This window comes from Epargyreus clarus, unplaced genomic scaffold (genome assembly GCF_041222505.1).
Source record: "Epargyreus clarus isolate Ecla_fem2 unplaced genomic scaffold, WU_Ecla_fem_2.2 ptg000031l, whole genome shotgun sequence".
Taxonomy (NCBI): domain Eukaryota; kingdom Metazoa; phylum Arthropoda; class Insecta; order Lepidoptera; family Hesperiidae; genus Epargyreus; species Epargyreus clarus.
In genome coordinates this window covers 5,204,011-6,357,443 of record NW_027332236.1, presented here as the reverse complement: position 1 = coordinate 6,357,443, position 1,153,433 = coordinate 5,204,011, and the positions used below count along the sequence as shown (strand labels likewise).

At 36.0% G+C, this 1,153,433-nt stretch overlaps 23 protein-coding genes and 1 long non-coding RNA gene across 45 annotated transcripts; 13 read left to right on the top strand and 11 right to left on the bottom strand.

Moving 5' to 3' along the window:
- Nucleotides 1–66,628: 66,628 nt before the first annotated feature.
- On the bottom strand, nt 66,629–67,899 carry LOC140754765 (uncharacterized). Its single transcript, XM_073089853.1, has one exon. The coding sequence runs from the start codon at nt 67,526–67,528 to the stop codon at nt 66,719–66,721; it is 810 nt and encodes a 269-aa protein (XP_072945954.1). The 5' UTR covers nt 67,529–67,899; the 3' UTR covers nt 66,629–66,718.
- Nucleotides 67,900–265,521: 197,622 nt separating this feature from the next.
- Nucleotides 265,522–347,030, bottom strand: p120ctn (adherens junction protein p120). Its single transcript, XM_073089990.1, has 20 exons — nt 346,814–347,030; nt 332,128–332,287; nt 291,110–291,230; nt 289,300–289,425; nt 288,519–288,671; nt 287,949–288,037; nt 287,500–287,650; nt 287,198–287,294; nt 286,529–286,726; nt 285,670–285,851; nt 284,841–285,000; nt 283,969–284,158; nt 283,475–283,566; nt 282,939–283,117; nt 282,414–282,555; nt 281,786–281,958; nt 280,824–280,989; nt 279,767–279,895; nt 278,052–278,191; nt 265,522–268,126 (listed from the first exon to the last, which is right to left on the bottom strand). Exons 2-20 carry the CDS (start codon nt 332,166–332,168, stop codon nt 267,998–268,000), a joined length of 2,658 nt encoding a protein of 885 aa, XP_072946091.1. The 5' UTR covers nt 332,169–332,287; nt 346,814–347,030; the 3' UTR covers nt 265,522–267,997.
- LOC140754736 (uncharacterized) lies at nt 271,647–277,159 on the top strand. The gene has a single exon (XM_073089814.1). It carries the CDS (start codon nt 272,187–272,189, stop codon nt 273,417–273,419), a length of 1,233 nt encoding a protein of 410 aa, XP_072945915.1. The 5' UTR covers nt 271,647–272,186; the 3' UTR covers nt 273,420–277,159.
- A 1,365-nt stretch (nt 347,031–348,395) lies between the features above and the next one.
- LOC140754854 (protein BCL9 homolog) lies at nt 348,396–372,236 on the top strand. 12 transcript variants are annotated; one of them, XM_073089997.1, is made up of 20 exons: nt 348,396–348,626; nt 352,454–352,549; nt 354,705–354,896; nt 359,107–359,237; nt 359,769–359,921; nt 360,547–360,675; nt 361,108–361,494; nt 361,858–361,990; nt 362,552–363,168; nt 363,240–363,348; nt 363,439–363,560; nt 363,971–364,124; nt 364,744–364,842; nt 365,482–365,640; nt 366,764–366,922; nt 367,611–367,725; nt 368,051–368,184; nt 368,807–369,009; nt 369,350–369,683; nt 369,798–372,236. In XM_073089997.1, the coding sequence occupies exons 2-20, from the start codon at nt 352,480–352,482 to the stop codon at nt 370,547–370,549; spliced, it is 4,152 nt and encodes a 1,383-aa protein (XP_072946098.1). In that variant the 5' UTR covers nt 348,396–348,626; nt 352,454–352,479; the 3' UTR covers nt 370,550–372,236. The 12 variants fall into 12 exon arrangements, with proteins under 12 accessions (XP_072946098.1, XP_072946100.1, XP_072946101.1 ...); XM_073089999.1 differs by having other exon boundaries at nt 359,757–359,921; nt 362,567–363,168; XM_073089998.1 differs by having other exon boundaries at nt 348,397–348,626; nt 354,705–354,884; nt 359,757–359,921; nt 360,550–360,675.
- Nucleotides 372,237–373,935: 1,699 nt separating this feature from the next.
- Cnot4 (CCR4-NOT transcription complex subunit 4) lies at nt 373,936–393,940 on the top strand. Of its 3 annotated transcripts, none has more exons than XM_073089978.1 (17): nt 373,936–374,215; nt 377,993–378,097; nt 379,132–379,206; nt 382,427–382,540; nt 382,979–383,128; nt 383,649–383,735; nt 384,898–385,087; nt 385,960–386,076; nt 387,002–387,043; nt 387,126–387,195; nt 387,702–387,889; nt 388,335–389,099; nt 389,317–389,696; nt 390,188–390,417; nt 391,809–391,958; nt 392,284–392,378; nt 393,232–393,940. In XM_073089978.1, the coding sequence occupies exons 2-17, from the start codon at nt 378,065–378,067 to the stop codon at nt 393,540–393,542; spliced, it is 2,997 nt and encodes a 998-aa protein (XP_072946079.1). In that variant the 5' UTR covers nt 373,936–374,215; nt 377,993–378,064; the 3' UTR covers nt 393,543–393,940. The 3 variants fall into 3 exon arrangements, with proteins under 3 accessions (XP_072946079.1, XP_072946077.1, XP_072946078.1); XM_073089976.1 differs by having other exon boundaries at nt 384,895–385,087; XM_073089977.1 differs by lacking the exon at nt 373,936–374,215 and adding an exon at nt 374,388–374,411 and having other exon boundaries at nt 384,895–385,087.
- An 865-nt stretch (nt 393,941–394,805) lies between these two features.
- Nucleotides 394,806–396,522, bottom strand: LOC140754839 (carbonyl reductase [NADPH] 1). The gene is made up of 2 exons (XM_073089975.1): nt 395,883–396,522; nt 394,806–395,345 (listed from the first exon to the last, which is right to left on the bottom strand). Exons 1-2 carry the CDS (start codon nt 396,520–396,522, stop codon nt 395,140–395,142), a joined length of 846 nt encoding a protein of 281 aa, XP_072946076.1. The 3' UTR covers nt 394,806–395,139.
- A 4,669-nt stretch (nt 396,523–401,191) lies between these two features.
- Nucleotides 401,192–408,527, top strand: LOC140754722 (delta(24)-sterol reductase). The gene is made up of 10 exons (XM_073089785.1): nt 401,192–401,574; nt 401,907–402,103; nt 403,390–403,545; nt 403,947–404,171; nt 404,371–404,465; nt 404,817–404,991; nt 405,393–405,551; nt 405,906–406,103; nt 406,874–407,008; nt 408,125–408,527. The coding sequence occupies exons 2-10, from the start codon at nt 401,912–401,914 to the stop codon at nt 408,326–408,328; spliced, it is 1,539 nt and encodes a 512-aa protein (XP_072945886.1). The 5' UTR covers nt 401,192–401,574; nt 401,907–401,911; the 3' UTR covers nt 408,329–408,527.
- A 15,542-nt stretch (nt 408,528–424,069) lies between these two features.
- Nucleotides 424,070–440,086, top strand: LOC140754721 (uncharacterized). Of its 2 annotated transcripts, none has more exons than XM_073089783.1 (23): nt 424,070–424,225; nt 424,969–425,047; nt 427,469–427,603; nt 428,018–428,420; nt 429,054–429,218; nt 429,634–429,852; nt 430,149–430,298; nt 430,617–430,722; nt 430,810–430,871; nt 431,346–431,474; nt 431,794–431,944; nt 432,338–432,903; nt 433,247–433,513; nt 433,917–434,048; nt 434,309–434,434; nt 434,880–435,059; nt 435,417–435,565; nt 435,938–436,152; nt 436,916–437,067; nt 437,503–437,635; nt 438,619–438,739; nt 439,053–439,171; nt 439,574–440,086. In XM_073089783.1, the coding sequence occupies exons 2-23, from the start codon at nt 425,000–425,002 to the stop codon at nt 439,734–439,736; spliced, it is 3,891 nt and encodes a 1,296-aa protein (XP_072945884.1). In that variant the 5' UTR covers nt 424,070–424,225; nt 424,969–424,999; the 3' UTR covers nt 439,737–440,086. The 2 variants fall into 2 exon arrangements, with proteins under 2 accessions (XP_072945884.1, XP_072945885.1); XM_073089784.1 differs by having other exon boundaries at nt 428,018–428,315; nt 439,574–440,085.
- A 7,741-nt stretch (nt 440,087–447,827) lies between these two features.
- LOC140754768 (uncharacterized) lies at nt 447,828–482,911 on the bottom strand. Its single transcript, XM_073089857.1, has 7 exons — nt 482,740–482,911; nt 467,018–467,277; nt 451,510–451,716; nt 450,712–451,030; nt 450,293–450,431; nt 449,719–449,911; nt 447,828–449,094 (listed from the first exon to the last, which is right to left on the bottom strand). Exons 1-7 carry the CDS (start codon nt 482,783–482,785, stop codon nt 448,102–448,104), a joined length of 2,157 nt encoding a protein of 718 aa, XP_072945958.1. The 5' UTR covers nt 482,786–482,911; the 3' UTR covers nt 447,828–448,101.
- A 3,023-nt stretch (nt 482,912–485,934) lies between these two features.
- On the bottom strand, nt 485,935–498,347 carry LOC140754782 (uncharacterized). Its single transcript, XM_073089874.1, has 7 exons — nt 498,099–498,347; nt 491,979–492,062; nt 491,364–491,434; nt 487,806–487,988; nt 487,159–487,371; nt 486,505–486,706; nt 485,935–486,098 (listed from the first exon to the last, which is right to left on the bottom strand). Exons 1-7 carry the CDS (start codon nt 498,106–498,108, stop codon nt 486,019–486,021), a joined length of 843 nt encoding a protein of 280 aa, XP_072945975.1. The 5' UTR covers nt 498,109–498,347; the 3' UTR covers nt 485,935–486,018.
- A 2,892-nt stretch (nt 498,348–501,239) lies between these two features.
- On the top strand, nt 501,240–715,117 carry LOC140754730 (uncharacterized). Its single transcript, XM_073089810.1, has 35 exons — nt 501,240–501,512; nt 609,703–609,810; nt 621,708–621,810; nt 623,202–623,395; nt 623,936–624,091; nt 625,046–625,247; nt 625,652–625,776; nt 626,269–626,415; nt 626,726–626,855; nt 627,471–627,670; nt 628,259–628,412; nt 628,721–628,954; nt 634,199–634,297; nt 634,772–634,900; nt 635,052–635,250; nt 635,817–635,910; nt 636,273–636,381; nt 696,267–696,347; nt 697,955–698,126; nt 699,458–699,577; nt 702,046–702,153; nt 702,679–702,808; nt 703,497–703,685; nt 703,999–704,199; nt 704,743–704,897; nt 705,119–705,181; nt 705,557–705,683; nt 707,455–707,583; nt 708,022–708,114; nt 708,937–709,054; nt 709,647–709,753; nt 710,077–710,149; nt 710,552–713,347; nt 713,661–713,736; nt 714,325–715,117. Exons 1-35 carry the CDS (start codon nt 501,417–501,419, stop codon nt 714,350–714,352), a joined length of 7,245 nt encoding a protein of 2,414 aa, XP_072945911.1. The 5' UTR covers nt 501,240–501,416; the 3' UTR covers nt 714,353–715,117.
- A 5,247-nt stretch (nt 715,118–720,364) lies between these two features.
- On the bottom strand, nt 720,365–764,291 carry anne (polyamine-transporting ATPase anne boleyn). 3 transcript variants are annotated; one of them, XM_073089751.1, is made up of 20 exons: nt 764,158–764,291; nt 740,003–740,074; nt 737,325–737,492; nt 736,696–736,766; nt 736,091–736,200; nt 735,453–735,615; nt 733,492–733,696; nt 733,036–733,222; nt 731,739–731,874; nt 731,005–731,170; nt 730,395–730,595; nt 729,892–730,092; nt 729,324–729,449; nt 728,571–728,724; nt 727,697–727,818; nt 726,701–726,818; nt 726,371–726,504; nt 725,074–725,217; nt 724,011–724,137; nt 720,365–723,504 (listed from the first exon to the last, which is right to left on the bottom strand). In XM_073089751.1, exons 2-20 carry the CDS (start codon nt 740,048–740,050, stop codon nt 722,525–722,527), a joined length of 3,561 nt encoding a protein of 1,186 aa, XP_072945852.1. In that variant the 5' UTR covers nt 740,051–740,074; nt 764,158–764,291; the 3' UTR covers nt 720,365–722,524. The 3 variants fall into 3 exon arrangements, with proteins under 3 accessions (XP_072945852.1, XP_072945850.1, XP_072945851.1); XM_073089749.1 differs by lacking the exons at nt 740,003–740,074; nt 764,158–764,291 and adding exons at nt 739,053–739,164; nt 739,307–739,705; XM_073089750.1 differs by lacking the exons at nt 740,003–740,074; nt 764,158–764,291 and adding exons at nt 739,053–739,241; nt 739,368–739,705.
- Nucleotides 740,814–743,603, top strand: Rpb10 (DNA-directed RNA polymerases I, II, and III subunit Rpb10). Its single transcript, XM_073089866.1, has 4 exons — nt 740,814–740,837; nt 740,869–740,967; nt 741,427–741,530; nt 742,494–743,603. Exons 3-4 carry the CDS (start codon nt 741,436–741,438, stop codon nt 742,600–742,602), a joined length of 204 nt encoding a protein of 67 aa, XP_072945967.1. The 5' UTR covers nt 740,814–740,837; nt 740,869–740,967; nt 741,427–741,435; the 3' UTR covers nt 742,603–743,603.
- A 1,443-nt stretch (nt 764,292–765,734) lies between the features above and the next one.
- On the bottom strand, nt 765,735–768,364 carry LOC140754703 (uncharacterized). The gene is made up of 5 exons (XM_073089752.1): nt 768,183–768,364; nt 767,949–768,030; nt 767,117–767,297; nt 766,768–766,839; nt 765,735–766,175 (listed from the first exon to the last, which is right to left on the bottom strand). The coding sequence occupies exons 2-5, from the start codon at nt 768,020–768,022 to the stop codon at nt 765,816–765,818; spliced, it is 687 nt and encodes a 228-aa protein (XP_072945853.1). The 5' UTR covers nt 768,023–768,030; nt 768,183–768,364; the 3' UTR covers nt 765,735–765,815.
- A 10,720-nt stretch (nt 768,365–779,084) lies between these two features.
- Dyrk3 (Dual-specificity tyrosine phosphorylation-regulated kinase 3) lies at nt 779,085–999,286 on the bottom strand. The gene is made up of 5 exons (XM_073089939.1): nt 998,024–999,286; nt 787,121–787,277; nt 782,744–782,929; nt 780,213–780,315; nt 779,085–779,328 (listed from the first exon to the last, which is right to left on the bottom strand). The coding sequence occupies exons 1-5, from the start codon at nt 998,804–998,806 to the stop codon at nt 779,100–779,102; spliced, it is 1,458 nt and encodes a 485-aa protein (XP_072946040.1). The 5' UTR covers nt 998,807–999,286; the 3' UTR covers nt 779,085–779,099.
- Nucleotides 835,186–844,510, top strand: LOC140754760 (uncharacterized). Its single transcript, XM_073089847.1, has 2 exons — nt 835,186–835,399; nt 843,241–844,510. Exons 1-2 carry the CDS (start codon nt 835,352–835,354, stop codon nt 843,778–843,780), a joined length of 588 nt encoding a protein of 195 aa, XP_072945948.1. The 5' UTR covers nt 835,186–835,351; the 3' UTR covers nt 843,781–844,510.
- Nucleotides 999,287–999,955: 669 nt separating the features above from the next.
- On the top strand, nt 999,956–1,052,947 carry Dmtn (transmembrane and coiled-coil domain 2 protein Dmtn). Of its 5 annotated transcripts, XM_073089701.1 has the most exons (19): nt 999,956–1,000,139; nt 1,000,284–1,000,450; nt 1,030,085–1,030,475; nt 1,033,402–1,033,511; nt 1,036,906–1,037,033; nt 1,037,433–1,037,462; nt 1,037,845–1,037,964; nt 1,038,520–1,038,680; nt 1,039,106–1,039,176; nt 1,039,539–1,039,672; nt 1,040,743–1,040,757; nt 1,042,763–1,042,786; nt 1,044,636–1,044,783; nt 1,045,834–1,045,960; nt 1,046,261–1,046,371; nt 1,046,620–1,046,727; nt 1,047,154–1,049,261; nt 1,049,664–1,049,798; nt 1,051,774–1,052,947. In XM_073089701.1, exons 3-19 carry the CDS (start codon nt 1,030,317–1,030,319, stop codon nt 1,051,799–1,051,801), a joined length of 3,717 nt encoding a protein of 1,238 aa, XP_072945802.1. In that variant the 5' UTR covers nt 999,956–1,000,139; nt 1,000,284–1,000,450; nt 1,030,085–1,030,316; the 3' UTR covers nt 1,051,802–1,052,947. The 5 variants fall into 5 exon arrangements, with proteins under 5 accessions (XP_072945802.1, XP_072945800.1, XP_072945803.1 ...); XM_073089699.1 differs by lacking the exon at nt 1,000,284–1,000,450; XM_073089702.1 differs by lacking the exons at nt 1,000,284–1,000,450; nt 1,040,743–1,040,757.
- On the top strand, nt 1,050,405–1,051,008 carry LOC140754670 (uncharacterized). Its single transcript, XR_012103686.1, has 2 exons — nt 1,050,405–1,050,496; nt 1,050,802–1,051,008. It is a non-coding gene; the product is annotated as an uncharacterized LOC140754670 (long non-coding RNA).
- A 4,798-nt stretch (nt 1,052,948–1,057,745) lies between the features above and the next one.
- On the bottom strand, nt 1,057,746–1,122,394 carry Fim (plastin-2 fimbrin). Its single transcript, XM_073089989.1, has 15 exons — nt 1,122,022–1,122,394; nt 1,077,901–1,077,987; nt 1,077,107–1,077,250; nt 1,072,438–1,072,519; nt 1,071,270–1,071,423; nt 1,070,244–1,070,407; nt 1,069,596–1,069,705; nt 1,068,932–1,069,126; nt 1,068,318–1,068,531; nt 1,067,723–1,067,853; nt 1,067,163–1,067,310; nt 1,065,147–1,065,298; nt 1,064,495–1,064,596; nt 1,063,679–1,063,848; nt 1,057,746–1,059,006 (listed from the first exon to the last, which is right to left on the bottom strand). Exons 1-15 carry the CDS (start codon nt 1,122,082–1,122,084, stop codon nt 1,058,808–1,058,810), a joined length of 2,115 nt encoding a protein of 704 aa, XP_072946090.1. The 5' UTR covers nt 1,122,085–1,122,394; the 3' UTR covers nt 1,057,746–1,058,807.
- Nucleotides 1,122,395–1,125,291: 2,897 nt separating this feature from the next.
- Nucleotides 1,125,292–1,126,074, top strand: LOC140754742 (protein lethal(2)essential for life-like). Its single transcript, XM_073089826.1, has one exon. The coding sequence runs from the start codon at nt 1,125,396–1,125,398 to the stop codon at nt 1,125,933–1,125,935; it is 540 nt and encodes a 179-aa protein (XP_072945927.1). The 5' UTR covers nt 1,125,292–1,125,395; the 3' UTR covers nt 1,125,936–1,126,074.
- A 2,811-nt stretch (nt 1,126,075–1,128,885) lies between these two features.
- On the top strand, nt 1,128,886–1,134,284 carry LOC140754740 (facilitated trehalose transporter Tret1-like). Of its 2 annotated transcripts, XM_073089824.1 has the most exons (4): nt 1,128,886–1,129,151; nt 1,130,524–1,130,678; nt 1,132,254–1,132,386; nt 1,132,968–1,134,284. In XM_073089824.1, the coding sequence occupies exon 4, from the start codon at nt 1,132,988–1,132,990 to the stop codon at nt 1,134,164–1,134,166; it is 1,179 nt and encodes a 392-aa protein (XP_072945925.1). In that variant the 5' UTR covers nt 1,128,886–1,129,151; nt 1,130,524–1,130,678; nt 1,132,254–1,132,386; nt 1,132,968–1,132,987; the 3' UTR covers nt 1,134,167–1,134,284. The 2 variants fall into 2 exon arrangements, with proteins under 2 accessions (XP_072945925.1, XP_072945924.1); XM_073089823.1 differs by lacking the exon at nt 1,130,524–1,130,678 and having other exon boundaries at nt 1,128,890–1,129,151.
- Nucleotides 1,134,285–1,135,401: 1,117 nt separating this feature from the next.
- Nucleotides 1,135,402–1,136,155, bottom strand: LOC140754743 (protein lethal(2)essential for life). Its single transcript, XM_073089827.1, has one exon. It carries the CDS (start codon nt 1,136,052–1,136,054, stop codon nt 1,135,530–1,135,532), a length of 525 nt encoding a protein of 174 aa, XP_072945928.1. The 5' UTR covers nt 1,136,055–1,136,155; the 3' UTR covers nt 1,135,402–1,135,529.
- Nucleotides 1,136,156–1,136,636: 481 nt separating this feature from the next.
- Nucleotides 1,136,637–1,141,713, bottom strand: LOC140754744 (protein lethal(2)essential for life-like). Its single transcript, XM_073089828.1, has 2 exons — nt 1,141,058–1,141,713; nt 1,136,637–1,137,119 (listed from the first exon to the last, which is right to left on the bottom strand). The coding sequence occupies exons 1-2, from the start codon at nt 1,141,601–1,141,603 to the stop codon at nt 1,136,685–1,136,687; spliced, it is 981 nt and encodes a 326-aa protein (XP_072945929.1). The 5' UTR covers nt 1,141,604–1,141,713; the 3' UTR covers nt 1,136,637–1,136,684.
- A 6,253-nt stretch (nt 1,141,714–1,147,966) lies between these two features.
- On the top strand, nt 1,147,967–1,148,812 carry LOC140754741 (protein lethal(2)essential for life-like). The gene has a single exon (XM_073089825.1). It carries the CDS (start codon nt 1,148,088–1,148,090, stop codon nt 1,148,637–1,148,639), a length of 552 nt encoding a protein of 183 aa, XP_072945926.1. The 5' UTR covers nt 1,147,967–1,148,087; the 3' UTR covers nt 1,148,640–1,148,812.
- Nucleotides 1,148,813–1,153,433: the final 4,621 nt, after the last annotated feature.

Sequence of the window (1,153,433 nt, the reverse complement as noted above, 5' to 3'; positions counted from 1 at the left end):
CGCCATATTGACGAGACACCACCGCTTTGTCAAGCCAAGAGAGGGTATATTCGTTAATAAAAGCCATAGCGAGCCACCATATTGGCTATTTTATTTAGGCAATTCCAAACCACTCACTACACAAGTCACTAAAAGCCAAAGTCATATGTCTGCCCATACGATTCTATTAAAGAATTAGTGAAAACACAGTGTTTTTTTTATTTCGCTTGTATCACACATAACTTAGTCCTCAGCAAATTCGTGGTCAACATGGGTTAGGATTCCTCCGTTCAGATTTGCTGGCAACTATCCATTGGCGGCAATAACCACCTACACTATGGTTAAAGACTTCTCTTAAAAATATTAACAATTCACTTACAGAGAAAATCACAATCTTAAAACTACATATCGATACTTTAATTCGCAAATCAAACGAAACCGAACGAAATCAAAAAAAATAAAAAAAATACGTGTGGCACTCGGAGACTGCCGCGGTAAAGCTATTGCATAGCATTTTTTATTAACTTATGCAATTACAATTATTTATTTATTTTATTTATGCAGTATGCAAAAAGTCATTAACCCGTCAACTGGCGTGTGCGCCCCGGGGCGCACAGATCGCTACTAAAATGTATCACCGCTGTGCCGGTCGGAGTGTGGGGTGTTAGGTTTTTTCGTTACGGAATTTCTGGATTCGGTCTCCACGCTCAAGGCCCGCGATAGAAGCTATGCAATAGCTTAAAAACCATTTTGAAAAAAAGTGGAGTTGGCTGATGTGGGAATTACGGTATGTATTATATGCCACCGACTGTAAGTAACATGATATAAATAAATGATAGTATTACTTTAAGTAAAATTATTTTGTACCTAAAACCATAGATAGTATCTTAAACAAAAACAGTTAATATAGTTTTAAGGCTAACATAAGGCAAACTGGATTTTTTTTTCATCTATTATATACTTTAAACATAATGTGTATGTCTTGAATTCGATTCCAGACCTACACTAAGGAGACGTAATTCTTCACTATTAATTCCACTACGCAGTCGGTTCTCTGAATAAACTAATTGTATAATAAATGCAAACATTATCAATAACGGTCTTACTCGGACATTTTAATTAGGTGTCCGTATTTTCCGTACACACTAAATTTCGAATACTAATGGTTTCAATTAACTAAACTTTATCAGATTGCAGTCTATTTGTACATTCCTCACGGGATAACAATCTGAGAATAACTTTATAACTAACATTACAAATTATGTAGTGCAGTACTCAGATATTTCTGAGAGCGATAAAATCTAATTCATTATGCTTGTTGGATGTCTAACAGTATTTACCATCACCAAACTCATTACTCTCCCACTGCTAAGGATCTCCTCTCAAAATAAGAAGGATAAGGCCCATAGTCCTTCGCACTGGTAAAGTGCGAATTAGTAGACTTTAGACACCATTTTTTTCAAGATCTCTCTAGTATGCAGATTTTCTTACGATGTTTTACTTCACTCTTAAAGCAAAGTGATAATTAATTAAAGCTCTGAAAAATCATTGGCTTTTTATTACATTTATTTATGCAATTGACTGAAATTTAACCGTTCTAGTTAAATAAATAATGACGTAATTAATAAGTATTTCTTATTCCTATAATTACCAAATAACCATTACTAGTAAATAATAGTAAAATCTAGAACAAATGACCCATACAAATAGCTTGAATAGCAAAGTTATAAATTACGAAGTTAATTTACCGATTTCTATTCAACGTAGGTTTTGTGACCTAATCGACATTACTTGTTCATACGTAAAGGTCATTTCTAGGCTGTTATAGGAACCTATATCTCATAAAAGCTTTTAATGTGTTTTACTAAGAAAGTTATAAGACTCGTAACAATTGACTAACCTTTTATTTTATTGCATAAGAGAGGCACCGCATCTGTGACCAGCATCACGTAAAACCTCGGTAGTGATAACTTATCATCAGATGGACTGCGTGCTTAGATTAATATTTTTGTGCCCAGAAGGGCTCGGTATGGGTTGGCGGCCCGTGTTAGAAATTTTCAAAGTGACTTGTCTGGGACTAACGGATGAAAGTGCCCGAAACTCGGAAGTGCGCCTGCAATTTCCCAACGATGATTTCCCAACAGTTTATTTAACTTCATAGATCAATTAAATACATTTCAGACTTTTGTTTAATAAAAAAACATGTTTTCATTTTGCTTTTTTGTAGTTGAAACATAAAAAAACCTTTAAACCCATACATCAATAGTCTCAACCAACAGTCAAGACAGACGTAATTTCGAAGCAACAATTGTCTATATACATTTTTAATGACAGACAGGTTTTCCTTTGAAACGAGCTCCATCCTAGCGGATGTACTGTGTTAGGGTGCAACAGGAAGCGTCGCGACGCACTCCCGGCGACGCTCACTAATTACTGCTATATTGGCATCATGTTATTAGCTTAATAAGTCTAGTAATTATAAGGTGAAGGATGCTTAAAAGCAGTGAAGCCTGGAATTGAGAAACTCGGCCTCTCAATCGGGGTGTCAGGTTCGAATCCCAGGCACCTCTGATTTTCAATGTTCAGTGCGTATTAGAAATCAAATTTCCCTTGCTTAAACGGTAAATGAAAATGTTAAGGAATACTACACAGGAATATTTCTGCCTGATAAAAGCAGTGTTAGGCGCTGCTGTGTTCCGCTTTGAAGGGTGTGGTAAGGAACACATACTTTTCCGAGGCGTTCCAGCTTAGTCCTCAAGGATAGCGGCGCATCTGTGGCCAACCTCAGATAGGAATATCTAATCCTATCTGGGGTTAATTACAGATGTCCATGGGTGGCAGTAGCCACTTACCATCAGGTGGACTGCATGCTCGTCTGCTACTTCTATATTACAAAAAAAATACTACACGCCTGAGAGTTATTAAAAAAATGTTGTTAAAGGTATATGATGTACTGTTTACCAATATGTAGTTGGATCAAATATACTGATCTAACATTCAGTGGTGTTCAGGTTCGATTCCTAAGACAATTACCTAAATAATAAATTTTGATTCTACTTCTGGGTTTGGGTGTTTGTGTATTCGTCTTTGTATACTTCATCAACGACAGGTTTTATGCTAGTGTGGTGTTATGTGATTTTTTATATATTCTTCTTAGTTTAGTTTTTAACGTTGTGTTGCCATATAAATAGATAAAAAAATTAAAGGTGAACAACCCTTATCACGTAGGGGTATGAAAAATAGATATTAGCCGATTTTCAGGCCAACTGAATATGCATATAAAATTTCGTGTAAATCGGTAAAGCCGTTTGGGAGGAGTTTAACTACCATTGTGACACGGGAATTTTATATATAAGATTTATTTTAATTTATTTTTTACTCGTACATCGTGAATAAACCTACACAATTGTTTTTTACCTGTTATTAAAAACAGATAATATATTATTTAAATATTAACATTATTTTAGTAAACAGATAAGATGCACCGTTAAAGGGTTTTTTGAATCAATAAGTATTAAATAAGAGAAGTCTTATAACACACATGATCATAAGTTTCATATGAAATAGTTCGAGCTTTAGCGAGTCGATACACTAAGTTTAGATAGTTACGTTACAAGTAAATGTCGCAGTAGGTGTCTAAATCTAGTTATAGATCAGCTAAGTGCCGAACTTAAGTTCCAAGTCTCAAGTCTTGTTCTATTCTGGGACACGGATTAATCTAGCTAGACTTTATTTCTTCGTATTGGTTATTTATAAATATGTTTTTATATGATTGGAGGGGAACGAACTTACTGTGTACATGGAGGTAAGTGGCGATTGCCGTCCATGATCTTCTACTTTTTTTTTACGAGGGGTAAGCTTCAAATGGTACCCGACGACGTGGGAGCGATGCCGGGTTAGGTGGGATTTTTACCGCACTAAAACCCCCCCGGTGGCCGTCCTCAACGCTTGTTGGAGAACCCCAGCATCTCTGACGGAACACAATCGGAGTCCTCCAAGCGTGATGCCCATCATATGTTTTACCTATCGATCATAGACGCGATGCCACTTCTGAGGACTGTGGTCCCTTCATATGTAAGTCATGAATAAAATTGGAGCGTCTGTCAGTAACTTTACTCGCAATATAAGTTTTTAAGGATTCGTACCGAAATGGGAAAATCGGAACCATATTACTAAGGCTCTGTTGTCTCACCGCCTGTCATAGAGCTCGATCTCTTAAGGTGTAATATATACCTAAAATTATTATGTAGATCTAAAATTTTTATATGTATAACGGTGGCGGCTGCTTGCAAAAATGCTTAAAAATTAATAGGGTTCGCCACGGAAGAAATCGCATTCGGAACCCTTCGTGTGTAAGCTTGACTCGCACTTAGCTAATTATTTTTTTAATTAACGTGCCTTTACACGAATTTGAAAATAAATTTCTATTATTTTCTATTTGCTTTTACTGAGTAAAAGTGACGGGTATTTTACGCCTACTACCACAGTTATTTCCAATCTCGAAATTATTTGGCGTTTTTGTCTAGAAATAAAATACCGTGTAAGTACGTCGCAGTTGGGGATTTTATAAATTATCAATACAAGTCTTAGTTCAGATTAAGGTAAATAGATAAATAATCTATCAATGATAAATCGCACGTGTTAATCTTATTTATAACACAGCAGTACTTCACACCGCTGTTATTAGGCAGAAATAGGTGCCTCCAGAGTAAACCAAAAAGTTCTCTACCACCATGAAGTGTAATTCATTTGTATAAACTTTTCATGTTAGCTAATTTTATTGTTTATATAACTTGTATCGTTATATTATAATACATAGGCCACTCTCAAAATGAAGCAGATTAGGTAATTCTAAATACGACAAACTCCCATTAAATTCGAACACTGACCCCGCCATTGCCAAGGTTTTTGCGGCTGAGGACAATTTTTTTAACAAAATAATTTCATGATTAGACGCGCCGAATTGCCATTTTATTACAATGATGGCGTTTTGTGAGAAAACAAAATTGGGTCGTTAATTTTTTTTGGGTGTTTCCATAGCAATGTGATTGTTACTATGGTTGGTTAATATTTAGTTATTTTATTTATAATATTTAGTTTCATTACTTCTCTTGTAGTCTAAGACATGGTGTGCCCGCAATTTTGAATTTTGCAAGTTTGAACGAAGCTAATATCTTGGAGAAACCTATATGCGTGGGATTTTCCATAACGATCTCTATCTAAATTTACTGTTTAAATGTCTGTACAGCCGGGATTAAACCCTTTGCTGGATAGACGAACATGAAAACGGCCACGCGACTTGTGCTAATACGTAGACTTCTGTCAATAATTATATTTATTATATTTACATACTAATGTTACGCTACCTAGAGTAAGAAGCTTACTAACTTCTAAAGAACCTTTCGTGACTTGATCCTAAAGACGTCACTGTCATATCTAGAGCCAGCTTTAATAAGTGCTACTGTGTTTAAAGAACTCCATGCCTGTTCTGTGTTGCTTATAGTACGCACTTACCATTAAGTGCATGGAAGTTCGCTATTTCGTTGATATAAAAAATAGGCCCAAACAAATATATAAGCTTTTTGTTACTACATAGGTTATGTCGTAAGAAATAGTGTCTCCAGAAGTACAGATCGATGAATTCCCGTTGTCAGCGCGTCCCGACGGACACGACGCTCCACTGATAACTGGATCGCGTGTAATCTTGCTTCCCTCTACATTTTCTGGAATGTGGAACGGCGGAGGAATGTAAGACATTTCTGTTTTATTATATTTGGATCTTGGAAGATATGGTGTTAATATGATATTTTTGGCGGTAAAAATCTATGGCGTTCCTATTGGGCCGGCTACTGATGGGATTACAACAATTATAATGAAATCATGTTAACGCGCGCTCTGCGTGACGAAGCGGTCATCGTAGCAACCTGACTCGTTATGGGTTCCGGGTTCGATTCCTGGCCAAACAGGAATCGAAATGATGCTTTTAGATTTCTGTTCTAGATCTGGGTATTTGTGTATTCTTCTTTGTATATCAATGATGGACAGAATACTCATGAATTTCGATTTTCTTGAGATACTTCTTGTACTCTTAAAGAAAGTGATCATTACCTTCTAATAGGTACGTGATTTACATCGAATAATCCGGGATCATTTAAATAATTACATATTTCGTAACACCACCATCATTTTGCAGATTATTTTAGCTGTTCAGCAGCAATAGTAATACTCAGCCCTAAAATACAGATACAACAATAATCACAGATATTATTTCGACATCGATCGTCAGTTGGCAGCGCGGCGTCCCGACGGACACTTCTCGGTCAACTGATAACTGAATCGCGAGTAATCTTGGATCCCTCTGCGTTTTCGGGAATGTATCGAGCTGTCGTTTAGTGCAATTGTAGCGCTGTTGTATTGTTAGTACAAGTTAGAACTGTAGCATTGTTAATACATTGCATAATATGTAAGAACTTAGTGCCGATGCCCGGTGTATTATTAGTTTTGTAACCAAATAAAAGTCATTAACACATTATTATTCTATCACTTGGTACTGATTTTATCTATCTGTTAGAATGGATTAGGCCATTGTCCACCACGCTAAGCAAGTGTATATTGGCAAACTTCACATACACCTTTAATACAGAACCTTTCCTATAGAACTTGCAGGCATGTAATTTTACCCATAACGATAAATTTCTGATATACCTTCTCCTCAAAAATCAGGATACATTTAATTCTATATTCCAGCCAGTAACAGTCTTGCAAGCTTTCAGCCTTATATTTTTAAATAAGAAGGAGATGGTAACACTGAATCTTAAAATACAGATACAATAATAATCACAGATCGACATCGATCGGCAGTTGGCAGCGCGGCGTCCCAACGGACACTTCTCGGTCAACTGATAACTGAATCGCGAGTAATCTTGGATCCCTCTGCGTTTTCGGGAATGTATCGAGCTATCGTTTACTGGTATTGTAGCACTATTGTATTGTTAGTACAATGTATCACTGTGGCATTGTATTAACGTTGCATAATGTAAGAACTTTGTACGAATGTCTAGTATATTAATAATTTTGGAACAAAATAAAAAGGTGGTTTGTTTCATAGATACTAATCATTAACACATTGTCATCCTATCACTTGGTACTGATTTCTTCTATCTGTTAGAAGAGCTTAGCCTATAATCAACTACGCTAGGCAAACTTAAATTAGTATACTTCAGACCTATTTTTGAGAACTTATCCTATAGATCATGCAAGCGTGTAAATTTCCTTGCAATTATTAATTTCTAACATGCGCATACTCTGGAAAATTCAGAAAGCATTTATGGAATTCCATATTTCTTTTGTTACTATCAGAATCTTGCCTCATATTATTATGGCACTAATAAAGAGAAAAATACTGAATCTTAAAATACAGATACAATAATAATCACAGATAGTATATGAACATCGATCGTAAGTTGGCAGCGCGGTGTCCCGACGGACACTTCTCGGTCAACTGATAACTGAATCGCGAGTAATCTTGGATCCCTCTGCGTTTTCGGGAATGTATCGAGCTGTCGTTTAGGAATTGTAGCCCTGTTGTATTATTAGTAAAATGTAGCACTGTAGCATTGTATTAACGTTGCATATTATGTAAGGACGTTGGAACTACATTTTTAGGAGCTTAAAATAATGCAAGTACTAACAACATAGCTCATTTTATACGTACTTATCATGAACTTTTTTTTTCCACTGCTGGGCACGGGTCTCGTCTAAGACTAGGAAGGGTTTTAGGCATAGTTCATGAGGCTGGTTAGGTGTGGATTGGTAGATTTTTCAGAATTCTTAGGGATATACATATATACATAACATATATACATTAACCAACCCTATAGAACAGTTCTACCCAAAGCCGATCATAGATGTGTTACCATTCCTAAGGATCGCTTATGTATAAAGCCGTTCGACATCTACTTACCTACCCTGCCTGGAACTGAATACATGCAGTTCGTTATAGGTTTAGAGGCTCTTATCAACAAGTCTTATCTTGTGGCAGGCTCTAGGAACAAAGAAAAGACAATAGTCCACTTGAATAAAGGGCAGAAACAATCAATTAATTGAAGTGCAGAAAACTGAATGGGTTTCTGGATTGCATCCAGCGCTAGGACGCAGACATGCACTATCGCTATCTCACTCTGTCTACTATCAACTAGTTGAAAATTCTTTATTTTCTGTAAGAGCAATTATTGTTTAAAATGCTTGTATTTAATAAATAACTTTCAAAGGTTCACAATAAGATTCTTTATACGAGCGGTCAAATATCTGCATGAATTACGGCAAGTTGTACTTACAAATACTATTTTATTTATTTTATAATATTAGAGTAGCAGACTAGCATGCAGTAATGGTAAGTGGCTACTGCCATGGTTATCAGTAATCAACCCCAGATAAGATTAGATTCCTACCCGAGTTCGACCACAGATGCGCCACTACCCCTGAGGACTAAGCTGGAATAGGGCGAAAAAGTATGTCTCACTTACCACACCCTTTAAAACACGACAGAGCAGCGTTTAACACTGCGCTTATTAAGCAGAAATAGGAGCGGTGGTGGTGCCACCGGAGTCAAACCACTGATAATTCTACCACCTTTATAAAGTTTTGTAGCCTCATTAAAATCCTATCAACACCGGTACAGCCAAGTATAGGCTAAAAACCCCACCCAAAGTATTTTACAACCAATAAAATTTTATTGTGCCCGATAGATTTTATCACGTCTGGTTAGTCAGTAGTGAATATATTTGAACAACTATACTATATTTAACCCAGGATCTGTCTAAGATCCATTCAGTTCGCTGCACTTGAATTAATCAATTGTTTTAATCCACTCGCGAAGGCAGCTGGTGACCGGGTAACTGGCGGGTGTGGGTATGGTGATAGGCTGACAGGATTAGCGATTTAAAAGCGGAGCCTTTTAATTCTCATAGAGTTAAGTATTATATTTGAATATATTGAGCTTTAGGGTTTCTATTATGTATACTTCAATTAGCAGAAAAAGAGAGTGTTTTATATTACATAAATTTTAAATTGAAAGATTTACTACTACTAACTACTAAATTAAAATAAAATAATTGGTGCGATTCATACCATAGCGATCAATTGATATAATATTTTTTGTGTTACTTATTTAAAAACATGTAAAGTATTGCTCTTATCAATTTAGACATAATTTGGTATGATCTATATATAACATAAAAAATGCTTTTAGTATATTATCCTGTTACCTTTAAAAACGTTATATCATTAAGCCGTTAGTTTATTAGCGTTATACAATTTATTATTGTTTTACTTTACTAATGTCAATAAATCAATTTTAAATCATGTTGTAAATACGATTAACGTGATTGTGTATTAAATGTCATTTAGCTCTCAATTAAAAAGTAGGAGCGTTTTGAATTTCAGCTTATAAATCCGCTTCCGCTTGTCTACCGTGCCCGTACCCTACATCTTTGGCCAGATCTATTATTGTTGAAGCACGTGTTACTTTATTTGACATAAAATGCATTCTAATGGCTCGTTAGTTAGCGTTGGAACATTTATTTAAATGTGCTTTGATCTATGGAATTCTGAACGCTGAAGGGACTTGCCCTTATCTCTTGTAGCATAAATATTTACTTGGCTATATGTTTGTGTTCACAATGAGTTATGGTACGTGGTTTATTTTAAGTCAATACACAATGTAATATGCAATAAAGTATTTTTGATACAGATATTTGTGTAAAAACAGCTTTTTTGTTTGTTCTGCAAAAATAAACGTACTCGATGGATTGACAGGAAAATTTTACACATCGCTGATTTTTTATATAAAAAAAAATTGAATACTTTTTGTCCTGAAATTCTTACAGAAAAGGGAACAGAATTTGTATATACCGTACCGTAATCATTTAACGTAGTTTATTTTACCTTAGGACAATTAGTATGCATGTTATGGTGCTGGAAACACACAAGAATTAATCTTAAAATCCGAAACCTGAAACCTTCATGGCAGAAGAGTATAAGATTCTCTGTGTCACATGTCATGTTAAACATTGTTTAGCAATATCAAACGATGTTGTGATGTGGTGAGGGAGACATACTTTTCCAAAGCGTTCCAGCTTAGTCCTCAGGGGTAGCGGCGCATCTGTGGCCGACCTCAGGTAGGAATATGTAATCCTATCTGGGGTTGATTACAGATATCCATGAGCGGCAGTAGCTACTTACCATCACGTGGGCTGCATGCTCGTCTACTACTCCTACATTATAAAAAAAACTTCTATTACTTAATTTAACATCTCTTTTTATTTATCACTACAATTACTATATATGAAACTATGAACGCATGTTATAATAAATATGCAATTCCCCACAACATTTTAAGCAATCGATAAACCCCGATAGTAACGTCATCGACCTATTTGAACCTATGTGATATGACGTGTTATTATTTATTCACTTGATCCGTGGGAAACACTGATAAGGAAGTGAACGACGCCACGTGGTATGATCCCGATATTATATTATCCACAAGAGTAAAATTATTGATTATTAAGGGTTGAGTCAGGTTTTTTGGGAAAAAAGATGATGGTTCTTTTATATAAACAGCAGTAGCCACTTACCATCAGGTGAACTGCATGCTCGTCTGCTACTCCTATATTATATATAAAAAAAAAAAAAAAACACCGACACGTAAAAATCGACATCATTAGTTGCCTAGTAAATATGGCAAATTTGCAAAAAATGTAGTTCTTAAAGGTGGTATACCCTTTGTAGTTCTACACGTATATTTCTGCCTAACAACAGCAGTACTAAGCGCTGCTGTGTTCTGGTTCGAAGGGTGTGGTAAGGTAACATACTTTTCCGAGACGTTCCAGATTAGTCTTCAGGAGTATCGGTGCATCTACGGCCGACCTTAAGAAGGAATATCTAATACTACCTGGGGTTGATTACAGATGTCCATGAGCGACAGGAGACACTTACCATCAGGCAAACTGCATGCTCGTCTGCTACTCCTATATTATACAAGTCGTTTAAAGGTAGGATTGACGGCGTAGCCTTAGTAATAAACTTCCTTTCAGTAGAAAACCTTAAAAAGGCCTTCGACCACCTAAACCGGGATACATTGGCAGATTAAATAGACATCTATCATCGCTCTAATAATAAATAATAATGGACAAGAAACTATTATAAAACTTTTAATATCCTACCCAATTTTATGAGGCATTTAATATTGTTCGAGTAAATCAAGGTTGAATTTGATCTTGGAAGTATAATATCACCTTTCAATAGCCATTGTTGAGTCTCGTTTACGATATTTCAGGCTTTTCAGCTTTTGAAAGTGTATGATGAGTTTGGTAATAAGGTGATAAATTGCTAGGGTATTTTATGTTATAACACAATCTTTAATAGTAAACTTATTTAATTTATCAATAAACTCTGTCCTTTATAAGCAGGTATATTAGTATAATCTAGAATCTATGGTACTTATATTAAACATATTGGCGTTTTTTTATGTTATTATTAAAATACTTAGTAGCATTGACAGATTGACAGAAGTCTCATAGCGTAGTAGATGACTCTAGAAATAATTTTGCTTTAAAGCTTAAAGTATCTTAGTCTAAGGGTTTTCTAAATATTCCGATTCATATATGTGATCGAGGTCTGCATAAGTTACAGCTCCAATTATATCATATGTTTACGAACCAGATATGTGTTATTTAACTATTGACACCTGCAATCGAACCAAAAATGACATGATTTTCCTATCTGAGATCTATAAAATAAACAATCGGCTCATCCTAATTCATCACACTTTTAATTTGATTTAACATTTAGACTGTTTATGAATGTAAAATCTCAAATCCGAAATAAATTCTAATCTACACTTATTACATATCACACCCGACAAGCAACCACTAACATTCAAGATTTAGTATAAACTCAATCTAGCAATTACTTAACCAATACCATTCACTTTATCTAAGGCGTACACAAAACGTGTTTCTCCATCGTTAAGTTCTAAATCAGTTGGTAACAAGAAACCTAGTATCCCTTTCAATATTTTTTCTTTTATAATTTGTTTTTGGGCCGATTTCATAGTGACCATTGGGAAGTGCCGTGTCACGCACCGCAGTCTCTATTTAATATTATATGTTTTTATTGGTACCACGATCCGTCATAGATTAAGAATTAGGCATCTGTACAGACGAGTCGAATCTAAAGTTTCGATTTAATACGAGTTAAAATATAGGAAATAGTGCTAATAATGTTATGTTGACTTCATTACGTTTTAACACATACCTATTAAAATAAATGACTGATAATAATAAATTAAATAATATAATAATTATTTAATAGGTTTCATTCAAAATTGATACTGCCTCATTGAAATTCGAAAGATTACTTTTTCAGGGATCTTAAGTGGGGCAGCTTAAAATACGGTTAGAAAGCTTATACTATCATATATTTGGATTTTGGATACCAAAACATTACATAAATATACCTCTACTATAAAATACTCTTCGTATTCTAAAGTATTGTTTTATTTCCCTTTGGATCGTAAGTTTTCTGGTTTTAAATATTTATCAAAAATTTTACTTTTATACTTATAGGACTATTAATATTAGATTAAAATCTATTCGAGATTTATAACTACTCTTAAAATACTTATGTAATTAAAATCTCCCAAAGAAAAAAAATATTGCCAACCTTTCACGGAAATATTCTCCCTGAGGCTTTTTTCTCGTAGGCACAAAAGATCTGCATTAACTTTTTAATCTATGGTCAAGCGGCGATTCCTTTTTGTTACCATCGAATACCATTCAGAGATTTTTTGTACACGTCATTAAGAATTGTATTCAGTTTAATTATTGTGTTTTGAAGATATGATTAATATCTTACGATTACGTTATTTTACTTGAAATCTATCTACGTATTATATCATGTATCTATATACAAATTCAGCAATGTATCTTTGACCTTAGTAACCTCGAATTGTATGGGTGTATTGGTATAAATCTTTATAATGGCAGGACTATGTAATTTGGAGAGTTTATTTCCAATATTTAACTAGGCTTTGTCTAGGGCAAGTTAAACCTTGCATTTTTTTTTATAATATAGAAGTAGCAGACGAGCATGCAGTCCACCTGATGGTAAGTCGCTACTACCGCCCATGGATATCTGTAATCAACCCCAGATAGGATTAGATATTCCTACCTGAGGCCACAGATGCGCCGCTACCCCTGAGGACTAAGCTGGAACGCCTCGGAAAAGTATGTCTCCCTTACCACACCCTTCAAAACTGAAGACAGCAGCGCCTAACACTGCTGTTATTAAGCAGAAATAGGTGTGGCGGTGGTGCCACCGGAGTCGAACCACAAAAGGTTCTACCACCTTCATAATGCATGCTAATAAGTTAAAAAAAAGCGTTACTAGTATATAATATACTCGTATATGTGTTTATTCATTTGTCATTTCAGGTGATAGAGCCCGCATAGTTAAACCGGAGAGGTACTACCGCTACCGCTACTACCTTTTTCTAATGTGCAGCAGTTTTTCCTTTCCGCTGGAATGTGAATACCGATCAACTTTCATATGGGGTGAGCATCTTAGTCCTCACAAATGTTACGTATCTTGGATCGGCTTCAGGTAGTATCCTTGTTCCATGCGGAGTGGACCATAGAATACGAGTACATATGGGCGGAGCGGACCACTTGCCACATTTTGGTAGAACAAATCTTGGTGAGGGAGACATAAGCCTGTTATTATGTAATATGTAAATAATTGTTTGTCATTCTATAAGTATAATAATATATATGTAACTTATACTAACGCATTAGGTTACCCTGTAAGGTTGGTTGTAAGTGAGATTGTATAAGATAAATAAATAAAATAAAGAAATAATAATAATAATAGGTAATTTGGCGAGGCGTTCCAACTTAATCCTCAGGAGTATCAACGCATCTGTCGCCGACCTCAGATTGGACTTTCATTTCAGGTTCATTACAAATGCCTTTGAGTGGCAGTAGCCACTTACCATCAGGTGGACTGGACTCGTTTCTTCAATCTTTAAAACAAAAATACATGTACCAAGTTTATAATAAGTACCATTATAGTAATTTATCAACAACCATTCCATAAATCAACTAACTCAAAAAACATTTGTAAAAACAGCCAAATCTTGAACCTCGTAAATGATACAGTTCTCGGATAGATCACGACAGTTGATTAGCGATCGATCCTCGCAGATCATATTGTAACTTGTAATAACCAAAGAGCTAATAACATTTTAGAAATTGCACTTTGTGTAAAGTGTTAATGATTTTTACGATGTTGTTATAACAAATAAATGGTAGTAGTTCTTTTGCGAAGTTCTCCGCGGTCCTTTAAAGGACTCCGGAGAGTAATGTTTTTAGAGCGTATGTTAGTACTAATATATGTTTCATTTTTTTCAGGCTAAACGGTTTGACACATTTTAACATATGAGGTGTCGTTGGCTTCGTCTAAAATGTGAGAGCAACCATAGACTGTATTTTTTGCAGTCGATTTTATAATAATTGCTAATAGTTCAATATAAGTAATATCTATAGCCGGATACCTTTTGGTTTGAAGGACCTCATCCTTGGAATTAGTAAATAAAGGCCGGCAAACGCGAGCCGATACAATACTTCAGTTATCAGGAATAACGATGCATCTAAATGGGCCAGTAGGTACGCTTCCACTCTGTCCCTGTAGTACCGGGATCAGAATAGGGCTACGGTATCCCCTGCCTGTCGTAGGAGGCGACTAAAAGGAGGCTTCCGGGGTTGCGGGCGGCAAGGGTGGGAGCTCAAACCGTCCAGCAAGCGACCCCGGGAAGGACGGCGGTAATGGCCACCGGGGGGTTTTAGTGCAGTAAAAATCCCACATAACCCCGTGTCGCTCCCACGACACTGGGTACATTGAAGATTTCACCATCGTCAAAAAAAAAAAAAAAGGTACGCTTCCACTCATATTTGGAGTATTAACCAATTGTATGAAAATTAATTCATACAAAAATATGCTAGTCATGTCTATCACATATTCATGTCTTTGTACTCGTAACTTGGGCGATGATATCATGCTATAATGCATTCCAGTTTATTAGGCTTTGTAAATCGTAGTAATTAAGCTTAGATACAATAAACGACTTAACTATATCAGTTGTTGTGCTAAGTTTATTTAAATATCAGATTCACAGGATTCGTTACTGCAATATCCTTTCATCGAATTGGAAGCGGAGGAATCTATAAAAGTGTTTCCTTAATGATATGTAATATCCTTTAAGAAGCTGTGATAGCCTATTAGTTAATAGTCGGCCTGTCCGAGGTTCGAATCCGAGGTCAGCGCTTGCAAAGCACAAGCTTCAGGAGGAAATTTACACGTCGGAGTATTTAAAAAAAGACGATTTTTGATGGCCGAAACACTGAATAGATTTATTTATGGCGGGCGTTGATCGTAAAAGACTTAAAACATATATTTTAGGAATATCTTCTTTGATTTTTTATATTATTACTTACTTACTTATTTACTTATGTCCATAATACAAATAAAATGCTCTAACTGCGAAGAAAATCTTCGTGAAGAACATAGTGTGAACATTCTCCAAAAAGTTCTCTAAGACAGCATTGTAAACAATAGCCTAATCCCTCCCCAGATTTGTATTCCCTATCGCTGAATCAAACCCTAGTTAGAGCTGCGTAGGTGTCCGTGGGCGTGTTGCTGCCTAGTTTGTATACAGCCTAATGATATCCATCTCAAACCGAGATTGCTGTGAAGATTGATAACTTCATCGCTTATTGTTTCAAGGGTTGAAATGTTCAAATGTCTTTGGAGGTAAATTATTACATTGTAAGTTAGCTTTACTAATATGTATTTTCGTAAAGATTTGTTGTATTGTTATTCTCGGATTGAATCGTTATGGTTTATTTAGTCTGTGACTGAAGAATAAATATTTACAACATGTTTTATCTTAAATTACACTCAGTTAATAGGTATATTAGTCTGATTACAAAACTTCATATATTAGTTTTACACAGAAAATTTTCAACACTCTGACTTATCTGAGTTTGCATGTAATGTTTTTAATATCCCATTATTTATTTTACCACTGCTGGGATTAGAGAAGATGCCTTAAGAAATGTCAACATTTCCATTATGATGTTTTCCTTTCGTTCTAGCACATGTTAAATAATTTTAATACGCATATATCGCCAAAAAATTTCAACTAGGATTCGAACCCTGGACCGCCAAACCTAGATTCAGTCCACACCACTATCTTTACCTGTTCACTGAACCAAGCCTAGTTAGGGCTACGTGGGCGAGTGTGGGCGAAGCGCTGCTGCCTCGTTTGTACACGCCCTAATGATGTTCATTTGATGCTAGGCATCGGAATTTATAACTTCATAGCTCTATGGGCTAATTCACTGCGGAATGCTCATGTCTGGAAGATTTAGTACCTTTCAGTTCATTTCAAGTTATTAAGTAAGGAATGTGCTTCCTAGTGGCTTTCGCTGATATATAATTATGTGGCTTTTAAATGAATTAAAGTTAAAATATGCTACAGGAAACAGTCCTGCTTATATTTTTGTAAAAGGAAAAGTAAAATTATCATTTGGTTGCTCTTTATAATATTAATATAGGAAACAATAAAACATTTTGATGGTAATGCAATTCACAGAATTATATTTTTTACTTCAAAAAATATTGAAATACTACCTGGAGTAGATAGGACTAAATTAGAATGCTTGAAGAGGCTTACCCTTATCACATTCTGCGAACAAGACTACTTAAAACTGCTGTGATAAGACAGAAGGCGTGACAGTGGTACCAGCACGACGGATTCTACCACTTTTAAATTGGTAGGTAAGTATTTAGCGACATTTACGTTTAAAACTATTAATAGACAAACTATTAATAGACTAAATGCAGTGAGCCTAGTGGTTAAGAAACTCAGCCTTTCGATCGAGGAGTCCGAGGTTCAAATCCCAGGCACGCATTTCTGATTTTTCGAAATTATGTGCGTATTAGAAATTAATTGTCACTTGCTAAAAACGGTGAAGGAAAACATCGTGAAACCTGCATACCTAAGAGATTTAGAAAATAAGACTCAAAGGTATATGAAGTCTATACTCTTTCTGTGAAGTCTATTGTCTCAAAGGTTGGCTTGACTTGGCCAGCTCGGTGGACTATGGCATCCTTCTCATTCTGAGAGGAGACCCGTGCCCAGCAGTGGGACAATAATGGGTTGATGATGATCATTAATAGACAAACTGCTTTATATGGATTTCAAAAAAAATTAAATTATTTTAACTAATTGCCTCGATGTATGTCTATATGATGTTTATTTAAGCGCTGTTTACGATAAAAACTACCAAAAACCAATCGTATCTTTCAAAAAATAAGGTACATTTTAAGCGCATCGCTACAACTACCAAACTACCAAAAACCAATCGTATCTTTTAAAAAATAAGGTACATTTTATAAGAACCCCATAAAAACAGGAAGACTCAACCCCTAATGAAATCTTATATCAAGGTACATGTAGCTAATACTAATACTGTAATGTGGGGTCATTGACCGGGAATCAAACAATGGGTACGATAAGGGGCTATTGGTTTTCACAGGAAAATATATAGAGTGGTTATCTATATTATATTACTGGATAACGAAAGAGTTACTTGGAATATGAAGTTATGACATCATCTGTGTTTAAGAAAAAGTGTGTGCGGTAAAAGTTAAGGTCTTATATTACTTTACTCATCGGTAGCATAGAATAGCAGAATAGCAGCAGCAGAACATAATCATCAACCCATTCCTGTCCCACTGCTGGGCACGGGTCTCCTCTCATAATGAGAAGGATTAGGCGGCCGTTGTCCACCGCGCTGGCCAAGTGCGTATTGGTAGACATACCTTTGAGATTTTGTTTTATAAATCTCTCAGGTATGCAGGTTTCCTCACGATGTTTTCCTTCACCGTTTAGCAAGTGATAATTAATTTCTAATACGCACATGAATTTTAAAAATCAGAAGTGCGTGCCTGGGACCTCGGACCCCTCGATCGAGAGGCCGAGTTTCTTAACCACTAGGCTATCACTGCTTTTTTTAACAGAAAGGAAGAAGCAATTATTTATGTTCCCTTTTACTGGTCCCTATTAAAAATAAATAAAAGAAAGCCAGCAGACTACTAGGAAATATTGGTTTGTTTGTATGGATTTGAATAAAATGGCTAAGCCGTCTAATGGCTGTCAGATATTTTTAAAGCTTCAATAAATTTAAGTTTAAATAAATTTCACTCCGGAGGCTCCAACCCTACGCCTAAAACTGCTTAAAATAACATTGTGGTGGTGCTGGGTTGGATAAGTGTGTCTGCCTAAGGCAGTTTCGTCAGACGTCTGACGTCAGACGTCAGATGTCAGAAGTTGTGGTTCGACTCCGGCGGCACCACCGCCACACCTATTTCTACCTTATAACAGCAGTGTTAGGCGCTGCTGTGTTCATTTTGACGGGTGTGGTAAGGGAGACAGACTTTTCCGAGGCGTTACAGCTTAGTCCTCAGGGGTAGCGGCGCATCTGTGGCCTCAGGTAGGAATATCTAATGCTCTCTGGGGTTGATTACAGATGTCCATGAGCAGTAGCCACTTACCCTCAGGTGGACTGCATGCTCATCTGCTATTCCTATATTTAAAAAAAAACGGTTCAACTTAGTCTTCAGAAGTTCTCGCAGCTGTGGACGACCTTAGGAAGATGAGGTCGTCCACAGTATGTATATCTACCGCTATTAATCATCTACACAACTCTATTGTAGTCAACAATAGGGATTCGAACACGAAAGAATAACGATTTCCAACTTTGTTGCCATGAAAATAATTCACAGTAATATCAAAGCCAACAGAAGTATGTAAATACCGTCACCTAATTACCACATTCCGCAGATATTGGATCAAGTGGTAATCCACCACTGTAATCGTATTGTACGATAACACTTGCAGGATTTCATTGGCTTAATCTGTTTATCTTGTTATATTCCGCTATCCTGATGGTCCTGTATATGTATGTATAATGAGTAATGGGGGCGCCGTTTTCATATGTGATTGATGTCAGATATTCGCAAAAACTAGAACTGAACTAAACTGTGATTAGACTAGCGACTAATGATTAGACTAGTTATTTTGCCAAGGTAAATGTATTAATAAAAATGAACAAAGCAAAAAATAGTGAAAGTATAGAGGCATATAGGTATTCACGCCTTTTTTTCAAATCAAAACATTTTTTTTTAATTCAAATTAGGATCTTTACAGAGCACTTTTTGAATGTCAATACAACTACCGCCACTTCACGAGGTGTTTCGTTATGGAGAAGAAGCGGCGAAAGAAACTCCATAACACACAATTAAAAAAAAAACAAATTTTTACAATGTCAAATTTTACATAATGGTACATGTGGAGCTGGAACTACTTCAGACCACAACGTTTTGTCAGTCAAATAATCACTTAGTTTATAGTACGCTCTTCTACATAGCGGATTGTTGAACGGAGTCTAGGGTTCAAATCCGAAAAAAAAGATTTTTAAGTCCCTATTGAAATGAATTTGCATTTGCATTAACAGTGAAATAAAACCAATCAGCACTTGGCTAGGTTGGAGTAATAGCTTAGAGAGGGTTTAAATACTCCTTACTAAAAGGACAGGATTTCATTGGCTTAATTACTGTTTATCTTCTTATATGCCGCTATCCTGATGGTCCTGTACATACGTATACGGCATGACGTGTAATTGGGGTCTATTTTTAATATGTGATTGGTGTCAAATAATTTCGCAAAAAGTAGAATTCCGACTTTTTTTATTCCCATTTTATTTTATGTTCCCAAATTAAATGTAACACTAGAGATTCAAAATAAATTATGTTAGATAAATAACAGTACAGTGTCCATTTTAAAGAAAGTGAACACAGCTTACAAAGTGAGAATAAGACGTTAGACAACAAAAAAAAACTGTAATAAGAATAAATACTTAAGTATTCAATTGTGTATTTGCTGAGGTCAACTACGAAATATGTCAAAGGATGAACATATGACTATATTTTGCGTAAGTACGCGTAAATGTTTACAACTACAATTAAATGTCTTCCATTCTTTCACACAGTCTAGGGTTCGAATCCTAGAAATTTTATTTAAGTTATTTAGATATGACGTCATATCTCTAATGTCTGTCACTATTTTATAGAACCTTGTCTTCCCCAAATCGAAGAGATGGAAAGCCGACTCTTGAGCGATGGTAAAAGATATTTCAATAAGATATGACGTCATGCTTTCCATTTTCATAAAGTCACACTTTAATAAACCTTTCCCTAAACCGTGTACATAAATATGAAACCTAAGTTCTAATTAAGTACAATCATTATTGCCTTAGCTAACACAAGTTACAATGTATTGTGCTGTATATAGCCGTAAAATAAGGGTTAAAGTATGCAGAGAGCGTCCCTAGTGTAAATATTGTGACCACGTGTGTTCATACGGTCCAGAGTAAATGTGCAATTACACTGCAAGGAAAGATATTTGAAGCGATACTTCTAAACTCTTAAACTAAACTAAACTCTTAACTCTGAAACGTAGGTCGAACTGACTGGTGTGGCTAGTCCATTGGGCTCACAATATTTAGGCATATGTGTGACATTATACATTTTTTATGAATTTGAATTTTACTAATACAACTTATGGATGACAAGTGAGTGTGTATAGTAACAACCCTGAATGATGTTTGACTGTAGTCCTAAATGTCGTCAGCCGAAAATCAATTATTACATCTGAGAATTAAGTTGGAAAGCATTACATTTTATCATACTCTCTAAACCAAAAGACAGTAGGACCTAACATAGTAACATAATAAAGTTCTCATGTACAGTAATACCCTGACTTACGCTACCTCGACTTACGCTACCCCGACTTACGCGAATTCGGAGTTACGAGATTTTCAAATCTCGTCGATTCTCCTATGGTTTGAGTGTCCTGCTATTCCCGATTATAAAAAAATAAGCTTACTAACCCTACAATTATTCATGTAAACATTTGTATTTGTTGCACGAAGTCAACACATTCGAAATCATACCATAGAGTTGTATGATATGATTTCGAATGTGAACGCGAATTCGACTTACGCGGTTATCACTCGGTCCCACCTGTCATGTAAGTCCGAGGTATTACTGTACTTAACATAATAAAGTAGAAATTGGTGTGGCGGTACTGTCGATCCAAGTGACACCATTTAAACCCACTATATTTGTATTACTTTTTAAATTAGTGCTAGTTGCAAAAATAATGTGTTATTTAACTACCTTGAATATTTTAAAATAATTGTTTAAGTACAAAAATTAAATATTTATTTATTTATTTATTTAGACATACCAACAGCAAAATATATAAACACATTTACATAAAACATACAACCAGACAGATAATACTTATATGTAAGCCAATTATAGGCATGTACAGCAATCTCTTAAATCTAGTATTACTGTTAAAGCAGCTAGAATTTTGTCATTATAAAAGTATATAATATAAGTAAAATATAGCGAAATATTTGTATAATGTCGATATAATAGCAAAGAATTCAAATTTTACAATGAAATAAATTTTGTCTTAAATTTATTTTTGAGACCAAGGCATGTGTATTTTCGATTAATGCGTTTGCTCTAGTGTAATCAGCACAGATTTTTGATAAAGGGCAGTATTTTAAATAGAAAATAATTGAATAGATACGAAAGCAATTTAATGCGTACATTATTTAATACGTATTAAGCCTAATCTCATCAGCTACCACTGTGCGACAATCCCAACACCATAATAAAGTCGTCGCGTCACGAGCACCGGCCTCTCATTACCAAACTGTTTCAGTCCGCTTTAAATAAGCCGCTGTGTGCGCTGTGCTTAATGTAAATATTAGAATGGTCCGCTCCTCAGTAAAAACCGTTTACTTAATTCCGTGTGCGACTAGCCTTATGTCAATAGCGGTTACATCAAAGTTTTGTGAATTACTCGTTCGTTTAGTTTGGACGTTAATGCTTAATTTAGGGATCTGTACCCTTACCATGAGTTTTCACGTTTTAACAAATATGACTGTTTTGGTATTTGGTTTCGTTTGCCCATAGAATTTCCAATCAGCGCCCCTTTATATCATAACTTGGAAATAGTATGGGCCAATACGTAAACAAATACCAAAACAGTCATATTTGTCAAAACGTAAAAACTCATGGTAAGGGTTGGTGGTTATATTTTTTTATAGTATAGTTGCAAAGGAGCATGCAGGTCACCTATTTATTTTAAAGGTGTTAGAACCCTTTGTGGTCCGACTCTGGCGGCACCACCGCCACACCTATTTCTACTTCATAACAGCAGTGTTAAGCGCTACTGTGTTCTGGTTTGAAGGGTGTGGTAAGGGAGACACACTTTTCTGGGGCGTTCCAGCTTAGTCTTCCAGGGTAGCGGCGCATGTGGCCGACCTCAGGTAGGAATATATAATATACAGGAGTGGCAGATGAGCATACAGTCTACCTGATGGTAAGTGGCGACTGCCACCCATGAACGTCTGTTACCAACCCCAGATAGGATTAAATATTTCTACCTCAGGTCGGCCACAGATGCGCCGTCACCCCTAAGGACTAAGCTGGAATGCCTCGAAAAAGTATGTCTCCCTTATCACACCCTTCAAACCAGAACACACGCGCTTAGCACTGCTGTTTTTAGGCTAATATAGGTGTGGCGGTAGTTCCACCGGAGTAGAACCACAAAGGGCTCTACCACCTTCAAACCAAATTTTTATGTATAAAGTATAGAAGTAGTATGTTTTGCTATTTTATAAATATGTTGTGTTTAAGTTAAAAAAAGAAAGCGTTAATATAATGTAGATAAAAGAGAAAAACTTCATAGAATAAGAATTTTGTCAATGTTTTGCTATTTATATAATGTATAAAAATGTTGTTTTAGTTAAAAAAGAAAGCGTTAATATAATGTAGAAAAAAGAGAAAAGCTTCGTAGAATAAGTATTTTGTCAATGTTTTCGGATCATTTGTAACTATGACGTGTCCGAGGGGTGAACGAGGGTAAACCCTTACGGCTATGTGATCGAGTTTTATGACTTATTTACATTAATTCACCCCACTATACATTTACCTATTAGTGGGTATGTATCTATGGGTATATTTTAATTTAGGAACAAAAAAAAGTTGTTGGACAATTTGGCTATGAATTTTGCTTGTAATAAGCATTCCATTCATATATTTTAATTTTTTCATGAAATATGAATAGGCATGTAGTCTACCTGATGGTAAGTGAAAATTGGCAGACTTCACATACGCTTAAGATTTTGTATAAAACTCTCAGGCACGAGGTGTTCTGACGATGTTTTCCTTCAACTTTAAACTAGTAATAATTAATTTCTTTGAAAAATCCGTATTCGACCTTTGGACTTTTCGATGAAGAAAATTTTTGAAAAATCCGTATTCGAACTTTGGACCTTTCGATGAAGAGTTCGCCATTCAAACCATTGAGCTATCACTGTTTATGCAAAGATCCTACTAGTTATAACAAAACACACAAACAAAGCTTCAATACGATTAAGTACATAAGCATTATCACTATATACCTTTTTATAAAAATACTAGCTGACCCAGCAAACGTTGTGTTGCCGTATATATAAAAAAATGTTAAGGGTGAACAACCCTTTTCACTTAGGGGTATGAAAAGTAGATAGTAGCCGATTCTCAGACCTACTGAATATGCATCTAAAATTTGGTGAAATTCGGTAAAGTTGTTTCGGAGGAGTACGGTAACTAACATTGTGACACGAGAATTTTGTATATAAGATTTTACCTTCACAATAAAACACAGTGAAATAAACTAAGAAGGTTTACTAACACACGTTCGTGCATAAATCAGAAAATAAGTGTAAAATCCGCATAGTAAGCTAATTAATGACGTGAGCAGAATAAATCATTGCTAGCCGGAAACATGCCAAGCTATACTTAGCTATTGTATTTCTGTCAAAAATTGTCGGTCCATTTGTAGCCGTTGAGGTCAACAGCCCTATGTGATCAAGGTTTATGACTTGTTTACACTAATTTATGGCAGCCGTGTCCGGGGCTAATTCCGACGCTTTTTGGCTTTTCAAAATGGCCTTGGACATTTAAAATCAATCTATCTGATGTTTTGCATACCAAACATCGACTTGACAATTTCTTTATTCTTGACATCGTCAAATTTCGATCTTAGATAGGTAAGAAATGGATAGATTGATTATAAATAACGGACGTAAGTCGATATGACTGTGTTTCTCGTTTCCCACATCCGTCAAACCAGAATACAGAAATTTGGGAAGAAATGCCTCTATTGTCGAACCATGAAGGATTGTATCACTTTTAATGATTCAAATAAAAAGTAAAATCATGTTTTTACTAGGTACACATATTTTACCTTCACAATGAAACACAAAGAAATAAGTGAAGCAGGTTTACTAACACACATTCGTGCATAAATCAGAAAATTACTTACAATACTTAGATATTGTATTTCTGTCAAAATTTTTTTTCGGTCCATTAGTAACCGTTGAGGTCAACAGCCCTATGTGATCAAGGTTTATGACTTGTTTACACTAATTTATGGCCGCCGTGTCCGGGGCTAATTCCGTAGCTTTTCGGCTTTTCCCAAATGGCGATGGAAAGTGATTTACTATTAGTTGCGGTGTTGAAGTTTTGCTAACTACTAACTTACTTGCGACATAAAATACATATGTTAAAATAATAAATAATCCGTTCGCTTTTTTGTTATTATGAATCTAGGTCGAAATAAAAGAAAACAGTTTATGGTAGGTATAAGTTACCCTTTTTTACCGTTAAAGTAAGGTATAATTTTTAATGTATACGTCTCGAAAATTCAAAGGTTCGTGTAGGACTCGAACCCCGGACCCACAGCAAATTCCTAAAATCTACATTTGAACCACAGAGCTATTGATGCTCTGATATCAACATTTAGTCCACACACATATCATTAGTTCATAAGGTTCCTGCCATTTAAAGTTTTCCGCAAATCGAAAATAATATTCATTAAAGGTTCTAAAATATTAGTATCAGTAGGTACCTACTTTAGCTTTATTTTAGAACTTAGAACTTCTGAAGGTGGTAGAACCTCCAGCGGCACCACCGCCACACCTATTTCAGCCTAATAACAGCAGTGTTAGACGCTGCTGTGTTCCGTTTTGAAGGGTGTGGTAAAGAAGACATACTTTTCCGAGGCGTTCCAGCTTAATCCTTTCTGGGGTTGATTACTGATGTCCATGGGCGGTAGTAGCCACTTGTCAGGTGGACTGCATGCTCGTCTGCTACTCCTATATGATATAAAAAAACTCGATTAAACTATTTTTTACCATTTATTATAATACACCGTTCTTGGCTTTATTTTTACTTTCATGTTTTTTCTAATTTTACCTAAAGCTATTTGTATTAGGCAATAAAAGGGCACACCACCGTAATCTTTGGTCATTATGGCCCTAATTTACCACCTTAGCCATATTAATGAGCGGAAGTTACTCTACTAATTTGCCTGCACAGTTACATTTTAACTTAAACCTACTCATTTGACCCATAATTTGTACTCTAAATACAAATCATCTATAAAATATTATAGTTTTTTGCCGCAATGCAGCAATACGTCTTTGGCAAAGGGAGATCTCCAGCTGTTCTAGGTGATCATGCCCGGGGAGCGGCCGTGCTCCGACAGTCTCAGCGGAGCTCGTACATATGCAAGATGTTTAGAAAACTTCGATAGCGTGATTCAGAATAATCGTCGGGCCATCTCTTGACGAGAAGCGGCAAGTCACCACATGTCTTAATAAATAGTAGAAGAAGTATGGATCGATTGAGGAGGTACCTACCACCGTCACACATTTCTAAAGTGAAGCTCTTTTGCGTTGCAGTGGATGGAAGTGGATGCCGGATAACTTATATATAAGGCGATCTCAGTCCTCAGGAGTGGCAAGTGGCACATCAGTGATCAGCATTAGGTAACCCTTGTTCTATATAGGGTTGGTTACAGATGTGTATGAGCGGCTGTACACGCGTAATCGTTCCATACAATTGCTCACCCTGGATGGGCGGCAGTAACTAATTACCTCCAAATGGACAGCATACCCGTTTAATACTTTAAACTTTTAATAAATTATAAAAATATAATTAATTACAGCTTTCAATAAAGTCACCTTTCAAACAAAAAAAAAAGTAAAATTCATCTATCCATTTTAAAAGCGAAATAACTTTTTATATAAAACACTGTGTTGAACTCTACATAGTTGAAATGCCGGTGCATATTACGTGTGACAAAAACGGTTCAAATATATTATTATCATATCTAAAACAAAGGTATGGCGCGGATTTAATCGTACTAATTAATATCGTGTATCGCGCATAGTTGACATTGCTGTGTTATCCCTTGTCTGACTCAAAGCTCAAAGCGAAGTTTCGAAGGTGTTGCGATATTCTAGTTAAAACTAGTAAATTTTGGAGCTAATTTATCCTTAACGACTTTTTTTCGCCGTCGAAGAGAATATTTGTGTTTCTACTTGATTACCATTATTTTTCAGAAACTTGATAACACACATCTCTAAAAAAATATTTTTACAATGTTAAACTTAACCTAATGGTACATGTGTTTAACGACATGTTTGAACTTTTTTTTTTGCGAGATTCAAAATTTGGTCGGGTATTTTATTGTAGTAGCGAATACAGTTACTCATGAAAGATCTAGCCACCTCATGTGGCCCGTGTTGCTAAAAAAGTTGCCAAGCGCTGTATTTGTAGTAAGATTAAAATGTAACTTCAATGTTTGGTAAGAATAATAATTATTTTGGTTAATTGAAATTATTAATAACGTCCGTAAGTGGGGTCAGTATGAATTTTAACATATAAACCATTTAGTGCCCGTATTTCCAGCAATCCTATCAGTCGAAATATACACAAAGACAAAATCAAAACAATCGATACTCGCTACCCACCATCAATACAGACGCGCGGGGTAGCGCCACAATCATGACAATTAGTGGCAGATCACAGAATGTCACACGACAGATGCTACACTGATTCAAGTTACACTGAACTCGATTAGAACCTTCTGTGGTCCGACTCCATCACCGCCACACCTATTTCTGATTTGAGTGTGGTAAGAGAGACACACTTTTCTGAGGTTTTCCAGCTCCGTCCTTAGGGGTAGTGGCGCATCTGTGACCGAATTCAGGTAGGAAACTAATTTCATCGTAAGTTGATTACATGTCCATGGGCGGCAATATCCACTTATCATCAGATGGACTGCATGCTTGTCTGTTAGTCCTTTATTATAAAAATACTAGCAACTCTATCAGTCTAAATATACACAAAGACCAAACCAAAACAAACGTTATTCGCTCCACGCCGTCAGTACAGCAAGCGCTCCACATACGCGGCATTCCGACGCGCGGGGTAGCGCCACAATCATGACAATTAGTGGCAGATCACAGAATGTCACACGACAGATGTTACACTGATTTCAGTACTGAACCCACGATTTAAATAGAGGTTTACGCTCGTTATTAGTCATTTATATATTTATTTATTTTTTGTCTTATACTTGGTTTCTTATCGTGGCATTAACTTTTAATCGCCCCTAGCGGACTGTATCAAAACTGATTGGAAATGTAAAGGAAATGCGTAAACAAATACAAAAACAGTCATTTTTGTAGAAACGTAAATACGCATACTAAGGGTACAGGTCCGTGTATTAAGTTTTTCTTATAATGTAAGTAGAAGTAGCAAACGGTCATTCAGTCCATCAGGTTGTAGTGTAGGTAGCTACTGCCCCCAATTGACACAATCAACCCCAGATTAGATTAGCATCCTACCTGAATTCTCTATTCAGTTAGAATACCTCGGATAACTATGTCTCCCTTACCACACTGTCTAAAAAAGAACAAGGCAGCGCTGAACACTGCTGTTATTAGGTAGAAATAGGTTATGCGGTGATCCCTCTGGAGTAACATATCTTGTATGTATCGTTATTTCTATTTTCCTTCTGTTTTCTTTCTGATCTGTGCCAAAACCCTGAGGTTGCGTGCTAATTCCGCGGTCTAATGGCAGACATGCCGTATTCAGCACTCGACAGAGACGGACTTAGCATCATTATTACGTAAATGTGTGTATTTTACATATTGTTCTGTGTTACTATTGAACGTGAGGTATAAAAATATTTGTTTTATTGGAGATAAGGGAAAGTTATGATAAAGATTAATATTTAAGTTGTTATTTATTTTCCAATAAGTTTTTGTGAATATTTTGTTGAATCTGTTACATAGGATTCTCTACCACGGGACGTGTAGACATATAAATAATACCCTCATAAATATATCGACAACATTTGTGTCTTTATTATTTCCTTATATTTTTAACAATTTATTCATCAAAAGTACCTACTTGATTATTTTATAGTCCTCAAATATATGTGTCATAATAAGTACTTAAAACATATTCACATACACAACACACTTAAACAATATTATGATTGCCAGCTTTGATCGTGGGCGAGTGCTTGTTTCTATAAGTATACAACCTTATAAATTATTTATCCAATTTTCACGCCTAAAACGCATATTCATTTAGGAAAGAGAATTTAAAATAGGAGCAAATTAGAGTACTTTTCCACGTGCTCTTAATCCGGCCCTGCTAATCATCGCTGCTAAGGGCTGCCACATACCTACGTCTAATTAATTTTAAATTTTCAGGTGAAAACCTATTATGGATATTACGGGGCTCTTCATAATATATCCAATAATTCAATTAACAATTTTGGATAATTATAATCTGATGAGAGTTTAATTTCGTGTTATATGTATTTCGCTTCTGGGGTTTTTTGTTTGGTGCTTTAAAATCAGTTTTAGCAAAGAGATTGCTTAAATATGTAAAAAAACATGGTTGAATTAATATTAATAATTCCTACATTGAGAACTATTTATATAATTAACCATACTTGGTACAATTAGTACACTTCCACCAGGTTACTACTTCGAAGTACACGGTGAAAATACCTACTACACCGTTCGCGATACAAAGCTCACATCCGTAGCTCTTATCCTTAGCTCGCATGCGTCCATGCAAAACACAGCTTGGCAGCTAAGCTTAACAGTTTAACTTAGCTAAACAAATGAAAATGTAGAAATCTTATTGGTGTATTTGACACACAACGATAGTTAAGTTATTTTTTTATTTTACGTGAGGAAACTCTGCATGGGTTGCTCTCAACGGGGGCGGAGAGGATATGCCGGACTTCTACTGGCTAAAAGCCCACGATGTTTCTCGGGACGCTCTTTGTCGGGACCACGGGTACGCTAGCAGCACTCGTTTGCGATTCCGACGCCGTTTGCCAGCGTCCGGGGTCATCTTAGTTCGGGATGGAGTACTCCACCCTGTTAGTTAAGCTACTTTTCCCATCTCTAGAGGAAAGGTACCGTTACTTTTTGGGAGTCCAATTAATTTTATCAGTGATATCCTAGTGGTATATCAGGCATGCAGTGATAGCATAGTGGTTAAGAAACGCGGCCTCTCGATGGAGGGGTCCGAGGTTCAAATCCCAAGAACGCACTTCTGATTTTCAAATTTATGTGCGTATTAGAAATTAATTATCACTTGCTTAAACGGTGAAGGAAAACATCGTGAGGAAACCTGCATACCTGAGAGATTTATAAAAAAAAATCTCAAAGGTATGTGAAGTCTACCAATACGCACTTGGCCAGCGCGGTGGACTATAGCCTAATCCTTCTCATTCTAAGGGGAGACCCGTGCCCAGCAGTGGGACAGTAATGGGTTGATGATGAATTAATTTTATCACTAGTCTTAGCCATCGTTGGACAGCTTTAATTTAAAAATACACTCTAAAAATATAATTTATTATCATCTATTGTGCTTCTTAACTAGTCAGGTCTAAGTCTAGACGCTAAGTAAATAATTGTTTTAGTGAAAATCATAAATTCTTTGTCATAAAGCCAGAGTCTTAATTAAATATAACTTTGGAATATAAATGGGCTTTTAATACTCTTTACGAAATTTTGCATCAGAACAGCGCAAATATGTTTAAACTGTTTGCTCAAAATAACTTAAACATACAACGAATTTAACGTTAACGTTAAAATACTATTTGAAACTTAACGAAAACCTTTTAGCGGTTCTTTGTGTAAATAATGAAATATTTCTCAATAATTTAACATGACTTAAGAATATGTATTTATATGCTGCTAAAATGCTGCTGTAAAGTTATATTACTTACGGAACATTACTCTTATTACTTTAAAAAATCTCAAAATAAAAAAATAAAATATTTTTAGTGCTTTATTGAAACGCATGTAGGTACATTTTACACACACGATACACACATAGACAGGCTAGTATTTTAAAGTACTTTTTATGTAGTGTGCTTTTATGTAGTGTATAGAAATATACGTCAAAATAAATTTGGAGCACTAGAACATTCATATTAGTATGGTGGTCAGTTACCATGGATGACAGTCTGGCATGGAGCCAATCTCACTTCGCCTGAAAAGAAAGCGATAAAGAGATTATTCGTTTAATGCGGTCATCAATACAATCGAGCATGGTAACTTTGGGAACATCTCCCTCTTTCTATAAGGCTTAAAAATACTAGAAACTTACAGTGACCGACAGCTCACACTGCTTCATCTGTGCTTTCAGATAATTAACACGAGAAAAGCATACCTGCAGTAAGATTTAATTGACAGTTAAGTCTACCTATATAGGATATAGGTATAATATTTTCATATAACATTGCTGAATGCAGAGATTACTCAGGGTTTTTTCTATTGATACCGTTCATCCCTACAATGTAAGTATTGATTGCAATCCCACGTTCCCCACGGACGCTGCTGTTGTCCGCGGAGCTGGCTATGATTACCTTTTTGTTTTATCCCACTTCCGCTAGATTTGAGATTTCAATTGAGGCTGACTATTGAAAACTGCATAGCCTTTTCCGTATTTTATTTTTTTAGAAAAGGATAACAAATATTACATTGCACATAGCTTTGCTTTTAAAAATACTCTCTACGATTTATACAATATTTTATGTAGAAAACTAGCAGTTGTAAATTTAAATAATTTGAATTTATGAAAAATTAAATTATCCCAACTCATTGTTAGTACTGATAATTATTTATTTTTCTAAATATACTAAATTACACAAAATACCCTTCTATACCTATGTTCAAATAATATAGTCTAACATTGCTGAATGCAGAAATTACTCAGGGTTTTTTCTATTGATACCGTTCATCCCTCCAATGTAAGTATTGATTGCAATCCCACGTTCCCCACGGACGCTGCTATTGTCCGCGGAGCTGGCTATGATTACCTTTTTGTTTTTTCCCACTTCCGCTAGATTTGAGATTTCAATCGAGGCTCACTATTGAAAACTGCGTATCGGTTGCTGTTTTTCCGTATTTTATTTTTTCTCATCAAGGATAACATTTATTTGTATGGAAATTGTTTTGTTTTGAAAAATAATATCTACGATTCATAGTAATATTTTTTGAAAATAGTAGTTTTTTCTTTAAATATATATGAAAATAGGATATTAAAATTATGTAATTCGCGGACAGTTATTACATGTGATCTTGACCTCCTTATTATACCAAAGAAAATATTTTTGATATCTATATATCTAACATTTACGACACCAATACATAATATTACAATTGTTGGCCTTTCTCTTATTTTACTCCTTATTTTTATTTTTTCCCGAGAAATCATTTTTGACGCATCTAAATTTTTGACGCATTTAAAAATATATGCCATTGCAGTCAGAGAATTTAGATGTAATGTGCAATAAATTACTTTTTTAATGTTACGTATATTTCATTACTTAAAAGTAGGTACTTGTTTTACTTAATTGAGCCAGTAAGACAACTCATCAATTGTCAATAAATCATTAATATTGCAATAAAAGTGTAATTAAAAATTTGAGTGCATATCAAAAATTACTCCCAAAAGCCTAATTAACTAAAGTGAGACATAACCGTTGCGGAACCGGAGCGGAACCGTCACGAAACAATACCCCATGACACCCATTACCCTCGAGTGCTACGATATTGATAAAAGCTCCCCTTTCTCCTCTTTCTCGTCTGTTTTGTGTTTTGTAGGATTTTCTATTTTTGATATATTTGAGATTAATCAGTATATAATGGTATCAGTGTCCATTATGCTACTTTTGTAGTAAACGTGGATGCTTAGTGGAATGGTAATGGTGACTTACAAAATTCTATGGTCTTTGAATTGTTAGGGTCTAAGAGACTTATTTTTTATAATACAGAAGTAGCATATGAGCATGAAATCCACCTGATGGTAACTGACTACCTTCTTTACACTTAGCACTATAATCGACTTTAGGACCTCCGATACTCCAAGAGTAGTAAGTTCGATCCCATGAGATAACTTTAAAGGTGGTAGAACCCTTTGTGGTTCGACTCCGGCGGCACCACCGCCACACCTATTTCTACCTAATAACAGCAGTGTTAAGCGCTGCTGTGTTCCGGTTTGAAGGGTGTGGTAAGGGAGACAGACTTTTCCGAGGCGTTCCAGCTTAGTCCTCAGGGGTAGCGGCGCATCTGTGGCCGACCTCAGGTAGGAATATCTAATCCTATCTGGGGTTGATTACAGATGTCCATGGGCGGCAGTAGCCACTTACCATCAGGTGGACTGCATGCTCGTCTGCTACTCTTATATTATAAAAAAAAAAAAAAAAAAAAAAAAAAAAAACTAAATGATTAATTTAGATTTTTGTTTTCGGTCGGTGTGATCTGGGTCCATGGCATCTAGAATACAGGGAATCTAATGTGGTCCTACAACTTAAGAGAGCGTCAAATTGTTTTTTGCCGTCAACTGTCCCACTGCTGGGCACAGGTCTTTCCTCTGGGTGAAAGGCGTCCACACCGTAGTCCACCAAGCTGGTCAAGTGCGAATTGGTATACTTCACACTCCCTTGACAACACTAGGTATTCACTGCTTTATTCGTTCAAAATGTTTTTTATTTACCACAAAACATAATACCATATAAGCACCCTCAATATTCTATAAGATTTCGAACTACGTTTTATGTAGGGAATGCATCCCTTTATACCCATGTTTATAGGAAGACTCTTAATCACTTAGGGTGTATTAAAAGTGATATTAAAAGTCCGTATCCAAAAACCGCCCTTAAATCTTTAATCGTCGTGGTTTTTTGGGGTTGTAAATCCCACAGGAGGTATTATCATTATAAACGTTTTCATTTTTCAAATATTGTGAGTCTTCATCATCAATCTTTGTTTTGTAAGATTAGGGATGTTTTTGAAATACGTGCATACATATATATACATAATTTATCTGTTTTGATCGTCAATCATCAACCCATTATTGTCCCACTGCTGGGCACGGGTCTCCTCTCAGAATGAGAAGGATTAGGCCATAGTCTACCGCGCTGGCCAAGTGCGTATTGGTAGACTTCACATACCTTTGAGATTTTTTTTATATAAGTCTCTCAGGTTGCAGGTTTTCTCACGATGTTTTCCTTCACCGTTTAGCAAGTGATAATTAATTTCTAATACGCACATAACTTTGAAAAATCAGAGGTGCGTGCCTGGGATTTGAACCTCGGACCCCTCGATCGAAAGGCCGAGTTTCTTAACCACTAGGCTATCACTGCCATTATCTGTTTTGACGTTAGTAGGATTGTCTTTAATTTTTTTATTGAAAGAACTAATAATATAATGTAGTATAACTGTATATGTAATGTAATGTATAACTAATATATAATGTAGTAAAGTGATTCTGTGGCTAGGGATGTAAATTATTTAAATAATCGATATTTATATATAGCGTCTAAAATATCGATGCACCTACAGTTAATATCGAAAGTTTTAAGCCGATTTTATCGATATATCGATAATTCAAAACCTTTACTATGTATTCAAGTATGACAAATGTTTTTATTTAACCCATAAATTCGGAAGATTATTATTACTTACTAGCTGACCCGGAAAACGTTGTGTTGCCATATAAATAAAAAATGTTAAGGATGGACAAGCCCTATCACTTAGGGGTATGAAAAATAGATAGCAGCCGATTCTCAGACCTACTGAATATGCATATAAAATTTGTTGAAAATCGGTAAAGCCGTTTCGGAGGAGTACGGTAACTAACATTGTGACACGAGAATTTTATATATAAGACTTATTTATTATTTTTAACTTCACCTAATAACTTAGTTCGGGGCAATGAACGCACCTGTGATCGACCTCAGGAAGGACTAATCCTATCTGAAGTTGTATCGTCTAAGGGCAACAGTAGTAAATCACGTGACTGCATGCTTATTAGCTATTTCAAAAAATGTAACAGTTAAACGTTTTAATGACCACCGAGAACTTGCATGCTCATATGCTATTTCTGTGCCTTAAATATCAAATCGCACAGCGGGATGTTATTATTACATAAAAAAGATTTATCGATAGAATATTTAGGTTGCGGTCACATGATTTATAAGCCGGGCCTTATAAGCTATAAATATTGTGAAACTTTTTTCGCAGTTATGGTAATGCGTTTAATATTTTAGCGAGTTCGCTCATCGCGCGTAAATGATTATAAATTACGTAAATATGTGATTCGGACTGGAATTATGATTTATTGGGTATTATAATTAATTACTAATCGTAAACCATTTTTAGCTGTCATTGAGTTAGTTCGGATTGGGAAGCCATTTGTTAAAATTAACGTTGTTTTTATAATAATAACAAAATCGATAAAATGATTTTTTTTTCGTCCATTTTTTATATATAATATAGGAGTAGCAGACGAGCATGCAGTCCACCTGATGGTAATTGGTTACTGCCGCCCATGGAAATATGCCCAGATAGGATCGTAAAAGTATCCCTTACTACACTCTTCCAAACAGAACACAGCAGCGCTTGACACTACTTAACGTGACTTGACGTAACTTGACGTTAATAGGCAGAAATATGTGTGATGATGTTGTCCCTGTAGTCCCGGGACTAGAATAGGGCTACGATATCCCCTGCCTGTCGTAAGAAGCGACTAAAAGGGGGCTTCCGGAGTTGCGGGCGGCAAGATTGGGAGGTCGAGCCATCCGGTAAGCAACTCCGGGAAGGACGGCGGTGTGTGTGGCCGCATACCGTCGTAAACACCAGACGGTGTGGCGAGTCCTGGAGCTCACTTGGGTGGAGCCCGAAGGGACAACGCGTTCAGAGGACTCCGGTTGCGTTCCGTAGGAGATCCCGGAGTCCTCATGGCAACGTAGAGGACGGCCACCGGAGAGGTAGTGCGGTAAGAATCCCACATAACCCTGTGTCGCTCCCACGGCACCGGGTACTTTTTGAAGGTTTCCCTCTCGTAAAAAAAAAAAAAAGGTATGATGGTGATGCCGACGGAGTTGAACCACAAACCTACCACCTTTAAATTACCTATTTTTGTTTGCATAGAAATGTATCGGGCGTAGAATATGTAAAATACAGAAGCGGCGTCGAATAAAGTGAAAAACATTTCGCCTTTTTTGATCATTGGAATCATTTGTATGCGCCATCTACACTGCCTTTCAAGATATTACATGTTGTTATGTTTTTCTGCATTCGCTTTCTATCTAAAAGAAATCTTGCCTTTTCTTATTTCATTTCTCTGCTTTAAAAGTAGAGCCCACAAAATAAAAGAAACATCTGTTTTTTTTATAATTATTGTCTTTTGGTCTTTATTATTATTATTTGACTTTTTGTTTCAAGTTTCTAAAAGTTGGATGGATGATTAATAGAAACGAAATAAGGTTCATATTATTATGTTGTTCCCGAGTCTTAGAACGTATCCTACGTTCTGTCGCCAATCCAGGCGTTTACAATTCAATAGAAGTCATCAATGGCTCTTATAGGAAGTTTTAAAAATTCGTTAATCAAAATGTAATTACAATTTGTATCTAAGCAGTGTCGTGGAGTATGTTATGTGTATGTGTTTCAGCTTTCCAGCCTTGTGAGAAGAGAGAATCACTGAAACTCTATGCGTGTCTTCTTTTACCAAAAATGATAATCAGTAATGTTAAATAATGTCAAAAAATCAAAAGTATGTCTGGGATCTTACCAAAAGGGTCATGAATAAATAATAATATTCCTCTAATACAATTCTCTACAAAATATAAAATGGTTCTCGATTTATTTTTCGTATTTATAAACTATAACTTTAATAAGTTATTAGCAAAGCACTTAGTTATTCCGGTCCGCATCGGAAAGTCGCTAGTTATTCAGCGGCGCATACCGCTCTTCTTGAAGTCCTACAAAGACTGCAAATGTCTATGGGCGGCAATAGTCACTCATCATAAAATGGACAATACATCATGGTCGTTCCCTACGGCTATATTATAAAAAAGCTGATCCGGTAAACGTTGTGTTGCCATATAAATAAAAAAATGTTTAGGGCGAACAACCCTTATCACTTAGGGGTATGAAAAACAGATAGTAGCCGATTCTCAGACCTACTGAATATGCATATAAAATTTCGTGAAAATCGGCAAAGCCGTTTCGGAGGAGTACGGTAACTAACATTGTGACACGAGAATTTTATATGTAACATATATCACACTAATATTATAACAGATCAAATGCACTTGCTATTCGAATTATTTTATAAATAAATGACACCAAAACTTTAATAAGTTGTTAGCAAAGTACTAAGTTATTCCGTTCCGCATCGGAAAGGCGCTAGTTATTCAGCGGCGCATACCGCTCTTCTTGAAGTCCGCAATCGGAATGCGACCGCACCGACTGCCATTTCGACTAACCACAAACAGATATCTTGTTCCGATAAGTTATTTCACGAACTCAGTTGAATTATTATTGAATAATTTATCTAATAAAATATTATTTTAGAAGCCATCGTCCTTCAAATTCGCAGGCATGACCCCACACTTATTTATAATATGTTTAATAATATTAATGGTATGCAATGATCTGTTTTAGTTTGAAGGATGTGGATAGGGCGAGAGGCTTATACGACACACTTTAATTCTATACTTAATGGTTGAAACATATGTGTGACCGACCTCATTGTAGAACTCTATGCTTATTCGGGATAAATTACATATATTGATGGACCGCAGTAGCCATTCACCATTAAATGGACTGCATGATTGCTTTCTACCTCTATGTTATAAAAAATAAACGAATATTACAACAGATTGAATGCACTTCCAATTCAAATTATTTTATGACACCGAATCACACCAAAACTTTAATAAGTTGTTAGCAAAGTACTAAGTTATTCCGTTCCGCATCGGAAAGGCGCTAGTTATTCAGCGGCGCATACCGCTCTTCTTGAAGTCCGCAATCGGAATGCGACCGCACCGACTGCCATTTCGACTAACCACAAACAGATATCTTGTTCCGATAAGTTATTTCACGAACTCAGTTGAATATTTAATATTTAATTAAATGTTATTGCAAAATGCTCAATACAGTAGATAGTAAAATCCTTGAACCAGTTTATTTCTAATTAAACTAAAACTGATATAATTAGACGAAGAACTTGGACACCAAAACTTTCCTGCAGATGTCTATTACATTATATGTCCATACTACGTAAGTAGGTGAGTAATTAAGACTTGTTAACGCAAGTAAGTTTGTGTCCTATGAATAAATAACTTTTTATGTTGTACCTACCCTGTGAAAAGATTTTCACGTGATTATATTCCAAAACTCTTATGGGTTACCATAGACTGCTTTTACCCATTGTTGTATTTGTTTATATATTTTTTCTACATAAACCTAAAACTTATAACGTATGTGAGTATATAACAGAAGTAAGTCTGCGGTAACAAATTAATTATTATAATTAATTACCTCTGTTCTGGGTCTTTGATCACCCATAACCGAAGTCGGCATGCAACGCACACACCACAGCACCTAACCGCAAGCAGAGGTATGCAGAATTTGACGTCACACAGGAATTTGGTTACTACTAATATACTGACATCATATGTCAGTATATAATATTATATATTAGTAGTATGTAGGATGAATTATGAATAGATACTACATATAGCATGGAAGTATTCAGTATAATATAGTATGTCGTAGATTTACATGATAGCCTAGTATCGCGGTCAACGCCGTGCCGTGATTTTTTTGTCATTTCGATGTCATAGCGCAAAGGAAAGAACGGGCTATGCTAGGCTATTAAAATATTTAAAAAGAGAATTAGAAATAATTGCACACAAATATGATTACGCATACTTAAAATGTGTAAAGTCATTGTCACGTATTCACTAGCCGTCATCTCGATGTCATAGCGTACTGAAATTACAGACTACGAGTTTTAAAACATTAAAAAATATTTAAAATAACTACGCGTTTAAAACTCTGTAAGTCATTGTCACGTATTCACTAGCCGTCATCTCGATGTCATCACATAATTAAATTATGGACTATGAGTTTCAATAACATATAAAACAATATTAGAAATAATTGCTTATAAAATAACTACGCGTGCTTAAAACTCAGTAAGTCATTGTCACGTATTCACTAGCCGTCATCTTGATGTCATAGCATAATCAAATAACGGACTATGTTATGCAATAAACATATTTAAAAAATAATTAGAAATAACTGCTTATAAAATAATTAGGCGTGCTTAAAACTCAGTAAGTCATTGTCACGTATTCACTAGCCGTCATCTCGATGTCATAGCGTAATGAAATTACGGGCTATGTTTTATTCATTCCCGACGCTTACCTACTTATCCCGGAGGAAGTTTCCATACAAAACAGGGAGCTCGTCCGAACTTTATAGAATAACTGATGACCTTCAGGCTCCGGAGAGTCGGATTGGCTTCCGGGAATTGCTGTAAAGTCAGTTATAGAACGGGAACGTACTTTTTATTCCTTATGCAACATTTTCTGTATGTAACTCTTAGGTAAAGTTAACTAGCGTTATGTAATGCTGGTGGTTTTAAGTGGTTCTCTACAGTTACTTCCATTTTAGTGATTGTAGAATTTGGTTAAATAGTAAAATGTAGTGTTGCACAAGGGTCCCTGCTTGCTTATTCTTTAGCGCGGCGTTTAATTGTCAAAATTGTCAAACATGTCAAAGATCTCAGTTCTTCAGTTATGTACGTATCATGGTTATTTGTGTTTGTGGCATTTTGTTTTTATAAAACTGAATATATAGATAGGTACTTTTAATTTAGTGAAGCTCTCCATACTTTGACGACAGACGCCTCATCACACGAATTTGGTTTTTCACTAGTAAGGTAACGCTGTTGTCCATCATCATTAATCCATCGCTGTCCGACGCTTGGAACTCCTCTTAGAATGAAGAATTAACGCGTTAGATTAACTACAAGTTAAGATTAACCACAAGACTGTTATTGCTATTATATTCTAGTTCGAAAGGTGCTGACACTAATGTACGTCCTAAATCTTCATTGACAGCAAAGTTTCTCTGGCTGACCTTAGGAGACGCTCAGAAGATGATTCATTTAGCCAGTCAGTCCATAGGCGGCAGTGACCACTTAACATTATAAGGGCTGCACGCCCGTTCGCCAATAACTCACGTCTACCCCTGAATTGAGTAGAAAAACGGGTGATGAATTCGAATAAGCTTTATTACCCTTTTGCTATGCATTGCTACTGAGACTTAATTTCGAATTTAATGAAATCGTAAAAGGGATTAGTGGGATTTTTATAGTTGGCAATGAAAAAGCAGTTGGTTGGAATGTGGCAATTAAAATCGGGAGTATATGGGTAGGTATATTCAGTATATGTAGAGGTACTCATAGTGTTAAGTTCCCGCGGTGTTGCCTGCGATAATTCTTGACTGGGTTAATTAATTTATGTGATATCATTGTTTTACTTTAACAGAGTTATTCTAAGTGATTCTGAAAAGTAATGTAAAAGAAAAGGTGATAAAAACAGACGTGTATTGTTAAATGGCATGTCGGAGAATGAAGAAAAGTATTTTTGATATATTTATTCTATATGAATATTATTTAGGAATCCACTATAATGTCCAATATATACTTAAACTAACGGGTAATTAAAGAAAGCGTTTGTGGTGTCATGTAAAGGTTATTTTTAAACGAAAGTTTTGTTAAAATCAGTTTAGTCCTTGCCAAAATTAGCTCTTACAAACAAACATACAGAAATTCAGACTACGAAATTAGAAACCATTTCTTTACTATTGTACAAATATGCACATAGATAAGGCAGTTTCGAAATTACAGAGAGACATTTAAATATATTTTTATATACGGAGAAGCGCTCTGAATAAAAGTTTTCTCAACGCTATCTCAATTGCATTTTAATTTGATAAGTTTTGTGAACGTATGCTTTACTTGTTTTAGCTTAAAGTAATTGGTATTTTATTCGTAATGCAGTGAGTAAACGATACAGGTGACTGATATTAAGCGTTAGAATTTTTTTAATTATATCGTATATCGTATTAGTGGTCTAGAAGTGGTAGAACCCGCTATACTCCGACGGTGCCACCGCCGCACCTTTTTTTTTTACGCGGAGAAATCCTCAGAAAGGGATATGTCGGACTCTTACCGACTAAAACTCCGCGGCGTTCCTCTGGACGCTCGATGCCGGGTCACGAGAAGCGTTAGCATTATATTCGCGTTGCGAATATCCCTTTCGCTCCCCCAGGCGTAAGGGAATCCATGAGGATTTCTCCGCGTAAAAAAAGAAATGCGGTAACGTCGGCCGGCGCTGATGTTAACGCCAGCCACGTCACGACACCTCGAGCTCTAAAACTGGAATTGGATTCCCCCGAATCCGCCTCCGTGAGCTCATGGGACGGGGAAAGGGCGGCCTTCACCATGAGCCGCCCTACGGCGTCCCGTGCGCCTGCGACGAAGCGGCTGGGAAGACACATCATCCTCTCTAGCCCTCTCCGCCGCTTCCTTCGCGAGCATTACTGCTTCGCAGAAGGAGCACACCGCCTGCCACGACCTGTCATTCGTAACCATAACACGAACCACGGTCGAGAGAGAGAGGTCGGCCCCTAATACAGAGCTGAGCGCGCTGCGCTCCGCATTCCACGCAGAGCATACCTCCAACGTATGCTGGGCCGTCTCATCGAGGCAATTGTCGCAGGCCACCGCCACACCTATAACAACAGTGTTAAGCGCTGCTGTGTTTTGGTTTGAAGGGTGTGGCAAGGGAGACATACTTAAGGTAGGGGCGCATCTGTGGTTAACCTCAGTTAGTAATATCTCATCTTATCGGGGGTTGATTACATATGTCCATGGGTAGTGCCACTTACCATCAGGTGGACTGCATGCTCATTTTTCTACTTTAACCTTTAACCCTATACACGTGACATTCATATGAACCAAATATGAATAAATTATAAATATAAAATACCTTCATAAGACTAATAAAATACGATCCTGGCTTAATTAGCATTTACACGACAATCTCATTGTTCTGCGGGTGGAACAAAGGTACTTCCTGCTTAGGAACAATACTGACCTAGGATAGTGGTGACCTAGACCCTTAGGGTTACCAGTTACGGGTATTTTTTGGGACTTGTCGCTACGAATGCTTTTAACTCTTTTAACGCGGACTAAGTTAGAACCTTCAAAACAGATTAAATTGTTACTTAAAGAGAAAATTGGTAAAGGTTGTAACCACTGCAAATGATTGGTTAAACGTGTTGTAATAAAATGTATTTTATTTAAAGATTATTAAACGTAACAATTTTAACGTTAAATATTTTTATTTTTATTGTTTATTTTAAATGGAAAAGATCTAAAACCTTTTATCATATTAGTGTATGTATATTATTAGTAATAAAGGCTCAGTAATAAACGTAACAAGATTATCTATGTTATTTAATTTCAAGTGATATTAAACGCAGAATTTTGTTGCTACCATTTTTTAAATCTTTTATTAATACATTAATAGTAGTACATTAATACTTTTATTATTACAACAATAGTAAATATACATTGTTGTCTTATGAATATACATTGGTGACGAGGCTCCGCAATTTCCATTTCTCTAAAGATCCAGTATGAAAAGAATTTTCATTTTAATTCTATGACACTGACCTTTAAGAGAAAGATATCTCTACTGCTTTAATTCCGGGTTTCTAATAAATTCGATTAAAAATTGCGGGACGATCCCGGACAATCCCGGAAATCCCGGGGGCATGGTAGCTCTAGTCCCAACGCGATTCACACGATTATGCTTATGTTTCAATATGCATTACCGAGGTTGGGAATCTATGGGTATGTTCAGTGGTCATATTTCGTTTTATTCTAATTGCAATATGGTTCGCTGACCCGCGTGGCAAAACATTCACCATACTTGTCTAGTACGTAGAGGGTTATGGGTTCGATCCAGGCAGATCAAAACGAATTTAGAATTTTATTTTTGTTTCTCTATATATAAAATAAAAAAATAACGCTTTCTACACTCACAGCCCCACACTAGGATTCCCTGTGTCGTGGGTGCCATGGAAACACACATAGACAAATACACAAACACCCAGACCCAGAAACAGAAATCTAAATTTATCATTTAGATATCTGTCTGGCCGGGGATCGATCCCGGGACCCTTTGCGCGTCAAACCGGTACGGTGACCACTCCGCCATGCGGGTTGTCTTTATATATCTTGCAGACTTTTAATAAGATTGGAATACTTAACGACCATGCAGTCCACTTGATAGTAATTAATAACTGCTGACCACGGACACCTATACACCACACCATACTTACAACAAGAAATCTATCTAAAGTCGATCAAAGATGTTTCATCAATATTGAAAACCAAAATGGTAGCTTCAAAAAATGAAAATCAGTCAGAATAATGCAAAATGATGATTCGCGTTCAATAAGTAAATCATCAAATTAATTGCAATTTAAACCCTATAATATAAATTATACAGCCGAAGCTTGTGAATGTGTCCCCATAATTAGAAATCTATTTCGAGTTCTTATTAAGACCTTTATGAACCTACACGTTTCTCATAATCATAATCATTTATTCATTTGTCAGTAAGGATTACAATATGAGATGTTTGCACTTTGAGAACAACGCTTACTGTACCAATTATTGGCGTACAAATGATAACAAAATATCTAATCTAATTAAAATTACGATCATTATTACAAGTTTATGTCAAATTATTACAAACAAACACCACAATTACAAACACTTACAAATATTGATAACAATGAAAATTAATTTAAATTTAAACATTTTGCGCTATTTAGTAAATCAGATATATGTGTTTCTATGCTATTTTTCATAAAATAAACCAAAGATAGTTAACCCTCCGTTTACCCACTTAACATTTAGTTGTTCTAAACTGTAGATGTAAAACAAAACGCCTCGCAGCATCCCTTAGACAGGAACAAGTTTAACAAATGTTTCAGGGACGTGAGCGTTTAACACGTGTGCAGAACATTTCTTACGTTCTTCACATTTAGCATCCGAGGAACAACTCTGCGAGCACGAATCTTTGGAAAAACAGGTTTATAATTTAGTATTTAAAAATATGTAAGTCAGCCGGAATAAAAACTGTCGCTTGACTATTGATTGCGATCAGAGAATTAGAAGTAAAAAAATATCAAATGAATCGCAATCTCAGCAATAATTTACAGACGATTTCGAGATTTCATTGACTCATTTTTATATGGTAATTTGTTACTTTACATAAAAAATAATAATATGACGATAATTAAAAGGCATTTAGCATAATATAGTAATACATCTAATTACGCATCGATTTACGCACACCTGGGGTTACACGATTATAAATTTTCGTGGAGTTGTCATTTATTTGAGATCATGTAAGTCTCGATTATCGACTATAGACTACCTGTCTCCACATTATTGCTCAATTGATATACTTGTTCAGACTAGTTATAAAATCATACGATTCGATAGTATTTCCAGTCAGCCATACTTTGTGCAGTAATACCTAAAGGTACCCACTTGACATTTAGTTGTTCTAAACTGTGCGAGCACGAATCTTTGGTTAAAACAGGTTTAAACTTAACTATTTTTCATTAATAATTGGGTAAGTGCGATCGACTCGCTCACAGACGGTTCCGTACGACCAAATTTCCATTTACTTCAAATTTTTAATAATAAGAGCCGGAGTTAGCACATCTTTCGTGTTGAAACAGGCCACATTATAACAAGTATTTTGGTTATAGACAGAAAAAAAATACTTTATACACTCAGCCCCAAATGCAGATTCCCTGTGTCGTGGATGTCATAAACATAAAGACGAATACACAAACACTCATAGGACCCATACCCAAGCAGAATTTTTAATTCAACATTTATAGGTATATCTAGGGATTCATCCCGAAACCCGTTGTGTTAGAAATATCAGACTGGCGAAAAAACAATAGACACCGTTCTGAAAATTTTCCTTTCATTCTCTACCGACTATTAAATCGTAAATTAGGGACGTAACACTTATTGAAATTAATACGTTACATTGGCAGTGTACCTACAGTGTAACAAGGTTCGAAATACCACTAAATACATAACTGTTGCTCAGGTGGTCAGTAATATGATTAAGTAGCCAATCTCTATGTACGCACTACAGGGTGTTCATATTTTACGTTATTGTCCTTTTTTATAATATAGGAGTAGCAGACGAGTATGCAGTCCAACCAATTGTAAGTGGCTACTGCCGCCCATGGATGTCTATAATCCACCCCAGATAGGATTAGATATTCCTATCTGAGGTCGCCCACAGAGACGCCGCTATCCCTGAGGACTCAGCTGGAATGCCTCGGATAAGTATGTCTCCCTTACCACACACTTCAACCCAAAACACAGCAGCGCTTAACACTGCTGTTATGAAGTAGAAATAGGTGTGGCGGTGGTGCCGCCGGAGTCGAACCACAAAGGGTTCTACCACCTTCAAAACCGCGTATATCAGACCGACGGAAAAACAACAGACACCGTTCTGCAATTTTTCCTTTCTCAATCTCTACCGACTATTAAATCGTAAATTAGGGAAGTCATACTTATTGAAATTAATACGTTACATTGGCAGTGTACCTACAGTATAACAAGGTTCGAAATACCACTAAATACATAACTGTTGCTCAGGTGGTCAGTAATATGATTAAGTAGCCAATCTCTATGTACGCACTACAGGGTGTTCATATTTTACATCATTGTACATTTAACTATACTAAGTAGGGAATGTTTGCATTTATAATTAATAATGTGTATTAAAATAAATTTATATATGCTTTATGAATAAATATACCTAACTTTTGAATGACGCCGTGATATTTGGCATGTCTTTTCAAACGAACGAACGTAATTTTCACAAAAACCATTTTAAAACTGTAAAATATTTTATGTAACTTTTATATTTCTTGTATATTTTCTTTATATATCATACTTTTCAAGAACATTGCACTTCTTACTCCTTGAAAATATACTTTTAACTGTTTTTGGCAGTGTTTAATATATTGCTTTGATTTTTTTTTGATTCCTTACAATTATCCCTTTTATTTAAAACATATTTTTTTAGTAACTGTTTGTCAATTGGAAGCTATATATATATATATAAAACTATTCCAGAAAATCATTTGTTTTTGTCCAACTTAACAAAATTTAGTGTAGATTCTAAAAAAATAATAATATTATATGATATAAGCGTTGTAAAGTACATTATTTTGAACACCCTGTATGCTGAGCGATATCTCCTACCGCTTGATTACACAGCGTAACTAGCTTATTGTGACGTCATAAATAAATCACTAGCGGCGTACTGGGATACATTTTGTGGCAGATACTATATTTATTTGAAACTAGTTGTCACTGCTCTATTATTGTATTACTTAATAATACTGATTTTTTTTTGTACAAATGAGTTAAGTGTGGCCACAGAAGGACTTAGTTGGAAGGTCTCGGATAAGTCTCTCTTACCACACCCTTCAAAGCGGAACACACTAGCGTTTAATACTGTGGTTATTGTGCAGAAATAGGTGTATCGTTGTTGCCTTCGGAATCGAACAACAAATGATTCTACCACCTTAATTTTTAAAATAAATTATTTTGAACACCCTGTATTCAGAACGATATCTCCTACCGCTTAATTACACAGCGTAACTAGCTTATTGTGACGTCATAAATAAATCACTAGCGGCGTACTGGGATACAGTTTGTGGCAGATACTATATTTATTTGAAACTAGTTGTCACTGCTCTATTATTGTATGATCGATTGTTAGTTAATTGGAACATTTTTTGTAAAAATAAGTTGATCGTAACCTTTGGAAAAAAGAAAGGTAATAATGAAGTATATCATACATCTATTTTGCGTAATAGCAGTGTTAAGCGCTGCTATGTTCTGGTTTGCAAAGTGTGGTAAGAGACATACTTTTCCGAGGCGTTCCAGCTTAGTCCTCAGGGGCAGCGGAGCATCAGTGGGCGACCTTAGGTAGGAATATCTAATTGATTACAGATGTCAATGAGCGGCAGTTTCATTATCATTTTTTCCATATAGGTCCATCTGATGGTAACTGGCTACTGTCGTCCATGGACATCTGTAATCAACCCCAGATAGGATAAGATATTCCTACCTGAGATCGGCTACAGGCGCGCCACTATCCCTAAGAATTAAGCTGGAAAGCCTTGGAAAAGTATGTCTCCCTTACCACACCCTTCAAACCAGAACACACCAGCGCTTAACACTACTGTTAATAGGCAGAAACAAATGTGGCGGTGGTGCCGCTAGAGTCGAACCACAAAGGGTTTTATCACCTTCAAATCTTTATCTGTGGCCAGTCTAATTATTTAACAGCATTCACAGACCTGTATTTGTATTTTAGATACAGGCCTATATTTGTTTTTGAAGGTGGTAGAACGCTTTGTGGTTCGACTCCAGCCGCACCACCGCCACACCTATTTCTACCTAATAACAGCAGTGTTAGGCGCTGCTGTGTTCCGGTTTGAAGGGTGTGGTAAGGGAGACAGAATTTTCTGAGGCGTTCCAGCTTAGTCCTCAGGGGTAGCGGCGCATCTGTGGCCGACCTCAGATAGGAATATCTAATCTTATCTGGGGTTGATTACAGAATACAGATGTCCTTGGGCGGCAGTAGCCACTTACCATCAGGTCGACTGCATGCTCGTCTGCTACTCCTAAGTATATTATAAAAAAGGTCTGTGACAGCATTACTCGTATAGCAGGTTTAAATTATTTTCATGTATATGCCTCTAATATTTATTTGTATTGATTTCTGAATACCAAATTCCTTAATCAAAATTTAACAAGGTGGAGTAGTTAGCGGCCTTTTAATAAATCATTATAATTTCTAGTTACTAGCGCTATTTCCGATTATTCCGGCAATTATTTTGTAGGCAGCCTAGAATTTTAATGTTGACGGTCGTTTGAATTTGGAATAATGGAGCTTTATTTTTCGTAATGATCAATTGTAGATTAGATTTGTTGATTGACCAAAGTGTGGTTTTAATGATTTGAGTGTGGGGATATATTGTTCGACAATTTAGTTTCAGTATATTATAATTCCTTCTTATTATGAGAGAAGACCCGTGCCCAGCAGTGGGACAGTAATGGGTTGATGATGATGATGATGATATTATAATTTAAAGGTATAGAAGAAGCAAACAGCGTGAAGTTGGTATACCCTTAAGTTTTAAATCCGGAGTCAATCTTGGCAATTATAGTAATTTTTAGTAGGCACATAACTTTGCAAAGGAGTGCGTGCCTGGGATTCGAACCTCGGACCCATCGACAGCCTATCATTGCTTTTGACCAAAACAATCAAGACAGGCATGATCGTTAGACAACATACATACATACGTTTTTTTATTTCTTTATAACACCCCAGAAGTCACCTCCCAAGAAAATTCCTTAACAAGAGAATTCCCTATATTATGATTTCCACAACATACCGTTTATTTTTCATGTCACTATAACTATTTTTCTGGTTCAGTTCGCAGTTTTCCCACGCTACATTTTCAAGGAAACACTCCAAAAAGATAGACGTGTGATATATTTTTTATCTGTAGCGAGCGTGGAGCACTTCGCCACAGCTGCGCCATTGTTAAAGGCTCGCAACATCAATAAGCCATTCTGAGGAACAGCCGCAAGGAAAAGCGCACACTGACACATATATTTTATAAGCAAATGTGAATTGAAGCATAATAATAATTATTAAAAACGTATCATCAATAAGCCATTCTGAGGAACAGCTGGAAGGAGGAGCGTACAATGACACGTATATTTTAAAAGCAAATGTGAGTTGAAACATAATAATAATTATCAACCAATAAGCCATTCTGAGGAACAGCCGTAAGGAAAAACGTACACTGACACGTATATTTTTAAGCAAATGTGAATTGAAGCATAATAAGAATAATAATTATCAAAAAGGTTCGTAACATCAATAAGCCATTCTGAGGAACAGCCGGAAGGAAAAGCGCACACTGACACGTATATTTTATAAGCAAATGTGAATTGAAGCATAATAATAATTATCAAATAAGCTCGCAATATCAACAAGCCATTCTGAGGAACAGCCGCAAGGAAAAACGCACACTAACACACATATTTTATAACAAAATACGGATTGAAGCATAATAATAATTATCAAAAAGCTCGTAACATCAATAAGCCATTCTGAGAAAAAGCCACAAGGAAAATTTGACGCTCTAACGAATTATTTGAAAACATTTCCTCTACTTATTTCGTCGTAATATGAATTACAGAAGTATATTATTTTTTTATAATGTATCTGCTGTAATGGCATTTTTTTAAGCTTGCATATAATGAATATGCTATTCTGAGAAAGAGCTGTTTAGAAAACCATGTATACCTATGTATCTCAATAAATTTCGGTCTTGAAGAGATATTAACTTTCATAATTTTAAAATAAGAAACACCTAAAAATTAATATGAGTTTTAGGGAATTCTAGTGGGGTACAAGATAAGTGAAGTGAAGAAAAGAAGTGAAAAAAGTGTCAAGCGTAAATGCAATTTATTATCCAGCCAGTGTACGATCACCCTTATACCGTATCCGTGTGTTTATTTATAGGGCATTAGAAAAGACGAATTCGCCTCCCCCGTCTTTACGGGGCAGTTTTAAGAACATTCCTACATTCGTAGAAATGTTTAGCTTTCAGCGGGCAATCCATACTGATATATTACTCTGTTTTACTTTCACTCCTAAACCGTTTATCCAATTCTGATTAAACTTAATTTGGAGATAGATTAAGACCCGAAGAAGGATATAGGTTACTTTTTAAAAATCCTTTGAGTAGTAAATGGAAAAAGGTTTTAAAAAATGTATGGTTTAAAAATTATGATTCCTAACTAATTATATATAAGAATAACTTTGCAATCCATCGAGGGGAAAAATCATATCACTAACATATTAATTATATTATATATACCGAGGGGTTTTACCCTTTTGAAAATATTGAAAAGTTTCCACTATACCCTCTTCGATAAAGCTTAAAGGTATTTAATTTTATTCAAGAGACCTTAAAAACCTTTGAACTCTCGAACGATTTTTGTCTAAACTTCAGAATTTATCAATCGAGACGTTTCCTTCTTAAAAAATGTGGAAGTTGCTTTTTAAAGATTCGATTTAGGGGAACGGAGTATCTGTCAATTATTTGAATGGTGCTTGAATATTCCGTCATTAATTCAAGTGCCTGAACGCAGCTTAAGTTGCAGTCGACTGATTCGATGTGCCATTTTATCGACTACCTATTTTTAATTGAGGCTACTATTTTTTTATTATGGCTTCTCTTTTAATGTGGTAGGTTAAGATTGTCGTCGTCGGATTGTAAAAAACAGTGTAATCGCTTCACCCGTTTCTACCGTTACCCAGTTCTTACGTTTATTGTATTTTTTTATAATATAGAAGTAGCAGACAAGCATGCAGTCCACTTGATGGTAAGTGGCTACTGCCACCCATGGACATATGTAATCAACCCTAGATAGGATTAGATTCCTACTCGTATCTGAGATCGGCCACACATACGCCGCTACACGGGAGGACTGAGCTGGTACGCCTCGGAAAAGTGTGTCTCCCTTACCATACCCTCCAAAGCAGAACACAGCAGCGCTTAACACTGCTGTTATTAGGTAGAGATAGGTGTGGCGGTGGTGTTGTCAGAGGCGAATCACAACAAGCAATAACACTTTACGTTTTGGTGGAAGAGAAATATATTCATTTTATTTTATTTAAAAACCTGTATATAATCAAACTCCGATAAGATTAAAAGTGTGAAGGCGGCCAAAAATACGTTCCTACCCCTGAGGACGCTTGGGGGTAGCAATGCCTCGTATATGTGTTTCTACCTTACCACCCTTACCTTACCCTTCTTCCCCTACCTACCCTTACCCTTCAATGTAGGCATATAAACAGCAACGCTACACTGCAGTCATAAGGCAAAAATATTATAACTATTATTTTTTTCAAAAACCATTCGTTCAGAGTGAGGTGAAAGGAACAGCGCACATAAAGACACAGACAGATGTATTCCACAATGCTCGCACAAGCCGCCTGTTGTTTTAATCCCGCACACCTCTTTACAGAATTATCCAACATGGGTAAGAAGACCAACTATTCGGAAAAAGTCGGACATGTTCCTTTTTTATAAAAAATTGAAACCTAAATCCTGCAATCGTAGCGAACTATTTTTGCCCTATAACAGCAGTTCTAAGCGCTGCTGTGCACTAGTTTTGTAGGGGAAATACACTTACATAGGGTATTCCAGCTTAGCCTTCACTCGTCGGGCATAGTAAAGCATATGTTGTGGCTCTCATAGTGTTTTTGTGTTTTAGTACACATTTTTATAGGCAGTAATGATCAGGTACTTATGGGGATTTATACAAAAATAAAAAAATATTAATCAGCATTTTGTATTAATTGCAATTCCAATGTTACGCGAAAATGGTTCCAGGTTCAAAGCCCGTCCACGCAGACAATTTGGACAAAAAATATTTGAATTTCTAATCCAGGCCATCTGGGCCAGTCCCAGAGTCTGTGTATATTTTTTGTGTTGGTCCATGCTACCCTAGTTTAATATTTTTTGCACGTTCACAATTTTCAACAAAAAAAATAATACTTTATACGAATTCGGAATATCCTGTTAAAATTAAAAATCCTTGTCACCACCAAACATAACACAACGGTAAAATACCTCTTGCTAGCTTTAAGAGCACCCTGCCACATCTGGTATACATTTAACAGCAATGTATGACATCAATAAGGCACAACAACATTTGCCCTTTTCTTTAAAAGGACTCACACACAAACATACGACCGTCCCTTTCTACCACCCCCATTTTCATATCGCCGTTCCGTTTTCTCAGAATTTTTCCAGCCCGTTACACGGATCTCTCGTGAAAATGAGTAAAATATATTTAGCGTCAAATGAAATCATTTGTTTTGATATACATAATGAGGCTTATGTTGCATTAAATTGAGATTGAATTTAAACATATATTATATATTGTGTACACACATAGCCTCTGTTATTTGACACTGTATGTGCTTATGTGGTTGTTTAAGTTACTTCATGTCTAATGGAAGATATTATATTTTAGTCCTACAAATTCTAATACATATGTTTATTGCATATACACTTTAGAATTATACATTTCAAATAGTCATTTCGACTAGCATTTTTTTATAATATGGGAGTAGCAGACTAGCATGCAGTCCACCTGATGGTAAGTGGCTACTGTCGCCCATGGACATCTGTAATCAACCCCAGATAGGATTAGATATTCTTACCTGAGGTTGGCCACAGATGCGCCGCTACCCCTGAGGACTAAGCTGGAACGCCTCGGAAAAGTATGTCTCCCTTACCACACCCTTCAAAACTGCTGTTATTAGGCGGAAATACCACACATCGAATCACAAAGGGTTCTACCACCTACTAGCATGAACACTGTTTGGGCATTGCAATAAAATAGTAAAATTAAAATGAAATTCCTTGAGTAATTTAATAACATTACGTAATGAACATCAATCTAAAACAATTATATTCCTGTGAAGAAATAATATTTTGTATCATTCTACTACAAGAATACTAAACAGGAAAAGATTGACGACGGTATCATATGACGACTAATTAGCCACTTAAAATATTTTTGTACGTTTTAAATAAAAGTAGAGTTATTGATTTTTAATAATTATATCGAAATAAAACCCCTGTAAAATCACAACAAAACTATGTATGTTAAAAATATCATGGCAGCGGCGAAGACACTTATCATAAAAAACCTCCATAAACAAAATACACAAATTCTATTACACTAAAACATGGTGTAACAGAATATATTAGCAATGATATGAATTTAAATCTCCTAATTGAATCCATTTCCTCACAGACCGATCGATATCGATCTAATCGGATTTATTGGTGTAGATCACGCGATCGTAGATGCTAATTACGACATTCGAATACGATTTTGGATTAGTTTACATGGTATACGAGATATAAATTTACCATTTAACAATAAAATCAAGCTTTCTACGCACAATTTTACACCATTAACCGTTTTTTACGGTATAAAAGTACCAGACTAACGTGCAGATGGCAAATAATTAGAGTTCTACCTGATGGCAAATAATTAGAGTTCTACCTGACTCTAACGGACTAATGGGGGGGGGGAGTAGAAAGGGCGGTCCACCCCGGGCCCCCGTTTCGGGGGGCCCTCAAACACAGTTGCTAAAAAACAGGTCGCCTAAATCATACGTATTTGTCGAATAAGTCTATGACACATTTGTAATTTTGTAAAATCATATTTTTTTTTTTTACACTGGCTGCCTCCATTCAACTTTCCGCCACTTGCCTCCGACAACTTTATTTATTCCTTAGTAGTAGACGCGATGCTATCACCCGACTAAGCTGAAACGCCTTGGACAAGTGTTAGTTCATTATTCCTGAAATATATAATAAAAGATTCAATTACAACTTATTATTTCATTTCTCTGACAATTCATTCCAACACATCTTGTTTTTTCTAAAAAACATAATATCCTTCTTTCTTTTTATATAGTTTCCCGCTACATTGCTTCTTACCAGCAATAAAATATACTCTTATAAATAAACATATAAATTAACATATTAATTAACAAAATAATTAACATATAAATTAACTAAAAAGTATTGTAATCAAAATATACCCTCACACAAGTATGTTTCCCTTTCCACGCCCTTTAAAACAGATCATAGCGACGCTAAACTTTGCTGTTATTAGGAAGAAGTGCGGGGGTCGAACCACAGTGGGTTCTATCAACGTCAAACTACGTAATTTATACCGTCCATTTATTTATTAAGTGCTTAATCAGAATCCCATAACAAAAGTGAACACCATAATCAAACCGTTATTAATAACCGAACCAAACCATTGCTCAGTAAATTGACAATCGACGCGTACAAATTAAACGGTACATTTTGATTGTTCCAAACAAAACAATATCGTGGAAATAAATAATTCAGTGGCGAATTCAGAATTCATCCGCCGTGTAGCAGGAGTCATTGGAATTAGCGCTGACGGAGATGACGTCATCAATATGCAGCTGTGGCAACTGTGTTAACGCACTTTGGATGGGATTCAGCCATATTGAGTTATCTATTTATATATATGCACAATGCGTATAGATGTTACTATTTTTTGTTGGGGAAAGCCTCAAAAGGTATCTGATGCCGTGGGAGCGACACTAAATTATGCGGGATTTTTACCCACTAAGCCTTCCGGTGGCTGTCCTGAAAGCTACGTAGAGGATTCCGGGATCTCCGTCGAACGCAACCGAAGTCCTCTGAATGACTTCGTTAGCAGAACCTCTATCCAGGAGAACTTTACGCTCATCCTAAATCTTTTATCGGGTGTTTAAGACTATATGCGACCACACATACCATCGTCATTCTCGGAGCCGAAGAATCGACGGCTCGAGCTCCCACTCTTGACGCCCACGACCCCGAAAGTCTCCTTTTAATCGTCTCTTCCGACACGCAGGGAACATGGTATCTTTATTCTGGTACCTAGACTATAACTTAGATATACCTAAATAATGTTATTTTACAATATTACCGTAGTTTCCACAACGAACGAAAGCATTATGAAGATTTCTACTAAGTGGCTTCAAATATTATTAAAATGAAATATACGCAAAGATTTGTTACTAAGAATTGGAACATCTCGTGTAAATGAATCATTCTTAATGGAAGGACATAAGACCCTCACACGAGAAAACAGCACGTGTCACTTTAGTAATAAAATAGAAATAGGTGTGATTATGGTACCTTAAAAATCGAACCAGGGAGTATTCTACCACCTTTGAATAGTCATTCCTTCGCCAAAACAGATGAACATTACAACATTACAACAATGGATGTTCCATTATTACCTAAAGTTTAGATTCAACTATTTCGAGGTTCAGTCCGCAACAAATTTCAGTTAGGACTTAACTGAGCTAAAATCAGTTTAGCGTCCGCAGAATGGCGCTAACTGATGACGCCATCAATACCCGTCCGCTGCCGGACCGCGACTCATCACTCCGCAATCAGGACTGTATTGGAATGTATTTACAAGAATAGTTCGTTTACAAATAACTTTTCACAGCTGTTGAACAGACGATTGTGTAGTTCACTTGGTGGTAAATGTGTACTGCCTACCATAGATGTAGGAATTTCCAACCAAATAAGACTAAAATCTTACATTAAGTCCTCCACAAGTGCGTCCTTCTCCTGTGGACTAAATTGGTACGTTACGTTAAATGTATCTTTTTTAATATAAGAATTCTGTGTCCTTCACATGAGAACACATCAGCATTTGTCGCTGTTGTTAAAATAAAGAAATAGGTGTAATTATGCTGCTTTTAACAACTCCCACCTTTAAACAGTTATACCTTCACCAAAACCACAGACGTAGACAACAACCAACCCATTATTATCCTAAGTTTAGACAGTTAATACTAAAGTATTTGAGTTTCAGTCCACAACAAATTTCAGTTAGGACTTAACTGAGCTAAAATCAGTTTAGCGTCCGCAGAATGGCGCTAACTGATGACGCCATCAATACCCGTCCGCTGCCGGACCGCAACTCATCACTCCGCAATCAGGACTGTATTGGAATGTATTTTACAAGAATAGTTCGTTTACTACCATTTTCATGGCTGTATGGTGATATAATGACGATTTCTACACTTATGTATCTATAAGTGTTCATGGCTCGACTCCTGAGGAACCAACGCCACTATTTTTGCATTTCAGCAGCGTTTGTGTTCAAGTTTGAAGACTGTTGAGACGTTTTAACAGTCGGGGATCGCAATACGTATGTGGCTACATTTAGGTAGATTTTACATCTCGTAAGTGTTAATTTTATTTAAGTGTCATTGTCCATGGGTGGCAATGGCAATGGCAATCTCATCAAAAGAACTAAGCTCTGTTGCTAGTTCTAAATTAAAAAAAAAAAAACTTTTGAATTTACAATCACACCACATACGGCGATTGCATGTACTCGTATGTTTTACCGATTTAAAGATTCAGTAAAATTCTATAAAACTCTAAGATTCTGTAATTTTAATGGTTTTATTATTTATTGGCAAGTAAAAAAAATAAAAAAATACTACCCAAATACAATACTATACACTTTGTTAAAATTTCAACCGGCTACTGTAATATAGTTTAAACGATAGCCGTTTATGAATATCCAAACGGAAGACACAGTAAATCCCAAACCCTAAAAACTATAAAGTGGTGTGTGGGTATGCACAGAAACCCACATCCAATAATAGACAACATCACCATCACATAACAAGAAGAGATCGATGGTGTTTGTAGTCACGGGTTATCGATGGGGTTGCGAACTCGCTGAATGATTGAATGATGAGTCTTGTTCACTGTTACACTCCGTTGTTAGGGTTAATTATTATTTTAGTACATATACGAATTAATTTTATTGGTAAGGAACTAAATAACAAATTAATTTGTTAAGATTGTCTTGTTAAGTGTCTTTGTAAAGATTAAAACTGTAAAAAGTTTTAGTGAAAGTTGCTTGTCAGAGTGAAAAATCTCAAGGTAGGAAAGTTATGAAAATTTGAACGGAGGTTCGGTTACAAATTTCAATTTTTGTCCCATTGCTGGGCACAGATCTTTTTCTCACAGTGAAATGTGGGCTATCAATGAATTTGCTAGCACTAGGATATGTAGCCTAAATGAACACTAAGATGCCCTTTGACACTAAGATAGGAAATTTAAAAATCCATAGTCAAAGGCTAAATAATTACGATAAGTGATACATTAATATCCCATACGATGTTCTTACATGCTAATTTTCACAACCGCTGAAACCTATTAAATAAAACTTTGCGAGTGTGCTTAGTTGGTTCTAGCGTGAAACAGATCTTGCGTTTGAGTGGGTTGGTGCCGAGTTACATATGAGGCGATCTTTAACAAAGCCTTCTCTTAGGTAGAACACCTGATTTATAAGAAGTTGCTTACAGACATTTGTATAGACAGGTATAGACGGCAGTGACCATTTACCGCCATCCCTCAAAAACGATACTTCGCTAGTATCTAAATTGAAAATATACTTAAATCTATTTCATATCGCTAACTAAGGACGCAAATTCCGCGCATTACTTATTAAACACGCGTCGTTATTCCCACTTAGTAACCGGTAATAAATTCAGCGTAACGCCCATTTGTTTCAGCAAAATAAAATAATTCCGAGCCTTGAAACCTGCGGTAGATATAAGCGGTTGTCACATAGAGCTCGCGGGCGCGGGAGCGGCAGCGGGCGCGGGGGACCTCGCGATTTGTTACGCGGTCTTGTCATTTTTTTACTCGGTGATATCCTCATGGATCCCCTCATAGATTTCAGGGGAGAGGTATATCAGACTCTTATCGACTAATACTCCGCGGCGTTTCTCTGAACGCTCAGGTCACAAGAAGCGCGGAATAATCGTGGCCTGGCAATGTCGTCCGGTGCTAATAACGCCAGCCACGTCCCAAAAACTAGGGGCCCCTCAAATTGGGGCCCCTTGTAAGATGTCAATATGTCGAGTCCTGAACGCTGGAAGTGTATTCCCTCGAAACCGCCTTCGTGGCCTCATGGGACTAAAGAGAATCGCTTTCAGCGAAAACTGCTAACGTCCCGTGCGCCTGCGCTGAATTAAATGGAAAGACATCGTCCTCGCCGATCCACTCCACCGTGTTATCTGTATGTATTATTTCTTAAAATATTCTGAGAAATACTGTTTGGAGAAATAAGAGTATGGTAGTGTATTATATTCCGCATTATGCGTAATGGCATTGTATAGCATTGTAATAGCAGTGATAGCCTAGTGTTTAAGAAACTCGGCCTCTCAATCGAGGGTTCCGAGGTTCTAATCCCAGACACGCATCTCAGATTTTTCAAAGTTATATGCGTATTAGAAATTAATTATTACTTGCATAAAACGGTGAAGGAAATCGTGAGGAAACCTGCACACCTGAGATATTTATACAAAAAAATCTCAAAGGTATGTGAAGTCCAACCAATACGCACTTGGCCAGCGCGGTGGATTATGGCCTAATCCTTCTCATTCTGAGAGGAGACCCGTGCCGAGAGGACAATGGGTTGATGATGAATGGCATTGTATGATATTTTCACGTAGTAATTTATTTTAAAATGTATTTACTTCTCATCTATTTATATCTTATTTAGTTTTTTTCTCTTTCTTTCTCACATTCTTTCTTTTTTCATGTTCTCTTTTCTCCCTTTGTTTTTTTTTTGTTTTGCATTTGATTTTATTTCCTATTTATTATTTTTTTTTAGTATAGTTGTACCGCCTTCAATTTTGCTGCACATCCCTAAGGTTGACTGGGAGAAAATGCTATTTAGTATTAAGTCCGCCTTTTGCACCACACTGTTTTAACATGGTCAATAAAGAGTAAATAAAAAAAAATAAGTCCAACCAATACGCACTTGGTCAGCGCTTTGGACTATAGTCTAATCCTTCTCATTCTGAGCGGAAACCCGTGACCAGGTATGGACAGTAATAGGTTGATGATGAATGGCATTGTATGATATTCCGCGTCCGCCACCGCCCTCGCTGTCAATATAACCAAGTACTAACGAAACCGATGCGTTGGCCTGTGAATGATTTATGCCTCCTCCGAATCGTACTCATAAACGTAGCGTAAAACGGAATTATTTTATTAATAGCGGTATCATTGTTACGGTGGGCGAGGTGTGATAGAAATTAGGGATGTTATGATGATATCGTTCTGGATACGGATTTATTTAAAATAGTATATCGGTTTCGGATACGGTTACGGAATGAAATTATGTCCGATAGTTTTAGTTAGGGATTGACAATTTTTAAAGAAAGAAAGAAAGTTTTTTTTTTAATTACATATTTTTGTAAAAATACTTCAACATTATATGACATAAATAATAATAAACATATTATTATCATTCAAATAAGAACATTTCTGCTGTAAAATTTAACAAAAAAGGGAGGAGGTAGAAGTGAACAGTTTAAGGAGTTATAAAAGTGAATAAAATAAAAATATGTAATTATTTCATTTTATTTGTAAAGCCACTGAACAGCATCGGCTTAGCCTACTGAAAACTGTTCATAAATAGATAAGTAGTGTGTCATTAAGGATAGTAGCGGTATCCGAAGTTATTCGTAAGCTTTATATATTTTCTTTTCGGATATACGAGACTTTCTTACTTACGATCCCTGATAGACATGGTATTGTGATGGAAATAAACATAGAAATCAACCTGTTGTTAGGTAAGTTAGGTTAGTTGTTATCAAATGATCAAATTGGGTCTTGAAGTTGATTAGTTGCAATGCCTTTTAAACTGTCCTTAAATGTGTTAAATACGTTCTGAAAGCTTTCGAGTTATGTTGCTGCTATAAGGCAGAAATAGATATATGGGTGGTATAATGTGTAATTAATTATGAGGTCCCATTCTAACATTGTAATCTAGCAGCAGAACACAGGTGTAGTTTTTTGGAAACGAAGGATACGGTTCACCAAAGGCAACACATTTAGTCGGCAAAAATAGCATTTTTTTATTATTTTACGTTTATATCCTAAAGGAAGACCTTGAAATTAAGAAACGGCCCCAGGAGGCACACTTCAAGGACCATTTAGTCTTGACGATATTTATGATATTGTTAGATTTCTTTTTAACGCGGGTGAAACCGCGAGACACAGCTAGTAAATACATAAAAAAGAAAAATACACTGAAAATCTTGTGGTTCTCAAACTTTTGCATTTAGGTATATACCTAACATATAACAACTACATATCCTGTAACATAAACTTACTACTAGTACAATACTACACATTATATTGTAACAAAACTTCATTTGTTACAGAACAGAATTGCCAGCAACTTCAAGAGCGACCTGCGAGATATTGCGTAACCAATGTCTGTGAATGATTTATGCCTTCCCCCGGAAGAGCTGTGACTGAACCGATCCGAACAAAAATACACGTTAATATTGAAATGTTATCAAAATGTAACGTTTTTTTTCATTTTTTTTGATGAAACTAGGTTTTTATCTTTGCCTCGGAAACGGTACTTTTTTGGATTAAACGGTATTCTAGATTTCCTTTTCTGAATATATGACAATCTGTGCGCAAAATATCGCGACAATCAGTTACAAGTACAATGTAGCTAAGGCGTAAAAGTGTTGCATACAAACAAATTCATTTCGCATTTATAATATTAGTTAGGATTTTTGGTATTTACATGACTGTAAGATAATGGTTTCTCAATTTGTTCTCAAGGTCATCAGAACAAGGTAAATTTAGATTTGCCATATATGGCGTGGTTGAAGGTAGTATTCTTTACGGCTAGACTCCTTAGGCACTGTAATGTATCACTTTGTGGGTAGTTTGTCTCGAGCGCATACGACACGGAATAAGAGCGGGCTGTGTGGGAGCAGTCAGCAGTCATGCTAGACCGTCGGTGAGGACGGGCGTGTTGGTGCGTGAGCGAGCCAAATGGGGTTTAAGTGATACTACTAATCATTTAATTGCACCCTCCCTATTATTTTAAGTCATCTCTTCTTTAACTCAAAAAAAAAGTAGGTATGAGCTGTCCCTTCAAAATATCATAATTTTTATAAACATCGCAAACTTAATTCATATCGGAAAGACCTAACATGAAATACCGTCTACAAAGGTCCTAACTGCGAAATATGTCCTGGATTTTATCGGACTTTCCCTGGAAATATTTTACAAATGTTCGCTCCATCCGAACTACCAATACAAGATATTAACCGAGCGAAAAAAAATCCGCTCCACAATGGACCGTGGCAAATAAAAATAATAAATGCGCTATTCTTTAGGCAGGGCTGTAAAACTGTCGGTCGCACTCGTGCCCTTGAGTTCCGACCGAGTTTGAAACCCCTGGCGGGCAGGGGATTGATGGTGCGACAGGGGAGGTGGATTGTTTTAATGATGTTTTTGGCTTAGCGATTAGAGAATGGTATGGTAATGTTGCTTCGGATTTTGGTTATTTTTGTGATTGTGAAATGTAATATTGTTTGTTATTATGTAAAGGTTCGTGGTTTAACAGCAGCAACTCATTAGTGGTAACTATTTACATTATATTTACTCGTAGAAACGGTATGCTAATGTTAAGTGTTTGGATTATTGGTTATTTTAATAATTTACTTACTAATTATGAAATGTAATTATATTTTGTTTACGTCTTTTACTTTGTGGTACAATAGTCGCACCTATTTTCATCCTATACCTGTTACTGCCCCACTGTTGGGCTCAGGTCTCCTTTCAGAACGAGAGGGTTTAGGACGTAGATCACTGCGCTGGCAAAGTGAATTGAAAGACTTCACACATTCTTATGAATATTTTTCAAAAACACAATTATTATTTACACTTTATTTTGTGCGTGCCTGGGCTTCGATCCTCAGACCTCCAATTCAGATGCCAACTTTCAACCACTAGGCTATGGATTGCTTTAACGGATTTCAGAATAAAAATGTTATATTAAAATAATTTGTCAGTTACAGGTACGGTTCAGCTTAACGTGGATAATTCTCTGAAGGGATCACTCGATCTTTCAAAGTTTCGACAGTTAAGATAAATTATCAAATTGAAGAGTGAAAGACAGATGGGAAATTAATAAAATCAAAATTATTTAAAGAAAGTTTATTTTATGGCTGCAATACTTTACCACAGCTGGGTACAGGCCATTTTCCAATAGATAGATAGATAAAAGCATAAGTGTTCTAACACTGCTATAATAACTGTTGTTTTTATATAGAAACAGCAAAGACCACGAAGTCCACCTGTAAGTGGGAATTGCCGCCCAAGAACATCTATAATCAACATGTGAAAAGATTAGATTCCTACCCCAGGTCTACCACAGATGCAATGCTATCCTGGAGGACTAAATTGGAACTCCTTTTACTATAGTCCTTTTTTATAATATATGAGTAGCAGACGAGCATGCAGTCCATCTGATGGTAAGTGGCTACTGCCGCCGATGGACATCTGTAATCAACCCCAAATAGCATTAGATATTCCTACTTGAGGTCGGCCACAGATGCACCGCTATCCCTGAGGACTAAGCTGGAACGCCTCGGAAAAGTATGTCTCCCTTACCACACCCTTCAAAACGGAACACAGCAGCGTCTAACACTGTTATTAGGCAGAAATAGGTATGGCGGTGGTGCCGCCGGAGTCGAACCACAAAGGATTCTACCACCTTAATGAACTGATGAAACCAGAACACAGCAGCGCTTAACACAGCTGTTATAAGACACAAATAGGTTTGGCGTTGGCGCCTTTATCTATGAAAAGATCTACCACCATTGTATTAAATTTTTCAATTACTTATTATATTTAAAGTTACCTAAATTTAGTTTCTTCACAAAAATCAAGCAAAGAGGGTGCTGATTGATTGATTTGTCAGTTTGTGTACACTTAACATCGATCCAAATCTCTGAAGGGTTTCGACTTAGGAAACTTTAGGCAGGCGAGATGGATCGGTCTGAAGACATAATGTTAGGAAGGGAATGTTTTAAATTGTTGTTTAAGACTCTATTTTGTCTTGTGGTAAGTTGAATACAGTTAAGCATATATCGATCGATACTATGAATTGTCTACGCAATTTTTGGGTAAAGATATAATATATATATTTAAACGAATAAATATTGGGTAAATTGGGTAAATATATTTTTTTTTTAGTAATAAATAACTTAGTATATTGGTAAAGGAAAATATCCTGAGAATACCTGAAATATGACTTCTTAAAAAAATTTCAAGGATATCACAGTATACCAATCAACACTTGGTAAGCGTGGTGGACTACGATCGAAATCCTTCTCACTCGGAGACTCTTCTCATAAGTATATCTTCCTTGCCTCATGCATGTGCACACATTATTATTTTTTTACAACATACCCTTACATACATTATTTTTTATAACATACCCTTCGGTCAATTATATCATAGCTTGTCGTCACTATTGACCAATAATTTATCTCACTGTGGTTGACGATGCGTAATACGTAACTTGACAAATCAGAGGTTCCTGGGATTAGAACCTTGGACGCCCTGAATGAGAGCCAGAGTTCCTAAACTCTAAGCTATTGCTTTCTACGGTATCTAGCCGCTTTTTATTTACGTCCTGCAACCACTAATCCATAAAATAAATTTGCATTACACATTCAAGGTCTCGCCGTAAGGTGTTGGGTTACTGGGCCACTGCCTACCATAAATACTAATAAATCTACCACCTGACTTTGACAAATGAATGTGAATTCTAGTGCCGCGGATCTTCCGGTCCAAATTATTAGAGAAAGCGGATAGGCAATATTATAAAATTAGGTTTATTGTAATTTGAACCTCATGTTCAGTACCATGGAGCACGATTTTTTAATTTAAAACCGTTTAATGATTCTCATTCCGAGACATGTGTAACGACACTATTAATCTATAAAGATGGTAGAACCCTTAGTGGTTCGACTTCGGCGGCACCACCGTCACGCGTATTTATATGCACCTTTAGGGAGCGATGCGTGCTTACCAAATTGGCGCCAACGGAGAACTGTTTCTTTTACATTCAGTCGTATTGCAAATGGCGTTCGCGCCGCTCATTCAGACCTGCGCACGAGAGCTGCGCAACGAGCAGAGAGCGGCGAAACTACTTATATAAAATTGGGACTGTTTGTCCGGCGTACATACATAATTAATTTTATACAGTTAATGAATTATATGACTTATACAATTTTATGTTATTTACGTGTTGCAATTATATTGTTATTTATATTCTATTACAATGTATTGATATTTAGATTTACAGATTTATACATTTAGTAGTTACACTATATCACCCCCTTCCAGGGACTGTCATAGGCGATAATAGCGATAGTGTTCCGGAAATCTAACACTGCGACCTGATCGGGTCTTTTTAACTACATCATCATCAGCTTTTGGAAGATCTGGTTATTCGTGTATGGTGTAGTCTGTTTAGTATGACTGTCTGGTGACGAATGAATCTTAGAGTATGTGTCTGATGGATGTGTGTCACTGTGTGTGTCTGGTGATGAATGTGTGTTGCTGCGTGTGTCTGGTGATGAATGAATGTTAGTATGAGTGTCTGGTGGTGAATGTGTGTTACTCTGTGTGTCTGGGTCGTGTAATATGAAAGCCGGTTTAATACGATTTATGGACACGGTGAGTGGTTACCCTTTAACGAGTATTTTAAAAACTTTATCACTTCGTGTGATGACTGGGTATGGTCCTGAATATGCTGGCTTCAGCGAACCACATGGCGTGTCATCTCGAAGAAATATGTGAGGGGATGTAGATAAGTCCTTGAAGATAAATATAGAAAGTTTACCACTGTGCCGTGAGGCTGGTGATGGCTTGAGGTCCCTCGCAAAGCTTCTAATACGCGACAAGTATTCTGTCGTGTCAATTGTCTCATCCACCTGACTATTGAAAAATTCACCTGGGAGACGCAGGGGTTGACCATATAAGAGTTCGGCAGAGGAAGCTTGAACATCTTCTTTGAAGGCCGTACGGATTCCTAGCAGGACCAATGGCAGTACCTCGACCCATGTACTGTTTGCGTGGCAGGTTATGGCAGCTTTTAGTTGCCGGTGGAACCTTTCCACGAGGCCATTGCAGGCCGGATGGTATGCTGTTGTTCGGCGATGTTGGAAACCGGCCATGCTGGATAAATTTTGAAAGAGGGCCGATTCAAATTGACGACCTCTGTCCGTTACGATATCGGTCGGGCAACCGAAGCGGGATATCCATCCACTCAATAACGCTCTTGCCACTGTTTCAGCCGTTATGTCAGTCAACGGTATTGCCTCAGGCCATCTCGTAAAACGTTCAACGGCTGTGAGACAATATCGATAACCTTGGCACAGTGGCAAAGGGCCTACCAGGTCAATGTGGACAAAAGCAAACCTGGATTGAGGTAATTTATAGTTACCAACTGGAGCAAAAACGTGACGGGTTACTTTGCAACGCTGGCACGCTAGGCAGTTACGTACCCATTCACGGCAGTCTTTTCTAATACCAGGCCAGACGTAACGCTCGGCGACCAACTGTGCAGAGGCCCTAGCACCTGGATGACTTAAGCAGTGCAGGCTCTCGAATACCTGTTTGCGCAATTCTTTGGGTACATATGGTCTCTGAATTGGGCTGCTGATATCGCAGTATAGTTGAATTTGAGAACCAGGTACATTTACCTTTTCCAGACGCAGTGATATGTCACTTGACAGCAATTCTTGAAGCTCGCTATCAGTGTGTTGAGCGCGGGCAATCTTCTCAGCGCTTACCGGTTGCGTAATTTCTTCGATGCGTGAGAGAGTGTCTGCTACGACATTGTCTTTCCCAGATATGTGTCTGATATCAGTTGTAAACTGGGCTATCAGGTCTAGATGTCGGAACTGTCTGGGAGAGCAATTTTCCTTTCGGGTGTGAAAGGCAAATGTTAGGGGCTTGTGATCGGTGAAAACCGTAAAGTCACGAGCCTCTAACATGTGTCGAAAGTGTTTGATGCTTTCGTAGATTGCGAGGAGTTCGCGGTCGTAAGGGGAATACTTTACCTGTGCTGGGCTTAATTTTCTTGAAAAGAAAGCAAGGGGCTGCCAAGAATTCCCTGCCATCTGCTGTAGGACTGCTCCTATGGCCTTATCTGAAGCATCAGTTACCAAGGCCATTCGTGCCTCGCAGTTTGGGTGAGCTAATAGCGTTGCCTCGCAGAGACTGTCTTTACAGCGTTTAAATGCTTGCATCTCTTCGTCTGTAAAATTCACTGGGTGCGAACCTTTGACTGAACCGGTCAACAGATTGTTTAAGAGCGATTGATGTTCGGCAGCACCAGGAATAAACCTTCGGTAAAAGTTCAGCATTCCTAAAAATCGGCGTAACTCCTTTACCGTCTTACCGGACCGGAAAATTTTGAATAGCCTCGACTTTAGAAGGCAACGGCTTTGTACCCTCGGCTGAAATACGGTAGCCTAAAAATGTAATTTCGGGCACTCCAAACACACATTTCGAAGTGTTTATAACCATACCGTATTCTCTCAATCTGGCGAACAGCTGATGTAAATGCTGCTCGTGCGTCTTCTGGTCTTTGGAGAATATTAAAAAATCGTCCAAGTACGCGTATGTAAAATCCAACCCCCTCAACATCTCGTCAACAAAGCGCTGGAACGTCTGCCCGGCATTACGAAGTCCAAACGTCATGTAAGGGAATTCGTAAAGACCGAACGGCGTTGTAATGGCGGTTTTTGCTATATCTTCTGGGTTGAGAGGTATTTGGTGATAAGCCTTCACCAGGTCAATTGTAGAGAATACGGTACAGCCAGACAAGCTATGAGTGAAGTCTTGTATATGTCGGATGGGGTACTTATCCGGGATGGTCCGAGAATTGAGCATACGGTAGTCGCCACACGGGCGCCATCCGTCATTCTTCTTCGGAGCCAAGTGCAGCGGTGATGCCCAAGGTGACTCAGATGGACGACATATACCACTCTGCAACATTATATCAAACTCGGCTTTCGCAATTTTTAACTTATCCGGCGCGAGTCTACGGGGTGTGCAAGATACCGGCGGCCCAGGTGTTGTGCGAATATGATGGACTGTGTTATGAGTAGGTGTACGGTGAATGCCATGTGGGCGTGTAATTTCTGTGTATTGGTCGAGTATGTTATGATATACAGAATTTCCAGATATTACCTTAATTGACGTCACATGGTCCAATTTCCGCGCGAGCAAACCCGGGGTCGAAAGTGTTGTGCTGCCGTCGATTAAACGTTGGTTCCTAATATCAACAATTAAGTTGTAATGCGATAAAAAATCTACACCTATTATCGCCTTTGATACGTCTGCAACAATAAATCGCCAGACATAGTCGCGGCGTAAACCTAGGTTTAACACGAAATTTACATCGCCGTAGGTATTTATTACGGAACCGTTTGCGGCACTCAACACAAGGTCACTTTTACTACGTCGTTCCTTTAATATTGTTTTTGGGAAAACGCACAAGTCACTTCCGGTGTCCACTAAAAACTGTAGTTTTGTTCGTTTGTCGGTTACAAATAGGCGACCGGTCTTTGGGCAGCCGTCGGTCACCATTATCGACTGCCCCCGTCGTTTTCCGAAAAATCACATGGCTTGACACACTGATTTGCTTTATTCCCGAACTTATGATGGAACCAGCACGTCGGGAATTTCCGGTAGTTCGACTGCGATCGCTGTGTCGATCGAGCGCGGGATCGGTTAGGCACATTAGACCTGCTCTTTTGCCGGGACATCCGATCGACTTTCGAGGTCAACATTTGCACTTGGCGAGATAATTCTGCAATTTCACACGACATGTTACACGATCCACTTGGTGATGTTGTAGATGCTGCTGCTACCTGCGGGCTCGGTGTCACTATGTCGTGGATCCTATCGGCTAATTCAGCCACCTCGTCTAAACTCGTATTAGCCTGGGACGCTATGATGCTCTGCGTACTGCTCGGGAGTCTGCTGGTCCATATAGTCCTCAAAAATTCCTCGGGGACACCTGGTCCGGCTAGGTGCTTTAAGTGACGAAGAAATTGTGACGGCTTTCTGTCACCCAGTTCTTCGTCAGTGAGAAGTTGCTTGACTTTCTTCTCTCTTGATGCCGATAGTCGTTTAATGAGTTCCGCTTTCAGACGCTCGTACTTATCTGGTGCACTCGGGGCAGTAATTATGTCCTCCACCTCAGACGCGTAAATGGGATCGAGTTGGCCCATTGCATGATGGTACTTTGTCGAATCGACCGTTATGTTCGCCAATACGAATTGACTCTCCAACTGCGCGAACCATAACCCCGGTTTGTCAGGGTAAAATGGAGGCATACGCACTCCCACACGATTGATTTCACCGCCGCCGATCTTATTGTCTTTTTCCGCCATAACTAACACTGTTCACTATACTTTTAACTTTATGGAGTATCGAGGGGTCACCACTTTAGGGAGCGATGCGTGCTTACCAAATTGGCGCCAACGGAGAACTGTTTCTTTTACATTCAGTCGTATTGCAAATGGCGTTCGCGCCGCTCATTCAGACCTGCGCACGAGAGCTGCGCAACGAGCAGAGAGCGGCGAAACTACTTATATAAAATTGGGACTGTTTGTCCGGCGTACATACATAATTAATTTTATACAGTTAATGAATTATATGACTTATACAATTTTATGTTATTTACGTGTTGCAATTATATTGTTATTTATATTCTATTACAATGTATTGATATTTAGATTTACAGATTTATACATTTAGTAGTTACACTACACACCTAATAGCAGCAATGCTACGCGCTGCTGTGTTCTGATTTGAAGGGTGTGTAAGGAAGACATACTTTTCTGTTCCAGCTTAATTCTCAGGCGTAGCGGTGAATCTGTAGTTGCTTATAGATGTCCATGGGCGGCAGTAGCCATCTTACCATCAGGTGCTCGTCTGCTACTCCTGTATTATAAAAAAATATGAGAATATTTATTTTGTGTTAAGATATCAATAACACTAAACCATTTTAAGTTAAACGCTTTACGCTCATAACTTAAACCTTTCCACTTGATAACGATCCAATGAAAAAAGCGGCGTTTATCTCACTTCTGAATTTAAAAAAGGGCAAGTCTAATTACAGTTAATCCTCGTTATATGCGAAAAGCCGAAAATAATTACGAACGCGAAAATAAGGCACCCTTTTTTAACCTTTTGCTTATTTTTTTGACGGCCCTCTACAACATACATTTTTAATATGATTTTCGGGTTATTTATAGGAGTGGTACTGTTCGAAATTTTGTAATTAAGTTTTGCAATTTTCTGGGTCAAAAAAGTTGTTACATGAAATCATTCTATTTACCTACCTAGTTGTTCAAACTTGTTTTTTTTATATTATAGGAGTAGCAGACGAGCATGCACTCCACCTGATGGTAAGTGGCTACTGCCGCCCATGGACATCTGTAATCAACCCCTACCTACCTACTGATATTCCTACCTGAGGTCAGCCACAGATGCGCTGCTACCCCTGAGGACTAAGCTGGAACGCCTCGGAAAAGTCTGTCTCCCTTACCACACCCTTCAAACCGGAACACAGCAGCGCCTAACACTGCTGTTATTAGGTGTGGCGGTGGTGCCGCCGGAGTCGAACCACAAAGGGTTCTACCACCTTCAACTGGTTTACTGGTTTACTTATACAGTATATTTACTTATACAGTATAGTTATATAAAACATTTTGGGATAACGGATACCTTAAAGATTCTTTGTAATGTTTTCAATGGTGTATCACGCTTAGAAACAGTCTTACCAAGGATGCCAACGTTGCAATATTCTTTTTTTTTCTCAGAAATAATTGATGACTATGGGATAATGGGCTGATGATGATAACAAAGGACCGGCAACGTATTTTAATGAAATTCATATAAAGTATTTTGCTACTATTTGAAGTTGATTCTGAGATTTTTATATAATCTACCCGAAGGTTACTGCCGTCCATGGACATTTCCGTATAGAACAGACTTTCCTTCACAAGCCGATCACAGATGCGTCGCTATTAGTATGGACTAATATAGCTACCTCATATATAAGTCAGCCGACAGCCCGCACTTCCACAAAATCTTCAAAAGAGTTTCGTGCTAGAATTAGGTGGCATTGATACCTCCTTGGTCGATTATACGGTACCCTTACCATGAGTTTTCAAAACATCCCACAATTTTACGTTACGTTTACTTAATCCATTATTCTGTTCCGTTTGCTTCAGTAGACTGAGTAAACGTAACAATAAGTAAGTGCTCAAGTCTTTATGTCTGCCTTACAAGTTCGCAAAAAAGAGAGACAAAACATAAAGCGCTATTTTGTCAAATTAGACATAATGATACGTTACTGACACTATAGTTCAGATACAATCCGCTAGGGGCGCTGATTGGAATTTGTATGGGCAAATACGTAAACAAATACCAAAATAGTCATATTTGTCAAAACGTAAAAACTTATGGTAGGGGTACTGGTTCATAATAGGTAATTTTCGCTCTAAAATAATTCCCCAATCACTTAACGAACTATTAAGTCCTACAAAAGATAAGGTCCTTTCCTCATACCATTGAATTGAACACCAAAGCCCTAAGTGCGACCACTTTAGTCCACTCGAGCGCCACATTGCCGTTATTGTAGCAATTTCCGTTTTCTCAGCGAAACGGAATGGAATCGCAGCGGGCGAACGTTCATCTATCTTTTTACCTTAAGATAGAAATATAACGTGGTATTTAATTAGTTACCTACGAGTATATAGTCGTTATTTTTATGAGTTAGTCGCAGGCCTTATGAGCTATTAGAAAACATCCGAAATGGTCGGTCAGGTGGTAGAAGGTAATGCCCAGCATTGGGTACTGAAAAGGTACAGCTAATACATATAATCGAAACCATATAAGCGTAATAAATGTCTCTAAAAATCCAAATTGTAACTGAAAATACTTCTTTTTTTTTCATTAGTGATAAACTGAGAGCTACAGAAGAAGAGAGAAAGCTTTAGTATTTACAAGTTCAAAATAAATCTGGACAAGCAATGCGACTTTGAAACAAACCCAAATTATTCTTGTTAACTTTAATATTTCTAGTAAATAAACATAGTGCCAAAAGCTGGATATTCGCAAAATTTGTATTACATCTGGGAGCGCACGGATCATTTAGGCCGTACCTAGTTAGAACTTTTCTTCAGTACGCCAATAAACCCCTGGATCATATTTCTTAAGACCCCAGTATTAGGTACTTGTTGCACCATAAGTTGATATCGATAAGCGATGAGTTGTAGATCGTTTGGAAAAATATTTATTGTGTGGTGACTAATATAATTCTCGTAAAGACATCTGTATCGACCACAGATAGTACTCCAATCGTTTAATTGATATTTGATTATGCGAAATTGGCTTCATATTATGTAGAAAACTGCATGCTGGTTTGTTACTTCAATTTTATACAAAAGCAATGAAGTTCTGTTAAGAACTATGTGACGAACGTCTTTTCTATTCTTTATTCCTGTTCTAGTCGTTGACTATGTGCTCAAGGCGAATTGGGAACCATTTTTCAATGTTCTGTAACTATTGCCTGAGAGTCGATTTTCTGTTGTGTTAGGTTTGTAACAAAGTTAGACCATTTACTCGTAGTTTAATATCAGATTCCTTAACTTCATAATTATTAATTGAGAACATATCAAAAAAAATAATTAGGAAGATACACATCTGTTCCAGTTACACAAACCAGTTGCTTTTATTATATCATCTTCTTGTAAATTTTTAATTCTTAAGCATAAGAGAGTTTATCGCTTATAGTGCTCTGTCGTGAAAGTCCAAAGCGTGCGGTCAAAAAAGGACTGGCCCTAAGAAAATTTTCATAAGAGATTTCCCCCAGAGAATTCGTACGAAAGATCGCCTTACAGTAATTTCTGAAGCCTCGCAAGAGAATATTATAAAAACCTATTACAACAATGTGAGATAAAATATTCTTTAGTTCTTTCACTGATAGCTTTTTGGAAAATAGATCAATCTTGTTTATAAAAATAAAATACTTTTACCATTCAATAAGAACTAGATAGATAAACTATTCTTTGTTTATTTGTGTTTTTCTTCTAAAATGAGTGCATCTTTATTATCATTCTTTTGAGAACCATGTTCTTTTTTAAAATTCTGTACAAAATTCAATATGGACGAGTATTGATTAAATAAACCTTTTAGAAGAACTCATGTTTTGTTCACAAATGTCGTGAATAATATAAAATTTAAAGCAAAATGAAATAAATATTAGTAAATTTTATATTATAGTATTTATTTGAAACTCGTAGAATCATTTGTGGTTCAACTCTGAAGGTGGTAGAACGCTTTGGATGGTGGATTCGGCTTCAGAAGCACCACCGCCACCACCTATTTCTGCCTATTAACAGTAGTGTTAAGCGCTGCTGTGTTCTGGTTTGAAAGGTGTGTTAAGAGATATACTATATTGAGGCGTTTCAGCTTAGTCTTCACAGTTTTAATCCTATCTGGGGTTGATTATAGACGTCCGTGGACGGCAGTAGCCACCTTTTCTTTTTTTTGAGTACGAGGGGGAAACCTTCAAAAGGTACCCAGTGTCGTGGGAGCGACACGGGGTTATGTGGGATTCTTACCGCACTAAAACCCCTCCGGTGGCTGTCCTCAGTGTTGCCAAGAGGACTCCGGGATCTCCTACGGAACGCAACCGGAGTTCTCTGAACGCGTTGCCCCTTCGGGCTCCTCCTAGGCGAGCTTCAGGACTCACCACACCACCTGGTGTTTACGACTGTAAGCGACCACACATACCGCCGTCCTTCACGGAGTTGCTTGCTGGACGGCTCGACCCTCCAATCTTGCCGCCCGCATCCCCGGAAGCCCCCTTTTAGTCGCCTCTTACGACAGGCAGGGGATACCGTAGCCCTATTCTAGTCCCGGGACTACAGGGACAGGCAGTAGCCATCTACCAAAAGTTGGACTGCATGCTTATTTGCTACTCCTATATTATAAGAAAACACTCAATAGGCACTACCGCTACAAGTCCTATTTCTACCTAAAACAGCAGTCTTAAACGCTGTTGTGTGCTGCTAAAACACAAATCGCCGATTCTAAAAGTAGAATGTCTGCTACGACCACAAGGCAGATGTAGCAATGTCGTCATTGTCGAATCAAGAAGCTTTACCTTTAACTATTAAATTTATTACTCTGATATCGACGAAATAAAAATATTTACAATTATATAATCCTATAAGTACCCGATCATCAGAGGCTGATATGAAGGTAATAAATACTGCAATCATTTGCGTTTCTAATGGCAGAGCTTGATATAAACGGATTTATACCAAAGTGTAAAGCGCCGTTCAAATTAACACGTATGTTGAATTAAAACGCGCTCTTAAGTGCATTTTGTCACACTGGTTTTTTTTATAATATAAGAGTAGCAGACGAGCATGCAGTCCACCTGATGGTAAGTGGCTACTGACGCCCATGGACATCTATAATCAACCCCAGAAAGGATTAGATATTCCTACATGAGGTCGGCCACAGATGCGCCGCTATCCCTGAGGACTAAGCTGGAACGCCTCGGAAAAGTCTGTCTCCCTTAACACACCCTTCAAACCGGAACACAGCAGCGCCTAACACTGCTGTTATTAGATAGAAATAGGTGTAGCGCCGCCATTATTTGATAGAAATAGGTGTGGTGCCGCCGGAGTCGAACCACAAAGGGTTCTACCACCTTCAAAATGTGATGTGCCTCCCAATGAAATTATAAATATGTGCACGAATTTGAAATTTTAAAGAATAACTTAAGAATTATTGACTTATAATTCCCTATCTCTATGAGTTTATCGGCGAAATTATATGATAGTGGTCACTGCCCATGATCATCAGTAACAAAGTCCATATAGAAAATAGGTTTTACTCGTAAGCGTTCACAAACCGATTACATTATTATAACACCGTTTAAAAACCGTTTTTGTTTTGTATGGGTCTACGCTTATATTTCCCAATAGTCTGTTATAATATCAGTTACATTTTTGTATCCGCTTTTTGATCTCATACATTAAACCAGCCGGCATCCACACTCTACAATCGACACGTCAACTTGTAACGGGAACTTTAGAAACGACGTTTAGAAACATATTGTTTTATTTTGTACAAGCCTACGGATATATTTATAAATAGTCTTTTACATTTACATCCTTAAAAGTAATACCAATTACATTTGATTGCCCCTCCCGCTACCTGCCAAGCACTCGCGTTACTTCGAACGAACCGCGACAGTCGTAAGTGGCGTCGGAATTTTTTATTAGACCAATAAAAGTAGAATTTTAAAAGCGCTTTTGCTGGTCGTGATAGTTTATAATTTCATTTTACGATATATTTAGGACTTTGCCATTATTTTTTGGAGTTTGTGCTGCTCGTTTTAATAATTGGTCATTGTTTTGGGTCACTTCCAAGTTTGTTTGGACTAAGTTTAACTGGAAGATAGACGCAGAGATTCGACGTAAAATAAATGTATTTTTTATTAAATTTATTTGTGTAGCTGTAAAACATTAAAGAAATGAATAAATTGAGGAAATTTAGAGGAAATTGCGCTACATTTCTCGGTATGAAATGCGAATTAAATAAGTATAGGCAGAACTTAAGATGTAGTAAAATCTTTTTTATTGTCCCTACAGGACTTAAGTGACTTAGAGAATAATCTACCATATTTCCATTGTAACATTTTAGTTACCAATTTCTACCTTGTAATTGAGTAAAGGGCTTCTAAGTCCAGGTTTTAAGGGTATAGTAAGAGAAAACTACTTATACGAGGCATTCATGTCCTCAAAGTTAGGAAGGAATCTGCAGCTGACCATAGCTGACTCTAATCCTATCTTAACTTGATGAGATTAAGTTGTTAATACATCTATTATTTCCAAAATCCATCAGGATGCATGCACGTTTGCTACATCCATTCAATAATAAAAATGTCAAGTCAAAACATCAGATATTTTTATGACACATGACATGTAACAACATTATTTTCTCATAACTGAAAAATACTCCCTGTATCGTGGGTACCATGGATATACAAAGACGAATACACAAACTCGCAGACTCAGAATAAATATCTAAATTCACCATTTAGATATCTGTTTGGCCGGGGATCGAACCCGGAACCCTTGTCACATTAGGCTAGTATGGAAATCGCTTCGATACACGGGTCGTCAGTTTTAACTCAAATATTTGACTTGGGACATCTGAAGATCTATCTAACTTAACCTAGCCTAGTGGTTAAGAAACTCGGCCTCTCGATCGAGGGGTCCGAGGTTCAAATCCCAGGCCTGCGATTTTCAAAGTTATGTGCGCATTAGAAAATAATTATCACTTGCTAAACGGTGACGGAAAACATCGCGAGGAAACCTGCATCCCTGAGGGATTTATAAAAAAAAATCTCAAAAGTATGTGAACTCTACCATTACGCACTTGGCCAGCGCGGTAGACTATGGCCTAATCCTCTCATTATGAGAGGAGACCCGTGCCCAGCAGTGGGACAGTAATGGGTTGTTGATCATCTAACTAAACAACATTATTTTCTCATAACTGAAAAATATAAGAGAAAGAAAGTTTGGAAACTGTGAAAGGTTTTACTGAGTGGTATTATTTCCGCGTGTGATTTGTCTCTATATCTTCCCAGCAATTGTCACCATTACAAAGTTTTTGAGTAATGGCTTATTTTCCGAGCAAATGTTTAGTCAGCGCTTACAAGTTTCTTAGTAACATATGAACTGAGTTAAGACTGTATAAGCTGAAATATCAATATTGTGTAACTGTTGTATTAAGCTGATAGCTTAGTGGTTAGTAACTCGTTCTCACAGTGGGGAGTCCCAGGTATAAATCGGGTGACCAGACGGCTGGCAGCAATTTCGCACAAAAAATTAGCCTCGCTATACAGCGAGGAAACACTGCCAGTGTTCTGGGCACTATGCCACAAGAAAGGGTTTTGGACGACATTTTTATTTTATAAGTCTAATTTTGTTATTATTTATATTTTAATTTAAAATGGTTATGTTTAGGTAATTTAATTATTTGTATATAGTTTAATTTATTTTAATTAGTATTTAATATAGTCTAAATGTAAAACATATTATAGAAACGAAAGAAACACGCTAGAAACAACATTAAAGCTTATTTGAAGACCAAATCTAATATCTTAGATCTGTGAGTGAGGTCGTGGCCTTATATTAGCCGACGATGCATCTTTATTACGTTAGGTCACATTTATACTTTGAGCATAAGTTAGGTCATTTAGGTTATTTTTATACATACATAATGTTCTTATTTCTTAATTTTGGAGATGGTAGAACCTATTTTAAGGGATCTTCTTGAAAATTAAAAGAGCTTTGAAAAATTGATGTAAGTAACTTTTAATAAAAAAATAATAATGATAAAAATTAGGAAACTGTGTTTGCGTAAAGCTAGAGCTAAGGGGAAAGCCATAGTGTACGAGAAATAATTATAATGTATCCTCACTTTACACTTCTACTAACTTAAATCAACTTAATTTCTATTCAAATATTGTCTATGATTTAACTTTGACCTTTATTATATCTTCAATCTTCATCCAGTAAGATTATTCAAACTAGTAGTATTTTAATAACCTCTCGCTCATTGATGTAAACATTTAGAAAAGCCGTAATGTATTTAAATGGTATTACCACTTTGTACACAAACAACGTAAAAGACAATGAAAATATTTTATAAACTTTCAACAAAATAAATAACTTTACAGCGACGATATTATATTACGTATATGTTATATGCGCATACCGTACCGTTAACGAGTGCATATGAGGTTGCATAATTATATGTAAAATTTATAGCTGGCTTGTGTTATTACGCAGTAAAACGAAATAAGTTTAGTATGCGGTTAGACATCACTCACACGTCCTATTTTGCGTACAAATTTGTGTTAGAAATGTATTCAAATTATATTATTTAATTATTTTGCGTTATTTCATGATAAGTGCCCATTTATATAGTCACTGGCTGGTACAATTGAATTAGATAGCACTAAAAAAAAGAAAAACGCTCGTGACTTAGAGTTGTATTTTACGAGGGAATAAAAAAAAGATGAACATTGGATCAAGAAATAATTTTATTCTATTATTTGAAACAGCAAAATGTGAAGTATGAAGCGAGTAGTCTATCTGATGTCAATAGTTTTATTTAGAGATGTCACATGAACATTAGTTGATTTGACATTAAATTATGCATGTCCTAACCAATTGTATTTTAAGTGATCAATCGAAATTAGTTTGTTAGCCAAAATCGAAAACCGACCGAAATTTATAAGGAATTATGAAAATTTACGCAGTTTCTTAGAATATAAAACACGTATTTTAAATCCATCAAGCCAATTTTTGTTGCAGAGCGAGCCAAAGGATGTGATAAACATACATAAGCTCTAAAACATTACCCTCTACAGTCGGGTAAAAATGTTTTAGAAGTTCGAGTGTTGGAGTACGGAGATATGTCGTCTACTTATACAAACTAGGCCCGAATAGTGGCAGACGGTGTGGCGAGCATCAAGCTCACCTAGGCGGAGCCCGACGGGGCAACGCGCTAAGAATACTCCGGTTGCGTTCCTTTGGAGATCCCGGAGCCGTCTACGTAGCGCCGAGGACGGCCACCGGGGGATTTTAGTGCGGTAACCATCCCACATAACCCTGTGTCGCTCCCACGGCACCGGGTACCTTTTGAAGGTTTCCCCCTCGATAACAAAAAAGGCCCGAATAGTGGGCTTCGATTAAATCCTTCTCATTTTGATAGGTGACCAATCCAACAGTGGGACAGTAACGTGTTAATATTGTTTGTGTGAGTAAGAGTCATAGAGCACCTGCGTCGTGCAGTTTAGTATAATGAGCGCATTAGTTTAATATCTTTTTCGGAGTTTCAATATAGCTTAGTCTTGCATAAATAGAGATACCGTATTCAAGAAATTGCTCTCAATTTCATCATTTACTGTAATAAAATACTTACTTAGAGTTTTTTTTTATAAAATAGGAGTAGCAGACGAACATACAGTCCACCTGATGGTAAGTGGCTACTGCCGTCCATGGACACTGTAATCAACCCCAAATAGGATTAGATATTCCTACCTGAGGTCGGTCACAGATGCGCCGCTACCCCTGACGACTAAGCTGGAACGCCTCGAAAAAGTCTGTCTTCCTTACCACACCCTTCAATCCAGAACACAGCAGCTCTTAACACTGGTGTTATGAGGCAGAAATAGGTATAGCGATGGTGCCGCTAGAATCAAACCACAAAGGATTGTACCTTCAAAATAATGGTAATTAATCAAACTTGATTAAACAACCTTTGAAATAATCATAGCATGACAAAAAATGAAAATAGAAATGCTCTTCAAACAACAAATGATTTAAGATGAGTTAGTATATTTATTTACATTTAAGAGCCTTGAAAAAACTCGGAAATGAAATACAATTTTGTAACAGGCAAGCAATTTAAGATGAAAATGGGTCTTGATAAAAATAAAACGTAATCTACGGCGGAATATCCCGCGGGTATCCGTTTATAGTGGCATCTCAGCAACCTTATAGAAAGAAGGAAAGAAATAAAGAAAAATAAATATAAAAGATTATAAATGTGACATTGATCATCGCTTATTTATATGGCACAAAATATATCTCTTATTATTATGAACACTTTTATTTAAATATAGGAGTAGCAGATGAGAACAGTCCACCTGATCGTAAGTGGTTACTGCCGTCCATGGACATATGCAATCAACCCCAGATACGATTAGTTATTCCTACCTGAAGTCGGACACAGATGCGCCGCTACCCCTGAGGATTAAGCTGGAATGCCTCGGAAAAAGTATGTCTTCCTTACACCACCATTCAAACCAGAACACAGCAGCTCTTAACACTGCTGTTATAACTAAACGTAAGAGTGGCGATGATGTCTACGGAGTCGAACCACAAACCTTCCTAATGTTATAGACTTGTAGCTATTGTCTCCACCACGTGACCCCATTCGTCCTAAGGCCACTTGACTTATAACTCCCAAAAGAACACCAAATGAAAGCTTGAATGTTTATGATTGAGAATTTGAACGTAATCTAGGCTCGAGTTTACCAACTTTTTTAACAGATTTTAGGGGTAGCAAACAAGCATGCAGTCCACCTGATGGTAAGTGGCTACTGCCGCCCATGGACATCTATAATCAATCGCAGATAAGATTCTTACCTGAGTTGAGCCACAGTTTCTGCCCCTGAGGACTAAGTAGGAATGGCTCGGAAAAGCATATCTCCCTTACCACATCCTTCACACCTGAACACACACATGTGTTTAACACTGCTGTTATTAGACAATGGTAGGTGTGACTGTGGTGATGTTGGAGTCAAGCAAGGTGCCTAAGAGTATCGACTCCTATGAATCGTCATCGAGGGTTCTTCCTCCTAATGTTATAGAGAAATGTACCTATTGTCTTCGTCACGTGACCTCATTTACGTCCTAAGGGCCACTTGGCTCATAACTCCCAAAAGAACACCAAATGAAAGCTTGAATGTTTATGAGTGAGAATTTGAATGTAATCAAGGCTCGAGTTTGCCAACTTTGCTCCAAATCTACAGATATTTCATTCCACGGAAAATATATTTCGGAAAATATTTCTCGTGTTTAGGCGGTTGGACGTTGATGGATAACAGGCTATGGAATTAGGTTCCGGCTAAATGTACTGAAAAAATAACTGACCGATCGTAGTTAGGCGTTTTTATGGGTTTATGTTCGTTATCTGTTGTTCGAACTGAATATAAACATTTTTTGTACGCTAGTTTTGTATGTTAGTTAAATCAATATTAGACATGGATCGCTTCTTAGAGTGTTAGGAGCTTAGGCCATGGTCCACAGTCAAGTATGGGTCGGTAGACTTCACAACCCTTTGAGAACTTTTGTAAAGAACTCTCTGGCTTGTAGGCTTCCTCCGGATATATTCCTTCACCGTAAAGCACGCGATAATTAATATGTTATACGCTTAATAATAATTTACAAAAATCAGAGGTAACTGGCATAGGAACCTCGGACCGTCAAATAAAAGACCATTTCAACCACTAAGCAATTTATTTAATTAACAATAAAAAATTAATAAATAATATAATTATTTTGTAAAATACACGTAACTTTGTCAAATAAAATATATCTGGGATTCGAACCTCGGACCCCCTTTCAACCCGCTGAGCTATCACGGTAATTAAGTACTACTCGTACCCGTTAGCTTTATCAATCCCACCTTTGTTTCATTTGCGACTTTCAACGCTACACAAAGTCCGCGACTAAACCGAATCAGTTAAATTAAACTACGATTCCGAATTAGTTGTTTGTTGGCTTTATTTGTTTACGTAAACGTTAGTTACGAATCGGGTAAGGTAATTGGTAGTTTGTCCCTGTAGTTCCGGGATCAGAATAGGGCTACGGTATCCCTTGCCTGTCGTAAGAGGCGACTAAAAGGGGGCTTCCGGGGTTTTCGGACGGACCAGCAACCCTGGGATGGACGGCGGTATGTGTGGTCGCATACCGTCGTGAATACCAGATGGTGTGGTGAGTTTGTAGCTCACCTGGGCGGAGCCCGACGGGGCAACGCGCCAAGTGGACTCCGGTTGGGTTCCGTTGGAGATCCCGGAGTCCTCTACGCAGCGCCGAGGACCGCCACCGGGGGGTTTTAGTGCGATAAGAATCCCACATAACCCCGTGCCGCTCCCACGGCATAGGGTACGTTTTGAAGGTTGCCCCCTCGTTAAAAAAAATGTAATTGGTAGTAAGTATTAATGATTCAATTTTTTTAATGAAGTACATCAAAGCAAACAGTCAGACATTATTTATAAATGATTTATTCTGTTACATAGATGTTACACCTATAACATAATTGTTCTGTTAAGGATGTGTTTTCGTAATTAGTTTTGAATGTGGTAGAGCTATCTGTGGTTCGACTCCGGCGGCACCACTGCCACATATTTCTGCCTCATAACAGCAATGTTAAGCGCTGTTGAGTTCTGGTTTGAGGGGTGTGGTAAGGGAGACATATTTTTCCGAGGTGTGTCTACGTCCTGAAGGTAGCATCGCATTACCGACCTTCGCTTGCATTCTATTCTTATTCTGGCAGGACCTAGAGGATATGGAGCTGGCATTCCGATCTGGTAGTAGTATAAGAAAAATATTGTAACTGAAATTTTTAAGTGCCTCCGTACAAATTAAATATATTTCATTTCATATTTGGGTTTAATTATAGATGTCCATGGGTGACAGTTGCATTTTACCTTCAGGTGGACTGCATGATCGTTACCTCAATATTATAAAAAAGCCTGTGACACAGGGTGCTAGTGATAATTACTTTCAAGGTCTGCTCGAACGCTACGAGCCCTTGGTCTAACATAAAACGTACTCGTAATACGATGTCTGCGACCCTTTCAGGATTACAGCTCTTCTAAACAAGATTTTTGCGCATGAGTAAATTTTTGGAGCAATATAGGTAGATACATAGACAAGGACTGATAACTCAATGGTATGAGTGTTGTGGGTTCGAAATTTGGGGTTTGAATATAAAGTTTTTTCTATCGAATTCCGATATTTTTTATAATATTCAATAACCGATCAAAGATATGTTACCACTCTTGAGGACTAAGATCTTCAGTTTCTGTGCATGGACTCTTCTACAGAAAAACTAAAATTGCTTCACGCTAAAAATCGGTGTGATATTGGTACCTTCTCAGTCGAAGCATACAGATCCTTTCTTTTTATGGCTAAATTCCCTTTCTTTCTCAACTTAATGATTTTTCCATTGCTAAATAAATAAACACTTACGGTCTTATTCATAAAAAGTTATAGCACACTTATAACGTTGCTATAGTACGATGGTCAAAAAGTGTTATTCATAAACGTATTTTAGGCACTAAACCGTTCTATAAGCCTTCTATAACTTATAGAGGCCAGAACCCTACTATAACAGTGCTATAAGACAAAGATGACGGACTCTCATCAGCTGATTAGTGATTACTAACCTAATTTGACAATATGTTTTGAATAAATTTTAAATGGCAATGTCCGTTTTGTATATAAACTTGAAATAATTTATTTAAATATCCGATAAATAACATTATTATATCACTATTTCAAATTACAATGCAAATTTTACAAAGCTTAGATATTATTAATAATCTAGAAAACCGTCCACTTCGAAGAACATTGCACCAAAGAGTGATCCGTTTTCTTTAAACGACGAAGACTTTCGGAAGCGTTATCGCTTTAATAAATCGACAGTAAATTTTATAATTGATCTCGTACGTAATGATCGTAAATTAGATCGCAGAGATCCTGGTACACCTTCTGAAATACAATGTTTACTGCCATAAGATATTGCGAATGTTTACAAAACGAAACTTAACAAAACATTTATATCCAACCAATTTTCACTCCTTTATCTTTTAACAACTTTTGCTTAATATCCTATTTTAACAAATAAAATATTTTTAAATTCGCGGTATTTACAAATACAATGACACTGACATGTTATTTGGTTTTATTGACAACGCATTGACAAGAATGTCAAGACAGAATATTTTTTTAGTACGAAATAATGTCATTTAATGATGTTTATCTATGGATATTTGTCAATTTGTTCGCCGAACTTCACTATAATGGCAACATTTTCATTTATAGTTGACTTTAGCGACACATTAGTTATAGGAGGTTTATGGAACGTTTATGAATAAGCAATTTTATAGAACGTTTTATAAGCTTATCGAACACTTTAACTAATGAGTGCTTAAAACCTTCTATAAGCATTTTTTATGAATAAGACCGTTAACATTTTAGTACGCACGGATAGAATTTACCGTAAAATTACTGAATCGCGATGATTTGATCGGTGCGGAAAATATGATATTTTCCGGAACTGAGATGATCCCGTAATTAGCCGATAATTGCTCAATTCAGCGGCGAATGTAGGGCGACTCATTAGGGTTTTTAATACGACCGGTAAAAGCTCATTCCGCTTCATAGCTGCTAAAATCCAAAATATGGCTCTGAATTATACTGAGCTAATAATCTGTGTGGTGTAGTGGATGTTGGTCTAAAACGGGTTACAAGATACAGGTTCGAACAAATGTGCACTTGAATAATTTGTGACTGAGCCCTGCTTATTCTATAAGGACATTGGTGATTGGAAAGAGGTAGTAAAAAGAAAAAAGACGCTTTCTACACTTACACTCCACACTAGGATTCCTAAGGTTGTAGGTGCTTGTCCCTGTCATGCCGGAACTAGAACCTATTCTAGTTTTCGACAGACAGCCTAGGGCTGTCTGTCGAAAGAGGCGACTAAAAGGGGGCTTCCGGTGTTGCGATATATGTGGTCGCATACTGTCGTGAACACCAGATAGTTTGGGAGGGAGGAGCGAAAACTGCTCTCCCAGGGCAGAGGCCGATCGGGGCATCGAGCTTGAAGGACTCCTGTTGTGTTCCGTCGAAGATCCCGGAGTTCTCCAACAAGCGATGAGGACGGCCACCGGGGGGGTTTTAGTATAAAAAGGTCGTAGGTGCTATACCTACCTACTTACCATCAGGTATGCTGCATACTAGTTTGCTACTACAATTTCGTAAAAAAAATAAGTGAAATTTACTGCCTAAGTTTCATACACAGTTCTTTAAGTTCTACCCAAAATCGATAACAAACGGTTTACGACCCCCGAAGTTAAATTGCAATTTCTATATATACCTTAGTCTACACTCTACAAAGAGTTCTACCACATTTAATGGACTTATGAATAAGATTAAAGGCCCTTAAAATAAATGATGCAATTTATTTGTTTCAGCCGAGTAGCCCCGGTTCATTGTGATAAGCGTTGCTTTGATGTTTATTTTGAAAATCTAAATTGATACAAAATGAAATATAAATAAAGATAGATGCTTATTTTTTATTCTATGCCCATTATTACACTTCAATGAACATTATAAAAATAATTATGCGCTTGTAGAATAAAGAGGTTGTGATGGCATAGTGGCGTGAAGTTCGGTTTCCCAAGTTAAGGGTCGAGGGTTCAAATTCATGTTACTTCTGATTTTTCGATTTTATGTGGTTAGTAGGTGAAGTAAAACACGCCTAAGAGTTATATAAAAACACTAGCAGAACCCGCGGCTTCGCCCGCGTAAAAAATATGATATGACATACAAATAACTGTAATCGTAAATTTCTATTTTAACAATTTTAATGATAAAGTAGCACGAAAACTCAAGTGGACTGTAATGAAACTTTCTTTAAAATATAAGTTGCATGTAGGATACAATAATTATTATTTACACTATTCCATAGGAACCATCTATGTTCTATGGGGCCTTACATACAGTGGTTATTTCCTGGGTCTCTGGCTGGGCGGTTAGAGCTCCCATTCTTGCCGCCCGCAACTCCAGAAGTCCCCTTTTAGTCTCGTACGACAGGCAGGGGATACTGTAGCCCTGTTCTAGCCCTATATTTTAATCCAAGGTCTATGTGTCTACCACATCACCATCACTAATCCACACATAACCACAACCATACCCCACGGCAGGACAAAATGTTGGCACGCAGTGTGTCCAAAGTAGTTGCGATGTACTTAATCAGTATACCAAAATGTAGGCCAATTTGAATAAACTTACGCATTATCATATATGAAATTTGCAACCGTCCACGTTGTCGTGTATTGTCTGAGTAGACGTTATCTGAAATTTCACGTTTCTAACTTCGAACCTAAAAGAATTCCGTATACATACATATAACACTTCTTTTACCTCCTTAGTAGTATTTCAAAAACATTCCTTTGTACGTATGCATCAATAAATACTTTATCAGCAAATTTCTGAAAGCTAATATTCAACACCAGCGGTCGGCAACCCACCCACAGGTGTTGTGTGGCCCGCGACTTCCCTTGTGGCCCGCGGGTCTGCGCGTTACTAATAATTGGCCAAGTGTGCAAGTCAAACCCGCACCTGGAGGGTTCCGTTCAACAAAAATTTTCTTTTTTTTTTTAATTTCTAGTATTTAATATTGCAGCAGCCATTAAAGTACACACATTGTGAAAATTAGAACTGTCTACCTTTAACGGTTCAAAAGTTAGTTGGAAAAATATCGAATAGCAGTTTGTGTTGTATGGGGACCCCTTTGTTTTCAACTTTTTTTTTTATTTTTAGTATTTGTTGTTATAGCGGCCACAGTTATGCATCCTCTGTAAGAATTTCAAATGTCTATCTATTACGGTTCCAGAGATAGAGGCCTGTGACACACGGACAAACAGACAGACAGCGAAGTCTAAGTAATAGGGTTCCGTTTTTATCCTTTAGATACGGTACCCTATAAACCGCTGTTCTGCACTTCAGCACGCGCTTTACATTCCCATGTTAAAAATATATGTTACGACGGCCCGTGGAATTTCGCCCTACAATAAACTTATCTGCACTATGTTCTTTTTCCAGACACGCCAAAAGAAGTAACTTCAATAACGGTATTTAAAGAAACTTTCTTTACTTATAGTACCCTAATGGGGTTGATTTTTGAGTTACTAAAAATGCTGAAATAGATGTGTAAACAGAAAGGCATAATGCATACACCCTTTTATAGCCGTCTTAACGATTGATGTAAAATAACAGTGACTCAGATGCTTCATTGAGTCCAATGATAATTTTGCATAGTGGTTGCTTCTAAATTAACGGATTATAAAATAAAGTTCCAACCCCTATTTAACGACCTAAAGGGTTGATTTTCAAAAAATGGAAAAATAAATGATATATTATTTACAACCAGAAAGCAAAATACCAATTTTCATAGACTTTGCTTCAAAATCTGCGGACTTCTAAACGAAGTTTCTACCCCTATTATACCCTCTTAAGGGTAGATTTTCCATAAATGGTGTTAAAAAAGTTCCATCATTCCCAACCAGAAAGGCAATTACCTTTTTTACAGTCCTTGCTTCCAAATTAACGGTTTTTAAAATAAAATTCCATCCCCTATTAAACGTCCTTAAGGGTGAATTTTTCAAAAACGGTGAAATAGGTGTTCTATTATTTTCAATCAGAAAGCAGAATACTAAATTACATAGACTTTGCTCTAAAATCTGCGAATTCCTAAACGAAGTTTCTACCCTATTTTATCCTCTTAACCCTATACTTGGCAGAGAATTTTATCCTAAAAAAATTATACTTTTGCTACTTCCCTGCGTTAATTGGGTTATAAGGATATTAGGAAAAATAAAATAAAAAATCTCTGAATTTCAGTTTTCAGAATATAGTATGTGTCTTTAAGTGCACACTGCCAGGTTCACGAGAAAAAAAATATGTGTCTTTAAATGCACACCGCCAAGTACTCACTAAACTAAGAAATAATTAAAAAATATAAAAAATATCATACATTTTGAAAATACTAAAGATAAAAGTCTCGGAAGTTATGACATGTCAACAAGTTTTGAGATATTTTAGTTGAGTTGAGAGATTAGAAGACCTCCTCCCATAAAAACACAGTTCCCACATAAAGCGACTCGAAACTTTTTGAGTGGCAATAATTTTTGTTTACCGCTGTTCCCATGACGAAACAGCAACCAGGAATTACAAACGAAGATGTCCAGGATCTGTGTGGACAATACTAACAATGGCCTATCACATTTGTATGCTATAAAGCGACTTGTCTGTTTAGACCTGCATCCATGTTTCCGTTAGAATGTTGTATTAAATTTGAGCATATGATTGGACTTTATTCCACTTGTTTGAAGGATGTGGTAAGAAGATATACTTTTCTGAGGCATTCCGGCTTAATCTTCAGGGCTAGTGGCGCATCTATAGCCGACCTCAAGTGGGAATTTGGTCTTATCTGGGATTGATATTGCAGATGTTCTGGAATCATCATTATTGGAGATGTTTACATTTTTGACAGAAGACGCTATTGATTGGACAGGACTTGAGTTCAGGGACGTCTTTATGAGACCTAGACATCTGGAATTCATCTTTCTAGGGATTTGCTGGATTCTACATCCGATTTAATTACGCAATTTAGACACCAAAGCTAGAATTTTTCGGCCTCCAGTCATCTGAAAAAAATATTGCAAGCTAAGGACTGGGAATTTAGTGGAAACGGGGAAATATTAATTTCAGTCATGAATTATAAAAAAAAAAAACTCTGTCTGAACTTTGTTCACCCAACCCCCTACCTTGTGTGCAGAACCATAGTATATAGTAGCAAAGTTGGCAGTGTGCATTTAAAGACACAATATTGATAAACAGTCATATTGTATGTCGTTGGCCGTGTGCATTTTAATGCACACATAACAAAAGTCATGAATTACTATATATTCAAAACATTATATCTCAAAAAAATATCACCAAAACATTGCAGAAAGTAAAATTATATAAATTTCGTACATATAACTTAATTTCATTCAGATAAAATAAGATTTTTAGAGAGCGTTGCGCAGGCGCTGAATGACGGCTCGCTATTTTGTTTACCATTTACAATGTGTGAACGAGACAGATATTGATTTCATTTTCTGACATAAACAAACGTTTGCTAATTCGCTTTCAGTTATTATTAGTAAGATTCGATGTCGCATTATCCGAAAAAAAAAATCTGATTCTAATGTGCATTTAAGTGCACAATGTCAAGTATAGGGTTAAGGGTAGATTTTCCATAAACGTTGTTAAAGAAGATCTATTATTCCGTATCAGAAAGATAAATCCTATTTTTACAGTCCTTGTTACAAAATAAACGGATTTTAAAATAAAATTCCATCCCCTATTAAACAACCTTAAGGGTTGATTTTCCAAAAACTGTGAAATAGGTATCCTATTATTTTGAATCAGAAAGCCAAATAACAATTTTCATAGACTTTGCTTAAAAAGCTGTGGACTTCTAACGAAGTTTCCACCCCTATTTTACCTTCTTAAGGGTAGATTTTCCATAAACGGTGTTAAAGAAGCTCTATTATTTTGAACCAGAAAGCTAAATGCTATTCTTACAATCCTTGTTTCCAAATTAACAGATTTTAAAATAAAGTTCTATTCCCTATTAATCGAACTTAAGGGTTGATTTTTCAAAAGCTGTAAAATAGGTGTTCTATTATTTTCAATCAGAAAGCTGAATACCAATTGTCATAGACTTTGTTTCAAAATCTGCGGACTTCCCAACAAACTTTCAACCCCTATTTTACCCTCTTAAGGGTAGATTTTCCATAAATAGTGTTAAAAAAGTTCTATTATTTCCAACAGGAAAGCCAAATGCAATTTTTTATAGTCCTTGCTTCCGAATTAACGGAGTTTGAAATAAAATTCCAACCCCCATTTAACAACCTTAAGGGATGATTTTCCAAAAAACAATGAAATAGGTGATTAATTAGTTTCTATCGAAAACCCAAATACCGACTTTCGTACAGTTTACATTAAAACTGGGGGACTTTCATACAAACTTACAACCCCTATTTTACCCTCTTAAGGGTAGATTTTCCATAAATAGTGTTAAAAAAGTTCTATTATTTCCAACAGGAAAGCCAAATGCAAATTTTTATAGTCCTTGCTTCCGAATTAACGGAGTTTGAAATAAAATTCCAACCCCCATTTAACAACCTTAAGGGTAGATTTTCCAAAAAACAATGAAATAGGTGATTAATTAGTTTCTATCGAAAACCCAAATACCGACTTTCGTACAGTTTACATTAAAACTGGGGGTCTTTCATACAAACTTACAACCCTTATTTAACCCAAATAAGGGTTGATTTTCCAAAAACGATAGAATTAAAGTTCCACTATATCTAACCAGTGAGGCAATGGCTAACTTTCATAGTGCTGGCTTTCAAATTGCCAAATTTTCAAATAAGCTGTCAACCCTAATTTTACCAACTTAAGGGTTGATTTTCCAAAAATGGTGAAAAAGGTGTTTAATTATTTTCTATTAAAAACCCAAATACAGATTTTCATAGAGTATACTTCAAAACTGGGGGAATTCCATACAAACTCACAACCCTTATTTAACCCACATAGGGGTTGATTTTCCAAAAACGGTAGAACTAAAGTTCTCTTATATCTAACCAGTAAAGCAATGGCTAACTTTCATAGTGCTGGCTTTCAAATTGGCAAATTTTAAAATAAGCTGTCAACCCTTATTTTACCAACTTAAGGGTTGATTTTCCAAAAATGGTGAAATAGGTATTTAATTATTTATAATCGAAAACCCAAATACAGATTTTCATAGAGTTTACATCAAAACTGGGGGAATTCCATACAAACTTACAACCCTTATTTAACCCACATAGGGGTTGATTTTCCAAAAACGGTAGAACTAAAGTTCTATTATATCTAACCAGTACAGCAATGGCTAACTTTCACAGTGCTGGCTTCCAAAATGGCAAAATTTAAAATAAGCCGTCAACCCCTATTTAACCACCTTTAGGGTAGATTTTGGAAAAAACCTTAGATTAGATTTTTATTACTTTAAATCAGAAAGCTAAATACCAATTTTCATCCAGTTTGCTTTAAAACTGACGGACTTTCATACTAACTTTCAACCCCCATTTTACCCCCTTAACGGTGGAATATCAAAAAATCCGTTCTTAGTGCGCATCTACATTATAAAATGGAGCTATATTTCAAATTTTATGATTGTAACTTCAGTAGTTTCGTCAAAACCTTGATTAATACGTTTTGAACGTGAGTATCTTTTCGCTTTTATATATATAGATTTCAAAGGTTTTTTTTTATAATATAAGAGTAGTAGACCAGCATGCAGACCACCTGATGGTAAGTGGCTACTGCCGCCCATGGACATCTGTAATCAACCCCAAATAGGATCAGATATTTCTACCTAAGGTCGGCCACAGGTGCGCCGCTACCCCTAAGGACTAAGGTGGAACGTCTCGGAAAAGTCTGTCTCCCTTACCACACCCTCCAAACCGGAACACAGCAGCGCCTAACACTGCTGTTATTAGGTAGAAATAGGTGTGGCAGTGGTGCCGCCGGAGTCGAACCACAAAGTGTTCTACCACCTTCGAAGGTATGAAAATTCTACCAAACAGCACTTTGTCAGCGTGGTAGACTACTAGTACTAACCTTTTTTTTTTTTTTTTTTTTTTTTTTTTTTCGTGGGGAAACCCTTCATGGGTTCCTCTCGGCCGCGGGGGCAGCGGAGAGGATATGCCGGACTCCTACCGGCTAAAACCCCACGGTGTTCCTCTGTACGCCCTTTGTCGGGACTGCGGGTACGCTATGCATTCGTCCGCGGTCCTGACGGCGTCTGCCCACCACAGGGCCCGTCTCTGTGTGGGATGGAGCTGGAGCTACTCCATCCCCTCGTCTTTGAGGAGCGCGCGGGAACACCGCGCGCGCCACCTCGAGGCTAATGATGTATTTGATGTAGGACACCCCCGTGTCCTACGCCAATGCCTCCGTTATGGGGGTAGGAGATGGGCGTGGGGAGTCCTTCTCCTACGCCCGGTTTTCCGGCTGCGGATAGGGAGGTCTGAGGATTTCTCTCTCTCCCTCTCCGCAGCCTCCTTCCGCGAGATGACTTCCTCGCAGAAGGATTTTACTCCTTTCCAAGACCTGTCGCTCCCGACCATAGCTTTTACCACGGCAGGGAGCGAGAGGTCTGGCCCCACTGCAGCGACGAGTACACGGCGATGGCTGTCCCATGCAGGACACTCCTCCAGTGTATGCTGCGCCGTATCCTCGTCGCAGCTACAATGGTGGCACTGGGTGGTTGGCTCCCTCCCGGCTATGCGGCACAGGTACTTTCCGAAACACCCATGTCCCGAGAGCACCTGTGCCATCCGGAAGGTCAGCGATCCATGCCGCCTGTCCATCCAGGCTTCTAGCACCGGACGGACAGCCTCCACAGTCCTGAGGCCAGCCGTAGGTTCAGCCAGCCTCTCTTTCCACTTTACAGTCATGGACTGTAGAGCGCGGAACTTCCGCTCTTCCTCCTCCTTGGGCGTGGGGTGTTCCTCCCGGAGCCGGAGGTCTGCGCGCCATCTATACATCGCAGCACAGACCTCCGCCTCCAGATCCCAAGGAGGGCACCCCGCCAATAAGCACGCTGCCTCGAAGGAGATGGTGCGGTATCCACGAATGACCCCGACGGCCATCACCCTCTGCGGTCTTTTTAAGAGGGTGATATTCTGCCTTGTCAGGGCCTTCGCCCATACGGGTGACCCGTATAAGGCCATGGACCGCACCACCCCTAAGTATAGGCGGCGGCTACTCATACTAGGCCCCCCGAGATTGGGCAGCAGCCGTTTCAACGCAGCTGCCGCTCCCATTAACCGGGGGGCTAACTAGTACTAACCTAACCTAACCTAAATGTTACTAGCACACAAAAGACATGTGCCCTGCATTTGGATAATCATGAATTAATGATGATGTCAAGGTTCCTAACGACACCAATGCTATTTCTAGGCACGGGTCTTTTTTCAGAGTGAGAGGGATTCATAGTTATAGTAGATTTAAAGACTTCACACCCTTGAGAACGTTTTCTATATAACACTCAGCCATGTATGTTTTTGCAGAAAGTATTCCTAAGCCGTTTAAGTGAGTGATAATTAATTGTATGACACGTGTCGTCATAATTTAACAAATTGGGTGATGTAAGATCAGAATCGAGGTCTTTCCAAAAGCACCATTAAACATTTTAGCAAATTTTGACATAGAAATTACACACTTGAATTTAAAAAATTCTAAAAGTAATTTCACCCAGCAAAGGGCCGGGCATTTTCCCGCTTTTTATCTCAATTCCCTTAATTAAGGGCGCGATTGTGTCCGAAATAAAGGACAGATTACCTTAACAATTATTTGAATTAAACGGATTATGACACGAATGAATTTTTGTTTTATGCTGAAGTGCTTTTGGTCCTACCCTGAAGGCGGAAATAGGTCAGCTTGTTTAATGGGTCCACAACCTTTCTTATTTAATGGTACTAGGGTCTGATGGTTGCAGGCCCATGGACAGCATTCGAATTTTCAAGGTAGTCCACCTTGACTCGAGCGCAGACTTACTTAGAGTTATAACTCTGAGTAAGTCGGCGTTCAGAGTTCTAACTCAGAGTAGGTCGGCGCTCAGAATTCTAACTCTAATATTGTACAATGCAATATTATAATCTTATATATAAAATTCTCGTGTTACAATGTTAGTTACCGTACTCCTCCGCAACGGCTTTACCAATTTTCACCAAATTTTATGTGCATATTCAGTAGGTCTGAGAATCGGCTTCTATCTATTTTTCATACCCCTAAGTGATAAGGGTTGTTCACCCTTAACATTTTTTTATTTATATAGCAACACAACGTTTGCCGGGTCAGCTTGTAAATTACATTTTTTTTTTAAATCTGTGGCGTACCAAAATAATCTGGATGCATTATTGTAATCTTTGAAAGGTGGAAGACCAATTTCAGTATGGACTAAAGATGAAGATAAAGCTACCATACCTATTTCTAGCGTGAAAGCAGTTCGTATGTTCCGGTGGAAGGGTCTGGATGACGGCTGACTCATGATGACGACCACCTTAGTTCTTTTTTGCATTAATATAGGAGTAGCAGACGAGCATGAACTCCACCTGATGGTAAGTGGCTACTGTCGCCCATGGACATCTGTAATCAACCCCAGATAGGATTAGATATTCCTGACCTGACCTGACCTGAGGTCGGCCACAGATGCGCCGCTACTCCTGAGGACTAAGCTGGAACGCGTCGGAAAAGTATGTCTCCCTTACCACACCCTTCAAAACGGAACACAGCAGCGCCTAACACTGCTGTTATTAAGTGGAAATAGGTGTGGCGGTGGTGCCGCCGGAGTCGAACCACAAAGGGCTCTACCACCTTCAAAGTACTACTCAGTACTGGTAGTGGCAAAGCATCCGTGATCGGCTTCACGTAAAACCCCTGTTCTATAATACGGAGTTACTTACGGATCTCCATAGGCAGCATGGTCCACTTACCATCAAGTGGACTACACAGTGTCCCTGTAGTTCCAGGACCAGAATAGGGCTACGGTATCCTCTGCCTGTCGTAAGAGGCGAGTAAAAGGGGGCTTCCGGGGTTGCGGGCGGCAAGAGTGGGAGCTCGAACCGCCCGGCCAGCGGCCCCGGGAAGGACGACGGTATGTGTGGTCGCATACCGTCGTGCACACCAGACGGTGTGGCGAGCGTCAGGCTCACCTGGGCGGAGCCCGACGGGGCACCGCGCTAAGAGGACTCCGGTTGCGTTCCGTTGGAGATCCCGGAGTCCTCTACGCAGCGCCGAGGAAGGCCACCGGAGGGTTTTAGTGCGGTAAGAGTCCCACATAACCCTGTATCGCTCCCACGGCACCGGGTACCTTTTGAAGGTTTCCCCCCTCGTTAACAAAAAAAAGGCACCATGGTCCACTTACCATCAGGTGGACTACACAGTATAATTCTACATCAATTGTATATACTGGAAAATTCATACAAACTCCGGGCGGGCCTAATAAAAACTTATAGACATGTCCAATATTTTAAAACGACACTTTTACGTCTTTTATTGCTAGTGAAGCACTTAAGAGATAATATCTTACCTAGCAAAATTACGGAGGGTCAGTCTAAAACCCTCTTAGCTCGAGGGCTTTTGTAATAAAAGAGGTCAGAGGAAAAAGTAAAGAGTAAGTAAGATTATAATGCATGTTAAATTTGATGTAGGCGCTTGTAACCGGTTTTTTGTAAGCGTTAAATTAGAGGTTGTCTAGCTAATCTAGTAATTTGCGGAGCGGTCTAGGTGTCTAAATGGGATTTTTCTGTGATAAAGCTAGTGGAGAACTGAACCTTTTTTCGCTTTATCGCAGACTAGTTTTTGCCCGCGGCTTCACCCGCGTTTAAAAGAAAATAATATGACATACTAACATACATACTGAAAATTCGTACCTTCATTGGATGGCGCCATCTGGCGAAAATTGGTCGTACCAACTCTGAAACCTTCGTGGGCACATGGACAACAACTTTGCTAAGGATCATCACTTGATCAAATGCATAGTTTACGATTCAATTCTTACTAATATCGTTTAAAATAATCGTTTTTTTTTTGGTCCAAAAGATCTATTCTCCGATTAATCGATCTTAGATCGCCATCCCTACTACGCGTGGGATTTCCGGGATTAAAACTATCCTATGTCCTTTCACGGGTCTTAGACTATCTTCGTATATTTTCTTATGTGCGTTATTGTCAATTAAGGTACCTAATTTATACATACCAAAAATCGAAATTTTACAATTTTGTCTACTTTAAAGGAATTTTCAAAAATTCATCTCTCATACGTAAAACATTGGATAGATTGAGTATTAATAACGCTGTCACTCGTTGGCTACTAGCCCTTGAGCAATTATTCAAGGTTGTCACTTAAGCTGCTGAACAGTCCGATGCTGAAATCTCCCATAAAGAAGAAGACATTGATATGTTCTTATTTGAATTTGAATACAGTTAGCTACAAAATCACCTATCATCATCATCAAACCTTTATTGTTCCACTGCTGCACGGGTCTCCTCTCAGAATGAGAAGGATTAGGCGATAGACCACCGCGCCGGCCAAATGCATATTGGTACACTTCACATACCTTTGAAAACGTTTTTTAGATTTGTCAGCTATGCAAGTTTCCTCACGATGTTTTCTTTCGCCGTTTAATCAAGTGATAATTAATTTGTAATGCGCACATTACTTTGAAAAATTAGGGGTGTGAGGCTGGGATTTTATCAAGATCAATTAACTATAACATAATTAAGTATTACTATTTACCATTGTTTACGAATATTATATTTTTATGACATTATTCCAAAAAAACGCACACTACTCAAAAATTCTGATTACTAAATAATTTATCGCTAAAGAGATTGTATCGGCATAAATTTAAAACGTGATGCATTATTGAAAATTTTTGAAAGGTCAGGGTGCAAATTGAATTGTTTATGTTGGCAACACCGGCTCGCGTCAGGGGTGGAAAACGTCGAATCACTTTATGCCAATAACATTAGGCGCTTTTTATTTAATTTACATCCGAAAAATCCGTTTGCCTTTTTTGATTAAAATTTACCTCATGACGTCATATACGAGCTAGGTACGGGTATGTTAACTGTAGTATATTATAGTACATGGTTCTGATGTGGATTGGTCCAATTCAAAATTAAGTTCAGTAGATTCAGTAGATTACATTAAATACCCACATCACTTTGAAAGAGGCTTCGCTAATTGGAGGAGGTGACAAGAAAAGGCCTACACGATTATCGGCCTAAATAAAACAATAATTTATTAAAAAGATAATCATTAAATTGGGTTTCTTAATAATAACATCAATAATGTATTTTGGCCTTTTATAGACGCGTAAAATGACAAAAGTATATTACTTACACTCATTATCAATAACCGATCTATCCAATGGTTTACTACCTACCTACTAGAAATTGTCAAATTTTAATCTTTGATAATCAAAAATGAAATATACGAACAGTATTGCCATTTTATCATTATTTATTAAGCTTCTGTACAAAAAAACTTACCTTAAATATTTTACATTATATGTACCTATAGATTACTATTATATAATAATTTTGCCTTATTTAATTCTCATCCTTTTAAAAAATACTGATCAATTTTGTAACAAACAAAAAAAATAGCAAAAAAATAAATATTTTTTTAAGTAATTAATTTTACAAGTGTTACCATTGTCTCTTTACTTTACACTCAATGTAAATGAGATAAAGCTGTTACATCCATAATTCACAGGTAAAGCGAGCGAACAGGAAGTCCTGAGGGTCCCTTATTAAATAAACCATGCAAAGTTTGCGCGCCCAACAGAAACCTCATAACAACGGAATGGGGATGGTTGGTATCGTTACAACGATTTTTATTCGATTATATGCTACATTATTCGATTTCTTACAGTTGTATGAAATTTTACTTTATATTTTAGATAAAGTTCATTCTAAATTTATTAGTATGGCCGTCTTTTTTGCTGGCGAAAAAACAGTTAACACCCTTTTCCGCTGTTACAAAATGATGGAACTTTATTTTGTTGTTTGGCACATATGATTTCTTTTATAAAGATTTCTTTCCGTCAGTTAAAAAAAATTGGTTACTTTTTGGTTCTCCCAATACATTAGAATTATAAAAATGAGATATAATTACCTGATATATGAGTAACCTCACCTCAGTTTGCCACATAACAGCAGTGTTGAGCAATGCTGTGTTCTAGTTTGAAGGGTGTGTTAAGGGAGACATACTTTTCCGAGGCGTCCTAGCTTAGTCCTCAGGGGTAGCGGTGCATCTGTGGCCGACCTCAAATAGGATACAAGATTAGACCTAGCGCTATAATAGTTCTTAGAATTCGTGTAAATAATATATAGTCCCTGACTAGACAACTTTTTTAACGGGTCTAAATAATATTAATTACATCTGTTTAGAGCAGTGATAGCCTAGTGGTTAAGAAACTTGGCCTCTCGATTGAGGGGTCTGAGGTTAAAATCCCAGGCACGCACCTCTGATATTAAATTTATGGGCGTATTAGAAATTAATGATCACTTGCTCAAACGGTGAAGGAAAACATCGTGAGGAAACCTGCATAATCTGAGAAATTTATAAAAAAAATCTCAAAGGTATGTGAAGTCTACCAATACGCACCTGGCCAGCGCGGTGGACTATGGCCTATTCCCTCTCATTCGGAGAGGAGACCCGTGCCCAACAGTGGGACAATAATGGGTTGTTAACAATGATGACATCTGTTTAAAAAGTGAATAGTTGTCATAATTGTGGGGCAACTAATGCCCAACAGTGGGACAAATTCAAATTCAAATTCAAATCTCATTTATTCAAAATTGATTCATATAGAATACTTTTTGAAAGTCAATAAACGACATAAAATACTACTACATATATCGCAATTGAGACGAATCCATTTGGTAAATCCTCATATGGTAAAATCGGTCAAGTTGTCCGGGCTGCACAGCGTGCCAGAATGGGACATACATACAATGACATACATACTATGCTCGAAATTCGGAAAGCATTATATCCCAGTCGGGAAAATACACAAAATAATTCCTGGAATCTGCCAATTTATTTACAAAATATTATGAAATTGAAATCATACCATCACTAAGCTTTTCATTGTAACTGCAAAATAATCAACATAATTTGCGTTTCAATGGGAAATTCTACGAATATTAAAATCATAATTAATATTAATCCTTTGTTTGTACAAAAAGTAAACTATTATTTTCCGATACTTGTGTAGGTACTTAAATTCAGGTTTGTTTCAATCTATAATAATGATGCTTCATGTTGAATATAATTAAAAAAATGCATTGTAATAAATAAAGAGTTCTCTATTGTTTTACAATATAAAATTCCTCTTATTGTCATTTAATAAAAAGCCAGTATAATTTATATGACCCAGATACAAATTAAAACAAACGATTATATCAATCCACATCGAAGAATAATGATGAAAGTGGTGAAAATGTTGCAAACGAGCATACAATCCACCTATACCCTTACCATGAGTTTTCAAAACATCCCACAATTTTACGTTACGTTTACTCAATGCATTATTCTGTTCCGTTTGCTTCAGTAGACTGAGTAAACGTTACAATAAGTGCTCAAGTCTTTTGGTCTACCTCACATGTTCGCAAAAAAGAGAGACAAAAAATAAAGTGCCATTTTGTCAGTTTAGACATTTAATGTTACGTTACTGATACTATACCGATACTATAGTTCTGATGCAACCCGCTAGGGGCGCTGACTGAAATTGTATGGGCAAATACGTAAACAAATACCAAAACAGTCATATTTGTCAAAACGTAAAAAGTCATGGTAAGGGTACTGATCGTAAGTTGCTACTATCGACCATTGAAATCTACATTTAACCCCAGATAAGATAAGATTTGTAGCTGAGGTCTGTCATAAATACACTACCCCTGAGGACTAAGTTGGAACGCCAAGGATAAGTATGTTTCTCTTACCCGACCCTTCAAATCGGAACACAGCAGCGCTTAAGATTGCTGTTATTAGGCAGGAAAAGATTACGTCCGTTTATAAGGCACGAGTGCATATTTATTTGATACATTTCACCGAAATAATCTACAAATTGCACATGCTACTTACCCCAAAATCTGTAACTATGGGTTTTTTTATAATATACGAGTAGCAGACGAGCATACTTCGCGCTTCCAATATTATTAAAGCTTCGTTCTCCGACGTACGGCGTCCGAAAACATCTGAAAACTTCCAAAAAACTTTAAACATTTATGAATTACCCAAAACCGATTCAATTGTCCCCCTTTAAAACATTCGAGTAACGATTGTGTCCCATCCCTTCAACCGATAATCTAATAAAAAATAAAAATAAATAAGGGCAGGGACAGGCCGGTAACACAATGAGTCAACCGTCGAAAATTTAATTCGTTTCAAAGTTGCCAGCCTAATTCGTTTACCCATTCGGGAAATTAAATAGATGGGTAATTTGGCAACCCCATTAATGGGACCATTTTGAACGAACCTAGGGCGCAAACTAGGGTCAGATTTATTCGGATAGGGACATCAATTTATTTAGTTAGTTTCGAATTATATTAAGGCTCTTTAGTAGACTATTTGGGGAATTTTGATGAATGGAACTTAAGTGCTTTTTGCTTTTTGTCAATTTAATTTAATTACACATAAATGGAATTGATTGCGTAAGGGGAGTTGATAAGAGCTAGGATATATATCATTTAAATTCTGTTTGCTTTTCTCATTATTATCACATGATAACAGATTGATTAATACCGTACCCCCCCACCCCCCCTCTCCCCAAAACTGGTATGTAGTTCTATAACTTATTTAGAATTAAAAAAAATAATGAAATAAAGTAAAAGAAAAAACTATTTTGCCTGATTATTTTGCTTACTTAAATAATCTCGTCGTCCGATATAGTAATATATTCTTGATCTAGTTTAGGTAAGAATTTAGTTATTTATTAATAACAGAAATTAAATTTTATCCTTACTGGTTACAAATTTAACTTTGTACAATTAACTTAAAATGTACCCGTTCACACTTGGCCATTTCGCCGCCATTATAAACAAACCAGCATGACGTCACACACTCTAATGCGATTCAATTTATCCGCGTTTAAATACATTACGCGCAAATAAAGTTTTTTGAGCCTCGCATTCGTTTAAAAGCGTTAATGGAGATGAATCGTTGTTGGCGGGACGCCCGTTCGACTATAGATTCTGGTGATACTACGGGTTCTCGATTTTTGGAAGATACTACTCTACCAACTAAAAATGGTTATGATTTAGAATTGCACTTTTAGAGTAACAAAACATACGGTAGACAATATGTAAATAACCCTCTCTTGTAGCTTTAATTTTTTAATGGATTCGTCGTCAACTCTATCACCACTCTTCCACTGCCGTGCATGGGGATCCTCTCAGAGTGTGAGAAGATTTAGTCCATAGTCCACCGCTTTGGTCAAGGAGATAAGAATTACCTTGGTAGATACGTAAGCATTAATATGACTAATAAATAAGGTGAAAAACCTCGTTAAAACGAATCTGCCTATATATGTATGTGAAGTCAGCTCTACTCTCCTCTGCTCTGCTAAATATTGAGGTTCATTTTCTAAATCTGTTGTTTTTGTATATAATACAAATTTATCTGAATGTTTGTAGAAAGTGTGATACCAAACCGCAAACCTATGGTAGGGTACATATTTACACTTGCGTGTGAGATAAAGCTTAATATTTTTAATCTAGAGTGCATTCTGTAGATTGAACTCTAGTTTACGATTACCTAGACTTGTGTCTAGACTACGTAAAAATTTACACGCCTATTTTATGGCTGCTTTAAATGTGTAAGCTTATTTACGTAGTGGTCATTGGTTCTTTATGGTATTAGAGGGAATAAGCTCCACTTGATATTATATGGTCACTGCTCTCTATTGATATCTTGTATTAACCACAAGTAATATAGTAAGTAGCACAAAATTACTTTATTCATTTTAAACTATATAAGATTTGTTTTCTATCTAAGTTTGAACATAGATCCTCGGCGATGGAGCTAGGAACTGCACTGACGGGCGAGTACATTGAGCGCAATCTTTAGGCAACCTTCGGGGTGCATTATGCCGACGCATGTAAGACGCCAGGGGTGTTCATGAGTGTACCTACAATACTGACCTTCTGGTCAGGTTTTAATTTTGTTGTACATCTGCAAATATATGGAAGTATTATGGGACAGCAGTGATAGCTAAAAGCAGTGACAACCTAGTGGTTAACAAACTCGGCCTCTCGATCGAGGGGTCCGAGGTTCAAATCCCAGGCACGCACCTCTGATTTTTCAAAGTTATGTGCGTATTATAAATTAATTATCTTATATAATTTCATGTATGTGTAATCACATACCTTTGATTTTTAAAAGAAAAATCTCAAAGGTATGTGAAGTCTACCAATACGCATTTGGCCAGCGGGCGCGACACACACCCTGGCACAGGGGGGCATGTCCAGTGCCCCCGATCTTAGGGTGGCTTGCGCAGGGCTCTTGATCTCAGGCGGGCCAGAACTTAAGGTTTTGTATTGTAACCTAGAACCTAAGCTTTGTCAAGAGATAAATAAAGATATATTAATTATTATATTTATCTCAGGGGGGCTGAAAAGCCAATATTACTTACATGTTAGGTTTCTACTAAGAATTAAGGTCAACATTTCTAAATTGACATTGCCTTCTTAAATTGTTACTTACTTTCAGGGACTTGTTTCAGGTACCCCGGCATATTTTAAATTGACCCTGAGTACAGAAGATATATAATGAGACTTTAATTATAATTACTTAGGATTCCGTACTGCCTCCGCTCAGTCCAATAATACGAGTTCTACTACATTTCAATTATAAATCAACAATTAACAAGAAACAGGTAGTTAGATCAGAAATAAACCGACTAACAAGGCGTTACCAGCCAGTCTAAGGGCAGTTGTGTCAACATTGACTAACCGCAAACACTGGCGCAGTGAAGCTATTTCAATGGATATATTGCGAAAAACTGATAAATGTATTAAATTTATATGATGCGACTATACAGGGTGATTTTTTTATCTGGGCTTAGTTGGCGAAATCAGAAAGAATAAATAACAGCAAATGCTTAAAAGTGTCATAAGTGTGATTTTAATAAAATTGTATAATTAGATTTGCGCCCAGTCTCATTTTTAAGTTAGGAATTGAAGTAGTTTATTTTGGAAAAAAAAAACATCCTGTGTTATTTCGCCATCGAATAACATCGCTTATAAGAAACAAAGTCTTGAAAATAACGATTAAAGATAAACTAAAGGAAAGGCTTAACTTTTAAGAAATAACTTTTTTTTCTTACATTTACATACTAAACCTTAATTACTTCTTCTATATACAGTGGGGTCCACTGAAATCGGCCACAGATGCGGTGCTATATGAGGACTAAGTTATAAATCCTGGCATAATATACCACTGAAAACAAAGTTTTTCTCACAACATTTTCTTTGAATTGCTAAAATAATTCCTAACACGAAAAATCATATTTTGGATTTGAATCCTAATCTCGCCGAGGGCATGTTACCCAACAGCTGAAACGCTGGCCAAAGGCAGCTTAGTCAATATTAGATGAGCCGTGCAAACAATGTACGGCGCAGAGCTGCACTTCAAGGGATAACTACTGCGTGAAAATTATTGATAAGTAAACTAATATACACCCGTATGCTATACGCAAGCTTAAAGGGAAATCTATTTCTGTTTGTTGTTTAAAATGATGGCTAATTTCAAAGCTATTTGGCCTTTTTTAGAAGATTAGATTTAAATTGCCTTGTTATGTATGTGAGGGACACATCTTGCAACAGAATTTAACCAATTGATCTGCAATTTTTCACACTTTTCGTATGGATTATAAGTAAATTATAAAACTCGTATACATTTGTTGTATTTATTTATTGAGAAGATTTTATAAGACGTGACCAAATGATTTCTTTCGTTTGTTTACGGTTAAGACATTTAGTTTCCCAAAAGATTTTACAAAAATCGTTTACTGAGAAATTTAGAGTGTGTAAAAAGGAAATTGTTAAATGTGCAAATGCTTCGTAAGTATGCGTAGCGTGAGATTTTTTTTTAGTTACCTATTTTTTCGCTTATAAAATTCTTTGCATGCTTTGTACACAACACATATCCTTTCTCAACTCGTCAAAATAAGAAACGCGTGTGATCGCACATCAACAAAAGAAAGAAAAAACAATTTTTCGGCCGACGGCGCTTTTCACGCTTTTCCCGCCAAAGCCGCTGTCAACTGTCATCGCAGACATGAATTACTTCTATCCAATCTTATATTCCATTTCATAAAAATATTACATTAATAATAAACAGGAACGTAATTTAGGTATTTTCGAAATTGAAAGTTAAGTAACCGCAATTTAATTGAGACCATATTACACTTAATATACATATTTATTAAGAATGTATAGTCCGCGCCAAACTGCTAGTCCGCTCTGTTGTTGCGTGCAGGTATAATCATACGATTTGCTATGGTGACGCGATTCATTTCTATATTCAGAGCGGACTAGTAGTTTTACGCGGACTATAACAAATGTTTTCTTTTTATAATTTAACGTATTTAAGTTATAAAAAGAAAACGTATTTGTAAATTTGAATCCTAAATAATAGACAATAGGTTTATCATTCATAGACTATTATAAAATCGATCACATGAAAAACATACATTGAACCGTAACATTGAAGGAGTATGTAAGAGCATGCTCCAGGTTCCCCAGATAAAGGCGCTTGCACAGCAGTGGGATAAAATAGATGCAGCTACGATACAAATATGAAGTAAAGTTTGAAAGAAACCCCCATTTTCGATTCGACTACGCCAGCACCACTGCCACACCTTTTTTTTTAATTCTTAACGAGGGGGAAACCTTCAAAAGGTACCCGACGACGTGGGAGCGACGCAGGGTTATTTGCTAACTGCTCCCAAGGAGCAGTTTTCGCTCCTCCCGCACCATCTGGTGTTCACGACGATGTGCGACCACACTTACCGCCGCCCTACCCGGGATCGCTTACTGGACGGTTCGAGCCCCCACTCTTGCCGCCCGCAACCTCGGAAGCCCCCTTTTAGTCGCCTCTTACCGTAGCCCTATTCTAGTCCCGGAACTACAGGGACAACCACTGCCACACCTATGCCTGCTTAATAACATCAAAGTTAAGCCCTTTCAAGAGTGTGGTACGGGAGACTTACGCAATACAACATAGTCCTCAGGAGTAGAAATGCATCTGTAGCCAATCTCAGATAGGACTCTAACATAATCATGGGTTGATGACATATTATACGTACAGGCGGCAGTAGCCACTTACCGTCAGGCGGATATCATGCTCGTTTGCTCCCTCTTCATTAAAAAAAACTACAAGTATTTCAACATTGCAGACATAAAGACCATAAAGTATAAAACTTCGCCACTCATTCAGTAGTCGTGAAACTTCAAAGAACTTTGTTTCCCCATACACAACCTTAATGGTAGTCAGCTTACCCCTTTACACCCGAAGATTTTTTTTTGCAATTTCCGATTCAAAACGTTTATTATGGCTTTTTATATAGCTTAAGGGATCCACAAAAAATAGGAAAAAAAATCCAGAGTTTATACTTAATCCAGAAATCGACCCGCACGATCGTGAGTCTCCGGTGGGAACTGTCACACTCACGATCGTGAAAATTGCAAAAAAAAATAGTTTTTTATCAAAAAATATTACAAAATTAAAACAATTTGGAGATATTTAACATCACTGTCTTTATTTTCATTAGTCTTTATAAAAATCTGTCTTGGCAATGAAACCTAAACTACGTAATTCTATGAAAATCAACATTCTTCTTTCTTCCGTTATTGCCTCCGTCTTCAATCCAGGTCTCCAAGGCGTAGGTATACTTGGCTAGGGAATACATCCAATGATAATGCAGATAGAGAAAACTTTAGCCATATCTATTGCAATTAAATTAAGTTTTCGACCGGTTCTTCTTAGATAATATAAATTTGTGCATCTGGTTACATATCAAGAGCCTCACAATTAAAATATTAATAAAAATATTTCCTTGTAAACTTTACTGGAGATGTTAGTAGGGATGTATAGACCTTTTCAAGACAGAAAACGTATTCTTTTCCAAGCTATTTTTCGATGTGTTGGACGTGAAGATGCTCGGCGGCGAGAAATTTCTAGGGATGATTTTGAAGTAGATGGTTGAGGTTCAGGCTCAAGTTCCAGATCCAATTCTAGGTCAGTTTCTATTTGAGGGTCTGCATGTGCTTCTGGATCTGTTTCAGGGCACAATTCTTCAAATTGAAACTCTTCTAATCTATTTGGTTGAAGCTCTTCACTTTCATGAAGATCTTCAATGTCCGATATATTTCTCCTCATCCGCACTGGCAAAATCTGATCGTCATTTAAATGTACCCCTAAAATTTAAACAAACAAAATTGTTATTGGCAAAACTTACACATAACTGGTAATAGCAATAAAAGCATTTTCATCAAACGTTATTCTGCACCAACAACCGTAGGCACACGATCGTAACAGTTGAGATTTGCAACCTAATTGTATCTAAATTGCAAGTTAATCGAATAAACTACTAAAATCCACGTATTTAGTGTTCTTTTAGCTTTTAAATTAGCAATAATTAATAATAGATACTTAACATTTAATACCAAAAATAATTATATACCTGAGACAGTGCGCGGGTCGAAAAAATCTGCCATCTTTGGACGAGTCCCTAGCGCAACTGACCGCCTGCACCCCGCTCACTTAGCCGGTAGCACATGCGATACTCTCCTCACGATCGATCGGCATCGGTTGCGTTTCGAAAAATAAGAAGCTATCACGTGGGAATTTTTTTAAAGTGAAACTCACGCTCATATCATCTCGGGTGTAAAGGGTTACAGCAGATGCAAATCATAATTTTATTGTTATTTTACAAGGAAACTGTTCATAACAACTGTACGCTGGGAACCAGTGTTGCACTAATGACTCAATTCAAGCGCTAGGGATGTGCATCTTACGTCAAAAGTATCGATACATGGAAATATGCAAAACCCTACTTAAAATAATTAATAACTTAATTTTATAAAAAAAATAACCTTTTTTTTTTCAGATTTAAGTTTATATGCGGTTAAATTATATTAAAGATTTCATAAAATTTGAAACATAAATCCTTCTGGTGACTAAACCACATGCAATCTCATTAAATCATGGCTATAGTCCGCGCCAAACTGCTAGTCCACTCTGAAGTTGTTGCGCACAACTACAACCATATATTCCGTAGCAACTTAATATCTACAATTTGCCATTCGACGCTACTCGTTTCTATATTCAGAGCGGACTAGCAGTTTCGCGCGGACTATACCACGCTGACGAACTAAGGTTAGTAGACTTCATGATCCTTAAAAACATTGTCACGATATTTGCTTATCATTTAACATAAATATAGTGATATTTTGTTTCTCTGATGCATATTAATTCGAAAAGTTAAGCTTTGGCATTCAAACCTGAAAATCAACTTACGACAAAATTCCAAAAACTGTTGTTTGCCTATCGTTAAAATAGTTCTTTTTCCCATCACTAAAGAGGATTATAAAAATCAATGTAGTCAAGTTAAGGGTGGCTGGATCGCCGTTATAAAACAGCGACGCCTGCAAATGAGGCCTGAGGCATGCCGGTATTGCCGGTAACATAACGAGGTAGTTATACCTTACACTTATAATAGTTGTAATACATTGAAAGCGTCGGTTTGAAAGGACCTAAAAATAGAGAGAATAATAATGTAATACGTACATTGCAGTGATAGCCCAGTGGTTAAGAAACACGGCTTCCTCTGAACTTTGAATAATCACTTTAGCATACTAACTAACCTTATGTTGGTAAAATTCTCAATAGTTTTAAAAGCTGAAAGAACATTTTAAATAATAATGCATAAAATTTGGTTCGATTGATTCAAATTGTGGATTAAGATCATGGACTTACGAGTACATGATTCCCTCTCCTCTGTCCCTAAATTCGCCCTAAAGACAAAACACTAAAACATATCTGCCATAAAACAAATTTACTCAAAGGCTTTTTATTTTTAACTCCCCCATTTACCCTTATTACTAACATAACGTTGACACATCATAAAATATTCTTGAAAGACAAACAGCTAATGGCAAAGCTGTCGATAAAAGAGAATTTAAATAACGGCTAACAACATTTGACATATCGCGTGTTCACATGTTCTATATGTTACTTGGTAGTTGGTGCATTGGCCCAGTTAGCTGCATTAAATATGTAACATTTCAATCGGTTTCCTTGGAAATCGTATCATAGACCTGTCTATTGTTCTTACTATTAAATTTAGCCAAATTTCTTTGCACTTTTTCGTTTTACTTCTTTATATTTTAACTGGCCATATAAGCTGTTGTTATGAATATAAAGAAGTGTACTGTACTTTATGTTAAATATGGCGCTACTCTCGAAGAAAAAATTCAATACCTTAGTAAAATAAATGATTACTACATTTTTGAACAGCTGTAAGAGTTTTTTTGTAATATCCGTAGTCTTCATAATATTATTAGTATTTGTAGTTTCCTATTTAGAAAAGCAATTTTCTCATGCTTCAGATCCCTATTTAGGCTGGCCACTTGCTGTTGGAAAGCAGTCACCGTCGCCTATGGACATTTGCAACACCAGAGGAGTCGCCAATGCATCGCCAGCTTTGAAAGAGAGCTCTTTTTACACCCCTCTTGAAGAGCCCCATGTCATAATCCTGAGGGAATTCATCCTTCGGCGAGTGGTGCGATGAAGAAAAGGCGACGTAGGCACCAGATCAAACAGTTCCTCAGAACACTCACCATTGTAAAGTCGGTAGAACACGCAGAGGGAACCTATGTCCCTCCGCAGGCTTAAGGGTTCTAACCGATCAGAGATCGCTGGGTCATTGACGATTCGCACCGCGCGTTTTCGTACAGAGTCAAGTGGGTTAAGCTGGTATTGTGGTGATATAAAAAAAGATAAAGAAACGTATATTTTGCACCTTAGTAGGGGTAAGTTAGCATGTCCAGCGTCCGATAGGTGGCGTGACGATAAGAGTTGGACAATGCAATCCTTACATTTTATATCACTGCATTCATTACAAATTCAGCGCCCAATTTCAAATTGCCGATTTGTAACGATTCTATTAGAGATTATTTTATGATGATGTTATGATTTCGTATTTCTTGTTTAATCAATATTGTCTAAAGATCCATGGATGAATTATGATACAGACTGAACTCTTCTTAAATAAGATTTAGGTTGAAATTTAAGATTCAATCTTACAAAATATATTTTTGCCATATTTTTGCTTCGGAGAAGACATTTTAGAAAAATATTAATAAAATAAATTTAATTCAAGTAGAAACCACAGAATGTGGTTACATTTACGAACAAAATATCTCAAAAAAAAGAGACTAAATCAAATCGATACATTTCTTAAAAAGTTGATACGACCACACAAATACAAAACTTAAACTTTTAATAATCATCTTTTAACCACGATGGTTAAAAGATGGAGATGTGAAAGTCATATTTTTGGAAATATTTAGCAGATAACATTGTTCTGAGTGTTAAAAAGTAAATTGAAGTTTTACCGCACTTCGTGTTTCTTGATCAAGTTGACCGATTTCTTTTTGACAGTAATGCCAATGGTCTAACAACCTCATAGTGTTACAATGTTGCAAGTGTCGTTAGCGACGTTGATGTAAATGTATATTGCCCTCATTCTTAACATACCCAAAGAGTTTGACAGAATAACAAAAACCAGTAAAGGGGGCATTGATTATTTTCATTCGAAACCGATCTTTGTGAGTCACAGTCAAGCTGTGAGGTCGCTACGGGTGGCATCCATCGCCACTATTACTTGAACTACCCACCCTCTCTCGGCTAACTTTAATCGGATATAAATAGGTAGACGCAAACTTTGTTTGGAGGTCTTCTTAAACTGGTCTGGATTTGTTCTGGATATCATCAGGAATTGCCTGCTTTTTATCGGTTTTGACGTCACGATTTGAACCTTAGTGCGTCAAGTTAAGTGTTTGGTTAGATTGGTAGGTTAGAATGGGTTCTTAGAATAAATTGTGGTGTAATTATTACTTTGGTCTGCTACCGTCATGAGAAATGTGGTGAGATGTTTCTGTTTTATGCTTATGGTAGTGATTAGGAATTTCTTGTTCCTAACTCTACATTCCAAAATTTTTTGAAGTTTATAATTATATTTTTATTCAAAATAAGTCTAAAATATTTGTTTATTGTTAAAAATATGTATTATTTTTCTATACTTTTCCCAGCGTTTTTAATAGGCAAGTAGTTAAGAATATTAAATATTTGTAAATTTTACGTTTTTTTGAATTCTTGACAACTAAAAAACACTGACTTTGACTGACAAAACGGTGTGGTCTGAAGTAGTTCCAGCTCCACATGTACCATTAGGTTAAGTTTAACATTGTAAAACACATTTTTTTTAAAAGATGTGTGTTATGGAGTTTTTTTCGCCTTTTCTTCTCCATAACGAAACACCTTGTGAAGTGGTGGTAGTTGTATTGACATTCAAAAAGTGCTCTGTAAAGAACCTATTTTGAATAAAAAAAAATGATTTGATTTGATTTGACATTCTTAGAGAAAATTTACGAAAAAATAACTAATACTACGTAATTTACACAATAAATAAATAAGTCTTTCAAATATTTAGGGACATTTTAGCACGGAGACGTGGCAAAACTTTTTTACGCAACTTTTACAATTCTCAAAACTGGTAACATTTTCTTGTTAGGCGTGAGTAATCTTTAGTAATCTATGGTGAAACATTGGAAGTAAATATTTCACTAAACGACGTCGCGCCAGTCTGCAGTGGATTTGGCGGGAAATGTGTGAAAAGCGCCGTCGGCAGGAAAATTGTTTTTTTTATTTGTTCATACGCGGCCGGTTGTTTTGGAGACAAACAAAGTCTTGTTGATCCCACAGAACCTTTTTACCTGCATAGATAAAATAACATTTCAATAATATTTTAATAGAAGGTGGTAGAACCCTTTGTGGTTCGACTCTGGCGGCACCACCACCACACCTCTTTCTACCTAATAACAGCAGTGTTATGCGCTGCTGTGTTCCGGTTTGAAGGGTGTGGTAAGGGAGACAGACTTTTCCGAGGCGTTCCAGCTTAGTCCTCAGGGGTAGCGGCGCATCTGTGGCCGACCTCAGGTAGGAACATCTAATCCTACCTGGGGTTGATTACAGATGTCCATGGGCGGCAGTAGCCACTTACCATCAGGTGGACTACTTGCTCGTCTGCTACACCTATATTATAAAATAAAATAAAAATAATTGAAACATTGCAATAAAATTGAAATCCATTGAAAATAAGACATGTATAAATTGAAATTCTTATTTTTACACTGTGCAGGTGGCGCCTCTAGCGGCATAAACGTGCACTAACTGTTTTACCCCGATGCCAATGACATTCGACAGTGGATTTGGCGGGAAAAGCGTGGAAAAGGCCGTCGTTTTTTTTGTTGGTGTGTTTCACACGGTCGGTTGTTCTGACGTCGGGCAAACAAAGCCTTGTTGATCCATAGAACAATGAAAATGGCAACCCTTTTATACCGCACAGATAATAAATACACCAATAATAACATTCTCACATCATAAATAGAAGTTATTTGTATTTAAAATGTTTGTTAAAATAAATTTTAACGGATTTATATATTTAATAAGTGTTATTTTTTATTGATAGTAAATTTCAATACAACATTGTTTATTTTAATTATATTTAGCTGCCTCTATTGATGTCACGATAATGTATTTTAGCTGACGAAAATAAAATCCACGTGTCATTTCTATTTAAATTAACTAACTAACTATTAACTTTATTTAAGTAATATAAATGTATATAATATAAATTTTAATTAAGTAATATTATATTAAATTAATATTAATATCTGTGCACACGTGATTGCGAATTTACGTCAATTTCTTTGCTAGTGTGCACTCACTCACTCACTCACAAATTCGTATACGAATGATATGTTGATAAGAGGAGCCTGTAAATTATAGAGCGCTAAAACTGATTCCATGTTCACATGAGACTAATATCTATACAACTTAATAACAAAGCAAGTGAGACACACACTTCGCATCTCAATACCCAACCACTTGTCTTCGGGGACAGCGGAACGAGTGCGAAAATGTAAAAAATCCACCCCTCCTTGTTATTCAAGGGAGGAAACCGGCATTCCTTCCTGTCTTGGAATACCAACGTCGGTGGTCAGAAGGTTTTGAAGGGAATAATGTGTAGGTTTTTAGAATATGAAAACTAGAATTTCGCCTCTTTAATAAATATAGTTATAGGCTATAATAGCCTTATTTGATTTTGATGAAGTTTAGAAGAGTAAGATATACATAGCTTTCCGAAAACGATAAAACAATTTTGTATGTGATTTTTTGGGCTTTTTTTTTCGAAGTATCGTAAAGGAAGCTATAATAAACCGACAGTAAATATACTGATAAACTTTATTTAAATTAATTGAAATTATTCCTGAAATCGGCCAAAAGAAAAAGCAGAAAAAGTAAAGAAAAGAAGCGGTGCCATCGTAGTCGAACGCCGAATCCACCATCTACAAAGAAATTAGAAATAGAGTAAATAATCATATTTCATACCACCTTATATGAATACTAAACTTAATGACAAGTGATTCTCAGAAACGGACAGATTCCTCAATATTATTAATTATATAAAAATCTTAGCCATAGTAGTCTTCCAACATCATCCAAAGTTACACCAAGATCGCGTTAACGATAGATTCTCGCTGATTCAGTTAAACGAGTATCGATGGGGTAGATTGGGGTAAATGACGCGGTAATGGGAGGGAAAGTCGGTCGTTCGGATAAATCTTGAACCGCTGTAGTTGAACGGGACAAATTGTATCAAGTACGGTACTGTATATCAAGTACTAAATTGGGAACGTGAGGTACTGTTAAATGTGTGTGTTGTGTGGTAAGAGAGACAGACTTCCGAGGCGTTCCAGCTTAGTCCTCAGGGGTAGCAGCGCATCTGTGGCTGACCTCAGGTAGGAATATCTAATCCTATCTGGGGTTGATACAGATGTCCATGGGTGGCAGTAGCCACTTACCATCAGGTGGACTGCATGCTCGTCTGGTACTTCTATAATATAAAAAAAGAAACAAAAAAATGGGTATTACCAGCGGTAGAACCCTTTGGTTCGAGAGCACCACCGCCACATCTTTTCTGCCAAATAACAACAGTATTATGCGCTGCCGTGTTCCTGTTTGAAGGAGGTGTAAGAGGGACATACTTCCGATGTTCCAATTTAAGCCACATGGGTAACTATGCATCAGTTGATGACAGATGACCGTGGTCGCCAAAAACCACTTATTATCAGGTGAAGTTCACTCAGATAAATCCATCCATCCTTTCTTTTTCTGGACATGAGCTTTCTCTAACTCATAGGTATTACTTGCACATTTAAAATAAGAAGAATATAGCAACACTCCTATTAAAATGTTACCTTCAACCCGTCAAGTTCTGAGTTCTTTTTCTATCAAAAATGTATGAAAAAGAGATGAAAAGAAAAACTTTTTAGGCAGATATCTCAAACCTACTACTGTAGACATAGAATAATCAGAATTAAATTAATTGAAGTACACTCTGCAATAATGATAGTTCAAATCTTCAGGAAAGTTCAAATAAACCTACACCTATCCTTAAAGTATTACAAGTATAAACTAAGCGTGGGTAAGTCCTTATACTCAGAAGAAAATGTAATACTTATTTAGACTACACTATCACTGCATAAAATTCACTTCGATAGAACTTAATAAATAACAATTCTACGATCCCTAATCAGATATGAAACTCTTGAAAATATCAACATATTGAAATAAGTCCTATTTTAAAAGGAAAAGAAGTAAAGCTCCGATATTATTTGTTTTATTCGCGCAAATCCTACAAGTAGGGAAGGGGAATACTTCCAAAAAGATCGATTCGAATCTATGTGTGATAAATCGATTCACAAAAAATCGAGGCCTGAAGAATCGATTCTCAAAAATTCGATCTTCGATCTATCAAGATCGATCAGGGGTGTAAGCGAAAAAAACACAGTCACTGAAGTACGCATCTGTCAGCGAAAAATGTCTAGAACACATTTGTTATATCAACTTTGAAAAAATCTAATTTCGATTTTCTACGATAAAATATCGTTTCACTGAATCAATTCATTACTAGAGGTCGAATAAAATAATCGATCTTTTTGGTCCAAAAAATCGATTCTTCGTTTAGTCGATCTCAGAATGCCATCCCTACCTACAAGCACGATAGCTCTTATATCTCTATTCTGATGTAAAAATATCTTCATTCCTTGCAATAAAATTCTTTCAACATTTTCATTGATTAATACCTCTTACACGTAGCAGGAAAACATAAATTCCTGCAGTTTTCCTCTTTGCGATATCTGAAACGTTCATAAGTTTGTGTCTAGCGCGAATGATGATCGAAAGCGTTAGTGAAATGCTAACGATAACGAAAATAATTTGCGAAATTATTAATTTTGAGTAAGAAGAGTTAATTCAATTTATTTCTATTATTATTCTATTTTATACGCATAGGTATTTAATATAGAATAACGATTTTATACATATACTCATTGTCAGGCTCCATAAAAAATAAACTTGATTTTTACAATCACATACCATACGTACCATTTATTCATTAAGTAATAATAAATACATTCCTTAAATTGCTTTAAGTATTTTCGTAAAACGGTTAAAATAGTAGATGGTATTGAAAGTGTAAGAAATATGTTGTCGAAAACTACTCATGCTTGTCACATAGATAGAGTTTAACAGAAAAACCAATTTAGCCTCGGAATTAGCACCTCCCACTGCTAGGAGAGGACAGAATTAGATGTGGAGTTGCCTCTTTTATATTTTCATTTGTAAAAATTCTATTGTAGAATTTCCTGACCAGACGATTTCAATTACAGCGGTGAGCGGTAGATAGGCTCGCTAAATGTGGAAAGAAAGATCGTTTACAGTTTTTTCAAAATACAAATTTGCAATAAAAAAATATAGAAAAAAAAAAACAAAAATTACACTTTTATAGATAATTAAACTAAAAAGTATTAATTGTTGCAACCTAGTAACACCGCCTCGAAAATCGTTAAATCTGATAAGAACAATGGGATAAGATGATTAAAATCTTGCATTGTCATCGGTTCTTGATAATTTGAAAATTTTGAACTAAACTGACCGATTAAAGTGGTTAAAAATCGAGTGCAAAGACGTTACATTCATACATACCTAGATGCATACAAATCCAGATAATCAAAGCGTAGTAAATAAGTGGTAGAACCAGTATGCTTCAACACAGGAGATACTGCCGGCCTATCAACTTTTTACGGTAAATAATCCTTATCTTGGTAGTGTGGATGACAGCTGAGTTACACGTAAAGCGACCACATTAGCTTAAGAGTGTTTAATTTCTGTGAAATCTGTGAAATTTTCCAAAATATTTTCATCCTAACGCGATTTAACGTTTGATACCATTAAAATAGCATTAGCACAACACGACTCAAAAGTTCTTACCACCTTTGAATTTTGGATTTTGCTGCCAAAACACTGGAACTCTGCGTGGTGGGTGAAGTGTTCCAACACTGATAGCAATACGATTTGGCTCTCTTACGCACCACAACGTCCGCTCGGGCCGACGATCGCACACATACTTACAGAGCCGGCGTTCACCTTAAGACACTAGTGACGTATGCGCTCGAGACAAATACCCACCTACCCACATACACTTCAGTTTAGCACACATTACCTCAGAATCACCAAAGCGTTATCTCAGTATTAAAAAGTTTCGAGAAAATCGTGGTTTTGTAAATGTTGTCTCCTTCTTAAATTATCTGAGGAGTTTTTGCATATTTTTAGCAAATGAAATGATGATGTTGTGTTTATTTATTTATGTACTAAGGTACATTAAATGCCTCATTAAATTTTTAAGATAATAAGAAGTTTTTTAAATATAAGTATCTATCTATCTAATCTCTAAGTAGTTTTGGGTAACATTGAGGTAGAGACAATATTGTTCCTTGATTTTTTCTGTTTGAAGATATTGTCAGTTGCTTTAGTTCATTAGATGCGTAATGTAATGTAATGTAATGTAATAAGATATCCGAGGACATAAAAACAAAAAAATGTTTTTTTTGAGAACCCCTTTTTTGCTTCTGAAGACGTTCTTGCCACGGACGTGCAAGATGTGGAATGAACTTCCTCCCGAGGTATTCCTGGAGCGCTACGATATGGGGCTCTTCAAAAAAGGTGCAAAAAGAGCTCTCCTTCAAAGCCGGCAATGCATTGGCGAAATTGCAAATGTCCATAGGCGACGTTAACTACTTTCCATTAAGTAGCACGTCTGCTTTATCATCAGGTTCACATATAAAAAGGCAGAATTTGGTATTACAGACTCCACCTCCACACTACCTACTCGCTGTAAGCAGTGTCTGATAGCAAGTGGAATGCAGTACAGAGTGCAGGTAAATGAATACGTGAGAACAGAGTTATGTAATAAAAACGACTTGAATTAATGTTTTGTTTGCTTTTATGAAGAAAGTGTTCTAAGCAACGCATAGTGTTAGATTTATCTCCATTTTTAAGTGACTTCTAAAAAGGAGGAGGTTTCTCAGTTAGACCGTATATATATTATTAGGAAAATTAGTTAGGAAATAATTTAAAAACAACTATTAGGAAAACTTGTCAAGAATTTATTAATTAAGAACAAACGTTTATAAACCGAGAACATTTTACTTCACAACTTTACAAAGTTAACAAAATAACAATTAAGCATACAAATTATAGATTCGACAACAAAAGTGGCAGAGTAACGTTCTTTACAATAGTCGAAAAATAACTGCCTAGAAAGCGATCTACAATGCCCTTTTATACGCCCCTTTTTACTGAATACCCTCATTTTAAGATTACATTTTCTATCTTCTGTTGACGTTCCTAACACGGCCTCTCCTGACGGTGTGGCGTCCTCGACACACTCTTCTCATGCACCTGTAGACGTCTCGTAGATCCAGGAACTGCCTCGTACGCGTGCAGTAGAGGCACAGGCGCGTTGACTGTCCTGACTGAAGTAGCAGACGGAGCTGTTGCCACGGCTAGACAAGGTGGTGTAGCGTCGTCTTCAATGTCAAACTCTGTAGATGAAAGAACGATATAAAGAAAACTGACAGAATTCAACCTTCTTAATCTAATCTTACCGATACAAAGTACGCCAGAGGAACTTTGATTCGGTAATACAACTGTTTCTGATGGCGAGGCATCCTCAACCGCTTCATCACCCAACAGCGGCATGCCTCGACCAGCTGCATTCAGAGGATTAGATTGTTCACCTTCTGTAATTGAACAGACACATTTAAGGTTTCATACTTATTTGTGTGTAATGTCCTCAGATCGTTGTTTTTGAGAAAGTAATTAGAAACAAAAATTCAGAACCCTCATTACAGATGCAAGCGTGCACTCAAGCATCAGCAATAAGTAATTCAATAGGAAATTTTGAAAAGGGATAGAACAAAGATCTAGGCAAGAGAAGACAAAGGTGAATGTCGTACATATGTCTCAAACTGCGCAATTCAAGGCACAGCACGACACCTTTACAATGGCTAGCCCGTTCAGAAAACGTTCTAACAAAGTAGCACGCTGTATTCCCAATGCTCACCGATACAATGACCATTAGCAACACATCGCTTTTGCGGTAGGAGAAGCAAAATCCGGCCGAATCCACCTCAGCCTCACCGCAAAGGATGGTAAAGTAAAGCATAAAGATGCTCACCTCTATGCAGGCCACGGCAAAAAGTATAAAGTCAATAAAATTGGACATAGTAATGTCTAAACTCAGCGGATATAAAACAAACAGATACGAGTACCAATCACCCGGGGCAGTTCCTGTCTACGGAGTGCACCCTCATGACTCGTTAGGGGTCTACGAATGAGACATAACTTTGCATGTGTGAATCGGTACCCATAAAAGGTTGTTCCAACCCAAACTAATAATAAAAACAAAATGTTTGCCACACGAACGTCACACACACCGTGACTCATCACAGGTGTCCGTGGGTTCACTCTGCGTGTACAGTTGCACACAGCTCCAGGACCACATGTCTGAGCGACTCCAAGACAGCGTCCGAGCACACAAAGCAAAACACAGCATTCGCTAGGGTATGTTTCATATGCACCCGCAGAGTGAACTTTACTTACGAACAAAGTCCTACACATTGTGTAGTTGAGTACACTAACTAATACGTTTACCATTATTTTTCTTATTATTTCCAACTTGCTATAAATATTACACAGTTTGTTACACTTTGTTACATGTTCAATAGAACCGCGGTAAATGTGCTAAATACTAAAAATGTCTTATTACAAGCTCAGCCAATATCGTCACGCTGTCGTCACTATTATAGCCCTAACACTCGGTACCCAGGCATTACATGGACTTAGTCCACAGAGGCCGCAGCGGGTCTTACACTGTATCCTTCCAAGTATCACAACCCGTCCCGGACAGTACCCAGGCATTACATGGTCTTAGTCCACAGAGGCCGCAGCGGGTCTTACACTGTATCCTTCCAAGCACCAAAACCCGTCCTGCAACAGTACCCAGGCATTACATGATCTTGGTCAACAGAGGCCACAGCGGGTCTTACACCTGTATCTTCCAAGTATCAAAACCCGTCCTGCAACACAGTACCCAGGCATTACATGATCTCGGTCAACAGAGGCCACGGCGGGTCTTACACCTGTATCTTCCAAGTATCAAAACCCGTCCTGTAACAGTACCCAGGCATTACATGGTATTGGTCAACAGAGGCCACGGCGGGTCTTACACTGTTTCTTCCAAGTACCAAAACCCGTCCTGTACGCACGATACCCAGGCATTACATGATTTTGGTCAACAGAGGCCACAGCGGGTCTTACACTGTGTCTTCCAAGAACCATAACCCGTCCCGTGATTGAAGTGACAGTACCCAGGCATTACGTGGGATATAGTCACCTCGAAAGCATAACAATTTTTCGAAGAGTCTTCTATACCAATCCACAACCCGTTGTTGACCTCCAGGCATTACATGAATGATCTTGGTCCTCTCGAAGTCGCGTTAGGCCTTACACGCTCCGTCCTCCCAAGTCATTACAAAACCCGTATATATTGAGCTGATAGCAAACATTGTAACGAGTACGGAAAATACTTATAGAACAAACTTATTTGCACATTGTAACAAAAGTGTAACAATAATAAAATTGTAATTTAATTGAACTCACCCAGGTTCAAATTCAAATCGTCCATTTTCTTACCAAGGACCAATTTAAATTCCATTTGAAGTACCCTTAATGCCAGTATCGCACGGTAGACTATGCAGCACACGTTAGCACCAGCAGTGCTCGCACTGCACGGCATCGCCCGCACTGAGTAACAGCGCCCGGCAACGCCTAGTAGCGCCCATAGCACGCTGCGGAGCCCGCAGGGCACGGCGGCGCCCGCAGAGCACGGCAGCGCCCGCACAGCGCGGCAGCGCCCGCAGACCGCAGTGGCGCCTGCACAGCGCAGTGGCGCCCGTAGAACGGCAGCGCCCGCAGAGCACAGCACCCGCAGAGAGCGGCAGCACCCGCAGACTGCAGTGGTGCCCACACAGCACAGTAGCGCCCGATAAGAGCGGCAGCGCCCGCAGAGCGCAGCACCCGCAGAGAGCCGCACCGCCCGCAGAGCGCAGCACCCGCAGAGCGCAGCAGCGCCCGCAGAGCGCAGCACCCGCAGAGAGCGGCAGCGCCCGCAGAGAACGGCAGCGCCCATAGCGCACAGCTGCCGAACACCATACGACGACACGCACAAGTCAGCACTGGGTCTTCAACGTGTCACTATTTCACCTGTACACTGAGAATAATTATTTACAAGACAGTTTTAATAACATAACTGTAGTGCAGTGAATTTAATAAAAGTTCCATCATCATCGCTCGGCTAAACCTGACCCCGATTTACGTACATGTTGTTACGTACGTCAAGGTACAGTTTTCCATCATTAGCCTTCAAAGTCTTCAATCTTGTAAACTTAACTACATAGGTACATATAGACAAAAGGGACTAAAATTAATGAGAATTCCGCGTACAGTAACTAAATTAAAATAAACGCCAAGAATATCTACGAACGAGGCTATTAGCAAAATCCAAATATAATAATTTTTAACGATTAAATAATTTGAGTACAAATGTTTTGAAAGATTACCAGAAGCCAAAGGTAACCTACAAGAAAGTTAATATTTTGTCTGTGTCACATAAACATAAAATGTTTTAAAAAACTCCAACTAAATATTAGCAATTAACTCTGAAATTAAGAGTAAAAGAAAATATTGGTTTGATCTTACCAAATTGCCAATCGTGTCTAACTTGCCAGCAATAACCTCCACCTTAGGCTCCACTATATGCCCGAGCATTCCACCAGCAGTGAACAGACTCGAGCCGCGCCACGGTCTCCATGGTGGTGATGCACATGGTTGACGCAATATGTTCCATTGCGCCGCAAGCCGCTTTTATAACGCTAAAACCTCACCAATTTCGCCTCTGGAGTACAGCCACAATACTCACGACTTCCGTTGTTATTTTACCGATACACGTGCTCTGCCACTTTTCTTGCTTACTTATTTAATTATTAAGAACAAACATACAAGGGGGGTGGATCAGAACGTGGGGCGGATACAATCCCACTTCTGATATTAGGAAAATTAGTTAGGAAATAATTTAAAAACAACTATTAGGAAAACTTGTCAAGAATTTATTAATTAAGAACAAACGTTTATAAACCGAGAACATTTTACTTCACAACTTTACAAAGTTAACAAAATAACAATTAAGCATACAAATTATAGATTCGACAACAAAAGTGGCAGAGTAACGTTCTTTACAATAGTCGAAAAATAACTGCCTAGAAAGCGATCTACAATGCCCTTTTATACGCCCCTTTTTACTGAATACCCTCATTTTAAGATTACATTTTCTATCTTCTGTTGACGTTCCTAACAATATGATTTTTTTTATCATATATAGAAGTAGCAAATAAACATGCAGTTCACCTCATGGTAAGTGGCTACTGTTACTCATAGATATAAGTTATCAATCCCAGAAAGGATTAAGACCTGAGGTTGGCCATAGAGGCGTGGTCACCGCTGAGAACTAGGTTGATATGCCTAGGATGAGGATGTCTTTCTTACCAGATAAAATACGTTCCTTACAGATTCCCAACTAATTAGATCTCCCGCAATGAAAAATGAGGAGATTTAAAGATATTATGTCAATTTAGAAGTAAACATTGAAATTTTTTGTTATTTGTATTACTTTAGTTTTTTTCCCGTTAAAATGTGTCTCAATTGACCTATTTCCTATTTCCTATTTACCTTTAACATTCTTCTTCGATTTTTTGAGAAATAATTGAAAATACATCCTGTTAACGTTTTCCCGTTAACGTTTAATTATAGTGATCACATTTTTGAATAACAAGTCGAGTAAATAACATCACAAGAAATATTTTTTCTTTGTTTTAGATTCTATGAAGGAATGGACATTTTTAACATGAAAAATCAATAAGGTATAAGTTGAAAGTTAATAAAACAAAGACTGTAAGCGCAAAGCTTGCAAAGATAAGTAAATACATGACCAGACCAAAAGGGGCTACGACATATTATAATATGATTTAGATGTCTGTCTAGCCGGAAATCGAACCTGGTAATTCCCACTAGGCGACCAGCGGCACGTGATTAATGAGATCATTAAATTATTTTAAATGATATAATATTAGAATATATTTGTAATATAAAAAATATATAGGTTCTTTCAGAAAGGTTATTTTTCAGTACCAAATTGCAAACAAAACTGCTGAATTTCAATAATATTACCTATCTTACTTCCAAAATAAACACTAGTAATAAACACTGTTTTGGGCGGTTTATGCAAAACTTTGAAATTTCTCAAAGCTATTGGGATTCAAAGCCGAACAGTTTACCTAAGTATACTAAGTCGATAAACAAGACTAGACGGACATTTATTGGACTAGCAATATGTAAATATTTATACCACTATGAAAGGGTTTGCTAATAATTCAAAGCTGGGATAAATATACTTAGTTTTTATGTATCATACATATCTAGTGCTGCTTTCCTGGTAATTGTAAATATAATAATGCTAAACTAAAGATTTTATTTTATATTCTAAGAGTAGCAGACGAGCATGGAGTTCATGGTAAGTGGTTACTGCCGCCCATGGACATCTGTAATCCACTCCAGGTAAGATAAGTTTTCTACCTGAGATCGGCCACAGTTGCGCCGCTACTCCTGAGCACTAAGCTGGAACGCGTCAGAAAAGTATGTCTCCATATGTCCACATCACAACAGCCTAGTATTTCGACTAGCTTATCATTGTCCAATCCCAGACTCACATATAACTTCATTGAAGTAGATTGTACCACATAAGCGTGTTTAAGATACATATACTCAATATTACATTATTTCTTTACTTGTACCCAAGCTACGTAGCATTGTACATAAATTACAAGAAGTTCGAAACTTCTCCATGCTATTGGAAATCAAGCGACTGGACTGCGACTGGACTGTTGACCTAACTACAAACTACAGTACAAATTACGACGAACATTCATTATACTTGCTGAAGTTACGATTGTAAAGGTTTATGGCGATTTTAAAATGAAATTTAATAAGAGATTGGTATGTAGACCACTTTTTTTTTTTATAATATAAGGGGAGCAGACGAGCATGCAGTCCACCTGATGGTAAGTGGCTACTGCCGCCCATGGACATCTGTAATCAACCCCAGATAGGATTAGATATACCTACCTGAGGTCGGCCACAGATGCGCCGCTACACCTGAGGACTAAGCTGAAACGCCTCGGAAAAGTATGTCTCCCTTACCACACCCTTCAAACCGGAACACAGCAGCGCCTAACACTGCTGTTATTAGGTAGAAATAGGTGTGGCGGTGGTGCCGCCGGAGTCGAACCTTAAAAGGTTCTACCACCTTCAATATTTTGTCTACCAAAGACCAAAGATCGTCATACACGTAAAGCAAGTACGGACTACAGACTGTCACAAAGCATTAATGTAATCTAGAACTTAAGGTTTTGTATTGCAACCTAGAACCTAAGCTTTGTGAAGAAATAAATAAAGATATATTTATTATTATTATTTATTATTAATTTATGTTTGCCTACTATACATTGTCAAATTTCTCCACAATTTTTGAAAATTTCTTCATAATAGATTGTAGAATATCGATCTTTTGATAAAATTTGGATGGATTGACTATTAATAACGGGTGTTTGTCGCTTGTCACTACTTCTGTTGACATCTCCAATAAGCAAATAGGATTGAAGTCTTACCTTAGATCAGCCATACCTGTCCTGATGTGCTCCTTTAAGTGATAGGTTGAAATAGCCAATGCTTCGTGTTATTGAATTTGTATTACCTTTAAATCAAAACAGAGTAACGTTTATAATTAAACAATCCCATCTGAGTGGTATGAAGGTGGTAGAACCCTTTTCCACTCCGGCGGCACCGCCACATCTATTTCTGCCACATAACAGCAGTGTTGAACGCTGTTGTGTTCTGGTTTAAAGAGTATCGTAAGGGAGACATACTTTTCCGAGGTGTTCAGTAGCCACTTACCATCAGGTGGACTGCATGCTCGTCTGCTACGATTATATTATAAAAAAATACAAAGTATATATTGCTAAAGCAGAACGTAGCAAGTGTGTATTAAAATAAACACTTGAAATCGATAAACATATTACGAGGATTTTTTTTATAAAATCTATATAAACCGCATTAAGCAATCGGAGCCTAATCATCTACTCTTAACTCTTCTCATTTAGATGATCAAAGCTCAACAGTAACCCATACTATACTAATGGGCTGATAATCAAATTTCAATAAATTAATTCACTTAACCCCAAGAAATACTTAGAACTTGAAACTTATTTCACAACTATCGGAAATCTAGACTGGACTGACTAATACTAAGTTATAGTTACTTATCTCAGCTAAGCAAACTTAGATTGATATTAATTTAACTTGAGATGACGCAGACTTGAGCAGGCATTCAAATTGATTTCAGAAACATAATGTCAGACCTTTATCTCGAAACCTGATGGCTTTTAAAGAACCCTAGTTGAACTATGAAGGGCAATGCCTACTTAGTAAACGAACACTGATTAAGTAACAAATGATTGAATCTTAGATCTGTATGCTTCAAATTTTGTCAAAATTTCTTAACACAATAGGTGCGTGCTAAGAATAGTACATTACGATACGAGGACGAAAAATTTTTTTCTGACAAGTGTGAGTTTGCAGGCCGAGCCGCAGGCGAGGACTGCAATCACACGAGTCAGAAAAACATTTTTCGTCCGCGTGTTGTATAAAATTTTATATTACGGGGTCGGAAATGGGGGTTTTGCGCACGCGAAGCGTGCTAATGTGTAATGTACTATTTGGATAATGAAAACCTTGGGGGGATAAATAGGACTAGTGTTGAAATTGAACTCAAACAAGTGTTATGGGGTACAAATACGGGCCACTCTGATATTTCTGAATTATGTGCGTGTGATCTTCTTAGTTGAGGTCGCGTTCTGGTAGTTGTTTAAGAAAAAATATTGTAACTGATAATTTGTAAGTGCCACCGTAGGCCTATACAAAATAAATATATTTCATTTAATTTATTCGATATTAATCATCACTTGCTCAAAGGTAAAGGAAGACATGTTGAGGAAACCCACACGTTTAAAAAATCTTTCATGCTTAAAAAGTCTCTGAATCGGATAAAATCTAAAAATTCCGTACATAGCGTTACATGCCTACGCTTGTCAAACCTTCTCAGTCTACGAAGACCTATGCCTAGCTGTAGAATAGAATAAGTTGACGATAAGGGGCTAAACTTGAGAAGAAAACTTACTATTAATAAATATAATACTGACTAAGACACCTTACTATTAATAAATATAATACTGACTAAGACACCCAAATTTTTCTTCCGTTTTTCGTAGAAGTTTATCCTGAGCCGAAACATCAAATATTTACAACCGAACGATGTGCAGTAAAGGCCCATGCATTTCTTACGATTTGTTAACGATCTCACTGTTTCGTGATGCGAGTGTTAATGGCGGACATTTTGTTAACGGGAAGGCGGTCAGCGCAAAAATATTCGACATTTTCTTTTTTGAGGTAAACTTAGAATTGCTACTAAGTTGGCTTTACTATGCGTGTGCAAAATGTTCAGAAAACAAACATTTAATCGTTTTTTTAAATGGCAAAGGTTCCAATTCAATGAGATATGAAATAAACAATCTTTATAAAATTACTTATTTTTGGCCGCATTAAAACGTACTTTGTACTCCAAACTAAAATTCGACTGGTTTTAATAAGATAGGGTACAATTGGATAAACTGTAATAATAATTATTATTAACTTATTAAACTTAATATAATTACAGTTTACGAATCCATTATATTACGCATGAGTACCTACCTATATATGACGTGTATAAGGTGCAAATCTATGTAAAATACTTGTAACCATGTAACACAGCATAAAACCACTGGAGAATGCTAGCCGCTAAAGCCTTAAATTAAACGTAACTTGCACTTGTTCCTATAACAAGCAACCGATTCAAGTTTACTCAACGAACCACAACAATCAACGAGAATTCCCTAACTGTTGTTTTCTCAATGTAACACACAACTAAATTTTCTAACTGCTGTTTTCTCGATGTAACACACAAGTAAACACAAACACCTAATGATTGCTTTTATTTCTAAAAAAACAAAAACACGTATTTTTGCTTTAACACAATTGATGTTGTTAGTCGTGGTAGTAAAAAGTGTATTTGAAAATGATATCCTGTCATCTCACTATATAAAGAATAATATATGCAGTTTTTTCTAGCAGTGAATTTGTAAGAGTGTAAATTTCATCTGTAATCAATGGAAACCCTCATTTTCATTTCATAATCTGCATGGAAACAAATTATAAATATCAAATTGGGTTCCATGGTAGTAGAATTGTTCATAGTTCGACTCTGGAAGCCAGCGCAATACTTATTTCTGCCTTATACGAGTGTGGTATGAGGCATATATACAAAATGTTGCAACTAAGTCCCCAGTGGCAGTAACTGTGGCAGATCAAATAGGACTTAAATCCAATGGAGTTGTACAGATGGACTGCAAGCTCAATTGCTACGACTATATTAAAAAAATATCGGGTCCGGTCAGTACCCTTACTATGAGTTTTTACGTTTTGACAAATATGCCTGTTTTGGTATTTGTTTACGTATTTGCCCATACAAATTCCAATCAGCGCCCCTAGAGGGTTGGATCAGAACTATAGTGTCAGTAACTTAACATTACATGTATAAATTGACAAAATGGCGCTTTATGTTTTGTCTCTCTTTTTTGCGAACATGTGAGGCAGACAAAAAGACTTGAGCACTTACTTATTGTTAAGTTTACTCAGTCTATTGAAGCAAACGGAACAGAATAATGGATTGATTAAACGTAACGTAAACTTGTGGGATGTTTTGAAAACTCATGGTAAGGGTACAGATTTTTCAAGTTCATTCCACAGCGATACGAATAACATCGCCCATGGAAACGGGAAATTTCATTATTATTGACTTTATTGAAGCTTTCTACGCTCTTATTTTCTGAAATACAAGATGTTTAGTCTAAAATCTAATAGCTCCGAGTAAAACTATTTACGTTTCTCAGAACAAGGCAATGACATTATACTAAAAGCAAGTCTATTTAGTTAAGAACAAAACAAACCCATTTTGTAAATATTTCTTATATTTTATGTTAGAAAAAAGTGGAGACGAGACTAAATAAGATAAAAAGGACTTTGTGACTTAAAATGTGGTAGTATATTAATATTGACCTGATGGTAAGTGGCTACTAACGCCCATGGACATCTGTAATAAACCCTAGATAAGATAAAACTCCTAGCTCCTCCCTGAGGTGGGTTACAGATGCGTTGCTATTCCTGAGGACTAGTAAATTTAATCTTCGGATAAGTATGTCCGCCTAATTGTATGATTAAGGGTGTCCTAAGGGTGTCCTTTAAACCAGAATACCGCAGCGCTTAACAATGCTGTTATTAGGTAGAAATAAGTGCGGTGGTACCCCCAAAGTCGAACCACAATTCTACCACCTTCAAACCTGCTTTTTTATAATATAGGAGTAGCAGACGAGCATACAGTCCACCTGATGGTAAGTGGCTACTGCCGCCCATGGACATCTGTAATCAACCCCAGATAGGATTAGATATTCCTACCTGAGGTCGGCCACAGATGCCTCGGAAAAGTCTGTCTCCCTTACCACACCCTTCAAAACGGAACACAACAGCGCCTAACACTGCTGTTATTAGGTAGAAATAACTGTACATAGAAATGTATACATATATAACCAGAGTAATTAAATTAAAAGTCGTAAAAACTCACATATCCCCAGTTTCCTTTAGTTTTTATAAAAACAAAAAATTTTTTCAAAATGCACTCCTTTTGTCGTTTTAGGGATGGCGCTAGCGATTCGTTTCTACCCCATTAAATGTGTAAACCATACCTTACAAACATGACACTTTATAATTACAGGCAAATGATGTAACATCGCGCTTCGTATTGAAATGTTGGGGATAAAGCAGTCTGCACTCAGCCTTATTGCAATATACAGGCTGCACTCATTATTTTTATGTTTAATGACGTTATAATTTACCTGTCTGTGAAAGTTTGTGTTTTTTTGCTTTTTGTATGATTTTGATAATTTATCTTTATACTAGCGTTCCGTTTACTTTCATTAAAATATATGTTTGAACATTATTTATTATTTTAAAATAATGTTTGTATGTTTTACTTTTTACATATTATATTGCTTATAATAAAAAATGTCGTCAAATGATAACATTACATTACAGTAATGTCATATAAATTTGTAATGTTAATATGAACAAAGCAATGAAAAATACAGTAGCTTTTAGCCTTTTAGTTACAAGGCCAGGAAAATGTTAGAATGATGGTACACAAAGCAACTTGCACTCAGCTTTATTGCGATACACAGCGTGTTCTAAATATAGCTCATAATTTGTTTCTATAACATACTGCGATTGAATGACATCGTATATTTTTACCTGTTTTTCTTGAATCAATTATGTTTTAATTTGTGTTCTGAAACTTTAAATATAATTTAAATAGCCTCTTATTTAAAGTTAATGTAGGATGCATATAATTGTTTTCAGAAATCAAATTAAGATGGAAATGTTGAGTGCAATATTTCTAAAGAATAATATTGTAAACAGTATAAGTATTATGATAATATACTAAAGTATAACTTTTTAAATTTACCAATTAATATCATTTATTTATTTATTTATTTATTTTATTGATCTAATTAGAACGGCCGAGGCCACTTACACTAACTAGACAGATCTAACATACAGACAACTCACAGAACTCCAAGCATACAGACATGATCAGCTTCCAATCATCAGCAAGCACATCACAGTTCGGATAATGATCCATGAGCGCGTTGAATGTCGCAAGTGTGCGCGGAACAGGTGATTTAGCGCGCGACACAGTGCGGGAAGGCGGAACCACAAATAACTTGTGCTTTCGGCTTCGTTGATAATTGTCTGGGACAAATATTCGGCAAAGCTGATTGTGAAGTTCCTGCGCCTCAACAGTATTATGTAAAATCTTGCACATAATTTCAATTTGGTTGAGGTTTCTACGGACCTCTAAAGAATTAAACCCTAAGTGACCCAAGAGGAATTTAGTTGGGTACAGATACGGGTAGTAACCGTATTCTCGTTTGTAGAGAAATCTAAGGAACGCTTTTTGCACTTTTTCCAAAAGGAGAATGTATTTGGCTTGGTGTGGGTTCCAGACACAAGCGCTTGTTTCTATTTTGCTGCGTACAAGTGCATAATAAACAATTTTGATAACTCTGTTGGAACGGAGGTCTTTCGCATTCCTGAGGACGAAGCCGAGTCGAGCGAATGAATCCTTAGCCACTGCGATCATATGCTCGTGAAAAGTCAGTCCTGGGTCGAATGTAACACCTAAGTCTTTCGTAGAGTTAGATTTATATAAAGTACTTCCATTTAAATGATAGGAAAACGAGATCGGACGCCGCAGACGTCCGAAGCTCATTGAGGTACATTTGGATGTATTAAACTCCATCCTATTCAGTAAGCTCCACTCGTTTACGGCGTCTAAATCTCGTTGAAGTGCTTCGCAATCAGACACGCAATTAATAGTATGAAAAAGCTTAAGGTCGTCAGCATAGAGAAGACATTTGGCATGGGTTAAAACCGAAGGCAAGTCATTAATCATGACAAGAAAGAGAAAAGGCCCAAGTATAGAACCTTGGCTTACTCCGGAGCGGGTATGATATGGTCTAGACTTGTACAAGCCTAATTTTACGTATTGCTGACGATCTCGTAAATAGTCGGCCAAAAGACGAAGTAGTTTTGGAGCAACACCAATGGCACTGAGCTTCGACAGGGGAATGTCATTATTTACTCTGTCGAAGGCTTTTTTGAAATCAAGATAGAGGACATCCACTTGATCTCCCTGATCCAGACCTGCCGAGATGTACTCCACAAGTGTTAGGAGGTTGGTGTTAACGGATCTTTTGGGTCTAAAACCATGCTGTTCGTGCGATAAGTATGTATTAATTTGAATAGATATATTATTAAGAAGAATGTGCTCGAAGACTTTCGCAGGGGAGGACAGAATAGCAATGGGACGGTAATCTTCTAGAATAGAAGAATTTTGACGCTTCGGAATGGGAGTCACCCTAGAGACTTTCCAATGCGATGGATATATACCACTTTCCAGAGAGAGATTTAGAATATGCAGCAGAGGCGGGCACAGATGTTTTTTGGCGCCCTTAAGAAGAGCCGGGGGAATTTTGTCAGGACCCGCTGAGCTAGTTGTCTTCAGCTTATTAATACCTTTAATTACGTCTTGGGGCGTAATGTACTGGATATTAATATTGTTATTGTCGGACGACCCCAAAGATGCTGCTCGAGGATCGAGGAGCGGCATATCAGGAAGGAACACACTTGAGAAAAACTGTGCTAATGATTCTGATGCATCGATCCCAGTAATTTGAGTTTCGCCAACAGTTACAGAAGGTTCAAAACCTCCTTTAACACGAAGACTCCCAATATGTTTCCAGAAGTTCCTTGGATTTGAAACAATATCCCGCTCGACGTTATGAGCGTGCATCTGGTATGCACATTTGACACGGGATTTTAAGTTTTCGCGTAGATCTGAGAAAGTTTTATAGATTATCTGACATCATCATATTGGGTACATATATTATACACGGATAAACACTATGTATCCATGTATTTTATTTACTTAACAGAATAAGTATTTAGACTTAATAAACCTTTAAATAGCAAAAAAAATATATTTGATGTTGACCGTATAAGTATACCCATAACACGAAAAATAGGCTTAATTTGCATAATAATAAACATTTTTCATTTATTTTTTATTAAAACATCACCCTGTATACATTGCACTGTCTATCACACACGTATTGTAAACTGTACGCATGCCTTGTGGCTTTGTTGCGCTTTTAAAAAAAGGCTTCGCGGGAACAATGGCGGCGTTCAGGTACATGTCCCGTCTGAGACTGCGGCAATAACGTATTATGAGAGCTTTAGAATATTTGACACATGGATGGAAAGCTCCGCGAATCGAGCTTTTACAGTGTAGCAAAATGTAAGCCTTCAAAAATGTATAAATATTTTTAGGAAAAATTTACTTTATGTGACATACGAATAAATAGTTGGACGTACTGATCTTTGATTAAAAATAATGAAATTTAAAATTATATTAAGTCTTATGAGGATGTCTTTAATAATCACTACCTTCTAATTTACATATCGTTAAGTAACGTTATTAATAGATAGAAATTGTAAGCTCATTATTCCTGAAATACTATTTTATATAATAAAAGATCCAATTACAACTCCATTATTTATTTTCTCTGACAATTCATTCTACGACATCTTATTTTCCCAAAACATATAACATCCTTCTTTCTTTTTATATAGTTTTCTGCTACGTTGTTACTCACCAGCAATTAAATAGACTCTTATTAACATAAATTAACTAAAAAGTATTGTAATGAAAATATAACCTTACATAATGATCAGTTGATTTTACATCTAGATGATTTTTGAACACAAAATATTTTCCTTACCATGTTTTCTTTCACCTTCAAAGCAATAAGTAAATAATAATAGCTATGCGCGCCTGAGATTTGAACCTCACCTTGAAGAAGGTGGTAGAACCCTTTGTGGTTCGACTCCGGCGGCACCACCGCCACACCTATTTCTACCTAATAACAGCAGTGTTAGGCGCAGCTGTGTTCCGGTTTAAAGGGTGTGGTAAGAGTGACAGACTTTTCCGAGGCATCCAGCTTAGTCTTCAGGCCATCTGTGGCCGACTCAGGTAGGAATATCTAATCTTATCTGGGGTTGATTACAGATGTCCATGGGCCAAAACAGGATTACACAAATAGTATAGGTAGACAATTAATGATGCGTGTTTGTGAGTCCGTCGGTGCACATACTTGTGTGTGTGAGAGGGAGAGAGAGTTTGTTTGTGTCCATGTGTATGTGTGCATGTTTTTTTTATTAGTATACATAAGGAATGACATTAATTAACGTTATAGTATAATTTCTTTATTTCATTTTTTATATCATCATGAATTACTAATATCACGAAGCCTCGTGGGTAGCCTGGGAAGGGTGGCCAATTTACTGAATAGGGGCTTTTCATACCCCTAAGTAATAAGGGCTGTTGACCCTCAAAATTTTTTTATTTATATATTATAGGGTCAGTTAGTATTGATTATAAAAAGCTCTAGAAAGTTTCAAAGAAAATGCGTTAAGCTCGATGCATTAGCAACCCGTATTTTCCGAGGCACATTTTCTCATCACGAACTATACACTGATTGTACTCAACTCTACGACTTTGTAACTACTTACCTACAAAGCTGTCTCAAAGGCACGTTTGATTACTTTGAATATTTTAATTAGTTAAAAAATAAAAATATGAGCAAACCTTACGCTGATGATAACGTTATACACAGAACGTTCGTATAAAAAAGCAAAACTATTTAATTAAAAGAAACAAAAAACATTATATTATATTTTAACATATTCAGCCTTCAATTTAAAATGACGTTAAAACCGAAATAATAACGATATTTATTTTAACGACGCGCTTGCCCCAATTATTTGTTTTTTTTTTATGCTATAGGTGTAGCAGACGAGCATGCAATCCACCTGATGGTAAGTGGCTACCGCCGCTCATGGACGTCTGTAATCAACCCAAGATAGGACTAGATATTCCTACCTGACGTCGGCCACAGATGCGCCGCTACCCCTGAGAACTAAGCTGGAACGTCTCGGAAAAGTCTGTCTCCCTTACCACATCCTTCAAAACGAAACACAGCAGCGCCTAACACTGCTGTTATTAGGTAGAAATAGGTGTGGTGCTGGTGCCGCCCGTGTCGAACCACAAAGGGTTCTACCAGATTCAAACGTATCTAACCCTAAATAATATATTTTCAGTCAAAAAAATGTCAAAGATGCTAATATCCTGCGCCATTACGAAACGGATGCAAGCAATTTCTTTTGTACCTAAATTGTCAATATTTCGCCGCCGTAATTCTACTAAATTGCCGTACCTAATTCAATATTAATAGCGGTCACGAATCTTTTGTGTTTCAACTTACTCGTACATACGAGTATAACGATTCAAAGACTTAACTCGGTACTAATATGCAAGGAAATTAGGGTTTTCAACGTTGTTAAATCTTTGATTTTTATAAACTTTTTTAATTAACAAAGTAAGTGTCATTATTTGTTTGTATGTAACTATTAATGTTTGATAGTAGAAATATAATTAGAGACACAGTGCTCTACAACCATATAAGGTTTTTGAAGGAACCCTTCGTGGTTCGACTCCGGCGGCACCACCGCCACACCTATATCTACCGCATAACAGCAGTGTTGAGCTCTACTGTGTTTTGGTTTGTAGGGTTTGTTAAGGGAGACGTTCCGAGGCGTTCCAGCTTAGTTCTCAGGGGCAGCGGCGCACCTCTAGCCGACTCCAGATAGGAATATCTAATCCTATCTGGGGTAGATTACAGATGTCCGTGGGCGCCAGTAGCCACTCAGGTGGACTGCATGCTCGTCTACTACTCCCATATTATATAAAAAATATACCTACGATGAAAGTACGTAAAGAATTACTCATACTTACTCATAAAAAGCTTTAAAAATTAAACGCGTTTTCAGCTCAAGCGTACGACCTACGACAAAAAGTAATTAGCGGGAATCGAAATTATATTCATTGGCTCTTTGATGAGCTTAGGAACAAAGAATCAAAACCTAAAATAATTATGTTTGCTTCGAATTGATTTGGAACTTAATTTTCCAAAATTGAGTCTAGATATTAAAAGAGCTCTATTTTTGTGGACTTTCTAGGTATAATGAAATTAAGGACCATTGAAGCAAGTGATTCAACTTTATCGCATTAAAATCTTTTTGCGTCTTAATTACTAAAGTTTTGAAATTTCTCGATTGTTTTTAAATTTAGAATGTTAATGTAAAAATGAATGAAATTATCTACAGTACAATAAAAACCATGAATATAATGCAATGATTAGCTGAAAAGAAATAATTGAATATAATTTACAATCATCATTATGGTACGTAAAGAAATAAAGAAATTAGATGTATCATCGTCGTCAAAAGTGAAATGCAATTATAAAATTAATTTAAGGTCATAATTTGATAAGATTTTATTTAAAATTTCTGTAACACAAAAAAATTATGTGTTTGGATGTTAATTTTTAACATGTTATTCTTATTTTGACAAATTAAAGTGGATCCATCTATCAATACCTGGCCGTATATGTGGGATATATAATATATTATGATGTGGAATATATAATAAGATTTCTTACATTATTTTTATCCAAGTAACTAGATACTAAAAAATAAATGATTTTGTTTTTTTTTCTATTTTGCGTACCTACTAACCGTAAGACAAAATAAAAGAGATTAACGCTAAAACAGTGGCTTTTATTACGAAGTGCTAATTGTTAAAACATCACAAAACAGAACAAAGTCGCACTTAATTTGAATACCAGTAACTAATTCTAAGCTTTATAAAAGTTTACACGTAAATCTTTTGTTTTGTTTTCACTCACTTGTTTGGTAAAAGTTTGTTTTTGGGATTTGTTTTAAAATTTATTCTCGTGGAAGTCCGCCATTTTGTCCCCTTACATCCGTTGTTTGAATTCTAAATAGAGTAAAGTTCGTTACGTTTTTATAACGGACAGAAATTGCGGTAATGGACCGAAAATTGAATTTCGAAGGAAATTTTAAGGGCCCGATGTAGGGCCATAAACTGTGGAGTGCTCTATGATTTTATAAATTTCTTGGTATGACTTTTAAATATTAAAGAATAACGGTATATTAAAAACTTCAAAGTAAATAAATATAGCGCCATCTATTAGCACATATTTAAAATCGTTATAGAAAACTCGCAAGAAGTTTTTTTTTTTTTATATAATTATAATATAGTGTGAAAACAACAAAATTAATAAATGCCTTCCCCCGCTCTCCCGTCCTATCTATGACCCATAGTATCCTATGCACATGTATTTCATACAAGCTCCCATTTGTAATGGAACATTTCATATCATTTTAAGGATTTATCATTATTATTTATAAGCAGAACATAATTTTCCATTTGACATATAGATATCTGGTAAACCGCGGATCGAACCCGGAACTATGGGCATGGACATGTTTAAATGTTAAAAATACCTCACACCTCACCCATAACATTATCAATATAATTCTGTATCTAATACCTTTATAATAAATTATAATTTACATATATATCAATAAACTTTACTAAGATTTTTATTCTGATTAATAACTTTATTAGAGCTTCCCATAAACTTAAGACGGCTTAAAATAATATAAAATGGTTTACAATGAAAATGTCGAACAAATCATTAGGCATTCGTTTAACCTTTGACAACAATGCTATTATTTTAGAAAAATATTGTTATTTTCGAACAAACGGGTCAGTTTATAGCCCAGCTGAATACCTTCGGGTCAATATAATTTTAATATGACATGGTCAATTTGATTTAAGCTATAAATTATAATCAAAATTTTTGGTTAACAGATTATGTTAATCGATAACAATGATAAACAGATTATGTTAATCATTGTTATCGATAACAAAAGAAATAATTTAATAAACTAAATGTTCCTATTCGACTACGTTTTCGGAAAAAAATAAACTACTGCTAAATTACTTTAAAAAGTTTCTAAACTTAGGCATAACACTATAGTAACTTGGAAGATTTTCAACTGTATATATTTAAGGTAGTAGAACCCTTTGCGTTTTGACTTCGGGGCACCACCGTTATACCTATTTCTGCCGAATAACAGCAGTGTTAAGCGCTGCTGTGTTCTGGTTTGAAGAGAGAGCATCGGATCTGTGAACGAACGCAGGTAACACTAATCTTATCTAGGGATAATTACAACTATTCATAAGCAGCAGTAGCCACTTACCATCAGTTAGGCTGTAGAATAATCTATGTAGCTTGATAGGTATGTTGACGTTTTCAAATTATTATTACAAAATTAATTTATGGCAAAAAACTATTATGTTTACGTAACCTAAAGTATAATTATATAAGAACAATAGTATATGAAATATTGAAGATCTTAGCTTATGCCTATCCTGGATTGCTTACTAAATTATTCAGTCTTGGCTCATGAAAGAGCATTAGTCGTAAAATAAACCACCGCTTCTCAACTTTTTGCAAAAACTTAGTGCCGCAAACAAAAAAATGCCTATAATTTAAGTATATTTGTCTTTCGTAGCTCATCTGATATCATGTGGTTATTGCTGCACATCCGTCGTAATACACATCCGTCGCGAAAACCATATAGATAAGAATTTCTACATGTAGTCTGTCATAGCTGCTGCCCCTGAGGACTAAGTCGGAATAGAATAGAATAGCAGCCCTTTTTTAAGTAAATCAAACCCTGCATGGGTTCCTCTCAGCCGCGGGGGTAGTAGAGGGGATATGCCGGACTAATACCGGCTAAAATCCATGGTGTCCTCTAGACGCCTTTTGTCGGAACCACGGGTAGCATAGTGCACTTGTCCGCGGTCCCAACGGCCGTAACCTAAAATGCTTGACTATCCCTGAAGACTAAAATAAAGCCTTGTGTTGCCTGCCTTACCATTAATATACGGTAAAAAATACCCATAAACTCTACCACCTATTAAATTATTCCAAAAAATAATTTTACCATACAGTAATACATACAATCGTATGTTGACATAAAGATTATGTTAATTGCTCACGGTTCCAAAGCACATATTAATAACTCAATCAGTTCCAATACCCTTGGAATTGATTATTGACGCCGATTGACCCGAGCGCTATTTTAGTGCTTTCCAAAGTCATAAATATTGTTTTTTATTCTTCAAAGTCACGAAGTTCAAATAGTTAAATGGTTAAATTTGACCTCACGGTAGGTGGCAACATTATCATGATCAGTTAGGGTACTTGTCCGACTGTGATGCGAAAACTATAACGGATACTGTCTTTTAATACTCTAAAATATATGAGGTGATAAATAAAAAATAAGAAAGATAAATACTGAAGATTTTGTATAGAAGTTTATTTCTTACTTTTCGCTCGACTATGTACTTGTACTTATGTCTCATTCTTTAACACGCCCTGCAGCTCAAACGGCCTAACAGGATTTAGGGTAATTATGAGCTATCTATAGACTCGTTTAAATTGTGGAGTTAAATAGGCTATATTTTCAAACAGTCGGACTTCAAAAAAGGAGGAGGTTTCTCAATTCGAACGTATATATTTTTTTATGTTTGTTTGGGGATAACTTCGTCGTTTATGAACTGATTTTGATGTTTTTTTGTTGGAAAGAAGATATGTCCTTCTTTGGAGAAGATATGGGACCACCATTATAAGAAAATCAGGGTCTGATGCTGGCAGACCAGAGAAATCGAGGGGAACTTTCAAAATTCGTAGGGGTGTAGTGCGTTTGTAAGGCTTATCATAAATATTTTTAATTGTTATATATTATATTCATATAAATATTAGTATGTCATTGCCAAAAAGGGTGAAAACATTTTAAACATATAAATACAACCGACTTCTGAGTCACTAGTTTATAGTGACATAGAAGTCAGTTGTATTTTTTGTTATTATTTTTAATAATTATGTTATTTAACATTAAAAAAAACGTTTGTATCCTATCACTTACCTATTCACGGTGTGACCAGATAGCAATATTACAGACTGGTTAGCATATTAATTGTCCTACAAAATCCAAATAACCGTTAAACGGTTACGTGCTAGTATGAAATTATTATATTAGCTATTCATTAGCTATTCGTAGGCATTGATTTTGCGTAATATTAATTTAATCTCAAAATGTAAAACTGTGATTAACTAATTGATCTCATTATGTCTCTATTAACATTGAAAAGCAATTTTTTTGATAATTATTGGCGTTGTAAATTCCAATTTTTAATTAAAAATCACGTAGGTATTCAGATAAGATAGAACAAAGAAATAAATTAATATCTATAGGAATATCTATTGGATAGTTTAATGTTTGCTCAAAAAGTCGTTTTTCTATAATTATTTCATTTTGATCTAGATACTATTGTCGACACAAAACTCGTTATCACATATAACTTTAATCATCGTGTATTTGAAGACTTATAAATTTCACATAGAAGCTGAAATATTCATTCATTGATTTCTAATGAGATATATAACTAAATCTCTAAGTCGTAAAATAAATTACTGCAAATTTATAATAATTGTAAACAAACCAAAAATTATTGCTACTTAAGTTTTAATCATTAACAATAATTATTACTAATAGCACTATTAAATATCGAGTGAATTAGTAAATTTAACCCCAACTTAACATTTATATTTATAACAAAGTAACATAAATACTACATGCACTTCACTTCATTCACCACATGCGGGGGAGCTGCAATAGAATTCTGAAGATGATCCATGAGGATGGACTCTGCCTTCCTCTGGAATTTACCCCCTTGCATATAAGCGGAGCTTTGAGGCCTGTAATAGTAAATAGCCCCTGGATGACATTTTAATCTTAATTGCAAATAATTGTAATTCTTAATAATTCTAATGACATGATAACTAGCTAATTTAATAAAATCTACACTAATATTACCTATAAAGAGGAAAACTTTGTTTGTTTGGTTGGTTGTAATGAATAGGCTCAAAAACTAATGGACCGATTTTAAAACTTCTTTCACCATTCGGAATCTACATTATCTACGAGTAACACAGGCTATATTTTATATGAAATATATTTGATAAATAGATTTTGAGGCTATACAAAGTTTGCCGGGCCAGCAAGTATAAAATATTATAATATATAAATTTAATAAACGGTAATGAATTATAATAGGTACTAACATAGCTTATAAATAATCTGTTACTGACACAGGCCTGAAATAAAGGCAATTTTATTATTACTTCAATCTAATTACTTCACCAACGTAACGGAAGTAGCCGTTCAAAGTCAGTAACTTACTCAGTTACTACACAGCGACTACACTTACTTCCGGTGCTATGACGCTACGTTCAGATAATTGAGCCAATATAATTATTGAGTGGCTTTTAGTATCTTCCTAATGAATAGCATGTTCTTGATCAAAGAACATAGGACATGACATACGTTCCCCTATTTTATAGACTCAAATGCGTAAGGCAAGTCTATATGCATGAAGCTGGTAGAACCCTTTGTGGTTCGACCCCGCCACACCAATATCTACCGAATAACAGCAGTGTTGGGCGCTGCTGTGTTCCGTTTTGACAGGTGGTAAGGGAGACGTACTTTTCCGAGGCGTTCCAGCTTAGTCCTGCGCCCATTTTATCATTTTTTCCACGACTTTCCTTAAGATTTTTGCCGGTAACACTTCGCATTCCAGTAGAATATTCTCCTGGTAAAGTACTCTATTACTCAAAATCCCTTTTTTCATTCAGTACAAAAGTTATTCAAAAACAATATAGGGTGATTAATTTTGCGCCACGCTATTTAAAGTGCCTTAATTTATTTTCAAAGAAAAAGTTTGAGAACCACTGTTCCAGACTAATCTTATAAAGTAACCTGCGCGCCCGACGTTGTCTGCGTTAATCTGCTATTATAAAAATCATACATGTCCGCAGTTGAAACTTTGCCAAGGGACATACAAATATTTGCCGAAAATGTTAGGGCTACGTGTGTCAGAGCTTTACGCTCTTTTTAAGCCAACTTGTGTGAAGAGAACTTTTATAATTGTTAATAAAAATATATCAAAGTACAAAGTACCTACGAAGTAATTATCAAATCGTTGCTGCCCCGCTGCTGGGCACGGGTATCTGCTCAGAATATGAAGCATTTAGAAGGTGGTAGAACACTTTGTGATTCGACTCCGGCTGCACCACCGCCACACCTATTTCTACCTAATAACAGCAGTGTAGGCGCTGCTGTGTTCCGTTTTGAAGGGTGTGGTAAGGGAGACAGACTTTTCCGAGGCGTTCCAGCTTAGTCCTCAGGGGTAGCGGTGCATCTGCGGTCGACCTCAAGTAGGAATATGTTCATGGGCGGCAGTAGCCACTTACCATGCCATACCATGGTGGACTGCATGCTCGTCTACTACTATATTATAAAAAAATAGTCCACCGCGCTAGCCAAGTACATATTGATAGACTATCGCATACTTTTTTTACGATATCTCAGTTTTGCAGGTTTCCTCATAATGTTTTCCTTCACCCTTAAAGCAAGTAGTAAGCTTTGTCTTCCTTTAATGGTGAAGGAAAAACACCGTGAAGAAACCTACTTCCCTGAGAGTTCTTAAAACAGTTTTCAAGGGTGTATTTTATTTACCTACAGGTAACGAAAATGCAGTCCACCTGATGGATGGTATAATGTTCCGCCCAAGGACATGTATAATAAATCTCAGGTCAATTTATTTAGTAATTGAAAAGGTAATTTGTTCTTACTCGTAGGCTAAATTGAAAATCCTTACAAACCAAAACACAGTGGCACTTATTGACATTAGGCAGTAAAGGCGATCATCATTCGTACCACGAAGGACTATACGCCTTATAACTATTCTACTTCACTCATAAAATTGAGTTGAGAAGGTACTTACTAATAACATTGTCGCAGTATCTATACAATGTAAAGTAAAAGCAAATATGTCACCTTTGAATAGTGTTTTGTGAAATTTATTGCAATTACGAACTAATCAACATGTATTGTCTCACGATATAATAGTAAAAGGCATTGGACGCCAAGTGAGCTAAATGGCGTAGGGACGTGTGTAGACAGACGATAGTGTTGCTTTTGGTGCGTGGTCCGAGTGTCAGCGAGAGTTAATATAGCTGTTAAAATAGGATTATCCTCTCCGCTGCCCCCGCGACTGAGAGGAACCCATGAAGGATTTCCCCACAAAAAACAAGGATACAGATATTTCGTAACAATTTAAACTCTACGATCTATATTACGAATTAAATGTATGAAAGATTTTTTTATGATTATGTTAAAAATACAATTAAACTAAAATAAAATTAAAGTAATGAATATAATTTTTAACGACGCACTCGACTGCCGTATAGCATATCTGTTACTTTATTAGTCTGACACGTAAATAGTTCAGCTTTCAATCCCCTTCGAGTTGATTTAAACAATTAATTTAGGTTTGTTTTCTTCGTCTAAGTATTTTTTTCAGGCTTCTATGATCGCACATACGAGAATTTACAAACATATAAAACTTTTACGAGGCGTTACGACATAATGCTCAACGATAGCAACAGCAACCTTAAAGAGGCTGTAAACAGCTTACAACAGAAACCGCTTGCACTACAACCATACCTTTATTCGAGTGTGCCCTACATACAGAGTTACAGAACAGCCGCAGACTTATCTTGAATATGAATACACTGCACAATCAACTGAAGAGCCCTTGAATATAATTGACATACGTGAAAATTGGTATTAATTTTAAAAAATATTACTGAGTGTTATTTCGTTAAATTTTAAATTTTATAACAAGAACTCTTTAATTTAAATCAAAGTAAATGTTATACGATACTGATATAAGTCATGACATGTATGTGTTATAGATAAGTAAAGATACTTCGCCGCTTTTAAATTGAATGAAGCCACAAACGGCTTATTTTAGTAAGTTCTTTTTTTGAATTCTTGACAAATAAAAACATTTTTATAGAAAATTTACGAATAAATAACTAATACTGCGTAATTAAAGTAATAAATAAATAATTATTTCAAATATTTTAGGGACATTTTAGCACGGAGACGTCGTAAAACTTTTTTACGCAACTATTTCAATTCTTAAAACTGGGTACATTTTCTTGTTAGGAGTGAGTAATCTTTACTAATCTATGGTATGTGTGTACATTGTACATACGTGATATGTGTATTATTTTTACATAAAAAATGTGAATTGCTCTATAACTTAATATTGGTATTGGTAGTGGTTTGGTGTTTTCTTTATTATCTCATATTATGGGTACAATAAAGTATATATTATTATTATTATGTATACTTCTTATATTAGGCTCGGCATTACGCATCCGGTATATTGGCATTCACGGGCCTAAGCCAAGTGAGTGCCAGTTACAGCTAAGAAACTTTTAGTAGTCGTCCTGGTCGTAGTATTCGAATCCGCGCTATTCAACTCTTTTCAACCTGTAAAAACTTTCTAACAATTCTGCACGTGTTTAAAATGACAGCTTTCTGTAGACTTGCAAATGTGTATACTGGTAAGTTTAATGTATTAAGCGATTGTTTTAATTGTGTGGGTATTAAGCCAGTAGTGGAGATAACAATCGGTACAATTATAGCTTTCTTTAACTGCCACATTCGAGTTACCTCATCTTTAAGGTCGGTATATTTGCATATTTTTTCTGATATTGTATTTTGAACATTATGGGAATTAGGAATAGCAATATCTATAATGTAGGCTAATTTATTGATTTTGTCTATAAGAGTTATATCTGGTCTATTGTAGTGGATAGTTTTATCGGTTAAAATTGCTCTGTCAAAATAAAGTTTGTGAGTGCTATTGTCTAATATGGATTCAGGGTTATATTCATAATAAGGTTTGAGTGGTTGTTGTATTAAATTGTACTTATTTGCCAGTTTTTGGTGGATGATTTTAGCTACTTGATCGTGGCGATGTTTGTAGTCCGACTGAACAATTGCCTTACATGCCCCGGTGATGTGTTGGATGGTTTCAGATGAACTATTGCACCGTCTGCATAAATCTGTAGGGATGGGACTTTTCATTATATACTTCTGATAATTACGTGTTTCTACTACTTGGTCCTGGATAGCTATCATAAATCCCTCAGTCTCCGGGAATAGATCACCACGCCTTAGCCACTCGTTCGACGCTTTTTTGTCTACATTAACTTGGCATAAGTCATGGCGATGTCTCCCATGAAGTGACTTTTGAGTCCATTCAGAGATTTTTGTTTGAGTGTCAATCAGCTCTTCATTTTTCTGGGATGTTCTTACACTTAAATTAAGAGGAGTTAACTTAAAATCATTCTGAACTATAGCCTTGTGAAGATTTGATGTTTTTGTTTTAAGATGAAAATATGTACGAAGATTTTTGATTTGTTTGTTGTGTAAATTTATGATTTCTATGAACCCCCTACCCCCTTCTTTACGCGGTAGAGTCATACGCTGTACACATGACCTAGGATGATGTTTACGGTGTTTGGTGAGCAATGTATTTATATTACGTTGAAGGCACTTTAATTCGGTTTTTGTCCAATTTATAATTCCGAATGAATAAGTCAAAATAGGTATGGCAAATGTGTTAACTGCTTTAACTATGTTTTTTGAGTTCAAATGTGATTTTAGGATTGTGCTTATTCTGTGTTTGAATTGTGTTGTTAACGTTGCTTTTGTTTCTTTGTGATGTATGATTTTAGATTGTGTATATCCAAGATATTTATAACCACTATTTTGGTCTAAGGGATCTATATATTCTCCGGATTCCAACTGATATCTTTGTTGCTCTGTTTTCCCGGCTTGTACTGAATTTACTTTACATTTATCAATCCCAAATTGCATGCGTATATCGTGTGAAAAGTTTTCTGTTATATTAGCTAAATAGTGTAAATCATCTTTTGTGTCAGCGTACAACTTTATATCGTCCATATAAAGCAAATGGTTCACTCTCATTTCTCGTATGTCTGTTTGATCGTCACGTTCGTTGTCCAAGTACTTTAGTATATAACCAGCATTAGTTAAGTTTAACATTTTAGATAACAGGTTAAGTGCAAGACAGAACCATAATGGACTCAGAGCATCCCCTTGGTAGATTCCACGCTTAATATTAATAGATGGTGTTTCGATGGTACTATTTGTTGTTGTCAGTTTTAGTCGTGTGGTCCAATTGTTCATGATGTTACAAAGAAAACTAATAATCTGAGGGTGTATTTTATATATATGTAACACTTCTATCAACCAAGAATGGGGAACTGAATCATACGCTTTCTGATAGTCAATAAACATACTGTAAAGATCTTTCCTTTTTTCCTGAACTTGATTTATTATGACTGAATCTATAGTTAACTGCTCTTTACATCCTTGACTTAATCTTCTACATCCTTTTTGTTCCTCCGTTAAAATATTGTTTTTGTTTAAGTGTTCGTAAATATTATCAGCCAAACATGACGTAATAATTTTATAAATGGTCTGGAGACAAGTAATAGGCCTATACTTTGCTGGATTAATTTGATCTTGTGTGTCTTTTGGAATCATATATGTAATTCCTGCCATTATATATTTAGGTACTAATTGTGGATTATGTATAAAACTATTTATATATTTATGAAGATAGAAATGTGTGTGCGTAAATTTTTTGTACCAGAAATTTTGAATGCAGTCAGAACCCGGCGCTTTCCAGTTCTGAAGTTTATTAAGGACATTTTGTAACGTTTCCATGGAAATTTCCTGAAACTCCATTTCTCCACTTGTGATATTTCTTAACTTCTCGCCTTTAATCCATTCCGCATCTGCGTTATGGTTAACTTCATTATCCCATATTGAAGACCAAAACTTATAAACATCATCTGATTTAGGTGTATTTTGACTACATTTACTATTTGCAACATTATGATTAGAAGTCTCATTATTACCTGTTTGTCTTAGACCCCTATAAAACTGTTTTTCATTTGTGATGAAGTGTTTATTTTGAGTTTTGCGAAGTGTACAAGTTCTATACCGTTTCAGTCTACTACTTACTACTATTAATTTCTGTTTTAAAGTGTCAAGAAAATGGGATAATTGTGTGTTTTCTTCTTCGTGAACTGAGTGTAACTTATATGTGTCTATTATGTAATTTATATGTTGCTCCAGTTTTTTACTTCTATTTCCATTCATAAACTGAGTAAGTCTGCCAATCTTCCTTCGTAGATCTTTTATCTTTTCTTCTAACCTAATCTGCCACTTTGGTTTTCGTCTACTTCTATTTTGATATAGATTTTGTCTAAACGGTATACTAATTTTGGCCCCATTGATTTTTGCAGCTGTCCATGCTGCACTATATAGTACAGCTTGGAATGTTTCAAAAGATGTAGCTTCAGATAAGTGTTCCGGTAGTGTAATGTTATTAATATAATGTATTATACTAGCAAACTTTTTGGATGATTTTTGTTTAGGAATGTGCTGTCTTTTAGTTGGACCTGTGCTGGTGAAATGTGTTAGTATTTCCTGAAAAGTTTCATCTATCTCAGGGTTTCTTACATTGCTGCTGGTTTCTGGTTGTTCATGATCATCGAGGCAATTTACATCGATGACATTTAAGAAGTTTTCATTGCTATTGATTTCACTATACATTACAGATGTTTCAATACTATTATAATTCAAATCATTTTTTTGTGAAATTTGTAATTCTGCAGTAATTTCTTTTTTTAGAATTTCCAACCGTTCTTCTGAGATTAGTTTGTTGTTAATTATGACCCTTCTCTGGTCAGCTACTCTTTGTACTGTGATATGTGAAAGATGAGGGAACTGAGTAATGAAATCAAGATGTAATAATGTTCTGTAAGCTGTCATGTCAGTTTCCAGTTTTGTTATCTTTAAATAAGAGCGTATTATACATTCATTGTGTTCAGAGGTCCATCTCATACGTTGGCCTGTCGTTATATTTTGATTTGTAGCAACTCTTTCATTTTTAAATTCTACTTGTACTTCTGCATATATATTATCTATTTCCTGTTGATTTAGTAGCTTATTGCGAATTATCGCCCTTCTCTGATCTCCAACCCGTTGACGACTAACTTGCATATGTGGGAACTTCTCAGCAAAATGAGTGTAAAGTATTGGAAGGTAACTATTTTTGTTTTCAGTTTCTAATTTTGTAATCTGAAGGTAAGTGCGCAATATATACTTATTCATATCTTTACTCCATTTATTGCGCTTGCGTGATACATTGGATATGGGTACAGGTTTTTCGCCATGAATAGCGTCCTGTACAACATTTCCCCGCAACATACGTTCCGTGGTACGCACAGGGCCTACATACGCTTCCTGTGCACACTCACTTGACACAGGTGTTAAGGTGTTGGATCTGTGTGAAGATGTTTGGTATGAATATGGTGATGAACTGGGTGATGGGAACAGGCTATGTGTTGATGAAATGGGTGATGAAGGATGTGAAATGATATGAGATATATTATCGACTACAGCAGTATGAGTCTGGGTAGTCATATGCGAAGCGGTGCCCCCCCCAGAATACGTGGGGCAGCCCGAACCAGAAGGCCCGGGGCGGGATTCTCCCTCGCGGGTACCCGCCTGGGGTATTTGCCTACTTCTTAGTCGCATCGCATAATTTCTGACTACTAGCGCTCCGTTAGTCATTGGTATTGAAGCTAAATGCTGCCAATGTCCGCCCCTCACGTGGTAACAGATGGTCGTACCGGACGTGGAGTTAGATTTATGAGGGGCTTATTATTATTATTATTATATGATCTAATTATTTTTCTAAAGAAGTCATTTTAAAATATTTTACAGCATACAGGCACAGATTATTATTATTTTAAAATACAAAAATAATGTATTATTGGAATATTAATCTTACACGAGTAAGCACAATATTTTTTTATCAAAATATCATTTTTTTTAACAAAACAAAACTGAAAAAGAATTTAAAATAATAAAAAGGTAAGAACACGAAATTTGTAAAATCTTAAAATTCTACAGAGAATTTTATACCTTTAGTTTTATTGGATATAAAAGTGCTAAACGAAACTATCAGCAAAATTTTATTAAAAGCGTAAATGAAAATAAAATTTGGAAATACTTGACTTTTACTTTAAAAATTCAATCTGTTTTTTTCGGTAACGGCGCTCTTAAATGTTATAAAGTAGTAGATTTAAAAATAACCTTAAATGTTTACGACACCTATCACCTTAAACGACATCTTCTTGAGAAGGTATTATTCGTATTTCTTTTTCGTCGTATTTTAATAGATGTTAAAAATATTTTGAACTCGTTAAATTCTTATTGTTGTCACTTCACTTTAGAATTGCAATTTTAAAAGATATTTGTATTTTTTTTAAATATCAATTTAAAAGTTTTTTCGAAAAGTTCTTAGAGTATTTATTGATGATAAACCTTGATGCCGTAAAAACAGTTTTTTTCGGTATTTTATAATATTTCATATCTACTGTATTCTAACATATATTTCGACTAATACGACTTACTTTGCATGGAAATTCAATCAAAATAGACTCAGCCGTTGCTCCATGCATACTCGTATAACATGACAAGTTACATAGATATACCACAGAAAATGGTAAACAATCACTAACATTTATAAATGTTGATTTTCTCACTTTATTTCATAAAACAACAAAAGCTCAAAATTTCAAAATATTTCTTTAATTTTTCTGAAAAAAATCCTGAAAATTTTGAAAAATCTGATAGTCCCCAACCACTCAAATGCACCTTAGTCTCTATCGACTGAAAACACTTTGCGGAGCTCGAACCCGCTAGCTTTGATTCACGTGTGTCTATTCACTAGTAATTGCTTTACGGAGCCGAAGGGACACTTGCACTGTTTGAAGACCTTTAGTTACGTTATGTTCTGATGTATATAAGAATCGGTGGATGGATAATTGAATATGATTATGAGCCTTTGAACACAAATTCGTAGAAATTCGTTTTTTCAAGAAAAACAATACATTTGTAAATAAGTATAGGTACACAATTATTAGGAGATAGTAAAACTATACAAATATTTTTTTGGTATTTTATAATAATTAATAACTGCCTCATCCTTACATATATTTCGAGCACTTTGTCTATCAAAATAAATTCAGCCATTAATCCACATACCATAGTTAAATATTTAGATATACCTACCACATAAAATAAATTAATAACATTGCTTGAGTTTTGAATTCATATTTTAAAAAGATCCTTAATTTTTTTTGAAAATTTTGAAAAAAATCGTGGTAGTCCCCAACCACTCAAATGCACCTTAGACTCAATTGACTGAAAACACTTTGCGGAGCTCGAACCCACTAGCTTTGATTCACGTGTGTCTATTCACTCGTAATTGCTGTACGGGGACGAAGGGACACTTGCAATTTTTGAAGACCTTTTTTTAGCTTACGTTGTGATGTATATAAGAATCGATGGATGAATAATTTAATCTCGATTTGAGCCTTCGTACTAAAACTTAGTAAGCAGGTTTAGGTACGTTTGTAAGGAAAGAAAGAAAGAAAATTATATACAATATGTTCACAATATTACAACATAATTAAGTCTGTTCATAAAAGTTATTAAATGTAAATTAGACCAGTTAAACAGTAATACCAATTATGGTGCTCTTCAATATTTATGAAAAAATCTTAATTATTTTCCGTATTATATTACCTACTTTTGCATAAAAGTTCCATCAAATAATATATAGCCGCCAGTCCATACAGATTATTATAACTATAAACCATGGTTATATATCATATTCCACACCACCTTTTTACTTTTATCTATATTCCTACTAATAGACACTTACTTAAAAATCAAAATACTGTTATTGCTTTATAGTAATAAGGAATTGTATATAATCCGTAGTTTCTTAAGAATTTTAAAATTGTGAGGTACAGTTACAGAAAATACTTGTCCACACGAAAATTTCAGACCAAATTTATAAGTTCTAGATCTAGATGGGTACCATCTAGGAGTCTAGAATATAAAACTTTCGCAATGCAGACGGTCGCCGGAACCGTAACTCGTTTTATACCCTCGAAGGTTGAAGCGCTCCCGAAATTGCTAGCTCAGGATAGAATGAAGAGAAAGTGCCCAATAGCATCCCTTTACAAACTCCCTTTCTTACAATTACAAAAAAGAGCTATTTTGCCACGCCAGACATACTCGGGTTTATTTGGACGAATATGACGGTAGTCGTGGTACATGAAATACAATTAGGATAAGACACTTTTGTGAAATGATAAATTTGTTTTTAAATGTTAATACGTGCTTTTTAAATATCGATGTGGCAAACAAGCATGCAGTCCATCTGATTGTAACCCACTGCCACCCATGGATATCTATAATCAACCCCAGATAAGATTAGATTCCTATCGAGGTTAGCCACAGATTCACCGCTACCCGTGAGGACAAGGTCGGAATGATCGGAAAATTACGTCTCCCTTGCAACCAAAATAAATTAAAAACAGAACACAGCAGCACTTAACACTGCTGTTTCACACAAAACTGGCGGTGGTGCCTTCGGATCGAATCACAAAGGATTCAACCACCTTTACAACAATTTTCATTTCCCAACACACTTTCATTCCCAATAAATCATAGCACAAAAAGCGCTTCAAAACTGAAATTCCCTTGTAATACGATTTCGCACATAAAAAATGGCGACTTCCGTTGTCGGCGCGGGAGAGCCAAATTAGATTGAAATCAGTCGAGACGACGCCGTTATTATTTATTATCTAAATAGAAACGAAATTATCACATCGATTCGTAAAAACATTTCCTATATTGCTTCAAACCGGCGCCGGGTATGCAATCTGTGAGTATTGATTAAAATTTTACCCGACTTTTTTGTAAAATAGGAGTAGCAGACGCGCATGCAGTCCACCTAATGGTAAGGTACTGCCGCCCATGGACATGGATGGATCAGTAATCAACTCCAGATAGGATTAGATTCCTACCTGAGGTCGGCCACAGGTGAGCCGCCACCACTGAGGACTAAGTTGGAAAAGTATGTCTCCTTATCACACCTTTCAAGCCAGAACACAGCAGAGCTTAACACTGCTGTTATGAGGCAGAAATAGGTGTGACGGTGGTGCCGCCGGAGTCGAACCACAAAGGGCTCTACCACCTTCGAGTAACTTCGGCTGCAGCGATAAATGTTTTTCGAGCGAATGTATCTATGTAAGTATGTCTAATATAGCACGCCCTGCAGCCCAAACGGCTTGACGGATTTAAACATATTATGAGGTGTCATAGATTCTTTTGAATTAGGGAAGTGTCATAAAAATAAAACAATATTTTCTTACACTGTTTTCCTTTCTAATACACCACAAACACACATTTAAAAAATTATGCGTGCCTGCGATTCTATGGTAAGAAAACTTTTTATCCTTACTAATCCTTACTAATATTATAAATCCGAAAGTAACTCTGTCTGTCTGTCTGTCTGGTTGTCTCTTCTTCAAGCCTAAACCACTGAACCGATCTTAATGAAATTTTGTACAAAGATAGTCTGAGACCCGAGAAAGGACATAGGATAGTTTCTATCGCGGGCAAAAACTAGTATCTTATATATATAAAATTATCGTGTCACAATGTTAGTTACCGTACTCCTCCGAAACGGCTTTACCAATTTTCACCAAATTTTATATGCGTATTCAGTAGGTCTAACAATCGGCTACTATCTATTTTTCATACCCCTAAGTGATATATTTCATAAATAGATTCTGAGGCGTTACAAAGTTTGCCGGGTCAGCTAGTAATGTACATTTATGTATGATCTATATTACTGGCTGTCATACTAAATCTATTGTTTGGCGATGGAAGCTTAAAATGAATTGAATAATATTGTACGAGCTGATATGTTTTAATATACTCTGCAAATCATTTGTCCGAATATTTTTTTGTTTCTATTTTTTATAATATAAGAGTAGCAGACGAGCATGCAGTCCACCTGATGGTAAGTGCCTACTGCCGCCCATGGACATCTGTAATCAACCCCAGATAGGATTAGATATTCCTACCTGAGGTCGGCCACAGATGGGCCGTTACCCCTGAGGACTAAGTTGGAACGCCTCGGAAAAGTCTGTCTCCCAGCAAACCGGAACACAGCGCTTAACACTGCTGTTATTAGGTAGAAATAGGTGTTGCGGTGGTGCCGCCGGAGTCGAACCACAAAGGGTTCTACCACCTTCAAAAATAATAACAGATTTGAACCTCGGACCTACCTGCGACTGAATTTCAAACCACGAGGCTATCCGTTATTAATTAAGCTCTACTTTTATACTCGGAATTGTATTAGGGACATACATGAATTAATTTACATATTACTATTGCTACCAGCGGGTCGTGATCAATTTAAGCAGTAGGACTACCATGAGTTTACAAAAGTATTACTCGCTAGCGACTGCGTAAAATAAATGTATGAAAAATTGTACAGCGCCTCTGGTGGTTACTCGTAGAACTAAAATCCGTAGTGACGTAACTCGATACGTAAAAAACCTATCGAAATCAAATCGCTAGCGAATGTCATTATGATCTATTGCCATACAAATTCGGTCCCATGAGTCATTAATTTGACAGACGTTGTCAAGAAATACCGTAACGATAGTACGAGTAGCTATGTTATTCACTAGCAAAATGACAATAGTTTTCTATTTACCATTTCTATAGTGGCGTTTCTATGCCAACTCATGGTAATGCTACAGAAGTTGATTACATATGCAGTAAAGTTTTTTCTAGACTAGGCTAAGCTATATTTAATTGGACGTTTACATAAAATGGGTTTGTTTACTTACTAGCGTATTATTGAACAAATTATTAATGAAACAATGAAAATGTGTCGTGTGAAATAATTGTAGGGATGTATAGTCCGCGCCAAAATGCTAGTTCGCTCTGAAGTTGTTGCGAGCAAGTGTAGTCATACAATTTGCTATGGTGACGCGATTCATTTCTATATTCAGAGAGGACTAGTAGTTTTAAGCGGACTATACGCTATTTGTAGCTATATAAGGGTGGTAGAACTCTCAATGGTTCGACACTAGCGGCAACATCGTCACACCTATTTCTGCCTAATAACAGCAGTGTTAAACGCTGCTGGGTTAATGGGTGTGGTAATACACGAGGCATTCCAACTTATCTCACTCCTATCTTCTAGCCTATCTCATATCGTCTCATCTTATCTGTGGTTGATTACAGACGTCCATGGGCGGCAGTATCCACATTCCATCAGATGGACTGCATGCTCGTGAAAGTTTAATATTATAAAAAAATCTATGATTGTAAAAAGATATTATTAAACAAAATTAAGACAAATGAACGACATCAGTTGTAGGGTGTGCCAAAGAATGAGACATCATCATCAACCCATTACTGTCCCACTGCTGGGCACGGGTCTCCTCTCAGTATGACAAGGATTAGGCCATAGTCCACCGCGCTGGCCAAGTGCGTATTGGTAGACTTCACATACCTTTGAGATTTTTTTTTATATAAATCTCTCAGGTATGCAGGTTTCCTCACGATGTTTTCCTTCACCGTTTAAGCAAGTGATAATTAATTTCTAATACGCACATAAATTTGAAAATCAGAGGTGCGTGCCTGGGATTGAACCTCGGACCCCTCGATCGAGAGGCCGCGTTTCTTAACCACTAGGCTATCACTGCTGTTCGAAGAATGAGACATACATACATATTTTCATACGCCTCAAAAACATTACCATCTGGGATTGGGCAAAAACAGACGTGCTGGAGTTCGACCCTGGGATACCCTGATTAGAAGGGCAAGTTTCAACCACTAGGCTATCATGACCTTATTTAAATTTAAAACATTATGAAAAGTTTATCATTAAATTTATTATATCTTTGGAGGATATAATGGTGCCACTCACCAATTTATAATATTTTTAGAGATGGTCGTTACTTCAACTTGCTTCAACTGAACTTTTCATCGGACGGAAGTTATAGAGAATAGACAATGTAGACAAAGGAACATAGATACGATTGCACAGACTATTCACGGCACTATGGTCCAGATTTTAAGAAAAACCGCCACAGACTAAATAACCGCGTAACAGATAAACAAATGAAACATAGTTCAGGTCCATTCACATTTGCGCGGAAACAAAATTTCTAGAACAATTGCTAATAAAACAATTTTAAAACAATTTCACTTCACCATTGACCAAACCAGTTATTCATTACGCTTCCACAACTAATGACCCTAAAGATTACTTAGGCTTACTCATCAGGATAAACGTTTTTATCTAAGATTGTCTGCATCTGGGACGAAGAATGTCCCTCGGGAACCAGTCAGCGGTTCCAACCGATCCATCAATCAATTGTCGTGTATGACCAATCTAGACAACCGGTGATCTATCAATTATGTATAATACTGATTTTCTTTCCATTAGTCGACTTGAAGAAAAGATTATTTTTTGTTTACATTATTTATTTAAAAGCGGTTGTGTTGAAACTCTATAGTAGGACTCCCTTTGTGTGAATTTAAGTAAGTATTCAGTTAAAGTATTAAGTTGAGAAGTCAGCCAAAATTTTAACCAAATATTTTTTTTTGCTTTCGTATCTTAATCTTAACAATGATAGCCTTGTGGTCGATTCCCGACCTCTCAATCAAGGGGTCTGACGTTCGACTCCTAGCCGACCTTTGATTTTCAAAAGTTATGTGCGTATTATAAATTAATTATCACTTGTTTTGACAGTGAAGAAAAACATCATAAAGCTGCATAAAAAGGTCGTATTTGTGGTCAGAACACTTACTTATCAGGTGTCCTAAAACTATATAGAAAGAGATAAAAACTCGCAAAATTCTGTTCTCATTCTGCTCTCCCACACAAATAAAGTAATGCGTGCATGGCCCAACGAAGTATCCTAAGCATGCATGCCTAATTAATACGGGGATAAAAACATGCATCCACCGCATTCCCTGGATTTTATTGTAATGGCGATTCTGACAAATCTCTGTGGGCGGTTAGGAGATATTTTCGTGCTAACTATGTATAACATTTTTTAACGAAATAGGAATATCAAAGACTGGGTATCAGCTGTTAAAAGGAACTTAATATATACCCCATGATGACCATAACGGTATGCCATCCACTTGATCTTAAGCAGTGGTCGCTACAGCCCATGACAATGTGTAATCAACCGCAAATAGGATTGAGTCAAAACCCAGAGAGCTGAGTTGAAATGTGTTAAAGTATATTAGGATTTCTTCTTTACCAGCAGAAACGATTAGTACAGCCCATGGGCATCTGTAATCAACGGTAGACTAGAGTAGGATTAGTGTCCAGTAGAAGTAATCCACAGGCACCTATACCAAAGGAGTAAGTTGGAATCATATTAGAATCTCTCCCTGTCTTACATGACTCCTTTTTTTTTGTTTATTCTATGCCGTGGAAGCGGCACGGGATTATGTGGGTACATGTGAATTGTGTAGCACCCCACTTAAAGCGCCCCGGTGGCAGTTCTCGGCGCTGCTTAGAGGACTCCGGGATCTCCAGAGGAACGCAACCGGAGTGCTCTTATCGCGTTGCCCCGTCGGGCACCGCCCAGGTGAGCGTGATGCTCGCCACACCGTCTGGTGTGCACGTCGGTATGCGACCACACATACCGTCGTCCTTCCCGGGGCCGCTGTCCGGGGGGTTCGGCCTTAGTTCGCGGAACTACAGGGACTTCTTACATGATTCCTAGTGACAAGAATACAACAACGCTTATCACTTACTATTAGGCAGAAACAGATGCAGCCGGATGCATTCTGCCTGCGGACTCGAGGCATGAAAAGGTCCACGTTCAAACTTTGTGGTCGCCTTTAGCATCTACAGCAAGTAGAGATTATTAGTCAAGCCGTTCGAGCTGCAGTGCGTGCTAAAGAATGAGACTTACATCTGTGGCCGACCTTAGGTAGGAATATCTAATCCTATCTGGGGTTGATTACAGATGTCTATGGGCGGCAGTAGCCACTCACCATCAGGTGGACGGCATGCTCGTCTGCTACTCCTATATTATAAAAAAAAAACATACGCTGGAAAACATTACCCTCGGTAATCAGTTCAAAAATTAATCTAAGTAACTTTTCAACAAAGTAAGTTTATTTTCAACAAAAGACAACCTTTTAACTAATTTTAGTCTAGATGTAAGATACTGCGGCAATACGTCACCCATACGTGACGTCACGCACCACATTAGCCTCTATCTGCAATAGAGTTTTGCGAATGCGAGCGAATTTACTCCGTACGCGACTCGATCCTAGTTTAGTGCATTTGAATTCATTGTACGACTTCTTTATGAGGAAAATTTGCTACTTTAGAATTAGAATAGTACTTTTTATTGTACGTAGGGTGAGAATTTTAATGGGTATGATCATAAATTTCACTATGAATACGATGGTGGCATCACCGTTACGTACGTATGTATGTCTGTATGTTCTTATCTTATATATAACATTCGTGTCACAATGTTAGTTACCGTACTCCTCCGAAACGGCATTACCGATTTTCACCAAATTTTATTTGCATATTCAGTAGGTCTGAGAATAGACTACTATCTATTTTTCCTACCCCTAAGTGATAAGGGTTGTTCACCCTTAACATTTTTTTATTTATATGGCAACACAACGTTTACCGGTTTAGCTAGTAATATATAAGTAGCAAATAAGGATGCAGTTCACCTGATGGTATGTTTTACCAATGGACATAAGTAAGCAACCACTGAATTTTCCTACCTTAGATTACTACCTTACCCGACGACTCCGAAGGCTAAGTTGGCACACCTCAGATACGTCTCCCTTACTCTACCCCTCATACTTACTCGTACATATGTTAACTCAGCATCTGTGACCGTTTATAAAACTCTCTTATTAAGATTGAATTCAGTGATCTAACGGCGAGTGTAACACTAATCATATGGACTACAAAGCCATTCGAACTTTTATGATAGAAAACACAAATAATTATTATAAAAATAAAACACTCGACTGCTTAACACTTATTACTTCCACGATTTAGCCAAATCCAACGACACCTTATGTGTTAAAATACGTCAAGGCATTTGGGCTGTAGGGCATGATAAAGATTGTTATATACATTCGTTTATGCATACGCTCGAAAAATATAAAACCTTCCGCAATCGCATAAAAAATAATATTAATATTATCTGAATTAAATGGAAGTAAGTTGTTTTCAAATTAGAAATTAATTATCACTTGCTAAACGGTGAGGAAACCTGCATACCTGAGAGATTTATAAAAAAAAACTCAAATGTATGTGAAGTCTACCAATACGCACTTGGCCAGAGCGGTGGACTATGGCCTAATCCTTTTCATTATGAGAGGTGACCCGTGCCTAGCTGTGGGACAGTAATGGGTTGTTGATGAAGTTGTTTTCTCCATTTATTTAATTAAAATGTCCACGGGTGACAGTTGCCGCTTACCATCAGGTGATGCACTATTTTACCATAAAACCTCGAATAGTTTTACCTTTGAGAGTCCTTGTAAACCAGGTCACTAAAGCCCTAAACTATTTAAATGATACCATTTCCTATTTTAAGAAACCGTCGGATCCTCTCCGTATATCATTTTAATAGGCATACCTGAAATGACCCGAGAAAGCGTAGGAATTGCCGAATTATTCAGAATTTGACCGACTTACATACCACCCTGATTCGTATATTTACACAATATTAAGAATATTTCTGGTGGAATTTAGGTAAACAATTCTCACACAAGCCTGCCGGTATAATGGACGTTATGTTTATTAAATTTTAAAATTATGAATTATTTATCATTGTACATTTCATTTAAAAGGTGTTTATGAATTCGTCGTTGAATTTTATATAGTATGTGAGAATATAAACGTTCAAATATTCTGTAAATAAATAAACATTTCCTTTGTATGTTTGCGTTTCAATATATTAAATATTGTTTTTTACATCGCGTTGGTTTAAGTATTTGAATAACTATGTACATAAACGTTCTACGCTTATGTTAATTACCTCACAGTACCACATATATAATACGATATTTGTGGTACTTTTTACGAATCCTGGGTATTTTCAAAGTCTAAAACAATATCTTTCGTAGCGTTAAAGTACCTTTAAAACTTCAATCATGTTTGCAAAGAGATCAAAGCTCACCCGAACGTCACACGTATAAGCGTCAAACGCCCGAGCGTCACACGCCCGAGCGTCACACGTTCGAGCGTCACACGCCAGAGCGACTCATGTCCAAGCGTCTCACGTCAAAGCTTCACGAAATCTCAAAATATGCGTCTAAAATCTCGTGATCCAGAATTTCGATCAGGTTTCCACAGCGATATAGGTGAGTAGGTTGTATAGTTATAAAAGCAAGTTAATATAAAACAACTACGACCTGTCCAGCGGAATATAATAAGAAAATCTAATTAAAATTTATCCGCGGAGGGATATTACGGTAATTGGTGTAATGGTATTATTGGCGGTCGCGTCGCGCGTGGCGGATCGGTAATATGTGCTCAGCGTGGTTCGTGGATGTGCGAAGTATTGTAATAATGGATACGTTAGCTTTGTTAATGTAATAAAAGTGGCAAAGTATCATACTAGCTGTTCTTATCGAAGGTGGTAGAATCCCTTGTAGTTCAACTCCAACGGTACCACCGCCACATCTAGAAACAAACGATTTTGTAGTCCGCCTGATGGTAAGTGGCTACCGCCGTCCATGGACATGTATAATCAAATATATATACAGCAGTCATTCTACCAGAAGCCATTCACAGATTCGTTACCATTGTTAGAACCAAAATGGTAACTTCACATTTAAGTCAGCTTACATCCACATTCTTCCACGGAAATGCAAGGACTGCTTCATGCAAAAGTAGGGGTAACGATCGACCGATTAAAAAAGTTGCAAAAAAGCTCTCCTTCAAACCCAGTGATGCATTGGCAACTCCTCTGGTGTTGCAAATATCCATAGACAACGTTGACTACTTTCCATCAGGTAGCACGTCTGCTTTATCCTTAGGCTCATATATAAATAAAATAACCACGATCAATCCTTCCATTTTGCTTTAGTCACTCTACCAGCCCTTAACACTGCATAAGGCATAGGCGTGATCTTTGCAATCGAAGCACGTACCTTATATTACCACTATTTATTTGATCCACAAGTATGTGTACCATTAGTCGATCATGGTTCATGGCTGTAGGGAGCCGATGTCGCCGGCGGCCTACGATACATCGCACGTTATTCACTTACAATAGTTGCTAAAGATCGTTCGATAATAAGCGGAAACGCATGAGCTTAGCGTAGCGTGTTGAACTCAAAACAAAGTCAAATTGTACTGGAAAAACTAAATATTACTTGTACATTATCTATTCTCTACATAGACTCAATTCGTCTCTTATACTTTGTCATCCATCTCCTTTACCTACACTAAAAAAAACACTTATTCTCTTCTGGGTTGGTCTGTTTCTTCAGAATCGTTGAAATGAGATTGCTTAAAAACAACTACAGAATATAATTTTAATTTTGATAATACGCGCAAGTACTTATAAAATAATTTACAATGAGTAATATACTTAAGTTACTTTGGACCCCAAAAATGTTTAGAGTTAAGCACATGATGTGCCATTCGAGGAGGAAAAAATAAAAATTAAATAAATAAACACGTCACTATTGTGTAAATATAACAGTCACTTTAAAATACTTAGTTAAATTGTTACCAAAACGGTAATAATTTTCGCATTTTTAAAGCACATCTTAGTAGTAGAACTCCGGATGTCCATGGGTGGCAGTAGGCACTTAGCATCAGGTGGACCGCATGCCCGCCTGTTACTCTAATATTATAAAAAATAAAATTAAGGACTCCGCCTGTATTTACATGAGTCCTTACAAATGTTCCGTAACTCACGTCCGGAGCTTATGCCCGCAAAAAGATCATTAATGATCCACCGTGAAATAGCTTCCAAGCTTTATGGCAAAGTTCTTGAATCAAATTCTAATAAATCTTAAAGACTTACCGCAAAAGATTACTTATGAAACTCAAGGTATATAATAAAAGTTATAAATTAGACCTTACATTAAAGACGGACTAACAACGGTTTATATCCAAAATTGATTAATGACAAACTCAAAAAATCTTTCTTTGGATCGTGTTTGGTATTTTTTATCTTATATAACATTAAAGGATTTTTTAATACCAGAAGCCACGGATATAATCACGTTCTTACTATGGTTACAACATTATAATCAACCTATTATTACTTTTTTAAAACTGTTATAACTTTTTTCACTTTTACCTTCCTTCTCCTTTTTATTGTATGTTCTATGCTAACATCAATTTACTCCTTAACTTCACTACTTTGCTGTTATTTAAAACTGTACTCTTATTTGCACCCTACCTATTTTTACTCATCCTTAATTTTACTCCTCACCTTAAGGTTGCCTAAAAGAGATCGCTGATTAGCGATAAGGCCGCCTATTGTATTGTTTTATGTTTGTATGTTTTCATTATTAATTCATGTTGTGGGTACAATAAAGTATATATTATTATTACAATGCGTTATTAAATTAAGATAAACCAATTCTTATTTTTAGTAAGACTTTTTTATATAACAAAACTTAAACCAAGTTATACTGCCTTTAGACATTTGTAATTAACTACACAGTCAATGGTCTTAATGCCAAACAAGAAAGTGTACTATCCTAACTATTCTTGAGGACTAAAATAGAACGCAGCGGTCCACTTTTTCACAATTTGAAGGGAAACAATAATGCAATAGTAAATACTGCTATAAGGTAGAGATAGGTGTGACAGTGGTACCATCGCAAGTGAGCACCAAAAACCATGACCACCTTTTAAATCCATACAAAAATTATAAACTTTATACAATATTTATACGAACGTCTTTGTCAATCCAAACAAAATAATTAGATATTGTAATCAAACAGCTGAATGCTCACTGACTAGAACATTAATAACAATTTAATTTAGATTTCAACACCAGGCGGACAGAATTATGAAAGTTTAAAATAAACCAACGTTACCAAGCGGGAATTACAAACCAAATTTACGATAACACAAATCAATTGTTTTATCAAAGTGCTTACATAATGATTTAGGTTAACGAATTCAGCATATTTAATTATTCCATTAATTGTATTCGATGTTAGGTATGTGTTACACCGTCGGCGGTAAGTGGATCGAATACACGTGCAAAAATTTTTAATGCGAAATCCGTCACGTTTGTTATGTATTTCCATTATCTTTGTAAAATATCGGAAGTGTGAAGAAGTATCTTAAGATTTTTAACTCAAAAAGTACTATGTGGTAAGGACGACATAATTATGTACTTTTCCGAGGCATTCCAGCTTAGGTCTCATGGATACGGGCTGATAAACGCACGCCGATTAGAAATACTGTTTTTCTAAGGATTTTAGCTTTTTATAATATGGGAGTAACAGACATGCATGCAGTCCACCGGATAGTAAGTGGCTACTGCCGCCCATGGATCCTGTAATATCCTGTAGTCAAACCCACATAAGATTATATATCTACCTGAGATCGGTCACAGGTGAGCCGCGTCCCCTGAGGACTAAGCTGGAATGCTTGGGAAAAGTACTCGTATGTCTCCCTTACCACTCTGCTGTGTATTAATAATAAAATAATAATAATAAATAAAAATAATAAAATATACTTTTTGTCAAGCAGAAGGCAGGATAAGTAGAAAAAAAAACTCACATATTGACTCTTTTAGCGATAAAATCGTTCATCGCTTACCGTTTACAATGAGACAAGTAAACGAATTCAAACCTGCGATAATCTTAATTGTAAAGGTATGTAGCGAATAGTTAGTATTAAGTTGTATTGTATTAGACTTGGTAAAATCCCTGTTTCAATATTACATTGTTCTGTACAATGTTTGACAATTTTGTGATGTTTGACAATCAGTGAAAGGAATTATCAAAATTAATTAACTGAATTAATTGGTCAAAAGATAAAGTCCATGGCAGTACCAATTTGAAGTCAGGTGGACTGCATATTGAAGGTTTGTGAAGGTGAAGAACATTGTGAAGGTGGTAGAACCCTATGTGGTTCGACTCCGGCGGCACCACCGCCACACCTATTTCTGCCTCATAACGGCAGTGTTAGGCGCTGCTGTGTTCCGGTTTCAAGGGTGTGGTACAGGAGACATACATTTCCGAGGCGTTCCAGCTTAGTCCTCAGGGGTAGCGGCGCATCTGTGGCCGACCTCCGGTACGTATATCAACTCATATCTGGAGTCGATTACAGATGTCCATGGGCGGCAGTAGCCACGTACCATCAGGTGGACTGCATGTTCGTCTGCTACTCCATATTATAAAAAAAAACTTCAAAGTCGGTTTACATACAACTAATAACCAACACATACATAATTAACCCGTGCGTGCGAGCACCCTGTTTGTTATTTGATTAAAAAACGTATAGCGTGATTGTCCACTATACACGTTACAATGACTTGTTCATAATTAATTTTTCAACCCGTTCAAGATATGTCAAGTATTCCATTTTTTATTATGTGTGTCATTCATACTTTTGTGTCAGTCATTCATTATCAAATATATTTTTGTATTTTTGTAATTCTCATACTTATAGTGAAATATTGTATTATGTATAAAATGCAGTACAGCAACAGGCAGTGATAGCCTAGTGGTTGGAAGTCGGCATCTCAGTTCAGAGTTCAAACTATATAGTATCATCATCAACAACCCATTATCGTCCCACTGCTGGGCACGGGTCTCCTCTCAGAATGAGAAGGATTAGACCATAGTCTACCTTTACTTACCATAGACTTCACATACCTTTGACATTTTTTTATAATTCTCTCAGGTATGCAGGTTTCCTTACGATGTTGTCCTTCACCGTTTAAGCAAGTGATAAATAGTTTGTAATACGCACATAATTTTAAAAAATCAGAGGTGCGCGCCTCGGATTTGAACCTCGGACCACTCGATCGAGAGGCCGAGTTTCTTAACCACTAGGCTATCACTGCTTCTATATAGTATATAGTATATAGTAGACAATAATTGTCAAATTTTGATCTATTTGATTTTTGCAGTTGGAATTGGATAAATACAGACAGTGACATATGGACGTGATAAAGGCGGTAGGTACTATCTTTTTTTTTTAAACGTTTTCTACACTCACAACCCCACACTAGGATTCCCTGTATCGTGGGTGTTATGGACACACACAGAAACAAATACACAAATACCCAGACCCAGAACCAGAAATCTAAATTCATCATTTAGAATTATACTGACTTCTACCTTTATTTTCTACTCTACCTTTCCAAATTCAAATTTTAATTAAAAAACTAAAACAAAAAAATAAATTCCTCATTTTCTCACATCCAGATCAGAATACCGAGACAGCTCCAGATTGTCATTTCAAAAATGCTATCCATATCCAAAAAAAATACATTTGACAGACATTTAAAAACTTGTTGCAATTAAACTCGGATCTCTGTTTAAAAGATGTTTATTCATGGGACGAGCTCGCGTTTTGCTTCGGTTAGGCTGCGTTCTGAGTTGCGACTTTAATGTTAGAAGTATTATTTGTGTTTAGCGACTTTAGTCTGACTTCAAATTTTCTTTTTGCTTGAAGGAAAATCACTCTTATTTTTTATTTAGAACGGTTTAGCAAGTTTTGTTTGAAGATTATTATATATGGCTGGTTAATGTGACTAATTTCGTGTTATTTATCACTTTGACCAAATTAAGTAGATATTATACATTATCGATATATATTATGTATAATATCCAAAGCTATTACTTTGGCTGTAACACATACATCTTACAGGAATTTGAGTGTGATAAGTTACATTTTTGGGGTAACGTATCCAAAGGGACAAACGTGAACACGGATCTTCTGTCTGTCCGTCTCATAGGGCTCTATCATTTGGACCATAATAGATAAACTCTTGATTTTTTACAAAACATGTATTTAGTTATAAATAATAGACAATAAGTAAATGAAAACTTGGTAGTACGGACAGTCATATGCGAGTTCTACTCACACTTAGCCAATTATTTATTTAATTAATTTCCATTTTCTGTTCAGCTGTAGGTAAAGATTGAAAGAACGTTAGGCACACAGCCTTACTGGTTACTTTTGTCGCTGCCTCACTAACTGGTTTGGCGGCTCCCGCCGAGAAGATCTCGCGTGCAACGATCCCAATAAATAAAATTAAATAAAAATAATTACTTTTTTAAAACCCCGCGCCGCGTTATGTTGGCACAACACGACATTCTGTTGTGGTGTTAAATTGCAGTTTTCTTTTAATTTAATAGAGTATTGACATGTAACCTTTATTTATGGAGGTCCGGCCGAGATTAATTACGAAATGTACACCGCTAATTAAATAAATTATTTTATTTTCTCTCAGTTTCAATTAACGGATGTGTTAAATAATTTGAAGTGAACTGGCTCGCGTTCGTCTTCTCAATGTGTTTTGTAATTTCTTGAACATGGTATAACTGTAGTGCGAATATTGAAACTTACAGTGAATCAGCTATATGGACATCTAAGTAACAAGTATTTTTAACTATAAAAATTACAACTATGTTCATTCACAAATTTAACATATCGAAAAATGATAATGCATACTTAGGTTTTATCACTTTTCTAAAATAGCAAGGTTCTTAATTCCATTTAATATAGTTTTTTTAAGTCTATTTTATGAAAACCTAACAAAAATATAATTAACCTGATGAAGTAGTAACGGCCTCCCACGATCATCTGTAACCAATAAGTAACATCTGAAATCAATCAAAAACATATTGCTATCCCTTGAGGACTTAGTTGAAACTCCTCATGAATAAGTTAGCATTATTAGGCACAACAAAATCCTTTCTATTAAAATCAAACCAGAAAAATCTTTTCAAACAACAAACTTATATCAAACTCTTTTCTTTTTCATGCATAGGTTGTCTGGAAGAAATCGCTATACCTGTGTATGTATTTTGTTATTATTTAAATTCAACTGTAAGTGTGCAATAAAGAGTATTCTATCTTCTATCTAAACTTATATCCAAACATAATAAACAAAATCTTTCTAAACAATCCCAATTACAATGTACATCTTAATTATTACAATTCTACCGCCAAGAATTCCTCCCATACCTACCTCCTAGCGCAAAAATGGCAATTAATTTTCAAATAGAAATATAAAGACGTTGCTTCGAAATGAGAGACGCAATACAGATTGCATACCCCATTAATAATGTATGAGTGTGTCCACCATCTATCTTGTTGTCACAGTATAATCGTTTATTATAGAAAAAGAGTAGTACAAGTACCCATGAATTAGTCATGCATGTTAAGACCTTTATAGTTTTAAAAATAAATTTATTGATGCATCGAGTTTGCATAGTGTTGGGGATATGCGGACTCTGTTGATTTAAACGCTTGGATCAATTAAGAGACCTTGAATATTTTGTTCAAAACGTTGCTAGTAGCCACTCTTAGGAAACATATGATTGTCATATATGTAAGTCAGTCGATTTGCCCCCAAGGCAACATCTGTAACCCTTATTCCAGTTCAATCTGCCTGAAGGTGGTAGAACCCTTTGTGGTTTGACTCCGGCGGCATCACCGCCGCACCTACTTCTACCTAATAACAGCAGTGCTAGGCGCTGCTGTGTTCCGGTTTGAAGGGTGTGGTAAGGGAGACAAACTTTTCCGAGGCGTTCCAGCTTAGTCCTCAAGGGTAACGGCGCATCTGTGGCCGACCTCAGGTAGGAATATCTAATCCTATCTGGGGTTGATTACAGATGTCCATGGGCGGCAGTAGCCACTTATCATCAGGTGGACTGCATGCTCGTCTGCTACTCTTATATTATAAAAAAAAAAAAAAAACGTATCTGTGATCCAATCCAAGTATAAACTCCGTTTTGTTTAATATGGGATTGGTTATAAATATCCGTAAATTAAAAATAAGTACCTGTTACCTGAATTAATTTATATTAAGCAAGTCTTATTTTTTTATTAACAAATTAACATAATATTATCTTCATTACGTAAGTAATTACTTCCCAATTATAGTAATTAATTACTTCCTTAATTAAAGTATTAAATTAAGTAATTACTAAAGGAATTTAGCTTACTAAACAGCAAAACTTAATCTTTGGGCGAGATAGCCGCTGGCTCTTTGGTCATCGAAAGCAAGGACAAGACACGATGAGTATTTAGCTATGAATATCGACACTTTATATCCTTATGTTTATTTTATTCAATCTTCGGTCCATGGTACATTATTTTGCAACGACACGATGCACTAACAAAATCTATTCCCGAGATTCCACCTCAAACGATATTCCAAAAGATTTCCTCTCTTTAACGGCTAGAACCGTTAAGTTTACATTCTAGCTCGTTAGCTTACGGTCCCGACGTGTAAAGTACGGAATAACAACAACCATTGTTTTGTTGTATAACTGTAAGCAGGATCGCAGTCAATTACAAGCGCTGGTCCGTTCATAAAATGGCTTAACAAGTATCTAAATCTTTCATAGTACTTTACAAAGAACGTTTTAGTCTCTGATATCTAAATACATACAATGACAAGTTAAGTAACCATCTTATCATCCTACTATCTTTCTCTGTCTCTCTCTCTCTCTCTCTCTCTCGGCTCTTAGAAATAGAAGTGCTATAGTCCACCAGTAAAAGTAGACAGTAGACAGAATTTAGTACATGTAACATAACTTTTTTTTATTGTATTTTAGAGACTTTTAAGTTTCACGACGTTTCCTTTAACAAGCAAGCGATATGTAATATAAAAAATCGCATATGAGTAATTGGGGTTTGAACCCTGGTTCTCCGACGTAAGAAGCCGTTTTTGATACCACTAATCTATATCCGCTTCTTCTAATTATCTAGTTAAATTATTTTAATTTTCCCTCTGGACCGAAATCAAACCCGAGACGTCCGAGTACGTGCTATCAGTCGCAGAAAAGAAGTTACCGTGGCGCCATCTACTTAGATATTTAGGTCACCCTCCCAATTGCAACCACCAATAGTAAACATATAGTTACGGTACAATTACACACGATTTAGGTTACAAAATTACTCAAAAATACTCTAGTATTGAGCACTCATTTACAATTTTCGCAGCTAAATATACTTTGGACGATTAAGGTAGCAATCAGCTGGACCTTACTTAGAAATTTCCTCGAACAAATCTTATCAACATCAACGTATATCAAACTAAAAGTAGTAATCAGTTGCCACCATTATTTGAGCCTTCCTAACAATGCGATTTAATGTTGCGGCCTGCGATAGCGATTTGCGGCTTGCGTCTATAGCTTAGTCAAATAAGTAAATAAATGTAAATATACTTACATATATAAAAAAAAAACAGGAGAAAAGAAAAAATGCAACGGACAGTATTTTTAATATGTCTGTTTGAACACACACACATACAAATACACAGAGATTTTAATTTAAGAACTTTCTGCCCGCTGATTTATTAATTATGCGAAAAAGTAGAATTGAATTTAAAACGTGTTATTATATCAATCCTAAAATAACTAAAATGATATTTTACAGCATTAGGTTCTAACGTAAATCAAGTTTCAATCCAACGGAATAATTAAAGATCGCATATCTTCAGTAACTCCATCAGTTATTTGTAGAATGCTTTTAAAAATTCAATATTTAATTAAACTGGAACAATTTATATTTTGTAAAATATTTTAAAAAATTCGACCACACCATAACGTAAATGACGCAACTAACGCACGACGCTGCGACACTCACCCTTAGAATTAGAACCCTTAGAATTACCCGCGGTCATAAATTCACAATTCAGGCTTTAATAACTTAATTCGTAGCATACCTTACGTGACAGGAGCCATATAACTTCAATGCAAAGGAATAGTTAACAAATGACTACATTGTGAGCGGATAAGTTTGAATGTATAACATGGATCCGTAGTATTCGATCATTCGGTGTACACTGCCTTTAAAAATAATATAAAAGGGGTAAGTACTGGTCATTACACAAGTGAGTTTGGTGCTTTACTGTAATGTAATTATTGACTCTTGAAAGTGCGTTACATTACATATCGTTGCATTAGATTTACGTTGATAATATTATTTAAATTGTAATATTAAAAACAGAAATTACTTATTTCTGTCTTTAATGTGACACTTTAAATAATATTTAAACATTTATAATGGTATTATTAAAACAAAATTGTCTTTAGATTAAAGATTTGAAGAAAAATTGTACTAAAGTAACTAATTGTGATTATTATAATATTTTTGTAATAAAAAATAATGAACATTAATTCGTAATCGTAATTATATTCGATTACTAAACAGTAGTAACGCTTCCATGGTGAATATTAAGTATTCCTATTGTTTTGGACTTGGCCTGTAATCTATGTGTTTGGTATTTAATATATAGAAAACATATATTTTGCCTCTTCCTTTCATTCAATCTATTTTATGTTGTTCAAGGGCCTCGTCATGAAAGCTATTCCGGTCATAATCCTAACAGAAAGGTCGATATAATCAAATATTTTATGTTATCCTTACCATATTTATTTTTTGAAGGTGGTGGAACCCTGTGGTTCGACTCCGGCGGCACCACCGCCATACCTATTTCTACCTAATAACAGCAGTGTTAGGCGCTGCTGTGTTCCGGTTTGTAGGGTGTGGTAAGGGAGACAGACTTTTCCGAGGCGTTCTAGCTTAGTCCTCAGGTGTAGCGGCGCATCTGTGGCCGACCTCAGGTAGGAATATCTAATCCTATCTGGGGTTGATTACAGATGTCCATGGGCGGCAGTAGCCACTTACCATCAGGTGGACTGCATGCTCGTCTGCTACTCTTATATTATAAAAAAAATATATATTAATGAAGAGAAGTACAGAAAAACCTGACTTATAAGTTTTCGTACGCAACCCTGAACCTTTTGTGTTAACAATGTTAACGCATTTACTGTTGTGATCTGAGACGTATACTCATAAGTGTTAAGTTTTCAAATTCAACACTTATGAGTAACGACGCACTTGTAACTAATATCCCTTTACAAATGCGTTGGTACTAAAGCTTTTATCTTGGTTATTATGAATGTTAACACACATAAATGTAACAAACATAACCATTGCAACTAAAACGTTTCAATGATATCTGATTACCTAAAATATAACTATTATATTGTCTAGCCTTGCCTTTTAGGTATTTAACGTTTATCTGTAGTGGTACCACTGTCATACCTACTTCTGCCTTAAAATGTCTGTGTTTTATTTTGATTTGTGTGATGTCGTAAACAAATCGTAATCGTACGAATGATTTCAAGACTTCTGATCAACATGGAATGATGTAGATGCACTTCTGCAGCAATATATCGACATCTAACAGCCCCTGATAAGACCAGATACCTACCTGAGATCGGATAAAATTGACTACCTCGGACAGTATATCTCTCTTACTGCACCCTTCAAACCAGAACGCAGCAACGCTTAACACTGCTGTTAGTATGCTCAAATAGGTTTGTAGAGCCATCGGTTCTACTCCGGCGGCACCACCGCTACAAACAACAATATAATAACGAAATCACACAAAATTGATGACCGCCGTAATAGTAAAGATTACTCACTCCTTACAAGAAAATGTAACGTGTTTTGGCAATTGAAATAATCACCGTCATCTATTTTCGTGTTTGAAAAATATTTAAAAATGTAGTTTTTAGATCATTTACGAATGAAACGATATTTCTCCGCACTTTTTCTTCGATTTCTTGTATTTGCACCACTTAATTGCACATGTCGGGATTGTTCCGAGTAAATTACACCATGACAGTGATTAAATGGCTGACACATTTGTCAGCCGTTTAAGCCATTTAATGGCTTCCTTTAATTACAAAGCGGTGGATATCTATACTTATCTATGGCAACCACAGAAAGCGGTACCCAGCATATATCGTGTCATCTTTCTGTCCAAGCCTTGCCTAAACGTTCTCGCAGAAACCAACCACTAATCACTTTTACGTACGCCTGTACCTCGCGTGACAAGCTCACATAAGGCGCTTACACACGCAACACCGATGTTTTACAGAGCACAGTATAAAAACTACACCGCCCCAATTGATATTTTGTTCGCTTACTACTGTTTTATACGATTTTATAATGTAAATCTGAAGGTGTAGGTTGTGAGTGTGACGTTCGCTTAATAATGTGTTTAAAAATAAGTATGACAGTGAAAATTAAATTGTAGAACGTTTGAAAATACCTTTTTTGTTTCTGTCAAAGAATAACTTTAAGCAAACTTACATGATCTTAACTGGTTACTGTTACTGTTGTATAAGTAATTTGTAAATTTTGAGAACTTTTGGAAAAATCTCAGCCGTATAGATTTTCTTCCAACTCAGTAAGTTTTTACATAATTTTCCTACATGAAAATGGTGCATTTATTTACAAACATGTAGAATGTCAGGCATGACATATAAAATAACATTCTACACAATTTGTGATAGAAAGTAACTAAGACTTACTTAAACAGTATGTGATGATTTATCAGGAAACATCATGAAGAAACTTGCAATCCTGAAAGTTCATAAAAACGGGCGATTAAGGTCTACTAATCAGCACTGAGCCAGTGCGGTGGACTGTGGCCTTATATCGCTAACATATACTATATAATAACATGCCTAATAATGTAATACTTAAGACAATACTAACTTACTTTTATAAAGTAACAAAAAATATGGGCACAAAATGTATTACGAGAAAAACACCGAAAAATTACAAAACGCAACATTTCAATAAAATTAATTTGCTTCGTCTACATATTTTCTACATTCTACAACAGTATCCTTACCATGAGATTTTAAATTTTGACAAATATGACTGTTTTGGTATTTATTTACGTACTTGCCCATACAATTTCTAATCAGCGCCCCTAGCGGATAGTATCAGAACTATAGTGTCAGTAACGTAACATTAAATGTCTAAATTGACAAAATGGCGCTTTATGTTTTGTCTCTCTCTTTTGCGAACATGTGAGGCAGACAAAAATACTTGAGCACTTACTTATTGTTGAGTTTACTCGGTCTAAAGCAAACGGAACAGAGTAATGGATTTTTTTTTTATAATATAGGAGTAACAGACGAGCATGCAGTCCACCTGATGGTAAGTGGCTACTGCTGCCCATGGACATCTGTAATCAACCCCAGATAGGATTAGATATTCCTACCTGAGGTCGGCCACAGATGCGCCGCTACCCCTGAGGACTAAGCTAGAACGCTTCGGAAAAGTCTGTCTCCCTTACCGCACCCTTCAAACTGGAACACAGCAGCGCCTAACACTGCTGTTATTAGGTAGAAATAGGTGTGGCGGTGGTGCCGCCGGAGTCGAACCACAAAGGGTTCTACCACCTTCACGGATTGAGTAAACGTAACGTAAAATTGTGGGATGTTTTGAAAACTCATGGTAAGGGTACAGATACAAGAATGTTTGTAGTATACATTCCCACTTATCGTCTTCACATTACAATATCGTTCGGAAGGGTGCAAATTGATTCCAACAACCAATGAAGTGATAAGTGTATCCGAGATGTGCAATTTGCAATACGAATGCCTATTCCTATATACATACATAATTTATTTAATGTTAAAGGTATAAATGTTCAACTTGAGATATCATTAGGTTCTGCTTCTTTATTATTTAAGTTGTATTTCCTTAAGCGACACAGTGTAGTGTTAGTGAAATAGTGTTAAGTGAACATTATAGAACACAAGAACAATGTGTCTACTCCCTTATGTGTTAAAACAAAGAAGTGCAGTGAGGACGCCACCTTCATTATATGATTATTTAGCAGTTTAAGTTAGCGTAGAATTACTCATTAGTCTTAAATTAGGCTAGATCGTAATTAATATAAAGTATCTATCACTCGCTTGGTACTTTGTACAAACAAAAAAAAACCTTCAGCTGTAAAGGGTGGTAAAATAATTTTAATATGTAACGGATACTCATGATACTGTCACGTGATCATGGCGAAACTGTTTTACTGCTATCCATGCAACTAGGTGATATATCGACGACGAATTGGCAATAACTCGTAACTCAAAAAAATTCTACTTTACATAAGAAGAAACTTTAAAAAGACATAGAACATATTGCCACGCTTTAATATTTTGCTCAATTTTGAACCTAAGGACCTGGTGTCTTAAGGACGACCTGTGATACGTCATTTTAAGTCCAAATATGCAAATATTGCTATTTCGTAAAAAAATGAGATACGAGTTATTGGTACTACATCGTCGATATATTGAAATGTCTTCACATCCGCGCATAGATCTATGATTTAGCGATAACATTAGTCTTAAATCATATGGTGATAGAAACGTTCTGAAGGCGTAAAAGCTACATCTATTTCTGCATTATAACAGCAGTGTTACGGGCTACTGATTTGAGCGGTAAGAGAGAAATAATTACAGGAATGGAATGAGGCATTCCAACTTAGTCGTCAAGGGTAACCGTGTGTCCGAATAAACTAAAAATACCAGATAAGAAAGTATCATAAAAGAAAGAAAGAAAGAACTCCTCTTCCTATTATCCATTTCCATTAACAATTTTTGTTAATAATATTTAGGTATGTTTCATAAACTATTAAATCTATTTATCTCGACGCACGGTAGTGCATCCACCAAGTTCAGAGAATAAAAACTAAATAGAATAAAGATAAAAATATAGCTAATTATACAAGAGTAGATAACTAGTGCCACAGATTTAAACAAGCTAGATTAACAATGTGTAAAACTCCAATTAATTATTTCTTTGAAGACAACCGAAAAAATCAATCGAACAACTGTTTACCCCGAAGTATACGAGATCTATAGATCAGCAGAGCTTAATTACTACGATAAAACAATCGCAAGGCTCTCGGGCGGCGTCTTAAACGCTCATTAAGCGCCATTATGGCGAGCGATGGCGGCGGGGAAGCGATAAATGGCGGAGTCGGAGAGTAACTGTAAGAATGTAATGAATATTGGGAAGAGTTCCCGGTCTGAGTGCTGATTCTTTAAGGAGTTAAGCTAACCCACTTTATTTTTAAAGTAATGTCACTACTTTTTCTAATACGGTTATGCCATTTATCTGAAACGTTTTGAAAAATAAAAACGCTTTTTACGCTTGCATTCTACACTTAAGACAGAACAAAATAGAAATGTTTTTAAAATCAAATGTACACATTTATTTATGCTGTAAATAAGGTTTAAAGATTTTGAGTTCTACAAATCCCTGGTGTCGACATGATATTTACCGGATTTCAAAATATTTTAGGTTATAAAAACAAGGTATATTAAAAATGAATACAGTTTAAATATAACAATTAAATAATGACAAGACACATCTTTATTTACATTAAACGCCATTTTGGCGAATGACGATATTGAAGAAGCAAAAATGGCGTAATTTGAGAGAAAGTATTTCATAGAAGAGAAAGTTTTCTGGCGATGTAAAGATTGTAGTTACAGTAATCGAATGAGAAATAAACACTAGAGTACTTTATTATTTTACTAGTACGCATTGGTTTCCGTTTAGAATGTGAAGTTTAGAAGCTTAGGCCATAGTCATAACTTTGCCAAATCAGAGGTTTCTTAGATGCGAATCCAGGATCTTCCGATTGAGAGAGTGCGTTTAAAACTTTTTCATCAATTTTAATACTTGATCGTCGACTGATTGTCCCACTGCTGGGCATAGGTCTCCTCTCAGAATGAGAAGGATTAGGCCATAGTCCACCGCGCTGGCCAAGTGCGAATTGGTAGACTTCACATACCTTCGGTCCAGAGGCCGAGTTTCTTAACCACCTACCTTACTTACCTACTTACAATCCTTTACATGTTCTGCTATTCTTAATTAATACTTGACTTTTTACTCATTTGAATTCTCACCAAGAAACACAATTGCAAAGGGAAAAATCTTAAGGGAATTAATTAAAATCTTTGACAACTAACAAACGACTAATTTATTTCGACACCTTTAACGGCACGCAAGGTAGCCTCTGTATCAATATGTATGGAAATTTTATGGAAAACTAATGATGTAATATTTTGCATACATCTTATTGGCAGCTGTTGATTTAATAATAACGGAGTAAATTGAATTTAATAAAACAATCCGATTTTATGAATTAAAAAACACTATTTTACGACCATTACTAAAGGTATTTACATTTAGGTGAATTTGGGAGAAGGATGTAGATACCGGCTATCTTACATATAATTATAATACACCCTATTACTAATATTACTGCTATTACTAATATTAGTATTAATAATACACCCCTCCTGCGTATAATATCGTAACTGCAAAATGCCAACTTTACAGGAGTGCGTTTCAAAGATTCGAATATGCTTAAATGTGAATAAAATCTTCATTTCTTAAGGTATCTCTATGAAATTTGGTATATATTTTTTTACTTTATACGCTTTATAACGTTACTTATGTCGATAAAACACATTGAAATAAGGCAATTTATGCAATAAAAACGAAAAGGTACTTTTGTGGGTTACGATATTATACGTAGGAAGGGTCGATATAAGGCCATCTTAGCCCTCAGGTGGCAGCGCATCTGTGATCAGCTTAAGATACAACCTAATTTTTAATGGAATTCGTTGCAGATGTCTATGGGCGGCAGCGATCATTTATCACCAGAAGACTTCATGATGAAGTCGTATTTCTAAAATCATCATCAACAACCCATTACTGTCCCACAGCTCACACGGGTCTCCTCTCATAATGAGAAGGATTAGGCCATAGTCCACCGCGCTGGCCAGGTGCGTATTGATAGACTTCACATACCTTCGGTCAAGAGGCCGAGTTTCTTAACCACTAGGCTATCACTGCTTTATTTCTATAATAGAAGAATAGAAATACTTAACCTACTTCTATATTATTTAAAACTAAATGTGGATTTACACACGATATGTTATGCAAGTTATTATTGTAATACGCATTAAACATCCAATAAAATCTTATATATAAAAATCTCGTGTCATAATGTTAGTTACCGTACTGCTCCGAAACGCCTCTACCTATTTTCATCAAATTTTATATTCATATTCTGTCTGTCATAGTAGGTCTGAGAATCGGCTACTATCAATTTTTCATATCCCGAAGTGATAAGGGTTGTTCAACTTTATTTTATTTTTTTATTTATATGGCAGCACAACGGGTCAGCTACAAATAAAATATATTTGCCTTTACCTTGCCACACTCTTCAAACCTGATTAGAGCATCACTGAACACTGCTTTTATTAGGCAGTAAAAGAAGTGAAGGCGGTACCACTGGATTCGACCACAAAGGATTCTATGACCCTTTTTATGTCTTTCAATGGGAGTCATAATTAATTCTAACACTCCTATTACGATAAAAATAGTCTAAGATTCGAATCTCGTCTCTCACAATTCTCACCATCATAACATAACTCAGCATTGCGTGCAAAGAATAAGGCAACCATTTCCTTGACCTTCTGTCTACTCTGATGGCGTCCTTGGACCTCATCCGGATTTACGACGCTCTAACTGTCAATGACGGTTTATTTATGCTTTAAAGATTGGGAACCGTTGTGACTTATCACTTGTTTGAGTTATGTTTGGGAATCGTTAAACGCGTTTACAATATCATTAGAAAGTTTCAATGCTGTGGGTGATTTGGATAACAGAGAAACGTACCAAAACTTTCAGACCAAAAAAATTAATTTAGATTAATATAACAAACATTTGGACATTTCGTAAAACATTTCGATGATCCGGGAACACCATCCCACATTTTTTTGTCTTAAATTATAAGAACAGTGTTAAGTACTGCCGTATTCTTGTTTAAAAGGTGGAGTGAGGAAGACGCCCTACCTTAGTCCTCACAGGTAACAAGGTATTTTTGGCCGATCCCAGGAATCCGATCCAATATGGTTGTCTGTATACAAAATGTCCAAGGGCTGCAGTTGATACTCACCACCAGGTAGGCTGCATGCCAAATTTCCCTATGCCTAAGTTCCTTAATTCTGTGTCAAAAATCTACATTGCACTAAGTTGAAAGCCTCGTATAAGTAATTTCACATCAACTTAACGACAAACCAAAAATAACGTTGTGACATAAATGTCATAAAATTAAGTCCCATAAATAGCTGAAAGGCTATAAATACAAAGAACGTAAGCACCCATTAGAAATAGCAAACAACTGGACGTGAGTGATTTGACCAATTATTGGCTGTCCCCCACAGAGGCTTGGCTCTGACAGCGAAAGAATTCTTGTACCTACGTGGTTCGTACAATGTTGGCTTTATTGGCTATTTAAGAGAAAATGTTGAAGAATATTTTAATGTATTTTTTCATTTTTACCTGACGTAATGTTTTTCGAGCGTTTGTATCATTCTTTGATACGCTCTACAACCTTAAAGGCTTCAAGGATTTTGGCATATGAAGTGTTGTTAGAGTCGTGTTGATTAAGGGTATGACATTGGCTATATATTGAGGGGAGGGACAGATATCTGAATGATGAATTTACATATCTGTTCTGGGTCTGGTTGTTTGTGTATTTGTCTCTGTGTGTGTCCATGGCACCGATACAGGGAATTCTAGTGTGGGGATGTGAGTGTAGAAATCGTTAAGCGCTGTTGTGTTTTTGTTGAAGGTAGACATACGTACTTATCCAAGGCGTTCCAACTTAGTCCTCGGTTTTAGCAAAGCATCCGTGGCTGATCTCAGGTAGGACTCAGGTAATCTTATCTGGAGTTGGTTACACATGTCTATGGGCGTTAGTAGCCACTTACCATCAGGTGGACTGCATGCTCGTCTGCTACTCTTATTTTATAAAAAAAAAGCATTAGGGGCTAAAGGGATTTTAGCGTATGAGGTGAGGTTCGTCTGAAATATGGGAGTGACATAGACTACGAGTATATATTGATGGTGGTAGTACCCACTGTGGTTCGACTCCTGCGGCATCTCCGTCACCTATTTCTGTCTAATAACAGCAGTGTTAAGCGTTGCTGCGTTTTGGTTTGAAGTGTACTTATCCGAGGCAACAACACAATAACTTAATTCAGTGCTAGCAAAGCATCCGTGTCTTACCTTAGGTAGGAATTTTATCTTATCGGGGGTTGATTATCAATGTCTATGGGCGGCAGTAGCCACTTACCATCAGATGGACTGCATGATAGTTAGCTATAACAATAATAATATTAAAAAAAAACCTTTCTACTCGAACAAAATAACGAGTCCTTTTCGCTTCCTTTTGACGATACTCGTTTTTACATTTAAGACAAAAAACGATAAAACATATGAATATGTAGCATGTCTAGTATTTTTTATGATTTCACACATAATTATATGCATGAGTCAGATTTGTTCCGCTTCGCGCCCCAACGGAGATTCGCTGACCGACTAAAATTGGTAAATTAATTTGCAAAATGACATAAATATAATTATTTATGAATCGTTTCATTAATTTACGATTATCGCACGCAATTCAGATTATTTTGAGGAAATGTCTCACAAAAAACTAAAAGCGAGAAGCGAGAAGCTACAATGTAAGTTGGTCAAGTGTGCGTCGAACTCGCTCACTGAGGGTTCCGTACCACCAATTTTTTTATTTTTTTAATCATCTTACTAAGCTTGTATTAGAAGCTTACTCTAATACAATACTTAAGTATCTACTGTAAGGATAATATACCTCAATAGATAAACCACAAGATGCCGAATAATAATAATATCTTGTATGGATACCCCCCATTTTTCTTTATTATTTTGAGTATTTGTTGTTATTGCGACCATAGTAATAAGTACATACACCGTAAAACTTTCAAACATTTGTCTATTATTACAGTTCAAGAGAATGGTAATAGTAATCCGGATTTTTTGTTTTCCGAAACAGAACCTCAAAAATGTACATAAAATATGAAATAGCTGATCTTAGGGCTTTAACAGACAGACTTAAAATCGACCGAAACTTCGCAAATCGAAATTGCGGTCGAGGCCTACTCATAAAAACACAACCGGTCGGACGATTCGTCGCGCAATACATCGAGTTATTAGTTGCCCATTAAATTACCTAGAGGGCGTATTAAATTCGTTCGCGAGTGAAATAAAATGGCCGCCTGGCACTTCTTTAATCGTTATGAGTGTGCTTTATTCTTATTTCTTGGGATCGTAAGATTGTTCTTAGTAAATCAGCAGCTCGTTAGTAATTGACTTTTTATTAATTAAACATCCATATTATTAACGATGTTAAGTCATAAATTAAGAATATAAAAAATATATATTTTTTTATAATACGGCAGTAGGAGACGAGCATCAGTCCACTAGCTAACGTAAATGGCTACTGCTGCCCATGGACATCTGTAATTAACCTTAGATAAGATTAAAGTTCTATCTTATCTGAGGTCGACCATAGATGTGCCGCTCCTTTGAGAAGTACGCTGGAATGCTTCGAAAAAGAATTTCTCCCTTACCACACATTTCACACGGTTCACACAACAACACAATAATGTTTAATTCTGCTGTTATTAGGCAGACATAAATGTATCGGTGGTCCCACTGGAGACAAACCACAGAAGGTTCTACCACCCTAAAAACCTCTGAGTACTAAAAGGAATGCCTCTTATCTATACTAATATTATAAAGAGGAAAACTTTGTTTGTTTGTTTGGTTGTAATGAATAAGTTCAAAAACTAATGAACCGATTTTAAAAATTCTTTCACCATTCGAAAGCTACAGTATCCACGAGTAACATAGACTATATTTTATATGAAATAAATTTGATAAATAGATTTTGAAGGGGTACAAATTTTGCCGGGTCTGCTAGTAAATATATATTTTACCACGCTCATCCACTCCTTAAAAAACACAACAGCGCTTAACACTGTTATTATAAGAACTAGGTGTGGCGTTGGAGCCTCCGGAGTCCAATCCCAAAGTGCTATCATGTACAAGGTGTATATAATTGCCACAATTGCACATTAAACTGATCGCTGGCACCGCCTATACCGTGCCTACTGAACTTACCAAAAGGTTAAATCATTTATCGTTATTAAGTACACGAAGCGAAAATGAGTAATAACTTTATAGAAATATCGTATCTCTTGAAATAACACTTCCACTGATTATATGTTCAAATGTCATTAAGTAATAAGAAAAGTATTAATTATTGTACTAAAATCCCGATTACTTTAAAATATATATTTTTTTCTTTATAATATAGGAGTAACAGATGAGAATGCACCTGATGGTAAGTGGCTACTGCCGCCCATGGACATCTGTAATGAACCCCAGATAGGATTAGATATTCCTACTTGAGATCGACCACATATGCGCCGCTACCCCTGAGGACTAAGCTGGAACGCCTCGGAAGAGTATGTCTCCCTTACCACACCCTGCAAAACGGAACACAGCAGCGCCTAACACTGCTGATATTAGGCAGAAATAGGTGTGGCGGTGGAGCCGCCGAAGTCGAACCACAAAGGGTTCTACCACCTTCACCTTCAATTAACTGAAAAGGAAAGTAATGTATGCCACATGCCAACATGTCACTTCCACAATTTAGACGAATCCAACGACACCTCTTATTTTTAAATCCTTTCATTCATTCATTCATAATTCTTTATTTGCATAGAATAAGGTTAACAAAGGTCTTATAGTTCAAATGGTTTCTGCTGCAGGATATGTCAAAAATAAGATAAACACATACATATGCTCCAAATAACATTACCCTCCGCAATCGGGAAGAAATTATCTTATATATAAAATTCTCGTGTCACAATGTTACTTACCGTACTCCTCCGAAACGGCTTTACCGATTTTCACCAAATTTTATATGCATATTCAGTAGGTCTGAGAATCGGCTACTATTTATTTTTCATACCTCTAAGTGATAAGGGTTGTTCACTCTTAACATTTTTTTTTTTATATGGCAATACAACGTTTTCCGGGTCATCTAGTAATTTTTGTAAAAAAGGTAATAAGTTCGGATTTTTTTTAATTTAATTTTAAAAGAAGCTTCCAAATATTTTTCAACGTAATTTCGGTATACTACTTAAATCTGTCTGAATGAAAATGAAGCGAAAAATAAATTTAGAGAGTGGTGCCGGAGAGAAATGATCGCAGTATCCTGTTTCACATCGCACCAATATATCATTCACGAAGAATTGATCAATGGGAGTCTATCTTACGTTACACAAGCTCACATCCTCAATGTCATCACATAAGGATGAAATATGTTATTAACAGGTTTTTAGAGAAAGGGAAAGTGGAAGGTGAAGGCAGATGCAATGGCTCGATTAAATAAGAAATAGTTCCTACAACGTAAGTAAAACAGGAAGAAACAGAATAATTATAATTTGCCACAAAAGTAAGACTGCCAAAAGATAGTTTATAAGTTAATTATATTTAACTAGTCTAGTAATTAATCAAATGCTAGTAGAACTCGCACGCGGTGGGTTCTGTACGACCAAATTTTACTTTACCAATCATTAAGTGTTTATATATCACAGTTCAAGAGATAGAGCCCTGCGACAGATGGACAGATAGCGGAGGCTTACTAATAAATAGGCTTCGTGGTTTCCAGTTTGACCCTTTGTTTTTTTTTTATAATGTAAGAGTAGCAGACGAGCATGCAGTCCACCTGATGGTAAGTGGCTACTGCCGCCCATGGACATCTGTAATCAACCCCAGATAGGACCAGAAATTCCTACCTGAGGTCGGCCACAGATGCGCCGCTACCCCTGAGGAGTAAGCTGGAACGCCTCGGAAAAGTCTGTCTCCCGTACCACACCGCACCTGTTTACGTAACCCTAAAATAGACAGCGCCGTCCTCAAAACTAGTGACGTAATGTCAATGCACGCTAAAACAAGCATTACTTTTAGTTCTTGAATCTCACAAGTTTATACGTGTAGATAGTTTATCACAGTTTCACGCGATTCCGTGTTTAATGCGTTTTTATCTCCCCCTAAGTGCACTTCTGACATCTCTGATAGAGTAAATTCGTTAAAAGGCTCTCTTAATCTGCGTTCCGAGCCATCTAATTTGAGATTTATTCGACATGTTACTGGGTATCATCATCTATATGTATGTTGACTGGCTTGTCTGTTTGTTCTGTTGTACGTAAAGTTTTAAGGCAGTAAGTTCTTATGCTAAGTGGCAACGCTGATGGACATCTGTAATCAATCCCAGATTACACAGCAAACAAAATCCCCTATAGAAGGAAGACCAATACTTCCTCGTATAATATTACTGTCCCAGTACTGGGACAGCAGCAGTGGTCTCCTCTCAAAAAGACAGGGTCCAGTCCCTCTGGCCAATTGTATAACATTTTTTGGACTCACGAACGTAGGTAATGTTGTTCTTCACCGTTTAAAGAATAATGGACATTTTAAGACTAATAGATTGACACCAGGGACTAGATTCTATTAGCCTTCTACGTAAACTGCATAACCTAAATCTTTTCTCCAAATACCCATTGTTACAAAGGTTTCATTTACCAATATAAAAAAGCTAATTAAATATATACATTTCATTCAGACACAAAATAAATGACCAGATGACAGCCAATAAAGTGTCAATTTAGTTGTTTGTTTAGTATTAGCATATTTTCAACGTAACATGATATTTTAAAACTTCAGCGTGAGCGACAAAGGGTCTTTTGATAAACTGTAGATATTTCAAAGTGACTTTGGATAAGATCATATGTTTTTATTAAATAAATATTAGCATTAACGTTACTGTCATAAAAAATTAAGTTTTTGACATAAACTAGGCACTCAGTACTTTTGCCATGCGGATTTGTGCCTAAATGTGGTTCTACTACACATGTGTGCCACTAACATCCTATCGTTTCTTATGTTAGCCATACACTCTACGGTCTCCCGGTCATTTTACCTGCGCTGGTTTGCCTGTACAGGTCGACCGTACCGTCTGTAGCGTGTGTGGGGACGTTTCCATGTAACGAACTTAAATTTTGTTTGCAATGACATTGATTGAAGACGATGACGCACCGGACGGTGTCACACGAAATAATTGATTTTTGATCTATATGGTGTCGGTCGCCTGCATAGGTTCAAAGATCACGATTATTCCCACACATAGTCCAGTGTACCTCCGCAAGCATACCTGAATAGAACCTGAACCTCTCCATGCACCGTAGTGTGTATGACAGGCATTAGAAACTTTTCTTGTCACGTTAGCCAGACGCACGCGGGACGGGGTTAGACTGCGTAGAGTATATCAAGCATGTAGGTGAGACACGCATGCTTATATAATCGGGTGATAGGAAAAAGGTTCAAGTGTAAATTAAAAAACTTCAAACACCATTGTGAATATAATAAGAATTATTGGAATTGTCAAACATGTAGTAGGTAATAAGGGAAGTGACGATTTATTTATAACTAGCTGACCCGGCAAACTTTGTACCGCCTCAAAATCTATTTATCAAATATATTACATATAAAATATAACCTATGTTACTCGTGGATAATGTAGCTTTCAAATGGTGAAAGAATTCAAGAAAGAAGATTTAAAATCGGTCCAGAAGTTTTTGAGCCTATTCGTTACAACCAAACAAACAAAGATTTCCTCTTTATAATATTAGTGTAGATACGCACATATTGAAAGCGAAATTCTTACAATAACCCAGATTGTAATTAAGTTTTATATATCTTTAAGAAGGTACAAAGATACCTTGTATGTGGAGAATCTGTACAAAATTACAGTAAATTATTTATCATTAAATGCGCGGACAAAACAAAATGGTCCACACGATATACAATTAATGTGTATCGTTTTGTGCTAACGACGTTTACTAAATTGGGAATCCCATAATGAGATTTCGCGATAAAACTCAGAAATGTTTATAGTCTTATTATATTACCATGAAGGTGTAAAAATGCATCAATGGTGTTTCTTAAAAAGTACGTTCTTTTTTTTCAAATTCACTGTAAACGAATTGTGAGTGTCCACCTAATGGGAACTGGTGATTACAGTCTATCGACTTTAATCCTATCTGAAGTTGATTATTTTTAGCAGCAGTCGATGCTCATGTGTACCTACTATTCCGAGCCGTCAATATTGGTCCTCCAGGGTAACGGCGCATCAATGACCGACCTAAAGTAGGAATCTAATCCTATCGAGGGTTGATGACAGCCACTATTATTCCACTGCTGGGTAAAAGTTTCCCAGAATCAGAACGGGTCAGGCCAAAGTCCACACAGTCCAAGTGCGGAGTTGCATCCTTCATGCTTTGAAAACAGTGTGTTAGACTTCGAACACACTCATTCACAACTTCAACTTCTAAAATAGAGTCAAAAAATCATTTTCTATTTCAAGTAGTTATCTTCTCGCACAATTAGAGGCACAGGGATGGAGTTGCGACGATGCGGTGCGGAATGCGGTCCGGTTCACGCCGCGCACCAATTAGCGTCCGGAACGAATACGACCGGTTGAGGGTGCGACTTCATTTATCCGGACAAAGTGCAAGTGTTTATCCGGACTATTTTGATGTTGTCTGCCCGATTATCCTCAAATTAGTCTTATAATTAAGATTTTGAATCGAATGATAACTTGATCGCCTAAATTGAGACCTCTTTCTTACACGGGAACTTCTAATAATAATGTCATTAGAACTCCAACAAAACGGCTGCTACACTGAGAAGTAATACCAAATTGTGCGCCCTCAACTAAAGCAACCACCACACTGTTTCATGTAGTGTAATGTTTGTAGTTATCTTCTTGCACAATTAGAGGCACAGGGATGGAGTTGCGACGATGCGGTGCGGAATGCGGTCCGGTTCACGCCGCACGCCAATTAGCGTCCGGAACGAATACGACAAAGTGTAACTATTTATCCGGACTAAGTTAATGTTATCTGCCCAATTATCTGTCAACTTAGCTTATAATTCAGCTTTTGAAAGCAATGATAACCTGTTCGCTTAATTTGAGACCTTTTACGCGGGAGGTTCTAATAATAATACCTCCAACAAGGCGACTGCTATACTGACAAGTAAAACCAAATTTTGCGCTCTCATCTAAACCAATCACCACACTATTTCATGTAGTGTAATGTTTGTAGTTATCTTCTTGCACAATTAGAGGCACAGGGATGGAGTCGCGACGATGCGGTGCGGAATGCGGTCCGGTTCACGCCGCGCGCCAATTAGCGTCCGTAACGAATACGACCACTTGGGGATGCGACTTCATTTATCCGGAATAACTTAATATTAACTACTAGATTATCCGTCAACTTATCCTTATAATTCAGCGTTTTAGATAGAATGATAACCTGGTCACCTAAAGGGAGAATTTCCACACAGGAAGCTTCTAATATTAGTGTCGTTTGATCCCCAGCAAGATTTTGATGATTTTTAGGCTAAAAATTAAGCTCCTGAAAATTAAATCGTTAACGTCACTGTTATTCTATAGATATAGATATATAGATGCTATATGCATATAGATGCTTCTCCTCATCATTACTTCTCTTCTCCTCTTCTCTCACATCGTGGGGCAAGCTGCCACCTTACCACTACTTACTTTGGATTTATATTCTCAAATTGAATATTTATGTATTCGGTTTAATTTATGTCTAAATCCACGATACAGGAAAGCGACACATTTCATCTATACACAACACGACATAATATAACTTAATGTAGAAAGCTCTTTGCTAGTTCATTAAAAATACTACAACTAGAAACAGATAAATGGGGAGCGACCCTCACGTTTACAGCCACTCAAACAGGATATTTTTAAATCGCGATCGATCAATTGCACACTTTAAAGGCTTCTCCTTTAGTTTGTCAGATCAAAGTCCATTTACATTCGTTTCAACCCCCTAGCGAGCTATCCTTGGGAAGCTAGAATGTCGCTCTATATATATGTAGATTGAAGTGAGATATTTGACCTTTTCTAGAGCTACTTTTTGCGTTTTAAAACTGCGAATGGAATTACATTTATATGATCTTTTAGCTTACTTCTGAAGGTTGTCAAAACAGACTAATTTTCACGGAAGCAAGTGTACCTTTCCAGGTGTTAGAGTATGATTATAAGAGAGTTTTTCTATTTTTATTATGTAACGGATACTCACGATATGCGTTTTAAAATCGAACTAGACGTAGGGTACATAGATTAATCTACCATTAGTACTTGTCAACTAGTTTCTCATATAGTTTTTCTATTGTACAATAAACCCGTCACACTCTAAGAGGAGATCTAAGCGCAGCAGTGGGAGCAGAATGTTTTGAAAAATTTTATAATTTCCTTTAACTTTCCATCCATACTATACAAATAACAACACCAAAGATTTTGAAAAGCTTTCGAACCAGCTAGAGACTAAAAATCACATCATTAAACTATTTCTACTCTAAGACAGCTAACATAATTAAAAACAAATTTCTAATTTGATTTAAAAACTGTGCCATACCGTTATTAGAGAATCAACAATTAAAATGGCCGATAAACTTTCCATTTCATATGTCTAGCTTCCCGCCGGCTTCATTATAACTTTGAACCAAGACTTTGTAAGTAAGACACAACTTTATACCTCACGACTTAAAGTATAAAGTCGGGCGACATTTTTGTACCGCAAAACGGTACTATAAAGTCGTCTTACATGACGTTAAGTACTCTCTTGTCAAATGTTTGGGTCCGTTTGGGAACATTTATTATGTACGACGTGGCGACTGATATGGTTACGACCACGACATAATAATACACAGTAACAAAAATAAACACGTAATAAAGATATACAGAATCATTTTACGCATGTTATGAAAGCGAATGGTGTTCTTTATGAAGCAATTTTTAAATTGGCAGGCTTTTTTAAAAAACATAGAATTTACTCGTTAGTTTAATTACTTATAGTGATTTTAATAAACGTATTTTCCTAAGAATCGTGTCTCATATTTTTTTAATAAGGTTATATTGTGTTTCGAAGAAAAGGCAGAGACCACGAATTTATTTCACATTTCATACAATCAAAAATCGTGTCGCAAACGTATCGTTGTCGTAACATATAAAAGGTCCTTTTACGAGTGTTGTAACAAAATGTGATTTAATAAAAAATGTTACATCTCTTCAATGTAGTACTTAATTCGTTTAATTCTAATAATGTGCCGACATTTAAATCTTGCAACATTGATTAAGTAATTGCTTAGCGATTATTTGTACGGACAGATTTCTTAGTAGTACATTCCGTTGCAACATTTTTTAAATCTGTTTTTATAATTGTATCCGGCAATTTGGTAATACATAGAAATTTAAACATATATTTTTTTAATATAGAAGAAGCAGACGACCAAGCAGTCCACCTGATGGTAAATGGCTACTGCCGCCCATGGACATCTGTAATCAACCACAGATAGGATTAGATATTCCTACCTGAAGTCGGCCACAGATGCGCCGCTACCCCTGAGGACTAAGCTGGAACGCCTCGGAAGTCTGTCCCCTTACCACACCCTTCAAACCAGAACATTTGTATAGCTTTATCTATAGCTAAGGAGCCTGCAGCCTGAGTCTACTTGATGGTAATTGGCTACTACCACCCATGGACATCTGTTATCAACCCCAGACACTGATGCCCTACCCCTGAGGACTAAGCTGGAACGCCTCGGGAAAGTATGTCCTTTACCACACCCTTCAAACCAGAACACAGCAGCGCTTAACACTAATGTTAATAGGCAGAAATAGGTGTAGCGGTGATGTCGAAGTCGAGCCACAAAGGGTTCTACCGCCTTCAAGAATAAAATAAAATAAATGAAAAAATGTATAGATTAAAATTTATAAATGAAGAATTTTCTCCTTAAGAATTTCATTGCTAATTTAAAACGTTAATCCTAAAGGCTTAGAGGCTTAGGATTAGACTTAAAAGTTAATTAAAATGATTGTATTACGATGAGTACATACTAATTATGCTTCTTCATAGTTATTTCTGTTGTGTAATAAAAATGTTACTGGTTCGAGTTACTGTTAGGTTAGTGTGCTTGTCCATCACGCCTTTTTTTTTTTTTTTTTTTGTCGAGTGGGAAACCTTCAAAAGGTACCCGACAACGTGGGAGCGACGCCGAGTTATGTGGGATTTTTACCGCACTAAAACCCCCCCGGTGGCCGTCCTCTGCGCTGCGTTGAGGGCTCCGGGATCTCCAAAGGAACGCAACCGGAGTCCTCTTAGCGCGTTGCCCCGTCGGGCTCCGCCCAGGTGAGCTTGACGCTCGCCACACCATCTGGTGTACACGACGGTATGCGACCACACATACCGTCGTCCTTCCCGGGGCCGCTGGCCGGGCGGTTCGAGCTCCCACTCTTGCCGCCCGCAACCCCGGAAGCCCCCTTTTAGTCGCCTCTTACGACAGGCAGGAGATACCGTAGCCCTATTGTAGTCCCGGAACTACAGGGACATGTCCATCACGCCTACAGAGTGATATGAGTCATATGTTATATACGGGATTCAGACCAAAAAAAAAAAAAAAAATATTTAGACAACGCGTCATACGACATCGCATTGAAGGATATAATAATATAAATAAATACCGCTTATCACAATTCCTGTTCCCTATTCCCTGTATCGTGGGTGCTATGGACACACACACACACACAAATACATAAACACCCAGACTCAGAAACAAAGACCTAAATTCATCATTTAGATATCTGACTGGCCGGGGTCGAACCTGGGACCCTCTGCGCGTCAGACCGGTATGATGACCGCTCTGCCACGCGGGTCCTTAAACGACGAATATTTATCCTTTCAACATAATTCTACAATAGCTGTTTATTTCCAAACATTTTGATCACACCAGAGACAACGACCATTAAAATATTGCCTACCTTTGAACCATTTCTATTAGGCTGAAATTAAATAGATTTACTCGTATAATTATAATTAACAGTAAGTCTACCATTTTTAATCTGAGACATTAAGCTTTAAATGTGTTATCAAAATATTAAAGAAACAAAATAAGAACTGTCAAAACGCGAAACAATCCAATCAATAATCATTAAAAATAACACAATTGCCCGTGACAACATTAAAATCACCTTTTAAATTAAAACAAGCGACTTAAAACGAAAACACGATATAATAAAGGTACCAATTCTGATTAATCGGTAAAAAATTCACACAACGTGTCCGCGTATTAAAAAATATGTAAATCCCAAGTTATTTGATTCATCAATCAAGTTGGTTCACAAAGGCGGCCATTTTGGAAATTATGAACACATCGTGTCATAAAAATTCGGAACTACATGAAAATAAAAATGTGACTTAATAAGGGACAATGGTTTCGGTTAAGCTTTTTCCCGTGACTTTGTATACAATATCTTTCCAGCAGAGGGTAATGTTTTTTGAGCATTTGTATTGTTTACAGTAAAGGAGTAGCAGACGAGCATGCCGCCCACCTGACGGTAAGTGACTACTGCCGTCCATGGACATCTATAATCAACCCCAGATAAGATTTGATTCCCAAATGAGGTCAGTCACAGATGCGCCGCTACCCCTGAAGACTAGGCTGGAATAGCCCGGAAAAGTATATCTTCCTTGCCACACCATTCAAACCAGAACACCTATTTGTATTTGCAATTAAGATTTCATAGAAAGCTTATTTCGTCAAAGGAATTGACTACAAAAACATCTGATAAAATTCCATAAGCTGTTGTGTTACTTCAAACTATTTAAGTAACTTTAAGTAAGAACAGAGTAAGGGTGTCGTTCCACCAAAGAAACTAAAAGGTGTGCGAGGTCAAGCTACATAGCTATGTTAAACTAAGCTTATATTAAAGTATTTTAAAGCACACCTTGCTTTGAAAATAGCTTAGCTGCACCGTTGGCGAACCTGCGACACTAAACCTTAACTCATATGCCTTCATACATTTTTTTTTTAATGAAACACTTTTTATAATATTGAAGTAGCAAACGTGCATACAATCCACCAGGGAAGTGGCTATCGCCCATGTAACAGCCTCACATCAACTAAGATCGGATTGTTACCTGAGGGGGGCTGATACGTAGCTACCCATGAAGACTAAATTGGAATGCCTCAGATGATGAATGATGATAGTGCCTCCAGAGTCAAACCACAAAAGTCTACCAAGCAATCCTTTTTTTTGTTGACGAGGGGGAAACCTTCAAAAGGTACCTTTTTTTTTGTTGACGAGGGGGAATCCTTCAAAAGGTATCTAGTAAGCGACGCCGGGTTATGTGGGATTTTTTCCGCACTAAAACCCACCGGTGGCCGTCCTCAACGCTCGGTGGAGAACTCCGGGATATCCGACGGAACACAACTGGAGTCCTCCAAGAGCAATGCCCCAACCAAGCAATCCTATTGGTGGATCTGACATAGATCCCTAGCTTAGCTACCTCACAGACCTGTGTGGAAAAACACCCTAACATTTGTCGGGACCAGAAACGCGGAAACTCGTTTGCGTTTTCAATTTTAAGGCGATTTAAGTTTTTAAGTTCAGTTTAAACCTTTAAAGATGTCACTTGAAGAAATTTATTCTTAAATAGTTCTCGGTCGAGACAGTTTTCAGGAGTAGTTCTAGTTTTTGTAGATCTTTATTGCTTCTTAACTTTAATGCAAGGGATGGGAAGAGAATGGAGATGGAGAATGGAGAATGGGAATGGATAGGACATCCATTTGAAGGTGTTAGAATCGCCACCCCTATCTCTGTCTTATAACTGCAGTGTTAAACGCTGCTGTGCTCTGGTTTGAAAGATGTGGTAAGGGAGAGGCTTTCCGAGGCATTTCAGCTTAGTCCTCAGGAGTAGCGTCGCAACTTTAACCTACCTCAAGTAGGAATATCTAAATGATAGTAGGAATATCTAGTTGATAACAGATATTGATGGGCGAATGGGATTGGGAATAGCCACTTACCATGGTGACCTGCATGCCCTTCTGCTACTTCTGTATAAAAAATCTATTCATTCTTTCAAGTCTAGTCACTGTGCTATCTGTGTAATTTAATCACTTGAGATAAATAATTTCGCCAGTATTAAATTTCTCAATTTGATTTGACATCTACAAAAAAACACAGTAACGATAACTAGGAAAATATCAATTTGACATAATTATTTCAATTTCGTAGTCGATCGAACGGTTTTTGTAGAATGCAAATATGGAACTCTCTTTAAACCTGTTGGTTACTCATATATTATATGAAAACAAATAAAGTTTTACAATATAACATTCGTTGTTTGAGATAATATAAACAAATGGCAAACATGCATAACAAAATATATTTTAATATCCTTCTATATTTATTTAAGTTTTTCTAAGTATCTAAATATTTTATTAACACACGCTACAATAATACAAATCGCTACCTCAGTAACACTTACTTATCAAGAATCGCGGAATTTTATTAAACCGACGTTGTAACAGAACATCCCATAATATAGCCTAAAAGGCATTAACTGCATCAGTTCTACAAAAAGATAAAAAAGATAAAAGCGGCCCAAGAAACATGTTTCCAACGCGTTGAGTTTAAAAAATAAAAAAAGTGCGAGCGAGAGGTGTGATTTGTGTACTTTTTCGCACCAACCGATAAGAGATGTCGATTAACGATCGGAACATCGATGTCGATTATATTCCTGAACGTATTTCGTACGAGAAATATTGTTTACCCATCCCTCTGGTTGAATCGTAAGTTAATATAAAACTGTCGATATTATCGGCCAACAACTAATTCTTTGTTATTCCAACGTATTTCGAGAAGCGATAAAACATATCTTTAACGATTAAAATTTAAAATACTCGTAACTTTGTATCGACGCAAATTATTTTTACTAAAAGGTTTGAGCGTGATGTTGTGATTATTTCTTACTGATAAAGATTAATAATAAGTATACAAATATAAATAGTTCATACAATAAGTTTGCGAACCAACTTCAATAATAAAGTAGATTTAAAACTCTATCACATACTGAACTCCTCCGATTCATATTTGGCTAGTGTATTAGTAGATTATGTAGGCCTTCCTACTTTGAGGGCAGATTCGTGACCAGCAACGGAACAATAATGGGTTAATGAAAAAAATATATTATCGCAGCTTCGATCATCAATGAAGTAGATCAATTAAGTATAATAATTAAAAAAACATATAAGTGTGTTTTTTATTCAAGTGTGGTTAGTAACAACCCCTCAGCCCCCTCACCTCTCTCCGAATTCGAACAGTGTGGACATATATGTTTGTCTCTTTCTACGTTACGCCTCAACTTTTCGTGTTACACTTGATTTTACTCCTCATAAAATTTCCGTACCGGGCCTTATAACTCAAATCGTTTCTTAAGGAGTAAACTCCAAAAACAAAAGAAAATAATAGAGTCAGGTATAATAATAATTTAATATCAATAAGATTCGTTTATTATAAAACAATTGTTTTTCTTACTCCATTGTTAAAAGAATAAAAAGTATTTACTTACGTATCAAGTGGCCAAATCATACCAATATTTAATTTAATGAAGATAAAATTTGGCAGTAATGTTATTTACCGTACTCCTCCGAAACGGCTTTTCACCAAAATTTATATGCATATTCAGTAGATCTGAGAATCGGCTACTATCTATTTTTCATACCCCTAAGTGATAAGGGTTTTTCACCCTTAAATTTTTTTATTTATATGGCAACACAACGTTTGCCGGGTCAACTACTATTTCTATATGAAGCTGCAATTTACGAGTATACAAAAGTAAATACGCATGTTGAATATGTGGCCATACTTGTCGATAGGTGTGAATAAGCCCGTTAAGATAACATGCTACAGTTCCACTCCCTATGCGATAGTACCTCCAAGTTCATAATTCGCACAGAACGGGATACTCGCTACAAAGTATCCACAGCTACTTTGAGCAACATATTTAAGATATTTTAGGACACTTTACACACACATACATACACGCACACACATACAAACACAAACACACACACAGACGTTAATCGTTTGTACTTGAAATGTTTTTATACATCATAAATAAAATTTGATTATTTGCGTGTGTAAAGATATTCTTATTCAATAATATCTGATTGACATCATACTATATTTATAATTTAAAAGAATATCCATATCGTATATGGAATTTTATAATATTTACTTAAAGTTCTCAAATATTTTCTGAAATAATAAAATTATTGTGTCACTTTTAAGAATTCTTCTATCGTTCGGCAAAATTCCTATCAAAATTGGTTATCCCTTAGGATTATTAAAAGTTTTCTGAAATCTTTTAAACTTTACGATTATTACCAGGACGAAACAAAAATAACAACCGGATCTTCACAGTTTGTTATAAGAACATTTATATATTCAGAAAATAAATAATAACATAATAACAACCAAAGAGAGAAAACATACTTTTATATAGAATTACAGATGCGTATGTTATCCCGAATTGCATCAGAAATCTGGCCACATGACTTGAACCGCATTGCAAATGTATAAATTGCTATGTTTAGCGACAATGTAATGGATACGAATAAGAAATTGTTGGGGTCATATTTAACATTTAACGTATTATTTATGCACTTTATAAATCATTTTAATTGTAATTTGTTAAGCGATACCCTGCCCTCTGCTGGGTTGTCTCATCATGAACGAATAAAAGATAGGCGATAAACTTGTAAAACATATCTTTGATTTTTAAGTTTACGGAGTATTTATTTAGTTAACTTAAATGACTGATAAAATCTCTATATTTTTATATTAGGATTATGATAAATAATTTCATAGACTATTGTGCACCTACTTAAACTAGACGAAAAAAATCAGTACGAAACATTGGCTCCGAAATTTGTTGGACAAATAATCTCTAATTTTTCTCGCCTTATACAAATTGATTTATTCTCTAAAAATGATTCCTTCTGCCTCAAACTACACTAGATTTAATTTAATCATTTAGGGTTCCGTAACTAAATGATAAAAACGAAACCCTACTACTAAGTCTCCGCTGGCTGTCCGTCTGTAATAGGGCTATCTCTTATACCGTAATAAATAGACACTTGAATTTTTCGTTTAACTGAGAATCAAACGGAGATGCAGCGCGACAGATTACGCAATACGAATCGTCCTTACCTGAAACATGTGGTACCATTTGACACTATTTGCTATCTCCTCAATATTTCTAGCCATTCGCTACTCGCCCACATTCAAACCGGTCCTATAGCCTAAGGAATTTCGCACACTTCGCAACATAATATATTGTTTCCTTTGTACTGATGTCGATTGCAATTATAGTAAGTGAACGGTTTTAGTTTACGTTTTACAGGATTTTAGAGATCTGTCAGTGAATTATTGCGTTTCTTGGTAAATGGCTTTAAACAAAAGATACTGCTTAGTTTGAGATAAACGAATAAATTATTTATCGGCAATAAATTTATGCAATTTTAATACGATATTACTTTGATAGTTGGAGTAGTGTAACATTATAGGTAGTAGACTTCAGTATTGGTAGAAGAGTTGACTGGTTTTATGCGAAATTACCAATAACTGCTTTGTATGACTACGTCCTTACTGTTGTAAAAGGCATGCCAACTTCGGCTTCCAATAGTTTAAGATTTTACAAATTCTTGCCTACTTCAATAATAAAAATAGTAGATAAAAAATGTATAAGAATTATTATTACTGGGCGGTATTAGTCCACTGGGTAGAGCATCTGTAGTCGACTTTACATCTTTTTGGCGTTGATTACAGATAACTGTGGGCAATAATGACCACTTAATACAACACCAGGTGTATTGCAAACGTCGTTTTAAGCTCTCTTATCACAGAACGAGCTTTTGCCCGCGGCTTCGCTCGTGTTACGAAGTAATATTTTAATCCCCTATTTTATCAATGATCAAAATCCTTTCTTAGAGGATGCCTACGTCATAACATCTACCTGCATGCCAAACTTCAGCCCCATCCGGCCAGTGGTTTGGGCTGTGCGTTGATAGATCACTATGTCAGTCAGTCACCTTTGAGTTATATATATTTAAGATAGAAGATGGGCATCTCCGCTGTTGTATCCTGGTTTAAAGAATACATGAGTTCAAAAATTAAAAGATAATGAAAACAACAAAAGAAAAAGGATTGTTGTTATACCTAACAACGTGTAAAAGTAAACAGTTGCATTGTTAATAAAAAATGGAAATTTTATTTAAAAGACATAAATGTAATCTTGCCAGAGACGAAAAATGCTCAAACTGCCATCTACTGTATTTTAATAAGTCATAAAGTCGCAAAGTCATAGATTTAGTCAAGTTGTTCCTATAGTCCCGGGACTAAAATAGGTCTTCGGTAACCCCTGCCTGTCGTAAGAGGCGACTAAAAGGGGCTTCTGGGGTTGCTGGCGGCAAGAATGAGAGCTCGTGTGGCCGCATAGTGCGGGAAAAAATCCCCCATAACGCGGCGTCGCTCCCACGTCGTCGGGTACCTTTCCATATCCAATCTACTGACAATTTAAAATTGTATAACTTGCACATTGCACACCTTTTCCTGACTTACAGCCCAGTGCAATCCGTTCCAGGGCTGTCGATACGAGATCATGTTTAATCGGATCCCATCGCCCCTTACGAATATGCATGTGTGTAATTTAATTATGGCCTCCGAAGATAGCAACATGAGATTTTATAGCGAATTTTATTTCGAAATTCATTTCTGGATAATTGTCGTAATAAAACGGTTTCTTTATTGTGTAAAATGTTTCTTGTATCGGATATTTAATTTCGTTTTGTGGATTCTGAGATCCTAATCAGATGGAAGGATAAAATTTTATTTTTTGTATGTAATACAAGTGGCAGATCAGCATGCAGTCCGTTTGCAATCGATATGTACTTTATTTCAAGTTTGGTAATCACTGCCGTCCGGTCAATCCCATATAGGAATGGTAGTAATACACCTTGAGTCATAGATACATTGTAAGTGTTACACCTAAAAACTATAGTAGAGCCTATATAATTGTGTCACCTTACCAGCTTTTTGAAAAGTGTGATAGAGTAGAAAGTGAAAGAGTAAGTAAAAATAATTATTATTAGGCATACGGCTTTTGTTTCCTACGGATTCAACGCTAAAGAAGTTACCAATATTCTTCTCATCTTTTAAGAAGGACCTTATTACATACTGCTAACACCGCTGTATGAATACTAAAAAGTACATTCCACAATTTTAACAAACTATTAAATATTCTATATTGATTTATTTGAGGACCACACGCTCGGATTTGCATGGACTACCACAAGGAGATCACTAGTTTATTTACATAATATTTGTATAGAAATAGTTAGTACTCATACCACCTTTAGAATATTAAATAGTTCGTTACAGAGTTACCTCACATTAACATCTATATTTAGGTATTTTGATATTTTCTTCTTGAATAAGATATTCTACGTATACCTCTTTTAGGCTTTACGTAGGATAATACAAGCCTTGGTCCGGCCTGCGAGAAAAATCTCTAAAATTACAAGTATTTTGCTTGAGATATTATCCGACACAATAAATTTGTTCTCGCCGGGATATTTATGAAAACGAGGCGAAGATAACATAAAAAATGTCAAGTGTGTCAAGTATTTGACGCGGGAAAAAATTAGCGGGACAGAGTCGAAAATATTGTGAGCCTGCGTTTTATTAAATTCTTGGATGGAGATATTATTGTTGCAACGGAATTTTGATTTCTCCGGTTGGTTGGTTTTTAATTTAAGTGAAATGAACTTAAATGGGGCGTGGAGAGCCGCATTTTTTATAAGATTGAAGTAGAAATTCAGTTTGCATTTTCACGAGTCGCGTCGCAATAGCAAATTGTACATACTATAAACTGCTCGCTCTCGCTTACGGATACATACTCGTAGCTGTGTTAGTGTGCCCTTATGTTATGGAGTACATGCTAACTAAACCTGCGCGCAACAACTTCAGAGCGGACTAGAAATTTGGTGCGGACTATAACAAAACCACTCTACATCATATCTGGAGTTAAGTATAAATTACCACGGGTAGCAGTAGATAGCCTACTGCTACCCGTGGTAATTTATACTGACCAACACGTGATTGCATCTTCATTTACAAAATTGAATATAGAGAATTATAAAAACAAAAAGCCCAACTGCTATCAAGCCTATGTCACTAATTTCTCGCCAATTTAGACGAATTCAACTACTCCTTATGTTTTTAATGATTTATTTCAGTTAAAAAGGTATTTTAGTAATATTTTTATACTAAGGGAGGTTTATACCAGGTGAGGGAATGACTTTCACTGTAACAAAGTGGCCATATCTTTTTTTGTCTTAAGTGGCAATGTTCTCTTATTAAACAAAAGTAGTAATATACAGCATGAATTAAATAAAAAAAGACTTGTATAGTCAATGCATTCGGCACCAATGACTCGGGGATCAAATTTCGCAATTTGATAAGAAATACGCACACACACAAACTCGAAAAACATTACCCTCCTCAATCAAGAAAACTATTATATTAAGTACTTCTCTGTAATTTTAAAAATGTATTTTTATTAAAACTTTTATTAAGATTTTTGAACTTTGATCACTGAGCTTTCACTTTTATTGCAACTTAACATTTTTGCTAATCATTTTGAAAGTGCGACTGGAAACTAGCAAGTCAAAGTTATTCACGATAGCTCCGACCTTTCAAGGCTTTATTCAAAGGAGAAACGCGGCCCAAAACAATGTAAATCAATACAATGCACGCGTTATGTAAAGTATGACACGATGTGTTAGATAAAGATTAGAAAGTAAGTATGCACGTTGTGGGAATAAATTGAAGTTAAAATTCATATATTTTCATATATGTTGTAATACATATTAAATATTAAAAACAATAAGCCGTAATATTAATATTGATAGCGATACGTAATCAATCGAAAGAGGTTGTTATTACGCAGAGCTGATGAAACTTATGCTTGTAGAGTCCTATGTGATTACCCTAAGAGAGTTAACTTAAAAAGGGGGTTTAAAGTTTGTATGATATTATGTTATGACTAGCTGACCCGACAAGCGTTGTGTTAGCCATATAAATAAAAAAATGTTAAGGGTGAACAACCCTTATCACTTAGGGGTATGAAAAATAGATAGTAGCCGATTCTCAGACCTAATGAATATGCATAAAATAAAATTGGGTGAAAATCGGTACAGCCGTTTCGGAAGAGTACGGTAACTAACATTGTGACACGAGAATTTTATATATTTACGTGTCTTTACGTGTGCGAAATCGCTCGCAAAATTTATTACATTATATGTAATGTAACATACAAAGATACATACATACATATAACATACTTTTCTACATTCATAGCCCCACACTGAGATTTCCTGTGTCGTATTTTTTATGGATACACACATACACCCAGACCCGGAACAAAAATCCAAAAACATCATTTACATATTTGTCTGGCCGGGAATCGAACCCAAAACCCTCTGAGTCAGACTGACTGGTATGGTGACCGAAAAACATTTGAACATATCTCTAACGTACCACATAAAATATATCTGCTTCGAACCTAAAGTGCAGTTCGAGTAAGCCTTCACGAAACTAATAAATTATTAACCTAAGCTCAGGCAAGAGGAGTTAAAAACAGACGAGGGCTTTAACCAATTAGGCATAAGCTGTTAGCAAAGCTGTGCAATCCTAGATTCGAGTCCCGGGTTAAACAATAAACATAGGACTTGTTTATGTCGAAAATATCTGTTCAATTTAATTTCTAACAACAATTCTAGGACTAATTCTAAATTAATTCTAGGAAATTAGCTTATAGATTTGTCTGGAAATTGCTCTCTATTTAATATAATAAAATGTTAATGGCTAATAATGGCCAATCAAACAACTAATTAAACAGCTTTTTGCCGACAGAGATTGTAAAATTAAGCCAATAAAAATGAACCAAAATTATTCAAATTACACGAGGATGTAAGATTTTTAGAGAGTGAAGAATAGTATACATTATGTCATAATATAATAATAATATAACATAATATAATAATAATAAATAGGTATATTATGTCATCTTGGAAGGAAAATCGGTTTAGACACCAAAAATACCGGCTGTTCTGTTAAAATCAGATTTTTACTTACATTGTTGTACAAAATAAGTACAATAAAATATGTTTTTAAAACTAAAAACATTTGTTACGTTTCGTTTCGTAAGTTTTCAATCACAATCACTAGTTTTCTTAGCACAATGATTGCCAGTCAAATATTTAGAGGGTTCCAGGTTCGGCGCCCGGTCAGACACACATCTGATCACATGGACCTAAATGTTCACATAGTTATCTTAGTTTGTCACTTATACCTAGATCAAAACTAAAAATGCTATTTAAATAGTTAAAATGTGTAATATTTTCATTAAATCATTAATAATATCTCCCGAGAATCCAAACAGATTCTTGAAATTCCGATAAACAAACAATATTGAAAGTTAAAAGTGATATTGTTTGCAAATAGCACTTGAATCGTTCATAAACATGTCTTGACAGAATAATCAATAGTTTTCTTAGCACAATGTCTGCCAATTAGCTATGTACTAAGTTCCAGATTCGACTCCCGGTCAAACATCTGATCACATGGACCTGAATGTTCACATACTTATCTTAGTTTGTTACTTATACCTAGATTAAAATTAGAAATGTTATTTTATTATTTGAAAATATTTAATATTTTTATTAAATCGCGATTAATATCTCCCGAGAATCCAAACAGATTCTTGTATTTCCGATAAACAAACAATATTGAAAGTTGAAATTGATATTGTTTGCGAATGGCACTTGAATCGTCCATAAACATGTCTCATATCAAAACTTTTTGCAATAACTACCATTTCGGCTTCATTTGGTTTCAGACGCCATTTTTAAAGTCATTTGCATATCTTTGTATTCATATCTGAATATGCATATGCTTGTTAATTCGGTCATTAGCAGAAACGCAATTTGTTTTTGATCTCGAGATCATTATTTTTGAATGGGTTTAATGAAGCAGGTATACTAATTAGGAAGAAATAAAATATTTAGTGATATTTTATTGCACGAGTTTGCATTTAAACTTAAATTAACAAAATACCACTATAATGAAATATACCAGCAGGCAAAATTTAGGTTATCTACTATCTGACTGTCATAGGAGTGAAAAAAAACTAAAATGAGTTTCAACCCGACAGTTTAAACTATAAATGCTATAAACGCTTTTTACAGTCACAGCCCCACACTAGGATTCCCTGTGTCGTGGGTGCCTTGGACACACACATAGACAAATACACAAACACCCAGACCCAGAAACAGAAATCTAAATTCATCATTTAGATATCTGTCTGGCCGGGGATCGAACCTGGGACCCCTTGCGCGTCAGACCGGTATGGTGGCCGATCCGCCACGCGGGTCGTCACCTACTTCCGAAATTTGTGCTAAATAAACGCTAATTATACATTCGTTAATAGCACCACTCTAATAAAACGCCTTAAAGTAATAGATTTAAGATGCACTATGTAAATTTTATAATTCGAAATGGTTAAGTTTTGGTTTTGATCGAAAAACTAATTTCAGTCGGTCCCCATTATACAGCAATATATAATATTATGTGGGATAATACTCGTATTTTGTCGCCCACGGCACACTCTGAGTCTGTATATCTGTAAACGAACCTTAAATCGCAAATACATCGGCCTCTAACAGACACCTGCTTCTTACACAGCAATAATTAAACTACATTAGTTAAAAACCACTCTAATAAAATGCCTTTAACAGATTTAACATGGCTGAAATGGCATAGCTAAATTCTCATAAAGTTATTACCATCGGTTTAGCCGAAAGGTTTGATTTCGTGCGATACGTACGCAAACTTCGAGTTGCGTTCGACTTTACTCGGGCGTTTAACTAGCCAGTGTTTCTTGCCTACTTGATCTTTATTTCCGACAAGGCGGTCTGTCAAATCAATTTTTAGTTTTTTATTTGCCCCAATTGAATAAAAAAAATAACAGAAGTAACTTTCGTAAAAATCTTCTATGAATGCGTAAATATCCAAACTCTAGGAAATTATGTAAATTTTCATAATTGTAGAAACTTGTAAGATTCGGTTTTGGTTGAAAAACCAATTTCAGTCGGTTACAATCTTACACAAATACACATTATGTAGGAGAATATTTTATGTGACAAACATAATATATTCTGATATATAATATGTAATGGCACATGCCTGACACACTATATGTACTTATGTACTATCATAGATTAGTAAAGATTACTCACTTCCTAACAAGAAAATGTACCCAGTTTTGAGAATTGAAATAGTTGCGTAAAAAAGTTTTGCCACGTCTCCGTGCTAAAATGTCCCTAAAATATTTGAAATAATTACTTATTTATTATGTAAATTACGCAGTATTAGTTATTTATTTGTAAATTTTCTCTAAAAATGTTTTTATTTGTCAAGAATTCAAAAAAAGAACTTGCTAATAAGCCGTTTGTGGCTTCATTCAATTTCTAGGCGGCGAAGTATCTTTACTAATATATATGTACTATGTATACCGATAAACAAACCTTAAATCGCCAACGGAAGTATATTACATATCTTATAGATATGTATATACTTCCTACATAGCGTTAATTAAACTATATTATAACTAAGTAGTTACCAAGCCACTCTATTAGAACGCCTTAAGTAATAGATTTAACATGGCTATGCGTAACCTAAATGTACATGCCCTCCACCTTACTCAACCGATGCCGCGGATTTATTGCCTATCTGCCAACGAATTATGCACCTACTCATTCGGACAACACTTGTTATGTTCCTACCAAGTTATCCTCAGACCAAGTAAAGAATCAATCAAATCATATCAATCAAGAATCAATCAAATCATATCAAATCAAATCAAATCAATCAAAAGAACTTTATATGATTCTCATAAAGTTATTACCATCGGTTCTGCATAAAGATCTGATTTCCTACGATTCGGCTTGACTCGGGTGTTTCCTAGCTAGTGTTTCTTATTTACTTTTACCTTCATTACACCGATGAGTCGGGTCGGAGAAGTCAAATTTTTGTTTTTATTTTTTATTTGCTCTAATTTAATAAAAAAAATTGACAGAGATAATTTGTCTAAATGCTTACCTATATCTGTGTGTAAATCTCTAAATTGCAGGGAATTGTATCAATTTTCATAATTTTAAAATAGTTTAAATTTCAATTTTGGTTAAAAAACCAATTTCAGTCAGTAACAATAATACAGCAATACACGTTATATGGGAGAATACTTTTGTCTACCACGGCACGTGCCTGACACACTCTATGTCTGACTAAAACACACCCACTTCCTACATAGCGCTAATTAAACTACATTAGTTAATAGCTACTCTAATAAAATGCCTTAAAGTAACAGATTTAACATGGCTATGCGTAACCTAAATGTACTTATGCCCTCCTTACTCAACCGATGCCGCGGATTTATTGCCTATCTGCCAACGAATTATGCGCCTACTCATTGGGACAACGCTTGTTACAATCCTACCAAGTTATCTCTACACCCTTTAGACCAACCAAAGCACCAACAACTCTATACAACTCTCATAAAACACATTATAGAGATACTAAGAAATCTAACTGCAAAATTATGTCTTAGGCGAATATAGTAAACTGTTCTTACTGCACCTATTCCGACCTTTAGTACCGCCTAGTCGGTCTTGGATATATTTACCGAAATTGAGAAATACAACGCTTTAAAATTATTGCGTTGCGTGATCTATTTAACCTTTTAATAAGATGTTCTACAATGTATAGATGAGTGTAAGTTTTGTATTGTCTATATCTTGGTATTAGAAATTGTATAAGTGAGATCATTTGCGTTAGAACATCGTGAGGAACCCTATACCTATATTTGTGCGAGATTTCTTAAAATTAAAATATAGGAGTAGCAGACTAGCATGCAGTCCACCTGATGATAAGTGGCTACTACCGCCCATGGACATCTGAAATCAACCCCAGATATCTTATCTGGTCAGTTCCTTAGGTTAGTTTCCTACTTAAGATCGGCAGCAGATGCGCCGTTACCCTTGCGGACTCAGCTAGAATGCCTCGAAAAAGTATGTCTCCCTTACCACACCAATACACCTCATGGTAGGTGGCAACTTCCATCCACGGTGATCTATAATCAAGTGCACGTAGTATTAGAGTCCACCTGAGCCCAAACACAGAAGCATTGACACCTACTAGACTAGTCTCCCTTGGTAAGAATTTTACCACATCTTTTAAAATACAACAAGAAGTGCTTAAAACTGTTGTTAATAGGTGGAAATAGGTAGCTATGGTAATGATTTTATCAACATTAAAAATGAAAATGCAATATTTTTTATTGAATTATCTTTGAATATAAATGTTCTGAAACTACGAAGGCAATCGCGGCTTAAAAATAAGTTTAAAAGTAATAAAAGATTCCATAACAGCTTATCTACTTTAATTCTTTAACTTTTCCGTCACCAGTCAATAAACGCTTATGAAAAAAGTTTCAGCCCTAAGGGCCTTTGCAGACTAGCTTCTTTGAGCCGCCGATCAACGATTTAACTACTTTTTGGAAGTTACATGCGGAGATCAAGCCGTCAACAAAAAAAAAACGTCAACAGCGGCGATCTTATTCCCGTTATTAATAATTAATATATCAATTTATTTGTTCATCAAAAGTCGATCGATTCTGCCCACCTGAATTTTCAAATTTCAATCTTTGGTGAGCAACGTATCGTATAGATTAATTACATCAATAACCCGGGCAATAGATGATCTTCACCGAAAGCGATTGAAAGTATTACGAAAATTGTAAAGGAGATGTTTCAAAATGTATGGGCTTCCGGCCACCTTTTGTACACTATACTAAAATCTAAGAAAACTTGCAAAGCACAATTCGTAGGGGTTCATTATCCTCAAATCATCTTGGTTTAACCGTTTAAAACAATCACTTACCCTTAAACTTGCAACACAACAGTGGAAAAACATCATGGCGGCAGTGGTTACCGTAATTTTGTCATCGGCATAGATATACTATCTATATCTATCGGCATAGATATATATGCTGCCAAAATAAAGACGTAGATAGGTTACTAACAAAACAATCCGCTGTTGTTTGTGGCACTCATCGCGAGAAATACATACTACTTTACAAATATTATATTTAAACAACATACTAATAAATAGTCAAGAGGAGCAAGTAGGACGGCACGTCTAACTGAATGTGCAAAAAAAGGATAAACATATAACTTTATGCGTGACAGTCATGATGACTATTCGTCAAAGATGAGTTTAAGTAAGATCCGTCTATATGAATTATAATAAAGCAGTAATTAGCAAGTTAGTAAGCAAACATTAGTAAGCAGCAATTGTATGCAAAACATTGGATAGATTGATTATTAATAATAAGCGATAGTTGCAACAATGGGAGCATGCGATTTGTTAATATGCGCGTATTCTGCATCGCGGTCGATAGCAACTTATTAATGCAATCGCCAAAACGCAATCGCCGCTCCTAAAAATAGCTACTCTGTTATTGCCTTAAGTGCTCTCAAGTAATATTTCAGAGAAGCGCCATAATTCCGGTCGCTTCAGTTTGTTTTGCAGTTGATCTGCATGCTGCCAAAATTTGTAGGTCAGCGGAACGAGACGCGAAAAACACAAACACTCCGTGTAGTCAGAAAAGTCAGTAAACATAGAGTAATAATTAGCATAGAGTGCGAATGCCGGCGACATCTTACTACATATTGCAAGAAGATGGGCTATACTATAGTCTGATTCATAATGAGGTGTCCAAAATGTAAACAAAGAAATGTCACTGTCAAAATTAACAAGACATAAAAACTAACAAACTCAACAAAAAACGAAAACTTTAACAACTATACACAATTTAACAGACGCGCTATGAAAACGAGAAAACATTAGAGTTCGATCACAATCCCGAAAATGAATAATATTAGCTACGAAACTTAAAAATGACGGCACTAGAAATGTGTCGGATTCAGAGTGTGTGGTAACACACTCTGAATTTAAATAAAATTATCACATTTTAATTTTCTACCATAAACCTTGTTTTTTATTATTATTACTGTATGAAAAGAAATTGAGGTAATATAAATATTATAAAATGTGAGTTAATCTTAATTTATTTAGATTATTATTTTATTATTGTTGTATTAATTTAATATCGTCAAATATAAGAAACTACCATTTGAAACGTATTTTCTTGATAGGTCAACACCTTTGTTTACATTTTGGACACCTAATTATGAATCAGACTATAGTTGTCTAGCTTTCTATAACGATATTTACATTAAATTAGCTCACTCTATATATTTCTAGAGTAAAACGGTCCTTGCTTTTCGGTGGAAAATACCATCTGGCTTACATATAAAGCGATTGTCTTGTCGTCAGAAGTGACAATGCATTTGTGATGTGTGTGAATGTATGTGTGAACCATATGACGTTGGTTACAGATGCCTATGGATAGCAGTGGTCGCTTACTTGCATAGTCCTTTGCCACTGTTTTTTTATAATATAGGTTGAAGGTGGTAGAACCCTTTGTGGTTCGACTCCGGCGGCACCACCGCCACACCTATTTCTACCTAATAACTGCAGTGTTAGGTGCTGCTGTGTTCCCGTTTGAAGGGTGTAGTAAGGGAGAAAGACTTTTCCGAGGCATTCCAGCTTAGTCCTCAGGGGTAGCGGCGCATCTGTGGCCGACCTCAGGTAGGAATATCTAATCCTATCTGGGGTTTATTACAGATGTCCATGGGCGGCAGTAGCCACTTACCATCAGGTGGACTGCATGCTCGTCTGCTACTCTTATATTATAAAAAAAAAATATAGGAGTAGGAGACGAGCATGCAGTCCACCTGATGGTAAGTTACTACTGCTGCCCATGGACATCTGTAATCAACCCTAGATAAGGTTAGATATTCCTACCTGAGGTTGGCCGCACGCTTCGGACGCTTCGGAAAAGTATGTCTCCATTACCACACCCTTCAAAACGGAACATAGAAGCGCCTAACACTAATGCTATTAGGTAGAAATAGGTGTGGCGGTGGTGCCGCCGGAGTCGAACCACAAAGGGTTCTACCTACCACCTTCGAACTTATACTTCGAATATTAAAAAATACTTAAACTTAAAATGACGATGCGATATATCGCGCATAACGTGTTCTCACCTATGTCGACTGTTCATACCCGAGTAAGCTCGCTCTATATTTCAAAATGACTGTGAGAAAACTTCTCTGGTTCTAAGCCAACACCGAATCGAGAGATTGTGCCAGGACTCTCGAAGTCGAGAAGAATATTTGTGTGCGGGTTGATATATTGTATGTCGACGAAATGTGGCAGGTACACTTGACAAGGAAGCATTGCAGTCTATAGAAGTATGCTAGAAATGGAAAGTGACACGACATGACGATGCATTTATTGCCTGTTTTTGGGTTCCGTAAACAAGGGTTTTATAAGACAGTGGTAGCACTAGGTAGGTACACTTCCACACTTATTTTTAATGTCAATCAGATCTTACGTTTCAATGGAAGCAAGTGGATATCGATTGACTTACATATGAAACTGCCATCTGAGTCTAATAGTTTCATCTGTAAATAACTTTTGGTAGACGCCTTGTTCTTTACTCATCTTGATAGTCACCGTTTAAGCAAGTGATAATTAATTTCTAATACGCACATAACTTTGAAAAATCAGAGGTGCGTGCCTGGGATTTGAACCTCTGACCCCTCGATCGAGAGGCCGAGTTTCTTAACCACTAGGCTATCACTGCTTTTATAGATAGATAAATCTTACCTTTACACAATTCATACACTCAAAAACATTACCCTCAGTAGGATAGAAAATCCTTTAATTATTATTTACTCAATTGTAAAATACCGAACCATAACAAAGCTTACAACAATTACAAAATGGCTAACCGGAGAGATAGTATAATCTTACCTTACACAATACCAAAACTGAACTATACCACTAATTGCATTCTAGGGCATTTGCTAAAATAGTAGAAACTAACGCTGATATGATAGTGTCTGATGTTAGATATTCATGTTGAATATTTACAAAGATTAAATGTACTACAGAGTGGGCATTGGGAATATTTTCATACAAATCTTTACGAACATAGATTTTTTTTTCTTTTTTGTTGTTCACGAGGGGGAAACCTTCAAAAGGTACCCGTGGGAGCGACACAGGGTTATGTGGGACTCTTACCGCACTAAAACCCCCCCGGTGGCCGTCCTCAGCGCTGCGTAGAGGACTCCGGGATCTGCAAAGGAACGCAACCGGAGTCCTCTTAGCGCATTGCCCCGTCGGGCTCCGCCCAGGTGAGCTTATCGCTCACCGCACCGCCTGGTGGGTACGACGGTATTCGACCACACATACCGTAATCCTTCCCGGGGCTGTTGGCCGAGCTCCCACTCTTGCCATCCACGACTCCAGAAGCGGATACCGTAGCCCTATTCTTGTCCCGGAACTACAGGGATAGATATTTCTGCCTAGTGACAGTAATTTTCAGCGCTGCTGTGTTCTGGTTTGAAAGTATGGGAGATATACTTTTCCGAAGTATTCCGGGGGTCCGCAGGGGTAACGGCGCATCTGTAGCCGACCTTAGACAGGAGTCGATTTTTATCTGAGGTTGTTAACAGATGTCCGAATGCGGCAATGGTCGCTTACCATCCATATTAACATATTACATAGATTAATATCTTTGCCATATTATAAAAAAATATATATCTACTTATCAATAGGTGTCGCTAATTATAAGTATAATCATTCGTTAATTGTTTAATTAACCTTGTTGAATTTCGATATTTTAACATTGATAATGATCATACTTTTACACACGTTTAATTCCATAACACAACAACAATTGCCTTTTAAAAATTACGTTCTAGAATGATCCTTCAAACTTAGTACCAATTGGCAGTAACTCGTAGCTAATTATTCTCGCTCTAGGTTCTGCTCTTAATTTCTCAAATTCTCTTATTCGCCATGTCCCCTCTATAACTACTATATCATTGACTACCTTTGAATATTTATGCGCCTGCGCACGGGCGGCGAGTGGGGTTCGATAGCTTTTAATATATTTAATGGCTGTTAACTCGAACGTTGCCTGAGATATGATATTGGGTAAGGTAATACACGTCATGGAGATTATTATTTAAGTCGTACTAGTTTATGATTGCGGCTCTAACGCCAAAGACAAATGACCTAACTACGTATAATTTAGTAAATTTAACTAATATATCGCCTTTAAAGATTATAACCGATCTACAGTGTTGCGTAGGCCTACACAAAATAAATATTTTATTTCAAGCAACTACGGCCGCGGTCACTAGTTGGATGGGTGACCGCTAGTTGCAACGTCATACGCGCATGCTTCGAAGAATACCTATGTTGCCAATTACAAGCAGTCGGTCCCGGTTATTGTCAGGGAATAGTTAGAATAAAAAAGTTTTCATGGAAAATAATAGATGTCGTACTTTTTATCGCTGCAAATAAACATTAATGATATTTTTATTGGTCTAATAATCATCATCATCATCATCATCATCAACCCATTACTGTGTCCCACTGCTGGGCACGGGTCTCCTCTCAGAATGAGAAGGATTAGGCCATAGTCCACCGCGCTGGCCAAGTGCGTATTGGTAGACTTCACATACCTTTTGAGATTTTTTTTTATATATCTCTCAGGTATGCAGGTTTCCTCACCATGTTTTCCTTCACCGTTTAAGCAAGCGATAATTAATTTCTAATACGCACATAAATTTGAAAATCAGAGGTGCGTGCCTGGGATTTGAACCTCGGACCCCTCGATCGAGAGGCCGCGTTTCTTAACCACTAAGCTATCACTGCTTTAAGAATTCTAATAATGAAGACATGTAATATGGTCACATAAATTTAGGATAATAGCTATTTTATCCTACTTTTTTATTTTTCGGCTACTTATATAAATACTTTGTAATTCAACCTCTCAACTTTTACAAGTTAGAGACTTATAATGGCGCCACCGAAATCGTTCATTAATCCCTCTTATTCTTAAAATTCTTGCATATTTTTCAGGTTCGCAAACGATTTATTCGATTGATTTGATTTGCATCTGAGCCTGACCGTATTCAATTACAAGTTTTGCATCAACTGTACCTTAAATATACGATGCCTTTTCATCACTGATATGCCAATTTATTGCGTCCGTCGTGGCGAGGACGGCAGCACACAGTCGAAATTCCATTGGGAAAAACTGTTTTATTTTGGAGTAGACTATTAAGCGTATTGTAAATATAAGATGTGTCTGATTAGATTTACGTAACACGGCAGGTCATCGTCCTCTGCCAGGAGTGAAGTCATAGGGTTCACAGGGTCCATGGACTTCGAGGACTTACTTCTTAGATTAGATCTATCTATATTAGATTAGATTAGATCTAGTACATCGAATGACACTAAATGTCGTATATCGTATCATACCGGTCAAGCAGAGGGTACCGAGATCGATTCCGAATTCTCATTTTTATTAAAGTGGGTCATAATACTGTCAAGTAGTTTTAGTTTAGAAATTCATTCTGTTTGGAATTTCTCGATGCAATATTTTATAACTCTACGTTTATTTTAGCTCGCTGTGTTTTATTGTCGTTGTGTATAGTTGATATAACATTTTATTATTAATTTTAAATATAAAACTATAAAATTACAGGATATTAGTATGATGCACTTCAGATCAGACAATACTGTCTATAAGCCGAGTCGAACGTGTGTAAATCGGTTTAATGGAACCTTATTGAAGTCTTCCAATGACGTCACACCACGATAAACCTACGGATTTATACCGGCACAAAATATCGTACATTATTCCACCGATATATTTTATATAGTGATGACAATTTGTGCCCGATTCATCTGATTACGATGGTAACACGATCGATATTAAATCTTGGAGATGCGACGAATAAATCTTATTACAAAGGATAAGATTTACGAAGTTAAAGGATTTTTAATGAACAATTTAAAGCACGTTCCAACTTAGTTTATATGACTAAAATACCAATCAATCAGTTAATCGGATTGATAGTGTTCTCTGCTGACTATGGATATACTGAATGATGATGAATGAAATATGAATGAAATATATTTATTTGTATAGGCCAACGACGGCACTTACATATTGTCAGGTACAATATTTTTCTTAAACTACTATCGGATCGGAACGCGACCTCTACTGAAAAGATCCGGTAAGAAACTCAGCGAAGCATATCTATATTCAACCCAAAAAGAAAAGCCTTTCTGAGACCTTTGGGGCAGTCCCCAGTCCGTCCCCAGTCCCCAGTCGGAATGCCTCGTGTAACTGTGCCTTACCACATCGTTCAAACAAATATATAATACCGCTTGACGCTAATAATAGGCAAAAACGTTGTGACAATGGTGCCACCGATTCGAACCACGAAGAGATCCACCAACTTTAACCTCAGATTCCAGCAATTTTACACGGCAACCCAAAAATATGCGCCGATTGACGTGGGAAAGAGACGGGTAGTGTGCAAGCGGGACACCCAAGTCACGTTCTGTAGTTTACCGCACGTCGATTTAGAGTTATAGAAATGAATATGGTATAAATAAGTTCACTAAACGGTTAACAGCAAATCATCGGAGTTGGTATTTGGTTATGTTTTTGAATGAGTACACCTGTTTAGTTACTAGGAATAATATATATACTTATATTTATTATTATGGCAATTATACATATATTTATTATTATAGCAATGGCAGACACAGAGCATGCAGTTCGTCTGATGGTAAGTGGCTACTGCCACCCATGGACACCTGTAATCAACCCCAGGTAGGATCAGATATTCTTACCAGAGGTCGGCCACACATGCGCTACCCCTGAGGACGAAGCTGGTACGCCTCGGAAAGTATTTCTCCCTGACCCTTCAGACCAGAACACAACAGCGTTTAAAACTGCTGTTATGAAGTAGAAATAGGTCTGGCGTTGGTGCCTGATGCCGGAGTGGAACCGCGAAGGGCTACCACCTATAATATAGTATAATATATTGATCTTTATCACCGATCTTTTCCACCTCTATGCATCTTCTCTCAATATAAGACCGTGGTGATCTTCTTATGGCACAACCCTGGTGAAATGAAAATCTGAGTTATCACGGACTTTAAACCCGTACTCCTTGTAGGTGTGAGAGGATAAAAATTATACCAAAAGGATTCTGCTCTTTATTTTTTAATTATCTTGATTAATCTGTAACTCCTGAAACTAAGGACTCCGACAAAATGTGGAACAAATTTCCTCGTAAGATATTCCCAGAACACTATACACTCACGCATGGGGCTCTTTACAAAGGTTTTCTAAAGCTCTCCTTCAAAGCTTTGAATCTTCAGATGTTACAAATGTCTAGGTGACGATGGTCACCAACCATCTGATCGCCGGTGTGCCTAAGCTAGTTACAAAAGCTTGTTAATAAAAGATGAGTATCTGAGACTATCCCTGGACTAATCGAAGTATAAAAAATGCCATTTATTCGCAGTAGGAAGTTAAATGAACAGTTTGAACTTCAATGCCTTTTTGTCTCTGTAGTTCCTACACATCAGCTGAAGGAGACAGAAGAAACCAAGAATTCCACCACGATTCTAGACACTTTTGACATTAAAATGAACGCTAGAAAATAGAAAATAGGTTTTAATTGCGTCATCCCGACAGATGACGGATGGCTTGCACGTCGCCTCAAACGGAGACATTTGGCAAATAGCTGTAATCTGGTTCCTTCTAACGTTAACGCTAACGTATTCTGACGTGCCCGAGTTGTATAAAACTGGTCGTAACGCCAAGCTATGCACGTGATGCACTGTTCAAGTGGATTTCTTACCTACTTTACGAACAAAAGTACCTGTTGTTTTGTTAGATGTTCCTGCGGCCTATAAATCTAAAATAGGAAAACTTGGTACTTCCATTACGTGACGTCATATGCTAAAAAATACACTAAGTACATCGCCGCCTAAGAACTCTGATTTAAGAAATAGCCCTTCAAACTGCAATAGAGGTGGTCCCTTTGTAGCCGAATTATGAAAAAACCATTGTTTTCTTAGCAGTCTCTTTGACACAGACAAAAAGCCTCAATAGTTCCTTACAAAAGCCAAAGGCTTCTGAGAATAAACTTGAACATTGACATTAAAATGAATGCTGGAAAATAGGTTTTTGATTGCGTCATCCCGACAGAAGACGGATGGCTTGCACGTCGCCTCAAACGGAGACATTTGGCAAATAGCTGTAATCTGGTTATGACGTTAACGCTAACGTGTTCTGACGTGCCCGAGTTGTATAAAACTGTTCGTGACGCCACTATGCACGTGATGCACTGTTCAAGTAGGTTTTCTTACTTATTTTGCGAACGAAAGTACCTGTTGTTTTGTCAGCTGTTTCTGTGGCCTACAAACCTACTGTTTGTTATGTTCGGTTAGTTTTAGGATGTATTGTCGTCAAACCTTGACGGGTCTCAAAATGAGAGGAATTTATACCATAGTCCATCGCGTTGGTCAGGTGAGAATTGACAGACTTCGCCTACCTTTTAGAACTTTTTTAAAACTCTGACATGTAAGTTAACGCGATGTTTTATAGCATAAGTATGTTTGAAGGTGTTAGAACCCCTCGTGGTACGTATTTCTTATATTAACAGCAGATATGAGGTATTTCCAACTTAGTCCGATTCTGTGAGTTCGAAATCTGCTGGCGACTTAAAGTAAAGATGGTTGAAGATACTATAACATTGCCTATTGGTATAAATGTAACAAGGATTTTTTCAAGTCCTTGAAAAGACAAATAAGACTTACGTTCTACAAGAGGTTTGTCGACATAAAATAATTCTCCCTACAATTTAACCTATTTTTACTTATTGCATAAGTGCAAAGTCCTCTCCACGCTATTTGTTCTGCAGGAACCAGGACGCGCTCCCGAGAGATCGATTAATGCTGCCTGTTCACGGTAAGACTTACGTTAGAGTTAGTGACTACGAAGTAGTTGCGACAATATATTCATATTATATTTATAGTCATATTTATTTCTCTTATTTGGACAATTCAAATACTGATTAAACTGACCAAAAATCAATAACATTAGTAATTTGATGTAAATACATAAGAATATGTAAAATATCAAGGCACCGTGTAAAACTAAGTGAATAGCTATAAAATGAGTATAATAATGAATAGCTTAAAACCGATAATAATTTGAATGTCTTTGCATGAAGACATAATTTAAGAGGAAAGTATTCCTATCGTATAATAAAATAAAAAGTATAATTTTGTCACATTTTACGGAACATTTTAATTTTATTACTAATTTAAAGTTCATCAATCAGTGATTGTCTGATTTCCGTCAAAATCAGTCGTGTTGCTCGCGTGCTCTAAATAAGAGCAGAAAGTGCATACGAATCATAACATTGTCGTCGCGCCGCCGGCCGCGCCGCGTTCGTTGCGATGACCCAGTTAAAGTGCAAGGTGTTATAACCGATTGTTTTATAATATTAAGGTGCAGCTACACTTGTCGTAAGTATGGCAAAGCAATCTCCTTTGAAAATAAAAACAGATACTGAACATATGCTCTATGAAGCATACAAAAAAGAAAAAGCTGAGAGAGAAAATCTCGAAAGCATTATTAACAACTTTAAGAGCCAAATAGCTCAACTGCAGCTAGAGATCACAGAGTTGAAAGCCCAGAAGAATACAGAGGGGAATGAGAACATTCCCAATAAGCAGCCAACTCGTCCGGTGGCATACTCTACCGACGAGGAGGAACTTGCTAAAGAAACGGAGTGGATAAGGCAGAAAAGCCGAAAGAAACGGAAATTAACGACATCACCCACTTCCGTCGAACAAGATGCCTGCGAAAAAATGGCACCAGAAAAAATTAAAAAGATTCCTCAGCCACCACCCATTATAGTGGATGGTATAATAAACTATCAAAATTTTTATGATTTTCTTACTCAACATGTTATTGGGAATACCTTCAGTGTTAAAATGATGAGTAAGGATAAAGTCAAAATTAACACCGTTAACGAAGACAGCTACAGAACACTCACAAAAAGTCTCTCTGAGAAACAATTAATATGGCACTCTTATGAAAATAAACGTGAGAGGCCAATACGGGTTGTTGCAAAAAAATTACACCATACATGTGATCCGAGAAGAATCGTGGAAGATTTACAAGAAAAAGGGTTTAAAATTTTGGAAGCTATAAACAAGCTAAGATGGAAGAATAAAGAGCCACTTGACATGTTTATGCTTACGTTTAATAATGAAGAAGATATTAACAAGGTTTATAATATAAAATCGATTTTAGGTTGTAAAGTGGAAATTCATCCACTGAAAACTTCGAAATTAATTCCTCAATGTAAAAGGTGCCAAAACTATGGTCACACACAGAAATATTGCGGAAGAGAACCAAGATGCGTCAAATGTACTGGCAAACATCTTACTACGGAATGTCAGAAACCAGCAGACGCTAAAGCTAAATGCATTCACTGTGGCGAAGCTCATCCCGCGAACTATAGAGGATGCATCGTGGCAAAAGAGATGCAAAAAATTAAAAACAAAAATCATAAGAAGCCAAGAAAAAGTGAAAACCTGCAGACAATTCCAGAACAGCGGTATCTAAAAACTACTGACAAAAATGTCACTTTTGATATAAAAAATCAGGAACCAAACAGAAAAGTCACAATGAAATCTTATGCTCAAGTAGCAGCATCCAACAAAAAGTTACAACAACAGTCAAATCCGATTACAAACAAAGAAACTGAAGATAAATTAACTCAAATTTTTAAGTTCATGACAACATTCAATGAACGGCTCAATAAAATAGAGAAAGATATTATCACACGTACTAATAAATTATAATGGGTCGTATACTAAAAATTATGACATGGAACGCAAACGGGCTACATCAACATCAGTACGAACTTCAAGTAGTCCAAGATACCAAAAATATAGATATCTGCTTGATTTCAGAAACACACTTCACCTCACAGACACACATAAAATTTAAAGGGTATGCTGTATACCACGCGATCCATCCAGATAATTGCGCTAGAGGTGGAAGTGCTGTTATCGTTAAAGAAAGTTTGTGTCACTACGAACAATTTAAGCACCAAGAACATGATATTCAATCTGTGGCTATTGGTGTCGAAACTAAAGACTACCGTATAACTATTGCAGCAATCTATTGCCCACCTAGATATTCCATAAAGAAAGAACAGTATGTAAGATTTTTAAATAATTTAACCGAAAAATTCATCTTAGGTGGTGATTTTAATGCCAAAAATACCTACTGGGGCTCGAGATTAACAACTCCCAAAGGCAAAGAACTATTCAATGCCTTAAAAGAGGCTCATTGTGAAGTTATATCAACAGGACAACCCACATATTGGCCCACTGATCCTAACAAAGTTCCTGATCTAATAGATTTTTTTATATACAAAAATATATCAGGAGGTATCATGAGCATTGAGGGCTCGTACGATATGAACTCGGATCATTCACCAATTATTCTGACACTAAATCAAAGCTTTGTGCATAAAAATAGTCAGATAGGCCTAGTAACTAGGCAAACTGATTGGGAAAGTTTCAAGATAGATCTTTCTCGTAATATAAATTTGGATGTTCCCCTTAAAACTCCGGAACAAATAGATAAAGAAGTCGATGGATTCGTCAAAATTATCCAAAATACAGCCTGGGAAAATACACCACAAACTAGGTTGAGAATTACTCGTCCTACATATCCAAGAGAAATTATCTATCTTATAAGCGAAAAGCGGAGACAAAGGAACAGATGGCACCAAACTAGGTCTCCTGAAGATAAGAAACATCTGAACAACCTAACAAAAACACTTAGGAGAAAAATTAAACAATTCAATAACGATACCCTGAAAACCTATTTAAAAGGCCTAACAAATGATCGCAGCACAGACTACTCATTGTGGAAAGCAACCAAAGGATTAAAACGTCCAATCAAGCAGATTCCCCCGATTAAAGATAAGGATGGAAAATGGGTAATTGATGATACGCAAAAAGCTTCACAGTTTGCCTTTCACCTAGAAAAAATCTTCCAACACAATGATGGAGACTATAGTGATCACAATAGACTTTGTATAGAGCAGACAGAGCAAGACATTAAACTTGTGACGCCAAAAGAAGTACTAACAGAGATACAGCGCAGCATTAATCCAAAAAAAGCTCCTGGATTTGACTTGATCACAGGGGAAGTTATGAAGAACCTTCCGAGGAAAGCTGTAGTAAAATTAACTACCATAATTAATGCTTCATTTAGAATCCAATATGTTCCAGACTTATGGAAAGTTGCTGAAGTAATCATGATACCAAAACCGGGGAAACCGCCACATGAAGTTGCATCATACAGACCTATCTCCCTATTACCTATAATGTCGAAGGTCTTTGAAAAGCTATTGTTAAAGCGACTCAAGCCCATATTAAAACATAAAAAAATAATACCAGACCATCAGTTTGGTTTTAGAGAAAAACACTCCACAATTGATCAGATTCATAGAATTACCAATACAATAGAGAAATCATTAGAAGAGAAGAAAGTCTGCTCCGCAGTATTCTTAGATATAGCGCAAGCCTTCGATAAAGTCTGGCATGAAGGTTTGATATTAAAGTTAAGAGAAATGCTACCTAAACAATTCTCAGAAATTTTAATATCCTATATTTCAAATAGAGCTTTCCGAGTGAGACAAGGAGAAGCATACTCCGATCTCAAGCAAATAAAAGCTGGAGTACCACAAGGCAGTGTATTGGGGCCGGTCCTGTACCTCTTATACACCTGTGACATTCCAGAAACAGAAAACAACATCTTTGCAACTTTTGCGGATGATACTGCAATCTTAGCTGTTGGGAATGATCACGCTGAAGCAGCGGAGAAATGCCAATTAGCTATCAACAGAGTAGTTAACTGGACGAAAAAGTGGCGAATGAAGCTCAATGAAAGCAAATCAGTGCACGTCGACTTTACAAATAGGCATAATAACTATCAACCTATATATATAAATACTACACCTATACCATACGCAAATACAGCCAAATATCTTGGCATGACTCTTGATGCGAAGCTGCGCTGGAAAGCTCACGTCAAGAAAAAACGGGATGAGCTAGAGCTGAAATATAGAGCTATGCATTGGCTGCTTGGGAAACATTCCTCGCTGTCTACATACAATAAGTTATTATTATACAAACAAGTCCTAATGCCAGTATGGACATATGGTATTCAACTCTGGGGCTGTACCAAAAAAAGTAATGCAGAAATTATTCAAAGATTTCAAAATAAAGTACTTAGGAGTATTGCAAATGCACCTTGGTATGTAAGAAATGAAGATCTACATCGGGACCTTAAAGTAGACCTTGTCAAAAAAGTAATTAATACGTATGCCGAAGGTCATCAAAAAAGACTTCATCATCACGTTAATATCGAGGCTATCCAGCTCCTCGATACAACGGACCTAGTGAGAAGACTCAAACGGACTAAACCCTTTGAGCTTGTGACATGACACAGTGTAGTGTTAGTGAAATAGTGATAAGTGAACATTATAGAACACAAGAACAATGTGTCTACTCCCTTATGTGTTAAAACAAAGAAGTGCTGTGTCAGAGGACGCCGCCTTCATTATATGATTATTTAGCAGTTTAAGTTAGCGTAGAATTACTCATTAGTCATAAATTAGGCTAGATCGTAATTAATATAAAGTACCTATTAGTCACTTGGTACTTTATACAAACAAAAAAAAAAAAAAAAAAACTAATTTAAAGTAGCGCATTAACAGAAATCTTTATCCCAAAGCAATGCCAGGTAGATGGCGCGATGCGTTTGATTTGTTGTAAGGCACATTAGAGTTAAATCGAATGCTGTTTATGGCCGATATTACCCTCCTCGCAATTACAAGTTAGTATTGTCATATTAGTTATTACTTGAACTCGTGAATTAGTCTTTCTCTCTCGCTTATATAGAAGATGTTTATGATAAAACAACTTCAATACTTTGAAAGAGTAGTGAAAACGTTTCTTTTTTATTTTATAATAATATAGGAGGAACAGACGAGCTTGCAGTCCTGATAGTAAGTGGCTACTGCCGCCCATGGACATCTGTAATCAACCCCAGATGTGCCGGTACCCCTGAGGATAGATAGATTTAATCAAACAAATAATAGATAAATATTGTAAAATGAAAAAAGACACCTACCTGATTTATGTTAAAATCCGTCACGCCATGGGGCTTCAGGGCATGCTACAAAATGAGGAATACATAGATATATTCACTTGAAAAACATTACCTTCCGCTGTTCGTAAAAAAAACACATGAATCTAATATTTTTCGTATAGTGTTAGTGTTAGCAGTAATAGCAGTGATAGCCTAGTGGTTAACAAACTCGACCTCTCGAACGAGGGGTCCGAGGTTCAAATCCCAGGCACCTCTGATTTTTCAAAGCTATATGCGTATTAGAAATTAATTATCACTTGCTAAAACGGTGAAGGAGAACATCGTGAGGAAACCTGCATACCTGAGAGATTTATAATAAAAAAATTCTCAAATCTACCAATACGCACTTGGCCAGCGCGGTGGACTACAGCCTAATCCTTCTCATTATGAGAGGAGACGCGTGCCCAGCAGTGGAACAGCAATGGGTTGATGATGATGATGATGATGATGTTAGTGTTATTAGTATAAGCCTAATCTAGCAAATAGATATGCATTAATACTTACACCTGTCATGTCATAATCGAAGTTTGTATAGAACCTCTCAAGCTTGTGTAAGCTACTATGTAGAACCCACTAAAGACACCCATAGAATTGAGGCTATTGCAATCCAATCGGAATGCCAGATTTGCATCTGATATATTTACGTAAGATCAAATAAATATTGGTAAATAGTATGCAAATATTTATTATTGGCAAATATAGTGTTTGCGACTCTACCTCTCAATCGGGAGGTCCGAGGTTCGAACCCAGACAAGCCTCTGATTTTTGAAAATTATTACTATAAAAGTATTAGAAATAAATTATCAGTTGTTATAATGGTGATAAAAACCATCATGAGTAAATCTATACGCCTGAAAGTTCTTTAAAAAAAATTAAAAGGTGTGTGAAGTCTAGCAATTCGCACTTGGCCAACGCGGTGCCCTACGGCCTAAACCCTTCTCATTCTAAGAGGAGACCAATGCTAGACGAATGCCACACAGGAATGTGCATATTATAATTACTATATAATACTTGCTCTAACGTAGAAGGAAAACATCGTGAGGAAACCTGCATACCTGAGGAATTAAAAAAAAGATTTTAAAGATATGATGGTAGATCCATTACGCATTTGGCCAGCGCGGTGGACTATGGCCTAATCCTTCTGATTCTAAGAGGAAATCCGTGCCCAGTAGTGGGACAGTGGAAGCCAACAGGCTTACTACAGACTTTAGTCCTGATACACACACAATAAACGTTAAAACGTACACTCAACAATCACATACTACTTCCATCAACAAGAATGTATCCAATCACATTAATTTGAATTTATTTATGGGGTTCAGATACCCTATCTTTGCATTGTACGCCATAAGAGGCGAACCATTAACCCTATACATCTCACACTATCGACTCCTTAAAACAACATCAAAATCATCTCAGCTTCTACCTTATAGATCCGACACGAGATTCACAAGAATAAAGATTTATCAGAAAGTAAATTTTACATATAAGTTCTCTTAGTAGGTAGGCTCGCTACAAAACCAAATGAAGCTGAAAAAGCCACTTGGGCCATCTGTAACTATACATTTCGAAAAAATATTGGACTTATGACGTTCAATTATGGTATGGTTTTCGACCATGATGGCCAATTGCGCAAGACTTCACGCACTTTTGAATAAGTACATTTTAGTGAAGTCTCGGGTACTCGTACGTTTTCTCACGATGTTATATATTCAACGAATTTAATTCCTTATTTGACTATTGTAGTTAAGTTTGAAAAGACTAGAAATTGTAAAGATTTTAACCACACCATGATCAGGTTTATTCTGGGCAGCATTTTTGTTTGCCGCGCCAAAGTGCTAGTCCGCTCTTCCTCACCTTCTAAAGATATTATAGAAAAGATATGAGAGGAAACATAAAGTGGCTAAATATTATTAGATATTAAAATATTAAAATGTTAGACCATTAGACGTCATTTTTCGGGCTAGGCCCCAAACGTCTTAAATCTACACCACTGGTTTGACGAGAAGTACTCATACTTCCTACATTGAACTTCTGTACATACCTCTTCTCTCCTAAGATCCAACTAGACCTCAGCTTGCAGTCCGCGTGCGCGATACCGACCTTTAAAGGCTAATGTTAGATTAGATTCGCTCGATGCGTGTAAACCATATATAGATTATAATAGTCAATAGCTATTCAAATTCAAATAACTATATTTAATATCGAAATCGGTGGAGATCTAAAGGCTGTTTGCGATCTAATGGTTCAATAGTTTTATAGGCACTTTCTAATTTTAATATGTAATTTGTGTGAAGTGTGAACTTTCATAAGCATACTAACAATGCAATATTATTTTAAAGTTTTGATGGTGGTAGAAGCTGTGGTTCTACCGGAGAGGTACCACGACCACAACTATTTCGCGAAAAAGTTTTGCGTTTCGTTGGAAAACTGTGGATGCCGACTAATTTACACACAAAGCGACCATCTCGGCCCAGAGGAGTGGCATCGCTTTGATCGACTTCAGATAGAATCCCCAAATGCAGACCAGTAGTACCACTTACCATCAGATAAACTGCACATTTAGCTACTTTCATCTTATAGAAAAGGCTACACTCACCCCCACACTAGTAATCCCTGTGTGGGTGCTAAGGACACATACATAGACGAATACACAAACACCCAGGCCTAGAACAGAACTTAAATTTATCACTCAGATCTGTCTGACCGAGGATCGAACCCGGAACCCTGTGCACGTCACACCGGTATGGTGCCTTCGCCACGCGTCGTTGATTACAAAATAAGTCGTGGAAATTCATATCACTGGGTGTTTTTTATACAATAATACTGTATAATCATCATCAACCCATTATTGTCCCACTGCGGGGCACGGGTCTCCTCTCAGAGTTAGAAGGATCAGGCCATAGTCCACCGCGCTGGCCAAGTGCGTATTGGTAGACATCACACACCTTTGAGATGTTTTTTCTATAAAATCTCTCGGGTGTGCAGGTTTCCTCACGATGTTTTCCTTACCGTATAGCAAGTATTTCATTTCTAATACGCCCATAATCAAAGGTGCGTGCCTGGGATTTGAAACTAGGACCCCTCGATCGAGAGACCGAGTTTCTTAACCACTAGGCTATCACTGCATTTTATATAAATTAGGTATAATATCGTAGGTTTTGTACACACACGAAACCTAAGATCTTATCTCATTAGGTCAGCGGCAGGAAACCTCTCTCGGCTGCATTGCAAGGTGTTTACGTGTGACGCAAGATTTGCAAATGCGCTATAACGTTCACGATGCCGTGCAAAATTACGAATATTCTAAGATTGGTTTTATTTCACAAGTTTCCGTACAGAACCCTACTTTCAAAACTAAATGCACATGTGATATATGTAACGAATTATATATGCGAGTTAACAAGAGTTGTGTTATATCCCACAGGCGGGGATTAGTCTGGGAAGCCCGGAGATTAATTTACCATGAAACACTAAATGAATATTATGTAATTTAATGAATATACGAGGTATTAATGTTATATGTTATTAATTTTAAAGTGGCATGTGCCTTTGTACTATTTTAACAGGTCTTTAAAAGCGCCGTTGGGAATGCAAATATCGAAATTTGTAAATTTCTGTCCAGTAGATCTGGACTCTGGATAGATTGCTTAGTAATAACGTAAGCCATCAGGTTCAGCTTTTATGATAGGATAACTCCTTATGGCTTATTGAAGACCTTAAATATTGTTCAAAACATTCTACTGACATGCCTCGAATGCTTTTGTACCCTTAACGACTAAGTCAGAACGCTGTTAGTACCTCTCTTACCACACCCTTCAAACCAAAACGTAATAACGCTTTACACTGTTGCCGTACGGCAAAAACAGTTTTACGGTAGTACCTTCAAGTGGTACCACGAAAAGTTCTAACATTTTTAAAATAAAAGCAACCTTACTTCAACGCACTCTTCCAAAATTACCTACGAGTATGTTCTGACAGCGTATATTTTCCTATAAATCCATCAATATTTCTAATACAACATACACATTTCTTGCAAATATATTCTATGTAACGAATGTAAATTCGTTCATTAATCTCTTAAATGTTAATAAATGTTTCGTATAACAGTTCCACATACCTAGGTTGTGAAATAGTTTTTGCTGCAAGCACAAGTTTTTGTCAATCACTTCTTGTGTCATTAGCAAACGAGTGGGAATTGATATCCGTTAATGAGATGTTTTGTTGAGAATTTTGAAATTAAGTTTTAAGTAAATATGCGAGTATTTATAACTATGTTTGAAACAAGAGCCTATGTTTGAAATGCGGTAAAACCAAATCCATTGTTAAACAATAAATTTAGTAGAGCCCTTTTTGCCCAAACAAGCAGACCATTTTTGTATTATACTATGTTTATATTATAAATAATAATAATAACAACGATGGCTTAAATCGTCATACGAAACAAAGAAGCACTCATAAAATTTTGCCCAGCGGTCACCCATCCAACTTTCGACCGCATCCAACGTTGCTTATCTTGTAAATAGTTTGAAAACTTTACGCGGGGTTATAGATACGCGCTTCACCTTCCATTATGTAACACGGATTTATTTATATCACTTACAAGTATTTTGAAAGACCTAAACATTATGAAAGGAATTCCCTTTCAACCACGCAGATTCCATTATACGTATAATTGGCTAGAACATAATATATTCCGTCATGGCTAGTAGAGGACATAATCACCCGATGACTTAGTGGGTACTTGGGCAATATTTTCTTGTTTAGAAGTTCCTTATGCGGTTAATGTATGCAAAACAATACAATCGACCCATTACTCAGTCAGATAGATATCGGATCAGCGTTAATTCGGTACCTAACGATTGCAACAGCGATCTGTACGGGAAAGGTGCTGCCACATTCTACTGGTACATTTAATTTTGTCAACCACCGGAAAGCCCTACCCGCTTAATCCCTATAAGTCTTATGTTGTGGTTGAGACACTACATTTATGATTAGGTTTATGAGGTAAGAAAGATTATTTCTCGAGTTGACTACAGATCTTTAAGGACAGCATTTCCCAGTTACTACAGATACTACATCTATAATATATAGAAGATAGTACCAACAATGCGTAATACACTTTTTATATACTCGTAACATGTTATTTATTGTATCTTTAAATTTTAAAAAGTTTGTTTATATAAAATTTGTACGTTAATCATTTATTATTATCATTTTAGGTAACGGTATATTGTTTGATTATCTGTGAAAATTTGGTTCTATACAGCTGGTGTATATTTTTTTTATTTTCCGTGAATAAATCATTATTCTTTTTTATTATATTCCAGTAGCCTATTGGCGACAGTAACGTCACTCACCAAGTAAGCTACCTTTTAATACTCAAATTAAAAATATCGTTACGTTTATTTTGTATTAACAAAAAACAAGAAATTAAAAACAGTAATTTCAATTTTCCCTTACAATGTAGACACAGATAGAATGTGGGTATGCCCTTACGGCAGTGTATCTAGCGAGCCGCAGTAAATACGGCTGTGTCCGCTAATGATATTGTGACGGGATGGTGCTAGTGTTAGGAGACTGTGTGGACACTGCGACTATTAAGTACGACCTATTACAGTTTTACGTCATTAAATTCAATTAATTTTCAAACACTATTCTAAGAGTAGTAGACGACCATTCAGTCCATCTGACGGTAAATGGCTACTGCCGCCCAAGGACATCTGTAAGCAAAGGTCGGCAACAGATGGGCTGCTACCCTTGAGGACTAAGCTGAAATAGCTCGGAAAACTATGTCTCCCTTACAACACCCTTCAAACCAGGACACAGCAACGCTTCCTTCGCCCCTGAGAGTATCCGCCACCGTATCAAATCGTTTAATCGTTTTACAGGCCAAATTTTCAAATGTATTTCAATAATCAGGCAATAGTTCAATAAACAATCCATGTCATATTACGAAGTCTTAATATTCAGTGCTAAAGTAAGAGTTCCTTTTACGAAATAGAAATTAATATGCGCTATAATAATTTAGACGTTCCAAAACATTTTGATTGGATGGATATGATTCTCACGAAGTAAAATTAAAACATTTAACGCCTAGCACTTGGTATGCTATTAAATTAGCTTAAATGTGCCAATAAATACCTCGAGTAGCTCATTTACCAGCTACGCGCTTTGCAGATAATGCGGCACTCTTGTAAGACGTAATCGGTATATCATTTACGTAAAGCATAGAGCTGGTTCACACTGCAGAAAATATACTAGAATATAGTACTAGATTTTTTTTATTATTCATAATAGGTAGTAAACACAACCGAAAATAGAGGCACATGGCGAGATAATAAAGAGAAAGATGACTAATAGAAACCACAACTCAGCATTGAGGAAAACGAAGCAAGGAGGAAGAGGAAGTACTAAAAACTTTATTTTATTCTAGTTTGTTCGTTTAACGCCCGCGATGACCCGCGTGGTATCCATTGTATTTTATTATTGCAGTACACAATTAAAAATAAAAGAACAATGTATTAAAAATAAATAATGTGCACTCAGTTTAAGGGATGGCCCGTAAGGTCGTGTGCAGAACAGCGGGTTTCCTAGTTGTAGCGGTGAAAGGAGCGTGTTGCAACTCGCGGATAAATCTCATAGGATGCTGTAACTACTGGCTGGCTGTTAACCACTGGTAAGTGTAAGCTTGATTAATTAGTCAGGTAACTATAGAAAATAACCGAATTCTGTGTCATTATTATGTAAAAAATAATTTTAAAAAAATGTTGGTTTAGTCTTGAGGAAAGCTGCATACCTGAGAAATGTACAGCAAAAAGTTTTCAAAGGTATGTGAAGTCTTCCAATACGCATTTGGCCAGCGCAGTGTACTATGGCCTAATCCTTCTCATTCTGAGAGGAGACCGATGCCCAGCAGTGGAACAGTAATGGGTTGATGATAATGATACTAATGAAAAATTTGAAGGTGGTAGAACCCTTTGTGGTTCGACTCCGGCGGCACCACCGCCACACCTATTTCTACCTAATAACAGCAGTGTTAGGCGCTACTGTGTTCCGGTTTGAAGGGTGTGGTAAGGGAGACAGACTTTTTCGAGGCGTTCCAGCTTAGTCCTCAGGAGTAGCGGCGCATCTGTGGCCGACCTCAGATAGGAATACCTAATCCAATCAATCTGGGGTTGATTACAGATGTCCATGGGCGGCAGTAGCCACTTACCATCAGGTGGACTGCATGCTCGTCTGCTACTCTTATATTATAAAAAAAAAATAAAAAAAATATCGAAATTTGTCAATTTTTTGCTGTTTAATTGTTTAATTTTCAGTAATTGTCATTATATACCGATAATAGCATCTCAAACAAAAATAAACAAAATATCAAACATAAATATCGATGTTTCGAAAACATAAGATACTCGTAGTAAAATAACGATCGTAAGAAAATACGACTAGGAATTATTTGTGACTATATTTTAAGACTAAATTTTACGACTTTATTTGAATCCTACAATAAAAACAAAAGAACAGTTAATATGTAAAAAAATAATAATGTACACTCAGTTTAAGGGATGGCCCGTAAGGTCGTGTGCAGAACAGCGGGTTTCCTAGTTGTAGCGGTGAAAGGAGCGTGTTGCAACTCGCGGATAAATCTCATAGGATGCTGTAACTACTGGCTGGCTGTTAACGACTGGTGCGTGTAAGCTTGATTAATTAGTCAAGGTATTATAAAAATAACCGATTTCTGTGTTATTATTATGTAAAATATAATTAAAATAAATGTTGGTTTAGTCGTGAGGAAAGCTGCATACCTGAGAAATCTAAAACAAAAAGTTTTCAAAGGTATGTGAAGTCTACCAATACGCATTTGGCCAGCGCAGTGTACTATGGCCTAATCCTTCTCATTCTGAGAGGAGATCGGTGCCCACCAGTGAGACAGTAATGGTTTGATGATGATGATAATAATGAAATATCGGAATTTGACATTTTTTTTTAGTTTAATTTTCAGTACACAATTGTCAAATACTCGTAAGTATATCGATAATAAAATCTCAAACAAAAATACATAAAATAAAATATCAAATATAAATATCGATCCTTCGAAAACATAAGATACTCGTAGTAAAATAACGATCGTAAGAAAATACGACCAGAAATTATTGGTCACTATATTTTAAGACTAAATTTTACGACTTTATTTTAAGTCCTACAATAAAAACAAAAGAACAGTTAATATATTAAAAAATAATAATGTGCACTCAGTTTAAGGGATGGCCCGTAAGGTCGTGTGCAGAACAGCGGGTTTCCTAGTTGTAGCGGTGAAAGGAGCGTGTTGCAACTCGCGGATAAATCTCATAGGATGCTGTAACTACTGGCTGGCTATTAACCACTGGTAAGTGTAAGCTTGATTAATTAGTCAAGGTATGGGTGTATGTTGAATAGAAGCAGGTGTGTGCCCATATCGGTTATAAGATACGTTTTATCTATTCACTTTGCTTAAAGACAGGTGAGTACTTAGTTACAGTGTTTGGGGAAACAAAAAATACGATTTTTTCATTCAAATGGGTTATCCAGCAGGTTAGATATATAGATAGTCTACTGGTTAGAAATTTGGCCTCTTAATTGTAGCCCGAGGTTCGAATCCCAGGCACATACGATGTTCTTCAAAGTTATTTAAAGAGCTAATACCGAATTGACACTTGCGTAAAGGGGAAAGGAAAGCATCGTGAGGACATCTACAAACCTCTTTGTTCTTAAAAAAGTCATCACAGTTGAGAAGCCTACCAACTCGCAATTGACCAGCGCGATGGTCCAGAGGCTAGCCCCCTCTGACACTAAAAGAAGACCCGAATTCAGTTAAAAGTCATACCTGAAGTCGGCCACAGATGCGTTGCTATTCCTGAGGACCAGGTTGGAAAGTCTCGTTCAGTAGTACTCGTATTACATCTTTTCACCTGTACTCTTACCATGGGTTTTCAAAACATCCCACAATTTTACGTTACGTTTACTCAATCCACTATTCTGTACCGTTTGCTTTGGTAGGCTGAGTAAACGTAACAATAAGTAAGTGCTCAAGTCTTTTTGTCTGTCTCACATGTTCGCAAAAAAGAGAGACAAATCATAAAGCGCCATTTTGTCAATTTAGACGTTTAATGTTATGTTACTGACACTATAGTTCTGATACAATCCTCTAGGGGCGCTGATTAGAATTTGTATGGCCAAATACGTAAACAAATACCAAAACAGTCATATTTGTGAAAACGTAAAAACTCAAGGTAAGTGTACAGAACACAACAGCGCTTAAAACTGTATAAACGAATAAATACCCAACATTATTCAAAATCCATAACTTAATCTCTATACATTTCGAAATTCCAATAAAAAATCCATCCTTATAATAAACGATGAAATTTCAGAAATTCCTGTGATTATGGAAATATGATGACATTTGAAAGCTGGGCAAAGCATAACCTGTACAATGCTTGGCATGCACCTGGCATATGCATGCAGTGGCATTGTACTTTGTCGTAATAAATCAATACCCTCAGCGTGGGCACGGAATAAATAATACGTAGGTCAGTTTCGACGTTTCTGACTTAACATTTCCAATATTTAGTCTTGTTCTGTTTCGATCGAATGTCTAGATTCTAGATATATTATTATATTGGTATTGCAGGTATTAGGGATTTACTAAATTCTTATGGTCTGAGAAGTCTAAAGTCAAAAAGTGTTGGCCTAGTAATCTATCGAAGGGTCCGAAGTTCGAATTTAATATACGTAGGTGCCCCTGATTTGAATTTATTATTATCTTCTTAAACGGCAAGTAAACCATCGTGTGGTAACCTATAGTCCTACAAGTTCTTTAACAAAAAAAAGTTTTCAAAGGTGTTTGATGTCAACCAATATTTATTAGCGCGGTAGAGTATGGCATAAACCCTCTCACTCACAGAGGAAAGCTAAACCCAGCGATGTAAGAATAATAGGTTGACGATGAGATGAGATGATGATCTTTTTTGGGAGGAGACCTGTACCCAACAGTGGTGCGTAAGAGTGTAGCAAAAATATTATTCAGATGATATACTTTCAAAGTAAAATACTCTGTATATTTTTAACTATATGAAACTACAGTAAAGTAGATAGACGCAAACCTTATAAGGTAGGTAACCATAAATTTGCATTACAGCACCATGATAATTTAATAGCCGGCGTAACAAAGCAGCGTTTACTTACAGTAAGCATTTGTACCATTATGAAACTCCAATCAATCCTTGCATAGACACCGAACAGCATTTAAATGTCAAGTCAACAGTAACAGTAGGGGAATTCTCACACGACGCTCACTTAGGCTGTTTACACACGTAGCAGCTAACTGCTTGAAATTATGGCTATTTGTAAAGAGCGCTGCTAACTGCACAAAATTGTGAGCATAGTTGTATCAAGTTAAGTGTAAATAAGGGACTCACTAAGGACGAATACAAGCGATGCTGCTATCTGTCCAATATAGCGAACATATTCGTATCAATAAATCGAGAATAATCGAGAAATCACGTACAGCTACTGATATCAGTAGCTGTACGTGATTTCTCACACAATCCACATTTGAGCTGTTTACACGACGTTGCAATTTGCTCGAAATTACGAATATAGTTGACTTCACGTGGCTATAACAATACTGTGACAGTTGCGGTACAGTTACTGTGACATACCTAGAAAAAGGACGGCATGAATTTTAAGCTCCGTTTTTTCCCCCTACAATTTAAGTCTGCGAAGTTCCATCGCTGTAGATGTTTTATACAAAAAAGAAAATATCACTCCTTTAAAATCCGGACGTTTTGTGAAGTGAACTGCAATTTCTATTTAATACATATTAATTTTATATGAATAGGGGTGAAGAATTGGGGCAATATACGTCACGGTTTCCCAATATAATATTGTATATGTAATTTAAACGTTTGTACTACAGCGTTTAGCGTCTTTCAGTCGCACCGTCTGTAAACAGCCTAAGCAAAATGTACAAACCCAAATAAACTTCAAAGCGAACACCGATCGCCATAGTCGTATCTCATAAAGTAAATCAAACTGTCCGCTTTAATTAAACGAAACAATATCTTAATTATAACATTTCCATCTGAGATTTGCTTTCGAAACAAACCGTTGAAACGGGGAAGGCCAAATATAGAAATAATCAGTCGATACCTAATTCTGAAGAAGTGGAACACTTGCGGACATAATAACTGCAATGTCTAATTCAATTGATTGTGGAATTTCATTGAAAATAATTCTCGCCTAGTGTTAGAAATACTACTATGATCCATTAGGAAAATTTCAGATTGTTTGATAAGCTCCTGGATGGAGGAGATGATAAAGTATCGTTTGACAAACAGAAGTAGAGAATTATTATAACAAAACGTTTTATGTTACTCCCACAATTTAGACGAATCTAACGACACCTCATATGTTTTATCATCAAGGCATTTGGGCTACAGGGCGTGCCATGGGACCTACATACGCACATATAATCAAAAAAATTACACTCCGCAGGGATTGAACACAAGTTTAGAAGGTGATAGGTGGTACACAGTGGTAATCTGTGATTCGACTCCGGCGGCACCACCGCCACACCTATTTCTGCCTAATCACAGCAGTGTTAAGCGCTGCTGTGTTCTGGTTTGAGGGGTATGGGTAACATACTTTTCCACTCCATTCCAGTTTAGTCCTGAGGGGTAGGATATGTGGCCGACATCAGATAGGAATCTTATCTGTGATTACAGATGTCCATAGACGGCAGTAACCACTTACCTACCAAGAAATGGACTACTCGTCTGCTAGTTCTGCTACTCCTACGTTTGAAAAAAAGTTATTCGTGTTTTTATTTCGCCTTAAAATCTATAATGATATAATTAACCCATAAAGCCACAGAGACAAGATGTTAAAGGACCAACTTCTAAGAAATAAATCATTAAGCATACAAAATTAATTTCCAAGAACGATGATGTATGAAAATGGGAGGTAAATGAAACATAATGACCGATTTAATACAATTTAGTCACACATTACTGGACATCATGCCAATAATTACATTAAACGTATGTAATTTTGTCTGTCTTTCGGTTTGTAAAAATATGCATAAAAGGACTTTAGTATATGTTATTGACGACACACGTAAAGAGGTTACCACCATACAGGTTTAACCAAATGGTTCCAGGTTCGATTCTCGGCGAGGTATCGAAATAATTAATTTTGATTTCTGATCCAGGTTTGAATCTTTCTGCACTTATCTTTGACTGTTTGATTCTGTTATTTTGGTTGGCGTCGAAAACTTAATTTTGGTTTTAATTTTTCAAGTTCTAAGAAAATATAACTACAAGACCTATCTCCTTTGTACAACCTACCTAGAATATGATGGATGGTTAATTTTAAATTAACTTTGTCGCTGAGAACACTTCCATAAACTATTTACTACAAAAGGTATGAAATTATGTAGTAGTATTATGTATTTCGAAGTTCTAGGATGAATGCCGGAACTTCGAACATCCATAAATAATACAATAACTTTAAGTCTCTTTAAGTCATACTAAAGTTTAAAACCAATACATCTGCACATAAACAATTTACGACCGAACGGTGCATAATACCTGTGCGTTGACATTTGATAACCATCCGTATTGCGAAATAATAACCGATCTATCTCTTTCTAGCAAGCCATAAACGTGTACGTTAGACAAGGACGGGTGTAGTCATTGCAGCCTGCAGATGGAACTCAGATATGTCGGTACAATTGTAATGCAAAACGGGCCTTTGGCTTAAACGTTAAAATTTATCTGATTGACGTCTGTCTCCGACATTCGAGCAACTAACCTGTAATTGTAATACACTGCTCTAATGAGTGTCAGGCTGTCTACAACGTAAAGTCTGCTTTGTAGCTTTGTTCAATGGTTGCACATTTTTTATTTTGCGTACTTGTAAGTTTATTTCTTCATCATTGTTTTAGTATACATGTGTTTTTATATATATGGTCTTCGTTCTTATATATGTTGGTCTGACACACAGAAAGGCAACTAAATTTTTAATTTTAATTTGTTCGACCAGGAGTCAAACTTGAGACTCTACATATCTGTTTCGCCTGCTGCTGAGATGTTAATAATAAGTTAAGAATACTATTTCATTAAATAAATTACCGATTATTTATAATATAATGGATTTAATTTTAAGATTACGTTGACTCTATTCGTCTTTAATAAGTAAGTATAACCCTTTGAAAATCATATTATAAATCAACTCACAATAAGATTCAAGATATACAATTATTAATACACAATCACCTTAAGCCAATCAGATAAATAAATTAATCAGTTAACCTAACCTGGAATCGAACCCGGATGCTCTTCATAACAAGAAGAGTACCTACGCGAGTCACGAACATCCTAAAGCGACAGACTCGAAACAAATCCAAAATTAGCCTAAATTACGACCTTACCATACCTCACTTCGAAAATATAATTCCGAGCAATTTGGAAGCAAAAACTTTTTTCATAACCGTTTATTGACTGGTGGTATGAAAATAATATTTTATGTGGTTTTGATAAATGTTACGTGATATATCATAAAATTTCACTTTCCTCATCTTGTTGATAGCAGTACAGGTCGCCCTTGGACATGTGGACCGATGGTTTGGAGAGGATAGCCCGAAACCATTGGATTCAGAAGGTCATTTGCAAGAAGTCTGCTTGCAGAAGACTACAACTCGATGAGTCTTTGCTGTTGCATATAAAACCTTGGTAATTTTTGAGATTGGGATAAGAACCTTTGTACACCACGATATTCAATGACGTATGGCGACAAAAATTAGATGTCCAGAACATGACCGTGACTGTTGAGCGACACGGATCGTCATTAAAGCTTATAATAAAACGACCGTATATCTCTACCCTTTTTAAAAGACTTCATCAAAGTTTTTAAATAATATGATACAATAAAAATACTATCAAATACGATGTATGTTTCTTAAATCCCAATGAAGAACAATTCATTGACAGCAGCAATAAATCGCAAGACATCGGTTGAGTAACGTCGGGCCGTAGGGCAAAGGCACATTTAGGTCGATTACGCATAATGCATGTAAAATCAATTACTTTATGGCTCCCAGTCCTAATACAGTGTAGCTGGTACGAGCCCTTATTTATAGCTACAATGTTCCCTAACCGATTAGTTACGTAAATGCTGGTATTGTGGCGTAAATAACTGATTACATTCTTGTAACTTTTGTACCAACTCAATCTTGTAATGTTGCTTGGAAACTAGGGTTATTTAGCGGGTATATTTTTGTTTATAGGTATCAAAGGTCGGTAGTAAAATGGCTACTTTAGCATATTATCGTCTCATTAATTAGAGTGACCCAGAATGAGAAGGGAAGTATTGGACAATATATGATTTTAAAAGGCAGTGATAGCCTAGTGGTTAAGAATCTCTCGCTCGAGGGGTCCGAGGTTCAAATCCCAGGCACGGACCCCTGATTTTTCAGTTATGTGCGTATTAGAAATTAATTATCACTTGCTAAACGGTGATGAAAAACATCGTGAGGAAATCTACATACCTGAGAGATTTATAAAAAACAAAAATAAACTCGAAGGTATGTGAAGTCTACCAATACGCACTTGACCAGTGCGGTGGACTATGACCTAATCCTTCACATTCTGAGAGAAGACCCGTGCCCAGCAGCGTGACAGTGATGGGTTGATGATGAAGATGATGATGATGATATGTACGAAACGAGGTGTATAATTTCATTATTGCTTTTGCTTTATAAGTAGATTGAAATGGACTTTCAATTACACCGTTAGTTTAAAGTGAAACTATGAAGCGGATAAAAATACACCACGTTACTCGAATGCAAGTTGATAGACAAAACACAGCTAAGGGCCCCAACAGACTAGCTACATTTAACATATGCAATCGACAATTTAGGTGATCTTCGGGAACTTGATGCAGTGATTAAAAGCGAAAAACGAGATGCAGCATTAATGCAGTCGTCGCGAAAACACAGTATCGATGCTAAAAGTAACATGGCAGGTGGTTGAACCCTTGTCCCTGCAGTACTGGGACCAGAATAGGGCTACGGTAAGCGACCCCGGGAAGGACAGCGGTTTGTGCGGAGTTCTCCACCAAACGCTGAGGACGGCCACATTGGGGGCGGTTTAGTGCGGTAAAAATCCCACATAACCCGGCGTCAGTCCCATGGCGTCGGGTACCTTTTGAAGGTTTCCCCCTCGTCAACAAAAAAAAAAGTGGTTGAACCCTTACTGATTCGACTCCGGAGGTACCACCTAGGCCCGTAAATCAATATTGACCACCTGGCAGCATTGGCCTCTCATTCTGGGGTCAGAGATTTGCAACTCAGGCACGCGCGTCTGATTTTCGGAAGCTGAATGCAAAAAGACGAAAACTTACAATTAAATGGAAATAAAATAAGATTGTCCATGATTTATATTCAGTACGAACGTCCACGAATTTCCACGACATATAGAGATATAACATAATTAAACAAATAGCCCTAATTACTAATGCTAATTACAATCTCAACTGACTTACTCATCGGTAATCAACAATGGTTTGGAGTTGAACATGAGCTCGCAGTTCGATTATAGAGTAGCATTGCGTAATCTCCGCCGGCTGATTATCTGCGGTTACTAAATCTGTTAACTCCGGAAATAATTAGCCCGTAAGCTTAGAGCGTTTGCTAACTGTTTGTGCGTAGGCATGTCTGAGCTTTCTATGGCCCACTGTTGGGACTCTTACTCTTCCTACAGGTGGAGTGTATAGAAAGCTACTTAGCACTAAGTCCGCCTATTGTACCGCTTTTTTATTGGTCTATAAAGCGTTAATAAATAAATGAACAATAAATAAAAAAAACCTACACTTAATAATATACATACACACTTTTTTCTAACGTAAAGCAGTTCTTGTATTTCGGCTGACTTAGATATAAGGCGACGATCTTAGGCTTCTATCTTAGGAGTAGCACCGCATCTTTTTTATAATATAGGAGTAGCAGACGAGCATGCAGTCCTCCCGATGGCAAGTGGCTACTGCCGCCCATGGACATCTGTTATCAACCCTAGATAGAATTAGATATTCCAACCTGAGGTCGGCCACAGTTGCGTCGCTACCCCTGAGGACTAAGCTGGAACGCCCCGGAAAAGTATGTTTCCCTTACCACAGTCGTCAAAACGGAACACAGCAGCGCCTAACACTGTTGTTATCAGGCAGAAATAGGTGTGGCGGTGGTGCCGCCGGAGTCGAACCACAAAGGGTTCTACCACCGTACGAGCATCTATATTAGCCTTCAGTTAGAACTCCTAATCAACATGGGGTTGGTTATAGAGGCCCATGGACTGCGCTTACCACATACGATCAGGTGGACTGCATGCTAGTTTACAAGATTATAAAACATCAACCAATATAAATAAATTATAGTTTAAAAACTAAAAGCCACGCTAAAATCACATAAGGATTCCACTAATCCTCGCGATCTTGATGAGGAGAACGGGACAAAATTATTAAAATCGTGTATTATCATCGGTTCTTGATGGTGTTCAAAATTTTAAATTAAGTAATCGGACCGTTTTAAGTTGATAAAAATCGAGTTCATAGATTCCGTTACATACATACATACAGGTCAAGCTAGTAAAAGCGTGGTAATAACTGTAGCAAAAAAACCACAATTCCTTTATTTTTCGTAGCAATTACATAGAACGTTTTATATGAAAAGATATCGATTTGAAAAATACTTTGATAATTGCATCGTTAGTCGCTTAAGCGTACTTATCTTTTAAGAAGTCGCGTGCTTAAAGGTAAAAGGGCCTATAGCTAAGGGTTAATAGGGATTTATGTGCCCTTTCAGCATAAATCCCTATTAACCCTTAGCTAAAGGCTCTTTTACCTTTAAGCACGCGAAGTAATAAATACGTCAAGTGCAAAAATATTAATAATAAATATTTTATATCATCCAGGCCAAGTTACGTTATAAATTATAAAGCTACATAAAGTATGCAATAAATCATTTAATTACGATCTACGATCATGATGGAATATATATAAATTTAACAATATTCGATCAATTAGGGTCTTCCTACATTTACACGAAATAATGACCCTATTACTGAATTACGTTTTTTGTTACCTACAATTATTTGTCAATTCTATCCTACAGACCTGAATAAAGTGGTAGACTGAAAGGATAGGAATTCAGTATAGTACACTTGCCATAAAACGAAATCTGAGACGTTCCAGTTTAGTCCTCGACGGTAGCATGCTGGCGATGCATTGGCGACTCCTCTGCTGTTGCAAATGTTCATAGGCGACGTTGACTACATACGTTGACTAGTTCCATCAGGGAGCACGTCTGCTTTATCGTTAGGCTCAAATATAAAAAAGCAGCGCATCTGTGACCGATCTCAGATAGGTTTCTAACTTTATCTGGAGCTGATTATAGATGTCATGGGCTACAGTTGCCATTCACCACCAGATGGACTGCATGCTGCTTTGGCTGCATACCTCAATATTATAAAAAGGCCTTTCTTCATTAAGGCTGGCTCTAACTTAACTTTTAATAATATCATTCGTCTACTTAGCATATACAACACGTCACATACGATTGCAGACGATTCCATCATGATATATATGGAGATACCCTCTTCATACCAACTAGTTACTGTATTCGCAATAATAAGGCTATTACAAAAATGGGACTTTACTGCACTTTGATCAAGAATCTTAATGGCCCAATTATAGTGGTATTGTCAGGCAGCCACACTGAAGAGTTATTTCCGTTGTCCGTACCGACACTTAATAATGACTTTTTGTTGTCGTAATTATGTTTATTATGTAGGCACGAGTGCTACCGTTTAGAGATCCGTATACCAACTTAAGCCATAGGTTTTTAGCAAAGGAACATGCAGTCCATCTGATAGTAAGCGGTTTTTGCCACCCATGGACATCTGTAGTCAACCCCAGATAAGATGAGTCTTACCTGAGTTTGGCTACAAATGCGTTTCTACCCCCTGATGATTACGTTGAAAAGCCTTCTATAAGTATTACTTACCACCCTTTTCATACAAGAATAAGCATTTTTTAAACTTATGCGTCTATTCACTTGTTATTACGGTGAAGAGAAAAATCATGAAGATATGTACATTGTACACATCTGAAAGTTCTTAAAAAAAAATTTAAAGTTGTCTGAAGTTCCATCAATCGCACTTAACCAGCGCGGTGGTATATTGCCCTAAACACTTACGAGTATCACTCTGCAAAGAAACCCCTGCTCGGTGTTTATACGGAACCATTTTAATAACAAACGACTCTACCTTACCTAATAAAAAGTATAGCCAATCCAGCAAACTAAGTGAGAATAGTTTAACTATTCCTATAACACTTACTAAGTTATTCAGCTCAATTAGGCACGTCAGTTTGTAGTGTAAGTGGATGCAGTGGTCACGTGACAGGGCCTGTGGTTTTAATTGTGTTGTTAGCCACATGTAGGTGTCTATTGTAGAGACGCCCGTCGAAATCAAAGGAAAATAACAAACAAATTTGAAAATTTGTATGAGTATGTAAAAATTTTAAGTGACAGACCATCCATAAACAGTTAGATTACTTGTCGATAGTAGTGTAAGGAATTAAGTATGTTAAAAAATCTTGATGACAAATAGGTATTCATTTTTTTAAATTCTCAAACGACTGAACCCGAATCCACAGAAATCACATCTTATTTTGGTAATTAAGTCATATACGTATTGAAAAAATAATCAAGGAATAAACTCGTTCCTACTTCGTTTATTATACTTTTATACTATAATACTTTTATACTCGTTTATTATTGATTTAATCATTTTTTTAAATAAAACGAAAAAAAACAGATAAAGACAAAATGCGCATTGCATGCATACAATTTTGAGACTTATACAAGAAGTTCCGTACCTTTCTAAACAAAAATACAATATAAACTAGGAGTCTAGTCCTGCTATTAGGTCTGTGGTGACACGCCTCGTAAACTTTCAAGGCGAATCAGCACAATCATTCACTTGTAGATGGAAACAAATGCTAGGTGCGCCGGCGCGCCCACCGCATTGCTTTGGTTTGCGTTTTCCCAAAAAGGTTACCGTGTTTTACCGATTTACTGATTTATCTTAAGAGATTCAATGAACTTGCTCATTTTCTTTTGACCTGTTTGTTCATACTAAGAATAGTTATTTAAATGATACATAGCTTTGTATACAAAATAATTGCGTAATACATATTTTTTTGAGATTTTGTAAACTTCTGTAAACTCTTCACTCAATCTAGGTTTAATGAACTGTGAATCCAAATATTGTCTACTAAAGACCGAAATTTGACAGCTTCCAACATACGGATATTGTCAAATGTCAATCTTTGGTTGGAAAAACATCGGATAGATTGATTATTAATAACGGGCGTAAGATAACACATAGACCTATCAGACTCACATAGACATACCATACCAGAAAAGATCGAAATATTCGCCCAAAATGGAACACCCAGGCTCCGACCCAAAAAGAAACTTGTAACGTGAACCAACATAACAATCAATACAATTATCTTTATATGTTCTTATTTTCGCTATGAGTGAGTAAGAAAATACTCACTCATAGCGACTCATATAAAGTAATACGCTACGAGAACAATACCTTCTTTTTCTAGAGGAAGCAATTACCCTTGTCCGATCTTATAACTTTAAACAGCAATCACAAAATAAAAATCACAATATTATTTGAGATTGCATATAGGTAATTGTAGTAATGTGAACACCTATTAAATGAAAACATGACTTTAATGTATCTAAAATTTATTAGTACATCAATTCATTAGAAATCTAGCCTGACACTATATTAGCGATAAACTTTAAATTGAACTTTAATCAATCCACCTTTCCAGTTTTGATCTTATCAATAAATTATCCTTCGCCGGCTGGTCTAGGCTTGATTATAAGGAAATTACATAAAATGGTTACATAAACGCCATTGAAGGCAGACACTCCCTTATATTATGGTCCTTTAAGGTATGTTGTCGTTTATTTCATCATTAATACTTAATACTACTTCAAAAATAATTAATTAGTCAAACCCGCATTCTAAGTGGAAATTCGCAATTCTAAGTGGTAAGTTAGTGAGTAATAAATCTATCTGAACCAATTTTTATCAGAATTGGAAATTTGACTATTTCTTCTTCTTCTTTAACCCATTATTGTCCCTCTGGGACTGGACACGGGTGTCCTTTCAGAATGAGAAGGATTAAGCCATAGTCCACCGCGCTGGTCGAATGCGAAAAGGTAGACTTCACATTTTTGCCTTTGAAAACATTTTTAAGCTTTCTCAGGTGTGCAATTCGTAGACTTGCCTTTGAATTTTTTTAAGATTTTTCAGGTATACAAGTTTCCTCACAATGTTTTCCTTCACCCAAGCAAGTGATAATCAACTTCTAGATTTCTAATATGCACATAACTTTGAAAAATCAGAGGTGCCTGAGATTTGAATTTCGGACATTTGATCAAAATTGCCTACAAAAATTGACAAATGTCGATCTTTTACCATAATCATGGTAGTGGGCAAAAGCAATACATGAACAGCTTCGTAGGAGGACTTCCCTTAAAATCTCTGGAATTAGAAGCATCTAAGCTTGTCTACTACGCTAGTATGTCCCACCTACCATTGCGTAGAAACGCCATTGTATGCACTTTCAATACTGTTGGTATCTCGCAGTAAACACACGCACACACGCACAGACGCTGCGCCGTGAAGGAGCGGCGGGTCGCAGTGTCAATCAGTTTGCAGATAGCTTTAGTTTTGCCGTGGAGTTCGTTTCCACGGTACACATTTTTTTCGTCATTTGTTAGTTCTGAAAATTCAGAGGTCTGGTTTCGAACTTCAGACCCCCGATTGTGAGAACGAATTTATAACTATGCTATTACAACATCGTTCAACATAACACTTCCACTTTCACATTTTTTTCATAAAGGCAATTGCAATTACTAGCTAGCCGCACCTTACGGCTGGATTGCATGAATCACATAAAACGATCAATTTGAACGTACACTAAACGCTGGTCGAATTCCACCTCAAATATTACACAGAAACGCAGTCAGTTCTTTACACTTTCAATACTGTTGGTATCTCGCAGTAAACACAGGCACACACGCACAGACACTGCGCCGTGAAGGAGCGGCGGGTCGCGGTGTCAATCAGTTTGCAGATAGCTTTAGTCTTGCCGTGGAGTTCGTTTCCACGGTACAAATTTTTATCGTCATTTGTTAATTCTGAAAATTCAGAGGTGCAGGTCTGCATTCGAACTTCGGACCCCCGATTGTGAGAACGAATTTATAACTATGCTATTACAACATCGTTCAACATAACACTTCCACTTTCACATTTTTTCATAAAGGCAATTGCGATTACTAGCTAGCCGCACCTTACGGCTGGATTGCATAAATCACATAAAACGGCCAATTTGAACATACACTACACGCAGGTCGACTCCCACCTCAAATATTACACAGAAACGCAGTCAGTTCTATACACTTTCAATACTGTTGCTATCTCACAATAAACACAGGCACACACGCACAGACAGTGCGCCGTGAAGTAGCGGCGGGTCGCAGTGTCAATCAGTTTGCAGATAGCTTTAATCTCCAATATTACACCGCGATGCAACCAATTGTATGCACTTTCAATACTGTTGCTATCTCGCAGTAAACACAGGCACACACGCACAGACACTGCGCCGTGAAGGAGCGGCGGGTCGCAGTGTCAATCAGTTTGCAGATAGCTTTAGTCTTGCCGTGCTGGGTGCTGGGTGCGTTTCCATCACACACATATTTATATGACGTCGTTAAAGCATAACTGTCGTACTATTGGGCACAGATTATCTTTTTCTTGGAACTAAGTCTATGTTTCTTCACGATGTATGTTTAACTTCATCGTTTAAGCGTTTAATAATCGACAATAAACAAAATAAAAACCACTTATCGAGAGCAACTTACATATTAAAATGAGACGTACATATATGCGCACAACATACATACGCTCGAGAAATATTTCCTTCCCAGTCATGTAAAAAATCAGTGTTCCGTCAAAAATATCGTAAAACAATGGACACTTCGACGTTCAATACACGAATAAATGTAAATACAGCGCATTAGCATACTAGTACCTGTCACGCGGCGTTGCCCACGCCGGCAGGCTCAGACGCTATCTCCACTGTCCCGAACGGGTTCCTCTGACGGTAAGCGATAATGGTGATAACATTATATATACGTAAACATTCTTTGCGTAAAGTGAAATAATTATGTGTTTGATATTTTGAAAAAAATATCTATTTTTGTTTGATTTTAGGTTTAGAAAAAGGAAAGTATTTCTGGTTTGATTGCGTTCCTCATTTTCACCTGATTTTCATTTGTTTTTCACTTACAAATAGAAAGATAGTAGTAGTAAAAAATTATGAAGTTTCGAAGTAGTAAGATAAGTTTGGTTTACAAAATGTCATTAAAAAGGATCGTATAAAGATTTCCAATTTAGTTTTTAAGATGTCTTGTACAAGACAGTTGTCTATTTGATCGGATTGTGATCAATACGGACATTACAATAAAGTCACGATCACCCAAAAACACTTTGACACCAACAGAAATGACTTCAATATTCTTAAAAATTATTTGGTTAAACTTAGGTTATACACAGAATTCATAATGTTAATGCAATATAAGTAGTACTCGTATAATATGTTTTAAATTTTGTAATATACATTTACTAGCTGACCCGGCAAACGTTGTGTTGCCATATAAATAAAAAAAAATGTTAAGGGTGAACAACCCTTATCACTTAGAGGTATAAAAATAGATAGTAGCCGATTCTCAGACCTATTGAATATGCATATAAAATTTGGTGAAAATCGGTAAAGCCGTTTTGGATGAGTACGGTAACTAACATTGTGACACGAAAATTTTATATATAAGATAACTTATAATCTTGTTTGAAAAACAACATTTATTTAATTTTGCGTGTAGGCAACATATTGCATAACTCTATAAAAATAATAAATCGCCCTGTTTCTACCAAACAACATTTAGTAAAACCGATTGAGAGGAACGGATGATATTGCTGAAATATCAGTAAAAAGTAAAAAAAAGGATACGTTCATCCCATTCCATGGAATGTATCAATTCCAGAGGTATTACTCGTGTATAAAATGTTTTATAGAAACAGGATAGGATTCAATGAACTTGACTGAATCCGGATAAAGCCGGATAATACAAATTCGCATGTAACCTGTCGTTTGTAGCTGATTCATACGAAGAAAAGGCTTATTGGAGACGCTTCGATGATTCTCGGAGTAATCGCCTACGAATTCGCGTGGTACATGTACCAAATATGTATAGAAGATTTAATGTAAATGTGGTTTTCATGTATTAAGTTTGCAAGAGACATTACCGTTTCGATTTTTACTACGTCATAATACGTATGTTAAAAACCCACCCAGATTTTTAACGTGCTTTTTTTGTAATATGGGAGTAGCAGACGAGCATGCAGTCCACCTGATGGTAAGTGGCTACTGCCGCCCATGGACATCTGTAATCAACCCCAAATAGGATTAGATATTCCTTAAATATTCCTGAGGACTAAGCTGGAACGCCTCGAAAAATTACATCTTTTTCAAACTAGAACACAGCAGCGCTCAACACTGCTGTTATGAGGCTGAAATAGGAGTGGCAGTGTGCCGCCGGAGTCGAACCACAAAGGGTTCTACCACCGTAAAATTAGATAGATACATTAGATAGATAGATAGATTTGAATTTAACGAAAGTGTTACTTAGTACCTGACTGAAATTTGCGAAGAATTCTTTCAACTTTTTTTACCATCTTGAAAAACTTCTATCTTACTTCATGGTAAATGATGACTGCCGACATATATTATTATGTTATTAACTACAAAAGAGACTTAACTACGTACCTACCTACACAGAAAGAGGAGCACACTCCCAAACTTAGCACAGAAGTATAAAATTATCATTAAATTGCCTGACCGGGGATCGATCTCGGAGCTGTCAGGCACCGTAGTGAATACGCCGAAGCGCCGGGCGTCAAGCCATGATTGTCCCACTGCTGGGCACAGGTCTTTACTCAGAATGAGAAGGATTAAGCCATAGTCATAGCCTATAAGGCAGTGATAGCCTAGTGCTTAAGAAACTCGGCTTCTTGATCGAGGGGTCCGAGGTTGAAATCCCAGGCACGTACCTCTGATTTTTTTCAAAGTTATGTGCGTATTAGTAATTAATTATCACTTGCTAAACGGTGAAGGTAAACATCGTGAGGAAACTTGCACACCTGAGAGATTTATAAAAAAAAAAATCTCGAAGGATATACCTTTGAGATTTTTTTTAAGTCTACCAATACGCAATTGGCCAGCGCGGTGGACTATGGCCTAATCCTTCTCATTATGAGAGGAGACCCGTGCCTACCAGTGGGACAGTAATGGGTTGATGATGATGATGATGAAGCCATAGTCTACCTTGCTGGTCAAGTGCGTATAGGTGCGCCACTGCGCTTACCTACTCCTCATTTCGTATACCAATTTCTGATAAAAAGAATGTTTACAATATATTCCATATATCAATTTTCAATTTAAAAATAAAATACGAGTAAATTCTATCTCAAAGTTGGCAACCTTTTCGTATCATCACAATTTTCTATATTCATTTGTATTTTAATTCTCACGTGAAAAGTGCGCTTGAAGCAAAAAAAATCGTTTTAAGCTGCTCAATCTTGCGTGTTATCACAACAAGAAAACGAAGAAAGAAATTCAGTATTACGATTTAAATATCGTATGCTAGTTCATGAACCTATTGAAATCTTTTTAATGTTAAAAACATTTTGAGACTTTTATTGAATATGTAAAACGTATTACTAGAATCTTATATACATTTATTGTGATTTATCTATGTTAAAAAATAGTAAAACTGTTCGTTCGTGTTAGTTTTGAAGCTTAGTCGGATAGCTTCAAAACACCAAAAACGCAGAAACTTTAGACAACGCTTGTAACAGAATATTTTTCAATATAACAATATAGTGGTGTTAATTATTGATTATAATACTTTAGAAATTTATTCCATATTTTGAATTTAATTAAAAAAGGAAATTTTGGAATATACTTTTATTTTTTTATAAAATACATGTATTGTGTTATTAACAAATTTTACTTACAACTATGTATTTTCAGTAACGTAAGTTCTTAAACATCACTTATATAACAAGGACTGCACATTTTCTAAAAAAACACGAAAATTACCTCGCGACAGCGTAAACGAAACTAATAGCAGGACTCCGACTCACACTTGACCGATTTTATTTTCAACACCGCTCTTCCCTACTTTTTACGAAAGGGCTTTTCAACTGTAAAAACCTGGTTTTATGTGGCTGCTTGCTGTTGACTCTAATTGACCCATATTATGCTCGTATTTTATTTTTTTATCAAATTGTATTACAATTCAGTTGAGATTTCAACAGGCTTAAGTGGTACTGATCACTGTAAATGTGGCATTTTATTTTGAAAACAGCCTTTTCTGCGATCAAAGTTGCGTATATTTTGTAAATAGAATTTATTTCAATGTAATTTACACGCTTACAAATTTTAAATACTGTTATTTTAAACTAACTTAATCTTTTAACTCAATTTATGAAATAACCTGGTCCGTCTGATGCAAAGTAGCCAATGACGCCTTTCAGGATGAACATTTGAAAATTTCTGGCTAAATAATTTTTTTTAAGTTTGATCTTTGGTAGGCAAAACTTGCATAAATTGATTTTGAAGGTGGTAGAACCCTTTGTGGTTCGACTCCGGCGGCACCACCGCCACACCTATTTCTGCCTAATAATGCCTAATGGCGCTGCTGTGTTCCGGTTTGAAGGGTGTGGTAAGGGAGACATACTTCTCCGAGGTGTTCCAGTTTAGTCCTCAGGGATAGCGGCGCATCTGTGGCCGACCTCAGGTAGGAATATTTAATTCTATCTGGGGTTGATTACAGATGTCCATGGGCGGCAATAGCCACTTACCATTAGGTGGACTGCATGCTCGTCTGCTACTCCTATATAATAAAAAAAACGTATTATTATTAATTAGGAGTGCTAGACGCAACTCATACAGTAGTCACTATTTCTGCCATGCATGTTTCCAAGTTCGATTTCCGGTTAGGCAGACATCTAATTGATCATTACTGCCATTGAAAAGACACTGTTTTATCTTGCCACCAACAAAACTATTATATCTGTTGATTTACGGCTTTTACTAAAATTTTCCTATGTAAAACAATACAATTAAGGTCCAGAAACCCTAATTGTATTGTATAAATATTCAAAACAATCGTATGGTTTACGCAGAAGGCAGGTGCGCTTTTGAATATGGCAAATAGTTTAACAGTATGCAAAATTGAAAGCAAACAGCGGAGAAAAGGTATTGAATTCTGATGTTGTTTGCGCGAAATCTGCGATATTTTGTTTAAATGCTAGCTAGCTTTTACCCGCGACTCTACCTTTTATATTCGTGCTTAGTCTGTGTTGATGCCACTGCTATAACAGCATTTCTGCCTTAAAACTACAGAGTCAAGTTTAACTGTATTCTTAAATATAAGTGTGGTGAAGCGGAGACAAATAATTTCCATTTAATTTTCAGGAACAACAATTAGATTATCTGTAGCTAGCCTCAAGTACGACTCCAATTATATTTGAAGTACTGAGTAAAAGAGCTTGCAGTCCACCTGACGGTGAGCAGTCACTGTGTTAGTCGTTACTGAGGTTGAGGTTTCAAATAGTAGTGAAAACTAGAGGTTAAAAAACAGACGTTTTAAGCCGTAACGTAAGGTCTACTCTTAAAGTATGAGTTGGAATGTTTCGGGTCTCTCCCTTGCCACAAGTGGACTAAAGATCGAAAAAACAATAGCAAGAAATAACTAAGAACATAAGGCAGCTGCAGCATAGATGTGAAACCAATTTCAAGTACCATGAAAGGCTAGTTTGAAAGTGGTAGAACCCTTGATGGTTTGGCTGTGGAGGCACCACTGCCACACATTTAGCTATATAATAATGGCAGTGTTAAGCACTCATTTCCATTTTAGGTGTTGTAAGGAAGAGATACTTATCCGATTCGTTCCATCTTAGTTGTCAGGGGTAGCATCGCATCAGTGGCTGACCTCAGGTAGGGCTCTTATCTTGTGTTGAATACAAATGTTCATGGGCGGCAGTAGCCACTTACCATTGAAGCGCATGATCATTTGCAACCTCTATATTATTAAAAACAAGAAAAAAATAATAAAAAAGCCTAACGAAGATAGATAATTATTTTCACGTATTTAATTTATATTCGCTATATGATTCACAAACTGATTTAGACGTGTGTTGTGTGGAACGCCTCGTTTCATCCGTTTTGTCGAATTGTATAAATCATGCGTGGAGCTCTGGTAATCTTGCGTGACATTCATCCGAGGCGTATTCTAAAAACGAGTAGAAAATATTTCGTACAGCAACTTCATATTGTTTCGTAGGCGACTTTGCAAATAGTTTTAACATTTTAACATAACATGGGAATATTTTCCGTTTTAAAGATAACTGGCAATTTTTTTGATATACATTTATTTATTGAATAATAATAAGGTTATATACAATATTTAAAATAATCAAATTATACACCAATAGAAACTTATTTACAAAATGTACATATATACAAAAACGAAATTTTAATTTATAATATTATTATCTATTATTATTTATTTTAATATAATATTACAAAAACTGGCTAATTTTAACTGGAATATCAGCTGCTATTTTTGTGAGTAGATTTATTCGTAATAATATACTGTTTCACGAGATAACTGTTTTTGTTATTTTTATGTTGATAAGTAGGTCAAGCTGACTGTCAAATATAAAACAAGCACAAGACATTTATAACCCCAAATATGAAAATAATTTTAACCTATACTCATTGTAAATGTGATTTTTTATCACGAAAAATAAGGCTCGTAATGAAAAATAAAGAATCTACGTAATTGTTTACTCACAAGTTACTTGTAATACCCAAACAAAAATAGTTTTTGTCACTACGAGTACGACTTTAACCATATAAGCTGTTTTATTGCATATTTTTACAAGCGTTTGTAAAATTTTGGAAAATGGTTGCCGACGTCAACCCTTTTTTTAGCTACTGCTGAGCACAGGGCTCCTCTGAGATTAGGAAGGGTTTAGGCCATAGTCCACTGCGATGGTCAAATGCCAATTGGTAACTTCACGCACGCTTGACAATAATTTCTTACGACTCAAGGATGCAGGTTTCTCACGATATTAAAAAATTACATCGTAAGAAAATTTCCTACACTAACGTAAAATCTCTGTAACCATAAAATATATGTAACAATCTATATAACCATAGATTTTTACGCCAAGTTCTCTACTTCCAAATCTACACAAAATGTCTAAAAAGTCTCTTAATAGGAGCTTATTCCGATGTCCGTGCCATCGATCAAGTAGGATTAAACCGAAGACTAAGTATTGTTTTATGTTAAAACGCGATAACTCATTTTTAGACGTTTGTTCGCTAATCCGACATAAGATGCGTCCGATTAATTTATTGCTTTTCAAACAAAGCTGTTCAACTTGCCATAAATTCAATATTTATATTTCATTTGACAATAAATAATACGGACACAAAATCGCAGATTTTTTTGCCTATAACATCAGCTGTATTCTTTACCCTTAGTATGAGTTTTTTTGTGTTTAAAATGACTATTTTTGTGTTTATTTACGTATTTCCCATACATTTCCAGTCAGTTCTGATACAGTCTGCTGGGAGCGCTGATTACTGATACTGGTTTAAAGGGGATTTTTTAAAGATTAAAATAGCGAACGAGTATGCAATCCACCTGACGGTAAGCGGTAACTATCGCTCATATATATAGCCAGCTTTAAATAGATTTAATGATTAAAGGATTCTAACTAAAGCCGATCCCAAATCGTTGCCGCACCTGAGGACTAAGATGATGGCCTCATGTGTAATTTGCCGGCATCCACACCCTTCCCACATTCGCACCGTTCCAGCAAAATAGAATAGCTAGATGCGGTTACAATCCCTGTCGAGTTGCAGACTCTATCACATTTCAACCTATTGATTGATGACATATTTTTATGAAAACTAACTGTATATAGTTCTAAAACATGCATGATAACTAAAATGTATAATCATTGATCATCTTCTTCTACAAAAACAATAAATAAAAGATAAAACAGTAAATAAAATGAAGCATTCATGCCATCTCCAATGCACAGTCTCAGTACGCAATTGTGTTTCTTATTAACAATTTTTCATTTTAAAATATGCGTAAACCACAAACGTCTATGCAAACGGGGACTGTTATGACTGGATCGTAAATTTCAAATACATTGTAACTTTTCCGCGACAAAAACCAATTAAACCTCCATTTTAGCTGTCAAAAATTTATGAGGTAATAACAATAAATAAGAGTGGCGACTAGAAATTATTCGCAACTTCCCGATGACCGTTTATGGTGTCTTATTTTCTTTCACCGTTAGTCATGGAATATATGTATATCTAATCCTTCTTGTAATGGAACAAAATAAGTATATATATATATATATATATATATATATATGTATACTTATATATATATATATATATATATATATATGTAGCAGACGAGCATGCAGTCCATCTGATGGTAAGTGGCTACTGCCGCCCATGGACATCTGTAATTAACCCCAGATAGGATTAGATATTCCTACCTGAGGTCGGCCACAGATGCGCCGCTACACCTGAGGACTAAGCTGGAACGCCTCGAAAAAGTCTGTCTCCCTTACCACACCCTTCAAACCGGAACACGGCAGCGCCTAACACTGTTGTTATTAGGCAGAAATAGGTGTGGCGGTGGTGCCGCCGGAGTCGAACCACAAAGAGTTCTACCACCTTCAACTATATGAGTATGTAAGAGAAGCAAACTTACACAAAATACCTACTAAAGAATGAATAAAATTAGCACTTGCAGGAGGACGTCACGATGACCACATATATGATGATCGTATACTAAGTTGGAATGCCTCATGTACAGCTCACGTCTCTGCTTTAAATTTATAGACGAGAACCAACTTTCTTGTCAAAGAAAAGGGAGGTATTTTATTTAGTTTAAATTAATGCCAGAATAATTTGACATCACCATTACTATCCCACTGCTGGACTAGAGTCTTCATTACAAAATTAAAACGTTTTAAATATTCCTACTGCGTTACTCAAAAGCACCTTTAAAATATTCCATATATGAATTCCAGTTACTTTAGTTTACTCGTTATATAATAATATTTTTTTATATAAAACATAATGTACAAAAATACCCAAATCTAGAAAAAAGTAACAAAATTCATTTAAATAGCCTGACTTCAGGGAAGTATTAGATCCTGGCACTTTTCGAAACCAGAACAACTGCCTCAAGAATCATCCAATTATAGCATCTTAGCACCAAAGAGTAGATCTTTATACCTTTGTTTACCTCGATTGTAAAAGAATACGATTTGCCAAACAATAAAATTATATGTAGACATAATTTAAAAACTACATCTCTTACAAAGTTTTCCTACAATCTTATAAATACAAAGCGGTGGCGGGTTAGTTCCGAGTTCTGAGTTCAAATCGGCCATTCAAAAAGTAAATGCTTTGACAACCATTGTTAGGAGTGACACCATGATTCCCTTGTAGAGGATACAGGATCCGTGTAAAGGATAATTTAAATATAACGTAAAAATAAATCTAATAATAACTAATTAATCACTCTACTTTGTCAGCTATTATACTAGCTGACCCGGCAAACGTTGTGTTGCCATATAAATAAAAAAATGTTAAGGGTGAACAACCCTTATCACTTAGGGGTATGAAAAATAGATAGTAGCCGATTCTCAGATCTACTGAACATGCATATAAAATTTGGTGAAAATTGGTAAAGCCGTTTCGGAGGACTACGGTAACTAACATTGTGTATAATATATTGTATCGTCTTCCATATATTCTATCTAACCATATATAATTATAATTTTTTACAGAAAATTAAAAATAATAAATTAAACTATAAATATAAAATAACTTATTTACAAAATTTACATATATACAAAAATGAAAAACAAAAATATAAAAACAAAAAAAACTACCATAAAAAATTGTCGCCATCACTGTCTTTGGGCAAGATTCCCAAGACGCTGGCAGCATTTCCTCTCTGAATTGCTAGAATATATAACCATATTGTATATATTATATATCTCTAACCATATTGTATATTATATCTTTCCATATTATAACGATTTTCAAATAAACGAAGGCTTAAAACAGTCAAAAATCATAACAAAGTTTTATTTTGAAAGCTTTTGAAAGTAACTCTTTCTATTGTTATAGAATGAGAATGATAGCATTATAAGTAGAAAAAAATTAAATTAATACGTAAAAATTATATATTATTCCAATGAAGTGACATATAAAACTGCTAAGTCAAAATAAAGCAACAAAAGTTCATCTAGCAAATCTTAAGTTTCCTCCCAAGTGATCTTAATAACTCGTTTGATCCACAAGTGTCCCATTCCGGCAAGTGTTTATGGTGATCCTACAAAGCTGTGCCAACAAAAGCCATTACCTGTGTCGTCTTGAAACGAGTGGAATGGTGCCACGGATTATCCTGCGAACTGCTGAAGTATGGCCGCGTACTTTGAAATGGCGTTCACAAGTATAAAACTCGAATGGGTTCAAATAATCTGGTGTTCTGAACAAAAGTATGTAACATGTTTCTTGTTTATCATACAATTGTATTAAGATATGAAGAGAAGTCTTCGAACTCTAAGCTACCACCGCCACACCTATTTTTCACTAAAGGTAAACCAGGTTCAAACCACTTCCCATCAGAAGTATTGAATGCTCGTACCTACTACTACGTATATTATAAAAAATAAACAAAATTATGAATAAATAAATAAATAAAATAAAGAAATATTTTTAAGGGCTACTGTCATCTTGTAGTTAGACTACAAAAACATTTTATATGAGGCTTCCCAAATTACTCTTCAGGGATGACGGTTTAGACTCCAATATGTGATTCTATTCTGACTCCACTAAGCCTCAAATGTTTATATTAACTACTAGCTGACCCGGCAAACTTTGTACCGCCTCAAAATCTATTTATCAAATATATTTCATATAAAATATAGCCTATGTTACTCGTAGATAATGTAGCTTACAATGAAAGAATTTTTAAAATCGATCAAGTAGTTTTTGACCCTATTCATTACAACCAAACAAACAAACAAAGTTTTCCTCTTTATAATATTAGTGTAGATTAACTAGTGTAGATAACTAAGTAGTATTAAAAGTATTTCATTAATGTACTTCAAATTGTAACACTATGTGGGTACAGAACGATGCCAAATAAGTGTTCAGTTAAGTACATAAAGAAAATGAGCTTAAAGTTTTGAGTTGCCGCAAGTTTTCGCAGTTTGCCGTAAGTTTTGCACGACTGAACTATCGAATAATGCGCTTTTCATCAAGAATTTTGAGCAATTTTGACCCGCGAAAATCTTGCCTGTAAATTTATAATGTACAAAATTTTGCCATCAACATTGTAGACTTGGGTTCTCGTATTTTGAAATTTTTAGAGATACTCAAAATATTTGGTCTAGAAAAATATTTCATACTTCTATACGAATCATGCCTTGCCTATACTGAGTCAAATGTGCGCTTAAATATTTTTTTAACATCGGATTGTTTATCAAATTCTAGTACCGTGAATAGATAGAGTCACTGCAACTAAAACATTCCCGAGGAATCTATGTGATTTCGCTTCTGATCTTGTATATCATACATACATACAACTCATACGTACATACAGGCGTAAAAGCAAAATTCTGATATTCCTACTCAATCCACTTGTGAACAATGAAGAATACATGCCTGTGTAACATATCACAGGGAGTGCTAAAATATAAATATAATTATTTTTTATCATCGGGTTCATTAATGCATCATAGTAACACAAATAGATACTGCTTAAAAAATCTCGATTCTTCCAAGCTTGAATAAAAAAACCAAATCACAGGTGTAGGTACCTATTACGTTGGACTTTTTTATATTTTTATTTAACATTAATCATGTGTGTGTCATATACCATTTCTAACAACATTTAAAAAATGAAATATTTGAATCAGTTTGTCAATTTTATTGGAACAAATTTTTGGACCAAATCAAATAACAACTATTCGCAAACCTCCAGGAAAAACGTATAAAAAAATTATTATCGTCCAATATTTTGTAGATCTAATATTTTTTCAACAACTCACATTTTTTCCGGTAAATTCATGTCAAACATAAAATCGAGCCATCGCAACTAAATCGCGCAGGAATATCTGAATATCCAAAAAAATAAAAACTCTATACATAGCGGACGAGTGCTGAATGAGGATCGTTTTTCACGTTTCTATGACTTTTCGGTAAAAAGAAAAACATTTTCGATTATATTTTTCGATGATTTGTCTCCACTACTATCTATATGTCCATTTATGTGTTCAACAATACGTACATGCGTCATGCATTTATATCTATATAGGTACTATGTACGTGTGAGATAGGTTTCATGGCAGAAGAAAATCATATGTACAATATAATGTGTATGAACATATTTATGGGCCGTGCCTAGAAAAATATTGTTTAGAAAAATATTATTTTATCAGACACAACACGTTGATAATAATAATAATATATTTAATTTCAGACCACACATGTTATATCCATAAAATAGTGTTAATATAGAGTAACTTATCCAATGTTAGTACAGAAACATACAAATACAACGTCATACATTTAAACCAATAAAACAAAAGAAAGAAAAAACAAAGTGTGCAGATGTAATTTGTTTTCCACTTTAAGAATAGGCGAGAAAAGCAAAAATCTTCAAATTTCGGAGATTTTATTCGGAGAGTTTATTCTGGAGCCCATCCTCCTCCCCTCCTTAGGATAGTATATGAAAAGATAAGACTTCTTTTTTGACGAGCTCGACTTGCCTCTATTTTTGGGCCCACATTAACAAAGGTAATATTGACGCGCCAATCCAGTATTGTTCAGAAACGCTAACTCTAGTTAAAACTTATTAAAAATGCTTTTAAACTAAACCAAAAATTTGAATGCACATAACAATGAGGGTTGTCACTAAAGCCAATTACCAAGTCTCCTTTATGGGACACGAAAAAACACCTACATAAATACTACATGACACGAGCAATACCTTCCCGAATATTTATAACTTTATCCTAAAATTTCACTCGAATCCATAGAACCTGTAACCGTCGTCCGACCAACGTGAACATTATGGCAGAGCCACACTCCCGTTCCTAGTGACCCACTTTCCTAATTCCGCTAAATTGTTGCCAGCCAGCCCGCTTGCATTACGGTCGGCGCATTCAACCCGACAACGTAGATCCGAACATACCAGCTACTTATTTAGGACGCGCGATTCAGTCACTGAATAATAGTATTCATGATTTGACGACTTAAAATCGAATCTAGGTTGATCTTAAACCAACAAAGCTTTTAAAAATTACCAAGTGTCGATAGGCGGTAACGAAATAAATTGCTCAATTTCCGCAAGCAACAAATATTTAATAACTAAAATGTTTTATGAAACCGTAGCATATTACTTACAATATGCAAGATATTAAGTAGATAACCAGGTTAATCGTAGAACGCCACAACTAATGAAATCAGTGTATTACAATAAATATGTTGGATCTCCTTATTTCTAGGTATAGAACCTCCCTTATAGTATAACCAAAAAATCATCAACAACCATCACCTATCATCGTTTAACGACTTATTTCTTGCACCTTATTACCTAATCGCAAAATCGCATTACGGTCGCTCGTCTGCTCCACCTGACCGATTATTATCAACGATCTTATCGCTGTTCCCTCGTAACAATACATGTTTATAGGACACCCAATGGGGTTCTTAGCCGTTCCCCTTTTTTACCTGTTCCCTAATAGCTCTAAACTGCTCATAATACGTTGCCTCTAATAGATACTTAGGTTTGAGAAGGCGGCACTTAGATTTTAGAGGCAATTTTGTCTTTTGTGCCACGATTTGCGTTAAAGGCTTGGCAAATTGGTCCATTCCGAGGTATTTTCAGACTACTACAATATTCTAAATGTCTAAATACAAATTTATTTCAAGAATATCTTTTCATCAACTTTATTTCAAGGTGTTCACGCATTATACAGGTGACATTTTGAACTTTTTAGAAGACTTTACAGTTTAAATTCTTTATTCAGAGATCATTTTAAAAGTTCACCTCCAAGCCTATTTTTTTCTTTCGCCATCAACAATATGGACGATACTGACCTCATCGATACTGACATCGCAACTACAAACGACGCCGTGCCTGAGGGGCCGGCTACTCTATTAGACAAGGAGACATTTTTGTACAAAAACGCAAAACAACAACGTATAACCGCACCTTGCGACGTTTTGTTGTTGCCATGTTGCGTTATTGTAGTACGTGTCATTGAAAAGACACTTAGTTATTCCACGAATATAACTTACCCTAAACCAACAGAATGGCTATCATCCGATATTTCCCGGGAACTGATGGAATCTTTCTCTCCCGGTAATTACTGACTCCAGATTTCAAACGGAATAATGCACACGTCATTGTATACAAGATGAGAGGAATTGTTCACATCGGAATCTAATGATGGGAATTGGAATATACTTTGCACAAAACAACTGAAAACTAATATATTTCTTTGAAGTTAAAATCTTCCTTCTTTGATACTTATCCCACTGCTGGGCACAACTTTTTCAAGGACTGGACATGGCCTAGAACCTCAACCAAGCTATAAAGTCGAATTGGTATAAGAAGATACGAAGAATAAAAATATGTAACGTATGTTTTTTTTTAGCTTTCAACGGAAAAGAAGTAATATCCCATACCATCACATAAAAAAGACAAAACGTTGTTCCCGACCTAATATAGTCGCCAATTAACACGTGTTTTATTAACATATTGCAAGTGATATTTTCTATTATGATTTTTTTAATACCTAATTATTTTAAATTTATTTTAATTGAGGGCACATGCCTATTCTATTAAGATGAATTCTGCTTTATGCCTCACTTCACTAGGGCATGTCGCGATAAATGTTGCGCAACTTTTGTCGGAAACATGTATCCGAAAGTTTTCATCACTCAACACAGATTCAACATGTTTCGATGCATGTACCATACATCTCAATACGAACTTGGGAACTACCGAAACTATTGTAACAACTCGATACAATTTTACCATAGTGCGGACGTGGCTTTATAATATTTTGCATACAATTTAATCACCACACAAATTATTTTAGCTGTCTCCAACGTAAGCTACATTCGCAATTTGTGACACAAAGTCGTCCGCGTTTATGCTGAAATCATGAAAACGCTAGAATTTAGCAACACGGCAACATTTCACGTGAAACGTAAATACAGGAGGTACCCCCGAATTTAAATGACATTTACGTAAGTAAAGAGCGTCTTCGTCTGGCCCGCCATTTCTAAAGTTTAGCGTTCCACATTCAAATTTGAAGTTTTCTTCGCCGCCATTCGTGGAATCTCGAACACGAGCGCATCTTGTGTTCGAAATTTGAATTTACTAGGGATGTGTGTCATTGTTTTGACTGGAACGTAACACCTGTATGTTTTTCATAATGTTTGCACTACAGTTTGTAGTTTAATATCGGGTAACTTTCTATAATGGCTTCGTAGAATCAGAATATCCCAGAAATAAAAGCAGTTAGATAAGATATGTTACAATGACAAAGCTTTATTGAATAAATACGTATCGTTCCATTTATAAGTACTTACTTAAAACATACTTAAAAGGAATGGAAATAGACAAATCTTTCCCATTTTTACTTGTTATTATAATTTTATTATTTATTTTCTAAGATTTCCCTGAGCTTTCTTATGTTTAGCTGCACTTAGATGATTTGCAAACATAACAAATTTAAAACATAACATGTAAACTACAAAAGAAACGCTTGCAAGTAACTTTGTTGTTTAAGTTTCTTCTTAGAAATGTTTTAGTACTTTGTGTTTTTTATGCTCTAACCTACTTAGTACTTTAAACAATTACTTAGGTTTAAAATAGGTATTTTTGCTCTAATACGTATACATAAATACATATTAAATACAATCAATTGTTATTTACGAAAATACAAACGTTTCTGATGAGATAAATGTTTTCGTTTGCAATAATCTAAAATATTAGTACCTATAGACATAATATACGTAGATAAATATACTTTTAGCGAATAGTAGTCACAATTTAAAGATTTTTTATCCACTATTAATATATTTTAATTAAATCACATAAATCGTCCAAGCTCTAGTAATGGCCGCTTCGTGGGTAAAAAAAAACGTGTTAGATCTAACACAATCAAATAGTTATTTCAATTTTATACGTTAAACAACTTAACATTCTTGTACAAGATAAAGGCTATTCAATTTCAAAGCTTATGTATCATTTGAATAAAACGCAAAATATCTGACACGTAGAGAATGGTGACGCATGTCGTTATGCAAAGGATTAAGGTTCAATTCTCGTTTGAATCAACACATATAAAATTGAGATTTATATAATTTTGGTTAAAAGCCTAATGATTAAAATGCAAGTAAATTAAATAATATGGAAGCTAAATCCAATTGCCAACAAATTTTACAAAAGAATCAAAGACGTATAAAATGTGCGAAAAATAAGAAAATAGGCTTTAAAAGTGGAATTAAATACAAATAAATTACATTAAGTACCTTAAATTGATACTCGTTAGTCTTTCTAGATCTTTATCATTATAGATTTAACACAATAAGGCACCTACGCAAATACATTGAAAAGCGAGAGTAGGCTTAATATTAATGTTTAACATTTTAAAGTCTAAATATAAAAGTTTGCCTAAGGGCTCTTTTACATTAGCGTTTCTCTAGCGTAGGCGTTCGATAAGCAATAAGTTCGATAAGTAAAGCATACGCAATGCAGCCTTATACCTGATGCTAGCGAAACGTCATGTCAATAATATTCAAATCCGATTAGTTTTTGGAAATACTTATACGTTTAAAGACATTTATTTCTCATAAGATTTTACAAAAAAAAAAAAAAAAAATCACTTACAGAGAAATTACAAAATACAAACAAATTTAAATGGGTTAGCGTAGTGTTATTGTGGGTAGATTTAAAGTTGACAATCATATCTGTAGAAAAAATGCGAATGCAATGATAGTTGTTGTTTAAGGGTCATGACACAGTGTTGGATAATAATTATTTGAGTAACTTAAGGTAGCGTTTTATTATATTTTTTAGATTATTATTAAAGAATTTATATTAATATGGTTAAGAAAAATGATTTGTATGAATGTATGTTTGTATGTATGTATATATGTGATGAGTGACTTATTTTATTTTTAATAAGAAAACGAATGAAGGGACTAAGCGATGTACGAGTACACGGTGCGACTTCGCAGCGTGTAATAAACGGTAATGTGTTAATCTTAAAATAAAGTGTCATTGTGTTTAAGCGATGTTGCTAAAGCCATTTCAATGAAGTTTTTTAAGTTTGTACAGTATAGTTGGTTTTAGCTTGAAAATTTTCCGAAAGGTGGCGCTGATGTCAAGTTCTAAAAAAATGTCGCAAAACAACATCTTCCTAAACCCGGTACTAACTTAATAAACATGAATTTAAAGGCCCTTGGCCTATGACGTCACGGCTTGAAGTGCGGTAGTAAGATCGATCTATCAATTAGCATAGTAATGGGCGGTAATGACCAGCGTTATATTAGCCGTGCCGATACGTGGGAGGTATTTTAAAAGGATTTTCTTTGAAACTTCAATTTCGTTTTATATGTTCCATTTGAGATTAGAGAACGTATTAATTTGATGTCGTAAAATTACGTTTTTTTGCTGATTTGAACATCTGTGTATTATGAATTTGTAATAAATTTGTTCTTTTTGTACGAGTTTTTGGAAATCAATATGAAATCTGAATGTCTACTTTGTGTCTTTGAGTATATCCATGGTGTCCACAATTCGGAGAAACAATAGTGAAAACGAAACTAGAAGTCGTTTTATGTGTTTTCCAGGCAGCTACAAAATGGTATTCTCAATAACAACTGTATCGGATTACACTCAGAATTGCATGCATATATAAAACTTTGATAAAGTATTTAAAGATACACTAATAGCCTAGTGGAATGACTTTTGAATCGTCGTTTTAGAGATCCAGGGTTCAATTCTCAGGCGTGCTCCTGTAACTTTTTGTAATATTCCGACGATGAAAGAAAATAATATGTTCAGGAAATCTAAAAAATCTCGAAGAATAAAAATCGTCCTCCGAGGTGTGTGAAATTCTCCAATAAAACTTGTCCAGTACGGAGAATTTAACTAACCTTTCCTTAACCTTTCGAATTCTTAAAGGAAATGCCCATGTAGTACCTACTTTGAAATTGAAATTGAATTGTAATATTTGCATGCTATTAAATAAATATAGCTGAATATGATACAAATGTATATATTGTAAGACCTGTAATGACTAATATTCATGGCAAATAAATGATTAAATGATAAATGATTAAATGATACAATGTGTAAGGATGACACAAAAAGAACCCTTAGAAAAACGAAGACTCTGAAAAAGGAGTAAACGGGTTGTATCTCAACTAGTGTCCAAAATATATTTTTCGAAAGCAAAAACATAAAAGTTTTATCGATAATCTTCATCACGACATTCGAAACTAATGGAATTCTCTTTGAGGATTTAAAATAAAATAGCAGTTACAGATTCACAAAACGTTTCGCATATGCAATTTCATTTTATAAAATCATCGCAATTTTATAAAACATCCATTTTGGGGATAAAAATAAAACACGAAACGTTTTTTTATTTGTTTCTGAAAAGCTTTTACTGTTATTTTTAATGCTAGACAAACAAAAAATAACAACTGATTTTAAAGGTGGTAGAACCCTTTGTGGTTCAACTCCGGCGGCACCACCGCCACACCTATTTCTACCTAATAACAGCAGTGTTAGGCGCTGCTGTGTTCCGGTTTGAAGGGTGTGGTAAGGGAGACAGACTTTTCCGAGGCGTTCCAGCTTAGTCCTCAGGGGTAGCGGCGCATCTGTGGCCGACCTCAGGTAGGAATATCTAATCCTATCTGGGGTTGATTACAGATGTCCATGGGCGGCAGTAGCCACATCAGGTGGACTGCATGCTCGTCTGCTATTCTTATATTATAAAAAAAAAAATATCTACCTATACACAATTGGTGGTACTCAGTATGTTTCTACTTATTAGGTATGCGCGCTGAAAATTTTCCCACTGCTGGGAATGTAGTCGATCAAGTATGAACTAGTAGATTTCAAAGTAGACATTCTGGAGCACTTTGACATGACTATATCCACACTTCGTTACGATGAAAATAAATTTAATGTTCGTTTTGTACCTACCTATACTACTTTAAGAATTAAAGTAAAATAATTGAGAAAAGAAAGTGTTAAATTTAACAAAACTCGAGGATTTATTTAAGAAATTCGTTTTCTTAGATTATACTGCAATACTATACTGGACGGCAATACTTAGCTATTTACCATCAAGTAGACTGCATGCATGCTACTTCAATATTATAAAAAAATATCGAAAACATAGTACCTAAGTAGATAGATAAATTCCAAGCGAAATAAAGCCAACTACACTCTTTTACTTTTTACATCGGTTAAAGATTTACCACGCATCTCTAGGCACTTTTAAAACAGAAATGAGCGGCGTAATTCTCGCAACTATTACAGCTAGGCTAGAATATTAACCACCGTATATTTACCATACAGTTATTGCGCCTATTAATCTAGCCAGATCTACGCTAGCCTGCGGTGCCCCTTCGACGATTATGTCCGTAACACAGGCGCCTATTACAGATGTTAAAATTACACCTCACTTGTGGCTAAATACTGAGACTCTATTCGTGTTTACTGCACACGACACGGCTACGATTTTTTATTTTGTTCGTGTTTAACGAGGGTAGAAATTGGTTGCTTGGAACCGATAATGTCCTGGGAAGTAAAAAAGATTTTAGGGATAGGTACTCCTGCATCATTTTAACGGTACCTACTCAATAGCGCTGTTATAAAAAAAACAGCTTTATAAGTACCGCCAAATTGATGAGTGCCTTAACTTCCTTCGATAATTGGAATAATATCTTAAGAACAAGAAGAATAATAGTAAAGGTATCTTAAATACGCATATCTTTTCTCATTCTATGCGTGACGCTGGTACGGAAACGTCTTTTTTCCTCCAAATAGATCAAGTTCTGAGCAGTTCCATGTAATTTTTAAACTACTTAATACTTAATTAATCCTCAAGCTATACTACATTAAAGTACATAAATGTTTTAATTTTCTTATGTAAAGTTATGCCTAATAGGTAATGTAGTAATTCATACCTTATAATTCTTAATAATTTAGCTGCTTTAACACATGTGACTTTGGTATAAATGGTACCTATTCAGATGTACCTACTGTAATAGAGTTCATTTAAATATAAGTACATCACTTACGTATAGGAAGTCATTGGAAATCCCGCTACTTGCCGGTAGAAATAATTAAACACCGACTTCACGCCCTTTCACATGTGCTACAAACACATCACACTGCCAAATTAACGGCAAACAGTGGTTATGTGTGAATAGAATCGCATCAGCTTTTTGTAGGTGTGTAGTGACTCCAAGAAAATTCGCGATTATCCGGATTTCTAACCATAATCAACTAAGTTTGTAATTTAGGGTCCTAACAGACTAGCTTCTTTCTTTATGCTTATGCTGCATCACTAGGGCGATTTGCATTCAAACTTATGCGTTGAATCCCTGCATTTAGCTCAGAAAAGCATATATCGATAGCTTAATTCGCAAATAAGCTAACTCCACTTTTTGTCAAAATGTTTTTTTTTATTTATTTTGATTTCATTCAACGCCATTTACTATCAAAATAAATAAAAAAAAACATTTTGACAAAAAGTGGAGTTGGCTGATTTGCGAATTAAGGTATCGATATGCAAAATATCGATCGACGATGCTCAAGATAGCTATTGCGTACATAATACATTTTCATGCAATTTTTGTTTTACGCCCAAATAATTATCGCTATGGTTGTAGTACGTATGAATCGGCACTAACTAATTGGTCATCGTATATAATTATATCGACACTTCTCCCGGAGACGTCGAGTGTAAACCACCGCATATTAAACGAGGCGAAGTACGTGGGCGATTGAACATGAAATGAATTATCGATATATTATGCTGGTGAGCTGACATCTTAATTAGAACCGCGAAACAATGGCCGATTTAGATCGATTATATTATTTACGAGGTCCAGTTAAAGAATTCGTTCGTTGATTCAAAATTAGTGACATCTTAATGTTAATGCTGTGTTAGCTAGATTTATTTTGGTATTATGTATATGTGTTTTTTTAATAGGTTTATTAGTCGGAAATTTGTAAGAGGTTAGGGGTTATGCATATTGGACACGTTTAAGCGATAATGGATTTAATTTAGTTCTGCGAGTTGTGTCTAAATTTGTATATTATTATGTTAAATACTATTTATCACTCTTCAAATGTCTACGACACAGATGTCCACAAATAAGGACGATAATTTTATCTTCCTTATCTGTAATGGGTATTTACCCATTACGGATAACTCTCATTTCATTGAACGATATAGCTTTTACTACGAGTAGCTGCAACTCTCTACTTATTTACAAAGTTTAAAACAATTTATGTAGTAACTTAAAAATATTTTTCGTTCTCTCTTCTTTCCTGTTTCAATACATAAAACAGTCGATGCACTTCAATATCTTAAGTTCTAACTAGAGGTGTGACTAATATATTAGTAGCAGGTACAGGTATCATAATATAAGTCATGTACATTCATATTAGGATAGGCGAATATAGCATAATAGGTTACCAGAAATTAGTCAAATAATAGTGTCGCGTAATAGCGAGGCGAGCAGGCAAGTCGCTTCGTTATGGCAATATAGGCGAATGTAGCGTAATAGGTTACCAGAAATTAGTCAAATAATAGTGTCGCGTAATAGCGAGGCGAGCAGGCGAGTCGCTTCGTTATGGCCTATATTCACCTGTTTACTTCTATAATAGACATTCTACGTGATTAATATCGTGCATATTCTCGAGAATCTTGTATTTAATCAAGAGAATCAGGTATCAATATAACATTGTGTAGCTAATAGTGATCGGTTCACTAATATGTGACTAATATCCCATAATAGGTATGTTATCCTAATGTACGATACGCAGGTATCAATATTACATTGAGTAGCTAATAGAGATCGGTTCACTAATATGTGACTAATATCCCATAATAGTTATGGTATCCTAATATACGATAGCTAATATATTCAATAATAGGATTACCTAAAAATTACCCTAATATAACATCTCTAGTTCTAACCATATTTATCCAAGAAGCACGGTAGGCCGTCAGTACCGGTTCCTATCACATAATAGCCATAAAACCATACCCGAAGTCTTAAAAAATATCTGATACAAGCCACTGAGCCGTATCTAACTACAACAATACGTATTGGAACAGTGTGGTGGAGTAGGCTCTACGCCTCGAGTTATAGATTTTACGAGTAGGTCTAAAAAAGATTCTAGTCCTGCTGTAGTAGTCGTAGTAGTAGTCTGGTAAGTAATCTAAATATATATAACTTAAAGGTGACTGACTGACATAGTGATCTATCAACGCACAGCCCAAACCACTGAACGGATCGGGCTGAAATTTGGCATGCAGGTAGATGTTATGACGTAGGCATCCGCTAAGAAAGGATTTTGATCAATTCTACCCCCAAGGGGATAAAATAGGGGATGAAAATATTACTTCGTAACGCGAGCGAAGCCGCGGGCAAAACCTAGTTTCTAAATAAAAGTTGGAAACGAAAAAATAGTCTTTTGATTGTATTATAAACAGAAAGCAACTTAAAAAGTATAACCTAAGTAATTGGCAAACTTTTAGATATGTATCAGATGCATATTTCAAAATATGTAAATGCTACTCGATTGCAGTGAAGTGGCTCTATTATAAAATTATACCAAACGCCACTAATAGCTGTTGTACATCGGTTTATAGGTTACTTGCGAACAATGACGTCTAATTCAGTGTTTAAATGATCGTAAAGACTACATGTTTGTAAGGAAAAACCTAGCGTGACTTATAGTTTTTGAATTTCTGCTAGAACCCTAAATACTTTTATAGATATAAGCAGCTTATGTCACTAATGTACTCGTACCTAATATAGAATATTAAGTACATCAAAATGGTTCGAATATTTCTGGCAATACATAAAAAAATCTTTTGTAAAATATTTCTATCCAAAGTATTTTTATATTGATGGGCATTTTGGTTTTAAGTTTTTTTTTTATAATTTGAGATAGTTTAGTCATCGCTATCGTACTCGTACATAATAAGCATCGGACGTATCTTTGAAAAGGTCAACAAGGCCTGTTTTGAAGTCCTATAATAAAGATACGAAATATTGTAGCACTTAGGACTAAGAAGTACACCTACGCATAAAATTGCGTGGGAGTTTAAGACAAAAACTTATTTTTATTTGTGTTCTTGTAAAACAACTTAACCAAAATAACGTTGATTAAAACAAAATGGCGTTGTCTCATCAACGATAATCAGCTTGTCCCCTGGAGGTCGTTTAAATTGAGTATTTTCTGTAGAAAAACCATAGATTAGTAAAGATTACTCACTCCTAACAAGAAAATGTACCCAGTTTTGACAATTGAAATAGTTGCGTAAAAAAGTTTTGCCACGTCTCCGTGCTAAAATGTCCCTAAAATATTTGAAATTATTATTATAAATTATTTAATTATCATGTAAATTACGCAGTATTAGTTATTTATTCCTAATTTTGTTCTAAAAATGTTTTTATTTGTCAAGAATTCAAAAAAAGAACTTATTATATTAAGCCATTTGCGGCTTCATTCAATTTCAAGGCGGCGAAGTATCTTTACTAATCTATGAGAAATACTAGTTGCAGCGGCATTTTCGTTGAAACTCTTGTACTATTACATTAACGTCTTGACGTACTAAACTGTTTAAGAGTTATTTTGTTCGTTCTCCAAGTAATAAATTATGGTGGAGCGCTCGCTGGGTTAAGTCTTGAATTAATTATTTTCTTTTCTCGCAGAGACTGACAATAGTTTTTACGGAAGATAAATGGAAGGAAATCTTAATACTGATTAGTAGTTTTCCGGGCGACATCCCGATGGAGCGGGAAGTAGACCTTTCTATCAGTTTTTGTCGAAGCGTCGCCCAAAAAGCTGAATGGATCTTCGAAAGCAACGCGACCCAGTTACGGTTTTGCAGGATATTCGACTTTGAATAATTGTTTCCTAGTATTGATTGTCTTCTGCTCGCGACTCTGTATTAAACTGAGATAATTCTGCCACTTCATTACCAGAATTGATTCATAAATTGGCTGAACTGGTATGTATGTACAATTATGCAACAATTTATGGAATAAAAATAATTAGGTATATTATATGGCTACAGGTACCAGTTTATATGTAGGTAAATAGTATATGGGTTACATAAAGTTTCAACATGTATACGTATATGCGAAATAAAAAGTTTTTTGTCAGGACATGGTCACGATCCTTAAAGTTTTCTTCATTATTTTTTTACATACCTACTTCAAAGTCGGATAAGTTTAGTAAAAAACAAATTAAATCAGATTTTGAAATCACTCAAAATGACAGGCACTACCTTCGATTTAATATATTTACATAGATACCAAGTACTTAGATGTGTAAATTTACATGTATCGCCTCATTGCCCAGACAGCAATTAGCAATAAACGATACATATAGGATTATTTATTACTAATTTGGCGTTCGTATAATCGCGAGTAATTGATATGGTATTAATCAATTATGGGTTTTACGAAGCGTATAATTTACTTGGTGTCAGAATAGATCCGTTAGACCTGCTGAGTAAATGATTACAAAATAATGATTTAACGGTAATATTGAATTGATATCTGAATATAAAATAAATTGAAAGACTGTGTTTAATATTTATGTCTATTAAGCGAGCGAATTGCGATAAAAGCGTGTGAATAATTTAATAATTCGAGCTTTGTTTTAACAGATAGATAGATAGATAGTAAATAGCTAAGGCCGCTTAAATATGAATAATCTATAAGAACAGGAATAAGTTGATGTCAAGAATATTAACATAAAATCGTTTTTACCAGCATAACCGTAAAATAGCAACAAAGAAGGTAGGTAGATAATGAAAATAATTGCGCTTATTACTTACATACAATGTTGGTGCACTTAATGAAAGGCCGCTGCTCCATCAGCCTCGCTTAATGATAACGTTTAGAACCCTTAAGTCTGCGGAGGGACATCGGTTCCCTCTGCGTGTTATACCGGCTTTACAATGGTGTTTGTTCTGAGGAACTGTTCGATCTGGTGCCTACGTTACCCTTCCTTCCACTCACCGAAGGATGAGGTTCCATCCACACCAACTTGACCCGTGGCGGTCCTCCACGGTTCGGTTTGCACGGTCATTTTTGCCGCGTACAATGTGGAATGAACTTCCTCCTGAGGCATTCCCTCAGGACTATGACATGGGACTCTTCAAGTGGGGTGTAAAAAGAACTCTCCTTCAAAGCCGGCGATGCATTGGCGACTCCTCTGTTGCAAATGTCCATAGGCGACGATGACTGCTTTCCATCAGGTAGCCCGTCTGCCTTATCGTTAGGTTAAATATTAAAAAAAAAAGTTTGATATTCGTCTCATATTAACCTATTGGTTTTATCACTTCACTACACAATTGCAAGCCCGATAAACTTATCCGTGCGTGTGGCGGTTTTGGAAAACGACTCTACATTAGTCGGAAGCTTCACCAGCGATTTTTGAATTTACCCAGTTAGGTACGTAAATTTCGTAAAATTCTGAACTTTAAAATGTATCTCATTTTAATTTCCAATAAACTGTAGGTACGTATGTTTATTAACATATTACTCAAAAATACATTTATATTTAAAAAAAATACATTTTTTCGTTACTCATGGAGTTTTCACAACCAACCAAACTAGTGGTACCTACCACATACACAGAAAAATGTGTCGAATACAGTCTCAAACTACCTCGGGTTGTCAGATAACCAACTATATCTAGGTATGGCTAAGCCCGCAATTTTTGCACAAATAAATCGAGCCTTTGTTTTTGGCTTGGCGTAATTTGAAGAATACATACATAATACATACAACAACGTGATTTATTTATAAAATAATTCATAAAAAGTACGAATCTTATTAAATTAAATTCCATCATAACTGGATTAAATGTGGCTGTCCACATTTAATTCCGCTTGTTATAAGCCGTTGCTTTTGGAACATTACACGTTGGCGTTGTGGCTTGAAGGGTGTTTAAGAGAAAAACACAGGAAGCCATCGTTTCGCGTTGCTTTTATCCTATCTGGGATTGTTCACAGATGTCTACGGGCTGCAGTTACCAGTTAGGTACTATAATCGTCGTTTTCTACTTCTATAGAATAGAAAATAAGTAATAAGTCATCTCAGTGTCTAATCGTTTGACTAAAGAATCGGGTTACTTGATATTCCCACTCACCATAATGACCACACACGATCAAGTTTATGACACACTTTGCATGATACTTTAGACTCTACTCCGAGAAACTTGACCGTGTTTTAAGTATAAACATTCTTACGTGTAATATAGATGATATATATGTGTATGCCTTTTTAATATAAATAATTGTATTGTGTGGGAACCAATGTAATTAAAAGGATATAATAAAGGTTACAGGCTTCTTCATCAATCTATTATTGTCCCACTAGTGAGAACGGGGCATGAAAAGGAAAGAAGCGCCAGCCAAGCAATTTTGTCGACTTCACATATCATTAAGAACCTTTTTTTAAATCACTTAGGTGTTTTACTTTACCGATAATACACGAGTGTAAGTGATGAAGATAGTTAATTTAAAATCGCACATATTTTTTTGAAAAATGAGAGGCTTGTACCTAGGACCCCATGATTGAAAGACTGCATTTTAGATAATGGATATCACTGCTTGCTTGTCCTTCTGCAAGGTTACAGGCCTGCAGCCATCATAATGAGCAGTTTAATTACTTTCTTCTAAAAAGGTAGACTAAAACCCAACTGATTATTCGTGTTGTGATTACTCTTAGACAAATAAACTGGTTGATTGCCAAAATATGACCAAAAGGCAGTGATTACTTTACGGCAAACCATTATTTCTAAAGAAGACTTATGTTCAACATTGTACTTCCAAGAGCTGACATATAAAGACAGCATGCATGCTTATATTACAGAAACAACCAAAAAAGGGTTAATAAATAAAACTCACATCATATTTAAATGTAGTTAAGTGTATTAGCAACGTTGGTACATGAGATTACTGAATAATACTGTCGTGGATAATGCAACGATGTTCGCTCAAAACACCATAACAATGTGTCCCGTACTTAGTACAAAATGTATTCAATCATCGATAAAAATGTGCACACTCTAAGATGCAACTTACAATAAGTCATACAACGCCTCTATTACATCTATAAATTCAATAACTGATTAATATTAAGGACACTACCGATAAATATAAAACGTGAGCATTCATACACATAGGAGATTCTCTTAATTAATTTAACATTCGACTAGTTTGAGACTTATATGCGTCTCGTAAATGACTTGTTTCACCGGTTCTGGGTAGCGAGTAAAGAGGAACGAGAAAATGTTAATAGCGACAAATTGTAATGATCACGGTCACTTGGGTCCCCTGAGCAGAAAAGAAGCCTCAAAACGTAGCCTATTACTACAACAACACAGTGCATGGTAAGTTCAAGCCAAAATTATATAAAGGCTGCACTATTTATACCATAGACTTCATATACCTATGATTTGTAATCAGTAGCAAATAAATCTCGTCTGTGTATTTTTTTTTTTATAATATAGGAGTAGCAGACGAGCATGCAGTCCACCTGATGGTAAGTGACTACTGCCGCACATGGACATCTGTAAAGAACCTCAGAGAGAATTAGATATTCCTACCTGAGCTCGGCTACAGATGCGCCGCTACCCCTGAGGACTAAGCTGGAAGGCCTTGGAAAAATATGGTTCCCTTATCACACCCTTCAAAACGGAACACAGCAGCGCCTAACACTGCTGTTATTAGGTAGAAATATGTGTGGCGGTGGTGCCGCCGGAGTCGAACCACAAAGCGTTCTACCACTTTCAAGTATTACTAAATGTTGACACTTTTAAAGGTAAAAAATACAAATACCTAACTCATTGTATCAGCCACAGATACTTGTATATCTTTATTTAGTTTTATAATTGTATTCAATCCTTCATATTTATTTTTAATCGTTCATCGCTAGTCGCTTACCCGGTTGCAGTGAAACAAGTCAGTAACGCAAGGAATTATTCGTAAATCCATTAACGCTCAACCGCATCCATCCAAACACCATTCGTTTGCCAGGTTCTACGAAAACAGATAAAAAACATCCCCTACATCGCTATAAATTTAATATTACTAACAATGCCTAGTACCCAATTACATTATTCGGTAAAAAATACTACCTACAACTGCTTGTGAATTAACTAACGGGGATTTATTAGTAAAAATTAAAATTCTGCAAACAAACATGACGGCAAACACTTAACCCTTTATATTGTTACACGAATGTAATTTACGAGAAATTGGTAAAAATTTCAAAAAACTTTAATTCCATTTTGAGTCTCTTTACATTGTGCAAATCCATATTTCTATAATCGAGTTTGGATAATTCGAGAAAATACTTGTTTTAAGATACGCACCTAGGGATGTAGGCCCTTAAAATTAGCTATGTCTTCGATAAATGCAACTAAGTGCTGAAAAATATATTAACCAAAAGAAATAAATAAAAGGAAACCAAAAGAAAAAACACAAAATAAAAATCATTCATTTAATTTTTCTGTGAAGTGATAATATAACTTGTTTATGTAAGAGAGAATATTTTCTATTAAAATCTACTTACAACATGACATAAGACAAACTATTTATTACTAATAATGTCGCAGCGACAAACAAAGACTGTATTTGTTAAATAATTTTCATAATAAAATTTCAAAAATATAAATAATCGAGTATTACTGTTCCAACAACTCTATATTGTCTACGGTTGACCATAGACATTAATATAATATTTTAATTGTGGTGTTACACTAGACGACTTCATATTATGCTGAAGTCTAATATAATATAATATTAATTAGAAAATCGAGAGATCCTTAGCGTGTTGGAAGTTATTAACGACAAGAATCGATTTACAAAGCAAGAAAAGAAAAATAATTTCTATACAACAATGCTTACATAGACAGTGGTACATATAAAATTTATTTGATATTACACCTACAATCAATAAAAGATACTATATTTGAAACAATATCTCTATTTACGCCTACAATTGTCTAATATTCTCGTATAAATTAAAAAAAATAATAAAAAAATAAATGACGGTTAAATAAAACTCCTTAACACTACTTAAACAAAGAGGGTAATTTTCTGCGGAAATAATAATTTTATTATTATATAAAAAAAATCGCTTCATAGAAGCGACGTCGCCCTGGCAAGCATCCTGTTATGAAATCTGTTGTACATTCGCTTAAACGTTTACAATAAAAAATATCATACAAAACTTACATACACGAGTACTTAAAACATTATAATGCACTGGATGAGGGTAGTTTTGTACCAGGTTTCAGTCAAATATCGTGTCGCGTCGCGGACGTATCGAAAATGCATTGTTGTGCATAAAATATATACTTATCTAAAATAATATTCTCACAAAAAATCCCTTATACAACTATACCGCCTAACGTTATGGTGTAAAAATCCGATAAAGTAAAATAAATAGCTACACTAGAAATAAAACTAAACTGAAGTAATGCGGAGGGAAATTAACCGAAACGATGTCTAAACCTACCGTCATTCGCGTTACTGTCGCGGGCTTCGAGATCAGTCGTAGTGTCGACTTCGCCGCTTCTGATACTATACTCGTAAATCTTCAAAACCATAATCTTAACTATAATATACTTAAACATGGATTAAAATCGTGGATCTCACGTCTTTTATATTTTCATAATTTAATCATAAAAAAACATCAACATAAAAATATCTCGAGTCATCTTTACATAATGCATTACAAATGATACACTATACACATCTATAAAAAATACATTCTATCCAGCTGCTGTCATGTATGTGTTTAATTCTATAATTTATTTTAAATAGCTGCAACCCTTGCTGCCAATGCTAGAACTCTGCAAACCATAATACATTGTAACATTACATTACTGCAAATTACGTGCCATAACAAGAAAATAAGGTATATTACTTATGACCGATGCCCAATATTAATAATCAGTCTATCCAACTATTGCCTACGAAAGACGAATTTGATTATTTCTAGTGTGTTGAAATTTCTCACGTTTCGATCTTTGGTAGTTGTTAGATAGATACATTATTAATAACTGTGCATTATCGGTTTAACAAAAGACTAATCTCGATCGATCCGACAAGGTCCACGATTTAAATCAATTTAACACTTCCATCTCTGTAATGCTCACGCTTGCCGTAACAACTGTATATAAGTCAACCCAGCCTATGCATAACCCTTTTACTGTGTACACAGAAAACTCTTTAGGGAGCTAAGACACGAGCGACTGCTCAGACCGATGATCGTCGCCGGCTGTCGTCGACGACAGGCAGCGACAGTCGACGATCTCAGACGACAAACCGTCGCTCATGTGTCGTCGACGACTAAATAAACAGCGACAGTCGATGATCATCGACGACAAACTGTCGCTCATGTGTCGTCGACGACTAGACAGACAGCGACAGTCGACTATGTCCGACTACGAACTGTAGTACGTGTGTCATCGACGACTAACTGTCGTTCGTGTGTTATCTCCCTTACAATACCACTCGTGCGTTTGATTATTTTCGCGGGATGACTACTACGAATCCGTCGATATTAAGTCGATATTTATAAATTAATCTTATGTGATCGCCTACTATTCCACACTGCTTCATAAACATGATAATTGATAAAATAAAAATGTAAATCTAAGTGTAACTTGTGTGTAATGTTTTGGTGGAATGTCTGCAATTGAACATTTTATTAAGGACACATATTGTTATACGTATAATAAAAAATCCATAAACATTAAGTAATATGTTAATTTAAGAACATTAACAATGACAAATTTAAATATGGCTATCTATTGAATCTGCTTCAGATGAATGGTCAAAATCATAATTACATATAAATCAAATGCCCGTACCATAAGAAAATCATGCATTTATTAAAGCCTTTTTCTGAATAGTAGGCGAACACTTCTACATAATAATGATCGTTGGTGCGCTTCGCTACTATTATAATAACCGCATACGATACGCGTACGCAGTGACGAACAAAACATTAAAGCTCAGACACATCCCGAGTCAATGCATCTTATCGCTACATACAAGACGGATACTCCTTAAGATATATAAGAGGACAATAGACACCTATATTACAAATTACTCATAAAGGGTCGTGGAATGGATACAAAATATTACAAAATTTTTATATCATAATATACTCGTTAAATACTATAGCCGTGTTCGATATATCGTACGATCGTCACGAATACGGCACAGTGTACTAATCTAGACGTTATAAATAATAATAATAACAATGTAATATTCAAATCCTGAATATTATAGAAATGTTAGTTAGGATTGATTATTATAAGATAATTGAAAATACATGAATCGTTCATTCATTCACTTCGTTCACTTGTCGAATCTCTTTTGTGAGTGAATGAACGATATAGTATTGCATGCGAACGCGGTGAGCCTCAACTTGTATATTTTAGAAAAATCCAGTACACAATATCTACTTGAAACCCCTTTTAAAATACATTAATAATATAATAATGGCACGACTATATACATGGGGAATTGACATGATCTCTTTACAAAGAAAATTTTAACTACATTAGTTACATACGTACGTTATGTTTGTGTTGCGGGCTATTGGCAGTTAATTTGATTCGTTCTCGATCACTTTCACCTCGTGCCGAAAACAAAATCGATCAATCAGTCGATTACAGTACAAAATAATTCGTTTATTTCCCAATTTAACAAATACACGATAAAATAAAAAGATAATTAATGCAAACACGATATGCATTTGTTAATACATTTCAATGATTTTTAACAACTAAACAGATTTTAATAATTCATCGGTAAGAGCCATTCAATCTTCAAACAATCAATCTTAAAAATAAAATTAAAAAGAAACAATTTTAATTTGAAAATTAAATGAAAATACGATGCAATAAAACCCCAACTGTAATCTGTAATCGACTGTTATAATTACTTATCATGAATATCATCCAAATCTGTCATATAACTGTTAACCTCAGCCACACCAAAGTGGGTATTCACCGAATGCTTTCACACCTACTTACGATTAGGACTGACTTCATACAAACCACTTTAAAACTAAACGCAAGTGTCAAACTTCGCTTTTGACCTTAAACCTCATCTTATGAGCAAGTAAATGCGCTTATGCAACACACTTTTGCACTAACAGTACAAAATTACAAAAACTGTTTCAAATCATAAAATGCGTACTCATTTGACGAAATAAATGCGACGAAACATACATTTATGTTTAAAAGATTTTAACTATTGGTATTCATTGATTTATATAAAAAAAAAAACTGTTAAATTTAAGCTTAAATTAATTAAATTTAACTGTTAAATTTAAGCGTTGGTTACCAGCCAATATACCAAACGCTACATAAGAAATGAGAAAGATGTAATCACAAAATGTGTAATCAAACTTAAACATCGGAACAAACATATTGATATACATTATGAATATTTGCATATTTATTTTATGAGCAATGTTAGAAAATCAATAAAACTATTACTTCACAAATAACAACGACTTTATATTCTTACAGCGGCTTCATACTTGCAACACTTTAGACGATGCAATGTTTTACAGCTCAATTGAATGGCACCATTTTTATGACATTTACTAGTAAGTCTGTGGACTTTGAATTTGTACGACTTATAATGAATTTGTATGTGACTGGAATATCAATTCGTACTTTGCGTTATAAGGTATTACAAGTATGTTGCCATATTTATTCTCTTCAAGTTTAAGGCTCCCCTAGACGATCGAATTGCTAGCGTATTAGACAGCACAACATAGGTGTTTGTGCGGTACGTTTGTCAACTTTAAAGATTTACTTGTAAATCGCATTTACAAAGTTTAGACATGTGGTTAATATATAAGGGTATACTTGTAGAGTATACTTGTCAAATTAAGAGATATGATTGACAAGTAAGTGGACTCATTTCAAACTTTTTTGCTCGTCTAAACGAATGTTTGTCACATTTTATCCATTTAAAGATTTACGTGTTGGTTCACCATTTGTCAATAAATGCAAACGCATCGCTGCATGTTAAACGATACATCATTCGTATACATCGTGAATTAATCAAGATGATTTGTTGAACAAAATAATTTGTGAAAAAATACTGACTTCGCTCGTCATGCAAATAAGCGCTTGTCGAGTAAAAATAAGTAGAACTATGTAAGTTTGTGTAAACTTGTCAAGCATATTCGTCAAATGTTTGCCAAACATCTCGTCATGAAATCGTCAAACCATTCGATCGCTAGGGTGACCCGACATCTCCTAAGCTCAAACCCAAGTGAGCTGTGTGTTGGAAGTCAGTCCGTGTGGAGGCTCACCGCAGCTAACGACTGCTCGGCGGCATCGGCAGTTGCGACTGTACGCCTTGGAGGTTCATAGGCCGCCCGTTCGGGTTGCCCATACCTAGGCCGTCCTGGTAGCTGTTCACGTCCATTGTTGGTATGTCATCGCTCTGGAATATTAGAGGGGAACACGTAAGCTTGTCGAAGTTGCAGTCTCTTTGTTAGGCACTGGTTTTAAGTACTAATTAAAGGATAATTGGCCACAAATGAAAAATATAATATATAGATTAAAATCAACATTACGATAAAAATATTGGTTTAAGTTATATCACTAATAGTTAACTGATAGCTTAATGATCACGTTGTGTACATACCTTAATTTTGGGTTATTTAAGCATTGCAGTGCTGTCTTAGTACAAAGATTATCGTTTACAATTGAATTTACAGTGAATACTTTACAACAACGAAGTACAATACACGTTGTGAGCAGAGGACAAGTATGAATACCTTGTCTCCTTTTTACCCCTCCATATCTTACCAGGCTAAACACACGAACAGTCACACGAACCGCGCACAGTGTCATATTTGCCTTAGATGTTATCGTTGCATAGATGTCGCTCTATCTACAGTAGTCACCATGGGGCGGCTGAGCGTGCTGTCCGCGTTGCCGGGCGAGTGCCGCCCGCGTGACGTCACGCCGCGTACGATCGTGCACAACTGACCTCGCGGTGGCGGCGGATGGTGCGGTCCTCGTAGCGCGTGCCGCCCGTGGACGCCATGGGGCGGCTGAGCGTGCTGTTCGCGTTGCCGGGCGAGTGCCGCGCGCGTGACGTCACGCCGCGTACGATCGTGCACAACTGACCTCGCGGTGGCGGCGGATGGTGCGGTCCTCGTAGCGCGTGCCGCCCGTGGACGCCATGGGGCGGCTGAGCGTGCTGTTCGCGTTGCCGGGCGAGTGCCGCGCGCGTGACGTCACGCCGCGTACGATCGTGCACAACTGACCTCGCGGTGGCGGCGGATGGTGCGGTCCTCGTAGCGCGTGCCGCCCGTGGACGCCATGGGGCGGCTGAGCGTGCTGTTCGCGTTGCCGGGCGAGTGCCGCGCGCGTGACGTCACGCCGCGTACGATCGTGCACAACTGACCTCGCGGTGGCGGCGGATGGTGCGGTCCTCGTAGCGCGTGCCGCCCGTGGACGCCATGGGGCGGCTGAGCGTGCTGTTCGCGTTGCCGGGCGAGTGCCGCGCGCGTGACGTCACGCCGCGTACGATCGTGCACAACTGACCTCGCGGTGGCGGCGGATGGTGCGGTCCTCGTAGCGCGTGCCGCCCGTGGACGCCATGGGGCGGCTGAGCGTGCTGTTCGCGTTGCCGGGCGAGTGCCGCGCGCGTGACGTCACGCCGCGTACGATCGTGCACAACTGACCTCGCGGTGGCGGCGGATGGTGCGGTCCTCGTAGCGCGTGCCGCCCGTGGACGCCATGGGGCGGCTGAGCGTGCTGTTCGCGTTGCCGGGCGAGTGCCGCGCGCGTGACGTCACGCCGCGTACGATCGTGCACAACTGACCTCGCGGTGGCGGCGGATGGTGCGGTCCTCGTAGCGCGTGCCGCCCGTGGACGCCATGGGGCGGCTGAGCGTGCTGTTCGCGTTGCCGGGCGAGTGCCGCGCGCGTGACGTCACGCCGCGTACGATCGTGCACAACTGACCTCGCGGTGGCGGCGGATGGTGCGGTCCTCGTAGCGCGTGCCGCCCGTGGACGCCATGGGGCGGCTGAGCGTGCTGTTCGCGTTGCCGGGCGAGTGCCGCGCGCGTGACGTCACGCCGCGTACGATCGTGCACAACTGACCTCGCGGTGGCGGCGGATGGTGCGGTCCTCGTAGCGCGTGCCGCCCGTGGACGCCATGGGGCGGCTGAGCGTGCTGTTCGCGTTGCCGGGCGAGTGCCGCGCGCGTGACGTCACGCCGCGTACGATCGTGCACAACTGACCTCGCGGTGGCGGCGGATGGTGCGGTCCTCGTAGCGCGTGCCGCCCGTGGACGCCATGGGGCGGCTGAGCGTGCTGTTCGCGTTGCCGGGCGAGTGCCGCGCGCGTGACGTCACGCCGCGTACGATCGTGCACAACTGACCTCGCGGTGGCGGCGGATGGTGCGGTCCTCGTAGCGCGTGCCGCCCGTGGACGCCATGGGGCGGCTGAGCGTGCTGTTCGCATTGCCGGGCGAGTGCCGCGCGCGTGACGTCACGCCGCGTACGATCGTGCACAACTGACCTCGCGGTGGCGGCGGATGGTGCGGTCCTCGTAGCGCGTGCCGCCCGTGGACGCCATGGGGCGGCTGAGCGTGCTGTTCGCGTTGCCGGGCGAGTGCCGCGCGCGTGACGTCACGCCGCGTACGATCGTGCACAACTGACCTCGCGGTGGCGGCGGATGGTGCGGTCCTCGTAGCGCGTGCCGCCCGTGGACGCCATGGGGCGGCTGAGCGTGCTGTTCGCGTTGCCAGGCGAGTGCCGCGCGCGTGACGTCACGCCGCGTACGATCGTGCACAACTGACCTCGCGGTGGCGGCGGATGGTGCGGTCCTCGTAGCGCGTGCCGCCCGTGGACGCCATGGGGCGGCTGAGCGTGCTGTTCGCGTTGCCGGGCGAGTGCCGCGCGCGTGACGTCACGCCGCGTACGATCGTGCACAACTGACCTCGCGGTGGCGGCGGATGGTGCGGTCCTCGTAGCGCGTGCCGCCCGTGGACGCCATGGGGCGGCTGAGCGGGCTGTTCGCGTTGCCGGGCGAGTGCCGCGCGCGTGACGTCACGCCGCGTACGATCGTGCACAACTGACCTCGCGGTGGCGGCGGATGGTGCGGTCCTCGTAGCGCGTGCCGCCCGTGGACGCCATGGGGCGGCTGAGCGTGCTGTTCGCGTTGCCGGGCGAGTGCCGCGCGCGTGACGTCACGCCGCGTACGATCGTGCACAACTGACCTCGCGGTGGCGGCGGATGGTGCGGTCCTCGTAGCGCGTGCCGCCCGTGGACGCCATGGGGCGGCTGAGCGTGCTGTTCGCGTTGCCGGGCGAGTGCCGCGCGCGTGACGTCACGCCGCGTACGATCGTGCACAACTGACCTCGCGGTGGCGGCGGATGGTGCGGTCCTCGTAGCGCGTGCCGCCCGTGGACGCCATGGGGCGGCTGAGCGTGCTGTTCGCGTTGCCGGGCGAGTGCCGCGCGCGTGACGTCACGCCGCGTACGATCGTGCACAACTGACCTCGCGGTGGCGGCGGATGGTGCGGTCCTCGTAGCGCGTGCCGCCCGTGGACGCCATGGGGCGGCTGAGCGTGCTGTTCGCGTTGCCGGGCGAGTGCCGCGCGCGTGACGTCACGCCGCGTACGATCGTGCACAACTGACCTCGCGGTGGCGGCGGATGGTGCGGTCCTCGTAGCGCGTGCCGCCCGTGGACGCCATGGGGCGGCTGAGCGTGCTGTTCGCGTTGCCGGGCGAGTGCCGCGCGCGTGACGTCACGCCGCGTACGATCGTGCACAACTGACCTCGCGGTGGCGGCGGATGGTGCGGTCCTCGTAGCGCGTGCCGCCCGTGGACGCCATGGGGCGGCTGAGCGTAAGTACTATATAAGCTTCAAAACCTATTGTAAAAGAGGAACTAATAAAGTACATCCGAGACCGATTGGACGTGTATTACTACCGTCGCGGGCCGAACCCTATATGGCGACCCTGCCAGCGCGTGCGCGGTTTACGGTTACCTACACCGTGTCGTCAGTGTTGAGTGTCATGGACAATAAATGAACTTTAATATGGACTTAACATTAATAAAATAACATAATCATGGGAGGAAGGCAAACAAAAAATGAAGAAGTTATTATAGCCCAAAATGGAGCAGGAAATAGTGCGTCCACAGAACAATTGATGCAGCACGCCAGTACCACATCATATGTGCTAATAGCAATTTGTGTAATCCTGATCGTGGGGGTTGGAGCCATGTTGTGCCGCTTCTATAGAAGGTGCCACGACGACTGGATGCAGCGGACTATTGAAACTAGTGAGCTGCGGCGCACCGTGAGTCTACTGCGTCGGCAACAACGCGAAGCTACTGCATCGGTCTAAAAGCGTTTTGTTTTTTTATTCTTGTTCTCTCTTTTGTTTTAATCGTAAATGTAATATAATCAATATAATATATTTGTGTGAACTCTTTTGTATTCAAGATATTTAATAGACATAACATTTATTATATAATTACTGATGGAAAGTGAAATTAAACAAATATATAAAGACTTAAAATATATCAAAGAATATTTAGTAAAATTAGGATCTAAGAGAAGGACATTAATTATAAAAGAAAAAAAGTTAAATGAAGCGAAATGTTTATATAATAAATTTAGTTTTCTTTGTAGTTCTATTGAAAATCAGATAAAAAATAAGGTATTCCGTTATGAGGAAAGAGAAACATTTCATAGTCTTTTTGGTAATATAAATGAATTGTATTCTAGAATAATTAATCTTTGTACTGATAGTGAAGATAGTTCTGATAGTAAGATAAGCACCATGGAGAAGTTTGACTTAAAAACGGCAATTTCGCTGTTACCAGTAATGACAGGAGACGAAGATGTTACTAAACAGTTAATTTCCAATATTGAAATGTATGACTCTATGATTGATGATGGTAACAAAAAACAGCTGATACAGTTTGTTTTAAAATCAAGGTTATCAGAAAGCGCAAAATTACGTATGTGTTCTAATTATTCATCCGTTACAGATCTGATTAGGGACATGCGGAATATATTATTGCCTAAAAAATCCGACACGGCTATACAATCTCAACTGCAATGTATTCGTCAGGATAGTAAGAGTATTGAGGAGTTTGGTAAGCAGATTGAAAAGTTATTTGTCGACTTAACAGTTGCACAAGCCAATGGAAAATCTAATGCCTACGAAATTTTGAAGCCAATAAACGAGCGTATTGCTATAAAAAGATTTTCCGATGGGTTGCGAAACAGTCGTCTTAGTACAATCATTGCAGCAAGGAATTACAGCACATTGAAAGATGCAATTCAAGGTGCATTGGATGAGAATCTTCATTGTGGTGGTGAGCATCAGATGATGAATTATCGTCATAACAGAGGTAGGTATCCTTCACATCATTTTCGAGGAAACCATTACCAACGAGGTATTTATAATAACAGTTCTCAAAATTTGTCAAAGAATGGTTCTCTGAATGTTCATTCTAATCGTGGTTACCCTCATGGCAATCGTGGTGTAGGCAATACGTCGAATTATAATACTCAAGGCCGAAAATATACAAATCGCGGTTCTAGGAGTTTTCGTGGCCCTACGGGTTTTCGTGGCCACACACGGCAAAGTCAAATAAATGTAGCCGAAGTACATAATACGGAACATAATACCGACATATCGAATTCAGAGAGTCCTAAGCCCAGCACTGAACAAAGTAATAGTAATTGGTTTTTTCGAGCATGAGCATTTCTATTGTCAAAATATAAATTCAGTTTGCCTAAATGTTCTTGATGAATCACGGAGTTGGTTAATTGATACTGGTGCGTCGTTGTCCGTAATTAGGCAAGAGGTGTTAGATAACCGGCGCATACCTTTCCATAACGAGAGAATACGAATCAGCGGTATCGGTGGATATGTTTTTTGCGATGGGTTTGTCTATTTAAAGTTGAATTATAAAAATTACGAGTTTGAACATAAATTTTACATTTTAAAAAATTTTTCATGTAGAACCGATGGTATTTTAGGTCAGGATTTTTTGAGTAAATTTAACTGTATATTAGACTTTGAACAAAATACTTTAACTATTAATAAAGATGTTCCTGTTACGTTACCATTACAAATGGGTAATCTTGGTTATAATAAATATGTAACCATACCGGCTAGATGTGAAATGACGTATTTCGTAAGAACAACATTACAAGACGAATGTGTAGTGTTACCTAAACAATTGAGTGATGGAGTTTTTTTAGCATCTCTTTTAGTACGTCCCACTAAGGGTAAAATACCATTAAAATTTTTAAATACTAGAGAGGAAGAAGTTAAATTAAGTTATTTCATACCTGATATAATTAGTTCTAATGAGTTTTTTATGTGTACATTTGAAAGCAATAAATATAGTTTATCGGACCGTGTGAAAAAATTGTTTTCAATTTTAGATTTCAAACATTTAAACAAAGAAGAACAAATTTCTATAGAAAATATTTGTGCAAAATATTCGGACATATTTTTATTGCCAGGCGATAAATTAGGCGTAACTAACTTATATAAACAGTCAATCAAACTAAAGGAAAATGTCTCCCCAGTATATACTAAGCCTTATAGACTTCCTAAAAGTCAACAACCGGAAATTGATAGGCAGATTAGTGAAATGTTAGATAACAATATAATTGAAGAGAGCAGCAGCGAATGGTCTAGTCCAGTCCTGCTGGTTCCTAAGAAATGTGACAGTAGTGGTAAGAAAAAATGGAGGGTTGTTATTGATTATAGAAAACTGAATGATAGGCTACAGGAGGACAAGTTTCCATTACCTAATATAACTGAAATACTCGACTCTTTATCAGGAGCAATTTATTTTTCACACTTAGACCTTAGTCAGGGTTATTATCAACTAGAAATTAGTCCAGAGAGTAGGAAATACACTGCATTTACCACTAATAAGCAATACCAGATGAAACGACTACCAATGGGTTTAAAAACTAGCCCCAGTGCTTTTAGTCGCTTAATGACGGTAGCGATGTCAGGTTTAAACTACGAAAAATGTCTAGTATATTTGGATGATCTAATTTGTTTTGGAAGGTCTCTTGAATTACACAATAAAAATTTAGTTGATATTTTCGAAAGACTACGTAGAGTAAATTTAAAAATTAATCCAGAGAAATGTAAATTTTTAACAAAACAATTATTGTACTTGGGTCATATAGTATCTGAAAAAGGAGTAATGCCTGATCCTGAAAAAAGCCGAGTAATTCAATGTTACCCTACACCGAAAACATCTGACGATGTAAGACGTTTTGTCGCTTTTACAAATTATTATCGTAAGTTCATTCCTAATTTCGCTGAGATTACGTTACCTTTAAATAAATTATGCAGAAAATATTCTAAATTTGAATGGACTACGGAATGTGAAAACGCGTTTAATATACTTAAAAAATCATTAATTAATCCGCCAATTTTGCAATATCCAAATTTTGACGATGAAAATGAATTTATTTTGCACACAGACGCCTCTGGTTCAGCTATAGGTTCTGTGTTATGTAATAACAATGACTTACCAATTGCATATGCAAGTCGAGCTCTTAACAAATCCGAATTAAATTATCCAACAATAGAAAAAGAACTTTTAGCTATTGTTTGGTCTGTGAAATATTTTCGACCATACTTATTTGGTAAAAAATTTACAATCAAAACAGATCATAAACCATTAGTATACCTATTTAGTATAAATAATCCATCCAGTAGATTGTTGAAATTTCGTTTAATCTTAGATGAATACGACTATGTCATACAATATGTAAAAGGCGTGAGTAATGTAGCTGCAGATGCATTATCTCGTGTCTTAATTACATCCGACGAATTAAAAAATATGAGCCAAGAATTAAACGTTATGACTCGACGAATGGCGAAGAACTTAAGCGATAAACCGCCTAACTTGATAGATAGCAAGGAGGACAGCGAGGATCGGCCTGATCAACCGAGAGTCGTTGAAATTCTTGAAAAACCTAAAGGATGTGTTGAATTAATCATAGGTCAATTTAAGCTTGATAAAAAAGTTAAATATACACAATTTAATGATTTTATTTATGTTCCATCTAAGTTGTCAATTTTTGTGAATCCATTTTCTCGATCATGTTTAGCGCGAGACGTTTTCGTGAGAGACCTGGACTCTATTTGTAATAAATTGATAATAAATGAGATTTATTTAATAAAAAATAATGAAAATAAGAAATTTATAAAGTGGTTAACCCAATGTAGTAAAAACTTAACCGGTCCTAGAATTTATATTTTAAAAGACGTCATAAGTATAAAAAATAGCGATGACAAGAAAGTTATTCTTAATGACTTTCACTTGCTTCCCACAAGTGGGCATGCAGGCATACGGCGTATGATTAGTAATATTAAGAAATATTACTACTGGCCAAATATGGTTGTTGATGTGACTAACTTCGTAAAAAAATGCAACAAATGTCAGACACAAAAGCATTCGTTGCATACGAAGCAGCCAATGGTAATAACTACCACTGCGCAGTCGGCCTTTGACAAGGTTTTCTTAGATATAGTTGGGCCCTTAGATAAGGATTACTATAATTTTTCATATATACTCACACTCCAGTGTGAATTAAGTAAATATATAGAAGCGTACCCGTTAGTTAGTAAGGATAGTGTTAGTGTGGCGCGAGCTTTAGTAGATAATTTTATTCTCAGGTACGGTATCCCGCGAGAGATTGGCACTGACAGAGGTACCGAGTTTATCTCAAATACTATGACGGAGGTTTATAAATTGTTAAATATAAAACATACTGTATCTTGCGCTTATCATCATGAGTCAATAGGTTCGTTAGAAAACACACATAAATCCTTAAATGCCTTTTTAAGGATTCAAACCGATAATAATTCTAGAAATTGGAGTGATTGGATTCCCTACTGGTGTTTTTCTTATAATACTTCAAAACATTCTTCTACTAAATATACACCATTTGAACTTGTGTTTGGAAAACGTTGTAACATACCATCTAACTTGCAAAATTGTACTATTGTTGAGCCTATTTATAATGTGGAAAACTATGCATCAGAATTAAAATTTAGATTGCAAAAAGCACAAGTAGAAGCAAGACAAAATTTGTTAAAATCTAAGGAAATTAGAAAAAGTAAATTTGATGAATATATTAAGCCTGTTATATATAAGAAAAATGATTTATTGTTAGTTAAAAATGAAACTGGAAATAAGTTTAGTGATGTGTATTTTGGTCCATTTAAAGTTTTGGAAGATCTTGAACCTAATGTAAAAATTTTACGAAATGATAAAGAGGAAGTAATACATAAAAATAGGACAAAATTGTATCATTGTTAAAAAAAAAAAAATAGCAAAAATGTTTTTTTGATTTTTTTTTTCTGTTTTGGTAGGGCGTGTAGAGTAAGATGTAAGTACTATATAAGCTTCAAAACCTATTGTAAAAGAGGAACTAATAAAGTACATCCGAGACCGATTGGACGTGTATTATTACCGTCGCGGGCCGAACCCTATAGTGCACAACTGACCTCGCGGTGGCGGCGGATGGTGCGGTCCTCGTAGCGCGTGCCGCCCGTGGACGCCATGGGGCGGCTGAGCGTGCTGTTCGCGTTGCCGGGCGAGTGCCGCGCGCGTGACGTCACGCCGCGTACGATCGTGCACAACTGACCTCGCGGTGGCGGCGGATGGTGCGGTCCTCGTAGCGCGTGCCGCCCGTGGACGCCATGGGGCGGCTGAGCGTGCTGTTCGCGTTGCCGGGCGAGTGCCGCGCGCGTGACGTCACGCCGCGTACGATCGTGCACAACTGACCTCGCGGTGGCGGCGGATGGTGCGGTCCTCGTAGCGCGTGCCGCCCGTGGACGCCATGGGGCGGCTGAGCGTGCTGTTCGCGTTGCCGGGCGAGTGCCGCGCGCGTGACGTCACGCCGCGTACGATCGTGCACAACTGACCTCGCGGTGGCGGCGGATGGTGCGGTCCTCGTAGCGCGTGCCGCCCGTGGACGCCATGGGGCGGCTGAGCGTGCTGTTCGCGTTGCCGGGCGAGTGCCGCGCGCGTGACGTCACGCCGCGTACGATCGTGCACAACTGACCTCGCGGTGGCGGCGGATGGTGCGGTCCTCGTAGCGCGTGCCGCCCGTGGACGCCATGGGGCGGCTGAGCGTGCTGTTCGCGTTGCCGGGCGAGTGCCGCGCGCGTGACGTCACGCCGCGTACGATCGTGCACAACTGACCTCGCGGTGGCGGCGGATGGTGCGGTCCTCGTAGCGCGTGCCGCCCGTGGACGCCATGGGGCGGCTGAGCGTGCTGTTCGCGTTGCCGGGCGAGTGCCGCGCGCGTGACGTCACGCCGCGTACGATCGTGCACAACTGACCTCGCGGTGGCGGCGGATGGTGCGGTCCTCGTAGCGCGTGCCGCCCGTGGACGCCATGGGGCGGCTGAGCGTGCTGTTCGCGTTGCTGGGCGAGTGCGGGCCACCCGCTCCTCCTGTCGCGCCGCCCGGCGTTCCCTGCCCTGCACCCCCCATACGTACGTCAAGCTATGTACACTGAGCTACCTCGGCTGTGTGTGGAACTTTTGTACGTGTATAATAGATTATATTCGTCACAAATCTAAGGTGTTACAAATTGACAGCTTAAGTTTTAGAATCCTCGACAAAATAATCATCTTTGTCATCTATGGTATTTGACATTGACAAGGATTAAATGCATGGAACATTTAACAGAATAAAAATTATATTTCTTTAATGTTGATATTTTAACAATTTTCTCATTTTTTATGGCATTTTCAATTAGTATTAGAAAGCCTTTATACGAAAAGTATCGGTTAATATTATTCAAGCTTATGGTAATAAAAGTTAACCCAGTTAGGTTAACATTGAACAAAAAATATCATCAAAATTAAAGATGACAAAAGTTCCACCAAGCGAGCGTAGTTCACAAAGCGTTACGTGAACGCACATATACACGGCACAATATACAAAGTTAACATTTACATTATAGACACAGACAGACATGGTATTATGTACATTTGAAACGGGTTTTTGTTCATACATAGAAAAGTAAATATTCGAATAATAAAATAATTATTTTTGATGTATACTGCAGTTTATCTATTATAGCTTATTTCATGAAAAACAAACTGAAAAGCATATAATTAAAAGAATAGTCAAGTACTAAGTTTTTATTGTATGTTCAATTTTCAATATTTTTCACTCAAAGATCTTTACTTTACTTTAGAATTTATATCTTTTATTATACTGCGCTTCAAAATGTTATTTTGTATATTCAATGATATATTAATATTAAAAGTTATCAGCGGTGACTTCATATTATACAGTGAGTGTCTTAAAATATAATCGGTTCACATTAATCTCGATAGTACAATAATTTTATAAAGCTCATCAATTTTCATTTCTTCAAAATTTATTCATATTGAATTCTTTACGGATAATCATTTGGAAGTTTATGATATTTTGAATTGTGAAGAATATTGTAAATATCAACCAGAAACAGAAACGGAATAATGTGAACCAATCAATATTTTGACATATACATATGCACCCGATGACCGCACACCTATGACATTGCACTGGATGAATAATTGACAAACTTTATAGCCTCTCTGATATCGTCGTCATGTTAAAAGATACGAATATCTGTATTCCTGAACTATACTAAATTTAAATAAAACAAGAGTGTTATTCACAAAAAAAAAATAAAGAAATCAGTCCACTACTACATAGGAACATATGTGGTTACAAGTTATTGTTACAAGTTAATTTTGTCACTCAGAACGCAAGACTCCTATCCTCTTCATTCTCCTATAATGGCAATCCATATTAGCACATGTAGTAACATACAAAAACAGAAACCAGTATGTAGTATACCAACTCAATTTCAGACTAACTATAACTCGGAAAGGTCATAAAATCTATCACATATCCTCATCGTGAACACATATCCATTGATGAACAGTCCCACCCACACTAAGTGCGCAACAAATACTTATTTACTATCAACATACGGCTGATAGAACAGTCCCACCCACATTAAGTACGCAACAAATACTTATTTATTATAAACATACCACTGCTATTAGAGGATCCGCGCGGCTGAGCCGCCCGCGCCGGCGTGAGGAAGTCCGCCTCGCGCCAGCCGTGCTTGCGGTACACCTCGCGGAGCTCCGCGTGCGACCACATCGTCATTAACACTTGACCTGGGAGAATAGAATATGTTTCGTTATATTTCTTGTTTATGCCTACTACATGCTATCGCCGTCACCCACGGTCGACTGGCAGAGAATACCAAAAGGCATTAAATTTACCCTTTGTAACCCTTAGTTTAAGATGTACAAAAAAATTTTAACCAATTAGAGAATGCGAGTATATTGCAACGTTTTTATATTGGCGCATGTTCCCTAAATTTACTATTGAGTAATATTTAAACGCCGTTCACAAATACAGACGGAGATTTCACTTACGACGTCGTCAGGTGATATCTAGTGATATCAGACAATAAAGTACCAGCTGATATCAAGTTATATAAGCTGATACTATCAGTAGTATCATTGACAAATCTCGGCTATCGTATTAGATGATATCGTGTGATATATTTTAATATCAGTGGATATGGTGTAATATCAGGCGATATCGAGTGGTATCGGGTGTTATCATAATTATAACATCGGGTGATATCGGATGGTATCATATACAGGTGAATTTTTCAAACGTCACTTTAATTTGTCACATAACATTACTTTCCAGAATTTGATCCTTATAAGCAACACTATTAGATAGTGGAATAATATAGAGGGTGTAATTTTTTTCAAAATGAACTCGTTCAATTCCCGGCCTTAGCCGGGAAAAATATATTTTAAAAAACGAATGATACAGTTTTAGTTTTTATCAAAATCGGCCTCGTAACTCCTTTCAGCATTTTTCGCTAATCCTTATAGTTTCGGATTTGGCCCTGAAGGCCTATTTCAAAAATTCACCCTGTATATCGGATGATATCGGCTGATATCATATAATATCGATATTGTATAACAGCACCTGATCGCCATTCAGCGTTACATCGATTAACATCAAGCCATATCACATCGTATCACATCGTATCACATCACTAAACATCAGCACATGACTAACCCGCGAACTTGAGCACGCGCGGCGTGTGGCGGTGGCGCTGCTTGGTGAGCGCGAGCAGGCGCTCCACGCCGCCCGCCTCCAGCAGCGAGCGCGAGAACTCGCCGCTCTTCTTGATCACCTCGTTCAGCGTCGCCAGTACCGCGGCGATCGTGTCGTCCGACGTGCCCTGTACCAATGTACACAATATTAATAAATTTAAGCCCTTAAACTATATAAAAATATAAATTAAAGGCATGCGTGTCCTTTCCGTAATTTTGAATATTCACTGACTGCTGTAATTTCCCGACTCGCGTGCCTGTAGCACGATAGGAAAAGTAACATCTATGAAACGAAAGAATGCAACTAGTACGAACTTGGACTGGATTCGCGATAGCATCCTCAAAAAATGTAATAATAAACGACTTGAGAAACACTTTGTACATTCACAAGAGGATTCCTTATGACGTAGATAACCTTACCTAAAGTAAAGGTATTAAGACAAATAAATAATTACCCTGACCCATAATAAAAATCTAAATTCATCTTTTATATATCTAGCTGAGCGGCATGGCGACCGTTCAGCCACACGTGTCGTCAAACAAACGATATCTCCTTATAACAAGATACACCCCTTACTACACTAACTGCATCTATAATTTCCATATAAAATCGTTCACGTTACACTAGTATAGTCCGCGCTAAACTTCTAGTCCGCTGTTAAGTTGTTGCCCGCAGATGTAGTAAGAGAGTCAATACGGTCAAACACAACTACAAGCATATGCTCCGTAGCAACGTAAAGGCACACTAACGCAGCTATATACCCGCGGACGAGAGCAGACGTAGGATGCTAGAGGGGTCCCGCGCTGCCTTCGTCCTGCTCATTTCTACAATTTATACTGTGGCGACGTGACTCACTTCTATATTCAGAGCGGCCTAGAAGTTTGGCGCGGACAATACACCTATCAGCCCTACTTCCACCATACCTGATCATGCTGCTGGTTCCCGCTGGGCAGCTTCTGCACGAGGTCTCGCATGGCGTACTTGCCGATGAGCTCCTTGTTCCGCTGGTCGATGGCCAGGTTGCGGAGCGCTGTGGCCACCGCGCACACCACCCGGTCCACCTCCATGCGGAGTAACTCCACCAGGATCGGTAGACCTGATCAATATTGGTAATGTTATTATTGCGATATATTCATTCCTTTCTTTTTTTTAATAATATGGAAGTAAGAAACGAGTATACAGTGCATAAACCTATAATCAACCCTAGATTAGATTTAAATCCTGTCTGAGATCAATACAGATGTGTTGCTGAGGACTAAGTTGAAATGCCTTGAATTAGTATGTGTACATTACCACACCTATTGAACCAGAATAGCAGCATTTAACATACGGGAAAAATAGGTTTAGCAATGGTATCTTCAGAATAAAACTACAAAAAGTTCTTCCGCTAATAAGCCAATAAATTCAGATCCCCTCACTTTTAAATAATATAAATTATAGCCTAACAATAGGAAAAGCTTTGTTTATAAAAGAACAAAACGCATTAACTACTAACAAGTGGTTACAAAAATTCTAATTATGTATATTTTTTATAAGTAAATGAAAACTCACCCTTCTCTTTTCGTACAGCCGCCCTAATGTCGATGGAAGGTTGCCAATAACAAGCCGCCAAGTTTTGCAGCGCGCCCGCCGCCGCCTCTAACGTCTCCGGGTTCGAACACGTTTGTAGCAACGCCATGTAAAGAGGTACCACCTGCATGCATAGATAAATAACTATGTAAATAAATACCATTTTTCTCTTTCTTAACTTACACCAGGAATTCTATTCATTCCACAAAATAAAAAATTAACTTTACCATTATGGCCCTGGCAGATTTAATACCATCGATTCTTTGGCGATTGCATATTATATCATGTTTTACAACTAGGTGCGTTCATTGGTATTGTCGAAAACGTAGTTCTATCATTTATAATGTCGCTAATGTCGCTATTACGTAGATTTATTACATTAATTTGGCAAGAGAAATTTACTAAATATATGCCGCTCTCTACAACCCTCTTTACTAACTAACTTCTAGGAATCCTGAAACTTACTCCACTAATTGAGCAATAGATATACAATAGAATAAATCTCACCTCAGGCGACCACAGCATCTCGGTTCCCTTAGGAACGCTGTACCCGAGTTGCGTGTTATTCCCCGTGTCGCCGAGCGCTTGGGAATCGGGATCGCTCTTACCGAGCGGACTTGTCGAGTTCGATGACGATGATCCTTCCTTCTTCTTTTTACTGCCGCCGAAACAGCCGAGGTTCTCGCCTGTGATAAGATATAATTATTTACCCACTATCTCATATTATCAAATTTCAGATTTAACGTACAGTAAGAATAGTACTGATCATTTTTTTAAGTAAACCTGACAACAACGTTTAATGAATAAGTGAAGAGCGAATGGAACTGTAATTAACCGTTATCTACCGACGAATAGTGCATGAGTGAAGATTGAATTGTATATTTTCTTACTCAACAAAAGTTGAACACATAATGCAATAGGAATATCAACAATACTGTCATTGTATAAAAAATATTACAAAAATTACTGTATAAAGATATTACAAATATCTTCGGTGAATAATTTAATAATTCAATATTAGTTCAGTAAAAAGCGTTAAGTACCTTTTGATGCGGTGGCCTGTATCCTAGTCTGCCCAGAGGATTGCGTAGGTGGCGCTCTGGTATCGTATAAGGGATCTTCAATTTCTTGACACCTGCAAAAGGTAATCAATTTATTAATATATGGAGTCAAAGACTTTATATTTAATGTATATCGTAGTTTAACTTGGGTGTTATGATGAGTGAGATTGGACAAGTTCCTTATAATCTTGGTGCTGTGAGTCTTATAGTTCAATTTATGTTATTTCACTTGTGATATAATTTTAATTCGGATGTTTTTGATTATCAACGATCGTCAATACTTTATTCTGTTTTACTAGCTCTTTTGCACGCGCAGTTCTCGACGATCTCGATGCCGATAGCGTTATGTGCAAATGCGACCCGCACTGCATGCAATAAGGCTTCAGTCAGTCCGGGCAAAACTCACAAACGTCGCCGGGCATGTGCACCCCAAACAAAATCTTGCAGTATACGTACTGTCAGTTTGATATACACACCTGTAGGAGAGGTTCCGCAGTACGCACACGCAGTTCTCGACGATCTTGGTGCCGATGGCGTTGTGAGCGAGTGCGGCCCGTACTGCATGCAGTAGGGCTTCGGCAAGGCCGGGTAGGGCTCGCAGTCGTCGCCGGGCATATTCACCTGCCGACGACGCGTTGCGAAGTACACCCGATGCGTTGCGGAATACTGTTGGGTTGAAATAAATATACCATTACGTTATATACAAGACTAGCTGACCTGGCAAACTTTGTACCGCCTCAAAATCTATTTATCAAATATATTTCATATAAAATATAGCCTATGGTACTCGTGGATAATGTAGCTTTCGAATGGTGAAAGAATTTTTAAAATCGGTCCAGTAGTTTTTGAGCCTATTTATTACAATCAAACAAAGTTTTCCTATTTATAATATTAGTATAGAAGTATAGATTACTAAAACCTTAGAAGAGTAATGAAGTAAAAGACACCGTATTCGTTTCTTATCATGCAATGCTCAAATTCGTATGCAGTGATACTACGTAACACATAGTAGAACTAAAAATATTCGTAGACAGTGCTAAATTTGGAATTTTCTATATCAATGATTTTTTTGTGTTGATCTTTATGTTATATCCTAATGAAATTTTTATGTAATTCAGGTATTATAATAGCATAAAGTTTTTCACGAAAGGTTAATAATATAAAATGAGCTTTTTTTTCAATCCTCCGAAATATAATGTTTTATAAATGACTGTAACAAAACTTCACCACCAGAATATCATAACCTCACAATATTAAGCTGTATGTACAGTTTGGCAAATTATAATTAAATGTCTTTTATATGTACCAATTTTGTTATTAAATAAATAAAAAAAGGAACAATACTCACTGATAGACCAGTAGGTATCACCGGGGTTAGTGGGGTGCCAACCAGAGTGTGGCACTATCACCTTGTTGACGATTACTTGAGCCGCGTCATCGATAATCGACTGCTTGAGGTCTTCGCACGACGACATGTTCCATATCACACCGGTCACCAGATCCTTCACCTGGAGCGATGTTCATGTTTTTTGAGAATCATAATATAACTAATAGAAACTTAACACAAATTAACACATCCTAACACTCCCTGACATAAGTAACCTCCCCATATTAATCCTCTATATATAATGATCCAATGCTTAATAAAACGATTGAAATGGATTGAGGACCTCTTCTTTTTATTGAAGTTGATTAACAATAGGACACTACAAGGAATGCAGCTCTCATGGTTTCATAGACAGGTGGTGTATCATATCGATATAGTCTCGGTTTATAGCTTCATCAATTAAAAACTATTTTAATAGATCTCCTTTATGTAAGAGCCTGCTTTAGTGAGTTCAAGCTGGATCCATCCGGTGTCAGATTGTCAATTTTTAAAAAGTATAGCTTAAATCCAACATCATACAAATATCATCTTCAGCTTTTATATGTATTTTTATTACACGGACTATATTTAGTACTAGCTGACCCGGCAAACTTTGTACCGCCTCAAAATCTATTTATCAAATATATTTCATATAAAATATAGACTATGTTACTCGTGGATAATGTAGCTTTCGAATGGTGGAAGAATTTTTAAAATCGGTCTAGATTAGTTTTTGAGTCTATTCATTACAACCAAACAAACAAACAAAGTTTTCCTCTTTATAATATTAGTGTAGATAGTGTAGATTAACCTCCATATCAGTAGCCCGACACAGCAGCGCCATCAAAGCGGGAATACCCCCGGCGTCCCGGATGGCCCGTTTGTTCTCGTCGTTCTGTCTCCCGTAGGATAAGTTACGGAGAGCGCCGCACGCGTTGCGACACACCTCAGGGTTCTCGTGGGACACTAAGCGCACCAAAGGGGGGATACCGCCTGGAATAAGACAGAAAGAAAGAAACATTTTATTCGGATAATTGAACAAGATGAAATAACAGAAAGAGACTAAAAGATTAAATAAAAAATACATAAAACATAAAAAAAGATATGTAAATTGAAACAAGTGTATGAGAAGTGAAACTCATAGACTGAGAATTCCTTTTTGGGCAGACTGGCTATTAGCCAGTCTGCCCATTATAAGTTGTGGGTAGTTTAATTCTTTTAACCTCTATTGAGAATTCCTGTTCGTTCAGACTACAATTAATGGGCAAGTTATAGGTATTTCAAAACTTGTCTAGATTTTATCACTGTTTTAGCGCAAACTACGGTTTTTATTTTGAGGTAATATTAAAAGTTGACATATCTAATATACTATCCGTATGTTTTAAAGACTAAATTAAAATACCTGTAATTTTTGTTATGTGAGGTAATAAATTATTAGAGCAAATTTGGATTTACAATATGTTAGAGTGAATGCTATAGAACATGTTTTTAAATAATTAATAATAACTTATGGACATAAATAAGTTTTCTTTCTTACCTTTAAAAAAAATTAAATAGATTGCACGGTAAAACAACATTCAGCAAAGAACGACTCAGTATTATTTGCAGATTTCATTCACTCAACCTATCGCCCGACAAATCTACCAATTCAAACAAATATTCTCACTCACCTAAACTCCTAGTTTTCTGTTTATTAGGATCGTCCATGTAAGTCAGATGCTGGAGGTACGCCGCGGCATTCGCCTTGACGACGTCGGAGGGTGAGTTGAGGAAGCCGATCACTTCGGGGAGGTTGGGGTCGCGCCACTGCAAGCCGCCGCCCTCCTCGCGACCGCCCACGCCCACCCCCACGCCCACGCCGCCGTGGACTGAAGGGTAAATTATATTAAACATCACTCACGTGTTTGTCATGTGTCTCTTCATAATGACATATTTCATTATTACACGAATATTTGCATAAATAAAAAAATCGTTATAAGTCATTTTTAATTAAATTAAAAAAAAATAAAGATATTACTGCAATCGTTGACACGTCCGAGCGAACCAAGTGTTAGTCAAATATTCGCTAATGAGAACATACTAGTCATTCACGCAACGTTTATTGCTAACTTAATTTCAAACCAAATACTCTGATAATTAATATTGCTGCGCCCACGTATTTTGGCGGCATTTTTAAATGGGCCAAAAAGCTACTTATTTTTTAATTTTAAATAAAGACTATATTTCTAAAAAAGTATTTCTCCTCTTATAAACATGCTTCACGGTACGTCACGGTATCACATGTCACGTGACATTGTCGAAATTTGCATTAAAAAAGTTATGAGTGATAAAATATTTACCTAATGCCATTCCAGCCATTTGTTTTTGCAATTCTTCTTCATCCCCATACATCGACTGCCCGCCAGTGCTTCCCAAACTTAAACCGTTTTGAGAATCCTGTAACATAAATAAAACAAACACATAAAGATTTACTACAAATCAATTCCGTACAAATTTGCGTTCTATTCATCAGCAGCATCAGCAGTGATAGGTACAGTAGCACTACTCTCTGCGCGGTGACGTCACGCAGTAGTGCCGCCCCAGCCGTTCAAGTGCCGCTGAGCCATACCTTGTTACCTCCACAATATACACAAGCTCTCACCTTAAACTGTTGTTGTTGATGAGCTTGGTGCGGCGGAGGGTCGTACGCGGCGGGGTAGTGCTGGTAGCCATATGCGTCCGCCGCATATTCACCCCTCGGTGACGTCACGCAGTAGTGCCGCCCCAGCTGCTCTAGGGACGCCGAGTCGTACCTGTAAAAGAAATGAATATCTGTATTAATTTAGCTGCCATTTGAAAGCTAGTTCAAGATATTTAATTATATTTCATTGACATCGATTGAGGTGAAATTTGCCATGCATATTGAAATTTCAGCGCAATCGCGTACCGGGAAGTGGATTAAATTTAAATTAAAAAATTCCGAGACGTGAAGTTAAATAAAAGGTTTTAAAAAAACAGTAACAGGTATGGCAATATGTAAGTTGATATCTTGACAAAGCAACAGATTACATCCACACTCGGGTACTAGATAAAATTAATTGTTATATTGACCTTTGTTGTAAGTGTAGATTGTGTTGAGATGGAATAGCGCCCGGAGACGCGCTCCTAGGAGACGCACTGCCACCTCCCTCCACGTATTCCTGAAACACGAACATACATATTTTTAATTTAATCTCCATTAATATATGATTTATCGACCGCGTGATCCAAATCAAACGTGGAAACCGGTACATTACAAAAAAGTATAGTGACCATCATAAACATGAATGTCTTTTATTATGATCATGGTAACCTTTCGGATACTAGCACAGAAGCTATTCTACGCTACGCTTCTAGAGATCGGTGTTAATCAATCTCTCTAGTTACTCTTTTCTCTTGGACTATCGTAGAATTCCTCGAGTAAACAATTTATTCTTTTTTCTAAAGGAATAAGATCATAGGTAGAGTATAATAGCACTCCTCTTTTACTCTGTCTCTTTCTCCTTTATCTCCATTTCCTACAATTATCTTAACTTTACAAAACGAATGATACATTATGCACTAACTGCAGTATACCGACACTCCGTCTCCTCATAAAACAACTGTTAACATTAAAATATTCCAGGCACTAAAATACCCCACCTGCGCCATATAAGCGGGCACCTGCGTCGGCTCCACGAGGTAAGCGGGCTGCGCGGGGTACGCGGCGCCGTAGTGTGCGTACGTGCCGTAGTGAGCGCCGCCCGCGCCCACGCCGCCCGCGTACCCGCTGCCCACGGACACCGCTTCCATCACCTGGACATAACAAATAACAATTCATTTTTTTATTTGGCTACATGAAAAAGGGTTATGTATCCGTTTAGGCTGTATTTTTGGATGAGTGTACGCCGATTTATCCGGGATCCATAAAGAGGAAAGGTACATTTGCTGTGTATTTTTTGTACATATGAGTTTTCAGAGGTTTATGGCATGACTAATGTAATTAGTTTTTAATTAATTATGTATATTATCAGAGTATAGTCCGCGTAAAACAGCTAAACCGCTCTGAATATAGAAGTGAATCGCGTCGCCATAGCAAATTGTATGACTACACCTGCTCGCAACAACTTCAGAGCGGAATAGCAGTTTGGCGCGGACTATACCACATTAATCCGTAAACTGTATCACCGGGTTTAAAAATGAATAACACCTAACACTTTTAAATGTATTAAAAACATTAGCATTTATTAACAATGAGCCAGGATATAACTGCGGTACAATTTCATTAGGCATTATTAAAACCTTACGCGAATAACTTAAGAGCGGTCACAATTGCAGATTTGCTACCGTCTAAGATTGAGTTCTTGGGTTATAGCAAATCTGTTATAAGTATGGAATAGTTACATCGTCTCCTATGCCTACCTTATCACACATTCTTACTTACATGAGGATATTTCTGCGATGGAGCCATGGTGAGGTGCCCCATGTGGTTATAATGCGCAGCCGGAGATGATACATACTGTCCATAGTCAGGTTCCACGGGACCACCTACCACTGGGTAGTCGCCAGCCTGTAACAAAATTTGAATAATGGTTATGGTTACGTATTAACAAGGACCAATAAACAGTTAATAAAGCTTTAATTCCAAATATTTAGAAACATGTAAGGGTCCTAATTGTATAGTTTAAAGCTTAATTTGTTACCGAATAAGTTCATACTTTACGTTTCTTTAAGACACATATTATTTGAAGCACTGGAAAAATATCATCAAAGACTGACATCAGTAAAAACTACTTCAATAACATTACTACGCAAACCGATTATGACCAACACAAACGAATCCATCGCCCTCAAAGCAGAAACAACTATTACAACATATATATAAGATCAAAACAGTGTATTAAATTACATACAGAAGTCAAGGTAGACAATTCAAGGTTTCGTCACCTCTAAAAACGCACAATTGCTTTATTCGCCACAAAACAGCATCACATTACATTATCCAAATGAATGGAGAGTTCTTTATGAAAATTTCAAAGAGGGTATATTTTAATTATTCTTACGGTTCCTTTTTTAGAAGCTTTATTAAGGGTGAATTTTTGACGTGCGAGTGGATGGAGAAATCAGAGACTACAAGGGAAATGCTAAAAGAAGTCCAAAGGAGGAAAACGAAGCCGATTTTAATAAAAAAAATTAAAGTGTACGAGTATGACTATCGAAAAAAGTGTATATTTGAATTACTACTAGGTGTCAAAATAATTGGCTTAGCCATCCAATTCTTCGATAATATGTCTATTATATGAGAATGTATTAAAATTTTGATATTTTAAAGTATAAAAAAGATTATTGAAAAATATTGAAATCTCATTATTCTCCTAATAGTAATTCTGATTGATTGGCTGAAAACGCTAGATTCCACTACAGCGAAATGCAAATCAAATTCGCATTTCCAGCAAAGTGCAAATCAAGTTCACATTTGCATGAACTAATATACCGACATTACCGCGGACTATATTCGTCAGCGAATGTGTATTCCAGCCATTCCGGGCTTATTACGGTTCAGATTGAGTTCATTGACAATGAGATCCCTTTATCGTACTCGGTCAATTTTGCATATTGATGGAGAAATGAAATATACAAGACATTTATTATGCTTCTTAATCTGGTATGACATCTGTCAATTCGCGCAAAGTATATACATACATAACACATATGTTTACATTGGTAGTGACGCATTTATGTCCGAATTCAGGTGTTATTCCAATTCAAACTGTAATTGAGTTCAGATACCTGAAGTAACCATTAACATGAAGTTCAAACTTCTTTCAACTCATTTATCGTCGACGTCAACATCAACGTGGATCACAATACTCCTAAAGATTTTCAGTTAAACGCCTTATACCTAGTATTTTTTTTATGATACTGGAGTAGCAAAGCTGAGTGGCCAATGCCGCCCATGGACACCATTAACTAATCCTATATAGAACAGGCATTAAGGCCGATAACAGATACATTGTGCCTCCTGATAATTAAGATGGACGCGTCATATATAACACAGCCGGCAGGCGGCATCTATACTCTTCCACCAAAACGCAGAACTGCTTCACAATAGAAATGGGTGAGACAGTACCTACAACTTCGCTAGAATCAGACCGGCTCTTTGACCCATGCAAACCTTCCTCCAGTGCAGATTACAAAAGAACATTCGTCATAGATTTTCACGTCTCCACTTGTATTAGTGAGGGTATACTGACCTGCATGGCGAGGTGGTGCTGATGAGCGAGCGCGGCCGACAGCTCCGCGTCTTCCGTGGAGGCGTCCGACCGCGAAACGGGGCTGTGTTGAGGACCATACGCGCCCTCTACCGGCCCGTTGCTGGAACAAGAGATATCGATATTAAGCATAAGTATTAAGAACATGAAGATATGTACGACGATGCAGTGTCCCACGCGGTGGCATCAATCTTCCAAGCAATTTGGGATTTAGCAATTTGAAAACCTAATTGAACATAATTACTCGTGTACGAAAGATACAATTCAAAATATGTCCTATATTTGGTTTACCAAAATCTTAGATCCTACAATTTGACTATGAAGACAGAAAATAATTTCATGTTTTAATTACAATTTTTAACTATGAAACAAAAGTTGCCTAGTCATTCTATCTTGCCGAGGGTTACGAATTCGTTTTTCGACTAGATAAAAATCGGAATTGGGTAGACGTGGTCGTATGCCATCTTACCCTAAATATATAGATAAACCCTTAGGATAAAGTGGCATATGGCAACGCATATCCTATGACCATCACTATATCAATATTTCATTTGTTTATACTACCAGCTTTTAATTATTAAATTCATTTTTAGATACACTATTATATTTGCACATATATAAAATTCTTCTTCTAGATCCTTTAATAAAATGTAAAATATTATAACATTAAATAACTAATAACAACGCAAGCTGAAAAAATTTGGGTCAAAGTAAGAAAAGCACAGTTGACCCAGCTCTTCTGTTCTTTATAAAGAGCATAACATCTATTCTGTTGAACAAAAGTCCATGTTACAAGACTTCTAAGGTTATATTATTAAAAAGCTTCTTTATTGCAGGTATTGAAGCGAGCCGAGAGTCGAGACGAAGTTCGACAAAAGCTTGGACAATAAGCCCCGAAGTCTATAGCGGAGCTTTCGAATATAACTCCCCAAAATGTATTATAAATACATGATGATATTTTCAATTTATAAGTATAGCCGCGATAGGCTGAGTTTCGGCGTCATCCTAAAGGTGATAGTTCAAATAAGGTACGCGTCTCAGGTTTTATGAAACCGAAGGGCAAAGTATTTTTTCCTTTTTATTAAAATTGACGTGGTAGCAAACGATCATGTAGTCCACCTGACTAAGTACGTATTGGTATAGCCCGCGCCAAACTGCTAGTCCGCTCTGAAGTTGTTGCGAGCAGGTGTAGTCATACAATTTGCTATGGCGACGCGACTCATTTCTATATTTAGAGCGGACTAGCAGTTTCGCGCGGACTATATCTATGAATCATATACTATATACCAAATCAATATAGAAATGGGTTCTAGCTGAAGACGATCACAAATGCATTCACACTAATGGGACAATAGCTTTGTCAAATTTCAATCTTTGGTAGGCAAAACATTAGATAGATTGAATATTAATAACTATTGAGTACATTAAGGGTGAGAGATGGTAATACTGGTGCTGTTTGACAGCAACATCGAACAACAGTAGTACAATTTTGCCTATTACAAAATATGAACAAACCGCAGATGTACTCCGTTTCTCTTAATTAGTAGGTAATGCACAAACGTTAATGCAATATACATTCGTTACTTTAATGTATTAGTGCTCGAATAATTCCAAATGTGGTACACGGTAAATTATTATTTGAGTATGAAATTCGAAAATTCGTGTAAATATTTCGGTACTAATCTCTCAAAACATATTACGGCTCGAGCAGACGTGCTACTATTAGCAGCGACGTTTGGCGATTTTACGATTACATATATCCTGCATCACGTTTTGGTATAGTCCGCGTAGAACTGCTAGTCCGCTCTGAATATAGAAATGAATCGCGTCGCCATAGTAAATTGTACGTCTACACCTGCTCGCAACAACTTCAGAGCGGACTAGCAGTTTGGCGCAGACTATAACTTGCTGCATTCCGGCGCAGTATAGAAAAGGCGCGTTTCAGCGACGGCACTAACGTCATCGCATTTTTCGCGGTTAGTTGCTATTTGGAGTTCTCAACAATAACTATGACTGGCGCATAAACGTTTTCCTGATGTCATGTCAAGTAAAATCGTTGCATGTAAGAGCCCAGTAAAACGCAGCTAAATCGTTAATCGCAGATATTAAAAGAGGACGTCTGCTGTAGTCATTACATGCGAATACAAGGATTACAGAGTTCATTAAAATCAAATTAAGTAATGGCGTTTACCGTACATCAGATGCACTGGCGAAATAGGTCAATTTCTAGCGAGCAATTAACAAAGTACAGTACATTTAATGTGGTTAAATGGAATGTGGAATCTCTTAATAACACACGTTCCAACTATAATTATGGCTGTTATACGTAAATGTAGCGAACAGAATTTACTAATAAAACTCTCCACTCTCGTAAATCAGACTTATGTTTTATTTTAGGGTAAGTACATAAAGTATCCTCCATTTGTGTATCTAATATAATAAGACACATGCGACATTAGTCAGCACCAACGCGGTGACTAAACGCAAGACAGGCTGCGACCAAAAAATATTCGTATATTTTTTCAAAATTTGGTTAACTTGGTATCAAGTTGTACAGTCGCAACGACATGTTAAGAGATTCGGCATTTCACACTATTTGTCGCAGCGAGCCTATGCACGGTGCACACGCAGACCTAACGACATGCGAATCGCATACGATAGGTCAGTGTCAGTTTTGTTATAACCGCTGAGAAAACGTAAACGACGCTTCTTTGTTTAGTCGCAACGACAAAACGCACATTTTGCGCTCGTTGTAACGCACCTGTATCGTAAATCACTAAAACCAGCACTAGACTTTAGTTGTCGATAAATTAAATTATTACAGCAAAGTCCAATTATCTATCGTCGTTTAACCTCTAATCCGCTCATCACTTTTCATAATGGATGTGTTAATCAAAAAGCGAACCAACGCTATTGAATTTAATCGATTAAAATCAAACCACGTGACAGGCTTTAATGGTTCAATTAAGCGGCCACAGGATTCACACAGCTCTTTCATACGAGCGATTTGTAAACGTGTTTTAAGTGGACATTTATGCGACGTGTTACGCGTACATTTTGTTTATTAAATCTCAATTGACATTTCCTTGAGATGTCATACGCTTGTTTGTTAATCGGACATATGTATGACAAGCATAATTATGGGAGAAACTTTAACCGATAATTGTACGTTTCAACTTCTTTTGGGCTAAGGTTTTCGTTATTACATCAGCTCCCTTATATGTAATGAATCTATTCCCGCAGATTTCCTTTTCAGTAAATGTTCAAAGATATTAAAACCAAAGCATTAGTCATTTACATTTTATTTATTTTCTGGTATACATATAATCCTATAAACTCATGATAAACATTTGTTATATGACTTTTTACGAATTACTACTCACATCAATTGAACTGCTTCTAACCACATAACCTGACGCAGTACCTAACCCGCTAGTATAAAAACTCCGCCAGTCGCTTGCCCTTTCCACCCCAATGACATAACAAACTGTTTATTGACACGCCGTGACACGATTTCAATTGAATATATCAATCACCACTTCCACGCTATCGACTTTACTTGTTTACATTCGACTATTTGATTGAGTTAAATATTTGTCACATATTGTTGACAGACGACCAATTTGGGATGCGCTTCTAACGATAAATACGGTATACAAAATGCGATGTCCTAAATAACTACATCCTCAACCCATTGTTGTTCCAGTGCTGGACAAGGTCACTCTCATAATGATAAAGGTTATAGGTCATAGTCAAGTGGAGTTTATAGATTTTAGAGAACATTTCTTTTGTTATTTACACAATTCACAGGGATGTATGTTTCTTCGCCGTTAAAGAAAGTGATAAATTAATATCTAACGCGTACATACTACACAGTTTGAAGCAATTTGATATGCATATATAAGGTTCGAACCCAAGACCATCGGCATGAGGGGCCCAATTTTAAAGTTAATTTATTGTAGTGACACTATCACAGCTTTTGCACTACAAGTTTCATTTACGACAGAATAGTTTAATAGTTTTGTTTCCTTGCAAATTATTTAAGAGGCAACTCAGTTTCTCAGATAGCGAAGTACGGAAGGTGAAACTTTGCTACGAACAAGGTCTTATGATGTTTAATGAAAATGCGAATAATTTAATGAGATGCCTAGTTTCAACGCTGTACAGGTACATTACACACACTTAAACGCATACACACATACATACATACATACATAAATACATACATACATACATACATACAAAATGAGACACCTGTAAACGGTTGTATTGTATTCATACAAACACAAATAAACTAAAAGGACAACTATATTCCCTAAATAATAGTAAATGTAATAGTGTAAACTGTAAATCTAAATATTATCATCGCTGGCCAGAACCACTAACTTTTAAAACTCATTAAAAGTAATAATATATTTAACGTAAACTGTTTTCAGTAATGAAATAAGTTTTCAACTCTAATAGCATTCTATCCAAAAAAAATTAGTAAAAAGATACAGATTATTTATCTAAATAGTTTACAGTTGCTTAGTAAAAACCAACTTACTGTCGCCCAAAGCAGATTAAAACAGAGCAAATGCGCTTAATAAATCAGAGTACGTTCGAATTAATTGCTTTTAGAAAACAAACAAGTAACCAAAAACTAATTTCATTCCAAATTTTAGTCACAAACTGGAACTACCAACTTATTGGGACAGAAACGAAGTAATTTTAATTCGTACATAAAATCCATAGTACATTCGTACAGAGGGATTAGCTGTTTTTAGAAAAGGAATCACTCGTACATCAATGGACATTATTTAGAACGAAGGGATGCAACGTTATATCGAAATATCGATAATACAGTATCCAAAATATCGATATAGAAACCAGTGCTGATAGGATATTACCATATTGAAAACAAAACATCGATATCGAAAATTTGAAATATTTTATAATAGTGATACGTCTATTTATAAAAGTGATACGAAATTTGTTGGCGGGCAGAATCTATTCCTGGAGTTATCGATAATACTGCATTGAAATTTTAAATAATATCAGTACATCGCTATTTTAGACCTTGGAATTGACAAAGATTTCCCCTTTCAAAAGGACCCGTGGGAGTAACACTAGGTTATGTGATTTTTATCCATTAAACATTTCCGGGTGGCCGTCCTCAGCACTTCGTCGATATTTTAGAGTTTTTACACCCACGACATAAATATCAATAAATATATCGATAATTTCACAACCCAGCATCCTTATTCAAACCGAATTTTATTCCAACGAATCAAACACCGCATACCTCCATTGTGATGACTTGAATTTATATTTAGCCCGGGGGCCGGTACAAAAAAGAAAATGTTTACAGGCGGTGCGGTACGCGGATACGCGCTTTGTTCGGGTTCGACAGGTCAAGATCCTCGCGAAACCATTGTGATATCGATATTATCGGTCGAGCTATTAATCGTTATGCTTACATGTTTTAATCACATGTGATATTAAAAGAAATAATTTCGGAATTGATACAGTTGTGTTTTTATCCCCTGCCTTTCGTTTAAAATGATTAACGCTTTAAAGTTGATTTAAAGTATCACGGTCATGAGGAAAACTACGTCCCGATCTTGGAAATATATAAGATATGTGATATAAAGTTTACCCGCCAGTTCCTGGCGTTGTGACCTTCCTTTTTTTGTTGACGCCATGGGAGTGACGCCGGGTTATGTGGGATTTTTACCGCACTAAAACCCCCCCGGTGGCCGTCCTCAGCGTTTGGGGGAGAACTCCGGGATCTTCAACGGAACACAACCGGAGTCCTCATAACGCGATGCCCTTCTCTCGTTCTCTGCCCTGCGGGGAGCAATTTACGCTCCTCTCACATCCCCTGGTGATTACAACGATATGCGACCACAGAAACCGCTGTCCTTCCCGGGGTCGCTTGCTGGACGGTTTGAGCTCCCACTCTTGCCGCCCGCAACCCCGGAAGCCCCCTTTTAGTCGCCTCTTACGACAGGCAGAGGATACCGTAGTCCTATTCTGGTCCCGCTACTACAGGGACACTGGCTTTGTGACCTAATCCTTCTCATTGTTAAAGCATACCGTACACAGCAGTGGGACAGTAATTGGTTGATGGTAATTACTGTATAATGAGTAATAAACAACACAACAAAAGTTACAAACCAATATTTCTCACTAATTGCAACGATCAAAAGAAACTTTCTTCTGCCTCATAGTAGCAGTTATTTAGATTCTACAGGTATAGGTAGGTGAAGGTTTATAAAAGATGTGTATGGGCCGATAAAGATAACATAAGTGACAGAATTCATGATCGGCACCGCGCCAATTTTATGAAAGGCCTGAGCAGAAGTCGAAAGATGGCGATCAAAAGTCGTTATTAATGGTGATTAGCGTTAATTAAACTATTAATGCCTGTGACTGACTGTCTCGGGCAATTGAAGACGGTAATTCTGAAAAAGCATTTACAAATTGTGAGTTATTAAAAGAAAAATAATAGAACAACCTGTCACAGAGTAGTGATGATAGTGAAATTTGATCGCCCGGGGTTTTGGGTTTCAAATCCCAGATACACGCCTCTGATTTAGTATGCGTATTTGAAATCAATTGTCATTTGCTTTACCGCCGAAGAAAAACATTGTTTTCTTTTTTTCTTGGCATGCTTGAAAATTGATATAAAAGTTCTTAAGGGTATGTGAAGTCTGTCAACTAGCGATGCGCGATTGTTACTAAAAACAATCGAATTATTCGATTGTTATTGTGTTCGATTGTATTCGAATAACTATCGAAATTCTTCGATTGTATTCGAATAACTATCGAACAATCGAAATTGTTCGATTGTTGGTCGATTGTTCGATTGTTCGTCGATTGTTCGATTGTTCGTCGATTGTTCGATTGTTCGATAGTTCGATTGTTCGTCGATTGTTCGATTGTTCGATAGTTCGATTGTTGGTCGATTGTTCGATTGTTCGTCGATTGTTCGATTGTTGCTCGATTGTTTAGTACACGCAAAACTAGTAACAGCGCAGTCAAGCGATACGCGATTGTTACGTAAAAATACAACTATCGAAGCTATTTGGTTGTTGGTCAATTTTATTTAGTATACACAAAGCTACTAGCAGCGAGGAGCCCCTAATTTCTGTGTTTAAGAAATCTGAGTCAGTTATATATTTGGTGGGGGAAGCGCACGTGCGTCGTGCACCCTTCCGCTGCTTCGTTGCATTCCTTTATTTAATGGTGCGTCCACACCTTGCTTCTCGCACTGCTCACTGCGCCTCGTGGCCACACACTCTCACACCCTACTCGCGTTGTTAATATTATTTTTCTTCAAAGATATAGTATTTCACCGATTAATTTTAATGTAACTATGAGTACATAATTTTTTGTGATAACTTTTATCTATAATATACGCTAAAAAAAGACATATTTTATATTTTCTGATAATCTTTTTCTATAATATGCGCCATGAAGACGTATATTATATTTTTCAGATGACCTCTTTTTGAAAACGTTGTCATGAAACGAACTTAGGGGATGACTACGACATCTGGATTATCGATGATACTCCATAGTATTTGATACAAAATGATTTATGGTATAATTATTTCTCAACAATATATACAATTGACTAAAATGTAATACAATACTTTACATTTTCCAACCAGTGGCAAGTGACGATAGCTTTGCAACACGACGCACCTGCACATTGTCCTGAGCACACGTATGTGGCCGCGCGATATAATTTGTATTCGGTCGTCGATTGTTATTCCAAGGTCGATTTTTATTCGTACGTCGATTGTTATTTCAAGGTCGATTTTTATTCGAACGTCGATTGTTATTCGTACGTCGATTGTTATTCGTACGTCGATTTTTATTCGAACGTCGATTGTTATTCGTACGTCGATTGTTATTCGTACGTCGATTGTTATTCGTACGTCGATTGTTATTCGAACGTCGATTGTTATTCGATTGTTTTTTTGTTACTACGAATAAATCGACAATCGATTGTTGATTCCGTCGATTGTCGATTTATTCGATTGTTTTTTTTAGAACAATCGCCCATCGCTACTGTCAACAACAATTGGCCAGCGTGAACTATGGTCAAACCCTTTTCACTTTGCGAGGAAACTTATAACCAGCACTGAGAAAGAATAGGCTGTTGATGAGTTAATAAAACAGCTTAAAATTTCCTCAGACGAGACATATGGTACAATACGTATACGAGTTCGAAAGGTCAAGATCCTACGAATCGATCGCAACATTGGCAACATCGACTGATTTTATCGCTCGCACTAATGGATGCCACAATTGTGAACCTAATCGCGAATTGATGAGAATGTACTATTGGTTCGTGGAAAATATTGTAATGGTACACTTTTATCGTATCGAAGTAGCAAATGAGTTCGCGTATTGGTAAGTGGCTGCTGTCGCCCGTGGATACGTAATCGAACCTAGGTAGAAGCAGAATCCTACCCGAAGTCGGCTACAAATATTTCGACTTTTTTATACTATCAAAGTAGCAAACGAGCATGCAGGTCACCTGATGGTAAGTGGGCACTTCCACTCATGGACATCTGTAACAAACCGGCCGCGGTTGATACGACAGAGGACTAAGTTAAAACGCCTCGGATAAGTATGTCTTCCTTAGCAAACCCTTCATATCAGAACACATTAGCGTTTAACACTGCTGTTATGAGCAGATATAGGTGACGTCGGTGTCTCCGGAGTCGACCCACAAAGGTTACTACCGCATCAAAACTAATTGAACTAAATTGAAGACTAGTGCTAGTGTCTCTCTTGCCCCTCAATCCATTGGTTAACGTTCTTCACCAGATGGTCACCATGCCATGCAGAGGAACTCAAGTTTGACTTCCAATAAAACATTAATTTAACTCAGAGCTTCTCAATCTCTTCCCACCCACCGCCCGATAATAGAATATAAATAGGTATGACGACCTATTTTTCAATATAGATCTCAATCTAATAAATTTCCATAAAACCTTTTGTTTTCACCGTGAATGTAAATCCAGACCGCTTTTAATTTATCTTATAATCTTTGTCTGCGACTCATAATTGTTGTAAATTTTACCCTATTGTTGTAAGATAAGAAAAATGATTTATTTAATTTGAGTCCTAGCAGCCTATAGACGCTGTACCTCTATTCAGCGTCCCTTGAGGATAGATATTCTCCTCGAGGAAACATCAAAATTTCAATAACCACTCAAGGTGTTTGCTTACATGGCCTTACCGATGTTCCTAGTACACATACATATTGTAAGGTGGTAGAAACCCTTTGTAGTTCGACTTCGGAGCCACCACACGTATTTCCGCTTAATAACAACAGTGCTAAGCGCTGCTGTGTTCTGCTTTGACGGGTGTGGTTAGGGAGACATACTATACGAACCTATCCAATTTAGTCCTCGGGAGGAGCAACATATCTAATATCCGACTTCTGGTAGAAATCTAATCTTATCTGGGGTTTAATACACATGTGCATGGCAGCAGTAGCTACTTACCATAAGGTGGATGGCTCGTTTGCTATTTTAATGCAATATAAAAAACTGAAAAATCTTCGAGTATGTTATTCGCACTACCAACAATCCACTTTAGAAAAGCGTGATTATTCCAATCTTCCAACAGTTATGTATAGAGATCGGTAACTAACAGAAATTGAAAAAATGATTGTAGTCCAGATCATTCAACTATGATCGTGTAACTTTAAAATATATAAAGAAAAAATGTCCATGTGATGTGTATTCTAATCCCCTTTTATCTAACTTTAAGTAAACACATTACACTTATTTATTTAGAGGCAAAAACCTAAAAGCTCTTGCAACAAAGGCACGACAAAGGCACCGAACCTTAAAGCGATTGCAATAAAATTGTAACCAAAACAAATAAAAGTGTCTAGGATTATAAAAAGTAATAAAACTGTACGCTACTTTTTTCCAACGAAAATTCAAAAAATACCCTTTAACAAAAGGAGAAAAGCATTCCGGGAAATTACATTATTTTTATTCTGCTTAAGTATCTTTAAATGTAGCTATTGGCTAGACTGCGCCAACACAATCGTTATACCTATATGTGCCTTGTAACAGCACTACAGCCTTTCGATTTGAAGGGTGTAGTGAAATTGAATTATATGACTCACTCAGTACTTCTCAATGGCTTGCAACGCTACTAAAATCTTCTTCAAGTAGGACTTCTGATTTATTTGATGTTGCTCGTCTCTAAAGACCTCTGTAACTCTATTATTTTCTATTTGACATAAACACGTCTGTAAAGATTTGAATTTCATGACAGTACACATGGATATATCAAATAGGCCCACAATTATGTCACTGGATACGCGTTTTCTTTTAATCTTCCCTAAAATGAGGCGTTGATCACAAATGCCTTGGAGGGCGTTGATTGGAGACGTTGATCACAAATCTCTGAGGACTAAGTTTTATCGTCTCATATTATATTAAAAACGTTGAAACAATTGGTACACAACATATTACGTTTAAGCTTCTTATCCTAGCCAAGGTTACGAAAGAAACTTCACAACACAATTGGGACTCGAACTTGCGAGTTCTTATGTTAAGAATATAAAAACTCTTGAAGCAGTTAACGAAACTTTTTGCATGACCTTCTCGAGGACACGCGTCTGAGGAATAATCGTTTACATCCTAAAAACAAAAGAAAACAACTTTTGTATCGATCCACTAAAGCAACAGTTGGTAAGTGTACCAACGTAAGGGTTAAGTTAGTTTAGGTTAGGACATTTTCTGAATTTATTTTAAAATACATTAAGATTATGTTAACAAACTAAGCAATAATAAAATATAAAAAAATATGAAGTAAAAGTAATTTTCGCCTTCGTTTCGTGTGACTTTGCTTCAATTTCAAAAAGTCATTTTTGAAATTGAAGTAAATTCTGACACGCCTATAATTGGACCCTAAATAAAACTAATATTTATTTAACAACTTTTATGGTTTTTATATTTGGATTATTCATTTACCTTTTGGACTTTATCTTTTATCAAATTCGGTAAACAATTTGTTGTTTACCGAATTTAATAAAAGATAAAGTTTAAAAAATATTGTACCACGTAAATGTTAATTGCCTTTTTTACGAAATCTGAGTTTCCCAATTGTCCCATATAAACTATATAAATTCCATTTTAAACTTTTAAATGTACTTTAAACAGAAATTCCCAAGGGTGCCTACACTATAAAATTGCTTTTCACTGCTCTCTCTCCATGATAAGCAAGGCACGCGCCGTTTGCTCATTTTGAGAAATTCACGCATCGTCTTCCACACACTTGAGATGAGAAATTTCCTTTTCTCTAGTCGTAGTCTGTATAATTGTTCAAATTTTGAAAGAGTAATCCACAGAGTTAATATAAAACTTCATTATTCAAACATTTAACACACTAGTATATTTTCTTAAAGAGTTAATACAACTTGATTCAAAAGTCTCCATATTATTCTTACCAATAAAGTTATTAAAAAATGTGCATTCATTCAATTCTATAAATTGTGATGTTGCAATGCCTCTGATAACATAATCGGATATATAACGGTAACCGTATCATATCACCTAATATCTCCAGATAAGCTAAAGTTAATGACCACTAACATCGAAATGATTTTCGGTACTTGTAGATTTACGTTATATTCATTTAATATTTCCCTGGTTATAAATTTTTTAAGCCCTAGTACTGACAAAGGACTGGATTGTATCACACTACTCTAATTCGAAACGATGGCACAAATTTCTAACGTAAAGCATTTGCAGTAGCATATTCTACCGTTGCGGTGGAATGATTTGGATGCTGCCCGATTTAGATATACTTAAATATGAGGCGACCAACGTAGGCCTTAGAAATAACAACAAACCCGAAATCGACTGCAAGTAAAACCCTTGTTCTAAATGGAGTTGTATGCAAAGTTCCATTAAGCGGGAGTGATCAGGTGGACTCCAAACAAAACCTTTATTCTTATAAAACAAGATCCTTTTACCACCAATTAACAGTGTCTATACATATAAAAAAGTAAAGGCATTTCTACCATGTAAAGTTTACCACCAAAACCCTAAACTACTCCTGTCTACAGTCACCACTCCGCTATTTTTCGCCAATACTATTGACACAACGGTACAGCCAATGGTTTGTCACCAGTACCATCAGTACGTCCCACTGATTGAATTTATAACATGCAATGTTCATTAGCGTACCGTAAACGGCTCAAATTAACCCTGCCGTCGCCGGCTAATTGTCGACTGCTGGCATAATTCAGATCTGAGTATGTACTAATCGTAATATAAGTGTACTATTGTAGTATATGAATACATACACGGCACTACACATTTCCTGCGTTGAATATTGTATGTGCGAATATTGCTGTGGGTATTAGTTCTATATTTGGCAAGTGTATGCTCTCGTATGTTACAAAGTTTAACATGTCATGTTGGAAGTTACATAGCGAATTGTAAATCCTTCATAAAGTTAACGTTAGTTAAGTTCCTAAGAAGACTAATAGTTCCCTTAAGATCACCGTGGTCTATGGTGATTTGAAATAGCAAAGGAATTTCTATTGTGTCGCAAGCTTTAATGGAGAGCTTTTTAAACGTTTTGCAATCACACTTTTGTCTGAATTCAATAATAAGGTAAAGGCTTTCAAAAGAAAAGAGTTATTTTCTACTTAAACTAATCCAATCATATCGTATCATTTTATATTAATAATATAATTTGATTGAAATTTAGAATTTTGTCATTTAGAAGCTATCAGTGGTAGATCTTGTATTGCAAAAACAATATTGATATTAAATTAACATTGGAGTCTATCCTTTAAAAGATAGAAGTAGTAAGTAAGGGATATTTAAGCTTAAACATATAAACGTTTAAACATATTAAACCCTAAAGATAAAATATATCTTTTCAGAGGGTTTAAAACATCTCCAATATATTACCGCTAAAAGTAATAACTTAGTCCTACTTCGAGCTCAAGCACATTTGGCAACCGTCTTTGGCATCTATACATCCAAACAGATTCGAATAGTACCTACCGCTATTATATGAATAGCCGCATAATAGTTGGGAATTAGAGAAATAGTACCGAAAATTCCTTTTAAAAATTTCACCAAATGTAATATTTCTTTTTCGTTGCACTTTCTTAATGTACGTGAGAGATAGAAAATACTATCACCTTCAAAAACTATTGATAAGATATAAGAAACAAGATTTATTCAAATCTTATGCATATACGCATCCATATACATTTTCATTTGACTTTGAACCAAGGACAATGGCATTTTCCAATAGATAAAATACTCAACGTGCGATAGAAGAAATATTTTCTGAAGAAGAAGCTGATGGAAAACTTTTGACTCCGACTAACGACTCCGGAGTTATCACCGCCACACCTGTTTCTGCCTAATAACTGAAGTGTTAAGCGCTGTTGTGGTTGGAAGAGTATGGCATGGGAGACCTTCTTTTCCTAGCCGTTCTTACTTAGTCCTCAGGCGTAGCAACGTATCTATGGCTGTCGTCCGACCTCATACCTGATATCCATTAGCGACCAGTAACCACTTACCATCATTAAAAAAAACTGGAAGATTAGGAATGTGTCATAACACACACACTTCAAACCAAACAACAGCACAAACATAACTACTATGGTACATCACTAAGTACGATAGAAGCTTCCGCAATCAAACCACAGGGAATTCCTTCCACTATCAACCAGTTTCAAAGCATTCGCAAACAACCAAATCATCCGCCTATTTCTTCGTCTTCACAACTGCCACATTCCGTTACGGAAATTCCATTCCCTAGTAAACAGATTCTAGCCCACGCCGTATTTAAAATTGTAAAAAGAAAAATAAACGAGCCAAAGTAATTTCAACATTCTTCTTTGAAAGCAATAACAAACTTTCAGTGTTTAAGCGGCTTGAATAAATCATTATCGCTTTACATACAAATCTGGAATTTCTAAAACAAAATAGGCCTTATAATAAGAAACGGAAATTTCTTTGGTAACTGAGGTTAAATCTTGTACAATTTTTATGTTGGTACAAAAAGCTAAAAAGCGTCAACGGATCTCTACACATTTAGGGAACACTACGAGTATATTTTTAAGGTGCCTTATTACAAGAAATCTATAAGGTAGTTAAGCTATGAATGTGTGACAAATCCATTAATACGATTGTTTAATTTTCATTGCTTTGTTTAACTTATCTCTGGTAGCAAAGCTGAGTTCTTATACGGAGCGATTCGAGCTCAAGATTGGAGCTACGGGTGCGAGCTAAGGTTCCCGACCAGTGTAGCTATAACATTTTCATAGCACATTTTACCCCTTTAGCCTAGCTTCAGCCTTGCAGACAGCTTAGCTACCTCGCACACCCTGATGCATAGGTATCCTTGCAAAATAATGAACGCATACTACCAAATAATTTAGCGTCACCTTACACGGGTTACAAATTAAAGACCTTTACTTTCTTCCACATTCATCTCACTTCGCCCCTGTAAATACATTCTGCAATTAAGATAATTAACTATGCGGAGCACAATTAAGTTCCCCTGTAGCTGTAAAATATAGCTATCAAAAGACTTTGTAGACGACCCTCGGTACTTTTGTCTAGAAAAGTAATGAATGAGCTTCATAAAATATATGAATAATGTATTGATGGTATTGTCTATAAGGGTCGCCTAATGTTATCTTTATATATATATTTCTTATGTGCGTGTGTATGTCCTCCTAAACGACTGGACTAATTTTGATGAAATTTGTTGTGTGTGTTCAAGGGGACTTGAAAATGGTTTAGATTCACAATCTAGTCCGTGGGAAAAGGTTTTTTTAATTAATTTTTAATTCGTAAGTAGTTATAGAATCGCAAACAATGCTATGATAACTATGGATCAAGTGATGATCTTTAGCAAAGTTGTTGTGCAAGAGCCCACGAGAGTTTGGGAGTTGGTAAGACCAATTTTCGACGGATGGCACCACTGTCATTCCAATGCAGGTACAAATTTTCCATTTTATGTATGTATGTCTTTAAAATGCGGGCGAAGCCGCGGGCACCACTAGTAAAATATTTTTTTTTTATTTTACAAGGAATATATTATTTTCCTCTATTTTTTCGATCACCCTGCAATCTCAAAAAAATCCTAAAACAAATTATGTATCTACCGAATAAAATAAGGATTTTTCAAATCAATTAGTGTTTGCTTCTTTAATCTCGTTTCGTTTGCAATCTCCCTTTAACCCGTAATAAGTTTACCGAAACCCTTCATTGGACATTGATTCACCTCATACACGGCACATAGGTAGACATATAAGCCGCAAATCCCGATTCCCACCTCATTCCAATCAACCGGAAGACCGAAAAGTTCGTACATACATTGACAGTGGAATCTAATTTGAAAGTAACGCGTGCCGTCAACAAACTTTTAAATCGTGATATCGTACTTCTCAAGCGAATCATCTCAACACCAACTTTATCCGTTTATGGGCATAAATAGTACCGTATTGCCACTCCAACCGCGTTTATAAGGAGATAAACAGATTAAGTAGTTTGTAGTCGTCCTTACAATGCGCCATCTTATCCTTCAATTTGAATAACAAGATGGATTAGGGTATAAAATAAAGACTCATTTTCATTTATCAAGTCTCTACGACAAAATTTGGCTAGTCGTTTTATGTGTTACATTGTACAGACAATTTAATGCAGATATACGAGTGTTACAGGCACACCACATTGATCCATTTATATTGCTGGTTGTTAATACTTTATTACGTCACTTATTAAATACTTTTCTATTTTATATTTTTAGAATATTCATTCCTGCTTTGAGTTATGAATTGTCAACTGATTTTTGCAATGTCTTTAATACTGGAGGTGTGATAAAATAGTGGATAAAGATGTATTAATGTAAATGTTGATGATCATGGAAGAATATATTGTAATTCTGGAATCCCTTCTGAGCGTTTTCATACAAGTAATATCCATTTTAATTTAAACAAAAAGTCACATTTTTTTCACCTTTAATAAAATGTGTAATCCTCGTTGAAGCAGCGAGATGGAATAGGCTCCTGATCTCCAGATCTCCACCAGCTATGGTGAAATTTTTAAGACATGGACATTAAGAATAACAGTCGGCAACACAAAATGGAGGGACACGTACTTTTTATAAGAAAGAATTTACTAGAAAAATAGTAGATTGTCCGAGACATATGTCACGTATTTCTATTTCAACATACAGTTAGCTTAGTTTTATTATAATATAAAAGTATGTATGCAATCTAGGCACGGAATCCAGAGCTTAACTAGTATAACTAGTGCTTGAGTTACGTGCCCATACATATTGCGATAACGGTTACATAATCATGTACTGCGCATCGTGCCTACGTATTCCATCTGCGACTGTTGATATAACGTCACAGTCCGAGACCGGAGAACCGAGACAGTCCAAGACCGTACATTATCTTCATAGCTGGAATCGCGCTATGTTTTACACTTTTTTCTTCTTTATAATATAAGAGTAGCAGACGAGCATGCAGTCCACCTGATGGTAAGTGGCTTCTGCCGCCCATGGACATCTGTAATCAACCCCAGATAGGATTAGATATTCCTACCTGAGGTCGGCCGTAGATGCACCGCTACCCCTGAGGACTAAGCTAGAACGCCTCGGAAAAGTCTGTCTCCCTTGCCACACCCTTCAAATCGGAACACAGCAGCGCCTAACACTGCTGTTATTAGGTAGAAATAGGTGTGGCGGTGGTGCCACCGGAGTTGAACCTCAAAGGGTTCTACCACCTTCACTGACTACTGACTGGGTAGACTGACTGCCCACTGGGTAATATCGCTTGAACAACAACTAGCTTAATGCTCGTTATTAATATTTTCTATATTATTTTTGCCTTGTAAAGGTATGAAGGTAGACAATTTTCCTATTGGAATTAACTAATTTCAATTTTAAGTCGGCAAAAATTTAACGGATTGAAAATGAAACATATTAATTATAACAGGGGATAGCCGTCAAGTAGTTGTCAGGTTAGTAGTGGTTAACGCGACTGTCAAAAGTTACTTGGCGACAGCGAAGTAACTAAAAAGTAACTTATGCATCTATGCATTTATCACGTATGCTTACGCAAACGCTTAGGCCATCCGCTGTTTACAGATTTTTCGATTCAAATCAAATATTATGTCGCTCAAATCCGCACATTAAACATAGATAACTCCCAAGAGATAGCAGCTTAATAAGCAACAGCTTAGTGAGCCAGTAGCTTAATATAGTAATGAAGCCATAGAAGGAAATAGATTCATAATAAGTATCTTTCATTAATCTTTTTAGTTTATCCATACTTGACTTACACATATCAGATCGGACTTGCCTTGGTCCTGAGGCGAGGGGCGATCTTGCAGCTCTGATTAGTTGTAAGTCCGTAATATTTAATCTCACACAAACAATTGCTGACGGCTAGAGTTGTGGCGATACGATCCACTGCAAAGCTGATATGTGTACGACAGTCCTGGACTGTCACGAAATATTACAACATGTCTATCAGTAGTATATTACCTAGTCTATTGTTATTTATTTGTTGTTAGTTGCATCTTTCATCCATATTCCTGTATATCGAATTTTAAAAAAGTCACGAACATGCATAGGTAATTGCTATGTACAGGCTGTATTTTAATTTAATGAAAATTAATATCTACCACTTTGCCTATTACCTAATAACAAATATTAAAAAAAAAACGCGGGTCGAATGGTGGTTACAAAATAATAGTAAAGCAGAAATATATAAAATTGTAGATACATATGCAATTGCAAGAGATCGTACTCGTATATAAACGGTTTTATAGAGTCACGTATTCCGCTGTAGATGAATATCACAGCTCACAGCTTCAGACCGTCTTGTTCGCAAGTTCAAAGTTTAGTTGGACAACATGTAATGTCAGCACAATACCTACTGCACACGTCGGATACGTCCACACGTCATGTACGACTTGGGGGTTGAACGCGAATATCAAGGGAGTCATCATATTTATCGGTGCCAGATCAACTATAGTCGTTTAGAAAAAAGTCCATGAGATAAGAATGAGTGATACATTCGAGAGCATTGTGATAATGCTAATGACGTCATTACTCTCCTTTAAATAGAAATAAAAAAATCGAGCCGATTGAAGTTGAATTACATGTCAATGTGTATATGTCAAGCAGTGATAGCCTAATGGTTAAGAAACGCGGCCTCTCGATCGAGGGGTCCGAGGTTCAAATCCCAGGCACGCACCTCTGATTTTCAAATTTATGTGCGTATTAGAAATTAATTATCACTTGCTTAAAACGGTGAAGGAAAACATCGTGAGGAAACCTGCATACCTGAGAGATAAAAATCTTAAAGGTATGTGAAGTCTACCAATACGCACTTGGCCAGCGCGGTAGACTATGGCCTAATCCTTCTCATTCAGAGAGGAGACCCGTGCCCAGCAGTGGGACAGTAATGGGTTGATGAAGAAGTGTATATGTAAAATACTTTGAAAGCTAAATTCGACAGAAAATCTCACAAGAATCAAACCACATTCATATTACTGTCAGCAGCGTTCGTGCGACTGTGCTAAAGTTTAAAGGAGTATTACATAAATGAGACGCCTCGACTTTAGGAGTAGCATTGCATCTGTAATCGACGTCCGGTGGTTCTATCCTATTTAAGTTTGGTAATAAATGTACAAGAGCAACAAAGAGTACTTACCGTGAAAAGACAGTTTAACTATTCCAACATAAATATGCTGTTTCTTACTAACAAAACCGGGTTTAATTTCACAATCATGAGGATTATGGGCTCGTAACATCAATCAATTTTATTTTTTGAGATCTCGTTTATCTTTCAAATTTATTATCCCTATCACGTTTCTTTGCGATTTATTTCGCAGTCAAGGGAATATCTGACACGGAAATCCATACTCCGAGGTTTGAATTATTCGAATAATTCAAAGCTATTAAGTTCTTCTGATATTTTCCTTCTTACATATATTTGCCGGACTTCTGGTAAAGTTTTCAGATGCCGATAAATACATTCATGGTTTAATTTCCGAAATATAACAAATTAATCACTTACTATGATATAATCGTAATCTTTACGGATTTTGTTTTTCATTTGAATATTTCTGTTGATAACTAGGGTTATATCCATGATGCCCAAGATTTTTTTAAAACAACCTGTGTCATACTTTTCATATTCGCATAGTAGTGAAGTTTCTGAAAATGTTACTAGACGTAATGGATTACTCAATAAAGTCTTCGTCATATTTCACGACACACGTGATAAAGCACGTGCTTCTAGTCGACGACTACACTCCAAAGTTGAAAGTAAAGCGATAACGTTACGTACGTCGCTACACTTATTACGGAATTGTTTCCGTCCATTATTCGCCATTTTTCTCTATTTCTCCGCAACTAAAGCAATTTTTCATTGTGAATATAAGACGGGCAATTTTGCAGTTTATTTATACGATAACTTGTTACTCTTGTTGGAGCCCTTGATTCCAAAACAGCCGGTTGTAGCCAGAAACTTGGCACACATCCACGAATCTTCCGAAACTTGAGCACTCAATCTAGCAATTTACCATTCGCCGCTGAGGAAAAAACAGTCAATGAACATCCGCGTGGTTGCTCGTAACCGCTCGTCCACGAAATGAAGTAAACAACTGGATAGCGGTAGTACTCATACTTTAGCGTAAATGATTTCGGTGAAGTTTATAATACCGTGTTACATTTCTGGCGTGATAGTTAATCACAGTGTGTCAAAATCATAGAAGAATAAGCAACACAAGATCTAAACAAGATCATATTCTACTTTCAGAAAATCAACAAACCATATCGAATATTATTTAAGTTACCCAAATTCAACTTAGTAAGCCTTTACGGATCTCTGAACACTTTAGGAGAGGACTATCGAGGAGACATCCATTGTCATCCGAAATTCTATAGATGCTACAATATTCGAATCCTCATAGTTTCAGCGATCTTCTATTTGCACAGTTGGTCGTAGTAGATTTCCATTACCAAATTTGCCTAGTGCAATTTCACTAATTGAATTCGAGACTCAATTAAGAATAAGTCTTAGCTGTTTTACAAATTGTAAAATCATCAAATTTTAACTAGATTTAGGGAAATTAGAATCAGAATCTTGTTCAACAAATAATATAATCATTAGTAGACCTCGTAATAACAATAAATATTTGTAAAGATCATTAAGATCCGAAATTCTCCAATAATAGCGAGAATTTTTTTTTTGACTTCGGTATATACTCGATCATAAAATTTAATGTTCGTGGATATTCCCATATGTAATAGTTGAGGACTCAAATTACTGATTTCTGTTCTGGACTGCAAATATATTGCCTGTTGAATAAATGTTTTTACGCAATGACGATAAACATTTGTCATGGCTAAATCTTGGCAGTGGACACCTTTTGTCTCCACGTACCTTTTTTACTTTGATATGGGTCCCATTACATTTCATTATCTCGCGTAAAGGACTTGAAATTTCTTTAGGTCTTCGCTTTTTGGGTGACATTTTAGACGTTCATTGCAGAGCTTTTGTGCGAGTATTGTCTGTTCTAATGTTGTATATTATATACTGCACAATGTGTTAGTAAACAGTAGGTTCCTTATGCCTTCCTAAGCATAGAATTTCATTTGAGAATCATGTTACTCCCAGTAACCCAATTATTTCTGCCAAGAAAAGATACATGTATCCGAATTACAACAATGCGCACTTAAGACAGGAAACGATAACAAAAAATCCTAATGTACACGAGAATTAATTGGTAGAAAAAAATCAATGAGCTCTCTTTGAAGTAAACTAAATCCACATTTTGAAAAGAATACGTGTTGATTACTGAACCTGTATAAAGAAATTATTACTGAACCTGTATAAAGCAAGCGACATTATAAATTATAACAAAAGACTGTAAACGAAGTAAAACTTTGCATTCGCCATTTTAGAAAACAATCGAAGACGCTAGACAAATCCTTGATACTAAAATCACGTTTTCAGAAGAGCACACAGACCGACTACAAAGAAGGCGAGGACAAAGCCCCGCGAGCTTTTAGTGGGATCGCTCATTGTACATTACAAGTACATGACCGTCGAATCTAAATCCGAACGAAACCCCCAAATCCCCAGGATTTAGTAGTCCGCCAATCAGCCCCACCGAAACGGGTATGTCAACATTGCGTATCGAGTTATCATCGTAACTTGCCTCCCGTTTGATTACGTAAATAGTTGTGACTGCGTAACGAAGCGAATAGTTCTAAAATGTTAAATATCCGAGTTCAGAGCGTTCCGCATCGTAGGAAACTTCACTGCATCAAAGCATTCCACGTAGCGTTGTGCGAGTATCTGTGTTCGTCTGTCGACGTCGCTTTGAGATACTTTTCGCTCAAGTCTTTTGTATTATAGTAATTAATTTAATGACAAGAAATTTGCTTTGTATTCATAACATTAGTATTTATATTTTCATGTTTTATACCAGTAGTATTCACACCGGCTCTAGTCCAACACTCGTAGTTTTAAAGTTATGTAAGTGATTACTGGAGTATAAATAATTACTCAACTAGCGATTTTTCTTTTATATTATAATAATTTTCTTCTTTTGATGAAAAATAAAGCGTTCTCTCATATTGCTATACAATAAACATACTACTACTTTTTACTACGTATTACTTCTACCTTCTATTAAGCTTCACAGCACTTGCCAAGTAAACAGTGAATCAATTTCATAAACCCCTAACGCCGGAACCGCATTTCGATGCTGCGCCGCGCCGCCGCACGTAGCACTCGTTTATTGCGGCCGCGAGCTAACATCGACGGAATCTTTAAACACTTCGCTAGCTTCATTTTCCACAAACTATTTGTTAAGCCTAAACTACACGATTAACTTGTATACTTTAATGACAATTTTTCTACCGTTACGTGTAAGTTTAAAGTGTACATACGTTTGTTTTTGTTTTTTTATATTCGACATAAAATAACTTTAACTCGCTTGAAATTGACTTCATTATGCCAAAATAACTTTTCTTATTTGTCGCTTTGGTAAATGTATCAACTTATACCATATGCATTGTTTCATCGGAGGAAAATAAGGAGTTTTCTCATATTGCTAAACATAATCCTTTTTTAGGGTATTCTTTCTTCCTTCCATTAAGCTCCACGGCACTTGCCAAGTAAACAGTGAATCAATTTCATAAACGCCTAATGCCGGAACCGCATTTCGATGCTGCGCCGCGCCGCCGCACGTAGCACTCGTTTATTGCGGCCGCGAGCTAACATCGACGGAATCTTTAAACACTTCGCTAGCTTCATTTTCTGCACGCTTTATATTAACTTCACTTGCTACTAAGTAACAAACAATGTAATGAAATCTTGGAAGTATTTTTACTGTTATATATGATCGCCACACGTAGCACCCGTTTACTGCGGCCGCGAGCTAACATCGACAGAATCTTTAAACACTTCGCTAGCTTCATTCCACACGATTTATATTAGCTTCACTTGTAATGTCTTGTAAATAGCCTCACATATATTCAAGTCTTGGAAGTCATTTTTTTACTATTTGAAGAATTTTGAAGTTTAAACTACACGATAAACTCTTATACGAGTGATTCTTACGGTTAAAATAAACTATTACTTTTTTTAAAGTATGATGGAAATTGACTTCTAAAGTGCCAAGTAACTTTAGGTATTTGATCCTTTGGCAAATGTATCAACTTTACTGTACAACACCATGCTTTGTTTTGATTATCATAATGAAAGTATAACATCGTTTCAAATAAGAATATGAAACAAAAGCAACATATTTCTATCATGACGATTGTAGTCGAATGCTACGTACGAACACAATGAGTGACAATTTCAGTACTGTTAATGACATCCACAATAAAGAAACAAAGGTTTATTTCATGAGAATTTTAATTCACGAACAAAAAGGTAATAGTTTTTGGACTGCGCTTGGTAACTGCAAACGACTAAACGGTTTGTGAAAATAAAAGCTATTTGCAACTCAATCATTCAAAGTTACGGAGAAAACCGTTTACGTGAACAGTGAAATAACTAGATTTTTCTAACCTCGTATGCATTGTTTACACAAATAGATAAAAAACAGTAGATTTGATTTATTTGTCGGTTCAAATGAATCTATGAAATGATCAAATATATTTCGGCAACAATATTTTCAGGCAAAGGAAGAATTCTCAGGAGACTTCACATTTTATGTACCATACCCCTAAAAGTCTTACATTCGTCCATCTTAATGAACACTGAAAATGAAAATCTACGATGGTTCTTGATGAGAATACGATTGCAAAAGGATACATGTATTTATTGCAACAAAGAAAACAACAACAAAATTCGCATGAAACCAAATTAAAGCAAATTGTCATACTCGTATATGCACGTGTCGATTCATCAAATATCAGATACAGTAGCAGCTACTGAGTAGCTCACCGGTAATTGATTAATAAATCGATAATTGGCTGTCGACCAATATGAATAAAATATTGGAGATCTCAACAAAGATCCGGTCATTTTGGCTTTACGCTATTATTTATTAAATGATCGCACATTATGTTGAAATTAAATTTTACATATTTTTAACTACCTTTCATCTTAATCCGTAGAGGATGTATATGAATCGGTTGCGATAAAAACATCAATTACGGTTTAGTAAAAACGTGAAAAAATAGTAGTTCTAAATGTCTAATCTTGGGTCCAGACGTTTTTATATATATTCTGATCTATCTGTATCTATAGCATCCACACTGGGGTTGTAAATGTAAAAACCATTTTCTTTAACTAATTAACATATTCTCGCCGAACACAAAACCCACCAAATTGCCTACAAACTTCAACACTACGGTTTACGTAACAGCAATTAAGACACTCAACTCGATCGCTGACAATTTACTTAACTACACTTGCTAAGTGATTTTGTTCGAGCAATGCGAGGTGCACGCTGACTGGAATAGTGGAGAATGGCGTATTGATTGAATTCTGGTTCAATACTTCCAACTCTTGCCGGGATGAATACTGCTCTGCGTTTCTATCGCAACTTGGAATAATGGTTCACTCGCTGTTATGTACCTTTACATAGCTCTGAATTGATCTGTCTTTACTGTCCGATTCCTTGTGCCGTAACAGACGTGACGAACAGATAGAATGCTTAACTTAAGAGGATAGGAAGATAGATTATCTTGCCACCTACGTCAGACAATTACCACTTTTTGAAGGTGGTAGAATCCTTTGTGGTTCGACTCCGGCGGCACCACCGCCACATCTATTTCTACCTTATAACAGCAGTGTTAAGCGCTGCTGTGTTCTGGTTTGAAGGGTGTGGTAAGGGAGACATACTTTTCCGAGGCGTACCAGCTTAGTCCTCAGGAGTAGCGGCACATCTGTGGCGGACCTCAGGTGGGAATATCTAATTCTATCTGGGGTTGATTACAGATATCCATGGGCGGCAGTAGCCACTTACCATTAGGTGGACTGCATGTTCGTCTGCTACTCCTATATGATATAAAAAAAAAATTGATCTATAGTACAAATAAATAAAGTGTAGAATTCCCTGTACATGAAAGTCATATTTTTTGATTAACCATAGAAAGGCTGAATCGATTTTATAGGACGGGGAATTTCCTATTGAGACCTTTATACCCTTACCTATCGACCTAACTTTATTGAGAGACACTTAAATCGGAGAAAAGTATTCCAAGGGGAACAGCTAAAACCGCCCCTTAAGTCATATATTTTAACTTGACAAGTATCGTAATAAACTATGATTAGTACTTGCTTCTAAGTAGTAAATTATAATTGAAATAAGGTATTAGTCAAATAAATAGTTTAGAAGTCGACCCTTTAAACTACTAGTTTCCTAAGTATATTCGTTAGGAGGTCGCTGGATCATAACGTAGACTTACGTTAACTATTGATGATATTCGAATATTCCCTTAAACTACTTAAGAATTGTTAAGACGGCAACAATGGTTAAATTTGAATCAAAAGTACCAATTTGTAATGTACAACAACAGTTTTGCAACACTAACCGTGTCTTTAAATAACACATTTTCAATACATAGAATCGTAATAGGAGTGTAAAGAGCGTAAACCATAACTTAATAGTCATCCAATCCTCTAATATATGCCATTATATAAATATAATACGGCTCTTGTATTTTCGGTTTGTGAAAGGTCCCCAAATTTTACTGGCACAAACGGTCCGCTAAAGGTTATTGAAAGATAATCGCATCGTCGTTTCATCTTCCATCATTGAAGAGCCCATGCATCTTTGTTCCAGCCTAATGGAGCGTATTAAGTAACAAAATAGGAATTACTTTTTATTTAAGACAAGTATCGAACGGAAATTATGTTACGCTCGTTTTATTTTTGTTGAACGACAGTAAACCGAAAAAATCGGTTAAAAAATTCTTGTTTTTAAAAAGATACGTATTACTTCATACTAATATTATAAACTCGAAAGTTAAATGTTTGTTACGCTTTCACGCAAAAACCACAGATCGGATGTTAGTGATATTCGGCACACAGATAGATTACAATAGATATTAACACATATAATACTTAAGATACTCTTTAGTTCTTTAACGTAGTATACGAGGCCCACGTGGGTTCAGCATAAATACACTCTGCATAGCTTAGTACTGCAGTAAAACAACTCAATTAACATTTTAGAATGATTTAAGTTACGATATTAAAATGAAAGTGTTAATAATGGCAGTCATTATGACATAGTTTTATCGCTTGTAGTAGTAGAGAGTAGAGACCGATGTCCAGACTTTAATTAAAATAAAAATGTATATATCATGCAAACAAGCAAAAATCAGTTTCGAAATTATCAATTATTTTTTTTTAATTTTTTATCGATACAATTACTGACAAATACACCTAGACAAATATAGATAAAGATATAAAAGATAGAACACCAACAACTCCGGAAATACCGCAAACGGAGTTCCGAAAATCAATGAACAGTTCCCAAGATACAAACTTGCATTTCATCTTTTACAGTTGAAACTTCGTCGCGAGTTCCAACTTATACAAACGCAATGAACCGTTGAAGTAGGAATAGTAAAATAGAGTACCAAAACTAGACGTATTGCTAATGGACCGCAATACTTCGTATTTCGTTGCCATCTGTTACTAAATATCTTGTTTTATAAAGTTGTTTTTTGTGAGTAAAATCATTTGGTTGATAAATATCAATCAAATAAATCAAATCAAAAGCCATTTAATCGATGAGTCAATATTTGCATTATTAACATTTACAAAAACCTGGTCATCACAAAATTCCCAGCTAGCCAATTTTAAAATAAAAACGTAAATCATGTGTAATGTTTAAGTGAATATTACATAACTTACCATACAAAAGGCCTCTGTACGATCTATTACTAGGAGTCTGATTATTTCATCGAAAGCTCCAGCAAAACAAAATTTTCTTTCGCACTCAACAACATTTTTTATCCTATCTACTTTAATTTTCAAGCTATTCCTAACTGAAAATGGCGACCATTATGGTAGATGTTCATATCATCACGATCATACGTATACACGAACTATGAAAGTTTATTAAGAGTGTATATTTTGTTGGTACGCTACGCTGTCAACAGATTAGTACTTAAATTGATAACCAGGTAAACTTAAAATTCCGAGCAAGTCAGCTTGGAATAACAAACCTAAAAAAACAACATCGTCACGATGAATATGAATTTTTCTGTGTCACGACCAACGTATAAAACCTAATTATAGCCTGTTTATTCCATCTACGACTACAGCAATAAGAGTTGGCAACCCTATCAACTTTAAATTCCCAGCTAGCCAATTCGTAATTGAAAACGCAGATCATGTGTAATGTCAGGGTTGATAAAAGCGCGCCGTATCACCGCAGTAGGTACGCCAGGTTTTGATTCGAGCCCGATATTCGGAATCGCGTCGCCCGTTGACACTTAATTAACCGTTGGGCTTCCGATCGGAGCGCGAACGACAAACCGAATTACCGAATTTTTGTGTTCCTTTTGTTGTGTATTTGCTATCCGAATTGAATTTAAACATTTTCAAGCACGTTTTTCTTATTACTCCGAAGTAATTTCAGGTTTAATTATCGTCATCGTAATAAACATGTAGCTATTAGATTACTCCTCCACACTAATCCATTAAAAATTGATTTTAACTTACCGTATCTGTGAAGACGTCGATAACTAGGACCAATGATTTACCGTACCCTCAGAAGCAAGAAAGCGCGAAGATTTAGCCACTTCCGATCACCTATCGAACTCCCGACCGCGCACGACATTACGGAATTACTTCTTCATCTTTATCTACTTCTGACAACTCTTCATTACTTCTATCGTATAATAGGTACCTACAGAATCCACAACAATAATTCTGCATATTTACATAATAATAATTTACATATTCATAGAGATAATTTATTGTCAAACCCATCAACATAAAAATCAATTGATTGCGCGTAAGATACTTCAGATGTAAACGTATAATTTCACAAATCCCTAACTCAAAAAGCTTTAAAAACAACTTGTAAGTAAGATCTCCAAACTAATGCAACTTTTCGCAATCGCTTAGAGAAAACGAAGATTGATTGCGCAACCGAAACTTTTCACAAACGAACACAAACACAAAACGTAGAGTGGCTACGGTCGTGACGTCACCGTTCACGTCAGGTTTGGTATCCGCTACGCTACTTTCCCTTGCGGTAAGTACAATTTGAACATAGCTAATCGTATTATGTTTAGACGCTTTGTCTGCATCAACTAGGAATTAGGATTGGATCATCTTAAAATTATTTTTACCCGACTAGTATGAATGTATGTCTTATTCTTTGCCACGCTCTGCAGCCTGCAGACTTGGCGGATTTTTCTCTTTCTGACAACTCTTAATTACTCATAATATCGTCTAATAGGTACCTACAGAATACACAGCAATAATTTTGCATCGTCGTCGTCGTTAAATTGTCTAAACTTTGAGACTAACATAGACACGGTTCGGTTTGCACGGACGTTCTTGCCACGAACGTGCAAGATGTGGAATGAACTTCCTCCTGAGGTATTCCCAGAGCGCTATGACATGGGGCTCATCAAAAAAGGTGCAAAAACAGCTCTCCTTCAATGCCGGCGATGCGTTGGCGACTCCTCTGGTGTTGCAAATGTTCATAGGCGACGTTGACTACTTTTCATCAGGTAGCACGTTTGCTTTATCGTTAGGCTCAAATATAAAAAGACTCTAACTTTAAAAAGTTGATTTTTATTATTATAAAAATTGTCTAGTTTCCTCAAAATACGAAAAAGTCGATATCAACGACATATTATCAACGTAATATTAGGTAGGTACTTTCACTAATCACTCATAGTTACTATCGATAATACCGTATCGCTATCTATACTACAGATAATGTTAGTCATGTGATGAACACTAATTATTACTTAATAGCCTATTTTATTTGTGATTTAATGGTGGTAGAACTCTTGATGAATACTGCTATGTTATATTTTGAAATGTATATTTATTTAAAAGGTTATTTAACTGACTAACTACCACCTTTTATAGGATTCCATAAATATGGGCAATTTCTACGAAATAATGATATGATGAAGGTGACGTGACGCAAAAACCGCTTAAAATCAGATCATCATGCATCATCGTTATCTACTTCAGTACATAATAAAAGACATAAAAAAGAAAAAAATCCAATCAAGCAAATGTTACGTGTCTGAATTAGGCTGAAAAGTAAACAATACGAACAAGTTTACGCGAGTGAGGCGGACGGACGTGACGTCACGCGCTTAATTCTAGCCCACCTGCGGCCGAAACTCATCGACCGCCGAACATTTATCAAGAAAACTGGGTATTTCATTAGCTGGTGAAAGAAGAAACGCTAAGAAGAAATAAGCTAAGTAGCAAAATACAATTCGCCTTCTGTGTAATAAACTCTAATACGTCGCCAAATGAGGAAAAACAATAACGAGAAAATAATAATAATAATAAGTTAGGTGATAATTATTTTTCCTTATATTATTGAAACGTAAAAATAAACAAAAGAAAAAGCATTAAAGGTGGTAGAAGAATTCTCGATTCAAATGCGAAGACACCACCACCCTACCTGTATAAAGACCACCACACATGAAACCAGTACTGGGTAAACCGGCATAACGTTAAAGTACAAACATGAGGCATATCTATTAAACCACCTAAGCAACAAGGCAGATCTCAATAGGATTACTGCTTTGTTTGTGGTTGGTAAAGATGTCTTCCATGCTGGTTTGCTGCTTGATTTTTGTGGCCACTTTAGCTTCGTTACATAAAATCGACGACACCAACAAGATAATGCACTTAACTGTAATAAAATTCTAAAAAATAATCAAACAAACTTCTCCCGTAAAGTTACAAAAACAATGAACAATCATAAATGAAATCACGAGTATTTTTATACAAATTCCGAAGTCGGAGGGTAAACTTCGTGAAACTTAAAAGCTCAGCAGAAAGTTTTCGAAAAAATATTCCGTTGTTGTCTGTTAGAAACAAAGAGGGTTTAAAATTGCAACAGCTGGGGGGTTATTGTAAAGCCTTAGAGAGCTATTGGCCGAAAATAGATTTTCACACGAATTTAAGTTTAAAAGGATCTTGAGCTTTTGGACAGCGGACTTCGTTTAGTCGCGAGCTTAACTTCAGCGTATTCCGCTCTCATCGCAAATATACCTCGAGAAATATATAAATATTAGAAAAGAAAGAAATATTTAGGCAGTTAAAAATAGATAAAACTATAAGTTTAAAATACTTGTAGGTCCACGAGGTAATAATAAGAAATGAAACATAAAATATTGATGAGAAGGAAATAAGTTTTTTAACGCTTGCTACACTCCGAGATCACACTAGGATTTCCAGTGTCGTTGGTACAATGGACACACACATAGACAAATACACAATCACCCAGACCCAGGAACAGAAACCTAAATTCATCTTTAAGATATCTGTGTGGCCGGGGATCGAACCCGGGACCCTTTGCGGGTCAGCCCGATATGGCGACCGCTCCGCCACGCGGGACGTCGCGTTATTTTAATAATCTATTTTTCTTTTCATTTTAGCTAGCTTCAAGTAAAACTACTGACGAAATTCTGATATAACTTCTAAAACCAAAAGAACGAAAGAACGAACAGAAACAACACAAAAGCAAACAACCACTTTAATAAAAGTTATAAAAAATTAAAATGTGAGCGTCGCATTTAATTTAATCAGACCTAATGGTGGCTTGAAAGCTAGACAATCATCAGTAATTGCGTAATGAAAACGCTTAAACAACAGAGCTTAGCACTCAACAACAATTAGCCACCTACCAACGGGAGCGAAATTTACATTCCTGTTCCCTTTTTATTAGGGTTCCATACTCAAAGGGTAAAAACGGAGCCCTATTAATAAAACTCCGCTGTCTGTCCGTCTGTCACATAGCTCTATCTCTTGAACCATAATATATAGACACTTGAAATTGTTACGTTTAAAAACTTGAAAAAAATACTTGTATATAAAAGGGGGTCCAAATACAAGAATTTAACGACCAGACGTTACCCCTAACGCTATCTGTGTTGCATCCATCACACATCAGTGGAATACAGAACTTTCAATAGATGGCATTACTTGCTAAATTTGTATAGACACTGTGTATATTCTAAAAATAAAAATTATAGTTTAAAACTAAAAACTACGCTAAAATCGTAGAGCAGACAATATTAGAATTGGACAAGATTGTTAAAATCATGTATTGTCATCGGTTCTTGATAAGTATTCAAAATTTTAAATTTTATTGCTTAAAAATCGAGTTCATAGATTCTGTTACATACATATAATATAGGCACAGCTCAAGCTAATAAAAGCATGGTCATAAAAATGAACATTTGGTGGTACGGAAACCTCCATGTGCGAGTGCGACTCTAACTTGGCAAATTATTACGGAACGCAATTAATTCAACGTAAGACGAGTTGGGGGTGAATTGTCCATCTTGCCACAAAGGGGAGGCAACAAAAAGCCGGGGGCGGCCAGGGGAAAGAAACCTCGGCCGCCTGCAAGTGACACGTCTGCGAAACTTTTTGTACAATGGCGTGTAGTTATATTGTATCGTACTACGAGTTAATTGCTATCTCTTGTTGTTTTTTGGAATTAATTAGGCGCGTGTGACGTCACACTCCCGGGACGCTGCTTCGTAATGTTTTATTTTCAGTTGTTTTCAGGAACTCTTAATTAGTTTTTAACTGTGGTACTATGACAGAAAACCTTCTCATACTAAGATAAGATTCATGTGTTAATGAATGCTGACAATACGTGTTGTAAAGTCCTTAAAATAGTGAATGCGCACAAAACACCAAAAATAATTTTACTTTATTCAAAGAATCCATTGGTTATTTGAAAGATATATACCTATGATTGGTTCTATAACACAGATTATACCTACCATGAGAAGCTGTACAGGTGATATTCAATCAAATTTACACTCATCTCTCATAGCGCCCCAAAGGATCAAGAAAAACATAACACCACTCAATTCGCATACGTAGCAACATCCAAAAATCTGACCGAACGGCGGCATCAGCACACACATATTCCCAATTGAGTAACATTCTGCTTCCGGTAAGCACACAAGACCGTTAATTGAAGTGCACAATTCACCAGTTCTGTATGTAAAACATACAGAATATGAATTCAAAAATTAAATGCTCTCATCCACTTCTCCGTTCTTAATCCAATGCTTTTTTCTTTTATTTATTTGTTTCTTTTATTTGTTTAACAGACTTCGCAAAGAAATAAAGTTATCATTTCTCTTTAGACCAGTGTGATGCTGCGCCCACTGTTTTTGGTATACCACACAGAAGACACTGAATTCGAACCCAGTTATAATTTTAAGTAATAAAACATTACCTAATTGATATGCGAATCGTTATGAGTAATTTCCAGGAATTATTTATTTAGGTTAACTGGTTAAATGTTATCAACAACGAAGTAATAAATAACAGTAATAACAAAATATTTAGGTTAAGTCGCGTATGTTCACTCTCGAATATGTCACATAAAAACTCAAATCAAAATGACTACATGGTATCACAAATCACAATAGGCTTCAACCGCGTTCACCATCGCACACATACAAACAACTAGATGGCCAGTGAAAATGAACAATGCTATCAGTGCGGTCAGCCCGTTATTGTTTTCGTGTATGCACACTGACATAAGTGCTACAATAGCCAATACCTACGATTTACATACTTCAATAGTACATTCAAAGTGATTTTCATAGAAAGTTTATAAATGTTTGCCATCGAAGCTACGCTTTATAAGAGCTATTGAAATAAAGTGAGAATAAGAAACGTATTGAAAGGAATTCAAAATAATCATTGCGTTCGTATTCAAAATATTACTCTTTTGAAGAATATCATTAAAAAGACACACAAGCCCTTTAAAGATCTGTTAATGACCCCAAATACAGCAAGAATTCTACATGAAGTAGATCATTACGTTGTCATCTCTTACAACTATGTTATAACACTTTTTGAAATCAGAAAAGCAACGAAAAACTATTTTATTTTTTCCAATCTTGATGTCTCGTTTTGTATTAAAATATTTTTTCTCTAAAGGATCACTTTATTGTAATTATGTATTTAAATCTTTCTTCTTTAAGACATTTCCCTAGCACTTTCATAGTGCATTTCGCAGTTATTTCTTAGCAAGCTACTAAATGCGTTTGATAGTAAACCGTACGTCATTCAGAAACAAGTTGGTAGTTAATCGCCAACAGCTCCACGGGCCCCCACTTCCCAGCCGCATCGCACCCACAGGAAGGGGTGGGAAGTGTCTTACGTGGGAGTGACGCGTACAACCAGTGTAGGGAAGTTTGTAAAGCTTGCACCACTTATGAGCTGTCACATACGATATGACTAATATGAAATTTATCTGAAGTTGCTTTTACTGAAATAGATGTAGCAAACGAGCATGCAACACCTAAATGGTAAGTGGCAATTGTTACTATTGGACATCGATAATTAACCTTAGATGCCTTACCTTACGTCGGCCACGGATGTGTAATTGCTCCCGAGGACCAAGTGAAACGATTCGTATTTTTTCCCTTACCACAACCTTCAAATGAGAACATAGTAGCGCTATACATTACTGTTTTTAGGCAGAAATCACAGTCGTTATGGTAAAAACTTATCTTCTTTTAAAAATTCCGTGGCAGACAAAAATAAATCAGTTGAGTTACAGAATCCATGCACATTTCCGAAAGTTTAAATTAAATACGTAAAAACAGTGATATGATAAGTATTATTTAAACTAATGCAAATATACTTCAAGTTCTTGCTTCAACCACTAAATTATAATAAGGAATATGTCATTGTCAGTTAATAAAATAAACAATCTGAAGTTTTCAATATTAAAACACCCCACAATTGGTTCGTGTTCAAATTTGCTATTTTTGTTTATTTGGCCTTTTCAAAGTACTGAGCCAGTTACGTAACTTCGGAAGGATTTTATTTCGTCGAGTTACGAAGCTTGTTGTTTACTTCGAACAACAAAAAATCTCTTTTCCTTTAATTAGGCTACTCATCCGTTCTAGGAAACACTTTATTTTTCCGTAAAATAATTCCGTAAATAACAAGATTAGCCTGAAAAATAGTTTTTCCGTCGTAGAGCCTTGGCATTTGTTCTACAGGATAGGTATAGTCCGCGTGAAACTGCTAGTCCGCTCTGAATATAGAATCGCATCGCCATAGAAAATTGTATGACTACCTACTCGCAACAACTTCAGAGTGGACTAGGAGTTTGGCGCGGACTATGATTTGGACTATGATGATGGTGTAAACCATTTATGATTGCTTTGAGAATGAATAAGTCAAATAGGTCTTACAGAAATCTACGTATCTTTGTTTATATGTTGTGCTATTCGGATAGATACTTAAGAACAAACCAAAACAAATAATTTACGGCAAAAATGAATTTACTAATGACGCTACCTTTAAAAATCGATTCTATAGCAACTCCATAAAATGCTTCACCGACATGCGGCAGCAGTACCACCATCGCACCATCTTTGCTGTCTGAATTTGGTTTAAAGCATTAATAGACGGCAGAGGCTTCACATGAGGAGATTTGCATACTCGTCGGCTAGATCTATTAAATGTTTACATCGCGACAGGACCGCTCATTGAGGTTAATTGCTATGTCCAATTACATTTTTAGAGTATCACCTCATCGCGTCTCTACTGCATTCCACTCACTATATTTTCACAAGAGTTAGATTCGCAAAGTTTTATAATTCGCTCGATTACTTCATATCGTGTACTTGTAAAGTTTATTTATGACAGACTTTATGGAGCTTGAGATTCCAAAAGAATTACAGAAAATCTCTGATAAAACTAGTAAAGTAAATTTTTTACAACACCTTTAAAGTACATAATTAATTTTTTCTCATAGACTTTCCAGTTCCTCTTTAAATCTCAACAACATAAAACTGAACTATCTGTCAATCTGCCGAACGCAACGAATACATGTCAGTATGCACTATTTTGTATTTCATGAGCCGTGTATGATACTTATAAAGAAACCTAGAGGGTCATAGGGCACTCGTATCCGTAGGCTGTACTATGCAGTGTAGACAGTCATTGTTTAGCGACCAAGGTGATCCCACAGTGCGCTACTTAGACGCGTCTCGGACACGGAGCTTTGTCTATTGTCTTTAACCCCTTATTGCTGTTTTTCATAACATCTCGTCCCCAGTTTTATCTTTCTATATATTTTATGCCTATACCGTCATCACACTGTGTTTGCAAAAAGTACGAATACACTTACAATTTCCAAAAAAAATCTATCGCTCTTTCGTAGGCAAATATTGAATAGATTAATTTTATTAATAACCGGCGTAGATGGAAATAGTATTCTTGTATCCATACATCATTATATCTTTTTCCTAGAATCGATAAATTTAAAAATAGTTATCGAAATAGTTCCTCGTTATGTTTTTAAACTCAAAAAGACAGTTTTTAAAAGTAAAATGAATACATCTGACCGTTTGATTGTTGTTTCGCAGCACTTTCTAATTACTCTTAAAATCTCAACAGTATTATTAAAATATTTGTCAATCCGCCCATGCAATATTTTACAGCCGTACATGATACTTATAAAGAAACCTAGAGGGTCATAGGGCACTCGTATCCGTAGGCTGTACTATGCAGTGTAGACAGTCATTGTTTAGCGACCAAGGTGATCCCACAGTGCGCTACTTAGACGCGACTCGGACATGGAGCTTTGTCTATTGTCTTTAACCCCTTATTGCTGTTTTTCATAACATCTCGCTAGTTTTACGTTTCTATATATTTTATACGTCATAACACTCATTTCATTGGCGTGCAAAATGTAAGTTTGCTAAGTTTTGAAGGTGGTAAATTACAGATGTCCATGGAGGCAGTAGCCACTTACCATCAGGTGGACGACTGCATGCTCGTCTGCTACTCCTATATTATAAAAAAAGCTAAAAAATTCGAGATTTAGTGGATTTGAACACTTATTTTTTTATTATAAGAGACATCCAATAAAACATCCGTTGCTACAAGCGTGTATTGTTTTCATAATCCAATTAATATTGGTAACGGTCGAATTATCTATGTCATATCAGTTTTGATGTCCATTGCCGAGAATCGAACTACAAAACAATGCTTAAAATACAAGAACTCCTCATTCAAAAGTATATTCTTAAACCACTCACTCCTCTTTTAGAGTCGTAGACATTTAAATTTAAGTTTTAGCGTCCTTTCCTAGAAGATTATTAATAACTATCGCGCTTTCATGAACTAAGCTACTCAAGATCTTGTATATACGAGTAGCAGCATCATATACTCAAACAATGTCATTGTTCAACCCCCAACCCCTAACTATAATCCAGGGTATGAACCTGTCTCGGTCGCGGGTGTGTATTGTCTATAGCTACAGTGTAGGACAACACTGTAGGAGTCTATGTTGTCCACGTCACTTGTTAATAACAGACGGGTCATTACTAAAATCATACAGAACAACAACAAAACATTTTGACGGGTTTTAGATATTTATACGAAATAAACTAAGAAATTTGAAGCATTTTGGATTCACGGTGTCAGTAATGTTTATAAGAAGTATTGGTGTCATGCCAATATCTTTATAAACGTAATGGTAACGATTAACAATTAATATGTTAAATGAATAATATACTCGTATTAAGTTAAGTGTAAGTTACGGGCTCTGCGGGATCACGTCGGTTTAGGGTTAACAATGACAATATCTGCATACTACACCGCATAACCTGCAGTGACTCTACACTCTAGTCAAGTGCAGTTCGGGACCGTACGAGATGTTGTAAATATTAGCTGACTATGGGTTAATATTTATTAACCGACTTCAAAAAAGGAGGAGGTTACTCAATTCGACCGTATATATACTTTTTTTTCGTTAGAGTATGCATCGGTAGCCTTACGGAAATGATTAACAACTTCACTCTTTATCTCCCAAAGATTCTCAGCTAATTGTGTCATCTAATGCAAGGCATGAAGTATGAAAATTATAAATTTAAGATCTCGTAAGTTAACTTACGACTTACTTTCCTTATAAAAGTACACATTTTTTTCACGTTGATCTTGTGTTGATTTTATAGATATTATAATTTACTCCGTAAATAAAATCAATCATATATGAGTAATCGGCAAAATTTTGGCATATTTGGCTTAGCAGAAACAACATTAGTTTCTTACCGTCGAAGGAATCAAGTTCTAATGGGTGTCGACAAACCGGGTGGGACGGAAGTTGTGACCCGTGCTATAGAAACGCTTGCTTTCTTAACATTTACAACAAAAACAGTAAAAACAATATTGGCAACCGCGTAATCCAAGATTTTTTTTTATAATTAAGAGTAGCAGACGAGCATGCAGTCCACCTGATAGTAAGTGGCTACTGCCACCCATGGACATCTGTAATCAACCCCAGATAGGATTAGATATTCCTACCTGAGGTCGGCCACAGATGCGCCGCTACCCCTGAGGACTAAGCTGGAACGCCTCGGAAAAGTCTGTCTCCCTTACCACACTCTTCAAAGCGGAACACAGCAGCGCCTAACACTGTTATTCGGTAGAAATAGGTGTGGCGGTGGTGCCGCCGGAGTCGAACCACAAACCACCACCTTCTCAAGTACAACAACAATACAAGTCGATTAAGTCAACAACACCAATTAAGACAACAATTTGAAGTGTCCTCAAACGTTTATATGCAACGTTATCATAATCTTTTAGGATACATAGGCATTGCGTCAGCTTATAGAAGAATTGTTTCTCTTTATTCGAAAGCACAGAATTAATTGGAAAATCATGTCAAACAGTTTTTTTTTCTGTAAACTTTAACATATTGGATCTAGGACTGTATACTATCGATTTGTTTTCTACTCGAACTATAGGTACAATGTCTTCTGCTGTCTGGCTGGTAAAACCTGGTATCTAGAGTCTAGTTTTAAAATCAACTCAAGAAATAACAGGACAAATATAGCACGATCTCCAAACTATTCCATCGGCGGTTCCGAGCACGTAGCTTATTCTTATGTACATTTATAATACATATATGTACATACATAAAATCCAGTGAGAATGCTGAAAGCCGGTGGTAAAATTTGGAGCAGCAGAAACTTGTGACGTGAATACATTCCGGCGTCTATTGAAACGACGCGACTCCGCCGCAGGAAATGCGGTTCCCATAAGTTAGCATCGTCGACATAATTAAACTTCAAACTCACAGGTAGGTATAAATTCTAAACGAAATTTCGAACGAAACGAACAGTTTCGGAGGTGATTATAAATTTTAAAATGATACATCTCCCGTACATGTCTCCTATTTCTGCCTCATAATAGCAGTGTTAAGCGCTGGTGTGTTCTGGTTTGCAGGGTGTGGTAAGGGAGACGTAATTTTCCAAGGCGTTCCAGCTTAGATTCCAGGGTTAGCCGCGCGCATCTTTGTTCGACCTCAGGCAGGAATATCTAATCCCATCTGGGGTTGATTACAGATGTCCATGGGCGGCAGTAGCCACTTACCATCAGGTGGACTGCATGCTCGTCTGCTACCCTTATATTATAAAAAAAAAAATAAAAAAAAACTTGTTCTATTTCAATTTAATTTTATGCCTCCACACGCGGCAGTGCCTCAATAAAATGTTATCTTACATAACACAATTGCATCGGTACACAATTAAAATTTAATTAAGTAAGCAATCCGTTTAGTGATTAAGTAAGTAATTAATTAATTAAGTAATCAAATCAATTTGTTAAATTTGATTGATGCAACTTTTCTGTAACACCAAATTGTAACACATTTCCCTACTCGTATTTTAAGCCATAACAATTCGCAACAGTTTAAAAATTATAGCCCGATATTAAAACAAAGCGTTAGTCCCATCGTCAAAGGAAGCACAGTTTCAATAAGTTATCAGAGTCAACATAATTAAACTGCACACTCAAAGCGCTTTTAGCAAGTGGAAATTTTAAGCGCACAATAGGGATGGCGATCTGAGATCGATTAATCGAGTAATCGATCTTTTGGACTAAGAAATTCGATTATTTTAATCGATCTCCAGTTCGATTCACGGAATTTCTAGAATTTTCTAGGATGAAAGATCGATTCAGTGAATCGAAAATCGAAAGTTGATCTTTTTGAAGTTAATCGAACATTAACAAATGTGATGTAGACATTTTTTTCTGACGGATATGTATTTCAGTGCTTGTTTGATCCCTACGAGCTATTTTTTCGCTATCTTCGCCCTTTTTTTAGCTGAAAATATCAACGATTGATTTTTGGAGAATTGATTCTTTGAGCTCCGATTGTTTTGTGAATCGATTTATCACACTTCGATCCGAATCGATTCAAGAATCGGGGTTTTTCGGAGAGAATCGCCATCCCTACACTCAAAGCTCTTTTCGCGAGAATGAGCCCGAACGCAGTGGAAATTTTAAGCGCACAAGAAACTTTTCAGCAAATCCCTTTCACCGATTCGCTCGTATATGGAATCACTGAAATTATTCATACGTTAAGTACATAATTATTTTGCGGGCAAGTTGTTGCGATAGTTGGGTCATATTTTAGTGTAGAGAAATATGACATTTAAATTTTATATGGGAAGCAAATTTCACGAGTAACATTTAATATCTTTTTTTAAAGAGTAGTATTTTCTTTTGCGTCGGATGTGTATTCGGGTATAGATTAATCTAGGAAACAGTAGATCCAATTTTAACGCCACTCTAGGTAAACACAGACATAATACAAACTACTAATGCACACTGAAGTAACGTGGTACTGCAGTATGCTCAAGGCCTCCCCCAATTCCGATCATTAAAATTGGTTGGAGATCCTTGTCCAGCACCTACATAAAAGGATTTGTACATAAAAGGGATTGCACCCAATTTTCACTAGGTTTGACTTACAAGACTTTTTAAGATTCGAAGTATCATCTCAAAAAGTCAGATGTTACCAAATTTCGGTAATTTATAATATACAATTATAAATTACCGAAATTTGGTACCGCACTTCGTACTTTTTGATAGAAAAATTGTGCACGGAGTTACACTGGGATACACAGGGTGCACTGGGGTGCACGGACGTGTATCTACGTGCAAGTTTCACAAACCTAAGCGCTGACTAACCCGCAAATTAGCAACTATATTACCGCTTGTGTTGAAACGCATACCGCAGATATTAGTCAATAGTTGATTAACTTGCGCTCCAACCGTCCAATGATATTTGAATGGATATTAAAATTGGTAATGCATACTCAATGATATCGATATCAACTGAAGATTGCGAGTAATAGTTAATTATTAACTTTCCCGGAAATAATATCTTGAGGAGTACTTTGCGAGTTTTCTATATTACAGAGGACAGACCAATACACCCAGGAATATAGGGACATAGGAACGATAAAAAATGTTTTCTACACTCACAGCCCCTTAACTCACAGCTAAACTAAGATTTCCAGTGGCGTGAGTGCCACAGGCATACTCAATCATCAGCAATGATGGATGAAAAACATCAGATGTCTCGCTGGCAAGGGATCGAACTCGGAATCCTCTGAATGCCCGACCAATAACGGAAACACTTCACAATATATTAGACATTCAGTCATTTAACTTTTTTTATCAGTAATTACAACTATAAAGCGTCCAAGAAAGGCATAAACTGATGTCTTTATTTATCTGTAAACTAAGCTAGAACGTCTTCTGTGGTAAGCCCTTACCACACCCTGCACAGCAGAAAGAAATCCCACCTCTTTTACTGTTTCCTGCAGAGTATTCTTCGATCACTAATAAGAGAGTATTCCATAAATATTCTTGTCCCATTAATTTTTGTAAGGAACACAAATAAATAAACGAGTGCGAACATTTGTAATCTATTTTTAACCACCATCTGTCGTGGCCGCAAAAACCAGCCAAGACAATGTCGTTCTAGATCCAGCAACTAGTATAACAGAGATGCCTTTATTAAATATGTTGTATAAATAGTAGAGCAAAATACTTTTGGAACGAGTCGCGTCTTAATTTCATGCTGTGTACTCACTAACTGAATTATATGTATGTATGTAAATATATGTAAAGTAAATGTAGTAATATCCGTGGTTGGACAACACCTTCATCAGGTGGACCGCATGCAAGCAATTGGCCTATTCAATTGCATAAAATTTGCATCAAATTAAATGTTTGTTTGTTCCATGTAACTTATGCAAAAGAGAAGTGAATAAGTAAAATAAAAATTAGTTAGTTTTTAGCTCATAATCTCCTCACTGATTGGTGGGAGGATACCCAGAACATTTCTGATATCCATGGACTGACACCTCTATGACCCTCAACACAAACAAACTCTTGAACAATAAGTAGTGATAAATATATAAAAACTCACCGGTACAGAGTCCCCGAGTGTATTTTCTTCACGCCGTCCATTTCTGATGTGGTATGCTTATCATGTCTAAACTTCAGGGCCGGTTGGTTAACGGCTTGTTAATGAGTTAAAAATTAATGTCATTATGAGCTGCTCTTGATAATACTGAAGCGTACGGCACCTGCGAAAGAAAGAAGTGGGTTAATCAGTAACTTAGTAAGTCTCATATAAAATTCAGGCAAAAAGTGTATGAAGACGTTACGTCATAATGAAAGCTGGCTTCGCAATGCAATCGTCGTTAGGCATGCTAAGAATTTAAAAAGAAACATTTATTCCGTGAGGCCTGTGATATGTAAAAATGTATACCCAATGATCTTCTCGCCTTCGCTGTGTATTTACGCAGAAATAATTTAATCAAACTAAACGACACTGTTGACGTTTGATCTGGCAAATGAAAACTAGTGAGTATTTTTAGCACTCAGTGCCTTTTTTCTGTCGCGCGTGTGTACGACCCATCGCGCGACGTACCACTGTGCTGCAGACTCATGTTCGCAGATACGATGGGGTGCAACTGGCCTTCGTGTGGAGAAAAGCGCTTGAAGTCGTAAACACGCGCGACACAAAAACACCCTTATTCAGTTTCGTACCACTTGTATTTTTGAGGATTGCGGGCGCGGAGCCAAAATATCTTAGTTAACAGATCAAAGGGTTTAATTAATGAAACAATTGAAATGTTAACTTTATACATAGCGCTCGTGTCCAGACTTAAAGAGTGTGGTATGACATTTCTTATTCGGAATGTTTCTTGTTACAAATTAGTCGTGTAAGGTGGCAACAAAAAATTGTAAACTACTAAATCAATTAACCCGCCGGCGTAACGATGGTCATACTGATATGAATTGCTGGCGCGGGTTCGATTCCAACCAAAAATGGAAAATGGAATCTTAACTGCCAATCTGTTCAGACAACTTAGTTTACTTTTTGTACGATTACATGTATGTTGAATGTCTTATACATATACATGATGACAAGAAATCGTAGTATGATGTTACAGGTGTCGAGAATGTATATTTATGTAGTATTCAGATATATTTTAGTTTACAGCTTAAGAGAATGGGTATACATAAGATGTCAGATACTGTTATATTAAGCTTAATGGTTTGTTTCCATCTACAGACATAGAGAGTATCAGACGCATGCCGTGGCAGACTAAATAGTATTTTTCAAATCGTTATATGTATTTATAACGTAACATTTAGAAAAATACATTTTTTTCTGTCAAGGTCCCTATATAACGCTTCTAATGTATAGATATAAGCGGGGCCTTGCAAAGCGGCATTATGTTTACAATGTGCCGTTTTGCATAGACGTAGGTGTAGGTACAAGATGTAGATATACAGTTAGCAAAACAGTAGCACCAAATCACGTATTGTTATGTACGAGGTGGTAATTACTCACTTGTTATGAGTATCAATATCAAGGTCGGACCATACAAAACCATAGAATTATGTGGTTGAACACCACACGCAGTATATCTGGTTACGTAAGCCATTATTTAAAACCATTGTATTTTTTTCGCTTTTAGCTTCACAAGCCAGCCAAAATGGCATGCTTTTTACCGAAGTTACTCTTCCGAAAATATATATATTTGTTAAATAGGTAATTTAACTAGAAAATCTATAAATCGAAATTTGTTAAATCTTGCACAATGATTTACAGCTGAAGTTCAAAGATCATACATAGGCGACAAAATGAAAGGTGCTAAACACATATTTAGTCATAGTGATGGTTTTGACAACATTTTAAATATATTAGAACGAAATAAGAACAACATTTTAAAGAAACAAAAAAAAAAAAAATAAGTCTTTGAAACATTATTCTTGCTTAAACATACGAAGATGATGTTCTGTTTAATAATTGCTGTTAACCCATTACTGACCCACTGCTGGGCACGTACCTCCGCAGAAACCTAAAGGAGATCGGGGATTTGAACTTCAGAGATCAGACCTATTGGCAGAGGAAGAGTTTCTAACTACTAAACTATCACTTCTTTTATTATTGTTTCTTTATAATATTAGCAAGAATTTCCACAGGTCTTTGATTTATAAAGTTTGACATTTTGGACATGGCAGCATTGCCAAAGCCGTCGATACGTTTTCGCATCAACAAACACATTTTCAACTGTCAGTTACCCTGTTGCCGGTTGCCTTTGAGTGGCGGTCGCGCCGCACCGAGCCATTCAAGTGACACCGACATGAACGGCAGATGCAGCTTTACGTTGAAATACTATAAAATATTTTTAAATTAAAGTTAAAAATAATTTAATAGGGTACGTAGCGTTGTTGGCGCGGGGTGCCGCAAGGTTCGGTACTGGGTCCACTACTGTGGAATATCGCATATGACGCAGTGCTGAAAACGGTGCTCCCACTAGGAGTGAGCATCGTTTGCTACGCCGATGACACCCTCGTTCTCACAGAAGGGGTGTCTTTTTCGAGAACGGCTCGGCTAGCAGAGCTCGGGGTAGCACGCGTCATAGCGAAGATCCGCGGGTTGGGCCTACAGGTAGCGTCCCAGAAAACCGAGGCGATATGGTTCCACGGCCGTAGGCTAAGAGTCGAGCCAGCTGAGACCTCAGTGCGTGTCGGCGAAGCGGATGTCCGGATAGGCAGGTTCATGAAGTACCTTGGCCTAATATTGGACAGCCGCTGGTGCTTCGACGAGCACTTCGATCGTCTCGTCCCTCGGATTCATAAGGTAGCGGGTGCCATGCACAGACTGCTGCCGAATCTCGGGGGACCAAGAGAAGAAGTCCGCCGTCTCTACGCGGGTGTGATACGCTCGATTGCGCTCTACGGTGCGCCGGTATGGTCGGACAAACTGTCTGCCAGCCGGCGTCGTGCGCGGAAACTGAATTCCGCGCAACGTACGATCGCAATCAGAGTCGCCCGAGGTTACCGTACCATTTCGTATGAGGCGGCGACAGTCCTGGGGCGGTTTCCGCCCCTGGACATTCTGGCGGATATGGACGCACGGGTCTTTCATAAGATCCGAGTCCTCCGTCAGAGGACTGAACTCTTCAACGAAGAGACGATCGGAGCGCTTCGGAGGAGAGCCAAATGGCGAGCTCTGAGGTGCTGGCGCGAACGGCTTCACGAGCCTAGGAACATACGCCAAAGGGTGGTTGACGCTATCCTACCGAACTTTCGGGCCTGGCTGAAGAGCAGGGGTAGAGTGACCTACCGCCTTACTCAGATACTCACCGGACATGGCTGTTTCGGTGAGTATCTGAAAAGGATACAAAGAGAAGAGACGGCCCGGTGTTACCATTGCGGGCACGACGAGGATTCCGCACAGCACACGCTGCAGTTCTGCCCGGCGTGGGAGTCGCAGCGGCGGATCCTCGTCGAAAAAGTGGGACCGGATCTCTCTCCGTCGGCCATCGTCGGAGCGATGGTTCAGCGCAGCGAAGCCTGGGACGGCATGATCACCTTCTGCGACATGGTCATGTGTGCGAAGGAAGACGCCGAGCGAGCAAGGGAGCGCGCTGAACCCGCTCGGAGGAGAAATCGCCGCGGCCGTACTTAGCGGTCCCCGGCGAGGTATCCCTGTAGTTCCGGGACAAGAATAGGGCTACGGTATCCCCTGCCTGTCGTAAGAGGCGACTAAAAGGGGGCTTCTGGGGTCGTGGGTGGCAAGAGTGGGAGCTCGAACCACCCAGCCAACGGCCCCGGGAAGGACGGCGGTATGTGTGGTCGCATACCGTCGTATGCACCAGACGGTGCGGTGAGCGATAAGCTCACCTGGGCGGAGCCCGACGGGGCAATGCGCTAAGAGGACTCCGGTTGCGTTCCTTTGGAGATCCCGGAGTCCTCTACGCAGCGCTGAGGACGGCCACCGGGGGGGTTTTAGTGCGGTAAGAGTCCCACATAACCCTGTGTCGCTCCCAAGGCATCGGGTACCTTTTGGAGGTTTCCCCCTCGTCAACAAAAAAAAAAAAAAAAAAAAAAAAAAAAAAAAAAAACGTAGCGTTAGTAGCTATGTGAGGTTAGTATCTTTCTTTTATAAAAAAATAAGTACAAACGAGCATGTCCCTTTAATAGCGGGCACTGCCGGCCATGGACATCTGTAATCAACTCCAGATAGGATTAGATATTCCTACCTGAAGTCGGCCACAGGTGCGACGCTACCCCTGAGGACTAAGCTGGAACGCCTTGGAAAAGTATGTCTACCTCATCACACCCTTTAAACCAGAACACAGCAGCGCTCTACGCTGTTGTTATGAGGCAAAAATAGGTGTGGCGGTGGTGCCGCCGGAATCGAACCATAAAGGCTTCTACCACCTTCAATCTATTGGCAGACCTATGTTCAGACCTATTAGCAGAGGAAGAGTTTCTAACTACTAAATTATCACTTCTTTTATTATTGTTTCTTAATAACATTTTTCAAGAATTCGTACAAATCTCTTTGCTTTATAAAGTTTGACATTTTGGACTTGGCACCATTGCCAAAGCCGTCGATACGTTTTCGCATCAACAAACACATTTTCAACTGTCAGTTACCCTGCTGCCGGTTGCCTTTGAGTGGCGGTCGCGCCGCACCGAGCCATTCAAGTGACACCGACATGAGCGGCAGATGCAGCTTTACGTTGAAATACTATACAATATTTTTAAATTAAAGTTAAACATATTTTAATAGGGAGCGTATGAGTAGATAACCGATGTTGTTCTTGTGTTATAATATAAATGATTGCAGGCACTGCCGCCCATGAATATCTGTAATCATTCCAGATAGGATTGGGGTCCTACCATAAATTGGCCACAAACACAATGCCCGTTTCTTGTTGAAGGGTTTGATAAGGAAGAAGCAACCTCTCTTTGGCAAGCCAAACAATAAATGCTTAACTATTTTGTTTTAGAGCAGAAATAGGTGTAGCGCTGGGCTTTGGTAGACGAACCACGAAAGTTTCTACCATCTTTAAACACCCGTACTATATCTACGGTCACGGTACCACTAATTCATCCCCACCATCAAATTATTTCTGCTCTATGGGACATTGACCTTCTGTCGGAATCAGTAGGGTGAAGATTAGGAGACGTTACCACACTGCAAGAATATTGCAAAGAAAACAATAGTCAAATCTCAGAATATTCTTTTCCCGTTTGAAATTATTTTTTTATATATCACAGACAAAATATCTGCACACATTCAGTATGTGAATTTCATACAACTGGACTATATTGCTCGTTCTTTTTTAATCTGTGTCATGACGTAATGAAAATACCGGAGAAGGAAGCCTATCTTACGGTATGAACATATTTAGTGTACGATTGCTGTCTCTTGGTGCTATGTATAATTGTATTTCTTTTATTATATAAGAGTAGCAGACGAGTATGCAGTCCACCTGATGGTAAGTGCCTACTGCCGCGTATGGACGTCCGTAATTAACCCTAGTTAAGTTTAGATTCCTAAGAGAGGTCGGCCACACATGCGCCGCTACCCCTAAATCCTAAGCTGAAACGTCTCGGAAAATAATGTCTCTCTTAGCAAACCTTCAATTCGGCACAACAGCGCTTAACACTGCTGGTATTAGGCAGAAATAGCGGTGGTGCCGCCGGAGTCGAACCACAGAGGGTTATATCACCTTCAAAAGTATCTTATCCTTCCTCTTCTACCACTATAATGTCTTATATTTCTAAACTATATTAATGCCTGATATTTTATACCTATTACCGTTGTTTACTTAGTTTATACTAATAAAAATACTATAAAAACAATATCAACCACAATATGACTACGTAAACATCGTTAAGTACTTCAAAGGGCAAATGGTTACTACTACTCCCATAGATTAGTAAAGATACTTCGCCGCCTTGAAATTGAATGAAGCCACAAACAGCTTATTTTAGTAAGTTCTTTTTTTTTATTCTTGACAAATAAAAACATTTTAGAGAAAATTTACGAATAAATAACTAATACTGCGTAATTTACGTAATAAATAAATAATTATATCAAATATTTTAGGGACATTTTAGCACGGAGACGTGCTGAAATGTCCCTAAACTTTTTTACGCAACTATTTCAATTCTCAAGACTGGGTACATTTTCTTGTTAGGAGTGAGTAATCTTTACTAATCGATGACTACTCCTTATACAGTTAATAACTACATTTGTTCGTAAACAAAATTGATAAGCAATTATTAAATTTATGCTCTAGTTATCAGAAACAAAACAATATTTATAAACAAAGTAGCATTATAAAGTTCGATTATACCAAGTAACAATGTCATGTACGCGATAACAGTAAGGAACGGACACAAAGAAAGACTATAAGACTTATTTAGTGATGTGCCGGATTATAACTTATGTATTCGTATAAACGTGGATACGAATTATTAGTTTCCGGACCTGCGGATACGGATCTTAATTTATACTCAGTCATCATAAAAGGGGGTGACGATGGAATGAGAAAAATTGTTTTAACTTACGTTGTACGTCTTTTTGTTTTGTTAATTTTATTTAATTATAGTTAATTGCAAATATTATCTTCTTACTGTCTGTCTGTCAATAGGCGGACGGGCAATTGCTGGCCCGTCTATACGTAGATCTTTAAATAAATTAAATGAAACTAATAAAAATGGTGTTTAAAAAAGCTTGATTGCTAACTTAATTTCGAATTTTGGTGTATGTACAATGGAATTTAATCATGAAAAACATTCGTTCAAAATCTTCCAAAAAAGTAACGTATACGGATATTTTTTAACTCGGATATCCGGCACAGCACTAGACGTATTATAGAAAGTTTAATGTACTGAGCTCTTGATACACGTATAAACGTGCAATACAAAGGTTTTGTGTGACGATACGCGATAAAATTTCGATCTCGATCACGTACGGGTATAAACTATCAGATTTACTGCTTGCAATGTCTTTTTATGCGGTGGAAGTATTAAATTTGTAGACGGACGTAATATTAAGTGGCTACTGCACACCGTGCAGTGCTATGAACCCCTTTCACAAATTCCATAATGGAAAGTTAAAATAAAAAGGGAATTTTGAAATTATTGATATACAATTCTTATCGTGATAAACCCATTATTATCTCAATTCTGGGCATGGGTCTTCCCTCAGAATGGGCAAACTTTTTTGGCCACCGTGCATCGCACGGGCCAAGTGCGTTTTGGTAAACTTCACGCACTTTTAAGAACATTTTTAGAATTCTTAAGATATTTTTTAAAAACACTACACACACTGCAAAGCCCCATGGAAAAATTAACAATAAAATAAAATGCAACATAGCAGGAGTCTTAAGAAATATAGATAACCAGTATTATTGCATAGAATATATACGGAATATTATACACATACCATAACATACAATTATAAAGATTAGAGATATAGGTATAGGTAGGTATGTCTTTGATCATTTATTCTTCAAACAAGTAGGTAAGCATTGGTAGTTTGTTTATTCTAATATGTCTAATAATTGCGCGTTGGTAATATTTATCTACCTTGAAATAAAAAATCAATTATAACATTTTTTACATCATATACATTTTATTTAGGTATTCATTTATCTGTATAACCATTATTTAAAATCATTTTCAGAAGCTCCTCTCACCTCTTGACTCTACAAATGAAGATTTTTTTTAATATTGATTGTAAAACTCATAAAACAAAAAATTTTCCCAATAAACGCGTAAACACCAACAAACTTGTAGGCACTCGAAATACTTAAGACATAAAGGAGCGGTCTACGTCGCGTAAAAACCCGAAGAATAAAGAACTTAATTAATGTTGTCGCCCTAAACCAGGGGTAGTCAAACTATCTCCGGCCCGCGGGTATCTTACGAAAATAGGACCTAATTAATCATTACTAAAAAATATATAATAATATAATATAGCTTCATCGATATCAAAACAACCAAAAAAATTACCAAATCGTATTTATCAAAAAAAATGTAACTTTATATGTCAGCGAAAAAAAATTTTGAATTGTGTACAGGGTGACAATGAAAAAAACCGACGCCCATGAACCTATACACCTATTAATTTTTCAATAGGTAAGTACAGGAAATCTGGCCCCCCATCCCTCCATATATATTTTTTTGTAAATATTGGCCCGCGTAGCGAAACCTTTGCCCACCCCTGCCCTAAACGATCTGTGGACGTTCGGTGCATTCACACCGCGTACTTAAATCGAGGCTAATTGCTGCAGCAATTAACTGGGGGAATATGGAGGCGGCAGCGGACACTAAATATTTGCGGCGTACGACCACCACTGGGAGACTATCTGCTTTTTACTGTTCAACAAGATACGCTACAGTTTTTAAGTTGTTTATTTTTTTTATCTAATAAGTTTTTTATATACATGGTAGAAGTAGAAACGTGCGTGTCTATATGATTATGGTAAAAGTTAACTACAGCCCATGGATAATTAAATCCAACTTCATATAGAACAGGGGTTTGTGCCTGAAGTCGACCACAACTACGTTGCTCTACATCTACTTAGATGGTACTCCACAACATTCTATCGAAACGCAACAACTACTTCACAATAGAAATAAGTATGTCGGTGGTATCTCCTTTGGCGAACCACATCGATTTTACGATCTTTTAGCGTATCAAACAAAGTTGCAGTCCACGAAATATTAAGTGATCACTACAGCCCAATATTAGAAGATTCCTACGATAAATGTATCACAGATCACGTGTCTAGTTCTGAGTACTAAGATGGAATGCTTCAAAAAACTATCTTGGATCTATCTGACCAAAAGTTGGAAAGTTCTACTATCTTAAATTATTTATCTTCAATTACTTTTTAACAACAAATTACATTAAAGACTGCTTCAATAATTAAACTGTTGGTGGAATTTGATACCGTAAAGTACCTTATCAATTAACCTTATCAATAAACGTGTTTGTAAATTACACTTATTTGGTGTATTTAATAAAAAAGTAGAGCTTTATCAATACACACACATGAAAAAAGTAAATCTATTATTAATAAGAAAACCAAAAATATTGTTACCGTATCGTATTGTGTCATTTCTAAAAAATAAAATGTTTAAAATTTCTTAGCTGGTAGCCTTTCCAGCAAAACTTGAGACATTTACTAGCCAACTTAATGACGTATCTTTTTATTTGTCGCTGGTGTAAAAAACTCGCTCTCAGCACTTTTCCCAAACACACCAAAAGAAGTATAACTTAAAAGTACTTACATATCTTTCTTGCATATGAATTCAAAATATACCTTACATCGATTAACGACACACGTGGTATTCGTTTTCAAATTAATACTCTTGACCGCAAGGTACGTTAATGAAACCACTGACAACATCATTGCTTATTAAGATTGACATCATGCAAGCGGCCAGTGGAATGCTATTGCCGTATAACAATACGATGCAGATATCAGTAACATAAACAGGCGATTAACAATAAACCAAATGAGTTTACAATTGTGGATCAAAATTTTTTTTATAACATAGGAGTAGCAGACGAGCATGCAGTCCACCTGATGGTAAGTGGCTACTGCCGCCCATGGACATCTGTAATCAACCCCAGATAGGATTAGACATTCCTACCTAAGCTCGGCAACAGATGAGATTCCAGCTTAGTCCTCAAAGGTAGCGGCACCCTTGAGGACTAAGCTGGAACGCCTCGGAAAAGTATGTCTCCCTTACCAGAACTTAAAACAGAACACAGTAGCGCTTAACACTGCTGTTGTGAGGCAGAAATACGCGAATTGGGCTGCACTTCACACACCTTTGAGATTGTATATTATTAACTCTCCAGCGTGTAGTAGGTAACTTATTTCTAGTACGTATATAACAGAAAAATTACAGGTGCGTACTTGAGATTCGAACGTCGGACCCGTCGATTGAGAGGCCATATTTCAACCTATCTTATTACACTAGCTATCTCTATATATTTATAATATTGAACACTATCAATGAAGACCATAAGGTCACACCCTCGCGCAGGTCCCATTACCCTTTACTGCTGATGGCACTACTTTGGCAGGCTTCCAGTGTCGTCCGATATCATTGCGTTGGCTGATATTATTTGATGGGACTGTCAAAAACTAATTTAGCTATTTGGCACTTCCTACTACAGTTGATGCTGTTGATGCCTTCGTCAATAAGATATTAGATTTGGTGTTACAACTGAATACTGGAGGTCTTAAAATTTCAAACGAGGACTTAGTTGAAATGCCTCAATAATCAATACACAGCAACGAAAACAGATGTTAATGATTTGGCATTCAAGTCCTGTAAATTAATAAAAACTTATCTCGCAGTAGGTTATATACAGCATTATATCTTCCACGAATAACCTTACAAGATACATATACAAGTTAATATTCTACGATACATACGATAAAATTGTCAGTGAGCATGACAAGTCAAGCATTATAGCCCTTATAATGTTACAACTGTGAACAATGTGGTGGATCCGTTGTACCGAGTAATACGGTACGGTACTTGTAACAATGTCGGGTTACTCAAATCCATTTGTACGAAGTTGACTTGTTATAGAAGCTAATGCGCCCGTAATTATTTAAGCTACCGCAATATTGTAAATTGACACTCGTTGACGAATTCCCAATTATTTATTTAGGTGTATCCTAGTCGCGTTGTAATCCTAGTAGCCTAGTATTTATTTCAATGTAATGTGCCTATTAGAAATTATCACTAGCTATCATAGTAAGGCAAACCATCCTAAGGTAATCTACACGCCTCAATTTAGTTTTCAAAGATGTGCGCCTAATTCGCACTTGGCTCGGGCGGCAGACTATCATATAAACTTGACCTTTTTTTTTTTTGTTTACGAGGGAACCTTCAAAAGGTACCCGACGACGTGGGAGCGACGCCGGGTTATGTGGGACTTTTACCGCACTAAAACCCCCCCGGTAGCCGTCCTCAGCGCTTGGCGGAGAACTCCGGGATCTCCGATGGAACACAACCGGAGTCCTCCAAGCGCGATGCCCCTATTGGGCTCTGCCCTTGGGGGAGCAATTTACGCTCCTCACGCACACCTGGTGTTTACGACGGCATGCGGCTACACACACCGCCGTCCTTCCCGGGGTTGCTTGTTGGACGGCTTGAGCTCCCACTCTTGCCGCCCGCAATCCCGGAAGCCCCCTTTTAGTCGCCTTTTACGACAGGCAGGGGATACCGTAGCCCTATTCTAGTCCCGGGACTACAGGGAAAATATAAACCTGACCTGGAATGAAGAATAGATCCGTACCCAGCAATAACACAGTAATGGGTTAACGACGAAATATTTACGTCCGAACTTTCTCATCTTCTGCGGATATTGCCACAATAAAATTCACAACCGTTTTCATATATCTGTAATAAGCAATATACTGCTGGGAGTAAAGCAACAAATATACGCTAGGACACGGCGCACAACCGTCATACTCATAAGAAGTATCCCGCAAAAACGCGCCGACATTATGAATCACGCCGCAACGCGAAACGTGCGCGTTTGTAAAACAAAATAAAAGCCTGGCGCATGCCATCGCAGTTACTAATAAATCCAGTTATCCCAACTTATACCCTCCGCCGGCTGTTTCCGCCAAACGGAGATGAATGAGACAGTGTGGCCACATGTACCAAAGTTGAGCGAGGAAGTTAAATTGCCGGTATGAGAGCGTAGACGCTTTATGGCATATTTTCAGGATAGTTTTAAAAAGTTGGTTATTAAATGCAAAATTGGTACTCAGATGATCAATGCAATTAGTAAAATTTTCCAATTAGAATGAGGATTGCAAACCACATCCACATCCACATTTTCGGATCAAAATCGTCGTCGATGACATATTTTTCAAAACCATTTTGTTAGTGGTTATAAAGGTCTCGAGGAGAGTCCACTGAAGTTACAAATTGATAGAAAATTGAAAAAGGACACATTACCATCGACGTTTCGTAAAAATCAAAACTATCGACAAGTACACAATTAAAGTATTTAATTGAAGAATTGTTTGAATTGAATTCTTATCCTAAGTTTCACTACACGTTTTTTCCCCATTTAATAAAGTCGCAAGCAACCAGGCTTTTATTTACAGAAGGCGAATTCCACGCAATACTTGCGGAGGTGTTTTTATCTGTCCCTTGAGGGCATAATTCCTAATACACAGTGGTGTTTACTGTGTTTATTGTTTAACATTGCACGGGTTTTGAGCATACAATACTAACGCCATGTGTGAAAGAGGGTAATGGAAATATTTACGTTTCCTTGGTATGAATGGAATTGAATAGAATTTGGTTTTGACTATTATAGTGCGCTAGTTCAAGGTAACCATGTTTTTATAGGACACCTTTGCAATGAGCCAATTATATGGAACATTTTATTTCAGTGGCGTGGCGTGAATTTACGATAAAAGTTGAATTCGCCACCCCCTATTAGAAATGTCGACAAAAAAAGATGGTAAAGATTTAAATAGTTTATGAAATTTGTATTTCTGTCAGCGAAAACATACCGACAATAGTTTTCGTTCTTCCGAAAATGAATTTTTTTTGATCCCTGAATTGTTATTTGGAACACTGGCACAGAGCAGCTGAAAATAGGACAGTCCTGTTCAAAACGGGACATGCGTTTACATTAGTAATAGTTACTTGCTTTTGTAGGAGGATGCAAGGATCCATAATCTATATGCACTTTAAATAAAACAATATCGAATCTCCTGCATTACACTGTTAAACCCAACAAAAATAAGTGTCCATAGGTAAATTTGCATTTTTTTTTTAAATGCAAAAGCACTCAATTGACATTTTTCAAGATTATTATGAAAAATAAAATAAGTTATGTTTATGTTATGCTACAATAAAGTAAATATTTTTTATTCAATACATATAAATACCAAAAAATATAAATATAAATTAGATATTCTATATATGAAAGAATATTTTGTTACAAATTGAAATCTTTCCCTGAAGTACAACACATAACTATTAAAAAATGAATGGGAAATAAACAAAAATAACGGGCAAAAAATATAATGATTGCTACTCTATTTTGCACATGTAAACATTGAAACAACACTTTCTTGATTGAAGAACTTCAAAAATACCTAAAGTTATTTAATCTGACCAAGGCTATTGATATTGTGCTAACCTGCATTGCTGACATCGGCCCACATATAAGAGGAAGCGCAAATTGTACTGTCAATTTACCTACTCATCATACAAATTGTGTGAATGACAAAATTGGGGTCATATTTTCAATTACTATTAGAAAAAATATCAAAATATTTTATATTAAAATTTTCAATACATTTTTTTCACTTTTCACATGAATTCCAAATTGAAATATCATAAGATATTTAATTTTATGGGAAAACTAAATAAAATAAGTTTATTTTTTACTGTCTTTAAAAAAATATTTATATAATGAATTTCTTATTATTCGCAACCATATTATTACTTTTAAATATTAAATACCCTGAGTCAATAAATATATTGACAAATATTTTAAAATTAATTGACTATGATATTAAGTTCTAAGAAGTAATTAACATTAAAATACCACTATATATATATATACCATAAATACCACATATAAATACCACATAAGATAATATGCACACACCCAACATAGTAACATAATTATAACTGTATAAACTTCAAACAAGAAATATTTTCCTTCTCAGTGCCAAAAAAGTATTGATGGTATGAAGTCAGCGGTTAGTGACAATGATGGCAAAAGATCATTTCAATGGAATCTCTTGATGGAAAACTTAATAGAAACATTGTAATATTTATTCCTACCTTATAACAGTAGTCCTTATACATACTTTAGGATTGTTCTAAAGGATCCCCACTCTTTAAGACAAACAAACATAGTAGGATTAGTGGTGATATTCGATAGTTGTAACATGCAGTGTGGTAAGACTACACTTGAACTTTATCTCCGATGCAACTCAGTGCAGTGTGCCATACCACACCCAGACAACATAGCTGTTATATTGTATAAATACGTGTGACAGTAGTGCCATCATGACATGGTTATAAAACGTTAAGCATTAATAACAGCACCTGTTGCAAGATACCACTTACAACTTTCGTGTTTTATGCAAACTTATGATGAGGAAAACATATGTAGGATATAAACTGCATAGTTTTATAGATTCATTTATGATATAAGAGAAACTACAGGAAATATAAAAATGCTATTGGAATGCGTTAAGGATAATGTACTAGGAATCTTTTGCAGTAAACTAAAATATTTATACATTTTTATGTGTGCAACTTATACGCCAATATAATTACGATAGGCTCTTACAAATTTACAATGTATTTCATTCATAGAACATCAAAAAATTCTGCGAAAACGTAAGACGTAGGTAGTATTCGTAACGTTGGGCGTACTTAGCTTAGAAAGATCACTTAAAGTAGATACGTGTGTGAATAGCTTACTAATCATAGTTCTCCAGCCTTATCCTCACGTACAACTCATTATTATCACAAACCGACACGTAAATATCACTATAAGAATACACACCGAAAATGGCCACAAACATCCAAATAATATAGACTTCACCATCAACTCATAACTTAGATAAATGGAACGTGAGATAGGTTTTTACGACATCAATTTCCTATATGAATGCACTTTCCAACAGCTTTTACTATCACACGGCCCCTACTATTAGCAAGTAGTACAAACAGCATGAAAAATACTTGATGACTGACGTACGTACTCTGGTCACTGGGAGCGGTCAAAATGTACTCGGCGGAGGAACACAGCGGTCAGCGAAGCATCCAGTACACACTCAAAGCACCAAACAATGTCACTCAATTCAATCCATTTATACAGATTTTGTCGTAAATCACTTAAAAATTATAATACGCGACAACGAAGCGAAATCTATCGCCCCTCCTCCCTTCACCGTGAAATACCATAGACACAACTTTTTCGTCTAGTCGCTCACTCGACTCGACACCATGACTGTGGCAACAATTTTATATTAATTTCTCTATGGACTCCAGTTTTATTCATTTATTTATTTTTGATTCAGATTTTATTCATATTTATCATAAAAATTTGTACAATTTACTGTTGTAAAAGCAATATAGCACGTTAGCAACATTACTTTGTAATACAAAGATAAAAACACTTGTTTGTTAAGTTAAAATAAAATGTACACTAAAATTGAAACATAACACAATGAATTAAAAACAATATTATTACAATTTATTCAACTACTTTTTGATTAATGAAATATAATAATAATATTTTGTTAGTGCAATATATAAATTAGTTTTACGGATATTTTAAATGTTTTTCATCAAAGTTATAACAGAGAATTGAATTTAGGTGCTCAATTAACTATCGCAATAAAAGATCGCTATAATCTTTTTGTAACGTTTATATAAACCAATGTAAACAAAAAATCATTATAAGTAATAAATTACCAATCAAGATGTATATTTTATGTGTTTTGCATCCATATTGAATTTTAAATTAATATGATCCATAGACAAATGTCATACTTTTTGAGGACTTAAGAAGTTGTCATCTTAAAAATATTTCTAAGCCTAATAAAAATATACTAATAATAAAATAATAGATCACATTTAAATATTTTATATAATATAATTCTGCCCAGTTGGTTAATTATGATATAACATAATAATTAATGTGGTTTGTTTTTTCCATCATCATTTCTTAATACGTTCGGATAAACGTACATTAAATTTTACATGAAGTACTATAGTCTTACTTAGGGCGTTGTTCGTCTACAAGCTATATGCAGTTTACTATATTACAGTTATTTTGCAGTGACTGTTAATTATACTATACAATTTTATTTTCCATGTACAGTAATTAATTTTTTTATAAAATTTGTAAGCTTCAAATTTTCATAATATTATAACGTCAATGGTATTTTAGCATTAGTTGTTACTACTAACCTTTTTACGTGTGTTTAAATATTTTTATACCAAAACTTTTTTCTGTTTATAATGCGAATAGTATATAAAACAGTTTCTTACTATACCCTTACTATTTCATTCATGTATAGTCAGCGCCAAACTGCTAGTTCGCTCTGAAGTTTTTGCGAGCAGGTACCGTGTAACCATACAATTTGCTATGGCGATTGGCGACGCGATTCATTTCTATATTCAGAGCAGACTAGCAGTTTTACGCGGACTATACCATATTAAACAAAACTAAATACAAACGTAATTATATCTATTCGTTAGCTTGCAATGTATCACAAGCTTAAAATATAGCATTCAAAGTTGTTACGAATATCCGAACGGTATCTTACAGTTCTCACACTTTTGTTGTTTTTGTGTAGAAAAGGAAATTTGTGAGAATCCATCCCATGTGTATTGGTGTACATATATTATGTATGTTGTGTTGTGTGTGCGTGGTGATTTGTGTTATATGCTGATAGAAAGAAATTAATTATATGAGTATATTTTGACGATGAAACTTACATAAATGTGAAGAATCAGTGTGTTTTGTGTTATCTAGTGCTAGTGAATCCGTCAGGAGGCGGTAATCATGTACGTTTATTCGCTATTTGTGGATTCTGGATCTCGTCTCGTCGATGTACCATAAACAAAAATGTCAGCGATCCCGATTTTTTGTTTCTCGCTGCATACCCATCGTTATACCTTAATTAGATCACACGAATGATATAAATTAATGTTAGACGCTCTCGCTGGCGGTGTCCTCTCGTTCGAACGGCGTGCCCGTAGCGATAAATCGGCCATAATAAACGTGCGTTTCGTGCGCTTCGCGCCCGTCTACACCCGATCTATCTCATTGTTTATGTATGGAGAGTGAACCTGGAATTTTTATGGCGTTTGGCGGTGTAGTCTCGTTTTAATTGAATATCTGGATCGGATCAGGGGTTCGTGTCGGCCGGCCGCGCGGACGGCTGCGGGGCGCCGCGAGCGTCCGCCCGCCAAGGTTCCCTGAGATCTCTATTTATAATAATCTCGATCGTTTGCTGCAGCATAATGACATTCTTGTAATGAAGTGCCGCTCCGTGGACTTGTGGGACATGTGCCAATTATTGCGCCCGTGACGAAAGCCCTCGGATCGTTTTGTATGTATACAATTGCACTACACAAATGTTTACTTATCAATATCGATGGTTTTCACTATAATTTCCCCAATGTTTCTGCTTCATTCACTGTGAAGTGGTATTTTTCGTACATATTCGATTGAGGTTGAGCCAGACCACTATGCAGGTTAGCTACATCTGTTTCTAATCTCTCCACTGAAAACACTCAAATAGTACTTATTATTGCCATTAGAAGGGTATATTTAGCTGTTTTATTTGTTGCTGTACTGACAATCCCCCAAATTGTTGGTATATTCCATTAGAAGATGTTTGTTTACATGTCAAAATTGCACAACTCTTAACACTCCTTAGTACTTTACAGTATTTAAAGGATATCTTAATTTGTATTATGAATTTGTAATATAAGTAACTAGGGTAGAGTATTTTTATAATACTTTGAATACAAAAACTTATTTACATTTGACTTAGTCGTAAGTTTTTGCGTTCAAGTTGTGATCATAAAGTTAGTTTTTTTATCATGCAGTCATTGCTATATAATAACTATAGAATATCATTTACGAATATATAGTGTAGGTTTTAATGGTAATGAAATAGATACTAAAATTATTTCAATGTTACTAAAAACATGGGTAGAATTTTTAAGGTATATTAATTTATAATATTCTTCACATAGCCTTTGATTCCTATACATCGTCAGCTTCTACTTTTATGTAAATTCATATTAGACTTTTTGCAAATTGGACTGAATTCCACCTGACTATCATACAGTTAACAATACTCTTATAACAAAAACTAAGCAGAATATATAATTGACTAACCTTGCCGTTCCACACACAACATATAATATAAATTTGCATCAGTAATAAACTAAAGACAAATGTTATAAATAAATCTACATCTATCTACATAAAGGATTACTGCTCATATCCTAAATATATGTCGTTTGCAATTTGCTTTTAATATTAAATAACACAAAATATAAACACAAAATTCTGTCTATATGAACCAACATTATATTTATAATTTTTGTTCTGTATAAAATTTCTTTCATATTTGTTTCTATATAGGAAATCTTTTAATTAACTAACTTTAAATTATATTTTTCTTCTTATATTCTTTCATTTAAATTTTACTAGGATTAAACATTGTGAATAAACCCGCATGCCTGAGAGATCTTTACAAAATATTTAAGTTCTGAAAGGTATGTGAAGCCTGCGAACCCGCACTTGTCTAGTGTGGCAGATTATGGCCTAATTCTTCTCATGATGAGTGGAGACCTCAGTAGTGGCACAGTAATTCTAAGATTTGTGTTTTTGTTAATCTCTTATACTATTTTAACAATTGCTAACACATATTACTACTTTGTTTACCAACACTAAACAGGAAATATATTAAATATTAACCTTCATTTTTTTTTCTACTATAATACTTTTTGTTGACAGTAACTAATTGCGATTATAAAAGTGTTAAACTTTAAATCTAATTAGTAACATGGTAGATTGCATTATTGTTGCTGTAATTAGGTAGTTTTCTGTGAGACCTTCTATACCATTTTATAAAGTTATTACATAATAACTTATTTTTACAATCCACCTTAAATGTCCATAGTATAGATTTCCTTATAATTGAATATTAAGAGTGTATGTTCACTATCTCCATTGGTGCGGTTAAATATTGTAGGGAATTTTACATGACTGAATTATTACTCGTGTGAATTTCCCTAATTAATAAAATTCATATAATTCCCTAATGAGTATCCCCATTCCAGACTTATTTTTTTTATTATTTTTATTATAATATAGGTGGATCACATTCTAAGTATGCCCAGTGTTGGTGAAAAGAAAGAATTAATTAAATATTCAGATTATTTGATAAATAATCAAGACCAAGTTTCATCGGCAGCCTTTATCAATATATGCCATTTGTCAGAATAAGTGATAATCTGATAATTATGCAATATTTATAATGAAGAAGATTATTGAATCAAATGTAAAATGCTTGTATAACTAAAGTTTATTGTTTTCGTAGTAAGTGGTAGATATTAACCTGTAGTAGTTTATCAAATCATAAATGCAACAAAATGTAACAATATTGTACATATACTGTATTATCTCATTTGCAACAGATAGATTCATAATAATCAGTGTAATAAGCAATGTAATGACATAATTAGTGGATATACCACTAATTGCACTATGTTTCTGCCTTAGGAACTATGACAATATGCATATAGGATTAACTATTTTCAGAAAATATATGTACTCAGCACTGAGCAGTGATAACCTAATGGTTAAGAAACTCGACCTCTCGATCGAAGGGTCCGAGATTCAAATCCCAGACATTCACCTCCGAATTTTTACGTTATTAGAAATTTATTATCACTTGCTTACACAGTGAAAGAAAACATCGCAAGGAAACCTGCACACCTGAGAGAATTATAAAAAAATAATCTCAAACACAGTGCGGAGGACTATGGCCTAATCCTTTTTATTCTGAGAGGAGACCCGTGCCCAGCAGTGGGACAGTAATGGTTTGATGATGATGATATGTACTCAATGTTTAAAAAATTATGATAGTGAAAAATGTATTTAACTATACACATAAACACTAGCCTGTTTATTTTCATACTTTTAGTTAGTACTTAGTACTATTATGACTTTTTTTCATCTTTGCTATTTCTAACTGTATTCCCCCTATATTTTTTTCAGTGCAACTATTTTAGTATCCAATACCATTTGTTCTGTTTTCTTTACCTAAGGATAATTAAATTTTCATTATTTATATTACACGGCATCTGATAAGAGGGGATTATATTACTAATGTTGTTAAATTAATTGTGTGTAAAATGGTGGGAATTGTACCAATTCACATCTGACTATGGCCTATAACCCTTGTAACTCCGAGAGGAGATGGGTTTCCAGCAGTAGAACAGTAATGGGTTGATGTTGACATTGTCGAAATAGTGTTAATTAATTAAAATTACTTAATAAGTGGTTAGTCATTATCATCAAACAAATCCAAGTACAGTCCAAATACATTATTTGTTTGAAAGAAATAACAAATATTTGAATTTTATAAAACCTTTCAGTCATCCTTTCCAGAGGATTTAATGAACAACATGAGATAGATCTGATCGACTTTAGTCTAGTTTTTAAGAGGAGCCACATGCCCAGCAGTGGGACAGTAATGGGTTGATGACATAATTGTTTTAGTTTGTACAAATTAGAGACCAGATTTACATAAAGAATATGTTTATTTTATGTTAAAAAATATTATATTAAAATTAATTATCATACACAGTCAAGTTGGCGAAGGCACGTAGGGGCATGATTAAGGAGAAGGAGAAGGGCGGAGGCGCCCGACTAAAGGACGAGCCCAATGATCCTGCGGAGCCAGGTAAATAAAATAAATTTAATTTAAACCAAAAATTTTTTTTTAAATTTTGACAGTCATTTTGTTTTTGTCGAATGTTTAACATGAGGTAAAATTGTAAATGTTAATTACAGAATCTATGAGTAGATTAAGTATTATACAAAAGTGGTAGAAGCAGTGTGGTGCGATTAATTTTTCTGCACATCCCTAAGGTTGACTGGGAGAAAATGCTATTTAGCATTAAGTCCGCTTTTTGCACCACATTGTTTTTAACATGGTCAATAAGAGTAAATAAATAGGTAAGTAAATTAGAGAAATACCACTGCTATATTTTGAAAAAAATACAGTTAGCTCTGTAAATACACGATCCAAAATAATATAATAAAACATACAATTGATTGCTGTATAAACCAATATGTTATGAAATGTGTGATCTGATTTGTAAACAACTATATAAAAAATTGTACAATTTTTGATGTTTCATATGAGTTAATTATGTTTCAATGTTAGTATGAAAAAGAGATGATTTTTTAATACCTTTGGATATTAATAATGTATTAAATATTCGAATAGATTCAGTAGAAATGACAGAAATAACTCAACAATGGTGAAAGCAAATCTGCAAGTTCTCCAGCGATGCATGTAATTGATTCATTTCTCTTTGCAATTAATTCAGTTATAACAGCTTAGTTTAAAATATGCAATGGATAATGAATAATAACTTATTTATTATATCATAGTTATATTAATTTTACATGTACGCATATTTATAAAATTGTAATGTTTGTGAATAGTTTCATGTTCAATTAATTTTTTCTATAACATTAGTTGATTTCCATGATAATATAAAATTCTTTAATTTTTGCTTCGAAGGTTGTTTTTCGAACGTTTTTTTTTATAATATAAGAGTAGCAGACGAGCATGCAGTCCACCTGATGGTAAGTGGCTACTGCCGCCCATGGACATCTGTAATCAACCCCAGATAGGATTAGATATTCCTACCGGAGGTCGGCCACAGATGCGCCGCTACCCCTGAGGACTAAGCTGGAACGCCTCGGAAAAGTCTGTCTCCCTTACCACACCCTTCAAACCGGAACACAGCAGCGCCTAACACTGCTGTTATTAGGTAGAAATAGGTGTGGCGGTGGTGCCACCGAAGTCGAACCACAAAGGTTTCTACCACCTTTATGTTTCATTATTTGACCCTACAACTCAAACGACCATGGTGTACTTGAATATAGTATGAGGTGTCGTTGGAGTCGTCTAAAATGTGAGAGTGACAAAGACTATAAATTTTGAAACAATTGAGATTTTGTTTTAATCTAGCTGTCTAATAATCTGTGAATTTGTATTAATATTAACTAATCGTAAAAATGGCATCTTTGATTTGATATTTGTATTTAATTATAACAATGTAACATTGAAATAACATTTTAAGTTATCAAAATCAGATTACTATTACTGCTGTTATGATAATGTTTATCTATGCTAATTAAATTGTATACGTTTTTAAAAAAATGTTATAAGATAACCTAAATATAAACATGAGCCTTTTAATTTTTAAAACTATGCAATTCATAATGATGCGGTTTTAATGCCTAGCCAATACAAGATTGTAGAAGTCGTGTACTTTTAATGCAATGTTAATAAAAGTAACAACTGGTTATGAAGTCCACCTGTCCATCTGCCTTTGTTGTCTATTCATATCTGTATCTAATTTTAAATATCATATGTCCCTTAGGTCTATACCACACATACATATGAAGTTTTTATAAGTAACTTTGCATTTATACAATTTTAAAATCAAAACAATAAGAATACGATACATTACTGCTATAAGACAAGATACATATAACTGCCATTTTTTGCAGTATTCGATTATATTATAGAAGCAGCAAATTAGCATGCAGTTAATTGGCAATAGTTACACCAATCTCTAATCAACCCTCGATAGGATTAAAGTATTACCTTAGGTCGGGCACAGATGCATTGCTAGTCTTTTGAATACTACACTGTTGTTATATGGCAGAAATAAGTGTGGCTATGGTGCCTTCGGAGTCGACAAAGAGTTCAACAACCTTCATTATACCACCGTATTGCCACCACCACGTTGCCATAGTGGTAGTTCAAAAGTAATTTGTCAAATTTTAATTAAAAAAATATATTTTTTTTATCTCAGGTCACGGGTCCCGCCCGCCCTCGGCGTCGTTGCCGACCCCAGCGGCGCTGAAGAAGGAGCCCGAGGACTCGCCGCACAGGGTCAAGATGGAGCCCCACAGCCAGTCCGGCGAGGACTCCGCCCCCGACCTCGGCGTGGACGGCATCAAGACTGAGATTGACGGCCTTATGGATAGTGACGGTAGGCAAAAACGTATGTTTTTCCAAAAATATTTTTATGAAGGTTGGTCTTATGGACAGTGGCGTAGCGCGGTTTACGGGGACCTTGGGTGCAGACTGAATATATTTTTGGGAGCCTATGCCTAATCTATGGCATATGCCAAATTTACTACTTTATTATCTAATTTAAATTCAAAATTCTCATTTGAGTACGCCCATAACGACTTTCGTAGATGTCAATTTGGTTTAGAAGGTCCCTTATTAATAATCAATCTATCCAATGCCAACTAAAGATCGATACACTATTTTTGTCCTATATGAAATCGTCAAATTTTGATCTTTGGTAGGAGCACATTTGAAAAAAATGATTTTATTAATAACATGTGTATCACATGTAGACCTGTACACAAACCTACAAATTGACAAATTTCCGATTTTAAATTGAATTTCTTTGTGTAGTTATTTAAATATGGTAAATTTTAATTTATATTGTCTGAAATAAATGATGATTATTATTATTATTGAGCCTATAGGTATTTTTCTTTACAAATTATCTACCTGACTTTTTTATACAACAACCTAAAGTTTTTATATACGTATTAGTAGTTTCGCGGTAAGGTAAATTTAGTTTATTAATTGATCTCATTCATCAAAACACGTATAAAGTTGAAGCAACGATTAAGTTTGAAGATAAGGTGTAGGGTCTATAACTTTTTTGTTGTAGGAGGCTCCTTAGATACGTATTTATGTGGTATATGTTTTTAATGTTTTTTGTATGTGAAATATAATATTAAATTACATTTATTTGTCTGCAATTTATAACACATCTCTCCTTAACTACGCGTAAATTGGTGATCGTTAGTAAAGAGTCCGCCCCCTTAACATAACCGAAAAATGTATTTTTTCAAACGATGTTGTATTTTATATCTGTAATGTATATATATGCCGCTTATTAATAATGAATTCGAATGTTTTGCTTACCAAAAACCGTCGTTAGAAAATTTCTTCCTTCTACATATTGCTAGAAATAATAGAATTAAATTTCGATCTTTAGTAGTTAAAAATTAGATAGATTGATTATCAATAATGGGCGATAAACAGGTTCTTAGATTCTTACTTATATTTATACAGGCTTTACACGTGTTAAAACTATCTTTCAAATGTATTATTCAGGTAAATCCTTATGAATTGTATTATCGGTGTTATAAACTGATATATACTAGATAATGATATAACGCATACCAATGCAACAATGCACCGTATTGTTGTCAATTTCGTGATATTATCTTAGTTATTATTATTACGTATGAGTCAACACGGTGTGTACATAATGATAAATTGATAATTTGATTTAATAATTTGAGGATGCCAGATTTTGAAGGTAGAACCCTTTGTGGTTCGACTCCGGCAGCACCACCGCCACACAACAGTGTTAAACGCTGCTGTGTTCTGGTTTGAAGGGTGTGGTAAGGGAGGCATACTTTTTCGAAGTGTTCCAGCTTAGTCCTCAGGGGTAGCGGCGTATCTGTGGCCGACCTCAGGTAGTAATATCTAATCCTATCTGGGGTTGATTACAGATGTTCATGGGCGACATGAGCCACTTACCATCAGGTGGACGGCATGTTCGTCCGCTACTCCCATATTATATAAAAAAGTGCCGACTGATATATAAATAAGGAGACTCTTAGTTCTCAGATCGACTTCAGGTAGAGCTGACCCGACAAACGTTGTGTTGCCATATAAATAAAAAATATTAAGGGTGAACAACCCTTATCACATGGGGGTATGAAAAATAGATAGTATAGTCGATTCTCAGACCTACTGAATACGCATATAAAATTTGGTGAAAATCGGTAAAGCCGTTTCGGAGGAATACGGTAACTAACATTGTGACACGAGAATTTTATATATAAGAGAAAACTGAGTAAATATTGTTTTTCTGCTTTAAAAAATAACAGGTTCTTTTCCTTGTATTATTGGATATAAATTTGTCCTTATGATAGTGGCTTGAGTTTTGGCTGGATCGCAATGAATTTTGGCACTAATATCAATTTGCCAAAAATCTCGGTAAAGTTATTAAATGGGTCAAATCGTAGGTAAGTTCAAAATGGCGGCGGTCCAAAATGCATCAAAAATCATAACTTTTATCGGGAAGATCCAAGCGACTTCACTAGATTTCAAACACAAGATGTTAACACCCCCATGTTGAAAAAATCATACAGTACATTATACCGTCATGTGAACATTTACATACATTTTTAATATTTGGAAAGATTATGAAAAAAAAACAGGTCAATCGCGAAAATGGTTGTATCTTTACTGTTCTATTTTTGGTAGAAGACTTCCTAGTGTTACTATTCGTAGTAAGGGACCAGTCTATACATTTCTACTCTAAATTTGGAGTGTTAGTTTTGGTCGGCCAAAGATATATTATCATGTTTTAACGCCGTTTGTCCACCGCCACCGTCACCGAGCCGATACGGTATCGGCTCGGTGACGGTGGCGGCGTGGACAAACAGCCTAAGGCTAACTTAAGATACCTCGTATAATGGCCTTACACTTTGAATGATAGATTGAATAGAGAAGTACCACCGCCACGCCTATTACTAGTGTTTTTGTGTTTCGGTTGTGCGGATGTCACCTAAGTTATAAATGAAGCGATTAACTTAGTCCTAGTCCTCAGAAGTAGCAACGGGTCTAGGATTGGGTTCAGGTCCCGCCCCTGATCCATATGGAATTGATAGTGGTTGTCTATGGCCGCCCATAGACAACCACTATCAATTCTATGACTTAAATAGTCCTTTAGGTAGACGGCACGCTTATAGTAAAACATCTTCTATGTAGTACGTATTTATTCATTGCTCACATCCGATTCCACCATTACATATATTTGACACCATCTTAATTCCAATGTCACTTATGTCGTTAATTAACCTTTCCTGTTTTGCTTTATTCCACTTTTACACCACAATATATTATTTATATTTATTTTTGTCCCCAGAATGTATTTTCTTCCGCCTAACTACCTTACATTTTCTTTTCTTAATACGTCATGTTACAATTATCAGATCGAATACTCTATACCTATAAGGTTATTTATATTTTTTTTTTCGATTTATTATTAAATTCGGAAATCATGACGTGCTCGTTTACTATTTCAAACGTATTTAAAAAGAAACACTAAATAATTGTGTACAGAAATCTAATGTAGATCCTCACATTTTTTTCTACCATTAAACAAAAGACAAAACATTTATTATACATAGGTAAATGGCTAAAAAAAACGAAAAGTGTACCTGAGCTTCGAGCCAGGCTCGCCTACTACTTGGTTGTTTTAACAATATACCTAAAAAGTATATTGTTTAAAAATAAAACAACCAAGTAACTTAAAAGTTAAAGTCGTATAATAATAAAATGTTAGTAGATAATTTTGTGAGCTCTAATTGCTACTATAAACCGTTACCGTTTTAAGAATCTGTTCAAATCTGCACAGATACGAGTATGTAAATGAGATTTCCGACAAAACGTTTTTAGGCTAAGTAATTTTTCATTCGCCTTCCGGTATATCGTGTTAGAGTTAACGTTAATATCTGTCGTTTCACTCGCAGTGTTAATTACATTTATATTTTTTTCTTAAATACCGTTAGGCGATCCCTTTTATACTTGCCGTACATTTACAAATATCTGATTTGTGAATGATCGTAATTATGAAATTATTTTTGTAGTTAATTTGTTTTGTGTGTCTGTTTTTATGACAGGGAAGTAGCGGAGAACGTTTATCATAGTCATAGCAAACCATGTTGGCCAAGTTCATTATATTATAATGTAGAATTGGAAATCCACTTCTTTCACAAATGCATTGTTAATCCTGAGGACTAAGAGTCACCTCAGATCAGTTAGTCGGCATCCACATCCTTCCACCAAAAACACAAATTTGTTGCACTCTAGAAATAGATGTGGAGGTGGTACTTACCCAGTCCAACAATACTGTTTTAACCTTTCGTATAATCCTTGCTAATAAATTAATATTATAAATGCGAATGTGAGTTCACGCCTTAACTACATAATCGTATTTTGTAAACACAGTGTGTCAGGGGTTTTGAAAAGTGTATAGGGTACCTTTTATACCGAAAAAAATACTGTTCCAGAGGGATAGATTAAATCCTCTGAATGCGAGTTAAGCCTAGGCTAAAAGCTATTTGAAATAAATGTGTACTTATAGTTTTATTTTTATTTTATTTCAGGTGACCCCACAAAATCCCCGCCCTGTGAGCTTGGCGGCCCAGGCTCGCTGAAATCGGAACGCCTATCATCGGACTCAAATGATATATTGGATCCGCAGACCGGCCTCAGAGGTTCCACGGGTAATCTTCAGGTGAGATTTATCTGTTCATATAGACAATAACATATTAAAGAAACAATTGGCTTGGTCAATTGTTTATTGCAGTTGTTGTAAAACTTTATATCAATACTAGGCTTGTAAAATTTATTTTCCATAGTAGTAATAAAATGCAAATTAAATATACAATATTGTTATTCATTTCGTTAAAAATAGTTCATTTGTTTCTTATTGTAATAATACTATTGGTATGAACTGTTTTTCTTTGATGGAAATGTTGAAAAATTACTTTATTTTCCAATATGAATTCCTCCTTTGTACTATGCAAACGGTTTTGAACATCAGCAAATGTGAATTTATTAACCTTGATATTTTTTTAAAGTGTTGATTTACAACACCACCATTTTGGACTACTTGATACTAATTAATAATTATAATAAGGCAAACAAAAACAAATTGAAAGTCAAATGATGCCAAGTCTTACTATGGAAAGCATTGGACTAACAAAGTAATATTCACCAAAACATCCACTTAATCTATATGGGGTTTCCCCAGGATGGTAACCAGAACTGCCGCAACCCCAACGGCCCGGAGAGCATGGGGTCGTGTCGCATGGGCAACGCTGGACCCATGGGGCCCGGCGTGTCTATGGGGCCAATGTCTAGTGAGGCACAGACCCTGCCCTCAAATGTTATCAGCAAGCAAGCGGGCAGCATGGAGGTAACATTGACCAATACATGTATTATATTTGATACATTATGCCGATAAATGAAGAATTGTTAGTATTATATTGTACTATTACTGGTTTGGAGGATGTGTTAAGGCAGCAACACTAATAATATACCTTATGTATAGAACTACATATATTATGAGAGGCCTTACTTTAGGTTTCGGGTAATCTTGTACAATACGAAAAGTGTACATATTGTATGTTTATTATTACTAATATTATTATTGTTTAATTATGAATCACAACTTAAGCTATAATCATATTATTATAAAATACACATTCGCCAATGAAAGTATTTTAAATTTATATATTTTGAATTTATAAACACACTGCGATAAAAAAACATGCTATTAAAAAGATTCACTATCTACTGTCTGGCTCTATAATGAGAGTAATTCTCCCATTGTCATCCAAATCATATACCGGCAATCGCTGAATTAAAACTATTTCTAAAAGTTGATTTACATATATAACTAATTTAGTTTCTTATAATATTAGTGTAACAATAAGAAGTTTTGCAGACATCAGGTGCTTATGTTTTGGAACTACCGAATCTTTAGGTTTAAACAAACGACTGTTAGGTGTAATTATAGTAAAACATGGGTGTTCTCCCAGCAGCAAAGTCAGATCTTCGTGTTCTCGACTCTACTGGCCAACAAGGGCGCCGAGGCGGTCATATCCGGCCAGCATCAGTCAATCATCGCGTATCATTGCGCGCAACCAGGCACTAAGAAGTATTTAGAGGTATGGAGAGAAGAGTTTTAATAGTAATTTTATTTAAGGTGGTGAAATAGTTAAGTCGACTCTTAATGTATTACTGAAGAAGCATTTCAACAGTCGATGTAATTTTTGGTACATCAAAATTAATTTTATTTAGTTGTGGTCATTTTATGGGTATTTGAAGGTGGTAAAATCTTTATAGTTAATTTTGGAGATACCGTCACACCTATTTCCGAATTTAACAAAAGTTAAGTGCTGCTGCTTCCGCAGGGTTAGTAATGATTCTGTCCACCAACTTCAGATAGAACTCTTAGTTCTATCTGGGGTTGATTATAGATGGGCGGTAGTTTCCACTGACCATCAGTTAATTACACACTTGTGCAATATAAAAAAAAAATCTTTTGGTTGATTATAAATGACATTTATTCATTTGATGAAAATTCATCTAAATTTCAGAAACATCCTTTGAAAATGGGCCAGTTCAATAAACAAAGCCCTGCCCAGTGGTTGAACAACTTGGCCATGGCAAAGACCCGCGGCGGCATGAGAGGCGGGCCGAACATGATGGGAGGTCCCAACCAGATGGGCCACATGATGGGCGGGCCCATGGGACCTAACATGGGCCCCATGGGTCACGGCGGGATGGGGCACATGGGACCCAACATGATGGGCCACAGCCGGATGGGCGGGCCCGGCAACCAGATGATGATGATGAAGGGTGGGCCCGGGCCAATGGGGCAAATGGGTCCGGGCATGGGTCCAATGGATGGGTTTCCAGGGGGCACCCCGTCCTGTGGTGTCATGGACGGCCTCGGTGCTGATGGTGAAATGCCCTGGGACACCGTGAGTATAGTAACATTACTATTTTTTGCTAGATATCAATCATTATTTAATAATCTTCGTTTATTATAATATAAAACCCATAAATCCATATAACAGTAGTTATAAAAATAAAAAAAAACAAAAATTAATGTCTATATGAAGAATAAATTTTCCGTATCGCCATCCTGTGCAAAGGACCATTTCATTAAAAATAATGTATAGGCCACATTATTATTCTGTATAAAATCGAATATTTTCACGCAGATTTTCTTTTAACATGACTTTAACTGTTTTTAAATCAATATATCTATACAAACAACACCCAAATTGAAAAAAAAACAATCATCATGAGAACAAAATTACAATTGAACATAATGTTTCCAGAAAAACCCCTCCGTAATGTCAAACGGGATGGCCAACGGTCCGTCGCAACTGCCGCCGTGCTCGGAGGCGGGCGGCAACGACGGACCCAACTCCTCGGACAGCTCCAACATGTCGTGCCAACCTGGACCTAAAGGTGAAATGCTGGGGATGTTGATCGGGGTGATTGGAGGGTATCATAAGCTGTGATAGATTAGTGGCTGAGAAACTCTGCCTTTCATTCGTGGGGACCGAGCTTCAATTCTAGTATTTGGCTAGTGGATTATAGCATAAACTTCTCACTCTGAGGAGGAGACCCGTGCGTAAAAGTAGGTCAGTAATGATTAAAGACGACGAGGTTAAGAAAGTTGTTGTGGCTAAAGAGTGTTGTGGTAGAGATGGATGGATGGATATTACCACATCAATGTATGCCAAAAATAGTGAAGCATCTGACTTCTAAGCTGAGCTTTACAGAGTAACCCAGTAAACACATTTGCGGTCAATGTCAAATAGAACTGTCTTATTATAATAAGATTTTGGATGCTTATAGGGAACTTCATTGGTCACAAAATCACACTACTACTCCTATCACATATATAATATATTTCAATGTTATTGCCATAACAGGTAATACTCCTACTACCCCCCTTTGTCTTCAATTGATTATATTAACATCGCAAATATCAAGCCTTGAATATTCTCTGACGTTCAGCTTCAGTCTCCGTGTCGGCAGGTGTTAAGATCCCCGACGAGAACCTGACGCCGCAGCAGCGCGCCCACCGCGAGGAGCAACTAGCGACCATCCGCAAGATGCAGCAGATGCTGTTCCCCGAGAGCGGCGCCAACCCCAACCAGCCCGACGGATCACAACCCCCCAACGACCTACCCCCTAACTCCAGCGCGAACATGAACATGCCCTTCCCGCCCATGTCGGTCCACGGGCCGATGGGCTCCGGACCGAACGGCCCTATGGTGTCGATGCCGACGAGTATGAGCTCCGGACCTAGTTGCACGATGTCCGGCCCGATGGGGCAAGGTCCGATGGGGCCAGGTCCGATGGGTCCCGGGCCGATGGGTCCGAACGGTCCCATGGGCGGGCCGATGGGTGGTATGGGCGGGCCGGGTGGTATGGGAATGGGTCACAACTCGATGGGGCCTAACGGTATGATGGGACCCAACGGTCCGATGATGCCTGGAATGGGTCCGAACGGGCCAATGGGTCCGATGGGTCCTTGCGGGATGAAGGGCATCAGAGGAGCGTGTGGTGGTCCAGATATGAAACCAGGGATGTGTACAGATATGCACATGAGCAGAGGATGCGGCGGGCCCATGGGGGTGAGTAGCGTTCTTATACCGTTTATAAATCTGATATGATGTTTATTTATAAAATATTTTTTCTCTTATAGCGGATGCCTAATCCCATGGGTGGTATGGGAGGGCCTAAACCTTGTATGATGGGTGGTCCTCACATGGGACCACGAATGATGCCGGGGCCTAATTTAAATGCAATGAACGGTAAGAATATATTACTTTTAATTATTAATACTGTTTTAAAATTATGCTTTGTGTTATGAAGTATTAACGTGGTAAATGTTATGTTTGTAGGTGGTATAATGATGGATGGCAGTATGATGGGTGGTATGGTGTCACACGGGGATTGTGGACCAGATCACCATGGTTTACCAGTCAACGGGCCTATGTGCGACGAGTACGGGCGCGGCCGTAACGTAAGTACAATTCAAATTAAGTTTGATTTTTTTTTATACGAACGAATGTCTTAGCAGTTGAAAGTCTGTTTGTTACGAAATCAAATATTTTTATATTCATTATTTTGCTTCTGACGAATAATGATCACGAAATTAGAAATTGATTATGACTCGCTTTAATGGTGATGGAAATCATCACGAGTAAACAATATACCTGACAATTAATTTTAAATAAGTTCTCAGAGGTATGTAAAGTCTACCAATCCCTATTTGGTTATCGCGGTGGACTATGGCCTAATCTTTCTTACTCTTATAGGAGACACGTGCCCAGTGTTGGGCACATGGGGATAATGTAGGCATATACACTGATACAGATGTTATTTTTTTTATTAAAATCAAACATTTAATTTAAAATATTCTGTATACCCCAGATGGGTCCAGGCGACCCCGGCGGGCTAGGTCCGGGGCTGGGTCCGGGGCACAAGCCCCTCCGCAGCCCCAAGAGCCCGCCGCCCAACGACATCGACTGGCAGAAGCTGCACCACCAGTTCTTCGACGACCCCAAGCCCTGCGACAATGATTTAAGTGAGTTTTTATCATATACTAAGAAATATTAAATATAGTCATAGTAACTCCTAACAATGGACATCAACATGCTAATGCCTATGGTTAAGTATAGTTATCGCCAAACTGCTAGTCCTCCCTGAAGTTGTTCCGAGCAGGTATAGTCATACAATTTTCTATGGCGACGCGATTCATTTCCATATTCAGAGCGGACTAGCAGTTTTACGCGGACTATAATAAATTTTAAGAAAAGGAGCTGTTTGTATACAAGCTAATGCTGCTAACCCTTGATATGGTTTTTTCCATAATTATAATGCCTTACCTTAGAAATTGTATGTAGCGCTCTTGAAGCGAATAATACTTTCTGACATTAATGAATTTTGCATCGATTAAATGACCTAAGCATATTCATTCAGTAGAAAATGATTGGTCTCGTATTGAGGCCCTTATTTTAATTAATCATCGTGCAGTAATATGTTTGCTATACTTATTTTTATGAATACAATAATTGTACATGAACATTAATAATGGAAGATTGAAAAGTATGTAGTTAACTGTTAAAGCAGTCCTTTATTTGTGTAAACTTTACTTATTATTGTATTGCGCTAGTAGATATACTAATTTTGTTTATATATTTCAGGTACACAAGTAAAGTCCCCATGTTCGGAACGCGGCGGTTGTTTGCCGCCGCCGCCTTATGGTGCTTCCCCCTTACACCGCTCCGCCTCAGTCCCTATAGGTATGTGCTCTGAGATATTGTAAAAGATGTTATTCGTTTTAATTAATATGTAAGGGTTTTATTTAAAGTTTTTAAGCTGTTATTAACTATGGTGGAAATAACGTTTCATAGAGCTGGCCATTATTGTGATTGTCATCTATTTAGATAGTACAGGGTATGTTGATATGTATTTCCGTGTCACCAGTATCGAACTAAATAAAGTAGAAATTCTGTTTGCAATCAACCACATATTTCTTCCTATTCTTGAGGACTTGACGATGGTTCAAATAACTTATAACTTATCAAACTTTTAAAACTTGAACACAGTAGTGCTTTAAGTTACAGTTATAAAACAGATTTAGGTGTCAATAGTATCATCCTGACCGAAGTATTCGTTATGTATGAAGTACGTTTACATTACGTTTATAAAACCCGCTCCACATTCTCGCGAGAACGCGAGAAAAGCACGAGAATGTGGAGCTGATACGAATCGGGTATTTCTCGCGTTCTCGCGAGAATGTGTAGCGGGCCGAACGGGTGTATTATTACTTATGTGTGAAGTGCGATTGCATTTCTTTTACAAATGTGTGTATTTTCTTTATGTATATGTGTGTGTGTGTGTGTGTGTGCGTGTATTAACCGTGTACGTTCAACCACCAGCGACGCAGTCACCGTCACACGGCGCGGGGCTGCCGATGTCGGCGGACGCGTCGCGCGCGGGCTCCGCGCTGTCGAGCCCCGCGCACCCGGCGCACGGCCACGCGCACCCGCACCCCGCGCACGGGTCGCACTGCAAGCCGCCGGGGAAGGACGCGCCGGGTATGTTATCGTGTTTATATCTAATACACGCGCCCACACTTACACACACACACATGTCGATGTACGGTGACGTGCACGCGGTGTACTGCAAACCCTCGGGGATGTATCGACACACCCACATTCTTACGCACCTAATACCCACACACAGAGGTCGAATCGAATCGAGTCGTGTCGAATAGCAAATTGTAGATGTAAATATTAGCGGGACGAAGGCAGCGCGGGACCCTCCCGGCACCGGTCAGCTGACCACTCTCGCCCGCGGATACATAGCTGCGTTAGTATGCCCTTACGTTGCTACGAAATATACGCTTGTAGTTGTGCGCAAAAAATTCAAAGCGATTTGGCGCAGACTATGCTTGTATACCAGGTGGGAGATTCCGTCTTAAATTAATTTTTTAAACCGCTACGTAGCCATTGAACGAACGAAAAAGTTCTGATCTGGTATTATAGCATAAAGTCGTGTAAGAAAGAAAATAAAGTGAGTTTTGTCTATAAAAATAAACATTACTGTTTTTTTTAATTGAAAGTTACATTAGGGTATGTCCTACACTAGCGTTACACAGGCGTTAGAATCATTTTTTTATATACACATACCATACCTATATCGGAAAATGAAGGACAATGGAACGACAATCAAATAATAAATGTAACATGATATAATGAAAAAGCAACTGAATAATAAACAATATTCTAAGTAATCTTCTATAATCACAGAAAATACAATTAAAGCCATAGAAGTAGTAGCAATGCATGTTTTTAAGTTTTTTTTATGTGTGTTAGACATTTTCCCAACCACATGTTTATTTTTATGCATTTCACACCGAATGCAAGATTTTTTTTCTAGAAATTGGTTTGAAGTGCGCTTTTTTTATTTATTTTTTGTTTTCTGTAGTTGTAATGCGTATTTTTTGTTTTCCCCCTCCCCCGCAAAACGCTTGACGCTTGAAATCCCATCGTGTGACGAAATAACATCGAAAATGATAAATAAAATTGGCAACATTACGGACCAACTACATCATAATGGAATCAAATTAACTTTGGACTATGTGGCTTGATAAAAATCGAAACGATTTCGGAATATTGAAAACATTGACGATGTTTGATCAAACGTTGGCCACGATAGAAATATTAGAGAAATTGGATGATGGTGTATTTGTCCGAACTCTCCAATGTTTGGCGGCGCAGCAACAGAAGAACCAACAGAGTGGGTCGCACGGAAAGGAACCCAGTTTGATGCCAGTACCGTCCCCGCAACAAATATCGTATCTCAACCAATTCGAAGGTAACTTAATTAGATAGTCGTTGACAGAAAGTGTACGTCGTAGGTCAATTGTAAAGCTGTTTATACACTAAAGCGTAAAGCAATATTTTTCACGAATGAAAGAATCAATCATATTCAGACGCGGTAAACGCACACAAAATTCAGAGGCTTTATTTTGGTTAAGGCCTGCCAGTTCTTTTGTAGGTCTGGTCTGGTAACAAAAATATACTAGTGTAGTATAAATGAAACGATTTTATTTTAATTTTTTGCAATTGGCCTGTGGTCCACATTATATTTCTGCTTTCGACGTCGTGATGCCAGTTCACACCGCTTTATTAGTTAAGATGGAAGATAGCCAAATTTTTGTCAATTTCCAAAAAAAATGATACAAATAAATATATTACAAAAACTTGGCCATCTTTTGACAAGTGCATATTTCTTGTTATTCAATACACATGCACGATGTTTTACGTTGATGTTCACAATATGTGTGTTTTTCATTTGTTTTTTTTTTTTTTTATTTGTGCGATTTTTTTTTAATTTCTAATTTATGTTTTCATTTGGTGGTGGTTGGTGAAAATGTGCTAACATAAACTTTCATACTCTATGGCTAATTCGTTCTCTCACTATGTTTGTGCGTCAGGGACTTGTCGTGTTTGTTTGTGTGTGTGCTAACTTGTAATTTATTTACGTGTGTTTGCTTCGTTAGGTCAAGAGTTAACGATACAGAAACAACCGAACACATCGCTCAAGGACAACGGACCGCCGTCAAACAGCGGAGGACAGACGCCACAATCGAGTTCCAATCAAAAATCACCTGCTGGGTAAGTTTTTCATACACTCTCACTCATTTGAACTCATTTTTTTCGTTACATATGAAGTGCACTCATGACCAATGGACCATTGAAAATTGAGTCGTTATTCAAATTAAATCACTTTACATGTGCATAAGGCAGATATCACGGTCATTAATATACCACTCGGCTTCCAAATTATAATAAAATGTCATTTAAATTGCATATGTTTATGTAATTGTTTTTTTTTTAGATAATAAAAGATTATTCTTAGGCCAATTTACTTACGCCACTTTGGAAAGACAATTGCCCTATTAACCCTAAACTAGATTACTAAGGACTTTGTATTTGACAGTATGATGCCCGGCACGCCAGAACCCCACTCCTCACTATCAGAACAAAGGGCAGGCAGGTTCTCACTAGAACAGAGTCCAGGCTTCAATAACCCACAAACGCCTACGTCTGGAGCAAGTACTAAATGTGGACAAGGTAATTATATTTTCTTTGATTAGTATACTTTATAAGTGTAGTAAAAATACTAAAAAATCTATTTAAAAAAATAGATTTTGAGGCTTGATTTTGACTGAAGCGTATTAAAGGTTTGGAATCATTTTATTATTGTGTTCCATCTGATAGTAGAATTGATTTGAATTTTAAACTAATTATATTGTAAAATGTTATGTTGTTTAATTTGTGTTACATTTTTGTAAATTAACTTATTGCAATGTTTTTATTTTCTGTAAAGTGATGTTTTTGTAGGAAATTCTTAACCAAACTAATACAAATATAACATTTTTTTAATGGTTTGATATCTTGTAAATAAGATTAAGTCTAAATAATCATATTTATTTGTATACAATGTGTACAAGCGATACTATATAACGATAAAATACAATTGTATACATTGTATGAATTTATATACAATTGTATATAAATTAATGGCTTTTGTTAACACCAATCTTATATGATGGGAGTTCTGATTGTATTAAGGATGTGACATGTCTGTCTTATATGGTGGAAAATGTGATTTAATATAAGATGTACTAAGCCTGCATTGCAGAACTTTATATTCTTTGTCGTCATTACTAAACATTTATCCCAATCGCACCAGACGAGAAGTCCCGACCGAGCCCGTCATCGAACAGATCGAGTCAGGACAACGCGTCGAAGACGCCGCAGCGGGACTCCGCCCTCAACCAGGGGCCGTACGCGCCCGCCTCGTCCGCGGCGTGTGTGGGCGGCAAGGGCAGCTGTAGCGTCTCCACCGCGCCCACGGGCGGCAGCATGGATGATAATATGACGTCGAGTAATGATGTATGTTTTTGGCTTTATATTCGTTTATTTTGTACTGTCAGCCTTTAGAGAGTTACAGGTTGTATGCCTCCTCAAAAATCTAAACTTATCTTAAAATTCTTATGGCATCACATCATGATAAAACGTAAAAATGAATGAAAATGGCTGATGTTGTATTTATGGTTTTATTTTTCATTAAAATGATTTTCATCACTAAAAGGAATGGAATGAAATAATGGAAAAAAAATAATTAACTTAGACTTTTTCTGCATTTGTCTCTGACGTAAGATTGTTGTGAATGTGAATAGTCAGAACCTTAAAGTAAAAATTCATGTAAATAATAATATATTTTGTGTTGCAGACTACCTTATCAGGAGGTCCAAATAGCACAAGTTTACCGGGCCCATTCCCAGGACCGTGCAGTATGAACAGGCCAGACAACATCCCCATCAATCCCAACCAGGGCCCCAACGGCCCCATGGGCACATCCACGTCTTCCTTCGACCCTATTTCGTCTCTCGCTCAAATGTCACAACAGTTGACGAACACGGTGGGAGGAGGGGGCCCAGGGCCCGGGGGACCCATGGGGCCTAACAATAGCGGCATGGGGCCTTTCGGATCCGGTCCTCATCATATGCAACACCATCACTCAATGCACCCGCATGGACATCCCCATATGATGATGAATGATTTAGGTAAGTTTAGTGAAATCTAGTATGAGCTATACTCATAATGTTCAGTTTTAAAATGATGAGTATTAACTAAAATAAAAATGTGAATATCTTATTAAATTTAATTATCGTTATCAGGTTGCCACATGGACAATATGGGAGGGCCCGGCATGGGCGGTCCCATGGAGGGAATGATGGGAGGCGGTGACTTCCCACCGGACATGAACTTGAGTCCAAAAATGGGCGGCGGTCCCATGGGCGGACCACTCGGCCCCATGGGGCCGGACGCGTCCATGATGGGCCCGAGGATGAGCGGGCCGGGCAAGATGCCCCCGTTCAACGGCGCCAACGTGCAAGTGAAGGCGAGCGCGCCCAACACGATCCAGTACTTGCCGTCGCGGCCGCAGCTCGCGTGCAACACGGGCCCGCGCGGCCCGCCCAGCCTGGACTTCCTGCAGCGCGTGACGAACCCCATGCAGATGGACGGCGGCAAGGGCGTGCAGTACTTCCCGGGCGCGCGCGGCATGGACATGGAGGGCGGCATGCGCGGCGTGATGCGCGCGCCCGCCATGCTGCGCATGCCGCACTACCCGCCCGGCTTCGGCTCGCCGCCCAAGCTGGCCGGCGACCCGTTCGGCGCGCCCGGGCCCGGCGCCGGCTTCCGCCAGGCGAAGGGCATGGGGCCCGGCGTGCGCATGGGCGCGCAGCCGCTGCCGCCCAGCATGGCGGGCCCGGGGCCCGGCTTCAAGGGCCAGGGGTTCGCGGTGCCCTCCACGGCGGACCCCAACTACGCGGCGCAGTTCCACAACTTCCAGCAGCAGCTGTACGCGACGGGCAGCCGCGCCGCGCAGCCGCACCAGGGCTACCCGCCCTACCAGCCGTCCAAGTGATGCGCGGAGCCGCGGGACCTCCTCGTCCTGTTCGGTTTTTGTAACGTATTGCGGACCGACCGCCGGCTCAGTGGGAGTGTTCTCGACGCGTGCGACGGACGCGAGCGTACTTAAATATTGTATTCGTTTTATACGTTGGTGAATTTGAAATCGAAATATTTTGTAGCGGTTTTAGTTAGTCCACGTATTATTGTGAGATTTTTCAAGATTGAAATGTGTCAACTTTTGCATAGTGATTTTATTATTTTTTATTAACGTATCGATTTCGCTTAAATCGTTGTTCTAGATTCTTGACTGAGTATAATTTTTTTAACGATAGCGAATGCGGAAGTGTTTGTACAAATTGTACAAATCTAGATGTGTTATTGTGTACTCTACATAATTTAAAGTACAGTTTTTAGACATATTTTTTGCTTACGGCAATAATATAGTTATATCTTTTTTTTTATACACAGACGCCAGAATTTCAGTGTATTGGTTCCTTTACTTAGCTATTTTTATATATGATTCCTATGCACACAGATATCTAGTCAATTTTGAAATTAATGCCCGACCCTGTGTTAAAGTGTATGTGTAACAATCGAGTCCACAGTTTGGTTACTTTTATGAATGAAGTACATAATTTTGTTGTGTAACATTTTTTGTCCATTTTAGTTTTAGTTCGTCCAATTATTATTAGTGAATTGGTTTTTATTTTAATCACTATGGCTCTGCGGCCAGTATAACTCCTGGAACTAATGTACTAGTTTAGTGTAACGACTATGTTATTCCTGTTTTTTGATCTGATAGCAATGTTTTTCTGTCTTCCATACCTTATTATTAACTCTTAAACGTAACAATAAGAGCGAGTACAGGATTTTTGTATGCATCCTCATCGAGCACAAGGCAGGATCGCAGAACAAGTCGAAGGTAGTCTTACTTATGAATAATTAAAGGTACTTAAAAACTCTGATGCCATATCGTTTGCCACATGAATTTAATTTCGTGATATTATTTTGAACTGTCTTATTTAATTTATTATCGTCTACGAAATCTGTATGAACAATGCCGAAGGTACGGAGAGGGAGAGTCACGTTCGGTGATAGATACATAGGTATGCTCTTATGCTAGGCTAGTAGTCGCACATTGTGGATGTCACAGTGGGCCTCGGTATGTAATGCCTTTAACGAAGCGAAGACCCCGGCCGGCGCGCACTCGACGCCTAATGAGATTACGAAGGGCGTGGCAACTTTGTGGGAAACAGCACAACTGTCCAGTAAGACACCCGCTAGAAATTAGATAGTCTTAATTTAAATGTAATTATAATGTAAGGTAAACAATGGTTCTTGTTTTAGGATTAAGCGAAGAGCAATGTAATAAAATAGTTTGTGTAATATTGGATAAGAGATGAAATTAAGATGCAAACTATTGGTTGTGATTCTGACACAATTTGTTAAGTTGTTCGTAGATTTGTCACACGGAGAGTAATTGTGGAAACTTAATCGACTTCACGATAAGGCCCTTTTTTAATTTTTATTTTTTGTTTTTGGATATTTTTTACTTGTCGTTCTCGTTTGTACATCGCTAACAATAATTGTACAGAGTACTTTTGGACTTAATTTAAGGCAATAAATGTATTTATTTTATAACTCGTGATGTAAGAATTTATTCTTAATTATTATAAAAAAATATATAATATGCTTGTAAACACATGTTTTATTTTTATAATAAAATGTAACAATAACTTTGGCAAAAATTATGTAATCCTTTTAAACCCATAATAAACGTAAGTATAGTAAAACAATAAATACAAAATATAAGCTAAGTTGGTATTCATAAGACATAGCAGTTTAAAAATAATTCATACGAATGGGATCATTGCTATATGTTTACTGGGATACAATCCTGTGGTTTTCCGTTTCATACTATATGTCTATAGGTTTAAATTAAAAATTTAAATATCTGCATTAAAACGTATTTACCACCCCTGTTTAATTAAAATCTTACTTATTTACAATATTAACCTAATAAAAAGTACATATGAAACAGGCTTTAAAAATACTTATAATAAAATAGTTGAAGGTGGTAGAACCCTTTGTGGTTCGACTCCGGCGGCACCACCGTCACACCTATTTCTACCTAATAACAGCAGTATTAGGCGCTGCTGTGTTCCGGTTTGAAGGGTGTGGTAAGGGAGACAGACTTTTCCGAGGCGATCCAGCTTAGTCCTCAGGGGTAGCGGCGCATCTGTGGCCGACCTCAGGTAGGAATATCTAATCCTATCTGGGGTTGATTACAGATGTCCATGGGCGGCAGTAGCCACTTACCATCAGGTGGACTGCATGCTCGTCTGGTACTCCTATATTATAAAAAAAAAAAAAAAAGTTAAATATAATAAGCTTCATCCAAATTGTTGTTTCTTGGAAGAGTCCCCAAAAAGCCGGCGACATTACCTCGCTGAATAGCAAAGCTAATTCTTTGCTCGAGGTAAGCGCCAGCCCTTTGGTCGTGGGTGCACTCGATTAGACGCCTTGAAAAGTGCTTAAAAAAAGATCGAGCGTCAGAACCCCATGGCCCCATCGTCTCTACACCAAACGGCAGAAACATATTGTCTCGACTGAGAGTAGCGTATTTCCGCATCGGTAGCCACAACACCAGCAGCTGATGGGATGGTGCCATTATGTCGACACACGAGACACCTCCCATTCTTCCAAATCTTATAATTATTAATTATTTTAAGTCGTATCCAAAAGATGAGTAAGGCGATGACGTCAAAATCTATGAATAGTAGACAATGATATGAGTATAAAAGCCATCTACATTCAATCTAGAATAGAATCTACAAAGATCTAAAAGTTCAATAAAATATTAGCATTCATTCAACTTTAATGTTTTGAGAGCCATATGTCACTACATAATAAACTAAACACTTTTAGGGAACACCAAATTCGATATTTATAATGAAAAACATTTTTAATTAACAACAATAAACGATATTTTTAACATTGAACTATGAAATGAAATGAAATAGACTTTTTGAAATTCCGCGCCTTTTTGATCGTTTATGTTATAACATTTTTTTTAAACTGGCAAGCATATAAAGTATTGTCATTATTTTTTTATTGAATTATTTTATATTTTTTAGTTTTATTTATTATTATTATTAAATCAAGTTATAAATAAATATGTATCATGTTGTAAATTGATAAGATACACATGTGAACATTAACTTGACAAATAATGTATAATGACAAAAAAGTGACACTTATTTAGAATCTTAAAAATAAACTACCTTAATTACTCACACTTATTAAGAGATCTTAAAAATGTAATGTTAAAAATAATATTTTGTAAAATTGTCATTCGAGAAAGTAATACCTTATCCTTGACCAAAGTGGAAAATTACTCATTCATTTATTCGAAATTAAAAAAGTAAGAGGACTTGTCTATGGAATCACAGAACGGAATCTTGTAAAAGATTAGGCCATTTCATAAAACAAATGTATAGTTACTCGCAGAAAATATCTTCGGGACAGTTGTATTTATTTCAGCTTTGCATTTCACTTTAAATTTTATTGTGAGCCGCATTGTAGGTCCACAGAAAAGGATTCATCTTCGAGTGTTGCGGAAGGGTTAGCAGTCTCAATTCTGCAATAGAAAAAGATTTGCATTGAGAGAAGACGTAAGGTAAACATCGATTTATTTTCACCTTAAATGGAATCAGCCGATGAAAATAAAGAGTAGAGTTCGTTACGCGTACAATGTTGTGCCTTGAGTGTTTATAATTATTTTTAGTGCATCCTTGTACGAAATGAAAGTTTGACTTATGCCACATATTCTTTTGAATGGCAGCTGGGGGACGTATCTTTAGTAGCGAGAATAGGTATTTGATATGCGACGTAAACGTCGTTTTGATTATTTTAGTTCATCGCTTTGATAATTCTATCAGCTGTAAAGTATTTTTGACGTGGACTAGAAGTTCATAGAAATAGGGTCTCGAATTGTTTTTTCCACATTAAAATGTCAAATTGTGAACTTGTCAAAGCGGGGTTGAGTCATTGTTGCAATCGTTCTATGGTCTAAGTTGTTGTTTTAGACCTATAAACATTGTTTACTTCCACATAAATTGAAAAGTAGGTTTTCGTAAATCGATTTGTTACTAAATTAGCCACTAATTTGTTTACTTTTTATTTTTTGTGCATTCTTGTTTTTGTAGATTTTTGCTAGGAAAAAGTGTTTCTATGTGGCAAAAGCCTTTATTCGCACATTCTTTTGTGAATCATATAGTGAATACCAAGTACACAATGAAATAACAAGGTTTGTTTGGTGTGAAGCATAAAATCGCTTTTTGCCAAGGACTTGTAATATGTAAAATCAGGTTTTCTTGGTTGTTATTGTGTTGTTATTCAAAACACCTGAGATGCCACACTTTCACTCAAAAGTATGCTATGCTTAAAGTAAGTAGAATCCCTAAATATATTATCAATAGGCCGAGATGAATAGTAAATAATTCCAATTTAGTGATAAAATTTATTTTTGTCCAATACATAACTATTGCAAATTATCAGTAATCATTTCCACTTTATTCATAGTTGATAAATGATTGATTTCGTTTAACAGCTGTTTAATCAGACATTAAAGTATGTTTTTCCTTAAACAAATTTAAGATAAACGGCTTTAAACGGGATAGGAATTTCCGGATTTTGTTGTAAAATATTAATATGCATTTAAGTTTTAAGCTTTATATACCTACATCAATATATTAAATAGTTATTACTTTTCCTAGCTTAGTCCTTCTAAATACTGACATAATAAATAAACAGACTAAATGTCCAACATATACATGTTCCCATGATTCCCATTTGTGCGTAAATTAAATATTGAACTTTGGCACTTTTAATATATGTTTACTGCATCTTCAATAAAACATTTTTTAGTATGTTTGGTGTAGGTAGCGTTAACTTAATATGAGTTAAGATGGTTTATTATTGTTATGCAAACAGTAACATAAAATACAAAGGTAATAAAAAGCAATTTAAGAATAAACATAAGAAACAATTTGCAACCTTGAAGTGTAAGAGTACCTGAAAGTAGTCAATAAATTAGACCTTAACACAAAGTTCAAAAATTTCAAAAGTTTACAATCTCTAAACATATTGCCAATATTTTTAGTGTTTAGTGATCTATAGGAAACACATGTAATGGTCAGTGGGCATAATGTCATTCTAATGTCTATTTTGTCACATATTAAAATAACACATCACAAATCATTATAAAATGATTCATGTAAATTCATAGATGCATTAAAAATAAATGTACTTATCAACATAATGATTTTAATTCAATGAAATGAAAATCATGTCACTATTTCTTACGATTAGTAAACTTACCTGTATGCCTACTTCTTAATTTTATAAAAGTTTGTATTATGGTAGTATGTTTTTCAAAATTATTGTACTATTAGTGACTTATATGAAGTACAACGAAGAAGATAATTTCATATTTGTTATGCCAGACATTTAAAAAAAAACAACAGTGTTTAGGACTGCAGCCTAGACCTAACAATACATACTTATTTTGTGTGTTCAGTCACATTTACTTAATTTTTAGTTTTTATTTTATACAATAAATAAATAAGTAAACAAGTTGATTGCATTCTTAAATAAATGCCATGGTCAATTTACACTGTTCGTACTTTCAACATTTGCCGAAGATGTTTTTGTGCAAGAAAAGTACAATAGTGTCATTCCAAATATTGCCTATAATAAAACATCCAAATTATGCCTATGTTTACATATTGAAAATAGGAAATGATTATGTATTCCATATTAATATAAATTCAACTTGAAATAGTTTTCTTGTTATCATCAAGATTTAACTGAAGTCTAATATGGAATGCTCTTATGCAATTTTCTACCACATATTCGCACAATTAATGCCAGCACAAGAATTTTAATTCTACATGTGAATTAACCAAGGAAATATTTTTAAGGCCAAATCATTTGATAATCTTTGAAAAAATCTTTCATTTAATTATATTTATTACTTGCATATTAAAGTTGCTTCATACTTATCGCAATCTTCTAACTACACCTTTAAATGCTTTTTAACTATAAATTAATGATTATATATATTTATTGAAAAACAATATAAATATAATTGAACTGGTAGAGAAAGCCATCAGGCATTAAGTTTGCCCTGTTCTACTTTAACTTTGTGTTAGCGTTGCAATAAATATTTAATAAATAATAATTGTGTAGGAATATTATCAACCTAATTTATAAAAGTAGGAGTAACAAAGCAAAGTGTAGTTCCATTATGAAGTGTAAATAATCATCTTCCAACTTTTTTCAATTGTTTAAAAATAGTAAGTGATTAAGAAAATAATATTTTGGTACAAAACAAACAAATTTAAATTTAATTATTTTCTCATTTTCAAAAATTTTATATCTAACATCTTTTAGAAAATGTTACTATATTTTTCTGTAGGTTACTCCTTATTATTATAATAAGTATGCATACAAAATCCTACATGCAAAATATATCTTGTAAGGCTACAGCATATCTACATGTGTCTAATTTGTATAAAAAGATATTGACCCACAAGAGGATGCCTTTCTAATAGTCTGCTTACATAATGTCCATCACCGATGCTTTGATCATCGCTTCCAACATTATCAAATGCATAACATTCTACACCTGACTGCTTTAATGAGCCATTACGCATTGTATTTTCTTTTTATTGTTCATTTATTTGTATGGTTTTGCATTCTTCTCGAAATTAATTGGTTATGAGTAGGTTTTTAAAATGAAATTTAATATTTGTTACTGTAAATATTTTACTTATGTCTAAATAATTATGGAAGTCATGGTAACTTAGCAGTCATGACATATAAAATACACAATACCTTTATGGGATATATGTTAATTAAGAAAATGGCTTGTCGACACAGTATGATTCAAAGATTTAAAAGGCAAGTAGTGGAATATTACTTTGCATTGAGAACAATATGTCTTATAATTATATGCTTGGAGTTCCCTCAGTTTATTTATCATTAGAAAACGAATAGATTCATCATAAAATTTAATGTCATATGTCAGTAGTAACGAAGCCCAATGATTTTCATGTTTATTGAATTGTTAATTATCAAAATCAAAATGTGTCACACACACACCTTAATACTGCATCTTATTATGCTTATTGTCTGTCTATACTTCAAAATCATGGTTTATATGTTAAACAAATAAACGCTTTTTATCGGAGATTCCCTGTATTGTGTGTCATGAGTACTCATGAGCACACAAAGATAAGTATGCAAACTCTGCCTAGCACAGATACTTACATTCATAATTTATATATCCACTTGACCTGAGATCGAATTGGTGCTGCCTAAACGACTTGTGTGATTATTCTACAGATAATAGTAATTTGTTTTGTCGTAAATGAAATGTCTTTCTTTGCAGGTCACATTAGGGTGGGCTGACTCTTGTTCATATTTGCAGAGGGGTACTCAACAATTGGCTGTCGGGACTAGGATGTCAGTGTTGAATCAGAGTGGAGAAGAGCAGGTAATGTGCACATTTATTTTAATACAGTAGAGAGTCGATTGTCAATAGCCTAAGCGGACTTGTTACTTTTTCCGGAGAATTCCCGATTGCATCGTTGCATGCTTGTTTTGGCGCCTTGCTACGTTCCGTCGTGGCAACGAACGATTGCAATGTATCGCGTATCGTGTTTCCGATATTAGTTGTAACTGGAGCTCAAACTTGTATGGGGGTGTAGCATTTGATCGCTACATCTAGTTTTCGAAAAGCACCAAAATCGTCGATCGCTGATGCTAAAAGTAGCATGTATGCTTAATCCTCTTACACAGAACGTTTAAAGATTCTCTTCATTCATTCAATTACTTATCTGGATTCCTTACGACAACCATTAGTCCGGTTAATAGTTTTTACTGTACTATTTTATCAAATAAGTGTTTGTAGGTGTACTATGGCACACAATATTGCTATCTTATAAATAAAACGTAAGATACGAATAGATTGTATCATTTGTTATTGTAAACATTTAAAGTCTCAAATTATAAATTTGGATAATTGTCTGTTTTAATTTTTTTCTGTATCAGTTATTCTAAATTTAATTTCCTCTTTCCACAACAGATTGCAAGAAATAAACAGTAACTACTTGTTATATTTACATAGTCTGTTATCAAAGTTTACTAGGAATTCTTTGAATAATAATTAATTTAACATATTATAATATTGTAAAGAAAAACGTATGATTTTCAAAGTCTGATACAAACGGATTGAAGTTTTTGTCTACATTTTAAAATATTTTTCTTAAAAATCATTTTTATTTATTTATGTTTTTTGATGCGCAATCTAATTTTAAAAGCATATGAACTTATGTTGACCTGTCGAATATTTTATTTGTTGATGGTTGATAACGTAAACTACCTTTGTTCCAAGTAATCTTAGTTGTATTTATTGTCAAAAAGTTAAGAATAAAACATGTATAATATAATTATGTGACTCTTGGAGAAATTTGTTTTCAACAAATTAACAAATTTATTGTTAATTAATGTAATAATTCTGGTTTACAGGTGGAATGTCCCCTGTGTATGGAACCTTTGGAGGTGGACGATCTCCACTTCTACCCGTGCACATGTGGATACCAAGTAAGTCAAAAATTACTTATATCTAGTAGAAATACATATACACATAGACTTACAGTGCACCATGTATATGACAAATATGATCTCTTTATTATATAAGAGTAGCAAACGAGCCTACAATCCACGTAATGGTAAGTGGCTATGCCAAATTGATCTGTAATAAGCCCCATATAAGGTTTAATTTCTACCTAAGGTCTATGTACGTTGTACCACCTCGAAATAGTACTCTCTTACTCTCCCTTACTACACCCTTTCAACCACAACACAGCAGCGCTTGTCACTGCTGGTATTAGGCAGAAATAAGTGTGACGGTGGCGCCGCTGGATTCGAATTACGAAGGGTTCTACCACCTTCCTAATACTAAGGTTACTAATATATCTAGTAAAAATATACAGGCATATTATATAGTGCACCTTGTATGTAACACATCAAATATATGATTATAATCGGGTATTCAATTGAATACCTGATCCTTTGCACTTAACCCTTAAGGGTGCATTAAGGATGTGCAAATTACTAGTGAGGGAGATCGAACTTAGCTAATATACAAAACTTTGACCATTTCAACTCAAGCTAAGAAGGTGTTAAATGTGCTATAGAGTGCTAAAGTAATCTAATCAATGAGAATGAAGCAATTCTATTGATAGATTTGACACACATTCATTAACTTCCATGCACATCTGCAAATGATAGAAATGGAAAGAATTAGGATAATAATAGTAGTATGAGTCAGATTAGTGAAGTATTATTAATTTCAGTCATCTACTGTAAAGGTCAGAGTTCAGGTCTAAAGATTGACTTTACAGTCAAATTCTTATTAGAAATATTGTCAACTAATTTATTAAGAGAAAAGTTATATTTTAAAAAGATGTGAGCTATATTCTGTTTAAGAGTTTTCTTATTTTTGAGTGTAAAAAATTACAATAGTGTGACTATGATTCCGTCACTATAGGGTATGTTGATTATTATCATAATGTTTGTTTTCGGCATAAAGGTTTTCATAATGAAGAATCATATAAAAAAGTATTACGGAATATATTGATATATTTTTTGCAAAAGCTTATCAAGATTTATTTTTATTCAAATTTAGACATCCTCAACAATATTATCTCATTGTCTTTTTCCTTATCTAATATTAATACATGATAAATTATATTTTATGACCATACATTATTATGATCAAAACAAAGCTATTCTAGATATAGTGTCATATATTTTCACTATATTTTATATTTTTAACATGACCTTGATTTCTCATAGTTTGCACACATACGTAATTGTTTTGATATACATATAGCAGATTAATTAAGTTTAAGAGATTTATGTATGTATTACAAGTTTTTATGATATACACTTTCTAGGGGTTGATTTTCTAAAATCATTTTATGCTGTACATATACAATCTATGGAAAAATTGTGGTAAAGAGTCACTTATACGAGGCATTCTAGCGTAGCCCACAAGGGTAACAATGCATCATTGGCCGATCTCAGGTAGAGATGTAATCTTATTAGGGATTGATTACAAATCTCCATGACTACTACTTTTATTTGATTAAAAAAATGAATAAATATTATATTTTAATTACATGTCTATAAACCTGCTAGTTTAAAACAAGGTGATTTTGATCGCCCACAAAGTAGTGTAGAGGCTAAATATGGTGATAACCTTTAGGTAAATCTCACTGACATTGTATAATATTGCCTAATCAATTTAAAAATAAACATTTTTGACAATGTTATTGTAATGCATTTTTGATGTCTTTTCAATGACATGATAGATAAAAAGTTGCGAACTGAAAATAAATGATATTTAGAAAGTGCATTCGTAAACAAATTCATGTTGATAAAACAATACTGATAGTGATTATTTTCTTTTAATCGATTTGTACTGGAGGCCAGAACATCGATCCAAAAAAAGTCGAATGCAAGAAAATAAACCTTTATATATAATGAGGAATAATACAATAGAAAATAAAAAAGAAACAAAAAACGCTTTATGTATAATAAAGAAAATAATTTTGAACACAAACGCCTTATCATGGTATAAAACATGAGTGGATCTAAATTTTTACCCAAAATAAGAGTACTGACAATGGTCCTAACACTTCAAATGCTATTTAGTTAATGGAGGCTTTTTACCCGCATAGGTTTTATTAGAACACATTTACTATTAACAGATTTTGGATTCGAATCCAGAACTCCATTTTGACTACTGAGCTATCACTAATACATAACTTTTAGATGTTTGACCTATTTTAATTATCTACTTCCTGTTGATATTTGGTCTTCATAAGGTCAATTTTCAGACAAATTAAATTTAAACAGCCATCCTTAATTAATAATCAAATAACTTTTAAACAATAGATACTCGACAATCTGTCATATTGATTTTACGTAGTCGATATGGAAGTGGTCCTAGATATATAGACACTTGTTCCATACACAGGCTAATTTGTATGGAGAGTGTAACGCGAGTGTGCTTCTTAGGAATGAGGACATACGACACGCGCAAACGTATCACACCTAATAATATTTTAATTGTTATTTAAATTTTAGTGTAGTATTTAGAATCTAAAATAATACACTTTACGTACTAACTAATAGTATAAATGTGAATGTGAGTTTGTTGGTGTAATGTGGTTCGTTGGTGGTCCGTAAATAAAAGGCGTGTTGTCCGTACGATGCATCTTTTATTACTGTCTTCGATCTTATAATCGATCGATTCGATCTTACAAAATTTCATGACAATCAATGGTCATGAAGCTATGTACACATGTCAGGGGTTCAGAAAAGGATACAGGTTCCCTTTTATTCCGAAAAAAGTACCGTTCCCGAGGGATATATAAATACATCTGACTGCGAGCGAAGCCGCATGTGAAAGCTAGTATTACTCTATACATTCTAGTATTTTATATTAAAGTGAATGATACTCATATAATGATTTATGTTAGGATGTTTTACAAAATTTCTAACAATATTTTAAAATTTTCTTGACCGTTCTGAAAATGACATGGAAAGTTTTTATAGTAAACTGTCTGTCTAGCTTCTCAAAGCAATTATGAATTTTGCTTCTTTGGATTTTGGCTATTCTGATAATATTATTTAGAGAAGTTACGCAATCTGCAAACTGCAGGTGGTTTATCATCTTTCTATGTCACCAAGTTACATTATAGTAATTTAGGTGTTTTAAATTATATATAATTAAAGTATGTTTTTGTTTCAGATATGTCGGTTTTGCTGGAATCGTATCCGGGAGGGCGAGAATGGTCTCTGCCCGGCGTGCCGGAAGGCATACCCGGAGAACCCGGCAGACTTCACTCCACTCAGTCAAGAGCAGGTAATATACTAGTGCTCGTAATATGCCTGTATCTCACTCAAAGAAAAGTCTTAATAATTATAACAATTTTGAAATATCACGTTACTATTTCTTTAACTCGTACTACTTTTTAGCTATATGCTGCTAAATTCTAATTAGACTAACTTTTTACTAACAATTTTTTTTATTTAATTTCTCCCAATGGGCAGTTAAAATACATAATTTCCGTAATAATTTCTTATCTTAGTATAGTTTGCGCTAAACTGCTAGTCCTCTCTGAATATAGAAATGAGTCGCGTCGCCATAGCAAATTGTATGACTACACCTGCTCGCAACAACTTCAGAGCGGACTAGCAGTTTGGCGCGGATTATACTGGTGGGGATAAGGTGTCCCACCCGATCATAAGAATACCGTATTATTTACATTACAACATTTAAATGGACCGTGTGTTCCACCAGGTGGCAGCGATAAAGACGGAGAAGAAGGCGCGCGAGGCGAAGCGGCGGAACAAGACGCTGGAGTCGCGGCGCGCGCTCGCCAACGTGCGCGTCGTGCAGAACAACCTCGTGTTCGTCGTCGGGCTGCCCGTGCGCCTCGCCGACCCCGAAGTGAGTGTTGTTGTGTAACACGGGCACTGTGCCCCCTCCCCGGGAACGAGGCGAGGCGGCGGAACAAGACGCTGGAGTCGCGGCAAAAAATAGCAAAGAGAATCACACTGATAGCAGAAATAAAGACAGCAATAATACAAATAGCCAAAACAGCAAAAAAAATAAAGAAAGCAAAAACAGAAGAATAGCAATAGCATGACTAGTGTTACACCACCGGGAACTTCAACCTTGAGCTTTGCTGTTTTCGGGTTACAGTGTGCCTTTAAAATTAATTTTGTCTTTTTCAACTCGAATTTGAACTAATTCTATAGGTTTCAAATTTTTGAGTCTGTCGATTTCTTGTGACGGTGGGTGCGTTAAAATTTAAATAACCTTTTCGTCTAGGACCCTTGATAAAAGGGTCCTTGTAAAAACGATATATTGAAAAATTTGACCTTGAAGTGTTGTGTGAAGTTGTTGTGTAATCGATATGTTAACATTTTATTCTGAAGTTATTTTTATGCTTATTTTCTTTTTTCAGATCCTCAAACGGCAAGAGTACTTTGGCAAATATGGCAAAATTCACAAAGTAGTTATAAACCAAAGTCCTGCATATGCAGGGTCACAAGTAAGTTAATATATGTTAATTATATTTTTTTCTAGTCTTTTTCCCCGATTCGTCTATTGGCGTCACTACGTCACATATAACAATTGATAATAAAATTAAGTATTAGGTGAATAATGTATTGTAACCAACTTTTATGGGCCCTATATGTTTATTACCACTTCTCCGTTTTCTTATTATTTTGTCTCCGCTGTTGTTTTATTATTTTGTTGACTTGTTCTCAGAAACTTTATGGCCACTCAGTTTGCACATTTTACATTGCCGCCTCGTGATCTATCGCCCATTATTAATACTCAATCTATCCAATGTTTTGCTTATCAAGGATAGCTATTTGAAAATTTCATTGTTAATTTTGGTATGTGAAAATGAATAAATTAATAATTGATAAGTAATAGGAGCTACTACAAATTGTTACATTTCAATCTCTAACAGGCAAAAATCGAATAGATAGATAATTAATAACGGGCTTATGTCGATTTGTGTGACGTGTGACGTAATTATTCCAACGTATTAACGTGTCCCGTCGTCCCGTAATTAAACCAACGACACGTTATTCCAAAGTATTATCGTGTCCCGTCGTCCCGTACAGCAGGTGCCGTCCGCGTACGTGACGCAGTTTGATAATAACCGGCATATGTCGAGGCAAATAATGGGCATATGTCAATAACTGTGTCACGTGACGTAATTATAATAACGTCACTACGTCCTAACGTGTCCCGTCGTCCCGTACAGCAGGTGCCGTCCGCGTCTGCGTGTACGTGACGTACGCGTCGCCGGCGGACGCGTTGCGCGCGATCCAGTGCGTCAACAACGTGACGAATATCTAATCCAATCTGGAGTCGATTATAAAGAAAAAAAATCATACTAGACTCATCGTAAAATTCGGCTTGTATAAAATTCAAAGATTGATTATTGATATGCGAGCTACTACAAAATGTCAAATTTTAATTTCCAGCAGGCAAAAATCTAATAGATTGATTATTAATAACAGGCTTATAATAGCGTCCCGATGTTCGATTCGTGTGTCGGGTCTGGTTATTTTAATAGCGATACGACGTTCGATTTGTGTGTGGGGTCAAGTTATTATAATAGCGATACGACGTTCGATTTGTGTGTCACATTATTATACCAACGTACTAACGTGTCCCGTCGTCCCGTGCAGCAGGTGCCGTCCGCGTCCGCGTACGTGACGTACGTGTCGCCGGCGGACGCGTTGCGCGCGATCCAGGGCGTCAACAACGTGACGCTCGACGGCCGCGTGCTGAAGGGCTCGCTCGGCACCACCAAGTACTGCGCGAACTTCATGAAGAACCAGCCGTGTCCGAAGCCCGACTGCATGTATCTGCACGAGCTAGGTAATATTATATGTATACAGTTTGTATTGAATACGTTTCGATGTTACTGCGTTTTTACTATGAATATAAAAACTAGGGGTTTCTCCAATGATATTTAAGTACTTAAACAAAAATGTTACTATTGAAAGTATAAATGAAATTATTTGCATATTTGGTCATTACATATATATTTCTAAATGATGTAGGAAATAGATGTTTGCTTATTTTATTTGGTCATTCAACATTTATTTTAGTTTTTCAATTCTGAAAATCTACCGTTAGTGAATTCAGCGCGATTTTAAGATTGCGATGAATAAGTAAACTTAATCGAAAATTATTTCTATGTTTAAATAACTATATAATTTTTTTTAACAAAATTTATCATTGTTATGTAATAGTAACTTAATTTTAAAATTTATTACGCACTCGTCAAAACTAAAAGCTTTAATTAGTAGAATTACACATTACCCATGGCAGTTATTCGTATGTCATACTTGTACGCGTAATTAGTATAATAATTAATTACGGATTTTTTATGTTTTATGTTATGTAATTCATTGATTAGTATAGATATTTCACCGCATAGTAATTGAAGGAAACCACCTATGGCAAAATGGCTGAAAAACAGTCAGCTATTTGCCCATTACGTCTCCGACAGTCATGGTGTAATTTACGCGGAACAATGCCGACATGTGCAGGAAAGTGGTGCAAACACAACAAGAAATCGAAGAAATATCGTTTTATTCGTAAATGCTCTAAAAACTATGTTTTTAATTATTTTTCAAACACGTAAATAGCTGACAGTGACAATTTCACACGTCAAAACTGGTTACATTTTTTTGTTAGAAGTTAGTAATCTTTAATAATCTGTGATTATATTCGTTTCTGTATAGGTGATCCAAAGGCGTCGTTCACAAAGGAGGAGATGCACGCGGGGCTGCACCAGGTGTACGAGCGGCGGCTGCACGCGCTGCTCGCCGCGCAGGCCGACCGCCCGCCCGCCGCCACAGGTACCGCCGTCACACCACCACACACCACTCACCACCCACCATCCACCACACACTACCTACCATCGATAACGATCCACCACCGACTACTCTACACCACACACAACACCCACTACATACGACATACCACCGACCAACCGCCACACACTACACACAACCACGCCACCACGCACCATTGACAACCATCACCGACAATACTCCACCACACACTATTGACATCCATCCATCAACATCCGCGACCCGCCAACGAGCACCATCCATCACTTCCAACTATTCACCACCGACTACCTACGGCTATTCACCACCAACGAACACCATCCACCCCCCATCAAATACCACTGATCTCCATCCACCGTCCAATACCTACCATCAATTACAAAACACCACTGATCATCAGCCACCATCCAACGCCTGTTATCATATATATTAGGCAATTATATAGATATGTCATACCACTGTCATTGTAGATCACTACACAATGACAATCAATACCACTTGACAATAACAGTAAATATTTAATCACCTGATATCACGTGGTTTACACACATTCCACCTAAATCTGGCTGCAATGCTCAAGTACCACCACTTTATCGTCATAGGTGACGTAGTGGCTACCTGAAACTTGCAACCAACTGTGTAAGCTACAATCTTCGATCACTAATAAGAACTAGATACACAATCAGCGACATAGCTTATGTCGTCAAAATTTATTGCTTTTGGTAAGCAGTTTTTTTAAAAATACCTTTAAATAATAGTGATAAGGTTGATTTTGCATTAATTTTAGATTCTGTCGCTTAGAATTTTATAAACACGTTTGACGCCAATTTTTAAGTTCATTTTTGTATGGGATTGTGTATCTAGTTTTTATTAGTGATCGAAGGCTACAATATACAAATCATCTTAAATTTTTATAAATTTTATATTTTAGGTAACTCTAGTACGAATGCAGAAAAAGGCAGTTCAAAGGATGGTAAGTTTGTACCCCATATTAATTGTCATATAATTGAATCACTCGATGGTAAGGTATTTTTAATGTTATTTCATAATTGCAGGTAATAATTCGAACTTTATCCCGACAACAGTGGTCACGTCGTCACACATAAATGTAGTCAGTACATCTAAGTGAGTACAAAGTATTATTTTCTCGTAAGTAAATTTTCATTTAAATACAGAAAATATATATTTTATAGCGCACATTTAAATGAAGATAAAACTCATCTGTCTATGAATATTATTGAATTTACAAATTGAATGTAATTACATCTTTCTCTTACATCCTTATTCACTCCCATTCATTAACTTTTATAAATGAATATAAATGAATTATTTATAAATGAATATTTTTGCTAATAGATTTTTATTATACAAAATTTTACATTGTTGCTGTAAGCAATATGTACTAATTAATTAAAACTGGTAACTTTCTAAGTTATAATTACGAAATTGTCTTTGATAGTACTTATTAAAAAAAAAACAATAATTTTCATTACATATTCACTAAATGCATTTCGAAATTATTAAAAAAAAATCGACGCATTTTCAATTTACTTGATGACATCATTAAACATCGTTAAAACATCACACAAGTAAACGTAACAGTTACCATGCACATCACACATAATTCACAGATCAAAGAAGGACTCGATCAATGGGAATATTAGTAATGGCAATGGAAATGGCAACGGCAATGGCAATGGCAACGGTAACAATAGCAATGGCAACAGTGGCAAAGAGGCGTGGCCCAGTCTCGGCTCCTCCCCACCGTCAGATAGTCCCGCCAGGAAACAGTCCAGTCCCAAGCCACTACAGACTACGGGTAATCTTATATATAAAATTCTCGTGTCACAATGTTAGTTACCGTACTCCGCCGAAACGGCTTTACCGTTTTTTCACCATATTTTATATGCATATTCTGTAGGTCTGATAATCGGCTAGTATCTATTTTTCATACCTCTAAGTGATAAGGGTTGTTCACCCATTGTTTTATTAATATTGAACGTAACATATGCCGGGTAGGCTAGTAGTAATCGATATAAATGAAATAAAGGCCTGTAAATATACATAAAGGTGAAATTTTAGTACAGTACTGGTAAAACTAAGTCCCTAGTTCTCATAGTACTTTAATGATTTAATATTGTATTGAATTATATTTACTCTAATTATCTATTTTGAAATTATAGGTGCAGGTAAATGATAATTTGCAATGATTGGTCGACATGAAATGATTCACAGACTGTTTTATGATTTATTTTAATTTTCAGTTAAATCACAAGAAAACGGCACATCAGAATCTTCCAGTCCCACTCAGTTACAAACACAACAGTCTCAAACGAAAAATAGCAAAGAGAATCACACGGATAGCAAATCGAGCAGAAATAACAAAGACAGCAATAATACAAATAGCCAAAACAGCAAGAAAAATAAAGAAAGCAAAAAACAGAAGAATAGCAATAGCATGACTAGCAACGAAACAAGTGAATCAGAAACGGTAGATACAAAACAAATTTATAATAGCACACAAAACACACACACAACCAGTTCAGTGTTCGAAAGTGATATACAACAGAGCTATCTATCAAATGAATTGGACGAACTAGAGTCGGATAGACACAGTTTGTTGGAGAACCACGATTTACTAGATAACAGTGATCACAGCTTGCTCGAGGACGACAACACACACAACCTCCTGAACGATGCCAATAATGAAGTATTAATGATGCAGAGGCATAGAGAAATGTTTGCGGGCCTAGTCGATAACAATCACTTATTACCACACAACATGAAGAGCCCGCTAGTGAACGGCTATGGTCTTCTAGACAGGGAAGCGATGTATTTAGGTAATGATAGGCAGATTAGTCAAATTAGCCAAGGTCTGACGGAAAAGGAAATGCTATTGAGAGAACGCATTCGTAGTACAATGTTAATGAGTCATAACGAAATGCTGAGACAACACAATATGATGGTGGACCCCAAACATTATATGACCACTTCCAGTATAGGACTCGATTCAGCTAGTGAATTATTAGGTAACACTTTTTATTTTCTTTACAATTGGTGGTTGACACAAGTTTGAACAAATTAACAAATTAACTTTGAAAAGTATTAGCTTGTCAAAAAGGTAATGAATATTTTTCATTTGGACACGATCCGTGAAAAGTATTTGACGTATCTGGCTCATAAATTGTTGCGATCGGTCGATTTATTGGTCGATAAAGCTTACATTTGTTAATTATGATATTTCAGGTGCTAATTTTCATCCAAATCCCAATATGCTTCCACCGTTCGGTATGCGCGTAGACAATTCCATGTCAAACACAATGTCTACGAACTCGTTGGTAAACTCGTTGTCGGCTAGCTCGCTGGCGACGAACTCATTAGGCGCGAACTCGTTGGTCACAAACTCATTGGCTTCGAACTCGTTGGGCGGGAACACGATGGCGACGAACTCGTTAGGCGGGAACACGATGGCGACGAACTCGTTAGCGAACACGATGTCGGCGAACTCAATGGTTAACTCGATGGGCGGAGCCTACATGATGCACAATCAACAGCTACTGCAACAGAGTCAACAGCAAATGGCGCAGAGCGGGCTCGTAAACGGATTCGATGTGCCACAGACAAACGTGAGTTATTTTTTTATTGCATTTTTTTTTCAAACCTTTTATTAGTGAGACATTAATCTGTGTGATTCGAATATTTTGCAGTTATGTTACTTATCTCTTCGCAAATATTATAGAAATATGTGTTAAGTATTTAATAGGACATATTAGTACTTTATATACTATGGACCATACTCTCTTACGATTAGTTATTTTCTTTTTTATAAGACTAAAGCACCACATAAGCATGTAGTCCACCTGATGGTCAGTGGACACTGTCACACCAATGGTCATCTGTAACTGAGTGGGTTTATAAAATATAGAATAGGAATTCTAACTGAAGCTGTTTACAAATGCGCTGCCACTCGTAAGGACTAACATTGTCACCTCATATGTAGTCGAGTCTTTTTCTCATATTTGAAGTTTCTCCACTAGAAATTTTCAGATATTTCAATGTACAGTTCATATAGAAATGTTTACACTTTTCTTCATAGAATTATATTAATTCTTCACAGAACGAAGGCCGATACCTCGCCGAGAACATGGACAAGTTCTTCACGGACTTCCACAAGGCGCAGCAGATGCGGCTGCTGGTGGCCCGCGACGAGCGGCGGTACGAGCAACAACAGCAACAACAACAACAACAACAACAGCAACAGCAACAACAACAGCAACAGCAACAACAGCAACACTACCCACACAACATGCTCAGTGCCGAACGGCTAGAAATGGAACACAAACAGAGGTGGGTGAAGTCTTTTTCAGATAGTACTTTTCTTACTTAATTATAGTCCGCGTAAAACTGCTAGTCTTCTCTGAATATAGAAGTGAATCACGTTGCCACAGCAAAATGTATGACTACATCTGCTCGCAACAACCTCAGAGCGGACTAGCAGTTTGGCGGGGACTATACTTTACTTTGTAGGCCACAATATATATGAGTTTAAAATAGGAGTAATTTAGTCGAATTTAAATTAAAGATGTTAAATTTTGACCCCATTTATTTAGCCACCCAAGATACAGGTATATGTTCCGGGGGCGGGGAGCAGACTGGTAACACAGCGTTCCAACGAACCAAGCGAATACAATCGCCATTGCTAACCATGCACATTACACTTGATTCGTAGAATCGTTTGTGTCCCTACAACTTAATATTCAAGCATGAATACGTAACCAAGTAGATGAAATAAATTTATTTTTGTTCTGACGTCGAATCCCAGACACGCCACCTGATTTTTCAAATTTATGCGCATATTTCAAATTACATATCACTCGCCTAAACGGTAACGGAAAACTTCGTAAGGAAAGTTAAATGCTTGAGAGTTCTTTTTAAAAAGTTCCCAAAGGTAAAGGTGTGTGAAGTCTACAAAACCACACTTGGCCTATGTAGTAGCCAAAACCCTTGTCAAGACAGTAATGGGTTGACAGCGGAATTTTAAAATATTGTCTTTACATTGTAGATAATATTTCCTTATAAGTGTTAGGACAGTGAAGTAGCTGTAGCGATGGAGACAGGTTTTTCAAAATAAAAGGGAGTTTATAAATTAAGGGAGAATTATAACAGAAATGAAAGGGAGAGAAATAAGAATGGTAGAACCCTCTGTGGTTAGACTCTGGCAGCACCACCGCCACACCTATTTCTTTCTTATAACAGCCGTGTTAGTGCTGCTGTGTTCTACTTTGAAGGATGTGGTAACGGAGATATACTTTCTGAGGCATTCCAGCTTAGTCCTCAGTGGTAGCGGCGCATCTGTGACCGACATCAGGTTGATTACAGTATCTATACATATAAATAAAATTGGAGTGTCTGTTTAATATTGAAATAGCCGCTTTTTACAAGCATATGAATATACATACGGTACATACACCAAAATAACATTTTTTACAATTTTTGTCTGTCTGTTTGTTCCGGGTAATCTCTGAAATGGCTAAACCGATTTTGACGGGACTTTTAGTAGCAGGTAGCTGATGTAATAAGGAGTAACTTAGTCTACTTATATTTTAGAACTAGCTGTGCCCCGCGGTTTCAACCGGGTTATTTCTTTTTAATTCAGATGAAACCGCGAGGCACAGCTAGTTATGTATAAAAAAAGGGTATTTAGAACCGATTTAAATAGTAGCTATTTTAAATTCCAGAATGAACAACATGCGGGCAAATGAGAACAACGGCGGTCGCGCTGCCGGCGACGGTGACGACGACTTGGACTTCGATCCGTTCAAGGAGACGCAGAAGGCTCTAGCTGAGATGATGGAAACTGAGATGATGCTCAACAGTATCTCTAGCGGGTATGTTGAGATGTTGCAATTTAATGTTGTTAGTGTGCTTTGTTGATAAGCAATAATTTCAGAATAAGGATGGTAGGATTCTGAGTTATGTACACAGTCATATGTATGTCTATTAGAGTGTTGAGTGCTCTGGTTTAAAGGGTCTCTAGCCTACGAGGTAGAGGCACATATATGAGGTGTTACATCCTATAATTTGCGTGTTGCTTGTAAACTTCATAATTTGAAATTTGCGAAAATCTATTTTCTTTAGTCATTTTGAATGTGGTATCAGACCATTAGTAATTAAGTCTATGCCAGAGTTGTATAATGAAGTGTTGTGTTGCAGCGACAACCTGGAGCGAGTGCGCCGCGCCCGGCTGGCGCCGCCCGGCTTCGGCCACGTCAGCGCCTTCCCGCCCCGCCACCAGCCGCACCATCAAGGTACTGTAACTACACCGTATCGTGTCGTGTCGAGTAAAACAAAGGCAAAGGGAGATTTCCCGCCGGGCTAGGTGATCATGCCCGGGGAGCGACCGCGCTCCGACAGTCTCAGTTCGGAGCTTGTATATATATGCAAGATGTTTAGAAAACTTCGATAGCGTGATTCAGCATCTCGCCATCTCTTGACGAGTAGCGGGAAGTCGCTACAATATCATAATGTTAAGCCCGCTTCACATTCACGCGAGAATATCGCAAGAACGCGGGAGAAACACGATTCGTATCTGCTCCACATTCTCGTTTTTCGTGCTTTTCTCGCATTCTCGCGAAATTCTCGCGAGCGGGCTTTACGTTATGAGCGTAATTAGGAAGGTGCATGGTATGTAATGTGTATGGTAAACCTTTTGTGGTTCGATTCCTGTGGCACCACCCCCACACCTATTTCTGCTTCATAACAGCAGTGCTAAACGCTCCTGTAGTCTCGTTTGAAGTGTAATGGGTTAAGGGACATATGGTTTTCTAAGGCGTTCCAGCTTAATCGTCAGGGGTCCACAGGTAGGAATATCTAATCCTATCTAGGGTTGATTACTGATGTCCATGGGCGGCAATAGTCACTTACCATCAGGTGGACTGCATATTCGTCTGCTACAGTTATATTATAAAAAAATAGCATCATGTGAAATGAAAGGTTGGGTCGTGTCATCGTGTAGTTTTTTATTTGCTTTAAATCCAATATCTAATAGTTTACTTTTAATTTTATCGACATATAAATACTACGACTTACTTAATTACTAATACATCAATTATAATGGTGTATGATCTAACGTGAGCATAACACGGTATATTTTATTTCTAGGTTACAACAACACAAACAGCGCGATGTACTCTGATTGGACGCAGATGGACCCGGCCATAATGTCGACATCGGTGAACTTCGGCAAGAGCACTCAGCCCGCGGCGGCGGCGCTGTCGCAACAACAGCAGGAGCTGTTCGCGCGCTTCAACCAGCTCAGCGTGCAGAACGGCGTGACCAAGCTGCCGCCCGCGCTGCCGCTGCCGCCGCAGTGGGCGCTCGGCGGCCAGAAGCTGTGGGGGGTGCCGCTGCCGCCCGGCTTCGCGCCCGCCAAGCCGCCGCAGCGCCCCGCCGAGTGCATCGACGCCAAGTAGACGTGCAATACGATTCCCGCGCACCCGGATTATATTTTCTATCGACGTATTATTCTCTTTCCGTTGGTGATGTGATCGATAAATCTTTGTATTAAGAGAGCATATTTTAACGAGAGAAATATGATAACAAAGGAATTTGTAAAATAAATTAACCTATTTGTTTTATTTAAAGTTGAATTATTATTTCTATTTTTTATTTTTTTTTTGATGTATTTCGGCTCGCTCCCCGGCTGGTATTATCATATTTCTTAGTGATTTCGTTCTATTAGTTCTTTACTATTCTTTCTCGACTGAAGATATATGTATATTCGTTATTATATATTATATAAATGCTAGAATCGTATCCCTGTTACATCAAATTATTTTTTCTATATTAAAACGACATGCCAATAACACAACTCCATTTGTACCTTATTGAGCCATAATCCTTAAAGTTGATTAAAACTAAAAAAAAATATCAATTTTTTTCAATACCAATTACCTTCACATAAATCCTAGAACCAATTACCCTCATTTATAAACACTTTGTTTCTTGAAATGAAAACGTTAAAATAAGAGTAACTAACAGTTGTAAAATTGACAGTGGTTATTGGATGGTCCTTTACATATAAACAACTGCAACACCTGCACTTATACCTTATTGAAAGAAATATTTGAGTTAAAATTACTGCAGTGTTCCTACAAACTTTAATAAATTTTGGAAAATACAATTGCTAATCCAAAAGACTACGTAAATTATACTGGTAAATTAAATAAACATATTTTATTCAGAGTATATTCTTTACAGCAATATTTTAATGTCAATATATCTACCATCACAACACAAGGTGTTTCGTTATGGAGAAGAAGCGGCGATAGAAACACCACAGGACACATCTTGAAAAAAAAATGAAATAGTGGTAGTAATCGCTAATTTATATTCAATATCATCTTACTGTGAATGCTATCATTGCAATATTAACATTTTTGCCGTATTACTAATACCCGTTATTATTAATCAATCTACGTTCGATAATTAATATCGATATCGAATTAATCCATCTAATGTTTTGCCTACGATAAATCGACGTCTGATATTTGCCTTAGGACGTTGTCACATCTTTAATAGGCAAAACTGAATAGATACTTATTTTATATTTTGTATAACAAATGGCTGTTTCGCTTTATAAAAGTTATAAATATTATTATGTAAAAAATCACAGGTAAAACTACAAGGTAAACACACATTTTTAAGTAGATCTTTATTTATTATTTAATAGATTCTGAATATTACGCCATGACCAGAATAGATACTATAGTAATCTCGGAACAATAAAATTGTAATGCAATCAAAATTGTCACAAATTAGGCGCAGAACGTTCAAAATAGTAATAAATAATTTTCTAGTCCACTCTCTAGTGAGTATTATTTTTGGAAATCTAATTTAGCGACGACTTCGCGCCTTCTGCATACAGAAATGTAGTGTGGGTGCGCCCTAAGACTTCTTATGGTGGGAATAGGCAAGAGTATATTATGCTCATGAATATAGTGTATTAAACATTTAAAGTTAAGCATCAGGCCCCAAAAATGGATGGTACCTTCCACTCACTAATTTCTATTACACTTTGCCGTCAATATACCCGCGTGGGTCAGGCCCATCCCACGGAACTGTTTGTCCATTGTGCCAAAAGAATTGACCCCCTGCCTGAGGGTTGAGAGCCACTTTCAAGGGTACCTCTGCAGCATCTTCCGGTGTAACATTTCCAGCGCCTTTTGTCATATCCGAAATAACATATCCGGGATGCACGCAGTTTACCAGGATACCTGAAAATGTGACGTAAAATACAATTTTAGACTGTTTTAAGGAGATCTGCAAATGTTTATCAATTTTTACCTTAGATAACAACCGGAACCGACTGATAATGATATAAGAAACGCTTTTTTTTATAGTAGATTTTTTTTTGAAGAGTTGGTATCATAAATACCAACGATAATCCGTAACACAAATTGAATCATTTAAATATCTGATTGACCGGGTATCGAACCCGAAACCATTTGCATGTTCGACAGATGTACTAAGTAGCGTGACAATACGTAAAAAACGTATTGGGCGGTTGAGCTAAAAACTTCGATACTATTGATTTATAACAAAAATTGCGAGATGCTAAATTATTAATTTTGATAAATAAAATATTTTATCTGACTACTTACTGTACTAGGATAATTATTATACTTTTTAATATTTTCTGTGGATTAAGAATTGCTTCCTATCTATATTTTCTTACAGTAAATCACATCATGATGATGTACCAAGAGTATAATAAAAGATTAGTAAAATCTATAAATAATAATAAATCATACCTCTGTCAGATAATTTTTGGTTTAGCATAAATGTATAAGCGTTAACTGCAACTTTGGAAACAACGTAGGGCGACTCCCCCCATCCTTCGGTTACTTCTTTACCCAATTTAACGGCTTCTACATAATCATTCATCAATTTTACCAAGTCGTCGAACTGAAGATCGGGCGATTTTATTTTGTTCCTTAGTTCCTCAGATGGTATTCGCGACAAATGACCGGAAGAACTTGAAATGTTAATGATATTGCCCTTATCATTCATAATTGGTATTATGGCCTCAGTAAAAGTCACCAAGCTAATAAAATTCACGAACACTGTTTGTTCCGCCTGTTGCAACTTCGTTTCCTTGGCATCTTTGAGGAATAGTATCCCAGCATTGTTTATCAGTAAATCAATCTTTTCATGCCGTTGTTTAAGAAACACTATGAACTTTACAACGCTTTCAGTATCAGTTACATCGAGCTGATGATACTCTGGGTTTAGCCCATCTTCTCTTAGTTTTTCACAAGCCTTTCTTCCTCTTTCTTCATCTCGTGATGTAAGGTAAACAGTCCCTTTGAATCTCTCACAGAGACCTTTTACTATAGCGAAACCGAGTCCTTTATTTGATCCGGTGACAATAGCTACTGGATTACTAGACATGATTTATTTCAGTAATTTAACAAGTTAACGTTCCACCTAATTGTATAACCGTATTGATATAAAATTCATATAAGTGGTTTTTGTGTTATTGAGATAGCATTCAGTGATAAGGCTGGGATTATTTATATATTGATATTACTATGTGCATGTAGCATGATAATCCTATCCTATTGCTTTTACTTATTGTAAAGTTCGAAAATAAGTACCAACTTTCTTTTAAAATGAGGCGAAGTGATGCGTTGCGTAGGTATAATATGTATTCTATCAGGATCTTTTTTGAATATTTCACTTCATACGTAATCTTATCTCAATATTGTAGCATAGACAACTGCGTCATACTATATTTAAAGAACACGGACGAGATAAGCAATCTACTGCTTACGTCTGCGATATAAACTCCCACTAATTCGAGTAATGTTGCGTACAGCGTGTACCTACTATTCAGTCCTTCTATGAAATCAAGTTTTCCAAACGACACGTCATTAGTATCTCCTTTGTTGTTTTTATCTGTAGTTTTACCATCGTGTTACAGCGCCATCTGTAATTAATTTAACACTAGAGAACTACACTGAGTACTGACAGTTGTACGTTCATTCACCATTCATTCACATATTTATCAGCTGAGCGCGATGTGATAGCATCGTAGTATTTGCTTTGCACTCTGTTGTGTTTATTAAACTAACCAAACTTCAATGAATCTTCTAGAAAACAATAACATCATGTCACTTTGGCCGAGTAGACCACTGTTCGGAGACGAAATGGTGTTGCGATCGATCGATTGGATGGAAAACTTTCCTTGGAGGAACGAGAGCACAGTAAAAGCAGAAAAAGACAGGTATGAAATATGTTTGAATGCGAAGGACTTTACACCGGAGGAAATATCGGTGAAGACTGTTGATGGATACATTGTTATTGAAGGAAAACATGAAGAGAAGAAGGATGAGCATGGCTTCATTTCTCGTCAATTCGTGCGCCGCTACGCCTTGCCTGAAGGTTGTCGAGCCGAGGGTGTGGAGTCGCGATTGTCTCCGGATGGGGTGCTGGTCATCACTGCACCCAGGCAGCGTGTCGTGAAGCGTGACACCGTGATCCCTGTCTCTCATCAAGGATCGAAATCAGTAAAATCCAAATTGTAAGGGGCCATAATGTTAGTAAACAATCTCAGTGATTACTAACGCGATTATTTTTGTTATGTTTTGAATAATATTTTGTTAAGTATCGTGGATCTAGTAATAAAAAAACCTTATCGAAACTTCATTAATCCATTGACGTACATATTTAAAATTAAAAAGATTTAAGTTAAATAATTTTGCTAATATTGCAAGTGTGAGATCATAGGTGCCTGTTTACGTTGATTAGTTTCCATACAACATACAAGTTGTCGTAATCGCTAAAGGTTAAAGGCTAAAGGTTCGGGGTTGCAGATGTCGAGAATATGCAAACCCCATATAAATATTTGTTTTAAAAAATCGCGCTTACACCAAATTAAAAGACGTGTGTAACTTTATTAGCGGATTAAAATCTTAGATAATAGGCGAAACAATGGCGTTTTGGCGCAAAATTTAAATGTTATCGGTGATAATTTATCACCTACAAATTGGTAGCAATGGCCGGCAGAAGTACTTTTTCTGTAGACCAATAACCCCTTACGGTAAGCTGCTAAAGATTTCTTGTTTTGACAACGGTTATGGTAGCATCATTGAAGGTGGTAGAACCCTTTGTGGTTCGACTCCGGCGGCACCACCGCCACACCTATTTCAACCTAATAACAGCAGTGTTAAGCGCTGCTGTGTTCCGGTTTGAAGGGTGTGGTAAGGGAGACAGACTTTTCCGAGGCGTTCCAGCTTAGTCCTCAGGGGTAGCGGCGCATCTGTGGCCGACCTCAGGTAGGAATATCTAATCCTATCTGGGGTTGATTACAGATGTCCATGGGCGGCAGTAGCCACTTACCATCAGGTGGACTGCATGCTCGTCTGCTACTCTTATATGTATTATAAAAAAAAAAAAATCATGGTAGCCTGTACCAAGAAAATAGATACTATGTTTTGTATAGTAGTTTTGTTAAGTTCATTGACGATTATGGCAGTTAAAAATTGACCGTTACTAATCATATTGGTATCATTTTCTATTTCCGTAGACAACTTCGTAGATAATTCGATTTGCGGATTAATTTTATAAATGATTTATGGGATCTGTACGATTATGAGACTAGTAGCTGTAAGCTCATGTGATAAGATAACGTTATTATAGCTGGAGAAATTTACTGCTTTATGCAAAGACATTGAATTATAAACAAGCAATAGTACAACGAGGGAGGAAAAGTGTCGAAAAGTTACTAGGTTTTAATGAGGTTTTTCGAAATATAAGTCGAACTTCAATCAATGGTCAGACTTTTACCTATCAAAGGGCTCAGACCAAAAAGGGTAGACGAAGCCTCGTTGAATATTCGCATTGAAGTATGACTTGCATTTGTGTGACTTTTAACACTGGCGGATTTCGTAAATGTGATTTTTTATTATGAAAATTATAAATTCGAATTATATTTACACCAGGCAATGAAAAACGTGTGTACTACGCAAATCGGTAGAATTTGTTATGCGTAAATATTTAGAATTATATAAATTCAAGAATATGATTAACGAAGTTGGGCAAATAAGGGTTAATAAGGGGTCTTTTTATAGCTTTATTATTTTATACACGGATATGAATGGGTCACTATGATGGATTATTTTTTGTTATTATTATAAAATAAACGTATTAATAATAATTCATTTTAGTTTTATCTTATACGTTCCTCACACCTGCGTTTGGATATCACTTGATAAATATCTAATTAATTAATAGTTGATAAAGTTCTTAATAAAATATTCTAAAACAGAACTTCAAGTTAAATGGGTATCATAAAATGTTTTATTAGACTAAAAGATATATACTGTCGTTATTTCTGAATATCTAAATACGGCAATGCTTCAATCAATCAGAGTTTTCGAGTGCCCAAGTCCAAGTCATTTACCAGGCTTGCAACTTTTCAAATATTATCACTTGCTTGAAGCTGGGATGGAAAACATAGTGAAGAATCCTGCAGGCCGAAGAGGTCTAAAAAATGTTCTGAAACGTGGTAGACTATGGCCTTAACCTCTAACCCACTTTGAGAGAATACCCGTGCTCAGCAGTAGAACAGTAATAGGATGACTACGACGTTAGACACTCACCACATACTCCATGACTCACCATAGCAACTACAGGAACATTTTTTATGTAATAATGTATATAGCATAAACATGATTTAAATATACAGTAGATCAATGCTGATAAGATATGGAAGTGATATTACAGCAGATAGGTGACGTAAGGTAATTTGGCTGTAATTTTTACGAAAAAAAAATCGACTTGACTATATCTAATATATATTATTTTTTTCCCAAACAAAGAAAGCAATAGGTACATAATATAGAAGTTTATTTTCAGAAGAATGCATGTATGAACTGTTAAATACAGTGATTATGGAAAAACATATTTTTTTATTACTAAAAAAATCTGCCGTTGGAAGCTTTACTGCAAAAATATATTATTATCAATATTTATAAACTGCTGATTTTACGTTTTTTGTACAATAACTCCATCGTGCACCTATAGGTTTTGACAACGCTTTCTACAAATAAATATTATACATTTAATGTTAATCAATATTGATTTATCTTTAAAAATCGGTAGGAGTATTTCCTAGCGTCGGATCTAAATTATATCACGCAGACACGGGCGATGATTGCTGAGTTGCGGCTCTTTCGTGATTGGCGTCGAATCATTGTAATTGATTTCGATATGAGGCTAGAATTCTTTGTTGTGAAGATAATAAAGTACAAAATACGATGATAGTTATCATACCTTGCATATAATCTGACCTTGACAAACAGTTTGCCGCCGGCCGCGTGCCCATATTGACGTACCTCGTCCGCAGTAAGGTAAGGACATCTTTACCTTTATTTTACATTTTTTTATGTAAGTAAAATTTAAAAGTAAGAAGATTCTCATGGGTCTATCTTTAAATTTTTTTGATTAATTTATTTGCCAAGAATAAAGAAATTTTAAAAATAATCGATATACTTGATATGTTTCGGAAAATATTGGTGCCTACCTACTTAGACTTTTTACAGATACTTTTATTTATGGGGAATATGTGCGCAATGCGCACTAATTGCTTATTAAAAATTACGTGCCTTATTAAAGTAAATTAAATTTATTATTATCGTTTGGTGATTTGATGTAACGATATATTGAAGAGTTAACACGTATCGTTCATTAGGTACCATTAATCAGATAAAAAAAATCCATACCTACTAATTACCAAACTGCAGTCTGATTGATTGATTGAAGGTGGTAGAACCCTTTGTGGTTCGACTCCGGCGGCACCACCGCCACACCTATTTCTACCTAATAACAGCAGTGTTAGGCGCTGCTGTGTTCCGGTTTGAAGGGTGTGGTAAGGGAGACATACTTTTTCGAGGCGCTCCAGCTTAGTCCTCAGGGGTAGCGGCGCATCTGTGGCCGACCTCAGGTAGCAATATCTAATTCTATCAGGGGTTGATTACAGATGTCCATGGGCGGCAGTAGCCATTTACCATCAGGTGGACTGCATGCTCGTCTGCTACTCCTATATTATAAAAAAAAAGTCTGTTGTACAGGAAATATAATTGAAAGCCTTTTGAAGTTTGAAATTGTTTGGATAAGAGAGATCGGAAATATACTTTTCCAGGATGAAAAAAAATATTACGCTGTTTTTTGTATTAAGAAAATAATTACTTACCCATGCCCGTTCATAAATGCATGAATTTGTGCATGCGAAAATTCTCATCGTTAAGATTAAGTAGCTCAGTGTATTCAATTCAATTTAGTTAGTAAAACGATGAATAAACATATAGTAGGTATAGTCATCATTCGTCATCGTCATTTCTATATTCAGAGCGGACTAGCAGTTTTACGCGGACTATACCTGTAAGAAATACTAAAAATACATAATGTAACGTTTTAAACATAGATGTTTATAAACTTTGTGTAAGTATTGTTTGTTAATTTAAGTAAAACATGCACGAAGCAAACATAGATTCCGTGTAATCCACCTTTTGATAATTTTGACTATGGACATCAGTAATTGACCTTAGGGCACTCAGCCCTACCTGAGTCATTTATGTGCGACCTTAGTTATATTACTCTTGAGGAATACGGTCAAGTTTGATATATTGATATTTGAGCCTTTATATAAAGACATTTGTCAGCAGTTCCTACCTACGGTCGCAGTTGAATCATAAATATCATCATCATTTAAATTGATCATGATCACCATTGTACAATACCATCATCTAAATTTTAGACTTTAAAACATACAGGCACGATGAGTGGGGTTGAACCAGAGTCCCTCGCGGAATACATCCTAGTGGAGTATCGGTGGGTGGTGGTCATCACGGCTCTATTGCCCTTATCGCTGCTGTGGAAGGTCTGGCTGGCGGTCCGCAACTATGTGGTGTTCACACTCAACAGCGCGCCGAAGATGCACGACAAGAAAGTCAAGAATGTTCAAAAACAGGTAAGATGTTTAACATTATCTTTTTGACTCTCGTGGCGGAGCGGTCATCATACTGGTCTGACGCGCAGGGGGTCCCGGGTTCGATCCCCAGCCAGACAGGAATCTAAATGGCGAATTTAGGTTTCTGTTTCTGAGTCCGGGTGTTTGTGTATTTTTCTCTGTGTGTCTCCATAGCACCTACGATAAAGGGAATCCTAGTGTGGGGCTGTGAATGTAGAAAGCGTTTTTTTTTTCGAATATTCTACGAAGTGTAACTTTAAAGATCACGTCATGGCTACGTACTTATTTGAGATTATCATTGCAGAAATAAAAACATTAAATGCACATAAACATTGAAAATATTCCAGACGAATAAAAAATATGCCCATAAGACTCGTAGGTAACACAAATTTAAAATTCTATTCTCAGAGGTTACATTTGAAATTCAATTGAGAGAACAGCATATTTTATAAGACTGCATTTAAACTCAAGCGGGGGATTTAGTAAACATTATCTTCAGCCATATTGTACAAAACAACATTAATCATATCGATTAAAACGTTTTGCGTAAAAAGTTTGAAAATATCTAATACTTGTTTTTGCCCGCGGCTTCGCCCGCGTTTAAAAGAAAATAATATGACATATTAACATACATAAAACTGAAAATTCGTACCTTCATTGGAATACCAGTGGCGCCATCTGGCGAAAATTAGTCGTACCAACTCTGATATCTTCGTGGGCTCATGGACAACAACTTTGCTAAAGATCATCACTTGATCGAATGCAAAGTTTACGATTCAATCCTTACTAATATCGATTAAAATAATCGGTGTTTGGACCAAAAGATCGATTCTCCGATTAATCGATCTTAGATCGCCATCCCTAGTTCCCGTGGGATTTCCGGGATAAAAACCATCCTATGTCCTTTCTCGGGTCGCAGACTATCTTTGTACAAAATTTCATTAAAATCGGTTCAGTGGTTTAGGCGTGAAGAAAAGACAACCAGACAGACAGACAGACAGACAGAGTTACTTTCGAATTTATAATATTAGTAAGGAGTAAGGATAAGTATGTACAAAATTTCATTAAAATCGGTTCATTGGTTTAGGCGTGAAGAAAAGACAACCAGACAGACAGACAGATAGACAGAGTTACTTTCGAATTTATAATATTAGTAAGGACTAGAAAGGATTTTTAATAAAAGTACACGTACTGAGTAGAAACATTAGGAATGTATCTTAAAGAATATTTGTGGACATTTTCATTCAATGCAATACTAAATTTCTTAGATTTTTTTATATTTCTAGGTCAAAACTTGGTTGTCTGGGGACCGCAGCACCAAGTTGTGCACCTCAAGACCAGGCTGGCAGTCGATGTCGTTCCGCCGTGGCCTGTACAAGAAGACATTTACAAATATTGATGTAAACCTTGTCGATGTTTTAGAAGTGGATACCAAAAATATGGTATGCAATTTTTTTTTATACATTTAAATAAATTTCAACTGAGCAAAAGTTCAATAGACGGAAGTAAATACGTAGGTACAAATAATGTTTCTTTTTAAATTATTTTATTATTAAATAAGTAGCGAAAGCACAAATTATGAACGAAGTTTTATAAATATAAATTAACAATAGGTACAACAGCTTCGAATTAGCCAACATTTGTCATTTAGTTTTCAAACTAGATGGCGTTGGTTACCATCGTAAATAAAAAATATGTGATACATCGGTGGTGCAATTTCCTTCCGTTAAATTATTAGTTAGCGGCGCGCGTTACATTCGTCCTCCTGATTTTCCGTATGATTCGTACATTCTGATTTATTTTTCCAGAAAAAAATAAATAAAATATATTTATCATTTTCCAGACAGTTCGATGCGAGCCCCTCGTAACAATGGGCCAGCTGTCGAAAACCCTGCAATCTTTTGGATGTGCATTGGCCATTGTTCCAGAGCTGGACCAACTGACTGTCGGAGGCCTGGTCATGGGAACGGGTGTGGAGACCTCATCGCACGTATACGGTCTCTTTCAACACATCTGTCTCGAATATGAACTGGTTTTAGCCGATGGGTCTGTTGTTACTTGCAGCAAGGTAAGTGCTATTTTATGTTATTTGTCTACAGCTTAAAAAATAGTTGAAAATAAGACAAAAATGTGGAAATTTATTATTATGAAGATGGTAGAGTTAAAAATTCCTTACGGAAAGTAGTAATGTTATGTCCTATATATTTTTATAGCTTAAACATGCCTAAATTTTATTTTATTTAATCGTTCATATTATTTTTTTTCAGGACGAAAATCCCGACTTATTTTATGCGGTTCCATGGTCTTACGGTACTCTTGGGTTTTTGGTATCCGTAGTAATTAAAGTCATCCCGGCCAAAAAGTAAGATATCTTCATATTTCTTTAAAAGAAAGAGATTTCAGGATTACTGCAAATTTTTTATCAGGTCGCCCTCGTCTATCTCTTAGGTTTGGTTTTTACAAAACTTTACCCAATCAGGGTGTAGATACAGTTAGTAAATGTCTTCCACATGTAAACTGTTTGTCGACAATTTTATTTTTCAAGATCTTCTTCTAAATCTATTTCTCAGATAATCCAGTAATTTTCTGATTAAAGCCAGCTCCGAAGCTTTTATGTTTTGAATATATTTTTAACAGATTCAATAAGAATAATTTTATTGGATCTGTTAAAAATATATTGCAGCCAGTCTTATTCTTCATCATGACGTTACAGATTCGTTCGTCTTCAGTACCATCCATACACGAACCTATCAGATCTAGCGAAGCGTTTCAGAGAGGAATCCTTAAAGAAACACCCACACCAATTCATAGAGACTCTTCTCTTTGACAAGGACAGCGGAGTGTTGATGCTTGGAGATATGGTTGATGAAGTTGCTGATGATGGACTGGTAATGAACATGAATTTAATTTTATTTTAACTTTTGATGATCCAAATTACATTTTACGAAGTTAAGATATTCCAAGTGAAGTTCAAGAGGAAAAAGGATCATATTATCTTTATTAATAAGCTTTCTCACTGCTACATTACATTAGGACCGTAAATTTTGAAGCAAAATGGTGTATGTGGCTCTGCGACTAATTGTCTTTAATTTGCTTGAAAATTACAGCAAAATCAGTTTAAACGAAAATACGTAAGTGAACTTAGTCAAATTAAGAATTATGAAAGTTAAATCGTCTCAAAACATTCCATGTTACGTTTTTTTAACCAGAAACCTTATTTCAATTATAAACTTTTATTTTAATTTATTATTTTATGTAAGTTATAAAATTCGGACATAATTTGTTGCAGTTGAATCCAATTGGCAACTGGTACTCGAAGTGGTTCTTCACGCAAGCGCAGAGACGTTTAGAGAACTACAGACGCGGCAGGAAGGACAGCCCAGTTGAATATATCCCTCTCAGACACTACTACCACAGGCATACACGCAGCCTCTTCTGGGAACTTCAGGTTAGGGAATTGCATTTATTTCTACCCATTCGCAAAAACAAAATACGCAAAAATCAGTTTTCGCTTCAACTCCGAAAAATAGCAGTGTTAAGTGCTGCTGTGTTCTGATTTGAAGTGGAAACTTACTTTTCGAGGCGTTCCAACTTAGTTCTCAGTCGTTCTCTATAAAGTATTTGTAGTCGACCTCAGATAGGACTCTAATATTATCTTGGGTTCAACTGCAGCAGGGTATCATGTGCAGCAATAGCAACTTACCATGAAGTGAACAGCATGCTCATTTGTCACCTGGATTAATTTCAAGTCAAAATGTGAAAAAAACGCGCTAATTTTCTTATCGAAACATCTTGTTTTCAGGACATAGTTCCGTTCGGCAACAATATAATATTCCGGTATCTGTTCGGTTGGTTGATGCCTCCCGAGGTGTCATTATTGAAGCTGACACAACCAGAAGCTGTGAGCAAGTTATACGAGCGAGCACATGTTATCCAGGATATGCTGGTGCCTATCGAAACGCTCGAAGAGGCTATTCAGTTGTTTCACAAAGAGTTTCAGGTGGGTCAAAAAGCAAAATCAAAATATTATATTCAAAGGAGATTCTGTGCAGAATTATTTTTGAATGTCAGAAATCTAGTGCCACTTCGGAAAGTGTTTCGTACAGAACAAAGATCTAATCGCAATTCTACTGTATTATAATGGCCAAGAAAAATGATCTTTAGTCGTGTTTGCACTGTGCCATGATAATCATCTTCTGCATTTATTCTAGGAGTCATTTCTGGCGATATAAAAACAGTGGTGTTTCACCACACTGTTATGGAAATGTATACTCTAATCTTTATCATTTTTTCTCTCAGTGTTATCAACGTATAGTCCGCGCCAAAATGCTAGTCCGTTTTGAATATAGAAACCAGTCGCGTCGAATAGCAAATTGTAGATATTAGCGGGACGTAGAAAGCGCGAGATCTATATCGGCACCTCCGCTGCCCGCTCTCGCCCGTGGGTACATTACTGCGTTAGTAGGCCCTTACGTTGCTACGGAATATATACTTGTAGTTTTGAGCAACAACATCAGAGCGGACTAGCAGTTTGGCGCAGACTATACTTCAATATTCAATACTACCCCAGACGTACTTAAGATACATACATTTGAATAAATTATTTCAAACCAAATATTGACAATTAAATTTTCGATAAAAAAAAAATATTTTTATTTTAGGGAGTTTCCAAAAATTACCTACTTATTACCGTTGTAATAAAATTTCTGTTACTATAATAACTATAGTCAATTCCTAATATGAATAGTCTATGTATCTCATCCATTATAGGTGTACCCAATATGGTTGTGTCCATTCAAAGTGTTCAACAACCCGGGCCAGTTGAAGATCAGTTCCTCTGGTGACTGGCAGATGTTCGTGGATATTGGTGTATATGGCGTACCGAAGGCTAAAGGTTTTGAAACTGTGAGTACTTACGTATACCTACTAATATTGTGGTTATAAATGGTTGGCTATGAAGGTAAAGCCCCCATATTCACAAACGCATAGATGTGCTACTGCGGGTTTAATCATTTTCTGTCGTAAGATAAAATAATATGCAAGAATGTATAATTGCGAAAAAGATGAGAATAGTTTTTTCAAACCCAACACTAAAGCACGATTTTGTATTATTTTTCCCAACGTTTGTTCAAAGCATGATCTTTTTTCGTTTCGCTTTTATTGCATGATCGAAAGTCAAACACGATAAAAGACTTTTGACATCATACATGTTCAAAGACTTTTACTGCATGCTTAGAATTTCGTCAACCATTGTGCCAAAATATGAATGACTTATTTTAAGAACCATGCGGGTGCATTTTCTTACTTTGCAATTATACTTTAGTACATACTTAACGACGTTTAATAATAAATTTAAAATATAAAAATGAATGTTTGTCTGCATGTCCTTTATTGAATCGTAAACTATGTATTTGATCATGTGATGATCTTTAGCAAGGTTGTTGTGCATGAGCCCGCAAAGGTTTCTGAGTTGGTACGACCAATTTTCGATAAATGGCGCCACTAACAAGTTTGTTTGTACACGACCCCAACACACATAAAAACGTTCTGTGACTATGGAGTTTGGATGATGGTGGCTATGGCAGATTTAATGGGTCGACAACATTTTGATGTGAAACATCTATAGCCGCACGTAAAACCGATTTCTGGCGTGGCGACGCATGCCGTGGCGACGCGCCAGAAATCGCCACGCTATACGATGGTATATATATACAGTCTATATGCAGTAGTGTGTACAGTGTGGCGACGCGTCGCCATGCGCAATCGACTGTGCGATTCTCTCCCACTCGATCTGGCGTTAAGCCATCTTTTTTCAATAAATAGTCATCGTTATCTGGAAAAAAATCGTAATATTTTATTTTATCATTATGACATATTTAGTTCCTATCACAATATGTTCTTTTCTGCATATTACTTTTACAAAATAATGTCGATATTTCACATCTGCCAGGCGTCCCGTGACGGCTCACATTTTTTCATGTAGGCAATGGAATAGAAATAAGCAAAGGTTTTTTGTTTCAGGTGTCATCAACCCGTCGTATAGAGGACTTTGTTGTTCAAAAGCGTGGTTTTCAAATGCTGTACGCCGATACTTATACGACTCGGGAAGAGTTCCGACAGATGTTCGATCACACGTTATACGATAAATTACGAGATACTTTGCCTTATTGCAAGGATGCCTTTCCAGAAATATACGGGAAAGTCAACAGGAGTGTTAGGAAGTAGATATATACCATTATACATATTAGTAGCGAATTGTTGTGAAGTAGTTTTAATCCTAACTTAATATTATACAAGTGGAAGATTTGTATTGTCCGTGCCAAACTTCTAGTCCGCTCTGAAGTTGTTACGCGCAGGTTTAGTTTGCATATACCTACTCCGTAACGTAAGGGCACACTAACGCAGCTATGTGGGCGACCCGTGCAACCCGGGCAGCGGAGGGTGCCGGGAGGCTCCCGCGCTATCATCGTCCCGCTAATATCTATAATTTGCTATTGCGACGCGACTCGATTCTATATTCGGAGCGGACTAGCAGTTTGGCGCGGTCTCTAGTTCCACTGCGATTTCACATCTATCCCTAGTTCTGTCTCATAACAGTCTAGAACTGTTGAATTGTAGATTAACGAGTGTGGTATGACAATGTTATTAGAAACTTTACACTTTAGTCTAATTATCTGCAATAGTTCTTAGATATGATAAGTAGTAACCTTATCATATTTGGAGTCGCGCACAGTTGTTAAAGAGCGGCATTGATCATTTAAAATCTTGGTCGCTTTTGCTTTTGCTTGTTCCATTATCTATAAAATAATTGTTTCCATAGCAATTATTCTCATGACATTAAAGAAATATGAAAGCTGTTCTTGCGTTTTCATTTTGTAAATTCATCAATACATTGGAATATAAAAGGAGTCAAAAGATTTCCTTGTGGAGTATGTATTCGAGGATACTTTGAAGATGTCTTCACAAAAAATATGACAAAAAGATCAATAGGAGTGTAGGAAACATTTACATTTCTCTATTCTAGGAATTTATAGCATAAGTATTTGCTTATCTATTCAATACTTAAATTGCATTATTGTTTTAGAATTCATAGAAATAGTGACTTAATCTGCATAGGGTCAGGATTGGGTTAGATCCATTATTCCAAGATATTGAATCATTGTAGAAATGATAATTAAGAAAAGTATTTTTACAATAAATCAAACATTATCGTTATTGATAAAAGCGGGAGACAATAAAACTATTGATATAGTTAAACTGAGGGACCGTTAGCATACAAAATATAGTATCGTGATTTGGCCAGTGGGTCAAGTGCGGTTGATAAGACTTCTTGTTACTCAACTAAGGAAAAAATATACATCTCTACTTATTAACTGATTACTAATACCTACTTGATTAACTGTAAATGCGCCAATAACTGTTCAAAGAGGAAAATGAAGATCTATCCTTATCTATATAAATAAATAACCTAAATCTAAATATATTATATAACTCAAAGGTGACTGACTGACATAGTGATCTATCAACGCACAGCCCAAACTAATGGACGGATCGGGCTGAAATTTGGCATGCAGGTAGATGTTATGACGTAGGCATCCGCTAAGAAAGGATTTTGATCAATTCTACTCCCAAGGGGATAAAATACGGGATGAAAATATTACTTCGTAACGCGAGCGAAGCCGCGGGCAAAAGCTCATAAAGTATAATCGTGTGATTTCTAAAAAATGTTATTTTTCAAATAATTGAACTCATTTCGATAGGTCTTACGTACAAACCAGTTACACAACGCCTAACAAGAAGTAACATAGTCTTATGTATATTTTCAAAGTTCAAATCAATAGTCTATTCTTATATTGATTTGAACTTTGACAATATCAATATTTTTACGTTATTAAAATAAAAAATAATTAAGATGAATGTTACAAGAGAATGATATCATTAAATCAGAGAACCATTCTTCATGATAATAAAATCGGATATATTTTATTAAATATGTGTAATATCTATTTTGATTTCATTTAAAACAATAATGATGTGATAAGGTCAAGTCAAATGTAGATAAACCATTAAGGAAAATAGGTTCCAAGTTATTTTCTCATATTATAGGAAGTAAATAGATCATAGATACGAGGAAATGTGTAATATACTACAGTATTAACAAAATAAGCAGTGACAGACGCTTTCTACACTTATAAACTAATTAGAATCAATTGATTGATTGATTGCTGATATTTATTCTGCCAATTCGTCCGAAGTTTGACTTTCAGGCTGGCACCTCTGACTCTTTAAAAGTTATGTGCGCATTAGTAATAAAATATCTCTGTCATAACCATAGATTAGTACTTATACTTCGCCGCCTTGAAATTGAATGAAGCCACAAACGGCTTATTTTATTAAGTTCTTTTTATGAATTCATGACAAATAAAACATTTTTAGAGAAAAAATACGAATAAATAACTAATACTGCGTAATTTACGTAATAAATAAATAATTATTTCAAATAATTTAGGGACATTTTAGCATAGAGACGTGGCAAATTTTTTTACGCAACTATTTCATTCTCAAAACTGGGTACATTTTCTTGTTAGGAGTGAGTAATCTTTACTAATCTATGGTCATAACGTTAAAGGAACACACCGTTAGACAATTTCCAGGCCCGAGAGTTCTTCAAAAAGTACTTAAAGGTGCTTGAAGTCCACCAATTTGCACTTGGCCACCGCGGTAGACCTATGGGCTAATCTCACTCAGAGAGGACACTCGTGCCGAAGGAAAACAAGAGGTTGAAAACGGAGACAAACAAAGTATAGCCCTTAACTATATAAAAAAGGAATCTCAGCAGAAGTTTATTGTAGTCTTTCTCCAAATGTTAATATTCGGAGAAATGTCAGACACGTCGTAAAGATGGCCGGGCGGGCAATTGCTTTTTATGGTGTTTTTATGGCACAGATGTGGCAAATGAGCTCGAGAACCGCGTTATAACCTGGAAATCATATTATTCTAGGTACGGTACAAGATATGTAGGATTCTAACAAGGGTTATGTCCATGTGTATTTTGTATATACATAGTTTTTTTTTTATATAATATTGGAGTAGCAAACGCGCATGCAGTCCACTTGATGGTAAGTGGCTACTGCCGCCCATGGACATCTGTAATCAACCCCAGATAGGATTAGATATTCCTACCTGAAGTCGACTACAGGTGCGCCATTACTCCTGAAGAGTAAGCTGGAACGCCTCGGAACAGTACTACCACAAGATTCAAACACGTTTAACACTGCTGTTATGATGCAGAAATAGGTGTGGCGGTAGTGCCACCGGATTCAAACCACCACCAAAATTATTCACGTTATATCTAATGGGGCTAAGTGTTGGCACTCTTGATCAGTCCTGGGCGTCTGAGTTACTTTGTGTTGTATTCTATATTACGTCATCTGATTATTTGGTGATGGAAAATCCAAATCACTATCAAGTTACGTACTGTACGTGACCTGTTTCTTCAAGCTGTAGGTTCTTATGCATGTTCGATTAATATTCTATTTCTGCTCTAAAACAGAAGTGTAAGGTTGCTGCGTTTAGGTTTGAAATGTGTTTAAAAAGAGACACCACAGCTCTTGAGCAAATCAAGAAGAAAACTAATAGTCCAAACCGTTTTTAAGTATTTGGAAATTGGCTTGCATCAACTGAGTTCTGATTTATCTCTTATTAGCGCTCATTAGACCAATATCTCGCATAAACATAACCTATAATGATTCCGGGATTTCCGGGTAGCATATCCGTTCAACTTAGATCATCTGTGCATGATTAATTTCATTCAAGTTACCAGGGCCGGATTTAGAGGTCTAGAGGCCTTGAGGCAACAAAGTAGTGGAGGCTGGCCCCAAATTATTTTCCGAATAAAATGAACAATTTTTTCAGTTGAGTTTTTCAATAAATATTTTATTGTGAAACGCAGGTAGATTCTTCTAGTATTCATGTTTGTACAAAGTACTGTAGATAAAAGTAAAACAGCGAAAAAAAATATCAAAGGAAAAGATTTTTTTTTACTAGTGTTTACTAGTCGTAATTAAAAAAAAAATCCGACGTCTCTATTGTGGGGGCCCCTCTTTTGTGGAGGCCCCGGAGCTGCCGCCCCGATTGCCCTCCCTTAAATCCGGCCCTGCAAGTTACTGCACTCGTCTCGTAACTGTGAGAAAGGGAAAAAGTGTTACAATGTGTAACATTATGCAACATACAATTCAGTTACAAAACTAATAAGTAGGTATGTCACAGGAAATACAATGCATTTGCATTACATATACGACAACCGAGTAAGATTAGGGTACTGATGTAATCCATTTCTGTAACACATCAGTCAAATAAATCTTATGTAGAGCCACAAAAATTCTTTAGTTTCGGTCCTATATACATTCTTTGGTTTATGAATTGTTTTCTGTCAAAAACGAAGTTAAGTAAGTCTCATAATCCCAATGCCGGGTATGTGTATTGGCCATTAAGATTGATAGACTTCACAGCCTTTTAAGACTTAGTGAATATATCATTATCTTAGATTTCCTCACAATCTCTTTCACCTCAAAAGCTGACATTTTTTTAAAGGGACAAAACTTTGGAGAATCTGAGCGCCGTGAATCAGAAGATTCGAACCCCAGTCTAGAGTGATTTATTTTCATATTTCACGAATTATTTAAATGTTTATAGTTAAGTTGATATCTAGCAGGTAGGAAAGTAGTTTTTATTTAGATCTATAATATGCTAATATTATGGATGATGGAGATCTGATAATGTATTTTATTGACTGGGAAAGATTACCAACTCCTTTGTGGCGGCGTTCGAAACTGGTCTTTCTCTATAATTCCTAGTAGAACAGATCAATCACCATACCGGTCTGGCACGCAAGGAGGTTCGGGGTTCGATTTCCGGTCATACAGATATTTAAATTATGAATTTAGATTGCTGGATTCTGCATTTCTGATTTCTTATGGGAGCATATTTGTGCGTATCCATGGCACACACGATATAAGAAAAAATCTAGTATGGTGAGTGCAGAAAGCGTTACTTTCATCTACGTTTTTTTTACTTACAGTATAGTTTATATTCATTTTCTTAAAGCTAAGTCTGTGTGTCTACTTACCTACTAAATTCTCAGTAAAGATAATTTGATGTAGGTCTATTCTCGGTATTGTTTTTAAACTGATACACTCCTAACACGATTATACGTAGTGATATGTAGACAGGTGCGCTTCCCTAGGGATATTATATTCCACTCTATTTGCTCTCGATAGTGACACGTCAATCTCATCTGCATAGTATTATAGCATGATATTCCACGGGGATATTATTCAAACAATAACTGGGTTTGAGCCCTTTCTGAGAGCTTTTAGGGAAAGTGTATTTTTGTTTACTGAAAAATTCCGAAAAAAAATATTTTTAACACGCTTTTATTAGATTGGGTTATATCTATTTATGTATGTATGTAACGGAATCATTGAGCTCAATTATCACCCGTTTCTAGAAGCTTGATAAATTTTAAACTTTGCACAACGTATCAAGGACTGATGACAATGCAAGAATTTGACAACAGATTCCATTATCCTTATTAGATTAATTAATTCCCCAATTTATATGTTAGTCACAGACATACTTATCTATGGTCACAGACTAAAAAATGAAAAATGAATAAATAATAATTAAAAAAAAGAACTAAAAAACACGCTTTTATTGCTAATTGAACTAAAGACTAGAAATTAAATAAATTAATCATAATGAATCGGCTTAAAATAAAATTATAATAAGATTTAAGTTATAAAAAAATAATAATTCAATTCAGAGTAAAAAGCGTGGGGTGTATTTTACTGCGGTTCATAACTATTCTCTCAGAGATAATTGCCAATAGAATGATTGTAACATTTCAAATATTAAGCACCGTGTTTTTTAGTTCTGTTTTGAACTATTAATTATTTGTAGGCGTAACTTGTAGGAACGCTTTATAAGAATCTATATGGAAGGTGTTCGGATAGTATGTACTTATTAATTTGGCTATGAAAGTTGTAAGGTAGTACTTAAGAACTAATGTTTTTCTTAATTAAGTCCGTTCTTTTTATCCCTAGTGAAATACTAGATGCAAGCTCATAGGAATTAGGTAACTGTTCTTTATTATTTATCTACCTACCCGTTCTCATTTTATTTACTTTATGTACTAAATAATTAATGGATACCGCTTTAGGTAAAAACCTGCTCAAAAGATCATATAATATAGTTATTTATAGTAGCTGTGTATTTCAAGTAGTTACGTTTAGTTGATATTTTCAATATTACGACTCAAAACATAAACATAAGTACCAATTGTAATAAAAATAAACTTAACGAAATGCGTCCGCATTTAAAACAATTTAAATAAAAACAACTTTACGATTGCATAACCCGCCGAATAAAGTTTTTAACAAGTTCCTACTGAACTATGGCCTTCCTACGGTCTGCATATGCCGAAGACATGCGCAGAATGTTATCAGCTGACTCTGACCCTACTATCATTGGTCGGTAAGGCGCCGCGAACATCACCCGCTCTTACTATGGAATCTATACGTTAGGATTTACGTAAATTATATTTTTTGAAAAGTGGAAGTGATTTTTTGTGACATAGACAAAGTACTTTTTAAAAATGAAGTCTTTAGTTTTTAAAATAGTGACGTGCGTTGTTTTGTGGAATTTTGTAAATGGTAAGTTTACGGCTTTTAATTATTTATTTTAATAATAATATGTAAGTATATAAGATTAAATAAATAAATGAGTCATGTAGAACCGTATTTTTGTAACGGATTAATACATTTGTGTAAATATTTGTGTCGATTTTTCGGGTAATCAGGCAATTAAGTTGGTTAGTCATTTTGTATTTATTACGACAATATTTTTGTAACAATATTGTTTTCTGGAAGTTTCTTGAAAGTTACGAATTAAAAAGGTGTTAACCTATAAATGGGCTACATACAGGATAAACTTACCAACTTCCTATTGCTGTTCTATTTTTCATTTTTTAGTGTTTATATTATTTTTGTTAATTACGATATTGTTTTCTGGAAGTTTCTTGAAATTTACGAATTAACATGGTGTTAACCTATAAATGGGCTACATACAGGATAAACTTACCAACTTCCTATTGCTGTTCTATTTTTCATTTTTTAGTGTTTATATTATTTTTGTTTATTACGATATAGTTTTCTGGAAGTTTCTTCAAATTTACGAATTAAAATGGTGTTAACCTATAAATGGGCTACATACAGGATAAACTTACCAACTTCCTATTGCTGTTCTATTTTTCATTTTTTAGTGTAGGTACTACACTGAAGAATAATCCAACAGTATCATGTTACTTCTACGTTAATGGAAGTAAACTATGATAAATGATAGTTTAAAGGTTGCAAAATTTCATGTGTGGTAAACAATGACGACAATTGACCACATTTTAATATCTCTTTGATGGGTACAAACTTCCCCATCATCTGTGAAGAGTCAATGTTGAGCCTGAATACATATTCCACCGTTTTGCCCGTTTGAATAGTTAATACGGGTACTAACCCAGTTGACCACTAGGTCAAGCTGAATATCATATGTTTTTAAACTGCCCAAAGGCCACTAACGCAGTTTAAGGATTGTAACAACCGGGACCAATCGCTTAATACGCTCTCAGAAACATGTCTAGGTAATTTTAACATGTTCTTAGCAAGTCCGAAGTTTGAAACGAGCATATAGTCCACCCGATGGTAAGTGGTTACTGTCGTCCTTGGACATTTGATTGACGACTCAAAATAGAATTGAAGTGGTATCTGGGATAGATGTGTTACTATTCCTGAGGACTAAATTGGAAAGCCTAATATAAGGGACTCTTTTACCACACTCTTCAAACCGTAACACAAACAAACAAACAAACGCTTTCTACACTCACAGTCCCACACTAGGATTCCCTGTGTCGTGGGTGCCATGAACACACACATAGACAAATACACAATCACCCAGACCCAGAAACAGAAATCTAAATTCATCATTTAGATATCCGCCTGGCCGGGGATCGAACCCGGGACCCTCTGCGCGTCAGACCGGTAGACACACAGCAGCGTTACAAGCGGATAAAGGGAAGAAAAAAATTGACAGTGGTGCCTCCGAAGTCGATACACGTGTTCTATCACCTTGAAAAAAGTACAACACACGAAACAAGAGTCCATAAAGCGATCCAAGTAAACCCTCAGGGGTAATAATATATTTGTGTCAGACTTCTGGTAGGATTCATATTTTATTTAAAAAGCTTAACCGCGCGAGTTACTCGCGTGCAACTCCATTTTATTTTTACGGAAGAATCCTAAAGTTTAAGTCTAGTTAGTGGTGAAATAGGCTGAGTGCACTCCTTGTAAAGTTTTCTATTTTTCAGTAAAATCGTCATAAAATCTGTATTACTGTAGCATTTCATCCTATCTGATCAGACTGTAAGGACAGATAAACAATTTCTGTAATTGACAGCTCTACAATAATATTTTATAGGTATTTCTACTGATTCTATCTGCGTTCTATTTTTGCAAAGTAAAGCTCTAGATAGATAGGATAGGTTCTAGAGCCATTATGGGTTAACAGGAGACATATCACTATCACGCCCATTTCTACACTGAAGAAGTTCTAGCGTTTACCGAAACGAGTATACACTCCATCCATCCATTTTCTACTGAGAAAGGATGCTGGCATAGCTTAAGAGTCCTTCGATCAAGAATACCAATTGGTATTGTTGAACGAAGGTGGCATCACATCTGTGATCGGCTACCGGTAGAATCCTGATTCTTATTCTATGTCCCCAATTGTATATTGAGTTGGTTACAAATGTTCATGGGCGGCAGTGACCACTTACCATCAGATGGAATGCTTCTTTTTAATTTCAACTATTTCACTGTTATAAAAACATACAAAATCCAAATGCGTTTTGAACGCGTCTGTACATTCAGCCGGATTTAAAAATGCAAGCATCGCTACAATATTCTTTCAGCTTAACCAATTACAACGTAATTTGGTTTAAAACTTCTAGATCTGGAAACGTAGGAAATCTTTTTATCTAGACAAATTGAACGGTTGCCTTGGGAGAACTTGTGCTATTTTACGTCAAAAGCGCTGAGGACAAAGCTTTGCGGATAAAACTTTGGCATATCTTGTATTAGTATTTCGCTACAAGAATTTGAGATAAGCGGGAATAAACACTCTTAGATAATTATAGTCAGATAGGATGAAATGATACAGTAAATTACAAATGAAACTGTTAAGTTTGCAATTTAGTAAACCTACTTGCGTGGCTTATTATCGCGATAGTATTTTTTATTTTTATCGTAATTTTTTACATTTTTAACATTGAAATGTCAAATGAGTATGTCGCCTACCTGATCATATATGCCGGAATTGTTCTATGAAAATATGCCAACGTCTACGACAAGTAACCAATTCCATATAGGACAGGCATTCGCTATTTGAAGCCGATCGTACAAATGCGTAGACGCTTAAGAGAAGTAAGATCAACCTCTCCGGTTGATCCATACTGGCTCTACTATCTTTAGCTCTACAAGTATTAATAATAATAATAATTCCATATATATAAGATCCATATATTGCTAGTAAATACTTATTATCTATGTTAGTAATAAAAAGAACTTAACTACTTAACATTAAATATGGCACCTCTGAAACACATGTGGCATGCATTCCAGTGCTTAATCATTGGGCAATTTACATGATCTAATATTGTGTTCAGGAGACTGTTGTTGCTGTCCCTCACCCTCTGCATGACTGAGGCTACACGTTTCCGAATGATAGTTTGGAAACTATCCACTCAGTAAACATACTGGATGCGCTACAGAAGCGGGGCAGCCCCAACAGCATCCTGAAACCATGATTGTACTGAACTCTTAGGGTATTGTGTACGGGCTATATACAGACTTGTTTTGAAAACCAAGAACTAAACCATCAATTTATATAATTAATAATAATAAAATCATTGATAAAGATAGAGAACTTTACTATCATGTAGGTAAAGTACTTATTTATACACCAATATATTTATCTTTTTTGTATAAATTAAAAAAATAGTGTGCAATTAAGCCGCAATTCATATGAACAGATAATTGATTGTAATAAATAAATAGACAACTTAGTAATCTAGGATAATCTGCAATCTATCTATCACTGTCAACTAAATTAGCTTTAAAATATAATATGTAATTCCTGCTGCATAATTTGAGCACAAATATGGTACCAATGATTAACGCACACAAATACAAAACGTTGACATCACCACTTACAAATCAATACACGTATTCATCTGTCCTTGCTGTCAGTAATATTTTTTCTAATAAAAGATTGCGTGCAAGTAACCCGGTCACTTGAACCCATAGTAAGTTCAATTTGTTTATTGGATCTTCAACTAATCTATCGTTTTAGCGTTTAACACTTGGTCGAGGGGTGGAATGAAATTGTAACTTGTAAAGTGATTAGGTTTATATAATATAAAGTGATTATATACCTATAATGTAATATGTAGAGATGTAGAGTGGACATTGTCACGATTTTCATAGAAAAACCGTGTGTTGTTGTACGCATGTAGGACATTTTTTACTTCTTTTGTACTTATATTAAATAAAAATAAAATAAAAGGAGTGCATTGTATTTATATCTATATACATAATCTATCATATTTTATCGTGTCTTATATCCAAAAAATAAAATTTTCTACAAAACTCAAGAAAGTTTACTTCAAAAACCTCAATTCTGTTTCGCAGTGCCACCATCTCGGATAGTTTGATGATTAAAATATATTTGAAGTTCACTTATTAGATACCTATTGGTGCTCTTGGATACTCTTCCTCTCCAATTGTCCGTACTCCATTCCATAGATAGGTACTAGGTAGGATATAAAAGGGAATTGAGTTTCCTTGGTAGCTAGCGTTTAATGCATGTAGGTACAAGTGCAATGAAAGGGGCAGGTACTGATATAAATAGTTAAGATTAACGGAATTTGCATAAAATTAACTCATTACTCATTTATCTGGGATGCTTATTTAAAAATAGACTCGAAGGCAGAAAATACTCGAATTGTAGATAACTCTAGCCTTACGTACCCTGTATTGACTTTTGTAATGAATCATCTGAGTCAATTTACAAAGGACTCAAAGACTGGACTCTTTTGCATCTCTAGCCGGGATAAAATATCTAAGTGAGAAAATGCGGGCCGCGATTCGAGCTTGTAAGCTTGTTGATAATGTTGATATTTATTTATACTGACTTGGATACTGTATTAAAACATAGCGTACAATTATATTATACACTAGCTGACCCGGCAAGCTTTGTACCGCCTCAAAATCTATTTATCAAATATCATATAAAATATAGCCTATTTTACTCGTGGATAATGTAGTTTTCGACTGGTGAAAGAATTTTTAAAATCGGTCCAGTAGTTTTTGAGCCTATTCATTACAATCAAACAAATAAATAAAGTTTTCCTCTTTATAATATTAGTATAGATAAGTACAAAAGCTAGGCATTATGACATCATAACACACTTAATTCACACTCAATAGGATTTTCTGTTATGGATTAAAAGCACTCAAACTCAAATATTAAAAAAACGGTCAGACCTGGAACGCGTAGGTATCTAAATTTATTTTTTTGACTATAAGATAAAAGTTATAAACAAGATTTGATTATTTAAGGAAGCTTTTAATTAGTAGTTGTGCGACTTTTAGAAAAGTAAGAAACCTTATAACTTAGTTGTTAATTAAAAGTACATAAAACCGAATTTCTCATGGAATCAAATTTTGTTGAACCAAAAATAAAGCCCCATAGGCTTAGTAATCTTACTTAATCGTTTAATTGGATATCACCACTCCTTCTCTTTCTGTGGATGTAATTTTGACCCCTTTGTTCGGAGACACCACTGCCACACCTATTTCTGTCTAATAACAACGTAAGAGAGACATACTATTTTTTTTTTGTTTTTGAGGGGGAAACCTTCAAAAGGTACCCGACGATGTGGGAGCGACGCCGGGTTATGTAGGATTTTTACCGCACTAAAGCCCCCGGTGGCTGTCCTCAGCGCTTGGTGGAGTGCTCCGGGATTTTCTATGGAACACAACCGGAGTCCTCCGAGCGCGATGCCCCTATCGCGCTCTGCCCTGGGGGGAACAGTTTACGCTTCTCCCGCACACCTGTTGTTCACGACGGCATGCGACCACACATACCGTCGTCCTTCCCGGGATTGCTTGCCGGACCGTTTAAGCTCCCAATCTTGCCGCCGGCAAGTTAGTAATAGTACCAGTATATTTGTACTGTGGTACTGGGACGTTTAGTTAGACTACTAAGTATACAAATTTAAATAACACTTTAGGTACATTAAATAAATCCAAATAAAGCATATAAAAATTTAAATCTTGTGAAGAAACAAAGGCGTGAATGAGCATGCAGTTCGCCTGATTTGTACCGGTCGGCAACCCACGACCGTCTGCAACCGACCTTAATTCCCAGTAATCTGCTTCTCTCAAGGTAAGTCTTTACCTTATATACCTGGTGTAGCACTAGATAAATAATTTTAGGGTTCCCCCACACAAACATAAATCTGTAAGAAAAGATAAGTCTTAAAATATTACTGGAGTAATATTTTGGATTCTCTACCACATAAGGAAGTCCTCGACAACAGATAAATCTAAAAATACTAAAGTACTCTTAGTATTGATAATATTGTTTAATTGAAAAATACACTATCAACGTTCTAGATCAGTATTTTAAGTATTGTGGTTGTTAAGGCTTAGATAATTAGTGTTAAGGTTCCACCTTAGGTACCACACAATGCTGGTACTTATTACATGTAACAGGGTATGAAGGGAATAACTAATCATTCATAAAACATACTACTACAATTGTGTATAAATTGTTTTTATGTCTTAGTGTAATTCACGATAATTACATGCGGATAATAACCATTTCATAACATACTACTTAGTGCATTTTTAAATACAACATGACTCGTTGAAGTCACTGATTTTTCGTAATTGTATGAATGATCACAGCGTATGGATTTGCCGCTACCGTGCCGCACCGCGCCGCGCGGGAGCACGACCTGCCTATCTGTTTACATTTGTGCCCCGATAATCTTGATGACCTCTTTACTACTGATGGGCTATTTACTGCCGAGATGTAGACTAGGATAACGTAATATGTACCTAATTTAATAAAAATGTGTCTATGTCACATTTTATTGAATTTTATAGAATAAACTGATTAAATAGAAAAGAAAGCTTAAAAATATACGTGTCGAATAGATAACCTCTCTTCCTTTGGGAAGGCGGTTAAAAATATCTTCAAAATGTAAAGATTACCAAGTAGCTCTTGATTAGCATGGTGTTCTATGGGTCCTTTCCCAATCCTTCAGTGCATCAGGGCCCAATGGTTAATCAATAAAGGACTTTTTTAATACTTGTTCAAGAACTTGGAAATTGTCATTTTATTATGATTTTCAACGTTTGACATTTTGCTAAAATGATGATAATGATAAACTATTTTATTTTGTATCTTAAGTATAGACACTGTCACATGTAAGATACTTTAAGCCAGAAAACAGGGGGCACAGCTGGTTATCAATTATTCATTGTTAGGCTGCCAATCAGGCCTCATCCTAACACCCACGGCACTTCAAAGCCGGGACTACAACATCCACATAGAGAATACATTGTCCCATTTGAGCAAACACGTAGCGGACCTCATTAAACTAGATTGGACATTCTGCTCACCTACGTTAACTATTTTAGTAACGAGGATATAATCTCAAGTGCATCAACCTTGGGTATGCATTATTGTAGACGGGATCGCCAATGTAAAGTTCTTTCATCACATATAAGATTGTAATATAAAGGAAAAGCTGCATTTGATTTGATGTATGATTGCTTAAGAGAATGAAATTAAAAAATATATACGTGTCTAATAGATAATCTCTCTTCCTTGGAGAAGTCGGTTAAAAAGAAAAAAAAAAAGAAGGAGCATTCAGTCCATCTGGTGACTAATGAGTCACTGCTGCTCATGGGCATCTGTAACTCTGCATATAGAAGAGGGATTCTTTCTAAAACCGATTCAGATGCATGAAACTCCTGAGGACTGAGGTGGTCGCCTTATATGCAAGTCAGCAGGCATTCACTAACACTGTTCCACCGATTGCTTCATGTTAATTATTATTATAGTATGTAGATAACTAGATAGGTATGGTTACTATGGTATTGGTAATTCAGCGGTGAAATTGTACTTGTTTGTAAGGTGGTACTTAAACCATCTTTCTCATATCGTTGACTTGGTATTTATCAAAATACAATGAATATTTACTAAGTTGGATCGCTGAATGGGAATCTGCTGAAGTAGGTTATATACCATATTCATATAGGTACTTATAACATGAATAAATAAATTTTGAATTAATAAATAGCCCGACGTTTTTTAAAAACTTTTGCGGGATTTTTACTCATAAAATGGACATTTCAATTCGGATCAATCGTGCGAGTGGAAAACTATGAATACTTCACTCGAACATTTTTAGTTTTTCCACATCACTGAAGAGCTTTTATATTTACGCTAGAGAGAAAAATAAAACAAAAATAGTTTGCGGAAAATTCGGCAAAATGAGTGAAGTAATAATACCAACCTATTACTGTCTCCCTGCTGGGCACGGGTCTCCCCTTAGAATGAGAAGGATTAGGCCATAGTCCACCGCGCTGGCCAAGTGCGTATTGGTAGACTTCACATACCTTTGAGATTTTTTTTTTATAAATCTCTCAGGTATGCAGGTTTCCTCACGATGTTTTCCTTCACCGTTTAAGCAAGTGATAATTATTTTCTAATACGCACATAAATTTGAAAATCAGAGGTGCGTGCCTGGGATTTGAACCTCGGACCCCTCGATCGAAAGGGCGGCGTTTCTTAACCACTAGGCTATCACTGCTTTTTTTTTTTACAATACCAAACATACATTTTCATAAGTACTTACTTAGGTATTATTTGCAATAAATTTTGAAATAATTTTGCGATAATATGATATTACTTTTATTGAGCTTTTAAGACCTTATATTTTAAGAGTTTTATCGTATAGGTACTTGCTCTTCAAGTCATCAATCATCATCATCAAGCCATTACTGTCCCACTTCTGGGGACGAGTCTCGTTTCACCATGACAATGATTAGGTGAATTCTATTTATAAAGATTTTTTTTGTACTAAGAGGTAAAGTAGGTACATGTTCTCAGAATCTAGTACAAAAAGGGGGAGCTATAATTGCGTGAAATAGGCCCAGTGGCACGCATAGTGAGGATAAACCTGTAATCTTATAAGGGCCCTCGGTTACGAAGGTTATGCGTTCCTGAACGCTTAGTGATTTTAAACCGTTTACTTTAGTAGTGATAGCTTAGTGATTCAAAGTTACGTGCGTTTTACTAATTTAATGTAATTTAGCGGTTAAGACATCGTATAAAACTTGCACACCAGAAAGTTCTTTAAAAAAGTTCTTAAGACTACGAGGAAAGACTTGTGCCCAGTAGTGGGACAGTAAGGGGCACTTTAGTTTCATGCAACACGTTATTCAGTGAAATATGTTTTGAAATATTAAGTGTTTTTATCATCTATATTTTAGATACTGTATTTAAATCAGTTCACTTCTTTATTCGTGCGACAACTAATGCAAATCGAGCCATAGACTCTTTCTAGAATTTTGCAGATAAAACACGTGGAGTTCTTTATATTAAGATTACGAAGATGTTTTCAAGTTTTGCCGAAAAAACACGTGGAATTGTTACGTTATGTAAAGATGTAGTGGTAATTGGAGACTTTTGAAAACAAATGTATGTACCAATATTACAAACATTTATATTCTCATAAAGTCCTTCTTTGCAATCAGCTCTGGACTCAAGCGAGCGGGCTGAGATAGAAGAAAGCTGCTGTTCCCATGGCGAGACTTTCGCTATCACCGCAGCATCGGTGGAGGCCTGCTCTACCGCTGAGCCTCCGGAGGACATTGAAGCTGAGCAGCTGGACGCGTGTCTACCCTCCCTGCAAAGCTGCTGCAAGCAAATATTTAAGTATGTAGTTTATAATAATCATCATATAACTTTATTTTCAATACTTACAAAAACAAAACCATTATAATAATTAAAATAATATAAAAAAGAGAATCAAGTAATATAACCATATTTTTAATTTAAATATAAAAAGTTTATTATAACTAACAATATGTAGCGTTTAAAAATGAAACATCCAAATCACATCTGCAGTTGTCCTAAAATAGGATTGCAGGTCGGCTAAAGATGTTTTGTTATTTTGAAGAGTAAGGAACAATATCGAACGTCGACTTAACGTCTCATTGCTATTTGAAACTAGAGTAAAGTAGAGCTTAACACTTCTATTTTAAAAACCATAAATCAGTACTTTACACCTTACTGCAGACTACCCACGGAGAGTTCTTCCTGCTTTTAAATGTTTTCGTATCTACCACACCTAAATGAACAGACATCTAATCTAAATATATATAACTCAAAGGTGACTGACTGATATAGTGATCTATCAACGCACAGCCCAAACCACTGGACGGATCGGGCTGAAATTTGGCAGTAGGTAGAAGTTATGACGTAGGCATCCGCTAAGAAAGGATTTTGATCAATTCTACCCCCAAGGGGATAAAAAGGGGGTAACGCGAGCGAAGCCGCGGGCAAAAGCTCGTCAAAATATAAAACGTGGTATAATGTCCTTGTGGCGTGATACGAGGCTCGAATGCACATCTTATTTTTTTAAGGAAAGTAAGCTAATTATGTTGTTTAATTATTAGATTGAAGGATGACTGCAGCGCTGGCGCAAAAATGGCACCTTCAAAACGATGTAACGTTCCTAAGGGTGATTTTGCAAAGGTAAGACCTATTTAATTTGTTATCATTATACTTTAGCTAACTTTAACTAAATTGAAGTTAATTTTAAAGTTAATTAACCTGAGTTTTCGTCTGAAGACAAAATTTAAGATGCAGGAGTATTATAAATATGATTTACACATAGAAACACCGAGCCCGCATTATCGCGTCGGTATGAATGAAAGCATTTTTTTTTTAATTATTAAGAATTAACAAAGAAGAAGGCTATTGAACCCATCACCAAAACTTTGTAGTCTGGGTATCGATTTTTGTTTAAATATTAACGGCCCTTAAGAAACAGAAAATGTGTACAAAATATATTTCGAATTAAGAACTCTTTCAACGTGAGTCGAGAAGTGTTCGTGTTTGTGGCACAAATCATGAAATGTTAATTACTTGAAAGTCTGGGTTTTTGAATTTCTTAAACGAGAGTAAAATATATTAACACGTTTCCTGCGGCACAGATTTTTCTGTACTTTCCATTACTGCGTTACGAGTTGTTTTAAACCTCGTCCTATATCCGACATTGTGGCGGCACGAGGCGTGTTAAATCCCACCGCCCGAAGGAGACTAAAATCCTTTTTTTGGCGCCAAATAAGACAAAATCGACGGCTTTTGTCTTGATTATTATTAACAATGAGTTGATTAACCTAAAACTGCCGCCGCCCTTGGTTAAATTCGTTACTTTAGATTCTATGGGTAAAATAAAATGTGGGTCTAATGCACCTCGGACCGCACTGAAAAATGGCAGGTTTCCATATAATTTAGTGATGGGAAAATAAATATCGATTTTATTTTATTGTTTTTATTTATCAACGTTATGGACAGAATGAATACAAAAAGGGGAAAAGTTATGAATGTTTTTCATTGAAACATTTCAGACAATAAGGTTTTTTGCAAACAGTGCATTCCGTGAGATTTTTTTTTTTGGTTTTTTTGTCTGCCTCACGACATGTCAAGAATGTGCGGAGTTTTTCGTAGCATCCGACACATCTCTTCTTCTTTGGACCCTTATCGAGATGATGTGCTTTCTTTGCAGTGGATTCTGAAAAGTAGGAGCGAGTAGATTAGAGTAAAGAGTAATCGGAATACTCGGTAACGATTTTGCCTACGTTTCCTATATCAATAATGTAGCTACTTAACTTTTGTTTGAACCATAACAGGAAACGTAATTATCTATAATGTAATTTCTTACTATACTGATATACGCCTAGCCTGCCAAGTCTCACTACTGGACTTTCACCTAGACAGAGTATATTTGTGACTTACCTGTTTTTGAAATATCTTCCTGTATTCTGATTCTGGCTCAGATTTTTCAACCGGTTTTTCTTCATCTTCCTCCATGATCAACTTTTTTCGGCAACGTATCGACATGATAATTTTCAACATAAAGACAGCGGTCCTACTTCGTCGCTACGCAGCCTCGACTGCGTTGCACAACACTAACCACGTGAAGCTAGCGTGGGGTGCGGTACGAGGTGCGTGGGGAAACGAGGCGTTCGCAACCTCGTTCCGCACTGTGTTAGCATTATTATTTGTTCAGTGCGGTACGAGGTCTAACAAACCCGACATTAGGTTGGTGTACCATAGAACTAGGAATCAGTAGCACATCACAAACATATAGTTATCACTCTCCTACACTGAACCAGACCGAAGTTATGCCTCTCGCACCACAGAGAAGTTAAAGTTTTTTCTTACCGCTATAACGACCAGACATGGACGAGGTGTTTTAAGCCGCGTTCCGCAGCTAACGTGTTAAGACTCACTCGTCCGTGGACTAGGGTTCAAAGATTTAAAGGTTTTTAAAAATATTTTATAATATGTAAGAAAATAGCAAAGTAACGACCATAACCTTGTACCGACTCTAGATAGAACAGGGTATCAGGGTTCATTACTACCAACCTTTAATATCCTTTTCTCACAATAACTGGATTGATTCTCATAATAACTCAATGACGAAAAATGCGAAGTAGTGATGTCATCAAATCCTAAAGAGTTTTTATTTCTATAACATAGGAGACAAGCAAGCAGTCCACCTGATGATAAGTGGCTACTGCCGCCCGTGGACATCTGTATCTGTAATCAACCCCAGACAGGATAAGATATACCTGAGCATTACTGAGCAATCTGAGCATACCTGAGATTAGATATACCTGAGTTCGGCCACAGATGTGCCGCTAACTCTGAACGTAGCTAAGCTGGAACGTCTCGGTAAAGTATGTCTCCCTTATCACACCCTTCAAACCAGAACACAGTAGCGTTTAAAACTGCTGTTATTAGGCAGAAATAGGTGTGGCGGTGGTGCCGCCGGAGTTTAAACACATGGGATCTTCCTTCAGTCTAATCTAACAAGTACTTTTTAAAAAGAAAACAGTGTTTAGCACTAAGTGATCGAAGATTAATAATTTAAACATTTTATTGTAGACCTGCTGCAGTGAGTGTTCGTTCGGAAGACTAACTGGCGAATCTCAGGGCAAGGAAGGCTGCGGCAGCCCGTCTGAAGGAGATGTCGGGCCTACTACTGCGATGAGGCAGAATATTTATTATCAGTGTTGTTTGGTATGTTTGAAATTTAAAATGATGTAATGCTTCATATTTATATAGATTTTCTAAAGTTGAACAGCCACGGAAATACAAAGACCAGTAAAATCAGAATCACGAAGAACCAGTAATATCAGGAAGTAGCCAAAATTAGATGAAATTTTTAAATTTGTCTTTACCAAGTCAGAAAACAATTTCTTTTAATAACTATTTCCGTATAATGGTAGGTAATTTAAGTTATCAATTAATATTTTATAATTATCTATAAAATTTAAATATGCCTATGAAATGAAAATACTATTGAAAAAGAAATTGAGATTAAGGTTTTTAATAAGTAAACTTAAACTATGAAATTAAATTTGATTCATGATAAATACAAATTGCTTGTTATAAGAATGCGTTAAAAGTTAAGAACTATTAAATATAATTTAGGAAGCAGCGGAAGAGCTAGAATCGACGACAACAGAGAAGCCTACAACGACGACGTCTACAACAACGACGACGACGTCTACAACAACAACGACCACAACCGAGAAGCCAACAACACAAACGCCTACCACACCAAAGCCTACTACACCGAAGCCAACTACACCGAAGCCAACTACACCGAAGCCTACTACACTGAAGCCTACTACACCGAAGCCTACAACAGAGAAACCAACAACAGAAACACCTACAACAGAGGCGAAAGTTGAAACAACAACAGAAAAAAAGATAGAAAAGGAGAAATGTAAGGAGAACTCTTGTCAGCATGTTTGTAAGGACGACGATGGCAAAGTTATTTGTCAGTGCAACAAGGGGTTTAGACTGCAATCTGATAAAAAGTCTTGTAAAGGTATCTTGAATCTGCATATTTTGGGTTTGTGTGTGTCTAGTGAAGTAGTCTTTAGAAAGGTGAGTTTTGCTTGGGGTTTTGTTGTCGCATGGGTAGGATTTCGTGCTTGCAATGCTACAGCTGGTGGGTAAAATAGGTACATTTTAGTGCATGTCGCATGTGAATTTACAATCGTATTTTGTTTGTCAGGTATGTCAATATAAATTTCTTGTTCCAGAGGTCCTTAAAAAATGGAATGCTTATTTTAGAATATTCTACACTAAAATTACGACACTTTATCGACGATAGATCGCGTTTTTTCAGTTTATTAACATTAGTGTTGTTACAATAACTTGTTTTTAAACTATACACTTCTTGTACAAATTTTCTTGGTATTCTAAACTCACTTATTCTCTCACTTTAAAATATTTTTTTGTAGAGCAAAAATTTGGCAAGTCGATTTCTGTTAGTGCTTGTAGCTCATCATGATTCACCTCGTCCTCTTTGTTCTTCCTGTTTCACCACAGTATTTGTTGTAGCAATGTAGACAAATAGATCCATATTGTATTAGAGTTTTGCAGTTGTTTTATAATCATTAACTTGCCTGCTGTGCATTCGTTTTACACTTTTAACTATTTCATCCACTTTCCACAGATATAAACGAGTGTGCTGAGGCTCTAGATGATCTCTGTACCGAGGAGGACACGGTGTGCCACAACACAGAGGGATCGTACAAATGCGTGCCCATCAAGAAACGAGACGTCGGTTTGAGCTGCCCGCCCGGCTTCCAACGAAATGTCGTCAATCAAGTTTGTGATGGTAATGATAATGATGAATGAGGGATGATGATGGTGACGATGATGATTATTTGTACAGATTTTTTAACACATTGGGAACGTTAATTGAGTTCGGTTGTAGTTGTCTTTCCAAATATGGTAGGGTATTGTATTAAATACATTTTTTTATTTGAGGTCGATATGTACATTTTCGAAAACAGGGGATCTTGAGGGTATACTGGATGGCATTTAATCGGAAATGTATTCGCTGATAGAAAACCATACTATTTTTTACACCACAGTAATAGTGTTTATAGTTTCTTAAAAAAAATCTCTGATGCGATTGACTATATTGCTGGTAAAAGTAAAACAGTGAGGACTAAAACTAAGAAAAGAAGAGAAGAGAAAAGATACATTATGTAAATAGCAGTAAGTAAGTGTTTATAATTTTTTTGCAGATATAAATGAATGCCGCCTTCCCCGACCGCCTTGCCCGAAGTACCTGTGCGAGAACACGATAGGCGGGTACAAATGTGCAGGCAAACCTGGCAAGCCGTTCGAAGAAGCTCCTCACAGCGCGGCACCCACGACCGAAGCATCAGGCTCTACTACCCCCGCTGTGAAAAACGATATCTGTCCAACTGGGTTCCGGGCTGGGGCCGATGATGAATGTATCGGTACGTCATCTTCTACATTTATTTCTAGCATAAAGAACTTCTCGCGTTTCTTTGCAAGGATGTGAATGCCAGTTGAAATACTTAAGGCGACCATCGTTCTTCTGAGTGGCAACGGGTTTGTGATCAGCTTCATGTAGAAACCCTGTTGTATATGGAGTTTATTATTGATGATCTTTGGTGGCAGTGACGCCCCCAAAAAGTGCCGCCCGTGAACCGACCAGCACGCTACGCCTCCTCATAAAACCATATCAAACTATCTCAGTCACTAGTACTCATACACATTTGAAAATTTTTAGATATCGATGAATGTGATGAGCGGCTGGACGACTGCCAGCGGCTCTCCCAGCACTGTATCAATACCCACGGGGGCTATTTTTGCCAAGACCACGTTTCTAAACGCTGTGCACCTGGATTCAAGGTCAACTCCGCTACAGGAAAATGCGAAGGTATTCAAATTTCTAATAGTTTATGTAAGAAATCCCACAACCTTGCCACTAATACACGCATCTATAGTCATCTATAGCCTGAATTCCCAGAATCTGGGACTCAGACAGGACTTGACTCCTACCTGGGATTGATTTTGACGCGATGCGCGTTTGCGCGCGTCCGTATCTATCATCATGTTATCAGATGGACTGTATGCTCGTTTATTGCTTCTATTATTATTAAAAACGCATTGCGAAAACGCAAAATCCATTAAAATTGGTACTTATTAGTTACGTGAAAGATTAAAAAATAAAACGGCTGCATTGCTTTTTTTCCAGATATTGACGAGTGTGAAGAAAGTAGTGAGGTATGCAAGCGAACAGAAGTGTGCGTGAACTTACCCGGAGCATACAACTGTAAATCCAAGATAAGCACATTGCCTAAGTAATGTAACTCTTTATTGATACATTTGTTAACCAGTAACATCCTAAACAAATCTTCCTAATTATTAAATTTACGATATTCCTACAGGCTTGTAACGAAAAACTGTCAAGAGGGTACAAGAGTAAGGCCAGGAGGAACAATTTGTGAAGGTACGCTAAAATATTACCACTTAAATAAGACTTCAATTGTTGATATGATGAATAATATTAATCAATTAAAAAATATATAAACATCGTCTGCAACTCCTACTGAAAAGTAGGAATTAATATTCTAAAAAATAATCGAAAAGCAATATCTAAATTGACGATCAGATCTAAATAATGAATTCCATACATTTCTATAAAGCGTGAAAGTAAATATCTATAAAGCGTAAAGTAGAGTCCGCGCCAAATAACTAGTCCGCTCCGAATATAGAAACGAGTTACGTCGCAATAGCAAATTGTAGATATCAGCGGGACGAAGACAGCGCGGGACCCCCCGGCACCCCTTCCTGCCCTTACATTACGGAGTATATGCTAACTAAACCTGCGCACAACCACTTCAGAGCGGACTAGCAGTTTGGCGCAAACTATACCGAGGTACATAAACCTCGAAGTTTTCATTAATTAGCCATTAACTTCCAGACATTGATGAGTGTCGAGAAGGCACACATCTTTGCGACCAGTTCCAGAACTGCATCAATACATTTGGTGGTCACGAGTGCCGCTGCAAGAACGGCTTTGAACTGGACTCTTCTTCCAGTGCTTGTGTTGGTAAGATATTAACTTTTACAGATTTATATTCCTTTAAGTATAACATTCATTCAAATAATGTTATATTATCTATATATTTTATTTGCGTTTAAAACCCATATTTAGATAAGTTAATGATGCGAGTTCATCTTTTGTCTTATACTAATAATTTCTTGGTTAACATCTGAAATCTTGACAAATTTTAGGTGCTCTTAAACTACATTTCAAAAGATATTTCAATAAATTTATGATACTTAATAATAAAAGTTATTGATTTTTTTTAAATTGGTTCATGACCTCTTTGATGAATTTAACAATAATAAAAACCTGGTTTCATTAGACATTGACGAATGCGCCTTGAAGTTGGACAACTGTGGGGCAGGGCAGCACTGCCAGAATGTTCTGGGGTCATTCACGTGTACCCGTCGTGTCGTCAGCACCACCACCACCATCGCACCACCGATATACGAATACGAGTACTATGATTCTGAGTGAGTTGCTTTTATGTTCTAAATTCACACGTCCCATCAATTTAACTGTAAGTAATCTTAACGATTGAGTACTTTCGTCTGATTCTGATACTCTTTATATAATTGGAGAGCAAATTAGCTTACAAATAAATCTGTTAGAAAGAGGTTATAGACATTTGAAACAAATTCCTTATAGAAAATTTTACCTAAAGCCAATCACAGTTGCTTTGCTACACCTGCAGACTAAGATAGTTATATATAGGTAGGTTCATATGTAAGTCAGATTGTATCACTTTCACCAAAACGTAGTACTTACTGGTTCACACTAGAAATGGATGTGGCGGTGGTACCTCCTCAGTCAATAGTTACTGCTTCTACGTTCGTGATGATGAAATCTTAAATTGATACTTGCAGTGAAGACAACACAACTGGTACAGGAGTAGTGAAACCAGAGGCAACGCCTGAGACCACGCCGTCAACAACCTCTACAACAACTTCGACTACGACCACAACCACTACCACGCCTCGGCCAACCACCACTAGCTCTACTACCACTACAACAACTACTACTCCACGACCTCAGCCGACCAGACCAAGATACCCCTATTACCCCAGACCACCCCCCACTAATAGAAGACCACCCTACACTAATCGTCCTGAAAGACCTCTCCCTACTTTACCAACGACACCTGTCACAGAAGCAACCGTTCCTCCCAGACGTCCTTATACCCCAAAACCACCAGAATTACCACCCTATCCAGTAGAAGTAGCAGTCCCTACTCCGACGGATACGCATACCGTGGAAAGAGACAGAAACCCTGATGGTAGTTATGACATAAACACGAGAGATATCCCTAAAGACAGGTGGACGAATGTGATCGGCAGGGAAACTCCGGAAACACCAGAAAATGGAGAATTTGATTTGAAGTACTTGCATTGTTTGAATGGTTATGAGAAAAATGCTAAAGGAGAATGTGTCGGTAAGGCTTTATTAGAATTCCTTTCCTTATTTGTTATAGCCAAATTCCCTAGTCCACTACTTGCAAGTAATGGATAACTAAAGATTGATCCGGGGCGGCAGAGTTACTGTTACATAATATCAAACCATATAATATTTTTTAAAGGTCCCTTAGACGTGTAGGTTTCACTCACAATGTTTTCTTTCATACTTATTGCAAGGGAGCTTGCGGTTCGAACCTCTGATCTGGGAAGCCGAGTTTCAACCATAACGCTATCATTATTACTTGTAACATAACATTAACGCCAGTAGGGCTTTTGTTTATTATAAAATAATTATACAATAGATTATACTCTTAATTCCAGATATAGACGAATGCGCAGACGGCAGGTACATTTGTAGCAACTTGGAGGTTTGTCAGAACAGAGATGGCGGGTATACCTGTGAATGTATCGCGGGCTTCATCAGAGACTCATCTGGCTGGTGCGTTGTATCCACCACCAGCACTGTCACTACACCCAAAACCACTACAAGCACCACTAGAATGACTACTACTAGTAGTACTACTCCTAAACCTACTACGAGGAGAACTACCACCACTTCTGCTACTACCACTGAAAAACCTGCTCCAGGTGAGTAAACTGTTCGTGGTCACTGCACGTATGTTTCGTCATCGACCATACATTATCTTAATAGAGGACACGTGTATTCTTTCGTAATGAAAAGGGTTTAATCATTATTCATTTACCCTTGACACGAGCGGATTTGTAAACCTTTCACATCTATCACAACTTTTTCACGGAACTCTCAGGCTTGTAGGTTTTGTCAGGATGTCGTTTACCGTCAATAATATCATTTTTTTGTATTTGTAATTTAACTTTATAGTTACTATTGGTCCGATTCATCTTTACTGTTCGTCTGTACACAATATTTACAAACAAATAAATTGTTCTAATCAAATGAGTCATGTATTTCATCGTACAAATTTTCTCATGAAGAATCCGTAAGTGATGATTTCATATTTTCTCCTTCTAGCAACACCACCGGAGTGGACATATATACCCACTCCAAGACCTCGACCCAGGGTAAGACCAGATTGGCCTTATTCACCACCGATAAATTGTGAGCTTGGTTACACATACAGCGCTAGCCAAAGCAAATGTGTTGGTAAGAAATTGTTTATTAATAAAATAGCATATCAAAATAATAAGTTTATTTAAAAGATGTATAAGACATTTAGAAATAGAATAACATCTTCCTAAAAATTATTTCCAACGTGACAAAGATGAAAATATTGCATAAATAGAGAAGAATAAGACTATAATCCCGTATACCTATGTATTTAACTACAGGCAGAAGAAATATGATTTATAAGGTAGCATTTTTTTCTTAAAGTAGTAAGTATACATACAATAATGGTTTTGCAGATATCGATGAATGCGCAACAAATAAAGCGTCTTGTTCTCCTACCGAAGATTGTGTTAACACCGAGGGTGGCTACCGATGCGTGTGTGGCAGGAGATGTCGGGAAGAACATGACAGATTATCGTATGGTATGATTTGAAAACTATTGTAAAGGATACATACTTATTAACAAACACTCTTTTCAGATATCTGTTAATAACAGAATATTCTGGCAAAAAACATCTGACACATTTAATTATTACACTCTCTCACTAATAAGTAGAGAACTTCATACAATAATTCAAGTAACATGATAATTTTTAAGGTGGTAGAACTCTTTATGGTTCGACTTCGGCGGCACCACCGCCACACCTATTTCTGCTTAATAACAGCAGTGTTAAGCGCTGCTGTGTTCAGGTTTGAAGGGTGTGGTAAGGGAAGCATACTCTTACGAGAATATCTACTCCTATCGGGGGTTGATTACAGATGCAATAGGCAGCAGTAGCCACATACCATCAGGTGGACTGCATGCTCGTCTGCTACTTCTATACTATAAAAAATGTTTGTGTTTTACCGTTTTACGAATTGTTACAGTACCTTCCCGTGAGCCATCGCCCCCGATCAGTCGTGGCGACTCCAACGTGATCACGGTGGGCGCCCAATATGGACAGCGAGGAACAAGATACATTCGACCGACTTGGCGACCAGGAACGGGATCGCTCATCCCCTCTTGCCCCTGGGGATATAAGCTTACACCGGAGAAGTATTGTCTTGGTAAATCTTTTTTATGAACAAACCTAGCACTGAGATGCCTGGTTGTCCTGATTTTACCTTGAATTTACTTTTGCCTTTACATTTGCACCAACAGCGAAGTCGCATTGATGATCGACGGAGTCGAAGAGATCTTTTAGCGCTTTTAAAAGTCCCTTTTTATGGTATAGTACGAAGATAAACCTGTCATTTTGCAGAAAATGTTTTAAGGATGTTCGTTGTATTTTATCTTGTAGGAGTCCCCTTTTACCTCCTTTACTATCCTGCTTTTATAAGACTAGCGTGGAATAATCTAGGCTTCAATAGTTAAGCATATAACTAGACACTTATCATTATTGGATCTTTTGTCAACTATTTCAGATATCGACGAGTGCGCCCTTAACACATCAGAATGCGGACCTCAGCAGCGCTGTGAGAACTTCTATGGTGGCTATTCATGTCAGTGTCCAAGTGGACATAGGCTGGTCGGCCAGTATTGTGAAGATATCGACGAATGTGCTTATGGCAATGTGAGTATGGTGTACTCAACGTCAAGTCAACCTTTTCTTGTCTCTTATAGTCTGAAATCAGTAATCAGAAAGAGAGAGAGATAGAGAGAGCAATCCGTCGTTTAATTGCCACACAATCAACTCACACCTATTTCTTTCTGTAACTATTGTATTATTTTAACAGTATTATTTGGAAGTAGTAGTTCCAAACTAACCAATAGAGTGGGTTGCAGATATCTTAGGGTGACATAAAGCACGCTGATTAGAAAAACGCTGACGTTATTGATCGTTTGCAGTCAAGAGTACGTAGTATGATTTTTGAATAAGATACAAAATAATAGGTATATATTATTTTGTTCCCCTACTTATCTTATTTTGTTCCTTTACTTATAGCCTTGCTCTTACTACGCGCGCTGTGTGAACACAGTCGGCTCCTACCGCTGCTCTTGCAACGAGGGTTTCCGCAACGCGCCCTCCAACGATAAGGTCTGCGTGGATATTGACGAGTGCTCCGAGTCGTCTACACAGTGCCAGCAGGGTTGCTCCAACGCGTGGGGCGGCTACAGATGCTACTGTTACTCTGGCTATCGGCTGAGTGCTGATAATAGGTAAGGATACTGACCACTAAAGCGTTTTTTAAACCTAGCATTAAAGCTATTTTTGATGGACCATCTAAAAATGGTCGCCGTCACACGAATATTTGTAAAGTCAGAAAAGTCAAAAGTCGCTGATGCATGGTTTTGCCAAAGATCTCTTTTATATCTTTTATATCTTATATATCGAGTCATGTAAATATTACCAAACTTACTGTTTTGCAAAATACCTACTCGTAGCATATTGAGTGATTATCCCGACAAAGGTTTTGCACCTCGATTCCATGAATCAGCTGATGACCTTCCTTCTGCCACATTTGTCAATAACTTATTTCACAAAATTAATCGGGTATTTTTATTGCACATGGATTATTAACGAAAAAACAGTGTATTTAAACAGAGGTAATGTGTCAAATGAAATATTTCATATTATATTGTTTAATTTTCGTGTTTTTCTTTGGATCTTTACCGAAGGCTGACGGTTCATGTTTAGGTAGGTACCTGTTCCTTATTGCATAATCGTTCATCAATTTACACGACACAAACAAAATTAAATCGACACCTACCAGAACTAGCTATGCCTACACAAATAGGAACATTCGAAATGCAATAAAAAGAGGTAAATAACAAGGCAAAGTACCTTTGCACGACATTTTATTTATAAGTCTTTTGTATGAATTATCATGTGTGCATAAATAAATAAATAAATAAATAAATAAATAATTAATTAGTTAGGACTGTAACATTTATTCATACAAAAAAAATATTTTGTTTATAGAACGTGCGTGGACATAGATGAGTGTGCGGAGTGGGGGAACTCGAGATCACGTGGTCGGTTATGTGGCGGTAGTTGTGAAAACGTACCCGGCTCCTACCGCTGCACCTGCCCGTCTGGATACCGTCTAGGAGATGACGCACGAAGCTGTATTGGTGAGGAGTTTGTTGGTTAACACAAGTAACTAAGGAAAATGTAGGGGCAAACTTACCACTCTCATGCTTCATTTAATATTCCTTCGTCATTTACCTGCCTGACTGCTGATGCAGCTATATCGGTGACAATAGTATTGGGTTGACATTTATTAATACAAGAAAATTGATATTTTTATTCACTTTACTGATGTTAAGGCATCGTAAATCAGAATAAAAATCGAGATGCCAAACAAGAAAAAGTAAAATTTCGATCATGAACGTGATACTATCCTAAACATAATTATGACAATCTTTCCGTTGCGTTATAAATTTTATGGATAGTATTCAAACATCTAGATTCAATTAAAATCCAAATCATTCAATTGTAAGAAGTCTACTTAAAAATCTCGTACTTTATGTTAAGCGGTTTTTCTTACTCACGCTTTTATTTTACAGATATTGACGAATGTGAAACCGGAGAGGCGCAGTGTGGCCGCCCGGAGGAGGGTAACGTGTGCCAGAACACCCGCGGAGGTCACCACTGCCATCATATCGACTGTCCTAACGGATATCGCTTGGAAGGAAAGCAGTAAGTGTTCAAACTTATGAACTTATGTGCGTGTTTGTAATCTTTCGTTATTCCATAATATAAAAAAATAACACAGCCCCACACTAAGATGGCTAGTATCGTGGGTGCTATGGACACACACACAGATAAATACACAAACACCCAGACCCTGAAACAGAAACCTAAATTCATAATTCATGTCTCAGAAATATGTCTGGCTGGCGATCGAACCCGGGACTCTCTGCACGTCAGACCGGTATGGTGACCTCCCCGCCACGCGGGTCGCCATATTATGTATGGGGTCACCTAGAATCGCATTATTGTATTTATTTGTCAGAATAATATGCATCCTCATACATACATACGAGTACTTATCAGTTTTACTTATTTAGTACAGTACAGTTTTATTTAGTTTTACGACTTTATGACTCGTAGTTGGAACCAGACAAGTCAAAATATAAGGATGCATGAAAATAGAAAATAGTTTCGCTGTCGAATTTATCGGATTACGTACCTAATAACTTTTTACCCTGAATATGCACAACCAACCGTTAGAAGTATTGATCACAGAAGCTTCGCTACCGTGAAGACTAAGAAATTAGCTTAGGGATAGTGATCTCAATTCTTGAATGGATTCGAATCGAAGTAAAGACACAAAAGAATGGAGGCCCAAAGAATCGATTCTCCAAAAATCGATATTCGATCTTTTCGGCTAAAAAGAGCGAAGATAGCGAAAAAAAAGGTCATCAGGACCAAATAAGCACTTATAACACATTTAACCAACTTTGAAAACATCGACTTACGATTTTCTAAGATGAAAGATTAATTCACAGAATCGATCCATTATAAAAATAAAATAAAAAGTTTAATAAATTTTTGGCCCAAATAATCCATTATTTGATTAATTGTGCTCAAATCGCCATCTTTAATTAGCATTACTACGTCCCGCGGTTAGGAACACAACAGCGACAGCAATCATCAAATTGTTCTTCTTGTATCTTTAGCAAATGTACGAGAGTTCAGCGCGCGTGTCCCATATCAGACTGGACGTGCCTGCAGCAGCCGAGTACTTATAGCTACAACTTCATCACCTTCGTTGCTAATATCTACCTGCCTATGGGAAGCGTAAGTATTATCATTAGTATGATGCTCGTGGTATACATTTTAGTCTTCCATACTAACGGGACTCTTGTCTTCCTATTATGGAATCGAGAGTTAATTCCCAGATAGGAGCCTTTTCTAAGTTAAGAAATAGTTCTTACCTATGTAGGTACACAAGAGATCTAACCCTCCTAATCATGATACCTCTGCCAATCATTGAATTTTTAAATAATAATTTTTACCATTTTTTTAATATCAAGAAAATGTTAGTCCTATCCTATGTTAAAATGCATTTAGTAGGCTGCAACTGTTTCATCTCATATAAACTATTTTGCAGGTGGACCTTTTCACGATGCACGGTCCTTCCTGGCACGATTCGGTGGTGAACTTCGAGATGCGAATGTTGAGGGTGCGCGCTGCACCCGGCGTGCGACCCGCTGACCTCAGCTGTTTTGAGTGAGTTTTTTTTTCTAGACGTGGACAGTGTTCAGAAAGCTTTACTGAGTATAATGTCAAGCCAAAAAAATCACAGTTGGGGTTGAAATTTTTAGTCTATTTTTTTAGAATCTGAGTCCGAGAAGAAAATCAAAATCATCTTTTCAGTAAAATCTAGGCTCTTTTCTCGTCACCCAACCTTACTTATTTCATTATATTCCCCCTTACTTCAGTTGCGTCGGATAAGGAATTATGCCTATATTTCACCATACCTTATCGTGACGTCACATTTTATGTTTAGTACCAAGGCTAATATCAAATCTTTGCCATCACAAAGGTTTTATTGACTGGTAGATAATGTATTTGATGAAATTCATCATTTACCTGGTACAATATTAAATAAGTAACCTTTTTTCTCCACAGCATGCGTCCAACAGGCAACGTGTGCGTGATCTCGCTGCTCTGTTCTCTGGGCGGTCCGCAGGTCGCCGAGCTGGAGCTGACCATGTCGTTGTACCAGCGCGCCCAGTTCGCGGGCAGTGCCGTCGCAAGGCTCATAGTCATTGTATCGCAGTACGAGTTTTAGGTATAGGATTAGTGTCGTTCTAACGTCTATGTATGAGATGTCAATAAAAAAAAAATACATATTTATTATTATGATTTCTTAAATTACGTATTAATGGTATTCCAAATCAAATGGCTAAACTAATTTCAAGGACTTTCCCAGCGCGCTCAGTTTACGCGCAGTGCCGTCGCAAGACTCATAGTAATTGTGTCGCAGTACGAGTTCTAGGTTTAGGTTTAGTGCCGGACTTCATTGCCGTTCTAAGGTCTATGAGATTTCAATACGAAAAATACAGTCATTTATTATTATGTTATCTAAATTATATTCCAAATCAAATAGCTAAATTAAATTCAACGATTTAACATTTTAAGTCGTCATTTTAATAAGTTACTTATGGTAGGTATGTAAAAGGTTTTTCGCTTTGAAAACTCTTACTTAGACTAATGAGCTTCGATTAGCTAAGCACGGTAAAATATATTGTACTTATGGCATAGGACCGGCCATAAAGTTTGGCGATATTAATAATATGCAGGTAGATAGATACTCTAGATACCTCTAGCGACGTAGTGTAAGACTAATATAAGTACGATTGGTCAGTTTACGTATTGTCATATTTCCATGCTAGGCGATGTTGCAGGTACATACAATTATTTAATTATTTATTGATATTATTGTTGTGTGAAATGTGTTGAATGTATTCTTAGCTTTGTTTTGTTCTTAAGAGTAAGATATTCGCTTTTTGTTATTCATCAGTTTTGTACCAGTGGTAAAATACATTTTAATATTTTTAATGACATGTTTCTTTTTATTTATCAAACATTAAATAATATAATATATGTATAATTATGTATGTTACATTGGTTAGTCTAGTCTTAGTATCTAAATTCTAAATCCAATAATAATATTACTAGGTCCAATATATCATAATATTTATCGACAATACGTAACTGACGAATCGTAACTAAATAAGTAGGTACCTTACGAAAATATTAAAGTAGATTATTTCAAAACACATCGTCATAGCAATGCTAACCACGGAATAGCTAAATAATTACACCTTTAACTTGATGCAACAAAGATTGTCTTCCAAAATGACCGTGTTTGTTATATTTGCATCTCGGTCGGTCTATGTAATGTGTGAGAAAAACATTATCTTTATTGGCTCAAGTTAAAGGTATTTTTTTACAGAAATGCGATTTTGATATGATTCTGTAGTGAATTTCCCTAATAAATTTTGTAGAATGTAAGATGAAAATGAAGAGAAAAGTGACTTGACTTTGTAAAATAAAAATATAATTTTTACGAAGTATGAAATTTGTTTTATGTTGTCAATAGAATTATTTGCAATAATTTTAGTTGCATTTTAAATGTGTTTCTTCTCTTAACATTCCATTCTTGCATTATTAATTAACTGAGTAATTCACATTTAACTATTTTTGTTAAATGTAGTGTTTATATATTTAAGTAAACATTAAAATTTTATTTACAGCTAAACACTATTTAAAATAGAATAGAAATTACTTTTTGTCTGTTTTATAATGAACTCGTGAATGAAGAATATTTTATTTATTTATTGTAAAAATTAAAATATATAAAAATAAAAAACAACTTATGTTTCTTTTTTCCATATTAAAAAAACAAATCGCTGAACATGTACCACCTATATTTAAAACGTCGTATCATTTCCAGTTCATGTCGGCTTCCATTGTAAAATTGGACAATTATGACATCAACTTTTACGTTTATTGTGAATTGTGACATCAAATTTGTAGGAGGGAAGATGTAAAAAATCTACCACTTGTCTTTAATGCCTTCTTGCGACCAGTTGTCATCTTTCGCTCAGCGAGAAAATACAGACGTTTTGTACCCTTAGTATGCGTTTTTACGTTTGCTCAAAAACGTTGAACGTTGACGAATTCTCTCAGACAGCGCCCCCGTAGACCACATCGGAAAAATGTAAAATACTTTACACCGTAAACGTAAAGATGACTAATCAGCTTGTCGACTAATCGACTAATGTCTTTTAAAACTTAAAAACCCTTTTGTGCGAAAATGAGAATTAAGTGTAGTTTTAAAATAAAACAAAGATTTCAAATTGGAATATAGTATTTTTATTTAATTAAGCACAAGCGTTTGTTTTACACCATTTCGTTTCGGTGTGGCTCTGTTCAATACATAATACCTATAGGTAGTGGTGCATTAGTAACTGATTAGATCACCAGATCACAACATAATTAATTAATAAAATTATATCTAAACAACATATCAACACAACACATTCTACGTACTCTCTGGTCCCTATACCGCCTGGCTCCATCACACCAAATAATATATCAAACAATTAGATCTTAATATGAAATTAAAATAATTAATCTTATATAACAATTTCGTAACTGCCTTGTGAATACAGTCTTTTGATAGTAAACTAAAAAATAAAAATGTATCCACGGCCCCATTTATTTCGATTACAAATAATTGCTCAATTTTAATGTCTACCAAATTGTATGTATTATAAAGTTTTGCATTGAAAATTGACATCTTAAAAATTAAAACAACAAAAAGCATAAAATTTTGAGCAAAAACATTTAAAAAACTATTTTTTTAGCAGAATATTTGTTATTAGCACTCATACTTCTTACAACAATATATTTTTGAGTCAATAATAGAAACGAGGCAAGATACAAAATAAAATGTATTAGATACTATTTACTTAAACGGGTAATGTTATTAGAAAATAATATTTACAATACAAAAAAATTATGTAAACGGAAGCACTGTCATATTACTATTATTTAATAAAAAATATTTCAATGGCTCTACAAGAATTATTTTATTATTAACTAATTAATAAAAACAGACAGGAAAATATAAATGGACTGATGAATGATAAATAAAAAATCTATTACACTACAAATAGCTACATATTTAAAAAAAATATAATCAATATAATGTATTTATTTTTCTGTCAGCATTTAAACTTAAAACGAAGGAAAATTATGCGTAAAAATAATATAGGATATAACTATTTTTGTAATACATATTTAAAAATAGTAATTTAAAAAATATAATACTATAGTAAGAAATATTAAAAGTATTTTAACTATAAATAACAGGGTTATATTTTAATGGTCCATATTCACGTAAACATTGTTATTTCTCTAGCAAATTGAACTTAGAAATATAAAATAGAAATTATAAAAAGCCTACATAGACATACCACAATTACCACCATTTAGTTATTCGATACTTCATTTCCAACAAAAAATATAATTATAACATCAATCTCAATAAATAGTATTTACTCGCGTAGTATTGATTCCAAAAAATATTAAACATAAAAATTGATGCAAACATTAGCATTATTATTTCAATTGTTCTTGTACAACAGTTCAAGTTTTCTTTATCTCATAGAAGTGCCGTATGGCCAATTTCAGTGAACACTCCCACAAGCATCTGTTTAAACTTGTTCGACTTTGAGAATATTTTCCAATAACTAGCAATTTAAAGTTTTCCAGTATTCCCCAACTTTTATTGAACCACGGACCACATGACATTTTTATTAATTAAGATCTGAACATACGAATATAATTCATATATTTTTCGCCATCGCCGCTGTGTAGAGTATTATTATTCTAATCAACAATCTGTGATCCTTAGGCCTCTGGTTGAGAACCAATGGCACAATCAAACATTTATTTCTCCTAGATACTGGCAAGTTTATATCCTACAACATCAATAGATTTCGCTAGTACACATCAACAACAATTATTAATTTTTATTTACAATAAAAAATGGCATAGACAACAGTCTTCATAGATACATACATAAATATATAACAGCAAAGTCTAAAATTGAATCGTATGTACACAAATTAGGGGATGTCCGCAAACATATGTACTAGAATATATTGCACTTTAGAATGAAAATAACGTAAGTGAAAATACCATGCACTGTTCGGGCTACCTGCGAAAACTGATTTACATATATGGCGACCATGTCATTCTTCAGGAATCGCACGCATATATAATCATGATTACATATATACACGGGCGGCAGGAACTACTTACCATTAGGTTGACGACATTTTTATATACTACGTCGGTCTTATATAAAACAAACAAAAGTTGTTATTTTATTTCCGCTCGACCCGCTCCACTCAACATCAACAACAACAATTTACGGCAACTGCTTGAAAGTTATTGTTGCATTATAAAGTATGTCGCATTTTATGTTTTTTACTCAAAACAGTTATCCTATTTTTGTAGTTACGTTATTATTATTCTAAAGGTGCGAAATATCAAATTATGACAATTTAAATAGGTTTTAATCGCACAAAAAATCGAATTGCATTTGATACTTAGCGTCATGTACATATGTAAGCGTATACAAATCTGATATGACACTGTAAATTCGAACATTGTATAAAGAACTCTATTAGGCTACTATATGTACTTCAACCGAGTGTGATTAGTTCAAATTATTATGATGCCTTTCTGATAGTAATACCTCAGATCATAAAAACAATTTAAGATTTCCAAATTGTGAATTCAACAAAACCTAAAAAAAGATATGAAATTACGTAACAATTTATCTGTTATGAGAACAAAATGACATAATAGGACTATTATTACTTTAATGTGCTTAAACATAATAATAATCCATGAACAACTTATAATATCAGATATCCCGTACAACGGTAACGATAACATCTTGATTTTAAGAACTGAGGTCAAATAAATAGTCAACACATTGTTGTTAAAAGTCAACACAATTTGTGACAAACAGAAACAATTATAGCTGTATAAAGTGTGAGAATACCACTAACATACATGAATAACAATTCCATACTTATTATACAGGATGTGACAAGATACAATTTAAGAACTGAAACTCTATATTATATCTACTCGTAAGTATGTACCTATTAGAGATTAAAAACTAAAAAACATTGGAAGAGAAACAAAATTCATTTACTTTGAAAATAATCTAGGATTTCAGTTTTCAAATTTATTTTTATACACACCCTGTGTATTGCATTATGCGATATCACATTGCGTTATTTTGTGACAACAGATAGACACCATTCCGCACACTTGATGCATATAGAGAAAACTAACTTTGAACATATAACAATCAAATATAATAATATAGGTTCATAGTACGATCTATGTATCGGTTGATTCAGTTTTTAATAATAATGATATAACATTTGCAAAATGCAACTATTTCATATCTGATTTGATTTAAAATAAAAATATTAATAAGGTATTTTTTCTTATCGCGCGGGTTTGTGAATTAAATTACTGTGTATCACACCATGCATTCATGTCTTACACGTGACAGGAAAAGTATCTATGAAACGATACAAAGTGTGAGACACGCATGCAAACAAACCCGCGTGACAGGAAAAAGTCCCAAAAATTAACAGGCAAAATATTGCATTTCTTTCATATGCGTCAAGTATGCATATAAAATTATACACATAATTGAATAATAGATTTAAACAAAACATTATTTAGAATCTGAGCAAAAATCTGCACGTACATAAATATACAATAGACACGGTTCTACGACAGACGGTATACTTATACTCGTAGCAAATGATTCAATGTACAACAATACAACACAACAACTAAATCTAAACAACAAGCTCAATAAAAGCTAAAGAAATGGCATTCAAAGGCCGGCCACACTCGCCAGACATTGTCTCGTCTAAACATAATGGATTCATACTGTTGTTGAATAAGATATTTCACTCTTAAATCATGCAAGTTAAACCAGAACATAGCAGCGATTAACACTGGTGATATAAGCCGGAAGTATTTTACTCAATTTAACGTAATTGGTTTGCTTATATGATGAATACTGTATGTATGAGTAATTTGTTAGGATTCTTAAGCTGTGAGACAATATCCAACGTGTAGCCAGCCTAACATCACTCGGTAAATTAGGGTCACCGCTCACTGTTGTCTCAGTCCGATTAATATATTGATTTCAAATGAAACTGAAATGGACGATTGGATGAAAATAAATCTGTCAATTTACTGTTCATAGATCTATAACGCTTCAAATATAATTCTTGTCTATGCCTATGTATATCTGTCTACATCTGCAAGATCTTAACACGACAGCAATACTGTTATAAAAAACATCTGACACACCCAGAAGTTTCATATTTGCTTAGGTTGAGAATCGAACATGGAACACTTACAGCATGGAACACTTCAATGAGCTACTGAGTCACCATCCTTCAACGTTTCATTTCAACCCAATCATTATCAAGACGTAAACCAAATAAGCAATGACCCATTCGAAGACCTTATATTACAAAAATATTTCTCCTTACGCTACTAGGATCATCGACTGATTGTCTAATGTTATACTATAAAAATGTGAATAATTATATTTCAAACTAATAAATAACTATCAAAAGTTCCGTTTCAAAAGTTGTATATCTTTACAGTTTAGTGATCGCGCGAACAGTCGACTATAGACTAAGTTTATTGCACAATATACAAAGCTGTATTATTAGTCGACCCGGCATGAAATTTGCTTTCTCACTCCTGTGGACACCTGTTGCCATATAGTAAAGGTGTTACTTGATAATCCCGGATAGTTTGCTACTCTAGAGGATTACGACTGTAAGAACGACGGAGATATTCACTGTGTATTGTTTTTTTCTTTATAATATATACTGCCGCCAATGGATATCTGTAATCAACTCCAGATAGGGTCAGATATTCTACTGAGTCGGCCACAGCAGTGCCACACAGTGGCGGTGATACCGCCGGAGTGGAACCACGAATGGTTTTACCACCTTCAGTTCTACACTTTTATTCAAATTAATGGAAAATTGGATTTGAATCAAATTGGATTAATGCGAGTTATGCAGCGTATCAAAAATCAAACGATATAAACTATAATAGAGTAATATTTTGCGAGCATTAAAATTCCAAATTTCATGCCGGGATCGGTATATAACGGTACTTTTAAGCAAACATTTCAAAACTTCACATAAATAAATTTTGTAATAATTGCCCAATGATTTGTATTAAGAGCAGATTCACCTTACATCCGATATTTCATTGATGGAATATTTTATCGGATAACGAACGAAAGAACGGGTCAGTCAGTCTAGTCAGTTTCCATAGATTGTTACTAACATCATACTCTATGTAGACGTGTTCATATTTCATTTAAACGAATAGTGGTGTTTGATATCATTTTATATACACAAAATTACCAAGATAGAAAATTTTATTCCACCATTTTAAACGACATATTCGTCCTTTAAAAAGAGGAGTGTGATCAGTTACATTGTTTAACTTTATTACCGAATGACGTTTCAGTAGAACATACTTCTTTGTTCATAAGATTTTACTAACGGTTATTTTAAGTTCAAAAGCTTTAAAATCTTTGCTTAAAAATACACTTATTAGGCAATCAATCGACCGAATACGCCTATCGCCGATACTGAGAATACTTACAAAGTTAGGCTCATCTGTGGGGTCAACAACACCTCGCGTTATAACTTCACTATAAACAATATGCTGATCAATTTGTTTAGACAATAAGGACAGGTTACTAGCTTGATATGAGTTAATTAGTTCAGTCGTAAGTCGGACATCGGGAAGCACCTAAACAAATCAATCAACTGTATGCAAGATTTAGATACTCGGCAAATACGGACGAATAGACGCGAATACGTATTCGCTACTCGCCAAGAAGTATTTTGTTTTAAGATTTTTGCACGAACCAAATGATTATGCATCTTTATTCGTGCGCGGCGTTAACATATTTGTCATTATTCGGCAAATTATTCGGGAGTATCTAAATGTTGCCTTATTGTATTACAACACCGTTGTGTGCTATGCACGTTACTATAAACACCTAATACGTAGACGTTGTAATCATATAGACTCCAAATTGCCCTTCTCAATAACATGTAAATCAATTAAGTCTCATTTAAATTACATCTATCTGCCAATACGTAAACTTTGGATTTTTTTAATTAGAATTAATTTCAAATTTCTATTTAAAAACACCTTTTAAATGCCATAATAAGATAATAATTTACCTTGCATTTATGTAATTATAATAGTATGTAAATAACAATAAGTATGGAAATTAAAATAAATTCAAATTGCATTTTATAGATAACATTTTAAATCTATAAATTAATTATTTCTTTTACAAGTTACGCATTTTTATTCCTTACGATATAGCGTATATTTTCCGAGCCCGAGAGCGATATACGTTGCATACGACAGCGAGTTCACACAGTTATCCTTAAAACATATCAGGAGTCTATATCATTACTACATCTACGACCTAATAGAACATCTATGACGTGCGAACTACTTAACTAGCTACGATTTCGCAGAGATCATTTCTTCTTAACTGTGGAGCTGCTCGCACAACTACTCGAACGGGTTTGAACGCCATCTTTCTTCAGTAAACTCACACCGAACGCCGGACACTTCTTTCTTAGCGCTTTTATTTTGTACAACTTGTTACCCTGAGAATTATTCGTCTCTTCGTAGTTATCCGGTGTGACGTCAGCGGTTATGATCGAGTTGGAGACACAGTCCATCGGCTCAGGGCTTTTCGATTTATCCCTTTTCCGTCTAAATCTGAAGGGAGAGTCGAGAGAATCCGCTGAAATATTAGTCACGTTCGTGTCACTCGAAGACAGATCTTGGGTCGATTCGAGGCCACTCTTCGGTACGTTATTCTTCGGCAATTTCTTCCTCGAATTCGAGTTCGAACGAACTATTAATTTCTTCCTGCCATTCGCGTTCGTCGGCGTGACTTTTCCCGTAACGGTTTTCAGATTCGGTTCTGACGGGAGCCGGTTCTTACCATTCAAGTGACAATTTTCTGTCAAAGCGGAGAGTGTTGACGTCACGTTGTTTAACGTTGTCACGACGGGCGTTTCGTTCGTCGTGATCTTCGTCACGCTGATCGCTTTACGAGTGAAGGTTTTTATTGGGCTAGCACCGTGGGTATAACCTAAGGGCGCGCGAGCTAAATTAGCCCTTTGACCGTGGAAGCTGTTCTTACCTGTGAACGCTGTTTTACCACCGATAGATAGCTTATTGGCTTGCGAGTTGGCACTTCTCGTTGGCGGGAATGTTGACGTCTTCGAAGCATAATGCGATTTCAACGCGGAGTTCATTAACCGGGGTTGTGGCTTCAGATTCGTATTGTTCGCGTTTCGTATGTTGTTTGTGGGTAGCATGTAGTTCATTTTGGGTGCGAATACCGTCTTCGTGGTCGGTATCATAGGTGTGGGCGTGGTCTTGTACTTGCCGATGACTGCGGTTACATTGTTCTCGGAGTCGGCCTCGTTCGCGTTTAGCGCGTTGGCGTTGTCCAGCTGAAACAAGAAAAATAGATATCGTATTACATATTCCACATAACTACTATAATGGCTGATGCTTTTTGTTAGTTTATTTGATTATGTGTTTTTTTTTATATATAATATAAGAGTAGCAGACGAGCATGCAGTCCACTTGATGGTAAGTGGCTACTGCCGCCCATGGACATCTGTAATCAACCCCAGATAGGATTACATATTCCTACCTGAGGTTGGCCACAGATGCGCCGCTACCCCTGAGGACTAAGCTGGAACGCCTCGGAAAAGTCTGTCTCCCTTACCACACCCTTCAAACCGGAACACAGCAGCGCTTAACACTGCTGTTATTAGGTAGAAATAGGTGTGGAGGTGGTGCCGCCGGAGCCGAACCACAAAGGGTTCTGCCACCTTTCAATCAATGTGTATCTAATAATCTATGACTCGGGCAACACGTCCTATAAGAATCCGCAAATGATTAGGTGAGTATTACGTCATATGACATAATTTAATACTATCCTGGTAAGCCTTTTTGTTGCGTTGCACCAGAGTCTGCAGAGACCCCGGTATTTTTCCCGTTATGACGGATTTATGGTAATTTTGGCAGCAAATCGTTATAAATGCCGTGCGACGTAATTTAGCACTTACCTTATTAGCGTTCTTATTGCTGTGCAGTATAGTCTGCAAAGAGACAGGTTTCTCATCGTTCTCCGCTCTGAGGATGATCTGCGGCGGTTCCGGCGGTAGATCGCTGTAGATGCCGCGCGTGAAAACTGGGAACGATGTGATGTTGTGACGTCGACGATACGCCTCGCCCTCAGCGTGCATTCGGGCTTGGACGCTGAAAATTAAACAATATTATTCATTTAGTATTAGTAGATTTTTCATTATTTATTTTGAATTAATACTACATTTTAAAGTAATGTAGTTCGACCATTTTAGTATTTAATTTTAAGCCATTGGGAAAAGAGATTCATTTTATATCAATTTCATTAATTTAAATTTAAACAGTAAAAATACTTTTTCAAAACTAATACAATCTTACATTAAAATTTAACATATAAAATGAAATCACAGATCGACGATCCACTTTTTATTCATTCGCATAGATAAGAAAATAATATACTAAATTAATAAAACAACCATTAAAAGTATCGAAAATCATTTACAAAATGCTATAAAATCACAAGATTTTAAGGAAATCTAAGTAAGAAGTCCTTACTTCTCCAGAAACCACTGCTGATGTCCTATAACAGAGCCAGGCCGACACACTCGCAGCCACGCGATGGCCTCGCGCGCAGTGAAACCGTGGTGCTTCATCATGTAACACGCTATTAGGGTCCCCGTACGCCCTAATCCCGCTGCAAAGGAACACATAAGAAAATTTTGTCATTATGAACGGAATTAGGTAGAATTTATTAAATTACGTTTACCGAGCTATTGAGATTTTATATTGTTATTTTGTCTTCAGAAAAAATAATTAGTTCTCAAGATCTAAAAATGCGTTGGTAGAAATTTATCCGGCTCGAAGGAACAAAATTTTACTCTTCGTTTCTCAAATTTGACTTAACTTCAGCTTTTGTTCAGTTCTGAAGTAATCGTGATAGCTAAATACTGAGATATTTCGGACATGACACTCACCTTTACAATGCACTGCCACGGCACCTTTCGCAACCTCCGAGATCCGAATGAATCTGTTGACGATCAGATCCGATGGAACAGATCCGTCGACGAAGAACAACTCTCGATGTTCGAAACCATGGGACGTGAATTGCCTCGCATCATACGATTTCTTGTTCAGACGGACGATGGTAGTCACGTGGTGTGTTCTGAAGTACTCGTGGTAGTGTTCTGGGCTGTGGAGGGGGTAGCCGCGGTCGAGACGCGAGCGGTGGTGGGGGCCGGAGAACGCTAACATCTTGCCTGGTACTATCCAGTTGAGATCGCCGTTTTCCACTTTCTGGAAAACGATTGACATGTTTTTTTAGGCTTGAGTTTAAAATGACGGAACGATAATTTGAATGTGCTATTGTTGGTCATTGTAGGCTGACCAGGGAGTGAAAACAGGACTCAGCAAGGGCTAGCCGTATTTTCACAATTCGCGCCGTGGTTGTCAGAACACAGCGCAGATGTGTTGTATCTGAGCATTCTAACTATTTGTTTGTAAAAAAAATACTTCTCTAGTTATTTATAAATAACCCTTCCTTGGCAGTCGGGTAATAAAAGCTCCGATAGTCCCTTCGTACACAGAAATTATACTAAAATGAGATTAATAAGAATAAAACGGTATGTTTTGGATTGTCACTTTGATTTATAGATAACGAAATAAAATATTAACTAAAATCGTTTCCTTTTTTATTTTACTCTCATGCAGCAAAGTGTTTAACTCAGAGAATTCAACATTTACTCAAACGTCATAGGCTCAAAAAACCCACTCACCTCATAAAACAAATACTGCTCCGCGTCGAAGTGCTCAAAATCGAAGAACCTCGCGTCATGAGCCACCTTGATCCCGTGCAACACGTCCAGGAGGGATATGTCGAAGAGGGGCGGTCCGCCAGACGCATCTCGGAAGTTCAGGAGTGACCACGAACCGCTCGTTAGCTGTTTGTACACCGCCGCTGGGGACGCGCCCAGGTATATTATCTGGTAGGAGAAAAACAGAAATGTTTAGTCTATTTTCTAGTCTAGATTGTTATATTTTAGGGAGACAGGAGCTTTATAAGGTAAAAGTATTTTTATGATTTATGACGGTGATAAAGTTAGGTGTTTTTTAATAATATAGAAGAAGCAAACGAGCATGCAGTCCACCTGCTGGTAAGTGGCTACTATCGTTTATGGACATCTGTAATCAACCCCAAATAGGACTAGATATTCCTATTTGAGGCTGGCCACAAATTCGCCGCCACCCCTGAGGACTAAGAACGAAACGGAATGCCTCTGAAAAGTATGTCTCCCTTACCACACCCTTTAAACCAGAAAACAGGAGCGCTCAACACTACTGTTATTAGGTAGAAATAGGTGTAGCTGTGGTACCGCCGGAGTCGATCCAAAAAGGGTTCTACCACCTTCAAAATGAAAGTTGTTGTATTACAAACGAATTAAAAAACACCGCGCAGTTTTATAAGATTTAAACGCAATCGTTGGCTTGCATTTGCTTTTATTAACGACTTTAAGTTACACTTTACGTTATGGCTAGGAAATAGGGGATCGTAAATATCAGCTTGGTTAATTGGCAGACAGGCTGACGGCTGACGTCACATCATTTATTATACATAAAATAAAACTGTGTGAGTACCTACTATATAAACTGGAACGCCCAATATCGTATGTTGGAAAGTATAAAAATATTTTCCATTAAGATCTATACACCATTTTCGCTTCAGTGGCCGATATAAGGGATTTATATGAGAGTCTAAAAGGTGGTATAATTCTTCGTGGTTCAAATACAATGCTACCACAGCTACTGTGTTTGTCTTATCACAGTAATGTCAAGCACATATAGTGTTTGATTTGATGGTATAAAGCAGAACATACTCGTATATTAGGTGTTGTAACACTCCTCAAAAGTAACAAACGTATCTTTGATTTCTGATAGAATTCCAAGTTTAATTCGTGATGAGTACAGATGTCCATTAACGGCAATGGCCACTTACCATCAGGTTAATCACAAAAAACAACATCTAATAGACCAGAATACAAATACTTTTAGATAGTTCTCATTCAGTACTTGACCAGCACAGTTTAAACTGCGAAACTTAGTCACGGAAAGAAGCTACATAACCACCGGAGCGTATTATTAAAAAATCTAGAAAGAAACATTCATAAAAGAAAAACGAATCGCAATTTAAATAATGAAAACAGAGTACTTAGGACGGGAGCTCAAATTCTTCAGTGAAAATGTAGAGCATATAACTGGCAGAGCTTCACAATAGGTACATTGTAAGAGGCTACAGAAGTGCTTCAATTTACAATATTACCTTTTACTGAAATGTATACGTATGAATCAAATTAAAATGTCGTATCTGTGGCTATTTACAGAAATGTAATGAGTTTTCTGGAAAATGTCTTATCTAAGGATTACATTTTATTTTATTTGAATGTCCCTTTCTTATAAGTAACTTGTAGTTTCGTAGACCTACTTATTAAAATAAAAGTTCTATACATTATACTTCCACTATCATTTTAGGGTTAACTACACACTATAAGTTTAGGGTTACGTTGAAAATTGGTACGGATACTTTATGATCAAAGGCACAGTTATATGTCAAATTCATGATACCGATTATACCACCCTGAAACCCAGAGGGTTTCTGGTTCGAACCTCGGTTAGGCCTCGGTCAGGCAACCACGACAGGGAACCCTTTATTTTTATCCCATCTGTCTGTACAGGCTATCTTGGAAACGGTCCAACCGATTTTCAAGCGACCTAACAAGAACTAATGTAGGCTATTTTTTACCCTCACATACATATATTTTTGACTAGCTGACCCGGCAAACGTTGTGTTGCCATATAAATAAAAAAATCTTAAGGGTGAACAACCCTTATAACTCAGGGGTATGATTTCTATGATTCTTTTGTATGGAATAGTTAATACTGTTAACTTTTTTAATTAGGGATGACTGAGAGTGTTATAAACGTAGGAGTAGACAAATATAATCAGAAAGCTTTGAACTGCTAAGCTATCGGGAATTACACGTGTTATTGTGAGTCAACCATAAAAGATAGACATATGCTGTCGTGGGATAAGTTTTATATAATTTTAAGGAGAACATTTTCGTCATACATGATTTCTGTGTAGCTTTAACCATTTAGGTTGCACACGCGACGACAGCTTAAAAAATGGAGTAACTTCTCCCGTTTTCCCAACATTTCCCTTCACTGCTCTGCTCCTACTGATTGTAGCGTGATTAAAAGTATACTATAACCAGCTCAGGAGTATGAAAAATAATTGTACCAAGTTTCGTTAAAATCCGTCGAGTAGTTTTTGTTTCTATAGCGGTTATACATACATACAGACAGACAGACAGACAGACAAAAAATTTACTGATTGCATTTTTGGCATCAGTATCGATCCCTAATCACCCCCTGATAGTTATTTTGGAAAAATATTTCATGTACAGAATTGTCCTCTCTACAGATTTATTATAAGAATAGATAGCTGTGTTTCAAGGGAAAGCACGCGCGATGCCCCAATCGGACTCTGCCTTGGGGGAGCAGTTTTCGCTCCTCCAGCACATCTGGTGTTCACGACGGTATGCGACCACACATACCGCCGTCCTTCCCGGCGTCGCTTACTGGATGGTCGCTTACCCTTGCCGCCCGCAACCCCGGAAGCCCCCTTTTAGTCGCCTATTACGACAAGCAGGGGATACTGTAGCCTTATTCTAGTCCCGGAACTACAGCGACATTATAATAGGCCTAACAAACGAGAATACAGTTCACCTGATAGAAGTGAAAACTACCGTCATACCACACGGAACCCCGGATCGGAAATAGCTTTCTTGTTGTACAAGAATAATTTATAGCACTTACTTACTTAGTTGTTTGTAGAATGGGTGCTATTTTTAAAAATAAAAGCTGAATTATCATAGTAGACAAAATATTCTCCGGATGCTAAACGTGGTTGTTTTATATTTTATTTTACGATATATGAGTAGCACAGGATAACGTGAGTCCATCTGATAGTAAGTGGCCACTGCCACCCATGGACATCAGTAATTACCCCCAGATAGGGTTATCTTATCCTACCTGAGGCTGGCCACCGATGTGCCGCTACCCCTGAGGACTAAGCTGGAACGCCTCGGAAAAGTATGTCTTCCTTACGACGCTCTTCCAGCCAGTGGCGGTGATGCCGCCGGACTCAAACCACAAAGGGTTCTACCACCTTCAGAATATCCCAGTCATTCTCGAGTTATTCAAGACTATACAATCATTTGATGGAAACTGACTCGTTTTGATCACCATGCCGCTCATGAGTATCTATATTCAAAGTGATCGGAATCAAGTATCTAGGTTAAATCTCAGAATTGCTACCCCCGAGGACTAAGTTTTATCCCGACGAAATTATTATACCCGTTCCCAGATATAGGAAGTGCTGGCACGTTATATTTTCCCGACTGCCAAGTAAGTATTGTGTTTTTAAAATATGTTTGTTGTCTAATTAAAAAAAAAACGGTTTTTTTAGTAAATAAATATTAGATCGCATTGATAGATACACACGTTATTCATAATTAAATATAGGTAAAAATATTATTAGTAACGAACAGAACATATATTTTGATAAAAACAATTTGATAGCTTGGATATTTTTCATACATTCGTAAAATAACGTAACGTTACAGAAACTCTGTGATTGTCAATAATTTGTAACTATTTCAATTTTGAAGGTGGTAGAACCCTTTGTGGTTCGACTCCGGCGGCACCACCGCCACACCTATTTCTGCCTTATAACAGCAGTGCTAGGCGCTGCTGTGTTCCGGTTTGAAGGGTGTGGTAAGGGAGACAGACTTTTCCGAGGCGTTCCAGCTTAGTCCACAGGGGTAGCGGAGCATCTGTGGCCGACCTCAGGTAGGAATATCTAATCCTATCTGGGGTTGATTACAGATGTCCATGGGCGGCAGTAGCCACTTACCATCAGGTGGACTGCATGCTCGTCTGCTACTCTTATATTATAAAAAAAAAAAAAATATTGTTTCCGAGTGGCGTAACAAAACGTCCAAGGTGTTTCAGCTGACGAATGAGCGTAATCCGTCAGCCGGTCGATAGATGATTAGGTGTGGACCGAACACATCTGTTTGCGGTTAGGGTTGGCGATTGGAAAAACACATCGCTAGAACAGCCAGAATCGACGGTTTTTGGCTAAATATTTTTGGAAGTGAAAATGAGTGTACTAGTCCTAAATCTAGATAATTAGAAATAAGTGATGTTTGAGTTTTATCTTCGTAAAATTCAGCTTGTTAAATTGATAATATTTAATATTTATTTACTTTGTCAAGAATAGGATACTTAAAAAGTTAATTTTCATTTGTTACCTATTTTGATTTTCATTAGGTCTTTACAAACCCGTGACTATTCCAGATCCCTGAATTGAATGTAGAGAATCCCGAAATTCCGGGATTAGAAAAGGTAACCGGGGTAAATTTACTAAATAGGGTCCAAGGTGCAGGATTTGTGTCCTCGGGAAGGGAGTGGGAGCTAATCTACGAAATTTTGATATTTATAATTAAACTAGCTAAGTGGATCTCAGACTTCTAACCGGAGGCCCTTTTTTGTTTACGAGGGGGGAAACCTTCAAAAGATAACCAGTGTCGTGGGTGCGATTTTTATCGCACTAAAACCCCTAAAATCTCTAACGGAACGCAACCGGAGTCCTCTGAACGTGTTGCCCCTTCAGGCTCCGGCCAGGTGAGCCCAGGCGCTCTTCACACCGTGTGCTGTATACGACGGTATGCGACCACACATACCGCCATCCTTCCCGGCGTCGCTTGCTGGACGGGCCAAGCTCCCACTCATGCCACCTGCAATCCCGGAAGCCCCCTTTTAGTCGCCCCCTACGACAGGCAGGGGATACCGTAGACCTATTCTGATCCCGGTACTTCAGGGACACCGCGCCAAATCAGAGGTCTTCCGCGTCAATGACCATTTTCGTTGAGTGATACTTACAGGCTTAAGATCTAGGGTAGGGTAGGCCTCTTCAACGTCCATGATATATTTCGTATTATAAATTGAAGTAGCAAAGGAATCACTCCATCTGATGGTAAGTGGTAATTGCTTCTCAAGGTCATCCTACATTCGCGAAAATCTACCTGAGGTCGAGTACATTACGTTGTGAATGCATTGATATTTTTAAGGTCTAAATTATACGATCATATTATGGTTCTTTATCTCAATACAGAACAGCGCTTAACATTGCTGTTATAATGCAGCAATAAATGTGGCGGTGGTATTGTCGCAGTCTAACTACAAAGACTTACCTTCTGTTAATGACAGACACATGACAGCCCTGGACTTTACCAAAGTACCAACAATAGCAATAGGTATGCTATTACCGTGACCTTTCCACTGATGTGCGGATTAAATAAATCCGTCGGTCTTTCATGGAAATAAATGCCACGGATTAAAATATTCTTTCATATATATTTTTTCTTTAGAACTCACTTCCATTACGTCTTCGTAACCTTAGAATGAAGGACTGATGTAGTCATTGTAAATGTGAAACCTTTTACTCCAAATCCAGATGGGATATGAGAGGGGTTCACTTAGAATATCTAACAAAGCAGGTACTTATTTATATTTCTGCCTTACAATAGCAGAACTTACTTGCGCTGCTGTTTTCCGTTTTATAAAGGGGTGGTAAAGGAGACATACTTATCCGAGGCGTTCCAATTTAGTCCTCAGGGGTAGCGACACATCTGTTACTAACCTGGGACATCTGTAATCAACCCCAGTTAAGGACTCAACTGGGGTTGATTACAGATATCCATGGGCGGCAGTAGCCACTTATCATCAGGTGGACTGGGTGCTCCTTCACTCCGCCAATTCTTTATTATAAAAAATGTAACAATTACCGCCCATGGACGTTTCTAACCAACTTTAAAGGCAATAGGTAACTATCTTCTAATTATTAATTACTTTGGAAGGCAAAAATTTACATGATTTATTACTACTAGTTAGTTCTTAGTTACGACAAAATGCTAAACAGTTCGCAAGTCTACTCACAAAAATGAATTCGGTCGTATCAGTGGATTTATGAAACGATTCTAAAAGGACAGATCTGAGATTCATTGACCTTTCGCCTCCGATGATGCGCCCTGACCTTTGCATCGATGCGCGGAATCCATCCAAAGTTACTTGTCACCCCTCGTATATACAATGCCAATGGAAAAAGACTAAATAGCCATGATTCCGATAACTATAGCGGGATTGAAAACCATTTTTATCGATATCTATACTAATATTATAAAGAGGACAACTTTGTTTTTTTGTTTGATTGTATTATTGAATGAATAGGCTCAAAAACTACTGGACCGATTTTAAAAATTCTTTCAAAATTCGAAAGCTACATTATCCACGAGTAACATAGGCTATATTTTATATGAAATATATTTGATAAATAGATGAGGCGGTATAAAGTTTGCCGGGTCAGCTAGTATACTATATATCGATATATACCATATCGATAAAATGACAGCAACCGTTGCAACAAAAGTAACGAATCGACATACCTACTTACAAAAGCAAATATCTAAAAACATAAATAAAACCATTCTAAATCTTAGATCTGCTACGTTTAATTCCACTATCAAGTATAACTGAAGAAAGAACGGACAAAGTGGAATTTTTTTATAAAAAATAAATTGGTAATGTGTCAAAATTTGTGTTTGTAGATCGTTTGCAACCGAAACTACTAACTCGACAACGGTAACAAACAAAATATCGATATAAGAAAACAGTCAACGATATCGATATGAAAATCTCATATCGGTTATAACCGTTTTCCGAATAACGACGAACCACGTCTAATACAGAAACTTCAACTAATCGGGGATTATTTACCCGGGATGTGTACTTACGTCACTGCTGTCTTACCGCGTGGGCGCTACGGCAACAACGTATTCCCACGCAAAAACGATTATTTAATAAAAACGAAGACTATTGGTATAAGAATAAAATGAGTCTAGTATCTTTTCGTTGATAGATCTAAACACGTCGTTATTTACTAACCGAAAGTAGAATATTTGATCATCAACTAATAAGCGAAAGTCTGCACTGACCACCAACAACGGCAACTATTGCCGACCATTGATGGCAGTCGCTGGCGCGATCTGTCGAGTGTTAAAAGCCTAGGTGGTTTATCAGAATCAGAAAATTTGAGAAATAGTTCACCACGCTTATCAAGAGCGAATTATAATTTTAAGTTGGTAGATCTCTTTGTGGTTCGACTCCGGCGGCACCACCGCCACACCTATTTCTGCCTCATAACAGCAGCGTTTAACGTTGCTGTGTTCTGGTTTGAAGGATGTTTGTAAGGGAGACATAGTTTTCCGAGGCGTTCCAGCTTAATCTTCAGGGGTAGCGGCGCATCCGTGGCCGACCTCAGGTAGGAATATCTAATCCTATCTGGGGTTGATTACAGATGTCCATGGGCGGCATTAGCCACTTACCATCAGGTGGACTGCATGCTCGTCTGCTACTCTTATATTATAAAAAAATTTTTTTTCCCCTTAAGAATATTACAAACAATACATTCTTTATTATTACGTATTTAACATGTTGCCCAGTACCCAGACACGAACACTAATAATACAACATAATTTGCATATGCATAGCAATGCTGAATTAGCGTAAGCAACATAATCAATTCAATTTTCAGGAACTGCATCATGGAATTGTTTGTGTTTACTGTTCAGTTGCGCATGTGTATGTCAACATAGTCTAGTGCAATGTACATAAAGGCCAAGATTGCTTAGCGATAGGGTTAACATTTATGTTGACTTCTACGGAAAATCCCAGAAAGAATGCCTTATCACTTTTTTATTAAAAGATATTTTTTTTTCTTTTCTGTTATTATAAGTTGTTTAGGTAACAAAAACTATAAAGATCTTCGTTACGCTATTTTTAGAACGCCATATTTGTTTGAACAACTGACTCGATTAATAATATGATATTTGCTTGCAGGAATATTGGTAAATATTAATGATTATAAAAATATTTTCTTCGAAATTTGCTCATGATCATGATGGCGCATACACTTCACTAACGTCAAAACTATCAATTATTTCACAGTTGAACATGTTTTAGTCAAAATAACAATAAAGCTGATTCGGTTGACGAAGTCTATCAGATTTTACACATCTTTTGAAGTAGTATGCTGAACTTCTAGACACGAAGATTTTCATACACATTTCCTTTTGTATTTCTTTCTTTCTTTCTTTCCTTCTTTTGTTTTTATATATTTTTTAAATTCCACTCGAACCTCCAGCATATGAATTCGTATTTCATCCAACCGTGCTATTACAAAAATTACGGGACCTGTCCTCAATTTCCTTACACAGCTTGGTGTCCCTCTAAGCTGTAGAGTTGCAGGCGTGGCGTGGCGGAAAATTGAATCGTGTCTAAGAGGGCTTGGTTTGACGAGGGCCATGAATGCGTTGCACGAAGCGGTCACGTGGTACACTTTTTACAAATTTCATCTATACTACGTTTAAATTGTAATCAGATGTCAGTTAAATGGCTTATTAATTCAAGTATATCTTTCCCTGAATATTACCTATATATTTCATAAATAGGCCTATTTCTTCAATTCTCGTAAATGTTGTAAATTGCGTCTAAGGAAGCAAGCCAGGAACAGACAGTCGTAATTTCCCATGAAGTCAGCAGTGTTCACGGGACGTTAATTTTATCTGCAGTCATGAAAATGCACACATGCAACGCAATAGAAACAGGTTTATGAATACACCTAAACTTTTTTGTGAGAAGAGACATATAGGTATCCACTAGGTTTATTTGGGGGTTGGGTGGATATTCCGAAACTATTAGATTCTGACTGTCATTAGATGCTGTATAAAATATGTGATCTATTCATGAATGGTTTCGCATATGAGACATTCTAACATGTACAACGTTCCGAGAAGAGACGCATCACATAAGGCTATGAACTAATTCAAAAGGTGCTTTGAAGAATAAACACGTGTGAGCTGGAGTGGTCGCATATGTCCATTACATGGCATAGATGTCCGCAGCTCAAAATAACTAAATCTATCCGTACGAACATTGTTCTGTTTTAACTAGGAAGCACAAAGAGAAACAGGTTTACGATGCGAGCACGTAAAATTTACTTGACATTTGTACGATTTCATGCTAATATGGTACAGTAGTAATACCTAAAAATGTTTGACGAAAAATATTTCCGGGTTAATACTTAGGGCTACTTCACAAATTAGTTTGTTTCGACCTATTATAAATGATATTAAATTATAATTATATTATAGTATTCTGTTCATAATCTTCATATATAAAAATCAATTCCTGTTCGTTAGTCTCGCTCGAGTTTTACTCGAGATTCGTTGGAGCTATTTGGCTAATTTTGGTTTTAAATTATTTGTGGAAGTCCAAGGAAGGTTTAAAAGTTGAGTAAATATGAAATATATTTCATAAATAGATTCTGAGGCGGTACGAAGTTTGCCGGGTCAGCTAGTATAATATTAATTTCAAATACATTGTTTCACATCATTATGTAGAAAAGTTGAAAAAATATGATACGAACGAAAAAGGTTTAATAAAATAGGCATGGCTTGGCAATAAACAGTCGATTGAAAGATGATAAAAGGGGATCGGAAATAAATGTAGAAATGATAGCTTGTGGAATAGAAGACACGATAACGACACCAAATACACTGGACCGAGATTATTATCAAAACCGATTATGTATTGAATTTTTCAACTAAACAAAGGATATCTAGATAAGTCGATCACAGTCACTATCCCTATAAAGTGGTAGACTTGTAAAGCTTCATAAAGATAAGTTTGTCTTATCACCCCCGTTTAATTCATGTCACAGTTGTAGTGTGACCTGTTGGAGCGACTGTACGTCAGTGTGACGTAACATGGAGTGATAGGAGGCAAATATGGCGACCAAAGTCCAATGTTATAAAAGTTAATCAGTAAAGTAATGGCTTAACCAATTGGTAAAATAATACTGATATAAAATAATATAAAATAGGTTATACAGACAATTAAAACAAGGACTAAGATGAAAGAAAAGATTAGTCAATCATACAAAAGATAGCATAAGTGAAAAAGTATGAGTGGTTATTATACAAAGATAATAATTAATAATAGACGCTTTCTACGCTCACAGATCCATATTAGTATTCCCTGTGTCGTGGGTGCCATGGACACACACAATGACGGATACACAAACATCCCAACCCAGAAAAGATAGTCAAATTTATCATTCAGGTGTCTGATTGGTCAGGGGATCGAACCTGATTTCAATAGTTCATATTTATCTACATAGAGTAGGAATATTATGATGAAACACACTTGCACCTATTTCATACCGCATCAGATGAACTAACAAAGCCTAAAGTGCCTACTCCAGTTTCACGATTGACTGAAGATTCCAATTGAAACGTGTCAGAGATTTCCAGTGTTCAAATATTTCCAGTACCGGATCGAGAGTTCAGACGTTTGATTGGATCTAAGTTTGGATTCTGAATCTAATCACATTAATTGCATGGATGGAAATCTGCTTCACTTGTTCCCCAAATTATGGATTTCTAAATATTGGAAAAAGTTTCTTTCTCAAAAGTTCCGGTACAAATTACGGATTGCTAAATATAGGAAAAACCTACTCCCTCGAAAGTTTAGGACTTATATTTCGAAAGTTTAGGAATAATAAATTATATTTATGTAGGATGTAGTCGTTTGCCTTACTTTATAAACATACAGATTATGCTGCATGAAAAGTTTGTAAACTACTAATAGTTTGGGCTATTCGATACGAATTTTATCGAACTTACGAACTTAGTAGCGGCTAAAAATTTCAAATTAGTCAATTTTATTCATGCTAAATTTCGTTATAATGCGTACTTCACTCCATTAATGTTTTAAAAATATTCACAGAATTTTCTATCAAATATCTATTCGAAATAGTTACAGAAATTCAGTCTCCCTCAATTTCTAACTACCGCGCTTTAAACACAAATTAAGATATTCTACTGTGCTTAGTAAATATCTTCTAGCAAGAAAAAAAAACGATATTTAAATACTAAAAAAGCAATTCTCGTGGGCGTATAGAACGCAAGTAGGTCAGGTAATAATTACCTTTCAACTGTTCTACGAGTAGAACAAACCGTAACAAAGTTTTATGAAAGCTCATGAATATGCGAGTTTACATCTCTGAAGTTATACTTAAATCACGGCTCTACCCACTGTATATTATTGTGACAGTGATGTTAGGCTTTCGACAGACGAGGTAGGTTGAGATGAGCAGATTTTATTTGCAGATGCATGTATTTCTTTAGAACGGAAGTTCAACGACAAAAAAAAGTTCAGTATGCAGTATGCACGGTCATTTTTGCCGCGTACGTGCAAAATGTGGAATGAACTTCCTCCTGAAGTATTCCCTGACCGCTATGACATGGGGCTCTTCACACCCCTCTTGAAGAATTCTCTTCACAAAAAAATCTCTCCTTCAAAGCCGGCGATGCATTGGCGACTCTTCTGTTGTTGCAAATGTCCATAGGGGACGGTATCGCTTGGTATAAATATATGTAAAAAAAAAAGGCGTTGCAAATTATCCAGAGGTACGCTGAGTCATGCAGAAGGATGTGTGATACTATTTACCCTTTGTAAAATATTTTGTCCCTTGGGATTGTGAATCACTGCCAAACCTTCCCGCAGTACTAATAGTACCGTATACCTTTATATTATAATTATTGCATTTATTGTACCAAGTTAAAAATAAGTATCCGCGGGCACAAGAAAAGGAATGGGGTAATTTGTACTAATTTATGGTAGGCTACAGAAGATATTAAACAGAACTTTTCCTTGGAATATTAACTTTTCTTGAGCCGCAAGTTTTAGGACAAGGCGAGATATGACCTTTAATTTTGCAAATGCGTGAAGTATCGTGGATAACTTACAGGCAAAGTCGTTTATAAGAAGCGGCTATTCTTCTCTAAAGAAACTCACTTTTAGTTCTCAAGTTTTTGACGACTTTTACACATTTCTATTTATTACCTACTTTAAAAACGTCAGTTTGTAAGAGGCCTTACATACAATAAAAATCTTTCATAAAACACTGGCCTACATAGAAATATGGCATACCTCTCGGAAACAATACCGTTGACAACGAGAAAGCTTATCTTGGGAAGTACACATGTAAATATTTGCTACAACTCGGCAACTGAGCTTTGAAGGCCGCGGTTAGCGTAAAAGCTTTGAAATAAGTACTTGTAACATAAGATTAGATAAAGTTATAACTTAAGATTGTAACTTAAAATTAAATAAAAGTATTTAAGATTGTCAATATATGACTTAGCTATTGAATTAGCTGTGATCGCTTTTGCTCTTATTCTGAAATTCTCTTTAGCACACTTGAATTTTACGTACATTCAATTGAATTGCCAATTGAAATCAAAATCATCTTCCATGGTTTTCCTCTCATGAAATACTGTTTTCGCCTTTTTCATGTCACACATGCTTGTGTACACGTGCTAATCTTGTCCTGATCGTTTCATGCATTGTGCCTCCTACCTTGTCGATATATCCCACCTTGTCAACAGATATCTTACTTATTTTTTTTTTATAATATAGGAGTAGCAGACGAGCATGCAGTCCACCTGATGGTAAGTGGCTACTGCCGTCCATGGACATTTGTGATCAACCCCCGATAAGATTAGATATTCCTACCTGAGGTCAGCCACACATGCGCCGCTACCCCTGAGGACTAAGCTGGAACGCCTCAGAAAAGTCTGTCTCCCTTACCACACCCTTCAAACCGGAACACAGCAGAGCCTAACACTGCTGTTATAAGGTAGAAATAGGTGTGGCGGTGGTGCCGCCGGAGTCGAACCACAAAGGGTTCTACCACCTTCATTACCACTTTCATTAACTTTCATTACCTTACTACACTTCAATTGACACTTCTAGTAGATACGCTGCAATGACGCAGAAAGAAGGGGTTGTAACACCGCTCGCCCAACCATCTGCATACTGCTAAATACCTATCGTAATCACAGATGCGTCACCACTCCAGAGGATAAGATGGTCATCGTTGATCACCGAAACACAAGAATTGCATCACACTGGAAATCCGCGAATTGTCCAACCATAATCGTTCTACTTCAAAATGCTTTATCCTACTATATGCTAGCGAATTCACTTTGCATTATTACCTCATGGTCTTCGCTACAGGATGTTCATAGAAAAAGCGATAATTATTATCGGTCACCGGTAATCGTGTGTTTCGCAAGCCGTCCCGATAATGCGCAAATTACCGTTGCCTTGTTAGTCTGAACAATTATCTCCTTCGACGAGCAAATGTGTGCAGTTGAGCGACGATCACGAAGAATGTGGGAGACCTTAGGCTTAGTCTTCATGTGTAGTTTTATCGCAGGTAAATTAGTAAGAAAGCTACGTATTATATTTGAATGTGTCTGCGTCAGATGACATTAACAATCTTTTTAAATAGGTGTAAGAACGAAGAAGGATCTCTTTAATGTGCCATTTTTTCATATTAGCTGAAGATCACACACAAACAAGTACACATACATGCCTACACACATAAACGTACACACAGATATACAAACTCACACATATTAATTTGAGAAGAGCTCTAAGTTAAGTGTAATATAGCATGTTAGAAGAGTGAGACCTGCCTAACACATGCATATAATATTACGTAACAGGTCCTAAGACCTTTATGCATAGCATAAAATATGTGGACAAATTAATTAATTTTTGTTTTTATTTTTATTTGACTGACAAAGTAATTCTAATACTAATAAAATTCAGTGATTTTATATATACTTACTTCTAAGGTAAAATAAATAAATGAGCACTCATTAGCGTCAATAAGCTCACAACATAGCTTTCTTCATAGCACTCAATGTGCTATGAAGAAAGCTATGTTTAAAATTTAGCTATGCGACCGAATTCCGTAATTACGAAATACGTAACGTAAACAAAACTCACTCATAGCTATTTATAGACACGTTATGTATAGACGCGTCTTACATATTTTTTGCACGACAACTAACTCTATTTACCGTATTAATCGTGTTACCGATCATCTGGGCTATAATCGAGTTACGCACGGTGTAGCCGTTAGCGCCTTTACGTGTTATATGCTCTCGTCTCAGAATAAACTTAACATCGCTTAAGACTAAGCTAGACTTCTAAGCCAGAGACTGAAATTCCTGATTTTTTTTTTTATTTGTTCGGATAATAAAATATCTGGGTCTCAATAACGCCTTCTAGGTCCAGCTGCTTATCCAAGTAAAGCTAAAAACCATCCAAGTGACCAAGCACAAAAACATTTAAATTAAAATTGGTCAAGAGTTAAGTAAATAGGAATAAAAACATGCACGATACACTGGACTACTGGATGGACTAGGGTTCCTGGTTTGATTCACGCCGACGCAATAATTTTTAAAATATAATCCACTGGGGGTTTAAATCTGTATTTGTCTGTAGCCTCCATGACACAAGGAACAATAGTGCGATGCTATGATACTGAAAAATATCAATTACATACTAAAGAAAATCTCGTAGAAAAATAAATCTATTTCAATTTTCCATCATGTCTACGAGCAAATCTTGATAGGTTCTTATGTCACCTCAGGATTGCAACGAGCGGAGCTGAGATCCCCATCCCATTTTACGATATCATGCACCGATTGGAAATTCAATACCGGAATCTAATAACCTTTCAATTTATTCCGGCATTTCTACTTACGTTTACTTAGTACACCACTAAACCAGCATAATCGCAATTTAAAAGTAAGCAAAAAACCTTTAAATTGTACAGCAATAGACATACGGCTTAATTTAGACAGAATCGTTGCTACAACTGTTTGGATGCAGTAAAGTTGTTGTGTGGCTTGAATGTGGCTCCAGTCCAACTTACATGAACTTAGAACAACACTAGCGTTATGTTAGTTATAAATGTTCACTTACTGGAATATCTTAAAACTAGTTGAAGAAAAAACAGAATCCGCATGAGGCATACCAAAAATCATCAAAAAATTAATAGATGTTTTTCTATTATCAAACTAAGTATTTTTAAACAATATGTATTGCCTATATATGTATTATGGACTTTGTTACTGGGACATCTACCTACGAATTCTTCTATACGGTTTTTTATATCACTTACTACCTTCCTATTTCGATAGATTTAAGGCAAAAGTTAAAGTTACTGAATCATTTACTGACCTGATAACTCCCAATAAGATAGGCGGCGTTGAGTCGCAGCGTCTCATTATTGCTGGTGTAGAAGACGATCTTCTTCTTGGGACTCTTCTCCAACTCCTCATTGAGCTTGTTGCAGAACTGGTAGAGGTGGCAGAGGTGGTAGGGCCCGAAGTCGAAGTAGAAGTTCTCGTAGACGATGTCATCCTCGATGTGGAAATACTTGCTGTTGCGGGTCGGCTTCGGCTTATAACCGGTCTTGAGAGTGGCGAAGTACAATCTGTCTGGAAGATAAGAGACATGGTAGTGTGGTACGGGAATTGTATGGTGTGAGCCTATAAATCGACCAATCTATTAACTTTCATCTTTATAGCATCATCAGATTTGTTTCCTGATCCAAAAAGGTAATCATTCGGAATTGTTTTCTTTGAAAGACAGGATCTGTATTGACATTGATGGATTTAAAAATCTTTTTCTATTTTGTTAATTATCATCGTTATCCTTATATTATCGTCGTCAATTCGCGGTCAGTCAGATGAACGTATCTACATTTTTTCAATTTTACGGAGAGCAAAAATAGTGTGAAAATTCGCCACTTCAAATTTTACCAGATCATTAATAGAGATAATATACAGTAGTTGAAATAAAAATATTGAATATAGCGTTACGTCGTTTTGTCATTTCATAAAAGACTACATTGTGGACCGTTTTGTGAAAAAGAAACCAATTTTTGATTTTTTGTACATACGTTCATCTGACTCTTACAACGCGAATTTCAGTCTGAATACACGTGTGCTTCGAAATCTTTCGTTTTTTTTTTGAAATTAGTTTTGAGCAAGCTCGCGTTGTAAGATATCATTACTAAAATTAACACAATCATTCGAAAAATAATCATGACTTTACTAACTAGGTTAGGATGTGTTCAGCAAGTTTATATGAAATTATGAGATTTTCGACATTAGAATTAATGATATCGCATAACTGTATAGAATATTTTTGCCTAAAACATCTCACAATCCCAAAATATCCGAAAGAAAGTACAAATCAGTAGTTTCCCTAACCTTTTAGTGTACAAAAGATGATTTATCACTTTTCGTACCACTAGGAATACTTCAAGGGCCATAAAAGCAAAACTTTCTTGCGTACTAGGCATTGGTTAGATTCTTATCGACTTGAAACATCTGCGCCGGGAGTTTTTGTTTCAAACTACACCGTGAACGCTCTAGTATTGAACTTGTTGGCAATATTTCTAAAATTATCATTTATCGTCCAGGTTTATTGAAAAATTTATAATAGAGTTATGTGCCATGATAATTTAGTACCCATTTTTAAATAGGTTTCAAATCAAGTAAGATAACGAATCTTACTTTTTCGGAGTATACAATGTATTTAATATAAGCATCGTAAACTTAAGTTTTGACGTTAATAACAATGGAATTGTATCTATTGACATAAACTTAAAAAATTAAACATTATCTACACAAAACTCATCAGACTATTTTTGAGGAGCATAGAGTCTATTTTGAGATGTAAAAAGCATTTTTTTCAATTGATTGATTGATTTTAGTATATGAAAGCGTCCAAAAAACTCCTTAACATTATACCTACCATCCAATTTTTACCTGCCACAGCACCCATTTCTACGGGTCAAACGTGACCCAAAGCGGTTCGTACCAACCAAAACAGACAACTTTTTACGAGTCAATAATAAATTTCGACCTGTGGCTTCCACAAATATTAGACTTCTAACATCTTTCTTATCTCTACAAATAAGTAAAAACGTGTGTAATAATTAATAAGCCCGAGGCTTCTTCCTAAGCTCACTAAAATATAAAAAATAGGTTTTTCAAAACCTTTGTATGTCTGCTGACGTGTAAATCTTAGTAGCACTTGTACCTACAAACTTTGAAAAACTTCATATTGTTTGAAGTTTCGTAAACTTTTTCATATGCTTTTAGCATAACATTTTTTAACATTTTAACTTTTTTAAGCATAACACCTGCTGCAAATTCTCTTCATCCACCCAGGGTTGACTGGTAGAGAATGCCATCAGGCATTATGTTTGCCCTTTTGTACATTTCTTCTTAGAGGTGATGCAATATTTTTTTAAATAAATAAATATGCTAAATATTCGTAGAATTTTACCTTTAAAATACATACATATAACACTTACAAATAGACAATCGAGATTTCCATGGCACGATTAATTGATATAAGCATCTACCGTGTCACGAAAAACGTAAATTAATATTCTTAATTTCTAACAAATATATTTTAAATAGTAACGAAAACTCTAAGCTAGAGCCTCTGAAGCCTCGCATGCTTTGCCTCAATTCGTAGGTTCATTTATTAGTCATTTCAAACTTCGCCAGACTATACTGAATTTATTATTTTTAATTTCGTCTCGCCTAAATTATTCTTTCATTCCTTATACCGAAAAACCTTTTATAACATTCCTTCTACCGTGAGTTGGTATTTAACATTTTTGTACAAATTTACTGGCGGGAAAGAAAAATGTTTCACGTATTTTCTTCACGTAACGTTAGGTATATTGAAAGGTTTATTATTAAGTAAGTTACGTACTAAATAGTTTATTAGCGCATCAGTAGTCTTAGATAGATAAATAGCCTTTGTGCAAATTCAAAATAACTGGTTTAATTTGTTAAGTGCGAATGTCTTATATACGGAATACGTGATAGATCCATCGTGCGCAGTTACCAATCTACATCAGTTAACTGGATGCCCTTTTCTTGCAAATATTTTGCTGAGGAGACTGAGCTCAATATTATGGACCATCCCTTATTACGCTTCTTTAATTCAAATAACTAATTTAGATGCTAGAGACACTAAAGAAACGATAATTTCGTTACGAGGTTCCCACAAAGAAACTTATGACATGCCATGCGCGGTTATAATAATCTATGACATAATAACACACTGGCTGGAAAACTTGTAGGTATAATTATTAATTACCTGCTAGAACGCAATACGCCAGTATTGCATGACTGAGTACAGAACGAACAGGCATTGTTCCCTTAGGAATTGTACGCAAAAATTGTGAATTTATTATGATACTAGCTGACCCGGCAAACGTTGTGTTGCCATATAAATAAACAAAAATGTTAAGGGTGAACAACCCTTATCACTTAGGGGGATGAAAAATAGATGTTGGCCGATTCTCATAGATACCGGATAAGCACAAAAAATTTCATCAAAATCCGTCAAGCCGTTTCGGAGGAGTATGGCAACGAAAACTGTGACACGAGAATTTTATATATTAGAAAAGCAAATTCCGGGTAACTTGATAATGGGCGTTTACTTATGTAATCAAACATTTTGTGAAGAACTTTACACTTACAAGTAGATTATAAGTTCAGAGAATGGAGTGGGTCTAGTGTAGAACCAAATGATAGCAAATATGTAGTTACACGCGAGCTTTGTATGATTTAACCGTTTCAATTGTATCCACAAATGTACATATGTATGACTTTTCCGTTTTTGATCAGTTTTTTAATAATGATTCCGACTTCTTCATGTAGCGAGATAAAAGTAATACTCGAGTTTAGAAAATGTATAACACCTCGTAAATTGTACAATAAGAATATACGAACGAAAAGCGGTCCAATTTTATTCGCGGTTGAGACTCGGACTGCAATCCGCCTTGCTATAGGTGTTCTGCTTTAAATAGTAATTATTGTCCAACCACTTGACTCATGGGAAAACCCCACTAGTTTCTAAAGCTATATTGGATCAGCCGTTCTTTTATTCCTTTACATTTGTCACGTATGTCGGGTCTAATCTTACAAATCATGTCCCACCAAGTTGTCGATTTCAATGAGTAAGTCAATACAGTATTGTCTGTGTATTATGATTGTTTTTTACCCAATTCTGTGATATGCTAGTAAAAGTGAGAGAGAATTTAGCCAGAGTCTCTGCAACTCTTGTGGGATTTTTCATCACGAACCTTTTAGATTTTACAAGCTTTCTTTAAAGAAGTCTTGCGATGTTTCCCTTTATCGCCCAATAAGGGAAAGTGATTTCTAAAAAGCATATAACTTCTAAAAATTAAAGGTACGTGACTAGTACTCGAACGTCGGTCCTTCAGATTGAGATACCGAATTTCAAATCTTTAGGCTATTACTGATTTTTGTCAATGATATTGACGATGTCATTTTATGGAGCATTTGATAACACTTTGTGACTTTCCCCCCTGATATTTATAAAGTGATCCACTGACCCCTAAAACCGTCAAAATCGATCGCAACACCGTGCTATCCGCAGTAATCAAGTCGCTAGTTATCATAAAATTGTAAGCACAATTTGGCTGCTAGCAAATTGAAACATTTTCATTTACAATACAACTGCGAAATGAACGTTTTATGTTGGTAGTGAATAATTTATTATTACTACCGTCAGTGCTAAGGGTTGCGTGTTGGTGCCTTGGTAGCGAACTAAGTTAGGGATATTGTATACGCTTAACAGAATTATGGTAGGTGGTATAACGTGTGAACATTATATTGCATTATTAACCATTTATATATTGTTAGTTGTATAGCTTCTATATTTTAAGTCTAGTGGTTGGATAGAGCATGTCAGACGCGTATGTGTTACACATGGTAAATAACGGAATCCAAATAAATCATTCTACAACAGGGCATTATAGATATGTTTCAGAACATTTGAGTTATAAGGAAGTAACATTATTATTTTCAAAACTAAAAATCACGCTATAACAAAACTAAAAAGCAATAATTGTTGCAATCTAGTAATTTTGCGATGAACTTTCTTTAAGGCGCTCGAACAATCTCGCCTCGAAAATCGTTAATCCTGAGGATGTTGATAAGAACAATAGTACAAATTTATTAAAATCGTGTATTGTCATCGGTTTTTGATAATTCATCAAAATTTCGAATTAAACTGTACATTCAAAGTGGATAGAAATCGGGTTCAAAGATTCCGTTACTTAATTACATACATACATACAACCCAAGCTAATAAAAGCGTGTTAAAAATTTCCTTTAGAATGTGTAACACGCGCGCAGAAAAGGCCGTGCCTGTCAAAATATTGTAAAGGTAAATATGATTTTGTCACAGCTCGTGTCTAATACGCTCAATGCATGTGGGTATAAAAAGGGCCCAATTAATAAACTGAAAAAAGCTTAGGGAATAAGTCACTACGCAAGACTTTACTTATAAATATCAATTCTTTATAGCCCAAGTACAGCGGAATTACAATCACATTTATTTTACTCACAGTAGAAATGTTCAAGCTGTTGTGTTCTGGTCTGAAGGGGTAATAAGACTCACGCATCGATTTACGGCGTTCTACTTTATTCCTCGGGAAGCAACCCCACTATGGTTAAGAATTTTGATATACCTTTACTGCTGTTACAATATTAATTTTATACTTATTTTACTTCTTGGCATTTATAAAATTTTTATTGAAAAAATGTCTATTGGAACAAACGTGAAGATTTACATTGTCAACTGATTATTATCTACTGAATACTAAATTGTCTACTGTTCTAGTTTAAACCACTGGTCTAATTTAAAAACGCTGAATCACCTTTAGTTTTGAAAGCATTAATCAATTTTTATTAATTCAATACGTGGGCTTTATGTATCTGCAGCCTTTAATGCCATTTAAGATTCTGTTAACTATAAAAATACCTAGGATAGGAAAAGTAAAGCCGTAAATCTCAAAATTTTCTAAATCCACAGATGATTTGTAGCGAATAAACTAAAAAATAAGCAATAAATCAAAACCAAAAAGGCAAACAAAGTAACGATCTGTAATAAATTCTAATATCGATAACTTTTAGAGCAAATTTTGCAAGAAACTTGACAAATTGCGGTCCAGTGGCGATGTTGAATACTAGCGCTAAGTTTTGAAAGTCAATCTTGAATATTAATATAACAAGAGAAGATAATTTAAACTTGCTTAATAATTCTAAACGCACACAAAAATGTATCGCCTTAGAAAATATAAGAAACTTGGCCATACATATAAGAATAGCAAGCATTTATGAGATTATTTGTGATGGAGATACAAAGAATTATGGTAATAAAGTTTATGTAATGAAAATTAGTAATGTACCTGAATGTTTGAATACAAACATCGACCATCACGTCGTACATGACAGGTACAACCATTATTCAGTAATAAAGTGCGTAAAAGATACGCCACTTCTGCTCCATGGCTGAGTACATGTTCTTTTAAAACGTAAGGCTGAAGTAACACCCTTAAACGCTTTGTATTTTAAACCTATCGTGATATCGTTCAGACACCTTTACCTCTCCTAAACGACTTTCTCATAATGAGAAAAGAAATTCAATCAAAATTCATTCCACTAAGCAATAGTAATAGAACTATTGTTCTAAACAGATTTTGTCACAAGTTATTAAAAGATATGGTTCATATGAGAAGAACGATACAAATGCAAATTGCGAAGTACTTATTACAAGATTTATTACAAGTACAATTTATTACAAGAAATAGGAATTAGTTGAATGCGATGAACAAAATACAAAGATCACAAAAGCAAGCTTACGAATAACTAAATTTAGACAATGCTTAGCTGGCGGTGAATCTTTTTGTTCCACTTGCTGCACTTTACTATACACGTGACTAAGTGCATAATTCCCAAACAAAGCACTAGAATAAAGCTTGCCAAATAGTTATTAATTTATTTTCCACTGGCATTTTAGTGAAATAGTATTTCCATATTTCCAAGACTCGTTGAACTGTTATTTATTGTAAGGATTCGAGACAGTTCTTAACTGTAATAATGATCAACAATAAAACAGCGTACTTTCTAGAACTTTTTACACTACAATTTACAATACGAAGATGAGCCAAAACTAAAAACACCAACAACAACCTACTACTACAACTACTACCTACAAATGGACTAAAACCAGACATACTAAAAGGTATAAAAAGATATATCAAAGAAAAACAACCGACGTACAAATAAACCAAGTCCAGAAATGCTAAAAGATATCAAAAAGGTATGTCGAAGAAGAGATAAACATAAAACAACACAATTTTCTACGAGACCACAACAAAATAGGCGACCATTTAACACAAACATGTAATGATATAGCAAACAAGCTGCATCCCGCGGTTTCACCCTCCTTTAAAAGTATAAGTACACTGAAGATTTGATGGTTTTTAATTTTTTGCGCGGTACACTAATTGGTCTTCAAAATAAAATTAGCCTTAGTTACTCCTTATAATATTAGCTAATTGCAAGTTAAATTCCCGTCAAAATCGGATCAGCTGTTTCGGAGATTAACCATAACAAACAGATAGACAGACAAAAACTTTAATAATTGTTTTTGTTATAGGTAACGTATATAACAACTTTGATAATTATGCATCTAGTAAAAAAGCTTCTGTCCTTACAAACAGACATTTCAATTTTATTTATTTGTGTAAATGCCTAAAGGTCTGACGAACTTCACTGGCAGGCTAGTGATTGTGAACAAGAGGTGCTCAAAACAATTTGCGCGGAGAATAATGGGCCCGCTTGTCTCTGACATCCACATTTCACAAAATACGCCAGTGAGCTCACTAAAAGTTTCACGCGAAATATTTTTGTTCTATTTTTGTTTGCGAATTGTAGGATTTTGTGAAATTCAACACATGTACGGACACGATTTTTATAAAGATAAAGTTAGATTTCTATCACATTTCGAAAATTACTCGTATGAAACACGACACAGTTATTGCATAGTGGTTGAAACGTGGTCTCTAAATTGAGGAGTTTGAGGTCCCAGACGCACCTATAATTTTTTAAGTTATGTGTTATAAATTAATTATTACTTACTTCAAGTAACGGTGAAAAAAGAACATCGTGAGAGATCTTAAAAAAAGGTCTCTCACGATGTTTACAAATTTGCATTTCGCCAGCACTATGACCTAATCCTTCTGATGATGAGAAAAACGACATAAACTTGCGTTACTGCTAAAAATTAGGTGATGAATTAGATGAAAAAAATATATTATTACTCGTAGTATAGCGAACTATAGCAAGCGTTTACAAATTATAAAGTCCTAAGATTTATATTTCAGGCATCGTTAGAAGCATTTGAACCTCCGACACAAAAGTTATAGGAACCGAGTTGAAATGAGATAATAAAAGTTCGAATAAAACGAATATGGCAGAAGCATTGAAATTGTCCTTATTCAGGGAAATTTATAAAATCCAGAGTAGGGTAATAAAAAAGGGAATAAAATAAATGACCCAGAAACCGAACTTGGCAGTCAGGTTGTGCTCAGCTGACACGGTCGAATGTCAAGGCTAATATTGATGTCTTTTACGTTTCACTGAACTTAGCCATAATTGGATCTTCTAAGGAAATCCACTGATCGTCAAAACACATTCTTGGATATGATAAAAGTTGTCCTTATATTATATTCTTATAATTTGAAGCTCTCTCGTGTTCTAGTTCAATTGATGTTGGAAGCTCACGTACAGCAGTACAAATTTAGGTGTCATCGGAAGTGACGCGTTTGAGGCTAACCTGAAAATTCTCAAAATCTATTTGGTACATTTTATAGATATGCCTTCTCAACTAGTCATTATATTGTTAATTCTTCTATGATTGATTTTATTCCCTCGCAGTACTATACACTTTTCCTTAAAATTTTTGTATACTAATATTTATGGCTATGACTTATAACAATTGTGTTAACAACAGAGCTTGTCTTTGTACTTCTTAGATTACATTGCTCTCCATCCCAAACAATATGGGACCTTCCTAGGTTAGGCAATGCTGCAGTGGTAGACTAGCTACCTAAGTAAGGCCTTAAATAGCAGTATTCGTCCAAGAGTTGATGGATAGAACCTTTCATCGTACGCAATCAATCATATTACGTGTTGTTCATTAAACTGTAAAATAGAGCTCTCAATCAATTAAGCCCGCTACAAACGCTAGGTCAGGCCTCGGTGCCTTACGGACGGTAACAGATTTGCACTTGAAGTAGCTTTTATTGCTGCTCGCAAGGCATCGTATTTCAGGGCGTGGTCCAAGTTATAAGCGATTGTATTTAATGTGCGAATAAGGTCGGTAAGGTAAGGTACAGTCGTCAGATATTGTTAACCCGACTACTGAAACATATAGCCTATGAGTAAGATTACTCCCGCAATATAGACGAATCCAACGACACCTCATATTATGTTAAAATCCGTCAAGTCGTTTAAGGTAAAGGGTGTGTCAAAAAATGAGACATACATACATATTACATACATACGCTCAAAAAACATTACCCTCCGCAGTCGTATACAAAAAAACTTCAGCCACTATTTTCATTAGATTAGTACTTAGATATCAAAATATAATACTCTTATCTTTCATAAACACTTATATCCATTCTTTATGTATGTCTAATATTTTTAACTCCACTTTTGCAAATAAAATGTTTTAATCCATGTTATTCATTTTATAATTTTATAACTCGTATATTATAACTTTTATAACCTAATAAGTAATACCATCGCACCTAGCCTTAAACATTTGTTGGCCAATAGACTTAATCGCGATCGGTCAGCAATAAAAATAACACACTCTATTTAAAAATACCATGACCTGAAAAATTAAACACTATTATGAAAACACTTTAGTACCCATACTATACCCGTTCCCCAAGAAATATACTTATCGTGACTACAGTACATATAGTAGCATATTTATTTCAAGTGCCTCTAAATGTTGCTTTTAAGTTACACTTAAAGTCTTACATGCATAGTTTCAGATGGTATGGTGCAAGTTACAAGATATGCGTATTTAAAACTACAAAAATATACTAATCTCTATGATTTATAAACAATTACACGTTTGTTATTGGTATGATTTAAACAACAAAGTTGAAGTGACAAAACAAAAATTTAAGACGACTCAAATGATAAAAATATGTTATTTATGTAATCAGGCTTGAAGTGAGTCAAGAGAACTAGTAATTATAAAGATTTAAATGCGCGTTAAATTAACTGTTAAATAGTATTCCATCTATAAGACTATATTACGATTACCCCAAAGTGATTTATGGACTTTACCGACTATTCATTACATAACAGACCTAAATATTTTAATGTAGGGAATTAGCGATAAAAACTTCACGTGGAAATATGATATTAGACCAATTATCACGGAATTGAGACATTTTAATATGTAACGGGTACTCATGACATGCGGTTTTCAATTTTTTTTTTGCCGATGTTTCACGTGAACACTTTGAAGAACGAGAACGAAAATGGTTATCAAAAAACAACAAATTCCAATAATTTAATTTCGCAACAAAAACAAAGCGGAAAATGCTTACCTCCGCTATTGTGTAAAACAGTACGGTACCGATATATAAAAACGACGCACAAAATACGCGATAGCCTTGAACATACCGCACGACTTGAATTAAAATAACAGATCGTGACACACCCGTATATAAAAACGCGTTTTCCAATAAGTCTGTCCATTTCGGCGTACTTGAAATGCATGCAAATGATTTTTGTATACTCCACCGCTCGTCCTTGGGCCATCCTCTTTGCATAGCGTTATGTAAGCAAGGTCACGCTGACACCTGTACCACACCTTTTGCACGTGTTCCGGTGGAATAGGAAATTAGCGCTATTTCAGTACTTACTTGTACACTTTAAGGTCGAATCGTTCAGTTTAACGCCAAGCCCTTGACGCCAAAAAACTTTAATCACTTGTCAGTTGGATAGGAACTGGGCGCGGATTAACTATGTTGTATGCGGTTTCGACTGCAGTGCTTATTGCCTATGGATGTAAGTTATATTAGGGTTCCGTACACCAAAAGAAAAATACGGAGACCTTAATATCTTGTGACGGTCCATCTATCTGTGCATCTGTTAGAGGCTATTTGCTTTAAATTCATTGGACGGATTACATTGAAATTTAGAGTATATGCAATTACATATTTATGGTACACATGTGAATATCTGCAATCCAAACACAAACGTAAATGAGGTTCTTGTTACTAATATTTGATTTATTTTTCTACTGTCATGTCATACATCGCATGTTGAACAATCATTATTGTTTACGTTTATCAGGCTAATCTGTAGCATTATAGTGTTGAAACCTGCCAAGTGAAAGCTTAATGTCATAATCTTTAAACATTTCATGTGAACTTGACATAGCATATTAAATAGCGCCATATTATATATTCGAACTGTACTGTTTTGTATACAGGCGTACGAATATAGGGCTAGTATATGCCTCGAACTCCGGTTGCGTTCCTTTGGAGATCCCGGAGTCTCTACGCAGCGCCGAGGACGGCCACCGGGGGGGTTTAAGTGCGGTAAGAGTCCCACATAACCCTGTGTCGCTCCCACGGCATCGGGTACCTTTTGAAGGTTTCCCCCTCGTGAACAAAAAAAAAAGTATATGCCTCGAAGATATTTTTTGCTTTATTTCGGTAATTCATAATTCGTATACGATTGAGGACTGCGGTAGTACCAATGTTTTATAAACAACATCTGACATCGACCGTAGATTACTTGACTTTAAAGTTAGTTGCAAATATCTCTGTCAAATACCACTCAACACACCAAATACTTGTGTTAAGTTTTGTTATATTATGTTGGTTATAGGTAAAAGTCGATATCAAGTCATATAAAGCATGTATTTTGTGCGTTTTCCACTAGAACCGACTTTTTTAGGCCCCACTATTGGACGTAGATTTCACATAACACATAGATTTCATAAAACAAAAACTACGATGTAATATATTTGACACATATGAAATACAATGAATTTAATCTTGAACTTTACTCATATCAATAACACATCAGGGACAAGCGATATTACAAATTAAGGACATAGCACAAAAAATCTAAACGATCATTGGCAGTGAATTTCACAGTAGGTCAACCATGAGCGAAGCGTGAAGGCCAATTCGAGACAATGATTGTGAGTGCTAACTAATGATGTAACCCGATGCCGAGTGGACATTGATGTCATGTTACACCGCCTACTGGTGTATCATTGTTGAGGAAATAGGAAATTGTTATATATTAATTACATCTAAGCAGACCATTAAGCTATGGTGAAACTCGGCCTCTTGATCGAGAGGTCCGAGGTTCGGGTCCCACGCAACTCTGATTTTTCAGTCATGTGCGTTTTAGGAATTAATTATTTTGATTTAAGAGTGAAGGAAAACATTGTGAGGATAACAAACATACCTCAGAGATCTTTAAGAAAATAGTTTTCAAAGGTATGTGAAGTCAACCAATACGCATTGGGCCAGCGCGGTGAACTAAGTCCTAATAGACCTAAGTCATTATGTAACCCTTGCCCAGCAGTGGGACTGTAATGAGTTGACGAGAAGGAATTGCATCTGTTACAACTAAAGGTGCTACCTTTGGTGGAATAAATATATATCTATCTTAGTTCTCAAGAGTGGCAATATATCTGTGATCGGCTTAAAGTAGAATCTGTTTTATATAGATTTGGTTACAATCCATGGACGACAGTAACCACCTACCATCAAGTGGATTACAAGTTCATTTAATACTTCAATCTTAAAACACACCTATTTCTGCCTCATAACAGCAGCGTTAAGCGCTGCTGTGTTCTGGTTTGAAGGGTGCGGTAAGGGAGACATACTTTTCCGAGGCGTTCGAGCTTTGTCCTCAGGGTACTGGCGCATCCGTGGTCGATCTCAGTAAGGAATATCTAATCCTATCTGGGGTTGATTACAGATGTTCATGGGCGGCAGTAGCCAGTTACCATCTGGTGGACTGCATGCTCCTATTATTCCTATAGTATGAAAAAACAAAAATAACCTGACACCGAATGGAAATTGATGTCATATTACACCGCCTACTAGTATATCATAGTTAAGGAAATAGGAAGTCGTTATATATAAATTACATCTGTCGACTATACCGACAGCTGACTCGGTCAAAACTGGTATTTTGAAGGTGGTAGCGATAGATTCGAATCCTGAGGAAACACCGCAACACCTCTTTCTGCTATATAACAGCATTGTGAAGCACTAGGTACTGTGTTCCGGTTTGGAGGGTTTAGTAAGAGAGATCTGAGGAATTTAACTTAGCCCTCAGGGGTAGTAACGCCCTGAAAGAGCCTTTCTCACCACAACCTTCAAATCAGTAGCGTTACGATGATGTTACAATCGGAAATAGATGACAATTATTGTACTATAAGTGAAACCATGACACAGGACACAAGTACAAACATTTTCATACTTTGTAGTACTAGTTTTTCAGTTGGAGTGTTTCGCCCAATAGTGTGATATCGATTAGTTACAGGTAATATACCTAACAAATATTTGCGGTTTGCATAATTAGCTTTTGTGGCTTAAATGTAATTTGTTCGACACAAACTACGAAAAATAAAGATGGCTACTGACTAAACATAAATCCATGTAATATAATAAATCGGATTTAAAACTGAAGTTAATTCAAGTTATAATCGATCACGCACTTTACATGGGTTTGACGCGGCAGATCAGCAATTCGTGAACATTTATATGATTTTTCAAGTTTAATTAAATTTTTAAGGAACCAAAACCTGGCCATCCACTATCTAATTTATACTGTCACCTATAAATATCAATTTACCGCTAAAGCATCGCGTATTAACTCGTGGTTAATACCTGATTAATTCGTTAAAATGTGGTTAATTAACCCTGTGGTAAATATTATAAAGAGGAAAACTTTGTTTGTTTGGTTGTAATGAATAGGCTCAAAAACTACTGGACCGATTTTAAAAATTCTTTCACTATTCGAAAGCTACATTATCCACGAGTAACATAGGCTATATTTTATATTATTTATATTTGATAAATAGATTTTGAGGCAGTACAAAGTTTGCCGGGTCAGCTACTTTGTAATAAATAAAACAGTGTTTAAAGCTACACACCTTTAAATAAATATTCCATGTACAATAACACTTGGATTAACGTTACAATTTGTCACATATCACTAATCTTTGAAATTGTAATATTACAATTTATAACGACCTTTAACTAGCTTAGAACCTGTAACATTACAATGTGTAATATTACACACGTATACTTTCAGTCATTATCCACCTTAATAGTAAACTATAATAAGCAGTGATGACAAATAGCATTTTAAACATACATTACATCATTTACACCTGTACATATTATACAGTTAGTGATAACCTAGTGGTTAAGAAACTCGGCCTCTCGATCGAGGGGTCCGAGGTTCAAATCCTAGGTACGGAGCTCTGATTTTTCAAGTCATGTGCGTATTGTAAATTATATATCACTTGCTTAAAGGGTGATGGAAAACATCGTGAGGAAACTTGCATATATGAGAAATTTAAAAAATAATGTTTTCAAAGGTATGTGAAGTCTACAAATTCGCAATTTGCCAGTGCGATGGACTATGGCCTTATCCTTCTCATTCAGAGAGGACATCCGTGACCTGCAACGGGACTGTAATGGGTTGATGATGATGACACATTATACATACTACTATGAGACATTATTAATATGTAAAAGACTCTCGATAGGGACCATAAAATCAAGCGCAATTGTTCGAAAGATTAATGAGTTAGCGATGATAGATATAAATGACATTTAAACTCACATACATACTTACCTATTTAGTCTTCTCCATAATATTCTCATGGATGTGTGAAGGTTACCAACCCACACAGGTCTATGTTATTAATACCCTTCCTATTCTGTGCAGTTCAGTCGGAAAATCTTAATCGTGATAAACAAATATACATGTGTTACCAAGTAACTCACATAAGTTAATAAAATTATGATATCATGTTGATAAATCTACTCAGACAATATTTCTTTTATACTTCTCTCATATAATTCAAATAAATGTTTTTGGTTTTATGTCATCAACAACCCATTACTGTTCCACTGCTGGGCATGGGTTTCCTCTCTTAATGAGAAGGATTAGGCCATAGTCCACTGCACTGGCCAAGTGCGTATTGGTAGACTTCACATACCTTTGAGTTTTTTTTTTATAAATCTTTCAGGTACGCAAATTTCCTCACGATGTCTTCCTTCACCGTTTTAAAGCAAGTGATAATTAATTTCTAATACGCACATAACTTTGAAAAATCAGTGGTGCGTGCCTGGGATTTGAACCTCGGCCCTCTCGATCGAGAGGCCGAGTTTCTTAACCATAAGGCTATCACTGCTTCGTTTTATACACAAAGACCAAAATGTATATTTTTTGCAATGTGAGATCAATTTACTCAATGTTTTGCTTATGATCAAATCTTATGATTGCAATGATCAAAGTTTGACAATTCCTTTACACTAGATATTGTCAAATTTCAATACTTGGTAGGTAAAAATTGGTTATATTCCATGTTAATTAACTTTTACTCGTGGCTTCTCTTGGGTTCAGAGGTTTTTAACTATCTCTTGAGAATGGTACTTTTTTGAGGAAAAAAGGTACCTTGTATGTCCTTTTCTGAATCCCTGACAACATATGTCCAAAATTAAAAAAAAACATGATAATCTGTTATTTAGTTAATGTCTGAAACTGTAGCAGATAAAAATACAGACAAACTCACATTCACACTTATAATATTAGTAAGGATAATTGGCATTACAACATCATTTTAAATAAAAAAATATTGCAAATATTACACAAAATAATGGAAATGATACATTGATTTCATTCTTACATATAAGTCGAAACAATAATCATTTTATACCTATATATGATAAAACTGTAACAAGAAAGTGAACATACCTTTTATGATCTCAGTGGACGATATGATGACATCATTCTCATCCATTCTCACTTTGTAACACAATAATGCTGATTTCTTTATTTTGAATGTTTTCTGTACCTCTTCTGATTCCGCAATTTTGTGGTTTATTTAAAAGCTTAAGAACTCATTCTTCGGGATTTTTCATTGATGAATGTATGTGTACCTGAAATTGATTTTTATTTATTACTTTTATATTTATAGTGGATGTAATATAATTATAGGGTGAAGATACAGGGGATGTAGACTAAGCTAGACTGATCATACAGTTTTTTGCAAAGCTCGATATAGCTTGATGAGTGTCAAAACTATAAATTAATGATTGACCCCCAATATCTGAATAGGATCAAAACAGCCTCATATTAAGGTAGTGACAGAAAAATATCTGTGTACATCTACCTGTCCACCTGTCACAACCAATTTCTTTTTCTCTCACTAACTCTTGCAAAACCAAATGTTCTTTTTTTGTGGTTTCCTTTGTGAACAGTCTTTGAAATGGATTGTGTTGTGTGGTAACGGCTCTCGTCAGAGCTAACTCTGTCTTTATTGGACTTTAAACAAGTTTCCCTAGTCAAAGATTTTAAGGAATTGGTGCAGATTTTATGGAATAGTAAGCTGCTCTGCCAGATGATTGGGTTCCTTCTTTAGTAGCCTTTTAGAATTAACTTAATGTTTTATTACATCTTTTATCATGAACATTCAAAATTTCATCAACTCTTGCAAAAACAAAATAATCCCTCGTTTATTTACACACAACAGATAATCTCTATCACTTGATAGATAAGTTCTGATTAAAAAAACAGCTACTGACTGATAAGTGGGTATTTGCTTACATACATAACATACCTATTATGGTCCTAGTTAGAAAGCTTCAATTTTCCTAATATACTTAACTGAATCTTGAATCTATGATGAGGAATGTTTGGTATTTTTTTAGTAGCAATCAAGTATGCAGTCTATCTGCTGTTAAATGCTCCATATTAGTAATAAATCCTAGATAGGATTAATGTTCTATCTGATGTCAGCCAATGATTTGTTGCTACCCTTGAAGATTAGGTTGGAAAATCTCATATATGTGTCTCTCCCTTACAACTTTTTATCCAGAAACTTTGTCACACACAGATCTTAAGACACTTGTCATCAAGGGTAGAATAGTTAATAAGCCTCTAGAGTAGTAATTACTTCAAAGAGTTTTAGCACCTATTATTAATACATATAGCCAGAGCTATTGCTAAATATCAATAAAGGTGTATATTTGCAATTGAATTGACAAAGCTGCAGTTTGTTTTACAATACTTATTATAAGATACAAACTGTATGTATGTATGTACAAAAATGTAGTGTTGCTGCCAAAGATAAACAATGAAGATGGATAATCTGGAGCTGCCATTGCATTAAGATGAAAACATCTGAAGCGAGATTGAGGTGCCAGTTATATCTTATCAGTTTCGGATAGGATTAATAATCTAAAGGATAGATAGCCACTGATATTAAAAACAACTCTAATCTAATCTAACTAATAACTGTTTATGAGAAAATAATTTACTAATTAATTTCTAGTTAACAAGTTACTGGGATTCAAACCCAGGCCTTCAGAATACAAGACAAAATTTGATACTACTAGACTAACATAACTAAGAACATCTTGTAAAGTGCATGTTATTTAGAGCCTACCATTTGCAAATGGATGTTTGTAGCATTCCTATTAAAGAACCTGTTAGAAAGTAACTAGCCTGGTCCTATTAGGTTCTTTCATTGAGAGCCTAGGTAATTAAATAATAAATCAAACAAGATCTCTTAACATAATCAATAGCAAAGCAATATAATTAGAAGTGAATTAATTTATATTTTATTCCAATCGTAGATTATATTCTGTGGGATGTTAAAACATTCCAATTTTAAATCAGATTCCAAGTTTAAATCAGATTTAAATTTAAATCAGATAAATTTTAAAATGGAAATTCGTACCATGCACGGCAACTCGGCCAGTCAAGGGCTTCAACATACATACAGCCTGTAACCTTGGCTGTTGACAACACAAACTTCTACTAGATTTTCGGAGTTATCTTTTGAAATCCAGACAAATTTAGCACCACAACGATCACAACACTACACGTTTCTAGCTCCACTCTTACTTACAAACGCTGCTCGTACAATAAACAGTAACCAAAGACTTCTACCACTTGTTTCTTTCTCATTGTAGTTGATTGTAGTTTAGTCGCAAGTCGATGTAGTTCGCATCTTAGCGGCGCGTAGGAGTCTGTTTATTAGACAGCGTGGGTCGATTCCTTTACTCAAATGTAAGGTCACACCACCTTACAACCAATTTGAGCAACCTTCGCGCCACTTTAACTGAGGATAACCATTCTATTCCTCTGTTTCCTTACGATGATCGACACCATCCCGCTCCACTTTCCTCTACGTCTACACTATCAGTCCGCTAGACAACATGTAAACAGTATCACCGGCCGTAACAACAGATTGCTGTAATAAGTCAGGCGAAGCAAGGTCGCGGATTCTCGTTCAGCTTGGATGCTATTTAGACGGTCTCCATTTACAGTGTGACGTATTTTATTTATTCGCCGGGCCGCAGCCTGCCCGACACAGACGGCCGTTGAAAACGGATGGTTGAAAAAAGTAGATATATATTAGAATAGATATAATATATTATATCGCTATACTCAGTTACGTTTCGTTTCTCTTTCTTTGCAGGTTGTAGATGTCAGAAACTGTCAAAATCGAATATAAAAAGCGCCATCTAGTTCGATTACGCAAATGATAACATTGTCATTATGTGAGACCTAATTGTCTCTGGTAAGAAGTGGTAGTTTTACCACACAATTCATAGATGGCAGCAGATCTGTATGTATTTTATTCAACACAATTTAACTGATTTCATTCATTTTTAAAGCATAAAATCTTCTGAAGACGTGAGGTGAGAAATCTAGTAAGAACACCACATAACTTGTTTATAATTTTATAAATGATATGGTATGTATATGTACTGTGTAAACTTGTAAGACGGACCTTTCTTTTACTATAGACTGATTTTTTCGTGAACATACTGATGTAAGTTATTGATATGGTTTTACAGAAAGATGTGAAAGGTTACATTAAAAAAAACATTCTATAAAATAGTAAATGTGTTGGCGATGGGATGAATAAAAGGTCATAGGTAAAAGGTAAATTGTTTATTTAAGTATTTAACAAAATGAGATATGTTCATTGTTTTTTCTTACATAATTAAAGGCGCGCTATTTTCAGTTGTTTAGTTGTTCACTTACTACTTTACATCTATCCTTTGCCGCCGCCACAGCTCCAATAACTGCAGCACGGAACCCTGAAAAAAAAATAACATAAGCAAAATTTGGCGCTGCATATACGAGTATATGGATCAGCCTAGACACTTTTGTCTAGATCAACGTTTCTGAACCATTGGTTCATAGACAACAGGTAGTTCGGAGCGACACTACAGTATTTTTTCGTCCTCTTCAGAAACAGTGTGGTAAGGGAGACATACTTTTCCGAAGCATCCTAATTTAATCCTCAGGGCTAGCATCTGTGGGCTAACTCAGGAAGGAAACTTAAGTTATCTGGGGTTGATTACAAATGTCAATGAGCGGCAGAAGCCACTTACCACGTCGTCTGATACTCGTTTGAAACGTTTTTCCATTCAACCGGCAAAATATGAAAAACATGAAAGGACCTAACTGACGTCTTTACTAATATTGAAAAATATATCCTACCATTCTTTTCCAAGTGATACGTCCCTTCAGCGGTAGACCCAGCCGGGGAGGTGACATTGTCCTTCATGATGGCGGGATGACCACCACTTTTCAACATGGCTGCGGCTCCAAGGGTAGTCTGAGCTGCTAGTCTCAAAGCGAGATCGCGGGGCAAGCCGCAACGGACACCACCGTCGGCTAACGATTCTATTAGCATGTACACCTGGAAATTTAGACATATTAACATTATGAATACTAACAATTAATTTTGTTGAAAAGAAATACTTGATTTTATAGTTCTTAATAACACTATCATCAATTTGTCCCACTTTCCCGTTTTATATTCATTTTATCTAAATGTACAAAATTTCGAATGTGTATCGAGAATGCACGCAATTCCAGGGACGCACGCAATGTGTATACTACACGAAACGTTCCATTATTTCTAAAACCTAATGATTTTTTCTGGTGCCATGGGTCTCTGAATAAACATTCACAATTGACGCAATGACGTATTATTAAAAGTTATTTATTTAAATTACGTAATTAAATTACAAAATTCTCTACCCATATTTTAATGACGACTAGACCATGTGGATCTTCTAACATGACTGCAGATATATTATGCTCATGGTCAAAGATCAAAGTATGCCTTACAATGTCGTAAAAACTTACATAGGCCGGTCCACTACCACTTAAAGCGGTGACCGCATCCATCTGGTACTCTGGCACCTCTTCACACGATCCTACAGCTCGGAAGAGCTCAGCTGTGAGGGTAGCATCTTCAGGTGTAGCCCTGGAACCCCTGGACAACGCCGCAGCACCCTCTTTCACTAACGCTGGTGTGTTCGGCATCACTCGTATTACACGAGCTTCGTGTGGTAGAATCTGCAATTTTAATTTTGTTATTTAAGCAGTTGCCGTCCAAATTAAGTTTAAAAAGTTTTATAAAGTATCAATTGAAATTAATACAAGTAGCTTTTCCTTTGTGCGGTTTGTGCCCTTTGAATTTAGAATATCGATATACCTAGAACTTATATATGAATCAAATCAAAGTCCTTAATTTAGATTACGAGACCTTTTTTATCCACTCGGTAAGATTTGTGTTACTTAAGATTTTCCTTCCGATTTTTCTTATAGTTTTTATCCACTTTTTACCCGGAGGGAATGTTTTTCAAACCTATGGATTTTTTTTATGTATGCCTCATGCATTGGCACGCCCTGCAGCAAACTTCTTAACTGATTTTAATATATGAGGTGTTGTTGGATTCGTCCAATTTTTTTTAAACAATTTTCAAGTCGTTCTTCGATGCTGATGTTACCTTTTCAATGCTCCCCGTTGTAATTCCCATAGCGACGGATATGAAGAGCTTATTCTTCGATGCCGGCAGATCCTTGATTTCCTTCAGCGCTGGTACGACGACATCTGGCTTCACTGATACTATCACTACTTCAGATCTTTCTACTACTGGCTTATTATCAAAGAAGGCTGCTGCTCCCAACCCCTGAAATATTAACATAAAAGAATATTATTATGTAAATGTTTATCTTCATAAAAACGTGCATTGTATATTGTTATATTTAGATGCCATGATGCGGTTTTTGGATTGCATCATTGTTACGAATGAAGAATTTCTGAGGCTATATTTAGGTAGAAAGAATATGAAGGATGAGTGAAGATGAAAATAGTTTTTATTTTTGAGAAACAAAAAGACTATATTATGTATTGATATTTATCTTAGCATTTGAATATTATTTGAAACATTATGCGTTGAATTTAATTTTACTGCATTTTTATCTGTATTGGAGTGAAATTATAGTGCATGAGTCATGTCTACCCCAAGTGTTAAGAGAATTGTTTGCCTAACAGTTAGACTTAAGGTTTGCGATGACTAATTATGTTTCTGTATTGATGATGATGATGAATTATGTTTCTATACTACATACTATGTTAAAATAAGAAACGATCGTAATACCACATAAACAAATAATATATACGTACAGAGCCGTTAGAAGTAATCACTTAGGAACAGGTAAATGTAACAGATAATATTTCTGATGAAATACAAACAGAACTTTACCACCATGAATATTTTTTAGTTTTATAAACTACGCATTTAAGTTCTTAAGTATTATTTATGCTGTAGATAACAGCTGATAAATATAGCACAGTGTAGATAGTAGTGTTATAGGTACAAAGTCAAGGTTTCGTGACGCTCATGGTGAATAAGTAATATTCCATAGTTAGCGTGAATACAGCGATTACTTACATCATTAACTCCACTGCTAATACTAAAGACTTGATTTATCAAAATGACAGTAATAATTTTGTAATAGTCATAGAATTTGCATAGTAACCGGTAATGGCAGTGTTTTCGCCAATTAGGACTCTTTCTAAGGATAACAATTTGGATGAAGCTATGTAATTAGCTATTTAATATTTTTTAAACATAAGCATCGATAGTATCATAATTGTATTTTTACATATTTTTGGGATGTTTTTGTAGATAAACATTGTATACATTTATGTAATATCAAAATGACTAGGCGCGTTGTTCATCAAACAATACTTTGTCTTACTGTATGTTGACTTATAACTATTGATTTGATTTCCTAAATGTTTCCTTGTAATCAGTTAATGTATCTTGGATAAAGTAATTGTTTTTCGCTACCATCAGTCCATAGCTATCCCATTTTCCCACTCTGATCTTCAGCTGGATTGAGAGGGTGTCCATTTTGCTAACATAACGCTAAGCTCTGTCCCATTAGGATTTCTTATTTCGTGAATGTCATTACCACAAAGTTTATACAAACTGAGAGTATCAGACCAATCAGCATTAAAATACGTACCTATATAATTTTCATACCTAGCCAAAATATGGAGATCGCTAGCTCATAAGGGTCTTCTATTATACAATCATTTATCTAGCAAAAGTTAAAAGTAATTGTTTTTGTCTTGAAAATCAAAGGACGACATAATGAGCAAAACATGCCTAATGTGTCACCAAATTGATTTCAAAAGTGAACCTTAAGGCTGAGACCGCACTGCGATTAAACGCGCGCGTTTAACCGCAAGACTGAAACCGCAAAAATATAAAACATATTGCTTTCTATACAAGTGCACGCACTAGTGACTTTTTCAGGCGACTGATTTATTGTTACATTTTGACCGCGGCTTGGTTAAAGCGCGGTTTTTTGTCTCCTATAGTAATTGTATGTGGCGCATTGATATAAAGTAAAGATATGTTACTAGCGGGTAAAACATGATATATACAAAATACACCAATTGGAGTGAATCGACTCCAGTCGCTCTCACGCGGCTTAGTAACTGACACTTATGTATGTCACTGTACACTTTAAACGTCATTATTTTAGTTAGAAGACTACAGCCTCAAAATGCCTTCTTGTGCAATGCGTAAATGTACAAATTAAAAAAAATACACAAGCTTCATGGATTCACATATCACAAGTAAATGAGGAGATATCATTATATCTTGATTATTTTTCGTGTTTGGTCCGCCGTAATTATGTAACTGACAAAAAAGAGATAACGTATTCCTTCCACAAGTAGTGATAGAGAAGCATAATTTACGTATGAATGAATCTTGAAACGCAATAGCAAACACTAAGTAGTTGTTTATCACATTGTTCCAATAGCTCTGTCACTTATAAAATATGAAGTAAGCAAAATGAACAACGTGTATTTGTGTGTTTAGTGTAACACTTATTTGTGTTGTTTAGTGGGCAGGTAACATATCTATAGTTTTAAATATCATTGGTTTTTTATTCAGTCTCGATGGGTGAGCGATGAAACTAACATGTGCTGTTCGCCTGAAATCCATGATGAGACTGAAATAAAATTAAGCCAAAAGAAAACCGCAGTGCGTGTCTGTATGCATTTTGGCGTTTTCAGCTATTTTTATTCAGTCTGCGTTTAACCGCAGTGCGTTCTCGGCCTTAAGGCTTTTTTTAATCGCAGGGCGGTCTCAGCCTAAGGCTGAGACCGCACTGCGATTAAACGCACGCGTTTAACCGCAAGACTGAAACCGCTAAAATATAAAACATATTGCTTTCTATACAAGTGCACGCACTAGTGACTTTTTCAGTCGACTGATTTATTGTTACATTTTGACCGCGGCTTGTTTAAAGCGCGGTTTTTTGTCTCCCATAGTAATTGTATGGTGGGGCATTGATATAAACTAAAGATATGTTACTAGTGGGTAAAACATGAAATATACAAAATACACCAATTGGAGTGAATCGACTCCAGCCGCTCTCGCGGCGGCGTAGTAACTGATACGTATGTATGTCACTGTATACGTTTAACGTCATTATTTTAGTCTTCTAAGCCTCAAAATGCCTTCTTGGGCAATGCTTAAATGTACAAATTATGCAAAAAAATACCCAAGATTCATGGAATCACATTTCACAAGTAAATGAGGAGAAATCATTATATCTTGATTGTTTTTCGTGCTTGGTCCGCTATAATTACGTAACTGACAAAATAGAGATAACGTATTCCTTCCACAAGTAGTGATAGAGAATCAAAATTTACGTACATATTTACGTATGAATGAATGAGTTACTTTCGGGTAAGCAAAAAGAAAAACGTGTATTTGTGTGTTTAGTGTAACACTTATTTGTGTTGTTTTGTGGGCAGGTAACATATCTATAGTTTTAAATATAATTGGTTTTTTATTCAGTCTCTAACCCCACAACACGTGCTGTTCGCCTGAAATCTATGATGAGACTGAAATAAAATTAAGCCAAAAGAAAACCGCAGTGCGTGTTCGTATGCGTTTTGGCGTTTTCAGCTTTTTTTATTCAGTCTGCGTTTAATCGCAGTGCGGTCTCAGCCTTAAAGCTTCTAATAAGCTTACCTTAAAAGCTTCTGCGCTCACAACATCTGATGGGTGACAACTGGCAGTTATTTCATCAGGCTTTGCTAATCCTGAAATATTATTTATTTTTAGTAAACATTTTTTGTTAATATATATACTACTCAGTCAGTTCGATGTTCATGTGCCCTTGAAAGAATGAGAATATAAACAATATTCTCATATATTTTGGAATAAGTACAATCATATTAATAATTTCTCAAGTGTATAATCATACCTATGAGAAAAATTATTTCAAGTTTACATAAAAGAGAAATCAATTCACATTGTACGTACTCAATTCAGATCATTTAAGTTTTATAGGGTAATCGTATTTCTTAATCATTTCAAATAATTGGCCAAGTGCAAGTCGAACACGGAGGGTTTCGTACCTGGTAAATTTTCATATATATTTTTTTATTTTTAGTATTTGTCGTTACTTCGGCCACCCTCATACATACTCTGTAAAAAAATCAAGTGTCTATCTATTACGGTTCAGGAGATAGAGACCTGTGACAGACAGGCGGACAGACAGCGGAGTCTTAGTAATAGGGTTCCGTTTTTTTGGGTACGGAACCCTAAAAACGAAGTCGATGTATATTAATATGAGATATTTACCTGCATTTATAAATCCATTAGCCAAGGCAAACGCCAGCTTTCCACCTCCGATAAATCCGATCTTCATGGCCTCGTTTAGAGATACTGAAAATAAACAGAATTAGAAGGGATTACTATGATAATACACGATGAACATTGTCTTTAGATTATTATTGTAATACTTAGTTACCTCTTTAAGATAATGTGAAACGATAATGATAGATTACCCATATATATCTTTCGAGATTAAATTGCGATCAAGCTAGGTATTTTAAGATATAAGTAACTTGACACAGAAATCATATTTATTTACAAAAATATAAATGTACTTATTGTCTTTGAAAATATATTCCGCTATATTTATTTGGACAATATTATAAGAAGTTTTATTACCTTTCGTCGAAGTAGAATAAAGTTAAATTTCAGTTATTAGATAGATACGTGTTACAGTTAAATCTTTATGAAATCTTTATTGAGATTGAGAGTAAATAATTAATTTATAAACGCCGTTTTTCTGTTTGAACGGAAGTGCCAATTTCAGAATTCTTTGAGATAAGGTGCTTTTATCTTAGTTTGGGTCATCAATTGATTTTTTATTATAGAAAAATCAAAAATAAATATATCAAAGGGAACGCGTTATAGTTTTAGATATTTCGATAGGATTTAACAAACCCAATATAATTTTAATATGACTATGACCTTTTTATTAAGATAACCCTTAAATTGTGACGTTCTTATCTATTTTGAATATATACTACAAATAACAAAAACGTATTTTAATATTGTGAAATCTAAAATAAGCGTTTATAATAGATAAGTGATTCATATTCTAGAGATTTTGGACTATTCGTTGTTTTATGTAGATTGAGTATTGGGCAACGCGCCATGATTTGAAGCTTAAGAAGCTTAAGAATCCTAAAGAATCTATAAATTGAACACTTATTATTATCTGCCTAATATACCCAATATATTTAAAGTAGTTACTTAAATGAATCGCAATTATACTAAATATCAGATCAATCTGCAACTAATCTCCGTAAGAAGTGTTTGAAACATATTAAAATTATTTAATCATAGAAGTTTTGGACACCGAACGTTTAGAATGATGAAATAGTAAAAATTCTAAAAACATAGTGACAAATTTTAATTTCGATGATTTATGTTTAAAAACTGAATATGTGATCGAAACTGAGCAACATGAGATAAAACTAAAAATAGACAACTCACTCTGTGACGTAAGAAGTAAATTAGTTTCCGTGCGTCCTCTGCGAAGACAAGTCGTCAACTGGGGTTCTGTTATCTCTTATCACTATTACACAATACTATCTGTCTTGCCTCTCATCAATCGATACTTGATGACACAATACACATGACTATACAATTAGAATACTTCAACGAAACAAGTATTAACAATAATTGGAATACCTATTGCGTTTTTATGAATAAAGTCATTGTAAGTATCGTGTTTTTTTCCAGACATTAGGCTTTAGTTATAGTGGTGTAAGTGTAAGCTAAACATAGCTAATATTTAGTTTCGTTATCAACAGTCTTGATTGTAAAGTATTATTCATCACCATCATCATCTTCACCAACCCACTATTGTCCCACTGCTGGGCACGGGTCTTCTCTCAGAATGGATGAATGGTCGCATTAGGCTATATTCCACTGCGCTGGCCAAGCGCGTATTGATACCAGATGGATTGCATGCGCCTTTGTTAGATCCATAGTGTACTGTTTTAAAATATTCGTTTTGCTTCAATTCGATATAATTTTGACCTCAAATTCTCTTTCGAATAGCTCAGTATAGTTATATATTATATCAAATTAAGTATAACCGCAAGTACTCTTTATTCTTACGTTTATTCTTGTCTAAATCCACAACCATTTGCAATCTTGAAATTGTACACAATTTGAAAGCGTTCGGATAATTTCACGATATTTCCTAAGATACTTGTGTATTGTGTACTCGCTTTCCTTTCATCTATGATTATATTCTTGTTTTAAAAATTGTTATAATAAACAAAATTGTTATTTATTAAGTCATCGGCCTTGTGAACAATTTACTCACAACTAGTGCTAATATGTACCCATATGATTATAGGCAGGCGCTGTTTACTGCAGTCGTAGTTGACAGTGCATACAAATTACTTAATATTCATATTTTACAACCAGTTTATCATAAAAATAATAAGTAATATTTAAATACTTTATTTATCTACAATAGATACTTATCCGTTTATAATAAGACGAGCTTTTGCCCGCGGCTTCGCTCGCGTTACGGATTAATATTTTCATCCCCTATTTTGTCCCCTTGGGGGTAGAATTGATCATCATCCTTTCTTAGCGGATGCCTACGTCATAATATCTACCTGCATGCCAAATTTCAGCCCGATCCGTTCAGTGGTTTGGGCTGTGCGTTGATAGATCACTATGTCAGTCAGTCACCTTTGAGTTATATATATTTAGATAATTTGGATCAAAACTACTTTGCAACAATCAGCTACCAATATGTATGATGGTATTTTTTAAACCATGCAGTATGTACCACCCTCCCTTCCACAAAGGATGCGTTCAGATTAAAGAAATAAAAGTATACGCCATACACCACCATACACCACCACCAACACATGTTTCACTCCAAAACGGAGTACTTATCATCAGGGTAAGTTGACTCTACGACGGTAAATCGTTAATTCTATTTTTAGCGGAGTCGAACGACAATTGGTTCTACCACCTTCTAAACATAACATAAGTAGACGAGGCAAGGAATAATGTTCGTTATATAAATACCCTTTGATTTCTTTTAACGTCAATCACATATGCAGTCAATTGATTGCAATTGCACAAAATGACTTCATGTATGACTTATTAATTTGTCCTTGATATGCAATCTTATTCTATGTTAAACCAATATTTGTAACAAGTATTTGTATGCTTATCTTAGACTGTCGTGATCCTCACTCAATAATTTCAGCTACACATATAGCCTTTGACAAGGATCATTAATAATTATAATTATCTACCTTTTAGAGTGTATGTAGGGCCGGATTTAAGGGAGCGCAACCGGGGCGGCAGCCCCGGGGCCTCCACAAAAGAGGGGCCCCCACAATAGAGACGTCGGATTTTTTTTAATTCCGACTAGTAAACACTAGTAAAAAAAAATATCTTTTCCTTTGATATTTTTTTTCGCTGTTTTACAATACTTTGTACAAACATGAATACTAGAAGAATCTACCTGCGTTTCACAATAAAATATTTATTGAAAAGCTCAACTCAAAAAAATTGTTCATTTTATTCGGAAAATAATTTGGGGCCAGGGGGCCTCCACTCCTTTGTTGCCCCAAGGCCTCTATACCTCTAAATAGGAACTAATTCACGCTAAAATTAATTATTACGTGCTTAAACGGTGAAAGAAAACATGGTGAGAAAACCGACATACTTGAGAAATCAAAAAAAATGTTTTCAATGGTATGTGTAATCTACCAATACGCACTTGGCCAGTGCGGTGGATGGTGAAATCCTTCTCATTCAGAGAGCAAATCCGTGCCCAGCAGTGGGGCAGTAAGGAGTTGACGAAGAAGACAAAGAAGTTACATTTTTATGGTAAACATCTTATACTTTTGAGACCTTTGTCAAAAATCTCTCAAGTATACAGGTTTCCTCACGATGTTTTACTTCATCGTTAAAGCATAAAGTAATAATTAATTTTCAATATGCATGTTATGAAATTTTAGAGGTGCGTGCCAGGATTTCGAAGATTTAACCCCGGACCTCGATCATGAGGCCAAGATTTAATCACTAGGCTTACTTGACTTACATATAACTTATATAATAATATATTGGTAATATAAATATTGTTTTTTTTTATAGTTTTTAATAGAAAATAGTCAACTTTACCTATGGACATTTGCATCACTAGATGAGTCGCCAATACATTGCTTTATAAATATTGTTATTAATATCGGCAAGATAAACTAAACGTATCATTTACAAGGTCTGCGAGTGCACCTTGATCTCACTTGACATCTATTGCGTCTATCGGTGCACGTTTGCATGCATGATGCAGAGCATACATATGCATGTATCTATTATTAAATGTTACTTGTCTAGCTGTTTACTGTAAACAAAGTCTAGATTGTGAATTATTCTGATAGTTGCTTTGTATAAAGCTTAGTCGAATTGAATCCAGTAAAGTTTTATGAGCGGAATTGAGCCAAGTATATACTTTTTACCACGCTTTTATTAGCTTGATCTCTATGTATGGAACGAAATCTTTGAACTCGATTTTTATCCACTGTGAACGGACTGATTAATTTAAAATTTTGAACAATTATGAAGAACCAATGACGATACACGATTTTAATAATTTTATCCCATTCTCCTCATCAAACTTGTCAAGAATCACGATTAACGATTATCCTTGTGCCATTTAAGCGTGGTTTTTAGTTTTAAACTATTTACAAATGTAGTAAATTTTATATTTATTTCACAGCTAAGCAAGAAAAGTAAACACTTAAAATATTTTCATCGAAACATATTTATTATTGAATTGAAATGAAAGAAACAAAATCGCCTTTGATGTCTAGATAACCAGTAAATACAAAGGTATAAATTTGAAAGGGTCGGCGTTCCTGAAATTGAAACATTCCCTTAGAATACAAAACTTTACTTAGATCTTAGATAAAAGTAAAAGATTTTACATTATCTAACTTATCCCTATACAAAAGATAACCTTTGTTTCAAACGAATTGAGTCAATATGCTTTTCAAATAGATACTCATACTGACTTAAACATATTTGTGTTTTCAATTGAAAAACTGGGTTAGCGTGATTTTCAAATACAGGTATTTATATGCTTCTAGGTTTAGTAAATATTGATTTTAACTTTGTTTAAATATTATCTCGTTATGAAGTAGGTGAAACAAATAAAAAATACTGGAGGTACAATATTTAAAATGCACTGGTACTTAAATAATTAAAAATATTTAAGGTCTTTGGTTGTAAATTAACCGTAGGTCTGTATCCATATAATTATGTTTTTTTAAACATTTATTTCGTTTTATGTACTAAGTATATTAACTGGGTCAGTTACTAGTTTAGTGGATTTCAAAATTATTTAATGTGTGCTACTAGATGCCTTACATTCGTGTCTCTACAATTTTATTGTACATTCATAATTTCATACTTTTTTACTGTGTACCTGTTTAACGTGGAATACTCGAATAAATATTGTTTGTCATGTATATTAAACTACCCGTAACAAATTGGTAATGTGTAGCCATAGCTTTCCTTCCGCAAATACGAAGTAAGATTTGTCATGACAGTGCAAAAACATTTTTGTAACTAGAATTTCCCATAAAAATGCATTTCATCATCAAGCATCATTCAGTTAGTCTCGGATCAGATATTATTTATGTAAATCTGAATAATTGTCTTTTGTTGGATGAGTACTTAGTGCGAAGTTTAGTTGCAACAACGTTTGGAGCTTTTACCATATTGATGTATCGTTAGATCGTTACGCATGTTCTAATTTCTTTTTACCACGCTTTTAGCTTCACCTGTATGTAGGTACCTATGTATGCATGTATATCTATGTAACAAAATCTTTGAACTGATTTTACTCACTTCGAACGGTCACATTAATTCAATTTTTTTGACAATTATCAAGAACCGATATCAATACACGATTTTAATAATTTTGTCCCATTTTCGTCATAAGGATCGTTAGGACTGACGATTTTGTTTGTACACATGGTATTTATATTTTTGTTCACAATGCGATTAGGATTACAATGATTATTTATTACAATTATGTAGATTTATTTAAGTGAATTAAATAAATTATCGTAGTTATTTTGCATCTAAAGTGTGAAATAAAATCGTAAACATTTTGATTTAATTTCATTTGATAAGACGATTAGGTAGCTCTTAAATTGAAATCAATTGATTATTAATGGCAGATATTTATTATATTGGTTCACGTATTATCGTTTATGCAGTTAAATATTCTATGAGAATATTGGTCAGTTTATATTTAAGCAATTAATTAATACCTTGATATTATTTGTAAATATTACCTTTGTTTATTATAATTGTTATTACACATAAAACAATTGTTCAGTTAAGCAAAGATAAACTTACATTTAATCATTTTGAGCGTTAAATCCTTTTTTGGAAACAACAAATTTATAACACACAAACACTAGTGATCATAACACCATAATCATAACTACAAGTTTCACTTCACTATACAATATATAGATTTTACAAATTAAATATAAAATATAATTAAATATATGTCGTTTATAAGCCACAATGAGTATGATATGTGGCGAGTGACTGCAGTACTAATGCTCTCGGCCGGTGCCCTATAGATATGAGGAGTACCGATAGGGAAAAATTAACTAGTAACGACATTACGAGGAAAATAATGCATGGAAATAATGATTTCATTTGTTATTTGTATGGAAATTTGTAACTATGAGCCATGAAAGTGTTGACGTTATTTGAACGCATGAAAACCATTTGAGTAATGACATTGTTAATAAGGTACTTATTATCAGAGGCGAAAGATGCCAAACTCAAAATCAGAGTACTAAGCAAACTTTCGGAATTAAAAATATTATTTATATTGTAGGTTTTATTCTTACAATACAATAGGTATACAATAACTAGAATTGATAAACATGACAAAGTTTTTTTTATTCTTAGGTAATTAATTACTCTATTGCGGAATTAAATAAGGTTCTTTAGGCGTGCTTAGTATCGAATTTATAATCTCCTAAGAAGCCAAGTAAAAAATAAGGGTGTTAGTTAAAAGTATTACAATTTAATTATTCAAAGGACTTAATAATATGAAGCAAACTTATAAAAAACGCGGTCTTGATTTCATATCCATCTTTATTAAGGTTCCGTGAGAAGAAACAAAAAACGAAACCCTTATAGGATCATTCGTCCGAGCAATTATCACAGGCATTTTTTTTATTTCAAGTGTCACATTTTATATTTCTGTAGAATTGTTTTCTCTAACGGTACCCATTAAATGCGTCCATTGATATCTGCGTTATCTGCCCACGTGGCCATCAGGATGTGGACTCATTAAAATAAATATTTATTTACAAATAATTAGAGCACTCATCAGTAGCTTCATTAGCGTTGTTGGTTATCTCTGTGTGGAGTTGTTATTAATGTTTTTAAAAATGATTTTGATAATAACGTTATTTTTTAATGTTTTTAAATATAAACTTACTAAATAAAAACAAAGTTCACGGAAGTGCTGATTCACAAATTTTGTTGCTAACTACTATAAGCGTTAAGTATGTGAAGGTGGTAGAACCCTTTGTGGTTCGACTCCGGCGGCACCACCGCCACACCTATTTCTGCCTATTTCTGTAACAAGAAAGTGAACATACCTTTTATGATTTCCGTGGACGATATGATGACATCATTCTCATCCATTCTCACTTTGTAACACAATAATGCTGATTTCTTTATTTTGATTGTTTTCTGTACCTCTTCTGATTCCTCAATTTTTGTGGTTTATTTAAAAACTCATTGTTCGGAACTTTTCATTGATAAATGTACCTGAAATTTATTTTTATTTATTACTTTTATATTTATAGGGGATGTAATATAATTATTGGACAAAGGTAGACGGGATGCAGACTAAGTTAGACTGATCATACAGTATTTTGTAGACTCGTTTTGTGATATAGCTTGATGAGTGTCAAAACAATAATTGAAGGTGGTAGAACCTTTTGTGGTTCGACTCTAGCGGCACCACCGCCACACCTATTTCTACCTAATAACAGCAGGGATAGGCGCTGCTGTGTTCCGGTTTGAAGGGTTTGGTAAGGGAGACAGACTTTTCTGAGGCGTTCCAGCTTAGTCCTCAGGGGTAGCGGCGCATCTGTGGCCGACCTCAGGTAGGAATATCTAACCTATCTGTGGTCGATTGTAGATGCCCATGGGCGGCAGTAGCCACTTACCATCAGGAGGAAAGCATCGTCGTCTGCTACTTCTATATTATAATAAAATATACTCTAAAATGTCCGTTAAACGTTTACAAACATATTTTGGTCTAAGGCCGTACACAGCTTATAAATATATCATTAAATGTATCTTCAAATTTACTCTATTTTATTATGGCGCCATTATCAGATACCTGGCTTCTAACTGTCAGTTGGAATTACAACACATTTATTTGCGGTTGGATTCGGGATAAATAAATATGATGTCTACAAACATTGATATACTATCTTGATTTGTGTCTAAAATAATAGTTCTACTATTTTATTGTAGGTACAACGCACTGCACGAAGTATGGAATAACGGTCTCTTCCTCCTAAGACTGCCAATGCATTTTCTAGGATCGCTTGGCAGTGCGCTTACAAATGCTCAGATTTCATTTTTATGGTCATGAAAGTGGTTGCTAACCTTCCCTCCCTAAAGATGAATGTGTGTTTTTATATACCTAATCAGTAAAGTTAATTACTTGTACCTTATAATAATTCAAAATAAGTCGAAGTTAGAATGTTTATTAAAACATTTAGTTTTTGTATTTTTTTGAGTACTTAATTACTTTAATATGTATTTGATTGTAAAATTTAATGGAGTGTTTTTTAAAAATTGTTTTAAAATCAGTTTTCAAGTAGCTTTCCAAATAGCGAGGAATAGAAATAGTTACAATTTATAAGAAATCTCTAACAGAATCTTATTATAATAAATTATTAACTTCAACTTATTATATGTATGTACGTTACTAAAAAAACCAACAGTAACATAATCGTGCTTGTTATTTTTGGTAACAACGCCATCTGTGCATGCAATGTACAAACTTTAAAATCATCGACAATAAAAGTAGTTTTGGGTCTCACATAATGATAATTGCATACAGATTCAAAATAACTATGCGTTACTTTTTTAGCAAATCCTCGTGTTAAGTTAATAAAGTTTATAAAATATACAATATATTTCTTAATTAGTTTGCTTTTATAAAAACATGATTTTTAGCATTGGATGAGATCATTTTGATTAAATGATAATGACGTTAAATTTATTCATACTCATCAGATCTTCCTTAGAATAAGATAATTATATGAATTAAAAATAACATGTCCAAGCATATAATATTTAAGCTACTCATAAAATATTAATAAAAATATCTATTATTGTGTTTGTCTTATTTTATGTAATCTATGATAATGTTTGACGTTTTATGTCAAAGTAATCATTTCTGTTTGACACTGACGTTTAGTTTTAGTTTTCTTTCTTTTACTCGTTTTCTTTTCATTCGCGCTCAATGCGTCGTGTGCTGCGACGCGCTATGTTGCTGTGACCGCTGCTTGTCTATGGGAGTGCTCGGTCGTATCGAATCAGTGGCTAAATATTTCGTGTCGAGTGTTTTTATAGGAATTATAACATTTCTCGCATGACAGTGAATAAAATAAGCGCTTGAATATGGCGTTGGAGGGCGTAAAAAGTGAAAAAAGTGAGGAAAATAATGGCAATGTGCCGGACAGTAAGGCGAACGGGATCGACAACAGAAGTAAACAGGTAAGTTATCGCTACATTTTATAAAATTTTGCGTATTCTTCTCACTGTTTTCATGTAACTTTTATTTCAGTATTAAATATAAACGTGTGTAATTTCTTTTATGAATTGTTCGTGACAAAGACGTGATTTTGTACATAATATTAGAGTTACTGCAATTTTGTGTTGGTATGCTACAGAAAAGCGAGTTTTCGCGCAGCTCCACTGCCGTAGTACGGGGCGGGACCGGGAATTATTTCAAATAGGTTTCAACGGGAATATGACCTATTTTGGCAAGATGTTTATCCCAGTTACGAGTAGCTACCGGGTTTCGCCTACGCTTAATATTTCTGATCAGATCTAATTGAAGCGAATATGAAACATGTATCCAATTAGGTTTTTGTGTCGTGTTATGTAATGTAAACTAACACAGATTTTACGAAAACATTGCAAGCTTATGCGTGAAAAAGTTGACTTTATTTTCAAAAATAGATTATTCTTTGATTAAATATTTTACTGTTTTAACTTTAATCTAAAAATAACATTTTTTGTTTGAAGGAAAGAAAATTATAGAAAATAGAATTGGAAATAATTTTGTAGTGCCAGATAAGCCAGAATATTGCAAATAAAAATATGTGTGGATGAAGATAATGAGGACTGCTCCAGTTCTCAGTTAAAAAAAATCCATTGCTTCATAATATTCAAATAAGAAATAAAAAAAAACATTCAACCATACATAAATTTTGATTTAAAAATTTGAATGATTTTGTCTAAAATTTTAAATGTTCTTGTGGTATTATGTCAAGGTGAAAATAAACTAAGCAATTTATTTGAAAAATACTGTCAATAGTGGACCAAACACACATGCACATACGGCATACACTTCTATGCTTTGATCTAATTATATACTTACATAAAATTTAATACAAACATTAATTTACTTTAGGCACTGCAGTGCCTCTTTTAAAAGTTGTACTTTTACTATAGAGAATATACAACTAAGTGGACTGACGTCATACATTTCCTCTTACTAGACATGTATGGTCCTAAAAAGAATAAAAAAAGAATTAATTTAACTTTCATAACATGGCAACACTAAGTCCTTAGATAAAACAACAAATAAGTGTTAAGCATTGCCGTCCTTACATCAGATGGCAGAATAACAATGTTGCTACATTATTAGTTCTATTACATAAAAAAAACTTCTCAAGGCACAATTATCCTGAGGAGTGTTAAAAGGCCATTTTAATTGACCTACTCTAGTGACCTAATTGGACATAATCCATTCATTTAAGATATTACACATTGCTATTTTTATTGCTAATTGTTATTTGACTTAAATTTTGATGTATAATTATAAAACGGTAATACTGGTAATTATTGTGGGTTATTTATGTGATTAATCACTAATTGTTTATTGTTACGGTTTTAAAACAAAATGGAATATTTAAAATGAATTATCATCTACTGTAACCCTTCGGTGATTCACAGTTTCATAATGCATGTAATAATATTACTTATTTTTTCAAAATTATGTAGTAAATAATGTACATTTGCATTTCAATTTTACCAATGGAATACAATACATCTCTTATTTTTTCAAATTAAGAATATTTTTGCTTATTTTTTAAATATCATAATGGAAAATATTTTTGAATACTTCAATAGTAATGTTTAAAATCCTCTGCTTAAAAACGTCATATTTCACTTTTGTGAGTAAAACCAAAGAATTATACTAATGAATGAAACTGCAAGACCTCACCTGTCCCTTGATGGCAATAAATCAGCAATCATAATGGAGCTATGTGATTGAATGTTTTTACGGCCATGACATCATCCACAATACTTGTCGATATTGATGGGATTGGCAGACCTTGTCACTAACAAGACTTTACAAGCCATTCTTTACAGAATTGCACTATTATCATAATATATATCGTAAATCTTTATTACTAGATAGATGATATTAAACATTTAAATTGCTATAAAAAATATATGTAAACAAATAAAATTTGCTTCTCCTTCATTTCAAAATCACAGCTATTTTATAAGCTCGTTAGCTTATTGTAGGCTTTGATAAGTAAACTAGTAAAATAACTAACTATATAGTATTTTACTCATCTGAGATGCCTTATCAAAATCTTGAGAAGACCTCATTAAATTTTTATGGTATTTTCACGTAAAAATATCAGACTTTAGTGAACGATAAAAATTACTTAAACAAAAATATCTAAGGATCTACGAATATATTGAAGAGCTCGGGTGATCAACCGGGTAGAGGCGCGCGCGACATTTAATTCACGATAAATAAAATAAAATCGATATAATATTTCCAATCTGACTCGCTGAATATGGGCTACTGATTTAGGAATAAGTTTCAAATATTGTTGTCGAAGAAATAAGCAAAGGAATTAAGTAGTGGGGTTAAAAATTAAAGTTATTTTCGTCTTGACGCAAGATTTAAGTTATATTAATCTGTGAAATTAATATTTTTTTGGACTTTTTATAATAAATACAAATAATAAAAATTACGTAAATTTGACACTTCAATGATCAATTTACGTAATTTTTGTTATCATTTTGTCCTATTCGTATTGCCTTATCAAGATTATTTTCTTATCAATAAAAATATTAAGTAACACACTTACATTTTTAACACAAGAATTACATAAGAATGTGTCCGTAATGTCACTCGACCGGCATTTTTAATGTTATGCAAACTCGTAACACCACCTCATAATGTAGGGTTGGCATTAAAAGTATGCCAGATTATGCATATGCATATTATGCATCCATATGCAATTACCATCAATTATGCTGGTTATGCAATCAAAGCATGGATGGAAAAAACATTGTGTGTAAACTTGTTTATACATTTGCAACTTTTTGTAACGAGAAATAACTTTAATTATGCGAAGGTAAAAAGTATGTAAGTCGGTCGGAAAACTTATACTTTTTATTCTTATGCAAGAATAATTGCGTGTGTTATTCTGTTATTTTTTGTATTGGTTCTTATTTAATTATAATACAATGTTAAGTCTGGCCCATTCATTGACGCATGAGTTTTAAAGTATTTTACAGTTGCGAAATTTATTGAAAAATATACTAAAATACGAAAAACAATTCACAAACTTTCTCTTAGAGAAATGTCGTGCTTGTTAGCAAGAATGAAATCAAACGAAATCTACATTTTTTATGCGTTAAGTTATACTAATATGTTTAGACATAAGTAACGTATATAAAATCTCGCACATACCTACGTAAGTAACTTTGTGTATCTCACTAAAATATACGTAAGGTATATGCGGCTAGTAATCTCTAGCCTAAATGCTTGTAACATCAAACTAAGCTTACGAAAACCTGAAAACATTTTTCCCATATTGTGAGCTTGAAGCTAAGAAAGTTCTGCATACGAGACGTCAAAACAACATATGAAAACACTTCTTTTGTGTAAGCGGTGACATTCTTACATCTATGTATACTCAAGAAAGTATGTAGGACTGTTTGTTTTAAGCGTGATTTTAACACCAAGGGCTGAAACGCGAGCGTGGAAACAAAACATGCTCTTTTGTATTCGTTTTCGTTGTATGAACCTTGCACTACGATTATGAACCCGAGTGTCATTACTCCCATGGTTTACGGTATGGTAGAATTTACTTATATTTTTAAAATGTATTATTTATTATTTAGATATCACAGGATTCGTGGATGTAAACACAATTTGCGAAATCTTGTTGTGTCGTACATAGAAAGTATAAATGAAAATTACCTCATAAAAATCATAAAATGTCTGTTTAGTTTAAAATATTTAAGACGTGGAAAATACATAGATGTAAGACTGTAAGTGTCCAAATTTTCCATGACGGTCCAATTTATTTGGATTTCTATATTATTTATTCTACCACAGATTCAGATTTTTTTAGATAGAACTCTCTACGATTGATTTCCTTAGCAATAGAGATGTTATTTTGAGTTTATTTAAGGATTTAGTAGATTATATCTATAATTAATTTGACTTTAGTAACCACGTAATGTTCTGTATATGTCCAGTAAGTATCTTTAATCAAAAGAGAAAATAAATATAGTTCAAAAAACTAAAAAACACGCTTTTATGATAAAATCAACTAAAAAGCTTTCGGTATTCTATTTCATTATTTCATACATGCAGGGTAAGATAAGGATGTATGTTGATCTCTTTCTACTGAATAACGGAGTTACTCACTGACAAACATACAAGTGAAGCTAATATAAAGCGTGTAAAAAAACAACGTCATTTGGATGTCAAATCAAACAGGTATATTATTCTTTTCTTGATTTAAGCTCGTCTTTATATCTTCACATCTGGTCTAGTACGAGTAAATACGCTTAATCATGCAATCATCAATGATCACTAAAGATGATTGATTACGTATAATTAATCAACAAGAACAATTGATCTGCGTGGGAGTTGTATCTATGAATTTCTGTTAACAACTAGTTCATGACTTCATGTTCTACTTGTATTATTTGAACTAATGATCATTCCATCCTAAAATTATGATGATTTGAACTTTCTTTGGAATTTCTTTTGGGTATTGATGAAACTTTGTTATTTTTTTATGATACATGTAGGCCAGATAGCAAAAAGCATGCAGTCCATCTGATGGTAAGTGGCAACTGCCGCCCATGGATATTGGCTCTATAATGAAACCCAAATATGAATAGTCTTTCTTGAGATCGATCCCGGATGGGTTGCTATCTCCGATGACATAGTTGGAACGCCCTGTGTCTGGTGTATCTCCCTTCCGATACTTTTAATCGTAAACATAGATAAGTATAGATATCACACCGCCTTCTAATTGAAGGATTGTCATGGTGTAAATTACGCGGAACATTGCTGACATGTGCAGTTAAGTGGTGCAAAAACACGGAATCGATGAAAAAGTGCTGAGAAATATAGTTTCATTCGTATATGCTCTAAAAACTATTTTTTTTTATATTTTTCAAACATGAAAATAGATGACTGTGACAATTTCAATTGTCAAAACTGCATACATTTTCTTGTTAGGAGTGAGTAATCTGTACTAATCTATGAACATAACATACCAACCTATCCTTAATTTTGTTAAAAGGTAGAAAACTCAATCACGAAGGGTTCAAACACTCGTAATTTAAGCACTCTAATTAATTTAAAACACACATTTATTCTGGCATAACGAGCGAATCGAAATATTTTCGATAAAACTGTAAATCTTTTTTACCAGAATATCTGCAAGTAAAATTGATTTCGAATCGAGCAGAGTATCCAAAGAAACAATACAAAGAAAAGAATATATTTTTTGTACACCAAAAATCCGAATGGCAAAAACGAAAATACCTAATTAAGTTCAATTTTCTACTTGTACAATGGCACCGCTGTTTTACTTATCAATATCTGTATGGAGGTTGATTACAGTTCAATGGAGTCGATTCATCGAAATTTTTTTATTGACTCGCTGTCGATATTGTACGAATGTGGCCGCATTGCGCATATTTCGGGCTTTACTTTATGACTTCTTGGCTACTTTTTATAAAGAAAAAATATTAGATTCTTCATAATAAGCAATCGGTTTATATTAAGAAAGATATATTACTTCTTCTTCTTAAAGTGCCTCTCCGACTAGCGAAGGTTGGCCGTCAATTTTGCAAACTTCCTTCAATCTTTAGCGAGGCGAAATAGTTGGGCAGCACTCGCTATCCTATATTACTTCTTAATATAACATAATACGTTATTTCTTAATAGAAACAAGTAGTATTTAGAATGTAATATGTTAGAACAGGATACATCGTAATAACTGCCGTCCATCGATACATAATTATTTATCATCATCTAATAGGTAATGTAATGTACTGCGCATTACCTATTAACTGTAGCTTTTGTAGTACCACGGTATCTACTCACTGTTATACTCATACCTATGGTAAAGACTTGAAAACTTGGGCGGAATTTCCATTTGTAGCAGATAAACTTCGCATAAGTTTAAATATTGCGGGGATATCTTTGTCATAGTTTTTTAACTATCGTGTCCATAAATTTTATGATAATTTTTGAAGGTGGTAGAACCCTTTGTGGTTCGACTCCGGCGGCACCACCGCCACACCTATTTCTAATTAATAACAGCAGTGTTAAGCGCTGCTGTGTTCCGTTTTGAAGGGTGTGGTAAGGGAGACAGACTTTTCCGAGGCGTTCCAGCTTAGTCCTCAGGGGTAGCGGCGCATCAGTGGCCGACCTCAGGTAGGAATATCTAATCCTGTCTGGGGTTGATTACAGATGTCAATGGGCGGCAGTAGCCACTTACCATCAGGTGGACTGCATGCTCGTCTGCTACTCCTATATTATAAAAAAAATACCTAGAGACCCAACTACTATATGCTAATATGGTTATAACCAATGTAGGAAAATCTAACAAAAAAACAAACATTCGTGCGTCATTAGTCTGCAATCAATACAATAGTTTTGCATACAAAGTCGCGGATAAAAACCTAGCACTTAAAAGTATGATTACAAAATATAATAATATGTCCTTAAAGTCTTTAAACACAGGTATGCATATAACCTTTATCTCGCTTATTAACTGATCATAACGTGTTATGCTATACCGATTACGTACACGGTTGGAGACACGTGATGTTTGATGCCTTGTGTGTGTAGGTTTTTTCTTGAATTAAAAGTCTGTGATCGTATGACGTTTATGTATTGCTTTATGGTGAAAATCATTGGTCTTCTTCCCTTCTTGCCGGAAGTGATCTGAGAAGAGGAGATGCAGCCTTCTCTCAGAGTGCTGGGAGAAGAAGATGCACTCTGAAGTGTGATAGATGTTTTTTTTAATATCGGGGTAGCGTACGAGCGTGTAGTCCACCTGAAGTACCACATAAGATCAACGACCCTTGTGGCGGGGCAGTCAACATACCGGCCTGACGCGCAGAGGGTACCGGGCTCGATCCCCGGCCAGACAGATATCTAAATGATGAATTTAGATGTCTGTTTCTGGGTCTGGGTGTTTGTGTGTGTCCATGGCAACCACGACACATGGAATCATTGTGTGGGGCTGCGAGTGTAACAAATCACACGCACGCACCACAAACGGTTGTACCACCTTCAGAAATAAGATTCGAGGTGTATTTTGAACTATTATTCAGCATAAACCAGTCATATGTTAGTTATTTTAATACCTACATTGAAACAAGGTTGCGGCCGCAGATCTCGACCATTCATTCCCCTCGCCACATCGACGGTGCGATATGGCCGATGACACACATGTGATATTTAGAGATTTATTTATAAACTGGATAATCGTTGGTCATGGGAAGTTATTGCAATATCAGTGAATTCTTATAAAATATGTTGATAAAAATAGCTACTTTACCATGAGCTGTATAGTGCCTGGTTTTCCAATATTTTATTATATAGAAAGCAGGCACGCAATCCATCTGATGGTAAATCGTCAACAACCCATTACTGTCCCACTGCTAGGCACGGGTGTCCTCTCAAAATGAGAAGGATTAGGCCATAATCCAACGCGCTGACCAAGTGCATATTGGTAAAATTCATACACCTTTGAGATTTTTTTCGATGGTAACTATAACAACTACAACTGTAGTTGCCAATGACATCTTTAATCAACCCTAGATTGGATCGAAGGTGGTTCGACTCCGACGCCACTAACACAACACCTTATTTGACCGTATAACATATCGTAAAAATGTTGTATTCTTTTATTCGTTTCATTGAATAGTACTAAAGGAGTTCTTTAGTCAACAACGTCTATGATTAACCGTAGGAAGAATACCTGCATTATATGTCCTCAATGACAGGTTAATTACATACTTTTTGAAGACATTCCAGCTTAGTTCTTCTTTGGCCGACATAAAGTAGGAATTAGATATTCCTTCTATTCTATCTAGGGTTGATTCCAGATGTCCATGGGCGGCTGTAGCCACTTACCGGTGGACTCCATGCTCGTCTGTTACTCCTATATAATAAAAAGAGGTATAAAATGATGTGCTGCAGTGACAAGCTGTATTGCATCCTAATATACTGCTTCTGTTGCCTAAAAAAGTACGAAATAAAAATATATAAAATGCTTTCTACACTCACAGCCCCACAGTAGGATTCCTTGTGTCGTGGCTGCCATGGACACACACATAGACAAATACACAAACCCAGACCCAGAAACATAGATCTAAATTCATCATTTAGACATCTGTCTGGCCGGAGATCGAACCCGGGACCCTCAGCGCGTCAGACCGATATGGTGATCGCTTCGCCACGCGGGTCGTCAAAAGTGAGTCATTTACATATTACAGTGTTATTTTTTTACTCAGAATAAAAACGACCTTGATACCCTCGTACAATTCTCGTGGATTTGCGATACAAACCAGTAGTATTTGCGGTATAAATACACAACGAGCGTTCTATTTACGTTTTAGTGTTTACCGTTTACAAATTTTCAGGATGTAACGTTTTATTTTGTTTGATTATTTACCTCTCCTGACCTTTAAAGTAACCTTTACGTTTAGGGGAAAAATGTTTAATTTAAATAATGCACTGTTATTTTCTCACACAGTACTCAAATACCTACTAACACACAGAAAAGTATTTTTATAGTAGCATTGATAGTAGCGAATTCATCATCATATGGGACCATTAATTTTCTTTCAGTTTACTGCTTTTGTTAGTAACGAATATTGTAGAGATTTTTGGTTATCTGTATCAGGAATACCGCCATACCTATTTCTGCCTAGAGACACTCATATGAGACGTCCATATTTTTTAGGGGCTACGTCTTCCTTATTTTAAGTTGGTTGTACAGTTCCACGGGCAGCAGCGACCACTTATATATAAAATTCTCGTGTCACAATGTTAGTTATCGTACTCCTCCGACACGGCTTTTTCTATTTTCCATACCCCTAAGTGATAAGGGATGTTCTTAAGTGATATTTTTTTTTATTTATATGGCAACACAACTTTTGCCGGGTCAGCTAGTCGTTAAATAAAATACTTAGTGCTTCGCTAAAAACTTTGTTTGTTTGTTGTGTATGATTTTTTGCCATGAAACAACATATTCCAAGCTGACATGTCAAGGTGAAGGTCGCTGTGACGATGTTAAAGCCACTACCTATTAATAGGTGCGGCCGGTCCGCCTTGCGGTGGTTTCACTTGAATAAGTAAATTTGAAAAATCGTTCTATTAACTGCAAAAATCAGGTACATTAATAACGAGCCATCGTTAGGTCTTTGTCATATTTATTGATTGTTCTGACATTTCTTGTTATATGAAAATCTATCAGTCAATCCATCCATCTCTCAGGTTTTTGGAGTCTACTGCGGAAATAGACCTTATTAGTACCACTTCAATCGTTCTTCTACCTTCTGAATCGAATGGTCTAGCCGTATTTTTAAGGTTGCACGACTACTTGGTCAAAAAAACGAGCTGTGATCCTTTGTTTTAAACGTGATTGTAATTCTAGAACCTTTTTACCCTAACGGCCGTTTACCTAACCCCTAACGTTTACCTTACGTAAGGGATGAGCTCATTGATCATCAAAGCTGTGGTTAAACTGAGTTCATATATAAAGTCTTCCAATTTATAAAAGCGTTCTAACCATTGGCAATAAATGTATTGTTGCCTATTTCATTACAATTTAGCTGAATACGTGAAATAAGTATCGGTATTGTGAAAGCGTTTAAATGGTACTAAACGGAGTACATAAGACTTGAAGGGTGCTCAATAAACCGCACGATACAGCAATAAACGCGGCGACGGTATTGTGAAGAGTGTGAACGGCCTTGAGGCAGTCTCGGGGTGACGTCATCTCCCCAAGGAGGAGGATCGATCTTACCAACCCCTGGCAAGTGACCAGTTTGTGTAGACCCATGATATCAGGTACAAATCAGCGTAATTGTGGCTCTCGTCCGAATCTGCAGACGTGAAGGGGATCAACCGTATTTGGATGAAATTGTTTGTTTCCTTTCGTTTGACGGGTGATCCATTCGACTTAGTGTCTGCGATGTTTTTGTCGACTAAACTATTGTGAAGTCTGGTCTTGTTTACTATGTTCTTATTTTTATTGCAAAATCAGATAGCCTTGTAAAGGATTTAGAGAATAATGCTGTCTATTATCATTAGCTATCCATAGAGCGAGGTTTCCCTATGTTGTGGATGCCGTGACCACATACAATAATGAATATACAAATACCCAAAGGTTGAACGGGCACCTAAATTAATTATTTAGATCCTTGTCTGGCTGGCGATAGAAACCGGAACCCTCTGCGTGTCGGATTGTTAAGGTGACCGCTGTGCCAGGCGGGTCATCAAACAACAGAACAACTATTTTTTTATAATATAGGAGTAGCAGACGAGCATCAATCCACCTGATAATAAGTGCCTACCTGAGGTCGGTCGCAAATGCTCCGCTACTCCTGAGGACGAAGCTGAAACGCCTCTGAAAAGTATGTCTCCCTTACCACACCCTTCCAACCAGAACTCAGCAGCGTTTAACACTGCTGTTATTAGGCAGAAATTAGTGTGGCGGTGGTGCCCCGGAGTCACACAAAGGGCTCTACCACCCTTAAGGTGGTACGAATGCTAAACTAAGGAGCTTTTCCTGGAAACGGGTTAAATTTAATTAATTCGCGAAATTCTAAAAAGAGGGTGTCTAAAAAGTCTTCCTTCCGGTAACTCGAGTGCACGTCTAATTTGGAAGCCCGAGCAGTGCTTACCTCATGCATCGATTAAGCTCAAAGCCCCAATGTTACGTCAAGGTGAACATGACACAACTGTGCTTTAGAAAGCTGACATCACGTCGTATGTTCTAGGGATGGCGATTCTTTCCGAAAAAGATTGATTCTCGAATCGATTCGAATCGAAGTGTGATAAATTGATTCACAAAAAAATCGAGGTCTAAGGAATCGATTCTCCAAAAATCGGTCTTAAATCCATTCAGGTGCGAAGCCAGCGAAAAAAAATTCGTCAAGCTCAACAATCACTGAAATACGTATCCGTCAGCATAAAATATCTATAACACATTTGTAGATATTGGCTTCATCGACAAAAAATCGAATTTCGATTTTCGAGGATGACATATCGATTCAGTGTATCGATCCATTACTGGAAATCGATTTTTTGGTCCAAAAGATCGATTTCCGATTCATCCTCAACCCATTATCGTCCACTGCTGGGCATGGGTCTCCTCTCATAACGATGATCTCAAATCGCCATCCCTAGTATGTTCCGCGTCGCTCCACGTATTATGTTCCCGATGCTTTATTGTATGTCGAAGTCTGAGATGACTATTGTTTATTTCGAATCTGATAATGAATGTCATATTGAATTTCGTCTTCGCTAAAGCTTTTGTTTAATCAATTTTGTGCTATCGTAGGAAAGTTGTGAATTTATTTGTTGCACCGATTTGATTGACGTGCGTCTTAATTAATAATATTGAATGATATCATTAATCATTAAATATTTTTTTTTTAAAAAATATTAAATAAGCCATACAAAAAATATATTGTACCTGCATTTTTATGGTACGAGTATGATGTCTGTCTATCCGCTTTAGAAAATTTAGTATCAAAATGTTGTCTAGGACTTCAACGTGCGATCGTATCAAAATTCAACAAAAATATAATTTATTTTTCTAAATAAAGTGAAATCTGGATATGATTGAAAACGGTACGTTAAAATTAATGTATAAAGCATTAGTTCGGGTTAACCATGGACACGCTGTATACATTTTAGGTGGATTGTCATGGGACATTTTATAGGGAATTACGCGAGATTTGTATTTTTACGTATTCATTGGGTAAAGGGGAGTTATAAAGGTCGGTTCATACATACGGAACGAACCTAGTGACCAAGTTCAGTAATATTTAAAACACGGTGAACACACATTGTACAGTTGAGCTCCAAAATTTATAACATCTTTTACATTCATTGCACAGTCGTAACCATGACCGCGGGATTCTTGGCTGGTGATGAGGGTAAGGATGTAAGTTCGGGAAATTATCGATATAAATGTCGAGATTTATATGAAACTCCGAAAGTATCGATAAAAATATAATATCCAGAATTTTACCAGATATTATCGACAATTCAATAAATATTGAACAGGAGGACCTTTTGACGATAAAGTTCAAAGATTAATTATTTTTGTCTATCTTTAAAGTGGTCGAATTAGTTCTATAACTATAAAAATACTTGAAAAATCTTTTTTTGCCGATATTACTTATGCGGGCGACGTTTCAACATGATCAAAAAACGATACTTTAAGGACGATATTTTTAAAAATTTCATTTATCGTCGCATCCAAGATGAGAGAAAATTCGATTATTCCGCCTCACTAGGAAGACTCGGTATTGCGTATGAGAAATTCACTGTAGTCTGCATTTGATACGGCTGTTGAATAATTAATTTTTGTCACAAACAGAGAGCAGTATGTTAGCTGACACCGACATGCCGCGTTGTGACAGTTTGGGTCACATTTTATTAGTACTAACTTCTTTGTTTTGTATGCCAATTACTTTGTCTATTTAGGCTAACAATGCTTGGTCCTCTTGAATTTCTACGAAGTAATTTGGAAGATTTTCGAGTTCATATCCTGAAACAAAAAAATATTTGTAAATATGAGTAAAATCCGTACTTTTGTGCATCGATATAATCGAGGTTTTAAAACTACTAGACGAGATCATTTCTCCCCAACACAAAAATATTGCGAATAGAATTTCTAGAACATATAAAATTTGTGTCAGGAAATGTGGTATAACTGGACTTGTATAGGAATTTTGTCGAACAAATAATGTATTATTTTATATATTTATACTATTTAGTTATTTTATAAATCTTCTATAGTACCTACTGCGGTTTATATAATATGATGGTGGTGGAACACATTGTGTATTATTTGCAATATGCAGTTACTTTTTTGCATCTTTTTTGTTAAACAAGAAGTGTTAATTATAGTAACTTTGCTACTCAAAAGTAGCAATTTGCATGTGCACTCAGTGAGCACAAAACGGCTTAATGCTTGCGACTGGGGAAGGGCGTTGATTGAGTACAGTTCACACACTTTTAGTCTGTTGGACTTCACATCCGTCACTGCGTTTTGCAGTCACTGTTTGATGTTTGAACTACTTCTCATTGGGCATAACGATGACGAATTGTGAATGAAACTTGCACTTTATCATCCAAATTATCTGTTCGAATTTGTGATCGGCGGTTTTGGCAATAATGCTTTTGCTCTTAATGATGACGACATCATTCATTGATACGTCAAAGGAAACACTGACCTCTCTGATGCAGAGTCACGCTGTAGTAGTTGGTAACAATCGCCCAAGGGTATTTGTAACCAAGATAGAAAAGTATAAAGTAAGAACACCTCGGGTAAATAGTCCCACAATATATTTTCCACACACTTTTCAAAGGAATATGCGACGCATAAATTCATGTGATGGTGGACCACGGCAGACGTAATCCGAAAAAGCAAAGCTGTGATATTTATAACATTGGTCCCATTTTTATGACGAAACGCGTCACAAAACAAATTAGGGCAGATTGATTTAATGGATTCTAAATTGGTTAAATCGGACCAACTTCTAGTTGAGAAGGGACGCTGGTTAAGCCCTTCAGAGCTTCAACGTGATGTGATTAACGAGGTACGTAGTCAAAGCTCAGATTAAGTTAACTAGCTCTACGATGTACGGTTAGTTTATGGGCATAATTATTTTGCTCTTTCAGAATATAGAAATGCGCGAGATTTAATCTCCTTACCCGTAATTACGGAGCCTTAAAACTAATGGATGTACCCGCTTAGTTAGTTATTCATGTTACTTTAATATCAAACGTTTTGTATTGAAGTATAGTCCACGTAAAACTGCTAGTCAGCTCTGAATATAGAAATGAATCGCGTAGCCAGAGCAAATTGTATGACTACACTTTTTACTTGACATGGATCTATATTATTATTGCATCTGATTTGGACATAGATACATTTGAATATATATATATGTATACATTTGAATATATATATATATATATATATACCCTGCTAACAGCACCCATAAGATAGCTGCTCCCAATGTGATGGTAGAAACTGTTTTTTCTCAATTTGAGGATAGAAATTGTGTTAAAAAATTATTTACATATGAGTACGAGAAGATACTCAGTGAAGCTAATGCTCCATAAGTTCAAACCTGTGCATGGTATTGCAGTCATTCGCATTTCACAGTCCCTGTTGTAGTGCTAAAGCTCGGCTTGAGTTTGCACTGCATAGTTATAATTGCATGCTTCCTCTCTGAGGGATTTTCATACGTTAATTAGTAGAAGCATTTGTAGGTACGAGTATGTTGTGGTGTTACTCGCTACTGGGAAATTGTTCTTTTTATGGAAATAGTAATTATTGAAGCTGACTGGCTCACATAGTAACAATTCAAATTCATGACTTAATAAGAAATTTGCCATTTTGCAAGGTTTTATATGCGAGACCCCGTCAAGTGGTTTGGACTATAGGGTGTGCCAAATAATGAGACACATAAATACGTAGAATGGGCAATTGAGAATGTATCCTCTAAAGAGATATGTAGAGCATGACGGATTTTTTTAACTTCCTGGTTCGAATTATGTGGCATCAACATAATCTTCGTGGGAGCCCAGCGACCACTCAACATGTATAAAATTTAGGACAACATTCTCTTATATTATGTAACTTATTAACAAAGAGAAGAACAAATACGTACTACAGAAAAATGACGATAAGATACATCTGCGACATCTGCGTAACGTATCTCAAGTGCAGAAATAAACAGATCATTTATCATCATTGGGAGCACATTCTGTAAATTCAAATCAAAAGTTATACAACACGACAAATGGATAACAATCATATCAATTGATATACGGACGTAGATGGACGTAGTGGTCGGAGATTGGGGCGGACCTGTCAATTCTTTTGTTGACCAATTGAGTAATGCGTGATATTTACATGTTGTTTTCTGCCTTGTTTTTGCCAGGAATGGTATATGATAAATTTATGATTTAAATTTTGCTAGTTCTCTTTTCGGAACAGAAAATCTCTATACAAGCACAAAAATCCTAATTGTAAAATGTACAGGAGAATTAATTTGGTTTTCGTAGAAGCTTTTCAATTTACATGATGTTACCATGACCTTTTCTGAATTTCTGATTAACTTCTACGAACTTTATTGTCTCTTTTCACTGTAACATCTTCCTTACTTTGGTACTTAACATAATGCTACAATAAGACGAAATCATTACCAATTTTGCTATTTTAGTTGATCTATGGTTTTCTTTATTTACGATTCCTGGAAATTTTTATTACTATTCAAGTCTGCGTAATCTGCGAATAATTGCATTCAGCGCTGGGAATTGTAAATCTTTATGATTCAGATCGGTCTATATTGCACCGTTATCAATTGTAGATCTATCTAGGGGACCATTGTTTGGACTAAGGCGTTGCAGACGAATAGACTTGCAAAGTAGCAGGAAATGATTTAGAGTCCCGTTATGCACCAAGAGTTGTCCTGAAGGGAATGTATTTGCATTCGAACTCTATAATTTTCAGGTTCCGTGTACTATTAATGGTACTTCGTTGCCATTGTATTAATCATTCATTTATGAGATATTTCGTTCCTAAAATATTTTACCTCGACTGGACGATATGTTGCGATCATAATACCGATCTGAGGCGCTGATAGTTCTAGGTTCGATCCCTGCCAGATAGGTATCTAAATGATTAATTTCGATATCTGTTCTGAGTCTGGGTATTTGTATGTGTCTATCCAGATGTCCATTACAGACGTCCATGGGCGGCAGTAGCCACTTACCATCAGGTGGACAACATGCTCGTCTGCTACTCCATATTGTAAAAAAAATGTGTGTAGCCATGGTACACACGACTCAGATACTCCTAGTGTGGGGCTGTGAGTGTAGAAAGCATATACATATGAATTTATTTAAACACGCACGAGTAAAACTTTATTGGCCTAGATTACGGAATCTGGTCATAAAAGGTATAATAATCCAAGTCTTGTTTTCTCCTCAAGTATTTTACGAATCTTTTTTTCTTTAAATAATATAATATGAATACTAAGGAGTATAATTTCATCAAATCTCTATTGATTTTACAATACAGTTCTGTAAACCCTGTATTATTTGCAGTACTAATGAAATATTTGCTCTTATTCATATGTTTGTTCTCGTAATGAAATGTAACCTTTATAACCGACCGATCTTTATTTATACTGCACTATGGGAGTAATAAGCATGCGTCTTTATTAAGCCCGTTGAAATGTCTGTCTGCTGTTTGTGGTTTGTTTTCTACAATGTGTTCAGTAGTCTTCGTTGTTTTATATTTTGTTATGGATGTCACTGCCCGCGTTTTGATCAGAGCAAGGTGTTTATTGTATGCCGAGTTACTTAATACATTTTCTGGACAAAAGAAGACTGTATCATCCTTTGTAAAGTCCTATCACGAGTATTATGTATTCCGTACTTGTAACTTATTATTTGCTATAATAAGTACACTGTCTTTTGTTTAATCAATTTTATTTACTGATTAAAGATTAAATTGCATAATAACATTGACATTACATTTGACGGACCGCTTTAAGTTTTCAGGATCAGTGGTTTTAGTACAAAAGTCTATTACAAAATTACCGTAATTTTATAAACTTTTGAATCAAATTATATGGGGATTTATATGGTGTAATGTTCAGTGTCTAGCGAAAGGTATGAATATAATCGATCGCTTGCCGATAGCGATAGAGGCGCCATCAAACAACAAGTGAGTTTTATTTTAGTCCCAGTTATCTAAACATAGCACGTTTTTGCTACATGTTAATCTAATCATTCTCAGAAAAAAATCATCTGTTCTCCTGAGTTCTCCTGACTCATCATGAGTAACGGCTCTTTCGAGAATTCACGTACAAGACTCTATTTAAAATAGATCGCTTGTTTAACTATTGTCGAATACCTATCCATCTTCACCTTTTCATCGTTGTAAAGTTTTTAGACAGAAGCCATAAGTGTCCAGGTGCCTATTACAAAACAGGATAAGAACAAGTGATTGATGTCTTATCGTTATTAATGTTGTTTCTTATGAAACTGCCTAGTTTTGATTCGAAGTTAGATAAAAATAGTTAATTGACATGACGTGACCACTTGTCCTCAGAATTAGAATAACATTTCTGATTGATTTCGAGTGGAACAATTAACATTGTAGACATTACTTACAATTATTGAAACAATGTTCTATAATATTTTTAATAATACATTACAAATTATAGTAATAAATCGAATGATGATGTGAAATTTCACGCATTATACTTAAACGAAAATGTCGCGTGACGTGAACTTTGCGTGACCAAAACAAATGCGTGCGGTGGCACGCGCTCGTTTAATTACAATACCGATGGACCTCCACCTGTCCTATATCCTCTTCATGACCCTTGGTTTATGTCGACCTAGTTAAAACATGTTTACAATATGCCCTGACAAGTATGTAACGTTTATTTTTAATCAATGCTTTCATGTTCATTTTGACAAAGTGATTTCTTTTGTCATCTATTGAAACCATTTAAAAGCAGAGTTTGTCATTTATCTTGTCTTGGACATCATTTAATTTGCAAGGTTTTTCTTTACTTCATCTAGGTTCTGTTTATTGGTACATACTTTGTATTTTGTTTCTAATGATATATCTTTGCATGGAATGATATACCCAGTATCATTTCACTCAATTTAGGTAATAAGGCTATTAAAACGATTACTCTATCACCTCTACAATTTGTTCAGCCAATTTGTTAAAACCATAAACATTATCGTTGTTTTTGATGGTTTTGCTCCAAATGGCCGCCGCATTAGTCTCGCTTGGCGTTTGGCTAATTTCGTTTGGTTTATGGTCGTCTTGTTTACATTTTTCCGCAGGCGGAATGGTTTCTTGTCTACTGACCTACAAACGGTCTTAGCGTTCTCTTTGTTCTATTCGACACACTCGTGTGATTGATTGGGTTTCCTCGGTTTTGTTTCAGCTCTCAATTAGCTGTTTTATGGTTTTAACAAAGCGTTTGCTTTTGGTGCAATACTTGCAACGCTTTCCTTATTTCCAAACAACAGTCTTAACGTTTCCAATTTAACTGCCCGTTTCCAATTTTTAAGGTAAACAAATTTTATTTGTTTTTTTTCTTCTTTTGATTATTTGTCTATGTCAAATGTAGGTTAAAAGTTTGCTCCAAAAAAAATTAGACATCTTACTGACACTTATTTTTCCTGCTCTGAGACTTAATGTTCCAATTGTTCATATCCTAAAGCGAATAAATCAAGGACAGTGACACTAATAACGTAACAAGAGGATGTATAAAACAAATCGCACAGCGGATGTCTGTGAATACAGCAAGCCAATACCGCCCACCAGAAATTTGGACACAATACATGTACAGTTTATGTACAAATGGAAGTTCTTGGTATTCGGACATTGACCACAATGTCCGGCATGTAATGCAATACGTGTAAAGTGTTAAGTTTTAAGGCACCCTTACGATTAAGGTGAGAATATTCGAACTTTGATTTAAAATGGTCATAGTTATAATCGCTATAGATATCGCCCATCAGATTGTTAATCAAGTCACAACAAGATATCAAGTTCATAAGTGTTATACCCTAAAGGTCAGTGATTTTTTGTTGTGTAACTTAATTCGGAATTAATTCTTCATCTTAGGTTTCGAGTATCATGTTCTTTGAAACTTTACACTAGTGATGATACCCGATGTCGATAGGGTCCGGTTTAAACCCTAAAGCGCGATTGATATCGTGTATAATGTTACAATGCATTGAAGATGTCTGCTCGCTTGAACACGGAAGGAACTAAAGACGAAAGTGGAGTGCTTCATTAATGTGAATTAAAATTAATTAATTATTTATTTTTAAATTCTCACTTTTCTGTGTATCAGTAACTTTGGGTGTATTCATTGTAGATTTCGTTTCAGTTTCTGTAAAAACAAAACAAAACTTTTGCTTTAAATTTTAGTTTATTTTTGTATTCATATATTGATCGTAGTGGCTCGTGGTTTGTTAATCCTTTTCAATACATCTTATTTTAAGTGTTGAGAGTCAGTCCCTCTATTAAAATTTCATCGTCTATTGCATAGGGATTTTGGTCACACTCGATCATAGTTCCTGCTTGGAGCTGGATGTGCTTCGCTACTTAATGTCAAACGAGGGCAATGGCATGGTCGCATCTTGGACGCAGCAAGAATATCCTAACACTTGACCCTACTTCGGCCAAGGAGAAACAAAACCGGAGCTAGAGTGCTTCCTAGTGCAACGCTACTATTAGGATTCGTCTAGTGTTCTTTTTGGAGAACTCGTTTGGCAGATGTTGGGGACATATGTGTTTTATTGATAGTTTTTATGAAATAAAAGTAGTAAATGAGACTGTAGTCTGATGTTAAGTCATTGCTTTTCACAAATATCCGTGAACATGTCCATAATAGTATCAAGTATGTATATTTAAATGGATGGAAAATTCCTTAGAAAGTAAATATTTTTTAATATGGTATATATGACGGTCGTATATGTATGGGTGGTAAAGAATTACTTACCTTGAAATGTAATATAGTCACCCAATATATTTCCATGTGTATAAAGCTACTGTATTTGTAAATATGCCTATTGATTGTAGAGAAAACCAAGTGAATGTTAAAATATATCTCTGTTGCGTTCCCAAATTCATATAGTTGTCGTCGTATGTAATCTGGGAGCCATCATTGTAATCGATCGACGGTTTAATGGCTACTGCTTTCCGCATTGCAGTTCAATCTCTATTTGCCCCCGTTCTGCCGTTTGTGAGCTGTGAAATGTGGAGTGAAATGTCGCTATGTGAGTGCAGTCGTGTGAAATGTTTATAACAGTTGGGTAATATGAATATATGGATTATTGATTATTATTAACATTAAACTGTTTCAGACTGTTCGTAATACCAATACAGAAATTAATAGATTCAAAGATAGTAACGTATAGTAACGGAAGGTAAATATAATAGTATAATTACATTTTCATGGTGTAATGTAAAATACTACTTGAAATGATATGTCAAAAGTAACCAAAAAATGGTAATCCGTTTTCAAACCCGTATCCGCTCGTCAACATGTGCCAATATAGTGGTGTGTTAAAACTTTAACCCATTTAAATGGATCTTCGAAGTGTTTACAGAAAAACTTTGCGTAATGTTCATATGTATAAACACGTTTAAAGTAAAAGTGTTTTTCGGAATAACATTAAATTTTACATGAATATAACCCTAAAATAACGGATGGAAGATTTATTTTGTGTGAAAGTTACATACGCTATATATGTAACGTTACGTAACGTTACATACTTTACCAAATTTTTTTATATAAAAAAAACTTTATTAAAAAACTTTCAAAGAGGTAAGTAACTAAGTAAGTACTTCATTCACGTATATTTTCAGTATATTACCATATTCTTATGAACAGGAAATTATATATAGTTACATTGCACTTATCTGATACATATTTAAAGGAAAATTAAGTTCCGTGATAAAAAAAGAAACAATTTTCCTTTCCGTTGACCACATTCGTGTGGTCGGCCCTACACTTGTGTTCGGAGCGTGACGTCATCAGATGAGCAGCGAGGTGGAACCCAAACAATGGCGAGGCCCCCTTTATTGACGGGGTTTTGGGCAGTAATGCTACGGGATTATGGTTTAGTTGGCGTAATGTTTAGTTTGGCTAAATATGATAGGCAATTTTAGGAAATCCGAACGAATTTTTTGGGCTATTTGGTAAAATTATGAGTGACATTTTATACTAATTGACTTGATTTTAAAAAAATACTCAGTGACGTTTGGCTGTTGAATATTGCGAGATTTGTCAAAAAATTACTGAGATCATTTTTTTTTTGATATTTTATTTCATTTAAATTTCGATCTTTGGTCAGTAAATATTGGATAGATTGATTATTAACAACGGGCGTATGACACTCAAATCTAATTAGGTAAGAATTAATCCTAATAGCGCCATCTATCGTCTGCCAGTTACTTCGTAGTTTAACGTAGAACACAACACGCTAATATTATTTCTTGCACATCACAACAGATGTACTTAGCACCAAGTTCCCAGTTCGAGTGCTAATGCCTTCCGGTGGCGGCTAATAAAACTACCGTTTTAAGCTCCCGCGCTTTATTTCAAGCCGGTTTCGCGTCGCGTCAATACAGGGACTTATATGGTAAGTGCGGGATCATGTGCTGATAGTGCTTTTAAACTCAGAGGTGAGTAAAGTTTGGGATTATTGTCTGGTTTTAAAATAACTCTATTGTGATGGTCTAACAAGTGAAAGGTAAATAAAGGTAAGCATAGGTTTAGAGACAGTTCTAGCTATTACTAGGAGAAAGCAGTCCTTGCGTTTCGGTAGAAATGTGTGGATGTCACCTGACTTACGTAGGAGGAAACCATTTTAGTCATCGTGTCTGTGATCGGCTTGAGTTAAAACCCTCTTGTTCTTATTTATACTACACATTGTCAAATTTCGATATTTTCTAGGTAAATATCGAATAGATTGATTATCAGTATCGGGCGTATCACACAGTGAAATCTAATAAGGTAAGAACTCATGATAATTCGGTGGCGGCTTATACAACTTTACCGTTTTAAGCTCCCGCGCTTTATTTCAAGCCGGTTTCGCGTCGCGTCAATACAGGCACTTCTATGGTAAGTGCGAGATCATGTGCTGATAGTGTTTTTTTACCTTGCAGGTGAGTAAAGTTTGGGATTATTGTCTGGTTTTAAAATCTGCCTATTGTGACGGTAAGTGACAAGTGATTTGGGTAAAATTGCATCATTGCAGTGATAGTTCCATTTCTTTCGTAATTCTTTTTTTTTTGTTGACGAGGGGGAAACCTTTAAAAGGTACCCGACGCCGTGGGAGCGACGACGGGTCGTGTGGGACTTTTACCGCACTAAAATCCCCCTGAGCCCCACTGAGCGCTGCGTATAGGACTCCGGGATCTCCAAAGGAACGCAACCGGAGTCCTCTTGGCGCGTGACCCCGTCTGGCTCCGCCCAGATGATTATGAAGCTTGCCACTCCGTGGGGAGCGTACGACGGTACGCTAGCCAGGCGGTTAGAGCTCCCACTCTTAACGCCCGCAACCCTGAAAGCCCCCCTTTTAGTCGCCTCTTACGACAGGCAAAGGATACCGTTTGAAGGTGGTAGAACCCTTTGTCATTCGACTCCGGCGGCACCACCGCCACACCTATTTCTGCCTAACAACAGCAGTGTTAGGCGCTGCTGTGTTCCGTTTTGAAGGGTGTGGTAAGGGAGACATACTTTTCCGAGGCGTACCTGCTTAGTCCTCAGGGGTAGCGGCGCATGTGTGGCCGATCTCAGGTAGGAATATCTAATCCTATCTGGGGTTCATTACAGATGTCCATGGGCGGCAGTAGCCACTTACCATCAGGTGGACTGCATGCTCGTCTGCTACTCCTATATTATAAAAAAAAAGTAGCCCTATTCTGATCCCGGAACTACAGGAACATTCTTTCGTAATTCTAGCAGTACTTGCGTGATAGTGAAAAAGTGTGTGCCAGCTGACTTACGCATGAGGAGACCATCTTAGTTATCTGTTGTGGCAACGGATCTGTAGGATCACCTGCTCTATATTGAGATGATTGCACAATTCCCAGAGCGGCTGTCACCAATGACCGATGGATTGCATAGTTTGATGCTTCAATGTTATAAAGATAATCCACTCGGTTTGCGTGGAGAACGATAATTTAATTGGATTAATCATTTCAAGTCCATGCGCTCTTAAGAAAGTGTATAAAAATCTTAAATTAAACTTTAAACTTGAATGAAATGTCCTAATAATTGAACAAAAATATGTCTAAAAATAACTTTAAAGCATATTTACAATATTAAAGTTAATTACCAATGACGACAGTTACATAAAATATCATGGTTGCAAGCCATTAAAATCTAAACCATTAAATGCATTCAGTAGTAACACATTTCATTTTCAACTATTGTAATTAAACAACTAGGTTGTCATTTCAAAGTAATGGAAATTGCAAAAAATGCTTTTAATTCATTACTTACACGATATTAAGGTCATTCCGATGTTCCATATAATTTAATCATGCTAATTGCGAAATTATTAGCGTGACAGTACTATGCGTGTTGACTGTCACATTTGAAGTAGATTATAATTGAATATTAGGTTAGTCTGTATCGTGTGAAATGATGTCGTCATTTCTATGTCGATTCAGTGCCTATTTTGGGTTAGACGCACGGCTATGCGTACACCAAATTCAGGGATATAGATCTTACGTCGTGTAAAAATCATGTCTTAAAGCTTGCCTTAAGGCTCATAAGGTAAGATCTTAGTAAACTACGACTAGAAATAGAGCTGTTGCATTTAAAAGGCTGAGCAGATTTTCTTTGATAATTGATAAGAACACTAATCTAGTCAATTGTCTTTCAAACAACAAATAACTAAATTAAATTGCTTCCGTCCCTTTAATAAGGTCTCCGATAGCATACACAGACAGACACATGTTAAACTAATAACAACTCTTTTTGCTTCGAGGGTCAAACACGTCAATTATCTTTACCTTATCTTTTTACATTCGTTCATAGATTAGTAAAGATTACTCACTCCTAACACTACCCAGTTTTGAGAATTGAAATAGTTGCGTAAAAAAGTTTTGCCACGTCTCCGTGCTAAAATGTCCCTAAAATATTTGAAATAACTATTTATTTATTATGTAAATTACGCAGCATTAGTTATTTATTCGTAAATTTTCTCTAAAAATGTTTTTATTTGTCAAGAATTCAAAGAAAGAACTTACTAATAAGTCCTCTGTGGCTTCATTCAATTTCAAGGCGGCGAAGTATCTTTACTAATCTATGCATTCGTTCCAGATAATTATCGACGACATTCACTATTTACTGTTTGATACTTCCATTACATAAGGAGTAGTATAACGTGGTTCAGAGCCGGTACTTTTAAAATTAAGACCAAAGTAAGATTCGAGCGACTAAAGAGTTTATGCCATTCTCTCTTTGTACTAAGAAGTCGGCGTCGCTATTAACCAGACTTGCCGTCTACGCTTATCTCGAATTTGTTTTTTGTTGACCCAAAAGCTATGGAGGCTGACCTTATTCCTGTTGAATAGCCTCTGTTTTTGATGTATTCTCCCCAGAATATTATTCGCTGTTTGCGTTCTTTTATGTTGATAAATAGGCCATGAATAGAGCTCTGTGTCGGTAATGATGAGGAATGAGTAGATTATACTGAAAGACACCACTGCGTCTCGTTTCTGTCTCTAGTTTGTGTTTGTCGGCTTATGATTCTGTTTGTTGGGGATTAATCATTGCAAAAGAGAGAATTTTTGCCTATAATATGCCTATATATATAAATATATATATTATATTTAAGAAAATATAATATAGACGACCAATATTTTTTAAGTTTATACAAATTTGAAATAATATGATTGTTTGGATGATTTGTATAATTAAGACATGATTGATGTTTTTTCATTTGTAAGATACAACAGCACTCTCATAAAAGAGGCTATAGAGAACTCTCAGAAGTCTTCTCTAGCTACAGAAGGTTTTTATCGTTGGACTCGTCTTCGTCTAGAGCAAGTCTGAGTATTTATTTTATAACACGATATCGATAAACAATGCCCATGACGTCATATCTGGTATAAAAACACCACATTTTTATGATTACGTCAGAAAAATTCAAAGCTTGGTCATACTGGTCAACGTCTCGGAATGTACCCAAACAAAAGCTTGCTCGTAAATTACCTCAAAGAATGGAAGCACGTTACCATAAACCAGTTGAAACGTTAAACAAACACTAAATCTTTGTTAATAGAAAAAGCGTGGAATGCATTTCAATGTGGCCTGTCGTCCGTATACCCTTAGTACGAGTTTTTACGTTTGCTCGAAAACGCTCACCGCTTACGTTTTCGCTCACACAGCGCCCTCATAGCCGTATCGGGACTAAAATTCGGCAGTATATGTTTCGGCAGTAAAAACGGAAGAATACCGCTATCAAAATCAAATTAAAAATGTAAAAATGAATACATTGTATTAATATTTGTAAAATTAAACGTTTTTTAAAACTCATAATGCGAAACATTAGTTCCGATACGGACCACGAGGGTCCTGTACGAGCGATAACGTAAACGGTGACCGTTTTCGCTCAAACGTAAAAACTCGTACTAAGGATACTGGCGTGTTGAGAGCAGTTTAGACTAGGGAACATCGGTTAATATTACCATTACTAAATACCACTTGACATGCACTAAAACGCCTTTGACGTTGTAAATTATAATTATTGTTAAATTACTGCTGAAATTAGGGTTGTTGTCACGTGTAACTAAGCATATTGTATGCTTTACCCATAGATTAGTAAAGATACTTGAAATTGAAAGAAACCACAAACAACTTATTAGTAAGTTCTTTTTTTGAATTCTTGACAAATAAAAACATTTTTAGAGAAAATTTACGAATAAATAACTAATACTGCGTAATTTACATAATAAATAAATAATTATTGCAAATATTTTAGGAACATTTTAGCACGGGGACGTGGCAAAACTTTTTTACGCAACTATTTCAATTCTCAAAACTGGTTACATTTTCTTATTATGAGTGAGTAATCTATACCAATCTATCTATGGCTTTACCATTTAGTTATCGTTAATCTTAAATCGTAACGTAAATTTACTTTATCGAAAAATTCTTAGTTATGAAATGATGTCTCGTATTATCTCACTTTTTGTGTTGTCTTAATATTACCTTATTTAGTTTCATTAAACCTTGTTTAAAAAATAAGCACGATTATGTTATCTATTCGACGCGTATTTTCTTTACCGCTTTCTAGTTGGTATCTAAACAATTTAATATAATTGGAAAGGCAGCAGTAATATTTAAGGATTGCGTTTATTTTTCCAGCAGTATTGATCTGCGACGTCGTTAATAGAATAGTAACGGTCCAACCAATTTGCATTTCAACGAGGCATTTCAATTTGAAATCTGCGACGAGTCAGCCGCATCGCAATGAAAGCATTCAGATAACTGGAGAATGCAATTATGAATTATGAATTCAAAATAATTTACTAAACTAAACATCCTTCAAAAAATTTAGACATAGATGTAGTGATTATGGTAATTCTTAGATCCTTTCTCTGAAAAAGAGGGATCAATGGAAATATAAATAAAGAAAATAATCAAGATCCAGTATTTGCAGATTTCACTATAGACATATCTACAGTCAAAATACATATCGATTCAGATACTTTAATTATTTAATTGTTATATTTCACATTTATTTTAAAAGAAAAAGGAATACCAATTGTAGGAAATAGCAGAGTTACCAGGAAAAACGTACGAGCAAAAGATAGTAATTGATCAGGTTTGATAAAATTCTTAAATATCATGAACGAAGCAGTATTATATGTTTTAGTCAATAAAACAGTGGACTGACAATAGTAAAAAACATAGAGATTACATTCTTGTCACGCTCTAAGGTCGCCCGGCGTGGTGGTACAATATTGTCATTTGTGTTATTGCTCTCGACGCCGGTCAGTTACAGTTACGGTTCTATTGACCCTTGGGTAAAATAAGGCTAGGGTACGTGTTACAAGGAACAAACCAAACAAACAAACAAACCTGAACGAAATAAAACGTTTGTCAGTGATGTCAATCAAATAGTTGAACCTTTATCTTTATTTTATAAATCTGTCTTTGGTTGAACGGTGGCGATTCCGCCACAATTTAATTAGTGTTAACGGCGATTTAGATTGCTGATAAGTTATTAATAAATTGTTAAATTGTTATAAACATTGGATAGATCGATTATTGATAATAGACATTAGTATATGGCAGTTAAAATTTGTTGATAAAGTGCAAAGTGTTGCGCTTCTTCTGCGAAGCAGTAACGCTTGCGAAGGAGGCGGCGGAAAGGGCCATGGAAGCTATGTCGCACGAGACGCCGTAGAGAGGCTTTCGAAAGCCGCTCTTTCCAAGTTCCCTGAGCACACGGAGGCGGATTCGGGGGAATTCAACTCCGGTCTTTCGGGTTCGAGATGTCGTGTGTGCGTTCCGCACGCTCATCTCATGAGGAATATCACTGAGAGAGGCCCCTCTCTCTCGGGACGTGGCTGGCGTTAACATCAGCGCCGGCCGACGGTGTCGGGTCGTGAATGTAATGCTAACGCTTCTCTTCCCGGCATCGAGCGTCCAGTGGAACGCCGCGGAGTTTAAGTCGGTATGAGTTCGACATATCCCTTTCGCTCCCCCGGGCGAAAGAAAATCCATGAGGATTTCTGCGCGTAAAAAAATAATAAAAAAAAATATAGTGCAGAATGTAAGTTTTAAAGTAATATGAGGTCATGTCATCATCATCATCCATTATGATCCCACTGCTGTTCAGGCGTCCTTAAAGTGACACCGACAAGTCACATTACTAAGGACAGAGATGTGGTGACGATGATGATGGTGATAACATTGAAAAGCTACAATTTAAGCCCTAGACTTCCGAAACAGGAGAATGAATTTCATACCAGTGGAGAAGTATTATTTTGATGGCACATGCAATAATACAAAACTTGCCCAAAATGACAGTACCTCACCCGATTTAACTACCTACTCGGAGCTTGCCTTAAAAGTTACTAACATCAATGCATTCCTTAAACCGTCGTCTATAGATGGCCATAACCGGCCGTTCCTTATTCCAGTTTTCAACTTGCAGTTTGTTTTCTGAGCGGTGACGTCACCGTCCGCGCTATGCGTCGTATTTCGGCCATGTCAAGTCCGCAAATAAACGTGTGATGCAATGCGTTCAAAACTAATACATGCCCCCTTTTAACTACGATGTTAATTCCTTTTTGACTTGGAGATATAGGTCGACAGTTGTATACTTGTACAATGTACAATACCCTTACCATGAGTTTTTACGTTTTGACAAATATGACTGTTTTGGTATTTGTTTACGTATTTGCCCATACAATTTCCAATCAGCGCCCCTAGCGCATTATATCATAACTTGGAAATAGTATGGATCAATACGTAAACAAATACCAAAACAGTCATATTTGTCAAAACGTAAAAACTCATGGTAAGGGTACAGTACTGTGAAAATTTTCGTGTGTGGGTTCACAATTAATTCTTAGGTTGTTCCTTAACAAAATTTGTGACGTTCTCTGAAGTATCTTTAGAATTCTGTCTATACTTGATGAACTTCTTATTATTGTACAAGTGTCGGTTGCTATCTTGCTATATTGTAACTAGTGTTAAATGCTTAGAAGACCATTTTTTGTGAAATTGTTGGTTAAGAAAGACAAATATTAAAAACTTTAAAGTAACGAGATTCTGCTTCAAATTCTGTTTATATGTTTTTTCCACAGGAGCCTTGAATATTTTCCGGATCAGAAGTAATTGTAATTCTCTGAAGTCATTGAGTGGTGGGCTGACGGTCTGTAATTATAAAATGCTTCAGAACGGTAGTTATTATTACATTACAATATAAAAGAAAACTGTTTTGAATATGGATCAAAATGAATTTTCTGTTTATTTAACTGACTTATCAGTAGTCTTATCAACTAGCAAACCATGTGTACTTGTCTTGAAGTTTTTAGGATGTTTGCTTTCTAAACCATTTCTCCCGTTTTTGATGGGTACCTCCAAATTAGTGCAACTGACTTCTTGTTTTACTGCTATTGATGGTTAAACAATATTTATCATCAAGGCAATCATTATTTTCCAGATTAGCTCTGTTAAGTGAGATGGTGCAATTACAATGAACGGAGAATTGAAAAATTGTAAATGACGACTCATTATTATTTCGTCTATTTGTAAATGACGTGACTTCATTATTGGCTATTTAAGAAAACATCGTATATGGATACGACAGAAGTTCTAAGATATAATCACTCCATCCTATTTGGTGTTTGTGTCATTACCGTTTTTCGCCGTGGTCCGTGTTATAGGGATGGCGATTCTTTCCGAAAAAGATCCATTCTCATGTCGATTCGAATCGAAGTGTAAACACAAAAAGTGTGTTCACAAAAAAATCGATTTTCGATCTTTTCTAGCTAAATAGGGCGAAGATAGCGAAAAAAAGTCATCAGGACCAAACAAGCACTGAAATATGTGCCCGTCAACAAAACATTTCTATAACACATTCAATTTTCAATTTTATAGGATGGATTTTTCTAGGATCGATCCATTATTGAAGATCGATTAAAGCAATCGACTTTTTTGTCCCAAAAGATCGATTAATCGATCTCAGATCGCCAACCCTACCGTGTTAGCAATGGAGATTTGAATAAATTAAGATAACTGCAAGGTCGCCCACATCGTCTCCATGTGGAGCGAGGCACCTTACTTGATGCAGTAATGTCTGACTTGTACGCCTAAATAGAAACCTTCGTTTCCAAATGTGGTTGTTTCGGCTTATTAAATTGTATAATGTTAGAAAGGACTTGTGTGTTCTTGGTTCTGATTCTTCTATGATCGTAGGTTCTATAGAGTGCAGTTACCGAGCTTAGTCCTCGGAGGTAGTGGTGCATCTGTGGCCGATCTTAGGTAGGAATATCTAATTCTATCTGGGGTTGATAACAGATGTCCATAGGCGGCAGTAGCCACTTACCATCAGGTGGATTGAATGCTCGTCTGCTACTCTATATTATAAATTTATAAATTACGAATAATGTATAAAAAAATAAATAAAACTAATGATTTGAAATACAATTTATACGTATGCATATTACTCAGATAATTAAACACCTACCGTTTACCATAATTACTTAATGCAGCCAATATCGCAATGAAATTATCCTCCAAAATTCTTGAACTATAAAACCGAATGATGTCATCGTTATCCGATTAACATAACCGGTCTCACATTACCATTTTAAAATGTAAACACACTTATCTTATCATTTGTAAGTCCTTGTATTTGCAAGTTGTTTAAAAAAACATTATTTTGAACGCATCTTTACCAGACAATGACAAGCCTTTTATAACGTAACCAGCTATGGAATTCTAACTAACTGCTTGCAAGAGATCAAAAGTTGCACAATTTTGAGTTGTCAGAAGTCGCCAAATTTCTATCTTTGATAGGCAAAACATTGGTTAGATTATCAATAACGGACTGGATTCCTTCGTAAATTCAAAGTAAGGTACTGAAAAAAATGTAAAACGTATAATTTTGAAATTTATGCTGGTTGTATCTTCTTTATATTTCATTGCTGTAATTTCTGTAATACGGTCATTTTTTTAAATGTACATCTACGTAATCATCACCATTAATATGTTTTCTATATAAAATTCTCGTGTCACAATGTTAGTTACCGTACTCCTCCGAAACGGCTTTACCGATTTTCATCAAGTTTTATATGCGTATTCAGTAGGTCTGAGAATCGGCTACTATCTATTTTTTATACCCCTAAGTAATAAGGGTTGTTCACCATTAACATTTTTTTATTTATATAGCAACAACGTTTGCCGGGTCAGCTAGTAATACTATACTAAAATAACTTCAGTAGTGTTCTAACATACGTAATTTTCCGAATTAATATATTTTTTCTAGCAAGTGATTCTCAAACTCTATGACCAACCTTTTAACAAGGCGGAATCTTATACACTACGGAATTTCTCTTGCACTGAATCGTAACATTAAAATGCAAATCAGGTTTTTATTAATAACTGACACGATAGTCTCAAAAATAATATATTTTGGGCGAATGATGTAAACCGACGTAACCGGTTCCGGCGGTCACTGCCACAGCGGTGATTTTTTATACGATCTTGTACAGTCAAGTCTCAATACTGAATCTAAGAAAAAACTGGTTGATTCCTACTGTATTGGGTGATACAATTGATATTGATACTTTATTCAATAAGTTATTAATGTTGATTTGATTCGCGAATTTTCTTTTCTTCAAAAGGTAATGTGGTCATATTTGGGTCGGGTAAAAAACTATGCATCCGATCATGGTGGAACACTTTGTGACCTGATTGCAGTAGTAGCAATAACTATATCTTTCCAATTACTGCCGTGTTCTGCTTTGAAGAGTAAGGCTAGGCACATAGATATACCTAAGTGATATGTAAAAGTTGATTATCCGGGAATAGCAATTTAACATTGTATAGATGATTGATTTGGTGCTATTACTACGGTTCCCTGTATTGTGTGTGCCATAAACAAACACAAAGACGAATACACCCACACAGTACCAGAACAGATATCTAAATTCATCGTTCAGATAAATGTCTGGCCGGGAATCGAACCTGGGCAAAAGTCAATTTCTGTTTGATGTCACTTTCAAAGACAGGAACTAACAAGACACCAAGCTCCTTAGTTCTAATACCGTCTAAAGCCAAATAAAACGCGTGTCATATACAAGGGTGACACCTAATCATGCGAACTGCTGTCTAAGCCGATATCCATTACTCCTTTATAGTGTATTTGTCTACACTTGACGGGTTAGCGTAATTTAAGGTGAAAAGTTAGAAGGTAAGTTCTAGTGTAAAAAGCTAGGATTATCATAGAATTAGACGTCCTAGACAGGTCTTCAATAGATCAGTCTACCTTTATTTAACTGACTCAGAAGCCGTATTTAATATGCCCGATGTCAATTTTCGTTGTACCTAAACAGGGGGGTTACTACCATCTCTTAAAACAATATTAATTTAATCATAAATTGAAATTTCGTACGGCCTCATTAAAGTAAGATTGTTTTTATAAATATTACAATAAGCAGTTTTGTATCATGTCGATCGAAATTATTTTTTTTTTGCTGGAAATTTAACTTTTTAAGCAAAATATGACAATTTCACTTGGTTTTATACAATGGATAAACGAAAAATGAATAAGGGTTTAAGTTTGTTCAACTGCATATGACAGAATATTTTACTGTTTTAGGGAGGTTATGGTACGAAACAAAATTATGTTGATGCAATATTGAAATAAAACTTTTCTGAACTATGATGGTTTTTAAAAGATGGTGGTACGCCCCCTGTACTATGAATTAATGTTAAGTTTAACATAATTGATTTTATTTGATTTTTACCCGAGAATACAGTTACGGGGGGAGGGTACGGAGAGTAATATTTAAAGGTCATGTCGCTATCAGAGTTTATACATTATTCAGAAACAAAATAATTCTGGTTTTTCCAATTCTCATTTTAGTATTGTTGATATTTCATTTATTAATTTTAGACTTTAAATTAGCAAATCTTTTAATGTCCCCCTGATGACAAAAATTTTACCTCTGAACTGCCGTACACCTGGGGCATATTTGACCACACTCCTCCAGTGGGGTTTGGTCACATATATTCAACACATGACATCGGGTTCTTCAAGTAGGGTGCAAAAAGAGCTCTCCTTCAAAGCCGGCGGTGCATTGGCGACCCCTCTAGTGTTGCAAATGTCCATAGGTGGTGGTGACTGCTTTCCAGCAGGTAGCCCGTCTGCCTTATCATTAAGTATAGCTATAAAAGCTATTAATTAACCAAACACCATATATGAGTACCTGTATAATATGATTTATGTATTTTACACGAAATTCACGCATACTTCACATTTAACCTTTCCATTAAGCGCGTTTCCACTTCCCGGCCCTACATGGAGCTAATGGTGCATTAATATATCAAAATTAATGAGCGCGTGTTTCCACTGGCCACTGAAATACGGCGGCTGCCAAACTAAACCTGTCTGCGGTGATACTTTCATATATTTTTAATCATCAACCCATTACTGCGTCGGTGGAGTTAATTCTTAATGCAAGAGCGCAAATTAATTAAATTAATGTATGTGCTAAGAGCGAAATGTAAGCAGAAAGTTTGCGAATTTTGGATATTTTCGTGTTATGATAAATGGAATCCTCTCACTTTGCTAGACACAAGTCTCTTAGAGATTTAAACCCTTTTAAGTCCAATACATTATATAAGACTAAGGTGCACAAGTGCTAATTTAGTAGAATAAGTGATTTAGATTTAATTCATAAGTTTCTCACTATTCTGTATAAGCATTCTGGGTTTCTTACTTTAATCACTTCTGTATTTTTGTCATAATAAAACAAGATATACATAAAACCGAATGAAAACTAGTATTTTTAATAAAACGGCAGTAACGTTACGTCACAGTTTTTGTAACAAGCTTGCGCTTTGCAGAATATTTGCAAGTCCCCACATAAAGGGAACACAACTGTTATCCTGCTTTGTTCCCGTTCCTTTGTCGCTGTTTCGTTCCTTTCTATGAATTAATCATAATAGTTTTGTGATGGGGTGCTGGGATAGAGCAAAAGTTATAAAAGGGAGCGTTCTAGGGTAAGCATTTGAAAAATACTTGAAACTTTGCGTACTTATTATTATCTGTTTCAGTGCTATCATAACTTGAAAATAATATAAAATAAACGTAAATAAATATAATAGACAGACGTATCAAGTAGTACCAACTTAGTTCTCAGGGGTAGCTAGTATAAATAACAACAAGAGCTTGGCCACAGATGATAATATATAAATACGTAGGACAATAATTAGCACAATAAGTCTATAAAAATATAATAATGTATAAGACGCATGTAAATTAATTTTAAATTAATTAAAAATTAAATCATACACATATTTTTAATTTTATAGTTCAGTTTTATCATACTTCAAATAAATAAAATGAAATACATATTGTTATATAAGATAACATTATTTTTGTCGGCGCATTTTTCTTACCTTTTCGAAATTATAGATTTGTTTCAAAAATACAACGTTCCCGCCAGGATACCCAGAAAACCATGCAGTTTATTCCACATTAAGCAGTTCAGGTCTAATCTCGGTCGTTATGCACCGATGGTCCGCGTGGCCCGTCTGTATAATAAACTAGCTACGAAGATCTTAGACCTCGATGTACACCACGATGGTTACTCCACCTATTTAGCCAAGCTCAAAAAAGTTCCAAATTTTTGACGTACCTATATTTATTTTATTTTAATGTTATTAGTTATAGCTACATAGTTTAATAGTAATTTTAAGTATGTATATACATTCAACGCATGTTGTGATTACCTGTCATAGTAAGAACAGTTACCCAATAAGATAATAGATATGATTGTACTGTATATGATAGTCACTGCTGTATCTTATGTTGGTAGTCCCGAATAAATAAAATGCAACTTCCGGCTTCTCCGTCAGAGATCTCATCGATTCCATTATAATAGGATTAAGCGAACAATTATTTATAGCGGCAAATTGTATAACATTCGGCAACGCACGCTTATCACATCAATAGCAGCTGTGCTTGCAACCATTGTTCCGTATATCGTATATTCAATTTATGTTGTCACCTCAGATCAAAAAATGATAGATAACGCCTCGCTAAATATTGAACCACTTGGTTTAGAGCGCCATGTTAGAATTGGTACAAGTTGCAGATTTGACCATTTTGTGTGGTTTCGAATAATGTTAGCTCGAAATGACATAACGAGGCTTGACATAAAAATGCTAATTCAAAGTATATGTTATCATCGAACCAATTTATGTACACACTTTTATTTTATTTTGTACTATAATTTATATTGTATGTGTGTTAGATAGTCAGAATTTGACATCCCGCAATATTTTGTTAGAAAAGCTAAGTCTGTATTTTTTGGTCCGAGGTTGTCACACTCTAATGCACGCTATTATTACTCGATCGTTTGTCACGGATTATTCTGGGTCGGATTCTGAAAACTGGGATCGGATGTGGGATCACATTATCAAGGGCCGATATGGTATGGGAAATGGAGGCATAGAAAATGACGAGTGAGCTCTGTGATGTATCTCGGTTCCATATAATATTCTAAGTAATCTTGACGAATATATTAGGTAAAATATAATGTCCAAAGTGCTTTACTTACTCGTATAACAAAAAACATCACCACACCTCTACATAAAAGAACACTTCAATATATAAATAGGAAAAGACAAAACAACATTTGCTATTTTTTTGGCAACTCAGTATGATTCCGTGATCAAAAGAAGAACAGACACCACATTACTAAACCTACTCTGTAAGTCCATCTGTCACAGTACAGTCTGTAAAAAGCCTTTTTAACTCTACGATTTTAATAGATTGGGTTTTACTATGGTTATATTTGTCGGAACAGGATGGCCGAATTAGTTAATTTTTGTATGTGTTCCCGAACCGACATCTTTGTTACTTCATATTTGTCAGGATAATTATGATACAGATATCACGTATACAGTCACAGATATTCTTATCACTAGCTTATGTCTCTTAACTCAATCACTGGTAATACTTTACATAGTCCCTAAATAACTTTACTGAGAATATTCTAATTAATCTAACTACAACTAAATGGTCACTATCAAAACGGAGACAGTTCCTCGGTGCGCGCAAGTCAACTTCACTCGTCGGGTCCCAAGTCGCTCTGTATGCGTTCGTCCCTTACGACCGCCGCACCGAGACTCTGTCGAAGCTCCACCAAGTGCTTTAGGTGTAACTTGTGTTCTGAAGTACCAATTTTATGACGTCACAGGTGACCACTCCGACATATTTTTATTTGCCAGCTTTAGTGTTATCAAGAAAAAAATGGAAGCAAGCAAATTTCCTTGTCGTTAAATTACGAAGACTGAGCGACCACTGATACAAAAAATAATTAAAAAAAAAGAGATCATTTAAATCAATCACAGCTACTCTTTAAATCTAAGGTCGGTATTTCCCATAACTAAAACGTGCTAGAAACCAAAACAATAATTTTGTTTACCAAAAAGGAGGATGTGCGTACAAAGTGAAGTCATATGTAATTTGTTCGTACGGAGCGCGCCCACGTGTTTTACGAAGGACCTTAGATGAGTAAAATACATATATTGATCACTCCTAACAAAGAAAGTGTAATCAGTTTTGAGAAATTAAATTATTGTGTAAATAAAGTTTTGCCACGTCATTGTCCTAAAATGTTTGAAATACTTATTTATTTATTACGTTAAGCAACGTAGTATTAGTTATATATACGTACGTTATATCTAAAAATGTTTTTCTATTTATCAAGAATTCAAAAAATAAGTGACAAATCAGCGTTTTGTGACTTAATTAAATTTGAAGGCGGTGAAGTATCTTTCCATTTACTTATCAAAGCCAAGGACATTTATTGTATTAAATCTGAACGGCGTAAATAGGAAGAGACTTATGGCCATCAAAAAATGGCCTCTTGACTCATATTATAAAGTACTGACCTCCAGACGTGATTTGTTTAATTTAGGGTTTTTGGTAGATCAGAAATTATTTCATATCAGCTTGTACATAGAAATACGTAAATAGGAAGAGACGTAAGGCCATCAGAAATTGGGCTCTTGACTCATATTATAGAGTACTGACCTCCAGACGTGATTTGTGTAATTTAAGGTCTTTGGTAGATGAGAAATTATTTCATATTAGCTCGTAGTATTACAGTGATAGCTGAGTCACGGGTTAAAATAGATTTAATTTTGGACATTTTTTTAAATCTCAACTAAAATTAAATCGCTTTTTAATAGTAAGAATTATATGGGTGATAGTATCAGATGCTTCTTTGAAATCTAAAATTACTTTGCCACAGTCCACTATAAAGTCTTATAAGCAAATTTATGCGAAATATTTTACGTTTACGTACAATAACGTTACTATTAATATGGTAAATGGTTTCTCTTGCCCGTGGATGTCTGTAATACGAGTTTTACCTCACCGACGCCAATAGTCACTCCCATAGATTAACATTGTCGCCCCATTAGTAAGTCAGCTGGCATTCATATCCTTCCAACTAAACACAAGTGTTTCATTTGAAGAATAGGTGTAGCGATGGTTGAATTAGGCTGGTTCTATTACCACTTAATCGAAATATTTATCCTATGTTCATATGTATAAGAATTAATTATTAAAATTGGCTTGGTAAATTTCGATGTTACTGATACACACATAATCTATTACTATGATATTATTACGATAATTGTACGAGTTAATACGCAAAAGAAACTTGAATACAATGTAGAACTAGAAGAACTGGTAGTATTAAAATCAACCACGGTTGCTTGACACTAGCTGGTTTCTTTAAATGCAGTATCGCCAGCAAAACATGAACCATTAGACCTTAAACGTCGTGAAGCAAAAAGAGAACTTTTTATATACTTTCGCTAAACGATGCTCTTTACTTTATAAAGACGAACATCTAGAATGGAGTTGTGTCGTTTCTTGTACACTTGTGCCTAATCCCCTTTAGGGCTATGGGCACATTTCACTCGTTTTCACATGTGTAGCGAATCGTCCGCACTTTCTAGCTCGACCGGTCGACGATAGGGTTGCTATGCGGTCAAGAATATGAAATTTGTCTCAATTTATCAAAACATTATTATGATACCTTTATCATCTGTTGTAATATTAAGGATTATTCTTATTGGTATTTTTAAATGCAGATAAAACCATCAAAATTAAACTTCCCAAGATGACAACACATATAATAATCTACGTAGCGACAATTTTGGTGAAGTAGAAATAGGATTAGAAACATTAGAATACAGAACCGACCTTCAAGCGACATTGCATTCTTACTAAAAATTGTGAAAACCCTATACAAGAAGAAGATAAAAATTAACTTCACTTGTCAGACTAAAAAAGCTAATACCCTAGTAGTAAATCTGCGTAGACAGGTTCGACATATCGGCAGGTCTAGTTTTTCTGTCCAGCGATAAAAAGATCAGTGTGGACAAGTGCACACTATGCCACAGTACTGAGACATGACGTGGAGATATTTCTAACGGGTCTTTAATACTTCTCCGATCCTGTCAGATAGATTAGCAATACTCTTTTTTGTGAACATGTTTGTAAGCTGGAATTTATAGTTTTTACAGATTCAAAAGGATTAGTGTAGGTATGATAACAGTTAGTAAACAAGGCTTGGATGAAGTTGACGTAATGTCATCAAAAATCAAAATTGAATTACAGTTACGATATCACACGTTTTCTCTATCACATTTCAGATAATCCAAAAATGCAGAAGTACTTGTTAGCATCGCAAAAAGTCGCGAATTGGTCATGGTTTTAAACAATCCAGCAAGAAAATTCAAGTTGTCATTCACATTTGATAAAGTTTATGACTTGAGAGTTAACACTTCAAGGGTTCTTCTTTAACAAGAGCCTATTCTGTTATTCAAGCAAGATTATGAAGAAAGGTGATTATTACGTAATAATAAAACAACCTTAATTATATTACTTATTGATTATTACCTATCTTGTAAAGAGTCCTAAACGTTTATTGGCTTTGAAAGCGTACACAAATCCAATTAATATCCTATTATTTCGATTCGACATCAAATTGAGAACTTCTATTGTTTTAGCTCCCTTCACGCTTTGAAGCTTACCTACTACGTAACATTGTGGGCATGGTTATATTAGTTGGTAGAGTAGGTTAATAATGCTACATAGTTCGATATGATTGCGTTCCTTAATAATGTATTATTATGTTCGTTATGCGTAACTAGTGTATGTTTAAGTATTTATCGTTCATCTAAAATTTATGCTGCAATATAATCCTGTTGAATAAGTATTCTAAGTATTTTTCATGTAATTGAAATTGTCCATAAGCAATAGCAATTGCTACTACATTAGTTATGTAAAACGTATGTTACCTTAAGACTGAAACCGATGATGTCTTTGAGGCAAAGAACGTCAACAATTAAACTTAAAGATGCCTGATTTTTAACCGACTTCCAAAAAGGAGGAGGTTACTCAATTCGACCGTATATATTTTTTTTTTTTATGTTTGTTCGGCGATTTTTTCACGATGCCGCGACCGATCGACATGATTCATACACCATTGTATGCGGCTAGTTTCACAGGGGGTCCCATTTCGAGGAAATTTGAAAATTTTCGCCAGTTTTCCCGGGAAATTGGAAAAACCCCATTTCTTTCTTTTCTTTCCCTATATAAACTTTAATAACTCGAGTATTTCTTAACCAATTTCAATTTTCTTTTTTTCATATGAAAGGGTGTTTTGTTGCGGTACTTTCCTACTATAACATTAGTATACTCTGATGATTAGAACTTAAGTAATGGGTTGGAACTCATCATCACTACCCCTGCTTTTTACATATTTTATGACAACTTTACTTTTGCCCACTCAATTGTCATGAAACTTTAAATGAACATTGAGTATCTAGATTAATATGATATGATGGAAAATTCGACCTTCAACTCCTCAACCCTGGCAATGCAGAAGTGCCTCCTGCCTCAACCATACAAGTTTGGCATTTGGAACTTATGGATATTTAATAAGGTTGATAGGTAGAGATATATGATGTAAATTTTGGCCTTCCACTCTTCAACTCTGATAATGCAAAGGTGCCTCCTGCCTAAACCATACAAGTTAGGCATTTGGAGCTTACGAATATATGATAAGGTATTTGAGTAGAGACATATGATGGAAGATATGAACTTCAATTCTTCAATCCTTATGATGCAGAGGTAAGCCTAAACCACATAAATAAGCCATTTAGTGCTTTCACACATATTTTACAGGTCCTAAGCAGGTATATGTAATGAAAAAAATGACCATCAACTCTTTCACTCTGATAATGCTGGTGTGCTTCCAAGCTAAACCATAGGAGTTAGCCATTTTGTGCTTTCATATATGTATTAACGTCACTAAGCAGACACATAGGATGAAAATTTTGACCTTCAAGGTTTTAACCCTGATAACTTTGACCTTCAAGTCTTCAATTCTAGTGACTCAGGGACACTGCTGGCCTAAACCACAGTAACTTGACAATTACTTCTTACAAATATAAAATATGATTAATGAATACGTTGTAATTTTTCTCAACTATTGAATTAAGGTAAATTGGACCAACTCACTCGCAGAGTTTTACCACCTAGTTTGATTTATTTACTTTTCTGTTCCTACCTAACCTAGCCAATAATGTAGTATCCTATATGAGATACTATCGTGTTTCGCCTATAGTGTTTCGTATTGAATTGGTTAGGTTAGGTTGGAACATATAAGACAATGTAAAACTAAGCGAGAAGAGCGCGGTAGCGCCCTGCGAGCGGGTGGGTCCAATCCGTATGAATTCAGACCTTACCTTTATTCATGATCACCTTTATACAATTTTACATAATATTAATACAAACGTTAGCATACCATCACTAAAAAGGGTGAAAAAAAAATATTTTAACAAAAAATAAAACCGACTTCTATGTCACTACAAAGTAAAAAATAATTGAAATAAATGTTGGTTTAGTACATATTTCTGAAGTCGGCGCTCATATTGGACACGCTGTTTACGCCGTTATCAAACGACATATATTGAGCGCCAACTTCAGAAATATGTACTAAACCAACATTTATTTCAATTATTTTTTACTTTGTAGTGACATAGAAGTCGGTTTTATTTTTTGTTAAAATATTTTTTTATAAACTAACAACGCATACCTAATATTATTGTGCCTTCATTAAAATCAGCACTCCATTTGATTCTCTATTCCTTATCTACTTGTAATTAAGTGGAAAACAATATTAAGTACGCCCAAGACGTACAATTCCAATTAATTTCCTATTATTTCGAGTTACATGAACATCAGAGCGCTATTGTTCTAGTTCCGTCTACGCTTTATACAACGCTTGCACTGCATTGTGAAGATGATTATTGCACACAAATACTGCAGTGCCATTATCCCTAATTGCTTTAGTTTTGTTTTCTGCTATTGCATCAATATTTTCGCTAACCTAAATATAAATAAAACGTTCACTTTAATATATTTGGTGGACTGTTAAACATTTTTAAGACAAATTTTGCTGCAAATGTTTAACCAAAAATATTCAAGCTACTCCTATTCATTAAATTAAATTAAGAAAATTTAAAAACATTATTAGGAAATTTTGCAATTTTTTTAGTTCCGGTATAATATATGCACAGTGTTACTATTGTAATTGTCTTCTATTTTACATTTCAATTGTTGAGTTATACATTAAAATCAGCAAAGCAATTTACAATACTTTTTGCTTGAAAAAATGCTAAATATGACGTCACGATGTCCCACGAGAATTCCACGACAATATTAGCTTGATTCCTGAAATCGTGCGTATCTATCTTTAATAGCTACCTGGTGGCGAGTCAAGTGTCTCACGTTCTACGCCATCTCGTCTAATTGCGGGCCGGACCAACGGACGGACCGTGGGAAGTTTCCGATGATTGTTCTCTCCTCACTGTGGGCACAGAGTCGCGCATGCGTGATATCCACCTTCCCACTTATCCTACTGCTTCCATACCAGCGATGTTCTGTTGACGTTGATTAAATATCGCTTGCTCACCTGAACTTTGGAATGAGGAAATAACTTAATCCTGTATGTTATTTGTTTTTGTTAATTTGTCGTAAAATTCTTGTACTTTTTGTTTTAACGGATGTGCTTTATCAGATTTTTTGTGATATTTTCTCAAAATCTTTTAAATTGAGATTTCGGATTACTCCACGGAACAATAAAATAGTCTGTTTTTGTTCCGTGGATTTCTCCAATATCATTAATTTACGTCTATATGCGCAAAAGCTATTCTTTATTAATTAGTAGTGAGACGTAAGCCTTGGCTAGCAGCCTGAAGATTTGAAGACAGAAAAGTGACTTTTAACCTAGATTTTCTACGTCGACTCTTTTGTTCGGTGTGACATGACTGCTGCAGCATTTTCTGTCCGTTCGCTGACATCGCTGACGTCACTTGTTTGATGATAACGTGGAAAATCTTATATGCAATTAATTTTCAGGCAGCTTTCTCAGAACGCTGGACTGCTTCAATTTTTCCTGGAAATTTGTTCAAATATAATGTTTATTTTTCGATAATTCGCAAATATTTTGTTTGGTTTCATCTGACTCGTTACGGACTTTAATATTAGTTTTCCTTAACCTTTTTGTGCAATATAACTTCACCACGAGAATTTGACTATTTTATTATTCCCATATTACATTGTGCCTATGACGAAGTTGCGTCATAAGTGTGCGTTGTTAAAATTTATGGTTGCACATGTCTATGTATGGAGAATATGGAGATGTCTTTCTTTTTCGACATATGTTCGGAAAATGTTTCTTTGACACCATGTGTTCGTGACGTCACATCATAGGCCGTACATTCACCCCGTGTATTGTGAGATCTGAAACAAAAGAAAGACTTCATTCAAGTATTATTGTTATGGCTTGGCAAGCCATTGAGTACATTCGATTTATAACCACGATAAAAGCTTACTGTTTGAACTTTGATTTACCTACTGCATTTAGTATACCTATGAGTTTTAATTTGAAACTCTCTTCACATTTTTACATCTCAGTAAATTTTAATATTCGTAATAGGTAGGGCGCTGGATCCTGTGGTTTGCGCTGTATACGTGGTTGTCGCAAGCTTTTAAATTTAATTAAAAACTAATTTAATGTGCATATCATTAACGTGATTTATTACAATTTTAACTGGATCTTTTTGTTACAGGTAATTAATTGACTGCCCGCGTCTTCGATGACAGGGTTGAATTAATGGATAGTGTGGGGAGAGTAAGTCATTAACGGATAGTGCTTATATAAATATGAAATTTTCGTTACTAAGAAGACGCGTACAATGTAATTGTGGATGACAAAAGATTGTAAGTGTTAAGAGGTATGGCTTTTGGATTTTCTTGCTATTTTTTTGTTAAAGTTACTAGCTGAACACTAACAATTTAAAGATGGATGAATTTAACCGGAAATTATGGACATTGATAGACTTGTAAGTCTTGTAAGACTTGGAGTAAATAGTAAAAGAAAAGCTTAATGATTATAAATTATTATTAGAAAGATGGTGGATGGTTAGCTTACACTGACACAACTTTTTCTAACGTTAAGCAGTTGTTACGTTTCGGTGGAAGGGTGTGGATGTCGGCTGACTTACATATGAGACAACCTTAGTGTACAGTGGTTAGTTGTTTACAGAAGGCTTGGACCCCTGTGTTATATGGAGTTAGTTATGTCCATTATATGGATGACAGTGGCCACTTACTAGGTGAACTGTGAGCTCGTTTCCTACTTTGATAATTTGATGATGATGACTATTATGATTACTGTAATTTAGGAAATGTCGTGCCGCAGAAATTGAGAATATATTGCCGACCGATCGGTAACTGACATTTCTCTACCTACCCTTAGTAAGAGTTTATACGTTTTTACAAAAAATACTGTTTTTGTATTTGTTTACGTATTTCCCATATATTTCCAATTAGTTCTCATACAATTCGCTACGGGCGCTGATTGGAAATGTATGGGCAAACACGTAAACAAATACAAAAACAGTATTTTAAATAAAAAAGTAAAAACTCATACTAAGGGTATTGTTTGTCTTTACATAACCATAGAAAACAACAACATTTTAATCAAATAAAAGTAATATACATTGAATAAGTTAAAACTTTGAATTGGCAGAATACAGTTCGTAGATTTATAATATCAACTCTGAATACTTCGGTAAGTTCTGACAGGCATACTCCAAGTTTGCCTTTGATCAAGTCCAAAGTTTAGATCGAAGGGAATGTTTCAATATCCGTAACCGTATTGAACAGCTTGAATATATAGTAAGATTTATTATTTTCAGTATAACTAATTAAATAATATCAAGTGTAATATAATAAACAATGTTACCTACATTGTACTGTATTTGGTTGATCGTGTTTCAAATGATGTTCGTTTTTTTTCGGCTGAGGAGGGAGGGTATACACGAGGGTTTCGAGGGTATACATGTCGTCATAGTCGTTGAACAAAGACAGATTTGACAAAGTAGCGAAATTCACTTATTATCATGTTTGGATAACGTATTGTCTAAATATTATTACTGCATTACAGAAAAACATCTACGTATTTTAGTTTTCAAATTAATCTGTCGGTATGACGACGGATTTCAAATGCGCTCATAGTAAAATGACGTTTGTGAATAACTTGAAATGGCTGCCCTGTAAAGTTTGGTATTTGTTAAATCCGATTATTGTAAATTTCAAAACAGTGGGAATTTTTGTTTTTTATAAGAATTACAATATTTTTCTTTGAACCTTCGACTTGGTATCGTTGTTCTTGTCATAAACAATTTGATGACAAAACAAGTCAAAGTATAAAGGAAAGTGTTTAATGATAAGGAAGACAAAAAATAATACAGTTCACATACACCTGGTAACAACAAATATGACTAATAAGCTTCAATCTTATTTGAACATGTGAATTTGATTTCTATTCACATTGTTATTGCAGAGAAATTACAAAGTACAACATGCTCGCAATTTGAAAAAAATAAAAAATATTTTCTGTAGTGAAGCTTTGATTGAGATCAATTGGTAAATTTTAAGCAAGCACATACAATTTTTAGAAAGTCATATATGAGAAATATCACGTGCCATCATTGAAACTTTTCAGTCTCATCCTAGTTGAATAAAATACAGCTTCCCTCTCGTATTATTCTTTCTTTCAGAAGCTCCTTTAGTTTCCAAGCCCTCTTGAAGTAACGAAGTGGAAGACAGAGTGCCTCTTGTTCATAAACAGAATTAATGTGCTAAGACTACGATACACTATCTCTCATTAACTGAAGGAAATGTACAGTTAGCTACAGTAGTAGATGAGCAGAACAAAATATATATTTTTTTTTATCTTACTATAGGCTTGCGTTTGTCTGCAATCTTATATTAGGTGAGATGCAGCCTTGGACCAAACACGCTTGCCTATTTACCCTTGACTTGTACAATCTCAGGTTGTATGTATCGGGAAACAACGAAGGCGGGAGTGAGTTCTATTAAAATTAAATTAAAATTTCAAAAATACGAGTACCCATACAACTAAACGTCCATAAGCAGCTGAACTACCTCAACATCATATTTATATGAAAATCGTGAAGTTTCAAAAGTAAATGAACACTAGTGTCTAAAGCTGAACAGTGACATATCATCTAAGTTTTTTACATACGGTGTTCAGCTAGTTTTGATGCGTTGACGTTTTTTATGTAATATAGGAGTACCAGACGAGCATGCAGTTCAACTGATGGTAAGTGGCTACTGCCACCCATGGACACGTGTAATCAAATCCAGATAGGATTAGATTCCTACCTGAGGGCGACCACAGATACGCCGCTAATCCTGAAGACTAAGCAAGAACGCCTCATAAAAGTGTGTAGCGCTTAACAATGCTGTTATTTGGTAGAAATAGTGGTGCCGCCGGTGTCGAACGATAGTAAAGGAAGGCCTGATAGATCCCTTTGTGGTTCTACCAGGTCTACCTTTACGATGTTCATCTTATTACGGTGCTAGGAGTAATTAATTTGTTTTGATCGCTTGGGTTTAGGTTTCGCTTGTAGAGTGTTACCTACTAACCTCCTTCTATTTCGATATTGAAAACCGAATTTTTGAGAGGAAAAATAAGAAAAAGACAGTTAGGATGTCATGTCAATTGTGTAGATACGAAAATTAATATTTTATGTTTAAATCTTTCATTATTGTTCGCTTACTTTCGTTTGTTAATTGTATATATATAAATCTATAATATAGTGAGTCGTGTAAATAGCTTCGGAGTATCATTTCCAACAACACCACTACACATCCTATATTGGTGACCACCGACTGAAGCACGCCATTTAAGAAGATGGAGCAGTACGCGATACCTGTGGAAGCTACTCTAAACCTTATGGCAAAGCGTATAAGCGAACTTATTAGCGAAGTGGCAGAACTCAAAACTAGTCGGATGCCACGGAATCGGTTGTATTCACGTCCTAGATATAGACATCGCTCCCATAGTTACTCGCGATCGACGCAACCGCCATCTAACCATCCGCACTGCTGGTACCACTTCACTTACGGGTTACGCGCGAAGAAATGCGTCAAGCCTTGCAGTTTCGTTGACTCGGAAAACTCACTGGGCAGCCGGAATTAGCGGCCAACCACTGCCCTTCATCTACAGGCCGCCTTTTTATTACTGATCGCTACACGAAAATGCTATTCTTAGTGGATACTGGTTCAGACCTGTGTGTTTTCCCGCGTTCAGCTTGCAAGGTGCCCTGTACCAAATCTAGCTTTGACCTTGTAGCAGCCAATGGTTCCGTGATTCATACATATGGTCCCATCCACCTGGATTTGAACCTTGGACTCAGGCGTTCTTTCAAATGGAAATTTACGATAGCCGATGTTACAAAACCAATAATCGGAGTAGATTTTCTAACTCATTATAATCTTCTTGTGGATTGCAAAAATCGGAGACTTATAGATAACACTACCACTCTCACTGTGTCTACCCTATGCATAAAGATTCCTGAGGACGTCGTGTCAGTTAAAGCAGTAGCTGGAGACACCCAATATCACGAGATCCTGCGTGAGTTCCCAGAGGTAACTCGTCCTATGGGTATGGTTACAGCACCCAAACACAACACAGTGCACCACATCAGAACCACACCTGGACCTCCTGTCACCAGCAGACCACGACGTTTGGACCCAGTCCGTCTCAAAGCTGCTAAACAAGAATTCGAGGGTATGATTTCTTCCGGTACTGCTCGCCCTTCAGAAAGCCCTTGGTCCTCAGCCCTGCACCTGGTTAAGAAGAAGGATGACGGATGGAGACCTTGCGGTGATTATAGAGCTCTTAACGCCCGCACCATACCTGACAGGTATCCCATCCGCCACATTGAAGATTTTTCATATCAATTGTCTGGATGCACCATTTTCTCCACTATAGATTTAGTAAAAGCCTACAATCAGATACCTGTCAACCCAGATGATATTCCCAAAACAGCCATAACAACTCCCTTTGGCTTATACGAATTCCCGTTCATGACTTTTGGACTAAGAAATGCTGCACAAACTTTTCAGCGATTCATGGACGAGGTTTTACGCGATTTTGACTTCTGTTATGGTTACTTAGATGATATTTTGATTTTTTCATCTTCTGAAGAGCAGCACAAAAGTCATCTACGCCAGCTTTTACATCGTCTCAAGGAGTACAGTGTGCTTATCAACTCTGCGAAGTGCACATTTGGAAAATCTGAGGTGCAATTTCTTGGATATCTAGTCTCAGCAGATGGAACCAGACCTATGCCAACCAAATTCCAAGCCATCCAAGACTTTACTGCACCTAAGACGGTTAAGGAGCTTCGCCGTTTTCTCGGCATGATTAATTTTTATCGCCGATTCATTCCTAATGCAGCTCAGATCCAGGCACCACTCACCTCAGCACTAGCTGGTCCGAAGATTAAAGGTGCCCATCCAGTCCATATGACGCCCGAGATGACTGAAGCATTTCAGCGTTGTAAGGATTCGCTTGTCCAAGCTACGCAATTAGCACACCCAGACCCTTCTGCTGAACTAGCCATTACAACTGACGCTTCTGACTCAGGCATAGGCGCTGTTTTGCAACAAAGGAAAAACAAAGATTGGGAACCACTTGCTTTCTTCTCTCACAAACTAACACCATCGCAAAAGAAGTATAGTCCATATGACCGCGAATTATTAGCCATATATGAGGCAATCAAGTATTTCCGTCATATGATAGAAGCAAGACACTTTGTTATTTACACCGATCACAAACCCTTGACGTTTGCATTTTCCTTAAATAGAGATAAATGTTCACCAAGACAATTTCGATACCTTGACTTTATCTCCCAATTCACGACTAACATTAAATTTATACCAGGTCGTGACAATGTTGTGGCCGATACACTATCCAGAGTAGAGGAAATTGGCTCATCTATTGATTATGAGGAGCTTGCACGATCTCAGGAAACTGACCCTGAACTGCAAGACCTGCTTCAACATGGGTCATCTTTGCGACTTGAGAAGGTGCAGATCCCCCAGTCGCGTCGAACACTTTACTGTGACACTTCAACAACATTACCACGTCCATTCGTAACACCTAGCTTTCGCCGACAAGTCTTTGACTCCTTACACAGTCTGAGTCACCCAGGAGCAGCAGCTACAGTGCGACTGGTAACACAAAGATTTGTCTGGCCAGGGATTCGCAAAACTTGTAGAGAGTGGTCACGTGAATGTCTACACTGCCAACGCAGTAAAGTTTACCGCCATACCTCATCTCCTCTTTCCTCTATCATTACCCCTACTTCAAGGTTCTCTCATATTCACCTTGACATCGTCGGTCCACTACCACCTTCATCTGATTTCACATACTGTCTCACCGTCATCGACAGGTTCACGCGATGGCCTGAGGCTATCCCGCTCAAAAACATTACCGCTGAGACCTGCGCATCCGCCCTTGTGTCTGGTTGGTTTGCCCGATTTGGATGTCCACTAAAAATCACCACAGACAGAGGTCGACAGTTCGAGTCCCATCTATTCAATGCACTTTCATCCATGGTTGGAGCTAAACATTTCAGAACGACCGCATATCATCCATCAGCCAATGGTATGATCGAACGTCTGCATCGCCAATTAAAAGCTGCGATTATGTGCCACAACTCTTCCAACTGGACTGAGGTTCTTCCCTTCGTGTTACTCGGCATACGAAGTGCATGGAAGGAAGACCTTCAGACATCTTCAGCAGAGCTGGTTTATGGCGAACCTCTTCGCCTTCCAGGTCAGTTCATAGCTCCATCCAATGACCACACCACTGGAGACATCACTACTCTAGTAACTCGTCTGCGCACTAGCCTAGCTAATCTCACACCAAAACCAGCATCTTGGCACAGGAATAGTCCGTTCTACATCCCACGTGACTTGAAAGACTCATCACACGTCTTTCTGCGGCAGGACCATGTTCGAAGACCGCTGGAACCGCCTTACTCAGGTCCTCATAAAGTCGTCGAGCGCAACCCTAAAGTTTACAAAATTATTGTGTCAGGAAAGACAGTCACAGTCTCGATTGATCGACTTAAACCAGCCTATCTGATGCGTGAAGCAGATGTACTGCCTGATGAATCTGCTCAACCAGCTCCAGAAGTCAAGAGAACAAGAAGCGGAAGAAAAGTTACATTCCCAGATTATTATCGATCGCAGTAGCGATCTCGGTGGGGGAGTACTGTAGAGTGTTACCTACTAACCTCCTTCTATTTCGATATTGAAAACCGAATTTTTGAGAGGAAAAATAAGAAAAAGACAGTTAGGATGTCATGTCAATTGTGTAGATACGAAAATTAATATTTTATGTTTAAATCTTTCATTATTGTTCGCTTACTTTCGTTTGTTAATTGTATATATATAAATCTATAATATAGTGAGTCGTGTAAATAGCTTCGGAGTATCATTTCCAACAACACCACTACACATCCTATAATAAGTATTTTTGAAACCTTAATCCGTTCATCTACTTTTGGAGCTGACTGTACATCAGATAGTGATGATAAATTGTTATTGCAAAGCTGGGTCTGTAGTATCTTGCCGATTACTTGGCCCTTTCTCTTTATTGTTTGTAGATGAAGCTGATATGGACGGACAGATTGAAGATATCGTTATCAAAACGGCTGTTGAATTTTAACGAATAGTAATTAATTTCCTTTGTGGTCTGTGTCCGGTATTAAAAGACAATACAGCAATTAATTGATGGCAATAGAAAGTGCCCTCAATGAGTTTATCGCAATTTGGAATTTCTGATTAAATAAAAAATATAGAAGTTCTAAAGAATTGTTAGTAAGACCAATGTTTCGGAAGAAGCTATGACAGATACAGAAGATGTTATGACAGATACAAATAGTTGTATATTTTTATCACATTCGCTTCATTTTAGTAATTGAAGCTACTGTTGAACATAATTTTGTATCAATAATGTGATAATACTAATTAATGTGATAGTTCCATGCGAAAAAAACAGATTTCTTGTAAGATCAGTCCTCTGTTTGACAGTTTTCTAAAAACCTTATTATAACTCCTTGTAAAAATAAATCATTTTTTTATGATAAGTAGTGTATTTTATGGTATGTTCATTTAAACTGTACTACAATTCTATTTGGATTACTATTGCACTTAGCATACATAAGTACATCAGTACACATGAACCTGGTCTCTACAACTACGGAATACGTGACCAGGGTACTGATAATGTGGTTAATTCGATGCAATTGTCGAGTACGTGGCATTATCCGCGAAACGTAATCGTTGTCTAGTTGCTTCTACGTGACTTCAAGAGGACTTAGAGGATTAAAGCTATGGAGCAATTACCACAAAAGGATATGTGAAATTAAAAAGGGGTGATAAATCTTACTATTTATAGGTACTGTCAGATTTATCTTTTGTAAGGAATTTTGGTATTATACTGCATCACAACAGATTATAGTTGGCCCAATAAAAAAGGTTTATTTTAAGTTTGCATTCGATTTAACTGGCTTTTAAGAAAAATTGATGTTTATTAATTTATAACAAGCTTGTTTGACTTGTTTGACAGTCTTCTAAAAACCTTATTATAACTCCTTGTAAAAATAAATCATTTTTTATGATAAGTAGTGTATTTTATGGTATGTACATTTAAACTGTACTACAATTCTATTTGGATTACTATTGCACTTAGCATACTTAAGTACATCGGTACACGTGAAGCTGTTCTCTACAACTACGGAATACGTGACCAGGGTACTGATAATGTGGTTAATTCGATGCAATTGTCGAGTACGTGGCATTATCCGCGAAACGTATTCGTTGTCTGGTTGCTTCTACGTGACTTCAAGAGGACTTAGAGGATTAAAGCTATGCAGCGATTACCACAAAAAGGATACGTGAAATTGAAAAGGGGTTTTGAAAGTAATTAATGTCAGATTTATCTTTTGTAAAGGAAATAATGCATCTCAATGGATTATAGTTGCGCCGATCAAAATGGCTTCTTTTTTATTTTGCTTAAACTGGTTTTTAAGAAAAATATATGTTTATGAATTTATAACAAGCACTGATAGTCTAGTGTTTGACACGCGGCCCTTCAATAAAGGGTTCCGAAGTTCGAATCCCAGGCACGCACCATTGATTTTTCAAATTATGTGCGTATTAGAATCATGAATATAAAGAAATCATGATGAAACCTGCATACCTGAGAAATCTTAAAAACAGATAAGGTCGTAGGTGTATGTGAAGTCCGCTAAGTTAGCATATATGCGTTAAATGCGTTATTACTACACCTATCTTGAAAGATGATATGCAAACCGATTACCATTATAAAAGTAAACACACATTAGGAGTAGGGTCAATGGACTAAAATTGTCTGAGTGACAACAAAAAGTGGAAAGTTAGTTCAACTTTTAGATGACTAATGGTCCATAAATGGCGATCCGTGCTCAAAAGTCGTGGTTTGTGAATAAAAATGGAGCGTTTCACCGCAACCTTTTCGAAACTGACACATCGCCACCATTGTACTGTATGACCTTAAGCACTTGCTTCACTGTGATAGATTCCTAAGTGATGCGCGAACAACACCTGTCGTAGAGCGTTTTAGAGAAAGTGCTAAATTAAATGCAGATCAAAAAAATATATACCACGCTCCAAAAAGTACCAAGTGCACTCATTCATTTACCAAGGCTCCAGATTTTTTTACCAAGCTTCTCCTTTTCTACTTCGAGTGCGGGGATACTATCGTCACACTTATTTCTGCCTAATAACGATGGTGCTCAGCGCTGCTAGTTTCAGTTAAAAGTGTGTAGTAAGGAAAACATAAATATCCGAGGCCTTTCAGCTTAGTCCGCAGGGGTACCGCAGATAGAATTTATGACAATAAAGAAATTGAATCCGGTAATTTTAAAAAGTCTTCAGATTTCATACTTCCATGACAATATTTGGAGGAAATCCAGATTAATTAATAATTAATAACCTTATTCCACTTTGAAATTTTCTCTCGTCGTCCAAAAGCAATGAGGCAAGTACCTCAAGCGTTATGGGTACTTTTTATGCGTGAGGAACGAATAACTTTCGCTGGCCGACCACTTTCGCCTTCGTTTCAGTAGATAATAACTTCGAAATGGGGTGACGCGGCTCATTGGGCATTACGTCTAACTGCATCAACTTTGTTATGTACAGTCAGCTTCATTAGTTGATGAGCAGATCAAAATTCAAAAAATACCTGTACACCTGACCAAAAGTAGCTAAACATCCCAAGCATCATAATTAGAAGAACATAAAGCGTCAAGATTAGCTGAATACTAATACGTCAATATTAGCTGAACACCGTATGTGCCAAATGTCTAACGTCACAAATATCATTGTAAAATAAATACTATACTAATATTCAGCTTTTGAGCCAGTATGGAACCTTAATCTTTTCATGTAGGTACTTTTGGAGCTGACTGTACCGACTGCGTTAATTGTTGAGCGATAGACCATGGAGTGATAGTGAGGGAAATTAAGTTTGCGTAGTATGAATAGTGTGAAGCAGTTCCTGCCTTTCGGTGGAAGGGACGGCGGACTGACATGTCAATAGTCCGCAGGACAGTCAACGCAAAATCAGTCATTCATGTTATACTTTTGTCTGTAGGTCACGGAAATGTATATGAGTACCAAATTTGAAGTCATTTGGTTCAGTAGTTACGGAGCAAATTGGTTGTGGGGACGGACTGACTCACGAGTGATCCTATAAGGATTCTGCTTTTGTTTTTTTTACGGTTCCGTACTCAAAAAGTAAGAACAGAACCTTTTTGCAAAGCCTCCACTGTCTGCCCGTTTGTCCGTCTGTCCAACAACAATGAAGGCGGTAGAACTCTTTGTGGTTCAACGAATAACAGCAGTGTTAGGCGCTGCTGTGTTCCGGTTTGAAGGGAAGGGGGTTCCGGTGGTAAGGGAGACAGACTTTTCCGAGGCGTTCCAGCTTAGTCTTCAGGGGTAGCGGCGCATTTGTGGCCGACCTCAGGTAGTAGAAATATCTAATCCTATCTGGGGTTGATTACAGATGTCCATGGGCGGCAGTAGCCACTTACCATCAGGTGGACTTAATGCTCGTCTGCTACTCCTATATTATAAAAAAAAAAATTCCATCCTCCGTGTGGAAGTTCGATATGCACTTGCCAATTATGTTTGTACGGAAGCTTAAAAAGTGCTAAATTATTACCGCGATATTAAGTGCATTAGATTTATGAAAATACCCCTGCCATGTCATACACTTCATAAATTATTCAATTCTCCACTTCACTCGCACCTCCATGCTGCGTTATTAGAAAATTATACTCGAGTACGTGGTTATCTTTCGCCCTTACAAGGGCCAATAAGAAAAGGAGCTTTCAAAGAGACTCTTACATCGCGACTGCTACGACACGAGTACACGACAAATAAGTCGTTGATCTTAAATCAAATCGTTTTATTAAATTCAAAATATGTTCTTTACAGAGCACTTTTTGAATGTCAATACAACTACCATCACTTCACAACGTGTTTCGTTGTGGAGAAGAATCTAAAAGTCACATTTATTGTCTGTATAGCGATTTTGATTTTTTTCAATCTCCGTCATCGTAGTTAAAAAATAATGTATGGTTTTTATGTGCCATTACCATTATTTTTTATTAACTTGCGTACTTGTACAGGTGAAAGAATATTCTTCTACATCTATTGTTTTGGTATTAGCTGATTAGTTGTTTTAATTGAGGCACAGGATGTCCAATCCGCAAAATGTCCAGCACGCGCAAAACGCTCAATTCGCAAAATGTCCAATTCACGAAACGTCCAATTGGTGAAATGTCCAATTCGCAAAACGTCCAAATGGTAAAATGTCCAATTGGCTAAATGTCCAATTCAAAAAACGACTAATTCTTATACAATGACTATTTGGTCGTCCCCATTTAGAAAAACAACGTCCATCGCGCTTTATTATTTTAATGCTCCATATAATTCGCCATAAAAGCAATTCTCCACAGTTTAATAAACTTTATTATACCTGTACGATACGTTATCGTTGTCGGAAGTTATAAATGTTTACTAGTTACAAGTACATAGGACGGTAGGGCATTAAAATGGACAAAGAAATGAGGCCCATTAAGTACAGTTGCGTGCCGAAGTGACAAGCGGTGACAGAACCGTACAGTGCCCTTAATCTCTGCATCAATAAGGTTCGATACTTGAGCCAATTCTTTTGCCATATCTGACAACTTTAAACTTACTATGTCAGGTCCCTAGCCACTTGCTGAATAGTTTTCATTCCACTTGTATACCTTCTGATCATTAGAAATACTAGACGCTCAACTAAATACATTGAATATTTAGTAGAGTGACTAATATATTTGATTGTCAATGCCAGCGGCAGAAAAAAGTCAACACACAACAAACAAAGTAAATAAACACTTCGTAAAAACGTTCACTAATGTGTTGCCACTTCTGGGGACTAAGATGGTCGCCTTGTTCACACTTACCCAAAGAAACGCAAGAAGAGCGTAGGTGTTGTGGTGGTCCGTTCCATACTGGTTCGAACCTTCTATCTGGTTTTGGCAATTTGTCAAGAATATCCTGATGTTTATATTTTGGACAGTACCTTATTCATCTTCAAATTATCTGCACAAAGAGTAAATAGGGATATTAAAGAAATACAAAACAGGCTTTGCACATAAGATTACACAAAACCACAATGTCTCGTCAGTTCATCATCATCATCAACCCATCAATTTATTTATTTTTTACGGTCGGTACAGTTGGGCCTAAAAGCGATGACAGAACCGTAAGATGCCCTAAATCGCTCCAATACGGTTCCAGCGAAGTGACAGGATATATCCTCTTCACGTGACACTTGCGTACAAATTGGTGCGGTTCTATCGGGTCGCTTTGTATGTGACAAATTGTTATGTCAATTTGATTGACATCTCGTTTTAATCTGAAACGTTAGGGTGTGTACTTGTGTAGGTTCGTGATTACCTGGGTGGGTTGGTCTGTTTTCGCACCGCTATACGCCATCACTATGTTATCCATGTCGTTATAAACATCAGTTTATTCTTTCCAAAAAGCGTTGTGCTATTCTAAGTTAGTTAACACGTTTAGCAATGTATCTGTGGCGTATTACAAGTGATAAATTTTATTTGGAGTAATAGATATGACTGCATTTCCTTTTTGTAACTTATATTAAAAAAAAACCTTGCTTATCTTTAACTGTATTTATTACTAAAATTTCCACTGTGTGCTTTTTTAACTTTACATAAGAAAAAAACTCACGATTTAATTGGAATAAACGTAATCGGGACTTAACCCAGTTAATGATATCAAACACAGTTTTGATAATTTTGAAAAGAAATAGATATAGTTAATGTAAGTTCAAGCTGTTGTTGTATTATAAGTAACTCAAGGTTCAAACACTTTCCCACACAAGTGTACTTGTTTTGACACATGTTAAAATTAGGCCCACGATAATTTCGTTTTACGCTGACAGCTTCAATATACCTGTAACGTGTACCATTATTGAACGAATTAGGGTCAAACAAGAGAAAGTGAATTTGCCTTTATGGTGGTAGATAGAATGGAGAGATGATTTGTTTTCGTTAATATGATTTGATTGAGATTAATTAAGTTTGTATGGCAGTTCCCTTAGACATTAAGGTTAGTTATGCTTTTGTTATAGGATAGAAGTAGTATGGCGGTATGAAATACTACTGATGTTAAAGAACTAGAAATTATGTCACTATATTCAAATAGCACAAGTAATCCTTCTAGCTTCGCATCTCAGATCTGAATTCTATCTTTCATGCGTTGAGCTTGAGATCCATAATTCTGCCTAATAACAGCAGCACTAAGGCTACTGTATTCTGGTTTGAAGGGTAAGGCAGACACACTTATACTCGTACGAGGCGTTGTAACAATTATTAGTGGCAGCAACGCATCTGTGGTTGACATCATAATCTAATCCTACCCAGTTGATTATATACGTTAATAGACAGCAGTCTATATTATATAAAAACAACTGCGGATCAAAACACTAGCAGCACCACGAACCTGTACCCTTACCATGAGTTTTTACGTTTTGACAAATATGACTGTTTTGGTATTTGTTTACGTATTGGCCTATACAATTTTCAAGTTCTGACACAATCCGCTAGGGGCGCTGATTGGAAATAGTATGGGCAAATACGTATACAAATACCAAAACAGTCATATTTGTCAAAACGTAAAAACTCATGGTAAAGGTACAGGACTACTGTGGCTATAAGTCCCAAATAAGATGCAACTTTGCATGACTTTGCACAACTCAAAAAACCTGACCGTAAGTGGCTACTGTCGCACATGGACATCTGTAATCAAACCCAGATAGGATTAGATATTCCTACCTGAGGTCGGCCACAGATGCGCCGCTACCCCTGAGGATTAAGCTGGAACGCCTCGGAAAGTCTGTCTCCCTTACCACACCCTACAAAACGGATCACAGCAGCGCCTAACACTGTTGTTATTAGGCAGAAACAGGTGTGGGGGTGGTGCCGCCGGAGTCGAACCACAAAGGGTTCTACCACCTTCAAAGTGTGCGGTTGTGCGGAGTTGTGCGGTTATTCATGCAACGCAGCGAAGTGTTCTTTTCACCGTACATAACCGAAAGAGTTGTATCGCTTTTAAATTAAGATAGCAGTTAATTACGGCTATAGTTAATCATTCTTAGAATTGCGCGTAATGAGAACAGTTGGATGTGTCATGTGACTGTTTCGTCCAATTTTAGAATATGATTGTAGCTGCCGCCTGATTTTATTCCAAGAATCCGCTCCACAAAATTATTCTATTATTTATTACTTTGAATATTATTGATTGAATAAGATAGGGAGAGGTAATTTCGTGAGCTAAAGATTATTAAGTACAATATCTTAATGGTCAATAGCTATTGATGAAAAATATTTAATATTTGTACTATTTGAAAGGTGGTGCTACCAGCATAGTACCGGGGAGGTACCACCGCCTTACCTATTTTAGTGTAAAACAGTTTTTAAGTTTCGGTGGAAGGATGTGGTTGACGGCTGACTTACGTACGCGGACTTACTTATGAGGCGACAATCGTAATCCTAAGAAGCAACGCACCTATGATTGGCTTCAAGAAGACCCCGTGTTTTATACACAGTTAATTACAGATGTCCATGAGCAGGACTTGTCACTTATCGTCAGGTGGAATCCAAGCTCCATTGATACTTAAGTCTTAAAAAATCTTGAAGGTGGTAGAACCCTACGTGGTTCGAGTGCGATGACACCACCGCCACACCTATTTCTGTCTAATAACAGCAGCGTTAAGCACTGTTGTGTTCTGGTTTGAAGGGTCTGGTAAGGAATACATACTTTTCCGATGCGCTAAGTCCGCAGGGGTAGCAGTGCATCTGTAGTTGACCTGAGGCAGAATTCAAACAACCTTATCTGGGGTTGATTGAGATAAAATAATATTAATACATGCGACGTAAGCTACTACACTAATAGTTCAATATCACCACATATAATCATAAGAAATGATCAAATCAATTGTATTATAATTAACAAGGATATAGGGACGCCTGGATAAGAGCCCGTAAGGAATACGTAATCGGATGCTCATTCATTCACATGAGTAATAAACATAAGACTTGACTCATGGAAGCAACGGTGACATAATTAGGTCAAGGCTCAATCACTTTCGTAATCGCTAATGTCAGTTCATTTAAATAAGCTTCAAAAGGACACCACAGCAAGTTGTATGGAATGATATGACGGCATGTTTTTGATGACGTACGTCTCATTTTTAATGGCAATATATTTTTGAAAGAATTATTAATAGAACAAATTTGTGGTACTGGACAGTCTCTACCTTACTGCGCTAGCAGGAAGGTAAAGGTGTTCAAAATAAGGCAGCAATATAGAAATTAGAGATCTAGATTTTTATTTTTTTAGCGTGAAGCAGTTCTTGCGTTTCGGGCAAATAATGTCGATGCCAGCTTACATATGAGGACCTTAGTCCTCTAGCGTAATAACACAACGTATCTTTGGTCGGTTTCAGGTGGAACTTACCACCAGGTGGATTAAAACATATACTCGTATACGTTCATACACCTACAAACATCTTTATTTATAACACTAGTTTCTAATTTACCTAGATTTCGACTTCCGATAAACACCGGAGATCAATGACTATAAAGCCTATAATATTACGTATACACATTTAGTACGAAATAGACCGGCAGTGTCATCACTACCGATTAATCAATGTTTATCTCAGCTTTTTGTCTCGTGATAGATATTTTTTTTCCCACTAGTCATAATTTATCAACGAGTTTGTTCAATATATTTAAGATTTAACAGTACCTCTTGTAGTAAGCTGTTTGAAGTTTCGTAGTCCTTGACCTTAATCGAGCTTCTTACAATGCTAGCTTCCATTTCAAATGTCAGGTAACAAACTCAAGTATTGTTTGAGTACTTACGCTAAAGGCTGTTTCTTTATTCTTTTACCTCGTTTACGTCATCGCTGAAATTGTTCATAGATTTTCCTGTTCAATGCAGTAAACTCGATCGAAAAGTAAATCGGTAGATTTGCCCACTAAAATCGGTATATTCGTACCCAAAATCGGTATATGACACAACAATAATACAATATTCAGTTTTGGCGACTTTTTTCCTTGACATAGGTACTTATATTTCACCGATTATTTCGTTTTGCCGATCATTTTTTTTACCACGCTTTTATTAGCTTGGTTTGTATCTATGTATGTATGTAACGAAACCTTTGAACTCGATTTTTACCCACTTTGAACGGTCCGATTAATTTAAAATTTTGGACAATTATCAAGAACCTAGGACATTACACGATTTAGATAATTTTATCCCATTCTCCTCATCAGGATCGTCAGGAATTAGGATTAACGATTTTCCTTGTGCGAGTTTAGCGTCGTTTTTATTTTTAAACCAATATTTATTGCGCTGATACTTGACTTTATCGATTTAGTAAACTAACTTAATTCCAAAATATGTAGTTCTAAATTATCAGGAATGTCTTAATTTGTCAACAATTTTTAAAATTCACCACTCTGCATCAAAAATCAATAAAAAAATTCGGAATAATTGTCATCCTCTAAACTCGTGGTAAAATCAATGCATTATGTGGGGCAGGGCCAAAATCGATAGAAATACCGAAAAATCGGTAGGTTCGAGTACACTAGTTCGATGCAATCACGACTGGTTAAAAAAAAATATCGCCACATATCGCTTTATCTTCACTTGCGCGTTGAAATGCATTTAGTATGAATAATTTATATACATCGTTGAGAGAAACGGTTCTCTTTATGTTAATGTGTAACTCGAGCGTGTCTAGTTTACGCCCAGTTTTTTCTTCACATGTTGTAACATTAGATCATCTGAAGTTTAAATGGTTAGAACTAATAAGTGGTAATCCTATACAACTGGTAGCGTATCCCGTTATTACAATTTAGGTACTACTCTGTCCTGCTCTTCATCTTATGACTATGTTTTACTATCAAGTAGCCCGAATTTTTTACATGTTTTTTGGGCCATCTAATTCATTGTATCTTAATTCTTCTAAGAATAAATTTGAATAGTCTTTTCTTTCCAAAATTTTGCAAATGTATACTTCCTATTTTAACATCTTATATCTCATTTACTACACCTTCTCTTTAAGTTATCTACATAGATTAGATCCTTCGACCATGTTGTTTCGTCAAGAAACTTTGTAATTTACTGTAATTGAATAGAATATATGCCTTTGCTAATGAGACCTATTATGTTTTTCGTTAAACACAATCTAGACCAAAATACATTAGCTTCATTATGATTCATGTCTCTAATATAGCAGACTTTATTTTCAGTTGTCTAGCCACAGCGTCCAGATTACCAGAAACTGTAGGCGGACAAGTCGGAGAACCGTTCGAAACTGATTCATCTAGCCCAGATATCAAGCCTAGCGCTAATAACTTAATGTCTAGTAATCTAGGAATTTGATTCATATCTCGGATTAGCACTTCTATTATCTGCCTGCATGTCAGGATGTCGTCGAGGTAATTTAGTAGATACCGATCAACAAATTGATCCTGTGTATGATTGATGTTAGACCGTCGTGTTCTGTTTTGCTGTTCATTTTGTTTCCCGTTGTAGTTGTTGTATTTTTCTTTGCAAATTAAGTTATGTATCTTGTTATCGTCATTTCCCAGTTTTATCGTGGCTACAAATTAAGTTATGTTTCGTATTATCGTCGTAATGTATTTTCCTTATTGTAGATTCATAGTAATATTTCGTTTTCTCAGAAGTTTTTATCATCTTTGGTATTCTATTTAATTATTGTTATTGATGTAATATCCGTGTCATCATTACTTTAATCATAAAACGATTTCATGATAGAAACTTAAACTTTTTTCGTGTTCATCTTCACTTCAGAGTTATTTATAGCGTTGGAGAATGCGTTATTATTCTTCGAAAATTTTAGGTTACCGATAAATATAATCAAATTACTGTTAGTACAAAAGTTTTGTCCAAATGTTATTAGGTACCAAATTACTTAAAGAAATGTCTTATACTAGATCTCATATTATTACGTGTATTTTAATTATTCTCTAATATGCTTTCACGATAATTTATAGCTTATTCTTTAAATGTAAAACTTACTCCAGTTGTATTACTATTTTAATAAACTATGTATAATACTATTGTCTGTCATTTGTCTGTACTGTTTAACATCTAAATGTGAACGCAACTTTAAATATTAAGTCGTTTATTGCATGTTAAGTATTCTGAAAGCGTGAGCCTGCATATTCATGCGACTAATTGAACACATTATTTGAATTTAAACGATGGTCTTATCGGAAGGAAGGAACTGACATTTGTTATGCATGTCGTAGTTTTAAAACATTTACGCCCCTTATCGAAAAAGTTAAAGCCCTTATTTATTTGCATCAATTGACAATATCCTCAAATAAAAAGTATTATGTTTTATAATATACGAGTAACAGACGAGCATGTAGTCCACCTGATGGTAATTGGCTACTGCCGTCCATGGACATGTAATTAATCCCAGATAGGATTAGATATTCCTGAAGTCGCCTGATGCGCCGCTACTCCTGAGAACTAAGCTGGAACGCCTCGGAAAAGTCTGTCTGCTTACCGCACCCTTCAAACCAGAACACAGCAGCGTTTAACACTGCGGTTATTAGGCAGAAATAAGTGTGGCGGTGGTGCCGCCGGAGTCGAACCGCAAAGGGTTCTACCACCGTCAGTGTGCCTAATAGATTGGAACCCCTTTTAATTCGCTGGTTAATACATTTAAATTTAAAAAAAAACTATAATTGAGAAAAAAGTTTTCGTTCTATATTCTTATAATTCAAATGGGAAGCAATTACAGGGTATGTAACAATAAATGTAAGGCATCAATTGTACAGCATCACGTCCGTGACGTGGGCGGACGGGCTCGGAGCGACGAGCTCGACCGGTTACATGTCCTGAGCTTTATGAGGCTCTTGTTGAAATATTGATCTGTTTTATATTTTTGTTTTGTTTTCGAAACTTGAAATACGTTATTGCTCTTATGTGACGACCTGCGTGGCGGAGCGGTCGACATACCGATCGGACGCGCAGAGTTCGATCCCCGGCCAGACAGACATCTAAATGATCACTTTAGGTTTTTGGGTCTGGGTGTTTATGTATTTGTCTCTGTGTGTGTCCATAGTACCCTACGATATAGGGAATTCTAGTGTGAGGCTAAATGCAATGAGGATGTATTTAGGCTATTTTCGTTATTTGTAGTACACTGTCGTAGATTTAAACTGTCTCCACCGGCAGATAGATCACGTTAGGTTAGATTTGACACCTGTTTGAGAATTGAGATTTCACAAAATATATTTTTAGTAGTATGTAACACTACTGAACTCTACCACTACCAATAATAGCCCTATTGGACACGATTACACGTGTCTCCTGCAACTAAGGGACATACTCTATCACCAAATCGACGATACATACAAGAAAATACAAAAATCTTAAAAAAAACAATCCCAGCCAAAACATAATTTGAAAGACCGATTTATGTATTTTGTCTTTTTTTTTATACATTCATAATAGTGTTATACATCATTGGATGCATCATTTTTTAAAATACCGTGTGCTTAGATCACGTTTTTCTAATAAAACTGGTTTGCTGATTTTTCGTTTTGCGGCCCTTTTGCATTGAATGAGCGATTTAATTATGGTCCGGAGGTGACACCGCGGACCCCCATACATATACTCGCGAACCCCCAGGGGTCCGCGGACCACAGGTTGGGAATCGCGGATCTATACTAAGCGGCTCATTACCCCTTTCGGTCTTCGAGATTTAATACAAATGCGTGGGTGAACATAATGAGGTCCCCGTCGAAAACAAAAGATAATTCTTAAATCTTAATACTTGTTTAATGATAAACTTCCTTCGTGTATAATTGCCATCATTTAATGCGACATGTTTCAAATTATTGTATTTTGCAGAGTAATTAAGGGCCTTTCCGAGTTATTGTTCACAACGTAGACCAAAACGGCTTTTAGAGGCAACAAAAGAATGAAAGAATGCACCCCGCGGTCTTTTTAATACATTTAAGCACGGTCCCTCCTAACCAGTCGGCGAGACAATGCATTTTTTACGCATTCTCCTCGGAGTAAAATAAGAAGTACTTACTTAGGACGCCTACGCACTAGCGTTTGTATAGCGTAAGCGTTTCTTAGACGTATACTCAACGTAGATGATGGTAGAATTACAGTCGATGTACATTTACGATGTTTTTACGATGTCTCTAGTACGGAAACTGAAGGGAAGTCAGAATTGTCAATTTCCACACATATTTGCTTGCATAAAAACACACACCGCATTATATTGCTATTTGTTTCCTAAAGTACGCTATACTTTAGTACGAAGATCAATCTAGCAACAACTAATCGGGCGTAGAACACATTTTACAACAAAACTTTAATGTTGAACTCAACATTTACGAGAATCGACAAATTTCACGTTTAGCGCAGTATTGTGACAAGTCTAAAACACACAATATTAACAAAAAGATACGTTGTTACTTGACACAAAGCGCGGCGTCAAAATCGCTGGATGACGCTCCTTTGTGATAAGCCTTAGAACGTGTAGGATCAAAGCTCCGTCCATCTTTTTTACTCCCAAATTGTTTTAGGCTCCGACGATGGAACTTTAATCTCATCAAGAGATTATCACATTTTAATGGCGTTACTTATATCGTTATTGAATAAGATTAGAGTTAGCTCTACAGTTCTTATTTTAGACTAAATTGCTTCTGTACACCTCGACATTTTAGTTCATGAAACACGATTCGACTGGTTGCGGCAATGCTATCCCATTGCTGGACACGTCTCCACTTAGTGTGAGAGGCTTAGAGATGTTTAGGCAATACCGAGTGCTTATTGATAGACTTCACAGACTCTTGCGAACTTCAAAGAAATTCCAGGAGTTCATTTACTCACTATGTTTTCTTTCGACGTGTAAGCAATTTTCTAATACGGACATAATTTTACAAATCAGTGGTTTGTCTGGTATATGAACCTCAAACCCTCAGGATGAGAAGCTGGCTTTAAATCACTACAACTACATATTTAAAGATTTGCTGTTAATATTTATTGGCATTTTAATTCCGTAATGTAAAAGTTAAAGTCCGATCTTCACTTAATAGAAAACAATGTTCCAGAAAAAGTGTTTTCCGCAAACTGCTACAACTTGTTTAAACTCTTTCGCTGAAGCTTCTTTAGTTATTTGTTTTATAGTTAAAGTTTAACTTTACTGCGGCTACTTTTAAAGTTATTTGTCAGCATCGATTGCTAATAACGGGTATTGTAAGATGTTTTAATAGGTGAAAAGGTTATAGTTAATTAGTTGAAGGTGGTAGAATCCTTTGTGGTTCGACTCCGGCGGCACCACCGCCACACCTATTTCTATCTAACTAGCTGACCCGGCAAACTTTGTACCGCCTCAAAATCTATTTATCAAATATATTTCATATAAAATATATCCTATGTTACTCGTGGATAATGTAGCTTTCGAATGGTGAAAGAATTTTTAAAAACGGTCCAGTAGTTTTTGAGCCTATTCATTACAACCAAACAAACAAACAAAGTTTTCATCTTTATAATATTAGTGTAGATAACAGCAGTTTTCAGCGTTGCTGTGTTTTCAGAGGTAGCGGCGCACCTGTGACCGACTCCAAGTAGGAATCTAATCCTATCTGGAGTTGATAACAGATGTTCATGGGCGGCAGTAGCCGCTTACCATCAGGTGGACTGCATGTTCGGCTGCTGCTCCTATATTATAAAAAAGATTTGTTCCCAGCAGTGGAACACTAATGGATTGATAATGATAAGTTGTGCTTTCTTTATTAGTTGACTACTCTTAACATAGATTTGTAAAAATACTTCGCCGCCTTGCAATTGAATTAAGCTACAAACGGCTTATTAGTAAGTTCTTTTTTTGAATTCTTGACAAATAAAAACATTTCTAGAGAAAATTTACGAATAATTAACTAATACTGCGTAATTTACATAATAAATAAATAATTATTTCAAATATTTTAGGGACATTTTAGCGCGGAGACGTGGTAAAACTTTTTTACGAAACTATTTCAATTCTCAAAACTGGGTACATTTTCTTGTTAGGAGTGAGTAATCTTTACTAATCTATGGTTCTTGAGCTAAAGTTGAATAAAGTAATAGAAATTAGATTTACTTAAACTAGTTTGTCATTGGATGAACTGGGTAGTAGAATTGGGTAGTTAAGTTAATCGAAAGCTTAGCAAAGTTCAAACTTGATAGGAGATTAGAAACTAAGATGAAGCTAGTTACAGTCCAGTTGGGGATTAGCTGACCGATCTTAGAGGTTTAGAGATCTTAGACTTAGTGTTATGAAATTAAATTAGGTATTTATTGACCGATTGCTCTTAATTTCTAATAATCATAATTGATAGACCTTGATATTGCAATATGTATGTGTGATTATTTTTGTAGTGTGCGGAGCGGATTTAAGTTTAATTTATCATCTTCATCAACCCATTACTGTCCCACTGTTGGGAACGGGTTTCCTCTCAGAATGAGAAGGATTAGGCCATAGTCCACCGGGCTGGCCAAGTGCGTATTGGTGGACCTCACATACCGTTTTTTTATTTTATTTTTATAAATCTCTCAGGTATGCAGGTTTCCTCACGATGTTATCCTTCACCGTTTTAGCAAGTGATAATCAATTTCTAATAAGCACATAACTTTGAAAAATCAGCGGTGCGTGCCTGGGATTTGAACCTCGGACCCCTCGATCGAGAGGTCGAGTTTCTTAACCACTAGGATATCACTGCACTATTAGCATTAGCATGCTATTAAAAATGTTAAATACCTACATCGACCTAAAGAATACTTTATTATAACGATTACGACCACTATATAAATGTAGTCGATAGGTGTGATAGCCAGGATTCGAATCTGAAGCACGCACCTCTGATTTATCAAAATTAATAATCATTTGTTTTAAATTGGTGAAAGAAAACATAATGCAACCTGAAATCTTCAAGAAACGTTCTCAATAGTACGTGACAACAAATACGCCAGCGCGGTGGACTATCGACTAATCCTTCTCATTCTGAGAGAAGACCCAGGCCCAGCAGTGGGACAATAATGCATTGATGACGACTTTTTAATATAGATCTAATGTAATAAATCATTCAAAAGTCTAAACAAAATAAAAGTGGTAAATAATCCGACCAATTTGTATTGTAACGCTATCTAGCGTTTACCTAATTGTTCGCACATAATTTAGGCAACAGTCAAATTGACTATCCTGAATATTCACCTCGGTCGAGCAATATTCCGGTCTGTTTTGTGTGTCTACCGGAACTCAATACACGCCACTCCAATTATACCTAGGATAGGACTTGATATGCCTGTGGGATCAATTGCTACTCTAGATGAAGATGTAGTGTTTGTTTTAGGCAATAGTGTGTAGCCATGTGAATATTACGGAGATACATATACATATTTGTGTAGGTGTACTGTTAACATTATTTGTGGTATTGTATTGAGTAATAACTAAAATGTTTTCTTTAAGCAAAATAAAAGAAATGATTTTTAGACTGAAACTTTAAATATAGGCAATATATACAGCATTTTCATCGTTAAAAGATATATACATATGCTTAGATAAAAATATTTCTGAACAATTTAAAGCGTTTTACGGCTTATTAAAATCTTCGGTGTAATGAATTTGTATAAGCAAATAAGCCATGGTCCATAAAAAAATATTATCCTTACTTCCTTACTAATATTATAAATCCGAAAGTAACTCTGTCTGTCTGTCTAGTTGTCTCTTCACGTCTAAACCACTCAACCGATTTTAATGAAATTTTGTACAAAGATAGTCTGAGACCCAAGAAAGGACATAGAATAGTTTTTATCCCGGGAATCCCACGGGAAGTAGGGATGGCGATCTGAGATCGATTAATCGGAAAATCCATTTTTGGACCAACAAAATCGATTATTTTAATCGATGTTAGTAAGAATTGAATCGTAAACTATGCATTTGATCAAGTGATGATCTTGACCAAAGTTGTTGTCCATGAGCCCACGAAGGTTTCAGAGTTGGTACGACCAATTTTCGCCAGATGGTGTCACTGCCATTCCAATGAAGGTACGAATTTTCAGTTTTATGTATGTTAGTATGTCATATTATTTTCTTTTAAACGCGGGCGAAGCCGCGGGCAAAAACTAGTGTTTTATAAAGTTCGTACGTGAAATTTCAAAGTGGCACATCTCAACTTGGCCCAATTTTCACGCCATTCTATTTACATTTTCCAAGGTTTATCATGTTTCTACATTTTTATGTTGCGTGAATAGCAAATCTAACTTGCAGTTTGCTGAATGAAACTTCGAACTGGTACACACATAAGACACACATAAATTAAAACCCACCAAAAAGTTTATTTTAGCTTCATAATAACCATTCCCAATCCAAATTGGATCAGTAGTTTTTGAGAAAATCGCGGACGAACAAACTTACATACATGCATACATAAATAGCGGTCGATTACAGAACCTCCTTATTGAAGTCGGCTAAAAATTTTAATGAATCTAAAAAAGCAAGTTTTTAAAGTTATTAACATAAATTATGGAGCTTCGTAAGATACGGACATACAAATATCAACAAAAAATAAATGCGTACGAAAATATATGTGCGGAAATTTGAATTCCCTCACAATTCAGTGTTAACTGTGTTACTGGTTGTTAAAACTTGTTAAATTTAATATCGCGATCGCTCCAACTTTGCTCGTCCAACTTTCCACGGTTGTTAGGTGTAGTTTGCATTGTACATTTTTAATATTTCATCCCTCGTAATGATTTTTTAAATTAATATATTTTCTGTGTATTTCTTCCGGTGACTAAAAAGCTGGCGGCTATTTTGCACAAAGATTAAGTCTTGCGGTGCAGCAAGGAAACGCCGCCAGCGTTTTGGGAACCGGAAGAAATACACAGAAAAAATATTAATTTAAAAAAATAATAAATTTATAGTTTTCTTGTATATTTTGTAAATAAGTCCTTTTTTAGTTTATAGTATTTTATTACATACAATTTCATATATTTAGTAACTATAATTGTAAATAAATATAATATTATATTAATGTAAAAAATGTTACGTTATATACAAAGTGCTGTGTCGGCAGTTCCCTTTTTTGAGAACTTGGCTTACACGCTGCCGCGCGATTACTCGTTTATTTGTTTCTAGATTATTCGTTTGAATCGTAGGAAAATAATCTGAAAACTTAAGGAAACCTAGTTATAAGAGAGGGAAATCCGAGTAAAAACCAAAATGCCACATTTTCAGAACCAGGACGTAGGTACAATAGCCGTACAGTTAGAGGCTGTGATATAGTTCCGAACTGGAGCAGCTTGTTCTACTTTTACCGGAGACTGTGACTCCGCAATTCCCGGCAGTATTTTATTTTAGCGTTTTTATTGCATTATGACGTCATATTTCTCTAATTAGAGGATTTTCGTTAAAAACGACCGTTTTTACTAGCCGACCGGCTACACACCGAGCTGTTACTGCAGTATTAAATAATTTACCTGGAAAAAAATGTCCACAAATCTGATACGATTAGAGAAAAAAGATAGGACTGATTTAAGTCTATGCCATAGAAATGAAAGTTATTGTGTAACAGGTAATAAAGAGCAAATTTATTAAAACGTACGTATTCTTCCAGTGATAAATAACACCCATTACATATCATTTATTAGACGAGAATATCCAAAATCCCACATTTTCAGAACCAGGACGTAGGTACAATAGCCGTACAGCTAGAGGCTGTGCTATAGTTCCGAACTGGAGCGGCTTGTTCTACTTTCATCGCCACAGTCTCCGCAATTCCCGACCGCATTTTATTTAGCGCTTTTATTGCATTATGAAGTTGAACGCTGTATGGCGTTCCGTGTGCATTCGGGTTTCGGGCTAATGATGTGTGTATGAAATTTAATAAATTATGTTTCGTAAATCCCTAAAAACTATGTGAAGTCTACCAATTAGCACTAGGCCCACGCGGTGGACTATGGCCTAATCCTTCTCATTCTGAGAGGAGACCCGTGAACAGCAGTGAGACAGTAATGGGTTGATGATGATGAACCTAAAACCATCTGATTGGTACAACTTTTCGAGGTTGGAGTTCGAAGGTTCTACTGTTATATCAGTTCCTGTAACAGCAGAGTTTAGTGCTGCTAGATTCTGATTTGTAGGCAGAAGCAATAATAATTTACGACGTAGTCCTCAGAGGGGCAAAATACCTATCTGGTCGATCTAGGACTAGGATTTGAGTTTGATTACAAAAACCTATGAACAGCAGAGACAACATACCACTATTTGCTACTTGAGTTTAACATTTTCTCTCCTATACAAAAACGATCGAAAAGTTAGGGAAACTGCGTGGCTTTTATAAAAAAATAACTGACCCGGCAAACGTTGTGTTGCCATGTAAATAAAAAGTATTAAGGGTGAACAACCCTTATTACTTAGGGGTATGAAAAATAGATAGTAGCCGATTCTCAGACGTACTGGATGTGCATATAAAATTTGGTGAAAATCGGTAAAGCCGTTTCGGAGGAGTACGCTAACTAACATTGTGACACGAGAATTTTATATTTAAGATTATACTTATGAAATTTGATTGAATATGAAACCTTGAAGTAAAAAAAAAAATTCTTCACGCTGTTAATTGTAAAGTTAATATTAAAACTTCCTGTCAACATTTTTCCATGTAAGTATCTATTTTTAAAACCAATATAACAGGCCTATTTACTAAACGATCGGTAATCTTGTGATCTCCGTTGCAAATTAATTGCATCTTCGTGAACACAAGTATGAATACTATGTATGTAATTAGTTAATACGCGTATCGCGTGATGCAAGTTCTTATAGTAAGATGTAGTGATTAGCTTAAATATATGTTTTTTTTATAATATTGTGCTTGCATCAGAATATTTTTAAAGTAAAACTAGTAAACATACATAAGAGGGGGCTTACAGGGTTGCGGGAGGCAAGAGTGGGAGCTCGAACCGTCCAGTAAGCGACCCCGAGATGGACAACGGAGGTCGCATACCGTCGAAAACGAGTGCTCCCCAGGGCAGAGCCCGATCGGTGCATCGCGCTTGTGGACTCCGGTTGTATTCCGTCGGATATCCCCAACAAGCGTTGAGGACGGCCATGGGGGGTTTTAGTGCGGTAAACATCCTACATAACCCGGCGTCGCTCCCACGTCGTCGGGTACCTTTGTAGGATTCGCCGTCGAAAAATTTAAAAAAAGGTTTCCCTGTATTGTGGGTGCCATGAATACATACATAGACGAATATACAAATATCCAGAACAGAAATCTAAATTCATCGTTTATTGTCTGTCTGGCCGGGGATCGAACCTGGAACCCTCTGCGCGACAGACAGGTTTGGTGACCGCTCTGTCAGCCTTGTAGTCGAAAATAAAATATGGAATAATAATTCATCATCATCATCATTATCATCATCATTCCTGTCCGTCTGATGGGTATCGGGAAGGGAGCTAAACCCCGTATATTTTGCAGATAGTCTCTTCCAATACCTAAAACGCTTAGGTCGTAGTGCACCAAGATAATCAAGCCCTGGCTTTTAGATTACGAGTACATATTTAAGAACGTTACAGAATATTATTTATCAAATATTTTCTCCATCGTTAAAGTTTTACCTGTTTCGAGGAAGAATAAATATGCTTTTAAATGTGTCGATTGTATTTATATTAACAAAAGGTTAATTAAGCTCTTTTGTGTTACTTCTAATGTTAGGTTTAAAGGAATTTTAAAGAAGTTATGACTGTCTAGTATAAAAGTTTAAGTCTTTTAAATAACATAGACCAAACAGTCTGTTATTTCAAGTTTTAAGCGCCTACATTTATATCAGTATAATCATTGTTATTACAGCATCAGGAGGAGGGAAATTACCCTGCTTAGTCTCGGTATTTTTGAGCTTATAAAAAGATACTAACTAGCCTGTATAAACAGACCTTCTCCGAGGCAGCTGTTTTGCTGATAGTGGAATATGCATGATATTATTATAATGTGTCTAAATAAAATAGAAGATAAATATATATAAAATAGATCTGTCTGTCTGTAATTTTAATATAATTATTTTACAAAACTTTACTTATTTTTGTGATAGAATAAGAAAATGTTTTTATCTGTTTTGTAGGTATGCAATACAATTAATCTTAAAAAGGACTTTTACTCAGATACACTATAATTTTTTTTTTATTTTAGTAGGCGCCACGTTACCTGTTTACCCCCAAAACATGTCGATACTTCCCTTCTACCTATTACGGTTGAATTGAAAAAGCGAAATATGTCGAAAAGTAACGCTTTGTTGTATTGCAACTCCCATAACGGTCGCTCTTATATTCTGTAATAAAGTACTCGTGTCACAATGTTAGTTACCGTACTCCTCCGAAACGGCTTTACGGATTTTCACCACATTTTATATGCATATTCAGTAGGTCTGAGAATCGGTTACTATCTATTTTTCATACTCCTAAGTGATAAGAGTTGTTCACCCTTAACATTTTTTTATTTATATGACAACACAACGTTTGCCGGGTCAGCTAGTATTCTGTAAAAAATCAAGTCTATATGTAACGATTCAAGAGATTAAGCCCCGTGACAGACAGTCTGACTGCGAAGGCTTAGTATAAGTAATAGGATTCCGTTTTTACTCTTTGGGTACGGAATCCTAAAAATAACCAATTACCTAAGTTACACATACCTATACCAAAAATATTTTAACACAAACAAAACCGTCGAGACATGTTTTGAAGGGTGTGGTAAGGGAGACAGACTTTTCCGAGGCGTTCCAGCTTAGTCCTCAGGGGTAGCGGCGCACCTGTGGCCGACCTCAGGTAGGAATATCTAATTCTATCTGGGGTTGATTACAGATGCCCATGGGCGGTGGTAGCCACTTACCATCAGGTGGACTGCATGCTCGTCTGCTGCTCCTATATTATAAAAAAAAATGTTAGTTGTTTTAAAACCTTGGCAGTGCTGAGATAATCGCTGACATAGTATCATAAATATTGCAACATTACGCTCATATAGCATTTGGTCAGATTCTATTTTGGGTATGATTTATTTGCAACGCGTCTGTAATTATATGAACGTAATAAATAACGGACAAGTTCAGTTCCACTATAATTAATACTTATAAACAGCGATTTGTCAATAAATAATGAATCTAGATTTCTTTAAATATATTACAGAAATCTGTACACATAAATAAATAATTAAAAAAAAAAATAATGTCTATAATTTACTGATTGCCATCTAAAGCATAAATAATGACGCTTACTACGTTCATGGTAACATTGGACTTATTTTTAACGTCATCCATCCATCCATCACTGCTGGACATAGGCCTCCCCTAATCTGCGCTACTCCGACCGGTCTTGAGCCGTTTGGATCCAACGGTTACCCGCCGACCACTTCAGTACCCTTACTATGAGTTTTCAAAACATCCCACAATCTTACGTTACGTTTACTCAATCCATTATTGCTGCAACGATCCAGATCCTTCTCAAAATGAGAAGGGACTTATAGGACATTAGGCTAAGTGTGAAACGTTAGAGCTCTATCACACGACTCTATGAACACTATGGAAAAGTAAGAGTATTATATTATAAGTATTTATAAAGATTTTTCACAACTTTTACAACTAACATCCAAAAATCGATTAATCGTCCCAGGTATCGAACCCGGACCATACAATACATCAACAATACCCAACCCCAGTTAGGTAAGGGCAGGTCATTGCCAAGGTCACGTTGCGTTGAGTGCGTTGTCTCGTAATGAACACTTGATCAGCCTTTTAAAGGTTATGCATAATAATGTGCTGTGTTCTCAATTATGTCAGCGTTTCATTGTCAGCAAGGTTATGATCTCATTCGACATTGGCTTTCGAGTCGGATCTACGTGCGTTATGTTTGTAGATTTAAAATTGTTACAACCTTTTATCTGCCTTTTCTTAATAATTTGTATGAATGTGAGGGTCAAATGTTGCTACCGAAATTTAAACCAATTAAGCTCATTTAATTGAGCTGAAATTTTGCATACGTTTGGTTTAAATGAAATTTATGATTAGCTTAGTGACGTCATTATAAATCCAATATATAATATATAAGAAACGAAGAACTGCTTCACGCTAGAAAAGGTATGACGGTATTATTCGGATCTCGAGGATGTACTCTTTACGGGGTAGATTCACAAGGGTGTTCATTCAGATCATCTCTGTTCATTTAGATCATCTCTGATTTTTTTTATAATAAAACCAAATATGAACCAAAAATACTGTTAAATGGGAATAAAGATATAAAGATTTTCGGAAATCACCGCAGAACATATTTGGTTTTCTTTTTTTTTTTTAAGTACAAACAAACATTCGGTCGTTTTGTGTATAAGTACATGTTATTTAAATACGTTGTTGGGTTTGATATTAATTGCTTGTCGTGGGTGTTAAGTAATAGCCACGGTCAAGAAATTGAAGACGTAATCGGTTGTCGGTTTTGGACAATCAATTTTAAATTACTTCCTACGTTTGTTTGGTTACGTAACAAAGATAAGAAAATAGATAGCCAGGTAAATTAACATACTTTGAAGGTGGTAGAACCCTTTGTGGTTCGACTCCGGCGGCACCACCGCCACACCTATTTCTACCTAATAACAGCAGTGTTAGGCGCCACTGTGTTCCGTTTTGAAGGTTGTGTGGTAAGGGAGACATACTTTTCCGAGGCTTTCCTTAGCTTAGTTCTCAGGGGTAGCAGCGCATCTGTGGCCGACCTCAGATAGGAATATCTAATTCTATCTGGGGTTGATTACAGATATCCATGGGTGGCAGTAGCCACTTACCATCAGTCGGACTGCATGCTCGTTGCTACTCCTATATTATAAAAAAAAACCAAGGATGCACCACTTATAAAAAAAAAGATAATCTTCATGTCGAAGGGGTCTCCATAATATTTTAGATTGCGTGAAAGGTGTAAATTCACTTGCCAAAAGGTACCATATTCTTCTCGCTCCAAGAGGTCATTTGTATCGTGTAGTGATGTTATCAACGCATTATTGTCACGCAATACACCATTGATTACTTTTTGACACAGAGTCCTAATGTATATTACCTGTCAAATATGTCAGACGTAAAAATAGCTTCCAATTATTATTGAAGTTATTAAGGCGCCCTTGTTGAAGTCAATCCTGACTTGGAATTTGGCCAATCATCGTGCAGTATGCACTTCATATCACGTTGCGTTTACAAATTAAACCGCACGAAAAATAATTTCCTCTTAGGCATTTAATTGGTAAGGCAGACTGCCTTACTACTTTGGTAAGCGCCCAAGTCCTGTTAGTCATTGTATGTTTTTTACAGTAAAAAGTTACGAAAGTTTGCTAAACCCTCTAAAACCGCTTCAATGGTGCTCTAAAGATGATTATACTGCAGTATTCCTCTCAAGCTAGCGTTTAGGTTGAGTGCAGTTGGGGACTGCAAATTTTACTCTTGAACACTTTTTGGACAGTGTTTGAAAAGGGTGGAAAGGCTTTGTCTATACTGTAAGGGTGAATTGTGGTAAAAATCTGGTAAGTAATTATGTATATGAAACTCAAGTTTATACTTAACAGATTAAAATGCTTCATAAAGCCAGATAAGTAGGTACTCTCCAGGGACAAAATATAATTAAAAGTCTCATAATCATATAATTAAATAAATCGTGGTGATACGATTATTATCATATATTTAATTAAATTCATATACATAGAAAATTCAGCAATATAAGTAGATTTTAATTGGAACGCTGTTTTAACAGAGGTATGTTAAGTTCAGGGTAGCTTCTAATCTTATTTGGAGTTTAATGAAGATGTCCATGAGCGGTAGTAACCACTTACCATCAGATGGACTACATGCTCACTTGCTTCTATATTTATAAAAAATAATTTTACAAAATTAGTTACTTTAATATGCTTGCACACAAAACCGTAAATCTTTATAAAAAACAAATGAGTTTTGTTCATGTCGTTCAGCGCCCGTAATAAAAAGCTTGTATCAAAAGTCAGCCGGGACCGCCTAGATTGTTGTAATTTCTTCAGTTTGATTCCTCTGGAGTAGTCTGCGAGAGTAGACTTTTATCTCTGCGGCTTTTATTATTTTCGATTACATTAAGTGTTAATTCAACGTAGCGATGTATTTTTACTAATGGGAAGCGGCGTGGATAATGAATATCTATAATAAATCCAAGATAGGATCGGCGTCCTACCTATGGTCGGCTATACATACGTTATTACTCTTATAGATTAAGGCTATTTATTAAAAAATAATCTATCTAATGTTTTGCCTACCAAACATCGACATTTGTCAATTTTTTGTCAAATTTTGGTTAAAATATATAAACGACTGCACAATACAATAAATCTTCATAAGACGTACCTAAATGACTTTTGTTCGTGTCGTTCAGAGCCCGTAATAAAATCCAGCTGTATCAAAGGTCAGGTGGGATCGCCTAGATTGTTGTAATTTCTTCAGTTAGATTCCTCTGGAGACTTGCCTTCAATGTTTGTGGGTAATTTCTTTGTTTGATCCATTAGTTGTCTCTCGTTGTATTATTTTCCTTTATGCTCTCGGGCTTTCCGTGGAAGTATGGTAGTAATATTGCAAATACTTAGTAATGTTACTAGTTGTAACATCTCAACCTTCCCGATTAGGAAATTTGGATAGGTGTATTACATTATTACATTCTGAACGGGGGTAGAACCCTTTGTGGTTCTTCATACGACATACTTTCCCGAGGCGTTCGAGTCTTCAGGGGTAGCGGCGCATCTGTGGCCAACCTCAGGTAGAAATATCTAATACTATCTGGGGCAGTAGCCACTATGTACGATCAGTACGATCAGGTGGACTGCATAATTGGCTGCTACTACTATATTATAAAAAACACATATTTTGATAAGTATCTTGATCTTGCCGGAAGAGCTTCCAATCTATAAAAATTAGACGCTTTGAATTGAAAAGTTCGAATTAATTACGACCAACCCTTGGCTTCATCTTTTGTAAAACAACATTTCGTGGATTAACATGTAAGCGAATTTTTAATTATAGGTATGTACCTACTAGGGGTCGCAATACCGGACCATCTAAGCAAAACCGGTATTTTCGGTACTGACCCCAGACAAATCCCGGTATTCCGGTTTTTTCGATATTTTCGAGATTAAGATAAAGTTACTAATTTTTATTAAGCATTTACTATGTAATGTTAATTTAGTGGAATTCCGAAGGAAAATAGGTCCTATTACTTAATACCAAGTTAATTACAGAAGTTTATGATTTATTAACGACGTTATGAGTTCCGAATTCATCAATAAATGAATTATATAAAAATATATGTGGAAAGCTGGAAAAAAATATCTCTGTAGTCGTGCACTCTTGACAGAGTGGTCGTGGCATGATGATGACAACTGGTCAGTCATCCACAGCTGCCTTGAACAGACGCTATTGCGATCCTTCGCCACCGCCTTCTATGCTGGCCTTGCGGCAACACTCGACGAGGGAACACTGTGTGCTAGATTTTATAAGGTCTGTTCAGCGAGTAGGCGATCTGCCGCGTGACCTCTTTCCATCTACCTTTCACGGAACTACAACCGTACTACTGAGTTCCCGTCCCTAAATATGCGGCCGAAATATTTTAGTATTCTAATCCAGATACTCGTAGATCCAGAGAATAGTATTTCTAGGGCATCAATTTTACGGCGATCTTGCATCCGAATCGTCTACGTCTCTGCAGCGTAGAGAAGGATACGAAAAACTAGACTTTTCATAAGTCTTATATGTAACCTAACGATAAGGCAGACGGGCTACCTGATGGAAAGCAGTCACCGTCGCCTATGGACATTTGCAACACCAGAGGCGTCGCCAATGCATCACTGGCTTTGAAGGAGAGCTCTTTTTACACCCCTCTTGAAGAGCCCCATGTCATAGTCCTGAGGGAATACCTCAGGAGAAAGTTCATTCCACATTTTGCACGTACGCGGCAAAAATGAACGATCAAACCGAACCGTGGAGGACCGCCACGGGTTCAGGTGATGTGGATGGAACTTCATCCTTCGGCGAGAGGTGCGATGAAGGAAAGGCGGCTTAGGCACCAGATCAAACAGTTCCTCAGAACACTCACCATTGTAAAGTCGGTAGAACTCGCAGAGGGAACCTATGACCCTCCGCAGGCTTAAGGGTTCTAACCGATCGAGATCGCTGGGTCATCGACGATTCGCACCGCGTGTTTCTGTACGGAGTCAAGTGGGTTAAGCTGGTATTGTGGTGCCCCTGCCCAGAGATACGAGCAGTACTTCATTTGGGGCCTCACTTACGCTTCATAAAGCAGAAAGAGTTGGCCCCCAGTGAAGTACTCCTTGGCTCTGTTCAGGACGCCCAGTTTCTTTGAAGCCAACTTGGCTTTAACTTCCAAATGACTCCGATACTGCACGTCACACGAGATGTCAACTCCCAGAATCCCTACACTTTTACCAATGGTGAGCGGGGTACTTTGGAACTTAGGCGCTATGACGAATGGGGATTTTTTAGCGGTAAACGCGCAGACTTGTGTCTTCATGGGGTTGAACTCAACAAGGGTAAGACGACCCCATTCCAAGACCTGCTCCAGAGAGTTCTCGATTTCAGACACAACTCGGATTCTGCTTTCTTCCACAAATGTCCGAGAGGTGTCCGCACGGCCTGTGTACATACCATCTTCCGTGCTATGATCTGCATAGCAATGAATGCCACCGGTTAATAGCAGCAAATCATTGATATGCAGAATAAAAAGCGTGGGAGATAATACAGACCCTTGGGGCACGCCAGCGTTGATGAGCTCCGTGTCTGAGCAGCACCCGTCAACTACGACCTTAATATGCCGCTCAGACAGAAAGCTGGCTGTCTATGTGCACAACCTCTCGGGAAGACCTTAAGATGGTAACTTCGCCAGAAGGACCCTATGCCAGAGCCGGTCAAAGGCCTTAGCGATGTCCAGGCTTACGGCCAATGCCTTCCCGTTGCTCTCAACAGCTTGTTCCCAAAGGTGAATGAGGTACACAAGAAGATCACCAGCTGATCGGCCCTTGCGATAACCATTTTCGTCTGTCTTGATGTTTTTTGATATGTTGCGGTTCCTCCAAATCTTATCAAGCCTATCGACAGCAGATCTTGTTAAAGCGAAGATCGTGTTGGCGGGTTGTTTCTTGACGCCTATTTTCATAATTGTCATTGTTATAAAATATTTTGAAAATATATCATCTTCCTCTAAATGTTTCTTTTATTGTGATACACTCAAGAAATATAGCATAAAACTATAGTTACTACACTTCCTTGTCGACCCTTTTGTATGAAGTGTAATGAAAATAGTGTGGGCCCAGTGTCGTGGTCACTGTCCATTTTCCCAGACGCGATTACATATGGTATGCAACATGTCAACCTCGAGTTCATCCATTGATCGAAACACTTCAATAGGAATATCATCTATATTAATTGCTTTGTCGCGTTTTAATAAGTTAAATAGCAGCGCGTACTTCATCTTTGAATATACATATATGGTTCTTTTTGTATATCATTTTTTGGCATATGTTGTGTATAAGGTCGACTATTAGAGAAAAGTGATATGAAGTATTTTGCCATACATTGACGATTTCCTTAATTTCGGTAACAATCACATTCACACCATTAGAATCCTCAATAGCCCATGTTCTGGATTTAAATTGATGGGTTATACATCGGATTTTTTAAGACATCCTTTATTTCAAATCGAACCTTTTCTTTAGCTCTCCGACGAAGTTATACAATACGCCAAGTCTCACCTGACATCCAATGCTGATGTTTGTTGATTTTCATAGGTTGTGTCGATTGTAACGCTTGTTTAATATGGACTTTTGCATTGTGCCAGAGTCCATTGGAGTCAATTTATATGACTATAACTTTATTTTGTTTTATTTTACTAAAAACCGAAAATACCGAATATCCCGGTTTTTGTGAAATTAAAACCGGTATTAATAAGACCTAAATTTGGCCCGGTATCCCGGTATTTTCGAAATCTCGAATACCGGATTGCGACCCCTAGTACCTACTGAAGGTCTTTAGGGAAATGTCTCTAATGACTGACTTTTAACATGATAAAAACATTTATGATAGTTTAACTGTAACTGATATAAAATTCGATAAGGTAATAAAAAATTAAATGTACATCGGAGTTCAAGTATATTAAAATGGAAGATAGACATTTTAAACGACTATCTTAAATGTGGGTTTATCAAATATCTATCTATATGTAGAGATTTATGGACTTCAACACCGTTTAACCGATCATTTTTTTATTTACTCTTTAGTGACCATGTTATAAAACAGTGTGGTGCAAAAGGCGGACTTAATGCGTCATCGTAAAAGTTGGCACATCTAAGCATATTTTCATGGAAATGGATGGGCGTCATGAAACTTGGTTTATGTAGGAATTTAAGCAAAGAGGCTGTTTATTTAATATCACATACAGCTAACTTTCCACTTTTATATGTAGAGAAATATGTCGATAAACAACTGCATGGTTTCTACTGATATAGTTGCACTAGACATAACTTTATATATAGCAGAAAATACCGTCTGAATTAATACACGTTCGTATTCTGTTTCATTACTTTGTAAAGCTTTATTGCTATTACTTCTAAGCTTCAACTAATACTTTCTTCTACACGCCTCTATTGACTTTGCCAGCAATAGAAGTGTATCTATTTCGAGATCAAACCATCGTTACAACAGACGTTTCATATTCCAACTCTTATGGATTAATCTCTATAACGTACGGACTTAACCCTTTCAAGAGCTGCTATTTTGGGAAATCATGTTACGAATGTTCAGATTTATCGATCATTACCCGTCTTACCGTTACGGCCGAGATACATAAAAGTGGTACGTTGTGGGCGCGGTGCTGTAATGGAATTTAGGAATTTAGTCAAAAAAAATTAGTCAAAAATTAGCTAGCTAAAAATGCTTCTATACGATTAAAGAGTATTTTGATGATAAAAATTGACATAATTTTCCTAATTTCTCTATTATTATTATATAATGACTTGATTATTATTATTACTGATTGTTAATTTCGACATAATTGCATTCGTCTCAATCTAACTATCATTTTCCTTTAATACTTATTGTTAATCCTAACATTTTATCTAAGTGTTGACATGTGTAACACCTGTAAAGGTAGCATTTAATTGAACTTTATGTATTCTTATTGACCTATTGTACATTTAGTACAATAAAATAAATAAATAAAATGTACCTACTGCGTTGCTGGGCTCTTGAGTATTGTGGGTTCTTTGTAGCAAAGCGTGCTGCTACCGTAATAACACGCCAACATTTTTAGGGTTCTGTGTCCGATGGGTAAACGATTATTAACCCTCCGCTGTCTGGCCGTCTGTCACAGGGCTGTATCTCGCGAACCGTAATAGATAGACACTGGATTTTTTTACAGAGTATGTACCTATAAGGTTGCTATAAAAATACCAAAATTAAAAAAATCTTGAAAACAAATCGGTCGGCATACAAGAAACCGCTTATTTTCGGCGTTTTTCGCTTTACCTATTGAACCATAATAGGTAGACGGTTCAAATTTTCAAAATGCATTTACGTCTTATTCCTGTTATGACAAATAAAAAATTAATTATATGGAACTATCCGTGTGCGAGTTCGAGTTGCACTTGGCCAATTATTTTAAAGAAACGCCGGAATGAGCGTCGCATTTTACAACGCAATTTTTACGTTGCGGCGTTGGCGTTGTAGCTTTTGTTGGCGTAGCACCGCAGTGCTTATAAGTGTCGGCCCTTAACTAATTGCTCTGAACGGTTTCAATTAAGTGGATGGTAATGAAGGTTGAACCTTGATTAAAACATTACAACATTCAGTAAAAAAAAATACTCCCTAATGATTATGGTTCTGCTTGAGTTATATAATTAGCATACTTTATATACATACATACAATATATACAATTAGTTCATGGAAATTTCAAAAACGTACAATATAAAAATTTGGTTCAGGTGTTAATTAAACAAAAATTGAGTTAATTAAATAAAATTAGTTGAAGTGAAGTTAATTAAACTTAATTGGGAATTGATTAAAATACGAGTTCATGTCATAATTGGAGTTGAATGCACTTCATACAGTTCGAAAATTGACGTTGAATTGACATATGAGTTCTTGTCAGAATTCAAGTTGAATGCCCCGCATACGTTTCGAAAACTGATTTTAAATTGACAGTGATTTTGTTAAAGATTTGCGATATTAATTCACATTTGCACACACTCACAGCTGAAGGTAGTAGTTAGTACCCTTTCTGGTTCAACTCCGGCGGCACCACCGCTACACCTATTAAAAGAAGTGTTAAGCGCTGCTGTGTTCTAGATTGAAGGGCGTGGAGATATACTTTACTGAGGCGTTCCAGCTTAATCCTCAGAGGTAGTGGCGCATCAGTGGCCGACCTCAGGGAGTAATATCTAATCTTACCTAGGGTTGATTACAGATGGATGGATGGATGGACGCCGAGGATGGCTACCGTGTCGCTCCCACGGCATAGTGTACCTTTTGAAAGTTTCCCCCTCGTAACCAAAAAAACATAGGGTTGATTACAGATGTCCATGGGCGGCAATAGCCACTGTTTATCAGGTGGACTGCATGCTCGTCTACTACTCCTATATTATATAGAAACAAAATTGTATACTGGATTTCAACTTACAATTTATAGGAGACATGGCTATGTTTACTCTGAAAATATTCGATATTGGATCGTGCAAAAATGATATACGGTGCCTATGCACCGTCCAGATACGAAGCTCGCTCTGAATACAAAGTAAATTTACTAGTTTACATTACTCTTTATTGTACGTTGTTACTTCTATCGTGGTGCAGACAGATCGTGTAATTTCCGGATCTATTTTATGTGCTCTCGGGTCATAAATCCCACATTTGTGTACACAGTCTGACCTGATTACGCGTTTTACATAAAAGCCTATATAAGTGTACAGTCTACTAAGGGAGAATTGGAATATTGTTAGGTATTCTGCCTAATTTCCGGGTTTATATTGTGTAAGTCTCAACTCTCGGGTCATAAATCTGTGTGCACAGTCTGACCTGATTACGCGTTTTACATAAAAACCTATATAAGCATACTGCATGCGGGAGATTTTGAATATTGTTAGGTATTCTACCTAATTTCCGGGTCTATTTTATGTAAGTCCCAACTCTCGGGTCATTAATCCCGGATCTTTGTGTGCACAGTCTGACCTGATTAGGCGATTTACATACAGCCTTTAGCTTAGTTATTGAATTCCACAGTGGTATAATTTGAAATGTGTGAAGCATAATACATATATTCTGGGTGTATTTCATGTTCCGGTTGTAAATCCCGAATTGTGTACCCTCAACTGATTACATACTGTTGTTAGAATATAAGGCCGTATCTTCTTCAAGTCTGTTTTATATAAGTTTTGATTATCGGATCATAAATCCTCCAAGTTTGTGACCAGAGACTAATCAGATTAATTATTTCAATAAGTGTGACAATGAGAGCATAGTAAAGTGATCTCACTCTCTAGATCGGCAATAAATAAGAAATTAGTTCCAACATATACGCGATAATAAAGCATCAGGAATAATCTACAGTTGATTTTATATAGGTCTCGAGTCTCCAATCATAAAACCGTGATTTTTATGTGCATAGCCTGACCTGATTACGCGCTTTACCATCAGACTTCCAAAAACCGTATTCACAACCTACAGAAAAGGACAAATTAATCTTGTAACAGAATGATAATTTACTCTTATAACTATATAATAATTCCATGATAATAAGTCAGTATAAACTACGAGTCTATTTTGTAGGTCCCAATTCTCGAGTCACAAATTCCGGATCTTTGTGTGCACAACCTGACTTAATAATGCGCTTTTCCATTAATCCCTATAATAGTATTCAAATTCCACAACGTGATTTCATACAAAAATTATAAGTCAGTGTAAATTACGAGTCTATTTTATAGGTTCCAACTTTCGAGTCATAAATTCCGGATCTTTGTGTGCACAACCTGACCTGATTACGCGCTTTTCCGTGAGAGCCTATACCAAAGTGAGTGCGCTCACTCCACCGTGGTACAAATCCGAGATTTATGAGGACAGTACCTACATACCTATAAATTATATTCACTTCACTTAATGAAGTAGTTATAGGCGTGGCGGTTAAATTGTGGCCGAATTATAGTTTTACGACCTGTACAGAACAGTAAGTTCACATAATTATGTTAATGTATATTAAGTAATGATAGCCTAGTAGTTTAAACGTGACCTTTAGATTATGAGGTCCGAAGTTCGAATCCTAGGCTGATTTTCGAAATTATATGCGTATCTAAGTAATCATATGTGAATCTTAACTACATAACTGATTGTCATAAATTTATGTACACACCTTGTTAGGAGTTCAAAAAAGGACATAGGGTACCTTTTATATGAAAAAAGTACCGTTCCCGAGGGATAGATAAATCTGATCCCTCTGATCGCAAGCGAAGCCGCGTGTAAAAGCTAGGTAGAAAAAAATATCTTCGTTTAAACGGTGACGGAAATTAACGTCAGGAAACCACACACCAGCCTGCTGTCAGTAGTCGCTTGACAGTCTTTCAAGAATGTGACCGAATACTAAATATGAAAAACCATTTCGTCGCCCTAATTCCGTCTGTATGACCTAATAAGCTAACCATTAATTTTATTACCCATTCCCAGCGGTTTACAGACACATTTGGCACGACCCTAGCATAATGACTTCCGTAACATCCAGTACAGATGACACATCTTAAACTTGTTAAATCCAGTTTCGTTGCATAAAAATCACATAACGTGTATGGAGTAAACAAGTTTATTATGTTAGTATGTAGCGCCATTGCACTAACTTTCACATTGCAATCCATCGGAAGGAGCATTCGAGTTCCGATGGTCTGAATAGCATAATGAGGACAGTTGCTGCCTTATAACAGTAGGGTAGTCTAAAAAAGGTTTTTGTAGTGTTTTTAGATAGAATTTGATGTTTTCGTTTTAGAGCAAAAAATCAGCTATTGGTCACATTTAAAGGTCGCTCAAATTTAAAAACAATAGGATATTAAAAAAAATATTGTTTTCTCGTTATTTTGTCGTCTTCTATCTAGAAATCTGAAATCTCTAGAAATCTCGATTACTAAAATTACTAACCGATATTTTAATTTTTAATGATTGCTCGTAATTTTTGATCTTTTAAAGCAGTGCCTATATAATTGATGAACAACAAGGACATTATTTATGGCTAAGGAGTTTGTCGTTTTAATGTTCGTTGAAGGTCGTGGTCAAGCAAACTTGTCAGAAACAATCTGACATCGTTTTCAGAAATTTGATATTTTCTAAAACTAGGATTATTTCTCTATTTGAACTTGGAAAATTTGGGTCCATTAATAAAACCGGTTCATAGAATATTCTATTTTAAAAAGAACACAAAGGGGATAAAGATATTTGTTATATACTAACAATGAATTATTATTTCTGTAAAGTTTCTGCTCTTAGGTATTGTCTGAATGGAATAAGCCCTAAGGAAAATAAATTCTAAAGTTCATACAATGCCCCGACGTGGGTAGACTCTGTAAATAAACTCGAAAGGGTTTGCTAAGATCACAGAGGAAAATATATTTTAATACTTATCATAAGTTCTCTTTGTCCTAACGTTTCTTTGATGTTATTATGTATAAAATTCTCCATATTGAACCTCCATATTGGGGTCTTAGCTCAGCTTATCTGAAATAGACCTTTGGGCTTTTAGTAATGCAGTAAAAAGGATGAAAAAAGGCTAATCATAAAGTAATTATTCTTTACAACATACTAATAATTGCTATGGAATACCTTATTTTACAAAATTAATGTAATATATAAAAAATATTGCTATAGACTAGTCGTTAAGAAACTCGGCCTCACATTCGTGAAATCAGTGGTTTAAATCTCGGGCATGCATTCAATTATATAATTCAGTAATATACGTATTAGAATATAAATTATCACTTGCTTAAACGGTGAAGAAAGCCACCGCGAGGAAACCTCCATCCCTGAGAATTAAAAGTACATCAGTACACACTAGGATAAAAATAAAATATGCATGACAATACATGTATTGAGCAGATGTAGATAATAGATAAGCTTGGGTAAGATTAAACAACCTTTATACCAAAATTGTGAAATCAATTACCGACGGAGTGAACGAACCGTACAATTTACATAATTATTATGCTCTCCATCGTCTGATTAAACTTCTTAGAAATGCTCAGGAGTTGTCCAATATTATAATTTTTGATAGCTACGATATGACTCTTTATAACTCAAAATAATGTATATATGAAATTGAAATAGCAAACCAGAATAAAGTATAACTTATCCCAATTTGGATACAAGTCTTATCTGATGTCGTAACACGTTGATACAAGTATCTATCTACTTTGCTACGAAGACTAACAATAAGTTAAAATGACTTCTATATCTAATGAACCCTTCAAACGAGAAAACGAGTCAATAACCTCTACGAGGTTCTAACCACTAATTTGTAATATCGCAATCTCATATTAAATTAGGCTGACTATAAAGGAAGTAGAAACATTTTCCTTTGAAGATGAATACCAAATGCAAGTAATTTGTGGCGCGTCAAAAGTATTTTACGTTGTTTATGGGCGGCGTTCGACAAACGAAAGCATAAAACGAAACAACTTTTTATAACATATGGGTAGTAGACAGCATGTAGTTGACCTGATGGTAAGTGGACACATAAACAAACACACAAGAACCCAGACACACCTAAATAGACCTAGACCCAGAAACCTAAGTTAGTCATTTAGTTATCCGATCAGTGATTGATCCTGGAACCCTTTGCGCGTCAGACCGGTATGGCGACCGCTCCGCCACGCAAGTCACAAAATCATGTTATATCAACGTTGCGGTCCTATAAAAATGTAGCAGATGAACAATCTAAAAATGTGTAGGTATATGTATATTTCTTATGTGCGTGTGTATGTCACTGAACTCCTCCTAAACGACTGGACTGATTTTGATGAAATTTGCAGTGTGTGATCAAGGGCACTTGAGAATGGTTTAGATTCACAATTTAGTCCGTGGGTAAAGGTTTTTTACCCGACTGCCAAGGAAGGGTTATGTTTTTCGCGCGTATCTTGTATGTTTGTCTTTCTTTATTTGATCCGATCTAACAAACGGCTGGATGAATTTCGACAATTAATGTGTCATTATATTCATATCAATGACCTGAGTGTCCTTAGATAGGTGTTAGAAGAAAAAAATCAAAATGGCGGATTTTTGGCGCGAAATACGAACATATTTAAAAAAAAATGTTAACCAAACTTATCGAGTAGGGTATCAAATGAAAGTAAATTAAACGGAGATTATAAAAACATATTTGTAGGTATATATTTTAAATAGCAAGGTGACTGACTGACTGACAAACTAAATGACTTTTTCATTTTTCAGAAATCAACGTACAGCCAAAACCGCTCAATTTAGAGTTCTGAATTTTTTCACATAGATTCGGTATATAGCGTGAATAAGTACTAAGAAAGACCTTTTGGAAATTTTACCCCTAAAAGGGTAAAATAGGGGATGTCAGTTTTTTTGAAATCCCTTATTTTTGAAGCAACTACTATAAAATTTCGTATTTGGCTTTCTGGATAGGAACAAGTACACACTTATTTATCCCCTTCCGAAAAATCAACCCCGTTGAGGGTAAAATAAGGGTTAAAAGTTCAATTGAACAACAGTCAATTTTGAAGCAAACACTATGAAATTTTGTATCTGGCTTGATGGATAAAAATAATGAAATTCTATCCCCAACGAGGCAAAATAATGTCTGGAACTTTGTATTACTTTAGGTAAATATTTTATAGAGCGTAAATTGTGGACATTATGCGAGATAGTAACACATTTTAAAAAAAGTTAACCAAACCTATCGAGTGGGGTATAAAAACAAAGGAAATTATAAAAGGAGATTACACATACATTATATAATATATACATGTAACATGTACATGTATAACACGTCGAGGTGACTGTCTGAATATTGAGTAAGTTGCTGTGCCAGAGAACAACCCAAAGGGAAACCGCTGAACGCATGCTGTAATTTTACACATAGCTTCTTTATATAGCGTAAATGAACACTACGAGGATAAAATAGGATAATATTGTTTGAACATCTTTTGATTTTGAAGCAGATACCTATTCTGAAACTTTGTATTTGGCTTTCTGGATAAAAATAATGAAATGCCTGTTTCATTGTTTCTGGAAATTCTACTTAGGCCTTTTTAGTGCAGTCGGGTTTTTGATTTTTTAATTAAATCACTTGTTTAATTAATTTTATTTGTAAGTAGTTATAGAATCGGAAACTATGCATTTGATCAAGTGATGATCTTTAGCAATGTTGTTGTCCAAGAGCCCACGAGGGTTTGGGAGTTGGTAAGACCAATTTTCGACAGATGGCACCACTGTCATTCCAATGCAGGTACAAATTTTCCGTTTTATGTATGTCATATTATTTCTTTAAAATGCGGGCGAAGCTGCGGGCACCACTAGTAGGTATATAAATTTCTTTCGAAGATAAATGCTGAGTGCGAGCAATTTGCGGCGCGTCAAAAGTATTTTACGTCGTTAGGTTTTACGGCTGTTTTTAGGAATGGGAGTTGTCGTAAAAACGGTACTGCCTCTCGTGTCCATAAATCTTCGTCTCACATATCCTAGCGCCGGGCCTGAAGGATAGATTTGTCTCAATCTAATTGGATGAGGAAATCCGTTCATATAGATTTATTTTTTGTTATGCTGCCTACGATCGATCAGTTACGTTGGCCCTTGAAAATTAGGTCAAAACGCTCTGAGTATTTTAGGAAGAATCCAATTCATCGTTGAACTCCTGATTCAGAAGACCTACTCTGTATGTTTGTAAACGTAGCTCTCAATCCGTCGAAAAGCATATTAGACTGCTTCAAGAGACTTTACAAATTATCGTATAACTGTAATATATTTTTTTATATAATATAGGAGTAGCAGATGAGCATGCAGTCCACCTGATGGTAAGTTGGTACTGCCGCCAATGGACATCTGTAATCAACCCCAGATAGGATTAGATATTCCTACCTGAGGTCGCCGACAGATGCGCCGTCACCCCTGAGGACTAAGCTGGCACGCCTCGGAAATGTCTGTCTCCCTTACCACACCCTTCAAACCGGAACACAGCAGCGCCTAAAATTGATGTTATTAAGTAGAAATAGGTGTGCGGTGGTGCCGCCGGAGTCGAACCACAAAGGGTTCGAACACCTTCAATTCTATGTCAAACAACTTACATCGCACTTGAATAAGCCCATACAAAACGGACATTCGAAGATGCATTAGAATAAAAAAACCAAAATTTTAATAATCATCGGGGCAACGCGCTAAGAGGACTCCGGTTGCGTTCCTTTGAAGATCCCGGAGTCCAGCGCTGAGGACGGCCACCGGGGGGGTTTCAGTGCGGTAAGAGTCCCACATAACCCTGTGTCGCTCCCAAGGCATCGGGTACCTTTTGAAGGTTTCCCCCTCGTCAACAAAAAAAAAAGAAAGAACAGTAGCCCTCGAGGCCTGAAGCTGCCTTATTCAGCAATCCTGTACTTAACAGTTAAATTACTCATTTCTTACACAACCCAAGTGTGCATGCGTAACATAGATAACACTTATCTTATAACGTATCTAGTCTTCAACAAGTGTCTAGTTAAGTTTCGCAAATAAAGATGTATCAACAAACATTACTCACGCAAGACAATCACTTCACCAATACAAACAGTTCATCGTACTGTTTCGTAATCAGTGTTTTGCCTCGCGATACCTGTGTGACCTTGTTATTGTCATTCGCTATCTATCGTATCTAGTGCTGATAACACCTGAACACGTGTGCGTACCTCCCACCGGTTTGAATGTATTGAATTCTAATTTCAAACTAAAGAACTGAGGACGTAGATCTGATATGTAGTTTTTTTTTTAATATTAGAGTAGCAGACGAGCATGCTGTCCACCCGATGGTAAGTGGCTACTGCCGCCCATGGAAGTGTGTAATCAACCCTGAGATAAGATTGGATTCCTACCTGAGGTCGGCCACAGATGCGCCGCTACCCCTGAGGACTAAGCTGGAACGCGTCGGAAAAGTATGTCTCCCTTACCACACCCGTCAAAACAGAACACAACCACGCTTAACACTGCTGTTATTAGGCAGAAATAGGTATTCATTGATTTATTGATTGATTTGACTCGGCCTCTCGATCGAGGGGTCCGAGGTTCAAATCCCAGGCACGCACCTCTGATTTTTCAAAGTTATGTGCGTATTAGAAATTAATTATCACTTGCTAAACGGTGAAGGAAAACATCGTGAGAAAACCTGCATACCAGAGAGATTTATAAAAAAAAATCTCAAAGGTATGTGAAGTCTACCAATACGCACTTGGCCAGCGCGGTGGACTATGGCCTAATCCTTCTCATTATGAGAGGAGACCCGTGCCCAGCAGTGGGACAGTAATGGGTTGTTGATGATGATGATGATGAGGTATTCATTGATTGTATTCTAATTTCGAAGTAAAGGACGTGGAATGTTTAGGCTTGCGTAGATGTGTTCGTTGGTGCTGTTTTTTATCAACAGCTCCGCCGTAGTTTTACGCAGGAACAAAATATTTTCGGTGTGAGAATAGCTTTCGTATATACTTTTACATCACTACAATATCGCTCAGCTGTTTTCCAAACTGATTGAAATACAAATTTGTAAAAGGGTTTCTACGAGTACGTTTTAAATTTTATATGTTTAACAAGCCTCTCAAAAGTGATTATTTAACATAACAATTACGTTGAAATCGCAAAGAAATCAATTAATTTTACTTATTTGTTTACTTCAAGTCCAGCTCTAAACAATGACCTTATAGAACTAGGAAATAAATTAAAAATGTTATTACCTTCGTATGCACGTTATGAATGTTTAACCACAAAACCATTACAATTCTAATAGCAATTGCTTGTCGATGGTAGGTACGCAGAAACCATAAGATAAGCCTTAACAGCCATTGAACACGGAAAATAGACGGGTTGTGTGTATACGACTTCAGTGGATCGTTTCAAAGCGCCTGACAAAATGTTACAAGCAATATGCTAATGAATGAAACTGATATTCATAGAACACAGGCACTGAAGCCGTAGTTGTGAACAGTAAGTACTGGAAATAAACGTATAGTTTGTTTACAGTTTTATAATGACATCATATTGCTTTCAAGATATGATGTTTGGAATATCTTTTTGAGGAAAAATCTTTCCTCGTAGAAAGTATCTTATATATAAAATTTTCGTGTCACAATGTTAGTTACCGTACCCCTCCGAAACGGCTTTACCGATTTTCACCAAATTTTATAAGCATATTCAGTAGGTCTGAGAATCGGCTACTATCTATTTTTCATACCCCTTATTGATAAGGGTTGTTCACCCTTAACATTTTTTTATTTATATGGGAACACAACGTTTGCCTGGTCAATTAGTAAGTAAAATAAAGTGTATGTTTATCTAACAGATATACCTAGCACTGTTCCGATTCTTTTATTTCTTTTACTTTTAAATAGACACATTATTATAATGAAAAATATTATAAGCTGGTTTGTTCTCAAAATTTAGGAAAATATTTTTATGTATTACATGCAAAATATTCAGAAACACGCATGTTAAAAATTAATTCTTTTAACGGTAAAATAGTGTGATTCTTATAATCCGCAAATTTGTTCCTAGTGAAGGTTTGAGCGGTTTGCCTCGAAAAAACATAAATGCATCGTGCCAGGGAAACAGCGGTATAATCCTTTCTACATCGCGGAATTTCCCTATAAAAATATGAAAATTGCGGCGCCTGGACAATTTTACTAATTAAAACTCCTATAACCCGACCTTTCCCCTAATTTGGCTAGCGGTCACTTATCCAAAATTAATTGTGCTCGACGTTGCGTTAAATTAACCCTATATACCTACCTATATTACACCTATAAAATTTCTATACTGCGCTCTGCCGTACTAAGACGTACTAACATCAAAGCAGATTAAACAACATACGAATAATAATGATTGCGATTTGTCAAGCTATCTACTCTTTTTATGTGGGATAAGTATCTCGAGTCGCCAATCTACTTGTGCATTGGATTCGGTCGATCAAGCCACGATACGGTTTTAATCGGTCAAGCATGTTTTATAAAAACGCTTAAAGTAGCAGATCTTTTCGTGTTATTGTTTTATGATAGCGCCATTAAGCGGTAGTATGTTATATTTCGTAAAGCCAATATACTAATGATTCATTTTTTTTTATAATTTAGGAGTAGCAGACGAGCATAATCTCCAGGTTCTCGATTATACGAGAACCTAGGTCGCCTGTAGGCTGCTCAAGCATCTCCCGGCTCAGCTCTTCGGCACTCGGGAGAGCCGCCTTTGCCCTAGTCTTGGCCGCTGGAACTGGGGGGGCCAGGAAACCGTCTTCATCCTTGCCTGACTGGAGCTTCATGGTCTTCTTTTTAGGGCGCTCGCTTCCGCTATTGTTAGCCGGTAGCGCTCTCTTACGGGCGCACATCGACGTGGCTATGGAATGATCCGACACTCCGGACATAAGGGAACAGTCCGATGACTCGTCCCCGTCCGACGAGACGGCTGGTGTAGGTGGGGCTACTGTCCTTCCCTTAACCTGCCGCGTCCTCCTTCGAGTCGTTGGCCCAGCGGGCATTTTATCCATCTCGTTTATCAAATCAGAGTCCGGTATCGATAAGCTTTGGTCGTGTTTACGAAGGTCGGCGGATTGCCGACCTACGAGGCAGTTGTTGCCCCCTCCAGAGTACGTGGGGCAGCCCTCCGCCGTAGCAGAGGGGTGGGATTCTCCCTCTCGGGTACCCACCTGGAGACCGTTTTCGCAACTAGCCTTATTCATATTTGCTTCTTTTTTAAGGGGTGAGCTCCCCTGGGCCGCTCTTAGTCTGGTCCTTCACCCTTCGCCTTCCGGTATGAGTAACTCTGCCGTATAGCCTCGGGGATCATTAGAACACGCAAGCCCCCCCACCACGACAAGGTGGCAGCCCATTCGGGGGGGGGTGCGGTGAGCGATAAGCTCACCTGGGCGGAGCCCGACGGGGCAATGCGCTAAGAGGACTCCGGTTGCGTTCCTTTGGAGATCCCGGAGTCCTCTACGCAGCGCTGAGGACGGCCACCGGGGGGGTTTTAGTGCGGTAAGAGTCCCACATAACCCTGTGTCGCTCCCAAGGCATCGGGTACCTTTTGGAGGTTTCCCCCTCGTCAACAAAAAAAAAAAAAAAAAAAAAAAAAGCAGACGAGCATGCAGTCTACCTGATGGTAAGTACTGCCGCCCATGGACATCTGTAATAAACCCCAGATAGGATTAGATATTCCTACCTGAGGTCGGTCACAGATGCGCCGCTACCCCTGAGGACTAAGCTGCAACGCCTCGGAAAAGTGTGTCTCCCTTACCACACCCTTCAAACCGTCACACCGTAACACGTCAACGTCACACCTATTTCTTTTTAATAACAGCAGCGCCTAACACTGCTGTTATTAGGTAGAAATAGGTGTGACGGTGGTACCGCCGGAGTCGAACCACAAAGGATTCTACCACCTTCATCAATTTAATTCGTTGGGGCAGCTACGCCTAGATTTCTGACTAGACTCCATTATGTACTATTTAAAGTCATGTACTTATGGGTTTAGTTATAGAGACTACGAATGGAAATTACCTCTTACCATCAAGTAAACATATATGTTCGCTACATCAAATTCATCATCTTTAAAAGATTAAGATTACGATAAAAAAGAAACAACTAATTGGATGTGACAAACGGACGAACAGACGCACGATTGATCTGATATGGGACTCGTTATCTGTTTTTTTTATAATAATAATAACAGCATAAATGGTAAAATTTTGGTGTACTATTTGATTGTTGGGTCTCTCTGTAATTATTAAAAAGTTTAAACGCCTTTGCGATCAGTTGATCCTGTCTACACCGTATACTCCATACAAACACTGATCCCGGAAGTATTAAAACCCAGATAACAACGATAAAGAAACGGTTATGGCTACCCGCCCTGTGTGGCCCGAATTTCGCACAAACCGCTCAATCCACAAAGCGCTCGCATGAATAGTTCTAGCGTTTTACGACCGGAAAGACCGTAGCAAACCAACGGGAACGCAACTGATACTTATATAACATAATTTCTATTCGATACTGGATACGTTAAGCCTAAGCAGGTGGGTATCGATACTCATGGGAGGCAACCTGATAGGGGTACGAAGGTAACTAGCGGTCCGTATCCTTTATATTACGTACTTGGAGTTGCGAAATGTGCGATATTGAGTTCTAACTGTTGTGACGTAGGGATTGCTGTAACTGCTGCTAGAATAAGGAGGTGATCGATACCTGTATGTGTACATACGTGATATAGTTGTCGGATGGACTTGTAACTGATATGGGTTGGATCGAATGTTGAGATGATGTTTGCATTAAATAGACATTTCAATAAGTCATATTTATATACTAGGATTGCGTGATGAATACACGAAGACAAGTTTACAAATTACCCAGAGTAGAAAAAAGCAACGTTTATCAAAACTTATATATTAAATAGCTTGCTTGGAGTCTTTATGTGATCTTGAAGACTTTTGTACGCCAGTGATGACAAAATGCATAGTATTATATTGATAAAATATGTATATGAAGCATTTCACAAAATAAAAAATAAAAAAAATTAGTATCTTGAGCTTGGAGGATCTAATTCGAAATCCTCTGAACGGCAGAACCAAATGATATGGTCATGTAGATTTTTGTATGTGGTATGCATTCTAACCAAATGTTAAAACTTTATTGTGCATATAAAGAAACTTTCAAATAAGAAACATGACATATCTCTCACAAAAGGCGACCTTGCATAAGCCATCTCTACCAGACAACCGTAGGGTAGAGAAAAGCATCTAAGAATATTTTATATTGTATAACTTTTTTAATGTAGTATTTTTCATTAGATTTCTTTATATCTATTTAAAACCGATTGGTTTATTATATTTTCAATTCAATGAATAAGTTTGTATTATAGACACTTCATGTTTATAATCTATTTTTAATTAATATAATCTTAATAGTTAATTTATTCAATATTTAATCTGTTTTAGACATTGTTAATTAATAATAATTAATGGGTAATAAATAATTAATAGATAGTTCTACGGTTAAAATCGGATGTGATGTTACATATCGACGTTTTTAAAAATCTTCTTGTGTAGTCAGGCATTAAGTTCATGCAATAAATCAAATAAGTAACATAATTTCACGATATCCATAGCCTGTCACTACTTTTATTACTGTGTTCCGCGTAACACAGTTCTTATTAACATTTCCCTAAGTTTCTTTTCATTCAATTCAATAGTTACATGACAGTATCTATCAATTTCTAACGTGTGAATTGTATGGGTTGTACGAATGTGATTTGCATGCGTATTTCTACGAATTCATTGACATTGAATAAGAAATGAAAAGTCTAATTTACAAAAAAAATGTTTGAAGATGAAATATTTTGAATACCACAATATAAGGCAACTTAGCAACCCGGCCAATGCAATATTGCTAGACGTCGTAATTGGACATGACTTTTGGAAAAGTTTTATAAGCAATTTTTCACTTTTCTTATGGTATTTATTCATAATCAAATCACATCTGTATGCATTGATAACATTTCGTCCATTGTGCGAAAGAAATGACAACTGGGGAGCCATAGTAGCTCTTTTTTTGCAGCATTTTTAAGTTCGGGAGTTGGTAAAGCTGCATGGGATGAAGTGCTATTGATGGTAAAGAACATAGTATAACACCATTCATTTGTTCCTGAGTAAACAATGACGTAAATGAGGCAACGTCGCCCAGTCACGGCGATGTTGCGCACATTGACAAAACGCAGCTGCGATAAAGCCAAAGTTACATATGCGATCTACTTTCCGAATTGAGATTCTAGCAAGGTTGCTATCGTGACTTGGCAGTAGTACAACCCATCAAGAACTAACTCGCCTTGTTTAAAACTTGGCCAGCAAGCTTGCAATATTTTATCTTAGTGCAATGCAATATGTTGAATGGTCTAGAATATAAAGTAGTGGGATTTTGTTTATGATTATTTTATCTTTTTTTTAATAGGGGAGCGATTATTGTTATATTTTTCTTACCGTAATGAAAGTCAAACGCACTATGGGCACTACCGCCTACGGAAATTTGATCCAACTGCATATGCAATAGTAAATCTTATTAAAATTAAACACACACACTACCCACGTTACTGCCTCTAAAGTCAACACTCTAAGAAATGTTATAAAATGTATGTAGTGTACATACACTAAAGTTAACTACAAGTAGTCACATAAGCAGACATAATATATGTATACAGTTTTTGTTTTGTTTGTAAACACATAGTGACTAAAAATTCGCTTCACACAGTAAATATATCAACAAATAAATGTAACTATTGTCTCGAATTAGGTTAAGGTCTCGAAGTATGCACGATAGTTATAAATTAACATTCCATTATCAATGTAGTAGTTGTAATTGTGTGCCACACCTTTAATATATCATTAATGTACTCATAGAAGTCTAAAAAAAGTTGGTCATAATCAAGATTATGATTAAATTTTAAATCCCACTTATTTGCTGAAGAGCCCTAGTTGACCAAAACAAGCGAATACATATAGCAAAATGACAGTTAAGTTGAAACAGGTATTGTAATATGACAGTTGCGTCATCGTACGTATTGTAAAATGACAGCTATGTCAGAACACATACAAATTGTTGTGTTTTAATCAGTCAAGGTCGTCTAATTCTCAATCGGAAGTATTACGTTTCAGCCGGGAAGTGGGCAAACGATTTTCTTCCCATGATCTGAACTGGGGACTCCGTAACAGTTTATGTCCAATTGTGGCCCTGCATTTATCCAATTGTCCTATTGTTTCCTTGAACCGCGGTCACTATGGTGTAGGGTTGGGACATTTGATTATTTTATTTTTACAAGTTAATAAAGAACAGATTGAGATGTTAGGGTTATTTTAGTGTGGAAGTCTTAGTTGTTCGACAAATACCTGTGAATAAAATTACGATCGGTGACTTGAGGTTACCACGATCAACGACGAAAATTTACGACAATCGATGATGAATTATGAACTCTTCCATCGATCGATGATCGCACGAATATTGTGAGGATCGCCTTATACTTATGGTCTCTGAGAGAGGGACTCTATAGGATAGGAACGTAAGGGTTTTAGTCGCGTTTTTACCTAGGTACGGTATTTTCCACCAATCCACGTCAATATTGAGTGGAGATTTATGTCTGGCAATAGGATATCAAAAGGGTTGTAGCCAGATTTTTTACAATCTTCCACTATTCTTGAAGACAATGTTAAAATACTTCACCAAACATATGTGACAGTAGTATCAACAACACTTGATGCCACATCATATACATGTGTGAACCATAGTATAGTATCTATTCCTCAGGTCAGATTGTTTGCGTGGGTGCGACGTTAGCAGCTAATTATCTGCAATTCTGGACTGCAATACTAGTCCAGTTCAATTGCTCATTGGCCATGGACCCGTTAACCTATATTAACTAATTGATAAACTTTGATTTAAATTCTTCGTGTGATTAGGTACTTACTATCGTTGTCGCCATTGGGTAGTCCTGATACTTGTCAGAGTATAACGGTTTAAAAGCTATCGTCAGAATAAAAGTTATTTTCGGACCTACCTAATAGGATTTTACCATTGACACAAAGTTATCCAAAGCCTTAAGTTACCTTCCACCTGGATGAAAGATATCCAATTAAGAAGAATAAAGTGGATTGTGCGGAAAGTAGCGAAATTAATTTCGATTTCTCGTAAAAGTTAATGATCTAATTGAAATGGATTGCTAACGGTTCGAAGCGTGCGGACGGGAATAGGGCCACCCTTCAGTTTTAATTAATTCCTTCCCTTCAAGATATCCAGGTAATAAACGGTGCTTTTGTAATCTTGATTGTTGATTAGATGAAGCTGAATGTTTATGATAATTTCCGTTGATATCTGTAATTTATAGCTAAACTCACGAACACAGTTGTGTATCGATGATAAAGCTTAACAGAAACGCCTCGAAGAGGTCTAAATATTTTTATTATATTGAAGTAGTAAACAAGCATGTAGTCCTGGTTAGTAGTCACTTCCGCCCAAGGAGATCTGTAATCAACTCTATGTCAACAGATATTCTGCCTGAAGATGATCACAAATACGTTGCCTCTCACCCGACGATAAGTGGTTGTGGACATCTGTGATTAACTCCATATAAAACATTGTAGCTGAAGCCGATAACAGATGCGCTGTTACTCCTGAGGAATTAGAAGATCGCCTCAAATGCAAGACAGTAGGCATCCACACATTTTCACCGAAACTCACGCTAGGCACAGGTATGTACGTAATGGCTCCCCGCTCAAACCATACTGATCCTAACCTTTCAAATAACAACTCATCTGTATAAAACTGCGAATCTCACATTAATTTTCCCTTTGTGCTCCTATATCAACAAAGCCGGGTAAAATGCTAATAAGATTGCCCGAAGCGAGATCTGCAAGCGTAACCGCAAACAATATTAGCTTTAGATTTAATTTGGCTGAACCCACGTCGTATTGTTTGAAAGCTGGTAATTTTGCGGCGCTTCGGTAATGCCTCGTTAAACTGCTGTCAAGTTGGATCTAACCGCCTTTGTACTATTGTTTGTTCACTAATATTTAATTCACTTTCACCTTGAAGTTCAAGACCGTCGAACAAGTATCGCTCTGATATTTTCTTTGTAATTTCATGTAAAAGAAAGAAAAGTAGCAGATAGAAGGCCTAAGTAATTAACGCCGTTCTCAATGTGTCCAAATTGGAGACATTGAGAATGACGGCGAACCAAAGACCGGAGTTTGACCATTTCTAGTAAGTTAGACGTTATTGTCAAATGTCAATCTTCGATAGGCAAAACATTGAATAGATTGATTTTTAATTACGTGTGTAAATTCTAATAAACAAAGAGTTTGGCCACTGTACATTATTTTTATGAATTTTTCTATTTATACAAATTAACAGTCTTTAACGATTTGTATTTATAAAGAAAAATATCACAAGGAAAGCTCCATGAGATATTCATAAAATATTCTCAAAGATAAAAGTCGAATAACTTGACCAGACCAGGGGACCTTTGTTAATGGAGACTCATGTTCTAGATGCTGTAGGGCAGGAAGAAGTCGATGGGAATTGTATTTCATTAACTTTTTTGCATGTTAGTCTCGTACAGGCTATTGTTGGAAACGACGGAGTAATTTTGACAGCATTTCGTATAATAAATGTGGAGCCTATTTTTAGCCTCGAAAATGTAGGGTTACCTACATGGGCATTAATAATCCAGTGAATCCAACCGAAGCCGTGCGTGGGATCTCATTTTAAATAAATCTACATCCAAATTAAATGTGTTATTGCGAGTAACGAAAAGATATATGAAGCGTGAACTTGATTTTTTCATGAAACTAATCACAAATCAATACGAGCAGGTTGTTGGCCTCAATACTATTACATTGGGTAAAGTAATTTAACTTGCATTTTTTTAAGTCTAAGTCATAAAGTGTTAAATACACGACAGTTTATTTTGTATCAGCTTCTGTTCGGACTCCGTTTGTGTGGATTTTCATAGAAAGCCACCATGGAGTGAATTACTGGCTATTATAAAAACGTTGACGTTGACTGTATTTGCAAGAATAATTAAACATAATAAAGAACAAGTGAGTTTAACTATTGATTAATTTCATATTTTTGGTAAGAGTTACCAATATTCACTTTGGATAGCATTGGGGTCTATCTATAAAAAAAAAGAAAATTATTGGGTACGGATAGAACTTTACATATTTTTATGCTATTTCTCAACCATTTCGTTATTTTTGTTTTTTTTGCAAACCGGCGTTACATCCACATTAATTGTTTTACATTATTAACCATACCCGTACCCATAATAGTTGAAATCTAGCGTATTCCTTATTGATAAACATGTGAGGGTTAAAATTAACTGCACACGCGTCTTCGTCAGTTGCAACGGCTATAAATAGCCAAGGCTGCATTGTCCGATAAGTTTTATAGCGGCTTCTTATCGCAAGGCTCGTTCACAGATTGCTCCACTAAGCCAGATCCTATTCTAGATATTCACGCCTCACTCACTTTCGAATGCTGGTAATGGAAATGAACGTCTGGATGTATTTTCACCGTTTTATCGCCGATCTGCCGCAAGCGAGTGTTTACTACGACCGGTGTCAATCATACCTTGACCTTAACTGCAATTTGGTTCTTTGGGTTTAGTGAACTTGTTTTATCTGGATTGTGACGAATTGTTATGTAATTGGAATAACATAAAAACAAGTGGAGAAATAGTTTGTACGAATGTGTTTTTCGAAATCGGAACACAAAAAATAGTGAACTGATTTATTTTGTGCCACTGTTTCCATCCAGACAACTAACGTAAAGTACTCGTCGATTTTATGTCTATTTTGGAATCTCTATTGAATGTTGTTAGATTTTACAACTGTAAAAGTAGTAAAACAATTTTCCCAGCCTAATGGCTTGTGGTCACTACGGATTATGTGCTCGAACAAATCGTAGGAACAAAATGAACGTAGCGACCGCAAGGGCAATCGGCCAATCGCGAACCGTCATCTGTGTACTCTGTTACTTGAAAAACTTCGCTCGTGATGATGACAAGGCGTTTAAGTCAGCGAGATCCATCAAGCCGATGTGCAGTTGCTACACGCCCTACAAACAAGGGCCATGTCAGTTTTGTTCCCTTTATTGAAAGTAACTGTTTAGCTAAAAGGCCAAATTCAGATTTCACTCACGAAATTGCTTTCGTAGAGACGCTGCAGAGGAATTTAATCTCATAATCCGGCGCCACAAAATTCTCGGTCGCCTATATTAGTTCGGGCTGGTATGAAACATTGTGTCGTGTGCCGCTTCTCGCTAATCAAGATCAAGATTTGACAGATTTTTTGTTTTTTGTTCGCCAAGTTCAAGAGCGGCCCGTGGAGCAATTTGTCGCGGCAGCCAATTAGAACCTTATTTCCGTTTGATGAGGCTGTTGTACTTCATAACATCGCACCGTCTCACTTACGGACTTTCTAACGGCATCCACCTACCTATTTTCTACCAATAATGATACTCATTATTTCTTTTTTCAATACACAACGCTCATTCAATTTATGTTTTCTGTAATAAGCGACTTGAAATTGGATACGATAGAATTGTCGAATATCTTTTGCCAGAATGATTCCAGAACGAAAGCATTGTTCGGAGTTGTGAAAGACGTATTATATATTTAATACGCACCGTGGCCCCATTATTTGATCGTGGGATGCAGTATGCACTATTTAATAATTATACCATTGAACCTAGAACCTCGTTGCTCACTGTACTGGATCCATGGTTAGGTCGGTATAAAATAACACTACGCAATAATGATGCGAGAACGCGAGCTATTTTGCTATTCATTACAATTTAGTAGCGTAGATGTTAGTTTTTGTTGCTATTTTATTTATAGAAACGAACAATTTGTGGCATTACAAATATCATTGTGTAGTATTTTTTGAAACTTCACACAAGTTTCAATAATACTTTATCTTTATACTTTAAAAAGGACTACTGACGAAACGAATGATGAGTATTGATTAATATAGGTTTTGTAATTAAAACCCCGTAGTCTTGATTTATAGACTGTGCAGAAACAATTACTTTCATGAACCGCAAGGGAGGTCTTTCAAATCACATTCTGGTAAATCGATTGAAAGCCCACATTCGCATCATTAGGGGTTGAATATTATGGAAATTCAGGTCCACTACACTATATTGGCTCAACTGACCTACATAGACGAATGTAAATTGATCAAGTGAAACGGTAAATGATCTACAATCTCCAATTGTTTAACTTTCTGGAACTCATTTCGGACATTTCTTTAAAATCTATGCAAGGGGAGATCTAAATGTTTACCTGCAATTTGATTTAGGAGATATCTTTTAAATTGGTTGTTTTCCCAATCACCGCCAGAGAAGTGCAGTGGTTTTTAAACGATACTATTATCACTGAATGGAGATTGTACTGCAGTTCTTGCTACTACACTATCAATTTCAGTTATGAGCTTTCGCATAAGGCTGTTTAGCCTCTTCTATAGCCTTAAAAACTAGTCTTGTATAAAACATTATATTTGGTAAGTGGTTCAAATGATATGTTCTTTTGATGTAAACCCATCATTAGGATTGCAATCACTTTTGTCATAAACACATGAAGCATAATTTGAGACGAATTATAATTATAATTATAAAGTTCATTTCTCTTATACGTATGGAAATATTTTTGCTATCAATCACGATTTAACATCCTTGATTGTTAGTGTCTGCAGCCTTTGTTGAAACCTAAGCTACGTACGGTAAACCATTCATGGTGTGGAGTCGATCTTACTCCCATTGTGGCAGCCGATCTCGAACGAATGCGCCACCACGATCGGTGGTATCGTTGCGCGGTGGCGCGTGTCGTGCGCGGACGCAGCCAGTGCCGCAATGGCGGTGTGGTGCGGCGCGCGCATCTTGCCGCTCGAGAGACGCGTCTACTCCATCACGTTAGTGGTGCGTTGGGTCTTTACCGGTCTGAGAACTTAATGAAACATCGAGTTAATCGTCGCTTATAATATTAACAATAAACTTTGCAACTATAATTTCAATAGTTATCAAAAGATTCAGTGGTAAAAAATGAATAATTAAGATTTATGGATAATTCAGTTCAAGTTTATGATTATTAAAAAAATACATTCACTGCAATATAATATGTTTCTAATAAAACCTTTGCTATAGAAGCAATGAATGGTCTGTTGTCGGAAACAACATGATTAATGGACAGGGGTGCTTATTCTATGTAATTTTATCAGTGTGGACATCATTATATTTCCATTACTGCAAATATTTTCATATTCATAATTTAGTTCTTTTTCCTGTAATGGGCAATAAATGGTGTGTTATTTAAGATTGTAAGATTTCAGTACTTAGGAAAGTGACGGCTTTGCTTAGAATATTTTGATGTTTCATTAAATTTCCGGATCGAGTTATTAAATTATGTGTAATGTTTAATTTTATGGTGTAAAAGTGTGTCAAAAGTGTTTGTTACGTTGAAAATAAGTCGTGTTTTATTATAATTTCGTAGAACGTGCGTGTTTAATGAAATTTAACGATAATTAAATTTTAACCAACAATAAGTAGCGAATGTACGCTACGAAAGCGTATAATTTAATAAAGCTTTAAAAGTAAAGTGGCAGTTTGTTAAAAGCTCCGGGAAAGCTCGCTCAAAGCGAATCGTTGCTATAACGACGTCAATTAAACTTTACCTATTAAATATTCTTGAATGTCGTGGTAAAAAGATCGCTTTTATGATAATTGTAATGTTCGTCATTATTTCAAGAAATGCACGTTTGCAATGATATCAATGTCTATTTTTTAGTTTTAGTTTTGAACGCTGGACATTTTTTCTGTTTGTGAACTTTGCTTCTGTTAATTTTTTTATTGATTATGACAAAATATTTCTTTTTTTTAATTGTTCTATAGAGATAATAGTAAAACAAAGGTAACTAGTAATTATCATAAATCACATTTAGGTATCAATTGCCAATTTAAACGCAGTGGAGTAAGGTAGGTAATTAATAGCTATAGTAGGTACTCGATCATTCATATGAATAATAGAAATTTAATGTATAATTTTGTACAAATGGATAAACAACTTATTTTGTGTAATTTTTTCGATAAGCTTTGTTAGTTACTGAATTCTGTATCCATTGTCAATGGTAACATTACATTTGCAAAAATATTAACTCCGTTCCAATACGACAATATTATTCGTCTCATCTAAAGCAAATAGTGAAGATCACTGAACAGTTATTCCAAACCCGAGCAAATCGATTCCATTGAGAAGTCCGTCGACATCGAATCGAATCACAATGATACAAGTAACGAAACTGCAAATGCGGAAATAAAACATTCGTCTAATCAAAAATCGCGGGCCAAGTATTGCTTGTATTGTTGTATTGTTAATAGACAACAATACAAAAATAAATCATGAATAGTAAGAGGAAATAGCATTACTGTAATCAAATTAAATGCTATTAATTAATAGCAATGATTCGATCTTAAATTAATTTTGTCATTAATTTTTGTTTTATTTAAGTACGAGTAATTTAATTAACCTCACTGCAAGTCAAGTTATTATTTGGATTCTATTTAGATCATTAACATAGGCAACTTTGACTGGCACCAAACAGTTTACTATTTATTTATTTTTCTTTTGAGATACCTTAAACTAAGGGTGACAAGGATTAATGCCTAATAGTATTCACTGCCAGTCAAGCCTTGGTAATGACGACAATATGTTGTAGGCATTTACACTAAAGTAAAATAACTATTCCTAAGATTCAAGTTATGGCGCCTCATGTAAGTATGTGATCATTATCATACTCTTCAAACCAAACGCGAACACTTGCTGTTTGCTGTTGACAGAAAATGTCGTTGTGGTGTTCTATCACTACTAAGTGCTTGTATGATAAGGAACGCTAATAGTTATTATTAACCACACCTATTTCTGCCTAATAACAGCAGTGTTAAGCGCTGCTGTGTTCCGTTTTGAAGGGTGTGGTAAGGGAGACATACTTTTCCGAGGCGTTCCAGCTTAGTCCTCAGGGGTAGCGGCGCATCTGTTGCCGACCTCAGGTAGGAATTTCTGGTCCTATCTGGGGTTGATTACAAATGTCCATGCGCAGCAATAGCCACTTACCATCAGGTGGACTGCATGCTCATCTGCTACTCCTATATTATAAAAAAAAAAAAAAATTATCAAAGAATTACAATATTTAATTATGCCTACAGAATGCATACTTCAACTTTATAGTTTCCCTTTGAAGGTAATGCATAAAAGCGTGATGAATTAAGCCCATTCAAATTAAAATTGTAATCAGCGGATACATTTATATCAAGCAAGCAACCTACATAAAGCGTAAATAATAAAACATAATCAGTTACGGTTTCGGTACGTGAAAGGGAACGGAACCTACGGTGAAGGAGATTTGCTCTTTTTAACTACAAATTTGTAGTACAAACCTATGTACAGTAAGCGAAGTAAGTTATTGTTTGTTTGTGCCATATTTTTTAATCGCAGCGACTGTACTTTCGGTGACAGTGTTAAATATAAATGATTTTCGTAAATACATTTGCTTATCGAATAATAGTATTTTTATTAGTTTTTCAAAGAACATAAGTAAAACACTATAAGAACTTAACTAAACTTAAGGTATGAAAATATAAAAACTTGTAATTCATAGTCCTTAATTTAAGTTGCGATGTTTTCGATCGATCACTTCCAGAATTTACAAGATTCTTTGTATTTGGTTTGTGAAAAATAAAATTATGATAGTGAGAAAACATGCTAAAATTTATCGTGTAGTATGCACATTGTGTGTGTCCTAGGCATTGCGTGCGTGTCCCTGTAGTTCCGGGACCAGAATAGGGCTACGGTATCCCCTGCCTGTCGTAAGAGGCGACTAAAAGGGGCTTCCGGGGTTGCGGGCGGCAAGAGTGGGAGCTCGAACCGCCCTGCTAGTGACCCCGGGAAGGACGGCGGTATGTGTGGTCGCATACCGTCGTGCCCACCAGACGGTGTGGCGAGGCATTGCGTGCGATTCTGGAATTTGGTAAACACACTATCGTGCGTCTAGATATCTACATGCAGTATAGAATAAAATTTACTACTTGACCTTTAATTTTTCTCTCTTATTAGCCAGCATTTGCTCTACTACTCGTATTTTTCAAATAATCTAACTTAAACCTAAACTATCTTAAAAACTAACAATGAAAAGATTTTCCGGCCTTAAATACTTTAAATATGTAGTTCAAGTACTATTTATGTTCGCAAGACATTCAAGTACCAATTAATTAATGAACTTTGCATACTAATAAGCATTCAATTAAGAAGATAATAATTAATATTCACAAAGACCTATTTATAGTATCTACAAAATATAATCGTCAAAGGTAATCAACGCTAAATCGTAAATTAATTAAGCCCAGAATTTACTATCCTGTAGGATCTTACTTCCGGATTATCCAAGCTTCTATCACTTTCGTATCCTCAGTCATGAAAATCCCGTCTAAATCAGATTAAGCCCATTCCAATATAGCCTACACATACAAACAGAACAACACATAATTACTTTCCACACTGATAGACCCATACTAATACAGACATCTGCACACAGATCACATATATTTTCATAAACTTACTATTTAAGGTTTCTCCTGCGTTTATGTTTTGTAACCTACACTCAGTTTATACCTTTATAGGTTATTTCAATAGACCACCCTTAGGTAGAGACACTGCATGTCGATGCTATACTCCGTGTTCGCGCAGTGACAGAGCAGGCCGTATCCAGTGGCGGAGTGGTTTTGGCTATTAGCCTTGACATAGTCAACGCGTTCAACACTCTGCCCTGGAAAGCAATAAGGGAGGCCCTCGTATATCATCAGGTGCCTCCCTATTTGCGTGACGTACTGACGGCCTATTTGTCTAACCGGAGTATTAGCTATCCGGGCCGTTACGGGAGTGTCAAGAAGAGGCGTGTCGTGTGCGGGGTTCCGCAGGGGTCGGTCTTGGGGCCACTCCTGTGGAATCTCGCATACGATGTCGTACTGCGGACGAAGCTCCCTCCTGGGGTGAGCGTCGTATGCTACGCCGACGACACTCTTGTGCTGGCTGAGGGTGACTCTTTTGAGCGGACGGCGAGGCTGGCTGAACTAGGGGTGGCGCGAATTGTCGCAAAAATACGCGGGATAGGCCTTCGCATAGCGCCGAATAAGACTGAGGCCTTATGGTTCCACCGTCGAAGGCGGAACGCGGATCCACCCTGCATGTCAGTGCGGGTGGGTGACGCGGTTATCGAAGTGGGCAGACATCTCAATTACCTTGGGCTGGTGCTGGATGGTCGCTGGCGTTTCGACGAACACTTCGACCGTCTGGTCCCCCGGATTCACAGGGTAGCGGGTGCTTTGCACAAACTGCTGCCAAATCTCGGGGGACCAAGGGAGGAAGTCCGCCGCCTCTACGCAGGCGTCGTGCGCTCTGTCGCGCTCTACGGTGCGCCCGTATGGTCTAATAGACTATCGGGCTGCCGGCGCCTCGCGGCCAAATTGAATGCCGCGCAGCGTTTGATCGCGATCAGAGTCGCACGAGGATACCGGACGATATCGTATGAGGCGGCCACAGTCCTAGCGCGGTTTCCGCCCCTGGACATTCTGGCGGATATGACCGCAGAGATCTTTTTTAAGATCCGCGGTCTCCGCCAGACGGCCCAACCTCCCAACGAAGAGACGATCGAAGTGCTTCGCACGAGAGCCGGCTGGCGCGCCCTAAGGCGCTGGCGTGATCGGCTCCAAGAGCCACGGGGCGCGCGCCAGCGCGCGGTAAGTGCAATTCTGCCCAGCTTCCGAGCATGGTTGCACAGGAAGACACGCGTCACCTACCGGCTGACACAGGTACTCACCGGACATGGCTGCTTCGGTGAGTACCTGCACAGGATAGGCAGGGAGGCCTCAGCACAGTGCCACCATTGTGGACATGACCAGGATTCTGCGCAGCACACACTCGAGGAGTGCCCAGCATGGCAGCCCGAGCGGCAGATCCTGGTGCAGCACATAGGGCCGAACCTCTCGCCAGAAACAGTTGTTGCGGCGATGGTCCGTTCAGGCGAAGCGTGGAATAGCGTGGTCGCATTCTGCGACCGCGTTATGAGCGCAAAAGAGGACGCCGAACGGGCCAGGGAGCGCGCCGATCCCGCGCGGAGACGGAGACGCCGAGGGCGTAGATAGCGCCCTCCGGCGCGGTGTCCCTGTAGTACCGGGACCAGAATAGGGCTACGGTAACCCTTGCCTGTCGTAAGAGGCGACTAAAAGGGGCTTCCGGGGTTGCGGGCGGCAAGAGTGGGAGCTCAAACCGTCCAGCAAGCGACCCCGGGAAGGACAGCGGTTTGTGTGGTCGCATATCGCTGTAATCACCAGGGGATGTGAGAGGAGCGTAAATTGCTCCCCCCAGGGCAGAGCCCGATAAAAGGGCATCGCGTTAGGAGGACTCCGGTCGTGTTCCGTTGGAGATCCCGGAGTTCTCCACCAAACGCTGAGGACGGCCACCGGGGGGGTTTTAGTGTGGTAAAAATCCCACATAACCCGGCGTCACTCCCATGGCGTCGGGTACCTTTTGAAGGTTTCCCCCTCGTCAACAAAAAAAAAAAAAAAAAAGGTAGAGACACTGCATAAGAGAGGTTAATCCGGATCTCCCCAGTTTCGGATAACTGATTATTAAATTATCAACTGTATTCTATTTAACTATTATCCATCACATACAAAGTTTGTGGACGCCGGCTGACTTAAGAGTCGGCTACAGGTCAGGACCCTTTTTTATGTGGATCTGGTAACTGGGCAATTCGCTAATGTAGGCGGTAGTGTCTTACATCAGGTGAACTGCATGCTCGTATAATAGTTTAATAGTATAAAAAAAAACAATTTTCACGAGATAACGATTCAGGAGATAGATCTCACAGCGTAGATACAGCGTAGGGTTCCGTTTTTATCCTTTGGGTACGGAACCCAAAAAAAGTTATTTTGCACTTTGCCCGGAGCATTAAATCTTTTAGGTCACCAAACACTTAGTTTCGGAGACACTTAAGTATAGTACTGTCACCATTCCTTTGTATACAAGCAAAAGGAAAATACGTCGTGTTATTTGAACTCCTAAACAAGCTCACCGTCGTGATCGCGTTAAATCACTTTCTACGAACCCAGATACTCCATCCTTTATCACGAATCTGATCCCGTTATAAATGTACAAGAAATATTGAATATGCTTGTAAATTTGTAGCGAGTGTCATGAGCATGACTCGTCGAGAGTTTAGTAAGAGTAATGGATATTTGTGTAGATTTGGCGTTCAATAAACACAAATCAGCTATGTTTACAACTATTTATTTTGGCTGAATTCTTTACGCTTTCTAAGGTCCTTTATTACAATTACTAGTAGAAACAAATTGTCAAATTTTGATCTTTAGTAGACAAAACGTTGGATAGTTGGTAGTTGATTTATTAACATCGGCCGTAAGGTTGTATTACTGTGGGAAAGTCTTCAGCGTTTAAGACTTAGACTTACGTTTAAGTTTACTTACGTTTACTTTTCATTTTTTTCAGTTGTAATGATAAAACCTTCCTTTAAGTCAGTCGCAATATCTTGTCGTGACTTATTGATAGTTTTAAGTATCCACTGGCTAGAAAACATCATTTAACATAAAAATATGCCCGACTTTTTTCACATAAACACTATGGCATACAATTTCGCATAAAATTTGCTATACAAATAGTATTCAAAAACTTAGTTTCCACTTAGTGTTATCGGTATTAGACCTGTACAAATTTTAAGTGTCTAATGTTATTATTTTTCTTTACAGATAGATCCGAACACAGCCTTCCTGCGAGCGGCGCGCGCCGGTCAGCTCGACACAGTGGTCGACCTGCTTGACTCCGGTGCTGTCAAAGACATTAATACTTGTAATTCGGTGAGTTTATTTCTTATTTATAAAACAGTAAAATAATTTGTACCATTGAAGGTGGTAAAACACTTTGTGGTTCAACTCCGGCGGCAACACCGCCGCACCTATTTCTGCCTTATAACAGCAGTGTTAAAAGCTGCTGTGTTCTGGTTTGAAGGGTGTGGTACGGGAGACATATTTTTCCGAGGAATTTCAGCTTAGTTCTCAGCAATAGCGGCGCATCTGTGGCCACCCTCGGGCAGAATATCTAATCCTATCTGGTGTTGATTACAGATGTCCATGGGCAGCAGTAGCCACTTATCATCAGGTGGACTGAATGCTCGTCGTCTACTCCTATATTATAAAAAAACTTAGCTACGAGTAAAACAGACAAACTATTTGATTACGTGTGGTAATAGAGCTATATAACTGTAGTCACGTAATCATCATAACCTTAACATGGTTATGACAGTAATAAAAACAAAAGGGGTTCAACAATGATAATAAATGGTCCACACCAGAATACATTCCAAGGAATTCATACAATTATGTATAATAAAAATAGAATTCAACAATTATAAAGATAGACTTGATTGACAGCTAACCAATTTCAATTACCTTCATGGAAACTTCAACCAGACTAATCTACAGGATATCTTGATAAATCTACTCATTTTCGGAAAATATCTTAGTTTATATGTAGGTTTCTAGTTGACCCGTGGTCACTTCGTTGGGCGTTAATTATATTTTTGTGATGCAATTATGTTGTGAGAACTAATAGAGAACAACATTTTTGATGAACATTACTCGTATGTTCGTTTAGTTAGCGCACGCCGGTAAAGCATCACATCTTTCCTAATTTCCGCTGACTTGAATATACATATGCCATTATTTTTCTCTGATTTTTTTGTTCAATCATAATAAAATATAGCCTATAGCACTCCTGAATAGCATAGCTTTCTGATTGTGAAAGAATTTTTATGATCATTTCAGTATTTCCGAATTAGGCCTTACAAACAAAAAACAAACAACGTTACGAACTTTACCTCTTTATTTCTCTCTCTCTCTCTTTCTCTATTATTCTCCTAATCTATACTAATAATTAGTAATTAATTTATTTATTTATTAGTAAATAATTTATTTTTTATCACACCGTACCTACTCTTCGTGTTACGAAGCGTCCGGCGATTACGAAGCGATTTTATCCATTTTTAAATTTCATCTCGTAAATACAGCTGCCAACTTCATGTCTCTGGAAGTATTGCGGATGACATCTCTTGTTTTTGCGTCAAACATAGCTCTCGGCTTCGATATAACGTTTTACAGTTACAACGGGAATTTTCCTGACGTAATCAATTTTCTTGACGGGCCTCAATACTGTATTTGACTAACGATTTATTAAATACTAGCAGACCCGGCAAACTTTGTACCGCCTCAAAATTTATTTATCAAATATATTTCATATAAAATACACCCTATGTTACACGTAGATAATGTAGCTTTCGAATGGTGAAAGAATTTTTAAAATCGGTCCAGTAGTTTTTGAGCCTATTCATTACAACCATTTGTTATTAACCAATGAGGTGTTTTCCACCTGATAGTAAGTGAGCACTTAAACCGATGGGCATCTGCGGCTGAATCCATATAAAACGGGGGTTCTCCCTTAAGCCAATCACAGATGCGTTGGACATCCTGAGCACTAATTTGCTTCACATGGAAATCAGCTGGTGGACACTCTTCCACCGAAGCGCAAGAACTGCTTATCGTTAGAAGTAGATGTGACGGTGGCACTTCCCCGGTCGAACATATTTCAGAGGAAAATATATCTAATATTGTTTTCGCTATAAGTGTGTCAGAAGCAGTTTAGCCGTTTCAAAGATGTTTTATAATCTGGGAAAAAAATCATAAGTTATAATAAGGATATTCTACATTGGAAGATGCTGTTCAAAGTGAAATTCTAAAATGTATACGGACAATACTTTTATTAATAGGTCGAATGAATCACACTAATATTTTATTCTAATTTTACATTTTTATTTTAACCAATAACCTGAAAACTAAATTTGCAGAAAATTATTTATTATTTTTTTTATTGTTAATTTATTTATTATATTAACTGGAAAATATTTACAATTATAATTAAACTTACAGAAAATTAAAAGAGATAAATTAAACTATAAATAACGGACAATACTTTATTATTTATTTGTTCAAGATTATACGCCGTTAAAATTAACCCATCAATGTCTGCCACACTGTTTGCTAAGCATCATGTGTTGATTTTTTGCCCGACAACCAACATGCGCGCTGTCTTCGTCTCCATCAAACGACCAATTATCATGTTGTTGGAATTACACTCAACAACTGTATATAAATAGTCGATGTCAAAACACACGGACAAATCTATCCATGTATATCTATATAAATTGTAAAATTGAACTGTTTGTTTGTGATTTCTGACGATATGCGTCGAATTACTGTCGTATTGGCATAATTATAGTTATTTACACGCTACTATTACAGAAAAAATGTATCTATATGTCGCCTTGTCTGTCCGTTTGTTTGTAATTCGTATCTTTGGAACTGATTAACTACCATTGGCGAATTTTGACTCATATGTACTTACTTTTCTAGAAGTGCAAAAGGCTGGTTTTTCCTTAGATTTCTTAAACGTTTGTGAAGTCTATCAAACAGCACTTAACAGCGGACTTTGCCTAAATTCCTCTCACTTTGAGAATAGACCTGTGCCCAGCTGTAATACAGTAAGACCCCTTTTATATATTAGTTATATGTAGACATTGTACGTTTGTAACATTTATTTTGTAAGGGAGATGTGTATTTATCCGAGGCGTACCAGCCTAGTCCTCAGGGGTAGCGGCGCATCTGTGGCAGTAGCCCTCCACTTACCTTCAAGTGGACTGCATGCTCATCTGCTACTTTTTGACAGAAATTTTCGTATACATTGTGTATCAACGCATTTATGTCTATCACACACGACCGCGCAGACACTAGCCGTACCTGACACTTGTCTGGCACGTCCAATGTCTGACAATCTAAATAAGTCTTTATGGGTTGAAGTGCCAAACAAAACCGCGGGAGGGAGCTGTAATCAATAATCAACTCTCAATTAATTTCGTTCGGACCTCACGCAACACCACCAATCAATGATGCTCCTGACATTTCAATCGTCTCTACACGACTGTTATTTGTTCGTGGTGGAAAAAACTTTCGTTTCCGCGCTTTCGATTTAATTGATCGCGTTGAAATCGATTCACTTGCCCGTATAATCGATGTGTGTACTCTACTACTATCCATCTTTTTATGCTATAGTAACATGCAGACCACCTGATAACCTGTAGTGGCTTTCGACATGTTTAATCAACATTAGGTAAGATATGTCGTCAGCTAAATACATTTTGGTTCAACCCCAGCGGCACCACCGCCACACAATCTGTCTTATAACAGCAGTGTTAAACGCTGCTGTGTTGTGGTTTGGAGGATGTGATAAGGGAGACATACTTTTTCGAGGCATTCCTTAGGGGTAGCGGCTCATCTGTAGCCGACCTTAGGAAGGAAAATCTGATCCTATCTAGGGTTAGGACTAAGCTTTTTTTTTTTTTTTTTTTTTTTTTTCCGCTTTGAAGAAGCGGATTTTTTAGAAGATGCGAACTGTTTTTGAGGCCCTCGCTTAGTTATACGGGCGGCTTCAAACAGGGTTTTATGTAAAGTTAATGTTTCGCTATAAAATGTTTTTTTTTTTTTTTTTTTTTTTTTAAAGGATAATAGAATAAAAGAAATAAAATAGAAATTAAATGTGACAAATAAAATGATTATACTCTAATGATTTAATTATAAATCAGGTATCATTCAGTTTCTTCAATTTATTTACAATATTATTTACGTGATTTAAAAACGATTTCATGCACGAATCCTTGGTCATGAGATCAGAAAGACTGTATGGATTAATATTAATGTTGTTGCAGGTGAATTCGTGCTCTAGACGTGTATTTGCGAAGACTGGGCAATGCCTAAGTAGATGTTCAATGGTTTGGACTGAATCTCCATCGCAGGGACATTTATCGCTACTGGATATTTTAAAACGGTTTAGATAGTGGAGATGATAGCCGTGGCCAGTTAACACTTGTGTGAGTTGAAAGGTTAGGTTTGTAGATTTATGGAGGTTTCTAATAAGATTTATGCTAGGGCACCAAAGTCGCGTATGTGCTCCTTTGGTTTCAGCCTGATATCTATTGTTAATAATTTGGTCGGTTTCTAATTTCCGATGGTATTTCATGTAACTGATGGGAAAGTTGCTGAAGTTGGGTGACGAGTGCAGACTGGCCGCTGCTTTTGCAGCTTGGTCAGCCGCCTCGTTTCCTGCGAGTCCGATATGTGATTTGATCCACATGAACCGAATTGAACCAACGAATTGAATTTTGTGTATATGTTTGTGAATTTGTACGGTCATTGCGTTGGTAGAGTTCCGATTCTGTAACTCCATAAGAGCAGACATGGAATCGGAAAGGATGGTAACGCTTGTTATTTCTTTCGTAACGCAATGCTCGCAGGCTCTCTGTATTGCAAGCATTTCTGCTTGAAATACAGAGCAGCTACCGTGGAGTTTAAGTTTCGGTTAGGACTAAGCTGGAACGCCTCAGAAAAGTATGTCTCCCTTGCCACACCACAAACAAGTACATAACAGTATGTCATATATTAAGACAGCTATGCACATGACTTTTTCAATATGATATAAGCTACGATAAATCACAATCCCAATTGAAACCAGGTCACAAAGCCACCCGGGAATAGAACCGACTACCCGCGCTGGCTGGCAACGGTAACAGTGTATGCTGCATTGAATATATGACATATAGGTACATAGGTGTTCGTGTATTCCATTAGATAATAGATAATGTATGTCATCCGCGTTTTAGCTATTAGACTTGTTTAGTTTATTTTATGCAGGGGGAAAATAAATCATGTGTTCCGCTATGGTGGATGGTCCAAGATCCGACTGAGTGAATGCTATGGTCATCTGATTTTCAATCATAATGCATTTTATCGGTAATTTTACTAGAGGACTGTTTTAACACATTTTACCATTATTGTCCCACTGCTGGACACGAGTGTCCTCTCGGAGTCGGACGGATTAGGCCATAGTTCACCGCGTTGGCCTAGTGCCTATTGGTAGACTTCACATACCTACGAGTTTTTTTTATAAATCTCATCTCCGGTGTGCAGGTTTCCTCACAATGTCTTCCTTCGTCGTTTAAAATTTTAAAAATGTATTATGGTTTAAAAGACTGATCTTGTAGTGCTATTATAACTGTAGTATTAAAACAAACAATTATATCCCAATTCAAAATTAAATTCAACTAGGTTTTGAGACTAAACCAAACAATACAAGCTCTTTACGTTCGAGTTTGACTAAAATACTAAACTAAACCATTATTTCGTGCCTTGAAGAATGGACCACATAATTTGGTGAGTGATTATTGCTTCGTTAAAGGGTAATTATATTAAAGTGTATTGTATTATGATAATTGGTAAGTAAACTCGATTATACTGAAGAATAAAAAGACTTCATTTTTTAATTAAGTACGTGAAGGAACAAACAAACGCTTTTTACACTCACAGCCCCACACTAGGATTCCCTGTGTCGTGGGTGCCATGGACACACCCATAGACGAATACACAAACACCCAGACCCAGAAAAAAAAAACCTAAATTCATCATTTAGATATCTGTCTGACCGGGGATCGAACCCGGGACACTTTGCGCGTCAGAGCGGTATGATGACCGCTCCGCCACGCGGGTCGTCAAAGGCCTACTCCTGCTTATCACAGCCGTGTTATCTAACCTAAATACCTAACTATTATGTAAACGGTAACAATCCTTCATCAGTGACTTATTTCCCCATTGAACAACAATAGCTTCGTTATCGTCAACCTATTCGAGACGAACAATAATGGCGTTTGCAAAAAATTACATGTGTGTCATGTCCTTGAGGGCTTGTGACATAGGGCTGTCGGTACCAAAAATAGAGTGACCGTACCGGGGTTTTATTTGGCTGAACAATAATAAAAATCATTGACAAAATTTTAGGCAAATTTTTAAAAGTCAATGTTTAAGAAGAAATTTTCAATCAAAAACGTATAGTGCAGTGGAAAGGTGACGTGGAATGAAGAGTGAAATTACTAAATAGGGAAAATTTTACGTTAGATATACTTATAAACATTAAGCCGATATTTCAATATTTTGCGACCGGAGCTGTACCACCACACCTATTTCTTACATAAAGCACTTCTTACTGAAGCTGATAATCTTAGTCTTATGTGTGTGGAACAGTTCCGAAAAGTACATACGTACTGGGTCTGGTAAGGTATACACCTTACCAGACCCTTCAAACTAGAAGACAACAGGCCTTAAAACTGCTGTTACGAGTATTAGCCAGAAATAGGTGTAGCGATGGAGTCAAACTCCAGAAGCTTCTACCACCTTCAAAAGTATAACTATAGCCAAACATCCGGCTAAAATATACATCCCTAGTGACAGATCCTATCTGTTACACTATTCCATGCATCTCGTTGAAATGTGCCATGGTCGTGTTTTATGATATTAACATAACAAATACGACACTGTTCTATTTGTGTAGGCACGGGCATTATGTACACAGGTACTGAATTACAGGCTTTGAAATCGATTCCGCTATATATTATGTATGAATCTTGTTTCTGTTCTGATTGGGTGTTTGCATATTCGTCTTATCTTCCACGACACAGGACACTAGGAAGTGCGAGGTTTGGAGTGTAGGAAGCTTATTTCTATGCCAAAAATGTATGATTTAGCTTTTGTAAATAAGTAGGAATATAACCAAGTCAAAACCCATCACTCAAAGCAGTATTAAAATCGGACCAGTGGTTTTGGAGATAAATGGTAACATTGGTTTGCTCAAACATCCTCTCACCCCAGCGCTATCGTCTCCGTTCCGCCATGATTAAAAACGTATTTTTTAGCTTATTGGGTGCATTTTGCTGGGCGTTTTGATAATCGTATATAAATATATTTACAGGGGTTGAAATCCTTCAACGTCGATGTACGATAATCTAAGGGAGGAGAGAGAGTAGGCATAATTTTATTTATTAAGAATTTGATATTCCGAGCAATGTTTATTTTGCTTATCGTGAATATCTAACTTAATGCCCGTGACGAAATTGATGAAATTGTAATATTACCGCTTTAGTTCTATTACCTACTATTTATTTATTTTTTGCGTTGAATAACATTTAAGCAAGCGGATTAGGGATAGTTCATTTTCCAAGATTTTAACATAATTCACAGTACCTGGTGATATTGCAAAAAATATGCAAAAACTTAATATGAAAAACCAAAAAAACATCTAAGTACAAGTTTGTTATAGTAGCTAGTCATTCAGTCATTCCGTTAGTTGACAGAATGTTTTTTGTGTTGTACTAGAGTAGTATAATCACGACTTGTTTTTTGTTAGGTATATGACAAATATGTGACGTAAGTGGCCACTGCAATCATGACCAGATTCAGAGCTATCCTATATGCCTCCTGAGTACATTATGTATAATATGTTGGTAGAAGCCTTAGTGGTTCGACTCCGGAAGCACCACCACCACACCTATTTCTGCCTCAATAAGTGCTCTGGGGTAGCTCTGATCTTGGGTTGATAACAAATATCCATTGGCGACAGTAGCCACCTTCAATCAAGTGAACAGTACGCTCATTTGCTATTTCTACACTTATGATAAGAAAAAAATTGCGCCAATGAAAACGTGTAATGCGTCATCTCTACAAAAAAAATGTTTGTTTTCCAAATCTCCAATCTGTCTACACAAACAAGACTCAGTAGCCCGGAAGCAGCTCCAGACAAAGTGGAATTGAGACAAAAGATCGCAGGTGCGTTCACGTGCCTAAACACCTCTTGCGTCGGTAATTACGCTTTTAAGATCTCACTTCTTTACGTACTGCATAAGCGTTCAAGTACTGCTCAGAAAATACGACGATTACTGTAGTATGTATGTGTATATATGTATAAGGAGCGTACATTCCCTGAAGGTCGTAGAATCTTCTGTGGTTCGACTCCTGCGACACCATGGCCTCAACTACTTCTGCCTAATAACAGCAGTGTTAAACACTTGTGTGTTCTGGTTTGAAGGGTGTAGTAAGGGAGATATGCTTGTCAAAGGGCATTCCAGCTACGTCCTCAGGGGTAGCGGCGCATCTGTGGATGACCTCAGGTAAGAATCTAATCTTATCTGAGGTTGATTACATATATCTATCAGGGCAGTCGCAATTTACTAACAGGTGGACTGCATGTTCGACTGTTCGTCTACTACTCTAATATTATTTAAAAAAATAAGTTTCCGTTTTTACCCTTCGAATACGGAACCCTAAAAATTGTGTTGATGGTACCTTTGGAGTGGAATCACGAAGTTCACCACATTCAAATTTCCTGTGTATCTAATTACCCCGTGTACGCCTAAGCCAATACACCAAGTTGAAACCACTGCATCCCTTACGTCTAAGTTTGGTAAAGTTGGCACCAAGCTATGACGCGGTTAGTTAAGCCGAGCCAAGTTAGAACTTAAAGTTATTCGCACCGCAAGAAGTTCCGACTGAGTTGTTAACTTGTAAGAGGATTCACTTATATGCAGTACCGTGAAAACTGTTAGCTGTTAGAGCAGATATAATAGGAGAATGAAGGATGTAACATGCATGTTTAAAATTGTTCTTTATTATTTTCTTTTTAAAAATAGAAGTAAATTTGAACATTAAAGGCCCGGCCAAACAGAACGCGTATTTTAGCGCCGCGCTAGGCGTCAGCGCTAGAACAAAATCTTGACGCCGCGCTCTAGGGCCAAGTTGCGCGTTCTTGACGCCGGGTGTAGTATTTTTTTACAAATTTGCGTACAAGCGTCATTGTATGGGAAAAATTAAGCGCGCGCGTACGAGAACGCGCGTACGCGCTCCCTGTGACGGCTTCCTTAATAACTCAGTACAATACAACTCAGCGGCGTCAAGATTTACTTCTAGCACTAACGCCCTAGCGCGGCGCTAGGATACGCGCTCTGTGTGGCCAGGCCTTAAGTTCAGTAAGCCCTGAGGAGTGAGGACTAACTTGGACAGAATGCTTGGTGTTAGGGAGGTAATACACGTGCGGCAGCCTGCGCTGGTGAACATCGTCGACGCCTTATCTGCCTTATCCCACTTTTAAAACCAGAGAAACAATAGCATTTAAAACTGCCAATATAACGTGGAAATAGGTCACAAAAACAGTCCAAATGGAAAAGTTTTTATATTCATATCAATTTATATTCATTTTATAATTTAATTATTCATGTTTTGATGAGTGTGTCATTCTTAACATTTATTTTTAACGATGGTTGTATATTTTTCTATGCGGTATTTTTAAAATTTGTAACCTCGATTTAATTTACTTGTAGGTACAGATGTTATTCCGGTAAAATGTCAAAGAATAATGGGAAAATTCCGTAGCGCCCACGCTACGTGACCCAAACTTTAATTAAACGATATTTAGATTTGTTATTGACATTGAGCAGGCAAAACAATCTTCGAATGAAGCATGGGACATTGGATTTGATTGGGTTTCATTCATAATTAAATACAAAAAGAAATTTAAATGTCTATTTGTGATATTAAATTGTCATTTCCTCCTAACATGTGTTATTAATAATCAATATATCCATCGTTTTGTCTATCGAAGATTAATAATTGGTAAATTTTGATAATTTGCTAAATATTCACCATCATCATCATCAACCCATTAACGTCCCACTGCTGGGCACGGGTCTCCTCTCAGAATGAGAACGATTAGGTCATAGTCCACCGCGCTGGCCAAGTGCGTATTGGTAGACTTCACATACCTTTGCGATTATTTTTATATAAATCTCACAGGTATCCTCACGATGTTTTCCTTCTCCGTTTTAGCAAGTGATAATTAATTTCTAATACGCACATAATTTCGAAAAATCAGAGGTGCGTGCCTGGGATTTGAACCTCGGACCCCTCGATCGAGAGGCCGAGTTTCTTAACCACTAGGTTATCACTACTGCTAAATATTAAAACAAATGAAATGTCGACCAATCTGTACGACATAGGTATCTTGAATATAGATCTCTTTAAATCTAACACCTTGGAAGTTCTTGAAATTGTCTCTGGTTGGAGTAAACATGAGTGTGGCGTATAAAAAGTCATATTAATATCGTAGTTACAAATGTAGTCGACCTTCGAACAAACTAATACGTTCCGCTCTGATGCACAGTGACCATTAGGATCTGTTTACACTGGCGCCTTACAACTGACGATTTGATATTTGTTATCGTCGCTACTGTATTTCAGAGCTTGTGTTAAGAAATCTATATGCAAATAAGTAGTATACTTATCGTACTTATTTAACTTTTATTACGGGTATTATAAAGAAATGTCGTTTAATTTTTACCATTTCATAGTCTTCAATCATTATTTTTGGCCAAGTTGTAGAACAAACCAAACTTATACCAACCAGAGACAATAGTATTGTTAACAAAAGACAAAAATATGATTTAAAAATCTTGGAATGATTTAAGTATAGGTACAAAGTACAAACATCTTATATATAAAATTCTCGTGTCACAATGTTAGTTACTGTACTCTTCCGAAAAGCTCTTCCGATTTTCACCAAATTTTTATATGCATATTCAGTAGGTCTGAGAATCGGCTACTATCTATTTTTCATACCCCTAAGTGATAAGGTTCACCCTTAACATTTTCTTATTTATATGGCAACACTACGTTTGCCGGATCAGCTAGTATTTTATAAAATACACGATTGATGAACTAGTTATAAATTAACGCTAAATTATAATTTAAATAATTGCGTTAGAAATACACAGTTACAACTTATGAAGACTTTACTGTGACTTTAAACGTACTTATGTATTTTAACCAACTTCACAAAATAAAGAGTTTATCAATTCGTCGCGTATATTTTTCAAAAACCTATTCATATGGTGACGATCAAAGACCCGCGTGGCGGCCACCATACCGGTCTGACATGCAAAGGGTCCCGGGTTCGATCCCCGGCCAGACAGATATCTAAATGATGAATTTAGATTTCTGTTTCTGGGTCTGGGTGTTTGTGTATTTGTCTATGTGTGTGTCCATGGCACCCACGACACAGGGAATCCAAGTGTGGGGCTGCGATTTTAGAAAGCGTTTATTTATATAATATGTTGAGGATCCCTTGTCTTTCTATCTAACGATATCCAGATTTATTAAATCAATAAAATGTATGTATGTATGTATGTTCTCGGTTACAGAAAATGTTTCGCTAGTGCGTAATTAGAACGAACAACGAAGAATTTAATTCTTTGTGCATTTTCTCCAGTTAATATGCAAATGTTTGATGGCAAGAATTTAGTCGGCTTCGCTTATGCCGATAATGAGCTTCGATGTCGAATAATAATTGAAGTTATGTTGGATAATTGCAATAGAAAAGAAATATCACTTAGAACGTAACAATTTTCATAAAAAATGCGTATACAGGTAAATATAGTTGGTTTACGCACAAAGGCAGATACATAAATGTTCATGTCCAGAATACATATTAGGTACTTAAAATCTAGAATTTTTAACCGAAGAAAAGGAGCTTCTGTATTCGACCGCTACATATTATGTATGTATGCATGTATATTTTTATGTTTTCAAAAATTACTCATCCAATTTGGATGGGAGTTTGATTATTCTCGTCGTCGTTCGAATCCATATCAAAACAACTGGTACCAAATCTACTATTCACAAGTAGCATTCTTGTCTGTATAAATATAAACAAATTAAATAAGAGCCTTAAAAATAGAGTATAAAAAACATACTTTAAATTATTTTTTCCATTTCAGAATGGTCTGAACGCTCTTCACCTCGCTGCCAAAGATGGACACATCTCAGTTGTCGAGGAGTTACTCAAACGAGGCGCCGTAGTCGACGCCGCCACAAAGAAAGGTAGATATATTTCTTTTTCTTTTGTAAGAAAGTGTATGGCTTTTGAAAACTCGTAAATGGAACATAAAGTCAATGGTGATTAGAACTTCGTGCTTATTTATATGCTAGTATCATCAAATAATGAAATAGATCAAATCATAGATGTGTTGTTCCAATCGAATTTTAATTCATCAAAAGTTTTAAAGTCGTTGTGAAACTTCTTTGTTTCTTTCATAAATCTTTATTTTAAATTCGGATATTTATTTAGTAGTCAGATATTATCATGATCAGTCCGATTAAACTATACAACTAATTATAAAACGTTTCCATAATAATCTAACGTACTACAAAACAAAGAAATAGATAAGAAACAGAAGCTTTTATCTCTTACTATCTTTAATAGGTATTGTTTCTCGGTTACAAGCAAAAATGAAAGTTGCAATTGATCTATGTCAGCGATTCCATCTATTGTTCTTGTGTTATCGATCGTGACTTTGCAGCAATTAAACGTGTCGTTAAACCAATTAGCGGATATGTTTAACAGCTTTTAAGTTTTGATTGTATTACTCTTTGTTTAAGTGTGTCGAATGTAGAGTTTGACATAAATGGTCATGTGTATTCTTAGAACAAATTTCTTTTAAGTGTTATGAGGAGAGAGTAAAAGTTTGTTACATAGAGCCTTCATGAAAATGCCAAAATGATGACTTACGATTAAATCCACCAAGCTGGCCAAGTGCGGATTAGTACTTTTTTATTATTACTATACTATTTTCATAAACATTAAAAATATTTTTAGGGAACTTTCAGATTACTATACTTCATAAACATTAAAAATATTTTTAGGGAACTTTCAGATTACTATACTTCATAAACATTAAAAATATTTTTAGGGAACTTTCAGATTACTATACTTCATAAACATTAAAAATATTTTTAGGGAACTTTCAGGCATTTGGTGAAAATTACTGTCATTATAGGATGATTTTCTTAACCGTAATTAGTTTCTATTGCGAATACAAAAATCATAAATCCGGAATATTGTCGTTGTGTCTCGGGAATTTTATCTTTGGATCCCCAACGAGAGAGATTCATACCAGATTATCATAGTTTAGAGAGACTGCTCATTAATTAAACTTCGAATTGGCGTTACCGTCACATCTTATGTTATGTCCAAAAATATCAGCAAATTGCCAGGGGATCTCAATCTCATTTCATTTTCTTAACTATTTCATCAGCTTTCACTTCTCCCTGTATTTACAACTCCGCTTTTCTACCCAAGATATTCATCATAACAGCCAGCAATATAATTTCTAGGGCATCTCTATCTCATATCTTAGCTATTTAATTAAATTCCACTTTTCCCTGTCTTTACAATTCCACTTTGTTAACCAAGATATTCGTCATCGTTTCAGGCAACACAGCACTCCACATAGCATGTCTCGCGGGACAAGAGTCGGTGGCGCGCGCGCTGCTGGGCGCTGGCGCCAAGGCAGACGCGCAATCAGCCGCCGGCTTCACGCCGCTGTACATGGCGGCGCAGGAGAACCACGCTGGGTGCGTGAAGATGCTGCTGGCCGCTGGTGCCAGTCAGACTCTTGCTACAGAGGTGAATAAGAATAAAATGACTATAATCTGATCATCCAAATTTGAAGCTTCTCGGCAGTTTTTGCTATAGCTATTTTATCTGAGCCATGTGTTGATGATCGCAGAAAGTAGATCGTACACTGCTGCGGACTTTGATCTACAATATTGATTGGTACTGTTGGTCGAAGCTTTGGGATAAATTTCTTATTACTCTTCAATAAAATCCACAGACAAAAAGTTGTGCTGATATTCTAGGCAAATATCATGCGGCATTCTTTACCTATCATATTTTATCTGAAGTCTAGAATAAGTTGCAGAATCAAAATTGAATAAATATAAATGTAGGCCATAGATGCAAAGTTGAGGTTCACTACAGAAGGAAAGAATTATTAGTTTTTCTTTAGTCACCCATGTAACTCAGCAAACCATCTTCAGACTTCCGTATATTTAGTATTTAATACTCGTTCCTAAAAATGTGTTACAGTAAAGGAAGCAAGACAGCTGTGGGAAATCTTATGAAATTTATTTAATCAGGCTGAAATATGCTTTATTTTAACTTCAGGATGGATTCACACCGCTCGCAGTGGCGATGCAACAAGGACACGACCGCGTGGTAGCGGAACTGCTCGAATCGGACACGCGAGGCAAGGTTCGACTGCCGGCGCTTCACATCGCCGCCAAGAAGAATGATGTCAAGGCAGCCACTCTGCTACTAGAGGTACTGACTTTTATTTGGGAATTGATATTTTTTTGCTTGTATAAAGTATTAAGTGAGGTACTTTATATTAATTACAATCCCTTTAAGACTAATGAGTAATTCTACGCTAACTTGAACTGCTAAATAATCATATGAAGGTGGCGTCCTCTGACACTGCACTTCTTTGTTTTATCACATAGCACACAATGTTCTTGTGTTCTATAGTGTTCAGTTATCGATATAATGGCATGAGATTATTTAGATGATATTTGTGGTAGAACCCTTTGTGGTTCGACTCCGGCGTTACCACCGCCACACCTATTTCTACCTAATAACAGCAGTGTTAAGCGCTGTTTCGTTCCGTTTTGAAGGGTGTGGTAAGGGAGACATACTTTTCCGAGGCGTTCCAGCTTAGTCCTCAGGGGTAGCGACGCATCTGTGGCCGACCTCAGGTAGGAATATCTAATCCTATTTGGGGTTGATTACAGATGTCCATGGGCGGCAGCAGCCACTTATCAGGTGGACTGCATGCTCGTCTGCTACTCCTATATTATAAAAAAAATGAGAATCTGAGTGAGATTTAAATTCAACTTAAGTTGTATATAAGCTTCACTAATGCTTATCTTCGTTAAAGTTTTGCGAATTCTTCGTGTTTACGAGCTGTTGTTCAAAAACAACAACTTGGCTAGTGGTGATATAACTTTTAAATCCCCAACTTTAAACTTATTGTATTTTATCATAAGTCACGGGCTCATTTTTATTCACAGATAATAAAAAATGTTCATTAACTTTTTTAAAAGATTATAATGTTTTCTATTCATCAAGTCAGGTCCAAATATGGTGGAAAACTTCAATAATTAGTTTCGAATTGTAGAGACAATTTTAAACTTGTAGAAACTTTCAATAGAATCGTGGAATTCTGTGAAATGTTTGTCTGTCTGTCTTTTTGTGAAACGTATTTGCAATTTTTTTCAGAACGAACACAACCCCGACGCCTGCTCGAAGTCCGGTTTCACTCCCCTCCATATCGCGGCTCACTACGGGAACGTGGGCGTTGCGAAGGCGTTGCTCACAGCCGGCGCTGACTCCGGACGAGCGGCGAAACACAACATCACACCTCTACACGTGGCCAGCAAATGGGGGCAGCTGGCTATGGTGGATCTGCTCGTTGAAAATGGTAAGTACCTCGCATTGCACCTAAATATCCATAGTACAGAGATGTGGGCGTGGCAAAGACGTTAATGAAGGGCGGTGCTAACTCCGTACCAGCGGCGAAATAAACATACTGCTGGTCATGGTTCATATATCGACTAGGCTAAGACTGCTGATAATATGTACCGATTTCGGACGATCTGAACAATTAATTTTATTTTATTTATATATCGCCTAAACACAAGATTTAGGCATTGGTTTATGACTGATAGGCATTCAATAAAAACATTTTAAAAAATTGCTCTTATTTACCTTTCTTGAATGTAGGAGAAGAAAACTGGCAGTAATAGAATATTCCTATTTTAAGACTGCATTTCTAACTATTATCCGTACTAGTATCTATAGTAACGAGGATGATTGTGTTTCCAGGTGCAAACATAGCCGCAGTAACTCGCGACGGGCTAACGCCGTTACACTGCGCCGCTCGGTCGGGACACAGCAATGTGGTCTCGAGATTGCTGCAGCACGGCGCTCCCATCACAAGCAAGACAAAGGTGAATATATTAGAACAAATCGGCATTTCTTGTTCTATTACTGGCTCCTTTCAAGGTATAGCATGATTTAAATACATTGTCTTCCGTAGCTCTCATTTTTATTTTCTGTTGCCTGAATGGACAAAATAAATACAGAACCTCCTTTTTTGAAGTTGATTAAAAATAATAAATATTTCATGTCTCGTGATCATCAATCCAACATTACACGCGGTGTTTTATAATCTTACTAAAAATGACTCATTTACATGCTTATGATCTGGATTCTGGAAAGTAATCAGTCGGCTATATCCTAGATCAACTGGCTAGTCGAAACAACAGCGAAACTGTAGCTTTCTTCTAACCTCTTATCCATAGTTTTATTAAGAAAACACACCTTTCCTCAAAATTGGAGACAATGTCCCACTGTCACATAAAAGTTCGAACTTCAAAAAATACTTCAATATCATATTTTAAGCGTGAATAGTTCAATAAAAAATATCTTAATATTTCCAGAACGGCCTAACCCCCCTCCACATGTCAGTACAAGGGGAGCATGTGGAGACCGCTCGTGTGCTGCTCAGCGAAGGTGCTCCCATCGATGACGTCACTGTCGACTACCTCACGGCACTACACGTGGCTGCGCACTGCGGACACGTTAAGGTAGGATACACTTACGCACTTCCATAATATACCCATTGTTAATAATCTATCTAAGGTTTTGCGTACCAAAGATCGAAATTTGTCAATTTTGTGCATATGTGTTATTTTTCGATTGTATTAGAAGTCAAAAATTTAATATATTGCTCTTTCCACTTAATTTTCTTAGGCTTTCTCTATTAGACGTTCCAAGATATTATTACTACCTGCCTCATTATGACTATCTCTTAGGTCTTCTTTATCAATTTCCACAACTCTGAAGAAGCCGCTTCAAAATTATTCTTGTACAATATATGTAATACATTTCTTACAGGTCGCTAAATTACTACTGGACAGAAATGCAGACGCGAATGCACGTGCGTTGAATGGTTTCACCCCTTTACACATCGCGTGTAAGAAGAATAGGTTGAAGGTTGTGGAGTTACTGCTCAAATATGGTGCCAGTGAGTGTTTATTATTATATTGGATTATTAAAATGAGGGAGATAAAAATAGTAAATTATTTTGTCATTTTTTTTTTGTATTATTTGTAGAACTTTAAGGTAGGGAAAAAGAAAGTCTCCAAATTGTTGACCACAAGAAAATGAAAAAAATCAAATTGTTTTAAGTGCAATGTAGTTTTTAATTTTCAACTTATTTTTGTTATTAAAATTTAGAAGTATAAGATAGAACCACGGGTCTATTGCTTGGCACAACACCATTTAAAAATATCTTAAAAATCCTTCATAACTTAACCTATCCTCTAAATTTGTCTAGGATAAGATAGGTCTAGGACAGATCCAAGTTAAATTGATAAGCAATAAAACTCATCTCGCCTGAATATGTTAATTTTCATCATTCACATTTTTATATTAAATTTTGCATTTTGCCTATCATTCCAACCTACAAAAATACATTCACTCATGCGTAACAAATGCTTGTTCCACCTATTTTATAATAGGAGCATAAAAATAAACCAGTGTTATTTGATTTTAGACTAAGGTTATTGCGGAATTGAGACAATTTACCATGTAAAGGGTACTCGAGATTTGTGGTTTTTAAAGTAAATATTTCTTCCAGGCAAATCCGCAACCACCGAGTCAGGCCTAACCCCTCTGCATGTGGCCTCATTCATGGGCTGCATGAACATCGCGCTGGTGCTGCTGGGCGCGGGGGCGGAGGCCGACGCCGCCACCGCGCGGGGCGAAACACCCCTGCATCTCGCCGCTAGGGCTCACCAGACGGATCTGGTGCGGGTCTTGCTGAGGAATAATGCTAAGGTACGGTTTATAGTGTTTTGGTACGTTACATAATGTTTTGGCAAAGGGTGACCTCGCGCCGAGGTATGTGATTATTGTCGGGGAACGTGGTCCGAGTCTAAGTTCGGAGCTTGTTTGTTTGTTTTTTTTTGGAAATAGATGTTGAAAAACTTCTATACCGTGATTCAGAAACGTTTAACGTCATATTATCTTGACGAGCCGCGGGAAGTCGCCATATAGAGTTAAGTTAATATTCTATATTAAATAAATGATGTTAGGGTAGATTGAATATGACGGCACGGCATAGAATACAAAAGTATAAAATGATGATTAAGTGTGGGTTCATAGTTTCTTTTCAGCCTAATATTCATTTTATTGACTCATTTAATGTCTCAGTTTATTGAATCAGTAAAAATTTTCTTCGTGATAAATGAATAATCTAAATAGACTCCTGCTGTATTTTATACAAATGTGTAATTTAATGACGAATTACAAAAATAAATATTGGGAAATATTATATTGTAAATAATATAAGGCAAATAAAAATAACGATTTCTACTTTTTAACATCATCTTCGTATTTTAATATCATGCTGTCATATTGTTTTAGGTGGAAGCCCGTGCCCGCGAGGAACAAACTCCTCTACACGTCGCAGCGAGACTGGGCCACGCTGATATAGCAGCGTTACTGTTACAACACGGTGCGCAGGTTGCCGCTGCGACTAAGGACAGATATACTCCTCTTCATATTGCTGCTAAGGAAGGTATGTCAATTGTTTTCCAGCTCTGTGTTTTATTGATATTTAATAGTTGAAAATTTTGTCAATAGGATGTAAAAGTGGGTGTGAGGGGGCAAGGGGTTTCATTATTATTTATTCATATTGAAAAAAGTTAAGATTTTATTTAAATAACGAATTTTGCTATCACGTGTAACAAAAAAAATGTTCTGAATTTTGACCAAAATATTTTACACAATATATTTATTTTTAATATATATTATCTTATTAATTAAGCATCGCTATCCGTAGCTCTACTATAAGCAGTAACAAACATCATATATAAATGTTTCTAGGCAAAGAAGAGGTAGCATCAATCCTGCTGGACCACAACGCACCAATCGAAGCGGAGACCCGCAAAGGCTTCACCCCACTACACCTGGCCGCCAAGTATGGAGATATGGGCGTGGCGCGCCTACTGCTGGCCCGCGGTGCTCAGCCCGACGCACCCGGCAAGAGCCACATCACGCCGCTGCACATGGCCACGTACTACGGGCACCCGGACATCGCGCTGCTGCTGCTGGACAAAGGTAGCTATGGCGGGGCCCCGCGCCCGGCAAGAGCCACATCACGCCGCTGCACATGGCCACGTACTACGGGCACCCGGACATCGCGCTGCTGCTGCTGGACAAAGGTAGCTATGGCGGGGCCCCGCGCCCGGCAAGAGCCACATCACGCCGCTGCACATGGCCACGTACTACGGGCACCCGGACATCGCGCTGCTGCTGCTGGACAAAGGTAGCTATGGCGGGGCCCCGCGCCCGGCAAGAGCCACATCACGCCGCTGCACATGGCCACGTACTACGGGCACCCGGACATCGCGCTGCTGCTGCTGGACAAAGGTAGCTATGGCGGGGCCCCGCGCCCGGCAAGAGCCACATCACGCCGCTGCACATGGCCACGTACTACGGGCACCCGGACATCGCGCTGCTGCTGCTGGACAAAGGTAGCTATGGCGGGGCCCCGCGCCCGGCAAGAGCCACATCACGCCGCTGCACATGGCCACGTACTACGGGCACCCGGACATCGCGCTGCTGCTGCTGGACAAAGGTAGCTATGGCGGGGCCCCGCGCCCGGCAAGAGCCACATCACGCCGCTGCACATGGCCACGTACTACGGGCACCCGGACATCGCGCTGCTGCTGCTGGACAAAGGTAGCTATGGCGGGGCCCCGCGCCCGGCAAGAGCCACATCACGCCGCTGCACATGGCCACGTACTACGGGCACCCGGACATCGCGCTGCTGCTGCTGGACAAAGGTAGCTATGGCGGGGCCCCGCGCCCGGCAAGAGCCACATCACGCCGCTGCACATGGCCACGTACTACGGGCACCCGGACATCGCGCTGCTGCTGCTGGACAAAGGTAGCTATGGCGGGGCCCCGCGCCCGGCAAGAGCCACATCACGCCGCTGCACATGGCCACGTACTACGGGCACCCGGACATCGCGCTGCTGCTGCTGGACAAAGGTAGCTATGGCGGGGCCCCGCGCCCGGCAAGAGCCACATCACGCCGCTGCACATGGCCACGTACTACGGGCACCCGGACATCGCGCTGCTGCTGCTGCTGGACAAAGGTAGCTATGGCGGGGCCCCGCGCCCGGCAAGAGCCACATCACGCCGCTGCACATGGCCACGTACTACGGGCACCCGGACATCGCGCTGCTGCTGCTGGACAAAGGTAGCTATGGCGGGGCCCCGCGCCCGGCAAGAGCCACATCACGCCGCTGCACATGGCCACGTACTACGGGCACCCGGACATCGCGCTGCTGCTGCTGGACAAAGGTAGCTATGGCGGGGCCCCGCGCCCGGCAAGAGCCACATCACGCCGCTGCACATGGCCACGTACTACGGGCACCCGGACATCGCGCTGCTGCTGCTGCTGGACAAAGGTAGCTATGGCGGGGCCCCGCGCCCGGCAAGAGCCACATCACGCCGCTGCACATGGCCACGTACTACGGGCACCCGGACATCGCGCTGCTGCTGCTGCTGGACAAAGGTAGCTATGGCGGGGCCCCGCGCCCGGCAAGAGCCACATCACGCCGCTGCACATGGCCACGTACTACGGGCACCCGGACATCGCGCTGCTGCTGCTGGACAAAGGTAGCTATGGCGGGGCCCCGCGCCCGGCAAGAGCCACATCACGCCGCTGCACATGGCCACGTACTACGGGCACCCGGACATCGCGCTGCTGCTGCTGGACAAAGGTAGCTATGGCGGGGCCCCGCGCCCGGCAAGAGCCACATCACGCCGCTGCACATGGCCACGTACTACGGGCACCCGGACATCGCGCTGCTGCTGCTGGACAAAGGTAGCTATGGCGGGGCCCCGCGCCCGGCAAGAGCCACATCACGCCGCTGCACATGGCCACGTACTACGGGCACCCGGACATCGCGCTGCTGCTGCTGGACAAAGGTAGCTATGGCGGGGCCCCGCGCCCGGCAAGAGCCACATCACGCCGCTGCACATGGCCACGTACTACGGGCACCCGGACATCGCGCTGCTGCTGCTGGACAAAGGTAGCTATGGCGGGGCCCCGCGCCCGGCAAGAGCCACATCACGCCGCTGCACATGGCCACGTACTACGGGCACCCGGACATCGCGCTGCTGCTGCTGGACAAAGGTAGCTATGGCGGGGCCCCGCGCCCGGCAAGAGCCACATCACGCCGCTGCACATGGCCACGTACTACGGGCACCCGGACATCGCGCTGCTGCTGCTGGACAAAGGTAGCTATGGCGGGGCCCCGCGCCCGGCAAGAGCCACATCACGCCGCTGCACATGGCCACGTACTACGGGCACCCGGACATCGCGCTGCTGCTGCTGGACAAAGGTAGCTATGGCGGGGCCCCGCGCCCGGCAAGAGCCACATCACGCCGCTGCACATGGCCACGTACTACGGGCACCCGGACATCGCGCTGCTGCTGCTGGACAAAGGTAGCTATGGCGGGGCCCCGCGCCCGGCAAGAGCCACATCACGCCGCTGCACATGGCCACGTACTACGGGCACCCGGACATCGCGCTGCTGCTGCTGCTGGACAAAGGTAGCTATGGCGGGGCCCCGCGCCCGGCAAGAGCCACATCACGCCGCTGCACATGGCCACGTACTACGGGCACCCGGACATCGCGCTGCTGCTGCTGGACAAAGGTAGCTATGGCGGGGCCCCGCGCCCGGCAAGAGCCACATCACGCCGCTGCACATGGCCACGTACTACGGGCACCCGGACATCGCGCTGCTGCTGCTGGACAAAGGTAGCTATGGCGGGGCCCCGCGCCCGGCAAGAGCCACATCACGCCGCTGCACATGGCCACGTACTACGGGCACCCGGACATCGCGCTGCTGCTGCTGCTGGACAAAGGTAGCTATGGCGGGGCCCCGCGCCCGGCAAGAGCCACATCACGCCGCTGCACATGGCCACGTACTACGGGCACCCGGACATCGCGCTGCTGCTGCTGCTGGACAAAGGTAGCTATGGCGGGGCCCCGCGCCCGGCAAGAGCCACATCACGCCGCTGCACATGGCCACGTACTACGGGCACCCGGACATCGCGCTGCTGCTGCTGGACAAAGGTAGCTATGGCGGGGCCCCGCGCCCGGCAAGAGCCACATCACGCCGCTGCACATGGCCACGTACTACGGGCACCCGGACATCGCGCTGCTGCTGCTGGACAAAGGTAGCTATGGCGGGGCCCCGCGCCCGGCAAGAGCCACATCACGCCGCTGCACATGGCCACGTACTACGGGCACCCGGACATCGCGCTGCTGCTGCTGGACAAAGGTAGCTATGGCGGGGCCCCGCGCCCGGCAAGAGCCACATCACGCCGCTGCACATGGCCACGTACTACGGGCACCCGGACATCGCGCTGCTGCTGCTGGACAAAGGTAGCTATGGCGGGGCCCCGCGCCCGGCAAGAGCCACATCACGCCGCTGCACATGGCCACGTACTACGGGCACCCGGACATCGCGCTGCTGCTGCTGGACAAAGGTAGCTATGGCGGGGCCCCGCGCCCGGCAAGAGCCACATCACGCCGCTGCACATGGCCACGTACTACGGGCACCCGGACATCGCGCTGCTGCTGCTGGACAAAGGTAGCTATGGCGGGGCCCCGCGCCCGGCAAGAGCCACATCACGCCGCTGCACATGGCCACGTACTACGGGCACCCGGACATCGCGCTGCTGCTGCTGGACAAAGGTAGCTATGGCGGGGCCCCGCGCCCGGCAAGAGCCACATCACGCCGCTGCACATGGCCACGTACTACGGGCACCCGGACATCGCGCTGCTGCTGCTGGACAAAGGTAGCTATGGCGGGGCCCCGCGCCCGGCAAGAGCCACATCACGCCGCTGCACATGGCCACGTACTACGGGCACCCGGACATCGCGCTGCTGCTGCTGGACAAAGGTAGCTATGGCGGGGCCCCGCGCCCGGCAAGAGCCACATCACGCCGCTGCACATGGCCACGTACTACGGGCACCCGGACATCGCGCTGCTGCTGCTGGACAAAGGTAGCTATGGCGGGGCCCCGCGCCCGGCAAGAGCCACATCACGCCGCTGCACATGGCCACGTACTACGGGCACCCGGACATCGCGCTGCTGCTGCTGGACAAAGGTAGCTATGGCGGGGCCCCGCGCCGCTGCTGGCCCACCACATGGGCATGACGTCCTTGCTGCTCGATCGTGTCGTTCATAAGGCCTCACAGAAGATTTAAAAACCGTTATCCAATAATATTATAAGAACCAAGATCGAATAAAAACAGACGACATTTTTTTTTCATATATATGTGTTCTTTCAACAATGATGTACAAATGTCCAGTACATTTTAAATTTAATCGTATATATTTATACTTTTATGATAAGTGCCATCCATTAGTAGTTAAGTAAGAAGTGCCGCCTAATGATTGACTGTCGTTGAGTTTTGTTTTAAATAAGACTAAAGTTGGACAGAGTTGCGTTGCTACACCTGTTAACTAAAAATAATCATATAATAGTTCATCTTTAGTAAGATTATTTGCAGTGTCTATGAATAGTGTGTGACACATTAAAAACTTCTTTCATGTGCTTTAGAATGATTTCAATGCTAACGAAATATGTGAACTAGTTAATCGTTCTATTGATCATGTGTGTTATAACAGAAAACATATAATACTTTTATCATTAGATTTCATTAAGAATTTACCGTACAAGTATTCTCATTTAATTTGGCTACTACATACAATTTCTCATACAATCATTTTGGGATACTACATTGAATGATGTGATCAGTCATTATTCCTTTAAATTGTGACTAGATAGAAATGAAAGTAATTTTTGTATCATGTGTGACCTCAATTAAATGTCGTGTGAAAAATGTCATTTTAGGGTTGCTACATTGAAAGTCATCTTTTTTGTGTATTAAAATTTGTGTGAGCATTAATCTTATCAACATCAGGTGTGATACATATTATTGAAATCAGTGGCGGATTCCGTATTAGGGCCCGAACCCCCTTCCCCCACCTCTCCACAAAATTATTTAACTAGTGTCCCAGAACTAGTTTTTTCACTGACTACCTAATTATTATTAAATGTTTTTTTAACCGACCTCTTACTGTTCATTATGTACCGTACTTATTATATACCTACCCCCTTTTCAGTCCTTTAGTATTTTCTCATAAAACATCTTTATCAAAATCAACCCTCTTTATCAAAAATCCTGGATCCGCCACTGCCCAACCATTTCGTGTGACTAGCCTAAGACCTAGCCTAGCCTAGCCAGATAGTAAGCTAGCCGTTTTCCCGTAGGTGCGTCGCCGCACTCCCTAGCGAAGAACGGGCACTCCGCCCTCCACATCGCTTGCCGACACAATCATCCAGACATTGCATTCGCATTGCTTGAACATGGTGAGTATTTTCTAGTTTTTTTTAAACCCAATTTAGTAGTATTTTTTAAACAAACTGCGGTAGGTTTCTTGTCGTCTCGTCCTTAGGAATCATGTTGTCTAAAATTCACAATCCTTATATAAATTGCGGTATAATTACTTTAGGCTTTTTTAAGTGCCGATCCTAAAACTGACAAAAAATAATTTAAAATCAGTATAAATTATTGTCCATAGAACTTTGCATAAACTCGTTTATTCTTATATGAAAACCGTTAAAATGGGGAAAGTCGTTTTCAAGATAAACGGATACCCACAAACTAAATAAATTTGAAATGCTTTAAGTTTTTGGGGATGGGAATAATATCAAATTTAAATTAATAATTCGCTCTTTAAAATGGTTCAAGTGGCGCCATCAACTTATCAAGATTCCATTGTTATTCTCGAACTAACGATAATGAGTTTTGTTCAGATTTATAATGCATAATTTCCTGTATAGATGCTGACCCAGGTGTGAAATCTAAAGCTGGTTTTACACCATTGCATATGGCGGCCCAAGAGGGTCATGAGGATTGTGTGGAGATGCTCATCGAGAGGGGCGCTGATGTCAATGTTCCTGCTAATAATGGTATTTTTTCTATAATTTTAATTTGTTTTATCAATGGCCACACAATTTAAAACGCACATGCAAACCAAACGTATTTGCTATTTGTTATGTTTGTATGTTTGGTGACGTGGAATCCGTAGCTTTCCATCTATAATAATCTTCCACTGTCCAGGTCTAACAGCGCTCCACCTGGCAGCGGGTGAGGGCCGTACGGGCGCTGTAAAGGCGCTAGCATCAGCAGGTGCTAGAGTCGGGGCTCGAACCCGGGACGGCTACACCCCGCTCCACGCGGCGGCGCACCACGGACACCTGGCCGCCGCGCGAGCGTTGCTTGACGCTGGTGCTGATGTGCATGCTAGAGCGGCGCACGGGTTAGTATGATACTTATGGAATAGATTGTAGGGATATGAAGGTGGTATTTCATATCGTGATTCGTAGTGGAGTAGCATAAAAGAAAGTCACTTCTGAGAAGAGAAAAACCGTAGCATATAAGGGATGGGGGCATCAGTTTTGGGATTGGAGACGATTTAAATGAGAGAGCCGCGTTAAGAGTTTGCGGTAAAGAATATTCGCATAGGGGTTGGAACCCGGGAGAGTTACATAAGTCTTGGTTTGTAAGGAACGTGGGAGGGGTTGTTGACTTTCAGAATTTGGACGGTTATAACACGTACTATATACACACAAGTACTAGAGCGTAAACTAATGTTAAGGCAGTAAAACCCATCTATAGCGTAATGGATGATGGAGGGGTGTGTATCTCTTAAAAAGAGTGAGATTATTCTCATCCTTCATCCCTATTAAGAGCTAAAATGGTATAAAGGTGGTTTGCTCATCAGGTTGTCTCAACTATAAACTATAATACGTTTTCTGTAATGCAAGTTATTATTGCCGATTATAATGTAAGTATACCACAGTATTTAAGGATATAATATTACAGGTTCTCACCTTTGCACCAAGCGGCGCAACAAGGTCACACGCTCATTATACAACTACTGCTCAAGAACAATGCGGATCCCAATGCGTTATCAGCTGTAAGTTTATTATACTATCTAGGAATGAGTAAAAAAAAATATTTTAAGCAACTTTCATGTCAGGCTTTTTAACTGGACCTTTTTACTTTTATAAAATTTAAAATTAATAAAAAAAAATATTGTTTTTAATGGAAACTTCTCAATTTACGCAGCTTATATTTTTACAGTATAGAGTGGGTAACACGCAGACTCTACACCTGAAATATTCCCTTTGTTGTGTATCATAATGTAGTAAATAATAACAAACAATGACACTCCAACCTGTTGTTTTGTGTGACGGCATGTGCAGCAATTTTTTTTTTCATAAAATGAATAGAGTTTCTTGGTTTTATTTTATTTTAATTCAATTTATTTTCATCCAGACTGGACAAACAGCATGTGCGATTGCCGACCGTCTTGGCTACATAAGCGCTGTAGAGGCGTTACGACCGGTCACCGAGAACACGCTGAGTCAGGCCGTTGGCGATACTGGTAAGTAATATTTATTATATAGATACAGGATTTTTATTTAGGCATATATGTGGTTAGGTTGGCGATTTACAGTGGAATAAACTTTATCAGGAGGCACGGCAGTGCCTCCGCCAAGTCGAGCTACATTTGACGACTAACTTTTACGCGCAGCTTCGCTCGCAGTTGGAGGTTATCCATCCGAAAATTGTTAAGGCGTTGAAGCGTAACAAAAAAAAAAAACATTTATAATATTTGTTAGGATTTGGATTAAGATTTATTCTCAAAAGCGGAAAAAAACGCTCCGTGAGTTCATAGCTATAAGTCAGAAACAAGTTTGACCTACCTATGCCTAGTCGAATGTTGAAGACTTCTCTTCTTATCCACACTCTTTAATCTCTTTTTAATCTACTCTATTTAATTTCTTATGTATTGAGATATTACGGGTACACATAGTGATACATATCATTAAGAGAAAAGCAATTATTAATCATCAATAACCAACGAGGAAACGATGGGACTAATTTGGTATGTTGGTCAATTCAAGTAATTGACCTATATGACCTGACCCATTGCGGATAGCGGATTATAGGAATGACATGCCATATGATACATTTGTTATTATTTATAAACTTGTGTGTATTATTTTTTATTTATGTTTAAATTTTATTCTTTCGTATTTGTAAAGCTGAATTGTTTGTGAACCTGTCGTGAAAATCTACGATACTGTGCCGTAGGTTTGTGTTTTAACCTTATGGTTATATTATACATATAGGTTAGGTTGGGTTGGTAGGTAGCCCAATTAGGTAACTTAAGTTTCAATAACAAGTCTGATTATTACAAAATACTTTTTATAGTTCTACCGTATTTTTTTTTATAATATAAGAGTAGCAGACGAGCATGCGGTCCACCTGATGGTAAGTGGCTACTGCCGCCCATGGGCATCTGTAATCAACCCCAGATAGGATTAGATATTCCTACCTGAGGTCGGCCACAGATGTGCCGCCAACCCTGAGGACTAAGTTGGAACGCCTCGGAAAAGTCTGTCTCCCTTACCACACCCTTCAAACCGGAACACAGCAGCGCCTAACACTGCTGTTATTAGGTAGAAATAGGTGCGGCGGTGGTGCCGCCGGAGTCGAACCACAAAGGGTTCGTATTTGATAACATATCTTTTATAAGACTAATAACTTAACTAAAATGGAATAAGTAGTCTTTCATCTGATGGAAAATGGCTACTGCCGCCCATGAACATATGTGATCAATCTTAAATAAGATAATACTCTTATCTGAGGTCGACCATAAATGTATGGCTACCCCTGAAGTCCTAGTGGGAAGTATGTCTCCCTTACCACACCATTCTAACCGAAACACAGCATCGCTTAACACTGTTGTTATTAGGCAGAGATAGATATGGTGGTGATACCTACGGAGTCTGACCGCAAAGGCTTGTGTTACAGTCTTCCGTAAAGAAGTGCGATTAGTGAATAAAGACTATTACTGTAAACAATGATGAATAAGTTTATTGTATTTCTGAAATCCCTTCTGAGCGCTTTAACACTTCCGTACATAACAAAACGTATGTTTTTTTTTTACCATTTCATCCCCTTGCTCGTATTATCCATTTCTATTTATTCCGACTCTATGGTCACTGAGCGTGCATAAATCGAAAACTGGAGACCCGCCAACTAGCGGCGGACTTGACCGGTCGATCTTTTATTTAGTTTTTTAAAGCCTAGCCTGAAATAGTACACGTGGAGCCAAGCCAATTCAATGTTTTATTGACTAAGTTCATTGATAGTGTACAGGGTACGGGAATCGACCTTCGATGTTATTTTAAAAGTAATTCTAGACCAGTGTCATATTGTTTGTTTGTATATATATAGTATTTTGAAGGTAGATCCCTTAGCAGTGTTAAACGCTGCTGTGTACTGGTTTGAAGGATGTGGTAAGGCGGATACTCTTCCCATAGTACTCTTCCCAGGCATTACGGCTAAGTCCTCAGGAGTAGCGGCGCATCTGTGGCCGACCTCTGGTAGGAATATCTAATCCTATCTGGGGTTGTTTACGGATATCCATGGGCGGCAGTAGCCACTTACCATCAGGTTGACTGCATGCTCGTCTGCTACTCCTATATTATAAAAAGAACCTTCTTGTTTTTTTTTTTTTTTTATAATATAAGAGTAGCAGACGAGCATGCAGTCCACCTGATGGTAAGTGGCTACTGCCGCCCATGGACATCTAAATTCAGTATTAACGAAAATAATAGCATATTTTTATACTTATTTTGAATTAAGCGCTAAAACGCTCGCCTGCCCAAAGGTCAAACGCGAACTTGTTTATTGGGTAGGAACGCTAAGATAAAACAGTTTCATAACAGTAAATATTGTTACAATCTATAAAAATAGTTATTTAAATTTATAAACATTGATAAAAATATTTGTCATACAACTAGCAAAGAGTAATACAATACATCTACTTAGGTGATCTATACGAATAAATAAAATTGAAGTAAGTATCTGTTTGTAATGTGTAATGTTAAACTAAAAGTTTTATACTAAATGCAAAATATATACGGAATTCATATTACACATACGATTATAAAGTTTTTACGTATCTCTTTATTCCCACTAGTCTCCGAAAGGACTGAACCGATTTTAACGGGACTTTAACTGGCAATAAGTTAATCTTGTAAGGAGTATTTATTTTACAAAAACTATTAGGGCACCGCGCAAAAAAATCTATAAGATCTCCAGTGTATCAGGACTTGCAAACTCGGATGAAACCGTAGGCATAGCTCGTATATCCGTCTCTTTCTCATTTCTTTATTATCCGACAAAGTTATTTTATTCTGTAAGTTCTTACACATATGATTATATTACATAACAACAACACTTAATAACTACATACACCGGCAATTAAAACAGTATTAATTAAGATATTAGACTTGTCTTCTTATTTACTGTTTAAATTACAAAGGGTGTTGATTCAGGTCTCAAATCGTTTTATAATTGCAATAACAATACACGAACTACCTATCTTCTCTCGACAAATATGAATCAACCTAATCTATTTGTGTTACAAACACTGTTGCCGATGTCAGAAAACAATCGTAAATATTGGAAATATGTTTCGTATAACAATGGCGTTTTACGATCCGTTCCAGAACATTCGGCCACACATGCTAAATACAGTGTGAAGAACTGCTGATAGTATAAATGAAGGTGATTTTCGGATTCTGAGAAAATTATTGTAATAAGAGTTTTTCCGTTAGGTGTCTGTTAAGTAACACACATAGCAATAAATAGCTACATATACTCTCTTCCTAAGGATTATCTTATGTGCGTGTGTATGTCACTGAACTCCTCCTAAACGACTGGACTGATTTTGATGAAATTTGTTGTGTGTGTTCAAGGGGGCTTGAGAATGGTTTAGATTCACAATTTAGTCCGTGAGAAAGGTTTTTTAATTTTATAGAATCGGAAACTATGCATTTGATCAAGTGATGATCTATTGCAAAGTTGTTGTCCAAGAGCCCACGAGGGTTTGGGAGTTGGTAAGACCAATTTTCGACAGATGGCACCACTGTCATTCCAATGAAGGTACAACATTTCTGTTTTATGTATGTCATATTATTTCTTTAAAATGCGTGCGAAGCCGCGGGCACCACTAGTATCATTATAATCTTTATTATTAGTATATCAATGGTTTCAATTTAAGAGATGACAGCTTCGTACAATTCGTATATTATATTATTCGTATAATTACTCCGTGTTATGCCTGTTGTAGTCTCCCACGGCCATATCTGATATGAAACTCACTGCCGTCTATCTTCTGAAACCCCCTTATTATCCTGCCGTTGAGCGCGGATCTCTTCTCAGAATAAGAGGTGGTTAAATATTATTATGATAACCTATGTTTACTTCCTCAATTTAGACCAATCCAATGACACCTCGTATGTTAGTCTGTCAAGCCGTTAGGGCTGTAGGGTGTGTTAAAGAATCACACATACATGTATGTATGCACATACATACATACATATACTCAAAAATCGCGACCTTTTATTACTTTTTATCTACTTTGGCAGTCGAGTCGAGTGAAAAAGCAGAAAGTTTATAAGATTGAAGGTGGTAGAACCTTTTGTGGTTCGACTCCGGCGGCACTACCACCACACCTATTTCTACCTAATAACAGCAGTGTTAGGCGCTGCTGTGTTCCGGTTTGAAGGGTGTGGTAAGGGAGACAGACTTTCCCGAGGCGTTCCAGCTTAGTCCTCAGGGGTAGCGGCGCATCTGTGGCCGACCTCGGGTGGGTATATCTAATCCTATCTGTGGTTGATTACAGATGTCCATGGGCGGCAGTAGCCACTTACCATCAGGTGGACTGTATGTTCGTCTGCTACTCCTATATTATATAAAAAAAAGATATTTTAATTGACACTTTCCACTAGTAAAGTTATTCGCCATTGAAGCGAATAAGTCCCATACCACCTCGTACTCAACGAACAGCTATTCAACCTATAAACAGTTTATGCTCATTTGAATTTCAAATAAGCATAACACGTTGACTAGATCGCTTATAAATAAATGTCTCATAATAACCGCACCGCTAAATATACATTTTCTATAATAAACAAGTCCTTAGAAAGAGTCATGGTCTGATTCATAGGAAATCGCGTTTAATCGAGTTATTCTTCAAAATTTACGGATCCTACATATTTTTTTGTATCTATAATAAGCTGTGATGATAGTTACAGTGATCCGGTCATAAGGTTATCGAAATGATGTCATTATAATGTATTAGATCATTACTAAATTCATAGATTTATGAATCCCTGTTATGTATAAATAGTTGTCGTGACCTTCCGCTACTAGGTAACAGATGGCGCCACATACACCTTCAATTGAACTATACTAACATTTTGCACATGATACTATATTTGAAGTGATACTTGCTAACTTTTATAAGATTTTACATATGTAACGCGTGGCATATTTCAATGCTATTTTGCACGACATAAAAAGGTACCGTACTCGTACTATAAGACACTTATAGTACGAGTATGGTTGATATTCAGAATTTGGAATAATTAAACCATTAAGAGTCGAAATGGAAGATTAATTCTATATTTAAAAAATTAAAAAAAAATTGTCAATTTTTAATGAAACTCAAAAGTGTATGCAAATAGCACAAAACAAATCTTTAAAAAACGTATATCTAATTTAAACTTAGAATAGACTTTTAAAGAAGACAACATCAATTACGTGTCATGTTCTCATCTCTGTGCCTTCAATCACTTCGCTAGATTTAATATCGATAAACGATGTGATGTGCGATTTTATAGGTTGCATCTCCACATTCAATCATAGATTATAATTGTGTAATAAGTATCGGTGATAGTTGTATTTCTTGACCATTAAAATGATTTACGATTCTCTGAGAGTTTAATAAAAATATTAATCATTAAATCTTTGCTTTTGTAGTAAAATAAAATAAGTAAAATAGTTATAAATGTTCATACTTTAATTCAATTCTGTGCATCGTTAATGCGTGATTAATTTGGGTTTTTAATTACATTTTTGTTTATCACTTGAATGGGAAACAATTTTAATTGAAATGGATCGATTACTCGACCGTAGCGATAGCTGTTAGGTCAATTATTAATATCTAAATACACGGCAAGTCATACTTAACTAGTGGCATACATATGCGAGACGTTCCAGTTTCCTCCAGTCCTTCCAGTCCTCAGGAGTAGCAGCGAATCTGTGGCCGACCTCATGTAGGAATATCTAATCCTATCTGGGGTTGATTACAGATGTCCAGGGGCGGCAGTAACCACTTACCATCATGTGGACTGAATGCTCGTCTGCTATTCCTACATTATTATAAAAAAGAACTACAATGGCATATAAGTTATTATTTGGTAACGAATCAAATGTAAATAGTATTGCTACGTGTAACGAAATGTGCAAAATGTTATTGCAAAAAAATATAGCGCATAATTTTAACGTATTAAATCGAGCTTTAATTAGCTTATTCGAATTAAGTTGTCTACTAACTGTTGCATTTCAGAGATCGATATCTATTAGGCATGCGTTTTCGTATGACATAATAATAAGTTTCGTGAATTTAGTAATAAATGTGACATATTTAATAAGCCAATAACTAGTATCAATAAATGGGCAATATCACTCGCATGGGCAGTTCGAGTATTGTAAGCAAATCAACTGGCCTACTAGCTGATGAGCGCATATTATATCACCGATGCATAATTCATGCCATATTCCATATGTCAGTATGGTATTTAGGCATTCATTTTCTCAGAGCACAATAATAAGTTTCTTGAATTTAGTACTAAATGTGACTTAGCATTTAATGAGTCGGTGACTATATATCAATAATGGGCAACGTCACATTGAACGCACCGGTTAGGATCGAGTATTGTAAGCAAATCAACGATTGGCCTACTAGCTGATGAGCGCACATTATATCACCGATGCATAATTCATGTCATATGGCCAGTATGGTATTTAGGCATTCATTTTCTTAGGACACAATAATATGTTTCTTGAATTTAGTACTATATGTGACTCAATTCTTAATAAGTCAACGACTATGTTTTTTTTATATATATAATATAGGAGAAGCAGACGAGCATGCAGTCCACCTAATGGTAAGTTGTTACTGTCGCCCATTGACATCTGTAATCAACCCCAGGTAGGATTAGACATGTCGTCGGGACCGCGGACGAATGCTATAGTGTACTCGCAGTCCCGGCAAAAGGCGTCCAGAGGAACACCGTGGGGTTTTAGCCGGTAAGAGTCCGGCATATCCTCTCAGCTGTCCCCGCGGCAGAGAGGAACCTATGAGAGTTTCCCCACGTAAAAAAAGGTAGGATTAGACATTCCTATGTGAGGTCAAAGATGCGCCGTTACCTCTGAGGACTAAGCTGGAACACCTCGGAAAAGTATGTCTCCCTCACCACATCCTTCAAACCAGAACACAGCAGCGCTTACCGCTGCTGTTATGAGACACAAGTAGGTGCGGCGGTGGTGCCGCCAGAGTCAAATCACAAAAGGTTCTACCGTCTTCTATATCAATAAATGGGCAATGTCACATTGAACGCACCGGTTCGGATCGAGTATTGTAAGCAAATCAACGATTGGCCTACTGGCTGATAGCTCACATTATATCACCTATGCATAATTCATGTCATATGCCAGTATGGTATTTCGTACAATGTATGCTCGGCACCGGCAAATCGACTACAAATTGTAGTTTTCAATTCTTTAAATTGCGTAGGGTGACCAAGTATCATATTTGTGTCCTAGAATTATTAGAAAATATTTGTTAAATATGAGTTAAACATTAAAATAATATTACAAAAGGTGGTTTAGAAGGTGGTAAAACCCTTTGTGGTTCGACTCCGGCGGCACCACCGCCACACCTATTTCTACCTAATAACAGCAGTGTAAGGCGCTGCTGTATTCCGGTTTGAAGGGTGTGGTAAGGGAGACAGACTTTTCCGAGGCATTCCAGCTTAGTCCTCAGGGGTAGCGGCGCATCTGTGGCCAACCTCAGGTAGGAATATGTAATCCTATCTGGGGTTGATTACAGATGTCCATGGGCGGCAGTAGCCACTTACCATCAGGTGGACTGCATGCTCGTCTGCTACCCTTATATTATAAAAAAAAAAAAAAAAACTTATGTTTAATCGTACAGCGGTTTTTATTTTTAAATGTAAGATTTTAACTTTTATTTTTTTCTTTTCTAAATTAATGTTTGCTTAAGATCCTTAAAAATATTTAAAATATTTTTTTACGTAGGGTAATCATGGGTTATCATGGGGTCGATTGTTTGTTAATATCATTTATTCATGTTAATAAAAAAAATACACAAATGTTTAATCTTTCTATCTCTAATAATGATTGTAATGATAAGGAGTTAACGACATTTAAAAATATTTCTGTTTTGAATAGAGACGAAAGCAATGCTTTACTTTTATCTGATCATCGTAGTAATACCCTTACCAAAATTCAAGCATAAATCGGAGTATACCAAAATATTCCAAAAGTGTGGTGACACTACACGACTTCGTTTCCACTAGAATTTCTATGCATCTCCGATCCAATAGTCATTATCTAATCTATGCACAATGGATGCCGTCAAGTCATATGTCAGTGTGTCATACAGATGTATGCATGTTCCTACAAGCGCTCTTCCGTAGTGTAGTGTTAAGTGACAAGGTTTAGGACGAGTTGAAAATATAAGTGAGTGTTTGAATAGACCATATTGAAATTATCGGTAAGTTGTGTAAATTAACTTATTAAAGAAAAATATTTCAGTACTCCTAGGTTTTTGACTAAGTAAATAATTCGGAACTAACATAACAAAGTATTACAAAGTAGTATTTTTTATAGTATATCACACGGAATATCTTGGTGAATCATTTCACTAAATAAATCAAGAGACAAAATTCTAGTTGTTCCAATTTCAAAACTTAACGTATTTTGATAAACGATTTTTTAACTAAGTAGGTAAATGATTAGAAAATCTTGGTGAATTGTTTAAGGAAATTCGTCTTATCGTACCTACGTGAGTTAGGTCGTAAAGGTCTTTCCTTTTTATATTAAACGACGGGATAATAATTTCCTCCTGTCGACCTACGTTCTTCGTTCTATATTCAGTTATCATTGTTAGTAATAGATGAATGACGTTATATGGTACATAGTTAAAAAAAGGTGAGTTATGGAGTTGTGAGACGCTGCCTCGCTATAAAGGCCATATTGCTAATAGTAGGGTTTAAAGTGGCAACTTATTAAAGTCAATCATAAATCTGCAAGTAACATACTCTAATAAAAATGAATTGGTTTTGACTATAAGGTAAAATTCACGTCAAAGGCAGTTATTTCACAATCTTACATTAATAATAAGTAACATACATAAGAACGTACACCTCAAAAACCTATTGGTTTTTCCATAATAAAGCAGTGTAAGGTAAATATTAATGTTATGTTTGAGCAATGCATACATTTCGTGATGGAAAATTAGAAATGATTAAAAATGATTACTAACAACATTTATGTAATGTGCTTGTCAAGCAGACTCTAACGTGACGTACAAATGCAACGTCGATATCAGATAATATCTTATTATAAATAATAAATTCTTTACTAGTTGTTACCCGCGACTTTGTACGCGAAAATAATAATCTTTTCTTAAGGCTCTTACACACTAGCGTTTCTTCTTCGAAGACACGCTACACGATGCTAGCGCAGGAAAATCAACATAAATAATTATAGTTCAAAAAACTAAAAAACACGCTTTTATGATAAAATCAACTAAAAAGTAGAAAATAATTTTCAATCTAAGAATCAATTAAGGAACAGTAAATAGTATAATTGTGGAAAAAGTGTGGGGTGCTCCATTTATCAGGTTCGAAAAGCACCCCACACTTTTTCCACAATTATACTATTTACTGTTCCTTAATTGATTCTTAGATTGAAAATTATTTTCTACTTTTTAGTTGATTTTATCATAAAAGCGTGTTTTTTAGTTTTTTGAACTATAATTATTTATTAATTTTTAGTATTTCTCGTTATAGCGACCACCATTATTCATCGTTTGTAAAAAAATCAAGTGTCTATCTATTACGATTTAAGAGATAAAGCCCAACGAGAGACGAACAGACCGCAGAGGGTTTCGTTTTAACCTTTGAGTACGGAATCCTAAAAATCATTCTACAAGAGCGCATTATAGATATGTTTCAGAACATTTGAGTTATAGGGAAATAACATTATTATTTTCTAAACTAAAAATCACGATATAAAAGTTACGCCTATTGAAACTAAATAGCAATAATTATTTGCAATCTAAAGTTGCGATGAACTTTGCTGAAGGTGTTTGAAAAATCTCGCCTCGAAAATCGTTAATCCAGATGATGTTGATAAGGACAATGGTACAAAACTATTAATGTTTAAAATATTGAATTGTCATCGGTCCTTAATAAGTATGCCAAATTTCGAGTTAATCTGACGTTTTGAAGGGGGTTAAAATCATGTTCAAAGATTCCGTTACATACTAACATACCAACATACATACGTCTGAAGCTAATAAAAGCGTGTTAAAAAATCAAAACACTTTATTCAAAGTAGATACTATACAGAGTACTTTTTAACGTCACTTACAATTACTAATTAGGTATATTCGTATACGTGTCGTTTTTGTAATGATTTACTTTTTGTAAGAAAAGCCGCCCATAGTTCTTCGTCGGAACTCATTTTGTAGATAATACCAAGCCAATGAGGACATAATGTCGCAGCGTATATTTTTGACAATCTCAATCATACGCGTGTGTAGAAAGAAGCCTTTAGTAAGTTCCGTACGACTACAGGTTTTGCTTCCTCATAGTAATTTAGTTAAAATTAAATACAGAAAATGCACGTGACGAATAGAAAACATTCTACGTTTAATGGTTAAACACCTTAAAAACAAATTTTTTAATATGGGATCTGAACAATTACAATACATGTGGCTTAAGCTGGGTACAATAGGTTAGGTTAGTATTATTTTTAATATGGGTTCTGCACAAATGTATTTTATAGCAAATAATAACTAATGTAATGTATATACAAGGAAATAAGTGAGTAATTAAAAATGCATTAGAGGCCAATATGCAATTCAAAACTTATTGTTTCGGCACATTGGGATACCGAATATCCAAGTTCGTTGGTTCCCACGAGACTCCTTTACAAAGTAAAACTATACTTTCATTCCTTTTGTGAGGAGGCTTCGATGATTACCAAGAACAAAATACCATAACAATGGTTCACACTCGGAAATAATTCGATACACGTGTGGTTATAAATAATAGCTTACGGGGCAGAGACGGAGAGGTGGTATGACGTCACCGGCAACGGATTTAGCGGATCCAAACTCGTAATTTCGCAGTTTATATATATTTCTCACTGGAAACCATAGATTATGTACTCATAGAGGCCTCGGATCTAATTGACTTGTATTTTGTTTATGACCTTTATGAAAATAGCATATGAATGGTACTGTCATATATACTCGTAAGTCGTAATTATCAAAAAAATTGTGTGGCCATCGGCCATTGTTTCCAACATTTCTTTATCCGAGTCGTCAATAAAGAAGTTTTTCTTTTTTTTAGAAAAGTTCAGTATCCACTTTATCTTCAGGAAATATGTGGCATACATACAGTGTTTTGCAATTATTATCATGTTTATGATTATGTGTCAAAATGTTTATCTATTTTCATAATTAGGTAACTTTGACAAACCCTGGGATACATACATTACTTTTGAGTTTAGTTAATTAATTTACAATAGTATGACAGACGGTACTTTTCATTATTTTTAGTATTTTTTTATAATATAGGAGTAGCAGACGAGCATGCAATCCACCTGATGGTAAGTGGCTACTGCCGTCCATGGATATTTGCAATCAACCCCAGATGGGATTAGATATTCCTACCTGAGGTCGGCCACAGGCTACCCCTGAGGACTAAGCTGGATAGCCTCGAAAAAGTCTGTCTCCCTTACCACACCCTTCAAACCGGAACACAGCAGCGCCTAACACTGCTGTTATTAGGTAGAAATAGGTGTGGTGGTGGTGCCGCCGGACCAAAACATACCACGAAAATAATATACTTAATCATGTCGTTCTTATGTGACGGTGTGAAAATCATGTGAAATGTGAAAAATTTACTCTCATGCCATTATTGCCTCTAAAACAGTAGGTATAACTTCCAAAAATCAAAAGCCTTGAGATAATTCCTTATCAACATATGATGTCAATATGACAAAATCGATTGTCACAGTTTAGTTTTAATTAAATTTGTCAGATAGCGCTAAGGTCAAATACCTAATAATAATTACGCTATCTGATACAATGATAAGATAGATGATAACGTTTGACAATGTGTGTAGTATATCTATTAATTGCAACTGTGTTGTACTTGAAACAACTTTGTAGTGATCTTATTAAAGAAACTCGATTATTCTGTACTTAGTAAAAAAAAACAAATAATTGATAAATAAGTTAATACAACAGAAACTATAAGTAAGTAACGTTTAAAACGTTAAAACCTCGGTACATTGTTGCAATGCCGGTATTTTGTGAGCCTGAAAATGATGTGTGTGTTAATAGTAGGTACATGAAAGAAAATCGTGCTTTCTCAATCGTATTAAATATTGCAATGTCCTGCCCGTTTAGTGCTATTAATTAGGAATAGTTTTATGCGTGACTTTGGTTTCATATATTAGTTGTTCAGTAGATTTCTTGTTTTAAATTAAACCCTATTTATGTGTCTGCGGAGAGTAATGTTCTAATGACATTCTTTAGCACGCCCTGCAGACCAAACTGCTTGATATATTGTAACATATCCTTCGTTGTTGGATTCTTCTAAATTGTTGGAGTTCTATAGGGTCTATTTAAAAGCAGTCGGAGTATTTGTTTTTAAAATAGTTGCGTTGATTTAAATACTAATTAATTTTCGCGAGTCAAGTGATTTTAATTACCCGGCGTATGTAAAGTTCCAATTTTTGGTTAATTTACCATATAGCTAATAAATAAAATTGTCTATTTTTCAGAGTAACATAAGTTATCAATCTTATATAACGTGACGCACATAGATGTATAACCTTGACGCCCCAAACAATGGTTTTAAATTTATTTATTATTTATTTAATTATTGAAAGTACAGTTACACATACAGACTTAATTCAGTTTGCATAACAATTGGACATAATAACTAAAGCAGATCTGCCTTGACATCTGATATCCGATATCATATCACGAAATGTGTGTGGTGACCAGTTTGTTTACCACAGAATTGCAACACACACACACATTACAATAATTAGATTGTTCTGTGAATGTACTAATATAGAATCATTTTGTTTTATATTTGATTCAGCTCACATTAGGTATATGTAAAGACGGCTATCGCAACAATATTTATGAAAATAAGCTTGTAAAATAGGGGCGTTTTCGTGCAAGAGAATATAGGCTCTTTGTTATGATACTGATGTAAATGATACCACCGCCCTTTATGAACATCAACTTCAGATAGTATTAGAGATCTGTCACGGCGGGGTCACAACATTTGAGAAATAATTTAGATTGCCTTGGTGGTGTACCTTTCTTAGCACACCCTTCAAACCAGAACAAAGGAACATTTAACACTGCTATTTTTGGGAAGAAATATGTAAGTGTGGGGCAGTAGTGCCTTCGACCATGAAAAAATGTACCAATTATAAATTACTTATTTAATTAGTCTGTTACAACGGCCCCCATACACACATAAAACACTATCTCATACATATTCCCTATACATAATGAACATCTCATAGATACATATTACCTCTCTAGTTCTCTACATACTTCGTCAGCCTTACCCCACACTTCAAATCAGAACACACCAAAGAAGCCAGCAACAGACCGAAGTGATCTATTTATGTCGCATCTCGATAACTAATTATGACTTATAATTAAGTGGATCATTCTATGACGGCAAGTTGGAAATTGAAAAACGAAGGACGTTGGTTCTGGCGTCGAGCCAGTGAAAATGGAGGTTAAGACGTGTCAAATATGTAAGTGGGGGATTTTGATGTGAATATAAACATCTGGAGAAAATTACTATTTAAGATGTTTTTGTATTTCGATTATAATGATATTATTTGTATAGTATTTAAGGCCCAGTGCTTGGCCCTGTTAGGTTTTTTTTTTATAATATAGGAGTAGCAGACAAGCATGCAGTCCACCTGATGGTAAGCGGCTACTGCCGCCCTCCATGGGCGGCAGTAGCCGCTTACATCTGTAATCAACCCCAGATAGGATTAGATATTCCTATCTGAGGTCGGCCACAGATGCGCCGCTACAGTGGTGCCGCCGGAGTCGAACCACAAAGGGTTCTACCACCTTCAATTAGGTAATTTGGGATGCCTTAACTCTGTGAAAATGCGGATTAAACGAACGTGATTCCTTAATTAATGAAAAGGAGGTTATTTTTGGTCACCGTCGCCCGTCGTAATTTAAACTTACAATCGATGTCAAATTGACGTTGTTTAGGAACAACAATTGAATTGTTATCAACATCAACCCATTTCTGTCTTACAGCCTTAGGATTAGACCATAATTCACTACGCAAGTCTGGTAGTCATTGCCTGGTAGGTATTGGTGGTCTTTACAAAGTGTGTCTTTACAAAGTTTCTTTAAGAGGTTATCTCTCGGTAATTTTTATTGTAATGTTCGAATGGAATGTGTCGTTAAAAGTTTGTTATTAAAGTAAGTAAAATGTACTCATAAAATATTTTTAATCAAGCGCTACCTACTCCAACAAAAATATTGATCTGAGATAAAAACGTTAAGTGCACGAGTAGCGTACATAGCGTAAATGGAGTGGCAATACAAACATGATATTTATTTTAAATCCTCATATTCTGTTTTAAAGAAAATTTCATGACTTATTCCTCTTAGGCGTCAGAGATCTGTGATTAACTTAAGTAAACTTGAATGTATGTACACTTTGTAAATACGTGTTTATTAGTATATAGTATTTTAATATTTTATTTGTACATATGTTGTAACTAATTGATTAAATAAACATAACTTCAAATTATAAATTAGCCGAAAAGTAAAACAGTAAACTTGATTTCAAAACACATGCCCATGGGTTGTAAACACCATCACTTAACTTTGCTATTTTCATCCTAAAAGATGTAGATAAATCGTTCTTTGTATCGAAACAAACTGAAAATTGCCTGCCAGTGCTGTAACTTAAATTTAATATTCAAATAGAATAAAATCAATTTTAACGTAACACCGTCACGCCGAATTTTCTCAATGACTAACGCACAAAGTATTCTCTACGAGTCGTTGGTCTGTGCAAAAGTTTTTGCATGCAAACGCACGTGAGCCGGCGCGTCAACGATATAGCGGTGGGCAGTCGCCGCGCGACCTCTCAACGCTTATCACGACAACCTCACTCTACTATATTAAAAACCAATCGCTGTAACGCTAAAATATCTATCCATAAAACAACAAAACAAGACAACTAACTGTTAAACAGTTGTGAACGCTAATTGAAATAATTGAACGGAAATTCAAAAGTTGCTAATTTTCCGCGAATCGTAAGGTGATGTAATTGTGAACTGTGTAGTTAAATGGTACCTTTGTTCGGTGAAACGACCCCAGTGAAACAAACAGTGTGTTACGAAGAAACTGAAAGTGTGATACAGTGATTACTGACACAATAAGCTCGGAAGGGAAACCGTTTGGTACGTTGTTTTCTTTGTAATTTCCTTCGGTTCATGTTCGAAACCTTTGATATCTCCATAGTGATGTATAGGCGTTTAGAAGCGTCTGTGGCGGATCGCCAAAATGTATTATTACACCACCAGTAGGAATTTTAATTTTACGCTTGTATGTACGGCAAATGAGTGGTATTTTTAAAACCGGTGCAGAGGCAGATACAGACATGAATAAGACGGAATTTCAATGATATTGCATTTTCCAAACCCAATCCGTACAATAACAGGATAAATGAAACTTGATTTAGTATGAGATACAAGTATAAACATGTAGTCATAATAATTTCGTCGTATCATTGTAGTAACATTGACATTTACCAAAAAATACAAATAACACGCACTTAAAAATATCACATGACCTTTATGTCAGCTTGTTCAGTGTCAAAATAAGAATAAACACCGTAATTTGTGATAAAACATCGTCTAAAAAGCGTACACAGCGATCGTTAAAGTATCGTCTGGATCTATTTTTATCTTTAAGTACCTACCTGTACTTCGCAAATAATGCAAAAGCCCTTGGATTTTGTGAACTGACCTGCACCATCTGTTATGTAGAGTCTTACTTTCTCTGTAGATTTTCCGCACTAACACTCTTTAGTAATCAATTTTGACCAATTTCTGCCTATCAAAGTCCAAAATTCGACAATATTTGCCTAGAGAAATTCTGCCTACCAAAGTCCAAAATTTGACAATTATTGCCTAGAGAAATTCTGCGTACCAAAGCCCAAAATTTGACAATATTTGCCTAGATAAACTATGCCTACCAAAGCCCAAAATTTGACAATTATTGCCTAGAGAAATTATGCCTACCAAAGTCCAAAATTTGACAATATTTGCCTAGAGAAATTCTACATTAACAATTTGGTTACGACTGATTATTGCTAACAGTCGTAAATACATTCATATACAAACTCCGAATATATTCGATCGGAAAGCATTCGTCATTCGTCCATGACTCAGTAGCGTCACTCATCAAATATGTACGGCATAATTGTATAAAAAAATAATGAGGCTTCTACAAATTCTGACGTCTTGAACCATAATAATGGTGTGGCATTTGTGTACGAAAACATGCATAGTACAGGCAACATGTTTTTGACTATGTCATCAGGGCCGGATTTGGAGGTATGGAGGCCCTGGTGAAACGAAGGAGCGGAGGCCCTTTTTTCCAAAAAAATACAAAATAAAATATTTTTTCCGTCAAGTCTTTAAACATATATTGTCAATATTTAAAATGATTTCAACAAAGAATTTAGTACTTTTTTAGTTAAGTGCAAGTATTGTCGATAAAAATTCCAAAAAATACTAATTAGGAAAAAATACTTAAAGTTGTTAGTTGCTGACTCGTCCATTTTTTTTTCTTTTTTATATCTATGTAAGGTCTCTTTTTGTGGAGGCCCCGCGTGCCCTAAATCCGGCCCTGTATGTGATGTAATTCGGCCTCTACGCACATTTGCTCAAATATCTGTCGATCCGTAGGTACACATGATTTTAATACGTATAGCTCGTACAATAAACCATATATTGCCGTATTAGTAAACAGAAGGTAAACATACTTGTATGAGTTATCTCACAGGAACCTGTTTTGTGGTTCTATGTAGGCAGCTACCACAAAATAGATACAACCAATACCTACTTGTACAATTTATGTGTATGTAGTATGTGATATATATAATTATTATTATGCATTTATATTTCTATATGAAGCAGTTGGCTTGAAACTCAACCTTTCGAGCGAGGGATCCGCGGTTAAAATTCCTGAAAAAAATCTCTAAGGTATGTAAAGTCTACTAATACGCACTTGGTCAGCGCGGTGGACTATGGCCTAATCCTTCTCATTCTGAGAGGAGACCCGTGCCCAGCAGTGGGACAGTAATGGGTTGACGACAAATATTACTACAAGCATTGATTTAATTTACACTATGTGTAAGTCGAAATTTCGTTCTTACGGTTCAATACTCTACTTGTAATATTTATCACATTTAGCCGATTAAAAATAGAATATTTCACACATATTCTTGTTGACAAATGTTGTATAAATATTCTGTTGCCAAACTGCCTCAAAATACAATACTATTTCTCGATGACGCGACAAACATATCACATATGTGTGCTAATTCTTCTATGTGTTACAAGCAACATGGCCTGCTATCCAACTGATGCTAAATGATAACGGTAACGATGGACAATAACACACTAATCTAAACAAGACAAGAAATCTATCTAAAGTCCACAATAAATGTGTTTTAGGGCCACAAGGGTAGAGTGGTAATGATGAAGTACTCTATAGTCATTTCCATTACAGTTAATATTTTGTGACCCTACTCTACATTAATATAGATTTAAATTATAGTTATCGCATTCAAATCTGGACATAATATCAGGACACAAAAGTGGTGGAATGTTTCCATAATTTAGAAATGGTGTCGATAGCGTCTCTACCATTAAAGTAACAAACAACCAAAATTTCATCCAAATTAGATCAGTAAATCGCGGACAAATGCACATATACATATATATACATACATAGGATGGACTCTGCCTTCCTCTGGAATTTTACACGCTTGCATATAAGAGGAGCTTTGAGGCCTGTAATAGTAAATAGCCCCTGGATGACATTTTAATCTTAATTGCAAATAATTGTAATTCTTAATAGTTTTAATGACATGGGAACTAGCTAATTTAATATAAAATAATATAATATAAAATAAAAATGTAATAAATGGCAATAAATTGTGAATTATAATAGGTACTAACATAGCATATAAGTAATCTGTTACTAACACACATTATATGGGTCCTAGTTGCCTGAAATAAAGGAATTTTATTTATTTATTTATTTATAGAGGTCGAATACAGAACGTCCTTTTTTGAAGTTGGTTAAAACAAAGAGTTCTATCACCTGATGTTAAAAAAATCAATTTCATATTGTAAGAGTAACACTAATTCATAATAAGATCAATTACCACTCCCACCCATAGATTAGTAAAGATGCGTCGCCGGCTTGAAATTGAATTAAGCCACAACCGGCTTATTAGTAACTTCTTTTTTTTGAATTCTTGACAAATAACAACATTTTTAGAGAAAAAATACGAATAAATAACTAATCTTGCGAAATTTACATAATAAATAAATATGTATTTCAAATATTTTAGGGACATTTTAGCACAGAGAAGAGGCAAAACTTTTTACGCAACATTTCAATTCTCAAAACTGCGTACATTTTCTTGTTAGGAGTGAGTAATCTTTACTTATCTATGCTCCCACCCATTGCAAAATTAACTCACTCCACTAAACACCCGTCAAACTCGTACTTCTGGATTTCAGTCAAAATAATCTATGACTGTGATTAATGCGGTCTGGAATTATTTTAAAACGACTTCGTAACGCATTAAATCGGAGGTAACGCCCACATATTTCCAGTTTTTGAAATAAATTAAAAGTTAATTTAGATACATTAAAATACGTATTCAATTACATGGAAAGATACTTACAAAGATTGTATAAGGAAAGAAGGGACATAACCACTTGCAGTGGTTACTTACCTTCAGATAAACTTCATGTTGCTTTGCTGTTTAAATTTATAAAAAGGCGTCTTTATTGATAAAGTTAGAAGAGTAAAATTTCGAAAACTTTTGAATTTCGAACTGAGTATTTCAAATTAGGAATTACGAATATTTTGAATTAATCGTTTTATGTACCAAACTAACAACGAATCTGTAGCAGACATCAGGTAGTTCTTGGAGATGATTATAAGGTCCATAGACACCAATCATCGCTTACCATAAGGTAGACGGCATGGACGGTTACTTAAATTTCATTTTAAAAACCCTTAGAATGAAACTATTGCCATTTAAAAAATCTTGTAAAATAGTTTTCATCAGGTAAAGTACTTAGGCATTCGCCATAAGGTGGACTCCATGTTAATTTGACTTTAAGTACACATAAAAACGTTATATACAACATACAGTAGTTTTAGATTTTATTGATAACTACCTTAAATATTCTTAAAGTAAATAAAACAAGATTTTATATAGCGAAGTCACGAAATTCGTTAGCATACCAATACGAAACATTTCTAGTATGGTCCGGTCGGATCGATCGCAGTCTATTTTTAAAGGTCTATATACCTCTAAGATATCGGGGGTAATATAAAGGGTTTCATTAAAAATTCATCGTATAAACTGGTACTATAAAAGTGGTTAAAAACTCTACTCCGCAATCCGACGGTTCTAGGTTCGAATCCCAGGCACGTTGATATTTCAAAGTTATGTGTGTATTAGAAATCAATTGTTACTTGATTTAACGGTGAAGGAAAACATGGTGAAGAAACCTATACCTACCTAAATAAAAAAATAACAAAGGTATGTGAAATCTACTAATTTGCGGTGGATTATAGTCTAAACCCTTTTCACTCTAAGAGGAGACTCGTGCCCATCAGTGGGTTAATGAAAAATACTATAATAGTAAAGCAAGCAATAGAACATTGATATAGCCTAATTAGATGAAAATCTGGCATCCATTCCGACCGGAGTTCAAGATTCAAATCCCAAGTTACTATATACTGCGAACTTTCGAAGCCATGCGTATAAAAACAATAAGTATAAAAAACCGTTTGTTTATATGTCTGTTGTGGGTCTGGGTGTTTTGTGTATTCGTCTTTGTATGGCTCCGTGGCACCCACGACACAGGAAACCTGGTATGGGGCTGAGTGTCCAAAGCGTCTTTCACGATTTTTAAATGTAAAACGTTACGTATACATCTAAATATAGAAAATCCATATAACTGTACTTAATAATAGCTAAGAATAATGACTTAAGAATGTTCCCATCGGAACTGGTTTTGCCTTAAAGCTATCGAGGGAGCTATGTTGATTGGAACCGCTATTTATATCAATCACGTGCAAACATTTTAATGCCGTTTTACAAGCTGGAAATACAAAAAGCGGGCGTTTTTCATTATAATCAACTCATCACTCCCACTGAAAAAAAATGCCGCTTGCAGGTATGCAGCTTTCCTCGCGATGTTTTCCTTCACCGTTAAAGCAAGCGATAATAAATTTCTAATATGCAAATAACTGATAAGGGTCTAGGATTCGATCCTCAGACCCTTAAACCTCTAAGTTATTACTTAAAATCAATTAATCGGACTGTCCGTATTTTGAAAATATGAACAATTTTTTTATCTTGCCTAGAATCGACTCTACTTTTATTTAGTTTTCTTTATTATTTCTTTTATTTTTCACTTATATTTTTTCTATTTTTATTTTAGGCTACTAAATTACGTAATTATGTGTAATTAAACGTTAACCTAAGTCGTAATTGGCTGGATTATTTTTTATTGGACTTTATCGCTTATCTCGTTATCTCAAAGGTAAGCTAACATAGTAATTAATCCTTGTGACCTCTAAGTAATTATGAATTATCATTTAACTGGTTAGTACGTGTGATTTGCTTTGCTGCTCAAATATCAGATATTACGATGGTTGTATGGATTTGAATAGACTCTGATTGATTACAAAAAGAAATGAAAATTTGCAGGCTATATTTCAGTTTTGTATTTCTTATGCGTTTTTCATTGCAATAAAAAAGTTAAATTATAAAATTACTTGAGGATAACTCGTCTTAATAAATCAATCCATTATTAATAATTCTATTATTATTATTATTATTAATAATCTTTTCGATTTTTGGTGTAACCAAGATTGAAATTTTACAATTAGGTACTAATAGTAATTGTCATATTTTGATCTCTGGTGTGTAGAGCATTGGATAGATTGATTATGAATAGCGGGCGTAATAAGTTTAAATTTACCGACATTAATTTACTCAACGAGACTTAATTTGACCTCAACCCTTGTCATACTGAGAGGTACCTCGAACAGTAGGTAAAACATGAGCGATGATGATGACGATTTCATAAAGTAAAAACTTAATATTTCATAAAGAATTAAACGCTTACCTCGGCTAAGATAATCATGCGTAATTAAGAAGTTAATTATTTAATTAAGAGTAAATCGCAATATAATTATACGTAACTGAGAATCATTTTCAACGTCTCAGAATATTATTTATAAATAGAATAATTCTAATATTAATACGACTACTGAATATAACAACTAAGATATTATTAGAGGTCCTAATTCGTAGTAGCTGTTAATATTATACTACTCGTATTATTGATATTAAATAAATTTAAAATAATCATAAATTTATACGCCCAATTGAGCATCATTGATCTAGAAACAAGTGAGCAGAAACTGAATCTGCATTTAACGGTTGCACTTGACTGGGTCCGAATAAATGGTGTGCGAAGGTTGAAACGAGCTGATAATCTATTGACAAATTGCTGCATCGTTGTATTTAATGCCGGCATTACGCGGGTTATGATCGGGTCGTGTGACCCAGTGTGATAAATGACGGCATTGATATACTCGTATTTATAGCGGAAGTATGATTTACATTTCTGAATAGAAATAGATATAGATAATATAGCTAAATATATGAGGCATGAAGCAGTGATAGCTTAGTGATTGAAGGTCGACCTGGGATTTGGACCTCTCGATTGAGGGATCCGAGGTTCAAATTCTTAGCACGTCTGGCTCAAAATTATGTGCGAATTAGAAATTAGTTATCACTTAAACTTCATATTTGTAAATTATTACAATAATACATTACATTAATGATGTACTTAGCGGAAAACTAGGTTTCAAAATAATTTCAAAATACTAAATTATCCTGTTATTTTAAGTTATTTTTGTTCAGTTTTATCTTATATATAAAATTCTCGTGTCACAATGTTAGTTACCGTACTCCTCCGGAACGGCTTTACCGATTTTCACCAAATTTTACATGCATATTCAGTAGGTCTGAGAATCATTTACTATCTATTTTTCATACCCCTAAGTGATAAGGGTTGTTCACCCTTAACATTTTTTTATTTATATGGCAACACAACGTTTGGCGGGTCAGCTAGTATAGGTATAAAACAAGATATTTTAAGAAACCGCAGAACCAATTCCAATGCAACTGTTTCGTAGATATTGATTTAAAGTCCACTACATGTAGGCCAATTATAAACTTTCGATTTTTAGACTAAATAAAAACTAAAAAGTGAAAAACCATGCACGAATAACCGGATTCTCTGAATAACACTTACGTTGCATAGATGAGCTTCGGTCATTAATTTAAGCGGTCGTATATAGGCGACCGTTCGAGACTGCTCTAAGATTGAACACTCGGTGACCTACTGAGCTGACCTATTAGGTACGGGTTGACGGCTATCGAGGGCTCAGCCTTTTTAGATGCTGACGTGAAAATTTAAAATATCTTACATGCCATGTACCTTATATATTGGTTGGTGACAAGCTTTCATAAAATATATTTAATACGATTACCAATAATAAAAGGGAAAGGTGGTACAGGTTAAGTATAGTTTGTTTGACCAGAGAAGTACCTCCACTAAATGTAGGTATTTCTAGCGTGAAGTAGTTCTTCGTTTTGTTAGAAGGGTGTAGATGCCTACTTACATATGAGGCGACTATCTTAGTCCTCGTTCAAAGCATCTGTGATCGATTTCAGGTACAATTTTATTACCGAATATTGCATTTCAGAGTACGCAATTTTATTTCTGGGACTTGTGTGGGGGTAAATAGAAGCTTAACCTCAAGTTTGTGGGGTCACCACCCTTGACCCCCGGCCGCCATCTTTAAAAAACACTTTTTCGCGATATCTCGGAAACTATGCGCCTTACAAAAAAAATGCAAATTCATAATTTGTAGCAAATTGTTTTACCTACAAATATGTTTATATAAGTTTTTCCTTAAATTAAAAATTAATGAAGTTATAAGCAAAAACGTGAAACTTTTTCCCTATATTTTTTTTTAATTTCATTCATTGAAAACACTGCTATAGCGCTCCAAAGTTGAAAAAACGCGCCTTGTCTGTAATCTTTTTTACTTGATGGCCAAAAGTTAACGCAACGTGCATCTCCTATTAGGGCATGACTGTATTAAGTACATCCTTATTGAGTTAATTATTCGAGATGATCTATGGCGATGCGCCTAGCTTATTCGCTAGACGGGAGAATAAAACAATAAAACAATAGTACCTACCTATATACTATTTTCCGAAATCTGCAAAAAACATTTTTGTGAGGCTTATTGTATATAAATTAAATCAATTTAACCCATTTCTTTTTACCCGACTGCCAAGGAAGGGTTATGTTTTTCGCGCGTATCTTGTATGTTTGTCTTTCTTTATTTGAATCAATCTTACAAACGGCTGGATACATTTCGACAGTTAAGGTGTCATTATATTCGTCTCAATGACCCGAGTGTCCTTAGATAGGTGTTAGAAAAAAAAAATCAAAAGGGCGAATTTTTGGCGCGAAATAGTGACATTTAAAAAAGAAAGTTTACGGAACCTATCGAGTGGGGTATCAAATGAAAGTAAATTAAACGTAGATTATAAAAACATATTTGTATATATATAAAACAGTAAGATGACTGACTGACAGACTAATTAAATGACTTTTTCAGTTTTTAGAAATCAAACTACAGCCAAAACCGCTCAACTTAGCGTTCTGAAATTTTGCACAAAGGTTCACTATATAGCGTAAATAAGTACTAAGAAAGGCCTTTTGGAAATTCTACCCCTAAGAGGGTAAAAAAGGGGAAAACGGTTTTTTTGAAATCCTTTAATTTTGAAGCAACTGCTACAAAATTTTGTATTTGGCTTTCTGGATAGGAACAAGGACACGTCTGTTTATCCCCATCTGAAAAATTAACCCCGTAGAGGGTAAAATAAGGGTTAAAAGTTCATTTAAACAATCGTCAATTTTGAAGCAAACACTATGAAATTTTGTATTTAGCTTGTTGGATAAAAATAATGAAATTCTATCCAATACGAGGTAAAATAATGACCGGAACTTTGAATTACTGAAGTTATATATTTTATAGAGCGTAAATGGTGGATTGCTTTTGCGAAATAGTAACACGTTTTAAAAAAAATTAACTAAACCTATCGAGTAGGATATCAAAATAAAGGAACTTAAAAGAGATTACACATACGTTATATAATATATACATATGTATAACTCATCGAGATGAGTGTCTGACTAAATGAGTAGTGTTGCTGTTATAAAGATGCAAAGGGAAACCGCTGAACTTAACAGTGCTGGAATTTTAATCATAGGTTCTTTATATAGCGTAAATGAGCGCTACGAGGACAAAATAGGATAATATTGTTAGAACATATTTTGTTTTTGAAGCAGATACCTACTATGAAACTTTGTAATTGGCTTTCTGGATTAAAATAATAAAACGCCTATTTCTCCGTTTTTGGAAATTCTACTTCAGCTTTTATAGTGCAGTCGGGTTTTTTGATTTTTTAATTAATTACTTGTTATATTATCTACGTATTCAATGTGATTATGTTATAGTACAAATAATTAATAATAAGTGATATTGTGACTGTAACTGAAAAATTGTATTGAGTATAATCAACAAATAGATACCTAAAATCATAACTGAGTCTGATAAAAAGTGCAGATAATACCTATACTAGTACCTATAATACCTACTATTTTATTGAAATCTTCAACATATATAAGATAAACCTTAAATCCCCACCTATTACTGCAAACAAAACGAAAATGAAGAAGAATTCCAACTTATTGTTAACATCGTGGTTAATACGATAAAATATTTAATTAAAAATTCAAAGCACGTCATTAAAAGGTAACTCTTATACAAATCAGACAAAATAGGTGTTAAATTATTCCTATTTAGATGACGATGACTACTTGTAAGGTGCAGGTGTGTCCTTTCGGCGTATTATTTGCATCTATAAATAAACAAAAAGTTGTTGACATACACAGTTAACCAGGTACTATTCAAATGTCTGCATTTGAGAATAATTAGACTTGTTTGAAACGTTGCAGCGAGGGGTCAATGAATTTTATTTTACAATATAGGAGTAGCAGACGCGCATGCAGTCCACCTGATGGTAAGTGACTACTGCCGCCCATGGACATCTGTAATGAACCCCAGATGGAATCAGATTCCTACTTGAGGTCGGCCACAGGTGCGCCGCTACCCCTGAGGACTAAGCTAACGACTCGGAAATGTATGTCTCCCTTACCACACACCCTTCAAAACGGAACACAGCAGCGCCTAACATTGCTGTTACTAGGCAGAAATAGGTGTCGCGGTGGTGCCGCCGGAGTCGAACAACAAAGGGTTCTACCACCTTAAAATACCTACATATTATAAAAGTAAAAAGCCTACCTGGTTACCTGAAACATGGTTACCAAAATTAGACAAATAAATTCCTTTAAAACAGTTTTTAGTTTAGGTGAGAACAAGAGATTATCGCATTAAATTGCTTACTTATAGTTTTTCATATCTTTATTTTATTAAGATATTTCGTAATTTACCAAAAATACCTAATTCTAGATTAATTAGATTAGTCACAGATAATGTTTTCTAAATTTTGAAATCTGTACTGCAAGGTTAATTTACCATTGAATTGGCAAAATGTTACTTTATTATTAACTAGCTGACCCGGCAAACTTTGTACCGCCTCCAATCTATTTATCAAATATATTTCATATAAAATATAGCCTTTGTTACTCGTGGATAATGTAGCTTTCGAATGGTGAAAGAATTTTTAAAATCGGTTCAGTAGGTTTTGAGCCTATTCATTACAACCAAACAAACAAAGTTTTCCTCTTTGTAGTATTAGTGTAGATGAACTAATATTTTTCCCCGTTTCGTTTTGGCCCATAATTTTGCCATTGTAATGATATTGCTACAGTTTAATACACTGTGCCTAATGCATACATATGTCACTCAAAAATAGTACCTGTAATTAATATAGTACAAAAAAATACCTTGTTTGCATTATAAACTAATTTTATTATTGCCACTTGGCAATAGATGTCGCTAGTCGTAAGGGACTAGCGTTGTAAGGAGTCAGTAATTCGCTGAATATCTTTATTTTTTTATAGTAAATTACTGACTATTGTTTTAACTACAAAACATTTACAAAATTATTAGAATAACCAGGAAAGATAGTTTCAGGTTACTCGTCAATAGATGGCGTTACTTGTGACGGTATACAAGAACATATCACAAGTATACGTACACGATTCTCAAAAATGTGATACATACGTGATTGTCAAAAATATGATGTCCCTTTTAGTTTAGTTTAGTTTTTAGTTTGCGGTATAATGACGTCCGTACCATCATTTACGGACTCTGATCGCTCGAACCTTGAATTCGAAGCTGGAAGTCCGCCAAATAGCCCTCCAAAAGTGTTAGTACCACGTTAAACCAGTCTGTAGAATTAATATACGAACCAGGGTTGTTGCTGATGCAGGTTTTTACTAGATCAGCTGATGCTGATGCTGATGCTGATTTTTTCAGATTAATATCAGCTGATGCTGATGCTGATATTTAAAAATACTAAATAATAAATATATTTTATACTGAGGTATTTGTACGTCCCTTACGAGAATAGTCTTTTTTAACCACTTCACAAAATGAGGAGGTTTCTCAATTCTACCATATGTCTTTTTTATGTTTGTTCGCGGATAACTTCGTCGTTTATGAACCGAACTGGATGATTTTTATTTTGTTGGAAAAGAAGATATTTCCAAAGTAGTTCCATTATAAGAAAATAATGGTCTGATCACCAGAGAAATCGAGGGGAACTTTCAAAAATCGAAGGGCGACTAGTGCATTTGTAAGATTTTTAGTATGTCATCACTAAAAAAGGTGAAAAAAATTAATTAAAAAATACAATCGACTTCCATGTCACTACAAAGCAAAAATCAACTGAAACAAATTTTGGCTCAGCACATATCTCCAAAGCCGGCGCTCATATTGAACACGCTGTTTACGCCGTTATCCAACGAAATATATTTAGCACCGACTTCAGAACCATGTACCAAACCAACATCCACTTCAGCTACCCTACACTCTGCAGTGACACAGAAGTCGGCATTTATTTGTTATTTTTTTTACAAATACTACACTGTGTCGTTTATTTGTTCAATAACGAAATATTTGGTCATATTGCACTTTTTACTGGATGTGGCATTATGAAATGAATACATAATTCTGTTATTGATTGATTGAACTATGATCGAAAGTTATTGATGTCTGACCAAATTACGTTGTCAATACAATCGAATGATTGTTTGATGACAACTTGTGTTTATAAACTTCTGTGATTGGCTAAAACTTCACGTGATTTAAGCTCGGTCCCGCCTTCAACGAACACGTTACAATTTCAATATCAGCATTAAATATCAGCATCTTTTGTTGCGGATGCGGATGCTGATGCTGATATTTAAAAGAAAGCTGATAATCAGCGGATGCTGATGCTGATGCTGATATTCGCAACAACCCTAATACGAACCATGACACCATTGTCCGTATGCGATGTACCGGAGACATAGAGACTATTAATATCATAATGTTTACGCTTCTCACCGACAGATGTCGCTACTTGTACCAAAGTGATTTAGATTTGTTTCAAATGTTTAATGGTTTCCTTTTTATTGTATGCATAGTAGTGCTTGGTAACTTTAGTAAGACTATTTTATTTTTTAATCCGCAATTATGATATCCGCAATAGTAGGTTACACCCCTCAATAATAGATGTCGCTGCAAACAGTGAATGGTCTCTAGCTTCGGTGAGTAATTTTTATGAAGGAAATCAAGTAATTAATTTTTAGCGGTAACGTCAACCGTTTTTTTCGACTATTTGTATGTAATTCATGCCTTCAATTCAATCTTTACTTTATATTTAAAATTAAACCAAGACAAAATAATTTAAAAAACAAAATTATGTCAATAATTGTTCATATCATCATCAGCTTTGAAGCATTTCAGTGCCACTGAGTGCCACTAGTGGGCAGTCTTCTTATGCCTCTCCTTAAATGAATAGAATTCAGGACATAGTTCACTAAGTGCGGTAGAATTCCGAGACCTATTTTAATACGTTTAAACATATTTTTTTCACATAACTCCAGAGCGTGTAAATATTTTCTCGAAATGATAATTTCATGATGATTTCATTTACACATAAATTCGTATACACATTTCTTCAAAAATTCACAAGTTCATGCTTGGGATTTGAACCCCTAGACTCTTACTTGAGTGGTCAAACTGATTACAGTTCATTTCTCTTATTAATAGGAGTTCATTATGAACATTATTAGTGCTGTGATGGTATTTTTTCTCTCAATCAATTCCCCTATATACTATCCTAACAAGATCTTTTCTCCAATTATAACCGACAAGTAACCTCGACCTTTTATCATTTTGCAAATCAGTCAGTCAGGTACAATACAATCGTACTGATCAAAGTAAAAGACCCTCTAGTACAAGAGCACAAAGTTCAATATACGATCCATATGACAAGTAGAGATATAGTTGCCTATCAAAGTAATTTAGGTGTTATTGGGTGGGCCTGAAGGTTGTTAGTTCCACGCTGGTCATGTCGACCGTGACACTGAATGGATCACGGAAGCCAGTGTGAAGTAATGAATTAGATATAGCGGTGACAGATTTGGTTGCGACTTTGCGATTTTGCGACTTGTGATTGTTTATAGCAGAGATTATTAAAGCAGCGAACTTAATTACTTGTTTTGATTATAACGTAATTTTTATTTAATATTAAAAAAAAAACTTAAGTACACATAGTAAATTATAGCTGAACTCCTTTATTAGTCAGAGAGGAGATATGTGGCCATCAGTGGGATAGAAACGAATTAATTATTGCCATAACGGCGAATTTAAAAATAAACGTTTTTTTTTTATTTATTTCTTAAGGCATTTTTATTATCGATTTTTATGAAGTTGTAATATAAAGTTCAATATGAGTGCTTACACTATCATGAAATAAAGTATTCATGAAATTTTATATTTCTCTCTTAATAAGACAGAAAACACGTTTTTACGTTTGCTAATTTGCGATATTTTTCGATTATTTATAACTACGAACACTTTTTGCTCGTTGAGAAAGAAAAATAGTTTTAATCGTTAAATAGTTGAGAGAGCAAAAATAATCGCAAATTCGCAAACTTATGTCCCATTATAGTCTCGACCTAACCCGAGGTAAATCGACCGTCCATAATTTGCATAAACGTACGTGTTTGTGCACTTATGTGTGGTATTTTTTGCGTCGTATGCAATTGAAATTTCACGTTTTATTTCATGTGTAATTGTTTGTATTATGCAAAAATACGCAATAACAGAACTATGTGGCACCAATCGCGTTATAAAGAAGATCTTTAGAATACAAATGTGAATATGTCTAACGTTTTCCTTACAAAGATCAAAATTTGACAATTATCTCAAATTGAAAAATGTCAAATTTCAGTCTTTGGTAGGACAAATAAGGATATTAAGTATTAATAAAGGGCGTAATCTTCTCTGTATTAGAGATAGGATTTTCTCTAACTTATATTACATTGATAGACAATCTTGGATATAATATCTAATGCTTTTAATTTTTTTTCCCTTAAATGAGTAATTTAGGTAATATTTATTCGAAAAGAAAGAGATAACCTAATGGTTTTCAATAACATGCTAACTTATTTACAAAAGTGTTTTTTTTTTGTATTTGTTTACGTATTTGCCCATACATTTCCAATCAGCGGCTCTAGCGGACTATATCAAAACTGATTGAAAATGTATGACAAATACGTAAACAAATGCAAAATCAGTAATTTTTGCAAAAAGTCATACTAAGGGTACTGAGATCGATAAGAAACACATTTTGCGGTACGAATTATTAATACTACCTACATTTTTAAAAGTAATGATCTAAATAATAACAAATAAAGAATGAACAATGAATAAACATTGAACATATAAATCAATCAATAGGAACACAGGAGTGATCTGCAAGCAGGCATAGTTTCGCCGGCCGTCCGCGTCATGTGTGTCATAGGAAACCTCATAAGGATAGTACTGATTCTAAGCCGGTCTCAACGCAGAAAAAGGGGCAAGCGACTTTTTCATATCACGTACTGGTTTATATACTAAAACATTACTTTGGTGATTTTAAAGATATATTCGTAATAATGAATGCAACCTTATATGTAATGTGTGTAGGGCCACGACAAAAAATATAATTTAAAACATAAATATACATATGTGAATGGCGTGACTTACATGTAAGGTGAAATGTTATTATTGAAACACATGGATGACCAAACATGTTAAAATTTAATGTTAAACAAGTAACGTCATATAAAATGATGAGAATTCAGAGATACAAGTAACATAGAGAAAGGAAGAGCTCTAGAAAATGTGACTTATGTGGCATAAGCTTCCTGACATATTAAATGTTGATATAATTAAAGTAATTTGTGACAGTGTTAAAAAACAACAGTAGTCACACAAATGGGACAGTAGTCTACTCGTATGTAACAAAGACGAAACAAAGTGACGTCATTTGCTGAAGATGATAAATATTGTAGGAAAATTGTATAGTTTCAATTTTTTAAGTCACTTAAAACTTAAAATTACGATACACTTAAATACCTAAGGTAAATGCTCTACATAGTAGAGAATTGTTGAAACACTAGAATTATTGAATGAACCTTCCAGTTATTGAAATACTAGATTAAATGGACTGTTTCCAGCCCTACATATTTTTGACCTCATCGTCGTAATGAGTTCGAACTTGACCGAATTATTGTGTTATATATGTAGCACATAAATGCAGGTGCATATTATCGCGACAAGTTTTGTTGACAATGTTTCTTTTCACAGTTTAAATTTAAACAAAATTAATATCTGATAATTTTGTGAGCTTAACATGTATTGATATTATTGGAACTCTATTTTTTCTTGTAAAATAAGTAGGGAGATGAAGTATATAACTTAAATGTAATAATATTTAAACAATACAACATTACATTTTTTAGTTTATTTATTATAAATTTTTATAATAAATAAACTACAATTATTACTTTCCGATACATTTTTGCTACAAAAATCCTAATTTTTTTTTTGGAAAATCCCCTTAGGACTGAAGTGGCTTCTTGTGTTCGCTTTAACTTATATTTATATGTTTTTATGTTTTACAAGATTTTCTAAAGGTCCTAGTCTAAATCTAATCTAATCTATTTTAATGTTTTAAATAAATCCAAAAATTCATATAATGTTAGTAAAATCTACTAAAAATATTTTCTGTCTCTATGCTCATCCATTCGCTAGAAGCTACTATATACAGGACGTATATTTCCCGAACCATTAATTAACAATGATTTATATCGGGCAAATGGCACATCTTTTCTGGTAACAAATAGTCGGTATTAGTAATAAATAGTGATGATGGCTTCGCGTGTCTCTCTATCAAGATTTAGCTGGAAGCGACAACGAAAACTAATATTTATTGAGCTACTGGTCAAATTGATGTTGTTTCAATGTACATGTTTTTGATTATATTTCGATAGTGAAACTTTAATGTGGGTTTTCAAAATGTCTCATGAAATGTATTATAAAAATGTCCTTAGGGACTAAGGGGTTCTACGTAGATAACGGTATATGACTCTACATATAAGATATATTACATTTATTTTTTCTAATTTCTATACAAAATTAATTAATGTTTAGATTGAATAGTATAGTATACTCGTACCATATAAAATGTTCAATATTTTTTAAGAAATTACATATAATATTAAAGTTAGTCCGTTGGTAGACCCGTTTTGTATGAAAATGGTTCTAGTCATCATGAGCCCATGTGACTACTTCACGTAAGATGGGCTGCATGCTTTTTTACTCTTTTTAGGTAAAAGATAAAAACCTCCATGACGTGATGCCATAAAAAGTTAGGTACTTTTAAACAGAGTTGTGCATCTCGTGGCCTAATTCCTAAATTAACCTTTATGTCCTATCCTGTGACACTTGCTCTACATTTTTACGAGTCAAGATCTAGGTGAGATTGCAATAAACTGCGCTGTGACATTCGTATAACCAAAAATTTTCATTAGAGTACTACTATTGATGTTAATAATTATCTTACTAATTCTCACTTTAATATTTATTCGAAAGTTTGTGAGGATGGTTGGATGTTTGTTGTTCTTTCACGCAAAAACTACTGATCTGATTTTAATGATTTTTTTCCATAGAGAGATTATGATCTGCATTAACACATAGGCTTCTCGATTGTGAATGACTCGAGTTGCTGAAAAAAGCCAGTTATCAATAATTGTGCAAGAGTTACACATTTATATGAAACTTTCCCTTTCATCGCGTCTGTAAAACTAATTTATAACACTCAGTAACATAATTTTCATTACATGTTTATAAATAATTGCATTACACATAAAATTCTTAACGCAATGAAGGCAGCGATGCAATATATAACTAAAATTAACTTTGACAGCGGTATTGTAAAACAATTTTAATTGAAGGAAAAACGTGTTAGTAAATTGATATGTTACGTAATCTGTCATTCATACGAAAGATAATAAATATACGTTTACCGTACCGTAAAAACTTCTATATTTAGTAGTGGTCGCCCCACGGTCAAAACTTGACCATAAACAGACATTTTCATAAAACAACTTTGTTGACAAACTAAAGAGAAATTGACTCTGATCTGTTTTATTTTGCCTATATACAGATTTAAAAAATTGTCTAAAATACTGAAAATATTATATTTCTTATTATATATTTTGTGTGTATATTGTGCGTTTTAATATAGTCTTATTAAATTATTATATTGCTTTGCTGATGTCCATGGGCGGCAGAAGCCATTTACCATCAGGTCCACCTGTTCATTTCCCACCTCTATATGATACAAAAACGCAATAGTACATATAAGCACTAAGTCTATAGATAATACAGTAAGTACATAGATTTATGTTTTTAATGTTCCATTCAATCCGCACGTGATCGATATACAAATTGATCGTTTTCACTTTTATATTATTATATACTATACAGCCAGGATTACACGGCATGGCGCTAGATAACGAAGTAAGAGAAATCGCCTCTAGTCACGCTTTCCTCAGCTTTATAATCGATGGTCCTGGGTGATAGTGGGCCATATCTAAAAATACCTTGAGGTAGTAGTTTGTGTATTAAAACAGCAATGCTAACCGCTGATGTCGTTTGGTTTGAAGCGAGAGAAGTTCCAACATACTCCCTTTTCTAAGAAGCGTTCAAACTTATCCCCTTTTTTTGTCGACCATAGTTCGAAATTTGTCAATTTTTCTAGGCAATAATTGTCAAAATTTGAGCGTTGGTACGCACAAATTGGACTAATGGACGTTAGTCCTTAGGGATAATAAGGTATCTGTAGCCAATCTTAGGTAAAGCTCTGATCTTTTCCGGGCTTGATTATAGATAGATATCCATTGTCCATAGGCGGCAGTGACCACTTACCATCAGATAGACTATTAGAATTTTAGGAATTAGACCTGTCAGTTAGGGAGTCCAAGGTTCAAATCCTAGACACAAAAATTTGCCTTTGAAGTGATACGCAAATTAGTGCGAGACTGCGTGCTCGTTTGTTAACGCAATCTTACAAATAAATATTATGAATATCTTAATTGGTATTGCTAATAAGTCAAAGTTACGCACTACTCAAACCCATCGTCACATAGTGGCATACAACTTTGTAGTAATATCCCGGTAAAATAAAGCAAAGTACCTCTCCCTCTCCATCCGCATCCCGACATCTTTACGTAAAGCGTGCGTCATTAAAATTTAATAGTGCGGTCGATCTGCGGCATACAGCTAGTTAAATATAGATACTATCGGAAGGGATTAAAACACTTGAAAATTTTAATGGATGCATCTTAACATTGGCAGATAAGGGCTAACAGTGCCCTTTGTTAGGGTTCATTAGCACTTTAGTTTGTTTAAATATATGTATTAGTAAATCAAATGTGTATGATCACCTAAAACACTACCACTTCTAGGTACTGGTCTCTTCTTAGAGTTAGGAGGGTTTTAGCCATAGCATATCACGCTGCCCAAATACATATAACGTCAACCAATTTAGTCCCACTGCTGGTAATAGGTAAATGAGAAGGATTAGGCCATAGTCCACCGCTATGGCCAAGTGTGTATTGGTAGACTTCACTTACCTTTGAAGTTATTCCTTCACCGGTAAGCAAGAAGTTTGAAAAATTATAGATACGTGCGTGGAATTTGAACCTCGGACGCCCCCCGATCGAGGGAACGAATTTGAACCACTAAGCTATTACTAAATACATATTAGTAGATATATTTTTAAAATGTATGTATCAGTAAATCAAATATGAATCATTATTTAATACGCTCCCACGTCTTTTCCACTCAGACTGAGAGTTTCAGACATAATCGATTACGCTACCCACATACTAATTGATAGTAATGTTCTTTTACTGAAAAATAAAGAGATATCTCCATAATAGATTTTTCATACGTATGTACCTACATGTCTGAAAATGTAAGTGGTGCTTCAACTAGAACCAGAATCATTAGCCTTGTCTAGACTGGATCCATATTATTAAGTTATAATGTATCGATTCGAATTATCGAAATCGATAAGCAAAAATGTATCGATTCATCTCAATTATGCTGTGAATTAGTTTGCAAAAGCATATATCTATTTTTGCCGAGTACTTTTTCTCAATGTTAAATTTTAGTATGTTTAATTGATCAAAAATCTCAATGTCAAGTTTAATCCTTATCAAACTGAATTATATTTTGTCGATAAGTCAATTTCATAATATCTTCCACTTGTTTACTACTATAAAATGTGCTTTATACTGTTTCAAAGTTCTTAATTCGTGAGTCAAAGTGAAGCACTTTGAAGGTGGTAGAACCCTTTGTGGTTCGACTCCGGCGGCACCACCGCCACACCTATTTCTGCCTTATAATAGCAGTGCTAGGCGCTGCTGTGTTCCGTTTTGAAGGGTGTGGTAAGGGAGACATACTTTTCGAGGCGTTCCAGCTTAGTCCTCTAGTGTAGCGGCGCATCTGTGGCCGACCTCAGGTACGAATATGTAATCCTATCTGGGGTTGATTACAGATGTCCATGGGCGGCAGTAGCCACTTACCATCAGGTGGACTGCATGCTCGTCTGCTTCTCCTATATTATAAAAAAAGCACGTATAGTTTCGCGAATTTTATTGTATGAACTGTTCTTATAGTCTTTCTATTACAACAATTGTTACAATATTGGAGTCATATGCGAAGAGAGACATGTGCCCAGAGCAGTGAGATAAAAATATTATTTCCATTACATCAATTGTTACATCGTGGTGGAATGTACTCCATAATGATGGAGTCTACTGCAAAGAGAGACCTGTGCCCGGCAGTCAATGAAATAAATGATAAATATTACATCCAAAAATAATTAAATTATAAACATCGCGACATATTTCATAGAGTAACGTAACTCATTATAATAACTGTGTGCACAATTTCACATTGAGAACTACATCGACGAAATAATAATCAGTGGAAATTAACATTTTATTTAGGAAGTCGTCACAGACGGAATATTAATCCACGTATTGGCCTTGATTCCCAAACGAGCATCCCGTTTTGGCGGGCGGGTGAGCTCACGCTAGGTATGGCAATCTGAGATCGATTAATCTTAGAATCGATCTTTTGGACCAAAAATATCGATTATTTAATTCGGTCTCCAGTAATGGATCGATTCAACGAATCGATCTTTCAGCCCAGATCCCTTTCGTAGTTGATTGAGCATTAACATTTATAGATTTAGATGTTTTTTGATGATGGATACGTATTTCAGTGGTTGTTTGATCCCGACGACCCTTATTTTTTTCGCAATCTCGCAGGCTTCGCCCCTGAAAAGATCTAAGATCGGTTTTTGGAGAATCGATTCTTTGAGCCTCGATTTTTTTGTGAATTGATTGATCACACTTCGATTCGAATCGATTCAAGAACCGATCTTTGTCGGGAAGAATCGCCATCCCTAGCAGGCGGGTGAGCTCACGCGCCGCGCCTCGCAGACGAGACTGCGGGTGTCGCACTAGTGTTGCCAACTATCTAATTTTCCCGGAAAATAAGCATAAAAACAAATAAATTATCCAAATATCGTGTTATTAAGAACTTTAAAAATGTCAGTCCAAAGTTGTGTTACGCAAAATTGTCGTTAACAAAACCTACGCTTTTTATTTTCCGCCTAAAATTTATCCAATTTTTGGATATTTAGATGAAATATAAATAACCATTGTAGACTGAAACTCTTAACCTTTCTTGTTATTAAATGTGATATTAATGTCATGAACTTTGGCAAATCTCGTGTAAACCTATAGAATAAGATTGTACACCCACAGAAAATTTTCTAAATATAGAGGGAAAACCCCTACGTTGGCCACACCGTCGCTTAGTAGCTCGCACCGTTCATTAGCGAGCTGCGAGCTCCACTACGCCTTGACTGAGGACGGTGTGCCAAGCCAGTGCCTTCCTACCCGTCTGCGAATGCAGTTAGCGTTGCTAGTTGTCCGCTAGTTACCGAACGCGTAACTGTCGCGCGCGAATTTCAAATTTAGAAACAAAATAGTATGATAAAATGGGTGTCGTGAAAAATCAAAAGAGTAAAACAAAAACGAAAGGGGATGACGTGAAAAAACATAAGGACGTGAACGGAAAACCGAAGGATGATGTTAAAGTGAAAAAGAAGAAACGTGTTTCGTGTTTACAGTGCTTCAAGTCGCCTGATGATGGTAGTGGTGTTTTTACACGCTTTATTTACACACAATTTTACGTGTAGTTAGTTTTTTCTATACTTCGTCGTATTTTGTAAACAATGGCGGAATGTTTATGAAAGTTACTTGATGAAAAATTATAGGATCCGCTTAAGATTATTAGTGTGTATTCTAAGGTAATAAGTGTAATAACAGTGGTTTAAAGTTAATGACTGATATATATGTTAAAAATTAAATATAAGACAAGTATGTATTGAAAAACGAACTACTCAGTTACGTATGTTAGATAATACATAATTATACAATGTACATAGTATTTAATGGTAATCTTATTACGCGTTGCTGAAATATTCTAGCAAAATTAATGAAAACTGATGACTAGAAAAAACAAACTTACTTCTCACTGCTACACTTGCAAAAAAATCGAAATCGTTTATTTACGTTTTTAAAAAGTTATGTTTTTTTTATAACTATATATAAAAAAACATACCTAAATTAAAATACATAAAAATAACTACTAGGCATATTATATATATATAATCCTGTAAGGAATGTCATGCGTTCTCCATGTTGCCGTCTAGGAGCGACTTTGTTGTCTATGGCGGGTTTTCTCCTCTCCCCCCCGAGGCAAAGGGAAAAATATGAGATGCCATAGATTCAAGATGGCGGCCGATTTAAAATTTTTAACTTTTTCATTTATTGACTTTATGCTGATGTTTGTTTCTTTTTCGAATAATATTCAGGTGGGTGTTACGATGAAATTGAAAAAAAATGAAAAACCAAGATGGCCGCCGAGATATTTGAGTTTGAAATTTTTCAATTTTCGAGGTGTTTTTGGGAGGTCGTATCTCTTGGGATTTTTAATATTTTGTTGCCATTTTTTTTAATTTTCTCGGATATATCCTCAATTTTTCCAAATCGGATTTATTTATTTTTTCAACAAGATGGCGGGTCGTCTGTTAGGCGATTTGTAAAATGTACGAAAAAACGGATTTTTTGAAGTGAAATATTCGGAGGTTGGCAACGTTTGAGCGATTTGGTTTGTTCGGGGCGGTCGTGGGGCTCGGTCCGAAGTGTTGCCAGGTTTAAGTTTTTTTCTCCCCACTCTTACAATTTTTCAAACTTTTCATTCAAAAATATGAAAAGTAGAAGGAGAAATATTTTTGATGAAAATTTTTCACTGAAATATTTTTTTTGGCTGTCGTAATGACATTTGACCATTTTCGTCGATGTCGACTGGCAACACTGGCCGCAGGAATTTTTTTTCAGTTTTACGAAAAATCGACTTCCTCGACCTGAAGGAGTGGTGGGGGGTGGGTTTGATGTATGAGTGGAATTTTTTATTTGCCTCCGTGTCTATGGGAAAAATCTGAAACTTTCAAAATTCAAGATGGCGGCCGAGCTGGATTGGGCAACTTTTTTTTTTATTTTGCACCTATCCAAGATCGGTATCGTTTCCGGCTAACTTGAGGGCGACTGATACGATGAAATTAGAAAAAGTTGTAAAAACAAGATGGCCGCCGAGATACTTGAGTTTGAAATTTTTCATTTTTCGAGGTGTGTTCGCGGGGTGGCACTGATGTGTTTTTTTAAATTTTTTTTTGATTTTTTTCGTTTTTTTTCTCGGATGTATGCTCAATTTTACCAAATCGGATTTATTTATTTTTTTAACCAGATGGCGGATCGTTCGTCAGGCAATTTGTAAAATGTATGAAAAAACGCATTTTTTGAAGTGAAATATTTTGAGGTTGGCAACATTTTAGCGAATCGCCTTGTATGGGGCGGTTGTGGAGCGTGACTTGAAGTGTTGCCAGGTTTAGGATTTTTTTTCTTCGTTCATACTTTTTTTGGAACTTTCCATTCAAAAATGTAAAAAGTAGAAGGAGAAACATTTTTAATGAAAATATTTTACATGGGTATTTGTCAAGGGGGTCGTAATGACATTTGACCATTTTCATCCAAATTAACTGGCAACACTGGGAGCTAGATTTTTTTTTTCACTTTTTTGACATTTCGAGTAGCCCAGCCTAAACTATTGGTGGGGGGTAGTAATAATGTATGAAATATTTTTTCGGTATATTATGTTGGTTATAGGAAAAATGGGAAATATACAAAATTCAAGATGGCGGCCCTCCTGCGATTTTCAACTTTTTTTTTATTCTGCGCGCCTACCTGAGATTGGTATTATTTTCGGCTAATTGTGGGACGACTGTTACGATAAAATTAGAAAAAATTGGAAAAACAAGATGGCCGCCGAGATATTTGAGTTTGAAATCTTTCATTTTTCGAGGTGTGTTTGTGGGGTCGTAGCGCGGTGGTTTTATTAATATTTTTTCGATATTTTTGATTTATTGGCCGGATTGTATCCTCAATTTTATCATATGGCAATATTATTTTTTTTAATTAGATGGCGCACCTTGTGTCAGCCATTTTGTAAAATGTACGAAAAAATGCATTTTTCGAAGTGAAATATTTTGAGGTTGGCAACATTTGAGCGAGTCGCTTTGTATCGGGCGGTCATGGAGCTCGGCTCGAAGTGTTGCCAGGTAAAGTTTTTTTTTTCATCGTTCATACATTTTTTGGAACTTTTCATTCAAAAATGTAAAAAGTAGAAGGAGAAATATTTTTAATGAATTTTTTTCACAGGACTATTTTTTATGGGTGCCGTAATGACATTTGACCATTTTCGTCTTAATCGACTGGCAACACTGGGATACAGAATTTTTTTTCACGATTTTCACTTTTTGAGTACTTGGGCGGAAACCGTAGACAGAGCATATAAGTAATGTATGGGAGATATTTTTTATTTCAAATGGACCCTATGTAAAAAATCGAAAATCCAATGTTGCCATATACAAAAAAAATGTTTTCATACAAATGCATTTTCTACAGGATTATCGAAGATTTCAAGCTGTTGCCACCATTTGACGTCATTTTTTTGTATGAGGCGCTTAATGGCACTTATAGACTGTACCAATGTGTAAAAAAATATTTCAGTGTTGCCATACAAAAAATAATAATTTTCATACATGTGCATTTTTGTATGTCACATTTCAAGCTGTTGTAAATTTTTGACAACGTTATAATGTATGACGCGTTTGTATGTACTAATAGACTGCACATTTTGGTAAAAAAATATTTTAGTGTTGCCATACAAAAAATATTAATTTTCATACGTATGTATTTTTGTATGTAATATTTCAAGCTGTTGTCTTGTATTGGTAACATTAGAATGTATGAGGCGTTTGTACGTACTAATATTGTGCACATTTTGATTAAAAAATGTTTTAGTGTTGCCATACAAAAATAATAATTTTCATACATTTGTATTTTTGTATGTGGTGTTTCGGGCTGTTGTCTCCCTTTAAAGACCACCACCACCATGCCCAACATCACTAAACGTCAGTTTTCTGTATGAGGTGTTTAATGGTACTTATAGACTGTGTAAATTGGTGGAAAAATATTTCAGTGTTGCCATATAAAAAATAATAATTTTCATACAAGTGCATTTTTGTATGCCATATTTCAAGCGGTTGTTTCCTTTTGATGTCATTTGAATGTATGAGGCGTTTGTAGGTACTAATATTCTACATATTTTGATAAAAAAATATTTTAGTGTGGCCATACAAAAAATAGTAATTTTCATACATTTGTATTTTTGTATGTGGTGTTTCGTGCTGTTGTCTCCCTTTAAATACCACCACCACCAAGCCCAGCATCACTAAACGTCCGTTTTCTGTATGAGGCGTTTAATGGTAGTTATAGACTGTATAAATTGGTGGAAAATTATTTCAGTGTTGCCATATAAAAAATAATAATTTTCATACAAATTTTTGTATGTCATATTTCAAGCTGTTGTTTCCTTTTGATGTCATTCCAATGTATGAGGCGTTTGTAGATACTAGAAGTATTAACATTTGGGTAAAATAATATTTCAGTGTTCCCGTACAAAAAATTATATTTTTTATATATATGTATTTTTGTATGCAATATTTCAAGCTGTTGCCTTCTATTGATATCATTAGAATGTATGAGGCGTTTGTAGGTACTAATATTCTGCACATTTTGATAAAAAAATATTTTAGTGTTGAACATACAAGACATAACAATTTTTATAAATAGTTATTTTTGTATGTAATATTTCAAGCTTTTGTCTCTTTATTATGTCTTTAAAATGTATGGCTTATAGACAAAAAAATCACGACCCAAATTCTTGGTATTTTGCAAATATTAACTCATATCTTTTCCAAACAGCCCCAATCAGAATTAATAAAACTTCAATATAGGGGAAAAAATGTAAAAAAAATTTGCACGCAAAACTAAAGAAGACAACCGTTCCGCGAGCTGCTTTAGCAGCGAGCGCACACAAGCGATACCTAGTTCGAATATACTTTTGAAATTTAAATCTTTATATTTAGTTTTATTGTTTTAACTTTTTTCTTCAATTATTTCGTAAACATATTAACAATACATAATATTGTATTTTCCATGTAATTTCATATTAAGTACCAACAATGAACATTTAAAAACCTACACGCAACACCGCAACCGCCGGAAATGAACCCGCAAATAGAACCAAGTGGTAATTGGCCACAATGGCGATTACGGCATTTATATCCCGTTTTCATTCTCAAATGTCACATGCTTGCTTGTTTATTTTTCATTTGTCACCGTATTTTTAGATCAATTTTAGATAACGTTGATTTGTAGCTTCTTCCTACGCGATCTGCGTTGCGGGTGAATAATGCGATGCTGAACTTATTCCAATTGGTTTATTTTAGTTCTATGGTAGACGGCTGTAAGTGCCTAAACGGAAAATAAGTGCCACAATTACACAGGATCAGAAGTGAACAAGATCTTATTAGAGCAATGTAAATCAAAAATATAAATAGTGACTATATCTTGGTTGGAGTACTACCTTTTTTGTTTTAAAACAAATAATAATACCATATTACAAGATATACAAACCTTATTGCCTCGGTGTAAATCGAAATTTAACGATAACATGGGTAAATCTTCACTATACTGTTTTAAATCGACAGTCAGTGCCTTAAATACATGTTCATGATTATATTCAACCAACTTATACTCGGACATTTTAAGTATGCAACCTTCGATATGCAACAGGTGCCTTAAAAGCGAAAAATAAGTGCCACAATTAGGTACACATCATCATTCATCAACAACCCATTACTGTCCCACTGCTGGGCACGGGTCTCCTTTCATAATGAGAAGGATTAGGCCATAGTCCACCGCGCTGGCCAAGTGCGTATTGGTAAACTACACATACCTTTGAGATTTTTTTTTATAAATCTCTCAGGTATGCAGGTTTCCTCGCGATGTTTTCCTTCACCGTTTAGCAAGTGATAATTAATTTCTAATACGCACATAACTGAAAAATCAGAGGTGGGATTTTAACCTCGGACCCCTCGATCGAGAGGCCGAATTTCTTAACCAACTGCTGCAATTAGGTACATAGGAGTAAACAAATTCTTATTGGCACGATGTAAACCCAAATTTCGTGTAAACTGTGACCAAATGTTAACCTTAATATTTTGTTAAATATTGAAAAACATACTATTTCCATCCTGGCACAGTCCCCTAATATCCATCTACAAAGTAATGTCGGCCACGTTGCTTACAATTTTGCATTAATGTATAAACATAGGTTCTGCAACCGAATATCGATTACATAAACGTCGATGATCGAATGCATATTCGATTATGATGCGGAGCGGATCTCTCGGTCCGACCAACCGCGCCCTACATCGATGTTTATGTCCCGAATAGCGAACTCTTTCGTAATTACCATACAGTTGCCAGGGAACTGAGGGATCGGTGGACTATCCGGGAATGATGTAAAAGATAGTTAATATTATATTTTTGTTAAACGGGTTTCCAGAAGAAAGAGGTTCCCAATTTTAATACGATCTGTCTATTGTTAAGTATCAGGGAGTCAATAGTGAGGTAGTAGAGTTGGTCATTGGGAGTCCTAAGACATAGGAATCTTACATAACATTACGGTGCCACCCCTGCAGTCTAACTTATGATGTATCATACATAAGTAATCTTCTGAGGACTAAGAACGTCTTAATAACGAATCAACGTTATCATTCAAAATAAAAAAAAAAAATGTTGCCGTGTTCTCGACGCAACAGCAGAATTCAAGTTTCTTGTGCAATATACTGGATCAGTTTTATTAAGGTTTTACTTTCAAAGGCGCAAAAAAAAATAGATAAATACAGGTTTCTTTTCGCCCACATACATATGCAAAAAATTTAATCTCACACGCGTAAATTCTATTATAATGTTTACAAACAAATCCTTCAACCGACAGTTTTATCCCACTTCGAATCTGGCGCGCTAGCGACCCGTCCGAAAATATTTGAATAGCCGATATCACCGCTGACGCGAGCCACTCGAGGTCGTACCAATGTTTTGGTTTACATCACCGCTACCACATTAGGGCACCGCTGACCATGGGCTAACAGTTTCCGTGGGCCGATGGCACGGTTTATGCTTTTTGCATGCGATTCGCAAATAAGGTTGGCTACAGTTTTACTGAAATGATTGTAAATACTAATATTGTTTCTGTGTAGTAGTTAAAACTAGACATCGTTAATTTCTAATAAATTCGTCATCGAAAATCGTTATACGAGTCGAGTACTCGTATAACGATGTCTAGTTTTAACCTTGGTACGGTAGTGTAAAAAAAACTTTAAAAATTTATAAAAACTAAAGTAATATAAACAGTTACAGTAAAGTTATAAAAACTAAAGTAATAGTAATTGATAATATGATTTCTATTTAAACTCTCTTCCTTTGTAACAATGGAGTTACGACTTATGGCAAAAATATTCGACTTCAAGTCAATATGACCTCATTTCTTTTAAAAGGCTCGATCGGACATATAAAACTATTTCACATCGGACTTATAAAATATATTAAAATAATATTTGCTTTGTGAACCGTATTTAATTCGACTGACCTTCAATTCAGAATCACTACAATAGGAAGAGCGCCATTGTCATATAATCCTAACTAATCGTGAAACTAACATAAATTGCTTACCTACTGACTCATTTACAGAAAAAACTAAAGTGGCAACTAGCCTAGAGATCTCAGGATGTCGAGTTAACGCCAATTCACACACGCCATCACTATGAGATCACAATCACGCAACGTTTATATTGTTTGTTGTATCAATACACAGATGCATTAACATGAATACATGCGAATTGGGCCTAAACAGGTCTCGTATTATTGCGAAATTAAATATTTATAATTAAAGGTAACTGGCCAAGTGCGACTCGATCTCGCACATAGATGATCCCGTACCAAGGAATTTTCCTTTATATTGTAAAAAATTGAATTGTCCATCTATTACGGTTTAATAGATACAACGAAAAATAGCGGTATCTAATATGGCAAACCCCATTTATTTTCCAGTTCTTTTTTTATTCGTTGCTAAAACGACCACCATTATACATACTCTGTGAAAATTTCCAGTGTCCATTTATTACGGTTCAAGAGGTGAGGCCTTGTGACAAAACAACATACAGCGGAGGCTTAGTAATAGAGTTCCGTTTCTATATCGTATCTTTGGGTATTGAAACCTAAAATGTACATATAATTTGGCTTACAATCGTGAATATCACATTGTAAAGCAAAATTTAAAAAATACCTGCCCGATTCACTTATTAGTTAGTGAAGAAATACTTTCTTTTGAGTGTATGATTAGTCTATTGATTCAGTAGGTAATTGACCCTGACTGAAAAGTCAGAGGTTTTAAGTTCAATTCCCACTCAGCACAAATACTTGTTTATTGAGAACAAGTGTTTGGTTTTATATCTCGGGGTAAAATTATCTTTCATATCTTTAAGTGCGTATGTGTTAAGAAAATGAAACACATATGTTTTTTTATTGTATTTACGCCATAATACAGGTGTGTTTCATGCCTGAAGGTCGTGTGTAACTTTTTCCAATACTTTAGTTAAATGTCATTTTAAGCTCAAATAACTTATTAAAACTATAAGTCGTCATTGCACTATAGAAAATCCTGTAAACCAATAGTTATTGGAAGTTTTTTCTTCAAGAAATACACGTAAAATATCAGCAGTATTTCATTCTACAAGATCGTATCTAAGAAGCGATGTATCAACAAAGAAAGTGCCGCGCCGCTGAAAACCTGAATAGTGGGTCCGTGACGTCATCAAAACAAATACGTTTTTGTGAGCGCTACATAATTATATCGGTGACTAATGTTTCTTTGTTTTCACTATCTGTTAATGCCCGTTATTAAATATCAATCTATCCACTGTTTTCCGTATCGACATTTGACGATTCCTGCCTATTAGGTAGTAATTATTATCGATTCTCGACCTTTAGAAGGCAAAGATCGTTTAATAATAACGGATGTAATTGGAAATATATTTAACATCATACTTGATTATATTTCCATACTTATTATTCTTATAACTGATATTATTTAGTCTTATCATATTCTACATCTATTAAATTACCAAGATTCTCAGGGATAGCGGCGCATCTGTGGCCGACCCCAGGTGGGAATATCTAATCCTATCTGGGGTTGATTACAGATGTTCATGGGCGGCAGTAGCCACTTACCATCAGGTGGACTGTATGCTCGTCTGCTACTCCGATTTTATAAAAAAAAAGAACTATTCGTAACATCCCCATATGAACACTTAATTCAATTAATCGAAGTAACCGAAAATGAACATTATTGTGTTACAAGGATATAAAATCGATTAGGCAAACATTATATAATTTGATCCATTAAATAAATTGAAAGAGGTACATAAACAATTCCAAGTAATAACATCATAAATTACTAATTGTTTTTGACGTCTAACCACATTTTAGGACCCTTGTGACGGGGGCACTAAAATGAACATTATAAATTCATCAGCAAGATATTTGTCAAACCGGAGGTGGACCTTGAGGTATACTCGTCGTCATAAACCTATTACTATCCCACTAGGCATGATTCCTCTCTTAGAGAGAAATGGATTTAGACCATGGTCGATCGCACTGACCAATTGCGAATTGGGAAACTTCCTACAAACCATCATTTCATTCTTCATTAAAACCTTTATTTTAAAGCACTTCTAGACCTCCAGGTTTCTTTATGATGCTTTACACAACTTTACACAACCTTTGTACAACTGATAATATATTTCTAAAACGGACATATTTTTGGAAAATGAAAAATGGTTGGGATTCCAACTCCGGACCCCGTGTAAAGGCCGTGTTTTAAGCTTATCATTCTATAGTTTTTTGCCTGTCTCAGTTATCTTTCTTAATATCTATGTCTCAATTAAGTCGTATTTAACAAACTAAAACAATGATCTCAACACGCCATTTTAAAATAAAATAAGTGCTATACCACTTTATCTTAGTTTCAGATCCAATTTGGCTATGTACTTCCGTGTTGCAATCGATTTTTATGGACTTGCCATTAATCTAATTTCGATTACGTAATAACACCTATGTCTAAATGTGCAATGTGCTTTTTTTTCAATTGTAAAATTGCAAAGGCTCTGTATATTGATTACTATAATTTAGAGACAAAAGTGACGAGTGGGTTACTCTTTGTGAAGATTATTAAGCATATGTACTTCTCATTTTTAGTTTCCATACATTAGAGCCAGAAGGTCCTCTAGATATAGGTGTCCCATAATAACCTGTACCATTCCGCCTGGTCTTAGTTTTGAATGCAGCGATTCCTTGCAGTCCGCTTCAGGTTATCAGCTCATCTTGTAGAGAGGGGCTGTACTAATATTTCGGTCTCAATTTGTAGATTACGTTATAGTAACGATTGTCTGATTTATTGAATTTTCTGCCTATATTTTCGATATATCTATTTGTGTTTAACTCATAATAGCCTTATTTGCACACGATAGCTCAAATGCCTCATTTATTTGTCCTACTTAAGGATTGAAACGGCTAATTCGACTTTGGCGGGACTTTTTCCAGAAGGTGAACGACCTTGTAGGGTGAACCAGGTCATTTTTCACCCTAGGGGTTAAAAGGAGATTTTATTACTAATGCTATGTCCTTTGATCAGAGGACATATGAGTAAATCTTTATTAATCTTCAATATAAAACTTTACTGTATAACTTTATGACCGCCACTCCTATTTCTTTTTTTTTGAATCTTCAAAAGGTACCTGGTGCCGTGGGAGCGACGAATTGTTATGTGGGATTCTTTCCGCACTAAAACACCCTGGTGGCCGTCCTCGGCGCTGCGTAGAGGGCTCCGGCATCTCCAAAGGAACCACTCCTATTACTAGCGTAAAACAGTTCTGCGGTGGAAGAGTGTGGATGTCGGCTGACCTACATATGAAACTTAGTCCACAGAAATAGCAACGCATGTTTGATGAGTTTCACGTAGTAAGGCACAGGAAAGATCCCTCTGTGGTTCGACTACGGCCGCATCACCGCAACACCTATTCCATTCTAATTATAGCAGTGTTGCCAACCTCTTATTGGGGTTTGATTGTAGATGTCCATGTGCCGCAACTTACCATCAATTGAACTGCTTGCTCGTTTTCTAGTTCTACTCCAATCTTATAAAAACTTATAAAAAAGCGAAACAAAAACCCATACAAGTGACCTAACGCCAATAAAGTTACGTCATAATTACAGACCCATTTTTATTTCGCAACTGCACGTAAATCGCTCGTAAAAATCACAATCAAATGTCGCGCCCCAAAGGAATGAAGACCGAATGTTATTAGTCAGCTGAGGTCTCCCAGCTGTCAAAACACCAATTAGTTTTATGAGTTCAGAGACATCGCTCGGTCGCCGTCAGCTGTGATTCTATATGATCTCGATTTTAACATCAATTTTGTTTGTGTTTTTGTCCCGGGAATTCCCAAGTGATTCATTTTCACTGTCCCACTGTTGGGCTAGGATCTCTTTACAGATGATTAGAGTTTAGGCATTCGTCCACCACGCTGGCCAAGTGCTTGTTGGTAGACTCTTGACACACCTTAGAGAACTCTTTCTTTTTAGGAAACTCAAAGGAATACAAATTGCTCACGGCAACTATAATGGCCGGTAAATCGTGGTACAATATATTTATAACCAATGCAAGTATTGAAAATAAAAATTTAGAAAACAACTGAAAATTCTAAATAAATTGCGACAGTTCGGTAGAACGGCCTTGGTATCCCACTATCGAAAGCTCCGGCTTCCATTTTCCACTAGACTTTGGGTGACTTGGCTTAGGTACTGTAACTCCGTGATTAGTAAAGTTTATTTTTTATATTCATAATCGGCACTTACGCATAAGTACATGTTACCATCAAATATTATTACGAATTAGAGTCAATTTAGCGTACAATCTCAAGACCTTCGCAGGTAGTTACTGTACAAAATAGTTCTAATATGAAAATTATACGACAAAACCTTGAAAAACAACAATGAGAACTACATCATCATTACAATCAGAGTACAAACAGATCTACAAAACATCCTGAAAATATAGCTTCCGACTATTACGGTTCGGTATTATACAAAGAGGTAAACGATATGCGATAAAAGATTTTTTGATACAAATAAAAAGCCGTCATTATCATTAAAAATATTGTTTTAAATTCGATTTTTACAGTAATATAAAATAAATTAAAATAGTTATTATTGTCATATCCGCCCAATATTAAAAATCAAACAAGTTTTGCCTACGTAAAGTTTGAAATGTAAAAAAAATAATTCCGTACTAAAAATAAAAAAAAACCAAACCCTTATTGTTACGAATGCTGTATAATTGCTTAATACTATTTTTCATATATCTCCTGATATAATATTAAATTAATTAATGTATTGACTCCACGAGAAGAGCTACCTCTTAGGAAAATATAATAACAATAAGTCAATCAAACCTAACAATTCAAACGAGAATCTATTTTAGTCCAACGCGCTTTTCGTTCTTCGACTCTGATAAGACAAGTACCTTCATAGGTTCGTCTATGACTCTATGTTTACGTCATCGCTTTTACAGCCTTCTCAAGGGCGAACACATGTAATGATATAATCAGTGGAATAGTTGGTGACAGTGTGATGTCCATCACACGTTTAAATGTTGACGTGTGTGTGATTAACAATTAGTGCACAACAAACTGCGCATCTTAGAATCTTGATAGGAATTCTGATTGTTTTGTGTTACAAGATCAACGGACGTTTGAATATGATAGATAGTGACGTCATCGTCGTGAAAATTTAATGTCCCACTATTGGGCACGGGTCTACTTCCAGAGTGAGAGGTCTTTAGGCATAGTCCGCGCTCGCCAAGTGAGGATTCGTCCAACAGTTATAAAGGCATAAATACTCATATACGTAATGAGATATTGACATATCTGGACTGAAATTTTTAGACAACCCATTTGCAATAATTTTTTTGACATATTTAATTTCATATAAAAAAGTTTTCATCCATTAAGCAGCTCGATGAAGATCGTCTTATATCGGGATCTTAGACCAACATGTATTGGGCGATTTATTTAGAACCGTTAGTAGAAATCAATTTGAAGCAATATTTTCTCAGCAAAGTTTGAAATATGACATTTATTTAATGTAGTTTTTACTTTAGGCAGAAATTGACATATTTTTTAAGTTTGGTAGGCAAAACTTGGTAAAGATTGATTATCCTTATAAGGCGTGATTGTTACACCAAATAGGCTCTGGTCTTCTTGAAAATCGTCGCTAATTTATGCAAGATCTACGTGCATCGTATCGTATCTGCAAATATTTTCAATGTAGTAACGTTGTACATTAGTGATTCACCACAAACTCGTTCAAAGGAAAAACAATTAGTACATATAGATACTTTTTATGTAAATGTCGTTGTAATAGTTATTTTTATCGATGAATCTTCTATCAGCTTACGCGAATGCGAGAAGCTTAGAATGCGAGTGTGAGTGAGTGAACTCGGTACATATAATTAATATACAATTAACGCAAACAATGAAACTACGTATTTTGTTGCAATCTATTGAGCATTAGGGTAGATGAATCTTTATATAGTTTTAATAGCTATTTCATATTAATATTTACAATTGAATATAATACTTAAAATATTTTTTATAGTTTTAAATTTGATAGTTTAAACAAATTGTGAAATTACTGAGCCTAGAATTTTGTAAATATTTTACGAGAGAGACGATTTCCGGGTCGCTTTATTAAATGCCCACATAAACAGAAAAATATGGAACCTAATCCTTGTGACTTCAAAAATAACTTAATTAGGAAAAAAACTTAAGTAAAGCAAGTTAGTCATTAACCAATCGATTTGTTTTTTTAGAATTAGCAAATTTAAATCCATTTAAGTTAGATCAATTAGTTAAAGTAAAACGGTCTTAACTATATAGGTAGGTATTCGTTATATTAAGAGTTAAAGGTAAATTAAAGTAATTAAGGAATTATAATAATATATTGTTTTTGAAGACACATATAAAAATCTATTTGTTTTCGAAATATTATTACTATTTTACCATCATAATGTACTCGTAGATCATTATGACCATCACCATCATATCGTCACCCTCGCTCTATCGATGTCATAGGTTTGTTACTCAATCTATATAATTTTTGAAGATCGAAATTTGTCAAATTTGTACCATGAAATACCATGAAGTGTCAAATAACAATCTTTAGTAAGCAAAACACTAGATAGATTGATTATCAATAACAGCCGATAGGGTGCAACTAAGGTATTCAGGAGATAGGCAGCCAACAACCGTTTCAAAGGTGGTAGAACCCTTTGTGGTTCGACTCCGGCGGCACCACCGCCACACCTATTTCTACCTAATAACAGCAGTGCGCAGGCGCTGCTGTGTTCCGGTTTGAAGGGTGTGGTAAGGGAGACAGACTTTTCCGAGGCGTTCCAGCTTAATTCTCAGGGGTAGCGGCGCATCTGTGGCCGACCTCAGGTAGGAATATCTAATCCTATCTGGGCTAAATTACAGATGTCCATGAGCGGCAGTAGCCATTTACCATCAGGTGGACTGCATGCTCGTCTGCTACTCTTATATTATAAAAAAATCCTAACAGCCAAAGACAGTGATTTTGACAATCGATAACATCTGTCCAATTAACGCTACAGGAGGCTCTATAAATTGGTCTCATCTATCATAACAACCATTTAACGTTACATTTACTTTAAAAATAAACCCAGCGTTGCATAAACGACTACAATCCGTGATGACGTAACGCGCAGAAAAATACATCGACAGCAGGAAACACGCTGTAATCCAATAAGAGGGGGCGGTGACGATTTGTTCAATTAGTATTTGTGGATGCCAGCCAAGCAAACATTGGACAAATGTTGGCCATAGTAGAAGACAGACCGGTAGAAGCAGAGAACTCTAAGACCAATCTTCAGCCAAATAGATGCTTGAATGACGAGAGCGACACAAACTTTGGACGAATATTGATCTGACAAGGTCTATGTGGTGGAACGGTCACCTATACACGCAGAGGACAGTGTGAATGATAAGAGCGGCACCAACATTGCACCAATGTTGTGTACAGAAACACAACCCTCATGATGCGATCACCATAATGTAATGTAGAGGGTTCCGGATTCAAACCCTGTCCAAACGCTAGATGATGATCTATGATGAAAGCGAAACAAATATTGCGCGAATACTACCCACGTGGTGAAATGGTCACTACATGGATACGCAGAAGGTTTCGGATTCGATTCCCGGCCAAGCATATCTGAATGATATTGGTTTCAGATCTGGGTCTGAGTATGTTTTGTCTTTGTGTATGTAAATGTTACCCATATTCTTAGTAGGTTTACGAGTGTAGAAAGCATCACAATGCACAGGTGCATGTATGACGTCAGCCTCTGACACAAACAAACACTGAGGCACAAACAAGATTTGTATGCATTCAGGACGAGTAAACTTACGGTCATTCGAAGAATCTTATATGTAGGTTTATAGGGAAAGAGGGGTAAAAGAGTTGACGTAAGTATTTCTATCTATGTACCCCAGAAGAGTCCTGAATATGTTACTGACTTAGAACTTCCAGAAGACCTTAATAAATGTGTAAATCCTAAGCGGCTTACTATAACCCCTCTGTATTATGTCAGTCTTTTCCTCTCTTAGTTCGTTGTCTCTTAATTTGGTTTCTGTATTTATTGTGTCACTAAACCTATCGTAAAGTTTTGAAGGTAGTAGATCCCTCCATGGTTCGACTCTGCATCACAACCGCAACACCTATTTCTGCCTAATAACACCAGTGTTAAGCGCTGCTGTGTTCTATTTTGAAGAGAGTGGTAAGGGAGACATAATTTTCCGACACAAACCCGAAGTAGCGGCACGGCTGTGCTCACCTACGGTAGGAATCTTGGGGTTGAATACAGATGTCCATGGGCGGCAGTAGCCATCTTACTTACCATCAGGTGGCCTGCATGCTCGTCTGCTGGTCCTTTATTATAAAAATCCTATTCCATACCTACTTGTATATGTGTTTGTGTAAAAAAATAGTCAGAACAATACAAGTCGAACAGTATGTCGTCAGAGCTATAAAGGTGCATGATATATTTTTCTTTGAATGTCCACTTTAAAAGTGTCGTATCAACCCACCTTAGTGCCCACTCACCTTTATTAGCTGATAGCGGATTGTGGGTAGGTATCCGATTAGGTTTTAAGGCTGGAGTTATTTATAGGACGGTATTGCTGGAGGATTTATTTTAAATATATAAAATTCCTGTGTCACAATATTAGTTGCCGTACTCCTGCAAAACGGCTGTACTGATTTTCACCAGATTTTATATGCATATTCAGTAGGTCTGAGAATCGGCTACTATCTATTTTTCATACCTCTAAGTGATAAGGATGGTTCATCCTTAACATTTTTTTATTTTTATGGCAACAACGTTTGCCGGGTCAGCTAGTTTTAAAAGAAAATAATAATATTATTGTGTTTACATTCAGTTCTATGATTATAGACATGATTTTAGTACATAGATCCATTAATTTAATTGATTTATATTTAATTAATATTTTTATAGCGATATTTTTTTTTGCAGAGTTTTTACTCATTATTATTAATTATTAGTTCAATAATAATGATTTTATTCTAAGACTAAAAATATAAACAATTTGAACGAATATGTAACAGTTAGTACTATTGAGGTCTGTCTGAAAATTTTAATAAGTCGCAATTTTAGTTTAATATATTGATTGTGTTATTAAATTAAAATTAAATAACATGGTGTTATGGGCTAGTCTTCGAAAAAGACACTCAACTTATTTCATTATAGCCTTCAGTAAACTATCTCTGGTAGAGAAGTACAAACCTATTTAGGGTCCATTACAAAGGTCCACGGACGGCAGCAATCACTTATTGTTATGTGTACTACCTCAATTCACTAAAAGAGATAATAGTGCACCTGTAATATCTCAAAAAAAGAAAGTTCACATGTCCCAAAACAGATTCTTCCAGGTAAATGTGCCAACTTTATTATTAGTGTTTAATCATCATGCATGTCAAATGAGATGTGAAATCGTGACAATCCATTGCACGTTCTCGGTACGCGCCAAAATACACATGATTCAGTCGTCGAAAACACCGTAATTCATTGTTTGTCTACCTGTTTGCGGTCACCGAAACATAAGTCAAAACTTCTTATTTTTATATACATAATAGGGATGGGAAACAGACTGATGAAAAATACGTAATTTTTCGAAAATTGGTAGATTGCTAGAAATAGGCTTGAGGATGATACATTCCAGTGAAACCTGTATGGTTTCCCCAAGCCTATTTCTAGCATAAATCACTTCTAGTTCGATTGTAGATACTTGCTGTGAATAGAGTGGATTGTAGATACCAGCTGACCTACAAATGTGGTGACCATCTTCGTACTCACAAGAGGCAACACATCTGTGATCGGCTTTAGGACTAATTCTATATGGAGTGTACATTAGGTGAACTGCAAGCTCGTTTACAAATCTTATAAAAATGGTTCAGAAACAACTAATTGTTAAGAATCTAAACTCACGGCTACACGTCTGTTAAATTCAGGGAATGTAATTTAGCGCGTAATCTACCAAGTTTTTTTTGGAAGACATTAATGCATTAAATCAATAAAAAATAAGTAAATAAAGATAAAAATCATTAAAATAATTTAAAAATAAAGTACATTTAACAGCCCTGCTTATAACGTATGCATGACACACTACTTAACTTTGACAAACACAGTTAAAAGTGTTTGTTGACAATATTTTTTATTATTTTGACCTTGTGCCGGCGTAATGGCGACCTTCCATTATGCCCCGGCCCATCCCATGTATTGATTCCATTGAAGACACGTTAGATAACAGTTCGACCTTATCAATCAAGGGATCAACGATAGGGAGCTAATGGGAATTAAAAACTATAAAACATAGTAAAAGTACGAGAAAATTATGTGAGAGCAAGAAGCCTGCTTTAAACGGCAGCCGGGGTACTTAAATTTGGGTTTACATCTTTCAAGAATAGAAATGGTAACATAATCAAAATAATAAATAATTATTTCACACATTGCCCGAAATTCAAGTTTTATATCGTCTTTGAACAAGGGTGTCATCATGGGCCTGACTGGGGGTTGAACCCAAACTTTTTGCCATCGTCTAATATTTTTAAACTTCCTCGACCTCGAAGCTAGGATAGCCTTGCGGTGTAGGTTCCGAATGCTATTGAATCGGTACTACCGTTCCCTTTCTATCGATAGATTTCGTGGTAGCCCGCTAAGCAATCCAATTTAGGAGATGACCAATCGACATTGGAGGTTGCATGTAGGAGAATATTATGTTTTCTTCATTGTTAAAGTATGTGATAATTAATTTCGGAAACGAAGTAGTTTCGATTTCGATTTGATTCGATTCGCCGCTCAATTCCCAAGCACGTCTCTATTAAAAAGGCAACCTAATAAAACTCCGAAATTCGTACCACAGTCACTGCTTACTTCTAATCTTTATCTTAGGGTTCGTACACAAAACTGCGATGCGACGTCGCATCGCAAAAATCTGCGAGCTCCCTCGACGCATCGCAAGAACTTGCGAATTGATTCGCATCGCACAGTGGTTGTTGTTGTTGGTCACCCTGAGAGACGCTACGCCGCACGATATCGCATCGCAGCAATTCGCATCGCAATTTTCTGCGTTGCGAATTCGCATCGCGTCGCATCGCAGTTTTGTGTTCGAGCCCTTACGTATGTAATGTATAAAGTTAAAGTAGACATTAAAGTTTAGTTTTCCACAAAATGATTTTTACATTTAAATTCATGTCACATTTAACGTCACAAATAATTGACACTAATAAAAAGAAAGTATTAAAATAGACAGGGACGATAAAAGTATTAAATAAAAGAAACTTTTTCTTTACATGTACGTAACCCACATTCGATCGCAACTACTTTTCATTTCCGCATTTTTATTACTGGATAATATTTTAAAAGCGATCTATTCTGAGAGTCTGATTCATAATATCGATCGCGCTAAGCACTTAGGTGTAATTGCGTCGTAAAGTGTACGTAAGATGAAATAAAAGTATTATTTATGTACTCGTACGCTATGAAGTGTATAATTGATAGTAACCGACCGAAGTTACGGTTTCGGTGTCCACTGAGTTTCAGCTTAAAAAAAGGTTTCGGACAAAAAACACTATCCATCGATTCAGATTTATTTTTACTTTTATGAACCATTGTTAAATAAAAAAGTCCAAAGAACCAAAGTAGAAAGTGTAGCTTTTCATACGTGTAAAACGTTTAAGTTTCAGCCCAAATTCGACTAAAAAAAGATATTTTGGCCAAAATTTGTTTTTTCGAAAAATAGCTCTTGAACCGTCGAATCAGATATTTATTTTTAATTTTTATGTACCATTAATAGATAAATAATCCAAGGAATTGTTTAAATCTTTATAAGTTTAAAAAAGTTTCGGATTCGGCCGTAACTAGGACGAAAACCGTACGTTTGTTTTCGGTTTCAGCAAAAGCCAGTTTCGTTCAGTTACTATTACTTATGTGCTCGTACGCCACAAGTGTATAATTGATTTACACGACGCACTACATAGCCTTTTGTGTGGGTAATTATACCGTTTATGATAATTTAAAGAATCCATTCATCGTGCAGATTTTTTTCTTGTGAATATTAATTATGTCATCACGTTTCTGGCCGTCAGTAGTTGTAAACAGTTTAAATATTTGTTGTAATATTTTATTGTATTAAAATACCATACGTATGATGCATATTTTAGGTAAGTCTTATTATAGAAATGGTGACTATTTATCCTTACTCGTGGCTGCCTTCATGATCTTCTACGTCGTTATATTGTCTTGTCATACTCATAATTTTATGGTCTTTCTCATGATTTCATGTGACAACCAACGTTATATGTATACCGTTATGTGCATTGTGCATACAAGAATTGCTCGTTTGAATCTATAAAATAATCATTACGTAAGATTTGTAAATAGAACATTTATAGTTTGCTTACGGAAGCACACCGCCATACCATAAGCAGCAAAGCTATGTTTTGAAGGGTGTGATAAGGTAGAACGGCGAAACATTTGCATGAGGCATACGAACTTAGGACTCCTACACACTGGCATTTCTTCAGCATCGGCGTTCAATGGACGTAGTCGCAGTGCAAATATCCATCATATGCTTGCACTGGAAAAATGCTAGTGTGAAGGGGCCCTTGACTCTCACGGATAGGAACTAGGCACGCATCACATTATCATACACATATTATAATGAAATTTCGTAATGTAATACACAGACGTTTTGTTTATCAATTCACGCAGTTGCATTTTTGGAAAAGTTCCCAATGAACCATGATTTTCCTTTCCAATGCTATTTATGTCTACTACTGTTTAATAACTCTTGCTAATAGCTAAAAATAAGATTTACATTTCAAATATACTCAATAATGTATACCACATTATTGAGTGTAAAATAGTACGAATGGTGGTTTATATTCTGTAATCTGGTTTGAAGGTTGTGGTAAGGGAGTATATCTACTTATCCTAGGCGTTCAAGATTAGTTCTCAAGGTTATGAGGTTATGGCCTGTTCTCAGGTAGGAATGTAATCCTATCTGGGGATGATTACAGTGTCCATGGGCGGCAGTAGCCACTTACCATCAGGTGGACCGCGTAATCGTCTGCTTTCATATATAGGTACATACTCGTATATATAAAAGTTCAAAAGTATGTACCATATAAAGGTTATATTAAAACCCAGTACGTATTCACGGCAATGAATTGAACGTTAAACGTAGATTCGTAACGTAGCCATCCGTAACACAGTTTCATCACGCGATGTCAATTCCTCGGTCAGGTCAGGTAACATTTCGGAGTCAATTGGACACTGACTCCCACGCGCTGACATCACATCATCCGTTATATAACAATGCTGTGGGTATAAAACACACACACAAGTATTATTGTAATAATTACTATATTATTAACGCCGTAACGCGTGGAAATATAACCGATTTTTATGTGGAATTGATGCAATTGTATCATTGGTTTAATGCAAGTAGTTGATTTTCTTATTTACTATCTTATGTAGCGACTTCGCATATGTATTGACTAAATTTTACCGTTGACACATGCGACATTGTGGTAATAATTAAAAAAAAACAATTTATGAAGGAATACCTAATTATTGCAGAAGGATCGTGACTATAGTCTAAACTCTTACACTAGAGGATAATAAATATCTTTATGTAGATACCGAAACATGTAGATACCTATAATGGATAAAAGGTACGGCCCTTTGAGGGTATGCCCTGAAACGTATATGGGCCGTTGTGGTACTTAAGGGGCATACCCCATATACGTTTTACGTTCACGTTGCCGAAAACTTGACCAACACAGAACGGTAAAGAAAATTATAATTTCGATCATGATGCTACCTTTTGTGCTTTATATGTAGGGTTGTCAGTTAAACATTTTTATATCTAGATATATGTAAAATCTATATATAAAACTAGTCTTGAATATCAAATTTAAATTTATCTGAAACAAAAATTAGGCTTTTCTTTGACAATACACGTGTCACTTCTATAATGTTTTTCCACCTTGTGATGTTGATGGACATGTGTGACTCACTTCATAGAGGACAGTTCTACCTGAATCCAATCATAGACGCGTTGTCATTCCTGAAGCCACGCCTGAACGCCAGATTTTTTTTTATACTTATATTTATAGGATTAGATATTCCTACCTGATGTCGGCCACTGATGCGCCGATATCCCTGAGGACTAAGCTGGGACGCCTCAGAAAAGTCTGTCTCCCTTACCACACCCTTCAATACGGAACACAGCAGCGCCTAACACTGCTGTTATTAGGTAGAAATAGGTGTGGCGGTGGTACCGCCGGAGTCGAACCACAAAGGGTTCTACCACCTTCAAATAAGATATAAGCGGTATTACTGCCCGATCGAAGCATACTGGCTTTACCTTCTTTCCTAGCTACCTCCTAACACATAAAACAAAACTGTTATTATACCGAATCTAAATCATTATCTCCACCAGCCCTTACAACAATGTAGTCGTGTCGTTTCCGACGCTTATTGTGAATGCATGAGCGCACTGGAAGCGCCCAATCCATAGCATCGTGTAATTATGGACTTCCGCAGTTCACGCCCGGGGTCAGCGCTTTCTATGTCTTGCTCCTACTGTTTATATACCATTGTTGTTATAATTATTGTAAAAGCATTCCAAAAATACAATATATTCTTCTATAATCGTCAACATTTAAAATAACACATCTTTATACTAAACTAGCTGACCCGGCAAACGTTGTGTTGCCAAATAAATAAAATGTTGAAGGTAAACAACCCTTATCACTTAGGGGTATGAAAAATAGATAGTAGCCGATTCTCAGACCTACTGAATATGCATATAAAGTTTGGTGAAAATCGGTAAAGCCGTTTCGGAGGAGTACGGTAACTGACATTGTCACACGAGAATTTTCTATATAAGATATAATAATGTCGTAATAAACATAGTAGACTAAATTACTATTTATTACACTTCAATTACGAATTACTTCGAAAAAATCATCAAAAATAGAAAAAGTATTCAAAAGTGATATAAATTATCAATAACCAGTAATATGGTCTGTACGCGAATCAGTGTGATGTGACTGTAACATTATTTTAAAATTGTGACAATTTATCTATATTTCGATATATCATATCATATATCAGCCCTTCGAATCTCGCCAAACGAATGCACTGATGAAATCTTGTACCTTTCGTGTGATATACAGTACTGTTTGCATTACCGAAATTTAGTAATGCACTCTCCTCTTATTGATCAGGCACTTATACATACCTTTCATCAAAAGTAAATAATTGTCGAAAAGTGTATAAATATTTAAAAATAAAATAAATTTATCAATAGTAAAATAAAAATGACATATAAAGGTGTTAATATTATTTTAAAAGTTACAAAAGTATTAACACAGTTAACTGTGTTAATACTTTTGTAGCTTACTAGATAACTTCAATGAGATGGAACGATTTTCCATAGGTACCATTTTTCTTTATCTTATTACAAAATATTCCCACCATATCTACAACTGCTGCTATCTATTGTTATTTAATAAACTATACAAAATGGTTTCTGACTATAATGTATGACGTTTGACGTAAAACAATTTATTTACTTAGACATTGTATCATATAAAAGTATATTTATTATCATTCTAGTTGTATGAAGTATGTTTAATATTCTTCTTAATTTTTTTTTGTGTCTGCCGATTTGATTCTGATGTTTCTTTCTTTCTTTCTCGGTAGAAATAGTACAACACAATTCTAATAATTTTATATCTTTGTTCCAGGTGGCTTGGAAGGCAAATACAGAGTGGCGGCGCCCGAACTCATGCAGGACACATTCATGAGTGACTCGGAGGATGAAGGAGGTAAATAAATAAACGCTTAAAGCTCACCAACACTAATATATCCACAGTAGGATTCCCTGTGACGTGGATGCCATGGACATAAAAAGACTAAAGCACAAACACCCAAGACCCAGAATAGTAAGTCCTTCTTTTACGTATCTGTTTTACCGGGAATCGAACCTGGGACCCACTGCGTGTCAAACCAGTGTGGTGATCACTCCGGCACGCGGGTGATAACTTTAAAACCGGGGATCCTAATAACTTTAATATAAATGTACTTATTATTTTTTTAAGAATGACTGACCCGCGATAACGACATGTAGTAGGTTTACGTTAGGAGCATGCAATTTACAGATTATATGTATTCGTTTTGTCCAGATCATAGTTCAAAGTATGCTTAAATCCAAAAGGATGTGTAGTATTTTTTATATTAAAAAATAGTAGATTGATGAGCTACATAAGATACATTTTATAATGTAATTTCATAAACAAATTACCCGAGAACTTGTTACCAGATCAAAAGATTGTGTGTCAAACATATCGCAGCTTCCGATCGTAGAATGCGTTCGTAGTAAACATAGATATACAAACCACACAGACTCCTATTGCAAGACATGGACTTATTTACATCAATGAAATTCGTTCAAGTAATCTATGAATATTATCTCTTAGATCTCATTATTTGATAAGTTTACTCTTACCTTTACTTAACAGTCAAACTGAAGATTTACTATCGGAAAGTAAGCTAAAATGGTCTACTCCTCCTATCCTGCATTGCGTTTTAAATTTACAGATTTATTCGCTTGTAAAATTATTATATTTTATGAGTCTATTTGTTTATTGCGTCTTTGGCTGTGTATATGTGTTTGGATAAGAATGACCCAGTTTAAGCGTCTGTTATTAAAATACTTTGTATATGTTAAAAACTACGTATTTAGTCCAAGAAAATCTAGATCTAATTTATACAATAAAAAGAATACTTTCAAAATTTGAATCATTGAAACTACATTTGGTTGTACCATTTACGATTCTAATAAATAATTGTACGATTCTTACCTTATTATAAAAAAAAAACTTTTAGAACTCAAGATAATTTATGAAATCTCCTAATAACATTAAGTTTTGCGTCAAATTTTATGTAAACAATATTAAAATCAGGGTTACAAATGTAGCTCAAAACATAAAGTTGTGTGTTACGTTTAAATTTGATTTACAGCTACATTTTGGCAATGCGATATAGTCCTTCATTTTAATAGTCGCATTAAACGTCATATGTAACATCCATAGTACAATAATAGTACTTTACGCTTCGCTTTTCGATGTTTTCATTTAGACTACACGACTCGACGACATGCGCAGTAAGTATCTGTATAACAGTGTAGGCACGAAATCGTAATAGTTTAGTTAGTATTTCGATCGCGTTTCGGGAAGAATAAAGAATACTATTTTTCGACTAATGGTCAAATTCCACTATAATCGTTATTGAAAACTTGAAGATTCATTTATCGTTTAATTTGCATGCTTTCGCATTGTAAGAATCAGAAGACCTACACTTTGTATTATGTACCTATTCCATGCAAAAAAAAATGTATTCTATTGAAAATTTAAAAATTCGTCATCCATTGCAGGTGAAGTGGAGTGTCCAATCCAACAGCAGCAGCAGTACCGGTACATGAACAGCGAAGCGGGCACGCTGCACCGCGCGCGCCCGTTGGAAGACAGCGTGGCGGACGGACACCTCTGGCCCAGCAACAATGACTCCAAGGTGGCCACTATCGATCGCCAGCCGCTTGATATCGGGTTAGTTTGTTGGTTTTAGTTTATTGTAGATGATTAAGTATAGTGCATATTGAGTATAATATAAAGATATCTGAATCAGTTCAATACTTTCGATATTTTTTTTATTATTGAAAGTTCACTTGATGGTAAGTGTTTACTGCCCATGGACATCTGTAATTAACCCAAGATAAAATGAGTCCTACCTGAGGTCGATCACCGATACGTTGCTACCTCCGAAGTATGATGGAACATCTCTTATAAGTATGCCTCTTTTGCTGCGCTTCTCAAGCCGAACACAGCAGCGTTCAATACTTGTTTTAAGCAAAATTGTTTCGAATGAAAAGGTATGATACAACGCTTTTGAACTCCTTCGCCTTGAACGCCTTCGGAACTCAACGCATCTGTGACCAACCCTAACCTGTCCTATCTGGGTTCGGTAGTATGTATGTACAATGTACATGGGCAGTAATCACTTTAGATATAAAGTATCCATATGATAATATGGACAATAAAAAATCATTAGCAATTGTCACATATAAACATACGCACAACACATATTCACGTGCATGACCCTTGAGATCGGTACATTGGACGCGTGTTGTCATCTTTGCCAAGTCAAGATTCAAATTGCGACGTCACAGGATGTTCAATAATAGCACGCGCGGATTTACTTCCGGATACATATTACACATGACATGATTCTATGGAAATATTGTAGAGGAATAAAATATTGTTTGAATTGGAAATATAGGGTACATTTGCAGTGTTTGTATTATTTGGCTCAATGTTACTTTAATAACATTTAGAGTTACCACAATATCAGTGTTATTTCAGTCTGAATTTCTGGGATGAAACAATTCTATACAAGAAAAGTCCCATTCCGTTTAGGGTATGTTTCAGGATACCCATTTTCATATATAAAGCTATATTGTCTTGTATATGTGTATTACTCATACTACTTGAAGATGGCTTTGAAGGTGCTAGAACCCTTTGTACTTCAACTCCGGCGGCATCACCGCCACACCTATTTCTGCCTCATAATAGCAGTGTTCTGGTTTCTAGGGTGTGGGTAGGCAAGACATACTTTTCCAAGACGTTCCAGCTTAGTCCTCACGGGTAGCGGCGCATCTGTGGCCTACTTCAGGCAGGAATATCTAATCCTATCTGGGGTTGATTACAGACGTCCATAGGCGGCAGTAGCCACTTACCATCAGGTGGACTGCATGCTCGTTTGCTACTCCTATATTATTACAGGTTCCCCAATTACTTGAGTAATTTTTCTTTTCATTTATATAAAAACGGTTATATATTAGTAATTGTCCTATGATCATTAACAAAATCTATCTTTCCAGGTTCCTGGTGTCGTTCGTGGTGGACGCCCGCGGCGGCGCTATGAAGGCGAAGCGGCGCGGCGGCGTGCGCATCATCGTGCCGCCCGCCGCCGCGCCCGCGCCCACACGGGTCACTTGTCGGTGAGTGTTTGATATTTACCTTTGTTTTGATTGGAGTGTGTTGTGTTTTCGTGTAGTGTGGTACGGGCTTCGGATAGGTGTAGTAGATGAATAAGGGTGTATACCTTGTGTGTTGACCTTAGCCGAGATAAATATAAAGTGAAGATTAAAACCATAATTCCTGCCCGAATCATTTATTCTGTCAAAAATCGAATAATTTAGTCTAGTCAACAGACTTGAAACTATTAACACTAGCACCTAAAACAACTAAACCCTAAAAAAAATCATTAAAAATTATTAATTTATTAAATTATACATACATATATTTATTTCATCTACTTAAAAAATTGGTTGTTGTAATTGCTCAAAACAAATAAACTATAAGCCAGCTAGCCGTTACAACAGTTATTTTAACACCATATTAAAGGGACAATGCAAAAATATGATAGTAATAATACTTATGATATCCAAAACGAAAACATAATAAAATCATTTAATTAAATATACATACATGTTATGTTTCTACCACAAAACTATATAAACAAGAAAATTAATTCAACTCTCTAATTGATTTTATTTAAAGTCGCTGATGTAAAATGTAGACAATACAACAATGATAATACAGTTAAATGAATCACGGACGGAAATAAAATCAGTTTTTGGAAAACTGCCCGAAACATAATGTGAATGTTGATCAAATATTAATACTTGATTGTTTATGTTACACGATTCAATATAAACAGTAGAATGTGGGATTGTAACAGCATTTTATTCCTTTTTTTCTTTTACACAATAACAGTCGCGTAAGCTTATTAAACTTCCGTACTGTAACACATTATATAGTAATACATAATTCGATAAATAAACAATTATTATTGTTTTTTGACGTGTTATGCTTATCCTAAAGAACATACTCATGTTTATATGTTTCTTGTATATAGAAAATTGTCAAATTTTGTTGTTTAGTTTGCAAAAAAATTGATTAAGATTAATTATAACTAACGGGCATAAGTTAATCAGTTATTAATGACAAATTTAGATTTGGTTATAATTATATTATAAGAGCGAGACTAAAAATACCAGCCCAAATTCCAATTATTAATTATGAGTGATTTTTTTATAATTAAACCATTAGATTGTTTTCTTGCTATGCACCTAATCCTGACATGCATATTAATTTATGCTTATTTTTATGACATCATATCTAACATTAAATTCAAATGAGCACAAAACAAGACCATTACACCGAATACAATCCGCTATAAAACCATATAAAGATTAATTTGCAATTAAAATTTTGCATAAAGTACGTACTATATATTTGCAAACACTTTAGACCTATGTAATGTTGAGGATATATATGAATTGAGATCATCTCAAAATATTAGAGAATCAAAGTGACATTAATGTTTGTAAGAAAACAATGGATTTTTAATGATTTATGCGAGATTTGTTTACAAGTAGGCAGTTTTAGCAGAATTGGGTACTTAATCTACAATATTATGCATATTTTAAAAATAATCATGAAATGTTAAAAAAATGACAGCAGCCCTAGATAACACTGCAAATAGATAAAAAAATCAAATTAAAATGTAATAAAATCTTATCATATTACTTCTATAAACCATTAAATAAAAGAACACGATTAAATTGTGTATATTTTATTCATAATGCAAAAAATATAAAACGATAATATTATGTCTATTATTTAGTATTTATACATTACATAAAATGTTTTGTAGTGTGACCTTAAGAGTCATTTAAAAATTGTAATGTAAGATCGTTCTGACTTGTACAATTTTAGAAATGACTCTTAAAGGTGACCATTTAAAATCTCGAATGCGTCATACAGTCATCGCTTTGCTTTTGTCAAAATAATATCTATCCTATAAATGGAGATGACCGCAAACAGAATTCATTTATCTTTATTTGGAGCGACGAGTCTTAGTCAGTAACAATTTTAAAACATTATGTTAAATCCTTAATTTTAGATGATGTTTCAGTTTGTAGTAAAGTTGAACAATTGTGATGCAGTCATTGTTTCTTTATAACTTGCTTTGTATTGTGTTTTCACACGTATCTATAGCTGTATTTTAAAGTATTAAATTTTAATCTGCATTACCTGAAGAATAAATAAGTCGAGAGTAACATCACGTATGTTGATAAAGAGATAAGTTCCAAAAATGATTTGCATAGCAGACTACATTTGTAATGGTGTTCTATGTAGGAGTACTCTCTCTCTCTCCCTCTCTCTGTCTCACTCTCTCTCCCTTCCTCTGTCTCACTCTCTCTCCCTCTCTCTGTTTCACTCTCTCTCTCCCTCGCTCTCCCTCTCTCTGTCTCTCGCACTCTCCTTCTCTCTAGTCATGAGTGTCCTTTTACAAGTATTTTTTGTAAAGTATGAAAGAAACTGTGCGGCTTAAAATTAATAAAGAAAACAGTCTAGTATATTATTCTTCTGTTCTAATATCAACAATGTTTGTTTCCAGTGCGGCAACACGTCGGGCTCCGGCGGCAGCGCCCCCTCCACTGATGGAGGGCGAAGCGCTGGCTTCCAGATTGTTGGAGCTGCAACCTCAGGGTGCCAAGTTCCTATTGTAAGTACACAGTACTACTTCACACTTATTGACACCGTAATACAATAATGACATTAACTTCTTACATAATTCTAGAAAAGATTTTTATTGTTTTTTTTATTTTAACACCTACTTTTGTATATTCATTTTTGTATATTGTATTTTATGCAATTTATTAATACATAAATCAAACTTAAGTATGAACTAAGAAGTTATAAGTTATAAGTACTATAGCTAAGAAGTTATTATGAGATAAGAAGTTAAATATTGTATGGTTGCAATAGTTTTTCTTTGGGAATTAAATAATAGTTTGTCTAATTGTAAAAAGAAAGGTTTCGCTCTGTTAAATAATTTATTTAATTAACCTACCTTAAATAACACATTTGTTTCTTTTTCCCTATCAACATAAATTTTTGCAACAATTATCAAAATTTATATTAAATTCGTTGACAGAAACGAAACATAAATAACAAATACAAAATTGGTGAACTTTTCCAAAATTCATTCTTTTGTTCCTTTAAAGCGATATTTATTTTCCGATTCCAGCCCAGTAGTGATCGAGGTGCCGATATTCACGGCGTCGTGTCCGGAGCGCGAGATCGTCGTGCTGCGCTCCGACACCGGCGACACCTGGCAGGACCACTACTTGCACAACAACGACAATCCCATGATACAGGTATGACAACAACATATAATTATATTGTCGACATGATTGCTACATTTGGCTTTCAAGTATTCTGCAAAATTGAAACTTTTAATTTTTAAAGTTATGTACTCCAGAAATATGTGTATTACGTAATGTAATTCTGCATAATTGGAAATTTAATTTTGAAAGTTATGTACTCCACAAATATGTGTATTAGAATGTTCGTAAAAGCACAACATTATAATATGTGTATTATAATGTTGTGCTTTTACGAAATTTTTATCATATCAGAGTTCTTTGTAACGTTAATAAAGTATTTTAGTTCGTTACGCTAAGACATTATTAGCGTTACAAGTAATAACACAAACTATTTTCTTGATCCAATTTACAACTTTTATTATTCCCGCGTAAAATACAAGTCTCACGCCAAGCGCGGTCTCTTTCTTGTTTTATGCTTATGCACACAATCGTATAACCCATACAGCCAATGACTATATAAATGAGCACTTATTATTATAAAAATAACACATCATGAATATAGCACAGAATAATTAATTAAAATAGTACTATAATAAAATAATTTGAATATATTGCTAACACAAGGAACTTTGAATTCTGATATAATTAAAAGTTTCGTAATAGCAAATTTACGCCGCTCTGTACTTATGACGTAATTTACCTACGACCCTTACCTAAAGTTGCACATGTTGGCCAACAGGAGGCACTGTCCCGCGAGCGGCAGCAGTTCGGCAGCTCGGGCGAGTGTCTGGGCGAGGCCGGCGAGCGAGTGGCGCGCGTGGTGACGTGCGACTTCCCGCACTACCTGGCCGTCGTGTCGCGCGTGCGCCAGGAGGTGCACGCCATCGGGCCCGACGGCGGCACCGTGTCCTCGGCGCACATCGCGCAGGTCGGTACCGGCGGCACCAGGGGGCGCTGTGTCTCGGGCGGCGGCAGTGCCACACTGGACTTCCCGCGCTACCTGCCACATCCGTCATCACCGAGAGGCGCCGAGCGGTCATCACCAAAGGGTGTTGAGCGGCGACAGTTCCACACTGTAAACCAAACAATACAAAATGAAAAACTTGGCTTTACTTTTTAAACATTAATTTAAATTATTTCTAACAAAGATGCAGCAAGTTGTGTTATCTGCAAATACAAGTGGTGTCATCTGCAAAGTACACCATAAAATGAATACTTATCGATGAATTGTTATGTTGCAGGTCCAGGCGCAGTTTCCACCGCAGGCGCTGACGAAACGCATCCGCGTGGGGCTGCAGGCACATGGAGCGAGCCCGGCACTGTGCGCCCGCGTGCTGCCGCGCCACGCCGCCGTGTCGCCCGTGCTGACGGTGGAGCCGCGCCGCAGGAAGTTCCACCGCTCCATCACGCTCACGGTGCCGCTGCCGCAGAACAGCGCGCAGGTAACACACGCCGCCGTGTCCCGTGCTGAGTGTCGTTATCCCTTGAAGGATACGTGAAACCAAATTAACTTTGTCGGAGGATCATCGTACAAATTGTTAATAAAATAATTGACATCGATTATTTACTAGCAGTAACTCCAGAAAACACCAGGTTTTGTGGACAAAACTGCATTGAAGCAGCATAGTAAAGTAAGCTCTTGATTTCCCCTAGTTAAAGAAATACTACTCAACGGTATGATAAAAAAGTTTGCAGTCATAATTTATATATCTTTTCGATATTGTTTTATTGAAAATTAAACAAGGAAAGAATTGCCACTTTCACACAACTTCTGTACAATTTTGTTTGTTAAACAATGAGATACACAAATAAGTGCTTCGTTAATTTTATTAAATTAAAATGATTAAATATTCAATGAACATACGTAATTAACTTTAGAACTTATAATGCCTAAGAAAAAGATTATTTAAATTTAAGGATAAGTCATATGGACTCTTCAGCCAACAAATCTGACTTAGTACTTACCCCTGTCACCTGTCACCCAGGGCGGCGGCTACGACAAATCATCGTCGTCTAACTTGCGGCTGCTGTGTTCCATCATGGGTGGACAGGCTCGCGCGGTATGGGAAGACGTTACAGGCTCTACTCCGCTCACGCTCACGGATGACTGCGCTTCTTTCACCACCACTGTTTCTGCCAGGTAAGTTTCTAATGTAAACATAAGAACTTAAGTAAGATGCTAATGATTAAAACAGTTTAGCGCGGACTATACATTGTTTACACCGCTCTTATAGTATTGAAGAGCGATAGAGTAAATAAGAGACAACCGGGGGTTTTCATTCATTCGGTCCTTGTCGTGACATAACATGTAACCTAATTTAATCGATGTGATTAAATTTTATTTTGATGATTTTATTTCAGATTCTGGTTGATGAGCTGTCAAAACGTTAGTGACGCAACAAAACTTGCTACAGAATTATACAGGTATAAAATAAATTAATAAATGAAAATAAATGAAAATAATTGTTATAACATTTCTTCCTAATTCTATTTCACACCACACCTATTTCTATCTAAGAACAGCTTATCAGAGGCATTCCACCGTAGTCCTAAGGAGTAGCAATACATCTGTGGGCGATCTTAGGTAGAACTCTTATCAAGAAATAATTACAAATGTCCATGAGCAGCAACATCTTAGCATTAGGTGGACTGTATGCTCATTTACTACGTCAATATTATTTAAAAAAAAAATGTTACAATTAATATACACAGAACATGTGTAACAGGGAGAGTTGTTTAACGTCAGTATTTAAAAAAATATATGTGTTACAGCGTCAATAAAGAGCCCGTGTGTTACAGGGAGATGTTGCTGGTGCCGTTCGAGGTGCGCATCGTGGTGCTCGGCAAGCGGCTGGACGCGCTGGAGGGCCGCCTGCTGGTGCTCTACATCACCGACAGATACGCGTACGACACGCTGCTGCAGCAGGTACACCTCTTGCAGGGCACCCTGAAATATGGGACATATCATAATCATAATCTTTATTTGCTAAATAATGCACGAGTACAATAGGTGTTTAGACAAAGTGTATAATCCTCTTATTTTGCCTTTAAGACGTGTAAATATTTGTATAGTCCGGTATGACAAAGTTTTTTATAGTATTAAGTAACAAATTAGTACACACAAAATTAACTATTACCTATCTATTCACACATAAATGTCAAACATAATTTTATGTCAATATATTTCCAAATTACATTAACAAAATTCTCTAAGTCAGGTCAATTACATAATTCACCTGACTTAGAGAATTGAATTGAATAAATATTTTAATAAATTAATAATAATTAAGTAATAGGCCTTTTCTATGAGATAGGGTATTATTAAATTTATAACTTGGTGCTGATTTTATGCTGTCTGGTAATTTGTTGTAGATTGTAGGTGCCATACAGAATATATTTTTGATGTACAATTTGGTCCTAGTGCCTATTGCTCGTAGCTTATTGTTGTGCCTATTTGTGACTAATCGCTCATAGCTGTTTATTTCTTTGTTTACCATCTAACTACAATACCAATAACTAATAGTCTAACACTGTTTGTCCACCAACCACCGATACCGATAATTAATGACGGCGCCGAAGTAGTGTACATACATTTACTATAGCAGCTTGTCCACCGAACGTCCGTCACCCGAGCACCGTCATCCCGGCCGCCGATTCCGAGTAGATCGGCGTGACCGCTAGATCGGCACCAAGTTTTTGACGGGCCGATGTGCCGGCAATATAAAACACATTGGAATTTGTCCATATACAGCCGTCACACGAGTGACAGCTGGAACAAAATAAACCGCCGATATCGGTCGCAGTGGACAAACTATCGCCATCACGACATTATTAAAATCGGCGCGAAGTAATCTTGTTCTCGGTATCGGCTCGGTGACGGTGCAGTGGACAAACAGCCATTAGGTCTGGGTTGTTTCATAAAAGTTATGATCGTTCCGCGTTATGGTTGTGCATGTGGCTTCAAGAACATTTTTCAGACAATCTTTCATACTATTCGTGAGTTACACAGATTAAAAGTTATGTGACAAGGCTCTTCGGTGCATCGAACCTACAATGTGAAATCAGCTAAAGGCGCGCGGTTCAGTTCGCATCGTTCGCCCTTACCGCACCATACCCCAATTATACTTATATGTATTGTAATTAGGCACTATTTTACGTCATTAAATATATTTTAGCATCTCAAATTTAAGCTTCTTTTACTTGTGCTATCTGCGGACTGCACAAAAGCTAAGTTATAGAGTTGAATAAGAGCTTAAAGATTATCGATCGATCGATTTAGTAAAAAGGCTAGGCTGCTTATTAAATAGGGCAAATAATCCAGAAATATCCAAAAAATAATTTCTAAGATTTTTTTAAGAACTGGGTACAAGTATAAAAAAATAACTGTAAAAAGGTGGTAGAACCCCTTGTGGTTCGACTCCGGCGGTACCACTGCCACACCTATTTCTACCTAATAACAGCAGTGTTAGGCGCTGCTGTGGTTTGATGGGTGTGGTAAGGGAGACAAACTTTTCCGAGGCGTTCCAACTTAGTCCTCAGGGGTAGCGGCGCATCTGTGGCCGACCTCAGTTAGGAATATCTAATCCTATCTGAGGTTGATTACAGATGTCCATGGGTGGCAGTAGCCACTTACCATCAGGTGGACTGCATGCTCGTCTGCTACTCTTATTCTTACAATAATATGATTGTTTCAACAGGAGCACTACACAGAAGTAGCCCATTCAACTGCGGTGCGCTTCCTGGACGGCAAGGAGGTGTACCTGGAGTTCTCCGGGAACCTCGTGCCCGTCACCAAGTCCGCGAGCCAACCTAACTTCGTCTTTGAGGTACACAATCCGATATAAGCTTGATGATTAAGATTCATGTAGGTTTATGTAGTGTAAAATAAAAATGTTAAATAATTATGTAAAAGGGATTCATTCTTGTGCAGTTTATATTGTTAATATTTTTCGAGAGTTTTATATTTAATTAAGTTGAGGCCCTCAAAAATTTGCATTTTGTTTTGTCCATCCATAAATACTTAAAAATAATATATAACCCATTTTTAATTTTTTTATATTACATTTTTTAAACTATAATACTTTTTTTTATTAAAAACTGTTTTTAAATAAAATATAATATGTTTTTTAAAAAATCTGTTTTAAATGTATATAAGTTTATTATCAACAACCTAATAAAAGACGCCTACAGAAATTATCTTCTGAACAACGTCTTTTCATGTATTCAAGTGAATATTAGGTTAATAATGTGAATTATTTTTTCAGGCATTCAAAGACAACAGAGTGGAATTCACGGTGCGAGTGAAACATCACGAGGAGACTCCCTCCGGCAGAATCTACTTCATGAATGAGCCTAAGGTAACATAAAATTTTGTACACTAAATAAAAGTAAAATATACATAATTACATACTTTAATAATGACAATTATCTCCTATGGACACTTAAAAATAAAAAAAAAAAAACATCAAAATACTAAGATTTTGTAAGAGGACCGTTTTTTTTATTATTAAAAAAGCCTTGTTTCGTGGCTAAAAGCTAAGTAATAATTTACATGTATAATTCGTATATAGAAAAAAGTTTAATGAAATGACTGTTTATTATGTAAACCAATATTACAGTGAGAGATATAACTCCTTTATCGTACAACTCGTCTATTGTAGCATACCGAATAAAAAATATGTATGATTTAACAATTACTATTTTTACTGTGTAACACCGGTATTTTGATTGTCACTGTAAAAGTCAGGCACGCTCAATGGCTCTTTATAGAAATTATTCTTAAAACATAAATGTATATTTTTTAAATATGTGTCATAGGTACCTCTGAGAGCCAGGCACACTGTCTAGCAATATCTTCAACTTCTAATGAATCACTTTCACAAACCATTGTTTATTTTTAAAAGTATTAAAAGTTACTAAAACCATATACCACGACAAAACAATGTACACATACACAGCAGGCGCGCGCGTCGCGTGGCTTGTCACTGTCAAGAGCGAGAGAGAGAGAACGAATAAGTCTATATTCGGCCTACCCTCTCCGAGCGCTACGCACTATAGCAAAAGTGTCGTGAGGATTTTTCGTGACGCTCGCCTAGCCCCCTTACCCAGCTAACCGCGCGATAAGGAACTTCGTTCCAATTAACCTTACAACAATACATTTTTTTTAATATGTGTTACAGGTGGGCAAAGGCGAACAGTCGCAAACCCCCGCGTGTGTGCTGGACGTGCAGCTGCCCGAGCGCATCGCACCGCGCGCCGCCAAGAGCCACCTCGACTGCCTCAACCTCGACCAGTCCGGTGAGAACCCGCGTTACAGTACCGCTAGGTGGTGGGAGGGGTCAAGTAAGAGTGATGGAAACTACCTCGACTACGACCAGTCTAGTGAGAACCATAGTAACATTACCGTTAGGTGGTGGTAGGAGTCAAGTAAGAGTGTTAAAACTGTCTCAACCTCGACCAGTCCGGTGAGAACCATCGTTACATTACCGCTAGGTGGTGGTAGGAGTCAAGTAAGAGATGGGGTAAAAAAGTTATAAGACTAATATAAATACTGCAACTATATTCATGGCTCATTGGAAGCATGACTAGCAGTGACCTAATCCAAAAAGTCTTGCCCTTGGAGATAGATAGGAATGGCTTCCAATACATTTCTTTAATGCAGATTACTAAAAGAGATTACGAATATGTACATATATTCTCCAATTCACGACCATGTCGGATGTAAAATGTAAATCCACTGTTCGTGTACTTCCTAACATTGTTATTAATATGACAATTTATATTGTTACCTTATCTTTAAACACCAGTCGCAATTTTCAAAAAAAAATCGGAAATATCTACACAAAGTATGTCACAATTATAGATAAAATGATAATTTATATTTTTCCAGGATTCGACGCTCTGAAAGACGAGCTGAGCTTCCACTGGGGCGAGCATAACATCTCCGGGCCCGGCTCCCTGCCACGACAACACGACAAACCACAAATCAACGGACATGTGAGTGTTGAAAAAACCTCATTTCTTGGCTAAAAACACAAACCTATAATATCTATATAAAAGAAAGTTTAAAAAAACGGTCTAGTAAACACTATTTCTAAAGTTAATGTTTATTACAAAAACAAATAATTGAACTAGTGAATCAGACTCTTCTAGTCTGATTTTAAGACTAATTTAGCTATAATTTAATTAAAATGTTTTATTACAAAATATTTCAGAAAAAATAATAGAGGTCTTTTAAAAAAGAAATGAAAAAAAGGAAATACATACTGAAGAGTAAACTTAATTAAATTATGTAATTCAAACACGTAATTTATTCGCAGGCTAAGAACATCGCAAATGGAGATGTTAAATACACAGAAAAGGACAAAGATGACAAGGATACCAAACCTCAAGGTAAATTGAACATTTTTCTTTTACATCGTAAAGTATAAGAGATCTTGTTTTTTTTTTAATATAGGGGTAGCAGACGAGCATGCAGTCTACCTGATTGTAAGTGGCTACTGCCGCCCATGGACATCTGTAATCAAACTCGGATAGGATTAGATATTCCTACCTGAGGTCGGCCACAAATGCGCCGCTACTAACTTCTGAGGACTAAGCTGGAACGCCTCCAAAAAGTATGTCTCCCTCACCACACCTTTCAAATCACAACTCAGCAGCGCTTAACGTTGCTGTTATAAGGCAGAAATAGGTATGGCGGTGGTGCCGAGTCGAACCACAAAGGGTTATACCACCTTCATAATTGTATGTTTATTATAATTGTGTGAAATAAAACACATATTTTTATTGTTACAGTTAATGGTGATTCCGTACACGTAGACTCAAATAAGACTAAAGCAACCTTTGATTCAGATGAAGATAAAACACCAATGAATACATTAGAGAAAGGCAAAAAGAAACCAGAGGGAGGTTCCTTCCTCGGCGGCCTCGCGGACAGAGTGAAGAATGTCTTCAGCTATGGAGATGATAAAGAGGAAGATGTAAAGGAATCTTCTCCAAAACCCCAGCCTAAGCCTCGTGACACTAAGGACAAAACACCCCCTGACACTAAGGATAAATCACCCCCTCCTACCAAGGAAAAGTCACCCTCTGGCATTAAGGAAAAGTCACCCTCTCCCGCCAAGGATAAGTCACCCTCTCCCACCAAGGACAAGTCACCCCCAAAACCAGCCCCTAGGCTCATCAACGAGGATTTACTTGGCAAAGTAGAAGACATGTTTAAGGATTTACACTCCAAACCGCACATTAAGGAAGACGACGACATTAACAGCCAAGTGTACTCTACGAAGCTTATTGTAGACGAGGAAGATAAACCACATAACCTACATAAGATCACAGAAGAAGTGTACCATCAGTATGAACATATGCAACCAGTTGATACGCCGCTACATTGCAAGAGTACCGATCCCTTCCAGTTCTACGATGGATGTTGCGAGGGCAGGTACAAAAAGGGAGAAAAACACAGACACGATGAAACTTCAAACGTCACCGACAGAATAGAGCATGTGAAATTCGCTGCACACGAACAACTCCAAGATATAAACGAAAGAGCGGAAAATGAAGCGAAGGACGCGCTCGAGAAAGTTGAGAAAGAAAAAGATAACATCAAACAAAAGAGCAATGAAGTCGTTGAAGAACTCATTGAAAAGTCAGAGAGAGTTGTAAAAGACCTCAAAGATAGAGAGGAGGGCTTAAAATCTGATGTTGGAACTAAAATTCAGGGTGTGGAAGATTCAGTGAATAACAAAGTAGGTGATTTAAAGAAGTCCGCCCAAAAGGCGCAAGATGACGTAAACGCCGCAGCAACAGATTTAAAAACAACAGTTAATGATAAAATATCTGATGTTAAATCATCGGCGAAAGATACAGTAGACAACTTGGTACATACGGCGGAAGGTGCTAAAGACAGTGCGGCAAATAAAATGCACGAGTTTGACTTTATAGCGAGAGAAAAAGCTGAAGAGTTAAAATTAAGAGGGCAAGATAAGTTTTCAGAATTTGAAGGTGCTCTCGGAAGTGCTACAGACAGCCTCCAACATAAAGCACATGATGCTAAGTCAGGAATTAAAGATGGTGCAAATGCTGTCGTAGCGTCATTACATAATGTAAAGGATGATTTGAGTAATAAAGCCCACGACGTGAAAACTAACGTCCAAGACAAAGTAGACAGTGCGAAAGATGCAACAAACGAAAAGTTACACAGCATCCATGATGACTTAAGCAAAAAATCACAAGATATCAAGGATGGCGCTAAAGATACCTTACACAACGTACAAGATGGCATAAATAACAAAGCCCATGATGTTAAAACGGGAATTGAGAAAAATGTTGAAAATGTTAAGGAGGCGACAAATGAAAAAATGCATGAAATTAATGAATCTCTAGAAGACGTGAAAGGCAAAACCAAAAAGAAGGCCAAAGAAGGAAAAAACTTCTTTACTGGACTAGTTCATAATATTTTCGGAGAGAAAGATAAGATTGAACACGAAGTAAAAGATAAAGTAGCCGAAACAAAAGAGTCTGCTAATGATCTTTTACAACAGGCGTCTGCTACTAAAGATGATATCGAGAAAACTGTAGAAACGAAGCATGGAGAATTGAAACAAGGTGCTGAACAATTAGTTCAAAGTGTACACGACAAGAAAGACGAAGTTGTAGATGCGGTTAGTCATAAGAAAGATGAAATAGAAAGTACTGTTGCGAAAAAGGCTGATGGAGCAAGACAGTCATTAGAAGACACTAAACACGGAATAGAAAAAAGTGTACAGAGTAAAAAGGAGGAGGTAATAAAGGCTAAGGATGCCGTTCAAAGCGCAGCGGAGACAGAATTAGACAGGATACGGCAAGAAGCGGAACACACGACAGACGAAATCAAAAGAACAGCGGAGGAGAAACTAAACGCCGCGGCAGACAAAAAAGCTGAAATCGAAAGCGGTATCGCTAACAAATTCGATGAAATCAAAGAATCGGGGAAGGATAAAATCCACGAAGTACAAAGCGCAATGACAGACAAAGCGAACGATTTGCAGCGCTCGTCGAAGCAGGCGTTCGATCACGCACAAGACACGACCTTGAGCGCTTTCGACAAGCTCGAAAGCTCGGCTAAGGACAAAGTGAGCGACGCGCAAAGCACGTGGGAGGAGCTTCAAAGCACCGCTCGTGATACGTATGCGGATATGAAGGACGATGCTCACGGGCTCGAAAGCTCCGCCCAGGACACCCTGCACAGCTTCCAAAGCTCCGCGGGGAACACGTTCGATAGCTTGGACGATTCTGTGAAGGAATTCGGCTCGCGTGGCATTGAAACCTCGAAGGAACTCTTCGGCGATGTTAAGGACGCGTTTGAGGGCTTCCAACTCTCCGCTGGTAATAAGTTAGAGGATGTGAAGGTGTCTTCTAAGCAGAGGTTGGATGACGCGGGGGAGAGGCTGGGAGAAGCGGGGGAGAGGCTGGGGGAAGTGGGGGAGAGTGTGGCGGAGAGTGTGAAAGAGTCAGAAGCGGCAGTGGCGGACAAACTGTCGAGTGAAGCGGACAAATTCACGAGCAATTTGAATGATCTGGGGAACTCCGTGTTCGGTTCATCGGGGAAAGGTGAGTTAAATATTCATTCATTATTTTTTTATGTAAACACCTTAAATGAAGTTGTATTGTTTAATGTTTCTGTAAAGGTTTCTTTGGTTATTTGACTGAAATCGCATTTACGTTGCTACCAAGTTCAGGATTTGATTATTGATTACTGAAGCAATGTTACTAATATTTTTTATGTTTAATTCTGATTTGAGTTACTCTGATTAGATAAAACAAAGACAAAATATCGTTAAATTAAAAATATGAATGTTATTAATTTAATTAGATTAAATGAAAAACTCTTTATCTAAATGGAAATTCAAAAAAATATTTTCAGGTTTCATGAAAGATTCGAGTACGAAACTCTTGGAATCTGAGAAGGCACAGTCATCACCACACAAGAAGAGTTCAGGGTACGTATAACTATATAACTTGTTACTTATCTACTGTACATCAATTCCTTGCATTCGATTATGTAAATAACTACACGCTACATAAAGCACCGACTAATTGGAAAATTGCATAGCAAATATAGTCACTATTTCAACTTATTAGTGTGGAATGATTTTTAATTGTATAATGTTTTTAATATATTTTTTTGATTTACCAACTGTACTTTTATTTTGTACAATTTTTATGATAATTGTCAGAAACTTTACCTTACTATGATTTTTTAAAATGAAGTATTTGTTAAAAGCCGTTATGTCTTTATACAAATAAACAATATTAAAAATACATATAAGATAATCACAAAATTTATTTTATGAAATGTCTCTAAAATATCAATTAATAGTTATTTTGTAATACTTTTTTAGGAAATAAGTCAATTAAAAAACACAATTAAAGTTTTATATAGCTCTATATATAATAAAAACATTATCGTATAAAAGTATTCCACATATCTTTCTCAAGATACACAATCAATCGATTCTCAAAGCTCCATTCCACACACATATACCCACGACCGCAACGCTCTTTAACCTCACCCGCACGCATTCCAGAATACCGAAGCTTAAGCGGAAGAAATAAACGGCGACGAACGAGCGACCACGAACGATGTATGATATAGTTGTTTAGTTTTACTTATTTATTACTATTGCTGTTGTTGGGTGCTACGAAACGGTTATTTTACGATATTTTAATACTAATAACACTCGGTCAATAATGTTTATATCTATAAACCATTAATAACTGTTAAAAACTGGCAACTCGAATAGAATACCCATAAAAACTATTATTGTTATTGATGTTAAACAACGAATGCAATATTTAAACGTGTATGTCGTTACGTATAAAAATACGTACGTGTAATTTTTCAATTAAAATGAAAATATTGAAATGAAATACAAACTGAACGGACATAACAAGTAGATAAGTCGTAGATAAGATTTTATCTCAATAACATAATGAACCTCGTTTAATAAATGAATATTTAAAAGTACATAACTGTGTTAGTAAAATAATCGTTTCGTATGTATGTAGGAAACTTTGTATAAGTAACGACATATTTTCCAGTGATAAATGTTTGATTTAATATATAAACTAGATTATAAAATCATTGAAATCATGTACAATTTGGTACAATAGACTATACCGTGTTGTATTGTCTACAATTTTAATTTTTAACATTATTTAGATTTCGAAGAAATCGAAGCGACTTCACAAAGTAATTAATTTTAATTTTGACATACAATTTAACAATCATGCAGGATTATTTTAACTTTTTATATTGTTTTTATGCAAGTTGAATCATGTCTGTAATCTTGCCTACATTGATTTTTTATATTATTTTTTATATTATTTCTTACGAATCGATGTTATAATTTTTAATTTTACGCTTTAGACGTCGTTGTACAAAAGATTCATTTTAATATATTAAACGTGTTACAGTTTTAAATTGTATCGAATGTAACTTAAATCGGATAATTTGCATTTTTATAATATAATTTTAGGTATTTATGTAAAATAGATGCTATAATCAATGTTTGTGTTGCATAATTTATTGTATTTTAACTGTTTTCTTTATAAAGTTTACACCGCTTTGTACAGTACGTAGGAATGACGTGTGGCGTCGTATGCGCGCATGTCAAATAGATTTTTTATTAATCTTACTTTGCGTAGCTTTTTATTGACTTTAGATCTGCTAGGTTATTTATTTTGACTTTATCGTGCGTATTAAACGATTCTTAATCTATTATAAGATTGTATTGAAAACTACTGTGTCACAAAGCGACATATTTATAAATATATATTTGATCAGCACTGTCTCGAGTCATCTCATCAAGATCAAATTGCACAATTATAATTGTAATGTGCTATACGATTCTATATAGTAAGTGGATATCATTGCATGTTGCAAATGTGCTTCTTAAGTGCTAAGTTGCTTGTGATGTCTCTCTGTAAGTTGTTAAGATATTATACGAAAATGTTCTCCATTATATTTTGGTTTTTATTTTGCGTATCATTATTTTAAGGCTTTAAATGTTAGTAATGTTCAATTTTTTTTTAAGACGATTATGTTACAACATATCACACGTATTAAAAAATTTAAACTAATTTGCGTAATGTATAAAGATTTTTTGGAGGAATAAGGTCTTAGAATTAATGGTGAGGGTAGCACTTACACTCTTAAACCCTAATTTTGGTAATAGGAGGGGCACTAAATACACTTATAAATGGTAGATGAAGTAATAAAATACTTTTAATCAAGTCTTCGCTGTATAAAGCAGATGAACTCAAAATGCACTCTGTTTGATTCGGGTGTATAACGTTACTTTAGCTTTACATTACCTATTTGACAAATGTTATTAATAAACGTATTTATTTTAATTAAAAGTCTACTTAATAATTATTTTTAACAGTAATTTAATCATCGAAATAAAGAAACCTACTAATGAAAAATATTTTGCACAAAGAAAAAACAATGATAAAATACAAAATCATACAAAACATTTTTCGCAAAATGTTCATTTGTTTTAATGGCATGTCTTTCACTCTGGTAAAGAAAACGACATCAATATTTGTTTAGTGATAAAGCATGAAACACATATTTGTGAACATAAAGTATCTTCCATTTCAAACATCAAGAATGTTATAATACTTCTGTCATCGCGTACCACACGCAGTATGCACAAGCTTTAACGCTGGTTTTAGTCTTACGCTCACCGTCTGCGCTCATAGCTCAGCGCGTAGTTTGTCAACGCTGAGGTTCAGCGTGGCTCGTTTTAGTATCGTACTGACCGCCTTACTGTACATGTGTCGTGGTTCGCCATGACTGTACGCGCTGACGACGTCCGCTCCGCTCGACACTAGAACGCTCACTGAAAGCAGAGGCGCTCGTGCGATCGCCAGCGCCGACAGCTACGCGGGGCCGACGCGCGACGCGTGCGGCCGCGTAGCTATCAGCGCTGACCGCCGTGCGCGCTGATAGCTACGCGTCACTCAAAAACGCTTCCTAGAAGTTCATATATCTCGGCCATCAGCGCTGACGGTGCGCGTGCCGTCAGCGTAAGACTAAAACCAGCCTAAGAGCATAGGGCGTTGCACAATGCTTCCGGTAAGTTTCCTTTGCGCCATCTTTATTTTTAAGTTATTTTTAATTTTACTTTAAATTCGATTGGAATTTACTATTGGTTAGAGCGAGAGAAATAAAGCTTTGTTTCATAAATCAGAAGATTCATTAATGCATCGTACTTTTGGATTATTTTACAGTAATAGCAAATGGTGGAAAATGCATAATGTAATGAAAAAGTGTCTCAAATAATTTTATAAAATCTTTTGAAATTGCAAAATAATTCTGGATAATTAAGACGAACTTGAGTTTCATTTTGAAGAACTTCGTTAATTATTGATCTTAATATTATCTACAGTTTTGACAGTAAACCATACCAAACCATAATCTCCTGATTCATGATACAAAATGTACAATTGGCTGTCTTTAGAATCGTTTTGTGAGAATGACTACTGTAGTTCTTTAAAAAACATTTCGACGAAATTTAATGAATATTTTGCTTAATAAAATATCAATTGTATGTAATGCTAATGATCTATGTATATGTTCACAGCTTTTTCTCCAAATTACGCCGGAACCCATGAAGTCCAGCACCTCACCACTTCTATTGAAATGAACAGAACGCAAGAAGTCTTGCTACTCGGTTAGAAATAGAACCGTCATGCAAATATTTCACATTAAACATACTATATTTTATATAGCAAATCAAATTATATATATGTATATTATATATTTTTTAATTCCCACCTACATATGAAAATCTCAATTTGCTTGGTTAATCTTACAAGAAAATAAGATTTAAGAGTAAACTCAACGTGCAATTCATTTTGGTTAATGTGAAATATTTCAAGATCCGAATGGTGCGTTTATAGAGACGCTGGTTTAGTGTTTCTATACGCTTATGAATAATTGTTACCATTATGATTATGTTCAAAAACAACGCGTCTTTATGGACCCTGAACTCAATTGACTCAATTTAAAGTATATTAATTATACAATATAGAAAACCGTTGCCATAGGCGACGTGGTTAAGTTTTAAAAACTTAAGAGTCGCTGATTATTCTAGATATAGAGTATCTTAGATCCCAAAACAGCTTACCTATACGTTGAACATTATATTATATTGCCATGTATTCTAGAAGGTCCTTCCATTTATAATAAGAATCATGGTTAATAATATTCCTTAAATTTTTACCCGCCTAAGCTAGCGGACCTAGCATGTTAATGTGACAAAACCTCTGAAGAAAGAGATTGGAAAATTTACTTGTCAATAACAATTTGAGTACAGAACATTATAAAAGATTTTTTATAAAGTTATCTGCGATAAGCAAGTAAAGCAGGCCAAAGATTACCTACAATATTTTATATTGCAGTGATAACCTAATATAACCTAAAGACAAATACGGGAAATATTATTTCTATTGCAAGATATTGTCTATTCGATAAAATAGATTTGTCAGGTCACACGAGCGTGCTAAGCATTCTGTTTGTATAATTTGTCCATTTTTATGTAAAGTTGATGAGACGTGAGTTGTTTATATTTTAGAGGTGCTTACGGTGATTAAAGATGTCTACTGACGGTATTCAATAGAACTTTAATGCTAGAGTGATGACATTTGTAAAAAAGTTTTATTTTGACTGTGTTCCAATATTCCAGGTTTAATTTACTACAAGAGGTTTATATTGTCAAAATTCTACTCTTTGTATTTATTTAATAATTTTCACTGATGCTTATTTCAGTTTTACCCGCATAAAACATTGACTGAGTTAAAATTTATAACAGAATAGCTACCGTTCCTATGCGCAAATATTCAATTCAGTTATTTACTTTTTTTATTTTGCATAATTAAAGCAATTTGTCATTTAGCATTAACGTTTTTATTTTAAAAAGTTCTAAATGTTACACAATTGTCACAAATGTCACCTATGTAATCCTATGTGCACCTAAGTATATAAGGTTTACTATTTTATATTTTAACATTAACTTTATTGCTATTTTGTTAAATTTTATAATATCTATAACATGCTATTGGTGTATAACACACACATTGTAAATGTGTTCATATGATTGGAAATTTCACTAAATTTTTATAAATGTTCGTTATTTACAAATTTGAATGTTAATATTGTTGTTGTATTTGAAATATGATTTGTGTTTGTTAAAAATGACTAATATTTCTCTTTTAAATAAGTATAAAATTACATTATTCATTACTTCCATTAAATTATAATCCAAGCCAAAATGGCTACGCATAACAATTATACAATAATTACAAGATTATTAAAATATTACGTTTAATTCTGAATGTACTGTGATGCCAAAATAAAATGAAATTACGTAAAAGTTAAAAATACTTTTGTTAATTTACTGATAGAGTCTATCTTCACCTTATTTATTGCTTTTTAGTAATAAATATATTGCGAATATGAAGTCTTTTATTGCCTAATTTTACACAACATTCATATAAATTAAATAAGGGAGCGGAGCCACGCGGTAAGTGCTAGACCACGTGGAAAACCAGAGTGAGCACACATAAATCGTCTGTGTGATCTCGCCGAGCGCAAGACGACGACTGGTCGTAAGAAGGACATTTAAAGAACAACTGGTATTCTTTTCTAACTACCCACATTCAAATTGATAATGACTCAAAAACTATTTCTTTAAATACATATTTAAATGTTTCTAATACATAATCCTTACTAATATTATAAATCCGAAAGTAACTCTGTCTGTCTGTCTGGTTGTCAAAATGTTGTACAAATATAGTCTAAAACCCCAAAAAGGACATAGGATAGTTTTTATCCCGGAAATCCCACGCGAACTAGGGATGGCGATCTAAGGTCGATTAATCGGAGAATCGATCTTTTGGACCAAAAAGTCGATTATTTCGATAGATTAATCGATATTAGGAAGGATTGAATCGTAAACTATGCATTTGATCAAGTGACGATATTTAGCAAAGTTGTTGTCCATGAGCCCACGAAGGTTTCAGAGTTGGTACGACCAATTTTCGCCAGATGGCGCCACTGTCATTCCTATGAAGGTACGAATTTTCAATTTTATGTATGTTAGTACCTCATATTATTTTCTTCTAAACGCGGGCGAAGCCGCGGGCAAAAACTAGTTTAAATATATTTTATTGATATGAATTGGGTCAGTTAAACAAATATAACCGAGAAAAAAGTATTTATTTCGAGATTAATAACAAAATGGCGATTTTAGTGACTTAAGCTACACTTATCACAATATAGTCCAACTTACAAATAAATAAATTATGTTGCTCTTGACATAAAATTTAGTTCCATTACAAATCTTGAGCCCAAAAGTAACTCATGAGTTAAGCTCCAAGTAGAGGGAGATAGTTCTTACTTTTCCTATGTATAAACTATTTTCAACTGTAGATGGGAGAACAAATTAAAATTATATCGAAGTTTACTTTATTTTAAATATTATGATTGTCTATGTATTTATATCTGGTGGATTACAGAAGTGCACAGCATTGGCCACAGCAAGAGGACTGCAAGCAAGCACGTTTGCTAATTTATACATTAAAATATATTGTCGCCAAGAGCTCAAGATTTGTGTTGGGGTAATTATAATTAGAGATGTGCCGAGTCAGGACGACTCGAGTCAGTACTCGAGTACTTACATAAACTCGCTTACTCGAGTACTAATAAATGATACTCGAGTACCAGTGGTACTGAATACTGCCGGTACTCCACTCTTATGTACCTTATATAGGCAAACGAGTGAATGCATCAGGAATAGTGCAAGTAACAACTTTAATTTTGTTTAGTGAGTAGCCTTTTTGTGCTCTTCCGTTCTATTGGACTGTGTGTTACAATGTACTCGAGTACTTCATGCTAACTCGAGTACATCGTGAATACTCTGGACTCGAGTATTGACTCGATTCTTTTTAATATGAGAACTAAGGTACTCGAATACCAAAAATGGATGACTCGGCACATCATTAATTATAATTTTATTAAAAATTCACTCCATTACTTTGAACTACACAGCACAGTAAATATTCTAGGAATGTTAGAAATTGCTTTATCTGATTCTTTTATATTTATCTGGTAAAAATCTTATAAAATATTAAGGCACACTTATATGTACGACAATTATTTTTTATGTATCACAATATGCTTATTTCATGATAGGAGATTATAAAATTCGGAAAATACAGAAAATTATTTACTTATAATTCATATTTAAACATCGTGAAAATTAATAATAATTGACAAACACAACATGAATGAAAAATAATAAAATATATGAGTATAACTAGCTGACCCGGCAAACGTTGTGTTGCCATATAAATAAAAAAATGTTAAGGGTGAACAACCCTTATCACTTAGGGGTATGAAAAATAGATATTAGCCCATTCTCAGACCTACTGAATATGCATATAAAATTTAGTGAAAACCTATAAAGCCGTTTCGAGGGTACGGTAACTAACATTGTGACACGAGAATTTTATATATAAGAAGATTGAGAAGGTCCTCTTTTTTCAAGTAGGAAAAGGGTCACATATAATAAAATTAATTCCTTAACGTATAAGTAAGAAAGTCGTAATTATTGATAATATTAATCCTTTCATTATGAATTCGATTGTCAAAATACCAAAATGTCTAAATGCTTATGATACAAATTGTATCTTTTTGGTCCTGCGTAATTGGACAAATCTTAACCGCAAACAATTAATAATGTTTATCAAATAGCAAAGAGGTATATGTGGGACATATCCGTTAGAAATTTTGAAGAACTCGATAATCAACATTAATTTCGTATGTAATAAATACACACAACAATCCATAGATAAAAATGGTCATAGTCTATAATGATATATTATAAATAAAAAATAGATTGAATCCGGATAATTCTATCGTTTCACACTTAAAAACTTAAATATATCTTAAAAATTCATTTATATAACCATAAATTGCAGTTTATGAAATATATCAATAAAACGCACATTTAATAATACCGACATTATGTCAGTCAATGATTCTATGAACACAATTTGAAACATTTCAGTGTCAAATAATTGAATATCAGTACTAAATACAATTTTACATTAATTAATAACAATAAAATAATTTCTCCTAATTGAAAACCAGTCAATATTGTTATGAGTTACACAATTATAACCTAAATATAACGAATATATTAAAATATACTTAAAACTAAAATACTTAACATGTTGAAAAGTATCTTTTCAACTCGCAGAGGTAAATTTGAATACATAAATGTATGTATAATACTTTTGAAATCACATAAATGATCAATATAAACATTTAATTCATTTTATAACGACTTAAACAGACTAATTTATTAAAATATTTTCTATAAAATGATTAGACTTTCTTTTGTCTAAGACCCGTTATTAATAACCAATCTTAGCTTCCAAAAATCTAAATGTATGTAAAAATAAATATGTATATAATGTACCGTATCTAAAAATTGTGAAATGCCGTTTTTTGATAGACATAACAAAAGACAGATTGTTTATCAATAAAGGGCATAAATTGACAGTTAGTTGCCGGAAAACTATAAAAAAACTAAATTTAGTCTACAGTGCATTTCTTATATCACGGATACCAACTTAGGGCAGCGTCAAATAAAAATAATATTAATTAGAACTTTCGCGTATTAATTATACAACCGTATCTATTTCGTATGTATATCAAGAACCATTACTTGTTCCTGAATACACAGGATGTATTTCAGTGCTATAACTGATGACACTCCTACAGTCCAAATAATCCATATCCGTCAACTGCCGTTTAATCATCAAATGTGGAGTTTTACTCACTTGCCTCTCTTTCACACACTTCGGTACCATTTGCCGTCTCTCCATAAACATTTGTACTATAACCCGTTCAAAGAATAATGCTATTGCGAAATTGAAGGACGCTAGAGCCAAAACAATGTACGACATAAGGTTATCTTTCGGCATTTTTAGTTGGAGAAACTCCGCCAGCCACTTAGCGGGCGCGAGAGTTATATATATACATATGGCTGTCATTATTAACATACTGAACATCAGTTGTTTGTTCGTGGCTACTGAACGTCGGTACGGCGCGCCGTGGGAGAACACAATCGCCATAATAATGTATTGAAACATAGAAACTGTGAACACAGAATAATTCTCCCAACACTCATTTGCTTCCTCGCCTTCGTACGTATGTCGTACGTACCACGGAAACTGTGAAAGGGCGAAGTAGCTCAAATACTGAGCAGCGGCGATAAAAATCATCTGTCCTATGAGAGAAACCAACGGCACTATACCTAGAAGTGACGTAAGTGGCGGAATCTTACACAGTTTCCCTGTATACGCCTCAGTCATACCAAAGAAGAACGCAAAATTAACAATTAAAGCGACATCTATGAACAGGAACTGGAAATCCGTTAGATTCGAGTCGAAATAATACAAAAGGGCAACAGAGAGGAACTCGGTAAGGGAGTACGCGATCATGAACTTGAAGACACCGAAGCTGGTAGTAAGGGCGGCTCGTCCTTCACGTAACACTCGCGCAACGCATACAATGTCCGGTTGTGTGGAGGTAAAGGGCGCGGCCACACTGCTCTCGAGCTCGGAGAGAGAGATGCCAGTGTGAGCCGCTCGGAGGGCGCCACAGTCGTTCGCACCGTCACCACACATACCTGCAATTCGTAAACAATAATTTACCTTTCTCACTGGTTACGGGTCTGTTTTCATAAGGAAAATGTTAGGAATAGTCTACATTGCTTAATTATTGAATTAAGGACATAATATACAGCGATTAATGTGAATTAGTAACTAAATACGATAGATAAACCTAATTTACGTATGTGTATGCATGGCGTGTATATATAGAAAACTATTAAATATTATAGTAAAAAACAATTAATTAATTATAAATAATACATCGACCGTCACACCTATTTCTATCGTAAAATATTTATTGTTTCGGTTAAAAAATAATGACAACTGATTTACAGAAAGTATAAAGTAAGCAACTAAATAAATAAATGATTATTAATAATTAATAAATTTATAATTGTCCCCAGATTAAACCCGTGTTCTATATGGAAATATTTACAGTAGTCCACAAACAGTAACAACTTACCATCCATTTAACTAACTATTCATTCCCTACTTCAACCTAACAAAAACACAGTATACCCACCGACATAGTACCCCATAGCCTGATAATCCAATACGAGTTGCTGCTTCTGATCGGGCGACATACGGGCAAACACAGCACCACGCTCAATAACACGATGAACAGCGTAGGGATATTGCGACCGTAACGCCTGGAAATTAAATAATTATAGTTTAAAAACAAAAAATCGCACAAGGAAAATTGTTAATCTTGATTCCTGACGATGAAGTGAATGGGATAAAATTATTAAAATCGTGTATTGTCATCGGCTCTTTATAATTGTTTAAAGTTTTAAATTAATCAGACCGTTCAATGTGGGTAAAAATCGATTTCAAAGATTCCGTTTCACTACATAGGCGTACTATGAATGCCTGCCAATAAAACGTTACGCTGTTTTTTTATACATAAAAAATATATTGAAATTGAAATGTGTGAATATCGTCACGCTAAATCGACAGGATGAAATAAAAACCTTATTTCAACGAAGTTATTTATATGTGTATAGTGATAATTCGTTACTGAAATATATTTATGCATAATATGTGTTTTTAACACTACAATATTCGGCCACCGATTTGTAGCTAAATGCTAAAAAATCGTAAATAAATTTTACGATTTTTGTCGTACTTGTATGCTTGTTTCTTTAATAAATCAATGAAATTTCTAAATTCAACATATTCCTCTAATAAGTGTAATTTGTGTCATATAAAAGCAGTAGTAATACGTATTCCCATAATCTGATTTAAACTAAATAAAATTCGGTACATATATACGCTAGTAAATACATTGCACAAGCTTTCCTTGTATGGAAAGGATCCTCAAGGGCCCCAACACATTTTTGATCGAATTTAACTTGAATAGCAATTCGTTATTATTGACTATATACTAATAGTCATGTATTGGTCATGGTCACGATCCTAATGAGGAGAATAGCAAAATTATTAAAATCGTATATTTTAAATTAATTAGACCGTTCAAAATTGATAAAAATCAAGTTCAATGATTCCGTTACATACATACATGCCACATGCTGGAATACATACACGTCAATCTAATAATAGCGTGGTAACAAATCGTCTAAGCGTACCTTCCAAGTGTCACCCGTCATAACAATCTTGTAATTCGGTGCGGTAGATGTCGCCTCCGCGTCTCGCGACGATCGCTCGGTTTGTAGAGTTGTGTTGCTCTCGCTCCAACACTTGTCTAATGAAAATCGATCACCCACGGGCACCTAGAGTAAATAAATACAATATTTCATTTATTACAAATAACAAATAAAATGTATATGTTTATAAAATACACACATCATTTACGACTTTACGTTCTAATATGTCAATATATCATTTTTTTGAGCATGCCCAATAGCCCTTAAAAGGGTTACAATGTATTATAAATAATATGGCTATGCAACTAAACAAGAATAAAAATGTTATTATAAATATAGATATTATGTTGCCATTTCGTGCTACAGAACCGGGGTATTTTAAACCTTTTTTTTTTTTTTTTTTTTTTTTGTTGACGAGGGGGAAACCTTCAAAAGGTACCCTATGCCTTGGGAGCGACACAGGGTTATGTGGGATTCTTACCGCACTAAAACCCCCCCGGTGGCCGTCCTCGGCGCTGCGTAGAGGACTCCGGGATCTCCAACGGAACGCAACCGGAGTCCACTTGGCGCGTTGCCCCGTCGGGCTCCGCCCAGGTGAGCTTGAAACTCACCACACCATCTGGTGTTCACGACGGTATGCGACCACACATACCGCCGTCCATCCCGGGGTTGCTAGCCGGGCGGTTCGAGCTCCCACTCTTGCCGTCCGCAACCCCGGAAGCCCCCTTTTAGTCGCCTCTTACGACAGGCAGGGGATACCGTAGCCCTATTCTGGTCCCGGAACTACAGGGACAGGGGTATTTTAAACCTGGAGACTACTTATGGCAAATTAAGTTTTTTATACTTGAAATATCATGCTAAATTTCAGTTTAATCAGATACCGGAAAGTTGGTTAAATTTAACAAGAAAAAAATCTGAGAATGCTTTCTGAAAATTTCTTAATAAATAAAGTTAAAAGCTTTGAAAATGAAAGGTTTACGGACTGATATTGTGCCGAAGGACATCTGTAATCAACCCCAGATAAGATTAGTCTCCTACACCGAGGTCGGCCACATGTGCGCCGCTACCCTTGAGGACTAGGCTGGACCGCATCGGAAAAGTATGTCTCCCTTACCACACCCGTTAAACCAGAACACAGCAGCGCTTAACACTGTTGTTACCAGGCAGAAATAGGTGTGACAGTGATACAACCGGAGGCGAACAACACAGGGTTCTACCACCTTCAAAATGTGTACCTTATGTAATGCTATGGTATTGTATTGTATTATTAGCAACTCACCCCACGCAAGCTACTCTCGCAGTACAGCCGAGGTACCCCAGAACTGTCATCCACGGACATATGCACCACACGTTCGCCAGTAGCCAGGATGCCGCACTCCTTGGCCACGCTCACCGCCGTATGAATATTATCACCTGGAATATTAAATATGCAATGATTATAATTTATTACTGGCGAATCTAGGGGGAGCGGGGGTCTAAGAGAGACATCCACCATCATAAAATTATGTTCTAACGGCCAGACGGACAGACAGCGAAGTCTTAATAATAGGGTTCCATTTTTACCCTTTGGTTAAGGAACCCTAATAACTAAAAATTAATGGTAACATACCAGTAATCATGACCACGTGTATGTTGGCCTCTTTCAGTTCGTGGATAATGCCGGTAGTGGCACCCTTCAGCCGGTTCTCCATTATTATTAAGCCGAGAAACTCCAGATCACATTCCACCTGCGAAATTTACAACTTTAATGTAGCACGATACCAATATATCACAAAAAAAATATAGTTCTGGCAACTATATATGGAATTTCAAAATTCAAAATTGCGTTACTTGATATGAGTTTTCATTGAAATGTTAAGATTTTGATAAAGTTTCTTGTGTTAAAAACTATCGCTTGTCATCAATTTTACCTCAAGTCTTATAATTATAACCTAAGATCAAAAAATACAATTTTAAAATTGACCACTGGAATATTAAGGTAAGCAAAACATTTAATACATAGATTATTAATTACGGACCTAAACTTACATCATTTATTAATGATATAAATTATCAAAAGATGATTTATCAGGCAAAATAAATAAAACGGTTTCTACACTCACAGCCTCCCACTAGTATTCCCTGTATCGTGGGTGCCATGGACACACAGAGACACATACACAAACACCCAGAACAACAAACGGAAAAACTAAATCCATCATATAGATATCTGTCTGGCCGGGGATCGAACCCGGGACCTAAAGCGCGTCTAACCGGTATAGTGACGGCTCCGCCGCTTTATTAAAAAGTAAAGATATATGTAAAAACAATAGCACAAGATTATTATTTTCACAAAAGCGCCCATAACAAAATCCCCCACTAGGGTGCTATGTTCAAGATATTTGCCGACATCTATGTTCATGATGTTTGCCGATGTCTATGTTCAAGATATTTGCCGACGTCTATGTTCATGATGTTTGCCGATGTCTATGTTCAAGATGTTTGCCGGTGTCTATGTTCAAGATGTTTGCCGGTGGCTATGTTCAAGATGTTTGGCGATGTCTATGTTCAAGATGTTTACCGATGGCTACGTTTAAGATGTTTGCCGATGTCTAATGCTACATACCTCCTCTCTATCCATCTTCTGTAGCTGTTTGTACGTGACCTCGAGGACGCGCGAGGCCATCGCTATAACCCGGTAACCCTTCTCGGCGTATTGACTCAACACTGTGTTCAGATTGTCCGGCACTGAAAATGTAATTATTTATTTAGTTAGTTTGGTGTTTAAATTATTTTTTTGGATTTTGTTAGTACTTATATATAATGTAAATATGTTGTTTGTTAGATTTAAAAATATTCTGGTAAATAGTAAATGGTCATCGCTAAAAAAATAAAAAGGTAATTTTTGCGATAAGTAAATACACCAGCGTTTGAATAGTGTGTTAGATGAAATAATCCTTGAAGGTTTTATTGGTGTTTAATTAAGACTTAATTAATTTATATACATAGGTGTCTAGACTAAGTAAATTCTTTGTTTGTCCCTGCAGTTCTAGGACTAGAACAGGGCTACGAGATTCCTTGATTGTCGTAAGACGCGACTAAAAGGAGGTGGGTTGCGGGCGGCAAGTTCGAATAGCCTGTCAGCGACGCCGGGAAGGACGGAAGAAGCTCGCCACACCAGATGTGTGGCGAGCTTTATACTGGTTTAGGTACCAAGGTTGAGCCCTAGGGGGCAACGCGCTTAGAGGACTACGGTTGCCTTTCATTGTAGATCCTGGAGACCTCAACGCAGCGTTGAAGACAATCACCGGAGAATAAAGAGGGGCTTCTAGTGCGATTACAATCTCACATAACCCACCGAGGTCACCGGTTTTAACGGTTTCCCTCTTGCCAATAAAAAAAGTTTATTTCTATTAGTCTTTATCTGGTCTAGATCACAATTCTTTTTATTTGTATGACACTGATATCCGTTTTACATCAGTTTTTTGATCAGTACCTACCAGTGTCGGGGCGGCAGAGTGTCCGCAGGGCCTCGGGTGCGCCCTTGCAGTAGAGTCTCAGCACGTCCTCGCCCAGCAGCCGCGCGGCCACGGCGGCGCGCTGTAGGGCGGACACGAACTGGTACTGCTGGACGATACCCACCTCCAGCGGCAACTGGGGACAATATGCTCTATCAAGTGGACGTCGTCATCAACCCATTACTGTCCTACTACAGGGCACGGGTCTCCTCTCATTAGAAGTATTAAGTCATAGTCCACCGCGCTGGCCAAGTGCGTATTGGTAAAGTGGACGTCACATTGGTGAAATTAACGAAGTTAACAAGACAATTACGCGTTAGATGTCTAGTTGTTACTCAAGTACCTTATGTTATATTATGTTATCTCCGCAGTTTAGAGACCAGAATAGAACTACAGTGTTTCCTGCGACTCGGGAAAATACGACAGTATGTTTTCTTTGTATATATTATATAGAAGTAGCAGACAAGCATGCATCCCTCTGATGGTACTGCCACCCATGGACAACTGTAATCAACCCCAAATAGAAAAATAATTAAATTAAATATTCCTACAAGAGGTCGGCCACAGATGCGCTGCTACCCCTGAGGACTAAACTGGAACGCCTCGGAAAAGTATGTCTACCACACCCTTCAAACCATAACTCAGCAGCGCTCAACACTACTGTTATTAGGCAGAAATAGGTGTAACGGCGGTGCAGCCGGAGGTACATAAATAAGGAACAAACTATAAACTTACATTGATATCGTCCACATTGATATTAGCGGAACCCCTCGGCTTCACGATGGTGGGTGTCAACACTTCATAATTTGACATTTCTGGCACATCGGGCTCTTCTAGTATCCAGCCCGTTGATTCAAACATCTGGAAATATTAAAACTTTTCGATGAGCTTTTAGAACATTTGATTTGTTACGATTATTGCTGTTCATGTCGTTCAATGAATAAGACTGAGACGAATCTAAGTAAGGAATTGTAATAATTATGTGTGTGTGAGAGAGAGGAAAATGACAAACACACACAAAAAGGAGTGTCATCTCGCGATAGTTTTATAATGAACGTTCCAGATCAGCTAGTTTAAAACTACCACATAGTAAATCTATCACGTAGCTTTACAGCGAATCTAGCTCACTTTATATTTAGTGTTACACTACCTTTAGTGTTACACAGTTTTTATTTTCATTTCAGATTATGGTTTAAAGCATTACGCATTTAAAGACTCAGGATAGCCTTAAATGAGTATTACGAGAAATGTGTGTCATCACTGCAATGTAACCACGAAAGCTTGTTCAACTCGCACTACCCACCTTCAGATCCAGGGGGTCCCCAGCCAGCTGCCCGTCCAGCAGTGTGAGGCTGTGGCAGACTGCCATGCCGATCTTCAGCTCGTGCAGATCGTTCATAAGGCGAGGCTCTCGTAACGCCCCCGCCAATCGAGGCGGCTGGGTCGCTGAACTCGCCGCTACTACGCCCCACATGTCTAATCCATCTTCTGTTAGGGTTCCCGTCTGGAATATTTAGTTATTTAAGGTTCAGAAACACAAGATACACCATCGGTCCTTAATAAAGAAACTTAAACGTAGTAGAACCCATAGTGATTGGTCTAATTGAAATATTTATATTTCTGTCATTTATTATTTACATCAAAATACTAACTGAACATTACAGATTTTTGACATAATGCCTTTAATTAGTTTTACAAGAATTAAGTGATTAAACATAGTCGCTAGGTGTATTAAATATTTCATTAATGGAATAGATCAATAAAGTTCACTCAAAATAAACCAAAATAAACTATCATGATACATACCTTATCAAAGCATATACAATCAAGCGAGCCGCTAACATTAACAGCTCTTGTGTTCAAACAGGCAACTCTGGCTCGTTTTAATCTCGCGACCGCATACAACCGGCCAACCGTCATAGCCGCGGGTAAAGCTGGCGGTACCACTATCGTGATGATGTCCAGCGCTTTGATCACTATGTCGCGAGCCGTGAGGGCTCTGTAGGTCTACGGGGATAAAAGAAACGCTTATGTTTATTATTACAGAATTGCGGAGATATTAAGAGATAGGGAAGAGAGAAGAGTAATCACACAAGACACACACAAACACGAGCACATACATACGGATTTAAGGAGTAAGATAGAGTGCGCGTACATACTAAACGTAAACGTGAAATACTCACATCGATAGTGACATGCAAACACACCCAAAAACTAGGTCTAAAAAGAGGATGAAGGTTTAAAAGAAAGACACATAGACACATACGCCTTCCAAGGGACACAAACCCAGAAAGGAACATGACAAAAAAGAGAAAAAGTCAACACACACACACACAGATACGCTTGCACACATACATACACAATTTAATAAAATTTGCCGTAACTTATGACTCTGACAGTAAGTCCAAAAGCTCACCTTGAGCGCGACGGTGTAGCCAAGGCCGATGGCAGCGATGCAGGCGAGGATTAAGATGAATTTATAAGAATCACGATCAAACTTGAAGTCCGCAGGCACCGGGTATAGAATGCTGCGCACTAACTGACCCTTACTCGTGTTGTATCCTGTTCGCAGGACCAATGCTCTACAAACAAAAAAAATTATAAATATATTATTTCATTCCTACTTAGCAATTCATTCTTACTCGTTCGTTCTCGTTCTCACTTGTTCATTCGTTGAACAAGCGAAAAAAATGTTAGTAAATCTTGTTTTTTGTATAAAAAAGTAAATACACAAACTATTGGATGCAAAGTGGTCTTGGACGGGATTATAGAGATTTTCTTCTTATTATTTATTTATTTATTTATTTATTTATTTATTGCTTCATTAACAAAATTACATGCAACAAAACTTATAGATAACACAGGCCAAAAAAGAATAACATGGAATTTCAATTAGAAATGAAGACAGCTAGCATATAAGAATACATAAACACACATAGATGTACACAACTAATAACATAACAAAAAATACATAAAAATTGGAAATTAAAAGGTTGCCTAAAGTTTAAAAAGAAAAAAAAAAGAACAGGAATTACACAGCTTGTAGATTTGGATGGCTAGGAATGGGGTGCAAGACTCTATATATTTTTCTTTTGAAGGCTTAAATTCCGTTCCGTTCATTATTTAGTTAGGACAATAATTTCACTGTACCTGACAGGTTCATTGTTGTAATATCTCGTCTGTATGACTTTAGTGCCGCAGAACAGCACGCTCGAGCTATGTTCCTTCAGGTCGAATGTTTTGTCGATACGCTGGAGCGCTGTTTTCGTTACTGGCACAGATTCACCTGTAAACAAACATATATTTATAAATAAAAGTATTACTTATCGACATAATAAACGAATTTCTCTCTATTTAATGGCCCACGAAACTAATATTTCGTTTTTTCCGTCATCAAAATTTTAGACCCTACTTTCAAATGTAGTCTGCCATTCCGGGAAAGCATGAGGGAAAGCATGAAATGTACAACTTGGGGGAGTCAGTAAAAGGTATCCCGATAGTACCTTACCTTACCTTTAAGCATACTCCCCGTAATGACTATACTTACAATAAGCACACTCCCAAAACCCACCATTTTTAAAGGTAGAACCCTTTGTGGTTCGACTCCGGCGGCACCACCGCCACACTTGTTTCTGCGTTAAGAGAGACATAGTTTTCCGAGGCGTTCCGGCTTAGTCCTCAGGGGTAGCGGCGCATCTGTGGTCGACCTCAGGTAGGAATAACTAATCCTATCTGGGGTTGCTTACAGATGTCCAAAGGCGGTAATAGAGACCATCAGGTGGACTGCATGCTCGTCTGCTACTCCTATGTTATAAAATACTCAACACAACACTATGCTCACAGTGAGCACACTCCCCGAGCCCCCACTCACCAGTGAGCATGCTCTCGTTCAGTATGGCCGCGCCGGTGAGCAGCACGGCGTCGCAGTGCATCATGCAGCCGTGCGGGGGCAGCACCAGCACGTCGCTCACAACACTATGCTCACAGTGAGCACACTCCCCGAGCCCCCACTCACCAGTGAGCATGCTCTCGTTCAGTATGGCCGCGCCGGTGAGCAGCACGGCGTCGCAGTGCATCATGCAGCCGTGCGGGGGCAGCACCAGCACGTCGCTCACAACACTATGCTCACAGTGAGCACACTCCCCGAGCCCCCACTCACCAGTGAGCATGCTCTCGTTCAGTATGGCCGCGCCGGTGAGCAGCACGGCGTCGCAGTGCATCATGCAGCCGTGCGGGGGCAGCACCAGCACGTCGCTCACAACACTATGCTCACAGTGAGCACACTCCCCGAGCCCCCACTCACCAGTGAGCATGCTCTCGTTCAGTATGGCCGCGCCGGTGAGCAGCACGGCGTCGCAGTGCATCATGCAGCCGTGCGGGGGCAGCACCAGCACGTCGCTCACAACACTATGCTCACAGTGAGCACACTCCCCGAGCCCCCACTCACCAGTGAGCATGCTCTCGTTCAGTATGGCCGCGCCGGTGAGCAGCACGGCGTCGCAGTGCATCATGCAGCCGCGCGGGGGCAGCACCAGCACGTCGCCGGGACACAGCGAGCGGCTGTCCACGGTGTGCCCGCCCCACAGCTGGACTGAGTCGTGGGCTTCTACGGTCGCTCGGAGACTTTCTTGGTTCTGACAGATAGTGTCAATTTTAAAGAAAGGTATGACAATCGCACTGGCACTGAAGATTCCATAACAAAAATGCCGATTTCAGCATTTATCACTAATACTTGGTTCGCGATTTGAAAAGGACACAACTTTATAAAAAACTAAGCTTTTTTTCGAATTCTAAAGGGACAGAAACTTAATAATATATTCTATGTTATAGCATATATCAAATTTTCATGATCTGATAAGAATAACAAACATTACATTATTGATCATAATATGGCAACACTAACCTTCTTAGTCTGTATAACAGATGTAGCAACACCAAACGTCGACATCAGTACAACGGCTACACAATAGTAATAGTAAGGTTCTGCCAACCATACAGCTATGGTAAAGAGTTGAAACACGTAGAATGGATTGAATACTTCCAGGATAATCAGAGTCATAATGCTTTGCACCGGTACTTTGATCTCGTTTAAACCATATATATTTAACCTGGAAATAAAGATTAATTATTAAATGGTGTTGCTTGAGAGAATCATATAACTAATTTTGGTGAGGTAGCGCTGCCAGCGCTCTGGGCGCTATCCCAAAAGTAGGGGATTTGGATGACATCTTTATTTTATAAATATAATTTATTATTTAATTTCACGAGTATTTACTTTTAGTTAATTTTAATTTACTTAGTATTATATTTATATTATTATTGCAATCTTTAGCAATAGAACACAAGAACAGTGTGTCTACTCACTTATGTGTTAAAACAAAGAAGTGCAGTGTCAGAGGACGCCACCTTCATTATATGATTATTTAGCAGTTTAAGTTAGCGTAGAATTACTCATTAGTCTTAAATTAGGCTAGATCGTAATTAATATAAAGTACTCACTTGGTACTTTATACGAACAAAAAAAAAGTATTATATTTTTATTATTATTGCAATCTTTAATGTTAATAAAAAAAAATATAAAAAAAAATTGTTACTTAAACAAGCTTAATGGAACCATTTATTAAAGATAAGGTGTGAATGGCAAACTTAGACTTAATTTTGGGAGATTGATTCCAAAACCTATACCTAGTCATTAAAATCAATGATTATCTATTATAATGAATTTAATAACTCCAAAAATCTTATGGCGGTTCTATATTAACTTAGTAACGGTTATCAGGTCTGTTAGGTCAATGTAACAATTGCTAGGTAACATTATATTGGTAAACATTACACAAGAACATAAAATATATAATAAATGAAGCGTGTTATTTATCAACATTACAATGTTAGCGCTATTTTTATATAACGCAAAAGGGCAACCACATTTAGTACTTTATTAATGAGACTGCTAGAACCAGATTGGCCTAACTGCATTTTAATGACTTTTGACTTATCTGTAGTTTCGTAATTTAAAAATGTTGCACACTTTTACTTGTCTCCATATTGTAAATCATGTTTTTTGTAGTTAGACTACTTTCGTTCTAACAGCCTCCAACATTATTATTATTTTTCTATGCCCGTTGCTGGGCACGGGTCTTGTAACAGAGTAAGAGGGATTTCTGCCATAGTACACCGCGTCAATCAAATACGAATTGGAAAACTTCACACATCTTTCCAAGCTTTCTTTTTAAATATCAGCTGTAGGTTTCCTATCCATATTTTCTTTTATCGCAAGGCAAGTGATAATTCATTTCTAATACACACATGACTTACAAAAATCGAAGATAGGATTAGAAGGAGCGTGCCTTGGATTTGAACCCGGGACCCCCATGAGTTACAATCATTAGGCTATCACTGTTTTATTATTGCTATACGTAATTATAATAATCGTGCCTCTCACTCACATTGTGTTTCGCTATTAGTTAAGACAGTTTTATGTGCAAATAACGTATTCTATAACATTGTTGGAAAGGTGTGTTGTTGTTTGTTGGTAGTAAATAAAGATTTTCAATAACAATTCACCATCACATTAACACACGTCAACTCCAGTCTCCCAGTCTTATTTTGTCATAATAGCAGACGAGCATGCAGTCCACCTGATGGTAACTGACTACTTCCGCCTATGGGCAGGGTTTGACACTGCTGTCATGAGGTTGACATAGATGTGGCTTTGGTGCCGCCGAAGTCGAACCACAAAGGGTTCTACCACCTTCAATTACTGCCTGTTACAAACTATCTTATTTCTAAAGGATCTTTAGTAGGCAAAAATTTGATAGACTAAATTAATTAATAATGGGCCTAAAACATCTTAACCCCACTCACCCTCTAAGCCGCCGCTCAGCGCTGGGGGGCGCAGTGGCCAGTGCATGGAGCTGCGCGCACGTGGCGCCGCGCTCCACCCCCGCCAGCCGCGCCCACTGCGCCCGCACACCCTCCCACACCAACACTTGCTTCTTGTGACGGAAGTACCTGTACTCTTGTACGTCTGAGGGGTTGAAATTATTCGTCGTTATTAAATCCCACTGCTGGGCATGAATGTTAAAATATAGTTAAAGATTATAGTGTACATGGTTTTTATGTGGATCAGGCGCATTATACAATACATACTACACACATCAGATGAAAAATTAGCAATCAAATATAACCAAAATGAAAGTTAAAGATATCGACCTTTTGAACATTAATAAACTTTGCCTCAACTACCAATGAAATATAAAAAATGTATTTATATGTTTTTAACGATAACTTATCAAAATCAAATAATTGTTACAACTTAAGCACACTTCTATTATATGTTCATTATATTGCAAGAGATAAATAGGTAAAAGCCTTCGTAAATGGAAATTGAAAATGGAATTGAAATTGGAAACAATTACAAAATGATTCTCCATCACAACAAAATAACACAAAAACTCTAATGATGAATGGGATACTATGTAAATAATATTGTAAATACTTACTCATGGTGGTTCCATCATCCAAATGCAGAGGAGTGTATAACTCCTGGGCATGGTGAATATGCTCATTGTCACCCACAATTTCATCTTCAAAACCTTCGTTTAATAATCCACTGTAAGTAAAAATGTATTAGTGATTAGAATATCACATTATACCAAATATTAATCTTAAGAATGAATAAAGGTCCTTTGTGCATCGACTCCGGAAGCCCCACGTCATTTTTTATATGTAACCTAACGATAAGGCAGACGGGCTACCTGATGGAAAGCAGTCACCGTCGCCTATGGACATTTGCAACACCAGAGGAGTCGCCAATGCATCGCCGGCTTTGAAGGAGAGCTCTTTTTACACCCCTTACCTATTTCTGCCTAACAACAGCAGTCTCAAGTACTACTGTGGTCTGGTTTGAAGGATGCATACAGGGAGATATACTTATCTGAAGTATTCTAATTTAATCCTTAGGGCTAGCAACACATCTGACTAACTTTGGGTAGGAACATTATCTTATCTGGGGTTACTACAATCTTATATGTTTATCAGGTGAACTGCATCGTTCTCTATTTCTACAGTATAAAAGTAGAAAAATGATTAAGATATATTAACCCACCTTGTGTCTGCTATATTTTTGTCTAATATTCTGTGTATGTAGAAAGTCTTGCATTTCTTTTGATATGTTTCCTGTGAAAATAATTTGTTCTGTTAAATTAAATCGAAAACAAATAAACTACTCCACTCTTATTGTTACTACATTACGTTACAGGTTCTCGCCCAGTTTAGGCAACTGAAGATAACTATTATGTCCAATCTTACTATAATGTTACCCTACACATAATAACATTGTGTATTAAAATAGTGTTACTTTATGAAATAAATATTTTTATTATTTATTTATTATACTCATATTGTTATTCATTATTTTGTCTTTATATTTTGATGTTTTTTATATTTTACTAGTACAATAAAGTTGGGTTACTTAAGAATTTGTTATATAAGTTTAGAATTATCGAACATTTAATTAACAAAGTCACTGAATACTAATTATTTACAATCCTACATCAGTGGATTTTGTAGGTGGCATAATTTTTTAGTCTGCTAGTATATCTTAAAGTATATAGAAATAAATAAAAACACTTCTATGTGTGCACGAAATGCACATATATGAGATTTTGCTAGTGTATCTATTTTCTATCTATTATCTATTTTCTATCCATATATAAAATAAAACCTTCCACTCACTATAACTAAAACCTGGTCGGCGAGTTGAAAGCAGCATCTCACACACGTAGCATACAGCAGCCAGGTGGGACACCAGTGGAACAGCAGGAATGGGATGCCACAGGTGATCACCGATAGGATGTATACCAATACTGTCCGCCATCGGCATTTTCTGTAGCCAATTACCACCTAAAAATTTTATTTAAATTTTAGTTTTCAACGGGATAATAGGGGGCTTTTCAAAAAGGGTGCAAAAAGAGGTTTCTCATCCAACGCAGGCTATGCATTGGCGACTCCTCTGGTGTTGCAAATATCCATAGGTGGAAATGACTACATTCCTTCAGATAGCATGGCTGCTTAATTCTTAGGTTAAACAATATTAAAACGTTGATTTAGACAGTTGTATAGTCCGCGCCAAACTGCTAGTCCGCTCCGAATATACAACATGAAGAATATACGCAACAAGAGAATTAAAACGAATCGCGTCGCAATAGCAAATTGCAGATGCAATAGCGGGATGAATACAGCGCGGGACCCTCCCGGCACCAGTCCGCTGCCCGCTCTCGCTCGCGGGTACAGAGCTGCGTTAGTAAGCTGGCGGCAAAAACTTCAGAGCGGACTAGCAGTTTGGCGCAAACTATACTAGTATACAAATTGTCAGTTACAATATTTGTTTTCCTTCTACTACTGGATCAGAAAACAGTCTCAATTAAGAAAATCTGGCAAGAAACACAGCAAGTTTGCTTATTATTTTCCTTATTCTATTTATGGACAGACACAAGTAACCAAACATTTTAATACACATTAGTCTACAAACTACTATAAATATAACAAAGTCTCCTGCCACCACCTGTCTGTCTTTCATAAACATTATAAACTCACTTTTTCACCATGAGATTAAACCATGGGAAAGGTATAGATTTGCAATTTATTAGAATTTTGTGTAAACAGCCTGAAATATGCCAATGAATGTTATACCATGGAAATATGATGCATCAGAATTATAATATTACTTTACGACAAAATAATTAGAATTCTACATATTATGCTATTATAATCAAATGAAGCCCAGACAGAGCTAATGACATAACATTAAAGACTAGAGCAAAGGAGTAAATCGGATATTGTCTTTGATATTGCAAAGGTTCCTTGGAATTTAGTCCACACTTTACTTTTTTTTATAATATTGAAGAACCAAATGGGTATATATCAGTATGTAGGTATCAGGATATAATACATGATTCAGTGGTATCACACATGATAGAATTCATAATGGTTAGTCTGTTATGTTATTAAGGTTATCTCAGAGAGATAAGCTAATGTTTTGCATTAAAGAGGAAGTAGGTAGAGTATTTCTATTTACTTATCTATAAAAATGAAAACAATTTAATATTTTAATAACAAACAATACATGGATTTTAAACACAAATAGATTTTAATTCTTAATTAAGTAATATTTCCTAATGTCATGCACTCATTAATTAAAATTTTACTAAAATATGAATTTTATATTAGTAATTTTTCTACTAGACTATGACTAGACTATAATCCAAAATATTCTTATTTTGAAAGGGAGCATTTGTCTAGCAGTTAGGCAGTAATTGAATACGAATTTAAAATAAATGAAACTTTCAAATACAGTCTTAAAGTTAATATATTGTGTTAAACAATTATGAGTTTGTTACAAAGATCCTGTAAAACAAAATTTTATTTAAAAATATCCGTTAGTAATTCTTATACGATTTTTACCTGGTCGAAATCTGGATCAGTGTGAATTTTTTGATGTGTGATTTCAGGTAATGTGTTTCTTCGTGATTCATTTTGTATCAATGGCTGATTGTCGTCTTCAGAGTCCATATTTCTTTGGTATTTAGTAAGGAATAATATCTATGTTAGATCTACATAATATGCTAATTTTTAAGTATCTAAAGAATCATGCTAAAATGTAAATAAATGTTCTGTATACATCGAAATTGCAAATACATATTTAGAAAATTACTCACATTTTTTTAGTCCACTTATTTCAATTCTTCAACACTTAATTGATTTTTACATATAACATACCTATGAACCGAAATATTCTGCCAAATATTTTATTAGATGAAAAAATCTTCTAAACTTTAAGTAAATGCAATCATAAATTGGGCGTTGCTAGCACGAAACGTTCATATCTAGTACATTACTGAACAAACTATTACACAATAGAAACAATAAAAATCAGTTCATTAACAATAACAATGTAAACATATGGGGTTTAATATCTTAGAGAATAAATAATGATTAGTAATTTTGAATTTGTCTTTGTTATAGAAAAAGATACGTATAACTACGATTACATTAAGTCATATTATTAAATAAATAAATAAAAAAGTAAAGAAAAGAGACACAACCGTTCCCCCAATCCCCTTATTATTTGACTATTGTGATTTGAATTTGACAGTTTGACACCTAAGATTTTGACAAATCTTGAAATGGCAGTAAGTGACATTCAATTTGACGTTCATAAAATCGTTCATCAACATATATACATGAATAATAATTTAAACAAAACTACACATATTATTCTAAACTAAATTAAGTATTATATACCTATAATACCTATACAAAAACATTAATTAATGACAAATTGATGTAATAAAGTTGTACATAAAATTTTAGACTTGTAGATTTTTTAAGGGACTGATTAAATTTAAACTTACCATTTGACTCTCGTCAAGTGTGATGTGTTGTTCCATACTTAGAGTCATTTTCTAGTCAATTTGATTCGAAATCTGAAACAAAATAATATAGTCTTATAACGTTTAAATATGACAAATTATTTAGTATTTATTTTAGTCAATTTCTGATTCAATATTGACACACGAACCGCATAAATAAAGTACATTCGTTCAACTTCGTACAATCATGGAGATGTGCGTAGTTAAAACTGATTGCGACCGCAACGCGTTATAGTTTAAGAGCTCAGTGTAAAAGCAAACATGCAAATGAAAGTATAATACTACTACGCCGGCGTTGTAAATAAATACAAAAACGAAAACATTTAACTGATGGATAAATCTATTAGTTAAGTTTAAATACAGAACGCTATTATTTACTTCATATTCTGCGTATAAATTACAATAAGATGGAAACACATTTTGCAACTTCCTTAGAATATTTTATGAGGCTTTCGATGAACTAAATAATATGTTAAAAAGCATCTTATATCGAGTTCCATTTTTCTATACGTGCGCTTGGAGTAGTTGCAGATGAATAGCATGTAGTTGCCCATCGACAGCAGATGCCGACTTTGTGTAGTTCAAGTGGCAACTGTATGCAGTCATTACCATAAATATCAATTACAAAACTGTTCGTCTGAATAAGCCCTTATTTTTTTATTAAATCTATCATCTATGGTTAGATGAAATGCGCACACGTCCGGTAAGTCAATTCGATGACTTTTGTCTTTTATTTCATTATCTGTTACCACTCAACAACATTATGGTTCAGAATTGTCACTCTTGTCAGTGTCATATTGTCAGTTCGTTTGTGACATAGAGTATTATTATATACATGGTTTGTGACAACGTGAATGAGATTTTTGTTGTGTTCATTTCGATTTCAGTTTATATATTTATTTACGGTACACTACAAAGACATTTAAGGATTGAAAACATTATCTCAGGTAATGCCTTTAGAAACTATTTATGTGCTGTTTTCAGAAAAAAATTGCAGTTAATAAATACAAACATAACCTAAATATGAGGCAATGTATATAATATATTGTATTTAAAACCTATTTTAATGTATATTAGTCTTATATGTGGCTTCATATATAAGCGGTCCTAGATGAAGTTTATCACAGATGCATTGCCATTCCTGAGGATAAATATAAGTCAGTCAGTATTTACCTACTTCCACTGAAACCTTAGAATTGCTTAACACTAACAAATATAATGTTCCTGGTAGAAAAATACTGGTCATCAAAATATGAAGTTAATTTTAAGCTTAAATGAACCATAGTTTAATTATCATAATGTGACCATAGATATTCTAATACAGATATATTTAAATCAATGAGAACTTTAATATTTTATATTATATATACACATATTAAAACTAATTATTAATATCATAATTTCAGAGTATCAAAATGATAATCCCAGTCCGGTGCTTCACTTGCGGCAAAGTTATAGGCAACAAATGGGAGGCCTACTTAGGTTTGCTACAGGCTGAATACACAGAAGGGTAAGTCTGATCAGAATTTTTATGGAATGTAGAACACATTTATGACATTTGTTATGTTATTTTATATAATATTTTATATATGAATGCTCCTGTGTTGGATCTTATGTATCACAATTTGATTGACAAAGATTGAAAGTAAGCCTTGCCATACAACATATTGCAAATTAACCAAAAAATTGCAAAAAGGCATTAACCCATTTCTGTCCCACTGCCCTGCCAGTTTCCTCTCTGAATGCGAAGAATTCAACCATAGTCCACCGTACTGGCCAAGTGCATATTGGTGGACTTCAAATACCTTTGAGTATGTTTTCCTTCCATTTCCTTCACTGTTACAGCAAGTTATATTTATTCTTAATATGCACATTACTTTGAATAATCAGAGGTGCATGCCTGGGATTTGAACCTCGGACCACTACATCTACATCGAGATGCTGAGTTTCTACCGGTAGATTATCACTGTTTATATTTCACAGATTTTTTTTCAACCTTAGGCCACTTAACCCCAGAATGAAATACTTAGGTCACTTTTATTGCTCTTCAAAGAGGCATTGAAACATATTGTGTGGCAGTGATGTTGTACAAATGTTTGCTTTTCTGACAAAACATATTTTACTATACACATTATGACTTTGTAAGTACAGCTAAGCCAACCATAAGGAAAGATTAAAGAAATAAGAATGTCTAAATGTTGTACTAAGTTGTTTGACATTTATACCACTTTGTTGCTACGTTGTTGTTTTGCCATGTACCAGTCACAGGCATGTGTATCTACCTAAAGTACTTTTTTACACATTTACATTTTTCATTTTTATTATTTACATGTAGATCGTAAAGTGAATACTATTATTTATATATTTTATAATGCTTACTTTTTAAGGAACAACAACAACTTTTTTCTTTTACTATCTACTTATTTTACTACTTCTTTATCATAATTTATTAATTTATGTAATTTATTTACAGTGATGCTTTGGACGCTCTTGGATTAAAGAGGTACTGCTGCCGACGGATGCTGCTTGGGCATGTGGATCTGATTGAAAAACTTCTTAACTATGCGCCTTTAGAAAAATAAAAATGTTTATATAATAGATAAGAAAAGAAACAAAGATAAGGATTAGGGTAAAAATCTTGTGATTTACATTTATAATGTGGCTTATGAGGATGATGGATAAATAGGTGTGATACAAATTGTAATACATATGTGCATGTATGTATGTTAGTACAACCTCTTTGAACCTGTTAGGTGCTAATTTTTGTTAAATTGTTAAGGATGTAATTGTGCAGTGTCCTTTTTGTCAGCAGTTACACTAACACAAGTGCACTTTGTAATTCAATTTCCACTTAAAAATAGCAGTTTAATGATTAATTGGTAGAAAATAAAATCCTTTTATTGTCAGAGGATCATAATTAGTAAATGTGATATTTTTACTGCTGTTTTCTGTTTAATACTGCCTCATGCCGAAATAACTCAAGTATAATCTTACAGAACTAAATGTATTTCAAATGAGAAGTATATTTTTTAACCGTGCATCTTGGCATATGATCTTGAATTTTTAACCTTAGCGTGATTATATACATAATGAAACCCTCATTTTCTGTAATCCTGTGTTATTACATAGATTAATGCAAAGATGTAATAAACTTTATGAAATAACAACCATAATCACACAAAGGAAGTAATAATATTTTATTTTTTGTTTAACAATTAATGTAAATTTTATAGACTGGATAATAAAAACTATACAGGTTCAAAAGATTGTTTATAATATAAATGTAATAGTACATTACAATACGAGGACGAAAAATTTTTTTCTGACAAGTGTGAGTTGGCAGGCCGAGCCGCAGGCGAGGACTGCAATCACACGAGTCAGAAAAACATTTTTCGTCCGCGTGTTGTATAAAATTTTATATTACGGGGTCGGAAATGGGGGTTTTGCGCACGCGAAGCGTGCGTAAAACGTCCATTTACGCACGCCGTGATATAAAAGTAATTTTATGCCCTTTTTCATAAAAATGTAGAATAAGACAGTGATTATATCTTAAGTTCTTGGTAATACAGTTATGAAGTAAAACCATTTATTTTTTATTACTCCTTGTATGGGTGACCCAGTGCAGTATGTTTAGATACTTCAAGTAAACATCCTTTTAATTAACTTCTAATATTTTTATATGTATCATTGCAATTTCCTAAGATAATTCATAATTGCAATTGCAGTTTGGGTAATATCAAGTAAAGTTACGTATCCGTTAAAAATATCGTTAGAACTATTTGTGGTTTGGCTCCGGCGGCACCACCGCCACACCTATTTCTGGCTCATGACAGTAGTGTTAAGCTCTGCTGTGTTCTGGTTTGAAGGGTGTGGTAATGGAAACATACTTTTCCATCTGTGGCCGACCTTAGGTACGAATATCTAATCCTATCTGGGGTTAATTACAGATGTCCATGGGCGGCGGTGGCCACTTACCATCAGGTGGACTGTATGCTCGTCTGCTACTCCCATATTATAAAAAAAGCATAGTGGACATAACTTTGTAGTGTCAAAGGGAACATAAAATATACCTACATTGTTTTTACAACTACAATACCACAAAACACAGTCTGTGATATGGTTTGAGAATATATTTTTAGTACGTAGTCATATGTACGTAGTAAATACAATATCTACAATTTAAACTGCATTTTTCCCAGTCAATCTACTGTTAATGTTGTACTACGTTAGCGTGTAGTAACACGCAAAGCAATGCGTGTGTTCGAACAATCGTGGGAGATCTATTATCTCAGTGTTGATGAAGTATTATGTAGGTACTCGTACCTACCATCCGTTTTATTTTTGTATGCACATATTCATATATTGAATTGATATGTAGTCCACCCGAAGAAGTGACTTATGCCAACGATAATCCTTGGGTAGGACTCTTATAAATGGGGTCTTATATGGGGTTGATTATAGATGTCCATGGGCGCAATAACATTTCATCAAGTGGACTACAGGCTCATTTGCTAACTTTAATAAAATTAAAACATCTCTACTACTCCTCTAACTCTGAAAATACTTAAGATCCACTACTTTATCTGCCACATAACCAACGCCTTTGTAATTTGTAATAAATGTAATTTTATATCCAAACAAAGCATGTCCAAAGTCATAGATTAGTCCAAAGTTGACGCATTGCGGGTTTGTCAAATATTTTTTTATTATTTAATTTCCCCTTTTTTTACACTTTTATTACTGGTAGGTATAACATAGTTAATTAAAAACAATTAAATATAATACGTATAAGTTATAAACGTCTAATCTGATAACATTACACCCTAGATTCACTCGAGTAAAGCGATGAGTATGTAAATACTCAGCAAATACTATAAAGAGTGCTTGCATTATATCTAATCTTGCTTACTATTTGTGTTTGAATTATTTTCGTATACTCATACTGTACGCCTTTAAAGTTGTTTTTATAACACCTGTGGGTCTAGTTAGGGCTGGTCCAATTTTAGGTAAAATAGGGGCGCTTAAATTTTAAACTTGGAGCTATTTTTTTATCACAATTATGTAAGAAATAGTATGGAATAAGAAACGGCACAACAATTTATACAAGTTGACAAGATTATGATGGAGGGTCTAATCTCGCATAATTTATTAAAATTGATACTTCATAGGCTACAGTCAGTTATTTAAATTACAGGGTAAAAAAAAAAATTAACACGATATCTATACTAATATTATAAAGAGGTAAACTTTGTTTGTTTGTTTGATTGTAATGAATCGGCTCAAAAACTACTGGACCGATTTTAAAAATTCTTTCACCATTCGAAAGCTACATTATCCACGAGTAACATAGGCTATATTTTATATGAAATATATTTGATAAATAGATTTTGAGGCGGTACAAAGTTTGCCGGGTAAGCTAGTGTTTAATAAAGTTTGTTTGGGACGCATCTCAAGTAATTTGAATAGAGCAAAATTTCAGGATTTTTAGGAAGATTTCAGCCACAATCCAACTAGGTGCATAGGTAAGAAGTTAAAACAAGTTATTTTTAAGATATCCGCCCACTTTACACCTACATGTTTGCTAACGGGATAAAATTGAAAGGAGTTATAATACTTAATACTTTTATTGGGTGGTCAGTCTCTCCTCTTACATCTTTGTCAATTAGTATCATAAATTCCAAAACTGTAGATTCTGGGGAATTCCTTTAGTACAAGCTTCCCTTTCACTAACGGTTTTTCATTTCTTAATTTTTTTTTTATAATATAAGGGTATCAGACGAGCATGCAGTCCACCTGATGGTAAGTGGCTACTGCAGCCCATGGACATCTGTAATGAACCCCAGATAGGATTAGATATTCCTACCTGAGGTTGGCCACAGATGCGCCGCTACCCCTGAGGACTAAGCTGGAATGCCTCGGAAAAGTCTATTTCCCTTACCACACCCTTCAAATCGGAACACAGCAGCGCCTAACACTGCTGTTATTAGGTAAAAATAGGTGTGGCGGTGGTGCCGCCGGAGTCGAACCACAACCCTTTGTGAACCCTTTCCACCACCTTCTGCTGTTATTAGGTAGAAATAGGTGTACATTTACCGCAACCCTAATATTATTAACTCCTAACATAGTGGCGGAACAAGGCTGTAAAATCATTGAATTATGAAAAATCTGGATGCATTTTAACTTAAGAAGTAAGAAAGTATTCGGACAATATGGGTAGGTACTCGCGCCACAATTTCTCAATGAAAAATCATTGAACAGGGCCGAATTGTGTCCTGCGCTGATATCATGCGTTAAAAATATATATTAGCATTTTGCAATTAGCGAAAATTTATTACCAAGATACTTATGTCGTAAAAGGGGTACCTATATCGCGAGTGGATTCATAGGTTGTTAAGCCTGAGCCCGTTGTAAGCTAAGTAGACACCGAAGCCGGTTTGGTAAGGCTAAACTTAAACCTAAATGCATAAATTTATATTTTCCTTGTATTTAACGTTTACGTAAAACAAAAATGTTAGATTTACAATCACTGTAATTTGCATTCATTATATAAATTTAAGTACCTAATTAAAACATACTTAGGTAGGTACTTTAATACTTGGTAAATTCAAGAAGTATGAAGGTATCATCATTTCTGTCTTATATAAATCTACGGTTGATATCCTTAAAATGCTTATTTTCATCGAGTTCTTAAAGGTAACTTGTTCGAAGGTGCTAGTTTACAGTTTTACTTTTCTAGGCGTTCGATCGTTCCATAAGTTACTACAAGTCACATTCGATCACAAAGTTTGTGATCGAATTCACCTAGGACCTACAGATGACCATTGCGCTAATCATATTATTCTATGCATTGAGCATAGATCGAATTGAAGAATGGTCTATAGACATCCAGTTAATAACATTTAAAATGAGGAGAATTGATCGTATAAGTACCCATATAATTCTTGTAAAAAGATAAATTACCACATGAACAAAAACAATGCATTGATAATTATAATTACTTATAATTTACCAAAGCGTTGCCATTGAGTATAAGGACAGAGATAAGACGCGACAGCCATTAAAATTATTAACACAGAGGTAATTTCTTTTCATTTTCCGCTTGCTTGTGGATTTGAAAAGTTAAATCTACAATCTGCTTTAATTTGCTGCGGTTAATAAACTAAGTTGTATCTGTTTTTGCACGACTCATGATGCGAAGCATCAGAGAGTGCTTTACGATCGAAAAATTTTTTTCGCTTCATTTTGGCGGCTATTTTTATTATTATAGCCTTGATAGTTCACGGAATCAAGATATTTTGCATACTATTGTCGAGATAATTTAATGGAGATTAATTCCATACTTTTTAAAAATTGATTTACTGCAATAGAATTGGAAAAAAACACCAAAATAGGTCAAAAAATTTTCCTGTCCGTCATGTGTGAAACCTGAAAACACTGTAACTTGTGAAAAAATCCATCATTTGAGTTAATTTTTTTTTTTTTAAATTCTAATCGACGATTTTAGGTCACTGAATGCGAATGATTAATTAATTCAGTGTCGTTTAATTGCCATTAATAAAAAACGAAAACTACAAGACTGTATTATATCTATAGATATTATGTACATTTATTCCACCAGGGGCGCTTGTGCAGTACCTTCTTCCTACTACAGCTGTTTTTTCGGCAATTAATTTTGAACGACTTAAGTTTTTTTTTTCTTATATTTCATAATTAAATGAGCATTATGAGTCGTGCACTTTTGGATTTTCCAAACTTTTTTTAAATACAACTATCTTTTATAACCTCTTAATGTATAGCTACATACGAGTAATAGATTAATGAGTTGTTGTGGTTAGCCCAGGCGTAACTTTAGCTCTTGATGTGCGCCTATGAAAATAGAAATACGTATATGGTGTATTAAAAACGATACTTAATTTTGCGACTAAAAGTTAACTTACGTCAGTCTACATAACGTTTTCTACGTTATGATAAAAGTTACATCAACATCGGCCATATGTCTATCAACATAAGTAATAAGCCCGATCAAACATTGAAAATATATTTATTTTAAAATCATAGCGATAGGAAATTAATTATTTATCCTTAAATAAATAAATTAACATACAAACAACAGATAATCTGTAGGTATTAGCTGTGACTCACTTAACCTTTTGCCATGACTTACTATAAGCCGTAAGGACAGTTACATCGAATATGGAGTGAGGTGGGCAGGTTGCAAAACTACCAAGTGTGGCACGTATTGTGTGGTTATAAATTAGACTGCCAAAGATGGTTCTCGTACCATTTGCATAAGTTCGACTACGATGGCACCACTTTTTTTTTTTTTTTTTTTATAATCTAAGGGTAGCAGACGAGCATGCAGTCCACCTGATGGTAAGTGGCTACTGCCGCCCATGGACATCTGTAATCAACCCCAGATAGGATTAGATATTCCTACCTAAGGTCGGCCACAGATGCGCTGCTACCCCTGAGGACTAAGCTGGAACGCCTCGGAAAAGTCTGTCTCCCTTACCACACCCTTCAAACCGGAACACAGCAGCGCTTAACACTGCTGTTATTAAGTAGGTAGAAATAAATGAAATGAGAAATGAGCTTCTTGTGTTAATTACTGCTGTGTTCTTAAATGAATGGCGAGCTATGTGTTGGAAGAATGGACCATGACAGGTAGAAGAGAGCTACCAACACTGGAAGGTAACACTAAAAGGGACAAGAAGATATAAGATGGCGGAAGTAAAAAGGATTAGGAGTTCAGGAAGAAAGTGTAATGTTTAATTTAGGCTTAGTAAATAAAAGAAGTAATAAAGTACATAATTGTGTTTCAACTAATACAACACTATGTCCCACGGTTTCATCCGCCTTTTACAATGCGTTTTGCGCGGAACACTAATTATTTTTATTAAAAGTATTAGGCTGAGTTACTCCGTATAACTTAATGTTAACTGCCACAGAAATCCTATAGAAACCGTTTCCAAAAAAAAGTGGGATCATAAAGGCAGACAAGAAATTTAATCATTGATTTTTTGAAATTTAAAGTTTTTTTTTAAATAATATAATACAGACACTTTCATTTATTGGTGCCTAAACCTGGTCACTAACTCTTGAAACTTCAGAGACCCTATTCATTGGACCCTGGAGACACGGAACTTTAAAAAACAGTTTTCAATTTATTTACGTTCTGTTTAAGCTGTAGGTAATGAAAGAACGACACGAAAATACTACTTCATATAGTATTGATTCAAGTACCTACGTACTTATCAAGTTAGATTAGTCATTAAAATCCCATTAATTTGAATATGTTGATTACAATAACAGTTTAAATAATAACACACCGATTCATGGGGTATACCCATTTACACATTATCTTTTTTGATAAACAATAAAAGCTGTAATGTAAACTATCATTAATATAAGATTTTGGCAACTATTTTGGAAACCACTTTGGAAAACGGTTGTTGGTATTTAAATAGTAAAAATAATTGAGTAAAACGTGTTTATCATTAATTTTATATCGTAACTAGCTGACGGCAAACGATGTGTTGCCATATAAATAAAAAAAATGTTAAGGGCGAACAACCATAAGGGTTGGGTTAACACTTAGGGGTATGAAAAATAGATAGTAGACGATTATCAGACCTACTGAATATGCATATAAAATTTGTGAAAATCGATAAAGCCGTTTCGGAGGAGTACCGTAACTAACATTGTGACACGAGAATTTTATATATAAGATAAAACATAAATAATAAAACCTACTCCTTACAAAATATGTATAAAGTATAGGTAAACACCGTTTATACACCATCGAGAATAATCTTAAATGTCTGACCTGAATTGTTTTGTGCATTGAAAGAATGGATTACTCAATTCCTATTACCCGCAGTCTCGCCCCAGTAATTCAGCTGAAGGTTGAAGGACAATGCAGCTGGTATACGGAACGGTGGGACGGAAACCACACCTTAAGCATCAAGGTCTTAACGTAACATTAACGCACTGTCCCAAATTTTCACGGATATCTTCTACACATGATTCTAAATTTTGTCCCAAAAAGGTTTGATTTTACTAATCACTGCAAAAATGTCGGTTAAGTACGTACGATAATTAAAGTAAGAAGTGGTCGTCATAATATCGTCCCACTGCTAGGCATGGGTCTCTTTTAATTGGTGAGAAAGGTAAAACAACTCACTTTTGAGACTTTTGTTAAACAAATTTTAGACATGTAAGTTTTCACACGATGGTTTCCTTCATCGAGTTCCTTTGAAGGTGGTAGAACCCGTGGACGACTCCGGCGCCACACCTATTTCTCATAACAGCAACGTTAAGCCCTGCTGTGCTATGATTTGAGGTGTGGTAAGGGAGACATATTTTTACGAGGAGTTCAGCTTAGTACTCAGGGGTAGCGACGCATCTGGGGCCGACCTCAGGAAACTAATCTTAACTGGGGTTGACTACAGATGTCCGGCATGGGTGGCATTGGCCACTTACGATCAGGTGGACTGCCTGCTCGTCCGCTACTTCTATATTATAAAAAAGTAAAGCACGTAGTAGAAACTTAGGTTTATGGTGCTGAGCAATTTGAAATGGTATGTTATTTTACTTAAGTAATACCTCCCCGTGGAAAATTGCATACCCTCCGGAAGCACGTAAACGCTCATAATGAGTAATAAACAACAAAGATATATCCTACTGACGTAATATATATCTATGTAAACAACAATACAATAACACAATAAGAAATGATTTACGAATAACAACAGAACGTTAGGGTACAATGTATTTTTATATTGTGGAATGTCTACTTACTTTATGAATGAATGAATACTATTTTGAAGGCGGCACCATCGCCATACCTATTTCTGCCTAATAACAGCAGTGTTAGGCGCTGCTGTGTTCCGGTTTGAAGTGTGTGGTAAGGGAGACATCCTTTTTCGAGGCGTTCCAGCTTAGTCCTCAGGGGTAGCGGCGCATCTGTGGCTGACCTCAGGTAGGAATATCTAATCCTATCTGGGGTTGATTACAAATGTCCATGGACGGCAGTAGCCACTTACCATCAGGTGGACTGCATGCTCGTCTGCTACTTCTATATAAAAAAAAAACTAATGAATAATGACTTTTACCTGTTTACAGAACATGCAACGGGCAACCTTGGTCAGTGCTGATCTTAACGCCAGACAGATCCAGAGACGGAGGGCCTCTCGGTGTCTCGTAGGTAACAAAAAAACATGCATTCCATTACATGTTTTTCTCTTACCGTTAAAGTGTGCTAGAACCGTTTGTGGTTCGACTACAGGCACCACTACATGTTTTCTGCCTCATAAAGGCAGGGTTACGCGCTGCTTTGTCTGCTTTGTTCCAGTTTTAAGAGTGTTATAAGAAAGTCGTCCTTATCTGAGGCGTCAAATCCTCAGAGGTAGTAATGCATCTGTAGCCGACCCCAATTATGACCTCGATCTTATCTAGGGTTGAAGACAGATATCCATCGGTGGCGTAGCCATTTACTATTATATTAATTATAATATAAGTAAAACAAAGAGATTTAGCGCCTAAAAATATTCTGGAATCACACTTCGGAACAATGCACAGACACACACACAGCAAACCATATTGCATAGGTGTCTTGCACCCAATTATCCTATTACCGTCCGGTCCCCGATGTGAGAATGAGCACAGATAGGATACGATTTGAGCGAGCGGTGACCTAGGTTACAGGTTTTAGACCATTAGGCATTTATTGGGGAATACCTGGGCGTTATACCTATATTCTTTACCACAACACCGGGGAATAACTATGCCGTGAAACATGATGAGTTTTAGTAAGAACATTTGAAGGCTACGAGTATGTGGTCATATTTACAATGTTCTCATTGACCTACATGAAACTGACAAAATGCAGTTTGAAATTCAACATCTCAATCTTGATGTCCAAGGTTTGAATCCCAAGCAGGCCCTTAAAATTTTAAGCGATTTAAAATTTAGGCGATTATAAGATGAATGAAGAAGTTTGGTATACAGTATATTCGCTATATCAAAATTTTCAAGTTCATCAACAATGCAGATAATTGCTCGTTTACAGTCGTTATAAAGTGCATACAACGTCAGACCGAAACACAAGATAGACAAAGTATTTCAGGCCAAACAATGAAGCATGCAAAATTGTACAAATTGCATAGTATTTACGTAATACGTAGCATGCAGTTCAAATGCCGTATATTTACGTCAATCACAATCTCGGTAAGATTTGTAAATTTAAAATTTCAGCCTATCATTGAGTGATGCAAATTGAATTTGATATCACGTAAAAAGTTAATACATTTCGAAATTTTCACGAAATCTACTCGTCAAAATCACTCACAAGTTTTTTTATCTCAATGCATGATGTAACGTTTTGCGAAGCGTGGTCTTATTTATTTTGGTCTGAGCCAAAAAGTAATTTCTCATAAGGACTTTACACTACCTACACTTATCTTAATGACACGAAAAGAGGTCTTTATGTTAGGAAACACATCAATTTGTGCCATTTATGTAACTTGGTAATTTGCATCATCTAGGTCTGTACCTATACCTGTACAGATAGATCTATGTCCACGGATAGAACATACAAAATGCAGATAATCCTATACTAGAAATGAGTTCGAAATTTAGATACAACAACTATTGGTGGATTGCCATTGGATTTAATCGAGGGAACAGATATTCAAACTTTTGACTAAGGTGTTCCAAAAGTAGATCCTTTACAGAATTGTTTTTGATACCTACTCAATAATCTTCTAACACTTTTCACGATGTTTCATTATGGAGAAAGAGCGGCGAAACTCCACAACAGGCGGCGAAAATAATACCATTGCAATTCTCAATACTTACTAAAGAAAATATACAAACAGCAGTGGCGTAGTAGAAATAGACGGAAAAAAGGATCGGCAAGTCTCTTAAAGTTTTCTCACTCCATGGTAAGAGGTTCGGAATAAATAGAGAATGGTTCTGCTGAAGAATTTTCTGACTTATGCAATTCGTTAATAGGCGACCTATGATTGACAAAGGAGTCTTGACCTTGTTCAACTTAGTTGAGTCAGTCAATTTAAGACAAGTATTTTTTTCAAAAAACCACACCTACTTCTCATGAAAAGATTCATGCGTGGTTTAATTTACGAGTACGTAATTTGTAACTTATTTATCTACTTACTTAAGTAGTAGGTATTACGACTTGATAAAAAGAATACAAAAAACATAATTGCCGTAGTGTAACATTACAAATTACGTACAATAATTTTGTCACAAAAACAATAATGACAAAAGAACGAAGATTACAATGTTAGACGTAGATAAACTAAGTACTTCACGTTTGACCACGTTTTTGAAATAAAATTGATGGTGTTGCAAGAATATTGTGACTTCATGGTCATAATATAACAGTACTACGAACCTACTTAACTGATACTGCTAGTGGTTAGACATGCAATTTATTGAAAAGATGTAATTTACTGGTGATGTCAAGGTGGTATTGTAAATACTTACAATAAGTACTACTTAGGTATTTCCCTCAGTGTCATTGTAAAACGAAAGCGTGCTTAAGCATAATAAGCTGACACTTAAATACTATCTTATATATAAAATTCTCGTGTCACAATGTTAGTTACCGTACTCCTCCGAAACGGCTTTACCGATTTTCAGCAAATTTTATATGCATTCAGTAGGTCTGAGAATCGGGTAATCTATTTTTCAAACCCCTAAGTGATAAGGGTTGTTCACACTTAACATTTTTTTATTTATATGGCAACACAATGTTTGCCGGGTCAGCTAGTAATAAACATTCTATCCTTAATAAATTGTGTAGTAATCAACGTATCCATTGACAATTTTTTTATAACTTAGAAGTTGCTGACGAGCATACAATCCTGATTGTAAATGATTACTGCCGCCCAGGGACATTTGTTATCAACCCCGGATAACACCAGTCTGGTTTCAGGTTGGTCACAGTTTCGTTGGTACTTGCTACTCTTAATTAACGTCTCTTGGATAACCTTATGGACCTTACCACCAGATAGATAGATAGATAAAGAAACCAGAACATAGCAGCGCTTGACAATGCTGTTATTTAGAATAATAGATAAGTGTGGCAGAGTGTCTTCGAAGTCGAACCACAACTGAAGAAAACTCGTAATTTTTCAGAAAAATAACTATTTAGACCTAATTAAAAAGGCATGTCAGTAATATCATAGATATAGAGTTATATTATATATATTATATTATTAGTAAGTAATATCATAGATAGAGATAGAGTTCAATTATGAAGGTACTTGCTATTCAGAAAGCCTTGGTTGACGAGAGTTAGCGTTAAAAATAAAAATGCTTTAAAAAACCCGATTAGTAATTACTAATTACGTATATTTCAATTAATTGTATTACTAATGCATTAAAGTGAAATTCTTATAAATAAGATAAGGTGTAGTGTGTACTTGAAATAAGTGCATAGAAAAGATTAACTATTCTATAACCCGAATAGATAAACGGTATCTAGGGCAATGAAGAAATGGAAGGAAAATACTCACTTAACTGTACTGCGTTTATGGTAAGTACTTATAATAAATCTATACCTAAGTAAAATTGAACTAATACTATAAGGTACTGGTACTGTTTACTTGATTACTCACTTAGGTTCTTAATTAATATAGGTACTAACTAAATATACTTACGTAGGTGTTTTCTCGTGTTTTTTTATGTGTGCCTATAGCTCAACGTGTTTTTTATCAAAACCATCTAGGATTTCGGTATAAAAATCATTTTAGTAACAGTTATTAGAATTAGATGTTTTTCGCTGTGCTAAACACCAGAGCAAAAGTACAATTATTCACAGTGGCAATCAAGCCCAAATAGGATTGACTTTCTACCTAAGGTCAGCTCTGTCACAGATTACCTCAAGGTGAAATGCGTAACCTTAACCACACATTTTTAACTAGAATACCTACAGAAACTATTAACAGTTACCTATAAGGCAGAAAAAGACATGTCATAGGCCCGAAGTCGAATCACAAAGGGTGCCACCACTGCTACTTAGGTAAAAAAGACCTGACCTGTAAAACTTCCAAATGTCTCGCATCACTAACGAGATAATAAGGGGCATCCCTCGAGACCTTGGCTCCCCTACTTGACTGCTCTCGTGCGTGATTTATCGCCAATATATTGCTTCTACCTGTTGCTACGGATATTTCCGACAGCCGGTAATGTTTTTTGACTGTGTGTGGTATGGCATTTAAATAGAAATAAAGGGGGAATCGGTCTACCTGATGGAATGGCCTGTGTCAGACAGACATTGATAGGATCTTTAGTCGACATTAAAAATACGAAATATATTGAAATTTTGCTTCTTCCAGACTAAGTTGGAATTTGAAACGTATCTTGCAATTCTTTTAACCAGAACTCAGCGTAAATTATCGTGATGAAAATAAGAAGGAATTTTCATGAAGTCCTTTTCATCACACGTCAATCTTTGAAATAAAAATTGGTTTTAAGAATTATGTTTTGTTATTCGTATTTACCTATTTGGGTGTTGTGTATCAACCAAATCTTATTATTTGTTATAAATGCATGGGGATCGTTCACCGGATGTTTTGTCCGTTGTTCATATCGATGGTATTTTTAACGGAGGGGACCAGTAATGGTGTCAAGATCAACGATCAGGTTTAGGTCACGGGCATTCTGAAGGTCATCAGAAAAAGAAATCTTTTTAAGGAATTTCGAGAATTCTTGTAACACTTGCAATACCGGTTTGGCATATTGAGGGTTAGATTAGATCCTCAACCAGTCCATATTATAAATCATCACGTAATTCGTATTTCTGATTTGGATTTTATAGCATTTCTTTGTGTTTTCGTTTTTGTATTTCGATAGCACACGCCATCCATGGTGTTTTAGAGGCAACGATACAGTTCATAAACCTTTACGGCGAAACTAAGTAGGTACATAAATTCAACATTTCATACGTTGCATGAAGATATCGACATCACGGAAATATCGACATAAAAACGCGTATGTACAACAACTACAAAATTATATTACTTATTACTAATACAAAATTATTCATAAACACTTGATTCGGAACAGAATGTTTACCGTGTTTTCAGCGCTTGACGTTATAAGAACGAAATTATTTCACGGCAAATAAGGCAAATATAGTTTAAATGTGGTAAAATCCTCTGTGGTTCGACTCTGGCGGCACTACCACCACACTCATTTCTGCCTAATAACAGCAGTGTTACGCGCTCCTGTTCTTTGGTTTGAAGGGTGTGGTAAGGTAGTGACGCATCTGTGGCCGACCTCAAGTGGAAATCTGGTCTTGTGTGGGGTTGATTTCGGACGTCAGTAGGCGGCAGTAGCCGACTCCGGCGACACCACGGCCTCTGGCGGTTTAAGAGGCGGGAGTAGCCACTTACCACCAGGTGGACTGCGTGCTCGTCTGCCATTATTATACCTATATAAAAAAAAAAATGTGAGCCGTCACGGGACGCCTGGCAGATGTGAAACATCGACATTATTTTGTAAAAGTAATATGCAGAAAAGAACATATTGTGATAGGAACTAAATATGTCATAATGATAAAATAAAATATTACGATTTTTTTCCAGATAACGATGACTATTTATTGAATAAACATTTATTTTCATTAAATACAAAAATTTACGAATTTATTTCAAATCGTGACTACTTAATTCGTTTAATCAGTGACTTCGGTAATAGTTATTGCGCACGGCATGCGTCGCCACGCCAGAAATCTGTTTTACGTGCGGCTATAGATGTTTCACATCAAAAAATATTGGCCATAATGCAGCCGCAATCAAATCGAGCAGCCTAGATACTACCAATAAGCAAAGCGGTCGTCCTATGCCGCGACGTGACACCTGTCCCTCGAGTTCACGAGGGAGCGGGCGACCGTCGGGTGGTCGAGCGTGGAGGGGCGCGAAGCATCTCAGATGGGCATGTGGTCCATTGTCGGCGCATGCGTACATACGATGCGCCAACATGGCCACAAACCTGTCCAAGGTCTTCACCTTGAGGTCGCGCTCCAACACGTCGTTCCTAACATAGCGGCCCACCCCCACGATCGTTCGTAGGGCCTGGCTCTGCACTGCACGAAGACGCTTGCGGTTGGATTCTGACACCAGGGCTTACCATGCTGGTGCCGCGTACGATAGGCGTGATCGGACGTACATCTTGTACACCCTTAGTGTGGTGTGGATCGGTAGATGAGATGCCAGCACTGGTCTGAGCATCGCTCGTGCAGCACTCTGGGAGCAGGTCCAACAAGCGTTGCATCCTGCGTGTTGCTAGCACAGGATCACGAGAGGACGCGAAGTACGCGTTGTCGTCCGCGAACAACGCGAGTTCCACGTCCCGTTCCCATTCCTCGAGGTGACCTTCTAGGGTGGGAATGTCGTTCGTGTAGAGTGCGTAGAGCAGTGGCGAGAGGCAGCTGCCTTGCGGCACACCTGCACGTATTAGGCGGGGGTCTGAGGTGACGTTCTCGACCAATACAAAGAACTGCCACCCATCTAAGAACGACGCTATTAACCGCACCAGCAAAACCGGCACGGGCGACTCCAATAGCTTAAAAACGAGACCAGGATGCCATACGCGGTCGAACGCCTTCTCGATATCGAGAAAGACGCCGACCGTGTGTCGTCCGTAGTTGGCTTCGCTTGTAAGATGGTGGATCACCCGTGTGAGCTGAAGCGTTGTAGAGTGACCGGCGCGGAATCCGAACTGCTCGTCCCTTAAAATAATTGACGGTTGCAGTCGTTTCAGCGCCAGCCTCTCGAACAGCTTCGCTATGGTGGGCAATAGCGTGATGGGACGGTAACTACCAATAAAACACAAATAGTATATAGTAGGATGCACTCGAATATAACCATCTAGAGGCACGCTCATTCCATTCTTCGACTCTTCGTATGTATTTAACTTACAGCGACATGTGCTTAATTTCGGTTGTACCCGGCTTGTGTTATACAACTTTGCATAAAAGAACTTTAGTGAAAGTTGCTTTTCGATGGTTTCGGACTATATTTATTACTTACTCAACTTGTGTAGGTATTATATAAAGATGTCAATGACTAAATGAGCAAAAAATGATGAACACAGCAAAATATAACTAACATTTATATTGCTTTTGAGAGTAAAATACATACATACCTACATGTCTACATAAAATACTTAATTAATTAAACAATATTAATTTTATCGGTATATTTGTTTTAATTTAATTGTTTAAATGATCTCCTAATTTGGAGGGAATCCAGATGTTCAAATGGACCTTGCGCCCTGATCCCGGCAATAATAGCTACTCTAGTCGGGATCACAGATGCAGATGCGTGATTAGTTCACCAACATCAATACTCGTACCTTTTATAATAAGGTAATTCCAGATTGTAAAAGAAGTGCCTACTCAGTTAACTGTTCATTTCGGTTTTCTACTTTTATAACATGAATAATCTTTATATGAAAGTAAAATCCTGGCCCCTTCATAAAGAAAATTCATGACAACATTGATGTTAAAATTTGTTTTGAATTTCCTTACGATCCATCTGTACGTACAATGTACATACATAAACACAATTTAAATACACGTGCCTTACTTTTGGATACTAAAGTCTTTGTATCTAATTTGTTGAATAATCTGAATACAATGTGAACGACTTTTTATGTACATACGACAAATGACGTTTGCGATGGTGTTGTTTTTGTTCTAAATTCAATATAGTGTTGTTGTTGGAATGTAAACATACTTTTTGGACCATTCTTATTGTTCGTCTTTTGTGACTTGTCACTATATCCGATATTATCCCAATTTGAATATAACTAGAAAACTACAAAATAGATGTAAAAGAAGTAATCATGACTTTGACCAGTGACCTTGATATTTCAAAAGGTTTTGCCATTTTGAATAAAATGCATATTTTTAAGAAAAAGACGATGATGATAATTAATTAATTATTGTTTTATTTGGTAACATAAAATCCTGTTTTAAGGATTTAAGTTTTGACGGCACACCGGTAAATAAATACAAATATTAATTTCATCGTAACCTTTTTGTTTTTCATTAACCTACTAGTCCTTAATAAATACAATGTTTCTTTTTGTTTCATTAATTTAATTTTAATAAAGCAATTTATAATATATTTATTGTGGTGGATTATAATTCAAACCTCCCCCATTTGTGGGACGTCTGTGGAAGTCGACTGACTTACATACAAGCAAACATCTTATATCACAGGGAGGCAGATTAACTGCGTGCTCATTAGCTACATCAATCTTAGAATCCTTCAGTACACATAATTCAGTACTAAGTCTCCATATTACTTCAATATAGTTCGGATACCATAAATAGGAACCTTTCCTACGTGGTTCGACTCCGGCGGCACCACCGCCACACCTATTTTTGCCTAATAATAGCAGTGTTAGGCGCTGCTGTGTTCCGTTTTGAAGGGTTTGGTACGGGAGACATACTTTTCCGAGGCGTTCTAGCTTAGTCCTCAGGAGTACCGGCGCATCTGTGGCCGACCTCAGGTAGGAATATCTAATCCTATCTGGGGTTGATTACAGATGTCCATGGGCGGCAGTAGCCACTTACCATCAGGTGAACTGCACGCTCGTCTGCTACTCCTATATTATATAAAAAAAAACCTTCAGCTAATCTTGGAAATTACGGTCACAAAGTACATTGCCTCAAAGAAACGTCTTTGAGACCTGTTATTTTCTTATTTGCTTTAAAATGTAGGTAATTTACCGCAGTAAAACATAAGTAGGGAAGAATTTCTGAATGTCATTGAAAGAAGATATGAAAGATGAGGAAAATACCTTGTAAAACTTTCTGAAAGTGCTTTAAGTACGTAAATGATTTTAAGATGTAAGATTAAGGTTTAATAACTTTTAAATGAAAAACCTATATACTTAAAAGTAAATAACCTTACTAAAGCCTATAGTTTCGAAGCGTACAGTTCATGTTCAATAGTACTTTGTATATCCGTTAATTTTAATTACACCTACATTATGTAAATAATTAAACTTATTTACGAAGGACTAAAATAACGTACAGTTCAAAAATATAAAAGTAGGTATACTTATTATAAATTGTTCTTTTTTATAATTGTTCATTTTATTCCTAATTTGGAGAATTGATTGAGTTTTACAAACTGATTCATTCTGAAAAAAGTGTATTACTTTAATTCTAAACGTGCGGTCAATCTACTGTGAAATGCGAGGACTGCAAAGTAAAGGCAGTTATGCAAAACATTCGTGAGCTATTATTGCGAGGGATATTATCGCAGTATTTACATAACACTACTCCGTCGCACAGAGATTGCGGCTGAAATCCGTCGGAATTACAGATTACACATGACTGAAACTAAAAATATTTTTGACGCGCCACACTTTCGATTTTAGTTAGCAAAGTGAACCCGGGTCTGGAGTGTTCTTGCTCAATTAATTCACCTCTTTCTTAATTCACCTGGATTACCTATGTGTTTATTCGGAGGTCATCAAGGTTTGATGTCCATGTTGGCTAAATAAAGTGAAAGACCATCATTTAATGATGATTTAATAACTTAACCTTGACACTGAGTAGCTAACAGATAACGCACAAGCTAAAGGCCTTTTCTTGTCACGCATCTACGCCCGTGCGCGTATTTTACGCGTGAATGCCGCACATTGGAAAAGCAGGTAGGTATCTATAAAACCAGATCTACATGAGGCCACAAATCCGCGTGACAGAAAAACGTTCCTTAACTAATAGATATAGTCTGCGTTAAACTGCTAGTCCGCTCTGAATATAGAAATGAATCGCGTCGCCAATTTCGCAAAATGTCGCAAATTGTATGACCTTTTTTTTTTTTTTTTTTGTTGACGAGGGGGAAACCTACCGCACTAAAACCCCCCCGGTGGCCGTCCTCAGCGTTTGGTGGAGAACTCCGGGATCTCCAACGGAACACGACCGGAGTCCTCCTAACGCGATGCCCTTTTATCGGGCTCTGCCCTGGGGGGAGCAATTTACGCTCCTCTCACATCTCACAAACCGTGACCTACGCAACAACTTCAGAGCGGAGTTTGGCGGGGACTATAACTATACTCGTGTATTAAGACTAATTAAAACGTTATCATATGGAGAAATGCGTGACGCAAAAAATAAGTAGATATTTATTTAGCTGTTTTCGTCATTTTGTAAACACAATACCTGCCATTTATTTTGATGAACATCATCGACATCCGTCAGAACAATATTTTTCAAATTGTTTGTATAAGTTATTATCATTTCTGTATGCTTTAAAACTCGAGTCATATACTGCGCCAACGCATACTGGATTTCAGCGCGGCATTCTGGATTCCTTGTATGGAAATCGCACGTAGGTGTAAATATTAGCACTTAAGAGTTCATATTTGTACAAATAAGGTAAGTGACAAATGATAATACCCTAAAATATCAGTGGAGTGCAAGTTTGTAGTGTAGTTGTAGTTTGTAGTTGTATCTTAAATGATAAAAGATTATTAAGAATATATTTCATCTTCAGGTTCACTTCCTTACAAAATCTACGATTTTAGCAATAAAAGCCATTTAAGAATCTCATATGTTTATTTATGCTGTACCAAAACATCTTAATCTTTAATTATTTTTTCGGGAGTTGGCGTGATCGACTAGCAAAATGATTTAAAGCCTCTTTCATGAAAAGATAGAGCACTTTATATAGCATAGGAACAACAAACAAAACGTAGGGAATCGCAATATGGAAAATGTTTAGGCTAAATGCTGAAAAAACATTTCGAAAGGTGCAGAATCTGAGAAATGTTACTACCATGGACATTTGTAACTGACTGCAAATATGATGGAAATTAAGGACCAGAATGGAACCCATCAGAGAAACTACTATGTAGGTTGGCTCGACCGTCAACGAAGTTACGGTTCCGAAAGAAAGTCAATTAACTCTAAATAAGCCTCCGAAACATGAGCTTGAGGACATAACGATATGATTATACAGTCTCCCTTGTCTACGGTATGCAGATATTTTTATCATCTGTAATTGACTGCTCTAAAGTATTTGATCTTCGTCTTCATGCTCCCCTTTGATCATTATCTAAGGCAATCCGATAAAAATAGATTTCCACTATAATTTATGAAACGATTGTCTTCCTTGCTTTACGTATAGACGCATTGTCTAACTATACTTCACTATTTACAATGATAGCCTAATTAGACCCAGGATTTTAAGTTCGAAACAGGCATGCGTGTCTAATTTTTCGGAGTATTATTATAACTGATGTCTCTTTCTAAAGAATTGTCTTATATATATGATAATTTCTCCCGATTACTTATATCAGTAGCAGTTATAGCCTAGTAGTTAAGAAACTCGGCCTCTCAATCGACGGGTCCCAGGTTCAAATCCCAGACACGCACCTCTGATTTTCAAAATTATGTGCATATTATGCATAATTATCACTTCCTTAAACGGTGAAGGAAAACATCGCGAGGAAACCTGCACACCTGAGAGATTTATATAAAACATATTCAAAGGTATGTGAAATCTACCAATACGCACTTTTTCAAACAATAATAGAGGACAAATTAAATGAAATTAAAAATGCAATTAAATGCATACGGTTTCGGCAAAGTCAATCAATGAACGAATCTTAAAAAACCCTGCACGACTGACATTCATAATTGTATGTACTTACTATTAAAAATAAGTATGCGTATAATCAAAAAATAACTAAAACTATAATAAATAAAATTAGTATAATAATAAGTATATAATAATAAGTATGCGTATTGTTTTAATTAATGTTGGGAATTTTTATTTCTGCGCATAGATTTGTAAAGATACTTCGCCGCCTTGAAATTGAATGAAGCTGCAAATGGCTTATTATAGTAAGTTCTTTTTTACGCAACTATTTAATTCTCAAAACTGGGGTACATTTTCTTGTTAGGAGTGAGTAATCTTTACTAATCTATGTTTCTGCGTATCTTTTCATCGGCTTAAGAGATTTTCTCGCATGAAGGTAAATTATGTATTGACGTGTTTTATTAGTTTTCTTCGCTTTATTTGCTTTGTGAATCATTACTGTATGAAAAATCTGTTATCACATTGCTGTGATATTCATAGGGCTGCTACTCTATCCCAGTGAGTCTCTGAGAGATTCTTTTCCTCTAACACGTAGATCTAGTGCAAATTATTGGACTGGAATGAATGGCATAGCTACTTTTTCGGCTAGTTCTGACAAACTCGTAGAAAGTAGATTGAACTGAAGACTTAATTTTATGGTCATCATAAAAGTTTGACAAAAATGGTCAGCGGCATTCAAGAATCTAATGCTCTATAGTCTATTAAATAATTTATTTAATTTATGATATTGTTTATGTTATGCCAGGTGACAAAACCTCCCGTGGTTCAATAAGTACATGTACGTACTCGTATGTACACATAGTTTCAAAATGAACGTTACGAATACTTTTACTTCTATCTGTAGGTATATAAATAATTTAATGCTTGAAATTCAATGTCATGGATATCATATAGACACATGTTATTTATATTACTTAAGTATATCAGGAAATAGTTATGAATATACTGTTACGAAAAAGATAATGTCTATTTGTTAATGTTAAACTAGTAAGTAATTGTTATAAAAACAAAAACCCGATGGCTTAAAATCATACTTAGACGAATTCAGCACCTTATAATTAAAATCAGGTAAGTTTAGGCTGTGAGGCGTACAAAAAAATTGAAAATATCCAGATTTTCTTTTAAATTTTACCATTCGACAAAATCCAGTACTTATACCTATGAAACAACGGGTCTGCTTTATTAAGTATATGTTATAGTTTATCGGCTGTAAGTACTAATCTATGGCTGTAAGCAACAGGTACGACTTCATTGGTTACACTGAATTACAAAACAATGATTATTTTACTAATGTTATTTTTTTGTTTAATCAAAGTTATCTTAATCGCTATACACATTTTCCATGAATGGACATTTTTGTTTCATTTCATTCTGAACAACAACCGTAATAAATTTAGTTTTAAGTCAATATTTATAAAAAAGAGAGGCTTAACTAAAATTATGCACTATCTATAGTTATAAAAAAATAAGCATATTACATACCGATAAAAAAAACACTTCAGTTCATTGCATATTTATGGCACAGACACAAAATCACAAAAAAAAAACAAACTTCGCGGTTCACGCGCAGTGCATTTGGCGGGAAACGAGCCAACTGTCAGATATCAATGGCGGACGGTTCGGTACTGTCGAGATCGAGAACTCGAACGTATCACCTGCATAACCGCAGGCAGAAGGCCACCACGACTCACTTCAAATGTTGCAATATTAAAGTGATAAAGGTAAACCATTAGCATTTAAATAAAACCAAGACTTTCTTTTGTTTACTAATTACATGGTCGTTTTATTCCACTGACAGATGTATTATTAACAACAATGTTTACTCACGAGTCTTTCAAAGTACATACACAGAAAGAAGTACCGATTAGCATTTTCTTTCTTATCACTTTTGTATATTTTATATATATTTTTCCCTTTTTAGCCTTAGTATCTTTGTTATGCTAACAACTATAGAAGTAAAATTTTTCGTGTGTCATTTATTTTATCCGCCTCGTGTTACGTTTATGCGTATGCCAGGCTTTCTCCATAAGGAGGATAGACGGATGATCCATATTACCTTACTCCTACGTCATAAGCCCAGTGTGTGTATAATTTTAAATGGTTGGAATATTATATAAAAGGTACATATATTACACATACATGTCGAATTAATCACATGCAAACAGTCCACAACTTTAGTATCATGATTCTGATTAGCATTTTTTTAACTTTACTTTTCACTACACACATTTATCTGATAATTTTGTGTTGGTGTTTGTATTGGATGCCAAGAAAGATTAACGGTAAAGTATGTCCAAATATGAGCAGTGATAGCCTAGTGGTTGAAAAAACTTGGCCTCTCGATCGAGGGGTCCGAGGTTCAAATCCCAGGCAACCTCTGATTTTTCAAAGTTATGTGCGTATTATAAATTAATTATCACTTGCTAACGGTGAAGGAAAACATCGTGAGGAAACCTGCGTACCTGAGAGATTTATAAAAAAAAAAAGAATCTCAAAGGTATGTGAAGTCTACCAATACGCACTTGGCCAGCGCGGTGGACTATGGCCTAATCCTTCTCATTATGAGAGGAGACCCGTGCCCAGCAGTGGGACAGTGATGGTTTGTTGATGAATGTCCAAATAGTACGACAATTATTTACGATAGCGTATATAATATATATATCATAATTATATTATGCTTTAGTGCTTTGATGGGAAGAAAACTGGGACCTAAAGGTTAATGTTTTCGATCGTAGACCATTTATCCAGTGGATTAGAGTTGCTAAACGTTGTTAAAGGCTTTAAGGGCGCTTTCAAAACATCTCATTTATTATTGTTTGAGGGATAATGCTACTCAAACACGGCTAGAAAGGCTACTGCCACTAGATTCCTGCCGAATAAATAGTAAATATGACAGACAATATTAATACGAAAACATTAAAAAATACCAAATTATTATATGATACAAATATTTGTATTATATATTATGTAATATTTTATATTTATTTAAGTATATTGCGTATGTAACTGGCAAATGTAAAACGTATGAGTAACATTTTACATATTAAAATAAATACATATACTTTTCCAACAAACACAATTTATTACACATCTGGTAACAATTATTTAAATTATTATTATTAAAATAATTATTTAAAACATTATTCACTGTCGTCTTTTGTGATATTATCCACGAAAAAAGTTTTTCTGGTAAATTTTATGTTAATACTGTTCAGGTCCTTAACGGTAACAATTTTTTCAGATATCCACTTATAAATATCATCGTCCTCAAACTGATTATTCTCTAAACTATTTATAGCATTTTCATACAATTGGTTTTGCTTCGATAGACGAGCGATTCTCGTCTGTAAAAATTTTATTTCAGACTTATATTTTTTGGTATAGTGTGTTATGCGTCGTAAGTCAGATTTAAGTTGATCAATTTTGGAGTTGTCACAAGACTGGGCATCCATTTCGTCATTGCTAGATTTTGATGTGGTTGACGATGGTTCAGTTAATACCTGGAATAGGACAATCAAATCGATATCAAATTAAAGATTATTATTACTCGACTAATGTCATACATGTATTATAATTCAATTAGTAACAAATTTTAATTTATGATTTATATAATTTTGTTGAATTTTTGCAAACCTCATACAGGTAGAACACACTGGACTGTAATATGTACATAATATCTGTGTAATAACTGTGTTCTAGCAAATAAAGAATTTGAATTTGAATTTGAAAGAAGCTAGATATTTGTTTTTTAGTTACATCTTTTTTTTATAATATAGGAGTAGCAGACGAGCATGCAGTCCACCTGATGCTAAGTGGCTCCTGCCGCCCACGGACTTCTGTAATCAACCCCAGATAGGATAGATATTCCTACCTGAGGTCGGCCACAGATGCGCCGCTACCCCTGAGGAAAAGTATGTCTTCCTTACCACACCCTTCAAAACGGAACACAGAACACACACTTCATTACACACATCTTTTATGAAGGAGAAACGCATCTGTGATCTACTTCATTGTAGGGTTCCTATGCAATTTGGATTCATGTAGAACGTGGATGGAAAATTCAGTTTCGGTCTAAATATAAAAAATACGTACGTCTTTGGGTTTTACGATCTTTGCATGTGTTTCATTTATTAGTATAGGATATCCGAGTCCACATACTATGTTCTGAAAACAAATTGAAAGTAATAATGAAAGGTTAGTTAACATTTTATCGTAGAGTAACAAAACACATTTAGAGGGATGGTTAGGTTCTTGAAAGTGGCTGATAAAATACAATAATAACACATACTTATAAGCACGAGAAGGTAATCAGAATCTATTTACGTTAATTTACAAAATGACCTATCTATGTTCTCCATTTATTGTGTGACGTGTTCAAGACACTTGTATCTCTCAAATATAAGTATTATAATAGAGTCAAACATAATTTATAAATAATTACATTCGAAGGTACTGCTTCTGGTCGGAGTCTTGTGAATCCCTTCGGGGTGTTATATGTGTACTCTTTACTGAAATGTTCGGAACATATAACAGTGGCTGGCGTCGGTTTCCACGACTCATCAATCCGTGTACTTTGTATAATCTTAATCCATATTTCTTTCCTTATTTCATCACGGGGGATCCTATAATTAAACAATGTGGAATGGACATCATTAGCGATTTTTGTGGTTCCCAATATAATTTACGCAAAAATTAAGTTAAATACGAATTATATTTTAAACATATAAAAAATTGGAATGTTGTCTGTACTGTGCTTCGGTGATTGGAACGCACTCCTCATCTTATTATTTGTGTATCTACGTACGGTTAGTGCCGTACGTAGATACACAAATTTTATTACAATAATGCCGAAGTATTTTTTTAATTTATTTATTTATTTTATTGATCTAATTAGAACGGCCTAGACCACTTACACTAACTAGACACATCTAACATACAGGCATCTCACAGAACTCCAAGCATACAGACTGTACAGACATGATCAGCTTCCAGTCATCAGCAAGTACATCACAGTTCGGATAACGATCCATGAGTGCGTTATATGTCACAAGTGTGCCAGGAACAGGTGATTTAGCGCGCGACACAGTGCGGGAAGGCAGAACTAAAAAAAACATGTGCTTTCGGCTTTATATCTCATTTATTACAAAACGCATTAATAAGATATCTTGCATAATATTTAAATGTAATGTAATCTAATGCAATGGATATACTTAATGTGATTAGTGTATTAATATCATAAATTACGAAAACAATCAATATAATTACATACGTACTTGTGAAATGTGATTGGCTTTTTAGTTCCAAGTCCACTTGCTCTTCTACACGTTGGAATGACGCAGGAAGGCATGCTTTAGTCTAATTAAAATTGAAATAAACGTTTTATTCGTAGCCACTTTCTATAATGGCAGATTTCAGAAGGTCATAAGTATGCCGATTTGGCGTAACAAAATGGCGACAATACCCCGTATCATTTGATAATCACGGTCTATTACGCAAATTATACTCACTGTTTTACGCAATACTTAAAAATGGATCAAACATAGTAAGAAGGTACAAAGAGCGTTTCGGGTAAGGTTTCCTTTCCCGCCACCGTATATTTTCATTAACGTGGAAATATCAACAAACAGAACAGATAGGTGGTTAGATTGAGCCAAAAATGGAAGCCTAATGAGCTTTCATTTCGACTTTGACATTTTGCTGTCAGATCAATGTCAGTCACAATAAAGTGTTGCCCTACCAACTATAGTTGAAAAGAATTTTTATGATCATGATTGTTTATTAGTTATTTTAATATTTATTAATTTGGATTTAATTTAATTTTGCATAAACAGATTACTCTGATTTATTTTCTTTTTCATATTTATTTATTTATTTATTTATTTTATTGTGTAAAGCATTTAGTACAATAGATTGACCTACAATACATACAGTTCAATTAAATGCTACCTTTACAGGTGTTACACATGTCAAACTTAAATAAAATGTTAGGATTAATAATAAAGTATTAAAGGTAACCGCTATTTAGATCAGTACGAATGCAATTATGTCGAAATTAACAACCAATAATAATAATAATAATCAAGTCATTATATAATGATAATAATAATAAGGAAATTAGGAAAATTATGTCAGTTTTTATCATCAAAGTACTCTTTAATCGTATAGAAGCATTTTTTAGCTAGCCAATTTTTTACTAAATTCTTGAATTTTATATAGTTGTGGCCTTTAAAATCATCCGGAATTTTATTATATATGTTAATAGCCATATTAAAACTATTTTTGGCAGTCAATGATAGTTTTGTCATGGGTCGATATAATCTATGGATGTTCAGTGTCCGCGCTTTCCGAGTGTATATATTTTTCTCTTCCTGGAAGAGATCTTTGTGTTTGTAGACGAACAAACAGACATCTAAAATATATAAACATGTTAGGGTTAATATTTTGTATTTCAGAAATAATGGACGGCATGAGTCTGTTTGTGCGAGACCAGATTGTATTCGGAAAGCTCTTAGGGATTCAGACGAGTTGCCCCAAATAACAATTGCGTATCGAAGTGTAGAGCTAACATAACCATTATACGCCATCAAAGCCGCTTCTAGCGATATAGTTTGGCTCACTCTTCTCAAGGCATATACACATTTATGTGTTTACTGGTAATTTTATTATGTTTAATCTTAAAGTTTGCGCACACTGCGGGCGGGCCGCATTACAAAAAAGGCTATAAATTGCTTGGGTGGAATATAACTGGTTGACATAAATGGGAATAAAACTGGTTTTAAACCTTCTCATAATACTTATTTGAGCTGTTGTAATCGTGGTTGTAGTGTTGACTCTACATATTGTAATGTGTTGTAATTTTAAGTTAACATCCATAGATATCTAGATTTCGATTTCTATTGAATAAGTATATTTCTCACATCTACTGTGTTCATTTGTTTACATTAGTCAATGTATCTTACAAACTTATCAACATTTTATAGCATTTTTTTAAATATCTCAAGGGGGGGAATATAAAGAAAACTCTGTGTTATTATTTATATAATTCATTTATTTAAATTGTATAGTATTCACATTGTCGCTACGAGTTTCAAGACGTGAAACACCAGCTTTACATACAAAAATGAGAACACAATATTTCACAAAATAACTAGGTATAAAGAGAAATGCAGCGATCCACGAAAGCTATAGAATATTCCGTTCATTTGCACGCGCGTTTGTATGTGTGCGCTAATTTTGTACGAATACAGTGACAATGTGTGCGTGTCAAGAAACACTTATTTAAAAATGTACCTATTTTAATGCCTGCATATTGATGATTTACCTCAGACAAATGAATATTTTCAACTCTGCCGTAAAAAACATATTGCAAAAAGCTATATGATATTCGAACGACAGCACACGCAACACTGTCACAGAAATACAACTACATTCACAAAGTCACGCACATATAGAACTGCGCCTAAAAATAAATGGAACCATCTATACAATAATAGTAACTAGAGCGTCTGCTATACGTGTCGTGATATAGCAAATGAGACTTAATTTAATGTAAATGTACTTGGCAGTATGCTTGAGACTGATGAAACAAAATGATTGCTTAATACTGATCATTGCCAAGTCGATAGCTCACATGAGAGGGAGATAGTCAACGCTGATCGACAATGTATCAAAACAAGATTAATGTGAAGTATGATAATCATAAGCTATCACAATTAACGTCCCAATCAAATTTCCTATCGATCAAATTGTGGCTATCGTTGTAAATAGGCGCTCCGAAAATTGCCGTCGCAAGAATCTTTACAAGTACACTAGAGAAGTTGCAATGCAGGAGTCTAAATTGAACAAGTTTATTTCCAACTTTTAAATAATCAGTTTTTTCGTTAATACAAGATTTTTGTCCAATTTTATATCAATGATTGAATTTGAATGGTTGAATGTTTAAATTTAAATTCATAATTTTTTTCCTAACATGTCAAAATCATAGTTCATTTATTAATTTAATTAAAATCAAATTCTTCTTTTCAAAAACTAATTTAAACCTTTTATAATTTTATCTTGAATAAAACTTAATTATATTGGAATCACAATCAAAATTTGTACCACTATTTAAATGAACAATATAAATTGACCATATAAGCTGAGAGAAAGACCGGCCGCTTTTCCAGATGCAATCAGTATTCTCCCCATTTTTATAGAAAAAAAGGTTTTTAATTTATCCCGTAGGTTTTATCCTTTGTTGATACCACTATTTGAATCAGTAGAAAATTCGTCAGGGATATAGAATCAAAAGGCTGAAGTGTATTGACTCGTCTCAGCCCTCACGTACTCATCGTAAAATAACACAAGCTATACAATAATTGACTAAATCTTAAACCGCTAGTCGGGTAAAAAAATATTCTAATGTCATTGTAGTTACGTCCGCACATAACTAGACGATAGGACAGACCACTACAATATTAAACTATTGAGCATAACAATAAATGAAAGGCAGTCAACTTAATACGATTAGCCAATACTTTAAAAACCTATTTTGAGTATAGTGAGATACTGTCAAAGAATAAAATCATTTGCGAGGTTCACACTCACGCTACTTTTATGCCTACACGCCCGAGTGAAATATACCTGCATTATACATGATACAAAAAAACATGGTGTACACTTATTTATAAAATTTATCAAATTTTGCTCTTCGCCTTACAAAAAATTGTTATTATGTACACCAATTAGCCTCAAGAAATTATATTTAAGATGTAAAGAACTAACGGTCTAACTTATAAGAACGGCGTATTCATTGATAGTCTGCCATATGAACAAGTCAAGATTTAGCAGAAATAGAGGGCACCAGTGGGCTATCGCCAAACGACAATATATAGAGCGCACACTGCTGCCCTCTATCCCTACAAAGACATGATAATATTTATAAAACACAACCATATATTTCAGTTTACAGGCATGTAAGCATTTAAGAGACATGAAACAAACATATGAAAAAATAAAACATGCACTTAATTGATTGCTTAAGCATTGATCCGCTTACGACTTTCTATTCAATAAATTCCATTAAACCTACTTGGCAACATCGTACAACATGGATCGGCGAGATACAAAATATATATCTAAATTTGTGCATACATCGTATATCGAATGTTGCATGTCTCATACGCGTTACTAACATAAATATTTCTGGCAGCGTGTTACGCGAAGTCGTGAGCGCTACCCCGCACTAAGTATATAGCCACAAACAAAACGTGCATTTCATTTGTAAAATTCGTACTTTGTTATGTAATTGCATACATAGATACATACACCGAAACGACAAAAATAAATCACTACAAACTAATCGAAAAATAAAATGCAACCGTCGATTATACACAGATAATAGGCCTTTGTATAATTTTACAAATACAGGAAGACAAAATAAGTGATTAAAATGTTACGTCAAACATATTGCACTGAGACATATAAGATCGTTTGCACTGTCGCGGTTTGTGAGCGTGTTTACAGCAGCACGGTCAGTAAATGTTTGCGTTTTCGTAACGGCTAAGTTCTAATTTTAGGTACCAAATCAAATTTTAATGTAGGAAAAGTTTATGTTATAAACAAAAAAGGGTTAATAATTTTGGGAGGATCATACAGATTTTTTGTGTACAAATTTAAATAGTAGTCGCAGCAAACCAGTTACGATCACACAACGACATCGGCTGCCAGAAACATGCTCAGTAACCGCGGCTGTGTAAACGCCCTAAGGGATCACGCCCAGCTTGGTGTAATCCAAACTATTGCACAATTATGTACTATTGCATCGATGACGTCCTAATTACGCATTGATATGTCCGACAATACGTTATAACCTTAAAAAGGAACCATTTGCTGTTAAGTAGTAAAATAAACAAAAAGAAAAATGCTGGATTATGCAAAACTGTACTTAACAAGAACTACGCAATATATTGTAACTCTCCATAATACAGAATGGCCAGAATACGATTTGATATATCACCTAATGGTGCGTAAATATAAGCGGGAACGCTATCTCAAATCAACTCCTATAAACCATATTCAACGCATCACAACATCTATACTATATCCACCAAAAAATCGCATAGCTTAGCTTCTTAACTAGCTTAGAAGGCCTTGTTACTATCTACCCTTATATCCTTTAAGAATAAGGTCACCATTTCGTTACGAAAACGTCACGTATATCACTTGAGAGAAATTAACTAATTACACAAAGAAACTTAAGTCGAATCATAAAATTATAATAAAAAAAATGACATTTGATTTTGTAGAAAATCGTTACGCTTAGTCACACACATGAATAGTTCGTTTAGTCTACGGTTTCGAGAGCGATTTTTTTCGTTCACTTATTATATATATAAAAAAAGAAATGTCGCTCGTCCGTAACGCCGTCTCCGGGGGTATTTGAGCACGTTCCGAGAGCTACCGGCGCGTTCAACAATTCAAATAAAATCTTGTATTGCTCCGTCGCAAGATTCTACGAATTTGTTCGATGAGTCGCGTTCGAAAACGCTTTGTGTGGGCGGCGATAAAAAAAAATCAACTCTCGAAAATAAAATTACAAGTCGTTTTCGGTAAAATGATCAAAGTTATCCCTTAAACAGTGGTCGAGGTTCCTAAACACTAAACCAGACTTAGCAGGCACTAACACCGACACAATCGACTCTTAAACGTCCTTACGTTTACATTACATGTATATTACATAGAAAACATGAAAACACGTTAGGTTTACTCGCACAATTCCACTAGATGTCCGTAACTTATACGCTTGTAGTCTTTATTTTATTTATTGAGATCAATTTTGCCGCTATGCACTAGTATGGATGGACGCTCGCCGCCAAGCGAAATTGTTTCTCCACCACTGCCTCACTGTTGGCATTTAGTTAATGCGAAGGACTTAGGAACATTAGGGTTACGAAGGGGGCCCGATACGCACTTTTGATTCTGTTCAAGGGACACAGTATTTGTGTACGTGGTCGGTTTATTGTGCACTGTGCCGATTGGAGAGAATCAAATACAATATTATGCATCAACACACACGATCACTCACACTTAGTAAATTATTGCTTGATAGAGGATAATGTCATTGTAACTTACAGAAACATTTCATTCGTAGTCGTAGAGGTAAAAAATGGTACAGAAATTGTACTACACATATAAATATCATCTAATAGTTAATAACATTAAATACACACTAATTATACTCAAGCAATTATTCACTGTTAGCGAATAGTCCTTACAAATGCAATGGTAAGGCAGTGGCGGACGTTTCTCACAGACACCACAGCACTATCGAAGTTCGCACATCAACGACACACGACACCACACCCGATCTGCCCCATTTTTTTATATACTACCACAAGCCCTTTCAGATTTTCTCACATCCTTAATAACGCTTTGCTGAAATAGTATCTTCTTGATGGTTCTTCGTGTTTGCGTTTTCATTACCATCATGTTTGAGAAAAATCATCAGACTTAGCAGGGTTTTCAAGTCCACCTTAGGGCAGTCATACGCGATGTTGATGTGGGTAGGGTGTTCACGCGCAAAGGGGAGTGATCAGCCAACCTCACAATCATACGCCATATTATACCGGGTGGGGTGTTCCGGCAACCCGACAACAATCAGACGTGTCGTCTCGGGTGAGGTGTACCGTCAAGCCGCCAACAATCAGACAACGTGTCATCTCGGTCGATCAGACGCGGCGTCTATGGGGCGTTTATCCCCCCGATGTGATAACACAATGTCGCAGGTAGGGTGTTTACCTCCCCGACGTTATAACGCGGTGTCGTGGACGGGGCGTTCACTCCCCCGACGTCATAATGCGGTGTCGCAGGTAGGGTGATCTCTTCCTCCACGTTATAACACGGTGTCGTTAGGGCGTTGACCCCAGCCATGGGGCGTACGGATGTCGCAGGTCGGGCGTCGACATCAGCCAACGGGCGTACGGGTGTCGCGGGTAGGTCGTTGACCCTGGCGCTGCGGCGCACGGATGTCGCGGGTAGGTCGTCGACCCCAGCGCTGCTGCGTGCGGGTGTCGCGAGTAGGACATCGACCTCGGCGCTGCGTGCGGGTGTCGCGGCTATCGCGGCTAGGGCGTCGACCCCGGCGGTGGTGCGTGCGCGGTCAGACGCGGTGGTCGCGGTCGTCGAGCGAGCCGTCCGAGTCGCGGTCGCGGCGCAGCTCGTGCTCGAGGTCGAGGCTGCGGCGCTCCAGCTCGAGCCGCGCGCCGCCCGCCACGCCCGCGCGCCGCGGCGCCTCCAGGGACGATACCTGAACATACAGACAATAAATGCCAATTATTTAAATGTACAAGTACCATGCGTGATAAACATGTACGTTGTAAGTATATACGTATGTCAAATGGCACTGACGGATAAGTAACGTGATGGACGCGGTATACAGGGTGTTTTTCAAATGGGCCTTCAAGGCCAAGTCCGAAATTATAACGAGAACATGTTGAAAGGTGTTACGCGGCCAATTTCCAATTTAAATTTCCTTAACCAAAAAAATCAACTTGTATATGTAACGACGCAGACGTGTTACAAGATAGATACATAGACTTGACATGGCAGGCACGTAATGTGAGGCAAATATATCGACTATCACTTAAAGGCAAACTATGTATAAGGGGCACGAGTATCTTACTTCGAATCATTTAATTGAAGAAGAAATAGCAGTAACAAAAGATTTATATTGATATGATATTGTTAGCCGATATCAATTCGCCTCTGTGGAGTCCCTTCCGCTTTCTACCTAGATACCTGTTAGTCTATTTTGATTATTTAAATATTCATGTGGAATCAAACCCTATGCGTTTTAGACCAAAATAATGACTGCTGTCATTATTACAATTACAAGCTATAATGATGACTAATTCAAAACGAAATCAAAAGTAAGTGATCATACCTTAGCGAGGCGGCGCGCGGAGGGCGGGCGCTAGGAGGGCGCGGGCAGGTGCGGCAGCTTGCCGCCCGCCCAGTAGCGCGCGCCCGCGCCCGCGCTGCCGCCGCTGCCCACCGAGCCCGAGCCCGCGCTGCCCTCCTCCGACAGTGCTGCTTGCAGTTTCGCTTCTGGAAATACACATTTAAAAAAGTTGAGAAAAAAATCTCTTACAGTGTCCATTTGTCACTTTTTAAACTCAAAAATTGGTTACAGAACATGAGAAAAACATTCATCTCATTTTGTTGATATAGGAGTTCATTGATTTCATAAAACCATGTGCGTATAAAAAAAGTGATTGCTACTAGCCTATAGTTGAATTTGGGAGTTGCCTAGCTTAGCCTAGTTATTTTCAGTCTGTATGTAAAATTAAAATTCACTACAATTTTTGACATTTAGGAGATGGCCGAGATTGCCTCTTGACGATCATCGTGCACAATCAAGGACGATATCTATTGCTAATTTTCTTTTCTTAAGAATGTGTATGATCAAAAATAAACTTCTAACATGAAGAGCACAATATACCATTAAACAGGAGACAAGTATTAATAGTGTGATACTAAAGATAGATAGAATCAGAAGGTGGTAAAACCCTTTGTGGTTCAACTACGGCGGCACCAACGCCTCACCTATTTCTACCTAATAACAGCAGTGTTAAGCGCTGCTGTGTTCCGGTTTGAAGGGTGTGGTGAGGGAGACATACTTTTCCGAGGCGTTCAGCTTAGTCCTCAGGGGTAGCGGCGCATATGTGTCCAACCTCAGGTAGGAATATCTAATCCTATCTGGGGTTGATTACAGATGTCCATGGGCGGCAGTAGCCACTTACCATCAGGTGGACTGCATGCTCGTCTGCTACTCCTATAACATAAAAAAAAACTTTATGTCAGTCTCTTTTAGACTGTCAAGTCTCAGAAATTTGATACAGAACATGATAGAAACTCACATTTCATTCCGATGTCATAGAAGTTTTTTGATTTTATAAAATCATATAAAAGGTAATTGTCACGAACTTAAACGAGAATTGGTCGGTAGACTCTATCGCAGTTCTTTTAAGTCTAACAGGTAATCCAACGAAAATTAATAACATTAAGGAGGTGGCTGGGATTCATTTGTTGCGGTCATAAATGTGCACCATCAAGAACAAAGTTGATTGCAACATTTTCTTTCATAAGAAGGGTGTATGTTAAAAAAGTTAATCCCTAACATAAGGAGCACGAGAGAGTATAAGACATTAAGGAGACAAGTGTGGATAGTGTGATAATAGTGCTAGATACTGACTGGCGACTTGCGAAGCGTTGAAGGTGACCGGCGTGCGCGCGAGCGGCGTCCGCAGCGAGCCGCCGCGCGCGCCGCACGCCGCGCCCGCCGCGCCGCCGCCGCCCGCCGCCTGAAACACGCGATACATCACGTCACCACGCGTCACGTCTCGTCACGATACGTACATTACGTTACGAGACGTTACGCCACGTCACAAGACATTACGACATGTCACCCCTCGTTACATAACGTTAGGTTACGTCACGCGACACGTTACATCACATTAATACACGTTACGACATGTCACGTCTCCTCACATACATTACGACACGTCACGTCTCGTCACGTTACATTACGTTACGACACGTCATGCGACACGTTACATCACGTTACACCACGTCACAACAAATTACGTTTCTTCACGTCCCGGTTGTATGTAAGATTGAATTAGCAAACGAGTATGCCGCCCATCTCAAGATAAATGGGTCAGTGTATTACCAAGTGTAGTACATTAACATCAGCTGTAACCAACTCCGTGTTCTAGCCACAGTGACCACTTACCATCAGGAAGAAGAGGCACGCTCGTTTGCTAAATCATTTTTATAAAAAATACATTAATGTAACTTTTTAACTCCATGTGACGTTCAATAGCGAATCACACAAGGCGCATACCTGAATCAAAGTACTTAATATTTCACAATTCTATTTTATATAAAATCGCGTGACTCAAACATGACAAGTCTTGTATGACGTAGACAGTTTTCCCTAAATTTCATCAGGTATCATCAAATATAAAAAATGATTCTGCCCGAAACACGTTAAACATTTTGCAATTTAGCTTGCAAGTTAGAGATATAACATAGTAAAGTAAATAGAATTATAATACAATGATTCCTAGTTACTAATTTATGTTCCTAGTAAGTATAACAGGGATTTTTAAAGGATAATTTTTATTAGTATCTTCAATGTAGATTTTTATATAATTTTGCAAAACTTAGGTGGTATAAAATTTGTGATAGGCAATTAACTACAAAATCTACAAAACAAAAGCATTAAGCTTGCAAAACAACTTTTAAAGGAATATTTATGGAATATAAATAATGGTAATAAGAGAAATAAATATTGCAAATTAATGTGCAAGTAAAAAAATTAAACACATAATATTGCCTATTTAATACTTACTGATCCAACTAAAATATGCTTAATTGAAATAGATAAACTTAATTCGAATTAGGAAGAAACATTAATTGCATATATTAAACAAATCAGTCTCTATTTATATAAATCTATGTACACGAATTGTAAAACGACTTTATAAAACTTAACGATATTGCATAGCTATGTTTTACAACATACACAAAATAATGATTTAAATTGAACATAATAATAAAATATAAAAAAGAATAGTCATAAAATATACAAATTATGATTTACATCAGTACACATAGCTATATGAATAAGTGAAAAATGTCATGAATACATAATAACTCACCTAAAAAGCAAGTTGAAATATAGTCTAAATATTATTAAATAAAACCAACATCTTATACAAATACCTAAATAAAATACATAATACTCTAAATACGTGTGTATAAAACCAACTAATAAATTGCAACTTAATCAAAACATGTAAAGTAATTCTTTTTGTAATGAATAATACTATTATTATTGTATTTTTAGACATAATTTAAAATGAAACAAAATTGTATTAAAATTCTTTCAATATTATTTTTTAAGCAAATGTATGTAAGCATGTATAATTATCTTCAAATGTGTAATTATTATTACCCAGATAATTCTAGAATGTTTAATAAAATTAAATGAAATATTGTTTGTGCTATACTTAATACCTATGGTAAAGTAAAATGTATGTGAGTTTCGATCTATCATCATATTCTCTATCTATCATATTCTCTGATCCGAAATGTCTTATTGCACTTGACATAATGTTCATTTTATCTCTATGTGTGTGCAAATAGAATATTATGTGAGTGAAAATACACGTACGAATATGAGTTGGTAATACAATCTTAGATTGCACGAGAGGTATGGCGTACTCCATATCCTACTATCAGTAATTCTTTAAAAAATCATCTGAACGCACTATTGCATCCTCTCATCATTACACCCAACCCCGTACACCTAACAAAAAAAAAAACAAAACACAACCAAAACAGAAACAAAAAAAGAAGCGTCAAAGAAAACAAACCCGCTATTTGTCAGTGCAGGCGGGCGGCGCGTGTCGCTTGGCGTGCGCGTGCGCGTGCGCGTGGGCGTGCGCGTGCGCGTGCGCGTGCTGCGCGATACTAACGTGCGAGCCGTGCGTGCCGAGCGCCGCGCCCTCCTCGTCGTGCGGCGGCCGCGGCAGCCGCCGCCGCAGCCACGCGTGCCGCAGCGCCTGCGCGGGCGTCAGCCGCTTCTCCGGCTCCCACTCTAGGCATCTGGAAGGTACGGATAAACCCCTCAATATAGTAATATGTATGCTGGAGCGACGGAGCAAGCGTCAGGCGCTACACCGTTCCCACTCTAGGTATCTGGAAGGTACGATGACACGGTTCGCATATGAGGTCTATTCTAAGCATCTGGAGGGTGATATGGGACGGTTAGTATATGACTCGGCGGATGACCGAATGCGTCGGAGCAGGGAAACACGCTTCTCCGCCTATTCTAGGCTGTATGTAAGTATTATAATGTGCGTGCCCGTGCTCCGGAGCAGGGGATTGCGAGCGGGGCTTTCGGTCCTGGACCATAGTATGCAACAGTTAGTATGTCCACGTAGGAGCGTCGGGCGGAGATAACTCGCTTCTGCGGCTTCCGTTCAAAGCATCTGGAAGATGCCAATAATATTGACGGGTAGAATTTAAATGTGTTTACAGTCAAACTCCCATTCTAGATATCTGAAAAGTGCTACAGCCCAGATAATACGTCCATACATAATAATATGTCCGAACACATTTCCGAAGAAAAAATACGTCAAATTATACTAAGCAACTTATAAGTTATTGGTGATCTATAATACCATGATTTTACCATAATTAATGTGTTTAGAAATAACAAAGGAAATAGTATATTACATAGATTACAATTAACTTGTGACTTACGTAGTATTACACAAGTCTGTAGCAATACAAATAAGGACAAGTCTATGGGTGATGTAGGCATGCCTCTTAACATGAACAATATTATTTTTTGTCTTTCTTGACTTTTAATATTACATAGATTACAAACCACACTACGTAGATTCTTTCCTACTCTTTTAACAGGTGACAAAATAAACCCATAAGGCACTTTATGAAGAATTAGTGAACGTAGTAAGAGAACGTACCGTCTAATGAAATCAATAAAGAACTTGTCTTGGCAGCCTTTGAGCGCTGTCACGAAACTCTTCGATCCTGGTAGACCACGCGGCTTGCCTCTTCTCGACATACCTGGAAAGTAAACCAAGAAAAATGTTATCACCTCATCATTGGTAGGTACATAACTCTGATCATAAAGGGCACATAGTTCAAAGTCTTCAATATTATCATATTCGTAACCCGTATACAAAATTAAGCAACACCAGCCATGGTCGACCGTTAAATGGGTGTTCGTAAACGGCAAAACGTCTCGCTAAACCGTCGATCACGATAATTATCATTGGTTGGTAGTCGTTGAGTCACACACATCATTATTCATCTCTACTATAGGTAATTGTTCTATTTTAAGATTATCACGATTGACACGATTATCCTACGTGGTAAAAGGATACTCCCAAAACTACCGAACGTCTTAGCTAAGAAGCATCACGACATAAATCGTCTAGACGGGCAATAACTGACGTTACACCAATATGTCTCGCGATGGGACTCCATCACACGTATTATTCAACCCGTTACGAATTAACTTTGGCACGGTACCAACAGAATCAAACGCTTTATATTCAAATAGGTATTAACCATCGACATTGTGTTTACATATGCCGTTAGTATAATTTTTATGTGTTCGTACATTAATGACACTTAAATTATATTGTACATCTGTAATAATACAATATTTTTTATTGAAGATGTTTAAATGCTATTAACCCAAAAACAACCTCTTACCACAAAGTGTCCCAACCAGTAATAATTCTGAGAACTTGCCCTCAAGTTTCCAATATTAAAAACCGAACCTATATACGATAAAGTGTTTCTACGCTTGTGGAAAGCTTATGGACATAAATAAATATGTTAATAATTTGTAGAATTGGAATTTTGATATATTTTTACTACTATACTTTTTTTTTTATTATGCTTTAAAACTAAATTATGATCATCTGTTTAACAAACCTAAGTTTAATGCGAAACAATGGGTTTCATTAAAAAAACGAATCAAATATTATTTCATAATCTTTTGATTACCAAGCTAAGTAAATCAAGAAGTTAAACGATCATGATACTTTTCAAAGCAAATATCAAAATTAGAGATGAATTCATTCGTTTCAAAATCTACGTAAAAAGCATCACAAACAACAAGTACCATGTTCCACGAATTCCTAGCCTGAGTCACAAATAAACAACACATTATCCAATTATTATTAAAGTATGTTGAAGGTGACAAAATCAGGCCGAGAATTTATATAGTGTCAATCTCTTTCGTACCACTCTTGGTATTCGTGATTCATCTGCATACTGCATTTGTGACGTAGGACACGTCACAAAATCCTCTGACGACTCCATTATAAATAGACCAGGAATCATACGAAGTGGTGATGAGAATCTGAGTTGAAAACGTTAACGCTCTTGAATCACGGCACGGTTAAAATATATTCGTTATGATGATAAATTGCCGAAATTCTCTTCCTGGTTCGCTTATATTCTAGAAAATATCGAGTTTCCTTCCTGCATTTCTATAGTATCATAAATCTTCATGAGTTTAGGACAACGTTAAAGTGTGATAAATTGGTTACATTTTGGATTTATTGAGGAAGATATGAAAAATTATTGTTTCAGCACATCGATTAATTCGCGACATTTTCTTTATTTCGTACCTGTATAATCGTATCGTTAATGTAGAGTTGTTAACTCTCTGGCTAATCCATCTAAAATGTTGTAACATAGGATCCAAAAAAATATCCACATAAAAACACAAATTTGCCAATTTTCATGATAATCGTTCAAACTCTGTCACCGTTTATGTATTACAAATGTATTTCATATTTTTACATTCATCCTTATATAATATGATAATACGCTTGGTTTCATCATCACATTTCATCACATTACCTATGATAGACCCAACTTTGATAAGAAAAACAAAACGGAAAGGGAACATAAAGATCAGTGTTACGCTCCACCGAAAAAGGGTCAAAGGTCTAGGAAAATGTTGTGAATACGTGTAATTTCCTTGAAACCTCACATATTCTATTATACGCGACCTTTATTGTCTATTCATGTACAATATGTAGATATTCGGTAACGGTACGCGGTATCTTTGATTTTTCGAACTAAGGTGCGTATTAGAAATTATCAGTTGTTTTAACAGCAAAAGACAATATCGTGACGAAACCTACAGAAACCCACATGCGTTAAAGTTTTTCATGTTCTCTAAGGTGTAAAGTCTGATAACTCGCAATTAGCCAACGCGATAAATAAAAATCTAAATATAATATGGGATGGATTGGTCTCTTATTAACGTCTCTACTTGCCACACTCTTAAGATCAGAATTCGACGATCAATCGTTGCTGTGTTCTAGTTGCTACATAGTCTTTAAAGAGCAGTTGCTGTTATAAGGCAAATGAGTGTTGTTGTGGCCCCAAAAGTAGTAAACCAGTAATGGTTCTTCCACAAAGACATCATTACCTTAATCCGTAACGTTACAAAACCCTGTAAACTCACCGCCACTAAGCACAGTGGTCCCGTCAGCGAGAGTGGTGGCGGTGCAGTACCGCGGCAGACCCTTGCTGCTGATGAAGTTCTTGGAGCGCTTGCCCTGCTCGATGAGTTTCTGCGGCGGCATGCCCAACAGCTCGATGATGCACGCCATCTGGTCGGCTTCGTCTTCACCGGGGAATAAGGCGAACCCTGGAAAAAGTTATGGAACACATTTTAAATTTGCTAAAAATGAGACGCAAAAATGCAAAGATGTATGCACATTATTTGATGTTAAATGGTAATTCCCGTAGGCATCTGTAATCACCCACTTATAGATTTTAAGCCGTAACTAAGTTGGGCCACAGATGCTCCAGGTCCCTAAAGGCTAATTCGTAGTAGAAATAGATGTGACAATGGTTGAACCATTAAGGGTTTCAGCACTTTTTAAAACAATATCAAGATGTCGATTAACTCTTGGGCAAAACGTTGTACGAAATAAAAGAGATTTCGCTCGCAAAACTACTTTCAAAAGATAAATTGGAACAACAAGATCCCCACTGATATAAGTATCTGTCTAAATAAAATACGTATTGTTACAGTATAATTTCTACAAATACTCCACCTGTATAGTTGCTGAAGATTATTCCGTTTACTCTGCTGCAGTAGCAGGACAAACAAGTATTGTAACCAAACATTGTTCCCGCAAGAAAAGTTAAACATGAATCGATGACAAATATTTGATAATATTTACGGTGAGCCGCAAAGCTCTGTAAGTCTCTTTGGTCTATTGTACAATACAATAGCCGTTTGTGAGATAAGCTTTATTCTCTGCCCCGGACAGCAGGAATAGCAGGATATACATAGAGATATAGCTAGCTATAATAAACTGAGTAGTTATAGTTATCCACTCGCAATACATAGGATATCTCGACGACCCGCTTTGCGGAGCGATCACCATACCGGTCTAACGCGCATTGGGTTCCGGGTTCGATCCCCGGCCAGAAAGATATTTAAATTATGAACGTAGATTTGTGTTCTGCGGCTATCTATTTGTATTCCCCTTTGTGCGTGTATGGCACCCATGATACAGGGAATCTAACTGTCATGATACAAGTCCGGAAAGCGTCTTAAACATTTTTAGAGAATTACAAAAGAAAAAAGTGCAGTAGTTTGCTTAGATCCCAACAACAGGGAGATATTTCTGACTAATTATTTTAGCTCTTTCAAATTAAATTATATTTAATACTATTATATATATTAAAACTAGATAATGCTTATTTTGGAGAATATCTGAAAATATTCCACTTAACTACTATAATCATGGCCATGGCTGCAAAGATAAATGAAAAAGCAATGGACATTCTAATAGCTAAGTGGAACATGAAGTCCAAAGGTGATAAATTTTTTTTTTTTTTTTTTTTTTTTTTTTTATAATATTGGAGTAGCAGACGAGCTTGCAGTCCACCTGATGGTAAGTGGCTACTGCCGCCCATGGACATCTGTAATCAACCCCAGATAAGATTAGATATTCCTACCTAAGGTCAGCCACAGATGCGCTGCTACCCCTGAGGACTAAGCTGGAACGCCTCGGAAAAGTCTGTCTCCCTTACCACACCCTTCAAACCGGAACACAGCAGCGCCCAACACCGCTGTTATTAGGTAGAAATAGGTGTGGCGGTGGTGCCGCCGGAGTCGAACCACAAAGGGTTCTACCACCTTCTATATAAATATGCGACGATTAAGGGAAAATTTCTTACAGTTACTAACTGTGCCCAACTATACTACACTTAGGACAATTTGAGTATAAATGACCATTTCTTCCATTTGAACTTTATGCATCCGATATACATAATCGGTCTTATTCATAAAATGTTATAGCACACTTATAACGTTGCTATAGTACGATTGTCAAAAAGTGTTATTCATAAACGTATTTTAGGCACTAAACCGTTCTATAAGCCTTCTATAACTTATAGAGGCCAGAACCCTACTATAACAGTGCTATAAGGCAAAGATGGCGGACTCTCATCAGCTGATTAGTGATTACTAACCTAATTTGACAATATGTTTTGAATAAATTTTAAATGGCAATGTCCGTTTTGTATATAAACTTGAAATAATTTATTTAAATATCCGATAAATAACATTATTATATCACTATTTCAAATTACAATGCAAATTTTACAAAGCTTAGATATTATTAATAATCTAGAAAACCGTCCACTTCGAAGAACATTGCACCAAAGAGTGATCCGTTTTCTTTAAACGACGAAGACTTTCGGAAGCGTTATCGCTTTACTAAATCGACACTAAATTTTATAATTGATCTCGTACGTAATGATCGTAAATTAGATCGCAGAGATCCTGGTACATCTTCTGAAATACAATGTTTACTGCCATAAGATATTGCGAATGTTTACAAAACGAAACTTAACAAAACATTTATACCCAACCAATTTTCACTCCTTTATCTTTTAACAACTTTTGCTTAATATCCTATTTTACCAAATAAAATATTTTTAAATTCGCGGTATTTACAAATACAATGACACTGACATGTTATTTGGTTTTATTGACAACGCATTGACAAGAATGCCAAGACAGAATATTTTTTTAGTACGAAATAATGTCATTTAATGATGTTTATCTATGGATATTTGTCAATTTGTTCGCCGAACTTCACTATAATGGCAACATTTTCATTTATAGTTGACTTTAGCGACACATTAGTTATAGGAGGTTTATGGAACGTTTATGAATAAGCAATTTTATAGAACGTTTTATAAGCTTATCGAACACTTTAACTAATGAGTGCTTAAAACCTTCTATAAGCATTTTTTATGAATAAGACCGAATATGTTTAATTAATAGGTACTACAAAATATTGTGAAACTAAAAATAAGTCAAACGTTCTTTGAAAGTTACATGAAATATTATCACACGTTCCTTTGTAAAATGTAAACTGAAAAGTATTTTGAATTTTTCCAAACACAAACGAGACAAAAGGGTACCATTACCGGTGTACGGCTTTCAAAAAAACCCGTGCAAATAGGAGTAATGACTATAAAAAAGAGAAAATCTGCAATACGAAGTCCTGAACGTACAAATATGGAGTTTTCAGCCGACTCTTTCCTTTGTTGACGACATTTTCTTGGAAAATATTATGAAAAATAAAAAGCCCGATGTATGTATACTGTACATGGATACACTCGCCGTGGAAAAATTCATTGAAAATTTATTCCGCTTAAATGGTTTCCAGGCAGAAGACCAAGGAAATGAAAGAAAAATATTGTAACTTAGAACAATGGAACGAAGAAGGTAGAAAAATAAAGGAGTTAGTTTACTTTTCATACAACGGATGTATCCAACTAGGACCATAGTTAATCTAATGTTAAATGATTCTTACAACAGTTACAACTGCACAGTGATATCCAAGTGGTTGATTCGCGGATTTTAAAGGGGGTCCGAGTTCGAGTCCAAAGCACCACTAATTAACAAATTCTCGAAATTGTGTGAGGTCTACCAATTCGCACTTGGCCAACGCGGTAGACTTTGACCTAATCCTGCTCGTTTTAAGAGGGGACCTGTGCCTAGCAGTGGTACAGTAATGGATTGCTAATGATGATGATGATGGGCATACATAACTACGATTACTCGTATAAACTCAAGCATCGATGACTCGCTAATTTTAAAGACTAAATTGAAAGCATCATATCTTACCATAGACTTTAGATAAGGCCTTACAAACCTCATACTTCAGATAAGCCTTATAAAGCTCTACAGGAGCAGTTACCTACTAAAAGTTCTCAACAAGATTCGTTATTAGTGAGTAGTTGGCTGTTAGAAGTTCCCAACACCAACTATCGACCACTACAAGTTACCGGTTACTTAGCCGGTTAGAAATTCACCACAAAGGCTATAAGATCATAACGAGACTACGATCATAACGAGTAGATATATCGACATTTAGAAGTTTCATATCAATAGTTAGAGAGTAAGAATCATTTTTAATTAAAGTAATTATAACAGCCCTTCAAGTAAATACATTGTGAAAATTTGAACTGTCTACATATTACGATTCAATAGATAAAGCGAAAAACGTCGAAGAGTAGCGGTTTCTTCTATGACCACCATTTATTTTCAATTTTTTTATTTTTTAGTATTTTCGTTATCGGTCAACCGGTAACAAAAATAACCAGGTTGTAGCGGTCAACGTTATACATACATACTCCGTAAAATATTCAAGTGTTTTTCTATTACGGTTCCAGAGCTAGAGCCTTGAGACCGACAGACAGACAGACAGTCAGTAATAATAAGGTTCCGTTTTTACCCTTTGGATACTAAACCCTAAAACGACGACAGATTATTTTTTTAGACTATCAAGAGGTTCTCAAAACATACCTGTGAGCAGTTCCGCCAGTATACACCCCAGGGACCACATGTCGATGGGCATGCCGTACCGGGCGCCCATCATCACCTCGGGCGCGCGGTAGAACCTCGACTGGATGTACGTGTACACGCGCTGGTGCTCGTAGCACGAGCTGCCGAAGTCTATGACCTGGAAATTAAGAAGGGTGGATTAGATGGTGCTACGTGGAAAATATAAAACTACTATAACTCTATATTATTTTATGAAATTGAAAGTCAAGTTAAGTATATCAATATTGAAACAGGAATAAAATTTCAATATTAGGAAGATAATCGACATGTACCTAACGTCGTTAAAATAAATAAAATTATATTTTTTCTACGAAATATTGAAAACGATACAATCAATCTTAACAAGACTTCATGACATCTCAAAAACGATTGGACAGAAGCTAGATAAACTTGCGGACATACATATAAGCATTAACAGAGCGTAATAACAAAACATCATATTTAAGGTAAGTACGAAAGAAACTAGCCCTTAACATTTAACACTCGTATAAAAATAATTGTGACTGCAGTTTCCAAAAATAATTTCCGAAAACAACGTAAGTATACATTTGTTTCTTGCATGTTAACAAGTTCTTTTACAATAACATTCGTATCATCGAGCCCGAATTACAAGTTTATTTTTCATTTATTTCGCTTCAAAACACAGTAGAAAGGATATATAAAAGTCGGCTGGTTTCCGCCGAGGTAATCGTATCAATTGTTGATAGTTAAACGCCATACAACATATGCGTTTAAAAATAACAATGATATCCCTCGAATCCCAGTATTGAAAGAAAATTAATACAACAGTGGTATAATTACGCAGTTTAATGAAACGGCAATGTAGTAGACTAAAAACTGTGTCCATTCGAAATATTGTCACAAATCTTTACACCCCTAAGCACACACTTATTTCTTTAAAAGCTTCGTTATTGTATTATTTTGTGAACATCCCACTGCTGGGCATATGTCTTCCCCACCATGGGGAAGCTTGGAACATACTTCATCACGTTGCCTAAAAGTGTATTGGTGGAACGATCTACCAGTTTTCCAACCAATCCAGTCAAGTGAGTGAGTGAGTGAGTAGAAAGCGTTAGTCTTCATTCTATGCCTTACAGTTCGCTATAAATTATTCTACAATATAGAGTTCATCATCACTTATCATCACACTCCATCACGCGGTTTCAGTACGCTTGATGAAGGACAACGTACCAACACAGTGCTAATTTTCCGTGAAATATAGTTCAAAACATTACAGCATATAAACAAACATGCGTACTGGCTATTCAACGCGTGTTACAGTGTTAGTTAACAATCCATTGTTGTCGGAAAGACCTCTAAAACGTAAACACGATCTTTATTATCCCAACTCTACTCGGAATTGGATTAAACATGTAAAACGGTCCATTCTGAGAACGTTAATATATCTCTTTGTGTTAGTAAAAGAAAAAATATACTGATCTTTTTTCTATTTATGTACTTAGTAGAAGTCCAGCGATTTACAAATACCACCTAATGAAGTGCCTACTGATGACTTCAGAAAATTAATAACTTCTTACGATAGACAGAAAATTGTGTGTTTAATAAACGTACCATTTTTGCACTGATTTCATTTTTTTAGGATTAATTAAAAAAAGTTACTGAAATTGATCTTAGATATTATTTGAGAGGGTTATGTTAAAAAAACATTTTAATTTAGGTACATTAGTACAGACAATTCTACTAAAAAAAATATGTTAAGCAATTTTATTAAAATCTCTATCCATAAACCGGGATTTCCTTCCTATGGAAAAGGAATTTTATTATTACAAACAATCTTTGAAGCATTGGAATATCTGTTAATGTAATCAAAAATTTCATAGAATTTTACCTTTGACGCTTCCATTGTAATATTAAAATTTGATTATCTCTCATTTCCGCCGTTATTAATTGTAGAGCGCATTTATAATTAAAATTCGGAGAAATAGCAATTTAGACGAAACTGGCGAATTTTCTTTCCTGTACGAAAGATTTAGTACAGGATCCCTAGTATAGTTTTCATCATTTATAAATAACAAGCTGATCTGATTTTTCGTGAGTAGCTTCGTTTCGACAAGACGCCCAACATTTTTCCTTACAGCAATGTTGGTAAATGGTAGCTTGATGGGGCAGCAAGGATAAAATATGTTGACCGGACGAATTCTAAAAATTTATTACTAACCAAATTTTTCTTTGTCAATTATCAAGATAATTATTTAAATAACGTGAAAAAATATTTGTCCTACAAAATATAAGGTTTTTATTAAGGCGTCCCCCCTCTCCAACATGTATCATAAACAAGGCCATGAAAAATAATTACTAACCAGCTGATTTTTTTTTTTTATTGGCTGTCTACCATTTACATAGTCTACCATGCACATTGTCCTACAAATTACATGGTATGTCATCTCGGACCTACACTTAAAAGTTGTAGTACTAATACTTAATGTAAAAATAATTAGTATCAAGCTGAGTGTTCCAGAATAGCTTCGTTTTAATGAGACGCCCAACAAATTCTCGTACGAAAGTTCTCGATTGTGGTTTATAACTAAAATAATAGGGATGAAATATGTTGATTTGACGAATCAAAAAAAAATATTACTAACCGATTTTTTTTTATTAATTATCGAGACAATTATCTAAATAACGTGAAAAAATATTTGTCCTACAAAATATAAGGTTTTTTTTAAGGCGTCCCCCCTCTCCAACATGTATCATAAACAAGGTCATGAAAAATAATTACTAACCAGCTGATTTTTTTTTTCCCTGCGTGGATGCGATCCCTGCGTGGATGTAGAGAATTTGCAGCAGGTGTTACAAAGCAACAAAAGAAAATAAACGACAAACAATAATGAAAACAGCAGATATTATAAATATGTATTAGGGGTAAGAAAAAATACATATTAAAATGATTTAATAAGTATATATTATAATATATATATATATATATATACCTATATATAAATACATATAAATAAACTAAATTTATTATATATATAATTAAATAAATACACCTAAATAGTAACAACAGGAGATTACGAGTTCGATGAGGAATTTAAATAATGTTCTCGGACAAGCTTTTTGAACACAGCTTTACTGGGGGCTTTACGGATATGCACGGGCAAGGCGTTCCAAAGCAGTACTCCCTGAACAGAAAATGAGAAATGAAAAAAAAATACGTGTGGCACTCGGAGACTGCCGCGGTAAAGCTATTGCATAGCATTTTTTATGCTATGAAAACGCTCAGAAGGAATTCTAGAAATAAAATATATTATTCTTCCATAATCATTAACATTTACATTAATACATCTTGATCCACTATTTTATCATATCTCCATTATATAAGACATTGCAAATATCAGCTGACATTTCATAACTCCAAGCAAGACTGAACATTCTAAAATATAAAATAGAAAAGTATTTAATAAGTGACGTAAAGTATTAACAACCAGCAATATAAATGGATCAATGCGATGTGCCTGTAACATTTGGCCGAATGTTACAGGTACATCGCATTTTACATTAATAAATGCACTTTGTTTATTCATATTTAAAACACTTTGTACACAAATTATTTGTACCATAAATCATAATGGCGTTTTGATTTTGTACTGTCAAGTCTGTCAGTTGTAATTGTACGTTTAAAAATTACAAACACTCTTTTACGTTATTTTATCAATCCAGAATTCAACATAGCTTATGTTGATAAAACATTATTTGGATAATATGGTAATATAATTTTGAATTTTATAATGGGAATATAAAATATACTTCACGCAATTTTAAGATTTCCGCACGGATTATAAAAAAATGTGTATACTGCCATCTGTGTTCAAGTTGATGAATTAAGGTTATCAAATAAAATAATAAGGAATGTAAAATAATACTTTATTCAATTATATCCATATTTTTCTATTGACAGTCAACAACTCGGTTGCCTGGAGACTTGATATCCAACAGTCCTCCACCGCTATTTTCACTTACACCACCAGGGGCGCCGGCAGCATTTGGTCAAGGTGACGGCGCACCAGTATGCCATTTTCAGTTCTGACTTCATAATGGAGTGTACCTAATCTTCGGATGACGACTCCGAACTCCCATTTAACTCTTGGGTTGGTGTAATTGCGGACTTGTACCTTATCACCTTGTCCGAACTCCTTCGTTGGCGGTGCATTGTAATGTAATCTGGATAGTGGGGCGGATTTCTTAAATAAGGCATGCATATAGGTTCTTACCTCTCTGCCGAACATTAACTGATAAGGTGATAACCCTTTTGTATTAGGTGTACGTCTCAAGCGTGCCTTGACAGTTAACAGTTTATCAAATAAACTTCCGCTCTTGCCGATATAAAAGAACATTCAGGTATTAGCCGATTATTTTCTTTTTGTACATTCAAAAATTTAAATTTTAGCTTTGTATATATTTCTTCAAATTCGTACCTGTATTTTATTTCCTCTTCTAAATTTTCTTCTTCTGTAAGCCATTCAATTTTTTCTTGAATCGCGTAGAATTTGTTCAAATTTTCTTGTAAAGAATTCAGTCGTATATTTATTTCTTCATTGTCAATTTTTTCTATTCCCGAATTGTAATTTTCGGTTCGTTTCATTAACCCACGTAATGTGGCTCGTATTTTCTTATTGTTTTTTAGTTCATTCGACATCTCGTCGCCAATATCAAATAAAATAATAAGGAATGTAAAATAATACTTTATTCAATTATATCCATATTTTTCTATTGACAGTCAACAACTCGGTTGCCTGGAGACTTTTTATGGTCTCCAGGCAACCGAGACGTGTTATTAATTTTCGTTACGGAATTTTTCGATTCGGTCACCGCGCTCAAAGCCCGCGATAAAAGCTATGCAATAGCTTAAAAACCGCTAGAATGCAGTGGAACATCGGCTCTTAAATTTATATTTAAAATATAACAGCAGTTTATTCTATAATAATTACCGTTCGTTTTTAAGACGTTTACCTTGAAAAATTACAGAATTCAGTCATATTGCATTATTTAAAACAATGCATGCCCCTTGTGGCAAAGTTTTCATTACACCGGTCTCACACTAAAGAGTTCTAGATTCAATCCCCGACGAATCAGACACATCAATGTTAAGTTTAGAGTTCCTTTTTGAGTCTTGAGTATTGATGTCTTTGTGTATATTCATGACATATACACAGGGAATTGTAGTGTACGGCCCTATTAATGTAAAAAGCATCATTTTAATAGTATCTCTATGCTTTATGCAGTTCCTTTGTTTAAAATTGAAAACTGACGTCAGAGATACAAAGATATACAAGATTCACAGAAAAACTGTAACACACTTGTCTTACACAAAACAATGTAACAAACGTAACAAATCCATTCTTAAATATAACACCACTGATCTAGATAGTGCGTTAAAAAACGATACATTTCGCCACAGTGGAGTTCCAAAAAAATCCAACCTAAATACCACTAGTATTTAGCCTACAAACGATTGAGATAAACAGACCGGATCACTTTCCACTGAGGGTATTTATCAAATTATTATCGATGCGTAAACGAGTCAATTGTGGCAGCATAAACAATTTCACTTCAGTGGTGACTAGGGTGTCCACATTTTGAAATGATTAAAGATTGTCCTGTACATGTTATCCCAACAACTTCTAATGTTAAATTTATCAGCGGTTTTGCTCCAGAAAAGCTGCATTACTCCTATTCCTTAAACAAAACGGAATATAATGAAATATGAAAATGACAGTATGTATTGTAATCATGTTTATTTAAATAAACATAATAATGTGGTATATCAATTTAACCTGTACATTTTCTTATATGCACAGAGGTATAAATTGTGCAATATTTTTAGAAATATAATACATTTTTTTGCAGGCGGAATCACGGAAACAGCAAACTTATATGGAAAGAAAAAATACAATAAAAGTATGATAAAATAAATAACAATAAAATTATTTTAATTCACTTCCTCGAAAAATCTTTAAGTATTGTTGATTTTAATACCAACTAGTGTCATTACCGCAATCAAACCAAAGGTCACAAGCAAAATAATCGCGTGTTCTCTTAATGATATGGTACTTTAATATAATTACATTATCATTTGGTTTATTACGAATTCGCTAAAACGGAACTTTGAAGGTCTATACAAAATAAATGAAGCCGTGTTTGTATTATACGTTCATACTTCACAGGAAGCTATATGTCAGCAAATATAATATTCGAATGAGAATAATAAATAATATGCCCCACAATATATTCTTAGTACATTGGAAACCTTGGGACTATATTCTCATTATAACTTTTGGTTTGGTACAAAAAAAGATGTTTTGTAAAGATGTTATCAGACTGTCCGTAAAACACCGGATACATTGCGACCCTGGTCGTGTCATTGCCAAGAATTTGTTTGCGGGATGTAAATCAAAATTACTATGATCGTATTTCTGAGAGTAATCATAACCTAAATCTTACAATTCCAACATTAAAAATGTTTTCTTTTTAATTCCCCATTCATGAAGTTCAACGATCTAGACCAGAGTTTCTCAACCTTCGGCCCCACCCTTTTCGAGCTGGTAATAATGCCAACGGAGATTTATTGCTGTGTCGTTATTAATTGCGTGTTTGCCGCATATTGAGTGCGGAATTTGAACTGATTGAAGTAATTTAGGGTCCAATTAAATTTTTCCAGTAACTTGAAATTTTGGTGTCGACTGACTCTCGGGAAGTCACTTCATTTACGAATTACGATTGAAAATACGATTTGGTAGTGAGCGTCTACAAATTAGATCAAATGTACAATTTTTATTTTCTCTCAATTTTTCAGCGAACATAGAATATCTCTTCATCTCATTTTACACATTACACAATTACTTTTTAACAAATGCTTCCCTATCACAAGTAGTCTCTAGTGATAGCGAAATATTCTTTGTTAATTATCTCTAGTAGGACGGTTTATCTATTTGGTTACAAATGTCTGTCTTCAACACCTTTCATCTACTTCCATTCTATTACGAGCGAATATGTAACAGTTACACCTAAAATTCATAGAAACAATTCGTCTTTGAAAATATGATACATCACGACACGCGTTTATCATCATTTTATTAGAAACCGGAGTTCATCGCACTGTTTAGCATTACGGGGTACAGGAAGAGCACAATGCAAGCGGTTTCCTTAGAAAACAGTTAGTGACAGTGATAATTGAGTGAGATATCGTCCCAGTTACGGTTTTTCGGCGAAACACCGGCGCCGTTGGCAACCAACCAAGTGACTATGCACCAGACGGACCGATGACTGTCACGTTGGTAGCTCACTGTTATGCAGAATTAGGAAACGTGATCATAACGATATGTTTGTAAACCGTCAGTTTACTGTGTCATTGGTAAGTTAATGACCTCGTTGGACAAATTCGATTTGGTAGACTTATTGCCCATTAAGAATATCAGTACCTAATACATCTAGAATTTTCGTATCCTTGAAGTATGCGGTTTGCGAAATAAGTCAGTGAAAAATGATCCTCCTATTTCAAAAATTTGTCGATCCTATTTCTGTAGATTCTAGTTTGTCTCCATAGACTTCAGTAAATCATTTTATATTTGAGGGAGGGAGGGGGGGCTTAAGCTCTTACCTCCTCCCCTTTCCTCGGGATCCAACACTGAAAAACATTACAGACATTTCATTTTCCTCACGATATTTTGATCCACCGTTACAGCTAATATTCAATTCTAAGACGCGTATGATTTCAGAGGTGTGTCTTGGAAGCCGAAATGACGCACTGATGACACTCTTCTTGTAGATTTATTGGAGTATCTTATGTGTTGGTGTAATTTATAATGAATTAATTATACATGCATCTTTATATTAAAAAAGGAACTAGTTCTGCCTCTACATGTTTTATATAGTATAGGAGCAGCAGACGAGCATGCAGTCCACCTGATGGTAAATGGCTACTGCCGCTTGTGGACATCTATAATCAACCTCAGATAGGATTAGATGTTACTACCTGAAGTCGGCTACAGATGCGCCGATACCCCTCACGACTAAGCTGGAAGGCCTCGGATAAGTACTCCCTCCCTCTCCCTCTCCCTTACCACACCCTTCAAGCCAGACCACAGCTGCGCTGAATACTGCTGTTATTAGTAATGGCAGTGGTTCCTCCGGAGTCGAACCACAAAGGGTTCTACCAACAAAATATGAACTTTACGTTTCGAATAATGTGTCAAAGTAAACTTAAAAGTGTATATAAAGCAAGCCATAACGTACCACTAACGTTCACATGTAATCTACTCGTACACTAATAATAATCTAATCACAACGCATATTGCATCGTTCGCAAAATAATCTCGTTGAACGTTATACTAAATTTGAACCGTAATTTCTTTCCAGAATATTCTATCACATGACTCGTAAATCACATGTGATGGAATTTCGAGCTATTGAGATTTTAGTGCAACAACGCGAAGAACGCGAAACATTTCGCACACATTAACGCACATGCGATCATGTATGCAAATGAACAAATATTATTTCTGCATGCCATAATGATCGGTTCGATCATAAAGAGGTATATTTCTGTTTCTTTTTTTATTAATTCCCTAATTGTTCAGAATTTCTCAATAAAATGTAAGAAAAAGAACCCTTTCAATTACTTTTTCCAGCATTCATCACTCTTTTGAGATCGACTATCGGAACTCCCTTAATTAGCGCCAATCAAATTGATAAAGCAGTCTTTAAATCTTATGGCTTTTTGTTAGTCCTCTAAATCGGACATCTGCTCTTATCCCCTAAATCTCGTTACCATTTAAAAATCTTTCTTTCTTCACGCTCAACGGTGGTCCGAGTGAAGTCGGCTTACTGTCACTTCAGCTAACTAATTTTACGAAGCTCATAATGAAATCTAACTTCTGCCGTGATCATCAAGAAACTTTCAGAAATCCACATTTTTTGTCATGTCATTTGTCACTTTCTGTATGTTATACCGAGATTAGTCAATCTTCTTTCATCTTCTTCATACTACTTCCATCTATGATCTTGTCATGTTGTGTACATGACAAGATCATAGATATCACAATCGATATAACTTTGCATCTCTATTACCTACTTTTGTTCATGCGTACTATTTACATCACGTAATAACTTACAAGCAAAGCAGTTCACCTGCCGTGAGACATCAGCTTTTCTATAACCGGACCAATTCTATAATCAGTTTATTGGCTAGCGCTGCAAACTTTAATTCGGTCGCAATGCAATAATAACAAAACGAAAATAGAAACGTTCGGATTTAGTCCAGCCGGTTATATCTCCGGCTTCGGTTTTAAATAACTTATCGACAGATTGGGGTAATTCTGTAACGCTGGTATTCCGGTTGTTGCTAAAGTTTATGTGACAGCTGAACTATTTTTGGATGTTTGTATGCATGATTGATTGTTTGTATGCAACCAACATAAGTAAGGGGACTGGAGTCCAGCATTTGCCGGATTAATATTTATTAAAGGGAGTCTCCTTCTCTGAAACTGAATAAGAGTAATCCTATCTGAAAATGATCAATGATCATGAGGATTGACTGGATTATGACCTTAGTCGAGTCAAAAAAATACCGAATATTCAGCTTCTATTAACAATATGGAAAACCCTATGGAACCCACCTACACCATGGGTATTAAAATTTACAATAATTTAGCAAAAGAAATGACTGAAATAGCCCGAACATATTCCTAACAAAACTAATGCAATTCTTCAGTACATTCAAATTTCATAAATAAATATGTCAGTGGCACTGCATTCAGAACCAGTACAGAGAGTTCTTTCACCTTCTTTATTTTTATCAGATAAATAACTCTTTTAGTCTGATTATCATGTCCGTCTACACGAGGCGTTACGAATGAGGTGTTGGAAGTTTCAGTTGTCTCTGATCTGGCTGGATAAAACGGGTTGTGTTCTTCAATGTTGTGTTTGTTCGATGGATCATCTGTCAATAATGACTAAATTGATAGTTGTTTACCGTTGACAAACATTCTACTTTTGTTTATTCATTATGGGGGCGAAAATATAGGCTTTTAAGGAATTTAAAAATGGCCATTATTTGTGTGTTTATAATCAAGAAACTATACTTTTGTTATTAAAGGTGCAATCTTTAGAATTAGTATGACGTAAGTTCGAATACCATTGAAACAATTGAGAATTTGGCACTTTTTTAGTGTATTTCTTACATAAGTCAGATTGACCATTTTTGCATTGTGAATGTAATTGTAATTAGGCAAGTGCGTTTGGATGGAACAGCAGACGCACGGCAATCCGTTGCGCATTGCCGTGAGTTTAGATGCCGCGATCGTACGCATGGCGTTTGACACAAACTCCAATCCTTCAAAAACGTTTAGCCTAATCATAAGCCTTGTTACAAGCAGTCGCAAACCTACACAAACCAAACAAAACGTTCTATCCACATGCTTCAATTTGTGATAGTTTGGCAATCGTGCGATTGCGGCAAAAATATGTATATTAAAGATACTTACAACGTCGAAAGTTACTTTAAACTTTAAAAAGTTAGCCGTTTCAACAATTACTAATCAACACGGAAGCTACGTACTCGAACTAATCAACCCTATTATACTTCCTGAATTTACGTTCACAAAAAGTTCAACAATGAAATAGAGATGTTGTTATATTTTTGGCAGGGTTCCAGTTAAAAGTAATTAGACACTTAATGACGCATTTCTTAGAAACAATCAACGGATTTCAAGGGAAATTACTACCACGTTTAAATAACGTGTAACGTTTACTAAATAGTAACGCAGGAGGTCATTGTGGAAACTGTTTAAATAGTAGCTTCGTTTAAGGCTGAAATAGGTTTCAAGTACCAATTGAGATCGGTTACAGGTGCGTTGCTAAGCCTGAGGACTTAATTAGAATGCTACGTACAAGTGTATCATGCTTACTACACCTCTCAAACTCTCAAATCAGAACATATCGGAACTGACATTGTTCTTATAAAGCCGATATAGGTGCGTGATTGTACTACCCTAGTCGGACTGTGAGAGCTTCTATCTGGAGGCACGGCAGTGCCTCCGCTAAGGCAGGCCAAAAAAAACACCTTTTCTTATTTGCATGAGATGAGTATGTTTCATGTCCCAATAATTAAAGATCTAAACATTTAAAATTAAACAAAAGACAAAAAGTAAAAAAATATTTCAATCGTATCTGTACGAAGCTAATTCACGAATTAAAACTGTACTGCCCCGTCAAAATTCTTGAATCAATAAAATCTATAAGCTTTTCAAGGATTTATGTAACCTTAATTAGAGTCCAGTTTACAAACTTCAGAGATTAGACACCATACATAAGCTCAAATTGATCGAATGTCATATCGACCAGGAATAGACTTGTCGAGAATACATCAAACACGTCAATGCACCGTGTTCCAGTACACAGGATCACATGGAATTCAACGTGATCGTGGAATTCGGTGCAAATGTCCCGTGAACAAGAAAATACATGATTATTTCGGTGCAATTTACTGCCACATAGCTGCAAAATTTACTTGAGACTATCGAGTTACCCTGTTCTACTACTGGGCACGGTTCTCCTATTAAAGTGCTGGCCAAGTGCGGATGGTAGACTTCACATACCATTGATTTGTTTTTAAGCCAATTTCTTTAATTCATGTCATATTGGCATTTAAAAATTATGTGGCTTTAAATTTTTTACAATTAATTTTCTTATGCTGCTTATGATTAACTATACTAAATCAACGCTCAATCTCAAATCATCGTTCACGCATCCGAGAAAACCCTCTTTGTAAGGGAACCTTGAAAAGTTTTGGGCAGTCTCATAAAACTGTATTTTGCTCAGAACAACTTTGAAAATCCCGTTTCGACTTTGTCACATTCTGACAAGTTTTTGAATTAAAAACTTTCTCCATCAGTCGTGGAAGTCACCTACTGACAATAATTCAATTATATATAATATTTTAAATCTAAATAATAATGCTTATGAATTATAAAATTTCAATCCAATCTTCGCTAAATGCCAACATAAAAATCGATTTAAAACAATGAGTAAGTGAAGAAAAATAAATTTTAGAGTAAACACCTTTTGCCAATGTATTTTCATATATTATTTTTATAGACTTCGATTCGCTTTCTAGTCGTCGTACGACAAATGTGTTCGTACATGAAATAAGAAGATTCGTACATGAAGTAAGAATAAACATGGAAAAATGTATGAAATTCTTTGACTAAATTTAAGTTAGTATTTTATGTACCTTTAAGAGACTGTATTTCTTAAAATGGAAAGATCACCTGAGGAGCCGGTTAATATTTTATTGTTACTTATTACCTATCTTCATGATTATTAAAAAAAAATAAAGATTAAAACATTCCCTTTAAATAATTACATTCTTTCTACTAAAAAGAACAACCCAATCAATGAAATCATCATAATAACGACCGTGAAATAGAAACTAAACACTTTAAAAAAGAACGTTTGCACAAAATACGATTTCCATCTCATTGCCAAATCGTTTACTCCCGCGGGTCGCGTGGCGTTACCAAGGATGTTGGTAACACAGTGGGATATACTAGAAATACTTGTACGATATGAAAGCAGATAAATCGCCGCCATTCATTCGTCACTTGCCCGTTACCACGGAATGCGAGGGTCGCATACTGTTCCGATGGTCAAGAAATTAAATCAAGATTAGAAAATTAAATCCCAAGATACCGAAATTCTAACATGAAACTGAAAGTCAGTTGTCAGTACAGTATATCGAAAGTATTTTAGCATCTTCAGATATTTGATATTATTTTATAAATTCATAACAGCGTTTTTATTATTTGAAGAACATATTAATTCATAGTTTGCTGAGGTTTTGCTGTGATGAGATATTTATACGCATCGTATAGTGTAAACCGCCTAATATAGCACATTAAAAAGAACGTGGAAGAATCAAGGTACCTATATGTGTATACCCTTAGGCAGTTGAATTTAAATTCATATTAAACAATCTCTAGTTAGTTAGTTTCGCAAATATTATGATGAACGATTTTTAATAACATCAGCAGTAATTAATCAATAAAATAATAAATCTTTTCATATACAACATCATACTGACAAGCGCTATAACCCAACTATTAATATAAATTAAACTAAACTGCTTGACAGACAAGGCAACCAGAGCTGGGCTGAACATTATGGCGACCTTCCTCCACACCTTGGGAGATTAAAATCGTACAAGTTATAATAAGATACATTAAAAATGGACGCGGGGAATGCTGAGGAAGGAATCATAGTAAATATACAGGAATCATAGTAAACATATCAGCACAAGAGTTACGGCTTACAAGACACCTCCGATTTTTAAGACTCCAAAGGAAAGAGGTATAATAGTTCGCGCCAAACTGCTAGTCCGCTCTGAATGTTGCGAGCAGGTGTAGTCATACAATTTGCTACGGAGACGCGATTCATTTCTATATTCAGAGCGGACTAGAAGTTTTACGCGGACTATAAATCACCATGAACCTTGTTACTCATAGTAGGTACAATTGAACGTTTTATACGAATTCAGTCCTATAGAAACTCTATCTTCCATTAGTGTCATATAAAGCGAGAAGTATATTAATTCTAGGAAATTAGCAGCAGCGTCTTCTTGTAAAGCCTTAAATGACAGCAAAGAACTTGATAATAAAGCCCGCTTTTTAAGGATTTCCTCCTGCAGTAGACTTATAAGATGGGATGGTAAGACCGTTGAACAATAATGGTCATGGAAAACATCATGACGAAACCAACCTACATGCTTAAGAGTATTCTATTATATTCTCAAATTGGTCATGAGCATAGAGACCTATATTTATAACATGAGCAGATAGGTAGTTACATGTATCATTTTTTTATAACATAGGAGTAGCAGACGAGCATGCAGTCCACCCGATGGTAAGTGGCTACTGCCGCCCATGGACATCTGTAATGAACCTGGGGTTCATTGGATTAGATATTCCCACCTGAGGTCGGTCACAGATGCGCCGCTACCCCTGAGGACTAAGCTGGAGCGCCTCGGAAAAGTATGTCTCTCTTACCACACCCTTCAAACCAGAACACAGCAGCGCTTAACACTACTGTTAATAGGCAGAAATAGGTGGCGGTGGTGCCACCGGAGTCGAACCACAAACGGTTATACCACCTTCCGTCATTATTAATAATACAATTTGTTTACAATTCAATGGTTCCTAAATAACAAAGATCTTATGATAAACAGCTGGTTATGATCTGCTGAACACATCGTTGTTTTCGATCTTCTCCTTTGAATATAAGCCAAATTATATTTCAAACAAAGATATTTATGTCTGTAGGTGTGATGATATATGTCAATATGGTGTGCATGTGTGTTGTTCTGGATTCCATGGGTGTGTCTGTTGATTGATCGAATTACGCGAGTTGAGATAAATAAATAACTTATTTATAGTATGAAAGTATTTTAATATTTTTGAAAGTAACAAGAAAATACAAAAATTATACAAAATATTTCAAGTAGTAGTAGTAGTAGTATTTCTGCCTCTAAGATATAAGCTCATGCCAATTTAATACACAGAGGGTCTCGGGTTCAATCCTTGGGCAGGCAGATATCTAAAGGTTGAATTTAGTTTTTAGGTCTTAGGTCTTAGGTCTGGGTAAACACCCACTCATAAAAATTAATTGATTTGTTTAATACATGACACCCACAATACAAAAAATCTAGTGTTATTCTTGTGGGTATAGGAATTTGGGCTACACTATGCAATATGACCATTATTACCATATTAATTTTCATGAAAACACAATAAAGGTTCTATAAAACAATTAGCGGAAACTTTCGTTCGTATGAACGGAGCTTTAGTTGGCGTTTAGTTGTGAAATAAGGAGCTGGATGCGTGGGCGTAGTGCGAAGTTTTTTTGGGAACAGTATAATGTAAACTTCCGTTCGAGTCTCGTTGCTTGTATTCAAATATTGGCATTCAATTGTTCAACGTTGCTACATCCTTCATAAATCTATTTCGAAGGTTACGTATGCGCACTGACTTTGATATAAGTAGGTATGTGTTTATATGTACTAGGTATAAAAGTATCACACGAGAATGCAGTTAACATGATGATAAGTGGCAACTGCTTGAGGCCCGCTACAGGTCGGCCACAGATATGTGGTTACTAGTTACCACTGAAATTGGAACGCTTTATACTCGAATATCTCCTTTACACCTTTCAAACCCACACACCGAGGCTTAACAGTGTTATTATTAAGCAGAAGTAGGTGTGGCGGTGGTCTCTCTGGAGTAAAATCACGAATGGTTCTACCACGTCGTTCTAGGAGTTGTTTTCAGTGTTTCTTTTCCAACGATGATAATAATTAGATACTCTTTAAACCGCTATCATTATAAGTTAATCGTCACCAACCGACAAAATATTAACTACCTATGTTCTAATAAAAATGCAATACCGACAATGTCTTAAATTACGTTGTAAATGTATTAACAAAATTGTGCAATCAATTATTTCGTTACATTACAAAATTGTCGATTTCTTTATTGCAATGTTAGTAACGATTTTGTAATGCATTAGTTTTTTATCCACATCCTGGGCTGCAATCCATCCCAACTGTTACCAAATCACCCACTGATGGACACGGTTCTCTCAACAACTAAAACTAAAATTAGCAGGCTGAAGTGGCCATGGGCCGGCCACATCGCTCGGAGGACTGAAAACCGATAACGAAGAAAAGTCCTCGAGTAGCTACCACGTTTAGGCAAAAGTTGCACAATTTGGCCACGACCAATTGGACCGATGACCTGAGGAAGGCGGCGGGAAACCGCTGGATTCAAAGGGCACGGAACTGGTTTGAGTGGCCGTCCAGCATTAGCCTTCAAAGGAAAATGGATGGCTAGATCCATGGGAACGTAAAATATTATCGATTTTAAAATGTTGAGGATTCGAATCACTTGGCTTTATTTACTTAAGGGCAGGGTAAGGTATTTAATTTATTTTCATTCTTTTAATTGAAGTTTTTTTAATTGAATGTATAATATCTCAAGAATATTGTGTCAAAATGTTGAGTCGATTGAAGCAAAATTGACGAAGTTATGAATATTTATTTACGTGTCGGATTTCAACCGTGTAGTCACAAATATATCCCAAATACATGCATTTTTTTGTACGAATTAACCTTACCCTGCCCTTAAAACAAAACAATACATTAAGTTCCTTGTTTATAGTTACAACATTCATAATCATAAATATATTAAACTAAGTGCCAAACACACATGAGTAGGTATGTTTGCCTTATTGATAGGATAATTATATGCGTACACAATACATATGTACTTTATATTGTTAATTATGATTAATATTAAACACCAATAAAATACAATTAGCTCTAAGAGCATGGAAATTATGTAAACAGCGCAAACTAATAAAATATGGAGTGAATTCACTCGCAATTGAAACTGTAACAATATTTCATTGTTTTTGTATTTATTGACGCCCCCTGCAGCTCAGACGACTTGACAGATTTCAACATATGAAGTGTCGTTGGATTCGCTTAGATTATGATTAATATTTTTATAATAATTCTCTAATATTAAGGCTATAAAAAAATAATCAAAAAGCGCATTTTTCATTTTTCACCCCCTAATTACAATTACCAATTTCCCCCTAACACACTATTAACTAAGGCGCATTCTGTACATTGTTTATTCTAAGAATATGTATTAATATTTACCAAGTCGATTCCTCCATTAGTAATTTTCCTTCCTGATCCAACCAACCGCATAGTAAACTAATGAACTAACTTCCCAGTAATGATTTTATGTGTATAAATATTTACTACATGTTTCTAAACTAATGAGAATAAATATACATTAAGGAATTACACTAATAATTATGTTGATATGTTTAACCACTTTTAGTTGAGTGATGCTTATGTATTTTAAATTACGATTTTTAATTCATTTCCACTGATTTCGATTTCGGTATCGAACCCGAACCTGCTGGTTTTTAGACCGCTATCATAACTATACGCAACATTGGCTGCCATGTTATGTGATAATATAGAACAAGTCCTATTAAGTACGTATCGACAGCCCTATCTGGCTACCTTGGTGGTAGCAGGGATAGCTATTAGGTACAAATCACAATGGAAGATACAAGTCAAAATTTATTGCATATACAAAAATTATAAGATTTGAAACCCTCTACATGTTTTCTATCCTATAACAGCAATAGGTCTTCGCTATCACTAAATATAAGAATACACTACTTTAACTTTCCTATTTATACATCTTATAACAAAAATGTACGAAAAAATACTCAATTTATAAAGAGTAAGGCCGTCTAAATCTATCACTACTCTTGACTTGAAAAATCTAAAAAGTTTGTAATGGAGCAACCAATCAAAATATTTAAATATAAACCAATTGGAATGTAATATTCGCCTTGACTGCCAATTCCCAGTAATAAACACAATTTTATCACAGGGACAAATGTTTTCAAACAATCCGCGTTTAATAAACAAACGTCGAGCCTATGGGTGCGTTTATATGCAAACTTTTAATAGATTGTACGAGTAACCGGTATTTAATTGACTAACAACTAATCTGTAACTTCTAAACAGAAAGAAACCCGAATCAATGCTTACAACATTCCTCGAAAAAAAAACGATCTGTTTTTTTATTTTTAACAGAACTAAAAAAAAACATGAAGTTCACCTGACGTTAAGTGTTTCTGATAGACTATCTGTTGATACCTGTAATAACAGAAACTCTACTTAAAATCAATTACAAATATGTTGCTATGAAACTCTTCAAATTAAAACATGGGCTGGACTGGGCTATGCGTATTGGTAATATTACATAGCGAAATAATTGAATATGTGCACTATCTTGTATTCAGCACACACGTACACAACCTGTGCCAGCTTTATTATAAACGGACCTGAAGACAATGACGCAGATGAAATTCCCCAAACAGCGGGCGTTACGCTGGCTGTAATTCACAAAACCTCTAGGGGCTAATACATCCGTTGCAAAAGTTTATTTTAACAAAGAAACCGGGTCAAGAAAATGAGAACCGCAAAACTTGTCTGCATAACCTTCACCGAGAGGCTGACGCGAAAACTGATGATAATATGAAAACAGCAAGTCTATGAAACGAAAAACGCTGTAACGTATGTGGTGCGCACATACAATATGGTTTAGAATCGTATGGGTGGTGTTTGTGAAGACATAATGTTGTGTCAGTATCCATCGGACAGATGTGGGCTACGGCTAGGGATGTGCGATGTTTGTGTTTAATTCGAGTTCTAGTCCATAGGTACATACGACATCGTAATGTTCCGATACGATTTGCAAATCTATTGATTGTCCACTCTCGCTATCGCTAAGTATCCGCTGTTCAGAAGATTAATCAATCAGATCAGATGAAAAAGAGACTAATAATGAAGTTCAAGAATAGTCAACCATAATATTTTTTTGCTTTTACACCTACAACTTTGTTTAAAGTATCATGACTATCATGAGACGGTCTATTATAAGTTTTTAACAACTAACAAAAAATTCACCTTCTATAGCTAATCTATGTAGATGATCAAGATGATACGTGTCAACAAAATATGCTAAGTACCTAACATAAACAAAGGTGCCAATGACATTATTACATAAACGTGTTGTTGTCGTTCATGATACGATCCATCAGATCTGAAAAATCATTTCGGATCAGCACATCACTAGCTATGGCCCCGTTGCGATGTAACGATACGCCTCGTAATTAAGACGTTTCCCGGCAAATGGGATCCGTGTCACTAGAGATAAAAAAAACGTTTAAAGAGTTACATATTTCACGTGAAACGATTCGTGTTCGAGTAATGCGCGGTATTCCACGAACACGTCGTCGGGATGTCGCGGGAATTGAGAGTCACCGTTTCGAAAAACGGGGCGTGGCGAAAAATCTAGTTCCAGTCTTATTCGATGCACGCTCGTTTTTCTGAAAAATCAATTTGTTACTCCACTTTCCTTGTTCCTTATCGCGTCATTATTTCGAAATACGAGGCGTGGCGCATAGTCTAGATCCAGTTTTTTTTTTATAAAATCTCGACTTCCAGAAAAATCCATTTGTTATTCTACTTTCCATTTCTTCTTTGAAAAACGGGACATGACGAAAATTGTACTTTTGTCATTTTTGAAATATGTTCGGTTTTCTGAAAGAGCAATTTATTATTCCACTCTCTTAATACAATAGTTACCTAACCAAATCTTTCGAGATTTTCAAGTAAAGAGAGCATATTTAATTTTTAAGTAAATTATCTTTGATAACATACATATCTTTCTTACAAAAGATTAAAATAGGTAAACGAAATTGTACTCCATTGCATATTTCATAAGAAATAGTTTACTCCGGACTAAGATGAATCACTTGAAGTAAATGTACTAAATGTTTTAAAATATTTCTTCCAGAACTCCTACTCAATCTTGAATCTATACATATAAATGAAAATTGGAGTGTCTGTTTTTAAAATTATATAACCGCTTTTACTATATTCGGTACGTACACCAAAATAACATTTTATACAATTTTTCTCTGTCCGTCTGTTTGTTCTGACTAATTTCTGAAATGGCTGATCCGATTTTGACGGGACTTTTATAGCTGATTTAATAAGGAGTAACTTAGGCTACTTATATTTTAGAAGAATGGTTTTAACTTATGGCCCCGGGAGGCACATTCTTGACGATTTTTTTTTTGTTAATGATATTGTTAGATTTCTTTTTAACGAGGGTGAAACCGCGGGGCACAGATAGTCTTGAATAAATATTAAAATGAATAACACAAGCTGCCGCACTTAGAATATTAGAATACCATACCACGCTACCAACCAATCGTGTTAATCTTTGTACGTCCTCATTACAATACCCGTTCCTTATACCGTATAGAGAAACAATAAAAGGTCTTTGCGTTCACGATGTTGGTCCAAGTGCATAACAATTACTGTTAATACGCCGGAGCGAGGTGTTGGCAATATTACAACAATGCCAATATTGCCGTAATATTGGCATAATGCTAACGATATTGCCAATATTGTATGCTCGTTTACTGTAGCTATTTGGCATAGTCGGCGAATTTAGAATGTACTCGTTATGAATAGCCCATATTTAGATAATCTAGAGTTCACCTTGATTTTGAACTGTTTTAGAATTAAATTTTGTGTTAGAATTTGTCGAAGTAAGAACTCTTTGTTTAACAGCTGATTCGAAAATGTTCCAGACAAAATAAACCTTATAAGCGTCAGATACGTGACGCTCGAATAGCTTCAAGGTTCGCGACAACTGAATTGGAACGGGGTGACATAAGAAATGGCAGCGGCAAGCAAAACTGTACCTTACGATGCCATATATTCTTGAATACATGCCGTATCTATTAGAAGTATAAAGTGATTTTTTCTATGTAGATAGCCGAATCCGAAAGTAGTTATAATATATTGTGACGAGCACAGAAAGGAAACTTTAAGCCAAATTTGATAAAAAGAGAAACTGAATAATAAAATATTTTCCCAAAATGGCTAGAAATCGAATAACTTCATTTTGAGTCAAAAACACACTCGCATTATTAGGCCATTCGATAATATCGCTTAAAAGGATCTAATTCTCTTAAGTAATAATATATAACTAACAAAAGGGTAGCATATATTTTTACAAATATACAATTCCTTACATTTCGTAAACTGTTACTAGCCAGTTGTTTACACCAAAACACCCCGAGACTCCATAAGCATTTTTCACTTCCCGATATCTTGCCCGATTAACTAATTAATCATAAACATTAGAACATTTATTAAAAAAGAACATGCTGTACATAACGTATATAAAGTAAACAAACAATGTCAGCTGATAACGCGCACGTGCGCGCCCGCTCGCGCAACATGTGTCACCCAACGTCAGTGATTCATTGACTCCTCGCGCGATAACGGCTAACGGCGATAACGCATAACCAGTAACGATTGATTATGTACTTCCGCTACTAAATCTGTGTTCCGATCCTTGTTATAAAACCAGCGTTAGCAATCAGGAATTTTATTACTCAAAAATTACTGATTACTGACTAATTTACATGGTACGATGGTGTTTACAATGCTGTAGCATTGTAAACACCATCGTACCATTTCTCGTTTCCTCGAGCATATGTCTCTTTAATTAAATGGAGGTAGCAAACATGCATGAGTATGCAGTCCTATCTGAAGGTAAATGATCACTGGTATTCGTAGACATCATACATACATAAAAGCATGGAGCATACATAGAAGCAAGGTCATACAGCATAAAAGCATGGATGTAGTGCCTCATCAAACCACGCGAGACTCTTATCACAGTTAGGGTAAATGTTAAATAATTTCGGACATCAGACGCCTTATGACATTTTGGTTTCAAAATCGGACGTTCAGTGTGAGAATCCTTTCTCGTTATCTATACGAAGGCTATAACTACTGTACATAAGACTTATTATACTCCATTATCATCCAAATCATGTTCTTACTGAGGAAAAGACAAACCAAGGCTGTCACTTCTCCAGAATACACTCATCATGTTTTATCATCATCTTTCGACACGGCAAGCTCACGCTCACCAATATACGCTTAATCAATAACGCTCTCCAATTAATCAAGTGATAAACAAACATACTATTCTGCAAACGTATTGTTACCATACGCAAACGTTAGCTATTATTTACCTCTGCGGATCTTGACGCTCACCGCTGCATCCGCCTCTCTCAATAGACCGTACGCTGACGGAGATTTCGTGTAACGAGTGTTTATTCGTTGTATTCGAAGTATTATTAACAGTAATTCGCCCAGATTTTTATAAATAAATTTAAATTGTTATCCTTTATGATACAGTTTTATCATCATATTTTTGAGTCGGAAAGCATCACTCATCAACGCCCCTTAATCAATTACGTTCTCTAACTAATAAACAAGCATACCTATTCCCGCATAACGTATTGTTACTATATGCAAACGTAAGGTATTATTTACCTCCGCGGCTCGTGACGCTCATCGCTGCATCCGCCTCTTTCAATAAACCGTACGCTGACGGATATTCCGTGTGTTTTGTAATCGACGTATTAACGATCGTTGTTTACGGATCTTGTACGGAGTTTGTATTCAATATTGCACTTACTTATATTTACGTCATGATTAGTACTCCACACAAAGAACACTGGATTATTTTTTAGTACGAACAGAATTGGTTGATTTACTCATTTTAGGTAACAAAATCCAGATTCCGTTTTACCTGAAAATACGGCTGGTTTAGTTCACTAAGAAGTCAAGTCGCCCAGATTTTGATGATTAAATGAAACATGTGAGTTTATCTCTGTAACTAATGGTGATAAACAAACAAACATGGTGAAAAACAAGGTATCGCATAACGTATTGTTACCATACGCGGCTCGTGACGCTCGCCGCTGCACAGCTGCATCCGCCTCTTTCAATAAACCGTACGCTGACGGAGATTCCGTGACACGTGTGTTTTGTAATCGATGTATTAACAATCGTCGTTTACGAATCTCGTACGGAGTTTGTGTTCAATCTTAGGTTAGTGTTTGATACAAAAAACACTGAATTGGTTTTAAGTGTGAAGACTACTACTACTACTACTAATTTTGGGATAATAGTATCATAGACTCAGTTTTGATTGAACATAAGTACGTGCACCAGCAATTTATTTGTTTAAGTATACGAATACAACCTTCCCGGCCTAAGAATTATTAAGAAATTGACGCATAGTGTTTAGCTTCAGTGGTGATTGCCACCCATGAAACTAATCGTTATCACAAATAACAGAAGTCTCCTCCAAGTCTCAGCAAAAATGCGTCAATTTTCTCAATAAGCATATATAAAAATATATATCAATAAAAATACAGCAATCCCAAATAACTGCAGCGAAACACAAAACACACAATTTCACCAAACAGTTTGATGTCAATTTATGAGCGATCGGATTATTCGAATTCAATTATCGCGGCTACACCGACTGCCACGCCTCGGGCGGATTTCAGAAATAATGATATTACCAATGTACTGGGAAATACTCGTATGTTTTGGCTTAATTTCTGCTTACGTAGTAACGCTGTTAACATCGAGCCATTAAACATTGTAACGAGGGTTCAGGCCTCAACTCTCAAATTTGACTTTTCGAAATCTGATGTATTTCAAAGGCGGTGAAAGAAAACCTAGTGAATAAATATGAATGTCCGAGAGTTTGGAAAAAACATATACGTTTGGGGGGGTGGATGGGTTTCAATGGGCAATCAAGAGGGAGCAAGTCGCACGGAGAGGGCATAACGCATCCTCCGTACGTGAAGATTTGTACCATTTAAAACTACGAACAAACCACGAGAAGGGACATAGTCACAATAGAAGTATGGACATAGGGAAATATGGAAATATGGAGAGTATATTTGTACTGTGACCTTGTTCTTCTCAAAGTACTCGTAAATTCACTTGAGAAACATGATATGGTATGTCCAAACCCCTTCTCTTTATGCCCATCAGTGGGATAACAATGGGTTGATGATGATGATTACCTACCAATGATCTCAGAAATATATTTTGGCTCACAGTCTACTACGTACTACGTAATAACAGTTTTATGATACAAAATGATATATCATATCATTAATCAACGTAAACTGACGATGTTGGGAGCGTCCTAGAAATCACCGAGAGATATATCAGGGCCTTGAACAAAGGTAATGGTGTGATAAATTATTACGAGTTTATATTTTTGGAGTTACGGGGTTCATATTGACGACGTCTTAATTTTCGTACTAGATTATCGATATAAATTTGTTCTCAAAGATGTGCGAAGTCTACCGAACTGCACTCGGCCAGCATACCTTTAACACAAAACCTTACCATTTTGATAAGAAAAGAGGGAGGCTGTGATTTGAAGGATAGTAAATATGATGAGTACTCACGGCAGTTTACTAAAATTACTCACTCATTACTATTACTAACTAACAACAAACTTACTAACATAACTCAAAATAAAAATCTTGCCTAAAGTTGTTAAGTATTACAGAAATGTTATGGGTGGATGGATTGTTCTGGGTCTGAGTTTTTATTTGTGTGCATATGTGTGTATCGTGGTACACGCAACATATAATACAAAAGTAATACACAAGCTTAACTAAATACATAAAAAACAAAGTCTTATTGTCATGAGTTAATTATAAGGTCAAATAAATAATTAAAACGTAAACTTGCGGTAAACGTCCACGTCCCTCAATAACCAAACCTCATTCTCGACCAATAACTCCTTCCGAGAAACAAGACTCATCGTGGTAACAAACACATAAAAATATAATATTGGGTTGATCTTTACTGCGTCTTACTACGTTTTAATATTGGGGTTAATCGATTTTCTCAAAATTAGCTATTACCTAATCAGTTTCAGAAGTATGTCAGTATAATATTACCTAACAAAAATAAATTATCTGCGAATTGAAGGCAAGTGCATTTTTGTTAGCTCACGTGCTTATTTGCGTGACACCAAAACATAAAATCAGTTTGTAGATTTTTTTGACTGCCAGTTTATGCGGATTAATCCTGGAATATCGCGAATACAACTAAATCTTTTATGACAGGATGGAGTGACATCTATGTCAATCTAAAAGTAATCTATTACATTCAACTTTTTCCATGAAATCATTTTTATTCTGACGTTAAAATCGAACACTACTCGTGGATTTTCTCAAATTGAAGTAAAAAAAGTAGCATTTGGACTTACCAAATCACTACAACAGCCTCTATCACCCATAATGCCAAATAATACGGTAGCCCTATCTGAGATCGACGAAAAATACATGATTCCTCTTGAAAACTATGTTGAAACGCCTTGTGTAGGAACGCCTTAGGAAGACATACCTTCCTAACTACACATTTCAAACACAGCAGCGCTTAAAACTGATGCTACAAAGAACTAGGTATAACAGAGTCTACAATTAACCCACAAAGTTCTACCTTCCAATAATTTACGCGTTGGTAACAGGCATCGCTGATTTCCGAGCAAAAAAAGTCTAGAAAGCGTATCTCAATCCACAATAATTCTCAGTATTTAAATATGATTCATTGCAATTAAGCATCGAGGTCACGCTTCCTGTTCAAAAAACAAAAAAAAAACAAAGGCAACAAACAAAAAATTATGTAAAAATAAGGAGCACTTAGCCACCCACCGGCAATCTCGTGTTACGGACAGAATTAAAAAACACAAATAAACGCATTTTTGTTCGTAACCACGTTCAAAATTACATTTTGTTTATTCAACGAAAACATTTAACATTTATAAAAGGTGGTGGAACTCTTGCGGTTCAAGTGCGGCGACACCGACACGTGTTTCTGTTTGAACCGTGTGATAAGGCACGTATACTAAACTTGTTTAAAGCGTTCTAACTTAGTTTTATATGGTAAAGTATTTACTGTGAAAACGTACAAATTAAGGCGTTAAATCGTATGTCTTGACTATAGCTGTACATGCCAAAGTGCTTATCTATTGCCATAGATTAGTAAATATATCTCACCGGCTTATAATTGAAGGAAGCCACAAATGGCAGACTGTTTTCCCATTACGTCTCCGACTGTCATGGTGTAAAAGGTGCAAAAACAACACGAATTCGAAGAAGAAGTGCGAAGAAATATCGTTTCATTCGTAAATGCTTTAAAAACTACATATTTTAATATTTTTCGAACACGAAAATAGATGACAGTGACAATTTCAAGTGTCAAAACAAGTTACATTTTCTTGTTAGGTGTGAGTAATCTTGACTAATCTATGTCTATTGTATTCAATGCTTGTAGTATAACTGACCAACAATCCTATGGCGATACTATCTTCATGACACGATGGCACCGGGTTTGATCCCAGTCCTGACACCTTAATTATTTTTTTACGTCTCTATTAGAATCCTCGTATGAGATTATTAGTATTGAAAGAATTATTTATTATCAATTTAGCAAATGACAACAATAACCCGTACAGTGTACACATAATGCATAGACATGCCACCAAAACGTACTCGCGTAATAAACGTCATATTGGTTACAACGTTAATAATTTTCTGTTCTCCCAATCAACACGGTCCTCGTACTATACAAATGAGATTCAAATTACACTTGACAGATATCAAGCAGCAGTGATTGTTTCATTGCTGTTATAAGGGTGCCTTTCCACAAGAGATGTGCGAGGTCGACGCTAAGGACAGCGAATAAAATGTGCTATGAATATATTTAGATACACAATACACGAGTTAATTCCTTAGCGCGCCTCCGTAGCGCAACCCTTATAAAATATAGCTTAGTCTCGCACATATCTGGTGGACAGAAGACAACCTAAATTTAAACTAATAAACTAAATTTTTTTTATTTAAAATAAGTACATTTTAAACAGAATTAATAAACGCAAACTCACTTCCATCGTTTGGCTGTTTTCTTTACGCAAAAGAATCGATAACCAAAACACCATAACACACATGTATTCCATAAAACAATCTTTTGCATTTTTTTACTGTACCCTTGTCCCATTTCAATTTTACGATAGGTTAATAAATCACAAATTCAATATAATACCTACTTTCAGATCTTTGTGTGAAAAAATAAGGTTAATACGGAGAAAATCCGCGAATTACGACTCAGTAACGACCGGCGCTCGGATATCGAGAATGTTTATTCATTTCCAATTTTGGTTGCAGATAATGAAATCTGTAATAAAATACGCTATAAATACATGCCCTCACAATTTAAACTTTGAAAGGTTAAATCCGTCAGCCATATTGGCGTAAGTTACATGAATGACTAATAAATGTTATTATTTACATAAAACATGATATCTCTTAAAATGAGTTTGAGCGTAATCAATGTTAGTAATTCCTTATTTTCATTTGGGTTAGTGAAACAACAAAACTTTGATACTCTTTTCATATCCCTAACTTTAGATTATTCGACTTTTTTTGCGAATTTAAACCCTTTCAATTTAAAGGACTGAATTTTTGAAAAACAACCTGATTCAATGAAAAGTTATGCTGACAAAGATGACAAATTTGAATGCAGATTTTATGCATTAAGTTCTATACTTCTGTTGAAGAAATCACCTATTTCACTAATTAAAAACAAATTTAACAAATTCAATAGACAACTTCATAAGAACATGTTAAAAGATGCAACAAATATTTTAACATTAATTCTCGGTATCTCTCGAATCACTTACTAATAACCCGCTTATATCCACGACAAGATATTGACACATTTCCTCGTCTGTGTATCACACGCTACAAAAATCCGCGTCCCAGTTGTAACTCCTTTGTTAGTCGATAAAACAGTAACAAAATGTAAATAACGTTTAAAGAAGTGCGTGCAGTTATAAAAGATGTAATGTGATTGAATGGGGGCGCGCATCGTTTACTTCCAACTCTGTTGCCTCGAATTTGATACCGATTGAATCATCCTTAGGGTTGTCGTGCTGGATAAGTGGATATTATGAAATTCCATATTACACGAATGAATCAAATATAAGTGATTATAACATAAGTGTTACTTTGTTAACTCGTATGTATATGATGCTAAATGTTATGATGTATGTTATATGTGATGAGTCATATCATTTCATATCATATGAAGGTAAAACATAAAAAAATATTAGCGACGAATAGATAAACCTCTATCTGTGGGAAGTCGGTTAAAATACTTAAAAAAACATTTTGTACTAGTTAGCTAAGCTGGTTTTAATGTATATCGTGCAACAATACTAGAATTTATAGGATTCGATTTAACTCTGTATAAACTTACGGCGATGCTGTCAAATTGATTTCAATCGAGCTCACGTCGATATAAGAAGAATATGTGTATGCTACCTTACTTCCGATAATATTGAAATTATAAATCCTTAATAAAATGACAGCTAAATACCTTAAAAGATAAATTATCTAGCTATCTATTCGTTTGTCCGTTATACAATCAAACCTAATGGTAAATACTCTACAATAACAAGTAAAACGTTAAGTTTTATTAATGAATTTGAAAGGCACACAGGAAACCACATTTCCTGATATAAAAACAGACGAAAACTAAACAGTTATAATATTATATTTGTTATGAATACTGAACTGTACTTCTATGCTTTAAAATATTTGTATACTGAATAACAAAAAGTTATTTTTATAATATTGTCTATTGAACACACTTTTATGTTACGAAATTGACGACGTTGAATATCTAAAGAGTCTACTTTTTACCTTAAATCTAGATTTTTTTTTCAAAATAAGTAACAACCGCGCATGAGGCTTCTCTCTGTGCATTTTTGTGCAAGCATTTTTCTACGTTTCCCGCTCATATTTTATAGAAAAAGAGTGAGAGGTAAACAGAAGTGTGACAATTTTTTTGACAAACAAGTTAATACTCATGAATTTCTACGAATGTCAACATCTTACTCTCACATACCAAAACTTCTACATACAATTTAAGACCCATTTATAAATTCAGACGTTAAACGGATCATAAAACGAGTAACACGTAACGGCTCGATTAACAATCACGAATAAAAAATATGTTAAGTGACCCAAAAACTCCGTTTTGGTATCTAATTTTGGTTTTTGGGTTTAAAAACATTTGTATATGAAGAAAGGTAATGTTAAACAATTTTGACATTTATTTATACAGCATGCTTCAAATAAAAAAAAGACATGAAAGTGAAAAAACGTTTTTTTTTGTTTTTGTGAACCTCCTATCTCAAAAAACATACAATTAATATAAAATAATAACAATTCTTAGTATTAAAAAAGAACAAAGACTGTGTTATTTTATAATAACAAAAGTGTCAAGTTAAAATAAATTTATACAGGCAGCTGCGTTAGAAGCGCTGAATAGTTATTTTGGTTAAGACTATTCAACTAATTAGTGATAACATCAAAGACGGAACGGAGTCAACGGAGCGAATAATTGAACCGTCAAGAACTGAACCGAATTCTAAAACTATACACGTATTCGTGTATCTAAGTATGTGTAGAGACAACAAAAAAATCTAAAAGGTACAACATTATAAGTCAATATCAGTTACATCACTATTAAACCTACTTTGTTTTATAGGATTAGTGCTGTACTATACAATGTTCTGATTCTTTAAATATAGCACATATACATACATATATTACATGACGCTTACTATTTCTCATCATCAACTTATTACTGTCTCACTACTGGGCACGGGCCTCCTCTCAGAATGAGAAGGATTGGGGCATTGTCCACGTCGCTAGCCAAGAGCGAATTGGTAGATTCTTTATAAGGGATTGAAATGCATCTATGAACAATTAATTAATTTGTGAACATCACAGATTACGTAACGGTTTTATAATATAGCATAGAAAGTAAAAAGAATTACAAAAGTGCCATGTTTTTTGCCGACGCTACAAACCACTACCATAAGCGTAGACAGTACACTTCCTAAAAATAATCGCCTTTCGTCTGTAGAATAAAAAACGAGTAATTTTAAAATGTACCATATGTGACGCTAGGCCATAACCGCTCGTATTACGTGCACATATGACCAAAAACGGCATGATGTCGATTAAGATAGACTTTTCAGTTTAGTATGCGTACGACCGGCGGCGGCTCTTCCGCTCCCCACATGCACCGCACAATGATATACTTAGAGTAGGATGGCCAGGTTTTGTGAGTACAAAGGACATTTCTACATTTGAGAACGTTGCCGTTTTTACGTTATGAAAGCCGCTAATTAGCATTTAGTCCAGATTTAACTAGTTACTTCTTGCTACCTCTAGACATCTGGAAATGATACCAATACTGACGTAAATAATATCTGAAGACGAATATAAGGAGATGTTTGTATTTTCTAGGCATAAATTTAAACGTCTCATCTACATATAGCATTTAAGTTCTTATCCTACATAGAGTATTTAAGTACAATCACAATGCAGCTTGCACCGTTACAGAGTAAAAAATAATAAAAATATTGTAAAGGAATCAACCACTTCTATTTTTTTTTTTTTTTGGGTATTTGGTCACCCTATTCAAGTTCAAAACGATATGAAAAATGTAGACGAGAGTGAATTAATGGCAACCCTATGGGGCGCTAGAACCATAATGAAGACGTTCTTATGGAGGGTGCGACCACAATTGGTCGTAATGTACTTCAATAGGTCTTTATCGACGGGGATGGAGAACTGCAATCGCTTAAGTGATGAAACTTGAGATATTTTATTTACAGCGGCAACACCGCCACACCTATTTCTACCTAATAACAGCAGTGTTAGGCGCTGCTGTGTTCCGGTTTGAAGGGTGTGGTAAGGGAGACAGACTTTTCCGAGGCGTTCCAGCTTAGTCCTCAGGGGTAGCGGCGCATCTGTGGCCGACCTCAGGTAGGAATATCTAATCCTATCTGGGGTTGATTACTAATGTCCATGGGCGGCAGTAGCCACTTACCATCAGGTGGACTGCATGCTCGTCTGCTACTCCTATAATATAAAAAAAACAGTGTTAAACGCTTCTGTGTTCTGGTTTCAAGGGTGTGGTAAGGAAAACATACTTTTACGAGGCATTCCAGCTTAGTGCCTCAGGAGTAGCGGCGATCTTATGGCCGACCTCAGATAGGAATCTAATCTAATCGGATTACATAGGTCAAGTAGGACGTCGGAGTTGATTACAACTACGTTGATTAATTTATTTTTTGCATCTTCTTACATTTTGATAAGAAAAATACTCACACTTAGATAGTAAAACATATCATAAACTTCAAATAGGACCTGCTTAACATTTTTTGGAAGTTATTAAAAGATATCAAAACACTGTCTCAGCTAACACAAACTTCAGCATATTCCGTGTCCCGCCCAAGACTCGAGACGCCGCATACAATTTCGCTAAACCGTTAAACTTAATTACGAACTTGAGGATAAAAGAGCAGCGACCAGTTACGACGTGGCTTCGTTGCACGAACGCTGCAAATGAACGGTCGCTTTTGCTGATCATTCCGAATATTATTTTTGACTTCATTAGTGGTTAACTAAATAGTAGTTAACTAAATTCGACTCCCAGCATTTTTGTTACCGTAGGCGACTCTTACTTTTTTATAATACTGAAGTAGCTAATGAGCATGCAGTCCACTGATGGTAAATGGCTATGGCCGCCCATGGATATTTGTAATTAACCGCAGATAAGATAAGAGACCTGAGGACGGCTACAGATGCGTTGCTATCTCTGAGATCTAAGTTGAAATGCCTCGGAGAATGTGTCTTTTACCACAATCTTCAAACCAGAAGACCATTTTTTGACACTACCTCTAAGCTGAAACAGGTCTTTAGGTAGTGCCACCGGAGTGGGATACCACCTACATAGTTATATTTAATCATGATGTAGTAATAGGTACGTATAGTAATGATTTCATATTATTAACACTCGTTACAAATTTTCAACAATTTAGACAAAGAATCATCAGACATTTCAATTTCCTGTTTGTAACATGCCGCTTAGGGCTCACACATTAAATAAGCGAACGAGTGAATGATAGAACGAATGAATATAAACGGTCAGCCGGTCATCACCGGTGGTGACGGTACCGGAAAACGTTACAGTTACCGACCGATTCCAGCAAAATGAACGGATTCACACGCGAATGGAAATCCGCGAAACTAATACAATTAATCTCTCGCAGCGAACATTCGACATTTACATACATTAGGAGTACGTGTTTGTAATTTATTAGTAACTTCGGTGCAAGTGATATTTTAGTGTCGTAACTCCTCAAGCTACACTAGGAGTCCGAAATTTGAATACTCTCTCTTATTTTACCTATACTAGTCTTATTTTCTGAAGCTGTACGTAATACAAATTAATTATAACCTATCCTTACAGAGAAAGAAAATATTGCAAGGCAATCTAGAGCCTTATGTACCGTCCACATTTTCCTAATGTGTGAAGTATGTAAAAGAAACTAAAAACCAAATAAAAAATTCTTTTATTACTGACTGATAAACAATTTGTAAAAAATAAATTTAAAACACTTTTGATAATGATCTGTTATAATGATGATTTGATCTGTTATGCTTCTGTACCACGAACAATAATTTATGAACAATGATGAACCACGAACAATGAACACCTATTTCTAATGGTGACAAAACAGCCACGTAAGTCACATCACAATTATTATTATCATATTCAATCGTAATACATTCACCTAATATTAATCATCCTACACATCAACAGACGCTCGGACTACAACACCTACGGTCATTACTTGTTAATTTTCCTGTCCGCTTCACAGGAACACAAGATACATCAAAATTGTGAAAACTGGCGACGTGTTGTATGACGACATCCGCACAGTTCGCTGAAAGAGCTGAATCTCTGCGAGGTTTATGCAAGATAGTGCAATGCCCTATTAAAACAAGTACACATATTTTAATCAAAAACACGATGAAGCCAGTATCGGGGAGGTTCCCTGCACCTATTTCTATCATGAAGGACTTCTACACTCCCGTTTGCCTCAAATGTGCTCTGAATTCAGGCTCTCTGCACTTATTAACGAAATATATACGAGTATATTCCACGACTCAAAAACAACGCGAAAAAAGCTTACCGCACATTTCTGCAAATGAATTACAGAACAATATCTCACTTTATTGATATTTTATATTAGTTATTTGGTCTATATACTTTATACTATGGTTATGCTTTATATTATCAAATTACTGCTACTATGCCTAGGGTGTGGGTCATCCGCAATGTTGGCGGTCAGGCGATTATCTTAGTTCTTAAAAGTTGCAATGCTTCAGGTAAAACCTGTGCTATTTGGGCTTGGTTACAGATATCTATGGGCAGCAGTGAGCCCATCTGGTGGACTACAAGCTCATCTACTATTTCAATTAAAAAAAATGTGAGCCGTCACGGGACGCCTGGCAGATGTGAAACATCGACATTATTTTGTAAAAGTAATATGCAGAAAACAACATATTGTGATAGGAATTATAGCTAGTTATTTCAATATATTACTAAAATCCTAAATTATAAGTATCAATAATGAATGTTTCACAATAAATGCCACTATGATTAGAAAAAATAATTAATTTTTTAATGTTCATATAATCTATGGTTCATATTTATAACAAATAAGAAAAAACTTTCGTGCGCTGCACGCCATCAGCTGATTTTGAAATACAATTCTGTCAGTCTTAATAAATTTATTCTCTGATCAATTGTTTTAATGCATTAATTTCAATAAGAATGAAATTAAAATTAATTAATAATTTAAAAACATTGTACCTATGCAATGAAATTTATGTGAATTTTAATCTACCAAGATGGTAGATTTTACATTTGCTGGCGCTCAAAAGACACCAAATATACGCGTGCTTAATGCACAGATAAATGCATACTTTAATTATAAAAATTTAATTAACTTACTGATGACTTGATGGTGTGTCATAGTGTGATTTTGCTTTCTTTGCAGGAGGCTGATCACTTTCACTCTCTAAATTATCACGGTCAGACATTTTATTATCAGAAAAATAATTTGTTTTCAAGCATTTATCTATAACCTGAAGATACGCCGCAAGCTGACAAAACTTGAAACATACAAAATACGTCAAGTGGTGTAAAACGAGTTAAAACGACTCCAGTCGCTCTCGCGCGGCGTAGTAATACACACGAATGTCACTGAACACCTTAAACGTCATTATTATGAATTTTAAGCCTCAAAATGCCTTCTTGTGCAATGCGTAAATGCAAAAATTATGCTCGAAAAAGAAACAAGCTTCATGGAATCACCTATCACACGTAAATGAAGAGAAATTATTAAATTTTGTTTATTTTTCGTGTTCGATCCGCCATGGTTACGTGAGTAACCAGAAAGAGACAAAGTATGTTTTTGTCAATGAAAGTGATAAAGACGCAAAATGCATGGTCATAGATCAACAGAACAGAAGTGACATTTTATTGAAGCTCACGATGTTCATATGTCGTATGTTATAGTTTAAGATCCCACTGCTTAATTTTTATATTAGTGTGTTTTTAGTCAAAATATAACTTTCTATAGTTTATTTTAATAAAATAAAATCGATATATGGGAAATTCAGTATCCTTATCTCTAAATTTTCTTCGATACCTGTGGTAAATAATAAAAAATATTACCATAAAATTTGTATAGGATAGTATACGGTATTTTAAAATTTCTTTAAATGAATAAATTAACCTAAACATAATTTAATAAACAATCTTTGTATAGGCAGAAATTAATCCTCAAAAAGACCACGGTAAGATTAGAATCTTATATATAAAATTCGCATGTCACGATGTTAGTTACTGTACTCCTGCGAAACGGCTTTACTGATTTTCATCAAAATTTATATGCATATTCAGTAAGTCTGAAAATTGGCTACTAGTACATTTATAAAATGTACACAACTTTGCAATTAATGGTCGTGTGTAAAATAAAACTGAAAATAATAAACATAAATTAGTAAAGATACTTCGCCGCCTTGAAATTAAATGAAGCCACAAACGGGTTATTAGTAAGTTCTTTTATATCACGGCGTGCGTAAATGGACGTTTTACGCACGCTTCGCGTGCGCAAAACCCCCATTTCCGACCCCGTAATATAAAATTTTATACAACACGCGGACGAAAAATGTTTTTCTGACTCGTGTGATTGCAGTCCTCGCCTGCGGCTCGGCCTGCAAACTCACACTTGTCAGAAAAAAATTTTTCGTCCTCGTATTGTAATGTACTATTTTTGAATTCTTGACAAATAAAAACATTTTTAGAGAAAATTTACAAATAAATAACTAATACTGCGTAATTTACATAATAAATAAATAATTATTTCAAATATTTTAGGGATATTTTAGCACGGAGACGTGGCAAAACTTTTTTACGCAACTATTTCAATTCTCAAAACTGGGTACATTTTCTTGTTAGGAGTGAGTAATATTTACTAATCTATGATAATAAATATAAACAATTTTTAAACCGTATATTTTAAACCAGTCGATACATCTGTATAGATACATTCTTTCAAATTATATATTTATATAATAATAATTTATTTAGTTAAACTGTACTATAACATTTCTACGTAAACGATATACTAAAACTATTATCGACAGTTTTGGACATTTTTTACCTTCTGTTCCATTATTTCATTGTCTGTGACAAGCATGCGGATCAATGAGAAAGCCACCATACGTCCCGTTTTTAACGGGACAGTCCCTTTTTTCGATGCTTCGTGCCGTCTCCGAAATGAACCGTTGCCATTGTCAATTATGTAACAGTAAATATTATAATTGTGAAAAAAAAACATGGGGTGCTCCATTTATCAGTTTTCATAAAGCGCCCCACATTTTTTGCATAATTATACTGTTAACTGTTCCTTAAATGATTCCTAGATTGAAAATTATTTTCTACTTTTTAGTTAATTTTATCATAAAAGCGTGTTTTTATTATTTTTAACTATATTTTTTTAAGTAAAAAGTATTTGACATAAAAAAATCGATGTCCCGTTTTGACTGAAGTAATCATTGGTCACTATATTACATGGTCAATATTTACGTTTGCGTACACTTGAAACGCAAGGTCAAACACTAGTTGTCTTTTTTTATCACATTGTTCTAATAGCTCTGTCCCTTATAGAACATTTGTCTATGTAGTTAAAGGTAAGCGTCGCCACGCCAGAAATCTTTTTTACGTGCGGCTATAGATGTTTCACATCAAAAATGCGAGAAAAAACACCAAAACAAAGAGGAATAACTAAATTCAATCTCATTAATTCTATTTGCATCCCGAGAATACTCTGTAGCAACTTCATCGGTCTTAAACATTCATCTAAATCGTGAAAAGACTCTGGTACAGAAATTGCACTGCAGTTAAAGAAAATATACTCTATGAAACTCTTGTACTTACTATAATTAAAGATCGCAATCATATTATTATGCATAGTATTTTTGACCGCATACATATGGAAATTCATAATTATGGAAAAAACTTAGGAATGTGATACTCGATATTTTAAGAAAAGACTAAATAAATGACTTAAATCAGGTGAGACTGAGACAAAACTGAGAAAATTCGAAAATACAATAATAAGAAACGCTACAGGAAAAAGTTTTTCGGCTTTGCGTGACAGTGACACAGCTTCGAATGAAATTCCTAAAAGTTGTTCTGAATTTTTCAATAAAAGAAAATAATTTAAATAAACCCTTTGGGTTTTCCTGTTACCTATGTTTATCAAATTAAACGATTTAAATGTAGAAGGTATCATTATCAACCCATTATTGTCCTACTGCTGGGCACAGGTCTCGTCTGTTAATGAGAAGGATTAGGCCATACGCTGGCCGAGTCCGTATTGGTAGACTTACATACCTTTGAGATTTTTTTTATAAATCTCTCAGGTATACAGGTTTCCTCACAATGTTTTCCTTCACCGTTTTAGCAAGTGATAATAATTTCTAATACGCACATAATTTCGAAAAATCAGAGGCGTGCCTGGGATTTGAACCAAGGACCCCTCGATCGAGAGGCCGAGTTTCTTAACCACTAGGCTATCACTGCTGCAGAAGGTATAAACTTTTTAATTTAGATTTAGAAAAATGTCATGTTAGAATAATATATTGTGAATCATAAGCAAGTAATTATTTGCTGTATGAATATTTGTAACACTAAAATAATAAGTATCCTTAGATAATGAATAGATAAATTACAGGTTTAATTTTATATACGGCTGGTGTCGCATATAGAACCTAATCGGCAATAATTTATTACACAATTACATACATTTTACGACCACTATAATACGTCGGATCAAATACATTCGCGGGCCGAATGTATTTTAGTGTTAATATTAGCATTAATATCATGACCTGCATCAATGTGACGACACCGCTATTTATATAACCCGTGTCTATTCTCTACGAGCCTGCTATGAAGCTTTGTGCTAACATTAACACTAAAATGCTCACTGTGTAATAATGTTGATTGATTAATCAGCACTACAATGCGGTTGGCTATTTTTTGAATATATCGAATATGAAAGTCGCATGATACTATAAATGTTTTTATAAAAAAAGTTTAAGTATTTGAATGCAGTGACGCCACCACATTTATTGTGATATGGTTCTAACTTGACGGGTTTTAACAGTTTTAGCTTTTATGTATGAGGGATGGACGAGTAATTCACGCCTTCTTCGAACCTATTTCATGCACATTACCGATGAACCTCAGCTGAGATTATGACTCATGTACCATGGATCTGAAATCATTCAGAGAGAGTTCTGTTCTATTTGGAACAACAGACAGATACCGCTTATTACGACTTTTCATAGACGGCACCACTTACCACAAAATGGACTCATGATACTCGTTAATTACATATATTACACAAAAAATCACGTTCATAGAGTCAAAGTCTGAGAGTCAAACAATAGTGGTAACGACCACCGACCATTAATGCGGGTAATTGGTGTGGTGAGAGCGTGACAGCGGCGTCGGTCGTAAATACATGACGAGATAAGAGAGTTTATACGATTGTTCATAACACACATTAACACGGGAGAGAGAATAGAAATACTTGTTTTACGAGTAAAAAATAGACTTTAAAGATAATATGAGGAAAAATGTATAGGGTTCTTGCGTTAACATTGAAAAAAAATATATGAGACCTACGTAAATAAATTACATAGGATTTCCAATTAGGTAGACCAAAACTGCTTAAAAAATTAAAATGCTATATTGGCCAAGTTGGCAAAATAAAACTTAATGGCTTACTATTTCGGAACGCTACATTCATAAAACCAAGCATCGTCTGAAAGTGAGTGCCTACTCACTCAAGTGTAAATTGTACTTTAATTTACACGAGGTGTTGTATTCCTTAGTTTGACAAACACCGCACAATCATTACCTCACGATAACCCAAAAATCGCGTCATGACTTCATGAGCCGGTCACAGGCACAACAGACAACGTAACACGCCAAAGCGCACGTGCCGCCACCTAGCGGCGGCTACGTTCTGTTTACACGTCGGCCATCGCCCGTGCAGATGGGTGTACGGTGACGTGCGAACTATAAATAATGTATTGACCCACTTACGTGCAAAAGCACAACGCTCGCACCGCGGACGCGCCCCAACCCATTGTAATGGGCGTTTGTCAAAATATTTATTCGCGCACTGTCAAATGTGCTTAGCGTTGCGTAAGAGGGATTATTTTTCTTGCAATGTACGTGTTTTCGGTCGTGCACGTATTTCGGAATGGGAACGTACGGGATAATCTTGCAAATCTATTTAAAGGTTCTTCATAGTTCTCTTCGTGGTTTGAGAAAAGTAGTATCACCGCGAGATGACATGATGATGACAGATTGGCGAATGATAAGCTAAAAGAAATTGATATAACAAACGAGCGCGTAGTCCTACTTAGTGTAAATAGTCAGTCGTGGCAACCCCAATTAGTTTTGTTATTTTACCTGTGGTTTGAGAACTAAGTTGCACCTCTCGTACGAAAGTTTACCACACACTTGAAAGCACAGGACTTACTGCTGTTTACGAGTTTTACTTACTTGAAAAATTCTACCCTTAAAATCTAAACATCTCCAGTTATTTCAAGAAGCAGACCTTCACCTACAAAAGTCTTAGTTACGCCAACAGTGACGTATGCCCACACCCACAGCAAACATCCCATACACAGCCCAGCCCCATTACGAGATAACTTTGCAATACGTTAATGGATCACTTCTTTGTAAGTCAACCGGCCCACCGGCGACCCACTTCGGTTCACGTAATTCGCTTTACTCTGACGATTCTCGAGTGCCGGGACATTCCGAGAATGTGTTCTTCCGTATCCAATTGTATTACGACGAAATTTACTTTAAAACTATTTCAATTTGGCGCGGATTCTTCGCTTAATAGGGTCATCGTAATGTCACTATTAAGACTGGAGGGAGTTGCGACTCTTCATTAAGTCAAATTATACTTTCTAACATTTCTATTATCTTCGCGGTATGTGATATTTTTTGTTTAAGGTAAAATATTATTCTTTATATACCTAACCAAAGTCGCAAAAACAAAAACAAATCATAATTTTCGTTTTTCTCCACGAGGGCACCTATTTACAGTATTTACCCTCTCTATAATATAGAAAAAAAAAACATAAACCAATTTCAACGTGTCTTCACGGAACTCTTAAGGACCCTACAGGGACTGCTTAGGAAGAAGAATTATTAATTAGGATTTCTCGACCGCAACCTTACAAATTGATTAGCCCTGTATGAAGTTTGACACTTATCCATACACACAACACATCCATACACGCACCACACAATCACAACCACACCTCCGCGCACGCAATACCACAGCACTCGAAACTTGGCTAATGTAATAACACTAATAACGGTGGCAGTCATAATCCCACACTTGAACTTCAGACGCACACCATTATCTCACCGTTGGATCTTTACACTGAACATCCGTCCATCCAGAGACCTGACGATAATCCCGGGATCGGACGCATCAAAGCCCTATTGTACATACAGTCGGGTGAAGTGGTATTGATCAAACTCGAATGCGATTTCGTCATTCGATAATTGCGTTTAATATTTCAACGGCAAGCGAAATTATGTAAGTAACGCCATTTGCCAGTTACTTCGTACATGTAAATCATAATATAGGTACATTAAACCCTTATTTTCCTCCTTAAGATTGGTTTACGGTGAAATAGGTGTTTCATTATGTCTACTCTGAAAGCCAAATAGTTACATAGCTTGCTGCAAATTTTAATACCACCTTTCATATTACCTCCTTAGGATTGAAATATCAATAAAATCTTCCTTAGGCTGTTAGATTCATTTCCGCTGAAGCACGGTAGCTTAAATGTAATTTTGCTACTGGCGCTCACCCATCGAACTTCCAACCGCGTTCTTTTCTTAAATCTGTAGACCATATCTACACAAGCCGAAGGGATATGGCAGCTTCATCGTCGCGTGATGATAATTATTAACACATGTTTTAACGGTAAAAATCAGATTTATAGGCGCTATTACGGAAGGTTCTACATTGCTATCTAAAGGCATAAGGCTATCAATATGTATGGGAGATCTAGTCTACATATTCATGACTTTGCTGAGAGTGTAATATATTATGCGGAATGGGATGAACCTTCAAGACGGTGGGATGAAATAACATTTGCATTGGGAAACTAACGCCATATTACAGTTATATTATATTAGTGTAATCATAGATATTTTCTTGCAGCTTTTTGCATATTTATGCAAGAACACAAAATATTCAAAAATTGCGCATGAGTGATAGACCCCAAGCGTTCAATAATCCTCTAAAAGAACAGATAGTTATTTTTTTAAGAAACCGGCATCAACTTGTAGTAATTCCTGCAGACGAATCGAACAAACGTAAACACAACTAATCTTAACATCTAAGTCTATCAAATCAACTTACTAATATCCCATTATTGCATTGGACTTTTAAACAGTCCTCTATGGAACGTCCACTATTTTTAACTATTAATATCATCTTGTTAGATTAGTAGTGTGGTAAGGGAAACATACTTTTCCGAGGCATTCCAGCTTAGTCCTCAGGGGTAGCAGCGCATCTGTGGCCGACCTCAGGTAGGAATATCTCATCATATCTGGCGTTGATTACAGATGTCCATGGGCGGCAGTAGCCACTTACCATCAGGTGGACTGCATGCTCGTCTGCTACTCCTATATTAAAAATAAATAAACGGATTATGACTGTATAATCATCCAGACTAGTCACGGTATACCAGCGTCAGGCGTGCAACGGCGCGAACATAAAATTCGTCATCGTTTCTAATGACTAAACGTTTTAGAAACTTACTATTACAGTTTTATTTAGAGACAACGCGCTCATTTCAGTGAATGGGCAATTTTATGGACTTCTTAACGTAAAATTAAGTAGTCTTAGCTGGTACCAGTGGCAACTGCTCTCTCTTTCATTAAATTCTAGTTAATTAATTTAGATACTCACGTTGCTATTACATTTAATATTATGATGCAATAAAATTACTATTAAAATACTATAAAATTCAAGTCTTGTACATTATAATATAATTTTAAGATCAGATCAGACGTTTAGAAATGAATGTCTAAAAAAATATTGAAATGTTGAAATTGAAAATGGTATAAATTTTGAAATGGCACACAATAGAAAGATATATATATATATAAACATACCTCACGGAAATTTATTAAATCGATAGGTTTTAATATTTAAAAGATTAACCTTTAAAAAATTTGTATTTCTTTATTTTAGTTACGATTTGATAGTTAAAAGTATTGTTAGTGGCTACAAAAATGAGTCAGGATTATTTATAAAGAAGATAAAAAACTACTATTAACACCCGGAAAACAATAAAGTAAACACCTTAAATTTGAAGATCACAATATGTTTAATGAATTATGCTGTCGAAATAATTCCACTGAAGGGCGCACGAAAATCCATCGGAAAATGTAATAAAAACATGAGCCAAGTTCGTTTCAAGGAACATGTATAGCCGAAAAAATAATCGAGGTTTAAGGGAAAACAAAACAAAACTGCACTAAAATATCAAATAAAATATGAAGTAATTAACTTATTTTTTGTTTTTATAAAATAAGAGTAGCAGATGATCATGCAATTCATCTAATAGTAAGTGCAACTGCCGCTTATGGACATGTGTTATCCACCCCAGATAAGATTAGGTTCATACTATAGGTCGACCAGAGATGCTAACCCTAAGGACTAAGTCGGAATGCCTCGGATAATTATGTCTTACCTTACTATAACTTTCAAAACTGAGCACAGCAGCGCTTAACACTGCTGTTATAAGGTAGAAATAAGTGTAGCGATCGTCCCTGCGATATCGAACCACAAAGGATTCTACCAATAAACAATAACTTATCATTGACAGAACTTGGCTTGACGCACTACACGACAGTCGAGATTGCGGTAACATCAAATAACACAAAAACATCGTAAAATTACACAATTCTAATTCTCATTGGAGCGAGCCCAAATGTCGTTTAGACAAAGAGGAAAAATTATTTTATTTGCCCATAAATCATTTTATTTGTGCGATTAAATTGGTAGCACGTAACACACCCATTACCCACATTAACAAGATTTTTCGGTTAACGTAAAATTATTATGAGCTTGAGTGTTTTTTTCCTCAACTAATTACCTTTTAACATCCAAATTAAAGTTTAAATTTTGTATGCAGAATCTTTCTACTCTACTTGCATTCACATTTATGTGCACAAGTTCTAAACATTTTTCAAGTCCATATGCTAATTTGCATAACCAAAAATCTGATTAATTATGATTTGGCCAATCTTGACAATAGCTTTACCAATTTTGATTGGGTTTACATAAAAAGTACAATTATACGATGAAACTTACACACTTTCATTTATGTGACAAATAAAATACTTCAAACCTAAAAAATGTTTCGCTCGTAACCACAGTAATAACAATATAAAATTACTCTTAAACTATTGTCATTAAGTTTTTACATTTGTCGCACACGCTAAATGGACAATGATAGGATCAGTGCACAGTTTCACGCTTTCACTGTAGAAAGTGTACCGATGTTAGTACTCTTACACCAAATAATCATGTTATTATTACTATAATTTTTAACTCCAACATGAAATTGAACTCTTGAATGAGTTATCGCCTGTTTAAGTAATGATATGTATGGGGCAGCGGTGGAAATACAGGGTTTACGAGCCAAGAGATCCAGGTGCGGTCCCCGGCAAGGCAGATATGTTTCAGATCTCTGTCAATTATGAGAGGCCAATACCTAACAGTGGCGATCAAAATATTGGTTTGAAATAAAGAGATATCCGGGTGAGGCAGATGTCTTTCAGATTTTCTTATTTCGTCAGACTTCTGCCCACCAATAGCATATAAGAATTTCAGCTAAATAAGCATCTCGTATGCATTTTGTATTAAGTAAAACAGTATTTAAAAAACGGAGATAAAGCTTTACTTCAATTCATAAAACGAAAATACTTAGCAACTTTGTTCCATTAGTGAAATCTTTGTTCCTTTTTACATCCTTTGTAACTAAAAGCTTGCGGTCTAGATTATGAGCGAGAAAACGATTCAAGTTTAGCTTATTACCCTCCCCGGTCTCACTGTGAGCCTAGCTGTTGAGGAAATTTCCAAACAATTTTCAAGCATTCAAAAGAGTGCCTATTGTTACTTTTATCATTTCATGTTTCTCGGTTGTAAGGCTTCACTTTCTTTACTTCATTGATATTTTTTTTAAAAGGAAAATAGGCAGTATTTTAATTCACAGTTACTACGTACTATAGAAATATTGAAACACTATTTTGTAGTTTTTGCACATAAAAACTGCACATATCGCTCGCTGCTTTGCAAGAATAATGGCACAAGTAAAAAAGGTAATTTTCCAGGAGCGCCAGTTTAAAATTAAAAAATGTTTTTGTTTCGATATATTTTATTTAAATGAGAATTAAAATAATGATAAAAACAATTATAAATAGTTATTTATATGCCCACAGTACTGTTAGGACACATTAAAATAGGAAATATTTTTAATAGTTTTTACCGATAAAATAATATGGAATGCTTTAGAAAGTATTAATCACGTTATACAATTTTTCTTAAGTGCATTTGTTTTTTTATAATGCTTAGTAATATATATGTAAATAACATGAATATTGTAAACAAATAAATAGATGATGTACAGGGAGAAATATTTTACGAACCCGAATCCCCAAGTTAAGAAACATGAAGTACGGTCGACACTAAGTACCGTTAACCGTAACTGAACATGATCATTTCGGTTAACATGTTGTTATAACATTTTATCTTTATCGAATAGTTTCACACGGTTTAAAATGGTCTGAAAATTCAGTAGGTCTTATCTCGACCAATTTTACTAGTACTCAATGGCATGCGCATGGCAAGGATTCGGTTGTAGTGTCCTATCAATTACCAAGAATTAAACTCTAGCAATTGGACACTAGTATGCCATTGCTATTTTATTTATTAACAGCAGTAATATCTTAGTGGTTAAGAAACTCGGCCTCTCGACCAAGGGGTCTAAGGTTTAAATCCCTGGCACGTACATCTGATTTTCCAAAGTTATGTGCCTATTAGAAATTAATTATCACTTGCTTAAAACGTTAAAGGAAAACATCGTTAGGAAACCTGCACACCTGAGAGTTTTATAAAAAAATCTAAAAGGTATGTGAATGTGAAGTCTACCAATACGCACTTGGCTAGAGCGTTGGACTATGGCGAGAAGAATTAGGAATTACTCTTAGAGGAGCCTGGGCCCAGCAGTGGGACAATAATGGGTTCATGATGATGATGATCCCATTGCTGGTATTGACGTTGTATATAACACGCGGGTTATATTTCTGATAACTACGGCAACAGAGTTTTGTTAAAGTAGAAAATTTATCTTAGAAATTCACAGTTCCTACCTACTGTTTTCAAACACACTTTTATTTTACAGGTAAATATTATAGTGGAACGCAATTTATTTTTGGTGTTGGTCCAAAAAGTAGAATCTAGGTGCATATTTCTTAGTGTTGCCAATAATACCATTTTCGATTTCTACAGGGAATTTTATATTTAGGTCTGAAAATAGTCCACAACTACATTCTTTATTTGAGAAACTAAGTTATTATGCCAAAAATCGACACGGAAGTATGAAGTCCTTTTTGGTTTACAAATTATAATTTTGTAAACGTTTTGGATAATCTCGACAAGGAAAAGCATACCGTAAAATGAAGAATGTATTTAAAAACATCGAGTTAACTTTGTAATATAAACATAACAGAGTTCAAAATAAACTGTTTTCGTATTTATGAGTTATGTTGATAAATTTAAGACTTCGGCATGGATCATATCACTATAATTAATGGGGTTTACAAGGTAAGGCCCGACCGCGTAAATAACTCTCTAACATTTCAATGATACACGTGGACTCTTTTTGATAATTACAAGAAATAAATAATTGGAAGGTGGTCGAACGGAACGTGGCCTGACTGCGAAGATGTCCTGACCTCAGGAGTCGCGACATATATATATATATATATATATATACTCCTGAGGTCTAAGTTATATATATATATATATATGGTCGATATTAGAAACATTGATTGTATATGTTCTTAGGCCCTGAACCACCAGCTAGACATGGTCATTAGTTACTTCAACTTTATAAAAAAGTCAGTTTAAAATAAATATCAATAAATACGACGGACTTTAAATGACGAAGTTCTCAATTTATTTCAATTTTGAATATACTTATTCAGTTTGACATTAATTGGACATATGGGTATCTGTGTATATATTTTTTTCTGAAAGAATGTAATTCCCATGTGGTTATATAAATAGGATATTAAAATTGTCGGGTTGGAAAATCTTCAATTTTTGTGCTTAATTTAACTGTTTTATTATGTATGTTATGTTTTATACTTTAAAAATTATAATTTTTCACGCAATTCGATAAATCCGAGGATTATAATGAAGCAATATGATTATTTTAATAAAACTCAATAATCATTTTACATTAGTCGAATAAAATGTTATGAAAATATTTTTGGCATATTGACAACCACGGTAGCCAGCCCGTCTCTGTTTAAATAGCCTATGGCTCAGTGGCACATGTATTGAATATTTATATGAGTAATGACTCATTACAGTAATATAAAGTAAGATTTGTAAATTCGATGATTTTTTTGGACCATTAAGGCCTGTATGCATGCAGGTCCTTGACACAAGACTAAAGTTGCAAACGTACTTGCAGTCTATATGACGGTACGTGATCAATGCACTCATGGACGTTTGAAAGCAATCCCATACAGAACAGGGGTTCTTGTTGAAGCCAATCACAAATGCGTAACCACTCCTGAGGACTAATGCCCGTTTTAAAGATTGGATAGATTAATTCAATTTTTTTTAATCCTACTATAGGCTGCAACGTTACCTGATATTAATTGAGATGCGGCCTTGGGTAAAACACGCTTGCCTAGAAGTAGCCTATTCACCCTTGACTTGAACAATCCCAGGTCGTATGTATCGGGAAACAACGAAGGCGGGAGTGTGTTCCATTCTTTGGCGGTTCGCAGCAGCAATGACTTGAAATAATTTACTTACCAAACCTCAAAATTGCACCATTTCTATTAGGCAAAAGTTGTCAAATGTTTGGTAGGCAAAACATTTGATAGAAGACGGTCACGATGGTATAGTGTTTAAGCAAGTGCATTGTATTTTTTTACCTACATGTACAATGCTCATTATTCGTGTTTATACCAACATATCCCTAACCGAACGTGAGTGATTGCATCCAATGACGTCAATACGAACCGCACTCGAGTGCACCCTACATAACCTGTGCACTTTCGATGCAGCTCCTCGATCTGGCAGTAAAACCGAATTGTACCGGCAAATATAGACAAGTCAGGAAATCGATCAAGTTTTGAGTTATGATTTATGAAAGCGCATATCTATATTACAATTTCACTTTCTAGATTCTACGTCACATTTAAAGCATGTTTCGTTGAACTTTAAGATTAACTAAAGGTGACGAAAGCCTTTGGTTCGACTCCGGAGGCACATCCGCCACGCCTATTTCTGTCTAGTAACAGCAGTTTTAAACTGTGATGTGTTCCGTTTTGAAGGGTGTTGTGAGGAAGACATTTTTATCCGAGGTGTCCCAACTTGTTTTTTTTTATAATATAGGAGTAGCAGACGAGCATGCAGTCCACCTGATGGTAAGTGGCTACTGCCGCCCATGGACATCTGTAATCAACCCCAGATAGAATTAGATATTCCTACCTGAGGTCGGCCACAGATGCGCCGCTACCCCTGAGGACTAAGCTGGAACGCCTCGGAAAAGTATGTCTCCCTTACCACACCCTTCAAACCGGAACACAGCAGCGCCTAACACTGCAGTTATTAGGTAGAAATAGATGTGGCGGTGGTGCCGCTGGAGTCGAACCACAAAGGATTCTACCATCTTTAATCCTTGGTCCTCATTAGGTCAGAACAATAAAGCTTATTTTGTGGAGTTAACTATTATGATTTTGTATATCATTTTTGATACAGAAATGAATATGGCTTTGTTGTTTTAAATCTTGTGTTATAAATACTCTTTGATTTTGATAGATTTCACTGATTTATTAGCTAGTGACTTCGAGGATTTCCGATTACATTTGGTAATTCCAAATTACATTAATTCAATACAACCACCAAAGTCATACATACATCAAAGTTATACATACAAGTATAATACTTCTTTGTGGTAATCATCAATGAAGAAGGCTCAAAGGCTTCAAACAAGAAAGTAAATTTGTGGATTAAATTAATATTTGGCAAGCAATATAGTTAAGTTTATATCTTGAAAGCCTTAATTTATATGTACATTCGATTAGTTTGTATTGACTTTTTACAGTGAAATATACCTACTTACGTCAAATAGGTCGATGACTTGTGAGCCATACTAGAACGATAGATTGCACAAGAATTTGTATTTGAAAATAATTTAAATTTAAGATTAAATTACTCATTATCTAGAACCGTTGCAAATGGGCCAAGCCTACACAAAAAGGCGTCGAACGTGGAATTATTAATGAAGCTATGTAATTTAACAGACAGTACCGTTGGCGTTTTTGCGTGTAAACTTGTGACTCAATATGACACAATTCGTAAACTGGTCAATGTCCCAAAAACACTTTGAAACCGATACGATACATCGAAACATTGTAAAGATTTGGTCGCATTTGAGTCCATATAGAAAGAGACGTCCCTCTTTTAGCGTTAGACAGATTTAGACGGGTTTCCCCGAACTATACGTACCTACCTAAAATACAGCGTTGTGACTACTTGTTAAGTGGAAGATACTAACGCGTCTCTTCCTGAAATCCGCCCTCTCCCGTCCTATAAATATGCAGCGGCTTCAGGCCACGCTTCAGTCGTTCAGGGAAGCCCGAACCGCGAACACTGTGCCAAATCCCGACACAACCCTATGACAACGTGATACGACGCGTGTACATAAGATTATTGTGTCAGCCAACGCGTTTCGTAACATTGACTTTATTCTGTCGCATCGAGAGTTGTGTGTGCTAACTTTGAAGTGAAACTTAGTTACTATATGAGAATGTTGGACAAGTCTATCATCGGTGGGAGCTGGGAAAGCGTTGTAAGTATTTGAAAAGCGTAAACTAAGTTTACAACTGTGCTAACAATGATTCTTGTCGCGTGCTCGGCTAGTTTACTTCTATGTTAACTTCAAACAAATAGTTCAAATCAAGTACTTGTATTACGAAATAGTGCGGCACATCTATTGCGCAAAGTGCAGCGGAGGCTTAATGCGCTTAAGAGGCGACTGACTTCTGTCATTGAACTGGGATCGAGCGTGCACGGTTATAGGCATGTTACGAACTTACGAAGGTAACACCGTAACCGAAAAATCCGAAACTATCGGATATCACAAGCAATAAAATATTTTAAACTATAATATCAGATAAAATATATTTTCCGATGGAATATCAAATAATATTTATTTTCGCTAGGTATTAGTGAAATTAAAATCAAAATGTATATTACTTATTATTTGTGTCACTAATGAAACTTTATTTATATTTATATATTTATATTGGTTATTTTTATTTTACGCGTATGTAAATAAAATAATTGCAAAGTAAATAGAGAATGAATTTTCCGGTTTTATATTATTTCAAATCATTTCATACTCTTATTCGAAATTAATAAAAAAAATTCGTAATAAAAAATAAATTCGTATCCGAACCTCACATCTCTAGTACCACTAGTTTAAATATGGTTACGTTATTTTTGTGGCAAAGCTCTTGACATTGCCGGCCGGTTTTACGGTTATCCAATCGGAACTATCTGTTTCAATCTCTGTTTATATTAATCAAAAAGTCGAAAACCGATCTCTCGTTACTAATAACATCGTTTTATATTTTCCATTCTTATTACATATGTAAAAACCATATTTTGTATGTGAGACGGATTTAAATTCGAATGCTAAGGCAACCTTGACAGCTGTGTTGTTTCAGTTTTGGAATAAATCTAGATTTTTTTACCGTTAGCTTCAATCTACACATTAAAGGGGTTAGTTATACGCTTATTACAAACAATATTTGAACGCAATTTCCAAATTGTTGAATGTTTGTTGGCGTAACGCTAAAAATAACCTGACGAGTTTATTGGTTCGATGTAAGTTAGCAAATCGATAAATATTGATTGTTGTGCCTATTAATCTCAGATTATATCCGAAAAGCGGTGAGGTTACTTTGTCTAACGAATATATTTCATAGGATTAGTTTTATGGTATTTATGTTACCCAAAATATAATCCCAGACGATTTTGTTTTTACCAGACCGCTTCGGAAGGAGGGTAATGTTAAATAGATATACAGCTTATATGTATATACTTGAGATCCAATTACATACTATATATGTATTTAGATTTCTTTGTAACTTCCTATATGATAAGTGGTTTAACAAATTATGGCGTTGTTGTTATATTTGTCTTCATTTACGGAATATTAATAAACAACTTAATAGATTTATGGTCCAAAAGTTTCACTCTAACTTTAAACTTAATTCAAGAAAATTATGGTGTTTTTACAAATTTCTCAATTTTTTGCATTGCTTTATTTAAATTATGGATTAATTGGATTGCTATGATATAAAGTAGCAAGGGTAGCTGGCAGCCTTACAACTGACTGCGGGTTTAACCTACTTCACCCATTCAATACAACTATATCTGACCATAAGCTGAAATACATTTATATTTTACTGACCCGCTTATTGCTAATGGCCAGTTCCTGCGATCTTCGCAACGGAAGCCGGGCGTTCCGGAAGAAATAATTAACCTTTGTCTATGCCCGTATATCTATATTGTCTATACCCGAGGCCATTTCGCTAAAATTCAAAACTAAACTACGAAAAAAAACAACACAATTTATTTTTTAACGAAAACAAAATTGAATACTACCAATTATAATTTCCAATCTATTTCGTATTTTGATTATCCGTACGAAATCGTGGCGATTATTTTCGTATCAAATTGACAGGCGTACACGTGAGTACTGTATGGAGATTTTAGAAAGCCATAACTGGCATTGTTGATAATCTGTGCACTCTCGGCTGTCAGCTTTGTCGTCGATATTTCGCGAACCGGTTCAACGTAATCCGTAAACTTTCACCATTTAAACTTGACACACGTGAGCTTAGTTTAATTTGAATTATCTGATACCGAGCTAATTAAAAAACATTGTATTTCATGAAGAAAAAAATGAAAAATCAATGAATTTTTTTTAAGGATTTATCGAATTAAATAAACCGAACGAAATTTGCATTTAAAATGAATAGAGCTATTATAAGAAAAAATAAAATATAGATTTGTATTTCTTCAATTATTTACTAAACAAATTAAAGATACAATAACTTTTACTTTACTTTTTTATAGAAAAAAACTTACAACTATGTAGTAGTTCAATATAAACCCTAGCACACTGTCCATAGGTATGTGGGAAACGTATCAATCTTGTCTTCCTCCAATAGACGATTTAATAGAATAATTCTTTAAACAGACAAACGATATTAGTCTTGTCAACTTAGCCTACAACAAACCATACTACTCAGTTCCAAAGTAGTAAATAATCGGTTGACTTTAAACAAATTCGTGTCGTAACGACCTCTAATCGCTGTCACCCGCGTCATTCCGGTTTCCATTTCGAAAGTTGGTCCCGCCGCATCTGATAAAGACGAATGACAATACCAGGACGTGGTAACGAAATAGACACCTAAAGTATACAATACAATAAAATTTAAATGTTCCATTTGTAACTTCAAATAATTTCCTGTTTCTGTCGCCTCATATGTATCATTTTCCAAAACAGAAATCATAACCTTAAATAATCATTATTAATATTATGAATCAATAATCACTTTTTTATTTTTTATTTCGAGTATCAAACGAGAATGCATTCATCTGATGGTATATGGCTACTGCTACCCATGGACATCTGTAATCTAACCCATATAAGATAATATTCCTGCCTGAAATTGGCCACAGATGCATTCCCACCACTGAGGACTATGGCACGCCCCGAATAAGTATGTCTCTTATAATACACCCTTCAAAGCGGAAACTAATAGAGCTTAACTGCTGTTAATAACTGCTGTTATTAGGTAGAAATAGGTGCGGTAGTGGTGTCTCCTAAGTCGCAACATCAAATATAACATAATCATTAAATATAACTTCGAACATAAAGCATGTGCATTAGGAGTCCATTCCTTTACTAACTTCACGGCCACTATACATTTCAGTACCGGTCCGAAACCCAATACTATAATGTCGCTTTATATCATCTTCCGATGCCATCTCATTGATTTCGGTAATACCTCTCACATAATTAACATAAATAAACCTGTGGGATATATTTAAATCCAGTGTCAATGTTACTAATGGGAGTTTGCAAATAAATGGTTACGTATTAATTTTATTACGTGACAAATGGGGGATTTTCTCGTTTTATATACTATTTTATGATAAATACTATTAATTTACATAATGGTTAATTGTCACTTTTATTAGAAAATAGTGAAAGGTTCGATTTCTGGGAGAAGCATTTTTTTTGATATCGCATTGGATTGACATGGATGTGCGTATTATAATATATCTAAGGATACTAGTTACAAAAAGAATACTTACCAAATAAGAATCGATTAAAATACATCAACATGCAAACGATATAATATTTTTATAGAAAAGACAATGAACTAAATGCAGCGACCTATGTAGGTACCTATATTTTCGATTCTAAATAGTCATCTAAAACGAGGCAGATATTCTAGTCAGTCTAGTGGTCTAAATAATTTTCTTATAATAGAGGTCCGGAGTTCGAAGACTCGAAACACCCATTTGATTTTTGGAATATGACTTACGTAGTAACTATTTATTAATCTGTGATATGACTTAATTTCTTATATAGAAAACAATCATTATTTGCTTAAACGGTGACTAGAGTTCTTTAAAATCGTTAACAAAGGTGTGCGAAGTCCACCAATCCGCACTTAACCAACGTAATGGACCTCCTAAACCCTTTTCAGTTTGAGAGTAAGCCATGCCTAACATTGGCACATTAACGAAGTGACGACGATCTCCTCAGACATGACTTAGACAGAATAAAATAGCGTATTACGTATTTTAAAAAAAAAATGTATTACTCACCAAATACTAATGTATGAGAAATGCGCGTGGGCTTCCAAAAGTTAGTCAAAAAGTAAAACTACGTACACGTCACTTCTATTTTTACATGTCACATACAAACATAACGGTTATTAACCTTCAAATTGTGCTGTAAGAACGCACTCTATTTATGTATCAAACGTACTTGAACCACCGAAAATAGTATAACTCGATCGAATACTGGTAATTAAATGTTATTATTTACTTCGCAGTATGGCGAAAAAGACTTCATTACAAGCTAATTCTTTGTTACTAATATATAATATTACATTGTATATGATCTGAGATTGAAAATCTATTATTGAAAAAAAAAACGTTAATTTTCTTTTATTTATTAGCTTTTGGAGGTTATCTGGACATAGTCCTTCTCTAACTGGCCTCAATATCATTGGTCTTTTACCCTGTACATCCGTCTGACTTGTCACCAGATACATATAAATCTTCGAATTAGTTGAACTTTCCAAGCTAATTATATTCAGAGAACTTAACACTCCTTAGTGCAATCAAAGTTTATTCTCATTAAAAGAAACCAAACGAATCTAATTTAGAATCTAACGTAATTACGTTAGGTTAGTTCGTAATTAGATAATCTAGGTAAAATATATCTGGTAAAAAGTTTACAGCTTCATATAGTAACCTAGTAATGACACAAACACATCGACTCCAACACAAATCATAACAGGATATGTTTTGACACTTTTACGACACGCCTAAATAATGTCTATCGTAATATTTTTGTTCAGAAGCCCCCCAATAACTCGTGATACATTGCTAGCGTTTTACAACTAGTTGTAAACCTCAATTATTTTAATTCCAATGCTGTAAACTTTAAACCAGTTTCTAGAATTTCGCAAGAAAACCGTAACGCGTAATTAAAATTCCATAAAGTGTAAACGCATCTAATTTTATACTGGCAACAGTTGTATAGATGAAACAGTTATTAGGATGAGACCAAAAATGCTTTTGAAACACATTAAAATCATGTCAAATTTTGTTAGAAATGAATCTCGAACAGCATGTGTGCGAAGGATATACCTATGCATTTTTATGTAGCATATCATATATCTCTCAACCTACGATACGATGCATTTTGTGATTGTTGTGGTATTAGATTTTGAAAAATGAAAATTTGTATAATTGCCAATTATAGATAAAAATTGCAATAAAATCGATCAAAGTTTTCGAGAATTACAATATTTTTACGAGACTTTAAACTTTATATGTGTTTCAGACGTTAAAATTAATATTTTTTCTAAGACTAATGTGCTCTTTAACCGCAAGCTGTCTGAATTTACTTGTTCGATAAATACTTACAATAACAACATTATTCTTACCAATTCATACATCCAAGCTACTTTCATATATGAAATTAAACATTGAAATCTTAAAACGAACCACACAATTGCAAGTGAGAATGTGGTGATAGCTGTAAACTGACAAAAAACATCTCGACCAAGTAATGTTTTTTTCTGCTCGGCTTCTCACATATGAGCTAACGGTGAACAAAAGTGGGTTCACGCCGACAGACGAACTTTAATATGTAAAAGGAAACTGCGATGTTTGCCGACCTTCGGATTCCGTATTGAATATCAATTTATAAGTGCTCTCGATCCACTCATGAATCAAATATGAAGTATTTGCGAACGAAAAATAGTTATTTTGTTTACTACTGTAGACAGTCAAAATTTATCGAAATGCAGTAACGGTATTTGTAGAGTTCAAATATGTTATATAAAATATATGTTCGTATTTAATAATACAACTTTCTAACAGCAAAAGAATGATTAGAATCTGTCTAGCACTTTCCCTACTTATCTATCTCGTCACTACTTATCTAGCCAGCATGCTTCAAACTGCAGAGAAAAATAAAATGTCATCTAACTAATGCACTATTAACGTTTGACGATAAGTGTACGATCAGAAATAGAAACATGCAAAATAGAGTGCATACGGACGGCAATAGACCGGTAAGATATTATTAGATATCGCATTGAACGCTCCCAAGTATTGTCTAAAATAACTCGTGACAAATTTAACTGCACTGTCCAGTTATCACCTTCAACTGTTACATTACGTGCAAATAGAACGACAGAAATATAATATTATATGTATTTTCACGCAACGTTACAACACTAGTACGAAAACATCGAAATGGGACGCGATGATGCGAAAGAAAACCATGGATACGCCTTCGACTCACCCGCAGATAAAATCAGTAGAGACGAATTACCTGAAAATAAAAACACAAAATATTAAATTATCGTTGCGCAATTTAAAACACTCAACACACTTTTCGGGCGACTTAATTTTTAGTTTTAATTAGATTGCGTTAACTAACCTCGGCATTAGTACGACTATTTCCCACTGACCCCATTTTCCGTGGCGACCTGATTTTGCGACAGTACACGGTTTTTCTCGCGAAATCATTAAAAATAATGTTACAAAACGCAATATGTCAAAACACACATCGCCGCAGATTTGTCGCGTCAAGCCTTTGAGACGTTGACATATTCTGTATCTGCGAAATGTATCAATTACAGAATCCAGGCTAAGCTTGCTTACACATTCCAACTGACAATGAAATACTTATTTCTCTACTGAGAAAATAACATTCGAAAAAATATTTGTGATTGCCTCTTTCTTTCGGAAATTCGGTTATTAGAATATTATAGAACATAAATAAATATATAAATAACTTATGCCTTCATTTCTATATCCATACCATTATCGCGTTTCAAACAACATAATTTTCTAATGAACTGCCAATAATAAACGGTTTATTTTTACATGACCCATTCCCATTGTAGCGCCAGTTTAACATTTCAATAAAAAACCTATAAAATGTCTCATAACTATAAAAAACTATAAATAACTCATCCTTGAAAATATATTATTACGAAAATAAATCTACTACTTTCTTTAAAAAAATTGTTATGCTTAGAACATACAAGTAAGATTTTGTACGCAAAATAAAAAAAAAGAAAAGCTAATGTAAGAGTTCAATTTAATGTTGATTATTTTTGCCAGACGTTTCACTCAGTGGAAACACAATTTCAAAACGCGGTGCCGTGGACAGAAAACTACAAACGAACGTTATAAAAAGTAACTGAAGCCGATACAGTTAACCACTCAAGCTTAGGAAACAGTTATCCGACTGAGCGCGTTAACACGAAAGCTTTTAGTGCTTCAAAAGCTCAGTAAACAAACAAACGACACATTTATCAAGGGCAACATCATAATTTAACTGCATTGCCTAACCCTTTACCGACTCAAACGTTATTTTTGCTCGTGATATCAACTATCGCGGCATAAATTTTATTTAAACGAGATCAACGACCCTGGTACGTTTAGCTTTTATTGCGACCGATTATACTTTTTCGAAAACAAACGTGTCCATTTCACCGTGTATGTTATTAAATCCGCTCATGTGTACTGGCAACGTCTAGCAAGTGTATAGCCAGACAGGTGTCTCAGACATGTGGATCGTGAAGGGCTCAAATGACGACATAGACAGAGATAGGTTACGTAAACTAAAATAACAGAAAGGGACAGCGAACGACCCTACAACTGCGCAGCGTCGCGTCCACAAAGTCACGTACGAAATTTATGGTATTGGCACTTAAAACAATCCCTAAGATCTCATAGCTGACGTCGTTGTTTATGAGACAGCTATTAAGATCGATAGAGATTAAGATCTTCACGGGACTAAATGAAGTTGTTTTCGTGCAGATTTTAAAGTTTGATTTTTATTTGTTTCAGATCTCCCGCGATGACTACGAAATTGACTACAGTCCGAGCCCGAGGGGGTCTCCGCTGAAAGACACTACAAACATCCAGGAGGACTCCACTTACTGCATCAGTCGTCACAATCCGAACAAGACGTTCCGCCGCGAATCTGTCATCGCTTCTTGGAAGAGCATCAAGAAGGAAAGAGAAATGGCGTTGGGTAAACGTATAATATACGTTGACGCTGATAACTATGAAGACTACTATGGTAGGAACATGGTCAAGCGATGCAAGAGCGAGCGGTCTGCCAACGTCCCCAAGGTTTTAAAGAAAGTCAAACGCACGTACTCAGTCTTGTACAGATACGATCCGGCAGAAGAAAAGGTCATTAAAGAATACAAGTACCAAATGCCCAAAGAACAAGAGGCCACACAACACTCGAATATCCAGAAGTGGCACTCGGAGCCGTTTTTGAGGCCAGAGAGGACACCGAAGAAGAAAGTGAAGAGGTCCTTCACAACGTTGCTGAACATCAAAACCAAGTTTTTGAATATTTTCACTTCCAAGAGTTAAATGTAGTTTTGTATTATTTATGGGATAAGTTGCTCAATTCAATGCATTTCTTTTGAAGTAAGTGCTCATTGGCGTTTTACAAATTTTGTGGAAAACTGTAAACGCTTGTTCAAATAAATTTTCATAAATATCAGTGCCAAAGATAAGTGTTAGTGCTGTATTATGAAATATAGCTTCATTATGCATTGATATATCTAAATATTTATTCAGATTGATTTTGGCTAAAACATTGTAATTTAGTAGGAGATACATATTTGAATCAAAATTAGTTTTGCCCATTAAAATGTTATATTACAAATCAGTAACTATAACGAATTCTACAAGGTTTTCTAAAACACACTTTTAATTATACTCACGGATATATAACACAGTATTGATGTTATTGATTATATTAATATCAATAATATAAATAATTAGATTGTAATTTGTGATATTTCTGTGTGTTGTGATATTTTATATGTAATCAAACTTCGGAGTTGTAAGTAAGTAATGCTTATAATTTTTGAGAGTTAACTATTTAAATAATATTAGATAATAATGCTAAGTACTTATTTTCTGTAATTCTTTATGTTTACTTAAAATATAAATGTAATTACGAAATATATGCATTATAGTTGTAATCTATATTTTCATTCCTATTATTTAAGATTAATTAAGGTATTCTAAATAATTGATGGTTTTGTAATAAAAGAGAACAAATAAAATACAATTTGTATACCCTGCCATAGAGTCAAGGGACTGTTAAAGCTGTATTTTATAAATACAATAAAATTGCCATTTTTTATTATTGTAACTAATTAATCGAAACTCGAAAATCTTGAATTTAAACGGAAAAGTATTTAATTAAAAAAATTGTAAGGTAAATTTAAAAAAATGTATTGTTTTAAAAAGGTAATGTTCTCTACCATTAATTTATGTTAAATAAAACAATTATAATAGCTAAACTTTAAGAACTATATGAAATAAAGCATTTTATATTTACTCATGTTTTTTATTCATTATAATGATTAAGAATTTTATATTTATTTTCCATGAATAACATCTTATTTTATATATTAACTTTAAAATGAATTCCTGATTGAATTAAAACAACATTAATTAGTATATTTCAATTTTAAATTAATTGTAGAAATATTCATATTATCATATTATCATATTATCCAAATGTTATACGTCAATGTATGTATTGTGTCAATATCATATTGTTTAAAATAATTCATCGAGTTTATTCTGTGCTAATGCTGTAAAAAGTTCTTCATTATATTTGTTAAGTAATAAGGCACCCACACAGTTGTGGGTAGAAGCAGGTCGTGCTCCGTTTCAGTGAAAAACATGTTTTCAAAATATTAATTTTCATAGCAACCTGAAAAACTGTAGTTAAGGACGCGTTGAGACGCCACTTATTACCAAGCAACCGTTTATTTTGAAACCCAATAGCCATGCTCCTAACCTGTAAACCAGCCAATCAACAAAGCAAAACAACCTCTTGAAAACCAATAGCAACGCTTCTCCGTCAATCAGCCAATCAGTTATTCGTTTCCAAGCAATTTCGACTTCGTTTCCAAGCAACATATCGTGTTAATTTTTTGTCAAAGAAAATATTTTTAAGTTATTAATATGATTTGTTTTAGTATGTATTTTCAAAGGTAAATAAGTTATATATTTTGTTTTGTAATTATGGTTTTGTATAATATATTTTAATTTAGTTCTTATATATTATATGCCTAATGATTCCTTATTACGATGCTCCATCTGTGCGGATAATAAACTTTATAAAGGTATACGAGGGCTAAGAATACATTGTAGCCGTATCCATATCCCTCGCATAGATGTAGTTAGTCAGGATCCTATTTTAGCTACTACAAATCCTGCAGGTGGGCATCGTAATGACGAACCATTATATAAGAGACTCGCACACCTCAAACACAACATCAAGGTGGTTAAACGGATTCCGAAAGGAGCGCGTTCCACCGTGGCCATGTCTCTTACTAAATGCGTGGCCAAAGTAGTATCAGAAAATAATAATAATGCTTGGGAAGAACTTTTATTATTTGCATATAAAAATTTACATTTACATAATAGATCTCCAAAACAAACATTATGCAATTTAATAAAATTTAATACAGTTCAAAACGTAATTCCAGATAACACCATTTCTATAAATTATGATCCCATTAGAAACAATATTGTAAAATTAATTGAAAATAAAATTTCAGATGGAGACATCAAAGGTGCGGTCAAACTTTTATTTTCTGATGACACAATGGCTACGCACTCACCTGACACGCTTGGAGCTCTCCGCGATAAACATCCCATACCAAACACATCCTCGCAGCTACCTAGCCCAGCGTCCAATCCTCAGCGTGAAACTTTGAGAGTTAGCGAGGAAGCCACTAAGACCGCCATTCGTTCTTTTCCCAACGGATCTGCTGGTGGCTTAGATGGCCTTACACCTCAACACTTCAAAGACCTTACGGATCCTTTGTTAGGTGAAGTAGGAAAGGGATTACTGAAGGAACTCACCGCTCTCATTAATTTAATGTTAGAAGGACGGGTTCCTTCCAGTATAACACCTATAATCTATGGAGCCAACCTCGTTGCTCTCAAAAAGAAAGATGGAGGCATTCGACCTATCGCAGTGGGATGTACTCTTCGACGATTGGTTTCCAAGTTATGCTGCCGAAATTATAATGAGCTTTTGTCCAGGCAGCTTCAGCCTCGGCAGCTTGGCTTCGGAGTCAAGGGTGGTTGCGAGGCAGCTGTACACGCTGCTCGTACATTTTTAAACAAAAATGACTACGATGTGTTTGTTAAAATTGATGTAAAAAATGCATTTAATTCGGTAGACAGGGGACCTCTTCTAGCGGAAATTCAAAAAGAAATGCCTGAAATATTTGACTACATGTGGCAGTGTTATGGTACCCCATCAAAATTATTATTTGGCGATAAAGTTATTGAATCTTGTGTGGGATGTCAGCAAGGCGACCCTCTTGGCCCAGTTATGTTTAGTCTGGCAATACAACCAATTATTACACAACTAAATTCAAAATTTAATGTATGGTACCTTGATGATGGTTCTTTGGGAGGAAATGCATCAACTGTATTGGAGGACCTTCAATTTATAATCGATCGCTTTAACCAAATTGGTTTAAATTTAAATTTTAATAAGTGTGAAATTTTTTTTTCGGACAAATTATCAGTCGAAAGTTGTCATCATATTTACGAACAATTTAATTTATTATCTCCAAATATAACTATTGTAGATAAAGAAAATTTAACGTTATTAGGTGCTCCAATATTTGAAGATGCATTTTTGCCCATTATAAATTCTAAATTGACACACTTTGAATTAAATTCGGAACGACTTTACGACATAAAACCGCATATGGCTATCTACATTTTACGCCTTTGCCTATTCGCACCTAAATTCTTGTACTTACTTCGTTGTTGTCCTATTTGGAAATTTCCTACGTTTACTCACATTTTAGACTTATCATTAAAAAATTGTGTGTCCAAAATTCTAAATTTACAATTTGATGATCGTTCCTGGATGCAGGCAACTCTTCCGATTAAGTTCGGTGGCATAGGTATCCGCAGGACGGAAAGTTTGGCGCTCCCGGCTTTCCTGGCCTCTTGTCATAGTACGACTACCCTCATCGCCGACATCTTAAACATTTCTATGGATGATGTTCGGGTAGCGTACATGTCGGAGGCTACGGAGGCCTGGAGTGCTTTATTTCCGTCTGAAGATACCTCAATTATAGATAAATCTAAACAATACATTTGCGATATGCCAGCAATTAAATCTGTTTTTGCCTGCCTTCTTGAACGATGTTCGGATAACTTCGATAGGGCCCGTTTACTAGCTGTTGCCCAAAGCGAGTCAGGCTATTGGTTACATGCGCTACCGTCTAGTAATATTGGCACCGTGCTGGATCCAGTTACCTTAAGAATTTCTGTAGGTCTCCGGCTCGGTGCCAAGGTATGCGAGTCTCACTTTTGTCCGTGTGGGCAGGCGGTGGACACGTTGGGTCGGCATGGCTTGTCCTGTACCAGGAGTGCCGGTCGGCTTTATCGTCACGGGACTCTTAACGATCTTATTCGTCGGGCTCTTGCTACCGTTTCTGTACCAGCGACACTGGAACCTTCTGGTCTTTTCAGAGACGATGGCAAGAGACCCGATGGTATCACTTTGGTGCCGTGGAGTCTCGGACGACCCCTGGTATGGGACGCGACCTGTGTCGACACTCTAGCCCCATCTCACGTTGGTAATACCTCTGTGAGCGCTGGGGCTGCAGCCGACCATGCCCAGATACTAAAGCGCCGCAAATATAGTAATATATTGGATAATTATTTGTTTGCGGCGCTTGCAGTAGAGACAATGGGTCCATGGTCATCTGACATGAAGAAATTCATGTCAGATATGTCGACCAGACTTGTCCTCGCTTCTGGTGACCAAAGAGCTGGCGGCTACTTCGCCCAAAGATTGAGCCTAGCAGTGCAGCAAGGGAACGCCGCCAGCGTTTTGGGAACCATGCCTCACACGGCAATTTTAGATGGTTTGTTTTATTTATAGTGATTATTGTTTTTATTCCCCTTTTTTGTATATATTATTATGTACATAAATATAGTTATAATATAGTTATTGTAAATATGTTTTTTTTTTATAAATAATGTAATGTAGATATATTTAAAGTTTGTTGCAATAAAGATACATAAAGAGAAATATTCTAGGTGATTTTCATAACTTTTTTTTCAAATTTAGTTTACTGTTTAAAATCAATCACTGAAGTTTTATTAAATGTTTAGCTTCATATAAAGATAGTTGAGTAGAAACTATTCAGAATTGGACAAGAATACATACCTACTGAGGTTATAGCCACCTTCAATGGAAAGAAGAAACTAAGGACATCGCGAGGATAGCAGTATGTTCTGTTGTTTGAATGTCGTAGTAAATATATAATATGACTCCGACCAGCTTAGTGTTTAGTAGCAGTTACGCTGTTATATACTCCAGACAAAGATTCTTATCCTCTCTGAGGTCAACTAAAAGTTACTATGGACAGTAATCATCATCATCATCATCAACAACCCATTACTGTCCCACTGCTGGGCACGGGTCTCCTCTCATAATGAGAAGGATTAGGCCATATTCCACCGCGCGGGCCAAGTGCGTATTAGTAGACTTCACATACCTTTAAGATTTTTTTTATAAATCTCTCAGGTATGCAGGTTTCCTCACGATGTTTTCCTTCACCGTTTAGCAAGTGATAATTAATTTTTAATACGCAAATAACTTGAAATATCAGAGGTGCGTGCCTGGGATTTGAACCTCGGACCCCTCGATCGAAAGGCCGAGTCTCTTAACCACTAGGCTATCACTGCTCATGGACAGTAATAACCACTAATAATGTCAAACGCCCGCTTACTCTCTCCGTACTTATAAATATAGATTTATCATATTACATGTTGCTAAAAGGCTCCAAACTACTTAAATATGACTTGCCGAATCGAAACTTTATCCTAAAGAGCTTTCACCATGAATGTAAAACAATAATAACCGTGGGAATCTTATGGAAACACGCAGGAAGCGGTTGTAAGGGCGAAGGTTGCGAGCCCTCGGGGAAATCTTACGTTGTATGATACCCGAACGAATCTTACCACTCCTTAGCATAACAGGATACGTGAGACCGGATTCTTTTAGGAATATTTACCTTAAGGAATTGGAGAAAGGTTTACATGTCTATGTCTACAAACGATATTTATAAGATTTTTAATACTGTAGAAGAAGCAAACGAACATGCAATACGTATCAATATTAGATGGAGGGCAAGTGTTTTTAACTGTTTAAAAAAATTTTTAACAAAAAAATACAACCGACTTCTATGTCACTACAAAGTAGAAATAAATGTTGGTTTAGTACATATTTCTGAAGTCGGCGCTCTATATATTTCGTTGGATAACGATGTAAACAGCGTGTCTAATATGAGCGCCAAGAAAATATCCTAACCATATTTAAATGGGACCAACTTCCAGCTCGTCTCTACACAATGAAAAAAGAATTATTAAAATTGATTCACTAACGGCGGAGTAATTCGTGTACATACATAAAAAAAGATACCGGCCGAATTGATAACCACCTCATTTTTGAAGTCGGTTAAAAATTGGAATTTATTTCAAGTTTTCAGACACACCCTTGAATTTCGCTGATTTCTATTTGTCCACGACATGATGTGCCTGTGATCATAAAGCTTTGACACGCAGCAGGATTTGGATTCGATTCCCGGATGGACAGATATTACAAAATATAAATTTAGTTTCCTGATCGGGGTCTGCGTTTTTATGTGTGTCTGGCGCCTATGACATAGGGAATCTTAGTTTGGCCTGTAAGTGTAGAAAGCGTAATTTCTATTTTAAATTCTCTTTGAAAAATCTGAGGAGGACTCAATTACTAAATCCTCCAGAATAACCAATTGCCTATTAGTATTCAGGATCAAATCGTAATCACTTTATTTGAATTGGCTACACGACTTAAGCTTCCCTAAATGCCCTGGATACAATGAGGCTATATTCCCAGCCGGGAATCAAGCGCTCCCGTTGAAACCCCACCGGGAATCGGGCTAATGAGATGCGGAATTATCCCAAAGAGTCCGTTGTACGTAAATTAGCCACCCCCGCCCGGGGGTCGCACGCAATGGGAATGTTTTGTAAAACAGACAGGTAAATGTGTAATAAAAACGTCTGTCTGTGATTTCATAATAATTGCTTTACAACTGAAGAATATTTTTTGCTGTCTGTACTGTAGCGAAAATAAATATAAATAAATCTATGTAGGATATGTTAGTATAGGAAAATCCGTGCTATTTATGATTTAAGAGTAACTGCATTTTCAGGAGCATTATTCATTTTTTTCTGTAATGGAAATAAATATACGTTTTTAACCACGTATATTTTAAAAGACTTTATACATCATATATTGTACAGAACATTTTCTACGTGAAAGTACATTTTAACGTTATTTCTCTGTTTATATTTATGTTTCGCTGTGTTTTTACTTAGAATACTACAGCAGCGTAATTTTAAACTAAACTACTCGTTACGTACCTACGTGCGAACACTGTTTACGTTTCTGTGTTAGAAACAACTTCGTTCAGTAGTTTACGAATCAATCCATTAATTTTCGACCAGAAAATTGTACTCCACACACAACTGTTATGTATACAATTATACGCACAGCGACATCTATGATGATAATGAAGAACTAACACTGATAAAGGAAAATAGAGTAAGAAAACATTTCTGAACTTTTTTAAAAAGCTGGCGAATAATTCGTTTACCCAACCGCTTTTGGTCAACGTGATGGGGTATATTTTAGTTATGGATCGCTTTTTCTTAAAAAATAATTACAGGAGTTTACTCGCCATAGACATATCCCTTTTCAGCCATAACTACAAGTATATGACGGGTTCACTACCGGAGTATGGATTTCCATAATCAAACCCGATTACGATTGAAGTCCCTCCTAAGAATACTGCTCACACGTAGAGCCATAGCCTCATCCTCATAGGATCGGTAATTATATTTGGGTTTGAATCAAACTCTTCCTCATCCTTACTGCATCCTGCCACTTTAATATAGTACAGCACTATTGCAGTTAAAAAGCAGTGCCGCATATAAAAGTACAACCACATTTTAAAATATAGGTATAAATTCTTATTTCCATGGCCCTTAACTCTAACCGTGACAATGGCCGGATCCGGGTTCGCCTTATCAGTAGCAAAAGGTATAGCCTTGGTCTATGTGACGATAACTTTTTTGTTGTTTACTGTGTTTGTTATCTAAATTTATACGTAAACTTGTCTTGTCTATTAGGTCCCAAAGACTGTCCTTTAGAAATGAAATCACGACAAGTTTGCGGCCACTGCCTATTTATTAAAACTTAACTACAAATGTTACTAATATGAAACTTTTAATATTAACATTTACATTACTTTGGCACTGTTAAATTAAAAACAATTGAGTATATTTTCAAAACCGGCTAGTTCGTACCACGCACTGCAATCTGGACACCCCTGGGAACATGCTGGTGAGGGTGTAAAAATATCCAAATTATATTTCAGGTTCGTTCTGGCTGATTTGCTTGCAATAGGGTGCTGCAGCTTGAACAGTAGGGTCATTTTAGAAGGTATATGTACTCTTGTACAACAAATTTAATTGGACATCGGTCATTTCGTGTCAGTCACCAACACCAGGTCACCCTATGGAACAACGCTTGAAACACGAGGGTGCAAAATCAAATATGTAAACAAAATTCTAACAGAAAAACAACCCTAAATATTATTTCGTTCCGTCTCATATGATTTGTTTGTTACAAAGGCTTCTATAATCTTTAATTTACTAAATTACTCATTTCTTACATGGGACAAATAAGTTACGAAAGTTACCTACTGCGAAGAGAAAAAATCGGTTATTAATTAATAATTATTATAAAAACACCACCGCCACACCTATTTGTGCCTACCAACACCAGTGTTTAGCGCTGCTGTGTTCCACTTTGAAGGGTGTGGTAAGGGAGACATACTTCTCCGACGCGTTCCAAATTAGTGCAGAAGGTTAACAAAAACATTTGTGGCCGACATCACGTATAACTCTTATCTTATCGGGGGTTAAATATGGATGTCCATGGGCAGCAGCAACCACTTACAATCAAGTGTACTGCACGTCTGTTTGCCACTTAAATACAGAAAAACTTAAGTACAACAAAGATCGCATTTTTCTAACCGAGTTTTCTAAACAAACATTGGAAAATAATTTCTGACGTGCACGTTCCTACGTATAACCAATGCAAGACGACATTTTATGTTCGCCAATAATTTCATACTTCAAAGAGGTTCGTGGCTTCAATATTTCATGTTCGATTGTAACAAGATTTACAGAGAAATGTTATTCTTTCCACATTTTTCACAGAACGATAAAGTTAACTAAAGAACGTGGTTTACGTTTTTAAATTCGCATCTATATAGTTTGATTTCGAAGTCAACCCACTATTGTCCCACTGCTGAGCTTCTCTTAGAGTGAGAGGGGATTCTACCACACTGGTCTTAATAGTTCATACATACTCCTACAAATTTAAATCAATATTTTTTTGTAAAAAGTGTAATTTACGCTTCAAATCAACAAAAAAAACAAAATTAAATATGCACTAATACATATGTGTATATTTACAATGCATATACAAGCTCAAAAAATATTTCTTCGACAGGTCCATGTGCTGCCATCTCCTGGAATCCACACGAACTATTTACTTCGAAATCAATGTACACAGTTCCGAATTCGACCACTTTCAGAGCGCCACTGAAACTTGGCTTCAGTCCAGAACAGCACAGCTAAACATCTAAACGGCATGAATAATATTTTTTAAGGTAATTTTCTCTGTAGTTAGGCTGGCGGCATTACCTACGTTATACGTATGTGCTTAGTTTTTAGCAGCAGTGTTTGTACTTCCGCACCATCGCCGCACTTAATTCAACAGCAGCACATTTAGCAGCAATGTTTGGTGGTGTGTTATAGTTTAAAGTGCTTTAAGAGTACACTTACTCCCGTTATTAATAATCAATCTTAATAGTCAATCTATCCAAGCACCTACCAAAGATCGAAATTGAACAATGTCTAGTATGAAGAAATTGACAGACGTGGATCTTTGGCAGGGTCAACATTGAAACAGGGATTTCCTTTATATTATTTAACAGGCATTATACGGAATGTAGTCTTTACAAACTTTTGTCGACTGTTAATCTTAGAAGGCAACTTTCAAAGTTAATTTGTAGTGATATTTCTACCTTGTAACAGCCGTGTGAGTCTTGCTGTGTTTCGTTTAAAAGGACATAGAAAGTAACGATGTAAATTACTTTTAAGTAGTAATACATTTTTGGCAGTCCTCATGTACAACTACAATCCTATTTGGGACTGAGAACAAATGTTCATGGACAGCAGTTATCAATTGCCAAGTGCAATGCAAGAGATTTTAGGTAGATTTAATGTACCCTCTTCAGACTACGAACATCGAAGTCGGGGCAAAAGTTAGTACAAAACTAATACATTTTATTTAATTACGACCCGTCATAAGCTTGATCCTGGTTATGGAGCATGAAAAAAGAATGTTACGAGGAATCCATTACTTAATCTCTGTAATTGTTTCCAAGATATGCCGACTGGCGCCATATATTACGCCATTCTCATTATAACATAATATCACATACATTATGCACATAAACTACATAGTAATGTATTGTATAATAATCATATAAAACAACATTTACTCTCTCACGGAGACCGCGATACTTAAATAGAATGGACTTGACTCCCTCGATGCATTATTTATCGTTTATTGTCTTGGATCAAAAAAAGAAGATAACGTATTGTGAGACATTGCATTGAAGCGACTTGCACTTGTATGAGTTACTGAATGTCCGATTGCGTGAATATTATAAATTTAATTTGAAGGTGGTAGAACCTTTATGGTTCGACTCCGATGGCACCACCGGTACACCTATTTCTACCTCATAACAGCAGTGTTAAGCGCTGCTGTATTCTGGTTTGAAGGGTGTGGTAAGGGAAACACTTTTCCGAAGCGATCCAGCTTAGTTCTCGGGGCAGCGACCCATCTGTGGCAGACCTATTGGTGTGGTAATCAACCTATTTGAGGTTGATTACAGATATCCATGAGCGGCAGTAGCCACTTACCATCAGGTGGACTGCATGTTCGTCTGCTACTTCTATATTATAAAAAATAGGATGTCATTTTGACTTATAGTTGACCATTTAACCACACATAGAAATATTTTTTTTTCCAAATGTTTACCAACGTATAACAACGTAACCACTCATTCGAGTTTGTTTTAAACATACATAAGCTTTTTATCGGGTTTTTAACACGCTTTTATTAGCTTGGGTTGTATGTATGAACGTAACAGTAACGGAATCTTTGAACCCGATTTCTATCCACTTTGAACGTTCAATTTAATTCAAAATTTTGAAGAATTATCAAAAACCGATGACAATACACAATTTTAATAATTTTGTACCATTGTCCTTATCAACATTCTCAGGATTAACGATTTTCAAGGCGAGATTGTTTAAGTGCCTTAGACAAAGTTCATCGCAAGTTACTAGATTGCAAAGAATTATTGCTTTTTAGTTTCAATAACTGTTATAGCGTGATTTTTAGTTTAGAAAATAATAATGTTATTTCCCTTTAACTCAAATGTTCAGAAAAATATCTATAATTTCCTCTTGTAGAATGATTTTTAGGATTCCGTACTCAAAGGTTAAAACGAAACCCTCCGGTCGTCCTTAAATCGTAATAGATATACACTTGATTTTTTTACAAACGATGCATAATGGTGGTCGCTATAACAACAAATACTAAAAAATAATAAATAATTATAGTTCAAAAAACTAAAAAACACGCTTTTATGATAAAATCAACTAAAAAGTAGAAAATATTTTTCAATCTAAGAATCAATTAAGGAACATTAATAGTATAATTGTGGAAAAAGCGTGGGGTGCTCCATTTATCAGGTTCGAAAAGTATATAATATATGTATATAATATAGGAGTAGCAGACGAGCATGCAGTACACCTGAGACGTAAAAATTGGGGTCCCGTGTCAAAATTAAAAAAACCACCAACGCGTACAGAACGTCACAAAAAGTAGGTATAAACCATCAAGGTTATATTCGTTTCTATTCGATTAGTGAACCGTTAAATTCTAAATGTTTCAAAGTAAGTACCAATAGGCCACAAATTGCACAAACCTACGGTTTAATGAAGTAGCTATAAGCAAATTTTATGTTTCATTGATTATTCATACTAATTCCAATTAACTGATCTCACCTTGATTAAAAATATCACTTATTTTATTCTGTTATTTATTTATTTTATTATATAGAAATAGCAATGCAGAGCGAGCATGCAGTCTACCTGATGGAAAGTGGCTACTGCCGCGCATGGATGTCCATAATCAACCTCAGATAGGTTTAGATATTCCAACCTGAGGTCGGCCACAGATGCGTTGCTACCCTTAAGGACTAAGTTGGAAAGCCTTGGATAAGTATGTCCCCTTTACCATACCCTTCAGTCCAGAATACAGCTGCTCTTAACACTGCTGTTATTAGGCAGGTGTGGTGGTGGTGCTGCTGGAGTCGAACCACAGAGGATTCTACCACCTTTAAATCACTTTCTACATTTTCGCTACAATTGGAGGCAGCTTAGTTTACTGGTGGGAACCAGGTTACACTCGTTATAAAATTTAATTTGTTCTTAATACAAATTTGGCAAACGTTATAAAAATGTTGATCCTCATAAAATTCATTCTATATGTCTTCCTTATAAAGACTTGAATGTTGAATTGACATTTTAATATTTCTTTTCTCAATACGTTGGCGCAAATCGTTGGCCCAATACCGACATTAATTATTGAATAAGTACAGATTTTAAATTTCTACGTGGCATGGTAACCTGCTTTTTCTCAATATCCATCATTTCTGTAAAGTTAAATATACTTACTTATACAGCCATGAATCGTGAAAATCTCCCAACATGATCCAACATTCGAAACCGTTCAAAAATGTGTTGCCAATATTGGACCCAACATTGGCGCATTGTGTTGGCGTTAAATTGTGGAGCCGATATACATAATTATATTTATTGGTTTCGATATATCATTATAACGGCTGAATTTAATTTCACCACGTACGCTTTTATGTTGGGTCCAGGTTTGGAAAGTAATTATATAAATGGAAACCGCTTACTTTAATAGGTGTTATAAACGGCGTTCTATTATATATCACGTTTTTTATCGATTCTATTACGGCTATATCGTTTTCTTTAAATACTTTCTTCTTATGATATTTCATTCTTGCTTTTTATTAGCATCTTACAAGTATTTGTGATTTCATAACTATACTATACGTTTGAGACTTTTTTTATTTTTAAGTCCCTTATAAATGATGGAATGGTTTTGAAGAATTCGTTAACATATAAAATGTTGAAATAGATGATGAATTGGAAACCATTTTTAATTACCAAATACTTCAAATTAAAGATATGATATATAAAAAAAAAACATTACTTATTCAAACCATAGATTACTAATCCTAACAAGAAAATGTACCTGGTTTTGAGAATTGAAATAGTTGCGTAAAAAAGTTTTGCCATGTCTCCGTGCTAAAATGTCTCTAAAATATTTGAAATAATTATTTATTTATTACGTAAATTACGCAGTATTAGTTATTTATTCGTAAATTTTCTCTAATAATGTTTTTATTTGTCAATAATTCAAAAAAAGAACTTATTAATAAGCCGTTTCATTCAATTTTAAGGCGGCGAAGTATCTTTACTGATCTATGATTCAAACATGTATAATACAAAAACCTAAGCATACTACATACACAAACACAAACTACTGACACAACTATGCAAGGTAGAATGACAGATCTGGCAAAAAATTTATTTATCGCTCTGAGAGCTTATTTAAAAGCTTTTTAAATATTAACACGAAACAACGTGATTCGAATACATTTCGCATTCTCTTTTATTGTGATAAATCAAAAGCTTTCATCGCAAATTGATTCATCATTCTCAATTCATTCACACGAACTGACTAGTCTCCATTAAGGGCGATGCATCAAAGGATGAAAAGACGTCATTACGATTGACTGTAGGGTCCATTCTCTGCAGAAAAGGCTCATGAAAAGAAATAGCGCTATTTCAACGTCAACGTTTATATGGATTTAACTGAATTAGTCAAAAGGTAGTTAAGAGTCCTTCAGGTATTCTACATTGAATTGTTTAAACCTAATCTAATCTTAATCATTTAACTTTGTAAGTAGATACAATCAGAATAAAATAAAAAGAAATAAACAGAGTTAAATTGAGCAAAACATAATTGTTAAATAATTTAGCTTTGTAAATGCAAGTGGAATAAAATTAGAAAGAAATTATGGGAATCAAAATATGGTGGAAAGTAGACATACAGTGGGACATGAAAAGAGCTGCAGTACTGGTAGACGACCATACTCAATGCTAACGACAAAAAATCAAAAACGCTTCCAAATGCATTTTAATCTGGAAAATCCTAAACAAGCAGTTTATGGAGGTACTGCATAGGAACCCATAGGTTATAGTGTTACAAGCTTAAACTAAACATTAAACTTGCTACATCTCTCATCGATATTCAGACATAGAGTGCAAAAAGTATACATTTATTCATACGTGTACCAATAACATTATTCATGAGCCAACCTTTTCGTTCTAGTAAATTCGGCTGACCTTCTACTTTTTCCGTCATTGACCTCTTGACATCCTGTCCCTTTGTCTAAGATCGTAAATCACTTGTTTCAGTATTGACGATTAAGCGATCGAATACATTATCGCCAGGAACATCATATAGCGAATGAGTTATATTATAAAATGCGCAAAAGTATTTGGAGAAGATGGTAGAACGCTTTGTAATTCAACTCCGATGGCACCATCGACACTACTATTTCTGCCAGTGTGAAGAGGTGCTGTGTTCTGCTTTGAAGGGGAGTAAAGGAGTCATCCTTATGGCAGCAACACATCTGCGGCAACCCTCATATGGGAATCTAATATTGTCTGTTGTGCATCTGTTGTAGTTGATTACAGGCGTCCATGGCCAGTAGTTGGAGGCAGTATACTTTTTGCTACTACATTATTCTCTTCTTCTTCCTTGCCTGCTCCCTTTATTTAGGGTCTTTTTTGCTCCTACATTATTATATAACAAAAAAAGCCACTCGCTCCTAGTAAGACCGATACACAAATCGACAAGTATCGACTCTCCAAGGCGATGTGACCTCCATTTGTGTTACACTAATCAAGCGAGCAATTAAACCGAACGAAACGATCTCAATTCGTAATTGCGGACCTTTTGTTTAATGCGTTATCGTGGACAGCATCGATGTTGTCTAGCCTCTGGCTAATGGACGGTGCCTTGCCATTAGCGTTGCCATCGCATTTTTGTGTCACGAACTATTTCGTAATTGTTTAACATTTTTTAAGGAATGCTTATTTATGTTAAGAGCGTCTGTTGGGGGTTTGTTGTGGACTGCATTAATTGATACTAATAGTATGGAGGCAGAAACTTATTTATTTTATATCGTGACACGCACATGTAGTTTAATGGTGGCGAGGGAAAATAGCCCTCAGTGTTGCCACATACAATACATTATTGTTGGGTTGCCAACACGTCTACTAGTAAGAATAATCTTGATAATGATAGTTGAGCATCTACATATATGCATGTTATGGCATATACTATTTTAATGGACCAGAAAGAATAGACAAAGAAATATAATTAAATAAAATGATTGAGGAACAATTATTCAAATTGAAACGGTTAAATATAGATGGGTAGAAGTTAAAGTTAAATAGAAGGGAAAAGGAAGAAGGATTCTATCTCAGTCTGAGTGTATATTAAACGATGAAGATTGTATTGAAATAATCTTGTATTGAAGATACAATCTTACCAAAACTGCTTGATGAGAGAATTGCAACGGTTGCTTACCTGTAAAACACAAAATAATTATTTATTATTACGTTATACGTTTACGAAAATTACACATAGAATTTGATGCAAATGCTATAAATAAAACTAATATAAACAGATAAAATTATACAATGTAAACAAGTTTATTCGTTTTACTAGCCCTTGTAAACTTCCCATATAGGAACCACTTTATTGTGTTTACATTAGACCCAAAATAAAATCGTTCCAGAATTGAAGTTTTGGGTGCATTTATAAACATGCGGTTTCTAATCTTATAACTGGCATTGTAGATTTCTTAAAAAGAAATGTGCGTAAGCCCATAGGTGTATTAGAAATGTAAGATTTATTTTAATTTACTTCTCAGATGTAACAAATTCATTTCGTCTATCACTGCCAAACTGTGTGAGGAGTTTCACAAGGAGGTCCCATTTTGTTGAAATTGAAAAATTTTAAGCTTTTCAAACAATTACAAAATTATCTGACCACACAAATATAGCCTATAACATTGTACTAAAGTTACTATTTACTATGTAGTAACATTAAAGTTTTATGTTTTAAACAGTTTTTATTGTCATTATGCACCTCTAAAGTGACACGTGTCGTTTGTGTCCAACATCGGCGTTTTATGAACACACACATTTACTTTCCGACCCGATATGTAAATGAGAACAAATCGGCTATAAATAAACGTATTATATTTTATCGACAGAATTCCTAACAATAACTTGTCGATACAAGATTATCGATACCCTGCCTCCTGGTTACGACTTAATTTAATCTTGTTAAGCCATAAAGGCTCTAGATTAAAGTTATTACCCAGCTTTTTACTGCATTCGGAAGTTTCTATTGATTCAAATGTTCATTGGCAGTCGACATTATACTATTTTAGAGGTTGTAGATATAAGATATAAGATACTACAAAATGTAACGGAATATAGAAATCATGTACCATCATGTACCATGTAAATAACTCTTTTTCAATTAATATACTCGTAGGTACGTACAATTTCAATACCAGGGGCATAGACTGAACATGAATCTAACTTCAAGTGATATGGAACCCGGAACCCTTTGTGTATCTTTTACGAACCTAAATTGGTAATCAATCAATGGTAATCATAATTATGGAACATATTACAAACCAAAAGAAATCCAAAGACCTGTAAATGAGACGGTGAACTTACCAAATATTGTACAAAAATAAAATTGAAAACATCTCAAGTTGTAAGGGTGCCTCTCATGCAGGACCTCCTATCACAACAAGCGAAACAAGAAAGTAGAGATATGGCGTAACAAAATTAAATATAATTGCCGGAACATATTACAAGCCAAAAAAAAATCGAAAGACTATCACCTGTAAATGAAACGGCGGACTTACCAAATATTGTCCAAAAATAAAATTGAAAACATCCTAAGTTTTAAGGGTGCCTTTCATGGCAGGACCCTCTATCACAAGAAGCAAAACAAGAAAGAAAGAAGAGATATGACATAACAAAATTAAAAAGAATTACTGATACTTATATCTGTGTACTCATTCATCATAAATGCATAACAATAACAAACTAGATACAATTTCTAAGTAACATGTCAGAATATCCAAAGGTTAGAATCGCGTGCTAGCGCCATGTAACTATGATCGTGGCCCTGGCCTTGACTGCCTTCAGTGCGATAGAACCAGCAGAATGGAAGAATTGTTTATGGCGGCGACAAAATGCTCTTGCATAATAGATACTTCCACGAAGCCATGCAACAAGAATGGATATGACTTGAAACATTTAAATTTTCCACTCAACCACGAGATTTTTGCGCGAATCTGCTTGCATACGCCCTTATGCAATATTTACGGGATAATTCTTTAATATTTTTAGGGTAAAAGAGGTCTATTTAACTTTTTGTAAAGTTTCCTACAGAACCTCTTAAATTACTAGTTCGAAGATTCTGTTCTTTTCAACTATAGAATAACTACAACTAGAAGACAAGTTCCACGAAAAGTCAATCACAGAAACGTTGCTCCTGAGGATGATGATAATGATGATAAGCGTCATAAAGTATTTAATACCGTTCAAAACAGAACAGCATCACGAGCACTGATACTTGAAGACAAAAATAGACATGGCGATGATTACGCCGTCGGAGCACGAAGGGTCTATCTCGATTACTTATTCTCACGTTATATTCAATCATGCATCATAAATATTTCGTGCGTTGTGTTCAACATAAATATACGTGGGAACTATAAAAAGATACGATCCAATCGTAAAATACGTAGCGATACAAACGATGCAGCTGTCCGATGCATTTCCGTACAATACCCTACACGGACCGATATAGATTGTACGATGAATTATGAAGGTAAAACTTTATCCCTTGAAGCTGTCCCGTCTAGAGTCTAGACCACTAAATATTCCGTCTGGCACCCAGTCAGCACCCGGGATTGAACCCGCGCCACGGCAGTCTGGAGCCGTGTGACTAATGCTAGAAAAACTACTTATTCCCGGGATATATGAGTGCGATTGAACTTGCAAGTCTGGAGCGACACTGTCTGGAAGAAACATTCTAGACCGTCTACTAGAAGATATTACCATTTTAAAATGAAATCCTGAACAAAATCGGTTTGTGATTCATGAATAATAAGGTCTGACGATTCGTTTCTATCTATAAGATACATAAGTAGAAATAAAATTGGAGTGTCGCTGAAATTTTCAATTCAACTTTACTAATACATCTTAGATATAAAAAAATCTCGTGTCACAATGTTAGCTACCGTACTCCTCCGAAACGGCTTTACCGATTTTCACCAAATTTTATATGCATATTCAGTAGGTCTGAGAATCGGCTACTATCTATTTTTCATACCCTTAAGTAATAAGGGTTGTTCAACCTTAAGATTTATTTATTTATAAGGCACCACAACGTTTGCCGGGTCAGCTAGTATAAAGCGTTTGTATGACAGAATAATAGAAATCCACTTCGATCAAAGAAGTCCATGTCAAAATTGGCGTTACTCAAGATAATAATGTCAGCTAATTTTCTAACGTAGCGTACGTAAATGAAGTAGCACAGACAAATTTTGCCCGAAAATACGTGGTAATTGATAATAGGTACCGATGCAATTACAATTGACCCAAATATTCAAATATATCATTAAATTATCAAACAACAACCCAACACGACACTTGTAAGACGACATACACTCAAGGAAACATCGTACATCTGAATCTAGGACAACGTTATCAGCTATTACGTAATGACATATAGGCGGTATGGCAATTCGAGCAAGAGATTTAGCGTCCCTTTGCGGAACAAAGCGACTGAGCCATTCGGGTCACGCCACAAACACATAACTAACTGCGACACAAGTGACAATACAGGGTTTATTTTCTGCCCTTTGCGCAATATGAACAGTGACGTGACAAAGATTTCTTCTGGGCAATAAAGTATTGTGCTACATAACAAATACCTTCTACTAAATTGACATTAAGCTTCGCTTGATGTGATCGTTGTTGAAGAAAAAGAGAAATAGAAAATTGTTTGATTTACAGCAGCGCTGCTGTGTTTTAGTTCGAATGGGCACTTGCGTATATTTAGTATCCTATTAACATAAACATAAGGATTAGCACGGCATGTATGAGAGTCTACTGACAGAAGTCCTGTTTATTTCTGTCCTACTTTGAATTTGATTTTTTTTTTTACATACCAAATTAAATCTTAAGTTATGTGACTTTTCTAGAAGATGAAGGTTCATTTAACAAGTGACATTATTTGCATTATTTTTTTCTTTCTTTTTATCGAGCACCATGCTGATATTCTTAACCTATGTGGCTTCTGCAGCGTATTAACTTTCACTTTCACACATGGCTGATGTTTTTTTAACATAACCTATAAAAAGTTATAAAAAGTACTTTCAAGATATGCGCATTTATCGCGAAAGTGAAATAGCAAGTAATGAATACGTACAAGATTACTTCATTAATGTCATCCTATTTTCTTATTTTACTGTAGGCGATACAGTTGATATACAAGCTACACGTAGAAATACACAAGACTTGATCACAGTATTGTAACAACATGTCATAGCTTAAATGTCGTCGCCTGTAAATACTTCAAAAGCGACGAAATCAGTTACAGTTTTTTCTACACTAGTAACACACATTAAAATCGGATCAAGTTCGCAAAGATACGTTTAACGTTATCCGAACGTAAACAAGTGATGGTCATTTCGAAAGTCGAATTTAACCGTAACATGACGTCCACTCCAATTTAAATTCTTCATTCGACCCAGTTTTACTGTTTGACTTGGAAATGCAACATGCATGCGTCATGTTAAAAACATGCACGGTGATAGTGGTATTTAAGCGTTAATATCATTGCTCTCTTTAACCGACTTGTTCAAGAGCTGTGAGTCTGATAATTTTTAGTCATTAAATTTTCCCCTAGATAAAACATCAGAACAATATGAAACAGTTCTTATTGATAGGGACAAAGTTGGCAAGGAAACAGACGAGGTATGTGATGTGAAACCATCATAAAAGTAGTCCCTAGCAAAACAAAGGGAATAAATGTGTTCCAACCTTGAAGTCGAATTCATTCTACCACGTCTCAGAATAGGTTAATATCTGACGACCTAGACTACAGCAAAAGTTTTACTTCAAAAGGAAGCTTTACTGTAGACTTTTACATTGTAGGAAGAGCCTTTGCCAAACTTTTAGTAGCCGAATAACTCTTCTATCACGGGATATAAATATTCAGGGAATAAAGGATCAAAGGTGCCAAAAGCCGAAACCGACATTATGAGACATCTTGCAAAGCTGGGCTTAGCAACAGGTATCTGATTAAGTCGTAATAGAATAGCGGGTGTCTACAGCCATTACCATAACAAAGACACGGCGGTATTTTCAGCACGATCGCCCTTTATTGCACTTTCAGGCGATTTATCGCCTAATAGCCATTTGGTGTTCCTACGGGCCTTCAGATATCCTGGGGGAAATGTTGCGGTTTTACTGACACTGTTTGCATTGTAACCTTGTATATTGCAGCGAATGGTGCACACATAAAATTTAAGTGTCGCTAGTAAAATTTATTCATTGTATATAGTTTCATTTTGATATGAATGTTTTATTGTAAAATAGGAAAGATACTTTCAGAGAAACTTTAAAGTGAAATATTCAATTACGATAATTATTATAACATTTAGACGTTACATAAATATTTGCTTGCTTAAAATTTGTTCACTAAATGATATTGGGCAGAATGAATAGTAATGAAGATTTGTGCTATTCAAACTATTTTTCGAACGATTGTTGAACAAACTTTGACTTTTATACAGAAATTAAATCTGATTTATTTGTCGTCTGATTTATTAATTTTAGCAAGCAACTTATTTCATTTAAAAATATATCAGCAATGAATCTATTCTGAATAACAATGTTTCATATTATTGTTTTCATTTAATAGTTCAGCGCATTGTTTGAGCTGACTGCCAAAGTTTTTTGGAAAATTTGACGGCGAAAACACTCATGAATAATTCAGTGCATGTGCGTCCTTGCGCGAACAAAGCCGCAGACAAAGCGCCAGACAAGCAGACAAAGGCGGCTGGAAGCGTGCCAACCGTGTGCCAGTCTACAAGCGAGTTGTGGCTTGATTGCTTGGCAATCTGTGTTGATTAACGTACATCTTCTAGGATGTACGGGATCCTGTAGTTAGCGATCTTGAATTCGTTTTCAACTCCTTCAAATTAGCAAGCGTTCATAGTTACTCTATTCGAGTTATTGCATAACACAATTATTTAATTGGACTCCATTGTGTTAAAGATTTTTTACGTTTTCATAGTTTTCGTCGATATTTAAAGTAGCATCACAATTCTACAATTACCCACTATTGTTTGATTGTGATACAATTTATAAAATTCTGTTCATCAATATCAACATTTACTTTAATAATACCTTATTATAAGATCTTAAATGGTTCCAATATAATAAATCCACTTAACGTAAGACTAATGTACAATAATGTAATCAATGTTCCTTTACATAACAGTACACATAATGAAGATACAAATCGAGGAGAGAAGACACTGGATTATTTATGAGTGTCGTTTTAAATGTCTGTTTCCTTTAGTTTTACAACGATCTTACTCATTATGCACTGGTCGATGTAATTAAGATTGAATAAAGAGATACTGTTCTATCCCACGGTGGTAGGGCATGACGTGATGCTTCTTAATAAAAAATCAAACAAAACTTGGCTATTTAAAAGTTTGATAAGATTACATGTAATTATGATGACATCCTCACCACTTTATATTTATTTTATTCATATTGTATGGGAAACATTAGTTACGAGTTTTGAGAGTCTAAATTTTAGCGAGACACGTACAATGTACATGTTGGTCTATTATTATTTCAAAAATATCTATAAAGAAAATGGTCCTCCGAGACGGACTCGCCATATTAAACAACTTTCAAATATTTTGCTTACTTACAGAATATTTGTCTTATATGTATTAATGTTTGACTACAAAAATATTATTATATCCTTAATAAATTGCTATAAATATTTTGAATATTTTAATAAGGTTTAGCAGAAATCATATAAAATATCCTTCAAGCCGGACTCTACGTTATTAATCGTAGCCAACTTCCAAAATTACGGAGGTTCTCGATTCGAGGTTTGTTTGCTTTTAACTTGCCTTATGTATGCCTTCAAAATTGCTTCTACATTGAGGTTGTTTGGTTTATTGTGTCTTTGTTGACAGTTTAATATTACTATATCTCATTAAAGCTTTGTCAGCTGCTTTACCCGCCCACACAAAACAGTTTATTAATACATTCTGACAAAACCAATAACGCCCTAGTCTGATCACCCCCCGTCGTATAAACATTGTACAGTGGACATTTGTTTCGCTTTAAAGGGTGGGTAAACAGACCTCTCCGTTGTGACAAAGGACATTGTGTCACCCTTCATCCCCACTTCGCCACTCATTAAGTATTATATTTAGCACGCCACTGTCTTTGTTTTGAAATTGTAATTCGTTTGGACTTGTGACTCATTTTCTCTTACCGGCTTTATTTATTTAACATAATAATTTACTTCCTGGTTAATAATTGTGTAACTAGTAATACTTAATGCGTATTACATATATTCCGTCGTAAATATTTTTTGTGAAGAAACCAACAGAAGCGACGGCTGTCGTTTTTCGTTTTTAGTGTTTTGTAATTATATCGCAAAAAACGGAACCCTTATAGTTTCACTCTATCCATCTGTCTGACCTTATGCCATAGACGTTTATTCAGAAATTATTAGCCAACAATAATTAAATTTAGAATACAACTAGGAAGTAGAATACAGAGCCCTTTACTATAAATGATAGACAACTTGCATGTATTATATTTTCAGTTATATTATTTCGCTGTCTAGTGCTTTGTCTGCCGATGTTAAGGTAACTTAGACTCGTAGCTTCAGTAACCATTGAATGGTCACTTAAGCCCCTTATTGTGATTAATCTATCAGATGTGTTGTCTACCAAAGAACGAAATTGGACAATTGTTTACATTGTTTTAATAACAACAGGTGTTAAAGTATAAGTTAAGGTGGTAAAGTAAATACTATTTGTTTGTTTATACCAAAATTAGCAATAAAATCACCAACTGGCCCACTTACTCCCACAAAGTGTATCTGTAAAGACTGATGGAATTCGATTACTGCCGTGTGCTATGTATTTATTACGTTGATCACTCTTGCGTGGTCGTTAATGAGTGTCGGCAATTCGATTTAGCAATTTATTCAATGGATTGCATTCGATTAATTTCAATCGAATTATAAATACCCCAACAAATTTTGCGTTATTGCTGTAAACGTGAATTTTAATTTATGTAATAATGGAGGTAATAATGGAATGATGACTAACCATATTGGTTCAATACAAACGTGTGCAATGCGGGTCGTTAAAGGAGTGACAATTAACTGTCCCATCTCATAAATGTTTGGGATCCAATGAATATGAGGCTCAATTTATTTATCACAAGCCCACGCTTCCATTAAGAATACTTTAATTATACAGTACGAACAATATTACTGTCGTGCATATAAATACAAAATAATATTAACAAAATGGTCCTTCGAGCCTGATCCCACATAATAATGAAATTCCAAAATATTTGCCTTAGAAAACCGTTAACATCGAATTAAACATGAATGATCTAACATTATGTGTTATTCAATAATTTTGTCCTCATGAAATTGGTTCAGTATATACTGAATTAGTTACAAAGAAGTCACAATGAGCTGTCCTACTTTAAATGATTGTGTAGGGATCCAACGAATATGACGCTTAATTTATTAGTCACTGCCTCGCTCCCTCATAAATGTAATTGGGGGGAGATTTAACTGCTAGTCATTAAAACGTGGAGCATCTCCTGAAAAACGTGTTCCCACGGGATCAGGGAGTACATCTGGTGTGGGGGACTGCATCTACTTTGATATTTGTTATTTCGATTGTGTACTTGTCACATTTAATATAATCATAGTTAAGATTAGGGAGTGTCATATTATATTATTGAAATAAATTGTCAATATCTTCAAAAATCAAAATATTTTAACCTAACCTAACCTACAATCAATTACAATTAGCCACGAAACCTTATCTAAGATTAAAGATAGATAGGTGTGTTTTAAAACTAAATTCTAACGCTTTGTACAATACCACACAATGAAACAAAGAAAGGAATGGAAATACCGTATTGCAACTTACTAGACTTTCTTAAAGCATACGAGATCTACGTAAAGCAGGTTTAATTTCTGCTTTCAGAAATTCTTTCAAACACTTGCACTTAAATAAAAAGCTCTACAAAATTTCAATATACGGGAAACTTGTTTACTCTCGCATTAACACCTATGAAAGTTCTGGAGTCGAGAACAAAAGTTGATTTGGTAATTGAAACTGTACGTGGAACTGTTTTATTTGGTTTTCATTAATTCAACGCGTTAATTACAGTTGTTTGAATATAAAACTCGTATAATTAATTATGTACTGCTGAAATACTGTAAATGTTATCATAATACACTTATTTCCATGTAAACTTCTACACTTAACTCATGGAACTGAACTCTCATGTAATTTCATAACCAGAAGAAATCAACATAATAATATCATTATTATGATAAAGATCTATTGTGGGGCGAAAACATAATAGTATGGAATATTTAAGTTACCAGAGTACTTTTATAAGCTACCTTCACTACGTTGGTACTCTCATAGGTAGGCGTCACTTAAGACGCCTAATTAAAAAAACCAAAGATATAAAATGTATAGAGCTATAGAGCGTATTGTTTCGAATTTCATACTGCTTCACACTGAAACCATCTCGGATTGATTGACGTTTGAAATACATTTCAGAACGACTTATTACCAATTGGTATTAATTACTCTTGGATAACATTTCCTCCCCATGTCCGGTCTATTGCTACTACGTTCATATAGTTGAATATCTTTAACTGAAATTCATTAATAAAATATTATGAATAAAAACTTCACCAGAAATTCCAGTCAACTTAAATTTTGTTTCATCATGATATACTGACCAAAATGAGTATTTCATTAATATTATTCTTCCCTTTTATTAAGTCATGAATCACGCAATACAACTGATTTACAAAGAACGCTGTTTAAATTATTTCTATGAGTTTTTTATTGGCGATACGATCACGATTTGTTCCCGACAAGGACAAGGTTTGATGACCACATTCATATTATTGGTATCTTTCTTACTTCCTTTATCATTCAATATGATTTTATGAGTCACTGATAGGATCACCATTAGCTCGACGTTTTCATATGAGAAGACGAATGAAATTAATCTTATGAAGATGCTGCTGCTTTATTTGCTTTATAAATATAACAAATACTTGAATGTTATTATTCTGTACTTTAATGGAGTTTGTTTCAGACTTTCACCAGTTATGAGGGAATGTAGGAGTGTTTGAGCTTTGTTCAACATTAGGACAAAAAAACATTGAACTCACTGTTATCCTAACGTCGAGTTTGAATATAGATATTTCTTTTGATCTACTTCTTCAGCAAAACGTAGAAATGTGAACTATTTAATTTTTTTATGTAAATCGGTCCCGGTGGTCAATCCGGAGTTTTCTGTTTATTTGTAAGTTGTTGTTGTTGTTGTTTATTTGTAAGTAAGTAAGTTGTTTATTTGAAAAGTAATGAACTGATTTTAATTTACCTTCTACGAAAAGGAAACTTCTTTTACGGAATGTTATTCTAATAGGTAGGATTGATTTGGCTGAACAATTAATTAATTGTGCATTTTTTGGAAAAAAAAAACTTAAAGCAGAACACAACCAATACAACAAACGAATACCCGTAGTTAATGTTAACACACAAACATTTATTAACCAATAACAGTTATTAAATAGTACTACTTAATAAAGTTAACTATAAACATTAAATATCCAGTTTGTTGTTCATACGCGACACGTGAACCACGTGACAATAAGACGTGCGCCGGAAACAAAGAGATGTTATTGTTACTTTAAATGCATCGCCGTAATAGTACTCATTTGCAATATTATCGCATGCACTTGCAATATTGATTGCGCAATTTATCTAGGTACTTAATGTACCTAATTAATATAGAGTTAATGTGTAATAATGCGACTGCGGGAGTTGATACGATTTTAAAATTGTCGATGTCAATCGAAAATTAAAAAAAGAAGGGCAGTTAAATTTGAAAGAAAAAAAAACGAATGATTTCAATATCCAGCTCAAAAATGAAATTTAGTCGTCGGACTTTCTGAGTATGTGATGTATAGTGAAGAAGCAAAAATATTCAATTATATAGTAGCTATAGACCAATGGTGAGAAAAGGGTGTTAGTGTGATGCGGGATGAAACCTTTTGTATAAAAAACTTGATAATATTCAATTATCAATTTATAACCCTATATGTATACCTTTGCCTGTAGAACTTTGTTAACCAAACACAGTAGCGCAAAATACGCAAATATTTATAACAAATTCACACATTTAAATCATCATAATTACAGTATAATAAAGTTTGTCAGATGGGCCATTACTGACAACATTTTGAAAATCTTGACGGATGGCGAACATAAGAACGAGGGTAATTTATTTTTTAAGACACAATTCCAAGAAGGACAAAGCGAGAGCATCGTCCTAATAAGACTTGAATCACACATTGATTTATATGAAGGGATTTGAAGGGATATGAAGCTTATACCGATAATTTTGTCGGCAACATATCGAAAACTATTTGTCCGATTGAGTTATTATTATTAAGTCTGTCATTATTCGACTTTTCATGATAATATTTGCTTTGGAGGGCACTTTCGTTTGTGTCGATTATTTTCAATGGATAACAATAGAATTATTTACCTTTAAAATTCAATATAATCCTTTTTATATCAATATTTGCTTTTAGTCCATCTACTGGACCAAATATACATATATTTGCCGTTCCTCTTTACTTGAAACGATACATAAATATTTCTTTCCTATCATACCCCATAACACTTCTGTTGCAATTTAGAACCTAGTGAATATTAGAATTAAAAAATCCACGCTATTGAGCTCTCTCAACGAGGTTTGTAACAGTTATTTTCTTTATAAAATATATTTTACTCTCTAAACATGAGAATGTACACGCGCAGACTGTCCAACTCTTACTTCATTGTATATGTAACGTCTCTTTGTAAATATTCCGAACTCTCTCACTACTCTGGTCCAGCTCCCGTTACACCGCTGGAACTTTTTCAATCTCGTAGTTCCAGGCAAATACAAGAACCGCATTTCCTATTACATTTCACGGGGACTTTCTGTTCAATGTTTGTTCTATGCTGTTATAAAGTAAGAAATAAGGTCGTTGAATTTGACTGACTAGTTCGAGTAGGAAAATATGAACTGTGACCTAGATTTATGTTTGATTATGATTGTGTTTGTTTGAAGGTGGTAGAACCTTTTGTGGTTCGACTCCGGCGGCACCACCGCCACATCTATTTCTACTTTTCCGAGGCGTTCCAGCTTAGTCCTCAGGGGTAACGGCGCATCTGTGGCCGACTTCAGATATATCTATCATCTGTGGCCGACTTCAGATATCAGGAATATCTAATCCTATCTGGGGTTGATTACAGATGTTCATGGGCGGCAGTAGCCACTTACCATCAGGTGGACTGCATGCTCGTCTGCTACTCCTATATTATAAAAAAAATGGATATTTGTGTGGAAAAAATAAATTGATTCACACGCGCACTTTTAGTACTCGTTAGATTAATTCTCTCAACCGTTATAAAATGGTAATCAATATCTATTCATTGTACAGAGAATGCATCTACAGTCGCTGTAAAATACTTCCTCAAAATATTCACATAATAATTTATCACGGTTCATTGGTAAACCCATGCGTAATATCAAACCCGCATTGTATCATCAAAAGAAACGCTAGCCACCCAGTTAAAGTATTGATTTTAAGGTTTAATTCACTTATGCCTGTATTCGCACTCGCACCCTTCGAATATTATTTTGATTTATATTGATTTTGCAATAGATTGAATGCACATGTGAATATTATGCACAATACGGCGGGGAAGAATAGAACACAGTGAATCATATTATGTAACTTACTATTCTGTAAGTGTGTGTATACTTAGTTAAAGAAATGACTTTGTACACATATTTACTACAAAAATTTCACACTGCACAAATTTCTTATTTATTTTCTTTTCTTCTTCTTTTCTTACTTATTTTCAGTGCAGAGATAACCCTACGTAAATATTTGCGAATTTTTTTATCTCTGGGTTAAGTCTTGAAAGTTGTTTTCACGACGAAGAAAAAGACAGACGAACAGACAAAAAATTTAAAACCTAAACTTTATAATATGTTGATGTATTATTTATTAAGGAACAATATAATTTTTATAAACATCAACTTATATTCTTGTATTTCATTTCTGCCTATTAATGTATATATGGATACAGCTTAATTATTCAATGTTTTCATCTCCACAAGTATTGTAACAAACACGCCGCTTATCTCAAAGGCAACGGAAACAAAAGTACACAAGAAGAGAGCGCATGAGTAGCGGCGCATCAATGGCGCTCTCGGGACAAAAACTCATGAACGAATCTGTACCGATCAAAGAGACGTAATGCAATCAATTCGAGAACCAGGGTTGTCACTTTATTATCTTATATTATTTTCAAAACATTAATAAAAAAAATCACGTGTTTAGCTCGCTTAGTGGCAGAAACTTTCGAAGAGCGTCTCCAAAGGCACCATCGCCACATTTATTTCTACTTATTAAAAATTCAGTACTAAGCGCTGCTGTGTTCCGTGTTTGAAGGATGTGGTAAGACATTTACATCTGTGGGCGACCTCAGATAAATGTGCAATCCTATGCGGAGTTTATAGAAATTCTATGTCGGTGTCCATGGGCGGCAATGCACATTTTCCATCATTCGGATTGCATGCTCGTTTCTTACTTCTATATAATAAAAAAATCAACACGTTGTTTACTGATTGCAGATGGTTACCAAATACAAAATACGGTTTACTACTTCGATCACAAACAAAACCTTACAAAACTTAGCGTTAAATTCAAATTACAAGCTCCAGTTACAAGCCCTCAGGCAGGTCAACAACCAGCTCTATGCAGGCAGGCCGCAGGGTCGGCAGACGTCTACATGGACTTTTTACATCCCTTTGTCGTCTCTGTCGCATCCCAGAATTTCCTTTTATACCCCACTTTGTGAAAATTCCTCCATCCTTGGAACTTGACATTTCAGCGAAAATGCAATTAAACTGGAAGGAAATATTCTATCCCTCATTTTTAATACATTTTTTGAAAATGTTATCATTCTTTGAAGATATGAAATTATAATCACTTACAAAAAATACCTTCACAAAAACATGACCTATCATTACACTTTGAGAATCAATTACTACAAAAAAAAACAATCAAGGCATTATGAAGTTGACAAATTTATTATACCTACAGTTTTTATTAAATGTTCGACCGAATTTTCATACATACCAACCGATTGTCCACAAAATCTCTAAAACCTATGTCTTCTACGTCATCAATATCACTTTGATTTTCCAAAACGATAACAGATGGCGCTGTTTACAATTCCCCATACCTCATATGTAAAGAAACTATACAAATATCATGTGTTAACCCTATCGAGTGATCGTGCACTGTTTGCAGATTGCTAGGGTCATTCCTTTGTTGTCTCGTTGGCGAATTAGCCGGGTACTTCCTTCCATCTTTCTCCGAGCGATTCCCTGGTATTGTGAGCCATTGTCCGACGTGTTTTATAATTGTGTGTGGAAAAAAGAACTAAAGTGGATCTTACAATACTTAAGATATAGATGTCTAACTAGATTCTACAAGTTAGAATATTGTATCATCACATTACTTTTGTAGGACTGTCCGCGTAGTTCTTATCTTGGGCTTGACGTCTGGACCGATTTTGATCAAACTTTTCCTCAAAGATATACAACAACCAAATCTCAACACAATAATATTGATATTCAAACGACCTTGAAAAAATTGGGGTTCGTGGCTGGACCGATTTTAATTAAACTTTTACACAAAGATAAACGGAAACTGACAAACTTTTACCCAAAGTTAAGCTAAGTAAAATATTCAAAATAGCTTTAAATAAAATCACAATTCAATACAATCAAACTCACACTTGACACATTCTACAGACCTCTGTAACGCTTGGTTGAAATTTCGTCAACGATATCTTACTGCATCCATCACTCTGTACTCAGAAATAAGTATTCTCAAGTTACAACCAAAATTCCGAGCAAGTTGGGTTGTTACTTGTAACAAGGGTAGCCAAACGTACCACGAAAGTTGAGACGTCCCATTCATAAAGGATAAGGAATCCGTCCATAGAAAGTTTCTGAATGCAATTTTTATGGTTACATCTAGTAATGTAGCATTTAAGGTACACCACAGCAAATTAAAAAGAAAGAAACTATCACTGGTCCGGATGTTAGTGTATCTTTGTAAGCTATCCTATCCCTGAGAATTTGGAATACCTTGTCCATTTCTCCATTTCCTTACTTTTAACACCAAAAACAGCACCGTAAGTTCCTGCTGTTATAAGACAAAAATTGAGACAGACAGATCGAAAAGGACATCTATAATGAACTTCATATAAACTAGTGATTTCACCTGAACTTAATTACAGATGCAATTCTACCCCCGATGACTAAGATGGTCCTCACCTTTCCACATGTAGGGATCCCGAAGTCATACCACAATGTCCTAACTTCAAAAATCAACCACGTAACTCATAACCCGCGATCGCAAGCCGCTACCGCAAACCGCTACCGCAGATCGCTGCCGCAAGCCGCACGCATACCATACTCCAGCCAGTTGCCCAACGCGACCGCAGACCACAAGTTACCAGGCCAGTGACCCGTCACCCGTTAATTGGGCTCTCTTGCACAACAATACCTTCGTGTCTCATAGACGTGTTTAGCTAGGCATTGCGTACCAAACTAGATAGTAACAATGAACTCGACTAATCGAGCACTGTTTTTGTTGATACACGATACGATAAACATGTACGTTGAATTAAAATAGATTTGATTAAAATCATAGTAGGTAACAACATAGATATTATACATATAACATAGGTACATTATATTTGTCATTTTGATATAACTCCGTCTACCATTCATAAAGCTCAAAAACGTTTTTTTTAAACTTCATGTATATGCGCAATGAGGTTAGTTTTGGAAGTAGCTGAACTCATAGATTTTTCATAAGATTTTCATGACAAAAACTTCACAACTTTGAAACATAGGGCTTCCATAAACGAAACATCTTGCGAAGCAGTGGCAAATTTCTCTAAAGAAATACTATATGTGAATAGAATAGTTCGTTTTGAAATAAAATAACATTTTCAAAACAAATGAATCACGTATAGAACGCGCCCTACCGAAACTTGAACATTGATGGTTAACTTCTCATCCATCTACTTCAGAAAACTTGCGAAGTCTCACGTACCAAAGTTCAAAAATCTCAAACAAAACCCATAATTACAATCGTCTAGGTGTTTTTGTTGGTATATACCTAACTAATGTTCCTGCTTCAACCAGTTTTGCTCTCGGCCTCTAACAAAAAGTTAAACCGGCGTTGGATAACAAAAGAACCAATTTGGTGTGGCTCGCTTATCTCGATCTATGCCGGATAATGGGAAGAAATGAGATGGAGGTGTAGATAAAAAATATATAGATACGATAAAACGCTGAAAAACGTGGCCCGCCGTGATTAATGACGAGTCGTGACCATTTATATCGTAAGGGCTGCAGTACGGAGTACGGAGTTACTGAGGATATTCTAGATCTGGTAGTTAGTATGGAATATGGTACCTGGTATACACTTTGGGCAGAGATAGCCTAGTACTTGAAATTTGTTCTTTCAATTGAGAGATTCGTCAAGTCTGAGAGTTTGGAAAAATACTCTCCAAGTTGTATGAAGTCTATCAATTTACATGATTAATGAGCGCGGTGAACTATAGCTTAAACCCTTTACACTCTTAGTAGAGACTTGTCTAAATCCTAACAGATCTACAAATTTAAGCAACATCGGGCGTGGTCGGAAGTTTGATGGGTGACCGCTGGTGGCTAAACGCGCGCTTTCTGTCTTTAGAATGGCACGTTGAGCTCTCAGCCCCGGTAGTTATCATTGGATAGCAGTCATTAAAATTTATCAAAGGTCTTATGGGCGGTTTATAAGCAACTGAAATGTGTTGGCACCTAGTCTTTCCATGAATCCGAATTGAAACAGTGTACAGTACAGGTCCACGTGTGGAAAGAGTCGTGCCCAGCTCAATTTGCCTTACATTAAAGCGTTCAGATTAAATACTCTTTGAATCATTATCGCGAATAACCATCTAGCAACTCAAAAAAATATGCATAATGTACTAATAAATATTGTTGTACCGACCACGTAATAAATTATGTTGTAATTGTAATTAGCATCATAGTGCAATAAACAATTTCATTCATTCATTAAATACCTCTGTCGATACTGATAGATAAATTTAAATTAGAAATATCTGTCTATTGATTGATTAAGTAACTATTATAATATCAAAACAAATTCTTTATTTTTATCTATAAGCGGGCAAATAAATTTTGACGGGTCTTATTACGAATTCCAGGGGGTTTTTTAAGCAGGAATACAAGCTAAACTTGACCCAAAATACAATTGTTTATAATATATTAATTGTGGAACCATTTCGACGAGGCTATCAGAAATGAGACGCCTTCTAGGCCAACAGCCCCACAATAGAATTCCTTATGTCGTGGGTACCATGAACACACACACACAAAGACGAATACACGAACACCCGAACCCAGAACAGTTATCCAAATTCATAATTCAGATATCTGAATGATCGGGAATCGAAACCGGAACCCTATGCACGTCAGATCAGAATGGTCGCCACGCGGGTCGTCTGAAAATTTAAAGAGACATAAACCACCTTTGATCGCAAAGAACTATCATTCTTACATTGGAGTTAAGGGATAAAAAAATCAAACCGCATTAAGCTCGTTATCCCATAAAGAACCCATTACAAACGATTACAATACGCGCGATAATTCCCACTCGGCACCAACGCCCCAACCACTTCTATAACTAAGTTCGCAGGTCTAATTCGAAAACACGAAATGCCTTAGTATTAACCGTAGTACATGCGAGGGCGGGGGTGTAAACAACCCTTGTGGAGGTGTACACGTCAGTAATTTTGTACTTGAAAGATTCCTTTTGGGGCCGACGTGTTTTATGTGTACGTGTGTGGAGTTCGTGTCTCGGCTTGTACCTATCTTTTCGAATAAAGTTTGGCGTAGAGATTTCAATATCTCTTTCTAAGAAGTCTATGCTGTTTAAGAAGTGTGCATTACTTTTAATTTATGACATCACTATCGTCATCATCGATCTATTACAGTCCCGTCCCGTTACAGTGTTGAGCTAAACCTTTAAAATAAAGGCCACTACGCTGGTGCGGAGTGGTACACTGCACAAACCTTTCAGCTTTTTATGAAGAACTTAAGCCAAATACCTAAATAGGTTTACTTGTGATATTCCCCGTGTCCGTAATATGTGGTAATTAATTCTTAAACACATACATCTTCGACAAATCAGTATTAAACTTGAAACAAGCACCTTCGGCGTGTAAGATCAAAATTACCATCAAACTTTATTTACAATCCATTTCATTCTTAAAATTACATTGCACACATCGAAAGCAGCTACTAATTTTGCAACTAAATATTTCCCCCTTATCACTTATGAGTACGACCGCACCGTGTAATATAGAGTTTATCAAAAAAACAGCTCAAACTTGAGCGACAGATGCGGCGCGGCGCAGGTGGAGGTAATTAGCTAAGTTAGGACAAGTTTACAGCAGGTGGTGCGACGCCTGTGCTCATAACGGTACAGGTTTTAATTTGTACGAAGCTCGACCTAGGACGGTATGTTTAACAATTAACCAGGATAAGACAGATTTCAACGTTACAATCTAATCTAATCTAGAATATATTGTAATTTATTGTAATCCGGTGGATTTTAAAGAAATCCTTAGTTGTTCGTCTGAGGTGCAGAAAATCGGTATACATTAAGCTGGAATGTCTCGGAAAAGTATGTCTCCTTTAAACCAGATCACATCAGCTTTTAACACTGCTATTATTAGGCAGAAATAGGTGATGAGTTGAAGCTGCCGGAGTCAAACCACAGAGGGTTCAACCACCTTCAAAATCTTAGAACGTAGATCTACTTATCCATCAGCGTACATACATATCGTGGATTGTAAAGTTAGCACCATTCTACAGTCGTAATCATATATCAATTTGGCCAACCGGCTATCAGCGTGCAGTCGCAAGCAGTCATTGGGTCACTGGGCGATCAATGCAGGCTAATGGTCCTGGTCTCTTGATAACATGTTCTTGCACATGGCAACTGAACGAGCCCTAATTGTATACGAATTAGTCATTAATTATTTCTAATGGACTGACCAGTTGCGATAAGAATTAAATTAGGAGCAATTGTTGTACTGATGCATAATTGTAATTAGACCTTATGTACAAACTTTATACATATAGGCCATAGATTAGTAAAGATTACTCACTCCTAACAAGAAAATGTACCCAGTTTTGAGAATTGAAATAGTTGCGTAAAAAAGTTTTGCCACGTCTCCGCGCTAAAATGTCCCTAAAATATTTGAAATAATTATTTATTTATTATGTAAATTACGCAGTAGTAGTTATTTATTCGTAAATTTCCTCTAAAAATGTTCTAAGCGGCGAAGTATCTTTACTATTGTACGGTAAAGGCATTTAGTATGAATAATATGTAGAATAGTGTAAACAAAATCTCTATCATTGAAAAAAAAAAAAATTATCGACCGATTTATCATCAGTGAGAAAAGTTTAGTTTAGTTTAGTTCGTAATCTGCCACGCTGAACAAGTGCCTATTAGTAGACCTCACACAAATTTGAAAAATATTTTATTTTAGAACTAGGAATGTAGATTTTTCCATGCTGTTTTCCATCATCGTTTGAAAATACAGAATGGAGTAACCTTTGACTCCCTTAAAAGGACATGTTTAAATGACTGCTCATTAATGTTAATTCAAATTGATTATTTATTACATGTCTTCCTATATTAATTTATGCACTGCAATTAGTTCCATTACAATGAAAGTTTACAAGTAACAGTATTATATTCAAATTTCATATCATAAAAGATATGATATAAAATGTTCCAAAAATGAAACTCATTTCTTTGTCGGCACACAATTTATCGTTACAAACCATTAGCGCCAAAATGGTCGTTGACCATTTAGAGAGAGCAGTTTGATCGACGAGGTTATGTTGGTAATAAATAATTTCGACGACAATTTTCTCCGCCTAACCGTCACAAAACAGTTATAATTGAGACACATAAGAAGAAATCTACAAATTAGCGTCGGCAAACGTTTAACAAAAATATATTCAATTTAAATATCACTGCAAACTTGTAAGTAATAGATTATGAAAACGGATATTAGTTAAAAATCTGTAGGTTTGTTTTGAAGTTTGTGGGTAGGTACGTAATTTTTAACATTATTTCAAATAGTTGTTACTTTGAACAACTAAATAACATGCCAAACTCCACAATCTCTAGAAAAAGAAAAACATATTTTACATAAACTCATAGCGTGTATTCTTCAAGATTAATATCTTTAGATAAATATAGCGTGATTGATCCCTTTGGACTCTTCGGGTAATACTCGGGCTTTTATTTGCAATCGACTTACTCAACCAGTAAGCATATCTGATCGAATCTGAACGAAGGAAATTAAAAAAACAAAACCATTTTAATTGACCTCCTTAGTGTACGGTAGCACGTACCAAGGTGAGGTCAAGCTGTAACACTGATACTAATCGACCGATTTTAATCTTATTAAACGAAGTATTTAAATCAAACTATGAGCTTTTGAAATAAATAGACTGTAAGAAATCCATTAAATGGATGTTACATGAGGCGCGTACAAATAATTAAAAAGAAAAAAAAACATTTTATGAACTCTGAGACTTCTCAATAGTTCATTTTAATTACTTTTCTTAATATCCTTAATGTAAAAGACAGACCCGTTACAATTTTATACGACTAGACACCAAACCAAAGTCACACGATTCCAGAATTGGCTTTCCGATGGATAAGATATGGTCTCATCGTAAATGGTCAATTAAGCAAAGCCATTAATTGAATGTCAATGACATCGGCCGGTTGTCGACCTATCAGCTGCTCGTCTGATTTATTTGAAACTAGTAAACATATTCAACTAACTTTGCGTCTATAACTTAAAACAAATATAATTTAAATTTAAAACAAACTTTGCATATTAGATTGGTTTGTTATTTGTTTCATGAAGATGGAAAAATTACTAAATTCTCTCTTCATACTTTAAAAAGATGTCTTTGTACAACATCACGTAGGATAATGGATTAAGCAGTTTTATGAGATAGTGTTAACATTGATGCTGATTCAGAAAAGTTAACTAGATCCTTCCAAATAAAGAAAATACAGGAATGAAGGATATTCATGATAAAACGATGAATTAAAGATACCCCTAAGGTAACCCTTCGTGGTTCGATGACGGCGACACCACCGCCAAACCTATTTCTACTTAAAAACGGCAGTGTTAAACGCTGCTGTGTTCTGGTTTGAACGGTGTGATATGGGAGATATACGTTTCCGAGGCCTTCAAAATATAATATAATAAATAAATAGAATAACATAAAATAAATTCTATATGTAGGGGTACGTACACAAACGAAGTATATAATAACAAACAGTTAGAATGTCACGAAACCTTCACCTTTCTCACCGTTTTGAGTGGATAGAGTTAATAGCTACCTCATTATAGAGAAATATTGGTGTTAACTTTTTTTTTTTTTTTTTTTTTTTTTTATATAATATAAGAGTAGCAGACGAGCATGCAGTCCACCTGATGGTAAGTGGCTACTGCCGCCCATGGACATCTGTAATCAACCCCAGATAGGATTAGATATTCCTACCTGAAGTCGGCCACAGATGCGCCGCTACCCCTGAGGACTGAGCTGGAACGCCTCGGAAAAGTCTGTCTCCCTTACCACACCCTTCAAACCGGAACACAGCAGCGCTTAACACTGCTGTTATTAGGTAGAAATAGGTGTGGCGGTGGTGCCGCCGGAGTCGAACCACAAAGGGTTCTACCACCTTCAAAATACAACATTCAACTGCGAATATTTCATACAATCACCATCCTCGATCAATGTGGAGGTTATCGGAACGTCACCACTCCATTATAAATCGCGGGTAATAAGCTACCTGTAAATAGATTTGAGCTAGGAATACAGCTTTACTCGCAAGCAGAAGTTTATATGGAAAAATAGATATTTAAGTTTTAGATGTTAATGGGGAACAATGATATCCTAGTCGTTTGACATTCGGCTTTTTTGAGTTCTAAGCATGAATCTCTGATTTAATTTTAACTTAACTATGCGCGAGAAATTGCTTAAAAGAAGATAGAATAACTCGGCGGTTCAACTTTCGTTCAAATGATATTAGTTTGGTTTTGGTGTAGGTTATGATGATTTTTTACTAAGTTTCAATAATTGGGTGGGACAATTCAATGAAATTTATCATGTGTAATATTAGTAAAAATATTATATAATCTTTAATAATACAATGCACTAATAAAATATAAACTGCCTCATATTATTACAGTTACTAAATCGATTCTTCAAGTTAAAGCTAAGTACAGATCGGACCATATAATTTCCGTGTAATGATTATTTCAAGATGAAATGTTCCACTAATGACTGTATAATTCAAATCCTTACTTTATTGTACAAGCGGAAGTGGATAAACACTGTAACAACAGAGGACCCTGCGCCTGCGCATACAAAAATACTACGGCGACTAAAAAGCTTAAGAAACTTTATCGCCATTGTAAAATAACCCTTGTAATACAAGGATAAGAGGTGCTTAATGTGTCTACGAACAATTTTTCCTTTGTTTTAATGTTACTTTAGTTTGTAAGTTACAAGTTAGTGGGTTTTTTCGTGAGAATGAAGGCGAGTTGTGACCACCTGGTGTTAAGTGGCCATTGCAATCTGTAAATTTAAGGGTGGGACAACCTTTCGTGGTTCTACTTCGTAGGCAACACTGCTACATTTGTACGTGACTAATAACAACAGCGCGACTGTGTTCTGGGTTGAAGGGACGGTAATACACATACACTTACACAAGGTACTTACTGCCGATCTCGGATAGGACATCCTATCTGGGATTTATTAGAAGTAGCCATGAGCGGCAGTGACTGCCTACCATCAGTTGGGCTGCATTCGCGTTTGGTACTTCGTTCTTTCTTTCGTTCCAATAAAGATATACGAAGAGTGTGTGTGTAAGTGCAATAGACCCAGAGAATTACACAAACCTCGAAACCCAGAACACCTTAAAACCACCTTAAACACCTTAATTCACAATTAAGCAGTTTATAGGATCCTTGCTCATTAGCTCGTATACTTTAACAACTGCTATAATACAAAGTTTCTATAACATTGATTGACAGGAAGCAATCGACGTAACATGGCGTATCGAATTTAACGAAACATACGCGAATTTCTAATTGAAAGCGCAACTTTCACTAATTAAGAAAAAAAAACTACACACTTAAATTTCGCAATGTGTCCGCGAAAGTTTGCAATATCGCAAGGCACTATCGACTTTTGACTCTCAAAATGTTTAACGATGTTGTTACGAGATTTATTTGTTGAGATTTATTGGTGAATTTATGAAGACAGAAAAGTTAGCAAAATGATTTAAGTGCAGTCGGCAACCCGCGACCCGCGATCCTCCTCTTTGACGCCTTTCAAATAAAAAAAAAATGTGAGCCGTCACGGGACGCCTGGCAGATGTGAAACATCGACATTATTTTGTAAAAGTAATATGCAGAAAAGAACATATTGTGATAGGAACTAAATATGTCATAATGATAAAATAAAATATTACGATTGCGCATGGCGACGCGTCGCCACACCGTACACACTACTGCATATAGACTGTATATATATACCATCCACGGCATGCGTCGCCACGCCAGAAATCGGTTTTACGTGCGGCTATAGATGTTTCACATCAAAAATAAATGTAGTTTGGATAGTAACGCATCTACGCTAATCTTCTAGTATGACTTGGATTGGGTGACAGATGTTTCTGGAGGATAGACGACACCACCGTTTCTACCGCCACCACTACCACATGATCTGGATCTTTCATGAAGTCCCCACAAGCGTAGAGGTGGGATTAGATAATTCATAAAATCATGATTTCTTAATTACAGTCAAGACAGTAAGTAATTACATTCAGTTTTTTATGACATATGACTTAATTCGGGTTGACCACATTTACATTGAACGCAGCGATAGTCTGGTTGCAACGCGGCCTCTCGATCGATGGGTGCGAGGTTGGAACCCAGCCCCTCTCATTTTTCAGTTATGTGAGTATAAGAAATTAATTAAGACTTGTTTTAAGGGTAAAGGAAAACATCGCGAGGAAACATCCACACTTGAGTGATCTTTAAAGAAAAAATCTCAAAGGTATATGGAGCCTGCCAATACGCACTTGGCCAGCGCAGTGGATGACAGCCTAATCCTTCTCATTCTGAGAGAAGACCCGTGCCCAGCAGTGGGACAATAATAGCTTAAAGACGACGACATTTAGAATATTCCTCGAGGTTTTAAAATCCTCGTTCCAGACCACTCCATGATCAAGCGAGGAGCACTGCCGTTCATAACGGGACAAATATAATATTCCGTGATAGTATCTTTAAAATTGTGCATGCAATATCCTTGAGCGTCCAAGGAGATCTTCATTCGAGATAAGGTACTTTCTAGTAGACTTTATTGGATATTACGTCACAGGATCTTTTATACTTTATATTTTGCTACTTGCTATTACTTAGATAACCCATCTCTTACAAGTGTAGTCCTATTTCTTATGTAAAGAAGTTTTGAAGTTTTAGTAGAAGGGTGTGGCTATGACTGTGTAATGCATTTGTGATTATTTCAAGTATTTCAACCCCTATTGTATTTATATCTATAAATATGTAAGATATCCATAGGCGACAGTGACTACTAAACATCTGGTGAACACTATAATAGTTTGCTAATGCGATTTTATCAATAAAATTAGGCTTATGTTCGCCCAGCGATCGAAATTCAAGCATATAGCAGATTCAAGCATATCCCCAATAAAAAATAAGATCGATCAATGAAATAGTTCACTTTACCTATTAACATAGACGGTAATCAAATTGGTAGCCCTCGAGCTATAATAAAATATAAAGTTATATAATATTTTCGAGCATCGTCTTGTTTACAGCGGTTCAGTGCTTGTATTGGCATCATAAAACCAAATTAAACATGCACAGAATTCACTTACCAAACAAACATATTTAATGCAAGATCGATCGAGGAGCCACAAACTCTCATATTTATTACACCAGATGCCACACACTGTGACGTAGGTTCCGTTGCATCCGTGCAATATTAACGTCTTCAACTGGCCGCTTAGGTTGCCCGGACACTATCCGGCATGCAAAACACCGTGTTGGTTGCTAAGCCTAAAACAATTTTAGTATCTTTGCTTACAGCATACGTCACGAATTGAAGGAGAATAGGAAGTATCCGAGAAATTAAACATGTACTAAATTTTATATTTGTAATATTATCTATATTATTCAAAATGCAGATACATTTTAGATATCTACCTACTGACTCTTTGATACACTTATTTAATAAGAATAAATATAATTGTGTCTTATTGAAGTAAGTGTAATATCAACTTAATTGTTGCTTAAATTTTATTCATAATATTTTAAATTACCTGATTAAACATAAGGAACAAAAAGTGTACGTGGTAACACGACGTCCAAGTAGGATACTGTGCAGCCGACCTTAGTAACCACACAGCTCCGGCAGCAAAAAAGAGGCAAATTAAATCCGGGAACACTGGGACAGGTTTGAAGCGAGAGCGAGAGGACGATATATCTTCTTGATGGAATCTCGGCGAGTTAAGGCGAGACAAATCGATTCGAACGCAGCTCGTGAAGTCATGAAATTGGATTGGAGTGAGATGGAGATATATGAACTTATTGGTATAGACAAAGATGGGTGTGCGTGCGCTTCTGATGCACTTGGGACCGGGAGAGGTCGTTGGCATGTAAACAGAAAAAATAGTGATCTTTTGTAAAAGATAACGCAAGTTTTGGTAACGCAAGTTGGGCTACAAGATTGTTTATAATACTTTTTTAATTGCGGACAGTAATTTGTCTGTGAACGGTAGCGATACTGTTATCTCGCTTCGTATCTTCATTAGGCGTTCTGAAAAGGCAATTAGGGTAGATCGTAGATCTGAACTTGAAGATTTTATTGTCTTTACTTTGGAAAATGGGAGCGGAGCGAGGACCACTCAGATGCTGGAAACGTTGAAGTCTCGTATTAAGTGGAATTGGATTAATTTTGAAACCTTCAAACGTTTCAACATTAATCCTGTGGAACTGAGGATTTCGGAGAATTTCTGAGTTTCACAAGTCCCTTACGTCCATAATGTAGAGCAATTTTGGTGAATATTTTGTACTAGACATGTTTTGTCAAATGCCCTTGTAAGTTCAAGTTATTGTTTATGTAGCAACATTAACTAAAATTATATGTACTTTATAAACTTCTTCTACATTTACATCTGAATAATATGAACTGTCTGGCCGGGGACCGTGCTCGGAACCCTACGTGCCAAATCGATACAAAAAGTATACATATTACGTATACATATAAAATTTTACGCTTAACATACGAGACACAAAAATTAAAGAGCATTTTTTTAAATAAGATACGTATTACACCACATCGTGTTTACCGTAGCAAATACTTTATTACAAAGTATATCTATTAATATTAATCCCTTTGTATAAAAGTACACTATATTACAAGTATATTAACATTTTTAATATTCTGCATAATTCACCCCCTGGAAATTTAATCTCACTGACTCAGTGAACCATATATCATCGGGTATCGGGGCGGAAATTAAAAAGTGAACTTTACCCCCCTACCACTGATGCTATAGTCCGGGCGGCGGCCGCGAAAATAGTGCACCCATCGATTTTGCCACGTCAAGCGTGCTTTCGCATAAAAACTGTACTCACTCCCTATTTGCATTTTTAAATTATATGCGTGTATAGTTAACTAAGGATTTAAAGTTTGTTAATAGACGTCGCTGACAGGAAATTCAAAATACCCAAACGACCGTTAAAACTATAAGTAAATAAGGTAAATAAGGATTATCTAATCTTATCTGGGGTTGATTATACATATCCATGGCGGCAGCAGCCATTTACCATCAGGTGGACTGCATGTTCGTCTACTACTCCTATATTATAAAAAAAAAACACATTTTTGTAAGCAGCTCTTCCAATAGATATGATATTAATATTGCAAATACAATATAGTCGAATCATAAATCGATTTTGCTACTTTACAGTGTCACATTTCTTAAACAAACCTACATGAACTTAAAATATGCACAACTTTCTGTCGTCTAATAAAACAACAAATACCCATAAATATCCATATATGCGGGTAATATGTGATACAAACATGGGTAAAACTAAACCACCCCTGTTTGAACACTATCGCTTTGAACCCCCCGTTTAAAAGATCATGGGGTCAATTTCGTGGGGTGTGTGGTATTGATTATGAGAAAACGCGTCAAAAATACCTATAATATCTCGAATCATGCAAAAAGTAAGACAGGCTGAACACGGATAATCTTTTCGAAAAAATAATTCCCCTGATATTTTTCAAATTCTAAACATACCATATTTGGTAGCCATGACTGATGACATGATTTGGTAGTCGACATGTAGCTTTTTAAAATACAAAAGAATTTATAATTATTTTGTTAAAAAATCTACTGCTGAGATTCTTTAGTTATGTAATCACATTTCCTAAATAATAATAACTTAGTTTTAGTACGAGTTTTCAATACGAAATAAATTTTCCAATATTACCGTTATATCGTCAAAATGTCGCCTTACAAGAAAATATAAAATTCTCGTAAGTTTATTTACTTGGCCGATTTAGAAATTTAAAAATTACATAGTAACGAATACAGTGCTTGACAGTTTAATTTAAACATTTATTTTTGTTTAATTATAAGTTTCCATATTGACTCTACTAAGTTTAACTCGAAAACTTTTCTCGTATTAACAACTCAGGACTCAAAACAAACACATAACGTACCCTTTTTTGTAAAAAATATATGGATTGAAAATCAGATCAAAGGCATGTGTTACAAAAGTCAGTAATCGTACAATAAAGGTGTAATTGAGGTACCCCTTATTTGACTTTAGCACCCCGCACCCCAATTTGCAAATCAAGGGGTAGCATTTGTGGGGCGTTGAGTAACGAATGCAAAATCGCCAACTATTTCTGTAATAATTTGGTACAATTTCTTATCGAGTCGATTTTGATTGGAGATTGTACATTATATTAAAATAATATACCTAAAATTACAAGTGTGACATGTGTTCTATAGAACTACAACAATATATAATATCTTGGAGATAAAAAAGTTATTTAAAAATAATAAATAGACAGTAACTGTATTCTATTTTGACAATAGAATAATAAATAACTCTTAATAACTCATCTCATTATATTTTAAATTCTCTATTGTATAGACAAGAATATATTTGTAAAAAGTAATGATAAATCTTAGTAAGAGGAAATGAAAAATAAATCATTAATTTCAATACGATAAAAGAATCTTTGTAATGTCAGCTCATAGCTATAATAAGAGAATGATAAATACTCACAATACCGTTGATAAATGTACGTTTCATAATGTCAAGTTTTTAATAAAGTGGAATTTTACACGCAACCACATTATACCTTTTTCATTGAAATTCTTTATTCTTTGATTTACTGTTTTGAACAAGGTGCCTGAATGTCTACTGTATTCGTATCATTGAATACAGTTTCATAATAATAACATTTTTATGCAGGCTATTACAATATAACGGCATCTGCAGATTTAACTGATAAGTGATAACACATTTACTATAACATGTCATTTACCTACGTAGGTACATAGTAGGCATCGCTTGGTAACATGATACAAATGGGTAATACCATATTCACCTATTTGACTGACCAGTCTATGCATCGAAAGCTTACAATTTACATTTAATAGGCGATTCAATCTCAATTTGGTACTAATCCGGAGTTCCATTAATCCGTATTATATCAGCGAAGATGACCCAAGCTCGTATCAATTATCAAATAATAATCGTTGCAACCGAGTTACAATTAATAATTCGTCCATAACACGTTAAATAAAAATCGTTGTTTACACAAACGAAACGCAAAAAAACGAAACGAGCGAACAATTCTGTTGAAAACGAATTTTAAAAGGAGAAGCGTTCCAAATTTAATTCGATCATTAACGAGTTTGCGCGGTTCCTCCAGCGGAAACCGCGGTGCGGTGCGGGCGTGCTCCGAATTCTGAATTAAAATCGTTAATTGCTTCTACGGTTAATTCGTTTGGACGTTAATTTAATAATTTTACATTTCAATGGTACAATGTAACAAAACTTTTGTCGAATTAATTGGTTATTGATGCTGTGGAAGTTTGTTTATTGTATTAAATACGAATTAATTTTGATTTTATTGTAAATCTTCATGGTTTGTTTGTGGCATTAATGTCACGTATATTTTTGCCTTATGTGGCAACGGCAGTTTTTGCACTAATATTGTTATTTGAACTGTGCTGTAAATAGGCTTGTGTCACAACTTAATTTTAAGGGGTAGGAACACATCCCTAATAGACTTCATCTAGAACTCATTTCCAAGTAATGTTATACAGGAATAACAGAACATTAGGAACTGTTAAACATTCAACCGCCTCGCGAAATTTTCTTTCACCATAAAACAAGTCAATAATACCCTGGCAATTGGCATGTTTTCGATATCGATTGGGTTTAAAATTGATTAGAGCGATAGTCAGACATGTCTGAAGTGGATTCATAAGAAAAACACACGTCTTCTCGGAAGTCTAGTGTAAGACTGGCGAATGGCGTGAGACATGTGATTTTTACGCGCTCTATTAATACCAAACACTAACTGCGAGAGCGCCGCGGATCTTCAAACGGGCGAAAATAACATAATGTTCGCGGTAGTGTTGCCTCGTGATGTTTATCGATATCGATAAAAAATATCGTTAAATGAAATCCACCTTGCACACTTTTAACCTAGACATTTTCCACATAGATAGACGTTTAAAATCCTTTGCAAAACAAGTAATTCTTTTGTAGAGCCTGGAATGCACAGAATTTGAGACTTTCTTTGTAATATCATAGGTTATATAGATCTTAAACAAGATTTATTATTGAGTTATAATAAATAGTGTCAGGGTAAACGCTTCAGTTATAATCAACAATTTGTTGCTAGCCACAAATTTGGACCAACAATGTAAGAAAAATGTGACTCGGTAGACTTCACAAGTTCATATACGTCCGATATGAAGATCTTCTAAACAATGGCGTGCAGGAATGAAGCTACTCAAAATAGTTTATTCTAGTCCGGAATAGGTAATAGTAAGTAATTCAATATTAAAATAAGTAAAAAGATAATTAAAACACACATTAAAATTGCAATACTCTTTGTAATTTGTAATTTTGTAATATTTGTAATTCTACTGTGCACAATACTGTCTTGTCGTTGTACTACGTGGCTGCAACTTAACATTTTTTTACCACACCGTATTGCGTAGTTAGTAAGTTAAAAAAACAACGTCTCGGAAATTTAAAGCACGTTTTATTTTGTCACTTTAGCGGTAAATCGTTTTCCGTAAAAAAACATCGATATCGACAATATTTTAAGAGTACAGCACTAAAACTAAATTTATCGGCAGTCAAGCTCGAGAGCTCTGCATGAATGGACGTGTGTTCAGTAATATTCAAATCGGTGAGTATATTTACAGATATCCGAATTAATAATAACCGAGACTTGGCAGTGTTTCCTATTCATAGCAATTACCATTTGAATGTTTTACGCTGATCTTTCAGTTATTTTAAACGTGGCTTAATAAAAACGAACAATATCAGTGACTGAGAAATGAAACTTTACTTCTTCTATATCATAATAGTAACTATAGGTTATATTAAATTACTTTAAAAAGATCATTACTTTATGTCAAAAAAACTATAATTAATATTACAAAAACAAGTTAGTTCGGTGATTTGAAGCGTCATAAATATAATGGACCACTAGTTCTCACCCATCAAAGACGGCACATTTAATATCGTTACAGACTTTAAAAAAGACACTTTCTACACTCAAAGCCCCACCAGGATTTCTGTGTTGTAGGTGCCATAGACATATGTACACAAAAATGAATATTCATCATGTAGATCTGTCTGGTCGGGGATCGAACCCGGAACCTTCTGCGCTTCAGAACGTTACGGTGACCGCTCCCCCTCGCGAATCCTTTACGCGGGACTTTAAGTCATAATTTTCAATTGCCAAGTAATGTTGAACATTAATTATCGCAAACACAATAAAACACATTTACAACTTAATTATCGATATCAAGATATCGATGGAAATCTCCATCGGATATCTGTTGAATACGGATTAGTTGAACGCATATCGATAGCACACACTTTTACATAAAATGCATTTATCATCTAGAATGTCGTCGGCGACATTTCTTTTGATACACACTTCAATAACAAACAATAAAAACAAGAATGAAAATATTCCTTGATAAATAATTGATTATATTATGATAGTACTATCTTTGTATAACTTAGTCACATAACACATTTGTAAATTTCTCGTTCGTTTTATAGGTGAAACAATAAAACAAGGTGAATGTATGTGTGAATGCCAAGTCTACAAATTCGCACTTGATAAAGAAAGGCTTTATACAACGCTATTTACAATTATATTATTTCTGTAATGTTAAATTGTAATGAAATGGAACCTTACGTAGGAATGTACTAAAATTTTACTATATAAACACCGAGACCCGGAATGGAAGTTCTAATTCATGATAAATTCTATTTTTTTTTATATAATATAAGAGTTGCAGACGAGCATGCAGTCCACCTGATGGTAATTGGCTACTGCCGCCCATGGACATCTTTAATCAACCCCAGATAGGATTAGATATTCCTACCTGAGGCCGGCCACAGATGCGTCGCTACTCCTGAGGACTAAGCTGGAACGCCTCGAAAAAGTATGTCTCCCTTTAAACCAGAACACAGCAGCGCTTAACACTGCTAAATATACTGCTAAATAACACTGCAGACCCAGAATGGAAGTTCTAATTCATGATTAATTCATTTGGCCTTGGGGTCCAAACCATGGTCATATATTATAGCATGCGTAAAATTGACGTCTTTCCTTCAATACAAACGACCTTATAGGCAAATAAAAATGCTTCCACAAGTTTAAGGTCAAGTTTTTATTTAAAAACTTTTCAATAACTCCATAACGAATACAAAGTTATAAGATATGCATATTATGAAAGCATCTGCAATTAAAACCGACTTTTATTTGGAAAGCTTCATCCATTCACGCGCAGCACTTTTTATTTTTTAATTAGAAGTAAAAGGGCAACCTGTCCAATTGATGCTAAGTGGGCAACGTTGCCCACGGTCATCTCAAATGAATACCAAACAGCGGTAGAAACTATTTTACTTCAAGTAACAGTAATGCTTTGAAGTGTTCATTACTTTTGCCTAAGTTTGACAATCTCAATTTGTTCAGTAACTATACTTAACCAATTAAGTGGTAGAACTATTGTTATGGCTCGACTACCATCTTTACACATATTTCTCGCGTGGTACGAATACCGGCAGACTTACATAATAATATGAGGCAATCCCAGTCCTTCGGAGCGGCATATAGCCGGCTTGGATTTGTATTCCGAACCCTCAGTGTGTGAGAAATAAATTTATACTCTTAGACTATCGACTCCATATTATTTTAGCAACATACAGACATACATACCGTCTACTTGTAATTATTATCACGTCAATTCAACATATTCAAAATTATTTCGACCCGTGTCAACCAAGCAAACGGTAGGACACAAAGGCAGATCCGAACCGACATTTATCTATCAGTCCCCGAGTAGGGTGGCCTGTGACGTCATCCATTATTCCCCTGACAGGTTTGGTAATCAAGCGGTGGACAAACCGGCTGTTATCAATTTTGGGTGGAAATTTGTGATTTTTGATACGAAGCAATCTATTGTTATATAAAATGTTTGATCGTAGTTTCGAAAGGTGGTAGAACAACTATTGTTCGACCAGGGAGCTACCACTGCCACACCTATTTCTAGCGTGAAGCAATTCTGCAGTTATAGTATTATAGGTAAGGCTATCATTTTTGTCCTCATAAGTAAAAACGCATTGCGATCTTCGGGTAGAATTTCAGATCTATCTTATGGACTAGGTTACAGATGTCCATGAACTGCAGCGGTCACTTACCATCAGGTGCACTACAAGCACGTTTCTACTTTAGACTTTCGACCACGCGTAGACGCGTTCTACTAGTTTTTATTTATCTTACTCACTGAAGTTTGTACATTTAATAGAATGAAATCAAATTAATGTAGTTGCTTATGTAGTTAAGTGGAATGCATTTAACAGATTCATTCAGCCAATCTTAAAGACAAAGCTGTGTCTGTACTAGAAAAACAGGAACTGAAAGACATAACACGTCTGGGCTATTTTAGATTGTATGTGACCGATATAAGAGTATTTATTGTATTAATTGGTATGTGTTTCTAAACAGTTTGATTTAAGACACGAAGATAGTGGAATATGTTTTGTTTTTGTTAACCCATTGTTGGGCACTGGTCTAGTCCCAGAGCGAGAGGGCTTAAAGTCCTAGTCCACCGCGATAGTTAAGTAACTCTCAAACGTGTAGGTTTCTACGATGTTTTGCTTCGCCGTTTAGTCAAGTGATAATTATATCTGGGATTTGAATCTCAGACTTCCCGATTGAGACGCCGACTTTCTCACCACTATTCTATCTTTGCTTGTATCGAATAGTCAAAATCAATCTACATTCAAACATTCTGAATCCAATAACAGTAGGTCTGTGGGTTCGCTATGTACCAGGCGTACAGGAACAATAAGAGGTGGGTCGTTGCCACATGCCGGGGCTATTTCGAGCTTTGTGACCGATATCGTTGTATCGATTGTATTGACGTTGTGTTCGTGTTGTGAAATTGGGCACCACGCCACTGATAAATCTACACGCCTCAATGCATGTTGTTTTAGTAGATTTAAATCTCATATTGTAAATGTACTGCTCCAATGATATGGAAGTAGAGCTTACGCACTAAGAACACATGAAATAAAGACGATTTATAAAAATATATTTAAGAGTTTCGAAGGGATTAGGAGATTTCATTGCGTCTGTAAGAAACGATATGTACGAAACTTATTCTACAAAGAAAATCAAAAATTGAAAAAATGAAATTTTCTTTTCTTTAGATACTCTTTCTTTAAGATTTCTAACACTTTATTCATTAAAATGAAATAATTAGAAAGTAAACATAAGGATTAAGTGATACCACAGGTCCAATCCAATCATTACCTGTACTTAATCCGATGTGAGTGGCACAGAGCTTATGTAAAGCTTTTAATTTATATGTTTGTTGTGATCATATCTCGTTGACATTAAGTTCAGTAAGATACATGGAGCAATACGAACACCGGGCAGACATTATGGCTATATATAGGGACTATTAACTCGTTTGGTCTAGACTAAGATCCTTATCGTGTCATTAAAGAAAATTTACGCAATCCATTCAATTCAATATGAAGTTGGATTAATTGTTGTTGGTCAATTAATAAAATTAAATTCAAAGTATGTATCTGCGGACTTAATAAATAACTTCTTTGTATAATGTAGAAGTAGGAAACGAGAATGCAGTCTACTGGATAGTAAGTGGTTAATGCCGTCCATGGACATTAGCAATCAATCCCAGATAAGGCATTCTTGTCTGAGATTGGTAACAGACGCGATGCTACTACTGAGGGCTAAGTTGGAACGTCCCGGTTAAAGTTGCCTCCCTTATCAGTCACTTCAGAGCGGAACACAGCACCGCTGCTACACAACACACTGCTGTTATAAGCAGAAATAGGTGTGGCGGCAGTGCCTTCGGAGTAGAATCACAGATGGTTCTACCTCCTTAAATTTCATATTTTTGCTTTTAGGTCCATCATGAATTGGCAATAATTGCACGTCAATGTCGTTCTGAACTCATACGTATGCATATGAAATGATTTGCATTTTAAATAGCGAACGGATTGTATAAATCCGAATGAAGGCGAAGAAGAAAAGAGTATAAAACTGACCTTATATTATAAGATTGGAGTAGCAAACGAGCTTACAGTCTCGTGATAGTAAGTGGCTACTGCCGCCCATGGACCATCGGAGACTAACTCCATATAGAAGGTTCTACCTAAAATCGGCCACAGATGATCTGAACTGGTCTCATCTATATTTGTTTTTTCATTATTGTGAATCTATGAATTGAAGAAAATAACCTATTTCTTTTCTCCAATTGCTACACAAGGATATCACAAACATCCTATAAAATTGACAGAGCAGAAAAAACACCCGTTTTCACACATCGACATAAAAATAAAATATTATTAAAACGAATGACAGCTCAGAAATAATTCATTTAAAGTGCGAAGTGTGATCGGTCGAGCCAATAAAAATGCGGAAACGAGGCTTCGACCGAGAGAAATTAATTAACCGCGCCGAGATATGCGAGTTCTCGCACGTTCATCAGAAAACTCTGAAATATGTCTTCCACAGTCGACAGGTTAATTAACTGCTGTGCCGGAAACGCAGCGTTTCCGTTCCGATCAAGAAAAATGGTTCAAGTGCGAGTCGAACGCACACGGAGGGTTCCGTACTACCAAACATTTATGAGTTTATGGTTAGAAGTGAAAACTTCTTTAGGCCCGTTGGGAATTTTTTGGGATGAGACAAAAACCATAGAACTTGCGACGCTGTTTCCATAACCGACACCTCTGTATATAAGTATGTACATACGAGTATATTGTGTATGTATTTAGATACCTACTTATTATTGACGATTCAAAAAATATACACGTAATAGTTTAAGTTTTCGCTTCTATCAGCACATCCGGAGTGCCTATTTTTTAATTTTTAGTATTTGTTAAAATAGCTGCCATAGAATTTTAACTGTCTATTATGGCTCAATAGGTAAACCAATGTCGCAGAATTGAGCTTTGTAGTATGACGACACCTATTTTTTTTCGACTTTTTTGTTTTTATACCGTATTTGTTAGTAGCGACCTCAGTTATACATATTCTGTAAAAAATCAAGTGCGTATCTCCTTACGGTTCAAGATATAGAGCCCCGTGACAGACGGACAGACAGCGGCTTACTAATTGGGTTTCATTTTTACCCTTTGAGTACGGAACCCTAAAAATACGAAACGCAAACTTTTACGCAAATTCATTAAGAAACTACGTCCAATGCCCGATACATGAACGCTTGTAATTCCTCATTTACATTCCCCCTTTAATATAATTGCAATAATACAAATTACTAGCATTTATGCGTTAGACCATGCACAAATTTGATTTATACGTCGTACGACACTTCATTGCGCGTGTCCGTTGTCAAACAAATCACAGGTTGATTTGTGGCCATTAGTGCGCAAGTAAATACTGATTAATTAGTACCTGTGTAAATGTTGGTTCGATAATATCGTATGCGCAAACACTACGCGATTCTTGTTTAACGTAAGTTAATTTGAAGTTTAACAAGCCAAATATACCGATTTGCGGTTAATTCCTCTCGTATGTAACTGTATGTGCTATAGTTTGAAATTGGACTTTCCTCGTCGAAAGTTCAATTTTGGAACCCAAGATACCAGCTTTGATTTTTCGAACTTTAATGGGAAATGAAAGAAAACATCGAAAAGGGAATTAGGGAACCTGCATATCTGACAGTGCTGCAATATAAGTTCTCAAAGGTGAAAACATCGAAAAGGGAATTAGGGAACCTGCATATCTGACAGTGCTGCAATATAAGTTCTCAAAGGTATGTTTAAATACTAGTTGTTAAATAAAAGAAATAATAATATGGCGTTAAGTAACGTTCCACATGTGATCGTAACAGTATATACTCGTAGAGCTTACATATTTGGTAAATTCCGCCAAACGGCGGAACATAGCACCGGGGGCAGTTGACTCTTTGAGAATTGCCCAGGTAAAGAGGGCCACCCCGCGGCCCGTACACCCTACTCTTGGAAGCCCATGGGCCACAGACTAGGCCGCCAACTTTCGGCACGTATTTGGTCCAAGTATAGGTTGGGTACAGATCTACAAAATGCCACGCATTTTCATTGTCGGGGAAAATATAAATTAATAAAGAAACGTTTTGCAATTTGACAAAATGTTTACCATTTAATTATTTTCAAAGGAAAGAAGCCATAGAAAGTTCCAGAAGTTTTAATTGAACTGAAGTCATAAATTAGAATCAAAGAAAATTTAAAAACAACTCACCAACTCACCAAACAACCAAAAAGTCATTTAAATGAAGGCATTGTTTATATTTTCCCTCAAAAACTTTTTCTCAAAGTGTTGGTCACGTGGCATTTTATATTTTTATTTCAGGTACGGTTGACATAGTAAACCTTTGGTGTGAAGATCACGTCAGCAACGCCATCGAATTCTTAACAGAAATGATTGAATTATAAGGGAAGACGACAAAGAAATTTTAATGTGTATTTTTTAAAATCTAGATCTGCTTTAATACTTACACGTTAGTTATATAATAATTGTGGTATTGGTATAAGTTGTAATTCACCTAGCAATAGCAAATGACCGCAAATGACTAAAACACATAACATATTATGTCTTTGGATCCTAATCTTGAAAACAACTGAATCTGTTTTCATAGAGCTTTTGCGCTGCGGTACATACAATTACATGACAACTCTCACTCCAAAAAATGTTTAGATTTAGAGCACTTGCGTAAAGAATTACTCGTGCAAAAAACCTTGTAACGTACAATTTCTTTGTTCGTCGTAATTTGTATCACAATAATTGCTCGGTACATTTAAATGGCGTCTTCACGAGATGAGTGCCGAAGTGAATTATGCTCAACAATGGAGAGAACAGACAACTTTCTATTATATTACGTAAACCTCACACCGCGGTTTCAGAACGTTTGTTTTGTGTGTAGATTTCAGTATGTTCTAGTAGGTTTTCTTTAGTTACGGGATTTTTACGACTGCTTAAGGCCTTATTTTACGAAGGCGAAACCCGGTGTTGTGGGGGCGACACGGAGTTATGAGGGATTGTTACCGCACGAACACTCCCCAGTGACCGACCTCGACGCTGCGTTGAAGACTCCAGGATCTCCAAAGGAACGCAACCGGAGTCCTTTAAGCATCTTGCCCCGTCGAACTCTACCCTGGTGAGCATAAAACTTGCCAAACCATCTAGTGTCTACGACGGTATGCGGCCACACATAACTAAATAAAATTAGGACTACTGTTTTTGGAAACAAAACGACAATTGCTGAGATCTAGGGATGGTGTATACACCATAATATCAGACACTTCTACAAGGCTAGGCGTTCTAAAACTGCGTGTTAAAAATAAATACTGAGAATTTAGTATGAAAATTAGCCAATTATATTCAAACATAACCCCTGATGTCCTAATTAATTTGCACTTTGTTACACACCTATCTATTCATCTACATCAATTACCATTTCTACAACCCTAGATGGGCTTAATGGCCGTTTATTATTATGTTAATCATAATAACCGGTTAAATTACTAAAACATTCAAATTATACACCAAAATATGTTTTACTCTAATTACCTACTCAGACCACAATATTCTTCACTCACCAATTAAGCTAACTCAGTAATGGATTAGTAGTATTGTTTAATTTAATTTAATACTAACTGATCATAATCGGCAACCCATTATTGTCCCACTGCTAGGTATGTGTCTCCCCCCATAGTGAGAGGAGCATAGGCCATAGTCCCTCGCGCTGGCCGAGTCCGAAATGATAGACACACTTAGAACTTTTTTTTCCAAAAATCCGTGATGCGTGCTTAGGATTTGAACCTCGGAACCCTTGATTGAGATGTCGAGTCTCTAACCACATGACTATCACTGCTTCAGTCTACATACCATCATCATTTCATACCACTTACACACACATCGATCATGTTACATACCATAAAGATTTTTCATTAAGCGTGTCTAAAATTAGCCGACCTGTAAATTTGAAACGGGTCATTGAACTCCGTCTGAACTCGACTTCGATTATGAACATTAGACAATTAGGACGCAGGTTCACGCTTCGCGACTATTTTTGGACGGTGTTGGTAACCGCAAATAATTCCCAGTATTTTCCGGCGATTGAAAAATGCGTATTTCCCCACGTAACGACACGAAATTTACACCTATTTCTACCTAATAACAGCAGTGTTAGGCGCTGCTGTGTTCCGGTTTGAAGGGTGTGGTAAGGGAGACAGACCTTTCCGAGGCATTCCAGCTTAGTCCTCAGGGGTAGCGGCGCATCTGTGGCCGACCTCAGGTAAGAATATCTTATCCTATCTGGGGTTGATTACAGATGTCCATGGGCGGCAGTAGCCACCTAACATCAGGTGGACTGCATGCTCGTCTACTACTCCTATATAAAAAAACCTACATAATTTTTCCTGTCAAATTCCGAATTTAAATTCAACGGTTCAGTGGAAACATTCAACGGTTCTGTTAAAACAACGGTTGTAAACAAACAAACTAGTTCATAGTACCTCGGTGTATCTCAGTTACATTTTTAAATAGACCTCGGAATAAAAAAAACATTTAGAACACCTTTATATAGAAGTTTTAATGCAATCTATAGACTTTCTAGAAGTTTCCTAAGTTAACCATAAACCGTAATCTATAGACAACATTTCGAGTTTTATGAACGCTGGTGCTGAATTTTTATACATACACATTTACCGGAAATGAATCATTTTATTAACTTACATATTTTATTCGTATACGACGTTTGCGTATAAAAATAATAAATGGTTGTCATATATGGATTTTTAACATTTTCCTTAATTAATTGTGTTCGAAAATAAAACTTTGTTGGGTAACAATACAGGGAAAACAGATTTATGCATATGTTCATCCAAAAATATTTATACGATTAAATTAAAAGTCGAAATATCAAAGTATATAATACTCAACAAAATGTAGATCTAAACGAGAAACGCACATAAAGTTTCAGTATCTACAAATCCAAAAAACTTAAAGCATCCGTAACTCGCTCGAACGGCTACACAATAGCGAGTTGAATGTGTAGCTGCCTTAGACCAAAAAAGAAGACTAAGCTTTAAGAAATATTTCGTTAAAGGACATCGCTATTTTGTAATTTTGAATGCTGTGACAGATATTGTAAATATTGCGAATCTGAACTTTTCATGTTTAAATTGCATCAATTTTTACTCAAGTCATTTTTGATCATTCAATATTTTTTCCAGGCGTTTAATATTAAACATTTTTTGGACGAATTTGAGATTCATTTTTATACTGCCAACTGATGATTCGCATTATAAGCATATCATTCGTCCGTACTCTGTAAAGCGGCAAAATATAATAGGTTTGAATATTTTCACCAAGGCTAAGTTCTATTTTTTTAGTCTGAGGTGGCAACCCTAAGAGGCCTGCTTACCGGTAGGTGGGCTACACAAAAACGTCGACGCAACATGGCAAAGAGCATTGTATTCAAGAGCAATATAAGGAGAGGCTTTGATTTCCGAGAACGTCGGCCGGAGTGGAAACAGTTGTTGATTTCCTTAGTGCGTTCCGAGGCTCGCGGTGGATTCCTTTTCGGGTTTAATGTGTGTGGATTACTTTTATGTCTGGGTTGTACACTGATATGTTGTAACGCGCGTTATAGTAGTACATATTTATAAGATAGATGGGAACCTTTCCAATGTTTTGCCCATCAAAGATCGAAATATTGCCAATGGCTAATATGAAAAAAGTGAACAAGTCATAAGGAAAAGTGTCTGATGATCTTTAGTGACCTAGCATTGGTTAGATTGGTTATAATTAACGGGTATAGGTAGACGATTACACTTCCATGTACATAGTTCATTGAAATGTTACATTTGGGTACCAATTGTCAGAGGAGGAAAGGTACAATTGTCAAAAAGTATAATTGCGTCAATTTTACTTTTTGATAAGTTTTAGAACGTCACTACTCGTATTTCTATAGATAATATAATTATTCATTGAAAATTAGTTCAAACATAAAATTACAAATGCAAACGTTTGCGCAGGTCATATTATCACCTAGCTATATTGTCGAGAATAAATCAGTTCTTGTCCGAACACATGATCAATGAGAAACCACAGCAAAAAACAATCCAAATCAAAAGATAAAGATCGCTAATAAGCTGATCTTTACTTACAAGATTTTTTAGTGTTCAATTAAAATTACATTACCTACATGGATAGCCGACTTCGATCACCATCACGTTGTACGTACTAGGTAACAGTCAAATAGGTTCAATTACCTGCAACAAAAAAAATACATCAAAAACATATTCAAGTACAATGGAGATCGACAAACAAGATACGGATAAAATATTAACAACATGGCACTTTATGTATAACAAAATAAGGTTTGAAGTAATGTTTGCGAGTCTATCTATGTAGGTCTGTAAAAGGAAAAATCTGAACATAGCAAAAAGCAAATAATAGTCCGATCGAAATTGTTCGCAGTCTAGACGTGCTTGCGCGTGCGCACGTCGCGAATCCTAATAGTAGAAATACTTTGATACAATGACACCAGTTTTTTCAGTGTAGAAAACTTTTATCTCGCCTTTTAAACGCTTTAACGTATTTACAAGGTTTAAATCGCTTGTAATTTTTTCCTGATAGAGATCGTTCTGATTAAATGTGAGAAGTTGAATGCAGAAGGCTTAGGACCAAGCTTGGTACTTTAGGAGGTCTTACAAAGACAGGTCTATAACTAAAGTCAAATGATGACTTGCAAATGAATGAATTTATTTATTCGGCTGGCTAGGTACTACAGCACTACACCAGTCTGACACCCAGAGTGTTCCAGGTTCGATTCTCGGCAGGCAGACATAGGCTAATTAATTGATGTAGTATTCTATTCTACGTCTTAGTGTATGTAAAAATCCTCTTCCTCTTATTAACTTGTTCATTATATGGGTCCCATTCAAAGCTGACCATTTTACGAGTTCCTTAACTTAGTGTCTCACTTGTAATTCGCTGAAGTACGAACCATAAATGTTAACAGGAAATCCAAACTTTATTATTTAATATTTTAATTATCTCCACAAAAGACATAATCAACTGACATTGAACTTTATTATCAATCGTGTTATTAGTTTATCACATGTTAAAATAATTGGCTAAACATATTTTTTTCTCCTTGGTACAAATTGCTTTAGTACGAGTAAACCCCTAATGGTATTCTTATTTTCACCAGTTAACCTTAGGTAATCTAATAAAGTAGTGTAGAAAATCTTTGTTTTAACAAAACCGTTACTTATTTGCAACAAGGGACACATACACAGGTTTTATATATTTTTAAAAATCATGTTTTTAGGACACTCTTTACAGAATATTTGTGATTGTTTATAGTTTTCTGGCGGTACTAAATATCATTACTTATTAATATACTACCGGGTTTTGCATATAGCAATTACCAAAATATATACCCGTCAACAAGTAAACTACATTATACTTTTAAATATAACACTTAGGCAAAACTATTTAAATTTTAAGACCGTTACGAAATGTCAAAGATAAAGAGATTTTCGACAGAAATTCAAATCAAACATTACCCACAGATAATAAACTAGTGCAATGTTGAAACAGATTAAACAATCGCACAGATTATGCTACGCTGGTCGATGGTTGAGCACAGATAAAATAGGCATTAACTGATACTAAATTGTATTAAGCGCTAACTCAAATAAAACATTATATAGAGCTGTGTTTCAAATGAAAACATTACATTGCAAGTAGGCTTTCGTGTTCGATTAGATGTGATTTAATGAAATGGCTAGACATTTTAGAATACGCCCACTTATAACTATATAATTTTGTCTTTAGCCAAAAGTTATCTAGTTGTGTAAGCTTGTTTATAATTAGGTCAATTCTTAATGTGATAGATATTGACAGTCTTAATGTTAAGTCACAGCTGTCACCAAAGTAGACATTATACATCCGCTAATAATGTTTCGAATCCGTCCAATAATAAAGGTAGAATAAAACCACTGTCGAAATAAATTTTAGGTACAGGCCTTGACCTGTTTAGGGTTTAACTTTGATATGGCTTTATCTTTAGCTAAATCAGGTAAAGGTTCAACTTAAGTAGACTGCGGGTAATCGGAAAGAAATGCTCTACAATCCACAGATTTCGTGCTTACAAATAAGACCTCTAAAATCATAAAAGATCATACGTAAAGTTCCTCATAGACTGCAAAACTTTTGACCATTCCTAAGTAACTGTGGACGGTTTATAACAGAAATTCCTAAGTTTAGTAAGCCCGGAATACACCAAGCAGTGAGCCCAAACAAGTGACTACGAGTATGAAGGATGTCTCATTTCAACTTTCAACCTTCAAAACCCGTCAATCCGTCTCATCAAACAGTCAATTGATCGACCGAGAGCCGTCCCTTTGTCTGCTTATTAATTTCTTATTTATCCCCACATGAAAGCCCGTGGGTGTAATGTCTCCGGTCGGGGTTGTCGACCACGTGATGCCGACAATGGCCCAGTCTAGACTGCTGGTACAATGGACTTGATTGAATCAATGGCTGGCTGTATTGAAGCGCAATCTTCTTGTTTGCTTTGTTAAAACGGTTCAGTTTTACTTTGTGTGAATTTTTGTATATGCGGAACTTATTATTAGCACATGGTACTACTTTTTATAATTTATTTGTAAGGAGTTTTCGTCTAGATCAGTTTAATAGTATCCAAAATCACCTATAAACAGATCAGACAGATCAATACTTCCACAAAAAAATCTCTTTAATTTAGCTTGTAACACGGTTCTCATTTAAAAATTACTCGTGTTTCATAACTCATGTGTAGATAGAGTATATAAAAATTGTGGTCTTTAAAAGTCATAATAATAGGCTATTTTGGCGAAATTTATGACTACAACTGTACATTGTTCTTTTATTGCTAAGTTTAGCATTCTTTCTTTCCCTTTCGATATAACGCATTTCGATATAACGCAGTGACATTGTAATGAAGGTCAGATGTCTATGCCTATTATTATTAATACATGTAGCAATTTAGCCGAATAATTAGTAATAACCTGCCTCCACCTGTTTTAAGTATCATGCAAAGCCTCACTCTCAATAAGTTACAGACCGTGGCCATATAACGCATATTATTATCAATGCTTTCTATCCGAGATTAATTGCCGGTTTCTGAGTTAATAACAAAATGAGCACCTCACTTTTTCCACTCTCTATACAATTACTAATTAACCTACATATCTTTTAAACGATACACTTTTATAGCGCCGTGTGTTTTAACACATAATAAAACTGTTATTGTTCTAACTTAGTAACATTTGTGAGAGCAACGCTTCTGTAATTGAGTTGAGGATTTGAGTCCTAGTAGCGGTTACTCAGAGCAAATGGATGCGAAGTGCCTAAGATCGGGCTCAACGGAGCGCCTTGAGAGAGGCCTGTGTTCAATAGTGGATTAATCTGGGTTGAACAGAGAAATGTGGCTTTCAGCTGACTTATATAGGGGTAACCACCTTAGTACTCAGGAGTAGTACCTAACGCATCTGTAACAGACATCAGTTAGAACTCCTCTTAGTTAGAAATTAGTTACATCGGCAACTTACCGGATGCGGGAGAGCGCGGTAATATTATACTACTAGGGAGCAACGTGGTGAATATAGCCCCAATGATGGAAAGAGAATTATGACCACCAGTTTGGCATAAGACAGATTAACACACATTTATGTCTTAGTATACATAAATGTGTGCTAATTAATAAGATTAGTATCTTATTCAACTTTAATTAATTAGGGATTACATTTTTTTGTTTCGATTTATTATTAGTTATTTTTAATCTGCCTTCGTAATAAGATCTTGTTCCCAGAAAATTCTATAATTAAATAATTTCCAACAAAAACAAAGGGCTTTTTGCCTACGAGGGCTTCTTTCATCTCAATCTTAACAAAACAATGTCCCTAATTGAACGCTTCCAAGATATTTATTTGAACGTACTCAAATTTTCTAATGAACTGTTCTTGGAAGTAAATAAACATCTTTCTTAATTGATTTTTTTCGTACAATATATAGCTTATTATTATAGCTTATATTAATACATAAACATTTGTTTTTTACTAGAGGAATTAAAATTACATTGGAATTTATGTGCTAATAAATAAAATTATAGTATTTTTCGATTTTGGCGGGACTCTCGGGTTATTTTTACTCCGAAAATAAAAAAAAGGAATGTACATATTATTATATGGCCTAAATTTACTGATTTCAGCAAGGTACTTACGAACAATACGAACAAACAAACATTACTTAATATAAATGTAGCGTTTTCCAAGCGAAGAGTTATTTGGCTGAAAATATTTTGAAGTAAAATGAAAAACATAATTAGACGAAATTTACATGCAATATTAAACTCCAAAGTAATTGGAACAATGGACTCTCGTTAATTTAGGGTCAAAAAAGCAATAATAAAAATAAGAACCATTGATAAAACGTCAACAATTCAATGAACTCCCATGACACAGTTTGTTAAACTCTACATAACCGCAATTAGCAACGCTTAATAATTCCTCCATACTCTACTTTACTGTATATTTAATATCTTAACATTAAAATAATATTTAAATAAAATTTTATAATAATTACACAAGTACTAATTTAAGAGTAATATAAGAAAACATTCGTAGCTGAACAGTGGGAACGTCACCACATCTATTTGTTTCTTATAACAAGATTGTTTAGCACTGCTGTATCGCGGTCTGAAGAAAATAATTTGGCAGGCAGAGACACGAGGCGTTCTAAGTCAGTTCTCAAGTGACAAGGAAAGCTCGTCGATCTCAGGTAAGACTAAACCTCTTCGAAGCCGATTAAACATGTCCACGAGCGGCAGTAAAATCTTTTCAGTAGTTTAGATGCATGCATATGTCATGTGTTCATGCTACGATTCCAATGCTTTAATTATAATATTTATATCTTTTAATAACAAGTTAACATCAAGTACATAAAAATCATAAGAAATACCCTCATCCTGGATGCTTATATCTATTTGGTTTCCACCCCACGTTCATTTATTACAAGGGTGAGAGAACCCCTTGTGTAATGTTAATGAAAATAAATTTGCCGCACCAAGTAAGGGTAGATTGATAATGTAGGAAATTAATCACAACATGAAAAAAATGTTATAAGGACGTGATCATCACTAATTCTGCATCTATTAGACTTTTTTGATGGTGATTTAAGAGTTCTTCTACGAGTTCTAGGATACAAATAATATTTTGCTTTTCACGTAGTTGCTGAAGTTCGGTCATAAACATAATACTTGTTTCAGTTTGCAAAAAACCTAAGTTACCTCCACCAATATACCGTTCTATGGGATTTTGAAAACCTTCTACACATTTTCGACTTTCACTTTCAATATAAACGTTTATTAAGTTGTAATAAGCTTCGTCTTCTTCTTCTTCAGCCCACATCACTGCTGGACATAGGCCTCTCCCAAGGCACGCCACTGAGCCCGATCTTCGGCTCTCCCCATCCAGCTAGATCCCGCCGCCCGGCGCATCTAATAAGCACATAACAAATATTCAAAGCCGTGTCTAGGAATCGTAATCCGGACTCCCAGCAGGACACAGATTTTTTTGCTTCCGATAAAATGAATGTTTGTCTCGACTAAGGAACATCAATATGCGTAGTCCGACACGATCTTGGCCGCGTTTCTCCGACTTCGCTAGTTCATAGTGGACTGATGTTAAGGTCATTGACCTTTGTTTATTAATTCATTGCTGACCTGACCCTACTAACCAAACGATCCCCTTTCAAAATACCCTTACTATCAATATAGATAACTTCATATTGTTACTTTTAAAGAAACTATTGTTATTATTAACATCAATAGAGATAACTTATTTTGATAAAGATTGTACCGCTGTATAACCGCTGGATGCAGACGGCCCAAGACCGGTCGGAGTGGCGCAAACTAGGGGAGGCCTATGTCCAGCAGTGGACCAGTAAAGGCTGATGGATGGATGGATGGATAAAGATTGAAATTTGAATTACCAGGATTTTTATTTACCTCCCGTTCCTTCTCTATAAAGTGTGAGCGAGAAAGAAATAAAAGTTTCTTTTTCGCAACTAGTTACAATATTACTAAAACTAAAATATTCAAAACTAAGGTCTGAGTCATCAGTTCAAGGAAGTTAATGGGTTAAACAACAGTTCAAATTATGTAAATTATTCAAATGTGAGAAAACCTCAAGAATGTTAACGAGATGATATAGGACAGACATGTTTACGTATAAGTTAATTATAACAGAGGAACTGGAATTATATTATTTTTTGCCGTGGGAAGTGGAACTCAGATGAAATATTTAATTAGATAAGTTGTACAGTTTTAACATTATATACATTTTCAGGATACACTCAGAATGAGCACGTATTTGCGTGTCAAGTGTGTTTAACTAGATCCAGAACCGAGATCTGAATACAAAAGACATTGAGGACTGGGCGGGTAATCAAACGCAACTTTAATAATAACGTTTACTCTATCTAAACGCAAATACAAAACAAAAAGTTAAGATTCAACCTATAGATAGTACACTACCAATAATCAAAGTATCCATTTTTTGCTTTGCAAAGATCGAAATTTGTAGTAAGCAAAAATTGACAAATTTCCATCTCAGAAAGACAAAACATTAGATAGATTGATTATTAATAACTGGCGCTAACGGAGTGGTAAGTGACTAATTACACACATGTACCTTAAACTACAACATGTAAATCAGCGGGTCAGTGGAGTTGCAGGAACAATAAACCGCGAACCGACCTACCACGGTTTTCCACACGTACAATACACATACATACAATGACGACGCTTATTAGTCATCACGCTGAAGAATATAGGTCGTCTTTTTAACTAACAATCGAAAGCCAAATACTCAGTAGTTATGAAAAGAGATATTAATCGTCGAACGAAGAATCTTGCTATTAGTCATCTATACCTTGTAAAGGATGACTAATTAGTCAAAATGCTGAATCAAACAAGAATCCCTGCAGTTAATCACGTATACGTACCAACGATTAGAACATTTCTCGCTAAGTCCATTCGTAACTCACGTATATTGCTGAACGTTCTAAATATGTAAATCAGCGGGTCAGTGGCGTCGCAAGAACAATAAACCGCGAACAGATCACCGACCTACCACGGTTGTCTACACTTACAATGACGACGCTAATTAGTCAACACGCTGAAGAATGTAGGTCGTATTTTTATCTTGTTTAAGTGGAAAAAAGTCATTTTAGGTAATGTGGAGGAACAAAAGGCCACAGACAAAAGAACCGTCACTATTGGCTACCTGTAACTCTGTAAAGGATGACTAATTAGTCAAAATGCTGAATGAAACAAAACACGCAGCAGATAAATATTCAAATGAATAGCATTCTATTTTTTGGGTTTGGATAATGTTGAGGTATTGATTATTTGTAGTGGTCAGCCGAAAATATGGATAATTGTTACTATGGATGTGGTAGAAGGCGACCAAGGAATTTAAACCAGGAGACAGGCCTTCCTTTGAAGCAAATCATCATTGGTATCAGAACCAATGTAGAATATTAGAACTTTTTGAGTAGAAGCACTTTTCGTGCGTCTAGAAATACAAGTTTAATTGATTGTGGATAATTTATTTACTAACTTTTTAACGTGAGAGGAAAACAAATTAATCAGGGTAGTGGTGAAGCGACGGAACAATAGACCGCGGACGGTCAACGACCTTTCGCGATTGTCTATGCTAATAATTACGCTAATTAGCCAGTTAGCTGAAGTATAACGTTCATGTCATATTTTTTGTACGAATTTACAGATAACTAGAATAATACAGTGGCGTCCAGTGGATTAGTTTATTCAATTTTTAAAGAGGCTCATGTTTTAGGCGTAGATATTTCTACCCTTTTTGTCGCTATTTCAAAAAGGATACATAATGTTTGTCTTTATATACCGTCTGTATGTTTTTCATAATTTTACTACGATTTAAATTTGCATATGTATGGAGTTTCTTTCGCCGCTTCTTCTCCATATCGAAACTTCTTCCGAAGTGGTCGTAAATTGTTGACGTTCAAAAAGAGATCTATATGAATCACTTTTGAATAAATTAGATTTGAATTTGTGTAGCTCTAGCGTTGTCTTTGTTACTCACATCTCTCTAAGGCTTCGATCATAAACCGTGTTGGATTGCCGCCAATTTATTTATAGTCTAAATAGACCATAAATATTTTCTACGAAATAAAACATATTATTTATTGGCAAGCGAATTCCCCGTACACACTTGTCTGCCTTGCAATGTTAAGGTCACTTTCTCCAATTCAACTTTTTAGCGTCTAGTTGAGTTGCCCCACATTTCTTACATGTTAATTTGCTTTACGAATGCTGACGGACAGGTTACACGTATATTTTTTATCAGTTAGGTTTTCTCTTGATATGAAGGTAGCAAGGCTTCAGATAGGTGAATAACGGAATGAGCTAGTCTTTTCTACTCCATCCCTTGCTAATTCACGGAAATACCTCATTATCTGTTGTGTATTTTTTTAAATATAAATAGCAAACGAGCTGATATCTGATACTGGCTACGGTAAGTGGCCACTGACGTCATCATCACATAAGATCAGAGTTTTATTTTAGGTAGGATACAAATGCCTTTCTAGCCCTGAAATGTATGTTGGAATTGGAACGCATCATCTTACTTCACCCTTCAACACAGCAGCACCTAACACTATTGTTAAGGGCAGGAACAGGTGTGGCGGTAGTTTCCGCGAAATCGAATCACGAAAAGATCTATAATTCAGACTCCTAGCTGCACTTGGCATTGTACTGCCCGTGCCTTACTCTGCAAGTTGTAATCTTCGAAGACCATTTGAAAGTCTAATCAAGCATGATGACCGCTTAACTCCTACTAAACGAACGTCGTAACTAACAGATAAAGTAAAACAGACAATAACGTATACACATCTTAAGCACTTCTTACTGTAATTAGCATTCCAGCCTCGTCTCGAGCTTTACCTAGCTATTCCACCCGGGACATGTAAGTGTGTAATTAGTAACTAGTCATTATTACATTGGTCATTGCCGTTAGTCACGAACTTGGGGATCGATGACCTTAGCATAATTTTCCTTTATTTGCACATTTATTAATTTCTTGAAAACTTTTTCCTTCGTATACTCGTACTACAATTTTATATATTAAATAGTAACGTGAGTGGAGATATTCCGACAAACCGCATTTTTTCCTGTTAATCATTTACAACTGGTAATGGTTGTATTTCTACGTTTCAATTTCTTCATCTGATAAACAAATACACTTGCTTGATGATGAAGATTATTAAGAAAGCTATGATCCATTATTTTATAGATGTCGAATGGTTCTGGTAACTCCGTAATTGAACCACGAAAGATTCTACATCTTTTATTTATTTTAAGGCGGCTAGAGTTTAAGCGAGTGAGTAAACATTGTGAGACACTTCAAAGATTATAATTAAATACTAAAAAAATATGGTCCTTATGAAAACATGGAAAAACATAAGAAAACACACAATGGTTCATCTGAAAAAACACTTCAAACGGAAAGAATCATTAAAATTAGTAATGTGCTCGAGTGGTCATTAGCACGCACGTGGGCGATCTGATCGGCGTGTTGTTGACCTGCGGTTTATTGTACCACCGTAACACCACTGACCCGCTAGTTTACATTGCGCCCACGCACTGAGGTGTTAGCATGTCTCTATGTTTTTTCAATAAGATTGCTACTAAAGGAGCTTGCTAACTATCTGATGGTAAGTGGTGAATGCCGGCAAAGGACAATAAAAAATATATAGGAGAGGGTTCTACGTGCAGCTGGTTATGGTGCGTTGCCACATCTAAGGACCAAGATTAAAATCAGACATCAGGAATCAGACAGACCTACATCTTTCCACTGAAATGCTTCGCAATAAAAATACTTGTATCCATAGATAGATCATCCCTATCCAGCAGTTTCCCTCGTCTTCAGGTCGTCGGTCCATCTGATGGGGGGCAGTAAGCGGCATACAGGTAGGTGTAATATGTGAATATCTATGCAAGTGCAGCGTGGTGGGGTGGTATAGATAATTAAATCCATACATTTTACTATCATGAAAAACAAAAATATAATTTAAACAATTTAATAAACTATTTACATTGAGTAACGTAGTTCAAGAGCCCACAACGAAGTGCAATCTCAGTGAATCTTAGTATCAAGAAGCCAAATAGTTTTTTAAGCGAACTCATTCTAACCTTACATCGTTATTGATGCTAAGTGGTGGAACTGATACAAAACTTCTGACAGCGCTTTCGTGGTTACCGATGTGAAACCGTTTAGCGCTTTCCAAGGTCAAAAACTGTTAGAATGAAAGAAAAAGTTCGAATTCACTAATCCGTAGTCAGAAATATTTGAACGATACATCATTCTGACAACACATGAATCATTGTTCTCGATCGAACACATGTGTTTACTACTAAACACTCGTCTTACTGACATACACAGCCGTACACTTATAAATAGATCATAAAACAAGATTTCAGGAAGAGTTCATGTATGTAAGTAAACTCTTCTAATATCTAACTAAATATATGCAACATGAGATTTCTACTGATACGGCGACACAGGTACAAAACTGAACTTTACATTGCGTCCCATGCATGCGTCGCTCATAGGGTTACCAGCGCAGAAAAAATGATGGGTTTGAAAATAAAGAAGTTGGTATTTTAAATTATTTGTTACCAATCCATCATAATGTCACATTACCAAACTTTACAATCTGCCTAAGGTAGGCAACAGATTCGTTTCTACTCCTGAGGACTAACTTGGATCGCTTCTGAAAGTACGTCTCCCTTACCTCCCATCAAATCAGAATACAGCAGCACAACACTGCTGTTAATACATTTTTCTCAAAGTACGAGTATATTTTGTACAAAGAAAAACCTTACACTGTTTGCCGTGTCCGATAAAATATCGACCGGTGGCAACCCTAGTACTAGCAAACAAAGGAACATCACAGGACAATGCCCGGCTCCTTGCGGATGACTCACCTGTTAGAGGACGCCATCCTTATGTACATACAAACATACTGGATATTTTATTCAAACAGTTACCAGGTGGGATTGACCTGTAACTACTGTAATGTAAGGTTACTGTATGGTAATGTAATTGTAACGGATAACGTAATGTACGAGTTTTGAAGGATAAGAAGTTCTTAAGTATGTACATTGTAAATACAAGTATCTCAAAGGATATATTATTTAAATCGCGATCATGTGAGGAGATTGACATATATGACAGAACCGTAATGTAATGTTAATAATGTAACGTATCAATCATAAGTCATGATCCACTTTCTTTTAGATTTTTAACTTTAAAAGACGGAAGATTTCATTTCTATATGGAATATCGAGCGGTATAATACTTATTTTTTTATTTGAATTCGGTTATAAGTTGATTCATTCTTAGAAACCACAATGAGACGTAGTCTGGTATGATGACCACAAAGCGCAGTTTATGCAATACCACTCCAATGACGAATCCCAAAAAATTTACGAATTGTTCATTGATGCGTAATATTGCATGAATTTTATCACACTATCATTGGTTGTGACTCGTTTCCTTATCAGATGATAAATAAAAGTTAAAAGGCCACAGACAATCATGGTATCTCGTGGTAACGGAAAAATAATACTCATAAATTAAAGTTTTGTAAAAAAATGGCGATTTACTTCGTAATGTATATTTTTTAAAACTTCAGACGTGTGTCTTAAGGTTTTTAACACCACTTTACTACTTCTTTTCTACAGTTTTCTTTTTACTGGACTGCTAAGGAAGAGTTATTATCAATAACTAAATGAATAAATCGTTGATTAAGAACAATTATGGATTTATACATTCAATGACGTTGATGGTAAGGAGCATTATTATTTGTTCATCATCAACCCATTGATGTCCCACTGCTGGGTACAGGTCTCTTCCCAGAATAAGAAGGATTAGATCACAGTCCACCGCGCTGGCCAAGTGCGAATTGGTAGACTTCACATACCTTTGAAAACTTTTTTTTATTATTTCTTAAATGATATTAATTTTTAAATTAAGCAGCAATTTCACAGATAAAACGTAGGAAGTAACACCATCACCAATTGTTATCCGACAAGTAAGAACTTAAACTGTAATTCGCACTCCTCACTTATCGTGTTTTTTCAACGAAATCATATTTCGAAGTGCAGCACCCAGTAATCATAACCGCCTGGACCTAGAATTGATTACGGGTAATTTAGAACGAAATTATTGCTTGGAAAATGTAATTATGGCTACACTTTCATTTTTACGGAAAAGTTTTACGATGTAAAAGTGAATATGGACTGTTTTTCCAATGTGGTAGAACCGCGTTTCCCAACCTGTGGTCCGCGGACCCCTGGGGGTCCGTGAGTATATGTATGGGGGTCCGCGGTGTCATCTCCGGACTATACATAAATTGCTCATTAAATGCAAAAGGGCCGCAAAACGAAAAATCAGCAAACCAGTTTTATTAGAAAAACGTGATCTAAGCACACGGTATATATAAATCGGTCTTTCAAATTATGTTTTGGCTGGGATTGTTTTTTTTTTGCTCTTCTGTTTATTAAGGGGGTCCGTGAAAAATGTGCTTGATTTCCTAAGGGTCCGTGGACTGAAAAAGGTTGGGAAACGCTGTGGTAGAACATAGGGTAATAAACTAGGAAACCAGCAAATTTGTGTGTTATTCTGAGATAGTTAATTGTATCAGGCGTGACTTTGCGGAAATCCATGCTATTAAGTTAAGATTAAAACTACTTCGCAACAATCCGCTACAAATATGTATGATGGTATATATTTTACTATTTTTTTTATTGTATTTTGCATACTGCATGGTTTAAAATATATACCATCATATATATTTGTAGCGGATTGTTACGAAGTAGTTTTAATCTTAACTTAATGTTATTCTGAGGCTTCAACTCATAACTCATAATGTGGAAGCGGCAGAATACAAAGCAATCTTCTAATAGTTATTGGCCACTGCAGTCCAATGACAACTGAATCAAAGTCCAGAGAGAATTAGAGTTCTACCTTAGATCGACCACAAATGCCTTGTTGCTATCAGGTACGTCTCGTTTCTCCCTTACCACAATCTTCATTCTGAGGACAGAAATGTGTGGGGGGTGGTGCCTACAGTGCCGAACCACGTAGGGAAACTGCCATAGATTTTACAACGTGGTCTTAACTTACATGAGGTCGATCACATTCTCTGCTCTCATAGGGGAGTAAAAAAACCTCAACCTGGAACCCAATGATCTTCACTTCACTAAGAGAGTGAAGTGAAGACCATTGGGTTCCAGGAGGCGTATGCTTAGTAGCGTCACCCGGAAGGGTGCCCGTTCAATGTCCATCGGCGGAAGATTACCGACTACAACGTAACAAACGCCTTCCGTTATTGTAAACACTGTTATCTCGTCATACATAATACTGGAGATAACAATATTGTACTAACTGTAACGACATTCCATATTTGTTTATGTCATCTCGTTTAAACTTATCTATCTGCACATTCTACACAAAGAAGGGAAAATATGTCTGCCGTGCTGTCTGCGATTTTGAAATTGCCTTTTGGTAAGCTCATTATGCTTCTAATTGACAGGAAATCAAAATACTAAGCAGCTTAGTGGCATGTAATTTAGTCTTTAATTTTGGGGTGCCGGGATTCTAATCTACGGTACACCTTATTTTCCATAATCTTTTATTAATTATGACATGCTTCAGGCGAAGAAATCCATCGTCGAATCCAACAAAACCTACATTTCTTAAGTAGTCTAATGTTGTCTTCCTTATCCTAAAATAGGTTTGAAAGAAAAATCTTTCCATCATTAACAAAACAGTGCTTACAAAATCAATACATACATTTCTGAAATCTGCTACTAAATACCGTCAATGCTTATTTGGTCCAGTAACTGGCAGCGTGATTATTGATGTACAGATTTGGATTCCAGTCGCCAACATTGGAATTCTAATGCGATTTGCCGTTCTGCCTGTATAGACTCCATTAAGTGGATTTCCTGATTCCGCAAGGGTACACGATTTGGTACATTTTCGAATTATATTACAATGGCTACTTACATGATAAATGTAATGTATGTATGTGATAAAGTACCTACTGTTTTAAAGGACGCTTTCTAAACTTATAGCTCAACAGGAAGGTCAACTTTGACGCATTTTTTATTGCACAAACAAAAGTGTACAAATCACCCAGACGCAGAATAGAAATCCAAATTAGTTATTTCAATGTTCGGAGGCTGTACCAGAAACTAAACGTATCGTAACGTAACAATAGGGTGACTGCTACATCAAGCAATGTACTCGTAACTATTCAATGTAAAAATCATGAAAATCCCAATAAATAAAAGAAGGATCATCGTTACTGAAAGAAGTGTTTTAAAAATAATAAAATATTTATTTGACATTGATTTCAAACTTTACATCAAAATACCAGATCATTAAAAATATGCTTATTAATATACAAGCAAAAACATTTTAAATTCAAATTTATAGATTTCTGGTAGGTTACATTGCAAAATTCTGTCAACACCACATCGTTTTCTTATGGTATAAAATCGTTGTCACAAAGAACGTCACGTGACATTGTTACAATTGTGGCGTTGCATCAAGTGTTGCGGGTCACATTGACGTTTTTTGTCACACATTGTAATAGTAAAAGGTATTGCTACTGTACCGGGAACTAATCTATTGAATTCGCTGGGTAAGTGGCTCGGAACCGACAAAAAGTGGTTAAGTATCTATTATTTACTCAGTCTAATATTTAGGCTGTATTGTAAAGTAGGTAAATTATATCTACTCTGTCCGTGATGTTCAGGGTTTAAATACCAGACGTTTTTAAATGTGTGTGTATAAGAAATTAAACGACATTTGTGTTAACGATAAATACAACATCGTGTTGCAATCCCTATAAGAAATAAAAATCTCAAACGTGCGTAAAGTCTACTATGCCTTCTTAAACCCTTCTCATCCTGAGAGGACTGTATCCAGTATAAGTACAGTAAAATTTCATTGAATGAAAAGCGGCCGAGTTCTAATTCCAGTATTCGACTAATGAATCAATACTGAAATAGACAAGCGCATTAGCCTACAAAATAGAGTTAAAAATTAGCATACTTAAACATTTGGGTCAGCACAACAATTAAAGCATACGTCATATGCTCATATGCGGCATGAATGCGAGTTTTTAACGGACTTTCCCGCATTACTTTGCATACGATTTATACATTGTTCCACTCCATTATACATCGTCACGTGTGCTTTCAGTAATTGTTTACGGTTTACGGTGGCGGGTTTTATAAAAATCGCGATAAAGATAAAAGCAAAAAAATTTGGTGCTTCAATACTTTTTTATTTACTGGAGGAAATAGGAAGTGATGAAATAGCGATGAACCACACAAATAGGTAATTGCGCTTGTCGGAAAACCAAATATAGGATTTAAAAAACATATACGTTTGAAAAGTGACTATATATATGTAGAGTAGTTAAAACGCTAGTGCTTAGTAGATCTAGTAGGAATTTTGAAAAATAATTTTTTGAACCTTGGCCACCCTGTCATTTTTGAACAAATTCATCAGAATTTTTGTAATGAATTTCAAGGTTGTTTTTTTTTATATATTTTCAGATATGACAACAAATGAAACAAAGAAACAAAAGACTCCAATGCTAACAAAATAAAAAACACAAAGAAATGAATACGGCTTCAACATTATATTTTATTACATTTACATAATTATACCTAATCGTAATAACAATTCTTCCTCATAATAAACACGAGAGGCGAACAAAGTGTTCACACATCAAAGTGTATCAATATTTACAGAATAAACTGACATTTTATGAGCTCAAATAAAACGTGATATGTAGTTAACTAATTTCCTATGTTTACATACAGATAACGACTGACCCAGTGGTAATTATCTCGTGTGAGTTCACATCACATGGACTATTGAACGTATTTAATAAATATATTGAAATTGATTGTTAAAATACTAAATAAAATTGTTTGATATGAGAACTGATTTTTTGGAAGTGGGTTAATTTTGACCAAGTGATATTAAAGGGATATTTTTTATGACTTCGAGTCTTTCAAACGGCTGGATGAATTTCGACAGTTAAGGTATTATTATAATAGTGATAAATACCCAAAATGGCGGATTTTTAGTGGGAAATAGTAATATGTTAAATAACAGACTTTTAAATCGTGAAAAAGTAATACGTTACATAACAGACTTTTAAATCGTGAAAAAGTAATACGTTACATAACAGACTTTTAAAGGTTATGTTATGATTATAAATGACCTGCCCTTCAAATGAAAAATGTACATTTAATTATCATGTCAGTTTGGACATATTGATACGTTGTAATAAATTAATTAAAATTGAATACAGTAGATACAGATTACGTACGCACGAATAAATAAAATAGTAAATATCTAGTTTTAATCCTTAATAAAAACTTAGGACAAAGAACTTGCATAAGGAGTCAAGGGTTGTATGTGTATACCTAAACATATACCTTATTTATACTTCTATCTTTGTATGCACCCCTCATCAACAATTTTTAACATTCTTTAACAAAAATCGTAATGACAGTCAGTCTTAACAAGAAAATGTAACCAGTTTGAGAATTGAAATAGTTGCGTAAAAAAGTTTTGTCACGTCAGCACGTCACCGTGCTAGGGACATTTCCCTAAAATAATTGAAATACTTATTTATTTATTACGTAAATTACGCAGTATTAGTCTTTATTCATAAAATTTATCTAAAATGTGTTTTATTTGTCAAGAATAAAAAAAAAAACAAATGACAAACAGCTGACCAATCAGCCTTTTAGTGGCTGTCAATTTCAAGGCGGCGAAGTATCTTTACTCATCAAAGTCATTTCCAAAAAACTACCAATTCGCTCTTGACCAGCGTCGTGGACTACGACCAAAATCCCTCTACTGAGAGGAGTTCCATACCCAGCAGTGGGACAGTAACGTGCTAACGACGACTTAGAAAACATTCGGACGTAACCTTCCAACAATTTACAATTACACTTAGGTATATCCTTGAATTCTAAACTCACAAAAACAAAGACGTTAATTCGCACCACGTTTCACAAACAAACACTTCCTATATTACATACGACCTTATTCAAATAATCATTGCGTGTACAAAATGTACAAATAAGAAACTTTGTCGATAACTGAAAACAATGAAGTTTATATTATTTTACAGCGTTTATGAAATAAAGTTTACCTACCTTTGAATTGTGAGTTTTATAATACCTCATCCTTTGAAATCCGCTCTTGCATTTTCTTTTCGTTATGATAAAAATCCATTTTTTTATAATATAGGAGTAGCAGACGAGCATGCAGTCTACCTGATGGTACACTTACTATCACTACTACTGCCGCTCATGGACATCTATATTCAACCCCAGATAGGATTAAATAATCCTACCTGAGGTCAGTCACAGATGCTCCGCTATCCCTGAGGACTATGCTGGAATGTCTCAGAAAAAGTATGTCTCCCTTACCACACCATCAAACCAGAACATTGCTGTTGTGAAACAGAAATAAAGTAAATATTAAATAATTCCCTTCAATTTCTATTTTTAATTTTAAACAGTAGCGAATAGGTGAAAAATTATTCGCGACATCGATAAAAGTATTTAACAATGCTTAAAAACAAACAATATAAATGAATTCAAGAAACAAAAATGCAACAATGAGAATTTTAGCTTTAAAATATGAAATGGCGTTTTCTTATGAGAAACGTACGTACTCACTATTTATAATTCTATGCAATCAATAGTTAATCGATTTGAATAGCATGTCAAAATGTAAATACAAAGCTTCACTCTTGATTGGAAATCAAATAATTACAGACTAAATCATTACTTAACTGTTATTTGACTAACTGTGCATAATGAGGAACTTGTTTTCGTAGTGAACGAGAAGCGAGCAGCGAGTTAATAGCAACCTGTAAATAAATTAGCAGTACGATATTATTCAGGTGATAGATTTCTATAGTTATTTTTAAGAACTTGATCTTATCACTGGTCTCAAATAGTATAGGAGGATCAGACGAATTGCTACCTCTGAAAAGATAATTGACAAAGACGCAGCCAGCTTAACACTGCTGTCACAAATATAGGGTAAGAATACGTGAGCATTATGGTTGTCGCAGTAAAACCACATAGGATTCGGCCATCTTATATCCGGTATAAAATAACGTAAGAACATTTACAAAAATATCGCAACAGTCTCGTAGTCAGTTCGATCTAACAAAGGAAAAATGCGAAATAGTTTTGGCAAAAGTTTTACTCAGGATACCGCTGTTCTATTCGCTACCAACTTTGGCCCTATGAAAACGATGTATCGCTTCTCGTTTCCTATTTCTCAATCGAACAAGTAACTTATTACTATAGCCGTGTGCAGTAAAATGGTAATGAGCAATAAACGTACATTATTACTCGGGTATAATATGACCCTGGGAAAGCATTATGAATAGGTGTGAAATTTCTTCACACTAATAATCGGCTGGAGTTTAAGCAGCATGTTATATCATTTACAATCTTTTACAATTATTCTAAATGTAATCTTCATTTGCATACGTTTTATTAATTTCATATGGCAAACTAGTATGCAGTAGGTATACGTAATACTAGTTAGTTTGCAAATCAAGGCCACTTGTAATCAACTCAAAATAAAATTGAAGTCCTATTCTATCGACCGCAAATACGCCGCCACCCCTGAGGATTAAGTTGGTTAATACGCGATAAACGAAACAATAATTTATGCCTTTGTAGAAGTGAAATATCCTATTCACCATCGGCAAAAGCTTATATAAATAAACGCTTATCAAGCTTACAGAATCGCTTCCTTAATCTCAGTTTTGTTACACAAAACAAGACTATCTAAATACCTGACGTAATCAACTGCTAGAATAAATTGGAACATACAACCCTTTAAAAACGTACTTGAAATTGATAAACCCTAGAACCCTCTGAAGCGAATCAGCACTGAAAGTGCGACCACTACGTCACAGGGCCTCTAAATATAGCAAACCTTTTAAAAGCTTCGTAGCAGGCGTTATCCTCTAATATTTTTGTGTAGATATTAAAAATAACATGAAAGCGGCCGGAAACAGCACCTCGCTGCAGATTGAGTGTCGACGACAGACAGACAAACTTTCTACAAGTCCACTGAACATGAGTAAGTGCTTGGCCATTGGACATAATGTATGAGATCAGAATGATACATAATAATATACCCTTTCTATCATTTAACTTACTCGTATCATTTCGTATTAATGATATAAAAATATATTACGCTTAGAGGCATAACTATTTTTTCGTGAATGGTTTTAATTTATTCGTTTTGTTCCAACTGGAGCATTTCAACTTCTACAGAATACCAGATCTCCAGGAAGGTTGTAGAATACTCAAGTATGGAGACAAATATATTTCATATAAAATATAGCCTATGTTACTCGTGGATAATGTAGCTTTCGAATGGTGAAAGAATTTTTAAAATCGGTCCAGTAGTTTTTGGGCCTATTCATTACAATCAAACAAACAAAGTTTTCCTCTTTATAATAATAGTATAGATATGTGTTTTTTTGTAAATCAATGCTACGTGATCCCCTTTTGAGAGACCTAAATTCCACAATACCACTAAACTATTACTTCAGATTCTATTTGCTATAACAAATTTGGAACAGGAAAATCATTATACGGTATACTTAGGTAGAACCCGGTAGCTGGTCCGCATGGAAAGTTGCAAGCCCCAATGCAATTAGCCGCTGCAATCACAATTAGTCCGATGATAATGGCGACCCGCCCTGCTATTGCGAAATTAATGAGAGTTCTGATTTATGTATTTGATTTCCCTTCCTCCATGACCATGCTTGTGTGTTTAAAACTTTATTAAAATTTATGGCGTCAATATCCCGGATAGTTTTTGTGAGACTACATTTACTCGTTTTGGAAAGTTCAAAATGAGTAATTCTAGGGGATGCATTCCCCCTCGTAAACAAAAAAAAAAGGGGAAAAGTCAACTGTAATTTTATCGTAGAGATTCCTTCACTGCTCTAAAAAAATTTTATTTTTATAATGTTTACAGTACACAGAAAACTATATACCTAGATAATAAGGATTTTATAAACAAAACGTTTTAAGGTATTGTTAAATATCTCACAGAAAAATATGAACCGCGGTTACTTTCTCACGACTTTACAAATGGCACGTCAGAAAATGAACCTTAAAAGAATTTTAAAAGCTTAAATCTAACGTACGTGCTCAATTTTGCAGTGAGCGCAACTTGCGACGTTCATGTCATAAAGATCTGAAATAGTAACTCCTAAAAGGTTACTTTTTGAAACTTACCACTTTTATACGTGGAATATCAAATAAACTGAAAGGTGGCAAAATGAAGTACCATCGCCACATTTGTGTCTATTGCGAAGCAATTCTTGTGTTTCTGTAAAGGATATGGATGCCGGGTGTCAGATAAATCCCCTGTTATATATGGAGTTGGTTTAGATGCCCATGGGCGGCAGTGACCACTCACCATCAGGTGCAGAATCTAGCATAGGTTCTTTGTAGGCTCGTATAGGTATGAATATCTATATCTCTGTGTATACAAATGTGTATAAAACGATGCAACAACCATTTTTTTCTATTGTTTATTTTCATATCCATATATGTAATTCTTATTATTTATTTATCTATTTAAAGGCATGTGTCATATATACCTATTCTTAGCAACGTTATTTAGCAATTACTAACGTGCAAACCATACGAGCTTAATAAAGGCCAGTAACCAAGTTAACTCGGTTCGAAATAACCTCACACATCCCTTATTACTTAGCTAATGACACAGTGACAGCGTCACTGCAATTGGAGCGAGCAGGACTCCCGCAAGGCCCTTCCATAAATACCCCGGCGCAGGACATATGAGACACGGATCGATAACACGGACGCACGAATGCATTCAGCGTTCACAATGTGTTTTACTCAAGAATACTCAAGATGTTTCCTTTGAAGTGAAGTGAATAACACCTTTTATAGTAATGCCAACGAATTAGAGTTGAGTAACACTTTGTATTTTATATCACATATTAATTTACGCATTATGTTTTGGCTGTTATAAAGGTGGTAAAGCCTGTATGTTGCCTCCAGCGGCATCACTGTCACACCTATTTCTAACTAATATCGGCAGTGTTAAGCGTTGCTGTGTTCTGGTTTTAAGGGTAAGATAAGGGAGAAATGTTTCGTACGCGTTTGGTTGCGATAATAAATGAAAATCTTAATGACATCATTCTAAATCTAATATGGCGGACCGTCTAAGACGGTGGATCAATTTTATTTTCTATACAACCCCACGACTGAATCAAATGGAACGGGCGTTCTACGAAAAAAAGTGACGTTAATATAAGCTTGTTATTTTTAACTTTTTTAGTTCATTTCTTATTTCATTTTATTTAAAACATAATTTAAGATATTTTTAACGTTTTAACATGATAAAAACAATATTAATAAACGTCTTGTAAGGATTTCAAAGTAATATTCACCAACCTTGCTCTGGCAAGAATAGAAAAAGCGATAAATCAAAAAGTATGGAGCTTATAAAAGAAGTATCAAACTTTTTAGTTCTAGCTTAGTTCCTCGGTATAAGTTTCTAGTTAGCGAAACTTTGTAAGTTATTAAATGGAGAAAATTAGCTACTCCCATTTTCATTTAAGAGTAATTATCTATTGATGGAACTTTCTAGACCGAGTTGTAGATATTTTGTTAGAAAAAAGTCGTACTTGAAGTTCCGTATCCAAAGGTTAAAAGACTGGACCCTGTTATTCGGAACTAAGCCTCTGCTATCTGTCATAGGGCTGTATTTCTGGAACCGTAATAGATGATAAGCTTATAGAGAGCCTATGTAACAACAGAAACTACAAAAACGGCTTTTTTCGGTTTATCCTCTTGAACCGTAATAGACACAAAATATGTACTTTTATAGCTACTGCGATACCAAATACTAAAAATTAAAAAAAATGAAACTTGGTGGTACGGGATCCTCCGTTCGTGAGTTCGAATTGCACTTGACCAATTATTTGTACTTAATTCGTTGCAAATACGTAGTTTCTCATGAAACTTTGAGAGAAAAAGGAATATGGTACCGTACGATCCAACCACATCCTCCTAAGTATCCTTGGATAATAAATTGCTGAGTGTACGCCTTACTATTACAGCAACTTAGATCTGGACACATTCCATGCAATAAATACTTTTACTTGATGCGAAAATCTACTTCTGCATATTGCAAGTTTTGTAATAATATGGATGACATTTACCATAGATTAATGGAATGTGTGCAGTATAGTCATATGAGACAAGAGGTTAAAATAAACATAAAACGTATTGGACATTGTAACAGCATACTCTCGGACCCGCTTTCGGAGGACGCTAAAAATATTTAAATTGATTAATAGTCGTTAATTATTGAAATATGTAAATTGTAATCACCAAGGCGCCATAATCGCATTGGCGATAAAGCCTTTTCTCCGAATAAAAAAAAATATGTAAAGTTTGTAAGCGAAGGTAACCTTCCTAACATATTTTATAAATGAGTTAAATTTTTATAAACATAGACCCAAAGGGCGAACGGTCGTTTTGACCGTGACCGCTAGAAGCTTTCGAAAAAGCATCAATGCGTGCGTGGAAAGCTAACCTATGAATAAATATTCTTGACCCAATAAAAAATAAACGAGAAATAAATGTGGTGTACTAAAAGAATTTACTATTTAAACATATTACGAAATAATTTAAGATATTTAATAAAACGTTTTAAAACAAAATCAATTTGATTTTTTTAAACTAAATTAGTGATGAAAATATCCGTTACTAACTTACAAAACAAATTATGAAGTTTCCACACATTCAAACCTTACTGTTGTTGTTGAAATATTTTAATGTCCTCAATAGAATCCTCAATAGGTACCTGCAACAAAAGAAAAGGCCTTATTACCAAATGCAAAACGCAACAAAGTTTTATTAATAAGTACAACATTATTAAATTGTATTATATTACTCCATAAAAAATATATGCACTTATTTAAAGTGCAAAATAATTTCCCAATTCATAAATGGAAGCAATTCAACCGACTCTAAAGTTGAAAGGTACTTTTCCTTTGAACTCCAACCAAAATTCCGGTTAATTAGTGGAACCGTGTGATTCACTCGAATCGGACCGGATCACCGGAGTCAACTGGATCGTTCAATCGGTCGCGTGTTTACGTACTGCAGTCGTTTTTTGACCTTTGCCCGCCGAATTTAGCCGATTTATGTGAACGAACGGCCATGAAACGAGCGTTTTGGGGGCCGCTAAAATGCCACCGAAATAGTTTTGCTAGAGAGAACATTTTACTTATATTGCAATGTCGGAACTTTCTATGCTTCGGCTTGGATTGTGAACATAAGGGATTGTAGCATGGGGTATGTTTGGCTCCAAGACAGCTTATTTTCCGGGCAATTCTCATAGGAGTATTCGCGTACAGTGTATCTTATTATAACTTAATTTATCGAAGAAAATTATAAATAGTCACATAAAAATAATTGACGCAATTTATTGTTACAACATTTTATCCAAGACTCTGAAGATCTTTTAACAGTACGTTATCTGCAAATTTCTAACATTTCCGTACCTTTAGTACAACATAAAACCAGTAAACGCACTTTCATACCCCAACAAAATACGTCTTTTAACATTAAAACGCTCCTCTCCAATGATTTCGATAGCATTTTATTGTGCGCAACACACTTATCAAATAACGCCGATAAAGACGTTGCAAACGTGATCGTTGTGAAAAACAACCTTCAGATAGAGCCTTCGGGTATGGCGTCAAGTTTAAGTGAGCCATAAATTTGATTTTTATGTATGCGACATAAAAACCACACCATGCGATAGAAACTTTAAGTGTCCAATCATTAAACAGGGTAAACAGGGGATCGCTTTTACAATCTTTTTAACGTTACCGTTAGACGTAAGAATATAACGACGTCATAACGTAAACATAAATTATTAACATCTTACAAATTTTTCATTTAATTTCGACAATTAAAGAATTGATACGTCAAAGTGGAGTTTACAAAAAGTTTATATAACAAAGTGTAAAAAAATAAATTCATTGTCGAAAAAATTAATGAGCTTGAAAGACGTTGGGATTGGAGCCAAGAGTTGAGACCAAAGAATCGCGTTGGAGCGTCATTTTATCCGCCCGGTGCAATGACCGCCACTTCGGATATTCGCACTGTTGCGCAACTCTTGCGCATCCATACTTGAATTGGAAATTAGCCGATGGCAATGAAACGGATATGTTGGAAAATCGATTGGCTATGTACGAGCGGATCGAATGCCTTATACCTTTTTATTGCTATAAATTTGATGAGTCACTTCAGACAGCTTGTTTAATTGAGCGAAATAGACGTTTACTACATTCAAAAATCAATATTAAGTTTTCGTGTGCTGTGGGATTCAAAGACACGCAAAAGACACAAAGACACTAAAATCACATACAACTTCCTGGCTGAACTTATACGAGGCATTCCAGCTTAGTCCTCAGACCTAGCAACGCTATTTTTATTTTATTTTATTTTATTTATTTATCTTACTGTTGACTCCAATATATTCCAATCCCATTTGAAGTTGATTTAAAGCTAACAATTGACTGCAGTAACCACTCACCAAATGGACAGCAAACGTTTCGGTCCATCAATTTAACAAAAAAATTAACCTTTTCAAAAATTCCTTCGAAACTGCGATTTTTATCAACAAAACATTCTTCCCAAACGCTCAGTCGCAATTTTCCACAAGTTCGCGTATTTCGCTAAAATTTTTTTGGCTCTCAAATCAGTTTCAATGTCAAGCACCTGTTCCAAGTTCAACGGAGCCAATTACGAGTACATCAAGAGATCTGTCCCGAGATGCTCTTTTAATTTTCTCCGAGTGTGAGAAAATGTTTGTTGAATTTCAAAGTAAATGTTTACAACGTAAAATATATAAACGCTTTGTAATATATACACTCAGATTTCGTGTCACGGGTTCCACCACAAAGATGAGTACACACAAATCTAGACCCAGAATACAAGTTTATATTTATGTTTCGGCTGTTTGTCTGTCAGACAGATATGTTTTACTTAAGTATATGTGTTATGGTATGTTCGTACATTTCGCTTATTTGTTGTCCATACAAGAGCGATTAATCCGATATATTTAATCCTGGTGTTGCTCTCCCTTAGTTTCGAAAAACTGAGTCTACCTTTCAATCCTTTTGGTTAATCATTACTGATATCTAATATCAACGCAAGTAAAATATGAGTTTATCTGACTTCAGCCATAAATGACTAAGATATAACGCCTTATATGCTATAAAACAATACATTTCGAAACACTGTTCGACATACGAAAAGAAAACAAAGCAAAAAGCATCGTATTTTTCTATCCAACCGAATAAAACCGAAGCCCGTATATCACTGTACGACATGATGTAACTCATTAATTAATTCGCTCCACAAGTCCCAAAATCCCTTATCGAAACACGTATTCGCCGAAATATTTTTCATTACGCCGGGATTCTCGCAAAGGAATAAATATTCGAATCGTATTAACCTAACCTACCAGACTACACTGAAAATATAAGAAATAATATTGGTTGCTTAAATAAAGCTGGGCTAAGCTAAAGATTTGAAGGTGGTAGAACTCGTTTTCGCGGTGAGGGAGACATACGTACTCGAGACGTTTCGAATTGGTCCTCACGGATAGCACTAGAAACGTATTTGTGGCCAATCTCAGGTAGGAATCTAGTTCCAACTGGGGTTGATTATACGTTCATAGAAGGAAGTAGCCAGTTACCATCAGGTGGACTGCATGCTGTGTTTGCTCTAAAAATATTTTCGTTATAAATAAAAAAGTAATTAGGTACTATAAATAAATAATTATAGTTTAAGAACTAACCACGTTAACGAACGAACTATATCGTTAATCCTGATTCCTGACGACCCTGATGAGGAAAATGGGATAAAATTATTAAAATCGTGTATTGTCGTCGGTTCTTGATAATTGTTCAAGATTTTAAATTAATCGGACCATTCAAAGTATGTAAAAATCGAGTTCAAAGATTCCGTTACATACATACATAGATACAACCGAAGCTAATAAATTCCCCAAGCTAATTTAGGTCTTCAAACATATTTCCAACTGGAAAACCAAATTGTGCCGAGTTTTGTTTGTTCCAAATATCTAGTCGGAAACACTAATAAGCTATTTGCTAATTTGGCGCAGAATATGTCCGAAACAGTTTATAAACTATGGCAAAACTGCTACGCTCACTGGCTGGTAATGTCTAAATTGTTGTTTTGTGCCTATGTACATCATTTATGTGTACTTTGGAGCTAAATGTTACACGGATGTGTTAAACTTTAGCGAGTTAAAAAATAAATTTAAAATTGGAAACAAAAAGAACTAGTGGAGAGAGAGTGGAGCTACATCTTATATTTTTGTCAAAAGTGATGTGATACACGCTAGGGAAGGGGACAATTTTAATTTATCTCACCGAAAGATTGTGATTTAAAATGATGAAAAATCATATGTCACACCAAAAGTGGGTTCAATTGCTTCTTAACCCTATTAACTATTTAGCATCAGCTGACGAGAAATCCCCAGAACATTTAAATTTTAGTGCTAAATTTACACTTAGCTATTATCAACACACAAATGAATATTTCAACGCTATTTGATTATTTTAACGACATGTGAAATTTCGCTGAAGATTGTATCATTTCGCTACGCTTGCAGTACGTTTTAAGACCAAATCCCTTCATTTAGCATTCGCCGACGGTCTGGCCGGCGATGTACCGTTACTGCATTCGTCTTCCGAGAAGTTTCATATTGTAAAACAGAATAACGGGCTCTCGACTCTTGTTTTTGCCCCAAAGCAATTTAAGGACGTCGGAAATTGAATCCGCTTATAACACGTGTACCAATTTAAAAGCATGTACCCATTACTGGAGTCATATATAATTGCTAGATTATCCCTGCGGCTTCGTTCGTATGCAGAGACTTTTATGTATCCCTCGGGTATGGTATAGTACTTTTTTTGGGAAAATTGTACCCATGTAAAAACATGGGTACAGAAAAAGTTCTGAAACTCTGATAACGTGTGTACAAAAGTTTCATATCTTCAAAAATGTTCATGTATTCATTTTTTTTTTGTAATCGGTTGTATGACATTTTGAAAGTATGAAAACTACATAGATAACACAATCACATTTATAATATTAATAGTTAGGATTAGAATTATTTTCCTTGAAAGATTTACACTTCACTGATATAATTTCATGTTGTACACCAAAACAAGTTATACCACTATCAAGTATGCTTGTTATTTTAAATTAAAGTATGTAGGTTAAGTATGTAAAATGTAATGAAGGTTGTGTGGGTAGATTATGTGCTGCACTCGATTATGGGACACATTAATATAACAATTTAAAAAAACTATGTAGGCATCCTAAAGTAGGGTTAAAAAATGCCTATATTATTTCCCCTAGTATGCGTCTTTGCGTGAAAACTCTTCGAAATCGATCAGTATCTTAAAAATTATAACTGGTTTAAAAAATTTAAACTATGTTTTATACATAAGGAGCCATTACTAATCTATGTAAGGAGCTTAGAAAATTGCAATCACTTGTAGGTACAGACGTGCGAAGTTACATGCCCTTTGAAAGACATAGCCTATTTCATATTGAAATAACACTTTTATAGCTCAAGAATGAATTGAATAGGACCAATAATTTTCCAGTTTACAGACGTCTAGCATTTCTATTTAAAAGATAAACACACATTTCCTTATACAAAACGTATCGCGGTAACTTTTGTCAGGTTTTTTTTCTTAAATTATCTCATATTTCTCATCACCAGGACACATTGAGGTCGTTGTCACGTATCTCTCTCTCGATCTTATCTGCGTTGTCGATTCTCGAACGTTCGATATCTTGTAATTAAATAAATCACACTCGCTGTCTCCTCGAAAACAACTCGGTATGAAATTTCTGTCAATAAATGGACATTAAGACGTTTAATTGATCGATTACAATCAAATGTTATCTTTCGTCTTCATTCCATTAGTTTTTATATCGAAATGAAACTGTTTATTCGATTTCTTTAGATATTAAAATTCTATTTCTAAATCCTAGCTTTGTGAATATGCTAAATTATTCAACATTCAAGAACTAGGTATTCATTTAGGGTAAATGTCTTCTTTATTAACATGAACCTCGCGTAGAAATAAGTTTCACATTTTTTACTTTGACGCATACATAGAGAATTTTAAAAATTGGTTTTCCCACATTTGAATATAGATCTGACCACGTCGGCCGGGACATTCCGGTACATTCCACCACGCTGCTCCAGTGTCACTTATATATCTGACAGGCTGCTTAACATCACGTTTGCAAGTTACGTCATCGTGGTCAACCCATTACTGGGCACGGGTCCTCAGGCTTAGGCTATAATCTACAGTGGTGGCCAAGTGTGTATAGGACGACTTCACATATCTACTGTTGAGAACTTTTTATGCCACTATTTTCCTATGTCCAAGTTTAGAACAAATTACCTACAATCTCAATTCGCGTACTCGCTACAAATCTCACGAGAGCGTTTCAGTTTATACATAAATAAAGTGAATTAATCCGTCCGTCGCATACAACCCATTCCAGATGCAGAGGCTGGATTGTCTCGGAATATAATTGAGCTTAACAAATTGTCGCATACACTCCCGCTAGTCGCTCGTAACGCGATATGAATTCCGAGAGTTGCAGTACACAACCACATTCATCTTTATGTTAATTTTATTGCCGCCAAGTTAATGAAATTAAACCAAAAGGAGCCAGAGAAAACATCATAAAAGATAAGTCTGAAGTAAATTGCTTCATTTATATGTTCTTTGTTTTTACATGTTTTGTAGCACTGTGATAGTCGATGTATTTTAGAAATTCACTTGATTTCACGCTAAAGAAAAACATCGTGAGAAACCTAAATGTTTAAGACTTTTTCATAGGACTATACGAAACCCTGTCCATTCTTATGGAAAACTAATTAGTTTACTCTGCTATTAATTGAAAGAAATATAATGGTGGTAGTACTACCGAGCCAAGTACATTTTTCCCAACTTCTTATACAATAGCGTCAATTAATAGGCTTGTCATATTAACAGTTTGACTATTTTAATTTTGAAATTAAAATCTTACCATTGTATTTACAAAAACTTAATATGATCACGTTTGTTTGTTTAACTAAACATTTTTTACAAATCTTTTCTATCTGTACTGTATTCAATATTAAATTAAAGCCATTTTCGCAGAACTTCACTATTATCTTTCTTGAAAACCTAAAAACTAAGAACTCACTCACCTCATACAACATTTTGACGTGACAACGTCTTAAATTAGGTTGCGGCTGGGAGTCACTTATGAAAAAGTGTAACGCCCGGTAACGTTACGATGAGTCACCGAACGAGAGAGAGGCCCGCCGAATGCCTTGCGTCTCTCTCCCACTCAACTATGATCGGTCTGCCGCGCGCGCAGCACTAGAGACTAAACAAAATATATTTCTATAGTTAAAATTTGTGCAATTCTTATTTTCATTCAATTCCTTGTTCCTATTGTGCAATTTAATTATATTCATATCAATAAATATTCTACCGAGAAAAAGACGTTGTCACGTAAAATCTTCGCCCGTAAAACCGACTTTACAGGCAACCATTTTTTTATTCAAACTTTACGTACACATGACGGTAATTTAAACGGGGCTAACAATTCAGTTGTGTTCGTCTTTAAATAGGACATCTATCTAAGGTTGATTATGGGTAACTATGAGTGGCAGGGCCACTTACATCAGCTGGACTTTGTAGATACACGATTGCTCACACCGTTTCATCCCTATCCGTCACATTCTCAAAATATCAGTTTACATCCATTAGCAAATATACAAATCATCATAATCGTCGACTTTAGTTTTTCAAAAATTATCTTACTGTACAGACGAAACGAAACGAAACCTTGCTAGCATTTTTGACCCTTGGAGAAGGATACAATTAAGATAATTTCAAAGATCATGGATATTACGAATGAAATTATTTTTTTATTTTAACTTTAACTGTCGTAATACTTGCCTCGAATCATAATTATGCGAAAAAACATTTATTTTTTATTTTTATTTATGCGTTTGTTTTTATTTTTTAAACAAATGAAAATATAATATGATATGATGAAAAAAAAAAAAATATATATATAGACTTAAAGCCCCTCTGTAGACTTCCAACACCAAAAATACCAAATATTTTTATCGTGAACTTAGAAAATAATGTTATCATACGATAAGTCTAAATAATATAGATAAATCTTTCTCTACATAACAGAACTGAAATTAATTATTGCACTAATTAGAATCCGCAAAATTTTCCCCGCCAATAATTGCACCGACGCAATAAAATTTCAATAAAGAGCGAACTTTTAATTAAAACAAAACCAGACCGGATCATTTCGGAGGCAAAAATAATTAAACTTTCGCGTATCAATACAAATAAATAAAGTTTGCAATTTCAATATAGCCACCGTTTTATTTGCGTAATATCAAACAGAACGACCCATTTTCTAATGTTGGTCTATATACTATACAGAGAATAATTAAAAAAGCGGTTTATTAATTTCATTTTTTTTTTATTTTAACCCGAAAACATATGTGATTGAAATTAAAAGTGTTAAAGCAGAAACTTATATATTTATGATTGGTAGTGTGCTAACCCCTGAATAGCACTAGCCTTTTTTGTTTATATCGTCACAAAACACTAACCCTTAAAATGGACAATAACACTTTCCTATAAAGTCATTCAACTACTGCAGTCACCACATACTGCAATAACTCGCTTCTACGGAAGTTCTACGCCAAGGGTTAACCTTGCAAAGGTAATGGATAAATGAAACTCAACTCACATAACCCTGCCACCGTCCACCTAACCAATTAATAAGCCGACAATGAGCCAGATGACATTGTCGGACAATTGTGATTCTGACATTTCTATTCCCGCCATCCGACAATGGGCGAACCGTTACGGCATTGTAGTTTTTTTCGCACCAAAACCGATGAGTGTGCGTACATCCATATGTATGTGGGTGTAAATTTTAGAGTTCCGTACACGAAGGGTTAAAACGGAATCCTATTACTAAGCCTCCGCTGTCTGTCATCTGTCATAGGGTTCCATCTCTTGAATCTTAAAAGATAGACACCTAAAAAGAATTCAACAGATACTGAAAGTAACCAAAAGTTTAAAGCAAAGACAGATATAAAATTATTTTTCGGCCTTTTTCAATTTTACACGGCCAAGACACTTTAAAAATATTATACTTTATGTAGGTAGGTAGTTCCAAAATTCTGTGATAAAAATAACGAAATTGGTCGTACGGATCCTCCGCGTGCGAGTTCGACTCGCTCACCAATTTTTTGTTCACACGCCACAGAAATTATAACGACGGATTGATTGGGCCAACGTGGCTGTAACGAGGGCAGTAATACTGTGTTGTGGGTGGGATCAGTGAGTCAGAGGATCAGTGTGATGATGGGCACCGTTGCTTTGACATACATTTCGAATGTACATACTTAACGCTGAATTGGGTTCAAATGCTTTTGTTTAGTCATTTTTTGTAACGACCGCTCAGGATTAAAATTATATGACTAATAAGTATCTTGTGTAGTGATGCGTATTTCGTATAATATAGCCGTATACTGCCTTTTCCACTTAACGGGTAATAAAAATAAAATAAAGGAAAAGTTTGGAAAATCCAAAAGTGCACGACTCATAATGCTCATTTAATTATGAAATATAAAAAAAAAAACTTAAGTCGTTCAAAATTAATTGCCGAAAAAACAGCTGTAGTAGGAAGAAGGTACTGCACAAGCGCCCCTGGTGGAATAAATGTACATAATATCTATAGATATACAGTCTTGTAGTTTTCGTTTTTTATTAATTGCAATTAAACGACACTGAATTAATTAATCATTCGCATTCAGTGACCTACAATCGTCGATTAGAATTTAAAAAAAAAAATAACTCAAATGATGGATTTTTTCACAAGTTACAGTGTTTTCAGGTTTCACACATGACGGACAGGAAAATTTTTTGACCTATTTTGGTGTTTTTTTCCAATTCTATTGCAGTAAATCAATTTTTAAAAAGTATGGAATTAATCTCCATTAAATTATCTCGACAATAGTATGCAAAATATCTTGATTCCGTGAACTATCAAGGCTATAATAATAAAAATAGCCGCCAAAATGAAGCGAAAAAATTTTTTCGATCGTAAAGCACTCTCTGATGCTTCGCATCATGAGTCGTGCAATATATTGTGAAAATAAATTTAACAATAACAGTCTTTAATAGTAAAGAGTAGTACCTACTACATACATTACAAACACACTTATTTACTTATGTATTTCCATAACTTCAGTTTAATACAAATAAATTGTCAATATATTAAATTATTAACATTTTTAAGATCACAGTGGGGCAATATGTTCAGTGAAACAATTCTATATGATGCAACACTATCCAAACGACAGACTTATCGACTGACGGTTGAAGTGAAACTGTGTCACCGGGAACCATAAAGTTTTATCAAACACGGTTATCTTGCCGCATTGCATATCAAAGATATATATTATGCGGAAACCTATAAATTATACAGTACATGTGATATTTATCGCAAATGTTTTTACAATGACTGATAGTCTAGATTTTGACATTATTCAATAAATACAATCTTCCTAGCAGGTGTTAAGATCGTACACAGGAATCCTATAAGAATAGAAACATATCCTCGGCAATACAGCCTATAAAAGTCCTATTAAAGCAAATTAAGTCCTATAAAAGTTACTTCTTCTACAAAATACAAACAATGAAAGGTAAAATACTTAAAATATTTTGTTTTCTTATTGTACAATGGAATTCCTGAATATAACCGTCCTTTCAATATAAATAGTTTTAAGGTAACTTTCTAATTCGGAACTGTAATTTTACCCAGATCAGATAGACATTTTCGTAGGCATGTCCATTTAAATGAATACAATATAAATAAAATAAAACCCTTTGTTTATAACTCAATCATATCCAAACATAAAACATTATATCATCACATGCCTTTTACAATCGCTAAAACAACATAACGAACAAACATAACATACATATCTGTTTGAAGCAATGAGTTATATTCAGACCAAAAAGGAAACACTTAAGTAGCACTCGCATGCCGTAAATTAACTTTAATTAATCATTCGACTGCTTGAAGTAAATATCAGGGCCGGGATGAAGAAAAACTGACTCTAAAAATTGGCCAAGTGCAAGTCTCACTCGCACACGGAGGTTCCGTACCACCAATCATATTTTTTTAGTTTTAGTATGTTATTATAACAATCATGAAGTAAAGGCATTGTGAAAATCTGATCTATATACCTATTATGGTTGAATGTATAAAGCGCAAAACGTCAAAAATAGCGGTTTCTTATATGGCAAACCCCATTTATTTTTAAGTTTTTTATTTTTAGTATTTCTTGTTATAGCATCCAGCCTTATAAATACTCTTTAATCAAGTGTGACAGACCGACAGACGAACAGTTAGCGGAGGCTTAGTAATAGGGTTTCGTTTTTACCATTTGGGTACGGAACCCTAAGAACATATGAGTTATCTAATATTGCACTCCGGTATGCAAATATATCGCGGTATCTTATGCTTGAGTAAATTGGTATTTTTTCATGAAATATGATAATCAAGCGTTTTTTTTCAAGTTATTATATGTGGCTATTACCATTTACACATATGCAATCAAATCCAAACATGTTATAAAAATACAAAAGAACCAAACGAGCATTTATTTTAACTAATAAGCCGCCCGAGCCGCCCATGGACATCTACAATCAAACCCAATTAGAAATTGAATTCTACTGAGATTCGAAAACATGTTGCTATCTCGAGGACTAAGTTAGAAAACTACATGTATTTGTCTTTCCTTCACACCCTTCCAACCACTAGTGTATGGTATAAGTAGTAGACGGTACAATAGTGAACGATTTTAAAAACACATTAAATGTAATAACGAAGCATTGACTGACGGATTGTCTAATATCAAGAAATTATACAATTTCGATTTTTGTTAGGCAAAAGTGGCATAGATTAGTTATTAATAACGAGCGTACGCCAACTACACACTCATTTGCCACTTCATAACAACAAAAGACTCACAACAACATCTCATAAAATCACGCACTATAAACAAGAACAGCTCGATTTCAATTTACCTCGTGTTTGCATTATTAATTTGCAAGCAAGTAAATTAGTAATACTTGATGAGGTGAGTCACGTATCGTGCATGACTTCCGTATTTGATGTGTGACTTTTTATCAGATATTCGACGTATTTCTCAATTTCTGACGTATTGGAAAGTCAGCTACTGGAAAATGATTAGGACGAAGATCTTGGAAAGACATTGTCATGAAGTAATGAATTTTATTCCGGAGTTTCTTGTATATTAATTCGTTTTTGAGGAAAATCTGTAATGTTTGGCTTGCTATTAGAAATAATATGTGTATAATTTAAAGGAATACACGTATTGTGTTATTAATTTGGAAGGATCTCAGTGTATTTAAATAGACGATTACATATTATTACGTATCTAACAATATTTCATACATAAAAATATATAATAACCATATTTCTCCAATCCATATTGAAGCAAGAGTGGAGGAATTCTTTCCAGGCTTCTCGTAGTTTTACAAAAGAACGTAAGCTACATAAATAGTACAAAAACAAAGATACAGCCAGCCTTCGAACCATATTTCTAAACATATACAAACATTTGTATATTAAAAAAATCATAGAACAGATTGACATACGAGTAATTCTAATTAACAAATTTACATTTCATAAGACACAAGACAAAATGACTTCCTAATCATTAACATAAGGCATTGGCTATTTAATTCCCTTATCAAATATTTTTATCAATCAAACCGTGTTAGATAGAAATTAGTAGCTCATTAATTAAGTATTAGATTACCTAGTTTTGATAGATAAAATGTTTACGATACCTCGATAGCATTTCCGCCACAACATCTATTCTTTATTCTATCGGTATAAGCGCTACTGTTCTGTTATTATTATTCAACCTATCCAAATGTTTGCCTACCGATGATCGATATACGACAAATGAATTCACACTACACATAATAAAATTTCGATCTTTAGTAGGTAAGAATTGGTTAGATCTAAATATATATGTATAACTCAAAGGTGACTGACTGACATAGTGATCTATCAACGCACAGCCCAAACCACTGGGCGGATCGGGCTGAAATTTGGCATGCAAGTAGATGTTATGACGTAGGCATCCGCTAAGAAAGGATTTAGATCAATTCTACCCCCAAGGGAATAAAATAGGGGATGAAAGTTTGTATAAATCTTCTTAGTTAATAATATTACTTCGTAACGCGAGCGAAGCCGCGGGCAAAAGCTCGTTTATACATAAAACTTAACAACAAAACAGTAGGCACCAATTTAAAAACAAGTTAAATTATCACAAAAAAAATCAATTTCGTAGTATACATTTCGTAAAATTAAAAGAATCATCGCTTATCAATTATGTGACGAAATTATTACGAATAAAACATAGCAGCGCTATCAATTCCGCTGAATGGTAATTTCCAGTGATTCTCAAAGTATGGAGAAACATTGTCTTTCGCATGTCCAATTCTGTACGTGATTTATCTATAAGATGGTGAGTAATAATATAAAAGTACGGATGAATGATTTTAATATATTGTAACTGACAATTTGTAAGTGCCGCCGTTGGCCTATACAAAATAAATATATTTCATTTCATTTCATTTCAATTAAATCGAATGTCATGTTTTGTAAAGATAATATAAAATCATGTATGTTCAAGTTTTAACAAGGATAAAGCCAGCAAGCCAGGTAACCAGGAACTAGGAGATTCTACAAAATACTAGAAAATATACATTTTTTATATAACATGTTCTATTGTGCGTAGATATTATTATTTAATAAAAAAATATTTATTATATACTAAACACTAATTGTATTATCAATTTTAACCTTCTATGCCTGCTAGAAGTGCCTTAACATTTTGATGATCGGTCCGTCAGTCAGTGAGTGAGTGACAAAATTACGAACTTTGACTACTTGTAATTCTTAAACTACTGGTTCAAATTGAATGAAATATGAAATATACCTTGTCTATACAATGCTTGCTTGGCTCCTGAAAATCAGGCTTCCAGCTTCATATGCAACGAAGTTACAGGGGGTCAAAAATGGGCCGAATTGCTTCGAGAAAAGGATGGTACGGCCGTGGCTCGTCTTGGCGGAGGCACTGCCGTGCCTCCAGATTTTAACTCACATTACGACAAATATTTGTCGAAAACGTCCTTAACGCAGTAATCCTTGAATTTAAGTACAAAAAATATTACATTAATAATATACATGTTTTTATCCTTATTTGCATTATATATTAAAACAAAACATCTGTCTGTACAGGCTGTTTTTGCTCACGAAACTTGTTTGAACCCATCTTTCACTCAAATATAGAAAATTTCATCGGAAAAGCGACACATACTACAAATTTAACCCATTTTTTTATAGTTACTGCACAAAGTGAAAACAACTGCGTTGAGACTTGAACCGAGAGCAGAGTCTATACTAAAATACGGATGCAAATGCACGTACTTGTACTACTCAAAGTTACTCATAAAAACAGATATGCAGCAATATTTAACACGCGTCCTCACGCACAAATAAACATACAATTAATGTATTCAACGCGACACCTTCATTTGCGCCGCATGCCGCGTTCTCGGAAGCTATCAACCAGTGTACTTAAATGGAAAATGTTGACAAACACTGCTGTAGGTAATTATAGTTTTAACAAGTTAGTCAGCGCTGCCATAAAATATACATTGTATCTTCGTGAGAAAATTGTATAGCCATAATTGTTAACACGGCAAATTAAATGTACGCAATTTATGAAAAAAGAAAAGGTGGTAAAATCCACTATGGAGCGACTTCAGAGGCACCGTCACACCTATTCCTGCTTAATAACAGTAATGTTAAGCGGTGTTGTTTTCCGGTTTGAAACGTTCTATCTTAGTCGTCAAGAACTACTCGTACGTATCTGTGGCCGTTCTTAGTATGGAAACTTATCTGGGGATGATTACACATGACTTTCTGTCATGGGAACTGCATGCTAGTTTGCAACTTCTTTACTATTAAAAGGGGAGGATTAATTTGATAATTTTCGGTCCAGTTTACAATATTAATTTGTTTTTAACTTCTTATATGTAGTATATCTAATTTTAAATAATTAACAACTAACGACTACGATGATCAACGTCAAAGTAGTTAAAAGTTAGGATAAATCTCGTCCCTTGAGTTCATCTAAATGTATTTACATTTCACAAAAGCTGATATAAAATGATATAATATGTTAAACAGCAATTTAGATATATGAAACTACATAATTATGTTACCAAACTTATCAACGAGCTATTTATATCAAAATAAAAAAAAATGCTCAAAAGATCTGCAAATTTTACCTATTTCAACAGGAAATCACTCAGTTCAATTTTAGAATTGCTAGTATTTATTGCTAGGAAAAAAAATCGAAAATACCACAAAATTGCGTGACCACCAAACGACCACAATTCAAAGTGCACGCGTGGGCGCCACCATCCGTCACCGTGCAATAATATTATTGAATAGATAAGCGCAACCTTATCGGTATCTTATCACACACACTGTCCTCGATTCGACGGTGACCAAACTGAATACCAATAACTCTGATATAACATACGTTCAAACATATTTAGAAAAGATTTTCGGTAACTTGTAACGATTTTTGAAACCGATTTTCACAGATAACAAAGATTTAAGAGAGCTCTGATTTTTCGTATGCGCATATTCAAAATTATTTGTAGTCAATTACTTTACAGTCAAAAATCATGCAGTAAGTTAAAAAGCACACCTACGAATGGTAATGTTCCTACATTTTTACGCGTAGAAGTTTAGTTTAGAACAAAAAATATAGTGCACAGAATACTTCAAAGACACAGCCAATGTCATTACGAATTTCCTATCCATAGGCGTTTAGCACCACTTGACATTGAAAACATATTTATTTTTCTTCATTAGCCGTCGGTTGGTCACACATCATGACAGGTCAAGAGTACGCAAACGTAGTGAGGTTTTGTGAAGTGTTTTCCTGGTAAGCAAATCCGTTTCCTATTATGAGTATGTCATGTCTTTCTCAATAAACGAAGGCAACCTAGTACTACTTTCAACTTAGATAGATAATCTTGTTTGTATGTTTGAATCGTTACGTTAACTTATCGTCTGCAGATAAAAATATTTTCATTCGTTTCAAATGATTTATCTGTACGACTTGTTTTGGTTTTTATATCTTTGTTCTTTAACGTGACATATTTTTACATCCTGACCTGATCGAATAGGGTCTGCTCTTATAACGAGAGATTGGTAAATTTTCACACCTATGAATAAAATGGGAGACCGTATCGTGCTTTTTCTACGAACTATAGTGTTATTACGAGCTCCTTACTTTTGGGACAATAAAACTTGCGGCCGCCACGCACCGTTAGATTTCATTAGACCTTTAAATTAGTTTCTGTATTCCTAACTTCGAAATTTTGTAAGAATGCATTCGATATTCGAATTTCAAATCAAGAATTATCAAAGGGAGAAAACGCATTTATACCATTGTGATGTCACTGCTTTTTGCCTGCCTTTTTAGGGCCTATTCCTGGACTAGGCCCTCTCTATCCAATGAAAACAATCGAGACCTATATGCGAAACCTTCACAGAAACGCACATAGTATTAAGCACTAGAGATAATAAAAAACAATTTCTCCAATTCTTGTAAATCAAATTTGTTTAATAGCCAAGAACCACGCACAATTTCTCCAGCGCCTTAGAACCACAGTAACGTTATAACCATGTACTTTATATAGCAGTTTGAACGTATTTCTCCAACGACGTCATTGTGTTCTAGATACTGGAACTATTTCCACGGCAATGGAATGGCGGACCCTTTATTGCATTCACGTCCAGAAACAATGTCATTTTAATTACCACTCAACTCTCTTTGTATTTGCTCAAGTGTTATGAAATTTTAACTGCTCTAATAACGTAGGTATTTCTATTTTTGGATATAACGTTATCTTACAATTGTATAAGATGGCATTTACCTATTGAAGATACGAAAATAGCTTTTGCACGTGATGTTCAGTGATAATTGCAACCCTCGGACATTTGAACCCAATCACATAGCCTATAAGGATTTTCCTACCCGATTACAGTTCTGACGCCTTGCTATAAATACAATGTGATCCGCTTATAAAGTCGCGCGTGTTTATAAACGCACGCGCATCTTACCCGCGCCCGTGGCACTTGAACGCTCGATTCAAACATACACGAGGCCAACGAATCACGAAAACGAGTGCAACGACTAAATTCTTCGGTTTGAGTGTGACGCGCGTGACTTCACACACACGCGCGACAAAGCGCTTTTAAGTGTTATAATGATATAAAATATACGAATTTTGGTTTCGATTATGGGCCCGGCACACAACTGAATGACAAAATTTAACGGATAGTTTCTCTAGGTATGATAGGTAGTGTTTGTATCCTTGATAGCCACAACACACGAATCGTAGTGCAAGTACAAACCGTTATTTCAAAGTTCTTAACGCTGGCTTAACCAGTGACGTCACGACTGGACGACCGAAGTCAGACGGACGATTTGCATTTTTCCATACACTCGCCAACAGTTTATTACACCGTTAGGCTAATCGGACCGTTGGTTCGCCACCTTGTTCCAACGTAACTGAGTTGGGATTCGAATACGAAATCTTTATGAGAACACGTATTGAATATTCATCGGTTTACTGTTCTTCTAATTCACGTGTGATCCCCTGTGTGTGTGGACTGTGTGGTGTGTGAACTAATTATTTTTTCGCTTTTGTTCTGGCTTCACAGTTTGGTAAACACTTCATGCAAATTCGGTCTGGGTGTTTGCTTTTTTATTTGAAAGTATCAATGAACGCAAACCGGGCATTTTTTAACGCTCACATATGAATTTATTTGAAGTTTTTTTCATATGCATTCTTTCAAAGCAGTGGTTTTTCAAAAAAGATTTAAAAAGTAATGCATACGTAATTGTAAAGCTTATAGACGATCCTGTCCCTTACAGATGGTATGAAATTTAAGTAAATTAGCCCTTGGATCTTTGGCGATTCGTATAGTAAGAGGCCTGCTTAAAAATTGAAGCTGTAGGTACTTCATGTGAGGCTTAATCTGTGCTTTATTAAGTAAACATTTTTTTGGTTTTGATTATGTTTAAAAAATATGAGGATAGAATAGTCTAACTTTATATGTTTTATGGTTTTGTTTGTGTTCCAGACAATTATTTTCTTTGCGAATTTACAGTCGTTTACAGTAACTACGGCTCACCTAGAGATACCTATAGTTTCCGAATAAGACTTTCTTTCAGTTGCGTGGATTTTATGTATTCTCAACAGCGACATAACATGACAAACAAGCTTTGTATGGAGCACGCAAACCATTTTCACAGACTGTAGGCTCTCGTAGTAAATCCTTTGAGACTTAGCTTTGTTTCGTCGACAAAATGGTAACTTTTATATTGTTTTGTGTCAACAATTGGAGCTTTAACTGATTTATACGTTCACAAAAAAATATCGATCTGTGATACAAAATTTCCTTATAATCCAAGAACCTTCCGTGATACATAATAGTAATTTCAAGACGAGTCTTTCGTAGTTTGACTGTGGCAGTACTACTATCCCAGAAATTTTAAACTAAAAGCAGTTTTAATTTCCACATGTTCTAATTTGAAGGGTGTGATAAAGGAGAAACTCGTATACGAGGCATCCTAACTCAGTTCTCAGGAATAATAACTCAGGTCTTCCCAATAGCCACTTACAGTCACTGTGGACTGTTTCCTGATTGTTATTTTTAAAATTAATAAACGTTTAATTAATGCAATAAACTTATTTAAAATAGAGTTGTTTACATACATAATTAAATCCGTAAAACAAAATAAGCATACAATTATGTTAATACCACCGTGACGAAGCATGGTAACATAAAACGTTCTAAGGCATTCTACATTATTTCCGCTCATTGTTCATCAAGTTCAAGGGAAAACGTTGCGTTCCGTACATTGAGTGGATGCGGTTCATCTGATTTATGTTGTCAAAACTTTACGGACATTTACGTGAGTCAGGTCTAGCAAACGGATCTGTGGCTGACGTCAGGTAGGACTTTAGGGTTTTTCAGGGATGGTTTACAAATATCCATGAGCAACAGTGGGGAGGTACCATCGGGCTGTGCAGCATGCTCGCTTTTTTATATTTATACCTAAACGACCAGGCAGACGGGCTGCCTGATGTAAAGCAGTCACCATCGCCTATGGACAATTGCAACACCAGAGGAGTTGCCAATACATCGCCGGCTTTGGAGGAGAGCTCTTTTTACACTTTTTTTGAAGAGCCCCATGTCATAGCGTTCCGGGAATACCTCAGGAGGAAGTTCATTCAACATCTTGCACGTCCGTGACAAGAACGTCCGTGCAAGCCGAACCGCGGAGGACCGCTACGAGTCCAGTTAGTGTGAATGGAACTTCATTCTTCGGCGAGTGACAATCTTATAAAAAAAATATACATAATACAATTTCAGCAGGAACTAATTTGAAAAAAGTCCCAGAACCTTGAGACCCAAAATCCCTAGTAGACATACATTTTACATACACATACGTAACTTTATGACCATCATATAATTTTCCACTTCGTCACCAAGAATGATACAAGTACCTAAAATACCAGTGAAAGCTTTTAAAAACGTGTTACCCGGCATTTATCTTTAGCATCGCGACGTCGTACATTTTTCATCGCGTTATCGTAAATCATAGTGATGGCGGATGCGCTGTGGAACTAGATTGTGTACAAAAAATAAACTGAAACGTGCATTGTTGTTCAACTTTGAGGGTGTGTTAGTATTAAATCGATAAACAAGATACCTATAAATTGTATGTGCATTATCGATTTTTCGGAGGTACTAAGCGACAATACAGTTCACCTCATGGTTAGTGGTTGCTGCTACTCTTTGGCATCTGTTACAATTGTAAAAGAGGATGCATTGTCAGCCCTCAGGACTATAATAGAACGCTGCAATAGATTATCTTGAAACTCCCTTCGACCGCAACACTAAATTCAAATCACTACGTGTTTATGGGAAGACCGTAAGGGTCACCATTAGACTTCATATTTTGTTTAAAAAAACATATTTATATTCATTTATATAAGTAAGTGTAAAGATAACAAACATGGACCGCTTATCCTGTCGCGCGGGTTAACGCCTGCACGCGCGTCCCACACGTAACATGAATTACCACGCTGTCATCGCATCCAGTGTGCCGCATGAAACGATAGAACCACGGTACAAATATCTATACAGTATTTTATCTTCATACAAACGCACGAAACGCAAGTTATACCTGCGCGATAGTTATAGTTATAGATCCATATACTGTGATAGAACGCAAATGGCGCGCGTGCGGGCGGGACGCGCGTATGGGCGTAAACACGCGCGACAATACGAGCCCTTACTATCAATAATATGTACAACACCTGTCTACGATGACAAACCACTTTACGTCAACTTTCAGGTCAATCGGCGAACATTACTCGAAAGCGTCACACTGCTTTCCCCTCAATGTAATCATAATCCGTATAGCGTGAAAACCAATCGACACCTCGTTCAACCTGCCAATATTAACTCTCGTTGCTTGGGAATAACGTTGAAAGCCGTAGAGACGGTGTTAATACGTGTAAGTGTTAGTAGGTACATCGCGGTAAAAAGTGGTAAAAACAGCACGTTCCGTTGCACCGTATCCGCGGATCTGGAGTGCGCGTTTATTCAGTCTGGTGACTTAGTTAAGCTCCACACTTAGGTACTTTAGGACACACCTAGAGGAATATGTGTATTTTACAGTATCTTTTGCGTACTAACATTTTTGCGAGTAACTTTTTATATCAGTCGACCATTCTAGTCCTCGGCATATGAATTACATCTGTGATCGATTTCAGATACCCATTCTGTTCTAAATTCAGTTGATTACAGATGTTACCACTCATCAAATGGACTGTACGCTCTTTTGCTGCCTAAATCTTATCAAATAGTTCAGTTCGTATTGTAAGGTCACACATACTTTATTGCGTTATTTCAAAATTAAAAATGCACTTAAAAATAAAAATAAAATATTGTATCAAACTAAAAGTAACACCTATTAAAACCTACATAAATAACATAATATTACGTAACGAAACAAAACGTAAGTCCACATTTATCACAGCACAAGTTACAAAGGTGTTTAGTGAATACAATTTAAATACATTTGACCTGTAACAGATACAGCTTTGCCTTTCAAAAGTTATCGAAAAGTCACTTGCGTAACGCCGTTTTATTTTCATTTTATTCTAATTTCGTTTCCGACACTGAAGGCACGTGAATCCAACTAGAAAATAAGTAAATTCGATGCCTATTGATACTATGAAGGTAATATTATGAAGGTAATAGTAGAGTGGCTCTAAATTCTTCCTGTTAGACTGGGGAGGCCTCGATGTGATAATGACCTGATGTTTCGAAGTTGCTTTATCGGTCTGATCCGATTATAGCCTAATTCCGTCTTAGATAAGTTCTGTGCTCAGCAGTGGAAGAAATGGGTTGACAAAGAATCACATTTGTTTATCATGACATGATCTTGTTTTATGCTTGTTAATTATTTTCTATTGAGATAACTAATTAAATTGCATTTTATCCTCATAACTCGCGTAAAAGTAACGCTTCATAAGCGGCCGATAGGAAAGAAAGAGTTTTCCTGTTAGATCATACGATAATGATGCAAATAATAATCATTTCGAAAACCAACACTACCACTAACACAAACACATCAAAACTCAATTGAGGATAATACCGCCTTAGCCCACGACCGTAGTCTAATGCGGGTTTGAAAGGTAAAAATAAAAATGAAAGGCACCTCCCACTTTCTAGGCACAACAATGCGCAGATCGAGCCTTGATCTTGCGCAAGCCGGATGCTGTCACGGGACTCGTTTTGAAAAGTGTGCAATAAATATAACTGTACACAAGTCGTAAGCATTGAATTGGTTTAATGCGTCGATGAACATCTAATTATTAATAAACAACGTTTAAATAATCGTTTTGTTTTTATTAATTTCTATACTATTCTACACTAATGTTACACTAAATTGAATTTTGAAAACACTGTTAAGGATTTTTTTTTATAATATAGGAGTAGCAGACGAGCATGCAGTCCACCTGATGGTAAGTGGCCACTGCCGCCCATGGACATCTGTAATCAACCTCAGATAGGATAAGATATTCCTACCTGAGGTCCGCCACAGATGCGCTGCTACCCCTGAGGACTAAGCTTGAACGCCTCGGAAAAGTATGTCTCCCTTACCACACCCTTCAAACCGGAACACAGCAGCGCCTAACACTGCTGTTATTAGGCAGAAATACGTGTGGCGGTGGTGCCGCCGGAGTCGAACCACAAAGGGTTCTACCACCTTCAAATAATTTATCATCGGCCGCCACCGGTCGCCAATTCTCCACCGACCGTCGCCGCCCGTGGTCAGCAACGATTGTCGTCGGCGAGGGTTGTCTTTCGTGTATTATCTCATTGTCGCTCGTGTGTCATCTCCCTATTTTTTATGCGCCTACTAGTTAGCTAACTCACTTCTATTTTTTTACGAATTATAAAATAAATGTTTGTACTTATGCGAAATGTCAAACTTAATATCTTTGAAATTATCCCTTTAGAAAACGTTTTTAATGAGTTATCTTTATAAAGACTAAAATGACTCATTTAAAATGTTCGTAACTGAATTATAACGGCCACTTTCTAGTTAGGTACAATGTGCAGATCATCTCGTGACATGCACTTGCGCAAGCCGGATGCTTTGTCCCGGGCGCAGTGGACCTGCTAGGGTTGACAGTACCAGAATATTTGTTGAAAATCCAAAGATGTCCGTAGCTTTAACAAAAATATAAAGTAAATACCCTTAATATCAAAATATGTGAGTCTAGTAAATGGTAATAGTTAGTAATTTTAAGCTTTTAAATTATTTTTTGTAGTGGAATTTGTAAATCTGTACTATCTGTAAATCTACTGAAACAATCTAAATGAAGCAATTATTTTATTCAATTTCTTTCTTAACTAAATCTATAGGTATTAAAAAATGTAATACACTATTATTAGAATCCCACGATTCGCTTATGTACATGAATATTATCATCAGTTTTTTCTACCTATACAACAAAGAAAGATCCTATTTTTGATATTTCGAACCTGGCAACCCTATTGTGGTCTCCTTTTAAAAAGCGCACCGTAAAATGTATTGTATAGCTTTATACGGTAAAAACGAAAATAATCATTGTAACGGTTATCTTTTATACATTTTGTATGTATTGTGACGCGTGTCATCATGTAAACACAGTTACCCACACTATTTGAATTTTGGGCCAAATAGAATAGAGGACATTGTTAGGGTTCCGTACCCAAACGATAAAAACGAGACCATATTCCTAGCCTTCACCTTCGTCCGTTTGTCACACGACTATGTTTCTTGAACCGTAGGAATAGGAAATACAATTACAAGTAGATATAGAAAAGACAATTTAGTTAAAAATAGTATGTGTGCATGTCTTGTAAGTAAGAAAATAATGTTGCATAATATTTAAAATCACAAAAGCTTACAGTTTATTTATATGCATTGGGACTCTATATAGTTACTCCATCAACGATGAAATGCAACTATTAACGATGTGATGTGAGTGACCTCCACTTGTCAGAGATCTTACACTGTCAGACGTCTAATGACACGGAAGTTGTTTATGGACTCGACGCCTTTTTAGTCCGTTTTGGTAGCGAGTAATGGATCTAAAAATAACTGTTACATTAATACCTACCTACATTATTTATTTTCACTGACGACTGAGTATAGAAGTGTACCCATTAGAGTTCCTCATGTTATAGATGCTATGGACTCACACATTGACAAGTACAAAAACACCCAAAACTGGAACGGAAATCGAAATTCATCATTTAGATATATGCCTAGCCGGGGATCGATCCCGAAACCCTGTGTGTATCAGATCGGCATGGTAGTCACTTCGCCACGTGAGTCGCAAAAATAGTAATAAGACGCTTTGTACCTATTCTTTGTACTTATTATGTGTACCTATTAAAAAAATCTCAAAGGTATGTGAAGTCTACCAATACGCACTTGGGCAGCGCGGTGGACTATGGCTTATTCCTTTTCATTTTAAGAGGAGACCTGTGCCCAGCAGTGGGACAATAATGGGTTGATGATGATGATGTACCTATTCTCGCATGCCCATAGGATTACCGGTCTCGTGGGTGCCATGGACACATACATAGACCAATACAGAAACATCAAGACCCAGAAGAAAAGTCTAAATTCATCATTTAGTTATACATATGTCTGGGCGGGGATCGAACCCGGAAGCAGTATTGTGACCGCTCAGCCCGCGGCTCGTATCGTATAAACAATGCTCTTTCGTAATATTTTATTGTAGTACTGATTACGTAGAGTTCCAATTGTTTTCATATAATGACAGTTATATTAAATTAAGCCTTATCGGGGCGGGTTCAGTTTTAAAAATTTCCGCCAAATAATTGGATTACCCCATTAAAGCAATTGTTCCCAATATATGGGCTGTAGTCATTGACATTAAACCATACTCATTGTTATGGGAAACGAGTCAAAATATTTAATTCAATAACGAAATTCCTTAAAAGTTAAAATTGATGATTATTTATTTAATCTCCGATAATATGAGACCTTCACAACGTGGATGCTCATATAGGGAGTGGTGGCGCGAAAATCTTAATTATTATAGGCCATAACAATTATACTACCTCACTCTTGACTTAATTATGTCCAGAAAATAGCCAAATTAAGACCCGATCTTATTATGACAGTGATTAAAAGTAGAGGTGCAAGTTGGTGATATTATGAATATAAATATCGATATTCATATTGAAGAATAAAAGTATCGATATATCGATAATATTGAAGACTTCACACAATATTAAATAAAGGAGGACACTTTTAGCAAAATGTCAAAGATTTTATTAATTTTGACGACCTCTTTTTATCGACCTAATTATATTAGGTACCATAAAGTATTTAAATTTCGACTTATCGATGTTCCATTTTTTCAATATCAAAAAATCATATTGCCAATGGTTTAATATCGATATTTTAGACTTGATATTATCGAAATTTCGATAAATCGTTTCATCCCTAATAAAAACCAATTACCTCAGAATCGTGTGATCAAAGATCATTGCGATGATCACGGAAACGAAGTACCACATTATGGGTTCAATAACAATTAAGATTTTGAAGGATCGGCACTAACTGGTTATTGTCTGGTATTGCAGCAATTAAGACTTCCTGCCTACAAGGCTCTAGAGCACCTACGCAGGATGATGTTATAGGGCTAGCACGAATCTCTTAACAATGGGCGAATATATGTTTAAGTCTGTTATTTCTAAATTATTGCCTTCACGATAACAAATGAAAAAATGTTTGTTTGGTATGTAAAGTTGGATGAAATGTTGAAAATTGTTCTTATTTTAACGGCTTACACCAGGCTGTAGCCCTTTTGAAGTTCCATTACTGGGCTTGGGTTTCACCAAAAAATGAATCGAAGCCTAGATTTATAAAATCTAGCGTATAAGTAGTAGTAAGGTGTTACTATCAATACATTCAATAAGCAACTAAAGGTAGAATGAAAGATCGAATGAAAATTTATAACTTTTAATTTAATATAATGTAGGTAAGTTAGTATATAATTGATTTAACCCAATACTGTGCCAGAGGTTGCCAACCATGACAAATCGCGGGCAAAGGCAATATTATGTTTTTGATTTTTTTTCATACAACGTATTAATAACACTTCAATCTTACGTCCATAGCACAGTTTTTGTGGTAAAGGTGCATTAAGAACCGGTTATCGCTTGGTGCTTGCAACAATTAAGACTTCCTGTGCACAAGGCTCCCGCGCACGCCCACGGCTGCGGTAGGGCTACTTCAGATTAAGGCTTCTTATTATCGACCTATTTAGGTGGTGCAACCGTTGCTTTGCAAAGACAACGTAACAATTTACAAAACCATGTAAGAGCTTGAAAATTCTAATAATATTTCTCTCTTATAGTGGATAGCCCTCTGGGACATCGAATTGATTTTACTTAGGATGACAAAATTTATACCTATAGGTATTGGTTATCCGGGAATGTATTAAATAACTTATGCAAACTATTGGCATATAAATCTGGAAGTCCAGGGTTCGAAACCAGGTAATAAGACCGCGCACTTGTGATTTTTGAAGTTACACTCACATAGGAAATGATCATTTGCGTAGCGAAAGCAAGCATTGAAAGGAAGTCCTACTTTCATACACCTAAAAGTTATTTATCATATTTCAAAAAAAATACACCAATCCGTATTTGTCCTAACTAGATGATAATCGATACTGAAGCGTTAATGTCAGCCCTATGAATTGAAAACAATTTAGTTCCACAATTATTAAAATAGCACGTCTCGCGACAAAGAGACAAACGCTCGAATAGTAATTGGAAAGGCCTATCTGGCTCTATTATTAACACGTCACTCTGAGGGCTAAATTACACGGTAATTGGACACTGGATATTTCACTCCCACTAAGCTAGGACATAATGTCACTGTTTTCAATCTGGAAATAGCTCGGATTAAAAGACACTTGAATATAAAGGAACACAATTTTAAATTCTGAACATAATTACAGAGTACTATAGACAATATTTTTTCTATTTTCACTATAACAGTTTATCTATTTTCAATGTAAATATACTGGATTAAATGAAAATAAATAGTTTTAAATTCTAATTTAAAATTATAATTTGAAATTCCAATTTAAAAATTTAATTTTAAATTCTAATTTAAAATTATTTAGTTATTACAAATAGTACGCGACAGAAGAATTGTCGTAAATTAAAATTAAATGTTTTAAAATTTATGAATTCTACACATAATTAAAAAGTATATCACAGAAACATAGTTTCTTTTTAATCTGAAAATGGTGGATTATATAAAACAATCTTGCATAGAAACAAATATTATTTTGAATTTTAAAGTTACTTATCACATCACACAGATATCACGTAGATAGTATAGTTTCGCGTAAGAATGGGAACACCTACATTGATATAACAAGACAATGAAGTATCATTGTGCTAGAATACAACAAATTAAGATTTATTTTGTAGTTATTTTTATTTCGTTATCCGATTAACTTACTTTTGGACAGATCTGAACTAAGGCCACATAAGTAACTAGAGTATCAAATTTTAGGAGTCGGTAGGCGCGGTAGAATTCGGATATACTATTTTGGCGGTAAACGTATAAATCAATCTCTGCCCAGGGTATGTTTATAGTTATATCATGATTATTTCTTAAAAGTTTATTTTCTTAGGAATTTAATATTAATATAGTGCAACAAAAATGAGCATTCAGAAATCCAGTTTTGAAAAATGCTATCGAAATAATTTCGGTTTTAATTGTATGTGTATAAGTCATTCGTATACTTTATGCAAATCGGCAAAAATTTGCCGACCATATATCTGCTGTAACCAGTAAAGCCTACAGATCACTTGGGTTTGTATTGAGGCAGTCCAAAGATCTTGAAAGTGTTGCTGTGATGAAAATTCTGTATAACAGTTTTGTAAGAAGCACGTTAAAAAGTAATGCAGTTATCTGGAGTCCGCATGAAAATAAATACAAGCTCATGTTGGAGAAACTCCAAAAGAAGTTCTTAAGGTGGCTTTATCATAAACAGTACGGTTATTTCGTGGGGTATCCGCATATATATCCGAGTTTATTTCTACTAGGAATGCTAGGATATGAGTCCCTCGAAGTAAGACGTAACCTGTCACTCATTGATTATTTTTACAAATTGATTAGAGGGAACATACATACCCCTTCAGTATTGGCTCTTATATCATTTAATGTTCCTAGTAAGACCACTAGGGTCTGTAGATATAAATTGTTTCGTATTCCTGGCTGCAGATTGGTGTTGGTAAGTGAATCGCCTTTAGTTCGTGCACTGACCTTACTCAATGATATTTTGGTCTCAAATCCTAGCCTAGATATGTTCTTTTCAGCACCTGCCGTATTTCGTAGTACGGCCGGCAAATTCGTTCAAACGCTTTCTGGTTAAACAAACGCTTTGGACATGTATCTGTAATGTTTGTTAAGCATATAACTGTAACATAAATAAATAAATAAATAAAAATTAAGCACTCCTTATTACTCGTGAGTTTGTCCTTCTGTCTGTCACCAACTTGGACCAACTGTTCTTAGGCTACATAATTCAAGTCCGAGACACTAACAAAGGCGGAAAACCTACATCCTTTGACGAAATCCCCTAGAATAACAAATTGGCGCACACAATAGCCCATAAACAATAGTGGTGTCATACACACACTTAATAATTAGCGTAAACAAATGTATTTCAATGTATGCAATTACCTTATTATGTGCATACATCATATGAGAGACCACTGCTTGTTCCCACGTAACTAATTATCTAGTTTTCATATTGCAATATTTAGAACAAAATGTACTTGAACTATGAAATTCATTCAATGCTTAGTATTGTTATAAAGAATTTATAGCAGAAATAAGCCGCACCATAGAACCTACAACAATTAAAAATGTGTATAACAATGTCAAGTATTTCAATGCAAAATTTCAACAAAAGTTTGAGTTATTCTTTTACTAAACAATTAGAACGATATTTGTTAAATTTGATTATTAATTATTGTATTGTAAAAATAAAAAAGTCGTTAAACCTATGCTAAAAATCATTAAATACTTTATATGAAAAGTTTTGTAAGAAAAACATTATTCAGAAAAGCCTCTCTTTATTTAAGATTGAAACAATGAAAAAACCTTTAATTTAACAACTTAACTTGAACTCTATAATAATTAACAAAATCTTTTAATAAACCGCAATACCGCCATTATTCACAACAATAAACGAACTTAGATAATTAAATTCATTATAGTTATAACATTGCCGAAAGGGCCCTTACAGCCCTACATTACCAGCGCTGTCGAGTTAACTGTTTTATTGCTTGTAAATATCAACAATGCGAATAGCCAGGTGTTCGGTTTGTATAATGGAAGGTACCTAGTGCGTGAATAACAATTCTGTAATGTTTATTGTGTATACCTAGACTAGGTATAGGTACAATTACTGTTGGAGCAGTTGTTCCCTTAAGTACACTATTATCAAATTAACTTTTGTCTTATTGTACATATCATGTGTGCCTATTCCCTTAAGTACACTATTATCAAATTAACTTTTGTCTTACTGTACATATATTGTGTATCATATATATCTATATAAAATAAATCATGCCTCGCTATGTTCTTACACGGTAATCTATGACACCGCATGACCAATTTCAATTTTGAGTGTACATACGAGTATATGGTTGGTTCCAGTGGAAAGATATAGTTTGTATGATGATAGTTGAAGGGAAGACATTTGTAGAACCTCATATAATAGGAAGACATTGACTAAGAACACTTCCATATTAGGAATAGAGACGTTTAACATAATTAGCAATTTTTTGTCTCCCTTCATTACACCTCACATTACAATGTTGAACAATTACATATCGGTGATGAACTGTAGTAATTAGCTAAACGATTACCATGCAAGCTATTCTATCATTAAAGTCATTCATTCGGAATCCCTGACTCGTGGAGAAACTATTTTCTTTGGATATATGTTTAACGTTACATAATGTTTTTTTTTTTATATTATAGGAGTCGAAGACGAGCAGTCCACCTGATGGTAAGTGGCTACTGCTGCCCATAGACATCTGTAATCAACCCCAGATAGGATTGGATATTCGTACCTGAGGTCGGCCACAGATGCGCCGCTAGCCCTGAGGACTCAGCTGGAACTTCAAATGTGGTATGTAAATAAATCAAATTAATTGTAATTATTGTTCTTGTTTTGACTATCGCCCTTGTATTATCAGCCTATTAGATTTTTGCGTACTATTGATAGAAATTGGACAATTTCTAGTTGTAAGAAATTAAGAGCGATAAAGCTCTATCAGCTTTAATATTCAGCCAAATCCACACTTTAACTTAGTCAACACTGCTAGAACTAATAACTCCCAATAGTTAAACTAAACCTTGACTTAACAACTAACTACATAGCAACGCAAAACAAACAAAAAACACCGAATCGCCTTATAGAGAACTTGATCTTTTTACATAACTACCGTGATTGATTGGCCGAATGGTAATTAACTTCGTGTAATTGATGTTGAGGAGTTTAAGGACGTTTTCGGTCAACTTGCGAAGCCCACGGCGACAAAGTGAGTTATTACACGTACATTTCAAAACACATTGCTTTTGGAATAAGAAGTAATACAGCTGTATCTACATATACGTATTAAATTGTTTGTCGGTCCTTTATGGTTGTTTGCCATTTAAAAGCAAAACGAGCGTTTTTAAATATTTATTTTTGTCTGTTTGTTTGTTTGTTAGGGCAAATCTCAGATACGGATGAAGTGATTATAACGGGACTTTTATTGGCTGATAGAGGACTTTACAGAGTATAGTTTCGAATGCTTTTTATGTCGAATTATATGGGGCTAACATACAAATGTTGAAATAAATATGTATATTGCAAGACGTATATAACTACGAAAGTCAACACGAACACACGCGGGCTGAAGCTAGTTAATAATATTTTGACTAGAACTTTACCATTCGTTTCTCATATTTTAACAATCATTATTTTACAATCAGGGAGAGGGTAAAATCGATATAATAGGCCGCAAAGTTTGAAACGATTCTCTCTGTAGAAGTAGGAGATGTCTAAGTGTCCTTGGAGTAAGGCCTAGTAATGTATGCTATATTACATACATACGTTCCGATGTTTTATAATCGAAAATAATATATTTTCTGTATATTATTCACATTCTAATTTTCACAAATAAAGTTGCTAATTACAAACACACTTTCTCTGGTAGAAGTTTCCATTTATTAAAACATCACTTCAACAGTAGTCAAAAGAGACTAATAATGTTTATATATCTTTCATAGTAAAGTTTTCGCGTTTCCACATTAATTTATTATTGACCTGACCTTCCGTCCGAAGGCCACAATATCCGGAAGGTTTAACATGTGTGTTTTTGAGGTCACAAAAGCGAAATCTCGTTTCGGCCACTCAGTCAGTGTCGGCTGACACTTTCGCCGGAGCCTGCGTGGCCGATTGAACCTTTACAAGGCACAAACATATGTCTCGAGGACATTTATGTCGTTGTACACGTCTTTCGTCTGATTGATTACCTTAAACGAGATATGAAATAAAGATTGAGTGCTTAAAATCTTTCTGCGTTGTTTTTATTGAAAATAGCACACTGTAAGTTGTCATGGCCACATATACTGTGCTTAAATAGGACTGCCATCCTACTTGAAAATAGTTACAGATGTGTTTCTTAGTGCTATGTAGGAACCCTCGTGTAAAATATATTTTTACAATACTTTTCTAATCAGAATACAATATCGTGAACACTGTTGATTTAAGGCCGTTAGTTAAAATTTCTATACGTACAGTATCGGTGTTATATATGTAATTCAACCACATCGATTCTAGAAACTTTAATTTACATATAACTTCATTCTTAATTAAAACTCATGTAAGAAGCATTGCATTGTAAACACCATAATCGGCTTACAAACATTGCGTGTCTGTCTGTCTGGCTATCGCTCTTCCAAAAAAACATCAAAGTCATTCAAAGTGCTGTGTTGTAGCTACATTAGCAACGTGTCAAATGCTATACAATCCGATAGTAGCTGCACCTGCGACCTCAAACGTACTGCTGCCTGAGGTTGACCGCAGTACCCTCGTCATCTCCGGGCAACGAGATTAAACGCTTCCTGTATTGATATCATCATTAACCATTTATTACTCAGTGTTTTAATCGACTTTATAAATCGTCGTCTTGAGAAGTACAGGAAACAAGCGTTTCATCATATATCGATAGTCGTTTTCGTAACATTTAAAAATAACATGACATACATATAACTAAAAATGTGTACCTTCATTGGAATGATAGTGGCGCCATTTGCCGAACATTGGTCGTACCAACTCTGAAACCTTCGCGGGCTCATGCACAACAACTTTGCTAAATATCGTCACATGATCAAATGCATAGTTTACAATTCTATAAAGGATATACAGAGAAACATTCATTTATGTATATACCTATAGACAATATGGCTCGCGTTACCTACCGAGGCTGAAAGTATATCTCATAAGCTGGAACCAACCATAAACACTCACTAAATTATGTTACGTAGAGTAGCATGGTCTTTTCATTCTAAGAGGAAAACATTTTCCTCTGCGAGGTGACCTGTATTTAGAAGTAGGACATTAATGGGTTAACGAAATACTAAACATGTTTAGTGAGTGGACCTTGGCCATTCAAAGGTTCGAAATTACAATATAGAATTAACTAATTAAGTTAACTACAAATTGGCGCATATAATTCCATTCGTTCAACTATTTATGTACACATTACATTACACACTACATTGACTATACCTACGTATGAATCAAAACAATCATGTTGATAATACTGTATAGGTACATATTTCTCTGCAGATTTGTATGTAACAAAGTTGACATCTACCAAAATATATATCAAGATTAATTTTTCAAAACTCTCCTTATCTTGACCACTTATTATGTCTATATACCACACATACCTATTACCACACGTCCGATTACAATAACCTGATTAGAAATTTACTATTCATAACAGCTAAGGCTTCCTTGAAATGATAACTGTTATCTAAAATATCATGAATCATTCATGCATTTTTAGGAAACAATACTTAAGTATCAAATAGACAATACAACGGTAATACATACATTGATTTTTAATATTTACGATTTAAGCTTAAAGTTTGTTCAATTATAAATACCATTTTAAATTAAAATTAAAAAGGAAATAAATCAGAAATAGGGCAAAACGGGAAACCACGTTCATTGTTAAAGAGAAAATATTTCTAAAATAAAAATAAAATTGAATAATAAAAATATTTCACTGTAATTGAAAAGCAGCGGTGAAGAAATAACGTTAATATTTATGTCATGACAAACATTAATGTGTCCAATACATTTTAACAAGAATTTGCATTAATTAAACAGTAAGCCGAGTCGCGCTATCGACTTTATACAAGTGGCTCGATAAAAATGCAAATAGTTTTGAATATCTTCAGGTGGAAAGTTATGCGAAAGAAAAAATGGCAAGTAAAAGTGTAATTTTATTAATTTCAGACATTAATAATGTAGTAAGTTGGGATAAGTTATAATTCAATTTGCATTTTAATTTCGATAATCGGAATATAGAAATGTCGGAACATAGAATTTGTTGCAATACTTTTTTATCCTTTATAGCAGGGCACGGATATATACTCACATTTGGGAGAAACCAAATACTACGCTTTTTCGTGGCTTTTGTTCAACGACCTAAGTCATGCCTACACTAACGTATAAATGTGGCATAGTTATGCGTTAGGTCTGGACACGTTTCTATTTTAAATGAAAACAGTTTATATGCCATAGTCCACCACGTTAACCATTCACAACCACCCCGAATTTACTTTATCTTATTACAATGTTTTACAAAAACTAAACAATATATTTATTTCCATTACTTTCAATTACCAGCAATAACTTACATATGTAACCGATGAACACATTGATTACATTATAGGGACCCTCTATAGAAACAACACCCATCCATTACCGAAATCGAAGACTGACAAAACCGACAGACAAACTGATTGCTTCGCTGTGAAATTAATGACTGTCCCGAGTAACCCGCACTGCCCCACGCTGTCAATCACGGAACTACCTCCACCAAGGGGCCCATGGGGTTTGACTGCTCACTATTTTATTATTACAGGTTCTGGGTTCGACCTCTGAGAAAAATTACTATATGATGGATTTTTACGTTTGTGCCTTTGCGTGTTCATGTACACGACAAATGGCGAAACGGTTGAATCGATTTCTCTCTAAAACCCATAGTATAACCCCATAGTAATATACTACAATATTGATCTCCAAATCAGAGACATCCTTTCCTACTCACCAATTGTCGAAAAGCGACGGGGATGACCAGTATTTTTTCGACGACAATATTGAAGGGTCCGACTAGACAGCGAATACATCTACCAAAAAGCAATACACTGCATAATATTAGGAATGAAATACCATGAATACCAGAAAAACATGATAACCGTCAACAAGTAAAAACAGGAAAAAATAATGTAACTGACAATTTGTTAAAATCCCCGTGGGCCTATACAAATAAATACATTTAATTTAAAATACGATATTACGAATTTCCGGGCAAAACAAATCTCGATTTATTGTCGTATCGCATTTGTTTTGTGGAAAATCCGTCAAAACATTACATCCTATGGGTTGTACCATAGGCCAGTGTAATGTTTGCGTTAACGTTAGCTATAACAATTACTTTGACGATGGAATGGAAATGCAATAATTCTGTGTTGTACCAAGTTATTAGACATTAACATCATTCGTGTTACTGTCACCACAATTTTTAATCGTCGTTGACACATATGGAAGTTTACAAAAACAAATAAAAGACCGAAATTTACCGGTTAACATTAAGTGTTTGTTACAACGTTATATCATGTATCAACCGATTGCTTAACCGTTACTTACGACAGCTTGTTAGGGTTTTGTTTACGTTAAAGTTGCATGGCACAACCCACCCTAACATTACTACCTAGTACATAAACTACAGATATGACTCATCCCATAATCACGGCGTGTTGTATTCGGTGTGAAATCGCAAATTCCCCGTTATATCACAATCGTGTGGGCAGACGGAACTACAGGGGTCGACGGTGATTGATAGCCCGAGTATGGGGAGCATTAAGTGGCGTGCTTCTTTAGGATAAGTAGACAACATTTTGCCATTTGCGAGCGGAAGGAATACTTACATTTTAATGTATGTTTCAAATAACTAACGGATAGATGATAACAGTTCAGTGTACAGCTGCTATGTGACATCAGAAGATCATGAAGGCAGTGATCGTCTAGCGGTTAAAGCTCGGTCTTTTAACCAAGGGCTCCGAGGTTCGAATCTCAGATAAGATACCTACCTACGATTTTTCAAAATTATGTGCATATTAGTAATTAATTATCACTTGATATAACGATGAAGAAAAACATCGTAATGAAAGCTACATGTCTGAGAGTTCTTTAAAAAAAAGTTATTATATTGGGCTTAAGAAGTCTGTCAATTGGCGCTTAGCTATCACTATGGTCTAAACGCCACTCTAAAGGAAGACTCCGTCTAAGGGAAATCACCCAGCAGTAAAACAATGGATTGACAAAGCTTTCTACTAAGCTTTCTGCGATATCTTTCAAATTAATAGAAAATTAATGTTTAATTAAAAAAATGTTTTACTATTCAAGAATACATTTACTTTACTCCGCCCTTCCATTACAGTATCTATTAAGTATAATTTACCGCAACTAATGCATTAGCGGACGGCAAATAACATAGTAGCATGACACTTAGATACCTAGAAGAATAATTAAGATGGCGTCTACTATCCATAATTTAATACCTCTTAACTTCGTAAGTTAGAGATATTTCTCCGTCAAAGCAGGAAATGAACGCAAAATAATTGATATGAAGTGTATAAATGTAGAAATAAATACGACTAAGTACATATACACATAACATACATACATATACATGTACATGTACATATACATAAATAAGGTACTTTTATAAGTATAGACGTACAGTGTATACGCGAACAAGATCTAAAACATCTAATTCTACTTGAAGTTAGCTACTGATAAATTGTCATGTAAATTCGAAAGCTAAGTTAGAAAATTTGTTGTAACATTTTTTAAGTAGCAAGCGAGCATACAATCCATGTGATTGTAAGTGGCTAGAGACGTCCATGAACATATATAATCAACCCCAGATAATATAAGAGTCCAACTTAAGGTAAGCCACATACCGTTACCTTAATTCGCAAATCAGCCAACTCCACTTTTTGTTTAAATGTTTTTTTTATTTATTTTGATAGTAAATGGCGTTGAACGAAATCAAAATAAATAAAAAAAAAAACATTTTGACAAAAACACAACAATTCTACATCGCAACAAAATGGTTTCGTATTAAACCAATAATTACCTGATTTACAAGACATATAAACAAACTTTTAACAAGTGATTATGATCACGAATATTTCCGATACATCGTGGACGCTCCCCCGTATCAACATACAACATATCACCACCTGTTCAAATCAATTGATTGCAATTAATTCGTCAGAGCGGAACTAATGAACATTAATACTCTATTGCACATACATACTTACATGCAATTTTTTAGTATTCCTGCTTGGAATACCACTATCTTGGTATTTAAATAACTTCTGTGTTATTAAGGACGTGTTTATTTCTAGTCATTTAACGTGTCAGCCGTGGCAGACAAAATCACATAACAATCATTTATTGTAACAGAATGTGGTAATTATAAATATTTATAATCCTTGTATTCTTACATTCTTACTAATTATTTTAGTAAAAGTAAAAAGCTTATTTATGAAACCTTTTCTATTAGAAATTTATTTTTGGTTATCAAATATTAATTGGTTAATATTTTTGTGTTATTAAAAAAATATTGTGTTACGAAATTCTAGAACATGACAAACGTGTTTATTGCTTTTATTTCGAACTTTTTGCTACACTTTACAAACATGTATGGAACGGAGGCTACTTTCAAAACCGCATAAAATCCGTCGGAGGCTGCGACATTTGCGTTTTGCAATGAAACAGGTGATTGCAGATATAATCCATTGTTTTATGTTCGCGGTCGCGTGAAAGTATCAAGATTGGCGTAAACAACGACTTAGGTATCTTGGTCATTTCATATCAATAACAAATCTGTTTCCGTTTTTGGTACAGAAAGAACATTGTTTCTTTGTTTACCACTTTGTACGACACTCATGCTCTGCTATGTTCTGGTTTTCGGTTTGAAAGATGTAGTAAGAGACATTCCCTTACGAGGCATTATTTTTTTGTTCACGAGGGGGAAACCTTCAAAAGGTACCCGATGCCGTGGGAGCGACACAGGGTTATGTGGAACTGTTTCCGCACTAAAACCCCCCCGATGGCCGTCTTCAGCGCTGCGTAGAGGACTCCGGGATCTCCAAAGGAACGCAACCGGAGAGCATCCCTTACGAGGCATAGAAACTCAATTTTTAGAATAGCAACGCAGCTGAAAGTCGATCTCTCTTAAGATTTCGATCTTATATGGGCTTGATTACAGATGTCTATTAAGGGCAGTTTCATCTTACCATCACGTGGATTGTGTTTTCAAGTTTGTTTACCACTTCTATATGATTAAAAGAATAGGTTCAAGAGTCTGAAGATACCAAAAGGAACCGTTTCTTAATAATATACAGTGAAACCTGGTTAAGTGAGACATCAAGGGACCTGCAATGTCGTTTCACTTATAGAGGTATTCCACTTACCCAGTGTCTCATATATACAGGTATAAATAAATATCTGTCTCATTTACAGAGATTTACACTTTCATAAACGGATATTAACTTCAGTTTTTCACGTAATGATAACGATTGTAGCTTTCGTTTTGACATTTTTCAAATAAACATCTTTATGATAGTAAAGCGAAACTAAAACTGAAGGTAATTGAAGCTCAAAATTTGTACTTACGTACTTGGAATTACGTGTGGAATTTGTGGGTAGAATAAGAATGAGTAAACAAACAATGTTATCTCAGTTACAGAGGTTTATGCATATAAAATTTACTCGCTGTCTCAGTTATAGAGGTAACTATGATGATAAATCGAAAGAACAAATCCCAGATATAGAGGTTTACCTCGTCCCACTAACAGAGGTAATTCAGTGCCAAAGTGTTGGGACCTCAGCATGAGTTCCAGTTATGGAGGTTTCTCACTTATCCAGGTCCCACTTAACCAAGTTTCACTGTAATTCTTATACAATGCCCATATAGTTCGCCGGTATATCTTGTTTACATATTTAGTAGAGATTACTAGTAATATCTTTCGCAATAAAACATGTGATTCGCAATGATAATCCGTCATTGTTTTAGAAAAGCTGCGGTCGTGCGTGAAAGTCAATGTTTATGATGGAAATGCAAGTTTCGAGAAATGGCCACATAAAGAACGCTTCACACGGTGCAATTACCAACAAGGCTACACGATAGCTACCAGATTTCTATCTACTGATTAGGAAACACACTTATTAATACCCTCACGTTGAATATGCATAGGAGTAACTGTTTACGGATTCTTTGCTTTTATAAAAACCTGTTTATTTGAAGTTGGAACTGAATCACACGAGAAAAATGCTCAAAAATTTCTTAGCACTGAAAGTCCTATAAAAAGATAATTCTTTTAAGACAAATAGATAAAAAAATGCTCTCTAGATATCAGCTATATTTATTCTATTAATGCCATTACAAATATTATTTACAAAAATGCTTAACATTTAATGTTACTATACAAGTATACACCTACTATCCAATATAGATCGCAATAACGAGGGCACCGTAGTCAATTTAAAATATTAGTAATAGAAATAATTTGAGAGGTTTTCAAATGCATTGGAAATGCCCATCAAACAACTGATGCTCCATACTGTTACTCCATATAAATAAATATTTTGATACATACTCCCTTGAATATGTATAAAGCTACGCAAAAGTATCTTCTTGCACGAGTAAGAAGGACGTCCTAAAATACTTGTAAAGGGGGCGCTATAAGAAAACATTGGGAACTCCGTATTAAAATACAGCATGAAGGGTTGAGCAAATGTCGAGAGCATCTTGGAGCAAAATGTCAGGAGCACATGAATAAGCTATAAATAATACGATCTGGATAGGCCTCATTAGAGATGCAAAGTGCAAGCAAATCAGATTAGACGCGTCGCTTCTTTCGTAATGCCTTCGTGCCTTCCAGCTACGGATTTAACGGAGCCATTTAAGAACCCTGGGAAACCAACTGTGCTAAGTAGTATGGTCTCTACAATTAAATTTTGTGTTACTTTTGTACTTTTAATGGGCAAATGTATAAAACATAGCTGCCTGAAACGAAAAAGGATTGACTTTATATCAACTTGAGATACCAGGGGATTTAAATACGACCTCTACAATTATTTTTGTATAACTATAGTTTTTTTTCCTAATAAACAAATGAAAGAAGCTTTGCTGCTTACGAGAAGCTTACAACTGCTTTTATAATATCAGTAACTTAACTAATATTACTGTTGTAACTAATCTTACTTTTACAATACAACTTACACAATTTTAAAGTAGTTTACACAGAATTTTAATCCAAATTACTGCCTGTACAGCGGATATCTTATTTAATACCATCTCGTGAGTAGATAAATCCTCCTAACAAGTAACGGAGTGGTGTCCAATTGCTTATGATTTAATAGTCATATATTTAGAGCGTCGTAAGCGACATTGCTCTTGCGCAAGCGTCGCGTGACATTTTGACGGACAGAAATAGTGCCCTAACGGCCTATTTCTTCTGCGTTTAACTTTGTGTATGATAGCATGTGTATTTCTCTATGTATGATAGCAGAAGTCTAATGATTAAAATACAACGTCTCACACAGTCCGAGGTTTGAATCCCGGAATTAGTCTGATTTGTCAAAGTTATGTACATTTTAGAAATTAATTATGTCGTGCTAAGTATAAACCGGTGAAGGAGACCATCTAGAGGACGCCTACATATCTGGGAGGTCTTTAAAAAAATGTTCTCAAGAGTGTCTACCAATTTAAACTCAGCCAGCCACCGTACGATTAACCAAACCATGTCTGAGAGGAGACTCGTGTCCAGAAGACGGACAATAAAGTTGATGATGACGTACAATTGTTTCGCGCACGCAACGACGGGTTATTATAGTTTTCGCAAATGATAATAGCACACCGCACATTTGAGCGTATGCGTAATCGTAGTCTCTTCGCCTTGACATCGCGGATTTGACGTACATACCTGAATTGGATGAACGAATTTGACATTTAGAAGCATGTTAGAATACGATGCATTGTCATGCACTAGTAGCAACTCTTCAATAAAACAATCGTTTTCTAACAATCAAGACTCGGTATATGATTGAACCTCTAAAATAAAGCACTTAGAAAAATAATAAATAATGAAATTATATTCAAACTTTAGAATATAGTTGTGCAAAGACGGACTTAATCTAATTGGCGACAATTACAAAAAAATCAAATTAAAAATTAATATAATTAGAAACAACAAACGGAAATTCAGACTATCTGTCATTAGGTGATAACACCCGGAAAAAGACACTAGCCTGATACAGAGTAAAAGCACACATTACACACATATTCGCTTTACCAAGCAAATCTTAGTAGATTCGGCCTAGTGGCCGACATCAGCGATAACAAAACGCAATTTACCTCGAAATCAAATCATGCAAGTGGGTTATTTTCCAGTACTGCCAATTAGGCATGTGACTTCTCTATCAAGCCGGGATCAGACTGGTCCGCTACGCCCATGCAAATGGAGAAAACGTATTACCCAACATGGTGCTTAAATAAACTGAGACAAGAAACTAATTGCTCGGATTGAAAGCCGTTGTAGATCGAAAATGGCCGCGAGATGTACTAATCATATGTTTGGTGATAGTATTATCTATTTAAATACTAGTATGCAAATGTATTTGTAACAGTTACATGTGTCTTGGAGTGTCGTGACACTTCTAAATATTATTATCATTAACGCATTGACAGTTATTGCTGGAAGCATGCCTCCTCTTAGAAAGTTAATAGTTTGACAATATTTGATACATTTTTTTTCAGTTTTAAAAGAGAATTATTCCGTTGAAACGATGAAAGCATAATTTAAGTAAGGTACAGTAAACCTTAGAATATAAAAAAAATCTAATGAAATTTCATGTTTATAGGAAAATTGTCTATTTGTACAGAAAATTGCAACAGCAAAGGAGTATTTAATGGATAACGTCAACTTTGAAGGAGAGCTTTTTTAAACTTTTTATGATGAGTCATGTCATGCCATAGCTTTCCCAGCTTTAGCGTTTAATATCGTTTAATAAAGGGTGAGGCTAATCCTGATAGTTTAAAATCGTGCTATAACTTTTACATAGTAACATAACAATTACACTAAATCTACATTTTTCTATACCGTGGAATATGTCTATACAATATGATCATTTTATCCCGCAAGGCCGCACCGAAGAAAGCAACAACAAAATACATATCTCTATCATTACAAGCTACCCAGAGTCTAGACTGGTGGTATCTGGAACGCCGTACGTCTAGCCTGGGCGGAACCGCGGCGGCCATGTACGATGACAAACGAAACTCATGTGATACTGAGTAACGTTAGCTTCACATTACATATGTGTTAGCTTTTTGGAAGTGGTGATAACTTAACGGTACTGTCAACTACTCTTGTTGGGTTTCCAGGGTTAAATCGCATCTGATTATTCCGTGGTATGGCGTCGTCATCAACCCATTACCTACTTCATGATTGCTGGTCGCAAATTTTGACTAAGAGAGAGAGGGGGCCTGGGGTCATGTCCACCGCACTAGCCATGTAACAAGGTAGACATCCGACACCTTTAAGAATTTATTTTGATACACTGTCAATTATGTCTTAGAAATTATCAAATGTTTTAATGATTATACATAGTAAGCTCTTACTCATGAGATTGATGATGATGTAATGATGATCAGGATTTCATTGACGATGGTACATTGACTTTTTCTTACATACAAAAATAAATTCCTAATAAGAAGAAGTAATAACTACTGGATGACTTTACAAAAATCCAACACTAGTTAACAGCTTTGATGGATGTTGTAGGGCAGACTATTAGCCTCTACAACATGAAGTATTCTTAGCCCTCGGTTTTGCATTTGGTGCGTGATTGAACCGTTGCGTGAATACCTTGAATAGACTTTATCTGGCTTCCTCAATAGTAACTTATTTTTTAGACCAAAGATACTATTAGACCTACTAGAGATCTACTATATCAAATAGAATAGACAATTACTTAGGCGTGATAAACTAATGGTTTAGTCTAGTGGTAGTCAACAATTTTTAGTCGATGCAAATCTTGTCAAGAATAAATTAATGAACTAAGATAAGACTTAGTTAAGGTCAGAAAAAAATAAAATAAAGTAACTTACTAAACGTAGAGATGAAAAACAGGACTTCGGTGCTTACCTGAAAAAATAATAAATACATTAATATAACATTTACCATAAAGTAATTACTGTGATAAGGGATTTAAAATCAAGAATTAAATTACAAAAGATAACTGAAACAATATTTCAACAACAACAAATAATAAAAATAAAAATTTACGCAAGTATATCGCAACATACATTGACGCACTCGTAATCACTTAAAACTGTATTTTTAGTACGAAAATACAAAAATACATTACGGAAGAAGATTAAGTAACACGTCATATGACGTTCAACTCAATCAAGGACTACAAACAAACCACGTAGATACGTTAGTAAATATTATATTTTCTTTGATATAGAACACCAGTTTATACTTATAATTAATTAAATATAGAAATTTTAAAACTTTGACTGACTTTGTGGTATAGGTATGTTTTATGTGTGAAAAGTCCAAAACAAATATAAAATTGGTCGCAATATAACATTGAGTCTGCATTTCCCATATAGGTACAAAAGATGACCCAATAAAAAATATTTATCAAAATGGATAAAGCTGTTCAGGAAGAGCAAACATTACGAATCTACGTACGCCGGATTTATTAGTATGTACACAAAAATAAAACAAATAAATAGTAAATAGAAAAAAACCGCAACTTCAGTCCAATAACTGATGAATTTGCTTCTAAGAAGCACAGTTTAATAAATTCAATCTTAACTTCACATGAATCTTTTGTAAAACCACTTACGTAGATGTACATTCGCCAATAACGTTCACATTTTTATATGAAAGTCAAAACCTCTTAGCAGTTAGCAATATTAAAATGAACGATGACAATGAAAAATTCGATTCGAGAAAGTCGTTACACGTAACACAGCGTTAAGGTACTGGTTGCGATTAAACTGCGATATGCGATGAAATACAACGTAACCAATGTAAACTAGAAAAATCAAAATGAAAACTAAATTAGACCAATCACTAATATAAATATATTTAAACAAACTCGTTATTTCTACATCAATCTGCTTTGCGATTTACACACAATCTTTATATATAATTAGTTTATAGGTTGCTGAAACTCTGAAGATTCCAACGAAAATATAGCCGCAAAATCTTTTAATTTTTTTATTAGTACAATTCATATTAAATTGTTCACATAAATTATAATTGTTTCTAATAATGCTTTGTTTTTACAAATTATTCGCTTTAAACTTTGAAGAACGTAATTATAATTTTCTGCCTGAAATTACTTATTAAAATCCGCGATACGCCATCATGAATATTTAGTGATGTTTTGCCAAATTGAGATACATCATTTTAATGTCCGTTGATTTCTCTACTTAGCGACAGTTAATAAATTATAGTTACCCCTCCATCCCACACGGTGAAGCAACTTCAGCTCAAATTTTCGGTTTGTCCGTTTGTGTCGAGAGCAATCGCGTGGCTAGACAATGACAGACTAGTTCTTACGTGGTAGCCCGGATAACGGGCGAAGCGGAACGGCCTAACGATGGTAGGTGCATTCGCAATCGATCCGCAAAAACTTTACAACACTGCAAAATCGTGAGGATTTCGATGGGGTTTCCAATTATTTCATGAATATTTACAAATAGACTTGGTAACGAATTCAGGAGTGTATTTTTTAAGTAACTTATTAACTAAGCGATTTTTATGTCATTTCGTAAGGACGAATAATTATTAATCGAAAGTTTTAGTATCTAGCTTTTAAACAAACTAAAATTCAAAATAAACCAGAATCGCTGGAGATCTTTGATGCCACATTTTTACACAACGAAATATCTTGTTAGATCATTTTCATGTCGATGATAATAACAATTTGTATAAATTAATCTTGGATCCATCGATCGATTGAAGCAACATGATCACTTGTAAACAACAATGTCCAATAGACAGTAAGGTTTCACTTCCTTGAAGTACAAAGGAGGCCTAGAGAAGTAATGATCCATCGTGTACACGCACAAGCATTCTGAGAAGCAAATGACCATCAATCAATGTCTAATACGAAGACACACGGACGAACATCCGTTTCCGATCGCAGCTGAGACGTGCCCAATGATGTAGAGGAGACCTTGATTGCTAAATAACAATGCGTATGGATAGTTTTATCTGACAAAATTATTCATCCAACTATACATTTAGAACTGTATTTAGAAGTAAACTTATTGTTGGACGTAGGTCTTCTAGATCGACACCACACATATTGACATCTATTCCGAAATACAATTTGAGTCCAAGACTGCCAAGGGGTATATTTAAGATGTTTTTACTTTTAAATAGTGTATGAGCATCGCCCATGTTGTGCTTAATGGTCACTGCCATCATTACAAAAATATTAGCAAATATTAATGAAAGAGATGTAAGAAGAGCGAGAGGAGTTACCAATAGACGCATTCTTCATTCGAGAAAATTAAATGTGTCCGACAAATTTGCCTTAGCACCATTTCAAACATGATGCAATGGTCTAAAAAAGGTAAGAAAGAAATGCAGATGGGTTTTTCGAAGCAGGATATTAGATATCCTATTATCCAAGCAAGGGCCATGTATATGCTATTCATTGTATTCCGGCGATTGTTTCGCCCGGAGACACGGGCGTAGACAATCACCGGAACAACATTTAATTATATTGAGCCGCTTCCCTGTCAACTTTTACTTTGGGAATCAATTTGGTGAATATCTATTGACCACTTCGGCAACACTCCAACAAAATTATCGAAACACCGACAAAATTATCGTCACGCAGTCGACAAATCGACAAAAAAATTCCAACAAATTGTATATTGTTAGCGTGGTGTATGGTCTTTATCCTAATCATATCATCATGTTATGTATATTGGAATAATAACGGATTAAAGATGATGATGAAATATTTGAACGGAAGGATTTGACATTAAGAATGATTTTGTCATATGGGTTTACCTTTTACAACGGTTATGGAACTATATCGTCCTTAATAAGTAACCATTACTTCTGGATTACTTTCACGTGAACCAATCAAGACTAACAAACAAAACTAACATTCACGCTGTTTAATTTTTAATTGAAGAATAAATTCATAAACATGAAATACTTCTGTAAAATGTTCACTTGAAGCGACGAGTTCAGCAAAAATGGACACGGAACAGTTTTGAGTACTCTCCTCTGGGCTTTCTCCGCAATATCGCTGGGACACAGAGGAACTTTGCACGGCCTTTTACTTTAACGAGAACTGTTGTAAATTACTTAAATTTCCAAGGACCAATTAGTTTGGAGGCAAAACTCTTTGGGCCTGCAGCGGCACCAATTTCTCGCTTATTTGTGTTTTGGCTTGAAGAGTGTAGCATGAAGAATTATAACATGACGGCTTCGAGAACTCGAAAACTAAGTTGACCAAATGTATCATTGGTGTAGGAAAACAAATAAAAAGTGATCAACTACTTGTTTAATGTTAAAGTATAGTATAGTTTTTGACTTTGAAAATCAGACATGCTATATTTCGAGGCAGACTGCAACGAAGATTTTATCCATTTACTTCGGAAGTACGCATCAAGATTTGAACGACATGGCGAGAAAAAACAGGAAAGTAATTACCAATTTTAAGAAAAGGTAATAAATATAGAACAAATTGGCATTTTCCCAGAATATAGATTGGAAAAAAGTAGACAGTCTAGTACTAAAAATATCTAGCACTTCCTGCAAATAAGTTTTTCAAATGAACCGACAATTTCTTAGTAGAGGCAGTAAACAAGATTGATATAACAATCACTTTTCGTAATCACACTGCAGTATCAAAGAGACATTTTTAGACGAGGTCGTGACTCTGTTCCATTGCGGTCAAATATCTTCGACTGGACAACCAATTTATGATCAGGCCGAGAATATCGCAAACAATACTTCAATGTAAGGCTACAGAGTTGTGATTCGCATGAGAGGAAATGAAAACAAGACGTTATATATATTCGTTACCGTTCTCCCATTTGAGGTGAACAGACAGGGCCGGATTTAGGAGAGCAGGCGGGGCTACTGCCTCGGGGCCTCCACAAGAAAGGCGCCACTACTAGAGTTAAAAATATCCAAATAGGGACGAGTCAGTAACTTTTAGATTTTTTGTCTTTTTTCGCATTTTAAGCTTACAATACTTTCACTTAATCGTAAATAACCGTTTACTACATTATCTGTTGATTCCTTTCTTGTTGGCAATAAATTTTTGAAAGACTTGACTTGATTTTTTTTTACTTTATTCAGGAATTAAGTCTCCACTTCTTCAAATCCGGCCCTGTGAACAGCCGCATGCAAGTACAGTCAATTGAAGCGTGAATGAAACTATTGTGATCAGTATCGACCGTCCAGGCCAGTACGTGGACTGAACACTGATTATTATGATGGACGATGCTTCCCACATTTATATTGTGTGATGTTATATTAAAATCATCTCCACACCTGTTCTATTACGCAGGTGAATAATAAATAATAATCGTGCTATTGTATTACTGGCGTATCACAGTATTGTTAAGATCTAACTCAGCTGTGAATTATAATTTATGAATTGAAATTAATATCAGCTATTCAATGTGTTCCACTGTGGTCATCATCATCATCGCCATAATATATAAAATTCTTTTGAGTTTGGATTCATATTTTTTGTATAATTGTTTTTAACTAAGTAGCATGCAGTCTATCTGGTTTATTACCGAAACGCAAGAAATGCTTCAGTTAGAAATAGTCCTGGAGCCATTACCTCCTGGACGAACTCTATTATTCAACGAAAACAAAACAATATACATCCATTTTCCCAAATAAAAAAATCCTCACATAGCAACAAATATTTCGCGTCATAACTCCGTAAAAATCGTCATCCAAACAGAAAAAGCTTTATAAAATGCCATTATGATACGGCATGAAATTACATTTTGCATCACAGTTTTTGCGGTAAAACCGTCTAGGTGTATATAATTACGTTTCTGGTTGCCCATACCTCGGGCCTTGAGTGGATCGTGACCGAATGGATGGATTGCTTGATGGGAATTAAAATAGTGGTTTTCAATTACACAGTTTCGTTTCAATTCAACAAAAGATATCAAATGTCGAATTACACGGTTTGCTTTGAGCTTTGCTTAGGTACGTCATTGTATAACAATAGTTATTTGACTTGTGTGTGGTATTTCACGATTATTAGATGAATAGGTTTAAATGAATTTTGTTCTTATCTATCTACCATCTAAGGTAGCATGCTACTTACATACCGGTTTTTAGAACTCGTTTTTGCCGTTAGTTAATTTCTTAAATATGACTTCAATAGGTACATTTATTCAATTTATATCAATATAACTTATTCTTTATCATCCTCCTTTAATCATAAATTTCCTTCGCTTACCATAGATAACGCAAAAGATGAAATTCATCGATTCGCAATTAAATGATAAATTGATGATTAACAAGGTTCAGACTAATTCGCCCGAATTGTTTCGTCCGTAGGTCTGTCCCTTTGCACGAGATTATCACAGAAATCATAAAAATTAACAGGCATTTGATGCAGGTAATGATAGATTAACTCTTGCTTACCCTGAAAAAGTAAAAAAAAAAATAAAAGCACTAAGCTACTTGCTTTTCAAATTCCTACTTATTTTTTTTACAAAACTTAATTGTTTTACACTGACCTCATTTTAATAATTATATGTTTAGCTGATTTTTATTAAACGATGCAATCCGTCACGATATCTTATTTATAAACATCAGTAATTTACCAGTTTAATGTCTACATTTGCGGGTCAAGAGAACAATATTCAGTAGCTCAAGGTTGTTGCAATTTCAATAATCGACAACCTTCAGTTCTGCAGACTGTTAACTGCACCTAATAATACTTTCAGTTGTTATTACATCTGTAGCACTACCATGAGTTGGCATAGAAACGCCACTATAGAAATTGTAAATAGACAACTATTGTCATTTTGCTAGTGAATAACATAACTACTATCGTTACGGTATTTCTTGACAACGTCTGTCAAATTAATGACTCATGGGACCGAATTTGTATGGCAATAGATCATAATGACATTCGCTAGCGATTTGATTTCGATAGGTTTTTTACGTTACAAGTGGCTCACACTACGGAATTTAGTTCTACGAATAACCACTAGAGGCGCTGTACAATTTTTCATACATTTATTTTACGCAGTCGCTAGCGAGTAATACTTTTGTAAACTCATGGTAGTGCTACTGTATCGTAAGTGTGCCATTGTTGCTAATGTATTTTGAGATACTTAAACATATGGGTATGTTTATAGACTAGCCGGTTTTGATTCTCACGGCCGAGGCAAAGTGAAAAAGTTACGGTACGTTATATCGTGCAGATATTTATCATATTTCCTATTAATTCGCTTTTTTCTGTACGTATGAGTTTTCTGTACGTGTACATGATTTATCTGAAGGTTATTTTATGATCGTAAAATTCTTTAAAAATGGGTAGGTACGACTATTTCTAGGCAGATAGCGACAAACACAAAAATAGCAGTCATAAGCTCAAATTTTACTAACTCATACGGATAACACAAATAAATCTGTTGCCAGTAACCAATACACACATACTACACAGATTGACTCTACAATAAATGAATACGAGTTATCAATATCATTATGATTCCGCTTAAATATCGAGAGAGTATGGCATCGAAATGTTTTGACATGGTACAGCTGGTCAACTTAACTTTCTTTTTTTCATCCAAAGCTAATACCACCAAGTGAAATTGTCAATTAAATGTGAAAGTGCTAAAAGGATTGTATAAGGCTGTCGCGGAGAAAACCGTTAATTAAAAATGTTTCGTGAAAATCGGACAGTCGGTATTTACATAAAATTATAATTGGGCAGTACAGAGACATGATGTTTAAGGTCTTTCAACTTTAGTATTTATTATTTATTGAAAATTAGAGAATATTCTTTGTTCTATTTTCATGTGAGTGATTATAAAAAATAAGGGTAATCATAAAAGAAGCTTGAAAATTAATAAACTAAGCCTTTAAAATTCCTAAATTATCGAAATTTTTATATTCATTAAAATAAATTTACTATTGACCAAGGCTAAAGACTGATATTGACCGCAAATGTAAAATAACAAGCAATTAAGTCATATTAAAAACAAAAATCTCTTATCATCTGTCTCACTGGGAATCGAACCCGAAACAGCGCGGCACATCGATATGGACATCAATGTGTCACGCGGGTCGTCAAACAATTAATTAAGCCAATATTTTTTCCTGACTCAATTAGCAAGCAACAAATCAACGATCGAGATGATCATACCGGACCATATACGTACGAATGGAGGCCAATTAACGGAATTCTTTCATTTATTCATCGCATGTATCGAGTTGGTTACAAGTACGAGTAACGTGAATTCCGCGCCCACACGAAATCCTAAAGAGAGCAACGGGTCGCTAACATTAAGTATAAAGAATAATCCTACACGACTGATTAATTGTTCCTGAACCGACGACAATCGCTGACCTCACAACGGGATCAACGCTTTTTGTTTAAGACCCACTACGAATGAATAATACTCACGGATTGAGTGCATTTACAGCTATAATGTTATGATCCAAAAAAATAAGCACAACAGTGAAACAGCCCACAAAGCGTTTCATTATACAAATAAACAAAACGGTACATTCGATCACGGACAGAACGACAAACGATTTGACGCTCAATGCACCGACAAACGTTGATTACACAAGAACACAATCAAATTGTAATCAGGGACAATATACAACATTTGCGTTACATAAATATACAATAAAACGAAGATTGGCCTAAACATATTCTGCGGATTCAAAACATACTTGAAAGTTGAAACATCAGACGCTCGGCTCGAAGAACTGTCAGCTCTAATGAATAAAGACATCCGAACCCTCAACTCATCAGAGCTTGCCATTGGCCCCATTCTGACCTTCCGGTGACGAAATCTCTTAGACGTAGGCGAAATTCACTGGGAGAGATAGGCAGCGGTATTGTTAAGAGACGCGTGTCAATCAACCAAGGGGCACAGGTCGCGTGGGCTTGGCATTAACCCACTTTCAGCAGCCCGTGGGAGGCCGTTCTAAATTTAAGAGAAGAAAAAAAAACCGCCAACGTTTGTTTGTAAGGCGTACGCAATCTCAGTTACCGCAACAGTTTAAGAATAACTGTAAGTTCGGCATTGAACGGACAGTTTGAACGCAATTAGATGATCGCTTGGTGACTAGTGGACTATTTACATAAGGCCAATTACTATGACAGGCCACTTATCCGACATTAGTATCGTGTGAATAGGGTCAATCCAGAACAATGACAATCTTCATGAAAATTAAACGATTTTAAATTTTTTCAGACCCATTTTATTCAGCATACTGACTGAAATGGCTCTAGAATTGTTTCAATCGAATGAGAATACTCATTACGTATTAACGATATGATTTACTATGTGTAACAATGTTCGAAATTAATTTGATTTCGTCCACGTCTGATCATGACATTTTTCGAAGAATCATTTCAAACTTTATGACTAATAATTATCCTCGTGTCAATGGCCCATACGCTCAATAGCCCGACAGATATACTCACCAAAAGGAATAGAACAGTAACAGCGATTAAATTTAACGGCGAACCAAAACAACGACACGTAACCCGCTTACCTGAATTTTCAGAACATAAAGGCATTTGAATGGTATTTCGACATGAGCTGTCGAACCTCGCCCATTTGAGCGTACTTCAGGTCATGAAGGTTTATTTTGTTCGACGACCGGAATATTAGGTTTTATTCGAAGGGAGTAAAGAGGGATATACGAAAGCAACGTGGTCGCGTGTTAAGTAAGCACACGTCAATACAATGCGAGTCTTATATGCTCACAATTTTCATACTAGTTCTGATTTATGTCAACGATATCGCCGTAAAGGTGGTCAACTTTTACTAGCATTTTGGGGTTTGCATGAACGTGTTGGCAACTATTTATTTGAAGGTGGTATATTGCCGGTTTACACGCTGTATGTGTCAAATGTGGAACTGAATTCCTGGAATACTGGAATTAAAGTAGTGATAGCCTAGTGGTTAAGAAAATCGGCCTCTTGACCTAGGGGTCCGAGGTTCAAATCCCACGCACCTCTGAATTTCTAACTAGGAAAATTATGTTCGTATTAGAAATTAATTATCACTTGCATAACGGTGAAGGAAAACGTTGTGAGGAAACCTGCATACCTGAGAAATCTTTAAAAAAAAAGTTTTCAAAGGTATGTAAAGTCTATCAATTCGCACTTGGCCCGCGCGGTGATCTATGGCCTAACCCCTCTTACTCTGAGCGGAGACATGTGCCCAGCAGTGGGCAATAATGGACGACGATGCATTGGATACTTCCTTGGTATGTTATATGTCTGAACACAACAATAACCACTTACTTACTCAAATAAGAAGTAAGAATAATGACATGTCGGTGACCGGTAATTCAACCCTAACATCGCATGTATAGCATGCGATGTTAGGGTTGAATTTTGAAACGTTAACATACCAGTAAGAGGATAAATAACTCTTTAAAAGCAAATTTATCGTATCAAACCAATTTAATATTCTATTTACATATTACCATAAAGTAGCTTAAAACGCGCTCATGCATTTTAGTTATTAGTTTGCAAAAGCCCCGACTTCACATTAGCCATTCACGGCGGAAACTGCAAACTACAGACGAAATTTGAAACAATAATTCTTTCATAAAAGACTCCGTGCACCCGAGAGCTCGGTTTGGCTGAACTCCAACTGTCTTGAGACGCGGTCCAAGTGAGAGCATCCAGGCGGCAAAAGTGTCACTCAATTATGTCTGGTTACATTAACTGCTAGTTTCTGGGCTGGACTTTATTTTGCTTTTACGGGAAAAGCATAATATATTGGCCTGGGTCACTCAATTATGTCTGGTTACAGTAGCTGCTAGTCATTTCTGGACTTGACTTTGCATTTACGAGAAAAACATAATATATTGGGCTAGATAAATATGGTACATAAAGATCAATAATTCATAAGAAATTATTAAGGAAATTGTATGGTTACTGACAAATTCTTAATATTTATAGATGATAATAAAATAATATCGATGGCCTTTTTGCTCGGACAACCATACAACATAAAAATACGGTCAAATTGAAAACCTCCTTGTTTTTGAAGTAGTTTAAAGCCTTCGCCGAAACAACTATTTCGTAATATTAAAATCGAAATAAATTCCCGCCAAAACTAATCGCTATACGTTTATAACTTGCATCATAGACGATTGTTACGAGGCGGAACTAGCCAGACACTCGCAAGCACTCGCGTCTTGAGAACTGCTTGAACTCCAACCTGATGACAGATAACCGTTTAGTGAAATTAACTTATCAAGAAGTTAAATGGAATATGGTATACTATCAATTTACTATTTAACGCTATATTTAGCAACGAAGATGCAGTCTAACTAGTGGAATGTAATCACTGCAACCGTAGTTAGCAGCAGTTATACTGCAAACAGAATTATAGAACTTAATGATCCAAAACATAAGCATCGTAACAGTTATAACTCCTCAGGAAGAAGTCATTGCACTTCATATGCCATTTGCATTATTCACACCTGATACTTTAACGCATTTCAATTCAAACATCTATGACTTGTTCCACACCCCAAATGTTACTCTTGGAACAAAAAGAACATTCATAAGCACTCATGTCGCGAATCCCGAATGAAGCCGGGCTCAAATTTGATACTTTGCCACTTATTGATATTGAACTAAAGCGATTGCTTAAAACGCTTCAGTGATTTTAATTAAATTCAGTTAAAATCCATTCATAAATAATTGAGCTTCAAAATATAATGATTATATTATACCAATGTTCAAATTCAATTGTATTCAGAAAAATCTCCGGCATCATCGAGATGATAGAGACAGAAAGTAACCATCATTTTTCTGGACAATGACTAATAAATATGTATCAAAAGTGCCTTCTTCTTTACGAAAATATTGCTTCGCTTTCTTTCATTAATCTACAGTCCAACGATATCATTTACAAGAAAACTTCCTTGCCTAAGCTTGTCACGTGATCAAAATAATAACATCCTGAGTGTAGTTTGGTGGTCAGTACGCTCTGGCCTGAATTACTTCGGACCACTTAACAAAGGACCTCGAACGGGCGCTCCCGGACGCACCGACGTCGAAATTGACTCAAGGTCCCAAAGAATATCCCGAAAATATCCGTATTGGAACTGTATGCTAGAGAATACTTCAAAACATTGTTGCAAAACGAATAGATGGAGGAAAGTATGGATTAGTAACTAAATCAAGAGAGATTTCATCAAACCGCCCATAAGAGCTCTGACAAAGTTACTGCTCCCATAGTTATATGGTGGCAGTAACTTGACGTTAGTCAACTGTTATCCATTATAACGATCAGGACCAAGGGTTACTTGTCCCTCACCCCTGTGAAGCACAGAGATGAATAGGAAATTTAGCCATTAATGGTAAGTTGGTCACCCTACCTATTCTACATTGCTTTACTTTTCACATTTATATACAACCAGCGGACCCGGCAAACGCTGTGTTGCCATATAAATAAACAAATGTTAAGGGTGAACAACCGTTATCACTTAGGGGTAAGAAAAATAGATAGTAGCCGATTCTTAACATTTGTGTGCTTCTTAAATACTATTTATAATAATCACGAGGAACCATTCCAAAGATATAATCGTCAAATGTTTAGAGAGCACAATCTTGTATTTCGCATAAGGGAAGTGGGTTATCAAACTGTGCAGTGCAGATAGCGTCTGTCTATAATGATAACGTAATATTTACTTAGGAATATTATACTATGTTGAGGTTTGAATGCAGGTTATTTGCACTACCCAGATAGATAAATTTGTTTCAGTGGCTTTAGTGTGCTAAATATTATTAATATACTACTAGACCACAAGTACATAAAATGCTAACTCTACAAAAATATGATTTTGCCTGGCACGGTTCGTGTAGGACGCGCTCAATGTCTGTACATTTTATATAATATAGGAGTAGTAGACGAACATGCAGTCCAGCTGATGGTAAATTGCTACTGCCGCCCATGGACATCTGTAATCAACTCCAGATAATATTCCTATTTGAGGTCGGCTACAGACGCGCCGCTACCATGAGCATTAAGCTGAAATGCCTCAGAAAAGTATGTCTCCTTTACCACACCATTCAAACCAGAACAGCGCTTAACATTGCTATTATTAGGCTGAAATAGGTATTAACTAATAACAGCAGTGGAGTGGCGGTGTTGTCGTCAGAGCCGAACCACAGATTTCTACCACCTTACATATAAACGAGGCTTTTTTCCGACAGACTTTATAGAATTCACACACTTTGAAATATTTAATGTTTCCTCTCCATATTTTCCTTCATTAAAAGTAAATGGATCATTAACTTCCCTCTATTTTATATTGCGAAGTAGGTACTCGAGTATTGACATTAACATTTCCATCCTGTAATACGCATAATATAGTATGCATTTATTTCATTTCCTGTTTCCTTATTGTATTAAAATGCGTAAGAAATATTTTTATTACGCTATTTATTTATAAGTACCGTCGCATCCGTACGCATATTTATAACAAGAACCGTAGGTTTAGAAATTAATTATCATTCACTTAAACGGTGAAGGAAAACATTGGAAGGAACGGCAATTTCTCAAGGGTGTCCTGAAGTCTAACATTCTATATTTCGACAGTGCAGTGTTTAGGCCTTAAACCCCTCTTACTCTAAGAGAAGACCCGTATCCAGCAGTGGGACAGTAATGGGATGTCGACGACTACGTATGTTAACGATAGAATAAGATCGATATGTTAATGATTCCAAAAATAGAAATATTCAATAATAAATATTCAAACACCTGATAAACTGTTGCCTCTGGAGAATATTTAGATCAAAATTTGATCTAATAATTATGCTGAGAAATGTTTAATTGTTAATAAATGTTTGCTCGTGCAAAGAATACTAATAAAACAGTAACGATTATCACGCTAATTACAAACAGCCTCATGTTCTAAGTCACAACCCTAGCACCTCAATTAAACATACAACCTACCCTAATATTTGATACATATCAGATTAAGAGGTTTGTAAAAACATCAGTGCAACAACGTCGCGAGACATCTCGTGTCCGATCAATCGCTCCCTTCCCACTGTAAGCAATATACTTACGTACTTTGATTATTATAGTATAGACTGCTCTAATGTTTAATAAAGAGATAATTAAATGTTTGTAAAAGCAAACATCAGTGCAACAACCTCGCGAGACATCTCGTGTCCGATCAATCGCTCCCTTCTCACTGTATGCAATATACTTACGCACTTTGATTATTATAGTATAGACCGCCCTAATGTTTTAATGCACAGCTAAATAAAGTTTGTAAAATCAAACATCAGTGCAACAACCTCGCGAGACATCTCGTGTCCGATCGATCGGTCCCTTCTGACTGTGACCTACATAGTTACGCACTTTGACGATTATGGTAAGAGCCTGCGATAAACGAACTAGTAATAAACGAAATAATTAGGGCGAATTTCCATTTCAAACCCATTTTTGCTATATCATCAAAGTTTTGGTTAGAAAGCGCGGCGTGCCAACGTGTAAGTACTGAGTTTGGGAGGATCTGCCAATGAGACTACGACTGAATTATTTATCAATCACCGTTTGTCACACAATTATAATCGCCTTGTTTTGAGCAAAGTTGAGGAACGCTGTTTGTGCGTGTGTGGTAATATATTTCTAGCTAATAATTATTCTGTATTCTGACCCTGTATTCTGTGATCCAGATTGAAAAGATTTTTAATGAGACGTTTGAATTAGTCCCCTAAGAAAACGACACATGTGTTTCCGACGATCATGTCCAATCAATTCAAATTTCGCTGCAAATGGACAACACGCTTGTACTCTACTACAACTTCTTAAAACGTTATTTCAACCATTTCATCATTTCCACTTATAATATGAGCAATATTGTAAGTGGAACCTCTAAAACTAACTAAATAATCTCCATACATAATACAAACATTAAAAACGAAACAAAACCGTAACATTTCAAGAACGCAGATATCTCGTTAGCAACGATCGATCTCCACCATCATCTGACCTACTTCGCTACACCGTATCATACCGTACGCACTTAATGTTCGGCCTACGGAACCGCACTTTACATTGAATGAGCCCATCTGTTTAACGAGTTACGTAATGCTGAATTTCAAAGGATCGTTGTACGCAATTATGAGAGTAAAGTTTGAGAACAACTGACATTTACGATAAAAGGGGGTTTACGAGTGTCTTATAGCGCGTGGTCTAAGAACAGCCTATATGCCTAATTTAAAGATGTATAACGTAGAAAGCGTTAAAATTTTGGGACCTTGGAAGGAAAAATATTGTGAAATTTTAACAAGGTGAAGACATTCATAAATAAAGTAAATCTGAATCATTAATTTTTATGTATACTGGTGAGTATAGCCGATTTATATTTTTTTTCTGCCATTCATTAGAGTTACCATACTATTTGAGATCATTGCAGACAATGTATATCCTGAGACTCAAAGTTCGGCGGGTATTTAATTTATGTTTGACCATATTACCGCACAAAAAATTATATGAAGCGTTATGGTGATTTCAGTATATTTTTCATGCAACTACCCTCATACAACATTTAAAATACTATATTCATATAAACACTACATCCTGCTACTATTTATTAGTCATTAATTTTTTGATAAGGATGTAAATTAAAAGTAGCGTTGAAGTCATCTTTCTAACAAGTATTTAAATTATATTTCCCATAGCAAAAAATATAATAAAAGAGTTACTTTACCTTATATGATATATCGTCTAGAGGTCTGCGAGACACTACAAGGTCGCCATTTTATGTTTCGCGTTGTCTCTACGCAAATCGCATTACATCATTGAATTATTGAATCAGATTTAATATGTTACGTACGTTGCCAAGTAAATTATGTATTATACATGAAAAAACCTATTATACAATATTCTAATCGAGGAAGATTAAACTCTACTTACATACGAGTTCTTGTTGGCTGTTTAGTTTAGCTAAGTTGCATCATGACACCGGTAATTATGTTAAATGTGATAGAAGTCATACCAGAAGTTACTCATAGATGCATTGATATGAGTATGTGCCTCATGGCACCCTTCAAACTAGAACACTTGCAATTTCTTTTATATAGAAATAGAAACATTTTAAAAACAAGCGTTGTTACTTCATCGTCAAAACTTTTTTTGCAACAACCGAATTTGACCTAATAATCTAAGTTTTAATAAGACTCCGTTAGGTAAATTTCATTCTGTTCATGTGGAATTTATAAAAAATCCCTATAGGGCCCTATAGGCTTCAGGACGCTGACATTAGGTACATATAGGTATTGCGGTTATGTGTCTGGAATCGAACCACAAAGGTCTACAACATCTAAAGATATAATTCGTACCATCATACATTACATCAGTATTCACTACTAGGTACAGTCAACCTCACTAACTCATAGCATATATACCTAATAGTAATACCATATGTACTCACAAGTGTGGTTGAACCTACAACACATACTGTACATTCCAGTGCGAACGACAATTGAGTTAATTTGCGATGCGTGGTCCGCACCATATATCACATGCATTATGGAGATTTACTGGACACATCACATTTATTACATAGAGGATTGTTAGCTATGACGTTTTAGACAATTGGAGCTTATCCAGAAACGCAAAACAGAATCTACATAAATAAATAAAATTTAGTGCCTACGGGTAATTTCAAAATAACTCTCATTTTCTAAGCTTTTGTGCATATTAGCGTAACAAAACACAAAGGGTATTGTTTATTTCTGTTTGTCTAAGCTCACGAATATTTCTTTATTATTAATCAAACATTAGAAGTCCATTGCTGGACATAAGATTTCCCAAGAAAACTTTGTATACTAGCCGGAAGCCCTAGTTGACTCCTACGAAATTTACGGGATGAGAGAGTGATGCCACCCGAAGTAGACACCATACAACAAATGTTATTCAATTCATTATTCTCCTATTGAACATAACTTTAAGTCAAAAACACTTGTAAAGCACTAAAACTTAGCAACCGAGAAGTTAGGTCCAAAAGAAACACTAACAACTCAAGTAAACTGAAAAACAACACATATAACTAGTACTGTGGGAAATACTTTACTTCCCACCGAGACATTACATGGACGTAGTGGCCAACAAGTCGAGTCAGATAAGCTCAAGACCACTAACTCGCAACTAGATGCCTCGGTAAAGTTTTCAAGCAGAATCTTAAGAAAACGAACACAAAGTTCCACTTTCTTGTACGCAACTTCTAAGCTACTTGGGTACTTTTGTTACTATTTCCTTTTTTGTAATACCAAGTACGAAGTGGACCTATTTAGTCCATGTACACTTAATAGTACATGGTCACTTATAAAGCCTGACAAAAGTTCAAAGGTCATCGAATACTCAAGGTAAGACTACTTTTTGACACCAATCCCATATGTTTCGCTTCCTACATGAACTAAATTAGCTTGAAAGGCTATGAGAAAGTCCTTCTCTGAAGAGTTTAAATATAAATCCTGCTGAAATAAAATTACGGGCCATAACAAATCTATGACAATGATTTCCAAACCTGAATTTCTCTTAAGAAAACGAAAGCCAATGAGTTCTGTTTGTCGTGAGCAGATGTCAAATACTTTAAACGAAAAATTATACTCATTAGAGAGGTGATTGTTAATTAGAGAAACAGGTCCGAAAAGTAAATCAATCAACTCCGGAATTAGGTTAGTGAGCGAGTTTATCCACAGTTCAACATTAATCAGTCACTCTTAAGATAAGCATAAATACTTGAATATCAAATTAGCAAATACCTATGTCTCATTCTGGGTGGAGACCACCGAGGCAATATAATAGCCTAGACAATAGGAACGTTTTAATGTAATTTAATAAAATGATATTTAGAAAGTAAATGAGCATCCAGTGCACGTAATGTAAATGTTTTATTGCCTTCTATGGAGATCTATAATCAACTCCAGCTAGGATTAGAATCTTACCTATGGCGAGTCAAAGATGCTATCCGTCACCACGAACTTGAAAAACTTCAAATCAAATCAACTTCAATCAGTACGATGGTTCCACTTCCCATAACCTTCGAAACAGAAAATAGCAGCGTTTGACATTGCTATTAACAAAATATGAGCGATGGTGGCACCTCCTAAATCGAACATAGCTGTACCACCCTCTATATTACGTAATGCCATACGTCGTTCGACACGCAACTCACACAAATTTGGACTTTGCACGAAAATAATTAAAAATTCCACATCATTAGCATTATTAGTCCTATTAGGCAGCTACCTGGAGTGCGTCCTCCTGGCATCGACCCGTGGTATCATTACAGTGACCCAATTCCACTGAGCCCGATATAGATTCGTTCGTACTACCGGCTTTCCATGAGTCCAGGATAATCCAATTATCTTATACAGATTATATGCAATTCTATTTCCTGATCTGGATTAATTAATTTTCTTGAACTGTATGAATAGATATTTTTATAGTGGCATCACTGCGTTTGGCGATAGCTTTTACTTAATAAAATGGTTTAGAAGACCTCGACCTTCATGAGGTTACTAACAGAAACAAACGAAAATCCCTAACCAATTCCAAATAAAACAAAGTTACACAATAAATAGAAAAGTAATACCAACTCCAAATTATGAAGAGTTCAATATGAATAGAGAAATCTGACTAATACCGAGAATTGAGAGGCACGCCACATTTACCACAACGAAGAACACGGAGAATTCTATCATCATTACTTCGGAAACTAATGAGGCTAATCCGAAAACACAAACGCGAATTTTCTCGTACTGGGTTCAGTTATCATACCTTACCGACGACTCATAATTTGAGCGCAACCGCCATTTGGTCTAGAACTGATTCAGATTTACGAACTCCCCGGTTGCTATGTACTGTTAGCCATTAGCTCGATTAGGCTTGTTACCTGAGAGAGCGTTGCGTCCCCCATCGACCCGCGCTATCACTCCGCTCTGACCCAATTGGCCCGGGCGTGATTTAAATCCGTTCGTTGCCAAGTGTCCGGTCTGACCCGAAGTGACTCTCGTGCGTAATCCGATCCGGTCGCAAACATTACACAATAAAGAGAAACGCTGACAATTAAATAAAAATCTTTACGGCCGACATGTCGGGATAATTATCCGGAGATATCATTATCAGTTGACCCGCGACGAAATGCACGCACGTCAAGATACTTGACATTCACGCGGTCCTCAAGCCGAGCCGTTGAATTGGGTCATACGGTCGCGACGGCTGTTATCGATTTTGCGATCTTACGCAAATCATAGGAGTCAGATACAAGTTGTAGACAGGTAGCGTGTTTGGTGCAAAATTTATGTGCAACAATATTAAAATGTTACACTGATTCATATCGGTGGCACTGACGAATCTAATCGATCTGCAACACCCACTGTCCTACAATGCAAGCTCGCTTTGAATAAGTTTTATGTGCATTTTATGACATAATTTAGCATCTAACATTTATTATAGACACTTAGTATAAAAGCTCCAGCATGATTATGAAACTATCGTTTTCGTAAGAAACATTTCAGATCAGAAACTAAAATAAAAAGCGCGCTTTACTAGACCGTTCCGTATTGCAAATACTAGATAAAACCTATTAAAAACAGAGCAAATTGCATTAAGACATAACAATTTAATTGTCACAGATAAATTTCTAGATAGTGTGTTTCGTGCAAGAATGTTGGTTGCACTCAACCTTTTGTCGGGATCGCCGCTCCATCTCGACTTTTGTACCGCGCGTCGCCGCCACGAGACTGTCTCTATAGAAACGTAAACTGCTTTCAAAAGCACACTTAGGTAACACGAAATATAATAGCCGCCTTTGTTTCACTGCGAGTAAGAGGTGACTTCTTATCTCCGAACGATTTATAGTTCTCAGTTGTTTAAATGGTCGCTGATTCAGTTTCGAGCTTTGAAATGTTAAATTGTAGACTTGAGCGTCGAAATATTTTTCAAATAATACACGTAAGTTTAATAAACATGTCAGTGATGTTGTAACAGTTGTACAGTTTACATTTTCACGATTTTCCGCATTTTTGCGTGTATTCAGAGATTTAGGTAACTGGGGCGCGTCAGATAATTTTAATCAGTTTGACAGGTCGCTCTATAAATACGTCCTATCTAGGTAGAAGATCAAAGCGCTTGCCAATTTAGCTAAATAATTGGTTCAACGGCCGGTTGGCCCGATCGCCACTTCATTAGAATACATAGATGAGGTAACTTCTAAAGCATTCCCGGGATCCTATGGGGTTTTAGAAAAAGCGGACAAGATAGCGTAAAATATTCAGTCGAGATGCACACTCATCTGTTCGTCGGCTAATTTTGTTCTTAAAGTTGCTAATTAGTATTCAGTTATCGTAATGGTAAATTGTAACTGCCGCTCATGGACCTCTAGACTTAACTCGAAAAGGGACTAAATCATTCTTGATAAGACCACTATGTTACCTATGATGATAACGGAACACCTATGTCTCTACTATACAAACCAGAGCAGTGGTGCTAAACTAGCGACAAACGCGTAAACATAGACCTTGACCATGGTAATGAAAAGCCAATAAAGAGTGGAATGCTAACCCACAATAGCCAAACCGTTTTCTGGCTATAACTTCTCATTAAAGTTCTAAAGTCCCGATACCTCAAAGCAGTGTTGCTAAGTAAAATGAAGTAATCAGCAAGACGCCAATACCAGTTGTAGTCTGTAACGTAAACTAAAACTGAGCGAAAGACGAAACCGCACGAAATTTGTTCTTTGTTCTGCGGTTTTCGCGGTCGGAGCGAAGCGTTTGTAGTGATAGATGCAAGGCTGTCTTAAAAAAGCAAGATTTGTTGCGTTTTTGTACGCTTGATTCGTTAATACGCTTGTTATATTTTTACATCATTACTAACTCACTAACGGTCTAACTACTAACTAAAGGTTTGCTACCGGTCCCTTCTTTAATACTTCTTCAATCGCTGTTTTGCCTTAAGCGTGATTTACGAGGCATTCCAACATAATCCATAATAATAAGAGGTAACAGCTAACTAACGCTCAGAGCTGTCTGAGTAGAGACTACAAAATGCCTTTAGCGTTGACCATTAACGATCATGTGGGTTTCATGTATTGTTTTTGAAAGCCCTAAGATTCTAAGGGGCCTTTCCACCTTTCCTACCTCGAATATCTTCAGAGGAAATACACGTTAAGGTTTTGTAAGAAATCTGACACATTTACTTTATGCAAGAAAAAATAAAGTTATCAATAAAACAATGACAAACGAGCACTTAATTACGGTGGGTTATTTTCTTACTCTTAACGACCTACATTTCCACGAATATTTTTAAAGATATTTATTGACATTGAAGCTTAACTTGTACGGTCTGCAAATATATCAACGTCGAAAAAGCGGGCCAGTTTACGAATACGTTGCAATATATCTGTTTTATTAATATTGAATTAATACGGCCCAATGCAACACTGATTAATTATGATTGTTCATTTTGGTTTCAACCGAGCGGTTGGATAAAATTTCAAATGAAAAGGTTTCCTTTGGAAATGGAATTTATAATCAGTGATATAATGTCGCATATAATTTGTAGATTAAACTTTTCTAAAAGATATTAATTGTTGATTTTACCAAGACAACTAAATAATGTTATTTTCGAATAGAATATAAAATAAATATTGTTCCGGTTATTCTTAACGGTATAACAGGACTATGGCAATATCAGCTTACTTACCCGCTTTAACTTTACCGGTACGAAAATATTGTGTTGATATGTAATGTCCCAAAAGGTCTCAAATCCCAAATAATCCTTAAAACTGTAGCTATTAGGTTTAGGCCAATCCATTGATTAAAATTGGTATATAAGGACAACGAGAGAAAAAAACACACGCATATGTGTAAAACATGCTCCTTGTAGCGTTATCAAATTACAAACTAACAGTCCGCAGGCTTCCCCCTACTCATAGTGCCAGCTGCTTTGAAAAACAATGTTTTGGTAATGGAATTACGCAAGACAAAAGCCGGTACAATTATTCCGATTACCGCTTCACTGTAGGTCGATAATTAAGTCGGTTTGCCAGCCAACAAAGAGAACAGACGAGGCTGAATAAATTGACATAGTAAATACGCACCCCCTATCCACCCCGCTCTTTGTAAATACTCTCTCGTTTCAATAAAGCGATAAGTCAAAAATCTGTAGAGCGCGAAGCGAGTAACTATAGTTAATAGGCAGTGGTTATAGACGGCAGCTGTGTGAACGAAATCACACACATCATTCCTTTTTAGTGCACATCAAAATCATTTTTTTTTATTCAAAATAGTTTCTTTACAGATCAATTTTTGAGTGACATTACATCTACCGACACTTCACAAGGCGTTTCGTTTAGTAAAATCATTCTTTGATGACATTTATGCGTTTTCGTTACTATGGCACAATAACTATTGCACTCTTACAATTAGTCTAACTACATTAGTGTTATTCAAAATTTAATGGCACCAAAATACTATTATACCAAAATATAAAAACATATCGTATTGATGTCGAAAACATATCATTGTCAAATATATAGTCATAATTAATTATAAAAATATTTGAAAGGTATTTATTAGGACGGCAAAAGTAATACCTACGAGTATTCATTACAAAGTTTTATTCATTAAAACTTTAGAACGAACAGTAATTATCTTATTTAAAAGCCTATATATAACCGTAATTACTTAAATATATGTCACATTAATGTAGGTCTAGCAGAGTAGTAGGATACTAAAAGGTAGCGGGGACCTAAAAGCTTGGCTGGGGGCGCTTAAACTAAAACTTCTAGGCCAAAGGTGCTTTTGTTTAAAAGCTCGTCCAAAGTAAACTTCGCTGTTTTAGTAAGCAAGGTATATACCGTACACTTGTTACAAATTTCGCTACTTTGCAGTGTGGTTTTAGCGGAGGAAATAAACGAAATTTATCCCTAACACAAAAGCACTTAACGTAGCATTTTTAATTAGATAATCCGCTTCTATCTTTCTTTTCGTAATTTCCACAAAAGCCAGTTAGTAAACTTATATGATACTGAAAAACACTTTGTTGTCATTGGCTGTTTTTAGTAAAACAGCGAATGACAACAAAGCGGATTTTCTTAATTATGTTTTGGCCCAAAATGTTTTGGTTTGAATATAATTTTCAAGCAAGGGATTTGCAAACCGTAACATAGGCTCTTTCTTAAGCCAAAAATGCTTTAGAAAAAAAAACAAAATTAATTATTATACAAGAAAAAAAGTAACTTCTTAAAAATATAGCCCATGTCACTCCCACAACTCAAACGAATTGAACGACACAAATATCCTTCAATCTGTTTGAGCTGCAGGTCGCGCTAAAGAATAAATCATACATACAAATATGCATACATACAGTCGAAAATCATAGCCCTCCGCAGGCTAAGAAATAAGAGTACCTGTAGTACCGGGACCAGAATAGGGCTACGGTATCCCCTGCCTGTCGTAAGAGGCAACTAAAAGGGGCTTCTGGGGTTGCAAGCGGCAAGAGTGGGAGCTCTAACCGTCCAGCAAGCGACCCCGGGAAGGACAGCGGTTTAGTGTGGTCGCGTATCGCTGTAATCACCAGGGGATGCACCAGGGGAGCGTAAATTGCTCCCCCCAGGGCAGACCCGATAGAAGGGCATCGCATTAGGAGGACTCCGGTTGTTCCGTTGGAGATCCCGGAGTTCTCCACCAAACGCTGAGGACGGCCACCGGGGGGGTTTTAGTGCGGTAAAAATCCCACAAAACCCGGCGTCATGCCCATAGCGTCGGGTACCTTTTGAAGGTTTCCCCCTCGTCAACAAAAAAAAAGGCTAAGAAATAAGAAATCACGTACAGTGTTCCATGCTTAGCAATCGTAAGTGGGTACCGATGTGGCGACATACACAAGATACAGTCGGGCCTCGGTTAAATTGACGCTCAACGACGCTTAATTAAAAGTATTCATTCGTTATTGACGCCATCGCGGCGCCATCGGTAGCTCATTCCAGTCTTGAATAAACATTATATTAACAACCGTTGCCCAGGGTCGACTGTCTGTCATCATTAAAAATGGTAAGTATGTAACATACTTACGTATTTCATAGATGTAGCAAGAATGTCGTTTATGATGAAAAGTGGTAATTGACAACTGTTATCAGTACCCTCACCATGAGTTTTTACGTTTTAACAAATATGACTGTTTTGGTATTTGTTTACGTATTTGTCCATACAATTTATACAATCAGCGCCCCTAGCGGATTGTATCAGAACTATAGTGTCAGTAACGTAACATTAAATGTCTAAATTGATAAAATAGCGCTTTGTTTTGTCTCTCTTTTTTGCAAACATGTGAGACAGACAGAAAGACTTGAGCACTTACTTATTGTTACGTTTACTCAGTCTACTTAAGCAAACGGAACAGAATATTGGATTGAGTAAACATAGCGTAAAGTTGTGGGATGTTTTGAAAACTCATGGTAAGAGTACAGATCCAAATATAATGCCTTTCTAGGTCTACGAGGTACATAATATCCAGTTCTACGAATGAATATCGAAATGAGCCTTGTAGCATTTTTCAGATAGGTACTTAAAGCTATACAAAGAAGGCAAACCCTTGTGCCGCCGACAGACTAAAATTCTAGTAATGTCCATCCGAAGCGGACATCCGTACACAGTGAACCAGCTACCTTAGTTTCTGCGCTGGCCATATTTACCGTAAATGGGTACTCTAAATGTAGCAAGAAACTTTTACAATGGAGAAACCGTACTGGAAGCAGAAACATTGCCATAAAACCAGATGAAAGGAAAAACTGTGACAGGCCTTTAATAAATTATAGCGCTTTCTATACTCATAGCCCACACTAGGATATTTCCTGTGTCGTGAATGTCATGGACACACACAAAGACGGACACACAAACAAGACCCAAAACAAAACTTCATCTTTTAGGTGTGTCTAGCCGGGAATTGAACGCGGAACACACTGCGCGTCAGACCATATTAAAGATTGCTATGCCACGCGGGTTTTCATGGGGCATTACGGGACCAGAAGTCGCAGTTGAGAGAATAAGTAACTGTATAACCCAGAGGAGTCGATAGCATCCACAATACATGCAATTCGAGTATGGGCCTATCAGGGAAGAAAGCTACATTTTTTTTTATAATATAGGAGTAGCAGACGAGCACGCAGTTCACCTGATAGTAAGTAGCTACTGTCGTCAATGGATATTTATAATCAACCTCGGATAGGATTAGATATTCCTACAGATATCACAGCCACAGATACATCGCTACTCCCGAGGACTAAGCTGTAACGCCTCGGAAAAGTATGTTCTCCTTACCACAGTCTTCAAACCAGAACACAGCAGCGCTTAACACTACTGTTAATAGGTAGAAATAGGCGTGGCGATGGTGCCGCCGGAGTCGAATCACAAAGGAATTCTACCACCTATGAACATAATTTAACAGTGCCTACGAAAAATCACACAGAACAAGAAACAACTGTAATAATGGAAAACATTGGAAATTCCGAGATCAGCTAAGACCTGGCACGAGTTTTGATTACATCACATAAATACTGAACTGCATACGAATGCATCTAATAACCTATTAGCGCCGTTATAGCCCGTAATGTTTGGTAATAAAAACGAAAGTGGCGTGCCAATTTTCATGCCTCCATATTTTGCTGCTGTAAGCCGGTTTAATTATTCTACAATATTTGCATTACAAGTATCGTGTGTACGTATGTATGTATGTATGAACATGACTTATATTTTATGCTAGACGTGCTCACGACTTCACACTCGCTGGTAATACTGTAATTATAATGTATATATATAAAAAAACAAAGCAAATACATAATAATAGATACGTATGCCCATTTTTATAAAGCTTTATACATTTACAGCTCCACACTAGGAGGTAAGGGTTAATGCTCTAAGTTATGGGTGCTATCAATACTTACATAGACGAATACACAAACACCAAGACCCAAAATAAGAATCTAAATTCACCATCTAGATATTAGTCTAGACGGGGACCGAACCCGGAGCCCTCTGCGCGTCAGACAGGTATGATAACCGCTCCGCCACGTGGCTCTTCATTCTATGTTTATGTATACTGATTATATTGTATTAGGTTACACGAAGATGAAGAGCATATGGACATATGGCATATTTTACGCGCTACAGGACAGTAAACTTTTACGAGCTTATATACATTAAACATACATACATGTTTATGACTAATTCTTTAGTATGTTCTGTAGCCGAAACGGCTTCATGGATTTCCATATTAGATTTGTCTTTATCTCAAGGTGCCCATAACCACTATTATGTAAATAGACTATTTAATTTCTTCAAAGCTACTTCCGGCCATTTATATCTTTTTATTGATCTTTAACCAACGATTTTCTTGTTTTTCTTATTATTATATGACACTAATTGTCTATGTAATGAATTACGGACTTAATTAATAATACGAAGAATCTTTTAAAAATATCCCGAAAATATTAAGGGCCCTTTCGCAAATAGGTACAAATCTTGTAGGATCCGCATAAAGCCGAACAGCTCATATGACATAAAGCATTGGAAAGTTTCCGTTCATACCCCGACATATTTATTGTACGAAGACTATTACAACATTCATGAGTCAGTTCAGAACTAGAATAAATCTCGTTCATACGCCGACGCGGCCATCTATAATGTAATTGACGATGTCTCTCAACAAAACCCTTGTTACATATATATAGAGTTCAAAATAGTTAAAAGTAGCCGTCTTCGTAAAATGCTACAGCTAATGCATTTCATTGCAATGGGATTATACAATCTGATTGTTGTCTATGGATTTGAATTTAGAATATAATGGATCCTCGTAGATAAATATCAATTTCATTTTTTTATTTGTTATAAATGAAGCAAGCACTGAGTTCATCTGGTATTAAATGGTCATTGCCACCCAAGGGAATCCATAATTATATATGCTGTAAGTTTGTATATAAATCATATCTACAATAATAATTGGAGGCGATGAAAGATAGTTTGAAAGGTACTAGAACCAGTATGGTCGACAGGGGGAGATACAAATACAGCCGTCACACCTATTTCTAACGCGAAGCGGTTTCTGTGACCATTCTAGTCCTCAGGAGTGACACATTATCAGCGATAAGCTTCAGGTAAAAGCCTTGTTCTAATTGTGGTTCACACTATTGGATCAGCGATCACTTATTGGATGGACTTCTTGCTTGCTTCCCCAATGTTATAAAATATCCGGAAACATGAAATTGCACAGTGGCTCATATAATTTATTAGATTAACACTAAGATTATAGAAAATAAAGCCCTAAAGCTAAATATATGAAAAAGTCTTAATAATAGATTGCAAAAGCAACACGGTAGCAAATTATAAATCTTGCATGCTAGATCCAAATCAGAAAGGAAAGGTCAGTAGTCATAAATGTTTCACATTATTCATTAGGCTTTGAAATCATAATCGGGCGAGAAAATTACATATTGGTGCTAATAACTCAGACAAGATACTGAATGTATAGCCCCGAGTGATCGAGAGTTAAGTACTTCCTTTGAAAAGACTTTACTCTTACTGGTTATGTGCAAGTATTACTTGTAATCATCACTTAGGCTGACCACGCATTAGCTACTATACTATACTATTGAAGGTAGTAGAACCCTTTGTAGTTCTACTCCGGGGGCACCACCGCCACATCTATTTATGCCTCATAACAGCAGTGTTGAACGCTGCTGAGTTCTGGTTTGAAGGGTGTGGTAAGGAGACATACTTTTCCGAGGCGTTCCATCTTAGTCCTCAGGGGTAGCGAGGCATCTATAGCCGATATATCTAATCCTATAATTCCATATGTCCATGGGCAGCAGTAGCCACTTACTATCAGATGGACTGCATGCTTGTCTGCTACTCCTATATTATAAAAAAAACCTAGGATCTCAAGCTTTTTTAAATTTAAGCTACTGAGCCGTCGCTCAACCCGATGCCATGCAGCCATTATTTTTTTTGTTTGAGTGACCGACGAGCGTTGGAGGTTGGTTGACGGTCGGAGTCAATTGTTTACGCATCTGTGTGGAATGCAAAAGTTTTTAAATAGTCACCGAGCAGTTGGACAACAGTTTTGATAATTGCATTAACCACTACCAATAGCCAATGGGCGATCCAGTCAAGGAGTGCGCAGTTTTGTCTTTTAATGGCGGTGTTAACGCTGCTGTGTTGTAGAGCTTTGAATATATAATATCTATGTGTTGTCTTTAATGCTTAATAATATATTTATATGTATGTAGTTGTTATTTCACATAATATTGAAGTAATAAACAAGTGCACAGTTCATCTGGTTGCGGTAAACGGTCCCTGCCTCCTAAGGCCATCTGTAATCAACCATAAATAATTCTAGTTTTGATGTTGGCCACAGATGCGTCGCTTCCCATGATGAATAGTTGCAAATGTCTATGTAAGTACCTGGCCTACCCACGCCCTTCAAAGTAGAGCACAAGAGCGCTAAACTGCAATTTATGCAAATAAAAGGGCACATTACGATCCCCGCAATAAACTTGTATGTAGCCTTACGAATGCTACTTTTATTCACGATTTACATTAAAAGGTTTCAACCAATGTGTTAGTTAGATTGGATATGGGAAATCGTGATAAGCCCTTTTTATATTGGCTTACTGCTATGTTCCGTTACGTTTACTATTTTTAAATAAAACAAAGTAATATTTGGTTCGATATCAAATAAAATGATAATAATATGATCATTTAAAAAATGTAAATTACAAAAATGAAAAACGTATGTTAAGTACTAATCGAAACTAATCAAAGAAGGCTTCTCTCGTTTAGTTGAGGCAGCATTGCCAGCAACATTCGAGGAGTTTATCATCAGATTCACCTTATATCTTATTATGATTTGTTATCGAAGTTACAAAAATATTTCAAATTTGAGTTCATTGCACCCAATTGGAAAATAAATAAAAAATATAATTAGTCCATAGATACAGCCAGTTGCCTTTACAGCCACAAAAATCTGGTAATATCAATAGAAAGTGAGCAACATTATAACGTAATAATTTCAACAAGCAAATCCTTTTATCAGACGCATTTTTGACCCAATTAGATTAAATATAATACGAGCAACCCGGTTACGTTGGTATGGAATCGATTTGCCTGTTTCTATAGTTTATTTCTCCGCCGGATTATAGCCCCTACGTTTTATGGGTTGTACTGGCGAACCTGATCGCTTCGCTTTAGGGTTCTGTACTACTAATAAAATAGTGGATCCGTCATAAAATCAGATGTTTCTGTCAATCTCTGTATTTCGTACCCGGTTTTCTTAGAATATAATGTCACATAAGAAGTAATTGTTAAAGTATTGTTAAATTTATTACTAAACTGAATCTCGAATACTGAAATCTCGTTAATATCATTACGTTTTTTTTTAATTAAGTTTTTGAGATAATATTTATATTTAAAAATACATTTTACTAATCATAACTATCGATATATGTATCTATTTTCAAAGAAAGTGTTATCGACAGAAACGTTTTTAAGAAAAAGTTACAAAGGAATATTACGCATATTTTGCTACTTGTGTTGTATATCAAACGCCTTTACATTAATAAACGTAGTCTTTATAAATCTAAAAATCCTTTATGCTAACAGTAGTAGTACCTACGGAACACAACACGTGATTCACGTTCGCATTTAGCAGATTCGTATTGTTTGCCGAGCTACCTGGCGGAGGGTACAGGTGTTCGAATCCCGAGGCCGTCTTCCGTGCCACATGCATGATGCATTGTGGAACATATTGTCTTTTTGTGTTACCGGGTCAAGTTGTTTTCATACTCGCAGACAAATAATTTGTCATCGATACCCCTATTATTTTGTGTATAAAATGCGAACAAGTAGGCAGCTTTTTTCTCTCTTTCACTTATCTTTTCTATTGGACTTTAACAATATAATTATGAAGATCAGTACTGTTTTCTATACTCATAGCCCAATACTATAAATAACCCGTAAGGACTAAATTAGAATGTCTCAGACTACTCAAATATCTATTTATATTGATGCAATATAATGATTATGACAATTGAAACTCTCTATTTTAAGCCCTATGACTAATTTAATGACCAATGATTAATGCAATTTCTCGTGATATGATTTATATAGTGGAGTTTGAACAGCAAAGTATAATCCATGCGTGACACATATATAAAGTAGTCAAGCCACAGTCAGAAATAATTTATCAATTTTCATAAAATATGATGCTAACCCACGAGATTTGCAGCACGCCAAACAATACGCAATATTGTTCGCAGATAATTCATTTTTTGACAAAGGCGATTGTAGGAACAAATTCTACAACTATTTAAAATTATTGCCTATGATAACTCAACAATTTCGAGGCATCCAGCAAAACCTTACACATATATTAAAACCCGTGAAGCCGTTTGGGCTGAAGACTGAAAAATATTTTTGGTATCGTGTGAATTACTATCATCATCTTTATCGTATCTCGGAAGATTTCCAACTCTACAGTAGGGTCTATACCAGACGGAATTCCTATAGAATATACGATATTCTTGAAACAAAAGTACCATTTTTAGGATAAACTTTATACGATATTTCATTAGCTAGCAAACTTTTCTTTAACATGAAAATTATCAAGCGAAGAAAATTATGCCTTATATCGTCTAAATAGTCTCTTGTTTATGATATTCTCGACAAGAAATTATTAAAGTTATCGAAATAAAATCATACTTCAACAATATTAAATTACGTACAATTCCTCTTGTATACTTCTACTTATATTTTACCCAATACGTATAATAAACCAGGTTTCCCGATAAACACTTATGAATTACGAAATATTGAAAGTTCCCACACCACATATAAAACTGTTGCTAAGTCATGTTTGAAATAAACCATTACCGTTATATTCACGCGATTTTTAACAATCACGACTTCACAAAACCGGTAACCGTTAGATGTGATTTTGACAAGTACATAAGACCTAAAATTGGCTGCGCAAATACAATGTAAGTAAATATTGACTTCACCTAGTGACAGCCACACGCTGATTCACATGCGGCAGCGTTCGCGGATTACACCTGTTTCACTACAAGCTAGAAACGAGAAGCGAAATACTAAATAAGATTAAGAAAGGAAGAATTAACAGGGTCAGGAAACTTATTGCGATGCTTTATTTCTTATTACTGACATTTAAAGAGAACTTATTTACATGCTATCTTGAAATAGTCAGTCCAGGGTTCAAAACCCACGCAGACATCTTTGATTATGCGTATCAGAAATTGAAACCTGTCACAAGCGGTGAAAAAAATATTGTGGTATCCCCACAAAATCTATATGCCCGCGTTCTATGAAAAATCTATTTGTGTGTAGATCTCGATTCAAATAGACTAATTAGCAATTGACCAATTTAATAGACTATTTTGTAAGCCTCCTCATTCTTGAGGGGTCTAATTCTATTTTGTAAGCCCCCTCATTCAAGAGAGCCTTGCCCAGTAATAAGACAATAATGAGCAGATTATATCGCCTCCTCGGTGGTAGTGAGACCTTACGGTAAAACGTTATCTATTCAATGTTCAAAGCTTCACTTCAATCACGAAAACAATGGGAGAAAATCACCTGAGCGCGACAGTACCGCTAGCCGAGTGCGCTTGGCAACAATTAATCTCCAATGAGGCGTTTATCTTGTGCCTAACTGCATACCTGTACTTACTATCTAAGTGGGTCTCACCTGAGTAAACTCGTTATGCTGTATAATTAATTCAACAATTCCATATAAACAACATATTGTTCATAGTAACTGTATTGTGCTAACATCATTTTAATAATATAGAAGTAGCGTGCCGTCCACCTCATTGTAAGTGGCTATTCCCGCCTTTCGACAACTGTAATCAATCCCGGATAAGATAAGAATCCTACTTGATATCGGGTACAGATGCGGTGCTACCCCTGAAAGCTATGTTGGAACGTTTTGGTTAAGTATGTCTCCCTTACAATACCTTTCAAAGCGAAACACAGTAGCGCTTAATACTGCTGTTATTTGTCAGAAATAGGTGCGGCAGGGATACCTTCAGCGTCGAACAACAAAGGTTTCCATCACCTTTAAACATTAGTATATTACGTGCATAAAAACACGCATACACTTTTACGCACGTAGCGTCAGCATATCAGATTATATTGCGTCAAACTAGAATGATACATAAGCAATGTGCCGATAAAACTAACTCAATATGTGTTTTATTCAATCTTATAAAATTATAATAAGTGTAATAATAAATAAAATTCGAATGTATATGACTCATAATTAACCTAACGCGAGTTTTTAAATAAGTAGTCATTAGTAGGCTGGCTGATAACAGTTTTAAATTATGACTTAAATTAAGATTGTTAAAAGTATTTTTATTTAACTTCAGTTCTAAATTGACTACAACTGCGAATGTAACGGGATATGAAAGTGATTAAATAATCTTACTTTTTATAAACCGTAAGAATAGCAAAAATATATAGGTTCGTGTATATTTGCATTATAAGAGTACCTAATGTTAATTCCTGTTAAAGAATATAGTATGATAGAAACGTTTATTTAGTTTTCCTCAGGGCTAGCGAAGCATTTGTGGAGGGTTCACTAAGCCAGGATTCCATTCCGATTTGGGATTGCTATCAGACGTCCAATCAGCCATTTGTTAAATATACGAATTAAAAAAAACATACGGATGCAAGTTAGACAACATAAATCTGAGCTGTTTATTATTATGTACAACCACAAACACTCTTGCAACATCTCAAATTTTTGTGATTTTCTAGCCATTCAGATTTTCTACACTTAATGATTTTGAAACCGTGATAATAAAGTAAGAATAAGGATTGATATTGATAGCATATCTTTCTCCAAAATTTGGTTGCCTTTCAATCTCCACTAAAAGCGTACCTACTTATTAAGCGTACTTCACAAAAAATATCTCTGCAATTCATTTCTGGATAATGAATAATGGAAATAACAGTCATTAAACACAAGATAGCAGTTATACGCCCGTTCGGTACATTAAATTTTCCGCCATGACGAGATTTACCGTTAGCGATGCAAAATTAATTTCAACAACGCCATTCGAAAAGCAAATGAATCATTAGCTTGTAGGTCACAGTTTTTGTTCCATGGCTAGGCAAGAGAACGGTTGAAGGTTTGTATGTCTACCTAATCTTTTCGTTGCAACGATGACATTGGCTCAGATTTCAAACCGGCCGTTTTAAACCGTGTTTTGAACCGGCGTAGATGACGCAAATAACCTAGTAGGTATATCAACACGTCAGACTTTACTGAATGTATCGGGAAGTTTTAAAATAGAACGCGTTGCGTGCGGACGTTCGGAGCCGATCCAGCTCCGTACAGATAAACTTTATCGTTTATCGCTACATCTGTGCAATAGAACGTAGCGACGCGTCATGCATCGGAGTATATTCACGTTTCTTCGGGCGAAACGATAACGAAGGGTGTGGACGTTGTGTTGATGTAGGCTAGGGGCGCGGTTGTGGCCAGCTGATCGCACGCACACACCTCTGCAGCTGTTTACATCAAGCGCCTATTGATTTTGGCCTCCGGGTCTCCGCTGAGATACGAACAGGTGTCTGAGAACCCGAGTCGATGTTTCCGTTAAGATGAAAACATTTTATTGTATCGTTGTATTGGAGCCACAAAGTATCGAACTGTAAGTGAGTGGAATTGAATAACTCATGTTGAGCTAGACATGACAGAAAGCGCCACAACACAAATAAAAATAATATGGTAACAGAATGAATTCTTTTTACAGATACCGACCTTGATTCCGGAGCGTCCCTGTTGCTTTAGGAGCACGTTCTCCGGCTTCATGTCGCAGTGGATGATGCGATTCTTGTTCAGGGCGTGGAGACACTGCAGCAGGCTGTGCGAGAACTTGCGGACGAGCTGCAGCGAGAACCCTTGGAACTTGTTTTTCTTTATAAGCTCGTAGAGATTGATCGAGAGTAGTTCGAACGTGATGCACGTGTGATTCCTGAACGTGAACGAGTCGAACATGTGTATGACGTTCATCGTGTTGTCCTTGTCCTGCTCGCGGAGGTGCTCCAGTATGCGGATCTCCTCTTGCGCCTGGCGGTGGAACCGCTTCTCGTTGCGGACCATCTTGAGGGCGACGTTCTCGCGCTTCTTGTGGTCATAAGCCTTTACCACCTGCCCGAAGCTCCCCTTGCCTATCACCTTGAGCACCTCGTAGCGGTACGCTATGTGGTCGTGCGGGATGTGGATGTACGAGCCCTGTTCGTTGTCGTACTCGCAATTGTTCGGGAAGCCGACGAGGCCGGGCCGCTTCTTCGCGTTCGCGCCTATGAAATACACCTGGGGGTAACCGAATATCTCGCGGTGCTCGTACGGCGTGAGCTTGTTCATGTACAGCTTCATGACCTGCTCGGGGCTGGCAGCGGCTGCCGGCGGGCGCTTGTCGGGCGGCTGCGCGTTGTTGGCCGGCGGCGCGGGCGGGCCGGGCTCCAGCGGCGGCAGCGCCCCGTCCCGGAGCAACGCGCGCCCGAACGCGTGCGCGCTCCCTAGAGGCATGTCGCCGGTCATGGCCGAGCGGCCGCCGCCACCTCCGCGCACCTCGCTCGCCGTGGCCGAACCGACCCACGCTCCCTCGCACACACCACTGCACCTCACTGCACTTGCACTGTTAGACGGCGCCACCCTGGGGCACTGCACCACATTTCACATCGACCGGGAGGAGCGAGACCCACGCTTCCACTTATGCGGGCACATTCCGTCTCGATACGATACGGTGGAGCCGTCGCGGATAATACCGTGCGACGCGAACGTGAAACGCAAACAAAGACCCCCTTCCTTGCGGGTCGACCCGACGACAGAACCAGAGAGAAAATAGAAACTGGTCGCCAAAGTCATTGAACCGTTCGTCCCTGCGCAGCTCGCGAGTGCGAGTGGGACGGAATATAGTGACTGCGTGTTGAGATTGGTCACCAGATGGCGTAAAAAGTGTTGCCATGAACAATTATTATTATGATAGACCCAACTTGAAAAATATAATAACATAAATCTTATAAGATCATATTTTAGTACGATGGCAAAAATTAATATAAACATAAAAGTTTTAATTCATTTCTTTATTTTTAATGATTTCCATATGTACTTGACTAATAGTGATTGCAATATAAATGATTTTACTCATAAATATATTTTACTCTTCAACGCACACATTATAAAGAATAGTGAAAAGTGGTTACTTATACTTTTATTGATTTAGAATTATTTGCTATTCCGAATCTAGCTGAGTATTAAAATGTGCCCGGAGAAAAAAGAAATGTTTTAAATCTTATCAGTGTTGCCCAGTAACAAATACTGAAACTTGAAAAAACTTAAATAAGATATGATTAAGTACGTTTCTTAAGTTTAAAAAATATAACCTAGTTATTACTTAAATAAAAATAAGACGAGGGCAATGCCAAAACAACACAAGTAAATTAATTCAGACAAAAATATAATTTTTAATTATTAAAATTATACCTATTTAGTTTCATTTAATAACTTAACTCTAAGAAAACAAATCATTTAAAAATAACAGACAAATTCTCAATCATGAAGTAGTTTTTGTAAAATAATTGTAATATTTAAAGACATCAATTTGTGGTATTTTAACTTTTGGGTCTCACGACATATTCTAGTCTATGGATAAATCGAAACAACCGCCATCTATCGAGAAAAGTCAGGCAAAGTACAGTGCATCTTCCATCCAATCTAGACGTCTTTTTTCACTCCGTTGTTTTCTGTCATTTATACAATCGTAACTATGTGGTAATTATATTTTTATTTCCGTGAAAAACATGTACAGAGACTATTGTGTAACGGACCAATATATGGAAAAGTTAGAAGATTAGATTGTGGTGATAAAAATGTAAGTGAATCCTATCCTTTCGCACAATCGTTTATAGTGATTTAGTTTTTTATGTCGTTTTTATTTCTTACGAGCCCGTGCATTTACTTTGTTCGATTGCGAAGAGTGGTTGATATAAAGGTAATTAGTTCGATGTTTGTGTAGAGTATGTGTACAACGAGTATCTTTCGCTAACCGGGAAATATCCAATACCGGAGTGTCTTGCTTACGGAATATTCTATTGTTTCCATTCGAACCGTAATAATATCAATGAATACGTGATAACGTCCGCTACAACAGTGCATATCGTAACAAGTACGTGAACTTTCAAGGTAATGTTATACTAATATGGCATTGTATATTATTGTAATGGATACATAGGTACTTCATACTTCACTGTCGATACCATATAAAATAACTATCTATACGAGCTGCATGTTTGGATTGTGGCCAATGCACCAACCGTGTATTATACATAATAGAAATATCTTGCTCATATGTAAGAAACATGTGAATATTTATTAAACAACATAGTAGGCTGTATTTCATAAGGAGTTCAGTCAATAAATTGATAAGAAGTAAACTTTTCCTCCATTGTTTATTATTGTATCGCTGACTCATTTAAACCAAGCATACTTAAGTTTATCCTGCTATAGTACCTACTATTACTCAGCACTGTATAATACAAAGATTTTTTTTTACATTGTAGAAATTACATAGCAATTATCCACGCAGACCATCAGTGGTCATTATAAATATAGTACTTACCCAAAATACCTATCTGAAGTATATTGAGATATATTACTACCACTGCAGAGTAATTTAATAGGATCAGGTTAAAAAGTGTTCCACACAACACTCAATCCTACGCTACCCTCAATCCTCAATCACACCCTTCAATCTCGATATCACAATGCTACACTGGTACTATAAGGTACAAATAGATACAGTGAGCAACAATAACTCACTGGTTGAATATTGGTAGCTTGCAGACCTGACATTGCTTAGAGTTTAGGGTAAAAAACAATGCATACATAGCCTGAGTGATGTGAATGAACACAAAGTTATATAAATAAGTCACAAAGAAACCAATGTGTCCTAAGTTCTTTAAAAACCATTACCAAACAGTGCAAAGATTATCAATCTGCCATAGGCATATGGATTAAGCCCTTTTTCTGAGAGGAAACTGTGCCTCACAATGAGATAATAATGAGTTGATAGCCATGAGGTTCGGTGACTACGAGTCAAGTCATATAAGTCTTATTGTATGTGGATCATATTTTTAAGTTGTCTATAAAGAATTGTGTACAATACATTGTGTTATTGTCCATAACATGCTGCTTTGGCACTCATACAAACATGAATAAAATTCAGTTATAAATACATATCATAGTAATTAATAATGTTATTATGAACACCAATTGGTCTGCACATGTATTTATTCTTAGTTGTTTCTTTGTTATTGGTCTTATAGGTAAAGTATACAATGTATATGAAAATATAATTTTAGATGGGAATGTCTTGATTATTAATAATTATATTTTTTATTTTTACATTTTCTGTTGTCATAGCCTCGCTTTAGGTTTCTCAGTTGTGACAGGACACACATAAAGAGCAATACACAAATAGCCAGACTCCAAGTGAAAAAGTACAGGTGGTACAATTCTTTGTGATTTGACTGTGGAGGCCACAACATGGGCAGTAGCTACTTACCATCAGATGGATTACTTGCCGTTTGCTACTCCTGTATTATTTTAAAATATATTTGTATAGGGTAATTTTAAAAATCAAACATTTTAAAAATCAACTTACATTTCGGTTAGATTATTTATATAATGTTTATCTCAATAATATTGGTACGTTCATATTAGGTTAGTATAGGTACAAAATATAATGAGATAAGTATTTCAATGTCAACTGATAACGATGGTATTACCACATGTAAACAAATAATTAGTTTTGTGGAACTCTCATTACTCATAACAATACAATACTTAATGAATTTTCCATAATTTATTTATTTATTTATTTAATACGTACATAGGCTTAAAAACTAACATTACAGGCAACCCCAAGTCGTTAGTGCACCTAATTTTACACTTAATAATTAAAAATACGAGCATACAATGTTAATTAATTAAATTAGCAACCCGATAATCATTTCTAGATATTCAATAAATAATTAAAATAATGTATTAATTTAATTTAAATGTCATCAAAAAACCGCAATACAGCCACAATAATAATAAAATGATACGCAAATATTATCAATAGATTATAAAATTATACAATTAATTTAAAACAATGTCAACTAATAACTATCTACTAAATAAATTAAATTAGTATCAAAAATCACAGTTAAATAATCAATTATCAAATATAGAGTGATAAACTTGTGTAGAAAGTTCCTGTAATACTAGCTGACCTGGCAAACGTTGTGTTGCCATATAAACAATGACTTAAGGGTATGGAAAATAAATAGTAACCGATTCTCAGACATACTGAATATGCATACAAAATTTGGTGAAAATCGGTAAAGCCGTTTCGGAGGAGTATGGTAACTAAAATTGTGACATGAGAATTTTAAATATAAGATTATATGGTATCTTCTACAATATCACATAGCTTTTTGTATTTTTTCATAATGTGGAAGTAGGCTTCATTTCTATCACACCCATAGGTACAGGTTTCATCTTAGATTGAAAGGGGCTAAGATCAAAGTCCACCGCAGCGCAGGCTAAGTGCGATCTAATAGTCTCCACACACCTATTCCTTAAGATTCACTTCGTGGCTGAACTAAATAACGAATTTAGATTTTTTATGGGTCTGGGTGTTTGTTTATTTGTCTATGTATGCATTCATGGAATAAACAGGAATCCTAGTGTGGAGCCATGAATGTAGAAAATGTCTTTAAAATATTGGAACAACTGTTCTTATTCATCATAGAATTTCCTTGGCTTGGCTCAAACTAGTATTTAAGCTTTTGTGATTAATGAATTTATGGAATGTGCAATATTACTTTTAAACTTATGAATCATCATCAACCCATTACTGTCCCACTGCTGGGCACGGGTCTCCTCTCAGAATGAGAAGGATTAGGCCATAGTCCACCGTGCTGGCCAAGTGCGTATTGGTAGACTTCACATACCTTTAAGATTTTTATCTCTCAGGTATGCAGGTTTCCTCACGATGTTTTCCTTCACCGTTTTAAGCAAGTGATAATTAATTTCTAATACGCACATAAATTTGAAAATCAGAGCTGCATGCCTGGGATTTGAACCTCGTACCCCTCGATCGAGAGGCCGCGTTTCTTAACCACTAGGCTATCACTGCTTATGAATACAAAGTACAAATGAATTTGAAGTGGTTGTTATTATCATCATAACAACACTTTCTCTTATCAAATCCAATTATTGCTGCATTGTTAATAAATATTTGCAACTTAACTTATGTAATGTAATATGTTACAAGAATTTTTACATTTCCATTGAATCATCACTCATTCTGAAAATGTATTCATGATGATTATGTATTGCCTGAATTTCTCAATGAGCATGAATGCGTAATGTGTAAAACATTTATGTTATTGCATGTTAATTAACTAATAACAAAATTATAATGTAATTTAAGACTTTCTCGCCTTATAAATATTTGTTTCGTTTTCATTTAGCAGTATGTGAAGCAGTTATTAATTTAAAATGACATTTAATCATTTAGAATTACCTTTTTTTCCATAACGAAATACTTTGCGAAGAGAATTGTGAATAGAATAATGTATTGTAGATTTTTAGCCCTTTACTGGCTTTAATATATATTTCTTTTTTAAATCCTTCATGCCTTTTGGTAGATTATTGTGTATTTTATAAGTCGTGGAATGGTTCTACTTTTGGATCATACCTAGTTTTATTTTTCATACAACTTATGGTTCACTATATTGGTTCACTTGAAACAATACTAAAAGTTAAAACTCCATGGGTAATAAATTAATACTAAGTTTACTGGTATGGTTAGTAATGGTTTAGTTACATGGTCGATGGTATTCATTACCGTGGATTTTTACCGATAACGAGGTTTCAAATGAATACCGCCTTGAAACTTCCGAGAAACTTGATTAGTGTAGGCAAGTACTTGTGGATATTGTATTGGAACCAGATAAGATACCTATTGGTATATTGTGTCAGTGTTAGGCTATGTACTCGTATTATATAAACATGTCATTCTGTCATAGAATGATTTTAACGTGATAGATTCAACAAACTAGCATTGGTAATTTTAGGTTGGTGATGATGAGTTACTGTTGTCATAGCATCTGGTAGATAACTTACTTTAATATGCTTGAATCATTGTTTCATTGGGCGTCAACTTGGACCTCAAGTGATTTTGCCTAGGCATGGGTGAATTAAACACCACATTACGCTTAAAAATCTACTATTTCGTCCGTTCGTGTAGTTCTCTTCGCTCAAAAATATAGCCGATTTAGGTCATTATTAAGCTGGTAATTCTTATATATACTCCTTAGCCTTGTTGGAGGAAGTCCTGTACATCGTGGACAATATTCAGATGTCGCTATTTACGATGGCTACGGTCTAATTACTGGGCGAGTATTTCCATCACAATTGGGAATGGTCTAGCGCATACTCCATAACGCCTCTCAATTGCAAATTTTAGTGATTTCCAGTCTCTTCCACTCATTTACAAGATTTTGGAATCAAATCTGGATATTCAAGGCTGAAATCCTGACGTTGAAATCTATACTATTGTGTTTTAATGGTGTCGAATATTCTTGATGCAACATATATCATGCTCAACGCCTCCTACAGAGCATTTGCATAAATTCGGTTCTAAAATAACATTAAACCATCGCTGCAATTCCAATATCCATGCAAGCGAGAACTTTGCCAATTCTCTATCTAAATAGCAACGCGAATCCGGTTTATGATACTTCCCAAGAAAGACAGCGATTATCTGTCGAAACAAGTTATTTACCATCCATTAAACCAGAATAACCGCTAGTGACTAGAAATAGTTACAGCGGATAGACATAAACCATCTTTTGGAAATTAGTTTTTATATTTGTTACTACTACTTAAATCCGTTCACACTTTGCTGGGTTTGATATTTTCGGTGGGAACTTCGATATAAAAGTATCAAAAACACTCTTATGACTTACACAAATATGTTATGATGTGGTAAAATCTTAACTCGATCCGTTCATTACTTTTAAAGATTTGCGGACACAAAACAGGGAAGATTCATTTGTTGATAAGATCGCGTTTATCCTCAATCACTTCAAATGGAAAATCATAAAGCAGCCAAAAAATACACGTTTGCAAAGAGAAACAGTATTTGCTCTTAACGTGCAGTATCGAAGTCATACATACTACATACACATACCCCAAAGGTACTGACTAGGATATTCCGTTGTAGTGATGTTAATAGATGGAACCGTAGGGTAATAATTTCGAGCAATGCAAAATGTATTCTAAAAAAGGAATAAATCCATATGACTGAGCAGCGAATGTAGGGCTACAGATAATGTAATTGTTGCTGATACCGGAACTCTGTAGCAGGAAGAGCGCAATTAGTGTCGACTGAACGCAGCGAGCCTAATAGCATCTACCTACTGCTAAATATTGCTCCAAACACCGTATCCAAACACGTATGGATAATAACAGTAGTCTATATAGTTTATGTTATACTGTTTAGGGCAGCTATTGCATGTTGTAAATTTTGGCCTTCCAACTTAAGATTCGAGTCCTAATAAATAAGACGCCTCCGATGTTTCTATTACGGTATTTGCCTATAATACGTGTAAGAATAACATTACATTACATTTTAGTACATTTATTTCTGTCTTACAAAAATGGCGTTGACTGTAAAGAAACTGTTCAGGTTAGAAGCGTGTGATTAAGTGACACATTCCAAGTTAAACTTTGGGAGCAGTGAAGCATTTATCATTGACCTCAAGTAGAAGATCGATTTTATCCTATTTAGGTTATGTAGTAGGTGTCCGTAGCCGACCATTGACTGCTTATGCTCAATCAGACTATCTGTACCTGACCTGCATAACCTACCTCTACCTCTGCATAATCTACCTTTGTACTTACCATTTCTCCATTGCGAAATAACATTTCCATGACTACATCCTACCCTTAATATTTAGAGAAGAGTCCCGTGCCCAGAAGTGTAGCAACAGTAGTTTAATTATTCTGTCGGGAATCGTATTACTCGCTAAGTGTATTGGAACTATTGTGTAGTGTCGTAGGCGGAGGGAGTGTTCGGGAGTGTCTATGATACGATAAAATATCACTCGACATTACCATATTCAGTATTCAATGCTTATGTTCCGAAGCTTGACACGAAATGACATGAAGAAAAAATGTATTATTTCATGCACCAGCCTTTTTAATATCATAGAAGTAGCAAACGGGAATGCAGTCCACCGTATGCTTTTCCCCAGATGGTATGCGGTCACTGACGTCTTTAAATGGAGAACAAGGCTTTGCTTAACACTGTTTGAAATTGAAATTTGAAATAGGTTTGGCAACGATGCCGCCGGAATCGAGCCACTAAAGATTTCCACCACCTTCATATTCTATTGTCATCTAGATATGTTATTACAAAATTCCTCGCAAACTCACTATATATCTTCCAAAATCTTTATGTCATAGGGGGCCATAAAATGATTTAATGTATAGTCTGATTCATAATTAGGTGTCCAAAATGTAAACAAACAAATGTCACTGTCAAAATTAACAAGAAACAAAAACTTTAACAAACTCAACAAAAAACGAAAACTTTACAATTATTCACAATTTAACAAACGCGCTATGAAAACGATAATACATTCGAGTTCAATCACAATCACGAAAATGAAAAACATCAGCTACGAAACTTAAAAATGACGGCACAAGAAATGTTCTAGGTTCCGATTGTGTTACCATTATCACATTTTAATTTTCTACCATAAACCTTGTTTTTTTATTATAATTACTGTATGGAACGAAATTGAGGTAATATAAATATTAGAAAATGTGAATTGATCTATTTTTTTTTAGATTATTACTTTATTATTGTTGTATTAATTTAATATTGTCAAAAATAAGAAACTACCATTTGAAACGAATTTTCTTGATAGGTCAACACCTTTGTTTACATTTTGGACACCTAATTATGAATCAGACTATAGTGAAAATAAATCCGTGAAGTTGTTGTAACAAAGAAGCATATAAACCTGCTGTTCGTAAATCGTATTGCTATCCCTTAATGTGTTGTTTGGATAACTTATGTAAGTATCAATCTTTACCACACCCTTCAAAGCCAAACAAAACAGTGTTCGTTATTGCCACAGTATAAGGTATATATCCTTATACTGTGATATTGCTGTTATAAATATGTTATAAAGAATATTATATTGTGATAGCGCCTCCGCAGTCAAAACAAAGGGTTCTACCTTCTTCCAAACCTTTGAAAGGTTTTATCTAGATCTAAGGGTTTTATCTTAGTATATATTAGTATGTATGTCAGTCTGTAAGGTATATATGATGTGTACCTCTGTATTCAATTATACTTTTGTATCTTTGTCCATATTGTCTGAAATAAATGGTTATTATTATTATCTTTATTTACCAACACGCACATGACTAGAGCAAAACTCATCTTTCTGAGAACGATGGATGAAATTACATGGAAACATACTTTGAATATTTCGAAGCTGATTCATACAAGCTATGGCGTAATTATCAGTAAATGTGTGAACTTAAAGTAGGTACTATTCATAAATTGTAAACATATTCGAGTTAATGCGCAACTTCATTCATTGAACTACACATATCTTATCTATCTATATCTACTATTATAAAAGTAGTTTGTTCAACCATCGAGCAAAACAAAACCAATTTTGATAAACCATTTTGTATTAAAAAATATTATTACACTCGAAAATGTATTTATATACGTTTTATCTCGCTCTACAATGGGGGCTGGAACAGGATATATAATAAAACTTTCACAGCCCAGTCCATTACAAAATAAGCTCCCGTTTCAAGTACTGTATTAATATTTAAGAGGTCCGTTTCGAGTGTTACAACGCAATGCAGAGCATTGCGTTGTAACATAATGGTCTGAAAATGTAACAAACAACTGATTAAAGTGTAATATAGAAGCGATATTATATAGAATTAGAACTATAAAGAAGAGAGTTTGCATACTTATGGTGGAATTTTGTGGTTTGACTTCACCACCCTTTTCTGCCTTATAAAATCTGTGTAGTATTGCTATGTTCTGGTTTGAAGGATATAGTAAGGCTGGGATATTTATACGAATTCAACCTCTGTGTTTTAGCCTCTGTTTCGGTGCCCTTAGTATTAAACCCCTGAGTTATTGTTAGTATCCGTGATGTACTAAGGAGACTATATAGAGGAGATTAGATAGAGTACCAAGAGACAGAAGTCACAAACTATAACAGTGGTCAAGTTAGGTAGGAATCCAATCGAACCTGAAGTTTTTACACTATCCAATTATTTACACTATCCATGAGATGGGCTGAAAGTTAGTTCTACCACTTCTATATATATTTTTTAATAAAATATTATCGCGGATGACGACGCGAGAAAATCCTAGTTATGGATACAAACAACAATGTTATTATTATGGGCCGTTAGTACGCAGCCTACGGATATTGGAAAGCCTACATTATCAAGTTAGTTATGGGCACTTGAATGTCCAGGTGTACTACAGTAACAGCAGGAATTTGTTTTCTAGACATGAAAGATTTAAGATACTTGAATAAAGATAGTTTGCGGGTAAGATAGGCAGGCGCATTACATCAATGTTGGTCCGAGTTACTACTGGGATTGTACCTAAATAGATCATTTTCTAATTTATCTAGGGACAATCGAATTTCTGCAGAAAATAATATTCGCCAAAGTGCTGCGTTTCATACAAAAAACATATTTAAAGACAATATTTTTAAAGTGTTGATTTTCGAGTTCGACAGCAGATATTTTTCATATTTTTATTGCCAAGGACCTAATAATATTGACCTCATTATGAGGTTCGCTCGTCTAGGCAATCACGGTACAGTTCTCTGCTCTCATATATCACTGCAATGGACTTATTCATATAAAAAATGAAATCTTTTATAAACCTAGAACAGCACCATTTCTAGTGGAAATCGCAAGAGGTGACTAAAGTAATAAATATAGAAAAAGGACAGAAACGCCTCTTTGCGAAGCTATTAATCTACTGCTGTCACCAGCACGGTGATCTGATGGTGGCTACAATGAGACCTCTTTCTTTTCCGGCTTATTTTCGATCGAGAGAGTACCACTGCCATAATAATTTTCATCATAAAATAGTTCTTGCGTTTAGGTGAAAGGGCGTGAATGCCGATTGCCAGTTAACTTACATAATATGAGAAAACTATCCTAGTCCTCATGCAACTGTGATCCACTTCAAGTAGAATCCCTGTTCCATATGAAGTTGGTTTCAGATGTCCAGTGACGACATTGATCACCATAAGTTGGACTGCAAGCTTATTTGCTACTCCAGTCATAAAAATACGATTTTAAAACGTGATTTCTCTATCACAGTTACGGATCACAGATGGGCGGTTTTATGGAGACTTATCTGTCGTTACGGTGCGACTCGCTGATAATACAAAGTACAGCCTACATTATCAACTTATTTATGGCCCCGTAAACCTCCAGGTGTGGCGTTGAGCAACAAGACACGATTAAATCCGAACTGTCTCCGCAAACTTTATTGTTTCGTGAATAAACCGTTCCGTAAAACAGTATCAAATTGTTGCTAAGATTTTGCTTCTATTGTTGACTTTATCTAATTGGTTGGTGGATTAAAAATGTTTTAAACTTCAATTGGTTTGTGACATTTATATATATGAATACTACCTGACCCGGCAAACGGTGTGTTGTCATATAAATAAAAAAAAATAAGGGTGAACAACCCTTATCACTTAGGGGTATGAAAAATAGATAGTAGCCGATTCTCAGACCTACTGAATATGCATTTAAATTTGGTGAAAATCGGTAAAAAAGTTTCGGAGGAGTACGGTAACTAACATTGTGGCACGAAAATTTTATATATAAGATATTTTCGTATAAGCTTGATATTAAGTTTAACGTTGTAGTGATATTAAAATATCTACAGTACTAGGTACTTCTAGTAAGTATACTACATTTAATTTATAAAACATATGTTATGTTTCTTCTTTATTAAAATTACATAGCCTCCATCCAAGTGAATCTTCAGATCTAATCCCTCATGCAATAGAGGACTCAGTGATGTCTAAAGTTTTAGCCAGTCCATATCGATTTCCTCACCCAACCTCACATTCGGATGCCCTTTATCATGGATCATACACACGCGAACACACAGACAAGAAAAATATAATCATATGTAGATTAGCCTGGCGGGGATTGTGCACGGATCCCTTCAAAATACTAGTCACCATTCCATACGTAGTCTCGAATATGGATTGCAACAAATATAAATCACAGAAGGAAGACGTTGAATCCATTTCGGTCTGTACACAATAAACGAATCCGCCCGCATCGGACGCATATTAAAGCTGTCACCGAGACGCGTGTATAGTGCGCAGTAGCGATGCCGAACAATCGATTGTTACACTATCGATAGTTCACCTCGAAAATCAATACTATCCACAATATTGATACTTGACGCTATCAATACTATCGATAGTATTGATAGCACAGCGACTATCAAATACTATCGATAGTATCGATACTATTGCAGATAATGAATAGTATTGACATATTTTATACTATCGATAGTATCGGTTGTAGCGAGAGTCCAATCGATATTCTCACTATTGCCACACTATCGATTGCCCATCGATAGTCTTTTTCTTTTTGTAGCAGACGAGCAGACGAGCATGCAGTCCACCTGATGGTAAGCGGCTACTGCCGCCCATGGACATCTGTAATCAACCCCAGATAGGATTAGATATTCCTACCTGAGGTCGGCCACAGATGCGCCGCTACCCCTGAGGGACTAAGCTGGAACTCCTCGGAAAAAGTCTGTCTCCCTTACCACACCCTTCAAACCAGAACACAGCAGCGCTTAACACTGCTGCTATAAGGCGGAAATAGGTATGGAGGTGGTGCCGCCGGAATCGAACCACAAAGGATTCTACCACCTTCAAATGTCTATCGGGCGACATCACTAGTGCGCAGGCGAAGTGGCCGCAAACGATCGATCTACGTCGCGTGCTTGCTTTTATTGTTTCGTTTCGGCTGCCAAATTAAACATACGCGAAATATGGTGACGGTAATTGTTTGCTAGTATATTTGTACGCGGTAGCAATAAATAATGGTATGGGTGCTTCGTTGAAGCGTAAGGGCACGTGTTTACGTTGCGGCCGTTAATATTAATTGAGAAGAGCTCACTGTAACTTTTCGGTGTAAACTTTAAGATCGAGGAATCAGATAGACAGACAAACAAACAAAAAATAAAAAATAAAATAGTTTTTTGTCTGTTTGTCTGTTTATATGGGCTACTCTTATCTTCAAAAGAGGCGAAGTTGCATGATCTAAAAGACGATGCCATATTTTCTCCCCGGAACGTGTGCGATTTTAAAAACATTTAAAGGCTCATAAACGTGAGAAGGTTAGAGGAATCGAATGTGGAACTATACTATTTCATGTTCGCTTTTTTCTATACGGCCGATTGATACGGCAAATTTTAACACGACGAACATTATTACTGTTTCTGTTAATAATTGAGTTTCTAAAACTAAAGTAACAATGGTGCTTGCCACCTGAACCCGCTAACTAACTTTGATTTATGTACTGCCGCTAGTCTGTTGTTAAATAAACCACAGTAAAGTATTGTAAAGAAATTCTGAACTCGAAGGGCTTTAAGCATCAAATTGTTAATAATAGTGGGACGAAGTATGAATCATATCAAATAGTCTGAAAGGCAGTGATAACCCAGTAGTTAGAAACGCTCAATCGACCGGTCCGAGGTTTGATTTTCAACCTCTTATTTTCAAAGTTATGTGCGTTTTTGTAATTAATCATCACTCGCTAAAATGACATAGGAAAATGTACGCCTCATGTATCCTGAGGCGTCATGTGCGCCTGAGAGTTATTTAACAAAAGATGTGTGAAGTCTACCAATCCGCACTTTCCCAGATTGTGATCCCTTGTCTGTATTGGGTTGACGACGAAGTATAAATCATAATGACTAATAAATACTACGATAAATCGTATGTAGGAATAGTCAACAATTCGATACGTGCAGTTGTAATCACAGTATTACTCATAGAGCTACAGGAAGCGAACGGTTATAATTTTATAAACACAACTCCATTTAGAATTATTAGTATTGATTTCCATGTTACCACGTGTAAGCTTGTTATATTATTGTTGAGAGTTAGTTTATCTTACATGATGATAAATATAAAATTCAAGTGTTTGTCTATGACTTTTTTGCCTTTTGACACAATAACGCAAAACCGCGTAACCTGTTTTTTTATTTATTTTCCTCGTAACTCTATTTTTGGAAAACATTCAGACAGATGAGTACTTGATAAGACTACTTTTTCATAATAAATATTTAATAAGATAAACGATACTGCAAATGTTTGGCACATACCTACTATTGAATAAAATTTTCTCCAATATTTCTCTCTATGGAGGAACCAGGCAATCGCTTCTTATCGAGTTAATCAATAATAACGTAATGGTAGTACAAGTAACGTAAAAAACAATGTTTCAGAATTACATTACTGATTTCTATGTTCAAAGGCTTATCGTGTTGAGCGTAGGGGAGCGAAAACTAAGTCTTTACATACGTCTTCGTTTCTTCGAGCAGACGCGATTCAAAAACGCGCGTTCTTAACAAGGCATAAGGCAAAGTTGCGTTTGTACCAATTAATAACATATAAGGCCTATAATAAACATAAATAAAGACACAAAAAAACATTGATGAGACCAATGCGGCCGTAAACACGCGTGACAGATAAAGCACCCTAATGGTTTGATACGAAGAAGGATCCAGATAATTCTCAGCCCGAAATCTGCATGATATATTTAGCTCTATTTTCTGGCTGGTTTGGGTAATCATTTATGTATATGTAAGGCAAAATTTTACTAACTATAGTTACACAAAAAATAGCAATTCATATATCAATGAGAAAGCGGTTATGTCATCTTTCTCTTAAGCCGACGTACCTAAGCTCATGGAATCCGGGTTGTCTAAAGGACAAATTAAAGCTGGGTCACATAAGGTCAGAATCATACGGCTCGCGACTGGATTACTGTTTCGATGTGAGCATTAAATCTATCTTGAATCATAGGATACATCTTATTATTTTTACTTTGTTATTTTACCTTAAATCCTAATACCATTAAGAGACATACTACGTTTTGTTCTTGTTTATTCATACCTGTTATTTTGCCGTATAATTAGCAATTTTGTTTTATTTATATTGAGTTGTGTGGAGGCTCACAAAATGTTGTTTTCCCACACGTATCACACTACGGCCCCTTGCTTTGAATACAAAGGTCACGTTTAAGATCAGTTAGGTACAGTAGATACAGTCGGGATGAATCCTTAACATATATCTTATACGCAAAAAAGTAAAAAATGTTAAAAGGGTCGATTTTTCTGACCTCTAGGTCTCCGTATCCCACATCGGCCACGATCCTTATTTGCTTGCCCACTTCATGGAATTTAGACTTTGAGAGACAACAAAGAAATTTTTTGCTCTGAAATTCCCAGCACATTTGAAGATCCGACATTTGAAGGTCGAATCTCGAGTGTTTGGTCAGTACATTAAAACAAAAGAGCTTTTTGTTAGATTTTTAGTAATATTTTCTGGAAAGATAAAAGAAACGACAAGAATAATCTTTCGTTTACAAGAACTCATTAATACTGTTGTGCTATTAACGTAAGACATAAATTATAAAATTAGAATTCGCACTTAGCTTATAACAGAAAGTAATACGTAGTCGTGATGCATATTACACTTGGCAGCCAGTAAAAGGCGAGGTATAATTAAATTGTTTAATTACCGCCTTTAAACATTTTAAGGCCTTGATAATGATCTTTAAATTCCTGAAGTAATTACGATCGAATGTGAGCAAAGGCTACCGTATTAGGTTTGCTTCCACAACATAATATAGTTTTTATTGAAAAAAAAGACAAACCCACTCAGTTTCTTACCGGATCTTCTCAGTAGAGGTCGCGTTCCTATCTGGTAGTAGTTTAAGAAAAATATTGTAACTGACAATTTGTAAGTGCCGCCGTTGGCCTATACAAAATAAATATATTTCATTTCATTTCAACAAAGACGATGCTTTGTATGTATGTCATCAATTTGGAAGCTGACTCAGACCATGGCGTTTATAAAGGAGTAGAACCTTTTGACGTTCCACATCGTATCGTAACGTGCATTGTAGCGTTGCTGTGAAGGGTTTGGTAATGATCCTTAACTTTTTGAGGCATTCCATCTGAGTCATCCGAAGTAGCAGTACGACTGCTACGTACTTTAGATAGGGCTCCGGTTTCATTTGAAGTTTATTACAGAAAATGAAGTGCGATACTTGTTGTGGGATTGTTGTTGCTACTTGGATTATTAAAAAAATACTTCAGTCTTATGGCGCGTCGAGGGTTAAAAAGACAATAACACACGTTATGTCTGTCTAGTCATCGTCTGTATCACGTCGTCGTTACGAAAATATGTCGTGTGTAGACATCCTAAAGCATAGTTTGAATCTAAACGGTTTGGAATACAAATGCTCGGATAAAAAAGTATATTGACGTCATAAACCCATGGGTGCTCGCGTCCAATTGGGTTATTTAACTCGTTAAACTTCTTATCCTTTTAGAACGCTACCTCTACATAAAGTATGTCCCATTATGGACATATCTTTTTATATTCTACGTTCTGTGTGTTTGTCGCTCTGTTTATATAATCGTTAATAACCACTGTTTAGTTAATAATATATTTTGGAAACGTAATAATAATGAAGAATAAAAGTATCGGTATTGACGATAACCCTCCATTTAATCAAGTTTTTTTTTATTTTTTTTTGCTCGTAATGTAACCTGCACATGTATAATTAAGATGTGTCGTTATAAAACTTATATGAAAAAAATATAATTATGTTCTTAAATAAATTTTATGAAAATTTGTAGGAATTCTAAAGTTTGAATTAGACCATCCATTCGACAAATAATGAACAACTAAAGAGTTTAATTAGTTACTCATAGCGTAATTATAAAAATAAACACATAGTTACAAGTGTGCGTAGTCAGACCACCCTGTACAAGTAGTGTTCGTGCAGTATAAAGTACAGTTTTAATTGAGCGAGTGCAGGAAATGAGAGGCGAAGGGGCAATGACTCACTTGCAGACGATATCTCGGGTCAATACATCTGCCCGGCAGCGATTCGGAGCCAAAGTTCAATCAATCATGGCAATTTAGAGGATTATCGTCTTGAGAATGGTGCCTTTGGACTGTTAGTCGGAAGGTCGTGAGTGCAAATCTTGGCGAAATATTTCGATGTGTTCATATGTTTTCTATACTTCTTTAATATATAAAGATTGTTGGTGGCTTCAGACTGTTAGTCGGGAGGTCGTGAGTGCAACTCTTGGCAAAATACTTCGATGTATGCCTCATATATACAAGTAAGGTATTGATGTAAAAGATTGTTTATGCATTGAAATAGTCAATAACTTTTTGGGTGAGATTAGCAAGCAATACTTGTTTTATTAGATTTCGTGAAATCTATTAATACAAATCAGGTGTAATTTTCATAAAGACATTTCTTATAAGTTGCTGTTATTTTTGCGATTTTACCTACCTATCGAATCGAACTAAAAAGTAAATTGCGTAAACATCCCGTACCAAAACTTTGTAATTGAATACGTACGGCTTCATCTATAGGTTGAGACGCCAAAACAAAAGGTATTATGTTTCTCCATTACCTAAGATATTTTCGCCATTCCAATAATATTACAGGTAATATTGTTTACGCGTAATCTTAGCTGTGATCCCGAAAAACATGTTTACCGTTATCCTATTACCTATGGCATGATATAAGTGACTATTTTTCTACTTCGTGACAGCAACGGTAACTCTAGAACACAATAGATAAAAATATTATATTAGCAAACGCTAGACGAACAGCGTGATAGGTCACGCTCTTAATCCAAAATTTTCCTTTACTGATTAAAGATACTATTTCTCAAGACAGAATATAAAGGTGAGATTACTAAAGTAGTCGATAGTATTGTATATTTTGGTTCTAGAGATGCCAATGTTTCGATTCGGTGGTTGAATAAAAAACAGTTAATTTTATCAGGCGTTACTTTGCGGAAATCCATTCTATTATGTTAAGATTAAAACTATTTCGCAACAATCCGCTACAAATATGTATGATATATATTTTAAACCATGCAGTATGTACCACCCTCCCTCAAAGGATGCGTGCAGATGCAAAATATTAAAAATATACACCACCATACATACCACCACCAACACGTGTTTCGCTTCAAAACTGAGTATCATTAGGGTATATTGACTCTACGACGGTTAATCGTTAAGCAAAATCGTTAAGTGAATAAAAAATGTTTTAACTGACAATTTGCACAAAATAAAAACTGTTAGTGCCTCGTGAGTCCATTCAATATATTTAATTTCTTATACCATTTTAAAGTATTTCTTACATTTAATGTTAAGCCACTCTAAACCCAAATAGGACAGACGATCGTATCACAGATGCGTTGTTTCCCTAGAGAACTTAGTTAGAGTCTTATAGAAGTTAAGTAAGAAGTAATTTAATGCCATTCTACAATGATTCTTAGGAATGTATTAACTATGTACAAGGTACATATGAATAACGGTATTTTTATTAAATTGAAACAGCAATTGAACATACACTGTACCAGATTATAATAATTGTTCACTGCCATAGAAGTGATATCTTTCCCTTTTGTCTGCCACATATGCAGTGATCCTCCTGACAACTGAATTTGAATTAGAGAAAAACATCTTCAAGAAATCTAAATGCCTAAATTCTTAAAAAAAAATCTCAAAAATCAATGATATGTGAAGACTACTATGAAAGTGGTGTAGGCGGCCTAGACGGTGCGAAGATCCAGTGCCCAAGAGTACAATAATGGGCTGACAAGAGAAATTAATTAGCTAAATTCCGTCTCAAGCTGTAACACATAATGTTACAGCAGCACTAATTCCCGTTTCACTTCGTTAACGTTTCAACAGTACAGTATGGTTGTGTTGACATCGTTTACGCGAGGCGGAGGGGTCAGATGCAATAATATGGGTCAGAGCTATAGAGGCGGATCGTTCTCGAGGGGAATCCACGTTATAGTGTACTTGAAGCGGCGGGTGACGTCTGTCGGATTTATAAATGTTTTGCAAGTGGCAAACGGTGGTGAGGGATATGCTGAGTCATTCCAAGGTGGATCTCCTAAGTAGTGTAGTGATAGCGTCATGGTTTGTAACTCTGCCTATATCAGAGAGTCCGAACCCGCCACGCAATGATGCGCCTATGATTTTTCTAAGATTTTGTGGGAGTGCGCTGAACGCTCGTTTGCTGCTACCAGTATATAAAAAGAAACGAGATCCGCGGCCATTCATGAAGTATCGTAGCCACTCAGACTATTAAGGTTTAGGTCCACAATCCAATTCAAAATCCACACTTTAGTATCCACATACTGTATGGATTTATGACTATTAAAATTGTCGCCTGTCTGTCTACAAAAACGATATCGACACACCTCAGCACAGCCACCTAATCTAGTGAAAGTACTATCGTAAACTGGATAAAGTAGCAATGTTAAAATATCATATACGTACTTATCGTAAAATTCTAAATTTCGGAATTGCATTTCCAGTATTAAGCCAATTGACGGAGGCCAAGGTTTATCTGTTAAAGTTTCTACGTATTTGTACGAATATCTATGTTTGAAAACACCGAGAGAATTTTACGATCGTATATTTAAAGTTCTAGTATCTTTTCTCACGTTGTTTTTATTTGAGCGTACTTCGGAAGCTTTTTATTTCTCCCCGTATTTTTCCAACTTTGAAAACTGCTTTGCGTTTTTACGTTGTAGAATGCAGGGGAAAATAAATTTTTAACTGCAAATTTTATGCTGCACTTAAATAATTGTTAGTAAAACATTTTTAAAATTTGTAAATGATTCTATTTTATACGTCGGAGTGGTCACCTGTGCCGTCATAAAATGGGTACTTCAGAACACAAGCTACACCTAAAGCACTTGGTGGAGCTTCGACAGAGTCTCGGTGCGGCGGTTGTAAGGGTCGAACGCATACAGAAAGAGGAACTGACGAGTGAAGTTGACTTGCGCACACCGAGGAACTGTCTCCGTTTTGATAGTGTCCATTTAGTTGTAGTTCGATTAATTAGAGTATTCTCAGTATAGTGATTTAGAGACTATGTAAAGTATTACCAGTGATTGAGTTAAGAGACATAAGCTAGTGATAAGAATGACTGTATTCCTACCTGTAAATGTATCACAATTATCCTGACAAATAAGAAGTAACAAATATGTCGGTTCGGGAACACATTAAAATCACGTAATTCGGCCATCCTGTTCCGACATATATATATAATCTAAAAGTAGTGTTTTGGCCTCTGTAAGAGTTTGTTGGAGTAGCAAAATATATGCCTAATAGTACCTAACAAAATGGCATTTGGCAAAGTATGTGAACTCGGCAAGTTATGCGAGGACACAGGAGTGCACGGCATACAGTGTTTGGAATATATGTGACCTTAATAGTTGTTAGAGAGATTGCAAGAAACCATTGTATTTAAAGGGCACAAGATTGGTGCGAGGCTTATTAAAAAGTCTATGCCTAACAGTATACCGCAAAAATAATAGATTATATGTTTTCCTTGAGAAGTCAGTTAAAATAGACTGATGTTTGAAGGATGGATGGATATCAACAAGTGGATGTTATGTAGTAGGAATCTGTCTGTATGTTAAGTTATTTATTATTCATTACGTTACGTTAGATCGTGTTATAAGATACTTCATTTATGTATTTTTTTCTTTCCGCAAATGACGTGTAAAGTGATTCACCTTCATTCAGGTGGATAATATTATAATATGTATAATTATCAAATAGCTACTCTTTGTCTTTACGTCGTATTCTCATGGTCAGCATGACGTGAAGACATTATATCTGATTATATTATGTTGCCCGCTGGTTTAAAAATTCAATCAAATAGACGTAATTGTCTTTATACATTGTGTTGCTTTTTAAAATCATCAAAATCTAGATGATTTTAGCAAGGTTAAAGTGTTAATATGTCTGAGGCACTGGTGAATTGTAAACAAGCAAGCAAGCAAGCTACCACATATGTACCAGAATGGGTGTATCTCAGATATTTTTATAATACAGAAATGGCAAACGAGTATTATGGTGGTAAGTGGCGTCTCCCATGAAAACCCGTAATCAACTATAAGTATCTCTCCCTTACCACCTCTTCAAAACACAAAACAGCGGTTAAAACTGCTGTTATAAGAAAGGTTATAGGACCGTTATAGGAATGTTACAGAAATAGGTGTGTTGGTTGTGTGGAGTCCGGACCAACGGAGTTCAATCACGAAGGTTTCTACCAATTTCCGTTATAGGAAGTATATTACATATATAGGATGCGGCCATCGGCCAGACTACCAAAATATGCCCAATAAGCAATCAATTTAATCAGATTTATTCGTCGCGGTGGCCGCTAGTAAAATTGATCGCTCATAAATTCAATAATTGCCGGCGTATCAGATGGAGGTTAATGGGGGTCGGTATTTTTTGTTTGGCACGCATAAAGTAGCAGTGTAGTCTGTCCCCGAAAATGACAGCTGCCAATTTACTTAAATTTGCTGAAATTCTATTCAGGGCGTGCCAACTGCCAACACCCTCGCGTGTCGATAGCTTCGCAAAAAGATGAGAATGCAGATTTGAATGACGCTCGTTATTAATAATCAATCTATCCATTGTTTTACTAACAGAATTAAATTGTCAATTTTCGATCTTTGGTAAGCAAACGTTAGATCAATTCAATATTAATAACAGCCAATAATATTGATTCGATAATAGATATATTTTTCCCTCTATATTATGTTGCATCCATTAATTTCTTTTATATAGTGTCTGTCTAGGAAATTTCGTAATTAAGCAAAATTCGTCGTTTTGTCGCGTAAAACTGCAGTACTACATAGATACGACGTAGGTACTATAGTTTTAACTTTTAACTCCTTTATAACAAAGTTTTTTTGTTATTATTACCTAAAGTAAGATTATTGCATTACTTTCAAGTGTCTTCTCCATTAATAGTTACAACTCATCGCTGGTTAGTCTAGACGCTATATTAATTTAATGTGTTGTCATTTTAGTAATAATTGTTTTTCATGATAATTAAATCCCATGACGACTATTAAATACGACTAAAATGACTTGTACTTAATAGCGGTACATTTTTTTACGTTTTTAGATAAATCGACTGGAAAAAAAAGAGTTGACAAATGTTTCAGGCTGATATGGGCCTCATCAATTCTGATTTTAATCCAAGTATTCACTTGGATTTAGCTACGAATTTTAATAGTGGATGCCATAGCATCATTATCATACTTTGCATGCCAGACATGCAAAAACCCTAAAACCAATATAAATATCTAAGCTTATCGTTAATCATTGGAATGGTATTTGGCATTGATAGCCGGGATTGACCACCTCCTCCTGGTTGGTTGATATTTATTTATTAACTAAATCCACAGCTTAATTTCTATTACCTTCATTTATGATAACCTCTTCAAAAATACCCAAATAGTCATGAAAACGTTAACTTTAACCTTAACATATTCTGCAAGTTACAAGTTGTAGATTCATTCGACAATTATGTTTTTTTATACAATAATAGTTAGGTACAAAGTGTCTTAAAGTTTCCGTAAATTTTTATGAAGTTTCAAGGCAAACTACTGGAGTGGTTCGAAGTGTCCTTGTTCATATATTCATGATGTACATAGTTGGTAACTTCTGAGACATGTAGGTAATTTATGTTTTGATTAAAGTACCCAACTTTTATATTCTAATATAGTTCTTTGTATATCATTTAAGTTTCATGTGGAAATTTGCTAACGACGTAGCAGAGTTATGATTTCGAGGTCGTCGTTCGTTATATTACTTATTTATATATAATACTGAGAATCTTTGAAACATACTCATATCTACATGTAAATTAATGTACGTATTGTCTCTCTGCTTTATTGTCTTTTATATATTACTGTATCGTTCCTTCGATCGCCATGTAACTTTAGGATTTTTATGAGTACACTCATGCAAAGATTTCTGTCATTATAGATCAATCTTACGATAGGGAGCACACGGGTAAACACAAATTACTTATGTATGTACCTATGAAGCTTGAGAGATTTCTCTAAAAAAGAACGTAAATAATTTTGTACATAAAGGTTAGCTCTATTACAATTAACAATGTCCAAAAATATCATATAAGTACGAGTACGTATCCTTATATGCACATTTTTACCAAAAATACATTTTGAGGTCTCCCCTCATAATAAGTGGCAACCATTGAGGGTGATTGTCACATGCCCACAAACCACCGAGCCGTCGTAAACAATTAAATGCTGTCTGGACCCTTTGTTTTTATCGGCTGGGGGTTTATTTTTAGACATCTGCGACGAGCAAATGGGGCGTCTTAAATGGCGTGTTTTATTTTTAGGGTTTCGTACAGAAAGTACCCTAATACTCAGTCTGACATAGCCGTTATAAGTACTTAGTTAATACTTCGATAATGTAATGTGTTACATAGTGTTGTTATGGCGAATATACTAATTTATTATAATAAAAATGTTTTAGCGTCGATTCAACCAATCAGTAAAATTTACTTTTCCTGTACCTCTGTCTGAAATTGATCTTAGTCGAAACGCTATTTATAAAGGCTATATTGAAATGTGACGATCATTATATTCAACTTGAATTATGTAAACTAAACAATATTAATGCCACCAGAGGCATATTAATGCTACAGTGAAAAATAAACAAACATGTTTTCTTAAATGAGGAAATTATTCTATAGTAAATTGATTTCATGTTGATAATATAGCAATGAATTATACCATATTACATAATACTTATAATAACAACATTATGAACATGTGTTTCCTTTATTATACAGATCGGTTTACCTTATAATTGAACGTAAACAGAACATTAGTTGTACAAATATAGACATATTATATATAATTAAAGCGGCAGTAATTAGCTCTTTATACGGCAGTTAATTAAATACATAATGAAGTTATTAAACAGACTAATCAATTATCTATTAAATATTGACCGAGTTGTTACATAATAAATACTAAAATTTCCTCCTTTATTTTGTAATCATTTCGGATTTAAACTAAAGCCTTTAGAAGTTCAAGTCTAATTTAGAATTCAATCCATAAAATTTGGGGTCCTATACATACACAGGAGGATATCTCTTTATGTCTGTTAAATAACGTTGTTAAGATATTATAACCCTTATAATTATGACAGATATCTCATCGTTATATAAGTTTGTCTGACCAGGTGTACCTACAGTTTTGTTCTCTGTACTTCGCAGTATGCCTTGGTTAAATTTAGCTCTGACTTATTTTAGACCATAATATAAGATAGACTCTTTAAATTTCGGTTACGATTTATGACAACTACAAACATTTTTTCCCAAAATGCTTATGTACATGGGAATGGAGAGTAACATAGGAAACATCCCCACAGAATCATCAACGGCTAAGAAGTCATAAATCGCGAAAAAGAGCGATTTCATTCAAAACAGTAAATATTCGTTTATTTTTGCACTACATTTTGGCGCATTCACGTTGAAACGTTTAGAGTGACGTACGAATAACTCGAAACATACAAACATCACCGAAAAGTTGTATACAGATTTTTTTTGAATGCGTTGCTCTCGTATTCAGATGAATACACATTGACTGTCGGATTTAAAATCTCTACATTTTAGTAAGTGACATTCTAATGAATGAGTGGACAAGAATATTTAGTACACACATAAGCATTTGAAGCTCATGTAGTAGGTACCTAGTAATGCTTCTGACTTCTGTACTGCGCTGATTTAGATATATCTATCATAGCCTGACGGTATGAATTTCGGCAACCCACGCTTGAGATCTAGGTTTGAATACAAGAGTGCCTTGCATTCCTATTAATATTTCGTAATCTAATAGTATGATTTATGTTATCCTATCTCTTGGAAATATTGTTTGGAATCGAAGATTATCAAAGGATTCTTTAGGACCTCTAATATTTCTAAGTCATTTGTTAGATACTGAAATTTGTTATCACTTTTTAATGGTGAAGGAAACTTAATACCCAGTATTCAATAATGTCCTCATACATAGGTGTGGAATCGTCCACACGTTGGTGTGAGGTTTATCAAACCGCATTCGTTTAGTGTAACTGTGACATTGCTTTTTCACAAAGTTTTCAATCGTGATAAAGTAAAGGATTGTTAAAACGATGCAGACAAAGCTAAGATATAACACGGTGCCGCATCGCCTTGAAACCATAGTTTTGTGGAATCTGTCGTGTGAAGACCTGTCGTCAACTTTTTGTTACCTTGTCAATGTTCATTTGCTGCTCAAAGTACAATATGTTTTTATAGAGAATTTAGTTAGAATCAAATCTCATTCGTAAGGTCATTAGAATTCAATTTACATGGTACAAAGTATCAGCGAAGTTATGCATATGTAAAACGACCCTTTCAAACGCTCTCATATTAATTTTAAATTAACAGACTGATTTATATACTAAAAAATCTGTAAGCATGGCATGTACTATTTGACGTTATAACAGTGGCAAATTTTGTCCTGTGAGACACTGGAGTAAATGGTTAAAATAAAAGGACAAGCGAGCTGTGTCACGACAGAGTAGTGCCTGTTTTTCTTTTAAATGTGTCAGCCTTGACAAATATGCTATTTGATTTCACAAAAATACAATCGACATTTAAACATCACGAAGAAAACTCCGATCAAACTTACTTTAAGCATTCCAATTCCCAACTGTTGTTTTCCTTTGCCTTTGGAATTTACCTACTTTCTTTTCTTTGTTTCCAGCAAACAATTGTTTATTTCTTTTAATCCGGAGTATGTCTTTGGATATTGGAAAACTTTTGCCATTTCATACTAGGTTTATGTGGTTGAACTTTCCGTTTTGTGTTGAAGTGTCTACCATTGTTAACATTATTTCAGTTTTGCAGCCGTATTATGGATCTGGGTGGCATAATATAAACTTGCGACGGCCCTTTCTCTATAGGGTTATTGTCCCACTTAGGGTTTGTTACAAAATATCCAAATGCTAACAATATAACAGCATGCTAGCTTATAACATGATGAATTGTTTGTTTAATAAAATTGAAATAACGTTGAGGGTGTCAGGCTGTCAGCTAAAACTGGCGCCTGTGCACGGAGCGGGCTGCAGGTTTCTGCTGTGTATAAAAACGCTGTATATTTTGGTAGTATTTCACTGATTTAGAGAAACGAACGGGTGCCCGCCGCATGCGAACGCGTCGCGCGTGTAATTAATCTTAACACGTGCGTGGGGCCTATACACCATTCATAGTATTTTTCAATACAAGCATAGGAACACACACGTCAGATATAGCGATAGACTCGCCCTTAGTACCTTTTGTAAGGGGTGAACATGTCGTATTCCTGCTAAGGCAGAAAAAGGCGATCATACAGTCAGACCTTAAGTTATAGCAGCTATCACATATAAAAAAGTTATTTCTTTTGACGTCCTTGGCCGTTTAGAAGATTCCTTCATCCGCCGTCGGTCATATCCCGGGGTTTTCTTTTCATTACATCCCAATATTATTATTATTTCGACCATTCGACGTTGGGAAAGTTTGTTGTGGATTCTAGGCACGAATATGAACACGTATCGTGGCCATATTATTTGTAAGGAGGCACGCGCACTTTGCATATTGATGATCTGTGCATATTATGATGACGTGCTTGTGCATATGTTGATGTGTAAGGTCGTCGGTATGTAGATTGGTACTTGAATATTGTTGACTAACTGTTATAAATAATAATGAAATATTTTTTAATTAACTCTTTATTGGTTTGATTATTCGCATGGTATCTTGATCAATATAACGGTTGGTCGAGTAAACATTTTCGGATTTAACACTCGGTTGGATTTAAATAGGAATTTGTTGTAACTATAATCGTTTTATACTCATAATGTTAAGTGTTATTATTTGCGTGTCCGTGGTCCCCATAACGAAGGGAAATAGCGTAAAAATCCTGTATTGTTTTTCACATACAAGTTTTATAGCACTAGATATATCGTACCATATCGTATCGCTTTGAGCAAAAACTGCAATGAGTATATAATGATCATCATGTTAGAGAATTTTGTTCAGGTGAGAAGTTTAATGTTTTATCTCAGTATATAACCAATTTGACTAATTAAATGAAATGACTAGACTAGTAATTTGTATGTCTAAGAAGTCCACTTTTGCCTTTATTGCCCTTGAAATTTAATATTTTTGTCATTGAAAATAGGTTTTGCGATGCATCTTTCTAACGCAAAGTATCTGTTTATTATCTACTGCTAGGATCGACTTTTGACAATATCTGCATAATAGAAATTGTCGAATTTCGACATTACGTAGACGTAAATTGCATAGATTCATCATTATTAATAAGCGTTAGCAGATTTCAGCATAAAATGTATCTATCAAAATTAATGTATTTTATTGATACGGGCAATAAATAAATAAGTCTTACGTCATAATAATGATATCATTGATAAGGATTCGTGTTAATGTGATCTTATTCAAATAAAAAAAGATAGGGAATATTACTTGTAAAAGAGATCTTATCGAAAGATAAATAAATTTGTAACAATTCCATAGAAATCTCTGATACATTTTACGATATTCCGACTGCTATTTCGTTATTGTCACTGTTATTTTTATCAGTAAATATTTGTTAAATAAAATTATGATATTTAAAAAAAGATTGGTTGGACTTAGCTTTAATTTTGGAAAATGTCTTTTATTTTAGGAGTTAATGTAAATAAAAAGTTGAGTATTAACAAAACTAATTTTGAGTTTCTTTTTAGGGATTAGAAATTTTCTTGTTTTATAAGGGATCGATTAGACTATTTGTTGCTTTGGAAGTACTAAAGTTTAAGTCATATAGTAGATTATGGTTCGGCTTTGAACGACCGTGATCCAGATTCAGATCGTAAATGGTATAAAATTGGCCCTTTTCGCATTTTTATGGACTCTCGATTGAAACATGTAGTAAAGTATACGGACCTCACTTGAAATTAATTGTCGATCCTTAGGCTGACTGCCTGTTGGCTTCTATCGCTTGAGCGGTAGTTACTATTGCTAGTATCTTGCCGCTTGTGTAACTAAACAGTTGCCTAAAGTTGTTTGAGCGACCGGCGTGAGCGATGTTAGATTTTATTAAAAAAAATGTCTAAAGAGGATTGCTTAAGCCTCTTTATAAATGCACAATAATTTATTTAATAGTTGCCGAGTAATTTAACTGCAGCTTTAACAGTCGTGTTAACTACTACTTAAACATTAAAGCTACGACTTTCCCAAGTATAGTAGCTAATGGATAGTCAGCCTTAGTAGACCGACCTTAAAACTATTTCAAGAAACCATTTGCCCATCATTTAATCTTCATTTTCCTACCAGATCCACGGGAAGAAAGTGGCGCTGCTCGAGGCCGTAACACGAATAAAATATACGACTAATCTTTAACCGCATATATAACACGTCATAAAATATATTTTGTATGTCTCGCCGCCGTACAGTAAACAGGACTTTTGACGATTACGTTCCGTAAATAAATACACGTTGCCTTATGAATACGTTTTTGGTTGATAAGATGTCACTAAATTTAGGTCATTTACTTCTTACATTTGAAATTTATAGTAATTAAATGTAACTATATTTAACCTACCAATTAATTTCTGGATTATTTAGCGTATCATCAGTCATTACGCTTCAAGAAGTCGTTAGGTACTCCTTAGTGATGTTCTCTAATTTCCCGTTCTGATATCACTATGTCATATTTGATCAATGATATCAATAAAATATTTTATTGTAATTTCTAGAATTAATCTATGATTCGGTGGCATACTTAATTATATTTAGAAATCTAATAATACTTGCGTGTTATTCTAAACAGTTTTATAGCGTCTGTAGAATTTCAATTAGATTTATTATAGCAGAGTTTATCAATGTTAAATCTTTGGTACCTACTTACCTAATCGCAACGTACTGTTATAGTCCTCGCCAAACTGCTAGTCCTCTCTGAAGTTGTTGCGAGCAGGTGTAGTCATACAATTTGCTATGGCGACGCGATAGATGTATCTAAGTCGATATGATATGTGTAATACTAATGTTCAAGGCATGCATTTTTTGCTGTGGCCTATTTCTTTTATAACAACTGTGGAATACCTAAATGGTGTGACGTTCGTACCCTATCAATACTTCCCGGAAATCTACTATCTTCAAAATAAATTTACAAATGTATTTATAATCGGAAATACCAAGAAATCTTAGAGTCGACCGTGGAACGTAGGCATCATCAATTGTTGATCACGACATTCACGATCGATGCATCGTGTAGAGCCCTATTCTCAGAAACTGCCACTATGCTAATAAGTACCTAATTATGTATATAGTCGTAAGACCAAGCATCCAGTAATGGTTACTATGACGATAGAGAAGTAGCTTCTACCTGTGATCATTACTGTCATTAATGTTTACTATGTGCATTTTTATTGTAAGCAGTGATAGCCTTTTTTTTCTTAACGAGGGGGAAACCTTCAAAAGGTACCCAACGACGTGGGAGCGACGCCGGGTTATGTTGGATTTTTACCGCATTAAAACCCCCCCGGTGGCCGTCCTCAACGCTTGTTGGAGAACTCCGGGATTTCCGACGGAACATAACCTCCTCCAGTCCTCAGTCCTCCAAGCGCGATGCCCCGATCGGGCTCTGCCCTGGGGGAGCAGTTTTCGCTCCTCTCGCACCGTCTGGTGTTCACGACGGTATACGACCACATATACCTCCGTCCTTCCCGGTTCACTTACTGGACGACTCAAGCTCCCACTCTTGCCGCCCGCAGCCCCGGAAGCCCCCTTTTAGTCGCCCCTTTTGACATGCATGGGTTACCTAACCTATTGTAGTCCCGGAACTACAGGGACAAAACAGTGATAGGCTAGCGGTTGAAACTGCGTCTCTTTCGGAGGGTTCGAGGTGCATGCAATTAATTCGGTAGTTAATTTCAGCAATCTATTTGTACATTCAAGGGGCTTAGCAGAGTACGTTTTAATCTTATTCTATCTGTGGGACAGATCCGTAGTCACTGAGTCATAAAAAGGTTGCAGCCAAAAGTAAAATTTTACGCAGCAATTCTCCGGTATTTGTATAACCCGCGTGTAAAACCATTCATGAATTCTTATGAAGTCGATGTTCTTCTGTCACGATGTCATTAAGATTGAACTAACACGACGTAAAGTATATTATTCGCGTTTATTAATAATAATTAGGGCAAATTAGGCTTATCCGGTAGCCTAATTAGTTTATAGATAGTGAATAGTTCATCGTAGACATAATGTGGTTAAAATCAATTACTTAATTACAACATGAACAAGGTGGAGTATAATCGGCTAACCCCTAATAAATAATTAACTTTGCTGATTCATCCTTCAATCCGATTAAGATCGGCAGTATATTAATGCTGTTTATAATATACATATATAAAACTTACTTTACTTATACTTTTTATCTTAGGCGTTAGTTACAATTAAACCACAGCTAAGCCATTATAGAATGAAGCATTATTTTGGCCAGTAAGGTATTTTAAAAGGTGATTCGGAGAGACCACACCCACTTCTAGAGTAAAGCAATTCTTTCGTTTCGGTGGCTTGGATGACAGCTGAAGCATACAGTTACCTGTGAAGTGACTATCTTAGTCCGCAACGCCTATGTGATCTGCTTCAAGTAGAACGCCTCTTCCAGCCTATATGGAGTTATGGGTGTCCATGGACGGCAGATACTTATCGCTTAGCATCAGGTCGACCCCATGCTCGTCGGCTATTTCTATCTTTACTGCAATTAGTTTTAGATCCCTACAACTACAAGCACCACACTCCGGATTGGTAGAGAACAAAGAGTACGTTTGGCCATGTCAGATGTTCTCAAATCCATAAGTCGTCCCACAAGATTTAACGAATACTAAAGGTAGTGCCATTAAATCTGACGGTACCCTAATGCCTAATGCGGATTAGCCGGCTCCTACCGTCTGCGACTTGCAGGCTTTCATTTTTTGGAGCTACTTACTAAAGTACTCAGTGTACTAGATTTTTTGTGGAGTTCGTACCTTTGAGTTTTTTAACTCTTTTGTACGATGTACGTAGAATTACCTATTTAAAGGTAGATTTAGTGCTGCCGTGTCCTACTTTGTGAGGTATTGTGAGACCCATGTACTTACATGTACCATTCAAATTTAGTTTTGAGTGATAGCAATACATTAGTCTGAGATAGCTCTTTAGCTAGTAGTATTGATATATGTTGGAGGCGATGATGATATGATGGTGAGGTAGGTTAGGTTTTACTAGGTTTCCACTTACGATTTCATAAATTTTCAGTTCCAATTCCAACTGAACAATTTTCTGGGCATGGATGTTTATGTAATTGTACCTGACACTTGTGGCACCTAATCTTCAAGAAATTCTTAGTAGCTTTTGAAGGTTATAAAGATTTAATCATTTTCATAAACATAATTATTTACTTGTTTAACTACATACAAACCATTTATGTTAACTGATAACTAAAGGATGATAAAGCTAAATATGGTTCTCTTTTGTTCACAGATAAACTTCGGAGTGATGGAGAAATCGTCGACCACCGCTGACATATTTTTATCAAGCTTATTATGAATACAAACCCATCCCATCCGGTGAAGCAATAACTCGAGTGAAGCTAGTTCCTAACCAATAGTTGTTATGTCTGTGATCGAGCGGTTTCAATTGTGATAATCGTATTGTGATAAGTCCATGTAAGGTTTCGTTCGGTGTGCGGTGGTCGGTAACAGTGGTGCAGGCAATGGATACGTTGCACGTGAGCCACGGGCACAGTAAAGGGTCCAGTCGGAGTCAGTCGCCGTCGACCGCGGACCTGGCGAGGGACCCCGCGGTGGTGACGGACGACGCCGTCATCAGGTCCAGGGTTCAGTCGCCGTCGACAGTGCACCATGTTGTTAGTGTAAGTATAATGTTGTATATGAGTATAGTGATGTAACTGGTTGGGTGGTTTTGTACTTTAACTCGCGTGACGTAGCGGTCACGATTTCGAGGTTCAATCTCCTCAGATTGATCAAGCAGTACCAACCATTCCAACGGCTTGATAAATCCTAATATGGGGCAATGAATGCAAAAAGTGTTAGTTGTTTATATATTTACATCAATTTATTTTGTTTTTGTAAAAAACCAAGTAAGACTCATATGATTTTTAACCCTGTAGTTCCAGGTTTAGACATAGAGCGTTTTACAAATAAATAGCTCTACTTTGTCCTGAATAGTTAAAGTAAATAAGAGACTCACTCTTATCAATATAATTTTCATAAAGCTTTTCAAGTATTCAACAAAAACGAAAAGCCACCCTCTGAGTGTATAAAGTAACGAAGTCTGTAAGACTTGATATATGGGGCGCCAAATATTGTCGACATAAATAAAACACGACAAAAGCTACGCCAACCGTAAAATCACCTACTCTTTGAACTTAACTCCAAGCACCTACTTACATTACCACAATGACTAAGAAAGAAACAAAAAGTCCGTAATAATATAAAAGTTCGAGCAATCTCAATAGGTTGGAGTATTTTTAACGAAATGCACCAAAAACTTAATGAAAATGGTGATGACATGCAATTTTGAGTTATTCATGTTCGTGCTGATTTCTCGGTTTAGTTCGAGAAGTGAAAGCATCACGCTACTACGATTATTTTTATTATTTTATGCCCAAATTTGAAGTGATGTTAAGCGTTTTCATGTGCCTGCCGTGATATCCATTTTAAGTGTCTTAGAATGTAAATAAATAAGAATGAATCTCACTCATTACAAATTTGTCGTTATTTCGGTACACATTTTATAGCTTTTTCCTTTATATTTTGGGTTTGTAATATATAAAAGCACTTATACTTATACGTACTTTTTTATAATATTGGAGTAACAGACGAGCATGCAGTCCACCTGATGGTAAGTGGCTACTGCCGCCCATGGACTACGGATGTCCATCTACCCCAGATAGGATTAGATATTCCTACCTGAGATCGGCCACAGATGCGCCGCTAACCCTGAGGACTAAGCTGGAACGCCCTGGATAAATATGTCTTCCTTACCACAACCTTCAAACCAGAACACAGCAGCGCTTAACACTGTTGTTATGAGGTAGAAATAGATGTGTCGGTAGTGCCGCCAAAGTCGAACTACAAAGGGCTCTACCACCCTCAAAACTAACCACCTATTTATTTCATTTGCAACGGACTATGTACCTATAGTCCGATTCATAATTAGGTGTCCAAAATGTAAACAAAGGTGTTGACCTATCAAGAAAATATGTTTCAAATGATAGATTCTTATTTTTGACAAAATTAAATGAATGAATACAATGATAATAAAATAATAATTTAAATAAATTAAAATCAATTCACATTTTCCAATATTTATATTAATTAAATTTTATTTCATACAGTAATAATAATAAAAAACAAGATTTATGGTCGAAAATTAAATTGTGATAATGGTAACACAATCGGGATCCAAAACATTTATTGTGCCGCCATTTTTAAGTTTCGTAGTTGATATTATTCATTTTCGTGATCGTGGTCCAACTCGAATGTTTTCTAGTATTCATTGCGCGTTTTTTTTAATTGTGTGCAGTTATTAAGTTATTGTTTTTTGTTGAGTTTGTGAAAGTTTTCGTTTCTTGTTAATTTGTAAGGGGTTTGCAATACCTGTAATCGTATTTTGACAATGACATTTCTTTGTTTACATTTTGGACACCTAATTATGAATCAGACTATAGTAGTTATTAGCCCAAGGTCGAAATTGATACCTATTTATATTTGATATGAATTTGATAGTTTTGACGTGTCGGAATCCTTTCACATTTTATAGCGTATTAAATATTTGTAATACCTATTAAAATTTATGGATATTTTTATTGCCATTTATATTTTCTAGTAGGTACTTAGTGCTACTTGATTTCATATAGTTTATCAATAATAATTAAGGTATGATTACCCAATTAAAATTATAGATATCAATTTTCTTATCATCGCCGTTCCAACTTTGTTTCTATATCCGAAACAACTTGGTATCTGGCGTATAGGTGTGCCTTACTAGTTAAAACTAAACCACGACAGCATCTAGTTACTTACAATGTAGCGATTAGGTGGCAATCATAGATGATACACTTAATATAGGGAAGTGGCAATACTTCACCACTCCAACCAAGAATACTTATACCACCTGGGGGCCTACCACCATTTTTTAAAAACCATCATAGTTCAGGAAAGTTTTATTTCCTCCTTAGAACGGTAAAATATTCCGTCATACACAGTTGAACAAACTTAAACCCTTATTAATTTTTCGCTTATCAATTGTATAAAACCTTGAAGAAATTGTCATATTTTGCTTAAAAAGTTGAATTTCCTGCAAAAAAAAGTAAAAGTATGATTAAAATATTATTGTGTTAAGAGATGGTAGTAACCCCCCTGTACTATCTACTATTTGTATAATAAGATATATTGTACTACCCGCCGATTTATAACAAATGTGAGACTATAATTCGCTGGTCGACTCTAGAAGTCCAACTTCGGTAGCAGCACAAGTCGGACATGTCACAAGCACGTCAATTACCTTATGGATTGTTTCCTTATGTTCCAACCCCTGTGGTCTAATAGTAAGACATATCACCAACTAACTTAACTGCATTAAATATAAATATTGTTGAACAATAATATTGCATCTTAATTCATTAACACAAAAAAGTGGGTATCGTAGATTCCTTTTCTATGAGTATGATATCTCGCAGATTATTTTATTTATACTTCTGAGTGAAAGATATCTAATTAGAGACAGTTATAACTGACTTATTCTGAAACTTGGTACTCATGTCGTTATTCCAGGAGCCGTCATCCCGCCACGGCGAGCCACGTTCGCACCATGTTAAGTCCCACTCCAGGGATCTCGGCAACAGTCCCTTATCGGCGAACACCACCGGCAATTGTTCCAGAGAGTAAGTACTACTTTACTATTCATAACCAGAACCTTTTCACGGCGGAATGAAATTTATGATTTAAGTATATAAATATGAGTAGTATATTGTATAGTATAGAAGCTACTTGTATTTATGTCTACGTAAATAATACCTACATATGATATATATATTTTTTTACAAGAAATGAATAATACATACTTATTATTAAATTCAATGCAAAGGTACTGCTTATTCCTAACGAAATGTATTTCGACAGCGTATACGCTTCTATTAAGTAAGCGCTTATTATAAAAAGGACTCCCAAGGACCCATTTTTTATCAATATCCAGTCGCTTAAGTAACCACGCGGTATTTCATTAGTTAATAAACATTTTACTATGAATAACTTAAGCGCGGAAGCGATAACATTTAACCGATACGATAATATAAACATTAAACACATTACCAAACACACATACACGCAAGAGGTGAACAGTCTGACCTCTCGTCTTGTAAGTCGCCTAATTGTGCAACAGACTACACAAAAAGATTAGGATATCTCAGGTCAGATCGTAACTGACCCCTGTTGAAGTGCTTCTGTGTTTCTCAACCTTTTAAAAATCCTTGGCAATATATATTTTGTTATGTAATTGAAGTAGGAAACGGCATGTAGTCCTTTTCGTGGCAAGAGATTAGCCGCTTAAGGGCTCGAACACAAAACTGCGATGCGACGCGATGCGAATTCGCAACGCAGAAAATTGCGATGCGAATTGCTGCGATGCGATATCGTGCGGCATAGCGTCTCCCAGGGTGACCATTCTTTCGATAACCGTCAACCGTACGGAACGTATATTGAAAATTAGGTCGTGACATGGATCGTAAAAACAAGTGTGCACTTTTGTTATTGCTTAAGAGATTCAGGAAAGAGTAACAAAGAAAATTTTTGGGTTCATCCATTTATCACATATCATTTATTTTATATTTAGTTTCCCAAAGTACAGGGCGTTCCTCAATCAGTAATATAAAAAAGTCAACGACGTACTTTGTCATTTTTTTACATACGTCTTCCCACCCAACAAATATAGGTCTGTACGTTTTTCCCACACGCTGTCTCAGGACGAACTAAAAATGGCGTCAACAAGTGTGACGAAACATCGCAGGAATGTGCGATGCGAATTAATTCGCAAGTTCTTGCGATGCGTCGAGGGAGCTCGCAGATTTTTGCGATGCGACGTCGCATCGCAGTTTTGTGTACGAACCCTAAGTGCTACAAAATAACTAAATAGGATTAAACTTCTTGTTGTCGATAAAGCATTCAATACTAAGCTACCCTTTAGGACTAAGTTCAAACGCCTGTTGTAATTGTAATGTTGTAAAGTTAAGAAAATAGTTCTGGCTGTCATATCGGCCACGTTTAAACTTTTAAGATTTGCTACCTTTAATTAGGCACGTAACATTAATGTAAAAATATATACACATGACAACGTAAACATTCCGCAATGTGAGTGAAGTTAAAACTTATATCTCCGCTATTTATAGCGGAAGTAGTGAACAGCTATGTAGATCACATGCACAGTTCACATAATCTTTCAGCTCTGTTGTTATAATCTGTCGTGTCGCGTGGTTTCTATCGTGCCCTTCAATATGACCGATAACACCGTTGTTCTGCGCCATAAATAAGGAGTACTGACCCTGTACTTAAACCAATTATAAATTGACGACGAATGTATGAAAAAAAAATATCATTTTTTTGCGCAATTCATCTAAAAGTAATAATATTTTATTAAACTTTTTGTACAATACATATCGATACCTTAATTGGCAAATCAGTCAACTCCACTTATTGTCAAAATGTTTTTTTTTTTATTTATTTTGATTTCGTTCAACGCCATATACTATCAATTCAATTCAACAAGATTCACTGATATACTAACATTGAAAGATAATAAAAAGTTTAAGAACCACTTCTTTTAAGCAATTATCTCTTTATAATGTGTGGTATTATTCATTCATTTTTATTTATTACATAATACATATAAATATGTTCTTATTTAATATAATGATTGTGAGAAATAATTATATGTGGAACGCTACATAAATAATCGTCAAGGCTAAGTTATACTGGGTTTCTTCGATGAACTTATGCTCATTACTAATGAGCGTAAGTTCTAATGAGTCATTAGCCTGTAGGTACGCTGTGTACTCTTTATTGTAAAGCGATTTTAAGATTAGATGTCCCTTCATAGCATATAATACTTTAGCATATTATAATATGCAGATAATAACTATTAATGAGTGAAAGGTGACGAGTCATGTCTTCATGTTTTGGGCATTAAGGTTTTATATAAATAATTTTATTAGACCGATAAATAAAATTGATTTAGTATAAAAGTAAAATAATTAATAAAATTAATTAAAGGTAAAAACGTTCAATTAAGTAATGCTATGATGCAGGATAATTAACTCATAATAATAATATTAACTCCTAATATAGATAGTACCTACATATAATATTATCATTCAATGAATATAGGTATACCTATCAGTTAAATATCTATACCTAATCATTCTCTAATTAATCCTTAACACATTCGGGATTGTAACTCAATCTATGCACGGCAGTAGTACTTCAGCTAATTTGAACCATTTCTGAAAATTAAATTGATTGCATGTTTCCTTTACATAAAATAAAATAATATCGTTCCGGTATTTGAGGTGACGTAAAGAATTTGACGTGAACGTTTGATCAAGCAGAAATATGCGCGCTGTGAAGAAAATTATGAATTTTATTATATATATCGTAATTCCGTTTCTAATTTTGCGCGGTTGACGAAAATACTTTCCGTAATTTGTGATATAACCGGCCATTCGCAATGAAAACGTTCGCTGCCGTGATATTTTACGTAGTGAGCAAAGGTTGAATTATTGTTTTAAAATATAATTCTGTTGGACCGTTACCGTATTGTTTCCTGTTATAAATATAAATTTTAATTATAGCCAAAAAACATGTATCGTATGTATTATGGAGTAGTGAAGATGATTCCGACTATGTAAATGAATGCGCGATAAAGTTTCATTCTACATAAAATGTTTTGTTCATGTCAATAGTTTTCATTCATTTTATGGATAAAAAAAAATATAAAAAAGAAAACATACACTTCTTATACGGAGATAAACAATGGAATTAATGCAAGACATACACTTAATGTAAGACGCATAAGTCCAATATGAAACCATGCGTACGAATTTTAGTCTTATTATATGACAAATTTGTCTAAGGCTAAGCGTATATAATCTCCAATCAGCGTAGAAGCGAGCCAATCAGCATCTAACAGTATTTTCTACTATATAACATATTTTCAGCGTATTATTTTCCTTTTACAAAATATATGCCACGTAATACTAATAAAGTTTCTCTTTATCCCATTTCCAGTTTGGAAGATTCGCCGCAAAAGAAAAACGTATCGAACATAATGGGCGGCGACTACGCGTGCTCGGTGTACAGTCCAAACGTGTCGTACTCGCTCTCTACGGACGAGTACGGCTCGCCGGCGTATCGAAGTGAGTTCTAGGATGCAATGAATGAATGAAAAAAATAATTTTAATAGAGCTCTTTAATATAAAGTATATTAAAAATAAATTTAATTGTATTTATATGTTCATTATTACATATAAATGCAATTAAATTTATTTTAATTTTATTGTAACTTAAGGCTTACTTTTCTGAGGCGTTCCAGCTTAGACCTCAGAGGCGCATCTATGACCGACCTCAGGTATAAATATCTTATTCTATTTGCGGTTGATTACAGATGTCCATATGCGGCAGTAGCCGCTTACCATCAGGTGGACTGCTTGCTCGTCTGCTACTCCTATATTGTAAAAAAATATAATGTTATTATTTAGTTAACATCTTCATCATATAGAATTAATGTTTGTTATATTTTCTTTTGTCTGTTTCAGGTCAAGATGGAGATTACAGCTTAAATATAGGTATATATGAAATATTAAATAAATAAATAAATGTTGTGAAATGCTTGAAATTTATGGAATATTTTTTATAACTCACTTTATCAGTTAATCGGTAAATATCGTTACATTTAGTACGAGTATTTCACAGTAATAATAATTTAGATAGCTGCACTACTCGATAAACATATTATTTATTAAATTTTTACATTAATCTTAATTTAGGCTTGCCTACCTAAAATAGACCTAAATCAGCGCTGATAATATAAAACCTTAACTAAGTTTATATAAGTTGCTGTAATTTAAGTTATTAATAATTAAATACTTTTGCATGTTGCAATATACTCTCCTAATAAATGAAATCAATAATTTTTATTTGTTTGATTAAAAATATTATGCCTTTCAGATGATTCCGACGGCGGTTCAAACGTGACGTCGGCGAAGGCGCAGGCCGCCATAGCACACCTCAATAGCAAAATAGAACGCACCAAGGACCTCATACGACTGGAGCAGACCATACGCGATGGTGAGTGATTATCGTAATGTAATATTAATTGCTTTGTCTTTTTTATATAAAAAAAATAAACAGAAATAGAACAAGGACAATATACACTGTACATTTGAAAAAGAAAAAAAAAATACAAGATACTGACTCATTTTTCACAAAGACATTAATATCTGACTCTATAGAGATGCGTATGTAAATTCCTTAACGTCCCTTATTAATAAAATTATCAATCCAATATTACTTGACTTAAGAACGAACCTGGACGTATTTTAATGGGCAGAAGATGTCAAATTTCGCTATTTAACATAAAATCTTTGGGCATAAAGTTGGATAGATGGTTAACTAATATAACCACCTCCTTTTTGAAGTCGGTTAAAAAGAGGCTTGAATATGATTCCACTAGGAAATAAACCCTTGCTTATTCGATTAACATAACCTTTATTACTACGGGTGGTCAAGATATCTAAGGTAGGCATTAAATTCTTCAATATGCCAAACAGCGTATTTTACAAGTCGCTTCACTCATACAGTTCTTACGTAGATTCATAAAGAAATCACTTTGTATGTAACCAGATAACGTGAACGAGTACCTGAAGCTGGCCGCTAACGCGGACAAGCAGCAGCTGCAGCGCATCAAGGCGGTGTTCGAGAAGAAGAACCAGAAGAGTGCGCTCTGCATCGTGCAGCTCCAGAAGAAGCTCGAGGGGTACAACAAGCGGATCAAGAGCTGGGAGGTAAGGGTGCAAATAACTATGATCGATTGTTATTTGTAGATTTATACGTAGTTTAGATAGATATAGAAGCTCGAAGTGTACAACAAGTAAATCAAACTGGGATGTAACAAACACAAAAGAATGTTTCTTAATATATTGTATTTATGAGGGGAAGAATGACACTGAAAGGGTGCAAGATTTTAGAGGTAAGATTAAACACCGAAATTAAGGATTGCAGAACACCATAAAACATAAGAATTTTTCGCCATGCGTGAAAAATAAGATAAAAACGGAATATTGAGAAACTTTCGTTTAATTATTTTTAAATATCAATAATAATCGGGTTACACTTTAAGAGTGTAAACATTGTAAAAAAAATTAAATTTAAAAATAGACCGCCGTTTGTGCTCCTACAAATCGTATTTTACATATTTGTATGTTTTCAGCAACATGGCACGAGTGGTCAGGCTCACAGACAACCGCGGGAAGTTCTACGCGACATGGGACAAGGGCTAAAGTAAGTATTTTGGATACAGATAATTTATTAAAAAAATGTTCTTATTAGAACCCTTTAAACATTTTAACGCTTTCTACACTCACAGCCCCACACTAGGATTCCCTGTATAGTGGGTGCTATGGACACACACAGAGACAAATATACAAATGTCTGGCCGGGGATTTAACCCGGGACCCTCTGCGCGTCAGACCGTTTAGCAAGTGATAATTAATTTATAATACGAACATAACTTTGAAAAATCAGAGGTTTGTGTCTGGTATTTGAACCTCGGACCCCTCGATCGAGAGGCCGAGTTTGTTAACCAAAAACTTATTTCACGTTGCTTTTTGATTATGATTGTATAAATGTAATTGTTTCCCCAGGAACGTGGGCGGCAACATCCGCGACGGCATCACGGGGCTGGGCGGCAGCGTGATGGCGGCGCCGCGCGAGTTCGCGCACCTGTTCTCGCGCTCCAACCGCTTCGGGTCCGCCGACAACATCGCGCAGCTCGCCGGTCTGTATTCATGCTGTATTATCGTGCTATATTTATTGGTTCGTTTGTCGTGTCAGTTGGCTGGGCGACGTGTTTTTGTGTGAATGAGTTGATTGAGTGAATGGGTAGGAATGGAAATTGTGTTTGTTTAAAAGTTGAGCTGAGATATGGTAATTCGGTGAGTGAATGAGCGAAAGTAACCAATTGAATACGATAAGGGATAGTTTAATTGGCTAGCGATAATTTAGTACATATTAAGAAAAGGAAGTAAGCTTAGTAAAGTTGAGAGGTTAGTAAGCCACTCGATTTATTTTTTAAGTGAAAAATAATCCGTTAAAGTGAGCGAAAGTGAATGAGAAACGTAATATCAAATAATAAATGATTTTAAAATGTAAGTCTGAAATATTACTTTTCTTATGCCATACATATAGGTTTATAAGATTGAGTGAGTGAATAATTGATTCAAATAATAAAATACTATTGAGAAAAACGGAAATAACTTTAAGATAATTTTAACATGTATGTAACTTATCACACATATTTAAATTACTATACACAAAACAAGTGAATAGTCATATAATATAATATGCGATATTTAGAAATATCACAGGTGAAATAAGCGTCTATTTCCAGACTGTACTGCCACACGATGCCGTAACATAATATTATGGAAGTAAATAGTGCTAGAAGATTTCAATTGGTACAATAACTAAAAAAAATCTTTCCTATAAAATGAGCCTGATTGAATTTGAGTATAGTGGTCTACTTTTCTCTTCACCGTGATTGTTAATATAACACCAATTGATTTGTTTACTTAAATTCGTGTTTAGAAAAAAAATAGAAATACCACTGATTTATGGTCATATCTCTGAATTGTCATTAAATATATCATTTTTGCTAATCAAACATAGTAGAAAATATACAAACCTTTTAATAAAATACATATTATCATATTTACCTACCATACAGTCATTCTAAAGCTACGCTAGCAGTAGTTAAATGCATTTATCGCCCCGTAGCACATAACACAAAATATGAATTTGTCCGTGTATGTGTTCGTGTTGTAATTCCTTATATATTTTGTCTCGCAGAAACCACGGGTCCTTGTAAGTATTTCGCGTAGAAGAAATTTGTCTCTTAACAAATCATTCGTTCATTGGTCATATTTTATAATATTTTGTTCCATTTTTTCTAGTGATTTTTTACCATGGTGTGAGTAATATCTCATTGTTACTTACATATATTTCTAACTGCGTTAGATTAATCGCTTATTCAGCCTTTAAAATTGTTTAAAATAAATAATTAATTGAACTAATTTAATTTTAAAATGGGAATACTGATTGCTAATTTTTTATCGTGCTAACTTCGAAAATTTTAATAAGCGAAATTTTGAAAAAATAATTTGCTATATTTAATATACTTTACGCAAGCTATAATAACCTGTTATTAATATTTTAAGTAATATATAGTCCTGGGAGTAAAATGGGAGGTAATAACATATTTGCTTTTAAAACTTTTATTTTATTAAGGCTGAGTAAATGATATTTGTTCATATATTTTATTCAGTATCTTTCTCTATGATTACGATCAACTTATGATTTGTAGGTATCTAGATTTCTACATCCCCTTTCAAAAAATTCTACTTTTCATATTATCTTCTACTTTTCGTATGTTATTTTCAACCACTCACGTCTATGAAAAATTATAATATTATATCTCAAATAGACTGTTATAAATCAAATTAACAACGTATCGGTAACTTCATTCACACTTAATTATAGCACATTAGGGTGTTGCAAGATATCTAAGGTTAATGTTACACGACTGTTTTCTCGTAGCATCAAATATGTAGCTTAGGTATACATGTAAATAGAATTCGAAAGTGTATTTGCAAAATTTGAAATATTAGATTCCCCAAGCATTGTAACATATTAAAAAAATGTGTGGATTAACTTCTGGACTGATTTTGGAAGGGACTCTTTAGGTAAAATTAGCTGTAAATAGGAATATAATAAAATTTGACGATATCTATGTTATATGCATTAATTAAATGCATAGAAAATATGAAGGAATGGAAAGTATAAATTAAGTTTATTCTTTATCCTTTAAGTTTTTTATTAACGGATACAAAGATCAAACATTGATTGAAATAGTACAGTTCTTTAAGTCTTAAGATATTCAAATTGCATAGGAATAATTATATTCATATTCTTAAATAACTAATTGTGATACTGCATCTAAAATAAAATTATTAATGTCTAGTACCTACGAAATACGACAATAAAACGATAAAGAAATAATACATCTAGACGCTAGACAACCGACAAAAACAAAAATAAAAACACTAGCAGTACAAAAGGTGAGAGAGACGTAAAATGTCCGTATAATCTCAATGCCACATTATTTTGCTTATAGATAAATGTATGAGATAATATCACTCAGTGTCAAGATCTTAGGCAAACGTTGCTTACGTTATCTCTAGCGGATTGTCAGATATAATGTTTATTCCACATTTTGTGTTACGTAAAACAAAATGTTTATTACACTAGTATGATCTAGTAGTGTTTTGTAGTTGACGGGAGTGGAATATAAATGTTTTTCAAGAAATGTAGGAAATGCCGTCGGAAATGTAATTATTTTGTTTTTTTCTATTCTGTAGTTTAGTTTAGTAACTGTGTAGTATTCGATTTATATTTGATTTAGCATATTTGCTAGCGCTTTGTCAGGAAACCCTTCAAAATTATGGATTTTTAGTAGTTTTTTTTTTGTGTTTTTGTTTCACCACCACTGAATTTGTCTCTGGCAGCAGATAAGTTTTGTTTTATTGTGATTAAGTTTATAAGGCAGACTTCTAATACTAGATATTAGAACGTCATAATAAGAGGTAAAAATATTTGTGTAATCTACTTGAATTACTTAACCATTAAAATAAAGATGGTATAATTATACTATTCATACATTTAAAATCTCTCTGTGTATATACTTGTAATAATATGAAATACGCTTGTCATACACATAATATAGCTTCATACTGATCCCATAATTTACATATGACCCCACATTGTGATGTGAACATTTAGCTTATCATGCTATCTCATTCTTGCACGCTAGCCCCTCAACACGCGGAACTAAGAGGTAAATACAAATTAGACATAGTATTTAGATTATATTGTTTTTATTGTTAACATAATGCTTGCATGAAAATATATTTATGCTTAACAACTTAATGCATTTTATGTTAGAACGTGCATAAATTATAGATAATTATGCATATTTGCATCTCCATACATCAGATCTAAATTATGTCATTCGAAAACATCATCTTTTTGTCCTTACATATAAATAAAAAATATAAACCATAAAAAATATAGACCATTTTTCAAATTAATTCAATAATCAAAGTGAAATTTAACATATCTCTTCTCTTAATATATGAGTATGTCGCAAAAATATTTTTAAAATCTCAAGCTCTCGTTTCATTAGAATCAAGAATTAGAGATTTATTAGATCAAGTATAAATAAATATTAGATAACATTAGTGATGCTAGTAGGTGTTATTTTTTCATTGTTTGATACAAGCAAGTAGAGCTTGTAATATTAAATTAGCAAATAACCGATATATATATTTATAGCTAACAAAATATATTAATTGGCATTAGCATGATTAACATTTTGCACACACACTGACATGAAAATCTAATATTATTTATCAAAAAAAATATCGAAAATTATTAAACGCATGAACTGTTGGGACTGAAAGTAGATGAATCGCATGTGATAATATATATAATGAAACTATAATATAATATTATTATTTAATGATATAAGTTGCTTATATTGAAGTACATATTTATCTGTAGCATTAGCGTTAAATGCAATATACATAGTTGTTACTACTAGTTTAAAATATAAACACTGAAAATATTATTCTACTTCCTACACGTGCAAATTATTATATGTATGAATCACAATTTGTATGATTTACAATTATTACAATTTACAATTAGTTTAAGCCCCTTTACAGGGCAGCCTTATAAAATAGATTATAATATAATTTTAACTACGGTTAACCCTTTAATCTTACTATTATTTTTATTTATACAATTTTTATATGACTGGGTCAATACCCCTGACCCAAATCAGTTTATTTATTTTTAATTTTTTTATAGATTATTGGTAAAGTTTTTAACTGTTGGTATTGTATGACATGGGAATAAGTTTGTTAAGGTATAGCTGAGGAAAGTACATATTATTTATTTATTGTATCGTATCACGCTGTCCTTTATGGCGTGGTTGAAAAGATTCTAGTGATCTTGATTAATAAGATATTAAAAAATAAGTTGTACTTTCTTCGGTGTCATAATAAAAACCAGTAACGGTATGATAGACTGCATGTTTGATCAATAAAACAGTTAAAAATCTAGCTTACATAGAAATAACTGATTTCTAATTGCAAAGAGTACACAACCCCCACAGACGTTAAAGCGACTCACATTGTTAATTCCACTAAAACTTGTTAATATGAGTACTAGTTGGTGTGGGTAGGTTGCTACATACGGTGGCGCCATCTATGTACATACAGTGTCACCGTTTTTGTATATACAGTGGCGTCATGTATGTACAATTTCAATCACCTTGTTACGTAACGTGTATTTGTTTATTTTATTAACATTAAATAACAGTTAATATCTTGAGTTTAAACTAGATGCTAGAGTTATAAGTGTATATCTTTTATAAACATTGAACACCAATTGATATTTTGAGTTTAACTAGATGTTCACCACTATAAGCATCGTAAATGGTGTAGATGGAAAGACAGATTCCATCTACGCTATTTACGATATTTATATCCTGGTATAAGTTGGTAAAAATACGTAATAAGGCGTACGTACCAAGTTGATTGACCGCGTCCGTGGGGGTCGCGTAGTGTGTGGGGGTCGTGTGGGGGCTCCCCCCGCCCGGTATTGAGTGCGCTACAACGCAGCGAACGCGTCGTCGGAAGGCTCCCGCGCGTCGGAGGCGGGCGAGGGCGCGCAGCGCGGCTCCACGCTGCCGCGCGCCGCCACGTCGCCCGCGCCCAAGTTCTCGCCCGACGCCTCGCCCAGCTCCTCCGTCACCAGCGAGGGCGCTCCGTGAGTTATATGTATCTTTTTATCGGATGTAGATTATTATAAGTTGTACCGTAGCTGAGAGGGAGAAGGAGGGGTGATTTATGCATTCCTCCTCTTACCTATATTTATTGCGCGTCAAAGAAGTGTAGGGCGAGGGTGCAGCGTAGAAAGTAATTGAAAGAAATGATAAAACATAACGGATTTAAATATCAACATGTCGTAGCTTACATTCTTCCGAGTCCAATTTATTATTTATTAATGATTTTTTATCGTGATTTAAAGCTTATCTTACAGGATAAAGATAAATCAAAAATCAATCAAATTAATTTCCATCGTATATTTTTTGACGTGACAACGTCTTATAATTCGATGGAGCCGGCTGCACGCACCAAAAACATGAGTCGTGCGGCGTTACCTCGCTCTGAGGCGTTACATTTAAGACTTGAAGTGCAAGCGAGAGCGCGGAACGAGCGACAAAGAGGCACAATCGGCCTCCGCGTATTTACCTCCTTCTCTATATCCATACAAAATATCTATCAAACAAATAAAATTAAAATTTTCTTTTGAAAAAATGCAACCATTCCATCAGTATTTTCTTATGACGTTGTCACGTTCAACTATCGTCAGTAAACCGACTTTATAGACAACGGAGATTTTTTTATTGGATATAGGTCATATCACAACTGAGAAGGGGGTGATTTTGAGGATTCTACCATCACATATATTTCATGTCATAGAACAGTAATTGAAAAAAGTTCAGTAGTGTGGATAATAAAATTTAAATAATAACGTGTCGTAGTTTACAAATTTTCCGGATCCTATTTTCTTTGCGATTTTTACCACTTATCCAACCGCATAAAGATAAATCAAAGATCATGCAAGTTATATGCCAGTCATATTTTGAATTAAAAATCCTTATGGATATAAACTAATGATGCAGTTTTAGTTTTTATCAAATTTAGCCTCGTAACTTTCGGCCTCTCAGAATTTTCCACTATATCTTATAAATTCTGAATTGGCTTGAAGGCCCATTTAAAAATTCACCTTGTATTTTCGATTTAAAATCTGTAGGTACCCACCGCAAACCGGATCCAACAACATGACAGAGGCGGCGTTCACGCTCAAGCCGATACTAAACGAGCTGCGCGAGCGCAGGGAGGACTACGAGCGGTTAGCAGAGAAAATCGACGCCTTGAAAGTACGCACATAATTAATTATATTTATTAAGTATGAATCTTCCTTGTTCAACAACAGTAGCATCATTGCCACACTTATTTCTGTGCTATGTTAGGAATTACGACTGCCATGTTAAGATAAAAGAAATTGTAGGAATTGCTCACTCCATTAAACTAAGCAATATCTAAGTAATAAATTTATAATTTTTGTTCTGCATCTAACTCTTTGGATTTCTTTACTAGTTGGGAAGGAGTGGATTAACCACTTATTTTGCTTAAGCATTAATTCTTTATCTAAAGCTTATTTTGTATGGAATTTACAGAACCTCGCGCAAGACGTTTCTTTCCTGTCGTCGGCGCTGCAAGAGGAGCGCTTTAAGACGGAGCGACTCGAGGAGCAGATCAACGACCTCACTGAACTGCACCAGAACGAGGTAAACACACATTCATTCATACTCGCTTATATACACTTTCACACGTACACGCGCACGCACGCGCACACATAAGCGCTCGCGGGCGCGGACGCTCATTCTTTCGACGTCCCTTTTTGAATTTGGTAATGTAAAATGTCGATACATGTTAACAAACAGTGGCATCAAAAATAGCTTTCATTAGGGAACAAATATGAGATTTGATAAATTTTTATGTTAATAAAAATAATAATAACACATATGGATTATAGGTGGAGAATCTGAAGCAAGCCCTAACGGACGTGGAGGAGAAAGTGCAGTATCAGAGTGAGGAGCGAATACGGGACATTCACGAAGCTCTGGATCTATGTCAAACAAAAGTAAGTGTCATGAAGCTTCATATCAATTATTTTGATATTACAATGCTATGGAGGTGGTGGTGGTACCCCTTTGTGGTTCGACTCCGGTGGCTCCATCGTCACACTTATTTCTGCCACATAACAGCAGTGTTAGGCTCTGTTTTGTTCAGTTTTGAAGGGTGTGTAAGGGAGACATACTTTTCCGAGGCGTTCCAGCTTAGTCCTCAGGGGTAGCGGCGCATCTGTGGCCGACCTCAGGTACGAATATATAATTCTATCTGGGGTTGATTACAGATGTCCATAAGCGGCAGTAGCCATTTACCATCCAGGTGGACTGCATGCTCGTCTGCTACTTTTATATTATTAAAAAAAAAATACAAAGTATTACTGTTCATTTTGTAGAATTAGCTATTCCAATGTGATCAATGCTATGCGTGTTCCGTGCAGATCAGCAAGGTGGAGCAATGGATGGCTGGCGGGGCGGGCGGCGCGGGCGCGGGCGGCGGCGCGGGCGAGGCGCACGCGGCCGCGCTGCCGCCGCGCCTGCTGCTCGTCAAGCTGCTCAACGTGGCGCTCACGCTGCTGCAGCTCGCGCTGCTGCTCGTCGCCACCGTCGCCGGCGTCGCCATGCCCTTCCTGCGCACCAGGTACCCCACACCCCGCACACACACACAGGCGCACGCGGCCGCGCTGCCGCCGCGCCTGCTGCTCGTCAAGCTGCTCAACGTGGCGCTCACGCTGCTGCAGCTCGCGCTGCTGCTCGTCGCCACCGTCGCCGGCGTCGCCATGCCCTTCCTGCGCACCAGGTACCCCACACCCCGCACACACACACAGGCGCACGCGGCCGCGCTGCCGCCGCGCCTGCTGCTCGTCAAGCTGCTCAACGTGGCGCTCACGCTGCTGCAGCTCGCGCTGCTGCTCGTCGCCACCGTCGCCGGCGTCGCCATGCCCTTCCTGCGCACCAGGTACCCCACACCCCGCACACACACACAGGCGCACGCGGCCGCGCTGCCGCCGCGCCTGCTGCTCGTCAAGCTGCTCAACGTGGCGCTCACGCTGCTGCAGCTCGCGCTGCTGCTCGTCGCCACCGTCGCCGGCGTCGCCATGCCCTTCCTGCGCACCAGGTACCCCACACCCCGCACACACACACAGGCGCACGCGGCCGCGCTGCCGCCGCGCCTGCTGCTCGTCAAGCTGCTCAACGTGGCGCTCACGCTGCTGCAGCTCGCGCTGCTGCTCGTCGCCACCGTCGCCGGCGTCGCCATGCCCTTCCTGCGCACCAGGTACCCCACACCCCGCACACACACACAGGCGCACGCGGCCGCGCTGCCGCCGCGCCTGCTGCTCGTCAAGCTGCTCAACGTGGCGCTCACGCTGCTGCAGCTCGCGCTGCTGCTCGTCGCCACCGTCGCCGGCGTCGCCATGCCCTTCCTGCGCACCAGGTACCCCACACCCCGCACACACACACAGGCGCACGCGGCCGCGCTGCCGCCGCGCCTGCTGCTCGTCAAGCTGCTCAACGTGGCGCTCACGCTGCTGCAGCTCGCGCTGCTGCTCGTCGCCACCGTCGCCGGCGTCGCCATGCCCTTCCTGCGCACCAGGTACCCCACACCCCGCACACACACACAGGCGCACGCGGCCGCGCTGCCGCCGCGCCTGCTGCTCGTCAAGCTGCTCAACGTGGCGCTCACGCTGCTGCAGCTCGCGCTGCTGCTCGTCGCCACCGTCGCCGGCGTCGCCATGCCCTTCCTGCGCACCAGGTACCCCACACCCCGCACACACACACAGGCGCACGCGGCCGCGCTGCCGCCGCGCCTGCTGCTCGTCAAGCTGCTCAACGTGGCGCTCACGCTGCTGCAGCTCGCGCTGCTGCTCGTCGCCACCGTCGCCGGCGTCGCCATGCCCTTCCTGCGCACCAGGTACCCCACACCCCGCACACACACACAGGCGCACGCGGCCGCGCTGCCGCCGCGCCTGCTGCTCGTCAAGCTGCTCAACGTGGCGCTCACGCTGCTGCAGCTCGCGCTGCTGCTCGTCGCCACCGTCGCCGGCGTCGCCATGCCCTTCCTGCGCACCAGGTACCCCACACCCCGCACACACACACAGGCGCACGCGGCCGCGCTGCCGCCGCGCCTGCTGCTCGTCAAGCTGCTCAACGTGGCGCTCACGCTGCTGCAGCTCGCGCTGCTGCTCGTCGCCACCGTCGCCGGCGTCGCCATGCCCTTCCTGCGCACCAGGTACCCCACACCCCGCACACACACACAGGCGCACGCGGCCGCGCTGCCGCCGCGCCTGCTGCTCGTCAAGCTGCTCAACGTGGCGCTCACGCTGCTGCAGCTCGCGCTGCTGCTCGTCGCCACCGTCGCCGGCGTCGCCATGCCCTTCCTGCGCACCAGGTACCCCACACCCCGCACACACACACAGGCGCACGCGGCCGCGCTGCCGCCGCGCCTGCTGCTCGTCAAGCTGCTCAACGTGGCGCTCACGCTGCTGCAGCTCGCGCTGCTGCTCGTCGCCACCGTCGCCGGCGTCGCCATGCCCTTCCTGCGCACCAGGTACCCCCCACCCCGCACACACACACACACAGGCGCACTTATATTCTTGCGAACACGCTCGGGCGCACCCACATCGTCCCTCCTACAAGCATACGTATATAAAGCACGAGGACAATTCCTTCCGCCTTCATTATTTTTATTTAGACAGGTATATAGTTGTACATCATCCGAAAATAAACGAAGAACATGTTTCTACTACTTATATAACAACTTCGGATACGTATGTGTAAGAGCGCCAAAATATAAATATAAACTTTATTAATGATTTCAAAAATCTTTAAAACCTCAATAATATAATAGTACTATTTTAATATGTCACAAATATTGCATTACAAATAGATATATTTTTAATGAAAATAGAACGTTCCATAAATAATTAAGAACTTACTTGTGTACCATCAGGGTGCGCGTGCTAACAACAAGCCTGGCGGTAATGGTGGGTGTGATGGTGTTGAAGCAATGGCCTGAGGTGCTACAACTCTCCGAACATCTTCTGCGGCGCCTCAAGGAGTACCTACTCGATGCCCAACGCGACAGGTAATAGAACAACCTATGCCACACCTTACCCTAACGACACTGGATGATGGGGCGTTATATGCAAGTTTACCTAACTTTACCTCAATAACATGTACTGGATAAAGGCTCCTACGCAAGGTTACCTCACCTTACCTTATCTCAATAACACAAACTGGTTATAATTAATCTGCAAGGTAATTGACTTACCTTACTCCAATAACATAATCTGGTTCAAGGGATATTTAATGTAAAAGGTTACTGTACTTTACCTTACTTACTCAACAGCAAACAATTAATGGGGTGTTTAATATGCAAGGCAATGCGTTAGTGGTCTGTGAGGTAGCGTACGACTATTGCTTTATTATAAATGTAATCATTGTGAAATAGCTTTATTTCTTTTTAAAATATAGCTCTAAAATTTACTTATACCAGATATACATAAAAAATTTAAATTTTACTAACCATTTCATTTAATTTCGCTTTTATTCTAAATTAGCCTCGTTTACCTTTTTATATTAGCTTTTATATATTACACTACAATTATTCATATCTCGAGAAAAAATATTCACGCAAACTATACTTATATATGGTCTTTACTTTTGTAAACAAATAAAATCTATGAATAATTAATTACCAACTTCAAATAAAAACGCGTGCGGGCGCGCGGTTTTCGATCTTTAACTGCCTTACTTTACCTTACCTTTACTTACCATAGTTAGGCATAGATTAGTAAAGATTACTCACTCCTAACAAGAAAATGTACCCAGTTTTGAGAATTGAAATAGTTGCGTAAAAAAGTTTTGCCACGTCTCCGTGCTAAAATGTCGCTAAAATATTTGAAATTATTATTATAAATTATTTAATTATCATGTAAATTACGCAGTATTAGTTATTTATTCGTAAATTTTCTCTAAAAATGTTTTTATTTGTCAAGAATTCAAAAAAAGAACTTACTATAATAAGCCATTTGCGGCTTCATTCAATTTCAAGGCGGCGAAGTATCTTTACTAATCTATGTAGTTAGGTTATCTGCATTTTACTATGAGTTGTAACGAATCACCTTGCTTTATTTCGGGATATGGTCTTGCAATAATTAATGTTACAAGGCATGTACGCTACAACACAGTACCATATTGCATTACACTAACGTTGTATAGGTTCACGGTACGAAATGTTAAGCTGAATGTTGACTGTAGTTGATATTTATGGATGGAAATATATATAAATAAAATCTAGAAATTGTATTCAGAGGGGTTGAGTATATAATATTAATTAAACAGCTGAGTATTAAGTGTACTTCTTTCTTGCATTTACCTAAGTAAATTATATATTTATTTAGCGAATCTAGCAATAGTAACAGTATATAAATATTTTATTTGAAATGTGCGAAATTTTGGGGGGAAACTAAAAATTTCGTGCGTATAAAATAGACACTCAGTTTTTAACTGTCTGGCTGTTCATTATATTATTATATAAGAAACAAAATTTAATTTGTGTTCAATAAATATATGTATATCACGGAAAGATATTTACAACGAGGTATCAAGAACTTCACTCCCATTTTAATTATTATTTTATTCCTCTCTGCATACAACTTCTAGACTAACAAAAATCTTGTTTGACATATTAATCTTTATACTAATCCGTAACGTTATGTTAACGCTTTGTTATGTAAAATCGCGTAATGTATGTATTATATCGAATGTAAGCCATATCAAAACTAAGTACAGTATGTATTTATAGCAGAGTATTATTATTATTATGTGCAAATAACTTTAACACTTATAATATTACGATTATTGTTGAAAATATTAAAAATCCAAGCTGTATGTAAATTGTAACTTACTAACGTCTTTTATGTATTATATTAATATGAAAATAACGCTGTAACTGGACGCAATTGCAATAACTTACACCAAAATTCTTTTGTATTTATTTATTTTTTAATTGGTTATATTTTTTTTTTATTTAATTTTGTTTTTTTTTTCCATCCCAGGTATGAATGCAAGTCGTTGTGTGGTTGATATTGACAGAATCGGCGTTTGTAGGAGATATAGTGCACCGCAAAAGTAGCTATAGGGCCGTTCGTACGCCGATGCGTCCGTGTAGTTACTTTTGCCGCTGACCGTACGTGATATTGCAATTTTGTCCTTGGATTCTCTACTGTTACTGTTCAGTCGGAGACTGAATCCTCTCAATTATTAAGGTATTGCTACATTTAAAGTTTAACTATGTTAACTTATACTATTAATAAAATAGTCAAAATACTTAAACGCTAAACACTGAGACGCACGAATGGACGCAACTTTTGTTCCAACATTTTTGAATTTTTTTAATTAATTTTCATTATTTTTTAAATATTATTTTTTGGGCTCCTCTATGTTTACAAAACTAGAACGTGGAGGTTATAATTTCTGTTAATTTGGTTTATAAAAAATACTTATTAGACAGTCACAAATAATGAACACAAGTTGTGTATGTACCTTTTGTCTTTAGAATAAAAATATAGTAGGAAAGCGTGTTTAGTTTCAATTTCCTCTGTAACTGCTATATACCTACCTACTATACATTAATCCTGTCTACAAATAAGTTGAGTAAGTCCAATTTCCGCCTCTATTGTTGCAATGTTAAGACCTACAATTATTGTATTCTTAGGCGGCTGCGCTGTGAAATTTAATTAAACCTTCGATCCCTTATGTCGACATATACTTTAGAGTACGAATATTATCACTTTGACTATAGAACATGAAAAAATAAATGGTATCGCTATCTCACTCCCTCTTACGTTCGATACATGTTTTCATTTCACTTGCACACAGTTCTATATCATAGGGTTCAGACTTGTCTATCGCCCTTTCTATGTCCCCCTTCTGGGCATATCTTCCCTCACGATTCTTACAGTTAAGTTCGTGTTAATATGCACGAAAATGTATTATTTATTACATAATTATTTAGTTAATTCGTCTCTATACGGTCAAGAATATTGCATCATCAAATTAACATCAATAAATAATATAAATAGGCAAAGTTATGATATTCGTACTATAGGTTTTCCCAAAAAAATCTACTTTATTTGCGAACGATACTAGCCTTGTTATGTAAATTGTTTTGTAAAATATAAATTACTTAATATTATACTATACAATAAAGCAATACCTATGTACAATAAGCTCGTTACTGCGTCTTATTTCAGTGATATGTTTAAATGTTTAAGTTCAATGCACTTTGTATGCGAGATTGTATTATATTAGAAATTAACGGGCTGGGTCCCTGGAATAAAATTAGTTTTTATTTCATAGCATTCAGTATGTTATGTGTGATTGTCAGCTTTTGTAAATTAATTTCTATATGTGTACCTCGATTCTAAAGGCTGATTGATGAATTGTCGAGAACTCGAATCGATTGAACGTTGCAATGCGGAATGTATATGTGTATTTAATATTTATGTAACACGAAATAACGTCGCACGTGGATTTTAAAGTGGATTAAATGCAAGAATTGTTTAAGGATTCAATTTTGTGTGTGATTTTTAAATGTCAAGGTTTCAGCGATTATTGAGTATTTTTTTATTTATTATAATATTTTTGATATAATATAATTTTTATTTAATATATATATATATATATATGTATATATATATATATATATATATATATAATCAAATATATATATATATATATATATATATATATATTTGATTCAAAAGGGATACTGTAGCTACAATAATAATGTAATACAGCCAATATTTCTGAAGCCAACATTTTTGAATAAGATACGTTATGATTCATTTTAAATTAAGTTAGCAAGGTTAGATTACAAGCATATCCCCATGTATGCACACATGCTACATGCATAAAATTAGATGACTTGTCATTTTTTTGTATTTAATCACTTTAAACGTAGATTATTTGAAAAAAGATCTGATGGAAGGAACAGAATTAATTAGTAAGGAAACGCATAAAAGCAATATCAAAGTAGAGGTTATCATAATAGCTATGTTATCGACGAATACCTAAATCCCATGCGTAAAGTTGATTAAAGTTCTTGTCGAAATAAAAGCAATACGTTTTTTCTCTCTTCACTATTGATGTTCGCGAGCTCCATCTCTATTTTTTTTCTATAATCTACGCATTCAACAGTGAACGTACAATTGGTGTTTCGGTGATGGAATTATTTTTGTGTAATGTTGCAATTCTGTTGGTTTATGCACCCGTTGTATATAGATATAATTGTTAATGGAGATGGAATGTTGTGTTGCATCACAATGTTAGCTTGTAATAGTGGTTCTTATGTGATGTGGATATTATTTTTTTACTGAATATATGGTGAGCGTTCTACGGAATCACGTCATATTGTTGAAATAAATGATTACGTTTTTAAAATAATATTTTTTATACAATACAGGCCACTTCGTGATTAAAGTGATAATTATCGCTCACCAATATCGACTCAAAATGAATATTATGCCTGGCCGGGAATGAACCCGGAACCATTTCGATGGCCTGCGGTCATTATACTTGTGTGCTGCATAAACCTGCGCATTCAATCCCCGATCAGTCTTGTTGAATTAGTCTTTTTTTATTCTTATGTCTTCATCTTTGTATGTCTCTACTATAATTTGTATGTATATGACATAGAAAGTATAGTACCAGCACCAACGATATGCGGAATTCTAGTATGTGGCAATAAGTGTAAAGATTTGAGTCTTCTCTGAGTCTAATCTGAGTGATTCTTTGGAGCGCTCAAAATAATATTTTAGACAAATAGTGATGCGCTGTCTGAAATGCTTAGTGTTAAATAAATAATCGTATTTCATATATTGTATTTATTATATTTTATAAATGAAGATATTATATATGTCTACATTGACATTAATAACCAACGCAAAGTAAAAATATAGAGACTAAATATAGTCAGTTTTTCATTTCTCTTTTAAGTTTTATTTGAGGCGCCAACGAACGCTTACACAGACAAACATACGCGTAATTTATCGAGAATTCACGCACACATCCATTAAATAATTGTATCCTTTTTCGTATTTTGTTTTAATACGTGATAGGTTATACAGACATATATAATATCTTCGGTTTAATATTAATTATGATTATATTTTACACCGAAATTGACTTCCGTTGCGTGGTCCTGTACATAATGAATACTTCTATATTAGAATGTTTCTTGTTTATTCTTATATCGCAACTTTATATAGGTTCGGCCAAGATGTAGTGAGTGATGTTAAATGCGTATATCTTTTTGCTATGTTACATTTATTAACATTAAAATTATTGTTATACATACGTTTTAAGTATATTAGGAAGTGATGCAATGCAATTTGCAAAGGATGTTATATATTGTTGTATGCATTATTCTATATTCATTTCTTATCGTTGTAGTATTCTAAATGAATATTTCGCTTAAAAAATCTTGAAATTATAAAAAAAAGGTATGCGCATTTTGCATCAGTCAGATCAATTTGGCCAACCATATAGTTATCGTACGGGGCCGGTTGTAGATATATATTTTTTTGAATGTTTATTGAGACCGCTTTTATTGTTGTTAAAAGTGAGTCGCGGGAAAGTTTAGAAATGTTGTTAGCGATTTATTAAAATAATTGGTATTTCGTATGTTTGAGGGATGGTTTTTTGGATGTACTTTACAACTCGATACCTATTTTAACTAATACTAATTGTTGAACGCGAAAGCGCTTGACACCGTTTTAAATATTAATCGGGAACGTTGCTCTCTGTTATATTTATGACATAATTTATAATAAATGCTTAATGCTTAATCTTTAACTTTAAAATTTTCTTAACTTTTATTATAATGTAAAAATAACAGGATATTATAAAACCATCCCTTAAATATACATACATCGTCTAATGCTATCTAGGAGAATCTTTTCTATTATACGTTATTACCTATATTGATATTTAATTGTGTAACGAATGAAAACATTCCAAAATTTCTTACTGATGAAATAAATTTGTTAGAATAAAATCGCACACGAGATTGTAATGTTAAGGTGGGTACTAACTGGAAACACTTGTAATGTTACCATTTGTTTTGAAAAATTATTGATGAACATTTAAATGCAATTTGGGTAATTTAAAAGTATGTTTTATTTTAAGCAGTTATTGTAAAACTCATTCAAATTACACTTGAATGTTTTAGTCAGTACTCACCTTTAGATAGTGTTAAAGGCCCTACCATCCACATCGTTGCAATGTACAAATTTATGAGCTTTTAATTTTAAATGTCGCAACAAAGTATTTCATGTTACGTTAACTTTGTATATTATGTAAATATTTTTTTACACTGTGCCGTAAACATTTTTTATGTCAATTTAGTATAGCTTCATCCTATTTGAATCCTAGAATCCTAGAATGTATCGTGTGCTAGAGATTTTAATACAAGATATGAATGGCGTTCTTAAACTTTTTTAAACTGTGAGTAATCATCTAAAACTGCAAACGAAATTATATTTTTTGTTAAATAAATCGTTCTTTGAAATATCTTAATTTTCTAGCTTTCTATTTAGTTTTTCATATCTTGATTAAAGTTTCTAGAAAAACAAATGTCCATTAATTAATTTTTCGCTTTGACAGAAGTATTACAAGTGAATTGTAAGATTACTATCGTGCGTGCATTGAATGAATCAAAAATTACTACGAATCCAAATGTATTATGCAAAATTGACATGGTGTATTCATATAAATATGCTCATTGATTAAATAAATGTGATATAATTCATTCACGATAATTTCCAGTATTTTGTTATGTCGAAGCTCTCCCATCGATACGTTTGTAATATGATTGATGTGTAAAGTATTTCTTTTATGTTGCCGGCTATGGATTGATTAAATCATCACAATTTTATTCAAACTGAGTTTTATTTTTGTATACACTCATATATTGTGGCTCCGCGTGGCGGAGCGGCCACCATACCGGTCTGACGCGCAAAGGGTCCCGGGTTCGATCCCCGGCCAGACAGATGTCTAAATGATGAATTTAGATTTCTGTATCTGGGTCTGGGTGTTTGTGTATTTGTCTTTGTGTGTGTCCATGGCACCCACGACACAGGGAATCCTAGTGTGGGGCTGTGAGTGTAGAAAGCGTTCAAAGCGTTCATTATTTAATTATTTACTTCTTGAAGGCCTGAAAAATACAGCACTATGATTAAGGAATTGAGCGGTTAGCGCCATCTATCGTACACAGTCGATACCAGCAATTTAGGATAGCGAATTACGCACCAAGTAGGAAAACATCGAACACTACATGTTCATGATTTTGTAAAAAGCAAAGTAGAAATGTCGGTTTTAAATTTTATAATTCACAATTTATTTTTGGTTTTGAAATTTCTAACACTATACTTCATGCCGATGTGACGACACTTCGATAGTAACCAAAAGTTTTTGGGATGCTGTATTTTGTGTGAAGTTGTATAGAGACAAACTTTTGAAGGTGGTAGAACCCTTGGTGGTTCGACTCCGGCGGCACCACCGCCACACCTATTTTATGCCTCATAACAGCAGTGTTAAGCGCTGCTGTGTTCCGGTTTGAAGGGTGTGGTAAGGGAGACAGACTTTTCCGAGGCGTTCCAGCTTAGTCCTCAGGGGTAACTGTGGCCGACCTTAGGTAGGAATATCTAATCCTATCTGGGGTTAATTATATATGTCCATGGGCGGCAGTAGCCAATTGCCATCAGGTGGACTCGTCAGGTGGACATGCTCGTCTGCGACTGTATTATAAAACAAAAAGAAAAAAACAAAATAACGCTTGGCATTTCCGAAGGAAAATTAAGAATTACGAGTCGTTTTAGGTTTTATATAATGGAAATAAAAATTCTGGCATTTTATTAAAATAATCATTTGATACACTTTACATAATATACCCCATTATTATTATGATGGATTTTTATTGAGGTTAATTGGGAAAGCTTTGGAAAGGTTTTAAAAATATGATCATAAATTATTTATTTTATTAAATTTATTTTCACTAACAACTTCACACAACAAATATAAAAGTAATAAAAGTGTACTTCTCTTTATTCTATTAAAGGAGTACAAAAAATAAAATGCAATGACATAATTAAAATCTATAAATAAACTTCCTTACATCTACAAACCACTTTCAAAACTATAATAGTAAATAATTTATATTTGGTAAATAATACTAGCACCAGCACATATATGTTAATATTATAAATATTTCGTGGAAAAATATTTTAAATGGCATATCTAAAATACGTATGTTCCCTTTATTAGAATAATAAAATTAAAATGAACCACACCAACAGTAATGGAACTAATCCAAATTACATATTAAAAAACGTATTTGGAAACAGTACATGTTCTTTTAAAATAGATTGACCGAAACTGTCCTTCAGCCGAACTTTCGGATTCTGTCCTAGCTTTGACCATGACTTGCCGAACATTGTTCAATACCCATGAAAATATAGAGTATTCTCTGAATCTAAAGATTTACAGAGTCCAGACCTATGGCAGGCACTAGGACACGTTACTTTATTATACTTAATCCATAAAGGTAGAATACATCAATAATTCACATTGAATAAAACATCTATTTCTTTAAGGACAATCTTAATTTATAAAAATGCATATTAAATTTCTCATTATATACTTAACTATTTACGAACTTATCGGAATGGTATATTATATGAAAAGTAAAATAGTCTTAATTCTTAAAAACAATGAAATTATGTAACAAATAAATTATGCGAACTCTAGGTTCAGATGTGTGTACAGTTCAGATGTGTGTACATCATTTATCGACTGTAAATGTGACCGGTAGACAGTTTAGTAGAAACATAGGTCAAAAAATATTAAGTTCCAGAGAAAATTAAAAAAAATCTGTCACTCAACGACGCCTATCGACGCCGACGACACGGCACCTATATTACCTATCTATAACAGTTCCAAATCTAAAATCAATATAGCGTAAAAATCTTCATGCTACAAAGACATAAAATATATTTACATACAAAATGTATAACCGCATATACTCAAAAACTTATTCTTCTACGTGAGAAGCAACTGATTTAGACCTGACCAGAACTGGCAGATGGTCTGGCTTGGGCGGCAGCGCTGGTTTCTCCACATGGAGAGAACTCAGTTCAGAATCTGAGATCTCTTCAAAATCCTGTTGCTCAAACTCCGAGTCTTCTGGTAATTCGACTGAATTGTCCATGATAACTGCTTCTACACCAACCCTGTATGAATTGAATATATATGGTAACATTTATAAGGAAACTAGGTACTACTTTATAAATGCTGATTAGTTCAAGTACTATAATGAACATTAAATATTAAAATATTAATACAGTTTAAACTCCACCAATCATCATTGGAGCAAATTGTTCCAGGACTCTAGTTGTAAGAGAGACATGTACCCAGCAATGAAATAAGCTTGTAACCAACGATTCAATTAAATAATTTGTTCATTTTGTAATTTTTTCAAGAGTAGTATTCTGTCCCGAACACCATTTAACCATTTTAGCAAAGAATGAAAGGTCTTGGAAAAATATAGATATTTAACAATAGAGTGTGATCAAAGTAGATATAAATGATGTTTACCTTTATATTCCATACCACTGAAGGAACACAGACACGTTAGCACCGCCATGTAGAAAGCACCAAAAGCCCAATAAAATAGAGATTTAAAAGCAGTTTGTGTTTCATATGTGTATTTTACAATAAACCTAATAAAAAATGGTATACCATAATATAATAACAATAACAATAATAATGAAAAACAATACTAAACTTGTTTATGTTTCACTGATGTGAAGGTATAGGACTGTCTTATGTAATAATTGTTAAATTTTTTGTTTGGACTTACTACAATATATGCTTAGGGATACTAAAACTAGAATGGAGTATAGAAAATAAAGTCAAAGTTTTATCAATTCCGATTTATTTATAGACTTACATGTTTCGGTTGAACATAATATGATAGCTAGCATATAGCTAAATACAGTGTATATGGGTATTATATATCTTAGTTATTATATTTCGATTTATTACTATGCTATGTTACGAAATAAACTTTGATTAGCATTAACTTATGTCCTCAAAAATATATCTAAAACACGTAATCGATAAAAAATTATTCAATAACACCTTAAAAAGTCTAACAAAATAAAAATTTACAATTTAAAAATAATATGGTGTAAAATAATCGTTGTATCCCTGGGGAATGTCACAATTAATAAAAAAAAACTCTAAAAAAATATCTCACAATACTAACTTATAATAAGTAATATACATTTCGTATAAAAATTAATATTATTCCGTGAAATAAGGAATATCGATAAAATGCCAATGAGGAATGCCGATTGCTGATTTCAAGGAATGTTATACGGCGAATCTGATAGCGTACTGGATTACAAGTATAATGGCGACACAAAGCAATCAATATCACATACACAATTCCACACTCGAGTTATTGCCAATTCCCACACCAGACAACTACTCCCTTTATAAAACGTAATACTCAAATCTATCCTAGGCTTACTCGATACACACAGACATAACATATATTGTAATATATGTCATACGTATACCTATTTATAAATCGCTATATATTTTATTAATTTCGTGAAGTTGTAATTTCTATAGTTGTTAATTGTTACCTGGGTAGTAGTGGTCTTTTCATCCCTTCTTATTTTAAGTAATTTTGGTAAGGTCTCTCCCACCTATCTATCGCTGAATATGAAAAAAGCTTACAAACTTTCAACCATCAGCATTTAATGAAATATAGTAAAACTTTATAATAATGGTCAAAAATATATTCACTGTATTGGCCAATAAATTTAATTAAATAGGCATACGTAATGAATATGTTATTTCTAAATGTGTGTATCGATAAAACTTCCAGTACGAAAATAAAAAAAATAATACAAAAATAGTCGTAACCGCGAAACGTTTTAGAGCCTACGAGATCTTTGAAAATCATTTTAGTAAAAATAAAATCAATTTCGAACAAAACGGGGTAGTTGCCAACACATAGTGTACGCGTCTTAAATACTTAATCTATCTTCAATTCGTTGTATAAATGTATAAAAACATTGACATATCGATAATACTAAACACGATAAGTACTAGATTAGCGAAGCCTGATTTCTTTCCAATACGATGATTACCACAAAATTATTAATGGTTAATAATAATGATTTTTTAATTGATTTCTTTGACTAATCATAGAGGTGTGTAACCCTATATAATTAATAAGTTACCCTTAAAATTACATACGTTAAATACAGTACAAGTATTATTACAGTTTTTCATTATAGAGAGTCATGAGAAATTTGTTTGAATTATGCGAGAAATAAAAACATCTGGAAAATAGGAGCCTCGTTTTAATTTAAATGTTAGTTTACGCAGCATATTTCTAAAAAAATATAAATTTATGGTATTATTTTATTATTGGTCTTGAATTTTAAATGCTATTTACCATCGATTCAGTTAATAAAAAATCTTTTATTATTATTTTTTAACTCTAATTACACAGACCATTTATGGATTATTAAAATCACTGACAACTTGCGTATATAGCATATATAGCATATACGTAGTATATGTAGACGCGATAAAATTAATAATTACTAGCGAAAAATTTCTAGAATCAGAATCAATTCCTAGATCCATAATAAACGGTCTACGTAGACTACATAGCTTACTATAAGACGAAACAAAGATATAAGGCAAAACCTTCAAATAATGGAATTTATCAAATTTCTAATAACTCTGTATTGTGTGGAGCCCCACCAGGCCAGCGACAGACAACGGCACATGTATAAACAATCCTTCACCAGGCGACAGTACGAATAGCACCAGAACTATTTCAAAAAGAAAATCATTAAAATGTATTTTTAAAATAAAATTATATAAGTTTGCATAGGGCTATAAATAGCTTCATATTATCTGAAAAATACGCGTTCTTTTATTAGAAGATAGAATCCTTTGTATTTCCACTGTGGAGACTACTGCTATATTTTTTTGCCCTATAACAGCAGTGATACGTCCGTATGTTTCATGCGAAGCAACATACATTATATATCTTTAACAGATAATAATAGATAGTAGTTTAATTCTATGCAGGCTCGATTATAAATGACCATGGGTAAACAACTATATACCATCAGGTAACCTTTATACTTATTTGTTTAAAAAATAGTGCTATAAGGCAAAAATAAACTCAGCAGTGTTGTAGCCGCAGAATAACAAAGGGCTCCATTCTCTTGCTGACACATAACATTAAAAATCAATAGAAATACAAACAAGACATTTTTAAATTAAATTTATGAGCATAATTTATCAAGCAAGTGTTCAGTGCAAACGCATCGTCTTATTTATATACAAATAAGCGGTAAAGCGTGATGTATCAGCTGGTGCTATTCATACCCGCCCAAACCTTATATTACATGAAAATTGGTACATTGAATAATCAGGAATGTAAGACAGTCAGACATTATGTATATACCTATGTTTATGAATTTTAAAATCCGCATAAAGATGCAACTCTCATTCTTAAAATTTAATAATTGAGATACGTTCTATACGTATAATAAAAATAAAGAAATAACTGGTATATTTCACAAAGATGGAGATAAAATAATTCGTAAAAACACGTTAAAAAGATTTTAAAAAGTTGATAAATATTTGAAGGGAATGATAAAAATGAGTTAACATTTTCAAAATAATGTTAAATGAAGATTATTAAACCAGTGGTTTTGATAACCTTACGTTTTCTATCTTGTACCGTTTAGGTGGGTTTAAAATTAGCAATTCGATGACGACAATTTCTTATCGAAATTGACAATATATAGGCCTATCTAGATGTTATACGTCATATACATCCCCATAATAACCTGATCAGTGAATAATTAAAACGCTTAGTCGTGGGGGAGAAGAAAACAATATATTATTTGCATTCAAACATAAAATAATATTTTTCATACATAGAGAAAAACGACAATAGGATTTTGACAATATGACCGATTCATATTTTATTACATAAGATATTTTGTAATACTGTATGTCGTAATTTTAAGTTTGAATACAAGTAATATTTTCGCGTTAAAAATATTTATTATTTAATGATAGACGGGACGGGGGCGACTATAAACCAATCACTGATTCTTTGATAATCTATCAAATCTGTTGTGGAAAAATGATGCGATTAAATTTCCCCCTCGCTTTTTTAACGTACAAATGACCGCTTCTTATTTGTTCCCCTATAAGTCTGAAGAATCAAGTGCATTTCCTTTTTACTTATGCATAATGTGAATCCCCACCCCATACTCTGGATACATTCTGAAACTCATATGTAAATATTATAAACAAGTTCTCCCCAATTCCCCCTCTCCCATTGATCTTATTACGCGACGGTCGCAAAAAATTAAGACGTAATTACCAAGACTTTGTTTTCCAATTACTGCATGGTGTGAATGTGAAACATATGCATCCCAGAGATGTGGCAACAAAAGGCGCCCTTCTCCGCGCATCCCCCTCTCCCCCATCTTGTAGTATAGCAGCGACTTACTGCCTGACGGTCACATGACACATAAATCCCCCCCCCCCATAAGCATCCCCCATGTTATAGAGTAGCGGCTTACTGCCCGACAGTCACGTGACACTTTCCCCCTCTCCCCTTCCCCGCAAGCGTCCCGCGCGGCACTTACTGCGCGACGGTCACGTGACTCATACTCCCCCGCCCCCTCCCCAAGCGTCCCCTCACGGTTTTTACTACCCGACGATCACGTGACTCAAATCTCCCCCCCCCCCCAAAGCATTTCCCCCGTAGTAGAGCAGCGTCTCACTGCGCGACGGTCACGTGTCACCCCCCTCTCCCCTGCCCCGCAAGCGTCCCGCGGCACTTACTGCGCTTGGGGCGCGTCGAGGCCGGGGATGTAGTCGAGCGCCATGAGGCAGGCGAACACCGTCATGATCATCTTGGGCTTGCGCTCGGCCACGTCCTCGGGCAGCGCGTACACGCGCGCGCCGCACCGCCGCGCCATCGAGATCGCGTACTTCGCGTTCGCCAACCTCTCCTGGAACATAACAACAAAATATTATTAATAATTATGTCTATACTAATATTATAAAGAGGAAAACTTTCTTTGTTTATTTGATTGTAATGAACAGGCCCAAAAACTACTGGACCGATTTTAAAAATTCTTTCACCATTCAAAAGCTACATTATCCACGAGTAACATAGGCTATATTTTATATGAAATATATTTCATAAATAGATTTTGAGGCGGTACAAAGTTTGTCGGATCAGCTAGTATATAATAAAAAAAAACTGATTCAAGGTTTAATGCCAGGGAATAATCGTGATCTCCTGGTGGAAGATCTTCCTTTAACAAAACTCCAACAACTTATAGATCACTACATCGCTCTTGAAGCTATAAATGAGGAATATAAAATAATGAAACTTTTTATAATATATAATACCAGACGAGCATGACAGGGGCTACTGCTGTCCATGGACATCTATAACCAACTCCAAATAGGATTAGTTTCCTGAGGTCGACCACAAATACCACGCTATCCCTGAAGACCAACTTGGAAAAGTATTTCTCCGCTGCACACTGCTGCTGGTATTAGACAGAAATAAGTGTTGCGATGACACAGAGGGTTCTAACTATATTCAAACTGTAAAAAAAAATTGTTATTAATAAGATAATTTTTTACCTCCTCGTCTACTCCGGGTAGAACTAAGTCATAGTTGATGGAACCAGGCTTAATCGCGTCAATCAAGTCAATGATGACCTTGCCGTCAGCCAAAACTTCGTCCTAGAAAAATTAAAAAACATTTATTTAAATTATTGCATGTACACTAAAATAAGACCTTTTAATTTAACTTAATTATTGTGTAAGTTGATGTCTTGTTTTCATGCTGTCTTTGCCTATAATTATTCGAGCACTTACCTTGGCCTTTTGTGTATTGTGTAATTTAAAATGTAAACGTGTAATGAATATTGGCAACCTTTAATAAATAAATAAATCTTCATTATACGTATTAAATACTAGCTGTGCCCCACGGTTTCATCCGCGTTGAAAAGAAATAACGCGAGTGAAACCGCCTGGCACAGCTAGATCTAAAATATAAATAGCCTAAGTTACTCCTAATTACATCAGCTACCTGCTAGCCAGCCAATAAAAATCCCGTCAAAATCGGTTCAGCCATTTCAGAGATCAGTACAAACAGGCAGACAAAAAATTTGAAAAATGTTATTTTGGTGTATGTTACGTATGTATATTAATATGCATGTGGTAAAAAGCGGTTATTTCAATATTAAAAACAGACACTCCAATTTTATGTATATGAATGTATAGATAGTACCTGGAAGCTCTTAATGGAGGATGATTTGCCAGCGCTCTGCAACTTGTTGTTGACCCATTGCACGATCTCCTTCTCGATGATGGGGTTGCCGGTGTTGGCCAGTCGTGTCAGCACGGACAGCGTGTAGGCACGCATCAGTTGCCAGATGAGAGCTGCGGACAAAGTTTATGTTTTTGGATGACTTTTGAAGAAAAAAAACACAACAGTATAATGTTGCTGTGTATTAAAATCACTAAATGTTTCTTTAGATGCTAAACAAATATGGGGATAGTTTCAAATATAGTGATTAACAGTGACGTTGAGAAATACGTTTTTTTATTATAGGGGCGAAATATCAAATATAGAGTAATATTGTAATCTCGTTCAGCGTTGCTTATCTTGTATACGAATTTTGATCTACCCGAGTAGCGGAGCCATGCCGTTATAAATATAGTACGATACCATTTTATAGTAGTTTAAATAAATGCAGGGTAATGTAGTAGAGTAAGGTATGATAAAGTATTACTATACTTTTGGATACAGTAGATAGGTGAGTAGAGTACAGTAGGTAGGTAAAGTAGGATGGACTTAGTAGACTAGAGTCATTTATAGTATTATAATGGTTAAGTCGTAGAGCTTATTACTATAGATTATGTTCTAACACTACTCATACTCTAGTATGAGTGTATTTTTGTAGTAGTTGTTGTAGTTGCAGTTGTCCACCGCTCCATGCGCCGTACAGTACAGTGGGACAGTTACCGAGTGTGAGCGTGGCGTTCCCCTCGTTGATGTCGGCGCCGGCGATGCCGACGAGCGAGAAGCCGAGCTGGCGGCCCAGCTCCACCGCGTAGTTGCAGTTCTCCACCGCTCCATGCGCCGTACAGTACAGTGGGACAGTTACCGAGTGTGAGCGTGGCGTTCCCCTCGTTGATGTCGGCGCCGGCGATGCCGACGAGCGAGAAGCCGAGCTGGCGGCCCAGCTCCACCGCGTAGTTGCAGTTCTCCACCGCTCCATGCGCCGTACAGTACAGTGGGACAGTTACCGAGTGTGAGCGTGGCGTTCCCCTCGTTGATGTCGGCGCCGGCGATGCCGACGAGCGAGAAGCCGAGCTGGCGGCCCAGCTCCACCGCGTAGTTGCAGTTCTCCACCGCTCCATGCGCCGTACAGTACAGTGGGACAGTTACCGAGTGTGAGCGTGGCGTTCCCCTCGTTGATGTCGGCGCCGGCGATGCCGACGAGCGAGAAGCCGAGCTGGCGGCCCAGCTCCACCGCGTAGTTGCAGTTCTCCACCGCTCCATGCGCCGTACAGTACAGTGGGACAGTTACCGAGTGTGAGCGTGGCGTTCCCCTCGTTGATGTCGGCGCCGGCGATGCCGACGAGCGAGAAGCCGAGCTGGCGGCCCAGCTCCACCGCGTAGTTGCAGTTCTCCACCGCTCCATGCGCCGTACAGTACAGTGGGACAGTTACCGAGTGTGAGCGTGGCGTTCCCCTCGTTGATGTCGGCGCCGGCGATGCCGACGAGCGAGAAGCCGAGCTGGCGGCCCAGCTCCACCGCGTAGTTGCAGTTCTCCACCGCTCCATGCGCCGTACAGTACAGTGGGACAGTTACCGAGTGTGAGCGTGGCGTTCCCCTCGTTGATGTCGGCGCCGGCGATGCCGACGAGCGAGAAGCCGAGCTGGCGGCCCAGCTCCACCGCGTAGTTGCAGTTCTCCACCGCTCCATGCGCCGTACAGTACAGTGGGACAGTTACCGAGTGTGAGCGTGGCGTTCCCCTCGTTGATGTCGGCGCCGGCGATGCCGACGAGCGAGAAGCCGAGCTGGCGGCCCAGCTCCACCGCGTAGTTGCAGTTCTCCACCGCTCCATGCGCCGTACAGTACAGTGGGACAGTTACCGAGTGTGAGCGTGGCGTTCCCCTCGTTGATGTCGGCGCCGGCGATGCCGACGAGCGAGAAGCCGAGCTGGCGGCCCAGCTCCACCGCGTAGTTGCAGTTCTCCACCGCTCCATGCGCCGTACAGTACAGTGGGACAGTTACCGAGTGTGAGCGTGGCGTTCCCCTCGTTGATGTCGGCGCCGGCGATGCCGACGAGCGAGAAGCCGAGCTGGCGGCCCAGCTCCACCGCGTAGTTGCAGTTCTCCAGACGCTCCATGAACTTGCGAAGCTTCGAGAACTGACGGTGCACCTGAGACAAACCAATACCGTTATAACGTAAATTCACGGAAAAATCTAAATTGTGGGCTATTAAATAGACAACCTTGCAAAACACCATAAAGGAATAATATCAACGAAGCATTTTAATTTAAGCCCGACAATAATTATACAGATTCAAAATTAGTCACCTTACTTAAATAAAATATGGCAAATGAGTAGTTTGAAAGTCATTTAATTTGCCTCATATTCTGCCTTACCACATCATCGAAACAGGTGAGTTTGTGATAAAAAAATAAATGTTGGCTGCCTCAACAGAATTACAAGAATTCTACCATAATGTATGTATAATATGTAATTCTTCTTTTTCTCCTCCAACTTATTTTTAAGTATAATACAACTCGTATATAAGTGGTAATGTTTTATTAGTATTTTTGCGGGTATACCTTTTTCCAGTTGACGATTCCAGGGCGGATGATATCATACAGCTGGAAGATGACAAGCCCGTCCGTCAGGTCGGAGTACAGCCAGTTCACGTGAGGAGCAACGCCCATAGAGTTCATCCAGTTGCGGTACGCTGGAAATGAGAAAATCCAATAATTGTAAAAAAAAAATATTAATTATACATTTTTTATAATCATAGGGACAATAAACTTTTGACTTGACACCGAAAGCTTTGACCAGAAAATAAATGCCTTGAACTAAAGTTCCTGATATCACGGATGTTATGGTCATATAAAGAAACGAGTACATAAAGGTATAATTTCAAAACAGATATCAAATTAATCAACAGTTTGACGGGGATATTACCACCGTCACACCTATTTCTAGTGTACCTCTGCATTTCAGTGAAGTGAAGGGTGGAGATATCAAGGCAACTATCCTAGCCCTCAAGAGTGATAATAATGTGGTCAGCTTCGGGTAGAACTCGTGTTCTATCCTGAGTTGGTGACAGTTCATGTATGGGCAGGGACCACATACCACAAATTGCATGTACGTTTGCTATTGGATGTTTTAAAGGATATCTTAAAAGAAACTCACTCTTCTCCTCCCTAGTCTCATCGAGCTGATGATAATCATCCTGGGCGTCGGCATTCCGCTGCAACCCGGGGTGTTGGTTGAACAGATTGGCCACGAACGCCAAGTTCAGCTTGTACACCCCGCCCACAACGTCCGCGGGCGTCACGAACGCGCGGCAGCGGAGCTTCGCCGCCTGTTGCAGCATCACTTCAGCGCGGCGGAGCAGATCTGTCTCCTGCGTGGACAAAAGATTAGCTGATATAAGTGACGTCTTATGCCATTTTTTACATACATGTAGTGATGACACGATGTCAGTGGATTTCATTTGATATGAAACCATCCATAAACTGAATGAAATAAAATGTTCATTCCCATCAAATTTTTTAGCACTTAACTTACTTAAGTGCGTCGATTCTCATCTGGTCACTCTCTAGATAGTCTCTCTCCAACTCACTCCGAGCGCATGCAACCCCTCCAAGACCTTCACTCCCTAACCATTGGATTAGGGAGTGAGGGTCTTGGATAAATATTGATCTAACTCTCCAACTCACTTTTAATCGCACTCCACATCACCCCAAGCCCAATCCCACGTCACCCTAACCCCACTGAAACCTCACCCCGTCAGCCCAACTCACCCTAAGAGCGTCCATTGTAACTCCGGCATCGTCCGGCGCGATCTGCTTCAACAGATACGAGTATATCTCTGAATCGGCCACATCCTGTTGGAAGTTGGTGCAGCGGCGAGTCACGCCCGCGCTCTGTAACTGGTGGTTGACCCAGCGGAGCAGGATCGCTTCTGGAGACAACGCGAGTAGGTCCTCGATGCGTTCCTGAAATAGACGTTGTGATATTAAAATGGCTGGAAAGCGAAATTTCATATAAAATCAGCCTGATTTTTTTTTATGATAAAAATCTACTGAAACCCTGAATTCTGTAAAATTGGTTCAACCATTTAAATAACAACTAACACTATTTACCCTGTCTGTTAGTCGGTAGTTAGTAGAAAAAAACGAACTTTTATTTTCCGATATTGTGTGATTTAAAAGGAAATTATAAAATGTTTATTTCGTAATGGGGGCACTTTTATTGAGTCTCGTTATTCCCCATACAAACATATTTATAAAATATCAAACATAACACTTTTCGCTAGGATTTGTTCCATTATCGAAATCAAATTGCATCTTTGATAATACTATCAACATTATGATCATTTACTTAAAAATAGTCTCAAGTCTTATTTACAGGAACTTTTAAAAATACATTACAAATGTAATGTATTTATTGACACGTTATATTTACCTGGTCATTGAGCAGTTCAGTAAGGCCTGGACAATGCTCGAGTGTGATCTGGTTGAAGAGACCAATACGGATGATCTGCCACAGCAAACCCAGGACCAAGTGAGGCTTGCCTGAAAAACAATGATACGAGAATTATAAATTAAAATACGAAATTGACTTTCACGAGCCTAAAATGCATAAAAGAGCGCTCTCTTTATTCCTCCTAGAATAAGCTTGCATAAATAAACAAAATTACTTTTTAGAATGTCTGTTAAAACCATAAGGTGCTTTAAATTAACTAAGACTAATATTAATTGTCATATGTTGCTCGTTTTCAATAATACTTCTATCAACGGTTTCGGATCAGTCCCAAAGTATTCTAGCGAAACAACTGTCCAGGTAAATTTTTCAGAGAGCAAGCAACAGAAAGCAGTATAAAAACTGTGTTTGTAGTATTTGCATCAACTGTCGTTCAATCTTCGGGAATCCCGAAACATTCATTCGTTCGTAAATCCGCAGGAATGAAAGAAATGTCTAAAATTTCGACAAACCAACAAATTAGGTAACAGTATGTGTTATGCGTATATTATTATATCTAAGCCCTTTGCATTGTTTACATGTAATCTAGACCAATGAATCCTAGGCCAATCTAAATAGTAGGTACGTTACCTTTAGCGAGATCATGTGCGTCGATATTAACGATGTTGCAGCCAATGGCCTGGGAGGAAACCAACGCGAGAGTGAGGTTCTCATGCTTGGTGTATAGAGTCAAGTTCTTCTTGTTGATCGCGCGCTCGTCTATTGTGTCCGGGCACGAGTGGTTTATCACTTTGCTGTTAAAAAAAAACGTATGTTTTAATTTTTTATCATTTGCACGCATAGATTAGTAAAGATTACTCACTCCTAACAAGAAAATGTACCCAGTTTTGAGAATTAAAATAGTTGCGTAAAAAAGTTTTGTCACGTCTCCGTGCTAAAATGTCTCTAAAATATTTGAAATAATTATTTATTTATTATTATGTAAATTATTATATTTATTATTACTTATTTATTCGTAAATTTTCCCTAAAAATGTTTTTATTTGTCAAGAATTCAAAAAAACAACTTACTATAATAAGCCGTCTGTGTCTTCATTCAATTTTAAGGCGGCGAAGTATCTTTATTAATCTATGTTTGTACGTAATAGATTTTACTTTGACGATTCGTGTAGCGGGGTGACCACATTATTGCGAGTTTGATCCCCAGCCAGGTATTTAAAATTATGAAATTAGATTTTTAGGTAAAGGGAAAAAAACGTCTAAATTAAAGTACATGATTAAGAGTTCCACGTAAAGATTTTAAACGAGTGTGGAGTGCATTTGGTCAAAATATTGATCATATGGCATTAACTTCTATCATCTACCGTGTTTACTATAGTAATATCGTTTGCCTAATAACAGCAGTGTTAAGTGGTGCGGTTTTTTGATTTGAAGGGTTTGGTACTCATAAGAAAGGTACACCTATATAAATCTTTCCAACTTAGTCTTTAGGAAGCTCTGATCCTATCTGAAGTTGACTACAGATGATAGGAATTGGCCAGTTATCGTCAGTTAGGCCGTATGCTCGTTTGCTAGCTCTAGATCATAAAAAACTATCAAATAAACAGTGCTAGGTGCTAGCTCAATGATAGTAATTACAGAGTACTTCTATACTGACCATAATATAAGACCGTCCTTCAGTTTTTCATACAGTTGTTTACCCTCAGGGTCTATGGGCAGCAGGTGTTTGAGATCGGGGTCGTGTTCCAAGTTGCTGTTGATCCATCCGGAGAACGCCATCTGTTCCTCCAGACGGACAGAATGGGTGGTACCTGGAAATTAGGTGATAGTTGAAATTTGTTTAAAGATAGTTGGAAATTCAACCATTATAGCAATAATTATGTTAAGCTCTTAATGATAAGCGCTCTTAATTATGTTAAGCGCTTAATAATAATTATGTTCTGCTTTAAAGGATATGGTATGAGAAAATTATATGAGAGTATTTGACTAAATATTCATGTAGTTTCAATGTTATTTTGATTAGATTACAAATGTATTTCGCAGGGACAATTCATCATTAGCAGACGAGGGCAACATTTTGGTGTTAATTTCATGTAAAAATAGGATTTGTGAGCTTCCAAAGAAGTTTGCATTATTTATTTGTAATAGGTTTTTTTTCATTTTTACTATCAAGCTTGTTAAGTTTATATATATATATATATATATATATATAAGTTTATATGTTATAGAGACAATGGTACTGCTACACCACACTAGGCAATTTAAGCATCAAAAATGCTTGGTGTTGAATACATATACGATTGAAATCTTTATTTAATCAAGTAATAGTATTTCTTCAGTATTTTACATTATTACATTAAGTAATATGATCGTCACTCCATTGCCTAGGCAGGGCTTAATTGATTTCTGCTGATCATTTATATACAGAATCATCAATTATAATTGCTTGTCCACCCACACATATTTAAATGCAAGTAATGTCTCATTGAGTCATTAATATTTGTATTGTAAGGCGTAATTGTCTTTGGTTCTGTTATTTTGAATATATTACGTATCCAATTACGACGTTATACACCTACGTATAAATTTGGATTAAAAAAACTTTTGTATGCACTAGCGGGCACCCATCACCTTTGATCGAGTCCGATGGTGCTTAAGTTTTTAAACCTACAGTCTATCAAGTTATTTAAAGTTGGTGCGATCTCATATAAGATTCCAATTATGTTTGGTGTTGATTTCAGATGTCTGTAGGTAGAAATGATTACTTATTTCAGCTTCGTTACTTCAACTTCGTTATAAATAATTATATTATTAAAAATTCTTACCATCACTGGATGCTTCGCTCATGCCGCCCAAATGCTCCAAATTCTCTTTTTTACTGACAGCCTGCTTAAATGTGCTGGACACCTGAAAAATAAATATACCATATTCAATTCATATAATACATTACATTCCCACGAATCTCTCCTATAGATTGATAAGAGACTAGGGCAAGAAGTTGTAGTAGTATTGTAGATGAAAACAGGTTAGGTTAGGTTTGTTACCAATAATTATCAGACCTCCCTATCCGCAGCCGGAAAACCGGGCGTAGGAGAAGGGCTCCCCACGCCCATCTCCTACCCCCATAACAGAAGCATTTGCGTAGGACACAGGGGTGACTTACGGTAAAACAGTACAAAGGAACATTCCCGCTGCCTCCGCTGCCTCCGCGGCTGAGAAGAACCCAAGAAGGGTTTCCCCACGAAAAAAAAAAAAAGTTTTTTTTACCAAAGAAATATAACACATGCACCTACCTATAGTACATACATTTTACAGTACATGTATTTTAATCACACGTTGTAGATATACGAGTAGAACGAGAAGCAAATGTTGTCAATGTCGATTAATAATATTTTTTAAAGAAGGTAAACTTAAGTCCGAGGCATAAACGTATCTAAAGGCGCAGACTTCTCTAACCGCAATATTTTTATTAATTAAATGTTAAGGATACTAATAGTTTTAGATCATTCGAACCCACACCTTGTCAGATCAATCTGATTTACAATTCTACAACTTGTAATTCTAAATCTCGAGCCGTCAAATCGCCTGTCCAAAATCTAGGGCAATGCAGCTTTTCAAAGATTAACGTAGTCAGAACATAGATTTAATAATTGCGAGAAGCAATTTCAATTTGAGACAAAAAAATAAAAGATTAACGTAGTCAGAACATAGATTTAATAATTGCGAGAAGCAATTTCAATTTGAGACAAAAAAATAATTCTGTGAAATTATATGAGGTTAATAACCTTTTTAGGGTTCCGTACTAAGCCGCCGTCTGATTCTTTGTCACATATCTCGATTTCGTGAACCGTAATACTCTTATGGCTGTTATGATAACAAAATACATGAAATACATAAAAATAAAATCATATGAAAATTGGGTGGTACGGAAGCCTCCATGTGCGACATCGACTTGCACTTGGTCAAATATTTTACATAGCTACACTTATGTTATAATAACTATTTTTTTAACTTCCACTAGTACATTACTAATCGTGTCACAGCTTATGTGATCAGCCTCTTGCACTTCTAATATTCCATACACAGATACCGCTTAAGTTAAGAATCTGTTAGAACGAGCGTCTCTAGACGACATTTCATTAAGAACCCCTTAGGAAGGTAGACAGACAAACCTAATAGCATAAGGTTCCAGACGGGCATCTATACGTCTAGATTTCGATCAGAACGTTCACCCCACGGCATAAACAATGCAGCGACATTATAAATAATGTCTATTTAACCTCAGGCCGACCTATTACAATTTATCGCTTTATTGACTTGACAGCCATTGCATAAGCAGTTTTTTTTTTATATAATCTATCTAATGTAGGTATGCTTCATCATCAACCCATTAATGTCCCACTGCTGGGCACGGGTCTCCTCTCAGAATGAGTAGGATTAGGCCATAGTCCACCGCGCTGGCCTGGTAGACTTCACATACTTTTGACTTAGGGTTTCTCAAGTATGCAGGTTTCCTCACGATGTTTTCCTTCACCGTTTGAGTAAGTGATAATTAACTTGTAATACGCATATAACTTTGAAAAAATCAGAGGTGCGTGCCTGAGATTTGAACCTCGGACCCCTCGATCAAGAGGCCGCGTTTCTTAACTACTAAGCTATCACTGCTAGTAGGTATACTTAATGTCGTATAAATGCAGACTTTTATGTCGTGTAGTAAAAAAGATTATAAATATTTAATGGCAAGTAGCTGGCTATACATTTTTGTTGATCGATTACATTTACTGTTTCCAAAAATACAGATGCTTTACGTCATTGTAAGTTTTCCTTTTACCACCCTGATTCATTTTTGTCACTGAAAATACCAACACTAACGGTAAAAACCATTTGTGTTGTAAAATTCGTACATATATGGTAATGGTTCGTAAATCGTAAATGACTGATTCATGTGACCATTTATCCCTACACTGTCCCCTTGTTACCAATGTGTCCCAAAAGTACAGTCATCAGTCTTCAATACGTCGATACTTTGGGTTTACGTGTAACATATCTTGTGTAATTCATTTAATGGGTTAAGTTTTGTGGTCGTCGTCAACCCATTACTCTCCCTCTGGTTATCTCTCAGAGTGAGAGGAGTTTTGGCTTTAGTCCAGCGAGCTAACCAAGCGCATTGGTAGACTTCACACATCCTTAAGAATTAATATTTTTAAGAACTCTCATGTGTGCAGGTTTTTACGCGATATTTTCCTTTTCCGTTTAAATAAATTATAATAAGTGATAATTAATTTGCAATATGCACATAATTAAAAAAGCAATCTGGGATTAGAACCTCGGACCACCGATTTTCAAACCAATGGGCTATCATGCTATCATTGTCATTTTATCTTGTTTATCTAAACCAATGGGCTATCATGCTATCATTGTCATTTTATCTTGTTTATCTTCTTGTATTTTAATGGTTTAAGTTTACTTAATTATTTTCGTACGAGTAGTTTCCATAAAAGTATGATCACGATATCAATTACGTCAACCTTACTCAGGTGTATAATTGACGTAGTAATAAATTTACGTAACTTCAATAAATAACTACTTATTTTCAAAAAAGGCCACAAATTAATTATTTGTTTTAAACTTTACATCAAATAACTTAAATGGTGATTGACGATATTATATCGAATACAACGTCTTATGTTTAGGTTATATAATATAGGTATAGAAGAAGAGCATGCAGTCCACCTGATGGTAAGTGGCTACTACCGCCCGTGAAAATCTGTAATCAACCCTAGGTAAGATTAGAATCCTACCTATAGTCGGCCACAGATGCGTCATTACTGCAGAAGAATTAAGCCAAAATGTTTTGGAACATAATGTATCCCTTACCACACCACACGTTATACAAAAGACTATATCATTCAACAATGTAAAACAGCACTAGCAAATATTCCCAATTTATTTATATTTTTAGGATCTCAATGACAAAGTTGAGAAACAATGACCTAAAACGCAAGATAGACCGAGAAAGACTGTCTTCTCACTCCCTTGCTTGACATAATATACGGACAATATAAATAATGTGCCCTTCGTAACCTCTACAGCCATTTATCGCTTATTGGTTTGACAGCCATTGCACCTAATAAAACTCGTTAAGCCGTTAAAACTTATGTGTCCCGGTTAACGGCTGCTATTGATTTATTTATTGGTCGCATCAATACCGGTTTATCGGTAATGCCTTTGTTTGTTGCACATATAAACTGATGGAGGGCTTCGTATTTATATTGATGTAGCTTTTATCTCGTTTGAGACGTTATGTATGACTTTTTGTCATACAAAAAAATGTTTTCAAAGGTATGTGAAGTCTACCAATTCGTTCATGGCCAGCGCGCTGGACTATGGCCTAATTCTTCTCATTAATGATGATGTATCACTTTTTGTAAACCTACTTTGGCTTTGTATAAACTTAACTTCAGTATTTTTTTAATCGGTAAAGTGCGTGTCGGTTCAACTCACTTAACCGATCCTTCACGATGGTTCTGTACCTCTAGAGAATATCTTTGTGTTATGAAGTTACCGAAAAAAAAATATATTGATTCAATACTATCGAGATACTTATACCTAACTGGTTTCTACTATGTATTGTTTAATTTTTAAAAGTCACAAGTTTGACCCTTGCATTACCATTTATAGAGAGAATAGCAGAAACTTTAAAAAAATACATACACAGTAATACAGACAGATGATCGGATACCTAGGTTTTATGAATAGAATTCCTATCAAACCCATTGCATTGTGCATAACTGTGAACGGTCTTATATTTGCGCTGTGCGGTTTTAAAATAGCTTTAATGTACCACTATTAAAATAATTGACATTCAGGATAATAAGCCTTGCAATTGTCACCTACTCGTACACTTTGCATCACACGGCGCTACAAGGAAATATGACTTGAATAAGTATTACCTACTATAAATTAGTGTTAAAATAACAACGAACACAAGGTAAGTATACTGATTGGTTTGCTCTTAGCTCAGGCACACATTGAATGTCCTATTACTGCCGATTAACGACCAAAGGCATATTAAATCAGTCTTTGCCAAGCGGTTTCATAGAAATACAGAATAATTGAAACCGCCCTAAGGTCATAGATAAAGGAACTAATGCTTCAAGTCCAAAACTATGAATACTTCTTAGTATGATATTTTAAGATTGAATTTTCTGTGGGTGTTTTGGGAGGCACTACCTCCAAACCGGCTTAATAACAGCAATGCTCAGTGCTGTTGTGTTCCAGTTTGAAGGATGTGGTAAGGGAAACATGCTGATCTGAATCGGTCCAACTTAGTCCTTAGAGGTATCAACGTATCTGCAGCCGACGTCAGGTAGCACTCCTATATTTTATTTGGGGTTTATTACAGTTGTTCATGAGCGGCAGCGAACACTTACCACTAAATGGACTTCATTCTCGTTTGCTTCTTCTATATTGAAATAAATATACTATAGTTACCTGTTGAGCCTTAAGATTGCCACACAGCTCCTCAAACTCGGTGAGCGACATGCCGTTCTTGCGGGCATCGCCGTTCATGTTGCCGTTGACGCCTCGTCCATGCTTGGATCCATTGTCGTAGTACTCCTCGATCATGCACCGCACCTTGAAAATGATTACGATTCTGATTAGCTCTGGGTTTGTTATTACCACAGCAGAAAGGACAATTAGGATAGTATATACAGATCACGAAACTCCTTATAAAAAACATAAAAGCGTTGAAATATGGAAAAAATCCAATTCAAGAAACCTCTAAATTCATATCTGAAAATTTCGCATGGCGCATATCTGAAAATGGGGTTTATACAGTTTTCTTTATGTCCATGGAGACTATTGGATACTTATGCACACAGAATCTTAGTAGGTAGTGACTACAAGCTGTTTGTTAGTTTAACTATTTAAACCTGGTTCGAGCTTACGCTAATTACAGTGAGAAAACTTATTATTGGTACTTTTAATTAACGCTATGGCTGTTGTTTATGCATATGGTTACAGCAAAGTAACTTCACTATGAGTTTGGAAAGTGATACAACTAAAACGGTCCATTAAATGATAGGTTTCGATGTTCATTGGCATTCTTGCAGCGTCTGTAGAATATGATGAGGCTAATAATAGTTACAAAAGATGTCCCATCTTAGAGCGAATCTGTGTTGATTTGACGAAGCACTATTTGAAGTATTTACTTTCAGGTAGATCATATGACACATCCATTATACAATAACGCAAAATACGATTAAACTTGACTTTTTACTCACTTTCCATTGTGGAATTTTGTATCCAACGCCGTCCAGGGCGTCCTTCAGCTCCTTCAGGTCAATGTAGCCATTGCCGCTTGTGTCCAGCTGAGAACAAACAAACAAATCACGTTACAATCACATGTTCGAAGGACTTATCAATCAATTACCATTTATGATCAGTTTGAACCGAGAGCCGCGTGACGAAAGCTTCTCAATTAAATTGCATTCGTTAGTTTTTTTAAGGATTTGCGGATTTTAATGGCGTGGAGTTGAATAGTGTAAAGGCGAACCGTATCTATTATTTGCACACCTCATACGTATATTTTACCGAGCGAACGATCTATAATCTAAGAATACCAAAATTCATCATGTATTAGACCTTTTTGCTTTTTACTGAAATGACATTCAAATGTTGTTGTCATTTCAACTCTATACTTGACATTTTAATTGACAAATGTCCCAGTGATATTCTCAGGTTCCACTTATCGATCATAACGACCGTGGAAGGTTTCCAGTGGTATATTAAAATCCAAGATAATATTTTTTAAATCATTTCTACATATGTATACTGTTTGCGCACCACTCAACGAATGAGAACTTTTTACAGTAAAAAACTTCATTATTACAGTATTAATTCATCATAGATCCATTACTCATTATGAAGATTTATTCTTTAGTGCATTTTTATGAAGAAACGTTCACTTGATTTTAATATTGTAAGACACTTTCAGATTATGAATCTTTTCACTGTTAACTTTTTAACCGTTTATCACATTAAGATCCATTAAATTTAACAAAAGCGAGAGCGGAATTAAAATTCTACTTTTGATATTGACACCGGCGGGCGTAAAATTGTATTAATTTAAGCGGCTCGGCCACGGTCAGTCTGGTGTAGTCAACTCACCGACACTGTCCAAAATGGGAAATAAGGCCTCTTACACATATATTTTTAAATTTGGATTAATTTAAGGACTATGTAAGATGACTTGTATTCCTTTGCGTGCGTATACGAGAAACACAGATATTAAAATAGAATCTTACATTTATTTTTACTTAATTTTAATGTACATGATCATACCTCGAGAATTAAGCTTATTTTTGTATCTTACCATAATCGGTAAAATATAACATACTATATTATACTATCTTTCGTGATATATATATGAGAACGTCGCGTTAATTGGTTTCATCGGTACCTAATTGTAGCTATAAACAACATGTTCCTATTTACCTACTAGTATGTATGAAAGAAGAAAAATCCTAATAGCTGCTGTAAAGCATTTTAACACTTTTAATACTGAACATAGAAAACAAAATACAACAACTATACAAAACAAAATTTACTCCAGGCTTTTAAAAACACACCTTTATACAACATTTACGTTATTACAACGAACCTTGGGCACGCCTTTTCGGTCCCAGACGGTTCAAGTACACAATATTTATGGTAATGAGACTCCGTGCACCGACGAGGTGCAACTGCAATGCTATCAAAAATCATGACCGTAAAAGGCCAACTGTCTAACTATGAGCACCTTGGACGCTGTTTGAAAGGAGCTGGGAGATACGAGATTAAATAGGGTTGCTTATTGTAATATGATTTGTATTATATTAATTTACCTATTGTATTTCGAATTTGCATACTATATTATACTGATTATGCTTATAAATTAAGTTTATGTGAGTGCCATAAATTTAGAACGCCTTAATCGGCATATTCAATTATTTTTGATGCGCTTATGACTATGTGTGTATATTGTAATCCTTCAATTGACTAAATAAAGATGATTATGTACTATTTATTGGATGTGAACATAATACACAAAATCTTTTTTGCAGATGGATCGCTCTACAAATTTCTCATTCGAAATAAGTGACCCAGTCTTTTTTATTCTTTCTATAAAACACTATATGTAAGTATGGTATTAGAAATATACTATTTTTTAACATTACTCGATATATACAATCAGTTGAATTTGCTTAAAATCACAATGAATATCAAATTTTACTGATGCATTTCTGGTTAACAGTAATAAAAGCTAAGCCGAAATAAATTTGTGGTAAACCAGTATTTAACCTTTAAATAACATGACGAAGAACCATTCTTAATTAACTATTTCATGTTTATTTAGTCCATGTAGAGTAAAAATTCCAGGTTGCTAGGACGTTGCGAATTGACGTCACTATTTTACTTTTTAAGCTATTGCATAGCTTTTATCGCGGGCTTTGAGCGCGGCGACCGAATCGAGAAATTCCGTAACGAAAATAAGTAACACCTTTCAACAACTCGGTTGCCTGGAGACTTGATATCCAACTATCAAGTCTCCAGGCAACCGAGTTGTTGACTGTCAATAGAAAAATATGGATATAATTGAATAAAGTATTATTTTACATTCCTTATTATTTTATTTGATATTGGCGACGAGATGTCGAATGAACTAAAAAACAATAAGGAAATACGAGCCACATTACGTGGGTTAATGAAACGAACCGAAAATTACATTTCGGGAATAGAAAAAATTGACATTGAAGAAATAAATATACGACTGAATTCTTTACAAGAAAATTTGAACAAATTCTACGCGATTCAAGAAAAAATTGAATGGCTTACAGAAGAAGAAAATTTAGAAGAGGAAATAAAATACAGGTACGAATTTGAAGAAATATATACAAAGCTAAAATTTAAATTTTTGAATGTACAAAAAGAAAATAATTGGCTTATACCTGAATGTTCTTTTATATCAGCAAGAGCGGAAGTTTATTTGATAAACTGTTAACTGTCAAGGCACGCTTGAGACGTACACCTAATACAAAAGAGTTATCACCTTATCAGTTTATGTTCGGCAGAGAGGTAAGAACCTATATGCATGCCCTATTTAAGAAATCCGCCCCACTATCCAGATTACATTACAATGCACCGCCAACGCAGGAGTTCGGACAAGGTGATAAGGTACAAGTCCGCAGTTACACCAACCCAAGAGTTAAATGGGAGTTCGGAGTCGTCATCCGAAGATTAGGTAGACTCCATTATGAAGTCGGAACTGAAAATGGCATACTGGTGCGCCGTCACCTTGACCAAATGCTGCCGGCGCCCCTGGTGGTGTAAGTGAAAATAGCGGTGGAGGACTGTTGGATATCAAGTCTCCAGGCAACCGAGTTGTTGACTATCAATAGAAAAATATGGATATAATTGAATAAAGTATTATTTTACATTCCTTATTATTTTATTTGATAACCTTAATTCGTCAACTTGAACACAGATGGCAGTAATACACATTTTTTATAATCCGTGCAGAAATCTTAAAATTGCGTGAAGTATATTTTATATTCCCATTATAAAATTCAAAATTATATTACCATATTATCAAAATAATATGTTTTATCAACATAAGCTATGTTGAATTCTGGATTGATAAAATAACGTAAAAGAGTGTTTGTTATTTTTAAACGTACAATTACAACTGACAGACTTGACAGCACAAAATCAAAACGCCATTATGATTTATGATTTATGGTACAAATAATTTGTGTACAAAGTGTTTTAAATATGAACAACCAGCAATATAAATGGATCAATGCGATAATGCATTGATCCATTTATATTGCTGTTTGTTAATACTTTACGTCTCCTATTAAATACTTTTCTATTTTATATTTTAGAATGTTCAGTCTTGCTTGGAGTTATGAAATGTAATAAAATAGTGGATAAGGATGTATTAATGTTGATGATTATGGAAGAATACATTGTATTTCTGGAATTCCTTCTGAGCGTTTTCATAGCATAAAAAATGCTATGCAATAGCTTTACCGCGGCAGTCTCCGAGTGCCACACGTATTTTTTTCTTTTGTGATTTTGCGAAACAAACATCGATTCACAAATTACACAATTACCTATTTAACGCAATACAATGAGTTACGATACCATTACTATAATAATACGTATTGAATCGTCCAAGAAACAATCATATTATGTGTTTGTCTAACGTAAATTGATTACGATTCACGATTCATTACTCATCGGTGATATAAGTTCGATATGATATCGATATCTGGTAATACGTGAAGTTCTTTATACCTATTAGAAATATATATTATATATATATATATATATATTATAATCAATGTGATCGTCTCCAAGATTTTTTTTATTTCGAGAGACAAAAAGAATAAGGAATACATCAAAGGTAAATGATAATAAGTTATTTACAAATCGGCTTTGAAGCTGCGTGGTAAATTATTCAGGCTTGCTCCAGTTGTAAGGGAAAATCTGTGCCCATTAGTGTTTCTGTCAGCAAAACTAAAAAGATTTTGGATGTCTGTTTGTTTTACATTACGTTTTAAATTCATCAAAACTATGCGAATACCTACCGAAAAAGTATACAAACGCCTTAAATTAATACGGCTGATACCATGGGAATTCTATATCATAATTAATATTCATTGCTCATGCTATTATGCGTAGAAATAAATACAAGAAACGTAGTCAACAAAAAGGTCCCAAAGAATGGTTTCCCATATCCGTCGTCGCTTCATTAAATATAGTAATTTCTTTCTTTCATAATTCTCTTTTACGAATCTAAAATCACTTTCCGTCATAGAGCATATTGTACAATGTTAATGAAGTAACGCTCCGTTTGTTTAGTGTACAAGGTCGGAACAAACGAGAAACACTTGTATAGTAAAATTCTCTTAGGAAGCTTACACACGAGCGACAGATCATGTCGACGACAGTGGCCGACTGTTGTTTGATTGTCGCCGGTTGTTGTCAACGACCATAACTAACTATCGTCTATTGTCGTCGTTTGTCAACTACTGGCATCGGCTGTCAGCAATCGCCAGCGTATGTCGTCAACTGTCTTCGCCTGTCCTCGGCTATCTTCATCGACCTTAACTCGGTCGTTGACGAACTTCGGCGACTCAGTTGCTTAAATATTATATTACAGTCGCTCGTGTGGTACGACCCTTACATCGTTTCGAACAGAAACATTACACAGACGTAAAATATTTCGTACTTCACACAAAAATATGATATCATCGTTTTGTAAACATGTTGAGTAATGTTTTATTCATTTATTCAAAACCGCGTTCACTTGGCTCGCTTGGACTTTTAAATCATTCATGCAGGTCAAAAAAATGTTTACATTTTTAAATCCCGTACTTCATTATCATAACTATGAAAACATTCTTTTTGTATCAAAATGTAGAGTCATTACTGTTAGTAAATACTGCCATGTGGGACTCTTCTTTAATATTTTTTTTCAAACTAGTTTGGTTCTGGATATCTGTAATCAAATAGATTCTAATCGTTTCTGAGGTCGGTAAGAACTCTGGGTTCTGGATCCAGAACCCAATGTCGATGTAAAATCCATCTATTTTTGTGTATGTCCATTAGCATTGCACATATATTTATCAAAACCTCTAAAAATCCCATCTCAATCGGTACCCATATTTATTCACTTAACACAATATTGAGTGTCGGTGTTAAGTGAATCCATTATCAACATAAATCAAGCCAATTATCGTATATGTTTTCACTTATTAGTTATTACCTATCAAAGTATTCAAGCATTGCAAAGTTCAAACAAACAGATCAGTACACCTATAACTATCAGTAATACTCCTAACTACGTAGATAATACACAGGTCATGTACGATAACCCCGCAGTATCGCCTAATTGAAACCGGGGTGACCCATTAGCGATCGGATACTCCCGTGCTCGCTTAATGGGTTAATTATCAAGGGCGATACGAAACAGGATCAAGGTTCAACTTTTTACACAATTATGTTCATCATTTTTGTATATACTAGCAGTGAGATAAATTAGGGGCACCTACAAATCGACTGTCGTACTGTTTAAAAATAATGTTTTTTTGAAAATATTATTTTTTTAAATTATTGAAGGTGGAATTCTTTGTACTCAGATGGCACCACCGAACTATTTCTGCCCAATAACAGAAGTGTTAAGCGCTGTTGTGTTCTGGGTTGATGTGTGGTAAGGGAGACATACATTTCCGAGAGGTTCCAATTTAGTACTCAGAGGTAACGGCGTATTTGTGGCAGACCTCAGATAGGAATATCTAGTCCTATTTGGCGTTGATTACAGATGTCCATGGGCGGCAGTAGCCACTTACCATCAGATGGACTGAATGCATGCTCGTCTGCTACTCCTATGTCGTATATAAAATTGCTAGAAATACGTGAGAAAAATTAAATTGTGCAGGCAAAAATATATTCAAAGAAGGTTATTATATTATTTGGTGATAAATGTTGAATTATTCCGAGTGAATCATAGATTTAACATAACACTATTGTACATAGTTCCTGTAGGCTTGTAATAATAATTAATATAGTTAAAGTAACTGGATGCATTAAATAGAAATGAGTTTTTTATTTCAAAGTGCTGCGTCAATAAGCCGTTTATTCACGGAAATCTACTATGACTTGTTAGCACCTTAGAAGTTGTATAAACAGGTTTATTATTACATTTCATATTAAATTCAATACAAACCTATATCTTATTTAGGAAAATAATGAATCAGTGTATAGGAGTGACTTGACTTCTATGGAAATAAATATGTATATTACATACATACATATTTATAGTACATAGTTATAGTACATTACCAGTAATGTATTACCTTCCTTATTCTTGGTAATAAAGTTGGTAATAGTTAATTTAATTAATTATTCAAACGTATTTAATTCTATTTTGGAAACCAATTACGATATATTTATACGTTTAATAAGTTTATCCTTTCTGTAGGTATAAATTATTAATTCCGTTTAATAAACAACGAAAATATTGTAAATTAATAATCACTCTAATGACCTAAATTAAAGGCATTAATTAGTGATTATTATAAAAAGGAAATAACTACTAATTAAATTTTATATACGGGACATTATGACCCATGTGTTATACATATACATATCTAAAATTAAAAAATATAAGTATATATTTGGTCTATAAAATACCAAACGGGCTTCATAATAGATACCATAATATTCACAAAAGGACCACTATTACAACAAGTAATAACAAGAATATTTTAGGGTTAATAAAAATATTACGCACCGCAAGCTCACGGCACAAAAGGGTTAACATGCCACAAAACCATCGCGTATGAGTCATAGGATGATTCACGACCGACGTGTTTACATAACACGAGTATCTGACGCGTACTATGGCCGGCGACCAGTTCTTATAACTGTGAGCTTGTTTGAGAATTATGATCAGGACATAACGTGAAGTAAATTATTTACACTACGGCGAATAAATTTAAACCGAAATGTTAATCTATCCCTTCGGGCTAACTGAGTTACTTAAACATGTGGTTTAAGTTACTCTGCATGAAATTCTCAGTTTGAAGGTGGTACCTATTTCTACCTGACAGCAGGAATATGAAGGATGTGGAATGGGATACTGCTTTTCCGAAGCAGCCTAGACCTCAAGGGTAGCAGCGCACCTGTAGCTGAATTTAGTTGAGAATATAATCTTATCTGGGCGGCATATGCTATAATGCGATATGATGAAAGAATGAATACCAACAAGTTAGTTATTAGAAAACTTCCTTATCTTATCAATACGAGAGCAAAAGTTTAATTACTACGATTGCAATTAATTATATCGGTTCCATATTACAACTAAAATATCGTTACAGTGAAACCATCATAGCTGGGCACCGTTAATCAAATAGTTAACTTCGTTAATCGTTAATCCGCTACAAAAAAAGTTAGCTTCGTTAAGCGTTAAAGCGTTACATTTCGAAAGAATTAACGCAAGTTAACGTTAATCGTTAATCCGTTAATATGTGTAAAATTGCATTTTTATATCATTGCGTTTGTGAACTTATACAACTTGTTGGTTTAGGTTCTGGAAGTTAACAGGTTAGGAATAAAACAAAATACTTGTATAATTCAAAGTTGGTTTGGTTTCGAACCATGCTAATAATAACGAGAATAAAATCATTAACATTGCATAGCACGGAAGTAATAAAAAATAAACCATGTTTGTGGCTTATAAAACATTTTTCTAATAATCAGTAAATTACATAGAATTTGAATGTAATTTATCTATCAAATATTTTATTACGCCGATAACATTCACAGAGTATAAAATATTAAGAATTTTTACAATGAAATAATTGTAGATAAAATGGTGGATGTTATCTATGCATAGCTTAGGTGTTATCGGTAGATAGGTAATCATTATAGTAATAATCAGTATCATATAAATATGTATCTATACCAATAAGTATAATTGCATTGTAGAATATCAAAATTACCATTTTCTAAGTACAATATAACAGTTTTAAGATATATTAGAACGTATATTAGAAACATACATCTTTTCCAAATAGACAGGAACATTGGTGGATCTAAAGTTGGTAGAACGGTCAGTGGTAAAATGTTTCGTTTTGGCGTAGGAGTGTTCGAACTTAGTATTCGTGATAATATACACGATTATGGTCAATCTCAGACATAACTCTATTGTTATTTGGGAGAAGAATATTCTTGTATTGAGGACACCATGAATTGACACAAAGACGTACACAAACAATCTGAACTATTACAAAAATCTAAATCAGTTACTTAGGTATCTACATGGTGATAGTAGGTTATGTATGCAAACATATTATGTACAATATGTAGTTGCCATGTATGTATTAGTGGTTGTTGTTTGTCTTCGGCCAGTTTACATAACGGAGGCCTAGCTACACTTTCTTGGTTTACTTATATAAGCACGTTATCGTATCAGCTGTTTAGTTCAACAGATATAATATAAGTAGTACTTGACCGCAATTAAATCGGATACTCCGCGTACATGGAAGCATATATCGTTTAGTAAACCTTATTCCTATGTAACACATAAGTAAATAAACCTATAATGTAATATAATTAAAAAAAATACGTGTGGCACTCGGAGACTGCCGCGGTAAAGCTATTGCATAGCATTTTTTATGCTATGAAAACGCTCAGAAGGAATTCCAGAAATACAATGTATTCTTCCATAATCATCAACATTAATACATCCTTATCCACTATTTTATTACATTTCATAACTCCAAGCAAGACTGAACATTCTAAAATATAAAATAGAAAAGTATTTAATAGGAGACGTAAAGTATTAACAAACAGCAATATAAATGGATCAATGCATTATCGCATTGATCCATTTATATTGCTGGTTGTTCATATTTAAAACACTTTGTACACAAATTATTTGTACCATAAATCATAAATCATAATGGCGTTTTGATTTTGTGCTGTCAAGTCTGTCAGTTGTAATTGTACGTTTAAAAATAACAAACACTCTTTTACGTTATTTTATCAATCCAGAATTCAACATAGCTTATGTTGATAAAACATATTATTTTGATAATATGGTAATATAATTTTGAATTTTATAATGGGAATATAAAATATACTTCACGCAATTTTAAGATTTCTGCACGGATTATAAAAAATGTGTATTACTGCCATCTGTGTTCAAGTTGACGAATTAAGGTTATCAAATAAAATAATAAGGAATGTAAAATAATACTTTATTCAATTATATCCATATTTTTCTATTGATAGTCAACAACTCGGTTGCCTGGAGACTTGATATCCAACAGTCCTCCACCGCTATTTTCACTTACACCACCAGGGGCGCCGGCAGCATTTGGTCAAGGTGACGGCGCACCAGTATGCCATTTTCAGTTCCGACTTCATAATGGAGTCTACCTAATCTTCGGATGACGACTCCGAACTCCCATTTAACTCTTGGGTTGGTGTAACTGCGGACTTGTACCTTATCACCTTGTCCGAACTCCTGCGTTGGCGGTGCATTGTAATGTAATCTGGATAGTGGGGCGGATTTCTTAAATAGGGCATGCATATAGGTTCTTACCTCTCTGCCGAACATAAACTGATAAGGTGATAACTCTTTTGTATTAGGTGTACGTCTCAAGCGTGCCTTGACAGTTAACAGTTTATCAAATAAACTTCCGCTCTTGCTGATATAAAAGAACATTCAGGTATAAGCCAATTATTTTCTTTTTGTACATTCAAAAATTTAAATTTTAGCTTTGTATATATTTCTTCAAATTCGTACCTGTATTTTATTTCCTCTTCTAAATTTTCTTCTTCTGTAAGCCATTCAATTTTTTCTTGAATCGCGTAGAATTTGTTCAAATTTTCTTGTAAAGAATTCAGTCGTATATTTATTTCTTCAATGTCAATTTTTTCTATTCCCGAAATGTAATTTTCGGTTCGTTTCATTAACCCACGTAATGTGGCTCGTATTTCCTTATTGTTTTTTAGTTCATTCGACATCTCGTCGCCAATATCAAATAAAATAATAAGGAATGTAAAATAATACTTTATTCAATTATATCCATATTTTTCTATTGACAGTCAACAACTCGGTTGCCTGGAGACTTGATAGTTGGATATCAAGTCTCCAGGCAACCGAGTTGTTGAAAGGTGTTACTTATTTTCGTTACGGAATTTCTCGATTCGGTCGCCGCGCTCAAAGCCCGCGATAAAAGCTATGCAATAGCTTAATAAGTACTTAAATCGATAATGTGTTTGTTTACAAGACGTTAAGAATGTTGGTCATTTGAGTCTTAATTTTGGAAATTAGTGGAACAATTCGGACCAAACTTTTGCATGAAAGAAGTAACTTTTGAGATTGTTACAAAGAATATTTTTAGCTACTTAGAAATATTGATTGACATTTAAAAATGCTAGAGATAACGGAAGTTTAGAACAATATATAAATAAAACATATAAAGGTTGGTATTTGCTAAGACTTTTTAACTGTTTAACTAATTTTATAAAGCTGAAGCACTCGTAGCAAACAAGCACATAGCCCATAACTACAAATATATAGCAGGGACAGCCTCAATATAACTAATGATACAATCGAATTCTGTTACATTGTAACAGTCATAATTTTACGGTTTTAGCTGTCCACATCAAAATCACCTGTCACCAGAAATATATCGAGGTGTCCATAATGGAATAGTCCAACCATTTTGTGATAAAAGAAATATGACGTGGGCGAACGGTCAACGCACCTAACCAACTTTCAGTCCGATAAAGCGTAAAGGCAATCTTAATCACCATTCGACATTCTACAAGTGTACTGAGCATATATGGATGCATTATATTAAGACCGCAAAGGGGTCAAGGACCTCCGACCATGTTTACACGATTAGGGGGCTTGACCGAACTGATTGAATAGGGGAAGGCGATGTTTTGGCGCTCGTGTTAATATTATCTAGTCTAGACATAATATTACACTAACTGATCTTCACTATAAATAATAAATTATACTGCACTATAATCGACTAATATTACAGTATAACAGCATAATGGCTTTACCACGTGGTTTCACACGCATTTACAAGCAGGGCGCATTATACCTTTGCAATTCTTTCACTATTGGTATCACTCTCAGTACAGAAATGTACTTAAAAATCTTAATAACAAAAAGTAATTCGTACAAACTTTTAATATACAAAACCAACATAAAATATTTACTATCATATCATACAACCAAGTGAGGTTGTGATTTAAAAGTAATTTATTTTTATCCGTAATAATATAGATTTCCTCAACCTTACCAATACTTCTATTAAAAACGTAATTACACAAATCATAAAGTAACATCCGTGAAATCGGATCGGATCGGATTGACGGTACGATTCGCTATAGCCGGATTACATACTCGTAGGTCACGACACGACACCAATCTCATTTGTGTATTACTTAAATATCCAGTTCTATGGGCTCCGGATTTGTTCAAATGTGTGGGGTGGAAATATGGGGAAAATATTACTGAGTTTTTTAAGTTAAGATAGCAGAACCCTCTGTGAAGGGTGAGAATGGTGGAAAACTATTACGTATGAATGAAATTGTGGTGATTGCATGTAATTTTTAAAACCTTTGTATTCCATACACAAAGGGGTAAAAATCGAACCCTATTACTAAAAGCCTCCGCTGTCTGCGAGTTCCTCACAAGGCTCTCGCTCTTGAACCATAATAGAAAGGCACTTGTTTTTTTACAGAATATAACAACAAATACTAAATAAAAATAATAATAAAAGAGTGGCACGGAACCCTTTGCGAGTCGTGTTCGACTTGCACTTGGCAAATTTTGTTTTTGTTTGTAAATTAGAAATATTGTATTATACCAAAATACATATAATATACGAACCAATCTTGTAAATTAGTGAATACATTTTAAAGGGATTTATACTTAAAGACAACTTTACAAAGAGTGACAGATGGGCAATATTATGCTTGGCTATTACTGTGATTCCTGCTTAAAGTCACGTTTAATGTAACTATAGATCACATAATATTTTTGAAATGGATGGTTCATGTTTTTCTCGAAAACAGGGGAATACTAGGGGACGGGAAGCCCTACGATATCAGCGCAGGCCAATGACGTTGCGGTTTACGATTCATAACTCGCAGCCCTATTCATAACAAGGGCTGTCGATATATACTTTTTATTTCATTATAGTAACAGACTAGATTAATCCTCCCAAGTTATCGACATCTATTTCCGTATAATGAATCCTAAATAAACTTTGTCTTTAATTAAATAAAACAGACGAACTTCCAGAAAAGGGGGTTCATGCGTAAATGTAATTTTGGATTAATCTAATGGTAAATATGACGACATTGTATCATGAAACGACAACCAAATTGAAGAATTTGATTGTATGTATTTATTTTGAATCAGACTAGAATAGAAATTGGTAAGAAAACAGGTTATTAACTTTTTAGCCTTAGACTAAAAACCCGTAAATAAATAAGGAATGTATTTACTTTTAATAAAAAAAAATATATCACATTTCTCTGCTAAATATTTAAAATTATGAAACAGGGAAATTTTCATAGAATTGCAGTAGGTACCGTGAAACAAACTGAAATTGCAAATTCTTGGCAGCCCTAGATATAAATGACGTAACATAGACGTGCGTAAAAGCCATAATAGGAAAACCATGAATGGAATTTGTAATAAAGCATATTACACATCTAATTGTATTACTCAACGTTGCAGGGATAACGGGGCATTTCTGGAATATGTCCTATTCATGCTACATGCAATTCTTGTAATTTAGCTTCGCGGTTACTCGAAGAATACGATTCAATAATAGAATCTATTTTTCTCTGGAATTCTTTGTAATATCTTATTTCATAATAACTCTTTAGGGAGGTAACACACGAGAAATATTGAGGTAATATATGAGCGAATATCCTTGTTAAAGATCGTCGCTGACGATATGTTTTATGTGGATATAATAATCGAAAAAAATTAAGTCTACGCTTATAAAATTGTTTTAGATGGCTCTTGAATTCGATTAATACACAATTGCTCAGATTATCTTCGAGGTTTGGAGACTTTTGAAAGGAAGCAAAGATTTGCTGATTAGTACAATCTGCTACACTTGACACATACGTAGTGATGTATTATCAGCTACTATAACTTCTAAAAATAATCTTCTTGAAGAGTACAGTCGAGTCATCCAACAGTTCACTTGTGGAGACTACTGATGGATGGATAGCTATCACGACCTAATGGGAACCGGCTTTAACCGTTCCTTAAAGGACGATCCATTCGGGCACGACACCGGACGCACGTAAGTGGATCACACGATCCATAACCATGTTCCACTGCCGTTAATACAACAAGACATGTAGGTGCTGACTGCCGTTCAGTATTACTTCTATGCAAGAAGACATTGTATCTTATCACATAGACGCTTTTTATGTCCTAAAAATTACGGTTCTATTTGTAATATTCGCTAGCAGAACAAATGTGCACTACCCATAGATTTGTAGCACTGTTGAATTTTGTCAAATCAAGCAACAAAAAATGGGCAGTCTTTTCAAGGAAGACTGTTACACATTATCCGAACAATTATATACTTTAGGAGAATCAGACGGCTGTTATAAAATTGGATAATACCTAAACATTAACATGTTAAGCTTTAGGAAAGCTAAAAGATCCAATTGTGGAGTCCTCCACTAACCTATTCCTACACCACTTTCCTTTATTTACTAATCCATACTTATACTCGTATATAATACAAACAGATTATGCCGTGATAAGAGACATTAGAGCTATGCCCAGCAATGGGAATTCAGACTATGATCTGAAGTACACGTAGGCGAAAACACAGTTACCTGGCTAGTTAGTACATAATATTATATTATATCATGCAATCCTTTTTGCCTGACTCACCTCCCTTGGGCACGGTCTTACCACTAATGTCTTGATACAAATCTGGAGAAGATTAATGATAGTGTACAATAATGATCCATGACCGTATAAAATGCGATACCAAGGTCGATAAATGTAATTCGTAAGGCGATTAAGGGATTAATCTGATATGTCAATCTATTTATAGAGCCTGTCCAGTGAAAATGGTATTTCTAATAAGATTATATAAACACTTCGCGTCTTTTACATGATCCTTAAAAGATTTTTAATTTAACAAAAAAAGATAATTTAGTTCGTTAACTTGGCATTATCATGGGTATGTATGTATGTCTTATTCTTTGTCACGTCCTAAGAGCCCAAACGGCTTGACGGATTTATGAACATTTGAGGTATAGTTGGATACGTCCAAATTGTGAAAACACATTGTGAAATCGACATTTTTTTAAGCAATTGTTTTTTGTAATAATAATTATTTCTTCTGCCTATCCTTCCTATTTTATATGCATATTCAGTAGGTCTGAGAATCGGCTACTATCTATTTTAATACCCCTAAGTGATAAGGGTTGTTCACCCTCAATATATACATATTTTTAATTTTTGAACAAAATTGTTTTTCTTTCTCTATAATGTTCTCTCTAATGTTGTTTGTTTCTCTATAATGTAATTTCTCTATAACGATGATTTAGATTTTTATTTTTTATATGGCAACATAACGTTTGCCGGGTCAGCTATACTATAGATTTTACGAATGAAACTAAATGAGATGAACCATTGTTCGTTTTAACTTTAATACTTGACTAGGTACTGTTTTTATGTAATTCTTGTATACGACGACTAATTAAACTATTAATTACCGTTTAAATTGTACTCGCATAAAACGGATGGCGTAAATTTTTTTATTTTGTTAATTTGGATTCGAGGTCGTGTTAAAATAACGAACGCGTAAAATTGCATTCCATATTAAGTAGTATGTTTAATTGCATTAACTTATATTCGACAATTATATTATCTTTTAATTATTTTTAGCACGTACGTTGAAGGTGACAATATATAAAGCTGGTAATAGGTCAAGCTAATATTGTGGGTAGTAAGAGAAAGTATAAAGGAAATAGTGATAACTCAATGGTATTAATATCGTCTTCCCACGCCGAGGTTCCGGAGTACTATGCATTATATGAAATTATGTGCATATTGAAATAAGTATTAGTAATTTTTCCATATGCGAATATCGTCATTATTTTTACGTTTTTTACTACATATTAAAACGTTTAATTACATATTAATTACATTTAAATAAAGAGAATTAGTTGTTTTAACTTTTAACCAATTCACTGCTTCTGATGGCTTCTTCTGACTTGCTTCTGACTGCTTCAACTACGGGAATTATGCTGTTCTCATTCTATATGAGCCGGGTCTAAGACTGAGGCCAGTAGACAGCAGCATTTATGTACCTTTTGCTCTCAAAGTACGCGGCCTCCTCGTTTCCCTATTCGAATCTTCAGAACTCAACCAGCAATGCGATAGTTTAACAATTTGATGACGATCACGGCTTGTTAACATAATTTCAGACATATTTTTCCATTTTGTTCCTTTTAGTAATTTAATAAGAAAATAGCTGTCACAGTGCTGATAGGCGGAAAACCCATTCGTCTCACCCAAGTTTATACTATTGACCCTGGGTTGCATATTCCAACTTCCTTACAATCGAACAATGAACAAAAATGGCGCACTGTGATTATTTCAATACGATATTCGTAGGTTTATCGGAGACATTAATTCTCAGATACGGAATCGTAACCGTTTCGCACTTCCACGAAAGGTAAATTAAAGTTAAAATTATGAGTGTGACCTAGGTACCGAAGTGCCAGTTTTAATTGAAGGTCTGGTTTATCTTCGATCAGTTTCCAGGTTTGTCACTGAGGCATTGAAAACTTGCTTGAAGCGTTTTGGTCTCACGCTTAAATAATTACTTAATTATATGTTTTGAACATTAATTTTTATTTTATCATATTATTAACAAAATTTATATAATTGATATTAAATTTTAAACAATGTCTTGATTTATACACTAAAATTAGTATGGTAGGTTTTAGTTTTTATTCATCCATTCATTTATTTCATCTTTACGTAGGTCTTGAAGATGATTTGTAGACTCCATAATACCTACGTATATATTGTGTACTATTAAATTACATTGTTAATATTTAAGTTCAGTATTATGAATTCTAAAATACATTTAGTTAAAAGGTTTAATTATATCGTTACGGATTTTCCGGAAGGAATCGCTCCGAATTGCTTGTAGTTGTAGGATGTTTCGCATTTAATTCATTTTATTAAAATGATTACTACAATCATTAAATAGTATATTTACCTATCTATCTACCTGTTAATTTTCAAAATAATGCGAGCACATGAGAAGTGTGTACTTCACACAATAATTTCCATGTGTATTTGTACCTGATGCAAATTAAAACATACCTTGCTTCCCATCTTGATCCGCCACTCCAAAGGTCAGGTCGAGATGATTAGCGAACAATGACAGCTTTGGGAAACGGAGCATGGGAAGTGAGCGGTACACCTATGTATGGCAAGCGCTTGCGCATCGGAAAGTTCACATGATATTTAAATTAAAGACGAATCAGCTGTGGAGTAGCTACATAAAATAAATAGGTAGATAAAAAAAAAAAAACAAATAAACAGTTCCAAAGTTACTACAGCGTTCCCGTTCCGAAGATTCAAGACATTATTGATAACTTAGTAAATACCTTAAGTTGAAGACTATCATTTCTCTGTCCTTAAATAGGACGTGATTAGAACTTAGTTCAACATACGGCTCACAGCATCGCTGATCAACTTTAAAAGTCATTACGGTTCTACTGCTGGTAATGGATCCCCACACAAAACTAGACGGATTAGATTGCTGGCACTCGAAAGATAATTTTATAAACCAGACAACAACATATGCATTGAGATTGCAAGTCGATACTGTGCTACTTATTATTTAAAAAAATGTACCAATAAAATAATGCCTACAGCCATCTTATAAGAGGCAAACGCCCCCTATGTAGATAGTCATCTCAATTTCATCTCCGGAACTACATTAATCTAAAAGTATGCTAAGTAACGTCTATTCAATGTCAAATACCACCCACTCTGAAACGCATGAATATTAATAAAGAATTCCTTTCAAAATGGATGACGCATCGACTTCCCCTAGTTCCTTTTTAGATACATTTTCTGAAATCTCATCCTAGGCGCTCATTTATCAAACTATCAGATAAGATCAGACATTTAAGACAGATCAATTGTACTAGTTAGGATGTACCTTTTGTTTGCAATTTTTTCTGCTTATGTACATTTTGTAGGCTTAAGTGTCTCTTTGGCTTATTTTGTACTAATATAAGTACTATTACTAGAAGTAGAAATAAAAATTATTATTTATTAAAATACAAAGTACCCTGGACGCACAAACATACACAAACGCGATATGATATACCTATAGCATATATAGCCCAGAGAGAATAGAGGTTTTTCTTTCATGTATTTTTTCATTTAAAGTTCAAAATCGTTTTATGTTAATTAAAAGCTCCTTAAATTTATTTGTCATGTGACAATCAAGAACAAACTGTTATTTTATTATTTTTCATCGTGAAAACAGGGGGTTACTACCACCTCTTCAAACGATATTATTTTAATCATACTTTTCCTTTTTTTGCAGGAAATTTAACGTTTTAAGCAAAATATGACAATTTCAGTTGGTTTTATACAATCTTGTTTTTTCTGTTCCATGTATACAATGGATAAGCGAAAAATTAATAAGGGTTTCAGTTTGTTCAACTGTGTATGACGGAATATTTTACTGTTTTAAGGAGGAAATAAAACTTTCCTGAACTATGATGGTTTTTAAAAGATGGTGGTAGGCCCCCAGGGCATTAAAATCTTTATAAAGCCGTCTTGAAATTATAGACACATATCAATTTTATTTATAACTATTGGATAGTAGATTATCTGTCTGCTTCTTTGCGTTTGGACAAATAATACATGAATCAGTTATCAACCTACACTGAATATTTTTAGATGCGCTGCCTTATTATATTCAGCCATTCATTGGTGTAACATTCCTACATATGCAAATACGCAAGCAAAACAATGCAAAGTGCAAACGGAACTCGTTGCAATTTTGCAATCGTTGCAAAATCCGACACTGCGTCCGTGTATTCATATTACATATAAATTATGCCGATTTACCAACACTGTTTGTCGCTTACGGGTTAAAAAATAAATGCCGGTATGTTTCGAATGTCGGGTTTGAAAATATCTTTCTATACCGCTTAATAATTAATTAAAATAATGAATCGCGCGTATCCCAGCAGCTTGTGTAGAATATAACGTACTACAAAGTTAAGCAATGTCGGGCGGGTTTGCGAATTAGATGTGTGACTGGTTTTGGCAAATTTTGGGGTGTTCAGACTCGATGGAAGCAAATAATGTCTGCCTTCAACCCATTTCTATCCCACAGCTGAGCACGGTCTTCCTCTCAGAGTGAGTGGTTATGTCTTCCTCTCATAGTGTTAAGGCATTACGGCATAGCATATGCCATTAAGATGGTCGACTGGAGATTGGAAGACTTTCCATATCTTTGAGAAGATTTAGAGAACTATTAGACAGGCTAACTAACTATTAGTCAAATCTGTTTAAAATGCATGTAACTTGCAAAAAACCTACGGTGTCTGGGATTCGAACCCCGAACGCCCAGCTTAATAGGGCGAATTTTACCAGGAGACTATCACTTCCATTTAATCTGCTGTTCTACGTTAAAATATTTAACCAACAACATTTAACATAACAAAAACACCGCTTCTCGCGTTTCTCATAGTAAGTGTACTAAAGCGTTCTTTTAACCTTTTAGCGAACAAAGAACTTTTACGGACCTTGAGGGACACAATACGATATTACGGTTACGTTGTACGATGTGAGTATACAGTTGTTTAACGTCTGAGTATTTCTTTGTTATAGTCTAACTGTCTATTATAGGCGTTATGAGGAAGTATACGAATCACTGAGGAAATCTAGTCGGAAGTTTTAACACCTTTTTTCTTTCTAATGACAGATATTAGAAAGTAAAGCAATAATCGTTATCTTACAATAACAAGTCATCGTAAAGTATCGTCATAAAAAGTTGACGCGTGTAGAGGAACTTTGTAGAACTATGCGCAGAATTACAATATTTTGGTTGGATTTGGTCTCTGTGTGATAATGTTTATGTGAATCTAACAAACCGTAAAAAAAAACAAGAAAACATTATACGTAAAGAAAAGGTACATTATTTATATTAGCATAGGAATATAAAAGATTTCTTCTGATGTTTTTACTAATCGACCTCGAGGGTGTGACCTATTAAGGAAACTCGTTAGATCACAAAGACCACGTTTATGGTCGTGCATTAATTCTCAACACATAATTTATAATATATAAGCGATAAAACAAACAGTGCCGTGTGTATAGCTAACAAAATACTATAATTCAAGGGTAGCCAATGTACTATCGATAAATTCATTTACTGCTGTTATTCACATGGAAAATTACATCATTATGCCCAACAGTGGACTTGATGCGATTCATTTTCGTACTCACAATTGAAAAAAAAAACATCGACAACTGTACTTATTTTTATTTTTGTGTCATGGTTGAACTTGACAAGTAAATTTAATTGCTTACCCACTGAACTCTATCGAGTCCTACTATAACAACCTATGATCCATGTTCTCGTCAAAACATATAATTATACTATGTAAATATGCATTCAATCGGCAAAGTTGTTCTAAAGTTACACGATCATTAACAGACGCTTCGACAAGCATACACAATTATAAACATATGGATTTATGAGATGGATTTAACATTATAATATATAAAATATGCAAAGCTAGCTCAAATGTAATCGCAACGGATACAGTCGGCAGATAAAGTATATTACGAAACATAATACAATTATTATGCGTATTATATACCTATCATAATTTGCTAAAATTAGCTTTTATCAACACCCCACATTATGACAAATATGATAGCAAAATTAATGTGAAACTGAATCATACAAATTCATGTGTTATTGTTTTAATTGCAAGTATATAATAATATAAACTGCATTGAATAGGAACAGAGTCTATAAGAAGACATATGAATTGAAGTTGACGATAAGATGATTTGTTTCCGTTAATTAGTGGTATGCAAGTATTTAGTCTCTAACCTATTCCACTTCTTAAAAGTCGCAAAACACACTTGTGTTTATAGTTACGAAAGAAATAGGCGAGGCTGCCTTTAATATCGTAGTTCAGGAGGCCTACTAACATCTTTTAAAAACCATCATAGTTCAGGAAAGTTTGATTTCAATATTGCATCGAAATTAATTATTTATAAATTTAATCGAATTATGGTACGAAATTTATAGTAACCCCCCAGTTATTATGTACCAACAAGTTAGTCAATTTAAGTTTATTGTGCGTGTATTTATTACAAAGTCCCTAGAACACGTGACAACAGGAAAGATAGAGTTCATCAAAGCCACAAGCTACAATAACATTGAATGACGTCTCTACAACCACAAACAATAGCTTTTCCATACCCAAGACTATAATATTTATCCCGAGGGTCATAAGACTCAGTATAGTTTAACTATCGTCTTGTTTTACTAGTATCGATCGCGGTTGAGTGGTTGAAAAACGAAAGTTTTATATTATATTGTATTACAAATTAAATCGTGAAAGGTATCTTAAGGGAGAAAGGAGAAATTATGTTTCAATGGAAGCAAGCGAAAGCATCAACTGTACCTACATTTGCATACGTTCTTATAGTTACGATGAAGGGTTTTGTTAATTAATTTATTGCAAATAATTTACGAATTAATTAAATAATTGGAAGATGGTAGACGTAGAACCCTTTGGGGTTCGACTCTGGCGGTACCACCTATTTCTGCCTATTAACAGTAGTGTCAAGCGCTGCTGTGTTCTGGTTTGAAGAGTGTGGTAAGGAAGGCATACTTTTCCGAGGCGTTCCAGCTTAGTCCTCAGGGGTAGCTGCGCATATGTGATTGACCTCAGGTAGGAATATCTAATTCTTTCTGGGCTTGATTACATATATCTATGAGCGACAGTAACCACTTACCATCGGGTGGACTGCATGCTCGTCTGCTACTCCTATATTATATATGAACAAAATCCTAAATGCTCTCATGTAATATAATTAAGTGCATCGGGCCAAAGCTAAATGCAATAGGAGGCCTGGTTGCAACCTCTCGTATCTTCCACTACTGGACATGTCTCTCTGACGTCTGGTACATACTTCACGACCACTAAAAGGATTTACATAAGGAAATACATGTGAGAGGCTTGCTATCTCAATGAAACCAAAAATTACCTTTTGAAATGCTTTTGGGCTAGCATATTACAAGACAAGACAAAGGCTAGACTACTGATATTATTATTAAGACAAGGGCAAGACTACTAAAATTATTATTTGACTTTTTATATTTGCAAACAATTTTTTTCAAGGAGACTTTCATAGAAATGTATTGAGCGTTTCTAATTACGATGTGTCTGTCAATTCTTTTTATTCAGTCATATTCGATTGAATAATCTATTTTAGTAATTTCATGTCCCCGTTACTAATTTGTGTCGAACACACCACATCTTAAACAATAGTTAAAAACAAGCACATTTCAAGATCGAGCAGTTTTCTTTTCGTTTTCATCTCTAACATAATTAATGATATCTAAGCACGTTAGGTGATTAATAAGTCATATGATGCGAGGAAAGCGCTACGGACGACTAACTAACACATGTAGCATATATTTCTGTCGATTACAATGTTTATAGGTTCTGGATGGAATAATGACAATTTGCAATAAATGACTAATGACAACTTCGAGGAATGTAATGGGTGATATAGATAAGGCAATATTCAGACGTGATTCTCTATTTCTGAAAAGTATCGTAACAATATAGTGAAGGAAACCTTTTGTTAATTAGCCGTATTGATAGCAAGGTAAAAATATGATATATGTCAGGGAATGAAAATTAATTAACTCGACTTTACCTTACAATTTCTTTTGGGAAATAGAAGACGGAAAGTTATTATCGGCTCGACCCTCGTAATCAACTCTAAAATTATGTCTATAAAATGCGTTCCTACCTCTAAGGATTTAATAAATGTTTTGACAGAAACAGCTTTTCACAGAAAAGCTTAACATAATTTAACGTTCGCTTCTTCCAAGTTATAAAAATACCACCTAATAATTAAGTCCGATTTTATCCTACAATACAATTTACCAACCCTAGCAAGTAACAATAACAATTCCATTACCATTTAGCCACCGCAGTAAAGATCAAGAATGGTCGCGCACGCTAGCTGGCTGTGCTATTTGCGGAGTGGCCTGGACCCGCTCAGCACGTGCCGTTTCCGCAGCACCGAGCCGGTTTAGAGGAATACTTTGCAAATAAACAAATGGGTTCCATGCACTAGTGAATTGAATCGTTCTTTGAGTCTACTTCGCGTGCGCCGTGCAAGAATTTCAATGTTTAAACAAGAACGCTAAATATTTTAGTGGTCTATGTTATTTAACTCCCTCTAAATATTTAACAATTTAGATCAAAATCACCCTCGAAATTTTTATATATTATAATATGGTAGTCACAAAGGACATTCAGTCCACGTGATGGAAATCTTAAAATCAACCTTGGATGGGATTAAAGACCTGAGATCGGCCACAGATGCTTTGTTATCCCTAATGTATAACTTAAATGCTTTCAAACTATAATACAGCAGCTAAGCGAAGCTGTTACAAAACAGTACTATGTGTTGCGGTGGAGCCTCTGGAGTCGAACCATGAAGAGTTGTATCCTCTTTAAATCATATTAAACATCTTGAACACTTGTCAAATAAACACTTAAAACAATTATTAATCCACCTACACCTTTACAACTGTCTTACACACGAACAATACTGTTCAAATTAAAACAAAGTGCTCACCAGTCACTGTTTTTTGTAAAATACAAGACAATACCAGTCGTGGTGAGACAAAACAACAATTAGCGTATGTAAATGAAATCTTACACGCACGAGTTACATGCTCAATTAGTACGAATAGGTGAGTCAGGTTTAGCAATGGTTAAGTCACTGAGCTTCACGGAAGGTACAATACCAGAGAAGGCAGATCTTCTGAAGTATGCAATATGTAGACTACTAGAAAGGGCATAATTCCTAAAGACTTACTGTAGAGTGGTAATATAAAAAACCTATAATGCTGAATATGCTGCTGAAATTTTTGAATGTAACTCTTATAATTATGAGTCTTTCTGCACTCATAGTCTCATATAAGAACTCTTTTTGCCGGGAATGCCATGGTCTCGTGAAAAAAGGAATTACCAGCAAAGGCTTTAAAGTACCCAGAACAGAAAAATAAATTAATTATTTAGACGTTTGTCTAAACTAATACGAATCTGAAACTTCTGTTCGTCAGACCGGAATAATTCACCAGATATAATTACTCTTTTTACTTAAATGTAGAACTCTTACATCGATACAACTTTGAAAAACATTAAGGCCCTTCTCTAGAAAAACGTGGCCTCTTTTCATACAAAGCTGGCTATAGTGGGCACTTGATTCGTAGACGATCAATGAGGTTAAGCACTATCGCGATGAACTTATGAAAAAAGTTTCGCTTTAGTTTATCTTAAATTCCCATAGAAAGGCTACAATATTACTCATCATCAGCATCATCAACGAAACATCACTGTTTCGTAGCTTGGCACAGGTCTCCTCTCAAAGTGAACATATATTTAAGTTGCTAGTGTTTCGGTATATTGTTCTTCTGAGTAGGAGACGAGTTTATATCTTAAGGCCTTATCAAAGCTTAAGGCTGTTACGACCTTTTAAGGGTCCGTACCCAAAGGATATAAACGGAACCATATTACTAAGTTTCCGCTGTCTGTCCGTCTGTCGCAGGGCTCTACCTCCTGAACCGTATTATAATACCATTAAGAATGGCTGCACAACACGTATCGGTGCAATTTTATCTTTACATATTACAATTATTTTCGTGTATAAATATCAAGTTATGCTAATATAAAATTACATATTAGCATAAGCACATACAGTAAATACGGATTAAACTCCCCTTTTAACTACACGTTCCAGTTAAGCCGCGTGGTTAACAGCTGCAAGCAGGCGTTAAACATTTGTTTTCTTAACTTTAACTAGTTTGTTCCAGCTAGTAATGTTAGGAGGAAAGTTATATGGGATTGTTGTTATTTTTATGGACAAACTTTTGTATGAATATTGTTTAAATCGGCACGTTGAGAATACTACTTTGAAGGTGGTAGAACCCTTTGTGGTTCGACTCCCGCGGCACCACCGCCTACCTATTTCTGCCTAATAACAGCAGTATTAGGCGCTGCTGTGTTCGGTTTTGAAGGGTGTGGTAAGAGAGACAAACTTTTCCGAGGCGTTCCAGCTAAGTCCTCAGGGGTAGCCGCGCATCTGTAGCCGACCTCAGGTAGGTATATCTAATCCAATCTGGGGTTGATTACAGATGTCCATGGGTGGCAGTAGCTACTTACCATCAGGTGGACTGCATGCTCGTCTGCTACTCCTATATTATATATTAAAAAAGCACTCATGGACTGTCATGTTTAATACTTTATTTAGAAGTCATTTTAAAATTAGACACAGATAAGACTGTTAAATTTTTACACAATAATTGAAATTTAATTTTTAACCAGTATGGACTGATAATTTAAAGGTATATTTTTATAAAGGTATATGATTTGTTTATTTTTGCTAGAGTATAGTTGTAAATACTAATGCACAGTACATTTGCATGTCATTGTGCATATCTATCGAATCGAACCTCACCTTTAGATGCCTAGTTGCAGTGCGTTGAGTCACAGAGTGTTGACCTGAGTGAAACAAAACTATGGTCAGTTGGGCAGGGTTGCCACTTTTGGAAAAAAATACCAGCCTTTGAATATTGACATTTTTCAAAACCTTATAAAATTCCGCTTAGTAGACTAAGTAGAATCATTTTTTTTCCTCATAGCAAAACTAAGAAGATTTTGAAAAATAATGTACTCTACAGAATGAAATATTTCTTTATACTTTTATACTTTTTTTGTGTTATACAATGAAAATACAAAAGTAGCATTTCTTTATTTCTGCTTGACATGACAACCCTTAACAAAATGCTAAGAGAGAAGTCTCTGTGGACGGGCTTAGTATCTTTAAGCTCATGCTCGCCGGGTATCTTGAAACTTAAGACGGTTCAATGGGGATTACTGGATAAGTGGCGCTGACTTCGGAAACTAAATATACATACCTACCTACTGTAGATATCTGTAGACCCAAGATAATAAATTACATTTACCATAAACTTGGATACCATTAAACTTGAAATAAGCACCACAATCAGAGACGTAGCCGCATTCAACAATAGCTATACCATGCTTAATTAAAGATTTTTTCATTGACACAGATGGAAGTTGAGAAGTTTTCAATAAACCAGTTTCCATAACAGAACATAGTTACTTATTTCACAATTCCTTTTAATATTTTTCATACGATAAGTTGTCCTTGTCCTGTGGAAACCATAATCCATAAGGCGTAGTAGGCACACATAAAGCTCTTTGTGATCTCATACATAACGTCTTTGGAAGTCATGCTCGCCTGGTATCTGAGACGCTCGAGTCGGCTTTGAGCCGGGATTAAAGGATTCAGAATCGCTTATCGGTTGCACTGATTGTACTTTACATGCAACATGAGACATTCTAACTTAGTCAAAAGGCTGCTACATATGCATTGGAAAGTCTTAGGATTTAAATGATAACACTCAGGATATTTTACCTTTCGTAAGTAGGTACCGTAACAGAAACAATTGAATCGTGCTTAAGATTAACCCTGCCAAAATGATGGATAAATAAAAATCGGTATTGAACTTTACTAACATACAAATAGTGTTTTTATCTAAGTATAATTCTATAAAAACATTACAATCAATCAAAATAGTCAATAGTATGAAAAAATTTCGCTTAATGGCCAAGACCGGAAAAAGAGGCAACGCTTTGTCGCGTTTTAAATTCTCCATTCAACGGGACCACATACAGAGAGGAAGAATACGTTATAATTGCATGCATACGATGTTCATTTTAATTGTAAAGGGTTGGTTGGCACCCTTTTGCAAAGCTTATTGATTTTCGGTCCCCTCTCTCCCCATTAGTTTTGACTAAAATAGCACAGTCCAGTTGAACCGGTCTAAATGAAGTAACAATTCGTTGTTATTTCAAACAAGGCTATAGAAAGGAGAGTGAGTCATCGTCACACTTATATATTGTAGAAACTGCATAATATCATGAAGTAGTTGATTTATAAATGTTGACATTGGTTTTAATTTCGTTTAAGAACCAATAAATCAATCATTTTGACATGTGTGACCTGCATACCGATGTGAGTAGTCGATTTTTATTAAGTAGCAAATGGGAATGCAGGCCATCTAATGGTATGATGTCAGTGACGTCCATAGACTTGTATAATCAAACTCAAATAGGACTAGAGTAGTACCGGAGATAGGCCGCAGATGTATAGCCCTGGAGGACTAAGTGAAAGTGAGCTACTACTAGTGAGCCTTCAACCTTCAATACGGTAGTTCTTAATAGTGCTCTTATAATAGAATTATACTAGCTGACCCGGCAATAAATAAAAAAATGTAAAGGGTGAACTACCCTTAGGTAGGGGTATGAAAAATAGATAGTAGCCGATTCTCAGACCTACTGAATATGCATATAAAATTTGGTGAAAATCGGTAAAGCCGTTTCAGAGGAGTACGGTAACTAAAATTGTGATACGAGAATTTTATAAATAAGATGTGTAAAGTATTAAATAACAACGAAGTAAATTCAAAAACATGAATACTTAAATATACGTAATTACTTGTACTAAGTAAAAAGTGGGATAATAACGGATTATGTGTTAACTGTACCATTATTTACGTTCATACCGTTTGCATATTTCAAACTTATTAAAACTCATGGCGCTCGATACAATATCTTATCTGTATATCTCAAAAAGTTTATCGAAGACGTCAACACGCTATGTTGGATTCCAATTATAAAGATAAACCTTCTGGAATTCTAGGTCATGATATAGAATATTTTAAATAAAATGTCACACAAAGAACATTTAATGATCAAGAGACATTGTTACTCTATTTGTAGCATTGGTATTTAAAAAAGTATCGATCCTGTACTAAAACTATTATTTGTTAATTACTTACATCACAATATTAGTCATTAACCCACCACTATCCCAGTGCCGGGTTCGTTTTATAATATATGTCAATCGTTAAACTTTATGCACCTTTGAGAGCTTGATGGCATGTACCTTAGTCTTCATTCCTTAGTTAACTTTATTACAATTTCTATTACGTACATCATTTGATACATCTAGAATTTAAGTCTGAATCTCCCTTTATAATCGGCTGTTATTTTCCCATAAAATTATTACTGTTCAATAAATAAATAATACTTCGATATTTTCGCGAATCCCAAAAAATAAACAAAGTAAACAACGCACCAATTAAGTCATTATTAACTTTTAAACATTAATCCACTACATTCTTCGGCGTCAGTAACGTTATAATTAATTTGAAATCATTAATCGGCTCACACACTCATAAGAAGTTCACGCAAGAATAATGCGATACTAATTGCTATAGATATTGGATTATCGTCAGCTCACGTCTATGTACAGTTAGAAAGCACTTCATAGTTAACGAAACAATTGAGTCCTAATTAATGAAGAAAATAATACAGAAAAATATCACTTATAAACAAAGTGAAATGAAGAATTGTTATTGTTTTGAATTGATACAAATAACGAGTTTTGATCTATTTATCGAATAAAAATAAGTACGTAGGTACTACAATAAAGTGTTGATACAATAGAAAAAACTTAGAAAAGGGTAAGCAATTGCAATAGTATAATAAATCGAAAGTATTATTTATTTTAGTGTGGTTTATTTTTTTTTGGTAAAAACTTATAGATAGACACAAAAAGATAAACAATGTACAAGATGAAATTGTGTTCATATGATGCTGGTTGCAATGTGCCTAAAATATAGATATTCAAAAATATGTATTCGAAAGACAATAAACAAAATATTACATGAATCAGAAAAATATATCGCAAATCTATTCTTCGCTAAAATGTTTGTATAAACATTTGTAATTTAAACGTCAAAAAGAAATATAGCAAACAAGCGATTCTTCACTTATTCACTTTGTATGCAAGGCATGCACTTGTTATTCGGTGGTAATTAGTATTAGACACGAATGTTCATGATTCTCAGAAGTTGCTATAAAAACAGTAAAAATAGTGACATGATAATGAATACACTGATGTGTCTATCATGGCATTGGTATATTGGTGTTGGTATATATTGAAGGTGTTGGAACCCTCTGTGATTCGACTCCGGTAGCACCACCGCCACACCTATTTTTGCCTCATAGCAGCAGTGTAAAGCGCTGCTGTGTTTCGGTTTTAAGAGTGCGGTAAGGGAGACATACTTTTCCGAGGCGTTCCAGCTTAGTCCTCAGGGTTAGCGGCACATTTGTGGCCGACCTCAGGTAGTCAGTCCTATATGGATCTAGGATCTAGTCCTATCTGGACTTGATTACAGATGTGAATGGGCGGTAGTAGCCACTTACCATCAGGTGGACTGCATGCTCGTTTGCTACTTCTACATTAAAAACATTTTTTTAAATATAAAGTTCATAAATACTTATATTAATGCTCACGGATTATATATATATGTACTTATATAAATAATTTAATACAAACTAATCAGTGGAACAATGCTTTCAGCATACATTTATTCTATTGTTGATGGACACGTGAAGATAGCGGGCACTTAAGTTTTAGAATAGATCGTTTAATAGGTACAAATGATTCATAAATTTCTTGACCGTTACTTATTGGTAAGTGTCTGAGTCATCAGTTTGAGAATTAGCCTAAACTTTGGAGTGCCAAGAAAAGCTAAAACGCTGAAGTGGTTCAGTAAATTTTAAAAATTAACAAAGGACTGTTTATAAGAATCATTTGGCGTTTCATTTTATGACCCAAACTGGGCCCGCAACTTCTCCCAAACTGGGGAAGGCCAGGAGCATAATTCGATACTCCAATGCAGATGGGCGGTGTTACTACCTCACTCGAAAAAGATGTTCTTCATACCCATAAAAGTACCAACAATGTATAACAACTGCTGTTCCATGATAACAAGCGAGACCTATGACTTATCGTGCTCTCCAAAACACTTAAGCTACTAGAAGTCACTCTTCCAATCCCGTCCGAGACTGATTTAACTTTACAAAGCAATTCTTTAAAAAGCTAGTCTGTTATGAATCGTTAACCTAGATCACTCATCACTACATTCGTTAACCGTTACAATCTCTAACACTACATGCAGACATTTGCCTTAAGCTAAATACAAATTTCCTGCACGAGCAAACATTGTCAACAAATCCTTGGACGCACCTATTCAAACAAAACTCACAGCCACTGAATCATACACCTTTATCTATTGCAACTGGGTCTACTTTCGAAACCGCTGAATCAGCTCCAAAGGTAAATAAACTACGCAGCATGCCAAAGCGATCCGAACGAGAAGGTACGCGAATGAACGACATATCGGCTTGCGTGCAGGGTCGGTGGACTGGAAAACTTATCGAAAACGAAATGGAACTTAAATAACGTCATATAACTATGTTTTAGAATGTTATTAATATAATGTTTATTCCGTTCAACCTTGTATTATAAAGGCAAGTGAATCTACAGATGGACTTAATGCTGTAAGTTCTGATTTATTTCTTGAACTAAATAGCCTCAAAGATAACAAAACTTATATTAATGTATCCAAGATTGGCTGATAAAAATAGTAGGATAAAAGTATTACGGAGAAAAGAAAGTAGATCTACTTCTTGAAACACTAGTATCTAAGTTACCAATGAAGGTAAACTTATCAAATTTTCAAAGTAACTTTTTAATCACAGCCATTGTGAAAAGTTGGTACATTGGAGAACATTTCTATGACTATTACTGGATATGATTGAAAAATGATAAGAAAGCCCCAGGGAAAATGGGAGTTGCGTTTTGTTTAAACTATTTAAGAGCTACTATTAAAATGAAAGACCTTCGATAAAACAAAAGTACCGAATAAAATTAGGAAGAAAGTCGGACTCTAATGTAATTGTTCAAGTTATTTCAATCTGAAAAGCAACTTATTTGGAATAATCTTGGAAAAGTTTTAACAACTTTCTGGAGTCTTTTACTAAAGATTGCTCAAATTCTAGGTCATATGATTTTCTGAGGAAAGAAATTTCAAAACCGTACAAGTGAAACGTGTGACTGAAAATAGTCATGTACAGAAAATATAACATTCGCGTTGATCAAGAACCTGTTAAGTAGGTATATGACAGCTTGACAGTTGACAGTACAGTGACAGTATATAGCTGACAGCCCTAAGCTTACGTGTCGTGAGGTAACGTCTTATGAACGCCTGATTCGCGGTCATTGCCATTCGAAACTGTACCGACCAAAAAAACCTGGACCGCTTCGGGTCACTGCGAGAATCGACCTCGTATGGATAGTTACGCAGCAATGATTGTGGGGGGACCTGGATATAATGGTGGGGCATGGATTGTACTCTAATCGTTTTTATTACTCGCAATTATTGTAACATTTTAATATTGTAAGTGAAGAAATTGACTATGTATTCCTTCTTTGTCTCCGTCTTAACTTAAATTTTCCTTGTCTTTTCTTATGTTGTATTTTCTACTTAATTAATATTATGTATTACTAATTCCACAAAAATATTAAGCTTTGCCATTAATCATGACGTGTTCAAGCGATCTTGTTTATTCTTTCACAATCATCATCTTGTATCTTTTGAAGTACTGTGGTAGTATTTCTGACAACTATTTTGGAAGATTTTATTAACGAATGAAAGTTGTTTTTAATTTGAAATAGGGTAAAAATACCCACCAATCGAAGACGCCGTTACTTCATGCTAAGTTAATTCTAAGACTGATATTTTTATCTGCTCAAGCTAGAAAATTATACTCATTACGACTGGCTATTACATCAATTAAAGTAATTTACAATTACAATCCTTGGAAACAACTTACAATAGTCTAATTTGAATGTTTCGAATGCCTCAATGAACTATGAAAGCCTGTAATAAAATGGACTTTAATAGCCTAATGAAGTAACAATTACTATTGATTATGGCTCCTCCTAGAGATGGGAATTTCAATCGTTTGATAACCACAATTAAATAACATTAAGAGCCTTTATAGCGCTTTTATTCCAGTAGAATAAAAACATTTGCATGCGTTTGCATTAAATTAACAAAAACAAGAATTTGAATAAGGACGTTTAAAAATAGATATATATTTAAATGATAAAAAAAACTTTCAAAGAACCGTTAATCCAATTTCTTTAACACAAAGGTTCTGAACCACTGGTCCGCGACGATTTGAGATAATTACTGCTCGAACACGTAAACAGTGTTATCCTTGTATATATTGATTTAAAATTATGCTGCCCAATTCTTGTGGTCGATGACAAGACAAAAATTGATTAAAACGATTCGTAACTATGAAAAGGTTACGAAACCCTGATTTAACAATAACATGTAAGTCATAAACATGAATGTAGGTCAAAAACACAGGTTTATAAGCGGACGGTCCATTACTTTTAAGTGGAACCAATACAGAATGTGCTCCTACTAATGTGTCTTTCATTTACAAACTAGTCATCATGAAGTGACTCACGATGTAGGAAACTAAAGACAATTATATTTATAATCAGTGTCGAACGTTCTCTGTTGCCAAACCACTGAAACGATCGTGATGAAATGGAAAGGACATAAACTTGATAAAGTGGTATTAAATCATTAAGTGAATGTTTACTCAAAAAACGAGTCGTAAACGTCATTTATAAAAGAATCACGCTGAACAGTTTTGACACGACATTTTTGACTAATTTAAACGAATTTCACGACAATTTCTCCGGTGTGACAATTACCGTAATTATTATGTCGTACACGCGACAACTTAAACATTTTTTTCTGAATATATCTGATAGAAATTTGAAGTACTATCTGACAGCCGACATCAAGTAAACAATCTCCAATTTTAACATTCAATTCGTTGGCAGAGAAATTGCACACGCAATCACATTAAAGATACTTGAAGAACATGCGACACTCTCCAAATGCTAGATAGCAAACATTAAGCGTATTCAACATAATTATATGACTACACACGATATGAATTACAGCTTTAATAGAATAATAAGTAGAGGTTAATACGACGATATAGAAGGTGAAGAGTTCGATTACCTTTGTTTGGAACTATGAACAGCGTTCACAGAACCTGATTCGCAAATAGATGTAACTGGAATCTAAATCTAAATAGTTGTTTGCATTTCCGAGTACTGATGGCTGGCTCGTATGCTTATCGATTCTATATAATATATGTCATATCTACTAGTTAAACTTCACTTCAGGTTATGAAAATATAATAGACTACAACAGAGTCATTGATTACTACAAACTTTCAGGGAAAAATGCTAACGATCAAATTGGTACATAGTTTCTTAATTTATTAACAAAATTGATAATTGGCGAGTCTAAGAGTTGAGAGTTAAGATATTTATAAAATACATAGCTCTATAACTACCATTTATACTTAATGGTCACACTGCTAGCATATAATCAATAATACATGGAAACCACCATCTACATTAGAATTAGATGTACGCAGAAACAAATCATGACAGGAAGAACTGGATAATATTATATTAAGCTGTTAAATAAAAAACACGAAACTTAATCCATCCTATTTTAAAAGCCAACGAAATTAATGCAAAGTCTTAGACCAAGCCAAGATTTTGCATAAGCACCTAAGACTTACTATACGTAACAATTTCGTCGCTGTTCTTTCAACTATAAGACTTTATTTTCTTCCTCGGTGCAGCTGCCTCACGTCACGAGGTGGGACAAAGGCACGAACGGCCACATTCCTCGCCAAGGTCGATGCACATCGTTCGAGCAAAGGACATTCATTATGTGGGTAATTAACTACATGAGGCATATTACGACTAGAGCTTAAATAATATTTTAATCATAGGCTCCGTTTAACTTAATTAATGATGTAAAGTTGGGGCGCTAGAATTGATCCTTGGGAAACCCCTGCATGATATATTTTTGGAATACGAAAGATTATAAAAAGTGCGGCCCATTGATTAGAATATGATACCTAATATGTTTCTCAGAAATGTATGTATGATCTTACAATGTTTTATTTTTATAGAATAACATCGTTGGTATTAAACGTTTTATTTTTATGCTACAGATGTCAATTTTTAGACATGGCAACACATCCTTAAAACATAGTTGTATATCATTTAAATACAATGAACATACAATTTAGTCCTAAAAGGCATAAATCCTATCTAAGGTCGATGCTAATGTGTTGAAGCAAGTAAATTAATTAGATATGCATTTAATTACACTTAACACACTATGAATGGACTAGCGAAGTGTTGAGGTCAAAACTATTATGGATGTTAACAACAATAGTAATGAGGTAGTGTAGTGGTCACCGTGTTTACCATCCGACGGTTAAAGCAACTGCCGCTCCTGGACATCTATTATCAAACTCAGATAGGACTAGTCCCACTTAAGGTCGGCCACAAATGCATTGCTATTACTGTGGATCGTCAAACACATACATTTTAGAGTACTAAAGACTACGATATTTAATCCAAAGTTCCCAAAGTTCATATGCTTAATAGGTAACCATTTGTTAGTTCGTTAATGAGAGCGTTTATTTAGTCATCTCAAGTGTAGCTACTAATCATCTGACCCCGACGAATATGGTTAAGTAATTAGAGCTAATAGCTGTTATCGTGCAGTGAGCTTACTGTAGTTATGTATGTGAGTAATTCTTTTAGTTCCACTCTGATTTTATACCTCTGCCGGTTATAGCATAATTGTACGTTTTGAATTATCAAACATGCTATTTACTAACACATTAACAACATATGATATCGTATGCATTATTTAATATTCTATATTTATACTAATATTATAAATAGGAAAACTTTGCTTGTTTGTTTGATTGTAATGAATAGGCTCAAAAACTACTAGACCGATTTTAAAAAATCTTTCATCATTCAAAAGCTACGCTATCCACGAGTAACATAGACTATATTTTATATGAAATATATGTGATAAATAGATTTTGAGGCGCTACAAAGTTTGCCGGGTCAGCTAGTTACGTATAAATACACTTAATGGTATGATTTTCGGCATTCTTCCTCAAAGTGCAGGTTTCGAATCCTAAGCACGTACGTCTAATTTTCCGAAGTTATGTGTTCGACTCCACACCACCACCACACCTATTACTACCTAATGACAGCAATGTTAAACACTGCTGTGTTTCGCGGAAGGGTGTGGTAAGGTAGACATACTGATAAAGCGTTCCTCAGGGGTCGCATTTGTGGCTAACCTCAGGTAAGAATCGCATCTTATCTGGGGTTGATTACAGATGTCCATGGACGTCAGCATCCATTTACAATCAGAAGGACTGCATGATTTTGCTACATCAATTTTATATAATCAAAATAAAAAATAATACACATAATGTAGATCCTAACCTAACATTGAGACAATATGCTGTTAATGAGATTAGTAGTGTGGCGTAGCTCTCCGACGAACTTTATTATTATAAATTATGTTAATAGTAATTGATAAACGTTCCAACTATTTATTTTTATTCTGTAGACATATTTTATCTGGCTATTTCCGTACTTCCTCCGTTCTGCTCATGACACATATGGGTAATTACGAATATCTATACAATAAGAATGTCAATTAATTTTATGCAACATGTTTGCAGATGTTTCGTATGGTACTTAATTTGACAGTATTTTTATACTGAGTTTAGTAAGTGTGGGTTTTAGTTATTTTAATTAACCGAATTCAAAAAAGGAGTAACTTTCTCAATACGATTTCATATAAGTTTTTTTAAAATTAAATGACATTATGTCAGAAATTAAAATTAGGTTTCGATTGTTTAGTGTTAAAATAACTTCATTTTCATAACTTATATAAGGTAAGCTTATTATGCTTACATAATGCAAAAACTAAATCGCGCAAGTAAATATTTTTGAGTCTCTTTTTACTACTCATAATTTATGCGATAGGTATCAATTTCTCAAGAATTGGCAAGCAAATCTTTGTCGCACTACAGGACAGATACTCCTAACAACTTAGAGAGAACTTGAATACAGCGCTACTCCAATATTACTGGATTACTGGAGTACAGACATGTGTAAACGCCATAAATAAACGCAATGTTGTGTGACATTTCAAAAACCATAGGGTTGATTTTCGTTTCGTTTCAACTTGGTGTATCGTACCTCAAGTCGCAGTAGCAGTCTCGCCAGGTAACCTATACGAAATTTACGGCCAGGCAATGACTCAGACCGGAAAGCCAAACGACCTCAGAGGTACCACCGTGAACCCTGCGACCGCATTCCGGAGTTGAAAGCAATTTTATCACGAAATTAATAACAGATACTCATACGCTTCCTTAAACGGAACTTTGTATCGTTTTGCACGGTCTTGATAAGATGCTTTATGTTTGCAAGTATGTTGCTTAATAATTGGAACTTTTGTACCGCATTTTATATTTTTTTATGAATGATCGTGTCAACCTTATACTATGATAAGGTTGACACAATGGTAAATTGCCACTACTAGCCACTGTCGCATGGTAATAAGACCAAAACAGTGTTGAAAAAGAAAACGACCTTAGATTTGACTTAAGTCAGAGGTTGCAACGTGCCTGGCACGCTACCTGCGAAGCTACCTGCGTGACCTAAGTTGTTTAGTACCTCATGTTCGCGTACTACATTCTTCAAACCAAATCATAGCTGGGCTACACAACTTTATTGCTCTTATAAGGTACAAAAGGTTTATACGGTGGAAACACGCGTGGTGGTGATAGCACCGAAGTCGAACAACTGAAGATTAGATAAAGATATGACAGAAACAGCTGAGACTTCTTAACGTTATGCTTGAATGTTCTAAAAACTTCTTAAAGGTCAATAACCTGTCACCACTTCTTAAGGCTACGGATACGCTATGGAAAATAACGGGCGCGGTATGTACCGCTGATGACATTGTAATAGGATTAGAACAGTCTACCCTCTACTTCCATACATATGTACAGTAATGAGATTACCTATGTACTTAAGTAGCACAAATGAATTAGGAACACTCGCTTACCAGCCCAGTGGTATAAAATTAGCTGTTATTAATACATAGTTCCCAGGTTCGATTCCAAATTCACCAAAAATTTCAGAAACGCGTGCCTAGTAGTGGATTACTGGTCACATTAAAAAGATAAGGAATATATTAAAAAACACACACCTTTTGGACCAAAAAAGAGCGATCAACTTCAATATTACGACAAAATAAAAAAAATATTTAATACAAAAAAAATATTTAATTAGCACATGATTTTGGTTAAGTGCTAATTTAGAAAATTTGTAAATTTTGTGTAAATTAGTCAAAATTATCTTCCACGGAAGACCGCGACCGCTAAACTGTTCATCACTATACAGGCTTACTAACTTTTCAATTACATTATTTATATAGGTAATATATTCAAAACATGTTTAAAATCCACCCCGCTTGCATCTTACATAGTATTTTCTCAAGAGACAGTCCATGTCTCCTCACTAATTAGCTAATTATAATAAATGTTTAATGTACAAGCGTTGAGGGCCCCACACAAAGATTCCTTGTATTACGTACGCCATAAATGTTTATTACATTATTTTGTAAGAAAGTTTATACAGGCAGCATATAAACAATAACATCAAGGTAATAAAGTAATACTCGTATTATATGGATTATAAGAATGACATTATCCATCATCAGCAACCCATTACTGTCCCACTGCTGGGCACGGGTCTCCTCTCATAATGAGAAGGATTAGGCGATAGTCTACCGCGCTGGCCAAGTGCGTATTGGTAGACTTCACACACCTTTGAGACTTTTTTTTTCATAAATCTCTTAGGTATGCAGGTTTCCTCACGATGTTTTCCTTCACCGTTTAGCAAGTGATAATTAATTTCTAATACGCACATAACGAAAAATCAGAGGTGCCTAGGATTTAAACCTCGGACCCCTCGATCGAGGCTATCACTGACCGCATGACATTAAGGTCCTACTAATTAGGTACGATCCCCTGAGAGCGTCTAGCCATTTGTCTGTTAGTACTAAGAACCCTCTTTTGTTAATAACTTCTAAACGAATTTAAATGAGATTTGATGATGTTTAGTTTTAGATATGTTTTCTTAACGAATGACCAAAACTAGTGAGAAAATTCAGTGCCGTGCAGGCGTCATTGAAATGTATTTTATTTTGTGGACACTGTCCACTAGAAGGAGAATTACAATGGTTGCCGCGTCGCGCATATCAAGTATACTCTCCGATAAGACATTAGATTGTGATTCTAAGTCTACATATCCGCTACTTATAGTAGCCGGTACTTAGACAGGATAATACTCACCTTTGAAAATTGTAATTTTATAGTAAGGTGCAATAAAGATAAATAGTATATGTTGTACGTATCTCACTTAATGTAGCCGCAAATTTTTAATATCATTGCAATGCTTACATCATTCTGGGTACTGCATGTTCCGTGTTCAATTCCCTATCATGCAGATCTGACGAGCAATGACTGATGTCCTGGGTGACGATATTTATATATTTGCCTTCGTGTAATACCATATTTATAAACGCTAAATTATTAATTACTAATTATTTAGCAGCCTGGAGACTGGGTATCGGTTTGATGTAACGAACTAAAATTACAATTGGACTCGTAATAAAATATTGCATCGTTCAAAAGCGGTACTTATAAATGTACCGACCGAAAAGGATCGAAAAACCGTTTAATTTTTATAACGATGTTGTTTAATAATGACACGTTTACGATACACTACTACAAAGTCAGTTCAAGATTTATTTTATAAGAATGACATTTTAATAACGTGCTCTTTTGATATAATTTTACGGGTTAACTTTGCAGATAAATGTTAATTAAAATATTGTTTAAGAAAAAACCATTTAATAAATATTACTATAATCAAAACAACCCCCAGCGGCTTTTTTGTTTATTTTCTTTACCTTAAAGTTCTCACATGTTTCATCGCCTTTTGGAGTTCGTACTTTAAAGGGCTATAAGCTAAAACGTAAACAATGTGGTTACTTTTTATAAATATTGTGCTAAATAGGGTTGTCAGTCTTAAGGTTTTACTCACAGAACATAAAGATACAATGAAATCAAGTAAGCGGTCGCTACCAGTCGTAGATTTTTAACGAAAACTTATAATTTACTGTATTTGAGGAGTTATCAATGTTTTGCGTTTTGACGGGGGCCATGATGCAGGATTATAATGAGAATAAAGTAGCAAGTAAGTAGTTCGTTTGAATGTAAGTGGTCATTGCCACAAATGGACATCTGTCATCAGCCTTTACAGGATTTAATTCCTTCTATCAATCAGTTTACTAGCCCTCCGGACCATCTTAGCACATCTCTGCGTCACCAAACCCTTCGAACCAAAACATAGCAGCGTAGACTACTGCTATTAAACAGGCAGAAGTAAGGCGGTAGTGGCCAATCGAACCATAAAAGTTCTACCATCAAAGACCATGTAGTTACTACATACTCTCCTTACCAAATCAAATTTGGTCAACCAAATCTTACTTTGGAGTTTGGACTTGTGTAATCTTATTGGATATTGAAGCGACACAAAGGTGTCAAGGCGGTGATGGCGACGCGTCTCGAATACTAAGCCTATGGCTACACGAAATTGCCTCTTGGGTAATGTATGACGCATGCATGGAATATGTTACATTACATATGTATGAGTAAGTGTTTTGCTTTGAAAATACATTTTGCATACGCGAAAACTTTATGTACCTTTATCTGAATTGACCCAGATGGAGTCGAGCGGTATTATTTAGAAATAAACTGAGTTTACATTATTGTGTAAACATAAACATTAAATGCAAAGTCAAATCGTTTTTTACTTAGTTATAACAAGTATTTATTAAGAGCTGGCGTGTATAAAACCATAGTGTTTGGACAACTTGAATATTTGGGATTGAAAATTTCGAAAACATTCAGTTGAGATATCAGACTTCGCCAAATTGCAATTCGCAAATTGTCGCCAAATCGCCAGAGTCTCTTTATATACTATTAAAAAGTTAGCGACCAAATATTATAAGGCAATTAATATATATAAGTCGTAGCTAGGGTTATTTCTTACAAAGAAACTGCAAAACTATTGTATTGAGTCGAGACATCACGAGTCATAGGATATTAGTCATATATTCGTACCATAGCATAATATATTTTCTATAATTTAATTGTAAAACTATAGTAAAAGTTCTATTTTCTAAAATAAACTACGAAGTTACATACAATTACAAACATATTGTACAGGTGGAAACCCTAGTCACGACAATTAGCACACGTCGCTACAGATATTTTACTCGAGTAATAATTATAATTATTAGTATAAATTATAATTTATTGACGAAAAATATATATAGGTATATTTTCGACTAATTGAATACCATTGAATACAAAAAACATATTTGTCACACCTGACAGCAAATCCTGAATGTATTCCTACATTTATTACTCACAGGTAAATCCACACATACTTATTCATGTAAAACATAATACATTAGGTACTCCAGCGAAATGCTACAAGTCACCTTGTATTCGTACGTGAGGTAACAGCATAATGATGCATGACGTCATTATCGGTATAGCATAATACAGTAGTTCGATATTTATCGAGAGATGAGGAACTTGATTAGTGAGTTCTTAGAAGATTGCGCAAAAAGATGTGTTGAGTTCGCACTTTGATTAAATGTGCATAGATTTGTCGTAAATATGTTTTGAACGAGAAATATACCTAGCATGGTCACGTGACGATACAAATATTGTCCAATAACTTTAAACACAAACTTATTGCTCTAATGTCAGATTTACATATATTCGCGAACAATTAGCTGAATAACACGCTGAACAATGACGATATGTAAACGCTGAGCACGAGGATAGACATGTAATCCTTTCCATCGCGCTGACAACACTACATCGGAGGACGAACGTCTTGGAGAGTACCAAGTACACCCGAATAACTTATTTACATACACGTACTCGAGTCCATTCGTCTTTACTCGTCGGGTATGTAATAGCATGAAAGGCAGTAAGTACTGATAATTTATCGTATACCTCACGTGTCCCGTCCGTCATAGATACGATTAGAAAATATGGAAAGACGATTTTCACCAATTAAATAGGCACTATTTGTCTTATCGCGTCTGTCTGTCAATTGTCACGTTTATCACAAACTCATGCGTGCTATTTCTAATTGATCAATTACATGTTAATTTCATTCTATTAACTTAACTTTTCAATACAGTTTTGTTGCTTGTATTGAATATCTGGTTGACAATATCTGATCAAAAGTAACATGATGTAAAAACTATAAAAGATGAATGAACCACAGTGAATGTTTTAATAGATAAAAGATTTTTTTTTTCGCGAAAATATTATTAAAATTCATATTATCATAGGTAACTTAATAGGGATTGATCAAACACAAAATTGATTCATAAATACGTTCATTCATAAGTATATTAAAAACTACAAACTACGAGTATAATAGGTTTTAATTAATATATGACGTGACACATATTAATACAATGATGAATCAACATATTATTTAGCTTTAGTCAGAACACTATCTACACAAACACTACCTAACCAACTACTGTTAGTAGATAACATAGTAGTATCATGTATATATGCGGGCAGAACTACTTAACATACAAATAATTCCTTTAAATAGGGCAAAGGTCCTACCTCAAGTTGATTACATGCATTACTGACCGCAGAGTAAGTTGACATCCTTTATGTTATTACCTTTTTTTTTATTGTTTAACTGAACAATTAGGCAGACGTGCTACCTGATGGAAAGTAGTCAACGCCGACTATGGACATTTGCAACACCAGACGAGTCGCCAATGCATCGCTGGCTTTGTATGAGAGCTCTTTTTGTACCTTTTGTGAAGAGCCCCATGTCATAGCGCTCCGCGACTACCTCAGGAGGAAGCTCATTCCACATCTTACACATTCCTTTGTCTTACCACACTCCTTAAACCATAATATGGCAACCATCACCCATGTTATAAGAAAGAAATAACCTTGTCAGTCATGCTGGTACAGTCAAACAACAAAGCTACAAAACTACTCCAACAATACGAGTAAATGATGATAATAGTGGAATAGAGTATGCAGTGATATGATATTTATATTGGAATATTATCATATGCGTTAACTGTTTGTATCACATCTAGATTAGATTATAGGACATACGCTGTGTCTCTTTTTGAAATCCTTTGCTTGTATGCACTTTATATTGATATGTTAATCCTACTCATTTAAGGTTTGCAGAACTTGTATGGGACTGGGATTATCAAATACTACAAGCCGTGCAAAACTACTTTAGTAGTATGTAAGGTTGCCACCTTTTTTTGAAGAAAAATAGTATTTTAATATTTTGATCAAAAATATAGTACTTTAAGGAAAAAAATAGTACAAATCTATTTTCAATCATTATTTATTTTTCCATGAGTATTTCTTATTACTTTTCGCTTTGGCCATCAAGGTCCTATTATTTTTAAAATACATAATTATAGACATCTGAGCAATTTAGGTCTATATTAAAGTATGTACATGAATGAGTTTAGTTCAAAAATTCCCTATACAGCGCTGAGGGTGCGTTCCATTCACAGTTAGTACGGGTGGCAATCCTAGTAGTATGTATAATAAAAGTGATAATTATATTAATTATCAGCATATATTGCCCTCCTACTAAGCACACTTTTTCACTAAGTTAGAGATGGGTTATAGGCTATAATTCATCATGCTGGTGGAATGGTTTGGTAGATTTCACACAAGTTTCAAGAACTTTCATTCAGTCTTCAAGGATTCCTCATTATACTTTCCTTCATCATTCACACATATAATAATTAATTTCTAATCCATACACAACTACAAATAGTCTGAAATTCACAATTAGAGGGAAAAAATAATATTGGTAAGTTACTACTGCTTTTTCATATGACAAACAATACATTAATTATTGTATGAGAACATTATCATAGGGAATTCTAGTCACACGAATACTGTGAAAATAAATGACTAGTACTTAATAAAAATGATATAATGCAGCATTGAAAATTAATTACAATCCGCTACTAATATGTCTGATGGCATATATTTTAAACCTAACGAAGTTTTAATCCTAACTGAATAGCATGGATTTCCGCAAAGTAATGCCGGATACAATTAATGATTTAAAATTAATACCCCTACTGTTAATTTAAATATAACTACAATGTTAGGAACAGGTATCGTTTGTCTCCATTGGCATCACCACCACGCTTCTGTATTAAGGGTGTGGTACCTACGTCAGTTTATTCTGTGGTCTGCTTGCTCATCAGCTACTCCTACAGTATAAAAAAAGCTAAAATGTATTAGGCTCATTCTCAATATTCTCACTGTCTAATCATCGTAATTGACATAACAGTTTCTTGGAATTGATTTGTAATGATTGTACACAATTATTCCTTTGTGAAAACCAGACAGTCTGGGCAGTTCTAATCAGAAACGTCAATTTATGCCAATTAGAGATAACTTAAACTAATTTCTGGAAATATTTATAGAAATTCTAGAAATAGGGGGTACTTGTCTGAAAGGATAGAAAGCCACAGGATAATTATTAAAAAAATACATTATAGGATAAATAATTACTTCAAATTAAATCTAGTCATTTAGACAGGGTATCAGAAATGGCCTTAAGTCTAGTTAATACTTTTTCCAGACAGTGGCAGGCTTAACAATTCTTACTCTTTTAGAAAAAAAAATTTGTCAGTAAGACGAAGGCAACTATACCGCCTTCTATAACGGAAATAGGTGCAACAATGGTACTATTGCAGTTGAAGTATAAATGACCTTACCACCATACATATAGTACCCAGCAAGATGCTTACCAAAGGGTTCATGTTGAACAAGCCCCTTAAGTAACATTTATGGCAGAGTTCAAAAAAATCTATCTAACTTTTTGAGACTGGGTATTGATCTCTGAGTACATTGAGGATTTTTTTTATTAATATTTTAAGGTTTTTTTAAAGTATAAAATAAATATGCTTTTAATTTTAATTTGAAATATATTATCAATATCGTGACTATAATATAAACATAGTCCAGTTATAAAAAATAGCTACTTAAGTACTTAATTACTATGTTTACACTTACGGTTTAATTTATAAATCCGAGGTTATAACCGGAATACAATATATATAGTTACTTAACAGTTATAAAAGGTATATGTCATCATAAACATTATTATAATGCATAATGTGTCGTAATTCACGTTCCTTATTCAAATTTTATAGTTAGAATCCCACGTACAAATAGGTTACAATTTCGTGATCCGTTCAAGGCAGACCACACGCGGAGCCTTCTTACTTACTGAGAAGTGCTAAAGACGTAATAAACAATTCCTTTTATTACAGTATTCGAAACTTAAATTAACGTAAAAGATTATAAATATAAACATATTTCAAATTGCGTGATACTTTATTATTCCCTAAGAACGGACATTCGGTTAGAGCCGGTAACGAAAATTATAAATGAAATACCTGTGAGAACTGCTCTCGGATTTCCACTAACTCCTCCTCGGTCAATTTTGAATTATCTGCCATCGTCAACCAAGTAGTATCACTAATATCACAAAAAAAATCACAACATCGACAACAGTACGGCAACTGTAAAATGTACTTGTTCAGCGATCACCTTCCACTTACACTATAGTATGTATAAAAAGAATTAAAAAAGGAATATAAAATCACAGCACACTTAGCAACTATATTTTATAGCAAAAGACGCACAGAAATCTTCACTACTTTGAAATGTATAGTGCGGAATGCTTACGATAACGCGTTCACTTACTACGAACGAAAGTCACGCACGACATGAAAACGAATCACGTCGTTCGCAATCCTCAGTGGCTAATAGACGATTTGGTATTCAGCCACAGTGCCTTATAAAATTATTGCCAGCATATAAAATAACTTTTGTTTATGTAAAATTAAACCTTTCGTTTTTATTATAAACATATAACACTGGCTACAATAAAATAAATTCAATCAAAGTATATTAATAAAGTATATTTTATTTGAACTTTATTTGGCAACATTGAATATTTTTATTATTACTCAATAGAGGGCGTTGTTACACAGGAAGAGCCATCTAGTGGATATAAATGCGCAACTATTAATGTGGCTCTTCACTAACACTACATTTAGTACCGCTACTCCACAAAAGATGGCGTTACATGTCTATTTCTAGAATATTCCTGAAAGTGCCGATTTCAAATGACATTCGTTACTTTTCTATCAGAAGTTTTCAATCTGAGGGCCGCAAGAGGTTTCAAGCATGTATATTTAGAGTGGTCATAGCGTTTGTACTAGAAATAAATGAAAATTTAAAGGTATTTCTTTCAATGTGAAAAATATCGTTTCCTTATATCGTTATATCTTTAGAACGGCTTAATGTACAAAATCATCAAATTTAGTGTGCGTATATTGCCAAATGTGAAGTACAAGTTAAATTTGCGTTAAGGTTCATGAAAGTAATGAAAGAAATCACAATATTTTACTCAAATACATTGTATTATAGCTACCCCAGTATTCAATTAGGGCGCACGTTCCATGCTTTGTATTTAATCATACAAGATTATGCAGAAAGTGGACAGCTACTAGCGGGTCCAGAATTTTCCTTTGTAAAATATACAGGGTGGGCCAAGAATTCGTTAACATTTGAATCTAATACCCTACGCAAGTAAATGCCGCGCGGGGCGCGGGGAGGGGTCTTGTCACTAGCTCGTTTTTCGGAAATTTAGTCGCAATGGATCGCTTCACGGGGCCGCAGCGCGCTTACTGTGTGAAACAATTTTATTTAAACAACAATTCGCTTATTACTGTGAGACGCTTATTTCGTGTTGAATATGATTTACACGACTTAGGTCAGTGTCCGAGTGGTCCTTTAATAAAGAAATGGGTGAAGAAGTTCGAAGAGACGGGATCTACACTAAATGTAAAGCAAACCGGCGGCCTACGGACTTCTCGGAGCGAAGAGAACGTACAGCAAGTTTCTGCTTCTGTTCGACGTGATCCAGGTTTATCGACGCGCAAACGTTCGGCTGAATTAGGATTATCCCGCACATCGTTACGCCGTATTTTGAAATTAGATTTGAAATTGCATCCGTATAAGATCCAATTGGTGCAGGAACTAAAACCTAATGATTTAAATTTACGCAAGTCCTATGCTGAAACAATGTTAGATCGATTCAGTAATTTTGAGAACCTCTTATTTTCTGACGAAGCCCATTTTCATCTTAACGGACATGTAAACAAACAGAATTGCAGATATTGGAGCAGTGACAATCCTAAAGCTAAACACGAAAGGCCACTTCATTCTCCAAAGATAACTGTATGGGCTGCAATTTCAGCAAAAGGAATAATTGGACCCTACTTTTTTGAAGATTCTCACGGCCGTTCAGTTACTGTTAATTCTACTCGGTATGTGAAAATGTTACGGGAGTTTTTGGCACCGATGCTACTGGAATTTTCTGGCTACAATCGTAACACATGGTTTCAACAAGATGGAGCCACTCGTCACACATCCAACGAGTCCCTGCCGGTGGTTAAAGAAATGTTTCCGAAAAGGCTGATTTCCAGACGAGGTGACATTCCATGGCCACCCAGAAGTCCAGATCTATCCCCAGCTGACTTCTTTTTATGGGGTTATTTAAAGAGTCGTGTCTACATCGATAAACCAAATACACTACGTCAACTAAAAGAAAAAATCAGCGAAGAGATATCGACGATCTCACGGTCTCTGTGCGGACGAGTATTCGAAAATTTCGTTACTCGCTTAGAAGAGTGTAAAAATCGAAATGGTGGTCATTTAGATGATATAATTTTTAAAAAAATAATTTCCAACTAATTAGCTTTCTTTTAATAAAACAATTTTTAAAATATGTCAAATAGTTTTTTTTAAATGATTATTTCAAATGTTAACTAATTCATGGCCCACCCCGTATTTTAAGATTCAGGGGTGCGACTGGTGCGAGTGACCTCATCGTTGGCCACGTTGGATTCGCCAGTGAAAGCAGCACCGTCTTCTTACAAACTTATTCATCTATTGACCTTGGCCATAGATTAGTAAAAATTACTCACTCCTAACAAGAAAATGTACCCAGTTTTGAGAATTGAAATAGTTGCGTAAATAAGTTTTGACACGTCTCCGTGCTAAAATGTCCCTAAAATATTTGAAATAATTATTTATTTATTACGTAAATTACGCAGTATTAGTTATTTATTCGTAAATTTTCTCTAAAAATGTTTTTATTTGTCAAGAATTAAAAAAATAACTTACTAAAATAAGCTGTTTGTGACTTCATTCAATTTCAAGGCGGCGAAGTATCTTTACTTATCTATGACCATGGCAAACTTCTTATGGGAAATCCCGGCTAAGTGGAACCAAAAACCATTGTAAGCAAATTAGTAAATTAGTATTGTATTTACCTGATGTTTTAACGAAATACCAAGTTTAATCAAACATTTATACGTACACCTGCCTTGAGTTATTTAACATTATTTACGCTAAATATGGAACACAGAAACAAATTAAATACTATTTTTGGGCATCATTTTCTACATAGACGAATAAACATAAAAATCGTGATTCTATATAGTGCCGATAAATTATAAATTATATTTCTAAAGCGTACGTTAAAACAGCTGGAGTGAATAAGCGGCCCACTGTTAAAGAACCACTGCTTTCGGGAATATTCTACCTTTGTCGAGAGCGCGAAGTAGAATAAATACGGCTGCGCGCGCCGGTTCGACATCAGTTGAATACGAACAATTGAGAGCGCTGGATTGTCAGTGAGCTGCGTAGTAACCGCCGTTATTTGAGAATTTGAAAATCGTTGATCGATATTACAAAAATGTCTCTGCTGCCATTCCTCTTCGACTATGAATTCCAACGTCCCCGCCGCCTGGTGGACCAGCATTTCGGCTTGGGGATCACGCCTGATGACTTGCTGAGCATCGCCGCCGGTCCCATGGTCAGCCAGGAATACTACCGTCCGTGGCGCCACCTGGCCGCCGCCGCTCGCGACGTGGGCTCCAGCATCAAGTCCGACAAAGACAAGTTCCAAGTGAACCTGGACGTCCAGCATTTCGCGCCGGAGGAGATCTCTGTGAAGACCACGGACGGCTACATCGTGGTTGAAGGCAAGCACGAGGAGAAGAAAGACCAACACGGGTTCATTTCCCGACAGTTCACCCGTCGCTACGCTATTCCGGAAGGCTGTTCTCCTGAGAACATCGAGTCGCGACTGTCCTCGGATGGTGTTCTTACCGTGACCGCTCCGAGGAAGATGCTTGCTGTGCAAGGTGAACGCAAAGTACCCATCACGCAAACTGGCCCTGTCCGCAAGGAAGTTAAGGACCACGCTAATGGCGACAAGGCTGAGGAAAAGTAAACCATACTGATGTTATTTTATGTTGTTCCCACGATTACGTGATATTATTATTAGGTACTATTGCATTTAAGTTTACAAGTCATTCCTTTGTTCTCTGCTTTAAGACTGAAATTTTAGTTTAATAAATTTTTAATTCCTATTTATGTTTTTCATTGTAATTTCCTCAAACCACACTATAAGGATTATAGTTATTTGTACTGTGCTCAAACATAGATTCTCCATCTAAACCAACTAATTATTGAACCACCACCACCACCACACACACACTTATTTAATTTTACAATCTGAACTTAGTCTGTTAAGCTGTTTTTTTTTTTTGATTCAAGTTGAAATCCACAGTTTTGAAAAAACAAACATTTATAGACTTACCTATAACTAAAAAAAAACATTTAAGTTCACTACTTGGTTATGCGGATTAACAGCCTCGAATTATCGACAAATTATTGTTAATCGATTACTTCTTTAAATTTTTTTACATTATACCAACCTGAATGAATAAGTCGCAATAAATATTTACAAATATTAACTTAAGGTCATTGTACTCTGCGACTATTGCACTTTTAGGCACAATACGAAGAGTACGATGCACAACTGCCGCAGTTAAATTTTTATTTACGTCAGTCAGAGTTGAGAGTATAGGCACAGTACAAATGTATAGGCATAGTAAAGTTACTATGGTATTCGTTTTTATTTTGTGGGCTTTGCATTTCGCAATTAGCTTTCAGGTGCGAGTTACCTAATTTGCATATAATAAAGCGAAGATTGATTTCGGACGTTCATCTTCTAAGTAGGTATTAATAAAAGGGTTATTTGATCGTTAGAACATAAATATAAATATGTAATAGCTTTGTAACATATTACAATGTAGACTATCTATAAGTATGGCTCGATTTTACAAGCTTTTTTATATGGACAGTAAACATTAGTTGCGTGGAAGAGCCTTCTTTGCTTTGTATAGTAGAAGTATTTTGAAGCCCCACTATATACATAAGGGGGATTACTCGCAACGTCCCCTTCACAAAATGTCTATAGGTTAGATAAATACATAGGTATTCAAAACTGACTTTTCAAAGTAAACGGTAGTATATCAAGGGTAACTGAACAAATAAAACATAAATAGAATCCTTTGTGGTTCATCTCCAGATTCACCACTGACTATTTCTGCCTAATGGAAGCTGTGTTAAGCGCGATTATGTTTCGGTTGGTAGGGTGTACGTTGTATGGGGGATATCTTGGTAGGGGATATTTCAGTTCATGACTAGCATGAGTTGCAAAACTACAATTACTTATATAAAAATTTCATGTACAAGCGAAGTTTTTTCTTTAGCGTGACTGAAATAGTAATTACAAACATGCGATCTACATGTTTGCAAAATTTCAGCTCAATCGGATGTCTGGAAGTGGGTCAAATTTAGCTTGTAGGATTTGAACCGAACTAACATATATACCTACATGCATTGCTTATAAAAACAAAAGCTATTTACACAGAGTTGATATCATTTAATTATGTAGGACAATCCTATCTTGTGTGCATACTGGGTATGTGTTCATTTTTTATCAACCATCAATAAAAGTAACTGTCTGAATAGGTTATAATGATAGTACTCACAATAAAAAAATACATTTAGTACCTATAGGTACATATATATTTATTTTATTGTCAGTTAAAAAATAAAATATGCCTATTACCTATAACAAGTTATTAGAATAAGAGACAATACACTTAGTCCGTCATTTCATGCATTCTTTAACAAGTAGTTTATGTCACGCGATCGACGAAAAAGCCAAAAATATTAGTAAAATTTAAACATATATTAATAACTAGTTTTTGCCCGCGGCTTCGCCCGCGTTAATAAATATAGCATACTAACATACATAAAACTGAAAATTCGTACCTTCAACTTTGCTAAAGATCATCACTTGATCAAATGCATAGTTTACGATTCAATCCTTACTAATAATATCGATTAAAATAATCGATGTTTTGGGCCCAAAAGATCGATTCTCCGATTAATCGATCTTAGATCGCCATCCTTAGTTCCCGTGGGATTTCCGGGATAAAAACTATCCTATGTCCTTTCTCGGGTCTCAGACTATCTTTGTACAAAATTTCATTAAAATCGGTTCAGTGGTGTAGGCGTGAAGAAGAGACAACCAGACAGACAGACAGACAGACAAGAGTTACTTTCGGATTTATAATATTAGTAAGGAATAAGGATTTTACAAAAAATCATTGAACGCGTTCTCCTGAGGAGTCATGATTTCCACCTTAAGAAAAAATGCTCTAAATTAGGCCTTAAGGATATATACGTCGTACAAAAAAATGCGATATTTTTTACAAAAGTGTGTTGAAAACGGCAATCTGGATTAAGTATGAAGTTTTTGTTGTAAGTTAAATGAACAGCTTGTGATTAAAACTCAATATATTCCAAATGGCAGTGATAGCCTAGTGGTTAAGAAACGCGGCCTCGCGATCGAGGGGTCCGACGTTCAAGCCCCAGGCACGCACCTCTGATTTTCAAAATTATGTGCGTATTACAAATTAATTATCACTTGCTTAAACGGTGAAGGAAAACATCGTGAGGAAACTTGCATACCTGAGAGATAAATTAAAATAAATCTCAAAGGTATGTGAAGTCTACCAATACGCACTTGGCCAGCGCGGTGGACTATGGCCCAATCCTTCTCATTCTGAGAGGAGACCCGTGCCCACCAGTGGGACAGTAAAGGGTTGATGATGATGATATTCCAAATATTGTAACATATTTAATACTTGACCGGTTAGTTAATAAAATCGAATTATTACTTAGTAGGTAATAAAGCATTCAATTTGCCGCAAATAAATTAATAACGTTGAATTATTCATTAATTGAATTTTGTTTTCCTGACTAATGGAGAACCACCTTAGTTGTTTCTCGGTTTTCGATCAATAAAGTCTTGCTATCTGTTTAAAAACTGATACTTGTTCCAAAGACCAAGCGAGCATGTACCTTTATATTACTGGTTAATCAAGTTTTAAGTTGCAAGATTTCTTTATTCAGTATTCATCCGTACCCAATTCCTTGCGCACACATTTTATATTTATTTAAGTGCAAATTTGGAAATAGTTTTTGAAAAAATGAGTGATATATTGTGATAGTTGCGTGTTTCAAAATGACTATTATAACATTGGGATCTGCGAGTGAGAACAGCGTTTTACTCAAGACTTATAAGCAAGTAATATATTTTCTGTACTTTACTTAATATTCAAGTATGTTACTTACCTACCCAATAGTGCAGAAATAGTCCTTAGGAACTGCACTTCATAGGTTCATTTAAGTCAACGCGCAAAAAGTTATTTGCGAATAAATTAAATATTATTAAGAAAAGTAAAAAGCTACTTTTACCGTAGAATTATATTTAAACATCCATATATTTAATAGGAATATCGTTGCTTAATTATATTTTACGTAAAAAGTGTATATTTTCTTATTTTATTTAAAAGTCAGCTCAGTGGCGTGCCTTGGGAGAGGCCTATGTCCAGCAGTGGACTAACGTGGGCTGATGATGATGATGATGATTTAAAAGTAGGCAAATATTTAAAGAAACTGATCATTTTCAAACTAGTATCATCAGACGTAATAAAATAACAGTTAATGACACCGTTATCTCTCACACATTTGTCTAGATATGAAAATAGAGTCAGAAGAATAGTGAATAATAATAAATGTTACTATTAAATTGATATTAAGTTTTTATTTATATCTACTTCATAGGTACAGCATGCGCTAGACTTTAACCTTAAATTTTGAAATTATGCCATATTAGGTCATGTTAATTATTAGGCAAGCGAAGAAAATACATCCTGATTAACTAAGTTATCAAAGTTCAATTAAGTTTAATTTATGTACTGTGGTACGTTTCCATGAGGTGTAGGTTATTACTTATTTACATCAACAACAAGTCATATTATCTGTCTGCTACAACTTACATTATTAATAATAAATAATCTATCCAATGTTTTGCTTACCAAAAATCGAAATTTAAAAATGTATGCTTATTAGAATTGTCAAAAATCGAACTTTGGTTGGAATTTTGGAAAAGAAAGGATAAATTGATTATTAATTTGATAGATTGAGAAGTGTCCTAACTACTGTCAGTTAGGTAAGTACTATTTATGCCATATAAAAACCACTGAGTAAATCACTTCTTATTCACACTCCTGTGGTATCTTACATTACGGAAGTTCATTGAAATAGATACGTAACAGTAGCATTAGGGCACATTAGGATGTAGAAAGTTTTGACATTGAATATTTTACACTCGATTAGTTGTAAATGGAAAATAATTAATAAAAATGTTTCTTCATTTTAATATTTCATCTTTATTCTATTTATCAGAATACATTTTTGATACCTACTTGCCTTAAATATGTAGTTCTGTTTCCTACAAAATAATAGGTATAGTCCGCGCCAAACTGCTAGTCCGCTCTGAACATAGAAATGAGTGGCTTCGCCATACCAAATTGTATGACTACACCTGCTGGCAACAACTTCAGAGCGGATTAGCAGTTTGGCGCGGATTATAATTACTTTTTTTTGTTAACGAGGGGGAAACCTTTAAACGGTACCCGGCACCGTGGGAGCGACACGGCTGTGTGGGATTCTTACCGCACTATAACCCCCCGGTGGCCGTCCTCGGGGTTGCTAAAAGGACTCCGGGATCTAATAGGTACCTACCTATCTAAGGTACAAAGTAATTCAGGTACGTAATGGAAATAATAAAATTCAAGTGAGTATATGTAATATTGAATAAGTGAATAAACTTTTAAGTTCACAAGGATATATGTAAATTAGTATTTATTTCACATCATACCTAAAAATACAACCATAAAAGTTTAAAACATTTTTTCTGTGCTGTTGTTTTTGTTATGCTGTAACGGCTTAATATTGTTACCGTATTTTTCATAGCATTAGAATTAGCAAATAAAGTAGCGAATTCTCCTCTTCGTTTACCTAACTAGATTTATTATCAAACAACACATAGCCTGCCTGGTAGACTATGGCCTAGTCTCGCTCATTTTGAGAGGAGGCCTTTATCCAGTAGTTGGACGATAATGTATTGATCATACGCCAAGTGAAGACCTACCATAAGATTGTTCATCATATTGTTTGTTACATGTTTCTTATGTAGATATATGTGAGTGAGATAGCGTGAAACAGGCGCCATTTAAAAACATTTTTAATTGGAACTGGTTTTTGCGCAAATATTGCTAAAAAGGATGACGCGTTTATTGCGAAAATCCAGGCCATTGTCACTACTTGTGAATTTATAAGTATCCATGTGCTTACGATAATAATCGATAAATCTATCAAAAGAGGCAATCTATACAAATAAATAAAATTGTAGTGTCTCTTTGTATTAGTTTTTTTTTCTGTTGTCTGTCTGTCTCTCCGTTTGTTTGGCCTGGATAATTTCTAAGGGGGTGAATCGATTTTGATAGAACTTGTATTATATTCTGTATGAAATTGTTATAGAAGTAATATAAGTAGTTATGCTTCCAGTTTAATCGGTTAACTACGCTAAAATAGTTGCGAGTTTTATCTCATAGATGTTATCATAACTTAAAAACTTGTAAAATGTGTAAGTTTGTACTTTGTGTACAAAATAATTAAATATGTGTAGACAATGTCACGAGCGGAATACTTATACTATAATAGCTTAATGTACCAACATTGTTGCCAGTTGTTTACATAATGAATATAAAAAATAATTTGAAGGTTTTATTAACAGGTTTCTGTTTGAACTTAGAACAAAAAATTTTAATGTGATTTATGGTTGTTTCTTTGGATTCGGAATTTATTAGCATCAGAGATGTGCTAAGTAATAAAAGCTGTTAAATAGGCAATTACACATAAATATTTGTTCAATTTTAAGGGAAGTCACTTGTTTTGAAAAGCATGCGAGAAAACCCACGTGCGAACCCACTGTGTTGTTCTGACGAGTCATTTTGAAAATTTATTCGTAATAGATTACACTGTAGAATGCGCGCAAGCTGCGCGAACGCAGATCTCGAGAAATGAGCATGCAGTATGCACGCGATCCGCACGAATGCAATGTAGTTCTCGAGTCCAGCAAACTTGTCAGATTTGTACGCACCCTAAGGATAATCTAATTTTTTTGTTGTTAATATTTTGTTTATAATATGTAAGTATTAACCGATCATAAGCGATTACGATCCTATCTGAGAATAAGCACAGTGCTTTCCTACCTCTCAGGACCAAATTGAAACGCCACGTATATGTAGCAAATTCTTATAATAAAAATCTATACTTACAGATATTAGCTGCGCTAGTATCCAGCCTTCTGTCAGTCTGCGCTGGACAGGCTTTTGGTCACAGCGCTACTCTGCTACCTCAGCTCAAAAATGACCCTGACTTTCCATATGACGAGAGTTATTCATCATGGATCGGTAAGAATTGAAACTATTGGGTTGTCACTATGTGGTTATTTTCGTATAACTTAATTTTAAGGTAGATGCAGATCTTAGGATATGTTTCCAAGAATTATTTGTGATCAACCTTTGTGGGGGACCAGTATAAAAATATTTGAATTTACTAATTTATTTAATTATGTAAAAAGCACGTTATTTTTATTGATTGATGAATATTTTAAGTACCTATACGCACACTTTTAATAAGGTCACATCTTACCAATAAAACTAGTTATTTTTACGGCCAAAATGTATAAATTATTCTTCCTGATTTATCTATCTCCCTTCTTTGCCTAGCTCGTTGTAGAGATTTATTATTTTAATCATTACATAAAGCGGGACCTGAGGTATGAATAAATATTTTTTCTCATTCATTGTAATATAAAGTTTGTAATAATACCTTCATGAAGTCAACCAACTCACTAATTTGACTAATTATTTTGAAAACGAGTATAATAAACCTGTTCTCAAAAAAATCCTTCTGATTTAAGTACTATAAAACATTATTTTTAAAACAGGTACAACAACATTATGAAATAATGCCTTATTTTTCATTTCAGCTGCCATCACACCTTTGTCCATGGTCATCGGATGCCTCTTCTCCGGTACCATCGTCGACAACTTCGGGAGAAAAGCAGGCCATATTTTCCTGTCTTTCTTCTTCTTATTCAGTTGGCTCGTCCTAGCCTTTGCCACCGACAACATCTTCTTGTTAATAGGCAGGGCTCTAAGCGGTATAGGCGTCGGCGCCATACGCCCTATAGCATTAGTCTATCTTGGAGAAGTAACGGACCCGAAATACAGAGGTTTGGCGCTGATGTGCCCATCAATGTCTTTATGCCTGGGTATTATCATCAACCATGCTATTGGGGGATATGTCCATTGGCGTACCAGCTGCCTAATATCCTGCGTACCATGCGCTTTATGTGCCGTAATGACGCTGTTCTTAAAAGAAAGCCCACTATGGCTCATAGCCAGAGGAAAAATAGATCAAGGTGCTGAGTTATTCAAGTGGTTCCGGGGTGATGGAGAGGCTGCTATGAAGGAACTAAACGAAATGCTAGAGAGACAGAAAGAGAAAGAAGACAAGAGCTTGTTAAGGGAACTGTTCCAAATGCATTATCTGAAGCCGATAATCATAGTCACGTTGTTAGCCGCCGCTACTCAGTTCTGTGGTGTTAATGTATTAACTTTTTATGCTCAAGACATATTGGAGAAGACTTTTCCTGGGAAAATCGATGCGTTTGCCATTATGCTTGTATCGGACTTCATGAGACTGTTGACAAATTCAATAATTTGCTTCCTCGGCAAAGTTCTGCCGAGGAGACTGACTTTTATATTCTTTAACTTTGGAACTAGTGCGACCTTATTTATCTTAGTGGGTTACTTGTATATAAACCCGGATAATTTAATGTGGTTGTCTGTGCTATTGATTATGGTGTATACGTCGTTTGGAAGCGGTGTAGTATGTTTAGGATGGTCGTTCGTACCTGAGCTATTTCCAGCTGCATTACGAGGACTTTGCTCTGGGTTTATATCAGCTATATCATTCTTTTTACTTTTCATTAACGTTAAAATTACTCCCAGTATTATGGCAACGTATGGCGAGATGTCAATGTACGCTGCTTTTGGAATACTTACATTGTTAAATACATTTGTATTATGTTTTATCTTACCTGAGACGAATGGACGAAGTTTGCAAGATATTGAAGATAGTTATAAGAAGAATACGGGTAATGTTATGGTATCCAAATTGTAATATGATTTATATCAATGTATTTATAAATGATAGTGTACAAAATAGTAATATAAATTATGTTGTAATTTTTTTCGAATAGAAACTTTATTAAAGTAATAAATAGTTTTGAAAAATTGCATTAGGTAATTTTATTACACCTTGTTGGCATTGAATAAATTTTATGATTGCCATGTAAACAAATCCACAACATATTTTTACAAAGCTAATTTAGATGACTACACAAACATCAAAAGTAAAACATAATATACATGTTTGCCTGACCGGGTATCGAACCCGCACCCTATAGCGTAGTGCGCGGTCTGTTGTGAAAATTACTGGAGTATGAGTCATAATAATAAATAATAATCAACGGGTGTGTCCTGCGATGTTGGCATTGCACTCGAAGAACATCTATAACGGAGACGGCAGACTAGCTACTTTTAGCATCGGCGACTCGCGTTTTCACGATTGCATCGATGCTACATTGCGTTTCGCCGTCATTTTTTTATAATATATAGCAGACGAGCATGCAGTCCACCTGATGATAAGTGGCTACTGCCGCCCATGGGCATCTGTAAACAACCACAGATAGGATTAGATATACCTACCTGAGGTAGGCCACAGACGTCTCGCCCCTGAGGACTAAGTTGGAACGCCTCGGAAAAGTATGTCTCCCTTACCACATCCTTCAAACCAGAACACAGCAGCGCTACACTGCTATTACGAGACAGAAATAGATGTGGCGGTGGTGCCGCCGGAGTCGAACCACAAAGGGTTCTACCATCTTCAGTCTAGTCTAGTAGTTCTTGCGTCTAGTTGCGTACACGTATTATACTGTATCGTTCAAGGTATTATTCATTTCTAATTTGCTGGCATTTGAACTTCGGTCCTCTCGATTCAAAGGCGGAGTTTTAACCACTAGGTTATCTACTCTGATTTATATACATCAATAAGGTAATAACTTCCACATTTTACTTAATTAGATTTTGACTGTTGATATACTTTTAAAATCAATTTATTTTATTACTATGTTATACTACCGTGATATGTATTTTTACCTTTAAACGCTATGTAATCTTTATAATGTGCATAAGAGGTGGTTATATTTCTCAAATAAAGTATTTTAATATAATTATATCAGTGAGTAAGTGATAATGATAAAAAGTAAAGTAAATAAAATTAAATGCTGTCAAAAAATATCACTCAGAAATTAATTCAGAAATCATTTTGAAATATAAAAAAAATGAAACAAGCAGTAAATTTTAAAATGCAAAATTTTAATAAAAATAGTATAATATGACAATGATATCAAAAATAATAATCAGTCTCGTTTATCAGTTAAGGAACCAATGTTGAGTCACCTCGAATCGATCCTGGGTCCAGTTTACTTCTCTTCCTTGTCTTCCACGTTCACGAGCTCATCCTTAATTTCCTTCCTGACGGGTCCGGTGTGGGAGATGGGCACATTCCTCTCTCCCTTCTGCACATCAACCTTCCTCGGAGCAAGAACAGTCAAAACACCATCAGAAGACAGCCTGGATTCAATCGCATTGGCATCCGAATCCTCGGGGAACTTGAAGCGCCTGACAAACTGCCTGGAAACGAAGCCGTGCTCATCTTGCTTCTCTTCGTGTTTTCCCTCCACGACCACGTAGCCATCAGCAATCTTCACGGTAATCTCGTCAGGGGCGAAATGCTGCACGTCAATGTTGATCTGCCACTTGTCTTTTTCCACCTTTATCGAAGATTCAGTGTCCTTCGGCCACCACATCCTGAATCGGGGAATCACGGGGCTGGTTGCAGCGGAGACCAGGTCTTCGGGAGTCAAGGCAAGTCCGAAATTCTGGTCAAGAATGCGCCTTGGCCATTGGGGAAGGTTGTAGTCGAAGAAGTAAGGCAGGAGAGACATTTTTGGTGGGTTGTAAGAAATAGTTTGTTAGATCGTTAGATGATGTCGATTGCGCGGTCGACTTGGGTATGCAGTGGTGAGGCGTCGTCCCGTTTATATATTGTTTTCAGAGGCGCTGGCACGGAGATTAGACGTATTTAGAACGCACACAAATACGCGGGAATATTCTCGGTACAGGCAAAACTGCAAAACGAAGTACGTTGTTCACATGATTCACTAGATACGTGCGATCTATTTATATTTCGGCGCATTGTATCACATGAAATCTTTTCTCCTTAGATTATTTTATGTTTTGACAAGCCGCGTGGCGCATAGTCCATCGTAAAGTCTGGCATAGAGAGAGTTTCCGCATTCCCAAGCTACGTATAAATGATTTAATAGTTAAGATCCTCTTTTAAGTCGAGATGTGTATTGTCATTATTCTTTAATTTTGTGCATATGCAACTAAAACAACTTAGTTTGAGTATATTGTTAGTAAACAGAGCTAATAATATACAATACTCATTAACCATTCATCAGTAAAGAAGTGTTGAGCACATGAATTTTATTTTTACCACGCCCACCTTTTGACGCTGTTATGAAAATTTTTGACGTAAAATCTATTTATGAAGCCCGTACAATGAAGAAAAGTTATTTTTTCGTATCAGGTTTTGGCTTTTCGATTGTTATCAAGGATACACCACATTCCTTCTGTGGTCCAGAATGTGTGATAGGTACAACAGTTTCACATGGTAAATTTATATCAACCGTTTCTCTTGGTGCTGTTATGGTAAGCATTCCATCTGGAGATATTTGAGATTTCATACACTGTGGATTGCATCCATCAGGCAGCTTGTATTTCCGACTGAACTGCCTCACTGTGTAACCTCGTTTAGTCTTCCTCTCCTGTTTTCCCTCAATGATTACATACTCAGGCCTCGCTTTAACGCAAATTTCCTCTTTCTTAAACTGGCGTACGTCAAGGCATAGCTGAAACTGTTCTTTGCTCAATTTAATGATCGGTCTAATGTTTCTTGTTTGCGTTACCCAAGAGTATAACTTCGGACGTATTTGCATCCCCAGTAATGGAGATAAAATCATTATTACGGATGATCTTTACTGCATTTTAATTAAAAATAGAGAAAAATAAAGATTTTCTACAATCTACGATATTATTGTTTCAAACTTTATTGATTGTCTCATTGACCATGATTTCAAAGTCGTTTTGACAGTGACTTATGTTATTTTCATTTAAAAATAAAATACTATTAAGGTTCGATTACATCTATAAGCATTGAAAGTGCCAGGCACAAACCGTAGCAGACAAAATAATACTTTTCTATACAACATTATGGACAGGCAAGGCTTACATCTGCGCCGCTATGTTACGATAGATTTGAAAACATACGACAATACCCATTGGATAATAGGAAAATATAATGTCTGCAACGGCCCTTGTCTGACACCTTCAGTGCCTGATAACGAGACCTTAGAATCAATATTTCTTAGTTTCGTGTCAGATGGTAGCAAATAGGTTTCAATTAAGTAGGTTACCGCTAACCACGACATTCAATACTTCGCGGTTTGGATTGAATTCTAGACAGACTGAATAGAAACATTAGTGCAATATCTGATACAGTAGACAGGGAAATATTAGCAAATATATTCAGATGAGTAGGTTCAGGTATTCTTTGTTAAAGGAAGTGTTTCTAGCCAAAGTAGAATATGATTAAAGTGTACGAGTACATTTAAACCATTTTATTTTTTAAATATTTCAATAATGTGCCGATAAGAAAAAATAGTTTCGATGTTTTCATTGTACTAAACTATTGTGTGCCTAGATTAAATCTGAGAATGGCAAGACTATGAACAAAATGATTATTTTAAACAAAATCTTAATGTGCTATAAAGACTATTAGAATAATTATGATAATACGGCTACTTTTATCCTGATTGGACAATTATCACTTCGCTTTACAATACCAATAATTAAAATAAAGTGATAAATATTACAGAGTTGATTATTGACATTTTTTCTAAGGCCTTGCAATAAATACACTATACTTTTTACATTTTCCTTATTAAAGTAATTTTTTCCTCATAATTATTGATAGGCATAGACTTAGAATCCTTTTCGTTATGTTTATAGAACTTAGGAAACATTCGTATTTACAACTAACCTTATTTAATAAATGTCCGCTGTGTTGGCTTATAAGGACATACCTGTCACTATTTGTCATATTTATGTCATATAGATATCACCATCTTGTGATAATAAACTTGTAATGTATTCTTATTTACGAGTGCAATGACTGTGGGGCAATAATATTGAAATAGATGCACGGCAAATATATACCTAATGAATAATTATTCTACCAAACATGTACCGGAAAATGTAGTATTAAATATTTAGGTGGACCTACGAAATATTTGACGACAGGAAAGCTATGAGCTTGATATCGGAATTGAAATAGTTAATAGTTCAAAGACTGGTGAGTTGCGCGACTTTTCTTACTATTTCATTAAGCTGTTCCCAAGAACATAAGAAGAAAGGAACTGGTAATCGACGACTTATTATTAAGAGGTTATATATTTCTGAAATTTACGTCAAGGTTCCATTAATCCGATATAGTGTCAATGTGAAGCGGGATGATAGTTGTTGTTTGATCTTCATAATGTACGCTCTGTAGCCATGCCTTTAATCTCTTTGGCTGCAACACTTTTATTATCTTTACTAGCCGGGGAAGGCTCTTAGTTTACTTCAAGATACGAGTATTATATTGATTGAGGTAGAGAAAGGCGCGTGTTAGTGGTTTACCCGCATCGAACGTTTTAGACCACTCATAAGGCTTCCGAAAAGGTTGAATGACTGCTATCTAATGACAACAATACTTAACGTGCCAATTTCACATTGACTTACAACTTCTATGTAGGTATATTATATAAAAAGTAGCGTAGTTATTTTTACCACGCTTTTATTAGCTTGACCTGTATGTATGTATGTACCGGAATCTTAGAATTCGATTTTTACTCACTTTGAACGGTCCGATTAATGTAAAACTTTGAAGAATTATCAAGAGCCGATGACAATACACGATTTTAATAATTTTGTCCTGTTCTCCTCATCAGAATCGTCAGGATTAACCATTTTCCTTATGCGATTTTAGCGTGGTTTTAAACTATAACTAAAACTAACTATAATTATTTTATCAAATTAGCTTGCAGTTTCCCTGATGATAAGTGATGACTGTCTCCCACAGACATTGCAACCTAGAAAAATGGTTTCTACTAAAACCACAGATGTATTGTCACTCCCGAGGACCGAGATGGTATTTTTATATAAGTCAAGTGATCCTTGCGGTATCACCTCGGTCGAATCATACTAACTTCTAGAACAACAACTTTTCAAGGAAACTGCGACCTCCTGCAACCAACTTTAAAATAATATTTTATCTAATTGATGTAATTGTTTTTTCTTTTTTTTAGATATTGTCATGGTTACTATTTAAAGTCGCATATTAATGAGCACGGTCTTAATGTGTAACGGAAGGAATATTTGACGATCAACCCCCTCAAAGGGCCTTCTGCATTTTTAATTGTAAAATTCTAAGTTTGCTATATAAAAATCAAGAAAAGGGTAAGAAGATAATTTATTTAATTTTTATAAGAAGTTTACATGAGTATTATTTTAGGTTATGTCATAGAACTTTTGAAAAGTTTAATTGATCTTAAGTGGTCACTAACTACCATGGATATTGTAAATCAAAGTAGCATAGTAGAGTTTTTGAGGGTGGTAGAAACCTATGTGGTTCGACTTCGACGGAACCACCGCCACATCTATTACTGCCTCATAACAGTAGTGTCAAACGCTGCTGTGTTTGAGGAGTGCGGTAACGGAGACATACTTTTCCGAGGCGTTCCAGCTTAGTCCTCAGCGTTAGAATATCTAATCCTGTCTGAAATTGATTACAGATTAACACAACAGAGATGGGCGGCAGTAGCCACTTACCATCACGTGGACTGCATGATCGTCTGCTACTCCGACATTAAAAAAAAATGTGGTCGATTACAGATGCCTCGCTGGTTCCTTAGGCTTATATTATTATATGACTGTTGTAGGCGACGCGTAGTTGAATTTATATAATTGTTCATTTCCTTTTTATGTTATCTGTATTGTTTTATAATTTGTCATTTCCTTTTAATAGTATTGATTTGTCCGAGCTTTGTCACGATATATTGGGATTCGCTAATAAATTTTTAGCTAATAGCTAATAAATTATAATATTGCTTTCTATTATATTTTCTTGGTTATAACCCAAGCATCGTTTGGTCCTCAACAACTGTCTTATCAATAACTTTAAACTAGAACTCAGCAGCTTACATTATAGTTTGGCGATAGACTCCCAAAGTCACCCTACTTTATATGCATACTACATTGCAAACAAGACCAATGTATAAATCTATCTAATTTTGACATTTATGCACACAAATGATTAAATTTAAGTCAATAAAATGTATATTGTAGATCATATACAAAAATAAGCGATTTTTTATGGAAATACATATTAGTATGTAATAAATAATTGCTATCTATTTTATGTACTATTTTGATAAAACAATTTTAAGAGTAGATTAATATTTACACTTATTTATTTTAAGAAAATAAGTACCTATATTTTGTAAACATTATATAATAATATTGTAATATATTATGTACCTACTATGTGGTATAGTGTAAAGCATGTTCCTTTTTTATGTACCTATAGAATTATAATATTATTATGTAAGTATAAAATTTGTTTATTAATAAATACATATAAATATTTGATGATTTTGTACCTGTGTTTAAATACTTTTGATTCTAAAAATGTAGGGGGTTATGTTAAAAAAGGAAACAAATGTCTGTTGGAATAAATAAATAAAATTTTATTATTAAATAAAATAAAAATCAGTCTCAATTGATTACATTAGGATTCGAATAGGGTAAGCACTGTATGCACTAGCAATCGGTGATCGGGCACTCAATTTTTGGTGTCTTCTTTGATGGCGGCATCCTTGATTTCCTTGCGGACGGGGCCTGTTTGTTGGATGGGTATAGCGCGTGCGTCTTTCACGGCTTCCACCTGGTGTCTCGGAGCCGTGATGGTGAGTACTCCATCAGAGGAGAGGCGAGATTCGACCATCTCGGCGCGGCAGTCCTGCGGCAGCGCGTAACGTCGGACGAATTGACGAGAGATGAAGCCGTGTTCGTCTTTCTTCTCTTCATGCTTGCCCTCGACGACAATGTACCCATCGGTCGTCTTCACAGTGATTTCCTCCGGAGCGAAGTGCTGCACGTCCAAGTTGAGCTGGAACTTGTCCTTGTCCGCCTTGATGCTGGAGCCGAGATCTCGGGTTGCAGCAGCCAGCTGCCTCCAGGGACGGTAGTAGTCCCTCGAAAACAATGGAGCTGTAGCGACGGTCAGCAGGTCATCAGGAGTCAACGCCAATCCGAAGTCCTGGTCGAGAAGACGGCTGGGCCTGTAGTTAGTAGGCCAGTCGTATCCGAAAACGTATGGGAGCAGAGACATCTTGGGTATGTTTTGTTTGTATTAATAAATTGCAGGTAAGTTGCTGTATTCAGCGGTTGTTTATCGCTTTGATAGCTGTGTGAGTAATGCATGTCTTCTCTCAGTACGCCGGGGTATTTATACTGTTGACGGAGCAACGCCATCTAGCGTCAAGTAGAAGTTTCTCGAAACCGCTGGCGCGCGCGTACAATCGCTACCAAATGACGTAGTAATAAAGGATTGTTATCGAAAATTCTGGAGTATTCGCTAGTGGGCGTGGCTTCTGGAACTTTGTAAACAACGTAACGTAACGACGTAGCGTGACGTGTATCTTGCATATTATTGTATACATTGTAAAGAAATTTCTGGTTACAGTCAGAATTATTCAATCGTGGACTTAGTTATCTTCGAGTTATTCTGGAAAGCATGTTTCTGTTTATGATATTTTATTGTGACTGACTTTTATCTGTATTATTGTTGAGTTGTAGCGATTTTATCAATTGTTTTCAACGGTTTTCCTTATTTTATTATTGCACCATTCACTTTAATAAGGTTAACGAGAGAAATGTCGGTTAAATGAGATATTAAAGTGCTTACTTATGTTAGTACTTTATTGTTATTGTACATTTAACTGTTCTTAAAATAAGCAGTAAGGAATAAAGAGGATATTTCTCGAATTTACGCTTAAAATAATACATATTTTTCTTTATAAATTAGAGTTTTCATATACTTAACATAGTTTTAATAGTCTTTGCTATTTCTTACTTAGGCTCCTAGTGTCGTATAGGTTTTATGATAAGTTAGGTAAATAGTTACATGGAAACAGAGTGATAATAATAATAATAATATTCTTTATTGTACCCAAAAAAAGAACACATAACAAAACATACAATTTTGGACGATACAAAAGGCGGCCTTATCGCTAAAACAGCGATCTCTTCCAGACAACCTTAGGATGAGGAGTTAAAGAAGGGATGACTTAAAATAATAGGGAGGGTGCAATTAAATGATATATATATAAAATTAAACTAATATATGAAATTAAGTGTAAATATAGAGATAGCATACTATACAAATACAAATAATAAATAAATAAATAAAGGGGAAAGAAGCAAAACATAAATAAAATTACAAAAAGAAAGTTAACACAGTTTTATAAGCGAATAGCAAGAGCACAGATTTTGGGAGGAAAAACAGTTAGAGTTGAAGGTAGTGAGATTTGAGAGTATTTCATTATTATACTGTTGGACTCGGGTCTTACCCTAAATGGAAAATTTACATTTTACAACGAATTAGTATTAGATCTACAAAGAAAATTAAGTAGATACCCATCAGTTGTTGTGGCAATCAATACATATTAGTGCATATTACGATTGTTTTAATAAAAAATATATTTAACACGTATGATGTATGTGTGTTATTTTACATACATACATTTTTATAAAGATTTGTGCCACAAAAGTCTTATTTTACAGGGCAACATTTACGCTAATATATATATGTATTACGTTAATAATAATATTAATACCTATGTATCACAAAATTATTTGAAGTTTTCCCGTGTTCTACCCGACAGTACATTTTCAGATATGAAATTGACACTCGATGGAGGTCAGGGAATCAATCGGAGGTACACCACAGTGAATATGATCTTCTCAATTGCACAGTTACATTGAGGTCTTCTTTTATTGTATTGTGGTCGTCATATTATATTTTTTACGGATTATGGATTATTTTTATGATAAATATTAGCATAAAATCCATATTCAATCTGAAGGTCAATCATACAGTCTATTTGAAGGTGTTTGAACCCATTGTGGTTCATAACCGAATGCACGACCACCATATCTATTACTAGTAAAATTAGTGTTCAGCGCTGCTAAGCTCCGGTTTGAAGGGTGTGGTAAGGGAGACATTCATCTGAGGCGTTAAAACCTAGCCAAGTAGCATCCGGGAACCCCAAAAAGTTCTATCCAAAGTAGGTATAGTCACAGTATAAGGATATAGATACTTGTACAGTGGTATAGTGACGACCCGCGTGGCGGAGCGGTCACCATACCGGTTTGACGCGCGAAGGGTTCCGGGTTCGATCCCCCGCCAGACAGATATCTGAATGATGAATTTAGATACTGTTCTGGGTCTGGATGTTTGTGTATTCGTCTTTGTGTGTGTCCATGGCACCCACGACATAGGGAATCCTAGGGTGGGGCTGTGAGTGTAGAAAACGTTTATTTATCACCATACAATTTGAAATGTACTTGACAGTAGCTCGTTTTTTTGCCTTATAGTGGGTATGGGTCACGACGAGACGAGGTCTTAAGAAGTCCTGGAGAGGTATTCCCGTTGTTTTAATTTTCATTTGTGTAAGAAGTTTACACAACACAATACCTGTGTTGAATGTTTTCAAACGACCAAGCCTCCGACAAGGTTCAATGACTTCTATTCATTCAATGAATATGTAATGTAGCGCATACAATGCATTGATATGCAATTTAAAATATTGTTGTATTGTTATCTATATGTACACTCTCTTTTAACGTTACTAAGTTTTTTTTTGGAAAGGGATTTTCGAAATTTTATAAAGTTATGATTATAATTACAGGAAGGTCTATTCAGTGGACATGCCTAACCTAACCTAACCTAACCCAACGGCCAGATATATTTGTCTAGTGCTATTTGCTGGATCCTAAACTTTAATTTATGCTAATGTCAAAATTACACATAAAAAATACAAAATAAAAGTGTGTTTTGATGTGGTAAGATAATTTTTCAATTCAATTAAGTAATCAAAAGTTTAACTCCGTGCGCCAAAATAGAGTTCATAAAAAAAGTTATTTATTGCAACCATAGATAGGTATAGATATCTCACCGCCTTGTAGCTGACAATTCTGTCAGCCGTTTAATGGCTGTCATGGTGTAATTTACGCGGAATAATGCCGACATGCGCAGTTAAGATACGAAATCGAAGAAAAAGTGCGAAGAAATATCGTTTCATTCGTAAATGTTCTAAAAACTACATTTTTTTAATATTTTTCAAACACGAAAATAATTGACAGTGATAATTGTCAAAAGGTTACATTTTCTTGTTAGGAGCGAGTAATCTTTACTAATCTATGATTACAACTATTAAAGTTTGGGTTCAAAGATTTTAGGGCATGTAACCATGTTTAGTACGTCCTGGAAAGGCTTTTTCGTAATTTAAAATAGAATTTGAAAACGTTGTATGTCCGCCTTACTTATTTCTTTTTTGAATTTACAAATATCATAACAAACGCATAAGATGCTGACCAAAAATAATTATATAGCAAAATTTTATATTCATTGTAAAATAAATTGGGCAATAAAGTTATAATAATTTAAGATGCTTCATTTATATTGCAACAATCAGACATGTTTGCTGTCATCTCAGACTAAAAAACTAAGACAACGCCTTGTTTAGCATTGCAAAAAGCACAACTTGGGCTTCTGTTGGTTGCTAGGTAACGAGCGCTATGTTGAGAGCTATGGTGTCGACAATATATTGACATTATTTCTGCCTTAATAGCAGCTTGTAAATCTCAACACAGCAGAAGTCAACCATTGCTGTGTTGATACTTAAATGAGGGAGAGATCGGAATACGAAACCTAAGTGCCTAATCAGGTATGACGACTAGCACCAATAATCTATCTTAGGTAGCAATTACAATCTTATTTGCAGCATTCATAGATATCTATGGACGACAATAACAACACCAGATGGACTGCATTCTCGCTTGTTGCTCCAATTTCATTTAAAAAAGTATGCAATTTTTATAATATGTGTGTACCAAACAAGCATGTAGTCTATTTGACGGTAAGTAGCTACTGCCGGGCTGCCCCTGAAGACTAAGTTGAAAAGTCTCGGATAATTTTATTTTTATTTTATTTCGGATAAGTCTCCCTTACGACACCTTTTAAAACGAATACAGCAGCGCTTAGTCTATATTATTTGTTCTGTGGCCGCCATAAACGGATGGTCGTATAAGTTAAAAATAAAATTGGCATCACCGCCGGTATGCGCTGTAGCCTGTAGCCTATAAGGCTATTACAGTTACATATCATAAATACCGCAAAAGCGAACCGCAGTACAGATCGACTTTAATATAGATACGAGTACTTCCTACTTCATTGGTTGTTGATCATTTTACTCATTATATGGATAAAAACAAAAACCTTACGTAGTGTTTTAAATAATTAACTGAAACCTATGCCCCTCCCACAATTATAGGAATGTAAAGACATCTCATATTTTTTATTTATTTTAAATCGTCAAACGTCACGCCATATAAATAAATGCGCTTATAAATATGACCATAGCAATAGCATAGTAAAGGATTTAATTATTTTATTCATTTACTATACGGCAAACGTTGTGTTGCCATGTAAATAAAAAAATGTTAAGGGTGAACAACCCTTATCACTTAGGGGTATGAAAAATACATAGTAGCCGATTCTCAGACCTACTGAATATGCATATAAAATTTGGTGAAAATCGGCAAAGCCGTTTCGGGGGAGTACGGTAACTAACATTGTGACATGAAAATTTTATATATAAGATGACATGGTTGGTATGGCTTGGTATTGAAAGGTTATTAGTTTGGTTCGTGTTACAAAGGTCTGTGCTGTAAAAATATTTAAAGATTCTGCGTAAATGTACGATATTAATTAAGCTGTTTTGGTTTTACTAAAAACATAACATATCAATTCATACTTAATTTTGACGTTTTACGTTTTTAATATAGAGTTAAAAAAATCAAACATCACATATTATATCCCTTTGAAATGTTAAAGCTTCTATTCGTTATATTTTTTACAGTAATAACTAAAGAAATTCCTTACACACAGATATATTAAAACTTGTCCTTACTCAGTAATCATACAGTTTAAACAAAATTAACGAAAGTTAGAGATGTGCCGAGTCAGGTCAACTCGAGTCAGTACTCGAGTACTTACATAAACTCGCATACTCGAGTACCAATAGTGATACTCGAGTACCAGTGATACTCGAATACTGACGAAACTCGTACACTACAACTACTACTCGTACAAGTAAAAACTTGTTTAATTTTGTGTGGCGTTTTTTTTTTTTTTTTGCTCTGCCGTGCTATTAGACTGTATGTTGCAAAGTACTCGAGTACTTTGTGAATACTTTGGACTCGAGTACTGACTCGATTCTTTTTTATATGAGTACTAAAGTACTCGAATACCAAAAATGGCCGACTCGGCACATCATTAACGAAAGTTCGAAAAAAATAATACAATAAGTTTTCGTTATCTATAACCTTGTTCCTGACCTACCCGAACGTTCTAGAATTTACTCGCAGCTGATCGATGGCGCGTCTACAATGTTCGCGCAGGGTGAATGACATCGACCTTCGCTTGCAACAGGGGTTACCAATCGCGGGCCCGCTTGGGTGATGAAAATGCTGTGTCGTTATCTACACACGTTGTTAAATCGATCTATCAAATTTTCTGACGATTAGAGTGGTCAAATTTCAGTGTTTGGTATACCAAAACATTGAAAAAAATGATTATAATCTTTTTTCGATTATTATTTTCAATATGTTAAATAAGTAATTTATTTAACACTTTGATCAAACCCTGATCGATCAATATATGAATATTTTATTTATTTTTCATAAATATATAAATTATTCATATATTGATCGACCATAACAATATTTCCGCATTGTTTAATTCATAATATCGGCGTAATGTCAGGTATCCTAAAATGCGAAGCTACATTGCCACGTTCCAAATTTTAATGACTCATCATTACGATTTCAATCTTTTTATTAAATTAATGGAACGAAGATTTAATAAAATTACTGTATTGGCTCAATTTTTGTCACATTATTAAAACGTCTTAAATTTATTATGACGAATAACTAATTATACAACAACAACAATACAACATAAATACCATACCATGTACTTACTATAATTTTATTTGGATATAACTCAAAGTAAAAATGCACTATAAAACAAATAGACGCTTTCATTTAGTAACTAGGTAATAGTTGTTTTTTTTTGTAATTTTAATTCCGTAATAAAATAGTACTCAGTAAAATTAGAATACTATTATAAGTTTTTAATAAATTTAGTACCACTTGTAAAAGAATAGCTTAAACAAGTTTTATACATCTTGTATGTATATAAAAAGTACCAAACATCTCAATTTAACTAATAATAACAACAGTTTTAATGACTTTACATTATTTTATTCAACGCATAATCATAATAATAATCTATGCGACCCACGAGATTGAGGACATCTGTTATGAATCAGCCATTTTGGAATCGGATCGAGAAATTTCTACTCGCTACTAGATGGCGTTCGGTCGCGTATAAAAAGGCCGGCCGGCGTCTGGAGCGTCAGTGAATCGTAACGAGCGATTTGAGTTATTACACACTGCAAACGAATTTGCAAGTGAACTTGCGACTTCTATTTTTCAATCTTCAACATCCAACAAGAAAAACTAAGAAAATGTCTCTTCTGCCATACTTATTCGACGACTACGCCTTCGTACGTCCACGTCGCCTCATGGACCAGCACTTCGGCCTGGGTCTCACTCCTAACGACATGTTAACCGTCGCAGTCGCCCCCATGTTGAACAGACAGTACTACAGGCCGTGGCAGCACCTCGCAGCGGCCGCCAGAGACATGGGTTCCAGTATTAAGGCCGACGGCGACAAGTTCCAGATCAGCTTGGACGTCCAGCACTTTGCACCGGAAGAAATCTCTGTAAAAACCGCCGACGGCTTCATTGTTGTGGAGGGTAAGCACGAGGAAAAGAAGGACGAGCACGGTTTCATTTCCCGCCAGTTCTCGAGGAGGTACGCGCTTCCTGAGGGCACACTGCCCGAGACCGTCGAATCGAAGCTGTCTTCAGATGGCGTGCTGACTATCACCGCGCCCAAGAAGGTTCCAGAAGCGATCAAAGGCGAGAGGAAGGTACCCATCACTCAGACAGGACCGGTGCGCAAGGAAATCAAGGATCAGAGCGAAGGCACAGACAAGGAAGAAAAGGAAAAGTGAATTAAACCCTAACGATTTTTTTTTGTATGCTTTAAAATTGTTTCCGGCTTGTACCAATATGGAGAAGTATTATTTTTACCAGTGCATTCCCAATCTCATGTTCCAAAGACCGGCAGTGCCATTTCAGACTGATGTTTTAATTGTAAGTTAATAAATTTTTGTTATCTGCGTAACTGATGCCTTTAATTTATCTCCTTAAACACTCTTGACACTTTTTAGACTTTTGATAAATTCAGTCAATTACGTTTACTTTGGAAAACATTACGAAATTAATTTTATAAATATTTTAATGAATACCTACATTTAAATTTTTTAAATAATTGCTATTCAATCTCATTTACTTCGAAAGTAAATTACACCAGCTTGATTAAACTGAAACGATACATACAATATTACACAACACATAAAGTTATAAAATCATACTATTACAGTATTTTACTATGTCGATAGTAAGTAAATAATAGCAGTTATAGTAGTTAAGGATTGTAAAAAATTCAACTGTATTCCTAGTACCTGTTCTAGTACGGTTTAACAGTTAGATCGCAAAATGCCGAAAAATACAGCCTTGTGAATACAAGGCTGTATTTTTCGGCATTTTGCAAAAAATGTTGCCTTAGTATTAGGCAACATTTTTTTATAAACTTTTAAAGCCTTGTATTCATTAGGCATTGCTCCCCATTCAACGTGGAGAGCACAGCAACATGTTTTATAAACAGTATTTATCATTGTTTCATCATCTCTGTAAACAGTTTATAAACAAAGGTGATGAAACATTGTTATATAAACATAAACAGTGTTTATAAACAGTTTTTATGCCAAATGTTGCCTAATGAATACAAGGCTTACCTGTTTGTTGTATGGAGGCCCCCTTTTTAATATTCAATTTTATTTTATTTTAATTTGTTGTTATAGCGGCCACCGTTATGCATCCTCTGTAAAAATTTCAAGTGTCTCTATCTATTACGGTTCCAGAGATGAGCCTTGTGACAGATGGACGGCGAAGTCTTAGTAATAAGGTTCCGTTTTTTCTCTCTAAAAAGGTACTAGTTAGAAAAGCCAAAAAATATCTCGCGTCTAGATAAAATAAGCCTGATTACTATAATTAATTATGGCTGTTCTCTACACTAATATTATACAGAGGAAAACTTTGTTTGTTTGGTTGTAATGAATAGGGTCCAAAACTACTGGACCGATTTTAAAAATTCTTTCACTATTCGAAAGCTACATTATCTACGAGTAACATAGGGTATATTTTATATGAAATATATTTGATAAATAGATTTTGAGCCGGTACAAAGTTTGCCGTGTCAGCTAGTATTATATATTTGCTTTTCGAAAACTGATAAATTATATAACCCCACGCTTTTTTCACAATTATACTATTTACTGTTCCTTAATTGATTCCTAGAATGAAAATTATTTTCTACTTTTTAGTTGATTTTATCATAAAAGCGTGTTTTTTCGTTTTTTGAACTATTTATTTTGTGATTTAGTCTTGACGATTTTTTTTTGGTTTATTTTTATTATTAGATTTCTTTTTAACGCGAGTGAAACTGCTATTGGTAAAAAACAATTCTTTTAGAGGCCGTCTAAACGTTCAATTATATTGTATAATATTGCGAATTGTGCGATATTATTGACCGTTTAGGGTTAATATTAAAAATTAAAAATTATACGAGCCTACCGGTAAGCGAAGTCTGATTATAATTTTATGAATGGTGATCTGAAATATAAATGAAAATTAACCGTGTAGTATTCCTCCACTCTTCCTCACTCCATCGGCATCGCGGTTGTTTAGTTCCCTAAATAAGAGAAAATAACATTGATATGGTAACATTGTCATAGAGAATGTGTCATAGCCAACTCCTGAACGTCATTTAATTTAGAGTCTCATTCCTTCCCGCGTGATTCAATTTCCTTGATATAGGGGATATTGTGTGATTTTTGTTGTTACAGTTTTGGGTGTACATTTTTGGTTGGGTAGGGTAATTATATTTAAGACTAGCTGACCCGGCAAACGTTGTGTTGCCATATAAATAAAAAGTTAAGGGTGAACAACCCTTATCACTTAGGGGAATGATTTCTATGATTATTACTATATTATACTGTTAACTTTTTAATCAGCGATGACTGAGAGTGTTATAAATGTAGGAGTAGACTAATATAATAAGAAAGCTTCGAACTGCTCTCGTGGGATATTTTTATATAATTTTAAGGAGAACATTTCCGTCATACATGATTTCTGTGTAGTTTTAACATTAAGGTTGCACTCGCGACGAAAGCTTAAAAAATGGAGTGACTTCTCCCGTTTTCCCAACATTTCCCTTCACTGCTCTGCTCCTATCGATTGTAGTGTGATGAAAAGTATACTTTAAAGGTTATACAGACAGACGGACAGACAGACAAACAAACAAAAATGTTACTGATTGCATTTTTGGCATCAGTATCGATCCCTAGGCACCTCCTGATAGTTTTTATTTTGGAAATATATTTCATGTACAGAATTGACATCTCTACAGATTTATTATAAGTATAGAAGATAGAAGATCACCATATAAAATTATAATCGGACTTCGCTTACAGGTAAGCTCGTCTAATTTTTAATTTTATTTCATGGTGATCTGAAATAAAATTAAAATAAACAGTGTAGATTAGCAACAGTAACTGCTACAATTGAATAATAAACTGTTCAATCGGGGTTTATGTTTAATTTATTATCCAAAATGCACAATTTTTCAGTCTTATATTTTATTAATTAAGAGTTAACATCTTAAATCCTATGATTTTTTATTACAGCAGTGTAATAAATAACATTGTAATGTTTTTATGTCAATATATAATTTGTATTTTTTGTTTTACTTATTCAACATTTAAATGTATTTTAAAGTATGTTTATAATTTAATCATTTTAATATTTATTGTAGAGTATTGGCATTAGTATTTTTAATTAGTATAACCAGGGGGGTTACTACCATATCTTAAAACAATATTATTTTAATCATACTTTTACTCTTCTTGCAGGAAATTGAACTTTTTAAGCCAAATATGACAATTTCAGTTGGGTTTATACAATGGATAAGCGAAAAACGAATAACGGCTTAAGTTTATTCAATTGTGTATGACGGAATATTTTACTGTTTTAAGGAGGAAATAAAACTTTCCTGAACTATGATGGTTTTTGAAAGATGGTGGTAGGCCCCCTGAACTGGTCCCTGTAGTTCCGGGACCAGAATAGGGCTACGGTATCTCCAGCCTGTCGTAAGAGGCGACTAAAAGGGGCTTCCGGGGTTGCGGGTCGTAAGAGTGGGAGCTCGAACCGCCCGGACAGCGACCCCGGGAAGGACGGCGGTATGTGTGGTCGCATACCGTTGTGCACACCAGACGGTGTGGCGAGCGTCACGCTCACCTGGGAGGAGCCCGATGGGGCAACGCGCTAAGAGGACTCTGGTTGCGTTCCTCTGGAGATCCCGGAGTCCTCTATGCAGCGCAGAGGACGGCCACCGGGGGGGTTTTAGTGCGGTAAGAATCCCACATAACTCCGTGCCGCTCCCACGGCACAGGGTACCTTTTGAAGGTTTCCCCCTCGTAAAAAAAAAAAAAAAAAGAAAGGCCCCCTGAACTGTTAATTACCTACATTTGGGATTAATAATCATTAATTCCAATAATCAATTAGTCTAGAATTACAAATGTTGTACTTATTAAGTTGTTTCAGTTGCTCCCTGATCTTATATAATTTTGATCAATCAATTATAATTTTGATGTGTAATGCAAAGTATAAAATGATTGGTTATAATTTTTGAATAATCATAATTGGAATCAAAACTTCTATGTGACAGTCTATTGTCACTTTTTCATTCTTGTGATACGATTTACCATGTCGGGTTTCTGAAGTTCGTCTTAGTGGTATCAGACTAGCTGTTACTAGGTAAGACTGCATAGGCGAAGTTTTCTTGAGGTGTATCGTCACTAATAGGTATATTATAATATTTTGCAAAAGTATTTGATTCAATGAACATCCTGCTGCCTTTCTGATCAGTTCCATGCTCACTCCTGTTCTTTTTGCAGATGATGTGGCAGTGGCAGCGCATAGTACAAGGCTACTGTGTGCTGTGTATTTTGAGATATCTATGCCGTTGTGTTGCATCATATCTTTTATCCATCTGCTGATGATCTGTTTTGATGCTTTTTATAAGGCTTTTCGTATGTTAACCAAAGGCATGATTCCCCATTCCTGACTGATGTTGTTCGGTCCAGGTATGCTTGAAGGGCTCTCGATGGACATATTTTGGGATTTTGCGTAAAGCAGGGTAGGTGTATGGCTGCGTTTTTTTTTATGAAAGATGTTTTGATAATATCTGTTATATGGATGATTATTTTTGACTGAGTTGTTTGTATATTGTCAATTTTTATTAATGAGAGTGTTTGGACTCTCTGAGCTGTGGCTAGGGCTAGAAGTATGGCCAGTTTCTTCGTTAGATTCTCTAGACTTAGAATATTTGACAAGGTGACCAGTCAACCAAGACCTAAGTTGATTTGTTAAGTCTAACACTTTTGTTGGATCCCATGTTTCACTATATCTAGGCCTTGGTGGTCGCAGTCTGTATACACCTTTTAAGAAGCGTGAGATTCTGTCATCACTGCCAATTTTTGTCTTAACTAATAAACGCAACGCTGATCTGTCAGTGTTCAGTCTGCATTTAATTCGTATTTCTCGGCGAGGAATTGAAGGACTTGAGGCACTGACGCACTGTGTGCATCGAGGTGGTGTCCAAGGCAGAATTTCTACCATCCTTT

Coding starts and splice junctions, on each gene's coding strand:
- LOC140754765 (XM_073089853.1), bottom strand. CDS start 67,528: ATGGCGGAAAAAGACAATAAGATCGGCGGCGGTGAAATCAATCGTGTG.
- LOC140754736 (XM_073089814.1), top strand. CDS start 272,187: ATGGAAAGTGAAATTAAACAAATATATAAAGACTTAAAATATATCAAA.
- p120ctn (XM_073089990.1), bottom strand. CDS start 332,168: ATGGACGGCGTGAAGAAAATACACTCGGGGACTCTGTACCG. Junction 287,295..287,499: donor ATCAACAACAACAGTTTAAG/GTGAGAGCTTGT, acceptor TTTATGTTACAG/GATTCTCAAAACGGTTTAAG. Junction 283,118..283,474: donor ACAGGCCACCGCATCAAAAG/GTACTTAACGCT, acceptor ATCTTATCACAG/GCGAGAACCTCGGCTGTTTC.
- LOC140754854 (XM_073089993.1), top strand. CDS start 352,480: ATGATTAAGGAGAAGGAGAAGGGCGGAGGCGCCCGACTAAAGGACGAG. Junction 359,238..359,756: donor GTTCCACGGGTAATCTTCAG/GTGAGATTTATC, acceptor GGGTTTCCCCAG/GATGGTAACCAGAACTGCCG. Junction 364,125..364,743: donor GCCCTGCGACAATGATTTAA/GTGAGTTTTTAT, acceptor TATATATTTCAG/GTACACAAGTAAAGTCCCCA.
- Cnot4 (XM_073089976.1), top strand. CDS start 378,065: ATGTCAGTGTTGAATCAGAGTGGAGAAGAGCAG. Junction 379,207..382,426: donor CGTGCACATGTGGATACCAA/GTAAGTCAAAAA, acceptor TTTTTGTTTCAG/ATATGTCGGTTTTGCTGGAA. Junction 383,129..383,648: donor TGCGCCTCGCCGACCCCGAA/GTGAGTGTTGTT, acceptor TTCTTTTTTCAG/ATCCTCAAACGGCAAGAGTA.
- LOC140754839 (XM_073089975.1), bottom strand. CDS start 396,522: ATGTCTAGTAATCCAGTAGCTATTGTCACCGGATCAAATAAAGGACTC. Junction 395,346..395,882: donor CCAAAAATTATCTGACAGAG/GTATGATTTATT, acceptor TCACATTTTCAG/GTATCCTGGTAAACTGCGTG.
- LOC140754722 (XM_073089785.1), top strand. CDS start 401,912: ATGAGTGGGGTTGAACCAGAGTCCCTCGCGGAATACATCCTAGTGGAG. Junction 403,546..403,946: donor AAGTGGATACCAAAAATATG/GTATGCAATTTT, acceptor ATCATTTTCCAG/ACAGTTCGATGCGAGCCCCT. Junction 404,172..404,370: donor CTGTTGTTACTTGCAGCAAG/GTAAGTGCTATT, acceptor ATTTTTTTTCAG/GACGAAAATCCCGACTTATT.
- LOC140754721 (XM_073089783.1), top strand. CDS start 425,000: ATGGCACCTTCAAAACGATGTAACGTTCCTAAGGGTGATTTTGCAAAG. Junction 428,421..429,053: donor TGATAAAAAGTCTTGTAAAG/GTATCTTGAATC, acceptor CACTTTCCACAG/ATATAAACGAGTGTGCTGAG. Junction 432,904..433,246: donor TGCTAAAGGAGAATGTGTCG/GTAAGGCTTTAT, acceptor TCTTAATTCCAG/ATATAGACGAATGCGCAGAC.
- LOC140754768 (XM_073089857.1), bottom strand. CDS start 482,785: ATGGATGAGAATGATGTCATCATATCGTCCACTGAGATCATAAAAG. Junction 451,031..451,509: donor AGCAGTATTTGTTTTATGAG/GTGAGTGGGTTT, acceptor ATCGTTTTCCAG/AAAGTGGAAAACGGCGATCT. Junction 449,095..449,718: donor GCAATAAGAACGCTAATAAG/GTAAGTGCTAAA, acceptor TTCTTGTTTCAG/CTGGACAACGCCAACGCGCT.
- LOC140754782 (XM_073089874.1), bottom strand. Junction 487,989..491,363: donor TGAGCGCAGAAGCTTTTAAG/GTAAGCTTATTA, acceptor TTAATATTTCAG/GGGTTGGGAGCAGCAGCCTT. Junction 487,372..487,805: donor CAACGGGGAGCATTGAAAAG/GTAACATCAGCA, acceptor TTAAAATTGCAG/ATTCTACCACACGAAGCTCG.
- LOC140754730 (XM_073089810.1), top strand. CDS start 501,417: ATGGCGTTGGAGGGCGTAAAAAGTGAAAAAAGTGAGGAAAATAATGGC. Junction 627,671..628,258: donor TGCTGAGGAATAATGCTAAG/GTACGGTTTATA, acceptor ATATTGTTTTAG/GTGGAAGCCCGTGCCCGCGA. Junction 699,578..702,045: donor CCCACACGGGTCACTTGTCG/GTGAGTGTTTGA, acceptor GTTTGTTTCCAG/TGCGGCAACACGTCGGGCTC.
- anne (XM_073089749.1), bottom strand. CDS start 739,160: ATGGACTCTGAAGACGACAATCAGCCATTGATACAAAATGAATCACGA. Junction 727,819..728,570: donor ACTCTGCCGCCCCGACACTG/GTAGGTACTGAT, acceptor TTACATTTTCAG/TGCCGGACAATCTGAACACA. Junction 725,218..726,370: donor GCGAGAGTAGCTTGCGTGGG/GTGAGTTGCTAA, acceptor TATTTACTCTAG/GTGCCCGTGGGTGATCGATT.
- Rpb10 (XM_073089866.1), top strand. CDS start 741,436: ATGATAATCCCAGTCCGGTGCTTCACTTGCGGCAAAGTTATAGGCAAC. Junction 741,531..742,493: donor CAGGCTGAATACACAGAAGG/GTAAGTCTGATC, acceptor ATTTATTTACAG/TGATGCTTTGGACGCTCTTG.
- LOC140754703 (XM_073089752.1), bottom strand. CDS start 768,022: ATGCCTTCCTGCGTCATTCCAACGTGTAGAAGAGCAAGTGGACTTGGA. Junction 766,840..767,116: donor CAGAAGCAGTACCTTCGAAT/GTAATTATTTAT, acceptor ATTTGTTTTCAG/AACATAGTATGTGGACTCGG. Junction 766,176..766,767: donor AGATCGTAAAACCCAAAGAC/GTACGTATTTTT, acceptor GTCCTATTCCAG/GTATTAACTGAACCATCGTC.
- LOC140754760 (XM_073089847.1), top strand. CDS start 835,352: ATGAGAATGTTGGACAAGTCTATCATCGGTGGGAGCTGGGAAAGCGTT. Junction 835,400..843,240: donor GTGGGAGCTGGGAAAGCGTT/GTAAGTATTTGA, acceptor TATTTGTTTCAG/ATCTCCCGCGATGACTACGA.
- Dyrk3 (XM_073089939.1), bottom strand. CDS start 998,806: ATGACCGGCGACATGCCTCTAGGGAGCGCGCACGCGTTCGGGCGCGCG. Junction 787,278..998,023: donor AGGGACGCTCCGGAATCAAG/GTCGGTATCTGT, acceptor CTTAATTTCCAG/GTCATAGACTTCGGCAGCTC. Junction 780,316..782,743: donor GACCACTGTGCTTAGTGGCG/GTGAGTTTACAG, acceptor TTTACTTTCCAG/GTATGTCGAGAAGAGGCAAG.
- Dmtn (XM_073089699.1), top strand. CDS start 1,030,317: ATGGATACGTTGCACGTGAGCCACGGGCACAGTAAAGGGTCCAGTCGG. Junction 1,039,177..1,039,538: donor GACATGGGACAAGGGCTAAA/GTAAGTATTTTG, acceptor TTGTTTCCCCAG/GAACGTGGGCGGCAACATCC. Junction 1,044,784..1,045,833: donor GTCACCAGCGAGGGCGCTCC/GTGAGTTATATG, acceptor TAAAATCTGTAG/GTACCCACCGCAAACCGGAT.
- Fim (XM_073089989.1), bottom strand. CDS start 1,122,084: ATGGCAGATAATTCAAAATTGACCGAGGAGGAGTTAGTGGAAATCCGA. Junction 1,067,854..1,068,317: donor TGAGACTAGGGAGGAGAAGA/GTGAGTTTCTTT, acceptor TCTCATTTCCAG/CGTACCGCAACTGGATGAAC. Junction 1,065,299..1,067,162: donor GAACGCCACGCTCACACTCG/GTAACTGTCCCA, acceptor CTTTGTCCGCAG/CTCTCATCTGGCAACTGATG.
- LOC140754742 (XM_073089826.1), top strand. CDS start 1,125,396: ATGTCTCTGCTGCCATTCCTCTTCGACTATGAATTCCAACGTCCCCGC.
- LOC140754740 (XM_073089823.1), top strand. CDS start 1,129,089: ATGACTATTATAACATTGGGATCTGCGAGTGAGAACAGCGTTTTACTC. Junction 1,129,152..1,132,253: donor TACTCAAGACTTATAAGCAA/GTAATATATTTT, acceptor CTATACTTACAG/ATATTAGCTGCGCTAGTATC. Junction 1,132,387..1,132,967: donor GAGTTATTCATCATGGATCG/GTAAGAATTGAA, acceptor TTTTCATTTCAG/CTGCCATCACACCTTTGTCC.
- LOC140754743 (XM_073089827.1), bottom strand. CDS start 1,136,054: ATGTCTCTCCTGCCTTACTTCTTCGACTACAACCTTCCCCAATGGCCA.
- LOC140754744 (XM_073089828.1), bottom strand. CDS start 1,141,603: ATGTCTCTGCTCCCATACGTTTTCGGATACGACTGGCCTACTAACTAC. Junction 1,137,120..1,141,057: donor TCAAAGAAGACACCAAAAAT/TGAGTGCCCGAT, acceptor ATTTTATCTCCA/TTACTGGGGATGCAAATACG.
- LOC140754741 (XM_073089825.1), top strand. CDS start 1,148,088: ATGTCTCTTCTGCCATACTTATTCGACGACTACGCCTTCGTACGTCCA.